This window comes from Hypanus sabinus, chromosome 28 (assembly GCF_030144855.1).
Source record: "Hypanus sabinus isolate sHypSab1 chromosome 28, sHypSab1.hap1, whole genome shotgun sequence".
NCBI classification, from domain to species: Eukaryota; Metazoa; Chordata; class Chondrichthyes; order Myliobatiformes; family Dasyatidae; genus Hypanus; species Hypanus sabinus.
The window spans coordinates 36,383,987-37,537,419 of NC_082733.1; the positions used below are offsets into that span (position 1 = coordinate 36,383,987).

Here is a 1,153,433-nt window from a genome sequence, read left to right on the forward strand (position 1 = left end):
CTAAAGCACACAACAAATTCTATGGAAATAATCCCTTCCAAGAAACAAAATATCCCCAAGCTGGCCCATAAATTGATCAGTAGGAAATGTTACCCTGAATCTAAATCCATTTAGTATATGGCACAAAAGCGTTTCATGAAGCAATACTCAGGGAACTTAATTTTCCATTAAACTTATTTTTAACATTGTCAGACAGTTCATGATAATAACCAAAGTACATTAAACCCACAGCACGACTATCTCTCATTATGAAAGCCCAAGGTCACAATAAACTTGCTGGACAATTGGCCTGCCTTCTCAAATCCACTGTCAAATGCATGTTCATTAGTTTGGAATTACTTTAATGTTTTCCTCAAGCTTTAAGCATTTGCTTGAGGTTTGCCTGCATTTAAATCCCAGTTTTATGTTGCACGATGTCTTCCAAATCTGCCTGGGTTTCCCTTCCTCCCACATTTTCCACCGGTGGCAGCGTTCCAGTTGGATTGATTCATCATGCTCCGGCATTGCCGCCTTCTGCTGCTGTATATCTGTGAACAATTACACCCGAGCGGGGTTTGGTGATTAAGTGAAACATGGGGGAACATAGAATAATATGGTTGCAACAGGAATGTGCTCAACAGAGCCCCCTACACAGCAAAACAAACGCCATCCTTAACCTCACATTGACCAGAACTCAATGCCATTACGAGAGCTGAACAAAATGTCCTGACTGGAAGCTCAGAACGTAGAGTCTGCCAAAAGCATCCGAGCTCCTGCGGTGATAGGTTGGGCAAAACACTGTTCCTGATGTTTGCTTCCCATGTACTCCTGAAAGTGCTGTCTCGGAACCAGATTCAGGTTGTCACGGACACAAGTAATGAAATGTGTTGTTTTGCAACAGCAGTACAGTGCATACTACAAATTACAATGAAATATATTAAAAAATAGTGCCAAAGGAGACTTCACGACTTCATGGACCATTCAGAAATCTATTGATGGAGGGGAAGAAGCTGTTCCTAAAACATAGAGCACGTGTTTTCAGGCTCTTGTACTTCTTCCCTGACGGTAGTAACGAGAGGAAGGCGGGTCGTGGATGGAGAGGGTCTTTCATGAAGGATGCCACTTTCCCAAAGGATTTCTTATAGAATCTGACTTCAACGATGGTGCACTTAGCAAGACAAACGCATTCACACGCTGACACAAACATGTGCCAACACACACACAATTGCAAAAACAAAAACACACACACACACACACACACACACACACACACACACACACACACACACACACACACACACACACACACACACACACACACACACACACACACACACACACACACACACACACACACACACCCCGAAACCTCACTTGAACAACAAATACATTCATCACTGTGCCCCTTCCAACCAGGAAGGAAAACTGATGCATATATTTCACTGTGGTCTCCAGAAAATACCTTTCTAACCAGTAGACGCAGATATTACATGTTAAGTTTTATTAACCTAGCTTAATCAGCCTGCAATAGAGCAGCTGTGCTATATTTTCCAAAATGAATCACTCTTAGTCCTCATTGTGCAGGCCAGCTCACTATAAACACAGAAGCCCTCGAGCCAGTTAACCCTGGCTCGTACTCTGAAAGATTACACAGCTTTCATTTCGGTTCAATCCTCTTGTTCAAGGAGCTAACTCAGGGCCCCTGAAGGAGCACGGATGGAGAGGTGAGGTGTGGAGGATTAGGGAAAGAAGGGTTGGTATGGTCAAAGAGGATGTTTAAAAATGAAGAAACTATGCACAATATTGGAACATGGAGTAAAAGAATTGAAAAATCAAAGTAAAAATTTGTTATCATAAATTATCTCGAGACTCATTTTCTTCCAGGCATTTACAGGAAAATAAAGAAATACAATAGAAATTATAAAAAAAACTATACATAAACAAAGTCTGACAAATAACCAATGTACAAAAGATGACAAATAGTGCAAATAAAAATAATAAATACTGAAAACATGAGTTGTAAACTCATGCCTTGGAAGTGAGTCTGTAGGTTGTAGAATCAGTTCAGAGTGAAGGTGAGAAAAGTTACCGACACAGGTTCAGGAAACTGATGATTATCAGGAAACAACTGTTCCTAAACCTGGTAGTGTGAGACCTATGAAAGGATAAAGGGCCTCACAGTTGTCTGGCCAGAGGTCTAAGCAACTTGGTTATGTTAAGAATTAATACCAGGGAAAAGGAAGATTTGTGGAGGAAGGAGGCATTTGCAAAGGGCTAATCATTTTAAAATTTAGCAAGAAGGAGTAGGCCAGGTCTGTAAGGTGACTAGTGGACAGGGTTAAAAATACAGTTGCCTCATTATAGGAAGGATGTGTAATCTTTTGAGAGGGTGCAGAAGAGATTTACCAGGACTCTGCCTGGATTAAAGAGCCTGGCATGAGGAAAGGTAGAGTGGGCCAAGGCTTTTCTCTTTGGGGCAAAGAAGGATGAGAGGATACTTTATAGAGATGTACAAGATGATAAGAGGCATGGATAGAGGGGACAACCAGTCTCATTTCCCAGGGCGGCAAGGATGATACCTTGGGTAGGTCTTTTACAAAAAGTGGTAAGGGTGGCAGATACATCAGGGACCATTAAGAGACTCTTAGATAAACACATGGATGATAGAAAAATGGAGGGCTATGTGGAAGGGAGGGTTATATTGATCTTAGAGTAGGTAAAAGGATTGGCACAATATCATGGGCCACAGTGACTGTACTGTTCTATGTTCTATGCTCTGTTAACATCGTGAGCCAAAGGACCTGTATTGTTCTCTGCTGCTCTGTGTACTATATCCCCTGAGGCTCTCCTGCAAAGAGGAGGGCCAATTCATTAGCAGTCCATTGCATGGTTAAATCACGTCAGCTCCCGTAAACTTCAGATACTCTGCTAAAGGAGGATCTTCGAAATAGCTACAAGCGGACTCAAGGCGTTCAAATAGACCAAACATGCAGAAGTATCCCTGAGTGTTTAGAAATGCTTGTTTTAATTCCGACCAATTTCTGAAAAGAGTTTTGTATACTTTTGGATTCTTGGCTGTTGCCTTTGGCTCCAAGTCGGTACAGACATTACATAAAGTTTCCTTTGGCACCGGAACCCTTGACATATTGGGGCCTATTAACTGGACTGCCAAAGACCTGCAGCAGATGTGGTTGGATGCTATTTTAGAGACTCTTCTTTTATTTTCCAATCACCTACAGTTGAACACAAAAAAATGTTTTGTCCTTATTAAGGCACTAACCTGCACTCTTCTGAAACCGATTGTTGTGGAGAGCTAGTAATTATATGAAAGAACTGGTAGATTCCTTACCACAGATTGATAAATTAGCCCACTGCTTATTTGTGCTGGCTTCGCTACAGAGAAAGAAAATCACTTGTTAATGTAGTTACTGCACCTCTCGGCAACACCAAAATTTCAGTAAATGCTTCGAAGTGGTGTCGACGCAGTTCCACGGGTGCCAATAGCAAATGTTTCCCTCTCGGCTTGTGAGGCAGCACAATTTCGACCAAGATAATGTCATCATGCCCAGTAATACCTGACCACAAGCTTCAGTCCTAAGTATTGGAAAACATAGTTACAGAATCAGTTTAACAAGTGCTTTGGCACTGCTGACAAGACAGACAGACAGACATACCTTATTGATCCCGAGGGAAATTGGGTTTTGTTACAGCCGCACCAACCAAGAATAGTGAAGAAATATAGCAATATAAAACCAAAAATAATTAAATAATAATAAGGTAATCATGCCAAGTGGAAATATGTCCAGGACCAGCCTATTGGCTCAGGGTGTCTGACACTCCGAGGGAGGAGTTGTAAAGTTTGATGGCCACAGGTAGGAATGACTTCCTATGACGTTCAGTGTTACATCTCGGTGGAATGAGTCTCTGGCTGAACGTACTCCTGTGCCTAACCAGTACATTATGGAGTGGATGGGAGTCATTGTCCAAGATGGCATGCAACTTGGACAGCATCCTCTTTTCAGACACCACCGTCAGAGAGTCCAGTTCCACACCCACAACATCACTGGCCTTACGAACAAGTTTGTTGATTCTGTTGGTGTCTGCTACCCTCAGCCTGCTGCCCCAGCACACAACAGCAAACATGATTGCACTGGCCACCGCAGACTCGTAGAACATCCTCGGCAATGCTGTACCTCTCCAGTTTTCCACGAAAGTCCGCAAGGTGCTGCCTCAGGAACATGGCATCTATCGTCAAGAATCCTGTCCATCCTGGTCTCGTTATTACCTCTCAGGCAAGAGGTACGGAGGCCTGAAGTCCCACATCACCAGGTTCAGGAGCAGCTGCTTTCCTACAGCCATCAGGTTACTGATTGGACATGCACAACCCTAACCCTACCTCAATAACAGAGCACCTTTACACCACCATTGACCTGTCTCTGATTGTGTTTTCCTTTGCAATAATATCTTGTTTTGCATCGTCTTCACAGTGAGTATAATGCTGAGGCTTTATAAAGTACTGGTAAGGCTTCGCTTGGGAAACTGAGAGCAATTTTGGGCCCCTGATCGAAGAGGATGTGCTGACATTGGAGAGGGTTCAGAGTTAGTTCACAAGAATGATTCTGGGATTGAAAATCTTATGCGGGCCAATTGATGCCTCTGTGCCTGTATTTATTGGAATTCAGAAGAATGAAGGGGATCTCACTGAAACCTATCAAACGTTGGTGGAGAAGATGTGGATTAGATGTTTCCAATACTGGGAAGTTTCCTGTGCCAGGGGAGTCTAAGACCAAAGGGCACAACCTCAGAAAAAAGGGACGACCATTTAGAATGGAGAGTTTAGCGATGGGAGTGGTGAACCTGTGGAATTCATTGTCAGAGGCTGCTGTGGAGGCCAAGTCATTGGGTATGTTAAAGGCAGAGGTTGATAGGTAATTGATTAGTCAGGGCATGAAGAGCAATGTTGAGAAAGCAGGAAATTGAGCCTGAGAGGGAAATGGACCAACCATGATGAAATAGCGGAGCAGAAAATATGGGCCGAATGGCCTAATTCTCCTCCAATGTCGTATGGTCTTGTATGATTCATGCACATTTATGTATGGCATATGCCACTGAGTGTATGTTCCATGTTCAGCAATTGACCAATCTTTTTATAGGAACAGAAATAATTGAAAAAGGTAACATAATCTCTCCAACATACTCACAATTCCATATGATAATACCTTATCCCGCAACGCAAATCTATTTTCATGTTCGGTCCTCAGTGTGCGCTTTCAGCAATTTGAAAACCCAACCCAAGCTCCCAGCAAAGCTAACTCAATGCCAAAAGTACCGATTCCAAAGACAGGGATGACAAAAGATGGTAGAGGGGAGAAATCAATCAAAGAAGAGGATGAGAAATTGGCAAATGTGATCAAGCAATTGGAAGAGCAGTATTGCAGACATTGTATTACCAAGCAAATTGTAGCACAGTCCAGAATACCAGACAAATGAACAACCACAGAGGCAGCAGATCTTCCCTTCTGCTCAGCTAGGGCAGTAGAGATGCCAGGCAGGAAAGTAGAAAGCTCCTCTTGCAGGATGTGGGAAGACAGGGAGACCTCCAGTGTCCCTGACGGCTACAACTGCAAGAAGTGCGTCCGGCTGCAGCTTCTAGCACTCCACGCTGATGAGTTGGAGCTGGAACTGGACAAACTCCTGATCATTCGGGATACTGAAGGGATGATAGGTAGGAAATATAGAGAGGCAGTTACACCCAAGGTGCAGGGTGACAGGAAAGGGAAAGAGTTAAGGAGCCAGTGCAGAGTACCCTGTGGCCATCCCCCTTAACAACAGGTATATCACTTTGAATACTTTCAGGGAGAGGTGACCTAACAGAGGAAACACACAGTGGTCGGGTCTCTGGCACTGAGTCTGCCTCTATGACTCAGAATGGAAGGGAGAAGAAGAGGCACGCTATGGCGATAGAGGGTTTGTTAGTGAGGGGAATGGACAGGAGGCTCTGTGGGTGAGAACGAGATTCTCAGATGATACTTTGCCTTCTGGGTGCCAGGATCTAGGATATCTTGGATCAAGTCCTCAGCATTCTTAAGTGGGAGGTGAACAGCCAGAAGTCGAGGTCCATGTAGGTACCAATGACATGGGTAGGACAAATGACGAGGTTCTGCTCAGGGAATTCAGGGAGTTAGATGCTAAGTTAAACAGCAGGACCTCCAGGGTTGTAATTTCAGGATTTCTATCCGTGCCAAGTGCTAGTGAGGCAAGAACTAGGAAGATTATGCAGCTTAATACATGGCTAAGGAGTTGGTGTGGGAGGGAGGGCATGAGATTTTTGGATCACTGAGCTCTCTTCCAGGGAAGGTGGGACCTGCACAGAAGGGACAGTTTGCACCTGAGCAGGAGGGGAACTAATACCCTACCAGGAAGGTTTGTTAATGCTGCATGATGGGGTACAAACTAGAGTTGGAGGGACGTGGGAACCTGAGTGCCAGAACAGTTAGTGGAGAGGGAAAATCTTGCCTGACAAATCTGTTGGAATTCTTTGAAGAAATAACAAACAGGATAGACAAAGGAGAATCGGTTGATAATGTGTACTTGGATTTTCAGAAGGCCTTTGACAAGGTGTCACGAGGCTGAATAACAAGCTATTAGTCTGTGGTATTACAGCAAAGATTCTAGCATAGTTAAAGCAGTGGCTGATTGACAGGAGGCAAAGAGTGGGAATGAAAGTAGCCTTTTCTGGTTGGCTACTGGTGACTAGTGGTGTTTCACAGGGGTCTATGTTGGGACCAATTCCTTTTACATAGAAACATAGAAAACCCACAGCACAATACAGGGCCTTCAGCCCACAAAGTTGTGCCGAACACGTCCTTACCTTAGAAATTACTAGGCTTACCTATAGCCCTCTATTTTTCTAAGCTCCATGTACCTATCCAAAAGTCTCTTAAAAGACCCTATTGTATCCGCCTCCACCACCGTTGCTGGCAGCCCATCCCACACACTTACCACTCTCTGAGTAAAAAACTTACCCCTGACATCTCCTCTATACCTACTCCCCAGCACCTTAAACCTGTGTCCTCTTGTGGCAACCATTTTAGCCCTGGGAAAAGGCCTCTGACTATCCACACGATCAATGCCTCTCATCATCTTATACACCTCTATCAGATCACCTCTGTCACTCCAAGGAGAAAAGGTTTTATGTCAGTGATTTGGGTGATGGAATTCATGGCTTTGTTACAAAGTTTGCAGAAGATGTGAAGATAGGTGTAGGGGCAGGTAGTTCTGAGGATGTAGAGAGGCTACAGAAGGACTTCAAAAGATTAGGAGAATGGACAAAGAAATGACAGGTTTGATCGTGCACTTTGGTAGAAGAAATGAAAGTGTTGACTCTTTTCTAAATGGAGAGAAAACACAAAAAACTGAGGTGCAAAGGGACTGGGAGTCCTTGTGCAGAATCCCCTAAAGGTTAATTTGCAAGTTGAGTCTGTGGCGAGGAAGGCGAATGCAATGTTAACATTCATTTCAAAAGGACCAGAATATAAAGGCAAGGATGTAATGCTGAGAATTCATAAAGCGCTGGTGGAGCCTCTCTTGGAGTATTGTGAGCAGTTTTGTGCTCCCTATCTTAGAAAGGATGTGCTGAAACTGTAGAGGGTTCAAAAGAGGTTCATGAAAATGATTCCAGATTTGAACAGCTTGTCATATGAAAAATGTTTGATGGCTCTGGGCCTGTATTCACAAGAATTCAGAAGAATGAGAATTTATTCATTGGAACCTATTGAATGCTGAAAGGCCTTGATAAGGGATGAAATGTGATCTATGTGACTTTAACCATGGAATGATTATTGGTGCCATTCGGGGTGGTTTGAGTATCTTTGAAACTGCTGATCTCCTGGGATTTTCTTGTACAACAGTCTCTAGGGATTACAGAGAATGTCGCAAAGAAACAAAACACGTCCAGTGAGTAGTAGTGCTGGTGGTGAAAATGCCTTGTTAATGAGAGAGGTGAAAGGCCGCACTGGTTCAAGCTGACAGGAAAATGACAGTAACTCAAATAACGACATCTTACAACAGTGGTGTGCAGAAGAGCTTCTCTGAATGCACAACACATCAAAACTTGAAATGGATGAGCTCTAACAGCAGAAGACCATGCCAGGTTCCACTCCTGTAACTAACAAAGTGGCAACTGAGTGTATATCTTGCAGTAGACTATGAAATCATACCTGTAAATTCTGCTGACTCATATGTACCATGACTCAGGGATCTTTGGAAAATATGAAGGAACCACAATGCCTCATAATTATTAATCTGAGCCACTTAAGAAAGGTTAGACGACTCAGATTTGTCCTTTCACAAAATATGTGAATATGACTATCAAACTTACTGGAACAACACACACAAAATGCTGGAGCATGAACTCAGCAGGTCAGTAGCATCTATGAAAATGAATAAACAGTCAAGATTTTGGGCCTAGACCCTTCTTCAGGACCAGAATAAAAATCTGAGGGGAGGTGAAAGAGGTTAAGCTAAAAGGTGATTTTTCCAGCCTGTAGAGTCATAGCGAAGCACAGCACAGAAACTGGCCCTTTGGCCCATCTAGTTAATGCTGAAACCACTTAAATGGTCTACTCCCATAGACCTGCACCAGGACCATAGCCCTCCATAACCCTACCATCCATGTACCTATCTAAACTTTGCTTAAACATTGAAATCAAGCTTGCATGCATCACTTGTGCAGGCAGCTCGTTCCACACTCTCATGACCCTCTGACTGAAGAGGTTTTCCCTCATGTACCCCTTAAACTTTTCACCTTTCACCCTTAACCCATGACATCTGGTTGTAGTCCCACTTAATCTCAGTACTCCTTCCTCTCCTCCCCACCATTTTATTCTGGTATCTTCCCTCTTCCCTTCTAGTCCTGATGAAGGGTCTCACCCCAAAACATTGCCTGTCTATTCACTTCTATAGGTGCAAAATGACTGAACAAGCCTCTGTATGTTTGCTTTCTTGGCCAACAACTTTCATTGCATAATTGTGGAAAGGACTAGAGATAATTTGTGGCCCCTTGAGCCCAAGTTGTGGCCACAACATACCTTCCACTATTTATTTTTGAGCATACAGTATATAGAGCCACTTCAAATATTGTGGTTCAGAAAGGACTCATATGTCCATTTTTCTTGCAGAGAAAGCTGATTTTGAATCTTAAACCAGAGGATATTGCCCTGTGCTTGAAGTGCTTCAGTAAATCATTTGAATATTTTGACACAGAGTAAGGTTTAAGTTAAACAAAGGAATAAATCTCATTGGTGTCTGGGAGCCATTATAGGTCAGAACATTTGAAATGTAGATGGGCAAGCAGTGAGTCAATGCCAAGTCTCTCAAAGATTAACATTTGGAAGAAGCAAAAAAAAAGAGCTGCATGTAAGTGCTCACATTTCAGGTAGAGGTTGGTAGGTTATTGATTAGTCAGGGCATGAAGGGTTCTGCAGAGAAGGCAGGAGATTGGGGCTGAGATGTAAAAATGAATCAGCCATGGATCTGGACAAATGAAAGATAACACAAGACCATAAGACATGGGAGCAAAGCAGAATTAGACCATTCAGCCCATCAAGTTAGTTCCACCATTCCATCATGGCCGATTTATTATCCCTCTCACCCCATTCTCCTGCCTTCTTCCCCTAATTTTTAACACCCTTACTAATCAAGATCCTATCAACCTCCAGTTTAAATACCCCCCAATGACTGGGCCTCCACGCCATCTGGAGCAATGAATTCCACAGATTCAAAACCCACCAGCTAAAGAAATTCCTTCTCATCTCTGCTCTAAAGAGACATCCTTCTATTTTGAGGCTGTGCCCCCTGCTCCGACTCCCCCACTATAGGAAATATCCTCTCCACATCCATCTTATCTAGGTCTTTCAATATTTAATAGGTTTTAATGGGATTCCCCTTTATTCTTCTAAACTCCGGTGAGTACATGGCCAGAGTTATCAAACACTCTTCATACATTAACTCTTCCATTCCAGAAATCATTTTTGCGAACCTCCTCTTGACTCTCTCCAATGCCAGCATATCTTTTCTTAGATAAGGGACCCAAAACAGCTCACGATATTCCAAGTGCGATTTGATCAATGCCTTATAAAGATGGAACGCAGGGGGAGGTTTTGCAGGCAAGAACATGGACCTCACTCTTTCAAATAATCTTCCAAAGTAAATGAGTAACTTGAGATTTTGGAATTGTACTGTAACATCAAAGTCAAATACTCAACGACCACATTGTTGAGGATGGCCTGCTGTAGGTAGATTTACAGCTGTACCATATCCCTTCCATTTCTTGATGATTGACTTAACTGTACTCCAAGGGATATACAGTAACTTGGAAATGTTCTTGTATCTATCTCCTAACTTGTGCTTTTCAATACCTTTTCGTGGAGTTGCTTGGAATGTTCTTTTGTCTTCACATGGTGTCATTTTTGCCAAGATATTGACTTGCCAGCAGTTGGACCTTCCAGATACATTCATATTTTTTACTACAATCAATTGAAACACCTTGACTGCACGTGATCTCCATTTAACTAATTATGTGACTTCTAAAATCAATTAGCTGCACCAGTGATGATTTGGTGAGTCATCTTAAAGGGGGGGGGGGGGTGAATACTTATGCAATCAAATATTTTGTGTTTTATACTTGTAATTAATTTAGATAACTTTGTAGAGGTCTGCTTTCACTTTGACACTGAAGAGTCTTTTTCTGTTGATCAGTGTGGTGAATACATTTTATAAGCACTGTAAATTAAGTTAAATAATTACAGCAAAAAGAGTGCAAAGATGGTGACGTGGTGTTTATGGTCTGGTTCATTATCTGCTAAGAAATTTGATACCAGCAGTGAAAAAGCTGTTTCTAAAATAATGAGTATGTGTCTTCAGGCTCCTGTACTTCCTCCCTGGTGGTAGTAATGAGAAGAGAGCATGGCCTGGATGATGAGGGTCTTTAATGATGGATGCAGCCGTTTTGAGGCATCGCCTTTTGAGGGTGTCCTCAATGCTGAGGAGTCTAGTGCCGATGATAGAGCTGGCTGAGTTTGCAAACTTCTGCATATTTTTCTGATCTGGTACAGTGGACCCTCTATAAATGAACGTTACTCATTTTTACTCAATAGCCCCTTGATCTTGATTCTCCCACAAGAGGAAATATTTTCTCCATATCAACGTGGTGACCAATACTCTGGATTTTATATGCCTTCTCCCTTTCCAAAATTCCAAATACCTTCTGCATATTCACCCTGTGTTAGGATGGTTAAGAAGGTATATGGTATGTTAGCCTTCATTAGTCATGGATTTAAGTTAAAAAATTGTGAAATAATGGTGCAGCTCTATAAAGCTCTGGTTGAACTACACTCCGAATATTGTGTTCAGTTCAGGTGGTCTCCTTGTAGGTGGGTTATTATGCGTGTGCATATTAAAGGACTTCAGCTCCCATTTGGCAATGTGGGAGGTTCATCTGGAACTTCGATGATGAGCTGATTGCACATGCTCAAGGTTGAACAAAGTTGAGCTATACAATGTTTTCACAGTTACCCACACCAAGTTTGTCTTTATTAAGAACAAATGTAACAATAAGAAGTATGTGGAGACTTTAGAGAGAGTGCAGAAGAGACTTACCAGGATGCTGCCTGGATTAGCAAGCATGTCATAGGTTGAGCAAGCTGGGGTGTTTCTCTTTGGAGCAAAGGAGGATGAGAGGTGACTTGATAGAGATAGATAAGATAAGAACGGGCATAGATAGAGTGGACAGCCAAAGACTTCTTCCTAGGGCAGAAATAGTTAATACTAGTGTCATAACTTTAAGTCAATTGAATGAAAGTACAAGAGGGATGTTGGAGGTAATTTTTTTACACAGAGAGTCATGCCTGGGGTGATGGTAGAAGCAGGTGCATCAGGGACATATAAGAAACTCTTAGATAGGCACATGGATGATAGAAAAATAGAAGGCTATGTGGGAGGGAAGTGTTAGATTGATTATAGAATAGCTTAAAAGGTCGGCACAACATTGTGGGGCAAAAGGCCTTTACTATGCGGCAATATTCTACCAACAACCCCCTAGATTTTATATGTTTCAGTCAGGTGCCCTCATCCTTCTCAAAACTCCAGAAGCTGCCTAGCCTCTCTAACCTTCTGGTCAGAAGGAAACCTACTCTTTCCGAGTATTAACATGGCAAGCTTTCCCTGAACTGCTTCCAGCAAAGTAACATGCAGTACATGAAGGTCCAGAAATGTGGAATTAAAGGATCAGGAATAGGCAGATGCTAGGAATTTTAAGGAGGAAAGATCCAGCAGATGAAGGTGTCGCCACCTATGGTAGTTATAATGAAAGGCACAATATAGAAACACAAAATTTCGTAGGGATTATAGAGAGGGTGGAGGTTATAGAATTAAGATTGCACTGAAAGAGTCTTTGTGAAGACAGAGCAATATAATACGTGGCTTAGCAATCTCAGCAGGCTACAAACATCGAGAGATTCTAGTGCTGATTGACACCACTCTTTTGCTTAAATTCTGTAGCACCTTTGACCACTGCCAGGTGCTTTGCAATACATAATAAAAACTGTAAATTTCTTTTATATATATATATATATATATATATATATATATTGTTATGAATGAGGAGCAACTCTGATGGGCAAAAGGGTACAGAATCGCCAATGCCCCCCTTTTGGAGAATTGCAAATTGCTACTATTCCGATGCTGTTATCAAGGGAGATGAGAGAGACACAGGATAACAGTAAAGGCAGTTGTTGTTGACAATGCAGGGATACACAAGAGTGGAATGTCTCCTCCTAACAAAAGCGGAACAGAACCACTGATTACTGTTATTGTCTCTTGGAGAAGGAATCGTGTATTGAGTACTGTTCTATTCATTGAAACCCCTCAGGGGACAGCCAGAGTGGTCTGGTTGAGGGATTGCATCATCCCAACCTGATTGACACCTGAGACCCCATGAGTGGGGATAAAAGTAGGGTCTGGGGAAACACCCCTCAGACACACCAGGAGAGACGCTACGAGACAGGTGGGGGCTTGTGTGTGTGTCCACCCTTGCCTGGGTGACAAGTCCTCCACGGAACGGTCTAGTTAAAGGACGGAGGGGTCATACGTGAATGGCCACAACAATGACAAATCAAGATTTTAAAAGGAAAGTCGGCAAGTCATTAGCTGTTACTCTCTCTCTCCAACAATTGCAACACAGTGATCAGCAACTACCGCAGCCTGCATGAACTGAACTGAACTTTATATTTCCATCGGACAATTCATTATCCCCTAGACAACGATAGAGCTTATTTCTTATTGATTATTATTATACTCACACTTTTAGGTTTAGTATTGATGACGTATATTATCTGTATATTTGCATTTATATTATTTTTGTGTATTTTTACTAATAAATACTGTTAAAATAGTATCAGACTTCAACGGATACTCCTATCTTTGCTGGTAAGATACCCAGTTACAGGGTTCATAACAATATAAATGTTAAATAAGTCAGACAAAAAGAAAAAAATTTAGTGAGGTAGCATTCAATGGTTCAATGTCCATTCAGAAATGGGATGACAGAGGAGAAGAAACTTTACCTGAATCATTAGGTGCATGCCTTCAGGTTCCTGTACCTCCTTCCTAATGATAGCAATGAGAAGAGGGCCTGTCCTGGATGATGGGGGTCCTTAATGATGGATGCTGCCTTTTTAAGGCATCACTTCTTGAAGATGTCCAGGATGCTGGGAAGGCTATTGCCCATGATAGAACTGACTGAGTTTACAACTTTCTGCAGCTGACTTCAATCCTGTGTGTTTCCACAAACCCCCCCCCCCCACTCCCCTGTACCAGACAGTGTTGCATGCCATCTTGGACAATGACTCCCATCCACTCCATAATGTACTGGTTAGGCACAGGAGTACATTCAGCCAGAGACTCATTCCACCGAGATGTAACACCGAGTGTCATAGGAAGTCATTCCTACCTGTGGCCATCAAACTTTACAGCTCCTCCCTCGGAGTGTCAGACACCCTGAGCCAATAGGCTGGTCCCAGACTTATTTCCATTTAGCATGATTAACTTATTATTATTTAATTATTTGTGGTTTTATATTGCCTTATTTCTTCACTATTCTTGGTGTGGCTGTAACAAAACCCAATTTTCCTCAGGATCAATAAAGTATGTCTGTCTGTCTGTTAGAATTCTTAGGCCTCCAATTTCCATGGAGCAAGACACTATAAACATCAGTGTGGAAAAGGCCAAACTGCCTATTTTTGGTGTTGCTTAAAGGTTAAATATTTGCCATAACACAAGAAAAAATGATGAATTCTTCTTCTTCTTCTTCAGATCACTTCAGAGTAATCTTTACCATCCTGACAGAGACGTAGTTTCAAATTTCATTGCAAAAACAGAGTGACTCACTGAATTATGAGCTTGAGACTCAGGGTGGAATCATTGAGGCCTCTATCAGGACCTCGACCTGGAACCAGGAAGGAATAATATATAGGCACCAACAGCACATGGCGGGAATGCTCAAGGACCTGTACTTACAGGAATGATTAAGAATCTGAATCAGAATCAGATTTATTATTGTTGACGAATGCCGTGAAATTTGTTGCTGTGCGACAGCAGTATATAAAAATATTATAAATTACCACAAGAATACTGCATCTAAAAATAAATTAACAAATGGATAGATAAATAATTAAAAAATGCAACAAGAGAACAAGATAGTGAGGTAGTGTCCGTCGGTTCATGAACCACCCAGCAATCCAATGGCAGCGGGGAAGAAGCTGTTTCTAAAACATTGTGTGAGATATTCCTAAAACATTGAGTCCATTGGCCTGATAGCAGTAATGGAAAGAAGACATGTTCTGGATGGTGAGGGCCCTTAGTGATGCATGCTGCCTTCGAGAAGCACAGCCTTTTGAAGATGTCTTTTTTGATCTGGAAGCATGTGCCAATGATGGAGCTAGCTGAGTTTACAACCCTCTGCAGCATTTTCCCAATCCTCTGCATTGGAGGCTCCAAACGAGGCAGTGATGCAACCAGTCAGAATCCACTCCATAGTACATCTCCAGAAATTTGCTAGAGTCTTTAGTGACATACCAAATCTCCTCAAATTCCTAATGAAGTATAGCTGCTGGTGTGCCTTCTTCATAATCATAATCAATATGTTAGGCCCAGGAAGATCTTCGGAGATGTTGACACCCAGGAACTTGCAAATGCTCACCCTTTTCATTGCTGACCCTTGGTCATATCATGATCTGGTCTAAATCCTGAGAGAAGGTCCCATCACTCCATTATCATACATGTCTATCAGGACAACAGCCATTCAACCATTCTCCAAGACAGTGGATTACTGCAGCAACCAATAAGTATTCACTGCAGTAATGAGTTCTGAACACACATCTTCAGAATCAGAATCAGGTTTATTATCGCCAGCATGCAACATGAAATTTGTTAACTTAGCAGCAGCAGTTCAATGCAATACATAATCCAGCAGAGAGAGAGAAAATAAATAAATAAAATAAAACATAATAATAAATAAACAAGTAAATCACTTATGTATATTGAATAGATTATTTTAAAATGTGCAAAAACAGAAATACTGTATATTAAATAAAGTGAGGTAGTGGCCAAAGCTTCAAAGTGCTGGAGGTCTTTAGTAATGGACACTGCCTTTCTCAGACACTGCTCCCTAAAGATGTCCTGGGTACTTTGTAGGCTGGTGCCCAAGATGGAGCTGACTAGATTTACAACCTTCTGCAGCTTCTTTTGGTCCTGTGCAGTAGCCCCTCCATACCAGACAGTGATGCAGCCTGTCAGAATGCTCTCCACGGTACAACTATAGAAGTTTTTGAGTGTATTTGTTGACATGCCAAATAGCTTCAAACTCCTTATAAAGTATAGCCACTGTCCTGCCTTCTTTATGACTACATCAATATGTTGGGACCAGGTTGGATCCTCAAAGATCTTGACACCCAGGAATGTGAAGCTGCTCACTCTCTCCACTTCTGATTCCTCTATGAGGATTGGTATGTGTTCCTTCGTCTTATCCTTCCTGAAGTCCACAATCAGGTCTTCTACCTTACTGATGTTGAGTGCCAGGATGTTGCTGCGGTACTATTCCACTTGGTGGCATATCTCATTCCTGTACTTCCTCATGTCACCACCTGAGATTCTACCAACAATGGTTGTGTCATCAGCAAATTTGTAGATGGTGTTTGAGCTATGCCTAGCTACACAGTCATGGGTATAGAGAGAGTAGAGCAGTGGGCTAAGCACACACCCCTGAGGTGCACCAGTGTTGATCATCAGCGAAGAGGATATGTTATCACCAATCCGCACAGACTGTGGTCCTCCAGTTAGGAGGTTGATGATCTAATTGCAGACGGAAATACAGAAGCCCAGGTTCTGCAATTTCTCAGTCAGGATTGTGGGAATGGTGGTATTAAGTGCTGAGCTATTGTCGATGAACAGCATCCTGACGTAGATGTTTGTGTTGTCTAGGTGGTCTAGAGCTATGGAGATTGCATCTGCTGTTGACCTATTGTGATGATAGGCAAATTGCAATGGGTCCAGGTCCTTGCTGAGGCAGGAGTTCAGTCTAGCCATAACCAACTTCTCAAAGCATTTCATCACTGCCAGGCAATAGTCGTTAAGGCAGCCCACATTATTCTTCTTTGGTACTTGTATAATTGTTGCCTTTTTGAAGCAAGTGCAGATTTCTGCCCGTAGCAGTGAGAAGTTGAAAATGTCCTTGAATACTCCTGCTAGTTGGTTGGCACAGGTCTTCAGAGCCTTACCAGGTACTTCATCTGGACCTTCTGCCTTGTGAGGGTTCACTCTCTTTAAAGACAGCCGAACATCGGCCTCTTGAGACAGAGATCACATGGTCATCAGGTGCAGCAGGGATCTTTACAGCTGTAGTTGTGTTCTCCCTTTCAAAGCGTGCATAGAAGGCATTGAGTTCATCTGGTAGTGAAGCATTCGTACTATTGGGTTTCGTTTTGTTGGAAGTAATGTCTTGCAGAGGAACCACCAGCCATTCCCAATGACCCATGAAAATCAGTCTAAACTAAAACCATATTACCCCACAGATATGTTTCTTATGCATTCTCTAACTATCTAGGGATCCAGTTATTAGAGACCACAGACTATTTTTGGTAACCTTTTTAAGATTTCATTGTTATATCCTGTGACCATATTGGGAGCACAAGTATCGGGTTGAAATGGTATGAGTGCTTTTCTCAGTAAAGTGTTCAGTCAATTTCATGTGTACATGTGCTGGGGAGAAAGATACTCTCTTGTCACTTTGGTGTCAAGTGTGTATCCCAAAGGTGAAACTAAAATCGGATTGGTAGATTGACATCCTGTCAGTTTGGAAGGAGTACTAATCATCCATTGCTTATTGGAAATTGCACCAAGATGCTTGTTCATTGTGCTTTATATATATTCAGAGGCCACTTTATTAGATATGTATGTACACCTGCTCATTAATGCAAATATCTAATCAGCCAATCATGTGGCAACAACTCAGTATATATAAGCATGCTCTCACAGTCAGGAGGTTCAATTGTTGATCAAACCAAACATCAGAATGGTGAAGAAATCTGATGTAAATGGCTTTGATCATGGAATGATTGCTGGCGCTAGATGGGGTGGTTTGAGTATATCTAAAACTGTTGATCCCCTTGGATTTTCACACACCACAGTCACTAACTTTCACAGAGAATGGTGCAAAAACATATGAGGTCAGAGAAGAATGCTCAGATTGGTTCAAGCTGACAGGAAAGTGACATTAACAGTGGTGTGCAGAGGATTATCTCTGAACTAACTTAGCTATCTTATATGTGCTCTATCTGCTTTGTGCTGTGTGTGACTGTTGGTACGGTGTTTTGCATCTTGGCCCTGGAGTAACACCGTCCCATTTGGCTGTATTCATGAGCGTTTGTGTACAATTGAATGACAATTAAATTTGAACTTGAATCTTGAAAAGTATGGGCTACAGTAACAGAAGACCAGAAGCACACACTCAGTGGCCACATTATTAATTCTAGGATGTACATAATAAAGTGGCCATTTATTAGGCCACTTGCTTGCTAGAGGCAAGCTTGCTCAGTGTGTTTCATATATGTTTGAAGCTCTTAACAATGTGAAAGCTACATTCAGCAGATGCAAAACAGATGGATGAACTGCAGCTATATGATGTTTTAATACAAATGAAAGTAGTAGTATTATTTATATTCATCGTTTGTTCTATTTTTTTTGCCTTGTAAAAGCAAAAGTGATTCATTTGGGGAGTGAACTGATGATATGTATCCTGACTGGTTGAAATTCAAATTCCCAAGAACAGATTAGACCACAAAAAGCACTGGACACAGCCCAGTCCATCAAAGGAAAAGTCAAGTTTAAAAAGGCAGAAAATGGATGAATTCACAGGTTTGTAAAAAATGAGTACTGGGTGATAATAATCATTAAAAAAGAGCAGAAATGTCTGGCTACACTGGAAAGATAGACATACTTCATTGCACAACAGCTAACAGGCTGATGTATACTCAGAGAATTGAGCAGTATTTTAAAGGAAATGAAATAGCCAATGAGAAACAAGTGACAGTTTTGCTGAGTGCTATTGGTGGAAAGGCATACAAGGTTGCTTAGAAGTTTGACTGCTCAACCTGTTACGTACTCGTGACATGACAGTGGTACCCTTGTCACGTGACTGGGGTTGAAGCTATACTGGACTTGAGGTAATGGTCTTGTGATGGTGGAGTGATATCATTTTCCCGCCAGTAGAGATCATGTGACAGGTTTTTTTTACAGGTTATAAAAGGAAGACCCCACCCTGTGAGGAGGGGCAGTTCGTGGCTGGATTTGCCAAGTTGTCTTCATGCCGCTGTGTGATTTAAGGTGATGACGCAGTTTAGTTGAAGAATGAAGTTTTTATCTAATGCCTGAAGTTTAAAAGGTCATTGCCAGCAGTTTCTTTACAATACTGCTAGTTAAGAATCAGTGGAGAGTGAAGATCGGAGTTCGGGAGTTAAAGATCGAGGAGAATCGATTTACGATGGTAAACCAGGTCCGACTTTGTTTAATCCTTATTCAGAAAGGAATTCGTTGACTGTTCTCATGTTAATCTCTGAGGGATAGCAGAAGATTGAGGACAGTGTGATAAAGGAAAGGTCAGTGCCTTTAAGTTGTTTCGTAAATTCTTCTTGGGAAAAGTTCGACGTCGGGGATGGAAGCAAAATGACGTGAAAGAGAATTTAAATCATCTTAAAAAGTCTCTCCTTTTAAATGGACCATGAGCACTTTGAACTTGTGGCAATCTTACTTAAAAGAATTGTTTTTGCAACATCGCTTTAAGAACTGTTTGAGCTGCATCGCTTTAAGAACTGCTCAAGCTGCTGCACAGCAGCTGATTTCCAGTTACATTAGTGTTTGTTTACTTTTGGAGGGTTTGTTTTCTGTGTTTAATAAAAGTGTTGTTTGTTATAAAAACCCTTGCCGAACTCATATATTTATTGTTGCCTAAATACGTAACAAACCAAACCAGCTGAAATGAGCTTTGCTGTATGGTGTAATACAGGAACATTTACAACCTAAGCCATTGTTGATTGCAGTACACTTTTGGTTTCATAAGCGATTTCAAAAAGGACAAGAGCCCCTTTCAGCATATGTGGCTGAATTGAAGAAGTTGCCTGAGCATTGCCAGTTCGGTGATGTGCTTAAAGATGCAATGAGAGATGGTTTAGTTTGTGGAATCTTACAAGAAAACGTTCAAAAATGTTCCTATTTGAAGCACAGCTGAGGAACAATCCACACAGGGGTGCATGAAAATAATTACTTTTTAATCAGGGCAGCGATCAAGATTTTGAAGGCAGAGTTTCATGGCAGTTTTTCTGATTTCAGGAGCAACCAACCAACAAGCAGTAGTGCATAAAAAGAGCTACCTTTCAGTCAGGTCCCCGTCCAAGATTTAAAAAATAGAGTTTTGAGCCAGTTTTCCCTGAGTTGGGCAATCCTCACCAGGGGTGCGTGAAAATACCTACTTTTTTAATCAGGGTGGCAATCAAGATTCTGAAAGCAGGATGTCATGGCAGTTTTCCTGAGTTGAGGAGTGACCAACCAGCAAGAGGGCCAAGAAGAATAATTCATGTACAAGAAGAGTGGCCATTCTTTTGGAGTGTGCTAGCATTTAAAGTAGCTTTGGCTCACTTCAGGCTTGGGTCAGGTCAATTGTCTTGTAAATTACTCTCTCTCTCTGTTCCTATTGGTTCATCCCTCATCCATGAGGGCTTAGGAGATTAGTGAGAATGCTCCAGGGGCAGTGTTCTGTACTGTGTGTGGGGTATGGGAAGTCTGGGAGACATCCAGTCTGCCAGGTGAACAGATCTGCACCAGGTACAGCTCCTGAGGGAGCGTATTAAGGAACTGGAGCTGCAGCTCAGTGTGACCTTTGATTCAAAGGAGAGGATGAGGAGGAGCTACAAGGAGGTCATCCCTACTTTGCAGGAGACAGGTATCTAGTTGACTATCAGGAGAAGGAGGGGACATGCACAGGCAGTGCAGAGTGCACTTGTCGCCATTTCCCTCAATACGAAGTATAAAATTTCAGATAATATCAAGGTAACTAAATAGTAGATATTTAGATATCTACTGGGGGAGATGAACTGCGGGGGGTGGGGGTGGGAAGCCACAGTGACCGGGTCTCTGGCACTGAGTCTGGTGCTGTGACTCAGAAGAGCAGAGAGGTGAAGAGGACTGCAGTGTTGATAGGAGATTCCTTAGTCAGAGGAACAGAGATGAGGTCCTGTGGGCACGATAGAGACACCAGGATGGTATGTTGCTTTCCTGGTACCAGGATCAGGGATGTCTCGGATCATGTCCATGGCATCCTCAAGGGCAAGGGTGAGCAGCCAGAAGTCTTGGTACATTTTGGCACCAAAGACATAGGTAGACAAGGTGAGGAGATCCTGAAGAGGGATTTAAGGGAGCTGGGTAGAAAGCTGAGAAACAGGACCTCCAGGGTAGTAATCTTTGGATTTCTGCCTGTGCTACATGCCAGTGAGGGTCAGAATAAGATGATTTGGCAGGTGAATGTGTGGCTGAGGAACTGGTACAGAGGCTAGGGGTTCAGATCTATGGATCATTGGGATCTCTTCTGAGGAAGTCAAGTCAAGTCAAGTCACACACACAAAATGCTGGTGGAACGCAGCATACCAGGCAGCATCTATAGGGAGCTTTTTATTGTCATTTCGACCATAACTGCTGGTACAGTACACAGTAAAAACGAGACAACGTTTTTCAGGACCACGGTGCTACATGAAACAGTACAAAAACTACACTGAACTACGTAAAAACAACACAGAAAAGAAAAAAATACAAAACTACATTAGACTACAGACCTACCCAGGACTGCATAAAGTGCTCAAAACTGTGCAGGCATTACAATAAATAATAAACAAGACAATAGGCACAGTAGGGGGCAGTAGGTTGGTGTCAGACCAGGCTCTGGGTATTGAGGAGTCTGATGGCTTGGGGGAAGAAACTGTTACATAGTCTGATCGTGAGAGCCTGAATGCTTCAGTGCCTTTTCCCAGATGGCAGGAGAGAGAAGCATTTGTATGAGGGGTGCATGGGGGCCTTCATAATGCTGTTTGCTTTGCGAATGCAGCATGTGGTGTAAATGTCTATGATGGCGGGAAGAGAGACTCCAGTGATCTTCTCAGCTGACCTCATTATCCGCTGCATGGTCTTGCAACCCCTGTAGAATGTGATGTGGATGGGGGGTGGGTGATGGACTTTCCTCAACCTTTGCAGAAAGTAGAGATGCTGCTGGGCTTTCTTTGCTATGGAGCTGGTGTTGAGGGACCAGGTGAAATTCTCCGTCAGGTGAAAACCAAGAAATTTGGTGCTCTTTACGATCTCTACCGAGGAGTCGTCGATGTTCAGCGGAGATTGGTCTCTCCATGCCCTCCTAAAGTCAACAACCATCTCTTTTGTTGTGTTCACATTCAGAGACAGGTTGTTGGCTCTGCACCAGTCTGTTAGCCGCTGCACCTCCTCTCTATATGCTGACTCATCATTCTTGCCAATGAGACCCAACACGGTCGTGTCACAGGCAAACTCAATGATGTGGTTCGAGCTGTGTGTTGCAGCACAGTTGTGGGTCTGGTACAACCTGTACAAAAGGATCGGGTTATGCCTGAACCTGAGGGGGTCCAATATCCTTACACGCAGGTTGGCTGGAGTTGTTCAGGTGGGTTTAAACTACTTTGGCAGGGGGACAGGAACTGGAATGATAGTGCAGAAGATGAGGTAGCTGATTTACAGACAGAGGCGATGTGTAGTGAGACTCGTAGCAAAGAGAGGCTGATGATAGAGCAAAACTGCAGTCAACAAGATGAGTTGCAATGTAAATGTGGACAAAATCAAAAAAGGTCAACACAGGATTAAAGGTGTTATATTTGAAACGTGCGCCGTATATGGAATAAGGTCAATGAACTTGTGGCACAGTTACAGATTGTTAAGTATGATGTTGTAGGCATCACAGAAAGAAGATTATAGCTGGGAGTTTAATATCCAAGTTTACACATTGTATCAAAAGACAGAGGGGGTGTTGTGGTTCTGTTGGTAAAAAATGTAATTAAATCATTAGAAAGAGGTGACATAGGGTCAGAAGTTTTGAATCTTTCTGGATAGAGCTAAAGAACTGCAAGTGTAAAAGAACCCATAATGGGTGTTACATACAGACCCCAAACAGTAGTAAGGGATATAGAAAATGTATGCCAAAAGGGTAATCCCAATAGTCATGGGGGATTTCAATATGTAGGTAGATTGGGAAAATCAGGTTGGTGCAGAATCCCAAGAAGGGGAAAATTCTAGAATGCCTACAAGATGACTTTTTAGAGCAGCTCATGGTTGAGCCCACTAGAGGATCAGTGGTTCTGGATTTGGTGTTGTCCAGTGGACCGGAATTTATTAGAGAGCTTAAGGTAAAAGAACCCTTAGGAGAAAGCTATCATAATATGATTGGATTTGCCCTGAAATTTGGGAAGGAGAAGTTAAAGTCAGATGTATCAACATTACAGTGGAGTAAAGGAAATTACAGATAGATGAGAGAGGAGTTGGCCAGAATTGATTGGAAGGGAACACTGGCAGGGATGACGGCAGAGCAGCAATGGCTGGAATTTCTGGAAGAAATTTGGGAGGCACAGGATATATACATCCCAAAGAGGAAGGAGTATCCTAACAGAAAGATGACATAACTGTGACTAACAAGAGAAGTCAAAGCCAACAAAAAAGCTGTAGAGAGGGCATATAACAGAGCAAAAATTAGTGGGAAGTTAGGGGACTGGGAAGCTTTTAAATACCAGCAGAAGGCAACTAAAAAAAGTCATTAAGTAGATAAAGATGGAATACAAAAGTAAGCTAGTTGATAATATTGAAGAGGATACCAAAAGTTTCTTCAGATGCATAAAGTGTAAAAGAGAGGCAGTTGTGGTCCTTTTTAGGATTTGTCAATTGCTAAAACAGGCTCCTGCCCAACCTAGCCACTATGTTCCACCCCTTGAACTCATCACTACAGATCAAGAAGAAACAGCAATAGACAAAGCAGTGTGAGGTGGCTTTCCAAAGGTAATGGAAGTGGCCATGTCAGACACTGTACTCACACATTATCATCCGCATCATCCAGTGAAGCTTGTTTGTGGCCCCTCGCTTATGGTGTAGGTGTTGTTAAGAGTAATAGCAGTGAACGCCCCGTAGACTTTGCATCACATTCCCTTACCGCTGCAGGGAAAATTCACACACAGATCGACAGATAGGCCTTGAGTCTGATTTGGGATGTGAAACGTTCTAACCAGTACCTGTGTGGTGAGAGTTCATCCTCATTACTGATCATCAACCACCAATTGACAGAAGGGTGTTCCACTAACAGCAGCTGCATAAAGCAGAGAAGAGCTGTTTCTTGGAGGGCACGTATAAAATTGAATTCAAGAGAAAAAATAATTATAAAAAAAACTGATGTATTTTCCCATTTCCGTAGGGGCAGCTGGGGGGGACTTTAGGGCTCAAACATTTGACTGCTGTTCATTCTTTGGGGAACTCCTCAGTTTTTGTGGATGCTTGTGAAGAAAAAGCATTTCAAGATGTATATTGTGTACATTTCCCTGACATTAAATTGTATCTTTGAAAAGAAAGTATCTGAAAGGATTTTCAAAAGAGACACCCCCCTTGACATGTTCTCCCTAATGCAAATTGAAAGTATCGAAGTAAAACCAGAAAAGATTTTACACTGTCTCAGGTCTGCATGCCCACCCAAATGTACAGCAGAAATTCTAGTTCCTCCATTTTTACCAGTGTCGGGACGAACTTGTCCTTAATGCGAGCTGCCTTCTGTGAGGATTGACAGTTGTTGTACCATCCAAGCTGAGAGCTAGAGTGCTGTAGGAGCCGCATGACAGTCAACTGAGCATGATCAAAATGAAAATGAGGCTCGAAGCCTTATAGGCCTGAGGCCTGAGGTAGATCAGCGCTTTGAGCAGCTTGCTGTGCACTGTTCGGATGTCAACACATTCAGAAGGTAGGTACCCAGAGCTGTCAGAATCACTTCCTGCGGTGTCGGAGTCAACTCCTACCACCACCTCAGCGGAAGCCCCAGAACCTGAGTTTGTTTCACAACCACAAGTCTCACTTACCCCATCGTCAGGAAAGACATTATCCCATAAGAGTAAGAAATCTTCCACAGAGATTAAATCCTTAGGCCTGTATAGGACAAGTTAAAATTTACTATGCAGTGGATGTTTGTATAGTAGCTATATTATATAGTATAGTATATGCAGTGCCTTTAAAAAGTATTCACCCCACTTGGAAGTTTTCATGTTTTATTGTTTTATAATATTGAATCACAATGGATTTAATTTGGCTTTTTTGACACTGATCAACAGAAAAATTCTCTTTCATGTCAAAGTGAAAACAGACTTCTACAAAGTGATCTAAATTAATTAAAATATAAAACTACAAAACAATTGATTGCATAAGTATTCACCCCCTTTAGTATGACACACCAAATCATCACTGGCGCAGCCAATTGGTTTTAGAAGTCACATAATCAGTTAAATGGAGATCTGCTTTTGGAGACCTGTGTGCTGGCAAGGTGTTTCAATTGATTGTAGTAAAAATACACCTGGTTTTGGAAGGCCCAACTGCTGACTAGCTCAGCCAGTGGAGCTTCCCGCAGACTGGTCGGCTTGGAGGAGTGGTGTTTGGTGGCGCTGGCTGTGAATGGTGGGGGATGTTGGAAAACAGAGTAGGTTCAGGTGGGGAGAGGATTTGAAAAAGGAATCACAAACGGAGGGTTCAGCTGAGTGCGGGTTGGTGGGAGAAGGTTGGAATGAAGTTGAATCTAGATCTGGAAAATGGAAAAAGAAACATAATATCAGAATGATTTCAAGTGATGGAGAGGAAGGGTAGGATATTTTGGAAAAAAAGGAAAGAAGACTTCAAGGTATTGTTTACATTTGATCCAGAACAGCCTTCTTCTATTAATCTCATTAACTACAGAGTTGAAATCAGCCATAAGGAATATAGATTGTGCTCTTACTTTCAGAGGAAGTAATGCGTTAATAGTTTGTAAGGATAAGAAACAGTGTGAGAAGGCAGTATGTTTGAAGACTTTACTTTGCAAAAAGTAATTATCTATGTTGCCTAATGGGTATTATAACGGGTATTCTGGGGGAAATTTTGTTAGGAGATGTTAAATCTCATCTTTTGGGAGGCAAGGTTAAGGATATAACAAGATTGCAAGTAGTCAGAAATGGGGAAAGGATGGATAGTTTATCTGTATTGATATATTTTGGTGAAGTGAAGCTACCTGATAAAGTTAGTTTAGGGTATGTTAGTTATAATATAAAAGCTTATATTCTACCTCTACTTAGATGTTACAAATGCCAGAGATCTGAGCATATTGCGGCAGTATGTCATGAGAAACTGAGATGCAGAAAGTGTGGTGGGGAACTGTGATGAACTACATATACCTGTCTGGACACGCCCCCCCTGCTGACTGCTCCTGTGACTCCTTCCACTGACCCCGGTATAAATGCGATTGGAGACACCGCCCCAGCCTCAGTCTCCAGGATGCAGTGTGGTGGTCAATTGCTGCTTGTTCTTTCTTCCAGCCAATAAAAGCCTATATCTCGCTTCACATCTCAGAGAGTTATTGATGGTGCATCAGGACCTTAATTATGAAGATTGTGAAGGCATAAAGTTTAATTGGTGTAATTGCAGAGCAAAGCATAGTTCAGCTTACAGAGGATGTCAAGTGCTTAAGAAGACAACTGAATTTCAACAGGTTTTGCAGTTAGGTGCGTCTTATGCAGAGGCCTTGCAAAACATTAAACCAGATGTTGATAAAGTATTACCAGTCAGAGAACAAAATGTGAAGTCAGAGGCAATCTGTCGGCACCTTAGTTCTCTTTCGAAAGATACATTTCTCTTTGACAAAATGAAGTTTGCAATTCTATAATGGATGTGGTGAATTGTACTGCTCAGACATCTATTCATATTGAGGAAATTAAAGTTATTGTGAAAGCTGCTGAAATGTATCTTGGTATAACTGTGATATTGGAAGCTGTGAACGAAGTTCTGATGGGTGGGGTATCTGTATTTCAGTCTCCTTGTGAAGGTACATAATGGGATACTGCAGTGGAATACAAGAAGCCTGATTTCCTATGGTCAAGACTTAAAGAAGTTCATTTCTAATTTATCAAATCCACCCAATGTTATATGGAAACTGGCTGTTATCATATATAAGTTTTTCTTTGCAGGATTATATTGTAATTAGGCATGATAGGTTAGTTGGTAGAGGGGCTCATGTTGCAAGTTTTATAAGGAAAAGGATGTAAATGAAGTGCATGAGGCACTGGTGTAGAAATACTTGATTCAACAGGTTAGGGTATTAAAGTGGTAACTGCTTACAATCCTTTGTGGAAAGCTTTATATTGTTCTGTTGCAAAACATATGTAGCTGTAGCTCAGGGTTGTATGGTGTGGGGATTTTAACACACATAGTTCACTGTGGGGTTGTTTGTGGAATGATGGTAACGGTTTGATTGTTGACGAATTTTTAAATATTTCCCTTTTTGTGTGTCTTAATGATGGGAGGGGTAAGGGGCACTTAGTTCCCCCCTCCCCAATGACTTTAGTTGATTTTAATCAAGTCCAAGGATCCCGGTATGCCTGAGAGTCTGTTGGCTCAACAATATGTTAAGGAAAATTATTGTGCTATGTTAACCATTTTTACTGCTGGATCGAAATTTAACTGGGAATGTTAGTGTGGCTGTTTTTGTGCCTGCATTACTGGTAATAATAAGGTAACAATAAAGAAGCATCTTAATAACCATCTATCAGTATATACAGCAGAACCGGTTGCCATCATTTTAGGCTTACAGTAGGTGGAGGAAATTTGTCCTTGCTAAGTTGTAATTTGGTCAGATTCTTTTTTGGTTTTGACTAGTCTTAAAACAGGTCATTTCAGCAATAGGTCAGATTTACTGCTGGAAGCACTTCAAACTTTATTTTATAATCAAAGTATTTGCTTACATGTCTCTTCTTATGGGTCTCTGAACACAGTTGAAGGACATGAGCAGGTTGATTGTTTGGCCAAAAGTGCTGTATATAGTTCTACTGTGGATATAGACCTTCCACTTAGCAAATCAGAAGCTAAGTGGCTGGTGGGGCTAAGAATTAGGGGATTATGGCAAGACTTGTGGGAAAATGGGCTTAAAGGGAGATATCTTTACAGTAAACATAAAACTGTTGGATTGATGGGAGAAAAAGGTAAAACAAGAAGGGAAGGAATTACATTGACTTGATTTAGAACTGGGCATACTTTGCTTAATTATTCTTTATATCCTGTTGGAAACATCACTCTGGGGTGTGTAGGTGTTGTCATCATTATGAAACAGTTGAACACATTCTTTTTACAAAGTGAAGCATATGAGGTTGAAAGGAAGCAAATGCAGGCTGCGTTACTATCTTTGGGGGTTGATAGCTTTCATTTAGAAACTTTTCTAATTTATGGAAGTGACTTTAATTCACGATATTGTCTTTCATTATTTATAATCGATAGGGGTAATTTAGTTTTCATTTGATAAAGAATTAGTATGGGATTTATTTTGCAACTCTCTACACCACAGTCCAGTCCAGTTGGTTGCGATAATGCACTTTTAAGTTGGACTGGCAACCACCATTAAAAGTCAGAAGAAGAAGAAGACAGTCAAATTGATGGTGAGTCAGTATTCTGGCAAAAATTAGACCACAAAGCCAAAAAAAAAACTCCAAGCAACTCCTCGGAGAGGTTATTGAAAAGCACAAGTCAGGAGATGGATACAAGAAAATTTCCAAGTTACTAAATATCCCTTGGAGCACATTTAAGTCAACCATCAAGAAATGGAAAGAATATGGTAGAGCTGTAAATCTGTCTCGAGCAGGTCATCCTCAAAAACTGTATGACTGTGCAGGAAGGGGCTAGTGAGGGAGGCCACTAAGAGACGTATGATATCTCCGGAGGAGATACAGGCTTCAGTGGCTGAGATGGGAGAGACTGTGCATACAACAAATGTTGCCCGAGTGCTTCACCAGTCGCAGCTTTGTCTGAGTGACAAAGAGAAAGCTACTGTTGAAAAAATCTCACGTGAAATCTCAGCTAGAGTTTGCCAGAAGGCACGTGAGAGACTCTAAAGTCAGCTGGAAGAAGTACTAAGGTCTGATGAAACCAAGCTTGAGCTTTTTGGCCATCAGACTAAACGCTATGTTCGGTGTAAGCCAAACACTACACATCATCAAAGGCACACCATCCCTCCCGTGAAGTACGGTGGTGGCTGCATCGTGCTGTGGGGATGCCTCACTGCAGCAGGCCCTGGAAGGCTTGAGAAGGTAGAGCATAAAATGAATGCAGCAAAATACAGGGAAATCCTGAAGGAAAACCTGATGCAGCCTGCAAGAGAACTGTGACTTGGGAGAAGATTTGCTTTCCAGCAAGACAATGACCCCAAGCATAAAGCCAAAGCTACAAGGGAAAGGCTTAAAAACAACAAAGTTAATCTCCTGGAGTGGCCAAATCACTGTCCAGACCTCAAGCCAACTGAAAATTTGTAGCTGGACTTGAAAAGGGCTGTTCACTCATGATCCCCTTGCAATCTGACAAAGTTTGAGGAGTTTTATAAAGAACAATGGGGAAAAATTGCAGTGTCCAGATGTGCAAAGCTAATAGAGACTTATCCACACAGACTCAAGGCTGTAATTGCTGCCAAAGACACATCTTCTAAATACTGACTAAAAGGGGATGAGAATTATGCAATCAATTATTTGGTATTTAATAATGGTAGTCAACTTAGACCAATTTGCACTTTGACAAAAAAGAGTCTTTTCTGTTGATCAGTGTCAAAAAAGCCAAATTAAATCTACTGCAATTCAATGTTGTGAAACAATAAAACATGAAAACTTCAGGGGGGTAGTGATGAATACTTTTTGTACGCACTCTATACAGTATATATGTATATAAATTGAGAGACAGTCTATGTTGAGTTGAGGTATATAGCTGAGCAAGGAGAAATGTGTTTTTAATATTTCACTAATATTTGAAATATATTTTGTAAATATATTGTTTGAATATGCATTCTTTGTTTAAATAATTCAATACGGGTTATGTATAAAAGCACATAAATGGCACACCTCATTTTGCCACCACATCATGTGTACTCTCCTCACTAAAGTAAAACAAAATCAAGACATACATCTCCCAGCTCGGCATTTTTGTTTCTCTTAGTTTTATGTTTTGGAGTTACAAAACAATAGCTTTAAATAGATGTGATAAGAAGCAATATAATTAGAGCAGTTATGTGGGGGTGGCTATGTGTCCTAATGTGGCGATAAGGGAAATAGAAGTTGTGGGGGGGGGGGGTTATTCAAGATTCTTGGGGGGGTGGGAGCGGTAAGTGGTGCCCTAACTTGAGGCACAAGGTCTGACTGATCACATCAGTTTGCTGCCGTTGTCAACATCCAATAAGCATTCCCATTTATGTTAGTTTTTGATTTTAATTTAACCCTGCTAATAATGGATAAATATGTGTGGTGTGATCTCAATGAGCCCGAAGGCAGTGACGCCTTGAATTCTAATTCTACCAAGAAACAAATTCTACAGAAAGTGCATCAAATGTAAACATGAAGCACGGTTTTACTCCATTTCCATTAGGTCAGCGACACCCCATGTGTCTTATTTATCCAATGAAGCCACGAAATCACCAAGATCGCAGGAACATTTCTGTAAAAGACACTTTGAAAAGGCGAGTTATGGCATTACACTGTTCCAGAAGATGAAAGAAGCATTCGCAAAGTGTTCCACACTGGAGTCATTTGCCAAGAAAGCTAAATATGCCCTTGATAGTGGTCTCATTGCTTCTTATAATATTTCCAAAATGAGAGCAAAGTGGAGAAAATCACACAATTGGTGAAAGATTAATAACGCCTGCTACATCAGAAGTGCTCAACACTGTTCTCATAATGGATACCAGTATTTTAAAATCAGTTCCTCAGAGTAATAACGTGTAGCTTGTTGCTTTGATGAAATGAGTTATGACATTGAATATCAACTCTGCACAGAGCTACAAAAAACAGAATTTGGGAGACAAATGGGTGAGTCAATTGTGCAAGACAATGAGTTATTGATGATGACATATGTACAGTCTATCAAACTGGAAACGTTTGTGAAAAGATTTTCTTCCGTAAAAAGTTAAAAACAAATATCAACGGAGAATCAATTTATGATGAGCTCAAAATTGAGGATAAAGTATTCTGATTAAGAACATGATTTCTTGTGCAACAGATGGAGCCCATATATGACCAGTCACCATGCTGGTTTAGTGGCATTTATGAAAAAGAGATTCCAAGCCTGTTTGCAATCCATTGTGTAATTCATTGTCAACATCTCACAGCCAAAAACCTCAGCCAGCGACTTTTTTCAAACATGACTTGTAACATCTCCTATCAGCAAAATTAAAGCTCATCACTAAATAGTAGAATATTTCGCCACTTATGCCAAGATAATGATGAAGAGTTTGAACGTTTGCTTCTCCACACTGAAGTGCGGTAGTTGTCAAAAGGCTGCTGCTTAAAGCATTTATCTGATCTTTTTGACACTGGTTGAATTTTTGCTCAAAGTCGACAAGAGCCTGGGAAACAAGATTGAACCTTAACATGGAGATGTGGCATACCTTGTTGACCTGTGTGCCAAAATGAAGGTTCTAAATATGAAACTGCAGGGTGAGAATTTCAATTTAATCCAGGCAACAAGTGGGCTCCCATACTGCAAAGCATTAGGAAATCATGACATTCTATCAGTTGCTTATTCTTTTGCTGATCATTGTAAATTAATTTGACAAAAGCCAACCACTGAGGACAATGAATGCTGATTCATTGGTACCTATTTCTCATTGGCTAATGTCACAGCCCAATAGAAGTCTGATGCTAATGGTCCTCACTTTCTGGCCTCCTTTGGATTTACCTTCCTTACTACCAACTCAATCTTAATTCACGTTGAGTCAGTGGTGAGAAAAGCAATTGCAACATAAGCATTCATTTCAAGAGGACTAGAATATAGAAGTAAGTTTGCGATGTTGAAGATTTATAAGGCACTGGTGAGGCCTCACTTGGAGTATTGTGAGCAGTTTTGGGCCACAAGTGTTTAATGGCTCTGGGCCTCTACTCACTGGAATTCAGAAGAATGAGAGGGATCTGATTAAAACCTATCAAAAAGGCCTTGACAGAATGGATGTGGAGAGGATGTTTCTTATGGTGAGGAAGTCTATGGCCAGAGGACACAGCCTTAGAATAGAGTGATGACCATTTAGAATGGAGATGAGGAGGAATTTCTTCACCAGAGAGTGCTGAATCTGTGGAATTCATTGCCACAGGCAGCTGTGAAGGTCATATCATTTGGTATATTGAAGGCAGAGGTTAATAGATTCTTGATTAGTAAGGGCATGAAGGACTACAGGAAGACGAGAAATGGATCAGCCATGTTGAAATGACAGAGCAGCTCGACGGGCCAAATGGCCTAATTCTTTTCCTATATCTTATGGTTTAATGGTCTACTACAGTTCACGAGTTAAGCTTGATCATCCTCATTTTGAGCTGTCACCAACAAAAACAGTAGGCAACACACAAGTCAATCCACTCAAAATGCTGGAAGAGCTCAGCAGAGTAGGCAAACTCTGTGGAACAGAGTAGAGTTGACGTTTTGGGCCAAGACCCTTCTTCAGGACTGAGAGGGAAGAGGCAAGATGCCTGAATTAAAAGGTGAAGGGAGGGAAAAGAGGCCAGCTGGAAGGTGATAGGTGAAGCCAAGTGGGTGGGAAAGATTAAGGGCTGGAGAAGAAAGAATCTAATGGGAGAGGAGAAGAATCTAATAGGAGAAAGGGAAGGAGGAGGGGACCAGAGGGAAGTGATAAGCAGGAGAGAAGAGTGGGGAATGGAGCAAGGGAGGAATTTTTGTTTACTGTAAGGAGAAATTGATATTCTTGCAATCAGGTTGGAGGGTACCCGGACAGAATACAAAGTGTTGCTCCTCTACCCAGAGGTTGATATGTTACTTTCTTTGGGTGAGGGGGGGTTTTGGGTGTTTGATGTTATTGTCATTGTGTTTTTTTGTGTGTGTGGGAGGAGCTTGAGGGTTAGGGGATTGATGCTTTAGCCCTGTCCGGGTGGGAGATCTATTAGTTTATGTATGAAGCAGAGATTGCGGAGTATGGGGTTAGCAAGTTATTTTCTTTCTTTGGTGCAGGAGGGGTGCCTCGATGAATTCCACGGTTTTTCTGTACTTTATGGCTGGCTGGAGAAGACGAATCTCAGAGTTGTATTCTGCATACGTGCTCTGATAATAAAGTGAACCTTTGAAACTTTTAGGGCGGCCTCATCTTGGCACAAGACTGGCATGAGGAGGCCATGGATCGACACATCGGAACAGGAATGGGAATGACAATTAAAATGGCTGGCTACTGGAAAGTCCCACTTGTGGTGGCTGGTCAAAAGGTGCTCAGAGGAGCTGCCCCCAGTTTGCCCCCCAGTTTGCCACGAGTCTCACCAGTGTAGAGGAGGCCGCGTCAGAAGCAGATTCACAGGTGAAGTGTTGCCTCGTCTGGAACGACTGTTTGGGGCCCTGATTGGAGGTGAGGGAGGTGGTGAATGGGCAGGTGTAGCACTTAGCCTGTTTGCAGGGATAAGCTCTGGAGAGAGATTCGTGGGGAGGGGTGAATGGACAAGAGAATCGCAGATGGAGTGATCCCTGCTGAAAGCGGGGAGTGGTGTGGCAAAGAAATGTCCCTTTGGTGATGGCAAATGTTGTGAAGGACAATGTATCGGATGCAGGAGCTGATGGGGTGGTAGGAAAGGACAAGAGAGACTCTATCATTATTATGACAGCAGGAAGATGAAGAGATTGTACACAAGATGTCTGTGTTTCTGTTAATGCACAACTACAGTGTATATCCTTTCAATGAACGCGAATCTGACACTGAGATGTGCAGTTGATTTGGACTTAACAGTTTTTCTTGAGTAGAATTGAACTTACAGAGAATTATACATAATTATGTGCAAATGTGACAACCTCAATCAAGCAGACTGTTATGTAATGAGCTTAATTTCCATGAAATAGAAAGTTGATCTAATCCTTTATTCATTTAAGTATAAGCCAATTTATGAAAGTGAAAGGTGAACTCAGTTAAGTTTGTTCTATGCTTATCTTCATTTAAAAATAGGTTTGCTAAAAGTTTGAAGAACTTTAGCATAGTTTAGCAAATCTGGAAAGCTTGTTTGAAAACCATAACTGGGAACATAAAAAATGGGCTTCCAAATTCTTATCTACATGGAAATAGAAGGCATTTTGCAGTTGGAACCAAAATACACAGATGGAACAAGCTGAACAAAATTAGCTCTGTATTAAGATATCTTGTATCTAACACTGATGTATCCAATTGATTAAACCCCATTTGCTTGGCATTAACCTTCCCCGTCCAATTCCGCGTCAACTGAAAAAAATGTTGAGCTGGAACTTAATGCCATTATATTCTATCTATTGTTGGATTCCTGTTAACGGTGTTCAGGGCTGCCAGAATACTTCTGCACCGCATCCAAACAATAAAACAGGAACTACTTCAGGCACTCTTTATTCTTATTTCTAGTTCTCTTTTCCTAAGCAGAATGACTTTTATTTTCATGACTCCGCAAGCACTTGTCCAAATGACCGTTGCTCACTAATAATTAAGTAATGAAAGCCTTCTGTTAGTATCCGTCGCCAGTGATCCTGCCACCCGACACTTCAGGACAGAGAATTCCAGAGGTTCACTGCAAGTTCTATCCACTTCAATTTTAAATGTCCACTCTTTAGTTTTATAACTATGGCCCTTCATTCAAGGCTCTCTCCATAGTACAAAGCTCTTGGCAGCTGTCCTGTCATGCCTCCTAAGAATTCTATAATTTCTAATTAAATTTATTATCAAAATATGTATATGTTACAACTTCAAGATTTATTTTCTTGTGGACATTCACTGTAGAATTAATAAATATGACAAAATCAATGAAAAACAACACACAAAGGCTGACAAAGCAATCAATGTGCAATAGAGGACAAATCTCTGTACAAATACAGAAATAAATAAATAAACAATACCAAGAATATGAGTTTGCCCAGAGATTGTGGGCAACACACACAATGCTGGCAAAAAGCACAGTCGACGTTTTGGGCCAAAGCCCTTCAGCAGAACTGGAGAGAAAAAGCTGAGGAGTAGATTTGAAAGCTGGCGGGAGAGGAGTGCAGTGCCGAGACTGTGGAATCAGTTCAGTGTTGAGGTGAGCGAAGTTATCCATGCTGGTTCAGGAGCCTGATTGTTGGGTGGTAATAACTGTTCCTGAACTTGGTGGTCTGGGACCTAATGCTCTTTAACCTCCTTTCCAGTGGCAGCAGCGAGAAGAGAGCATGGCTTGAATGGTGGTGGTGGTGGTGGGGGGGGGGGGTGTCTTGTTTCAGTGAACCTATCCTCATTCTTCTAAACTCCAAAGTATACAGTACTGTGCAGAAGTCTTAGGCACAAATCCATTACGTATCTAGGGTGCCCAAGCTCTGTAAGGAATTGAATACATGAGTATACAGCAGGTCTAATTTCTTTGTGTACTCATGATAGGATGCCCTGCTCATCCCAGGAAATACCCCAGTGACACTCTTTCTGACTGCCATCCATTCCAGACTGACCTTTCTTAAAATAAGAGGACCTAAACTGCATGCAGAACTCCAGATGTGGATTCGCAGTCAGCACTCCGTACAATCAGAGCAAATGCCCAAAAGACATCTCAGAACTCTCTCATTTGACTTATCCATGAGCAATGCCCTCTTGGACAAATATTTGTAGAGCTGTACCAACGAGCAGAGGGGAAGTGTTTGGAAGCAAAGGTGGGAACCAGAAGCACAAAGAAACTGGATCTCTGCTTTCTGCTTCATTGATTGGATGCATTGCAGAAAATACTCTGGCAGTTTTCTAAACATGGTTAACGGGGGTCCAGCAGTTGACAGAATATAATAGTTTTATGTTTCAGCTTACGGTGTGAATATTAATATGGAATTGGGTAATATAAATTTATTGAAGGCACATGTTAAGCCTACATGTGGATTCAGTTGCTTTGACCATACAACACCTGGCTGAACCTTTGCATGGAAGAGTTCTGTTTAAAAGGGAAGCTAGAAAACCATACAGAATTATTTTTGATGGTAGCAAGCAAACAGCAGTTGGACACAAGCAATGATTTCACTTGAAGGACTCTTTATCTCGTTATTTCATGTTCTCATTATTTATTGCTATTTATTTATAATTGCATTTGCACAGTTTGTTGTCCTCTGCACTCTGGTTGATCTTTCATTGATTCTGTTACAATTCTAGAGATTTGCTGAGTATATTCACAGGAAACTGAATCTCAGGGTTGTATGTGGTGACAAATATATACTTTAATAATTAAATTTACTTTAAAATTTGAAACATCGAAACATGCCATGAACTGCGTCATTTTGTGTCAGATTAAATCAGTGAAGATTGTGTTGGGGCAGCCCACAAATGTAGCCATCCTTTCAATCGCCAAACTAGCATAGCCACAATTTAGTAATCTTTACTAACACACACGTCCTTGGAATGTGGGAGGAAACGCGCACGGTCACAGGGAGAACGAACAAACTTCTTACAGGCTGCGGCAGAACTGAACCCAGGTCACTGGCACTGTGATAGCCAGTGTGGTTAAGTTACCGTGAAGTTACCATGCTGCAACTTTTTTGGTTTGTTTGGAGAAAATCATTTTTAATACACACAGTCACCTTTATTATAACGTTCCGTAGAACCTCCCATGGCTTTTCAACCAAAGCATGCTTTAGAGAGAACAGCTTGTAGGTTCAAGACCCGTCCAGACCTCAAATGTGACCTATGGCTTAAAAATTAACCACTGTCCTGGGAGAGCTGCAGTGAGGGAGGTCCCGTCAAGTGGATAAAATATAAAGCTAGCTGCTATCTGTTTTTTCTGAAGATTCCCTTTGTTCCTTAAAATGTATTCATTTACAGGATATGGGCATCAGCAGCTAAGCCAGCATTTATTGCCCATCCTTATTTGCTCTCAAGGTGGTGATGACCTGCCTTCTTGAACCACAGCAGTCTCTGTGATGTAGGTACACCCACAGTGCTGTTAGGTAGGGAATTCCATGATTTTGACCCAGCGACAATGAGGGAATGGTGATACGTTTCCAAGTCAGGATGGTGAGTGACTTGGAGGGGGATTTCTAAGTGGTGGTGTTCCCAGGTATCTTCCAGATGGTAGTCGTGAGTCAAGGAACTTTAGTGCGTTTTGTAGATAGTACACACTGCTGCAACAGTTTGTTAATGGTGGAGGGATTGGTTCTGACCAATGTTCATCTCTCAATCAAGGTGGCAGTGATCTGACTAATCGATTATCCCATTGCTGTTGTGAGCAAATTCACTGCCACATTCCCCACCTCACACCAATCATTGCTCTTTGAAAAGGACTGAATTAATTTCAACAGCCTGCAGGATGTCCTAGGATAGTGAAAGGTGCTACATAAATGAAATGGAAATTTTGTTGAATTTGCTATTTGATATTGTTTGCTAGCTTGATTTCATATTTCATCTTCTCCCTCCTAATAATTCATTTAGTTGCTCTCTGTAGGTTTTTAAAAACTTTCGAATCCTCTGTCTTCCTGTTAATTTTTGCTTTGTTATATGTCCTCTCTATTAATTTTACATTAGCTTTGACTTACTTTGTCAGCCACAGTTGTACTATTTTGCCATTTGAGTATTTCTTTGTTTTTGGAATACATCTATCCTGCACCTTCCTCATTTTTCACAGAACCTCATGCCATTGCTGCTCTTCTTTTGCCCCTACCAGCATCTCCTTCCAATTTACTTTGGCCATCTGCTCTCTCATACTGCTGTAATTTCCCTTACTCCACTGAAACACTGCTATGTCAGACTTTGCTTTCTCCCTACCAAATTTCAAGCTGAACTCAATCATATTGTGATCACTGCCTCCTCAGGGTTCTTTTACCTTAAGCTCCCTAATCACCTCTGGTTCATTACATAATACCCAATCCAGTATAGCTGATCCCCGAGCAGGCTCAATGACAAATTGCTCTAATAAGACATCTTGTAGGTATTCAACAAACTCACTCTCTTGAGATCTATTACCATCCTGATCTTCCCAATCGACCTACATGTTGAAATCTCCCATGACTACCATAACATTGCCCTTTTGACACAACTTTTCTATTTCCTGTTGTAATGTGTGCTCCACATCCCAGCTAATGTTGGGAAGCCCATATATATATATATATAAAACTGCCAACCGGGTCCTTTTACCCTTGCAGTTTCTTAACTCAACTCACAAATGTTCAACATCTTCTGATCCTATGTCACATCTTTCAACTGATTTGATGCCATTCTTTACCGACAGAGCCATGCCTCAACTTGAGTAGTGCAGTGTTAAGATCTCAGCCTGAACACCTTGCCCACTTTGGGCAGAAGCTCAGGCCTATGGCTTCACAACTTAGGAGAGACACCATTACCATGGCAACAAACTCGAGCTTCGCTATTAATCTTGTCTTCTCCCATAAGCTTTACAAATTATCTCCTGATACACCAAATACACAAATAATAATTTGCTATTGTTCTTATTTTAGAGATACAGGACAGTAACAGGCCTTTCTGACTGAGCCCCGCGTAACTCAATCATATCCATGTGAACACTTAACCTTTTAATCCAAATGTCACTGGAATGTGAGAGTGAACTGGAGCACCCAGAGGAAATCCATGTGGTCATGGGGAGAACATACAAACTCCTTACAGTCAGCAGCAAAATTGAATCTGGTTGGTTGGCGCTGTAATGTTGTCATGCTAATCATTACACTACTATGTCACCCCCAACTTTATTTAATAGACTTTTTGTTAGAACTCTGTAGCTCTTAGCAACTTGAATAAAGCCAAAACCTAAACCATTCAGCTTTCTCCAAGGTCACCGAAGAATAGTGCAACAATGATTGTTGTGGGAGCTTGATGTGCACAATGTTTCTACCAAGTTTTCTTTGAATGCACTTCAAAGCTCAAAGTTCAAAGTAAGTTTATTATCGAAGTATGTATTCATCACCATACACTACCATGCTGGTATTCATAGTAGAACAAAAAAAAAATCAATGAAAAACTACACACAAAGATTGACAAGCAGTCAGTGTACTAAACAATCTGTGCAAACACTGAATAAATAAATACTACTGAGGATGTGAGCTATCGAACGTGAGTTGACAGATTGTAGAGTCAGTTCAGGAGTGAGGTGAGTGCTTATCCGTGCTGGTTCAGGAGCCTGATGTTGGACAGGTCATACGTGTTCCTGAATCTTATCTTATAGTGCCTAAAGCTTCTGTATCTGCTTCCCAATGGCAATTGCGAGAAGAAGGGATGTTCTGGTGGGAGTCCCTGATGATGGATGTTGCTTTCAGAATGAAACTTTTACCGATTTTCAATGTCCTTTGAGACATTTTGAGGTCGTGAGCCATCCTGTGAATATAGTTCACTCTTTTTGCCTGGTTCAGGTTCCTTGACAAAGATGTGGGGCAACCATTATTATCAGGATAAGTGCTGCTTTCTAAAGCTTCATTTTAAATTAACTTCATTGGCAATTGCTAAACTTCCACAAAAATGATATAAAACTTTAATGTAATTTTGCCTCTTTAAAGACAGGAGTGTTCTTTTTAATTTTGATTGAAATTATGTAAATGTTTGCCTTCTTTTATCATTACCTTTTGAGAAGGGATGACAATCTAGTCCTGACCACTGATCATGTAATTGCATTAACTGCCACTAGGAAGTGCACCTGAGCAGTTTAGAATGCCTTCCTAATTTGTCTTTCTTTTGAAACTGACGTCCTCAGCCTTCCCTGTGTTGGCATGTGTGGAGAATGGAGGTGAAGGCTGTCTGTTCAAACCACACCCCACCCCTCAGTAACGATCCAAAGAATCCAAGTATTTTGTGAGGTCATGGTTGCATGCACTCACATTTGCCCCAGAACATTAAGAACCAATGTTCATGGAATTAAATTCCCCGAACAACACAGTTGAGGCCAAAGTTGATTGGAAACTTGTTATGTCAGAAATCATACTTCCATTATTTGTTTTGTGATTCCGCTCCTTAAAGGCCTAACAATCTGTGCTGTTTGAGCTAATTGTCTGATTCAAAGGAATGTGGGAATTTCAAATGGATTTTGCTGAAAATTGTCCTTAGAAAACAGATTGAGTTAACTTTTAAGTTTATTATCATGGACACACATCATCATCATTATGTGCTGTGTTGTATGACGTGGATGACCATGGTCTTCTATCTGTCTTTAATCTAAGAAATTCTAATAAAAACTTTTGCTGGCCATCCCTTGATGTATCTCATGAGTGCCATGTGCTGTCAACCTCGACTTCTCCTTCCAACAGTTTTTCCCATCACTGCAAGTTGTTGAGCTTCTCTTTCCTCCGTACATGTCCCAGAAATTCCAGCTGCCATTCCCTGACTGATGATATCGATGCCCAGGGTATAACTGACGTGGAAATTAGACTTTAGCAGCAGCAGCATAGCACACACAAACACTGAAAAATATACAGAAATTGTACATAACTTACAGCACATGACAAAACATAAATTAAACTAAATCCATAATTCATTGAAGGAGAGAAGAAAGAAATAAGATGAGGTTATATTAAGCTTTTTCAGTTTGGTTCAAGAACTTGAAGGGAGTGGAGAAGAAGCTGTTGTTGAATCTTGAGGTGTGGATGTTCACAATCATTTAACTCCCGTCTGGTGGCAGCAATGAGAATCTGGTTTTGGGGGTCCTTAATGATGGATGTCACCTTCCTGAGGCATCATCTCTTGTGGTGAGGGGAGCTGTAGCCATGATGGAGCAGGCTAGGGATTAACATTCTTCTTCATTCGAACTCCTTCTTGACTTAAGACAATGCTAAATTTGACTCATTTTCACTTGAGAGTGGTTTGAAAATCCAAAATCATTGAGCAGGTGATAAACTGGCCAAGTCTATTAAGGGTCAGACTTGTGTTCGGTCACGTATTGGAATGTTTTGTCAAAATGCCTCATCACCCGAACTTCTAAACAAGCTCCAAGTTTTTGCTTGGCTGGTGATAGGCCCTGTCCTGACATACAGTACTGTGCAAAGCCTTAGGCACCTTAGGCTGGAGTTCTCAAACTTCTGCATAGTACTGCAGTAATCGTATGTACTGCTGCTGCAAAAAAAAACAAATTTCAAGATAAATGTGAGTGATGATAAACCTGATTTTGCTATGGGTCTCTATTGTGGACTGAGAGTGGGAAGGGAGCAGGGAGAGGAGAGTCATGGTTGGGAAAAGGGGAAGGGAAGAGGGAGGGAGTGAGAACCACCAGAGAGACATTCTGTAATGACTAATGAACAAATTGTCAGGGCTGGGTGTGCCTGCATCCGCACCATCCCTCACCCCGGCGCTCCTTCTCTGCCACCTGTCTCACACCCCTCCCGTGGCCCTCCTTCTGTGCCATTCCCAACATCCTTTGCTCCCACCAGATTTACTGTACAAACTCTGCTCCACGTTGACAAATACAGTGCTGTGCAGAACTGCTAGGCACCCTAGCTATATATTTGAGCCTAAGACTTTTGCACAGTACTGTACACAGTTGGAGTCCCATGCTCATCTGACCTACAGTGTGTCAAGAGTTCTATGCCACTACATATAGCCCTTGAGATGACTGTATTGGAGATAAGCCTGTCACCTGTCTGTGTCTGGAAATGGAAAGTTGAAATCGTCTAGGGTCAGCCTGCTTTGCTGGGTACTGCAACAAATGGAATGTATGTCTTGTTCATTAAATGGCGATAACCTGTATCATTCATTTGCCTGTTGTATGAGTAAGGAAAATATTTGGGTGGTGCAATTGATCTCTGTTTCCTTGAATGCAGAGAAGGAAACATTTGTGTCTTCTGATAAAAATGTGCAGCCACAAGTAAGATTCTGCCACAGAAAAGCAACGCCCGAGTCGGGAATGCAACGTCAAAGCCGATTGTTATAAAGTACCGTGCAACACCCTAGATTTTTTTCATGGTTTCAGATGGTCCGGTCTCCACAGAGCCCTGATCTCACATCATCGAGGCTGTCTGGGATCATCTGGAGAGAGGGAAGCAAGTGAGGCAGCCGAAGTCTGCAGAAGAACTGTGGCAAGTTCTCCAAGATGCTTGGAACAACCTACCAGCCGGTCTTCTTATAAAACTGCAGGACAGTGTACCTGAGTTTTGATGAAATTTTATAGGGAAAGGGTCACACCAAATACTGATTTGATTTAGTTTTTTTTACTCTTTATAGCATTTTTTTGATATTTAGAACCTTTTCATTATTTTTGAAAGTATCTTTGCTTTACATAATTTTCTTACTCAGAATATTGCACAGTACTGTATGCATGAGTACATGTATGCACAGGTGCAATGAATTACTTATACAGCAGCATCACGTGCACAGAGCATAACATCAACAGCATTTACAAGAGAAACATAATTTAAATACAATTTTTACAAGTAAGAACACGATTAGAGCAAACAAAACTGCCCATTGTAGTGCAAAGTGATCAAAGTAGTCATCGACTGTCTATTTCCCATTAGATGCTAAAGTTCAAAAGCGGAAAGTTCAAAGTAAATTTATTATCAAATTAAATATATATGCCACCCTGAAATTCATTTTCTCGTGGACATACTGAATAAATCTATAGAATAATAACCATGCCAGAATCAATGAAAGACAACACAAGCATGGGCAGTCAATCAGTGTGCAAATGGTGGAAATAGATAAATAAACAAACAAACAAATAAGTAAGCAATACATATCAAGAACATGAGATGAAGAGTACCTGAAAGTAAATCCATAGGTTGTGGGAACACTTCATTGATGGGGCAAGTGAAGTTGAGTGTAGCCTGTTGTTTGAGGGGTAGTAGCTGTCCTTGAACCTCGTGGTGTGAGTCCTGAGGTTCCTGTACCTTCTTCCTGATGGCAGCAGTGAGAAGAGAGCATGTCCTGGGTAGTGGGGTCCCTCGTGATGGATGCCACTTTCCTACAACAGTGCTCTGTGGAGATGTGCTCAGTGGTGGGGAGGGTTTTACTCCCGATGGACTGAGTTGCTCCAGCATTTTGTATGCATTGCTCAAGATTTACAGCATCTGCAGAATTTCTTGTGTTTATAAGATTCAAGATTGTGTAATGTCATTTCCAGTACACATGTGTAAAGATATACCAAACTGGAAGCAATGCAGCACAAAAACAGAACACTCTACAACGGGCAGGCAAAACTGGACAACCCAGTCAAGAACATATAGAAAGACAAGTGCTGGAAAAAGGCCGGGAATATCATAAAGGATCCCACCCACCCTGCTCATGGACTGTTAGTCCACTCCCATCAGGAAGGAGGCGTCACAGCATCTACACCAGGACCACCAGACTCAAAATCAGTTACTTCCCCCAAACAGTAAGACTGACCAACACCTCTGCCCACTAACCCACCCCACCACCACTACTTTATCATTTCTTGTCAGTCATCTTATGTACAGACACCCCGGTACCTAATGCCACTTTATCTACATACAATCAAAGTATCTAAACTATCTTATGTATTCACTGTATATTTGTTGTTTTTTTTTTATTGTGTCTTTATCTTATTTTGTTTAAAGCTCATACTTAAATAGCTCACTGTCTATCTCAACCAGGTTTTCCAGCATTTGATGCCATGAACTTCTACCATTAACCAAGGGGTCCATGGCCTCCAGGATGGGAAACCCTAATCTGGACAGAAAGAGAGAAACAGAAGGTGGACGTTTTAGTATGGTAGTATATCAAGATAGTGTCATAGTGTTGCTGTACTGATCTAGTGATTAGGGTTATGCAGGTTGGTTCAAAACCTGATTGATTGAAGGGAAGTAGCTGTCCGTGAACCTGGTGGTGTGGAACTTCAGGCTTCTGTACCTCCTGCCTGATGGTACCTGTGAGAAGATGGCATGGACTACCATGGGATTTTGGAATGCAGATGAGGCAGAGCCTCATGTCAGTACTACCAATGGTGGTCGTATATTGCTAATGTTGATAAAGCAAATCGGAAGTTCATTGATCAACACAAAATTTGTGAACGTCATCACTATGTGCCATATAGTATGACGTGGTGATCATGGTCTTTTGACTATGATTGTTCTCGGCAAATTTTTCTACAGAGTTAGTTTGTCTTTGCCTTCTTCTGGGAGGTGTCTTTACAAGATGGGTGACCCCAGCCATTATCAATACTCTTCAGAGATTGTCTGCCTGGCGTCAGTGGCTGCATTACCAGGACTTGCAATATGCACCAACTACTCCTACAATCATCCATTACCTGCTCCAAGGCTTCACAAGACCCTGATCGGATGAGGTTGAGCGGACATGGCGCAAAGCTGGTGCTACACCTTTCACAAGGGCTAGTGGAGGGAAGGAGTGCCTTACACCTCCTTCGGTATTGACGTATCTCCACCCTGCCACCTTAGAATTTATCGTGTCTATGGAAATATCCATAAGATGGCTGAACCAGATGATTGTACCCTAAACATAGGCTGAGGTGATCTTTTACCACAGTTGTCTAACAAGCAAAAGGTAACATGTTTTGGGAAGTATTAAGTTTGCGATGAAACTGAATCTCAAGTATAAATTGCTCACTGTCTGTACCAGGAGTTCACAACTTGGGGTCCATTAACCCGTTACTTAATGGTTTTGGTCCATTGAATAAAAAATGTTGGGAACCCCTGGAATAGAGAGAGAAATGGGTGGATGGACAGACAGAAAGACAGATCGCCATTTGAGTATAAAGGTGTAAACAGATACATGTAGTGCATCAAGTGATGACAGCTCTACCACAAAGTGTAAATCAAAGGTGACCTCACCAACTTATCAATTGCTCAGTCATTTTTGGAACTGGCTCTCAAGTGAAAGTGAGTCAAATATAACACCGACTTAGTCAGAAAGTGAGTTAGGAAAGAAAATGCATTTGTGTGTTTTGGAGAGGAGGAGGCAATTTACTGTAAACAACGTAAGTGCTAGCTTTTTTCCTTGAGCGCTGCAGTGAGATGATTTAACCCAGAAGGAATCCTAGATCTTGGAATGATGAAGTCCTGACGAAGGGTCTCGGCCCGAAACGTCGACAGCGCTTCTCCCTGTAGATGCTGCCTGGCCTGTTGTGTTCCACCAGCATTTTGTGTGTTGTTGTTGTTTGAATTTCCAGCATCTGCAGATTTCCTTGTGTCTGCTCTTGGAATGATGGCTCACCTTAAGGTCAGAACTGTACCAAAGCACCATCTTGTTCGATGTTCAGTGGAGCTTAAATACACAATCTTCTGATTTAGAACTGAGGAAAAATATAAGAATAAAACATAGAATAGTACAGCACAGTACAAGTTCTTTGCCCATGATATTGTACTGTCCTTTTAACCAACTCAAAGGTCAATGTAACCCTACATGGCCCTCCATTTTTCTTTCATCCATGTGCCTATTTCTCAAATGTCCCTAATGTATCTGTCTCAACCATTACCCCTGACAGAGTGTTCCTGGCACCAACTAGTCTCTGGTTGAAATATCTACCTCTGACATCCCCCGCGATATATTCCTCCAGTCACAGTAAAAATATGTCCTTTTGTATTAGTCATTTCTGCCCTGGGAGTATTTGCCAGAAGTCTAATCTATCAATGCCTCTTATCATCTTTTGCATATCTATCAAGTCACCTGTCATCCTCCTTCATTCCATGGAGAAAACCCCCAGCTCAGTCAAACTCTCCTCATAAATCATGCTCTCTAATCCAGACAACATCCTGTGCACCCTCAGTAAAGCTTCCACTTCCTCTCAATTGTGAAGCAACCAGAAATGAACATAATAAAGAAGAGAGTCAACAAGACTCTGCTTCAAGGAAAGGGGAGTGTCAAGTGGTTAGGATCCAGTCAAGTATGGTGTGTTGGTCTTGGCCAGGGGATGATCCAGAGCCACGGGGAAATGTTACAGGTCTAAAAACTCTGCTTACGCCACATTTGGAGTGTTGTGTTCATTTTTGGTTGCCTGATGTGAACCAAAAGGAAGGATGTGAAACTTTAGGTATATAAGATGATAAGGGGCATAGATTGAGAGGACAGTCAGTGCCTTCTTCCTAGGGTGGAAATGGCAACTACGAGGGGGGGGCATAATTTTAAGGCATTTGGAGGAAGTGAAATACATGGTTTCATGATCTATCCAGAAGACGTTAACCGAAGGAGCATTGTGCACAGCTATGTTGATGCTGAAAGCGGGACAAAACTTATAGGCTGCCCCAGCACTGTACTCGCTGATTTGATTTGTTGCAAATAATGCATTGTACTGTATGTTTCAATGTTTATATGCAAATAAAGCTAAATTTCTGAAACAACAATGTGAAAATGACTGGATAATCTGCTTTAAAACTGTTACATGTGGGATTTATAATCACAATATCATGATGAATTCTCCTGTTCTGTATCACAGTAGCACTATTTTTGTTCTTTAATAACATTGCCAACAGGATCAGCACCTATTCCTCATTGTACCATAACTGAGTGACTTGCCAAGTCACTATAGAATGCAAGGTAGAGCCTACCAATGTGTTGGGTCAAGCATCACCTAAACACAGACTGGTCAAGAATTACAGATGTACTTTCTTATAAGAGATCAATTGACCAGAGGCTAATTCATTACAAATATATTTAACTGCATGCACGTAAATTCCAGTGGGACTTGTTGGGATAGGCCACTGTTTTAACAATCTCCCATGGATCTGGGCATCAGATTAAAATAAAGCTTATGTTCCACTTGAAACAAAAACACCTTTTACACTGTAACACCTCGTCACTTTGATAGACTTTATGATAGAAATCAGACAGTACCTATGACAGTTAAATTATGTTAAGTTAAAATTAATCTTTCTGAATATATTAGACCTTTATGCATATTTAAATTCGGTAATATTAAACAGGGTGATTACACTAAATATATGTACACCATGTTTTGTTTTATTTTTGTCCCTCCATATTGCTAGAAAATTACAAATAAATATTTGAAAACCATAAAATTAAATAAAGGGCGACTCTGTCCTCTGCTAATCCAATCGAAACCTTGCTACAAAGTATGACTGACATGAGAGATAGCGAATGGGCTTGAGGCTTGTGATGGCGATTTGCCCAATGAGGACGTGGTTACAACGAGGGAGACGTTGTCTATTGCGCGTGCGCACTTGTTTATCTAAGTTTGGGGGAGAGGGAGCTGAGTGAACGGAGCAACAAGTGGGGGGCAGTAAGAGGGCAGGAGTTGGTCGTTATACCCCTCGTTCCTGTACTTCTGGAGATTTGGAACCCGGACTGCATCCGAAGGGGCTAAATTAATTAAATACATCTAATCGGGAGAGACAAAAGCAGCGCTAAATAACCCCAGGAAAACTGCAATGAGTTGATTATATCCTTGTGAGAATGAGAAGGGTGGCAATGAGGGAGCACAGTTAAAAAGTTGCTGATCTTATTTGACGAGGCTCCATTGAGGTAAGGTTCAACAAACTTCGTTTTAATTCGTTTTTACCTTAAATAAAAAAAATTGCAGAAAGTCGGTGCTTACAATCCTGTAATTCAATCTCCTTGTTACAGTGGGCTTTGTTCTGTTCATCCCCCCCAGCTTTGTTACCTGGTGTGTGTATGTGTGTGAGTGTGTTTTTGTTTCTGTGGTTTTGGGGATACAGTGTATCTGGGGCTCGACTCTTTTGTCTATTTCATTAGCGCTGTGTTTGTGTATATATCTGTGCGCTGTTTTCAAAACTTTCCCATTTCCCCCTCTTTTGAATCTTATAGAAGTTAGTTTTTAAGAAGTTGCACGTTAAAATTTACTGGTTGGCGTGTTTTTATTTTTCTTCCGAGTTTGTTTTCTTCAATTGGGATATGTATTGCAGTATCTGTTTGTAATGAAGAATAGGTCTTGTTTTGGCTCTCAGTTAATCTGCGGCAGAAAACTATTTCATGTCTCGTTACAGCTCCCACATGCACTTTTTAAAAATGAGAGCCGATCCAGAATGAGATTTCAGAAGCATTTTAAACATGTTTGCTTCTGTCCTCTCAGATACATTGTTATCGCTTATTCTTTTGTATCTCGCTGGTAACAGTAGCTTCAGGTGCATTTTAGAAGCAAAATGTCTGGGTACACGCTAGTTAATGTATTAGATTTCTGATTATGTTCTGGAGCGCCCTGTGCCGGATCTGTTGGTGTTGCTTTGTTTTGGCATGTTGGATGCGAGGTTTATCTGCTAAAGCAGCAATTTGGCACGGCGCAAACTACTGAACTGCAACCATTGTGGTCGCTTCTAACTGGTAGCCGTCATCGCAAATATTAGAGTTGTCAGTGTAACGTCAAAGATTTGATCGCTTCTAAATTCAGTGTCACATTTGAATCACCAAGCATCGGCTTTTGTTTTGCCCAAAAGAAAACTCGTCCCTTCTCTTAAAAAAATAAGAACCATTATCTCCCTCCCCCCTCCCCACCTGTAAATAGTGTTGGGAGTTACTGGCTTTAAACGTAGAAATTCGCTGTAATAAAACCCAGTGATTTCTGTAGATGGTCCACGTGTGTATGTTTAGGAAGGGTAGTTAAAAAAAATGTCGCCAAGTTCCCGGAATCCCTTGCTACCAACAGTTTTTACGAGCCACTGAACCAGATTGTGATAAAATTCTTTCATCGCCGGCACCGTTCTTTGCAGGGACACGACAGTATTGCATACTTGGAAAGGTTCTTATTTGCACCGTATCACGCCACCTGCCTAATACAAATAGTACAATTTAGATAGAGACTTGGTCTGATATTACCTGAGATTTGGTGCATCGTTAGAGAGCTTGTATTTTCTCTTCCAGTTTCCAAACGGAAAAAGTCAAGAGTTTAACGCAAAAAAAAAGTGCTGGAGGAACTCTGAGCCCAGCAGCATCTTTGGGGGGCGGGGGAGTGGAAGAGATGTTTTTGGGTCAAGACCCAAACTGAAATGTACTCCTCCCCTATCAGATTGCAGACCAGTCCATGTCGGCTCAGTTCAGATGGGCTGAGAACTTTGTCGATGACTATGACTCTGTCTTGATGAAGAGTCTCAGCCCAAAATGTAGACTATTTATTCCCCCCCATAGATGCTGCCTGACTTGCTGAGTTCCTCCAGCATTTTGAGCGTGTTAGCTTATTATTCCTTCTGTATACACTGGTTATTTTATAATTCATAGTAATTTTGTCTTGCACTGTACAGCTGCCACTGAACAACAAATTTTACACCTATGTTGAATTGACTTTATTACTTGTATCCTTCATTTGCGTGTGGAGTAAAAATCTTTACGTTATGTCTCTGTCTAAATGAGCAATTTATACTAATTTGTAATACATAGTATGTACAACAGGACAGTCGGTATAACATAGAAATACAATTGTATCAGTGTGATGCAGCCAGTCAGGATGCTCTCAATTGTGCCCCTATAGTAAGTCCTTAGGATTTGGGGAGCCATACCAAACTTCAACCATCTGAGGTGAAAGAGGTGCTGCTGTGCTCTTTTTCACCAGCCAGTAGGTACAGACCATATGACAGTGATAATGTCAGTATGACAGGGTCTGATTAGGAACAGTCAACATGGATTTGTGCGTGGAAGGTCATGTTTGACAAGTCTTAGTGAATTTTTCGAAGAGGTTACGAGAAAAGTTGATGAGGGTAAAGCGGTGCATGTTGTCCCTATGGCCTTTGACAAGGTTCCGCATGGAAGGTTAGTTAGGAAGGTTCAATCGTTAGGTATTAATATTGAAGTAGTAAAATGGATTCAACAGTGGCCGGATGGGAGACACCAGAGAGTAGCGGTGGATAACTGTTTGTCAGGTTGGAGGCCGGTGACTAGTGGTGTGCCTTAGGGATTTGTACTGGGTCCAATGTTGTTTGTCATTTACATTAATGATCTGGATGATGGGGTGGTAAATTGGATTAGTAAGTATGCATATGATACTAAGGTAGGTGGCTTTGTGGATAATGAAGTAGGTTTTCAAAGTCTGCAGAGAGATTTAGGCCAGTTAGAAGAGTGGGCTGAACGATGGCCGATGGAGTTTAATGCCAATAAGTGTGATGTGCTACATTTTGGTAGGAATAATCCAAATAGGACATACATTTTAAATGGTAGGGCATTGAAGAATGCAGTAGAACAGAGTGATCTAGGAATAATGGTGCATAGTTCCCTGAAGGTGGAATCTCATGTGGATAGGGTGGTGAAGAAAGCTTTTGGTTTGTTGGCCTTTATAAATCAGAGCATTGAGTATAGGAGTTGGAATGTAATGTTAAAATTGTACAAGGCATTGGTGAGGCCAAATTTAGAGTATTGTGTACAGTTCTGGTCACTGAATTATAGGAAAGATGTCAACAAAATAGAGAGAGTACAGAGAAGATTTACTAGAATGTTACCTGGGTTTCAGCACCTAAGTTACAGGGAAAGATTGAACAAGTTAGGTCTTTATTCTTTGGAGCACAGAAGGTTGAGGGGGGACTTGATAGAGGTATTTAAAATTATGAGGGGGATAGACAGAGTTGACATGGATAAGCTTTTTCCATTGAGAGTAGGGGAGATTCAAACAAGAGGACATGAGTTGAGACTTAGGGGGCAAAAGTTTAAGGGTAACATGAGGGGGAATTTATTTACTCAGAGTGGTAGCTGTGTGGAATGAGCTTCCAGTAGAAGTGGTAGCGGCAGGTTCGGTATTGTCATTTAAAGCAAAATTGAATAGGTATATGGGCAGGAAAGGAATGGAGGGTTATGGGCTGAGTGCAGGTCAGTGGGACTAGGTGAGAGTAAGCGTTCAGCATGGACTAGAAGGGTCAAGATTACCTGTTTCCGTGCTGTAATTGTTATATGGTTATATAATAAACCTGGTGCTCATTCTGTCCTTGCATCAGGATAGGCAAGACCTTAAAGGCTGTCTGAGTACTTGATTGGTATCCCATGGACAGGATGCCATGGACCAAGTTACCTACCTGAGCTGGTCCCATTTACCCTTGTTTGGCCCATATCTCTCTTAGTCCGGGGTTCCCAATCTGGGACCCACAAACCCCTTAATGGCATTGGTCCATAGCATATAAAAGGTTGGGAACCCCTGCCCCAAGTCAATCCTATGCATGTCTCTGTCCTAGTGCCTTTTACATGTTAATGTACCTTCTTCAACCACTTCCTCGGGCAACTCATTCTAGTTTTGATGAAACCTGTTTTATATGAGTGTTCATGTCTGACCCACCCCGGAAACTTTCCTGTGTAAGCCAAGATATTCAAAGGATATCTTCCTGTGTAAAAACTAGCACTGAAATCCACCAGAGATCTAAGAGTTATGAGCAGTTGTGTGATGGGACGAGGGAACTGAATATTGTGCACATGCCAGATCAGGAGTAGGCCCAGCAAGTCCTCCCAAACATGCTTTCTTGTTCACTGAGGTAATGATGATCCCATCTTGGCTTCTGTTACTTTCCTGGTCCCCCTTTGTTCCCTTCACCTGCTTTGGTTTCTCTTCAGCTGGAATTGGTATAAGCTACACAGAATAAGACCATAAGATATAGGAGCAGATTTAGGCCATTTGGCTCATCAAGACTGCTCTGCCATTTCCTCATGGCCGAACCATTTTCCCCCACGGTCTGATCTCCTGCCTTCTCTCCATTTCCTTTCAAGCCCTGACAAATCAAGAATCTATCAACCTCTGCCTTAAATATACCCAATGATTTGTCCTTCACAATTGCCTTGGTAATGAATTCCACGGATCCACCACTTGGGCTCAAGAAGTCTGTTCTTCACCTCTGTTCTAAACAGGTGACCCTCTATCTGAGGCTGTATCCTCTGAATGAACTGGGAGAGTGGGTCGACAGTGAAAATATTGGTTCTTACTATTTGTTCCTCGAACAGAACTGTGTTTATTATCGCTATGTTGTGAAATTTGTTGTTTTGTTGCAGCAGTGCAGTGCAATATGTAATAAATATATGTATATAAAAAATTAAATAGTGCAAAAAGAGATTAAAAATTCATGGGTTCATTGTCCATTTAGAAATCTGATAGTGGAGAGGAAGAAGCCGTTTCTAAAACATTGAGTGTGTATCTACCTCCTCTCTGATGGTAGCATTGAGAAGGGGAGTTGTCCTGACTGCCAGGCGACCCTAATGATGGATGCTGCCTTTCTGCGGAGCTGGGGAGGCTAGTGCCCATGATGGAGGTGGCAGAGTGTGTGAATTTTCTGCAGGTATTTCTGATCTTGTGCAGTGGCCTGCTTTATACCATTTGGTGATGCAACCAGTTAAAGTGTTCTCCATGGTACATCTGTAGAAAGTATACTGCTGTATAGCAGAGAAGCAGGCCATTCAGCCCAACTTGTCCATGCCAGCCAAGTTACCTCCCTGAACTAGTCCTCTTTGCCTATTTACAGCGATTATGGAAGAAAAACTTTTTCAAATTGTGCATCTGTCTAAGTACCTTTTAATGTACCTGCCACTTCCTCTGAGAGTTCATTCCTTTTCTGGTTGCATCTTGTTTAAGTTTATAGATATTGGATTACTAGTTAAATTAATTGGGGAGACTCGTCTTGGGGAGGGATAAGGGTTGATTGACATCTGACACACCTTCTCACCCCCTTGAAACTAGAGCACCCAGAGGAACCTCATGGGGAGAATGTTCAAATTCCTCACGGGCAGTGGTGGGAATTGAACCTGAGATGCTGGTACTGTAAAGTGTGCTAACCACCACACTACCATGGCACCCAATTTACAATGGCTGCTCCAAACTCTCCCGATTGCAGTACATCTGTCCTGGTGCAGAGTCTCGGCCTGCAACATTGACCTCAGAAGTTGCCCAACCTGTTGAGTTCCTCCTGCACCTTGGATTTTTTTTTTGCATCGGGGAGCTTAAACTGAGATTGTTTCAAGATCAAACAGGCTGAACTAAAAGATGTTTGTATTCATTTTCCATCTCCATCCCATGACCATGTATTAAGCGGGTGCCTACTCTCAGATCCTCTTATTTTAAAATAAGTCATTTTGTACAACTTCATTAGAGTCGTAGAAAAGTGCAGAACTGAAACAACCTCTTCAGCCCAACTAATCCATGCTGAGCCATTTAAACGGCCTACTCCCGTTGACCTGCACCGGGACATTAGCCATCCATACCCCTACCATCCCTGAACCCATCCAAACTTACCTTAAACGTTGAACTCGAGCTCACGTGCACTGCCTGTGCTGGCAGCTCGTTCCACACACACGACTCTCTGAGTGAAAAAGTTTTCCCTTAAACTTTTCACCTTTCACCCTTGACTGATGACCTCTTGTCATCCCACCCAACCTCTCATGGGAAAATGCCAGCTTAGTTTACCCTGTCTATATCCATCAAAATTTGATATCCCTCAATCAAATCTCCCCTCCATCTTGTACATTCCAAGGAATAAAGTCCTTAGGTTTTCCAGTCCTGGCAATACATCTGTACATCTATGTTTCATATTTCCTTAAAACAAAGAGCCGTTTTCGTGCCCATCCAGTCTGTGCCAGTTTGCTGAGCAATCTCATTCTCCACTTATTTTCTCTGTATCCTATTCTTTTTTTAAAATCCCTCCCCCAAATTCCCTTTGCCTCCTCCCAGATTCTATTCCTCATCTCTGTACTCGGGGCAATTTTTCCTTTTACAATAGCCATTTATTCCACCATTCTGCACGTCTTTGGGATGTGGGAGGAATCCCATGTGATCACGGGGAAAATATGCAAACTGCAAACAGAAAGGAGTGAAGGCTGGGAGTGAACCCATGTTGCTAGAATTGGGAGATGTTGGCAGTACCACCTTTTGAATTTTTTTATCAAAAAATTTATTCATAATAATAATGATTTACAAGAATAAACCGCACAACGTGTTTTCATTCTTGCATTCAATGCTTTCACTGCTGTTCTATTACAAACCCTATTTCTAGAAACGTTGGGATATTTTCCAAAATGCAATAAAAACAAAAATCTGTGATATGTTAGTTCACGTGAACCTTTATTTAACTGATAAAAGTACAAAGAAAAGCTTTTCAATAGTTTTACTGACCAACTTAATTGTATTTTGTAAATATACAAAAATTTAGAATTTGATGGCTGCAACACACTCAATAAAAGTTGGGACAGAGGCATGTTTACCATTGTGTTACATCACCTTTCCTTTTAATAACATTTTTTAATTGTTTTGGAACTGAGGATACTAATTGTAGTAGATTTGCAATTGGAAATTTTGTCCATTCTTGCTTGATTTAAGACTTCAGCTGCTCAACAGTCTGTGGTCTCCGTTGTCTGATTCTCCTCTAAATGATGCGCCATACATTTTCAATGGGAGATAGATCTGGACTGGCAGCAGGCCAGTCAAGCACACGCCCTCTGTGTCTATAGAGCCACGCTGTTGTAGACCGTGCAGAATGTGGTCTGGCATTGTCCTGCTGAAATAAGCATGGACGTCCCAGGAAGAGTCGTCGCCTTGATGGCAACATATGTCTCTCTAAAATCCTAATATACGCCTCAGAGGTAATGGTACCTTCACATACATGCAACTCACCCATGCTGTGGGCACTGATGCACCCCCGTACCATCACAGATGCTGGCTTTTGCACCTTTCACTGATAACAATCAGGATGGTCATTTTCATCTTTGGCATGGAGAACTCGACACCCGTTTTTTACGAAAACTAGCTGAAATGTGGACTCATCTGACCATAGCACATGGTTCCACAGTCTTTTGGTCCGTCTGAGATGAGCTCAGGCCCAGAGAACTCGCTGGCGTTTCTGCATAGAGTTGATGTATGGCTTCCTCCTTGCGTAATACAGTTTCAAGTTGCATTTCTGGATGCAGCGACGGACTGTGTTAAGTGACAATGGTTTTCTGAAGTACTCCCGAGCCCAGGTGGCTATAATTGTCACAGTATCATGACGGTTTCTTAGGCAGTGCCGCCTGAGGGCTCGAAGATCACGCGCATTCAACAGTGGTTTCCGACCTTGCCCTTTACACACTGAGATGTCTCTGAATTCTCTGAATCTTTTCAAAATATTATGTACTGTAGATGTTGAAAGACCTAAATTCTCTGCAATCTTGCGCTGGGAAATGTTCCTTTTGAACTGACTAACAAATCTCACACGAATTTTGGCACAAAGGGATGAGCCACGACCCATCCTTGCTTGCAAAGACTGAGCCTTTGATGGATGCTGTTTTTATACCCAGTCATGATACCTCACCTGCTACCAATTAGCGTGCTTAATGTGGAGTCTTCCAAACCGGTGTTAGTTGACTATTCTGTGCACTTTTCAATCTTATTTTAACTCCGTCCCAACTTTTGAGTGTGTTGCAGCCATCAAATTCTAAATTTGCGTATTTTTACAAAATGCAATTAAGTTGGTCAGTAAAACTATTGAAAATCTTTGTACTTTTGTCATTTAAATAAAGGTTCACGTGAATTAACATATCACAGATTTTTGTTGTATTTTGGAAAATATCCCAACTTTTCTGGAAATGGGGTTTGTAGATTCCTTAAAACTAATAGATGTTTGCTCCTTGAAAGTGCAAGTATACTTTTACTTATAAAAGTAATTACAGTTGTAATACGTACTGCCTGTTATGCCGCTGGCATTTAGGGCAGCAATGAACGTCCTCCATCTCTTGTGGTGTTCAGGGCTTCCTTCATCATGTCAGTAACTTCCTCTGAGTTTTCATGACTGCTTAGTCACACAAGTGCCGAATGGAGACCTGGGAATATCATTGCATTGAAGATGTTGAAGGATTCCTTATCGCTGGTTCTGTAACAATTTTGTTTTACCAGTCAGGATTGTAAGCTCTGAGCTTAAGCCCCTGAACCTGGAGGACCAGTGGGCCACTCTTAGTCTGGCCTCTACCCTTTCACCTGTTTTGGCATGGGTGATCCTACCAAGAACCAGAGCATGCAGCCCTGACTCCAGCCAATGTAGCTCTCCAGGTCATTGAGGCACGCAAAGCTCCAAATCCCACGACAAGCTTGTGGTCCTCTTGGAGATGTTGTAGTGATAACTGAGGGGCAATAGTCGGTTTCCCCTCGGTGCTCTGGTTTCCTCCCACATTCCAAAGACGTACCGGGTAAGTTAAGTCGTCATTGTTCAAAGTTCAAGATATGTATACTGGTACAGCCCTGAGACTTGTCTTCCTGTGGACGTCCACGGAACAAAGAAATACCAAGGAACCCGTTTAATGAACCCTCGCCCCCCCACACACACAGAAGAAGACCATCAGATGTTCTTTTATTTCTGCACAAATCACACACACAACAAAAAGTGAACAAATACACTCAAAATGTTCAACATCAAACTGCAGAGTCCCCATCAGGGAGTGATTTGGTTAGGTGAGTGAATTGTAGCTGGGGCCACAGGGCTCCAAGGGCCAGAAGGGCCTAAGCTGCGTTGTATCGCTAAATAAAATAAACTACTATTAAAATAATCGAGGGCTTCCACACCCAACCCGGCCGCTCTCTCTGCTGTAGCAGAAGAACCCTCTACTATGGTCCTTAACTAGCGAGCCCTTATACTGAATAAATTGTTAAACAATGGAATTTGTGCTGTTTTTGCATCTCTTGTGTTACCTTGGGCAGTATGGAAGTGTAGTGGTTAGAGTAACGTTATTACAGCCCCAGTGACCCCGGGTTCAATTCCAGTTGCTGCCTATGAAGAGTTTGTGCATTCTTCCCTCGACCACATGGATTTCCTCCAAAGGGTTAGTAGGTTAATTGGTCACCTGGGTGCAATTGGGCAGGGGAGGGTTTCTTGGGCCGGAAGGGCATTGTGCATTGTGCAAAGTGCATTGTGCCACCTTTTGTTCAGCTGAGGTTGAATCCAACGTTACGGCTGTCCTACAGAGCTCCACCTGAACTGCCAACTTTAGCTATGCACTCAAGCGTCTGCAGTGGAGTTTGAATGTGGATGTGAAAGAAGTCAGAACTGAGTCACAACCAATACTTGGCAAGAGAACCTGTTGTGGATGACATGGCTCTGCAGTTACTCCTACTGTTTCGCAACTCCACAGATCAGGGTTTGATCCTTGCCTTTGGTAATGTGTTCACATGTTCTCCCTGTAATGGTGTGAATTTCCATAAGGTTCTCCAGCTTCCTCCTCCTCCTCAAAAGATTGCTGGAAGGTTGATGTGCCATTTTAAGTTCAATGTTCTCATTTGTCATGTCGAAACTTTGTGAAATACGTCATTCACATTAACAATCAACACAACCTGAGGGTGTGTTGGGGCAGCCCGCAAGTGTTACCACACATTCTGGTGCCAACATAGCATGCCCACAATACTCGGCAGAACAACGCAGAACACAACAAGCGACGACTGCAATTTAAGATTAAGCTGGTGACCCTCAGCGACTTGTGGCTGGTGGCTGTGGAAACAAGGATAGCAACTAAGTTCTTTGTTAAGCACACTTTTTCTGGCAAACTATCCTCGCTTGTCATAGTCTAAAATTTTCCTTTGGACCTCGAGGCAATTCGATGTGGAAGAACCGAGATGAAGTGATGGGCCCATCGCCATGGTTGGATGGAGATTTAAGTGCCAGGCCAGATTGAAAAATACAGGGTGTTGAGGCCCGAAGAAAAGTCTGGTCCAGTTCAGATCGTTGCTCAAAGCAGCAGAACCCGTTGGTCTGAGGGAGAGTTAAGCACCAGTCCAGATTGAAAAGTTCAGGATGTTAGGGCTCAAGGTGAGGTACGGGTCAGTTCAGACTGTTGCTTCAGGATGCTTACCCAGCTCTGTGCTGAACTATGGGACTCTCTTTACAGACTTCAGTTCAGAAATGCTATTTGCTTGTGGTTACTGTTTGTATGATATTTTCTTTTTTATTGTGCATTAGTTTTTTTAATAGGTTATTGTATTATTTATGGAGTTGATGTGGTTTTTGTTCTCTGCACATTGGGTATTAGACTTTTTTTTTGGGTTTCTTTGGTGGCTCAAGGTTGTATAATGGGTACTTTGAACTTTGCAGCAATGACTCCCTCCCACCCCATGTGCATAGAAACTTCTTTAACCTAGGACCGACCTCCAGCAGAAACAGACCTGGTCCTGCAGACAGCCATGTAGTTTCGTGTAGGTTTATGACAAGAAGATATCAAAGAGATGTTGGAGAACATGCTTGTGAAAGTTGCAGGAGCACAAGGAATTGAGGAGGAGGACTGATGGAAACTGGTGTGGACCTGATGCGCTTATTTCCAAGGACTTGCTGGTTGGTGGGTTAATTAGTCATTGTAAGTTGTCCCCTGACTACATTAGGGTTAAATAGGTGGTTCGCTGGGCGGCATGGCTGGGACTATTCTGCGCTCTTCCTCAATAAATAAGTTATTAGTGGTCTCGTGTCATTATAGTAGTGTGAAGTTCAAGGTAACCTTTAATCTATGAGCCAGATTCGACTGGCATGATAGCATGGCAGTTAGTGTATTGCTTCATAGCTTCAGTAGCCCATGTTCAAATCCTGCCGCTGTCTGTGAGGAGTTTTAATGTCATCTCCCTGTCTGCGTTGGTTTCCTCCAGATGCTCCAGACTAAAAGCGTACAATCTAAAGATGTACAGGCTACTAGGTTAATTGGTCACATGGGTGTAATTGGGCACCGTGAGCTCACTGGGCTGGAAGGGTCTGTTACTGTGCTGTATCTCTAAATAATTATATTCTGGAAGTCCAATAAAAACAAGTTAATTAAAATTAATTGCTCCAATCCACAGGCACGGGGAAGTGGGGGGAGGGGGGGAGCTGTAAATCGTGAAGAGCTGATGAAGGGTACACCATTTTTTTTAAGGTGTCCTAAAGTAAAAGACCATAGGCTTTGCAAAACAAATTCCTGAACTAGAGATTAAGGAGGTGAACAATGATTAGCTGTTGTGGGGTAGGGTCAGGAGAGCGTGCAGTTAATGTGGGTAACAGAGGTGGTTATGGGCTGAGGATGGAAAACTTGGTTTCTATGATTTATCCATGTGGGTGAATGCTTTGTATCTTTAAATGGTTAATTTTTTTTTTGTTTGTGTAGTATGTGGTGTTGTTTTGCATGAAATTTTGGGTTGGAAAAATACTACATCCCACTTTAAAATGTGCAATGGTACGAGGTGCACTAAGAATGCGTTCTATGTGTTTCATTTAATCAACATCTCTGAATCAGAGTTGTGTTTAATATCATTGGCATATGTCGTGAAACTAGATTTGCAACAGCAGTACATTGCAAAAGATAATAAAATAAACAATAAGTTACAATAAGAAGTCTCGTTGAAACCTACCAAATGTTGAAAGGTCTATATAGAGAGGATGTGGAAAGGATGTCTTTTTATGGTGGGGGATTCTGGGACCAAGGAGCACAGTTTCAGAGTGGCAAGACATCACCTTAAAACAGAGATGAGGAATTTCTTTAACCAGAGGCTGATGAATCTGTGGAATTCAGTGCCACAGATGGCTGTGGAGGCCAAGTCATTAGGTATATTTAAAGTGGGGGTGAAGTTTCTAATAAATAAGGGTGTCAAAGGTTATGGGGAGAAGGTGAGAGAATGGGGGATAATATATCAGCCATGATAGAATGGCAAAGCTTATCAGATGGGTTGAATGGCCTAATTCTGCTCTCATTATCTTCTGCTGGTATTATCTTCAAATTATCTGAATTATATAGGTATGGAAACAATTTGGACAGAAATCCAATAAATAGCTATAACTTAAAAGAAGAACTTGCTCTAATTAAAGTCTAAAATGGAAACTTATTCCAAGAGACAGTTTGACAAGACCTTGTATGCAGCTGGAACAGCATTCATAAATTGAGACTGAGGTTTATAACCCATTGCATTGGCCTTTTAAAAGAGGGAGTTTATCTTGCAAATATCACCATCAAAAGCCAGATAGGACAGTGGTCCAGAGACATTGGCAGCGAGGGGATTGATTTGTGAAGTGTACCAAGTGCCTTTTATGTGCTCTGTGCTCTTTCCTAATATCACAGTAGTGCATGTGCTGTAAGGGAGGGGACAGATGTGTAATTGGGGAATAGGGCAGAATGATATGCGGCCTGTTTCTAGTGGGAAGAGTTTTGTAGGGAAAGGAAGAGGGTGCCATTTTACCGCTTTGGCATCCCTAATGGAAAAGGGATAACCTTTCGTTTGGTGCCAAAAACAAATGCTTCCCAGTAGTTCACTCCCTCAGATGTCTCCACAGTGTCTCTCTACTCTGCCTCCCATAGCTTGATGAGCACAATAAAGTAGAAAGCTTTTTTTTAAATAGAGGGAGGGTACGTTAATGACTAAGAAAGCTTTTATTATTCTAGCAAGGCCTTGGCAAGAACTATTTATGTGTGGAATAATGAAGCAAGGGAGTGATTTATGCATTGGGAAGCTAATCACAGGATGCAGATGGTATCCCATACAGAGTTATTTGTATGTCAACTTGGCTGACAGGTGTCCATGGCAATGACATCATCTTGACTACAAATTAATTGCTGAATGTTATTAGCCATCATTACAGAGAGGCTTGCCTCCTGTGTTTGTGCTTGTGTGTAAGGATAGTTATCAAAGATACAGATGGTGGGGCATTTTTTATTCAAAGACTCCTGTCAAATTATTATTAAAATCACATTTCACTTAATTCTTTATGGAAAAACTTCCTGTCACGTGACACGACACTAAATTTGAAACTGATGAATGGAAATACTTGAATAGTGGAAAAATAATACGCATTTCGCTCAATGCAGTTTTTCTCTGAACTGTGATTATATCATTTCTGATTTGTCACTAAGTGATCGGAACAGAAAAGCTTTGGCATGTTTTTAGAGAGCTATTTCAATGAGTTTTTCATTAGCTTTTTGATGCTCATACAAGCTCGTCAACTGTGGGCCATTCAAGGTTGATTCGAGGCATGTTGTTCATGATTTGGGGTGATGAATTAAGGATGTTACACTAAGTCAGTTTGAATGGAGCTTTCCTAGACTACATAAATGTAATATTGTTAACATGAGATTCTGCAGATGCTGGAAATCCAGAGTAGCACACAAAATGCTGGAGGAAATCCGATCAGGCAGCATTTTTTTTTATTTCTCTCCACACCAAGTGCATCGTGCGGCAACCTTGACATTTCCTTAGCCTTTTGTCTTTTTTTGGAGCCAGAATTGCTAGCTCAACACTCAACCCAGCGAGGATGGAAAGCGTGCAAGGAGCCAGCCGGGTTCAAACCTGGATCACTTGCATCGAAGTCCGGTGCTGGTGCCCCTGCATCGCTGGCCGTCCTAATCAGCATCTGTAGAAAAGAATAAACAGTTGATGTTTAGGGCCAAGATTCTTCAGGAGTCCTGAAGAAGGGTCTCAGCCCGAAACATTGACTGTTTATTCCTTTCCATAAATGTTACCTGACCTGCTGAGATCCTCCAGCACACTGGGTACATTACAATGTAACATTTTCAGATTGTAATTAATATTGTCTATAGTCAGCTGATGGAAGTTTTTAATGTGCATGTGACATACAAACATAAATTGGTGGTGAATCTTCAAAAACATCTCCCCTGTTGGAATTAATCTGCCATTACTTTGTGACACAGACTCTAAATATTTTTCAATCATCAAATTTGCCCTGAAAGATATTGAAACATAGGCATGACCAAAAATACATAAAGTTCAAAATCAAAGTACTTGTATGTCTCATGTGCAACCCCAAGATTCATTTTGATGTGGGCATATTCAATAAATCAATAATGGAATAATAACCATAATAGAATCAATAACAGACCCTACACTTGGGCACTCAACCAAAGTTTTAATAAAATGCACATACAAAATGGAAGTAATAATTAATAAGCCATAAATATTGAGGACATGAGATTAAGAGTTCTTGAAAGTGAGTCCATAGGTTGTGAGAACAGTTCAGTGATGGGGCAAGTGAAGCTGATTGAAGTTATCCCTAATGGTTGAGGAGCAGTAACTGTCCCTGAAACCTGGTGCCATGTCTTGAGGCTCCTGTACCACCTTCCTGATGGTAGCAGCAAGAAGAGTTCCTGTCCCTGGGTGGTGGGGTCCCCAATGATGGACGTTGCTTTCCTGAAACAACGCTCCATGTAGATGTGCTCAGTTGTGGGGAGGGCTTAACCCATGATAGACTGCACTGTATCCACTGCTATTTGTAGGATTTTTCTGTTCAAGGGCTTTCCATACTTGGTTGTGATGCAACAAGTCAATATACTCTCCACCACACATCTATAGAAGTTTGTCAAAGTACCTCTTTCTGGTAATTATCTCTAAGATCAGGACCTTCCTCAAATGTTATTGGCAACGTCTGAGAAAGTAAGAATATGCACACTAATTATGGTCATTCTTTGATCAAAGGTGAGTAAGAATAAGTGTACTTCCACTTTTTTGAAGTTTCCAGAATTTTTAGATGCTTTCGTCTATTTTTGGTTGCTCGAGCTTGTGATTTTTCCCCTGTGGATTACTCACCAACTGAATCAATCAAACAGTCAAAAGCTAATGATTTGATTGTGGTGTTTTGGTTTTTCGGCTAACCTTTTGAGTCCCTGGGAGCCAGAAGTTGAGGGAGAAATGGAGAAATCTGGGATCCATGGCATAAAAAAGAATGGGAACAGACAGACAGACATACTTTATTGATTTCGGGGGAAATTGGGTTTCGTTACAGTCGCACCAACCAAGAATAGAGTAGAAATATAGCAAAATAAAACCAGAAATAATTAAATGATAAGTAAATTATGCCAAGTGGAAACGTACACCTCTGATGTATATTAACTAAAGATGGTTTAACAGGTTTTGTTTTGATTTTCCTGACACCAATTGCTCTGTAATTGAAGTCATTAATGGTTTGGTTGCTATTTCCATCTGGCACAAGAGGGCTGCAATGGGTTATTGATAAGTGATCCCACTCTGCTTGTTCTTTCTTCTCGCCGTGGGGTAACACCAGCTTTTACATAGTGCTCTGAAGCTTGCAGGATTCAGTCCCCCTGTCTTTGGGCAAATTTATTTGTCCCTTTCACATTACCTGAAGACCCAAAATCACGCCTTTATCTTTAGCCTCTGGGGAAACCATGTTGGTATTTGAACAAAGGTTCAAAGTAAAAAGATTACATACCAAGTACAACCCTGAGATTTCTTTTTTTGTAGCTATACTTAGCAAATCTATAGAACAATAACTATAAACAGGATCTGTAAACAAACTGTGCAAGTGTAGATAATAAATAAATAGGAATAAGTATGGCATGAAACTAACAAGATAAGGGGCCTTAAATGTGTGTTCAGGAGCCTGATGCTTGAAGGTTAGTAACTGTTCTTGAACCTGGTGGTGTGAGTCCTGATGCACTTGTACCTTTTACCTCATGACAACAGTAAGAAATGAGCATGGCCTGGGTGGTGAGGATCTTTGATGATGGAGGCTGCTTTTCTATGGCAATGTTTCATATAGATGTGCTCAGTTGTTGAGAGTTTCTTGTCTGTGATGTACTGGGCCATATCCACTACCTTTTGTAAGATTTTCCACTCAATGGTGTTGGTGTTCACACACCAGGCTGTTATACAGCCAGTCAGCACACTTTCTACCACATGGGTGGTGTGTTTACTTCCCTAGATACATATGCAAACTCTTCAACTGGAAAGAGTTGGTTTGTTTGTACAGGAATTAGGTTATTTGGTTGACTGTTTTAGATCCACTCAAGAAATTGGCCATAATTTGATCTGAATTTGCAAAGCAGTAGGAATGAGAAATGCACTGTAAGAGCTGACATTACATTTGGACCCTAGTCGCCTCTCCTGGTGACATTCAAAACCTCATGGTGTTCCATAAAGAAGATGGTGTATTTTGGCTTTCAATACTTCCCTCAGCCGCAAGTCAAAACTAGATTAATTGGTCGTTTCATTACTATTTTTACTAAAGCTTACTGTGTGCTTTGTTTACGGAAGTAACAAATTGATTTCTTGTAAATTTCTCCTCCTCCTCCCCCCCCCCCCCACCACACCCAAAAATATTTCCATTCCCCAATCTGATTTCCCTCTTGCCCTTTTTCATTTCCTCACCTGCCCATCAGCTCCCTCTGGTGCCCCTCCTCCTTCCCATTCTCCCATAATCCACTCCCCTCTCCCATGAGATTCCTCCTTCTTCAGAACTTTAACTTTTTCACCTATTACGCCCCAGCTTCTCACTTCACCCCTCCCACTCCCATCCATTTGGCTTCACCTATCACCTTCTAGCTTGTACATCTTCACTTCCTCCCACCTTCTAATTCTGACCACAAACAAGAGAAACTCTGCAGATGCTGGAAATCCGAGCAACACACACGGAATGCTGGAGGAACTCAGTGGACCAGGCAGCACCTATGGAAAAGAGTACAGTCAACACTTCCGCCTGAAATGTCGACTGTACTCTTTTTTTTTCCATAGGTGCTGCTTGGCGTGCTGAGTTCCTCCAACATTTTGTGTGTTGTTCTTGTTCTGACTTTTTCTCCCATCCTTTCCAACCTTGATGAAGGTTTTTGGCCCAGAATGTCGATTTGTTTATTGCTTTTCAGAGATGCTGCCTGACCTGTTGACTTCCACCAGCTTTTTTGTGTGTGTTATTCTCTAACTGGAAAGTCTTTGGATAAAATTCCTTCCGGTGTCTCCTGTAAATGGACATTGAGCTCAAAAGTCAGGAGGTTATGGGTCCTGATAAAGGGTCTCAGCCCGAAACGTCGACTGATTTCTCTATTGCATAGGCGCTGCCTGGCCTGCTGAGTTCCTCCAGCATATTGTGTGTGCTTTTGACAGGAAGTCGTGTTGCAGCTTTAAGAAACTCCAGTCAGGCTGCATCTGGAATATAGCCTACAGATCTGGTCGCCACACTATAGGAAGGATGTTGAGGCTTTAGAGAGAGTACGGAAGAGGTTTGCCAAGGTGCTGTATGGATTAGAGGGAAGGGACTACAAGGAGAGGTTGGACAAACAGGTCATTTTCTTTGTAGCGGCAAAGGCTGGATGGGATATCTGATAGAGGTTTTACAAGATTGAGAGGCGTTGATAGATCAGACGAGCAGTATCATTTTTCCCAGGGTTGAAGTATCTCATACCAAATGGCATACATTTAAGGTCGGGGGTGAGGGAGGGGGAGCTTAAAAGAGATGAGAGGCAAGCTTTTTACACAGAGTGGTGGGTGCCTGGGACATGTTGCCTGAAGTGATGTAGAGGCAGATATATTGGAGGTGTTTAGATAGACACATGAATGGGAGGAAAATGGAAGGATATGGATGTTCTGTAGGCAGAAGAGATTAGTTGGCCATTTAATTACTAACTTAATTGGTTTGTAAACTGAAGGGCCTGTTCGTGTGCTGTACTGTCCTGTGTTCAAAATTGTTTTTCCACTTTTGAATTGAATTGACTTTATTAATTGCATCCTTCGTATACATGAACAGTAAACATCTTTATGCTACGTCTCCATCTAAATGTACAATTTATAAAATTCATAATAAATAGTATGTACAACAGGACAGTCAATATAACAAAGTACAATTGTATCAGCCAAATTAAGGTTTGGTCATCTTGTACTTGAGTTGTGGTTGCACCAGTAATTTCCAGCTCTGCAAGAGGAAATTGTGGAGTTAATAAGCATGGGAGATATTGTTTTATTGGGCTGGGTGCCACAGATAAACTTGGCTTTTCTGATAAAGAATTGTCTTGCCCATCAGCTAATAGTATGGTGTGCCATGATAGTGGTGCAGACCGCAAACGTATGACCAAGCAATTGCTGGCTCATTCACCCTAATCTTAGACTTGTGGCAGAGTTCAGTGGATTAAATGAAAAGAACTCTTGCTTCATATCAACGAGCAGGTGTGCGTTTTATTCTGTGTGGGACAGTTTGCATTTTCCTGTGCCTAGTCTTCTTTCTCCAAGGTTATCATGAACGAAGCTCTAAGTATGTGAGGGATGGTTCTGTTGTCAGGGGAGCTTGGGCGGGAGGCTCTGTATGCCGACCTTGATATTTCAGCTGTGGGTGGTTGTGGAGAACTTTTGGGTGTCTGTTGGATTGCCTCTAGTTAACATTTAAAGTATCCAGTTCCTAATGGAGCATTATTATGCCCTGTTATACAAGCCAACACTCTGTGTAGGGAAGTCTTGTTCTCTACGAGATTCTCTCATTTCCATTTTTACTCATCCGTCTCTCCTGAGCATTAAATAATTGAATTTTAGTTGGTGTAGATTTTAAAAAATTCTATTCTAATTATTAATCGGAGTGTCATGTTGGCTCTGTGAGTGTTTTGCTTGCCCAAAGTGCAGGTAATGGGGCAAAAAGTCTTGGGCACATGTCTATAACCAGGATTCCTAGTACTGTGCAAAAGTCTTATATTCGTCAATGTGAAGCACAGAGCGAGTTTGTAAATTTGGCGGGAGCAAAGGATGTTGGGAATGGCCAGGGTGGAGCACTGTGGGAGGAGTGTGGCAGAGAAGGAGTGCCAGGGGCAGGGTTTGGTGCAGGTGCAGACACACCCAGCCTTGAGGCACCAGGCAAGGTGATTCCATAAAATTACAGGACTGTAAATCCCAAAACATTAACTGGTTCTCATTCCATGGATGCTGCCTGACCTACTGATGTGTTCAATTCCTTACAAAGAACTTGGACACCCTAGCTATAAATGCCCAAGACCTTTGCACAGTACTGTGTCTCAGTATTTCACTGCTTACAGTCTATGGTGTAATTGTGTGTCTGTTTTGGATGATGTCCTACATTATATGCTCACATGGGTCTCTTCAGATTAAAGAAACTGGCTTCTAAGCAATGAATGTGGCAGCTTGTCTTATTTTCTTCTCCATTCCTATCCCACAATGCATCAGCTGGCTTTGATCTGAACAGCAATGTCCTCTCCCTGGAGAGGGTGGACAAATCAACTGACCTTGTAAGATGTGCTGCTGGTTGGCAATCAAGTTCCAATAACTTTATTGCAAAGCTTTATAGTCTGAAACTCTGGTCTGCAAATGTTTAAATCTGTTACACATCCATGCTGATTAACTATTCTAACAAAAATTAACTAATCTGGCATGTTTAAATCTGTTATGCAATCCATGCTAATTAACTATTCTAATAAAGATTAACTAATTATAACTGAAATTAACTAAGATCTTTAGCCAGTTAATCTACCAATGCACTTTTAACTGTCTGAAGTTAGTGTTTCTGACTTTAAAACTTCGAGTTATGGATAGTCTTCAGAAAACTATGTGACCCAGGAAATGTCTGTATTCAGAAAAGAATCTTTTCCTGCTTAGAGGAAGAATGTGAAGGGTAAATTCTATGGTCTGACATCAGTCAGGTCCCAATTGTATCAGACAAGCAAGTTTCAAATTGAAATTGTCTTTGTAATTGTAAATCGAATTCCTGAATGTGGCTCTGGATCAGAGAACATCAATGCCAAAGTGATCTTTGGTTCTGTGTATCCTGTTCTTAAGCTTGAAAGTTTACTATGTACCCTCTGGGTGCCTTCTGACAGGTGTGTCTCTACAAGTAAAGAGTGTGCTTGCAAGTGCATTATCCATTTTAAGTCGCTTGGCAGAAGATTAGAAAAATGTAACGTTAAAGGCAGTAATTAACAATTCTCCTACTTTAAGTTGGGACCTCCACAGTGATACAGATGTTGTTTGCGACTTAAAGTACCCAATCCCTGAATGCAGGTTTTTATGATCATAGGAGGTGTTTGGCGGCACTGTTAGTATAACATTTTATAGTGCCAGCTATTGAAGTTCAAATTCCAGTGCTGGCTGCAAGGAGATTCAAAGGTTCACTTAATGTCAGAGAATGTATGCAACCTGAAGTTCGTACACTTCACAGATGGCCACGAAACAGAACCCCATTGAACAGTGAAACCCCACTCACGCCGGCAGAAGCACTGAGCCTGTGAGTTTCCCTCTTGAATACACAAATTTCCTCTGGATGCTCAGGTTTCCTCCCACGTTCCATAACAGGTTAGAGTTACCAAGTTGGCATGCTAATGTTGCCGCCAGAGGCATGCTGGCTCTTGTGGGCAGCCCCCAGCACTTCCTTGGACTGTGTTGGATGTTGATGCACATGACCATTTCACCGTATGTTTCTGTATGCATGTGACAAATAAAGCTAAGCTAATCTAAGCTTGTGCTGCACTAAATGGTACAGTTATGACTCGCAGGACTGAACGCTTGCTGATTGTTCCAGCCTTCACTCTGTCTGCTACTAGTAGTTCTTCCATTTATTCTTGGGCACCGCTCTGAAATGGGGACCCAGCAGTTGAATGTAGAAGGCTGATGTCCCACTGACACTGTGTGCACCTTGGTCTGGAGGGGTGTTTCACATGGCGGTATACGGTTGAATAACAATAAACTTGAACTTGATATTGAGAATGCAGAACATTCAACGGTACAGGCATTTTGGCTCAAGGTGTTGTTTCGACTTTTTAATCTATTTTAACATCAAGCTAATCCTTTCCTTCTATTTTTTTGTGTACCATACTCCGCCAGAGCCTCGGCGACCACTTTTTTTTTCCAAAATCTGAGTGGTCCCCTACGTCCTTCTCACAGCGCAGTGTTTTTTTTTAAACGAGGCCAAGGTGCGAGCACGACACTCAACCCGACCCAGATGGAAAGCGTGTCTGGGAGTGGCCCAACTGGATTCAAACTTGGGAACCTTCGCTCTGGAGTCTGGCACTGATGTCACTGCTCCACCAGCCTTCGATATAGCCTTACATTTCTCTATCATCCATGTACCTATCTATAAATTTCTTTAATGCCCCTAATGTATCTGCCTCCACACCTCTAGCAGGTGTTCGATGAACTCACCACTGTCCTATATATTAAAAAAAATACTTGCCTCTGACATCGCCTACCTATACTTTCCTCCAATTAGGTTAAAAGAATGTCCTTTCATTTTTGCCATTTCCATCCTGGGAAAAAGTGTCTGGCTGTCCATTTGATCTATGCCTCTTGTACACCTCTATCAAGTCACCACTTGTTGTCCTTTGCTCCAGAGAATAAAGCCCTAGCCTGCTGAACCTATCCTCGTAAGACATGCTCTCTAATCCAGGCAGCATCCAGCTAAATTTCCCTTGCACCCTCTCCAAAGCTTTAACACCCTTCTTACGATGAGGTGACCAGATTATTCCAAGACTGGTTTAACCAGTGTTTTATAGAGCTACAGTGTTACCTTGTGGCTCTTGAATCCAATCCCCCAACTAATGAAGGCCAACAAACTATACATCTTCTTCACAATCCTATTAACTTTGCCAAGATCCCTCCATTCCTCCACACTGCTAAGATTCCTGCCATTAACCCTATGTAATGAAAAATTCCTTTCACTCTTTCCTAACACCCTGTATTTTGTTTTCACATTCAACCTTTCAAAATGAATCACTCCACCCTTTTCTGGGCAATGTTTCATATTAACTAGACCTCTAGTCTGCTAACTAGACCTCTTGTCTTTCTGTTACTGTTTAATTCTGCTATAGCACTTTGGTTAGAAGTACAGCTGTTCTAAAGATTTGTGTTTCAGTTCCACAATTGGAATATCTTGATCTCTGGACTTTCCCATTCTCTCGTTTCTTTGCGTGGATTGAATCGCGTGACTTTTGTAATGGTGGAAAGTCCTGGTGTCCTGTGTTTTAGATGGCTAATATGTTAACTTGGTATGTTGACTGTTGACTTCAAAGAAGCCTTGACTTTCCATTCTGGGCTGTCTGCTCTCAGAATCCAGAATGGAGTTTAATTCAAGGTGGCCTATTAGGAGGAGGTCAAAGCTTGTTCAGTTGTGATTTTAATGCAGCAAGTTGACAAATTGGATGGTGCCTTACAGTATTCCAGCCTGCTAGCAGGTTTTGCAGTGAAGATGCATTGTGTAGGTGATTCATCATGAGGGAGGAAGAAGACCCTGGTTTTTTTTTCTTTTAAGTTCAAGATAAATTTATTTTCTTTCTTTTGCCACATTATTTTCTACATTTCTGGGTTTTTTTTTCACTACGTTAATGTAATTGTGTATGCATAATCTGTGTGGAAGGAATGCAAAACAAAAGCTTTTCATTGCATCCCAGAATACATAACAATGATAAACCTCTAATGCACCAGTAGCAGTGGGAATTTGCGATAGTTACAGATGTATTGAAGGGTATGTGGACAAGCATATGAGAAGTCAAAGCAAATTTATTACCAGGGTATGTACCTGTTGCCATCTATACCCTGAGATCACTTTTCTTGCAGGCATTCACAGTACAACAAAACAATACAATATAATCAATGAAATCTACACGCAAGTAAAGACTAACAAAGAGCCAATGTGCAAAAGAGGGCAAACTGCAAATAAAAATAGGCGAGTAACTAAATAATACTGAAAGCATGTGTTGCAGTGTTGAAAGTGAGTCCATAGGTTATGGAATCAGTTCAGTGTCGAGCTGAGTGAAGTTGTCCATGCTGTTATAGGAGCCTGATATTTGTAGGGCAATAAATGTTCCTGAATCTGGTGGTTTGGGACCTGAGGCTCCTGTACCACCACTCCAATGGCAGCAGCAAGAAGAGAGCATGGGTTGGATGGTAGGGTCCCTGGTGATGGATGTTGCTTTCTTGTGCTCTTTGTACAGGTGCTCCATTGTGGGAAGGCCTTGCCTGTGATGGACCAGTCTGTATCCACCCCTTTTTTTGTTTGTAGGCTTTTCCTTTCTTGAGCATTGGTGTTTCTATGCCAATGATGTAATCAGTCACGATATTCTCCACTGTGGATCGAAAGAAGCTTGTCATCCTTACTCCTTGTGCTATTACTTTGAAAGAGTTCACTCTTTCTAATTTTCATTTAAGGCAAGATTCCAGGACATTTTCAAATTTGTTCCACGTACCTATTGTGAGACTTTTAAAAATATTTCCATCACAGCACCCTTGGGGGAAAGATTTTTTGGATAGCGCTGAAGCATTTTGGAGCTTTTTTTTTGCTGGTTGTTTCCAAATGCACTTTGTTTTGTTTAATGGGGTTGTGGCAGCAAATGGAAAGCAGCAGCTAGGTGAAGAAGCAGCCCTGTGGCATAAAGCACAGCTGAATGGTATGTACCGGGGCTGGACAAGTACCACAGCTCCCAGATTATGGGATACCTGATATTTTAATGAGTGCGGTGTGTGAAAGCAATAGATGCAATGGGATAGTCCTCCAAAGAGCTGAGTTAAAAGCAAGGGCAGTTGCCAAGAGATTCAGTTGGCTTGAGACTGGATGGAGGCTTTAATGATCGCATCAGATCCAGTTTATCTCAGGATGCATGAGCCAAAAAGCTCCAGTATTCCTCTTCAAATGTGATCAGTCCAGATGTTTTGGATCAGTTTCTCAAAATCAGTGTTCAACAATTAGTGCTATTGTTGCTGACTAGCCTCTTGAAGGTCGTGAAAAGCACACTTGAATCTTATACGCCTCAGTAAGGAAGATAGCCCCCCCACCCCCCACTTCTACCTCAGTCACTTCAATGCACTGTCAACACTTTAAACCACCGTTTATAAAGCTGTTTACATTGGAAGCACAAGCTGGCATTTATGTATTTTTGTACATTTTATTCCATATCTGTATTTTAACCTCTAAATTTATTTTTATTTAACTGTTTATTCTTTGAAACTGTTGGATGTTGCTGTGTGTTGCATGTTGAGGCACAGCAGTTTCCTAATAGATGTAAATGATTGAAAGTTTATTCATAAGGTAATGTTACCTTCCTATGCCCTAACCATATCCAAGTTTGTTTTATTTTAACAACGTAAATTTTACAATGGATTTAGTCATAGAACAATACTGTCCAGTATGATCCCATGTATCGAGTCCCAATTCCCTGTGTTCAGACCATAACCCTTTAAGGTATGCCTGTCCAATTGCCTCTTGTATGATATGGTTATACCTGCCTCAACCATACTTTTGGCCACCTGATTTGTATATTTATCATCCTTTTTTATAGAAAAAATTTCCCCTCAGTTCTATTTAAATCATTTCCTTTGCGGGTTCCCAACTTGAGGTTCACGGACCCCTTGGTTAATGGTAAGGCACCATGGCATTAAAAAAAAGTTTGGGAGCCCCTTCCCCAAACCTATGCTCCCTCATTTTGGAATCCTCCACAGAAGGGTGGGGGAAGACTGCTATCATCCACCTTATCTATGCTCAATTTTTAACACTTCTATGAGGTCATCCCTCACTCTTCTGCATCCCAGGGAATAAAAAGCCAGTCTGGCCAGCCTCTCCCAATAACTCGGGCCCTCTAGTCTTGGCAACATCCTCATAGATTTACTTTTGTGCATTCTTTTCAGATCAACCATATCTTTCTTATCATAGTGGAAGCAAAATTGTACATAGTACTCCAAGTGAAGTCTCACCAATGACTAGTATATCTACAACATGATGTCCTAGCTCCTATACTTAACGCTCTGACCAGTGTGCAGAATATATTTTTTAACCACCTGTGGAAAAAGGTATTTAGCACACTGGCCTTCATTTCTTACTCATTTACAAGTTAGTGCGATTATGGATTGGTCTGGTGGGAATTGATACTGTGGATGTTAAACCTGGGAGTGAACAACCAAAACCTGGTCATGTGCAGGGATCACAAGTTCCTTTGCACCTCACTTTTTCATGCTTCTCTCCATTTAGAAAATGTTCAGCCCTTTTTATTTCTTCTATCAAAGTGCATGACCATACACTTTCCAACAGTGTATTCCGTCTGTCATTTCTTTGCCCATTCTCCTAATCTGTCGCAGTCCTTCTGTTGGCTTCCTATTTCCTCAGATCTACCTGCCCCTCCACCTACCTTCAAACTTTGTAACAAAGCCATCAATTCCATCATCCAGATCATTGACATGTAACGTAAAAATAATCAATCCCAACATAGGCCCTTGTGGAACACCACTAGTTGCTGCAACCAACCAGAAACCGCTCCCTTTATTCCCGCTCATTTCCTCCTGTCAATCAGCCATTGCTTTATCCATGCTAGAATCTGTGCTGTCCTACCATGGGCTTGTAGCTTGTTAAGCAGCCTCGTGTGGCACCTTGTCAAAGGCCTTCAGAAAATCAAAGTACACAACATTAACCGATTCCCCTTTTTCTATCCTACTTGGTATTTCTTCAAAAAATTCCAACAGATTTGTTAGGCAAGATTTTCCCTTGAGGAAACCATGCTGACTACAGCCTATTTTATCATGTGTCTCCAAGTACTGTGTGACTTCCACCATTCTAGTGTCTTCCACAGTGAAGGCTGATGCAAAGTACTTATACAGTTTGTCCGCCATTTCGTCGTCCCTCTATACGATCTCTCCAGCATTGTTTTTCAATGGTCCAATATCCACTGTCATCTCTCTTTTACACTTCGTATCTGAAGAAACTTTTGGTATCCTGTTTAATATTATTGGCTAGTTTACTTTCATATTCCATCTTTTTCTTCTGAATTTTTTTAGTTGTCTCTGATTTTTAAATGCTTCCCGATCCTCGAATTTCCCACTATTTTTTGCTCTATTATATGCCCTGTCTTTGGTTTTTATGTTGGCTTTAGCTATGAAGAATTTATTGGAAAAGAAAAGGTGAGATTCCTTGGGTTGCTCTCATCATCTATAAACCTGGGACAACCTGTGGATTGAGTCATGAGTATTTTACATAACTGGTAATTACTTCTGTACAAAGGTTCTTTTATTATCAAAGTATACCACTCTGAAATTCTGTTCTCAAGCAATTTGGAATATAGCTGTTGGGACCCTGAATGGTGTGGTTTTAAATGTGCCAATGAACTAATTTCTCAAGTGTTATCTGCGTTTCTGAGTCCAAACATTGTGGGTTCAGGATCCACTCCAGCAATGAGAGAACAAAAACCTAGGCTGTGCCATGCTGATGGACTGTTGACTTGACCGATTCTTTAAAATGAGTTATTAAACTGAGATTCCTGTCTACACACCCTGGACAGGAAAGATCCCAAGATGCTATGAAGGGAAGTGGTTCTTGCTGTTGCTCACCATATTCATTTCTCAAATAGCATCAGCAGCAGAGAGAATCCTATAGTAAAAATGGTGTTTAAGGCCAACTTGTGCACCAATTGGTGCAATTCCAATTTTAACGATGAATGCACTTCTGGTGTTAATTGCTATTATAATTAATATTGTAAATTGAGAATTAACATTTTTTCTTTTGCTATTGTATGACTGCAAAGATTTAATCAATTTGCATTTACAAGGTTATATAAAAAAATAGATCTTGTATCATCTGGACAATGACAAATTTGAGCTCCTCCGACTGCTGACAAACATACCAGTACCTTAACTATGCTTCAAAATTCTTTTTTTCAGAATCCAGTTCAGGTTTATTATTATGTTGTGAAATTTGTATCAGGTTTATTTCAAAGCAGGGTTTTATTTCATGTGAATACATCTCACTATTGTTTTCTCACTCACTTACAAGCTTGTAGTAAAAGAGGTGGCTGCTTTTTTTTGTGCCCTGCTTTTGTTTGACCTTGGGGAAGCAGCCAAGCATGTGAAGCTAGTTTGTGAAGTGTCTTCTTCAGCAGCCAGGCCTTAAGTGCTTACTTATGGCAATTAAAACTATGTAACCAATTAACGTTGACAGAAGTCCAACAGCGGCACAGTAATAACTGTATTGCATAGAATCAAGATTGTCATTTCCAATCTTGAGATTTGCTTGTTCACAGGTAGCTAGAAAGCAAGAAACCCGAAAGAACCCAATTAAAGAGGAAAGAATGAATAAAAAAGACCAACATTTGTTCCACAAGAGAAAGAAAAAATTAAAATCGTGTAGCAATTAAAGCAAACACCACCGAGATGTAACACTGAGCGTCATAGGAAGTCATTCCTGCCTGTGGTCATCAAACTTTACAACTCCTCCCTCGGAGTGTCAGACACCCTGAGCCAATAGGCTGGTCCTGGACTTACTTGGAATAACTTACTTACTTATTATTTAATTATTTATGGTTTTATATTGCTATGTTTCTACACTATTCTTGTTTGGTGCGTCTGTAACAAAACCCAATTTCCGTCAGATCACTAAAGTATGTCTGTCTGTCTGAACAACATTAGTATTTCAAACCAAAATGGAGTCCTCAGATTTGAACCTCAGGGTATGCCCGAAGCCTCGCCTAACATTTCATCAAATTAGCAAACGTAGCAGAGCAGCCAGGGTAATCTTCGTAGCCTCAGCACTGTTGAGAGGGGTATTGAATATTGTGGAGAATGAGCAAAACCAGCTTTTACCTCCGATCTGGCTGGTGTTTAGATTGTATAAACAATGCAAGATGCAATGCGATAGGACCCAGCTGCAGTTAAAGGTTTGGGACCTGGACCACGCCACCTGGCATCTCGCTCTGGGCTTACATTCCGTCGCCTAGCCTCAACTTGCTGCCCAAACTCACACCTGGGCCAGTTGAATGAGCATTGGAACTTGTCTGCCCAGGCCCCAACTTCTTTCAGTGCCCAGTGTGATCCAACCTCACACCTGTATCGGAGCTCCATCTGCAATAATTCTACAACACCCCATGAATTCGCCTCGCCATCCTTTGCCCCTTTACTGCTTGCAGCGATAATTTACCACATTTTACCACAGAAAATGTATTTTCAGTGATTTTATTTTAGACAGATTTCTTATCTTTTTTTGATGACTAGAAGTTATCACTCAGGTTCTGTAGTGCCATCTTAACTGAACGTTAACACAAAAATTAAAAAAACTAATTATAAATGCATAGTTTGTACTCATTGATTGTATGTTGATAAAGTGATCTTATGCCCAGAATTGTCTGTAGATAAGGTTGCCGACAGGAAATGATAAAGCAGTTGTGGTTGTTGGGGTGTGGTAGGGTTGGTTGATGGGTGGAGGTGTTGATCAGCCTTACTACTTTGGGGGAAAACAATGGTTTATTGAGTCTGGTGGTCCTAGCATAGATGCTTTGAGCCAGTCTCGTTGACGGGAGTTGGACAAAAGGTCCATCATCAGCAGGGTAGGTGGGAATTCTTCATAATGTTACTGTGTCATCTATGTCGCCGCATCAGTTACTTGGGAGAAACAAGTGCCTCCATTCTTTCAGCTTGTCTGGTTCTAACAAACTAACTGTGCATACACTGTTTAGAGTGGAATTTGTCTTTATGAATAAAATCACTACTTGTTTGTATGTTTTTTAAAAAATCTCTTCCTCCTCCCCCTCAGAAATTCCTGATGTCACACTGCTGATTTTATGGGATTGGGTCTGTCCAGTCAACAACTATCTGTTGTGTGACTGGGACAGCCAGCACAGGGAGCGATGTTTTTTAAAAATTTATTTTGTGTGTGTGTGTGTGTGTGTAAATTGTGATCTAAATGAGGAGAGTAATGCAGCACAGAAACAGGCCCTTCAGACCAACTCATCCATATCAACCCAAATTATTCCACTTTCCTTGCATTTGGCTCAAATCCCTCTAAACCAGGGATTCCCAACCTTTTTTATTATGCCATGGATCCCTGCCTTTAACCAACATGTCCATGGACCCCATCTTGTGAATCCCTGCTGTAAACCTTTCCAATCCATGTAACTACTGAACAGTCTTTCGAATGTATATCTTCCACCTGTCTCAGTTACTTCCTCTGTCAGATTGTTTCATACACACCCCACTCTCTGTGTGAGGAAGTTGACTCTCAGATCCTTTTCCAAATTGTTGCCTTCTCACCTTTAAATCTTTATCAAAATTGCTTCTATTTCAGCTTGACAGATTTTTGGAATATTTCACCAGTTGGGAACTACTAGCCGTTGTTTTCAGCCAGCGACAGTTTCCGACTTAGAATTTTATGCATTTTCCATCCATATATTCTGAGAACATAATCGCTGTTGGTTTGGATTGGTCTGGAACCACTGCCACTGATTTTTTTTTCCTCCCTGTAACTCCTGTCTTCTTCCAAGTGAGAAATCTGAATGGCACTGGATGAAGAATTTGATATACTATGGAAAAACCGATTCTGTTTTCTTTTTGAAATAGACAAGCTATCTGATTTCAGCTTTCTATTACTCTGGCTTTGGCTTTGTGTTCCTCTAATCTCTTACTCCACAGTGGTTCCAAGAGCCAAAAACCTACAATTTGGAATTCTGTCATTGAATCTATCTCTCCCACTCCTTTCCTTGAAATGTTCAATTTAGACTTCTGTCATTTACATAATAGATGGCATGGTGCCAGATTTTTTTTTGTGTGGTGATGTGAAGCCTTTTTGTGCAGTTTTCCTGCATAAAGATGATGGGATAATCTCAGGAGGAATAGAGAAGTGAGATAGTTAGTTGAGTGGTCTTGCAGCAACAGCTCACACTCAACATTGTGGACTTTAAGAAGGGATAGTTGGGAGAACCCACGCAGTCCTCATTGAGGGGTCAGTGGTAGAAAAGGTGAGTACTTTTTAAAAAATTTGAGTGGTCCTATAATTCTTAAACTACTATTCCTGTTTTGCATGATTATTTTAGAATTTATACACACGAGGTTCTGTAGGAACTCTGCAAGTTGAGCAACATCTATAGAGATAAGTAAACAGTCCAAGTTTCAGGTTTAAGTAATTTTATATCCTTGTATTATATTGCTGCCACAAATCAACACATGTCATATCATACAGTTACTTTACACTCAAGAATCGCACCACTGATGTGCTAAAAGGTATATACATAATTATTTTAAAACGGAGGATTGCTTTTGTTTGGATGTTGTTGCTGACCATCGGTAGTAGTTTTTTTCCTCCCTTTCACACTGTGTGTGTTTTGCTTTAATGCTTAACAATTGTAAGAATCTAAACTCCAATTTGTAATGTTAGGTGAGCTTAACCCACAAACTGCTTGATAAGATATGCCTGTTAATATGTGGAGACATCAAATATAGACAAGGCCATTAAAGTTTAATGTTTGAAAAGTTCATGAAGGTCACTGCCTTATTTCAATACAACTTGTATTTTTAAGATGCAGCTTGATAATTTAGGATGTGAATATTGAGAAGCATTGCAAATGAGGTAGCTTGGTGTGAGGGTGTTACTGCATTTAATCTTTCCATGAATAATTTGCTGCAAACACTTGAATTATATAGAAATAGAGATAGCGTTAATGTCAAATATTTAAACTCCAAAATGGGAAGCTCCTGAAATTGTATGGTGTTCCATGGTGGGCTGAAGTGCTTGATATTTACTGAAGTACACTCTCTGTTATTCTGAGCAAGCATCGTTGTGCTTGGGTAAGATGAGACAGCACTGGATGACTTTCTGATGGTGGTGTTTGACAGGAATTTTTGGTTAGGGCAAAGAGAGAACTTGTAATTTTTTTAAGACTAAGAAGGCCACTCATCCCTTCTGCTTGAAATTCACTGGATGGTTTATCTTGTACGTCGGCACATTCCTGTCCTAACGCTCTATCCTGATTTTCCTCAAAGGTACATTTAATGTCAGAGAAATGTATACAATATACATCCTGAAATGCTTCTTCTTCACAACCAACCACAAAAACAGAATTGCCCCAAAGAATGAATAACAGTTAAACGTGAGAACCCCGAAGTCCCCTCCCGCACATAAGCAGTAGTAAGCAGCGATCCTCCCTCTCCCCACCGGCACAAAAAAAGCATCGGCACCCGCCACCGAGCAGTCAAGCATGAGCAAATAAACAGCAAAGGCACAGACTTGCAGTACTCGAAAGACTGCTTGCTCACCCGGTATAAGACATACCACCGTCTCTCTCTCTCTCTCTCCCTAATAAGGGAGAAAGAGGCACCTCTGTTTCACAGTGAGAGGGGAGAGGCAACAAGCAACTCACTGGTTTATGAAGTTAAGAGTTTTTTTTCCAAGCTCTGCGCCCAAAGGTCGCTGGGCGCACGGCCTTAGATCTTCCATCTCCCATGACACACCGACCTCCAATTCCCCCTGTCTCCAGAGACACGAAATCTCAAAGCTCTTTGGCCATGCCCTTGGTGTGCCAAATAACGGCCAGTCATGAAACCTCGAGAGTGGGTCCCATTCCTGCAAAGAACTGTAGTCGGCGTGTAACTCCAGGTCAAAGTCTTCAAAAGAACCCTGAAAGGGAAAAACAGTGATATTAAAGATGGAAATAGAGTGTTTTCTGAAAATGCAAACAAAGGAATCACCATGAGGTGCCATTGTTTCCTCCTGAGATCCATATCCTAAGCTCCTCCTAAGCTTTATATCCATTAATCTGTTGAACTCTATTTTGATTGTGCTTGGACTAAGCCTCCATTGCCATTTTATGTCGAGAATTGCAAATATTCATTACCCTTGGGTGAACAAATTTCTCCTCACTGTTCTGAAAGTAAACCGCGATCATGGCTGCAAGACTCCAATCAATGGAAAGGTCATTTCTGCCCCTACTATGAGATGTAGGAGCAGAATTAGGACATTTTGCCCAACAAATCTGCCCTACCATTCAATCATGCCTTTCTTTACAAACCCTGTTCTCCCACCTTCTCTCCACAACTCTTAATTCCCTTAACAATCTTTACACCGAATGAGTTGGCCTCTAGGGTCCTCTGTGGAAGTAAATTCAAAAAATTTACCATAAATCTACTGTTAAAGTTACGTAAGAATTTTGTTTGATGTTGAGGCGTTTGCCAAGCTTGGCAACTAATTTCCAGGTGCTTCATTACCAGTTAAGGTGATATCCTACCGAGACTCCTCAGGGCTGATCTTGGTACGTGAAGACCAAGAAGGACACCATGGAGGTTCTGGTGCAGGCACAGCAATTTTTAGAAGCGTGGTTCTCTTCTGATAACTATGTAAACAAACATATCGAGATAGACACCATCTACGAACCTCTAAAGGAACAGGAGCCAATAGAATTCAACAGTCAACTAAAGGGGTAGCCAATCAGGACCAAGGCCTATATAAATGTGAATACTTCCAGAGAGAAACGGCAGCAACTGCACACCGACATAACCTTGGCCAATGATGAAATGTCTACAAGCTAATTACCAAGCTCAGTGAACACCAAACACCTCAACTCGAGCCTCCAATATTCACCAAATAAATAAAAAAATAAAAAATGTTGTTTTACTGTTGAAATTCCCTCTAATTCCTCCATGGTCTGGAGAGTCTACTTAATCTCATTTTGTGGAACAGTATTTTAATCCTAGCCTAAGAAGGAATTGCATATTCATTGCACTCCCATGTATTTAAAGCCCCAGGTAATGATTGAACAGGATAAGGAACAATACAGCACAGGAACAAGCCTTTTGACCCTTGATTAATGTGCCGACCACAATCCCACATTGAACTCATTCCACGCTGAACTAAGCCCCATGTGCTTGCACATAATCCACCCCCCGCATGTTCACGCATCTCTCTAAATGCCTCTTAAATGTCACTATCGTACCTGCTTTTATTACCCCTTGGCGGTGCATTCCAAGTACCTTTCACTTTCCAAAAAAAAACTCCTTTCACCATAAATCTGTGCCCTCAAGTACTTCAAATTTCCACTTGCGATTATGAGGAAGACTTGAGTATCTATGCCTCTTGTAATTGATAAACTTCTAGCAGGTCGCCTCTCCCCCTCCTTTCCTTTCACTATTGGAATAAATAAGGCCTTGAGTTTCTCATTCCTGACAATACAGCATGCATTGATACCTGCGTATGGTTTGATACTTGCGTTGTGACCCATGTGTACCTTTCTGACCTGTGGGGAGAATACCCCTGATGAGACAAGGTGCTGCCTGCTTTTGTTATTGATAATTCTCTTTATAAGATTATGAGAGTGTGCCCAATCTTCTTCCCAGGGGTTGGTGAGTTGAGAACTGGGAAGTGTTTAAGGGAGAGATTTAATAGGACTCTGAGGGTCATTATCACCCAGATGGTGATCGGTATCTGGAAAGAGTTGCCAGAGGAATTGGTTGAGGCAGGTAGATTAACATTTAAAAGGTACTTGAACAGGTATAGTCGGTGTTATGTATATTTTTCATAAATTTTATTGTATTTATTTATTTTCCTGTAACTGCCTCCCAGAAAATGAATCTGAAGGTAGTTTATGGTGACACTGTTGCTCCTTTTTGCCTCTCGGGTTGCATTGATTGGTGAAAGGAGGTAAAAATCGTGGGTGGTTTATAAGTGACTTTTTTTTAACAAGGCCAAATCACTAGCTCAATGCTCAACCCAGCAAAGATGTAAAGCATGTAGGGAGCCAGCCAGATTCAAACTGGACACCATTTGCTTCGAAGTCCAGTGCTGATGCAACTACGCCGCCGGCTGAATTATATGGTGACATATATGAAGTTCAAATTAAATTTATTATCCAAGTATGAATGTACATCTCTGGGTAGTCTTTGACATATGCGTACTTTGATAATAAATTCACTTTGAAAAATGAGCAGTTTGGAGAGAGATGGACCAAAGACAAGCAAATGGAATTAACTTTGGGAATCTTTGTTGGCTTGGGCCAGTTGGACTGAAGGGTCTGTTTTTGTGATGTATGACTTGTGAATTGATGTTTTGCAAACTCTGTATTTTAGAACATTTGCAGGGAAGTTCCACAGGATTCCCTGTTAGTAAATCATTTGATATTGGCCTGTGCTGTCATTGGAACACTTGCAGTCAGGTTTTGGGATCAATTTGCGCAGATTAAGGAAAATGAAAATGATTTTTTTTTTGGAGCCTCTCTTGGTTAGAGGATAAACTATGTAAATTCCTTCATGGTTAATGGTTTAGGGTTACACAGCTAACTTTCACCAAACTGTTCCAGCTGGTCAGTGGATATTAAATGGAACCTATCGTGTTAATCTTACACTGTGGGAAAGATTTCTGAGGGATCTCATTTACAGTTCAATGAGCTATAATTTCTTCAGAGTCTCAGACACAAGGAACATGGGAATTTGATGCTTAGTTAGTTTCCCTTTTAATAAAAATTGTTGTTCTAGCTAAATGTAGCTTAACAGGGTTGATGTGTGATGAAGTTAGCTTGAGATGGCTTTTAGATGTTGTCTATATTTTATATATCCTTTGTGAAAAGCTCTAAGCAATGAACAGTGCTGTGTTGATTAAATGTTTAACTAACTGCTTGTTTCTCTCTGCTCCCCCACGTACCTGAAGACTCAGGTCAGATCAGTATACTCAAGTCTGAGAGACTGTAAACCCTTTTATCACAGTTGAGTTGTACTGATAGTACCAGACCTGACTGTATCAATTGTTCATTTTATCAACAATGCTAGGTTGTATGTTGTTTCTTAGGTGTCAACCATACCTTTGCATGGTTGAAATGTATCTTCTTGGCAATTCACATATTTACTGAAGTGCTGATGTAATGAAACTTTGATTTTCTGTTTCTCCCCCCACCACCTTAAACCTTTTGATCAGCGAAACAATGGAAACCTAGTCAATACCCTCTATAATTGAAGGATAAAATCCCACTTGGAACTGGGTCAGAAAACTTACAAGGGAATGATGGCCAGGCTAGGTTTGCAATTTCTGGATTTTGGAGTGACAGTCAACTTAATTGAAGAGTTAAAGGGGATGCTGTGTGCCTTAGACTATAAGGTGTTGAGGCATTGGAGCAGAATTGGGCAATTCAGCCTATTGAGTCAGCTCCACCATTCAATATCATTCGATTTATTACCTCCCTCAATCCCATTCTCCTGCCTTCTCATAACTTTTGATGCTGTTTCTAATTAAGTGGCAATCATACCCGCTTTATTCGTACTCAATGGCTTGGCCTCCATGGCCGTCTGTGGCAATGATTTCCACAGATCCCCTTCCCTTTGGCTAAAGGGCAGATGAGGAGAGGATATTTCTTGAAGGAGCATCTGGAACTAGTGGATGTCCTCTTTTTAAGGAAAAAATAGGTTATTCTTCTAAGACGTAGATGAGACACTTCGGAGCTTTTTTTTAAAAAGGAAAATGTGGTGGAAGCATTATCTGAAAAACTTTTTGAAGCAAAGGTGGACATACTCTTGATAGACAAGATTACCTGAGGTAGCTGGGGACCTGAACTTGAGGTTGCAAGCAAACCAGCTATGTCAGCAAAAGGGGGAGCAGGTTTGAGAGGCTAATTGGACAACAATCATATTATCATGTGGTAAGTATCTACTTAGAATGCAAGGTGAGGCAAAGCCAACGAAGGGAAGACTGTTAAAAAGTGGTAATGGTTACCTGCAAGTTCAGTGGTGCTTGGTAATGTGTCACGCATTTAACTTAACAACAGCAACAAACACAATTGTACTGAAGTTCTTTAGATGGTTTTTAACATTATGTATTGCGTATAAGTGTTGTTGTATAGTAATCTGGAGCAAATAAAATAGTGTGTTTGCAGTTCTGAAGGGACTTCTCTGATGAATTCTTTTCCTATCAATGAGTTTCTCCTACTTCTCATTAAATGCAGGAAATACTCAGAGCTGCGCATCAGTCACAAACGGGAAGGATGGATCTCTCAGTATCCCAATTTCCCCATTTTTATGGACCATGTTCTGCTTTACAACTCCGTTTTTGGTTGCTTGCACGTGGATTTTTTTTTTTGCTTCGTGATGCCTTGCCTTTCATTAACCTCTGTCACTCAATATCCTTCATTTTTCCACACCAAATAAGACTGATGTACCTCAAGTACAAGAGCTGATCCAGTTGGAAAACCAGCTAAAATGGCTTGACGGGGTGAATGTTGAGAGATTCTTTCTGCTGTTTGGTGTCCATGGGTTCCTTTCATATGAGTTTCAGTAGAATAACTTGGGCCAAGGACAACACATCCTTTATGAAGGACTCATTCTGAAGCTGATACTCATAGTTATGAGCTTGAAAGCTCCTTGCCCTCAATGCTTGCCACTCTGTCTGCCTGTGTTTGACCCATTTCCCTCTCTTTCTGCGATTGCCATCAGGCGGGAGGCACAGGAGTCTTGACTCCTTCACTGCCAGGTTAGGGAGCAGTGATTGCCTTGTACCAATCGGTATCCTGGGCCAGCACTGGATTGACTCCGCAGCCTGTGGACTTGCTGTTTTCAGTATTATTTGTATATTTTTATCACTTGTTTGATTTATCATCTTTTGTACATTGAATGTTTCTCAACCTTTGTTACCTTTCATGGACTTTATAGTATTTCTTTGATTTCATGTGAGTGCCTGCAAGAAAATGAATCGGAGGGTTGTGTATGGTACTGGTCATTACGTGCTGTGTTGTGTGACGTAGGTTATCATGGTGATGGGTGACCCTAGCCATTATCAATACTCTCCAGGGGTTGCCTGCCTGGCTTCAGTGGTTGCGTAACCAGGCTTGTCATCCACCACCTGCTCGCTTGGCTTCACTTGGTCCTGTTCGGAGGGGGGCTAAGCAGAAACTACACCTTTCCCAAAGGTGACATGCAGACCGGTGGTGGGAAGGAGCTCCTGCCCCCCTGTATGCTGTGCATTACTAATAAATTAATTTGAACTTTCAACTTGAGCTTTTGGTACCAAACTGTGCTCTTCAAGTGTAGTCAGATTTGGCACAGGGCATCAGAAATGGAATGGGCTGCAGCAAACCGGGGCATTCTTCCTAGACCTAGAGTCGGTGTGTACGTACAATGCTTGGTGCAGAATATAGGAGATTTGAATTGTCAGTAAAACTGCAGATGTAAGAAATCTGAAAAACAAAACAAACTCTGGAAAGATTTAACAGGTTATGGAGCATGCATGGAACGAGAAATGGTTAATATCTGTGATCCAGCTGAGTGTCTCCATTTAAAAAAAATTTTAGTGTCTGACTGGATTGGCTAAAGTGTTCTATTTTGTGTTACTGATAAGCTATTCTTAAAACTCAAAACAAACTAAAGCAGATTTACTGCAAACATTTTGGCCTTTCAAGTGCAGGTCTAATGACTGTGGTAACTGTTACTTTTTAAGATACACATTGGTTTGAGGACTGTGTCACATCATTAAACATTGAAGCAATCTTTCACCGTGTTTCAAGCAGTTGAGTTTTACTTGATACTTCATGTTCAACTGAGTGGAAATGATCAGTTTTCAGCCAGTTCCGAGGAACCCAGAATATACACTACAGCCAGTATTTACATACTTGCAGGATCTACAGTGTCAGATTGCAGAGGCTATGGAAACAGATGCTGTGGAGAGCTGGAGAGCTCTAACTGGATAAACAGCCTTATCTTGTGATTTGACTTTCCTTTCTGCTAAATATAATTGTGCTGTTGCAGTGACAGCTGACTTTAAATGAATGCTTGAATTGCTTCCCCCTCCCCCAACTTCTCATTCTGACTTCTGCCCCCTTCCTTGACAGATCTAATGAAGGCTCTTAACCCAAAATATTGACCGTCTATTCTTTATAGAAGCTGCCTGACTTGCTGAGCTCATCCAGCATTGCTCTCGATTTCCAGAATCTCATGTTTATGATTTCCGTGAATATGGTCCTTGCAACTACTGAAGTCTAGAAATGGGGGCGGGGGAGTTCCTGCATCTACTTAACTCTGTAATCAGTGACCATTAATAATTCTAATTAACTCAATTGTATCAGCTAAAATTATAGGTTCTCAGAATTTCACAGGCAATTTCTTGTGGTGCTGACCACAAGTTCATTTGTTTGTTAGCAGTGCTGCTGGTTGCATGTTTTCAGTTGAAAGGTCGCCAAGGCATGTGTTTATCTTTTCTCAAGTTGATAAGCTTTTAGATGCCTGGGGTATGGGAATTAGATGGGGAAGTGAGAGTGGATCTGAGGTGGCAGTTTAGTCAGGACTTTGTGGGGAGGAATCCTGTATTTTTATATGTCCTTGCTCCATTTAAAATAATACCATACAACACGTAATCCTTCGTTGCTACTCCCCGTCAAAGTAAATTGCCTCTTGGTCTTGAATATCATCAATATGCCAGGGGCAGCACAATGCTTTACAGTACCAGAGACCTGGGCTCAATTTCCGTTGCTGTCTGTAAGAACTTTGTGTTCTCCCCTTGACTGCGGGGGTTTCCTCCCATGGTCCAAAGATGTACCGATGTGTAGGTTGATCGTAAATTGCCCTGTGATTAGGCTAGGGTTAAATTGGGAATTCAAACAACAACACACACAAAATGCTGGTAGAACACAGCAGGCCAGGCAGCATCTATAGGGAGAAGCACTGTCGACGTTTCGGGCCGAGACCCTTCGTCAGGACTAACTGAAAGGAAAGATGGTAGGAGATTTGAAAGTATATCGGGAATTGTTGGGCGGTACAGCTCAAAGGGCCAGAAGGGCCTATTCTGCGCTGTATCTCAATAAATAAATAAAAGCACTTGTTTGTAACACTACAGCGCCTTGGTATTTGAAAAGTATGAACCTTGATGGGCTAGACAATATATCGTTGTAGAGTCCCCTCTAGTGAGGAAAAATAATCTTTGGTAAAGTCCAATATGCAGTAACTGAGCCTGACCAAACAGAGGTAATTCACGTGCTCAGCGAGCTTCCTCAAATCTATATTTTGGGTACTGGCCTACAAAGTACACAGGACATCTTCAGGGAGCAGTGTCTCAGAAAGGACCTCCAGAACTCAGGGCATGCCCTTTTCTCACTGTTACCATCAGGTAGGAGGTACAGAAGCATGAAGGCACACACTCAGCGATTCAGGAACATCTTCTTCCCCTCTGCCATCCGATTCCTGAATGGACATTGAACCCTTGGACACTACCTCACTTTCTTTTAATATACAGTATTTCAGATTTTTGCATGCTTTTTAATCTATTCAATATACATATGCTGTATTGATTTATTATTATTTTTATTTTATTTATTATTATAATATTGTTTTCTCTCTGCTAGATTATGTACTGCATTGAACTGCTGCTGCTAAGTTAACAAATTTCATGTCACATGCCGGTGATAATAGACCTGATTCTGATTTCCCTCATTTTATAAAAAAAAATCTTTGCGGGTTTTGTTGGTTGCTCAGCAAGTGTGGAGCTCCTTGGAGCCACAGGAGATTTAAATGCAGGAACACGGAGTAACAAGCAGGCTGCTGGAGGAACTCGGTGGTTTGAGCCATGTCTGCGGGAGGAAAATAATTTCCGACGGTGCAGGGTTTTGACAGTGAACATCGCCCTTACCTCCCGCTGATGCTGCTCTGCCAAGACTCCCAACACGCTCCTAGAGGATAGCGGCGCGGCTAATGTAGATGAACTGAACACACTGAGGGAGGAGTAGAGGGTCCGTCATCGTACCCGACGCCGGCCACCTAGGCCTGAGTCAACATAGTAGTAGATGCTGCTCAACCTGCTGAGTTCCTCACAGGGGTTCCCATCCTGGGGTCCACGGACCTCTCGGCTAACGGGAAGGCTCCATAGCGTAAAAAAAAGGGTTGGGAACCCCTGCGGTCCTTCAACATTTATGATTGTTCTCTTGTTAGTCCATAGGTTTTCTTCCGGGTTGTCCATTTCTGAGTTATCATCCACTCACTGTTGAACCTCCATGCTGCCTCCCCATCTATACATGTTTAGCTAAGGTGCTTCTTTCCTCAGCTAGATTGCAGGTCATTCTTGGGCAAGGTGTATCGCGTGCTTAGCCTCCCGCCGATCAGGGTCAAGTGAAGCCATGGGAGCGGGTGGTGGATGGTCGTATGAGCAGTTGGTGCATTTCACAAGTCCTGGTTATGCGACCACAGACACCAGGCAGACAATCTCTGAAGAGTATTGATAATGGCTGGGGTCACCTGTCTTGTAAAGACACTGCCCAGAAGAAGCCAATGGCAAACCACTTCTGAAACTTGGTTTATATCATTTTTTAACCATGACTGTGAAAGGAAAGGTGCGATTAAACGGGGGGAAAACAAGTGCAGAAAAGATTTAAGGATGTTGAAAAAACTGGAGGGCTTGTGTTATAGAGAGGCTGGCCAGACTAGATCTTCATTATTTGGAGTGTCAGAGAGTGAGGGGCGACCTTACAGACATGTTTTAAATTGAGAGGCATAGATAAAGTGGATGATGAATCTTTTTTTACAAGGTAGAGGGAGTCCATATCTAATGATTAGAGGTTTAACGTGAGGGGGAAGATCTAAATGGGATCTGAATGGTAAATTTTTTCATGCAGAGGGTGTTGAGTGTATGGAGGTAATTGGCAGAGGAAATGGTTGAGACAGGTACTTGGATAAGTACATGGAAAAATCCAAGTTGTAGGAGCAGGATTAGTCTATTTGGCCCATCAAGCATGCTTTACCATTTCATCGTGGCTGAACAATGGAGTACTGACTAATGAAGAATCGATCAACCTCTGCCTTAAATATACTCAATGACTTGGCGACCACAGCCGCCCGTGGCAACAAATACCACAGGTTCGCTACTCCGGCTAAAGAAATTCCTCATTTCCATTCTAAAAGGACACTCCTCTATTCTGAGACTGCCTCTTCTGGTCTTAGACTCCCCTCACCAGAGGAAACATCCTCTCCACGTCCATTTTATTAAAGGCCATTCAACATTTGATCGGATTCAATGAGGTCACCCCTCATTCTTCTGAATTCCAGTAAGGAGAGGCCCAGAGCCATCAAACGCTCCTCATATGACGAGCCTTTCATTTCAGTCATTTTCATTAAGCTCCTTTGAAGGTTGGGACTTGGAGGGATATGGACTGAATGCAGGAATTTAGGACTAACTGGGAGGGCAGCATAGGGTTGTTGGGTTGAGAAGGGCCTGAATCAGTGGTCTATTGCTGTGTTCACTGACTCTGGGGACTGGAGATAAAGATTAAGAAATGCCAAGACTCTGTGTTTGATCATTGTTTATGTTTTGATCTCAGGTTATTGTGTCTTGCGTCCACTATCGTGCCAAGTAATTGGGAACTTTCACTGCATGAACTTTATCCAGTTTAAATGAGATCACTGTTTACTGCTTCCACACCTAGCTACCAGTCAACAATAGTTACCTACGTCACATATTTGCACTCTTTATAGGTAGTGGATTGCATTGCTAGCACTGTCCCAAATAACATTTACAGGTTTAAAAACTTAGTTGAAGCTTATTTTTCTCTTTACTTATTGACATGGCTCCTTCCAGCCACACGAACCATGTAGTCCAGCAACTCCTCATTTAATCGTAGCCTCATCACAGGGCCATTTACAATGACCAGTTAACCAACGGGTAGGTCTTTGGACTGTGGGAGGAAAGCGAAGCACCCAGAGAAACCCACGCGCCATAGAGCGAATGTATAAAACCTCATGGACAGCGGGAGGAAGGAGTTTGTACATTCTCCTCCAAAGTCCAAAGATGTACTGGTTGGTCTGTTAATTGGTTGTTGTAAATTTTTTTTTACTGCGGTTAGTATTAAATCACTGTGATTATGTTTCGTTGCACTTATACTTTGGGGAAGTTTTTATCCCCACAATTTCCCCCCAGACTTGGAGCAAAGGGGGGAAAACACAAATTGCTGAGGGACCTCAGTTTGTTGTTTTTTTTTGTTACTGTAGAATATGGAGCAGTCTCATCTCCCAGACATGACTTATTTGACTAAGAGCATGTTGGTCTGCCTCCTTTTTTATTCCTGTACCCTATTCTGGTTTCTCTCTCATCCCCTCTCTTGTCACCAGCTCATCTTCTTTCTTTTCCTTTCGCCTGTGGTCCACTGTCCTCCCCTGTCAGAATCCTCCTCCTTCAGCCCTTTACCTTTTCCACCTATCACTTCCCAGCTTCTTACTTCATCCCGCCTGCCTTCACTTATCACCTTTCAGCTTATATTCTACCCCCCCCCCCCATCTTATTCAGGCTTCTTCCCCTCTTCCTCTCCAGCCCTGATGGAGGGTCTCGGCCTGTCTATTGCCCACAGATGCGACCTAACTTTGAGTTCCTCCTGCAATTTTGTATGTGTTCCTCTGTCAGAATGTTGTTCTGTCAAGTAACCATTGCCCGATGAGACTCGGATGTTGAACTTGGATATATAATCCCTGTGGTTGGGTCAGATTTGGATTGGTCAGGTGGTGGCTAAAATTGAATTGAATTGACTTTATTACTTGCATCCATCATATACATGAGGAGTAAAAATCTTTACATTGCTTCTGTCTAAATATGCAATGTGCAATTTGTAGCAATTTATAATAGTATGTACAACGGGACAGTCAATATAACATAGAAATACAGTTGTATCGGCATGAATTATTCAGTCTGATGGCCCGGTGGAAGAAGCTGTCCCGGAGCCTGAGCATTTCTCTAGTGTTAAGTGCCATTCTAAAGGGTGCATGATCTCTGCTGGTGCTTAAATGCTGCACAATGCTTTGCACTCGTTAATATATCTCCTCAATGTGAAACATTTTTGTATTTAAAAGCTATGTGTTGTTCCCAAAATTCTGAACATTTACTTCTCAAATACTTTGGCAACGTGGGCTGACTGTCCTGGAATTGGAGATGACACACAAGCCCAGAAGATAATTAATAATAAATCAGGCAAATTCTGATAGTCATTTGAGTAGGCTGAAGTCAATATTGAGTTTTAGAGGAATTTCAGTTGCTTCTCAAATGATCAACAAATTGGGTCCTGTACTGAGTTTTTGGTCCCACTGAAAATTCGGTAAACTTCAGTAGTGCCTACAGTGAGCTGCGATTTCACGTGCCTTGCGATATTTACTGAATCATTTAGCAGATCAATGCCATTCCTTCTATAGTGTATAGTCACCCCAAGGGGCCAAATGAATGGCAACAGTACTGTAGTCACAAAAAAAATAATCAGAATCGGGTTTATTATCACTGACGGATATGGAATTTGTTGTGTAGTGGCTGCAGTACAGTGCATCATCATCACTATGCGCTGTGTTGCATGTTACATGAGTGATCAGGGTCTATGACTGTGATTATTCTTGGCAATTTTTTTTCTCTACAGAAGTGGTTTGCCATTGCTGCCTTCTGGGCAGTGTCTTTACAAGATGGGTGACCCCAACCATTATCAATACTCTTCAGAGATTGTCTGCTTGGCGTCAGTGCTCGCATAACCAGGACTTGTGATGTGCACCAGCTGCTCATACGTCCATCCACCACCTGCTCCCGTGGCTTCACGTGAGCCTGATTGGTGGGGATGGGGGGGGCTACACTTTACCCAAGGGTGACCTGCAGGCTAGCGGAGGGAAGGAGCACCTTACACCTCCTTTGGTAGAGACATATCTCCACCCTGCCACTCAGTACAGTGCAAAACATTAAAAGAATACTATAAGGTGCCTTAAGGAGACAATACAACTAAATAGTACAAAAAAGCAAAATGGTGAGATTGTGACCCTTCAGAACTAGCAACTTGGCATCTTTCTTTTAAAAAGATAAATGCTGAAGAAACAGCAACGTTGCTGCCCAATGCGTTACGAATTGCAGAGCGGAACTAGCTAACTAACTAAATCATTGTGTTTTCAGTTTCCTCTATATCTTTTGTTAGCGTCTTCTGTGTGGTGTAAATTTACCTCCTAATACGCTGTTTATTTAAAGCGATGTCTGCCTTGAGTTTCAAAAGCTGCCCTTAACTTTTGCAATAAATATGCTTAGTATTTTAATCATTGTTTCTCCAATCTTCTCATTTACCCCATCCCACCCTTGCCTCTATTACCTGCTGATAGAGAGTTTGTGAGCTGTGATGACAAGTTTTATTTTGATACCGCGTTAAATTTTTTTTTTATAACTTTTGCAGATTACTGTGGACTTTGGAAGAGAAGCATCATCTGTCTGGTGATTTTGCATCGAGTAAGTTTTTAAAATCTAACCTTCCTTTTCCCTTTCCAAGGTTAACTTTGCGCATTATTTTCTCTTGGGTTTTGGGAGTTCTGTGCATGTATTTGAGTGCTTGGTGTTGCACGTGGTTGGTCTGTATTGATAATAGGCTATAATTACCACTTGGAGGAAGCAGGGCATCTGCATGCTCTTTGGGCAGTGAACAGCTGCAATAATCTGGGCTGCTTTTCCTCAACATAGTCAAGGACCAATGGCACTTGTTATGATGCCACCATCGCCTAGGCTAAGATTAGCAAGATCTTAAAAAGAATTGGAATTGGGAAGCGCACTCTGCCTGTGGAATCTGCCGGTCAGCCGTGCCAAACTTTGATGTGAGTGGTCCCAGGTGTGAATCTGGCTGTCTCCTTGCATGCTTTCCATCTGTGCTGGGTTGAGCATTGAGCTAGCAACTCGGCCTCGTTTTTAAAAAAAAGACAACAGATAAAATGCTAAAGAAATGGCAAGCTTGCTGCCCAGGTGTGGAAAGGAACAAGAACAACAACTGCCTGTTGAATCTGGCTTGCATTTAGTAAGGTGTTGTCCGATCTGATAAGTTTACTCAGCGCTCCTTCCTTTCTGCTTGTTGCAATCTTATCAAGAGTCTACCAGCCGGTGCCTTAAATATCCAAATTCACTGTTTCCATTGACGTTTGAGGAAAAGATTAGCTTTATTTGTCATATACATTGAAACATACAGTGAAATGTACGCTTCTATCAAATCTTATCAAGAATGATTATGCTAGGGGCAGCCCACAGGTGTTGTCATGGTTCTGTCAGCAGCGTAGCGTGCCCTTACACTGCTCTTCGGAACTTTTATAATAATAAACACGGGGAGAAGTACAAATTCCTTTGGCAGCAGCTGGAATTGAATCACAATCAGTGGCCTCTGGCTGGCTCTGTAAAGTGACGCACTAGCTGCTACTCTAACACACCACTGTGGGAGACTGTTCCTCTGGGAGAAGAAATTCTACCGAATGTGCAGTAAATAGTTGACCCTTATTTTCAGCAAGTGACATCCCTGCCTCCACAGTTCCAGATTCTCCCCTGAGGCACCATCCTCTGCTTTGAGATTTTCTCACTCAACAGCAGTGGACATTAATGCACTCAGGCCTACACGGTCTGTCCTTCCCTTGTAAATTAATTCACTCACTTTGGCTGTTGTTTCTGTAACCCTCCTCTGAATTTTATCCAATCCATGAACATCCATCCTTGAGATTAATGCTGTAAGCGGTACTTTACTCGTGATCTCGCTGATCTCGTGGGGAAGGCTTCGGGAGTAAATCCTGAGGTGAAAAATCCAGAGCTGGAGTCCCTAAGGCTTGATTTCGTTGATTTCGATGCTGACTGGCAACTCCTGTGATGCTACTGGTGCCAAATTGTATTGGTCTCTGTCATTCCTTTGGGTTCATCAGATGTGTGGAGTGGGGAGCTTACTACGCAGGCAACAGCTTGCACTCCGTATCGTACTGCCCTGCCTGCCTCGTGCATCGAGACAGCTAGGATGCAACATCCATGGTCAACCCTGTCCGACAGAGGCCTCATCAATCTCCGCTTTTTCATATATTCTGTTCCATAGAAATAAATAGCAAGATGCTGTTGGCTTTTCTGAATGTTTGCTGTACCTGTCTATAGATTTTGGTGAATCAGGTACTGTGAAATGTGTGGCTCATAAGTGAAAAGTGGTTCTTTGCAATGTAAGATGGCTTAATGCAATGTTTTTTTAGCTCTTAATATACTGGCTCTTATTGGCTTACACCAAATATTTTAGGAACAGCTTCTGTCATCTTCTTCCCCTCCACTATCAGATTTCTGAACAGGCAATCAACCAACCCATTGTCACACTGAGTTTTGGTGAGGGCTACATGTCCATGTGAAGGCTTGGACTTTACTTTTATTGTCACCAAACAATTGATACTAGAGTGTACAATCATCACAGCGATATTTGACCCTGCAGTTTACGCTCCCTGAAGTACAAATCGAAGTAAATATAATAAAAATTTAAATTAAAAATCATAATTAGAAAATAGAAAGGGGAAAGTAAAGTAGTGCAAGTCAGGTCTGGATATTTGGAAGGTACGGCCCAGATTTGGGTCAGGATCCATTCAGCAGTCTTATCACAGTTGGAAAGAAGCTGTCCCCAAATCTTAAAAGATTACATGTAGGCCATGGTAGCATATTTAGTGCAAAGGTGTTTATTGCGTGTCAGAGGTTAAAGAAATAGAAAATGTGCAAAGATGTTTACAGTAGAGAAAATGGCAAAATAACACAAATGACAATAGAGAAAATACAGATAAATGCCATAGACCTTTAGGACTACAGCTCCAAACACCAATCCGAAGTAGTACATCTCACCTTACCACACCCTGTCTCCCTCTTCACTTACACCAAAATGAGCCTTCAAGTAGGAGGAAAAGGGATAGTCCATTCTTTGGAATGTGGGAGGAGTTGTTACCATGAGCCTGAACAATTACACAATCACCAAAACATGAGATTTCACATCCTTGTGCACAATCACAGATGTCCACAATAAGATCACAGATACAATGTGCAGCAAAATCATTCGACATCTTCCAGGAGCCAGCACTCTTCCCCATCCCCCAAAATGAACTCTTTTCCTGAGCCTGCATTGAGCACGTGCCACCACAAACCGGCACCTTTTTTTTTGAAGACGCCCCACCCATCAGTCAGGCTTCCCCCCCGAAAACTGGAGGCAACAACTAACGCATTTAAGAATGCCACTGTCCTAGAGTGTGAAAGTACAAATAAAAGAGTGCATTCTACGTGTTAGCCTAACGTGTGCTCCCGATAAGCAGAACTTCAGCCCTGCTGGACGGGGCTAATGAGAATTACGGGGCTATGGGTGTTGGCAGGGGAGAGCAGGAAGGAAGAAATCACTTGTGGTAAACCTGTTCTGTCACACCCATGAACGCTACCTCACCAATTTTTACTCTATTTTTTATATACGTATGACGAAGGGCATTCATGATGGATCCTGCTTTGTTGAGGCACACCCCCACCACTGATCCACTTCGAACACAATGTTTTAGGAGCAGCTTCTTCCCCTCCACCATCAGATTTCTGGACAGTCCATGACCCATGAAAAACTACCTCAGTATTTTGCTCTCTTGCAATATTTGTATTTCTTATTGTAACTTACTATATTTATATATGGCACTGCACGGCTGCCACAGAACAAACAAATTTCTTGACATTTGCCAGTAATATTAAACCTGCTTCTGATTGGTTATTATGTTAGAGTCCTATTCATTAAAAAGAAATTGATTTAGTACATGGAATTGAATTAGTTGGATCTGTTAGTAGTGAATACATTAATATTTTTAGTGGGCTTTTTATATAAACTGTCCCTGGGTATTCTGGCCTCTTATCCCACTGGAGTTAACTCAAAAGATGCTGCCTGGTTGTAACAAATGGAGCTGGGTAATTAATCATGGGGTATGATGTTTCTTGCAATAATTGTATTTCGTAGATAGTCTCAGGTTCCATCGTCATGTAGAAGTGCAATTTAAGGTGTGTCGGTAGAGAAATATTTCAATAAATGAGCCTTAAGTGTCTCGTCTTCTAATTATTCATTGTGAGTACAAACAATAGAAGTTATCCTATGTACTTGTTTTTGTGTTTTTAATGTTCTGCATCAGATCTGGAGTAACAATTATTTTGTTTTCCTTTACACTTGTGCCCTGGATATTAAACAATCTTGATATGTTACTTCCCTGAGACTTCGTTTAAGTTGTTACTTTTCTATAACTTTAATTACAGAAAAACTTCAGACCCACTTCCAAGTTGCATGCAATCTTTCCACTCCTGAATAGGTTTTCAGCACTTTCATAAGAATAAATGGAAAGCATTGGTTGGTAACAGGTTTGGAACAAGAATGTCAGAGGAATGAGTTTAGATGTAAATGACGGTTCACAAAGTTGACTTGCAGCAGAGACACCAGCATTATGTGTAAGGTAATTGGATTAATATTAGTAATGAAATAATATCACAACAGGTAAGAGTTTTTCTACATTAATGGAATAAATAGGCCAATTGCTGGTTAGGCTAACGGTTGTCCATCCCTTGCCCACTTTGAGAAGGCTGTGTTGTGATACCTTGAATCCATCGGAATTATTTGGCACAAGCAATTGGCTTGATAGGACACTTCATGTGGTTCAAAATACATTTATTACCAAAGGTGTGTTTATGCAACGTTGAGATTCATCTCCTTACAGGCAGTCATTTTTTTTACAAAAAACTCAGAGCCCAATTGGAAAAAAAAGACTGTCAAACGCCCAAAGTGCAGTGAAGATTTAAACAAACCATGCAAACAATAAATTCAGTCAAATAGCATTCTGAACTGAAGTCCACAAAGATTCCGTACACAGGCCCTTTAGTTAAGGGCAGAGCTGAGTAAAGTCCCGCCACTGTCTGTAAGGAGTTTGTACGTTCAGCCTGTGACCGTGTGTTCTTCCAGATGCTCCGGTTTCCTCCCACAGTCCAAAGTCATACAGGTTGGTAGGTTGATTGGTCAGTGTAAATTAGTCATTGTCCTGTGGTTAGGCAGCAATTAAATTGGGGAATTGCAAGGTGGCACAACTCGAAGGGCTGGAAGGGCCTATTGTATGCTGTATCTCAATAAATAAATAATGAACTTGGTGGAGCAGCAAGCTGAATTGACCCATCCCTCATTCAACCATGATGGTACAAGTCTTCAGTTACATAGACCAAGTCAAAGGTAAAGAACGTAACTGAGCTGTGTGTATTCGTTCTTTAGAAATGTAGAAAACCTTCAGCACAATACAGGCCCTTCGGCCCACAATGCTGTGCCAAACATGTGCTTACTTTAGAAATTACCTAGGGTTACCCATAGCCCTCCATTTTTTCTAAGCTCCATGTACCTATCCAGGAGTCTCTTAAAAGACCCTATCGTATCTGCCTCCCACCACTGTTGCTGGCTCGCTATTCCCTGCACTCACCATTCTTTGCTTTAAATAAAAAACTTACCCTGACATCTCTGTACCTACTTCCAAGCACATTTAAAACTGTGCCCTCTTGTGTTAGCCATTTCAGCACTGGGAAAAAGCCTCTGGCTATCCACACGATCACTGCCTCTCATTATCTTATACACCTCTGTCAGGTCAGCTGTCATCCTCTGCCACTCCAAGGAGAAAAGGCTGAGGTCACTCAACCTATTCTCATAAGGCATGCTCCCCAACCCAGGCAACATCCTTGTAAATCTCCTCTGCACCCTTTCAATAGTTTCCACATCCTTCAAGTAGTGAGGCGATCAGAATTGAGCACAGTACTCCAAGTGGTGTCTGACCGGAGTCCTATATAGCTGTTACATTACCTCTCGTTCTTGAACTCAATCCCACAGTTGATCAAGGTCAATGCACTGTATGCCGCCTTAACCACAGAGTCAACCTGCGCAGCATCTTTGACTGTCCAATGGAGTTGGACCCCAAGATCCCTCTGATCCTCCACACTGCCAAGAGTCTTACCATTAATACTATCTTCTGCCATTATATTTGACCTACCAAAATGAACCACCTCACACTTATCTGGGTTGAACTCCACCTGCCACTTCTCAGCAAAGTTTTGCATCCTATCAATGTCCAACTGTAACATCTGACAGCCCTCCACACTATCCACAACACCCCCAACCTTTGTGTCATCAGCACTAACCTATTCCTCATCCTGGTCATTTATAAAAATCACAAAGAAAAGGGATCCCAGAATGGGCAAACCAATTCTGGATTCACAAAGCAAGGCCTCCATGGATTCCATGCCCCCTTACTTTCTCAATAAGCCTTGCATGGGGTACCTTATCAAATGCCTTGCTGAAATCTATATACACTACATCTACTGCTCTTCCTTCATCAATGTGTTTAGTCACATCCTCAAAAAATTCAATCAGGCTTGTAAGGCGCGACCTGCCTTTGACAAAGCCATGCTGACTATTCCTAATCCTATTATGCCTCTTAAGATTCTTTCCATCAACTTAACAACCACTGAAGTTATTAACATTGCTGGTTTTTCATTCCAGATTTATTTCATTTTCATGGAAAGGTTAATGTCACTGAAGTCCCTTCTCTACATTAGTGATCTAGTAGCAGAAACATTTGAGGCACAGTATTCCTGCATTGTGGATTTGGGGTGAGCCTACTACGAGCCAGGGCTAGAATAGATGTGATGAGCTGAATGACTTCTATTTGCGTGTGCTGGTAACATCAAGATAGTTTTTGTTTACTTTGATGTTATAATGATAAGATTTTTAATTTTTTGTGCTGCGTTATCCTGAATGCCCTGTACTGATCCCTTTCTGCAACAGTGACAACAATGTCTAATTTGGTTCCTCTGTGACACTGCTCATGGTGGTCCAGCTCTTACACCCACTATTTCATGAGAAATTTAAGAGAAGGTTAATAGTGTATTTGATGGTGTGCCAACATGTGGTGACACGAATTTGGCTAAGAGCCTATAAGAAAAATTTGGCGCAAACTCTTACTGATTAAAAAAAACAGAAGATGTTGCACACATTCAACAGGCCGGGCAGCATCTGTGGAAAGAAAAACAGTTGAAGTTTAAGGTCTGGAATCCTTTATCAGAACCGTGAAGGAGAAAAACAAGTTGGGTATCACGATGTTCATTAAGGGACTAAGTTCAACATGGTATTGGTTTGGCATGATAGTATAGTGGTAATGTATTACAGCACCGGCATCCTGGTTAATTCCCACCACCGTCGGTGGTCCCAGTGCAGGTCGATGGGTGTGGGTGCTTTAAATGGTTTGGCACTGACTAGATGGGCCTGAGGGCCTCTTTTTGTGCTGCACTTTGCTATGACTGTATGACGCCATCTGTGAGGAGTTGGTACATCCTCCCCCATGATGGCATGGGTTTCCATCGAGTGCTCTGGTTCCCTTCGCATTCCAAAGGCCTTGTAGGTTAGTAGGTTAATTGGTCACATGGGTGTAATTGGTTCAGAGTGGGCTTGCTTGGCAGGAAGGGCTGTTTATCATGCTGTATCTCTAAATAAAACAACTAACTCTGGCAATATCTGTGAGAATTGTTAGTATACTTGTTCTCATATTGTATTGTTTATCTCTTTATCTCCTGGAGAAGGGACTGTAATGACGTCTTTGGTGGATGGCTGTGATCTGTGCTCGCTGCTGCTCAACAATTACCAGCATTTTATTTTTATTTGGAGCAGTCTCTGAGCAGCGCCCTCCTGCAGCCACCGATTTAACCCGAGACTAATAACAAGACAATTTACAATGACCGATTAACTTACCAACATCTACGTCTTAGGACTGTGGGAAGTCGGAGCACCCGGAGGAAACCCATAGGCACACAGGTTTGAATGTGCAAACTTTTGTTACAAAGTTCGCTGGAAGTGAACTCTGAACTCTGACACTCCAAGCTGTATTAGGTTCGAGCTAATCTCTGTGCTGCCTTGTTGTGGGAAATCAGTGAGGGCCTCAATTATTTTTGTGTAAAACATTTAAGATCTTGTCATAAACACAAACGATCCTGCAGATGCCGGAAATCCAGAGCAGCGCAGGCAAAATGCAGGAGAATTCGGCAGGTCCCGCAGAATCTCTGGAAATGAATAAGTAGTTGACGTTTCAGGCTGAGTCACTTTATCAGGGCTTTGTCAAATTGAGCTGTTGGAAAATATTGCATGTAAATGGTACCAATTCTAGATGAGCAGATTGCACTTGCAGTAAGTTTAAATTTTATAGTAGTACCGAGCTCTTGACTAGTTGATTTTTGATTACGCTGCACCCCAATCACCCCAACACTGAATCACAACCTATGGGCTCACATTCAAGGACTCTAAAACTCATTCTCAATATTTATTATTTATTTTACTTTTTAAAAACTTTAGTATTTGCCCAATTTGTGGTTTTTTTTTGCACATCGATTGTTTGCCCTATTTGCATGTAGTTTTGTTTTTGATTTCTTTGAATACCACAAGAAAATGAAGCTTTTATAGTATTTCGTGACACACATGTACTTTGATAATAAATTTACTGTGAACTTTGAGTGCACGGTGTTTATTGGTTGGTGGTTTTCTGCTGTACAGAACCTCCTGACTCATTCTGCTAAAGCCCAGTTGTCTACATGGCAACTTGTGGTTCATCAGCTTTCGTGATTTCCTACACTTTCTAGCTGTTGGCGTGGAGTTCTTTATCAATTACAGTGAGTTCATGTTTGAAACTGAATTCTGTTTGGTTTAATGACAAATGCTGTTAATTAGCTGAGGTATGGATTGATGTAATTGATGTTGGCCTGGAGTTAGAAGAGCAGGTGTTCCGCTTGCAACTCTGTTCTTTGCCTCTTATCTCTTCTGCATCACTTCTCTCCTATCTCAGCTCTGTGGCCATTTCAAACACCTTTTTACGTGCAGTTCATTATCCTGTTCAAACAGTAACAATATCTCGTAGCTATCTTTTTAAAATCGTCATTTCCTTTCAAGTTCAAGTTTATTGTCATTCAACTGTATAGATGTATGCAGCTAAATGATAAAATGTTCCTCCGGGTCAAGATGCAGAACACAGTACATATACCACATACAGTACATAAAGCAATGTTAACACAATAATGTTAACAGATTTTAAAAAAGTATTCTCTAGAGTACAAGTGGACATAAATTGCATATGATAATTAGATAAATACGCAAGAGTACTGTTGCTGTCATAAGTAATGTGTGCTGGGTGGTAGCTCTTTTCCTTCATCAAGAAGCTCCAGTTTAATGGCCCTTTTTGTTTTTGCTCTCTCCTCTTTCATCCTTCACTGTAGACCATATGTAGCCATGTCATTGACTTTTGACATTGATGGAAAAGCCTCCAAAAAGTGCTGGATGCATCCCAGTCCATCACAGGAAAAACACTCCCACCATTGAGCACATCTACAAGGAGTACTGTCACAAGGCAGCATCCATCATCAAAGACCCCCCATTCCATGCTTTCTTCTCCCTGCTGCCATCTGGGAGGAGGTACAGGAGCCTTGGGTCCCACACCTCTAGGTTCAGGAACAGTTATTACCTTCAACCATCAGGCTCCTGAAACAGAATTGATAATTTCACTCACCTCAAACCTGAACTGATTCCACAACCTATAGGCTCACTTTCAAGGACTCTACAATTTGTGTTCATGGAATTATATATTTAATTGTATATATTTTTTAATTTGCATGGTTTGTCATTAGCGTATTTTGTCAGAATCAGGTTTAATATCACCGGAATATGTCATGAAATCTGTTAACTTTGCGGAAGCAGTATGTGATATGGGGGAAAAACACTGAATTACATTAAGTGCGTGTGTTAAATAGTTAAAATGTGTAGTGTGAAAACAGAAATTTAAAAAATGTAGTGAGGTAATGTTCATGGGTTCAATGTCCATTTAGAAATTTGATGGCAGAGGGGAAGAAGCTGTTTGTGTAAAGTTTTTCATTGATTCTATTGTATCTCTTTGTTCTACTGTAAGAATGTATCTCGGGTGGTATATGGTGATGTATTTTGTTAATAAATTTACTTTGAATTGTGAACTTTTTTGTTACTAAATGTTCAGGGTGAGAATTCCAGAAGTAGAACCTCTAACCATCATACCAAAAACAATAGTGTTGCAATTAAAACTGTTGACCTGGAAGAGGTCGGAGATGGGGAGATTTGGAATAAGGATGAGAATCTTAAATGTCAAACTGCAGCTGGGTTGGGAGCAAGTACTGGATAATTAATATTTGCTTGTTAATTGAATTCTGACAGTCATTTTTAATTGCTTGCAGTAACTAATTGAACAAAATTGTTGCACATTATAGTTTATCCACCCTATATCAGTCCTAGTTGACTGATGGTAGAAACCTGTTACATGATTGCCTTTTGTGATGCATATTTTGGCAATTGATTGGGGGAAAAATCCTTGAGTTTTCAAAGCTAACATATAACATGTCAAGTAAAGTAATTGAAGGCAGAATTTCTCCACTCTAAACTTTCATTTCCAAGGTACAAGACCTTCAGATGTGTTTAATGAAAAGCACTCAGTCTGACAAATCTAGTAAACTTCCTGCAATAGTTTAAACTATATTTCTTTGTTTACACCAGCAGATGTCCAGAGTTATGGATGGGCCAGTTGAGTTTGTCAGCTGTGAAAGTTTGTTGCTGCATTTCAGAGGTTAGAGGTTGCCCTTTCCTGAAGCTTTTAAGTGCAATTCCCAAACTACTTTGAGTTTGGGAGCTGCAGTTGTGCTTGTAGGTTAGCAGGAAAGAGCTAACATGAATTAGTTGAAAATGTATTTTCTGACATTACAAATAATCAGAGCCTCTGATGTTTTCCGCAAAGTAATATGTTACAAGTGAACATCACATTTAATGTGAAACCTTTTGAATCGAAGATTAACGAAGAGTAAAAGGTGAAACAAGTATTTTTCCCCTTAAGTGTCACCCTAATGCTCAAATCTTTCTGTGCTTCCCTGCATTTTTATTTATTTGAGATAACAGCATGGAACATGCCCTCCATGGCTTGACGTGCTGGCTACTCAGAAATCCCCCAATTTAATCCTAGGCACATCACAGAACCATTTACAATTACCGATTAACCTAATAATCAGTACATCTTTGGACTGTGTGTGGAAACCCAGAGGGAACCCACAAGGTCACAGGGAGAATGTTCAAAGTCCTTACAGGTAGTGGTGGGAATTGAACACGGGTCTCCTGTGCTGTAAAGTGTAGTGCTAACCACTGTTAACACACTGCCCTTATCGTACCTAAATCGGACAGTGTAGTTTTGCTGTGTATAGATGTTTAAAAACAGCTTGACATTCCCATAGTCTACCATGCTTCAAAGATATGTCACAACAGATTGCAAAGAGAAATGGGACTCTGGTGATAGTTTGGGGATGGATGGGTGAAGAAAGATTGAAGATATTGCTCAGTGAGATGATATGTCAGCATGGACAAGTAGACTGAAGAGCTTTTTCCCTTTCTCTATGACTCTGTTCCTGAAGGTTGGAAAAAAAGTTGTATTTATTGGATGTTTGTGAGTTTTAATACTTCTCAATGCTGTACTTTTATAATTTTTCCAACAGCTATTCACTGTTATAGTCACATTTCTCTGTTTGGTGTGAAACCTTGAATTACTCACCCCTGCAAGCTTGGTACTGATTCCTTCCAATATTCTCCAGAGAAATTCAGAGAAAGCTTTGTGCCTAATTTTTAGACTTTTCTTTTGAAGGTAAAGTCTTAGATGAATGGTACTAAGTCCATTACTCATCCCTATATGGAGAAGAACAAAGTGATTTGGTGCTGTGTTTGACTCCCAAATTGAGATTCAGGTTTTTAAATCTGTGCTCATTTCCAGCCGTGTCACGTTCCTCTATATATCTTAATTCATAGAATTGGCTGTACCATCATTTCTGGTTTTGCTCTCCATAAATCCTGGCATGATAGTGGATGCTGCCGCTGAGGTCAAAACATCCTTCAGGTCTTGCTCTGCCTTTTCCCCAGGCTGGTTCCCAGCTAAGCAAGGATAAGTGTGCAAAAGCTCTTAAATGCCCCATGGACTTCTCCAGACCGATCTGTTCTCCTGAGGTATCTGAGCATCTCCAGTTTCCCCTCCATCGTGTGAATTTAATCAATTGAGTTTTTGTACATTATCTCCAATATCTCTCATTCCTTTATCATTTAATAAACCATTAGTCCTAGGTGGAAAATCTCATGATTAAAAACAGGAAAAGTGCAAGGAGTTCAGCTGGTGTGTGGCCAACATTATGCCTTTAGTCAACTGTTCAACAAATGATTAATAGGTGATTCCCTCTTTTCCTTTTTTTAATACCTTGTTGTGACCAAATAGGCAATGATGTTTATCTGATTAGTCACGATAACTTTGTACACTGAAATATGTTGACTCAATGATAAGGTATGATAAATGCATTATGTATTTGGAATGTGCTACACCTGTTTAAATACAGTGGTACACGTTCTTCTTTGTACCCAATTTCTAGCTTACAAAACCTCCAGGAGAAAACTTGGCATTCAAATAAAAACTGGACTGTCGGTTTCTAAAAGTGGTAGAAGGCACTGGTTAGACTGCATTAGTAAAACTGCTTATATCTTCCCTTGTCATGTCCTCTCCTACAAAAAAAAAATCAGTTTAGAGTTTGACTATGAGACCATGAAACAAAGGAGCAGGAAATGTCCATCAAATCTCCTCTGCCATTCCATCATGGTTGATATATTTTACCCCGCAATCTCATTCTCCTCCCTTCCTTCTGTAAACTTTGACACTTTTACTTTCAAGAAACCCATCAACCTCAGCTTTAAATATACCCAGTGGCTTGGCCTCCACAGCTGCCTGTGGCAAAGAATTCCATGGATTCACTACCCTCTGGCTAAAGAGGTCCCTCCTGTTTTGTTCTTGAGGGACGTCTACTATTCTGAATCTGTGCCGGAGGTTTGTGTTTTCGGATTTAAGGATCTCTGGTGAGTTGGTTTTATAATTTGGTTAGGTGTGGAGAGAAGAAAATGTATTCTGAGTACTTGAGCCACCCCTGAATTGAACTGCCCTGATGAAAATGATCATTTTAGTATTCTTCATTCCTTGAAGTCGATTATGTATGATGAAGCCAGACTGTAAATGAAATAAAGTAGGTTATCTGAAAAAGTACTCTTTTTACTCCAGTCTAATTGCTTCCTTCCTGCCATGTGGTTTTCTTCCCTTACTAATGGAGTATATAATCATACAGATTGCTTATCTCAGTCAGCTCCATCATGGGCACTAGCATCTCCAGCATCCAGGACACCTTCAAAAGGTGATGCCTCAAGAAGGCAGCGTCATCATTAACCCCCATCACCCAGAATAGGCTCACTTCTCATTGCTGCCATCATGGAGATACAATAGCTTGAAGACATGCACTCAACATGTCATGGACAGCTGCTTCCCCTCTGCTGTCAGATTTCTGAGTGGACAATGAACTCATGAACACTACCTCAGTACTTTTTCCTCTCTTTTTGCACTATTAATTTTCTTTTTCATATATATACATACTGTAATTTATCATTTTTATTATGATTGCACAATACTGCTGCCACAGAACAACACATTTCAGAACATGTGCTAGTGATATTAAATCTGATTCTAAAAATTAATGTTCAAGAACAGACAAAATTTGATGGTTATCCCTGACCTTTGATTATAGGTATTCTGCTCTCCTCTCAGTTCTTTATATCACCAGCCCACCCCAATTCCCCCAACTAATTTTCCTCCCTTTCTCGCTGCAAATGCTGTTTTGCAAATTCAAAGCAATTGCAGCAGAGATCACTGAGGTATTATGTCAGAACTTCATGTTTCAGCAGAAGCTTTCTTATAGTGATCTCATTTCCATACACCTTCCATCACTTCGTGTTCTCCATTTCCCCTTTTTAAAAATCTCCTAATCCTTGCTTCAATGGTGATCTGAGATAATGCATTCTGTACTTCTAACAATTCTGCGTGGGAGGGATTCCTCTAATTTCCCTTTTAAATTTTTCTCAAATAATCATGAGTTGATGGCTCCTGCTACTAATTCATCAACCAGCTGGCAAAATCTTTCACTAACTACCCTCCCAAAACGATTATGTTGAACATCTGTTGGGTTTCTCCTTGAACTTCTCACTTCCCTCTTCCGGGGGATGGGGGTGGGGAGTCTGAAAAAGCGCAATTTTCTCCTTGTGGTTTTGTAACAGAGCATGGTATCATAAATTCTTTCTTTGGATTGTGACATCCCTGTTATGCAATCCTCAGAACTGTATACATTCCCACTGTGGCTCAACTAATGACAAATTCACACAGCTCTGGGCCTGTACTCACTGGAGTTTAGAAGAATGGGAGGGGGTGTTTGTGATTTCATTGGAACCTATTGAATACTGAAAGACCTAGTTAGTGGATGTGGAGAGGATGCTTCTGAAAGTGGGTGGGTCTAGGATAAGAGGGCACAGTGTCAGAGATGTAGGACATCCCTTTAGAACAGAAATGTGGACTAATTCCTTTAGCCAGAGGGAAGTGAATCTGTGGATTGCCACAGACAGCTGTGGAAGCCAAGTCATTGGGCATATAAAGCAGAGTTGGATAGGTTCTTGATTAGACAGGGGATCAAAGGGTATGGGGAGAAGGCAGGGGAGTGGGGATGACTGGAAGAATTGGATCAGTCCATGATGGAATGGCAGAGCAAACTTGATGGGCTGAATGGCCTACTTCTGCTCCTATGTTTCGTGGCCTTATGAAAGGGAGAATAAATCGGTCCTGGAGGAGCAAATCTAAATGAATGGCATAATTCCGCTCCTATGTCCTATAGTCTCACATAAAATCAAATTATTTTGTATTCTATGTATCCTGTTTGTCATTTGCATCTCCAGCAGTATCTTCTAAATATCTGTAAACCACCTGGATCCTCTTGAGATTTTCTCAGTTCAGATTAAGAAGGTGCCTGCTGCTGTCCAAACGGAATGTTTTGTATTCGTAACTTGTGCTTGTGAGCTGTTAGAGTGTCAGTGGGTTTGAGGTGTCATCACTGAAGCAAAGTGATTGGCATCCCTTTCCCAATTGCTGTCAATGTCACTTCTTCCCCCGTGTATGTGTTCACGGTGACACAGATGAGACTGACTGCACACAATTTATTCACTGTAGTTTCATTTCCAGCTCTTTGTCATTGTCCGTAATCTGCAGGACTGTGCAAAAGTCTTGGGTGTTACATATTTTCCCAGCCATGATTTCCCCTCTTCCTGCCCCCTTCCCAATGTCAATCCATGATGGAGACCCATATCAGAATCAGGTTTATCATCAGTTAAAAATCTTAGGCACCTTAGCTAGATATATTGTATGTGCCTCAGACTTTTGCACAATTCTGTACTACCGTACTATGGAATAACTGTGTTCAATAGTTTATTCTTCGCCACAGTTAGTACAAGCATAAATCTGACAATATTTTGATTTTCTGCCTGTCCTAGGGATGGAAGGGTGTGTGTTAGTGTTGAGAGTAGTAGGATGTCCTTTTAGAACAGAAATGATGAGGAATTTCTTTACCAGAGAAGTATAGATTCTTCATTGGTCAGGGCCTGCAGGGATATGGGGAGAAGGCAGGCAATTGGGGCTGGGAGGGAAACGTATCAGCCATGATGGAGCAGACTCAACGGGCCAGATGTCCTCATACTGCTCCTATATTTTATGGTTTTATGGGAAAGGGGTTTGTTTCAGTTGTCTTCTGTTGCTATTGTGTTGAACACTGTGGACATGTTACGTTGGCACTGGAATGTGTGCCAACACCTTTGTGCTGCCCCAGCATGTCCTCGGGTGCATCGGTTGTTAACACAAACAACGCATTTCACTGTTTCAACCTGTGTTTGATAAATCTGAATTTCCATATGAGCAGAGAAAATTTCAGAGTGCCACATGACAAGAAAAAATTTGTTTTGATCTCCAACTGTTTTTCTTCAATCGCCATTAGTACCCTTTTCCTCCAACTGTCCTGCAAAGGTTTCTGTGTTCCTTTCTCCAGTGTTTGCATGGGGTTTATCTTTGAACTGCTTCTGATCTGTCTTGTTGGTTGGCCTCTCGTTGAGTAGTACTGTTTGACACTAAGTTACGGTCGTGGAGAATTGGTATCTGGGCAATTGGACTCCGTCAATACTGGCTGATGGTTACTGGAAACTTGAGCGAGAAGCCTCAGACACTGAGGACAAATGGAAATTGTCAATAAAACATTTTTTAATTTAGTTGGACGATTGCAAAGCATCAGCACCGTTGTGCAATTAAATGCATTAAATTCAATTAAGGTTAATTTCTTGTTTCTCCAAATTCCTACGTGATACTAGTCTGAAATTATATTTTTGTTCAGCTTCAAGCGGTCTGTCATAACAAAAAAAAATTTCTGGGGAAGCAACACTTTCGGGAAAAAAATTGCTGTCCTTTGACGTGTCCCATGATCTTGATAATGCATTTTTTTTAAAAGAGGAAAACTTTTAAAGTGCAGTACTCTATTGTCCTCAGGTGCCATGTAGTGGCTTCATCTGTATCCTTGTGTTAACAGCCTCTTTTGCCACCCCATGCTGGCTGTGCCTTATGAATTCTAGTTTACCTGCTGCTAAATGTGTCGAGCTTCTGCAGAAAGTGGAGCCAAGAAAAGCAGCCCATTAGAGGGGCTCTTAAACGCCGTCCCTTGACACATCCTGGTAAACAATGCTAATGGCTGCTAAAATACAAATGTGCTGGAAAGGCACAGCAGGTGGAATTGCTTTGGAGGGGAAGATGGTTAGCATTTCAAGCTGGGTCCCTTCTGCAAGAAGGTTTTTAATGAAGGGTGTCGACCTAGTGTTCTGGTTCAAATGTTAATTGATTGCTGCACTTACTTCATATTCCCAGCAATTGCATTTTTTAACCAGTTCCAAAAATCCAATGGACTTTTTCTCTGCGGTTTTCATAATTTCCTTTGTAAGCAGCCTGGCAAGTTTATCATAGACACAGCAAGGGCAGTGTTCCTTCAACAAATCAGTGTAATATAACAGTGCTGAGGTGAAATCTTAGTATTAGTAGTGCTATCACTTGAGATAAATATCATGTTCTAAGGGTGTTTATTCTCTTAATGGAGAATGCCTATGAGTGACTTTTTTTAAATGTGGGGAGGTTGATGCAAGGACAGCCTCCACGTAGTTAAAAACATAGAAAACCTACAGCACAATACAGGCCCCTAGACCCTCAAAGTTGTGCTGAACATGTCGCTACCTTAGATATTACTAGGCTTAACTATAGCCCTCTATTTTTTTAAACTCCATGTACCTATCCAAAAATCTCTTAAAAGACCCTATCATATCTGCCTCCACCACCATTGCCGGGAGCCCATTCCATGCACTCACCACTCAGAGTAAAAAAAACTTGCCCCTGACCTATTCCCCAACACCTTAAACCTGTGCCCTCTTGTGGCAACCATTTCAGCCCTGGGGGGGGAAAGCCTCTGACTACCCACACGATCAATGCCTCTCATCATCTTGTACACCTCTATCAGGTCATCTCTCATCCTCCGTCACTCCAGGGAGAAAAGGCCAAATTCACTCAACCTATTCTCATAAGGCATGCTCCCCAATCCAGGCAACATCCTTGTAAATCTCCTCTGCACCCTTTCTATGGCTTCCACGTCCTTCCTGTAGTGAAATGACCAGAACCACCACAGTACTCCAAGTGGGGTCTGCCCAGGGTCCAGTATAGCTGCAACATTACCCCTCGGCTCCTAAATTCAAATCCACAGTTAATGAAGGCCAATACACCGTACGCCTTAACCGCAGAGTCCACCTGCGTAGCAGCGTTGAGAGTCCTATGGACGCAAACCCCAAGATCCTTCTTGGCAGATCAGGGTCCAGTTACACGGAATCTATGATAACTGAGGACACTTTACTGCTGCAGCCTTCCTCCACCTTCACTGCCATTGTGATGTATCATCATCATCATCTGCCAGCTCTGCTGTTAAGGTCTTTGTTGGATCACAATTTGTCTGGAAGCTCCCCCTTGAGCTTAGATGACCCCATAGATGACCCTATCAGGAGCTAAGCTGCAGATGGCATGCTCTCAGGATCTCAGGAACTTGAGGCTTTCCTCCACAACAAGGTGGAGATTCTAGGAGAAGAGTGTTGATAAAGTCAAGAGGCATAGAAAAAGGCCTTTTAGCCCAACTCATCCATGCCAACCAAGATGTCTATCTAAGCTATTCCCATATGCTTCTGTTTGACCCATATCCCTCTCAACCAGGGTTTCCCAACCTGAGGTCCACAGACCCTTTGGTTAATAGTGGAGTCCATGACATAAAAGAAGGTTGGGAACATCTGCTGTAAACCCTTCCTATCCCAGTATCAAATTAAAAATTTTTTAGCTGTATAGACAATTGAAAAGAAAAGATTGGGGCTGTGGATGGTAGTGCAGGTGAGACTGTACCTGCAGTATCACAAACACGACAAAATCTACAGATGCTGGAAATCCAAGCAATACACAGAATGCTGGAGGAACTCAGCAGGTCAGTCAGCATCTATGGAAAAGAGAAACAGTTGACATTTCTGGGCCAGCTGGTTGGAGGAGCAATACCTTGAATCCAATTTCGGTAGCCTCCAACACAATGGCCTGATTTATTCAAACAGCAGATGTGTGGTGAAATGGTCTACTTCTGATAGGGGAATGTTGGTTCAGAATCCTGTGTGAGCAATTTTTATTTTGTACTTTCCTCTGCCATTGAAGGTGGCCAATCTGCCCTTTCAGTCCATTCTTCTAAATACAGCGTGTCCTGTCCACTGGTTTATTAGCAAGACCATCTACGGGAGAGCTCTGTGGCCTCTTGTTGTGAGGACTAGGCCTCGTGCTGCGGGCTTGCCAGTTGCAGCAGTCTAGGAGGGGAGGCTCCGGAGGTAGCATGGTGCAGCGTCCATGCTGTAATGGGGGCTGGCTCCTCCAGTATTTACTTAGTGGAAGACGGATGCATCCGTTTGTCTATGGACTGCTAAGATCTGCTTGTTCCTGCTGATAACACCAATGCACCATCAACTTGCAGGATGTTGAAGGTATAGATGGGGTAATTGTGAGCAGGCTTTTTCCACTGAGGTTGGGTGGGTCATGGGCGAAGGGTGAAAATTTTAAGGGGAACATGAGGGAGAAACTTCACTTAGAGGGTTATGAGTGTGGAATGACCTGCCAGTGGAAGTGGTGCATTTTCAATATTTAAGAAAACCTTAGCTACATACATGGATGGTAGGGGTATGAAAGGCTATGGTTCCAGTGCAGGTTGATGGGAGTAGGCAGTTTAAATGGTTTGGCATGGTCTAAAGGGCCTGTGCTGTCCTTTTCTATGACTCTTGGACTCTAATTTAACTTTAGAACATGAGGGAAAAGTGGAGTACCTAGAAAAAAGCCATATGGTCACTGGAGAGTGTGCAAACATTACATTACTGCACAGTAGATTGGGATGAAATACTTGAGGCAATTGCAGTAGCACAATATTACCCTGGAATGAGTTCCAAACCTGGGGTCCATGCACCCCTTGCTTAATGGTAGGAGTCCATGGTATAATGAAGGTTGGAAACCCCTGCTTCAAAAGGTGCAGCTAAACTTGTGCTTGTAAAGCTTGCAAGTGTTGTGGTGAAGAATTTAACTTTGGTAATAAAAGCTCTAAACTGCTACTACACAGGCAGCAGCTCTCAAAATCTTTAGAGTGTTTGCAATTGAAGCAGGGTCAATTTTTACGTCTATGTTTTTGGTCAAAATGGATGTGAAATGGGTTCATTTTCAATAAGCTGGGAATGGGAGCCGATGGATGGGGGTGGATAAGATGCCCAAAGTGGGGTAATCAGAGGGAGCTGTCACATAGATATGGGACTCTTTTGATCATACAGTACAGCTAGACGTTTTTAAAAATGCCATTGTAAATGCTCATTGCCGAGAGCAATTCACTCAGTCTTTTGATGTGTATAAAGGGACTTGGAATTGGCATAACATTCCTCAGAAAAGCCTACAAAAGCTGCTTTTATTGAGTTCCAACATTTGTAGAACAATGTTAGCACTAATGTAAACTGTTCCTGACAGTACCTCCCAAACCAGTGACCTCTGCCACGAGGCATGAGAGCATGGGATTACAGCTACCTACAGTTTCTCCTCCACGTTTTCCACCATCCTGACTTGGAAATACATTTTTCCCCTCTTGTTGCTGAAGCTAAATTCTATGGCATCTTTAACTGAAGCACTTGTAGCTTTTCAAGAAGGTGGTTCTGTATCTTCTTGGCACAGGTGAGGAATGGACCAATAAATGTTGGCCCTGCTAGCAATCACCACCTCTTGCAAGGCATGGTAGCGCAGTGGTTAGTGCAGTGGTTTACAATGCCAGTGATTGGAGATTCAATTCCCACCGTTGTCTGAAAAGAGTTTATACGTTTTCCCCTTGACCACCTGTATTTCTTCCAGATGCTGCAGTTACTCCAGTTACTCTGCTATTCCAAAAAAGAGATGTGGGTTGGTTGGTTGGGGTTACTGGAAGCATGGTGATACTTGCAGGCTGCCCCCCCCCCCCCCCCCCAGCACATGCTTGGTAAATATGCTGGTTGTTGTCACAAACACACGTTGCACTGTATGGTTCAATGTACATGTGACAAATAAAGCCAATCTTAAAATCCTAAAATCAGGTTTCACAAAGGCTGATGTAAGGGCTTTTCACTGTAGGCTTTCTGAGGATTGTGAAAGTTCTTGCGTTGCCTGCAGAGTATGTTGTTGTCAACAAAATTCTGACATCAGATACTAGAATTGATATCAGATCTGGCATTTCTGTTTTGACTGATATAAACAGTAATTTAGATTTGCCCTGGTTGATTGCTGTGTTTGTACTCTTGTGCAATGGTTTTCACTATCCCTTCAATGTAACAAGTTTTCTAACCTCTCAGAACCTGTGGCCAGGTATCTGCTCTTATTGTTCAAAGTGTTTGTGCAACCTGCCAGTTTTATAACATGATGCAAGCTAGTGGTTTCTTGCACGAAAATTGCAAAGCCACATTTGGACCTGTTGTTCTACCTGTTGTACTCGAGCTGCTGTCTGTGAAAGGAGAAACTGCTGTGTTTAAAGTCAACGACCTTTCAACAGAACTACAGTGTTAGAAAATCTGCTTCCAGCTGCTCGGTGAGGGGCAAGTGGCAGTCAAGCACAATGGGGTCTTGGTGAAAGAGGATGCTGTTGATGCCACGAGAATATGTAAAGCATTGTGCTAACTGCTTTGCTACCATGCCGCCTGCTGAGTCCACAGCCATGATCGTACTGAGTGGGGGATCAGACTCAATGGCCCAGAAATCCTATTCCTGCTCCTATTTCTCATGTTCATCGGATCTCTCCTGCTCTCCACCCATCCTTTCACAGGTGTTCTCTCCCCATTCCTTCAAGTTCCCTGCAAGTGAAACTTTTCTCAGTTTCGATGAGAGATCATGTGACCCCAAATATTCCCTCTGCTTCTACCGTCAGAAATGTTGTCCGATTCCTCTTCTTACCCGCTTTTCTTTTTTATTGCAGCACACACAAAGTGCTGGGGGAGCTCAGCAAATCAGGCATAATCCATGGAAATGAACAGTCGACGTTTTGGTGGGAGATCCTTCTGCAGGACTGGAAAGGAAGCAGAAAGATGCAAGAATAAGATGGGGGTGGGGGGGGAGGAAGAAAGATAGCTGGAAGATGGTAGGTGAAGCCAGGTGGGTAGGAATGGAAAAGGGCTGGAGTAAAAGAATCTGATAGTGGAGAGTGGACCATAGGAGAACGGGGAAGAGGAGGGGCACCAGGGGGTGGTGATAAGCATGTGAGAAGAGATGAGAGGTCAGTGGGGAATAGAAGAGGAGGGAGAGGGAACCTTTTTTTAACTGGAAGGAGAAATCAATAGTCACGCATATTGCCGAGAATGGCTTGTCAGAATGTGTGTCGACACTTATGGGCTGCTTCAAACACATCTTTGGGTCCTGTTGATTGTTAACACCAACAATGCATTTCAATGGAGAGGAATAAAGAACCAACATTTTGGGCCAAGTCTTTTGTTGCCTAACTTGCTGAGTTCCTCCAGCGTTTTGTATATGTTAGTCTAGATTTCCAGCATCTGCAGAATCTCTTGTGCTTATGCGTTTTACTGTATGTTTTGATATACATGTGATAAATAAATGAATCTGAATTTGAATGGCTCCATCGAAGGATCTGGTAATAGGACCAAACTCTAATGAGTATGGCTGTGTCAAATTAAAAGGATTCTGGGTCTGATTGGATTTTAATTCTACATGCAGCTGCCTGGGTTGAACTCCCAGAGGTCAAGTTACTGAGCTCATCCATAGGTGTGGGGAGTTTAAATTGTTTAAATCTGGAATGAAAATAGTATCAAAGATGGCGAGTTGTAGCTGACAAATCCCTTTGGTCTTGGAGCATTGCCCACAGTTTTGGTCACCTGTTAAAGGAAAGATCTTCAAGTGGAAAGAGCGCAGAGCTTCATGGAGATGCTGCCAGGACTCATGGGCTTGAGTTACAGCCACACATTAGCTAATCTATAAATCTACAGTGTTGTGTTTAAATCTCAGGCACATGTATGTAGCTAAGCTGCCGAAGACTTTTGCACAGTATAGTCATATTTTTATGTATTGCACTGTACTGCTGCTGCAATAAAAACAAATTTCATGACATGTGAAGATAAACCTGATCCTGTTGAATGGGAAGGGGGCAAGGAGAAGGGAATTGTGGTTGGGGAGAGGGGAGGGAATGGGAAGTACCAGAAAGACATTTTGTAATGACCAATAAACCAATTGTGTAGAATCAAATTACCTTGCCTGGTGCCTCAGAGCTTGGTGTGCTTTCACCCGCACCACCCCACTGCCCTGTGTCACTCCTCCTCTGCGACCAGTCCCACATCCCTCCTGCAGCGCTTCACCATCACCATTCCCAACATCCTTTGCTCTCGCCAGATAAATGAACTCGCTCTCCACCCCACGTTGACAAATACAGTACTTGGGTACTTAAGTCTTTTGCATAGTATTGTACATTTTCATCCATGTATCCCAGAGGTCCCAACGCTGATATGTGGACCTTCAGCCAGAATAGCAGCCTGCCAAATAGTTAGGAGGCCCTTGCATGGTTAGGGAAGGGTTAGACCAGGGATTCTCAACCTGGGGTCCATGGTATAAAAAACATTTGGGAACCCCTGGTTTAGAGGGATATGAACAAAATGGGGTGGAAATGGAATTACTTTGTAGTTGGCATGGATGAACTAGGCCCAAGAACCTGTTTCCATGCTATATGACTCCATGGAGTTACTGTAGTGTTGGAAAAACACATGTTGTTCATTAACACCATTTAAGGAAGCCAATCTGCATGTTATCTGATCTGCCAAATGTAACACCAGAGCCCACCCCAGAAGGATTGTCATCATGCCTGCGAGCTGTGCGACATTTTCCTACGCTGTGTGATGATGAGCTGAGGCTGCAGGCCTGTTTTGGTTGCTCCAGGCTTCACGTCTGTGGGCTCAATTTTATTCTGATTGCTGTTGCTTGCTTTTTTGTTGGCAAAATTTTTCTCCTCCCTCTTCACCACCCCCCCACCCACCCCAGGCTGTTTGCTGGTCTTTTTAAAATTAGGTTCTTATGGGTTTTGTTTTTTTTTTGTTTCGTGGTTGCCTGTAAGGAGATAAATCTCAAGGTTGTATGATGTATACATATTTGATAATAGATGTACTTTGAGCATCTGTCTTAAAATGCCCTACCCAGAGGAGCAGTTAGGACAATGATTTTCAGCACCTCTTGTAAGATTTGGATCCAATTCCCACCACGGTTTGTAGAGAGGTATGTTTCCCACTGTGACTACATAGTTTCTAGCAGGAGCGTTGGTTTTCTCCCACATTCCAAGGACGTACAGTTAGGGTTAGTGAGTTAATGGGCATGCTATGCTGGCGCTGGAAGTGTGGTGATGCTTGCGTGATGCCCGCGTGATGCCCAGCACAATCTGCACTGTTCTGATTTGACACCACCAACCTATTTCACTGTGTTTTGATGTACATTTGATAAATAAAGCTTATCTTTATCTTTACTCAGTTTGGGGACAATAAGCAATTTTCTTTCTGATAACATTCACATCCCATGAAAAAGAACTGTTCTGTGTCTTTGCTGGGAGTTGATACATCACATTGGTGTGGAACGATCTTTGCTTGGAACCTAAATTGTGAGCAGGAGGAAGTCAAGTTGCAGATCAAATGTTTAACAAGAGCTGCAATAACCTCAGCGTGCGTCACAGTCTCATTCTCTTGACTATTAATAACTTTTTTTTGTAAATGCATACTATTTCTCTATACAAACATTTCCTGATTTCTACAAATCACATGAGTTAGATTGATGAAGGAAAGATGAGGAAAGCTTGTGTTGGTGCAGAAGAGAATCTGGATACAAGTTTTAAGTGCCTGTAATATAACCTTGCATCTGCCTGCGCCTGAAAGTGGGAGTTGAGTGTTGGGCAGTGCAATTTTAAAGAAAGGAGAAATGGGTTTCTGGTGTGGGCAGCTGTTTAAAATTGTAAAACTCTGACTGTTAGTAGAACGCTTGTCGGGAGCACAAGGGCACCTCTCTATTGTCGCAGGAAGCAAAATTTGATACCTCTGCTTGATATTGATATCTGGCTTTCATGACATCATGGACAATCAAATGAGACCCCTGGAACTAGTGTGGAAGTTCTTAGGAAAATGTACTCAGTTTATCCAAATCCTTGAACATCATTTGCCTAAATTCCTGAAACAGTTCCTAAAACTGATAGCACAGGTCAGCAGCAACATGTGCCCAGCTCTTGGCCTTCCTACCTCTACGTCTTTCTGTAGTCCTTCCAGATTAAGGTGGGTAGTGCACTGTTTTACACTGTCAGTGACCCAGGTTCAGTTCTCACCACTGCCTGTAAGGAATTTGGACACACTGTCCGTGACCACATCAGTTTCTTCCGGGTGCTGTGATTTTCATCCATATCCTTGGTGTGGGTTAGTAGGTTAATTGGTCACATGGGTGTAATTGGGAGATCCAGACTCATTGGGCTGAAAGAACCTGTTACAGTGCTGGATCTCTAAACACCCAACCATGAACCACAGCCACAATTTAATCTTGCCCCCACTGCATCAGAATATGTGGATCCTGGATTGGCCTCCACAGCCATCCAAGGACCCACCAATGGATAACCCCTTATGAGAACATCATACTTGACCTGAGTGATCGCGCTGCTACTATTACTACTAAATATAAAAATTGAGGTAATGCCTCAGATCTAGTTTCTAGTATTTGTTTGAATATTGCATTTGTTCTAAACTCAATTGGTCTTCCAGATCTTTCCCTATTTCTATTCCTTGTCCTCTTCTACCTCGCACAACTCCATGACTGTGTACTGTATGTGCAATTGTTTTATTGGAGTATCTTGGGATGTTTGGGATATTGTAATTTAATGTGGCTGGTTATTATTGTCCACATGTTTGATCACATTATGAAGAGACCAGTTGTTTACCTCTCCCGTGGGCTTTGTAAAATAAGGATAGAGTATGACTAATTTATAAATGGGCAGAAGGTTTAAAACTAGATTTGGATTTGAGATTCTAATGGCTATTTTATTTTATTATTTAGTTATAGTAAAGATCTACTGGTCAGCCTTGTGGAAACTAGCATAGAGTACTACCTCACAGAAGCAGAACCTTTGGTCATCTAATCTGTGTTGAACTATTATTCTGAATAGTTCCATCAGCCTGTACCTAGAATATAGCCTCCATACCAGTTATTTTAACAAATTTCTCCTGAAATGTTGAAATTGAACCTGCATCCACCACTTCACTTCAAAGTTTAAAGTAAACATATTATCAAAGTACATGTATGTCAACATGTATAATCCCAAGATTCATTTTCTTGTGGGCATGCTTGATAAACCTAAAGAATAATAACCATAACAGAATCAGATGAAAGATTGCCCAACTTGGGCATTCAACCAGAGTGCAGAAGATGACCAACAGTGCAAATACACAAAAAATAGACAGTAACTATCAAGAATGAGATGAAGATTCCTTGAAAGTTAGGTAGTGGGAACATTTCAGTGATGGGGCAGGGAAGTTATCCCCTCTGGTTCAAGAGCCTGATGGTTGAGGAGTAATAACTGTTCCTGAGCCTGGTGGTGTGAGTCCTCAGCGTCCTGTCCCATCATCCCGATAGCATTTGCAAGAAGAGAGCATATCCTGGGTGTTGGCGGTCTCTGATGATGGATGCTGCTTTCCATCGACATCATTTCACATAGATGTGTTCAATGGTGGGGAGGGCTTTACCCATGATGGACTGGGCCGTATCTCCTACTTTTTGTAGGATTTTCTGTTTGAAGGCATTGGTGTTTCCATACTTGGCCTTTTCTCCTTCTGGTAGCCCCACAACTATAATATGTGAAATTGTTTACTTGGAGCATCTTGGAATGGTTATGGCTTTACTAGTGGGACTTATTGTGTTCTTAATCATTAGGCTTGCAGTAATTAGGTTTTGTCATTGCAGTGCAATAAAGTTTGAAACTGTCATCATTATGAACAGGGTAAATATAATGAATGGAATGAGTTTGTGGTGATTAGTGAAAACGAGTATCCTGCAGAGAATAAAGGGACTGCTTTCACTGAGTTTCCTGTGAACAGCTAATTGCATCACTTCTGCACTTTAATAGGTTGACCGTGTAGCATTATGCGCACCACTGTATACGGTACAGGGTGCCATGGTAGCTTAGCGGTTTGCACGGTGCTGTTACAGCTCGGCGATGGAGTTCAGTTCCGGTGCCCTCTGTGAGGAGTCTCTGTACGTCCACCCCATGGGATGCATGGATTTTCTCTTGCTGCCTCCCATGGTCCAAGGTTAATTGGTGATTGTAAATTGTCCTTGTATTGGGTTAAATCAGGGATCGCGGGGGTTTCTGGGGCGGAACAGCTCAAGGGGCTGGACAGTCGATATCCGTGCTGAATCCTTAATAATAGTGCAAAAAGCGAGGTAGTATTCATGAACAATTCAGAAAGTTGAGGAGGAAGAAACCCTTAAACATTGAGTATGGGTCTTCGGTACCTCTTCCCTGATGGTAGTTATGAGTAGAGGACATTACCAGGATGACAATGATGCTCAATGATGGATTCTAACATCTTGTGGCATCGCCTTTTGAGGATGTCCTCATTGGTGGGGTGAATTGTTCCTCTTCTGATCCTGGATATTGGAGTGTCCTTAGCAGCTAGTAATGCAACCAGTCAGAGTATTATGCACCAAGCATTTATAGAAATTTGCAAAAGGCTCTGGTGTGACATACCGAATCTCCGTAAACTCATGAAGCTGGTGTGCCCACTACGTGATTGTGTTGGGCCTCGGCTAGATCCTCTGGGATGTTGATGCCCTAGGAGCTTAAAGCTGCTCACCCTTCCCAAATCTCCCTCCTCAGGCGCTGCCTGACCCACTGAATTCGTCCAGCGTTTTCTCTTTTGCTGTGTCACCAAACCCTTGGTAATTTTAAGCAGCGGGGAAGTGCTGTCATAGCCCAGCATTTATTTGGCATGATATAGTAACAGTCTGCAGAGGAAGTGATGTAAATATCAGGTCTAAGATTAGTGTGTGCATCACTGGATGAATTGGTGCTTGGAGCTGTTGGTATGTAATCAAGTACGTCACAGGCATTGTCTAAGTAAGAGCAGGATGCTGTTTCTTTTTGCAAAGTAGATTTAAGATTTGCATTGAATTAAATTTAGACCATGAGAGAGTTGACAGGAAATTTTACCAATTACCAGCCACTTAAGTGTTGTGTCTGCTTTGATCTCCTCCAAGATGACAGCAAGATCGAGAAGTTTAGAGATTGCTTAATTGCAGTAAGTAGATAAGGTTGCAGTGGTTTATTCGATTGTTAGGGTAACTCGTCGGGAGTTGGACTGTGCATTTCTTTGCTCTTTACCATGGGGGAAAGGCAGAGAAGATTTTTTTTCTGTTCCGCTACCTTGGCTCTGCACTCTCTGTTTCCCCACCCCACATTTCAACAGCGAGCTGCCTGTAATTGGAGGTGAGGAAGAGTTATGTTTTGCAATTGCACTTAGGACCCAGGAAAACTTAGACCACTGTCTCCTGCAAGACATAACTTCCTGCATTGTAAGGGTGAGTGAAAACTAATCATAATGGCTATAAACCTCCACCGAAGCTCTCGTGACTGGGGGCATTGGTTTAAATGTTGCTCCGTCGATTTTGATTTTCTTCAAAATTTATCTTGTTAGTGAATCGAATGGAGATGTGTCAGTTAATCCTTGCAGCCATATTCAGTGTTAAGGTTGTGAAGATATTTTAACTATTTTAATAAGCTGTGCAAAAACTTGCTTTCTTGTCTTGCTTCATTTCTATACAACACTCTGCATTCTGCAGCTTGTTGTGTCATAGCCACACTCGGGCCCGCCAGGCGTGAACTTTCTCAATGACCCCCAAAGAGCTTTTTGTTAATCCAGGGCTAAGGGTCTCAGGACTCTTGATTTCAAGGTCGGCATCTTGCTATTGTAATGTTAGAGAAGAAAGGGAATTGAAATAGTTACACAGCTTGGAGGAGAGAGTTCTTTTGACAGGGATCTTCATGATCTGCTTGAGAAAAGCTTGCACATTGTCTTCTCTCAGTATCGATCTGTGAAAATGTTCACAAAACTCCAGAAAATTGTCAGAGCTCCTGAGAGCTTGGGTCAGAAGTGTCAGATACTTGTAATTCTTTTATTTCTGACTATCAAAAACCTGTCAACACCCACGGTGATCAATGGTTGGGAACTACGCAATTCAGTTGGTGGTGTGACATCAGTGAAAGCTGCTTTTATACTGATTTAAGGGATGTATTGGGTCCACTCTCCTCCCCTTTCTGATTCCTCCTTCAGTCCTTTCCTCTTCCACCTATCACCTCCTGGTTTCTCACTTCATCTGCCTCCTCTACATGCTTATCTTCCTGCCTTACTTGCCTGACTTATCAGCCTCTTGTGTTCCTTTCCCTCTTCCCCACCTCCTTTCTAGTCCTGCTGAATTGTCTCGACCTGAGATGTCGATAGTTTATTCCTCTCCATCTAAGAAAGCATGTGCTGACGTTGGAGAGTGTCCAGAGGAGGTTCATGAGAATGACCTGGAAATGATAAGGTTAACTTACGAGGAACGTTTGATGGCTTTGGGCCTGTACTCACTGGAGTTTAAAAGTAAAACAACAAGGGGGCAGATCTCACTGAAACCTATTGAATACTGGAAAGGCCTAGGTAGAGTGGATGGTGCAGTGATTGTTTCCTACAGTGGGAGAGTCTAGGACTGGGGGCACAGCCTCAGAATATAAGGATGTCCCTTTAGAACAGAGATTAGGAGAAATGTCTTTAACCAGAGGGTGGTGAATTTGTGGAATTCATTGCCACACAGCTGTGAAAGCCAAATTGTATATTTAGAGCAGAGTTTGATAAGTTCTTAATTAGTAAGGGTGTCAAAGGTCACGGGGAGAAGGCAGGAGAATGTGGTTGAGAGGGGTGATAAATCAGTCACGAATAGTGGAGCAGACTCGATGGGCTGAGTGGCCTAATTCTGCTCCCATGTTTTATGGACTCCCTGGAGTTCCGGCAGCACTTTCTGTTACTGTGGAGTACGGAAGTGGCCTCCCCTCTTCACCCTGTTCAGAAAGCAGCAGGCTCAGTATAAGTACTAGTTTCATTAATTTGAAACCTTGTCTTTGTTATGTTTTTGTAACTTCCAAACAAGCTAATTGAAGGGAAGACTAGAGCTGAGAGATGCGAGTCTCAGTTCATACTTAAAGCAAGGTGCACTTACCACGTGGTACCGTCATTATGTATGCAACTCATGTATTTTTACATAATGAATTATATAAACAGCAAAATGCTTTAACTATATATTTACAAGATTGCTGAAATACTGCTGAAATATTAAATACACAAGTCTTCCAAGCATGTGTTTGGGTGAGGTTAGTGTATGTTATAGAGTCATGCAGAGCAGAAATGGGTCCTTTTGTCCTTCTGGTCTGTACCAAACTATTATTCTGCCTTGTCCCATTCACTTGCACCTCGAGTACAGCTCCCCGCATCCCTCCAATCCATGTTTTTATCCAAGCTTCCCTTGAATGTTGAAACTGAGCCAGCAACCGTGCTGCCGCTTGTTCCTCACCATTGAATATGGCACAGCTTGGATGTTGCTGTTGGAATGAGAGACAAACCACTGGAGCAGGTGGAGAGGACATCCCTCCAACGCTCTCTAAGGAAAGCAACACCTTTCACGGCATAGTCAGTAGGATTACCGATGTCCTAATTGTTATAATGGCACAATTCAGCCATGGACTTTGTACTTAGTCTGTTTTTAATTCCCGTAGATGAATATCAGCTAAGTTACTGGGATGAAGTCTGCAACGTTCAACATGATTTTTATTTCTTGTACCTGTGTAGTGAGATAGGATGAGGGTTTAATAAATATAAGAGATTCTGCAATAAGCAGGAGACTCTGCAGATGCTGGAAATCCAAAGCAACTCACATTGTGTTGTGCTCAGCAGATCAGGCAGCATCTATGGAAGGGACAGGAGTTCAGTGAGACCTTCTCTGTGCACTCTTGTCTCTTCACCAATTTTAAACTCCATCTTCCTCCCCCAGCACCTTATTCCAGTTTCACTCCCCATCCCACTTCCTTTCCAGTCCTGAAGGAGGATCTCAACTCGCAGTATCAACTGTTTCCTCCCTCCAGAGATGCTGCCTGCTCTGCTGAGCAGCTCCAGCGTTTTGTGTTGGTTGCCCAGTGCTTAATATTTTGTTTGACATTCGGCATTCCCAGTGGCCCTGGGTGGGATAAGTCAGATTTACTGGGCAAGAGTGAAAGTTTGGTTGATCGCTGAGCTTGCTAAAAAGTTTGCAGAGGTTTCGGCTCCAGTCGAGAAGCCATCATCAGTGCGCGGTTGAGGGTGTTGTCTCCTCCGAATGCCAACTTGTATACTCATCCGGTGTCCGACTAGATATTGATAGACGTCATGATCTGGTTGGCTGGCTCAGAAGACTGAGTAGTTTAGCAGTAGAAGGTTCTGATTGGCTAGATTTGAGGGAGGTCTGGGCAAGAATGTAATACGCTGAGCTATGGTCAACTCCATGTAAAATATTTCAATCTTAATGAATTCCCATTAAAATGTGAAAGTTGTCACTATTGGCTGCAGGGGTGCTAGATTCTTGTATCATGCTGAGCATTGTGGGCATGCTAAGCTGGTGCCGGCAACACTTGGATGTATTGGTAATTAACACAAGTGGCATGTTTCACTGAATGCTTCGCTGTACATGTAATAAATCTGAATGTAGAGTTGTGTCTGTGGTGGGAGCTCAAAACAGGATTCAAAAACTTTTGGGTTGACCTATTTTGATTCTTGAATCAGCAAGCTGGTGGTTAGCAAGATGTTAAAAGCTAAAGCTTTGTCCACGTGCACCCATTTTTCCAGTGGACTCATCCAGGAATGTTACTTCACGATAAGAAGTAGAATCTCATTGAGCGTGCGTGCATGTATCATGAATCTGCTGTATATAATTGCAAGATATTTTCCATTGTTTTTGCAATTTACTTCCTGGGATACAGCTGTTTCATGTCCTCGATCGAGGCATTATGTTAAAACTCCACTCCTGCACTAAATGAGGAATTTATCATCATTCCCTTGTCTAAAGTTATCTTTCACAGTTCTCTGGTATTCCGGTTAAATAGAAGAGATGGTCTTGCCCTTTGCCAGTAACCTCCACCTGTAGAATGCTTGGTTTAATGTGTTCTCAGCACGCCATTAACCTTTCCTTCAATAGGTTTAATGAATTTTTTTTTTTGGGTCACTTGTTAAAGACAGGCTTGTTTCCTTTGTGGGTAGAATGATTCTCTGCCTCGGGTAGGAGACGTTGTTGTTCCTGATGCATACTGCAATTTCCCATTTTATTTTAGCAGATCTTCTGCATTTAACTCTGACCTGGAGACATCCTAAATTCTACATTTGCATTGAACCAAATTTGTATGTTTTTAAAAAAAAAATAACTTGGTTAATTTGGTTGGACAGACTTGGGTTGTTTCCCCTGGAGTAGTGGAGGCTGAGGTGAGATTTAATAGAGGTTTATCGATTATATGAGGTGTGAAGGTAGACAGGGTCTTTTTCTCAGGGTTGAAATGTCTGATACCTGAGGTTATGATTTAAAGTAAGAGGGGTTATGTTCAAAGGCAATGTGAGAGACAATTTTTGTAGAGTGGTGAATGTCTGGGTGCTGGTAGAGGCAGATACATTAGGGACTTTTAAGAGGGAAAAGACCCTCTTACTGTGCATGTGAGGGAAATGGACATGGTGTAGGCAGAAAGGACAAGTGTGATTATTAATTTAGTTGGTTTGACAAAACATTGTGGGCTAAAGGGCCTGTTGCTGTGCTATACAGTTCTAGTGGAAATCGTTGCCCTTGGCCTTTGAGTTCTGTGATGGGTTGTGAAGGACAGAATTCATGATCTTAGGCACTTCCAGGAGGCACGTGACAAGATAGGCAAAAGCCAGCAATGTTTCCTGAAAGGAAAATCTGCCTGACAAACACCCTGCTATTTTTTTTGAGGAAATTACAAGCACGGTAGACAGAGATGATGCAATAGATGTGGTGTACTGGTATTTTCAGAAGGCCTTTGACGAGGTTCCACACATGAGGCTGCTTAGCAAGGTAAGAGCTCATGGAATTACAGGGGAGCTGCTGACATGGGTGGAGCATTGGCTGATCGACAGAAAGCAGTGGGAATAAAAGGATCCTATTCTGGCTGCCTGCCGGCCACCAGTGTAGGTCCACAGGGGTTAGTGTTGGGACTGCTGCTTTTTATGATGTATGTCAATGATTTGGATTATGGGATTAATAGATTTGTGGCTAAATTTGCTGATGATACAAGGATAGGTGGAGGAGCAGGTAGTGTTGAAGAAACACAAAGCCTGCAGAGAGACTTGGATAGTTTAGGGGAATGGGCAAAGAAGTGGCAAATGAAATACAATATTGTAAAGTGTATAGTCATGCACTTTGGTGGAAGAAATAAACAAGCCGACTTAGATGGGAAGCGTATTCAAAATGTAGAGTCCTTGGGAGTCCCTGTGCAGGATACCCTAAAGGTTAACTCCAGGTTGAGTTGGTGGTGAAGTAGGCAAATGTAATGTTGACATTCATTTCTAGAGGTATAGAATATAAGAGCAAGGATGTGTTGTTGAGGCTCTATAAGGCACTCGTGAGACCACACTTGGAGTATTGTGTGCAGCTTTGGGCTCCTTGTTTTAGAAAGGATATACTGCCATTGGAGAGGGTTCAGAGAAGATTCACAACAATGATTCCAGGAATGAAAGGGTTGCCATATGAGGAATGTCTGGCAGCTCTTGGGCTGTATTCCCTGGAGTTCAGGAGATTGAGGGGGGATCTCTTAGAAACATGTTAAAAGGTCTGAACAGATTAGATTTGGCAAAGTTAGTTCCCATGGTAGGGGAGTCTAGGACAAGAGGACGTGACTTCAGGATTGAAGGACATCCATTTAGAAAAGAGATGCAGAGAAATTATTTCAGTCAGCGGATAGTAAATCTGTGGAATTTGTTGCCACGAGTGGCTGTGGAGGCCAAGTCACTGGGTGTATTTAAGGCAAAGGTAGATATGTTCTTGTTCTTGATTACCCAGGGCATCAAGGGATATGGGGAGAAGGCAAGGGAGTGGGGATGACTGGAAGAATTGGATCAGCCTCTGATTGAATGGTGGAGCAGACTCGATGGGCCAAATGGCCTACTTCTGCTCCTATATCTTATGGCTTTATGGTCTTAAATCCCAGGAGACCAACAATTTCTGAGATGCTCAATCCAGCCCATATGGCATTAACAATCATTTCATGGTCAAAGTCACTTGGATCACATTTCTTCTCCATTCTGATGTTCGGTCTGAACAACATCTGAACCTCTTGACCAGGTCTGCATGCTCATATGCGTTGAGTTGCTGCCATGTGATTGGCTGATTAAATATTTGCATTAATGACCAGGAGTACACAGTAAAGTAACACTGAGTACAGATTAATGTTTTAGCTTCCAGTTGAGTACCATTTGGAGATGCTCTTCTGCAACACCACTGTTGCAACACATGGTTATTTGTACGGCCTCCTTCTCAACTTGATTCAGTCTGGCCTTTCTGTTCTTGACCTCTCAGTATTTTCACCTACAGAATAACCGTTTACTGATTTTTTTGTTTTTGTTTGTGTCTTGCACTTTTCTCTGTAAACTCTAGAGACTGTTATGCATGAAAATCCCAGTAGATCAGCAGTGTCTGAGATGTTCAAGCTAGCCTGTCTGGCACCAATACTCATTGCATAGTCAAAGTCATCACTTAGATCACATTTCTCCTCCATTCAGATGTTTGGTCTGAGCAACTGAACCTCTTGATCAGGTCTGCTTGCTTCCATACATTGAGTTGCGGCAATGTGATTAGCTGATTAGATATTTGCACTAATGAACAGATGTACAGGGTATATCTAATAAAGTGGCCAACTTTCTAAATAGTGCATGTCAATTGCCAAAATTTTGTCTGTAAGCTTCCTTTCCTTTCTGTCACTGCCTTCTTATTCAGGCTTCTGCCTTTCCAGTTTTGATGATGGATCTCAGTTTGAAACATTTTAGCTTATTCCTCTCCATAGCTACTGTCTGACCTGTTGAGTTCCTCCAGTATTTTGTATGTTACTCTTCAGCTTCATCCAAGCTTAAATTCAATGCAGTCCTAATATAATCTGCAAACTTGCACTTCATATTGCCTGCTGCTCTTAATATCAAAGTTCAAATTACATTTATTATCCAAGTATATACATGTCAGCATATGCATACAACCCTGAAATTCATATTCTGTTGGGCAAACTCAATAGATCTACTGAATAATGACCATAACAGCATCAATGAAAGACAGCACCAACTTGGTTGTTCAACCAGTGGGCAAAAGACACCAATCTGTGCAATTACAAAAAGAAATAAATGAGAATGCATGAATGAATGAATGAATGAATTAATTAATAAATAAATAAATAGATAGATAGATAAATACATACATAGATACGCAAGCAATGAATATTGAGAACATGACATAGTCCTTGAAAGTGAGTCCTTTTGTTGTGGGAACATTTCAATGATGAGCAAGTGAAGCTGAATGAAGTTATCCCCTTTGGTTCAAGAGCCTGATGGTTCAGGCTAATAACTGTTCCTGAACCCAGTGGTGTGAATCTTGAGGCTCCTGTACTACCTTTCTGGTGGCAGCAGAAGAGAGCATGTTCTGGGTGTTTGGGGGGTGGTGGGGGGGGGGGGGCGGAATCGCTGATGATGGATGCTGCTTTCCTGCAACAGCGTTTCATGTAGAAATGGCGGGGAGGGCTTTACCCATGATAGACTGGGCCATATCCACTAATTTGTGTTGGATTTCCCATTCAAGGGCAAATATTCCTTTGAAATGTTTTGTTATGTTTTGCTGTGGTAAAGCTGAATGTCAAAATCAGCAAGATGAAAAAGCTAAAGCATTCACTGATTTCCTGTGTGCAGTTAGACCCTGGATCACCAGGGTTCATTGGTACCCACAAAGCTCTTAAGCTTTATCTAACAGCCAGATGTCCTTTTGATGTTGACCCAAGAACAAAATAGCATCTATGGCAGCTGGGATCAAGAGAGAGAGTTCCCATTTTTCTGTGCTAAGCTTTTATCTGAAACAGCATTTGGGATTTGAGTTTAGTCTTCTCCAGAATTCTTCTGTACTTTCTGCAGTATGGCACACCTTAGGAATTGCATTGAAATGCCATTCGAGGTTTTTGTGCTCGAGTCTGTGGAGAGGGACTTTGAAATCACAACCTTCTGATTCAAAGAGAGCTGCCTCCTGAATCACAGATGACAGCAGTTGTCTTATTGGGTTGCCTTGACATTTGTAAGTGATTCCTGTCAGAACTCTTACTGGAGAAGCTGAGGTTCCAAAAGAGCAAAAACAGTCTGCTTGGAGGGACTCAAAGTTGAACAGCCATTTCCTCAATATCAGTAAGATCACGAAATTAATTGTGATTTCAGGAAGGGGAAGTGGGGAAAGCATGCAACAATCCTCATTGTGGGGTGAGTAGTGGAAAGGATCAGCAACCACAAGTTCAACATCTCTGAGTATCTATCCTATGCTCAAACTCTTGGTGCAATTATGAAGAAGGCACATCAGCAGCTATAATTCATTCGGAGCTTGAGGAGAATTGTTCTGTAGCCAAGACTCTGGCAAATTTCTACCGATGTACCAGGGAGAGCATTGACTTGGTTGCATCACTGTCTAGTATGGAGGGGTCAAAGTATGGGATTGGGGTGGGAGAACTGCAGAGGATTGTAGACTCAAATCAGTTCCATCATGGGCATAAGCCTCCCCACCATTGAGGACATTTTCAAAAGGCGACATCTCAAGAAGATGGCCATTAAGGACCCCCGCCTTGCTCTCTTCTCATTGCTACCATCAGATAGGAGAAGACTCACAGACATCGTTTTAGGAACAGCTTCTTCCCCTTCATCAGATTTCTGAACGATTGCAATCTTATTCCCAAAGGTCATGCTACTGATAATACTGTACTCTGTCTGATTTACTTTGGGCAGTTATTTATTTATTGTAACTGGTTCTAATTTTTTTGTCTTCTACTGTACTATTGGCACAAAGCTATAAATGTCATGACATATGTCGATTAATAAATATTCTGATTAGCGAGTGCTTGCCTGATGAATTGAGTTTCTTGGCATGGGATCACGTGAGGACTTTAATAGGCAGCTGATGACTCATGATGTGGCTTTAAATATTTGCTTGTTTATATTGGAGGAAGAATATTTCAGAAAAAGGGCTGAGCTGTTTAAAAATAAATTGCAAAGACGACAATGAAACCCCAACTCCAACCCACATCATAAACAGCCCATACCCTAACAACTACTGGGAAACAACTCCCTCAACAAAACAGCCTCACCCTTTAAATCCAGGAGTGAAGCAGAACTTGTTCTCTGGTTTTAACACACTTTGTGCTCTCACTCACAGCAGGTGTATTGGTTTAAGGAGATGACAAAACGAAGGGAATTCATAAAGAGATGTGAAGTTATATAACTGAGGAATGGCAAGGATGTGGTTTGTCATTGGGCAGGATTGGGGGTGTGGTGAACGGGTCACATCCCCTTGTGCCAACAGGGTAAAAGCTTGATCAAAGGAATACTCTGATATAACATCAAATCCTTCTGTGGGGCACCCTGTTCTTAACACTGACTTCAATAATCATAGAACCTCAACCATAGCCTCAGTTTTCATTTTTGCAGGTAGCAAGATACTCCCCATATTGGTATCATCAGTTGGGTGACACCACAGTGAAGCTTTCTGGAGGAGGTTCCTGCTCCCTTGTAGATTTGCCCAGTGTCCCGTTCTTTACCACTTCACATCCCCCCCCCCATCCCCAATTCACTCCTTTTGGCTTTCAGACCCCATTCATTTCTTTCATGTTCTCCTATTAACTTTGATAGAGACTTGGCTTCTAGTCTTAATCGTTTCTCCTTGCTTCCACTCCAGGTAGACCTTAGGAACCGAATCCAATAGCAAGTTCATTGATATTTCTTGTCTCTCCAACTGACTTGTCTTGGCTCCTTTCTGTTTGTGGCCTGATTCCTGCCTCCCTATCTCCGTAATTCCTTATGGCCTTGCAATCTTCCTAGATTTACCATGGTCTGACCTCTTGAGCATCCCCACCACCTTCTATCCTGCCCTTTAGGGCCAAGGTCATATGTACTAGAGTTTTCTTCCAAAGCCACTAAACTTCTAGCTTGGGCTCCCTTAATTTTTTAGTTTTTCTGTTCAGTCAGCTCATAGGTCAAATATCTTCTCTGGAGAAGCTTATCTCTGATATTGTCTTAACTTTTACACTCTTCTCCCTCATCTCTGTCATCTCAAATTTCTGATGAAGCATCATTGGCATTAATACTTTCTCTATCTAAGTATCATTTACAGATATCTCCAGATACAGCTTGATGCTGATTCAGCAATACCCGCTTGGGGCCTGTTAGTACCAAAATGATGTTTTTTTTTCTCTCTCTCACTTGTGCTGTGCTTAATATACAATTGATTCATTCCCAAATAAATGAAGGTTACTGAATTTATGGAGCTGTTTATTAGGTTCTCAGCAAGTATCACATGTAGAAAGCACGTTTTTGACGTGCTGAATGTGTATAGAATAAGCAGCTGAATTAGTATTTAGGTTTGTGGGCATGAGTCTACGTAGGTTCTTGTATACGTGACGTTAACTGCCAATAGCTACATTTGGTTTACTACACATTTTCAAAATATACTTAATAAACCACTCGAATTTCTACAGATGTATTGTGGAGAGCATTCTAACTGGTTGCATCACTTTGTAGTATTGAGGGGCCACTGCACTTGATGGAAAAATGCTGAAGAAAGTTGTACACTGAGCTAGCTCCAACATAAGCACTAGCCTTCCCTAGAATCCAGGATGCCTTCAAAAAGGTGGTATCCATCATTAAAGACCCCTATTATCCAAGACATGCCCTCTTCTCATTGTTAACATTAAGGAGGTGGTACAGGAGCCTGAAGATACACAATGTTTCAGGAAAAGCTTCTTCCCCTCTGCCATCAGATTTCTGAATGGACAATGAACCCTGAACACTGCTTCACTATTTTTTCCTCTCTTTTTGCACTGTTTATTTAATTTAATCTATATACAGTATGTACTTATTGTAATTTATGGTTTTTATTATATATTGCAGTGAACTGCTGCCTCAAAACGCAAGTTTCACAACATGTGCTAGTGATATTACACACAATTCTGAAAATAAAATGTAATTTGCTTCTGAAAGGCCAGTTCACTGATTACTTTTAGGACATTTTGTCTGTTGGTTAGCATGGTGTTTGGTGCTATGATGTAATTTAGGGCAAACACAATCTTAATTAGATTGGTTGGACATTTCTATGATCCTAGTGCATTCTTCCCAGCTCACTGTTACTTATATTGTATCAAGTTAAATAACTCTAGTGTTAAAACAAATAAAAAACTTTTCACCAATCTGGGTGGACCCTCTCTCACTGTTCCCCCTCTATGTTCTGTGCTACTCTCTGTTTCTTAAATCGTGTGCTCTCGCAGATTTGCTACCACAGCCACGTGTACTTTTTCTGCTAATCACCTCCCAGCTTCTTACTTCAACTCCCCTCCCACACGCACCTTGCTTCTATCTTGTGCTCCTTCCCTTCACCCATCATCTTATTTTGGCTTCTTCCCCTTTCCTTTGTGGGTCCTGAAGAAGGGCCTCGGCCCGAAATGGTGACTGTGTATTCCTCTCCGTAGATGCTGCCTGACTTGCTGAGTCAATCAAGTATTCTGTGTGTTGCTCTGGATTTCCAACTTCAGAGTCTCTTGTGTTTTATGGACACTAATGACTTCTACTTAACTGTTGTATTCAAGTAATTTCACAAAAGAAGCATTAAATGCTGGGAGCAGGTCATAACCTGGCTTTGATCTGAAATATCTGCAGTTTCTCCTCCTTTTGTAAATCCTCAAGTCGGTTGTAACTATGTTCTTTTTGGATTTCCAGCATCTGCAATATTTTGCTTTGAGATGTGAGACTTCACGGCTTGAGACACCTAGTGCTCTTACTGACCAGGCTAGTTTCATAATGAGACTCCCTCCACTTCAGTCCTAGTTGTTGATTCAGCTCTCATCCAATTTCAGGCCACTGTTGAGGTTGCCTTCATTTTCCACTGAGCTCATTCTGCAGACTCTGCGGACCCTGAATTAACGTTGGACAGATTCTTGCTGTGGGTGTCTGAGAAGTTGGGAATTGGCTGGATTTGACTGTGACACTGTTCTCTCCTTTCATGCTGGCTATTTTCTGTGAATAAATATAACGTTCTAGCTCCAAGTACTAAAAAGTTTTAGTTGTAACAAATGTTACAGAAGTGCAGTGTCAGGGAAGCATTTGGATTAGAATTCAAAGTAACTTTATTATCAAAGTATGTAGATGTTGGATTTTCTTATAGGCATTTACAGTAGAACAAAGAAATACAATAGAATCAATGAAAAACTACACAAAAATAAAAAAAATAAAAAGTCAAAGTAAATTTATGATCAAAGTATGCATATTTCAAGTATTCATGAAACACTACACATTCACAAAGACTGACAATCAACCAATGTCAGTATTTTGGGCGAAGATCCTTCATCAGTTCCCACAAAGGATCTCGGCTCAAAATATCAATTCTATTCATTTCCATAGATGCTATCTGACTTGCTAAGTTCCTCTAGCATTTGGGCGTTACTCTGGACATCCAATATTTGCAGAATTATTTGTGTTTATTGTATGCTTGCATGATGTCATTTTGCTGTGCAAGATGTTCAGTGCGTTGTTAGCTAGGATGTAGAAGTGGGGATCTTTGTCCAAGGTTGACCCAAAAAAGTTAGAGCTTTTAGAATCCAGGAGAAGCTGGGAAACTAGATCCAAAATTTCCCAAAAAAAAGTTGCTAGAAGAACTCAGAGAATGAGGAATTGTCTGTTGAGGCAAAAGGTCGCCACCTGAAATGTCGATCATCCCTTTGACTGCACAGAATTTGTTGACGTGCCAAGTTCCTCCAGCAATTGTTTTTCCCTCCAGTTTCTTGTGGAATTTAATTTGGTTTGTAATAGGAAGAAGAGGATGATTGAGAATTATTTTTGTAATTGGAAGCCTGTGATGCACGGGACCTCTAATGCACATAAATGACTTGGATATGAATGGAGGAGGTGTAATTAATAAGTTTACAGATAAGAAAATTGCTGGTGATGTTAGTAAAGAGGCAGTCTTGTGCTAGAGAATGTTATTGAGGGGCTGCTGAGTTGGTCAAGCCAGTGCTAGTGGAATTTTAATCCTAATTAAAGTGTTGTTCCTTTCCGCAACTTGAATGACATTTTTGTTGATTTCTTAGTATTTAGTCTTTTTTTTTACAAGGCCTGTTTGCTAGTTTTATGCACAACCCAGCATGGATAGAAAACGTGCAAGGAGCTGGCAAGATTTGAACCCGGGACCATTCCCCTCAAAGTCCAATGATAATGCCACAACTCCACCAGCTGGCTTGTGATGCATCATGCAGCGGTTAAATTAGGAGGGGACATGTATCATCCTTGGGGAGTATTGAGAAATAAAGGAAGCTTGGAATCCTAGTCTAAAGCTCCCTAAACCCAGCAACATAGGTCATTTGGCTGGTGCAGCAGAAATGGGTGCTTGCTGCCTTTCGTTGGACTGTAGAGTGGGGAGATGTTGGTTGTGATGAAGGGCTTCAGCCCAAATTATCGGCTCTTTTTCCCTGTCCACAGAGGACCTGCCTGGCCTGAGTTCCTCCAGCTTTTTGTGTGTGGTACTCTGGATTTCAACCATATGTTGAACTACTTGTGTTTATGAGGGACATTTTAGTAAAGCTTTATAATACATTTTGTTAGGCCACAGCTGGAATATTGAGGATATTTATTAAATGTATACTCAGATTTGGAAGTAACAAATCAAAACGCACCCTGTTGAATTTTCTTTTAAGTAGCTTTTTTTTTATTTAAACAAACCCCCATGGAAAATTATTTCCAATGAAGTAATTGTGCTTTGTGCAATCTGTCATCATCCTATTGGCTGAGCTTTGATTTGTGGCAAAAGGAGGGTGGCATGAATGAAAGTTGGAGTGATAGCCAAAGCAAGGAAGCCACGCTTTTGTTGAGCTCAGAGGGGAGATGAATGAGAAGAAATGGAATCTGCTCAGCACTCCGAGAATGTTCATAAGCATGAAGGAAGTCTTTGATAATTCGAAATACTGTTTTGATTATGTGCAGATTCCAGCATTGCAATTTTACTTTGAGGCTTCAACACAATCAGGCTGTTAACCTACCTCTCCACCACTACTTTGTCATTTCCTGTCAGTCACCGTCTGTGGAGAGACTCCTGTACTTCACATCACTCTAAGAACATGCAACCAGTATGTGTAAAAGCTATTCTAATGTATTTACATTTATTGTGTTTATTTTTTTAAAGTTGCATTGGATTCGGAGTTACAATTAGTTTTCCTATAAGAATGACAGAAGAGTGATCTTGAATCTTCGAGTCTCTTCATGGCATGCTGACTTTGAAGAATAATTCTTCATTTCTTTCGGAATTCTGTGATATCCCCCTGTCACCAAGTGCCCCACCCACCACCATCAAGAGTATTAATCCCCTTAATTAAGTTTATCAATATATACCCACCCAGTGGCCTCTTCATCAGGTACCTCCTGTACATTCATGATCTTTTGCTGCTGTGGTTCAAGATTTGATGAGTTGTGCATTCAGAGATGCTCTTTTGCACACCAGTTTTGTAACACTTGGTTAGTTGTACTGTCACCTTCCTGTCAGCTTGAATCAGACTGGCCATTCTCCTTGACCCCCCCCCCCCCCCCCAGTGCTTTTGCCCACAGAGCTACCACTCACTGGATTTTTTTTGTTTCTCACACTATTCTCTGTAAACTCGAGAGACTGTTGTGCTTGAAGACCCCAGTAGGTCAGCACAGTCTGAGATGTTAAAACGGCCCTGTCTGGCACCAGTGATCATTCCACAATCAAAGTCACTTAAATCACATTTCTCCTCTATTCGCGTGCTTGGTCTGAACAACAACTGAACCTCTTGGCCATGTCTGCATGGTTTTATGCATTGAGTTGCTGCCATATGATTGGCTGATTATATATTTGCATTAATGAGCAAGTGTATAGGTGTAACTAATAAAGTAGGTGCTGAGTTTAAATTGTTCTGATCAGGCAGTGTGAAGTTTGAGAGTTGCTTGTATTTATAGTTTTCAAAGATTGTGATTCCAACCCTCTATTTGTGTGCAATCTAGTTTAAACCGTGGCTTTCTAGTCCCTGATTACTAATTGTAGTAAATATTCAAATTCATTTTTTTTTATTTGTGCTGTAAACAGTTGATAAGGGAGAGCTTTTCGTTTCATCTAGACTGCAAAACAGGAAATGTATTTTCTTTGCCTCTTGGACCAAGAATCAGGTTTATTATCACTGCAAATGACGTGAATTTTATTTGCGGCGATGGTGCAGTTCAATACATTAAAAACAATTCTTTAAGTTACAATAGGAATTTAAATAAACAATGCCAAAAGAGGGTAAAATAGTGAAGTGGTGTTCATGGACCATTTAGAAATATGACGACGGAGGGGGACGTTTTTTAGGCTCCTGTAGCTCCTCCTTGATGGTAGCAATGAGGGGAGTGCATGCCTTGGCTTCTTAATGACACTGCCTTATTCTTAAGCACCACCTTTTGAAGATGGTGAGGATGAAGATGTCCTTGATGGTGAGGAGGTGAGGTGCCCATGATGGAGCTGGTTGAGTTACAACCCTCTGCAGATCTTATAGATCCTGTGCATTGGCCCCTCCATTCTAGACAGTGTTGCAACTAGTTAGCATGCTCTCCTCAGAATATCTGTGGAAGTTTCTTTGTAATTGCACTGATATGTTGGACCCTGGATAAATTCTTAGAGATGTTGACACCCAGGAACTCGAAACTGTTCACCCTTTCCACTTCTGATCCCTCGATGAGGACTGGTGTGTGTACGCTCGACTTCCTCTTTCTAAATTCCGCAGTCAGTTTCTTGTTCTTGCTGACGTTGAGTGCCAGGTTGCTGTTGCAACACCGTGCAACAAGCCGATCTATATCACTTCTGTACACCATCTGATCTTATCTTGATATTGTAAAAGTTGATGTGAAGTTGGACTTTATCCTGTTGCATCAAAAATGAATTTTACTTAATTGATTTGGCAGTGCTTGAGCCTGTGCCGCAAGCCAGTGGAATAGTTTTAATTTAGCATGCGAAGGAGAATGGCAAATGTTAACTGTACCGGGTTTTGAGACCACAGCTAGACTTCTGGATGCAGCTTTGCTGTGCTTATTCAAGGAAACATAATCTCTGCTACTTCACTTCTAAGAATCTCTGGATCAGTTCCTGAGGTGACAGGTACGTTATTTCATTTCATTGCTGAGTGGGTAGTTGTTACAAAGCTATTACTTTCTGCTTCTGGTGAAGCCTTAACATGGAGGATGAGGATGGAGCATTAGGAGTAAGAGCTGGCCACTGGATATTATCAGAAGGAGTTTCTCCTGAGGTTTTTGAAGCTTTGAAATTCTAAGGCCATACAACATAAGAGCAGAATTAGACCATGTGGCCCATCGTGTCTGCTCTGTCATTTGATCATAACTGGTTTATTATTGTCACTCAACCCCATTTTCTTGCCTTCTCACTGTAAGCTTTAACCCTATTATTGGTGAGTTGCTTATCAGACAATTGTTTAACATGCATAAGCGTGTCCTTCCTAATAAAGAACCTATCAACCTCCGATTTAAATATACCCAATGACTTGTCATAAACCCACTGCTGTCTTTGGCAATCAATTCCACAGATTCACCATCCTTTGGCTAAAGAAATTTCTTTCGTCTCTATTTAGAAGGGATGTCCTATTTTGAGGTTGTGCCCTCTGGTCCTAGACTGCCTCACTGTAGGAAATATTTTCTCAACTTCAACTCTATCTTGGACTTTCAGTATTCAATATACAACCAGCAATCAATCATTATGTAAACTCAAAAATTCAAAAAATTTTGGCCTGAAAGGTAGACAATGGGTTTGGCTATTGAGTGGGATACTGGAGTCAAAAGTGGCCGGTGATCAGATCATTTATTACCTTATTGAATGGTGGTGTTTGCTTGAGGGGCAACATAGTTTGCTCTTGTACTTCTGCAGATTAAGTTCCACTATGCCTGTAGTTGTCACATGCTCCCATCTGTCAAAGCAGCAGAGTGAGAGTTGCCTTCTCAAGAGCCTGAATCCTTGTCTCCAAGTGAAGAGGCAAGTTTAAAAACCCAGCTGGGCCGTGTATATGAAGTGGTCATTCAAGTCATTACACAAGCAAAATACTATGAAAATCTAAACCGGGGGAATAGTCTTCTTCCTCTGCCGTGACAGAACTTGAGAACATCTGTGACCTTTTAAGGGAACTCTTATAAATTATAATGAGTTATCATCTGCGCTTCCAAATTGTGTTCTCGGATTGCAGAATTTGGTTTGTATTTGGCTCCATGATTTGAGGCTGTGTGTTATGTAAATGAATCTTGACCTGAGTAACAGGATGAGATCAGTTGGAATAATGAGGACCAGCTGATATAGCTATCGTCTAATGCTTTCTTCTACAGTAGTCCTGTGATTATATTTCTGCAATAAGTTAGGAGATTTAAGCTTTTGATTATATTTTCCATTTCTTAATTGGCCTGTGGGATTTTTCTGTTCTTTGGACTTTGTGCTTTAATGCGTTCGTGGACAAGGCAGTGAAGAGCTCTGCCCAAGTGCGGGTGCCACGTGTAGGCCGAGAGTTGGTATTGTTCATTTCTAAAATGATAATGTGTTAATCCACTGTCTCACTACAGCACGCAGTGGGAATGTGGTTCTATTAAATGTCTGACCCGGAGGGGGTGTGCATATATTGACTGGTTTACCAATGTAATTTTTGTTGGCATCTTCCTAAAAGACTTTATTGATTTGGAGATAATTATTTAATCTGTCGGGCAGATTAAATGGAAGAAAATGCCCTGAACAGCCCAGTGCTGAGGCTAGCACATTGCAACTTTTGAGTTTTTTCCAAAAAAGCAAAACAATTTTAAGCAATGTGTGGACCAGTGTAAAAGATTCTTGTTTAAAATATTACTGCTGTCCAGAATCCTGGGTTAAGCTTTGTTTGATTATTGAAACTGGATTGTTTCAATCTATTTGCTGTGTCAGTGGAAGAGGCAGTGTCCATCACCCAGGTTATGTCTTGTTCTCATTGCCTCCATCAGGAAGGGGGTAACAAGTGTGAAGGCACACACTTAACAATTCATGAACAGTTTCTTCCCCTCTGTCATCAGGTTTCTGAATGGACATTGAACCTGTGAACACTACCTCAATACTTTAATTTCCATTTTTGCAATACTTATTTAATTTGCCTATCTTCTATTATTATGTATTGCATTGTACTGCTGCTACAAAGTCAACAAAGTTCATGATGTTTTTAGTGATATTAAACCTGATTCTGATTTGGGAAAAATCCGATAATGATGCATGGTATGGTTTGAGTGTCTGAGAAATGTTTATGCAGTTCCTAATAAATGGTTGCCCATGTACAAGAACCTGAGCCCATACTGAGATGAGATGGCTGCAAAACTAGTCAGACTCTGTTTTATGGGGCTAGAAAAAAAATGGATATTTTCCCCCCTGTAGGGTGCAATCAGTTTTTCTAAAGGACCATCTTTCATTTCTGTCTGACACTGGAACCTTACCTTTTTTCCTTGTTATACTGTGTTTGAATTGATCGGAGCAGCTCAGCGTTGAGTGTGTTTGGTGCTTAGTGTTGTCTGATCTTGGCAGCAGAGCTGTACTTTTGCTGAAGGATGGCCCCCGTGAATTCTCCTGCGGGAGAGCTGTTCTTTTATTGAACTGTCTTTGCAGTGTGCAGTGGCTTTCAAAAGTGGCACAACTTGTTAATTCCACAGCCTGTCTGCATTAACTTGCACAATAAACTTAAAGTAGCATACAGGAAAGTGCAGGACGAGCTCAGTAAGCCAGGCAACATCTAGGGAAATTGATGGAACAGTTTTTGGAACAGTTGACATTTTGAGCCAAGGCCCTTCATGAGTCCTGATGAAGGGTCTGTGTGCCTGAAACGTTGACTGTTTACTCTTTTCCATAGATGCTGCCTGGCCTGCTGATTTACTCCAACATTTTGTAGATTTGACTTTGGATTTCCAGCATCTGCAGATTTTCTTGTGTTTGTGCACAATAATCTTGTTATAATATAGAAAGCCGGTAGTTGTGAAGACTACCTTACAAAATCCACTCTGGAGCCTCGGGTTGATGCTGGTGTGTATGGTCGGAGTAAACACCAGATATTGAGAGTTAGAAAATTAGAGCAGTACAGCAAAGTGTAGGCCCTTTGGCCGACATTGTGCTGATCTTTTAACTTACTTCAAGATCAATCTAATCCTTCCCTCCCACATACCACTCAAATTTTTTTTAAAAATTCACGTGTTTATCTCAGAATCTCTTAAATTTTCCTTTTATTAAAAAAAAATCTTACCTCTGACATCCCCCATGTATTTTTTCCAACCACCTTAAAATTATGCTCTCTCATACTATTTCTGCCCTGTGGAAAAGATGCTTCCTATTAATGCCTCATCTTATCAAGTTGCCCCTCATCCTCCATTCCAAAGAGGAAAGTCCGAGCTCGCTTGACCTTCACTCATAAAACATGCTCTCCAAACTAGACAGTGCCAATGCACCTCTCCGTAATCAAAGTTCAAAGTAAATTTATTATCAAAGTGTGTCACGATATATGTCATGATATACTACCTCGAGATTCATGTTTTTGCAGGCATCTCCACCTCTTATTGCCTCATGAGGACTGGCTCGTGGACTTCCAGCTTCCTCCTCCTGTAGTCGGTAGTCAGTACTTCAGCTTTGCTGATGTCTCCTTCCTGTATACTGATTTGTCACCACCTTTGATGTGGCCAACTACAGTGGTGTTGTCAACAGGCTTGAATATGGCTTTGGAGCTGTACTTATCTCAGTCTTGAGTCTATAAAGTGAGTAGAACAGGGGGCTAAACACACTATCTAGTATTGCACCTTTGCTGTTGGTGACTATGGAGGAGATGTTGTCAATCCAGACTGGCTAGGGTCTGCAAGGGAGAAAATCAAGAATCCAGTTGTACAAGGAGGTATTGAGGCCAGGGACTTGGAGCTTAGTGATTGGTTTTGAGGGAATGATAGCATTGAATGCAGAGCTGTGGTCAATGAAGAACATCCTGATGTATGCATCTTTGCTGTCCAGATGTTCCAGTGTTGATTGAAGAGCTAATGAAATGGCACCTGCTGTCGACCTGTTGCGACAGTTGGCAAATTGGGGCGGATTCAAGTCTCTCCTCAAGCAGGAATTGATATTCTTCGTCACCAACCTCTCAAGGCACTAGATCAGACTAGATGTTAGTACTACTGAATGATAGATGACCTGAACTCTGCACAATACCCCAAGTGTGGTTTGTAACTCTTGTTTTGTTCCTCCTTAAGGATGCAAACAGTCACCTCTGCTTCCACCGCAGTACAGGAGAATGGGAATACATTTGCAGTAACTGGGGTCTGAGCTTTCAAATAGTAGATGAAGCCCGAACAGATGGATTGCATCTGTTGTGCAGAGCTTTGCATGGTTCTGGTGCAATGAGATAGATGTTCACCTTTTCTCAAATATCTGGAGAACTGCAACATCAGGACTCTACCATGAGATGATGTTGACTTCACTTCATTCTGCATTGGGCTGTCACTGCATTGGTGCCAAGTGGTGTTTCCGTGGACAGAGAGCACAGTACATGGTGGTGCAGTATTCCCTGGCGACCGTAAGCATCAAAGTTCAAAATAAACTTATTTATCAAAGTATGTATAGGTCATCATAGAGTGTACTGAGATTAACTTTCTTGCAGGCATTCACAGCAGAAATAAGAAATGTGATAGAAAAATGACAAAACTGCATACAAAGACTGAGAAACAATCCGGGTGTAAAATAAATCAAGCTGCAAATACAATTAACACCGGTTTCTCAAACTTCTGGTAATGCCCCCACCCCCCTCTATTCCCCATCCCCTTTTTATCTCCTTGCCTGCCCAACATCTCCCTCTGGTGTTCCTCTCCCCTTTTCTTTCTTCCATGGCCTTCTGTGCTCTCCTCTCCTGATAGATTCCCCCTTCTCCAGCCCTGTCTCTCTTTCACCATCGACTTCCCAGCTCTTCACTTCACACCTCACCCCTCCCAGTTTCACCTGTTGCCTTGTGTTTCTTTCTCAAGCTAACTCTCACTCTACTCAAACCTCCAGATTTCTGTAGGCCTACCAACTTTGTCTTCTCTATTACTCTTTTGCCCTTGCCTCCACGAATCAATGCTGCTCATCTCGCTCATCCAGTGTTGGTGTATTCAATATTCCAGACTCTTGGGAGGTTTCTTAATTTCCCACACAAAATCACTCATTTCTGCTGAATCCTGTTGCTTTGCATTTACTCAAAAACTTGTATTATATAAATAATATACTGTAAGTGAACAATTTTGCAATTTTCCAAGTCATTAACCAAAACTGAATGTGTTCAATGTATCTTCCCTGCATTTCAGTTTTCCAAATTAATCCCAGTATACTTGGCTAGCTCTGTTTTTAAGTCGTTCATGGCGAATTCTTGTTCTTCTGCACTCCAGGAGTCCCAGGCTTCCCTTGTTCCTTAGCTTGTTAAGTAAGTATTTGTGGTTCTGGTTATCTACACTGCAGTTCATTCAACAGTAACACACACCCAGTCCACAATCTTCTGTTACCTTCTCGAGCTTGATAATAGCTGTGCTTCCCAATTTCAATGCGAATGTTGTTATTCGAACATGGAACATTACAGCACAGTACAAGCCCTTTGGCCCATGATGTTGTGATAGCCTTTTAAGCTACTCCAAAATCAATCTAGCCCTTCCCTCATACATAGCATTCATTTTTTTTATCATCCTTGTGTCAATTTAAGATTTTCTTAACTATCTCTAATGTATCTGCCTCTACCATGCATTCATCACTCTGAGTATCAGAAATGTTGTTATTGTCATTGGGATTTCTGTACTTAACACACTGCACTGTGAAGATGCAGTTGTTGAATAATCAATTCCTATAGAACACCTCTAGTAGCAGTAGTGCAATCTCTTGAGTCGAGTATGATGTTCTCTTGAGGGGTTATTCCCTTAAAGGAGAATGCCTGTACGTGACTTTGTATAATGTGGGGAGGCTGATGAAGGTGCAGCCACCACGTGCTTCTTGAGATTGGGGTCAGGGTCCTATGGCATGGAGTGCAGGATAACTGGGGGACCTTTCACTGCTGCAGCCTTCCTCAACCTTTACTGCGGTTGTGATGTCATCATCTTCCACCCACTCCACCACTGAGGTCTTGATTGGATCGCTGTTTGTCTGGAAATGCCCCCTGTGATCTTACGACCATGGGTGACTGTATCAGGAGCTAGGCTCCAGATGGTTTTGCTCTCTGGATAGAGTCATAGAACACTATTGTGCAGAATAGTCCATCTAGTCCATGCTAAACCATTAATCTACCTAGGCCCAGTGACCTACACCCAGACCATAGCCCTCCATCCATGTACCTTTCCAAATTTCTCCCAAATGTTGGAATCAAGCCCACATCCACCACTTCTGCTGGCAGCACATTCTACACACTCACCACCCCCGAGTGAATAAATTCCCCTCATGTTCCCCATAAGCATTTCACCTTTCAACTCACCCCACCTCAGTGGAAAAATTCTGCTTGCATTGACCCAGTGTATTCCCCTCATACTTTTGTGTATCTCGATCAAATCACCCCTGAATTTTCAATGTTGTAGGGAATAAAGTCCTAACCTATTCACCCTTTCCCTATAACTCAGGTCCTTAAGTCTCAGCTACTTCCTTGTAAATTTTCTCTGCATTTCTTCAGTCTTATTTTCATTCCTCAAGGTAGGTCACCAAAGGTGCACACAGTACTCCAAATTACACTTCACCAATGTCTTATACAATCGCAACATAACACCCCAACTTCTGTACTCGAATATTGATTTATGAAAACCAATGTGCTAAAACATTTCTTTACGATCCTATCTACCTGTGACACCGCTTTCAATGAGTTATGGACCTGTATTCCCAGATCCCTTTGCTCTGCCGCATTCCTCAGTGCCCTGACGATGACCATGTAAGGTCTATGCTGGTTGGTCCTCCCCCCCCCAGCATCTCACACTTGTCAGCATCAAATTCCATCTGCCATTTTCCAACCTATTTCACCAGCTGGTCCAGATCCCACTGCGAGCTCTGATGGTCTTCCTCACTGTCCGCTACACCCCCCAGTCTTGGTGTCATCCGCAAATTTGCTGATCCAGTTTGCCACATTAATCATCCAGATCGTTTAATAGATGACGGACAGCAACAGACCCAACACTGTCTCCTGCGGCACGCCACTGGTCGCAGGCCTCCAGTCAGAGTGGCAACCATTTAACACTTTCTGGCTTCTCCTGTGAAGCCAATATCTGATCCAATTTACTATCTCATCTGGAATGTCAAGCGACTGAACCTTGACCAACCTCCCATGTGAGGCCTTGCTAAAGCCCATGTAGACAACATCCACTGCTTCATTAATTCTCCTGGTAATTTCCTCAAAAAACTCTTAAGTTTGGTTGGACGTGGCTTGCCATGTTGACTATCTGTAATCAGTCTCTGTGTATCCAAATATTTCTATATCCGGTCCCTTAGTATATCTACCAATAACTTTCCTACTACCGACATCAGGCTCACTGGCCTATAATTTCCTAGCATATTCTTGGAGCCTTTCTGAAACAATGGAGCAACTTTAGTTATCCTCCAATTCTCTGGCACCTCTGTGATGTTCGCTGCTTTCTGATGGGCATATTTAGCAGCAAAAGGTTGTCTGTAGTCAGCATGTGGTGCAATATGAGAGCCACAAGCCACAGGCATTTATTTATTTCTTCTATTGTTCTCCATCTGTGTTCTACAGCCGAGCTCGCACTTCTGGTATGTTTTTTGGTGCTAAACCCAATTAGCTTTGTCTGAAGATGAAAAGCAAAACTGCAGCTGCTAGCTTACATGATATTAATTAGAGAGCAGGAGCTGAGTCATACTGTCACTTCTGTGTTGTCCCTTGCAAGGACGAGACATTTAATTGTGGTTGGATTGCCAAAAGTTAAATTTCATCCATAAGGTGACACTTTGGAGCTGAAAGTCATAAACAGTAGATTCTGCTGTTGCTGGGTATGTTGAGCAGTGCAAAAACTGTTGGAGAAACTCAACAAGTTGGGCAGCATCTATGGAGGGGAGTGGACAGTTGATGTTTCAGGTTGGGACTTTTCATCAGGACTGACTGAAGGGTTTTTATCCAGGCCTGATCAAGAATCATGACCCTGAGACATTGACAGCTCACACAGCAGGTAAGGCAACTTTTCTAGGTGGGAATAAACAGTCGCTTCATCACGTTGAGACCTTCATCAAAACTGGAGGGGAAGGGAGATAGAAGCCAGAATAAAAAGGTGACTGGGAGAAGTACAAGATGGAAGGTGATAGGTTAGGTGGGTGAGAGAGGTGTGAAGTAAATTAAAAAGCTGAAAGGTGATAGGAGTAAGAGGGAAAAGGCTGAAGAAATCTAATAGGGGAGGGCAGTGGGCCATGTTACAAGGAGGTGGGGAATCAGAGGAAGATGATGAGAAGAGAAAGGGTAAATAGGTAAATTTGTGGATGACACCAAGATTGGGGAGTGTAGCGGACAGTGATAGAAATAGTTATTGTGCGGTAATTCGCAGTTGATGTGAACTCTTTCTGAAATGTCGAATGGCTTTATCCACTGGATATCCATTTGATTTTGTGGGTTGCATGTATTGAACTAGAATATATTACACATCAACTTTTAATACTGCCCCACTTTGGAACACGGCGCTTCCTGAAATAATAGTACGTTACTCAACTTGATAACATTCCAGGGTGCTTTGTGGCTCCAGAAGATTTTTCCTGTGACATGATAGACGATTTATAATGTAGCCAGAGATTTGTTTTGATGTCCCTGAAACATTGACGTATCAAATTCTACCGTTCTTACTCCTGCGTGAATATGTGTTTCCAAGAGCTCCTTTACTGTCTACAGTTCTTGGTAACTTGGAACCAAATGCTGCTGCACAGTGCAAACGTGGACCTTAAGCAGAAGATTGAGAAGAGGTGATTTAGTAACATTGATGCAGGGTCTGCAACGCTGGATTTTTGTTAGCTCACTCTGCTGATTTATCAGATTTGCCAGCTCCATTGTGTTTCAAAGAATTTTGTAGCTTTTTGGATCAAAGTGCATATATCACAGTCTGCATGGATGTTGGTAGCCTGGGCGATTGACTCATTGCATTCCTCCCTTATGTTACTCAGAAACTTGTGAATAACATGTCTTGGAAGAGCTGATTTTGTTTGGTCAAAGATACTGAGAAGGTGGCTGGTTGGAAAGGATATATGAACTTTGTTTTTTTGCCAAATTTGAGGGGGTGGGTTGGGATTTGATATCTGTAATTTGGTGAACTTCACAAATAACTCGATTTGAATTTGGCCAATACATCACTAAAACTAATGAATGTGAAGATTAGAATGTAAACCGGCTCCAAGGCCAATGCATCTCACTGACTGCCCAGCCAAGGTAGTGTTGCATTGGTAGTAGAGCCATTACTGCAGAAAACAAGTTGAATGTGGCCAAGCCCACAGGTCCTGGGCAAAGTTTGCCCAGCAGTAAGAACCAATAAATTGTAGGCTATTATGTGCATAATTGTTTGGGTTAGACTGTGAATAAGTCCAGAGTCCATTGATCTGGACAAATTCCAAATTGAGCCTTCAAGTTATCCACTCAACCTCATTCATCCTGTCACTGACTGTTCTCACAACCTATGGGCTTACTTTAGAGGTCCCTTCATCTTATGTTTTTGGTATTTATTGCTTATTTATTTATTATAACAGTTTCCTTTTGCTCAGTTTGTTGTCTTTTGAATAGTGGTTGTTTGTCTTGTTCGGTGTGGTCTTTCATTGATTCTATTGTGCTTCTTTGTATCAGTTATGAATGCCTGCAAGAAAATCAATCTCAGGGTTGTATGTGCTGACATGTATGAACTTTGATACTAAATTTACTTTAAGCAGATTATTAGGGAGTAACAAATAATAAAAACGCAGAAGTCTGCAGATGCTTGAAATCCAAAGCCCCACACACAAAATGCTGGAGGTTCTCAGCAGATCAGGCAGCATCAATGGAAATGAATAAACAGTCAATGTTTCAGGCCACGACCCTCCTTCAGGACTTACTGGGGAGTAGTTGCATTAGAGACATCTTCCATGAGAAAATAGTGGAAAGGAATCTTCAGCATCCATCTGATTTATCTAAACAGAGCTGTAGTTCTTGAAGCTTTGCTGCATGCTTAAGTGCTCGGTAGGAGTGCCGATACTTTGTTTTTGCTGGTGAGGGAATGTTGGGGGGGAGGGGGGGTTATTGCTTTGCTCCTGCTTGTGGATGGGGGGATTTCGGGGGTCTTTGAGGTTCTAACATTTTACTGTCATTCATTCTTTGGGGCACTCCTCTGTTTTCGTGGATGTTTGTGAAGGAAAAGAACTTCATGATGTATATTGTGTACATTTCTCTGACGTTAAAATTACCTATTGAAACTGGATTTTAATATCTCACCCAATAAATGAAGTTCTTGACAGTTCAACTTGCTCTCTGCCTTGTGGATGCATTCTGAAAAATATATTAACTACAACTAAAACAAATCAAATGTTTATTTTTGTTGATGGAAATGGGCAATTTATTTGAAAATGTCTGTGATCTGCTACTGCCAGATATCAAATACAAGTTTGTTGTCTCTCAACATTGTGGTAGTCTCTTGGGGACTGGGCCATATATCTGGTGGCTGTCTGCCTGAAGAATAAGCACGACTCACTGCCTGGTTGCATAATGTTCCAATGGTTATTGCTTGGCAGCACTTGGGACTCCTGTAGATTCTGTTTTTATTCAGATAGATTAAAGTTTTGCCAAGTACGTGCAAGAGACTTGCTGGAGAATCCTGAACGTTGGCACCACAAGAATGTAAGAAATGGAAAGAGTAGTGGCCCATTTGATCCCTAGTGGCTGCCCTGCTTTTTAAAAAGTTTCTGGATATTCCTTCAATCTCTTGCAATGGCTGTAAATGGCTTGCTTCTGTTGATATTCAAAAATCTAGCCATCTCTAGGTTGAGCGTACTTTATTATCAAGGCAGTGCAGATCTCTCGGGTAGGACTGCAGATATTCATGATCAAAGTATATGTTCAGAATACACCTCTGAGATTTGTCCTCCTGCAGACAGCCATGAAAGAAGCACTGATATTTCAAATCATGGAACCCTTTTAAAGAAGGCATCAAACACTCACTGGGTGGAAAAAGAACAAATTTCGCAAATGGCAGAAAGTGAGTGAACAGCACATTGTATATCAAGCAAGAAACCAGGGGCATTCAGTTTATTTCAGTTAATTCGGTGCTGTGTCTCTAGCCGACTGCAGGCCACAGAGCCAGTCTTTGCTGAAGTGCCTTGATCAAACCACTCAAAAACAGCGGGGGAGAAAAAGTAAGCAGAATTCAGAAAGGCATGCAACATGAACCTTAATGTCCCCCGAGATGAGTCCACAACCACGAACCTCGCTGATCAATCCTTGCAATGTGGAATCCAAGACTCATGTACTTTCCTTTGACAGCAGCTCACGAGATTCCAGAAGATCCTTCCTTGGATGTGTACACAGTACTCCAAAAGTGGTTTCACTGGGTTTCCCTATGGTTGGAGCAAGGCATCTCTACACCTGAATTCTAATCTTCTTGCAATGAAAGGCAAGATACTGTTTGCCTTCTTAATTGCTTACTAAGATGGTGTATTCAGTTTTATTGATCTGCTAACAAGCCTCCGTGATGAACACTGACACCTTTCAGTTCTGCATTCCATTTCCGTTTAAGATGGTACTACCTAATGATTTGAGCAATAACTTGCTGGTGGCCAATGAAACAAAAAAGCATCTAAATGCTTTGTTATTCACACCTTTTCTGGAAACTGATCACTGCAAACAGTGGCCTGTGGTTTCCCTGTAAGAGCTGAGTAGAATCGCTTGTATGATCTGGCATTTGTGTGGTGTGACTGGGGCAGGATGGTTGTAGCACATCCAGGCTGGAATTGCTGGAGTAGACTTGGTGACATTTCGATGCGGCGCAGCGGAGGCAAGTTGCGGAAAGATCTAAGGTTTGATTGATTTGAGAGCCGAATCATATGGAAAGAGTAGGTAATTCGATGCAGCAGAGAAGTGAGGAAAGATCCAAGGTTTGTTTGACTTACGAGCAACCAAATTGGAAAGGTTGGGTATTTAGACTTGTTGAGGCAAATGAACCTGAGGACGAGGAACAACCCCAAGTTTGGATGATACAAGAGCCAGGCCAGATTGAAGTGGTCAGGGTGTCGGGGTCAGAGGTGAGAAGCAGGCTGGTTTGACTTGTTGCTCTGCAAGGTTTGCTCCCCTCTGTGCTGGACTAAGGCCTTCAGAATCCACTTCGGTGGACTTTTGAGTCGTCTACCCTGGTGCCTGATATTGTGAACTTCAGTTCTCAATGCTGTTTGCTTACTTTATTTGCACGATTTGTTTCTTTTCTCTCAGCATATTGGGTGCTTGATGGTCTTTTGTTTCTAATGGGTTCTATTTGGGTTCTTTGTTTCATGGCTGCCTGTAAGGAGACAAATCAAAAGTTGTATAAAGTACACAAACTTTGATAATAAATGTACTTTTCTGTATAAAAGACCAAGTCCCTTTTCTCTCTCGCATCTCCAATAGCAAGGAGCTCTATCATTCATTATCCAACATTGTGAAGATGGCTTATTTCATGGGTGTGAATACAGGAGTGGCATGGTGCGCACTGTGGATGTTTCTTTCGGGAAATGTGGTGAGCTCAAGCAACCTGCCATCAGACTATGGTTTGAGTCTTTAAGCATGATTTCAAATGCCACTGCCACAATCACACTGCAGACCTGAGGGTCACCACTAAACAGCCACTTGACTGGGTTCACCCCAAGTACTGTGGTTACAAGAGCGGGTGAGAAGCTATGTAAGCAATGACAAATGACACCCCAAAGCCTCTCCACCATTCACAGGTCACACGTGTTTGATGGGATCCATTCTACTTCCCTGGATGTGGAAACTCCCAATGATTCTCATGAAGCTTGACAGCATAGTTCCACTTAAGGTTTAATTGGCATTCAACCATACACAAATACTCATGAATACAGCCAAATATGATGGTGTTACTCTGGGGCCAAGGTGCAAATCACCGTACCAACAGTCACACATGGCACGGGACACACATAAGATATAAGTAAAATATAATCACACACAAAAAAATGTAGCCCAAGACCCTGAGTCCATGAACATTGCAGCATTCAGGATAAGCTGTCTCTTGATTGGATCCCTTTTCCACCATCAGCGCACCAAAGATGGCTGTGTGAACTATTTACAAAATGGACTCCGGGATATGGCAATACAACTCTATCACTCCTATACCTTTGCTAACAAGCTCCAGTGCGGACAACACAAAGGATCTGCAGGTTTCCCTTAATTTATCACACCATGGATCCAGGTATACCACACTTTCTACACTTTCAGGCTGACTCTATCACCAGTATTGCTCTTCAGAGTTCACTTCCTGAAAACAAACTGGATCACTTTCATCTGCAACTGACCCAGTACGAGATGAGGAACTGCTGCATTCTTATTCTTGTAGAAACATAGCTCCAGGACAACATCCCTTGCACCATAAATCTTGAGGTCATGCCACTCAGAGACTTGTGCTAATATTATTTTCTGACTGTATTGTTCTTTATTGTAACTGTTTGTGCCATGTGTGACTGTATTGTGTTTTGTATTTTAGCCCCAGAGGAATGAGGTTTTGTTTAGCTGTATGCATTTTTTTGGTTGACTGACAATAAACTAGATCTATATTCTCAAAATACTGGTGGAACACAGCAGGCTAGGCAGCATCTATAGGGAGAAGCGCTGTCGACGTTTCAGGCCGAGACCCTTCGTCAGGACAGGTCTCGGACCAAAACGTCGACAACGCTTCTCCCTATAGATGCTGCCTAGCCTGCTGTGTTCCACCAGCATTTTGTGTGTGGTGTTGTTTGAATTTCCAGCATCTGCAGATTTCCTCGTGTTAGAACTATATTCTGTTGCACTCTGCCTAACTGCTTTATCTGACCTGACCCACTCCTTGCCATACATATAAGAATCTTGGATGTGTTGTTAATCTGTTGGAGAAGAAACTAGCAGTTAAATAACCATTTAGTGATCCTCCTTCCGTTCCCCCCAACTTTTTATTCTGGCATCTTCCCCCTTTTTCTCTGGTCTTGAAGAAGTGGGCCCAAAATGTTGACTGTTTATTCATTTCCATAGATGCTGCCTGACCTGCTGAGTTCCTCCAGCATTTTGTGTGTGTCGCTTTGGATTTCCAGTATCTGCAGACTTTCTTATGTATCTAATTAAATAAACTGAAACTTGAAAGTTACCTTTTTTCCCCTTCGCAAATTGTCCTGACCTGTGCCAAAGCAATATGGCCCAACCAAGGTGAATGATTTATGAGGAATGTGTCTGACCTGACACAATCGGGTCTTTGAGTTGGTTGGCCAGTTTCTATTCTAGGTTGTATCATTTACTCTAAGGATTAAAAACTAGGAGATTGGCAAACAATTTGCAAGTCAAGCCTTTTTCCATGTAATTGTTGGCAACCCATCCAAATCACATCAGTGCTCTAATTATGCCACTTTTTCCTCTTATCCACAACGGAATGAGATCGCATTTCTCTTGGAAGATGTTTGTCAGCGGTCAAGTCATCACTGCAGTCCTTGAAGCTGGTCATCTCAGTGTACAACGCCCACCTTGCCCACTTCCCGAGAGTATCTGTATTCGGCCTTTAAGCATCCAGTACTCTACTTTCCCAGTTTCCTTGTGAATACCAGTGAGTGGTCAGTGTTTTTACCTGGATTGGAGTGTGTCATGATAACGTTTCTTGTCTGGAAAGAAGTCTTTTGCTGACACTGTCTGCTTTATTTTGTTTTTGAAATGTAAAGTAAAAACAAGTTGGCAGCCAGAACTCTCTCCAAGAGAAGCACGAAACGCCAAACATTCAGAAGGAACAGAGCCAAGTTCAAGTTAATAAGCAGCTCTTGATTTGCCAAAGTCAAATTCCTAGAGTATTTTGGACTCCTTATCTAAGAAAGGATGTGTTTGCCAAAAAGGGATTGCAGCAAAGATTGACTAACTTGATGCCTGAAACGGTGGAGCAGTCACGTGAAGGGAGATTGGGTTAGTTAGGCCTGTGTTCATTAAAATAATAAAGTTTAATGTTGATGTTCAGCACATTACAGGCCCTCAAGCCCAATGGGCCCACACAGCCCAACTACACCCGTGTGACCAACTAGCCTACAAACCCATACATATTTGTAATGTGGGAGGAATCTTGATGAAATGCACATGGTCACGGGGAGGACATACAAACTCTTTCAACAGCGGCAGAGTTGAACCACAGTCAATAGTGCTGTAATCGTGTATCTCTAACTTCTATGCTACTCTGCCATGCCAGTTTTTGGAAATACTCCTGGTCAGGCCGGATGCATGGAACAAAAGATATTTAATATTTCAGGTTTAGGTCTAGGTCCCATCTTTATGACCAGCAAAGAGGAAAAAAGCCAACAAAAATTGGGAAGGGCTGTGGATGGCCCAAAGGGACTTTCTCCAATTGGGTGAGATCAAATGAACTTAATTGGCATAGTGTGATGTGCTTTTACTGTGCTCACAAGAGTTAAGAGCGATGGGAGGAGATCTCACTGAAATGCACTGGTCTGATGAAGTCCGATTGAAGGGGGGCGCAGGTACGGCTCGAAAATGCACTGAAGGTTGGGTCTCAGCCTGTGGTGTAAGATTTAACTGGAGAGAAGAAATTCTTCAAGTTGTGGTGAACCTTTGAAGTTCTCTATTGGCATGCTGTGGAGGCGAAGTCGCTCAGCGCCACAGTAGCGTAGCAGATAGTGCAATGCTATTCTAGCTCGAGGCGTCGGAGTTCAATTTCAGCATCCTCTGTAAGCTTATTTGTACATACCTCCTTGAGTGCGTGTAGATTTCCTCTGGGTGTGCTGGTTTACTCCCACAGTGCCAAGACAAACGAGGTAGTAGGGTCATTGTAAATTGTCCCTTGATTAGGCTAGGGTTAAATCAGTGGGTTGCAGAACAACGTGCCTCAAAGGGTCAGAAGTGCCTATTCAGCACTGTATCTCCTAAATAAATGAAACTCAAGGACTGAATCACCTCTTATTTTCTATGCAATTTTTCAGAGCTGAGGCTTTCAACACATTGTAATGTGTATACATGTTACATTACAGTACTGTAAATGATATATATCTCCTCAAAAAGCATATATAGGCAATACAGAGCTTTTGAAAAGTTTTATCACACCCATAGTACTGTGCAAAAGTCTTAGAAATATATATATATATATGCTGTGACTAAAACTTATCAAAAACTGTAAATGTGCTAAATCACTTCCAAAATACAATTTGGTCAAACCATTCATGGGGAAGGAGGAAGTTATAAGGGTGAGAATATTTTTGTAAGAACTTTTGAATATGTCATTGAGCTGTAGCAGGGCAGAGTGGGATGTTGTAAAGCAAGTTTTGAGTGTTGTCAGTGGGTGTAGAGGGAGCAGTGCACCAGATAACTGAACGTGCAAACACTGAAGGTAGAGTCAGGGTGGGCGGCAGGTGAGTTTATAACCTGGTGTAAGAGGAGTTCAAGAAAGATATTGGATCAGATGGATTTTGCAGAGCTCAGCTGGAGTAGTTTATACAGTACCAATTACAAATTCGAATCACAGAACCCGCCGTCAGTTCAGTTCTAGCACCTGCTTTTGCATTAAATCGCTTCCTGTGCTAATGTATTAATATATTTGAGGGAAACCCCGAACTCTCTGCCATAAAAAGTGGTTCAACCAACCCAGTCGGTTTTGTTGGTGATTTCTCCAAATGATTGTATGTTGCCATTCTAATCTGCTTGCTATCCATTCCTCAGTTTTGCAGGCAACCATTTAAAAATTGTTTCAGTGGAGCTGCCTTTTGAGGCATTACTAAGGTTGTCTGTTTAAGTGCCTTCCTACCGGTCCAAGAGCTAAAAATAACTGCCCTAGCCACAGGATTTTAAGACTGCACAGTTTTAGTCACATATTTTGCGAGCTAAAGAATGCATTGCAGTTCCCATCCCTCACACTGGAAACTATTAACAGCCAAACTAAGCACCAAACACATTTCCTTAGTGTAACGCTGCTCTTACAGATGTGTCTCTCTTCACCTCAGAAAGAGATGCTTTCACAATGGTTAGTAGGGTGATTTTGACAGCATCTTGTTTGAGAGTGTTCCTTATTTATCATTGGTTGCATGGGACCATATGGATATGACAATGAGATCGCAAGTACTTGAAGTTCAGATTTTGATGGGATCCTTGAATATAGCTGATGCTCTTGAAACTTATTTCACTCTGCTGAACCCAAGTAGATGGCTTATTGTAGATTGTCATCTTGCACACTGTTGACTCGCGTGTAAGAAGTAAATTAGCAGCACAGTGAAATGGGACCATAAAAACACTAATTTCTTATGAGAAATCATGTAACAGCATTATGAAAAATCTTTTTTTTCTCCTTGCAGTGGTCAAAGATAGCAATTATTGCAAATTTCCTGTTAATAGTTTGCTTCTGGTTTTGCCCTGGTTCCAATGTTCGTACCGATCCCTTGTGAGATTCCCTGAGGTGACAGGGGATTTCTTGGTAGGTTTATAGCTGATAGACAATAGGTGCAGAAGTAGACCATTCGGCCCTTCGAGCCTGCACCGCCATTCTGAGATCATGGCTGATCATCTACTATCAATACCCGGTTCCTGCCTTGTCCCCATATCCCTTGAATCCCCTATCCATAAGATACCTATCTAGCTCCTTCTTGAAAGCATCCAGAGAATTGGCCTCCACTGCCTTCTGAGACAGTGCATTCCACATCCCCACAACTCTCTGGGAGAAGAAGTTTTTCCTTAACTCTGTCCTAAATGACCTACCCCTTATTCTTAAACCATGCCCTCTGGTACTGGACTCTCCCAGCATCTGGAACATATTTCCCGCTTGTGGGCTTTCAGTGAAAGCACCGTTAACATCCGTACATGAATCCATCTTAGTTTTACAATCGATCATTCACTCCAAGGGACTGTTCTGGATTGTATGAAGGAGAATTTTGTTGTTTTTTGGGATTTGTGATGATGCAGTTAATGCCAAAGGTCTCCAGTGCAAACTAATGTTGGAAGTACACTGATATGGAGCTCTGGCAGACAATTCGCTTGTGGCAAAGCCAAGTGATTGAGATGGTAACCTGTTTCGATGTTGCTGGTTTGGGTATAAATGTTGGTGATGACACCTTGTCGTCATCCCTGCTGATCTTTGAATACATGCATAACTTCACTCACCTCAGCACTGAGCTGATTCCACAATCAATGGACTTGGCTTCAAAGACTCCACAACACATGCTCTCGGTATTATTTACTTATTGATTTAATATAATTCTTAATTGTTTTTTGTATTTGCACAGTTTGTCTTTCACACTTTAGTGTTTGTCAGTATTATCTTTTGTATTGTTTGATTGCAGGCACCCTTTGTAGCACTGAGATATAACTGACAAGAAACAAAGTACAAAGTAAATTTAATATCAAAGTACCTTGAGAGATTGGTTTTCTTGCAGACATTCACAGTACAGCAAAGGAAATATAATAGAATCTATGAAAAGCAACACACACAAAATGCTGGAGGAATTTTGCAACTCACGTAGCATCTATGGAAAAGAGTAAACAGTCAACATCTCTGGCCGAGATCCTTTATCAAGACCATTGATGGGAATCAATGAAAAACTGCACATAAATAAAGACAGGCAAACAACCAATGTACAAAATAAGCCAAGCTGTGCAAATTAAGATAATCATAATAAGTAACCAGTATATGAATTATACTGAGAACATGAGCTGTAGGGACCTTGAAAGTGAGTCCATAGGTTGTGGAATCAGTTCAGTGTTGAGGTGAGTGAAGTTATCTACACAGTTTCAGGAACCTGATGGTTGAAGGGTAATAACAGTTTCTGAACCTGGCTGTGTGGAACCTAAGGACCCTGTACCTACCTCCCCAATGGCTGAAGTGAGAAGAGAGTATGGCCTTGGATGGTGGGTGGTCCTTGATAATGGATGCCACTTTCTTGTGGCAGTGCTCCAGTAGTGTGCTCAGTGATGGAGGAGGCTTGTCCTGTGATTGACTGGGCTGCATCCACCACTCTTTGTAGGGTACTGGTGTTTCCATACCAGGCAGTGATGCAACCAATCTATGTACTGGTTTTGTTTGACATATCTTCTCTTCAGTTGTAAAATGGTTCCTTAAGTTTGTTATTGCTGGGATTGGTAGTGGGCATGAGCTCCCACTACCTGCTAAATGCTCCCAGAGACACGAGTCTCAAATAGACTTTGACGACCAACTCTATCTCCTGGCCTTCAACTTGTGGCCTAGCTACTAAACCCCATGGAACCGTTTCTGCTGTCAGAAGAGGGAGCAAAGGCGGGTTACTAGCACCTTAAAACCAGTCGCTAGCTCATCTAGGAGAAGGAAAACTCAAGATCTCAAACTTCTGCTGCCTTGCAGCTATACCCACATTCATGGGAAATGTCTTGGGAGAAAACCCTGAAGAAAAATCCAGAGCTGCAGTCCTATGTTGAACACCTGTGACGCTGCTGGTGACGAGGTGCCTCAGTCTCTGCTGTTCCTTCAGAGTCAGCAGGACTTGGAGAGGGGGAGCCTGCTTGCTTGCTCTCCATACCACACTGCCCTGGATTGTGTCCTGGCTTGTGTATGATGTTGACAGCTGGGATGCAACATCACGGTCAACCCCAACAACAGAGGCCCTCAAAATTGCAAGTGCAACATACGCTCAGTGGCCACTTTATTAAGAAAACTTGCACACCTGCTCATTATTGCATATGTCTAATTATCCAACCATGTGGCAGCTACTCAATGCATAAAAGCATGCAGACATGATCAAGAGGTTTAGTTGTTGTTCAGGCCAAACATCAGAAAGGGGAAGAAATGTGATCTGAGTGACTTTGACAGTGGAATGATCGTTAGTACTAAATGAGGAGGTTTGAGTATCTCAGGAACTGCTGATCTCCTGGGATTTTCACGCACATGTCTCCAGTGCTTACAGAGAATGGTGTGAAAAACAAAAAGACACAGTGAGTGGCAGTTCTGTGGGCAGAAACACCTTGTTAATGAGAGAGGTCAGAGGAGAATAACCAGACTGGTTCAAACTGAGAGGAAAGTGACATAACTCAGACAACCATATGTTACCACAGTGGTGTGCTGAAGAGCGGGACACAAATGTCAAACCTCTTGGTGGCTAGGCTACAGCAGCAGAAGACCATGAACATATACGTAAGTGGCCACTTATTAAGCACAGGTAAGGCAATGTGTTCCCCCTTCCCCCCACACCTTGTTTGGAAGCAACCTTGTCTTTTCTTTAGCATTTTGTCTGTTCTTTTTTGTGACCAAGTTGCTGGCTTGATGCTCAATCCAGCACAGATGGAGTGTGCAAGGATCCGGCTGGATTTGAACCCAGGATCTTGTGTTCCAAAGTCCAAGTGCGGAACCACTTCACTGCCGGCACAGACATTAAGTACAGGGCTCACCTAGTAAAGTTGCTGCTGTGTGTATTCTTCAGGAGTGAGAGACTGGCATTGTTCCAAGTCTGATGGCTGACCGTATCTCACTTTAATTGGATTTGACAAGCCATTCAGCTTCAGGATCACTGCTGTCATGTTCGATTCTCTGCGCATTGACTGCCACAGACAGAGATTCACAGCATTTCTATGACGATAGAGATCACTGTATTAAAAACTGGTTGGCGCCCAAGATAGTTATCCTCCATCCTTCTTCAATCCCAAGCCCAACTTCAATCAAGAGTATTGAAGCATTGCTTTCTGTCCAAGGTTATCCTAATCAGCCGAGACCGGTGTTAGAACCAGGGACCTTTGTGTCTACTTAATTCTTGGTGCTCTTTCATTTAATCTGTAGGGCATTGGTTCAAGACCCACTCCAGAGATTTGGAGTCATGAGATTGGCACTTCTGTGTTGTACTAATAAGCTGCCCCACTGGTGAATAAGACGTTAGACTGAGCACCTGGCACTCTTGCTCAGCTGACTATAGAAGATTCCAGTGTTGTATTGGAAGAACAGGGGATTTTGGGTGTTCTGATGAGCAATTAGCCGACTACTTCACTGCCACTGATCCATGCTGTTTCGTAAATTGTTAATTTACGACTTTGGTGGCACAGCCAACACACACTGCTTCTGATTTGAACCGTTCCAATCCTTCTAGAGAAAGTGTTGATGGGGAGGAAGTTCCTGGATTTAGGACCAGAGGTGCTGAAGGAACAGTGGCACCGTTCCAAGTTGGCGTGACAGGAGGAATTACAAACACTGTCGCCAGATGAAGGAGCCTTAGTGTCTTGCAGATGGCATCTGCATACCCAGGCTCCTTGTAAACCTGGCCCTTGGTGGCAGAACCCTAATGTTTGGATACTACTGTCAGAAGAGTCTATATAATAAAACAAATGGAACTTGCTTATTTTCAACACTCCACCCACGTGGAAGAGCTGACAAAGACTGGGTCAAGTCCACTCACCTGACTGTGCCCCACATCTGAGTGGGTATGACCAGCAGCATACTGCCTAATGATGTGGTAACTCTGTGTGTGTGTGTGTGTGTGTGTGTGTGTGTGTGTGTGTGTGTGTGTGTGTGTGTGTGTGTGTGTGTGTGTGTGTGTGTGTGTGTGAGTTGGAGAATCCTTGAAAGTGAGTCTGTAGACTGTAGGTTGTGGAGTTAGTTCAGAGTTCAGGTGAGTGAATTTATCCATGCCTATTCAAGGGTCTGATAGCTATAAGAAATGGTTCAATTCTATATACTTCATTTATTTCTGGCATTTTTGAGCAGTGTTGCCCCAGCAACCCTTAATTTAATCCCAGCCTAATCACAGGACGATTTACAATGACCAATTAACCTACCAACTGGTATGTCTTTGGACCCTGGGAGGAAACCAGAGCACCCGGAGTGAACCCACAAGGTCATGGGGAGAAAATGCAAACTCCTTACAGACAGCAACGGGAACGAGTTTCCCGCGTAGCTCTCCTTTTTCTACCATCCATGTGCCTATCTGAGTTTTTTTAATTGTCCCTATTGATTTTACATCTTCCACCATTCCTGGCAGTGCATTCCATGTAACCACCACTCTGCCTTTTTAAAAAAAAACTGCCTTTGACATCGGTCTTGTACTTTTCTTCCAATCACCTTAAAATTATGCCCTTTGGTACTAGTCATTTCCACGCTCTGTGTCGATTTGATTTAAAAAGAAGTATGCCTGCTTCACACAGACCGTGCTGGAGATTAGGATTGAACCTGGCTCTTTGGAGCTGTGAGGCAGAGGCTTTACCCACTACACCACTCTGCAGCCCTTTTAGTTAAGGTAGACAAACCTGGAAATACCTCTGAAAATGCGTAGCTCGGGTGGCTGATGATTGGATTGATTTGTTCTCCGATCTTGGCAATCCATTTGCAAAAGTCTTGTAACCATAAGAGGATGATGTCTGGTCATATGGTTATGAAATGTTGGCAAATGCATTGCCAAGATTGGAGAACAACGGAACCCAACCGCAAATGAATCTAATAATATCTACCCACCCATCCCTCTTTCATGGACCTGGTTACAACATGATGCATTGAAATAGTTTGGAACACAAGCAATCCAGCAAAATATTTTCCTTTTTTGTTAATGTCCTAAGTCACATTGAGGTGGTAAGAGGAAGCTAAATTAAGAACTTCTCCCTTTCCTTTCCAGCTGGGCCTCAGAGGAATGCTTTTGGGCAAAATATTAAGGAAATCATTCCACAGAAGAGTGTAAAAACACTTCAAAAATAAAACAATACATATTGGTCAATTTGAGGTTTTTCATATCCTAGTTTATAAGGTATTTATACTAGGTACAATGTCCGGAAATCTCATTTGGTTATGCTTCATTTGCTTGTAAATCAGTGCTGGCAAGTGGCTGGTATTGCAGCAGCTGTTTCAATACATTTAATCTTTTCAGACACCATTGGCAATGGGAGTCACGGAGGTTTTCTGTTAATTAGAAGCAAGTTTTGTGTTTTCTTGGAACAAGGGAAAGCAAACAGCTTCATTTTTAACTTCAACACTTCTTAAAAATTCTCTTAACAAGCAGTTGGTGCTAGATCAAAAACAAAATGGAAGAAAATTAATTGACAGTAGTTCAAAATGTGCTACATGTGCTGCACATTAAATGCTATTGCAAGATCTGTTTTCTTCAGAGCAGACATGAACTCTGAAGGATACCTTCAGTTGACTGATACCTTGGTGAAATAAAACATGAGGTTTATGATTTTTTTTTTGGATGCCTCATTAAAGTAAACAGTAAGTTCTGGAGAAAGACAGAAAGAATCTGAAGTGAAACTTCTTCCACACGGAAGGTGGTGGTATGTGGAATGAGCTGCCAAAAGAAGCTGTAAAGCTCAGTTATATTTGTCAAATGTACACAGCAACAACATACGGTGAAATACATGTTGTTTTGCATCATTGACCAATGCGGTCTGAGATGTGTTGAGTGCAGCCTGCAAGTGTTGCCATGATCCCAGCACCAACAGAGAAAGCCTGATTTTGTGTATTTAATATTTCAGTCGGTCATGCCGTGTTCTCATTGTTACCATCAGGAAGGAGGTACAGAAGCTTGAAGGCGCACACCCTGTGATTGAGGAACAGCTTCTTCCCCTCTGTCATCCAATTTTTGAATGGACATTGAACCCATGAACACTACCTCACTCCTTTTTCTTTATTTCTATTTTTGTACTAATTTAAATTAACTATTTTATATTTTATTTCATTTTTTTTGTGTTGCATTGTACTGCTGCTGTACTGACATGACACATGTCAGTGATATTAATTCTGATTTTGATTCTATTTGATTAATCTTGTAAGTATATTGTTAAGTATTCTTTGTTAAGTTCATTATGGTTATATGTTTAAAAAAACGTGAAGTGTATGTATCATCATGCTGCCATGTGATATTGCGTGCCTTGCATAATGTAAAAAGCAAAGTACACGCTTTTGTTTTTCTTTGAACTGGTTTAATGTTTTCAAGTTACAAAACATACCACCCATGGTTTACTAACCCTACCTTTCATGTCTTTGGAATGTGGGTGGAAACTAGAGCACGCGGAGGAAAAAGCTGAGGTTGTAAAGTGTTTATGCCAACCACCACTGTATTGTGCTTCCCTTAAAAATACTTCCGCCCAATGTGGATCTCAAACCCATGATCCTGGGATCAAGGGATATTATTTATTTATTTATTTATATGGAGATGCAATGTGAAACAGGCTCTTCTGGCCCAAATTAGCTGCACCACCAAGCAACACATCCAATCAGCTGTCAGCTAACCTACTAACTGGTACGTCTTTGGACTGTGGGAGGAAACACATGCCCTCGTGGCAAGGACGTTCAAACTCCTTATAGAAGACATAAATTGAACAATGAACTCTGACAACTGTACCGACTAAGCTAGTGATAGAGTACAATTATAATGTTAAAAACACACATCAATATGAATGGAAAAGATCTCGGGATTATAGGCCAAATGCCGGGAAAGGGGACTAGTTTAGATAGACACCTTGGCTGACATGAATAAGATGGGCCAAAGGGCCTCTGTCTATGCTTTTTACTCTTTGGCTCTATAGCTTTTTATCTCTGTGGAGCTGGGCACGAGGATGTTGCCTGGAATGGAGGCCCTCAGTTATAGACAATAGACAATAGGTGCAGAAGTAGACCATTCGGCCCCTCGAGTCTGCACCGCCATTCTGAGATCATGGCTGATCATTCACTATCAATACCCAGTCCCTGCCTTGTCCCCATATCCCTAGATTCCCCTATCCATCAGATATCTATCTAGCTCCTTCTTGAAAGCATCCAGAGAATTGGCCTCCACCGTCTTCCGAGGCAGTGCATTCCACACCTCCACAACTCTCTGGGAGAAGAAGCTCTTCCTCAACTCTGTTTTAAATAACTGACCTCTTATTCTCAATCCATGCCCTCTGGTACTGGACTCTCCCAACATCTGGAACATATTTCCTGCCTCAATCCTATCAAATCCTTTAATTATCTTAAACGTTTCAATCAGATCCCCTCTCAATCTCCTCAATTCCAGCGTGTACAAGCCCAATCTCTCCAATCTCTCTGCGTAAGACAGCCCTGCCATCCCAGGAATCAACCTAATGAATCTACGCTGCACTTCCTCAATTGCCAGAATGTCCTTCCTTAAACCTGGAGACCAAAACTGTACACAATATTCCAGGTGTGGTCTCACCAGGGCCCTGTACAAATGCAAAAGGACATCCTTGCTCTTGTACTCAATTCCCCTTGTAACAAAGGCCAACATTCCATTTGCCCTCTTCACTGCCTGTTGCACTTGCTCATTCACCTTCATTGACTGGTGAACTAGGACTCCTAGGTCTCTTTGCATTTCTCCCTTACCTAACTCTACACCGTTCAGACAATACTCTGCCCTCTTGTTCCTGCTTCCAAAGTGGATAACTTCACATTTATTCACATTGAATGACATCTGCCAAGTATCTGCCCACTCACCCAGCCTATCCAAGTCTCCCTGTATTCTCCTAACGTCCTCTTCGCATGTCACACTGCCACCCAGTTTAGTATCGTCAGCAAACTTGCTGATATAGTTTTCAATGCCCTCATCTAAATCATTGACATAAATCGTAAAGAGCTGTGGTCCCAATACAGAGCCCTGTGGTACCCCACTAGTCACCTCCAGCCAGTCCGAGAAACACCCATTCACTGCTACCCTTTGCTTTCTATCTGCCAACCAGTTTTCTATCCATGTTGAAACCCTGCCCCCAATGCCATGAGCTCTGATTTTACTCACCAATCTCCTATGTGGCACCTTATCGAATGCCATCTGAAAATCTAGGTACACAACATCCACTGGCTTACCCTCATCTAACATCCTTGTTACACCCTCAAAAAACTCCAACAGATTAGTCAAGCATGATTTGCCCTTGGTAAATCCATGCTGGCTCGGCCTAATTCTATTACTGCCATCAAGATGTGCCACTATTTCGTCCTTAATAATGGACTCAAGCATCTTCCCCACGACTGACGTTAGGCTAACAGGGCGATAGTTCTCCGTTTTCTCCTTCCCTCCCTTCTTGAAAAGTGGGATAACATTAGCCACTCTCCAATCTTCAGGAACTGATCCTGAATCTAAGGAACATTGGAAAATGATTACCAATGCATCTGCAATTTCCTGAGCCACCTCTTTTAGAACCCTCTGATGCAGACCATCTGGACCCAGGGATTTATTAGCCTTCAGTCCTACCAGTCTACTCATCACAGTTTCTTTCCTAATGTCAATCTGTTTCAATTCCTCTGATATCTTATGACCCTGGCCCATCCATACGTTTGGGAGATTGCTTGTGTCCTCCCTGGTGAAGGCAGATCTAAAGTATGCATTAAATTCTGTTGCCATTTCCCTGTTTCCCATAACAATTTCTCCCAATTCATTCTTCAAGGGGCCAACATTGTTCTTAACTATCTTCTTTCTCTTCACATAGCTAAAAAAGCTTTTGCTATCCCCTTTTATATTCCTGGCTAGACTGAGCTCATACCTGATTTTTTCTCTCCGTATTGCTTTTTTAGTTAAGATCTGCTGTTCCTTAAAACTTTCCCAATCATCTGTATTCCCACTCATCTTAGCCCTGTCATACTTCTTTTTCTTTAATGCTATACAGTCTCTGACTTCCTTTGTCAACCACTGTGGCCACTTCCCCCTCTTTGAATCCTTCCTTCTCATTGGAATGAACTGCTTTTGCATCTTTTGTATTATGCCCAAGAATATCTGCCACTGCTGATCCACTGTCTTTCCTGCCAGGGCATCCGCCCATTTAACTTGGGTAGCTTGTGCACTGGAACATGAAGGTTGACCTCAGATTCATAAGACTGAGTGGCATGGATAAAATACATAGAATCTTTTTACCCACTAGCCTTCAGGTCACCTTGGGCAAGGTGTAGCACCTGCTTAGACCACCCTGTCCCTTCTGCCCCCTGATCAGGGTTACAGGAAGCCATGGGAGCAGGTGGTAGATAGTTGTATGAGCAGCTGTCTTGGTTAGATTGCTCTTTTTCTAGATCCTCCTCCTTAACCTTTCTGCCATGGGTGACCCTAACAGGAGCCAAGTGCCGGATGGCTAAACTCCAGGCTGCTTCACTCCCTGGATCTCAGGAACTCTTCACCATGACAAGTTGATGATCTTTGGAATTGCTTTAAAGCACCAGTACTGATCGGGCTGTGGGGAGGTGTGGTTCTCTTGCCACTGGTCTCTGAAAGGATTTGATGTGTTCTCCCTGTGACTGCATGGGTTTCCTCTGGATGTTCCTAGTTGTTCTCGCATTCCAAAGATGTATGGTTAGGGTCAAAGTTCATGAGCTGTTGGGCATGCTATATTGGCACCGTAACATTTATATCCACATGGGCTGCCTGACATGCTGAGTATTTCCAACTTTGCTTCATGGTCAAAGTTCAAAGAGAACTTGTGTTATCAGAGAACATGCATGTCACTGCAGACAGCTCTGAGATTCTTTTACCTACGGACATACTTGAATCTATGGAGCAGTAATGTAAACAGGATCAATGAAAAACAAACTGCAAATGCAAATATAAATATTTGGTAACAAATAACAAGAGCATGTAATGAATTATTGGTTGTGCTTTTGAAATGGTGAACTTGACGTGAGATCTGGAATGAAGACTAGATATTTCTTTTGTTCCCTTCTGAAATTTTTGGCAATTGTGTTTTGTTAACCATGTGTTTCGCCATAAGAATGGGGATTCATAAGGATATGTTGCATATATGTGCTACATCGTATAACCAGATATGACCAGATCACTTGAGGATGGGAATTCAGAATTTTAAAAAAAGCAGACGTCAGTGGGTGGAGTCAAATGCATACAAATTATCTATTGTCAGTGCCAGTTCAGTTCATTGTCTGGTAGTTAGTTGATCTATTTGCCTGAATTATTTATTCTAAACAAATAATTTTATTGCCAGTGGTAACATAGAGAAACTTCATAAATAAACCAAAAGTAAAAACTGAGAAATGTAAACTTGAAACTTGATTCTGCATATATTATGGCCAAAGACAAAAGAGTTGCATTGTCTTACAGTACTGTGGCTCAGAACCCGTGAGGTCGAACTTAATAGACATGAAATACCCAAGAGCACAGGTCTTTGATTAGTGTTGATAATAATACCAATTTGCCGTAATTTTGTTGAGGTTATCACACAAAGCATATCATTCACCAATAAATTGCTCGTTGTAATTTCTCCACTGAGGTTGGGTGAGACTGGAATTAGAGGGTTAAGGTGAAAGGTGAAATATTTCATAGGAAACTGAGGGGGAGCTTCACTCAGAGGGTGGTAGAGTGAGCTGCCTGCAGAAGTGGAGGATGCGGGTTCAGTTTCAGCATTTAGAAAAGTTTGGATGAGTACGTGAATGGGAGGAGTATGGTGGGGGGTGGGGGCTATAGTCCAAGTGTATATCAATGGGATTAATCTGAATGACAGCTTGGGATGGTTTTGATGGGCTGAATGGCCCATTTCTCTGCTGAACTGCTCTGACTCTACGGCTGTTCTCCTCCCTGTCAAAGCGAACCAGGTTGTCCAATCATTCATGACCTTTGGGGTTTGTATTTCACTCTGTCTTACCATCATTCTTCAATTCCATGATCAAGACCATCTGTATTCACCTCGGTTGCAACACGTTTCTTTCCTTCAGCCTACCAACTTTGAAATCTTCAAGTATATATCTATTATCTCCAGGTGTGGCCATTACAGTGGTCCATATAGTGGCTTCTGAGCTCACCCAAAACTCTGCTGGGAACTTCCACCCATTCGCTATAATCCCACGCTCATCTGCCTACATCTGACAAGCTGACACTTAATTCTCAAGTTTTCAAATGTGGCCTTTTCCCACTGTATGTCTATAATTTTCTATAGTGCTAAGAGCATCTGAGATCTCTGTGCATCCTCTTTAATTGGATTCCTTTGAGTAGACCTACTTTTTGAAGATCTCGTCAAATTGGTGTTGGCCACAACACCAGATATTAGCAGTGATTCCTCTCATTTGCAGATCTCCAGCACAGTAAGAGATCTCCCATTCATAACCATTGTGGCCTCTGTCTTGCCACTTCTCACTCGCCCATCAAATCTCTCTGGTGCCCCTCCTCCTTTCCTTTCTCCCAGAGTCCACTCTCCACTCCAATCAGATTCCTTCTACAGGCTTTTCCACCTATCACCTCCCAGCCTCTTACATCATCTTTTCATCCCCCTACCAACCCCCTTCCCTCTCACCTGGCTTCAACTATCACCTGCCAGTTTGTATTCCTCCCCCTCTGCCCTGATTCTTATACTAGCTTTGTTCCCTTTCCTTTCCAGGCCTGCTGAAGGGTCTCAGCTCAAAATGTTGACTGTTTATTCCCCTCCATAGATGCTGCCTTATCTGGTTAGTTCCTTAAGCATGTTCTGTTTTTAGCTTGTCTGACTCTAGATCCGCCATTCATGTGGCCGATTCTTAAATATTCTTATCAGTTGGGTCCGCAAGTCCAGATTTGGGCATAGTTACTTCACTGCTATCAGACATCTGAATCAAATACCCACTTTCCTTTCGTGCTGCCGTGTTATTGTACTCTTACTCTCTCCATTGTTGACAATTTATCACATCTTTTTGCATCTTTGGTTTGTACAATAATCTTTTCACCATTATGCTGTTCTGCCCTCTGTAGATTTATTAATACCATGTTTATCATTCACTCTGTGTGTTTCATATGAGCAATGAATTTTATTGTACCCTGGTTTATATTACAATAAACTGAATCTACTTGGGGAAATTAGAATGAGCGATAAATGCTGGCGTGTGAGTACTAGACTTATCAGTGACGCACCGACCAGAGAAAGTTCATTTAAAACTCATGATAAAGCTCTATCCATCTCTTCCTCCTTTCTAAAGCATTCCCTTAAAATATACACCCCTGCCAGGTTTCTTGTCATTAGTCCTAACAGCTCCTTTTGTCAAATCTAGTTTGATAACTTTTTCTATTGAAATATCTTGAACTGTTCTATTTTCTTTAAGAAAAACTATTTAAATATAAGCTACTGTTGTAATTTCATTAAAATCAACAGAGGACTAATTGTGTTTTTGTGTTGTTGGATGTTCTAGAATAGAGGGTTCCCAGCCTTTTTTATGCCATGCCACCTTAACATTAACTGAGGGGTCCACAGACTCATTGGGAGCCCCTTTTCTAGAACATGGGACATTACAGGTCCTTTGGCCCACTCCTTTGTGTCGACCTTTAACCTACTCAATCAATCTCAACCCTTCCTCCCACATAGCCTCCATTTTTCTTTCATCCATGTGCCTATCTAAGAGTCTCCTAAATGTCCTAATGTATCTGCCTCTAACACCAACCTGGCAGCACATTCCATGCACCCACCACTCTCAGTGTGTGCAAAATAAACATGCTTGGTGTAATCTGACTTACTTTATAAGGTGAATATGCTGGTAAATGATACACTATAGATTCCTGAGAGTAAGCACAGAAATCAGGATGGGTTCCTCAGGCCAAAGGGTGGTGGGTCTGTGGAGTTCATTGCCGCGGATCGCTGTGGAAGCCAAGTCAATGGGTTTGTTTAAGGTAAAGTTTGATAGATTCTTGATTAATAAGGGCTTCAAAGTTTACAGGGAGAAGACAGGAGAATGGGGTTGAGGGGGAGAATGAATCGGCTGTGATGGTATTGCAGAGCTGTTCTAAGTGAACGGCTCAATTCTGCTCCAATGTCTTAATGGTCTGAAATTCAAATTATTTTATATTCTATGTCTCCTGTTTGCTATTTGCTTCTCCAGAGGTTCTTCTAAATATCTGTAAACCTCCTAGATTTTATTTTCCCTTTTGAAATTTTCTCAATTCAGATTAAGAAGGTGCCTGCTGCTGTCCAAACAGTGTTTTGTAATCGTAACCTGTGCTTGTGAGCCGTAATACAGACTGTCAGTGGGTTTGAGGTGTCATCACTGAAGGAAAATGATTGATTCCTTTCCTAATCATTCCTTCCCCTGTGTACGTGTTCACGGTGACACAGATGAGACTGACTGCACCCAATTTATTTACTGTAATTTCATTTCCAGCTCTTTGTCATTGTCTGTAATCTGCAGGACTGTGCAAACATCTTAGGCACACGTATATAGCTAGACTTTTGCACGGAACTCTATTTGTCAAGGTGGAGCAGAGAATGAGTTTGTAAACTTGGCAGGAGCAAAGCATGTTGGGAATGGTGAGGGTGGAGTGCTGTGGGAGGGGTGTAGGTCAGGTGGTATGGAGTGCCAGGAGTGGCAACACACCCAGACCGGAGAAACCGGGAGGTTGTTTGATTCCAAACAATTGCTTTATTGATCATTATGAAATGTCTGTTGGTTGCTTCCTGCACCCGCTCCTTCCCCTTTTCCCTTCTCCTCTTCCTTCCCCTTTTCCTCACCATGATCAATTCTCCCTGCCCCCCCCCCCCCCACTATCAGTCCGCAATTGTCTGGTTCATCATCATTCTCTTATCGTATCATGAAATTTGTTATTTTTGCAGCAGTACAGTACAATATATAAAATTACTACAGTATTAGGCACTCTAGCTATATATACTGTATGTGCCTCAGATATTTGCATAGTTCTGTATTACTGTACTATGGAGTAACTGTTCACTAGTTTATACTTTGCCACAGTTATTGCCAGATTTATATTTCTGCTGTTTAGTTTTTCTACCTGTTTTAGGGTTGGAGGGGTGTGTGTGTTTGTGTTGGAGAGTAGAGGGATGCCCACTTAGAATAGAGGTGAGAAATTTCTTTAGCAAGCAAGTGGTGAATCTGTGGAACTCATTGCTACAGGTGGCTGTGCAGGCCAAGTCATTGGGTATATTTAAGGCAGAGGTTGATAGGCTCCTGATCAGTCAGGGCATGGTGGGATACAGGAAGAAAGCAGAAGATTGGGGCTGAGAGGGAAATGGATCAGCCATGATGAAATGGCGGAGCAGACTCAATGGGTCAAATGGCCTAATTCTGCTCCTAGATCTTATGCAGTTAGACTTCTTAAATGTCAGAGCTGCAGCTTAGCCACTATTATGTGCAGCATTCCTTCATGATTGTTAACTGCTTCATTGGATGGTAACACAGTGCGGGGGGTGAGTTTTCCAAATTCCCACACTGTGTTGAATTGGCTTTGCTTGTGCACTGCGACTAATAACACTTGGCCTCAACCCTGGGACCGGTGCTTGGATTCAAGTCTCCTTATCGTCTCTCTGTCGTGCCCACCAGGGGGATGTGGTTTGTGGTGGGGGGGGGGGGGTGGGGGGAGGGAGAAAACGAGTGAGAAAGTGACAAGAAAAGTAAAGATTTAATGTCTGAGGTAATGGGTGTCCTTGTGACCATGGCTTTTGCTGTTGCTTGCTTTAGTGAAAACCTGTTTGTTTAATTTAGTAGAGCATGGCCTAACTGCACTTCTTTGCGGGAGTCTTCACGGTTCTTGGTAATTGATGTGTGAATAGGGGTTAAGTTTAAGTGCACACAGCACCTTGCTTTTGAATTGGACTTATGGCCCTGATAGGCAATGTGGAGGGGTTGTGGGGTGCAGAGTTTGATGGATTCAGTCATGTATACATCTTTTAAAAGTGGCTGTACAGTTGTATTTGGAGAGCAATAGTTGATGTGCACTGCTTTCTGAGGCTCTATAGTTGGAAACGTGTCAACGTGCCCAGAAGTCAGAGGCCCAACTTCTGCAAGTCCACCGATAGGGTCAGAGTCCCAATGTCTGTGTGTCCACTGGAGGTTGTCTGTGTGTGAATGTGTGGGAGGGGGGATAGGGACTTGATTTGCTTTTGTTTTTTTGCTGTTCGTGTTGTTCGGCTGAACATTGTGGGCACGTTGGCACTGGAATGTGGGGTGACGCTTGTGAGCTGCCAGAGTGCATCTTTAGGTTGTGTTGGTTAACTCAGGCTATTCATTTCAATGTATGCGTGATAAGTAAATGAGTCTAAATCTTGATCTTCCTTGCGCAAGAAAACCCGTAGGTGCTGGAAATCCGAAGCAACACGCACAAAATGCTGGAGGAACTCAGCAGGGCTGGCAGCGACTGTAGAAAAGGGTAAGCAGTTGACGTTTCGGGACAAGACCCTTCATGAGTCCTGATGGAGGGTCTCGGCTCGAAACGTCGACTGCTTACTGCTTTTCATAGATACTGTCCGCTCTGCTGAGTTCCTCCAGCATTTTGTGTATGTTGGTTTGGATTTCCCGCATCAGCAGATTTTTTCATGTTTGTGACTCCACTAATACCAACCCCTGGCAGGCACTTCTCACTCTCACCATTATCTGTGTAAGAACTTACCCCTGATTTTTCCTCTGATCATCTTAACATTATGCCCCCTTGTATTAGCTGTTTCTGTCCTTGGAAAATTTCTGACTGTCCACTCTATCTTCTTGAACACCTCAGTCAAGAAGTAACAAAGTGAGTAATGCAAAGTAAATCCAGGAATTTAATGATAAATTAAGAGATGACAAAGATATTAATAAGGTATTTTATACCAGTCTCCCATGTGGAGGATGCAGGCATTGCCCCAGAAATTACAAAAGATCAGGAACAGAAGGGAAAGAGAAATATGGGGAATATTGGTCTGCGGAGAAGTGAAGCAAATTGTTAGCAACACACAAAATTCTAGTGGAACTCAGTAGGTAAGCAATATCTATAGAAATGAACAAACAATTGCTGCTTCAGGCCGCCCTTCATCAGGACTGAAGAACTAAATTGTTGGAGCCAAGCGCTAACTAATCTCTGGCGTGTGATGGACTACATCACACTGTCTCAAAAATTGGCTAGCTTAAGAGTTGATGCATTGGTTTTAATTTTCCAAATTTTCTTTCATTTTTGGGAAGGCTGTAATGGAAGGAAAGTGCAGCTCCCTTATCAATGATCAACTTTATTTGCCATATACATTTACCTGTATGAGAAGAATTTGCAGTGGTGTGTTGGCATGACATGTGACAAAACAACATTCAACAATTAGAAGGTCAAGACAGAGGTTTAAGAATGGACATGGAATAAAATGTGCATAAGTGCCACCATGTATTTACAATGTAAACAGCTTTATAAAAAGTGGTTTAAAGTGTTCGCAGTGGGTAATGGTGGGGTGGGGGAGAAACTAACTAGAAAATTGATCAGATTAACTGCCTAGGGGAAGAAATGGCATTATTGTTGCCAATCCTCTACTGTCAAGATGAAGCCACACTCAGGTTGGAGGAACACCACCTCATATACCGGCTGGGTAGCCTCCAACTTGATGGTGTGAACATTGACTTCTCTAACTTCTGTTAATACCCCTCCTCCCCTTCTTACCCCATCCCCAATATATTTAGTTTTTTTCCCCCTCCTTTTTTTCTCCCTTTCTGCCCATCACTGCCTGTTCTCCATCTCCCTCTGGTACTTCCCTCCCCCTTTCTTTCTCCCTAGGCCTCCCGTCCCATGATCCTTTCCCTTCTCCAGCTCTGTATCCCTTTTGCCAATCACCTTTCCGGCTCCCAGCTTCACCCCACCCCCTCCGGTCTTCTCCTATCATTTCGCATTTTCCCCTCCCCCTCCTACTTTCAAATCTCTTACTATCTTTCCTTTCATTTAGTCCTGACGAAGGGCCTTGGCCTGAAACGTTGACAGTGATTCTCACTACAGATGCTGGCCTCCTGTGTTCCACCAGCATTTTGTGTGTGGTTATTGTTGTTGTTCCTTTTTGTGCCTTGTGATGCATTTTTTTGCCATTTCCAATGCATTTGACTGCTTTTTACACGGCCAGGCTGCTAGCTCGACACTCAATCCAGCATGGATGGAAAGCGTGCAAGGAGCCAGCCGGATTCGAACTCAGGACCATTCTCTTCGAAGTCTGGTGCTGTTGCCATTACACCACCAGCAGGCTGAAAATGTTGCTATGTTTTTGTATTAATAACCCTATAGCACTTTCCAGAAGGGAGCTTTTGCAGTGATTTGTCTTGCTCTATTTTTTTGTCCTGGACAAATGCAAGTTCTGTTACAAGGGAGGAAGGAAGAGCAGGAACCTTTGGACTACTTAAACACATGTCTATGATTGGGGGGAAAAAGATGTGTGCTGTTAATGTTATGGGAGGAGATTTTGATAAATTCGTGACAAGTGGGCAAAATTCAGCATGGTTTTGTGAAAGGGTAATTCACCAATTTGTTGGGGTTCTTTGAAGATGTGCTGTGGATAAATGGCAATGGATAGATGCACCAGAATTTTCAAAAAAACTTTTTTAATAAGGATTGTATTCAATTTAATTCTGGAAATAAAAGCTCACAGTATATGAGGTGGCATTGCAGATAGAAGATTTGAGTGGCTAACAAGAAACAGTAGGCCAAAGCTAGTTGTCTTCTGGTTAAAATAGTACAAATTGTGTGCCACTGACGTTAGTACTGAGGTCATAACTTTCTATAATTTTTAGAAATTGCTTCAATGAAGGAAGCAAAGATATGGTTGCTAAATACACTGGCACAAAAAAGCGCACAAGTAAGTTGTGAAGAGGACATAAAGAGGCAACAACTGGTAAATGATGTTTTTCTGATACAGTGAAAAGCTTGCTTGCCAGCCATCCAAACAGATCATACTATAAGTAAATCAAGATAGAACAAAATGAAAACTCAGTGGAATGCAGTACCTACAGAGTTGCAGTTGCTGAGAAAGTGAAATGCAGGTAGACAAATGGCAATGGTCATGATGGGGTACATTGAGAAAGAAAGAGTTCAAAGTCATAGTACATATACGTCACCATACACAACCCTGAGATTCATTTTCCAGTGGACATACTCAGCAAATCTATAGAATAGTGAATATAAAAGAATTGATGGAAGATCAACTAGAGTGCAGAAGACAACAAACTGTGCAAATGTGAATATAAATAAATAGCAATAAATAAGTAGAACATGAGTAGAGTTCTTAAAGTGAGTTAATTGGTGGGGTGAGTGAGTGTAGTTATTCCCTTTTATTCAAGAACCTGATGGTTACGGGGTGGTAACTGCTCTTGAACCTGGTGGTGAGAATCCTTTGGTTTTTCTACCTTCTCCCTGATGGTGAGAAGAACGTGGCCTGGTGGTGGAGGTCTCTGATGACAGCATTTCATGTAAATGTGCTCAGTGGTTGAGAGGGCTTTACCTGTGATGTACTGAGCTGAATCCATTAACTTTTGTTGGATTTTCTGTTCAAAGGCACTGGTGTTTCCATACCAGGCAGTGATGCAGCCAGTCAATACTCTCTCCACTACACATCTTGTAGAAGCTTGTCCGTTTTAGGTGTCATGCTGAATCTCTGCAGACTCCTAAGGAAATAGAGGCGCTGCTGTGCTTTCTTCACAATTGCACTGCCATGCTGGGTCCAGGACAGATCCTCTGAAATAGAAACATCTCGGAGTTTGAAGCTCCTCATTCTGGTACAAGAACTCTGTTCAGGAGTCTTTGAAGAGCAGGATAAAGGCTGTCCTTGAGCTTGGTGGCGTGCGTTCTCATGTTATTGTATCTTCTGCGCAATGGAGGAGTGGAGAAGAGTGACTGGGCTGGGGAGGGAACCTTGATTATGTTGGCTGCGTTCCTAAGGCAGTGGGAAGTGCAGACAGGCATCTGGATATGAAAAGGATACAGATCAATTGAATGGGAAAATAGAGTATAATATGGGGTAATGTGAAATTTTAGCAGAAAAATATAAACTATGACTAAATGGTGGGAGATTGTAGAGCTGTGGAATCTGGTAAACAAGAACATTAACTGTAAGGTTAGTTTATTTGTCATACCTACATTGAAACATAGTGAAATGCGTCACCTGCATAATAATTTGTAATGTTTTGGGGGGTGGGAGCCTATAAGTGTCACCATGCATCTGGCTCCAACTTAGCATGCCGACAATTCACTAATCCTATCCCAAAAGTCTCTTTTTTTTTTGAGAATATGGGAGGAAACCAGGTACGGCAAATGATCTGGAAAGCTAACAGACTGTTATTGTTTCTTGCAAAAGGAATTTAATGGAAACCAGTGAGGTCATGTTTCAGTTATAGATGACACTGGTGAAAATCCGCATTAGAAGTACTGCGCGCGGTGTCGGAATCTTTAATGGATGTGATTGTGTCAGAGCAGTTTTACAAGACCGCTCCCGGAATGGGTAGATTGCTTTGTCAAAGAGTTTGGCAGGCTAGTCTTTCGGCTACTGAACTGGATAGTGTGAAAGGACTTGACTGAAATATTAGATCTTGAGAAGTTTTGCCAGGGTGGATATCGGAAGGATATTTTGTCCTGTGGGAGAACCTGGAAATAGGAGTTGCTGTTTAAATAAGGAACCCTTTATTTAGCACAAGCTGATATTTTTATTGAGTTGCAAGACCTTGAAACTTCTCAAAGGATAAAGGAAGCATGGACTTTGGATATTTTTAAGGCAGAGATTGAGTGGCCACTTTATTAGGTAAGGAAATGGACCCCAGTGTGTTGTCTGCTGCTGCTGTAGCCCATGCACTTCAGGATGCTACATGCTCAGTGTTCAGAGATGCACACCACTGCTGTAACACATGGTTATTTGAGTTATTGTCACCTTCCTGTCAGCTTGAGCCAGTCTGGTCATTCTCCTCTGACCTCTCTCATTAACAAGGTATTTTCACCCACAGAACTGCCACTCACAAGATGTTTTGTTTCTGTCTTTTGCATAATTCTCTTTAAACTCTAGAGACTGTTGTGCATGAAAATCCCAGGAGATCAGATTCTGGGATACTCAAACCACCCCATCTGGCATCATCAATCATTCCATGGTCACTGTCACTTAGATCACATTTCTTCCCCATTCTGATGTTTGGTCTGAACAACAACTGAACCTCTTGACCATGTCTGCATGCTTTCATGCACTGAGGTGTTGCCACATGATTGGCTAATTAGGTATTTGCATTAAGGAGCAGGGTACCTAATAAAGTGGTCATTGTGTACTGCACAAAAATCTAAGGCAAATGTGCGAAAAAACAATCCGTAGAGTGAAGATGCTTTCAAAAATAAATGAGAAGTTTCTAAACATCAAAAATAACTATAAAGAGCAGTAAACAGTTTTAAAAAAAACTAAATAAGATCAGTATTTTGTGCGACCATGCTTTGCCTTTACACCATTCAGTTTTATAAGAAAATTGGCTGGTAAGTTGTTCCAAGCATCTTGGAGAACTTGCCACTGTTCTTCTGCAGACACTGGCTGTCTCACTTCCTTCTGCCTCTTCAGGTAGTCCCAGACAGCCTCAAAGATGTTGAGATCTGGGCTGTGTGGAGGCCGTACCAACTGCTGCAGAGTTAGTTCTTCATTTCACTGACGATTATGACCTTGGCCATATGCGGGGGTCCTGCTGCAGAATGAAGTTGGGACAGATCGGACGCCTCTCTGATAGTACTGCTTGATAGCTAAGAGTCTGCTTGTACTTCTCAGCATTGAGGATTCCATTAATTATGACCAGATCACCAGCTCCATTTGCAGAAATGCCACCCCAAACCTGTAGGGAACCTCCGCCATGCTTTACTGTTGGCTGTAGACACTCAACCGTGTAGCACTCTCCAGCTCTTCTATGGGCAAACTGCCTCCAGTTTGAGTCAAGAATGTCAAACTTTGACTCATCAGTTCAGAGCACTTGCTGCCATTGTTCAGCACCCCAGTCCTTGTGCTTTTGTGTGTAGGTGAGTTTAGAGGAATGGCTTTTTGGCAGCAACTCCTCTATGAAGACTACTTCTGATAAGACTTCTCCAGACCATAGTGGGGTATACTTGGGTTCCAGGGGTTTCGGAGTTCAGAGCTGATAGCAGTGCTGGACGTTGGTTTGGCATATCTCTCATCTCTTGCACTCCATTTCCATGGCTGGCAACTGCATTTCTGGTCCTCAATATTGCCTGTTCCTTTGTGCTTCTTTGGAAGAGCTTGGACAGTGCATCTTGAAACTCCTGTCTGCTGCAAAATCCTTGCTTGTGACAGACCTTGCTGAGGCAGGATAACCAACTTGTTGCAGTGCTCACTGTTGCCTTGGTGTAAGAATTGGTATTAAACTGTCACATCTGTTCCACCCTTACTGTTTAGTTTGGTTGTCCTTCGCCTAATTAGATTCCTTCTGCATCCATTTCTGTTTCAGTTAATCAGCTTAGTTCATTCAACTCATTATGTCATTGATTATTAGCATCCTGTTTGTTTATCTTTGTTTAATCGTGCACTGGAATAAGTGCCTACAGAGTAATCAAATATATTATTTGAAAAGTGGTCTGTTATTTAATCTTTTTAAACAAAATACAAAAATTTATCTGTAACATTTAATCTTTTGGAGAATGAATGGAAATCTAAAACTTGCTATTTTCTATTGGTACACTAATGCAGCAGACAAAAAACATCAAAAACAAAACTTGTATTTTAAAAAAAAATCTAGGGTATCCAAGACTTTTGCACAGTACTGTAGATTCTTGATTAGTATGGGGTTGAAAGGCTACTGTGTGTGGAGAGAAATCTGAAGTTGAGGTTGTGATCAGCTAATATCTTATTAGGTCACCCAGCAAGCTTTGAGGGATTGAATGGCCTCTTCCTAATTTGTATATTTAATAACATGGAACCAATGTGATCCATCTACTTCCTCCTGAGCACAAAGTCTCAAAAATGCACGGCTTTGAAACTGTAACCACATTAGTGTATGAATGAGGGGGAAAACAAAATTGCCCAATGAAATTTGGAGAAATATGTCCCATGCAGTAACAAGCAAAATTGATCGGAGTTCACATATCCATGTCTAAAGCAGTGACCCTGAAGGAGCTCAGAGCCCCCTGTGTGTGTTCTTCGTACTGCACGGCTGTTGAAAACATCCCCACTGAGGTTCTTTCTACGCCTTCCTAATTTTGTTTCTCCGCGGAGTACCTGGTATGTCGGCCCTGAACCACAGCCAACAGTTTGCTTGTATATCAGCTTTCATTCTGTGACCTTACCCTTGAGGGGAAGAGGCCAACTTCTTTAACCTTGCCTCATAACTTAAATTCTTGATCCTCGGAATAATAATTTTGCTCGATTCTCGACTCTCTCAAGGGTAATGGTATCTGTTCTAATATCAGATAAATAAAAATGTGTAAAATATGGCCAAAAAAGTGTTCTTTCTGTAATAATCATTCACAGGATATGAATATTATTGGTGAGGCTGACATTTCTTACTTATCCTTGCTTGCTCTTCAGTAGCTTAGCGGTCAGCGCAATTGGTTTATGGTGCCACCAATCACTGGTTGAGGCTCCATTCCTTCCGCTGTCTGTAACGAGTTTGTGTGTTCTTTCGTGACCGTGTGCGGCTTTCCTCCCGGGGCTTTGATTTTCGCCCACGTTTCATAGACACAGGGGTAGCATTAGTGAGACGTTTGTGGGCTGCCCCCAGCACATCATTAGCTATTTGGGCGTTGACTCAAATAACACACTTCACTGTTACTTTCAATGCATAGGTGGCAAATAAAGGTAATCCATTAAAAAAAAGCAGCTTGGTGGACCATTTCGGTGGCAAAAAGCATCGGCCAAGTTTTACACGTCTGGAACCTCACCTACACCAGATTAGATTAACAGTCTGCAAACTTTGTCGTGTATTTAATATTTCAGTAATCTGTATGTGTATGTATATTGAATGCTTAATCTATAGATATCGATATTGATTAAACGTTCTTGTTTGTTTAAATAATTTGCTATGGTTTCTATGTATAAAAACGCGAATTGCATACGACGTCGTAATATTTTGACTACCTTGTCTTCCTTTGAATTAGTTTAATGTTTTGAAGTTGGAGAACAGCACTTTGTATGTTCCACGTGGACATGTACGTATACAGTACATGTTAGTGTAATGCCTGTACTGGAGCCAATCCAATGGGTGTGCTTTAGATTAGCATATTACTGCACTCCATTCCCATCGTCTTAATGAGACTTCAGCTGGTGGTTTGCCAATGTACATTTCCATCCTTAGTTTACCTTGGCCTGGTGGCCAAGTACAGATAGTTGAAGCTTCACCGCAGACGGGCTGTGGTCCTGGGGCGGCATGTGGGATATTAGCTTGTGGGCACCTGGAGAGTCTGTGGACTAAAAAGAGGTTGTGTTATTCCCCATTTTGGAGTTCTGTTTAACCTGTGCTACTCAATGGTTTGGCAGAGAATTGACAGAATTCCTATGCTACTTCCTAAAGCTTAAGCTGTTTGCTCAGCAAAGAGTAAGTATGCAGGGTTTTGTTTTACTGGATCCTAGAATATCCAGGGGGATAGCTAGCGCTAACCCAGTGGGCCGAAAGATCTGCTTTGGATCTGCAGAACTGACCCCAGAAGGTCCAAAGGTGCTCAAATTAATAGGCTGCTGTCTTACTGTAGTTCAAAAGAAAAGCCATAAGGAGACTTTCATCTGCTCCATGATAGGGCTAGTAGAATTTAGGCTTTCCCAATTCCAGATGCTGAAATCTGGAGCAAAAAAGCAAACTACTGGAGAAACTCGGTAGGTCAGGCAGCTTCTGTGGAGACGAGTGATAGTTGGCGTTTTGGGTTGAGGACTTGGCCTGTATAAAGAGGTGAGAGGGAGGGATGAAGTAAGTGCTAATCATTCCCCCTCTACACCCTGGATCCGTCCTGACTGAGCTTCTCAACCTGAAAAATTGCTACTCCCTCTGCCTCAACAGATACAGTTTCATTGGCAGTTTACAATTGAGGCACTTCCCTTCACTTATCTGGTTTATCTTTCCTGAGAAATTCATGACTCAGTTGTGATATCTTGCTGCTTTTAGAGATTAGAATCCTTTTTCGTGATTGCAGAAGAGTTAAGTGAATCCATCAATACTGAACTTGTTGTTCACAACTTAATTTCAAAAGGGGTATTGAAAGCCTGCAGAAACACAAAACAAGTAAGCATTTGTGTTATATTTTGTTCTTTTATTTTTCACTCATTCTCTTCTTGACTCTGTTGTGGTGAGTGTGGTTACACAGAAGGCACTTTGAACTTTCCTTTCTCAGTCTAGCCTTAGCCAAGACTGACAGTTTTAAAATTATTCCTTTTTTTAAAAAATTATATTCAACTGTGTGGTTGCATGTGCAATTTTTGTCCCCTGGATTTTGCCTTACTTCCTACATTCAGCATTCATTTGTGGACTCTAAAGAAAGAAAAGCTGACATCTGTATCTGCATCTGATCCTCCCTAAACAGCTTACAAGTGAATGTTTTTTGAAGTGCAGTTGTATGGATTGTCATCCAGAAGACGATTTTGAGGAGGCAGATCTGCACAATTGTCTGTAATGGCGAGATTATATGCGGTTAACGTCGATGACTGAAGGGACAAATATTAGCCTCCCCATCACTGGTGATCTGCTGTGTAGTCACATGGAATCTTTTTCATCCACCTCAGAGGGCAGACAAGGTTCAAAGTAAATTTCTTATGTGTCACCAAATAATACCCTGAGATCCTGTTATTTTTTACAAGCATTCACAGTAGAACAAATAAATGCAATAAAATTAATTTGCAATACAGTACAATCAATGTGCAATTGAATCAACCAGGTTAATACCTTGTTCTGAAAAAAAGAATCTCTCTGTTGATGGATACTGCTTCGGCTTAACGTTACACTGGAGAGTTGGCAGACTTAAACCCACACTTTCTGACTGGGAGCCAAGCATGCTAAGTGTGAGACACAACTGATACTGTGACAAATGATGTGACCTGGTATCTCAGTCTGGAACTGAGACAGTGGTGCACTTCAGATGGAAAGTTATTTGACTGCCTCGTTGGGTTGGATCATATGACACTTCCTGTCTTTCAGATCGTGCCATTGTTCTTTTGATGTCATTATGAATCACAGAGCGGCCAAGACCTGACTTTATTCTCAGCTTAATCATGGAGTACTTGGTTGAAGTTAAAGCAGAGATTTACCGTCAAGATGAGGCCACACACAGGTTGATGGAGCAACACCTTATCTCTCGCCTAGGTAGCCTCCTACCTGCCGACATGAACATTCAACTCATAGACCTCTGTTGATACCCCATCCCTATCTATAATTTTAGTCTGGTTCTCTTTCTCTCTCTTTTCCCCCTTCACTACAATCTCCCCCCAGCCCTACCTTTCTTTCTCTTTTATTTCCCATAATTTTCCACCTTCCCCCAGCCCATTTCCCTTCAGCCTATCACTTCCCAGCTCTCTACTTCATCCCTCCCCCCGCTTCTTATCCCCCCTCCACCACCCCATGTTACTTCACTCCTGATGAAGGGTTTCGGCCTGAAACGTCGTCACTACCTCCTCCCATAGATGCTGTCTGGCCTGCTGAGTTCTACCAACGTTTTGTGTTTTTATTTAAAGCAGGGATTGTATGCTGATACCTTGAAGGATGATTTGGGCCCATAATTGTCGTATTCATAGTGAAAAGTGCCATCTAATGAGCAATGTTAACCAACCTTCCAGTGCATCGTTCTTGTGGGCTTTGCAATGAGGAGCTGAGGCTTTCTGGGAAGCAGGAAAGCCCAACTTCTTTCAATGCTAAATCTCTACCGTGCCCAACTTTAGGGGAAAAGGATAACACTCAAATACTTAAATGAACCTTGCTACCATCCTGCGTATTGCAGTTCGTTGGGTACATTAGGGTGATGTGTTATTATAATGTTCAGTGCAATGGCTTGAGGTGCCAGCTGAGAGGCTGGCGTTCAATTCCTGTAGGTCTGTAAGGAGTTGTAACTTCTCCCTGTGACCGTGTGGGCTTCTTTCAGGTGCTCTGATTTCCTCCCACATTCCGAAGATGTACAGGTTAGGGTTGGTGAGTTGTGGGCACGCTATGTTGGTGCTTGAAGCATGGCAACGCTTGCTGACTACCCCCAGCACATCCTCATTTATTTGATTTTCACTGTATATCCAGTACTGTACAAAACTCTTAGACACACACACATATATATATATATATATATATATATATATATATATATATATAGCTAGACTTGTGCACAGTACTGCATTTGTCAACGTGGAGCAGAGAGCAAGTTTGTAAACCTGCTGGGAGTGAAGGATGTTGGGAATAGTGAGGGTGGAGCACCATGGGAAGGGTGGGGGACGCGTGGCAGTGAAGGAGTGCTGGGGTGGGGGGATGTGGCGCAAGTGCAGACATACCCAGCCCCAAGACAAGGTCATTTGATTCCAAACAATTGGTTTATTGATCATTACAGAATGTCTCTCTGGTGCTTCCTGCTCCCTCCCCTCTCCCTTCCCCTTTTCCCAACTATGATTCTGCTCTCCCTACCTCCTTCCCAATATCAGTCCACAACTGAGACCCATATCAGAACCAGGTTTATCATCACACGCACATGTCATGGAATTTGATTTTTTTTTTGTGGCAGCAGAATAGTGCAAAACATAAAACTATTACAGAACTGTGCAAACGTCTTAGTCATCCTAGCTCATATATGCCTAAGACTTTTGCCCAGTACTGCAGATGAGACAAATAAAGTTCATCTTTACCTTTTTACCTTCTGTCTACAAGCCTTGGGGTTTATTTCTCCTCAGACTTAATAAGATTGCTCTTGCGCTTGATTGGTTTGATTATCACAAACAATATTTCCTTATTTGAATGTGCCAACCTGACAGTTTTTTTTCCAGGAGTTCCTTTCTGTGTCCATGTCTGTGGTTGTGACTGAAGCCTAGCTAAAAGCATGTTGGGCTCTTTTTGTTTTTGGTAAATGTCTGAAGCAGAAGGAACATCAAGTGTAGCCGTTCCTTTTGGCCACAGGCACTGCATGTGAATTAAGTATTTTCTGTTTTTTAAAAAAGGCGTTCATTGTGCTCTCTAAATTAAGAGCACAAGTGAAAGTCGAGAGCATTGGAACTTCCTTCATTAGCTCTCCAGCTTGCTTACCCTACATTCAAACTACACTTTAAAACGCTTGAGTATTATCATTTCCGTTCCTCTGCCTGGCAGATTACTCGAATCATCGTTTTCAAATGACATTTAAAATGTTACTTTCCTCTTGATTTCTCTGATTTCTCTTGATTCCTCTTTCTTCTGATTTCTCTTTCTGGTCCATAATTTTCATGTCAGAGTTTAAATGCAAGCCAAAGCAGGACCAGAGATGGCATAAATCTGAGGTAACAGCAGGGCACCCCAGAGGCTCTGTAAGGCATTGGTCAGACTGCATTTGGAGTATTGAGAGCAGTTTTGGGCCCCTTTTCTGAGGGGTGCAAACATTGAAGAGGGTCCAGAAAGGGATAATGAAGCAGACTTGATGGGCCAAATGGCTGAATTCTGCCCTTATGTCCTCTAGTCTTTTCACGTCAGACTTTTAAAGGAAGCTAATGCAGAACAGGAAATGGTATAAATCTCTGCGGCAACAGCAGGGCACCCCAAGATGACTCAAGGCTATTTGCCACTCAGATTACATTAAGAGCTATTGTTCGAGCCAGGGTAAGAAATGATGCAGCGGCTGATTGATGAAATCCTGTCGCTGTCTCTCATCTGAAGTTCAGGAAGCAGTGCTTTGTCAACAAAGGCTGTTAACCGGTTTATTTTATGAGTAGGGTGGAGGAGATTAGGAAGTAGAAATGACTATGAAGGGAAAGGGAGAGTGGTGTTCTAATGAGACATATATTTGACACTGCTCCAATGCACGGTGTTCTCTCCTCTCCTGAAGAGGACGCCCGTTGCTTCCTTGGTTGGCTTCCACAGTGGGTGGCAGCAGGCAAGTCTGCTAGGTTCATCTGACTCTCCATGGCCAAACTTGGAGCATCCCAGTAGACATTGGCAATCCAATCCTCTTATCCCAGATAACCTGGTTTCTCTGAACAACTTTGGCACAAATCCGAGTATTGAGTACGGGGTTGGGATGTAATGCTGAAGTTATTTAACATGATGGTGAGGCAGTTTTGGATTATTGCGTACTGTTCTGGTCACCTAACTACAGGAGAAATATCAACTTTCTGGTCAAGGTGGCACTTGTGTACAATGCTCCTAAGGTCGGCATCTTTTGGCTAGACCATGAAGCCTTTTATTTCACTTCTTTTGTGTCTTTTATGTTTGTTTGTTTTTTGCCTCAGATGTGACTCTGGGACTGCTGGAGCCTGTGATTTGCTGTTTGGAAATTGGGCGTTCCAGTGCTCTGCAGTCTCAGGGGATTCCTGGAGGCAGAAACCTGTGATGAGAAGGCTGCAGGATGGGGTGCAAGCCAGTGTTCGGGGAGGGGGTATTTGGGGGCTGATGATCATGCTCCCTTTCTTTACTTGGTTTCATGGCTACCTAGAGAACTGAAGAATTTCAAGTTGTACACTTTGTTAATAAATAAACCTTTGAATAAGCTGAAAAAGTGCAGAGAAAATTTATATTGGTGTTGCCAGGACTCGAGGACCTGAGATAGAGGAAAAGATAAATAAGTTAAGACATAATTCCCTGGATCATAGGAGGAGGGGAGATCCTGTATAGCAGGGGTTCCAACCTGGGGTCCATGGACCCCTCGGTTAATGTTAAGGCTCCATGGCATAAAAAGTTGGGAGCCCCTGTTGTAGAGCTGTACAAATTAAGGGGTATAGATAAGCTATACATGTGCAGGATTTTCACATGAGGGGAAGACTAAAATGAGAGGTCATAGGTTCAGGTGAGAGGTGAAGTATTGAAGGGGAATTTGAAGGAAAGCTTCTTTACTCAGAGGTGTGAAACAAGCTGTCAGAAGAAGTAGTGGATGCAGGTTCAATCCCAACATTTAAGAGAAGTTCTGATGAGTTCAGGGATGGGCGGGCAGTGGAGGATTGTGACCCGGGGTGGATAGATGGGACGAGGCATGATAAAACAAATCGCCACAGACCAGCTGTGCTCTGGTTCCCTTTCAAGCATCCTGTTTCCCAGTTTTTATTTTTTTCTTCGCACAGTTTGTCTTTTGCACATTGGTTGTTAGTTGTTATGTATAGCTTTTCATAAATTCTGGTGTATTTCTTTATTTTCCTGTAAAGGCCTGAAAGAAAATGAATCTCAAGGTAATCTATGGTAAGATAATGTGAGGTGAGGCTTCTGTCGGTCAGGGTTGACTATGGATATTGTGTCCTAGCTGTCGAGGTACACTGGGCACTACGATATGGAGAGCAAGCTGTTGCCCATGTAGCAAGCTCCCTCTCTTCATGCATCTGATGAGCCCAAAGGAACAGTAGAGACTGATGCAATTTGGTACCAGCAGCATCACTGGAGTTGCCAGTCAGTGTTGAACTCAACGTGGGCTTGCCTTAGGGACTCCAGCTCTGGATTTTTCCCTCTTGGTTTACTCCTGAAGGCAGTGGAGGTTTGATGTCAGTTCCCCGTCTCCTAGATGATCTGCCAATCTCAACTGACGAGCCCCATTTGCCAGAAGTAATTGTTTTTAAGGCACCAGTGATCCCCTTTGCCCCTTCTCCTGTCCGTAGAACTGGTTCTGCTGGGCTTAGTAGCTAAGCCACATGTGAAGGCCAGGAGCAGGACTTGGTTGTCTGAGACACATGCCATTGGGAGCATTCAATAGGTAGTGGGTGCATGTCCCCATTACCACCCCCAGCTATAACAACCTTAAGGAATATAATATATTTTGGTAATCAATTTACTATGATCTTCTGTGCTCTAGTACCGTATGACTTTAATTTCACCAGATGTATCTCCCGACTTTTACTTTAGTCATTCTACTGTAGGTGTTTACATTTAAAGGAGTTGTATAAATGTAAGATGGAGATATTATAGACAAGCCTGATTCTTTATGATGGGATTTACTAACAAACCTTTAATGGAGATTGTTTTAACAGAGTTTGGAGCCTTGGCTGGTTTCTTGTCTTCTCCAAAGCCTGATGATCTTGACAAGTCTAGTACTGTTACGTTGAGACCAATCAGCTTATCATACCTAGTACCTTTTATTCTATTTGTTGTCACATGAATTAGTGCTGCCACATCAGCCCATATTATCTTAGTCATTCAAAGAAGGTAGGGTTGATAGACTGTAAAGAAACTGCAGCCTGTTCTGTTTCTGAAGAAAAGCTTGACGTTCAGTGAGAAGCATCTAAACCTGGGGCAGTGGTGGGGAGGGGAAGAAGTCATGTGATCATAGTTGAATCATTGTGATTAAATTCCTAACCCATGCATGGTTTATGGCTAAATGTTACTGAGTAACTTTGACTTAAAAAATAACTTGCCGTGTTTCCTCTCGTTCCAGCAGCTTCTGTCATGAAACTCACACCAAATCAAGCACCATTGTATGTAAGTAAGACCTTTTTTTATATAAAGAAACAAGACTTAAATATTCCCTGGAGTCTGAAACTGTTGTTTAATACTCTGGATGATTCGCCAAGCATTAGTCAGCTCTTTTACAGCTCTTGTGCTGTAAATACCATTGCATAATGTGTTTGGTTATTTTATCATTGTTTCAGTAAAGCACCAGGATCAGGGACTGACATTCCCTTTCTACTCGCTGTTAGCATCCGAAGTGAAATGAGATTCAGTAGTCTTCGAGTGGGCAACAGCTAGAAATTGCTCGGACTCAGAATTAGTTCTCAGAGCAACAGACACCAGAATGCTGGAGGAACTCAGCAGGTTGGGTAGCATCTAGAGAGGGGATTACATAGTTGATGTTTCAGGCTGAGATCCTTCATCAGGAACGGAAAGGAAGGGCGGGGGGATGAAGCCAGAATCATTTTGTGTGTGTGTGTGTGTGTGTTGGTGTTGCTCTGGATTTCCACCATCTGATGAATCTCTTGGTGTGCACTCAAAGAATCTAGCAAAGGCAGAGGGCTGAAATGGAATCAATAGTCATGATTGCCATCATGGTTTCAGAGAACGGTATCTGGCCCTTTGACCCATCTTGCCTGTGCTCATGTCATTGTCCACCTGTGCTAATCTCACCTCACCTTGTGTCCGTGAGTTGAATCATCCTCTCCCCCTCCTCTTCTCCAGGAACACCAAGAGCACCCTTTCTGGAGGTAAGTAAAGTGCTCTCATCCAGGCAGTATCCTGGTGGATAACCTGTGCTGCTGGGGTGGAATCTCTTGTGTTTAGGGGAGAAGTTGTATTGTTAGAGAATATTAGGAAAGGTTTTGTGTGTACATGCACTGTAGCTGACCTTCATCCTGATGACATTGGCTTAATTTGTCACATGTATATCAAACAGTGAAATGTGTTGTTTGCATCACAGTCTGATGATGTTCTGAGGGCGTGGATAGCACCACCATAGCGTTCCCATAACTTAACCCTAACCTGTACGCCTTTGGTATGTGGGAGGAAACTAGAGCACACAGAGGAAAGCCCCACGGTCATCGGGGGAGTGTAGAAACTACTAATAGACAATGGCAGGAATCAAAACCTGATGTGTGATTGCTGTAAAGGTTTACGTTAACATGTGGCCCATTATGATGAGCATGAAAAAAAGAATCACACAAATTACTGGTGGAATTTAGGTTTGGCAGCATCTAGGTGAGACCAGGTAAGGGGATGTGGCATGGTTGGTATGAGAAGCTGCAAGGTGATAGGTGGAAAAGTTAAAAGGCTGAAAGAGAAATCTGATGGAGGACAATAGACCCATTTGCACTCATCCTATTGCCCCCACCTTTTTCTGGCTTCCTCTCCCTTTGCCATTCTTGATCAAGGGTCTCATCTGAAATGTCAACTCTATGTTCGTCTCCATTTACCTCAATAGATGCTGCCTGACCTGCTGAGTTCCTCCAGCACTTTGCGTGTGTGAGTGTGTGTGTTGGTCTGGATGTCTATCACCTGCAGAATTTCGTGTTTATAATCTGCCGAATGTCTTGTGTCAAAGAAAAGTGGTGATTGCTGTTTCTACCTTTTATTAGTGCCTCTTCTCAAGAGGGAAGTTAATCAAATGGTGGCACAGTTTAAGGGAATGTTTTTGTATTGGTTCGAAGGTTGGCTGAAGGAAAGCTGCTCTGACATGGAGCTGACTTCTAATGCCTCATCCAGTTGGTTATTATGTTACTTGGTTATCTGTTGCTGTGTGAATGTAAACATGTTCAGCTATTTACCCCCTTGCATTCAAGCCAGAGTAACTAGGGGTAGTCTTCATGTTGGCATTTCTCAGTGATTAGAGGCAAGACCGGGCTGTAGTTTCATTTTGTGGTGAGATGGGTGGGGACTGGCTCTCTGACCTCTGACCCCAGCGGCAAAGTGACTAATCACACTGTTTCTACTGCAACCCAGCTACGATGTTGTTAGGTCGAGGATATTGGCCAAATTTTTTTAAATATAAGCACGTAAACACAAGATGTTCTGCAATTGCTGGAAACCCTGAGCAACACACAAAACGTGGGAGAAGCTCAGCAAGTCAGATGGCATTTATGTAGGGGAATAAATAGTCAATATATAACACTTAGACCCTTCATCAGGACTGGAAAGTAAAGGGGCATGTCAAGAGAATGATTGTACCTGGGATCATCGCTGGGAGGCTTGGACATGGAGATGGAAGCCCTGGGTAAAATCTGTTTTTGTTTTGATAGAAGAACTCTGCACGAAATGTCACCTGTTCATTTCCCTCTGTAGATGCTACTTGACCCACTGAGTTCCTCCTATGTTTCTCCAGATTTCAAACATCTGAAAAATCAGAAATCACATAAATTTAATAAAGGACTATTTTCCAATATTAAATTGCCAATTGGTTTATTACTGTCACATGTATGGGGACACCATGAAAACTGGTTTGCATGCCATCCATACAGATAATTTTATCTGTCAATATGTGGAGCTAGTACAAGGAAAAAGCATGGACAGAATGCAGAATGAAGTGTTACAGTTACAGAGAAAGTGAAGAAAGGCAATAAAGTATAAGGAACAAAATAAGGGTGATTATGAGAAGTGTCTATCTAATCGTGCTAGGGGACCATTCAATAGTCTGACAACAAAAGGGTAGAGGTTGTCCTTGTGTTTGGTGGTACGTGCTTTTGGGGTTTTGGATCTTCTGCCAAATGGTTGGTGGTGGGGGAGAAGTGAGAATGTCTAAGTAGTCTGGGGTCTTTTGATTATGCTGTCCGCTCTACCAAGGCAATGAGAAGTATCGATAGGATCCATGAAGGGCAGGCTGGTTTCCATGATAGACTGAGCTGTGTTCACAACTTTGCAATTTCTTGTGGTGGCATGCCAAGTGGTTGCCATACCCAGCCATTTTGCATTATTATACACAAAATAAAATCTGCAGATGCTGGAAATCCAAGCAATGCACACAAAATGCTTGAGAGACTTGGCAGGCCAGGCAGAGTCTACGGATAAGAGTATTGTTGACGTTTCGGGTTGAAGCAGTCCAGCCGAAGGGTTTTGGCCTAAAATGTCACCAATTCTCTCTTCCATAGGTGCTGCCTGGTCTGTTGAGCTCCTCCAGCATTTTCTGCATTATTATACACCAGTTCAGATGGAAGTAAAGTGTTAATCAAGTTCAGACATTCATGACAAACTAATCAAAGGATCGTTCAAAGACAACGTGTTTCCAAGTCAGAATGATGAGTAACTTAGAATGGAGCCCGCAAGTGATGTGGCTCCAGATGTCCTTGCGTGGATGTGGTATTGAAAATGATTGGACGTGATCATAGGGTGAGACTGATTTCCATAATGTGCTGAGTTGTGTCCATAACTCTCCATAGCTTCATGGAGTTTCAGACAGAGCAGTTGTCACACCAAGGCATAATGCATCTTCATAAAATAGTTTCTACAGTGCTTCTATAAAATCTAAAGGTGGTTGTCAGTTATCAGCTTGATAAACAGCAGAAAAATCTGCAATGCAGGCCTTTCAATCTTCCCAGCCAAATCTGTTCTCTGTCTGTGTCCCTCCCAGAGGTTTGTTATGTTGAACTCTGTCAGTTGGCAGTTGCTCTCACCCTCGGGGCCAGCAGTCCACCCCAAAGCTCCCTGTGAATGCACAAGGCTTTCAGCTGTTAGCTCAGTTTGCCAAACACACTGAAGAGCTCCCACTTGCTCGTTTGCATTTACATTCCACAGTATTGACGGCCAAAAGGCTGGGCTTGCTTCACCTGCCAATATATTAACTGGCGTCACTTCACAAGGACAAATCTACAATTCATTTTGTCATATGTTGATCAATGTATTAACCAGTCTAGTGGGAAACTGAGCAGTTCTGTTGTCATAGTGGGATTGTGCCAGGTCTGCTTTATTGGTTACTGATCAAGAACAGTTATTCTGTCTGGATTTCTTCCTGTACTATGTCTAGATGTGCAGCAGCCCATTGTAGTTTCTTCACTGTGTCATTCCGCTGTGATCCATTAACTCATTCCTGACCTGTACGACGAAGTTCTGCGCTGATCATCTTCCCAACTAAGTTGATGGCAAGACAGGAGGGGGTTGGTTGTGTTACATTTTGCAGAAGGTTTACATTCAAGATGTAGGGCAGCATTATATGGAAAGGAATAAAGAATCAACATTTATTATCAAAGTAGTATTTTAACCTGTGATTTTAATCAACTCTACCAAATGTAGAGTTGATTAGAATCACATGGCATATCTGTGAGGTATGTGCTCTGCCAGGAACCTTGGTGTAATTTGTTATAGAGTTATAAAAAAAATCTTGCCAAACCATTTAAGCTACCTAATCCCATTGATCTGCACCTGGACCATGAACACCCATACCCCTCCCATCCACGTACCTATCCAAACTTCTCTAAAACGTTGAAATAGAATGGCATCTGTAGAGAAGAGTAAACAGTCGACGTTTCGGGCTAAGATCCTTCATTAGAGTGCATGTACCTGAAATTCATTTGCAAATCTATGTCATCAATATCAAAGGTTTGTTTGTTTTCAGAGGAGATTATCTGGACCCCAATGTTTTCCTCTCCTGTCTGTTAAGTATTTGTAGCTGATATTTCCCCTCTTAGGATCAAGGAAATGACTGATGAATAAATATATGAAATTTCATTCTGTCAACATATTCAACTTTATTTGATTCATAGTCATCCCTGTCTGGCTGTGCTGACATTATGATTATCAGATGCAGATGCTCAGTGGAAGGGTTCCTTCTGAGGGATGGGGAAAGAGTGATGGCTCCTGGAAAATGGTTACTTGTTGATTTGATTTTGTTGTGCAATGTCATTGCGAGCTTATTATGATGAATGTCTTTGTGCACATTTGTGATTGTGAAGAGGGATGTGAATTCCAGTATTTTGGTTTTTGTGTAATTGTTCAGTGTCAGTGTAACAATTTCCACCCACCCCCCTCCCAGTATACCAAAGAATAGAGCATCCTTTTTCTCCGAGAGTGAGGAGATTTTTCTTAAGTCTCTTTTTGGTGTAAGTGAAGATGGAGAGAGTGTGGTAAGGTATATTACTTTAGACTGATGTTTTGGGACTGTACAGGTAGTCCTAAAGGTCTGATGCTATATATCTGTCAATTTTACTATTTTGCCACTTATTTTCATTTTTCTGAAGGTTTTCCACCTCAACCACACAATAAACAGTTTTGCCTTGAATGTGCTATTGCAGCCTTTTGTCTGATTTTTAAAGTCCACACGTTATAAGGGCACAAGGCCCTCAGCAAAACCCAATGGTGTGACAACATTGCATTGCAGAGAACAAACTGCAAAAAACACCAAAGCCACTTGTGTGTGTGTGTGTGTGTGTGTTTGATAATGCCATGACATTCTTTGCTCATATAGAGAACTTATAATGACCTACCTACTCTACACCCCATAATGCCACTGGCGTTTAGGGCAGCAATGAAGGTCGCCCATCTCTGGCTGTTCATGTCAGTAGCTTGGTTTTCACTACTGTCAATCATGGAAGTCCCGGGTTGAGACTCAGGAATGCCATCACACTTAGATGCAGAAGGATTCTTCATTGCTGTTTCATAATTTTCTTTGACCAGTCAGGGTTGCTAGCCTTGAGCAAACCCCGAACCTGGACTGGTGAACCACTCTTAGTCTGACCTCTACCCCTTTGATCTGTTCGGTATGGGTGACCCTACCAAGAGCCAAAGCAGAAAGCCCTGACTCCAGCCAACATAGCTCTCCGGGTCATTGAGGCACGCAAACCTCCAATCTCTACGACAAGTTTATCCTCCTCTTGGAGGAACTTGTAATGAAAGCACTAAAAATTTTCTAGTCAGTATTTAATTATTTCAAGTTATGTTCTTGCACTTGAGTTTAATTTGTTAATCCTCCTTCACCAAGTATGTCTTGGATCTCTCTTACAACTAAGCTTAGATTTGACTCCCATTACATAAGTAACACAAAGTAAATTGCTTCTTGTGCAAATAAGATATAGGAGCAGAAGTAGGCCATTCGGCCCATCGAGTCTATATCAAATGTATCTCTATAAATGCGACTTCAGGTGGCAATGCCTCAAAAAGGCAGTATCTGTCATTAAGGACCTCCACCACCCAGGACATGCCCTCTTCTCATTACTTCCATCAGTGAGGAGGTACAGAAGCCTGAAGAGACGCACTCAATGTATTCGGAACAGCTTCTTCCTCTCTAACATCAGATTTCTGAATGGTCCATGAACCCTACTTCATTATTCCTCTTTTGCATTGTAATTTATTTTCTGTAACTTATAATCATTTTGATGTCTTGCACTGTAGGTCAATTGTTTATTCCTTCCACAGATGCTGTCTGACCTGCTGAGTTCCTCCAGAATTTTGTGTGTATTACTTTGGATTTCCAGCATCTGATGAATAAGACACTTATAAAGAGAATAGTTGCGCAAAGCTGATAATGCTGCTTTGGTAAAGCAGACAACACAGTTCAATCCCCCACACACCCCAGACATTGGCTTCTCACACTTCCATCAGGTAGAAAATGTGAAAACCTGAATGCTATACCATCAGAGTTATGGACAGCATCTCTCCCACTATTATAAGACAATTGACTGTTTCCCTAATATGAAAGATGGACTCTTGACCTCAGTCTATCTTGTTATAGTCTTCCACTCTATTTGTCTGCTTGCACTCTACCTACTCTAACTGCAACCCTTTATTCTGTATTTTATATTTTATTTTTATTTAGAGATATAGTGCGGGTCAGGTCCTTCTGCCCACTGAGATGACGCGCCACCCAGCAGCCAACCACTTTAACCCTAGCCTAATCACAAGATGATTTACAATGACCAATTAACCTTATAAGCGGTGTATCTTTGGATTGTGGGAGGAAACCAGAGGATACAAATCAAAAGAGAACCGGAGCCATGATATGTTTTGTGTATTTAGTTTTTCTTCAATGACGTGCGGCCATGTGAGTGGTGACATAAAGACTGATGCCATTCACATACTTATATAACACATAGTGAATTACGTAAATAAAGTATGCTTGATCAAACAATATATTTGCAATATTACTCAAATATTATTGAAATATTAAATACACAACGCTTCTCCCTGCTTGGCTATAAACTCCAACTCAATATAGAATGCATCCCAACTCAAATTTTAAATTGACCCATTCAAGACTAAAGATTTAATTGCTGTGGAGGATTTCTTACTCTTGTGAGATGACACCTCTCTTGACAAAGGGTCACTCTACTTGGCAGGTGAACTTTGTGGCTGTAAAATAATCTCAGTTTCAGGTGCCTCCTCTGTGATGGTTGTAGGAATTGATTATAGGGTTGCAGGAAGTGGTTCTGACAGCTCCGGGCTCCTTTCTTCTCCAACAATCGACTCTGCTCTCAACCGATTAATGTGAGATTTTTCTCAATAAATAATTGAGCAAGTATAGTGTATTTTTGTGTTCTTTATTTAATTGAATTCTCTTTATCTAGTTTTAGAACTTAAGATCTGATCACATTTTAGGTTTTTTTTTGCAGAAGTAGAGAGAATTTACAGGTTTCAAAACTTTCATGCACTACTTACTTTAGGTCCGCTTTGCTGAAATGTTTCCCTCCAGAAAGGTTTGTAAGAATATTCTCTATACTGGGCAGAGGGTATTGATCTACTTACAGTATCAGGTTGATGGTGACCTTGAAATCACCTAACTCATCCTTCTTGGCTGCTGGGACCACTGATATTGTCCATGGGCTCCACTCAATCTTGGAAAGAATTCCTTCAGCCTCCAAGCAATCTACCTTTATAAAATTTGGGTGTGGCATTTTCAATTAATACTATTTTACTCTTAATATATTTCAGTTTTCCTATGGCATCTTTGAACACTGCTGTGGCATCTTCCTGTATCTTTTTAAATTCCTATTCAGTTGGCTTTTGCAGGGGCTGTAGCATGTAAATAGTGAATGAATCCCCAATCAAGTTGTAGTTGTCTCAGTCAATCATGGCCCCACAATGCCGACCCTCCTGTTTTTTTACCACAAACAAGCCAAATGTGGCTTGTTGATTGTTGTATTTTACTGTTACAAATGTCATTCGTACAGGAGTTACCTTTTCTCCAGTATAGGTACTTAGTTGGATATCTCCAAGCTTCAGGTTAGTAACCTTGAAGTTCCATTCAAACTCATTTTGTGGAATGACTGACAGCCGAGCCAGGGTCCAATTCCATTTTAGTTAATTTGCCATTCCCCTCTGATGTAAGCCATATTCCTTGTCTCTTGGTTGTTTTCATAACGTAAATCTGAAGGCTCTCCAGTCCTGTATCACTCACATTAGTATCAGATTTTTTTTCAACAGCATGAAATTAGTGCTCTATTTGAAACTGCAACTTGACTCTTCATCTTTTTCTCTTCCCTATGCAATCTATTTATTTTTGTCCTCCTGACATACTCTTTGTAGGTGTCCTACTTGGCTGCATTTTCCGCAAGTTCCTCCTTTAAACCTGCATTGTTTTGGTGTATGTGAGCCCCTGCTACAATAGTAACATGTTTTGTTTGGCCTGGCAGGTTTCTGTTTGGATATTGTAATTCTGTTCCTGACTGTAAATCAGTTGCATTTCTGGCTACTGTTTCCATTGATACAGCAATTTTAACTGTTCTTTTAAATGTGAGTCCTGGTTCAGTGAGGAGCTGGTTTTGAATGATTTCCTGTAAGATTCCACAAAGTCAATGATCTCTCAGTGCGTCATTAAGCTCACCACTGAACTGACAATGCTTGGATGGTTTCTTTAATTCAGCCACGTGAGCTGAAATGTATTCCTCATTTTGATTCCACTTATGAAACCTGAAGTGTTCTGTAATCAACAATGGTTTTGGCTCTAAATGAATGGCATGAAGTTCACAATATTATCAAAGCTAGTTTCAGTTTTTTTTTACAGTAGATAATCTTCTAAGCACACTATGATTCCCCCCTGTGCATTCTGCAATACTGCCATTCGTTTTTCATCGGCTCTTTCATTTGCTTCAAAATACTGCTCAATTTGTTCAATATACATCATCCAGTTATCTGTTGTACAATTGAATGCTTCTACCTTTCCGATTATAGCCAAATATTTCTGGATTTTTAAAATTTATTATTATTGTAACCTGATACCTTTTATGAACTTGTGGCCATACTTGTTAATTTTGTCCACTTTCTGCTCTATTTTTTGCTTGAACTTCTCTCTCCCTTTCTGAAGAAAAATCTCCTGCGCTTCAACAGGTGCTTCACCATTTCATCATGGTTGATCCAATTTTCCTGTCAGCCCAAATCTCCTGCCTTCTCCCCATATCCCTTCATGCCCTGACCAATCAACAATCTATCAGCCTTTGTCATAAATATGTATAGAGACTTGGCTTCCACTGCTGCCTATGGCAAACAATTCAACCGATTCACCACTTTCTGGCTAAAAAAAATTCCTCCTCATCTCCGTTCTAAAAGGATGCCCTCTATTCCGTGTCCTCTGGTGTTAGATTCTCCCACCAAAGGAAATATCCTTGTCACATCCTACTTATCAAGGCCTTTCACCATTTGATAGGTTTCAATTAGGTTACACCTCATTCTTCTGAATTCCAGTGAATACAGACCCAGAGCCATCAAATGTTCTTCATGTGACATGCCATTGAATCCTGGAATAATGTTTGCGAACCTCCTTTGAACCCTAGGAGCCCAAAACTGCTCACAATACTCTTATGTGAGGTCTTACCAGTGTTTTAGAAAGTCTCAACATTACATCCTTGCTTTCATAGTCTAGTTCTCATGAAATGAATGCTAACATTGTATCTGCCTTCCTTACTACAGAATCAACCTGCAAATTAAGCTTTAGTCTTAAGACCTTATGTAGCCTCTGCTTCCTCATTTTTTCTACCAACGTGCATGACTTTGCACTTTTCAACACTGTATTCTATCTGTCATTTTATTGCCCATTCTCCTAATCCAGGGGTGGCCAACCTTTTACATTCCATCCGTCAATTTTTTTCACGCATTAGTTCAGATGCACCGTACAACTCTTGTACCTCCATTCAATTCTTGTAAAGTTATGTTAATATAGACATATTTAGCATTTTTACATGATATATTGATTTAATATAAAAACAAGATAAACATTACTTACCTTAATGAGACTTGAGTCTGTTTTGATTTTGCCAAGCTTTTAATGTTTGGAGTTAAATTAGTTACTGAGAGCAGCAGAGAATTTTGCAAATTTGAATCAGTCAATCGCGACCTCGTTTTGTTTCTTAATCAATTTCATGACTGAAAATGCTTTTTCACATCTGTATATTATTCCGAAATGACAGATATAACTCTGGGCAAATTTTCTTAGTTCTGGAAAATGTTCACAGGGTAATGATCGCCAGAAGTTCATGTCAGAAGCATTTGGGACTGAAGGAAGCTCATCAAATTTCATGTTCAATAATGAATTTGTTTTCAAGTCAACAAGTTCCATTTGTATGTTACTAGGTATCTTCATGATTTTTTGTTCACTAAGTGAAAATGGGCTTATAAATGCAAGTATGCAGTCATCTTCTTTAGCAAAATCATGAAAACGACTTTCAAATGACTCTTGATTTTTTTCAATATATTTTGTAAAATTGCCATAAACTTCAGCTCATTCACTCTGCTCTTTTAAGTGTGGAAACTGGCTCAAATCCGCATTTTCTAACTGAGAGGTGAACAGTTTAAACTTCATCTTGAACGCATTGATATCATTTACTAAGCTAGGAAACAATTTTTTCTTGCCTTGGAGTTTCAAATTTAGATCATTGAGATGGCTGGTAACATCAACTAAAAATGCTAAATCAAATAGCCAATTGTTATTACATAATAGGGCTCTTTCTTCAGGCAGCTCATTTTTCTCTTATAGAAAATTATGAACATTATTATTAAGTTTCCAAAATCTACTCGGAAACTGTCCTCCAGAAAGCCAGAGCACCTCACAACGAAGGACAAGATTGCCATATTCCAAATCTAACATTTCATGATATTCTGAATTTTTGTCTGTTTAATCCTCTTGCTCTAATTTTATTCACGCAATTCACAACCAGTAACATAACATGCTGCAAATTTAAAGTTTTTCCGCACAGTGACTCTTGGTGTATAATGCAGTGATATTTTAGTAGACGATGACCTAAAAAGTTTTCAAGCAAAGTTGTAGTCCCAGTGGCTTTACCTATCATTGACAGCGCTCCGTCAGGACAAACGCCAATGAGTTTACTAGAATCTAGTTGCAGATTTTCTAGGCATGATTTTCCTTTATCATATATGTCTGATCCTCTTGATTTTCCATGAAGTGACTCAAGACCGATAAGTTTTTCAGACGCTAATATTATCATCAATTCCTCTTATAAAAATGCTTAACTGGGCTACATCACATATGTCAGCAGATTCTTCCAAAGCTGAAGAAAAGAAAGTACAAGCATGGACAAGGTCTTTCACTTGCTCAGATACATCATGACAGATTTCTTCGGAGTGTCTCATAACTGTTTGCTTTGACAGAGCAATTTCGTCTACTTTCCTTTTGATATTTTTATCACCAAGACATCTTGCAAATATTTGGAGACAAGGCTTAACAATTTCTTTTCTATCAGAGAAAGGCTTCCATTTTTTGGCCAATGCTAAAGGAATTTTGTAGAATGTTTCTGTCATCGCCAAACTTTCACAACTTCTTTTAACAAATATATTTTGTCTTCTTTTGATTTCTTCCTTTTTCTTAAACATATTTCTGTAACTCAGAACCAAGCACTAGCTTCAGTTTTCCTTTTATTTCAGTCTGATGTTGTGTTTTATAGTGTCTTATTAAGATCATGTCTTCTATTATGTGAGAAAGTGTTTTCACAAACAATGCACAACGGTTTCCTGACTGACCCACTATAAATAAGAACTCATTTTCCCACTGTTCATTGAATTCAAGCTTACTATCACTTTCTCCTTTTCTTTTGCTCATTTTCTTTTGCAATGTGATGGGTAACTGAATGTAAAAACAAGGCTTAATTTTTGAAAAAGTACAAAACTGCAAATGTTCACAAAGGACGAACAAAACACAACTCCATAGCGCATGAGTGTCAATTGTACACTGACTGGCAAAAACCTGCGACGTACCGCTGGTGCAGACGCCTGGCGCCTCAGGATCAAACAAGTATCAAACATGTATTGAACAGTTATGGAACTACTGCAGAACAAAAGTCCTTTTTTCCTAGTTTGACTCATTGAACATTTTTTTTAAAATTGAAAACAGATTAATGTGGAAGAAGATAACATTTGCCAAAAGATGTGCAGAAAATAATAAAATCGCTAAAAGTTATTGCTATGTTTTAGATTTATTCTCAGTAAAACCTATTTCTAGCTCTAAGCTACTTGAATTCCTGTTATGGATTTTTTTCTACAAATTGGTTTTTGGTTAATACTTTTTGCGTGAGCAGGCTTTCTTTTTTATTATTATCACTGGGGTGCAATGTGCCACTCCTAATCATCCAATACGCCACAGGCTGGCCAACCCTGTCCTAATCTGTCTATGTCCTGTAGTCTCTGTACTTTCTCAAAACGTATCTTCATATCATCTGCAAACTTTGCAACAAGGCCATCAACTGCATCATCCAAACAGTTAACAGATAATGTGAAAAGAATCAATCCCAACCCAGACCCCTGTGGAATTCCACTAGTCACTGCCAACCAAACAGAAAAGGCTCCCTTTATTTCCACTCTTTGCCTCCTGCCAATCAGCCACTTCTTTATCCATGCTAGAATCTTTTGTGGAATACCATGGGCTTGAGCCTAGGTAAGCAGCCTCATGTGGCACCGTGTCTAGGGCCTTTGGAAATCCAAGTACACAACAACTGATTGTGTTTTGTCTATCCTGCTTGTTAATACTTAAAGGATTCCAACAGATTTGTCAGGTAAGATTTTCCCTTGAGGGAACTACGCTGACTATGACCTATTTTGTCATGCTTCTCCAAGTATCCTGAGACTCATCCTTTATCATCGACTCCAGCATCTACCCAACCACTGACGTCAGACTTGCTAGCCTATAGCTTCCTTTCTTCTACCCCTCTCACTCGAAGAGGGAAGTGACATTTGCACTTTTCCATTCTTCTGGTACTATTAGTGATTTTTGAAAGGTCATTACTAATGTCCCCAAGATCTCCTCAGCCACCTCTTTTAGAGCCCTGGGGTGTGCACTGTCTGGTCCAGATGACGTATCTATCTTCAGATCTTTCAGTTTCTCAAGAACCACCTCTCTAGTAATGGTAACTTCACACAATTCATGATCCCTGACACCTGGAACTTCTGCCATTGTGCTAGTGTCTTCCACAGTGAAGACTGATGCAAAGTACTTACTCAGTTTGTCTGCTCTTTCGCTTTCCTCCATTATCATCTCTTTAGCAGTCCGATATCCTCGCTCACCTCTCTTTTATACTTAATGTATCTGAAGAACCTTTTGGTATCCTCTCTAATATTATTGGCTAAATTACTTTCTTTCTCTATCTTTATCCTAATGACTTTAGTTGTTTTCTGGTTTTTAAAAGCTTCCCAGTCTCCTAACTTCCCACTAATTTTTGCTGTAGTATTTGCCCCCTCTTTGGCTTTTATGTTGGTTTTGACTTCTCTTAGCCACAGTTATGTCACCTTTCCTTTAAAATACTTCTTCCTCTTTTGGATGTATATATCCTGTGCTTTCTGAATTGCTTCCAGAAAATCAAGCCATTATTGCTTTGCTGTCATCCTTGCCTGTGTTCTTTTCCACACAATTCTGGCCAACTCGTCCCTTGTACCTCTGTAATTCCCTTTATTCCACTGTAATACTGATATATCTGAATTTAGCTTCCTCTCAAATTTTGGGATGAATCCGACCATATTATGATCACTTGCCCCTAAGGGTTCTTTACCTTGATCTCTGTAATCAATTCTGGTTCGTTGCACAGCACCCAATCCAGAACTCTCACAATGCTGAATGAATTCAGCAAGTTCGCGTAGCATTGTGTGTGGGTGTGTGTTTCTTGGATTTCCAGCGTCTGCAGAATTTCTCTTGTTTGTGGTTGGACCCAATCCAGAAGAGGTGATCCTCCCACTGAGCTGCTCTAAAAAGCCACCTCGTAGGCACTATTGCAATTCCTCCTCCTGAAATCCAGCACCGACCCGATTTTCCCAGTTTACCTGTGCATTGAAGTCTGCCGTGACTATTATAACATTGCCCTATTGGCATGCATTTTCTATTCCTGTTGTAATTTGTAGGCCACATCCTTACATACTGTGTACTAGTGAGATCAACAGGGTACCCAACACGTTACTGTCCTTGGAGAGAAGGGAGCTGCTGGGAATTTTGCACTGCTCAGGAGGGCGGTTTTGAAATGTACTCAACAGATCATTAAACTTGACTACAATTGTGTTGCTGATCTAAGGCTTTATTGTCATAGGATAGATCTTTGGCAAGTACTGTTCTGTTGCAAGTTTTAAAAACATGACGGACTAGATATTCAAAGAAATATCTCTGAAAATTTGTTTTTGAATATTTAAATGAAACCAGTCATCTTCATGTCCACAGACTTGCCACAAGTTTTGGTCACAAGTATTGGTATGCCCACATTTCCCACTGAAACTTTGCTTTGTCAGTGTTTTCAGTACTGCTGAATATGCTTCCAAACTGACCTTATTTTAAAAAAATATAGACCAACTCTCAGTAATAGTAGGAGCAGTTTGCTTTCTTAAAATGGATACAACTCCTCTAAGAGGAGACAGAAAATCGGGAAGTTTTGATTTTTTTTTGTTATTTTTTGATAATTCTTAAGCAGACAAGGCGAGTAGTTAACACCATCAGTCACTTATGGGTTTCTCACTACTGTAAGATCTGTGGCTGAACCTTGAACATTTGCAGACCATTCTTGGACAGCAGATACACATGTGAAGATAAGTAACTGGGAACATGGGACTCTGCAAATCTTGAGCAATACACACACAGTGCTGGAGGAATTCATCAGGTCGGGCAGCATCTTTTGAGGGACATGAACAGTTGATCTTTCAGGACAAGATCAATTATCCAGCATCTCACTAGCTGCTACTAGAGGAGTGTGTCTGCATGTGATGGCCTCTCTCTTCTCTCACTCACTGCTCCCGAGGGGAGGTCCTTGCATTTGAATGATCTCTCTTTGTTGATGTCAGAGGATGGTGCTGGAGAAATGTTTAATCGATGTGGATTGTGGACTCTAATTAATTCATGTATATGATATGTTCTAGTTTCTGGTTGCTCCCCTTTCTTCATTGCTAGTTTTGGTGATTTTTGAATGGGGAGGGGGGGGAAATCCTGCAGGTAATTAACACTGAACTGAACTAAAGTATGCCTTTTGATTTTGTGTTTGTATTCTGTGTTTTTGTTTGTTTTTTTCTGTTGCTATTTGAGCAGTTTGTTTTATTGCACATGCAGGGAGGAGGGTGGTTTGATGTTTTCTTTGAACAAGTTACATGGATCTTTGTATCATGGCTGCCTGTGGGGAAGACCAATCTTAGTTGCATACTGCATACATGCTTTGATAATAAATGTTCTTGGAATCCCTTTGAACCATTTCCCTCCAGAGATTCTGCCTAATCTGCCGAATTTTGTGCAGGAAATGGGGAAAAATGAGTTAAATTGTTGGAAACACCCATTTGAACTTCACACTTCTGCCTCTCCTCCCAAAGTGACAGTGCAAGCCATTCATTCAAAAGGAAGTAGACCTTTTTCAAAAATGAGATTCCCAAATAAGGATAAGTCATTCTAAAAGGAGAAAAAAACATTTCTGTACTCATTTCTATAATGGCCATTGACAATGACCATCACTACCTGGAATGGGTACATTGCAGATGCTAGGAATTGGATCCCAGGATTAATTTTATTCGACTTTATGGTCAAGAGTTCCTGAGGTCAATTTGTAACCTGTCAAGGATCTCATTGCTGAACTCCAAACTTGAAATGAAGATCTGTGGAACCTGGAGCACTGTGATACCACATTATTGACGTTGATGTGGCAAATGAATAATCTCCATTAACATAGGCACAATGTAAACTTGGTCCTAATCCTTTGGTATTAATGCACTTGAGATGGCTCAATACTCTTTCTACGACCTCCTCCCTTCTAAAGTTATACCATCTGATGAATTCTTGCTTGTTTTATTGTAATAATGCCAGTATTATTTTTTCATTCATGTCTTTCATAAAAGTGCACCTCACAGTTTATCAACCTGCCAGTCTTCAGCCCAAGTCCCTGACTGGCATGGACTGATATTATTTTGGACTGTATGTGCTGGGTTGCAGCTATATGTGTGTCTGGATTTACTGTATTTCGTTTAGCTGTATACATTTATATATGGTTGAATGACAATAAACTTGAACTTGATTTTCAGAAATGGCAATAGAAATTGTTCTTTGCATGCAGGAGTGCAATCTTGAAGTATAGAATTTTTCAGCAATAAAAAGTGTGAAATTCAAATATTTTATCCCTGTGGTTTACTTGGTCATTTTTATGCACCCTACGTAGTGAGGATTAGGATGGTGCCCTGCCAGTCGGTGGTGTTATGGCATCAGCACTGGGTTGCGAGGCGAGTGGTCCCAGTTTTGAATCTGGCCGGCTCATGGTACGCTTTCCATTCCTGCTTGGTTGAACATCAAGCCAGCAACTCAGCCTAGTTTTAAAAAAATAGATAGAGCTAAAGAAATGGTAAGGTTGCTGCCCGTTGAGCCACAAGGCGTGGAAAGGTACAACAACAGTGAAATAGTGCCCAGTATTAAATTTAATTTCCAGATATTCTGCTTGCTTTAAATAGGATTGTTACAGACTTTGTCTGCAGTTCTTAATTTAATCTGTGCTGATCATGTATCAGGTTATCACTGATGATTTTGAGTAATTTTTAAAACAATTCATGTAGCTCTGAAGACAAGATTTCTGAGATAATTCTCCCCTCATTCTTCAATGTAGGATCCCCTGTGACGGCAAGATATGCAAGTGGAGACCAAAGCACTTTTGAAAACTTAAGCTTTGATCGCAGATAGATGCAATATGTAGGCTTGTATTAGGTTAATTCACCAGAATTAACATCCCCAAAGCCAAAAGCAATAAAGTACTGCTTGACATTTACTGTTGTTTTGGGTTGAGAGCAAAATGCACTATCCATACTGCATTGTTTTTGAGAGTGATGAACCATTTTATTGCACTGAGAAGATACTTTCTCAGTACTGTTGAGTAGTGAGTTTCAAGATCTGGATCCAGGTGCAAGATGTTTCCAAGTGGGAATGGTGAGCAACTGGGACGGGGGACAAAAAATGGTGGGGGGCCCCATGTGTCTGCTGCCCTTTCCCTTGCTGGTTGAGGCACTGTTGAAACAGCTTAGAATTTAGACCAACACACACTGATAGTGCTGGAGGAGTTCAGCAGGTCAGGCAGCATCGCTGGAGGGAAACAAACAAGTCAACATTTTAGCCTGAGACCCTTCATCGGGACTGGAAAGGATGGGGTCAGAGGCCATAATAAGCCAGTGGGGATGGGGGAAGAGTGCAAGCTGGCAGATGATCGATGAAACCAGGTTGGGGGAAGGTGATGGACGGGGGGGGGGGGGGGGGGAAGTGAAGAATGAAGCTGGGAGATGATGGGTGGAAACAATAAAGAGCTGCAGAAGGAGGAATCTGATGGGAGAAGAGAGTGGACCATGGGTTAAGGGGAATAAGGAGGGGCACCAGAAGGTGGTAATGGACAACTGAGGAGAGGGGGTGAGATCAGTGGATCTGGGGTTGAGAGGGTAAACAGCTTTAAGTTCCTTGGCATCCACGTCACCTCAAACGGTTGAGGGAGTTTGGTATGGGCCCCCAAATCCTAAGCACTTCCTACAGGGGCACAATTGAGAGCATCCTGACTGGCTGCATCACTGCCTGGTATGGGAACTGTACCTCCCTAGATCGCAGGAGTCTACAGAGAGTGCTGTGGACAGCCCAGCACATCTGTAGTTGTGAACTTCCCATGATTCAGGACATTTACAAGAACAGGTGTATAAAAAGGGCTCATAGGATCATTGGGGACGCAAGCATCCCAATCACAATCTATTCCAGCTGCTACCATCCGGGAAGTGATACCGCAGCATAAAAGCCAGGACCAACAGGCTCCGGGACAGCTTCTTCCACCAAGTCATCAGACTAATGAACCCGCACTGATTTGAGTGTGCTCTATTACATTGACTGTTTATTTATTATAAATTATTATAAATTGCTATGATTGCACATTTAGATGGAGATGGAACATGAAGATTTTTACTCCTCACGTATGTGAAGGATGTACGAAATAAAGTCAATTCAGATTCAAATTCAGGGGAACCTGAATTGCGGATGGAAAAAAGGCGAAGGGGGGTGGAGTTGGAGAAATCAATGTTCGTGACATCGGGTTGAGGTGTCAGGAACTCAAGCAGAACTCAAGCCAATTTTTTTTTTATTATTATAAAAACATTCCCTGCATTCTATCATTTTAGAATTAGGGGAATATTGCTTTTCAGATGAGATACAAAACCAAAAGTATGATTGGTCCAGCAGATCAACACAAGAGATCTGTTATTAAACACCACCTATATATTCACTGACAACACCACTATCCAGGACAATGTCATTCCTGACAGGATATGATGTGTTGTTCCTCCAACCTGAAAGTGGCCTCATCATGGCAATAGAGGTTTCTGGGATTGAGAAATCAAGTTGGAATGACGAGGTCACTAGGAAATCCCACCTTCTGTGGTGGATGGAGCAAAGGTGCTTGATGAAGCAGTCTCCCCATCTTCACCAGGTCTCACCAATGTGGGGGAGGCCACACCAGAAACACCAATGCCATAGATATCTGTCAGATACTCAGTGCTTTTTGTAGACAAGCATTGAAGTTATGGTGCAAAAATAGAGTATAGGAAGATAGTTTATGCTAACTGGGGGTCCACCAAACAGCCTACATTGTCCTGGATAGTGGTGTTGTCAGTGAATATATAGGTGGTGTTTAATAACAGATCTCTTGTGTTGATCTGCTGGACCAATCATACTTTTGGTTTTGTATCTCATCTGAAAAGCAATATTCCCCTAATTCTAAAATGATAGAATGCAGCGAATGTTTTTATAATAATAAAAAAAATTGGCTTGAGTTCTGCTCCTGACCATCACTTCAACAACATTTTAGAGTCAATGCCTACAAAATGCTGGACAAATGCAGCATCTATGGAAAGGAATAAAGAATCAATGTTTTCAGCTGAGACACTTCATTAGGTCCAGAAGGGTCTTGGTCCAAAACATGAACTTTTAATTCTTTTCCATAAATGTTGCCTGAGCTGCTGAGTTCCTCCAATTATTTCTGTGTGCATTATTTTGGATTTCCTGCATCTGCAGAATCCCTTGTGTTTGGGATCAGTGCTTCCTTGTTCATGCATAAGCGAGGTTCCTAACTAAACGGGTTCAAGAGGGCTGGATAGGAAAAAGAAGCTGGGCATCAATGGCCTGTGATTAATTTCCAGTAAAATGATGAATGAGCTTCCCACCATAACTGGTGCATTCATAAAACAGTGCAGCACGATACTGGCCATTCGACTCACAATATTGTCCTGATCTTTTAACCATTTAATCCTTCCTTCCTACATAGCCCTCCATTTTTTTTTGTATCATCCATGTGCCCACATAAATTTTTTAAATGTCCCTAATATACCTGCCTCTACCACCATTCCTGGCAAAACCTTCCATGCACCTTTGTGTAAAGGCAAAGCTTACCTTTGATATCTTCTCTCTACTTTCCTCCAATTTCCTTAGAATGATACCCTTCGTGTTAGCCATTCAAAGTACATTTATTATTGATGTATGTATACCGCATACAACTTCGAGATTCATTTTCTTGCAGGCAGCCACCAAGCCAAGAAACATAACAGAACCCATTCAAAGCAAAACCCCGCACAAGACCATTGAATACCCAAGATGCAAAAATCGCATAAATCAAAAATAAAGAAAGAGCATCTAATGCAGAGTTTCTGAAAGTGAGTCCTCAGCACCGTGCTGATGGTGGTTTCAGTGCTGTGCTAATGGTTGCAGGCCACGACTGCAGGATTAGTTTAGCTCTGAAGCGCCATTTTCAAATCACACAAATAGCAAAATAAAACAAGTAAACAAAAAACTTCCAAGAAACGTGAGCTGCAGATTCCCTGAAGCAAGTTAACAATTGCGGAGTGCATTCAGTGCTGAGGTGAGCCCGCTGAGAAGACCGATGGTTGCAGGATACAGCCCCACTTGAATGCAGGACCCAAGATTCCTGCACCTTCCGCCAGCCAGCGACGGTGAGGGAGATTGGTCAAACAGAGGCAGACGGCATTGAACACCTGTTCGTTTAACTCTCATCCTCGATGATTTTAATCTTGCTCAACCCTTTAATTGGTGCAAATTAATGGAGCTAACCACGGGTTCATGTTCCACCAATGGGAATCGACACAGAACCTCATCGATTTCCCCCAGGAAATCGCAGAAGTGCTAGGTTGTTCCCCAAAGAAACATTCTTAAGAGTGAAATTACAGGCTGCAATTAATTGCAGTTCAGAAGAAGAGTATCCAGTAGTTTTGTAAGCTCTCTGCAAGATGTTGTCATCTTGCTGGGTATTTCTGCTCTGGTAATAAATTTCTGGTTGTCCACTTGATCTGTGACTCCTATACAAGTTGGGTTTTAAGCCTCTTCACTCCAAAAAGAAAAGCCCTGCCTCAATCAACATATCCTGTTGACTGTTCTCCCTCGTGGAGGCATTTTTCATTTCATTTTCATACTACCTATATAAATGTTCAGCTGTTCTTGATTTGCTGAAGCAACCATCTGTCATATTATTTAATGGAAAAATATATCTATGACTGTTGTAAGTATGAGCAATTTCAGGGCTCTCTGCCCGAGTTAATATTGTAGGTAATGGCTTCATGAGCAGTAGGCATGGAATCGAAAGGAAAAATTTCCCAGCCTGTTTCATTGAAGTGGAACACTTTTTTTTTCTCCACAGTTCACGAATTTATCACAGGCTCCATCATTAAAAATTAGCTTTGTTTATCATACATACTGTATACCAAAAATACAGTGAAATATGTAATTTGTGCCAAATGAAATCAGCAAGGATTGTTCTGGGCAGCCTGCAATTGTTGCCATGCTTCAGACACCAACATAGCCTGCCCACAACTTAATAACCCTAACAGACGTCTTTGGAATGACAGCGGAAACCAGAGCACCTGGAGAAAATCCACACTGTCACGGGGTGGCATGATCTCATTAGCGGCAGCAGCAGGATTTGAACCCTGATCTTACAGCTGGATCTGTAACAGTCTTAGGCTAACCTCCATGCTACCATTATCAGATGCTCCTAGTAAACAATTTCTGCTTTACTGTTTCCCGGCATCAGATTTAACTGAGTTAGTTCCAAATATTGCATTTTGCCTGCTCGTTTTAGAAGGTCAGTTGTACACATAACCAAAGACTTGGATTATTTTTCTCTTTTGTCGGCTGCAATTTTAAACCCTGAGGGACAGCTGTACCCTATGAACGGATAGAGTTGGCAAGTGGAGGCGGATGAATTGGCACCACCAGATTTTCAGGGCAGCATTTGTTGGAGATTCTGGGTTTGGCAAACATTGCTCGCATCTAAGCAGCTGTTGGATACTAATTGGTTGGCATGAGTCAGGTACCAGCTGAAAAGACTTGGCCTTACCAGCAGTTAGAATTTGATTGCTGTTTTCATAAACCATTGACATCTTGATTTGGGCACAGACACATGTATGCGTAGACTGGCAAGCTTTATGTAGCTGGTGCAAATGGACTCTGTGACTGAAGCTGTGCTTAAAATGGCTTCTGTTGGAATTGGATGATTAAGACCACAATACAAGAGTAGAAATAGGCCTTTCGGCCCAGTGAGACTCCTCTGCCATTCTAGCATGGTTGATTTATTATCCTTCTTATCTCCTGCTTTCTCTGCTGTAACCTTTGATGTCCTGACTAATCAAGAACCTACCAACCTCTACTTTAAATATACCCAGTGACTTGGCCTCCACAGCCACCTGTGGTGATGATTTCCACAGATTCGCCATCTTCTGGCTAAAGAAATTACTCCTCATCTCTTTTCTGAGGGAACATGGCTCTATTCTGAAGCTGTGCTCTGAGGTCCTAGACTCCCCTACTTTAGGAAATGTCCACTCAATCAATGAGACTGCCCCCCCCCCCCCCCCCATCATCGTCTGAACTCCAGTGAGTTCAGGCTCAGATCATCAAAAGCTCCAGGTGCACTGTAAAGGAGATTTAAATGCTGCAAGTTTCAATATTGTTCCATTATGCAGAATTCACTGGCATTCCTGTGTATTTTTTAGACATTTATATGATGTCGATACAGCTGGCAAGGTCAGCAATTAATGCCCATCTTTAATTATCCTTGAAATGAATACTTTTCAATTCTCATTGGACTCTGTGCCATTTCATACACATTGAAATCCAACTGCAATAACTTGTTCCTCCTCCTGACCCATAACCTGGGACATCCTCACTCTCTTAATCTTCCTGTCATTTGAAAATCAGCTACAGCCCCTGTGAAATCCCAGATGAGAATTCCCAACAACTGTTGCTTTCTCTGCCACGGCCTCGCCTGTACAAAGGCCCTTGTTCTCGCAGCCTGTCTTGTCAGTTTAAACGAAGATGCTTCTGCGATATTTAATGTGCAGATCAACGTGGTGTTTGTGGCCACTTGACGGGTTAATGCATTTACCTCTCACATTGTTTAGTGGCTAGAAGAGGAGCATTTCTGAATTGCGAGTCCCAAGAGGGCTGAGGTATTTTTGGAAGCATCGTGAAACACTTGTTGAGGCTCAGCTGATGACCTTCATGGTTGACACTTTATATGGCACAGTTTCACACAAGTGGAGACAGCAGCTGTCTCGTATCATTGCCTTTCTTTTGGAAACTCTTAAGAGTACAGAACCTGCTTATTAATGAAACTTTCAACAGATCTGTGGTCGTCTAAAATTAGTCAATCTACAAATATGGGTTGGATCGTTGTTATTTTTATTTCCATCTTGAGCATCACATGATATTGGTTCTGCTTGTGTCAATCTGCTAGTTTCTCGTCCACACTCCACTTAACTATTCTAACTGTTATCCTCATTCTACTTTGTAAACTCGTGATTGTCTCTGCTGTCCATTCACTCATTACCCTTGCACTTACTGACATCGACTCCACCCAGTTAAATAATGCAAGGAGTTTAAAATGCTTGTCCAGCTTTTCAAATCATTGTTCCACCACCCCCACCCCCATGACTGTAGTTTCCACCAAATCCATAGGGCACTCCTACTCTTCTGAACACCACAAATTTACTGGCAATGATCTGAACCTTTCAGGAGTTCTTTCCTGAAACCATTAATATAAAGGTCCTCCAAATGCCATTTTCTTTCTGTTAACTTTTCTGGCTGCATAATATCACTTTCGTAGAACACAGAGCATTACAGCACTGGAACGGGCTCTTCAGCCCACCGTGTTGTGCCAAACCAGCTAAAAAGTAAATCAAATCCCTCCCCCCCCCCCCCGCAAAAAAACCTAATCCCTCCTTCCTACAGAGTGTCCATTACCCTCCATCTTCCTCAGATTCATTCGCCAATCTAAATGTCTCTTAACAGTTTTAAATGTGTTTGCCTCTACCACCATACCAGGCAGTGCGTTCCAGGCATCTACCACTCTGAGTAAATAAAAAGCTTGCCCCTCACATCCCGTTTGAACCTACCCCCCTCTCACCTTCAATGCATGCCCTCTAGTTTTAGACATTTCAACTCTAGGGGGGTGAAAAAAGATGCTCCTTGTCTACTCTATCTATGCCCTTGTAATCTTGTAAGCCTCTAACAGATAGCCCCACAGCCCCCGCCACTCCAGAGAAAAAAACCCAAGTTTGTCCGGCTTCTCATGATAGCACAGGCCCTCTAAACCAGATAGTATCATGATAAACCTGTTTTGCACCCTCTTCAAAGCCTCACCATCCTTCCTATACTGTTGCGACCAGTACTGTATGCAATACTCATTCTTGATTTAATTGCATCAGTAATGATGCAACTCCAGTAATGTTAAAGTTCCAACATTGTTAAATATCTATGCATCATTTTCTTTGGGTCTAGGTACCTTCTTTGTTGTTCTTGGGAAAGGGACTTTGAATGTTGTTCAAGTTAACAATTTTGTAGGCAACACGAGTGAATCTGCAGTTGCTGGAACTAAATAAAAACACAAAATGCTGGCAGAACTCAGCAGGCCAGACAGCATCTATGGGAGGAGGTAGTGACGACGTTTCGGGTTGAAACCCTTCATCGGGAGTGAGGGGTTTCGGCCCAAAATGTCATCACTGCCTCTTCACATAGATGCTGTCTGGCCTGCTGAGTTCTGCCAGCATTTTGTGTTTTTATTTAACAATTTTGTAATTGGTTTCGGGCATTTCAAAGCTCAAAGTAAATTTATTATCCAAGTACCATATAGACTACCGTGAGATTCATTTTCATTTACTGTAAAAATCAGTGAAAATCTATGGACAAACAAAGGCTGGCATACAACCAATATTCAAAAGAAGACAGAGTAATTCACATAAAATGGTGGAGGAACTTAGCAGGTCAACTGAAACAAATAGAGTCAAATCCCTTCATCAGGTCTCAGCCTGAAACATCGACTGTTACCGATTTCTACTGATGCTGCTTGACTTGCTGAGTTCCTCCAGTATTTTCTCTGTGTGTGTGTGTGTGTGTGTGTGTGTGTGTGTGTTTCTCTGGATTTCCAACATCTGCAGAATCACTTCCGTTTGTGCAAAAGAAGACATCAGGTCTCAGCCCAGAGCATTGGCCACCATCGATTTCTACTGATGCTCCTTGACCTACTGAGTTTCTCCAGCATTTTCTGTTTGTGTGTGTTACTCTGGATTTCCAACATAAACAGAATGTCTTCTATGCAAAAGAAGACAAAAGTGCAAATTTAAAAAAATAAGTAGATGAATAACACTGAGGACATGAGTTGCCAAATCCTTGGAAGTGAGGCCATAGGTTGTTGAATCAGTTCAGTGCTGAGGTGAGTGAAGTTATCCATGCTGGTGTAACATGCAAGCCTTTATAGACTTAATGTTCTCTTATCATAATATGCTAACACATTTTCTGTAAGCTGCTTCCCAGATGAGTGTCTGTTACATTTTGTGCTGATTGCCCTGACACCCTTGCTGTCAGGGATTGATTCTCAAGGGTAGCAAGGTCAGAGAAATGAAGGGGGTATAGGGCCTGGCAGAGGGAGAGGCCTGTGCTGAGGAACTGCACGCTTGTACTGGCCCTTGCTAGACTAACGAGGGAAAATATGAACATCTGCACCTGACACAGTCAGCAGTTACTTGTTCTTTTTTCAGGTCTTGGTTCACTGAATAGATGTTCATTTGTACTTTCACTTCAATAAATCTAAGCTTGAGCAACCTCCTATGTCAGGGGTTATTTTTGAACTTTTTGGCCTGGTGAAGGACAGCTTAACTAATGTCAAAAGTGATAGATTTTGTTGTCCTGCTTAAATACAATTCCAAATCCTTCCTGCCAAAGTTGTGATGTGATTGTTAAAAGAGTAACACTTCTGTTTTTGATGCCTATTTTTAGTTCCTTTTCTGAATTACAGCTTTCTTATGGTTTTTTTCCTCTGGTTGAATGTGAACGGAGTATGGATACCAGTTGTATTCCCATGTTTGAGCTGTGGGGATATCAGCTGGAGGCTGAGTTCTCCCCCATGGACAGAAGTATCTGAGGATGTGAACTTTCCTCTACTCTGGACATTTACGGCAGCCGGTGTGTTAAAAGGGCCCAGAGGATCATCAGGGACTCCAGCCGCCCCAACTACAAAATGTTTCAGCTGCTGCCATCTGGAAAATGGTATAGCAGCATTAAGGCCATTGCTAACAGGCTCTGGGACAGCTTCTTTCACCAGGACATTAGATTTATCAATATAGATTTATTTGACTGTGTATACATACAATGTATACGAAACAATTATGTATTCAATCTTAGTGTTTGGGCAGTATCCTCCCACATTTCCCTTCTTTATTGCTTGTACATTGCGAAAGAGATGCAACATAAAGATTTTTACTCCCTTGAACATAAGAAATAAAATAAAATAAAACATAAGTAGCTGTTACAGGTGAAGTCTATCCCTATGTTGCTTGTAAGCCGCCATATGTCAGGGTCAAGTTCATTGTCATGTGCACAAGTGCATCAACATTGCAGCCGCCATTGATTAGTTTTACAACAGTTAGGGAACCTAAAACATTACAGCATAGAGCAGGCCCTTCGGCCCACAATGCTGTGCCAGCATTTTAACCTACCCTACGATCCAAAGACGCCATGCCAACAAAGATGCCCACATCTTGGATAATCTCCCACTGGTATTAATATAGTTTTTCTGGGTTGGGCCCGGGATGGGTGAGACAGCAGTTTGGCATTGCCGGGCTGATTCTGGTAACCTCACACCACGTGGAAGGACATTGCACTTCAGTGAAGGTCATTGCTTTCAGAGAAGTAAATAGCAGAATGTGAGTGTAAAGTTCAGCCAATTACCATCTCAAAGAATATTTGATTTTAGGAGGAAATGAAACCATATACAAGAATAATAAGTACTTTATTGATCCTGAGCGGGGCATTCTTTTGTTACAGCAGCAACATTTTAAAACACACTTAGTGTGCAGACCCAACTAATCATGTACATAATAATAACACACACAACGATGACAATAGTATACTATATATTGACCTGAGTAACAGTAGGTACTTTTGAACTAACTTATTAATTGGTAGCTACTTCCTTTCCTCTGACCTTACGCAGAGAGGTTAGAGAGACTGGGCTTGTACACACTGGAATTAAGGAGATTGAGAGGGGATCTGATTGAAACATATAAGATTATTAAGGGATTGGACAATATAGAGGCAGGAAGTATGTTTCAGGTGCTGGGAGAGTCCAGTACCAGAGGGCATGGTTTGAGAATAAGGGGTAGGTCATTTAGGACAGAGTTAAGGAAAAACTTCTTCTCCCAGAGAGTTGTGGGGGTCTGGAATGCACTGCCTTGGAAGGTAGTGGAGGCCATTTCTCTGGATGCGTTCAAGAAGGAGCTAGATAGGTATCTTATGGATAGGGGAATCAAGGGATATGGGGACAAGGCAGGAACCGGGTATTGATAGTAGTTGATCAGCCATGATCTCAAAATGGCGGTGCAGGCTCGAAGGGCCGAATGGTCTACTTCTGCACCTATTGTCTATTGACCTTCACTGGAGTCGTGTTCTTGCCTTATTGTGTGCAAATGTCTGTAAATGCTCTAGACTGACAAGGACGGACTACTGCACAGGATTGAAGTAAGCTGCAGAGAGTTGTAAAATTAGTCAGCTCCATCATGGAAACTAGCCTCCGTGGTGTCCAAGACATCTTCAAGGAGCGATGCCTCAAAAAGGCAGTATCCATCATTGAGGACCCCCATCACCCAGGCCATGCCCTCATCTCATTGTTACCATCAAGAAGGAGGTACAGAAGCCTGAAGGCACACACTCAGAGATTCAGGGACAGTTTCTTCCCCTCTGCCATCTGATTTCCGAATAGACATTGAACCCATGAACACTTCCACATTACATTTTTTTAATTCCTATTTTTTGTACTACTAATTTAATTTAAATGTTTAACATATTCTTACTGTAATTCAGTTTTCTTTTTCTCGAATATCATGTACTGTACTGCCAGAAAGTTAACAAATTTCATGACATATGCCAGTGATATTGAACCTGATTCTGATTAATTAAAAAAAATTATTCGCAGAGTGATTAACTCTATGTGAAGACTAAACTTTGATGTCACAGGACTGAACTAGAGTAAGGATGACAGTGAGGACTGAAAGGAATACTAGAATTCTGACAGGGTTTGACTGGTGAAAGATCTGATGATGTTTGCTGTACTGGGGGTGCTGACAACTGTGTGTGTTTCCCGGACAAAGGGCTGAGCACTTAAAATTGAGGTGATGAAGTTTCTCAAAGGTATGTTGGTTCCATGGATTCTCCAGCACCAAGAATGTTTTATCTATACACAGAGTGCACGTGCTTGTTAAAGCTAATATCTAATCAGCCAATTATGTGGCAGCAACTCAGTGCATAAATACATGCAGACACAGTCAAGAGGTTTAGCAGTTGTTCAGACCAAACATCAGAATGGGGAAAAAAGCATGATCTCAGTCACTTTGACCATGGAATGTTGTTGGTGCTAGATGGGGTGGCTTGAGTATCTCAGAAACTGCTGATCTCCTGGGATTTTCATGCACAGCAGTCTCTAGAGTTTACAGAGGATGGTGCGACAAACAAAGAATTCATCCAGTGAGTGGCGGTTCTGTGGGTGACAAAGCTTTGCTAATGAGGGAGTTTAGAGAAGAAAGGCCAGACCTGTTCAATCTCTCAGGCAGGTGACAATAACTCAAATAATCCCATGTTACAACAGCGATGTGCAGAGGGGCTTCCCTGAATGCAGAATCTGTCGAACCTTGAAATGGATGGGCTACAGCAGCAGAAGACCACAAATGTTTATGAAGTGGCCACTGGTTGTAGATCAAATCATTACACTGCATTGAGCTAAAATAAAGTAAGACAATGACAGCAACAACACACACACACACACACACACACACACACACACACACACACACACACACACACACACACACACACACACACACACACACACACACACACACACACACACACACACACACTCTCTCTCTCTCACACTCTCTCTCTCACACTCACACCTCACTCACACACAAAATTCTGGAGGAACTCAGCAGGTCAGGCCGCATTTTTGGGGAAAAAAAGTAGAATTGATGTTTCAGGCCGAAACCCTTCAGTAGGACTTGATAACAATCTAGAATAAAGTGTAAAAGCTATCGATAAGGTACAGCGTCAGTAAGTAATGAGCTGCAAAGTTCAAATTGTATTTATTAAGAAAGCAAGTACACTATATACAACCTTGAGATTTGTATCCTTACAGGCAGCCAAAAAACAAAGAAACCCAATAGAACCCATTAAAAAGACCTTCAAATACCAAGCAGAGAGGGAAAACAATCACTCAGGCAATAGAAGTGAGCAACGAACATTCAGAACTGGTTCATGAAAGTGAGTTCACAGCCACGAAGCCTGTCACAGCTGATCCAGGAGCCTGTTAATTGCAGGCCACAGTACAATCGTAAGATCATAATGAAATGGATTGTGAGGACGGAATCCATCTTTTCATTCCGGAGGCCTGCTTAAGAACATGAGGTTCTGCAGATGCTGGATATCTAGAGTAATGCACACACAATACTCTAAGAAGTCAGCATGTTGGTCATAATTTATGGAGGGGAATAAACAGTTGACATTTCTGGTCGAGATACTTCATCAAAGCTCATCAGGACTTTGTAGGCCCAATCAAGAGCCTGAGGACATTGGGTAGATCCGTCCTTTAGCCTGGTGTACACACATGCAGGCTTTTGTATCTAGTTAAGTTCTGAAGATGTCATGAATTTGGCATTTATGTGAAACTGCCTGAGTGCCAAGCCTCTTGGTCTTGGCAGCCGGTCTTTGCACTGGTATTGACTGCCAAGTTACATGACCTGGTTCGACTTGAGCACTCCTTGGTATCTGCCACAGGCAAAGCACAAAATCTGCCTCCTGAGGCTTGTGTCCACCCTGTGTTTATTTCTACCTTTTTGAACTTCACCACTTGGCCCTGAAACTTTCGAACACCAACTATGGGTCTACACTACAGCAACGCACAAAATGCTGGGGCAGCTCAGTCTGTCAGGCAGCATCTACAGTGAGGAACGTTTTGGGCTGAGGTGCTTCATCGGTTCCTCCAGTATTTTGTATTTTGCTCTGGATTTTCAGCACCCATAAAATTTATTTATTTCATTTTTTTGGCATGCAGTGTGAAATAGACTTTCTGGACCATCCAGCTGTGCTGCCTAGCAGACCCCGACTTAACCCCAGCCTAGTCACAGGACAATTTACAATACCCGATTAACCTACCAACCAGTACATCTTTGGACTGTGGGAGGAAACCGGAGCACCCTGAGGAAACCCATACAATTACAGGGAGAACGTACGAACTCCTTGCAGGCAATGGCGGGAATGGAACTCAGGTCGCTAGTTCTGTAAAGCATTGTGCTAACTACTACGCTACTGTGCACGCACCACCCCCCCCCCCCCCCCCCCAAGCACAATTTTTGTGTTTGAGGCTCCATGACCATTCACCAGGATGGAGATTTAGTACATCAAAGTTTGAAGTAAATTTATTATCCAAGAATGTTATTGACACCAAGTACTATTTTGATATTCATTTTCCTGCGGGCGTTCACAGGTTTGGACAAAGGAGTACAATAGAGTCAATGAAAAACTACACACAGACAATTGAGAAGCAACCAATGTGCAATAGAAGACAAACTGCAAACAAAAAATAATAAATAAATGACCTACTTTAAGGGATATGCAGGCGGATTGACTCAGAACACGAATCTCCCCTGCTCTTTGAGTTGCACACACGAAATGCCAGAAGGAACCAGCAGGTCAGGCAGCACCCATGGAAAGGAATAAAGAGTTTTATGGGATGTTGTTGTTGAGTGGCTCGCCGAGCTGGCTCGTTAGCTTGCAGACATTTCATTACCCAGCTAGGCAACATCAGGGCAACTTCAAATGAAATGTTGTTGATCTACATTGTTCATCTTTATGTGTCCTGTGATTAGTCTGTTTGTGTGTGTGTGTGTGTGTATGTGGATATATGTGCCATTTCTACTGGTTACCGATTATATAATCCAATCGAATGGCACATATACCCCCCAACACAAACACACACACAAACAGACTAATCACAGGACACATCAAAGGTGAACAATGTAGATCACCAACATTTCATTCAAAGTTGCCTTGATGACAAGCCAGCTCAGTGAGCCACTCAACAACAACATCCTTGACCCAAGCTACAAGTCTTTTCCAACATCTTAAAAGATTTCTAGGACCTTTAGCAGCTTCCTCTGAGGAAGTAGCACCAGTCCTCGCAGTGCAGCACCTCTGAATCGACGTAGTGGAAGGTCAGCCTGGACTATGTCCAAATAACTGGAGTTGGGAGCTGAGTCAATTGATTGATGGAAGTGTTGGTATGGAGATGTGACTAACATCATTGATGTTGGTGAACTGCAGATTGTAGGTACAGTGATACATAGACCAGATATCTATCAAGATGCAGTGATAACAATAAACAAAAGGCTTTGCTTTGCTTTGCTTTTTGTAGAGTGAGGTGAAACGATTGATATGCTTGTTTATTTTAGGACAAGCTCGTAGTTCAGCATTATTGTTCCTTGAAACCGTGTGCAAGGTTCTCGTCAAGAACCGATGAGATCTGTCCTGTGATGCATGTTAATTTTGGAATGGTTTGATGTTAATCAGATTAGGACTCTGTACATTATCAGATAATGCAGAGGTTTTCAGCTGAAACTCGAGTAATGTGTCAAATGGCTTCTGCATAGTTTATAAATGAGCCAAACTTTGGAAGAAAGTATTTGTGGCAAAACTACAAATTTGCTTTAGCATTCCAACTGATGATATTCATGGTGAATGTCGTATTGTGTTTTTGGTTCTGATTATAATTGCTCTTTTCCTTTCCTGAAGGGCAAGTCTGTCCTCTCTGTACTCTTGGGAGAGGAGCACACAGTCGACAAGGATGTTGCCCTTTACCTTATGTTCTCTGGCTCCAGTCAGCATCATTTAACCAGCACACAGAGAGTGGACCAGAACACTTTGCAGACAGTCGCTCCTGGTAAGTGATATTATCCTGGCTCTTATTGCTTCACTTAGCTCTCTTATTTTCATGGAAATAACTTGAAAGTGGCATCGCGCATTCAGTACTGTGCAAATGTTGTAGGCACATACATATAGCTAGGGTGCCAAAGAATTTTGCATGGTGCTTGTCTGTTGGGGCGGAGAATGAGTTCGTAAATCTGGCGGGAGGACTTTGAGAATTGCAAAGGTGGAGCATGGCTGGAGAGGTGTGACACAGGTGGCAGAGGAGGAGTTCCTTCCCCTTTTCCCAACTGTGGTTTCCCTCTCCCAGTCCCCTTCCCACTCTTAGTCCCCCGTGGAGACCCACATCAGGTTTATCATCACTCACGTATGTCATGATATTTGTTTTTTTTAATATGGCAGCAATAAGGTGCAATACATAAAATGACTATAGTACTGTACAGTTTGGTTGAGTGAACTTGGGAAGATGAGAGGCGACCTGAGAGAGGTGTATAAGGTGATGAGAGGCATTGATCGTGTAGATAGAGGCTTTTTCCCAGGGTTGAAGTGGCTAACACGAGAGGGCACAGTTTAAAGCTGCTTGTAGGTAGGTACAGAGGAGATATCGGACAAGTTTTTTATGCAGAGAGTGGTGAGTGTGTGGAATGGGCTGCTGGCAACGGTGGTGGAGGCGGACACGGTAGGGTCTTTTAAGAGACTCTTGGATAGGTATATGGAGCTTAGAAAAATAGAGGGCTATGGGTAACCCTGGGTAATTTCTAAGGTAAGTACATGTTCGGCACAGCTTTGTGGGCCGAAGGGCCTGTATTGTGCTGTAGGTTTTCAGTGTTCTATATACTGTGCAAAAGTCTTAGCATCTCAGCTATATATACTCTACCTGCCTCAGACTTTGCATGGTACTGTAGATTGAGTTGTAAAGAGAACTTGTGACACTTTGGCCTTCATAAACTAAAGTACCTTATCTGAAATATCAGATTGCAAAAACCTCAGAAATCTGAAATTTTTTTTGACCACTGACTTGACGTTGCGAATGGTAAATTCCACAAGGTGCTGGCAAGGTTCCCAGGCGACATACAGGTTTCTGTGCATCATAGACCTCACACATGTAATGAACAGAAATGAATGAAAAATAGTAAAACACTGCATATAGTGAAAAGTGAGGATCTCGATCGTTTATTACGAGAGTAGATTTGTCAGCCTGGAGTGAATGTATGCCACTATTCGAAACTAGCAGCGAGCTATCAAGATGAACTGAAATTTGAAGGTAATCGTGAATATTCACCAGGCTGGTTGCAAAAATTTAAGAAAAGGCATAGATTACATTTTTAAAGATTTAAAATATTTGAAAGATAAAGCATCTGCTGATCAGGAAGCAGCATATAAGCTCATCGATAAGTTTGTGAAAATTGTTGCTGCTGAAAATCTGATACCAGAACAAGTCTACAATACCAATAGTTTTTATACCTTACATAAAACCTAAAAGACAAAGTAAAATACAAATACAGTGTATTGTAACCTTTTAATCAAAACACGGCATCGTAGGTGGAGACTAAAGGCATGCTGTTGTTGTTCAACAGCTGATCCAGGTGTTCCACCAATGCAGCTGTGCTGCTTCTGTTACTCTGCACCTGCAGTCTGAGTCTGAGGCCTCCTTCGGTCAGAGTTGACCGTGGATATTGTGTCCTAGGAGTCTAGGTTTCTCAAGCCTGGGCAGTGCGATATGAAAAGCAAGCTCCCTCTCTCCATGCCTCTGATGAACCTAATGAACGGCAGAAACGGATGCGATTTGGTACCAGCAGCATCACAGGAGTTGCCAATCCACATTGAACTCGATGTTGGACTGCCTTAAGGACTCCAGCTCCGGATTTTTCCCTTGGGGTTGACTCCCGAAGCTTTCCCACGGGTGGGTATAGCCGCGAGGCAGCAGAGGTGTGAGATCAGAGTGTTCCTTCTAGATGAGCTGCCAAGCCCCATCTGCCTGAAGTGACTGTTTTTAAGGTGCCGGTGCCCCTCTACCTGTCAGTAGAAACGGTTCTGTTGGGCTTAGTAGCTAAGCCACATGTGAAGGCCAGGAGCAGGACCTGGTTGTCAGAGGCTATTTGAGGCACACGCCATTAGTAGCATTTTATAGATAGTGGGAGCTTGTTCTCATTAACCATCACCAGCCATAATAACCTTAAGGAACCAATTTTTACTGTACATGTATGTGATGAACATGTGTCAGACAGAGACTGATTATCAGTAACACAGAAATTCAGAGTTGGAAGCAATGACAATCACAAGCTATCTCATTATATATTCCAAATTCTGGCTCCAAGCATTTCAGATCAGGGAGATTCAACCTGTACTGAGTATGGGAGCTGGGACATTGTAGTTGTATAGGACGTCAGTGGGCCTAATTTGGAATATTTTTTGCAATTCTAGTTGTCTACCTACAGGAAAGATATCAATGAGATTGAAAGAGTACAGAGAAAATTTAGGAAGGATTTTGCAAGAACTTGGGACCTGAGTTATAGGGGAAGTTTAATCAGAGTAGGACTTTATTCCCAGCAGCTTTGGAGAATGATGGGAGATTTGATAGAGGTAAACAAAATTATGAATGATAGATATGGTAAATGCAAGCGGGCTTTTTCCACTGAAGTTCAGGGAGACAACTAGAGGTCATAGGTTAAAGTTGAAATTTTTAAAGGGAACGTGAGGGGAGGCTTCACTCAGTGGGTAATATGAGTGTGGAATGAGCCACCAACTGAAGTGGTTGATGTGGGTTTGAAGAGAAATTTGGGTAAGTACATAATTGAGAGAAGCCTGGAGGGCTGTGGTCCAAATGCAAGTCAATGGGACTCGGCAGAATAATAGTTTGGCATGGACTAGATGGGCTGAAGGGCATTTTTCTCCGTGGTATAGCGCTACTCCCCTTTAACACACTATCCCCAGTTAGAAGCTAAAAATTACCAGTGTCATTGATGTTTCTGGTGCAGGGCCATGAATGCTTTTGGTTACTCCACTGACCCTGTCTCAGAACTGCTGCACTGTGTGTCAGTGCTTCTTGCTTAGATCTTGCAATATATTTTTTACAGAGGAAATGATGTGTTCCCAAATGAATTTCAGTGTATTAAGTCGTCCTCACTGACATCATCACCAGCCTCTTAAATGGGCAATCATCACACTGTTTCTGTGTTCCCAATGATCTCAGCTGGGTTGAGCTCTGACCTTTGTCTCACTTATTTCTTCGCCAAGGATCTTTCCTTGACCTCTCCCATATTTGTATGTTGATGGTTCCCTCCCGTTCTTCCTAGCTATTACTTTGTTCCTCGAGCCACTGTCCATGAAACAGTCACTATGTTTCATGCTCTAGGAAATCTTAAGCACCAGATGCCGGAAATCCAGAGCAACACACACAGAATGCTGGAGGAATTCAGCAGGTATCAATCTCTGGTCATTTATTCCCCCCCCCCCTTCCCTCTTCTTCCATTCACCCAATCTGGCTCACCCCCATCTCTAATCTTCTCACCTGCCTATCACTTACCCCAACTGTGCCCACCACACCCCCCCTTCGACTTCTCTTCTTCCCCTTTTTCCCATGGTCCACTATCCCTTGCTGTCAGGTTCCTTCACTTCCAGCTCTTTACCTTTTCCACCTATCACCTCCCTGCTTGCCTCCTCCCCCACCGATCACTTGCTAGCTTGTAGTAGTCCTCCCCCCCCCCCCCGCCCCACCATCATCTTCTTCTGGCTTCATCCCCCTTCCTTTCCAGCATTGACGAAGGGTCTCAGTCCAAAACGTCGGCTGTTTATTCATTTCTATAGAAGCTGCTGAGTTCCTCCAGCACTTTGCGTGTGTTGCTCTTAGAAATCAATGCACATCCATTCTGTCAGAAAAATATTAGTTTTGCAAAGAATGTCAAATTGCTCAATGCACTACTTTGGATAGTTATTACCCACCCTATAGTAATAGTATTTAAGAACCAATACCCGCACTATAGGCATTGAGGCCAATGGGTCTTCATTGCCCTGTGCTCTGACATTGAGGGTGCAGGGTATCAGTGAGCATGATTGATTATCCTGTACTGGCAACCTGGGTTCAAAACCCACCACCGTCTGTGAGAAACTTGTACAGTCTCAGGGTGCTCCAGTTTCCTGCCACAGTCCAGTTGGTAGGTTAATTGGTCATTGTAAACTATTGTGTGATTAGGCTAGGGTTAAATCACATTGCTGAGCAGCACTACTCATTGGGCTAGAAGGGCCTATTCCATACTTTATCTCAATAAATAAAAATAAATAGATTATTTAATTGAGTTTGTAAATGAGTTATAACTGAATTGAAATAAATAGTTCATAGATTTCGAGCACAAATTTTATTTGATGTACAGGGGCAAGAGGGCCCTGAATTGTTTTTTTTCTATAACAATTTATTTTTGAAAATGACTGTATGGAGCAGCACACAAAGAAGCTGGAGAAACTCAATAGGTCAGGCAGCATCAACAGAGAGGAATACTCCTTCATCAGGATTGTAAAGAAAGAGGGGAGATGGCTGGTGTAAAATGGTGGGGGGGGGGGGAAGGGGTGGAATGAGGAGGCAGAGAGCAGCAGAGATCATGGGGAGATGGGGTGGGAGCAGTGAGAGAAGGTCTCACAGAACTGTCAAGGAGACTAAGTAGGCACACCTTAAAAGACTTTATAATAGAGCTGAAAATGGAGACACGAGACTGAAGATGCTAGAAATCTGAGTTCAAATACCAACTTACAATGCTTACAGCAACTTTGATTGTTGAGCTGTTTCCGGGTGCAAATATAAAGATTTAAGGATTAGCTTTATGTCATATGTACATCACAGCATGCAGTGAAATGCATTGTTTGCATCAGTGACCAACACAGTCCAAGGATTGAGTTGGGATCAAGGGGCTCTTTAATAATGGGTGCTGCCTTTTTAAGGCATCACCTTTTGAAGGTGTGTGGATGCTGGGGAGGCTAGAGCCTGTGGTGAACTGGCCCAGTTTACAACTTTCTGCATTAGAGATACAACATGCCCAAGAAAATCATAAACTATACAAAATTATATAAGGAAGGACACAATGAGACCAAGAAACTCACTGCTGTACTAAGTGGTCGTAATGTTGCTATACTGTGACATTTGAGTTGTTACACTGAGGTAGTGACAGAGTTGTGCAGGTTGGTTCAAGAACGGAATAGCTGACGGGAAGTACCTGTTCTTGAACCTGGTGGTGTGGGCCATCAGGCTTCTGAACCTCTTGCCTGACGAGAAGATGAAATGGCCTGGATCATGGGGGTAATTGAATGGTGTTGCCTTCTCGAGGCAATGCCTCTTTAAATAATACTGATGATAATAAGGGATGAGTCAGTGATGTATTGAGTATTATTCTGTACAGCTTCTTGGGTTCCTGTGGATTGGAATTACTGTACTACCGATTCCACCAGTCAGGAAATAGTCAGCCATATATCTGTCGAAGTTTATTTGTAGTTTTGGTGACACATTGAAACTCCTTAACCTTCTAAGGTACTGGAGAGGGCTGCCCTCCTGCCTTCCTTGTAATGTCACCAACGTGCTGGGCCCAGAACAGGTCATCCCAGATGTTAACACTAAGAATTTTAAGTATTGTTGCACAGTAGGGCAGAGAGGTTGATGTTATTATGCATCAGGTGTTAGATTATTTTAAAGGATACCAGTTTAAAACCAAACAAAGATACTGGGGGTGAGTAGTTGGTGTCAAATTCTCAGTCCTGTTGAAGGACTGAAACATCCATAGGTGCTGCCTGACCTGCTGGGTTCCTCTGGCGTTTTGTGTGTGTTTCTCAGCGGGTCTATCCTGGGCCCAACATACAGGTGGAATTCTGAAGAAGGCACACCCATGGCTATATTTTGTTGTGAGTTTGAGGAGATTTGATACATCGCTAAAGACTCTAGCAAGTTTCTACCAATGTACCGTGGAGAGTGTTCTGAGTGGTTGCATCTGGTATGGAGGTGCGAATTAGTACACAGGATCGGACAAAGCTGCGGAGGGCTGTAAGCTCAGCCAGCACCATCGTGAACACTAGCCCTCCGCACTCTCGAGGACATCTTCAAAAGGCAATGCCTCAAAAAGTACTTTCACCATCCAGCACCTGCAGTCTTCATTATTACCTTCAGGAGGAGAAGCAGGAGCCTGAAGACACACTCAACACTTCAGTAATAGCTTCTCTCCCACAAACCCACCCCACCCCCGCCATCAGATGCGAGAGTATTCCATGAACACTATTTTTCTATTACTTATTTATTCTGTTCTTATTGTAATTTTTATGCTGCTGCACGACAACAGATTTCACAATATATGTCAGTGATGCTAGCCGGGATTCTGATTCTGGATTTTCAAATCAGTAATCCTTCTATGACTATCAGCCAAGCATTGAAATGCCCTCATCACTGACATTTGAAGTGGGCATCATAGCTGGAGACAATTTCCCTTCGCTGCTGATACTCACGCCTGCCTGTCGTTGGATCTGCAGTGTGTAGCCGAGCACAGACCTGACAAACTGCTGTGTAATTGAGTCTGGAGAATCAACAGTATTTATCAGAACTGGGGCAGAAGTAGTTGGTCATTAAATGATTGACATGTCCTGTTTATCAACGAGTCTATCCAAGGCCATTTTCCAATACGTATCTATGGACTGTTATCTCAGCATTGTCAATTTTTCCAAACGTCAGCTCTGCATTTGTGCTCACACTAAACAGTTTGTTACCTTTGAAGCTTTGGTTGATAGCATTTGGGTAGGAAGTGGAATTAAGTTAATAAATGAAATAACTTAATTTAGGCAAGCTTTTTTTTTGTTTTACGATGGAGAGTCCCCACACCTGGCACCTTCGCAGCAGAGTATAACTTGGGCAGTTTGTCTGCTATGGAGGCACTAAATCAGAATCAGGTTTGTGACAGCAGTAAAGTGAATACATAAAATATACTCTAAATTATAAATATGAAATATATGCAAGCTGTTACTTGCCTGGCACCAGGCCTTGAGCTCTTCCATCTCCTTTCTCTACACCATCTCATTGTTGTTCATGATGAGCCATCAGCAAACTTAACAATGTGATTACTCGGGTATTTAGCCGTGCACTCATGTATGGGTAGAATGTACAGCAGTGGGCTCTGCACACAAGCCTAGGAGGCAGCTGTGCTGAGCATAATGGGGAGGGAAGAAGCGTTATGCATCCTGACAATGAGGTCTGTCGGTTACGAAGTCCAACACCTGGTTGATCATTGGTTCATTGTCTGTTCAGAAATCCCATGTTGGAGGAGGAGAAGCTGGTTCTGAAAATAGAGCTGAGTCCTTCCAAACACCGGCGTATGTGCCCCAGAGCATCGCTGAATGGGACTTAACCTGAAATTAGCCTATGGCAATTAATGCAGTCTCTCCTTACCTCAGCCATCCTTCCCTACCCTAAACAAAACAATTAGACCAGGGGTGGGCAAACTTTTTGACTTGTGGGCCACAAAGGGTTCTAAAATTTGACAGGGGGGCCGGACCAGGAGCAGATGGACGGAGTGTTTTGGTAATACACCTCATAAGGGAAAATAAAATATCATGGGATATGTAGAAAACATGTGCTTTAATTTCAATTGAAAATGAACAAATGCATTACAACAAAATATCTGTCTTTGAAGTCCCATGGTATTTAGCTATTTATTGAAATGACTTTTAAAACACTGAAAATTAAATGAATAAAATACAGCTTTTTTTTAATAGTAACAGTTATTATTTTAAAGCACTGAAAATTCTGTTATCCTTCAAGATATTATCATCATCACTCTCCTCCTGACTGTCTTTATTTCAAAAACGGTAGGAGATGCAGGTCTACTTGTCCTGCTCCTTCTTATTCAATTGTCCCCTGTGCCACAACTCAACAACGACCAGCACAAAGAGAGAACAATGACAGCGCACCAGTATGCAGAGCGCGTTATTTGATCTGGAGCGCATTTTTTATTTTGAGAACGTACGTGCACCTGCGCACTATTCATGTCCATCACTTAACAGAAATGACATGTAACATGTAAGGCTTATTGAAAAAAATATTTTCAAATGCATTTTTTACATAACACAACGAAGAAACTTATTTTTAATTTCAGTGGGAACAATGTTGTTGGTCTCCCTTTTTAGCCAGTGCATCAAAGTCTGGATTTAGTTTTGTTGTGGCGATTCTCAGGATGGATCTGAGGAGTTGGTCAGTTAACTTGGATCTGTGGCTGGCTTTGTTGATGTTCATGACGCTGAACGCCTGTTCACACAAATAGGTCGACCCAAACAAAGAGTAAAGCGCAAATGTGGAGTAATACGCTGCACCTCAACAAAGGTCAATGTATATAGAGTGCATCATCTATTGGGAAAATGCCAGAATTGCGGGGAAAAAACGTTAACAAGGTTTATTAATATAATTTCATCAAGTTCTGTGGGCCGGATTAAAAAGCTTAACAGGCCGCATATGGCCCGTGGGCCGTAGTTTGCCCATGCCTGAATTAGACCATACAACACACACACAAAATGCTGGAGGAACTCAGCAGGCCAGGCAACATCATTAGACCATGTGCAGCATTGTCTTGGGACTGCTTCTATTTAGTTTAAATCAAAAAACCAATTACAGTCCTAGATTTTATCTGCTTGCTGTGATGGGGCCCATGAGATAATGTTGTGCTTAAAATTGGTTGTAAGTGCTGAGAGGAAATGAGTTTCCTGCAAGTTCAAGTTTAAAGCTGGCCCAAGGGTTCCCAATCTTTTTTTTATGCCATGGACCCTCACTATTAATCGAGGCATCTGTGGACCCCAGGTTAAAGAAGTTGTTCCTAAAACATTGAGTGTGAGGTTTGTAGCGATATCCGAGATGATTTGGAGGGGATTTGGAATCTATAAATAGGGTGAACATCGATGATAATCGGGAAAAATATTTCTATTCTGAGCATCGCCGAACTATGAAACATTGGGTGAGGGGAGCACAGATAGGAATGATTAATTACATCCCTGGCAGGCATCAATGAATCAGAATGACGGTTGTTATATGTTGTGGAATGCGCTGCTCTGTGGCATCAGTGCAATACATTAAAAAAAAATACCGTTAAGTTACAATAAATATTGCAGAAAAAATGGAATAGTGAGATGGTGTTCATGGATCATTCAGAAATCTGATGGTGGAGGGGAAGAAGCTGTTTCTAGAAATATTGAATGTGCATCTTTAGGCTTCTGTACCCTCTCCCTGATGGTAGTAATGAAAAGTGAGCATGTCTTGGATGTGAGGACCCTCCTTGATGGATGTTGCTACCTCAAGGCACTCTCTTTGCAAGCCCAAATGACACATTCTAAAAGCAGAGTTAAATATTCCTGTCACAAAATTCTTTTTTTTAAAAAATAGGGTAAAGTAATAATGTTGTGGATGGATAGGACAGCTAAGGTTCAATTTTCAGCTGTGCCCATCATGACCATTGGCGTTATTGAAGTCTGTCAACAATTTGCAACCATATGGTTTAAAAACTAGATGGATTTAAGGGGAAAGATTTAGAAGGCACCTGAGGGGCAACTTCATACCGACGGCCGTGAGTATGTGGAAGGAGCTGCCAGAAAAAGTAGCTGAAGCAGGTACAATAACATTTAAAAGACATTCGGATCAGTGTATGGAGAGCAAATGTCAGAATCGGAATCAGGTTGAATGTAACTGTCTTACAGTATGTCATGTAATTTGTTGTTTTGCAGCAGCAGTACAGTACAATAAACAAATGCTACAAGCTTCTGTGAGAAATATGGACTGTGTGTATTTTTATGAAAATAATTTAAATAAGTAGCCCAGAATGAGAGCGAAAGTAGTGAGCTGGTTCATGGTTGGTTTATAGTTCATTCAGAAGTCTGATAGTGGATGTTGTGCATTTAACCTTTCAGTAATATTTCACTAATCTTGAATGTATATTGGTTAATTAAGCTTTCTTGTTTCTTTAAGTAATTCATGATGGGTTATATGAATGAATGCATGAAATGCATATGTCATCACACCCCTGTGTGATACGAGGGCACCTTGCTTTAAAGTAAACGCAAAGTTAAACCCGCATTCGCGGACTCGCGTATTTTCCTTAGAATTAGTTTAATGTTCTGAATTTGCAAAACATAATAGCAGTGGGGAAGAAGCTTTCCTAAAACATTGAGTGTGAGGTTTATAGGGATATGGCCAAATACGGGTAAAAGGAACTAATATAGATGGTGGGGTGGAGATATGTCTCTACCAAAGGAGGTGTAAGGTGCTCCTTCCCTCTGCTAGACTGCAGGTCACCCTTGGGCAAGGCGTGGCACAGGCTTAGCCCCCCCGATCGGGGTCATGTGAAACCATGGGAGCCGGTGGTGGGTGGTCGTCTGAGTGGTTGGTCAGATCACAAGTCCAGGTTATGCGACACTGATACCAGACAGACAACCTCTGGAGAGTATTGATAATGGCTGGGGTCACCCGTCTTGCGAAAACACTGCCCAGAAGAAGGTAGTGTAAGCTACTTCTGTAGAGAAATTTGCCAAGAACAATCAAAGGTTCATTTTATTGTCAAAGTATGTATCTACAATGCAACTCTGGTGTTCCTGTTCTCCAGATAACCATAAAATACAGAAAAACCTTGGAAGCTATTGGAAAGAAAAGCCATCACTCCCCCACCCCCCACCCCAGATACAAAAAAGAAGAAGAAACAAAACTTGCAAACCCCAAAACCCTCCACCCCCCCGTACAAAAAATGAACAGATCACCCACACCCCAAAAAACCCTGAAGCCCCAGCCCCCACCCTCACAAAAAAAAACAGCGACGATAACTTCATATCCCCAGCCCTCTCTGTCACGGGGGGGGGAATAAACAACGATGTTAACATCAACGATAACAATCGTGGTCATGGATAATGAAAAGAATCATCCATGATCAAATCAAAGACAGATGGAAGAGCATGATTGTCTGTGACATACAATGCGGCACATAATGATGATCGGTGGGCACTTTGATCGGCACGTTTGATTTAGGATGAGGGAGTGGTCTGTTTCTGTGTTGTTTACTCTGTGACTGAAAATTGTTTGTAAAATATAATTTTGTAATATATAATTTTATCAGTATATTATCATTCAGAATTTCCTTGAGAAATTTGTGCTATGTTAAAAGTACTGTGTAAATGAAAGCTCTTTTTACTGAATGTTCATAGAACATTCTATTCACAATGAGGTGTTTGTTCTCGTTGCTGTCTTCGTCAGTATCTATCAATGTCCAGACCCAAAATAGAGTCAGAAAGTTGTGCAGGATTTCAGGAGGATCTATCTCTGTTTAGTGATCCACCCAAAATATCATCATGATTAAGTGCTGTGTCTAATGAGGATGGGTGATCATGGTCTATGAACATGGTTATTCTTAGCAAATTCTACAGAAGTGGTTTGCCGTTGCCACCTTCTGGGCAGTGTCTTTTGCAAGACGGGTGACCCCAGCCATTATCAGTACTCTCCAGAGATTGTCTGCCTGGTCGCATAACCGGGACTTGTGATATGCACCAGCTGCCATTACTACCATGGCTGCACATGACTGTGACCGGTGCTACACCTTGCCCAAGGATGACCAGAAGGTTACTGGATGGACCAAGTGGCTTAAACCTCCTTTGATAGGCATCTCCATCCCAAACTATATCTGGGTACTTATCAGTCGAAATGGGCTTTGAAAATCCCTTTTTGAATGTGATAAAAATTACATTCATAGTGTGTGAGGTTTTGCCACAGGGCAATTCGCTCCTGAAATTTACAAATTTCCTATGGTTTTTTACAGCCTTTCACTTCTTAAGTGCATCCAGTTTAGTTTCTGTGTGCAAACTATTGCAGCTACTGCGGCTCTGAATTTTCTGGAAGGCAGAACTACATAAAGAAATGTAGTTTTAAATTCTGAATTATTATTCCATCAGCCCAGTTTGTACAGCTTGCGGTATTGTGATAAGTAACACCAGCCTGCAGAGAGAAGTACATGGCACCTACTGTTTCTGTTTTATACTGCAGGCAATGAGGGTGGAAGTCAATCTGCCAGCAGTCTTTGATGCTCACAAGCAACTATGTACATCAGCACAAAATAAAAAGATAGATACTCTTTGAAATTGTTTGAAGTTCTTTGAATTTAACCCGTCTCTCTACCACTCTCTCGCGACTGCCAGAGGAGGATGCCAGGGTCTTGGGCAGGGTTTAATCGACACAGTATGTGGATTGGACTCTGCAGTTCATGTTATATGTGTTTCTGGTTATTTTTTTTTATTGCTATTTTGTTGATTTTGATCGGGGCAGATCAGCTCTGCAGCCTGCAGTCAACAAATGACACAGTGCTAAATTGAACTAAACCAAACATTCCTAGACTGTTTCAAGGACTCTGGTTTGATGTTTTATATTCTGTGCGTATTTCGCTTTTTTTTTCTGTTTGCAAGATTTTTTTGTGTGTTGGGTACTTAATGTTTCCTTTTGAACAAGTTCCATGTCTGTCTTTGTTTCGTGGCTGTCTGCAGAAAGACGAATCTCAGGGTTGTATACTGCATACATACTTAAATAATAAGTGCACTGTGAATCTTTGAATCCTGGAAGAATTCAGTGTTTTCTGTTGGCTCAAAGTTTCTGTGTAAAAACAAAAACCATTTTAAGTTGGAGGCAGTACACTGCAGGAAGCCATACAGCTCATCAGGCACACTAGCTCTCCAGAACTGCTGTAACACACAAATTGCTGGAGGAACTCAGCAGGCCAGCATCTATGGAGAGAAATGAACAGTTGATGTTCTGGACCAAGACCCTTCGTCAGGACTGCTGCTAAGGTCTCCAGCATGGGTACAATCTCTTATCTCGCTAAAGCAGCTGCGACACACACAAGACGCTGAAGGAACTCAGCAGACCAGCATCAACGGTCAGCGTTTCGGACTGCTGCTCAAGTGTCCTGCATCTGCAGAGACTTTCTCTCCAGACCTGTTATCCCCTGCATTTTCCCTCAGCTCCGAAGCTTATTTCCCTCAAGTACATTTCCAGTTTTGTCCTGCAATCATCAATCATTACCCCACCCCATCTGCCCTTTGTAAACATTTTCAGCTCTTGCATTTTTAAGATGGTTCCTTTTATATCTTATCCCCTCAACCATAATTATTCCCTAGACCCCTGGTTGCCCCTTCTCCCCTCTCCTATCAAATTCCTTTCTCTCCAGCTCTTTCCCTTTCCCACCCACCTGGCTTCACCTATCATCCTCTAGCTAGTCCTCTTTCCCCTCTCCCCACCTTTTTATTCTGGGGTCTTCAGTCCTGAAGAGAGGTCTTGGACCAAAACGTTGACTGTCTATTCATTTTCAGAGATGCTGCTTGACCTGCTGAGTTCCTGCAGAATTTCTTGTGGTTATCGCCAGACCTTTACTGATTTGTATTTGGGAATGCCGATACTCTGAACATTAACTTGCAGTGTATAAGCCACTAAAAGCTAACAAGTGAATGAGCATCAGGTTTAATATCACTGGCATATCTCATGAAATTTTTTGTTATGTGGCAGCTGTACAGTGCAATACATAATAAAATCTGAAAATGACTAAGAGGTATATATATTTTTACAAAGTTTAGTTTAAATAAGAACTGCAAAAAGAGAAAAATAACATTCAATGACCATTCAGAAATCTGATGGCAGAGGGTAATAAGCTGTTCCTGAATTGTCGAGTGAGTGCCTTCAGATTCCTGTACCCTGATGGTAGCAATGAGAAGGTGGGATATCCTGGGAGATGGGGGTCCTTAATGATGGATGCCTCCTATTTTGAGGCATTGTTCCTTGAAGATGTCGTAGATGCTGGTGGGGCTAGTGCCCATGATGGAGCTGACTGATTTCACAACTTTCTGCAGCTTATTTCGATCCTGTAGAGTGTCCCCCAACACGTTACCCCCCCCCCCATACCAGATGGTGCTGTAGACATGGTACTTTTGTAGAAATTTGCAAATGTCTTTGGTGTCATACCAAATCTCCTCAAACACCTAATGAAATAGAACCATTGCTATGCTTTCTTAGTAACTGCATCGATATGTTGAGCCTAGGATAGATTCTCAGAGAAGTTGACACCCAGGGACTTGAAATTGCTCAGTTTTTCCACTTTTGAGTAGATGTAGAAGGCAGTTCCGAAAGCAAGGAAAATCTAGTACAATGTTGCACGTGTCTTATTCCAGTTATGTAAGCCTTGGCAACATTATACTGGGAGTATTATACAGTTCGGGTCTTTGATACCAAAGTTTATTACTTTTTAAGCAGTAAAAGTGAACTCCTGAATAGCAGACACGAGGAAATCTGCAGATGCTAGAAATTCAAGCAACACACACAATGCTGGTGGAACGCAGCAGGCCAGGCAGCATCTATAAGGAGAAGCACTGTTGACGTTTCGGGCTGAGACCCTTTGTCAGGACTAACTGAAAGGAGAGGTAGTAAGAGATTTGAAAGTAGGAGGGGGGAGGGGGAAATGTGAAATGATAGAAGACCGAAGGGGGTGGAGTGAAGCTGAGAGCCAGAAAGGTGATTGGCAAAAGGGATGCAGAGCTGGAGAAGGGAAAGGGTTATGGGACATTATGCCTAGGGAGAAAGAAAGAGGGAGAAGGAGAACAGGCAGAGTGATGGGCAGAGAGAGAGAGAAACAAAAAGAGGGCGGTAAAAACTAAATATATCAGTGATGGGGTAAGAAGGGGAGGAGGGGCATTAACAGTCTATGTGTGTGGAGAGGTGAGAAGTGTATCAACCCCTGTCATTCATATGAAGGGTCTTGGCTGAAACATCAACTGTCTGCTTCCCTCTAGAAATGCTGCCTGACCTTCTGAGTTGCCCCCAACAGTTTGTTCAATTTTGCTTCAGATTCCAGTATCTGCAGTCTCTTGGAAAGATTGTCACATGTACATCAAGGCATCGAAACACAGTGAAATGTGACATTTGCATCAAGTCAGATCAGTAAGGTTTGTATTGGGGCTTTGGGGGGGGGGGCAGCCTGTAAGGAAGGCTTTGATTTCAGAGCCATCATAGCATACCCAAGACTCACGAACACCAACCGATACATCCTCACAATATAGGATGAAACCAGAGCACCCAGAGGAAACCCACATGGTCACATGGAGAATGTATAATCTCCTTATGGACAGCAGAGAGAATTGAACCCTGACTGGTGACTGCTGGCTCCGTAAAGCCACTGTGCTATTGTGCCACCTGTATCATCTTCTGCCTCCATATGACTTTTTAAGGTGTGTAGCAAAGGTTCACCAGAATGGTCCCAAAGATAACTCTGTCACACAAGCAGTTCGTAAGCAACCTGGACCATAATTCTTCAGGATTTAAAAGAATGAAAGAGAGAGAAAGCTGCCTGAAACAAAATTGTAGAGGGTTTGATGGTGCAGGCAAGGTGAAAGTGTTTCCTGTGGCTAAGCAAGAAATCTCAAAAACAAAGTGTTAGTCATTTTTGATTGAAATGAAAAATCTCTTCGGAGAACTGATCCTATGCAAATTTAATCCCCACTCCCTGAAAGCTACAACTAATCAGCATCATCATTATGTGCCTTGTTATATGATGTGGGTGTTTATGGTCTTTGGCCATGATTGTTCCTGGCAAGTTTTTTGACAGAAGGAGTTTGCCATTTCCACCTTCCAGGCAGTGTCTTAACAAGATGGGTGACCCAGGCATTATCTGTACTCTTCAGAGATTGTCTGCCTGGCCTCAGTGGTCGCATAACCAGGACTTGTAATCCGCACCAGTTGCTCAGATGACCATCCATCACCCACTGCCATGACTTCACATGACCCTGATCGGGGTTGGGGGGGCAAAGGAGATGCCATACCTTGCCCGAGGGTGAACTGCAGGCTAGTGGAGGGAAGGAGCACCTTACACCTCCTTTGGTAGAGACACATCTCCACCCTGCCACCCATCTGCAATGAGTGGATTTCTCGAAATTCGGAATTGAGAGCTATGCAGATACAAAGAGCAAAATGGGGAGAAGATAGAAGATTATTAGCCTTGATCTTCAGTGGTGGGCAAGTTCTAGGAACCAAGTGGTCACCTTCTGTTTCTTTGGGTCAGATATTCTCTGTGTGTGTGTGTGTGTGTGTGTGGAGACCGAAATAGATGATGCTTCAGGTGGCTGATGGCAACTCATCAATTTGAAGCATCTTTGTCTCTCTGCATATGCACCCCATGTATTTCCAACACTTGGTATTTTTATTTCAGATATTCGGCATCGGCAGTATTTTTTTCTACTTCACTGGTAATCCAGTCCAGTCACCAAACTCAAAGATGTGAACATGATGTTGGGAGATGCAGTGTTGATAGAACAATCAAAAAAAAAGTCAAGTTCTTGTGTGGATAGTGGGGGTGGGAACGATGTATATATTAATGAGTGCAGTTTTACAGCCTGAACTTTTGATCCAATCAATGAAGGGATGATGGTGTAACCTTAAGTGTTCTCCACAGTGGAGGGCTGCGGAAGCTCAGCTGTTGACTTCATTCAAAATTGGATCACTAAATTTCTGTTCATTATGAAGATTCAAGGGTTAATAAAATTGGGAGGGCGGGGCAGGGGGAAGCAAAATACCTGCAGAAGCCCAGGACAAGGGAAGGAGGTCTTGAGGGAGCCTGATCGGTACTTGACAGCCTGTGTAGGTGGAGGGAGGGATGGGAAAGGGGCTTGTTTTGCTGTTGGTGTCTTGTTTTTGTTGCTTGTGTTGTTCTGCTGAACAATGTGGTCATGCTGTGTTGCACTGAAGTAGATGGCGACATGTGCGGGCTTGCACCCAGCACATCCTTTGGTGTGCTGGTTGTTAATACAAATGACGCATTTCACTCTGTGTTTCGCTCTACACACGGTAAATAAATCTCAATCTGAGATCAGATTCAGAACGTGCGGGGAAGAAGGTTAGGCAGCATCTGTGGAAGAGGAAAGATTTAGCATTTTGGATTGAGAACTGTTCATTAGAACTGGGAAGGAGAGGAAAAATAAGTTTTGATTTGCCGAGAGGCTGGGATAGGGATGGGACAAAGGGATTTTGTAAGGGGTAAGGTATGGGTGAATTGTAAACAAGGTCAGCAGGTTAATGAGGAAAATTAGAGAGTGATCAAGGGAAAATGCAGGACAAAGTACTGAGATAGAAAATATGGATCTTATTGGCTCGAAAGGCCAGGTGGCCCATTTTTCAATTTCTTTATTTTCTTCTCCCAGCTTGACGGTTAGGCAATTTAAGGTCACAAGATATAGGAGTAGAAGCAGGCAATTTGGCCCAAAAAGATTGCTTGTGAATTTAATTTCAATTTAGTAAATTCAAGTTATTTAGTAAATCTAGAAAAAGGAAGTTGCATAACAAGGAAGCTCAGTTGTTGGGTTTAATAAATTGGTTTGCCCGTAACTGATGAGCGTAATCTGCCATATTTACGCGGTCTGAATTAAGTGTAACGCCAGAATCAGCCGTTTGGCTGGCTGTCAAGTGGTGTAGAAAGCCATCATAGTCGGGAGTAATTCAGGAACTCTGAATAAATGCTGCCTTGCCCAACTGTTCACATCCTGCGAATAAATAAAAAAGACCTGGCAATTCAGATGTAAACATCTTTGAACTAGTAGTCCAAGTTTACTGAGCCTTCTTTTAAAAAAAAACAAATAACCCTATAAATGGGCACATTGGATCCTAAACAAGAAAGTTGCGCCAGTCTTTTTATAAATCACTGGCTTGTCCTCAGCAAGAGATTCTTGCATTCAATTCTCTTGGCCAGACTTTGGGGAGGTTGCAGAGGAGGTCTGCCAACTTGGTACCAAGGGTGAGACATTTCATGTGGAAGAAATGAGATTATTTTCTGTGAAGCAAAGACAGATGTAGTGGAGCTGGAAAGTTTGTGAACCCTGTAGAATTTTCTGTATTTCTGCATAAATGTGTCCTAAAATATTAAATGTTTAATCCAAATAAATAAGTAACATAAAAACATTATATTTCTTCATTTTCTGTATTGAGTTGTAGTTTATAGCCAAGCAAGGAGTATTCTGTATTGAATATTTCAATAATATTTGAACAATATTGCAAATATAGTGTTTGATCAAGCGCTCTTTGTTTACATAATTCATTATGGGTTACGGATAGAGGATTGGGAAGCTTTTAAAAACCTACAGAGAGCAACTAAAAAATCATTAGGAGGGGAAAAGATGAAATATGAAAGCAAGCTAGCAAACAATATCAAAGTGGATAGTAAAAGCTTTTTCAAGTATGGAAAAAATAAAAGAGAAATGAGAGTAGATATAGGACTGCTAGAAAATGAGGCCGGAGAAATAATAACAGGGGACAGTGAAATGGCAGATGAACTAAATGAATATTTTGCATCACTGTGGAAGACACTAGCAGTGTGCCAGATGTTGAATGGTGTGAGAGGAGGGAAGGGAGTGCAGTTACTATCACAAGGGAGAACATGCTCAAAAAGCTGAAAGACCACCCAGACCAGATGAACAGTATCCTAGGGTTTTGAGAGAGGTAGCGGAAGAAATTGTGGAGATATTAGTAATGATCTTTCAAAAATCATTGGACTCTTCCATGTTGTAGAGGACTGGGAAATTGCAAATGTCACTCCACTCTTTAAGAAAGGAGGAAGGAAGCAGAAAGTAAATTCTAGACCAGTTAGCCTGACCTCAGTAGTTGGGAAGATGTTGGAGCCAGTTGTTAAGGATGAGGTTATGGAGTACTTGTTGACACATGACAAGATAGAACAATGGTTTCCTGAAGGGAAAATCTTTGAAATCTGTTGAAATTCTTTGGGGAGAATAGACGTAGGATAGATAAGGGGGATGCAGTGGATGTATATCTGGACTTTCAGTAGGCCTTTGACAAGTTGCCAAACATGAGGCTGCTTACCACGTTAAGAGTCCATGGTATTACAGGAAAGTTACTAACATAGTTAGGGCTTTGGCTGATTGGTAGGAAGCATCAATGAATTGGCGAACATCGTCGCTGATGAAAATCTAGCACCAGAACAAGTTTACCATGCCGTAGAAAAAAAAATACTATGCTCTACAACCTTTTAATGAAAACACAGCATTGTAGGTAAAGACCAAAAGCCTACTGTTACTTGCTGCTGTTCAACAGCTGACTCGGGTATTCTCCCAAAGCCGCTGTGCTGCTTCTGTTATCCTGCACACATTTTCATTATATTAATGGCGTGTGATAGTCTTCACTGCTAAGTTCACATGTGTGATGAGCAAATGTAAGACGAGGACTGCTTACTGGTAGCACATAAATTCAGAGTCAGAAATGTTGGCGATCCCAAGCTATCTTATTATATATTCCAAAATCCGATAAAATCTAGAAAAGCTCTGGCCCCAGGCATTTTGTCTAAGTGGTATTCAACCTGTATTACCACAAATAAATTAACAAATAATAAAGTATACTCCAGAAGATTGACATTTAGTGTATGGCCAAGGTCGGCATTGAAGACTAAACTACCAATTGTGGGTGCTTAAGCTTTTGCATACATTTTCAAAATGAGGAAAAAGTCGAGTAATAGTACTTCAGGAATTTATAATTTTTATGCTCAAGCCGTTCTTTTGGCTTTGATCTGTGTGTATAATTTTATTATACTGAATAATGCTATTCACCCAAGCGATGAGACTTTTTTTACAAGGAGCAGTGTGAATGGAATTTGGGCAGTGCTGAACTTTCCTTGACCTTCAATGCAGGCTGGGTTTTAATTGACTTCCAGGACAGTATCTGGGTGTTCAATCTTTGTATGCAAGGGTCACCTCTTAGTTTTGTTGTTTAGGAAGTAGATTTATTTTCTTCAAATCTGCCTCCAAACGTAGCCCTCGCATAGACTGACAACAGTGATTGAAGACCAAAACAGTGTTGCAGAATTAGCTCCCCAAAGCAATACAATAACTACTGGCCTGGAGAGGAAGGACCATCAACTCCAGTGCTCCTGCTGCAGCTCCCTCTACATTGGTGAAACCCGTCGTAAATTGGGAGACCACTTCCTTAAGCACTTCCGCACCATCCACTACAAGTGGGACTTCCGATTCCTATTCCCGTTCCAACATGTCAGTCCATGGCCTCCTCTTGTGCCGCCATGAGGCCCCACTCAGGATGGAGGATCAACACCTTGTATTCTGTCTGGATGGTCTCTAACCTGATGGCATGAGTATTGATTTACCCCCCCCCCCCTTCTATACCCCACTCTGACCCCTCTTCTCACCTGCCTATTACTTCCCCGGGTCCCCACTTCCTTCCCTTTCTCCTGTTGTCCACTCTCCCCTCCAATCAGATTCGTTCTTCTCCAGCCCATGACCTTCCCCACCCACCTGGCTTTTCCTACCACCTTCCAGCTCGCCTCCTTCCCCTCTCCACACCTTTTTATTCTGGTATCTCCCCTCTTTCTAGTCTGGAAGGAGGTTCTCAGCCCGAAATGTCGCCTGTTTATTAATTTCCATGGATGCTGCCCGGCCTGCAGAGTTCCTGCAGGATTTTGTGTGTGTTGCTCTGGATTTCCAGCATCTACAAACCTTCTCGTGTTTATCATTAACAATATAATTCAGATATACAGTATACAAATTATTCAAATTATAATTGAATAATTATAATTTAAAACAGGACTGTTTTAGAGTCTGGTGGTTCTGATGTGGATGTAGAGTTGATTTTAGTCACTGAACGTGCCTAACAAACTGGAGTGTCTTTAAATACTACACAGTTCTCTGTCTAGTTTGATGCTGTCCTGCATTCATTTTAGTTATTCAGAGATACAGCACAGTAACAGGACTTCCTGCTCTAACAAGTCCTATAATACCCATGTGACCAATTTAACCTACTAACTTTGGGATGTGGGAGAAAACTGGAGCATTTGGAGGAAATCCACACAGTCACAAGAACGTGCACCAGACCATGATGGGAATTGAACCCAGGACACTGGCACTGTAAAGCATTACGCTAACGGCTATGCTGCCATGCCACCCCAGTCATGGTCATTTTCTGTTCATTCTTCAAACCTGCTTTGAGGTTGATGTGGAGTTTGACGTTGTGGCAATGTGTTCTTAACAGTTTTCCAAATTACCGGTGACTTGCCTCACAAAATGGCATAAAGATATGTCTTTGCAAGCTCATGGCCACCATTTAAATCCAGTTTGAGATTGTTAATTGTCATTCTTCTGTACACAAATGTAAAGGAGAACAAAATGATTGTCACTCCAGATCTTACAGCATAAAAATACACAATAAGCATAAAGTCAAGTCACTTTTTATTGTCATTTCAACCATAACTGCTATGTACAGTACATAGTAAAAATGAGACAACGTTTTTCAGGACCATGGTGTTACATGACACAGTACAAAAACTAGACTAAATTACGTAAAAAACAAAAAAAAACAACTACACTAGACTACAGACCTACCCAGGACTGCATAAAGTGCACAAAACAGTGCAGGCATTACAATAAATAATAAACAGAACAATAGGGCAGTAAGGTGTCAGTCCAGGCTTTGGGTATTGAGGAGTCTGATAGCTTCGGAGAAGAAACTGTTATATAGTCTGGTCATAAGAGCCCGAATGCTTTGGAGCCTTTTCCCAGACGGCAGGAGGGAGAAGATATTGTATGAGGAGTGCATGGGGTCCTTCATAATGCTGTTTGCTTTGCAGACGCAGCGTGTAGTGTAAATGTCCGTGATGGTGGGAAGAGAGACCCCGATGATTTTCTCAGCTGAAGAACAAAATAAAAACATTTAAATATAAATACATTAAATGAGCTTATATACATAGATTGTATGTACATAAAGTGATGCTGGGCACAGGAGTGTTTGTACGTAAAGTGCCTCTGACAGGAAATGCTGAAGTAGTGCTGGTGCAGATGTTGATTAGCCTGACGGCTTGGACTGTCTGGAGTCCGGTGGTTTTGATGTGGATACTGCCCGGTCTCTTCCCTGATGAAAGTGTGACAGATAGTCCACGGGCAGGCTCGGTGGGATGCTTCATGATACTGCTCTCTGTTGTCCAGCATCTTTTTGTATAAATGACCTTGTTGGCAGGTAGGCTGATGCCAGTGATGCACTGGGCAGTTTTAACTGCCATTGTAGAGCCTTCCCGTCTGCCACAGTGGAGTCTGCTGTCAGGAAAACTATTGTTATTCCAGATCTGATGCAGCATCAGGAAGAAAAACACAATAAGATAAAAACCACAATAATAATAAAAAAGCATAATATAAATAGATCTGATGGCTTTCGTACATTGATTGTGCTGTGTGACCCCGGGGAGGATTTTCTCCTGGAGATGGAAGCTGCAGCCAGCAAAAGGCTGTTGTCAACACGTGGGAGATCGTTGCACGATAACTAGTGATAAACAGAATTCTGTTGGGTAGGGTAGAATGCTAAATAGAAATAAACTAAGTTTTAGTGAAAATGAAATGAACCGGGTTAATTTGGCAGCAGACCGATCAGGAACAGGGAAAAAGCTTTAAAGAAAATCATTATGTATAAAATTGTATAAACACCAGCAGCACAATGCACTATTGACTGGTATCTCAACTGTGATTGTGATTCCAGTGGTGTGTGTGATGAACCACCTTCTAACTTACAAGGTGCTTTCAACAGTAACCTCTGGGGTTTCACTACCTTGGAAAGTATTTTGATACTTTACATGAGATGTCAGCATCCATCACAGCCTTGTCTAATGTGGCAAGTTGGTATACCGGGTGTTAAGTATTTTTTTTGCAGCTATTGTAATAGTTTCTGCTGGGACCCATTGGCCACACGATCCTGAAGACCAAGGTGAGGACAGGGACGCTCTTGGAACAAGCAACAGGAAGCTATTTTGAAAGTCATGTTCAGGACATCAAACCACGTCTTGAAAACAAAAATAATATAAAATGTAAATCAGATTATTTTTGAATGAATTCCTAATTAATAGTGTGTAGACAGCTTCCTTCATTTAAAGTAACACGTGCACAAAAAAGTGGTGGGGGAAGAGATGCATCTCTACCAAAGGAACTGTAAGGCACTCCTTCCCTCTGCTAACCTGTAGGTCCCCCTTGGGTAAGGTGTGGCACCTGCTTAGCACTCCCCCTCCCCCGGAATCAGGGTCACGTGAAGCCATGGGAGCAGGTGGTGGATGGTAAATGAGCAGCTGGTGCAGATCACAAGTCCTGGTTATGTGACCACTGACACTAGGCAGGCTATGTCTGAAGAGCATGGCTAATGTCTGGGGTCACCTGGCATTGGCAAGCCACTTCTGCAGAAAAGCTTGCCAGAAACAATCATGGACATGGAAAGACCATGATCGCCCACGTCATACAACACAGCACCTAACGCATGGAAGATACCGCCACCTTTCAACCTCCGGAGGAAACTGTTGCAGAGTGAAATTGGGGGAAGTGCATCTGATCTGAACCTGCTTGGCCTTTTATTTAACAGTATAATTGAATATTACTCCTAGATATTTTGAAAAAGCATTCATAGCAATTTATTAATATTTGTCAGGGTGTCATTTATTTTTAAGCTAGTACTTGTCATGAATGTCTTAGTTGAGTTATAGACCTTCTCGAGGTTTTGACCTGACATGCCAGTTCCTTTTCTCCCTGGGATGCTGCCGAGTTCTTCAAGCAGATTGTTGTACATCTTTCTACCTCCAGGATATATTTATGCACCCTTGGTCACTACATTTTCTCCACATCCCCACTCTCCACCCCCCCCCCCCCAAAATTTCTCACTCTCTATATCTCCTCCATATTCCCTGTAACATAATGTCAACTAATCAAAACAAGACCTGTTATTAGAGGACCATGTTACTGGTTGGAGCAATCTTAACATTAATAACAAAACAAATGCCATGTTTTTATGTAGAATTTGAGGTGGCGCTTTAATGTAGCAGTTAGCATAATACTCTTAAAGCAGCAGTGGCCCAGGTTGAATTCTGCTGCTTGTCTGTGAGGAGGATATATGTTCTCCCTGGGACCACATGGGTTTCCTACGGGTGCTGCAATTTCCTGCCACTTTCCAAAGACATATGAGTTAGTAGGTTAATTGGTCACATGGGTATAATTGGGCGGCACTGGCTCATTGCAGTGGAAAGATCTGGTACCGATCCGTATCTCTAAATTTTAAAAATGGAATTTGTGCTCTATAAATTGGCATTAAAACTGCACAATGTAGGAATAATTGTATAATTCCAGGTTTGGTGACATTCCCACTGAAGGAAATTGACCGTCATTACATCATTTCCTGTTCTTGTTGCATTTTCTGGTGGATTCAGTTTGCTTTCATTGGGTGTAGCCGTTATTCCCTCAACGGCCTCCTCTTTAAAAAGAAAAATTTTGAGTGAATTGCTGTGATGTGCCTTGCCTTCCAACCCATCACCTGATGTCCTTATTGACAATAAAACAAAATCACAGAATTGGCATTATCTTGTTGCTGCTTAACATTCGCAAACTGTCGGCCATGTTTCCTTCCTTTACAGTCGAAGTTATACTGGGACATGAGCTTGTAAGCAACACTCAGAAGTCCAGTACTTTCCAGTCTCGGTTAATACTTCAGTGCTGTAAAATTTCTATTCAACCACAGAATCTGTTGACCTCATACCCCATCCGTACCCATCCACTCAATCACATGCACTCCAGAAGGCTCCAAATCCCAGCTTGAAGCTTGCTTTTCAATCCGGCAGCTTGGCATTTGTTCTGAAAGTAATAGCTAGCCACGGCAACTGTGCAGTATCTGGTGTCCAGCTTACAGATGCACTCTGGGAATAGTCCATACTCCTAAATACACATGCTGCTTTCTTTAAAAATTCACTCACATGGCTCATCGGTTGATCAATACAATAATTAATATTTAAAAAGAATATGTAACGAAAACTATAGCCTCATTGTTATATTGCCAAAACGTAGAATAATGCTGCAGTTGATGGAAAATTTATCTTCAGTTAGGAGCTTAACACTGATATGTTAATTTTTAAAATGTCATTGGTATAAACAGTCTTTGTCAACGAAGTGTTTAATTTTTCTCTTGTCCTTCCCTTGCTCCTGTGGTTGTCATCCCCTCCCCAGTCATCTCCACCTGCCTCCAGGTACTCATATTGCACCTTTCCTGCCTCCTGCCCCCACTTTCTGCTTGTGGCCATGGTAGCGTAGTGGTTAGCATGACACAGTTACACCATCAGGGATCACCACACAGAGTTCAATTCCCGTCACTGCTTGTTAGGAGTTTGTACGTTCTCCGCGTGTCAGTGTGCTTTTCATCTAGGTTCCCTAGTTTGTTCTGAAAGGTGTATGGGACAGGGGTTGAGTGAGTTATGGGCTTGCTATATTGGCCCTAGGAATCTGGCAAAGTGTCCAGCACAATCCTCTCCTGTATTATTTGACACATACAATGCATTTCACTGTGCAGGGTAATGTAATTGGTGGAACAGTACACAATTCACAACCACCAACATTGAGCTGGGGTTCACTTCGAAAGGCTGATCTGACGTGATGATGTAATCCCATGAAGTTATGTCACCGTGCTTTGTGTTCAGGGTTGAGAGGAAAATAAAGGAATTATTACAGTTTTCCTTAAGCCTAAAATGCCTCACACTGTTTTATTTGTAAAAATCTGCATCTGTATCTTTTGATGTACATGTGACATATAAAGCTAATCTTTACTTATCTTCGCTCCTGCCCCCTTTCCTCCTCCACCCACAGGTGCCCCAAACCCCCTCCTACATATGGATATTCCTTAGTTCTCCACCCCCTTACTTCTGTCTTGCTCCCATTTGCCCTTCACCTTTTCTCTATGGCCCCCCTTCCCCTTTTTAGCACTCTACCTCGTTCCGCATCATTTCATTCCAAAATCTGTGTGCCTTACTGATTACCACCAACAGTGACGCAAAGGACCTTGTTTGTGTTTTATGCTCTTTCCCAGTTGGAAAGCGACTCCTCTTTGCTTAGCAACTAAGTCTGGCAGAGGGCTGAGAATCATTTAAACAGCAAAGTGCCTTCACCAGGGCATTACATGCTTTTTCAATTTGACTAATTAAATTCTGATTCTTTCTGATTTTGTTTCTTGTCATTGAATTTTAACTTCTGGTCCTGAGTGATCCAACCGCCTTTATATGATTTTGACAGTCATGCAGCCTAGGTTCTCATTACTCAAGTGTCAAATGACATGGTGGTGTGGCAGACAGGGCACCAGCCTCACTGATCTAGTGACTGGGGTTCAATCCCGTCACTAACTCATAACCCATAGCCACCTTTGATTCTTGCCCGCACTGCGCCAAAATATGTAGATCCCGGATTGGCCTCTACAGCCACTTGAGAACCCACTGGCAGACAACCCATTTAGAGAACATCATACTTGACTCAACTGATCACATTATGACTTCTATGACTACTAATTTTGCACACACACCCCCATGGCTGTATGAGTCTTCATCTCTCTTTCTTCTCCCCCCCCCCACCCCCCCACCTTGCTCCAGTTCCCCAAAGATATGCTGGTTGCTAGGTTAATTGACCACTGTAACTGAGTGCTGAAGTTTGAACTGAGGCTGTGGCCATCTCCTGAATTGGCTGCAGTCACGCCTGGCTTCACGTCTGTGGACTCCCTTTCGTAAACTTCAGTTCTGAATGCTACTTGTGCTTACTTTTTATTGTTTGGATGATTTGTGTTTGCTGGTATTTTTTTTTCAATGGGGTTTATTTGGTTTCTTTCTTTGGTGGCTGCCTGTGAGGAGATGAATCTCAAGTTTGTATAAAGTATACATACTGTGATAATATATGTACTTTGAAATTACACGTCGTGCAGGTGGCCAGTGGAAGGATCGAGGGACTTTGGTGTTTGCTGTCAGTGGGTGAGATAATAGGTCGGAAGGAAATAACTGGAGAAACTGATTGCTCCAAAAGCTGGCATAGACTTGATGGGCTGAGTGGTTGCTGAATTGTCATTACAAAGTATATTGATGTGGAATGTGGGCAGTTCAAGTCTACTGGACAGTGAAAGGAGTGCAGCACTATTGCCCAACCCAGTGAAGGCTTTCCCCTGGGTCCGCATATAGTTGTCACTGGCTAATGGTCAGGCCTTAGTTTTCCTTTAAGGCTAAGGAAAATGTGGTCAATAGTAGCAGCCCTCAGCAGAGTCCCAGATGAACTTTACTATCTTCATTCAGGCTAGGGAGAATTGCTGATTTATTTCTCAAACTCATTGAACTGCTGTCCAGTGAATAGATTCTGTTAGTGGAAGTTTTATTTCTAACTCTCCCTGTTCCCTGCTTTTTATTCCAGATTGGGAGAGTCTAGGACCAGAGAGCACAGCTTCTGCATACAAAAATGTTTGTTTAGAACAGAGATTAGGAGGAATTCTTCAGTAGAGGGTGGTGAATCTGTGGAATTCAGTTACACAGACGGCTGTGGAAGCCAAGTCACTGGGTATATTTAAAGCAGAGGTTTGATAGGTTCTTGATTAGTCAAATGTAATGGGTAGAAGGCAACAGAATGAGTCAAGATGGAAAATAAATCAGCCATGATGCAATGGCGAAGTAGACTCATTGGGTCCAATGGCCTAATTCCGCTCCCATGTCTTACATAGTCATTGATTTATATGATAGAATGCAAGGCAGACATTGGCTTCACACTCTGCCTCAGACTGATGAGTGGAAAGTGGGTGCACTTTCCAGTGGACCCCCATTGGGTCGAAGCTGGTCATTTTGCCTTGTGGTAGTTTACCGAGGGGGGGCTGAACCACTGGGTGTTGGTATTGTCACAGTGAAACATATCCTGCCTTCGGGAGGTGCATAAAATGGAAATTCCAATGCAAAGAAAGCAATCTTCATGTTCTGGCTCTGGACAAAGTGGAAAGGAAACCAACTTGGAGACCTCTTCCACCTCTGCATAAGAGGAGCAGAATTAGGGCATTTAGCCCATTGAGTCTGCTCCGCCATTCGATTGTTATCCCTCTTAATCTCATTTTCCTGCCTTCTCCCCATAATCTTTGATACCCTTACTAATCAGGAATCTACCAGCCTCTGCTTTAAATATACCCAGCTATATGGCAATGAATTCCACCGACTCACCACTAGCTGGCTAATGGAGCTCCTCCACCTTGTGACCATTTTAACCCTTATTCACATTTTTCCTCCTGCAGATGTACATTAAACAATAAGAAACGTAACTAGAGAAAGAGGCAAATCTTTATAATATTCATGAACCTTTTGAAATATCCCAGAACATTTAGTTTTTGAAGGGTCTTTAGGAAATGTAATTTCAAGTGGTCATTTGGTTTGGTTTGAAATTTTATTTCACTTCATGTAAAATGACTCGATTCCTGGAGCAGCTCCTTGTGAGGTGTTGATGTAACTGGCAGTCGTTGGGCGTGCAACGATCAAGCATGTTAAGCATTGTTGGTTCCCCCTCTTCTTTGGGTGGCTCAGTAGCTTATCACTAGGGCAATTACTTTAAGGCACCAAAGATTTTTGATTGAGGTTTGATTCTGTCGCTGTCCGTTACAAGTTTGTACGTTCTCTCCTTGGGCAGGTGTGTTTCCTCCAGGTGCTCCAGTTTCCTTTCACATTGCAAAGACGTACTGATTAGCAAGTTCTGGGCATGCTCTGTTGGCACCAGAAGCATTCCAACACAATCTTTACTGACCTCATTAGACTCCGGTGGCAAGAGTTCATTGTATTAAACCACAAAGATGAGAAAGCCTGCCTGAAGTCCAAAGCAACATACACAGAATACTGGAGGAACTCAGTAGGTTGAGCAACATCTATGGAAAAGAGTAAACATTCAACATCTTGGGCCAAGAATAATCTTCAGGAAGACCCTTCTTTCATTGTATGTTCTGATATAAACGTCACAAATAAAACCGACCTTTAAATCTTTCTGGTGGCAGCACTTGAGCAACTTGATAATTTCTTGCCACTCACCTATAATGGAAGTTCTCCCCAGCATTTAGGACTGGTAGGAAACCGGAACAGCTGAGGGCAAACCCACGCAGTCAAGGGAGAACATACAAACTCCAGACAGACAACATCTGAGGTTGGCGTCAAACCCAGTTCTCTGGAGATTTGAGGCGCAAAACTCACCACGTCAAGTGAAAAGTGGGAGCCTCGTCAATGGTGTCCATGTGCCCAATGAATAAAGAATAGTGTTTCCCATGTGTTTCCCTTTTGTAATTGTGTTGCTCAATTTTCTAGGTGAAGGGCTGGGAATTATTGTTGAGTGATTGAAAAGCGATGAAGGGAAATTGCTTCACTTATATCTGGTGTTGGTTCTAAATTCTAAGTCATAGAAGGAAAGAAAAATGGAAAGAAATAACCATTGCTGTTCCAAGATCCTGGAAAATAGAATTTTACTAGAGGATGATGCAATAATTGCAGACTTACTGTAACTGAACATTGATTGTTGAGCCAGGAAATGTATAAATTCCCCTGTTAGTAGAACAGATCACAAATATCTGCTGCGTTGTTTTCCAAAGCAAATAATGTCAAACCTTTTCTGAAGTGAAGTAAATTCAGTCACAACCCTTTGTCTATAAGACACAGCAGAATTAAGCCATTCGGCCCATTAAGTTTGTCATTGCTCTTTGGCTTGATCTTGGGGCGATGTGCTGTTTCATCCTTGTTTACCACCAGTTTCAGTATTAACAGAATGCAATCGTATAATATTTAGTTTGCTGATAAGATGCCATTTACTCTATTAATGTGAGTTGGCTTCATATGTGTTGGCTGAATGCACAAGATTAACATCGGTGACATACAAACGTCATGCCTCAGTGTGTTTTGGCTGCAACTTTCAAAGTTCGAAGTAAATTCATTATCAAATACTTATATTTTACCATATACCACGCTGAGGTTCATTTTCTTGCAGTAGAACAAAGAAATACAATAGACTCCATGAAAAGCTACACACAAAGACTGACAACCAACCAATGTGCAAAAGAAGACAAGCTGCAAATATGAAAAAAGTATATAAATAATACTGAGAACATGCGTTTGTAGAGTCATTGAAAGGAAGTCCGTAGATTGTGGAATCAGTTGAGTGAGGTGATTGAAGTTGTCCATTTGGTTCAGGAACCTGATGGTTGTAGGGCAATAATTGCTCCTGAACTTGGAGGTGTGGGAACTTTGGCCCTGGTAACTTCTTCCCAATGGGAGCAGTGAAAATGGACTACACCCTGGATAGCCGGGTTCCTTGACAATGGATGTTGCTTTCTTGTGACAACGATCTTTGTAAGTATGCTCAATGGCATGGAGGGCTTTGCCTGTGATGGACTGGGCTGTACCCACCACTCTTTGCAGACTTTTTAAATTCCTGGGCTTTGGCGTTTCCAACTCAGTCCAGGAATCAACCAGTCAAGATACACAAAGAAGGGTCTTGGCCCAAAATATGGACTGTTTACTCTTTTCCATAGATGCTGTCAGATTTACTGAGTTCCTCCGACAGTTTGTGTGTGCTGCTTTGGATTTCCAGCTTCTACAGACATTCTCATGTTTGTGATAGGATATTCCCCACTGCGCATCTATAGAAATACAGAAAACTTTCAAACTTAAATATAGATCATATAGAAATGTATTCACACGAGATATAAGGTTGAAGAGAGAAGGCATTTATTGCCAAACTGTTTAAATAATGAGGTGCAGTCAGGGAACTCCATTATAAACACAACTCTTAGTTGTATGCATCTGTTGACGACCCCTACCTGCATCATATCTGCCAGAGGGGAAAAGTTTGTTTAAAAGCTCATCTACTTTTATCTGCAGGTGTCTGTTCTACACTACCTGCTTTGTAATCGCTCCTATTATATTTTTTCTTTGTTGTATTTGCCATGTTTAATGACTCTGAATCATTTGACAGTTTGAGTTTAAAACATCAGACAATGTGGTGAATTGACCTGCAGACACTAGTTTCAATGGGAATCATAAATTTCAGCTGCAGAATCTCCTAAGTTTCAAAGCTTCCCACTATGCTGAGTGCAAAGTCTCAAAATCTAATAAGTTATTTGCACTATTGAAGTCCAACACTGGAGTCGGGGAGTTGTCCCTCCAATCCTTCCCAGGTGAGATCTGGAATCGGATAGAAGATTAATTTCTTCAGTTCTCTGCAAGTGAAGAGGGAAAGGAGAGTTAGAATTTCTGAAAAAAAAATCTCTTTGGTTAACTTTTAAGTTTTTACTAGGTTGATTTATATTTTTAATTCACTGTCTCTGTTTTTATCATCATTTCAAATTTTTGTCAGAAATTTGAAAAGGTTATAATACTGGACAGCTTTGACAGAAGGCAGAGTTACATCCCAAGCTTTTTCCCCAGTTTTGTCAGGGGACGAACAGGTGGGTGGGAAGTCAGCAACTGGCTGCCTGAAGTCCGATCATTGAGATTTCCCCAGTTGATTGCAATACATGGATGTGTGGGAAGGGGTCAGAAAGATTAACTGAAAGGGGTCAGAAAGATGGGACTGATCTATGCTGGACCTCAGAGAAATTGGCTGATTGGGTCCGGCACAGACCAGTTCCAATATTTCCAATAACAAAGATGTTGTATTGAACGCAAGAAGTTCTGCAGATGCTGGAAATCATGATGAAGAGTTTCAGCCCACAATGTTGTCTCTTCATTCTTCACTTGCTCTGATGAGTTCCTCCAGCATTTTCTGTATGTTATCTTGTATCAGACTTCAGTGAAGCCAAATTTTGAGTATTGTGTGTTATTCTGGTCACCTACTTATGGGAAAGATACTCGCAAATTTCTGCAGATATACCATGGAGATCATTCTAATTAGTTACATCACCATCTGGTATGGAGGAGTCACTGCACTGGTCTATGAAAAGCTGCAGAAAATTGTAAACTCATTTAGCTCCTCGGCATCCAGGACACCTTCAAAAGGCAATGCCTTGTAAAGGTGGCATCCTTCAGTAAGAACCTCTGTCACCCAGGAGTTGCCCCCTTCTCATTGCTACTGTCAAGGAGGAGGTATAGGGAGCCTGAAAACACACAATCAACATTTCAGGAACAGCTCCTACCCTTCCAACATCAGATTTCTGAATGGACAATTAACCCATGAACACTACCTCAGTTTTTGTTCTCCACTCTTTTTGCACTGCTTATTTAATTTAATTTCCTTTTTTTTTGACATATACTTAATGTAAATTACAGATTTAGCAATGCACTGTTGCAACAAAACAACAAATTTCATGACATATTTCGGTACTATTAAACTAGATGTTTGATTCTGAGTAAGATTGAAACAGTACTGATAAAATTTACAAGGATACTGCTGGGACTTGAAAACCTGAGTAATAGGGAAAGGTTGAATACGTTGGGGCATTTTCTCCCCCTGGAGCATAGGAAAATGAGGGGAGATTTGATAAAGGTATACAAAATTATGAGGGTTATAGATAGGGTCGATGCAAGCAGGCCTTTTCCACTGAGGTTGGGTGAAACTAGAACTAGAGGTCATAGGTTCAGGGTGAAAGATGGAATATTCGAAGGGAACTAGATGGGAGTTTCTTCGCTCAGAGTGTGGTGCAGGTGTGGAACAAGCTGCTAGTGGAAATAGCGCATGTGGGTTCAATTTCAACATTTAAGAGAAGTTTGGATAAGTACATGAATGGGAGGTAAGGAGGGCTTTGGTCTGGATGGAGTTTGATGGGACTAGACAGAATAACAATTCAGCATGGACTAGATGGGCCAAAGGGCCTGTTTCAGTGCTGTACTGTTCTGTGACTCTATGACTTTAACTGCTCTGCTGTATTTGCCATAATTGTTATTTCTTTTCACTGTTTGCAGCACACAACCGCTGTGAGGTGGTGAAAGTCCTACTGTGTGCCTCCAAGGAAGGCTTTCCCGTTTCTGTGCTGGCAGAAGAGAATTTCCAGTATGTGCAAGACGCCACCTACGATATGGCACGGTTTCTGGTGAGCAGCGCTGGATCCCAGGAAGCACTCAATGCCATCCGGATAATGGATAACTTCCGCATGTCCTCTGCCGACGCGACGCTGCTCGATAAAGATCTGACCTTAAAGGTGCAACATTTGGTGCTGCCTTCCAAGTGGAACGTCCTGGGACCGGACACCAAGCTGCAAGGTAGGGTTCCAGTACAATGCGGTAATCTACAGGTACATAATGACAAAGGCCATTCACACTTCATTTGCTGTAACACTGATGGAGCCTGTCATTTTGATCCACGAATCCACCCTCGGGGGCATGCTCTCGATATCTAACAGGTTATATCATGTTTAAGATGGTTCCTTTAGTGAGAGTCTTAAGTGAGGACAGCTTTTTTTAAATTTTATTTTTATTTGGATAAAGTATCAGCAAGTATTACATAAACTTGTTTACATTTAAAACCTTTTCCATGATAGCTATTAAATATCGAGGGACCAAGATAGCGTTCCTATGCCGTATGGTCTTATGTTGTTATTCATATTGATATTATATAGAACAGAGAATGGTACAGGCCTTTCAGCCCAGGTTGTTGTGCTATCCCTTTAAATTAATCTAAGATTAATCAGACCCTTCCCCCCCACCAACATAGCCTTCCATTATTTTTTCATCTATGTGCCTATCTAAGAGTTTCTTAAATACCCCAGTGCAGTGGTTCCCAATGTGGGGCATATGCCCCACAGGGGGGTAATTTGATTTTTAAGGGGGGCAATTCGAGAATGAGTTATTAATAGTGAATTTTTTCTAGTAAGTCTGTGTGAGTATGAGTGTGTGTGCGAGTTAATACATATGTGTATATACAGTATGCATACATAAAAATACTTGTGTGTATGTACATGTGTAATTGCGTATGTACTGTATATATAGTGTATCACCATCATTACAACCATCAAATGGCTTTCATAATTAAATTAATGAATTGACTGATGTAGGAAGGAACGAATGAACAAGTCCAAACGCGTAAGAAACTCGTACGAGGTCGCGCCAATGCTGCTTTTTGCAGTAGCTTTCGGTTCTTGGTGGTGTGGAGGTGTGTACATTGCGTCATCTCTTTTAAACAGTGTACCTGTCTTTGCTGTAGAAACGAATTGGCATTGTTTTATTTATTTATTGTTATTATTATTTTAATATCACTTAATGTTTTTTTTACAATTTTTTAGTAATTTCTTCCTCAGAACTTTAACAGTTCTTTGGTTCTTTTATTTTTCTCTTTCATGAATGCCATATTCTTTGGAAGCTTGTTTAAACCAAGTTAATGGTCTTTTAGGCTTCCTCCAGGTGAATAGGAGTTCACTTTTTGAATAATAAGAATTATACATCACCACAGGGGGCATCAGGATTTTAGAGGTGATTAGGTGGGGCATGACCAAAAAAAGGTTGGGAACCACTGCCCTAGTGTATCTGCTTCCATCACCAACACCCCTGGCAGCAGGTTCTGTGCACCCACCACTCTGTGCAAGTAAAAAATCTGCCTCTGACCTTCCTCCATAACACCTCAAAGTTGTGCCCCTTGTATTAGCAATTTCTGCCCTGGGGAAAAGTCTCTGGCTGTCCACTTGATCTGTGCCACTGATCATCGCTGTCAATTCACCTCTCACCCTCCTTCGCTCCAACGAGGAAAGCCTTAGCTTGCTTAAGCTATCCTTGTAAAATGTGCTCTTTAATCCAGACGTTTATAATTGTCGCAGGTGCCAAGATATAGTAAAGAACTTGCAGGTCAAATCATCACACAGTGCATTGAGCTAGATTAAGATAAAACAATAACAATGTAGAATAAAGTGTAAAAACTATCAAAAAAGTGCAATACAAGTGAGCAGTAAAGTGCAAGGTCGTAATGAAGTAGACTATGTTATTACCAATGTGGTGCTCTGCAGGGCTCTGTGTTGGGACCGCTTTGTAAGTTGTATGTCAGTGGTTTGTGTGGTGGAATTGTTGCTTTGTGGCCAAGTTTGCAGACAATACTAACAACAGTGGAAGAGCAGGTAGTGTTGAGGAAGCAGGGAGGCTGAGAAGGACTTGGGCGGAATAGGAGAATGGGCAAAGAACTGGCAAAAGGAGTACAGTGCCAGGACTTTTATGGTTATACATTTTGGTAGAAGAAATATAAGCATAGACTATTTACTAAAAGGGGAGAAAATTGAGAAGTCTGGGGTCCAAAGGGACTGGGGAGTCCTAGTGCAGGATTCCCTAAAGATTAACTTGCAGGTTGAGTTGTTGGTGAGGAAGGCAAATGCAATTTTAGCATTCAGTTTGAGAAGACTAGAGTATAAAAGCAGAGGTGTAATTCTGAGGCCACACTTGAAAAATTGAGAGCAGTTTGAGGAAGGATCTGCTGACATTTGAGAGGGCACAGGGGAGGGTCCCGAGAATGATTATGGGAATGCAAGGGTTAATGTATAAAGAGCATTTGATGCCCCAGGTGTTTGCTTGCTGGAAGTTAGAAGGATGAGGGGTGATCTCATTGAAACCTATTGAAGTTGAAAGGCCTATTTAGAGTGGATTGGAGAAAATGTTTCCTATAGTGGGAGAGTCCAGAATCAGGGGGAGAAGCCTCAGACTATTTGGAATGGAGATGAGGAGGAATTTCTTTCGTCAGAGGGTGGTGAATCTGAGGAATTTGTTGCCACAGGCAGCTGTGGAGGCCAGATCATTCTGTTATTTAAGATAGAGGTTGATAGGCTCTTACTTAGTCAGGGTGTGAATGGTTATGCGGAGAAGGTAGGAGAATGGGGTGTAGGAGGAAATGGGTCAGCCTTGATGAAATAGTGGAGCAGAGTCGATGGGCCGAATGGTGTAATTCTGCTTCTATGTCTTATGTTTTTATGGTTACCAGGTAAGAAGGTAGATCGTTTAAAACAGGTGTTTGGAATTTCCTCAGACGTACGGTGGTGAACCTGGGGAATGGGGGAGTATCACAATAGTGTAGCAATTAGATTAACTCTATTATAGCACCACCCATCTAGGTGCAATTCTGCCACTATTGGTAAGGAGATTATACATTTTCCCTGTGACCATGTGGTATTCCTCCCGGTTCTCTAGGCATTCCTCCCACATTTCAAAGATGAGCAGGTTAGTAGGTTAATCGGCTATCTGGATGTGAATGGGCTGGAAGGGCCTGTTACTGTGCTGTATCTCTAAATTAAATAATAAATTCTGTGCCCTGGGTGGCTGTGAAGGCTAGATCACTGAAAGTATTTCAAGAAAAAGTTGGTAATTGTTTTTAAGATGGAGGAAATGAGGTGAATGTAACGCTGGCATATTCGTGGATTTGTCGCCTGGGTCAAACCAACAGTGATGTTGAATGGCGGGCTCGGCTTAAAATCCTTCAGTGGATAATCCCAAACCTGGCTGCGAAAGGAAGAGGGTTACGCGTGGGACTAGCAACCCCATCCTGCAAAAGGCCAGCACTGCAGAATTGCCAACAGAAGCTTCAAAGACCTCTGTCCTGGGAGAGGGTGGATACACCAAGTAGAAAGACTGCACCTGGAGACTCTGAAGACTGTCCCAGGGCAGAGAACACTGGCCAGTTACTGTCGGCTGCTGTGCTGCAGTTGCGGTGATAGGGCTTAAGGAAGTAGATTTTAGAGGTCAAGCGTCAGACTCCTGCTTGTATTTTCTTGCATTTCTTATTCTGTTAACCTTGAAAATCCTTTCAATGTCCAAATTTGGTCATTGTGCTCACAGTTACTGCTTTTTATGACTGCTCCATACATTCGCAGCCCTATGTGTGACAGTGTTTCAAAGTATTTCTCTCTTCACTGCCTTCTTTGTCCATCTTATCTCACACATCCTAATATTTATAATGAAAAGATCGATGACCTGAAATGCTTAACTGCGTCTCCTTCCACATGTTTCCCGATGTGCTGCGTATCTCCAGCATTATAGAGTCCTAGAGCACCACAGCATGAAAACAGTCCCTTTGGCCCAACTAGTCTGTACTAAATTATTATTCTGCCTGGTGCCATCTACTTGTACCTTGGCCATAGCCCACCATACCCTCTCATCTATGTACCAAGAGTCATACTAAACATGCATGCCGGCCAAGATGCTCATGCAAGCTTGTGTTTGCTTTGCTGGTGTTCAGACTATATTCTTCTGAACATTTCCCATCTATGTACCTGTATGATGATCTTTTAAAAGTTATAAATATATCTGCCTCAACTACATCCTCTGGCAGCTCATTCTATATACATACCACTCTCCATATTTAAAAAAAAGTTTCTCTTTTTAATTTGGCATCTGAAGTTTTTTGTTTGTCGGAGAAAAGTTTCTCTCCATCCATCCAGTCAATTGCTTTGAATATCCTGGAAATCTGCATGCAAGGGTACATGTCTCACATATTGAATGTCTCATCATCACACCTCAGTTCTTCATGCCTTTGCTATATAATTTTTCAGGGGCCCTGGTGGTTCTTGAGTTGAAAGCTAATACTGTTCTCCAGCTGGTATGTCATTTAGCAATGGTATGAACAAGAATGGCTGAAAACTTTTCTTTGGAATGTGATGTGCTAGAATCTGTTACACAGAGGATGCCGCGCCTCCTCTTGCTGGTGAAATCCAGTCAATCCCATTCACCCCCTCTATCCCCATACCCATGCACAAAAACTTCCATTGTGCCTATACAGCTTTCTGTTAAAACTTTTCATCTTCTCTGGTCGAGGATGACGGTACAGCCTCAAAATACAAGGATGTTCCATTACAACAGAAATGAGAAGGCACAAGGAAATCTGCAGATGCTGCAAATTCAAACAACACACACAAAATGCTGGTGGAACACAGCAGGCCAGGCAGCATCTATAAGGAGAAGCACTGTCGACATTTGGGCCGAATCCTGACAAAGGGTCCCGTCCCGAAATGTCAACAGTGCTTCTCCTTATAGATGCTGCCTGGCCTGCTGTGTTCCACCAGCATTTTGTGTGTGTTGTGAGAAATGAGAAGGAATTTCTTTAGCCTGAGGGTAGTGAATCTGTAGAATTCATAGCCACAGATGTCTGTGGAAGCCAGGTCTTGGAATATTTGAAGAGGAGGTTGATAGAGTCTTGATTAGTAAGGGCGTCAAACGATATCAGGAGAAGGCAGGAAAATTGGGTTGAGAGCGATAATAAGTTATGATCGAATACTGGTGATACCCAATAGGCTGAATGGCCTAATTCTGTTCGTGCATATGTCTTATGATCTTACAACCCCTATAGTCAGTGACTTCTGTCTCAGTCTCGCATGTTGTTTCATAAAAGTTTTTGCTCATATCCCTTCCTGCATCTTTTGCCAAAACCAGCCCATCTGTGTCCAATTGTCCTCGTGCCATCAGACAGTGGGGACAGTTTTACTTGTTTGACTCTTCTAAATCTGCCGGTCTTGTATAATTATATCAAAATGCTCTGCACCAAGGGAGCAAGCTTAGTTTCACTGATACAACCTTGATGCCAAGGTAGCTCATCCATAGGGCCATTCTGTTAGATCTCTGTCCACCTCTCGTGTTGCAGTGACTGAAACTCGATGCAGCAGAGGTGTCACTCACTGAATGTTTTTTTTGTTTTTTTTTCTGTTAACTCTTAAGAGGCTGTTGTGCATGAAAATCCCAGGAAATCAGCAGTTTTTGAGGTACTCAAGCCACCCCATCTGGCATGAAAAGTTATTCACTTAGATCACAATTTTTCCCCCCATTTTGATGTTTCGACCGAACAAAATCTGAACCTCGCGACGATGTCCGCATGCTTTTATGCATTGAGTTGCTGCCACGTGATTGGCTGATTAGATATTTGCATTAACGATATGCAGGTTTATCCACTGAAGTGGCCACCAAGTGCATATCCTGCTCATTGGAAGAATCCTCACTGTCATATATCCAAGATTGGTGGTAATGGAAAATTTTGAAATTCCTTTCTCCAGGATGAAGGTTCATATTTATTCACCATGAACGCGTAGTTACATGTATTAAGAATTTGCTGTGGTGTGTTGGTTAGAAGGCAGCATGCCACAAAAAATAACAACATTCAGCAATTAACGGAGCTCGTATGCCAGCTTGGCTCGTCAGCTGATTCTGCTAATAGCCACAAGACTTAGCGGTAAGAAGGCCGCCTTTCTAAACAATATATATCTAGAGTCATTATGATTTGGGGTTCCACCAAATAGGAACATTGGGAATTCCAATTAGAGGAACCTCGATCTGAGCAAATGCTGTTTAAGTACTCCCCATACACAATTATTGGTCACCAAAAAGTAACAGATTATACACGGCATAAAATTATAAAGAAAGTTTATTTACCAATTTCAGCTTTACCAAACAGTTAATAGAAAAAAATAGAAAGTCTCATTATGATTAAACCAGTCTAAATGTGCACACAAACATTGGAGCTCATGTCTGTATTAGCTGGGAGTAGCTTAACTCATGGAGCTGAATTCTCATTGCCAATTACAGGTGGAACTTCCCTTCTTGAGCTCCTTTGTCTTGTGAAGAAATCCTTGCATTAAGGTCTTCCCATCGGATAGGATCCTCCAGGCATCTTCCCTGATCCTCTCCTTTCGGCATCTCCTGCCAAAAGACCACAAACCCGACTGCTCTCCATCAGAAATCTCTCTATGCCCAGCTGTCTCGCAAATCTTCTCTCCATCCCAACACCCTGATTGGCTGATGCAACATTCCTAAGTTGAAAAACATGGCACCTTATCTTTAGCCGAGACCAAAACATCCTATCAACAGGACTCACTGCTTTTACAGAGAACTGCTAAAATAAAATGCCTCATAGAATAGCGGTAGCTATCTTAATCAGGGCATTATAATAACAAAAATAAAATTAGAGTTTAAAGTGCAGATGAGGAATAAAATATGCAAAGCTACATAAATACCACCATGTACCAACAATATAGATGGCATAATAAAAAGTGGTTTAAAGTGTTTACAGTGCTGTGCGGTGACTGAGGTAATAGATGGGGGAAGGAGTGTGTTCATTCAGCGCAAATGTTTGATCAGATTAATTGCCTGGGGGAAGAAACTTTTAAGATGGCATGAAGTTTTTGTTTGAATATTCCTATATCGCTTCACAGAGAGGATCTTCTGGAAAATGCAGTTTGTAGGGTGGCTGGTGACTGCTGTGATTTTTCCTGCCTGCTTCTTTGTCCTGGACACGTGAAAGTCCTGCAGTGATGGTAGGCTGCAGCCAGTGACCTCTTCTGCTGACCTGACCTGATAGCTCACTGTAGTTTTCTGCATTCCAGCATCCGAGTCGTTTGCAACGGATGTGGGCATTGTAGCCTCACAGATCTCCTGAGTGAACCCTGTGTCAACTGTACTGTACCTGATTCCTGGTGTTGCTTAGAAACCTCCCGGCATTATTGTTCCAAACAGGATCAGCAAGTTAACCAGTAAAGGAGTCTTTCTGGGTAATGTAAGATCAAAGAGTTTGTAAAGATTCTGAGAGCAGCATATAAAATGCAAATGGAACACAAAGGTAAACTGAAGGTGCTGAAAATCTAAAAGGAAAACACAAAAATTCTGGCGTCATCAGATTGTATCTGTGAAAGTGAAAGGTTAAAGATTTTTCAGATTAGGTTTATAAATCACAGATGCATCGTAGCGTACAGTGAAATGTATCATTACATAAAATCAAATCAGTGAGAATCGTGCTGGTCAGCTCGTGGGTTTCGTTACACCTCCGGTACCAGAATAGCACGCCCACAGCTCACTAATCCTAACGCACGTGTCTTCGGAATGTGGGAGGAAATTGGGATACCTGGGGGAAACCGACGTGGTCAAGGGGAGAACACAGACAGTGCAGGGAGTTGAACATTGATCTTACAGCTAGCATGGTAACAACATTACACTAGCAGGTATGCGACCGGATGCTTCAGGTCGAAGACTTTGATGAAGGATCTTAAACCTTCAGTTGCAGCCTGACTTGCTGATCATTTCCAGCCAGTTAGTTTTCATTACATTTAATGCAAAGTCATTACAAGTAGATCAAAACATCTTGTTCAAACTGAATTTGCAAATGTTAAAATCTTCTTTTAATTTGGAAAAGCAGCATTAAGGTAGTATTCTTGGCAACTGCATTGTGCTCTTTCCTTGTTTCACCATAGTGTTACCCAGCTCAAAGTAGTTTCTTCAGACACAACCCAGATCTGAAGGGCAAACCTGATATTTTCCCTTATTGATTTAAAAGTATCTGAAAATGTAATTCTGAATTTCTATATCATTTTTATATGCAACACACACAAAATGCTGGAGGAACTCGGCAGGCCAGACAGCATCTATGGAAAAGAGTACAGTTGACATTTCAGGCGGAGACCCTTCATCAGGACTGGAGAAAAAATGATGAGGAGTCAAGTCTTTTTTTTCTCTCCAGTCCTGCGGAAGGATCTCGGCCTGAAACGTCAGCTGTTCTCTTTTCCACAGATGCTGCCTGGCCTGCTGAGTTCCTCCAGCATTTGCTGTGTGTTTGGATTTCCAGCATCTACAGATTTTCTCTATTTGTGATGATATATGCTCTTTAAAAAATAATCAAATGGAGGGGGATCTGTAGTGGTTTTAAGATTTCTCGAGGCTTGCACTGTTGGTCATGGAACCATTTTTTAAACAAAATATCTAATGATTGACAAATTTATTTTGAGTTGCATTGAGTTTACTTTGTGATGTGGTTATCTTAAGGTGACATTTAAATACCTAAAAGCTTTTATTTGCTTGATTTATATAGAGAAATAGGTGGAACAGGCCCAGCAACCCACCTGTTTAACCCTAGCCTAATCACAGGACAATTTAGAATGAGCAATTAACCCACTAAACCGTACATTGTCAGACTAGGAGGAAACTGGAGCACCTGGAGGAAACCCACGCAGTTACAGGGAAAGCGTATAAATTCTTACAGACAACGCCAGAATTGAACTCCAAACTCTGGAACGCCACAACCTGTAGCAGCGTCATGGTAATCGCTCATGCTATCATGGCAGTCACTTAGTATTTTATAATTTGATGTCATTGGCAAAGACAAATACAGTGCATTTTTACGAAACCTGTGGAGAGCTTATTTATCTAAATTAGAAGGGCTTCACTGAAGGCTTCAGCAGATTACTATTGGGTACTTTAATCAAAAAATCGTGGTTTTAAGATGGTCATGGTCTGTGATCAGACAGCAGCCACCTGTGCCAGTCTTTATATAACCTGTAATTTTTTTTGAAGTGGGTTTTACTTTTGAGTTAATGGATCATGTCCACTGAGATTAAGGAACACAAGTTTCTTTCTAATTATTTTCCAGCTATACTGGCTCCCACTTTGGTTCTTAACTTTATGAATAGTTTTGTGTGGGTGAAATAAAGGTCATGAAATGAAAGGCTTAACACATTGGCTTTGCACGTTGGTGGCTTGTCAAGTCAAGTTTATTGTCATTTAACTATATATGCATGTATACAGTCAAATGAGACAAAATTTCTCCAAACCAGAGTGTAAAGCACTGTAGTACACATAACACATAATAACTTATGAAAGTAAGGATGAAATCTATAGGTGGATCGCACATAAATAAACAAACAAAAGTGCATAAATTAAATATTGTAAGGTACAAAACAGATTAACCAGTGAGAATTTGAGTGCAATGTAGCAGGGATTTCAGAAGCCTCATGGCCTGAGGGAAGAAACTTTTTCCCATCCTGACCGTTCTGGTTTCAATGGATTGGAGTCCCCTGCCTGATGGTAGAAAGTCAAAGAAGATGCTGGGTGTTTGGGTGGGATCTTTAATAATACTAAGGGCCCTGTGTACATGGGCCTTCTGATAATTTTCTCTGATAGATGATAGGGAGACACTTATGATCCTGTTAGCTGTTCTCAAGGTCCTTTGAAGGTCTTCCATCTTTCATTGATTCTATTATGTTTCTTGGATTTACTGTGTATGCCTGCAAGAAAATTAATCCCAGGTTTGTATATGGTGACATACACGTACTTCAATAATAAATTTACTTTGAACTTTGTTGTTGGTTCGTGTCTTCTGACTTAGCCTTCTATGATACAGTCTCTATGGGGGCTAATATTTACTGTTAAGGGATTGTTTGGATTATTGAAATTTCTTTTACTGATAAAGCTTGGCTAAGTTGATGCTGCTTCCAAAATTCCAAACTATTTTCGACCAGCTTGCAAAAGAAAAATTAAAAGTTGTTGAATGGATGAACGGATCTGAGGACAGAGCGGTTGAGTCTCTCTCCATGTTAAAACAACTTTCTAAAGTATTTTATAACTGCAAATATAGCTTGGCCATTAATTGAAAGCAAGTAAAAGCACCAAAATCTAATTTCTTTCTGTCCTTTTATAGTTGGGGTCATAGAACACTACAGCACTGAAAATGCTATTCCATTTTCTCAGTTCTTTGGTCTCTGCTCACTCTGGTTCCAGGATTAGCCTTTCCAGGACATCAGAAATGTTCTGCTTCTTTAATGCTTCCTTTCCACTACCATTGATGCATCTCCTCCATTTCCCAAACATCTGCGCTCACTCCATCTTGCCCATCTTAACAAGGATGGATTTCCTCTTGTATTCACAAACCGCCACATGTACTTACGCATCCATGGCTTCTTCATGGCTTCATCATTCTCCATGGCTTCTGCCATTTCAACAGGATCCTACTACCAAACACATCTTTACCTTATCCCACTCTCTGCTTTCCAAAGGGATCTTCCTTTTTGAGAGTCCCTTATCCATTCCCTCTAGTCTCCCTTGCAGCACAAATCTCCGCAAGCAACAGAGTCACCTCCTCATTCACCTCCCCCCCCTTACCTCCGTTCAGGGCCTCAAACAGTCTTTCCAGGTGTGTGTCTTTTTCCTTTCCCCACTCTGACCTCTTGCCTCTTCTCTCAGACTCTCTTTCCCCCACCACCACCCCTCTGCCCTTTCTCTTAGGGTCCACTCACTCTCCTATCAGATTCCTTTTTCACCAGCCCTCTACCTTTCCCACCCACCTGGCTTCACCTACCACCTTCTAATTAGTCCTCTTTCCTTTCACCCTGTCTTTTTATTCTGCCATTTTTCCCCTTCCTTCCCAGTCCTGAGAGAAGGTCTAGGCCTGAAACGTCGACTGTTTCAGTTCAGTTTCAATTTATTGTCATTTAGAAACCATAAATGCAATGCAGTTAAAAAATGAGACTACGTTCCCCCAGAATGACATCACAAAAGCACACGACAAAGCAGACTACACCAGAAAATCCACGTAACGTTTGGTAATCCCCAAATCCAGAGTTCGGACAGCCTGCTACGTATTAATATCCCCGGAATGGAGCTCCAAACCCACCAGACAAAACAAGACTACCCAGGCACATCAAGTCTGACTTGGTCTAACCAAGCAGAGTCCACTGCCAAGAAGGCCCACCAGTGCCTTTACTTCCTGAGAAAGCTGAAGAAATTTGGCCTGTCCCCTAAAACCCTCACTAATTTTTATAGGTGCACCGCAGAAAGCATTCTTCCAGGGTGCATCACAACCTGGTACGGAAGTTGTCCTGTCCAGGAACAGAAGAAGCTGCAGAAGATCGTGAACATAGCCCAGCACATCACACAAACCAATCTTCCATCCTTGGACTCACTTTACACCGCACGCTGTCGGAGCAGTGCGACCAGGATAATCAAGGACACGACCCACCCAGCCAACACACTTTTTGTCCCTCTTCCCTCCGGGAGAAGGTTCAGGAGCTTGAAGATTTTTGTGGCCAGATTTGGGAACACCTTCTTTCCAACTGTGATAAGGCTGCTGAACAGATCCTGACCCGGATCTGCGCCGTACCTTCCAAATATCCGGAGCTGACTTGCATCATCTTACATCTCTTTTCTATTTTCTAATTATGTTTTATAATTAAAATTTTTATTATATTTACTTAGATTTGTACTTAAGGGAGCGCGAAGCGCAGAATCAAATATCGCTGTGATGATTGTACGCTCTAGTGTTAATCGTTTGGTGACAATAAAAGTAAAGTCAGGAGACCAACTCTTATCACCCAACAAACCAAAAACTAAAGCTAAAAGACCTACACAAAACCACATAGTTACATATAGCTATAGTTAACATATAGTTACAACAGTGCAGACAATACCATAATTGATTTAAAAAAAACAGACCATGGGCACGGTGAAAGTAGTCCAAAAATGTTAAAAGACTATAAGTTTGAAAGAAACTACCACACTAATCACAAGTCCATCCTCCAGCATTTTGTGTGTGCAGCACAGAAACAGGCCTTTCCCGACAACTAGTCAGTGCTGAAATATTTCTCTGCCTAGTCCAATTGATCTGCACCTGGACCAAATACCTCTATTCCCCTCCCATCCACGTACCTAACCAAATTTTCCTAAATGCTGAAATTGAACCTGCATTCACCACTTCCTCTGGTAGCTTGTTCTACACTTTCACCACCTTCTGAGTGAAGAAGATCCCTCTTATGTTCCCCTTAAATATTTCTCCTTTCACCCTTAACCCATGACCTCCAGTTATCTCTCAGTATGTTGCAGATGGCTTCAGGAGCATCTCATGACTGTAGCAATCCTGGGCTTTCCTTATCAGAGAGATTCCCCTTGCCCGATCCATCCCCCATCCTCTCTGCATCTGAAAACTATCTTGCTTTCTCTCCTTCCTCATTCCGTAGAAGGATTTCAGTCTGAAATTTTATTTAAATCAGAAGCATTTGCTTTTGATATTTTTTAGAACCTGTGTCTAGCACAGCTAGTTCCTCGGCGTAGGCCAGTGAGCAGAAGGACAAGAAGAATTTTGTGCAAATCAATAAATGGGTAACAGAGGTTTGCATGGCCAAGCTGAGGCCTGGTCTAAAGAGTACTGGAATAACTACCAGACAATTCCAAAGTGGTTCTCCAGGGCCTAATTTTGATGCTGAAAAGATTGGTTTTCCTGCAAAGATATTAATGTAAGTGATTGATTACTCAATTTTAACAGTGCTGCTTTTGTCCCCAGCACCAGAAAACAAAAAAAAACCTCAGTGTGTCTTGAGTTAATGTTTATGAATCATAATATGTTCTTTTGTAAGGTGAACAATGGCATTTTTGTTAGCATACGCAACTAGTTAAAAGCTTTTAACTAGAGTGAAGGAAAGCTAGAATATGAATACTCTTCTTATCAGAATCAGGTTTAATATCATTGGCACGTGTGAAATTTGTTGTTTTGCGGCAGCAGTACATTACAATACATAATAGACGATACATTCCAATAAGGTATATGTGTATGTGTGTATATATGTTTATAATGCCTATAAAAAGTATTCACCCCTCCCTTGGAAGTTTTCATATTTTGTTTTACAACATTAAATCACAGTGGATTTAATTTGGCATTTTTGACACTGATCAACAGAAGAAGACTTCCGTGTCAAAGTGAAAACAGATCTTGGCAAAGTAATCTAAACTAATTATACAACACAAGATAATTGATTGCATAAGTATTCACCCCCTTCAAGTCAGTATTTAGTAGATGAATCTTTGGCAGCAATTACAGGCTCGAGTCTGTGTGGATAGGTCTCCTGCAACTTTACACATTTGCTCACTGCGATGTTTCCCCTTCGTTACTAAACTGCTCTTGCTCTGTCAGATTGCATGGGGATCATGAGTGAACTGTCCTTTTCAAGTCCAGCCACGTATTAGACAATAGACAATTGGTGCAGAAGTAGACCATTCGGCTCCTCAAGTCTGCACCGCCATTCTGAGATCATGGCTGATCATTCAGTATCAATACCCAGTCCCTGCCTTGTCCCCATATCCCTTGATTCCCCTATCCATCAGATATCTATCTAGCTCCTTCTTGAAAGCATCCAGAGAATTGGCTCCACCGTCTTCCGAGGCAGTGCATTCCACACCTCCACAACTCTCTGGGAGAAGAAGCTCTTCCTCAACTCTGTTTTAAATAACTGACCTCTTATTCTCAATCCATGCCCTCTGGTACTGGACTCTCCCAACATCTGGAACATATTTCCTGCCTCAATCCTATCAAATCCTTTAATTATCTTAAACGTTTCAATCAGATCCCCTCTCAATCTCCTCAATTCCAGCGTGTACAAGCCCAATCTCTCCAATCTCTCTGCGTAAGACAGCCCTGCCATCCCAGGAATCAACCTAGTGAATCTACGCTGCACTTCCTCAATTGCCAGAATGTCCTTCCTTAAACCTGGAGACCAAAACTGTACACAATATTCCAGGTGTGGTCTCACCAGGGCCCTGTACAAATGCAAAAGGACATCCTTGCTCTTGTACTCAATTCCCCTTGTAACAAAGGCCAACATTCCATTTGCCCTCTTCACTGCCTGTTGCACTTGCTCATTCACCTTCATTGACTGGTGAACTAGGACTCCTAGGTCTCTTTGCATTTCTCCCTTACCTAACTCTACACCATTCAGACAATACTCTGCCCTCTTGTTCCTGCTTCCAAAGTGGATAACTTCACATTTATTCACATTGAATGACATCTGCCAAGTATCTGCCCACTCACCCAGCCTATCCAAGTCTCCCTGTATTCTCCTAACGTCCTCTTCGCATGTCACACTGCAACCCAGTTTAGTATCGTCAGCAAACTTGCTGATATAGTTTTCAATGCCCTCATCTAAATCGTTGACATATATCGTAAAGATCTGTGGTCCCAATACAGAGCCCTGTGGTACCCCATTAGTCACCTCCAACCAGTCCGAGAAACACCCATTCACTGCTACCCTTTGCTTTCTATCTGCCAACCAGTTTTCTATCCATGTTGAAACCCTGCCCCCAATGCCATGAGCTCTGATTTTACTCACCAATCTCCTATGTGGCACCTTATCGAATGCCTTCTGAAAATCTAGGTACACAACATCCACTGGCTTACCCTCATCTAACATCCTTGTTACACCCTCAAAAAACTCCAACAGATTAGTCAAGCATGATTTGCCCTTGGTAAATCCATGCTGGCTCTGCCTAATCCTATTTCTGCCACCAAGATGTGCCACTATTTCGTCCTTAATAATGGACTCAAGCATCTTCCCCACGACTGACGATAGGCTAACAGGGCGATAGTTCTCCGTTTTCTCCTTCCCTCCCTTCTTGAAAAGTGGGATAACATTAGCCACTCTCCAATCTTCAGGAACTGATCCTGAATCTAAGGATGATTACCAATGATTACCAATGCATCCGCAATTTCCTGAGCCACCTCTTTTAGAACCCTCAGATGCAGACCATCTGGACCCGGGGATTTATTAGCCTTCAGTCCTACCAGTCTACTCATCACAGTTTCTTTCCTAATGTCAATCTGTCTCAATTCCTCTGATATCTTATGACCCTGGCCCATCCATACATCTGGGAGATTGCTTGTGTCCTCCCTGGTGAAGACAGATCTAAAGTACGCATTAAATTCTGTTGCCATTTCCCTGTTTCCCATAACAATTTCTCCCAATTCATTCTTCAAGGGGCCAACATTGTTCTTAACTATCTTCTTTCTCTTCACATAGCTAAAAAAGCTTTTGCTATCCCCTTTTATATTCCTGGCTAGACTCTCATTCCTGATTTTTTCTCTCCGTATTGCTTTTTTAGTTAAGATCTGCTGTTCCTTAAAACTTTCCCAATCATCTGTATTCCCACTCATCTTAGCCCTGTCATACTTCTTTTTCTTTAATGCTATACATTCTCTGACTTCCTTTGTCAACCACTGTGGCCCCTTCACCCTCTTTGAATCCTTCCTTCTCATTGGAATGAACTGCTCTTGCATCTTTTGTATTATGCCCAAGAATATCTGCCACTGCTGATCCACTGTCTTTCCTGCCAGGGCATCCGCCCATTTAACTTTGGCCAGTTCTTCCCTCATGGCTCCGTAGTCTCCTTTATTTAATTGCAACACTGACACCTCTGATCTGCCCTTATCCCTCTCAAATTGTAGATAAAAACTTATCATGTTTTGATCACTACTTCCTAATGGCTCCTTTACTTCAAGATCACTTATCAATTCCTGTTCATTACACATCACAAAGTCCAAAATAGCCTCGTTCCTGGTTGGCTCAAGCACAAGCTGTTCCAAAAATACATCCCTTAGACACTCCACAAACTCCCTATCCTGGGGTCCAGCACCTACCTGATTCTCCCAGTTCACCTGCATGTTGAAATCTCCCATAACGACTGCATTACCTTTAGCACATGCCAATGTTAACTCCCTAATCAACTTGTACCCAATATCCACGCTACTGTTTGGGGGCCTGTACACAACACCCATTAGGGTCTTTTTACCCTTACTGTTCCTCAGCTCAATCCACACAGACTCTACTTCCCCTGTTCCCAAGTCACCTCTAGCTAAGGACTGAACCTCATTCCTCACCAACAGGGCCACCCCACCCCCTCTTCCCATATTTCTGTCTCTACAATAGCACGTATACCCTGGTACACTCAATTCCCAGGCCTGATCCCCTTGCAGCCATGTTTCCGTTATCCCAACAATATCGTAGTTCCCCATTTTCATCTGAGCTTCAATTGGATTGAGGTCTGGACTCTGACTTGGTCACTCCAGGACATTGAGTTTATATTTGTAGTTAATTTAGATCACTTTGTAGAGAACTGTTTCCACTTTGACACAAAAGTGTCTTTTTCTGCTGATGAGTATCAAAAAACTCAAATTAAATCCACTGTGATTCAATGTTGTAAAACATTAAAACATGAAAACTTCAAGGGGGGAGGGGAGAGAATACTTTTATAGGCACTCTATATATGTATGTGTGCGTCTGTGTGTGTGTGTGTGTGTGTGTGTGTGTGTGTGTGTAGATATATATATATATATATATATATATATATACACACACACATACAACACATATGTATACACATATATACACACACATATACAGACATACACAGTGATTCCTCCGTACTAGACAGTGATGCAGCCAGTTAGAATGGTCTCCTGGATATTTGCTGTATTGTATTCAGTCCTCTCAGACATAACTCCTTATAAACTTTGACTGCATTTCCTTTACATTAAGAGGTGCAGAGAAGCCGCAAGATCCAACAAACCACTGTGCTCTGGAACCTGGTTTGAACGTGGTTTGACCTTCAAGATGGCGGCGTGACACAGTCTGCTGCGGCCTCTCCGGAGTTGATATCTGTTATTTGTCAAGCGGAGTGCCGTGCACAATCCTAATCTGATGAAAAACGGATGTGGGAGCACTGAGGAACATCTGGAAATCTCCAGGAAGGCCTTCTTTGTTGCTGCTGCTGCTGTGAGGTCCGGGTCTCTGCTGGGAAGAACAGGCCCCCAGTCCTTGGGGTTGCGTTGCTGGTGGCCGTTGGCGGGGGCGTCTCAATACGCTCAGCAGAGGATGGTGCTCGGAGAAGCTGTGCTGGAGGGGATGGTCGGAGGCTCGGAGGTTCAACAGACTCAGAGTCCGTTGCGGTCAGGTCGCTTTCAGTGTGTGCTGTGTCTGCGAGGCTGGGTTCGACGGAGCTTTCATTGTGTGCTGCGTCTGCGAGGCTGAGTCGGGCAGCGCTGTGGAAGTCCATAGCAGGGGTATTCCCTTCTGCCACCTGTGTGGGATGATGAGTCTATTGGTACCCTGAGGTGGAAATTGTGTGGTGTTTTTTTTAAATCAAATTATGGTATTGTTTGCACTGTTGTAACTATGTGGTTTTGTGCAGGTCTTGTAGCTTTAGTTTTTGGTCTTGTTTGTCTGGTGGATTTGGAGCTCCTTTTCGGGGAAATCGCTAAGACGGTAGCGCAATATTAATATGCAGCAGCCTCTCCAGACTCTGGATTGGGGATTGCCAAACGTTATGTGGATTTTCTGGTGTAGTCTGTTTTGTCATGTGCTTTTGTGATATCATTCTGGAGGAACGTTGTCTCATTTTTTAACTGCATTGCATTTGTGGATTTTAAATGAATCCATCCCCGCACAAATGTACAGTCTGTGGCCTGTTTATTAGTGTAAAAATCTAATCAGCCAATCTTGTGGCAGCAACTCGATGCATAAAAGTGTGCAGACATGGTCACGAGGTTTAGTTGTTTTTCATAGCAAACATCAGAATGGGGAAGAAGTGTGATCTAAGTGACTTTGATCCTGGAATGGTTGTTAGTGCCAGACTGGGTGGGTCTTTAAGTATCTCAGGAACTGCTGATCTCCCGGGGTTTTCACACTCAACCTAGATGCTGAGAGTTGACAGAGAATGATGTGAGAAACAGATACCATCCAATGAGCAGCAATTCTGTGGGTGTAAACACCTTGTTGACGAAAGAGGTCAGAGGAGAATGGCCAGACTGGGTCAAACTATCAGGAAGGCAGCAGTAAGTTAACGACCACGTGTTATAACGTTGATGTTCAGCAGAACACCTCAGAATGCACAGCACGTCACGCCTTGAAGTGAATGGGGAACAGCAGCAGAAAACTACACTGTGTTCTACACCTTTACCTAACAAAGTGGCCACTGAGTGTAAATTAGATTAGATTACTGTTGTGACCAGGTGGATGAGGTGAGGCACGTAGATAAATATTCCAAAGAAAATCTTCCACACCTAAAACAGCTTGAAAACCCATTGCCAGCTGAAAACTGGCTTGCTGTTGATAAATGGTCGAAGCTTCAAAGCTTGGGACCACTGAGAAAGACAGAAGCAAGTTTGTCTCAGTGGACTATAAAGTGGGGCTGGAAATGATGAGTCAGTGTAAGAGAATCTCTGATAGGGTGAAGCATTAGTATTTGTTTATTATTATCATGTTTACCAAAATACTCGGAAAAGCTCATCTTGTGTACTGTTAATACAGATCAAGCCATTACACAGTGCGTTGAGCTAGAGCAAGGTAAAGCAATAACATTGCAGAATGAAGTGTAAGAGCTACCGAAAGAGTGAAGTGCTGGTAAACGACAAAGTGCAAGATTATAACGAGGTGGGTTGTAAGACCAAGAGTCCATCTTATTGTTCAAGAGGTCTGCCCTAGAGTCGGATAACAATGTGATAGAAGCTGTCTTGGAGCCTGGCTGTAGTTGCTCTTAGGTTTTTGTATCTTTTGCCCAGGGGGTAAAAGAGACTATCCAGGGTAGGTCTGGACTTGGATTACTCTGGTTGCTTCATTGAAGTTGCGAGTAGTCAGAGTCCAGAGAAGAGAGGCCGGTTCCTGTGCGGTATGGGGAAGGTGAACTTGGTCTATCTGTACAGAGTACTGCTATCATTGTAGTTTTTAAAATTAGGTTTGAACAGTCCACAGTGCAGAATTGGGCTCTTTTGGCCTGATCTATTGAAGCTGAACAAGTTATGTCACTAACTTAGTCCCATTTGCCTTCCTATTATCCATATGTCCCTAGTGTTGGCACCTGGCCGAGTGGTTAAGGCATTTGTCTAGTGATCTGAAGGTTGCTAGTTCGAGCCTTGGCTGAAGCTGAGTGTGTGTCCTTGAGCGAGGCACTTAACCACACATTGCTCTGCGACAACACCGGTGCCAATCTATATGGGTCCTAATGCCCTTCCTTTGGACAACATCGGTGGTGTGGAGAGGGGAGGCTTGCAGCTTGGGCAACTGCCGGTCTCCCATAAAAAAACCTTGCCCAGGCTTGCGTCATGGAAACTTTCCAAGGCGCAATCCATGGTCTGTCAAGACTAATGGAGGCCTACATATCCCTAAGTTTTTTTCCTATCCATATATTTATCCAAATGTCTTTTAAACATTGTTCTTGTATCTGCCTCCGCTATTTTTTCTGACTGTTTGTTCCTTATATAAACTGCCCTAGCTGTGAAGAAGTTGCCCTTTGGGTTCATTTTTTGCCCCTCACCTTAAACCAGTGGTTTCCAAGCTTTTCTCTGCCATAGACCAATGCCATTAAGCAAGGGATCTGTGGACCCCAGGTTGGGAACCCCTGCCTTAAATCATCTGGTTTTCTAGTTTCCTTTCCTTGGGAAAACAACAGTGTTCATTCACCCATGTGCGTATGGTGCTCCAGTGTACAGGTAACTACGTAGTAGAAACCAAAAGCAGTTTACCTGATTGGAAAAGTTGCAAGTGAATCACCTGGAAAGTGATCCCAGGATGGCAGGAAGAGAAGAGGTCAAAAGATGGGTGTTGGATCTCCTGCCTCACATGGGAAAATGTTGCCGGAGAGGGAGCGGTGGAGGAGATGGCAGTGTGAACCAGGGAGCCACGAAGGGAGTCATCCCTTTGAAATGCCGCAAGGAGAGGGGAATGTGTGCCTGGTGATTGAATCATGTTTGAAGCTCGAGGGTATTTCTTTACAACCTGCAGGACTCAATGTTCAAAACCTTCTCCATTTCAAAGTCCAAAGTAATTTTATTATCAATGTGAGTATATGTTACCATATACAGTCTCAAGATTAATTTTCTTGCAGACATTTATAGCAGAACAAAGAAATACATAGAATCAAAAAAACCTGCACACAAAGACTGACAAACAGCCAAATGCTAAAGAAGACAAACAGGTTTTGCATAACTAATGTACACATTAATTTAAATTTGATGGACAGAGAGAGGGATGGAGAGATAACACTGAGAACATGGGTTGTAGAGCCCTTGAAAGTGAGTCTGTATGTTGTGGAATCAGTTCAGATTTTGGGCGAGTGAAGTTACCCACACTGGTTCAGGAGCCAGATGATTGTAGGGTAATAACTATTCCTGAATTGGTAGTGTGGGACCTAAGGCCCCTGTACCTTCTACCAAACATTTTTGTCTGCTATCCTTTGCTTTTTTTCTTCATTTAAATAGTCTGCCCTGCTGGAAGTGTTCCAGTAGACCAGACTATACAATATTACACAGACTTTACAATAGTAACACGTTATACAGACAAAGGAACTTAACAGCTCCTGTCCTGTCTCCCTAGTTCACCCAGCACCGTCGCTGCCATCTCTGCTAATGTGACTAATAGGTTTCTCTTAGTTTTGCTGAAGGGTCCAAAATCTAAGTAATTACCTGTTTCTTTAACTGTTTCTCTTTCCACAGATGCCGGCTGACCTGCTGAGTTTTACCCACAATTTCTATTTCTATTCTTCTTTTACTATGTGAAGATTGGCTCATTTGAGCCAATTGGTCAATGCTCTCTCTGTACCTTGCCCATAGCAATTACTTTATATTGGTAAGGACTGTTAGAATACAAAACTGCTACTCCGCCCCACCGCCCCCGCTCCGGCTATGAGACTCCTTACCACCATCAAGGTCACATCACTATTGAAGTAGTCTTATACTGTTAGTTTTTTTTAAACGTCTCGTAAATGTATCTTAAGCGATCAATCATCTAGAATAATTTTTTTTTAATTTATTTGTGGTAATATTACTCCTACCCACCACCAAGGACATGGACACAGAAAGGTTTCGGGAAAGAGCCAGTAACATCACAAAGGATCCCACCAATCCTGCTCATGGACTGTTGTCCCACCCCCATCACAGGGTAGCATCTATGCCAGGACCACAAGACTCAAAAACAGTTCCTTTCCCAAAGCAGTAAGGATGATCAACACCTCCACCACTCCTCAATGCCATTACTTCATCATTTTCAATCAGTCACCTGATACACAGACACTTCTATGTCTAGGATTACTTAATGGGCATTCAATCAATTTACATACATAAGGCATCTTATGTATTTATCCCCCCCCCCCCCCCACACTAGGCTTCACCAATCATCTTCCAGCTGGTCTCTTTCCCCTCTCCCCCTACTTTTAATTCGGGCATCTTGCCCCTTCCCTCTCAATCCTGAAGAAGGGTCTCATCCCTAAATGTCGACTGCTCACTCTTTTTCATAGACGCTGCCTGACCTGCTGAGTTCCTCCAGCATTTTGTGTGCGTTGCTTTGAATTTCCAGCATCTGCAGACTTCCTCGTGCTTATATTTATTGCATTTTGTTTTATTATTATTGTTGTGATAATTATCTTTTTATGCTTTTTCTTTGTTCTGCATCAGATCCGGAGTAGCAATTATTTTGCTTTCCTTTACACTTGGAAGTGACATTAAACAATCTTGAGTGAGTTGTGTATACTTTGGCGTGCACCTTGGACCAAAAGAACATTGTTTCATGTGCTGGTATACATGTATACAGCTGAATAACAAGAAACTTGAACTTGTAAGGAAAAGGAGCAGTTCGACTCCTGTCCTACTCCATTTCAAGTTCATCCTCCAATTTATCAACTATGAGCCTTATGTGGAGTGAATAATTCAACTATTTCCGATTATTTAGTTTTCAGCATCCTAAAATACTATGAGTATTTTCCCCACACGGCATTCAATTGTTCGACAAATATGCTCAATTTTTTTACAGGTCTATTGATGAATAATGTTGAATTATTGAAATGGTGCTATTAATGATCTTGCACCCCTCCAGCACAGTATGCGGGGTTCTTTTTTTAAATGACTTATCCGGAAATACTTCTCTGATGTTCAATGAGTTCAGAATCGGAGAGTGTGTTGTTAAAAGTTTGTGATGAACATTCCTTTTGAAACATAGAACAATGCCGCCTCTTGTATCTATTGCAGAGCCCAATTCAGGGCAGTGCTCCTCGTTCCCCAGTCATGATGAAATTCAACTGCCGACTTAATTACTTCAGTTCCCTTCTCTTTATCTTTCACAAAATGGAAATTTCTCATGGAGGTTTTTCTGCTCCGAAGGCTGAATCTTGTTCTTGCTGCAGAAATTCTCCCCTTATTGTTTCGCCTTGCTTTCTATTCACTGTGCTCTTCCATTTTGTTGGTATCGATTCGTGTTCTGCTTCTCAGATCTTTCTTGATGGAAAGCTGCTTGTGCTAGTGAAACCCAATTAAATAGAATGACAGCAGTGAGTAAAGTCAGTTGTTTCATTACGTAGGATTTAAAAATATTTGTTGTTGTTAAATGCAGTGCTGCAAATCGAGTTTTCTGTTCTATTTTGTGAAATCTATGCCTTTGTTTTCCATTGTTATTTATGCTTAATGTTCCAAGTACATTTATTATCAAAGTATGCATACATCACACAACCTTGAAATTCATCTCTTTATGAGCAGGCGCAAATCAAAGAAACTCAAAAAACCATAAAACAAAGAAGACAGTCAAACACCTGATGTGAAGAAAGGAAAAATATTGTGCAAGCAATAAATGTAAGCAAGTATCATTCAGAAGTGGTCCACATATCATATCTTATCACACTTACTCTATTTAAATGTGTGATAATGGAAATTGAACCATAGCAGATCGATTGCGAGAATGCGGCAAATGTGAATGCACCTGATTGATTGATTGCGCAGTGAACCGATTGGGCCTTCTACATGCTGAGGGCTCTCCCTATTATGCACGGGCTTTCAAGTGTACGTGTTTTTGTCTTTGTGGGCTCGATTCATTGCTCCCACACTGCAAGATGCCCAGTGTGTACCGTTACTAAAATGTCTCAGTTAAAGCATTTAGTCATACAGCTCCATTGACATTCTTGCTCCGCACATACACAGCAGAAATAACATCTCCTTTTATTGCCATTCTCAAAGATATTTAAATAAAAGTAGCCCTTGTTTGGAATAAGGTGATGATGTGTATTTAGTTGTAGAGAACTCCTGGGCCAAATGGTCTCATCTCTTTCCACATTTGGTGAATTTCTTTGGATGAGATTCTAAAATGTACTGCAAAAAAGACTTGGGTCAAAGCTTGTTGTGTAAAAGGAAAGACACCACCACATAAACATCCGTTTAGAACAGAGATGAAGAAGAATTTCCTCAGCCGGAGTGTGGTTAATCTGTGGAATTCATTGCCCCAAATGGCTGTGCAGGTCAAGTCATTGGGTATATTTAAAGCAGAGGTTGAAAGGTTCTTCATTAGTGAGGATGTGATGCACCATCAATAACTCTCCGAGACGTGAGGCGAAATATTGGCTTTTATTGACTGGAAGAAAGAACAAGCAGTAATTGACCACCATACTACATCCTGGAGATTGAGGGCAGGGCTCAGGCCTCAATTGCCTTTATACCGGGGTCCATGGGAGGAGCCACAGGAGCAGTCAGCAGGGGGGCGTGTCCAGACAGGTATATGTAGTTCACTACAGAGTGTCAAGGGTTTTGAGGAGAAGGCAGGAGAATAAAGTTAAGAGGCTCTCTTTCATGAACATCAGTTCCGAATGTTTCTTCTTTTTGTTTTCACAATTTTTTTCCTGCATTGTCTTTTTTTGGTCTTTTTTAATGGGTTCTATTGTTTTTTTTGGTTTTGTGGCTGAGGTAAGGAGATAAATTTTAATGCAACGCGAGTGAATCTACAGATGCTGGAAATAAATAAAAACACAAAATGCTGGCAGAACTCAACAGGCCAGAGAGCATCAATGGGAGGAGGTAGTGACGACGTTTCGGGCCAAAACTACTGATGAAGGGTTTCGGCCCAAAACGTCGTCACTACCTCCTCCCATAGATGCTGTCTGGCCTGCTGAGTTCAGCCAACATTTTGTGTTTTTATGAGATAAATTTTAATGTTATATATTGTATACATATTTTGATAAGAAATGTACTTTGAACTTTAAGTCAGCCATGATGGCATGGCGGAGCAGGCAAAATGGCCTGATTCTGCTATGACTTATGCTCTTGTAAAGTGTGTATGAGGGCCAAAAAGGAATTGGATGAATTGGATTAATGCTAATTGTCAAAGTTGCCAACTAGACTATCCATTTATAGCCAGCATTGTAGGTCTTTGTTTTGTTGTCAACATTATACACAACTAAATCTAGTGAAGTATCTGGAGGGCCAACATTGGGGGGAAGCATCAATTTTAATGATAAATTTCAAATCACAAAATTGTCTCTCCGCTTTATTCCAAGGGAACAGTAAATACTTTAAAAACATGCTCCATTGGGTTTTAGTGTCTTTGGGACATCAGAGGTGGAAGGTTCCAAAGAACTTCAGTTCTTCCTTTTATCGTTTTCACCCTGGTTCAAATAGATTCTGCAGACTGCTTGGGGCCCTCCGGCCAAACTGCGTGAATGCAGTGTGTACAAACTGCTGCGTCACTCTTATTGATGCGTTGTATTTGTGTAGCACGAGGGTGCTGGCTAAGCAAGTCTCTGTGCTTAAATGAAGCCACGCTCAGACTTGGATTAAGACTTCTTCCACATTCATAAAACTGCAGGACGGCTGCCGTGTGTGCCAGTTCCTTCGATCGTGCTGCTGACGGCTTTGTCAGCAAACTACTCAGAAACCTAGACTTGCTCAGCTCTGAACATCTGCATATCAGTCATCCATAAACAATAGTAGAACACCACTGTTCCAAACAAACAAAAACATCTGGAGTATTTGGTTTCCAGTGAAGATCAATATATCTCCTGCTTCCTACCAAATTAAAATAACACATAAGACCATATTTGCAGCAGAGGTATACAGTATTATTTAAAACCAGTGGCCTAACCACAGCCTATCAAAGCCTGTACACTTGGAATATTTTCTACGTCTGACAGCTCTACAAGAACAACAACCTTAAACATGCTGCTGTTCTTATTAAGCAAGAAAGTGCACCCCAAGCTCAACTTCTCAAAATTTACCTTCATCTCAATAAGCTGGCAGCTTGGCACAGCTGGTAGAGCCAATATTTCACAGCTCCAGTGACTTGGGTTCAATGCCAACCTCTGGTGCTGTCTCTGTGGAGTTTTCATGTCCTCCCCGTGACTGTGTGGGTTTTCCCGGGTGCTCTAGTTTCCTGCTATATCCAAAGGATTCATGTTTTTTTTAATGGAAATGACTTATGTTCTGATTATTGAACCTTTCTCTGTGGAAAGCTGCTTGTGCTAACTACTTCAACCATATAAAGAAATAAGGTGGTGCAGTAGCATAGTGCTTAGCACAACGCTTTACAGTACCAGCAACCTGGGTTCAATTCCTGCAGCTGCTTGTAAGGAGTTTGTACGTTCTTCCCCTGACCGTGTGGGTTTCCTCAGGGTGCTGTGGTTTCCTCCCATGGTCCAAAGACGTACCTTAGTAGGTTAATTGGTCATTGTAAATTATCCCCTGATTAGGCTAGGATTAAATCAGAGGATTGCTGGGTGGCATGGCTCAAAGGGCAGGAAGGGCCTATTCCATATGGTATCTCAATAAATAAATAGAGGGAAACCAGTTCAACAAGTTATCAATTGGATTATTTAAAACACTGTACATTGCCTTTGTGTGAATGTGTGTGATAAAATCTCGAATATCAATGGGAGTGTAGAAAGTGTCAGTGCAGACTTGGTGAGCCAATGTGTCAGTGATCTTAACCCAAGGCGATTGTCATACTGAGGTAGGTTGCCACTTTGTGACCTGATTCATCTCCAACTCCCCCTTTCTCTGTACGTCTTGTCGGGTAGCCAGGTTGTCTGGTAGACAAGCTGGTCAGCAGTGTTTAGCAGGAGGACGTTGAGGTTGTAGTTGAATAATAAATTTCTGAGCCCTTTCAAAACAATTCCTTTTACATGCTGATCCCTCTCTCTGTCTCCAAGCAAAGGCTTAGTGAGCTGTGGCTTGGTCCCAATCCACTTTATTTGTTTGCTTCTAGAGGATCGAAGGAGGCCACATCTTGTTCAATTATTGTCATCTGCCTTCAATAGAAAAGAAAATTAACCATCTTTTCTCCTCCTCCGGAGATTTGCCAGATCTGAAGGAAAGACTTTGGCATGAAACCTTAACTCCATTTTTCTCCCACAGATTCTTTCTGACCCGAGTAGCTCTATCATTTAGACCTTTTGTTTCAAATTACCAGCAGTGGAGTTAGTTTGCTCTGGGCATTTCTATGCTGCTTTTTAGTATTCCTTTCAGGACAGCCCAGTGCGTTCTGTAGCCAGAGAAGTATCTTTCAAACATTGAAGGAATTTTGCTCTCGTGCATCTAGAGAGTGGGACACAGCTGGATGGAATCAAGGTTATGATTGTGGTTGAACATTGATAGTATTGACCACGCTGGCAAAATTCAAACCCTTCTGAATCCTGAATATAGCATGAGCCTGTAAAGGACTATCTATTAAATCACTACTACAGCTCTTAATCCTAAAATCTACTTTATTGTCGAGCAGTCTGCAACATAAACAGTTTAATCTTGGCAAAGACTCACTTGCACGTTTGTCCTTTGTTTGTGTAGGTTGGAGCATAGCCTTGACCCTGTCACTTTGTTTTATAAATGCCTATTGATGTGGAGTTGAGAGGAGGTGGCAGTAGGAGCTGGGCAGAGAAATTCCATTGTGGCTCGCTCCCCTGATGCCAAGCATGGGCAAGGGAAGGGTGAAAAGCTGCAGAAGATTTATCTGCATCGGTAGGGAGAAAAGACGTGCTATTGGGACTGCTCCAATTGCCTCATTCTTTGTTTAAAACCTCTGTTATTTAGCAGGGTTCAATCATTGTTCCATATGTATGTCCTCAGTTGCAATAAATCTCTTGTGACTGATGGGGGCAGTAACTTTCCCCTCAATAAGCGGCTTATCCTTTAGTGTTGAGTGAAGACTAGAAGGAGGGATTACCAGATGACCTTTGATGTAGTTAGGCTGCAATTAGAGTATTGCGTTCACTTCTGGTCGCCTCATTGGAGGAAAGACGTGGACACTTTGGAGAGGGTGAACACGAAGTTTCACTGGGTTGCTGCTTAGATTTGAGGACGTGAGCTAAAAGGAGAGTTTGGACAGGCCTGGGTTGTTTTCTGTGGAGCACTAGCGGCTAAGAAGAAACCTGATAGAAGTTTGTAAGATTAGAAGAGGCACAGATAAAATAGACAGCCAGTATCTTTTTTTTTCCCCAGAGTCGAAATATCTAATACGAGAGAGAATGAGTTTAAGGTGAGTGGGGCAACATTCAAAGACGATGTGTGAAACAAGTTCTTTTTGACATAGAAAGTGGTGGCATCCAAGAATGTGCTGCCAGGGATAGTTGTGGAGACCAGTATGATAGAGCTGCCTTAGATAGGCAGAAAGTGAAAGGATGTGGATGTTGTGTAGGCAAAAGGAGTTAGTAAAAAGTTCAATGTAAATTTTATCAAAGTATATATGTGTCACTGTACACAACCCTGAGATTCATTTTCTTGTGGGTATACTCAGGAAATTAATAGAACAGTACCTAAGCGGGATCAGTGAAAGATCAACCAGAGTGCAGAAGACAACAAACTCTGCAAATGTGAATATAAATAAATAGCAATAAGAAGGGTCTAGTGCTTTGGATGAGGACTAACCAATCAGGAAGGATGGGCAATCGGGGTGTAAATACCACAGGTTAGACGTGCCCAGACGTCATCCTTGAAGAAGACAGCACAGTTTATCTTTTAAACATCGGTTAAAATCGATACCTTTAACCGGCTGGAAGCACGAAAAGAGTTTGTTCATCAAATAGCAATAAGAGCATGAGATAGTGAGATAAAGAGTCCCTAAAGTGAGATCATTGGTTGTGGGAACACTTTTTTTGATGGGGCAACTAGGTGTAGTTATCCTCTTTTATTCAGGAGCCTGATGGTTGAGGGGTAGTAACAGTTCTCGAACCTGGTGGTGCAAGTCTTATATTCCTACGTGGATGGCAGCAGCGAGAAGAGAGCATGGCCTGGGTGATGGGAATTTCTGATGCTGGATGCTGCTGCCCTACAACAACGTTTCATATAGATCTGCTCATTGCTTGGGAAGGCTTTACCCGTGACGTACTAGGCCAAATCAACTACCTTTTGTAGGATTTTCCGTTCAAGGGCATTGGTGTTCCCATGCCAGGCCGCAGTGCAGCCAGTGAATATTCTCTGCATTACACATCTGTGGAAGTTTGTGAAAGTTATAGATGTCATGCCGAATCTTCACAAACTCCTAAGAAAGTAGAGGTGTTGCCATGCTTTCTTCATAATTGCACTTGCGAGCGATTGCTGTAGGTACTTAATTATCGTTGAGGGCTGAACGGCTCATTTCGGTGCCATTCTGTGGTGTATTTGTAAGCTGCTCTGGCCCAAGATGATGGTAGCCATTTGCTTCAATGTCAAGAGTCTACAAATGCAAACTCAACAGCACCCAGAAATGTTCATGAATGTTGACATAAACTAAATATAACAAATATTGATATTAGCCCTGTGCTTTTCCTTTGCTATGATATGATTAGAACCAGCATTCCTCTCATCCCTTTAATCTAGAACTAGAGCGCAAAAGCTAAATGGTAGTGATGTGGTTCCAGAGTAAAATCAATATGATAGAGATCAGGCAAATGTATTTTTTTTATTTAGACACACAAGCCCTTTCAGCCCAACGAGCCCGTAATATCCGGTTATACCCATGTGAACAATTAACCTATTACCTCAAATTTCTGGGCTGAGAGGAAACCAGAGCACCTGGAGGAACCCCGCCCCATCAAGGGGAGAACAGACAATACTGTGTAAAAGTATTAGACACATGCTTAAGACTTTTACACAGTACTGTGGTAATTTTACCACAGGGGTCAGTGTGGACATGGTGGAGGATTACAAATACCTGGGGATACGAATGGACAATAAACTGGACTGGTCAAAGAACACTGAAGCTGTCTACAAGAAGGGTCAGAGCCGTCTCTACTTCCTGAGGAGACTGAGGCCTTTTAACATCTGCCGGATGATGTTGAGGATGTTCTACGAGGCTGTGGTGGCCAGTGCTATCAAGTTTGCTGTTGTGTTCTGGGGCAGCAGGCTGAGGGTAGCAGACACCAACAGAATCAACAAACTCATTCGTAAGGCCAGTGATGCTGTGGGGGTGGAACTGGACTCTCTGACGGTGGTGAAAAGAGGATGCTGTCCAAGTTGCATGCCATCTTGGGCAATGACTCCCATCCACTCCATAATGTACTGGTTAGGCACAGGAGTATGTTCAGCCAGAGACTCATTCCACCGAGATGTAACACTGAGCATCATGGGAAGTCATTCCTACCTGTGGCCATCAAACTTTATAACTCCTCCCTCGGAGTGTCAGACACCCTGAGCCAATAGGCTGGTCCTGGACTTATTTTTTCCACTTGGCATGATTAACTTATTATTATTTAATTATTTAGGGGTTTATATTGCTATATTTCTTCACTATTCTTGGTGGTACGGCTGTAACAAAACCCAATTTCCCTCGGGATCAATGAAGTATGTCTGTCTGTTATGTGTTGCACTCTACTACTGTAATTTAATGTATTGCACTGTACTGCTGCAAAAAAAGAAAAGAAATTTCATGATATATGTGAATAATGACAAACCTGATTCTGATATGGATCTCTATTGTGGACTGAGAGTGGGTAGGGGGCAGGGAGAGGGCAATTATGGCTCAGAAAAACGGGTAGGGAGCAGGAAACAGCAGAGAGACATTCTGTAATGATCAATAACCCAATTATCTGGAATCGTTTGACTTTGCAGGGCACTCCTCTGTCACCTGTTCCACAGCCCTCCCACAGTCCTCCACCCTCGCCATCCCCAACATCCTTTGCTCCCGCTAGATTTATAACCTTGCTCTCCGCTCTATGTTGACAAATATAGTACCGTGCAAAAAGACTTAGGCACTCTAGCAACATATATGTGCCTAAGAATTCTGCGCAGTACTGTACCAGCTCCTTACTGACTGGCAGGAGTTGAACCAGGTCGTTGGTGCTGTAGTGCTGTTATACTGATTGCTATGCCACCATGCTTTTCAAAACTTTCAAAACAGAGATGCGGAGAAATTTCATTAGCTACAGGGTGGTGAATTTGTTGCACGTGCAGTTGTGGAAGCCAGGTCATTGGGTGTATTTAAAGCAGAGACTGATAGGTTCGTGATTAGACATGGCATCAAAGGTTATGGGGAGAAGACCAGGAACTGAGGTTGAGGTGGAGATAGAAAAACAGATCAGTCATGATTGAAGGGTGGAGCAGACTCAATAAGCCAGGTGGTCTAATTCTATTCCAATGTCTTATTGAATTGAATTGACTTTATTTCTTACATCCTTCACATACATGAGGGTAAAAATCTATACATTATGTCTTTAAATAAATGTGCAATGTGTAATCATAGTAATTTATAATAATTTAGAGTAAATAGAACAGTCAGTGTAACATAGAAATACATTAAAATCAGTGTGAGTTAATCAGTCTGACGGCCTGGTGGAAGAAGCTGTCGGCCTGTTGGTCCTGGCTTTTATGCTGCGGTACCGTTTCCCGGATGGAATGGGTTGTAGTTGGGGTGACTTAGGTCCCAATGATCCTTTGGGCCTTTTCTCACACCTGTCGTTGTAAATGTCCTGAATCATGGGAATCATGTCCTGAATTATGGTCTGTGCATGTCTTTAAATTTAAAGTATTGCTTCAAATTTCAAACTGCATCAGGCAAAAGGGCTTGGCACAAGTAGATGGAAAGCTAGTGTTCAGAAGGCCATTCTATGCATCGGATTACTATTCTGGTGCTGATCTTCAGAGGTAAAAGGTAGATTTGTTGTGTTTTGATGCAACTCTGAAGCTGTTTTCTAAATAGAAACGTCAAATTGTTTAATCTGACCTGCAAAACCCGTTGTTTCAGTTTGTTAGTCCTGAACTGGGATTGGGTGTAGAGGTATTTCCCATTCACCATTCACTGGGGCTTGGTTTGAAGATAATCGCTGTCAGGACTTGTGCAGAAATACTTGCTCAGGTGAGTCACACAGGAGCCCGTAAAACCGCATTGCTATGTGAATCATCAGATGCTGGAGAGGAAAAAGTAAGGACCATTGCACTGGGGAAGGGTTGTTCTCCCTGCTGTAGAAATGCCCTGACTCACCAAAAGGTCGAAATGCACTCAGCGTCTAGTTTAGTAGGCACGGGAATGGACCCAATTAACTAACCACAGGAATGGAATCCGGTAAAATCTTCTGCTGCTGTAGCCCATCTGCTTTGAGGTTCAATGTGTTGGGCATTCAGAGATGATTTCTACACACCACTGTTGTAGCACGTGGTTATTTGGGCTACTGTCACCTTCGTGTCAGCTTGAACTAGCCTGGCCTCTCTCATTAACAAGATATTTTTGCTCACTGGATATTGATTGCTTTTAGTACTATTCTCTGCAAACTCCAGAGATCCCTGTGCGTGAAAATTTCAGGCGATCAGTTCTGAGGTGCTCAACCACCGTCTGATTCCGAGGCTAAAATCACTTAGATCACATTTCTTCCTTGTTCTGATGTTTGATCAGCACAACAACTGAACCTCTTCACCATGTCTGCGTGCTTTTAATGCATCGCGTTGTTGCTGTATGATTTGCTGCTTAGACATTTACATTAACAAGCAGGTGAACAGCTGTGACTATTAAGTGGCCGCTGAGTGTGTGGGGATCCATTTTCCTGCTGCTCTTCTCTTTTGTGATATTTTAAACATTTGTGAACTTGTTAGCTTCCATACCACAAAGAAAGCACTGGAGTAGCACAGCTGTTCAGGCAGCATCCGTGCAGGAAGTGCACATTCGACCTTTGGAATCAAGACCCTTCGCCGCACCATCGTCATTTCCTTCCACAGATGCTGTCTGACCTGTTGAGTTCTTCCACCATTTTGTGTATCACCTCAAGTTCCAGCACCTGTAGTCTCTTGTCTCTTCACCTTCTAAGACATTTGCTTTCTGCATGTGGGAACTTAATGCAGCATTGTATTTGTGTATGTTGGTATTTGAGAACTGCTGTTTTGCCCAACAGGGCAGAATGCTTGTGAGGGAGTAAGTTCTCAATGTACCCTGTACACAAGCCGCAATTCTAATGAGATGGTGTTTCAGAAATGTTGCTGGAGGGATTCTGCTTTTATGTTAGTGTTTAAAGATTTAGCAGGTTTACACTGAGTTGGGCTGGGTTGAGATCAACACCCCATTCTGTCACAGTGGGAATGTCCAGAGTTGTTATTCAGTGTGCTCCTGAATCGGTATATAACACCTTGTACTACCTTGAAATTCATTTTCTTGCGGGCATTTAAAGGACAATAAGGAAATACAATAGAATAATTTAAAAAAACTTTTCATTATAACGGCTGACAAATATTAAATGTGCAAATAAAAGTAAATAAATAATACTGAGAATGTGAGTTGTAGAGTCCTTGAAAGTGAGTCTGTAATTTGTGAAATCAGTTCAGGGTCAAGATGAGTGAAGCTGTCCACACTGGTTCAGGAGCTTGATGGCTGTAGGGTAATAACTGCTCCTGAATATGGGTGGTGTGGATTCTAAGTCTCCTGTAACCCCTTCCCAATGGTAGTAGCAAGAAGAGATTATGGCCTGAATAGTGAGGATCCTTGATGATGGACGCTGTTTTCTTATGGTAGCATTCCTTGTGGTACTGTAGTACCTATCCTGTGTTCTTTGTGGAAATCTTGCTTTTCAACAATGGTTAGTCATGTCTTCCAACAAAGCAGATCTCCTTTGTTTTGCAAGTTAATGAGGCATCAGCTAAATGTGAGTTTGCCGCTTGTCTTGGATTAAGGAATCAGTGAAACTGATACTGGTTTTCTCTGTGCTTACTTCCTTTCAGCTTCGATCCCCAGGGAGACGTTGTTGCATTTCACAGCGAGACTGGGTCTGTCCAGGCTGGCCTCGTTCCTCCTGCAGCAGCCGGGTGGACAAGAAGCTCTCAGCATCACCAACCTCGACGGGGCCACGCCCATCAATCTTGCCGCGCAGCGGGGCTTCCATGGTCTCGAGGAGCTTTTCGCGCAGTAAGTACCTGTTAGCGACGGACACAGAGCCGTGCTTGCTTTCCAGCCCAGACAGCAAACAATCAGAAAGCCTGTTATAAATTGATGTCACCAGCTCCACTTTTTGTAGAAAACCTGCTTAGTGAGTTGAGTAAAGGAACATTATTATTCTACTATCGTCATTGTGTCTAATAACACTTTTACCCATTCAATTGTAGGCAATGCATTAATTATAGTATTACATTTGTGTCATTGAAAAGGTGCATATGCTGTTCTTGAAGATTGTTATTAACAGCAGTGGGCAAGGTTGGTATCAAGCTACAGGTTCAGGTTATAATCAGAAAGGTAATGAGATATTTCAGAATGGTAAGGTAGACTTAGATGATGCGAGCTCTGAAATATCGGGTTACAGGCATGCAGGGAGTGTTGCCTATGGAGATTCCAGTGTACCACTGGCTACAGGCGGAGAGCAGTGAGCCAGCCCTGCCGGGAACCTGGAGTCACAAGTGCAGCACAAGAGCTTGCCTCAACAGTAAACACCCTTCTAGGTGGTATTTCAAGGGGGTGAATCGGGCCAGGACACGAAGCTAATTGTAAGAATTTTTATTAAACCTGAAAATATACACGTGTTATTATAGGATCAGATTAGTCATACATATAGAGAAGAATTTTACAACATCTTCAGGAGTCCCAAATAATCTAGACCAGGGCTTCTCAACCTGGGTTCCATGGATCCCTGGGTTAATGTCGGGGTCCATAGCAGAAAAAAGTCTGGGAACCTCTGATCTAGAGTCATAGAGTATGGGAGCAAAGTGCCCTTCAGCCAAACTTGTTCATACCAACCAAGATGCTCTTCTGAACTAGTCCCATTTGCCCATGTTTGGCCCATATCCCTCTTGGGGTTGCAGTGTAGCATGGTGGTTAGCGCAACGCTTTACAGTACCAGTGACCCAGGTTCAATTCCCGCCGCTGTCTGTAAGACATTTGTACATTCTCCTAATGATCACGTGGGTTTCCTCCCATAGACCAAAGATGTTCCGATTGCTAGGTTGATTGGTCTTTATAAATGATCCTACAATTAGGTCAGGGTTAAAATCACGGGTTGCTCACTGACGCGGCTCAAAAGGCTGGAAGGGCCTATTCCATGCTTTAGCTCAATAAATAAATCTTGCCTAATAGTTACTTGCGTGTTAATTGCTTCTAGCAAATAGATGAGGGGTAGAATCTGTGGCAGGATTGTTGCAAAATGGGTGGGGGGGGTTTGGTATGGGTGGAGAATAAAATGACATCTGTGTGTAGTCAACATGGACTCAATGGCCAGGTACTTCTTATACAATGATTTCTAAAATTTACTGTTTGAAAAAAAAATCCTATACAGTAAGCAGGTGAGTTAGTAGAACAAACTTAACAGCTTATCGGAGCTATGAGGGCAAGATGTGAAATCGGCATTGGAGTTGAGAGAGATAAAAAGCAAAGAAGCTTGAAGAGGAAGGCTTTGGATCCTCAGCTGCTTGAGCCACGTGCCCCTATTTATAAATCGTGGTTCCCTTTCTGTAAATTTGCAGAACAAAGTTGTCCTGTCACGGTCTGATCCAGATGACTCTAACACACCTGCACATTCCCCTTGACCCGGAATCGGAATCAAGGTTATGATCACTGATATAAGTTGTGAAATTTGTTGTTTTGCGGCAGCAGTACGGTGCAATTTATATTTTTAAAAAACTTTAACTTACACTAAGAATATATAAAAAGTAAATAGTGCAAAAAAGAAGGGATAATGAAGAGTTTGGGTCATGGACAGTTCAGAATCTGAAGGCAGAGGGGAAGGAGCTGTTCCTAAATCCATCGATGCTATATCCTCAACTGTTAAGGACCAAAATTCTGGAATTCCCTTGTTCAGCCTCTTTGTCTCTTTTTCAACCTTTTAACCTACCTCTTTGACTGAACCTCTGGCCACAAGTACAAGAAAAATCTACTTTCTGGCTTTGAAGACTCTTTCTGTTCTGCTTGATTGCATTGCTGTTAGCACTTAGAATCCCAGTCATAGAGCTCTACAGCACAGAAACAGGCCCTTCAGCCCATCTGGTCTGTGGTGACAAGGTTTCTGCTTAGGCCCATCGACTTGCACCCCAGACCATAGCCCTTCACATCCCTTCCATCCACGCAATTATCCAAACTTCTCTTAAATGTTACAATTGAATCTGCATCTACCAGCTCGTTACACACTTGCACCACCCTCTGAGCCCAGTGGATACCCCTGAAATATTCAGCTTTCACCCAAAACCAATTACCTCTAGTTCTCGTCTCACCCAAACTGAGGGGAAAAGCCAGCATGCATTCACTTCATTTGGGAAGTTTATAACAACGGTGATGCTATTGAAATATTGTTAACAGAAGCAAACTGTTAGGTGTCGCTCAGGAAGTAGTTGGCTACAGGTACAAATAATGGTCATTGCCATGTGGATGTACAGTGCTATGCAAAGAACTAGGCACATATGTGTGTGTGTATATATATATATATATATATATACACACACAGCTAGAATGCCTAAAACCTTTACATAGTACCATATTTGTTAACGAGATGTGGAGAGCAAGTTTGTAAATCCACAGGAACAAAGAACGTTGGGCATAGCAAGGGCGGATGACCTTTTGTGGAAAAAAGAGGGTAGGTTTAATCAGAATACGGGTGAACAGCAAAGGCTTACAGACATAAAATCAAAGTGAAAGGGACACTTAGGGAAAATTGTTAACACTGAATTATCTTGTCAGCTTCACTACTGAGGTTAGTGGCTGAGGTTGTAACAGCATTCAGGTAACTAAAATGAAGAGGAAATTCAGGAATTGGAACAGACTGTGTCAATGAAAAGTGTGGGTAAAACTTCAGGCCTGGTTGACTTTTCAGTTCTTGTTCCTGGCTTTCTGCAGTATTTCAAGAGAATAGAGAGGTAGTTCACAGGACTCCCATGACAATCATCAAACTGTCAACCTTCTGATCTTTGCAATGCTGGTTCTGCGCTGCAGTGCTGGAATCTCCCAACCTTTGTTCACAATCAAAATCAGGCTTAACATCACTGGCATATGTCATGAAGTTTGTTGTTTTGCAGAAGCAGTCCATTGCAATACATTAAAAAACTAAAAATTACAATAAGAAATGCATATATCTGCACTTTGTATTTAATTTATATACAGCTGCAAGAAAAAGTCTGTAAACCCTTTTCAATTATCTGGTTTTCTGCATTCATTATTTATGAAATGTGGTCTGATCTTCATTTAAGTCACAATCTGTCTAAACCAGTGACACATAAACAATTGTACTTTACATGTCTTTGTTAAACACATTGTTTTTAATCATTCACAGTCCAGGCCAGAAAGAGTACATGAACCTTTGTTTTTAATAAATTTAGCAGCAATGACCTCCACCAAATATTTCCTGTAGCTGCTGCTCAGACTTTAATAACAGCAAAGAGGAATTATTGACCATTCCTCCATACAAAACTGTTTCAGTTCATCATGGAATATCTTGCATGAACAACCCTCTTCAGGTCATGCCACAGCATTTCAATTAGTTTAAGGTCTAGACTCTGATTTGGCCATTCCAGAGCACAAATTTTCTACTTTTTAAACAATTCTGTTGTTGATTTACTCTTGTGTTTTGTATCTTTGTCTTCTTGCATCATCCAACTTCTATTAAGCGTCAGGTGATGGACCATTACCCTGACATTCTACTGTAAAATGCCGTGATACAATTTTGAATTCATTGTTCCCTCAGTGATTGCAAGCTGTCCAGGCCTTGAGGCAGCAAAGCAGCCCCAAACCATGATGCTCCTTCCACCATGCTTCACAGTTAGGATAAGATTTTGGTTTTAGTGTGCGGTGCCTTCTTTCCTTCAAACATAGTGGTGTGCAATTCTGCTAAAAAGTTCAGCTTTTGTCTCATTTGTCTACAGACCATTGTGGAATATCCAGGTGCTCTTTCTCAAACTTGAATTGTGCAGTAATGTTTTTGTTCAGAGACCAGTGGTTTCCTCCATGGTGTCCTTTCATGAACACCATTCTTGTTAGGTGTTTTTCTTATAGTGGGCTCATGAATAGAGACTTTAGCAAGTTCTAGAAATCTCTGCAGGTCTTTTGCTGTTACACTTGGGTTCTTTTTCACCTTCAGCATTGTACTCTGCTCTTGGTGTGATCTTTGCAGGATGCCCACTCTTAAGGTGAACAGTAACAGTACTGAATTTCCTCCATTTGTAGACAATTTGTCTTACTGTGCACTGATGAACAGTTTGGTCATTAAGAAATGCTTTCGTAGCCTTTTCCAATTTCATGCATCTCTGCAATTCTTCTTCTGAGGTCCTCTGAAAGTTGTTTCCAATGAGGCATATAAGAAGATCTTTCTTGAGAAAAGCAGGCTCCGTCATCAACCTGACATTGTGTGTCTTTTTATAGGGCAGGGCACCTCTACAACCCACACTTCCAAGCCCATCTCAATGATTGGAACATATAACTCCAAATAGCTTTTGTAAAAGGCCTTATCTCAGAGGTTCAGATACTTTTTTTAAACCTATACTGACTGTTTAAATGGTGTACTCAGTACTGATGAGAAGAAGTACAATTGTTTGTGTTATTATTTTGGGCAGATTATGTTTATCTATTATTATGACTTAGATGAAGATCAGACCACATTTTATGAGTAATTAATTCAGAAAAGCAGGTAATGGCAAAAAGATTCACATACTTTTCCTTGCAAATGTATGTGTACATGTGTGTAGATAGGCACCCAAGATTTTTTTATATAAATTTTGTTTTAGGTGTTTATTTTTTGTCATCTGCATTAGTATGTCAGCAAAAAAGAACAAATTTTAGATTTCCAAACATGTATTTTCCAAACAATTAAATGTTACAAATAAGTTTTTGTTAAAGAAAGTAGCATTAAGCAATAGACCACTTTTCAAATAAAAACCTGATTACTATGCAGATTTATAGCTTTATGATTAGACAAAGATAATAAACAGAATGCTAATGATCAATGACATAATGAGTTGAATGAACTAAAACAGAACCGGTGTAGAAGGAATCAGACTGGGTGAAGAACAACCAAACTGAAAGATGAGAGTTGCAAGATGTTTTGTTCAAGCTCTTCTGAAGGAGGACCAAGAAATGGGCAACGTGGAAGACCAGATATACAGTGGCTAGCCAAGGAAACTGAGTGCGGCAGAAAGATACATCATACTGACATCTATGTTAAATTGGAAGAGGTCTAGCACTGCTGTCAGCTCTGAACTCACAGAAACCACTAGAACCCATGTACATCTGGAGAAGTTTTGTCTGAAGTGGTCTTCATGGAAGAGTTGCTGCCAAAACGCCATTCCTCTGAAGTGGAAACAAATCAAGAGACTCACCTAAACAAGGACAGGGGTGCTGAACAATGGCAGCAAGTGCTCTGAACTGATGAGTCAAAGTCTGACATTCTTGGCTCAGACTGGAGGCAGTTTGCCCATGGAGGAGCTGGAGAGTGCTACATGGACGAGTGTCTGCAGCCAACAGTGAAGCATAGTGGAGATTCCTTGCAAGTCTGGGGCTGTATTTCTCCAGTTGGAGCTGGTGATCTGGTCAGAATTAATGGAATCCTCAATGCTGAGAAGTACAAGCAAACTCTTAGCTACAGTACTATCAGCGAGGCATCTGATCCGTCCCAACTTCATTCTGCAGCAGGACAATGACCCCAAACACATGGCCAACGTCATACAGAACTATTGTCAATGAAAGGAAGAACAAGGAGCTCTGCAACAGATGGTATGGTCTCCACAGAGCCCTGACCTCAACATCATTGAGGCTGTCTGGGATTACCTGGAGAAACAGAAGCAAGTGGGACAGCCAAAATCTACAGAAGAGCTGTGACAAATTCTCCAAGATGCTTGGAACAACCTACCAGCTGATTTTCTTACAAAACTGCACGACAGTGTACTGAAAGATAATTTAATCAGTTTTAAAGGCAAGAGATGGCCACACCAAATATTGATTTGAAGTGGGGAGGGGGTTCTGTTTACTGCTATTTATAGGAACTTTTTTTAAAAAAACTTTTCATTACTTTTGAAAGCATATTCACTTTACAGATTTTTACTTCACATGTGCTGAAGACTTTTGCACAGTACTTATATATAAATTAAATACTTACAGCAAAAAGAGAGCCAAAAATAGTGAGGTATACATGGGTTGGTTCATTATACATTAAGAAATCTGATGGTGGGGGAGAAGAAGCTGTTCCTAAAACATGAGTCCATGTCTTTAGGATCTTGCTCCTCCTCTGTCATGGTAGCAATAAGAAAAGTGCATGTCTTGGTTGTTGGGGCTCCTTAATGATGGATGCCAAATAGCCTCTGTGCAGGCAGAGCAACTCGTGCTGGCCTGAATTGCTGATGGTTATTGGCTCATAAAGATCTTGGGAAGGAACCAGTGCTTTGGCTTTATCAAAGATCACTGTGTACCAGTTGGGACAGGAGAGAAAATGTAAAACTTCTTTTAGAACTATAATAAATATTTTATTTCTTCACATAACCACTGAATTTCTTAATATATTTCTTCCCAAGTATATATAGAAGCACTAAAACTAGAACCATCTGGAACTCTGTCCTTCATCACTCCATACATAATGAGTCACTACCGTTTTGATGTCTCTCTCTCTGTCAGTTCCTCATGTATGATAATGTCTCCCCCACACTGTAGTAAGCTGTCTTACGCTGTCAGTAGTAAGAAAGGGAACTGCAACGTCAGCAATCATATTGAGAGCACGAGCTATAAGAGCAAGGCTTTAATACTTTAAAAGACATTGGTCAGAAAGCATTTGAAGAATTATGCCCCAAAATCTAAAATAAGTATCTGCTGGTATTGGAAAAATTCCAGAGGAGGTTCAGAACAATGATCCCAGAAATAAAAAGGTTAATATGTGAGGAATGTTTGATGGCTCTGGGCCTGTACTTCTCGAGTTTAGAAGCATGAGGGGGCTATCTTATTGGAACCTACCAAATATGGACATAGAGAAGATGTTTCTAATAGTGATGAGTCTAGGACCAGAGGGCACAGTTTCAAAACAGAAGAATGTCCCTTCATAACATAGAGGAGCAGGAATTTCTTTAGCCAGAGGATGGTGAATCTATGCAATTCATTGCCGCCGCTGGCTCTGGAGGCTGAGTCACACAAAAAGTGGAGGTGATAGGTTTTTGGTTAGTAAGGGCATCAAATGTTTACAGTGTGAAGGCAGGAGAATGTGGTGAAGAAAATGAAGCAGCCATGATTGAATGGTGAATAGACTGGATGGGCATCAGACCCCTTTGTGCGTACCGTAGCTCATCCCTAAACCACTTCAAATCTCCATCGGATCTCAGTTTGTAAAGTAACTTCCAAATTTCCCTCACCCGACTGATTAGCAAGGAAAGTGATGCTCAAAGAAGTCTACAGATCATGGGTCAGACATTTCTGGCCTCCCACCTTTTCGCTACTCAGAATGAAACATTTTTTATTTGTGTAGCTTGATTTTGATTGACAGCAGCGTTGTTCTATCTCTGGTGCATTTGTCACTGAGTAATTTGGAAAATGGAACCATGTTTCATTTTGGTGCTAAGGTGGTATGATTTTAGTGCCCTCTGGTCTGGACTCTTCCACTGTTGGAAACATCCTCACGACATCCATATTTCGTAGGTTTCAATGAAAGTCCGCTCTCATTCCTCTGAATTCTTGAGGGCTTTACATGCTAAGTTGCCTAAGTGTCAGATTCACCACCCTCTAGATAAAGAAATTCCTTTTCATCTCTGTTCCAAAGGTTCATCCTTCTATTCTGAGCATGTTCACTCTGAGTTAGGGTGCCCACAATGTCTTGCTCACTGCTGGTGCTGTGGGAGGGGGTAGAGGCAGGTGGAAGAGGAGGAGTGTCGGGGCAGAGGATGGCGTGGGTGTAGACACACGTAGCCCTGAGGCACAAGGCAAGGTCATGTGATTCCAAACAATTGGTTTATTGATTATTACAGAATGTCTCTCTGGTGCTTCCCACTCCCTCCCCTCTCCCTTCCCCTTTTCCCAACCATGATTCCCCTCTCCCTGCCCTCTTCCCACTCTCAGTCCACAACAGAGACCCATATCAGAATCAAATTCATCATCACTCACATTTGTCATGAATTTTTTTTTGCATTGCGGTGCAGTGCAATACATAAAATTACTACAGTACTGTGCAAAAGTCTTAGGCTCGCTCTCTCGCTCTTTCTACACACACACACACACACACACACACACACACACACACACACACACACACACACACACACACACACACACACACACACACACACACACACACACACACACACACACACACACACACACACACACACACACACCTTCTGCACAGTACTATATTTGGTAGCTTTTAATGCCGTTCCCCCATCATTCTACCTTTAACTACCCCTACCATTAACTGAGGGGTTCATGGACTACATGTTGGGAACTCCTGTTCTGGACTCTAGGAGTACTTGCACGCTGAATTTCTTTAGTATGTTGTTGAATTATTCTGGGCTCTTATGGAGCCATTTCTGCAGACAGACTAAAACATGGCTAGCTGCAATGTAATACAACTCCCCCTCTGCACCAACAAGGGTCTTTAACCTTGCTGTCTCCAACGTCCCACAATCGCCATTTGCCCTGCCCTACCAATAATAACCTGGGAGTCACCACCAACTGGAAGTACAAGAGAATCAACCGCACAAGTGAAGATATAAGGCCACACAGGTGGAAACACGAGACTGTGAATGATGAAACCTGGATCAACACTTCCTCTACTGGAGCCACTCAGTGAGTTGAGCAACGTCTGTGGGCGGAAAGGAATTATTGACATTTCAGGTTGAGATCTCGCTCCAGGATAGATTTTCCTCAACCTGCTGATCTCCTCCAGCAGATAGGGTGTTGTAGCCATATGCACGTGCTACATGCAGGCACAGCTGGGAGTATGCTGACATATGATTGGGTTCAGTTCTGTCTGCCTCATTGTAGGAAGGACGTGAAGGATTTAGACAGGGTGCGGAGGAAATTTACCAGGACTCTGCCTGGGTTAGAGAGCGTGTCTAATGAGTGAAGATTGAGCAAGCTGTGACGTTTCTGCTTGGACGGAAGGAGCATGGGAGGTGGGGAGCCAGCGCAGTTTTCCTGGCTAATGGTGAAGAGATCATTTTAAAGTATTGAATTGTGCCAGAGATGGGTGCCAAGCTGATGACAGAGGCAGATACATTGGGAGCATTTAAGAGACTTGGAGAGACACACGTAAGAAAGGAAAATGGAGAAATATGTGGGAGTGAAGCACTAGGTAGATTTTGGAATAGGTTATAAGATTGGCACAACATTGTGGGCCAAAGGATCTGCACTATGCTGTACTGTTCTGTGTTCTATGATGGGGACTCAACAGCTGAGAGACCAGAACGTTTCTGCCATCTACAAGGCACAACTCAGAAGGAGAATGGTATTTGTACTCCGAAGCAGCACAGGATAAGGTCTCCACTTCATTTACCACCCTCAGTGTTCACGGACTCCATCTCTAGCACACGTGGTTGTCCTGTGCACCACCACCTACAGAATGCACTGTAGTTTTTGAACAAGACTCCACCAACAACGCCTCCAAAACCCATGACTTCACCCACCAAGGAGGAGGGCAGCACCACCTCCCGCAAGTTTCCCCTTCAAATCGTACATCATCCTGACTTGGGAATTGTGCACCGTTCTTTCACCGTGGCCAAAGTTTCCTGCTCCAACAGCACCTAGGGCAGAAGGGGGAGTTTCAAGAAAGTGGCTGGCCACCACCTTGAGGGCAAATAGGGGTAAACAATAAATGCTGGCAATGCCAATGATGCCCAGATCCCCAATGTGGAAACCCCAATCATCATTGAAGGTCAGGGGTCTTAATGTGCCATTATATTTCTGCTTTGTATGTCAGCATCATTGCAGTGACTGGGTAAGATAGAATAATTATAGTTGGCTTCACAATATAATCAGTGCCAATGGCTGCTTAACCACAGTTCATTGAAAATGTATGAAGATTAATGTAAGAGGAACATTTGATGGCTCTCGGCCTGTAATCGCTCAAGTTTAGAAGGATGAGGAGGGGGATCTCATTGAAACCTATTGTAAATTGAAAGACCAAGACAGAGTGGATGTTAAGAGGATGCTTCCAATTTTGGGGGTGGTCTTGGTCCAAAGGGACCAGCTTCAGAATAAATGGATGTCCCTTTAGAACAGAGATGAGGAGGAATTTCTTCAGTTGGGGTGGTGAATTTGTGGAAGTAATTGCTGCAGACAGCTTTGGGGGCCAAATTATTGGGTATATTTAAAGTGGAGGTCGATAGGATCTTGATTGTCAAGGCATCTAAGTTTATGGGGATAAAAAGCAGGAGAATTGGATTGAGAGGGATAATAAATCAGCCATGATGGAATGATAAAGCAGACTCAATGGGTTGAATAGCCTAATTCTGCTCCTATCTCTAATGGTCTAAAAAGAACTTTGTTCCTTATAAGAAGTCAAGGGCTTAATCTCATTAGTGTTATTTATAGCCCAGATTGGATGGACATAGTTAATCCATTAAGTGATTTAGTTGTTAAGGGCACTCCCTTTCTGACTCATGGTGAGGATACTCCCAGATAAGTCATTTAAATGGCAGCCAGTGGGTTAAGGAGAGGTACGAGAGGTAGTGTACAGACTCACGCATAGTTACCAGCAAAATCTCGTCACTAATTAATAGTGAGAATTTAATATTTTTAAAGGTTATAAAAGAAAATCTAGGCAGGGTGAAGGATGACAAAGGATAAGTTTTTTTTAAACACAGTGGTGGCTGCGTGGAGCACCGTGTCGGGGTGTTGGTAACGGCAGATATATCAGGATCATTTAAGAAACTTTAGATAGACACATGGATGAAAGAAGAATGGGGGTCTATTAACGGGGGAAAGGTTTAGATTGATCTTAGAGTAGGTTAAAAGGTCGGCACGACGCTGTGGGCCAAAGTCCTGTACTGTTTTATGTTCTATTATTATTTAAAAGACTGTCTGCCTTGATACTTAAGTCATTTTGGGTTCACTGTGCTTAAAGACAATATAAAGATTAGCTTTATTTGTCACATGTGCATCGAAACATCAAAACTTAGTGAAATGAGTCATTTGTGTCAGCAACCAATACAGCATCTGAATTTGCTGGGGGCAGCTCACAAGTGTGCCCATGCTTCCAGTACAAAGATAGCATGCCCACAACTTATTAATTGTAACCTTAACCCGTATGTCTTTGGAATATGGGAGGAAACTGGAGCACCTGGAAGAAACACATACGGTTACAGGAGAACATACAGTGGTGTGAGAATTGAATCCCAATCACTGGTGCTGTAAAGCATTTTCCTCACCGTTCACTACTGTGCTACAGTGACAGTAGCTCTGGTTGTCATTATATAGTTTGAGTGGATTTGCCTGTGCCAAATCCGCAGATTTATGGGTACTGTAAATGCATCTAGACACCATTTGCAGTAAATCAGAGAAGAAATAAATATGCTTCACATGACACTGCACATGAAGTGGAAATATTTTCAGATGCAGTCAAGTTCTTGTTAGAACCAGATGCGGTTTGTGAACTTTGCTAATATATAGTCAGCCCCCAGGAGGGATATGGTGACCTGGGTGAGAATATTTGCAGACTCCTCATATTTAAGTGTTTGAAGGTGTGTTTAAAAGGAGCACTCCATCTCAAGTAACAATTAATTTCCAAGTGTGTTTACTCTCCGGGTTGGGTGTTCCTGTAAAAATGTGTTATATTAGTTTATGGATGAATTTCAGGATTTGGCAGTTTGTAAATTGTCATTAGGGAAACATTTAATGATAAAATGGGGGGGCAATTTCTAAGTTCAAAAATCAGAGCTTAACAGCTCTGAAATGAGAAGAAAGATTAAGATGCAGTGTGATTTTATAGGTGTTGCTCTTTTTTGTGGTTACTGCATCAAGGTATGGGATTATTACTTGAAATTAATAGTAGCTTGGATATTTTAAAAGACGCATTCAAAAAATCAGGTTGAATCTTGTGTTATCTACAAAGTCTTCTCACAGTATACAAAAACTACAGTGAACTGTCAGGTCAGCAGAAAAGGTCTACCATCACTGCAGGGATTGTACATGTCCGTAGGACAAAGAAGCAGCCGGGAAAAACCATGGTTGACATTATCCACCCCGAAAACAGCTTTTTCCAAAAGATCCCTTCTTGCAATTGCTTACAAGGCTACTAAAACTTCACATAATCTTAAATGTTTCTTCCCTGAGGTAGTCAGTCTGATCATCCATTTAAGTTTGTCGCCCCACCCCCTCAATATAATACCTCAGTCACTGCATTGGTATTGCATGCTGGTACTTATGCACATTTTATTCCTTATCTATACTTTAATTTCTAAATTTATGTATAATTCTTTATTCTTTATCATTGTTAATTTTGTTATTGCAAAAGCAAATTATATATATATGTCATTGTATACAACTCTGAGATTTGTTATCTTGTGGGCATACAAGAAACACAGTAAATCAATGAAAGACCTCCTCTGACAGAACATACAAGCAATCAATGTGCAAGGATAACAAACTGTGAAAATACAAAAAAAGTAATAATAAATCAGCAATAAACATCAAGATCATGAGATGAAGAGGCTTTGAAAATGAGTCCATTGGTTTGGGGACAGTTCAGCTGAGTGAAGTCATCTGCTTGGGTTCAAGAGCCTGATAGTTGAGAGGTAGTAACTGTTCCTGAAGGTGTGGGTCCTGAGGCTCCTGTACCTTCTTCCTGATGGCAGCAGCACACAGAGAATGTGGCCTGGATGGTGGGGATCCTTGATGATGGGTGCTGCCTTCCTACAATGGTGGGGAGGGCTTTGCTCGTGATGGACTGAGCTGTATCCACTGCGACACTGTGATTTCCATACCAGGCCATGATGCAACCTGGTGATATACTCTCCACCAAGCAAATATTGAAGTTTGTTAAAGCTTTAGATGTTGTGCTGAATCTTTGCAAAAAAGTAGAGGTGATGCTGTGTTTTCTTTGTCATGGCACTTAGCTGCTGGGCCCAGGATAGATCCTCTGAAATGATAACACCAAGGAATTTAAAGTTGCTGACCCTCTCCACTGCTGATTCCCCTTTGAGCACTGGTTCATGCACCTCTAGTATCCTCCTCCTGAAGTCAATAATCAGCTCTCTAGTCTTACGGACATTGAGTAAGAGGTTGTTGTTGTGGCATCACAGTCAGATTTTCAATCTCCCTCCTATGTGCTGATTCATCACCACCTTTGATTCAGCCAATGACAATGGTGTTGTCAGCAAATTTCAATCATAGCCACGAGTGTAAATCCAGTAGAGAAAGGGGCTAACCACATATCCCTGTGGTGTAACTGTGCTGTTGGAGATTGTGGAGGAGATGCTGTTGCCAATCCAAACTGACTGGGGTCTGCAAGTGAGTAAATGAAAGATTCAGTTGCACAATTGAGGCCAACATCTTAAAGTTTAGTGATTAGATTTCTCAGGATGATATAATTGAATTCTGAGCTGCATTCAATAAAGAACATTCTGATGTTTGCATCTTTGCTGTCCCGATGTTCCAAGGTTGTGTGAAGAGCCAATGAAATGGCATCTGCTATTGGCCTGTAATGATGGTAGGCAGACATACAAAGACTGCATATGGTGAATCAAGCTGAATCTTGATCATTAGTTAACTTAATCTTCATCATGTTCTTGTCATCTTCAGTCAAATTGAATCCAATTGATTCACATAATATCTCAAGTGATGTGATGAGTTGTGAATCTTTGTGTTATTAGAGGAAAAAATGGTGTTCAGCATGGTCCCTGCTCCCTAATGTATGATAGTATCCACCCAGTATTACCAATCATTGATCTACATCTCCCCATCGATGTTACAACTCCCTAGCAGCACTGTTATCCTGATATCAATATCTGCAATTTGTTTAATCAATTTTGACTTGGGTGCCATTGCGAAAGCCAATGTTTATTGACATTTCCTGAGTACCTTGTGAAAAGTTGCTCTTTTGAAAAATCCAGAATGCTTCAGAAACAAGATGTTCAGTAACGTCCTGCAATGCTTCAAGTTGATTACTTGGTTCCGGGCACAGAAGTAACCGATACAACTTGGTGTTCAACTTTGAAAGATGTGTTAGTCTGATCTCCAGCCATGAGACAGTCATTGGAAGTAGCATTGGCAAAGCAGAGTGCTGGGAATGTTTATCATAACTGGCTGAGAATGATCTCTTAAAGTTGCATATTAGAGTTGTACATGAATATTTGTAAACTCAGTTCAACTTCCCATTCTCATTCTGGCATGCCTGTCCATGGCCGCCTCTACTACATTGATGAAGCCAATCTCAGGTAGGCGGAGCAACCCGCCATTTTTTGTCTGGGTAACCTCCAATCTGACAGCATGGACGTTGATTCCTTAGACTTTTGGTAATTTCTACCTTCTCTTTCCACCTCGTTTTCTATTCGCCTTTCTGGTTACCCTGTCACTCCTTCTCTCTTCACCTGGCTATCACCTCCCTCTGGTTCCCCCTTCCCATTTCTTCTATGGTCCACTGTGCTCTCCTATCTGATTCCTCCTCCTTAAGTCCTTTATATCTTCCATCTATCCCTCCCAGCATCTTACATCGCACCTCTGCCTCACCTGGTCTTACTGATCACCTGCCAGCTTGTACTCCTCCCTTTATTCTTTATTCTGGTCTGCTCCCTTCCTTTTCAGTCCTGATGAAGGGTCTCAGCTTGAAGCATCGGCTGTTTATTCCTCTCCATAAATGCTGCCTGCCTTGCTGAGTTCCTGCAGCATTTTCTGTGCATTGTTGTAAACTCATTTTGCTCTGTTTCTCCAATACCTGGCTGCACTATGCCAAGTCGGGTTGAATGGAGGACGGATCCCCTTGGGACATGTGTCAGAAAGCTGCCAAGTGATCCCCTCACATCCCGATTTCAGCGGAAGCCGCAGGTGCTTGTTAAGCACCTCCCCGCAGATGCGTAGCAGGAGAAAGCAGCTGCATTCTCTACAGTGGCTTCCCGGATGGAACCTTTGCTTTCACCATTCAGGGCTATCTGGAGCTGACGCCCCAGAGTCCCGTGAGCTGCTCCAAAGCCAGTAGAACACTTCGGGATGTTTAACTGCTGCTGTTCCTTCTGTTTCAGACAAAACTCCGCTGCAGCTCTGCAAGAGGATGTAACACCGATTGTATCCTCTGAAGACTGCACTGTGCAATTTCAGCAGCATCTGAATGTTTACATGTACACCATCAATAACCCCCAAGGAGCAGAGCTCAGAAGTGTGGAACACAACATCAGCGAACTGCAGAAGTACATCCACTCTCACAGGCAAGACATGGTAAGAATCAGCTTGGCTTCACAAACTCTTCACCCTCAGTTTGGTTTCAAAGCGCAAACCATTTTTAACCACACAAGTTCTGTGTAAAACGTTGTCAGAGTCAGAATCACTGACATATGTCATGAAATTTGTCGTTTTGTGGTGGCAGTGCAATGTAAGACATTTAAAAAAAGCTGTACTGTTTTAAAATAAATATAGAGTGTGAAAGTGGAATAGTGAGTTAGTGTTCATGGACTGATCAGAAATCCAGTGGCAGAGGGGAAGAAGCTGTTCCTAAAGTATTCAATGTGGGTCTTCAGGCTCCCATATTATCAACTCGATGGTAGCAATTAAAAGAGGGCATCCTGGATGGTGAGAGTCTCCACCTATCTTGAGAGGTACCACCTTAATCATCATAATAGAGTGAAAATCATAGAGCACTGCTGCAGATATACAGGCCCTTTGTCCCATTCCGTCTGTGCTGAACTATTATTCTACCTGAAGAAGCCCAAAACATGGACAGTTTTCTTATTTCCATAGGTTTTGCCTGACCTGCTGAGTTCCTCCAGCATTTTGTGTGTATTACTATTATTCTGCTTTGTCACATTGACCTGCATTTGGACCATAGCCCTCTGCACCCCTCCCACCTATGTATCTGTCCAAACTTCTGTTAAATGTTGCCCTTAATGGTGGAGTGGGTTGTGCCCTCCATCAAACATAAAATTGTAATTATCATTTGACAATACACAGCCATATAAAACTAAAAGATCTTGATGATTTGGAGCATAATTTGAAATTTTACTCCAAATCATGGAGATTTTGAAGTAAGAGTTGGGTCCATCTTCTATCTCCTTCCTATTAACATTATACAGGAATAAATGAGACGTTGTTGAATCAATCATCAATCTGTTACACATCGAATAGCTTTCTAAATTGTAAACACAAGATATTGTGCAGATGCTGGAAATCCTAAGCAACACACACAAAATGGTGAAGGGACTTAGCAGGTCAGGCATCGTCTATGGAAATGAATAAACAATCAATGTTTTGGACCGAGACCCTTCTTCAGGTCTGAAAAGGAAGGGTGAAGAATAAAAAGGTGGGAGGGAAGGGAAAGAGTACAGGCAAGAAGATGATAGTTGAAGCCAGGTAGGTGAGAAAAGTAAAGGGAAGATGGAACCTGCTAGTTAGAGGAGAGTGGACCATAGGGGAAAGGGAAGAAGGAGGGGAATCAGGGGGAAATGATAAGCAGATGAGGAGAAGAGGCCAAAGGCCATAGTAGGGAATAGAAGAATGGGGGGGGGGGGCATATTTTTTTTACCAAAAGGAGCAATTAGTGTTCATGTCATCAGGTTGGAGGCTACCTAAATGGAATATGAGGTGTTGCTCTTCAATCTAGAGTGCGTCCTCACTGCAGCCATGTCATGTTGATACAGGAATGAGGATAGGAATTAAAAAGGTTGGTCACTGGGCAATTCTGCTTTTGGCAGAAGGAGTGAGGTGTTGGACAAAACGGTCCCCCAGTTTATGTCGGGTCTCACCAATGTAAAGGAGGCTCCATTGAGAGCATTGGACACAATAGACAAACTCAGCAGATTCACAGGTGAAGTGTTGCCTCACCTGGAAGGACTGTTTGGGACCCTAACTGGAGGTGAAGGAGGAGGTAAATGTGGCATTTCTGTCACTTCCAGAATGTGTGCCAATAAATGTGAAGGGATAATTACCTTCATTTTCATTTTAAATTACAATATTTAATTAGTATCATTATTTACTTTTACACTTATTAATCATGCAATGACTATGAATAATTTATGAATATTATTTATCATTTATGACTGTTCCAAATAGCCCTACTGATCTGAAATGGGCAGTTTTCAAATGTTAGTTGTGCTATCAGACTTGCTGGATATCTTCTATATTTAATGTATAATGGGTGAATAAGTTGAGTTTCTTCTGTCTGCCTAAGAAAATTCAGCTTTTTAAATTGATCCACTGTCATCAGATTGCTCCAGAATCCAGCCTCTGCAGTCTCTTGTCGTCAGATGTGTTAATTTATTTGTTGGGGTGCAGTGTTCTGGAAGTGGCCCTGGTCATTCTGTGAACCTAGACGAAGAAATGCCACCATACGGTACTGTGCAAAAGTCTAAAGCACATATATGTATATAGCTCAGGTGCCTGAGGCTTTTGCACAGTACTGTATTTGCCAACACGAAGCAAAGAGTTTGTAAATCAGGCAGGAGCAAAGGATGCTGGGAATGGTGAGAGTAGAGTGCCGTGAGAGGGGTGTGCAACAGGTGACTGAGAGGGATCGCCGGAGATTGTGGGGGGGAGGGGAGTGTGCGTGGCGTGGGCAGACACACCCAGCCCTGAGAGACACCAGGCAAGGTCATTTGATTTTAAACAATTTGTTTATTGATAATTACAGAATGTTTCTCTGATGATTCCCACTCCCTCTCTTCTGCCTTCCCCTTTTCCCAACCATGATCTCTGTCTCCCTGTCCCCTTCCCACTCTCAGTTCACAATAGAGACCCGTCAGGTATAGGTTTATCATCACTCACATATGTCATGAAGTTGTTTTTTTGCGGCAGCAGTATAGTGCAATACATAAAATTACTACAGTGCTGTGCAAAATTCTTATGCACCCTAGCTATATATATGTGCCGAACTTTTACACAGTACTTACTGCATTACTTGATGCAGAGGAATGCAAATTGATAATCACTTAAGGGTATGAGAACAGCGTGTAAGAACAGTCCTGAATGGTTTCTAAACCAAATGTATTTCCCTTTTACCTTTCAGGTGTGGAAGCAGATTCTATGCCCCTGCCTTAGCAGGAACTTGGTTTAGTCCAGTTACCAAATCCAGAACCTCTGTTCATTCAGATTTGCACTTTTATCAAATTTCTACTTTATTCAGTTTTCTTTGATGAAAGTCAAGGCTGAAAAATCACTTCTTCTGTGATTAATCTTAGTGTGGTCATCTTTTTATAAATATGTAACTCTTGTTTTTCTGAAACTGCTTCTTGGTGCAATTTTGTAGGAACAAGATGGGGTAAGGTGGTGCCAATATTTATATGCTTTGGATATTCAAGTGTGTTCTTGGTTGAGATCTTGAAGCCCATATACTAAATGTGTGTTTCATTGCCATGATTGCTGCTAAAAATGGAAAACATTAAAATATTTTATAATGCAGAGAAGTAATTGTTAACAGACAGGTGATCTTTTTAACCAAGAATCAGGACCAGTTGCATCAGATTACATAATAAAATATAGAGCATACAATAGTACACTTCCTTCATCTGCTGAGCTTGGGCCAGCTGTTTAAACTTCAAGATGGAAAAATGGGCTGAAAAATGGCAGGTGCAATTTAAAGCAGACGAGTGCAAGGTTTTGTACTTCGGTAGGACCAACCAGGTCTTACACTGTGGAGTGTGGTAGAGCAAAGGGATTTGGGATTACAGGTCCATATTTCATTGAAAATGGTGTCACTGGTACATAGGGTCATAAAGAAAGCTTTTGGCACATTGACCTGCATAAATCAAAGTATTGAGTACAGGCGATGAGATGTTATGTTGAAGTCATATAAGATGTTGGTGAGGCCTATTTTTGGAGTATTGTGTGTAATTTTGGTCACCTGCCTACAGGAAAAATGTTAATAAGGTTGAAAGAATACAGAGAAAATTTAAGAAGATGTTACAGGGTCCAGTAGACCTGAGTTTATAAGGAAAGATTAAATTGGTTAAGACTTTATTGCTAGAAATGTAGAAGATTAAGAGATTTATGAGGAGTACAGACAGGGTAAATGCAAGCAGGCTTGTTCCACTGGCGTTGGGTGGGACTACAACTAGAGGTCATGGGTTAAGGGTGAAAGGTGAAATGTTAAAGGGGAAAATGATGGGAAACTTCTTCACACAGAGGGTTGTGAGAGCTGCCTGCACAAGTGGTACATGTGAGTTCGATTACAACGTTTAAGAGAAGTTTGGATAGGGACATTAATGGTAGGGGTACGGAGACAGGCCGATGGGAATAGGCAGTTTAAATGGTTTGGCATGGACGGGAGATGGGCCAAAAGGCCTCTATCTGTGCTGTTCACTTCTATTACTCTATGACTCTAAGATCAATCTAACCCTTCCCTCCCCAATTCTCCTGGTTTCTTTCATCTATGTGCCTATCTAAGAGACTCATAAATGTCCACCACTGCCTGTGTTTAAAAGAAACTACCTCTGACTCCCCCCCCCCCCCCATCCATTAAAAGTATGCCACTTATTTTCCTTGTTTTATCCTTTTCTGCTCAGGGAAAAAGTCTTCGGCTGTCCACTCTAACTATGTCCTTTATCACTTTATACACTTCTGTCAAGTTACCTCTCATCATCCTCCTCTCCAAAGAGAAAGGCCTAGCTTGCTCAACCTATCCTCATAAGACATGCTTTCCAATTCAGGTAGCATCCTGGAAAATTTCCTCTAATAGTAATGATCTATTATTGCATAAATGCACCAATATCCTTACGACATTTGCAACACGATTCAGAACGATGATCAAGAGCAGGTTACGGGCTCTGTTTCATGAATTTGGCCTGTACTTTGGGAGGACCATCTTGCAATGCAGACTACCATGGGGTGTTAGTCCTGAGAAAGGGTCTTGGCCTGAAACGTCGACAGTGCTTCTCCCTATAGGTGCTGCCTGGCCTGCTGCGTTCCACCAGCATTTAGTGTGTGTTGTTACCGTGGAGTGTTGTCAGGTCCAGAATGTAGATTGTGATGGTATGGGTTCTGCGTAGGACAATTGTTGATGCTGATCATGGGTGGTAGGAGAGATGCTGCAACTTGAGGCAGGGCTTCGGGTTTTGTTGAATGGTAATTGGTTTATTATGGTCGTGTGTTTCCATATGCAGAAGAAAGCTTTGCTTGCAAGCCATCCGGACAGATCATTCCAAACATCACTGCATTGAGATAGTAGAAAAGGAAAAGCAGTAACAGATTACAGGTTTCCCCCGCTATCCGAAGGTAGAGCGTTCCTATGAAACCGTTCATAAGCTGAAATGTCATAACGCAAAGAAGCAATTACCATCAATTTATATGGGAAAAATTTTTGAGCATTCCCAGACCCAAAAAATAACCTACCAAATCAGACAAAATAGCACATAAAACCTAAAATAACACTAACATATAGTAAAAGGGGGAATGATATGATAAATATGCACCCTGTATAAAGTAGAAATATTGTAGGTACGGTGTCGTTTCACTTATCAAACTCGGGAAGACAGCCAGCCAAAGTAAATTTGGAGAAAAAAATCGGCACATTCACGCATACATACGTGCCACATATGCACGTACACACATGCGCAAACAACTGCCCGCACAAGGCTTCACGGTCACTGTAGTCTTTCTCGGGGTAAACACACATATAAAGCAGGCATCTTTTTTTCATAAAAGCGAAAATCCTCTTTGGTTAGTGAAAACAGGTACTAATATAGGTCTTTCGTAACAGCGAGCTGTCGTAAAGCGAACGTTCGAAAAACAGGGGCCACCTGTATAGTGTACAGTTGCAGGGAAAGTGCAGTGTAGGTAGACAAATAAAATGCACAGGTCACAATGTTGGTTGGTGCTATGCTATTACAGCTTGGGGGCCTTGAAGTTCATTGGACAATCCTAGCATCCTCTGTAAGGAGGTTGTACATCCTCCTGATGGAATGTAAGGGATTTCCCGGGGTGCTCAGGTTTCTTCCCACAGTCCAAAGATGTAGATTAATTGGACATTGTAAGGCTAGAGTTAAATTGGAGGTTGCTGGGTAGTGCAACCCAGCAAGCTGGAAGGGCCTAATCTAAGCTGTATCTCTTCAAAAGTAGATAGATATATAAATTAATGACTCAGGTAGATTAAGAGATCAAGAAATCATCTCTCTCATATAAGAGGTCCATTCCTGTGTAGGATACCTGGTGCTTTGTGTTTTCAAGCCTTGGTATCTGTTGCTCAGTAGAAGAGAGAATGGCCAGGGTGGCAGGGATCTTTGATCACGTTTGCTGCTTTCCCAAGGTAAAGGGAAGTGTAGACAGAGTCATTGGGGGGAGGCGGGGGAGTCTGGTCTTCATGATAGAAATCCAGAGGTAGTAAAGGCATGTGAAGAAGGGAGAATTAGAGCACATTGTGTGGGATCTAGAGCTTTCAGAGTAGGAATGAAACGTGCTCAGTGTGGGAGGTGCAAGGTAGCAGTGGCAGAAGATGTTGGTGAGGAACAGTGCAGGGAAGGGGAATGCAGAGCCTGGAGTAGTCTGTTGCCAATTTGACCTTGTCCACTAAGGCTATTTTTTTTTTACACACTGGAGCTGTGTGAAGAGCCTTCCACGTCAAAGACTGGAGTCGTGTTTTGGGTGCAGAGTTTTAGGCCAATCTGATTTAAGAACAGTGTGGATTCACTTTGCCTGGAGGCCAGCCTCTAGATTCTTATGATTTTATCACTTGTATGAAGAAATGCGAAACTGTTGTTTGTGCAAACAGCTCGTAAAATAGAGAATGTATAGCAGGTCATAAACACGAGTATTCTTCCCTCACTCAAGATTTTTCCCCGTTCTCTAAAGCTAAGTAGGTCAACTCCAGTTTCAGTGTAGCTTTATTTTAAAGGCCGCTTTATTGTTAATCGAAGAGTTATGGTACGCGAGGAGCTGAGTAAAAAGACAATACTTCCTGGCAATCTCACAAAAGATAGATTCAAATATTGATTAAAACTCCATTGACTCGCAAAAGTGCTTCTGACTAATGAATGAATAAATATACACGTGCATATACCCGCCCTGATGTCAAAGGTTAATTGCTTAACAACGCAATAATAAGTAATCAACAACAGCTGTAAACTTACAAGTAAACAATGAGATCTAATAGCTAGAAATAAAACAGCAAACTAAGTCAGGGAGGACATAACGAGATTCTGCAGATGCTGGAAATCCCGAGCAACACACACAAAATGTAGGAGGAACTCAGCAGGTTAGGCATTTTTTGTGGGGACAGGACTTCTGTGGGGCTGGAGCAGGACTAACCTGCTGAATTCTTCCAGCGTTTTGTGTGTTACTCTGGGTATACAACAGGGAAGTGATTCTTCGTTCAAACTGCTGTACTAAATATTATATCATGGCAATTACTGAATAGAACAATTTATGACTTGTTTTTTCTTATTTTGGAATAGGATGTACCTCCCTCACCATGCCTTCACCCACAGCCAGGGCTTTCGGTTCCTGCTGAGCCCGTTGAGAGTTTAAGAACAGAAGAGAACAAAGAGGATTGCACACCTGAAGCCGTCTGCCCAATTGCACAAATGTTAACCGAAATGCCTGTTGAGCAATCAGATAATCTGCCCCCAAGAGACAGCATGTCAACTAATGCAGAGTTGACCACTAAGTGTCCTGAGGCAAAACTTACCAATAATCAAGAAAATATTGCAGAGTTAGAACTGGAGGGTGAAACAATTGGTGGTGAAGCTGTGTCCACTCTCCCTGATGGAGGATTCAGGTCACCAGTGGATTCTAACAACGAGTTAGATAACAATACCCTTGTGCAGAGCACATCTGAAGATGAATGTGATGAGACCTTTCTAAGCTTCGATGGAGAATACAAAGAAATCTTGGGGTCCAGTGAGGAACTGCATTCCAGCCAAGTGTGTACATCCAAAAGTGATGTCCCTGAAGTTGACAGGGTGATTGGAAATCCTGACAGACAGGTGGCAGACACTGAGGAAACTTTTGCTCACACGGAGTTGGAGTCTACTGTCATTACACTGGAAGAATCCAAAGAATGTGTTGAGCTGCCTGGAGCTGAAAGTGGACCAGCTGAGGGATCTTCTCAGGAGGTGGATTTTCAAGGGGTACAGCCGAACAGTGAAAAGCCTCCACTCGCTGAACTTACTGAGGAAGCCACAGTGGATTTGGAGTTGGGTAACAATGGTCCCTGTGCAAACCCCGAGGGTTCATTGGTAGACACAGGTGAAATGAGTGCTAGAGCTGGTGATGAGGTGTGCGTGGCTACAGCAAACCCACTTAATGACTCAGACGATGCATGTAAAGAAGGACATCACAGCAGGACTGGTGAGGATAAGGTTCCACAGAATCTTGAACTGCCTTGCTCTTTAAATCCCTCAGAGGAATTTGATCAGAATGATACAGTTTTCAAATTGTCAGCATTAGATGAGCGAAGTGACACAACTTTGAAGGTGTTACCTTCGCATGAACAGAATGAAGTGCTATCGGAAGAGCAATCCTCACAAGAAGAGAAAGGTATTTCTTCAGCACTGTTATCTCTCAATCATTTAGAAAGTGAACCCGAGCAGAGTGACGACCAGTTAGGTTGCCCTTGTGATGACGAGTGGTCTAAGCAGGTCGATGCGTTGTTGGAGACCGCTTCTTCGGATTCCAGTTTGGGGGAGGAGCAGGCATTGGCAAAAGAAGTCCAAGCAATGGTGGATTTAAAGGAAGAAGTCTTCCAAAATGATGGCATGGAAGAGCTGTTGTCCAAGAGCATCTCAGAAGGACCACCTTGCTTGCCAGTGACTTTGGATAGCCCACTTAATGAAAGCGATAGTCCCAGTGGAGATGAAAGGACCTTGGAGTTCATTCACAGACCAAGTGATGCAATTATGTATTCTCCAAATCAGGAAGTATTGCTCAGTATAGTCGAGGAGCCTGCTGATTACATTGTAAACAGTTCTTCAGATTCTGAGGGTCGGTTTGAAGAATGCGAGAAGTCCTCACCTGAGGAGGAACTGAAGGAGGATGACTGGATGATGAGCAATGCCAGATTGAATATCAAGTCTGAAGTTATTTCCCATGGGGAGGAGACGTCCGATGCAATTTTATCGGATACAAAAGTTACACAGGATTCTCCTGACTGGACGTTTAACTCTGTGCTGGATGCAAATGGAAATTTGAAATCTGTTGATTTGAAAGGTAAGTGGATCCATGAGATGGTGGGATCTCAGTCACTGAAACTATTGTATGATATTTGTGTTTTTTTGTACTTTTTCATGTCATGCTGGTGAAGAATGGGAAGTAAGATATTTTTGTTGTTTGTCTTTGAATGAGTCCCATAGTTTTCTTTGTTTTGCTGTCTGTGGAGAAGATGAATCGCAGGGTTGTACACTGATTACATACTTTGATAATAAATGTACTTTTAACTTGAAAGATTCAGGGAGTGGGAATCAAGAATCTGTGGATAAACTGGTTAAACCGACTACTGGGCCATTGAATGATAGGGAGCAGTTTGTAAGTGAGAACGTGGACAAAAACAAAACTGAAAAATAAGAATATAAGAGTTGCAAAGTGCAGAGCAGGAGGTTCCTGGCATGTCACACTCGGCATACACAGTCCCAAAGGGGAAAAGAATAGAAAGAGGGTGAGAGAAACAAGCTGATCCAGTATCCCAGGTGGACGACTGATACCATCCGAGTTACCTGTATTCAGTATGGAGTCCTGAAAGATCTAACTTGCCCAGGCAGAAGATGGAAACGGTGTTCCTCAAGCTTACTGTGTCTGCACAGGAATGGTGCAGTTTGATCAGAGTGAGAATGGGATGGATAGTAAAGGCAATAGACAATGGAAAGTGGAGTGTTTCCCCTGCGGGCTGAACTCAGAAGTGGCTCCTCAATAGCACTTGGTTTCCTCCCCGTGGAGGAGACCACACACCAGACTGGCCGTAGTGCAAGTTAATCTCTGCCTCACCTGGAAATAGTGCTTGGATGGTGGGGAGGGAAAAAGGTGAAAGGACAGTGGCAGCATATGGTCTGCACAAGAAAGTGCCTTTAGAATCGGGGTGATTGGTGGGATTGGGATGAGGATCCAAGTGTCCATTTCCCTCTGGAAGACGTGGCATTGATTATTGGCAGGTGAAATGTGCGGTAGGTGTTCTCAAAGGCAGCTTTAAAGGGGTGATCTGGACAATCTAGAGATGGACAGACAGAACACTCAAGGGCTCCATTTGCGATGTGCATGTTTGGTGGAGTTTGTGAATAAGGGGAATTGTCTGATTTATGTGGAAGATTATTTTTAATGGACAGACTACCCCTTTGTCTCATTCTGTTCTCTGGCAGTTTCAAAGATTTGTTTTAAACAAAAGAGACAGTACTCTAGTTTTCTTCCCCATTTCTTGGCCAGACAGCTTGGGCTTCAGCTCAATTCATTTTAGGTTACAAATAAGCAGTTATCTTTGCCTCAGTTAAAAGTTGCCACACAGCTTGAGAGAAGAAGGAAGGCCAGCCAAACACTGGTTTGCTTTGAAAAGAGCAGAATTCAGATGTAGATTGATTATATTAAACTTGTACCAAACCATGTGTGCACCATTATGGAGAACTTAGCAGCGTTGTTTACCATATAAAGAATTTCGGGTACTACAGAGGGTGCAAGAATGACATACAAGGGTAATAAGACATCAGAGCAGAATTAGGCCATTTGGCCCATTGAGTCTGCTCCACCATTCCATCATGACTGATTTATTATACCTCTCAACCCCGTTCTCCTGCCTTGTCTTCATAACTTTTGACACCATTACTCATCTAGAACCTTTCCACCACAGATTTGGATATGCCCAATGACTTGGCTTCCACAGCCACCCATGGCAATGAACTCCATGGATTCACTACCCTCTGGCTAAAGAAATTCATCCTCATCTCTGTTCTAAAGGGGTGTCCTTCCATTCTGGTCCTAGACTCCCCAGTATAGGAAACACCCTCTCCACTCTATAGAGGCCATTCTATCTGGCCTCTATTCCATTCAATAGACTTCAATGAATTCTTTTCTCATTCTTCTAAACTCCAGTGAGTATTGGCCCAGAGCTATCAAGTGCTCCCCATAAGCTAACCCTTTCATTCTCAGGATCATTCTCATGAACATCCTCCGGACCCCCTCCTATGCCAGCTCTACCTTTCTTCAATAAGAGACCCAAAACGACTCACAACAGTCCAAGTGATAGTCAAAGAATATTCAGAACAAACTCTACCTTGAGAAGGGGAACTTGGTATAGCAGCTTACTTCCATCACCTCCAACTGGATCCCACCACCAAATGTATCTTTCCCTCTATCCCCATTTTCTGCTTTCACACCCTACATGACTCCCTTGTCTATTTGTCCCTCCCCACTGATCTCCCTCCTAGCACTTATCATTGTAAGAAGAACAAGTGCTACACCTGCCCCGACACCTTTTCCTTCACTACCATTCGTGGCCCCAAACAGTCCTTCAGGTGAGGTGACACTTCACCTGAGGGTCTGTTGGGGTCATATACTGTGTTCGTTGCTTCTTGTATATTGGTGATACCTGACGTAGGTCGGGAGACCGCTTCACTGAGCACCTACTCTCCACCCACCAGAGCAAGCAGGATCTGCCATTTTAATTCCACTTCTCATTCCCATTCCGATATGTCCATTCATGGCCTCCTTCATTGTCAGGATAAGGTCACACTAAGGTTAGAGGAACAACACATATTTCCTTTGGGTAGCTTTCAACCTGATGGCATGAACTTTGATTTCTCAAACTTCCAGTAGTGCCCCCTGTGCCCCCCCTTCAGCATCTCCCATCCCCTTGTCCCTCCCTCATGTTATCTCCTTGCCCACCCATCCCCTCCCTCTGCTGCTCCTTCCCCCCCCCCCTCTTTTTCTTTCTTCCATGGTCTTCGGTCTTGTTCACAATCAACTTCCTAGCTCTTTGCCTCATCCCTCTCCCTCCAAGTTTCACCTATCGCTTGGCATTTTACTCTCTCTCCTCCTTTCAAATCTACTCAGCTTTTTTGCTGAAGGGTCTCAGCCCAAAACGTTGCCTGTACTCTTTTCCATAGATGCTGCCTGGCCTGTTGAGTTGCTGCAGCATTCTGTGTGTGTTGCTCAGATTTCCAGTTGGTGAGACTTTATTTGAAAGCTTGGTTGATGTAGTTATTTCACCAGTAATTAATGCTGACATACTTGATTTGAATAGTGCTTAATGTGCTAGGAGTTTCTAGTTAATTCAGACCGCTTGCTACTGATTATTTCATCTTGTTGTGGCATATTTTTGCAATATCTCATTCGTTGCCAATATTACTGAGATTAAAACTCAGATTTATTTAATTTTTCTAATTTAAACCCCCTAGATGTCATGGTAGGACTTGAACTCTGGCTGCTCATGCAGTAAGTTGACTATCATTCCACTGTACCCCAAAATTTCCACTCAGAACCTCTGAAATGAATGGTGTATGAGGTGCTTGATCTGAGATAAAGCAGCGTACACTCCAGAGAACCTACAAAGAGTCCTTTATAATGACTTAGCATGCAACCCAATCTCTACACAAGCTAAACCAATGGTGAACTGGCCTAACCAGTTGTAGCATTGAAGGCCAGCTTTAAATGTTTCATTCTCAGTGTATCCAAACACAGCAATTTTCCTTCTCATTGTGAATCCAAAAGAGACAACATTGCAATAGGAACGCCGGGGGGCGGGGGGGTGGGGGGGTCATCTGTAGAGATCACTTTCAAGGACTCGTCATCTCATGTTCTCAATGTTTATTGGTTATTTATTTATTGTCATTGAACTTTGAAAAGAGATCTAAGATTTCCAGAAATGGGCCAGTGTGAGAATGGACATTTACAAGGTCTTCAAGGTGTGGGAGATAGAGAGGAGGCAAGCCGATATGAAAGCTGTTTGGTGAATTTAGGCAGCTTTGTATTGTCAGTAGGGAGGCCATTTGGATTTTGGGCAATTAACAGCTGTTCTAACATTCCACAACTGGGCAGATGCAAGAAGTCAACAACAGGGCTAAAATCCAAAATATTCAAGTTACATCCCTGTGAGTACAAAGGTATTTTCCTCAGTAACTGGATTGCACCTAAATCCATTTGCATCTTTGAAAACAACCACAAACAGCAATCACTGAAATTATTTTTGCAAGTATAGTTAATGAAGAACACCAAGGTACCTATTAAATATTTTAGAGCCCCACCCAAGTTTGGTAATACTTGAATCTGTTGAGACTTATCAACAAAAGAGCCTTGCAAGGCTTTGAGGTCAGGGAGTAGTCCCTCAAGTACATGGGTGCATCACTACTGGGCTGTCTGAAGAGGAGATGATAAACTCATCTCTGGCCTATTTTCTCAGACGCTTGAACTCAGGTTCACTGTTTACGCATTTAAGAGCCTTGCAATGTTCTTCTGCCTGGTTCAGTTCCTCAGGTGTAATGGTTAAAGAGGTCATAAACATGTTCCCTCTAAGGTGTACACATATGCTACTAGTGCACAAAGGAATTTAAGCTGTGCACAAAAGGTTGTCACCGCTACCTTGATGGCATGTTAAGTATATTTTGCGTTTCCCTTTTCAGTTTCTGATGCTGACGGGATTGACAAAATGGAGTTTGCGATGATTTATTCGCAGTTTTAGAACTGGCTTATTTATACTGTTTTTATTGAAGAAATTACTAATTCACTGTTGAATTCCAAAGAAGCAAAGGGCGCAAAGTGCAGAAGAACTGCTAGTTCGTTTAAAGTGGAATGGCTTAATTAAACAGCAGAAACTGCTACACCGAAAGCTCATGAGGCCAAGAGAGTGCAGCTAGAGAAGTAATTGTATACAATACAGACACTGGTGTTACCGGTGTGTATTGTCACCAGATAAAATCTGCTGGAGAGTTTGCAAGTAGGAAATATAGCTTCAGGTTTACGTCCACTTAATAATCCAGTGCGCACCTGACGTTGTCACTGGGCAAAAGATTGAGCAGCACAAAGCTTTTGTGCACATTGGTCATTACAGATTAGAGGGAATATTGGACACAAGTCCCAGCCAAGTGAATCTTGGGATAGTATATGGTGACATATACATCCAGCGATAATAAATTTACTTTGAACTTTGAAAACTGTAAGTTTCCTTTCTTCCTGTACGTAGGATCCTCATTGGGAGATTTGTGACCTCCTCAACCGTTGTGACTTTGCAGCCATAATCTAATGTTGGACACCAGCAGACTAGAACAGTGTAGCTCCTGAGTTTGGCATTGGAGGGGTGTGACTATTAGAGTCCAGACCAGACTATGTGTGGCTTAAGATCAGGTGCCAACAATATTGTGTACAGTATCCAGGATTGTGTAGGTTATGATGTCAGTCAGATTGAGTTCTAATGTTATAGTTGAGCAAATCTCTGGTATCTTGAGCTTAAACCATGGAATTTGCCACTGGTGTACTTCCTGCTGCCTGGAGGTTAGACCAATGATGTCATTCAGTGTTTCTCCAAGATCCGGTGTTACTTTGCAAATGATTCCATGGAACTGATTCAGTTTATTCTGATTTTGTAATACTTTTTTTTTTGTTTTTGCTTTCCTCTCTTCTTTTTCCAGTAATGTGACACTTTTATGAACGCCCCTATAGTCACCTGAAACCTCACACTACCCAAAACCTCCAGCTTTTTGGCGATTTGCACATTTGATATTCTGATATTTTGATAATGACTGTAGATTGAAAGAAAATAATAGTGCACTTGTGAGTGGTGTAGGGGCTTTTTACTCCATCCTGGTTGCACAATGCATTTGGAGGGAGGATCTTTGCTGACAATGGCATGAGTTTTTGTTTGGGGTTCTTAAGAATGTAGTCAGTCCCACTGTGAGTTGTTCAGCAGGTATACAATTTGAATTTGAACATAACTTTAAAATGTAAACACGAGTTCCTGCCGATGCTGGAAATCCAGAGAACACACACAAAATGCAGCAGGAACTCAGCAGGTTAATAGAGAGGAATAAGCTGTCTACATTTCAGGCAGAGATCCTTCAATCAAGACTGCCTTGCAGAACAGAGTCATAAAACAATGCAGCTCAGAAACAGGCCCTTCGGCCCAGATAGTCAGTTTCAAACCATTAATCTAGTTAATCTCATCAATCTGCACCAGGTAATCTCTCCCATCCATGTGCCTATCCAAATTTCTCTTAAATGTTGAAGTCGAATCTGCATCCCCAACTTGCACTTGTGCTCCCCCTGTGAGAAGTTCCCCCTTATGTTCCACTTAAACATGTCACCTTTCACTCGTAACCCATGACCTCTAGTTCTAGTTTCACCCAACCACAGTGGAAAAAGCCTGCTTGCATTTACCCTATCTATACCCCTCATAATTTTGTATACCTCTGTCAAATCTCCTCTCAATTTTCTGTGTTCCAGGAAATAAAGTCCTAACCTATCCAACCTTTTCCTATAACTCAGGTTATCAAGTCCCAGCAACAATATTGTAAATTTTTTCTCTGCACTCTTTTAATCTTATTTACATCTTTCCTATGGGGAGATGACCAAAACTGCACACAATACTCTAAATTAGACGTCAGCCATGTCATATACAATTTCAAGATAACATCCCATCTCCTGTACTCAGTAACACACAAAAAATGTTGGAGGAACCCAGCAGGCCAGGCAGCATCGATGGAAAAGAGTACTCTGTATATTGCTTTGAGAAAGCTAATGTGCCAAAACTTTTCTTTACAACCCATTCTACCTGTGAGGCTACTTAGAAGGAACCATTTATTTGTATTCCAAGATCCCTCTGCTCTACTGCACCCCTCCCACATGTGCTATTTGACCCACTTGAGCTCCTCAAGCAAATTGTTTGTTGCTCCTGATTCCAACATCTGCAGTCTCTTGCGTCTTTCTAGCAATTAAAGATAATTGATATTCTGCATAGGTCCTATCTGAATTAAAAAAAATCAGAATAAGGTACATTTAAACCACAGGGGCAGCATGGCAGCATAGTGGTTAGCTCAACGTTTTACAGCACAGGTGCCCCAGGTTCAAATCCTGCCACTGCCTATGAAGAGTTCTCCCCTCGGCCACATTGGTTTCCTCCGGCTGCTCTGGTTTCTAACTGCAGTCCAAAGACGTACCAGTTGGTAGGTTAATTGGTCATTGTGAATTGTCCTGTGATTAAGCTAGGATTAAATCGGGTGGGTGGCGTAGCTGGAAGGGCCTATTCCGTGCTGTAACTCAATAAAAATAAAAATTTTTAAAAATCACTTCATAGTCAATCAAAGAACTTTCATACCACATTAACACTCCATGATCCCAAAAATAGCAACCTGATTGTGAACCTTGTCATTGACTGAGGGATAAATATTGGTCATAGCTTCTCCTCTTCTGCGTGATTAGCTCCATGGATCCCACTATTTGTATCTGAGACTTCAGTTTTCTGTTCTATCTGAAAGACATCGCTTCAAATAATGCAACATTCCCTCATTGCAAAGGACCATCAGCCTGTAGCTTTACCTGTAACATAAAGATCTTTACTCATGTATGTGAAGGATGTGAGAAATAGACAATTCAATTCAATTCGATTCTTTGGGCTAAGATGTCTTGATAAAGCCACAATACTTTCTCCACATTAAGAGTTGGATAGCTGAATGACTGCCATAGGCAATACCAATTCAGAGAAATTTGAAAAGCTGGGGTGATAATACTTTGATCGTCTGATTGTGCTGGTCACTTGCCAGTAATTGGTCATTCATCCATAGTAATCGGCAGGCCCAATCAACATTTGGCTTGCGTTTTCTATTTTAATCCTTGCCCCTCAGCTCTGCTACAAGCAGCAACAACAGAAAAAGACAACTATACCTTTCCACAGAATGTCCATGATTTGCAAAGTACAGAGGATTTGTTACTGAGGATGGAAAAAGAGAGAGAGAGACAGACAGAGAAAGAAAGGTGGCACCAATGATTTTGGAGACATTCCTTGCCCACGGGGATGTGAGCAATCACATCCTTGCACAGGATCCACTGGGAAGATGATTCTTTTTAAACTTACCATTGAATAACTTGAAGTCTTCAGAAAAGGAGCACATGGGTGGATGGATGGGGATTTAGTTGGAGAGAGATTTGAGGGATTCTGGGGAAAGAATACTTGTGTTAATAAAGAGTTGGAGGCTTTTCAGCCAATTAGCTCTATGGAAGAAATCCCATTAGCTCTTACCCCACCATGGACTCTCCACATTCATTTTCTTGCAAATGCTCATCAGATTTCTTTGCAACACACACAAAATGCTGGTGGAACACAATAGGCCAGGCAGCATCTGTAGGAAGAAGCAGAGTTGCCTCTGACAAACACTTGGGTAATTTACAACAGCCAATTAACTTACTCTCAGAAACTGAAAAATAATACCTATGTGGTCACAGGGAGAACATGCAAACTCTGCCCTGACAAGAACCCAAGACCAGGGCCATTCTGCGGCCCTTAATGGGATTCCTACCAACACTTTGCATGTACCCGAGGTTCTGCTCTACGGCTCTATGATCTGTGATGCTGACTTCTACAGGTGACAAAAAAGAGAGTACAAATTGACCAGGGAAGCTCAGAGAGTCGGGCAGGGAAGTGGACAGTCAACATTTCCCATTGAGATCGCTCATCTGGTCTCATCCATTTCCCTCCACAGTTGCTGCTTGATCCACTGAGTTGGCCCAGTGCAGTTTGCTCTGGATTCCAGCATCTGCAGACTCTTATCTGAATGCACTGCCAGGGGTGGTAGTAGAGGCAGATACATTGGGGGGCAATTATGAATCTCTGAGATAGGCACATGTGTGAGAGAAAAATGAAGGCCTATGTCAGAGGGAAGAGTTAGATTGATCTTAGAGTAGGTTAAAAGGTTGTTGCAAGATTGTAGGTCGAAAGGCCTGTAATGTGCTGTTCCATGTTTATGCCTCCATTTTACAAGTGAAATAGTTATTGTACACGTTCTGTCTCGTTACCTAATTAACTAAGGTACTGAGCGAATTAAGCTGCTACTTAACTCCTGGTGCCTGCCAGTCTGCTCAGTAGCGGCCCTGTATTTAGAGGGTGGAGAACCCAATTGGAAGGTAGCACATCCTGAGCTTGTTTCCTGTACTACATGTTTAGGTAGAATTTGTTATTCTTTGTATTCCTGTTTGTTTAAAAATTTCTACCAATGGCTTTTGAAAGTGGCATCTTCAGTTCTCCAGTTCCCTTAGTTAGGTGTTGTAAGTGTTTCAGCCAGAATTTTATCATCCAAGCTCTTTGTGGAGTTTGAAGGGGCGACTGCACAGGATCATAAAAAGCCTCATAAGGTTGTAAACTCAGCCAGCTCCATCATGGACACTAATCTCCCTAGCACTGAGGAACTTCCAAAAGGCAATGCCTTAAAAAAGGCAACATCCATCAATAAGGACTCTCGTCGCCAAGGACATGCCCTCTTTCTCATTGCTACCACCAAGGAAGAAATACAAGAGCCTGAAAGCACTCACTCTACATTTCTGGCATAGTTCCTTCTGCCATCAGATAGATTTCTGAGTGGACATTGAACCAATGAACTCTACCGTGCTACTTTTTTCTTTGTTTTTTTTGTGCTCTCTTTCATTACTTAACTTAGTGTGTGTGTGTGTGTGTGTGTGTGTGTATATATATATATATATATATATATATATATACACATTAGTGCCAGTGAAATTAAACCTGATTCTGATCCAACTCATCTATACTGATCAAGTTGTCAAACCTAGTCCCATTTGCCTGTGTTTCACCTATATCCTTCTAAATCATACCTACGTATGCAACCGCTTATATTCCTTTTGAATGTTTTAATCATGCACACTAATTGTACCCAATTGTTATGCATCGCTCCTATTTTTTTTGCTTAATTTGGCTTCTTAGAAAAATGGATAGAAATAGTATTAGTAAAAGTTTAGTGGAGTTGGAAAAAGGAGTGACTTAGACAGGCAGAGTTGCTTGTGTGTTCATGTTTGCCTAACTAGTACTGCTGTGTGTCTTGTTGCACCTCGTGTTCGGTCATTGTCTGTGAACGATCAGTATTCATGGTGTGTGAGACCTTTGAATGCGTGAGTAATCAGAGATGTGGGCTGGAGTAGATAAGGCAGGGTGGATGTATGATTAACCGGATGGCCAGAGTGCAATACTTGGTGCATTCCTTAATGGTTTAACCACACACTTGGATTATTGATCTAGAGATCACCCTGATGTAAGTGATCATGGTCTCATGATTGTTCTTGACAAATATTTTCTACAGTAGTGGTTTGCCGTTGCCTTCCTCTGGGCAGTGTCTTTACAAGACGGGTGACCCCAGCCATTATCAGTACTTTTCAAAGATTGCACAGTGTCAGTGATATACACCGCTAGTTTATATACACTATAATGACTATGGAACTGCTGGATTGGCATAAATATGCAGCCGATCATCAAATATTCTAGTGGGAAGGAAACTTCACATGTCCCCCACCAGACTGGCAAACGTGACTTCTGAGCCACAATGGTGGTTAACTCTCACCTGCCTGCGGTGAAGATCTCGCAAGTCACTCATCTGGGAGGACAGTGGGCTGTTCCTTTTCCGTTCAGCAGGAGTGGGTGGGGGAGTAGCATGGGATTCAGTGGCCGTAACAGACAATGCAATTGTATGTTCACATTTCCATGGAACATAGGGGGAATCATTGATGGGTAGCTCAATCAGCAGGAGGCTGCCTGAAATAATGCTTTGTCTTAGATGTGGAGAGAATAATTAAGCCTGAATCTCTATTCATAGGGCATCCTGCAAGAGGAAGTTTATTTACAGTGTCCTGTATGCCAAATCAATAAATATGGGGAGAATGAGTGCATTTCCTGAACATTAGACTCTTTAGACATAACACAAAACTGAAAACGTTGAGAACACAGAGCAGCTCCGTAAGCGTCTTGCGGGGAACAGGCTTGGTAATGTTCAATTGTAACTCAATTACTGAGAGACTTCCGCCTGATCTGACCCTTTCAGGCCATTTTTAGAAATATGCCGGATTCAGCTTCTGCAGTTAAAATTAGAATTTTCTAGTGCTGGTACATCCATAAAAGATGGAGAATAATCCTTTCAAATCCAGGCTGCTGAATTCCCTTTGCACTCGGTGCATTGCCATGGCAGAGAGGAAGCTTTGGTTCTTCATTTCACTATCTATCACACTGGAATTTTACGTACTTTCCAGCACAGGTTTCTGTACGTCTTTCTACCTGTCTGTCCGATCCCATTCTTAACCTTGCAACTTGTATGCGTTGGTGTCCTGCCTCACTGCCTTTGTGTGTCTGTTGGACCCTGTGTGGGTGGGTGTGTCGGTCAGTCTGTCTATTGGTACCTTGCCTGCCTGCCAACCAATATGCCTCTATGTATGTCAGACCCTGTGTGTGTATGTGTGCCTGACTGTCTATTGGACTCTTTCCATCTCTGTCTGTTGTCTGTCACTCCTTGTCACATTTCCTCTTGTCACTCTGTCTTTCATTGTATCTCTCTCTCTCTCTCTGTCTGTCTTATGTCACTGTGTGTGTGTGTCTCTGTCTCTCTCTCTCTCATTGTCTCACTGTTTGTCTCTCTCTGTCCGTCTGTCTCCCTGTCTCCGTCTGTCTGTCAATGTCTCTGACTCTTACTGTTGAGGAATCGCCAATGACAAGAGTTTTCCTACTAAGCCCCCTGGTGGCCCTGTAGAGTTACACAATCTCTAACATCCTGATGTAGGGTTTTCACCCAAAATGCCGCCAACTTCATTACTCCCACTGCTGCTACTCATCCCGCCGCGTTCCTCCAGCAGGTTGTGTGTTGCAATAAAATCCTTCAATGTAATCCTCATTTTAGCAATGTAACATAACCTCTTAATTACCTTTCTACTACAGTACTGTATTGGAGAGGGATATGAATCTCGAAGATTACCTTTCTGTTAAAATTTAAATGATCACATGTGTGATGGAGGAGCACTATCTCTGTGAATAGTTTTCATTAAGAAAATCTCTTCAGACCACATTGCTTTTTGCATGTTAATCTGTTTCCCTATTGGATGATGCGACTCTGGTTTCACGGCAGGCACCCAGGAGTTGGGCTGCCTACCAGGACTTGACTAAATCTGGTTAGCTTTCTCAGTTTTTCACTGTGGCAGCGGGGAGTTTGTTCCTTGGACTTGCTTTTTTCTCTGTAAGTCCTCCAATTCTTCATAACCAAGGCTGTTTCGTTCTGCTCAGAATTTTAGCAAGTGTGACAAAGGTGTTGCATTACCCCTGTGTTAAATATAGACTGTAGAACACTAGAGCAGAGTGGGGACCCTTCGGCCCATAGTATGGTGCTGACCTTTTAACCTACTCCAAGATGAATCCAACAATTCTGTTCTACATAGCCCTCCATTTTTCTATCATCCATGTGCCTTTCCAAGAGCTTCTTAACGTATCTGGCTCTATCCCCCTCTGGCAGGACACCAGTCATTTTCTGTGTAAAAAAAATACCTCTGACACACCCCATACTTTTCTTCAATCACCTTATGCCTTCTCGTGTTAGCCATTTCCAGTCTGAGTGAAGTCTGTAGCTATCCACTCGAGCTATGTCTTTTATCAGCTTGTACTCCTCTATCAAGTCACCCCTCATCCTGCTTCACTCCAAAAAGAAACTCCCTAGCTTGCTCAACGTACCTTCATAAGACATGCTCTCGAACCCAGGCAAATCTCCTCTGCACTCATTGTCCGAATTCTTCGGTTCAGCAGCTTTTCTCCCACTCTTCCTTTTTTCCTCCATACTTCTGGTATGTGAACTTTGACGATCGAGGGGCAGTCACAAATGTGCTGTGGAGGCTTGTGATCGGTATGTGACAAAGCATTGATCAAATTCTGCTGCCTTTGGAGTGGGTCCAGAGGAGATTCACGAGAGTGAGTTAACGTATGAGGAGCATTTGATAGCTCTGGTCCTGTACTCACGGAGTTGAAGAAGAATGTGAGGCATGGGATCTCATTGAAACTTATTGAATATTGTAAGGCCTAAACAGAGTGGACATGGAGAGGATGCTTTGCTAAGTGGTGGAGCCTAGGACCAGAAGGCACAGCCTTAGAACAGAAGGATGCCCCTTTAGAACAGAGATGAGGAGGAATTGCTATAGCCGGAGAGTGGTGAATCTGCAGAATTCATTGCTACAGATGGCTGCGGAGGCCAAGTTATTTTAATGCAGTGGTTGATAGGTTCTTGATTAGTAAAGGGCATCAAAGGTTATAGGGAGAAGGCAGGAGATTGGGTTTGAGAGGGATAATAAATCAGTTCTTATAGAGCAGATTCAATGGAACGAGTGTCAAATTCTGCTCCCTATGTTTTATGGTCTTATTGTGCCCAAGAAATGTCGATTCGGCTGATGCAAAGAGCAACAAAAGGCAGGAGCTTTTTACTGTTGACTGTCAGAAATGTTTCACTCTCTGTATTAGGGCTGTAATCTTCTTTTTACATCTGTCAGACCAGTTGGCACCGTGCTTGACTGGAAAATCCCAGCTGATTTGTAATAAACTGCTTAATGAAGCAGTCATTGGAAATTGGTTTTGGAAGTTGTTTGTCTACAAAGCTACTGTGACTTCACTTCCAAGATAACCAACTGGCCGCGAAATGCTTTTGGACATCTTATACTGAAGATGAACCTTTGTTATTTCCATTTGTTGTGACAGACTGGCCCTTGGTGAAGAGGTATGTTTGTGAGTGGGTGCAGGTTAAGCTGAGATGCCTTGATAGCTCTTATTCAGCTTGCACTATTGTTTGATCTGGAATATTTCTTTTTAAATCGCAAATCTGAATCAAAGGTAACGTGATGGAGGCACTCAGCAAGGTAGTGCGATAAGTTAGTGGAGCAGACTTGATGGACTGAATGACCTAATTCTTCTCCTGTCTCTTGGGGTGCTGCTGCCTCACAATGCCAAAGGTCCAGGGTCATTCCTGGCCTCCAGTGCAGTCCGTGTGTAGTTTGTACGTTCTCCTTGGGACCATGCTGGATTCCGCTGGGATTGTTCTGGTTCCTCCTGCATCCCATAGATGTGTGGATGGGTGAGTGTGTACTTTGAGCCACGTTGCCCAGCAATCCTCTGATTTAATCCTGGCCTAATCACAAGTCAGTTTACAATGACCAATTACCCTACCAATTGGTACATCTTTGGACCATGGATGGAAACTGAAGCTCCCAGAGAAAACCCACATGGTCACAGGGCGAACTTTCCTTACAGGCAGCAGTGGGAATTGAACCTGGGCCACCTGTACTGTAAAGCGTTGTGCCAACCACTGCTCTACCGTGTCACCCTCAGTTGGGGAAGTAAAGTAGGAGCAAATGAGACGCTGGTGATTGACACAGACTCGGTGGCTGAAGCATCATATTTCCGAGCTGAGTCTCCATGTGACACTAAATCAGTCAGCATCTGAGGATAGGGGAACAGAGTTGGCATTTTGGGTCCCTGATCCATCCTTGTTCAAACAGCTGACTTGAGGAGTATTTCAGAATTCACAATTGTTTAATGTCATTTCCAGAACACAAGGGTAAATAGAACAAAATATTGTTAATAAAAATGCAATAAATATAAATGCATAGGATATCTTATAATCACAATTGATTGTCTGTCCATTAAGTGATACTGACTACAGGAGTGCCTGTACATAAGCTGACTCTGACAGGAAATGATAAAGTAGTGGTGGTGTGTTGGTATAGGTGTTGATCAGCCTGACAGCTTGGGGAATGTAACAGTTTATTGAGTCTGGTGGTCCTGGCATGGATGCTATATAGCCTCCTCCCTGATGGGAGTGGAACAAACAGGGTGGGATCCTTTGTGATGTTGCTGGACTTTATTGTGTCTATGTCCTTGATGGTGGGTAGGCTGGTGTCGTTGGTGCTTTGGGCAGATTTAACTACCTGTTGTAGAGCCCCTCCGTCCACCACAGTCATCTGGTGTCAGGTAAATAATTGTTACTCCAGATCCGATGCAGGACAAAGACAAGCAGATAAAGAACACAACAAAATACATGAGATAGCTTATGTATATGGATTGATAGCATGTCCATAAAGTGATGCGTGGCACAGGAGTGTCTGTATGCAAGGTGACTGACAGGAAATGATGAAGTAGTGGTGGTGCGGGGTGTGGCGGGGGAGTTAGTCGGTGGAGGTGTTGATCAGTCTTACTGCTTGGAGAAAGTAGAGTCCAGTATTTCCTGTTTCTTTTCCCCTGTCTTTCAACCTGTTAGAATCTAGAACAGTGTAGCATAGTAACAAGTTCAAAGTATCAAATCAAATTAAAACTCTTTTGCCTGTACATGATCCATATCACTCTATTCCTTTTATGTGTCTAACAGCCTCTTAAACACAACTGTCATAACTCCTTCCACCACTACCCCAGCAATCCTGAGGATTTTGTGTTTCAAAGAAAAATTTACTGCATACATCCCCTTTAAACTTACCCCTTCTCACTTTAAATATATGATTTCTAGTACTTGACATTTCTACACTGGGTGAAAGAAATCGACTTTTTATCTATTGCCACTCGGAAGTTTATAAACTTCTGACTAGTCTCCCATCAGCCTCTGAAACTCCAGAGAAAACAGTCAGAGTTGTCCATTGTCTCCTTATAGCTCTGCCCACTAAACCAGGCATCTTTGTATTCAGATTTAGTTTTATTTAGTTATCACATGAACATTGAAACATACAGTGAAATGCTTTGTTTGTGTTAATAACCAACATGACCTAAACGTGCTGGGGCAGTCTGCAAGTGTCACCAACCATTCCAGCGCCAACAACGCATGCCCACCATGTTTGGTAGAAAGACATAAACCACAACACGACGAGCAACAAAACAGGTCCTGCTCCTCCCTCCCACCCACCCTGGAATTTTTTTCCTGGTGAACCTCTTCTATACTCTTTCAAAAGCCTCCACATCTTCCCTGTAATGGGATAAACGAGTACTCCAAGCACATTTGCACTTACATTTTGGGCATCCTTCAATAGGAATGAAGCCACATTTAGATTGTGTGTGTGTGTGTCGGGGGGCACTGAGAGTAATCAGCTTCTTTCTGCTATGCCTGAGCATCATATGGCTTGGTGCTGCTCTTTGCTATGAACTCATCAATGACCTATTCAGAGGTTCCATCAATTGCTTAATTCAGAATTGGGTAACCTACTTTACTTTAGATGTATACTTTCCTTACCAGGACTTCCAACCTGTTGGATGTTGTCTGTTTCTGCTAAACTAATTTGAAAAGCATGTCCCTACTGTGACAGATGTAGTAATGGAGAAGCTTCGTTAATTCATTTGTTTTGGACTTGCCCGAATCTTGAAAAATATTGGAAGGAAGTTTTTCAAACTTTTCCTTACTTTTTAAAGTCGATTTTAATCCTAACCCTCTGACGGCCCTATTTGGTATTGTTGCAGGACAAGATATTAAGTTGAAGGCATCTGATTTACATATTTTGGCCTTTAGCTCTCTTGTAGCTAGGAGAATGCTTTTGTTTAATTGGAAGGATGTTCTTCCTCCTGCTCATGCTCAATGGTTATGCGACATTATGTCATGCTTAGATTTAGAGAAGATCCGTTGTTCAATTTCTGAATCTCGTCAAGACTTTCAGACATTGTGGGGACCTTTTCTGAATTATTTTCAAAGCCTTCTATTCATTATTTAAACTCAGCTGTTGGCTATTATTATTTTTTATTGTATAATAAAGTATTTACCTTCTTTTCTCCTTAATGAACAGCTTCGGTCTTGGTAGGGGTTAGACTCTTTTTGTTCTTTTGTAATAAATTAGTATAGTTCAATATATGAATACAGGGTAATGTAATTGTTATTATAAACAGATATAATGTAACTGGTAGTTTTATTTTATCTTTTCTGACCTTTTGTATACACTTTCTTGTATTCTGTATTCTTCTATGTAGAAACTAATAAAAATATTGGAAAAGAAAGAAAAGCATGTTGTGAGAAAGCGTCGAGTCAGAGTTGGATGAGAAGAGGACACAGGATGAATTTTGTTGGTACATTTGAGTTGATACATCAGTGGCCTCTACTGGCAGAACAATCACACTTGGTGTAAAGAGATGGGAGACAAGTCTTGTTTTATACAGGGCTTTCCTCATTCTGGATGCCACAATTGCTTTACAACGAGTGAAGTTTTGAATTAGATGAGATTAAAATAACTTTATTTTTTGAAGGGAAATGCATTGATTGCATCAAATCAAATCAGTAAGAACAGCCTGCAAGTGTTGCCGTGCTCTCGGTGCCAATGTAGCACGCCCATAACTGATTGACTATCATCTTTGGAATGTGGGAGGAAACCAGAGCACCTGGAGGAAATCCATGTGGTCACAGGCAGAGCCTACAAATTCCTTACAGACAGTGGTGGAAATTGAACCCTGATCTTAGAGCTGGCGCAGTAAAGCGTTATGCTAACTGCTACACTACCATGTCACACTAAGATCTCCATGGATTATGGATAAACTTATTTTGTTAAATTTAACTTCATACAAATTTGCTTATATGTTTTCAGAGCATTTTCTCAAGATATTAATATTAAAATATCTCCAAGCTCTATGTACATTTATTATCAAAGTATTTACGCATTCTACAATCGTGATATTTGTCTCCTGATATGCAGCCACAAAACAAAGAAACCCACAAGAACCTATTTTTTTTAAAAAAGGACATCAAACATCCAATGTACAGGATACAGTATATATTCCATGTGTTTAATTATGAATTGTGCCAGAATCAATATTCAGTGCTATGAAAGAGTCGTTGCAAGTGTATGTAGAAAGATAGATAACGGGGAGCTGAAGAAAAACATTTCTGACTTACATAGGAATCAACTTGTGGTCTGTTGTCAGGAACTGAACCCTTGCATAACCTGAGGGACTGCTTGTGTAGTCAATGGTGTCAAGCAAAAAATCCCACAAACAGTAATACAGGTAGCCAACCTTAGAAGAGGTTCTGCACACAAAATGCTGAAGGAACTATGAAGGCAACATTCTCAACCTGGGGTCCACATACCCCTTGTTTTATGGTAAGGCTCCAAAATAACTGGGAGCCCCGATCCATGGAGAGGAATGAGCAGCTGATGTTTCGGGTTGCGACCCTTCTTCAGAATTGGAAAGGGCAGGGGATAAATTCAGAGTAAGAAGGTGGGGGGTTGGGAAAGAGTACAAGCTAGAAGGTGATAGGTGAAACCAGGTGAGGAGGGAAGGTGGATGGGGAAAGGGGAATGAAGCGAGAAGCTGGGAGGTGACAGGTGGAAGAGGTAAGGGGCTGAAGAAGCAATCTAATGGAGGAGAATGGACCCTGAAAGAAAGGGAATGAGGAGGGGCACCAGTCGGAGGTGATAGGTAGGTGAGAAGAGAGTGGGTAAGAGCAGAGCCAGATGGGAAATGGGAAAATAGAGGATGATGGTTGGGGGAGGAGGGAAGAAGCCTACCTTTTTTAGTTAGTTGTGGAATAAATACTGCTCAAGACACAGGGAGTAGGGATAGACTGGATGAGAAAGCATGGTGGTGGTTGGGGAATCCATTTTGAAATCGTGTCACGGTAAGGTTGGCTAACAAGCCTTGTCTTGTCCGTACCACCAACTGCCACCACTGGGCTATAAATGTGCAGGAGCAATGTGTGGTTAAGTGCCTTGTTCAAGGACACACATGCTGCCTCGGCTGAGGCTTGAACTAATGACCTTCAGATCACTAGCCCAAAGCCTTAACCACTTGGCCATATGTGATGATACAGCATTGCTTCTGTATTGAACTGGAATGTAGACCTGAGCTTTGACCTCTGTTCTCCTCATGGCCTCTTTGATTTGGAGTCTGAAGTGTTATGAAGATCATCCAGGAAGCTGGGTTTAAATTGTTTATTGAATTAATCCAGCTGAATGAACTCTTTAGTGTTGCCACTATGCAAAGATCAACAGATCTGTGGTTGGCATGTGTTATGTCCTCCAGCATTGTGTAAGTACCTGTGATACAGATCTATGAATCTTGGAATTGAATTATATTCCATTTTCTGTGTCTCATTCTGTTGTCTCCAAGGTGAATGATAGTTCTTTTTCTTGTATTAAGTTGCAGAAGAACTACAAGAGAGTGAAGTTGATGGCATTGAGAAAGTGTCCAAGGATCTGGATGAGCTGGTGAGTGACTGTCACACGATCATATATTTGCTGCAGCTCTGCCTTATGATACTGATGTCGATTGATTTGTTTTTCAATGTGTGGGGATATCTTGTGCTTTCCACCATTTTGAAGCCCTGGGTCAGAGATATGCAGTTATACAGGCCTTTATCCTAACTTGCCCATCCTGACCAAGGTGTCTATCTGAGATGGTCCCATTTGCGTGTGTTTGAGCCCATATCTTTTAGTCTATTTCTATCCATTGTACCTTCTTCAAATGTCCTTTACACATTGTACCTGCTTCTGGTAGTTTATTCCATGTATCCACTGTCCTCGGTATATGAATAAATAAAGTCCCAGAAGTCTATTTTAAATATATCCCCTCGTGCTTTAAACTTCTCAACACCTCTCACCTGGAAGAAGTTTTAGACGACTCCTACCTGGGAGGGAAAAAGACCACCTCTGTTAGCAACTCCCTTTGTGATTGTATATTCCGCTGTCCGAGGTCACCCCTCAGCTTCATACACTCCAGGGAAAAGTCCCAGCTTATCCAATCTTTCCTGGTAGCTCAAGCCCTCCAGTCCCGCTAACATCCTTGTGGATCTTCTGTACCCCTTTCTAGCTTAATGTCATCTTTCCTATAGCTTTGTATAGCTTTGAGCTGTAAATGTTATTCCCAACTGTGGTCTCACCATTGACAAGGATTAGGAAAGGCATAAAACTGGTCAGAAACCCCTTGTTCAGAGGGATATGGTCCAAACATGGGCAAATGAGACTAAAATGATGGGATATTAGATGGGATATTGGTAAGACTGGACAGGTTAGGCTGAAAGGCTGGTTACTACGCTGCATGACTCTATGGCTATTCGTAATTATATCTAATGATTTTGCATCCACCACCCTTGGGGCAGAGAATTCCAGAGCTGCTTCACCCTCTTGAGTGAAAAAATTCCTATGTACCTCAACCTTAAATGACCAGCTTCTTGTCTTATAAATATGTCTCCGTAAACACAAATGCTATTTAAACTGATGGAAAGGGACGAATGCTTTACCTCAGCTGAAGGTGATGATGAGTCAGCACTCTTTAGAGGCACACGATTTATTGTTGTAAGGTGTTCAGAATGTTACCTTTCTGCTGTCATGTAGGAAGAAGGTACAGCTTGCTTGGGGGGTGGGGAGAGAAATTTCTGGGTCCTGGTGACTTTAGGACTGTGTAAAGTCTGGCTGTCAACCAAGGGGGGCATTGAAGCCTTGAGCTTGTAATTTTGTATTGCGTCATTCTGCACAGGCCTGCTTGGTCACACATCTTCCACAGCTGAGAGAGCGGCCTAGTCACAGGCTATGGCTCCTTCTTGTCCTGGGCCTGTTGTTGGGTGAAAGGGAGCGGTAGCCTTTGGGTCAACTATTTTGTTCTCCTGAAGAAAAGCAAATCACAAGTGCACACGTAAACCAGCAGTGCTACAGCTGTGGACACAATCAAGGGCTGGAGAGTGATGATCCTCAGCCCCTAGTTCACAGAAGAGACCCACCTCCTCAGTGTACATCTGTAACACATCCCCGACCACCTGTTGTTTTGCGTTGTTACAGAGAACGGTTAAGGGTCAAAAGATCTTCAGAAACAGGAAAAATCTCTGAAATCCTTAGGGATCTGTACGTTTGACTGATTAACCCTATTTCTGCTCCATCTTTCATAATCTAGTCCCCTATACAGCCAGTTTATGCCATCTGCTCTTGTAACTCCTGTAACTTCTTTTTCTTTTCCAGTATGTTGGCTTTGGAATTTCAGGTTCAAGTTTATTGTTGCGGGCATAGATACACAGAATATAATTCGATAAAAATAACCTTGCAGCAGCAGCACATTATGAATATAAGTTAACAATCTTGTGAGTCACTGTTTATTCCTGAACTCTTACACTGAATTTTGTGTCTTGGGTTGGCAACAGTGCAGCCTGGAGGAAGCCACTGATGAGAATGGGTGACTGCATGGGGCCCACTGCAGGGGTTCACACTGATACTTTCTTAAAGACTGGAACGAGGCTGTGCAAACCTTTAAATAAAGACTGTTTATCTTATCAAAGTTCAGCAGCAATAAGCTAAAATGCACCGTATCATTTTAGATGTGGTTTCTGATTGGCATTAATTTTTCAGATTACACTCCTGATGCAGGCCCCATCCTTCTGTCTCGTATCAGATCCTTTCTTCTTCAGCCCTTTACCATTTCCATCTATTCCCTTAAAGCCTTTCACTTCATGCCCCCTTCCCCAGCTCCCCCCTCAAGTGGTTTCTCCTATCATCTCCCAGTCTGTATTCCTTCCCGTCCCCCACCATCTTATTCTGGCTTTTGTCCCCTTTCCCTTTGAGTCCTGGTGAAGTGCCTCGGGTGGTTCGTTCCCCTCCATGGACGCTGCCTGATCTGCAGTTTGTGTTTGTTGCTTTAGATTTCCAGCATCTACAGAACCTCTTGTGTTTCTGTAGTTATTTATTTAGAGATAGTGTGCAGGACAGGCCCTTGAAGCCCATCGAGCCACCAAACCCAGAAGCCCACTGATAGAACCCTAGTCTAATCATAGGACAACATCCAGTGACTAGTTAATCTACTAGACTGTTGGAGAAATCTGGAGCACCCGGAGGAAACACACACATACACAGGAAGGATGTGCAATCTTCATTGGAGCTGAACTCCTCCTCAAGCTGTATTAGCATTGTGCTAACCGCTATGTTATCATGACACACGTTTATGCCTCATGTCTGTTGCCTGACCCGCCGATGCAATCTGCTTCAACCTCTGTTCTTCATCCCCTGCACCCCCTAAGCCCCTTAAATTCATGATGCCTGCCTCACATTTTATTCCTTGTTGTGGACTCAGAGTGGAAATGATTTATTCTAACCCGGTCTATAAAATCCTTTCCTAATTTTAAAGGCGTCTGGAGTTTTAGCTGGGCCTAGCCCATTCCACCTGAAAGAGAAAAACAAACCCCACCTATTCAAGTTCAAGCTTTGGTTCCAACAGCATCACTGTCACCTTGGAGAGCATGTCCCACTCCAGCAGTTTAAGCACCAAAACTCTCTGCTGATCTTCCAAAGTGCCGCTGAAGGAATGCTATACTGTGGGATGTTCATTGCTGGATGAGATGTTAAACTAAACCACTTACGTCCGTCTAAGAGGACATGAATGTCTATTAGCAATAGTTCAAATACATGCAGTACTATGCAATAGCCTTAGGCACATCTAAAAAAAGTCTGTAAAGCAAATACGCTTTCAAAAATCATTAATTGAAATGTTTCTAAATATCAAAATAGACTACTATAAAGAGTAGTTAACAATAACAAAAAACAAATCAAATCAATATTTGGTGTGACCACCCTTTGCCTTTAAAACTGCATCAGTTCCCTTGGGTACACTGTCGAACAGTTTTGAACAGTTCTATAAGAAGATCGGCCAGTAGCTTGTTCCAAGCATCTTGGAGAACTTGCTGCAGTTCTTCTGCAGACTTTGGCTGCCTTTCTTGCTTCTGTCTCTTCAGATAATCCTAGACTGCCTCGATGATGTGAGATCAAGGGTCTGTTGGGACCATACCATCTGAAACCATGTAAAAAATCTAGGGTGCCTAAGAATTTTCCACAATACTGTATACATCACCTCATACTGTCCTTTGTTCCTGATAAACTGAAGCAGCCTTTGAATTTTCTTCCATTTCTAATTTGGAATGCAGAGCTAATTGTTGCATTCTTTCGAAGTAAATTCATTATCGAAGTATTGTCATACTTCCGTGATTTTAAAGTAAACTACTCTAAGATCTGTTTTCCTGCAGAAATTTACAGTAGAACAAAGAAATGCAGTGGAACCAATGAAAAACTAGAAGCAAAGACTGACAACCAACCAGTAGCAAAAAGATAATACTGGGCAAACAGCAAAGAAGATCATTATAATAATGAATAAATAATTCTGAGAACAAGAATGTAGAGTCCTTGAAAGTGAGTCTGTAGGTTGTGGAATCAGTTCAGTGTTGAGCTGAGTGAAGTTATCCACTTTGGTTCAGGAGCCTGATGGTTGAAGGGTAATAACTCTTGCTGAACTCAGTGATGTGAGCCCTTGTACCTCCTGCCTGATGGCAGCAGTAAGAAAAGAGCGTGGCCTGGATGGTAGGAGTCCTTGATGATGGATGCTGCTTTCCTGAGGCATTCTTTCCAGAAATTGTACAACATTTCTCTTTGGAGCCTTGCCAATATTTAGCATTTATAATCGGGTCCTTAATACAGTTACCATTTGAGAGTGCTTTCTTTGGCAAATGAGTTGCTTGTCTCCAGTTTTTTAGCAGGAATTACACTTTACATTGATACTGGTATTAGCATCATTCTTCTGGAACATTATTCTCCTGGAATTAAACCCCAGCACTCTGCACTCTAGCATTAAACCCCATGTCACTGTACTCGAAGGGTAAACCACAGCACACTGCACCCTGAGGTTAAATCCCATATCATTGCACTTTGAGGTTAAACCCCTTTTCACTGCACTCTGCGGTTAAACCTGCGGCAAGGAAGTACAAAACTAAAGAGTGTGAGAGGGGAAATATTTTAAAGGAATCTGAGGGGCAACTTTTCATACAGAGAATGGCACGTATATGAAATGAATTGTCACAGGAAGTGTTTGAGGAGGCTAAAATTATTTATTTTATTTAGAGATACAGCGCGGAAACAGGCTCCTTCATTCCTACGGACCACACCACTCAGCAACCCACCCCATCTATTTAACCCTAATCTAATCACAGGACAACTTACGATTTACAAGACCTTGTATCAGAACATCATCCTCCCCAGATGCTGCTTGTCGCAGCTGAGTTCCAGCCACAGTTTGAATTCTACTCCAGATTCCAGAAGTGTTTTGAGTCTCTATAAATGAGCTTTGTTCCTGGTAAATGGATTTGCAATAATGATTTAAATGGGAGCCTTCTTTGAAGTTTGTTTTCCATCTCTAAATTGGGATGCAGAGTTAATTGTTGCATTCTTTCAAAGTAAGTTCATTATCAAAGTATGTAATGCAATGACGTAAATCGCCATCCACTACCCTGAGATACATTTTCTTTTGGGCATTCACAGTAGAGCAACGAAATACAATAGAACCAATGAAAAACTACACACAAAGACTGAGAGCCAATGTGCAAATATTATTAAAGTAAATAAATAATTCTGAGAGTATGAGTTGTAGAGTCCTTGAAAGCGAGGCAATAGATTGTAGAATCAGTTGAGGTACGTGAAGTTTGCATGAACATCTGCCGGACGATGCTGAGGATGTACTACAAGTCTGTGGTGGCCAGTGCTATCATGTTTGCTGTTGTGTGCTGGGGCAGCAGGCTGAGGGTAGTAGACACCAACAGAATCAACAAACTCATTCGTAAGGACAGTGATGTTGTGGGGGTGGAACTGGACTCTCTGATGGTGGTGACTGAAAAGAGGATGCTGTCCAAGTTGCATGCCATCTTGGGCAATGACTCCCATCCACTCCACAATGTACTGGTTAGGCACAGGAGTACATTCAGCCAGAGACTCACTCCACCGAGATGTAACACTGAGCGGCATAGGAAGTCATTCCTACCTGTGGCCATCAAACTTTACAACTCCTCCCTCGGAGCGTCAGACACCCTGAGCCAATAGGCTGGTCCTGGATTTATTTCCACTTGGCATGATTAACATTATTTAATTATGTATGGTTTTATATTGCTGTATCACTATTCTTGGTTGGTGCGGCTGGAACGAAACCCAATTTCCCCCAGGATCAGTAAAGTTTGTCTGTCTGTCAAGTTACCAACCAGACTGAGTAGCCCAGGACATTCGGGAGTTAACCTCTGTGGTTAGTTGAGTGCTGTTTTTCATTCATTTCCATTTTTTTGTACAGTAACTCCAAAGTATTGCTTATACTTTTGGCTTATTTTTTGTTTATCCCCACAAGCAAGCCTACTTCCAGTCTCCTGAGCAACTGAGACTGATCCAATTTAACTTTCCAAGTGAGTCACAGTGTAATTCCCTGATATAATGTTTGCACTGCAATAGGCCTCATAGCACTTTGGGCATGAAAAACTGGGCATGCTTCACAGCGGTGTGTCCCTCTCTGCTTCCCTGAGTAATCCTTTCCCCCATCTCTATTCCCGCTCATTAACAAGGTTGAGTTGTTTTTAAGTAAGTGATTCACTGTATGCTGGTTTTAATACAGCAGATTCCATATGCAAGGAATCCTCAAGATGAAAGTTGAAACTCTTTATTTTTCACAGGTTCAGTGGTTCAATTTAATATCAGAGAATGTATATAGTTTGCATCTTGAAATTCTTACTCTTTGCAGACATCCACAAAACAAAAAAAAGAAACCTTAACGAATGAATGACTGATCTGCTGAATTCCTGCAGCATTTTGTGTGTGTTACCCTAGTACGTATTATTTTCGAGATGTTTCTCAATGGAGGTGACATGGAAATGGTATTAAACAGCCTTGATGCCTTTGACATCTGGTTCCACTGGTGCCCAGAAATTGCTTATGTCTACTGTTGGGGTCTGTGGCATTTTGCACTCATATTTAGACCACAAAAATAAGGTGTTTGGGGACTGCAGACAGGGGTCAAAGTCAGTAGTAAGTTTAGCTGTACCCCCATTGCATCTGGTGAAGTTTATTGAAGAAGGAAATGACTAAATCGCTATTCCCTTTGCCAGCTGTCTTCACTGGGTAGACCAGGACTAGATGAGTGTTAAATCTGCCTTTCAGAGTCTGAATGTTGGGGGGAGAGGGGGAGCCAATAAATCAAGCTCTCAAATTTCAATGCACATTTATGGTTAAATTCCTTCAAAGAATTAACTGCAAATAAAAGTCATGCTGCATGGAAGTCACTCCTGAGGTGGGTGCAAACCAGTCTAAGGCCAGCACTTGTGGCCGCTCTGAGTCAAAGTGGAGCTGGTCCAGTTACCCTTCAGTGAAGACAGGTACAGGTCTTCATGCATGTTTGCAAAACTGGGCAAGCCCTCTGCCCTCTGCTACAGTCTTTATATGTTTTGAGTGTACAGGCTTCTGGTATTTGGACTGGCCGAAGGTTTGCGGGGGTGGGGGGGGGGGGGGTGATGAACATAAACAGATCAATTTACAGGCCTCTAAGTGGTAATACAAATGTTTCCTGGTGCTAGCATCCCAGATTTAATCCTGATCTCTGGTGCTCTCTGTTCTCACTGTGTCACCACAAGTTCTTCCCCCCTCCCCCCCCCCCCCCCAGTGCTTATAAACTGTATCACCTTGTTATTTGAATTGTTCTGGGAGTAAGGAATCTCTTGTGATCAGTTGCCTCATTAAAGGAAGGATGTGGGGGCTTTAGAGAGGGTGCAGAGGAGATTTACTGGGATGCTGCCTGGGTTGGAGAGCATGTCTTATGAGGGTAGCTGAGTGACCTAGGGCTTTTCACTTTGGAGTGAAGGAGGATGAGAGGTGACTTGATAGATGTGTTACAAGCTGATGAGAGGCATAGATTGAATGGACAGCCTGAAACTTCTTCCCAGGGTAGAAATGACTAATAAAGATTATCAGAGGCATAGCTAGAGAGGGCAACGGAGTTGCTGTTTCTGATCTGCACTAACTGTGGTCTCCTGGTGAGAAAGTCAAGAATCCAGTTGCAGAGAGAGGTACAGAGGCCCAGATTTTGGAGTTTGTTGACTAGAACTGAGGGTATGATTGTGTTGAACGCTAAGCTGAGATCAATAGACAGCAGCCGAGCTTGGTATTACTATTGTTTAGGCAATCCAAGGCCGAGTGGCGAGCCAGTGAGATTGCATCTGCTGGAGACACTCAAACTGAGACGGCCAAAGACATTTTCCCAGGGTGGAAATTGCTAATAGGAAGGGTCATAATTTTAAGGCGATTCGAAGAAAGTACAGAGGGAGATGTTAGAGGAATTTTTTTTTTACGTAGAGCGTGGTGAGGATGTGGGATGTGCTGCCAGAGTTGGTGATAGGGGCAGATACATTGAGGAGATTCATAGATAGATACATTGATGATTCTTTGATAGGTAGTGGATGAAAGAAAAATGGAGGACATTGTGGAAGGGAAGGGTTAGGCTGACCTTGGACTATGGTAGAAGGTCAGCAGAACATTGTGGACTAAAGAGCCTATACTGTTCTGTGTTTTTAAAATGTGCATTAAATCAGGTGTTCTGTTGTGTATTAAAACTAGTGGCCACACCAGTTGCGAAGCACTTTGGATCCCTGGTAAGGGATGTGAAAGGGGCTATTTCAACACAGGTCACGAACAACTTACAATGACCAATCAACCTTCTAACTGGTCGGTCTTTGGACTGTGGGAGGAAACTGGAGCACCCGTAGGAAACCCACGCAGTCACGGGGAGAACATACAAACTCCCTACCTGACAGTGGCAGGAATTGAACCCGGGTCACTGTTACTGTAAAGCTTTGTGCTAAGCACTACATGACCATGCTGCCCCATCGTAGCCTATTTAGTTTCTGAAATCCCCAGCTACCTGTGCCTGAAGGATCACTGGGGACCCGAGCCACCCCAACCACAAACTTTTCCAGCTGTTGCCACGGGGAAACGGTACCGCAGTATAAAAGCCAGGATCAACAGGCTCCGGGGCAGCTTCTTCCACCAGGCCATCAGATTGGTTAATTCACGGTGACACAACTGTATTTCTATGTAATATTGTTGTACATACCACTTATTATAAATTGCACATTGCACATTTAGATGGAGACATAACGTAAAGATTTTTACTCCTCATGTATATGAAGGGTGTTAGTAATAAAGTCAATAATGGAAGTGCCTCAAAGACCAGCCTTGGCTGAGCAGACATTGCGCAGATGCACCAGTTTTGATGTTTGTCTATTAAACACTGACCAGGTAAATAATTAATTGAAGTGATGTGGAACCTGGATTTATCTGCTTGAGCATCTAAGAGCACAAGTGCCCTGACTCACTTGTCAGCAGTCCTGACATATCAACTGCTGTGCAAGTATGGTTGATGTGAATCCAAGTTAATGCTAAAGCCAGTGCTGGAATGACTCCCTTGTAGGGAGCAGAGTTCCACGCAGGAATCTCAATCCAATAGGTGTGACTTGAATAGGCTCTGTGTCCCATGAAGTAACGTGTCACCTAAACGTACATCTAGATGTATCTCTACCTGTACTGTATTATTTCTGTCAAACAGTAATCATTTAAAGAAAAAATAAATATAATAGAATTTATGAATATGTAAACAAAGACTGCCAAACAATCAATGTGCAAAAGAGGACAATGTGCAAATAAGAAACAATGCTGAGAACATGAGTTGTGAAGAGTCCTTGACAGTGAGTCTGTTGCCGTAGAGTCAGAGAGTTGTGAGTGAGGTTATCCATGTAGTTTCTGGAGCCTGATGGTTCAAACCTTTCCCGAATTTGCTGTACCTGCTGCCCAATCATAGTAGCGAGAAGCAGGTGTGGCCTGGATGGTGGGGGTCCTTAATGGGTGCTACTTTCTTGTGGCATTGCTCCATGTGAATGTACTCAAGGGTAGGAAGGGCTTTGCTGGTGATGGATGAGGTTGTATCCACCACTTTCAGGAGTCTCTTCCATTCCTAGGCATTTGTCTTTCCATAGTTGAGGAAAGGCCTTGTCCCACCTGGACTTCAAAAGCCTCCTGGCATCTACAACATTTCATACGCAAAATGCTGGAGGACCTCAGCAGGCTAGGCAGCATCCAAGAAAAAGGGTAAAAAGCCCTTGGAACATTTAGAAACAGGGATTGGTCTCCCTACTGGCTTTGGGGGTTGCTAGGTGCATTTCAGATCTCTGCTTTCTCAGGAGAGTTGCTAAAGGAGGTGACTGTCCCTTATTACTACAGTTGAAGCTTTTCCTCCCTTTGTGTTGAGAAGGCTGACTGCACTTCTAATATTGAACATCTGGATTATCACTTCCCTTGAGGTACTTAGACAAAAGTGCACATGATCTGTAAGGGGTCAGTGTAGATAGTTGAGCTGGAAAATGCATTTGGGTTTATTGATATTAAATATTCCATTTGATTTCTCTGCATTAATTTATAGGATTATGTGCAGTTTGCTGAATCTTAGGAAGTCTGTTGTTAAAAGCTGATAGAGGTTTAAAAAATACTTCCACAATAAGACAATGTAGTTGGCCATTTTTCAGCTACCTTTATGCAGCTTGCTGCTACACAAATATTCCCTTTGTGTGAGAAACAGTGGGGCCTTCTAACTAATACTTAGGCTAACACTAACAAATTTCTAGCTTTATATGAGGTCATCATTTAGAACCAGCTGACGCATGGTTGTCCATCGTATCCAACGGTGACAGGAAGCCTGTGTGGGAGAGTTTTTAAAGTGGAAAAGCCCTTACACTGCAGCTGTTCCACTCTTATGACCTCGGAAGTCCGGGTCCGGTGCTCTGAGTAGTCGTCACAACTGGGGTTTTCCTTAGTTACAGTGGATGACCGTGACTTCATCTGTGTCTTTCACTCTGATGCAGAGCCGCCTTCCTGGCCAGTGGATCTCGATGTTGATCTCATCTGCCCACTGCCGGTGTTGACTTCCCATGCTAGGACAGGCATATCCCTGTTTCACTAGGATACGAGGCCCTCTGGCTACTCTCACCTGGTTTAACCCATCTGTCAAAGTGGTGTATCTGGGTGTGGCCACTATCACAACTGCAGCCACTTTGACTCAGACTTGTTACACCTCATTGTCTTCCTGCACTCTACTCTTTCTGCAACTGTGGCACTTTATTCTGCTCTCCCTAGTACTACCTTAATGCACTGCTGCAATAAAATAATCTGGGTGGATAACATGCAAAAAAAAACAAGGTCTTTCATTGACAATAATAAGCTAGGCAAACTTTGCACTGAAGAATGGGCGAGAGGATTCATCTTGTTGCTCGGGGGCACGGATTCTAAGAATGTTAAAATTGTAAGTGGTGAAGCCCTCTGCTTATTGAGGGAATTCGAAAGTGGAATGTGCGATTTATGCCGCAAACATGAGAAAATCTGCAAATGCAGGCAATCCAAAGCGACACGCTGAAAATGCTTGAGGAACTCAGCAGATCAGGCAGCATCTAGGGAAATGAGTAAACGGTCAAGGTTTCGGGCTGAGACCCTTCTTCAGAACTCAAAAAAGGTTTTGGCCCTGCTGAGTTCCTCCAGCATTTTGTGTGTGATGTTATGCAATTTATATAGTATCTTCCTGAACATAAGTAGCACTAAACAACTAGGCCTCTGGTTGGTCAGGGATGTTGTGTCCTAGCTGTCTAGATGCACGAGGCAGGGCAGTACAATATGGAGAGCAAGCTGTAGCCCACGTAGTAAGCTCCCCCTCTCCACACATCTGATGAACCCAAAGGAATGGCAGGGACCGATACAGTTTGCTACCATTAGCTTTGCAGGAGTTGCCTGTTTGAATTGAACTCAACCCAGGATTACCTTAGGGACTCCAGCTCTGGATTTTTCCCTCGGGGTTTCCTTCCGAAGCCTTCCTTACCCATGAGTGGATATAGTCGCAAGGCAGTGGAGTTTTGAGATCAGACTTTTCCTTCTCCAAAATGAGCTGACGAGTCCCATCTGCCCAAAGTGACTAATTTTAAGGTGCCGGTGACTTATCTTTGCTCCTCCTCCTGTCAGTAGAAATGGTCCTTCTGAGCTTAGTAGCTAAGCCCCACGTGAAGGTCAGGAGCTGGACTTGGTTGTCAGAGGCTATTTGAGGCGCACACCATTGGGAGCACTTAGTAAGTAGTGGGAGCATATCCCCATGACCATACCCGCTATAGCAACCTTAAAGAACCAAAGAACTACACTCACATATAGGTCAAATAATCTGGGTGTTGAAGTGAGGCTGCAGCCCATTGAGCCACCCTGATTTCCTACTCCACCTTGTGTGCCCCCAGTCTCATAGTCAGAACAAGTTTTAAGCTGTTCACGACCAAAATTTATATTTGCATAAAAAATCATATTTGCATTTCAGTGTGAACGTCAACACCCCCACCTCAGAAATCTACTGAATGTCCATGAGTTGTGTGAGAAAGTCTTGGGGAATGTTTCCAGGGCAGTGGGGTCCTCACGTGAACTTTGTGATCAATAAAACCAAGGCCAATCCTTCAACTCCAACTTCCTCATTCGCCAAATTCCTTTTCTTCCCCTAGTGTTCAAAAACCTATTGATCACATCCTTAAACATACTCGGTAACCAAGCAAGCTTTTCAGGTAGAGAATTTCAGACCAGGACTTTATTCCCTGGAATATAGGAGATTTTTGGGGTGAGCTGATAAAAGGGCAGAGATGGGATGAAAATGCAGTCTTCTTCCTAAGGAGACAATGCTAAAAGTAAGAGGCATAGGCTTGAGGTCAGAGGTAAGAGGTTTAAAATGGACATCTTGGATATCTTCCCATGGAATGTGTGTAGATTCATAAAAATATAAAGATCCTATATTTAAGGAAAACAATTTTAGTAATCTAAATGATGAATTTTTAGTATTTAGAGGAAAAATAGGAATCTGGACGTCAAAAATAGGATGAAACACACCTCTATTGACTGACAGAGCAGGCTCAATAAGTGAAATGGCCTAGCATTTTTCTTACATCCTTGTACTCAAAAGTTCAGCTGAGAATTCCAGCTTCCATCGTAGCTCACAGATACAAGACTGGTGGCCTCAGCTCAGCAGTCTGCAGAACAGAACCCACCTCTGACAGTGGTCTTTGCTCCCCTTTAGGGATAGGTCACGCCTTGGACTAATGTCACGGAAAGGGTGGTGCACATTTGAAACGAGCTGCCAGGAATAGTTGTTGAGAGGAGTGCATTTGCAACAGTTAAAAACCATCCAGATAAGTACATGGATAGGAGAGGTTTAGAGAGCAATGGACTGCATGCAAGTGGATAGGACTCATTTGCTGGGCCGTGCAGCAGCCATGGGCGAGTTGGGCCGAATGGCCTGTTTCCATGTTGTGTGACTCAAAATTCCAAAGACTGGAATCCTTCAAGAGAAATACAGGTTTGGGCACATGCATATAGCTAATCTGCCCAAGTTATTTGCACAGTATTTTAGTAATTTCATGTATTGCTCTGTACTGCTACTGCAAAAAAAAGACACATTTCGTGACATGTGAGTGATGATAAACCTGATTCTGATCTGGGTCTCCATTGTGGACTGACAGTGGGAAGGGAGAAGGGGGAGAGGGAAATCATGGTTGGGGAAAAAGGGAAGGAGAGTGGAGGGAATAGGAAATACCAGAGAGGCATTCTGTAATGATTAATAAACCGATTGTTTGGAATTGAATTACCTTGCCTGGTGTCTCAAGGCTGGGTGCGTCTGCACCTGTGCCACTCCTGGGACTCTTTCTCCTGTCCCACACCCCTCCCCATTCCCAACATCCTTCACTCCTGCCACATTTACAACCTCGCTCTCCACTCCACGTCGACAAATACAGTACGGTGCAAAACATCATAGGCACCCTAGCTATATATATGTGCCCAAGACTTATGCACAGTATTGTAATCGCTCTTTATTTTAGTCATAGAATGTTGACCCATTGCCCTGAAACAGTATCCGGCTTGGGTCCATTTTACTTGAGCTCCTCGTCTCTTTCTTCAACCTCTCCTTAGGCAAGCATATCCCGCAATACTCGAGGGAGACCTCTGAAATTGTAGCAAACCATCCTCTCGTACTCCAGTGCCCTTGCACTTGACGGATCTGTTCGATACTAAGGAGAGGGAGAAGTGGCTGTTAGGAAGACCCAACATGTTTTTAGTATGCCACTGTTGAAGTATAAGGCATTCCCCAGAAACATTCAGACACTTTAAACAGTTTCCATTCTTGGAAATCGTCAGCACTGCAGAAAGGAGACCCTTGGAATTTTTTTTGGCCGAAATGGAGAAGTTGTGCCTCAGGGATCATTTTTTATGCTGGGTGGGAGGGTCAAAGTGTTTTAGCAGGGGAGAGCCAGACTTTCCATATTTAAGCCTGGTCATTTTATGCATAAATAATGGTTAATACTCAAAGTATCACATTTCAATCTTTCTGAATTGAATCATTGTTGAGTCTGCAGTGTGAAAGGTTGCCTCCCAGACCTGGTTATTTCTTGCCAAGTAACAGGACGTCGTTTCAGCAGCAGTGCTACGATTAAGCCAGTGATTGAGGTACATTGGCAGCCTGTTAACTGGTCACAAATTGCCACGTAAACTCCTTCTCCCCTGCAGCTTTATCTCTACAATGACAGATCGTTCAGTCTTATTCTGATTTCCTAAGGCGTCTGCTCACTAAACAAATTTTCCAATAGATTCTCTGTAATTCCACATTTCTCCACATGACTGGTTTATCATCATCTGCATGTTGTTTCACTGAGGCGCTCAGCCCAGAGGCCGGGGCAAGCTTTTGGCTACAACCTCTTGTTTTCAGGAGGGCCTTCAGTCCCAGCTGCTTGTGCTGTTCCCGTGAAACAAGCACCAATTATTCCCACTCCTCAGGTTTACAGATCTTTACAGTGCAGCTATTTAGAATTCTACTAAAAATAAGAAGAAAAATAAGAATGAGAAACAAACAAATGTTTGTAGAATCATGAAAATCCTCAACAAAAACTAGATTTCAGTATCCTGAATGTTGACTTTATTATTTAGAGGAGAAATGGGAAACTGGACTTCAGGAGTAGGTTCAGGCACACTCCTATTTACTAACAGAACAGGCTCAATAAGTGAAATGGCCTACTCATTTTTCTTGTGTCTTTGTTCAGCTGAGAATTCCAGCTTCAATAGCACCTCTGTTATAAGATTGATGGCCTTAGCTCACCGATCTGCAGAGCTGAACCCACCTCTGATGGTGGTGGATGCTTTCCTTTTCGTGGTATGTCATGCTTTTGACTGATGTAAATATTAAATAAAAGATATATTAGCTTCTTTTTCATCACTTGTACCTTGAAACCTTGATGCACCATCAATAACTCTTGGAGACGTGAGTCTTTTATTGACTGGAAGAAAGAACAAGCAGCAATTGACCATCACACTGCATCCTGGAAACAGAGGCAGGGGCAGTGTCCCCAATCGCTTTTATACCGGGGTCTGTGGGAGGAGCCACAGGAGCAGTCAGTGGGGGGGGGGGGGGGGTTGTATCCAGACAGGTATATGTAGTTCACCACAAACCTACAGTGAAATGTGTCATTTGTGTCAGATCAAATCTGCGTGGATTGCGTAGGGCAGCCTGTAAGTGTCACCACAGTTACAGTGCCAATGTAGCAAGTTCATAGCTCGTTAACCATAATTCAAGTGCCTTTAGAGTGGGGGAGGAAACCCACATGGTGACAGGGAGAATATACTCCATACAGCAGAGGGAATTGAATCCTAATCTGTAATAGCATTATTCTAACTGCTATGCCACTGCGTCGTGCCCCCCCCCCCCAGTGTACTTCCCCAAAACAAAAGCACACGTGACAGTTCTGGTAAAACTATGAGAAACAGAAAAGGTAGCTTTTTGACCTCACAGATATAATAACAATTATCTCACTCAGCAAGTAACAATCTGGAAGTTGCCATCTGTTTAGTAAAGAATCTCAACAGAGAATTTGTTCCAGCAAAGTTGGGGCTCATTGGGTAACTCTGGGCAAACTGACATGAGGGCATTGGCCAATTAGCAAGTCCATCATGTGCTCTGATGGCTGCAACTTTATAAATGTCAAAGTGTCGTTCCTTAGCAAACTGATTCCGGTTGAGTGAATTCTGGAACAGACACAGTTGTGGAGTTCTCCTGTCACTGACGGAGAGCATTTGGCCTTTTCTGTGGAACAGTACAAAAAAACATTCCTCATAGCCGTGCAATTTGTCTTGAAAGCCCAAGTTTTCAGTTTCTGCCACACTTGAAGTCAGCAAGTTCCAGATCATAATGAGGTTTTTAAAAAATTGTCCGTCACCGTCTTGTATCTTTTACTTAAACTTTTAAAATGATTTGTCCAATCCTTCAACCTCCTGACAGCAAGAAAAGCTTCCCTCAATTTACGCAACCTAAACCAGTAACAACCTGCTCTCCTTCCGTCAAATTTTCTCTCTCAATTTTCCTTGCTCCAAAGAAGAAAATGTCAACTTTACCAGTTAATCTCTCTTGAATGTTGCAATCAAACCCTCATCCAGTACTTCCGCTGACAGTTCTTTCCATACTCACACCACCCACTGAATGAACAAATTCGTCCTCGGGCTCTCCTTAAATCAGGGGTTCCTTTTTTATGCCATGTAAGCCAACGGGTCTGTGGACCTCAGTTTGGGAACCTTTGCCTTAAATATTTCTTCTTTCACCTTTAACCTTTCAACTTTAGTTATATTCTCACCCAGCTTCAGTGGAAAAAGCCTGCTTGCCTTTACCCTATCTGTACCCCTCATTATTTTATATGCCCCTAATAAATCTTTTCTTATTCTCTTAAATTCTTGGGGAAAAAAGTCCTAAGCTCTTTAACATTTCCCTATAACTTAAATCCACAAGTCCTGGCAACATCTTTGTAAATTTTCTCTGCATCCTTTCAAAGTTATTGATCTCTTTGATCTTATTGGTATATTGTTATCATCAGGTTTATTATCACCAGCATGTGACATGATACTTGTTAATTCAGCAGCAGAAGTTCAATGCAATACATAATCTAGCAGAGAATGAATAAATAAATAAATAAATAATCAGTAAGCACATAAATCATTTACGTATATTGAATAGATTAAAAAACATGCAAAAACAGAAATACTGTACAGTATATATAAAAAAGCAAGGTAGTGTCCAAAGGTTCAATGTCCATTTAGGAATGGGATGGCAGAGGGGAAGAAGCTGTTTCTGAAGTGCTGAGTGTGTGCCTTCAGGCTTCTGTACCTCCTCCCTGATGGTAACAGTGAGAAAAGGGCATGCCCTGGGTGCTGGAGGTCCTTAATAATGGACGCTGCCTTTCTGAGACACCGCTCTCTAAAGATGTCCTGGGTACTTTGTAGGCTGGTACCCAAGATGAAGCTGACTAGACCTTTTTTCCCATCATTGCTTGGCGTAGGTTTGATGTGCTAACTAGTCTTATTCCAAACCATCCATTTTAATTCCTCCTACAACTGTTTTGTTGGTTGTCAGGGCCCTCCCCCCACCCCCCACTACCCAGAACATGCTCCTTTCTCACTGCTGCTGTCAGGAAGAAGGCACAGGAGTCTCGGGGCTAACACCACCAGTTTCAGGAATAGTTCTTTCATCTCAACAATCAAAGGGAATAACCTTCACTTACCCCATCATTGAAATGTTCCCACAACTTGTGAACTCACTTTCAAGGACTCTTCATCTCATGTTCTCAATATTTATTGCTTCTTTATATATTCTTATTTTTTTTCTTTTTGTATTTGAACAGTTTATTGTCTTTCGCTCACTGGTTGAACGCCCAAATCCGTGCGGTCTTTCAGTGATTATATTATGGTTGTTATTATTAATTTATTGAATATGCCCACAAGAAAATAAGGGTTGTATGTGGTGACATATAACTTCTTTGATAATTTACTTTGAACGTTGTTCTGTGGCTCCACTTTCATCGCCCAGGATTGACCTCTCCAACATTGTGGTGAGAGTACGGAACACTGAAAAAGGCTGCAAGAATCAGAACGAGGAATCCTGGTGCATTATTAATTAAACAAGTGATTTTAGCAGCACAGAAATGTCCGTTTCGGCTGACGAGATGGATGATCTGAATCCTACTGACTGGTTTGAGTTCCAGCCTAACAGGTCATGTTGCTCTGTCAGCTTTGTCAACTGGAGCAGATCCAGGGGTTCTGGATGACTTTTTAAAAAACTGGTTGTTATTGTTACTGAATAAAAGAAGGTGCTGTTCTTCCAGCTGCTGGAGTAAGATCAACCAGTAATACTAATAAGCAGGTGCATTATAGAGTCTGTAGCATTGACATTTGTATTGAATATGTTCTACTTTGTCAGAGTTTATATATTTCACTTTTTCAGTGCCAATGCAAACCCTATCAACTTGATTTCAAATGTATCTTCTTTAACACAATACTGTCGAAGACATTAATCAGTGTCCATTAAAAACAAGTGTCTATAACAAGCTTTGCTTTTAAATTGAGATTTTAGTTTTTGCTTTTGACTAGATTCTCTTTCTGAACCCCCAAAGCCTGAACAAAGTGATCATATAATCTTTGTTGGGTGCACCTCAATGCCACTTGCAAGTTTCTGCGGAGGTACCATCGAGAGCATTCTAACTGGCTTGATCACGGTCTGGTATGTTGGGGGGGGGGGGGCGGGGTAGGGGAGTGCTATCACTACACCGGATCGAACTGAGCTGCAGAGAGTTGTAAACTTAGCCAGCTCCATTGTGGGCACCAGCCTCTGAAGTACATAGGGCAAGATGTCTTAAAAAGGAATCCATCATTAAGGACCCCCATCACCCAGGACTTGCTCCCTTCTCATTGCTACCATCAGGAAGGAGGTACCGAAGCCTGAAGGCTCATACTCACTGATTCAGAAACAGCTTCTTCCCCTCTGCCATCCGACTTGATAACGGACATTGAACCCATGAGCACGACCCCACTACTTTTTATTTCTATTTTTCCAGTACTTATTTAATTTAATTATTATCTTACTGTAATTCACAGTTTCTTTTTCTAGTATTTTGTATCACAGTGTACTGCTGCCACAGGAACAACAAGTTTCAATCAAACCTGATTGCTCTGGTTGCTTCGGTTTCCTCCCATAATTGAAAGAGCTTAGCTGCTCATTGCAGATTTTCCTGTGATTAGGCTCGGGTTAAGTTGAGGTTTGCTGGCTGGTGCAACTCAAAGAGACGGAAGGCCTGGTCCACCTCAATAAATAAATAAACACAATAACAGAATGCAGAAGAAAATGTAATAGCTTCAGCGAAAGTGCAGTTAAACAAAAAAGTTCAAAGTAAATTTATTATTGAAGTATGTGTATATTACCGTATGCCACCGTGAGATTCATTTTACTTCAGGCGTTCACAGTAGAACAAAGAAATACGATAGAGTCAATCTAAATCCACAAAGACTGACAAACAACCGATGTGCAAAAGACAACAAAAGGTGCAGAATCTTGATAAGATAGCTGATGAGGCCATGCCCACCTTTGTGTACAAGGGAACCAATTAACAGCAGAGAACAAGAGGATTACAAACATGAGAAAATCTGCAGGTGCTGGAAATCCAACGTAACGCAATGGAGGAACTCGGCAGGCCAGGCAGCACCTAATGGAAAAGAGTAAAGTGTTGAGGTTTTGGGCCGACACCCTTCATCAGGATTGGAAAGGAACAGCAGAAATCAGAGTAAGCAGTGGGGGGGGGGGGTGGTAGAAAGAGGAAGACATACAAGGTGTAGCTGTTAGGTGAAGCTGAGAGAGGGGAGGGGTGAAGTTAAGTTCTGGGAAGTTAATTGGTGAAAGAGAATGAAGAGCTGGAGAAGGGGGAATCAGATAGGACAGAAGACCATGGAAGAAAGGGACAAGGGATGAGGCAATGGGCAGGTAAGGAGATGAGAGAGAAGGAGACAGGAATGGGGAATGGTAAGGGAGAGGAGGGGTGGGAGCAATTCCCAGAAGTTTGAGAAATCAATCAGGTTTGTTGGTTACCTGGACAGGTGTTGCTCCTCCAACCAGAGTGTGGTCTCATCGAGGCAGTAGGGGAGGCCGTGGACCGAGATGTCAGAATGGGAAGTAGAATTGAGTGGATGGCCACCAGGAGGTGCTGCTTTTTTGTGGTGAGCGGAGCAACAGTCCACCCTTGCAAGCGGAACGAGTGCCACTCCCGCCCCTGCACCACCTCCCTCCCCAAACAGTCCCTCCAGGCGAGGCGACACTTCACCTGCGAGTCTGCGGAGGTCTCCGACTGTATCCGGTTCTCTCGGTGTGGCCTCCTGTATATCAGTGAAGCCTGGCGTAGACTGCGAGACCGCTCGTCGAGCACCTCTGCTCCGTCCACCGCAAAAAGTGGGATCTCCTTGTGAGTACTTTCTCTTCGCAACCATCCAGGAAAACAGAGGAGTGTTCCCAAAGAATGAATAACAGTTAAGCCCCCCCTCCCAGCTCCCCCATCCCACACATAAGCAGCAGCAAAGCATCAATCCCCCCCTCCCATAGCAGCAAAAAAAAGCATTGGCACCCCCCACCGAGCACTCAAGCATGCAGGAAAGCAGTAACAAAGACTCAGACTTGCAGTACCCAAAGACGACTCGTTCACCCGGTATTCGATATACCACAGGCTCTCTCTCTCTCTCCCTCCCTAATAAAGATGAAAGAGGTGTCTCCGTTTCACAGTGAGAGGGGAGACGTAACAAACAACTCGCTGGTTCATGATATTAAAGGTACGTCGCGTCGCTTTCTCTGAGTACACGGCCGGCAGCCCCCTAGCTGCTTTCAATCATCCGTCTCCCACGGCACACTGGATTCCTGCAGAGACACCAGCCACCAGTCAGCCCATCTCCAGAGCCACAAGATCCTAGAATGACAAAGATGAGCTAATCTCCTAGGCCAGGTCCCTGGCATATTGAATAACGGCCAGCCATGAAACCACGAGAGCGGGCCCCATTCCCGCAAAGAACCAAAGTCAGCGTGTAACTCCAGGTCAGGGTCTTCAAAAGAACCCAGGAAGGGAAAAACAGAGATATTAAAGATGGAAATAGAGCTGTTTCTGAAGATGCAAGCAAAGGAGTCGCCGTTAGGCACCATCGTCTTCTGCTGTTTCCTTCTGACACCTTCCCTTCTTAACTGCCCTTCACGTCTCTCTGGTGCTCCTGTGCCACTTCCTTTTTTTCCATGATCTTCTGTCCTCTCGTAACAGATTCCCTCCACCTGCAACTCTTTATCTATGTTACCATTCAACTTCCCGGCTTTTTACTTCACCCCTCCCCCATTCCCATTTTCGCCGACCACCCATCAGAACTTCGTCCACTTCACCCCTCCCCCCACCTTCTTATACTCCTCTTCCTTTCCAGTCCCGATGAAGTGTCTCGGCCCGAAGCATCAACTGGTTGCTCATTTCCATAGGTGCTGCCTGGCCAGCTGAGTTCCTCCAGCATTTTGTGAGTGCAAGAGTTTGCCAGGTTTGCCAGTTAGAACACTTCCTACGAACAGCCAATAAACTGGTAAAGATCATGGTTTAAGTTGTTCTCTTTGACTCATTGGCGTTCCATTTCTGTCAACACCTGTTCCTTCAGTAAAATGAGAGGAAAAGGAGTGATTGGTTCAGCCCAGTCAGTGCATGTAAGGAGTGTTGAATGTTTTTTTTGACAAACATTAGAAGCATCAGTCACCAGCTCAATACATCTTTACAAAGTACACAATTTCTGGGCGTTTTACCAGTACATATTAGAGCTAGGATTTGCTTTAATTTTGGCCTGGGTGTGTCACATTGCTTGAAGCTGAAATAATTGGGCCTTTGTCGAGAGTATTCTTATCCTGTTAAACGTTTTAACCTGAGGCAGAGCGACTTCCCCAGAAGACTTGGGTGAGTGCTGTTGCTTTTTGAGACATTTTCTTGGGAATTCTGCTGCAACCTAGACAGATGGAAACGGGTAGAAGTGGAAAGTTCACTGCGTGCAGGGCTGTGGCAATTAGTACTTCCTGTGGGCTAATTTTCTGTTCCCTCGTCCTAACAGGATGAGGAGTTCGTGTTACTGGAGCATGATATGCAGTTGCGGGAAGTGTTAAGGTGCTTCACAGCCAATGAGATTCTCTTTGAGATGGAGTAACTGTTGTAATGATTGTGCTTGAGAAATAAATATTAGCTTCAACAGTAAGCGTATTTACAAAGTTCTAAGTAAATGTATTATAGTAGTTCATATATACCACCATACCCTTAGATTCGTTGTCTTGCAAGCGCTCCCAGCAAAATCAGGAAACACAGTAGAATCCGTGAAAAACTGCACACAAAGACTGGCAAACAACTAATGTGCAAAAGAGGATAAACTGTGGAAATGCAAAAAAAAAATTATAAATAAAATAATACTGAGAACATAAGCTGGAAACTCCTTGCAAGTGAGTCCACAGATTGTGGAATTAGTTCACTGCAGAAGTTATCCATGCTGGTTCAGGATTCTGACGGTTGAAGGGTAATAACTGTTTTTGAAACCAGTTATGTGGGACATATGGCTCCTTTACCTCCTGCCTGGTGGTAGCAGTGAGAAGAGAGCATGGCCTGGATGGTGGGGGTCTTTGATGATGGATGCTGCCTTCTTGTGGCAGCACACCTTGTAAATGTGCTCAATGGTGTGAAGGATTTTCCCTGTGATGAACTGGGCTGCATCCACCACCCGTGTGTCTCTAGGATGAATGGTGGGGTCCTTCATGATGGATTTTGCTTTCTTCATTAACTGAGACTCTTTTAATTATATATATCCTCGAGAGAGAAAGAGAGAGAAGATTGGATCTCAGTTTAATTACCTGGAAGATGGTGCCTCAGGCAATGCGGCAGCCTCTTGCTACTGTACTGAGAGTTTCGATTAGCCTAGGTTGTGGTGATCAAGTCTCTAAATGAGGATGTACAACTTTCTGACCGAATCGAGGAAGCTACACATGGAGCTGCAGCTGATCCTGCCACAAGCAGCCAAAGAAGTTGCCTCTCTTCAGCTGTGTTTATTTTTATTTTATTTATTTAAAGGTTTACTCGGAACAAGTCAATAATAGACAATAGACAGTAGGTGCAGGAGTAGGCCATTTGGCCCTTCTAGTCAGCACCACCATTCAATGTGATCATGGCTGATCATACACAATCAGTACCCCGTTCCTGCCCTCTCCCCATATCCCTTGACACCACTATCTATAAGAGCTCTATCTAACTCTCTCTTGAATGCATCCAGAGACTTGGCCTCCACTGCCTTCTGGTGCAGAGCATTCCACATATCCACCACTCTCTGGGTGAAAAAGTTTTTCTGCATCTAAATGGCCTACCCCTTATTCTTAAACTGTGGCCTCTAGTTCTGGACTCACCCATCAGTGGAAACATGCTTCCTGCCTCCAGTGTGTCCAATCCCTTAATAATCTTATATGTTTCAATCAGATCCCCTCTCATCCTTCTAAATTCCAGTGTATACAAGCCCAGTCACTCCAATCTTTCAACATATGACAGTCCCGCCATTCCGGGAATTAACCTCGTGAACCTACGCTGCACTCCCTCAATAGCAAGAATGTCCTTCCTCAAATTTGGAGACCAAAACTGCACACAGTACTCCAGGTGGGGTCTCACCAGGGCCCTGTACAGCTGCAGAAGGACCTCTTTACTCCTACACTCAATTCCTCTTGTTATAAAAGCCAGCATGCCATTAGCTTTCTTCAAGTCCTTCCAACCCAATGAGCTAAGCCATCCAACAACCCACCTACTTAACCCTAGCATAATCAGAAGGCAACTTACAGTGACCAATTAAACCTGCTAACCAGTATGTCTTTGAGGGAGGAAACTGGAGCAGCTGGAGGAAACCCATGCACTCACAGGGAGAACATACAAACTCTTTACAGACAGAGTTGGAATTGGACTCCAAACTCTGACGCCCCAAGCTGTCATAGCATCGTGCTAGCCACTACGCTACCATGGTGCTGTTTTTTCAATGGACTGAATGGCCTAATCCTGCTGCTTTGTGAGGGGTGAGCTTACTGGAATATAGTATCCTTGCTGGGGTGGGGTACTGGCAGTGTAGATACCAACATTTCTGCAAGTGGCAGAATGGCTAATGAGGGGACACAATAACAGGGTTAGGAATGATTACTTAAAATTGAGGCGCATAGCAACATTTTGCAGAGGGTGAATCTCTGGAGTTCTCTACCCTGAGGATTATGGGGACTGGATCATTGGAGGTATTTGTAGAGGGACTATAGGGCTTTGTGGGAACAGCACATAAGATGAGATGGAGTCTGGGGCAGATTAGCCATGAATATGTTGAGTGATTGTACAGGTGTGAGGGGCCATGAGACATAACTCTTGCTCCTGTGTGATTACAGAGTATTACCATGGAAACAGGCCCATTGGTCCAACACGTCCATCGCTACCATGGTGCCCACCAAGCAGCTTCACTTTGCCTACACTTAGTCTATTTCCCTCTAAACCAGAGGCTCCCAACCTATGCCATGGACAAATACCATGAACTGAGGCTTCCAGGGACCCCCGGGTTGGGGTCTTTCCTATCAATTGGCTTTTAATTGTTGTTATTGTACCTCTTTCAACCTTTTCTTCTGGAAGTTCATTTCATATATTCCGAGTAAGAAGATCCCCTGCGGGTCTCTTTTAAAATCTTTTACTCCCTTTTACTGAAATGTAATGTATTGCACTCTACTGCTGTTGCAAAACATCAAATTTCATGACATGTCAGTGATAATAAACCTGATTCTGATTGAAAGTTCAAAGTAAACCTTATTGTCATAGGTGTCACCACATACAACCCTGAGATTCATTTTGCCTGCAGGCATACTCAGCAAATCAATAGAATAGTAACTATAACAGGATCAATGAAAGATTAACCAGAGTGCAGAAGACAACAAACTGTGCAAATGCAAATATAAATAAACAGCAATAAAATAACAAGGACATGAAATAACAGGATAAAGTAAGCGAGATCTTTGGTTTTGGGAATATGTCAGTGGATGGGCAAGTGAGTGTAGTTATCCCCTTTGTTCAAGAGCCCAATGGTTTAGGGGTAGTTCTGAATATGTTAAAAAGATTGGAAGCACTCACCCATCTTAAATCTTCGCTTAAAAAAATCTGATATTGAAACTTCTTCGCTTCATTCTATCCCATGTCTCCAGATAAAAGGAGGCATATCCTATTCACTTAAAGAATTTGTGTTAAGAGAACTTGGTTTTCTTTGAGGGGGGAAAGGACAAGCTGTGGAACAGTGGATGTAATATGACTGTGGAAAATGGAAATATTGAACATACTGGGTTGTCCCAGCAACATCGTTTCACCAGAGCAGTGTTTAAGCATCTCAACTTCAACCTTTGGAGTTGCCTTACTAAATGCTTCTGTCAATGGCCCTGAATTATTGCAAGTTATTTCAGCTGCAGTCTTCACTGAAGAAAACGTGAAAGTGTATATGTTCCATGATTTCCAGAATCAGAATCAAGTTTAATATCACTGGCATGTGTTGTAAAATTTGTTAACTTAGTGGGAGCAGTACAATGCAATACATGAAAAATGTAGAGAGAAAAACTGAATTACAGTAAATGTATGTGTGTATAAACATGTATGTATATATGTGTCAAAACACAAAATGTGAACTCAGCAGGCCAGACAGCATCTATGGGAGGAGGTAGTGACGATGTTTCAGGCCGAAACCCTTCATCAGGAGTGAAGTAACATGGGATAGTCAAGGGGGGATAAGAAGCAGGGGGAGGGATAAAGTAGAGAGCTAGGAAATGATAGGTTGGAGGGAAATGGGCTGGGGGGAGATTATAGTGAGGGGGGAAAAAAGAGAGAGAAAGAGAACCAAACTGAAATAATAGATAAGGATGGGGATAAAGGGGGGGGGGCAGGGGTATCAACAGAGGTCTGTGAGTTGAATGTTCATGCCGGCAGGTAGGAGGCTACCTAGGCGGGAGACAAGGTATTGCTCCATCGACCTGCGTGTGGCCTCATCTTGACGGTAGAGGAGGACATGGACAGATATGTCGGAGTGGGAGTGGTCTGTGGAATTGAAGTGTGTGGCCACAGGGAGATCCCACCAATGCCTGAACTGCAAAACCAGAACCACAGTAGTAGGTAGTGTTCATGGGTTCAATGTCTGTTTAGAAATCAGATGGCCGCAGGAAAGAAGCTGTTCCTGAATAACTGAGTGTATACCTTCAGGCTTCTGTACCTCCTTCCTGATGGTAACAATGAGAAGAGGGCATGTCCTGGATGACCCTTAATAACAGATGCTGCCTTTCTGTAGCACTGCTCCTTGAATATGTCTGGGCAAGTACCCAAGATGGAGCCGACTAATTTCACAACTTTCTGTAGCTTTTTTTAGTCCTGTGCAGTAGCCTCTCTGTACCAGACAGTAATGCAGCCTGTCAGAATACTCTCCACAGTACTTCTTTAGGAGCTTTCAAGTGTTTTAATTGACAAAACAAATCTCTTCAAACTCCTAATGAAATATACCCGCTGTCTTGCCTTATTTATAGCTGCGTCTATATGTTGCCCCCATTTTAGGGTTCTCAGAGATACTGACACCCAGGAACTTGAAGTTGCTCACTCCCTCCTCTTCTGATCCCTCTAAGTGGATTGGTTTGTGTTTCCTTGTTCTATCCTTTCTGAAGTCCACAATCAGCTCTTTGGTCTTACTAAATTTGAGTGCAAGGCTGTTGCTATGACACCATTCAACTAGCGGGTATATCTCTCTCCTGTATGACATCTCATGGGCATCTGATTCGTTGTTGCATTGTTGTTTAGTTGAGATTTCAGTGAGTGTGAGTGCCCACTGGCATACTTAAGCCTGAACTGAAAATGAAATAATAAACTGCAGATGCTGAAAATCTGAAACAAAAATTGGTAATGCTGTAAACTCTCAGCAGGTCTAATAGCATCTGGAGATGTAAACGGTTAATATTTCAGGTTGAAATTGGTTCTAAGTTGCAAAGAAGGTTGGGAAGAGGGATGGAAAGAGCAAAGTTAATATCTGTAATAGGCTTGTCTTTTGCTGGGGTTTCATGGGCATCTCAACAGTCCTCAGGCATCTTAACCCAGTGGCTCTTTAAATGTGGTGGCAGGGTAGTGTAGAGGGACTGGTGTGGGAACAAGCTGCTAATGGATTAGTTGGCTGATGCTGTAAAATATTGGTCAGGGCATACTAATGGAGAGACATAAATCTGAGTTAATATCACATATGATGACTTTAAGCAAAAATGTAAAACAAATTTTGAAGCAGTTCCAGCATTTTTTGCTTCTGACCTCTCTTCCCACTTACTGGTTAGTTCTTCATTCCTGCAAAGCTGGTAATCTTGCTGTGATTTTGTAGGCAACAGCTGTCCCCAGGTACCTTAAACCAATGTCCCTTTTTGAGATGCCTGGGTGTGGTTGTACAGAGTGGGAACGGCACTGTAGCCATCTTTATCCCAAAGATGCACAGTAAGGGTTAGTACATTGTGGGTGTGATATGTTGATGCTGGAAGCCTGGAATTAACCTCACTGATTTGATTTGCCACGAACAATCCATTTCACTGTGTGTTTTGATGTATATATGAAAAAATAGAGCTAACCTTTTTTTAAAAATGCCAGCCTAAGCAGAAAGCAGAGCGCTATTTGGCCGTGGAGACCATCATTTGAAAGAAAGAAAGATTAGTTTTGCTTGTCACATGTTGCATTCATCAAAACATCAAAAAGTGAAAAACGTCATTTGTCAACAACCAGCACAATCCAAGGAGGTGCTTGGGGCAGTGCGCAAGAGTCACCGTTCTTCTGGCACCAACATAGTGTGCTCAGGACTTACAATTTGGGAGGGAACTGGAGGCACTGGAGGGTAACCGGCACGTCACAGGGAGTCCTCATATACCTTCCTCACAGGCAGCATGGGTTAAACCCAGATCGCTTGCACTGTAGGGCATTACTCTACCGTGCAGTCCTCAGCCTTGACACCCCCGGCACCATATTCCAACAGGGCGCAATGGCTTGCGATAAATAGAAAACCAACACACAGTACAGGCCCTTCAGCCCACAATGCTGTGCTGAGCATGTACCTAGGGTTACCCATAGCCCTCTATCTTTCTAAGCTCCATGTGCCTATCCAGGAGTCTCAGCCCATTCCACGCACTCACCGCTGTCTGCGTAAAAAAAAACTTACCCCGACATCTCCTCAGTTCCTACTTCCAAGCACCTTAAAACTGTGCCCTCTCGTTCTAGCCATTTCAGCCCTGGTAAAAAGCCTCTGACTGTCCACACAATCAATGCCTCTCATCATCTTACAGGCAGGGAGTCCGGTAGCAGGCAGTGAGTCAGGGTTTCGATTCTCCCCACTCCCAGCCCTGCACGACTGTATGGGAGCCTTCAGTAGCTCCAATCTGCGTTACATGACTTGTCATTGTTCGTGGGAACTAGTGACCATTAAGAGAGCTGTGATGGATTTCCATCCAGCTGGCATGAGGCTGTTTGCAAATTAACTGTTCTTTTCCCAGCAGACTCCATTTCTGGCCGCTGAAGCATCTGGGAGCAATAAGCTTCTGACGTAAGCACCGCTTCAGCTAGGCAGATATTGAATCGAGGCAGTTATTAACGGACCAAAGTGGTTGAAGTATAGAGGAAGCTTTTTGCCAAACCACTTTAGCTGCATTGGCCCATGAATAATTATTGTGGAGCTAGTAACGGGAAGCTGGTGATACAGTTCTGTTACACTCCTTGTTTTCCCTTTTTAAATTAGCACAGACTGGAGAAGCTTCCAATAAAACTGAGAGAGAGAGAATTCTGATGCCTTTCTGCAAAAGCAGCATATTAGCAACTGCATTTAAATTCTGCTGTAGATAAAATAGGCATCTGTTAGTCTTGAGAGGCCATGGCTTTGCGCCTTGGAAAGTTTCCAGGCCTGGGCAGGATTGTGTGGGAGATCGGCAGTTGCCCATGCTGGGAGTCTCCCCTCTCCACACCACCGATGTTGTCCAAGGGAAGGGCAAGGGCCGATGCAGCTTGGCACCGGTGTCGTCGCAGAGCAATGTGTGGTTAAGTGCCTTGCTCAAGGACATATCACGTTGCTTTAGCTGAGGCTCGAACTAGCAACTTTCAGATCACTAGATCAACGCCTTAACCACTTGGCCACACAGCTGATAACTGCATGTATTTTTGATTTGGTCTTCTTAATCACTCTTTCAGTCAAGATGGCGCCAGCGTTCAGCACTCCATCGGTTGACGTCTTCCAGAGAGTCCATGAAGCTGTTTGTTTCACTTTTGTACATCTGCTTTTCATCTTAAATGTGGTGCAATTTGTTAGTGTTTTTGTGTGGGGGTGAGGTTTTGGGGGTTGATGTTCTTGTTGCTCTTTTTTGTGTGGGGGGGGTTGATGTTATTCTTTGAATGACTTCTATGGTTCTCTTTGTCTCGTGGCTATCTGAAAAAGATGAATCTCAGACTTGTATCCTACATACTTTGATAAATAATGAACCTTTGTAAGCTAGTTGAGACCCATGGCTACTTGTAGAAGTTTCTGATTGAATGGTGGAGAAAGAGTGTTACAATTCAGTTATGACCATTATGGTTCTGCTCACAACTGTCTGTATTTTTGATTTGGTCCTCGATGTGTTGATTAAGACCCTCAGCTGGTTCTGGCAATTTGTGACAGAGAGGAGAAAAGAGAGAGGTTGAGAAAGTAAGCAATGGTTTCTAGAATCTTGGACATGTTTGCTGCAGCAAGGTATGATTTTCCAAGCCCCATTGCATTTCCTGAAGCAGTAATTGTTCCCTAGAGACTCTGATGTGGTAGTTGCTGCCAACTGCTCCTGTCTGTGCCTAACACCTGTTAGCTAATTGGCTGAATCAACTTCTTCCCGCTCAAGAGCATGTAACCATCATCAAGTTTCAGTCTGCTTAATCTCTAAAGCTGCATCTCAGAAACTCTCCATCACTGGTAATCCTTGATAAAATTCAAAGTAAATTTATTATCAAAGTGCATTTATGTCACCATCTGCTACCCTGAGATTCATTTTCTTACAGACGTTCCTAGTAAAACAGGGAAATACAACAGAATCAATGAAACACTACACTCAAAGACTGACAAACAATCATTGTGCAAGAAGAAGACAAACTCTACCAATAAAATAATAAGTAATGCTGAGAATATATGTTGTAGTGTCCTTGGAAATCAGTCCATAGGTTGTGGACACAAGAGATTCAGCAGATGCTGGAAATTCAGAGTTTACTGCCCATTACACCACTGGTATTTAGAGCAGCATTGAAAGTTCTCCATCTCTGATAGTGTTCTGGGCTTCCTTCATCATTTCAGTAGCTTCCTCGTGGTTTTCACTACTGTCAGTCATGCAAGTCTTGGGTGAAGACTCAGGAATACCGTCACACTCAGATGTAGAAGGATTCTTCGTTGCTGTTCCTGTTACAGTTTTGTTTTTACCATTTGGAGTTGTTAGCATTGAGCTGCAATCCCCAAACCTGGAGGACTGGTGGACCACTCTTAGTCGGGCCTCTACCCTTTGACCTGTTTGGCATGGGTGACCCTACCAGGAATCAAAGCACAAGACCCTGACTCCAGCCAACGTGGCTCTCCGGGGTCATTGAGGCACTCAGACCTCCAAATCCAATGACAAGGTTGTGGTCCTCTTGGAAATCTGGAGTAACACACCACAAAATGCTGGAGGAACTCAGGCAGAATTGAACTCCGAACTCTGGAACGTTCCGAGGAGTAACAGCGCCACGCTAACCACCGTGCTGCCATGATACCTATTTGGATTCTTACCTAGCCTCTCAAATGATAGCATCGTATTTCCTTTTCAAACACTTTTTTAAAACAGTGTATGTATCAGAATCAGAGTTGGGTTTATCATCCCTGACACACATTGTAAAATTTGTTCTTTTGTGGCAGCAGTATAGTGCAAGACATTAAAAGATACCTATAAATTACTGTAAGAATATATAAATACTAAATCGTGCTAAAAGAGAACAAAACGTGAGGTAGTGGGTTGGATCATTGTCTGTTCAGAAATCTGATGACGGAGGTGAAGAAGCTGTTGCTAAAACATTGAGTGTATGTCTTCAGGCTCCTGTACCTCCTCTCTGATGGTAGTGATGAGAAGAATGCATGTCCTTGTTGGCAAGGGTCCTTCATGAAGGATTCTGCCTTCTTCAGTCACTGGTGTTTGAAGATGTCCTTGATGATGGGAGGTCAGTGCCCCTGATACTTACACCCCTCCGCAGCCTTTTCCAATCCTGTGCATTCTGCTCCAGTAGCAGACAGTGATACAGCCCATCAGAATGCTCTTGATGGTACATCTGTAGAAACTTACTACATTTGCTTTCGGTTTGCAACATATTGATAAAGCACACATTTTGGGCACCCTGCTCCCCACCATTTCAAGCTCGCTGCTGTACCCCCACACCATGAGAAGGAACAAGCTCTAGATTTGGTTGTAGCCTGTGTGGAGCTGGCTGCTTTTTGCCAGGCAACAACTGGCTTAAGATGGTTCATCCTAACAACTTGGGAGTAAGGAAGAGAAGTCAGTGAAGGATCTTACTTCTGATTATCATCCAGAAAGCTTGAGCTGCCTAGTGTGTGTTGGGCTGCAGCATTTACAAAATAGCAGTTGTTTAATGGCTACCCCTTTAAGACTTCCCCGGTGTGATTAACAGCTCTCTGTGATACAAACACATACCATTCCAGACACTGCCATGAGGAACTTTTGAATAATGTGTCTTGCTTGATATACTAGTGAGCACATTTACATGTACTATTGCCTCAAGAAAGCAACAACCATCATCAAGGACCCCCACAATCCAGACCATGCTCTCTTCTCAATACAACCATAGGGCAGGAGTTATGGAAGCCTTAAGTCACTCAACACCAGGGTCAGGAACAGTACTTATCGGGCTCCTGAATCGGTGTGGATAACTTCATTTAGTACAACACTTAGTTGATCCCACAACTCACAGGCTCGCTGTTATGGACTCTACAATTTGTGTTGTCAGTATAGTTTTTTTATTTGCATAATTTGCCTTCTTTTACACATTGGTTATTTCAAAGGTTCAAATTAAAGGGACAATTTAATGTCAGAGAAATGTATACAACGTACATCCTGAAATTATTTTTCTTTGCAACCATCGGCAAGAGCAGAGGAGTGCCCCAAAGAATGAACGACAGTTGAACGTTTGAACCCCAAAATCCCCCCCCCCCCCCCCCGTGCATAAGCTGCAGCGAGCAACAATCCCCCTCTGCCCCCACTGGCAGAGAAAAAGCAAGCATCGGCACCGCCACCGAGCGCTCAAGCGTGAGCAAGGCAATAGCAAAGTCACAGACTTGCAGTTACCCCAAAGACTTCATGTTTCACCCAGTATTCGACATACTGCAGATTCTCTCTCTGCCTAATAAGGGAGAAAGAGGTGTCTCCATATTCCCAGTGACCGGGGAGACCTAACAGACAACTCACTGGTTTATGATGTTAAAGTCTGTTACATCGCTTTTTTTCGAGCTCTGTGCCTGAAGATCACGAAGATCCCGGGTCTACAGGCATACAGCAGATATCCTGACCCCCTGATAACATGTGGGTCTCCTGTCACAACACTGACCCTCGATTCTAGGCTTCCAAATTCGAGCCGGTCTCTTAGGCCGAGCCTTTGGCGTGCTGAACAAAGGCCAGTTATGGAAGCCTGAGGGCGGGACCCATACCTGCAAAGAACCGAAGTCAGTGTGTAACTCCAGGTCAGGGTCTTCAAAAGAACCCTGAAAAGGAAAAATTGAGATATTAAAGATGGAAATAGAGCTGTTTCTGAAGATGCAAGCAAAGGAGTCGCCATTAGGCGCCATTAATCCTCCTAACCTCCGCCTTCTATTTGTCAATTTTTATGTGAATTTTTTTGTAAATTCTATTGGATATTCTTTATATTCTTGTAAATGCCTGCAAGAAAATGAATCTCAGTGTTGTATATGGTCAACACACACAAAATGCTGGAGGAACTCAGCAGGCTAAGCTGAATGTAGGAGAAGAGTACAGTCAACGTTGCGGGCCAAAACCCTTCAGCACGACTGCAGAAAAAAGCTGAAAATAGATTGGGGAAGGGGAGAGAGAAACACAAGGAAGTTATATATGGTGACGTGTACATACTTTTATAATAAGTTTATTTTGAACTTGCTATCAGTGTATGCACTCTGCAATGGTTAGGAAGCTGCTGGGGTCACATTGATCATGTCTCTTCTCTTTCAGGATGTGATCAGTGTGGGCATGTATTGCCCATTTGTCATTGCCTACCTGCACGGACAAACAGCCTCTTTGAACTGTCGCAGTCTGCATAGTATTTGTGGTCCCATGGTACTGTAGTGATTTGTAGCGTAAAGAGCTTCCGGACAGCCTCATCAGGGGTAAAGTTCGGGAGTACGTCTGTTACAGGGCTGATGGAGCAGTAGTGCAATCATTCAAGTCGAACTGATGTTCTAAGACAGGGGTTTCCATCTTAGGATCCACAGACCCCCTCGGTTAAAGGTAAAGGTCTATGGCATATAGGTTGGCTGTACTAAGGGGTTATTCCTTTAATAGAGAATGCCTTTGTGTCTTTCTTTAATCTGTGGAGGCTGATGCACAGGCGGCCATTACAGGGTCCATGACAGATTGGGATCAGAGTCCAATGCTATGGATTGCAAGACAATCAGTGACTTTTCACTGCTGCTGCCTTCCTTGGCCTTCAGCACCATTGTGATGTGTTATCACTTTCTGCCAGCTCCACCACTGAGGTTTAAGTTGGGTCACTCTTTGTCTGAAAGCTCCCCCTTGATCTTACAACCATGTGCAACCCAACCAGGAGCTAGGCTAAGCACAGCTCTTGGGATCTCAGGAACTCACAAGCCTCTCCGTCATGACATGGTGCTGGTCCTCAGAGAAGATGTATGAAGGGGTGATGTAGACATAAAACTCAAGATTCTGTAGGTACTAGAAATCTTGAGCAAGGCTGCTAGATCAACTCAGCAAGTGAGGTAGCATCTGTGGCGGGGTAGGGATCAGTTGTTCCTCTCCATAGATGCTGCCTGACTTTCTGAATTCTTGCAGTATTTTGTGTGATATGAGTCTGGTGGTTCTATACAGATATTGCCCTTGTCCCTTTGTCCTTTTAGCTGGTGCGGATCACTGGCTTGGGAAGTGATGTTGGACAAACATAATAGCATCACAGCTTGCTTGTGTAAGAAGATAATTATGTTCCCCATGCTCTGAAGTCATTCTGCTATGACTTTCCTCTTAGAAAAAGAACAAAACTCTGGGCCATTACCAAATTGCAAAGGATCAAATCCGGATTGAAGTTTGGAGAAGTGCCCAGTTTACCATAAGACAATAGGGGATGGAATTAGGCCATTTGACCCATGTAGTCTACTCCACCATTCATTCGTAGCTGATTTATTATCTCTCAATCCTGTACTCTTGCCATACCCATAACCTTTGGTGCCCTTACAAATCAAGAACTTATCAGTCTCCACTTTAAATACACCCAATGACTTGGCCGCCACAGCTATCTGTCACAATGAGTTCCCTCTGGTTTAAGAAATTCCTGCACATCCCTGCTTTAAAGGGATGCCCTCTTGTTCTCATCTATGCCCTCTAGTTCTGGATTCTCCCCCCCCCCCCCCATAGGAAGCATCCTCTCCAATTCCACTCTATCCAGATTGTTCAATTTTCAATAGGTTTCAATGACATCCCCCCACCCCATTCTTCTAAACTCCATTGAGTACAGACCCAGAACCATCAAACGCTCCTCATATGTTAAACCTTTCATTCCTGGAACCATTCTCACGAACCTCCTCTGGACTGTCACCAATGTGTAGCACATCCTTTCTGAGATAAGTGGCCAAAAACAGCTGACAATACTCCCAAGTGCAGTTCATGGTGACAGGAGATGATGAAATGGAAATTACTTCCAATGTTCACTGTTTGGTTCATTCAGTACTGGGCTGTGTCCTTATACAAATTGTCAGCTTCCCATGATTTCAAGTGTGTTGCAGCCTAATCTGCTCCAGGTCACGCTGTAGAAGTGCTTTACTTCAAAGACTTTTCTCTCAGATGCAGGCAAATCTTTCTAAGAAGGAACAAAGTGTGTGTGACCTTGGGTTAGCTGCAACCTGATAAATCACATTTTAATTACATGTAGATTCCTCTGTCGGCTGGTGGCATTGCAATGCTGACTAGTAATTGGTCCTGAACTTGACTTGAACTGATATTGTGCATCTGCAGTTGCAATTCTTCCTCGAAGGATTGAAGAACAGAATTTAAGTAATGGACCATGGTTCAGTGATGTTGTTCGGGGTTTATAAAATATGTAAAAGTAGAAATATAACAAGTTAACAAATTCAAGATACTTGGGCTTCATAATCACAAGAAATTCTGCAGACATTGAAAATCTTGAGCAATGTGTCCAAAAGGTTGGAGGAACCCAGCAAGCCAGGCAGCATCTGTGGAGGGAATTAAACAGTCAACATTTTGGGTTATCAAGCCCTTTATCAAGGCTGAAAAAGATGGGTGAAAAATAAGGTGGGGAAGGGGAAGGAGTACAAGTTAGTAGGTGGGGGAAAGGTGTGTGTGTATGGGAGAGAGGATGAAGTAAGAAGCCGGGGGTTGGAAGAGGTAAAGGACTGAAGAAGAAGGAATGTGATAGGAGAGGACAGTGGATCACAGAAGAAAGAGAAGGAGGAGGGGAAGCAGGGGTGGTGATTGTCAAGTGAGGAGAAGAGAAGAAGTGAGAATATAATCAGAATAGGGAATAGAAAAAGTGGATGAAGGAGAAATTACTGGAATTTAAAGAATTGAGTTTTCATCAGGTTGGAGCTTACACAGATGGGAATAGGAGGCATTACTCCTTCAACCTGAGTTTAGCCTCATCATGGCAGTAGAATAGGCCATGGACAGACATGTGAGAATGGAAATAGGAAGTCGAATTGAAATAGGTTACCACCAAAGCATTGACTATTTCTTCCCCTCCATTGATACTGCTTGTCTTGCTGAGTTTCTGCAGCATTTTGTGCATGTTGCACCTGGGCTCTCACTGTGTTTTTCATTTGAGATTCAACAGTGCAACTCCCTGTGTTTCAACAGTCTTGAAAAAAGGGATGCTTCTAAACAGGATCTGAAATGGGCATGGACAATGTGACTACTTAGTACACAGATATCAAGTCTTGAGAAAGGCCAAGCCCAAACCATGGACTACATTGACACACCGTGCTTTCACTTCAGATTAACTTTGATGAAACTCCCCTAAGAAGCTCATAACATTTAAAGTTCAAACTCAGTTAGTAAATGTTGCTCAGACCATGCAAGATGACAATAAATAACGCCATATTGCCAAGTATAAAAAACAAAACTTCCTCAAGCACATTGACTCGTTGGCCTTCATCTAAATCATCCAGCAAGTGGATGCATCTTCCTGTCTGCACTTGGCTGATGTAACTGGAGCTGCTGGATTTCATCCAACAAAGCTTTAAGTCATCAATTTATGTGCAAATGCATTACATTTATTCATTATTAGCTTTATTACCTTTACTTGTCACATATACATCGAAGCCTACAGTGAAATATGTCATTTGCTTCAAATCAAATCAGTAAGGATTGTGCAGGGCAGCCCACGAATGCCTCAACACTTCCTGTGCCAAGACAGCATGCCCACAACTCACTAAACCTAACTGTACATCCTTGGAATGTGGGAGGAAACCCAGATAGTCACAGTGCGAATATACAAATCTCTTGCAGACAGTGGTGGGAATTAAATCCTGATTGGTAATTTCTGATGCTTTAATAGCCTCACATTAACTGTGCCACCCTTCAAATCATGCTCTTCACAAAAACCGTCTCATGAATTGAATGCCACATTCAGATCATGAGGCTGTGACGGTCTGCATCGGGACTGCCAATATGGTTCACTGTTGGTCTCCAAGTTCTGTCCAGCAGCCGAGATCATTGACCAGACAAGCAGGGAGGCCAGTTGGCTCATAGATTGGGTAGATGGCAGAGGATCCAAAGGGGTGTTGATGAACACATGAGAGAGGACATGTTGCAGTCGAGCAGAGACGGGCAGTGAAGTGAGACCAATGGGATCATTGTGCTGAGTGCCTGCTTGGATTTAATGATGATAAGGGCGAGCTTCTGTATTGCAATAACAATGATATGGGGCCAAGCAGGTTCTGCATCCACAGTGATTTCGCTATGTCATGGGAGAGAAGGTAGAAACTCCTTACATAGGACCCCGGGATTGAGCTCCAAACTCTGACGACCCGGTCTATAATAATTCGCGCTAACCGCTATACTACCGTGGCACCTAGTGGTAGAGGACAGATCTTCTCCTCTCTTTTGTGAAAGCTAAGGAACATAAAGTCAGGTGCTTGCGTACAAGCAAGGGGCAGAGGATACCAAATCACTTGGTCTGGATTGCTCAAAGACAGAGTGCGGCTGCTTCTTCCCTGAAAATGCTCTGTGTGGAATCGGAAGAAACTGGCCAGGAAGAAAAGATGCTCATTTACTGGGGTGGTTGTGCCAGGCCATGAAACACAAGCCCCATTTAATCTCTTGGGTCAGGATATGTACTTAACGAAGAAGTCATTCACTATTTTAAAGACATGCGGCTTATTTGAAGTTAATGGAGCAACCGCAGACCATTCAGTGTGATTAGGGAAACTATTACATAAATTAAATGCAGGTGGAGAAGATACGACTTAAGTCTTAACATGTGTCCAAAATGAGTGTGGTGTTATCAAGAAAGATCAGACATTTATTTATCTGGAAAATGTTAAAAGTTCATTGTGGTACTGTACATTAAGTATTTTAGCATTTTTATATCAGTGGCATAATACTCTTAAAAGAAAGTTCTTTATCCAATTCTGTATGGACTCTGTAGATTTTGAATTGACCCATGACGTAAATGTAGATTAGACTTATTTGTCATATGTACATCAAGGCATACGGTGAAATGTGACTTTTGCATCAACAACCAACACAGTCTGAATAATTGCAGGGACAGCCTGCGAGGCTCACCGTGTTTCCACCATCAGCATAGAATGCCCACAAACTTACTAACCCTTACTAATTGGTAAGGTGCCTTTGGAATGTGAGATGAAACTGGAGCGCCTAGTGAAATGTACTTTCTTCTTATAGTCAGCGATGGGAGTTGAACCCCGATTGCTGGCACTGTAAAGCATTAGGCTACCACGCTGGTTGTATGTGGTTTAAGGAGATGCAGTTAAGTTTCAGATTTGTTTCCAGTGAGTCGTCTTGAAATGTTGGAGCCGATCTTACTCCCTGTGGATTCTGCAACTGTTGCTGCAGTCCTGCCTCAGGAGATGGCTGGGCTCTCTGTATCTTTGCCACAGCCTTCTGGGCCCAGAGTGTCATACGGCCTGGTAACAGGCCCTTCGGCCCAACTGGCCCATGCTGACCAAGGTGCCCATCTAAGTGGGTCCTCTTTGCTCACATTTGGCCCATATCCCTCTAAACAAGGGGTTCTCAACCTTTTTTATGACATGGACCAATACCAGTCAGCAAGGGGTCTGTGAACCCCTGCTCAAAACCTTTCCCATCCATACACCTGTCCAAGTGTCCTTTCAATGTTGTTAATGTACCTGCCTCTGGCAGCTTATATATTTTATTCAGAGATACAGTGAGAGTTGGCCTTTCCAGCCCTTTGAGCCATGCTGCACCAACAACAGCAATTTAACCCTAAGCTAATCACAGGGTGTTTTGCAATGACCGGTTAGCCTACCTGGTACATTTTTGAACTGTGGGAGAAAACTGGAGCACCCACACATTTCACAGCAAGGATAAACTCTGAACAGAATTCAATTCCACCATATGATGCCAGATACAGACTACGCCTGGGGTGAAGAAGTTCTCCTTCATGTACCAGTTCTACCTCTCCCCTCTCACCTTAAACCATGCTCTCTGGTTCTCGATTCCCCAAACCTGGGGGTAAGTAGACTGTGTAGATTTGCCCTTCATGACGTTATGTGCTTATATAAGACGGCCCCTCGTTCTCCTACAATTGAGTGAAGAGAATCCTCGTGTGGTCAGCCTCTCCGTGACTCAGTCTTGTGAGTCCCAGCAACATCCTTGTAAATTTCCAATGCATTCTTTCCAGGTTAATGGCATTTTTCCTCGAGCAGGAAAACAAAAACTGAACATGTTTCTCTAAATGCGGAGGAGCAGAATTATAGTGGTGCAGTGGGATTTCTGCACTGGCGTAAGCCAGTCATCCCCTTTGCTGTAAACCAGTCACCCTCTGGTGTAAGCAGGTTAACCCTTTTGGTGTAGACCAAAGGGGATAACTTCCCTCAACTGCACTTTATCACTAAAATGTTGCCACAACCCATGGACTCGCTTTCAAGGACTCCTCATCTCATATTCTTGATATTTATTGTTCTTTCTTTCTCTCTTTCTCTCTTACTGTTTCTGTATTTTGCACACTGGTTGAGCGCCCCAGGTTGGTGCAGTCTTTCATTGATTCTGTTATCAGTTTATTGGATATGCCCACAAGTAAAAGAACCTCAGGGTTGTATATGGTAATGTATATGTACTTTGCTAGTAAATTTACTTTTGTACTTTGAAGTTTTTGAGCTTTATATTGGCTGATGAGTCTATTGAACAATATTGGCCTTTGTCCCATTGGCTATAGTCCTGGAATGTCAGCATTGTCCTGCAGGAGACTTGATTCTTTTTACCATCACATTCATTTTGGCACAAGATAAATACAGAAGGGATTATGATGGACTTTATGCTGGAGATTGAGTGCTGTGGAGTTTATTTTGTTGATAATCAGCCTCTAGTGATGGGCACACTAACTTTGCAACTAATCAGAAACAGCTTTAATATCATTGCATATGTTGTGTAATTTGTTGTCTTTATGGCAACAGCAATACATAATTACAGAGAAAAAAACTATAAATTACAGTAAGTATACATACAAAGTAAAATAGTTAAGTAAGTAGTGAAAAAATTTGAAAAAGGTAGTGAGGGGCAGAAGTCGGCCATCTGCCCCGCCGAGCCAGCTCTGCCATTCAGTAAGGTCATGGCTGATCTGAACATGGACTCATCTCCACCTGCCTGCCTTTTCCCCATCACCCTGAATTCCCCTCGTATTCAAAAACCTATCCAACCTTGTCTTAAATATATTTACTGAAAAAAAAAGGTAGTGAGGTAGTTTTGTGGGTTCAATATCCATTCAGAAATCCATTCAGAATTCAGAGGGGAAGAAGTTGTTCCTGAATTGTTGAGTGTGCGCCCTTAACCCCAAGCTCTACATTACTATCTCCTCCAGCCTCTCATCTCCACCTCCCCAACCCTGCCCCTCTCCCTAACCCGAACATCCAGTTGTCCACAGACCCTGGCCCACGTCCCCACAAACCTGAGTTCTCTCTCTGCCAGGTCTTCCCCTCTCCCAAGTCCCGCCAGGTTCAATAAAGGTAGTGCTCATGGGTTCAATAGGTAAAGGAGATAAGGATATGGCTTTCTAAGTTCTGAGAGCCACTGGCTAGGTCACTACACTCAAGACAATTGTTCTGCAATCATTCCTGTTAAACCTACATGCTTTCTTCTCATTAGCACCCTTGGAGAGGAGGTACAGCAGCTTGAAGACTCACTCTCAATGTTTCAGAAACAGCTCACCACCATCAGATTTTGGAATGGTCTATAAACCCATGAATACTACCTCATTGTTCCTTTTTTTTGCATTATCGTAGTATTTTCATAATCTGTAGTAATTTTCCATCTTTGAACCATTGCTGATACGAAATGACAAATTTCATATCAGTGATCATTCTGAGTGTGTCTTGGGTCTAGCACAGCATGGCTGAGTAGGTGCATGTCGGTGTCAATAGTCCAAATGCTCCTTATTCCAGCTATTTCATCCAAAGTCTTTCAAATCATTTCTCTATTCCTTTAATCCACAGTGTGCCTTGCATTCATAAACACAAAATATTCTGTAGATGCTGGAAATCCAGAATAACACTCACAAAATGCTGGAAAAATTCAGCGGGTCAGGCAGCATCCATGAAGAGGAATGACCACTCAACATTTTGGGCCTAGACCCTTCTTCGGGCATGATGAATCGTCTTGGTCCAAAACATTGACTCCTGATGAACTATAGCCGTTGATGTGATTACATCAGTATGGCTGGCCGAGAATAGGTCCTCTGAGGTGCTGATGTCTAGAAACTACCCATTCCTCTGCTGACCCCTTAATGGGGGTTGGTGTGTGTTCTCTCAACTTCCCCTTCCTGAACTCCACAATCAGTACTTTTGTCGTGAGCATGATGTTGCAACATCACTCCTGTATGGCTCCTTCCATAATTTTAAATATCTCCAATAGGTCATCCCACAGCGTTTTGGAGAAAACACCCCATGTCTCTTAAATTTTTCCTGATTCATGTGTAACCTTACTATTCTAGTGTCATGTTTATATCTTTTCAGTATCCTTAACTAATCATGAGTAATTTTTATAGAGCTTCACTGCAATTTATCTCCCGCGTAAGTGATCATTCAACTTGCTTCTAGTTTTTGTTTAGAGTATTAACAATAATTGCATTTTTAAAAATTGTTTTGTGCATCTGTACTGATCTGTTCTCCCCACCCGATCCCCTGATTGAATTATCAATTTCCATAAGATTATAAGGTATAGGAGCAGAACTAGGCCATTCAGCCCATCGTCTGCTGTGCCATCTAATCTTGGCTGCTGTTTTTCTCAACCTTATTTTCCCACCTTTTCCCTATGAACCTCAAGCCATTCAACATTTTAGGAAAATCTTTATCCTTTCTGCCATCAGGTTTCTGAATGGCCGATGAGCATGGCCTCATTTTTTTTTGTAAATTTTATTTATATTTATGTATTTTTAATTGTAACTGATCATATCTATTTACACTGACTGGCCAGTATCGGAGTGGAACACAATGAGGTCTTCTGTTGATGTAGCCCATCCACTTCAAGGTTCGACCTGTTATGTGTTCAGAAATGCTCTTCTGCACCACTGTTGTAGCATGTGATTATTCGAGTTGCTTTTGCCATCCTGTCAGCTTCAATCAGTCTGGCCATTCTCCTCTAGCCTCTCATTCTCCTTTGCCCGCAGAACTGCTGCCCACTGGATTTTTTTTTGTTTCTCGCACCATTCCCTGTAAACTCAAGACTGTTGTGTGTGAAAATTCCAGGATATCAGCAAACCACCCACTCAAACCGCCCTGCCTGGCACCAACAATCATTTCACTGCCAAAGTCATTTGATCTGAACAACAACTTAAACATCTTGACCACACCTGCATGAGTTGCTGCCACGTGATTGGCCAAAGAGATATTTGAATTAATGAGCAGATGTACCTAATAAAGTGGCCATTGAGTGTTTGCCTTGCACTGTACTGCAGACACACAACAGATTTTAGGATCTGAATCAGGTTTATTGTCACTGACATAACGTTGATGATAATACTTCTGATTCTGAATTAAGAACCTAACGATCTTTGTCTTAAATACACTCAACGATGAGCACCATAGTTCCTCTGTGGCAATGATTTCCACAGATTCACCAGTGTCTGGACAGTGGAACGTCTCTCCCACTGTCCTCCTACCAAGATGGTCCTGCCTCTCAATTATCTTTTATTGAATTTGGTTAGCTTGAGCACTGACCTGCACCATTTTGTCTGACTGAAGCTGCTGTTGTTAGATCGGCATGTTGCATTGTTTAAAGCAGGCTTCATTAAAGACTTGAGTTCAGAGTCCCTCAGAAGCACTTGCAAATTTACATTTCTTGTGCTTCGTCTTTGTTTAAGGACAGATTTAACACTTCAGCTTCCAGGTGTCACTTTGTTCCTTGGCTGTAATTCTCTTATAGCTAGCCTGATGCTCTGTTCCTTGTTTAAGTCCTGGGGTGGGAGTGAACGGCCCCCAGTGTTTACAGCACTGTGCCTTGTTACTGCTGAATAAAGTGGCTGTTACAACTGGATGCGTTTATGAGAGAGGGTGGGAAGAGGAAGTGGAGAGAAAAAGAGAGTGTTTTTTTATCCCAGGGAGACTGAGAGGCACAGACGCAGGAAGCGGCTATGTGGCAGTGTGCGTAAAAAGCCCAGCTGATCTGAATGAGACCATTGACGGGAGTGAGCAATTCATCAGCCTGCACAGTCACCGTGGTGTTACATTTAAGGGAAAAGAAAGAGGAGAGAAAACTGCTGCCTGTTATTTTCAGTTCAACTTGGAAATCATTTTGAGCGCTTTTTTCCCCCCCAATTCCTTTGACAACTGCTGCCTTTCCTTTGTGCAGGCGCGCACTCGCGTGTGTGTCTTTTCTTGTGTTTGGTTTTGAAAGGAGAACGTTTATCCAGTGGTCTCAGCTGTGTGAGGGATTCTCCCTGCAATTCAGCAGTAATTCGGAGGATATCGGCAACACACACACACACACAGCACGTGTGAGAGATTCTCGGTGCCTCTGGTTCCTATGTCCCATAAACTGCAGTCTGGAGTCCACATTGTGGATTTTGCTTTCTTTTGTGTTTCTCCTGCAAAATGTACGAACGGCATAAAAGGAGGTACAGCCTGTCTGGCATCTCAAAGCCCAGCAGAGGCGTTGATGTTGTGCTTCTCAAGGTATGTTGGATTTTGTGGGTATGTCTACGAATGCAAAAGAAGCAAAAAGATGCTTTTTTTAAAAAAAAGTATGTGAACAAGCCTTTCTCAGGATAAATTTTTGCATTCTTCGAGTTGGAAATTTAGTCTGGGAATTTGTTCCAATTGAAATTTATTCAGTTTTGGAATTGGCTTGTTTTCTGACAAATCTGATGGAAAATGAAGTGAAGACAAGTGACTTCATGTGCTGTATATCTATGCAAATAACCACAATAGAGAGCAGAGGGACAACAAGGTGTCGAGAATCTTTCTGGTTAGTATTGGGCTTATTATGATGCGTCTGAGTCGTAACTAGCTAGGTCAAAGTGCAAAATGCTGTAAGTTTGTTTATCAACAAAGTACATAAACGTCACCGTGTACAATCCTGATGTTCATTCTCTTGCGGGCATACTCAAAAAATCCAAAAACCATAATAGAATCTATGAACAACCACACCCAACCAGTATAGCAAGTACAAAAAAAAGTAAATAATAAATAATCAATACATAAGATGAAGAGTTCTTGAAAGTGAGTCTGTAGATTGTGGGAGCCATTCAGTGATGGGGCAAGTGAACTTATCCCCACTGGTTCAAGAGCCTGATAGTTGAGGAGTAATAGTAGTTCTTGAACCTGATTGTGTGAGTACGGGGTTTCCTGTACCACCTTCTTGATGGCAGCGTGAGATGGGAGCATGACCTAGGTGGGTCCCTGATGATGGATGCTGCTTTCCTACAGCAACACCCCATGGCGACGTGCTCAGTGGTGGGGAGGGTTTTACCCGTATTAGACTGGACTGTATCCACTACCTTTTATAGGGTTTACCATTCAAGGGCATTGGTGTTTCCATACCAGGCTGTGATGCAGCCAGTCAATGTACTCTCCACCACACATATATGGAAGTCTGTCAAAGTTTTAGAGTCATGCCGATCTTCACAAACATATAGGGAAGTAGAGGCACTGTCCTGCTTTCTTCATAATTACACTTGCGTGCTTGGCACAGAAATTATAACACTGAGGAACTTAAAGTTGCTGACCCTCTCCAGTTCTGATCCCCCAGTGAGGACTGACTCATGGGCTTCTGGCTTCCTTCTCCTGCAGTCAGTAATCATCTCTATTAACAACATTTGTGATACAACCTGGAATGTTGTTCATCTCTACTGTCCTGCAGATGATGGTAGTTCTACTATTGCATTTGGTGCACAGGTGAACTATTGTGTGGGCAATGATGGCCGTGCCCAAATTTGATTGCATTTGCCTCCATATGTGCGTACACAATAATCCTGGTCTATTAATTGCTGTCTCCAATTGAAGGTTGTAGTGAGATTTATGCACAAGTGGTTGTTTGTGTTTTACTTCCATTCATTCAAGTCCTTGCAATAGTTTAGTCAAGATGTTACCTAGTTTTAAAAATCATTCCTTCCTTCCCAGGTTTAAGCGGGACATACTACCATATCAGAGGATATTGTATCCAAAGTTATTGACCACTGATCTCTAAAACAATCTGATGACAGCTGAGTATCTCAAATTTCTGTATTCATTTAACTGGGAATAAAAAGTTGCCATCATCAATGTAACACCCTCAAAATGCTGAAGGAACTCAGCAGATTAGGCAGCATCTCTGAAGGGAAGTAAATAGGTGATGTTTCATGATCCTGATGAAGGGTCTCTGCCCGAAATTTGACTCTTTATTCCTCTCCACGGCTGCTGCCTGACCTGCTGAGTTTTTCAGCATTTTGTGTGTGGTGTGCACTGGCTTTCCAGCATCTGCAGAATCTCTTGTGTTAGTATCATCAGAAGTGTGTATGAAACAGCAGGCCTAACCACGCTATTGACTACAGACCCCTACAACGACGTGCCAGACCCCCCCAGCTGTCTTTTACTTAAACATACTGTGAGGGACAGGCGCTTCCTGCCCATCGAGCCGCACCACCCAATAAGCCACCTATTTAACATTAACCTAATCACAGGACATTCTACAATGACCAATTAACCTACTAACCACTACATCTTTAGACTGTGGGAGGAAACTGGAGAACCTGGAGGAAACCCATAGGGTTCGCAGGGTGATTGTTCAAACTCCTTACAGATGGTTTCAGAATTGAACTCCAAAGCAAAGAATACCCCAAGCTGTAATAGCGTTGTGCTATTACAGCTATGTTACTGAGTGGCTTTTGAAGTGAGTTTTCAATCAGCGGTAATTAGGAATGGATATTGAATGCTGCTCTTATCGGTGACACCTATATCCTAGGAATGGGTAAGTAAGGATCCATCAACAGTCTCAGAGCACATCAAGTGCACTTAACAGCTTGAAATGAATGCCGCTGCTTAAATCCTGGACTCATTTTATCAGCAGGAAAATTCATGAAATGAATTGCTGTGTATATTTTTTCTCTCTGGCTATGGTTGATGGAGGAACTTTGGCTGAGGTCCAACTATTCCCATTTGAAAGCTTTCACTTGTTTGGAGCAGATGGTGTATTAATTAAATGGTTAAACCACAGGAAAAAAAAGATGTGCTGTGCATGATTATAATTTTATTTCTAAAATGTTGATAGAAAGCAAATTCTGTCCGATCTATAATCCTTGAGTTACGGTGGAGATGTGGTCACTACTGAAAAATCCCTGCCTTTGTTTGTACTCTGCACAGCTGGCTCTGCAGGCTTCAGTGGGACCTGAATGTCTGGTGAATGAAACCGGTAGTCCATACTCCCACACACATTTTCTACTAGAAACCAGAGATGAATTTCTCACCCAATGCTTTGGTTTAGAATACATGACTTATCTGTGTGCAGGGGGAAAGAAGAATGAATTTGAATCTAGAAACAAGTTTTTGCTTTGTCTCTTTGTGTGATTTCTCCGTTCCAGAAGGGAACACCTGCTGACGTGATTACAGTCCAATGAGCCCCGTGCACGTGGCAAAATGCCCAGATGGTCCCCCTTCACGTGGTGATGTTTTTCCAAGGACCTCGCAAACAGTGACACCTTGTTACAGATTCCTATTTGCCCCTCCCTTAGCTTTCAAATCCTGACAAAACAATGCTACGATTGTAGGAGATGTGTTTTAATCTAATCTGGCGCAAAAACTCACTAGGTCACTGTTTATGGAATCATTGAGATGATGTGCTTGTAGCAAATCCTGGGTTATTTTTGACATTATGAAGCAGTGGGTAGGCAACAACTGGAGTATTGTGTTAAGTTGTGAATGTTCTAGTGTGTGGATGCAGGAAAGATTTGTCAGTCGTTCCAAGTATGGGACGTTGCAACTCTAAGGTTAGACTGAAGCAGCTGGGTTGCTTCTTTGGATAAAGGAGGACGAGTCAAAGTCAGTAAATTTATTGTTAAAGAATGTACATGTCACTATATACTACCCTGAGTTTCATTTTCTTGGGGGCATTCACTGTAAATACAAAGAAACGCAATAGAATCAATCAAAAACTGCACATGACAAAGACAGACAAATAACCAATGTGCAAAAGACAGCAAATTGTGCAAATACAATAAAGAATAATAACAATAAATAAGTAACAAATAATAGAGAACATGAGTTGTATGAATCAAGTGAGTCAATGGTTTGTAGGGGTAGGTGAAGTTATCCCCTGTGCCTTAAGACCCTGATGGTTCCTGAGCCTGGTAATGTGAGGCCTGTACCTTCTTCCTGATGGCAGCAATAAGAGAGAGCCTGGGTGAGGGGGATCCTTAATGATGGATGCGTGACAGTGTTTCGTGTAGATGAGCTCATTGGTGAGGAGGGTTTTAAACGTGACGGACTCGGCCATATACACTTTTTATAGGATTTTCTATTCAGGGGCATTGGTGTTTCCATACCAGGTTGTGATGGATCCGGTCAAAATACTCTCCACCACACATCTAGAGAAGTTTGTCAAAGTTTTAAGTGTCATGCTGAATATTTGTGAACTTCTAAGAAAGTAGAAGCTCTGCCGTGCTTTCTTCATAATTGACCTTGCATGTTGGGGCCAGGACAGATCCTCTGAAAGAATAAGTGACCCTCTCCATCTCTGATCCCCCAATGAGAACTGGCTCGTGGACCTCCAGTTTCCTCCTAAAGTCAATAATCAGCTCCTTGGTCTTCTAACGCTCTGCCTTGCTTTCTTCGTAATGACACTTATGCTTGTATTTAAAGCAGAGGTTGATAGTTTGTTGACTAGGAAGGGCACCAAAGGTTATGGAGAGAAGGCAGGAGAACGGGACTGAGAGGAAAAGCAAATCGGCCATGATCAAATGGGAGAAAAAAAATGGCTTAATTTTGTTCCTAAGTCTTATGGTTAAAGTGAGAAGGAAAAGGTTTAGAAAGAATCTGCAGGATAACCATTTCACACACGGAACAAGATGCCTCAGAAAGTAGTAGAGGTGAGTATAATTACAACATTTAAACGGCATATGGATAGGTATATGGGTAGGAATGGTTTAGAGCGTTATAGGACTATTCAGTTAGACAACTTATTCAACGCAGATGATTTGGGCTAAAACGATGTTTTCATGCTGTATTATTCGGACTTGATGGCTGTGGTTTTTAATTCTCCTCCAAGTAACCATGGGTGTTGTTAGTGCACTGCAGCAACCTTTAATTTAAGCATTGCTTTGAACAGCTTAAACAACTCCAAGCAAACTATTATGGTGTAATTGTCAATTGACTGCCAATTTGGGATTGCCAAGGGTCAGCTTTAACTTGCAAACAAAAAGTCAAGTCAAGTCACTTTTATTGTCATTTCGACCATAACTGCTATGTACAGTACATAGTAAAAATGAGACAAGATTTTTCAGGACCATGGTGTTACATGACACAGTACAAAAACTAGACTGAACTATGTAAAAAAATAACACCGAGAGAAAAAAAAACAACTAGACTACAGACCTACCCAGGACTGCATAAAGTGCACAAAACAGTGCAGGCATTACAATAAATAATAAACAGGACAATAGGGCAGTAAGGTGTCAGTCCAGGCTTCGGGTATTGAGGAGTCTGATAGCTTGGGGGAAGAAACTGTTACATAGTCTGGTCGTGAGAGCCCGAATGCTTTGGTGCCTTTTCCGAGACGGCAGGAGGGAAAAGAGTTTGTATGAAAAAGCAAAGGTATTTGTGAAGACTAGAGTGTCAGCAGCTCAGTGTAGGTCAGTCAACATCTACAGAAGCAACATTCTCTGAATTTTATAATTGCACTATATTCCTAAGCACAAATAGAAATTGCAAAGTGAAGATGTTAGTGTGTTGTGTTCAGTTTGGGTCACCTCATCTTAGGAAGGATGTGGAAGTTTTAGGGAGGATGCAAAGGAGACTGACCAGGATATTGTCTGGATTAGAGAGTATGTCTTATAAGGATAGGTTGAGCAAGCCAGGGCTTCTCTCTTTGGAGTAAAGGAAGATCAGAAGTGACTTGATAGAGTTATACAGGACACTAAAGGCATAGAATAGAAGGCCAGAGACTTTTCCCAGGGGTGAAATGGCCAACTTGAGTGGGCATAATTTGGAGGAACATTTTGCAGGGATGTCAGAGTTAGGCTTTGTGCAGGGTGGTGGGTGCGTAGAACACACTGCCAGGTGTGGTGGTAACGATAGAGATACATTAGAGACATCTAGGGGACTCATAGGAAGGCACGGATGAAAGAAAATTTGAGGTCACAAAAATTGAGGAAAAGGTTATATTGATCTTGGAATAGGTTGAAAGGTTGATACTATAAACATAGAAGGGTACAGCACAGAAACAGGTCAGTCAGTCCACAATATATTGCTGAACCAGCTGGAAAGCAGATCAAAAAACACCCAAACACTAATCCCTCCTACCTACGCAATGTCCATATCCTTCCATCTTTCTTACATCCATGTGTCTATCCAAATGTCTCTTAAAAGCTTCTAATGCATTTGCCTTCGTCACCCATTCCAGGCATCCACTACTCTTTCAATAAAACAACTTACCCCTCACATCCTCCTTGAACCTACCGCAACGCATCTTCAATGCACGCTGTTTAGTGTTAGACATTTGAACCCTGGCAAACAGATGTTCTCCATCCACTCTATCCATGCCACTCATAATCTTGTAAACCTCTGTCACATCTCCCTTCAGCTTCCGCTGCTTCAGAGAAAATAACCCAAGTTTAACCAGCCTCTCGTGAAACCAGGTAGCATTCTGGCTAAACCTCTACTGCACCCTCTTCAAAGCCTCCCCATCCTTCCTATTGTGGGGTGACCAGAACTGTACATGATTCTCCAGATGTGGCCTAACCAGAGTTTTATTAAGTTGCAGCAAAACCTCCTGACTTTTGCACTCAAAAGTCAACAGTACTGTGCTGTACTGTTCTTTGTTTTCTATCTGTCTGTGACCTTCTGTTCAACATCCCGCAGAAACACTTCAAAGGATATTCAATTGGATGTCATGAGGTTTTGCTAAACTGTTGTCAGTGATGGAAAGGCTATGGGTTACATCTGTGCAAACGCTGGCCAGGTACACCACACCGATGATAAAGGCCACCCTGTCCCTGACAGAACTTGTTTAGGAGAAAATTCTAAGGCTCTGATTCATTCTCTTGGAACCATTCCTGGTTTTTATAGAGACTGTTGAGACACTGGGTTTGAGTTCAGAAGACTCGGCTCAGTCTCTGATTTTCCATCAGATTTGTCTGAGAAGTGGTTGTTCTGTTGTTTCTAATCCAAGCATTTTACACCAGGAAAGGGACTACTTTGCATCTGAGGCCCTAGTTCAGGCAAACCCCTGCATTATTCAGGTAGTGGAAATTCTCCCTTAGAGAATTCACCGATCCCTGCTGTTATGCTTTGTGACTTCAAGACTAACATGAAGACATTGGAGTCTGAAATAAAGTCGTAGATGAGAAGAGGCCTCCGTCGGTCAGGGTCCTAACTGTCTAGATACACAAGCCAGTGCACTACGATATCAAGAGAGCAAGCTCCCCCTCTCCAAGCATTTGATGAATCCAAAGGAAAGGCAGAGACCGATACCGTTTGGCACCAGCAGCACTGAAGGCGCTGCCAGTCTGAGTTGAACTCAATGTAAGACTGCCTTAAGGACTCCAGCTCCGGATTTCTGCCTCTGGATTTACTCCCGAAGCCTGCCTCATGAGTGGGTATAGCTGCAGGGCTGTGGAGGTTTGAGATCAGAGTTTTCCTTCCCGTAGATGAGCTGCCAACTACGGCTGACGAGCCCCTTCTGCCCGAAGTGACTGGTTTTAAAGTGCCAGTAACTTGCCTTTTCCCCTTCTGTTAGTAGAAATAGTTCTCCCAGGCTAAGTACGTGTGAAGGCCATGAGCTGGACTTGGTTGACAGAGGCTCCTTGAGTCGCACCCATTGGGAGCAAGTAATGGGAGCTCATCCTCACGACCACCCCCAGCTATAACAATTTTAAGATACATAGAGTCATAGAAAAGTACAATACAGAAACAGGCTGTTCAGCCCACTTGGTCCATTCCAAACCATTTAAGCTGCCTATTCCCATCGACCAAAACTGGTACGTAACCCCTGCCATCCGTGCACCTATGCAAACTTCTCCTAAACGTTGAAATTGAGTTCACATGCGCCACTTACGCCAGCAGCTCATTCCACACTCTCGTGACCCTGTGAGTGAAGAAGTTTCCCCCCATGTTCCCCTTAAACTTTTCACCTTTCATCCTTAACCCATGACCTCGAGCTGTAATCCCACCCATCCTCAATGTAAAAAGCCTGCTTGCAGTTACCCTATCTATGCAGGTGTAACTTCGTCTTCACTGTAAGTGAGATGCATACGTATCATGGGGTGGTGTAATGACATATGCAATACACATTAATACATATAGCCTGTAATGAATTATTTAAATAAGCAAGAATGCTTGATCAACCTACATCAGTTATCTTACATACATACATATATATAACTGAAATATTAAATGCATAACAGCTACCTAAAAAATTGAGATACTGAAGCAAGTTCACCCTCATAGAAATTATGCGGAAAAGAAAGTAAATATGTCAGCATACAATTATTTTTTCAACTTGTGTTCATGAATATGATTCAGCTTCATGTTGCGGGAAATTGGGATTCCGATGGAATGCAACTCTAGGAATGCAACTATTATTTCCACCCCCACCACCCCATAACATAGGTCACCTGTACAATCTCTAAGAGTGAGGGGTCATGGGAAATGCCGAAGCAAAGGGTTCTATAGTGCAAAATCTGAAATCCATTCATTCAGGCTTGTGGTTGAATAATGGCCATTGAGAAAAATCGATGCAGTGCAATTAATTTCATCTCTTGTATGCATCTCTGGCTTGAATTTTTACAGCAACCAAATCAAGGCAGAGCAAGCCCTTGGATTCCGGCTAAACACATTCTAAACTTTGCAGAAATGCAGAGGACTGGCATGTGTTATAAATCTCATCAGTGCAAAATTAATAGGGATGGGGAGGGAACTTCTTTGGGCAGAGGATTTTGAAGTCTGGCCATTCCTTGTACCGGTGTGCTTGTGCACGCCCTCCAATGAATGCACAAGGTGAAGTTCAGTGTATTTGGAGAGGAATAGAAGTAAATGAGCCACAATCTTTCCAAGTGGCAGAGTTGATTGGAAGGGACATACAGGCTGCTATTTCATTTATTTCATATATCAACAATACCTTCCCAGAGTTGGGGGTGGTCTCACCTGTCCTTGGTTCCTCTTTGGAGAATTCTCGGTGGAGGATGCGGGTGAGAATGAGTGCTGAATGATATTCAGCCACTAAATTAAGGTCATGGAGTCATAGAAACATATAGCACAGAAATGGGCTCTTCGATCCTTCTAGTCCACGTCAAACCATTTAAACTGCCTACTCCCATCAACCAGGACCATAGCCATCTACCATCCACATACCTACCCAAACATCTCCTAAACGTTGAAATTGAGCTCGCATGCACCACTTATACTGGCAGCTCATTCCACACTCTCATGACCCTCTGAATGAAGAAGTTTCCCCTCATGTTCCTCTTAACCTTTCACCTTAACCCATGACCTCTAGTTGTTGTAACACCCAACCGCAGTGGAAAAAGCCTGCTTGCATTTACTCTATAACCCTCATAATTTTGTATACCTTTATCAAATCTCCACTCAATTTTCTGCATTCCAAGGAATAAAGTCCTAACCTATTCAATATTTTCCCATATAACTCAGTTCCTCCAGACTGTTAACTTTTCTTATAAATTTTCGCTGTATTCTTTTCAATCTTATTTACATCCTTCCTGTAGGTAGGTGATCAAAACTACACACAATACTCCAAATTAGGCCTCACCAGTGGCCTATGTTCAATGTAACATCCCATCTCCTGTGTCATAGGTTCTGCTAACCTGATGTCATTCTAACATAACTCTCTTCAATGAAGTTGAAAGCTGAGCTCACTTTGGTGTTATAAGACATGGGAGTAGAATTAGGCAATTTGCCCCATCGAATCTGCACCACCATTCAATCAAGGCTGTCGTACTATCTCCCTCAAACCCCATTCTCCTGCCTTCTCTCTAAAACTTTTGATGCTTTTACTAATCAAGAATCTATCAACCTCCATTTTGGAATGTGCTATTATTGAAGGATCTTGATTTAGTCTATCGAATGGGAGGGTTTTATTGAGGATCCAATGGTAGAAAACAGCAGATGTTGGAAATCTGAAATAAAAGCTGAGTGCTGGATGTACAATATGGCTTCCGTCCACATGTTGGGCTTAAGAGCCTGTATCTCTGATATATATGATCCACATTTAACATTTAAGTGAAGTACAATGATGAGCAGGAGGGCTATTGTCCTGGAGCAGGTAGATGGGACAAGGCAGAATACAAGGCCAAGGGTGTGTTTTTGGCTTGTACTCCATGACATGACTCTTTGTGCTGTTTGATATGCTCAGTATTTCAGAAGAACATAACAAAATATCAAGCCCCTCAAGCCTTGCCCTGCTATTTAACAAGATCTGAATTGGACTCCTCTCTTGAGCCAGACCCCTCAATTCCTTAATCTTGCAGAAATCTATATACTTCCTATTTAAATGCCCCTCATGATCTCTCCTTCACTACCTTTGGGGTAGAGAATTCCAGCCATTTTCTGACATTTGATTTTGCATTGGAGAATATTTTATTGCATTTCAACAGCATTCAGTCATAACCTTTTAGCCTAGGACACTACAAATGCCTTACTTGACTTTTCATGGATTATTAGAAACATATTTTTCAATTACTATACTGGTGATCATATATTGGGATGAGAGTTGAAGATTTTTTTCCTATGAATTATTTATTCACGTAGAAAATATAGTATTGCCGTACTATTAAGGAAGATGTGATTAAGTGAGGAAAGTTTCAGAAAAGATTCACAACATGGTTGCTGGGACTGGAGAGCCTGAGTTAAAGGGAGAGACTGAAAATGTAGGGCCTATTTTCTCTGGAGTAAAGGAGGCTGAAGGATGACCTTATGAAAGTTTATAAAATCAACAGGAGTATAGATAAAGATGGATTTTCACAGTCCCTTTTTCCCAGCGTAGTGGACTGGGTTAATGGTGAATGAGGCCCTGAGAGGAAAATATTTCACACAGAAGTTGGTTGGTATTTTCAATCAGCTGTCAGAGAAAGTGGGTATGATTACAATATTTAAAAAGCACTTGGACAGATTTAAGGCTAGGAGGGTTTAGAGCAGGAGTTCCTAACCTGTTGTCCACGGACCCCTCAGTTAATTCTAAGGCTCCATGGCATTAAAAAAGTTGGGAACCCCAGGTTTAGAGGGATATGGGCCAAATGGGAATAGGTCAGGAATGACAGCTTGTTCTGCTTGATGAGTTGGGCTGAAGCCCTGAGTGCAGTCTCCTCAAGTTGAAATGCTTCTGAGTCTCTTCTGCTGCCTGGAGTTTCCCCTCAATTAAAATCTTGAATTCCCATAAAACTCATCTTTTTGACCAACACAATGGATAACAAATCTAATGTCTTATGTGGTTCCATGCCAATGTTTATTTTATAACACTTTTGTGAAACAGCCTGCAATGTTTGCAGTACTGTGCTGAAGTTTTAGACACACATATATAGCTAGAGTTTCTTAGACTTTAACACAGTTCTGTAGTAATTTTATGTATTGCACTGTACTGCCACAAAAAAGGCAAATTTCATGACATGTGAGTGATGAATTAAAGCAGGCATAGAAGACATTGAGGTAATCTGGAAGCGAAGTACTGTTATCACACATGTTGCTGGATTTTACTTTATAAGAGGTGATAGTATTTGAGCCCTGCCACAACTGTCCAGCATCCTATGGCAATTCAAGTTTAGTCCAGAATTATAAACCTGATTCTCTGGGTCTCTGTTGTGGACTGAGAGTGGGTAGGGGGAAGGGGGAGAGGGGAATCATGGTTGGGAAAAGAGGAAGGGAGAGGGCAGGGAGCAGGAAGCGCCAGAGAGACATTCTGTAATGATCGATAAACCAATTGTTTGGAATCTAATTAACCTTGCCTGGTAACTCAGGGCTGGGTGTGTCTGGACCTGCGCCACTCCCCACCCCGGTACTTCTCTCTGCCACCTGTCCCAAACCCCTCCCGCGGTGCTTCACCCACGCCATTCCCAACATCCTTTGCTCCCACCGGATTTGCAAAGTCGCTGCCTGCTCCACGTTGACCAATACAGCACTGTGCAAATGTCTTAGGCTCCCTAGCTATATATGTGCTGAAGACTTTGGCACTGTACTGTACCAAGTTAAAGATGTTGTGAAAATGCACTTTGTTTCATGTCCTACAGCTTAGGGCTTGCATTTCCTTTTATACTTCAGACTCAGAGCACTCCACAGCCAATGGAAAGCTTCACTGTTGTAGCAGCATAGCAAACACGCAACCTTCCACAAACCATGTCATGAAAATGATCAGAGCTTGTTTTTCTACTGTTCAGTGAGTGGTGGATATTATCCAGGGCCCAGTGGAGATCTGTCAAAATTATCCACTTGGGAACTTCTGCTTCTTGCACTTCCTACACGCTGGAATTGTATGCTGAACTCACTGAAGTAGACCTGGAACCCACAGCCTCTGACTCAAGCTGAAGATGCTCCAAACTGGGCCTGTTTTGACACATCTTTATAATCTGCATGAAAAGGAGATTGATGTTGTGTCCTTGTTTTTACCATCGCGTGTAATACCCTCTCCATCATGGAGCATATCTGCATGGGGCGCTGTTGCTGGAAAGCAGTACCCATCATCAGGGACTCCCCACCATCCAGGTCATACTCCCTTTTCACTGCTGCCATCAGGAAGAAGGTACAGGTGCTTCAGGACTCACACCACCAGGTTCAGGAAGTTATTTACCCCTCTACCATCAGGCTCTTGAACTAGAGAGGAGTACTTCACTCAACTTCACTTGCCCCATCACTGAAATGTTCCAACAACCAATGGACTCACTTTCAAAGACTCTTCGTCTCATGTTCTTGATATTTTTACTTATTTGTTTGATTATTATTATATATTTTTTGTATTTGCACAGTTGTCTTTTGAACACTGGTTGAACACACAACTGGTGCGATTTTACTTGGATTCCATTATAATTATGATTCCATTATGGATTTACTCAGTACGCCTGCAAGGAAATGAATCTCAGGGTTGTATATGGTGACATATATGTACTTCAATAATAAACTTACTTTGAGCTTTGAACATTTCGATGTTTGACAGGTGGTGCAGTGCCAGAAGTAACAGGAGATGTGTGGGTTTTGATTATATTGAAATTGAATGAAACAAGTAATGCAATCGAACAAATAGATAAGAATAGATTTGCCACAGCAGCTAGCCTGGCTGTAGGGCTGCCAGTGACCCTCAGATCAACAGGTTGGCCAGAGAGTGGTTCATAGTGTCATCAAACTATTATGGGGCAATGGTGCATGTTTTACAAATGGGGCTTGTTAAGATTGGACTCACTGGTCTCAGTCCAAAGAACTACAGGAAGAAATAGAGAATCTCAGCACTGTGTAGGAATATAGGAAGGATGCGATGGCAGTGTAGGTTCACCAGGATGTTGAATCGATTGGAAGACTTTAGTGATTAGAAAGGCTGAATTTGCTACTTCAGCACCAGTGATCACTGATCGGAGTTCAATTCCCACTATTGCCTGGAAGGCGTTTGCACATTCTCCACGTGACCATGTGGGTTTCCTCCGAGTCCTCTGGTTTCCTCCTACGTTCCAAAGGGTTAGTGAGTTGCGGGCTTCAATGTTGCTACCAGAAACGTAGCGACACTTGCAGATTGATTAGCGCCATCCTTGCAGATTTGATTCACTGAATATTTTGTTTCTTTAATGTATATGTGAAAATAAAGCTAAACTTTATCTTTTTATCATTTTCCCTGTTACGTGGAAGGCTGACAGATCTGAGAGACTTGTATAAACCTTATGAGGGGGCATTGATGGGGTAGCCAGTCGGATTTGTTTTCCCATGGTTAGTGGTATTAAAACAAGAGTGCCTAGGTTTATGGGGAGATCTAAAGAGGAATGGGATTTCTTTGGAACAGAACATGATTGAAATCTGGAACTCACTGCTGGAGGTGGTGGTAGAGACAGATAAAGTCACCAAATTTAAGTGGAATTTAGGAAAGCTCTTGAATAGGCAAGGCCTAGAGGGATATTGACCTAATGCTGGAAAATGGAGTTTCAATAGAATGTTGGCCAAGATTTGGTGGGCCGAAGGGCCAGCGTCCTTGCTGCACAGTTCTGTGACTCTGAGGACAGGGGGGTGACTGAGTGAGACTTTATTCTGACTCAGCGAGAATTCTGAGACCAAGTACCAGCAGATGAGCAATTGTCACTTTACCACGTATTCCAAATGTGCTCAAGACTCACAGCCAATTAGTCTGGGGTGGCTGTTAACTCTGCAAGAAAGACACAGCTTTGAGTCTACAAAGCAATGCACTTTGTGTTGTAGGCCAGCATTTTGGGATCCTGACTGACATTTTCCTGTGTCCTCACTGATTAAGGATTTTGCTTTATCCAGAGCAACGCAATTGGCGTTAAATATTGTGAGCCTGCGTTCCACTCAAATTGGAGCTAGCCCAGGCTGACGCAGCTGCTGGGAGCTGTTGTAGGCGGACTTCAGGGACTTGAACCCTTCCAGCTGAAGTCTGGAAACTTGGGTTCAGTTCCAGCTTCCTGGTCTGCTGAAAGGATGTGTGCACTCATTGTCGGTAGTGTTCGTTTTTTTTTGCATTCTCCCCAAAATTCCAAAGAAATTTTAAATGTAGGCGGAGGAGAAAATACAAACTCACGAATCGAAATCTGGGTTTAAAAATAAACTTTGTGATTTATTGGATTTCTGATGCAGAGCCACGCCCAAAACATCTGTGTCCATTTGGTTAAAAGTGCCTTTCATAAATCTTTCTGAATTTCCCACAACCATGCCGTTATTCATAGGTCCTTTGCTCTGCAGTATTTCATGAAGCACTGCTGGTACTTTTTTTGTTGTATTTACTTCTTATTTGCACGATTTGTTTCTTTTTGCACAGCTCAAAGTAAACAAAATACGTATAAATCACCATGTAAAATCCTGAGCTTCAGTTTCTTGCAAGATTTCACTATCTTGCTTTTAACAGTAACTACAATGAAACATATGATTATTTATAAAAACATACATTACAAGATGGACAACCAATGTGCAAAAGACAATGAAGTATGTAAACACAAAAATTAAAAAACAAACAATAATAATAATAAATAAATAAGCAATAAGTATCAAAAACATGAAATAAAGAGACCATATAACCATATAACAATTACAGCAAGGAAACAGGCCATCTCGACCCTTCTAGTCCGTGCCGAACACTTACTCTCACCTAGTCCCACTGACCCGCACTCAGCTCATAACCCTCCATTCCTTTCCTGTCCATATACTGATCCAATTTTACTTTAAATGACAATACTGAACCTGCCTCTACCACTTCTACTAGAAGCTCGTTCCACACAGCTACCACTCTGAGTAAAGAAATTCCCCCTCGTGTTACCCTTACACTTTTGCTCCTTAACTCCCAACTCATGTCCTCTTGTTTGAATCTCCCCTACTCTCAATGGAAAAAGCCTATCCACATCAACTCTTATCTATCCCCCTCATAATTTTAAATACCTCTATCAAGTACGCCCTCAACCTTCTACACTCCAAAGAATATAGACTTGTTCAGTCTTTACCTGTAACTTAGGAGCTGAAACCCAGGTAACATTCTAGTAAATCTTCTCTGTACTCTCTCTATTTTGTTGACATCTTTCCTAGAATTCGGTGACCAGAACTGTACACAATACTCCAAATTTGGCCTTACCAATGCCTTGTATAATTTCAACATTACATCCCAACTCCTATGCTCAATGCTCTGATTTATAAAGGCCAACATACCAAAAGCTTTCTTCACCACCCTATCCACATGAGATTCCACCTTCAGGGAACTATGCACCATTATTCCTAGATCACTCTGTTCTACTGCATTCTTCAATTCCCTACCATTTACCATGTATGTCCTATTTGGATTATTCCTACCAAAATATAGCACCTCACAGTTATCGGCATTAAATTCCATCTGCCATCGTTCAGCCTACTCTTCTAACTGGCCTAAATCTCTCTGCAAACTTTGAAAACCTACTTCATTATCCACAATGCCTTAGTATCATATGCATACTTACTAATCCAATGTACCACCCCATCATCCAGATCATTAATGTATATGACAAATAACATTGGACCCAGTACAGATCCCTGAGGCACACCACTAGTCACCTGCCTCCAACCTGACAAACAGTTATCCTCCAGTACTTTCTGGCATCTCCCATCCAACCACTGTTGAATCCATTTTACTACTTCAATATTAATACCCAATGATTGAACCTTCCTAACTATCCTTCCGAGCGGAACCTTGTCAAAGGCCTTACTGAAGTCCGTATAGACAACATCCACTGCTTTACCTCATCAACTTTCCTCATAACCTCTTCAAAAAATTCAGTAAGATTTGTCAAACATGACCTTTCACACACAAATCCATGTTGACTGTTCCTAATCAGATCCTGTCTATCCAGATAATTATATATACCATCTCTAAGAATACTTTCCATTAACTTACCCACCACTGACGTCAAACTGACAAGCCTATAATTGCTAGGATTACTCTTAGAACCCTTTTAAAACAGTGGAACCACATGAGCAATACACCAATCCTCCAACATCATTCTTGTTTTTAATGATGTTGAAGATGAGTCCATTAGTTGTGGGAACAGTTGAGTGAAGTTATCCCGTTAGGTTCAAGATCCTGATAGCTGAGAGTAGTTTTTCATGAATTCCATTTCATTTCTTTATTTTCCTGAAAATGCCTGCAAGAAAACTGCATTGACATTAGAATGCAGAAATTGCCTTAATTTTGATATTTTGTTCAAGCAGTCTCATCTCTAACAGTTAGACCCTCCCTCAGTAATACATGGGAGTCTTTGTCGACATCCACCTCAATTAGGACTTGCCTTTCATCTTCCTGAATGAAAGTTTCAAAGTAAATGTATTATTGAAGTATGTATGTGTCACCATATACTATCTTGAGATTAGTTTTCTTGCAGTCATTTACAGGAAAATCAAGAAATACACCAGAATATATGAAAAACTATGCATAAAGACTGCACAAAATTAATTGCAAACGAAGGTAGGCGGTGCAAATATAAATAAATAAATAGACCGATAAGTAAATAAAAACTGAGAACCTGAGTTGTAATGTCATTGAAAGTGAGTCTATAGGTTGTTCAATCAGTTCAGTGTTGAGCTGAGTGAAGTTATCCACGCTGGTTCAGGAGCCTGATGCTTGTAGGCTAATAACTGTTCCTGAATCTGGTGGCGTGGGAAGTAAGGCTCCTGCACATCCTGCCCGAAGGTAGCAGCAAGAAGAGAGCATGGCCTGGATGGTAGGGATCCTTGATGATAGATGCTACTTTCTTGTAACAGCACTCTGTGTAGCTGTGCTCAGTGATGGGGAGGGTTTTGCCTGGTGATGGACTGGGCTGCATTCATCATGATTTTTTGGATTTTTCCATTCCTAGACAATGGTGTTTCCATATGCAGGTTGTGATATAACCAGTTAGGATACTCTCCACAGTGTACATATAGCATGGAATGAGTGTAACCATCTGATGCAATGCTAAGAGGCTTATCATCTGAATGTACACTAAGTTTTGTTTCTTAGAAGCCAGAATTGACATCCAATCTCTGGAATGCCCTGAGCTATAGAAGTGTTAAATTAACTGCCACACTACGGTGGTGCCAGGACAAGGCAATAAATGTTCACCTTGTCAGTGACTTCCACATCCCAAAATAGAAAACAGAGAATGCAGATTCTGGTCTTTGGTCTAACACTCTGGTTTTACCTTTCAGATTAACCGAGAGAGCTGGTGCCCCAATCCCAGTTTGGTCCAAACAAAGGAGAGACCTGAAGCAGCTGGTAAGGAGATATTCACCTTTCACACCTTTCACAAAGTTAGACTGCAGCAAGAGCAGGATGATGATTGAATTCTGAAATCTGCTGGTGATCAAATTTCATGAACGACTGCGACTATTAATTGTTCACCATCCCGTGACCCAGAAGTAAATTGAAATGAGAAAGATAATTAAAGATTTGAAGAAAACTACGGTTGCTGGAAATGTAAAATTAAAAACACAAGATGCTGGAAAAACTCAGGCATTTTCAGGAAGAGGAATTGAGTTAATATTTCAGAATCAAAAACAGATTTATCATTACTAACATATGCCATAAAATCTGTTCTGTGGCAGCAATACAGTACAATACATAAGCATTATTATAACTTACAATAAGAACATATAAACAATATACAGTGCAAAAAGAGAGCAAAATATTCATGGACCATTCAGAAATCTGATGGCAGAGGGGAAGAAGCTGTTGCTAAAACTTTGAGCACGTGTCTTCAAGCTGTTGCACCTTCTCCTTGAAGGTAGTAATGAGAAGAAAGCATTTTTATCTGGATGGTGAGGGTCCTTCATGATAGATGCAATTTCTTGAGGCATTGCCTTTTGAAGACGTCCTCAATGGTAGGAAGTACAGTGCCCATGATGGAGCTGGTTGAGTTTACAACGCTCTGCCACTTTTTCCGCAGCTGTACAGTGACCCCTCCATACCAGATGGTGATGCAACTAGTTAGAATGCTCTTCCTGGTACTCCTGTAGAACTTTGTTAGAGTTTTTGGTGATGTACCAAATCACCTCACACAGTGCTGTGTAAAAGTCTCGGACATTTGCACAGTACTGTGGTAATTTTACATATTACACTGTGCTGTTGCCACAGAAAAACACATTTCATGACATATGTGAGTGATGATAAACCTGATTCTGATATGGGTCTCTATTGTGGACTGAGAGTGGGAAGGGGCAGGGAGAGGGGAATCACAGTTGGGGAAAAGGGGAAGGGAGAGGGGAGGGAGCAGAAAGCACCAGTGGGGCATTCTGTAGTGATCATAAACCAATTGGTTGGAATCAAATTACCTTGCTTGGTGTCTCAGGGTTGGGTGTGTCTCCACCCTCACCATTCCAAACATCCTTTTCTCCCACTAGATTTAAAAACTCGCTCTCACTCCATGTTAACAAATGCAGTACAGTGCAAAAGTGTTGGGCACCCTAGCTATATATGTATCTACCTAAGTCTTTTGCGCAGTACTGTAGATGGAGAAATCATGATGCCTGGGGTTGGACTATTCGTGATTGAGTCCAGACAGCGTCAATGTGCACAGACAGAAATGACGTCCAGTCCCTCAAGCCTGTGTTTATTAAGTATTTAATATTATGAAGATTTCATATTAGGAACATGTTTATTCAATCCAAGTGCATCCAGTGCTGATTTTGAGCCACAACCTAAAAAAAAAACTGAGCTGATGCACTTGCAACACCAGCCATGCTGTGAGAATGAATATTTCATTCTGACTGGTGTTAAAAGATAATATGGACCTATGATAAAAGAGAAAGTGTTCATAGAGATTCTTTCTTGACTCCCTGAAGTACTTTACAGCCAATGGAAAAAAAGATCAAATGTAGCCAGTTAACTCTCCCAAATAGGAATCTGGCAAAACCAAGAACTGCTCAAAGGGATGCTGGTTCAGAGACAAAACACAGATAATTTTCCATCTTTCCCAAACCCCTACTCTTTTTCCAGTCTCATTCCTCCACTAAGCTTTGCAGTTCAAACTCAGACTTGGAGGTACGACTGCAGTATTTCAAACTGATCCATGGAAACAGATGAGTTTCTGATAATAAATAATACCTTTGGAGTCATAGTCATTTTCAGCTAAGTTAATAGTGCTGGGAAAGCACTTATTTTTTTAAAGCTTATAAAGGAAGCATTTTTCCTACTTCTGTTGCAAATCTTCAACAATGTGCCTTAAGCAGTCGCCACTTCACAAGCTTTTCTATTTTCCGTTTATATTTCTGTGAAAGTTGGCAAGTTATTCAGCAATTTTCATGGGATATAACTACTGCCCAAGGAGCCTGACTCTCATCTAATTTCTGCTGTGTTTGTTGTGATGCCCATTCAATCTGGCTTGGGATTGGACCCATTGCTCTATTGTAAAGATTGTGTTCAAGCAGACCATTTGCCACCCTATCCTTTGGGGCTATCTGTCTCACTGTGGATATGATCTCATGAATAGTTACTGAAGAATTTCTATGCCTGCAGTAGTTTGAACACTGTCCAATTGTTATGCTCTGCGTCAAATTTGATGTGATTACAGTTTTCTTTCCAACTTAAGTCATGGAACAAAGATGTCTATAAAGGTTTTGAAAGTTTTAAACATTATGATTGTAGATCTATTTTGTTTTTCAAAAGTTTTCTGTTCTCCTGATTGGGTACTAGTGTCCAAATCAAATACAAGTTATGTCACATTTTTCCCACTGGGCGCCACATTAGTGGCTGATGCAATGCGATTACAGCTGGGGGTGTCAGAATTCATAGTCGAATCCCGGCGTTCTCTGTAAGAAGTCTCTATATGTCCACCCCATGGAACGTGCAAGTTTCCTCCGGGTCATACAATTTCCTCCCACAGTCCAAAATAGGTTAATTAGTCATTATAATTTGTCCTGCAACTAGGCAAGGGTGAAATCGGGGCTGTCAGAGATTGTTGGGTAGTGCAGCTCAAAGGGCTGAAAGGGCCAATTCCAAAGTGTCTCTGAATAAAATAAAATAAACTATAAATACCCCTCTATATTTTACTGTGGCTTCAGGAGTCAAATGCCTTCCCACACCCCACTCTCTCAATCTACATCCCAATTGATGAAACTATACCCCAATCTTTAATATAAAAATTAATTATTTCAGATTGACTCTTACTCAAATGCACTCAAATGTGAATGTCGTTGGGCACAATGGGCATTTATATTAATTCACCCCTACACACTTAACTAAGTTTTAAATGTTTTGACTACAGTGGCTCCTGTTAGGCAGCACTGCATGCTGAATGTGAAGGATTTTGGAGCATGATAGTAATTAAAGAATCAGGACTTGCTCAAGTGACAATAGCTCCTCTGTAGGGCAGAGTGAGAGAGTGCAAACTGGTCGCTTTCCAGTCATTCTGACTACACAACTGGGAATGATTACAACAAGGCCACGCTAGGAGTGAGATACTTAACACAGATTCATAACTGCAACTTATCAGATAACTCAGTCATGGATAAAATGTAGCCAGAGTCATGAATTGGGTATCTATTCAATGTGACATTTCAAAGTTTCCCTTGTAACGCTTCATGTATTCCTTCCGTTGTCCTTGTGTCACCGCTGCCCTGCAATGATGATTGAACAATTTTAGTGCAGCAGTAGATTCAGATTCGGATTTGTTTATCATGTGTACATCGAGAGTCCAGGCTAACCACGCCTCACTGGGCATGAATAGCTACTCCGTAGAGAGAGTTAGAAGCACCTAGTTTCTGGGTGTGCACTGAAATGGATGATCTCACCTGGTCCCTCAACACCACCTATTGAGTCAAGAAAGCATGGCAGCATCACCACTTCCTGAAGAGATTGAGGTGAGCGAGGCTCTCACCTCCCACCATCTTAACCAGTTTTTATAGGAGTACCATTGAGAGCGTCCTGACCAACTGCATCACTGTCTGCTTTGGGTGTTGCAAACCATCTAGCCACAAGACCCTACGGAGGATTGTGAGGACTGCTGAGAGGATCATCAGGACTCACTTCCACCCATCCGAGATACTTCTCGGGAGCAAAGCATACCCAGAGCCCTTAGTGTTGTCAAGGATTCGTCCCATCCGTCCCACAATGTCTTTGACCCCCCCCCTACCATTAGGCTGGAGGTACTATAGCATTCGGACAAGGACCGTTAGGATGGGAAATAGCTTCTCCCTCCAGGCTGTGAGGCTACTGAACACCCTGTCACCACCTGGGTCTCGCCCCTTATGAAGCACCAGTAGAGTTATACTGTTTACTTTTTAACTTGTGTGGTAAATGCACCATGCTAAATGTCAATCTTCCACAATATTTTATTATTTGTTAATTTATTTATGGTAATAGTACTTTGTGTTGTGTGTTAGTTATATGTACTGTGTTGTGCACCTTGGAGGAACATTGTTTCATTGGGGGGGGGGGGGTGTGTACTTGAAACATACAGTGAAGTGTGTCATTTGCATTTACAAACAGAACACTTAAGGATATAAGGATATACGGGGGCAGCCCACTAGTGTCACCACAGATTACAGCAGCAACATAGCATGCCCATGATGGTCAGCAGAACAGTCCAGAACACCACAAGCAACAAAAGAATATCAGCAAAATAAACCTCATTCCTCCTTCCCACCTTCCTACACGCACATGGACATAACTCCAACTTCCAATAATATCACAATTAAATCCAAATATGTGTACCAGATTTACCTTGGACAGAATATGGAAAGGGAGAGGGGGAAAGGAAGGCTATAGATCAATGGGCATTACTGTAGCTGATAATATCTGATTGTTTTCTGTTACTCAGCCTGTGGGAATTTACTTATTGATTGATTGAGATACAGCACAGAATAGGCCCTTCAAGCCACACTGCACAGCCCAAGTCAGTGGTGGAGGCAGATATACTGGTGAAATTTAAAAGACTACTAAATGGGTATATGGAGTATTTTAAGGTGGGGGGATATATGGGAGGCAGGTTTCAAGGGTCGGCACAACATTGTGGGCTGAAAGGCCTGTACTGTGCTGTACTATTCTATGTTCTAATTCCCCAAATTAATCCTTGCCTAATCACAGGATTATTTATACTAACCAGTTAACCTATCAACCAGTATATCTTTGGACTGTGGGAGGAAACCGGAGCACCCAGAGGAAGTCCATGCGCTCATGGGGAAAAAGTACAAACTCCGTACAGGCAGCAGCAGGAATTGAACCCAGGTCACCTGCGCTTTAAAGTGGTTGGGTCTATCTGGAATTTAGCAGTGATCTTGGAAGTGGCGATCTACCATTGTGATTGGTGCCTCTGCAGTATGAGGTGCAGAGGTGTGGTGAGAGATGCAGATAGGGGTTCCGACCTGTGGTCTACGGACCCCACAGTTAATGGTAGGGGTCCATGGCATAAGAAAGGTTGGGAGCAGTGATGGAGGAAGTCAGTTGTCTAAAGGAGGATTTGCAAGAGTGGGCTGTTTGCTGTTTCTATTGTCTAGATAAGTGTAGCTCTGTCAAATGGAAGAGCATTCCTTTGGTTCCTTGATTTGATAGAGAAGACGGGGTAATTCACTGCAGAAGTTCCAGCTTCTAACCTCCTGTTCCATTTATTATTCCATTCTATTCTATGTCGAGGTGTTGGGATGGACAGTAGTTTTTGATGGTCTCTGAAACATGGTCTCTGGGGGCATGCTATTGTGTAATGGAGGGTGGGCTTTTGCTGGGACAAGTGGGGGGAGGTGGAGGAGGGAGGGTTGATGCTTTGCCGCTGCTTGTGCATGGCAGGCTGGAGGAAGGCTTTGGGGATCTAATATTTTTCTGTCAGTCGTTCTTTGGGTTTTTCTTTCTCTGTCTCATGGATGTCTGTAAAAAGGAAGGATTTCGGGATGGATACTGTATACATACTTTGACATTGGATTGAACCATTGAATTTCTGGACTATGATCACAAAAATCCGCAGCCTGTAATTTCCCAGAGAGTTGTGTTGTTGAATGATCTGTACGGCCTGGCGTTCTTGTGGTATCCTGAAGGATTTGGTGAACTGGACTCTTGAGAATGCAGGTGCAGCCTCATTGGCCATTGCTGCAGTGGACATCACGCCAGATTTAAATTTTGGGCCAAATTGAAACTTCGCGCCAGGTTGAAGTGGCGGGGCCCAGGCCCAAAAGTGGAAAACAAACCAATGTTTTGCCAATTTAAATGCAGATCCAGATTAAAAAGATAAAGGCATCGAAAGCGGAGGATGGACTGGTGTTTAGCTCACTTACCCTATGAGGCTTTACTCACCTCAGTGCTGAACTGACTCTCCAGCTGTGGCCTGCAGCCATTGGCACTCACCTCAGTGCTGAGCTGGTTCCATAGCTGTGGACTCCCTTTCAGGGACTCTGTGGATCATGTTCTGTGAATTATTTGTTTACTTTTTATATTGTTTGCACAATTTGCTTTTTCACACATTGGTTGTTTGACGGTCTTTGTTGCGCAGGGTTTTTCATGGATTCTATTGTGTTTCTTTGTTTTGAGTGTCCAGGTTCTGTAAGGTACAAATTTGCCAATATGCTTTGAACTTCTGAACTTGGACTTTTAGACGGATCTAATAATGTTTCTGGTTATTGGTGTATCTTGCTTCTGCACCATCATGTCGATGGCAAAGGGTTTTGTGATGTTAGTTAAAAGTCTAGAGAAGTGGGTGGACTCTTGTCTGGCACAGATGTTGCTTGTCACTGAGAGGTGTCTAGGGTCCAGGTTTTGTCACAGACTACATACACTCATTAGGTACACTTGTGCACCTGCTTGTCAATGCAAGTATCTAATCAGCTAATTCTGTGACAGCAAGTTAATGCATCGAAACATGAAGACATAGTCAAGAGGTTCAGTTGTTGTTCACACCAGTCATCAAAATGGTGATGAAATGTGATCTAAGTGACTTTGACCGTGGAATGATTGTTGGTGTCAGACGGGGTGGTTTGAGTATCTCAGAAACCGCTAATCTCTGGGATTTTCATGTGCTGCAATCTCTAGAGTTTACAGAGAATGGTGCAAAAAAAATTTAAATATCCTGTGAGTGGCAGTACTGTGGGTGAAAGTGCCTTGTTAACGAGAGAGGTCAGGGGACAATGACCAGACTGGTTCAAGCTGACAGGAAGGCGACAGTAATTCAAATAGTGACGTGATACATTAGTGTGCAGAAGAGATCAACACGTCAAACTTTGAAGTGGATGGGCAACAGCGGCAGTAGGACATGAACATTCACTCAAGTGGCATCTAATAAAGCAGCACTGAGTGTAAATTGTAGATAGATTGCTTTATAATCTGAGGAGTTAGTCTGTGGAGCTGGACACTTCAGAAAAGATCATTACCTGTCACTCCAGACCTCATGAAGTTAGCAAACCATTGATGAAGAAGCTGAACATTGTAGTTCAAACCTCATGGTCGAGAAAGTTCTGGGATGAAGTTGATCGGCTTCCATTCATATCCGGAACGATCTTTTTGTGCAAGGTGTGAATAAGGGGTGATTTGATAGAAGTGTTCAAATCTATAAGGAATATAGATAGGCTATCTGCAAGCAGGCTTCTTCCACTGAGGTTGGGTGAGGTCACAGGTTAGGGGTGAAAGGTGAAATGTTGAAGAGGAAAATGAGGGAGAAGTCCTCAGTGGTGAGATTGTGGAACAAGTTGCCAGAGGAAGTGGCAGATGTGGGTTCAATTTCAACATTTAAGATGTGGTTTGGATAGATACTTGGATTGGAGTGGTAATGAGTTCTATGGTCCAAGTGCAGATTGATGTAAATAGGCCAAATAATACTTGGGCATTGACTAGATAGTAGGCCAAAAGGATAGTTTTAGTGCTGTAGTGCTTTTTGACTCTATGACTTTAAAGTGTGACTCCTGCTAGGAATAAGTTTTCCCACATAATTCCATTACCTTCTCCGTTAGTTCAGCTCCTTGATGCCATCACCATGATTTTGCAATGGACCAAGCACTACCTTGACATCAGAGATGAAAGCCCACTGCACGTTGGTATCAGGGCTATACTAGGATGAGTGCTCCTGGTGTAATGCCTTACAGTGCCAACTATCAGGGTTCGATTCCCACCGCTGTTTGTAAGGAGTTTGTACATTCTCCCCCTGACCACACGGGTCCAGATGCTCCAGTTTCCTCCCATATTCCAAAGACGTGTGGGTTAGGGTTAGTGAGTTGTGGGCATGCCACGTTGACGGCACTTGCAGAGCTGCTCAGCGCAATCCTCGCTGAATCGATCCGTGAATGACGCGTTTGGCTGTATGTTTCTTTGTACGTGTGTCAAATAAAGCTAACCTTTGAGAACTGGTGAGCAGTTTATTGAAGAGCAGATGATATTTGATAGCAATGTAATGATACCTTTCATTACTATGCTGAAAGATTCTTGGAGGCAATTAGCTGGGTAGGATTTCTCTTTTTGTTTTGTATAGACGACATACCTGGGAATTTGCCCAAATAGTCAGGTAGCTACAAGTCTTGTATCTTGTATTTCTATTTATTCAGAGGCACAGCTTGGTAACAGGCTTTTCCAGTGAGCCTAATTAAACCATGTAATTTACCTGCTAACCAGTACATCTTTGGAATGTGGAAGGAAACCAGATCACCCGGAGGAAACCCATGAATTCACAGAGAGAAGATACAAACCCATTGCAGTGTTGGAAGTGAGCCCAGGTTCCTGATACTGTAAAAGCGTTATGCTACCATGCCACCTTGGAATTGAACCTACTAGTTCTGGAGTGCATCTTCAATACCAGAGTCACGATGTCCTCAGCCTTCACTGTACTTGGTTAATTCTTGATATCACCTGCACTGAGTTGGTTTGGTTGGACACTAGCTTCCGTGTGTGTGGATTTCAAGATGCAGCCATCGTGGATCATCCACTAAGGACACTGCTAAAGGTTATGGTAATCACCTTAGTCATGTCTTTTAGGCATTCCATCTTTGGGGATCATAATATCTCAAGAGCCTTCTTGTGTTTTGGTTGGTTATTCATCCAACCTGTGCTGGTTTGTTAGTTGTGCTCACCTATTGAATAGGGTGGGCATGGAGAGGATGTTTCCAGTTTTTGGAGTGTCTGGGATCAAAGGGCATTTCTTCAGAATACATGGATGTCCCATTAGAACAGAGATAAGGAGGAATTTCTTTAGCTGTATGGTGGTGAATCTGTGGAATTCATTGCCTCAAACAGTTACAATGGCCAAGTCATTGGGTATATTGAAAGTGGAGGTTGATAGGTTTTTGATTAGTAAAGGCTTCAGGTGTTACAAGGAGAAGGCAGGCAAATGGGCAAATAAATCTGCTGTGATGGAACGATGAAGTACGCTGTCTATTGCACATGGATAAAAGTTTGGCAGCAGGTTTTGGGGCAGATCAGCTCTCCTTAAGCTCCTCAGGTTGTATAGAAGCTGTTGTGCCTTCCCTACTATTGAGGTTGTATTGACAGATCAATAGAGTTCTTCAATGTTGTTCATCCCCATAAACTTGAAACTGGAGATCCTTTCTACTACCCCAGCATTTAAAAACAGTAAGGCTTATTTGGGACCTCTTGCCTTCCTGACGAAAATTAGTTTGTTTTGCATTGAATGTAACACATGAAGCAGATGCCCCTCATTTGGGTGGGGCAAATGAGTTTAATATGAGTTTAAATGAGTTCATGAAGTTTAAAATTTCATTAGGCCGATTCTTGAAATCATGTATGATTTGCCTCCCCTCCCATTCCAAGCAGTGGAAGATGTCTGTGCATGAGTTCTGCTGAAGTTAGTTGAGTATCACAAGCTATCTGCCATGTCACTGAACAGACAGAGATATTGGTCCAATGGAGTGAAGGTCTGGGACTATTACAAACCAGTTTGGCACACGCTTGCAGAAGATGCATTCATGCACATTTTTTTGTCATGTGAACAGATGCTTAGACACCTACATAATATTGTCCACGCCCTTCATCACCCCAATATCTCATTTCTTGCCCTGATCCCCTTCTTGCCACCTCTGTCCACCTGCCCTGATGTTTTTTCTTCAGCCTGCCTCTTTGCTTCTCTTCCTTACTCAACCTTTTCTCTTCTATCTCCCTCCCACACCCATTAGTTACCTACACTCTTCAAGAGTCAGAGCAAGTCGTGGCCAACTGCTGCTTGGGCTCTTCACCATCCCTCCCTGAATGCTGATTGTTCGAAGGCTGGTGGACCCCAAATACCTCTCTTATATAACCATGTGTGATTCTTCACTCATCTACCCACTGGTGTCTAATGTTGCAAGATTCCAGTCTCCTGGTGATTGGTTGGTCATGACTGAGATGGATTAATCCTTTAGGAGCAGAAACATTTCAGTCAGCCACCAATATTCAGGACACAAATTGAACAATGCAACTGTATTGCTTCAATTCCTAGGTAGGGAAGGATCTCTCCAAGACTTCTATGCTTTTTGCTTTGTGTTCGTTAACGGCATCCAGGTTTGAAGGATTCAATAGGTCACTCTAGGTTCATGACCTGTGCGATTGGATAACATCCAATCCCAGCACTCAAACCTAACTGAACTGAAGTACATACATTAAGCCAGCAAAGGGTTTATACATCTCCCTTCTGTTCAAACTGAATCTGTTTTATCAGATGTATATACCAGGCCAACAGTCAGATGGAGAATGATATCTCCAGAGTTCCCAGACAACAAATACTACATAAATAAATATTCTCATTTTATCCATGTAAAATCACGCAGACAATTACAGATTTATTTCCCTGAGGTTATTTTAAGGTTTGTGTGGTCCAAATAGGAAGGAGAAAAAGCGCACTCTCAAAGGATTAGAACTTTGCTGTTTTGACTGGACTGATGCCAATATTTACAGATCAGTTAAAGGAAAAACACGTGCAATGCCAAATTTATTTTCAAGACAGAGATGCCATTCAATCAGTTTAATTGGAAGTATGGTTTATAACACCTGGAGCTGCTAGTGTTTAGTTTTGTGGTCTTTTCTTTATTCATCTTTCAGTCCTCCCTCTCTCTACCCCCCCCCCCCCAATTTCACCTAGACGATATAACTTGTGGTTGGCCGGTGTACTTTGTGTCATAAGATGTAGGGAGCAGAATTGGACCGTTTGACCTATTGAGTCTGCTCCACCATTTCATTATGGCCTATCCATTTTCCCTCTAAGTGCCAATCTCCTGCCTTCTTTCTGCCTTTATCCCCTGACTAATTCCGAAATGTTTCAGGAAACTGGAATTTGTTGTCAAGATCAGCGCTCGTGGCCCTTCTCCGCTTGCCCCTGACAAGGAGGTGAGAATCTTCTTCACTGCCTGCAGGACTTCCAGTGATGATAGTGTTGCTATGAGTTGCAGGATTTTCAAACCAGTGTTGATGAAGGAGCAGCTAGGTATTCCCAAAAAAGGATGTGTGCAACTTGGAAGAAAACTTCCATGTGTTCGTGTTCCTGACTGTTTGCTCCCCGTCATTTTGTTACTAGGAATCACCCATTTGAGAGATGCATGCAGAGTAACTGCAATGCATTATAAATATAAAACATCCCTTTAGAAAAGAGATGAGGAAGAATTTCTTCAACCAGAGGGTAACAAGTCTGTGGAATTCATTGCCACACAAGTCATTGAGTATATTTAAAGCAGTGGTTGATAGGTTCTTGATTACTAAGGGCACCAAAGACTGGGGATGAGACAGGAGAATGGAATTGAGAGAGATAATAAATCAGCCATGGTGGAATAGCAGTAGAGACTCAATTGATGGTATGGCCTAATTCTGCTCCTATGTCTTCTGGTCCAAATGTGCATACCTTTCAGTAAGATCTTGACTGAACTGATTTTGAATCACAACTCAATTTTTCTGCCTGATCCTGATGACCTTTGACTCACCAGTAATCGAAGGCTTAACTTTGAATGTGCCATTGACTCGATATCCAGAGGTCTCCAGGGTAGTGAGTGCTAATGATTCATACCCTGCTGAAGGAGGATGCCTTTACATATGGTTCTAAATAGCCAAAACCTTGTTCTTGGACTGTAGTTCTAGACCTATCTACTCAAGGGAATCAGCCTGACAGCTTCTATCCTGACAAGCCTTTTAAGAATCTTGGCTTTTCTGAACTATAGATTCATTATGAGCCTATAGATTCATTTTCAAGGACTCTACAATTCTCAATCTTAGTATTATCTATTTACTTGTTTATTGTTATTTATTTTGCATATGCACAGTTTATTTTTTGTGCATTGAGTGTCTGTTTTTGTGCGTAGTTTTTTCAATGATTCTGTATGTATTTCTTTGTTGTACTGTGAATGCTAGCAAGAAAATGAATCTCAGGACAGTATATGGTGACATATACATGCTTTGATGATGAAGTTACTTTGAACTTTCCATTGTTCTGGACTCTAGAAAATTTCAGCCCATTCCCATTGGATCAGGAGAGAAGCTTTCTGCTAGAGCCATTGAAGGTGTAAACCAAATTTCTAGTTTTGAAGTATTCTTTACTAATTCCTCAATTTATTGGATTCATATTGATTCATATTGAAATGTTTTCCTGAACTTTGCCTCCATAGAAGAACAAACTGCTAATACTTGCTAATGTTTCACACTTTGACCCTTGGCTTTTGATGTATGTGTACCAACAAATTGTAAGGCTCCAAAATGTTATATCAAATGTTCCTGGATGCTTTTGGTGAAATTCCACCTCTATACATTTCATAGCTTGTCACTGTTGGCAACGAAATGTGGCACCAGTGCTGGGCTTCAGTTATCGCATCCATCTCTCCACCCCTACCCGATCGTGCCTAGCAACCAGGTTAGGCTAGCTGCACACCAGGCAGAGTGCCGGTCACACACCCTGCAGGCTTGTATGATCAAATCCTGTGTCCCAGAAAGTCCCAACTGGGCCAAGCTACTTTTTCAAAATAATTCTGCTCCCAACAGCTAGAAACACCATAGAGATGATCAGAAGACACAGTACATCATTAAAGACCCCTCACACATTCGCCATAAACTGTTTCTTCTTCTGCCATCAGTTAAACGTTACAGGAGCATCAAAACTAAAACCACAAGGCTACTAAACAGCTTCCTCCCACAGGCAGTCAGACTGCTAAATAGCTGCTCTACCTGACTCTGCTTTGGACACTTTTGACTTGCACTGGACACTTATAACTTGATTTTAACTAACATGTGGCTGTTGTGTTTTACTATTTATTGTTATGTTTATTATTTAGTGTTGCACTTGTTATGTTATGATTGCACTGCCCCTGGGAAATGCTGTCTCATTCTGCCCTGCAGAGCTGGTGTACGGTTAGAATGACAATAAAGTTTTTGAATCTTGAATCTTGAACTAATGATGGCGGAACATCATTGAGGTTATTTGTTTGTAGTCATTACATATACTATGTGTGATTTGAAATGTTTTAATGTTTTTAAAAGGTTAGCTTTATTTGTCACATGTACATGGAAGTATGCACTGTTTTGTGTCAAATCAGATTAGCATTATAATGCTGGAGGCAGCCTGCCATGCTTCCAGCACTAGCATAGCATGCCCACAATTCTCTAACCGTAACTTGTATGTATTGGGAATGCAGGAGTGAACCGGAGGAAACCCATGCCCTCACAAGGAGAATGTACAAACTCCTTACAGACAACGGGGGGAATCGAGCCACGATTGCACAGCTTGCACACCGTAAAGCTTTGTGCTAACACTGCACTACCATGCCACCCTTGGGTGCTTTCCTTGCAACCAACCCATTCCAGAATTCCTTCTACCATGTTAATATTTGGTTCCATCGCTGGTCGGACCACTAACTTATTGAGGTTCCAATTGATGCATCCATTATCTGCTTCCAATATAGAAGGAGGCCATTCAGCCCTTCATGAATCTCCCAGCTCTCAGTGGTCTTCTCTCTAGCCTATTCTCCCCACATTCTCATTAATTAAGTCACCCACCTGCAGAAGGGATAATTTAGAGCATTAGTTATACTACCACTCAGGATAACATTGGGATGGAAAGCCTCCCAGTCACAGGAGCTCTACACAGTGAGTTCTGTAGGCATGAAACAATTAGGTTTCTGGAAACATCTTAGAAACAAGTTTTTTTTAAAACTCATTCAACAAAACTGAGAACAGTGAAGCATTCCTTTAGGAACATGCAGGAGATTGAAATTAATGGTGGAAGGTGAACACTGTTTCTCAGAGTACCCAGTCTCTGATTAAACACCTCCTATCCCACACGTAGTTGTGGCTTTGGGTTGGCCTCATATGCCACCCTTACCCAGTGTAGCCCTTGACTCTAGGCCATATTTAAAGTGGTTGACTCTTAACCACATCTCAGATCAAAATCAATAAAGGATGCATAAATATCAACATTGCCATGATGTCCTCATTTAGTAAACAAACTGATAAAGCAAACATTCTGCATGGAAAACAGTGACACTTTCCCTGTCGTGGGGTTACCTTGGCACAGATCGCGGGGAATCTACAAATTCAGACTCCCTCACTGGATTCCCAGAGTCTTAACAAAGAAGGTCAACTTAGAAGATCTGAACACATCTTGAGGGCTTTACATTCATCCCAATAATCATGTAGGTAATCAGCCACATTTTCCTACGATGAAGATGCTTTTTCATTTTTTTTCTTCCACAGATAAGTGAAGAGCTTTAAAGCCCAGGTTAATTTTTTTGAGATTATCAGTCTACACTCTCAAATTGCATCAAACTGTTGAAATGTAAGAGCCTTGCTTTATGGTATTCTAGCCAGAATAAGAAATTGTCTTCAAATAGGCCATTTTAAAAGCAGATTTGCTGCAGGAGTAGGAATTGAGTGTGAAACACTTAACAGCATAGCACAGCAGTTAGCATATCGCTATTACAGTAACCCAGGTTCAATTCCCACCACTGGCTGTAGGTAGCTTGTAAGTTCTCCCGTTATTGCATGGGTTGCCTCCTTGGTGCTCTGGTTTCCTCCCACATTTCAAAGATGTATGGCTTATTATAATTAGCCACATGGGTATAATTGGGCAGTGCAAGCTCATTGGGTTGGAAGGGTCTGTCGCTGTGCTATATCTCTAAATAAATAAAATAAAGTTTCCTGAAGAAAGGACTCAGACCAAACTGTCGACTGTTTACTCTTTTCCATTGATGCTGCCTGACCTGAGTTCCTCCAGCATTTTGTGTGTGTTGCTTTAGATTTCCAACATCTTCAGACTTTCTTGTCTTTATATAAAAAAAGAGATGCTCCTTGTGAGTTGAACTTGGGGCTGCCGTCACAAACTGCTATGGTCTATGCTGGTTTGATGCAACTGCCTCACCCTATATTCATTTCTTCCTTCCTCTAGCTGTGTATCAGAGCACACTCCTTTGGGTGGGGCACTTGTAGGAAACTGCGGGCAGATCTCCACAGTTAATTAATTTGAATTGGGCTGGTATTGTTCAGCAGTGCTTTAATGTGTCGGGAGTAATACAGCACTGAAGCAGCCCCTGCCAACCATCAAATGACTCATGATTTAACGAAGTAGGTTAGCCAATGGACTTCTCGAGAGATTTCCACAGAGACCATGCTGTTGGGCTCAGTAAAATATAATATTACAACCCTTGCCATCAGAATTCACAAAATGCTAGGTGAATGGAAATGACATAAAAGTGAAATGTGAATAATCAAAAGTAAATCCAAACCACAATATCATCAGGTCTGCAAACATATCCATTGTGAAAGATACTGAAGTGGCAATACCCCTTTAATAAAACCAACTTTGCGTAGTGCTAAATATGCTCTCTTCACAGAAGTAAATCTCTGTGGGATTCAGTGTTTAGGTCTTGTTATGACAACTGCATTTATAGCTTTTAGTTGGGCTGCACCTGCAGAATGATTCCTGTTTACTGCAAACTAGTGCACACTTCTTTGGTGTACACGAACAGCAACAAATGAGATAACCTACAATTTATTCTTAACTGAAAATTTTCTGTTTTGTCAGGTTCTTTAATTTGAGCTCCCTGGTATATAATTACTTGAGAGAAAACATAATTGGCAAGATACTGTACATGTAGTGGCATTGAGCAGGCTAACTTACATCAAGTACAATATTCAGAGATAGAAACGAGAAGGCTGGACTTTCATCCACCAAAATCCCTGTGTTTCCCCTCTAAAGGAATACCTTACTTTTTTTAAAAACTATGTGTTCTCGACATTGATAGAGTTCTACTCCATGAACTGAACACAGAAAGAAGGGCTTTATTTTTTAATTTAGACACAGTGTGGAATAGGCCTTTCTGGTACTGTGAGCTACGTCGCCCAGCAATCCCCCCATTTAGTTCCAGCCTAACAATTTACAATGACCAATTAACTTAACAATTGGTTTGTCTTTGGACTGTGGGAGGAAACCAGAGCACCCGGAGGAACCCCATGCGGTCATGGGAGAACATACAAACTCCTTACAAGCACGGGTGGGAATTGAACCTAGGTCACCTGTATCGTAAAATGTGCTAACCATCATGCCACCATGTTGCCTTTTCTCCCGTGCGTTCTGAATTAAACTTGTACCCCTTACATCTTCAAACTGTTGCAGCTTAATTTGAACATTACATTCCAAATGACCTTTTTTTGTTAAGTTGAATAAGATTAGTTTTATTTGTCACATATGCATTGAAACATACAGTGAAATGTGTCACCTGCAAAAAACGCAGTTAGAGGATTGTGCTTTGGGCAGAATGTAAGTGTTACCATGCTTCCAGTGTCAACATAGCATGTCCACAATTTACATGTCTCTGGATTGTGGGAGGAAACCCGAGTATTCAGAGGAAACCCAGGCAGTTACAAAGAGAACATACAAACTTTTTGCAGATTGTGATTGCGGGTGCTGTAAAGCATAAGATAACTGCCACATTACTGTGACACTTATGTGGTTCCTTTGGTATTGTTCACCTCATTGGAAATTCTTAATGGGGCATGTGAGTCAAACTTTAAAAACTAGAGTTCAGTAGATTTGAAGAAGCAAGTCTTGCATTCTGTGGGGGTGGTGACCATGAAGGCACGTGTAAAAATTCTGTTGGCACGTGGCATGCACTGCCACCTATCGATTCTTTAAACCCTACCCATAATAAAAAGATGCATAATGATTGTCTTTATTGCCAAATGAAACAGACTTTTTTTACAACCCCAAAGCAGTGAGATGTTTTAACAGGAAGCATCTCACACCAGTTTGGGGCCATTTAGATGGTTGTGAGAAATATGTGACTGGATTATCTGCCTTGAAATCCTCACAGATCATCTCATGTCACTATTTAAATAGCAAATGATTACATGAACAATCCTTTTTAAATGGTATTTTTAATTGTCTATTCAAAAAATTATTATTAATAATTTTTGAACAGCATAACATGATATTTTGAAGATGCTGGAAGCCCAGAGTATACATACAAAATCTTGGATATTTTCCCTAGGGAGCCTCCATCCTAATGGGATAAACATTGATTTCTCTAACTTCCATTAATGCCCCTCCTCCCCTTACCCCATCCCTTATTTATTTATTATCCCCCCCCCCTTTTATCTCCCTTTTTTTCCCTCTCTCTGCCCCTCTCACAATCACTCCTCGCCTGTTCTCCATCTCCCTCTGGTGCTCCTCTCCCCCTTTCTTTCTCCCTAGGCTTCCCGTCCCATGATCCTTTCCCTTCTCCAGCTGTGTATCCCTTTTGCCAATCACCTTTCCAGCTCTTAGCTTCATCCCTCCCCCTCTTGTCTTCTCCTATCACTTCGGATTTCCCCCTCCCCTTCCCCCTCCCACTTTCATATCTCTTACTATCTTTCCTTTCAGTTAGTCCTGACGAAGGGTCTCGGACCGAAACGTCGACATTGCTTCTCCCTATAGATGAGGCCTGGCCTGCTGCATTCCACCAGCACTTCGTGTGTGGTCCTTTGATGAATTGTGTGGGTTGGGTCAGACTGGGATGATAAGTCAGCCATGGGTCTGTAGTTGGGAGATGTAATCTATTTGTTAAGAGATCTGTTCTGGTATAAAATCTAATCCAGTCCCATCCCAAACTGAAATTTATTCTTTTACCAAGCATGAATCAGACCCTTCGGCTTTAAGATAGATAGACAGCTGTAAGATCACTGATTCAGCGGTCCACAGACACTTCACACCCTGCCACAGCTGCCGGGGTTGTTAAAATAAGTTAATTAACTAAATTCAGTGTTCTTATAGATTCCCTTATTGGCCATTCATTGTGCAGAAGAAGATGAGTGTGTAGTATCATGGTGGTTAAGTTATGAGAGAGGGCTGGGCACTGAGCCAAGTACTTGAGTCCCTATATCACCATGGCAGCTGGTAAATGACTAATTCAAGTAATTAAATGTGGAATTGAAGAGGCTATATGACCAAAAAACTACCAGAGTACCATTAAAAGCCCATCTGGTTCACTAATTGACTTGTGGAGGTGGAGATCTCAGTGTCTCTTCACTCCCTAGCCAGCCTTCAGTGCAAACCCACTGCAACTTGGTCTATGAACTGCTCACTGTGGGGGTAGGGGTGGGTCTCAGCATGTTGCTGCCTTTTGAAAGCAGTGGCTTCTCTCATTGAATTGCGTTCCATCTATGTAACACTGAGAGAAGAGGTTCCTCCCATTCAGTCCAAATTTGAATCCTCCTCCCCGTTACAGTTTCAAAGTCATGGCTCAGATCTACTATTTTCTTTGAGGTACCATCTCGGGACATCACTCGGTGAGCTATATGGTACAATGAATTGGATTCAGATTCATTTGTCATATGTACATCAAAACATAGTGAAACACGTTCTTTGCATTAACAACCAACACAACCTAAGGATACGCTGGGGACAGTACACGAGTGCTACCGCACATTACAGTGCCTACATGAGATGCCCACAGTGCTCAGCAGAACTCAGGTAACAAAAATAACAACAAAACAAACAACAAAATAAAACCCTCGCTTCCCTCCCATCCATTCACACAGACTGTCTTCCATCCCCAGTGCAGGCCACCTTCAATCTCCAGCTCAGTGTATCAAGTCATACAATGCTACTGTACAGAAACAGGCCTTTTGGCCCATCTAGATCCTGCTGAACTAGTACTCTATCTCATCTATCAACCTGCACCCAGACCATAGTTCTCCATGTATCTATTCAAATTTCCCTTAAATTTTGAAACTGAACTCGCATTAAATCTCCCCTCATTCTCCTATGCTGTAGGGAGTGAAGTCCTAACCTAGTCAACCTTTCCTTATATCTCAGGTCCTCAAGACCTGGCAACATTCTTGTAAATTTTCTCTGCACTCTTACCATCTTATTTACATCTGTCCTGTAGCGAGGAAACCAAAGCGGCCCACAATTCCGAAATTACCAAATCAACAATGTCTTATACAATTTCAATATAACATCCCAACTCCAGTGCTGAGTACATTGGCCTTCATAAATCAATGTGCCGAAAGTTTTCTTTATGACTCTATCTACCAGTGATGCCACTTCCAAGGAATTGTGTATCTGTATTCTCAGATCCCTTATATCCGTTATATTGGAAACCCAGGTCATTTTCACTATTTTTTAGTAATGCATTAAACTATTATATAGGCTTCAGTTTAAAGCCTGGAGTGAATTTTTCCCAATGGCTGTGAATAATCTGACCACCCACTCACTCTCAGATGGAAGATGTCCGGGGAAATGCAAGGTTCATGAATGCGCCAATTTGTTTGATGTGTCTCTCTTTCTGACTTGCTAACAATTAATTGTGTTGAAGACACTGGTAACCAAAGGTACTAACTACATATTTTCCAAGTTGATCCCATTTCTATTTAACTATTTCTGCCCTGGGCTAAAGACCCTGGCTGTTCTTTTACTCAATTGTGCTGTAATTCAGCTGTTGTTAAGTTTACTGGAAGTTACATCCACCGCTTCTGCATCTCTTCCACCTTGGGCAGTGGAACTGCTGATGGCTGTTGTCACAATTCCAGGAATATGGGTTCGATCCTGGCCTCAGATGCTGTATCTGGAGAGCGTTCATGTTCTGTCAGTGACTGTGTCAGTTTCCTGTGGGTATTGAGGTTCCCTCCCGAAGCCCTCAAACCTGCTGGTATGATAGGTGGCAACTAGAAATTACTTCTTAGTATCAGCAAGTGAAGAAAGAATCGTAATTCAATTCTGGCGCCGTCTGTGAGTTTATACATTTTCTGTGGAAACCACATAGGTTTCCTTTCAGCTCTCTGTTTTGCTCCCCGATCCAAAGACATGCCTGTTAGTAGGTTAATTGGTCATTGTAAATTGTGTGGCGATTAGACTAGTGTTAAATAAATTGGGGCAGGGGGGGGGTTCATTATGCTGGAAGAACCTGTTCCATCCTATTTCTCTGAAACAAAATAAGGACCTGCATTCTAATATGTATACTGGACTGGGATAACTGCTTTCTTTGGAAAATTACTTGCATTTGAATTTAATTTTAGTGTCTTTGATCTGCAGAGATGAGCAATTTTAAATGAAGGATCAACTTTATTCACAATAGACATTCACATGTACTAAGAATTTACTGCAACGTGCAATAATAAACAGCAACATTCAGCAATTATGAAGCATAAAGAAATATATAAAAAGTAGAAGTTATATAAAATATAGAAATATATAAAAAGAAGATATGGAATAAAATGTATTCCATGGAAAAGATGTACTTTGTGGAAAAGAGTACAGTTGACGTTTCAGACCAAGACCCTTCATCAGGTCCACTTTTATCAGAAAATTTAAAATATATAAGCAAGCATTGGGAGGAAAGTGTTCTTACAGTTTCTCTGCATGAAAACTATTGCACTCTCTTTCACAGACAGTGATATGCCAAGAGTACCTCTTAGACCTGCAGTCACTGAAGTAGGATTTTCAGAATCGAATCAAGGATTTGAGTGATCTGGAAATTCTGCACTGGGTAATTAACCCAATCCTTTGCAAGGTGAAAGAACAGGAAGAAAACTTGCAAGAAGAAATTATCAAAACTTAGAATGATGGAGGAAAAAATGCCTTCCAAAAATGCTGTCTTTTGTGGTACAGGTATCCCCCACTTTATGAATGTTCGCTTTACGCCACTTCACTTTTACAAAAGACCGACATTAATAGCCTGTTTTCGCATTACAAAGAGGACTTTCAGTTTTATGAAAATTTTTCCCATATAAATTAATGGTTCTTTGCTTTACGCCATTTTGGATTAAGAAAGGTTTCATAGGAATACTCTACCTTTGTAAAGGGGGGGGTGGTGTCACACCTGTATGTGGCTACACTGTCATACTAAGTTTCCTGGTCTTTGTAGCAGAGCGAAACCTGCTCATTATTGCATTTCCATCCTCCTACCTTGTTGAAAGAGGCTTCTGTGCAGTGAACCACGGACAAAAAAAAGAAACCGCTTGGACTTTGTTATGCATGGGGGTCTTAAGGCTTTTACTGTCACAATTTGAACCAGATATTTCAACTCTTTGTAATAACCATAACACTCAAGGATCATGTTGATATCGGAGCTGCTGTACAGTGCACAGGTACTGTGTAACACTTGGAGTATCGTGAGCAGTTTTGGGCCCCTTATCTAAGAAAGGACAGTTTGGCATTAGAGAGGGTCTAGAGGACATTCCTGAGAATGATCACGGGAATGAAAGGGTTAACCTAAGAGGAGCCGTTGATGGCTGCAGACCAGTACTCGATGGAGTTAGAAGGATTAGAGGTAATCTTCTTGAAACCTATTGAATACTGAGTGGATGAGGAGAGGATGTTCCCTAAAGTAGGGGAGCCTAGCCAGGGGGCACAGTCTCAGAATACAAGCATGTCCTTTTAGAACGGAGATGAGGAATTTCTTTCGGCAGAGTGGGTTGAATTTGTAGAATTCATTGCCACAGGCGGCAGTGGAGGTGAATAGATTCTTGATTAGAAAGGGCATCAAAGGTTATGGAGAGAGGGTGAGAGAATGGGGTAGGATAAATCAGCCATAATGAAATGGTGGAGCAGACACAATGGGCCAAATGGCCTAATTCTGCTATTTTTTGTGGTGACTGATCTGTAGGCAGATGCCAAGGACACACATTGAGACGGACATCAAGTACTACTGGCAGATCATCAACTTGGTGAAGGACTCCCAGCATTTGTTGATCTGGCAGCACATCGAGATGTCCATGGAGGAATATTTGCAAACTGGCACGTTCGAGGCTGGAGGAATCATGCCGAGGGACACACTGAAGCTCGGTGTCGCCACCATGAGGGTTTGATGGGGAAGGACCACAACATTGGATTCTTCTGCTACTGGAAATGGAGTGGCCAAGTTGGTGAAGAAGCCCCTAAATTACTGGAGTGGTATACTGCCCCAGGTGGCCACGTGAGTGGCAACAGTCCTGTTCTTTATTTTTTGGAGGACGATAACAGAACAGCATTGACAGTGAACGTAAGAACGAAAAGGCATTGTGCAGTTCAGTCTTGCAAATCATTTTTATTTTGAATGAAGTTTATTTTGATAAAGAAGAGCTTCCTTTGTAAATGGACAAGAAGCAGCTCCATCGTTTCATTAGAACTTGGCTGTGGTCTGTCACTCAAGCAATGAGTTACAGCTGACCAGAAGGGAACTGACTCAGACTAACACCAGCATTCTGTATCATTCAGTGATTTTATTTGCGTGCTTGCTTTGACAAACAAGTGGTCCAGGTGATCTGCATTTCAGGTGTTTGTAGTTCTGCATTGTGGAGGGAGAAATGTCAAGTTTATTGCAGGAAGTTAACTTGTGATACATCTAATTACATCCCTATCAGTGTCCAAAGTGCCTCACTTTATAAAGCAGTGGTATTGTAAATAAAGTTATGAATTTGAGATGAGATCTTATAGATAATAAAAGATAAGAATGTTACCACAAGTGCTAAAACAGTCTGCTCCATTTTAAGTAACAGTACTGGGAACTTTCCATATCCACCCCTGCCACTTGGCAAGGCAGACAGACTAATATTAGATGGCATGGGATCCTTTCCGAAAATCTGGAGCAGAATGCCAATATGAAAGTACTGTTAATTAGATTTTAACCTTTGAACCTTTGGTGGCACAGTAGAGCCGTTGCCTCACAGTTTCAGAAACCTGGGTTCTATCCTGAGTTTCAGTACTGTCTGTGTGGAGTTTGTGGATTTTCTGTAACTGATTCCCCCAAGAGGACCGCAACCTTTCTGGGTTTAAAGGCTTACGTCCCTCAATGACCTTGGGAGCGATGTTGGCTAGAGTCAGGGCTGTTTGCTTTTGCTCTTGGTAGGGTCACCCATGTCAAATAGGTCAAAGGGTAGAGGACAGGCGAGTGGTCCACCAGTCCTCCAGGTTGAGGGATTCAGCTCAGGGCCAACAACCCTGACTGGATAAACACAGGAACAGCAATGAAGAATCCTTCAGCATCTGAGTCTCCATCCAGGACTTGTGAAAACCGAGAAAAGGCTACTGACACAGTGAAGGAAGCTCTGAACACCACCAGAGTTGGATATTACACCACTGGCTCTGCATGCCAGTGGTGTAATGGGAAGTGGATTTGGTAACTGAATTGGGTCTCCTTCAGTACTCAGGTTTGCTCCCACCTCCACAAAGATATGTGGGCTGATAGGTAATTTGTTAATTGAGCACCTAGTATGTGGTTGAGGGGTGGAATCTAGGGATACTTAAGAGGATGGAGAAGTAAATTAAATCAGTCCAGATGAATGATCTCAAACTGGAACATTAATTGTCCATATCCCTACAGGTTCCTATCAGATTCCTTTGTTTCCAACCCCAGAACCTTTCCCACCAATCACCTTCCAGCTAGCCACCCCCTCTTCTCCCCACCTTTTTATTCTGGCATCTTCCCCCTTCCTTCTCTGTCCTGAAGGAATACCTCAGCCTGGAACATCGACTGTTTATTTGTTCCCATAGATGCTGCCTGACCTGCTGAGGTCCTCCATCCAGTTGCTTTAGATTTCCAGCTTCTGCAGAATCTCTTGTGTTTACAATTCCCTAAGGAGATGCTGTCTATGACTGAATTTCTCTGGAAGTTTATTTTTGCTCATATTCTAGCATCTGCTTCTCCCAATGGAAATAAGATGAAATTAGTATAAATGGATACTCAATGGGTAGCATAATCAAAGGGCCTGTTCCTGTGCTGTATCTGTGGCTCTAAACTGAGTTTAATTCTGAATGGAATGAAAACATTTAAGCTTCTTTGAGATCTTTCATTCAGGACACCCCACCGCGGTTCACTATCATTGAAGTGAAGTCAGTATTGTAACATAGGAGTGATGACAGCCAGGTTGAGAACAGTAAGCTTCCTGTGACATTAACATGATCAGGTTTGAAAGGTTGAATTATCGAGAACACAATAGAATAACTTCAAGAAAAGCTATTTGCAAAATACTTAAAATAATATCAGCTGCCGCAAAGCTAACAAATTTCACGACATATGTCGGTGATATCAAACCCTTTTCTGATTCTACAACCTACAGTCTCACGTCCAAGGACTCTTCTAAACTTTTTTTTAAGTAATATTTTTAAAGTTCAGTTTGTCATCTTTTGCAAATTGAGTACTTGGCAGCCTTTGTTCATATATATTTTTTTCTCTGTAAGCTCTATTGCAGTTCTTTATTTTCCTATAAATGCCCGCAAGAAAATGTATTTCAAAGTAGTATGTGGTGACATAAATGTACTTTGATAATATACTTTGACTTTGAGGTCAGAAACAAAATTGCTTTACATTTTGGGTCAAGAACTTTGTACCAGGATTATGTGCTCATTTGGACAGTATTTATTCCTCAGTGGCTCCCTTGCGTAAATAAATAGTTGTTCTTTAATCACATTATCAATCTGGGTGCCTCATTTCGCACGTTACTACAGTGACTCGGCTGAAGCTCACTGGGACATGGTGGATAAGTTTTATTTATTTTATTTAGGGATTCCAAACTTTGATGCCCCAAGCTGTAATACCGTTGCGCTAACCGCTACGCTACCATGGCGCCCATTGTTTTATTTACTCATTCTTCTGTCAGTTTCGCGCTTGCTGAGTTACTTCCCATGCTTTTAGATTCAAGCTGCGTTGACCGAAACTGGGCATTATTCAATATCCACTGATTGCATGATCTGCCAGGGTAGTCCTGTTGTTGGTAATGGACCATGTGGTGGCTTTCTTGTTCTCTGATGATTAGAACTGACAATTTGAAGATTTGCCTTAAGTGCTGAGTGAAATATTCTGGCTGCTTGGTTCTGATTTTAAGACATCATGCTCAATTATGGACTAATACATGGCATTTTCTCTTATTTCAGAATGCGGCCCGTTATCTGACCCTCCACTGGCTGTCGAGTGCAGTTCATCAATGCCTGTGGCTGGAGAGCCGGTGTGTTACTCTGATCAACAGGTCAGCAACAAGACAGAAGACCTGCCCACAAAGGTAGAGAGAAGTCTTCTTTTCCTGCTGATACTCCTGTTGATTATTTTTGTCCTAAAGGGCAGTAACTTAATTAGTATTACGTTGAATACCTCCCGGTGGGTAGTCAAAACTGCCCAGTGTATCAATCACAGGCACTGGCCTACTTGCCATTAAGGACGTGTATACAGAAAGGTGCCAGGAAAAGGTCAGCAATATTACAAAGGATCCCATTCACTCTGCTCATGGACTGTTTGTCCCAGTCTATCAGGGAGGAAGCTGCATAGCATCCACACCAGGACCACCAGACTCAAACACTGTTACTTTCCCCAAGCAGTAAGGCTGATCAACACATCTGCCACTAACCCACCCCACCACCATTACTTTATGATTTCCCGTCAGAGTCACCTTATGTTACAGACACTCCTGTACCTCGCATCACTTAATATCTATGTCCTTAAACTTGTTTTTGTTGTTCCTTAACAAGCCTTGTGGCGCATTAGCAGTATTTTGTTTTGCCGTGATTTTTTTTTGAGCCAAGTTGCTAGCTCGACACCCAACCCAACACAGATGGAAAGCATGCAGGGGGCCGGCTGGATTCAAACCCCGGACTATTTGCCTCGAAGTCCAGTGCTGGCATGCCACTAAAGCGCTGGCCGGCTATAAGCTTCTTATATATTCATAATTAATGTTTTTTTTATTGTTGTGTTCTCGATCTTCTTGTGTTTTCTTTTTCTTTGAGCTGCATTAGATCCAGAGTAACAATTATTTTCTTCTCCTTTACACCTGTGTATTGGAAATGGCACTCAACTATCTCAACTGTTGGACCAATAGGGTAAAGATCTCGTTTTCCTTTCTCGTTTGCTTTGATGTTCATTGTTGCCTGTGTAGTGTACAGATTCAACTGGCCCTTGAACACTTCATGTGAGGTTGCGGGCAGAATCTATGGAGTTGCTATTGCATCTGGTTTCTTTTTATTTCTCTCAGATCTTGTTTCTTCCATTCCTTCAGGGGATGTAGACACCACTGGCAATGCCAGCATGTTTTCTTCTCTGCTAATTGCCAAGGAAAGAAGGATGTAATGTTGTGACCTTATGGTGCACTGGTCAGACCACACTTGGAGTGCTGTGAGCAGTTTTGGACCTCTCATCTAGGAAATCATGGCTGGCATGAGAGGGTCCAGAGGAGGTTCACAAGAATGATCCTGGAAATGAAAGGGTTAACATATGAAGAGCATTTGATGTCGCTGGGCCTATACACACTAGAGTTTAGAAGAATGAGGGGAGGATCTCATTGAAACATCGAATTTTGAAAGACCTATCTAGTTTGAAGATGGAGAGGATAGTTCCAATGGTGGGGAGTCTCACAGAAGAGGACACAGCCTCAGAATACAAGGATGTCCCTTTCGAGCAGAGATGAGAGGGAGGGTGTTGAATCTCTGGACTTGATTGCGATGGCTAGCTGTGGAGGCTGATTCATTGGGTATATTTAAAGCAGAGGTTAATAAGTGCTTGATTAGTATGGGTGTTATAAAGGTTACAGGAAGAATGGGGTTGAGGGGGCGTAATAAAACAGTCATGATGGAGTGGGAAAGCAGACTCAATGGGCCAAATGGACTAGTTCTGTTCCTATGTCTTATGGTCTAATGGAAAGGTTGAAATTAGTCTCCAATTCCACTTTCTCACATTTTTAGTTTTAGGGTTGTTATATTCCACTCTATACTTATTTAGAGATCTGGCACAGTAACAGGCCATTCAGCCCATTGTGCCCAATAACACCCTTGTGGCCTAGTAACCTACTAACCTGTTTACCTCTGAAATGTAGGAGGAATCCCGAGCGTTCAGAAGAATCCCATGTGGTCACGGGGAGAATGTACGAGGGGTGATTGATAAATTCGTGGCCTAAGGTAGAAGGAGTCAATTTTAGAAAACCTAGCACATATATTTTTCAACATAATCCCCTCCTACATTTGCACACTTAGTCAAGCGGTCATGGAGCATACAGATCTTGGACCTCCAGAAAGTGTCCACAACAGGGGTGATTGATAAGGTCGTGGCCTAAGGTAGAAGGAGATGAGTTATACAGCTCTCCTTACATGCACGTGCAGTTCAACTCTGAGTGAAAATGCAGAAAGTTTGAAGTGAATAACTCATCAGGTGTGATTAATAAGTTAGTGGCCTAAGGTAGGAGATGAGTTATTAACTTCAAACTTTTTGCATATTAGCTCAAAGAGTTGAACAGCATATGCATGTAATGAGAGCTGTATATATTACTCATTCCTGTCTACGTTAGGCCACGAACTTATCAATCACCCCTGTTCTGGACAGTTTCTGGAGGTCCAAGATCTGTATGCTCCATGACCGCTGGACAAAGTGTGTAAATGTAGGATGGGACTATGTCGGAAAAATAAATATGCTAGGTTTTCTAAAACGGACTCCTTCTCCCTTGGGCCACGAACTTATCAATCACCCCTCGTACAAACTCCTTACAGCTGGCAGCAGAAATCAAACCTGGGTCAGTGGTCCTTTAATAGGCTAGTGTCCAATTCCACCTCCTTACATTTTAAATTATTGTGGGGTTGTTTTGTTCCTCTTTTTATTTAGAGATACAGCACTGGAAAAGACTCTTCTGACCCAGTGAGCCCACATTGCCCAACTACATGCAAATTCCTTCCAGGCAGCAGTAGAAGTGAACACAGGTCACTGGCGCTATAATAGCATTACGCTAACCGTTACCGTCTTCTTCACAATGAAAGGAAACCATTTATTTTTGGCCACTGATTCACATCCAGGAATCAGGATTTCTGGAAGGAATGTCATTGGGTTCAGGGTGTGGTTGAAATATGAAATGGAAGAAATGATTGCTGGCCAGTGTAAATCTGGGCAGCAAATGGTTTGGTTTCCTGATGATGTCATCTTTGTTTAGCATCAGACTTTCCCTGGCTCTGCACCCTTCAGCTTTGTATGGGATATGCCATTTACACAAACATTTGTGCCTTGCCCATCCACATCAATCAGCTGGTGAACAAATTCTTTCCGTGAGCTTGTTGGCAAGTGGACACAGGGAGTTCCAAGGTGGTGTGTGACTTCCCAGTGAAGGGTTGATGTTATGGCATTGGGAAATCACTGAGAGGAGGTCAAGTGGTCTCCGAAGTTCAGCAGTTCGTGTTTGTAAATTAAACTCATAACATCAATCAACAAAAATGCGACTGAAATTCAGACACTGAACTTGAGGAAGCGACAGAAATTCTTAGGTATGAATTCTATAAACCGTGACTGTCAAAGTTGTAATTGTACAGCCATGTCATACAGTATACACAATGTGGAAGGGTAATTTGTTAACAGAAGGCACGGTTTGAGTTCAATTAAATATTTGTTTCCAAAGTCCACAAGTTGCTCAGTGAAGTTTGGTTTGCCTTCAAGCAAAGATTAAATTTAAATTTCAGGTAGAAAATTTTAAACCTGTTTTCTAAAACTTAAGGTGTTTAAAAGTTGCTCTTTTTCCAACTGTGGGCCTTGTGATACTGTGTTCAAAGTAAAGGTTGCTACATTTCAAGAACTTTTTATTGTCTGCTCTCTCTTCGTCAACTAAAAACTGTGTAAGATTTATTCTTGGTGCATTTTTTCTTGTTTTCATTAACTGTTCTGATTTAGTGAGCTGCTCCCTGATACCCACAGAAAGAAATTAAGTGTTTTTACTTTGCATTCCCTTGTCACATTTTGGGTAAAAAAAAAAGCAGGGGGGAGAGGGCTGTGGTGTTCTCCTAGTGAAATCCTTTTTCTCTGTCAGTTCCAGCAGAGAAAGCAGATTAACTAGTCATTTGTTTAATTGTTGTTTGAAGGAATTTGCTGGCACGTTTCTCCACAATATAACAGTATAAATGCATTCCAAAAAGTAACTGGTCCAGAAAAGTGAACATAAATGGAAGAATTATTGTCCTTCTGCTGCCTTAATCTATGCATTCAGCTTTCTTCATTTTGCTGACGGTTGACAACATTGCAAGAAGAAATTGTATTAATTACAGCTATGGGTGCATTAAAGATGTGTTCAATAACGTAACAAAAGTGCTTTGGCCAAAATTACTGCTTGAATAACCTATTTAAAGGTATGTTTTGTTTCCTGTTACTAGAGAAGGGGATGGAGTGTGTAGCAGTGTGAAGCTTGGATCTAATACTTAATAAACACAAGAGCTTTTGCTGATGCTATAAATCCAGAGTAACTCATACAAAATGCTGGAGGAAAAAGAGTATGATTTGATTAGGGCTCATGTCTGGGTAATACACACAAAATGCTGGAAGAACTCGCCAGGACAGGTAGCATCTGTGGAAGGCGATAAAGAGTCGACGTTTTGGGCCAAGGCCCTATATCAAGACTGGAAAGGAAGGGGAAAGAAGCCAGATTGAGAAGGTGGGGAAGGGAAGGGAGTGCAGTCTGACAGATGATAGGTGAGGCCAGGTGAGAGGGAAGTTGGGTGGGTGGAGGAGGGGGGGAGATGAAGTTAGGAGCTGGGAGGGGGTGATAGGTGGAAAAGGTGATTGGCAGTTGAGGAGAGCTTATTCTGATTTATCCCCACTTCCTTTCCGTCATGATGAAGGGTCACAGCCCAAAATGTCAACTCTTCATTCCTTCCATGGATGCTGCCTAACTTGCTGAGTTCCTCCAGCATTTTGTCCGTGTTCCGTCTAATATCCAAGGAGCCAGCCATTAAAGAACATTTCGCACAAAATGCTGGTGGAACACAGCAAGCCAGGCAGCATCTATGGGAAGATGCATTGTCGAAGTTTCGGGCCGAGACCCTTCAGCAGGACTAACTGAAAGAAAAGAGTAAGAGATTTGAAAATAGGAGGGGGAAATGTGAAATTATAGGAGAAGACTGGAGGGGGTGGGGTGCTAAGAGCTGGAAAGGTGATTGGCAAAAGGGATACAGAGCTGGAGAAGGGAAAGGATCATGGGACGGGAGGCCTAAGGAGAAAGAAAGGGGGAGGGGAGCACCAGAGGAAGATGGAGAACAGGCAGAGTGATGGGCAGAGGGAGAACGTTCCCCCACCATATACAAATAAATCCCCTTCTTCAGATCCTCCTTAAAACACACTTTTCAGACCAAATAGTATCTTGAATATCCCCTCCCAAAGTCAACATTGCTTCAAGCATTGTTTGAGTACTGGTCTCTGAAATATCTAAGGAGGTTTATTGACATTGGATTGCCATTAAACAGATTATTTGTTATCAAGCCATGCTGAAACCAATGAGTTTATCACTCGGGCAATCAATTAGCCATTGAGGTGGCACAGTGGTTATTGTTTGTTACCTCACATCTCCAAGGATACCGGTTCACTCCTGACCTTGGGTCTTGTACGTGTGAGCTTACACATACTCCCTGTCACCGTGAAGGCTTTTCTTCCAGGTTCTCTTATTTCTTCTGGTTTAACCGACTGCTGTACTTGTTCCCCAGATGCAAGTTCGTTCATTTATTTGTTATGTGCCATGTCATGCGGCATAAGCAGTCACGGTCTTTCCATCACCATGATTGTTCTTGACAAATTTCTCTACAGAAGTGGTCTGCCATTGCCTCCTTCTGCTACCTGTCCGATGGCTTCGTGTGATCCTGATCAGGGGATGGGGTGCTAAGAGGGGCTACACCTTGCCCAAGGGTGATCTTTAGGCTAGTGGAGGGAGCAGAGTGCCTTACCCCTCCTTTGGTAGAGACATATCTCCACCCTGCCACCTGCTAGTAGCAGGTAACTGGCAAAAGAGCTTAAAATTAAGTTGAATTCAATTGAATTGACTTTTTTGCTTACATCCTTCACATACATGAGGAGTAAAAATCTTTATGTTACGTCTCCATCTAAATATGCAAGTAATAATGATTTGTAATAAATAGTATATGCAACAGGACAATCAATATAACATAGAAATGCAATTGTATCAGCATGAATTAATCAATCTGATGGCCTGGTTGAAGAAGCTATCCTGGAGCCTGTTGGTCCTGGCTTTTATGCTGTGGTACCGTTTTCCAAATGGTAGCAACTGGAACAGTTTGTAGTCGGGGTGATTTGTGTCCCCAATGATGCTTCAGGCCCTTTTTACACACCTGTCTTTGTAAATATCCTGAATACTGGAAAGTTAACATCTGCAGATAGGCTGGGCTGTCCGCACCACTCTCTGCAGTGTCCTGCGACTGAGGGAAGTACAGTTCCCACACCAGGCAGGGCGCTCTCAATTTGTGCCCTTTAGAAGGTTGTTGGGATTTGGAGACCCATACCAAACTTTTTCAATTGTCTGAGGTGAAAGAGGCACTGTTGTGCTTTTTTCAAACACAGCTGGTCTGTACAGATCACATGAGAACCTCAATGATATGTATGCCAAGGAATTTAAAGCTGTTCACTCTTTCAACCTCAATATCAATAGGGGTTAACCTTTCTCCATTCCTCCTGTAGTCTAAAATCAGCTCCTTTGTTTTTGCGACATTGAGGGAGAGGTTGTTTTCTTGACAACATTGAGGGAGAAGTTTATTGAGATGTTGTGTACCGGAAAAGTGAGGGGAATGGGATTGATGTAGGTTTTTGTTTGGAGTCCCAAAGCCATTCTATATCTCCATCTTCCTCAAGTTTTGTCCCTTGTTCATCGATGGATTCAGATGCCCCACCATTATTGATTGAGATCTTAGCTACTAAAGCTTAAATCCCAGATTCTTTGCCTGAACCTCCCTTTCCTCCTTTAATATGCTCCTCAGAAAATAACTACTTTGGGTTCTTGGTAATTTGCACTCAAGCCCTACTGGAGTGTTAGCACCAACCATTCTAGATAATGTTCTGTGAACCAACCTGGGTTCTTTTATAGTGTTAAAGAAGTTGCATAAATAGCAGAGGTCAAAAATGGAATGAAGGAACATCTCCATTTCTTGCATGCGACTAGAGTCAAAGATGACTACAGCAGAGAAACAGGTCTTTCTGCCCATCTTGTATATGCTGAACAATTATTCTGTCTGGTCCTATCAACCTGCAATGCAACCATAGCCCTCCAAGCCATCCACGTACCTATCCAAATTTCTCTTAAATGTTGTCTACTGATATCTGAATTAATGAATTGATTAAGAAAAATATATTTGAGTTTATAGCTGCTATTTATTTCACGAGTCTCACCTTTCCTATTTTAACACCTTTGGAGGCCATGTGGTTTGTGCCAACTCCCAGAAGAACATTTCCATCCATCCCATTTCCTTTATTGTTTATCCTTTATCCCTTCAAGTTATTTTCTTTAACATTCACATCGGCTTTTTAAATTACTTTGCACATATCTACACAAAGTGACTAGTACATTGCCCAACTCAAGGTATGAAAGGACTGGAGGATATTAAAGAAAGAGGGAGGGGATTGGCCGTGTCGATGAATATTTTTTAAAACAATAGAAGTTGCTAAGTGTAGTCTGACCAATGCCTGGTAAAGCTTCAGCATTACAATGATTGTCCGTTCTGTTTGACGATGACAGGAGACCTGTGTGGGAGAGTTTTTAAAGTGGGAAAGCTATTGCACTGGGACAGTTCCACTCTCTCAGCCTCAGAAGTCTGGGTCCAGTGGTACGAGCAAGCAGCACAAACTGGGGTCCTCCTTGAGTGCAGTGGCTGACCGTAATGTCTTCTGCACTTTGTCAGGCCCTTCACTCTCCATGGAGTGAGCCGCATTCCTGGCCGTTTGATCGCACTGTAAATCTCGTCCGCCCAGTCGACTGGAGCTGACTTTGCTTGCTAGGACAGGCATGTCCCTATCTCGCCAGGGTATGAGGCGTGCTGGGCACTCTCACCTGTCGTAGCGGTGTAGCAGGGTGCGACCGCTGTCGCATGCAAACACCTATTTGGAGCCACAGGTGAGAGCTGAGTGTCTAATGGGGACCGAAAGGATTGTGAGCTGCCCCAGAATAGATATTACAAGCCCCTTCCCCAGAGGTGCTACCCTTCCCCAGACACCATGTACAATCCAAAGTTTCAACATTACATTCTTACTTTTATACAATTAAATTGAGAAATAAAAAAACAAAAACATGATGCAGAATATAGTGTTTCATTTACAGAGGAGGTGTAGTGTAGGTAAACAGGTCAGTTGTCGTGGTCATAGGAGCATAGATTAGGAGTTCAAAAGTTCATGTTTTAGCGCAAAAGATGTCTGTTCAAGAGTCTGATAACAATGATTGAAGCTGCCCTTCAGTCTGGCAGTTTGTGAGATTTCTTCTGTGCATTGGGAAGGCGGGGTGTGAAGAGAGAATTACCCCGGCGAGAGGGCCCTTGCTTTCCTAAGACAGTGTGAATTGTCGATGGATGGGAGGTCCCCTTGTCACCTAGGAGGTCATTTGGCCCAAAGAATTTGCGGTGGTCCTCAGGTATCAGAATCTCAGGGACTGGAATATGGCGTGAAGTTTTTGTTTTGTGGCAAGCCATAGAAGCTACAGTAGATAAATCTACAGTGCAAAAGTGGAATAGTGAGGTAGCATTCATGGACCATTCAGAAATCCAATGGCAGAGTGGAAGAAGCTGCTCCAAAAACATTGGGTGCGGGTCTTCAGGCTCCTGTACCTCTTTCCCTGATGGTACTAATGAAAAGAGCGCATGTTATGATGGTGAGAGTCCTTAATGATGGATGCCACTTTGTTGAGGCACGGCCTTTTGAAGACGTTCCCGATGTTGGACCTGTGATGGAGTTGAATGAGTCTCCAACCTTCTACAGGTTCTTGTGCTTCCTCCGTACCAGCCAGTGGTGTGACCAGTCAGAATACTCTCCATCACATGTCTGCAGAAATTTGCTAGAGTCTTTGGTGACGTACCGAATATCCTCCAACCTAATGAAGTTGAACCCATGTTCCTCCAAATGTATGGGATAAAGGAGAAAGCGGAAGCAGCTGGGAGTATTAAGGGGAGAGTGTGCAAACCCTGGATAGAGCACATCTGGGGTCAGGATTGACCTGGGTCACTGGGGCTGTGGCAGACGGGGGTGTAGTGGCATCAGCTCTGGACTTTGAGTCGAATGGGTTTGACTCTGTCCAGCTCTTTGCACGCTTTCTATTCATGCTGGGTTGAGTGTCGAGCTAGCAACTTGGCCTCATAAAAAGTAGTCAATTGCTATGGACACAGTAAAGATGATGCCCGATGCACCACAAGGCGTGAAAAGCAACAACAACCACCGGAGCTGTGGAGTGCCTCACGGCCATGCATCTAATTTTCATCTCTTCTAACTGTACTCTGGAAATCGCCCTTTATGAGGCATCTTTTCAAACAATCAGTCACTGAATCACAGCAATGCTCAGGCTGTGGAATTTTGATTGGTGGATTTCTTAAAAATAAAATCCTTTTTTTTAATGAACAAAAGAAGAAACAACAGCTGAACTGCCTGCCTGCTCTCCTCTGGGAACCCTCTGCAGGCTGAGGCAGAGATTTTCCCGAAAGTGTTGGGTGAATTAGTAATGCAGATGTCAAATTGGCTGACAACGCTACAGTATGAACTAGGAATATTTCAAACACAACACTTCAATCCTATTCTGGAGCCCGTTCATGGCAGATTTTGAATTCTGTTCCATATTTACACTCTCTCTTGTTGGAGTTGCCCAATTGATATTCAGAAGCTCCTTGCTGAGTTTTTCCTATGTTTTGTGTCTCAATTGCTCCATTCCTGCCTCTGGTGAATCTCTTGTGTCTCCTTTGGCTGGTTTTCTACTCCAAGAAGAATGCAGCCTCCTCAAATGCTGGGAGGTGTGATATAATACTGAGCAAAATACTATAGTTGGCCCTCCTTATCCGCGAGTTCCGGGCGTGCAGACTCAACCAACTGCAGATTGGGAAAACCTGGAAGTTCTCTCTCCAGCACTTGTTATTTGCGCATGTACAGACTTTTTTTCTTGTCATTATTCCCTAAACAATGCAGTGTAACAACTATTTACATAGCATTTTCAGTGTATTAGGTATTATAAGTAATCTAGAGATGATTTAAAGTATACAGGAAGATATGCGTAGGTTATCGCAGATCAGAATCCAAAACAAAACCGGAAATTCTCTTACTAAGTAAGTCGGAACAGGTACATTTGGTATTATTTAGTGTCAGTCAAACGTTTGTCTTAGTATATGGTATATATTTTACCTTTCTATGCATGTAAAACACTTAAGAAGCGTATGTATTTCAATAATTAAACCACTGTGTTGCTTAGTAATAATTGTAGCTTTCATTGGGGCAGGGCCTTTCTCACTTTATCCTTTAAAATTCTTCTGATCGTTGACCACTGTAGCCTAACGCTTTTCCAATGACCAATGGTGTTTCACCTCTTTCCAATCACTTTGTTATTTCTACTTTATTTTCAGTCGTGATCGTGATTATTTTTGTGAATAGAAACACTGCGGTTTCAGAGCTCTGCTGGGTCCTAAAGTCCACCGCACTGAGACAGGTTAAATAAAGGACTTGATCATCCGCGTTTTTTGGTGTCCACGGTGGTCCCAGATCCAATCCCCCGTGGATAAGGAGGGCCGACTGTATAGATGTTAAAAATCTGATTAAACAAGATTATGTTGGAAATAGTGGACCAGGAGGTACCTGTGAAGGGAAAAAATGTTTCACCTTGATGATCTTACATCATCATTAGTATCTATAATGCTATCCTCAGTAGCCACTTTATTAGGTACACCCATACATTTGCTCATTAATACAAATCAACTGACAGCAACTCAATGCATAAAAGCATGCAGACATGGACAAGAGGTTCATTTGTGGTTCAGATCAAACATCAGAAAGGGGAAGAAATGTGATTTAAATGATTTTGATTGTGGAATGATTATTGGTGCCAGGCAAGGGTTTAAGCATTTGAGAAACTTCTGATCTGCTGGGATTTTCATGAACAAACAGTCTCTAGAGTTTACAGAGAATGATTCAAAAAAAAACAAACAAATCCAGTGAGCAGCAGTTCTGTGGCCAAAAATGCTTTGCTAATGAGGGAAATTAGAGGAGAATGGCCAGAATGGTTGAAGTTGGCAGGAAGGTGACAGTAACTCATATAACCATGCAGTACAACAGTGATGTGCAGAAGATTATCTCTAAATGCACAACACATTGAACCTTAAAGTAGATGGCCATGAATATACACTTTATCAAGTACAGGAGATACCAAATAAAATAGCCACTTAGTCTAATATTGAGAAAAATACTATAGATGCTGGAAATCTGACTGATCAAGGTAGCATTGAAAATAGTTGGTCAGAAGGTACCTGTGAAAAGAGAAAATGCTTTAGCTTGATGACTTTACGTCATGTTAAGACTCTACAGTACTATATTGACAGTCCTGTGGTGCAGCCATTAGTGCTGCTTTCTGGCTACCTCAATGGCCCAGGTTCGATACCGTCCTCAGATTATGTCTGTTTGGAGTTTGCACGTACGCTCTGTAGCCACTTCGTTTGAATTTCAAAGGCCCAATGATGACCCAGACAAACTTGCAGGTGAAATGTCGCTTCACCTGGAAAGACCGTTTGATGTCCTGAACTAAGTAGTATATAGTTTAACATCCCTTAGAACTGAAAGCTTCCCCTCAAGAGAAAGCCACGGGGTGGCGCACAAGCCTCTTCCAATTAGCTACCTTGGCTTAGTCCATGACATCCTGACAGGAAGTGAGAATTACTGCAGTGGGTCAGAGGGTAAAGAAATCCTGTTGTGTCTGTGTGAAATGGGTAAATTAATCATATGGCAAATACCACATTGCATCATTATCTTTGACCTGAGGAAGTCATTCTAACTTCCTGTCAAAACTAAAACACATGGCCAGTCTTTGGAGCTAATCAAACAAAAAAAAAGTCTTTTGCATATTCTACGACAGCTGAGATCTAATATTTTTCATCCCTTGAGACTGCTGGTTTTGCCAATCACCGACATTCAGTACTCTTTGCTTCCTATACAAGTCTGCACCACTGTGGTGAACTGCATATACCAGTCTGGACACGCCCCTCTGCTGACTGCTCCTGTGGCTCCTCCCACAGACCCCTGTATAAAGGCGATTGGGGCACTGCTCCTTCCTCAGTCTCCAAGATGTTGTGGTCACTTTTGCAGCTAATAAAAGCCTATCGTTTGCCTCCCGTCTCCGAGAGTTATTGATGGTGCATCAACCACTTAAATCAGCATCCAGTAAATGGTAAAACCCGGTATAATATTGTGTATGCTCTCTGCTCTGGTTTATTATGGGGTGGGAGGAGCAATCAAAATCAGGTTTATTATCACTAACATATATCATGAAATGAGGTTTTTTTGTGGTAGCAGTATACATAATACACTGTAAATGGTAATAAGATGTATATAAGATTAAATAAATAGTGCAAAAAAAGAGCAAAATAGTAGGTAATAAGACCATAAGATATAGGCCATTTGGCCCATCAAGTCTGTTCCGTAATTTTAACATGGCTGATGCATTTTCCCTCTCATACCCAATCTCTGCCCTTCTCCCCATATCCCTTCATCCCATGACAAATCAAGAATCTATCGTATGTTCATGAGTTGATTGCCCATTCAAAAATATGAAGGTGCAGGGAAGAATCTGTTCCTGAAATAAATAGTGTGTGGCTTCAGGCTCTTGTACCTCCTCTGTAAGGGTAGCAATAAGAAGAGAGCAGGTTTTAAGATACAAACTGACACACGGGGAATCCAGGGCTAGAACATGGAGCTCCTTGTGGCCACACATTTAATTCAACTTCCCATTCCCATGCCAACATGTCTTGCCCATAACCACCTCCAATGCCAGGTACTGTTTAGAGGAGCGGTTTCTTCTTCTTCTGCTGTTTTATGGTGGTTGGCAAACCAGCTTTAAGGTGCATTACCGCGACCTACTAGACTAGAGTGTGGATCATTTGATAAACAGGAGGAATGAAAAGAATTGCATTCCCAAAATTCTATATAATAAACCAAAGTCTTACAGATACTTCATGATATAGGTCCATATTTCTCTTGAACTCCCACCTAAAATGTCTTCTATACCCACAGCAGTTTTCTTTTTGTTTATCTGAAGCGCTCCTATCATCTTCACACTTTCTCTTTCATACTTCTTACATTTTATCAATACATGTTCAACTGTCGGTAGAGCAGTATCTCATATTCCACCCTGGCAGTCTCCAAACTGGTGGCGCGAACATCAAATTTCTGAAACTTCTGGTATCCTCTCTCCTTCTGTCCCTTTCCATTATTCTCTCCATTTTTGATTTATCAGCCCCATCATCCTACTCTTTCTACTTCTTTGCCCTCTCCATCTGACCATCACCCTGACACTGATCCCAAATATTCCCCTCCCTTTATTCCATGCTCCACTTTTTTCTCCTATCAGATTCCATCATCATCTGCCTTTGGTCATGTCCACCTATCATCCTCCAACTTTTGACCATTTCCACTATTCCCACTTGCTTATCACCACTCCCCCTCTCCTGGATCCACCTATCACCTGCCTTTCCCTCCATCTCTTTATTCCAGTTTTATCTGTTCTTTCCAGTCCAAATGAAAGGCCATTACCTGAAACGTCAACTGCCCATTTCCGTCTTTGGATAAGGCCTGATCTTCTGACAATGCTCCCTCTTTCTTTCTTTTTTACAGCCTTGCAAACCAGCCATTGCTCTGAGCAGGAAATTTTCATACAGCCTGTAATTTGCACGGCACTTTAAATGTTTTTTTGTAATATGCACATCAAACAAGCACAAACCATGACTCACAACACAAATAAACAATGTCAGGCAGTCAAAACAACTGACACAGTGGCAAATGTAAAATGTTTTGACTAGACAATGTCAGGTTTCAGCAGGCTATCAGTGTATTAATGAACTACCGACTTCCATTCTGTGTTTACTGTTAGAATTTGTCGCAGTGTTGTAACTTGAAACACTGGCAATGCAAGTACGTTGTAGCGTGAAGAACATTCTGGCAGGCTGCATCACTGCCTGGTTTGGGCTGGGGGTACTGCACAGGATGGAAAGGAGCTACAGAAAGTTTGTAAAATCAGTCAGTTCCATCTTGGATACTAGCCTTCGTAGTCTCCAAGACATCTTCAAGGAGTGGTGCCTCAGAAAGGTGTCATCCATCATTATGGACCCCCATCACCCAGGGCATGCCCTCCTCTCACTGTTACCATCAGGTAGGAGGTACAGAAGCCTGAAGGCACATACACATCTATTCAGGAACAGCTTCTTCCCCTCTGCTATCTGTTTCCTAAATGGACATTGAACCCATGAGCACTACCTCACTTTAAAAAAAAAATATTATTTCTGTTTTTGCACTATTTTTAATTTAACTATTTTATATATATCGGTAATTGTTTTACTTATTTTTTCTATATTCTCATGTATTGCATTGTACTGTTGCTGCTAAGTTAGTGAATTTCACAACATATGCTGGTGATATTAAACTTGATCCTGGTTGAAGCTCAAATATGTTTCAAACTAATGGTTGGGGTACATTTATTATTTAGAAAATTCATGTATTATATCCATTAGCACACAATTAATTAAAGGCTATTTCACTATTAACACAGATTTCAAACATATTAAAATAATTTTTTAATTATATTAACATCGCTGTTGCTGTATATAAGTGAAACCTCTGGTTACATGGTAACAAAAGCAATGTGTGCGGAAGCTTCTCAGTTACTGCACAGCCATGCACCTGTGTAGCTTGGAGGAACCAGTGACTGCTGAGTTCCTCCTGTGTTTCGCACAGATTTAAATAAGGATGAGTACTTCAAACTTAAATCGTTGACAAAATTGAATAGGGGATTGATCTCCAGTCCAGGAAATGCTTGGATCCAACACCTTGGAAGAGGGAGGAGGGACATAGAAGGGGATAATCTAGCTGGAACATAAAATTTTGTAGGGTAAGTGATGGTTCAGAATGGAAGACCTGTCCAGGACAGGCTTGAGGAATTCGCTGTGTGACTGGTGGATGACACACAATAACACTGTGTGGGAAAACGTTACACCCAAGAGTTTCAAACACATCCTGAGAATAGAGGGGTGTCCACTTAGAGCAGAGATGAGGAGGAATTCTTTAGCCAGAGTGTGGAAAATCCGTGGAATTCGTTGCCACAGGCAGCTGTAGAGGCCAAGTCTTTGGGCATATTTAAGGCAGATCTGGATAGATTCTTGATCAGTCAGGGCATGAAGGAATGTGGGGAGAAGGCAGGAGATTGGGGCTGAGAGGGAAATGGATCAGACATGATGAAATGGCAGGGCAAACTTGATGGGCCAAAAGGCCTAATGCTGCCTCTATATCTTATGGCGTGTTGTGAATTTTTCCAGGGCCCTACACTCTGATAGACAGAATGAGAAGAGGCATTATTAAAATGTAATGTTTGAAATGGTAAACAAGAATTGAGAGGTCCAAGACGTGTGTCAATTATGAGATGGGTTTAAGTTTTTAACTGCATTGCATTTGTGGTTTCTAAATGACAATAAACTGAATCTGAATAAATCGTTACTCTTCAGTACACAATTGTAAATGAGAACTAAATCATTGTTACTTCAGATCCAATGCCGCATAAAAAAGCAATAAATATAAATACAGAAGTAAATATATATACACGCACATGCGGTGCATTGGGTGGCGTGGTAGCATAGAGGTTAGCACACTTCACAGTGACTGCCACTGCCTGTAAGGAGCTCTTACATTCCCCCCGTAACCCTGTGGCTCTCCTCCAGCTGCTCTGGTTGGTAGGTAAATTGATCTTTGTAAATTGTCCTTTGATTTGGCTGGGATTAAATCGCGGGTTGCTGGGCAGTACTGTTCAAAGCTTGAAGGGCCAGAAGGGCCTATTCTGCGCAGTATCTCAATAGAAAAAATCATGTATTTAGACGAGAATATATATTTTTTCTCTATTGAGAAAAAGTATGTGTATACCTTTATAGATATTCTTATACAATTGAATGTTGTTTTTTCTTGCATGTTACATCAAGTCTGTGGTGGAAGTGTTGGCACGTGGCCAAGTGGTTAAGGCATTCGTCTAGTGATCTGAAGGTCGCTAGTTCCAGCCTTGCATGAGGCTGCTTGTGTGTCCTTGAGCGAGGCACTTAACCACACATTGCTCTGCGATGACACCAGTGCCAAGCTGTATGGGTCCTAATGCCCTTCCCTTGGACAATATTGGTGGTGTGGAGAGGGGAGACTTGCAGCTTGGGCAACTGCCGGTCTTCCATAAAAAAAACCTTGCCCAGGCTTGCGTCATGGAAACTTTCCAAGGCACAAATCCATGGTTTATCGATCCTAACGGAGGCCTACACACTACACACACACGCTGAACAAAGTTGATCCTTGTTCCTTCTCTTCCTCCAGGAGAAAAGAATGGTGAACAGTTCAATGGCGGCAGGAATATGAACGAAAGTTGTTCCTTTCATTACAGGTAGAAGATGAACAGGATGTCGTGTACAGCATTGGTGGTGTAACAACAAGCAGTTCGACCGTTGAGGACCCTGAGCCTCCTGAGACCCCTGAAGGGGAAGTGTTCCTAGAGCCCACCACTGCCTTGGAAATGAAAGAGCCCGACAAGCAGCAGAGCCCCACGGGCACAGAGGAGATGGGTGACAGAGGATCGCGCGGGCAACGGGACAGCTGCCCCATCGTCTGCGAAGCGGAGGAGGAGAAGGACAGCGTCGCTGAAGTGCCCACTCGTTCCTCCACCTTCAGGCCGACCATCAGGTCACTGTCTCCCTTTCGACGGCATAGCTGGGGTCCTGGGAAGAACACAGGCAGTGAAACCGAGATCAACCAGCGAAGGTAGGATATGAAGTGGGAGGCCGGATTTTCAGCAAGGTGTTGGGGGTATGACGATGTAATTCATGAGTGGAGACTTACTGAGGTTCATAAAGTGTAGTCATCCATGCAGCACAGGAGGCATGAACTAACTAAAGCCAGCCATGTAGGGCTTTTTAGACCACTGAACAATTGCACCTTTCAGCAAAGTGACAATTGGAGTCATATAGAACAGAATCTGGCCCTTCAGCCAACAATGTCTAAGTTAACCTTTCTACACTCATCCCATTTCCAGCAATAGGTCCACAGCCTAATTTTCCTTGACAATTCAAGTGTTCATCTAAATTTGATGCTACCTACCTCCACCACCTTCTCAGATAGTGAGTTCAAGATCACAACCATTGTTTTGATGAGGAAAGTCTTCCTCAGATCCCCTCTAAACCTCTTGCTCCACACCATAAACTTATGGCCTCTGCTTTTAGATACCTTTGTCATAGAGAAATGCTTCTTATGTCTTCCCTATCTTTGTCTTTCATAATTTTATCCACCTATGATCGTGGCAATTTCAAGTATTGACTATTTTCCTGTATCCCACATTACCTTTGATTAATGAAAGCAGCCTTTCTAATTAACCATTGATTTCGCTTCACTTTACTTCTGAAGATCAGTTCCAAATCCTTACTAGCTTGTAGATGTATTAGAACATTTCCCCTCAAGGTTCTGGCTCTAACTTTGACAGAATGTCCCATTGTCTGCAGCCAGTAGAAATAATTTTAAGCATCCACTTTACAGATCGCCCATTCCTCTCTGGAATGAGGGAGCCATTTACAAGGCCAGTATTTATTCCACAGAGATGGAATGAATGACTGTATGACTGCCTGAGTATAAAGCTACAATGCAGTCTGACTCAACCCAGCGCTGCTTACAGAATACGCAGTGAATACTTGCAAAACTGCATGTACGTTGCTATTGACCAAGAGGGAGCATACTGTAAGTGGAAATATTAAACAGACTATCCTGCCCTGGTTGAGGAAATGAGCTGGCCAAACCAGGCCTGCCCCCCAACTGAATCCAGATATTTCAGCAAAATAGGCACACGACCCATACCTTCAAGTCCCATAGGGCTTGAGTCAGGTAGGCACAGTCTAGGCTACAACTCTGCTTTGGAAGCTGTTCCCACCATGTTGCTTGGGGAGGAATATTTAAGATTCAAAGGCAGCCACATTGAAGGGCCAGCGACATAGTTCCATGACAGATTGGCGTGTGAGTTGATGCAAGTGGCCTTATTTCCGTATTTCATGGTGGTAGTTTGCTGGTGATGAGAAGTTAGTGGAGCATCAGTCGTGGGTGCTAAGGAAATGTTTAATTTTGGTGGGACGGGGTGGTGGCATGGTATCACAACAGCAAAACACTTTACAGTGCCAGTAGTCAGAGATCAGGGTTCAATTCCTGCAGCCGTCTGTAAGGAGTTGTATTTTCTCCCCACGATCACCTGGATATCCATCGGGGTACTCTGCTTTCCTCTCGCATTCCAAAAAATGACATATGGGTTGGGTTAATAAATTGTGGCCATGCAATTTTGACACCAGAACCTTGGAAATGCTCACAGGCTGCCCCTAGCACATCATCAGGTTTTGTTAGTTGTTAGTGCAATTGATGCATTTCACTGTAAGTTTCGATGTACATGTGACAAATAAAGAAATCCTTAATCTTGTTCTGGCGGGGACTTATTCATTGGAACAAGTGGATTATATTCTGTCCAGCCATCCCAGACTAAACTCTTTCCATTATTTTTCCACCAGTACAGAAGTTTAAATGTGAAAAGTCACAATATTCAATCCCCAGTTATTCTAACAATCCTTAATTAGTATGAAAAAAATTGTGCTTCACTGGCTCCATGGCAAACTTCTAGTGAAAAGAATTGTTCTGATTTGAGTACTCCAGACAGAGATGAATGTTGAAGATGATAACATATGATCAGATCGTGTACTGAACTCAAATTATTTTCATTGCTGTTAGGAAAATATCAAGGTCAGAAATCAAAGTTGGCCAGACTACACAAACCAGCTGGTTCAATGGTTCCATTTAATATCAGAGAATGTACACAGAATGCAACCTGAAATTCTTACTCTTCACTGACATCCTCAAAACAGAAGAGAACTCCAAAGAATGAATGACAGAAAAATGTTAGAACCCCAAAGCCCCCCCACACACACGAGCAGCAACAACGCATCAACTGCCCCCCTCTCCCTCCCCCACTTGCTCAGCACCCAACACCCACCAAGCAAGCAAAAGCAAAGCCTCTAAAGAGGCCATAACCCAGCACTTCGCATTGCCACTCTCTCTCTCTCTCAGTAGCAAGGGACAAAGAGCTGTCACCCTTTCCACAGTAAGAGGCGGAGCAACAGATCGCTATTTTGACGTTACAATCTGAAGCGATGCTTATTCGAGTTCACCCGACTCAAGAACCAGCAGTACTTCCTTCGAAAAAAAATAACCTGAAGGCTGATTGGATGTCCCAAGATATGACAAGATTTGGAAAAGGAAGCTCATCTTAAAAACATTAATGTTAGCATAGGGTTGAGCGACACGTTTCTGCAATTGGCTCATGAAGTACAGAATGACATCATAGCACATAAAGGGGAAGATGTGGTTTTAATTGCTGTTTGTTTAAGATATTTGGTTTCTGGATGAAGGATTCCTCTTCACTTTAATTTTATCCCTTGCTGATGTTCGTCATTTCTCTTTCTTAGATTTCTCTTACTTCTTTCTATCTTCTCTCAGCCTTTCTCACCTCATTCCTTTATTTTCACATTTCATGATTCATTTTCAGTTCTGTGGAAATGCTTGGAGATGTCATAAAGAGGCCGCCAATTCATAGAAGAAGGTAATAGAGAAAACCAATACAAGTACCTATTTTAACCCTCGCAAATGGATTCTAACATTCTGTTTACACGCATTTGGCTGCATTTGTGGTTTTCAAAACTAATCAAAACTCACATCTGTCTAGTGTTCTGTAAATATTCTTTCACTGAAGCCTGATCTCTTGTGCAACCTTTGGAAATGATCAAAAATTGACTCTTCAAGTCAGCTTGCCCAAGGATTGCAGCTGTGAGAATGAAAACTGATGCCACAGACAAATCATTGTCAACTGTCCCAGTGTGTAACACATGGCTCGACTCATTTGAATCTTTTCCACTTTCCCCTTTCTTCTGCTGTTCTGTGTTACTTGATCTCTGCTGAAACTTGACACACTTCCCTGCTGCCAAATAAGCATCCTCTCCTCGAAGTTTGAGGGGCAGGAGGATGGGGTGGATGTTGGTAGGCATTCGATGTCTAGGTTCCCTAATGACACTTCCTTAGGTGAGATAATTGTGAAGAGGCTCTCTTGGCCTTGCTGCTTGTCCTACTAACCGCCCATCATTTATCTTCTCTGATTGGTGAGGTGTAGTTGAAGGTGAGGAAGCAGAAGATCTAAACAGCCTCAAAACAAGGCAGCAACCATACATAATTATGTTTTTCTTTTGATCTCATTGTTGGAAAACACAAGACAGTATTGTTATGAGATTTGTAATAGTGTGGGATAGTAATTTTAGTCAGTGTATCAGCTTTCCAGTATTAAATATAGCTAAATTGACAACAGCAATATTAATTGCTGTGCAATGAATTGTGCGGTGCTGCTCAAACACCAACCAACCCCAACCCCTCCCTCGCACAAAAACAGACCACCCACCCAGACACGGCAGCTAAAGTATCAAACCCCTAACTCCCAAGCCCCTCCCACACAAAAAAATCAGCAGTAACATCAAATCCACAACCTGTCTTGTACACATGAAATCTAACAGATCGCTCACATGTAAAAACACCAAAATGTCTCAAATCCTCAACTGCTTCCTCACTCAAAAATGTAACATATCACCCACCCACCAGTCTTTGGGTGTAAAACTGAAGGAGACCAATATGAACTACAGTCCACACCAATAATCACATATGTCTCAGAATTTCGAAAACAACCTTCATCAGCATCGAGGAGAGAGGCAGGTTGTGGGGAGTGACTGCTGGCCCACAGCCTCTCGAACTGTGGCCCGACCAGTGAAGCACTACCTCCGACTAACCTGCAATCTGGCCTCCTCCATATTCACCTCGATGTTTTTAATCTTCCTTGGCCCTTCAATCAGCGAGAAATCATAGCCCCGCACCGTCTCTGGTCTCCTGAACTTGTGCTTGCGATTCTTTCCTAGAATTTTCTAGGGGACACCAAAGCACTAGATGACTTGACTGAGCTCTGACCCAAGTCATAGGCTACAACAGTTTCCGAAACACATTATTAGATAGAAAGAATAAGTAAAAGGCGTAGAAAAAGTGAAATAATTGACTACCTGGAAGGTGTGTCCAAAGAATTGTTGTTTGTTGGCACAATCATGACTGGGTTTATGGTTAGTGAATTGTGGGCATACTAAGGGCGGCCCAGTAGCATAGCAGTTAGCGTAATGCTCTATAGTGCCAGTGATGGGTTCAGTTTCAGAATTCTGTCAGTGGTGGTGATATAAGTACAATTGGACAGGAAAGGTTGACACCAACAGCACTGACTGCACATTGAATTTAGTGTTCCTTAAACAGCATGTAAAAAAAGATAATTTGGCAGAACGTCTTTAACCAGCTTGGAAGCTTGAAAAGCTTTAAGTGAACAAACACTTAACAGATTTTTTTAACCTCCCGTTTTGAATGTGGTTTGCTGTTATTGCATGAAACCTGGTGCTGAAACTTCCTGTATATGCACATCTTTCAGTTTGTTGTTTCCTTCCCTGTTCTGATCTTTCTCCTCTTATTTCCAGTATGAGCTGGTGTCCTTCTGAAATGCAGCCCTTTGTCACAGAGTGTGACCTTAGTTGCAGAAGGTATGGACCTTATCAGGAGCTGTACAGAGCGCAGAAGTTTAGTTTATTTCTTTAGAGTTTCAAGTAAAGAGCAGAGGAAATAAGAGCAAATATATCCTTGGTGCATCTTATGATAACAGATTCTGTAAATGAAAGATTAAAACCTGAAACAATCCCAAGGTGCAATTGGGTGCCAGAAGAATCTGTTGAACGGCCAAGGAATGTGCATCTGAGTCAAGTTATTTCTGTGCACAATTATTCCTAGAAAAAAAATAATTTCATCAGATAGATTTTGTCTTTTTGAACATGAGTGGGATGGGGGGGGGGGGTGGAAAACTAAACTAAAATATTTTCCTGTTGGTCTTGTGTTTTCTGATGGGAAAAGCAGTGCTTTGGGAGCTAACCTTTTATGTTTGGTGGAGTGGGGAAACAGGGTTAGGAGCAATTTTTTTATAGTTGGGATACTGAAAGCCTCTGTGTCGCCAACTTTGCTTAAAGGAACCAGTGATTCCTTAGGTAGGGAACTGCTGTACCTCTCTTCATTAAGGAAGGAAGTACTGAAGTAAGGTTTCTCATGGCTTGCTCTTGACCATTCTTGGTTGCCGATTGGAACTTCACAACCCAGGCCAACCTTGACTATCTTTGCTGCAGTTTGGCATATTCAGGTGACAGCATGGCACACAGAAGCGAAACAGGCCCTTAGGCCCTACTGGCCCATGCTGATCAAAGTTCCCATCTAAGTGGGTCCCATATTCTCTAAAACTAGGTGCCAAACTTTTTTGAGTGTGTGTGTCCAAATTGGTAATAATCTTCTAAAGAGAATTCTCTCACATCATGGTAATTTTGAACAGAGATTATCACTGATTAATGCATTAATAGCAATAATTATGGATGTTGTTAAGGAAAAAGAATGAGTCCTGTTTCTTATTTGCATGAATTCATTGTTTCTCCATTAATAAAAATGTAAGACTGATAGAAATATTGAAATATTTTACTTCAAAAATGATTTATCTTTTAAAAAGACAGTTGAAGAATAATATCATTTCTAAATCGTATAGTTCCAAACACTGATGTGTATACCAAGTCTGAGAGGATTACAAAACATATCATTCAATGTCACATGCTCTCACAACTGTCTAGCTGATGCCAAGCCAACATGAGACATTTCCTGTGAAAACATCTCACTGCTCTTGAGTTGCAAAAAATCATTCACTGCTTCATTTGGCAGTAAATATAATTACTATGTATCTTTTTGTTATAGATGAGGTTTAAAGAATCAAAAAGTGGCACTGCATGCCACTTTACTTGCTTGACTACTTCCTTGAGCAGTTCACTCCATCTACTGCCTGTCCACTGGATAAAAAAAGGTGTGCCTCACGTTCCTATTGAATCTCTTCCCTCTCGCCATAAACCTGTGCCCTGTAGTACTTGGTTCACGAGCCCTGGGAAGAAGACTGTGCGCATTTACCCTATATATGCCCCTTATGATCTACACTTTCATAAGATCATCTTTCATTCTCCTATGCTCCAGTCTGATAGAGTGGGATTTGCATGGTAGTGTAGTGGTTACCGTGGCTCGTTACAGCAGCCATCTGTAAGATCGGGGTTCAATCCCTCGGGTTTCCTCCCACATTCCACAAAGGTACAGGTTAGGGTTAGTGAGTTGTGGGCATGCTGTGTTGGCACCAGAACTGTGGCGAACATTTGTAGGCTGCCCCCAGCACAATCCTCCACGTCTTGCTTTGATGCAGAGCGATGCGTTTCACTGTATGTTTCGATGTACACATGACAAATAAAGCTAATCTTTCAAGTCTTTCCATGTCTCTGTTCAAGTACCTTTCAAATTTCAAATTCATCATCCCTGAAGAAGATGGCGGAGCTTGTCATTGAAACGTCAGTTATTGCTGATACCTGTGCCCAGCTAGAAGCACGAGAAGAGTTCATTCATATCAAATTTGTTTACTTATTTGCCTTAACTGCTTCCTCTTTCATTCCATCTACTGACTGCCCTCAGGGTGAAAAATGCTGCCCCTTGGGTTCCTATTAAATCTCTTCCCTCGCATCACCCGACCATCCAGGACATCTTCAAGAAGTGATGCCTCAAAAAAGGGGCATCCATCATCAAGGATCCCCACCATCTAAGACATGCCCTCTTCTCATTGCTGCCATCAAGAAGGAGGTACAGGAGCCTGAATACACGCACTCAATGACTCAGGAACAGCTTCTTCCCCTCTGCCATCTAATTTCTGAATGGACACGAACCAATGAACACTACCTTAAATTTTTTGTGCACTACTTATTTAATTTAGATATTTTATATATTTTACTGTGATCACAATTTTTCTACTATTATATATTGTATTGTACTTCTGCTGCAAAAACAACAAATTTCACAGCATATGCCAATGATATTAAACCTGGGTGGCAGAGGGGAAGAAGCTGTTCCTGAATTGTTGAGTGCAAGCCTCTGCCCTCTAATACTCGATTCCCCAGCCCAGGAAAGAGTTTATATGCTTTTATCATATCTATGCATCTTTTAATCACATTTATAAGATCATCACTCATTTTCCTACACTCCAATCCTAACCTGCTCAACCTCTCTCAATTACTCAATTCTTCCTTGTGAAGAAGGACTGTACATCTCCACATAGGCCGGCTTGTGGCGCAATGGCATCAGTGCCGGACACCGGAGTGAAGGTTCCCGAGTTCGAATCCAAGTCGGGCTGCCCTCACCCCCCCCCCCCCCCCCCCAGCACACTTTTCATCTGTGCCAGGTTGAGCGCCGAACTAGCCACTTGGCCTCGTATAAAGTACAAGGGTTAAGTCAGGAACATTCAGATCATGACCCAGTTAACCCGAAAGGCCAGTCCTGACACCACGTGCCAGACAAGAATGGCTGACTGTCTGGTGCAACACGCTAAAAAATAATCTCCACATACTTGATGACATCATCATCCTCTCTGCCAATCCAAGCTTTTATTGGTTAAAATTCCATGAATAAAAACAGTGGAATAAATTTCTGGTTTTAGGACTCATTATGGAGCATAAAATATTTCTGTTTGACTCTTGAGTTACTTACTGCTGGTAATTCCTTTTCCTCCCCAAAAGACTGTGTTAAATGCTATTTGTGCAGGAATGGGGTGAGTGCGCCAGTTCTGCTTATGCTGAGAACTTTTTATTGAGTGTCCTTGCTGTTTTTCTAAAACCGAGAATGCTTGCTGGGTCCATGGTCTGTTCAGTGGTCTGTGAGCTGTGGTGGGCGAGTGCTGACTGCTAAATGCACGGAAGGTGCTTCTGGAGGTCGTCTCCAAGTTCCCCGATGTACGGAGAGTTTCGGCATTAAATGTGCTTTTGTTATTGGACTTGAATTCCTTCAGGTCTCAGTGTAGTGAGACCAATCTTGGTACTAATTGCCGTTCCCACGCATCAGAAAAGTAAAATATTTTTTTTTTTCCCCTAAATCGTACATAATGATTTTTCCTCTCCCGCTTGCCTTGCCAAAAGAAACATAACTTCCCTCAGTAAGAGGAGGGTGCCAGAAGTCAGCAGATGAGCTGGCATCTGGACGTGGACCAAACAGGCCACCCTCCAATTGTGGATTTGAGCTTAATTTTTAACGTCACATTCAGACTCTATGGCGGTAGATAAATAACAACCGTTCTGAATGCTATAATATTCACAGATCATAGACTATTAGTGTCTTGCATAGAAACGGGTCTTTGCTGACCTTTGCACCTCTCTACATTATTCCCACTTACCCACACTTGGTCAGTCGCTTTTTATGCGTTGACAATTTACGTGCTTGCGTAGATGTTGCTTAAATGATGTGAGACCATTTGCCTCCATCACCAAGTCAGTAGAATGAGATGTGTTGACCTTATCTGGAGTGACTCCTCGTTCACTTATTGTGGTTTGCTCTTAATTGCCCGTGAAATGACAAGGGTGGTAAGGCTAGTGATTAAATGCAGGGTTTTCCTGCGATGTTCATATTGCATTGATCCTACTTTCTTTAAATACAGCAAGCCTCCCCTTGAATTAAACCATTGCATCTCCACCGTCATCTCTATCCTTGCCTTTTGCACACTCAAAGGCCATTATGACTGTCCTAATTCCTCCCACTTGCTCTCCAGGTCATCTCATACTCCCAGTGTTGATACCTTTTTCTCTTCTGGCCTAATGTAAGTCATTGAACTGGGTTATATATTTCCCTTTCTGTGTGATGAACTATTTGTGTCTTCAGTAGCTCTGGAAAACTTTGAAGAGGAGGTAATCGTAAGGACTAATAGGAGAGTCTAGGACCTGAGGGAACATCATCAGAATAAAGGGTCGTCCCTTCAAAACTAATTATGAGGCGAAAATTCTTTAGCCAGGGGTAGTGAATCTGTGGAACTTGTTAGGACAGAGAGCAGAGGAGGCCAAGTCATTGGGTGTGTTTAAGGCAGAGGTTGATAGGTTCACGTCTGGTAAATGGGTTAAGGGTTGCAGGTAGAAGGCAGGGAAAAAAGGTTTGAAAATAAATCAGCCATGATTGTGTTCAGTTCTGGTCCCCTCATTCTGGGATGAATGCAGCAGAGATTTACCAAGATGCTGCCTGGATTAGAGAGCTCATCTTATAAGGAAAGGTTGAACAAGCTAGGGCTTTTTCTCTTTGGAACGATGGCGAATGAGAGGTGACTTGTTAGAGCAATAAAAGGTATTTGGAGAAAAGTATAGGACAGATTTCAGAAGTACATTTTTTAGATAGAGAGTGGTGGGTGCATGTTACATGCTGCCAGGTGTTGTGGTAGAGGCAGATACATTAGGGAGATTTAAGAGACTCGTAAGTGGGTACAAGGATGAAAGAAAAGCGGAGGGCTTTTTGGGAGGGAAGGGTTTGATTGATCTTGAAGTAGTTTAAAAGATCGGCACAACATCTTGGGCTAAAGGGCTTGTACTGTTCTATAATTGATTGGTGGAACAGACTCAGTGGGCCAAATAGTTTAATACTGCCCCTATACCTTACCTTTGGCTACCTGCGTCGGTTTCCAAGCTTGCAACAGTAAAGCTGTTACCTGATCCTGTCACATCTATGTTTAGTTACAGCCTGGAAGGTCTGACAGCTGGCAGCGAGGCGACAAAAGAGCCACCGCGTACCATGGAGTCTGTTCTTCAGAATTCCCGCGACCCTCGTCGAGCTCCAGTGGTCTGTAGCGATGACCATGGATCGCTTGTCTCGCTGACCGAGGAAGAGATGGAGTCGGACCACAGCGAGGGCAGCGTATTTGATAACCCGGTAAATTGGTTTCTAACACAAATGAATGGTGGTCAAGACTAAAACTCATTGACTTGGGCTCTTACCAATGTTAGCAGGATGGCAAATCAGGATATGTTGTTTAGACCATAAAGCTGGATATACATGCTGAATGCTGAAGGGCATTTTGACATCTGATACTTCCCACTCTAATGACCGAAGGGGCCTCATCTCCAACAAAGAGGTTTTGAACTGTGATATTAGGGTGCCGCAGTACCGTGGCGGTTAGCACAACACTATCACAGCTCGAGGTGTCAAAGTTCAGAGTTCAATTCCAATGCTGTCTTGTACGTCCATCCCATAAGTGCGTGCGATTTCTCCAGTTTCCGCCCTCCGTTCCAAAGTCGTACCAGGTAGAAGGTTTATTGGTCATTGTAAATTTGTCCTGTGATTAGGCCAGGGTTAAATAGGCGGGTTGTTGAGTGGTGCAGCTCGTTGGGCCGATTCTGCACTGCATCTTTGAATATATAAAGTAAATATTAGAGTGGGGACAGAAAAGACTGTTCATTCCCTATCATTCTCCTGATCTTCACTGAGATTAGCTTAATCTATGATCTCTCTCCCTACACCTGCATTTTCCCCAAATTATTGAATACCTTTTGTTGACAAGGAATAAGGACCCTCACCATCTAGGACATCCCCTCTTCTTCTTACTCTCATCAGGGAAGAGGTACAGGAGCTTGAAAATAGACACTCAACATCTTAGGAGTAGCTACTTCCCCCTCTACCATCAGATTTGTCAATAATCGATGATCTCATTACTTCTCTTAGCAAATATTATTTATTTTATTTTTAATACAATTCATGATATATTTTGTGTCCTGCTCTGCACCGCTTCCACAAAATAACAGGTTCTCTGAAGTACAGGGCACTAGCGTCAGCGGTATCCAGGACATCTTCAAGGAACAGTGACTCAGAAACACAGCGTCCATCATTAAGGACCCCCATCACTCAGGGCATGCCCACTTCTCATTGTTACTATCAGGAGGGAGGTACAGAAGCCTGAAGACATATACTTAATGATTCAGGAAGAGCTTATTCCTTTCTGCCGTGTGTGTGTGTGTGTGTATGTGAGATTGATAAGTTTGTGACCTAAAGTAGGAGTCAATTTTAGAAAACTTAGCACATTTATTTTTCAACATAGTCCCCACTAACGTTTACACACTTAGTCCAGCGGTCATGGAGCATACGAGTTCCTTCTTTGTAGAAGTCGGCATCTTAGACCTTCAGAAATGGTCCGCAGCAGGGGTGTTTGATCAGTTTCTGGCCTAAGGTAGAAGGAGATGAGTTATTAACTTCAAAGTTTCTGCATAATCACTCAGAGAGTTGAACTGCATGTGCATGTAATGAGAGCTGTATAACTCATCTCCTTCTACCTTAGGCCACAAACTTATCAATCACCCCTGGCATATATAATTTATTTGTGTGTGTGTGTATGTGTATGTATATATATATATATATATATATATATACACACACACATACACACACACCTACCTACCTACTGTAGTTCGCAGTTCTTTTTTGTCTCTGTTATATATTGCATTATACTGCTGCTGCAAAGTTAGTGAATCTCACGACACTTGCCAGTGATATTAAACCTGATTCTGATTTTGGCTTGGTATCAGTGGTTGTTTGTGGAAGAGATTTGCTGTCGTCTCCTGATTTAAATAAACATCATTGAGAACCTCACGCCGGAAAGGCTTGATTTAATTTTTAGGTTATGCATTCCCCAATCACCTCAAACAATTTCTTTCCCTTAATATCTTCTAAATTTTAATCCAATGGCTCCCTCAGTTCTGTACATTTCATGTCAATAACAGCTTCAGTTTGGTTGTGAATGCTCATTTCACAGGACATAGGCTCACAACTTTAGGCAGTGTTTACTCACATTGCCCTGGAGTAGTAAATAATAAGCCTTTGACTCGACACAATTCCCCATCGTCTATTGCTCAGAATCCTGGTGTTGTGCTGGAAATCACAGCACTCCTTCCGAGGCTGGTAGAACCTTCCCAAGACATTTATCCTAAGCTGCTGTCACTGCGCTGATTATGGTCTAACCAAGGCTTTGTATAGCAAAGTAACTTCCGCTACCGGATGTGCCTCATCCTCATTCTGTACAGAACCATCATTCCATTAGCCTTTTGATTAATTTTTGTTCCTGCCCCTGATATTTTAATTATCTATAGACAGGAGGAGCTCCTAAAATATCTTTGGACTTTTAGCTTGTCGTCATCTACCAAATGCTCTCTTCTCTTCCTGTTGAGCTCAAGCCGATGACCTCACTTTTGTCTTGGTTCTGCTTATTTGCTTAACTATTAATACATTTTATTCAGTGCTGTGACAGAGGAAATGCTCAGCACATTTCTACCACATTTGTAATTACTTCATCTCCAATTTTAAACAGAGGCCGTGTTTTAAATAGCTATTGAGTTAGATAAGAATGTTATATTCACTCTATTGTTTAGGTGGATATCTGGATTTTAGTGCTGGTGCAATTAAAATTAACCTTTTTAGTTGCTGTAGATTTTGCTTGTGACTTTACAGGGAATTCCATTAGGATAATGATTTATTAAAAATAAACATTTTGTTTCTCTACAGAATTTGTCCAGACCACCGCTGCGTTCTGCTCCTCCATTAACAAAATCTATTTCACTCCAAGCTATCAGCCCTCCAAGCACAGACAGTGAGTACTCTACATGGCATTCTTAGTGGACGGATACAATCATTAATTAATGTGGTGTATGTGCTTGGAGCAAGGAAGAGTGGGAATGCTACGCATTTTGCACTTTTTAAAAAAAAATGCATGTTGTCCTGTTAACTGTTGGCCTTTTCCACATTTTCTCATTGTTCCAAAAATGTTGAATCCTTTCTGGGAATTGACTCCTCACATAGATAGGCCTCGCTCCTGCCACATCTTGGTAGTCAGTAGCAGTAAGTGGTTTTCACATATAAAGGTCTTGCTTTGTCATCTTTAATTCAAGGATCAACTTTATTTGCCATATACATTTACATGTATTAGGAATATGCTGTGGTGTGTTGATGCCTCACGAAACAAAGCATTCAACAATTATGAAGAATGAAGATTACATCAAAGATAAAGTTAAAGTTTGAAGTACAGATATGGAATAAAATGTGCATAAACCATCATTTATTTATAATGTAAACAGCTTTATAAAAAGTAGTTAAAAGTGTTTACAGTGCAGTGTCAGAGACAATAGTTAGAGAGGCTGGGCTCAGTGAATGCTCGATCAGATTAACTGGCTGTGGGAGGAAAATTATAAGGTGACGAGGATTTTAATAGGCCTATGGCATTTTCCAGAAGGGAGCATTTGGAAAAGGCAGTTTGCAGCGTGGGTAGTGTTAGCAATGATCTTTTCCATCCACTGCTTTGTCTTGTCACATACCGGTCCTGTGGTGATGGTAGAATGCAGCCATGGCCTTTCCTGTGGACTGTAGTTGTTGTATATTGTGTGAGGATGCTGCACCAAACCAGACAGTGGTAGCTGCTGTGAGATGACAGTGTAGAATTGCCCCAAGGGAACTTTGCTGTGAGGTTGATGGGCAGCTGTTTGGCTATTAGCTTCTCTAATGTGTCTGGCTATTAGCTTCTCCAATGGTAGTCAAACCTGGCATGATAAGAGCGACTGTCATTCCAAAGAAGACAAGGTGTGCTTTCATTTAACTAGAATCTGTCTTGCCCTTTGGAACTCCCAGCGATTTGCCTTTAAGGTTCAAACTCATGTTTTCTGCATAAATATGTTGGGTGATTTGCACTCAACAAACTTTTGGCAAGAAATGTTTTGTTTTGATGATATTAACGATGAACATTGGTCCAATGTTTTTATTCCTGACAGCATTTTGAATCCGTCCAACAAACAGCTGTACCTGTGTTGAAGTGATTGAGGCAAAATGATAAGAAAGAAATAATAAGCACAATCCAGAGCAACACACACAAAATGCTGGAGGAACTCAGCAGGTCAGGCAGCATCTATGGACAAGAATTAAGCAGTTGACGTTTCGGGCCAGGATCCTTCAAACGTTTCCCATCTCTGAAACATAGAGCACAAATAAATAGACTGCACTAACCTAATTAATTTCCAAAAACTCTCCCAAAGTGACGATTTAGTTCTTTCAACTGGATATCGACCTCAGGTTAACTTGCTGCTAATGCGATGCTCTTAAACTCCGTCTTTGCTGGTGTCAGTGATCCACCCAACACTGTGGCCTCAGCAGGCATTGGTCTGTCCAGTCATTTGCATCTTAATTTGTTTTGAGATTTGGAGCTGTTGAAGGGGCAGGAACATAACCATTCATAAGTGCCTAGCCAAGTCTCAGTGTGTTCAATGTTTGTCATCCAGAGCAAAGAGCTAAAAATAGTTCAATACCGATTACAAGAGAAGATTGAAAACATAAGGGGACGATTGTTGAGTGGCTCCCTAGCATTAACTGAATAACACGAACTCTCTGTTCCAAGGATAAAGTTAAGGCTTAACCACTTCCTTTGGAAAAAAAAGATGAGCTAGTTTGCTTTTCCTGAACAGATTCACAGACTTTGAGCTGTAGTAGCACTAGTCTGAAATAATATGAATCAGAGATTTTGAGTTGATTTGAATGAAATTGTAAAGAAGTCAGTACTTTGAAAGAGATGAGTCAGTCCTTGACTAAGGGACCACCTTATGCAGTAATCTTTCCAATCATTCAGTAGTAAAGGGCTGGAAAATGGTAAGTGATTTAATGAGGGGGATTTGAGATGAATGTTAGAGCTATGCAGATCCAGAACATCAAGGATAAATGGAGTTTGCAGTTGAGCCACCAAGGAATTGGAGAATTGCAGAGGAAAGCCAGAGTTTGGTAAATCTGTGCAATTCATTGCCACAGGAAGCCAGGTGTGAAAGCAGAGGTTGGTAGGTTCTTAACTTGTAAGGGTGTCAAAGGTTATGGGGAGAAGGCTGGAGAATGGAGTTGAGAAAGACAGTAAATCAGCCGTGATCAAATGGTGAAACAGACACAATGGACCACATGGTTTAATTATACTCTGATGTCTTAAAGTCTTAGGTTGATAAATTCTTGATTGATCAAGACATAAAGGGATACAGGGAGAAGGCAGGAGACTGGGGCTGAGAGGGAAAATGGATCAGCCATGATAAAATGACAGAGCAGACTCGATGGGTCAAATGACCTAATTCTGCTCCTATATCTTATTGTCTTATTGAATGAAAGATGCCATTAGGTCCAGTGTCCATGCTAGCACCGATGCACTTTTGGAACTTGTGTTCCACTCTTCTTCCCAAACCACTATTGCATCTAATTATTCATCTGAAGTATATTGTACATTTTGCTTCAATCACTCGGTCTATGGGAGTGTTCCAATAACTCACTGATTTAAAAATGAATTACACCAAGTGCCAACTTCTGATCTTTTGGCACAGTCTGGTAGTGTAACTTGTTACAGAGCCAGCAACCCAAGGTCAATTCTCACCACTGTATGTAAGGAGTTTGCACGCATCCCTCGTGGGTTTCCTCTAGATGCTCTGGTGTCCTCCCACATTCCAAAAGACGTACGGGTTAGTAGGTTAGTCACAAGGGTGTAATTGGGTAAGTAGGCTTGTTGGGCTAGAAGGGCCTGTTTTATCTCCAGATAACTAAAATAACTTACAATATGCTGCATCGCTTAGTCAATGGAGATTGTTCACTAATTATTTTGCTAAAGCTCTTTAAGTTCGTGATGCCCTTTACTCTCAATCTCTGGAAGGAACGAAATGTAGGAAATTGGTGTTCTCCTTTTGCTTAAAACTTGCAAAACTGTTCCAATGCATAATTAGCACATTTAAATTAGCAACCACTTGAGATTGGAAGGACACACAAGGTTTCTGGTAAGAAGTCCTGGCCATTGGAAATCTGGATGGGTAGTTTGAAGTGTGATTCATCCCCTTATCATTGTTGCTGGAGCAACAGAAGCCTTGGATCCTAGACCACCAGGTGTGGGAACAGTTATTACCCTTCAGTCATGAGACTCCTGAACCAGCGTGGATAACTTCACTCAGCTCAATACAGAACTGAATCTGCAACCTGTGGATTCACTTTCAACTCTGCAGCTCAGGTTCTCAGTATTAAAATCATAGAGTCATGGAAAAATACAACACAGAAACAGGCCTTTCGGCCCATCTAGTCCATGCCAAACTAGTTAAACTGCCTATTCCTGACCAACACACTCCATGCCCCTACCATCCATGTACCTATCCAAACTTCTCCAAAATGTTGAAATCGATCTTGCATGCAGCACTTGCTCTGTCTGCTCATTTCACACTCACAGACCTCTGAGTGAAGGGTTGGTTATTGTTTCTTTATTATTTGTTTCTTTGCACAGTTTTGTCGTCTTTTGCACATTGGTTGCTTGTCACCCTTCGTGTGCAGTTCTTCACTGATCGTACTATATTTCTTTGTTCCACTGTGAATTCCTGCAAGTAACTGAATTTCGGGGTAGCATGTGGTGTGAGTGGTAGGTTAATTGGTCATTGTAAATTGTCCCTTGATAAAGCGAGAATTAAATTGGGGAAACGGCTAGGCGGTTTGGCTTCAGGGGCAGGAAGGGCCTGTTCTGCGTTGTGTCTCAATAAATAAATCTATGTATTTTCATTATAAATTCACTTTGAAAGTATGATCCAAGCCTGCATCACGAGCCTATGGTTCTTACTAGTCTAGTACTGTCTGTAGTCCAGGGAGTCATTGTGAAAGTGATCATGAGGATTGATATGACCACAATGGCTAAATGTAGAGAAGAAGTACAGCACTAGAGGAGGCCCTTCTGCTCACAATGTCAGTGACAGCCATAATGCCCATTTAAAGTAATCCTTCTGCCTCTGCCTGTGTGTTATCCATATCCCTTCATCCTCTGCCTCTTCATGTCCTTGTCTAAGGGCCTCTAAAATCGTACTCCGCTGCCTGTCTCTACTTCCACCCCCACACCTGGTACCTGCTACCAGGCACCCACACTCTCTGTGTAAAAAAAAATTAAAAATAATTTGCCTCACAAATCTCTTTTAAACTTTTCCCCTCTCTCCTTAAAGCCATGTCGTCTAGTATTTGAGATTTCCTCTTGGGGGAGAAAGGCATCATCTACCCCAAGGGGTTCCCTTGCTTAAAGATATTGGTCCATGGCATAAAAAAGATTGGGAACCCCTGATCTACCCTATACTTCTCACAATGTCCCGTTCCCCCCACTCACCCCCCCAAAAACTCCAGAGAAAACAACCCAAGTTTGTACAACCTCTCCTTTATAGTTATTCATCTCTAATCCAGACAACATCCTGGTGAACCATTTCTCCAAATCCTTGCTGTACTGTGGTGACCAAAACAATGATTGTCCTCCCAGTGTAGTGATGCAGCTGATAAGTTTGCTGCCACACAGTTCCAGCTGTCCAAGTTCAGCCCTGCCCTCTGCTACTGTCTGAGTAGAGTTTCTGTGTTCTCCTTGTGACTCCAGGAGGGGTTCCTGTAAGTGTTGTAATTTTCTCCCATTTCTCCAGGAAGAGCAGGTTGACAATTCAAATCGTCGTCATTATGGACCATGTTGTTTCACGTATGGGGGATCATGGTCTTTCACCATGATTGTCCTTGATGATTTTTTCTACAGAGGTGGTTTGCCATTGCCTTCTTCGAGGCAGTGTCTTTGAAGGTGGTTGACCCTCGCCATTATCGATACTCTTCAGAGATTGCCTGGCATTAGTGATCTCATAGCTAGGATTTGTGATCTGCACCAGCTGATCATATGACCATTCACCACCTGCTTTCATGGCTTCATGTGACCCACTTTCCATGATTCCTGGTGGCAAAGATTAGTGCCCCCAAAAGGCACAAATATGTGCCCTTCCCACCTTTCCCCTTCCAGATCAGCAGAGTTTCTCTTCCTCCACCTTCAATGCTGCTCTCATCCATAATATCTCCTCCATTTCTCGCACATCTGCCTTCAAGCATCTTGTTCCATACCTGAATCTTTTACACTGAGATTTGCCTATGTCCCTGCACTGAGATATCCTTAACCATAGTCATAAACATCTCTCCTCGAATTGTACCACGTGTTTATTATGTGGTAAACCTCAGCTTATCCACTTAAACTGGTTCCAAGACCTTTCCTACCAGTGCCACAGAATAGCAAGCCAAGTTTAACACCAAGTAAACCTAAATGTCACAATTCAAAGTTCAAAGTAAGTTTATTATCAAAGTATGTAGATGTTACCATATACAACCCTGAGATTCATTTTCTTGCAGGCATGCAAAGTAGAACAAAGAAATACAATAGAATTAATGAAAAGCTACACATTAATAATGACTGACAAAAAACAATGTGTAAAAGAAGGCAGATAATGCAAATACAATAAATAAATATTACTGAGAACATGAGTTGTAGGATCCTTGGAAGTGAATCTGTAGGTTGTAAAATCAGCTCAGAACTGAAGTGAGTGAAGTTATCCACACTGGTTCAGAGTTTGATGGTTGAAGGGTAATAACAATACCTGAACTTGGAGGTGGGGTCCTAAGGCTCGTGTACCTCCTTTCCGATGGTAGTAACGCGAAGAGAGCATGGCCCTGATAGGGTCATGATAGAGCATGGTAGGGTCCCTGATGATGAATGCTGCTGTCTTGTGGCAGTGCTCCAAGTAGATGTTCTCAATGGTGTGGAGGTGTTTTCCTGTGATGGACTGAGTTATGTCCACTATCTTTTCGTTGGTACAATTAGAGTGGACGTGGTCTCAAATTTTTAAATGTCTACTAATCTGCTTTACTAAATTACAAACAACAACATTGATGTTGTGCAATGAGAGAATGGATTCTGTACACCCAACCCTGAGGAATTTGTAAATGGTGCTTGTGGCGCAGGAGACGCCTGTCAAATTGGCTCCTGGTCTTTCCTAGTGGATTGCTACTTGGAACAATTCAGCTGAAGTTAAAAATCTAATTAGAAGTCTCTTCAGACGGGAATTCTCAATCTTCTCTCTCACTCTATACAACGAGCACCAGTTACCAGATAACGTAGTCATGGTCGCTACCCTGCATGTACCCTTGCACCTTGCTGCTTAGTACTTTGGCTCGGTATGTGGTGGAGGAACAGTAGGTGGATGTGATTTTCTTCCTTTCAGTAAAATGCATGATTTAATTCTACTGTTAACAGAAGCCGGAAGAACCAAGTCCAGGAAGAAAATCTCCTTTTCCTTGAATATCTCTCCATTCCTTCCTAAGTCTAAAACTCTCTTTTCTCTTGGTTCTTCAAGTGATGATGAGCCAGATAGTAAGTAAATCTTGGCATAAAAATCATTCTTTTATAAATCTAATAGCAGTATTCCAAAGGAATAAGGTTAAAATGTGCCTATTGAGTTAATGTTCTTGATGCTTGATCATCCTTAGTTCTGCACAATTGTATATCAGTGGATATTTTAATGGGCTTACACAACTGATATAATTATTCTCCAACCTTAAAACAATCCTTGAATTTGCTTTCCTTTTGTGCAGGATGTTTTCTCTGTTTTAATGTTCTTAAACAGTTTCAGAATTTTGAATCAGTTTGAGCTTTCCTCTGCATTAGTCATTACAAAATTACTTGCACATTTTTTTATAGATGAATTTTCCATTTAGTTCTGACACACCTCGGAAAGAACTCCCAGAAAGTGAGGTATTCTACTTTTTTTCCAACGGTTAATTAAAAATAAAAATCTTAGGAGTAAATACCTTTTTACTACAAAATAGTTCACTGGGGAAAAATATCAGATATCCAAGTTCAGTTTAAACTGCCAGGTTGTTATTGAGTCTCTGGTGATCCATAGTTCAGTTTCTGGAGCACAAAGTAAAGAGCTTAACTGTGCACTGGACTAGCTCAGATAGTCCACAGTTTTCCCATACCACTACCAGCCTGAAATATTTCTTTAACCAAATTAACTTCAAAGGAGAAGTACTTTGAAGATTCAAGGTTTGGTTTATGAGATCTGGCTGCAAGAGCCAAAACAACCTGGGAATATCATTTTCATCACTGTAAATAATGACTTTATTTATATTCAATTATGTTGACTTTGGAGAGATTAATCTTACCCCTTGGCAGAAAGAAGGAAATAATGTTCAGCGAACATTACGGCCCTAAATAACTCTTCAGCAACCCCTGCAAAGGAGGTGTGTAAATGTTTACTGATAATAAGTTCAAAGTAAATTTATTATCGAAGTACATTTATCCCACCATGCACAACCCTTGATTCATTTTCTTGCAAGAATACTCAATAAATCCATAATAGAATAATAACCGTAATAGAATCAATGAAAGACCACTTCAACTAATATGCAAATGACAACAAACTGCACAAATACAAGAGAGAAGTAAGAATAATAAATAAATATCGAGAACATAAGATAAAGATTCATTGAAAGAGAGGCTGTAGGTTCTGGGAATATTTCAGTCATGGGGCAAGTGAAGTGAAGAGCCTGATATTTGAGGGGTAATAACTGTTCCTGGTGGTGTGAGTCCTGAGGCTCCTGTACCTCCTTCCTGATGGCAGCAGTGGCATCAGCACTGGACTCCGGAGCAAAGGTTCCCGAGTTCGAATCCAAGTTGGGCCACCCCTGGAGCACACTTTCCATCCATGCTGGGTTGAGAGTCGAGCTAGCCACTTGTCCTCGTAAAATAAAAAACAAGGGTCGAGTCAGGAACGTTCATATCATGACCCGGTTAATCCGAAAGGAGACCAATCCTGACACCCCGCACCAGATAAGAATGGTTGACTGTCTAGTGCGACATGCTTAAAAAAAAAATGGCAGCAGTGAGAAGAGAGCGTGAGCTGGGTGGTAGGGGTCCCTGATGATGGTTGTTGCTTTCCTGCGACGAGCTCCTCCATAGTTGATGGTGTGTTGGGTCAGGTGGACATTTGAGCAACAGTACTGGAACATTGCCTTAAATTGACTGCAAAGTCAGACTTACATTTGCTGCCCAGGTAGAATGTGCCGAGAATTTATTGCTCAGCAATAAAAAGTCAGAATCTTCAGATCCCCTGGCAAACCGCTTGGCATTTAATTTCCTTATGATCTGAGACTTAATTAGTTACTGAAATACGCATTTATAACTTCACTCATCATCATCATTATCATGATGTGCCATGTCGTATGACATGGATGATCATGGTCTCATGATAGTGATTATTCTTGGGAAACTTTCTGCCGAAGTGGTTTGTCATTGCCTTCTTCTGGGTAGTGTCTTTACAAGACAAGTGACCCCCAGCCATATCAATACTCTTCAGAGTAGCATCAGTGGTCACATCACCAGGACTTGTGATATGAACCAGCTGCTCATACGACCATCCACCACCTGCTCCCATCACTTCACATGACCCTGATTGGGGCCTAAGCAGATACCTTGTCCAACGATGACCTGCAGGCTAGTGGAAGGAAGGAGTGCCCTGCACCACCTTTGGTGGAAGTATCTCCAGCCCACCACCCAATAACTTCATTAGTTTAATGTAATCCTAAAATGTTAGTAAATTAGCTAAAAAGAAAACAATGAGAAAAGTTATTTGCGACATTTTAGTAGATAATGAAAGATGGTGTTTGATGGTGTGAAGCATACTCTTGTGAAATTCTGCCAAAGCTCATGCAAAGCTAAACTAGTTGCATCCTTATTACTTAGAGTTCCTTTTTCTGAGCTGTAGTCACTCCGAAAGGAGGAACAGCAACCCTTTGCCAATTGAGTTACGAGACCTTGGTAATATACTGAGGTACTGTGATATGACTACAGTGGAATAACTGCAGTTGCCTTAGAAAGTCCCTTAGTGGGATCAAAATCGAACTAACTTCCACTCTTTTGGTCTCGCCAGCCAGCTCAGAACATATTCAAGCAATCCGACCCGACACAGATGGTGCCTAAGAATAGGGCAATTAAGTTGGTAGCTTGTAAAGTTGCCCACTCTTTTCACCTCACTCCATCACAGGCAAGGCCCTCCCCACCACTGAGCACATCCACAGGAAAGCAGCATCCATCATCAAGGACCCTCACCATGCGGGCTATGCTCTCTTCTCACTACTGCCATCGGGAAGGAATTACAGGAGCCTTAGGTCCCACAGCACTTGGGTCCAGGAACAGTTATTACCCTTCAACCATCAAGCTCCTGAACCAGTGTGGACAACTTCACTCACCTCAACACTGAACTGATTTCGCAATCTATAGGCTCACTTTCAAGGGCTCTACAACTCATATTTTCAGAATTATTTATTTGTTTATAAGTTATTTGCACAATTTGTCTTCTTTTCCACATTGGTTGTTTGTCAGTCTTAATGTATAGTTTTTCATAAATTCTGCTATGCTTTATTTTCCTTTGAATGCCTCATAGAAAATAAATCTCAAGGTTCATATGGTGGCAAATATGCTCTTTAATCCTAAATTTAGTTTGAATTTGAACTTTGAATCACTAATACAGGGCTTACGCTAGCTCCCATTGCCATGGATCTGAAGTTCTCTGTTCCTCCTCCATTTTGCGTCATCATGGGCAAGGAGTTTGCAGCAGTCAGTGGCAATGTTGTATTTCCTTTTCAAGCAGACTTCATTTGTTTTCCTCTGTATATTGGGGGAATTGAAATGAATGTTGCAGCTATCCAGATCTTTCACATCAAAGGTAAATGGATTTTGCAGTCTAACCACCAAAGAATCAGAAAATTGCAAAGGAATTCTATGGTAAGTCTATGGAATTCATTGCCACAGATGGCTGTGGAGGCCAAGGCATTGGGTATATTTAAAGCAAAAGCTCATAGATTTTTGATTAGTCAGCATCAAAGTTTATTGAGAGAACACAGAAGAATGGGATTGAGAGGAAAAATAAATCTGCTACGATCAAGTGGTTGAGCAGATTCGATGGGGATAAAATGGTCTAATTCTGTTCCTAAGTCGTAGTGTTAAAGTGGGAAGAGAAAGATTTAAAAAGAACACGAGGGGCAGCCCTCTCACATGGCAAATAAATCAGCCATAATTGACTCTCCTATGACTGATAGTCTTACAGAAAGATACTCTTCCTCTAGCAGGTTGGATTTTCAGAGTCTGGGTCGAGGATTCAAGCAATGTAGCCTGCCAATGGAGCAAAGTGATTTAATGTAATTAGTAATTAATTAACTGGACATAATTGATGAGAGCCTCAGTGTTGGAGATATTGATGAAGGATGTAAATTGTTAATATCTACAATCATAGTGACTTTTGATTGTTGGTGGTGCGATATGGAATAGCGATGTTCCTAATCACAACTCCAATATGATGCTATTGATGTTTTCCACTCTTTGGAATTAATGATATCACATGAAAAGTGACCTTTTTGGACTAACATTGTAAACTTGTCCACGGTAGATATTCAGTTCTTGAAGAAATTGGGTTGTGTGATGTCTTCTGAAAAATATACCAAATGTAGTATTGGAAGTCTTCAAGTATTTTGTCTATAAACAGCAAAGTATTCACAGCCCCAAACAGATTGCAACCTCTAGACCAGGGGTGCCTAACCCTTTTTATGCCATGGACCAATGCCATTAAGCAAGGGGTTCGTGAAACCCAGGTTGGGAACCCCTACTGCCCAGACAAAGACTCCTTGAGTTTTCATGTGAGATCCACTGATCCAATCAAAATCTATGGAAAATACACACTCGGGAAAGTAGGCAATTGGTGAAAACAGTGCTGCACTTCATTGTGTGGTTATTGAATTATTGCAGGGGTTCCCAGCCTTTTTTATGCCATGGACCATTACCATTAGCAGTTTTTCTGTTGGACTAAGCAGTGCTAAGCTTGCATTTGCATCAAGGCAGATACGAATATCTGCCCAGAATCTCAAAGGCATTATTGACTACTCTCTTTCGCTTTTGAAGTGGTTGGTCTTACTGCAGCATTATTTGACTGTGCAGATCTCCCAAGAAAACTTTGTGGCCAGAAAGATTTCCCAATGTTTATGTTGAGCAAAACACATGGAATGCTGGAGGAACTCAGCTGGTCAGGCAGCATCTATGAAGGGGAATAAACAATTAATGTTTTGAGCCAAAGACTTTCAGGACAGGAAAGGAAGGGGAAGAAGCCAAAATAAGAGGGTGGGTTGGGGGGGGGGGGGTGGAGGGTGGTGGAGATCAGAATCTGGTTTAATATCACTAACATATGCTGTAAAATTTGTAATTTTGTGGCAGCAGTACAGTGCAATACATAATAATATAAATCAGTTGGGACACATCGGGACCTGCACATTTTGGCACAATTAAGCAGCTATCCCAATTAGCCAGTTTCATGGAAATAGTTAAAAAGGTATAAAAAGACAAGCTGACTTATAAATTACATATTTAAATGAAATACAGTAGAAATTAAATATAACCCATAATAGGTAGGTAGATATTTTATTGATCCAAAGGAAATTACAATGTCACAGTTGTGTTACAAGTGTACAGATATTCAAATATTAGAAGAGAAGTAAGACAAGATAAAAAAAATAAGTTACCTCAAACAGACTAGCATGAGGAGGTCATCACTTCCCCGGCTATAGGTTGGCTTATTATAGAGCCTAACGGCTGAGGGTAAGAATGACCTCATATAGTGCTCTTTGGAGCAGTGCAGTTGCCTCAGTCTATTACTGAAAGTGCTCCTCTGTTCAGCCAAGGTGGAATGGAGAGGGTGAGAAACACTGTCCAGAATTTCTAGGATTTTCCGTAAGGTCCTTTGTTCTACCACAGCCTCCAGTGTGTCCAGTTTGACTCCTATAATAGAGCCAGCCTTTCTATTCAGTTTATTAAGCCTGTTGATGCCATTGCCCCAGCACGCCACCACATAGAAGATTGTACTGGTGATAGCAGGCTGGTAGAACATGTGAAGAAGAGGCCTGCATACTCCAAAGCACCTCAGTCTCCTCAGGAAGTAGAGGCGCCTTGGTCCTTCTTGTACACCGCCTCTGTGTTGGTGCTGCACTCAAGTCTGTCAACCAGGTGTACCCCAGGTACTTGGCAGTCGTCATCATCTCCTATATCTTACTGATGCTGAGCTGCAGATGATTCAGCTTGCATCATTTGACAGAATCCTCCACCAGGGCCCTGTATTCATCCTCCTGACCTCCCTTTTATACACCCAACTATTTTATGAGACCAAGTTGCTCGCTCAACGCAGCATGGATGGAAAGCTTGCCAGGGACCAGCCAGATTCAAACTCAGGAACATTCACCTGGAAGTCTGATGCTGATGCCATTACACCACCAGCTGGCATTGTCAATATCTTCAAATTCTTTGTAGCTCCTAGCTCATTGTAGTAAAATTGTTGTACTTTCATTTCCAGCCATTTCTGGCATTTCCGAATGTGAATACTTGAAATCGCAGTGAGCAAAACAGTAGCAATTGTCCTCTTGTTTATTCCTCACCAACTATCCCCGACAGAAGATCACTGATTTTTGAACAGAAACACACAAATGAAGCAATGTAAAAGCTGATCACTCTAACGGCCACACATGTGCGTTATCCGATACTAATTAGAACCTGTTCAGCAACAGTTTCTTGCCCTGGTGTCCCAAGTTAATGAAGGGAATCCCAGCAATTTTCTTAATTCATTTTTGATCCTTAAGAGGTGTCCCAGATAAGCAGCTGGCCCCCATTAACCAGAATCCAATGGGGGGGGTGTGTTTAATTAAGTTAATGCAAAAAGAGCGCAAAAAAAGAATAGTGGAGTTGTGTATGTGGGTTCATTGTGCATTCAGAAATCTGATGGCAGAGGAGAAGAAGCTGTGCCTAAAACATTGAATGTCTGTCTTCAAACTCCTACGTCTCCTCCTTGATGATAGCAATGAGAAGAGGGCATGTCTGGGGGGGAGGAATGCAATCTGGCAGAAGACAGGTGAAACCAGGAGATGAAGTAAGAAGCTGGGAGCTGATAGGTGGAAGACAAATGATCACTTGGGGTTAAGAGATGTGAAATAGATGGAAGCTGTTCTCTGGTGGTTCAGGGATAGAATTTTAATGTGATTGGACAAAAGCCAGAAACAAACTGCAAAATAAAAACCTCTTTATGTGTCCTGATGTAGGTTCTTAGCCTGAAATATAGATTGCTTATTAACTTCCACTGCTGCTGCCTGACCTGTGTTTTTTTAAAGTATAATTCAACATAAACTCTGGGAATCCTTTCTGTTTATGAAGCTTTCTTGGGAAACAACAGTCAAATTTCCGGCACCTGCAGAATCTCTTGTGTCCAGTGTTCCAGTGTGGGTAGTCTGAAACTGAAATGATCCTTTCGTAACTTGAATCTCAGCTTCATATGCCATGTTTCTCCTCTGATGGCCAGTGCTCCTGCCAAATTTTTCTAACTCTCGTTTCCTTTTAATCTACAGATAGATTGCCCAACACATACCCTTCTCCTTCCTGTGGCACTACTTCCTGCTTCACAGAAAACTCTTAACCATATATTAAAGGTTTCTGAAGCCCTTAGCACAGCTGTTTCCTTGTTGGTGGGGTATCATTTGATGGTTCTGAAAGCTCTTCGTTCCAAAAGCTGGTCAAAAACAAATGTGATTTCCATTTTAATCAACTAAACATTAATTCTTTGAGCATTGCTAGATCATGAATAACTCATACAAAATGCTGGAGGTGCTCAACAGGTCAGGCAGTATTTTTGAAGAGCTAACGTTTTGGGTCAAGACCCTTCGTCAGGACTTGTGTTTATTGTTGGAAACTGATGCCTTTGGGATCCAAAAGTTCTTTGGAAGTGAAGAGCTAGGCATAAAAATTGTTGCTTATGGCCATTTTATTGAACGTTACAAGAGCGAAGAAGGAAGGGGAAGCGTTGTGAGAATCAAAAAAAAACAAATGAAAAGTAGTCGTGCTTGTCTCATACCAGACTGAGATAACAGAAATTCCACTGATAACGGTTAACCAGTAACATAATAAACACAAGAGGTTCTGCAGATGCTGGAAATCCAGAGCGTGCGCACGCGCGCGCACACACACACACACACACACACACACACACACACACACACACACACACACACACACACACACACACACACAGAATGTTAAAAGAACTCGGGAAATCAGGCAGCATCAACAGAGAAGAATAAAGGGTCGACATTTCAGGCCAAGATCCTTCACCAGGACGATAAAAATGCCAGATTCAAGTAACGTGGCACCTACTGAAACTAAGAAGTTTCAAGAATAACACAGAGCCAACTGTATCGTAATTACTGGAAAATTCACTGAGCAATTACATGTATTTTATAGGTGATTATATAAAAATGTAAGCAAGCATAGAAAAAGACAAGGCAATTAACCATTCTATAGCCATTCCAACAGTATGAAACAAGAAGGTTAGAAATAGGTGTGCAGTCAGGGTACACATATTAAATTTCAGGGCAGTTTTACAAGAAATACTTATCATGGAGTCATCAGGGGATATAGTACTGATACCAGGCCCTTCGGCTATTGAATCCGTGCGAGCCATCAGAATTCCTTCTTTAATCTTACAGTAATCCCACTTCTTTTTTAGTCTCCCGACGTTCTCATCGACTTCACTTGCCCCATCACTGAAATACTCCCAAAGCCTATGACTCACCTTCAAAGATTTGTCATCTCATATTCTTGATGTTTATTGCTTATTTATGTATTTTCTATTATTAATATTTTATCTTTTTATTTGAACAGTTGGTTATCTTTTGCACACTGGTTGAACACCCAGTTGGAGAATAACTTTGCTTTGAACTTTGACCTCCCCCAAGACTCCACAAACTCAGCTACACACTAGGAGCGATTGAAAGTGCCAGTTAACCTACCAGAATGGCATGATAGCACAGTATTTAGCACAACACCTTACAGCAGTTAGCTGTAAGATTGGGGATTGATTCTCACCACCTCCTTAAGGAGTTTGGACATTCTCCCTGTGGCTGTGTGGGTTTCCTCCGGGTGCTCCAGTTTCCTCCCACATTCCAAAGGTGTATTGTTAGGGTTAGTGAGTTGTGGGCAAGCTGTGTTGGTACTGGACGTCTGGTAACACTTACGAACTGCCTAGGACGACAGTTGCCGATTTGATTCGATGCACAGCGACACACTTTGCTGCATGTTTCGATATACGTATGACAAATGAAGTTAATACTTAAAAGATCTTTATCTTTACCAGCCTTGTATATCTTTGCATTGTGAGAGGAAACTGCTACACCCAGAGGCAGACCACACTGTTGTATGGGGTGGGGGGGGGGGGGTGTTGCAGGCTGACTCCTCACAAACAGCCCTCCACTAGCTGTGCCTAATAACTTCTAGTGCCAGTGTCTGAATGTATGACATCTTTCACCTCCTTTTTGGGGGTGCAAATTGCAGTGCAACCAATGAAGTGTGGTTACTTGTTATTTATTTATTTATTGAGATACAGCACCAAATAGACCCTCCCGGCCCTTCAAGCTGCACTGCCCAGCAACCCCCAATTTAACCCTAGCCTAATTATGGGACAATTTACAATGACCAATTAAGCTATCAATTGGTACGTCTTTGGACTGTGGGAGGAGACCGGAGCACCCGGAGGAAACCCCACTTGGTCCTGGGGAGAACGTACAAACTCCTTACAATCAGCAGTAGGAAGTAAACCCGGATCACTGGTAAAGTAAATCCTTGCACTAATCACTGCGCAATCGTGCCGCCCCAAATGCACATGTTACTCCCAGGGCAACTCCTTTGAAATCAAATGGTATAGTAATAAAGTTTTAACGAACTGAATTCCCATCTTCCTTTAACCAATATATACCAGTGCTGTGAAGTTTGAGTACTTCTTCTCATCTATAAAACCTTCTCGGCTTCCCTTTCCCATACCAGACCCATGTGGAGTGACATGACATTTGTTGCTGTCACCAGTGATGTTGGCAATGGAAATCTGCCTTCTTACAGATATTCCATTGCAAAATAAGAAAGGCTCTTGGGGCCTGTGTAATATCCCTGAATATATAAGAGAAACATGATCTTTAATGATAAACGCAGGTGATTCTACAGATGCTGGAAATCCTGAGTAAGACAAGCCATATTTTGGTGGAGCTCAGCAGGTTGAGGCAGCATCTATGGAGAGCAATAAGCAGTCGACATTTTGGAGCCAAGACCCTTATTCGGGTCCTGATGAAGGGTCTTGGCTCGAAGGGTCGCTTTTGTGTATTTCTGTGTACATTAATGAATATTCAGATTATATAATGTATGTTTTTGAAGTGTGTATGTGTCAGAGTTTCAGTTGTAGAGTCATAAAAAAGTAGAGCTCAGAAGCAGGCCCTTCACCCTATCTAGTCTGTGCTGGACCATTTAAACTCCCTCAACCAGACCGTAGACCTCCATATCTGTGCCAGCCAATTATCTAAACAAACGTTTCTTTAATGTTGAAATTGAGCTTGGATGCTGCACTTGCAGCTATGAAAAGATGGCAGTTATCTGTTATCTCTTCCCCCCTCTGTTCTCTTAGCAAGTTTCTGAAAAAAGAAACATGAGAAACTTTGATCTATTTATCACCTCCACACACACACACGCACACGCACACGCACACACATACACACACGCACACACACACGCACACACACATATACACACGCACACACATGCACACACACACGCACACGCACACGCATACACACACGCACACACACACACACATACACACGCACACACATGCACACACACACACACACGCACACACACACACGCACACACACATACACACACGCACACACACACATGCACACGCACGCACACGCACGCACACACACACACACTCACACACGCACGCACATGCACACACACACATACACACACGCACACACACACACGCGCACACACACACACACGTATACAGGTTTTAAATAAAATTGTATCTTTAGTACAAATATCTCAGTTTATGAGAATGATACCATGAATGGAGGCTTAATATATGAGGAATGTTTGATGGCTTTGAGCCTGTACTCACTAGGGTTGAAAAGATTGAGGAGGGATCTCATTGAAACCTATTGAATATTGAAATGGCTCAATAGAGTGGATCTGGAGAGGTTATTTCCAAAAGTGGGAAAGCACAGGACCGGGGGCAGCCTCAGAATGCAAGGAAGTCTGTTTAGAACAGAGGTCAGGAGGAATTTCTTCAACTAGTGGGTGGTGACTCTGTGAAATTAATTACCACAGACTGCTGTGGAAGCCAAGTCTTTGAGCATATTTAAAGCAGAGATTGATAGCTTCTTGACGAGTAAGGAAATCAAAGTTAGTGGGGAAAAGGCAGGAGAATGGTGTTGATCCCTGTATGGGGTGAAGACAACGTAGACTTCAGGTGATCCATCTTTAGCAGCAGGTAATCACTGGAGTTTGCCAAGGACACAACCTATATTAACAGCCTGTTCTGGTCACCACTTGGAGATGTCTAGACGTGATACTCTTTAACAAGTGATCCACTAGAACGTCAGCAGTTGTGAACACAGGAACAGGACTAGGCCCCTGGTGAAAGGCTGATTTCTCCATTTCAGTACTTTGTCCCTGCCTTTTTTCATATTCCTCAATCACCTTGGCATTGAGGAATCTATCTGATTCTTTCCTATGCATTTATTACCTTGGCCTCCTGTGGGAGAAAATTCCTCAGATTCTACTCTCTGAATGAAGAAATTTCCATTGATCTCAGTTCCAAATGTCATAACCCATATCCAGAGGCTGTGATTGTTGGACCTAGAATGTTCAGCCATCAGGAACATCGTCCTTGTTTCTGGTCTCAGATAGTCTTAATTAAACTTTATAGAATTCTCTGTATTCCCCTTCTCATTCTTCTAAATTCTATTGGGAGTAGATCAAATTGCTCCTCCTACATCAGTCCTGCCATATATGGAATTAGTCCAAGGAACCCTGGTTGATCTCTCTCCAGAACAAGAATATCTTTGCCCAGATTAAAAAAAAAGATCAAAACCGCACACAGAACTGCAGGCGGGATCCATAATGCACCATATTCTATGAGTCAATCTTTTTTTATATATTAAAATCTCATTTTGTTTTTAGAATCCTCTGACACCAGTGGATTCTTAAAACCAAATCAGCAGTGCATCACTGGCACCAGCCTGCCCAGCACCCGGGTCATTGTACAGGAAGGCACCAGGAGGTGGTCAGCAACATCTTGAAGGCTCCTACCCACCCTGCTCATGGACTTTTTCTCCCACTCCCATCAGAAGGAGGCCTCGTAGCATCCACGCCAGGGCCACCAGACTCAAAAACAGTTACTTACCCCAAGCAGCAACACCTCCGCCTACTAAACCACCCAAAAACTACCACTACTTTATCATTTCCTGTCAATCACCGTATGTACAGATACTCCTGTGCCTAGCATCACTTTATGGACATATAATCAATCTATGTATATAAGCTATCTTATGTATTTATATTTATTGTGTTTTATTATTATTGTGTTCTTATTGTGTTTTTCTTTGGGGTTGCATTGGTTCCAGAGTAAATTATTTAATTCTCCTTTATACTTATATAGTGGAAGTGGCATTAAACAATCTTGAATCTTGAAACTTATTTATCAGTGTTCAGAAGGAAAAACTTACAGACAGAACTAGGCAGTATTGATTATCATCAACACAAGAGATTCTACAGATGTTGGAAATCTTGAGCAACACACTTAAAATGCTGAAAGAACTCAGCAGGTCAGGCAGTATCTATAGAATAAACAGACGTTTCAGGCCATGGTCCTTCATCCTGAAATGTCGATTGTTTATTCCCCTCCTTAGATGCTATCTAATATTCTGAGTTCCTGCAGCATTTTGGGAGTATTGATTATCAACCAGTTTCTTTGGATCTACAATATCAATACCCAGTGTCCATCATTCTGCTTTCTTCAACTTCACAATGTGTGCCAGCATGTCGTATTAGTAACGATGAGTATTTTCTCCAATCCTGTTCACACACGTTGGGCAGGCTTAAATCAGCTCAATTTCTCCAGAACTTCCTGTGTCATTGAGTCTTAAGATGTCTCTAACTTCAGCACTTTGAAGACTGCTAAGAAATTAATTCTGGATCTTTTATTTTCCAGATTTAAGATCATCCACCATTAATTCTCTTGGTCAGAGGTAAGCAACATTAACTTTCTGTTTGTAATGGGATTTAGGACTGTTAATGCAGTTTCTTTAAGATTAAAATTAACCTTATATTTTCTATGTACGTGGAAACATACAGTGAAATGCATCCTTTGTGTCAGATCAAATCAGTGAGGAATTTTGGTTGGGATTTGGATAGTAGTTTTGATAAATCTCACTCCATTCATGTACTGGGCTTAATCAATCATGCTGGCATTCTGCATATGATCAAATGTATACAGAAAGAGAATTTGAATCATGGATATCACTCAAGTCCATGGTTAGATAAAGTTTAATCTTCTTTTAACCACACAAGTATATATAGATAAATGAAATATCGTTCATCTGGGGCTAAAGTGCAAAACAGTACATACGGTCACAAATTAATGTCAGCACAAGTCCCTGAGTGACGTGGCCTGAAGATTGGTTGTTCATGGGATGTCCTGGAGCCATGTTTCTGCAAGAAGAAGTACGCAGCAGTTCCTCATCTCGCAGATGAAGGCAATACAGCTTGTCTTTTTGGGAGCGAACACGGGAGATCAGCACCAATGGGAAAAACAGCCTTCAGGGGCCAGACACAAGCCCAGCACAGATTACATCTCACCTGCTTTGCCCCTGTTCTCTACCACATTGCCTTCAGTACCGCCTCTGTTGGGTGGCTGAACAGGCAACACTACAGTATGAGAGCCTGGTCTCTGAGGCCACACAGCTCCCCTGCTGTCTTGCCAATGAACCAGTGAACTTCCGGCATCCGTTAGTCTCGTGAGACCATGGATTTGCACCTTGGAAGGTTTCCAGGACGCAGGCCTGGGCAGGGTTGTATGGGAGACCGGCAGTTGCCCAAGCTACAAGCCTTCCCCTCTCCATGCCACCGATGTTGTCCAAGTGAAGGGCACTAGGACCCAAGCAGCTTGGCACCAGTGTCGTCAAAGAGCAATGTGTTGTTAAGTGCCTTGCTCTAGGACACAACACGCTGCCTCAGCTGAGGCTAGAACCAGTGACCTTCAGATCGCTAGACTGATGCCTTATCCACTAGGCCACACACCAACACAACCAGTGAACTGGACTTGCAATATTTTTTGCCAATGTCCAATGCAGTCTTGTGATTACTAGTAAAATGTTTTCAGATGAACAGCTGCACCATTTGTTGGACCCCAAGAGGCAGCTGCAACCAAGTGTGCTGCCATCTTACCAGAACTTCACACACTCACTTCCTGCAAGTTCTTTCTGAATGTTTGTTTATCTTTGCCCTTTTTCTCAAACATGCTCTCAGTTTTTTGCCAGGAGTACACATTGAAAGCCTTGCTCAGCCTGGGACAGGAAAAGCTTTCGTTCTTTCCATGTTTTCCTATCTGCTGCCTCATTCATTTCCTTTTCTCCACAAACACCTTATTGCCGGCACTCTTACCTCTGTGTATCCATTCCATGTCTCAACTCATCCAGCTCTTTGACCTAGCAAATCATCCCTGTATTTGCCCAATACACAGTGTAGAAATTCCTTAGTGAAGCTCACATTGAGTGTCACTTGAAACAATTTTCTTTTCTCTCATTACACAGCATCTCAGAAGAGGACAATAGTCAGTTGCCACAGAGTCCTACAAGAAAAGATCTGGAAGGAAAAAGCAGCACTAAAGTGTATCGGACTTTCAGCTACATTAAAAACAAAATGTCAAGTGGAAAGCACAAGAACAAGGTAGGTTCTGAGAAGCTATCTTCATGGTTAACTCCAGATCAGGGTAAAAACCCTACATATTATTTGGCCTAAAATCCTGTTGGGTGTCTTTTCAATGATCCACCATGCAGGAGAGCCTTGGCAACTTCTCCAGAACCAGGTCACTGTGTTCAGAGAAGATTGGGGGGGGGGGGGGTGCACTTAATTACACGTTTGCTCCTGAGGCAAGACCCTGATAATTGCCTCAAGATGGTGGTGAATGCTGCATGGTACAGCAGAAACTGTTTCACAAAACACCACCATGATGACCCTCTGCTGATGAACAAAGAGTCAGTGTACAATTGCTGCACAAGTTATTAGGGTGGATAAGAGGGCATATGGTATTTTGGCTTTTATTATTCAGGGGACGGAGTTCAAGAGCCTCGAGATACGTTGCAGCTCTATAAAAGTGGTTAGTCCATAGTTAGTGTATTGTGTTTGGTCTGGTCACCTCAATACGGGAAAGATGTGGAAACTTTCGAGAGGGTGCAGAAGAGATTTACCAGGAAACTGTATTAGACACAAAGTACACTGCAGATGCTGTGGTCAAATCAAGACGTACAAAAAAGCAGTCCTGACGAAGAGTCTCGACCTGAAACGTTGACTGCTCCTTTCAACGGATGCTGCCCGACCTGCTGAGTTCATCCAGCTTTTTTGTATGTCGTATTAGAGACCTTGCTCTACAACAAAAGGTTGGGCAAGCTTGGACTTTTCTCTTTGGAGTGAAAGGGATTGAGGGTGATTTGATAGGGACGTACAAGATCATAAAAGTGGTTTTTTTTTTAACCTGGGCAGAAGTGGCTAATATGAGGGGGCATAATTTTAAAGTAATTGGAAGTAAGCATGGGGGGGGTGGGAATGTCAGGGGTAAGTCCTTACACAGAGAGTGGTAAAGTGCTGTCAGGTGTGGTGCTAGAGGCAGATACATTTGGGACATTTTTAGAGACATTTAGATTGGTGCATGAATGAACGAGAAATGGAGCACTCTGCAGGAGGGAATGGTAAGCTTGATCTTGGAGTAGGTTAGCTGGTTGGCACAGTATAGTGGGCTGAAGTGCCTGTACTATGCTGTCATATTCTATATTCAGTTCTGGTTTGTGGAGAAGGTTATAAGGGCGGACTTGTTCCCATGATATTGTTGTCAACTTTGAATGTTGCAGGTAAGAAATGCAGCTGTAATAGAATTTGAGATTATATTCAAATATTTTAGAGTTCTTTTTCAGTTATGACAGCTTTTTGATTCAAAGCTATGTTCACTGTTATTGAGACTTGCGCATTTTGTTAATTAATTTAAATTGAACAGTTGGCACGCTGGGATTTTAACTTGTTCTTCTGGGTTGTTGGTCTGGCCTCTGGAGTACTGACCAACTAGTTTGACTCATGCCACAGTTCCCTCATGTTTTAAGATTTTGATATTATTTATTTGTCACATGTACATTCAAACATGTTGTTCTGTGTCAATGACCAATAGAGTCCAAGTATCGTGCTGCGGCAGCCAAGTGACGCCATGCTTCCAGCACCAACAGAGCATGCTCACAACTCACTGACCCCTCACCTATCTGTCTTTGGAATGCGGGAGGAAACTGGAGCACTTGGAGGAATCTCAGATAGTCATGAGGAAAACATATTAACTCCTTACAAACAGCAGCAGGAATTGAGCCCCAATCAGAGGGTTGTGGGTGCCTGAATGACTTGCCAGGGATGGTGATGGAGGCTAAAACATTAGAGGTACTTAAGAGCCTCTTGGACAGGCACATGGATGAAAGAAAAACAGAGGGTTACAGGGTAATGTGGGTTTAGTTCCTTTTTTTAAGGAATATATGTGTCAGCACAACATCAAGGGCTAAAGGGCCTGTACTGTGCTGTAGTATTCTAGTGATCACTGATCATTGAAATTTCATATTCCCCAATAGGCCAGCACTTCCCACATATATCAGTAATTCTGTCAGTAATAAACCCTTGGATTTCCAGACAAAGTGCATAACCAAGGATGTAAACTATGAAAAGGTATTGGTAAGCAGGGTGGTTAAGAAGACTTTTGGCATGCTGGCCTTCATCAGTCAGATGGGTATAGACATTGGGAGGTTAAATTACATGTACTATCAAAGTAGGTATACAGTATACAACCTGGAGATTCATTTCTTGCAGACAGCAACAAATCAAAGAAGCACCATAGAACCTGTTTAGAGAAAAATCCCACAGATCAAGAACATTGTGAGAGTAAGCGTTCGGCACGGACTAGAAGGGCCAAGAAGGCCTGTTTCCATGCTATAATTGTTATATGATTATATGACATCAGATGGGCAAGAAAAAGAACAAATAACACACAAAACGTTAAACATCAAACCACAGAATCCCCTAAGGTGCGTCTACTGTCACAAGCCGCTAAGGCGAGTAAAGCCAGCACAAGAGTCGATGGCTGAAAACCTCGGTCAAGTCGAGCAAACGGTAAAGCGAGTTCAGCACTGAGGACAATAAACATCAAGCAGCAGCTGAAAGTGGGTCTACAGCCACGGGCCATGAGCCACTGAGGCGAGTGAACCTTGCAGCACGGGACCCAAAACTCCTGCACCTTCCACCAGCAGTAGCAAGAGGGAGACTGGTCAAACACAGGCAGATGGTTCTGAACACCCGATCATTTTCTGCTCTCGTCCTCATCAGTTTTAATCATCCTGAGCACTTTAACTGGCACACATGGACCTGACTACAGGTATTGACACCCCCAGCAACAGCCATAGCTGCACTCCATGCCAGATCAACCAGGAGATCACAGGAGCACCAACTCGTTAAGTCAGTCCAAAAATTGCATTCTTGCAGCTGCAGTTGATCCCGGTTTAGAAGGAAAAGAAGAGTATCCAGTAGTTTTGTAAGCTGTTTGCAAGATGTCGTTGTTGGTCACTGGTCTTGCCAAATGTTGCAGTTAAGTTGAAGTCATCCAAAATGTTCGCGAGGCCACACTTGGCATATTATGTCAATTTTGGTCACCCTGTACAGGAAGTTGTTAAGTTGGAAAATTTTCCTGAGTGCAGTAAAGATTTATTAGGTTGTTTCCAAGACTTGAGACTAGGGAGTGGTTGGCCTGGCTAGAGTTTTATTGCCAGATCATAGCCGACTATGGGATGATCTTGTAGAAGTGAATGAGGAGCATAGATAGGGTGAATGCATTGTCCTTTTCAAAGTGTGGGGAGTCAAGAACCATATTTGAGGTGAGAGTTTTAATACCAACTTGAAGGACAACTTTACACAGAAGGTGGTACAGATGTGGAAAGAGCTGCAAGAGGAAGTGAGACAGGTACAACAGCAACTTTTAAAAGACAGTTGGGCAACCACATGGATAGGAAATATTTAGGAGGATATGGGGCAAATGGAACCAGCATGGATGAGCAATTTGCTTGGCATGGATCATTTGGGCTGAAGGGACTGTTTCTGTGCTGTGTTACCTTTTGACTCTGAGGTAACTTTCTTTGACCTCTGCGTCATTAAGAACAAGAGCAGCAAACTAATAAGAATGGTGTTAATACGGGGTAACAAGGTCCCAGGGTGCAAACGATCCAGGGAGTAAAGCAACACCCTCAGCTGGCAGTAAGACTAATGTCTACTAAGAACTTGTAGAGGTGCTGGAGAAGGTTCATCAGTCGGCCAAGTCATTTTGTTCTCAGACCTGCAAATCAGCTTGAGCTGCTTGTGACAGCAAGAAGTGACTTACACTTGGTAATCAGAACCAGCATTCTTTAGATTTGCTGTTTGATAATTAGCTGTTGATTTAATAAATCACTTTTGTGTCTGTCTGTTTGAATAGGTGTTGCTTTTTAACATGGAGTTGATAATTCTAATCAGTTCATGCAAGTAGAATACCCACTATATTGACTTCAAGCCAATATAGCAGCCGTTTCTACTTACATGCTTTTGTGTGTAGTTTTTCATTGTATTTCTCCAATCTACTGTGGATACGTCCAAGAAAATGAATTTTAAGGTAGTATATAGTGACCCATACACACATTGATAATAAATTTACTTTGAACTTTGAACTTCCACTGATTGAAAGCATAGAATAATAAATCTAATGTAATTGTTACAGGATAGTGAAGAGCCCTTTCAGTTTTTTCTTCCATGTTGAGTTTTATACATGTTATTTTCCAAGGTGTCTTTATCCTGTACTACCTTCAAAATTGTATGATTCAGTTCCTCATCTCAATCCTCTGAGCTGTCCCCTTGGATCCTGGACTCTCCCACTAATGGAAACGTCCTCTCTACATTCATCCTCTCCAGGCTTTTTCTGGTTCAATTTCAGACTTCCAGCATCTGCTCTCTGTTCACGTAGACTTCAGAAGAACCTGTGATCCCATCGAGAGAGGAAGTTTTAGCATTCCTGAAATAATAACTAAAGCAGACTACTTTGGCATTTGAGCATTTGCTATTCTTGGAATCTTGCTGTGTGTGTCTTTGCCTCCCAAGCAAGCATTTACAATAATTCAGGGGCCATAGGTGACTTTGAGGAATCCATATATTAATGTATCTTCTTCTAGCCAAGGATTTAATCACATCATTGCCATTTGAAGGTGAGAGGGATAAGATGTAAAGGGGACTTGAGGATTAGAACATAAAAGAGTACAGCCAGGAACAGGCCATTCGGCACACAATGTGGTGCCAAACCAGCTAAAATGCAATTTAAAACCACCCAAACTCTGATCCCTCCTACCTATACCGTGTTCATATCCCCCCCATCTTCCTTATATCCATGTGCCTATCTAAACATCTCTTAAAAGCCTCTAATTTATTTATCTCTACCACAGTATTCCTCACATCCCCCTTGAACTGGCCCCCTCTCATCTTCAATGCATATCCTCTGGTACTAGACATTTCAACACTGGGAAACAGATACAACCTTGTCCACTATTTCTGTGGCTCTCATAATCATATAAACCTCTATCAGGTAACCCCTCAGCCTCCAGCACTCCAGGCAAACCAATCCAAGTTTACCCATCCTCTCGTGATAATATATTCCCATTAAATTTTTCACACATGGTGGGGAAAGGTTCATGCAACAAGCTGACAGGGAAGTGGTGAAGGTAGATAAAAATTACACCGTGTAAAAGGCACTTGGACAGGTTCATGGATAGGAAAGGTTTAGAGAAGGGGTTCCCAAACTTTTTTTTCTAATGCCTTGGAGACCAATACCTTGAAGCAAGGGGTCAATGGACCCAGTTTGGGAGCCCCGATTTAGAAGCATGTGGGCTTAATGCAGGAAAATAGGACTTACACAGCTAGGTACCTTGGTCAACTTGGGCCAAAAGGCCTCTTTCTGTAATTGTATGACTGTGAATGAAAATCACTTTTCCCCATGAATTGTCCATGGTTCTTGGGTTCCTTCACATCTCTCACTGAGAACCTGTGGAGCTGATGTGGTTTCCCCTCCAGGGTTATATGGAATAGTGTCACAGACTCACAAAAAAAGTCCAGCACAGAAAACTGGTCCATCGGTCCATCGGTCCGTGCTGAAGCATTTGATATACCTGTTGCCATTGGCCTGTACCAGGTCCATAGCCCACCTTATTCCTCCCATCCGTGGACCTACCCAAACTACTAATATCAAGCTTGTATGCACCACTAGTGCAGACAGCTTGTTCCATACTCTCACAGACCTCAGCGTGAAGAACTATTCCCATGTGTTCCCCTTAAACTTTTCATCTTTCTCCCTTAACCTATAACCTCCAGTTGTTGTCCCACCCAACCTCAGTGGAAAAAACCTGCTTGCATTTACTCTATCTAGACCCCTCATAATTTTGTGTACCTCAATCCTTCCTTATAACTCAGGTCCTCCAATCCTGACAATGGGATTCTACTTACTCTTCAGTGTTCCTGGTGAAGCTCAGACCATGAAAATAATAAAAGTAATTGCAGACGCTGGCACTCTTAAAAGGAAAACAAGCATAGGATAGAGTCAACACACACAAAATGTTGGAAGAACCCAGCATCTATGGAAAAGAGTACAGTCGACATTTCAGGCCAAGACCCTTCAGCAGGACTCGGCACAAAACATCGACTGCACTCTCGTCCATAGATGCTGCCTGGCCTGCTGAGTTCCTCCAGCATTTTGTGTGTGTTGCTTGGATTTTCAGCATCTGTAGATTTTCTCTTGTTTGTGACAGAGAATGGTCAGTAACATGGGAAATGCTGGGGGAACTCAGCAGGTCAGGCAGCATCAATGGAAGAGAATAATCAGTGACGTCAGGGGCCGAGTCCATTCATCAGTACTGGAGAGGAAGAATGAGAAGGTGGGGGGAAGAGGAGGAGTACACGGTGGTAAGTGGTAGGTGAAACCAGTTGAGGTGGAAGGTGCATGGTTGAAGTAGAGAGGATGAAATGAGAAGCTGGGAGGTGATAGGAGAGGAGTGTAGACATGGAAGAAAGGGAAGGAGGATGGAGATCAGACGGAGGCAGAACAAGGTAAAACGATAACAATAAAGTGTAACAGCTAGAAAGAAAGTGCCACGTAGGAAGACTACAAGGTGAAAGATCATAACGAGGTATATTGGGAGGTTGAGTCTGTTTTATCACTCTAGGGAACTACTTAATAGTCTTATTGCAGCGGGGTAGAAGCTGTCCTTGAACCTGTTGGTGAGTGCTTTTGCCTGTGGGAGCGGGGAGAAGACAAAATCTAATGACTGGGGTCTTTAATTATGCTGGCTGCTTTACTGAGGTAGCAAGAGGTATAGACAGAGACGCTTTGATAATAAATGAAGCTTTGAATCAGAATCAGGATTATTATCACCGGCATCGGTTGTGAAATTTATTAACTTAGCAGCAACAGTTAAATACATGATAAATATAGAAAGAAAAAAATAATTAAGTAAATTAATTTTAAAAAGTAAGTGTATATATTTATATTAAGTAGATTAAAAATAGTGCAAAACCAGATTACCAACCAGTATGTCTTTGGACTTTGGGAGGTAACTGGATCTCCCAGAGGAAACGCACATGGTCACGGGGAGAATGTACAAACTCCCTACAGGCAGCAGCGGGAATCGAACCCGGGTCACTGGTACTGTACAGCGTTGTGCTAACCACTAGGCCACTGTGCTGTCCCACTCTGGTGCCTTTTGTAGATGGCGCCATGGGGTTGGGGGGGGGGGGGGATGGTGGCAGAGGGATATCCAGGGTGGTGGAGGCAATGCCAGTCAAATAGGATGCTTTGGGGGCACTTCAACTCGTATCTGTCACTGAAAGTCCATCTTTCTTCTAATTCAGTCACAATAGCTATTTAACAAGCCACATTGAAAAATGCCCTTCTAAACAAAAGGGAGTTGCACATTTATCAAACAAGAGTGTTTTGCTGAATTAAAAGTTTTAATTTCATTTGAAATTAAGGATGTGCAATAATTTAGCTGGGAGAGTCATTACAAAGGCACCAAAAATGCTTTAGGTCATAACGAGTGCAGGAATATTCGATTTGGCTTAATGCTTCTAAACAACTTACTTAGTGAGCCCAAAAAGGTGGCCTCCCCCTCTCAACCCCAACTTCCTCTGACTGAGAAGCACGTCATGGCAAATTGAGACAGCCAGCCCATTTCTCTTTTGCTACCAGCATGTTGAAAGAAGATTTCTCCTGATCCTAATTATGTCGTGGATTAAACTGTCTTTTCCGCAGATGAGTTCTTTCAAGATGGTAGGTGAATGGTTGCTTCGGAGCAGTGGTTGATTTGTTGCCGTGTCATTTTGGAGACGAAAGTTTAAATGTTCTTGTCTGTAAAAGTCTTCGTGCTGGCTGCCGTTGCTTGGTTTCCTGTTTATATTCTGTGTTGTAATAAGCTTACATCTTCAGACATAGCGTCTAATATTTCAGTGTAGCTGTGTTCTTTTAAAATGTTCTTTTACATATGGTTTTGTTTCTGTTCCTCAAAGATAGTTAAGTGTTCAGTGAGGTTTATGTAAATGGAAGTTTCTGTAGTAACAAACTAAAAGTACACTTCCAACTGGATCTGCAGTGGATTAGTCTTTACGTAAAGATCAGACCTTGTATAATTTTACACTGAGCACAACGGTCTGAGGAAATCATACCCTTAGATAAAATAAGCAAGCATTTATTTGTAAAGCAGTGGTTGTCTTGTTATGCGCATGTAATGATGTAAAACAACAATATTCAGAGTGACAGGCAGGGAAAGATGGTCTTTCCATGGTCCCAGTTGTGCTGAGATATGTTATTGAGGTTTGGGTCAGAATGAAACACTGAATTCTTGCTGTATAATTTGTGCCTTATTGCCACTGGAAAGCTAAGTAACAAGGCAGAATGCGACTTGTAATTCTTAACACAGTCTTTGTCTTTTAACACTTTGTGGTTATGGTGGCACTCGGCTAAACTTTAAATTGTGCACTGACGATGGGAAGTGTCAGAAATGAGTTCGTTGCTTGTGCTGGCTCTCAGTCCCTGCTGCATCATAAGGCCTCCAAGTGCCATAGTTCAGAGTGTGTACCCATTGGCCAGCTTCCATAACAGAACACCTATATGGTTCAAAGCTTCACACAGTATTCCAGATGCAGTGAGGAAACCTCAACCAGACCTGATAGAGAGTCTCGGCTTGAAGCGTCGACTGTTTATTTCCCTCCATAGATACTGCCAGACCTGCTGAGTTCCTCCTGCACTTTGTGCATGAGCATTGGGAAATGTGCAGCTGAGTTTCTGCTGGGTTAAGCCCTCCCATGTAGGAGAGACCTTGTCTCCTGGGTGATAGGTATTTAAATATAGAACACAGAAACAGGCCCTTCGGCCCATGATGTTGTGCTGAACTAATCGAATGAGTAATTAAATTCCTAACTACTCTGCACAATGTCCATTCTCAGTGAGTTTATGCTTATCTAAAAGCCTCTTAAAGGCCTCTGTCATATTTGTCACCACCAGCACCCTGGCAACACATTCCAAGCACCCACCACTCTGCCCTGCACATCTCCTTTGCATGCCCTCTATTGTTAGATATTTGACCCTATGAAAAATATATCAGCTGTCAACTCAATGCCTCTCATAACTTTAGAAAATTCTTTAGGGAAATTTTGAATACATACGGTATTTTGGTTATATTATTTAACTTGGATTAATTATTGGACATTGATTATACCATTTAACTTGGATTTAACTCGTGATGTGCAAAAGTGCTTGTTTGAGTGATAAATGCACAAAAATAAATTTTTCAATAATACATTTTGATTCATTGACAAACATTCAAAAATGTTTAATATCCAAGACATTCTTAGGCATCTGAAGCTCCCAAGCACTCTGACATCTTTGAATCAAACAACCACAGTTATGCAGCACAGAAACAAGGCCCTTTGGCCCATCACAATCATGCCTATTCACCCACATTCGATCTCAATCCTTCTATGTCTTATCCATTTAAATGTTGTCTAAATGTCTCATATACATTGATTGTATCTGATTCACCACCATTTTTACTGTGAGTTCCTGATAGCCTCATCTCTGTGGAAGAAAAATATTTTCCCTCAAGTACCTCATAAAATTCCAACTTCTTACCTTAAGCCTATACCCTCTTGTTTTTTGATATCCCACCATAGGAGAAGAAACTGACCATCCAACCAACCACCATTGCCTGCCTGGCAGCTCCTCCAGTGTTTTGCTCTGGCTCCCCAGCTTCTGCAGAATCTCTTGTGTTTACCCAAACTATGCATTTTTATTTCATACACCTTCATAAGGTCACCCCTCAGCCTCCTTTCATTCAAGCGAAAACAGGCCCAGGCTACCCAGTCCTTCCCATAAGTGAAGTTTGCAAATCCAAGCAACAGCTTGGTGAGTCTCTTCCACACTCTCTCCAGCACAACCATACCCTACATTTACTGACGTGACCAGAGCTACACATGACACTCCCAAGTTTGATCTAACCAGTTATGTAAAGTTGCAACGTAACATCTCAGTTTTATATTCTATGAAACAATGTATGCTACATTCCTTGTTTACTCTCTGTGTTCCCATTTTCAGGGAGACCCAATGTCCCTCTGTTCATCTACATTCATTAGAACCGTAGTACTTACTATCTACAGTACCATACAAAAGTCTCGGGTACATAAATATAGCTAAGGTACCTAAGACTTTTGCACAGTACTGTAGTAATTTAATGCATTGAACTATACTTATGAAAAAAAAAACAAATTTCATATGGGAGGGTTGATAAACCTGATTCTCATATGGGTCTCTGTTGTAGATTGAGAGTGGGAAGCAGGGCAGGGAGAGGGGGATCATGGTAGGGAAAAGGGGTAGGGGGAGAGGAGGGAGTGGGAAGCACCAGAGTGACATTCTGTAATGATCAGTAAACCAATAGTTTGGAATCAATTGGCCGTGTCTGGTGTATCTGGGCTGGCTGTATCTGTACCAGCGCCAAATCTCTGCCCCTGGCACTCCTTCTCTGCCACCTATCCCACAACCCTCCCTCAGTGCTCGACCCTCACCATTTCCATCATCCTTTGTTCCCAACAGATTTACAAACTTGCTCTCCGCTCCAATTGGTAAATACATTACTGTGCAAAAGTCTTAGGCACTCTAGCTATATGCAGGTGCTTAAGATTTTTGCACAGCACTGTGTACTTGCCTCTAGTTGACTTCAGGGCGGTGATAGTACTTTATCACCAGTCAGTGCATGGTGCGAGTGAAGCTTGCTGCCTTCTCTTAGAAGGTGGTTTCATTACGTTGGGTCATATCAGTAAACTGGGAGCCGGGTTCCCCATGGAAGACTACACCAGACAACTATGATGGAACAAACAAGATGACAAAGAGCGGGCAGCCGGTGATTTGTCACAACAAAATGTAGAACACAGAACTACAGCACAGTACAAACCATTTGGCCCACAATGTTGTGCCAACCTATTCACCTACTGTCCTCTAAATTCAGATCATATCTGAGGTATTTAAATATAACTACTTAAATAAATCAGGAATATAAAAGCAAAGGATATTCTAAAATGGGTGGCCCACAAATGTAGTCATTAATCCACCTGGTTCTTTGTTTTCTTAAAGTTGGGGACGTAGTGGCTATACCATGGGAGCAGAAAACAGCCAATCTTGTCTGTCCAGAATTTATAAGCAGAATAAGAATCAGGTCAGGCAGCACCTGAGTTAACATTTCCAGTCAATGATTCTACAATCAGTCAGTTCTGCTGAAGGGTCTCCAACTGGAACTGTCAACACACGCACAAAATGCTGGAGGAAATCAGCCAGTCGGAGGGGAATGAACAGTCGACGCTTTGGGCCAAGACCCTTCATCAGAACTGTTATCTTTGTCTTTCCTCCGCAAGCACTGTCTGAGCTGCTGAGTATTTGCAATGTTTCCTCTTTTATTCTGGATCCAGTACCATACTTGAATTCTAGCCAGGCTTTGGGAACAGTCAGAGATGGCCAATAAATGCTAGCTGTATATGTATCTGTGTGTGCACGTGGTATCTGTGTAGGCATGTGCATATGGTGTTTATCAGTTTGAAGGCAAAGCGACAGACATACTTCTGTGGTGCCTTTTGCGTTGTTTTCAGCAGTGCTCCACAGTCACTGAGGTAATTTTCACGTAGATAGGCATTGTCATTGTAGGAAATGCTGCCATCTATTTGTCTGAGTAGAAGAGTAGTGTAAATCCAACCGCAAACCTTTTCCCCTGACATTAGTTGACAGAGAAGCATTGGGACAGAGCGCCTCTGCTCTTTGACGCATTGCTGCGAGGTAGTTTTCAGTCCACCTGAGAGGGAGGGCGTGATCTTAATTTAATGTATCATCCAAAGATCAGTAAGCTGGTAAAGTTTCAACATTGTCAGATCTCAGAAATGAATCTGAACCTACAAGTACTAAGATTGGCGTAGCTAGTAGAACAGCTGCCTCACCACATCACAGACCCTGGTCAAAATCCTGACTAGCTCATCTGTCTGCGTTGAGTTTTCATGTTCCCCCTGGGTTTCCTCCATCAGTCCGAAAGGTGAACGGCAACTGTAAATTATCCCTTGAATGTAGGTGAGTGGTAGAATGGGGTTGGAATTGATGAGAATATGGAAGAACCAAAGGCCTGTTACTTGAAGTGAGTGAACTCCCAAATCAAAGTTCAAAGTATACTTATCATCAAGGCTTCTATACCTTTACAGTGCCTTGAAAAAGTATTCAGCACTCCCTGCCTCCTCAACAATTTTTCACATCTTCTGTTTCATTTTCTAAATTTAAAATATATTAAAGTAGGATTTTTCAGTTCACATTGTGCATCATGTCAAATAAAAAGAAAAATTCCAAAAGCTGTCAACAATTTACTAAAAATCAAAAACCAAAATACTAACTTTCCTCAGGTCTAATACATTACCAACTCACCAAATTGTTGATGTAGAAAGTTGGAGGACACCCCCATCTCTGTAAGGTCCAACAGTATGTGATAGATTTTCAACAGTCTAAATGAAATGAAGACAAAACAGCATTCAAGGCAAGTCAGGGAAATGATAATAAAGAAGCACAAATCTGGGAAAGGATACAAGACCACCTCAAAGGCACTGAACATACCTCGGAGCTCAGTGCATTCCATCATGAAAAGGTAGAAATAATTTGAAACCATAGCCACACTGTCTAGGTCAGGCTGTCCTTCTAAATTTAGTCACCAGAGAAGAATGGCACTTGAAGAGAGGCTGCTGTGGTGCCAACAGTCATACTGAGTGAGCTGCAGAAGCCAGTGACTGCAACTGGAGATGATGTTCATGGCTCTACAATCTCTAAGACCTTGCAGAAGAAGGGTATTTATGGAAGAGCGGCAAGGAAGAAGCCCTGGCTAAAAACAAAAGCATATCCTCTCCTATAAAGACTTTGCGAAGTGTCACTTAGAAGATACTGTAAAGAGATGGAAGAAGGTCTTGTGGTCAGATAAGACTAAAGTGGAACTTTATGGCCTCAACAGCAAGCAGTACGTGTGGTGTAAATCTAATACTGCGCATCAACCAGGTAACACCATCCCGACTGTAATGTATGCTGGAAGTGGAACAGGAATGCTCTTCAGCAGCAGGGACGATAAATCTGGTCAGGCTTGATGAGAAGATGAATGCTGTTAAATACAGAGATCCTGAAAAAAATCTGCTCGCCTCTGACAGAAAGTTTAAACTGAGGAGGAAGTTCGTCTTTCGGCAGTACAATGACCCAAAGCATACTGTCAGAGCAACCATGGTGTGGCTTCAAATGACTAAAATCGATGTCCTTGAGTGGCCCAGAGTCCTGATCTTAACCACAACTAACCTGGCACAGCTTGAGCAATTTTGCAAGGAGAAATGGGCAAACCTTGCTCCATCACATTGTGCAAAGCTAGTAGAGACTTATCCAAAAAGACTACTGGCTATAATAGCTGCGAGAGGTGGTTCAACTAACTAGTGAGCAAAGGGGATCAATATTTTTCAACTGCTGACATATCAGTTTTTGAACTTTTAGATTTTCATGCTTTACAATTGTGGTGAACTATGTGCCTGTCGGGACACGCCCCTGCTGACTGCTCCTGTGGCTCCTCCCACAGGCCCCTGTATAAAGGAGACCTGCGGCCTGAAGATCGGCCTCAGTCTCCAGGACCTTGTATGATAGACACTCACTCCTGGTTCCTTCTTCCAGTCAATAAAAGCCGATATCTCGCCTACGTCTCAGTGTGAGTTATTGATGGTGCATCAACAATTTTCCGTGTTTTTGGGCTCTACTTTGAAAAAAGAAGCATGTGATTCACAAGTTAAAATTCTCAGTTAAATTGATCAAAGTAACCGTAGTACTGACTTATGTGAAGAAAGGGTTGGGGGCTAAATTTATTTTTCAAGGTACTGTAAGGTACCTAGAGATTCATTTTCTTGCAGGCATTTACAGGAAAAAGGAATACAACAGTTTTTTTTGAGAAACTATACATAGGCAGACACAAAGACTGATAAACACCTAATGTGCAAAAGAAGACAACCTCTGCAAATTAACAAAAGACGGAGAATATGAGTAATAAAGAGTCCTTGGAAGTGAGGCTATCACTGTCCAATCTGTTCAGAATAGTGATGAGTGAAGCGATCCGTGCCGGTTCGGGAGCCTGATCGTTATAAAGTAATAACTCTTTCTGAACCTGGTAGGGTGAGAGCTGAAACTTCTGCCCAATAGTGGCCGTGAGAAGAGAGCATGGCCTGGATTGTTGGGGTACTCCATGATGGATGCCGCTTTCTTGTGCCAGTCGGTGTGCTTAGTAGAGGAATATGCTTTGTCTCTGATGAACTGGGCTGCATCCTCTAGTTCCTGTAGTCTTTCCTGTTTCTGGGTATTGGTGTTTCCATACCAGCTCATGATGCAGCCAGTTAGAGTGCTGTCCAATGTGTATCCATAGAAGTTTGTCAAAGTTTTTGGTGACATGCCGAATCTATGCAAACTTCTAAGTAATGGCACTGTCACACCACCTTTGTAATTACAGGACAGAATCTCTGATGTATTGACACCAAGGAATTCAATGTTACTGACCCTCTCTACCTCCATTCCCCTACTGAGGACTGGTTGATGGACCTTCTTTAGTCTGTAATCAGCTCTTTGATTTTGTTGACATTAAGTGAGGTTGTTGCAGCAACATTTAACCAGATTTCCATCCTCCCTCCTCTATGCTGATTCGTCATCACTTCTGACTCACCCAAGTGTTGCAGAGCAGACTTTAATCTGTTGACCATATCCCTTGTGTCATCCTCTCAGTGCAGTTTGTATCTGTTTATATGATTATCTGGCCAAATTCGGCTGCTCTGTGTGTGTTCACGTTGGTGCGTGCATGGCTACTAAACTTGCTACAATTAGTATAGGTCTGATGTCTCAACTGACTCTGCAAACAAATCCATCTTCTCGCATTATAAGTAGAGTGTTTTGCATTGAAGTTTCAACATGTGACAGCCAAAATGTATGGTTAAAGCAGGCAATTTATTGACAGGAAGTTCGGTTAAAGGGTTGGTTCATCTGTGATCACAGCTTTGCAAGCAACGATTATTTGCTCAGTGTGTAAAATGTAGACATATGTAGATGAAAATAAATTGTGGTAGCCATAGGGCTGACTGTGCATTTATGCAGATCCACATATAGCAAGGCAGAGCAGAGCCTCATACAGCAAATATTTGCTCCAGATTTCAGCATCTGTCATCTCTTGTGTCTCCAGTGGATTAAAAAAAAGACCGAATACAGGAATCCTAGTAAATATTATTTCCCTGATTTCCGGAACGCTGCAGTTTCATGGCTGCTGTCCTTGGGTCAATTAACCCAACAAAAGCTAAGAGTTGGAACTGGAATTCACTGAGTCAAATTTGGCTAAATATCACTGTAGATTCATTTGATAAGGATTCGATCAGAACTTCGTGCGGTGAGACTGATGACCAAGCTGGAGTTCAAGTCAGTTCTCCCAACCCCTCAGCTGGGCTTTAAAAATTCATTAAAACTCTTGCATCAGTCACAGAGTTCTACAAAAGCAACTCGAGGTTTATTTAGAACTTCTAGTCTGATTAAAGTCTGAGTCTTCTATAAATGAGTAATAATAGCATGATCACTCAAACTGAGTATGAATCAGAATCAGATTTATTATCATAGGTATGTGATGTGAAATTCGTTAACTTACCAGCAGCAGTTCAATGTAATACATAATCTAGCAGAGAGAAAAAATAATAATAATGAATAAAATAATAATTAAACAAGTAAATCAATTACGTATATTGAATAGATTTTAAAAATGTGAAAAAAAAGAAATATTGTATATTTTTTTTTAAAGTGAGGTAGTGTCCAAAGATTCAATGTCCATTTAGGAAGTTATCCCTGAATCCTTCAAGCTTCTGTACCTCCTACTTGATGGTAACAGTGAGAAAAGGGCATGCTCTGGGTGCTGGAGGTCCTTAATAATGGACATTGCCTTTCTGAGACCCCACTCCCTGAAGTTGTCCTGGGTACCCTGTAGGCTAGTACCCAAGATGGAACTGACTAGATTTACAACCTTCTGCAGCTTCTTTCGGTCCTGTGCAGTTGCCCCTCCATACCAGACAGTGATGCAGCCTGTCAGAATGCTCTCCACGGTACAACTGTAGAAGTTTTTGAGTGTATTTGTTGACATGCCAAATCTCTTCAAACTTCTAATGAATTATAGTTGCTGTCTTGCTTTATTTATAACTACATCGATATGTTGAGACCAGGTTAGATCATCAGAGATCTTGACACCCAGGAACTTGAAGCTGTTCACTTTCTTCACTTCTGATCCCTCTATGAGAATTGGTATGTGTTCCTTCATCTAACCCTTCCTGAAGTCCACAATCAGCTCTTTCATTTTACTGACGTTGAGTGCCAGTTTGTTACTGCTGTATCATTCCACTAGTTGGCATATCTCACTCCTTGTATGCTCTCTCATCACCACTTGAGATTCTGCCAAATTTATAGATGGTATTTGAGCTATGCCTAGCCACACAGTCGTGTAGATAGAGAGTAGAGCAGTGGGTTAAGCACACACCCCTGAGGTGTGCCAGTATTGATTGTTATTGAGGAGGATGTGTTATCACCAATCCACACAGATTGTGGTCTTCTGGTTAGGAAGTCTAGGATCCAATTGCAGAGGGAGTACAGAGGCTCAGGTTCGGCAACTTCTCAATCAGGGAATGATGGCATTAAATTCTGAGCTATCATCGATGAACACATTCTGACGTAGGTATTTGTGTTGTTCAGGTAGTCTAGAGCCATTGAGATTGTGCTTGCCATTGACCTGTTGTGGCAATAGGCAAAATGCAGTGGGGTCATAGCCTTGCTGAGGCAAGAGTTCAGTCTAGTCATGACCAATCTCTCAGAGCATTTCATCACTGTCGATGTGGATGCTACTGGGCAATAGTCATTAAGGCAGCCCACATTATTCTTCTTAGGCATTGGTATAATTGTTGCCTCCTAGGGGGTTATTCCCTCAATGGAAATTGCCTGTCCATGACTATGTTTAACATGGAGAGACTATTGTACAAACGGCCACTACCTGGTCCTTGACAGATGGGGGTCAGGGTCAAGTGGCATGGAACGCAAGATGACTGGGAACCCTTCTCTGCTGCAGTCTTCCTCTGCCTTCACTGCTATTTGATGTGTCATCATCTTCTGCTAGTTCCACCGCTGAGGTTTTGGTTGGATCGCTCTTTGTCCGGATGCCCCCCACTTGACCTTACCACCATGGGTGACTCCAGCAGGAGCTGATCTCCAGACAGCATCACTCCCGGGATGTCAGGGACCTTCAGACCTCTTCATCACGACAAAGGGACGATCCTCAGAGAAGAAATGAGTAATAAGACTTAAACAGATGGCACTGTAGCATAGCAGTTATTACAAAGCTTTATAGCTCCAGCAATCAAAAACTTAAGGTTCAATTCACCCCACTGTCTGTAAAGACTTTGTACTTTCTCCCCGTGACTGTGTGGGTTTCCTCCAAGTGCTCTGGTTTCCTCCCATATCTAAACAGAGATGCGAGTTAGGGTTACTGAGTTGTGAACATGCTACGTTGGCATTAGAGATATGATGATACTTGCAAGCTGCCCCCAGCGCATATTCAGACTATGTTGGTTGTTGATGCAAACAACACATTTTGCTGTGTCTTTTCCTGTGCATTTGATAAATAAAGCTAACCTTTTTAATCTTACAAATCATTTAATAATTTTCGGGGCTTTGGTTGGTTTTCAGGATACCAAGGCAAGTTACGTGGGTAGAACAGATCTATTTCTGCTGGTTGGAAAGTCTGCGACTAGACAGTACTTTCTGCACCCTGAAGACTGAAGTTAGGAACCATTTCTACACATGATAGTAGAAGAAAACCAAATCTCTCCCTCACAGGCAATAATTGATCAGGAGATTAGAAGTAATTAACTAACATGGAAAAATGATGTGTGTGGTTAGCTCAGAATCATAATGAGTTACAAACTTAAGGGTTAAATTTCCTCCTGCGCCTGTATTCCTGACCACCAGTGGAGTTGGAAGATGTTGAAGGAGTGAGTGGAGAATCAAAGAACAAGTTGTCAGACCTAGAATTGTGTCAGTTGGATGGAAAGGGGAGTACAATGGCTGGTCCATCAGAAGCAACTTCGGATGGAGGCATTCACATGAAGACGCCTCCATCAGAGAAGGAGCATTTGGCTACAGAAGGACAAGAGTGTGGAGGGATCATTAAATGAGAGTGGCTATTTTAAATCCAGTAAAACAGAGACAGGATGTGCTGGCATTGGAAAGGGTTCAGAGGAGGTTCACAAGAATGATTCCAAGAATGAAAGGGCATGAGGAACATTTTTTAGCCTGTAATTGATGGAGTTTAGAAGAATGATGGGTGGGGATAGAAGATCTCATTGAAACTTAGTGAATATTAAAAGGTCTAGATGGAGTAGATATGGAGAAGATGTTTCCAATAGTCTAGGACCAGAGGGCACAGCCTCAGCATAGAAGGATATCCCTTTAGATCAGAGATGAGGTGGAATCTCTTTCACCAGAGGATGACAATTCTGTAGAATTCATTGCATGGACAGCCATATCACTGGGAAAACTTAGACGGGGGTTTAGTAGGGCATTAAAAGGTTACAGGGAGAAGGCAGAAGAATGCAGCTGAGAGGAATTATGATTGAATGGTGGAGCAGACTAGATGGGCTGAGTGGCCTGATTCTGCTCACATGTCCAGTGGTCGTCTGGTCATGGGTTAACTGCGTACATGCAACTGCTTTGAACTGTATACCCGTGCATGTTTGAGAACATGCCCACAAGAGATGTGAGATTACCTTTGATTTCTCTCTCAGCATTTCTTGCTAAACAGTGAGCTACTGGTTAACTGCAGTGATACCCTTTAGAGGAATTACTGAGGGTGATATGATGAGGAACCCAAAGGTTGAAACTAGTTGGCTTTAAGGATTATCCTGATGGCGACCAATTCAACGTTTTTAGTTTCAGAATCAGTAAAGTAAATGTGAAACTGTTAGGGAACTCTGCTTGCTTCTCTTTATATGTGTCCTACACAAGGCCTCAAAACTAAAACACTCAGCCTGAGCTCAAAGTCAAAGTAAATGTACTATCAAAGTACCATGTACTACCTTATGATTCATTTTATTACAGGCGTTCCCAGTAGAACAAAGAAATACAATAGAATCAATGAAAAACGACATACAAATAAAGTTTCAAGTAAATTTATTATCAAAGTACAAAGATATCACCATATACAACCCTGAGATGCATTTTCTTGCGGGCATACAGAATAGAAACAACAAAAGACCATACCCAATAGGATGGACAAAAACCAATGTGCAAAAGTCAACAAACTGTGCAAGTACAAAAGAAATGATAATAAATAGATAAGCAATAAATATTAAGAACATCAGATGAGAGTCCTTCAAAGTGAGTCCATAGATTGTGGGAACATTTGAGTGATGGGGCAAGTGAAGTTATCCCCTCTGGTTCAAGAGTCCAGTGGTAGATGGGTGAAAACTGTTCCTGAACTTGGCGGTGTGGGTCCTGAGGCTCCTGTACTAACTTCATGGTGGCAGCAGTGAGAAGAGAGCATGGTCCTTGTGGTGGGACTCTTTGTTGATGGGTGCAGCTTTCCTGCGACGGCTCTCCATGTAGATGTGCTCAATGGTGGCAAGGCCTGTATCCACGACTTTTTATAGGATTTTCTGTTCAAGAACACTGTGTTTCCATACCAGGCTGTGATGCGACTGGTCAACATACTCCCCTCCACACATCTATAGAAGTTTGTCAAAGTTTTAGATGCCATGCCGAAACTTCACAGCTTTCTTAGAGGCACCTCTGTGCTTTCTGCAAATTACACTCGAGTGCCGGGCTAGCTCAGGACAGATCCTCTGAAGTAATACACCATGAATTTAAAGTTGCTGATCCTCTCCACCTCATGGACCTCAGGTTTCCTGCTGAATTCAATAATCAGCTCCTACTTGGTCTTGCTGACACTGAGTGAGAGCATGTTGTTGTGGCAGCACTCAGCCACAATCTCCCTCCTTTATGCTGATTCGTCACTATCTTTGATCTGGCCAATGACTGTGGTGTCGCCAGAAAACTTAAATATGGCATTCGAGATGTGCTTGGTCTCACAGTCATATGTATAAAGCGAGTAGAGTAGGGAGTTAAGCACACAGGTCTTTGTACTGCATCTGTGCTGAAAGACTCACAAACAAATCTTAATCTGCCGTTAAAATATAACTGTCCATGGGAGTTTGCTGTGTTCACAGTGGCTACTGTTTTACCTGCATTGTAATACTGACAATGATTCAAGATTATGTCATTAGCTCTAAAATGTCTTACGTCATCCTGTGACATTATAGAAATGTCAGTACTTCTTATACTTGGTCATGTGTGTTTCTTGTTCTGAACTGACAATCCAGAGCCTAGCCTAAAACTCTTCAAATCAAGAGATTGAATTAAAACCCCTTCCAACACTTGCTCTGTTTTAAAATTTTCTTTCAAGGTGATTTAAGTTTATATTTCCAGCAGTCATTTTGTTTAAATCCGCCGTTAAGAGCTGGTACACTTGTACCAGTGACCATTTGTTTGTCCGTCTTTATAGTGTAGTGAGACAGGAGTACTGCGGTTGGTACAGTTGCTTAGTGATCAGGGTTCAATTTCCACTGTTGTCTGTAAGGAGTTTGTACATTCTCCCCATAACCTCATGGGATCTCTCAGGTTCCTTGCTTTTCCTCCCACATTACGGTTAGGGTTAGTGGTTGTGAGCATGCTATTTTAATGCCGAAAGCGTGGAGACACACACGGGCTTCCCCTACACGATCCTTGGACTATGTTAGTCATTGACGCAGAGTGGCTCATTTCACTGTATGTTTCAGTAGATGTGACAAATCAAACTGATCTTTAGCTCTCAGATGGACAAATGCCGAAACTCTGTTCATTTCCTGAGCAACGCACACAAAATGCGACTGAAACTGAGCAGGTCAGGAAGCGTCAGTGGAAAGGAGAGAACAATCGCACTTCAGACTGAGAGCCCTCATCAGGACACAGGTCCTCAGGTTTACTCAATTCCAGAAATGCTACCTGACCTGCGGAGTTCCTCCAGCACTTTGTGTGTTGCTCTGGATCTACGGAATTTCTTGTGTATGTCTTTTAATTCCCTGTTTTATAAGACCTTTTCCATCATCACTTAGTCTGGCCTGGAAAAAATTCCTGAGGACAAATGGAAAACACTTTGGAAACTTTTGAAGGGTCTGATGGTTATTTAAACATTGTTAGTTGTCAGTTTTATTCCTGTTGATAAGAGGGTTGATTATCAGAGTTAGTAGTGACAGTGACAAAGCATGTCATGGTACAGTTATCACAGCAAGCAAAGGTGAATGGACATGCACTCATTTGGCTACCTCTTGTACCAATAAAGTGGCCACTGAGTGAATGCCCCTGGTTTCCTGGTGCTGTAGCCTATCTTCAAGGTTTGTTAGTTTTGCGTTCAGAGAAATTCGTCTGAACCCCGTTGTTGTAACGCATGGTTATTTGAATTAGTCGCCTTCCTGTCAGCTTGAACCAGTCTGGCTGTTCTCATTAACAAGGCATTTTCACCACAGAACTGTCGCTCACTTGGATGCTTTTTGTTTTGTTCACCATTTTTTGTATATTCTAGACCAAGGTCCTAAACAGTGGTCCCCGGACCCCTTGCTTAATGGTATTGGTCCACGGCATAAAAAATGTTGTGAACTCCTACTCTAGAATCTGTGAGAAAATCCCAGGAGATGAGATACTCAACCACCCCATCTGGTACCAACAATCGTTCCAGAGTCAGATTCCCTCAGATCACATTTCCTCCTTATTCTGATGTTGGTCTAAACAACAACTGAACCTCTTGACCATGTCTGCATGCTTTTATGCATTGAGTTACTGCCACAAAATTGGCAGATTAGATATTTGCATTAACAAGCAGGTGTACCTGATAAGATGGCCACTGAGGGTATAAAATCTGATTCCAGTCTCATTGATCTCCTCGCTTTCATTTTAGGAGAAAGAGAAAACAAAAGAGAAGGAAGTAAAAGACAAGGACAAGAAAACCATAAATGGACATGTCTTTACTGCCATTTTAGCATTTGGCTCACCACCATGTCACCAGTGTAACAAGAACATTACTAACAAAGAGGCATACCTCTGTAACAGTAAGTAACCTGCTGGAAGTTTGCTTAACTCTTGTTGTGAGAATTGTTTTTTCACATAATGCTTTTGAAACTTCATCCATGGACATACAAATGCTCCACTCCAGGTCAATTTTCAGTGCTGTCACTGTTAAGTTTAAATTGTGTAATAACTTCATACAATGTCCAGGAATGACTGCGTTTTCCCCTTAGATTGTAATGTAACTGTTCTCATTCTGAGTCTGGTCTCACCCACTCCTTCAATTCTGTCCCCACACTCATCCCAGTTTTCAGAATCAGGTGTACAATCACTGACCTCTGTTGCAGAATTTGTTGTCTTACAGGAGCAGTACAGTGTGATGCACAAAATATATCTATGTTACAATAAGAGATATACAGTATATAAAATAATAAGCTGGGGGAAGAGAGCAAAAACAATGTGATTTTCTTGGGTTCGTGGAGCATTCAGAAATTCGATGGTAGAGATGGAGAAGCTGTTCCTCAAATGTTGAGTGTGTGCTAACAGGTTCTTGTACCTTCTCCCTGAAGTTAGAAATGAGAAGAGAGCAAGTCTGAATGGTAGAGCTCTTTGATGATGGATGGCGCCTTCTTGAGGCATTTTTATCATGTCATCTATGTCCATTCTAGTTTTAGCTTGAAGCGCAAGAACTTCCTTCCTGAACTTCTCTCTGCTATGCTCCTTAACAAAACTTCTCATACTATATTTAAGCTCATGTAGTGTGGAGCACCACTGCTGTAAGTTTTAATGTTAAAGATGTTAAATGAATGTGTTGTTGTGAAAAGGAGCATAATCTGATTAGGATCTCGTCTGGGTCAAACACACAAAATGCTGGAGGAACTCAGCAGGTCAGGCAGCATCTCTGGAGGGGAATAAAGAGTCAGTGTTTCAGGCCAAGACCTTTCGTCAAGTCCAGGAAGAACAGAGAAAGAAACCAGAATAAGAAGGAGGGGAAGAAAGGTGATAGGTGAAGCCAAGTGACAGGGAAGATAGGTGGGTGGGAGAGGGGGGGAATAAAGTGAGAAGCTGGGAGGTGATAGGTGGGAAAAGTTGAAGAGCTGAAGCAGAAGAAATCTGATTGGAAAGGAGAGTGGACCATCGGAGAAAAGGAAGGAAAGACACCAGAGGTCTGGATCCATTGACAAATATTCTCACCAGTTGTACACAACTCTCACTCTTGACTGTTGTTGCATGAACAAATTCGCCAGAGAGAAGTACCGGTAGATGTGAAGCAGTCTCTTTATTTGATAAAATGAGACACAACAGGCGTCATAATTGAGACCCTCTTTGAAGTAAGAGGCCTGCTTGACACAACACTGCACGACATTTTATATGCTAAGGATCAAAGGTCAATTCAGGACAATTCCATATTTGCGATGCTTGATTTGATCTAGAGACACCCAAAAAACACATTTTAAATCAGCGTTGTCTGTTCTTGCATTTAACTGTGTGCCACGGTTCTAAGAAACCCATTGTTCAGAGCTGCATCTTAGATTTAATCAACAGTTCATACTTGAACCTGGTTGCTGAAGTCATCTGCTCTATGTGCTAACCACAAAAAGACGCTCTGACATGATAAACATGTACATGTCCCTTGTCTATTGTTCCCGTATGTTGATCTGTGTGCGATGTCTCCAAGTATTCTGTATGACACAGGACACTGCTCTTACTTGTTCTTTTTATATCCTTATTGTTAAGCTTTAACTTCTAATGTGTGGCATAAATGGAGAATAAGTATAAATCCCTGTGGGGTATCGTCCTCTTTTCCACACAAGACCCTGAATACAGCCTCAAAAACCTGTGGCTAATCAGCCCCTTCCAGCTGAGACACATTTAGTGCCAGAGATTTTGTCTTTTAATAAAGCTGATTGATTACATTCAGACGGTCTACATGAAAAAGGCTGTTGAGTTTGTGGCATAGGCTTTAACCCTTAACTGTCATTAAGCATGTCTTGAGGTTTGGGTAAAGGAAGTTCAAGCAGTCAATTCCAAGTAAGAATAACTTATCTTATGAACATTAAGCAGATTGGGCCCACACTGCCTGTTGTGGGGTTGTTTCTGGGAAAGGGGATTGGAATCAAGAATTAAGGAAGGTGTAAGGGTTATTTAGTTATTGAGTGATACATCATGTTAACAGACCCATTTCTCATTGTCTTTGTCATCTGAGTACATAGATTACACATTGGTTGTTTGTCGGTCTTTGTTCATGTGTAATTTTTCAACAATTCTATTGTAATTCTTTATTTTCCTGTAAATGCTTGCAAGAACTCAGCCGTCTGTAAGATGATGTTACGTCCTCCCCATGAACGTGTGGCTTTTCTCTGGGTACTCTGGTTTCCTCTCACATTCCAAAGATGTACCAGTTAGTAGGTTAGTCGGTCATTGTAAATTGCCTTGTGGTTAGGCTAATGTTAAATAGGGCTGCTCGATGGTGCAGCTAGTTGGAATGGAAGAATCTATCGTGTACTGTATCTCTAAATATAAAATAAAGGAGGAGCTCAGTAGTTCAGGCAGCATCTACGCGTTTAAGGTTTCGTGGCTTTTTTATTCTTCCAACTAATCCAACAACAATTGGCTCAATTTACAGGATACTTGTGTCCAACAAATATCACACCTTGGTTCTGACTACTAAATATTTTTTCTATTTTCTGTGTTTAATATTGTTTGAGCTCATTATAGATCTCAGCAGTTTTTGTTTATATCAGCAAACAGTCACATTGTTGTGGTACCGGTACACTTAGTGAACTAATTGATCAGAGCATAAAGGAGAGCAAATTTCTGGATGGGTTTTTCTGTGAATTCAACCATTTGGGTAGGATACTCATTGACCACTTTATTAGGTATCCGAGGGTATTCGAGTTACTGTCACCTTCCTGTCAGCTTGAACCAGTCTGGCCATTCTCCTCTGACCTCTCTCATTAACAAGACATTTTCACCCACAGAACTGCCACTCACTGGATTTTTTTTTTTTGTTTTTCACACCATTCTCTGTAAGATCTAGAAATATTGGGCATAAAATTCCTAGGAGATGAGCAGTTTCTGAGATACTCAAATCATATTGTCTGGTAACAGCAATCTTTCCATGGTCAAAGTCACATAGTTCATCCCAACAACAACTGAACCTTTTGATGATAATCTGCAAGTTTTTATGCATTGAATTGCTGCTACATGATTGGATGATTAGATATTTGTTTTAACAAACCGGTGTACCTAACTAACTGAGTGTGTGCCCTAGAGCGCAAAGTTTTTGTTCTGTGTGCAAGTGCTGAGATGGAGAAGGCAGTGAAATGTGTACAGCTGCTTTTGTCCATGTTATCAAAGAAGCAGAGAGGAGTGTACTGAAAGGACTAAACAGATGGAGCCCAGATGGAATAAAGGAGAATCAAATCAATGGTGACTTGGGAGCTGCAAGTTAAGGCGGTTTTGAAATGGAGCCTTATTTTATACCCACTATTTGTCCTCTCTCAGTCCAAACCCCCCCCCCCCCACCTGAGCACTGCAGTGACCTCCACCATCAGCACCGCAATGTGTAGTTGTAGTTTCTTTCTTACGAGTCTATGCCACTTACAGTTGGAGCAGGATATATTTTAAACCCTTTAAAAGAATAAAAAAGATGTGTAATAGTTGAGTAACATTTCTGCTCTGTCACACTCCTGAACTCTTGTTAATGTCAAGCACAGGCTAACAGTAATAATGCCTTTTTCTGAGATTGTGGGCCCGCAGTTTTCACTTCTGGCGCTTCTCTCGCCCTATCCATTACCCCCTCTTTCCTCCACTTACATTTTTTCCTGTGTTAAGTTGTTCTCTTGGAAAAGCAGTGCTAATATTTTTATTGACTGCATTCAGCATTATTTGATCACTAGAATCTCATTTCATGCCCAAAAATTAGAGTTTGTCAAGTCCCAGCACTGCTGCCAAGGACTTGGATGAAGTTTTACGTTGGTCTTCCATTTCTATCCCCAAAACAGCAGCACGCCACAGAATTAGGATCAGGTTTATAATCACCGGTGTGCGTCGTGAGATTTGATAACTTAGCAGCATCAGTACATTGCAATACATGGTAAATATAGAAAGAAAGAAAATAAATAAATTACAATAAGTATATATATATGTCTATTAAATAGATTAAAAGTAGTGCAAGAACAGAATTAATGCATATTTAAAAAAATGTGATGTGGTGTTCCTGGGTTCAATATCCATTTAGGAATCAGATGGCAATGGGGAAGAAGCTGTTTCTGAATCGCTGAGTGTGTGCCTTCAGGCTTCTGTACCTCCTCCCTGATGGTAACAGTGAGAAAAGGGCATGGGCGATGGGCGTCCTTAATAATGGACGTCGCATCGGAGGCACTGCTCTTCGAAGATGTCTCAGATACTACAGAGGCTAGTACCCAAGATGGAGCTGACTAATTTTATGATTTTCTGTAGCTTCTTTTAGTCTTGTGCAATAGCCTCCCCATACAAGACAATGATGCACTCCACAGTACATCTATATAAAAGTTTCTGATTTTTTCTTGTTGACAAACCAAATCTCTTCAAACTGTTAATGAACTATAGCTGCTGTCTTGCTTTCTTATAGCTGTATCGAAATGTAGAGTCCAGGTTAGGTCCTCAGAGATCTTGACACCCATGAACATAAAACTGCTCACTTACTCCACTTTTGATCCCTCTATGAGGATTGGTATGTGTTCCTTTGTCTTATCCTTCTTGAAGTCCACAATCAGCTCTTTCATCTTACTGACGTTGCATAGAAGGCTATTTCTGTGACACCACTCATCTAGCTGGTATATCTTGCTCGTACACCCTCTCATCTCCATCTGAGATTCTACCAATGATGGTTGTATGATCAGCAAATTTATAGATGGTATTTGAGCAATGCCTAGCCACACAGTTATGGGTATAGGAGGAGTAGAGCAGTGGGCTAAGCACACACCCCTGAGGTGCACCAGTGTTGATTGTCAGCGAGGAGGAGATGTTATCACCGATCTGCATAGATTGTGGTCTTCTGATTAGGAAGTCGAGGATGCAATTGCAGAGGGAGGTACAGAGGCCCAGGTTCTGTAGCTTATCGATCAGGGCTGTGGGGATGGTGGTGTTAAATGCTGAGCCACAGTCGATGAACAGCATCCTGATGTAGGTGTTTGTATTGTCCAGGCAATCTAAGGCCATGTGAAGAGCCATTGACATTGCATCTGCCAGAGACCTATTGTGGCAATTGGCAAATTTCCTCCAACTGTGCAATTTTGTCTGTTTTTGATCATCCCTTCCCAACATTTTTCTTTCCCCGTTCTGGCTCCCCTCTTGCCCCTTCTCTTCTCCTCACCTGCCAATCTCTTCTCCCTGACATCCCTCCTCCTCCTTCTCCCAGGATCCACTCTCCTCTCCTACCACCTCATACCCCCTCCCTCACCTACCCTACTTCCCCCTCATCTGGCTTCACTTTGTACTCCTCTCCCCACCTTCTCATCCTGGCTTCTTCTCCTGTCCTTACCAGACCTGATGATGGTCTCAGCCCAAAACACCCCTATCTTTGCAGCTAAATTGACCTGCTAAGTTCCTCCAACATGTTGGGTTGTCGCTCTGGATTTCCAGCATCTGCAGAATCTCTAATGTTTGCAATTTTCTTTCCCTGCATTTTTCAAATTCGTGTTGATGCCGTCAACATGCTAAATGTGCAGAGCGAAAGATTAGCTGCCAAGGGAGCAGAGGGTCAGACAGCATCTATGGAGTCTAAGATGTGGTCAATGTTTTGGGTCAAGATGCTACATCAGGACTGAGATGTTTAGAAAGATGGGAACGGGTATAAAGAAATAAGGATGGGGTGAGGAAGATGAGGCAGGCTGATAGTAGGTGATATTTGGAATCAGATAAGGGAGTGATGACTGACAGATGGTGGAGATGAGGAGGAAGTGATGAGACAGAGGCTGATAGGTGATGGATGCAAATATAAGAAGAAGAAAAAACGTTTTTGTGCAGTTTGGGCTGCGTGTGGGTTGAGGCAGAGGCTGAAAGGCAATAGTTGGAACCGGATAAGAGGGGGATGATGGACAGATAGAAGCAGATGTACTAGGGCAGGGGTTGGCAACCTTTACCACTGAAAGAGCCATTTGGACCTGCTTCCCACAGAAAAGAAAACACTGGGAGCCACAAAACCCGTTTGACATTTAAAATGAAATAACACTGCATACAACGTTTTTTTTGCTTTTATGCTATGTATAAACAAACTATAATGTGTTGCGTTTATGAAATCGATGAACTCCTGCAGAGCAAACGAAATTACATTTCTGCATGCAACAAAAACATTTTGAACTCCGAAAAAAAAGACGTTGGGTTGAAGGTTACTACATCGTTAGCCTACCTTGGATCGAAAAATTAAAAGAAATCGCGCACTGGCGGGTGTCAGGCAAAGGCAGTGGTGACGTATATTAATAGCGATAAAAACACGTTGTAGCGGTGTGCTACACGCAGCGCTAAAATAACAACACGGAGTGGGTAAACTGCACTCAAAGATAACTTTATTCGAACTACACAGCCTTGCTTTTAAGCCTCTCTCAACCTGCCCCCCCGTGGGCGCGGATGCTCCAAAAGCCACGTACTCACAAACCCCCGTAGGCTATCTCCCTTAGCCGGAACGCTGGCAAATTGTGGGCCGGTTCGGATGTGCCAGGAAATGGGTCGCCACAACGTTTTATTTAGATTGTACAAGATCACCATAATCTTCAAATTTAGAATTACATTTCAAAAACTAACAAACTAACATAAAATACATTTTAATTAAATACTCATCATTTATTTTCCAAAGCCACAGGGAGCCGCAGCACAGAGTTGGAAGAGCCGCGGGTTGCCGACCCCTGTACTAGGGTGATGGTTCTTGGTAATGAGGGGTTCGTGATGGAGAAAGGGATAGAAAAGGCGAACAAAAGAAGATTGACTTTGGGTGGGCTGTACTTCTTTCCGTGAGGGCTGTGAATTTACCCTGAGCACCACATCATATCTAAAAACACTAATGTCATTGCAAGATGAGAGAGGAAATATCTTAAATAGTTAAATGAAATAAGCTGCCTAAGGAAGTGGTAGAGACAGGCCCAGTTACATTGTTGAAAAGACACTTGGACAGGTACATGTGTTGTTGCCGATTAACTAGACAACAAAAGCTTGCATTTGTTCCATAATCATACTTTATTTACTTGTGTACAAGAACACCCTGTCACCAAACTGTTCTAAAGTCTGAACAAAGAAATAACATTTTTATACAGAAATTGAGCAGTTGGATACAAGTATTGATCAAATCAGTAACTTTGTGGATGTTGACATTCACACTCTGATAATACAGATATTGATAACCAATGGAATCTACATGTTAAAAGCTAATAAATAATACTTTAGAATGAGAAAATTAACTGACTGATAGTGTCACCCCAGAATTCTTCATCTTTACCTTGTCTTGGTATTTCAAATGGGTCTGGTATCATGCTGAGCAAAGGAAAGTAATCATTTTCAAAATCCTCTCCCGACAACACTCTAAACTATCATTGCCTGGATATTAGCATCATACTTGCTCTGGCATGTCTGCCACACATGTATAGGAAAGGGTTAGTGGATGTGGGCTGTATAGGACGAGCTCGGGGGGGACACTTTAGTCAGTATCGATGAATTGGGCTGAGGGGCCTGTTTTCATGCCATTTAACTTTGATTCTAACCGTAAATAATATGGACAAAATATCAGCGTGAAAGAAGAAGGCTACAGAAATGACATTGTGGAGATGGTAAACTGGCCAGTGCAGAGGCAACACACATCAAACTGAATAAGCTGAGTAATAATTGGGAAAGGGGCATTAATTAAAAGAAGGGAAAGGCTGGTTTTCGACTTGGACTTGAATATCTTTGGAAGCACAGTATTTATATCTGGAGAAATAAATATGAATCAGATCAGGTTTATTATCACAGTCCTGATGAAGGATCTTGGCCTAAAACGCAGACTATTTATTCCTCTCCATAGATGCTGCTTGATCTACTGAGTCCCTCCAGCATTTTGTATGTGTCACTCTGGATTTCCAGCGACCTTTGTGTTTATTATCTTCTGACACGGCATGAAGGTTATTGTTTTGTGGCAGCAGTACAATGCAATACGTACAAATTACTATAAATTACAACAAGAATACATTATTAAAAGCGCAAAAGCAGAGCAAAATACTGAGTTAGCATTCACAGATTCATGGACCATTCAGAAATCTGATGGCAGAGGGAAATAAGTTCCGAATACATTGAGTATGCATTATTAGGCTTTGGTACCTCATCTCTGATGGTAGTAATGAAGAGAGGGCATGCCCTGGATAGTGAGGGTCCTTCATGTTGGATTGCCTTTTGAAGAGGTCCTGAATCCCGGTGGCATAGTTATAAGAACCTGCCAGATTTTGAGGCAGTCCAGGATGTTTGTGAAACTTTGAATTGGATGGAGTTGGCTTTATTAGCTTGTGAGTCAGAAATAGCAGAGACTTAAATACAGCCACAAATCTCCACCATTGACCCACTGTGCTGTATTCAATGCTCTTGACGTATGTTCAGTCTAATCAGTGTTGGTTATGTTTTGAATTTTATTTTGGATTGTTACATTACAGTGGAAGTTTTGTTGGAATTCCGTACATTTTTTATTTTAAAAATGAAAATACGCCTCTCAAGAAATGCACCTTAAGGGTATAGTTTTGGCATGGTGATTAACTCAGGGGAAAAGTGGTCCTAAGGTTTGGATTGGTGATTGTAGAGTCATCAGTTCACATCACACCACAGCAGTTACGGAATTTAAACTTAGCTGAAAGATATGATGGTAGTATTGGTAATGGTGATCATAAAGCTATTGAATTGTCAATGAGAAGCAAAACTAGAAAGGAAATTCAGAATTCAATTCAGATGCCATCTGTAAAAAGCTTGTACATCCTTCCTGTAAGCATGCAGGTTTCCTCCGGGTGCTCCAGTTTCCTCCCACATTCCAAAGACATACCCGCTGGTAGGTTAATTGGTCATTGTAAATTGTCCTGTAAAGCGAGGATTGAATCGGGGGATTGCTGAGTGGCGTAGCTCAAAGGGCTGGAAGGGTGTACTTCATACTGTATCCCTATCAATAGATAAATCTGCTGGCTCTTGACACCAATATGAACTGGCTCCCAGTATCCTCAAATTCTAGCAAGTCGTCTAGTCCAGTCAACGGGTGGCACAGCAGAGCCACATTGCAATGCTTTACAACATCGGCTGCAAGATTGGGGGTCGCTTCCCGCCATTGCCTATAAGGAGTTTGTATTTTCATGGATTTCCTCTGGCTACTCCACATTCCAAAGACTTACAGGTTAGGGTTAGTAAGTTGTGGCCATGCTATATTGCTGCTGGAAGCACGGCAGCACTTTCAGGCAGCCCAGCACAAATTAATTTGATGCAAACAATGCATTTCACTGTACGTTTCGGTGTACGTGTTAAAACTAAAGCTAACTTTATCTTATCTAAATATTCACCAGCAAATCAGGCCGTCTTTGCCTGGCCTTTTATGAGGTCCGTGAGGTGGACAAGTGGGTTGTTTTTGAAGCAGTGATTCTCAGTGTGAAATCAGATTTTGAAATGTGCAAGTGAAACTTCTGTCTTTTGTGCCAAGGCCATCTTCGTGTCTAATTTGTCCTGGAGTTTTGCGCAGCGCTCAGTTCCGTGTTTCTGATCGAAGCACTGGTCGACTGCTGAAGGGTTTTACAAACCATGAGCCTGTCAAGCAGAGAAACAACTTTGCTACCTTTTATGCTTCAGTCTCCACCCAATAGAGGAGGAGAGTGAGACCCTTCGACCATAAAACATAGGAGCAGAATTAGGTCATTCAGCCCATCGAATCTGCTGCACCATTCCATCATGGCTGATTTAATATCCCTCTCAACCCCATTCTCCTGTCTTCTCCTGATGGTTTGGCTGCCTGTGGCAATGATTTCCACTGATTCACCACCAACCCTCTGGCTAAAGAAATCTCTCCTCGTCCCCGTACTAGAAGGACATCCTTGTATTCTGAGGTTGCGCTTTACAGTCCGAGACTCCCCCACTACTGGAAAATCCTCTGCACATCCACACTGTCGAGGCTTTTCAATATTTGTTAGGTTTCAATGAGATCCCCCATCATTCTTCTAAGCCCTTTGTACCATATCAATAGACCCTAAGCAACATGCTCAAAATGGTGGCGTAAATGGTTCCTTCAGCATTTCGTGCATGTTGCTCGGACTTCCAGCATCTTCAGATTTTCTCTTATTTGTGAATAGATTCAAAGACTGGTTTCAGATACAAACAAGTAATTCTGCAGGTTGGAGATCCAGAGCAATACACAAAAATGCCTCAGTACTCAGCAGGTCAGGCAGCATCTATGAAGGAGTATTAACAGTCAGTGTTTCGGGCCAAGAGCCTTCATCAGGGCTCAGTTACAGATGAGCATCTAAGGCAGCCTACCACTGGTTATTCTGTACAGAAATGAGATTTGATCCTCTTAGTGAAGGAAACCAGAAAATGATGAAACTGGCTGTGAAGTTCCAGTGGATGTCTGATCGTTGTGCATGCCTGCACTATGGTTGTGTAGCAGTTAGCAGGACCCTACTACAGCTTGGGGCGTCAGAGTTTAGAGTTCGGTCCCAGCATCCTCCTGTACGGTCTGTCCTCCCTATGGGTTTCCTCCGGGTGTAGCGGTTTGCTCCAACAGTCCAAAGACATACCAGTTAGTAGGTTAATTGGTCATTGTGAATTGTCCCGTGATTAAATTGGGGGTTGCTGGGTGTCATGGCTTGAAGAGCCTATTTGGGATATAATTCTAGATAAATACATAAAGCTGTTCTCAATAAATTTAAGCTCTTATTCATTTGGAGAAGCATACTCCATATGTGTACCCTCCAGCCTGATGATATGAACATTGATATCTCTAACTTCTGGTAATTTATCCCCTTTCTCCCTTCTCTCATTCTCCAAAGGCCATTCTGGCTCCCCTCTTAGCCCTCCTCTCCTCCCCTGTCCATCACCTCCCTCTGGTGCCATTTCTTACAAGGCAAAGTAAATCTATTAGCAAAGCTACTGGGCAACACGGCATGAAGGGCCAGCAAGACCTATTCCATGTTGTATTGCTACATAAAAATAAATACATCAATGGAGGAAAATTGACGTATCAGGCCGAGATGCTCTCATAGGCAATGACTACCATGCCGAGTTCCTCCAGCATTTTGTGTGTAGTGCTCAAGGTTTTCCTCTGCTTGTCATCTGATTAACAGCAGTTTGTCTCTGGATGGACATTAAATGAGTGGAAGTAGATCAAAATTAATCTTTTACAACACAGAGCGCTGTTTACTGACATTGACCTGAAATGTCAACTGTTTTCTGCCTCCACTGATGTTGTCTTACTTGCTGAGTGTTTCCAAGAAATTTCTGCTAGTTATTTCAGATTTATAGCATCCACTGTGTTTTCCTGTAGTCGTAAACTTTCAGTAAAGAGTGCCCAGAAATTCCAAGTGAATATCAGACCCAACTGTTGCTTCTACATGTGCGCAAGCCACATTTTTCTGATTTGCAGACTTTTTTTTAAATGCCCACCCAAGATCTGTTTTCGCAGTCATGGCTGTAGCACTAAGGAGAAGCGTCAGCAGGAAATTATTTTAACATTTTTAATAAGTTTTGAACAGAGCACCAGCATTCCAGCAAATGTTCTGCAGCATAGCCCACAAGTTGGTGAAAGTTCAAAGACCTGCAAGCCACAGAAATACAATAGGTTGAGGCACCTTATTGTGTAGGTTTACAATTGCAATATCGTTTAAAGTACCATATCCTCTGTACTTAGTATGTGCACTTTAATTCTGAGAAAGAGAGAGATAGTTGGTGTTTCTTGTTGTTCCAGTGTATTGAACTCTTTGAAAGGATTTTGAAAATACAACTGACAGTAAATGCTCCACTCCTTCCATCCTCCCCCCATTTTTCCCGTCTGCTTCTTCAGCTGATCCTCCCCCTCCCTTCGCCCACCTCCTCCCCCTCCTTTCACCCCCTCTTCCCCCTCCCTTCACCTGCCTCCTCCTCCTCCCTTCGCCCACCTCCTCCCCCTCCTTTCACTCAGCTCCTCCCCCTCCTTTCACCCCCTCTTCCCCCTCCCTTCACCTGCCTCCTCCTCCTCCCTTCGCCCACCTCCTCCCCCTCCCTTCGCCCACCTCCTCCCCCTCCCTTCGCCCACCTCCTCCCCTCCCTTCACTCAGCTCCTCCCCCTCCTCCCCCTCCCTTCACCCAACTTTTCCCCTCCCTTCGCCCGCCTCCTCCCACCTCCCTTCACCCACCTCATCCCCTCCTTCACTTGCCTCTTCCCCCCAATGCCAGCACCTTCCCCTCCCTTCACCAGCCTCCTCCCCTTTCTGCCTGTTCGTTCCCCCTTCTGCCTGCACCTCTTCCTCCCTTCATTATCCTCCTCCCCTTCTGCCCACTCCTTCCCTCCCCTCCCCATGCACTCCTCTTCCCCCCCCCCCCCACAACTCCACCTACTCTTGCCGCACACTTTCCTCGTCGGCAAGTCCCTCCCTTCGAGTGATCCCCCAACACCATTCACTCTGTGATGCTCCAAAGTGAGTGTGCAAGTTATATAAGGCCAGGTCTTGTGATGAGCTCTTTACAGTTTTTTAACTATGGAAAGTGCAAAGGTCTGACAGAGCAAGGGGCCTCACAGATTGTGATGGTCGAGTAGGAGATGAGTTAAATTGAGTAATCCTCTAGTAATACTTCCTTAAAATTGTGAAAGCCAGTGGTTGTCAAAGGAAGGAAATGGCAAGAGTTTGAAAATGAGCAGGTTGGAGTTCGTGACAAATTTTGATTTCAACACTGAAATCGTAAGGCAGAAATATTGTAGTTCAGAAATGACAGTGACCAAGAGGATCAGCACCGTTGGTGCCAGAATGCATGACAACACTTAAAGGATCCCTGCAACATCCCCTCGGTTGTTAATGCAAACTATGCACTTCACTGTATGTTTCAACAAATAAAAACTTGATGGACTTGAATCTTCAACACTGGACCAACAGGGTTGTCCAACTGCAAGGCCAGATGTGACTAAGAGAGGACCAGCTGGGATAGTGTAACACAAAATGCTGATATATGAGGAGAAAAGCAAAATTTGTATTTCAAACCAATGAAATTTTCCTTGGGATGATTAGTTTTCCTGAGAAGTTCTGCCGGTCTGACCTCACACTGAACCAGAGCACACCAAGAGGTGAGAAACTGAGAATAAATTTATAAGTGAGAAAAATAATAAGAAAAATAATATTTAAAAAATATATAATACTTTACTTTATTGTCACCAAACAATTGATACTAGACCGTACAATCATCAGAGCGATATTTGATTCTGCGCTTCATGCTCCGTGGAGTACAAATCGAAGTAAATATATTAAAAATTTAAATTATAAATCATAATTAGAAATTAGAAATCAGAAAAGGGAAAGTAAGGTAGTGCAAGTCAGGTCTGGATATTTGGAAGGTACGGCCCAGATCCAGGTCAGGATCCATTCAGCAGTCTTATCACAGTTGGAAAGAAGCTGTTCCCAAATCTGGCTGTATGAATCTTCAAGCTCCTGAACCTTCTCCCGGAGGGAAGAGGGACAAAAAGTGTATTGGCTGGGTGGGTCATGTCCTTGATTATCCTGGCAGCACTGCTCCGACAGCGTGCGGTGTAAAGTGAGTCCAAGGATGGAAGATTGGTTTGTGTGATGTGCTGGGCTAAGTTCACAATCTTCTGCAGCTTCTTTCGGTCTTGGACAGGACAACTTCCGTACCAGGTTGTGATGCACCCTAGAAGAATGCTTTCTACGGTACACCTATAAAAATTGGTGAGGGTTTTAGGGGACAGGCCAAATTATTTTCTTAAAAAAAATAATATAAACAGTCAATGATAGAAATGAAATCAAAATTAATTAAAAGTAAAATAGTAAGCAAACTGGTTTTAATAAAGCTGAGTGACCCCATTTAAACCTTTGAGGCTACGCTGGATGGCTTTCATAATGTTGAGGAACCATATCAGAATCAGAATGAGGTTTATCATCACTGACGTATTATATGTCATGAAATTTGTTGCTTTGCAACGGCAGTACAGTGCAAAGACATAAAATTGTTATGAATTACTAAATAAATACAGCCAAAATGATAAATAACAAGGTAGTCCAGTCACAAACAAGAAAAAATCTGCAGATACTGGAAATCCAAGCAACACACATACACAGTGCTGGAGGAACTCAGCAGGCCAGGCAGTATCTGTGGAAGGAAGAAGGTAGTCTTTGTGAGAGCATGGACAATTCAGAAGTCTGATGTTGAAGGGGTAGAAGCTGTTATTGAATCATTAAGTGAAGGTCTTCAGGCTCCTGAACCTCCTCCGTGGGCCAGAGAATGTGGAGATTTGAGGCTTTGACTCGAGAGATTCTGGCTGTTTTGGCAGTTGGACTGTGCAATCAAGTCAATTAAGATTTGAATAGCTAAGCAGAAAGCTGTTGATTAGACAATCAAGATTTCAATTGCTCAGACTCAGCAGAAAGCAGCTGATTGGGCAATCGAGTTCAGGTGACCAAGCAGTTTGAAAAGCTCAAACAAATAAATAGGGGGTTACCTCAAGCAGAGCGGCCAGTGAGTGAATGGGCCAGTGAAGGAGTGGAGATTTGAGGCTTTGACTTGAGAGGCTGAGCTTCACTCCAAGTGAGGTAAGGCTGGGTAAGTTCCTTTCAAAGGAGAAAGTTTCAGAAGTTGATGCAAGTATTGGGTAGGTCATGGCAGCTGAGATTGGCCCTGTGGTTTGTTCATCCTGCAGCATGTGGGAAATCAGGGATACTTCCAGTGTCCCTGACGACTATGTGTGCAGGAAGTGTGTCCAGCTGCAGCTTCTGGCAGACCACATTGAGCGTCTGGAGCATCCACGATGCTGAGAAAGTCATGAATAGCACATCCAGTGAGTTGGCCACACTGCAGGTAAAGGCTACACAGGCAGAAAGGGAAGAGGTGGCCACTAGATAGAGTAACAGTAGGCAGGTAGTGCAGGAGTCCCCTGGGGTCATCTCCCTCCTAAAAAGATATACTGTTTTGGATACTGTTGGGGGAGATGTCTCATCAGGGGAAGGCAGCAGCAGCCGAGTTCATTGTACCATGGGTGGCTCTGCGGCACAGGAGGGAAGGAAAAGGAGTGGGAGAGCTATAGTGATAGGGGATTTGATTGTAAGGGGAATAGATAAGCGTTTCTGCAGCCACAAACAAGACTCCAGGATGGTATGTTGCCTCCCTGGTGCAAGGGTCGAGGATGTCTCTGAGCGGCTGCAAGACATTCTGGAATGGGAGGGTGAACAGCCAGTGGTCGTAGTGCACATAGGTACCAACGATCTAGGTAAAAAACGGGATGAGGTCCTACAAGGTGAATTTAGGGAGTTAGGAGATAAACTAAAAAGTAGGACCACAAAGGTAATAATCTCTGGATTACTACCAGTGCCATGTGCTAGTCAGAGTAGAAATAGGAGGATATTTCAGATGAATATGTGGCTTGAAAAATGGTGCAAGGGGGAGGGATTCGAATTTCTGGGGCATTGGAACCAGTTCTGGGGGAGGTGGGACTGGTATAAACAAGACGGTCTGCACCTGGGCTGGACTGGAACCAATGTCCTAGGGAGAGCATTTGCTACTGCTGTTCAGGAGGCTTTAAACATGTGGCAGGGGGATGGGAATAAGTGCAGTGAGACAGAGGGGTGTAAACTGAGGGTAGAAGCAAAAAGTAGTAAGGTGAAAAGTAAAAGTGGAAGGCTGGCAAATCCAGGGCAAAAAGCAAAAAGGGCCACTTTTCAACATAATTGTATAAGGGCTAAGAGTGTTGTAAAAACAAGCCTGAAGGCTTTGTGTGTCAGTGCAAGGAGCATTCGTAATAAGGTGGATGAATTGAATGTGCAGATAGTTATTAATGAATATGATATAGTTGGGATCACAGAGACATGGTTCCAGGGTGACCAAGGATGGGAGCTCAACATCCAGGGATATTCAATATTCAGGAGGGATAGACAGGAAAGAAAAGGAGGTGGGGTAGCATTGCTGGTTAGAGAGGAGATTAACACAATAGAAAGGAAGGACATTAGCCTGGAGGATGTGGAATCGATATGGGTAGAGCTGCATAACACTAAGGGGCAGAAAACGCTGGTGTGAGTTGTGTACAGGCCACCTAACAGTAGTAGTGAGGTTGGGGATGGCAGTAAACAGGAAATTAGAAATGCGTGCAATAAAGGAACAGTAGTTATAATGGGTGACTTCAATCTACATATAGATTGGGTGAACCAAATTGGTAAGGGTGCTGAGGAAGAGGATTTCTTGGAATGTATGTGGGATGGTTTTCTGAACCAACATGTTGAGGAACCAACTAGAGAGCAGGCCATTCTAGATTGGGTATTGATCAATGAGGAAGGGTTAGTTAGCAGTCTTGTCGTGCGAGGCCCCTTGGGTAAGAGTGACCATAATATGGTGGAATTCTTCACTAAGATGGAGAGTGACATAGTTAATTCAGAAACAAAGGTTTCTGAACTTAAAGAAGGGTAACTTTGAAGGTATGAGACATGAATTAGCTGAGATAGACTGGCAAATGATACTTAAAGGGTTGACGGTGGATATGCAATGGCAAGCATTTAAAGATCACATGGATGAACTACAACAATTATTCATCCCAGTTTGGCAAAAGAATAAACCAGGGAAGATAGTGCACCCGTGGCTGACAAGGGAAATTAGGGATAGTATCAAGTCCAAAGAAGAAACATATAAATTAGCCAGAAAAAGCGGCACACCTGAGGACTGGGAGAAATTAAGAGACCAGCAGAGGAGGACAAAGGGCTTAATTAGGAAAGGGAAAAAAGATTATGAGAGAAAGCTAGCAGGGAACATAAAAACTGACTGTAAAAGCTTTTATAGATACGTGAAAAGAAAATGATTGGTCATGACAAATGTAGGTCCTTTACAGTCAGAAACAGCTGAATTGATCATAGGGAACAAAGACATGGCAGACCAATTGAATAACTACTTTGGTTCTGTCTTCACTGAGGAGGACATAAATAATCTTCCGGAAATAGTAAGGGACCGAGGGTCTAGTGAGATGGAGGAACTGAGGGAAATACATGTTAGTAGGGAAGTGGTGTTAGGTAAATTGAAGGAATTAAAGGCAGATAAATCCCCAGGGCCAGATGGTCTGCATCCCAGAGTGCTTAAGGAAGTAGCCCAAGAAATAGTGGATGCATTCGTGATAATTTTTCAAAACTCCTTAGATTCTGGATTAGTTCCTGAGTATTGGAGGGTGGCTAATGTAACCCCACTTTTTAAAAAAGGAGAGAGAGAGAAACCGGGGAATTATAGACCAGTTAGTCTGACATCAGTGGTGGGGAAAATGCTAGAGTTGGTTATGAAAGATGTGATAACAGCACATTTGGAAAGAGGTGAAATCATCGGACAAAGCATGGATCTGTGAAAGGAAAATCATGTCTGACGAATCTTATAGAATTTTTTGAAGATGTAACTAGTAGAGTGGATAGGGGAGAGCCAGTGGATGTGGTATATTTAGATTTTTAAGAAGGTTTTGACAAGGTCCCACACAGGAGATTAGTGTGCAAACTTAAAGCACACGATATTGGGGGTATGGTATTGATGTGGATGGAGAATTGGTTGGCAGACAGGAAGGAAAGAGTGGGAGTAAACGGGGCCTTTTCAGAATGGCAGGCAGTGACTAGTGGGGTACCGCAAGGCTCAGTGCTGGGACCCCAGTTGTTTACAATATATATTAATGATTTAGACGAGGGAATTAAATGCAGCATCTCCAAGTTTGCGGATGACACGAAGCTGGGTGGGGGTGTTAGCTGTGAGGAGGATGCTAAGAGGATGCAGGGTGACTTGGATAGGTTAGGTGAGTGGGCAAATTCATGGCAGATGCAATTTAATGTGGATAAATGTGAGGTTATCCACTTTGGTTGCAAGAACAGGAAAACAGATTATTATCTGAATGGTGGCCGATTAGGAAAAGGGGAGATGCAACAAGACCTGGGTGTCATTATACACCAGTCATTGAAGGTGGGCATGCATTTACAGCAGGTGGTGAAAAAGGCAAATGGTATGTTGGCATTCATAGCAAAAGGATTTGAGTACAGGAGCAGGGAGGTTCTACTGTAGTTGTACAAGGCCTTGGTGAGACCGCACCTCGAATATTGTGTGCAGTTTTGGTCCCCTAATCTGAGGAAAGACATTCTTGCCATAGAGGGAGTACAGAGAAGGTTCACCAGATTGATTCCTGGGATGGCAGGACTTTCATATGAATTAAGCCTGGATCGACTAGGCTTATACTCACTGGAATTTAGAAGATTGAGGGGGGATTTTATTGAAATGTATAAAATTCTAAAGGGATTGGACAGGCTAGATGCAGGAAGATTGTTTCCGATGTTGGGGAAGTCCAGAACGAGGGGTCACAGTTTAAGAATAAAGGGGAAGCCTTTTAGGACCAAGATGAGGAAAAACTTCTTCACACAAAGAGTGCTGAATCTGTGGAATTCTCTGCCACAGGAAACAGTTGAGGCCGGTTCATTGGCTATATTTAAGAGGAAGTTAGATATGGCCCTTGTGGCTAAAGGGATCGGGGCTATGGAGAGAAAGCAGGTACAGGGTTCTGAGTTGGATGATCAGCCATGATCGTACTGAATGGCGGTGCAGGCTAGAACGGCCGAATGGCCTACTCCTGCACCTATTTTCTATGTTTCAATGCAATGGTAGTAATGAGAAGAGAGGATTTTCTGGATGGTGAGGGTCCTTAGTGGTGGACGCAGCTATCTGACACACAGATGATACTTGGCCTGCTGAATACTTCCAGCCATTTCTATTTTGTTTAAAGTTTATTTCTGTCAAAGACAAATACACGGGGTACAACTGCCAGCAGACAAGGACAACTATGATTTCATATAAACTTCAATTAACACAAATTAAACATAACATACACGCATATAGAACAAATAGTGACACTGGTGTACGATTGAGAGAGAAAAAGGAATAGTCTGAGGTAGTATTAAGGTTTTTCAGGTGGTTCAAGGACCTGATGACAGTGTGGATGAAGCTGTTGTTGAACCTTAAAGTGTGGGTCTTCAGGCTGCTGCCTAATGAAGGCATGGCCTGGATAGTGGGTCTCCCTGATGCTGGACTTCACATTCCTGGGGTTTCTAGCATCTACATTGTTATGGTTTACGATTATCTTTTCAAAGAATGTATTAAGTCTTTCAGGGTGTTAAGGCATCCCAAACTGTTTAATGGTTGTGGAGTAGTTTTTGAATTATCGGCAGTGTTCTGTTCAAGGACACGTAATGATTTGCAGACAGCAAGGAACCACAAATAAGCATGCAATAATAACAGAGAATCTCATGTGGGAAAGTCAAGTATGGATTGAGAGGCTTTGAGATATTCTGATAATGAACTAAGAGTATTTTTGCTGATATGTTGTTATTTTAGATGACTTTAATGAAGAATTTAGGATCGCAATTGATGGGACCACTTCTGTCAGCATTGTTTTTATAGCATTAAAATAGCGTAAAATATGTGGCTCACTACTAAAGTATAACAGTATCATTTTTAAATAATTTTTCATTGATTCTATTGTATTTCTTTGTTCCACTGTGAATGCCTGCAAAAAATGAGTTTTGGGGTAGTGTATGCTGTCATATACCTACTGTGACAATATGTGTAATTAACAAATTTATTACTTTAAAAATGAATTTATTAAAGTTGGTACATGTCACTATATACAACCCTAAGATTCATTTTCTTGCAGACATACTTAGTAGATCCAGAACCATAATAGATTCAATAAAAGACCATACCCAATGCGCAAAAGACAACAAACTCTGCAAGTACAAAAGAAATAATAATAAATAAATAGATAAGCAATAAATATTGAGAACATGAGATGAAGAGTCCTTGAAAGTGAGTCCATAGGTTATGGGAACAGTTCAGTGATGGAGCAAGTGAAACTATCCTCACCGGTGCAAAAGCCTGATGGTTGAGGGGTAATAACTGTTCCTGAACCTTGTGATGTGAGTCCTGAGACTCCTGTACCACCTTCCTGTTGGCAGCAGCGAGAAGAGAGCATGGCATGGGTGGTTTGGGTTTTGATGACGGATGCTCCTTTCCAGTGACAGTGTTTCATGTAGATGTGTTCAGTGATGGGGAGGGCATTGATGTATCCATGTCAGGTTGTGATGCAGCCAGTCAATATGCTCCCTACCGGACGATTATAGAAGTTTGTCAAAGTTTTAGATATCATGCTGAATATTTGCAAACATCTAAAGAAGTGGAGGCGCTGCTGTGCTTTCTTCATAATTGCACGTGCGTGCTGGGCCCAGGACAGGTTCAGAAATGATAACACTGGACACTCAATACATGTGTTAAATGCATTGATGGAATTGGCTTTTGGCTGGAGTTTTCACTTAGTTATTGTTACAGGTTAGTTCAGCAATAACTAATTCAGTCTGGCAGATATTTATTTAGTCTTATTCCTTATCTCACTCAGTCAGTATGCCTTTGGCTATTAAGAGTCACTGGACAGGGGCTTGAATGGGACCTCTTTCTTGTTTTTCTCCTGGCCCGTGAAGTACAGGCTATTGGTTTGCATCGCTTCAGAGCTGAGGAGAAGCTAGCCTAGCAGCAATCTCCCTTAACCCATGACTTCTAATTCTAGTCTCACTCAACCTCAGTCGAAGAAGCCTGCTTGCATTTACCCTATCTATACCCCTCTTTATTTTATATTCCTCTGTCAATCTCCCCTCGTTCTCCATACTCCTGGCCAACCTTTCCCTGCAGCTCTAGTCCTGGCAATCGATTTCAGAAGCATAGTTAGAACATTTTTGGAGAGATGCAATTCACTAAGGCATTCACACAGCAATAAAACTCATCTTCTTTGATCTCAGTTTTATAGATCTGCTTTGATCTTCTCCAAAATTGCACCTAATGCTCTTAAGGAGTGGAAAAAAATAATTGATTTTAATCTGCCTGTTGCACGCGACTCTTCTGAACGTGCTGAGCAGAGTACGAAAGCGGTCCAGCTTGGATGAACTTTGACTTAAAAAATCAGGCAAGTGCGCAGCCTCTTAGGAGGCTTGTGGTGAAACTCAACAAACTGCATAATCGTTTGTTTATCTGTAGACTTGCAGGACAGAGCAGTGAGAATAATTTTGACCTGAAAAGAAATGTGTAAATTTTATCTCTGCAGAACGAGTGAGAGTGTCTGGTCGTGGAAGTCTGACAAAACGCTCAGAATTCATTCCCTCCCGTGACACGGGGTAGATGACGCAGCCGTGTCATTTAACCACCGCAAAGTTCAGGCACACAGTGGGTGGTTAAGAAAGAAGTCAATGTGAGGGTGGCTCTGAGCATAATGTGTATGCTGTGGAGCCGTTACTTAAACTGAGTCAGAGTGGGGAGGGGAGGATGCATCATGACAGCCAGAACAATTAAGAATACGATAGATGTCCTGCCATTGAATAATTATGTTTGAAATGCTCGCTTCAGTCAAGATACTGTAAAGGATATTAATTTAGAAAAAGATTGTGAGAGATCAGTCTGCACAGCTTCCAACCTGATGAGATGAACACTGATTTCTCTAACTTCCAGTAACTGCTCCCCACCCCTTCCCCCCCCCCCCTTTCCTCCATGGTCCACTGTCCTCTCCTATTAGATTCCTTCTCCTTGAGCTCTTTCCCTCTTCCACCTAACCCCTTCCAGCTTCTACATTCATCCCCTCACCCAGCTTTGACTCCTTACTCTCCTCCTTCCCACCCCCCCCCCGCCCGCCCCCACCACTCTTAATATGGCCTTTGGTCCTTTCTTTTCCAGTCCTGATAAAGTGTCTCAGCCTGAAAAGTCAACTGTTTATTCTCCTCCATGGATGACGCTGAATTCCAACAGCATTTTGTGTGCGTTGTCAATGTTTTGGGTCAAGACCCTTCATCAAGATTGATAACGCTTCAGTCAGTCCTGATGAAGGGTCTCATCACGAAATGTTGACCATCCATTTCCCTCCATAGACACTGCTTAACATTCTTTATTAATTATTTATTGAGATACTGCACAGAATAGGCTCTTCGAGCCAAACTACCCAGCAACCCCCAATTTAATCCTAGCCTAATCACAAGACAATTTACAGTGATCCAGTTAATCTACCAAACAACTAACCGGTACGCCTTTAGACTGTGGGAGGAAATCGGAGCACCCGGAGGAAACCCCACACAGTCACAGGGAGAATGTACAAACTCCTTACAGGCAGCGGCGGGAGTTGAATTCAGGACGCTGTTACTGTAAAGCGCTAACCACTACAGTGCCATACCACCTGCTGAGTTCCTCCAGCATTTTGTGTGTGTTGGTAAAGGTTTCCAGTATCTGCAGAATCCCTCATGTTTATACTTCGTCAGAAGTTGTTTCAAGATCTGGACGGGGATAAGAGTAGAGAAGACAAAAGGAATATCTAATTGGCCATCTCAGTGAATCAGTGCCATCAAGTTAATAACTGAATGCTGCTTACTAAAGGAAGAGTAACAAGAAGACTGTGACTATCCTGAAGTGAAAGAAGCAGATTACAGCATTCGTTGGAAATCTAAACCAAAAGGGATTGTGGGAAATGCCCAGCAGGTCAGACACCTCTTGAGGAGAGAGAAGACGAGACGTTAAGATGAAATGGATTTGTATCAGGAATGGCTAGGCTTGACACAAACTGGAAAAGCTGGTGATCTGACACCAGCAGACTGCTACACAACCGGACACAAAATCGGGTTTCACCCTTCACTGAAGCAATGTAAAGAGCGAAAAGGAAAGGTCAGAGTGGGGTCGAGAAGTTTAAGTGAATTACTGGGTCATCTGGAAGGAATATTTGAGTCCCTGAAGGGGGATCACCTGCAGGATCGTAAGAAAGAAATGGCTTGTGGGAGATATAAGAGCCAAACATGGAGTGTGTAGGGAATAGTCCTGATGGAGCAGTGACCAGAGACACTGGGGAAGATGTGCCCAGTGCTGGGAATGGGAGTCATTGCAATGTCTGATCCAGTAAATGTGGAAGGTGAGGTCCAAAGGGATCCTCCTTTACTCTGGCTGGAACGCCATTACTAAGGAGGTAATACCAGTAGACTTGCCATACTAACCATATAACAATTACAGCACAGAAACAGGCCATCTCGGCCCTTCTAGTCCATGCTGAACACTTGCTCTCACCTAGTCCCACCTACCTGCACTCAGCCTATAACCCTTCATTCCTTTCCTATCCATATACCTATCCAATTTTACTTTAAATGACAATACCGAACCTGCCTCTACCACTTCTACTGGAAGCTCATTCCACACAGCTACCACTCTCTGAGTAAAGTTCCCCCTCGTGTTACCCCTAAACTCTTACCTCTTAACTTTCAACTTATGTCCTTTTGTTTGAATCTCCCCTACTCTCAATGGAAAAGCCTATCTACGTCAACTCTATCTATCCCCCTCATAATTTTAAATACCTCTATCAAGTCTCCCCCTCAACCTTCTACGCTCTAAAGTATAAAGACCTAACTTGTTCAACCTTTCCCTGTAACTTCAGGTAACATCCTAGAAAATCTCGTCTGTACTCTATTTTGTTGACATCTTTTCTATAATTTGGTGACCAGAACTGTACATAATATGATAAATATAGATAAAGATGAGCTTTAGTTGAAACATGCAGTGAAATGCATCTTTTGCGTCAACGACCATCTCAGTTACAAATATGTGTTGAGTGCCATGAGTGGCATGCCTCTGGTGCCAACGTAACATTGCCACAGCTCACTAATGCTGACCTGTACATCTGTGGAATGTGGGAGGAAACCAGAGCATCAGGAGGAAACCCACTCAGTCACAGGGAGAACATACTGCCAGTGGAAGAATTAAACCCTGATTGGTGACCGCTGATGCTGTAAGGTATTGCGTTAACCATTATGCTACCATGCTGCCATATACAGCACGACAAAAGGCCCTTGCAGCCCACACTGCCCAACCACACTCATGTGACCAATTAACCTACTAATCCATTCATCTTTAGAGTGTGGGAAGAAGAGAGAGCAGCCAGAGGAAACCCACACGGTCAGGGCGAGAGTGTTCCAATTCCTTTCAGACAGCGTGGAATTTGACCCGGTTCACTCGTGCCCTAATATTACTACGCTCACTGCTATGCTACGCCATAAGATTTTGGACAGAGTCAGCATGATTCTTTTTTTTAAGCGAAGTACTGTTTGACAAGTTTGCTGGGATTTTTAAAGTCTATAACAAACAAGTAGGATAAAGAGGAATAACTAGATGAAATACATTTGGAATTTCATATTTAAGGTTATGGTACAAGGTAAAGACACTATTGGAGAAATATGCAGTACTGTGCAAAAGTCTTAGGCACATATGCTGTGCCTTTTAAAAGTATTCACCCCTTTTTGGGGGTTTTCATGTTTTATTGTTTTACAACATTGAATCACAGTGGATTTTTTGACATCGATCAACAACAAAAAACTCTTTCATGTCAAAGTGAAAACAGATCTCTACAAAGTGATATAACCATGTAACAATTACAGCATGGAAACAGGCCATCTTGGCCCTTCTAGTCTGTTAAATAATTATTAATAATAATATAAATTACAAATATAAAACACAAAATAATTGATTACATAAGTGTTCACTCCCTTTAATATGATACATCAAATCATCACTGGTGCAGCCAATTGGTTTTAGGTGTCACATAATTAGTTAAATTGAGATCATTGTGTGCAGTCAAGATTGTTGTAGTAAAAATACACCTGTATCTGGAAGGTCCAACTGCTGGTGAGTCAGTATCCTGTGAAAAACCACACCATGAAGACAAAAGAACACTCCAAGCAACTCTGTGGCAACTTTTGACCAGATGCTTCACCAGTCACAACTTTATGGGAGAGTGGCAAAGAGCAAGCCTCTGTTGGAAAAAACACTCCCATGAAGTCCCAGCTAGAGTTTGCCAGAAGTCATTGGAGGCTCTGAAGTCAGCTGCAAGAAAGCTCTATGGTCTGATGAAAGCAAAATTGAGTTTTTTGGCCATCAGACTAAACTCTGTTTGGTGGCTGCATCTTGCTGTAGGGTTGCTTCACTTCAGCAGGCCCTGGTGGGCTTGTGAAGGTAGAGGGTAGAAAGAATGTAGCAAAGTACAGGGAAATCCCAGAGGAAAACCTGATGTAATCTGCAAGAGAACTACAACTTGGGAGAAGATTTGTTTTCCAGCAAGACAATGACCCTTAGCGTAAAGCCAAACCAACACAGGAATGGTTTAAAAACAACAAAGTTAATGTCCTGGAGCGGTCAAAACAGAGTCTCGGCCCCAAACCAATTGAGAATTTGTTACTGGAGTTGAAAAGAGCCATTCACTCACAATCCCCATGCAATCTGACAGACCTTGAGCAGTTTTACAAAGAAGAACGGGGAAAAATTGCAGTGTGCAATGCGCAAAGCTGTAAGAGACCTATCCACACAGACTCAAGGCTGTAATTGCTGCCAAAGGTACATCTTCTAAATGCTGACTAGAAGGGGGTGAATACTTATGAAATCAATTACTGTAATTAATTAAGATTGCTTTGTAGAGATCTGTTTTCACTTTGACACGAAAGAGTTTTTCTTGTTGATGAGTGTCAAAAAAGCCAAGTTAAATCTACTGAGATTCAATGTTGTAAAACAATAAAACATGAAAATTTCCGGGGGTGGGGTGGTGAATACGTTTTATAAGTATTGTATATCGCCAGGGTGCCTCAGAGCTTTGCACAGTACTGTGGTAATTATATACATTGCACTGTACTGCTGCCGCAAAAAAAAATCATGCCAAGTGAGTAATGATAAACCTGCTTCTGATGTTGGTCTCCATTGTGGACTGAGAGTGGAAAGGGGACAGCGAGAGGGGAATCATGCTTGGGAAAAAGAGAAGGGAGGGAGTGCGAAGCACCAGAGAGACATTCTGTAACGATCAATAAACCAGTTGTTCAGAATCAAATGTCTCAGGGCTGGGTGGTCCCACACCTGCACCGCCCGTGTGCTGGCACTCCTTCTCTGCCACCCGTCCCACACCCCTCCCACAGCGCTCCATCCTCACCATTCCCAACATCCTTTGCTCCCACCAGATTTAGAAACTTGCTCTCACTGCTCCAAGTTGATAAATAAAGAGCTGTGCAAAAGTCTTAGGCACCCTACCTATATATATGTGCCCAAAACTTTTGCACAGTACTGTATTGGCATGGATAGGAAAGAGCCTAACTGGCAAAGAGATTAAGGCTATTTTCGTATTGGCGATCAGTACTTAATAGAGTGTTTTAGCCTTTCTTAACTACTTTAGACTGAATGAAGGATCAGAATGTACTACAGACAGCTTTGTTGATGATGCAGGAATGAGTGAGTTATCAAATTGTGAGGGGAGGCACAGAGCCTGCAAAAAATGTGAATAGGCTAAGTAAGCAGGAAGCGGGTTTGTGAAAATCATGTAATGTGGAAAAACATGAGGTCCACTTTGGAAGGAACAATGATATTAGGCCAGTGGAATGTTGAGCTTTATTGCAGGAGTTATGAATATAAAACTTATGGAAATGTTGATAGAACTTTACAGGGCTCTGGTGAGAGAGCAGTTCTGGCCTCTGGACATAATGACTGCTTGCACTGGAGACAGTACAGAGGAAGTTGATTCATGTGAAGCGGTAATTTACTTGCAAATTTCTCGAGGTTGGGTACTGCATTCACCATTCTTACTGAAGTTTCTTCTGCCTCGGAGAAACCAAATGCAGATCGGGTGATTGCTTTGCAGAAATCAGTCCACAGTGGTGGCCCTGAACTTCCAGTCATCTGTCAATTTAATTCTCAGTTCCAATCCCACTCTAGATTCTCTTCCTTTTACCTCCTACACTTGTCTTGTCCATATTGCCCCAACTGGGCTATAAACGTGCAGGAGCAGTGTATGGTTAAGTGCCTTGCTCAAGGACACGCACACTGCCTCGGCTGAGGCTCAAACCTTCAGATCGCCAGCTCAAAGCCTTAACCACTTGGCCACTTGGAACCAAAGCCTCTCAAAGACTAAGCACGGGGGTTGACAAGCTTCAAATAATGAAGTTCCGATGTTTGAAAGAGTACATTTGATCTTTTAAGAAACCAGCAAAGACAAGCAACGCTGTAGCAATAGAAAACAAAACTAACAAAACCAAAACTAGTGATATAATGGAATAAGCAGTTTAACGACAATATAATTGTGATCCAGTGAGAAATCTAGCTTTTGATGGCTCTAGACCTGTATTCACTGGAATTCAAAGAATGAGGGTTGACCTCATTGAAACCTGTCGAATGGTGAAAGGCCTTGATAGAGTGGATGTGGAGGGGGTGTTTCCTATGGTGGGACGGTCTAATACCAGAGCTCACAGCCTCAGAACAGACGAGTGTCCTTTTAGAACGTAGTTGAGGAAAAATTTCTTTAACTAGTGAGTGATGAATCTATGGAATTTGTTTTCACTTGTGGAGGCCAAGCCTGTATGTATATTTAAGGCAAAGGTTGATAGATTCTTGATTAGTCAGGCCATGAAGGGATACAGAAAGAAGTCAGGAAATTGGGGCTGAGAGGAAAATTGGATCAGCCATGATGAAATTGTGGGGCGGACTCAATGAGCCAAATGGCCTAATTCTGCTCCTATATCTTATGGTCTTAAATTGATCTTAGCATTGTAAGAGCAGTCAAAAGAAATCAAACTATGACTCACCCCCCTGGCTCTACCTACACTAAACTGAACTAAAGACAAAGCATGAAAATGTAACTTATACTCATTCACTTCTACCACACCCAAACCCACATGACAGAATAAATATACAACTCAAAATATAGTACAGACAGTCAGAAAATAAATACATGGCTCTTACAGTTTCCTGTAGATCCCTTTATAGTCTTGAGGGACATCACCTTATCTTCTTCTCTCCCAAACTCCTTATTCCAGCTTCTGAGATGATACATTAACTGTTTATTCCTGTTCATAGGTGCTGCCTGACCTGCTGAGTCCCTCTAGCGTTCTGTGTGTGTTGCTGGGATTTGACAGAAAAGCTCAGCAAATTCAGATAGTCAGCATTGGAAAACCACCTGGAGCACCTAAAGATTCTGCGGATGCTGGAAATCCAGAGCAACACACACAACGTGATGGAGGAACTCAGCAGGTCAGGCAGCATCTGTGGAGAGGAATAAACATTCAACATTTCAGGCTGAGATGAAACATTGACTGCTTATTACCGTCCACAGATGCTGCCTGAGCTGCTGAGTTCCTCCAACATTTGCGGTGTCATAAAATCACCTTTTTTTTGTTTTAAATCTCTTTGTCATTTCTAATGGAAGGATCCCTGGCCTGAACCTTAACACTGTATCCATCTCCATAGAAACTGTCAAATATGGAGTATACTTCCAGCACTACCTGTTTTTTATTCCTGATTTTTTTAAGTTGAAGTGCCTGAATGTTTCAGAAGTTGTACAAATACTTGGATTTTCATAACACAATTCTTCCTTTTCAGATGTGTCTCAAGCTGCTTCGCATATTGAAGTAAAAGCAGTTTAGTATGCTGTGATGATTGTTACCTTTGGCAACTGCAGCATCCATTTTGCACACAGATCCCCCAAGCTGAAGGGAGGCAATCTGCTGCAAGTGGTGCTCAGGAAGAGATGCTGGCCAATAGACAAGCCCTTGGCTGCTCCCTTCAGTTTGTGCCATGGTATCTTTACATTGGAGCTGAACTACAAAAGCTCCCTTTTGAAAGCAGACTTGAAGGACTGAAAGGCCTAATTCTGCTCTGATGTCTTGTGAAAAGTGCTGTAGGGCTATTAAAACAAAAACTTCGTGTCAGCTTATAAATCTCTTCCCCCAGGCAGTTAAGATGATCAACCATCAGTGCACTGCACTTTTAGACACTTTAACCTGTTTTTATAATGCTGATTACATTGTAAATCCAGGCTGCTATTTGTGTATTTATCCACATTTTATTCCATACCTGTTCCTGTTTTTTTGTTGCATACTGCGATAACACATCACAGTATATTCATGTAAAAATACATGCAAATCTATATGGGGAGTAAAGTTTATGCTTGACCCTTGAACTACTGGAATAGCAGGCAGTACCATCTCCTTCACAAAACGTGCAACCTTAGACCCTGAACGTCACTACACAAATGTCAGCTTAAAGTTGAAATTGTTTCCTTTGGGACGGAGAACAGTGATTGATTTCAGCTAGATGGTAAAGGAAAGAATTTGAGAATATTTAAATAAAAATGCTGTAGAGCACACTTTTTTAAATTCCTGTTTCTATGCCAGTGGAAAGTGTACGTGCTATCTTTCAAAATAAAATTGGCCTCCAACGCAACCTGGGCCTCTCTCCTTCCTCCACTGGAGCAGTGTTCAAATCAATCATAAGTATTTCTGCCTTGGGAGGTCATTATTTGGTCAACTGGAGAGAGTTCAAAGGAGGTTCATGAAAATGATTCCAGGAATGAAAGGCTTATCATATGAGGAGTGTTTGATGGCTCTGGACCTGCACTCTCTGGATTTTAGAAGAATGGGGGGGGGGGGGGGCGATCTCATTGAAACCTATCGAATATTGAAAGGCCTATTTAGAGTGGATGTTCCCTATTAGTGGGGGAGTCTAGGACCAGAGGGCACAACCTCATAATAGATGGACGTACATGTTGAATGCAGATGAGGAAGAACTTCTTTCGCCAGAGGATGGTGAATGTGGAGTTCATTGCCACAGGCAGCTGTAGAAGCCAGGTCATTGAGTGTATTTAAGAGGAAGCTTGATAGATCGTTGATCAGTCAGGGCATGAAAAGTTATGGGGCCAGGCAGGAGAATGGGGTTGAAAGGGAAATCGATTAGCCATGATCAAATGGCAGAACAGACTGGATGGGCCAAATGGCCTAATTCTGCACCATTGTTTTGTTGTTTTATGGTCATTTATTGCCCATCCCCAATTTGCCCCTAGGCCAGCGGTTCCCAACTAACCTTATGCCATGGACCAATATCATTATGCAAGGGGTCCATGGACCCCAGGTTGGAGACGCCTGTCCTAGAGAACAAGCACAGAGCAGTGATCTAGAACCACGTAGAGAGGACAGATTACCTTCACTGAAGCACTTTAATGATTCTGCTGTGTATCACTGCAATCTGGTCATTTAGTTGCTGTCTTGACCAAATTAACTCTATTTATTTTTAATTTCCTTTTTAACAACCACAGCATGTTGGGACTTGAACTCTAGATCAGCGATTTGGACCACTGGGTTACTTGTCCAGAAACCACCATTGCATTGCTATTGAGCCAGTGACTTATTATAGGGTTAATAAAGAGAGCTTGCATTTATTTACAATTATGTTCACCAGAGTTTAACTTTTTTTAAATTTAGAGACACAGCATGGAATAGGCTCTTTCAGCCCATTGTGCCAAACAGTCCCAGCAACCCCAGACAACCCCAATTTAACCCTAACCTAATCATGGGACAATTTACAATGACTAATAACTTACCTGGTATGTCTTTGGACTGAGGGAGGATACTGGATGACCCGTGGAAACCCAGCACGTTACATGGGGAGCACGTATAGACTCCTTACAGATGGCACCGTGATTGAACTCCGAACTCTTATAATAGTGTTGCACTAACTGCTATGCTACCATGGCATCCAATAAATTAAGTTTGGCTGAAATAATTAGATAGCGATACTACTCTGTCAAGGAAAAGCATGAGGGAGTATGGAGAGACAGTTGGTATTGATAGAGGGCCGTCAGTCGTATTGAAAAGAAACGTAGGCTTGAAAGTACAAATCACCACCTCCCTACTTTTCTGTTCCTGAATACTGTTGCCTTAAGCAATTTTTATCTATGTGTTCTGCAGAGCTCAGAGATTCGTGCTGACAATTCTCCACTCCTGCTCCCCCTTTGGAGTGAGAACGCTTCTCGGCTTACGTCTCTCTACAGAAAGACACATGGGTGGAACGGAAAGTTCCCTTCTAGTGCAACTTTAATAAAACGTCTGCGATTCTTTTTTTCCAAGTTATCTTTGGGTTGTTGGCAGTCTAAGGAATATTAAAATCAGTTCTCTTTTTTCTCATTTCTTGCAGCAGTTATTAAAAGTGCTGGAAAATTCAGAGCTACTTATTTTTTCCATGATTGTTCCAGGAATACTTTCCCCTTGATTCCCAGCAATCTGCTGCTCCTCGCATAGAAATAGCATTTAAAATTTCCACTGCTCTTGCTTTGCCCCTGCGCTATCTGCTGTAAGATCAGGGTTCAATTCTTGCAGCTGACTGTAAGGAGCTCGTGCATTCTCCCTGTGACCATGTGGGTTTCCTCCAGGTGCTCCAGTTTTCTCCCACACTCCAAAGATGTGCAGGTTAGGGTTAGTGAGTTGTTGGTGTGCTATGTTGACACTTGCAGAATGCTCATCATCTCATCTGATTTGAAGCAAAATGATGTATTTCTTGGTATGATTTGATGTACAGTACTGTGCAAAAGTATATAGTGAGGCTGCCTAAGACTTTTGCACAGTTCTGTAAGCTGTTTCTTATATCATTATGTGCATGGAGTAATTTTGATCTGATTTGAACACTCAGTGGAAAAACATTCATCTCCATCATCACTTTACTTGCCCTTGAAACAGCAATATCTGTCAGCCTTTTTAATATTGTTTAATATTGGTAGTCACTTAGTAGATGCAGTACTGTGCAAAGGTCTTAGACACACACACACACACACACACACACACACAAAAAAATTAATAAAATATGTGAGTGATGATAGACCTGTTTGGGAAAAGGGGAAGGGAAGAGGGGAGGTAGTGGGAAGCACCAGAGAGACATTCTGTAATGATCAATAAACCAATTGTTTGAAATCAAGTGACCTGGCCTGGTGTCTCAGGGTTAGGTGTGTCTGGCAATTCTTTGCTTCCACCAGATTCACAATCTCGCTCTTCGCTTCTCATTGACAAATACAGTGCTTGCAAAAGTCTTAGGCACCCTAGCTATATAAAGAGTATGTGCCTAAGAATTTTACACAATACAGTATGTGTGTCAAATAATTATATCTTTAAATCCATCATTATTCCATGCTGTGCATCACAAGCCTCTATTCATCATTACTTTTTAACAAGAGAGTTAATGAGTAAGTTGTCCTTTGTAAGCACAGGAGAGAAACAAACAGTGTAGATGTAACGCACACAAAGTTCTGGAGGAGTTCAGCAGGTCAGGTGGCATCTATAGAGAGGGATAAAAGTCAACTTTTATCAAAAAAGTTAACTTTTTCTTCAGGACTGGAAAGGAAGGGGGCTGGAGCCAGAAATGTAGATGTTCATTGTGCAAAGCTGCTAATCTCCAGCCTCCAATCCATACCAAGCTCCCCCTCGATCCCAACCTCCTCCAAAGCCCCACTCACTGCTCACCTGTTTGTTTGCTGACATTACCCATGGAATTTTCACCCTCATTTCCTTAATGACCTTCTCCCGGAGTAGCTACTCCACCCAGCATCAAAGTGCACTCAGCAAAGGCTTCATCCGCTTTCATTTGCTCTACCTTTAGTGGTAGATTAAAGATTAGTTTTACTTGTCACGTGTACGTCATGTCATCGAGCCGTAAAATGCACCAATCGCATTAACGGCAAACACCTCTAAGGAGGTGCTGCGGGCAACCTGCTAGTGTCGCCACACTTCTGATGCCAACGTAGCATGCCCACAACTCTCTAATCCTTACCTGTATGTCTTTGGAATGTAAGGGGGAAACCCATGGCTTCATAGGGAGAATGTACCAACTCCTTACAGGCAGCAGCGGGAACCGAACCCCAATCGCAGATCACTGCCACTATAAAGTGTAAAGCACTGCGCTACCAAGCCCCTCCCCCCATATTCTAGAATAGGTTTACCAAAACCCACTTGTTCTCCACTTACATCCTCCTGTTCCTTCACTCTTCTTCCTCCTCTCTCCAAACCACAGAACACTCCCATCTGGAAATGGTTTTTGGTCATCACTTCTAACTTCTCCATCACTAACTCTGCATTCATTGTCTCCCTGGAGTTCCCTGGGGCACTGTTCCTTCTGTGTTGAAACTATACTGAGTTAGCTGTGTATCATCACACTCGAATGTGTTCCAAGTTCCTCATTTAAAATGTATACTTGCGCTTCAAGGGCTGTCAATTGCTTGGGAGGTTCCAGAAGCAGATGTTAAGTTTGCAGTGCAAACATGGGATTATCTTTGTCTCTTCCACAATATCTGTCCTTAATAGACACATGGCACAGCAGAATGGTCCCATACTATAAGCAGGGCAATAGAAAAGTTTAATGATACAATTAGACTGGAAATCTTAAGGCATAAATTCAATTCCACCGAGGTAGCTGAGGAAATTAAATTCAAGTACTTAAGTAAATTTGGAATTCAAAGTCAAAGTTTATGTATTATTGAAATATGTTTATGTCACTATACGTTACATCAAGATTCATTGTCTTTCAGGCATTCGCAGTAGATTCTTGGAGGCTGAAAATTCAGTGGCCTCTTTGATGTTGGGCCAGAGAATGGACTCGACTTTGCGTTTGAACAAACCCTTTCCCTAGCCACTGAATTGTTCGTAGTCGAGTTAGTTGCCAAGTGTGCACAAGTACTTGCAGCTGCATTGCCAGAAAAACATAAATTAAAAATATAAATTTTACAGTAAACGTAGGTATACAAAAGAACAATTCCAGGAGATTGAGACGTGATCTCATACAGGTGTATAATATGATGAGGGTCACCCAGTCTTTTTCCCAGAGTTAGAAAATAGAAAACTAGTAGGCATAGGTTTAAAGTGAAAGGAAAAGATGTACTTCAAAGTTCAAAGTCAAATTATTATCACAGTACGCATATCTCACCATATATAGTACTGTGCAAAAGTCTTAGGCACATATGGGAGCCTAAGACTTGAGCACAGTACTGTATTTGTCAATGTGAAGCGGAGAACGAGACCAATGTTGGGGACAGTGAGGGTGGAGCGCAGCACGAGGAGTGTGGGGCAGGTGGCAGAAAAGTGCCTGAAGTGGGTGGGGGGGGGGGGGGTAGTTCGAATGCAGACACACCCAGCCCTGAGACACCAGGCGAGCTCTTTTGATTCCAAACAATTGATTTATTGATCATTTCAAAAAGTCTCTCTGGTGCTTCCCACTCCCTCCACTCTCCCTTCCCCTTTTCCCAACCATGCTTCGCCTCTCCCTGCCCCCATCCCACTCTCAGTTCACAACAGAGACAAATATCACAATCAGGTTTATCATCTCTCACGGATGTCATGAGATTTTTTTTTGAAGCAGCAGTACAGTGCAATACATAAAATTACTACAGTACTGTGCAAAGATCTTGGGCACTCTAGCTGTATGTAAGTGCTGAAAACCTTTTCACAATACTAAACTACCATGAGATTCATTTTCTTGTAGGCATGTAGAGCAAAATAAAAATATATAATAGAATTTATGAAAACTATACATAAATCAAGACTGACAAACAACCAGTAAGCAAAAGAAAGCAAATTGTGTGTAAAAAAAAAAAAAATAAATAAATAATAATAATAATAAAATAAAATACTGAGAACATGAATTTTAGGGTCCTTGTAAGTGAATCTGTGGGTTGTGGATTCAGCTTAGAGTTAAGATGAGTAAAATTATTAACTGATGGTTGAGGGGTAATAACTGATTCTGAACCTGCTGGTGTGGAACCTAAGGCTTCTTTATCTCTGGCTCGATGGTAATATCAGGAAGAGAGAATAGCCTGGATTGGGTGGTGGGGGGGGAGGGGGTGATCCTTGATGATGGATGCTGCTGTCCTGTGGCAGTGCTCTTTGTAAATGTGCTCACTGGTGGGGAGGGCTTTGCCTGTGATAGATTGGACTGGATATTCTAACAGCTGCTCCTGGCCTTTACAATGCCCATTCCCAAAAGGGCAGGGTCAGGTTCTAAGGATCTTGAGCCTTATTTTTGTCGAACATCAAGTAAAAGTCACAAAGGCTCCAGAATTCTGGAAACAGAGAACACTACAAATGTTGAGTTTAAAGCAGCATCTAGAGTCGTCAGCTCCTGTACCTCCTGCCCAATGGTAATAGTGAGAAAATAGCATGCCCTGAGTGGTGGCGGTCTCCGATGATGCATTGTATTGAAAATAGGATTGAATTGAATACGTTTTGAGAATGGAAATCATGTATTGGTGTTCAGAGAAGGAGATGCATCAACATAGCCTGTGTCTTACCCCAGATATACAGTAATGTGGCTGGCTCCAAACTGCCCTCTGGAACAGCCTTGCGGAGCATTCGTGTGGATGTTGGATGCTGGACCTACTTGCAACATCCACTTTCCAGAAACGAGTGAATGAATATTTTATTTTTCAGAGCAGCTACACTGTTTGATCTTTAAAAAGCTGGTAGCCATGACAATGTGAACATCGTTATATTGATTAGTAGCCAACTAGTGAGGCCAGGCCAAATAAAACAAAAAAAAATTCTGGATTTTTTAAGCATTAATGTCTAAAGAAAATGTCATTCTGTAAACCAAGTGCACTTCTCTGAAAGGATAAGTTGTGTTCTTAGCCACTGAATTTCCTACGTTTTTATTTGCAACTTTCTTTCACTGGCCTGATTATAAATATCAACTGTTCTTGTCTCTTGGTTGATTGGAGATAAACATTGGTTAAGACATTGAGGTTTAATTGTGTGAAGTCTGAATACAGTTTTTAATGAAATTCTAAATATGTTTATAAATTTTGCAATGATCTCCAACCACCAGTTAATTCTTGGTGTTACCGGGTGGCACAATTGGAGGGCCAGTTTTTGAGAACCTTTCCCTCCATTCACCATAAGCAGGACTTACAAACATTCCTATTCCAATGTGTCAATCCATGGCCTCCTCTTGTGCCAAAAAGAGGCCACTCTCGGGGTGAGGGAGCAACACCTTTATTTCCATCTAGGCAACCTCCAACCTGATGGCATGAATATTAATTTTTCCTTCTGGTGGACAAATTTCCCCCTTCCCCCTTCCTCTATTCCCCACTTTGACTTTTCACTCTGCTTATTACTTCCCCCTGCCTCCCCTCCTCCTCCCCTTTCTCCTATTGTCCACTCTTTTCTCCTATCAGATTCCAGCTTCTCCATGACCTTACCCTTCACCTGACTTCACCTATCACCTTCCAGCTAACCTCCTTCCACTCCCACGACCTTTTAATTCTGTCTCTAACCCCCTTCCTTCGCAGTCCTGAAGAAGGGTCTCAGCCCAAAACGTCAACTGTTTATTCTTTTCCGTAGCTGTTGCCTGCCTTCTCAATTTCTCCAGCACTTTTTTTTTGTGTGTCCCAATAGTGTAGTGATTAGTTTACAATTTTGCAGAGCCAAGGGTTCAATTCCCACCACTGTCTATAAGGACTTTGTTCGTTCCCCACAGGAACGTGTGGGTTTCCTTGAGTTGCCAAGCAGGTTCCTCAAAAAAGGTGACATCCATCATTAAAAAGACCCATCAACTAGGTCATGCCTTCTTATTGCTGCTATCAGTGAGAAGATACAGGAAGTTGAAGATATATATAGTTAAGTGTGTGTATTTATATCTATATCGGTATATACAGATAGAGAGGGAGAGATGTAAAGAGAGATATAAAATGAGAATAAATGCCTAAGTCTTTTACACAGTACTGTATTTGTTAAGCTGGAGTGGAAAGCATGTTTGTAAATCTGGTGGGAGCAAAGGATGTTGGGAATGGTGAGGACAGAGTGCCACAGAAGGGGTGTGGGACAGGTGGCAAGGGAGAGCCAAAAGCAATGGAGGGTGGTGTGGGTGCAGACACACCCAGCCCTGAGACACCAGGCAAGGTTATTTGATTCTAAACAATTGATTTGTTGATCACTACAGAATGTCTCTCTTGTGCTTCCTGCTCCCTCCCCTCTCCCTTCTCCTTTTCCCAACCTAAATTCCCCATTCCCTGTCCCCTTCCCGCTCTCAGTCCACAATATAGACCCATATCTGAATCAGGTTTATCATCACTCACGTATGTCATTAAATTTGATTTTTTTATTGCAGCAGCAGTCCTGTACATAAATAATTTATAGTTTTTATTATTATGCATTGGTGTACTGCAGCCACAAAATGCAAAATTCATGTCGTATCCCAGTGATATAAAACCTGATTCTGATTCGGGGGTATAGTTGTACCTAGTAAAGTGGTGACTGGGTGTATAGCTATATGGATCAGAATGTTGGGCAATATCTAGTAACATGAGGAAAAGAATTGAAGCAGCAGAGATGTAGTTTTTGAGGAGGATTCAAAGAATATCATGGGCAAACAAATACCTAACGAGGATGTCGTGAACAGAGCAAACACAAAAAGAGAAATAATGTATGCAATCATGAAAAGGCAACGTAACTTCATTGGACATGTGATTGGGAATGAGGAGTTAGAATGCACAGTAATCATGGGAAAGATTGAAGGGAAGAAAGCAAGAGGAAGGCAAAGACAAATGATGATGGAGACAGCAGCCAGAGAACTGGAAATGAATACCAATGAATCGATCCACTTGTCCCGAAACAGGAGTGTGTGGGCCATGGCAGTCAAAGCTCAAACTGGGCATGGCGCCTGATGATGATGAGTGTATATCACAAATGGTTCCTCAGTGTCTCAGTAGAACCTTCAGTGACATGCCTTGTCTGCAAGATGTCTAATGCTTGGACTAAGGTATTTCTCTCATGAGATACAAGATTTTTAGTTATTTTGTCTACTTGTGTCAGTCACTTAGTTCATTTGTTCGGTATGTGTGTGCCATATGACATGGGCGATCATGTTCTTCCCTTGACCGTGATTGTTCTTGGCAAATTTCTCTGCAGAAGTGGTTTGCCATTGCATTCTTCTGGGCAGTCTCTTTCCAAGTGACCCCAGCCATTATCAATACTCTTCAGAGATTGTCTCCCTGGCATCAGTGGTCACATAACCAGGACTTGTGATGTGCACCAGCTGCTCATATGACCATCCACCACCTACTCCCATGGCTTCAAGTGACCCCGATCAGAGGCTGAACAGGCGCTACATCTTGCCCAAAGTTGACCTGTAGGCTAGCGGAGGGAAGGAGTGCCTTACAGGTCCTTTGGGAGAGACGTATCTCCACCCCGCCACCCAATTCTCATAGTAATCAAGTATAAAACAATGCCCTCTCTCTTGCTTATTCCAAAGAGTATTAACCTGATAATTTTAATAAGCTATTTGACTATTGAATTTGCAATAATGCAGCTGAATTCTCATTTCGGCTAACTAAACATTTGTAAGCACTTTGCTGCGTAGTCGGGCAGTTTCCGCTCTCTGACCATGGTTTGATGATGGTTGGGGAACTAAAAATCCATTGGCAGTTGCTCTGCAGAGATCATTGGCAGAAATTGAAATTGTGATATGCATTCCTTACGTGCTGACTTAACACTTCACGTTTATTAAGCCAAGTTAAAGGACTTCTCAAGATTCGAGATAGTTTATTGTCATTCTTCAGTACACTATTGTATAGGAGTACAGAATGATGGTTACTTCGGATTAATGCTGCATCAAAAAAACATGATAAGTATAAGGAACACAGTTTATGTCAGAGAGCCATAACTCCCTGCATACCCAAAAATTGATGATTTGAATGCAAGAAAGATGTAACCATCATACCTTTTGGGGCCAGTAGCAATTCCCATCTGACAATGATTTGTTTAATTTTATTACTACTTTTGATTAGCAGGGAATGACTTGGAAATCTACATGGTTTTAATATTTCTGCCCAAGCTTTACAATGAGGTGAAGTCTCTGCCTAAGTAGAGGCCCAACCTGGGATCAAATTGATTACCCAGTTCAAGAATAAAACTGGGATTACCTTGTCCTCAGAGTACAAGGACATCCCTTTAGAACAGAGATGAAGAGGAATTTCTCTAGCCAGAGGGTGCTAAATCTGTGGAATTCATTGACACAGATGGCTGTGGAGGCCAAGTCATTGAATATATTTAAGGTAGAGATTGATTAGTTCGTGATTAGTAAGGATGTCAGCGGTTACAAGGAGGAGGCAGCAAATGGGGTTGAGATCAGCCATGATGGAATGGTGGAGCAGCCTTGTTGAGCCGAATGGCCTAGTTCTGCTCCAATGTCTTATGGTTGAATTCACTCTTCATGTTCAACCGGAACAGTGAGAATATTGAAGGATGTCAAAGTAACAGGACTGTCCATTAAAAAGGGAAGTAGCAGTGGACTAAATATATAACTAATCTGGATGTCATTAATTTGAATACTTTCATACATTCAATAGATAGAGTCAAAGCTATTCAGAATTTTCTGTGTGACAAATTCATTTTAGGATCTTTAGCAGCCAGAAATTTCATAATGGCATGAACTTTGATTTCTCTTTCCAGTATTTTTCCCCTCTCTCTCCCCCCCACCCAATCCTCCTCCTGCTATTCCCTTCTTTGGCCCCTTAACTCTTCTCCTCACCTACCTATAAACTCCCCCAGTACCTCTCCTTCTTCCCTTTCTCCCATGGTCCACTCTGCTCTCCTTTTAGAGTCTCAATCTGAACAGTCAACTGTCTACTTTTTACCCTGTTCACTAATTGTCTTGAACATTCAAGATTGTTTAATGTCCTTTCCAGCATGCAAGTGTAAAAGAGGGAGAAATAGTTGTTACTCTGGATCCGATGCAATGCAAAAGGAAACACAATAATATAAAAAAATAAATGTAAATATGTATGATAGCTTAGACACATAGATTTATTTTATGCCCACAAAGTGACGTCTCGCACAGAGGTGTCTGTAGATAAGGTGATTAACAAGAAATGATAAAGTACTGGTGGTTTGGGGTATAGATGGGTGGGCTAGTTGTGGAGGTGTGAAATTGCTTGACTGCTTGGAGGAAGTAACTGTTTTTGAGGCTGGTGGGTCCAGCATGGACGCCGATGGCAGTCAGAGGTGTTGATGTTCTTATAACATCTCAAGGGCTATGGGTACGATGGATGACCATAATCTTTTTACTAGGGTCCAAAACTAGAGGGGGGAGATTTAACACCGACCTGAGAAGCAGCTTCTTTACACAGAAGGCAGCGAGTAACTCATTGCTGGGGAAAAAGCTCCGCTCAATGCAGTTTGGCACTTCCATTGTATCCTGGATAATGGGCTGTCTGACTGGCAGGCCACAGTTTGTGCGGCTTTAGAGCTGCGTGTCAGACATGGCTATGAGCAGCACTGGGTCCCCAGGGGCTGTACTGGCTCCTTTCCTGTTTGCCCTGTACACCTTGGACTTTAGATACAACACCAAATGCATCTGTAGAAATTCTCCGATGTCTCAGCTATTGTTGGGTGTATAAAGGGAGGACAGGGGAATGAACACAGGGCCCTGGTGGAGGATTTTGTCAAATGGTGCAAGCTGAATCATCTGCAGCTGAAACTTAGTAAGACAAAGGAGATGGTGATGGGCTTCAGGAAGACTAAGACTGCACTGCTCCCTGTTACTATTGGTGGTGAGGACGTGGTTGTGGTGAGAACCTACAAGTACCTGGGGATGCACCTGGATGACAGAGTTGAGTGGAGCACCAACACAGAGGCTACGTACAAGAGGGGCCAGAGTCACCTCTACTTCCTGAGGATGCTGTGGTGCTTTGGAGTATGCAGGCCTCTCCTTCACATGCTGCACCAGTCTGCTGTCACCAGTACAATCTTCTATGCTGTAGTTTACTGGGGCAATGCCATCAACATGGGTGATGCCAATAGACTCAATAAACTGATTAGAAAGGCTGGCTCTGTTATAGGTGGCAAACTAGACACACTGGAGACTGTGGTAGAACGAGGGACCCTATGGAAAATCCTTGGCAATTCTGGACAATGTTTCTCACCCTCCGCTTGCCTGGCTGAACAGAGGAGCATTTTTAGTCATAGACTAAGACAGCTGCACTATTCCAAAGAGCGCGATATGAGGTCATTCTTAACTTTGGCCATTAGGCTCTATTATAGCAGCCTATAGCCGGGGAAGAGATGACCCCTCATGTCGGATTGTTTGAGGTAACTTATTGTTTATCCTTTCCACTTCTAATATTTCTATCTCAGCACTGGTAATGCTACTGTGACACTGTAATTTGCTTTGGGATCAATAAAGTAGCTATCTATCTAACCTGGAATGAGCTGCCAGTGGAAGTGGTCAAGGTAGATACATTTAAGAGGCATTTGGCCAGGTAAATGGAGGGCTACGGCTTGGAGCGAAGTGGGCTGAATGTGGGCAGGGAGAATGCTGTGGTTGCAGGGACCAGTTGGGGCAAATGACCCCTGTTTCTGTGCTGTACTCCTTTTTGACTATAAGCACTACATTGCACAGTGGCAGTCCATGGTGTGAAAGTGTTGCTTATGGTGTTGTTGGGTAAAAAGTCAGTATGTCAGAGATACAGTGTGGGGTAGGCCCTTCCAGAACTTCAAACCACACTGCCCACCAATCCCCTGATTTAACCAGAGGACAATTTACAATGACCAATTAATGACCATCTTTGCACTGTGTGAGGAAACTGGAGGACCCAGAGAAAACCCACGTGGAGGGCATACACTATCTTAAGGTAGCCTCAGAATTAAACTCTCTGATGCCCTGAGCTTTAATACCATCAGCTAACCACTACGCTGCTGTGGCACCCCAGTTTTTAGGGTTGAACCCAGGAAGGCATTGTTTCTACATCAGGATAGTGTGTGACTTGCAAAGTAATTTGCAAGTGATGGCACTTCTGTAAACTTTGTCCCTCTTGCGGTGGAGATGACAGGTTTGGGAGGAGTTAAGGAAAGATTTTGTTAGTTGCTTCAGTCCGTTTGCTAGATGGTGCCTACTCAAGCACTAGTCACTGTTTCAGCTGTGGGGGGGGTGCGATTGCCTTGCCCTGACTGCTGCTGGGGTTGTTGGGAAATGAGAGCGCTGACGGAGGTGCCATATTTCCTTTGGTCCGGAAGGGAATGAGTCTGAGGTTTGCAGAATGATCGTCTTTAACAGACACTCAGTGGCCCCTTTGTTAGGTACTTTCCGTACCTGATTAAGTGGCCGCCAGGTGTACTTTTATGCTCTTGGGCTGCTGTAGCCAATCCACTTCAAGATTCAACATGCGTTCAGTGATGCTCTTCTGTACACCACTGTTGTTATTTGAGTTACTGTCACCTTCCTGGCAGCTTAAACAGTCTGGCTGATCTCCTCCGACCTCTCCCATCGACAAGGCATTTTGACCCACAGAACTCCTACCCAGAGGATGTTTCTCGCACCATTCTCTGTAAACTCTGGAGGCCGTTGTGTGTGAACATCCCAGGAGATCAGCAAACTGCCCCATGGGCACCAACAATTGTTCCATAATCAAAAGCCCTTAATCACATTTCTACCTCATTCTGATGTCTGGTCTGAACAACAACTGAGCCCTGAAGAAGGATCTAGTGCTTTCCCATCGCATGTGATGAATAAACTTTTCCCGAGCTTCCAGACGGGTACAGGTATCGACTTTAACCGACATTTTGACGACAAGCTCTGCCAACTTCAGGGATGAAGAACAACTGAACTTCATCATGACTGCAAGATTTTATGCATTGAGTTGCTGTCACACAATTGGCTGATTAGATATTTGCATTGTCGAGCAGGCGTACCTAATAAAGTGGCCACTGAGTGCATTTATTGTAATTTTTAGTATACTTCATGTACTGCAATTTACTGCTGCCACAAAACAACAGTGATAATCGCAAGTTTTGTCAGTGATAATAAACCTGATTCTCATTCTGATGTCTCATATTAATCCATCCTCTTTTTTGTGTTTATTCTAAACGTGCACCTCTGTGGAAAGAAACTTGTTTTTTTAAGAAAGGTAAGCGCATTCAAGATGCTCCACAGTAATCCAAATTGTTTAAAGATGTGTAGTCTTTATTGATAAAAGGGAAAAAAAATCCCTAAATTGTGTGATCTTTCCGACTTGGTGTCTTTCCTTTGGTCTGGGTTGTGACGTTTCATTCCACTCGGCGTCTTTCTGCCTCTATACGGTGTTGCTCGCTCTTTCTCTCTGGGTTGTGCATAATAAAATACATTTTATTGTCAAAGTATATATACTTCATACAAGCTCGAGATTTGTTTCAATTACTTCAGATTGCTCTTCCAGTTACTTTCTCAAAACTTTGGATTTGATCAGAAAGTTTCTCTTTTTTTCTTGCTTTTACTCTCAGTATGGGCTGCCCAGTCCCTTTTTTTTCTTTTTTTTTTGTTTAGTGGGGTTTTTTTTAATGTATATAAAAATTATAAAAGTTTCTATATTTTTTCTTCTTTTCATGGAATGATAAGAGAAGAATTGATTATCTTATTTTTTATTATATACTATTAGATTAATACTATGTATGATCTTGATAATGTTTATTTTACCTTTTATATGAATTGTTATCGATATAGATATTTGAGATAATCCTCCTTGTTTATTTTTATATATATATATATATATATACTTTAATTAATAAAAAGATTGTTAAAGAAAGAAAGAGATTTGTTTCATGGCTGCCAGTAAGGAGATGAATCTCAAGGTTGTACCTCCGTAATAAAATGTATTTTGAACTTAGAACTTATGCCTTTCTGCTATTCTGCATCCCTGTGAATGTGTTTCCTTTTTCATTTACAGCTTCCTTATACGGTCAACATCAGAAGCACTCTAGAATATTTTATTACATATATAAGTGTAAGCTGTTGGAGCAAATGTGCATTGTGTTTAAAACACAGATCAGCAGCCTAAGGCCCAGTGGCATTGAATTCCAATCCCTTCAAGATGGTTTATTGTTAATCATCAGTGCACAATGCAAGGGGTTGTTCCTCTGGATCCAATGCAACATTAAAATGATGCAATAAGCATAAAGAACACAAAGGAACAAAATATACAAATAAACACAGGCAGTTCTGCAGATGTTGCAGATCTAGAGCAGCACACACAAAACTGCTGGAGGAACTCAGCAGGTCAGGCAGCTTCCATGGAGAGGAATTACCAGTTGACGTTTCGGGCTGAGACCCTTCTTCCGGACTGGAAAGGAAGGTGGGAAGATTGTGGAATGAACAGGTGGGAGTGGGGGGGGGGGGGGGTAGCCAAAAGGTGATAAGTGAAGACAGGTGGGTAGGAAAGATAAAGGGCTGGAGAAGGAATCTGATAGAAGAGAGTGGACCATAGGAAAAATATAAATACCTAAAATTAGCTTATATACACAGAATGATTGTATGTATACAAAGTAACGTGAAGTACAGGGGTATCTGTATATAAGGTGACTGACAGTATATGATAAAGCAGAAGTGGTGTAGTGGTGTGGATCGGTGGGTGGAGGTAGGGGTTGATCAGACTTACTGCTTGGTGAAGGTCACTTTTTGAGTCTGGTGGTCCTGGTGAAGATGCGATATAGCCTCTTTCCTGCTCAAGCAGTGCATGAGCAGGATGGGTGTGATCCTTTCAAGATATTGCTGGCCTCTTCTATAAACAGTAAGTTCTGATTAATCAGACCATCAGTTAATTGGGGCAACTGCTTATTTGGTTCAACTCTTAAAGAACAAAAGCAAATCAAGAAAATAGTTGTAATTTTGTTTATTTGAGACACTGTGTTGCTTAATTGGGACAGGAGACTGTTACTAAAGAGTTTATAACTAGTGCCAGTCACATGCACGATGTACGGCCATTAGACACTACATTGTGCTTACTGCAAACATTTTCAAATAGTGTCACTTGTGAGCGTTTGTGTTCAAAAAGCATTGATTTTTGTTTCACAATTAGTTGGTGAGTAATAAGCAGTAGGACAATTCAAAACTCACTGCAGTTGTAAGTATTGAGATTTGGAGATGCCAGAAATGACCTGGAGTGAAAATGAAATGATTTCACTACTTCAACAAGTTAGACACTATGAAGAATTTGAAGGTAGCAACAATCACCTTGAATGTTACAATGAAAATGAAGACTTGGAGGATGCAATCATCAAAAGAATTCTATGAAGGCAATCCATTATCTGCACTAAATATCTGCAATGATTTTGTTCACTTATAGTTAATCAAAAGAACAGCAACATACACTGGATTAATCCTCTGATAACTATTAGGAACTAATATATAGCTTTATTGGACTGTAGTAGTAATTGTAGTCTAATATGTTTGTATTTCATTTAAGTACATAGTTTGGTATTTCGTTAAATGGTAAATTGTCTTTTTTTAAATACCATTTTAACTAGTTCTATGAAACTTTGGCATGATTGTGCAACCGCTTAATTGGGCCAAAATGTACTGGTCCCAATGCGTCCCACTTAACTGTATATGTCCTCGATGATGGGTAGGCTGGGGCAAGTGATGCATCGGGCAGTTTTAACTACCCATTGCCTTGAAGGTAGATAAGAAATGTAAGTAAATTAAGGAATTAAAAATTAAAAAAAAACATGTTCACCATTGAATTGTCAGAATGTTTCATTGGAAGGAAATCTGCAATCCTTGATCAACCAAGATACTTACAAGCCACCCCATAAGCCACTCCAACCTGGCATATAATTGGCAAAGTAGTTATTTTATTCTCATGGTGTTCTATGGACCTCTGACTATCTGAAACAGAGTAAAGCTGACTTTAAAAGATTAGTTTCAGTAATGCTATCTGGTAATCTGGTTAACTGACACAAAAGCAGAACATACTAATGCAAGCAAAACCTTTCATGAAACATTTAAGATTCAGATTCATTTATCACCTGTACATCAGAACATGCAGTGAAATGTACTGTTTCACAAAATCTAAGGGTTTGCTGTGGTTAGCCTACAAGTGTGGCTGCACATTTGACAACAACATAGCATGTCCACAATGTTCAGCAGAACAACACAAGCAATAACAGCAAAGCACAACACAAAACAAGCCCCTTTCTTTCTTTCCCTCACATCACGCTCTTCCAACCTTCAGTTCTTTGCCCCAGACTTGCTGTCATCAGGCCTCCAACGGAGTCCCCAGCCCTCATTTGACCTTAATGTCACAGAGAAAGATAGAAAGATGTGATAAGGTGTGGTAACCCTTCAGCCCTTTGATGGGTCATACCAAGCTGTTACTCACTGTGCCCATGATGTTGGTTGATTGAGCACTGCCTGAGACCATTCAGCATTTGAGCACTCTGCTCTATCGTTTGTGAAGTTTAATCTTAAATAATTCCTATCAACAGGCACATTCTCCTTCAGTAAGTGAAAATCAAAAGGTCTATAGAAGCTGGAGACTTGAAAGAAAACCAGAAAATGTGGGAAACACTCACCAGGTCAGGCAGCATCTGTGGATAAAGAAGCATTGACTGTTAATTCACCTCCATAGATGCTGCCTGAGCTGCTGAGTTGCTCCAAGTGTGTGTGTGAGTGTGTGAGTAGCGCTGATGTTTCAGATCAGAGATCTGACATTCCGATGAAGGGTCTTCGACATGACTGATTCACTCTGCTTCTGTCTGCACGGATACTGCCTGACCTGAGTGCTTCCAACATCCTCTGGGGTTTTTTTTCAGATTTCTAGCGTCTGCATTTTCTTTCCGTCAGTCATTTCCTGTTTAGTTCACTCTTGTGTTTCAGGAATGGAATTCGATCATCAGTCCCAAATATACTTTGTATGTAACTCTGTATCCAACAGGAGAGGGTTCAGAGGAGGTTTCTGAAAATGATTCCAGGATTGGAAGGCATTATATTTGAGGACATTTAGTGGCTCTGGGCCAGTACTCACTGGAATTTAGAATCTCATTGGCACCTATTGAATGTTGAAAGGCCTCAGTAGAGTAGATTTGGAGGGGATGTTCCTATGGTGAGGGAGACTAAGACCAGAGGACACAGCTCAGAATAGAGGGACTTCTGATTCTGACTTCCATTTAGAATGGAGATGAGGAGGAATTTGTGGAATTTGTTGCCACAGGTGGCTGTGGAGACCAAGTCACTGGATACACTTAAGGCAGAAGTTGAAAGATTCTTGATTAATCAGGGCATTGAAGGTTTACAGGGAGAAGGCAAGGGACTGGATGAAATGGTGGAACAGACTCGATGGGCCAAATGGCCTAATTCTGCTCCTCTCTCTTATGATCGTCCTCTGTAAAGCCACTCATGAGTGACAGACAGTAAATTAGCACCCACATCCCTTGGAACAAAGTTAACATGCTACTGGTTTCTACACCGTGCTCTTTAAATCACCACAAGTAATCCTTTACAAAATACTTTGTGGTTAAATGGTATTTATAAAGTTTAAGGTTTCCTGTGGTGTGTTTATTTGTCTCTTTTCTCTAACAGTGTTTTTCTCTTCCACAGATTGCAATGTTCAAGTTCACAAGGGTTGCAGGGACAGCTTGGCAGTCTGCAGTAAGATTAAACAGAAGGTATTTATTTGCTAATGTTTTTCTCAGGAACCTAATGTAGCACAAGTTTGTTGCTCTTTGATGCTGAGGAGTGAAAATTCCTTTATTGTCCTTGTTGCAAGGCTTTTACATCATGCTGTATTTATTTATTGAGATATACCCCTTCCAAGCCTTTGAGCCAAACCATTCTCCCGATTTAATCCTAGTTTAATCACGGGACAGTTTACAATGGCTAATTGACCTACCAACCGGTATGTCTTTGGACAATGGGAGAAGCCTATATGGTCTCAAGAATGTACAAACTCCTTTCAATACTGTTAAGTGTAAATCTAAAGAATTTTCTCCAACAAAACAAATTATATGACATAAGTGCTAAAATACTAGCATCTTCTGGATGCTCAGGTTTCCTGCTCTGTTCCAAAGACGTACATGTTAGTAGATTAATTTGGTTAAGAAGGTTTAATTGGGTGGTGTGGGCTTGATAGGTTAACTCACTTTTGCCAGTTTCCCCTGGTGTGTAGGTGAACAGCGGAATCAAAGGGGAATTACTGAGAAAGTGGGGAGAATCAAAGATGGGATTATCGTAAGGTTAGTGTAAGTGTGCGGTTGAAAACAATCTCAGAGAGACTGCCAGTTCATAGCAGAGAAACTTGCATCAAGCGAGGCAATCTGTCCAGCTGGGATTGAGAGATATATTCTCTCTAAGTTTAAGATTTCCATTTGTTTGTATTTATTCACCAAATTGCCGTCAGGGAGACATGAGAAGTCCTTCACCACCAGGACTACATGTCATCTCCGAGGCTTCTTTCCTGTAGCTATCCAGCTTCGCCACAGATCTCTCTCAGGTCTAATACCCTCGCTGTCGCTGCACAACATCTGCTAAATCAGGGTTCCCAACCTCTTCATGCCATGGACACCTACTGAGGGGTCCGTGTATCTGAGGTTGGGAACCCCTGCGTTAAATGGTCTTTGCAGCTCTCCTCATTCCATTGGTAATTATTGAGCCTGTCTATATGTTTATATTGATTTAAGTTTGATTATTGATGTTTGAGCATATGACCGTTCTGCTAATTGTTGATTGTTCATGGCTGTTTGCGGGTTGTCTTGTACATCATTGGTTGCTATTGTGTTGTCTGTTAATGTTTTGTCCTGTGTTTTATGCTTGGCACCGAACAACAATCATTTCTGGTATGTTTCACATACTGGCAATAAAGTGATCCTGTTTTAGATTTGAAATCTTAACTCAGACAAATATAGGAGCTATTTAAATACAACTGGCAAAAGAACACACAATGCTGGAGGAACTCTCCAGGTCAGGCAGTGTCTGTGGAGAGGAATAAACATGCCGAGCTAAGACCCATCACCAGGACTGGAAAGGAAACCGATGAAGCCGGAGTAAGAAGGTGGGGTGGAGCATGGGAAAGGAGGACAACCTGACAGGTGAAAGGTTGAAACCAGGTGAGGGGGAAGGTGGTCAAGTGAGAAGCTGGGAAGTGATTGGTGGAAGAGCTGAAGGGCTGAAGAAGAAGGAATTTGATAGGAGGACAGTGGTCCACTGGAGACGGGAAAGGAGGGGGCACCAGAGGGAGGGGATGGGTAGATGAGAAGAGAAGGGGTCAGAGGAGAGCCAGAATGAGGATCAGTAAAGAAGAGAAGGGGGAGGGGGAGAAATTACTGGAAGTCAGAGAAATCAATGCTGGAAATGCAAATGCTGGTAATCTAGTAGATCCAGCACAGTAAAACAGTCTGTGGAGAGTTGGTGATCTTGTATCCGAACTGAAGGTGCTACCACAACCAGGAAAGGCTTGTCATCTGAAATAGATGAATTCAGTATCAAGTCAAAATGGCTGCATCATACCCAGACAAAGGTTGAAGTGTTCTTCCTCAGCTTACATTAGGCTTTGCTGAATCGATGCAGAGGTCAGAGTGGCATGACAAATTGAAAATGACAGGATTGGAAGTTCAAACCTTGAGCAGTTTGGGGCTCCTTGTGTAAGAAACGATATGCTGGCATTGGAGGAGATTCACAAGGATTATCCTGGGAGTGAAAGGGTTAATATATGAGGAGTGCATGAAAGCTCTGGGCCTGTATTCGCTAGAGTTTAGAAGAATGAGTGGGGAACTCATTGAAACCTATTGAATATTGAAAGGCCTAGATAGAGTGGACTTGCAGAGAATGTTTCTGACAGCGAGCGGGTCCATACCCAGCGAGCACAGCCTCACAGTGGAAGGGCATCCATTAGAATAGACAGTGGGTGCAGGAGTAGGCCATTCAGCCCTTCTAGCCAGCACCACCATTCACTGTGATCATGGCTGATCATACACAGTCAGTACCCCGTTCCGGCCCTCTCCCCATATCCCTTGACCCCGCTATCTATAAGAGCTCTATCTAACTCTCTCTTGAAAGCATCCAGAGACTTGGCCTCCACTGCCTTCTGGGGCAGAGCATTCCACATATCCACCACTCTCTGGATGAAAAAGTTTTTCCACATCTCTGTTCTAAATGGCCTACCCCTTATTCTTAAACTGTGGCCTCTAGTTCTGGACTCACCCATCAGTGGGAACATGCTTCCTGCCTCCAGCATGTCCAATCCCTTAATAATCTTATATGTTTCAATCAGATCCCCTCTCATCCTTCTAAATTCCAGTGTTTACAAGCCCAGTCACTCCAATCTTTCAACATATGACAGTCCCGCCATTCCCGGAATTAATCTTGTGAACCTACGCTGCACTCCCTCAACAGCAAGAATGTCCTTCCTCAAATTTGGAGACCAAAACTGCACACAATACTCCAGGTGGGGTCTCACCAGGGCCTTGTACAGCTGCAGAAGGACCTCTTTACTCCTATACTCAATTCCTCTTGTTATAAAAGCCTGCATGCCATTAGCTTTCTTCACTGCCTGCTGTACCTGCATGCTTGCTTTCATTGACTGATGTACAAGAACACCTCAATCTTGTTGTACTTCCCCTTTTCCTAACTTGACTCCATTTAGATGACTCCACTTGACTCATCTAGAACATAGATGAGGAGGAATTTATTTAGACAGAAGGTTGTGAATCTGTGGAATTGATTACCACATGTGGCTGTTGAGGCCAGATCATTGGGTCGAGGTTGATGGGTTCTTAGTTGGTAAGAGTGTCAAAGATTATAGGGAGAAGGCAGGTGAATGGGGTTGAGAAGGAAAATAAATCAGCCATGGTGGAATGGTGGAGCAGACTCAAGGGGCCGAATGGCCTACTTCTGTTCCTATGGTCTTATGAACTGAGAATTGTGTTATAAAGATGGGTGGGCTGGTACTATTTCCATGGAGTACAAAAGACTGAGGGGTGATGTTATGGAGGTTAATAAAATCACAAGAAACTTGGACAAGGTGAACAGTCAGCCTTTTGCCCCACGTAGGGGAGTCCAAATTTGAAGGAGGTAGATTGAAACTGAGAGGAGAAAGATTTACAAAGGACCTGAGAGGCAACTTTTTGACACAGAGGACAGAATGAGCTGCCAGAAGAAGGAATATAGAAAGGTACAATTACAACTTTTGTAGAGCATTTGGGCAGTTACAATGATGGGTAAAGTTTAGTTGGATATGGGCCAAAAATAGCCAACTGGGTCCATCTCCACAGGGCAACATTTTCAGCATGGACATTTGTCTGAAGGACCTACCTCCATTCATATGGCTCTAAGCCACAGGTGAAGGCTTGAGTGGGCAGTCAGATGTTCCACCTAATTGTTGACATTCAAAGTAATTCCCTCCTGCTTGTGATAAAAGCTTGTTGTAACACCTAAATGTAAACTCCCCTTCTGTTCAGTTTGGTTGGCGTTCACTCGTAATATGTCAGATATTTAACATATACAAAGGATTAATTTCTACTCAATATTATTGCCTTTTAGATCCCCAGTTCTATGGGGTGTACTGCTCCTTGCCTAACTTGGCAGATGTCGATTTTCCATTGTTGTACACAGTACTCTGACTTGCGCCAATTTTTATATTTCAGCAACAAAAAACACTTCAGGCCCAAGATACCTCAACGTTACCCAATTCTGTCACCATGAGAAATAAACGTAAGTATCTCGGTGTATTCAAATCTCCCTCCGTAAAATAGCTGACCAATGCTAATATATTTAACTTGATGAATGAGTTTGCATGGTATTATAGTGGTGATTTCATTGTTTTATAAGTGTGTGGTGTAATAATGTGTAGGTGTAAGCTGAGAGAAATTCCTAAGAGCTACCTACTGTAGCTGTAAATCTTGACCTTGGATTGTTTTGAGAGATTGTTAAATGAGTGAAATACTGTATCTGTTACTAATACCTACTCAACTTAATGTATTGAAAATAGCATATAAACTAGAAATGTACTTATTGCTTTATTTTAGGATTTGGTTGTAATATTCTACACTCAGAGGTCAATTTAATAGGTATTCATGGTCTCCAACTGTTGCAGCCCACCCACTTCAAGGTTCAACATGTTGTACATTCAGAGATTCTTCTTTGCATGCCACTGTTGTAATGTGTGGTTATTTGAATTACAGTCACCTTCATTACAGCTTCAACCAGTCCAGCCGTTCTCCTCTGATCTCTTTCATTAACAAGGTGTTTGCCCATAGAACTGCTGTTCACTGAATTCTTTCTGGGGTTTTTTTTGCACCATTGTCTATAAACTGTTGTGTGTGAAAATCCCAGGAGATCAGCAGTTCCTGTGATACTCAAACCACCCTGTCTAGCACCTGCAATCATTCCACAGTCAAAGTTACTAAGGTACCATTCTGATGTTTGGTCTGAACAACAACTGAACATCTTGACCATATCTGCATGCTTTTATGCATTGAGTTGCTGCCACATGATTAGCTGATTAAATATTTGCATTAACAAGCAGGTGCACACCTAATAGAGTGGCACTTAGTGCATGCATCCTTGAGAACAAAGTTTTCATTCTCTGTGCTGGTACTAAGATGGAAGAGGAATTGAACCTAGGCAACTGTTTTTAATTTTTTTTTATTTGAACTCCTTTCTTCCTTGTTATAAAAGAGGCAGAGATGAGTACAATGAAAGAACTAAACAGCTAGATTAGTCCAGTGAACAACCGAAATCCATGGCATGAGAGCACAGCAGTTTGCATAACATTGTTACAGCGGTAGCGACCCGGGTTCAATTCCCGCCACTGTCTGTAAGAAATGCGTACATTGTCCCTGAGACTGCCTCCCACATTCTAAAGTATGGGCTAGTAGGCTAATTCATCAGGGTGTAACTAGACGGCATTGGCTCATTGGACCAGAAGAGCCTGTTACCATCCTGTATCCCTAAATAGGTTTTTAAAAAATAAGCTGTCCCACAGAAAGATTAGATGCCAAGTGAAAACCAGCCTCTGAGTGCAGACTGACATGCACTGAACTTTGAGGATTAGCATTGAAGGCTGGTAGTCAGGAAAGGATGCATGTGAATATTTACCAGAAGCTTCGGTTTTCTGATGTTGGGAGAATAGATATTGGAAACTTAAAGGGCAGGATTTAATGATTGAATCTGTGATTTTTTTTGTTTGTGAATGATCAACTGCTTAGACTTTAGAAATGTTATCTTTAGTTTGCTTTGGAAGAATAGCTAAGGGTGACCAAGGTTTTTGTTAGGTAGATGTGATTGGTTGGGGTCCAAAACAAAATTGACACATTTGGCACCTGATTTGAGGTCATTTGTCCGCGCACAGAATCCAGCTATATTTCTGGAATGGGATTGGCTGCTGTTTGATTTATAGATATGATTAGTTAAAGATTTCTCTCCTCTAGTTCTGAAACCTAATTGGTCAATAGATCAATATAACAAGGGCTCTTGGGTATAGGTCTTTGACTACTTGCAGTTCTAGAAGCCTGGTAATAAGGTCCAAGGACAGTCAGCAGTACCTGAATCCTGGTAGTGATGTCCTCGAAGGCTATTCTCGGGTTTCCTGTTTCCACACAGAACTTGCTAATCTTGGAGACTTGAGGGATGCTGGAATCTGTGGCGAAAGCACAACCTGCTGGAACAATCGAGCAAGTCGAGCAGCATCTGCGGAGTGAAAAGAATTGTCAACGTTATGAGTCCTGATGAAGGATCTCAATCTGAAATATCAGCAGTTCCTTTCACCCCCCCGCGGATGCTGCTCGACCCGGTAGTTTGTTTCTTCGCTAAATTTGGAAAGGGTTCATTTAAATCCTTATTTGCATAGGTTTCTATCAGCAGACTAAAATGATTGCAAATAGAAGATTTAGATTTGTGGTTTCAGAGTGGATGATATGTATCCATGGAGTTCAGAGATATTTTGTTTAACAATAGATTATCTTAAGCTTGCACTGACATAGTGGTGACATTTACCAGTGGCATGGCGTTTGACGTATTTACCTGCTGTGTTTCTGTTCTGTACATGTAGCACTGCAAGCTAGAGAACGTCCACGGTCAGCCATAATCCTACCGGATGACAACATGTTGATTGCTCCTAATAGGAGGATGCCCCTGTACAGATCACTTTCCAAGAGCATGTCAATAGCCAATATCGCAGGGTAAGTTTGGCCATTAAGTTATTCGTGGAGGAATGCACAATCTAGGCTGCAGGAGTACAAGCTGAGGGAGGCACTGAGGATTGGTGCAGCCACCACAAGGGCTTGGTGGGGAAGGACCATAGTTTAGAGTTCTCCTGCTACTGGAGAGTGAAGAAGCTCCTCAACTATTGTAGTAGTGTACCACCCCAGAAGGCCACATGAGTGTCAACAGTCCTATTGATGTATAGAAATCTAATAGAACAGTATGGAGAGCATTGACTATGAATGTAAGAATGAAAAGGTTTTGAACTATATGAATCAGGAGAAGAACAAAACCAATTCATCTCTCCCCACCCACCAGCCATACCCTAGGGGTTTATCAGCTCTTGAAGCCAAGATGCTTTTGCACTGACCCCAATTAGTTTGACGCCATTGTTTCTTCCACATTTTCATAGTGCGGTGGTGGAGTTCTTGCACCCAGAAAGCCGTCAAGAGGCACACAGTAAGACATAGTTTCAAGGGTGTGATGCTTCGTCTTATTGTCTTTCTCATGTTGACTAGTTTCCCTGTGCATCCCTCACCTTGTCTAGGCCTGCGATTGACGAAAACTCCCTTGGTTCTTGGAGGGCCTTGTCTCAGTCGACTGACTCTCTGAACCAGATAAAAACAGCCACAGAGTCGATGGAGTCGCTGACGGATGAAGGTAAGGGGAGTGTTGAGTGAGGCGGGGGTCTGTGTGGGGCTTGCATTTTTGGGGCTAAAATCCACGCCTCTGCACTAATGTCACGGTCAGGAGAGAAAGCAGAATTAGCATTTGATATGAAAATTATTAAGAATATCATAATAACATAATAATTTTATAATATATGCTCATCCATGGTTGCCTCTGCAAACGTGGTAGTGTGGCTGTAATTTCTAATTTGCTTTTCAAATTCTATTTAACTCAATTGACTGGGACTAAATTTGATGAGTCTGCTATTGCACCAGTGACCAAGGGTGAACTTCTGGATGTTAATAGCGATCAAAGGCAATGCATATCTCTCTAAACCAGTGCTTCCCAACCTGGGGTCCATTGTCCCCTTGCTTAGTAGTATTGGTCCGTGGCATAAAAAGGTTGGGAACCTCTGCTCTAAACAAAGACTATAACAGAATCCAGCTGACCGTGGCTTGTGAATAATTGCTTGATGCTCTTAAGATAATTTGCTGCTTCCGTGAAGGTCATTAATGTTTTTATTTGGTTAAGATGCCAATGCTCATAGTTGTCACTCCAAAATCTGATACCAGGGGCTTCACCATCCTCTCTACCCAATCACTGATGTCAACCAGTGATACCAGGGACACTAAACCTTACTCTCTAAGTGAGGACCTGCATATCTTTTAGCAAAGATTATACTCTATTGGTAACCCCCTTGAATAATATTGTAATGTTTTCCCAAGGTCTCATTTGGAAAAAAATTCAAGTTTAATTATCATTCAAACATACACATGTATACAGCTAAATGGAACAGTGTTCCTCCAGGGCCAAGTTGTAAAACAAACGCCTACAGCCACACACAGCACCTGTAGTTACAATCCAGCCCATCGTGAATCCTGATGAAGGGTCTCAGCCCAAAATATCGACTGATAATTCCTCTCCTTAGATCAGGGGTTCCCATCCTGTTTTTATGCCCTAGTCCAATGCCATTAAGCAAGGGGTCCTTGCACTAGATGCTATCTGACCTGCTGAGTTCCTCCACCATTTCCTGTGTGTGTTACTATGGATTTCCTTCACCTGCAGAATCTCTCGTGTTTATGATCTTTGCCCCAAGAGTTGCACAGCCCATCGAAAACCCCCTCCCCATGCTCAGCTTCAGTAATACACCACCTTGTGAGACGGCCGCCATCTTTGTGCTGATCAAAATCAGGAAGGAGTGTTGATCTCGGAAGCGTTGTTTGCCAGGCGCGTTGCTTGTGGCTACTGAGGTGTGCGGTTACCATGATCTTGGACGCTGGTGTTTATTGTCAGACTCTGCACTTGTGTTCCACGTGCCCATAGGTACGGACGTCATGGACGGACAGCTGATGGGCGAGTTCGAGGCCGATGCTAAAGAGCTGGAAGCTGACTCCTGGAGTCTGGTGGTTGACAGCACGTTTGTGAGGCAGCAGAAGAAGGAAGTGATTAAACGACAGGATGTTATCTATGGTAAATGGTTATATTCCAATTTTAAATTACGGCTTCTTATAACTCCTTCCCCTTCATTCCTCACCACTTCCCCTCCTCCGCTTCTTCGCCCTTTGCGCCTTCCTTGTCCCACTACATTCCCCCCCCCCGTCCTACTACACTCCCCACCCTCCCCTGCCATTTGCCCCCACCACCTCCCCTGATGGTCTCTTTTATCTGCATTTGCGATTGCGCGCGCGCGCGCGCGCACACACACACACACAAACTTGTTCTCTTTTAACTACATGCTCATATTTTCTTGCTCTCTCTCATTCTCGCTCCCCCGTCCCTCACCCTCAGCCTCCCTCCCACTCTCTTGCACTCACCCTCTCTCACACCTCTATCCCTCATCTATTATGCAGAATCACATGTGATTGTCTCTTAATTGAGTTAATCTCTCTCTGCAACACAATTCTCCCTACAATTCAGAAGCTTCCTCCAATTTACCCTTGCAGGGAGTGTGGTGTGAGGCTGAAAGAAGGAAGGAAGTGCAGGTTTAATTGAAAGGTGTTGGTTCAGCTGGAAGCAATCCTGGGTAAGAATACCAAAGGAGAGTTTCCACTAATTAAGCACCCAGGAAGAGGCGAATTTAATAATAAATTACCAGGCAACATAGAGGTTCTAATCTGCCACCCCTCAAATCATTAGAATGTCCAAAGGAGGGATTTCATTAATGAATACAGAGGAGGAAGGTGAATTTATAAGTCATGGTGATAGTGGTTCTGACCTGCCAACCCGCACATTACAATAGGAGTCGAGGGAAAGCAGAGCGTTCGGACGCAGCCCATGTGATCACAGGGAGTGACATCCATTTGCAGCACCAAAAGCGAACCCGGCATGCAGGGGCTGCAAGACAGCAGCGCCACTGAACGTGTGTTGTGCTGGCGTAACGTTTGACCGGTTGCACGTCTGCCTCCACAGAGCTGATGCAGACAGAAATGCACCACCTCCGCACATTGAAGATCATGTCCGACGTCTACAGCAAGGGGATGTCAAAAGAGCTGCAGTTCGAAACCTCGATGGTGGACCGCATCTTTCCATGCCTGGAGGATCTGATCGACATCCACACGCAGTTTTTCAGTCGGATCCTGGAGAGGAAGAAAGAATCTATGGTGGAAAACAGTGACCGGAGTTTCATCATTAAAAAGATTGGGGATATTTTGGTGAATCAGGTAAGTGAGATACATTAGAACATCATACCATCCATTCATAGAAATGCTATCTTTATCTGTCACACATTTATCTAAACATCAAGTAAAATGGGTCATTTTGCGTAACATCAAATCAATGAGGATATGCTGGGTAGCCATGTTTCCAGTGCCAGCATAGCATGTCTACAACCCACTAACCCTAACAATAAGTCTTTGAAATGTTCAGTGTTCTTAGTAAATTCATTGTCAGAGTACATTTATACCACCTGTGATTCATTTTCCTGCAGGCATACTCAATAAATCCATAATGGAATAATAACCATCATAGAATCAATGAAAGACCACACCGACTTGGGTGTTTAACCAGTGTGCAAAAGATACAGAACTGTGCAAAAACCAAAAGCAAGAAATAATAATGATAAATAAATAAGCAATAAGTATCGAGAACATGAGGTGAAGAAAGTGAGTCCATAGGTTTTGGGAACATTTCAATGATTGAGCAAGAGAAGTTGAGTGAAGTTATCCCCTTTGGTTCAAGATCCTGATGGTTGAGGGGTAATTAGTATTCCTGAACCTGGTGGTGTGCATCCTGAGGCTCCTGTACAACCTTCCTGATGACAGCAACAAGAAGAGAGCATGTCCTGTGTTTGGGGGTCCCTGATACTGGATGCTGCTTTCCTGCGACAACACTTCATAAAGATGTGGTCAATGGTGTGGATGCCCATGATGGACTGGGGCATCTCCACTACTTTCTGTAGGATTTTCTGTTCAAGGCCATCGCTGTTTCTATACCAGGCTGTAATGCAATATACTCTTCACCACACATCTATAGAAGTTTGTCAGGGTTTTAGATGACATGCCAAATTTTCACAAACTTCTAAGGAAATAGCAGCTGCCACGGATCTTGGGGTCCAAGCCCATAGATCCCTCAAAGTTCCAAGTTAATGTGTCGGCCTCCAGTAATTGGGGGATTGAGTTCAAGAGCCATGAGATAATGTTGCAGTTCTGTAGAATTTTTGTTAGACCACATTTGGAGCATGGTGTTCAGTTCTGGTCACCTCATTATAGGAAGAATTTGGAAGCTTTAGAGAAGGTGCAGCAGAGATTTACCAGAATACTTCATGGATTAGAGAGTATATTTCATGAGGAATACTTGAACAAGCTAGAGCTTTCCTGTTTAGAATGAAGGAGAGTGATAGAAGTGTAGAAGTTGATAAATGCATAGATAAAGTGGACAGCTATTGACTTTTCCTGAGGGGGTCATTGAATAATACTAGAGGACATCCTTTTAAGGTAATTGGAGGAAAGTATAGAGGGATGTCAGAGGTAAGTCAAGCCCTCCAGGTGTGGGAACATCCTTATTAATCTTTTTTGCCCGCTTTCCTGCTTAATAACATCCTTCCTCCAGCTAGATAACCAGAATTACATGCACTACTCCAAGTGTTGGCACATGGCCAAGTGGTTAAGGCATTCTCCTAGTGATCTGAAGGTGGCTAGTTCGAGCCTTGGCTGAGGCTGCGTGTGTGTCCTTCAGCAAGGCACTTAGCCACACATTCCTCTGTGACGACACCGGTACCAAGCTGTATGGGTCCTAATGCCCTTCCCTTGGACAACATCGGTGACTTGCAGCTTGGGTAACTGCCGGTCTTCCATAAAAAAAAACCTTGCCCAGGCTTGCGCCCTGGAAATTTTCCAAGGTACAAATCCATGGTCTAACAAGACTAACGGAGGCCTACTCCTGTCAACTTCTACAGCTGTAATGCGATGTTCCAACCCCGTACTTAATGTCCTGACCAATAAATGCAAGTGTGGAGTAAGCCCTGCCAGGCCTTCAAGTCACGCCACCCAGCAAGCCCCCGATTTAATCCTAATCACGGGACAATTTACAATGACCAGTTAACCTACCAACCAGTACATCTTTGGACTGTGGGAGGAAACTGGAGCACCCAGAGAAAACCCATGTGGTCTCGGGGAAAACGTACAAACTCCTTAAGACTGCAGTGAGAATTAAACCCAGTTTGTTGGTACTGTAAAGCACTGCGCTAACCACTACACTACTGTCCTGCCCCACAGTTTGTGGGTGAAATGCTAGCTATACTTTTCCCATGTTACAACCAACGCTGTGAAGCTCTTGCATGGTCAGATTTTTAATATAATACGTTTGTCTTTAGATGGCACTCTAGTCCTTGAAAGTTTAATTCCACAAAGGGGCCAGCTGTTATCCTTCCTAACCTTAACTTGATGTTTAATTTGACAGTTCTCTGGACCCAGTGCTGAGCGATTGAAAAAGACCTATGGAAAGTTCTGTGGGCAGCACAATGACGCAGTGAACTTTTACAAGGAATTGTTAGCAAGAGAGAAGAAATTCCAGACATTTGTCCGGGTATGTGCAAGTTCTGGTCAAGTGACCAGCAGACTGTACGTAAACTGTTTATAATCTGCCTGTTTGGATCACTGCTCTAAGATGTCTTGTTTTTACCCTTCCAGAAAAAAATGACTAGTTCCATAGTTCGAAGATTAGGGATCCAGGAATGTATATTACTGGTTACTCAAAGGATTACCAAGTATCCCGTGATTGTCCAGAGGATTATCCATCTTACCAAAGGTAAGCAGTCCAGAAGCAGAACTTTCAAGCCTTCATGTCCATTGCAACGTTCAAATACCAATCTACACTCATCCCACGTACCAGCACTTGGTCCGAATCCTTACGTGTTGGTGCCTCAAATGCTTATCTAGATGTTGAGAGAGTCCCTATCTCCTTCACCCCCTCAGGCAGTGTGTTTCAGATTTCAACTACCCTCTGGGTGGAAAAAAAATTCTTCCTCGGAACCTCTTCAAACCTCTTGTCCCTCATCCTAATCCTGTGTCCTCTCAATTTAGACAACTCTGCTGCGAGATAGTTTCCTCCTATCTACCTGATCTATGCTCTTCATAATTTTGCATATGTCTGTGAGGTCGCTCCTTAATCTCCTGTACTCTGGGGGGAAAACAAATGGAGTCCATTCCATCTCTCCTTGGAAATGACCCACACACTCCCAGTCTTTTTCAGTTTGATCGGGGCGATTGTTGCAGTCTCGGGCGCTTCAGCAAAGAATAGTTTGCCCTGCTGCCCGCAGTGGGCTAATGGCAAATCGCTGAACTAAACTAAACTGAATACGACTGGACTTCTGTTTTGACGTTTGGCAATCTGTGTGTCGTCCATTTGCGAGATTTGTTGTTTTTTTCATGCGTTAGGTGTTTGATCATATCTAAAAAGGTTTCCATAGTGTTTCTTTGCTTCATGGCTGCCTGCAGGAGGGGTGAACCTTCGAGTTGTATTCTGTGCATACGTTGATAATGAATTTATTTTTAATCTTTAAAACATCCTGGTGGATCTCCTCTACATCTTATCCATTCAGTGGGATTATACTTGTTTTCCTGTATTGGAGCACTTACAGTCTGGCAGGTGGCTGTTGGCACAGTTTACCAATGCCAAATATTGTGGTGTTGTTTAAACTAACTCTGCTTCTTAGCACTTCATCCAGAAAGTGGAGAGAGATTTTATGTTTTCATTAACATAAGAGATCCTGATATGATTATAACACAATTCAGGCAGCATCTATGAAGAGGAAGATATAGTTTTGGGCTAAGACTCAGCCAAGAATGATGAGGGATCTTCTGTTTCCTTCTCTTCAATATTCCTCATGAAGGGACTTGGCCCTAAACTTTTCATCCTCTTCATAGATGCTGCCTGACTTGTTGAGTTCCTTCAGGATTTAATGTGTGTCTCTATGTCCTCTACACATTCAATTAGAAGGTCCCAGTCTCCTCCTACCCTCTTTGGGTGAGGAGGTCCTTGTGCATTTCTGATTAAGATGTGGTAATAATTCACTCTGACCCTGTGCAACTTACTCTCTGCAGAAAACGAAGACGATTACACTGACCTCACCAAAGCACTGGCAATGATTAAGGAGGTGATTGCCGCAGTGGACCACAAGGTAAATGAGTATGAGAAGAAAACTAGACTCCAGGAGATCCACAGCAGAACCGAGACCAAAGCCATCATGAGGCTGAAGAGTGGCCAGATGTTTGCAAAGGAAGACCTGATCCGAAGAAAGTTGATACACGATGGACCTGTCACGTTGAAAGCAGCAGCGGGAAGACTAAAGGGTACATCATCTGCTCTATTCCTTGGTGACATCCAGTGGGTGCTGTTTAGGTTGCACTAAGGCCCATAGATAATGAAGATCTCTTGTTCGAAGGGCACACTTTGTGATTCTAGTTTGAAGACGACCTCTCCTGTATCGTATCCCAGTGACATCAGCTTGACCCTACCAAGTGCATCAGTAGTTTCCACTGGGTGGGGGTGGGGAGGAAGTTCTCCATAATTTTCATTTGTTCTGCAGTAAGACCATAAGACATAAAGCTCTCAACCATCTCCACCTCAGCAGCATTGATACAGATGGGGCATGAACTCAGCCTGACCTTCGTAGAACAGGTGGCCATTACATTGTGCTGGTGAGAATGGTTATGTTTGATCTCCCTGAGTATTAATATTCTGCTTCTTCTTGTACAGAAGTCCAGGCTGTGCTGCTGTCCGATATGCTTGTGTTTCTTCAAGAGAAGGATCAGAAGTATACTTTTGCTTCACTGGTAAGTTGGAATTTATAACTTCCCTTGGTCATTTTCTGTTCCACATCACCGCAGCATTACTGGTTACAAACGAAAGCCCTTTCAGTATATCTCAATGCTTTTAGCCAAGGAGATACAGTACTGTGCAAAGGTCTTAAGCAGATTCTTATAGCTAGAGGGTGCCTAAGACTTTTGCACAGTACTGTATTTGTCAATATAGAGCAGTGAGTGAGTTTGTAAATCTGACAAGAGCTTGTTGAGAATGGTGAGGGTGGAGCGTCGCGAGGAGGGGTATGGGACAGGTGTCAGAGAAGGAGGGCCAGGGATGGGGGTAGGTGCAGATGCAGACACACCCAGCCTTGGAAAAACCAGGCAAGTTCATTTGATTCTAAATAATTAATTTATTGATCATTACGGAGTGTCTCTTTGGTGCTTCCCACTCCCTTCCCCCATTTTCCGAACCTTGATACCCCTCTCCCTGCCCTCTTCTCACTCTCAGTCCGCAATAGAGACTCATATCAAAATCATGTTTATCGTCACTCACATATGTCATGATGTTTTTACGACAGCAGTACAGTACATAAAATTGCTACAGTACTGTCCACAAGTCTTAGGCACCATAACTATGTATATTTGCCTAAAACTTTTGCAAAGGACTGTACTTCTGAAACGCAGTCAGTGTTATAGACAGAAGGGGTTCTGCTGGAAATCCAGAGCAACACACACAAAATGCTGGAGGAACTCAGCAGGTCAGGCAGAATCTATGGAAAGGAATGAGCACTCAATGTCTTAGGCCGAGACCGTTCAACGGGACTGTCAGTAGGTCACAAGAATCGCAACCAGTTTGCGCCCTGTCAACTGCCACAAGCAAGCTGATGATAACTACCCAATCTGGTTTTATAAGGATAATTGAGAGATAATTAGTAGCCCAGGAGGCCATGATCACTTCACTGCCCTGCTTCAAAACAATGCTTCTGGAGCTGTCACAATGAGAGTCATACAGTGCGAAAACAGGCCTTTCAGCCCAACTGGTCCAAACCGGATAAGACATTAGGGCAGCAATGGAGGTCCTTCATTTCTGTCTGTTTTTGGCCACTCAGCTGTAGATGGATTCATCATTCCTGTTTCCGTAGCAGTCTTGTTTTACGGTCGGGGTCGTTAGCCTTGAGCTGAACCCTCGAGCCTGGAGGACTAGTAGATTCTCTTAAAAGCTAGTTCCATATGTCTGAGTTTGACCCATACCCCTCTAAACCTTCACCATTCATAAACCTGTCCAAGTATCTTTTAAAAGTTATTACTGTTTCTACCTAAACCATTTCCTCAGGCAGCTCATTCCATAAACTAACCACCCTTAGGCTGAAAAATAGTACACCCCATTGTCCTATTAAATTTCTCTCCTCTCACCATAACCTCTGCCCTCTAGTTCTTGATACCCCAACCCTGGGGAATCACTGTGCCCATTGACCCCATCTGCACCCTTCGCGATCTTATACATCTCTATCAGAACATCCCCCGGTCTCCTGCATCCCCATGAAAAATGTCCCAAGTTGCTCAACCTCCTTCCATCCCTCAAGTCCTGGTAACATCGTCTTAAATTTGTTCTGCACTCTCTCCAGCTTAATGGCATCATTTCTGAAGAAGGGTGACCAAAATGGAGCACAGTGTTCCAAATCCGACATCTTGTGCATGAGCTACTAGGGAGCAGACTCAGAGTCAGGTCTAATGTCACTGACACACTTTGTGAAATCTGTTGTTTTGCAGCAGCAGTACATTGAATATATTATATGGTGCAGTAAGAAATATATGTAGAAAAGATCAATATAACTAGTGCAAATAGAGAACAAAAAGGGTGAGGTAGTGTCCATGGGTTCATGGACAGTTCATAAACCTGAGGGCAGAGGGGAAGAAACTGTTCCTGATATGTTGAGTGTGTAGCTTCAGGCTTCTGTACTTCCTCCTTGAAGGTAGTAATGAGAAGTAATCATGTCCTCGGTGACGGGGTCCTTAATGATTGATACCACCTTTTTGAGGCCCGCAATGCTCATTGCTAGGGCCACTAGCGTCTAAGGTCATTGAGTTTACAACCCTGCCTTTTCCGATCTCGTGCGATGGCTCCTCCTTAGCAAATGCTGATGTAACCAGTCAGAATGTTCTCCACACTACATCTGTAGAGATTTGTTAGATTCTTTGATGACATACTAAATCCCCTTCCTGAATTCCACATTCAGTTCCTTGGTCTTACAGATGTTGAGTTCAAGGTCGTTGTTGCGACACCACTCAACCAGCCAATCTGTCTCACTCCTATCTGGTGCCTCCTCGTCATCATCTGAGTTGCTGCTGTCAATAGTTGTGTCATCAGCATTTATAGATGGCATCTGCCTGTGAAGGACTCCCTTAAGTGTTGCATTAAATGCTCAGTTTGTGTTTTTAATTTTTGGAATGGCAGCTGAGGCTTATCAATGTTCTCTGACTCAGCAAAAAGAACCATGACCTTGAGTAATTTCTGACATTACAGCCAGCAGGTACAAAATACGTATAATGTCTGCACTTTAGCTGTAAGAAGGAAGAGCTGTAACCAGCTTAGTTTACCGGGTTTAATTCTGAAATACTGCGCTCACATTTTTTTAAAAGATTAAGTGTTCGAATTTATGTGCAGGACCGTAAAGTCACAAAATATTATCAGCACAAGTCCCTGAGGGGCATGGCCTGAAGGTTGTCAGAAAGCGTGAGGTGCATGTTTCTGTGAGACAGTATAATGTTCCTGACACTATTATAAAAACCAGCAGTCGCATAAATATGTGAAACAGCAGCAACAGAAGATGCAAGGAGACCAGTGCAAGATGAGAGTGTGTCTGTGAGTTGGGGAGAGGTCAGACAGGGTGGACGTGTGTTTTGGGTGGAAGCAGGGTGTTTTTCTTTAAAAGAGCTGTTCCTAATAGAATTATTTTTTTGCAAATGTTGTTCAAGAGAGAAGTAGGAAGCTAATTAATCTCCTCAGACTCTTCTAGCAATCAGATCAAGGCTGATTTGAATGAGGGGTTAAACGGAGGTCACCTCTCCGCCTGTGTAGTAATGTAACAGGAAGGCCTGTGCAGCTGCTATCATACTGGGCTTGCTGAGCCGAGCAAACTAGAAATGCATGTGTTTAAAAAAAGGAAAATCAGAGAGAGAGAGAGAGAGTGAGAGAGAGAGAGAGAGAGAATGAATTTGTAGGAATATGCACAGTATTCATTCGACTAGAGGTCATGGGTTAAGGGTGAAAGGTGAAATGTTGAACCAGTGGTGCATGTAAGCTCGATTTCAACGTTTAAAAGAAGTTTAGATAGGTACATAGATGGGAGGGGCATGAAGGGCTATGGTTCTGGTGCAGATTGATGGGACTAGGCAGTTTAAGGTTCAGCACAGAGTGGAATAAGGGGTAGGCCATTTAGAAAGGAGTTCAGGAAAACCTTTTTCACCCAGAGAGTTGTGGATCTAGGGAATGCTCTGCCTCAGAAAGCAGTGGAGGCCAATTCTCTGGATGCTTTCAAGAAAGAGTTAGATAGAGCTCTTAAAGATAGCGGAGTCAAGGGATATGGGGAGAAGACAGGAACAGGGTACTGATTGTGGATGATCAGCCATGATCACATTGAATGGTGGTGCTGGCTTGAAGGGCAGAATGGCCTACTCCTGCACCTATTGTCTATTGGATTGGCCAAAGAGTCTGCTTCTGTGCTGTACTTTTCTATGACTCTATAGGCCAGGCTCATGAATTTAATAATATTGTGGGAGCTCGTTCATGTGTCACGTATTCCTTCGTATTGAAATACGTACACACTTTCCAAAGACATACAGGTTAGTAAGTTAATTGGTCACAGGATATATTTGAGTAGGTTAGGCTCGTTGGATCAGAAGGGCCTGTTAGCACACTGTATATTTAAATATGTAATATAAATAACGAAAGGCCTACTCACAGGCATTCATATCCTGGAGATGGCCTGATGCTTTGTTAGATGAGATGTGAAACCAAATCCCTTCGTTCCGCTCCTGATGGGGAAGGGGGTGTGGGGGAATTCCTGGTATTATTTACAGGTAGAGCCAGGGAGTTCAGCAACATTCTCTAGCCAAAGTTTAACCCTCAGTCAGTATCGGCAGACGATCTGATTAGAGACGAGTACTGAATATGCCTGGACTCTTTCGATTTTGCATTTTATATTCTGTGTTTTTCATTTGGGTTTTTTTGCACAGGGTTGGCTTAATGTTGTTCTTTGAATGGGTCCCGTGGTTTTCTTTGTTTCGTGGTTGTCTGCGGGAATGTCAGCGTTGTGTATGGCATATGTACTTTGATAATAAATGTACTCTGAATCTTTGATAGAAATGTGTTGGGCAATTTGTACGCTGTCTCCTGTGAAGAGGATCAGATTTATTATCAGGTTCAAGTTTAGCTGTCATTCAACCATGCACATGTAGACACCTAAATGAAACAACGTTCCTCTGGGACCAAGGTGCAAAACACAGTGCATTTAGTCACACACAGCACGTGCAGTGCAGTTACAATACAGCACAATACAAGTCACAAAATAGCCAGCCTTTGGTGTAGTGGCATGGGCACTGGACTTCGGGGCAGCTGGTCCTGGGTTCGAATCCGGCCAGCTCCCTGCTTTCCATCCGCGCTCAGGCTGAGCATCGAGCCAGCAACTCGGCCTCATTAAAAAAACAGACACTTGCTAATGAAGTGGCAAGGTTACTGCCCAATGCACCACAAGGCACGGAGAGGAACAACAACAGTCACAGAACAATGTCGCTGACTTTTATGAGGTGAAACATGTTGTTTTGCAGCAGCAAAGGCCTAAAGGTGGCCGAAACTTGCAAATATAGTGCAAAACAAGAGGAATAACAAGGTGTAAGAATAATACGGACTCTTTAGGAAGGTAGGGGGAGGCAGGGATGCCCGTAATGAGCGTTTTGTTCTTTTCATTTGAAGTCTTCTTCAGTGTCACACTTCACTCTCACCCACTGACATTTGACATCTCACCTCTCTGCTGAAACGTGGCTGCTCGAGCTCCCTGGGCCATGGTACAGTGGAGACAAGGTCACAAAGCACAAATCCCGTCGCTGTGCTGGAGACAAGCAAACTTGCCCCACACCCTTGAAGTTCTTGCAGCAACCAAGACCGTTGTACTGCGTGCGGGAGAAAGGCATAGGTCAGTGCTGGAGTGGCCGCCTGTTGGAATTCCTGTCAAGCAAGCAGTGTGTAAATTGTTGCATCTGCAAGCACTTCCTATATGTTGCTAAGTGCAGCATTGTAAACCAAGCAGAAAATGTTTATCTAGTTCTCTCTTTTCTGGAAATGCTGTGGATTATTCAGCCCCATTGACGGGGGATGGAGTTGTGTCTGTTATTACCACACTGTAGCCCAATTTAAGGTGTAATTTCAAAGCTGAAATTGGTTTGGATTTGCGGCCTAGGAGATTGAAGACAACACTGCCGAGTGAGTAAGGAATAACGCTGGGATTGAGGGAGTAGGCCCAATGCCAGCTGGCCCTGTACCTCAGGAGGTGGGCAAAGGCACAGTAGCATCGCGGTTCGTGCAATGCTTTACAGCCGGTTGACAAGAATGATCCTGGGAATCGAGGGGTTAATTTATGAGGCGTTTAGAAGAATGGTGGGAGATCTGATTGAAACCTATCGAATGTTGAAAGGCCAAGATAGGATTGTGAATCTGCAGAATTCATTGCCACAGACAGCTGCAGAGCCAAACGATGGGTATATTTAAAGCGGAGGTTGATAGGTTCCTGATTATTCAGAACGCAGGAAAATGGAGTTGAGAAGAGATAGTAAGTCAGCCAAGACAGAATGAGGGAGCAGACTCTGGGCCTATAGAGTAATGTAATGGGTGACAGATGACACATAGTGTTCATAATAGAAACTGTTCTACATAATTCACCAACACCGTCATTGAGTTAGCTAGATAGATTACTGTATCCCAAAGGAAATTACAGTGACACAGTAGCATTACAAGTGCACAAATATATGTATTAGAAGAGAAGTAAAAAGAATAAAACATAAGTTATCTCAAATGATCTAACAGGAGGGGGGAGTCATCAACTTCCCCAGCTATAGGTCGACTCATAGAGCCTAATGGCTGAGGGTAAGAATGCCCTCATATAGCACTCTTTGGAGCAGCGCAGTTTCAGTCTATTACTGAAAGTGATCCTCTGTTCAGCCAAGGGGTTATGCAGAGGGTGAACAACATTGTCCAGAATTGCCAGGATTTTCCAGAGGGTCCTTTGTTCTACCACAGCCTCCAGTGTGTCCAGTTTGACACCTATAACAGAGCCAGCCTTTCTAATCCAGTTATCGAGCCTGCTGGCATCACCCGTGTTGATGCCATTGCCTCAACGCGCCACCGCATTAAAGATTGTACTGGCGACGAGACTGGTAGTTGTTGTGTTCACTTTGAGACCGTGTCTGATGTAATGATGTCGGTGCAAGGCAACTGTTTCTGGATTGTTCACGATGGAAGTAAAGGGCTGCACATAAAACGACTCTCGCATGTTTTATTCACAATATCGGACGCTCTTGGACAATTCCAGATTTACTCGATGACATGACACGGCGACCAACCAATCGCTTTGAGACTGCTGGAGTTTTTGGGAGCAGCACACCACTGCGTGGTTTGCACCCGCAGAAGCCCAGTTTGTGATGTGAGAATCATAGAAAACCTACAGCCCAATACAGGCCCTTCGGCCCACAAAGTTGTGCCGAACATGTCCCTACCTTAGAAACTACTAGGCTTACCTATAGCCCTCTATTTTACTGAGCTCCATGTACTCATCTAAAAGTCTCCTAAAAGACCCTATCATATCTGCCTCCACTACCATTGCCAGCAGCCCATTCCACGCACTCACCACTCTCTGTGTAAAAAAAAACTTACCTCTGACATCTCCTCTCTGCCCACTCCCCAGCACCTTAAACCTGTGTCCTCTTGTGGAAACCATTTCTGCCCTGGGAAAAAGCCTCTGACTATCCACACTGTCAATGCCTCTCATCATCTATACACCTCTATCAGGTCATCTCTCATCCTCTGCCGCTCCAAGGAGAAAAGGCCAAGTTCACTCAACCTATTCTCATAAGGCATGCTCCCCAATCCAGGCACCATCCTTGTTAATCTCCTCTGCACCCTTTCTATGGCTTCCACATCCTTGCTGTAGTGAGGCGACCAGAACTGAGCACAGTACTACTCCAAGTGGGGTCTGGACATATAAGCTGCAACATTACCTCTCAGACCACGGACGGTATCAAATCTTACTGTGTCACAGCAGCCAGAATGGCGAGTCTACTAGAAGACCCACCCGCACGTGGTAAATATGTCACCCTGAAAACTCTCCTGTTACAGACTTTTGGACTGTCTGTGTCTGGGCAACATCCTTGTGAGTTGCTGGCAATGCTGCCTCCATAATGATTGCGACAGCCATTTGTAATTGCGATGTCAGGTAATGCAGGATTCCTCACTGCCCAGATTAGCTTTATTTGTCACATGTACATTACGATACACGGTAAAATGTGTCATTTTACATCATGTCAAACCAGCGAGGAGTGTGCTGGGGGCAGCCTGCGGGCGTCGCAACACCTCCGTCGTAGCATGCACGCAGCTCACTCGCTCGAAGGGCCGAATGGTCTACTTCTGCATCTATTGTCTAACCCTTTGGAGTGTGGAAGGAAACGGAGAACCCAGAGGAAGGCCCGTGGTCAAGGGGAGAAAGTAATTAGAGACAGCGTCAGGATCTGAGCCCCAATCTTACAGAGAGGGGTAGGTGTGTGGAATGCGCTGCTAGCCGGTGAAGGTGAATACAGTAGGGTCTTTTAAGAGACTGTTAGATAGGTGCATGGAGCTTAGAAAAATAGAGGGCTATACAGTAGGGTAGGCAGCTTCTAGACTAGGTTACATGGCTGGCACAACATTGTGGGCCGAAGGGCCTGTAATGTGCTGTAGATTTCGCTGTTTCTTACAGCAGGCACTATAAGGCGATGCACTAACTGCTACTCCACTACGTCTTTTCCCAAGTGATCCACTTCCCCTGGGCATCCCTTAAAATGACCTCGTTTTGTTCTTGAAGAGCGCATGAGGAAGTGGCGACTGTGGTCACCTCAGGACAGGATGGGCTGCGGAAAGAGAAGTTCGTCAGAGTGCCGTGTCCCACCCACCAAAGCTCTTCCTGCACTGGCACTCCTGCCAGACAGGTTGACTTCCCTGCACCTGACGATCAGCTCCATGTAACCTGCATCCTGGGAGGAATTCTGACTAGACTGGATATTATCCCTCCTGCCCAGGAGAGTATTTGTGACTCAACCTCCGTTTTCTTTCAGCATGTAATGCACTCCTATACATTGCAGTATTCAAGATGGCGCAGCAAACAATGTGGCCTGCAGACATTTCACAAAACTACTTCCTCTTTCAAATATTCTGTTACGATTGAAACCTGTGAGTTACATTTTGATAGGGTTTTGTGGGTTAATTTAGCAATCTGGCACTTTGCTGTCCCTGACTGAGTTCTCTGAGGCTGGGAGCAGAGTATGCGACCTGGAGGCCTGGAAGACTGTAGACAGGGAGTGAGTTTATAATCAACTCCATTGCTTCCCTCCGGTTGAGGCATCAAGCAGGCTTGAAGTTGACAAAGATGAGAGCGGAGGACAGGAGGGTGTTCAACACTGTCTGCCTGCATTTGACCAGCGTTGCTCTCCGTCTCACTAGCTACTGCCGGAGGATAATGCAGGAGTCTTGGGTTCCACGTGGCAAAGATTGATCAGCAACGCTTCTGGCTGTGGGCTCATTTTGGGGGACTTTGAGGCTCATGTTGCATGTGTTACTGGATTCCGGTTGCTCTTTTTTTTTGATGTTTTTGAGTGGTTTCTTCGGAGTGCTCAACGTGGACTAAGGCACTTCGAGAAAGAGTGGTTCTGCGGCCTATAGTTAGCTAGCAGTGCAGCATGGAACTGAGCACCCCTGGACTCCTGGCTTGATATTCTGTGTGTTGTTCACTAGCTTTTTGACGTTTCCGCAATGTGTTCTTGTTTCGCACGTTGGAAGTGTGATGTTTTCTTTGAATGGGTTTCCATGGTCTTTCTTTGTTTCGTGGCTCCCTGCAGGAGGACGAATCTGAACTGGGTTCTGTGTAGACACTTTGAATCTTGGAACTGCCAGACTCATCTGCTCTCAAAGACGTGGTCATCAGAAAACACCCCCCTCCCCTCCCAGTTCTGTTACCCCTCTGACCTTTCCCATTGTATTCAATATGAGATAGTTACCCTCCAATCCGTCCACTTTCTTCCCTCCCCCTCCAAATCTACCCTCATCACCCATTCCTTCCCATCCTCCCCCTCCCAGAGTTTTCAGAATCAAAGATTTCTGAATCAGATTTATTATCACTGATTATTATGATGTGGAATTTGTTATTTTGTGGCAGCAGAACAGTGCAAGACATAAAATTACTGTAATTTTTTTTTAAAAATTAGTGCAACAGAAGTTAGAATAGTGAGCTAGGGTTCATGGACCGCTCGTAAACCTGATGGCAGAGATGAAGAAGCTGTTCCTAAAGTACTGAGTGTGGTTCTTCAGTCTTCCGTATCTCCACCATGTTGGTAAAAAAAGGGAAGTGGGCATGTTCTGGATGGTGAGGAATTCTTAATGATGGATGCTGCCTCCGTGGGGCCCCACCTCTTCAAGATGGCAGAGAGGGCCGTGCCCGTGCCGGAGCTGACTGAGCTTACAATTCTCTGCAGCCGCTTGCAATCCCGGGCTCCAAACCAGTCAGGATTTTCCTCCCTCCTCTCTATTGCCTCCTTCCCCCCACCACCTTCCCCCATCCTCTCTTCCCTCCCCACTTCCCCGCCTCCCCCTCCCCCACCCTTCCTTCGTCCCCATCCTCCCTCCCTCCTGCCCTACTCCTCTTCTGCTTCCTTCCCCTCCCTCTCATCCCTCCTCCTTCCTCTTCTCCCTCCTTTCCACACCCCCACCTCCCCTCGGCCTGACCAACAACCAGCCCCCACCCCCATACTGGTTCTCCAGTAGCCCCTTGATCTCCCCCTCTTCCATCCTCTTTTTAATAGTTTTACAGCTCAGAAAAGGGCCCTGAGGCTCACCAATCCCTCCGCAGACCATCCTGCTCCCATTTTACTCTCCCTGCCCCCAGATTCTGCCACACCAGAGGAGCAACTTACCAAACCGTACCAGTTTGAGATGGGGGCAGTGGGGAATCCATGGGGTCTCACGGAGAATGAGCAAGTTCCACACAGAGAGCACCAGAGGTTGGGACTGCATCTGGGTCGTTAGAGGTGTGATACAGCATCACAACTAGATGCATCTACCTATCTCTTCCTCCCCCTCTCGATTCATCATTGCACCCATTAACGTCTGTCCTTTTCTCGCATGTGCTCTAGGACCAGAAGTCGACTGTGATACCACTGCAAAAGCTCATTGTCCGTGAGGTCGCACACGAGGAGAAGGGGTTATTTCTCATTAGTGCCGCGGCACAGGAGCCGGAGATGTACGAGGTACGAGCGAGCTCCAAAGAAGAGAGGACCAACTGGATACAGCTCATTCAGCAAACCACAGACACCATGTAAGTGCCTGGTGCAGGGAGTCTGAGGTGGAGCTGGTATTGGTTTATTCCTGTCACATGTTCTGAGATAGAGTGATGAGCTTGGCTTGCAGACTGTTCGTACAGATTAGATCATTATCCAGTGTACAAGATAGAACAAGAAGAGGCTATGTCAAAGCAGAATAAAGTGTAACAGCTGCAGGGAAAGTGCAGATAAACGATAGGGTGAAAGATTGTAACGGGGTAGATTGTGGGTTCAAGTGTCTTCACGTACTCATTCATCTGTCATGTGCCGTGTCTACAACGTGGGCGGTCATGGTCTTTCCAAGACTCTTGATAGTTCTCGGCAATTTTTTCCACAGAAAGTTTGCCATTGCCGCCTTCTGGGCAGTGTCTTTACGAGACAGGTTTGTTATCACTGACGTATATTGTGAAATTTGTTGCGTTGAGGCAGTAGTGCAATACATAAAATATTCTGTAAATTATAATATAAAAATACTGTGTGTATATATATAAAAAAGAGTGCAAAAAGAGAGCAAAAATAGTGAGGCCGTTATCAATACTCTTCAGAGATTGTCTGCCTGACGTCAGCGGGCTTGTGATATGCATCACCTGCTCATACGACCTGCTCCCGTGGCTTCACGTGACCCTGATCGGGGGGCTAAGCAGGTGCTACACCTTGCCCAAGGGTGACCTGCAGTCTAGCAGAGGGAAGGAGCACCTTACACCTCCTTTGGAAGAGACATATCTCTACCCCGCCACCTGCTTATTGTACTAAGAAACTATTTAATAGTCTTACTACAGCTGTCTTTGAGCCTGATGGTATGTATTTTCATACTTTTGTATCTTCTGCCCGACGTACTAGCATAACGGTTAGCGTGACACTGTTACACTGCTAGCAACCTGGATCAATTCAGCCACTGTCTGTTTGTATGTTCTACCCACGACTGCATGGGTTTCCTCCGGGTGCTCTGGTTTCCTTCCTCATTCCAAAGGTGTATAGGTTAGCAGGTTAATTGGCTACAAAGATGTAATTGGGAGGCATTGTTGAGCAGAAGGGCCTGTTCCAGAATATATCTCTAAATCAATGAATAATGTGTAACAGGTTACAGAGAAAGTGCAGGGTAACACACACAAAATGCTGGAGGAACTCAGCAGGTCAGGCAGCATCTATGGAAAAGAGTAAACAGTCGACTTTTAGACCGAGACCCTTCTTCGAGACCACACTGTATACCACATATTAAAAAAGGGGCATTGCCCCATTCAATTTTCACTTCTTCTCCAAGCCTCCACCTCCCTTGAGTGTCAAGATTTCAGAAGATCTGTCCTTGGCCAAACACTTTGATGCCACTTCAGAGGGTATGGCAGCAGCTGTATTTCATTAAGGGTTTGAGGAGATTTGGTATGTCAACGAAGGCTCTGGCGAATTCTTGCCGATGTATCATAGAGAGTACTCATCACCATCTGGTATGGAGGGGCCACAGCACAGCATCAGGAAATGCTGCAGGGAGTTATAAACTGCACCCACCATGGGTATGTCCCTCCCCACCATTGAGGATATCCTCAAAAGGTGATGCCCAAAAAGGTAACATCCATCATTAAGGACCCCTGTCCCCACTACCCAGGACATGTTCTCTTCTCATTGCTACCATCAGAGAGGATGTACAGAAGCCTGTACTCACTGGAGTGTGGGAGTATGAGGGGGGTGTCTCATTGAAACCTGTTAAGCATTGATAGAGTGGATGTGGAGATGATGTTTCCTATAGGAAACAGCCTGCGAATGCAAGGACGTCCCTTTAGAATAGAGGCGAGAAAGAATTTCTTTAGCCAGTGTGTGTGGTGAATCTGTGAACTTCACTGCTGCAGACAGCTATGGAACCCAAGTCATTGCCTATATTTAAACTGGAGGTCGATGGGTTTTTGATTAATGAGGGTGTCAAAGGTTACGGAGAGAAGGCAGGAGAATGGGGTTGAGTGATAGTGAATCAGCCATGATGGAATGAGAGAGCAGGCTCAGTGAGCTGAATGGCTTAATTCTGTTCCTGTGCCTGACAGTCTTAAGATGTACATTCAACTTTTTAGGCACAGCTTCTTACCCTCCATTATCAGATTCCTGAAAGGGCAATGAATTCCTCATTATTTTTGCTCTCTTTTTGCACTCTTTAATTTATTTTTTTTTATATATACAGTATTTTTATATTATAATTTACAGAATATTTTATGTATTGCACTACTGCCTCAACACAACAAATTTCACGATATACGTCAGTGATAACAATTCTGATTCTGAACAAAATGTAGCTGGGCTGTGGTCACCTCTAACACCTGAACCCTCTGTTCCGTCTCTACCTTCAGGGTGCAGGATGAAGATGAAGGGATCCCAAGTGAATCAGAGGAAGACAGACGGCAGTTGGAGAGCAGAACTAAAGAGCTGAAAGGTACAGCTGTTCGTTTATTAGGTGCTGAGAGACAGAAGCATACGATAACAGGTTTCAGACTCCCGAGGAGTGTGGTCTTGGCTTGAGTTGGTGCATTTGAAAACCAATGTAAGAACCTGTTAATGTTTGAACTACCTGAGAAACAAATGTTAGCATTGTGCAGAGTAGGATATATTATAAAAAACACGATGAGTGTATGTTTTTCTTTTAGAAGCTATTGGATGACCTATTCCACAATTACAGAAAACAACTGCTTCCTGTATATCGGTTGTTAATTGAGATAAATTTTTCCCCCATCACCTTCTGGTGGGGAAGAAGTTTCAGTTTTTACTTCCAGTATATTTTTTAATTCCTTGCACACGGAGGCAAAGTTGCAGGTAAAAGCCATTCTGGAGCCTTTTGCCAAGGTCAAGGGAGTCTAGAACAAGAGGGTTTAAGGTGAGATTAGAGAAGTTTAAAGGAGTTCTGAAGTAACACACACACCTTCCATAACCTGCATGATTTTCCAGTGGCCAGTCCCTGTTCCCACTCCAACATATTGGTCCATGGCCTCCTCTACTACCACCTTGACGTCACTCTCAGGTTGGAGGAGCAACACCTCATCTTCCATCTGGGTAGCCTCCAACCTGATGGCATGAATATTGATTTCTCTAACTTCCAGTAACTTCTCCCCCCTCCCCCCCTTCTGTTTCTCCATTCCACATTCTGTCTCTTCTCTTTTCCTCACCTGCCAACACATCTGCTCATGCTTATTCTCCTTCCCTTTCTCTCATAGTGCACTCTCCTCTCCAGTCAGATTCCTCCTTTACCTGTTCTGCCTATCTTCTCCAAGCTTCTCATCTCATCCCCCCCCATCCCCCCCTCACCTCTTCCCCCCCCCCCCCCCCATCCACTTACCTTCCCCCTCACCTGGCTTCACTTATCATCTTCCAGTTTCTAATCCTTACCCTCCTCTCCCCCACCTTCTTATTTCGGCTTCTTCCTTTCCAGTCATGATGAAGAGTCTTGGCCTCAAATGTTGACTCTATCCAGGTTTCCCCCACTATTCGAAGGAAGAGCATTCCTATGAAATGGTTCATAAGCCGGAATGTCGTAAAGTGAAGAAGCAATTACCATTTATTTATACAGGAAAAATTGTGAGCGTTCTCAGACCCAAAAAATAACCTACCAAGTCATGCCAAATAACACATAAAACTTAAAATAACAGTAACATATAGTAAAAGCAGGAATGATCTAATAAATACACAGCCTATATAATGTACGAAGACTTTTCTGCAATTATTGTAGCACTGTCCACCACAGCAAAAATCTCACGCAAACACTTTTGGCAGCGCTCCCGGCAGAAGCACTCAGTGCAAGCGCTCTTGGCAGAAGCACTCTTTCCAGTAGCCTTTAAGCTATGAAGCTACCAAATAACACAAAAATACACAGCCTATATAAAGTACAAATAATGTACGCCCAGTGTAGTTTCACTTACTGGAATCGGGAAGACAGTGAGCACACTGATGATGGTGTGTTGGGCTGAGTCGTCGGAGGTTGGAGTGGTGGGAGGTAGAGGAGACTGGGGTGTCATCTCATTGTCGTCTGTTTCCATCAGGGCAGACAGGTAGGTCACCTGCTTCTATGTCTGCCTGTCTCAATGTCGAAGGTGGAATTTCGTCATCTGCTGTGGCTGATGGGGAAGGTTTGAAAAACGACAGTATGCTTGACTGCTTAGCCTCGTGCATTTTTCTATCACACAGTTCTTTGTAAGCACTCAAACCATCCTGCAAATATGCCCTAAACCTACGTACCCTTTCAAAATTAAAGTCATACTTTTCTGCAATCATTGCAGCGTTGTCAATCACAGCGAAAATCTCACGCAATTGCTTCACGTTCAGTTCCTGGACGTCTTCACTTTTGGGCCATTTGCTATGGCGTTCGGATTCAATTGTTATCCTTCCCTCTTCATCAGCTCTTCATCTGTCAGTTCTTGGTCATGGGATGCCAAAACCTCTTCAACATCATCTTCGTCAACTTCCACAAACCCAGCCTCCTTGGCCAAACTCACTATGTTCTTACTTCATTCACCACGATCAAAACGCTTTATTATGTCTAGTTTTACGCTAAGTGTAACACCCTTACGCGCTCTTTTAGGCTTTTCCGATACCTTAGAACTCTTCTTGCTAATGGATGCACAAAATAAATCTACATAAAGCACAGATGCTCACAGGCACGTGTTTAAGCAATGGTAGCTAGAATGCAGTTCCAGGAGAGGAACTTGGCTGCTCGGCGCACACTGCCTTTTTTTGTAACAGTGAAAACACCTGTTAGCGAAAACAGGTAACTAATGTAGGTCTTTCGTAACAGCGAGTTGACATAAGGCGAGCGTTCGAAAAACAGGGGACACCTGTATTCCTTTCCGTAGATGCTGCCTGACCTGCTGAGTTCCTCCAGCATTTTGTGTGTGTAACTCTGGGTTTCCAGCATCGGCAGAATCTCTCGTGTTGATTCTTCTTTATAGTTGTTGAATTTTTGTTTTTTGCTGCATGTCACATCCTGACCAACACACCACAGCAAATTCCTAATACATGTAAATGTGTATGGCAAATAAAGTTCATGCATTAGATATCCTTCCCAGAGAAATGATTCTGCTGCCTGTCTAGCTCTTTAGAATCTGTACTTTTGGGAAAGTTCACTGTCCACTATCAGTCCAAGCTGAATTGTTCATAACAATAGGACTTAACTGCTTGCTCAAAATTTGCTTATTTAGGGTCAGCAGGGTTATTTAAAAGTATCAAGAATTATCTCATTGCAATTCTGCCTGATCTCAAATACAATGCTTCAGATTATCAGTAGTTAACCATCAACACTTGCTCCACAATGAATAAATTTGTGTAATAACCATTCAGTAGCTGACCAAAGATTCTCTCCTGGAATCAGATATCAGTGTTTCTAACAGATGTCGTGAAATGTGTTATTTTGCAGCAGTAGTATCGTGCAATGCATAGATTACAAATTATTTTTACTATGTATAAAGAATGCAAAAAGAGAGCAAAATAGTGAGGTGTACTGCTCATAGGTTCAATGTTCATTCAGAAAACCGATGGTTGAGAGGAAGAAGCCGTAACTACAATGTTGAGTGTGTGTCTTCAGGCTCCTGTACCTCCTGTCTGATAGTAGCAATGAGAAAAGGGCATGTTCTGGGTGATAGTGGTCGTTAATGATGGATGCTGCCTTTTGAAAATGGCCCCCCATGGAAGGGAGGCTGCTGCCCATGATGGAGCTAGCTGAGTGTGCAACTTCCTGCCACTTTTTTCTGATCCCGTGCATTGGTGCTTCTGTACCGGGTGTGATGCAACCAGGTAGAACACACTCGTGGTCTATCTGGATAGATTTCCTGGAGTCTGTGGTGATGTGCTAAATCTTCTCAAATGCTCATACTTTTAACTTATAAAAGGTCAGCAATGAAAGTATTTTTGTTTGGTTTATTCCCCGTCGAGGGTAGGGTCTTTAGGGTTAATATTACATAAGAACATAAGAAATAGGAGAAGGAGTAGGCCATCCAGCCCATCGAGCCTGTCCCGCCATTCAGTAAGATCATGGCTGATTTGTCCATAAACTCAGCTCCATCTACCTGCCTTTTCCCCATAACTTTTAATTTTCTTACTTTGTAAAAATCTATCTGACTGTATCTCAAATATATTTAGTGAAGAAGCCTCAACTGCTTCCCTGGGCAGAGAATTTCACAGATTCACCATTCTCTGGGAAAAACAGTTTCTCCTCATCTCCGTCCTAAGACTTCTCCCCTGAATCTTGAGGCAATGTCCCCTAGTTCTAGTCTCATCTACCAATGGAAACAACTTTCCTACTTCTGTCTTATCTATCCCTGTCAAAATTTTGTATGTTTCTATAAGATCCCCTCTCATTCTTCTGAATTCCAGAGAGTGTAGTCAGTATCTCCTCATAGGTAACCCCTTCATCCCTGGAATCAACCTGGTGAACTTCCTTCCTCAAGTATGAAGACCAGAACTGCACACAGTACTCCAGGTGTGGCCTCACCAGTACCCTGTATAGTTGCAGCATGACCTCCCTGCTCTTGAATTCAGTCCCTCTGGCAATGAAGGCTAACATTCCATTTGCCTTCTTGATAACCAGTTGTAGCTGCAAGCCAACTTTTTGCGATTCATGAACAAGCACTCCCATGTCCCTCTGCACAACAGCATGCTGCAACCTTTCACCATTTAAATAATAATCTGCTCTTCTATTATTCCTTTCAAAGTGGATGATCTCACATTTACCAACGTTGTATTCCATCTGCCAGACCTTGGCCCACTCACGTAACCTATCTATATCTCTTTGCAGACTCTCCACATCCTCTGTACAATTTACTTTTCCACTCAGTTTGGTGTCATTAACAAATTTTGCTACGCTACACTCAGTCCCCTCTTCCAAATCATCAATGTAAATGTTAACCCCCCCTATCCATGTGGTCCACGCCTTTCCAGATGTTATCAACTGAATACTATTCTTTATTTCCTTCTTTACACAGAGAAACTGCAGGAGAGAGACCAGCAAATTCTCTTGCTGTTGGAGGAGAAACTGAGGCTCTACCAGGAAATGGTGGAAGCCAGTGGCCACGAGGAGGCATCTCAGAATCTGGTTACGAGGTCCTTTTTCCGAGCTAACTCAGAAGAGGTCGCCAAAGGAGAATCGTTGCTCAAGGATGCATTAAAGGAAGGTCAGTGCGTGGTTTTGCATCAACAACCAACGCCACCCAAGAATTGAGCTGAGGGCAGCCTGCCTATGTTGCCACACTTATGGCAGTAACATAGCATGCCCGTAACTCACTAACCTTAACCTTAAACATCTCTCTTTGGATTGTGGGAGGAAACTTGATCATGCAGAGGAAACCTGCATGATCACAGGGAGAATGTAAAGGTAGTGGCAAGAATTGAACTTTGGTCAGTGATCACTGGTGTTGTAAAGCATTGTGATACTACTCCACCATGCTGCGCTGGAGAATATCTCATCAGCAGCAGTGGGATTTGAACCCAAGCCTCTGACAAGACTAGAACCTAATGCCAAAGCCTTAGACCTCTCAGCCACACTACTGATCAGCTGAATCCATGCAAAAATTAACCATCCAATTCCAACATTTTCTTCATCCACACTTTTATAGGTGTGTCAGTGTACATGAAAGACCTGACAAGAGGTTTTGCTTCCATTTCTCTTTCTGTTTACAAATTTCACTGAAATCTAAGGGAAAGCTTCCAAAGGAATTCCTGAAGTTCTTGTTTATCAGCACTAGGAAAAGTTGGAGGTAAAGTGTGGGTTAGAAGAGGATCCAAGGACAGATTTGCAAAAGGGTGGAACATGAAAGACCTTTTTTTTTAATTATGATTTATTTTATTTAGGGACTCAGCCCGGTACTATGTTCTTTTTGGTTCAATCAACCCACACCACCCAGTTACACCCACGTGACTAATTAACTTACTGACCTGTACATCTTTAGAATGTGGAAGGAAACCAGAATACCCAGAGGAAACACTCACAGTTACAGGGAAGGACACACAAGCTCCTCACAGCAGCAGGAAGAGCTGCTACCATTAGTGGGTCACAGTCCAAATGACGTTTACGTGAACCGAAGAATTGACCATCCGTTTCCCTTCAACCCTCTGACCCTCTGAGTTAGACCCTGACACATCTTTTTTTGTTGCTCACACAAAATGGCTCTTCAAATTCAAGAAGGTGAAAGGCTTGCACGCACAACTAAACAGAGCAGTCGACTCCTTCTCGAAGCATTGCTACGCCGTTGACTGTCAACAGCCAGTTCATAAGCGGACTTGGCAGACCACGGTGCAGAAATAGCAGGGTGCCAGATGAGCTTAAAATAGTCTCGTTGAGTCAACAAGCCAGTCCAGTGAACTGGCAATCCTGAGAAAATTCATGAATTCCCATGGTGTCTGCACATCCAGCGAATGCCAAGTTATGTTTATTGATCAACATCACAGTGGTGTCAAAACCCACCAGCATTTTTACTTTAAATGGTGATGTGTATCCTGTGGGTGGAACCACTCATCCCCATCCCAGCCAAACATTCAACGGAAACCTCTGCAAAATAATTCTCAACCTATTTATTTATTTATTTAGAGATACGGACCGGTAACAGGCCCTTCCAGGCTAACTATTCCATGCCACCTAACTACACACACGTGACCAATTAACCTACTAACTGGTACGTCTTTGGAATGTGGGAGGAAACCCACATAATCCCAGGGACGGCATACAAACTCCTTACAGGCAGCGGGCGGGAATTGAACCTGGGTCACTGGTGCTGTAATAGCGTTACGCTAATCGCTGTGCTACTGCGCTACCCACCGTACTGATTCACCCTTTTCATCAGTACAATCCACCCGAGGGCTGTGCCATGTATGTTTCTGTTGAGCGGGAGCATCCAGGTTTCACTAGTAGATGACCCGAATAAGTTCAAAGTACGTACATGTTGCCATATAAAACGCTGAGATTCATTTTCTTGCGGGCATTCAGGGTAAATCCAAGAAACACAATATAATCAATGAAAGACCCCACCCAGCAGGACAGGCAAACAACTGATGTGGAAAAGACAATAAACTCTGAAAATACAAAAGAACGAATAATAATAGATAAAGAAGCAATAAATATCAAGAACATGAGATGAAGAGTCCTTGATAGTGAGTCCGTAGGCTGTGGGAACATTTCAGTGATGGAGCAACCAATGTGCAAAAGCCAACGGGCTGTGCAGATACAAAAGAACAAGTAATAATAACTAAATAAGCAATAAATATTGAGAATATAAAATGTAGAGTCCGTGAAAATGAGTCCATAGGTTGTGGAAACAGTTGAATGAGGGGGTGAAATTATCCCCTGTGGGTGAACAGTATGATGGTTGTAGGGTAATACCTTCCTGAGCTTGGTGGTGTGAGTCCTGAGGCACCTGTACCTTCTTCCTGATGGCAGCAGTGAGAAGAGAGCATGTCCTGGGTAGTGGGGTCCCTCATGATGGATGCCGCTTTCCTGCGACAGCACTCTGTGGAGATGTGCTCAATGGTGGGGAGGGCTTTACCCATGATAGACTAGGCCATATCCATTACTTTTTTTGTAGGATTTTCCATTCAAGGGCATTGTAGTGGTGGTTTGATACCAGACTGTATTACAGCCAGTCAATATACTCTCCATTACTCATCTGTACAAGTTTGTCAAGATTTTATATGTCTTGTTGAATCTTCGCAAGCTTCTAAGGAAGTAGAGGCACTGCCATGCTTTCTTCATAATTGGACCTACATGCTGGGCCTAGGACTGGTCCTCTGAAATGATAACACTGAGGAATTTGAATTTGCTGACCCTCTCCATCTCTGATCCCTGATGAGGACTGTGTCATGGACCTCCGGTTTCCTCCTCCTAAAATCAATAATCAGGTCCTTGGTCTTACTGACATTGAGTGAAAGATTGCTTTTTGTGACACCACTCAGCCAGATTTTCCATCTCCCTCCTACATCCTCTGAGATGATAACACCAAGCAATTTAAAGTTGCCATAGTACACCACAGCCAGCCGGTGATGTAGTGGCACGGATTTCAAGGTGAGTGGTCCCAGGTTCGAATCCGGACGACTTCTTGCATGCTTTCCATCCATATTGGGTTAAGCGTCAAGCTAGCAACTCGGCCTCATAAAAAGCAAACAGATGCTAAAGAAATGGCTTAGTTGCTGCTCAATGCACCACAAGACATGAAGTTGAACAACAATATTATACCATATTGCATGGCAATTGCAAATTACGACATTCTTTACCATATGAGCTCAAGTGATTAAGTACTATGATTTCCTCCATTAATGAGCAATGGGTATTTTTGTTATATTTCATAATTTATCTATTTATTTTACGTCTTTGTACTGCTATTGCAAGGCAACAAATTCCATATGGTTTAAGTCTGATAATAAATCTGATTTTGATTGATGATTATTATTGGGAGGATCTTTTTGAAACCTATCGAATGCTGAAAAGACTCGATAGAGTGGTTATGGAGAGGTGATTTCCTATAGTTGGGGAGTCTAAGATCAGGGGACACAGACTCAGAATAGAAGGATGTCCACTTAGAATGTAAATGGGGAGGAATTTCTTTAGCCAGAGGGGAGAATCTGTGGAATTCTCTGCCACAGGCAGCTGTGGAGGCCAAGTCATTGGGTACATTTAAGGCAGAGGTTGATAGATTCTTGATTAGTCGGGGCATAAAGGGCGGAGATTGGGGCTGAGAGAGAAACAAGCAGTAGAATCTCAGGGGAACTGATGGGAATAAGGAGGTAAAAAAATGCAATCGGTGTGAGTTCAAAGTTCAAAGTACGTGTATATGACACCATACACAACCCTGAGATTCAGTGGCCTCTGGGCATACTCAATAAATCTATAGAATAATCACCATAACGCAATCACCAGGTTCCTGGTGGGTGGCTGAAGGGTCTGCAGTGAGATATTAAGACAGGCGACCGAAAGTTTAGTCGAAGAAGTTTTGAAGAGAGGAAGAGCTAAAGATGTATTGGAGAATTTCCAGAGCTTGTGGCCTTGGCATCACCTGTGGAACGATTTAAGTTCAAAGTAAATTTGTTATGAAATAAAAATTACCATATACTACCTTTGAGATACATTTTCTTGCAGGTATTCACAGTAGAATAAAGAAATACAATAAGAACCAATGAAAAACTATGCACAAAGACTGACAACCAACGTGCAAAAGAAGACAAACTGTGCAAATACACAAAGGATAACAAATAAATAAATAATACTAAGGACATGAGTTGTAGAATCCTTGAAAGTGAGTCTGTATGTTGTAGAATCTGTAGAGAGTTGAGGGGAGTGAAGTTATCCCCACTGGTTCAGGAGCCTGATGCTTGAAGGGTAATAACTCTTCCTGAACCTGTTGGTTTGGGACCTACGACTCCTGATGGCAGGAGCCAGAAGTGAGCATAGCCTGGATGACGGGGGTCTTTCCTGAAAGATTCTGCTCTCCTGCGTCAGAGCTCCTTACAGATGTGTTCAACAGTGGGCCTTGCTTGTGGTGGGCTAGGCTGTATCCTCTGCTTTCTGTAGGCTTTTCCGTGCATGGACATTGGTGTTTCCACAGCAGGCCGTGATGCATTCAGTTAGGATATTCTGCAATGTGCATCTATAGAAGTTTGGTAAAGTTTCAGATGATGTGCCAAATATTTGGCAACTTCTAAATAAAAATTGGAGGCACTGGCATGCCGTCTTCGTAAAGGACTTAGCTGCTAGTCCCAGGGCAGATCCTCTGATATGATAACACCTTGCAATTTAAAATTACCAGCCCACTCCACCTCCAAACCCCTAATGAGAACTGGCCCATGGATCTCCAGTTTCTTCTTCCTGAGGTCGATAATCAGTTCTTTCATTTTGCTGACGTCAAGTGAGAGGTTATTGCTGTGGCTCCATTCAACCATATTTTCACTGCCCTTCCAATATGCTAATTTGGCACACCTTTGATACAGTAAACAACAGTGGTGTCATCAGCAAACTCAAGTATGGTCTTGGAGCTGGATTTAGCCTCATAGACATAGAAACAGAATTAGGCCATTTGGCCCATTGAGTCTATTCTGCCATTCCATCATTGCAGATATATTATCCCTCGCAGCCCTGTTCTCCTACCTTTCCCCCATAACCATTGACATCTTACTATTCAAGAATCTGTCAACCTCCACTTTAAATATACCTAATGATGTGGCCTCCACAGCTATCTGTAGCAATAAAGTCTGCAGATTCACTACCGTCTGGATGAATAAATTTCTCCTTATCTCTGTTCTAAAGTGAAGTCCTTCTATTCTGAGGCTGTGCCCTCTGGTCCTAGACAGACTCCTTCAATTTAGGAAACATTCTCTCTATGGCGAGCAGAGCTGGGAGCTCAGCACAAAGTCTGAGGTGTACCTCTGCTGTTAGTAATTATGGAGGAAATGTTGCCAATCCATACTGACAAAGGTCTACAAGAGAGGAAATTGAGGATCCATTCGCACGGGGAGGTACTGATGCCTATGTCCTGGAGCTTAATGATTAGCTTCAGGATTGATCAAGGGAACAAATGTGGAAGAGGTCCTGGAGCTTCATCAGGATGGTGCAGATAGAGAAGTTGGTAAACTTGAAGGAACTCAGCCTGAGCTTGTTGGGTGGTACGGCTGTAGTGGGGGTCTAGGGCAGTTAGTCAGTATTTCTGCTCTTGGTTGCCCCTTGGTGGTCACCTATGGGAAGTGCAGATGTTCAATCTGTAGAACAGCCCACAAATTCACCACTGTATTGCATTGCGAATTCGTTTGTTATTGTTACACGTGCCAAGATACAGTGAAAAGTAACACACACACACACACACACACACACACACACACACACACACACACAAAGTGCTGGAGGAACTCAGGAGGTCAGGCAGCATCTACGGAGAGGAATAAAGAGCCAACATTTAGGGCCAAAACCCTTCATCAGGACTCGGTGAAACAAGTGAAAATCTTGTCTTGCAAACTGTTTATACAGATCAAATCATTACACAGTGCATTGAGCTAAAATAATATACAATGGTAACAATGCAGAGTAAAGTGTAAAATCCACACAAAAAAATGCAGTGGAGATAAAATAAGTGCAAAATCACAACAAAGTGGATTGTGAGGCCAGAAGTCCATTTTATCATGCATGGGGACCATTCTAGAGTCTGATACAGTGGCATAGAAGCTGTCCTTGAGCCTGGTGGTGCGTGCTTTCAGACTTGTGTATCTTCTGTCCGATGAGAGAGGGGAGAAGAGGGAATGTCCTGGATGGGAGTGGTTTTTGATTGTGCTGGATGTGTTACCATGGCAGTGACAAGTATAGATGGAGTCCATAGAGGGGAGACTTTTTCCATTTGAATGTGGGGTTCCCATTCTTCAGGAGCCCCTTCAGCAACCTACACCCTGGTTCAAGTCGCTCTCTCTGAAAAAAAGAGTTAAACTGTTGAGCTCTTAGAGTCTGTCGTTGAATAAGGTCCCTGTTACTGTTTCACCTTGGCACCAACCCCACCTCCTTTGAATCTCTTAATACCAGAAACCTATTGATCTCTACCTGATTGGCACTCAGCTACAACCTCGGAGCCCCTTCCAGTGCCATCTGAATGAAGATCCTTCATATAATCTTGTAAGACTTGGAAGCAGAAATAGGCCATTCGGTCCATTCAGTACACTCCATCGTTCAGTCTTGGCCGATTCCTTTTCCCTCTCACCCCCATTCTCCTGCCTTCTCCCTGTAACCCTTACTATTCAGGAACCCATCAGTCTCCACTTCAAATACACTCAAAAACTTGGCCTCCATCGCCATCTGCGGCAATGAATACCACAGATCCACACCATCTGGCTGAAGAAATTTCTCCTCATATTTGTTCTAAAGGGATGTCCTTCTATTCTAAGGCCAGGAGCTGGACTTAGTTGTAGGAGGCTATTTAAGGCGTGCACCATTGGGAACATTTAATAGGCAATGAGAGCTTATCTCCACCATCATCCTCGGCCATAACAACCTTAATGAACCATTAAAAGCCAGTTTAATTTATTCAGTCATTAAAGACTGATTTAAACACAAACCCCTGCTTTCAGTAAAAGGAACAGGGAGACAGAAGCTGACATCCCTTCTTCTAATTTTCAGATGTAGGGCAGCCTGTCTGGAGAGATAGGGGGCTGACGACTCTGCTTTTGTCTTGTTGTCCATTGATAACGTTATCTGGCTAGAAAGCACAATCGTTCCGGGTACACAAATTGTTGTCTGTGTCCTGGAAATACTGCATGGGGGGGTGGGGGGGATGCTATTTCTGTGAAAACAGATCAATCTGTGAGGATGCATTTGTGCTGAAGCACTGCGGACAGGCAGCGACAACAAATCTCAGAACGCTTTGTTCATCCACATCTGTAAAATGGATGTCCTTCTCTGTTCTCACTGCAAATTCTTCAAAGCTGACAGTCATTTTTCTTTCAAAGTACTGTACATGTCCCCATATACTACCTTGAGGTTTATTTTCTTGCAGGCATTCACAGTAGAACAAAGAAGTGCAATAGAATCTTTGAAAAAGTACAATCAAAGACTGTCAAAGAGCCAATACAGAAAAGAAGACAAACTGGACAAATACTTGAAAAAGAAACAAACAATAAATAAATGTTATTGAGATCATGAGTTGTAGCGTTCTTGAAAGTGAGTCTTTAAGAGATGAGTGAACTTATCCCAGCTAGTTCAGGAGCCTGCTGGTTGAAATGTTCCTGAACTTGATGGTGTGGGACCGAAGGCTCCGAGTTGCAAGAAGAAAGCACGGCATGTACGGCGGGATCCTTGCCAATGGATGCTGCTTTCTTCTGGTCAGCGCACTTTCTAGACGTGCTCGATGGTGGTGGGGTGGCTTTCCCTGTGATGGAGTGGGCTGTATCCACCACTGTTCGTAGTTTCTCCATTCCTGGGCATTGGTGCTTCTATAGCCGGCCATAATTTCAGTGAATTGTTTGAGTTCACTGAAGAAGGTATATTTTGTGATGGAGTCTATAATGTCCCCACTGAGCACAGCTAAATCAGGCATTAGATGCAGTGGTGGAGAACAATGCAACTCTGTGTCTCTCACTGGAAATCCATAGCATAGCGCAGTGGCTATGAATATCAAACGTAAAACAGTACAGCCCCTTTGGCCCACAATGTTGTGCTGGCCTTTTAACCAACTCCAATATCAATCTCATCCTTCCCTCCCATGTAGCCCTCCATTTTCCAGTCATCTGTGTACCTATCTGAGAGTCTCGCAAATGTCCAGAATGTATCTGCCTCTACCATGAACCCTGGCAGTGTGTTCCATGCATCTCTCACTCTAAACAAAGATCTACCTCTGACATTCTCCTATAGTTTCCCCCACAGCACGTTCCGTGCATCACTGCCTGGTATTGGGGTGGGAGACTACTGCAGAAAATCGAAATAAGCTGCAGAGTTGTAAAATTAGTTTCATCATGGGCATGAACTTCCATAGTATCCAAGGCCTTTTCAAGGAGCGGAGCCTGAGAAAGGTGGTGACCAACATTAAGGACTCCCACCACCCAGGACATGCTGTCATCTCATTGAGGGAGGAAGTACAGAAACCGGAGGCCACACATTCAATGATTCAGGAACAGCTTCTTCCCATCTGCCATCTCATTTCTGAATGGACTTTGAACCCATGAACACTACCTCACTACTTTTTTTTTAAATTTCTATTTTTGCACTACTTAATTTAACTAATTATATATGTCAGTAGGCAGCCACTGATCCCTGGGGGTCATGGGTTTGCACCTCTGCTGGACTGTGTCTTCTCCGGCAGGAAGATTTGAAGAACCGGCTGTTGCCCGTGCAGCAGGTTCCCCCTCTCCACGTCACTGATGTAGTCCAAAGGAAGGGCAAACGCCTGGCACCAGTGTCAACGCACTGTCTATACATCATACACACTGTAATTCAGATTTTTTTCTACATTATCATGTTTTGCATTGTACTGCTGCTGCAAAGACAACAAAGTTCCCAACATATGCCAGTGATATTAAACCTGATTCTGATTCTGCACTTACTATACTCTGTGTAAAAGTCTGACATCGTCCACCACACTTTTCTCCAATCACCTTAAATCATGTCCTCTCACACTAAGCATTTCTGCCCTGGGAAAAAGGTCCACTCCATCTTTGCTTCTTATTATTTTACACATCTCTATGAAATCATTTCTTATCCTCCTCCACTCCAAAGCAGAAAGTCCCAGCTCACTTAGTCTTTCGCAATAAGGCCTGCTCTCTAATCCAAGCAGTATCCTGGTAAATCTCCTCGGCACTCTCTCTAAAGCTTCCACGTCCTTCCTATAACACAGTGGTATGTAATTATTCATTGAGATACTATGGGAAATCAGTCCTTCAAGCTGGCAATCCCCCGATTTAACCCTAACCTAATCCTGGGACAACGTCCAATGACCAACTGTCCTACCAATCAGACGGCCTTTGAACTGTAGGAGGAAATCGGAGCACCCAGACGAAACCCACGTGGTCATGGGGAGAACGTACAAACTCCTTACAGACAAGCAATGGAATGGTTAAGTTACTGGAATAGTAATCCAGAGACTGCGGATGTGAGTCCCAATTGCAGCACTGAAGTAGGTTAAGTGAAACCAAAGTGAAAAAGACCACAGAGTTATTATGGGTGATACTTAACCAGAGATTGATAGGTTCTTGATTGGTAAGGGTTACAGGGAGAAGGCAGGAGAATGGAGTTGGAAAAAAAAATCACTCATGATTGAATAATGAAGTGTACTCAATCGGCTGAATGGCCTAACTGTGTCCCTGTATCTTGTGGTATTAATGGTGGGAATGGGAATGATTTGAGGGCATTAATTATGTTACATTAGTGAATTGTAACAAGTTATAATAAACATCAGTGGCTTGGATTATAATGTCCAGTAGATGCTTCTTAACAGTGTTGGATTGTTCTTTATGTCTCGGTGTCATTTCCGTCTGTGTACTAATTGAACTCTTCCTTGACCTAGTGGAGAGTCTACAGAGCCTCCTGTCTCTGAGCTTCGGAGGTGCCCTGGGGCAGCCAGCAGCCAGTATCCCAGAGCAAGAGGGAGCCATGGGCCACATCTCCCTGCCTAGGAGGGCGGAGACATTTGGAGGATTTGACAGCCATCAGATGAGTGTGGTGAAAGGTAAGTTTGTGTCGACCAGAGTTTGAGAGGTTATCATTGCATTGTCTAACAGAGGATTGTTAAATAGGAATCTTTCGTTCAGATCCTTGTAGTGTACCAACCACACTGGCCGTGATCAAAGTTCAAAGTAAATTTATTATCAAATTACGTCACCGTTAATAACCTTGAGATTAATTTTTTTGCTGGCATTCACAGTAGAGCAAAGAAACGGCGTAGAGTCAATGGAAAATTACACAGAAAGACTGGCAAATAATGTGCAAAAGAAGACGAGCTATACAAATTTAAAAATAAATAATACTAATAGCACAAGTTGTAGTCAATCCTTGAAAGTGAGCCCATAGGTTGAGGAATCAGTTCATTGTTGAGGTGAGTGAAGTTACCCATGCTGATTCAGGAGCCTGATGGTTGAAAGGTAATAAGTGTTCCTGAAACTGGTGGTGTGGGACCTAAGGCTCCTGTACCACCTCCTGATTTACAAAGATAAGTGAGTCAAAGAATCACTGGGGACCGGAGTCACCCCAAACACAAACTGTTCCAGCTGCTACCATCTGGGAAACAGTATCGCAGCATAAAAGCCAGGACCAACAGGCCCTGGGGACAGCTTCTTCCACCAGGCCATCAGACTGATGAACTCACGCTGACTCAACTCTATTTTTGTTATACTGACTGTCCTGTTGTACGTACTATTTATTATAAATTGCACATTACGCATTTGGACAGAGACGTAACGTAAAGGTTTTTCCTCCTCATGTATATGAAGGATGTAAGTAATAAAGTTAATTCAATTCAATTCTGATGGCTGGAACGAGAAGAGAGCAGAGAGACTCTTGATGATGAAAGCTGCTTTCTCGTACCAGCACTCCTTGTAGATGTGCTCGGTGCTAAGGAGGTTGTTTTCTGTGATGGACTGGGCTGAATCAACTACTTTCTGTAGGCCTGTCCACTCTTGGGCATTGGTGTCTCTATACTAGGCTGTGATGCAACCCGTCAGGGCAGTCTCCACTGTGCATTTATAAAAGTTTGTCGAAGTTTTAGGTGACATGTTGAACCCGTGCAAACTTCAAAGAAGGACATACAACAAAAGTCATTCCTTTAGGAAGAGATTATTCCTGAGGAGAATTCCTGTAATGTTTTCCGGTATGCACAGTTCAGTGTTTCGGTGGCTATTCAAAGTAAATTTATTGTCAAAGTGCATACAGTATATAATCACCATTTGCAACACACAAAACTAGTGGCGGAACTCAGCAGGTCAGGCAACAACGATGGAAATGAATAATCAGTCAACATTTTGGGCCGAGACACTTCTACAGTACTGTCACTATATAGCACCTTGGCTGCTTTTTCTTGCAATCCTTTACAGGAAAATAAAGAAATACAATAGAGTTTATGAAAAATTATACATAAATAATTACTGTTAAACAACCAATGAGCAAATGAAGACATGGTGAAATTTACATGCATAGATAATACTAAGAACATCCTCCAGAGTGAATCAGTAGGTCAGGGGCCCCCTGGACTCCTTCAATTAACCAAGGGGGTCCATGGACCCCAGGTTGGGAACCCCTGCTGTAGGTTGTTCAGATTCCTCTGTGCTCACTCTCCACTGTATTGTGCAGGACAGCGGGGGTAAGTGAAGCAAAAGTATAAAACTCTAGCAAGTGGCTGTGGAGAAAGAAACTGTGGTTTCAAGGCCAGTTGCCCTTCATTGTCATTGTCATTAGAAAAGGTTAGACAGCAAAGACGCTTTACATCGCAGAGACTGCTGGGAGGAGGTGGTGGTGGACCTGCTGGTCTTTATCTAAACACTCTTTGGAGGTCAAGAATGAGATGTAAAGCTTGGTGGTTACGGCTATTCAATTGAGTTACAAGAGCAAAAAACAAAGACGTGACTGTCTCATACTCAGTCTAGTGATAACATCTAGCTTACGAAGTAACCACATTCAACTGGTCTGGCACCTGCTGCAGAGAAATGGAGAGGCTTCAAGAAAATATAGAACGAGTTATACTATAATTACTGGAAAATTAATCGAATAAATCAGAATCAGGTTTAGTATCGCCAGCATATGTCATGTTAACTTAGTGGCAGTAGTACAATGCCACATAGAAAGCAAACTGAATTACACTAAACATATATTAAATAGTTCAATGAAAAATAGTACGAAAACAGAAATAATAACAAAGTGAGGACGAGTTCATGGGTTCAATATTCATTCAGAAATCGGATGGCAGAGGTGAAGAAGCTGTTCCTGAATCATTGACTGTGTGCCTTCAGGCTTCTGGACCTCCTTCCTGATGGTAACAATGAGAAGGGGGGCATGTCCTGGGTGATGGGGGTCCTTAATAATGGACACTGCCTTTCTGAGGCACTGCTCCTCGATGATGTTTTGGCTAGTACCCAAAATGGAACTGACTAATCTTATTCCATGTGTATATGTGATTATATAAAAATTATACGCAAGCATAAGAAGTCTATGTTGTAAATACATATTGGTATTTATGCTCATTTTACTCCCTATTTGAATTTAACCTCTCAGTTCATTTGTTATATAATTTATTCTTATCATTGTTGAATGTCGTTCTGGTTGCATGTGGCTCCAACACAGCACAGCAAATACCTAATGCATGTAAATGTATTGGTGAATAAAGTTAATCACTGATCCTTGGAAGTTTAACTACAAGAAAAATAATCAAAATATAACAATTCTACACCTGAGCATGTTGATATGCTAAGGTATTTTGAGGTAAGGGAGAAGGTAGTGTTGGTTCTCTTAAGGAATAACTCTCCAGGGTCAAATGGGATTTACCCACAGATTACTGAGGGAGGCAAGAGATGAGATTGCTGGGGTCTTGACCAACTTCTTTGTGTCTAGCCACAGGCAAGGTCCCAGAGGACTGGCATATCACTAATGTTGTTCCATTTTTCACGAAGGGGAACCAGGGATAATCCTGGAAATCTGGGACTTATTCCAGCTGGAGGTCTGTGATTAGTGGTGTTCCACAGGGAATGCTAATGGGATGTCTGCTGTCTGTGGTGTATCTAAATCACCAGGATGAACAGGATGTAGAGGTTAGTGAGTTTGCAGACGATACAGAGATTGGTGGTGTTGTGGATAACATATAAGGCTGACAAGGAATCCAGCAGGATATAGATATGGGCGGAGAAATAGCAGATAGAGTTTAGCTCGGCCAGATGTGAAGGTGAGAGCCAGTGCACTCTTGAGGGTAAGGCTCTCAACAGTGTTGATGAGCAGAGACAACAAACCCACCAACACTATCTCCATGGTTTTATTATTAGGTATTGCAATGTACTGCTGCGAATGTGAGGAAAATATAGGAGATGGACATTGTGTAGACAGAAGAAATTAGTTGCCACTTGATCACTAATTTAATTGGCTTGGCACATCATTGTGGACCAGAGGGCCTGTTACTCTGCTGTACCGTTCTGAATTCTATGTTCTAATCCAACAACCAATGGGTGGGGAGAATACTGCAAATAAAAGAAAGAATGGGCTTAATTTAAATGTGTACCCAAAAGAGTAGCAGTTCCAACAGTGTAGCGCTCAGCATGACAGTCCTGTGGTCAAACCTGTTTGGTGGGTCTTGAGCCCATGGCCTGCTTACTCAGAGGGAAGGGTGCTACCCACTGAGACTTGGTAGTTCTGCTGTTCTTTTCGGGAGTGTATCTCTCTGGAAAGCTCCCTGCGGTGTCTCACTCTGTTGAATAGTTGGTCATTGGTTAATGTACCTTCTGTTAAAGGTGGAGAGAGAGACGAAATGGAAGATGGGCAAGACCTCCGCAGGACAGAGTCCGACAGTGTTTTGAAGAAGGTGAGTCATCCGTCATTGTAGGAACCCTTCCTTGCCTCCAGTGAAAGCCTCTTTTTCAGGAAAAATATAGTATTCTATTTACACCCTTGGGTATAAATATAGTGCCTAAGATTTTTACATAATACTGTAGTATTTAATATGTATTGCACTGTATTGCTGCAAGAAAAAAAACAAAATTCATAAGATATGTGAGTGATGATAAACCTGATTCTGATATAGGTCTATATTGTGGGCTGAGAGTGGGAAGGGGGCAGAGAGGAGGGGGAATAAGGGTTGGGAAAAGGGGAAGGGAGAAGGGAGGGAGCAGGAAGCACCGGAGAGACATTCTGCAATGATTGATAGAGCAATCGCTTGGGATCAAACAACCTTGCCTGGTGTCTCAGGGCGGGGAGTGTCTGCACCCAAACCACACCTATCACCCCCCCCCCTTACTTGTGGCACTCCTCCTCTGCCACCTGTCCCACACCCCTCCCGTGGCACTCCCAGCGTCGCCATTCCCAACATCTTTTCCACCCACCACATTTACAAACTCTCTCCACGTTGACATATACTGCACTGTGCAGAAGTCTTGGGCACCCTAGCCATATATATGTGCCTGAGCATTGCATATGTTTATAATCAAGATGTTTGAAATGTTAGAAGAAAAATAAACCTAGGTGGGTTTTAGCTTCATGCTGGAGATGAATCTGCAAATCGTGGAGACTGTAGGGTATTCCTGGAGAACTGGCAAACTTACTGTTCATGGGATCTTATGCTCCCCCTCCCTCCCGCCCCTGCGCTACTTTAACTTTTGGCTTAGCCTGCCCTCTAGTGTTCAGACATGAGCTCTGCGGCTAAAGTTCGTGAAGTTCCATGTGTGGTGAAAGATGCTTGCAAATTCCTAAACATTATCCTTGCTACATTTATTTAAAATGATTAATACCTTGACTTGTATCTTGAAGTGCTTATTATAAGAATGTTTCATGTAAAATTGGATTGCTTCTTTGAATAGTAAGAGTTTACTGTGAGGGAGATCCTTTGGAAGAGGCCAAAATCCTCTGGTTCAAAGTAAATTGAAAGGAGACATCTGATTGGTTGAGTTTAGGGCTGTTGTGGTATTAAGTTTGTTATAGATTAAGGAGGATAGCTGGAAGGAGATAGATTCAAACAAAGTCTAAAAGCCCAGAGGTGTAGCTATATTTATGTAGTGCATGTTGGTGGAGAGACATTGTGAACCAGAATGGTGGAGACAGGCTTGAAGGACATGCTCCTGAATCCTGTGTTCTCACTGCTTCAGGAACCAGACTGCCATTAAAATAAAAATTACAACTTTTTTTAAAAATCTAGAATCACATCAGAATTGGGTTTAATATCATTAACATATTGCACAGTGCTGTATTTGTCAACTTGGAGCGGAGGGCGAGTTTGTAGATCTGGCGGGAGCACGGTAGGGTGGAATGCCGCAGGACGGGTGTGGGACAGGTGGCAAAGAAGAAGCACGCGGGGCAGGGGGTGGCACAGCTGCAGCCCTGAGACGCCTGGCAAGGAAGGTCATTTGATTCCAAACAATTGGTTTATTAATCATTATAGAATGTCTCTCTGGTGCTTCCCACTCCCTCCCCTCTCCATTCCCCTTTTCCCAACCGTGATTCCCCTCTCCCTACCCCCTTCCCACTCTCAGTCCACAGCAGAGACCCATATCAGAGTCAGGTTTATCATCACTGTTTATTTGTTTATTTAAAAACAGATTTGTAAATCTGTTTATTTGTGCAATACATAAAATTGCTGTTTATTTGTCATCACTGTTTATTTGTTTATTTAAAAACAGATTTGTAAATCTGTTTATTTGTGCAATACATAAAATTACTACAGTGCTGTGCAAAAGTCTTAGACACCCCAGCTATCTGTATATCGTGAAGCTTGTTGTTTTGCGGCAGCAGTACAGTGTAATGCATTAATAAACTACAGAAAGATATACGGTATGTATTAACCTATGTAGTCTAAAAGGAGAGCAAAAAATAGTGAGATGGTATTTATAAGTTTGTTCATTGTCCACTCAGAAACCTGATGGTGAAGGGGAAAATGCTGTTCCTAAAAATGATGAATCTGTTCTTCAGTTTCCTGTACCTCCTCCTCAAAGGAAAAGAGGGCCTGTCCTGAGTGATGGAGATCCATAACAATGGATGCCGCCATTTTGAGGCGTCGCCTCTTGAGGGTGCCCTCAATGCTGGGGGGGGGGGGGGGGGGGGAGGCTTGTACCCAAGGGGGAGCTGGCTAAGTTTGTAAGCCTCAGCAGCTTTTTTCCAATCCTGTGCAGCGGCCCTCCACGCCAGACAGTGACGCAATCACGAATTAGAAACTACTCAATGAACCCTCTATCCTTATTCAGAGGACCTCCCTGTGGCATGTGAGATTGATGACTCTCCATCATTACATTTGGATATGCAATTTTTAGCAGACCGCGAATTACTTTTACTCGGAAGTTTACCAAAACTGTTACAAGGTCTCAGCTCACTATTTTGCCTTTCCTTTCAAAGGGGCTGATGGCCAATTTGCTGCTGCCTATCAGAAAGAACGAGGTAAGGCTAATTTTATGTTGATGTGCACATAAAGTGCATTAAAAACCGAACCCTTAGACTGTTTGTAGTCAACAGAAGATTCAAGATTGCTTGTGGTCATTTTTCAGTAAACGAGTGCAAGGGAGAACTAAATAATTGTTACTCTGGTTCTGATACAACATTTAAAAAGCACTAAGCATAAAGAACACAAAAAAAAACAAAAAGAAGAATATAAATATGGAAGCATTCCTATAAAATACTGTTATATACATGGACCAAGTGTATATACATAATGTGACGCTCGTTGATGTGTACGTAGGGGTGGGTTAATGGCTGAAGGTGTTGGTCAGCCTAATGGCCTGGGAGAGGTAACACTTTATGTGTTTGGTGATCCTCGTATGAACTGGGTTTGTTATAAATTACTGTGTATCATGTATTGCAAAGTAAGAGGTTTTTAAATGCTCTGAACGAAAAGCCGAGTAATAGCTCACCATTTCTGTGACTGAGAAAAATCTCCTGTGCTGGGTTGCCTAGTTCTGATTATCCATTAGTGTCGTTCCCCAAGAGCAGGCAGTTCCTACATTGCCGCTGACTTGGGTGAAGACCATTCACGCAGGTGATCTCACAGCACAGTTTGGTCGTGGCAGCCCTCGCATTGCCAGCACATTCCTGCGCTCCCATCCCGGGCAATCCTGTCACCAGTCTCGGGAAAAACTTTTTTTTAATCAGCATCCAGACAGATCAGGATCTTTCCGCAATGGGTTGCCAGCAAGTGAGCTATGGGTAAACAGCCAAATTGAGGAGGAGTGATTCAAGGCCATTTTATTTTGGTTTTGCAATTGTTTTATTATTGTCATATGATGCAGTGAATCAAGTACCACTGGTTTATTTTTTTTTATTATTGAGATACAGCACGGAATAGGCCCTCCCAGCTGCGTCACCGAGCAACCCCTGATTTAATCCTAGCCTGATCACAGAACAATTTACAATGACCAACTAGTGCGTCTTTGGGCTGTGGGAGGAAACCAGAGCACCCAGAGGAAACCCATGCGGTCAGAGGGAGAAAGTACAAGCTCCTTACAGGCAATGGCGGGAATTGAACCCCAGTCACCCGTACCGTAAAGCATTGTGCTAACCACTACACTACCATGCCACCCGGTTTATTATGGTCACATGATTCAGTGAAAAGCTTTGTTTGCTTTCATCCAAACAGATTACTCCATGCATTAGTACATTCGTTATCGTCATCATTAAGTGCTGTATCATATGACATGGGTGATCATAGGCTCGTGACAGTGACTTTCGAGGCAAATCTTTCAACAGAAATGGTTTTCCACTGCCACGTTCCGGGCGGTGTCTTTACAAGACAGGCGTACCCCAGCCATTACCAAAGCTCTTCAGAGATTGCCTGACATCAGCGGTCACGTAACCAGGACTTGTGATATGCACTAGCTGCTCATATGACCATCCACCACCTGCTCCCATGGCTTGACGACCCCGATTGGGGGGGCTAAGCAGGTGCTGCACTTTGCCCGAGGGTGACCTGCTGGCCAGCGGAGGGAAGGAGCCCCTCACACCTCCTTTGGTAGAGACGTATCTCCACCCACCACCCATTAAGTATGTTGAGGTAGTAAAAGTGAAAACAGCCTGCAGAATATAGTGTTATGTTTACTGGGAAAATGCAGTGCAAGTCGACAAATAAAGTGCAAGGGCCACATGGAGGTAGATTGAGAGATCACGAGTTCATTTTTAGTGTCTCGGGGGTCAGTTCAAGAGTGAATCCCACAGTGGGACATAAAGCTGCTCTTCACAATCAGCATCAGGTTTAATATCACCGGCACACATAATGAAGTTTGTTGTTGTGCAGCAGCAGTACATTGCAATAAAAACTGAATTAACTATTAAAAAAAATGAAATAGTTAAATAAGTAGTGCAATAAGTAGTGTTCATAGGTTCAATGACCATTCAGAAATCTGATGGCAGAGGGGAAAAAGCTGTTCCTGAATCATTGTGTGTGTGTGTGACTTCAGGCTTCTATACTTCCTTCCTGATGGTAGCAATGAGAAGAGGGCATGTCTTGGGTGATGGGGGTCCTTGATGATAGATGCTGCCTTTTTGAGGCATGGCTCTTTGAACATGACCTGGATGCTATGGAGGCTAGTTCCTGATGGTACCTACTCTCAAGCTTTTCTCTCTTCTGCCCAGCCAAAGGGAGGGAGAAGGGAGAACAGGACAGGAGGAGTGCTTGATTGAGTTGTCTACAGGAATGTAGACTGAGTCATGGAAGGGAGGTTGGTCTGTGTGAGAGACCAGGCTGCATTCACAGCTCTTGCAGTCTTGGCGCTCGTAGTTGCCGTACCAAGCTGTGATGCATCTGGATAGGATTCCTTCAGTGGTGTGTCTGTAAAATATTTTTTTAGATCTTTAGCTTCCATTAATATCAGAGAACGTGTACAGTGTAAAACCTGAAATTCGTACTCTTCACAGACACCCACGAAACGAGAGACCCCCATAGAATCAATGAAAGAACAATGAAGCCTCGAACCCCCTCCTCCCCACCACCCTTCGCAGAAGCAGCAGCAAAAGCATCAAACACGCGACCCCCCCCCCTCCAAACCACCACGTAAACAATAGCAAAATCCCCCTGGTCCCGAATGCATCAAAACTACAGTCCATAACCCAGCACTCCGGTATCTCAGACAGGCTGCGTTTCTCCAGCAAAGGAGAGAGAGAGAGGCTGCTCCTACAACGAGAGCAGAGACCAGCAACTTGCTGTTCCCATGCTACAGTCGTCTGCGCTTTTCAGTACTTTTAATTATCTGGAAGGGCAGGACTAGTTTATTTTGGGCAAGCTCATAACTTGCTCAATGATGCAAAAATAAGAAAGACAATTTAGCGCTCAACAGAGGCAAATACTCAATGTTTATTACAGTTTGGGTTTTAGAAACTAGGATACAGGCATAACATTGCAATTGACTGCCATGTGTCTATGTGTAGTGGGAAGGGTAGTGCTTTTTTTAAAAAGAGAGACAGCACGGTAACAAGCCATTCCAGCCCAATGAACTCGTGGCTCAATTACACCCACATGACCAGTTAATCTACAAACTCACACATCTTTGGGCTGTGGGAGGAAACCGGAGCACCAGGAGGAAACCCATGTGTTCATGGGGCGAGGTACACACTTCTTCGCGATACCGGCAGGGTCACTGGCTCTGTGGTATCGTTACGCTCATCGCTGTGCCTCCTTCTTGGGATCTCAGTGTCGCACATTGAAATGATAAGATTGGTTCGGAGTGATGTTTGAATCTCTCAGAGTTTAGTTTTAACCTCACCTTGGGCTCACTGTTTTGTTTTTCAGCAAGTGCTTCAGAAGGTTCTAAATCTACAGCAGCTGTTACTCGGGTTACAGGTGAGTTTATAACATTTTGCCCGCAGTGGCAATTATTGAAGCTGCTGAAGTGAGCAGTCACAAGGGAGGGGTTCCACACTACCCCAGGACGCCAACAATTATACAGCCTAATCACAGAGGGATTCAGAACAGAAATGTCCGCAATCTTTGTCTCCACTGCCCGCTGTGTCTGCGCTGATTGTCAACAACCCAATTAAACTAATCCTGTATTTATTTAAATTTGGGGTTCCCGAACTTACTGATGCCATGGACCCTTACCATTAACCAAATGGTCCGTGAACCCCAGGTTAGGAGTCCTGTGAACAGATTAACACACACACATCCTGGAGATCATGGAACTTTTATGGAAAGGAATAAAGAGTTGAAGTTTCAGGCTGAGACGCTTCATACGAGTCCTGCAGAAGGATCTCACTGCTTATTCTTTTCCATAGCTGCCGCCTGGCCTGCTGAGTTCCAGCAGCATTTTGTGTTGTTTTATCACCATTTTGTGTATTACTCCAGATTCCAGCATCTGCAGCCTCCTTTTCCACTTGCCCTCCTTTCAGAGGCAAAATACGTTAGACAATTCCACGGCCATGACCGTGGAATTTATACTGTGAATATACACCCCTGTGTATATTATTTATTTAGGGATACGGCACATCAATGGCCTTCTGACTCAACGTGCCTGCGCCACCTAATTATACCGGTGAGCAATTAATGTACAAACCCATACGCCTGCGGAATGTGGGAGGAAACCAGAGACAGTGACGGGGTTGAACCCCAATTGCCAAAGCTGTAATAGCAGTACACTAGCCACTACGCTACTGGGCCACCCGCTACTTGGGATATCATTCCAAGTTGTTATTCTCCCCACATTCCCATCAAACTCACCCCCCCCCCACCCACCAGCCCCGGATTCTGCCACTCTAGGGTCAATTGTCAGTGGTCAATGATCCTCCCAAACTGGCCCCGGCCCTGGGATGTGGGAGGAAATTGGAGCACCTGGAGGAAGCACGCGCGGCTCCAGAAAGAGGATGCAAACACCTCGGGAGGTCATGATTAAACCCTTGCCGCTGCTGCCGTGAGGTGGCCACTCTGTTGACGGCAGCCCCCCCTCCCACCGCCCCCCCGACCGTGACAGTGAATCCAGCTCAAGTCCGAGTGGGCAGCAAAGACGCAAGAGTCTGCAGACGCTGGAATCTGGGGCGACCAGCGACCTGCAGGAGGGACTCCATGGTTCGAGTAATTGCTTCTTCCCGCCAACGCTGCTCGGTCCACTGAGTTCCTCCCGCGGATTGTCGCTCCAAGTGGACAGCATTTGGTACAATATCCACTGGAGGACGTAAAAAGTAGGAGCTGAAGGCCATCTGGCCCATCAAGCCTGCTCTGCCCCTCAATAAGATCATAGCTGATTTGGCTGTGGACTGAAGGTCTATCTACCTACCGTTTCCCCATAACCCTTAATTTCCCTGCTACGCAAAAGCCTACCTCACTGTGCCTTAAGGTATATTTGATGGGGTCACCTCTACTGCTTCCCTGGGCAGAGAATGCCACAGATTCACTGCAGTGTGCAAAAAGCAGTTTTCCTTGCCTCCATCCTAAATCTGCTCCGCCATATCTTGAGGCTATGTACCATGGTATCACCTACCAATGGAAACAACTGTCCTGCCTCTATCTTGTCTATCCAAAAGGACATAGGAGCAGTATTAGGCCGTTTGGCCCATTGAGTCTGCTCCACCATTCGATCATGGCTGGTCTATTTGCCCTCTCAATCCCATTCTCCTGCCTTCTCTCCTTTGACACCTATGCTAATCAAGAATCTATTAACCTCACTTTAAATATACCCAGTAACTTCAGCTCTACACCTGCCTGTGGCAATGAATTCCTCAAATCCACCAGCCTCTGGTAAAAGAAATTCCTCCTTATCTCCGTCCTAAAGGTCATCCTTCTATTCTGACACCGTGCCCTCTGGTGCTAGACTCGCCCATTATTTGAAATGTACTCTCCACATCCACTGTACCTAGCCCTTCCAATATTCAGTAGGGTTCAATGTCATTCCTGACCTCATTCTTTTTAATTCCACAGCGAGGACAGGCCCAAAGCCATCAAACGCTCATAAGTTAACCCTGTCACTTCCGGGGTGATTCTCATGACCCTTCTCTTCAATGCTGGCATAACCTTTCATGTAGCCAAGCGGTTAAGGTGTTGGTCTAGTGATCTGAAGGTCGCTAGTTCAAGCCTTGGCTGAGGCTGTGTGTATGTCCTTGAGCGAGGCACTTAACCACACATTGCTCTGCGACGACACCGGTGCCAAGCTGTATGGGTCCTTAATGCCCTTCCCTTGGACAACATCGGTGGCGTGGAGCGTGGGCAACTGCCGGTCTTCCAGGCCTCAGTCATCATCAAAAATCGATGGACAGCCGAAGAAGATCCTTTCTCTGATACGGGTCCAAATTCCTTTCATAATTTCATGTTTCTATACAATACCCCTTCTGAATTCCTGTGTGTCCCAGACACTCATCTCCATACATACCTCAACCTGAGTTTCACGGCGTTTGATGGCTCTCTCCCTCCCTCTTGGCAGGCGGTCGTGGTGCAGCAGGACTCGTTCATCGAGGACCAGAAGCAGGCCCTGAGCGAGCGCCTCTCGCGGCCACACACCCGCCTCAGCGGCCTGCTGGAGCAGGAGAAGCAGCGGAGCCTGGAGAAGCACCGGCAGGAATTGGCCGACCTGAAGAAGCAGCAGGCCCAGTTCCAGGAGGAGAGGCGCAGGCGGGAGAAGGAGTGGGAGGGCCGGGAGAGGGACCTCACGGAGCGGGAGGCCTGGCTCTCCCAGCGGGGCGACGAGTCGACGAGGTTGCGGGAAGAGATGGAGCGGGAGCAGCAGGAGCTGCGGCTGAAGAAGGAGGAGTACCAGCAGGACCTGGAAAGGCTGAGGACCGCCCAGAGGCAGCTGGACAAGGAGCGGGAGCAGCTCAGGAAGAAAGAGGAGCAATTAAGCCACCAAAGACACGGTGACCTTCTGCACTCGGACTCCCTCAGCTCCCAGGTACTGTTCAGGGTTCAGGGGTCGGTTTATAAGCAGTGGGGCAATTCCCCCACCCTTTCCCCACTTGTGTTTTCTCTCATGAAGTTAATTGGCAGTGGCCACTTTGATATGGCTCAACTTTGCTCCGAGATTTGCTAAGGCAGGGTAAAAGATAGTTGTCAGAGGATGTGATAGAGTTATGCAGAAAGAAAGCAGGCTCTTTTGCCCCATACTGGCCAAGGAGACCATCCTGCGCTGGTCCTATTTTCCAGCATTTGGCCCACGTCTCTCTAAAACAGGGGTTCCCAACCTCGTTTGTGCCTTGGACACCTACCACTAAGCATGGGGTCCATGGACCCCGGGTAGGGAACTCCTGCTCTAAGCCATTCCTATCTGTGAACTGCACAATTGTATCTGTCTCTACCACCTCCTTTTGAAACACATTTGCACTGGTACACGGACAGGATAGGGGGCAAACAGGATTGGCTTCGACGGGCACCTCAGTCAGCATGGAAGAGTGGGGCCGAAGGGCCTCTTTCTGTGCTGTATTTGACTCTCTGACTCTAATTCAGCTGCCTGCTTCTTGGAGTCGTAGAGCTTTTCAGCACAGCAACAGTACCTTCAGTCCAGCTCGTCTGTGCCAAATCATTATTCTGCCTAATCCCATTGGCCCAGACCCGGACCATAGCCCTCCATGCTTCTCCTGTCTGCGTAGGTATCCAAACTTCTCTTAAATGTTGAAATCGAGCCTGCATGCACCACTTCCACAGGCAGCTCGTCCCACACAGCTGGGACCAGTTTCATGGGGCATCACGGTCAGCACGGCATTGTGGGCCGAAGGGCCTGCTGCTGTGCTGTACTCTTCAATGTTCACACCGCCAAGGAACTGAGATCCAGACCCTGTCAGCGGGGAATAGGACCGGAGGGTCTGCGGGGGGTGGGTGGGGGGTGTTGGTGGGCAGGTTAGGTCTTTATTCCTTGGTGCATAGGAAACCAAGGGATAATCTTATTGGAGTTGCAAAAATTCATAAGGGGTACAGAGAGAGCAAAATGCACATGGTCCTTTTCTCTGGGAAAGGAAACCAAAAACGAAAGAGCATAGGTTTGAAGTGAGAGGGGAAAGATTTGGGGGGAACAACTTTATGCAGAGGGTGGCAGGTGCATGTAGCAAGCTGCTGGAGGGAGCGGTTGAGAAAGATACAGTGGCAACGTTTAGAAGCCACTTGGATAGGTGCATGGATTTTTAAAATGTATTTTGAGATACAGCATGGAATAGGTTCTTCCGGCCCCGATTTAACCCTAAACCTGTCACAGAGCAATTTACAATGACCAGTTAACCTACCCAGTAGGTCTTTGGAGTGTGGGAGGAAACTGGGAGCACCCGGGGTAGACCCATGCATTCCACAGCGAGTACGTACGGAGCACGGCGGGATTGAACGCCGAAACTTCAAGCTGTAACAGCGTCATGCCAACCGCTATGTTACCGCGGCACCCAATAGGAATGGTTCAGAGGGACGTGGGCCAAGTTTGAGCAAATGGGGCCAGTTTAGATGGCACCTTAGTCAACATGGACCTGATGGCTGAAGGACTGGTTCCGAGTTGTACAACTAAGACAGCTGGGTGGGTTTGGAATGCCCCCTTGGCCTCTTGTTGTGGTGACTCGAGTTTCACAGTGCCTGCCCTGGTCCTCCTCCACTTTGATTGGTTATGACCCCGATTCTCACCAGTCAGTATTTTCAAGGAGGCTTCGAGAGCACCCTTGAATCATTTCCCCGCCCTCCTGATAATGTCTTGTCGTAGTGGAGCTGGGAAAAGCGATACTGCTTTGCCAGACGCTGTGCGCTCGGTGGCCACTTTATTAGTTATCTCTTGTATCTAATAAGTGGCCACCGAGTGTTTGTTTGTGGTCTTCTGTGCTGTGGCTCGTCCACTTCAAGGTTCGATGCTTTCCCGCGCTGCACCATTGCAATCCCTCCTTCCTGTCAGCTTGAACCAGTATGGCCATTCTCCTCTGACCTCTCTCTAACAAGCTGTTTGCACCCCCAGAACTGCCAGGCACTAGGGTGCATTTTGTTTTCCACACCATTCTCCATAAACTCTCGAGACTTCTGGGGAGATCAGCAGTTTCTGAGATACTCAAACTTCTCCGTCTGGCACCAGCAATCATTCTACGGTCAAAGTCACGATCCTTCCCCATTCTGATCTTTGGTCTGAACTTCCTAACCACGTGTGCATGCTTTTATGCATCGTGTGGCTGCCACGTGACTGGCTGATTTAAATATTTTTATTAATGAGCAGGTGTACAGGTATAACTAAAGTGGCTGCTGGGTGCATAGCCCCAAAACTCACCGATTCTCGTCTTCTGCTTACAGGCTTCGGATCGAGAGTTGGCTTCACACACAGACTCTGCGGCCGAGCATTCCCCAAGTTCACTGAAACCCGACAGCTGCAATTCATTAAAGCAGGAAGCTGCGGACGTGCACCTTACGAAGAAGGGATCGTCGGAGGGCAACCCCGCCGCCCCCTGGACAGACTCCACGCAGGGCTCGACCAAGAAGCCGTCGAATCCACCGAGCAGCACCAACCAGATGAACAACCCCATCCCTCCCCGGTTACTGAAGCTGGCCAAGTCAAAAGAGAAGAAGTCGAAACACCGTAAGAACAAGGGGGAAAGGTCAGGGAACCTACCATCAGTGTACAGCCCAGGTATGTCACACCCAGACTGACTTTCACATTGACTGACACCAGGTTAGACGTTGGACAGCTCTGGTGGGTTGCAGTCCCTTAGGTTAGATTCAATGTCCTCATTCTGCTCTTATGTTTTATGGTCTTAGATTAGGGCATCTAAAACCAGAGGACACAGCCTCAGAATAGAGGGGAGTGGTTTTAGAACGGAGACGAGGAGGAATTTCTTCAGCCAGGGAGCGGTGAATCTGTGGAATTCTTTGCCACGGGCAGCTGTGGAGGCCAAGTCTTTATGTATATTTAAGGCAGAAGTTGATAGATTCTTGATTGGTCAGGGCATGAAGGGATGTAGGGAGAGGCAGGAGACAGTGGTTGAGAGGAAAATTGGACCAGCCATGATGGAAAGTCATATCAGACTTGATGGGCCGAATGGCCTTATCCTGCTCCTATATCTTATGGTCTTATTGGATTTATTAATTACATGTACGTTGAAACATACGGCGAATCGTTCTTACCCATCCCTCTCACCCTTCCCTCTATTTAGCTATCATTCAATTGCCTGTCTTAAGAGTTTCTTATATGTCCCTAATGTAACTACAGGGTGGCAGGGTGGAAACATGTCTCTACTAAGGCACTCATTCCTTCCGCTAGCCTGCAGGTCACCTTCGGGCAAGATGTAGCATCTACTTAGCCACCTCCCCCCCCCCCCCCCCCCCAATCAGGGTCACGTGGACCCATGGGTGCAAATGATGGATGGACGTATGAGCAGCCGGTGCACATCACAAGTCCTGGTTATGCGACCACTGACGGCAGGCGGACAATCTCTGAAGAGTATTGGTAGTGGCTGGGGTCACCCGTCTTGTAAAGACGCTGCCCAGAAGATGACAATGGCAAACCACTTCTGTAGAAAAAATTGCCAAGAACAGTCATGGTCACGGAAAGACCAGTGTCGCCCACGTCTTCAGACACAGTGCATAAAGAAGAAACAGAATATATCTGCCTCTACCAGCATCCCTGGCAGGGTGTTTCAGATACTCACCACTCACTGTGCAAATAAAACCTACCTCGGACACCCCCCCCCCCCCCACCCCGCCACGGTATACTTTCACTGTATACATTCAGTGGCCACTTCATTTGGTACCTCTTGTACCTAATAAAGTTCATCGTCTTCTGCTGCTGTAGCCCATCCACTTCAAGGTTCAATGTATTGTACATTCAGAGATGCTTTTTTTCCTGAGATACTCAAACCACCCCATCTGGCACCAACCAACATTCCACGGTCAAGTCACCTGGGTCACATTTCTTCCCCTATTCTGATGTTTGGTCTGAACAACATCTGAACCTTTTGACTGTGTCTGCATGCTTTTATGCATTGAGTTGCTGCCGTATGATTGGCTGATTAGATATTTGCATTAGCGAGCAGGTGTACTACCTAATAAAGTGGCCACTGAGTGTGTGGTGATAAGTCAGGAGCTTGACATAATATTACTGAGCCAGTTTTGACTCCGGATCCAAAGCAGCATAAAAAACGCAATAAGCATGAATGACACACTAAGAGAAACATAAAAATATAAATACATTACATTGATCGTATGTCCATAAAGTGACACTGGGCACAGGAGTATCTGTACATGAGGTGAAACTGGCAGGAAATGATAAAGTAGTTGTGCTGGAGCGGGTTAGTGGGTGGAGGTGTTGATCAGCCTGGGGGAAGGAAATGTTTTTGAGTCTGGTGCTCCTGGCGGGGATGCTACGTAACCTCCTCCCCGATGGGAGTGGCGTACAAGGTGGTGGGATCCTTCCTGATATTGCTGGCCTCTTTCGGGCACCTTTCTGTATAAATGCAGTTGATGGTGGGTAGGCTGGTGCCAGTGATTTACTGGGAAGTTTTAACTACCCATTATAGAACCCTCCTGCTGCCACAGTGCAGTTTTCATACCACACAGTGATGCAGCATTTTAGGATGCTCTCTGCTGCATAGCTGTAGAAGATTGTGAGTATTAAAGAGTCTCCTCCATGTTCTTCTGTGTTCCCTCAGATGTCCTTCCAGCGACAGGCAATCCGAAGTTTCATGAGGCAAGCTCGGATCCAAAGCGCCCGGCCTCCGAGCTGCAGGGGAACGAGGAGGTCTTCTACTGTTGAGCTTTTCTACAGTGGAGATGTGGTGGAGACTGGACGGTGTGGGGGAGACAGTGAGAAGGACAGGGGGTGCAGTACCCCTGAACAACTCCTGTGCGGGTATCTTCGGCTGGTAGAGGATGGTCTGTGTCCTGGTTGCCCCTCCCTTCCGCTTCCAGTGGCTGAAGGTATCGCTGAAAGTACAGGCAGAACCAGTAACTATGTTTAGTTGGGGCATCGATCTCTCTGTTCGCTTAACAAAAAGAATTGATTGGGAAAAGGCTGACCTGGGGCATCAGAAAGCTTGATTGGAAGGCGCTGGGCAAAGATTTAATATTCCACCCGCTGTTGGAGATGAAATCAGCGGGGAAAGTTAACTGTTCATTCCTGTCTCCATTCTGTTCGGTTCAAATGCAGAATATCAAACTGTTACAAACTAAGGCATTGCTATGTCAAGAGACAACTTGTTCTGTCCAAAGTACTTCTGTCACTAGATTTAAGAGCTTATAGCACAAATCCTATGAGTTTAAATCTGAGTCTAAATTTTAGACTATGACACCCAAGTGAGCATTGATTTAAGTATGATGCTCTCCCTCAGTAAAACTTGCAGAGGATTAATTCGAAGAGCCTGCGTGAACAACACCAGCTATGATCATTCACCCCCTCATGAAAGGTGTTTCACCACCACATTCTCTGATACCCTTTCTTGTCACAACCTGCAAGGGATGGCAATGTCTTTGTCTGGAACAGTTCCAGAATTAGTTTGGACATGCTCGATGCCAGTTAAACGATTGGATCATCCAGAGACCCACTTCTGTACTCACTGGTCCTTCAGCACTGGTAGAGAGCACCTGGCGCTTTTAAACCTACCCCCACCAGTTATCTGAACATTACCAGGCAAAATAGGACAAACTTCAAGACTAGAGAGAGAGATGTACCAGCTAAATCGCCTGCTTGTAGAATAATCTTCAATGCACCATCAGATTATAAATGTAAATAAGATAGGAAAAAAATTCCCTCCATTGAAGGGGAGAATGATTCTGAGGTTAGTATTCTTCCCCTTCCAAAATGTTAATATTTAAATTTTTAAGGGGAAGAATCAACTTCAAGTAATGTAAAATTAAATCCTGAATGTATAATGTTTTTAAAAAAGCAAAATTGTACAGTTACAAGGGTGAGAAATGTCCATAAAGGTTTATACTTGACTTCCTATATGTTTTTTTAATCCATTTTATTAGAATGCTGATTGGGATATTTTAATTACCTTCGTTTGCATCATCTCAATTCTGAAAATGCACAGCATCAGTTTTTGTCTGGACTGCTTATAATTTGAGGGGTGGGTAAACGTATTGTACAGTCTGTTGGGTATTGGTCTTTTCCCTGGAGCCCAGGTTTGAATCTAAACTGGGCTGATAGGGGTCAAAATATCTGGTCCACTTTTTGGGGTCCTGTATGGCAACGTGCTCCATCGAATGCAGAGTATAATACTGCCCGGGACTCAGCACTAATTTGGGAATCTTACTCATGGACACTATTGGCAACTTATTTGGAGCAATGAAAGGGGTGCCACTTGAGAAGCTTAGCCAGCAAGCCTTGCTCATTGCATCGTCATACCTGTGCACCCGCATGGGCATGTGTGGGCACTTGTTAGTATTAGTTCTGCGGAACTGCGTTCTCTGTGCACATAGGACAACTCACTGTAACCACTGATCAAGGTCACGCTTTCCAAGGCACCTCATTAAGGGGCACTGGACCATTTCTGTTGTGCTTGTGTGGGGGTTAATTTGAACAAAGGAGGGGGGAGGGCAAGGGAGGGGCAACGGGAGAGGAGACTTTGCACTGTTTAGTTGTAGAGGGACCAGAATCACCCAATTTTGCATTTTGGCCTCATATCTCTGCCTTACTGGAAGGAATCTCAGCAATGGATAAAGGGCATGGCCAGATCCAAAATAGCAACAGAGTAAAAGCCTAGAGGGGATTGACTGGTTCCTGAAAAGCCCCAAATAACTTCTCGCGTGGATTGTTTAAGAATTGGATGTACCTTCTGAGATTTTGTCAAAAGGGAGAAGAACAGACCTTTCTGCCCCTCAGTGAAATCTTGATAAATTTGTTTCTTGACACCAATTCGCAGCCTTGGCTCCTTAACCCTTAGAACCAAGGACCATCAATGGGTTGCTGTCATCATGTGGTCATCCCTCACCACAGGACCAGTTTGAAGGGATATCATCTCCTTAATATGGTTTGATGCCAAGAAGCACTTTAAAGAAATTTATTTTAAAAAAATATGCATACACTGTGGGAAGCTTTTTTATTGCTTTAACCAGAAACAATTCCAATTCCATGATTTTTTTTTCCTTTGTTATTGTGATTTCCAAATGCAAATGTCAGGGATATATTTCAGTTGAGTTTCTTAATGTGCAATGCATTAAAATTTCAGTTTTGGTTTTGTCTCTGATCTGAATGGGAAAGGGAATGCATTTTACCAAGCACACAATCTGTACATTGAGAGAGTACAACCACTGAACACAAATTAATGGTTTTACCAGATCCTGTGGTCGAATTTCCAGTTTAGATTCTTGAGAGGTGCTGCTAAAGGTTTCAGAAATGTTTTTTTTTAATGTATAGGACTCTTTATTTTTGTCTGTTTCGATTTGAATTATTCAAGTCAGTGTTTTTGGAGGGAGGGATCCAACTCACAAATTGATCCTGCCTTCAGGATGAAAAAAAATTGTGTGAACTCCCATCTCCCAGACTGCTCCGGAAATTTCAATGTGGCAAAGTTGCTTGTGAATCCATTCTGACCAAATCGATGTTGTGTTCCACCTCCAGAGAGGATTCCAGTGTGTCACCTCTGATAACACTGTCTCCCATTTCATATCCTGTAGTAACAATTCATGGATACTTCCTTCCCGAAGCCTGGATTAGTGTGGGAGCATCCATCCAAGGAGGGAATCTCATCCAGGAAGCAGGAATCCTGCCTTCACCTGCCTGATTTTTCAACCTAACCTGCTGAGGCCTTTCTACCTCCAGTTGGTCTGCACAGATAAAAATGTTTTCATTTTTCCAAGATCTAATTCCTTAAATTCTTAATTCTTTAAAAGTTCAGAGTAACTTTGAACTGTGAGATATGCAAAAATCCGAGTTAATCAACGCCTGGTCCTATCTACTCAACTGGATGCATTGGGTTGGAGCTAGATCTTTTCAAGGGGGGTAGGGAGGTGGGCAGCAAGGTGGCATATCAGTCTCATGACTCCAGAGAGCCAGGGTTCAGTCTTGGCACAGTCTGCTGTTGGCATGTTCAACCTGTGACCTAGTTTGCTCGAGTTTCCTCTGCTCCTAAAGATATTCGGGTAAGAAGGCAAGTTGACTGCTGTGAATTGCTCTCCCCCCCCCCCCCCCCCACCACCCCGTGTGCAGACTGAATGGTAAATCTGGAGGGAATTGATGGGGAGGTGGGAGTTGATTACAGGGACAATAAATGGTGGGGGGGGGGAGGAACAAGTGTGATTTTTTTTAAAAAATTAATGTAAATATAGCACTTTGTGTATTTTTATTCAAACAAATAAAAGTTTAGTAGGAAATGGGGAACTGTCGCGACTGATTTTTACCCAGTGAATTCATGCACAGTGCACCCACTTGCTACTGGCATAAAGCCTGCTTGCACAGGTTACCCCCATTATAGAGCAGTGAAACCACTCAGACCTGATGGCTGGGAAAGGGGACACGCAGAGGAAATGGTGCTGGGCTTTTGCTTAAACACATCGACCAAAATATTTTTCAAATGGGGTGGGGGGGGGTAGTAATACTTAGAGATTGGGGAGCTATTGGTGATCATCGGAAAATTGCAGCCAATACTTTCCTGGGAGTTTCTGGCTAAGACCCTCCTACACTTCCCTCTACTTTAGCTTCTGAATGGTTCTTCTTAAACCATATTTGAAATAATCCAGTGTACAGAATAATTGATTCCTTTCAGGATTGGTAGATTTAGTTAACGGGCGATAATTTTGTTTGGGGACTGTCATCTGGGTGCAGGCTGCCTTCTCCTCCCACTGAACACTGAACCACAGCAGGGGTTGATATTCCACTGTAAACTTCATACTTTGAACCACTTGGTTATCAGAGTGAATCTGGCTGTTTTTGACGCTGTCAGGGTTCCTCCCACAGGGACGTGAGAGTTAGTTAGCCACTGTGAATTGCCCTGGTGCTGAGGTAAGTGATGGTCTATAGAGAGTTGCTGGGAATAAGTGGGCAGGGATGAACAGATCAGAGCACTGAACATCTTAGTGTTGTTGCCATGGACAGATTAATGAAATTAATCTACTTTGCATTTGTGTGCATAAAATGGCAGAGGCAGCAACACTTTAATCGGCACATTAGTGATGTGATGCTCTTTTTAAACTAAGTTTTTAGACTTGACGTACATAATTTATTTTTATTAGTTTGGAAATTTTTTGTGAGTACCTTTACCTCTGTGGATTGGGGAAAGCAATTCACTTAATTATAAGTGATTTGGTTTTATATCAAGTGTTTAAAGCCTCTCTCAATGTACTGTGAACTTGGTGAATGCATACCAGCCTCTCCCTTATCCCCACTTTCGCTGTATTCTTTGACAATAACCCGATTTCTAAAGGGCTACTAAGTATAAACATTCCATGGGAGCTCCCTCAAACAGCCTGGGCTGTCCACCCTAACAAAGGCCTGGAGTCACAGAAATCTTCACAAATTGCCTTGATTCCAGCATGCAAGCCCCCTCACCACCATCTTTGTCCCCATGTTCTGTACCATTGAAACGGCTTGATTCAGATACAGCTGCCTTGTACTGAAAATGTAAATGCACTAACTGAATTGTGGAGTGCTCAGGATCTCTCAAGCAATTTTATATACCTCTCTGCTTAAATGAAACAAAAGATTCCTGAGGAATAACTTCTACTGAGGTACACAGTGTATTTTTTCTTGATTCTGTGTGTAAAAAATATAAAAGTGAAAACCTAATTATTTTATCTATGATGTAATGTAAAAATGAAAACTGTAAACAGCCATGTGCTGAAATTGTTTTTTTTTTGTAATTATACTTTTATTTATCACTTGTTTTCTTGTTTTAGATTATAAGGCAATTTGCCCTACAATAAACATTTACACCACAGAATTGCTTCAGTCTCTTTATTTGAGATTCGTTCCCATGGTCTTCCTGTATTTCATGGCTAACTGGAGAAGACAAATAGATTTTACATGCATACTTTGAGAATAAAATGAGCTTTTGAACCTTTTTTCCTTCAGCCTTTACCTGGGACCAGAGCCAACATTTGGCCACCAGGTGGCAGTCAGGAGCCAGGGGTACAGTACCTGCAACAGACCTGCATCCTGAGGAGTTTAACAAGAGTATGTTACAGGCAGCCACTTGAAGGAATCTCAAGCAGCTGCACTGTTGCTTGATTGATTAGTGCATTAATTTCTTACTGAAAAGCACAAAACTGCACCAGGTAGGTCACGCAATGATTGAAGAGAGTGGAACATGCACAGAAACTCCTGTGCCTCGCATCACATTATGGACACACAATCAATCTATGTATGTAAGCTATCTTACGTATCTATATTTATTGTGTTTTCAAATTATTGTTTTCTTTATCTTGTTACGTACCCCGTAACTGGGTGTCAGACCAGCAAAGACTGAAATATCCGTTGGAGTCTGGTGGTACTATATTTAAAGGTGTTTATTAATAAAAATAAGCAAAACCATATCAATAATGCATATATACTTATAACACAATGTAGCAGTAATAAACCTAAAAGTGTAGGAATAATAATAATAAGCAATAATAAACAAGCTCTATCGATGTCTAGGGGTAAATGAATTGTCGTAGAATATAAAGTTCAGTTCATGAGTGCTGAGGTAGTTATGCTTGTTGAGTTGTAATCGTTGGGGGGGAGAGAGAGAGAGAGCAAGCGATTAAGCAGTTGCAGTCAGCAAACCTTCTTGTTGCCTTTTGATTCCATTGCACCGTTGTGGTCATTCAGCTATGACCCCTCCGTCCTTCTGCTAGACCGTTCTTCTGTGGTGGACTCGTCAATCTGGCATGAGTGGACACACACACAAGTCCCCACCGGCCCTGCTGTAACACTGTGAGCTTTACTGACCCATCTCCTGGTTCGGTCTCCGAAGCCCCCCACCTTTCTTGTGGGTTCCAACACTCAATCAGTGTCCACTGGTGTGTCTGGAGGGTGTCTCTCTAGACCTGTCTTTTATCCCTCTCACGGGGACTCAGCTATCCATCACTCCTGAATGACTGTGTCCATCAAATAAGGCCACTCCTTCAGTCCACTGAGGAATGTAAATGAGCAAACTATTGTCCTTGCAGCAAAACAGTAAATAATTCAAAAGGAGTCACAGTACAGTGAATGAGCAATCTCCCTCTCTCTCTTATCTGTCGCAGATGTTCTTGCCTGTTTTTTGTCTCTCTTTCTCATGATCAGCATAGAAACAGTAATAGTTCGTGGTTCTTGGGGGCGGGGGGATGGTTAACTCTTAATCCCATTGTCCATCAGGTCTGTTTGTCACTCATAACAATCTTATTTGTTTTTTTTTGCATTAAACAATCTTGAACAATCGTGCTGTCCCTTACACTCATGTACTGAAGGATGGCAATAAGCTCTCTCGAATCTTGAATTTTGGGTAAATAATCTGTCATTAGATGATCAATTCTGAAGGAAGTTATTTAACTCTGTTTCCGTCTCCACAGGAGTTGCTTCACCTTTTGGATATTTTGAACATTTTCTATTTTTATATCGTTGATGAACCATGACAAGAAGTTAACTTCCAAGAGTGTCTGTATTTCAGGAGGGCTTAATTGGGCAGACATCCCTTGGGACATTGGAAAGTAATGATAACTGTGCTATATAAATGCAGTTTTATTTCAAGACACAATGACAGCAGGCTCTTCCTGCAATGTCCATGTCATGCTCACTTCAACTCCAACTCCTAATTCAAACTTTCTGAACTACCGCGTCTCATCCATTAAAGTTCAGAGTAAATTTATTATTAAAGAACAGAAACGTCACAATATACTACTTTGCAGGCATTCACAGCAGAGCAAGGAAATGCTATAGAGTCAATGAAAAACTACGCTCTTAGTGAGTGACAAATAATCAATGTGCAAAAGAAGACAAGCTGCAAATAACTTTTAAAGGTAAATGAACACTGAGAGCATGAGTTGTAAAGTATTTGAAAGCAAATCCACAGGTTGTGGAATCGGTTGAGGTGAGTGAAGTTATTCACTTTGGTTCAGGAGCTTAATAGTTGAACCTGTTGGTATGGGACCTAAGGCTCCTGTACCTCATGCTGGATGGCAGCAGTGGTAAGGGAGCATGGCTTCGATTGTGGGGGTCCTTGATGATGGATGCTGCTTTCTTGTTGCAACACTCCTTGTAGATATGCTCAGTGGTGAAGAGGAATTTGCTTGTGATAGATTGGACTGTATCCGTCATTCTTTGTAGGTTTTCTGCTCTTGGGTATTGACATTTCAACACCAGGCTGTGATGCAAGCTGTAAAGATACTTCCTAAGGTGCACCTGTAGAAGTTTGTCGAAGTTTTAAATGGCGTGCTGAATCTGCGCTAACTTCTAAGAAAGCCGAGACACTACTATGCCTTTTTTGTATTGGCACTTACTTACTGGGCCAAGAACAGATCCTCTGTAGTGATAACGCCAAGGAATATAAAGTTACTGAATCACGCTCTTCCAAGCACTACACAGTTTGAAGTTATTGCCTGAAACTTGGTCTCACTTGTGACCTGTTAGTAAGTCAGTAAAAGCTTCACAGATATTGAATTATGTGTGTCTGTGTTAACGCAGTAGTGGTCATTGGTTCCATTCCATTCGAACCACGTGATTTTAGACAATATTCCCCTCACCCTGTTGACAGTCCCACACGCTGCAGTGATGATTATGTTACTGAGATGCATGGAGCACAACCTGTCGTTAATGACCAAAATTGGTACAAGAACGGTGCAAGCCTTTCACAAATTATATCATATTTCTTTACTGTAAATGCCAGCCGGAAAATGAATCTCAAGGTAGCATATGGTAACCTTGATAATAAATTTACTTTGAAAATTTATTTGGAAATCTTTGAAGAACCTTTGATCTCAGTCAAACAGGGAACAAACCATGAATTAAAGGTTTGTGCAAAGCTTCCTCTCCAAACTCTATTTCTCAGTTCCATTCCCCCCCTTTTCCCAGCCTCTCCACTCTTCCCCCACCCTCCCTCCCCTTCCCCCACTTTCCCCCACTATTGGAACCAGCTGTTTAATTTTTATTTTCTCTGCAGCTTAGCAATTAGATGTCTGCTTGTATTTTGTAGAATTACTTCAAAGATTATAAGACCAGAAGATATTAGGAGCAGAATTAGGTCATTTGGCTATCGTCTGCTCCACCATTTCATCATGGCTGATTCAATTTTCTTCTCATCCTCAATCCTGCCTTCTCCCCGTATCTCTTCATCCCATCTAGAATCTATCAAACTCTGCCTGAAATATACATAAAGACTTGGCCTCCACAGCTGCCTGTGGCAAAGAATTCCACAGATTCCTCACCGTCTGTCTAAAGAAATCCCTTCGCATCTCCATTCTAAAAGGACACCCCTCTATTCTTACCCTGGTATTAGACTCCCCCACCATAAGAAATATCCTCTTCACACCCACTCTATCAAGACCCTTCACCGTTTCACAGGTTTCAATGAGGTCACCCCTCATTCTTCTGAATTCTAGTGGATACAGGCTCAGCCATCAAACGTTCTTCATGTGACAAGCCATTCGATCCAGGAATCATTTTTGTGAATTTTCTTCAAACCCTCTCCATTTTCAGCACATCCTTTCTAAGATAAGGGGCCCAAAACTGTTCACAATACTCCAAGTGAGGCCTCACCAGTGCTTTATAAAGTTATACTTGTGTACAAGTAACAACTTAGTATGTTTCCTGGTGATCACAGTATGCACTGTATATGCAATTGTTCAGTGTGCTCCCAAATGGTTGCATTTGGATGATTATAGAAATCTCCAGAAGTTTCTCCAGTGCTGCATTAATTGAATAAGGGTGTTTTGATGGCTAACACTTGTCTGCAGATTCGAATAGAATTTTTCTTTTCTATGTAGTATAAAACAGCTTTACTGTGTGACGACACCATCCTTTTCTCTATCTTTTACCTTCTATCTCCCTTCACTTTAGTAGACCTCTACCACTGTCCATTTCAACGGTCTTTGTTCTATACGCTTACTAAAACCACCGTGAAGCAAGCAACAAGGTCTATGCCCCTTTCCTGACTTCCAAAGGAACCTTGGGCTAAAAGATCAGAATCCAGCAATTGGCATAATCAGCAAGGATGATTATGAAGATTTAAAGACTTGGAAGAACTGCAGAAAAGGTGGAAAATTTTCGGCATCTAAGCTAAACACAAAGTAAGAGCTTCCTTCTTAATTCTAAAATGTCTGAGAAAGACGATTATTTCTGGCTTCAATACATCATCTGAATGAATCTAAGAGTGAGGAAACTGTTACATTGTTTTTAAAAAAAAAAATAGATCTATAAAAATATCAGTTGCAATGCATTTTGTTTGGAGGACAATCCATTTTGGCTGCATTGCTATCTATTAATATTTTGGTTGCAAGATGATCCATTAAAATTTCAATTACATGGGCATCCATTAATTTTGGTACCTAGTAAAACTTCAGTTGTGCAGTCTATCAGTTGCAATCTATAATACTTTGGTTGCAGTATGATCCTTCAGTTGCAATCTATTCAAAGATCAGAGTCAAAGTAATAAAAAGAACACACAAATTAAGATCAAATCAAGACAATGACTAAAATCGTGAAACCTCCTACGAGAAGCCTACCAGAATAAAACATCTCAATTTGATAAGATTAATGGAAAAATCCAGCCAAAATAAAGCAAAAATGTTAAGTTTATTAAGATCCAGAAAATGCCCAAGGGAAAGGAAAAACCTGAAATGTGCGATTCAGAGATTCGACCATAGGGTTGGTTCGAGTGAGTGAAAAGGTTAATGGGGTGAGAAAAGGCTTTTACCAATCGATTTGGAAAAAAACATTAAATTTGCAATAAACTACAAAATCAGTAAAATATAACAAAGTTTAAAAATAAATATTTGCATTGACCAAACAAATTGGGCAATCTTAAGTGCGTGGTATGGTGCTTAGAAGCAACGTGAAACAATATGAGAAAGTGCAGGAGAAACTTCAAGGGAGTGGACCTGCCGTTGAGACCACATACATGTCTTGATGCAGGGTTTGAGCCTGAAACATTTGGAAATTCTTGACTTCCTCTTGAAGTTTAGTTTTCGCTCCAGATTTTGAAACCGTCTGCATCTCAGCAGTATTGACTCTGGTTTGTTATTGTCATGTGTACTAACCTACAGTGAAAAGCCTTTGCTTTTTGCATGTTACCAAATAAAATGCAGAATATACAGTACGTGGTGATGCAGCTTTACAGAAAGTGAACTGCCGGTAGGCAGATACCCGGGCAACATGGTTAGCATAACACTTTACAGCATCATGTGCGCAGCTACCATTGGGCAGGATGGACAGAAAACTGAAATCCCACACCTACTGAAGTCAAGAACTGCTACTTCCCTTCAACCATTCAGTTCTTGAACCAACCTGCACATCCTTAATCAGTACTTCAGTACAGAAACATAGTGTGTTGCTTCAGTGTAGAAACTCTACCCACTTTGCATTACAATGGCCATTGTTGTTTTTTTGGTGGGGCAGGAGGGTCTTTCTCTCCTTTAATTGTGTTCTTTCTTGTGAACTCATTTTTAGTTTATATATTTCTAGTGAACATTGATGCTACAAGCCTGTGATGCTGCTGAAGGTAAAAGGACGCAGATGTACTTACACAAAACTCAAAGCCGCTGGAAGAACTCATTGGATGAGGCGACATTTAGAGAGGAAAATGGACTGTCAATGTTTTGGATTTGAGGCCTGTCAAGAAATTGACTGTCCATTTCCCTCCATAGATGCTGCCTGACCTGCAGAGTTCTTCCAGCAATTCCGGGGGGTTGCTCCAAATTTCCGATAACTGCAGTCTCTTGTGACTCTGTGCATGATAATAAAGCTGATTTGACTTTGCCTTCCTCTACCATGGCCCAGAATTGCTTCCGTGAACCTCTCCTCCCCTCTGCCCCTCTCAGACACAATTTTGTACTGGCCATTTAGACCCAGCTTTCGATCGTCTGTCCACAAAGATTCCCAATGACTGCCAAAATCTTGGAGTGCCCCTGAATTTGGGGCCCTGCATAAGTGAAACCGACTCGAAGCTGGGTTGTAAAGAACAGCTTTCATTCCATATACAGAGTGATTGTAAAGTTGCGCCAACTTTTACATGTTCAAATATGTCCTTGGATCCTAATTATTTTTCCAGTAATTACTTCTCTATTCTTTCAAGCCTTAAGCTATATCTCACCATCATAGAGCCCTTTTTAACATCAGAAAGTAAAAACATTTGGCATCAGTAAATTCCTTAATAAACAAGCCTCCAGGCAAATATTTCCTTTTCATCTAATATTTTCATGGGTGCATTATATTATAATAATATTTTAATATTATTTTCTATTTCAGAGACCTATTTTCAATATTGGGTAGACATGGGCTATAGTCTGGTGGCAAGGTTGTATAGTGATTAATGTTAAACTTTACAACGCCAGCTATTGTGATTGGGTTTCAATTCCCACCAATGTCGTTAAGAAGTTTGTACGTTCTCCCCATGACCACGTGTCACTCTGGTTTCTACCCATGTTCCAAAGACGTACACGCTAGGATTAGTAAATTAGTTGTGGGAGTGCTATATTGGTGCAGAAAGTGTGGCTACCCCCCAACATGTCCTTGGTTGTGAATTTCACTTTATGTTTCAAATCTAGTTCTACTTCAGAGACCCACTTTCTGGCTACTTACTGAGTGGAGACATCTTTTCTGCTCTGATACAGGTATGCCAAACTCTATGCTTAGAAATATGCCTCCTTCCAACTGTGGCCTCTCGAAATAAGTTTCATCCTCATGTATAATTGGTGGGAATTCCTACTAAATGTCTCCAAAATAAACCTTCATTCAGCTTATCTTTGGTCCTAATGTCTTAGATTGATAAGGTGTTGGTGGTGTTGATCAGTAACCACCAGGTCCTGTGATTACCCAAACCTATTGTTTGAATCCAGTCAAGTAGATGTTGTTTGAAAACATGCCCGAAGAGACAAATACACTCAATGGACATGTTATTAGATACCTCCTGTACATAATAGAGTGGCCACTGAGTGTATGCTGCTGTAGCCCATCCACTTCAAAGTCAATGTGTTGAGCATTTGGAGATGCTCTTCTGCACACCACTATTCCAGAATGAGGGGTCAAAGTCCAGAACGAGGGGTCACAGTTTAAGGATAAAGGGGAAGCCTTTTAGGACCGAGATGAGGAAAAACTTCTTCACACAGAGAATGGTAAATCTGTGGAATTCTCTGCCACGGGAAACAGTTGAGGTCGGTTCATTGGCTATATTTAAGAGGAAGTTAGATATGGTCCTTGTGGCTAAAGGGATCAGGGGGTAAGGAGAGAAAGCAGGTACAGGGTTCTGAGTTGGATGATCAGCCATGATCATACTGAATGGCAGTGCAGGCTCGAAGGGCCAAATGGCCTACTCCTGCACCTATTTTCTATTTTTCTATGTTGTAACATGCGCCTGCTTGAATTACTTAGGCCATGCTCCCCTGACCTCTCATTAACAAGGCACACACAGAACTACCACTGTCTGGATGTTTTTTTTGGTTGGTATTTTGCACTGTTCTCTTTCAACTCCAGAGACTGTTGTGCATAAAAATCTGAGGTGAATAGTTGCTAAGATATGGCAGGCGAACTTCATATGTATTTTGCACCAGTCTTCATTGTGGATCTGGAGTTACACGGACCCCTCGGTTAACAGTAGATGTCCATGGCATAAAACACATTGGGAACACCTGCTCTAGAGGTATGCCAGAAATTCAAGAGTATCAGGGGGCACAAGGGGGCTGGGGAGAAGGTGCTTGGGAAGCTGAAACGTCTGAAGGTAGGTAAGTCGCCTGGACCAGATGGATTACACTCCAGGGTTCTGAAAGAGGCAGCTGAGGCATTCGTAATGATCTTTCAAGAATCACCCGGTCCTGGAATGGTTCCAGAGGAGCGGAAATTTGCAAATGTCACTCCACACTTCAAGAAGGGAGAGAGGTAAAAGAAAGGCCATTTAATCGGACTTCGGTAGCTGGGAAGACGTTGGAGTCTATAATTAAGAATGACGTTTCGGGGTACTTGGAGGCACATGATGAAATAGGCCAAGTTATCTTGTCTAACAAACCTGTTGGAATTCTTTGAGGAAATAACAAGCAGAATATTTTCTAAACAGGAAGAAAATTCAAAAATCAAAGGTGCGAAGGGACTTGGGAGTCCTTGTGCAGAATTCCCTAAAGATTAACTTGCAGGTTGAGTCTGTGGTGAGGAAGGCAAATGCAATGTTAGCATTCATTTCAAGAGGACTAGAATATAAAGGCAAGGATGTAATGTTGAGGCTTTATGAGACATTGGTCAGACCACACTTGGAGAATCATGGGCCCTTTTAGGCTCTTTATCTATAAAATTTATCTATAAACGTATCTATCTATAGAAGTATCTTTATCTATAAATCTTTATCTATAACATAGTATCTAGTTTTGGGCCCTTTATCTATAAAAAGATGTGCTGGCATTGGAGACGATCCAGAGGATGTTCATGACAATGCTTCTGGGGAAGAAAGGGTTAACATATGAGGAGTATTTGATGGCTCTGTGCCTGTACTCACTGGAGTTTGGAAAAATGAGGGGTTACCTCATTGAAACCTATGAAATATTGATAGGCCTAGATAGAGTAGACGTGGAGAGGATGGTTTCTCTGACCACAAGGCACAACCTCAGAATAGAGGGGCGTCCATTTAGAACAGAGATGAAGAGGAATTTCTTTAGCCAGACAGTGATGAATCTGTGGAATTCATTGCCACGGATAGCCATGGAAGCAAGTAATTGAGTACATTTAAAGCAGGGATTGGTAGGTTCTTGAAGGTTATGGGGAGAAGGTTTGAGAGTGGGGTTGACGGGGATAATAAATCAGCCATGATGGAAGAGCAGAGCAGACGTAATAAGAGGAATGATATCTAATGGGCTGGGTTGATCAGACCCAAACGATCCAAGCTACTTGAGTGTCCAGGAAATGTGATATTAAGCTTACAAGCACAACAAAGTTACTTAAGCCTAATGTATTATCATAAAGCAGAAAGCACAAATAAACCACAATAAATACTACGTAGTTAAGTTACAAAGATTTCAGGGCTCGCGGTTGGTAATCTCCACTCGACTGCTGCCTTTAGATCTCTGAATTCCAACTCATGAAATCACCTTGGGTTCATCCCATGCACTGATGATTGTGATTCCTCGGTCTAGGTGAAGTCCTAGGGACTGAGCGAAAGGTGCCTCAATAAACAGCAGTCAAATCCACAAGCATAGTGGGACACATGGAGACAGACAAGCTATTTGATCTTCAGAGGCCAGAAAGAATTCAGTTGCTATTAATCAACATTTAGCAAACCTACAATAATGTTTAACTTGTATAGACACCTTACATGCTACGAGCTCACAGACAGTTAAAGCCGTCACTTGGAACTGTTCAGACTTTCGCCTAATATTTTTACAAAACTGAGTACACCACAACACAATGACCTGGTTCTGCTCCCATGTCTTATGGTCCTATTGATGTTCCTTTCTAGGCCTTGTGGTGCACCAGGCATCAACCTTACCGTATCTTTAGTGTTTTTATCTGTTTTCATACGAGGCCCAGTTACTCGCTCATCAATCAACCCAGCATGGATGGGAAGCGTGCAAGGAGCTGGCTGGATTCAAACCTGGGACCACTTGCCTCGAAGTCTGGTACGAATGCCACTACACCACCGGACCGCGACCCTGGTCTTATGGTCTTACTCAAACCAGCCAGTTTGGCACTAACAATCATTCCCTGGTCAAAGTCACTTTGATCACGTTTCTTCAGCATTCTGATGTTTGGTCTGAACAACAACTGGACCACTTGATCATGTCTGCATACTTTTCTGTATTAAGTTTCTGCCACATGATTGGCTGATTTGATATTTACATTAACTAGCAGGTATACCTAATAAAGTGAGTGTATATTCCTGGTTATCCAGTGGATGCAGCTCCAGCTAATTAATGCTCTCTCAGTCAAAACTGTGAAGCATTGCCCTTTTGGTAGTTGTTAACAATGAAAACTGTCACCCTGCAGGATTAAGAAGTCTCTTTTTTCTCTCTTCATGATTTTTTGCTTCATACTCTCAAGACTTAAGTCAAAACTTAACAGGTCAAGCACATCACAGGTCAAGCCTTAAACCCACCATGAGTATATCAAAGTGCTTGGCTTTGTATTATTCATTTCCAACATCTTTAAGTGCTTTTTATTGGCACACATTCTATTGGCAAATTCCCTACTCTGAAGAGTGCCGGCTTCTCTAGTTTTGTTTCTGAAGGCGGATGTTCTGCCACAATTGGAAGAACTTCAAACCACTTGCAGAAAGACCAAGGTGCTATTACCGGCTTCAAAGGACACAGTTCATGGAACAGTGGAAGACTAAAGCTTTAATAATCACTTTTGATCAGTTTGGTTTCAGACATTCATAGCTTTAGGTATCAGAACTTAGAAAATCAGATCTGATTTTGGGAGATTCAGTGTCAGAGTTTGAGGGTTTGGAGCAAGTAAACCACACACAGGATAAAGTGACCTGGACCTCAGCAGGCCAATGGTGTAGTGGCATCCACACCAGTGTCTTGGACCTCCAGAAAGTGTCCACAGCAGGAGCGATTGATAAGTTTGTGTCCTCGGGTAGAAGGAGATGAGTTATTAACTTCAAACTTTCTGCATAATCACTCAAAGAGTTGAACTGCATGTGCATGTAACAAGAGCTGCATAACTCATCTCCTTCTACCTTAGGCCACAAACTTACCAATCGCCCCTGCTGTGGACCACTTCTACAAAGACAATAGACAGTAGGTGCAGGAGTAGGCCATTTGGCCCTTCTAGCCTGCACCGCCATTCACTGTGATCATGGCTGATCATACACAATCAGTTTCTACAGTTATATTAAAAGCAAGAGGATAGTGAGGGATAAAATTGGTCCCTTAGAGAATCAGGGTGGTCAGCTATGTGTGGAGCCGAGGGAGATGGGAGAGATTTTGAATGATTTCTTCTCTTCGGTATTCACTAAGGAGAAGGATATTAAATTGTGTAAGGTGTGGGAAACAAGTAAGGAAGTTATGGAACCTATGACAATTAAAGAGGTGGAAGTACTGGCGCTTTTAAGAAATTTAAAAGTGGTTAAATCTCCAGGTCCTGACAGGATTTTCCCCAGGACCTTGAGGGAAGTTTGTGTTGAGATAGCAGGAGCTCTGACAGAGATCTTTCAGACGTCATTAGAAACGGGGATTGTGCCGGAGGATTGGCATATTGCTCATGTGGTTCCATTGTTTAAAAAGGGTTCTAGAAGTAAACCTAGCAATTATAGACCAGTCAGTTTGACATCAGTGGTGGGTAAATTAATGGGAAGTATTCTTAGAGATAGTATTAATAATTATCTGGATAGACAGGATCTGATTAGGAGTAGCCAGCATGGATTTGCACGTGGAAGGTCATGTTTGACAAACCTTATTGAATTTTTTGAAGAAGTTACGAGGAATGTTGACGAGGGTAAGGCAGTGGATGTAGTCCATATGGACTTCAGCAAGGCCTTTGACAAAGTTCCACATGGAAGGTTAGTTAAGAAGGTTCAGTCGTTAGGTATTAATGCTGGAGTAATAAAATGGATTCAACAGTGGCTAGATGGGAGATGCCAGAGAGTAGTGGTGGATAATTGTTTATCGGGATGGAGGCCGGTGACTAGCGGGGTGCCTCAGGGATCTGTTTTGGGCCCAATGTTGTTTGTAATATACATAAATGATCTGGATGATGGGGTGGTAAATTGGATTAGTAAGTATGCCAATGATACTAAGGTAGGAGGTGTTGTGGATAATGAGGTGGGTTTTCAAAGCTTGCAGGGAGATTTATGCCGGTTAGAAGAATGGGCTGAACGTTGGCAGATGGAGCTTAATGCTGAGAAGTGTGAGGTTCTACATTTTGGCAGGAATAGAACATACAGGGTAAATGGTAGAGCATTGAGGAATGCAGTGGAACAGGGAGATCTAGGAATAAGAGTGCATAGTTCCCTGAAGGTGGAGTCTCATGTAGATAGGGTGGTGAAGAAGGCTTTTGAAACGCTGGCCTTTATAAATCAGAGCATTGAGTACAGAAGTTGTGATGTAATGTTAAAATTGTACAAGGCATTGGTAAGCCCAAATTTGGAATATTGTGTACAGTTCTGGTCACCGAATTATAGGAAAGATATCAATAAATTAGAGAGCGTGCAGAGACGATTTACTAGGATGTTACCTGGGTTTCAGCACTTAAGTTACAGAGAAAGGTTGAACAAGTTAGGTCTCTATTCATTGCAGCGTAGAAGGTTGAGGGGGGATTTGATCGAGGTATTTAAAATTTTGAGAGGGATAGATAGAGTTGACGTGAATAGGCTGTTTCCATTGAGAGTAGGGGAAATTCAAACGAGAGGACATGATTTGAGAGTTAGGGGGCAGAGGTTTAAGGGAAACACGAGGGGGTATTTCTTTACTCAGAGAGTGATAACTGTGTGGAATGAGCTTCCTGTAGAAGTAGTAGAGGCCAGTTCAGTTGTGTCATTTAAGGTCAAATTGGATAGGTATATGGACAGGAAAGGAGTGGAGGGTTATGGGCTGAGTGCGGGTAGGTGGGATTAGGTGAGATTAAGAGTTCGGCACGGACTAGGAGGGCCGAGATGGCCTGTTTCCGTGCTGTGATTGTTATATGGTTATATGGTTCCTGCCCTCTCCCCATACCCCTTGACCCCGCTATCTATAAGAGCTCTATCTAACTCTCTCTTGAATGCATCCAGAGACTTGGCCTCCACTGCCTTCTGGGGCAGAGCATTCCACATATCCACCACTCTCTGGGTGAAAAAGTTTTTCCGCATCTCTGTTCTAAATGGCCTACCCCTTATTCTTAAACTGTGGCCTCTAGTTCTGGACTCACCCATCAGTGGGAACATGCTTCCTGCCTCCAGTGTGTCCAATCCCTTAATAATCTTATATGTTTCAATCAGATCCCCTCTCATCCTTCTAACTTCCGGTGTATACAAGCCTAGTTGCTCCAATCTTTCAACATATGACAGTCCCGCCATTCCGAGAATTAACCTCGTGAACCTACGCTGCACTCCCTCAATAGCAAGAATGTCCTTCCTCAAATTTGGAGACCAAAACTGCACACAATACTCCAGGTGGGGTCTCACCAGGGCCCTGTACAGCTGCAGAAGGACCTCTTTACTCCTATACTCAATTCCTCTTGTTATAAAAGCCAGCATGCCATTAGCTTTCTTCACTGCCTGCTGTACCTGCATGCTTGCTTTCATTGACTGGTGTACAAGAACACCTCGATCTTGTTGTACTTCCCCTTTTCCTAACTTGACTCCATTTAGATAGTAATCTGCCTTCCTGTTCTTGCCACCAAAGTGGATAACCTCACATTTATCTACATTAAACTGCATCTGCCATGCATCTGCCCACTCACCCAACCTGTCCAAGTCACCCTGCATTCTCATAACATCCTCCTGACATTTCACACTGCCACCCAGCTTTTTGTCATCTGTATGGATATCTGTAAGAAGGGATCTGTATGCTCTACGACCGCTGGACTAAGTGTGTACGTGTAGGAGGGGACTATGTTGAAAAATAAATGTGCTAGGTTTTCTAAAATTGACTCCTTCTACCTTAGGCCATGAACCTATCAACCACCCCTCGCATATTGCTTATCTATTTATTATTATTTCTTTCTTTTGTATTTACAGTTTGTTGTCTTTTGGAAACTTTTGAATGCCCAAGTTGGTGCAGACTTTCATTGATTCTATTCCAGTTATTATTGTTATGGATTTATTAAGTAAGTCTGCAAGAAAATTAATCTCAGAGATGTATATGGTGACATAAATGTACTTCAATAATTAATTTACTTTGAACTTTGAAAGTATTTTTGTGCAGGGGAGATCATATCTCACAAATCTGATGGTGCCTTTTGAGGAGGTAACCAAAAATGAAGGCAGTCCAAAAATGTTGCTTGCATGAACTATAGTGAGGCTTTTGATAAGGTCCCACAGAATTTTGATTCTTCCTCCTCCCTTCATCCATCCTGTGTGGGGAGAGGGTTCAGGCCTCCTTGGAGCTCCTGTGAGTAAGTGTGTATGGGGTGGGGTAAGTTCCTTTGGCCGATCTCCCAGGTACCATACAGGGGTTAGAAAGAAGGTTGGCCCCCTCTCTGGTGTTTCAGGAGGTGCAAAGGCCTTCTGACCTTTCTCGGGTACTAGATGGGGGGTTAAGGAGGAGTTAGGTGACCCTTCAGCCCATCTCACAGCTATTGGACTGGGGTAGGAGTGTGTTGGCCCCCATCTCCATACATAATGGAGGAGGGGGTGTGGGGTGTGGATGGGAGAGAACCAGTTTCGCGAGAGGGAGTTTTGCACTGTTCCGCGACTTCAATTATAGCAGTGAATAAACACTTGCAGGAATTGCTGACTGTTGCACTCACTCTCGAATGTCGTACACAAGGCTCCCTACACACTGGCCCTCACACACTCCCAGGGTCAGACACAGAGTGAATCTCACTTCCTCCCTCTCCTTCCCTCCCTCCCCTCCTCCTCCCTCTCCCCTCCCTCTCTCCCCTCCCCTCCTGCCCTCTCCCCTCCCCCCTCCCTCTCCTCCTCCTCCCTCTCCTTCCCTCCCCCCTCCCTCTCCTCCCCTCCTCTCCCCTCCCCTCTCCTTCCCTCACCTCCTCCCCTTCTCTCTCTCTCTCCATTTCCCCACCTCCTGCACCCTCCCCGCCCCGCCCCGACCTACATCGAGAATCTCTCTCCTGGCGGCCCATGTTAGGCAGTAAAACCAGTGACAGATTGAACCGCCCCTTCCCGGTCCGACGCCTGGCGGGCACCCTCACACTCAGGCCGGAGAGGAATCCAGCTCTTGAGGTCTGTACTGTGCGTCTGGGGTCTGTGTATGTTTGTATGTGTGCAGACCCCAAGGAAGTGTGTGTGTGCGCAGATCCCCGGAACTGTGTACGTGTGTCTGTTCGTCTGCAGAACCCTGGGCCTCCGCTGGTTTTCTGCAGCCTAGTTAAAACCTCTCTGCTCTGCTCCTCCATCTCAGGGCACGGTTAGACTGACCCCCTCTCCTCTTCCTCAAACCCCCAACCCCCTCTTTCTTTTTCTCTCTCTCTCTCGCTCTTCTCGTCTCTCGTTCAACTCCTTGCTCTCGTCTCTCTCCTCTTTCGCTTCTCCTCTCTCTCCCTCTCCCTCTCTCCCTCTCTCCCTCTCAACTCTCTCCTTGCTCTCTCTCTCTCTCTTCTCGTCTCTCGTTCAACTCCTTGCTCTCGTCTCTCTCCTCTTTCGCTTCTCCTCTCTCTCCCTCTCTCCCTCTCCCTCTCTCTCTCTCCCTCTCTCCCTCTCTCTCTCTCAACTCTCTCCTTGCTCTCTCTCTCTCTCTTCTCGTCTCTCGTTCAACTCCTTGCTCTCGTCTCTCTCCTCTTTCGCTTCTCCTCTCTCTCCCTCTCTCCCTCTCAACTCTCTCCTTGCTCTCTCTCTCTCTCTTCTCGTCTCTCGTTCAACTCCTTGCTCTCGTCTCTCTCCTCTTTCGCTTCTCCTCTCTCTCTCTCTCTCTCTCTCTCTCTCTCTCTCTCTCTCTCTCTCTCTCTCTCTCTCTCTCTCTCTCTCTCTCTCTCTCTCTCTCTCGCTCTCTCTCGTTCAACTCTCTCCTTGCTCTGGTCTCTCTCTCTCTCTCCTCTTTCGTTCCTCTTTCGCTTCTCGTCTCTCTCTCCCTCTCTCTGACTGTCTCCCCATCTCTCTGTATCCGTTTTCTATCTCTCTCCCCATCCCATTTCCCTCCACCCCTTATCACTATCTCTCCCTCTGGCTCTATCTCTCTTTCAACCACTTATTCTCTCTTTCACACTTTCTAAGTTTTCCCCTCTCTGGTTTCTCATTTTTGTCACTTTCTCGTTCTCCATCTCTCTCTCTCTCTCTCTCCCTCTCCCTCTCTGCCTCTCTCATTTTCTGCCTGCTTCCATTCTTAGTACCTCTTCCCCCTCACTATCTGTTAATCTCTCTTGATCTACATCTCTTTACCCTTCACCCTCTTCCTTCCTTCCTCTCCCTCTATGTCTGTTTCACTCTCAACCTCGCTCTCACTTTCCCTGCCTCTCCCTTCTCCCCCTCGTTCTTTTCACCCCCCCACCTTCATACCTGACATTTCTCTATATTTTGCCCCTCTGTCTTCCTAGGGCCTCAAATCCAGTCAGTTAGTGTATTTCCCGCTGACCCCAGACTGTCACCGTACTCTAACTCCAGGCTCTTCTGCCAAGCCTAGAACAACTTGGGAGGGATGCCAAAAGTGTCAGGACCCAAGACAGAGGGCTCCTACCCATGTTACATGAAGCACATGGAATATGGAACAGTACAGCACAGGAACAGGCCCTTCAGCCCACAGTGCCTGTACTGAACTAACAAAACTGGTAATTAAATGCCTACTGAATGCCCATGTCCCTCCATTCTTTGTACAGTCATGTGCCCAGCTGTTTAAATGCCTCATTCGCGTTCACCTCCACTAACATCCCTGGCACCCACCACTCTGTGTAAAATAAAAACTTGCCCTCACAGCGCCTTTGGATTTACCCCCCCCCCCCCAACTTAAATGCATGCCTTCTAGTATTAGATATTTCAACCCTGGGGTAAAAGTTCAACTTTAAGTTCAACCATACATGACTACATCCAAATGAAGCAGTGTTATTCCAGGACCAAAGTGTAACCAACAGTCACACTCAGCATAAGGCACAGATAAGAGAGCAAGCACTTCAACATATCAGTGAAATGCAGTCACACAAAAAAATACAGTCATCCCTCCTTATCCGTGAGCTCCGCATGCGCGAATTCAATCAACCGCGAATCGAGAAAACCCGGAATTGCTCTTCCAGCACTAGTTGTTCAAGCACGTACAGACTTTTTTTCCTTGTCATTATTCCCTAAACAATGCAGTATAACAACTATTTACATAGCATTTACATTGTATTGGGTATTATAAGTAATGCAGAGATGATTTAAAGTATACGGGAGGATGTGCATAGGTTATCATGGATCAGGATCGAAAAAAATCCGAAGTTCTCTAAGTAAGTAAGTCAGAACAGCTACATCCAGTATTATTTAGCATCAGCCAAACGTTTGTCTTAGAAAATAGTATATATTTTACCTTTCTATGCATATAAAACACTTAAGAAATGTATGTATTTCAATAATTAAACCACTGTGTTGCTTAGTAATAATTGTAGTATTCATTAGGGCAGGGCCTTTCTCACTTTATCCTTTAAAATTGTTCCAATCATTGACCGTCTATAGCCTAACGCTTTTCCAATGACTGATGGCGTTACACCTCTTTCCGATCGCTTTATTATTTCCACTTTATTTTCAATCGTGATCATGATTATTTTCATGAACAGAAACACTCTGGATTCTGAGCTCTGCTGGGTCCCAAAGACCACTGCTCTGAGACAGGTTAAATAAGGTCGGGTTCCGCTGGGTCCTAAAGTCACCGCACTGAAGCAGGTTAAATAAGGGACTTGAGCATCGGCTTGTGACAGTACGGCTTGGGGCCAAGTCCTTGCTACGACGGAGGCCATACAGCTCCCCCTGACATCTGCCCATACATCAGTTCATCGGACCTGCAGTGTTCGACCTTAACAATGTCCAACAGGGTCTTGCAACATTGGCCATCTGTTGTGTGCCTCTCATAATCTTATAAACTTTTATCAGGTCTCTCCTCAGCCACAGGCACTCCAGAAAAAAACAAGCCAAGTTTGTTCAACCTCTCCATATAGTTCATGCCCTCTAAGCCAGGCAGCGTCCTGGTGAAGCTGCTCTGCACTTTATCCAACGCCTCCACACCCTTCCGAAAATAAGGCGATCAGAACTGATTGTAATGGCCAGATTTGGCTGAACCAGAGTTTTATATGCTTAAGTCCGATTGCCCCTTCTGGAGCATAGGCCACTGACAATAGCTCACCAGTCCTCAGTCAGTCTTTCACCTTGTCTCTAGGCTTAGCCCATCTTTCCTTTCTCTCCCAGAGATGAGGTCTTTGGAGCTTCTTTTGGTGTTTCTGTAACACTGTTTTAAAGGGATAGAGTTGCTAGCGCCGTGCGCAACCCTCTTTCTTTTACAGTTGGGCTTGGGACCATCCATGGCAGATTTAAGAGTTTTATACAACTGAAACATTTCCGACTCCTGAATTCAGTTTCCTGAGCATGCTATTTACATAACTTGTTTACCACCGTCAACTTGTGTAGCTCTTTCGGGAAGCTTTGGTCTTGACTCTAAGATCCCTCTAATGCTATTAAGGGTTTTGTCTTTAACGGGGTACATAGAACAAGTAACATTTCAACTCAAGTCAAGTTCAAGGGTATTGTCAAACAAAGCAATGTTCCTTCAGACCAAGGTGCAGAACACAGTACTTGTACAGTAACTCACATACAGCACAAAGCAATACTATCATAAATAAATTAACAAATAATCAGGTGCATTTACTACGCAAGTCAAGAAGTAAGCAGTAAGCTACAAGCACTTCATACGTGATGACCTGGGGGAAGAGGCTGTTTCCCACCTTAAAAGCCCTTGTTTTAATGGTACGACACCTCCTGCCTGACGGTAGGACGGGAGGGACATCAGCAGTGCTCCTGGTAGGTATGTTGATTGGTGGAAGAGCTTTCCGACTCACTGCCTCTATTTTCTGCGGAGGCTGGAGAGAGCTGGAGTATACTCTACATCTACAGTATACTCACGTCATTCCACAGATGCACAGCAGACAGCACCCCAACAAGCCGCATCACTGCTTGGTACGGAACCGGCACCGCAGCAGACAGTGCAGTTAAAACGGGCCGACACATCACTGCCACCAGCTTGCCCACCGTACCGTATATTCGGAAAGGTGCCGGAAAAGGGCCTATAACACCATGAAGGTTCTCACCCAGCCAGCTCAAAGACTGTTGTCCCACTCTCATCAGGGAGGAGGCTACGTAGCATCCACGCCAGGACCACCGGACTCAAAAACAGTTACTTTCCCCAAGCAGTAAGGCTGATCAACACCTCCACCCACCAAACAAGCCCACATGTCCCCCACCCCCCCCCCCCATCACTACTTTTATCATTTCCTGCCAGCCACCTTATGTATATTGTCTTGTGCCACTTTATGGGCGTATTTTTTTAAAGATTATGTTCTTTATCTCATTGTGTTTTTCTTGCTGCATCAGATCTGGAGTAACAATTATTTCATTCTCCTTTGCACTTTTGTTTTGGAAATGGCATTAAACAATTTGAGAGAACCCCAATGATTCTCTCAGTAGTCCTCTCAATTCTTTGCTGGGTCATTGTCAGATGCCTTGCAATTTCTGTAAAAGACAATGATGCAGCTGGTCAGGACACTCCCGGTGGAGCCCCTGTGAAAACTGGTTACAATGGGTTTCTCACCTTAAAGGCAGGCCAGGCATTGTGAGTCATTGATTCTATTGCATGTTTCTGGTCTACTGTGAATGCTTGCAATAAAACGAATCTCAGGGTAGTATATGGTGATGTATACATACTTTGATAATAAACTTACTTTGAAATTTTAACTGGTATTAGACATTTGAATCCTAGGAAAAAAGATAATGGTTGTCTATCTATGCCTCACATGAGGAAGAGGGGAGGGGATGGAATGAGGGTGAGAGGGAGAGGCAAGTGAGGGGGCAGATGATGCTGGGTTAGATCAGGAAGGGAAGGAGTGGGAGAGGTGAGAGTTGAGGAAAGAGATGGTGGGAGGAAAGGGGCCAAAGGTGGGGAGGGAGAATAGAGATGAGGGAAGTTGGAGGGGGAAGTAGGGAACTGAAAGTAAGGCTTAAAAGTGGATGGAGGGAGAGAGAGACGAGGTGAGGGAGGGAGGTCAGAGAAGGAAGGTCAAGAAGGTGGAGTGAAACCACCCCCGCCAAATCTCGAGAACCCTCTCACCCTACTCTCTCCCCTCCGCAGGCACCCCATTCCCTCACAGGACCAGAGCCCCTCACCCTGAGACCAGGGTCCTGGAAACACTGAAGGGTTGAGACCATGTGGGCCGTGATGGAAAGCATCCAGAGCAAGTACTCACTGTCGGAGAGACTGATCAGGGCCATCACCCTCCGAGGTCTTCCTCACGACACAGTGCACGGCCTGATCCAGAGGGTGAGTCGGAGTGAGGGAGAGGGAGGGAGTGGGAGTGAGGGAGGGTGGGAGTAGGGGAGAGAGAGAGGGAGGGGGAGTGTGAGAGAGAAGGAGGGAGAGGGTGGGGGAGTGCGGGAGGGAGGAATGTGTAAGTGATGGAGGGAGGGCAGTGTGAAAGAGAGGGAGGGAGAGGAATCGTGAGAAAGGAGGAGGGAGAGTGTGTGTGAGAGAGAAGGAAGGAGGAGGAGTGTGAGGGAGGAAGGGAAGTGTGGTGGAGAGAGGGAAAGGAGTGAGAGAGAGGGAGGGGGAGTGTGAGAGGGGAGCATGGTAGAGAGGGAGGGGAGCGTGGTAGAGAGGGAGGGGAGCGTGGTAGAGAGGGAGGAGGAGTGTGGGAGAGAGGGGAGCGTGGTAGAGAGGGAGGGGAGCGTGGTAGAGAGGGAGGGGAGCGTGGTAGAGAGGGAGGGGAGCGTGGTAGAGAGGGAGGAGGAGTGTGGGAGAGAGGGATAAGGTCGAGGAGTGTGTGAGAGGAAGGAAGGAGGGAGATAGAGGTCGAGTGTGAGAGTGATCTTCTCCCTCTATCCCTCCCCCAATCCCCGGACCCCCAGGGTGCGGATGTGAACTGTACTCACGGCACACTGAAACCTCTGCACTGCGCCTGCATGATGGCCGATCCCGAGTGTGTGGAGCTGTTGTTGGAGAATGGAGCAGAGGTGAGGGAGTGATGGGGATGAGGGGAGGGAGAGATGGAGAAGAGAGTAGGGGGAGTGAGGGGTTAACAGAGGTGAGGTGGGAGTGCGGAGAGGGAGGAGATGGTGTTTGGGAGCAAGGGAAGTGCAGAGAGGGGTAATGAGGGGGAGAATGGGGGAATGAGGGGATAATTATGAAGGAAGAAATGGGTTGGGTAATGTAGGGTAACGGATAACACGAGGAAGGGGAGGGGTATAATGAGGAAGATGGGTTTATGGAGTTTACAAGAGAATAACAATGGGGTAATGGAGCGTTATGGGGTAACAAGAGGAGTGGAAGGGGAGATGGATAATGGGGAATGAGGGGAAGGGTAGCAGAGGTGGGAGGGATGCTGACAGGGTAGAGAGGTGAGGGGGAGCAAGACAAGGGCAATGTCAGTTCTGCACATGTACCTGCCATTGAATCAAATGCTTGGCTCTTCTGACTCTCCCCCTATTTCTTTTCCTCACTTCCCTTCATCCTTTGCACCTCTCTCTCCCTATCCTCTTTCCCTCTTTCCCTACTTCCTTCCATCCTCCCCTCCACTCTCCCTCCCCTCTTCTCTCTACATCCCTTCTATCCTATCCCCCTCTCACCCTCCTCCCTTTCTCCCTCCTCTCCTCCCAACACTCCCCATTCCCCTTCCCACTTTTACCCTCTCCACACTCTCATCCTCCCACCCTCCCCTTCTCCTCTCCTGCCCGCTCCCCTCCCTTCCTGATCTGTATCCCTCCATTCCTCCCTCTCACCCTACTTCCCTTCCATCTTTCCCCTTTCCCTATCCCTCTTCCCCACGCCCACTCCCACATTATGCCCTAACTCCCTATTGCCCCCTCCCACATTATGCCCTCTTACCCCCTATTTCCCCATTCCTCTCTCCTCCCTCCTTTCCCCCACCCTCTCCCTCCCCACCACTCTCGTTCCCCAGGTGAACGCCCAAGATGGCTACCAGAGGACTCCCCTGCACTACGCGGCAGAGCGGGACGCTGCCTGCGTGCGGTTGCTGCTAGCGCGGGGAGCAGATGCGGCAGCGGGCGATGGTGGCGGCCACACCCCTCTCCACTGGGCCGCATTCCGTGAGCAGTCGTCCTGCGCCCAGGCCCTGCTTGAGGGGGCCGGCAAGGGGTACCAGGGCCTGGTGAATGCCCGGGATCGGGCGGGGGATACCCCACTCCACTGGGCCGCCTGCCGGGCTAACCTGGCCTGCATCCGCCTCCTGCTCGAGTACGGCGCCGAGCCACGGGCCCTCAACCGAGGCGGCCAGAGCCCTGCGTGCCGGCTGCAGGGGCTGTTGCGGAGGGGAGGCGAGGAGGCCAGGGGAGAGAGGAACCTGGCCTGCCTTGAGCTGCTGCTGAGGGCGGGCGGTGGACCGAAGGGACCAGGACCTGATACCCTCCGGACCCTCAGCCGCCATGCTGTCCGTCGCTCGCTTGGCGCCCGCCACCTGCCGCCCGCAGTCAGCGCCCTCCCACTGCCTCTGCCTCTCCAGCGGGACCTGCTGCTGCTGGGCTGATGGGGTTGGTTGGTAGGAGGAGCACTCTTCGGCCCTTCTCCTGGGTACTAGAAGAGGGCTAGGAGGGTGAGGTGTCTCTCTCTAGTATTTTAGAAAAGGATGAGGAGGCCCTGTGGCCCCTCTCCTGGGTACGACTGGGCAGGAGGGTGGTTTGGAAGAAGGCTGGCCCCCTCAGGTGTAATGAAGGGTACCAGAAGGTCCTTCTCTCTACTCCCGGTTACCAGAGGGTTTGCGTATAGGAAGGTGATGGGTCCCTCTTCGATCTTTTAGAAGTGGGGAGGAGACCCTTCTCTCCTGGGTATTAGGGGGTGAGGGTAAGAAGGTGGATGGCTCTACAGTGCCTCAGACGAGGATATGAGACATTTCAGCCTTTCTCACAGGCATTAGATGAGGGTAGGATACCACTCAGTCCCTCTTCTCTAGATAGGCACCAGATGCCCTTCGCACCCTCTCCCAGGTACTAGATGAGATTAGGAGGGTGATGGGCCACTCTCTGGCATTCTAAACAAGAATATGAGGCCCTTTTCCCACTGTCCCAGGTAGCAGCTTGGGGTAGAAGGCCTTTTGGCCCCTCTCCTGTACTCAAGATATGCATAGGAATCTGTCCAGCCCCCCTTGCTTCCTGAACGGGGAAAGGGAAAGGTTTTAGACCTTCTGCTGGGAACTAGACGGGGGTAGGAAGCCAATTGGCTCCTCTGTATCTCTCCTGGCCACACTCCCTGCTCTGTAATGTGTACATGTTTTGAATGAGAGTCTGTGTGTGTGTGTCATTGGGACGTAGGTTTGAGTATTTCCACACTGAAGAGCTTATTATTTGCAATGTACTCTATGTGTTCACAAATTCTGGAACCAATAAACATTTGCAGATTTCCTGACTGTGGTCATTTTCATGCCTCACACTCAGGGTTACCTCCTCGCTGTCCCATCACATGCTCCTGGGATCAGACACAGAGTGAAGCTCCCTCCACACCATCCCATCGCACACACCCGTGGTCAGACACAAAGTGGAGCTCCTCCACACTGTCCCATCACTCTCTCTTTGGGGTCAAATATGCAGTGCAGCTCCCTCTACACTGTCCCATAACACTCTCCTGGGATCAGATACAGAGTGAAGCTCCCTCTACACTGCCCCATTACACTCTCCTGGGATCAGATTCAGAGTGAAGCTCCCTCTACACCGCCCCATTACACGCTCCTGGGATCAGATACAGAGTGAAGCTCCCTCCACACTGTCCTATCACACTCTCCTGGGATCAGATACAGAGTGAAGCTCCCTCCACACTATCCTATCACACTCTCCTGGGATCAGATACAGAGTGAAGCTCCCTCCACACCGTCCTATCACACTCTCCTGGGATCAGATACAGAGTGAAGCTCCCTCTACACCGTTCCATTACACTCTCCTGGGATCAGATACAGAGTGAAGCTCCCTCCATACTGTCCTATCACACTCTCCTGGGATCAGATACAGAGTGAAGCTCCCTCCACACTGTCCTATCACACTCTCCTGGGATCAGATACAGAGTGAAGCTCCCTCCACACTGTCCTATCACACTCTCCTGGGCAATTTTTTGCTACACTGTCCCATCACTTGCGGTCATCTCCCTCAAAACTTCTGATCCTCATCCAGGCAGATGGAATTAGTGTCAACTGGCCAAACAATTGTCATGGACGAGGGAAACTAAAATGCCTCTTTCTGTGCTGTACAACGCTATATCTGGCCTTTAACTCCTCTCCATTTTTAATTGTTTTAACATTTGCCTTCAACTGTCAAAGCCCTAAGCTGTAAAATTTTCTCTCTAAATCTCTTTGCCTTTCTGTCTTTCTTTCCCTCCTTAAATAAAGACAATTATATATATGTAATTTTTAAAAATCTATAACCACAGATTGCATATTCAATTGTCTTGTTCGAAGAGGGAGATGTATACTTTTCAAACAATTTATGACTTACTATTGTGGCAAAAGGGTTTGTGCTATAGGTTTAGACCGTAAGATGTAGGAGCAGAACGAGACCATTGAGTCTGCTTCAACATTCCATCTTTCCTCTCAGCCCCAATCTCCTCGCCTTCCCCCCCATATCCCTTCTTGCCCTGCCAATCAAGTATCTATTAGTTTTTGCCTTAAATATATGTAAAAGCCTGGCCTCCACAGCTGCCTGTGGCAAAGAATTCCACAGATCCCCATTCTCTGGCTGAAGAAATTCCTCCTCATCTCCATTCTAAACGGACGCCCCTCTATTCTGAGGCTGTGTCCTCTGGTCCTAGGCTCTCCCACCATAAGAAACATCCTCTCCACATTTTGATCGAGCTCTTGGTCAGCAGCCTTATTATCAAATTTTGTATTATAGTTTCCCCTACACAATGCCTAGAAGCATTTAACTCTACTGAGTAACAGCAATTGTCAGCAAAATAATTAAATTTTCATGGGTAAGCCAATAAGCAACAGATGGGCAGTGTGCTAATAGTTTGTTTTCCAGAATGCTATGTCTTTCTGAGACTTACTTCCCTGATATCCTTGAGATTCTTGTTAATGTATTGTCCCTTGGGAACTCGTTTCTATTCACTAAATCACTGGATCTTCAGGACACTGGACATAAAGGTGTGATATTAAACAATTCAGTTTTGACGCAGGTTTCACTGGAATCTCCTCCAAGAGGACCACAACTTAGTTGGGGTTTGGAGGCTTGCGTGCCTCAATGACCCAAAGGACAATGCTAGCTGGAGTCAGGGCTTTATGCTTTGGCTCCTGGTAGGGTCACCCATGCCAAACAGGTCAAAGGGTAAAGGCCAGACCAAAAGTTGGCCACCAGTCCTCAAGGTTCGGGGGATTCAGCTGAGGGCTAACAACTCTGACTAGTCAACTAAAACAGCAATGAAGTATCCTACATTTGTGTGTGGTGATATTGGCCAAGGACAGAGATGGAGGACTAGGCAGTAAGTAATCAGTGGAATCTGGTTTTTAGTACAGTTACCAATAGGTGTCAGTTCTATTTCTGAAGGTCTCACCTCTAGACACAAACTGAGGCTTTCTAAGGCATTGGTCAGACCGCATTTGCAGTATGGACCACATCTCTAAGAAAGGCTGTGCTGGCATTGGAGAGGGTCCAGAGAAACTTCATGAGAATCATTCTGGGAATGAAAGGGTTAACATGTGAAGAGTATTTGATGGGTCTGGGCCTGTACGCAGTGGAGTTTAGAAGAATGAGGGGAGATCTCAATGAAACCTACCAAATACTTAAAGGCTTAGATAGAGTGGATATGCAGAGGATGTTTCCAATGGTGGGGAGTCTAGGACCGGAGGGCAAGGCCTCAGATAGAAATCGAAGCAGATCCCTTTACAACAGAGGAATTTCTTTACCAGAGAGCGCTAAGTCTGTGCAATTCAAATCACTGGGTGATTTGATAAAGTGGGGGTTGATAGATTCTTGATTAGTAAATGCATTAAGTATTGGCAGGAGAATAGGGTTGGGAGGGAAAGTAGGTCAGCCATGATGGAAAGGTAGAGCGGACTTGTTGGCTGAATGACCTAATTCTGTTTCTATATCTTATGGTCTAAGACATATACCTCGTCTCCAATTCCCCATCCAATCTATCAGACTAATTCCCCAACTAGTAATTAACTAGTAAATGGAAGTCATCAAAAAGCAAAGTTTGATTTTTCTCCTGGATCAGGAGACTGCTGGTTCCTTTAGTCAACTGTGGTAAGGAAGCAATCCTGCACAGGAACAAACTCTGGGCAGGCTGTGTCTCCTTTCCTTGGAATGCAGGAGAATCAAAGGTGGGCTGAAGCTCAAAGATCAGCTTTATTTATGCTGAAACACACAGTGAAATGTGTTGTTTGCTACAACAGACAACATATTCAGAGGATGTGCTGGCGGAAGCCTGCAAATACTGCCATCGTTCTGGCGCCAGCATCGCATGCCCACAACTCACAACGTGGGTTTCCTCTGAGTGTTCCTGGTTTCCTCCCCCAGTCCAAAGGCATACCATTTGGTAGGTTAATTGGTCGTTGTAAATCGGTCCATGTTTAAGCGGGGGTTAAATAGGGGGTTGCCGTGTGGCACAGTTCAAGGGGCTGGAGGGGCCTATTCTGTGCAGAATCTCAATAAATAAACGCTAACTCTAACACGTGCATCTTTGAAATGTGGCTGGAAACCGGAGTACTTGGAGGGAACTCATGGTCACGGGGAGAACTTACAGATAAGGTGGTAAAGTCCTTTCCCCAGGATTCATTATCATTATGTGCTTTGTTGTATGATACATGGTCTTTCTATGACCGTGATTGTTCATAGCAAATTTTTCTACTGAAGTGGTTTGCCATTGCCTTCTTCAGGGCAGTGTCTTTACAAGACGGGTGATCCCAGCCATTACAAACACTCTTCAGAGATTGTCTGCTTGGTGTTAGTGGTCACATGACCAGGATTTGTGACATGCACCAGCTACACTTTTGACCATCCACCACCTGCTCCGATGACTTCACGTGACCCTGATCAGAGGGACTAAGCAGGTGCTATGTCTTGTCCAAGGGTGACCTGCTGGCTAATGCATCCAATACTAGTGAGCACAGAATGAGAGGAAAAAGATTTAAAAGGGATCTGAGGGGTAACTTTCATGCAGTGTGTGATGAGTATATGGAATGAGCTGCTAGAGGAAGTGATTGAGGCAGGTACAATGCATAATTTGAGAATCACTTGGATAGGTACACAGAAGGTCGAGGCTTAAACTGATATGAGCCAAACACAGGAAACTGCGACTAGCTGGGTAGGTACCATAGTCAACACAGACTGGTTGGGCCAAAGGGCCGATATCCATGCTGTGATGACTCCGTGATTTACATTAGAAACATAGAAAACCTACATCACAATACAGGCCCTTCGGCCCACAATGCTGTGCCAAACTTGTATTCTTTGCCTAGATACAAAGTGATGTTAAGATAAGCTTACGTGGAATGATTCAGCAACATCCCAACAGGAGTTTGTAGCCCCTGTCTCCTCTCACTGCATCCCCAATCAAGTATACAAGATAAGGAAGACAAAATTACAAAGTTATTTTGCAGCACTTTTACAAGCAGGTAGTTGTAGAAATATGGAGCTCTCTTCTACAAATTTTAAATAATGCTGGATCAATCATTAAGTTTAAATCCGAATTTGATAAATGTTTGATTAATTAAGTATTAAAAGACACAGGGTGGGAGGGGGAGTGGGTATGTTGAGATTAGGTCACCAATCGGTTGTAAACTCAGTTTGAGGAGTAAAAACAGGGTAAATGCAAGCAGACTGTTTCCATTGAGATTGGCTGAGACATGAACTAAAGGTCACAAGTTATGTGTGAAAGGTGCAATATTTAAGGGGAACATGGGGAAATTCTTCACTCAGATGGTGGTTAAAGTATGTAACCTGTTGCCAGCAGAAGTGATGGATGCAGCTTTGATTTCAACATTTAAGCGAAGTTTGAATAGGTACATGGATGGGAGGGATATGGTCCAGGTGCAGATTGATGGGGCTAGACAGATATGGACTAGAGGGGTCAAAGTGCCTGTTTCTCTGCTGTAATGCTCTATGACCCTAATCACAATTATAGCATCAGAGAGAGAGATAAAGGTGCCAAGAAATCTGAAGGCATTTCAGTGATCCGGTTCAAAGGTCACATAGTTGTGTAAGCGAAGACTCCCAAAGTGATTACACCAGGTACATGGGAAGAGAACAAAAACTGGATGAAATGAGAAAGTATAAATTATCTTCAGCTGATGGCGTTACTTCGATCAAGACAGACATGAAGAAAAAGATGACACTGCAAATTACCGGCAAGCCAGGCTGCATTAATCAATTATAAAGCAAAACTGGTTTCTGAGTATGTGCACTTTATTTCAGACTTGCAAAATAATTCCTTGCGGTATACAACTGATATTGCCAAAACAAGTTTTCAACCCATTAAATGTGTTTTCTTATAACCAGGGCAGCAAAACACCTCAAGGCTCTTTGAAGTAGAGTAAACAAGTGTAGCCAGTTAAAGGTGCTCCTTAGTTCAGTTGGATTCAAATTAAATCCAAGGGGTTAACAAAAGAACTATGTGAGTCTTTGAGTTATAAATTAAAATTCCTCTGAATTACTTTGTTTAACGTAACAAACTCAATAGTGATATAAACCCACTATGTTCTCCCAGAGATGATGTGCATTTCCTCTGGGTTCTCTGGTTTCCTCTCACAGAATTAGGATCAGTTTTAATATCATTGGCATATGTCATGAAATTTGATTTATTTGAGCATGAGTACATTGCAATACTGTGGTGAAGTACATATACCTGTCTGGACACGCCCCCCGCTGACTGCTCCTGTGGCTCCTCCCACAGACCCCGGTATAAAGGCGATTGGAGACACAGCCCCGGCCTCAGTCTCCAGGATGTTGTGTGGTGGTCACTTGCTGATTGTTCTTTCTTCCAGCCAATAAAAGTCTACCTTAACCCACGTCTCAGAGTTAATGGTGGTGCATCAAATACACAATATAAGAAATATATATATATATATGTGTATATATATATATATATATATATTACAATAAGAAGAATACATTTAAAGTAAATCTATAGTGCAAAAAAGTGAGGTAGTGTTGATGGGTTCATTGTCCATTCAAAAATCTGATGGCGGAGGGGAGGAAGCTGTTTCTGAAATGCTGAGTACCTCCTCTCTGATGGGTGCAATGAGAAGATGGCATGCCCCGGATGATAGCTTGCAGGTTGAGTCAGTGGTGAGGAAGGCAAATGCCATGTTAGCATTCACTTCAAGAGATCTAGAATACAAGAGCAAGGTGTGATCCACATTCAAGGCATTTTATTTTAACAGCGAACTGTCTCTCAGATGCTGCAAGCAACAGAGGATTTTGAAAATCCCGGGAGTTTACCAACAGTGAGGGAATAGTGGTAGTCGGAACACTTGGCGCAAATGGCGATGGACTTGAACCCAAGTTTAGAACGGAGTCAGCATTTCAGTCATTCCCTGCCGTCAACCCTTCTTCCTTACAAGCAAATTTATGCTGTAAAACAAAATGCTGCCAAGCAAACAACCCTCGCCACTTTCTTACTTTCTTCAAACCGGTGTCATCTCCTGCTGCCAGCAGTTCTGAGAGTTCTGTCCTCCTTCACCCTTTGCTGTGCTTGATGATCCTGATGACCCACAACCATCCACCTTATCCATGTGAAGCTGCCCAACACCACAACCACCACTCATCTCCCGGAGCGAACACACCTGCCACTGTTGGTGAGTACTGTACACCCTAGTATGTTAACTTTCTATGATTTATTACATTGAATATTACTTTAAATTGATTAAATATAATGTTGCCTTGTGGTACTGCTTTTGTGTTGTATTGGTATGAAAATATGAATAAATTATAGATAAAGCATATTTAGGAAGTCCTCGGGAACACATCCCTATTTTCTCCATTTAAATGATTATTCACATTCTGCGTTTTCATACTATGCGTCGACTGCAAGGAATGTATTCCCCGCGTATAACGAGGATAGGGTGTATTTTATAACATGGGCTTGTGCGACGCTTGAATGGGGCAGCCAGTATTAGGGTCATTTATTTTTAATTCAGTTGTAACTTAGATGTCACTGTAAATAACTCAGACATCATTGTAAATGTAGTCATTGTGTTTTGAAATGCAAGTGTGCTGTTTTGCACTGAATGGAGCGGCACTGCAATCTAGTTGTCTTCCAGCAATGACAATAAAGCTCTAACCAACTACTGAGCCCTGCAGGTTAAATGCTACCTGACAAGGGTAACTAAGGTACGTCATAGCGCATGTGAGCTGCAAGGATTCTAAAAATTCCACTGATGATTGCTAAAATAACCTCCCACTTTTGCCAAGGAGTCATGCCTCTAGTATTCATTCTTGCATCCTATCTCCAGTGGAAGATAGACCCAGTAGCCAACATTATTGTGATCCCTTATATCAGAATTTAGTCAGCTAAACTTAAATTCAAATTCACATTCAAATTTATTGTCATCTGACTGTACATATGCACAACCAAATGAAACGACCTTGCTCCGGACCATGTGCAACCATAAGACGTATATCACACACAGCACATAAAGCAAAAGTAAGTCATTAAATGTAATTCAAAATGCATGCAGTGCATTCAAAATGCACAGCACAGGTTAACAGTGAACACTCAACAGTACAGTAAATAGTAAACAGCTCACTGTCCTAGTGATGAGATCTTGGTGAGGGCTGGGTATTCATTTGTCTCACAACATAAGGGAGGAAGCTCATTTCTAGTCTTGAGGTGCTCCTGATGGTAGATTATAGGATGGGTGGTAGGAATCTTCAGTATGCTTTGAGCCCTTTGTATACAACACGTGTTGGCCTAGTGGGCAAGGCATCAGAACCTGGTTCGAGCCTCAGCTGAGGCAGCGTGTTTGTGTCCTTGAGCAAGGCACTTAATACAGTGCCAAGCTGCATGGGTCCTAGTGCCCTTCCCTTGGACAACATCGGTGGCATGGAGAGGGGAAGGCCTGCAGCTTGGGCAACTGCCGGTTTCCCATACAGGCCTGGAAACTCCAGGCGCAGATCCACGGTCTCTCGAGACCGACAGATGTCACCACCATACGACACTCCCAAATAAGGAGAGAGAGGTCCCAATGATTTCAATGCATATAATGCACTTCCTGCAAAAGTTCTATTGATCAGTTGTAGAATTCCTTATTTATGGCTTGGAGGCATGGAAGAAATCTCTAACACCTGAGGGTGGGTGAGAATATCTAGTCCAAAGATGCTTTATTAATTTTTAAGGAGGACTCGTTCTACACAATGTCTGAATGCCTTAAAACTGACAGAATTAGTGACTCACACAAAATGCTAGAGAAACTCAGCATGCCAGGAAGCATCTATGGAAAAGAGTAAACAGTTGATGTTTCAGGCCAAGACCCTTTATCCTGGTGTTTGAGAACTAGTGACTGTGGTGGACATGGCAGGAATGAATGTAACACAAGCGAAAGAGATTCCTGCCGTGTGGATTATGAAATGGGATGAGATTTCTGCAGGACAGATGGGCTTGCCGTCATTTTGCTCAAAGTGCACTTACGTGATTTTATATTTACAGCAGGGAGCTGCAGGCTCACAAATCAACAGGCTACTGCATGGTAAGTGATGAATCTGGACAATGTTAATTTGGCTGCACTGAGATTAAACCAGGGACGAGCTGTGAAGCAGATAATGTTAATGAATGTTGATGGAGTGTGGCCTTGCAACATGGAGTTCAGTCTGCTCGCTGGAACCAAACACTGTAAGTGCTCCTCTCAAATATGAGTTGTTGGCCAGAGTGAGAGAGAAGGAGCAATGCTATCCTTTAATCCTCTTTTAATGATATTAGAGAATGGATCCAGCATTTAGGCAAGAGCCAATAAAACAATTCTGCTTACATCTGATAAGATAATGCATCACTGCTCACTCTGGTATTTTAGTCAGTCCTTTTTATTTATTTAGAGATGGTAACAGGCTCTTCCAGCCCAATGAGATCATAACACCCAACTTCACCCATGTAACCATCATTGATAAAGCCCTTTCCACTATGTATGGAGGACATCTACATGAAACACTGTCGCAGGAAACAGCATCCATTATCAGGGACCCCACCACCTAGGATATACTGTCTTTTATTTATTTTTGATTGAGGTACAGTGCAGAATAGGCCCTTTGAGCCACACTGCCCAGTGATTCCTCGATTTAATCCTAGCCTAATCATTAACCTAACAACTGGACCATCTTTGGGATGTGGAGAACCAGGAGAAAACCCATTTGTTCACAGGGGGAATGTACAAACTCCTTACAGGCAGTGGCGGGAATTGAACCGGGGTCGTTGGTATTGCAAAGCATTGTGCTGACCACTATGCTACTGTGCTCTTCTCACTTCTGCCATCAGAAAGAAGGCATCAGGAGCTTCAGGACTCACACTACCAGTTTCAAGAACAGTTATTTCTTCTCAACCATCAGATTCTTGAACCAAAAGGGATTACTACACTCAACTTCATTTGCCCCATCATTAAAGTGTTCCCATAACTTATGGACTTTAAAGACTCTTCATCTCATGTTCTTGATATTTATTCCTTCCTTATTTATTATTATTTTTCTTTTTTTCCATTTGCACAGTTTGTTGTCTTTTGTAGACTAGTTGAGCACTCAAGTTGATGTAGTCCTTCGCTGATTCTATTGTGGTTATTATTCTATGGATTTGAGTTTGCCCACAAGAAAGTGAATCCTAGGATTGTATATGGGTGACATGTATGTACTTTGAAAATAAATTTACATTGAACTTTTAACTTTAACTTACTAACCTGTGCATCTTTGTAATGTCAGAGGAAATGAACATGGCCACAAAGAGAACATACGAACTCCTTAGAGGCAAACTTTCTGCCATAGTTTCTAGTTCCATCTGGTAGGGGAATGGTATGTAGTGTTCTCAGGTTTAAATAGCACAACTACATGGGTTTTGACCTCAAAGACCAAAAACAGAGCATTGCATCTTTTCTCACATTTTCTTTTTGGTGAGGAGATATAATCTCTGAAGATTGTAACCTTGTCATGGTGGAGAGGCTAGTGAGTTCAGGAGATCCTGAGAGAGATGTTGTCTGGAGCTTAGCTCCTGGTAGGGTCACCCATGGCAGTAAGGTCAAAGGGGATGTTACAGAAAAAGAGAGATCCAACCATACCTCAGTGATGGCGGTGATGGAAGATGATGACAAATCACAATGGGAGGAAGAGTGCAGCAGTGAAGGACTCCCAGTCATCTTGTACTCCATGTCTCTGGACCCTGATCCTGATCTGTCAAGGACTGTGTGGTAGCAGCATGTGCATCAGCATCTCCATGTTAAACAAAGTCACGCATTAGTATTCCCCATTACGAGAATCCACTCTAGCATCCTAGTTATATTGATCCCAGGTCAGCCTCAACAGCAACAGACAATCCCTGAGGAGAACGTCATACTCTCTTCAACTGATTGCACTACTACACTCAACTAAAATTCATTGTCACTCTGGGTAGCGTCCAACCTGATGACATAAACATCAACATCTCTAATGTTTGGCAATTTCTCCCCCCACCCCTTTTCTCTTTTTCCATTCCCCAATCTGGCTCCCCTCTTACCTCTTCTCCTCACATGCCTAACACCTTTCTCTTGTGCCCCCTCCTCTGCTTTCTTTCAGGGTCCACTCTCCTGTCCTACCAGAGTTCTTCTTTAGTCATTTACAGTTTCCACCTACCATCTCCCAGATTCTTGCGTCATCCCTCCCCACTTCCACCCACCCATTTGTCACTCACCAAGCTTCACCTATCATCTTCTAGCTTGTACTCCTTCCCCTCCCCACACCTTATTCTAGCTTCTTCCCACTTCATTTCTAGCCCTGATGAAGGGTCTACAGCTGAAATATCAACTGTTCATTCCTTATCATAGATGTTGCTTTACCTGATGAGTTCCTCCAGGATAATCTTTGTGTTCCTCTGCATTTGCAGAATCTCTTGTGTTTACAATTCATTGTCCACAGGTGAGGTTATTGGAGGGATCAAAAGTAGAGTCTTTTTGCTTTTCTGAACAATGTGTTGGGTAACTTATAAATACTGAATGATTTACTGTGCTTCTTAATTCAATGAAAACATGAGTTTACTCCTACAGAATTATTGAGCAGTTGATGTAGAGGAATAATTACTGTAACTGGACGAAACCATTCTGGCTGGATGCCAATCAAAAATTAACAAGTTAGATAAGAAAACTCCAAGGAATTATTTATGCAAAGTCCAAGTTCATTGAAGCATCTTGGGTAAAGTTGAGAGATACTTGATGTGTTTGTAGGTTGTAGTTTAGCTGCTTCTGAGAATGCAAGAAAGCATTTTTGGCAACAAATGGCTTTTCAAATACTTAACACTATCTCTAGGACCTCCCATAAATTATCTCAACTCTACAGTAATTAAGGTCTGAGAAGCTTTGAAACAAACCACAGGTAAAAAAATCCCTACCACTTCAGAATCAGGATCAGGTTTAATATCACTGGCACACTATGTCATGAAGTTTTTTGTTGTAGAGTACAGTGGCAGTACAGTGCAATAAATAATGAGAAACTTTACAAATTACAATGTTTTGGGTCTCGACCCGAAACGTTGACTGCTCCTTTCAACGGATGCTGCCCGACCCTCTGAGTTTATCCAGCTTTTTTGAACGTCTTGATTTGACCACAGCATCTGCAGTGCACTTTGTGTTTACAAATTACAATTATATTTAATAGCAATGAGAAGAAGCCAAAGGGTACTGTCCATGATGAATTTCCAACTTTTCCTGACCCTGTGCAGTGGCCCCTCTGTAACAGACGGTGATGCAACCAGTTAGAATGCTCCCCACAGTATATCTATAGAAGTTTGCTAGAGTCTTCCGTGATATACCAAATCTCCTCAAACACCTAAGGAAATATAACCGCTGATATGCATTCTTTATAATTTATACTTTAATATGTTGGGCCCAGGATAGATCCTCAGAGACAGTGACACCCCCAAGAACTTCCCCGACACAGCAATGTCAGCACTCAACAGGTCAGACGTTACAACACCATTTGAGACTTGCTCATCCGATGCTGAGATTGCACATGTACAATTAGAAACAGTGACTCTAAAGATCTCCCTATCATCTTACAAGTAAAGTTTGCAAGGTTCCCAAGAAATAATTGAGCTCATCCATAGAGCATGCATTCTTATCGAGGTAAAACAGCAGTTCAGCTCAAAGCCTTCATCAGTAGCCATTTGTGAACTTTTGAGGGCACTGGTTGGCTGCTTATTCATGGGAAAATGGGTAAAATCCCAGTATGTATCAGTGCTTAATGAATGCAGTTTTTGGAAGGCTGACATGAATTTCTTAGCTTCAGCCAAGACATTATGCAGAGTGAAGAGAGAATCAAGACAGAGCCTACTCAACACATTGGTAATCATGATTGGCAACAGCTTTAATCTCTACTTCACCATAACAAAAGCCTTGACGACTTTCCAGTGTTTCTGAAGCAATCTGTTAAAATTGCTCCGTTGACATTAATTAAATGAGGCACCTTAGTCCTCTGAATAAATGTTTGTGATTCTCATTCTGTAAGAAAGTGAGCTGCAATTATAACAAAACTGTCTGTTCTTTCTTTAATTCTAATAAACTGGCTGCTTCAAAGCCAGCAGAATTCCTGATCGTTAAGGTAAACTATTTGGCTGCAGTTGAATCCTTGGTAATAAGTTGGCAATGTCAGGAAGCAAAATAATGCAGACTTTTCTGCTACAGTTTCTCGTGACTTAAACAGAATTTGAAAACCATGTTGAGAATAGTACCCAGAACAACATACTGACAAAAACTGTGTAGATTCTTGCTGACAATATTGTACTTCGTTGTTTTACCATGAATGCCTGCAAGAAAACAAATCTCAGGAGAGTATATGGTGACATATACATACAGTACTTCAATAATAAAGTTACTTCGAACTTTGAAAGACTATTTAGGGCACACTTGGACTATTGTGCTCATTTCTGGTCACCTCATTACAGGAAGGATGTGGAAGCTTTAGAGACGGTGCAGAGGACGTTTACCAGGATACTGTCTGGATGAGAGAACATGCCTTATGAGGAATGGCTGAGCAGTATACGGCTTTTCTCTTTGGAGCGAAGGAGGATGAGAGGTGACTTGATAGAAGTGTATAAAATGGTAAAAGGCATCGATAGGGTGGGCAGTCAGCGTCTTTTACCCATGGTGGAAATGGCTAGTATGAGGGGGCACAATTTTGGTGGAAGATCTAGGGAGGATGTAATAGGTAGATAGAAGTTGTGATGTGATGGTGAAGGGCAAGCTGGTTTTCTGTAAATATACGGTCCTATCCAAAAGCCTTATGCATGTGTGTGTGCATGCGCACACACACACACACACACACACTATATAGATAGATAGCTAGGATGCCCAAGACTTTTGCACAGTACTGTATTTATCAATGTGAAGCAGAAAGCAAGTTACTAAATCTGATTGGGAGCAAAAGATACTGGAAATGATGAGACTGGAGTACCGCAGAAGGGGTGTTGGACGGGTGGCAGAGAGGGAGTACCAGGGGCGGGAGAATGGTACAGGTGCGGACATACCCAGTCCTAAGACAGCAGACAAGGTAATTTGATTCCATTCAGCTGATTAATTGATCATTTCAGAATGTTTCTGGTGCTTCCCACTTGGTCCCCCTTTTCCCAAACATGATCCCCCTCTCCCTACTCCCTTCCCACTCTCAGTCCACAACAGAGACCCATAACAGAATCATGTTTATCATCACTCACATATGTCATGAAATGTGTTTGTTTTGTGGCAGCAGTACAGTGAAATACATAAAATTACTACAGTACAGTGCAAAAGCTTAAGCATCCTAGCTATATATATGGGTATGTGCTTAAAACATCTGCACAGTCCTGACGAAGGGTCTCCACCCGAAACGTCGACTGTACTTCTTCCTATAGATGCTGCCTGGCCTGCTGCATTCCACCAGCATTTTGTGTGTTTTGCTTGAATTTCCAGCATCAGTAGATTTCCTCGTGTTTGCACAGTACTGTACTTAGTTTTGCGAAAATGCTGCTGGAGAAGTTGTGCTTCGACCCATGAAATTAAGGAGTCAACACTTCAGACGAGCAGACAACCCGAGCTACCAATCTTCTCTTTCATATCATAGAATTAGAGGGCTCAAGGTTTAGATACCTCATTTAAACTTTTCAGATTAGTAAGAAGGTAATAATGCAATCACAGAAATTGAAATTCCAAACATTTTTATTTAAAAGAAGTTCAACAGTTAATCTATTTCCAACATATTAACTAAGTGTTTCATAAAAATTGTGCACAATTCTCTTCCTGAAATAGTCAAAGTAACTTCACATGCTCTCTGTTGGAGATCTACTTGTCTTTTCCTAATTTAAAAAAACAATGCAAAAATTTTAGTAGCCCCGTTAAAAAGTGGCTCAGTGCAAATTAAGAGTAGTTTCATGAAGAAACTGTGCTGCTTTCTCTGTAACTAGTTTCTCAGAACAACCGTACACAAACTCTAGTTGCCACTGCCATGCCAGGTTCCTTGGTTTCATGCCAATCATCACCCTTCACTTGATTCTTTCACCTTCATCATCTGTTCCGTTTCAAACTGTCACATCTGTCAAACTCCCAGCTGCAATGACAGTGATATTCATCAGAAGCCCGAAACACAGATTTGGCAGCTTTCTGCTCTGAAAGACTCACGGGCCAAGAGAAGTCTTTGTCCAAGATCTTAGGAGGAATAGGTGCCAAAAGCTTGAGGTGAAGATTCCTGTAGATAAAGTAGAAGACCACTTTGTAAAGATTGATTACAAACATAGTATTTCTTGATTTGTGACAAGAGTGAAAAGGCTTGTTATAAAAAGACAAGAGTTCAGAATTGTGTAAAGTATTCACTCTGCCCACCAATGTGTTCAAAACATTTCAAAACCATTGCTAATGAGATATCATCTAAGGATTCATGGGGAGTCAATTAGGAACAGATGTCTTTATTTTAATGCCTAGTGTCAGATGGGGAAGTGGAACATTGAGCCTAGAACAGTACAGCACAATATAGGTCTTTCATTCTACGATGTTGTGCAAGCCTTTAAATTATTCCAAGATCAATCTAGCCCTTCACTCTCCCATAGCATTCAATTTTTCTTTCATCCATGTGCCTCTCCAACAGGGTCTCTTAAATGCCCCTAATGTATCTGCCTCTACTATCACATCTGGAAGAGTGTCCCACACACCCACCAGTCTTCTATATAAAAACAAACTACCTCTGACATCTCCCCTACATTTTCTTCCAATCATCTTTAAATTATGGCTTGTTGTATTAGCCATTTCTGCCAGAGAGAAAGGCAACAGCTGTCCACTCTGCCTCTGTCTCTGTCAACATATACACCTCTATCCAAGTTGTCTCTTAGCCCCCTTCGCTCCAAAGAGAAAAGCCCTAGCTTGCTCAACCATTCCTCGTAAGACATGTTTTCTAATCCAGGCAGCATCCTAGTAAATCTCCTCTGCACCCTTTCTAAAGTTTCAGCATCTATCCTATAATGAGATGACCAGAAGTGAAGACAATACTCCAAGTATGGACTTACCAGAGGTTTATAAAGGTGCAGCATTACCTTGCAGACCTTGAACCAATTGATGCAGGCCTGCACACCATATGCCTTCTTAACCACCCTATTAACTTGTGTGGCAACTTTAAGGGGATCTAATGATGTAGACCTCAAGGTCCTTCTGTTCATCCACTCTGCTAAGAGTCCTAATATTCATCCTGTATTCTGCCTTCAAGTTTAACTTTCCAAAGTGTATCACTTAACACTTCCCTGGATTGAACTCCATCTGTCACTTTTCAGCCAAGCTCTGTATCCTATTGATGTTCTGTTGTAACCTATGACACTGTCCACAACACCACCAACCTTTGTGTCATCTGCAGACTTACTAACCCACGTTTCCACTTCTTCATCCAAGTAATTTATAAAAATCCTGAAGAGCAGGAGTCCCAGAACAGATCCCCACGGAACACCACTGGTCACCAACTTCCAGGCAGTATACACTCCATCTACAACCACCCTCTGCCGTCTATAGGCAAACTAACTTTGAAACCATGCAGCCTGGCTCCCATTCCTCTGACTTTCTGAATGAGCTTATCATGGGGAACCTTGCTCAGCACCTTACTAAAATCTATACACACCACATCCACTGCTCTACCTTCATCAATCTGTTTTACTACTTCTTTGAAGAAATCAAACAGGCTTGTGAAGCTCAGACTTCTCCTCACACAGCCATGCTGGTTATCCCTAATCAGACTACGCTCCTCCAAATGCTCATAAATCCTGTCTCTAAGAACCTTCCCCAATAGTTTGCCCGCCACTGATGTAAGATCTATAATTCCCAGGATTATCCCTATTACCTTTTCTGAATAAAGGAATAACTTTTCCCACCCTCCAGTCTTCTGGTACTATGCCTGTTGTTGATGGGGACGCAAAGATCATTGCTAAAGCAGTAACAATCTCTTCCCATAATAAGTTGGGGCATATCCTGTCTGGCCTCAAGGACTTATCTATCCCAATGTTTTTGAAAAGTTCCAGCATATCCTCTTTCTTAGCGTTGACATGATGCAGCGCATTATCCTGTTCTATGCTGTTCTCACATTTGTCAGTCCCTCTCACTGGTAAAGTATTCATTAAGGACCTTGCCTACCTCCTTCAACTCCAAGCACGTTTTCTCTTTTATCCATGATCATGTCCTCACTCAAATCATCCTCCTGTTCTTCACAAGTGTGTAGAAGGCTTGAGTTTTGCATTAATTCTGCTTCACTGGGGCCATATCATAGAAACATAGAAAATAGGTCCAGGAGTAGGCCATTCGGCCCATTGAGCCTGCACTGCCATTCAGTATGATCATGGCTGATCATCCAACTCAGAACCCTGTATCTGCTTTCTCTCCATACCCCCTGATCCCTTTAGCCCACAAGGGCCATATCTAACTTCCTCTTAAATATAGCCAATGAACCGGCCTCAACTATTTCCTGTGGCAGAGAATTCCACAGATTCACCACTCTCTGTATGAAGAAGTTTTTCCTCAACTTAGTCCTAAAAGGCTTCCCCCTTTATCCTTAAACTGTGACCCTTCATTCTGGACTTACCCAACATCGGAAACAATCTTCCTGCATCTAGCCTGTCCAATCCCTTTAGAATTTTATACGTTTCAATAAGATCCCCCCTCAATCTTCTAAATTCCAGTGAGTATAAGCCTAGTCAATCCAGTCTTTCTTCATATGAAAGTCCTGCCATCCCAGGAATCAATCTAGTGAACCTTCTTTGTACTCCCTCTATGGCAAGAATGTCTGTCCTCAGATTAGGGGACCAAAACTGCACACAATACTCTAGGTGTGGTCTCACTAAGGCCTTGTACAACTGCAGTAGTACAACCTCCCTGCTCCTGTACTCAAATCCTTTTGCTATGAATGCCAACATACCATTTGCCTTTTTCACTGCCTGCTGTACCTGCATGCCCACCTTCAATGACTGATGTACAATGACACCCAGGTCTCGTTGCACCTCCCCTTTTCCTAATCGGCCACCGTTCAGATAATAATCTGTTTTCCTGTTCTTGCAACCAAAGTGGATAACCTCATATTTATCCACATTAAATTGCATCTGCCATGAATTTTCCCACTCATCTAACCTATCCAAGTCACCCTGCATCCTCTTAGCATCCTCCTCACAGCTAACAATGCCGCCCAGCTTCATGTCATCCGCAAACTTGGAGATGCTGCATTTAATTCCCTCGTCTAAATCATTAATATATATTGTAAACAACTGGGGTCCCAGCACTGAGCCTTGCGGTACCCCACTAGTCACTGCCTGCCATTCTGAAAAGGTCCCGTTTACTCCTACTCTTTGCTTCCTGTCTGCCAACCAATTCTCTGTCCACATCAATACCCTACCCCCAATACAGTATCATGGCCATTCCAGCTTATAAGTCCCTTCATAAACTGATTACTGGCTACCTTATAACTCTGAAGAGCCCTGACTTATCCTTGCTTCCTAAACCTTAAGTACGTATCTCCCTTCCTCTTGACTAGGTGTACCACATTTCTTGTCAACTATTGTTCATTCACCCTACCATCTTTTCCCTGCTTCAATTGGACAAACTTATCCAGAACCCCATGCAGTGCTCAATCAATAACATCTACATTACCATTGTGCATATCCATGAGTATATCTGTCCCCAATTTACGCTCCCATGCTCCTGCCTAATAGCATCACAAATTACCCTTCACCGATTACTTTTCCATACTTGAGAGGGCCCGATGTCCTACTACTATTTCGTATTCTTGTGAAATATAGCCTTTCTCTCCCTTCCTTTAGTTCAGGGCTAACTGGAACTGCAGAACAGTTGGCTTGGAGCATGCTGAACAAAACTTGAACCTGCATAACCCAAATACTTTATCCATGAACCAGAGAGGGATCTGGATAGGAAATATAATGGGAGTTTAAAAGAAATTTGGTACATGGTTATGATTAGGATATCTACACTAAGTGGTCACTTTATTAGGAGCACCTGTTAATGCTCATTAATGCAAATATCTGATCAGCCAATCACATGGCAGCAACTCAGTGCATAAAAGCATGCAGACACGGTCAAGAGGTTCAGTTGTTGTTCAGACCAAACATCAGAATGGGGAAGAAATGTGATCTGAGTGAGTTTGACCATGGAGTGATTGTTGGTGTCAAATGGGATCATTTGGGTATCTCAGAAACTTCTGATCTCCAGGGATTTTCACACACAACAGCCTTTAGAGTTTACAGAGAATTGAGAGAAAAACAAAACAAAAAAATCCAGTGAGTGGTAGTTCTGTTGGCAAAAATCCCATGTTAATGAGGGAGGTCAGAGGAGAATGGCCAGACTGATTCAAGCTGACAGGAGGTTGGCAGTAACTCAAATAACCACATGCTACAATGGTGGTGTGCAGAAGAGCAACTCTCAATGCACAACATGTCGAAATGGATGGGCTACAACAGCAGAAGACTATGAACTACAGTACTATGCAAAAGTCATAGGCACACGTAAAAAAATTCTGTAAAGTGAAGATGTTTTGAAAAATAATGAAATTATAAGTTTCTAAATATCAAAAAAACTATAAAAAGCAGTAAAAAGCATATCTAAATCCAATCAATATTTGATGTGACAACTGCATCAATTCTCTGAGGTACACTGTCGTGCAGTTTATAAGAAAATTGGCTGGTAGGATGTTCCAAGCATCTTGGAGAACTTGCCACAGTTTTTCTACAGACCTTGGCTGTCTGGCTTGCTTCTGTTTCTCCAGGTGATATTGAGATAAAGGTTCTGGGAATGCCACGCCACCTGAAACCATATAAAAATCTAGGGAGCCTACTTTTGCATAGTACTGTATACTCAGTCCTCCAAGAGGACCACAACCTTGTTATAGGGTGTGGAGACTTGCTTGCGTGCCCCAATGACCCGGAGAGCTATGGGTCAGGGCTTTGTGCTTTGATTCCTGGTAGGGTCACCCATGCCAGAAAGGTCAAAGGCTAGAGGCCAGACAAAGAGTGGTCCACTGGTCCTCCAGGTTTGGGAGTTCAGGTCAGGTCTAGCTACCCAGGCTGGTCAAACAAAAAATTGTTATGGAAACAGCTATGAAGATGGAGGACCTTCATTGCTGCCTTGTGTGCCAGTGATGTAACAGGCAGTAAATAGGTACACATAGTGGCTACTCTATTAGGTCTAGTAGGTACTAATAAAGTGGCAACTGAATGTATTTTGCCATTAGGTTGCAGGCATTTAAAACCTGGAAAAGTAATGTGCTAATGAGAAGTGCAGTGGATGCAGATGACAGCAAGTGGCGATTCTGTGAGCTGAATGATTATGTAGAATTATTGAAGGAATAATGGGACTGCAGGAAGTGCTTTGTATCTGAAATCACAGAATCAAAAATTCAGAAGGCTGCAATATGCCTAGTCACAAAATGAATTCCTGTTAATCAAACTTGCACTGACCACTGAAATAGAATCGACTCCAGAAAGGCAAAGGTGGAATTGAAACAGAGCATTAAAGTGACAAGTTACAGGGAAGTAACTAAAGCATTCCCCATGTATCTAACTGCAACTGAGGGATCTTTGTTGGAACCAGCTGACTGATTGATTTATCCATCTATCTATTTACTTATTTACAGCTTATAGTAGCCCCTTCCCCTTCAAGCCACGTCACACAGCAATCCCCCCATTTAATCCTAGCCAAATCACAGGACAATTTACAATGACCGATTAACCTACCAAGTGGTACATCCTTGTACAGTAGGAGGAAACCCATGCAGTCACGGGGAGAATGTACAAACTCCTTACAGGCTGCAGCAGGTTGCCTGTACTGTAAAGTGTTGTGCTAACCACTATGTTACCATGCCACCTTAAAAAAAACAAAAACATTTTACCTGAGAGGTTCCAAAAATTTTATCAAAGCCTTTTTATGTTTCCATGTACAATTATGCCATATAGAAATACCGTTTTAAAAAAAAGAGCTTGCCAAAGAACATAGCAGCTTAGTTGTCCATTTTCCTTCTTTTGATCATTATCCAATAACCTCTCCCTCTGTGAATTCATGACAGGTAGGTCAGGTTTAGCTCCAATGCCTGCCAACATCAATCAACTGTCAGGAAATGCAGATGAACTAAACCAGAAGTTTAAAGTTTAAAACCAAAGTTTGAAATGCTGAGCTCCCATAAAGGGGTCTTGGATTGAAACATTGACTGTTTATTCACTTCCATGGATGCTGCCTGACCTGCTGAGTTCCACCAGCATTTTGTGTGTTGCTTTGGATTTCCAGCATCTTCAGAATTTCTCCCGTTTACCCATATATTCGGTTTGATTTTCATGTATTTGCCCGTGAAAGCAAGGCATGGAAAGTGGTAATGATGTTTGTCATGGAAGTTGGGGTGTAAACCTGACTAGTTTGTGGGAGATTTTCTCCACTCACACTCTGGAGATAATTCAGGGGGAGAAAAAGGAAAAGCAGAGTTCAAGATGAGCGAGCCATCAAAAAAAATTGTAGAATTTCGAGCCCGTTAAGTCTTTCCTGATTTTTGTACCTTCTCAATTCATTTCCTCATTTACACTTATCCAGGATTTCACTCCTGCCCCACCATTATATCAATATTGGTTACTTCTCTCCACAGCCCCCTTCATCCTCCCCCATGCATGGCCACTTTATGCTAACATTCCACACCTCGTACCTACACTAACATAGCTCAGTGGTATTACAGTGGTGAGGGTTTTTAATACTTCTTTTAATTTTATCGATGCAGTGTAGAACAGGCCCTTCTGACCCAATGAGCCCCGCGGTGCCTAGTAACACGCCGATTTAACCCTAATCCAATCACAGGACAGTTTACAATGACCAATTAACCCCTAACCGGTACATCTTTGGACTGAGAGAGGAAACCGGAGCACCCAAAGGAAACTCACACGCACATGGTAAGGAACATATAAACTTGCTTACAGAGGATGCTCGAATTGAACTCTGAACTCTAATGCCCCTAGCTGTAATAGCATCGTGCTACCATGAAACCCAGGTTGTATTTTGTTAATTTGCAATCTTTCTAATGTTTCCTTGCAGAATTTTGCCATGACTGTCAACCAAAAACTGTTCTGCTCATCCTACTACTTCTGTAAGGATCTTTGGTCTTCTTCATTGCATTCAATTGTTCCGTATTCTGTTGGATAAAGTTCAATATTTCCACACTAGCGTAGTGGTTAGTGCGATGCTCTTACAGCTTGGGGTGTCAAGTTCAGAGTTCACTTCTGGTGTCCTCTGTAAGAAAGTTTATACATTCTTCCTGTAAGTGCGTGGGTTTCCTCCAGGTGCTCCGGTTTCCTCCCACAGTCCAAAGGTACACTGGCTAGTAGGCTCATTGGTCATTGTAAATCCTCATGTGCTTAGGCTAGAGATAAAGAGGTAGGTTGCTGGGCGTTGTGGCTCATTGGGTTGGAAGAACCTGTTTTACACTGCATCTCCAACAAACTTCTTACAGACGGCACGGGAATTGAACTCTGAAACTCTGACACCCCGAGCTGTAATAGCATCATGCAAAGTTTAAACGGTCACTGCTCTTTCACGCCCTGCCTCAATTTAAGCTGCACGAATGAAATTTTATTGTCCAGCTGAGGTTTGGATCCAGAGGCCCTATAGGCTAGATCTAAGACCATTTCTCTCAAAAGAGGCTCCCTCAATCTGCACCTGGAACTTCACATTCTACCTTGTCACAGACTAACAAGTCCACACATCCTTGAATTTACAGATTCAGTCAAATATATGTTCTCACTAATTACTGCAACTCTCCCTGCAGAGATCGTGATGAATTCTTCTGACATTCTTTGGTATGTCTGATTGTTGAAGCTGTCTCAATATCAACTACAATAGCATCTTCACTTTTTATACTTTGTAACCAGCACCAGCTTACTCACCGTCAGCGACACACACACACACACACAGAAAAAGCCAACAATATCATGAAGGATCCCACTCACCCAGCTCATGGTCCGTTTGTCCCACTTCCACTTCCATCAGGGAGGAGGCTATGTAGCAGCCATGCCAGAAACACCAGACTCAAAGCAGTTCTTTCCCCAAGCTGTAAGACTCATCAACACCTCCACCTATCAACCTACCCGTCTACATCCCCTACCACCATCACTTTATCATTTCCTGTCAGAGTCACCTTAAGTACAGACCTTCCTGTACCTAGCATCACTTTATGGACATACAATCAATATATATAGGCTATATTATATATTAATATTTATTGTTTTTATTATTATGTTCTTTATCATATTGTGTTTATATTGTGCTGCATTGGATCTGGAGTAACAATCATTTTGTTCTTCTTTACACTAGAAATGAGATGAAACAATCTTGAATCTTGTATGGTCTACTCCCTATTAGCATTCCCAAAGTGTTAAGGAGAGAGTTATTCTCTCCATTGCTTCCACTTGCAAGCTGCTTTCCTCAAAATTGAGAAGCTAAATGTTCTGTCCTACAACACATGTCAATAAGGTTTACATTTCAGGGCTACTTTTTAGTAAATATCATATCAATTAAATACATTTTGGATGCTTAGAGATATGGGAAAGGGCAGAAAAGTAGAATCAAGGAACAGAATCATTGCTAATTTTTTTTTCCTCAGAAAATATAACTTCCTTCCTTCGAGTCTGAAAATAACTGCTTTGAGCAAAGACCAGTTCAGTGAATCTCAGGGCATACACATACATTGATAATTAGTTCACTTTGAACATTAAAATCTCCTTAACTGTCAGATTACACTATAAACATATTTTTTCGTAAGTGTTGCTTCCTCAGAATTTATTTTTGTTTGTGCTAGACTGCTTGAAGCTGAACACAAATATAATTTTTCAGACTACTTGATTCACGTAGGAATTTGGAGAAAGAAGAAATTAACTTATATTGAATATAATGTGTTTCATTGTGTAATGGTGCTGATGCTTTGTAATAGTTCAAATAAGCTAAAAATGTTTTGCTGATGAATTTCGTTGGTACTTAGTGCCTGAGGCTTTTCACTTAAGTGTCCAACAATAATCAGCTAGCATTATATAACCAAATAACAATTACAGCTCAGAAACAGGCCATCTTGGCCCTTCTAGTCCGTACCCAATGCTTACTCTCACCTAGTCCCACCTACCTGCACTCAGCCCATAACCCTCCATTCCTTTCCTGTCCATACCTATCCAATTTTTTTAAAATGACAAAATCGAACCTGCCTCTACCACTTCTGCTGGAAGCTTGTTCCACATAGCTACCACTCTCTGTGTAAAGAAGTTTCCCCCAAATTTTTGCCCCTTAACTCTTAACTCGTGTCCTCTTATTTGAATCTCCCCTACTCTCGATCGAAAAAGCCTATCCATGTCAACATACATAGGACATACATGGTAAATAGTAGGGCACTGAGGAATGCAGTAGAACAGAGTGATCTAGGAATAATGGTGCATAGTTCCCTGAAGGTGGAATCTCATGTGGATAGGGTGGTGAAGAAAGCTTTTGGTATGCTGGCCTTTATAAATCAGAGCATTGAGTATAGGAGTTGGGATGTAATGTTAAAATTGTACAAGGCATTGGTGAGGCCGAATTTGGAGTATTGTGTACAGTTCTGGTCACTGAATTATAGGAAAGATGTCAACAAAATAGAGAGAGTACAGAGAAGATTTACTAGAATGCTACCTGGGTTTCAGCACCTAAGTTACAGGGAAAGCTTGAACAACTTATTCTTTGGAGCGTAGAAGGTTGAGGGGGGACTTGATAGAGGTATTTAAAATTATGAGAGCGATAGATAGAGTTAACATGGATAGGCTTTTTCCAAGGGAGATTCAAACAAGAGGACATGAGTTGGGAGTTAAGGAGCAAAAGTTTAGGGGTAACACGAGGGGATACTTCTTTACTCAGAGAGTGGTAGCTGTGTGGAACGAGCTTCCAGTAGAAGTGGTAGAGAGTTTCGATTTTGTCATTAAACAAAAATTGGAATGGAGGGTTATGGGCTGAGTGCAGGTAGGTGGGACTAGGTGAGAGTAAGCATTCGGCATGGACTAGAAGGGTCGAGATGGTCTGTTTCCATGTTGTAATTGTTATATGGTTAAATTAAGAAATTTCTCTTGTGTACATATGGTACTATGCAGAAGTCTTAGGTGTTTATATATATAAAAAAAACCTGATTCCCACTCTCAGTCCACAATAGAGACCCATATCAGAATCAGGTTTATCATCACTCACATATGTCATGTTTTTTTTTTGCAGCCATGTTACAATGCAATATATAAAATTACTATAGTACTGTGCAAAAGTCTTAGGCACCCTAGCTACAGTATACTTATGTGCCTAAGACTCTTGCACAGTACCGTAGTTTTAAGATTTTTATAAATACTTTCCCTGTTAGTGAATTGAGGAAGTGCCAATGATCCTCCTTTCCAGTTCAGGTAAGTTATTCTTTAAGAGGTGCTTAGGTTTTCTAATTGCACCTTTCAAGGATATTAACTTTCACTTTGCTTAGAATTCAGAACACTGCCCTTTCCGGTTCTTTCAGGAAAGCAAGTCAACAGATAACTAAAAGACACAAAGGAGCCTTTTGACCAAAGAGAAGGCTACCTGAATGTCATTGTTAATAGAACCACAGTAAACTTTTCTGGCTTAACAACACAAACATAGACAGTGTAAGGATTGTGCAAGTTCAGATCAATGGAAGCTCTGTGGAACTAGGTGATAAATTGGTTTACTTGTTAGAGTAACATGGCAACAGTCACAATGGGATTAAAAAGCAGCCCAACCAACATCTGACAGTCTGGTGCTATATTTTGTGGGAGGTGAGGGGAGGGCAGGCAAAGTTCACATTAAATTTATTATTAAAGTGCACGTACTTTGGGGCGGCACAATAGCGTAGTGGTTAGTACAATGCTTTACAGCATCAGTGACCCGGGTTCAAGTCTGTAAGGAGTTTGTATGTTCTCCTCTTGGGTTTCTTCTGGATGCTCTGGTTTCCTCCCACTGTGCAAAGGTCTACTGATGGGTAGTTTAATTGGTAAATTGTCCCACAACGGTAAATTGTCCTATCGTTAGGGTAGGGTTAGATCGTGTGTTGGTGGATAGCGCAGCTCAAAAGGCCGGAAGGGCCTATTCCATGCTGTATCTCTATAAAATAAAATAAGTCACCATATACCACCCTGAGATTCATTTTCTTGTGAGCGTTCACAGTAAATACAAAGAAACAAAATAGATTCAATGAAACACCACACACAACAAGATGGGCAAACAAACAATGTGCAAAAGACAACAAACAATCAAATACAAAAAGAAAAAAATCTAAATAATAATTTAAAATAAATATCGAGAACTTGAGATGACAAGTCCTTGAAAATGAGTTCATAGGCTTTGGGAGGAGATCAATGTTGGGGTGAGTGAAGTTATCCCATCTGGTTCAAGAGCCTGCTAATTGAGAGGTCATCTATCAAGTAAGGCATGAAATGAGACTCCCTCCTCTTGTTGCAAAGATAATGAGCTGCTGACTATAGGATCCCGATCCTCTCCACCTTATTTCATATGTTTACAGGTTCAGAACCACAGATGCTTTGTCCTTCCATCTGGTATTAATTTCAGAAACTCCTTCCCCATTTATTGTGTTTTTGTTTCTCTTCCTCCTTTTGTAAAAGACTAAACATTTTTGATATTTTGAACAAAAGAGGCTGCTAGATAAATGTAAATGCAAGAGATTCTGTAAGACACTGTAAACCTTGACCAACATGCACAAAATTTTGAAGGAACTCAGCAAGCCAGGCAGCATTTATGGAGGGAAATAAACAGTCAATGTTTCGGGCCCAGGCCTTTCACTGGGACTAGAAAGAAAGTGCGGAGAAGCAAGAATAGGAAGATGTAAAGGACTGAAGGAGGATGATTTGAAATAGGAGAGCACAGTGGACCATGGAATAAAGGGAAAGACGAAGGGAACCAGGGTGGTAATGGGCAGGTGTGAGGGGAACCAGAATTGTGAGCGGACAAAGAGAAGGGGTGAAAAGGGGCGTAATTACCATAAGTTATGAGAAATTGATGTTCACACAATCAGGTTGAAAGCTACACAGTCAGAATATGTGGTGTGACTTCTCCAACCTGAATTCGGCCTCATTGTGGCAGTAAAGGCAGCCATAGACAGTCGTCCTCCACCTATTACTTCATCTCCCCTTCCCCACTACCACCTTATTCTGGCTTCTGTGCCCCTTCCTTTCCAGTGTTTATGAAAGGACTCAAGCCTGAAATGTCAACCTTATTCCTCTGGCTTGCTGGATTCCTCCAGCATGACTGTGTTGCTAGGTGAATGTAAATTGTTTTGAAAAATCATAGTCCATTCCTGACTTACTAACCATTTATTTAACTAAACCACAAACAGATTAGTCATTCTTATTTATGGAATCACATCAGATTTGTGAACAGTCCATTCCTGAGCTCTCACTAGTTCGCTTCTGCACTATCTTGTTTTAACTGTAACTTACAGTAATATTATGTTTTGCACTGTGCTGTTGCCTCAAAACAAATTTCACAACATAACCCCAATTCTGATTTCTACCAACAGTGTCTGCAGAATTTGCCTACATGAAAAGTCACTTGTAAACCAACTCAGCAAGAGAGACTTTGGAAAGTTTCTGAGTTATGAGACATTTTAAAGAGTTTTTAAAAATTCTAATCTGAAACAAAGAAGGACAGATTATTTTGCCTCTCATTTCTTATGATAGACAGGGTAATGTCCTTCTAGTTTCAGCAGACAAGAAGCGCTGTTACATCAACTTTCTAAATATAAACTCTGCATGTACAAATCATTTATAGTTTATACTCAAGGGTTTGGCTTTTGCATTGAGTAAAGAAAATAATTTAGAGATAGTACAGTTTCTTCTAGATTTTCTGATGCAGTCTGCTTCTTACACACTTATTGGCCACTTTATTAGGTACACCTGTACACCTGCTTGTTAATGCAAATATCTAATCAGCCAATCATGTGGCAGCAACTCAATGTATAATAGCACGCAGGCATGAAGGTTCAGCTGTTGTTCAGACCAAACATCAGAATGGGGAAGAAGAGTGATTTAAGTGATTTTAACTGTGAACTGATTGTTGGTGTCAGATGGGGTGGTTTGAGTATCACAGAAACTGCTGATCTCCTGGGATTTTCATGCACAACAGTCTCTAGAGTTTACAGAGAATGGTGTGAGAAACATTAAAAAGAAACATTCACCAAGCGACAGTTCTGTGGGTGAAAATGCCTTTTTAATGAGAGAGGTCAGAGGAGAATGGCCAGACTGGTTCAAGCTGACAGGAAGGTGACAGTAACTCAAATAACTATGTGTTACAACAGTGGTGTGCAGGAAAGCATCTCTGAATGCACAACACATCTAACATTGAAGTGGATGAGCTACAGCAGAAGACCATGAACATTCACCCAGTGGTCACTTTATCAGGTGAAGGAGATGCTGAATAAAGTGACCACTGGTGTATATCAGTTATCCCAAGCAATTCCCTCTTACAATGCTGATTAATGCAAACAGTTTGGTGTGTATTTGATGTCAAAAATCATAATTAATTACCCTCTGGACTGCTTAATACCAGAATGAATTGCTTGCCTACAGAGCGTCTCCACGTTTCCTTCAATATTTTAAGTTGTGACCACTGCTGGCTATTGCACAATTATTATTAACAAATCCAGCACTGTCCTCTAACAACATCTGCACAGTAGGAACTAGACAGTGATTAGAAACCATGACTAATTGCAAGGAAGTTTATTTTTACCACTATAATTGAGAGGAGCTGACTCAGAGCGGAGCACAATCCATATACGAGAGCTGATCCCCACAAAAGGGAGCCTCCAATACCAACTGAGCCACTAGGGTGCGAGATGAGCTAATGAACCTGCCCTGCCCCCAACTCAAATTTCAATGGCCCATGGGATTTTTGCATGAGCCTGAGCAAGTGTAGCCATGTGGAGCTCCTCAGTTTAATGTGACCTGTCTGACAATACCTGTCAGGCTCGCATTATTCCCCTATCACAATGCATACAATCAACCCCTCTGTGATGGGAACCTAGTTGACTGGAGAACTGAGAAGGAAACGACTCATTGAGCCTTCTAATGTCTGTAAGTCATGCTCGAGTCCAATCGGAGAAGCAACAGGAAAATTTAACTGGGGTGATGTATTATTGGAAGTCTACAGGCAGCAGGTCATTTTCTAAAGGGAATATAATTCACTCATTTTTTCATTTTAAACCCTTTGTCCAGGTTGGACAAATGCTTTATTTATTTAGAGCAGAAATTTCCAATATTTTTATCCCATGGATCCTTATATTAATTGAGGGGTCTGTGGACACCCGGTTGGGAACCCCTAATTTAGAGAAACATCACGGAACAGGCCCACCCAGCCCAATGAGCTGCACCACTGAACAGCCCACTTATTCAACCCTAGTCAAGTCACAAAATAATTTACAATGACCAATTAACCCGCTAACCAGCATGTCTTTGAACTGTGGGAGGAAACCAGAGGAAAGCCAGATGCTATTTAAGAAGGGTGGGAGGCAGCAGAATGGAAACTTCAGACCTGTTAGCCTGACATTGCGGTTGGGAAGTTGTTGGAATCGATTGGTAGGGATGAGATTTTGGAGTACCTGGAGGCACATGACAAGTCAGGCCAAAGCCAGCATGGTTTCCTAACAGGAAAATCCTGCCTGACAAACCTATTGTAATTCTTTGAGGAAATTACAAGCAGGGTAGTCAAAGGGGATGCAGTAGACGTGGTGTACTTGGATTTTCAGAAGGCCTTTGACAAGGTGCCACACATGAGGCTGCTTAGCAAGATAAGAGCCCATGGAATTACAGCGAAGTTGGAAGTGTGGGTGGAGCATTGGCTGGCCAGCAGAAAGCAGAGAGTGGGAATAAAGGGATCCTATTCTGGCTGGCTGCCGATTACCAGTGGAGTTCCACTGGAATCAGCGTTGGGACCACTGCTTTTTATGATGTACGTCAATGATTTGGACTGTGGTATTAATGGATTTGTGGCTAAATCTGTCAATGATACAAAGGTAGGTGGAGGAGCGGGTGGTGTTGAGGAAACAGAGAGCCTGCAGAGAGACTTAGATAGTTTAGGGGAAGGGGAAAAGAAGTGGCAAATGAAATACAACATTGGAAAGTGTATAGTCATGCACTTTGGTGGAAGAAATAAAGGGGCAGACTTATTTAGATTGGGAGAGAATTCAAACTGCAGAGATGCAAAGGGACTTGGGAATCCTTGTGTAAGATACCCTGAAGTTTAACCTCCAGGTTGAGTCAATGATGAAGAAGGCAAATGCAATGTTGGCATTCATTTCTAGAGGTATAGAATATAAGAGCAGGGATGCGATGATGAGGCTCTATAAGGCACTTGTAAGACCACGCTTTTAGTATTGTGTGCAGTTTTGGGCTCCTTATTTTAGAAAGGCTATACTGACATTGGAGAGGGTTCAGATTCATGAGAAATAGCCCAGGAATGAAAGGGTTACCATATGAGGAACGTCTGGTAGCTCTTGGGGTGTATTCCCTGGAGTTCAGGAGAATGGGGGGGGGGGGGGGAATCTCATAGAAACATTCCGAATGTTAAAAGTCCTGAACAGATATGGCAAAGTTATTTTCCATCTTAGGGGAGTCTAGAACAAGGGGGCACGACTTCAAGATTGAAGGATGTCCATTTAGAACAGAGATGTGGAGAAATTAGTCAGAGGATAGTAAATCTGTAGTATTTGTTGCCACAAGTGGCTGTGGGGGGGGGGTCAAGTGATTGGGTGTACAGGTATTTAAGGCAGAGGTAGATAGGTTCTTGATTAGCCAGGGCATCAAGGGGTATGGGGAAAAGGCAGGGGAGTGAAGATGACTGGAAGAATTGGATCTGCTGTACATTTCTGTCCATAAGACCATAAGGTATAGGAGCCGGAGTAGACCATTTGGCCTCTCGAGTCTGCTCCACCATTCAATCATGGACTGATCCAATTCTTCCAAGCTCAGCGTCTAGTGTTGCAATCCCCTTGCTTCTCTGTCGAGCAGGAATGTGACAATGACAAGACACTGCAGAATCTTCGTCAGTGCTAACCTTGGGAGATCTTGCATACATGGTGAAAACAGACGAATCATCCCCAGTATTTCAAGCAAGTAAAACATCGAAGGACAAGTCTAATCTCATTTTCACCGGTCTTGCCACATTGTTCTGAAGCCAAGTTAAAGATTCCCACATCTATCCTCTTTCTGTATGATCAATCATGTCCCACATTCAAAAGGACAGAGAGAGTATTGCTGAAACTTCATCAAGTCAGCGAGCTGCTGGTCTCCTAATCACATTGTTGCAGGAACTAGTGAGAGAGAGCCTGTCTGAGATACCGAAGTACTGGGCTGAGTTTTGGATGGACTTTAGATCATGGTATCTTTGGGGGCTTTGCTATTGTTTGCATAGTGGGGAGAGGGGTGGTGGTGATCCTTTTGCTGTAACAAGAGGAGGGAGGGGAAAGGGGAGGGTCTATGCTTTTGCTGCTGCTTGAGCGAGGAAGGGGGAGGGGTGCTTTGGGGTTCTAATATTTTTCTGCCATTCATTCTTTGGAATGTTTCCTCTGTTTCGTGCATTTCTGCAAAGAGTAAGAATTTCAGGTTGTATACTGTATGCACTCTCTGATATTAAATTGAGACTTTGAACCACTGAAGTCAAATCTGCAGTAGTTCAACAACATCAATCTGTAGGACTATCATCTCAGGTGGCTTCCAATAAGCACGAGTCTCAGCACCTCAAGACCAAAGTTCAAAGTACATTTATTATCAAAGTACGTACACTATATACAACCTTGAGATTTGTGTCCTTACAGGCAGCCACAAAACAAGGAAACCCAATAGAACCCATTTTTAAAAAGACCCTTAAATGATGAGAAGCAGAGGAAATGGATGTCGTGGAACAGCTTGACACCAAGTCCATAAGAAAGTGTATCTCAGTTGCAGCCCAGTCTGCCAATTTCAGATTGGCCCCATCTGCCTCTGCATCCACAAGACATCCACCACTATAAAAGCGTGCAAATGAATGTCAATGTCATTCAAAACAGATCAAAATCCAGATCCGATCATCAGACTGTGCCAAAGTTACTGAGCGCATCTCTTAACACTCCGGTAGGTTACAATGACCCTGGGTTGAACGCAAGTTGGGAGTTGAAACAGTGGCCACTGCACCAATTTGTGAAGGTCATTTAGAACCTCCTTTCCACAAACACAGGCTGGTGAATGGTGGGTAATGAACATCAATTATCACAGTGCAAACTCATCCAGATAATGAGGTGGTACTGGCAGGCATATCTTCACAAGAAGAGGAAGAGGAAATGAAATGTTTACAAAAACAGAAAAAAACAATTTGTGCACAATATCAAAATGAAAAACAGAATCAGGTTTAACATCACTGGCATATGTCGTGAAATTTGTTGTCTTTGCAGCAGTAGCAGAATGTAATACATAATAGAAAAGTGTGATTTTCAGTAAGTATATATATTAAATAGTTAAAGAAGTGCAAAAGTAAAAATACAATAAGTAGTGGAGTATTGTTCGTGGGTTCAAGGTCCATTCAGAAATCGGCTGGCAGAGGGGAAAAAAGCTGAATTGTTGAGTGTTTACCTTCAGGCTTCATTACTTCCTTCCCAATGGAAGCAATGAGAACAAGGCATGTCCTGGGTGGTGGGGTCCTTAATGATGGATGCTGCCTTCCGGAGGCACGGCTCCTTGAAAATGCCTTGAACACTAAGGAGGCTAGTGCCCAAGATGGAGCTGAATGAGTTTACAACTTCCTGCTGCTTATTTTGATTCTGTGCAGTAGCCCACCCCCATACAAGACAGTGATGCAGCCAGCCAGAATACTCTCCACGGCACATCTGTAGAAATTGGTGATTTCCTGAAACTCCTAATGAAATATAGCCACTGTTGTGCCTTCTTTGTAGCTGCATCAATATGTTGGGCCCAGGATAGATTCTCAGAGATGTTAAATTTAAGGATATTATAATGCTGCCATCTGTCACACAATCTCTTTGACCTCCTACCGTCAGGCAGAAGGTACCAGAGTACAAGAACAAGGACTGTGAAGCTCGGTAACAGCTTCTTCCCCCAGGCTGAACACCCGGCTGCCACCCAGTACACAATATTTAAGACAGCGCCAGTAGCAGTATACTGTTGTAAATTTAAGTATATGTCGCATGTGTAATAGTTGTACATCAATGTTTTTAAATTATTTGTTAATATTATTGTGTTAATATTATTTTATGTGCTTATGTGATCTATGTACTGTGTTTTGCATCTTGGTCCCAGAGAAACGTTTTGTTTAGATGCAAACAAACATATAGTTAAACTTGAACCTGAAAAAGACAGGATTTCAAAATATTTATCTCTCTATAAAAGATTATCTAAGGCATATATAATTTCTTTAAAAAATAGCTGTTCCAGTTTGGGTGCCTTTGAATTTTGTGATTTTAGCCAATATCCAGTACAAGGTCACCCAATTAGTTGTGCTATAATCATCTGTTCATTCCCTAATTTCTAAAGTATTTTTATTTAACTATTGCAGAGCATAATCAGTCTCTGACATTTTGACATCTTTGTGCTTCCCTCCCCACCCCCCCCCCCCCCCCACCAACAGTTATGAATTTCTTGCTAGGTAATATTTCCACAGGATTTAATGTCTTTCAGTGGGTCACACAAATGTTCACGCTTCACAAGCTACATAACAATGCAACCCACCTCTTCACTGTGAAGAGAATTACAGCAGAACATGACCCTGAATCAAATTCAATTATCATTCCAGAAACGAGGCACAAGATCAAGGCTAATGCTGATGGAGTGATGCACAATTAAAGGTGGCTGAAATGTGGAACCAAGGCCACATCTGCTATTTCAGACTGACATTAAAGATCTCATTTTAAAAAGGGCAAATAGTTATCCCAAGGGTTCTGGTTAGTATTTACCCTTTAGCACACATTACTGAAAGCAGATCAAATCACTGCACAGGGGAGCTGGTTGTGCAGAATTCAGCTACCATAGTTTGCTTACCACAGCAGTAGCAGTATTTCAAAAGTGTTCCTTTGGCTGCAAGGCAAAAGTCGCACAACTTTCTGGGGTGGTACGGTAGTGTAGTGGTTGGCAAAATGCTTTACAGTACCAGTACCCAGGTTCAACTCCCACCACTGCCTGTAAGAAGCTCGTAAGTTCTCCCCGTGATCACGTGCATTTCCTCCCTCAATCCAAAGACGTACCAGTTGGTAGGTTAGTTGGTCATGATAAATTGTCCTGGGGTTAAATCAGGGAATTGCTGGGAGGCACAGCTTGAAGGGCCAGAAAGGCCTATTCAGCACCCTATCTCAGCCAATCAATAAATACCTAAATAGATAGATAGATCAATCAATCTTTTTGCTCCTATGCATTATACACAGTTCAGTCAAAAGTCAGCTCGAATATCTTCAACTCTAGGTTACCTTCAGCAAGAAAATGTTATGATAAATACAGTGCCCGAATGCAGACCTGGTTGAGAGTAATCAGTTAAAAGATTAGAGAATCAATCACAGAACTCCACATCTCCTTGGCTAATTGCCATACCTTCAACCACTCACTCTGGGAACTGGAAGAAGATCAAAAGAAACAGGCAGTTGTCAACCTTGGTTGGCAGGGGGTGGGGGGAGGGGGGAAGGAGGGGAATCTGCTGAAACTCAAATTTATTGGCAAGTTTTGTGCTGTGTAAATCATTAATCAGATCTTATCAGAAAATGATATATTTACTATTTAAATGTTGGACTGGACACTCACATGATAGCTTTACCCATTCAAAGCAGCTGTTGAGGTGTTGAGTGGACCCTGGGGAAAAAAAGATTCCAGACCTTGGCTGAGAACATGGTTCATTAAAAAAAACTTTTAGACTAGAAACAAAATAGACCAAAACAACAGTAGCTTACAGGGTCAAACCAGTAACTTCCGAAAGGATCAGTGGATGAAGTTCTTCAGTGTGTGTTGAAGAACGACCCTGCCCTCAGACAAGCTGCCAATAGTTGAAGCATGATCTACACATGAGAACTGTTAACATAACTGTTCTATTTGTAGATGTCCTGCAGTGTTAAACTTTCACAGACTTTGATACGTTGCTCAAGTCTGTGACTTGGCAAAGTTAAACACATGCAATATATATGCTTTTAGTTTAAGAAAGGTGTACAGACCTGGGGTGGACAAAAGTCTTTGTCCAAAAAGCGTAAACTGACTACGCTGTCGGTCTAACTTAGAACAATGTGCTGTTGTTTTGAAGATGAATTATTGTTCCTCAAACATGTATTGTTGAAATAGTGCACAAGACCAGAGACAGACGGATCACAGAAGGACAGTGGGTTTGAGAATTTAAGTAGCCAGAGTTAGTTCTTTTGTTCTACTCATCCCTCCCTACTTTCTTGGCAACTGAAAACTAACTTGATTTCCTTCTTTCCTCAGTTCTGAACAAGGACCTCAGACTTGAGACGTTAACTTCTGTTTTTTGCTCCATACTTGTCCTGCTGAGTGTTACCAATGTTATTACGCACAATTTTTCCCATCATAAAACAGCAATACCCTTGTCTTCTCAGCATCTACAATGTTTTGATGTTTACTTATTGAAAGAAAAGCTAGCGTGAGAGAGACAGCGAGTCTGTGGGAGGTCGAACTGTTGGAATAAACTGGTTTTTGATGGACAGATCATATTCTCCTTGAGGGCCTGGTGGGTGGTGGTGGAGGGTCCTGATGCATTCTGTTAGAACGAGTGGGGGGAGGGGGTGGGAAAGGCCTGATACTTTGCTGCTGCTTGTGGGTGGGAGGGCGAGGGGGGTTCTGGGGTTCTAACATTTTTTGGGGTTTTCTTCTGTTTTGTGGATGCCTGCAAAGAGTAAGAATTTCAGGTTGAAGATTGTACCATTGAATCATTCATTTTGTGTTTTCTTTGGAAAGAGGATTCCGATGGTAGACTTATTTCAGGAATAAGGTCATTGCACGTCTAGGTGGAGTATTCAGAAAATCCTCATTTCACAGCAAGGAGATTTAAAACTAGGGGATGGAAATTCAGTGATTGGTATGATAATTAGAAGGAAAATAAGGAAGTACTTTTATCCAGTCAGAGCAAAGCAGAAATCACACAATTTTAAAAAAATAATTAAAATAATTGACTGTAATTGTAAAGAGGGTTTCTTCTTTTTTCTTTGTTACTGTGTATGTAATCAAAATGGCTTCTTTGTTTTGTTAAAAGTAGGAATGCTTCTTTGTTGCGAGAGAGCGCTGGAAGCTTGTTTGGGTTAAAATTTACTGATAACGAGAATTGTATTCCTTTGTAAACCAATTGGGATTAATGTTGTTCTTTCTTCTGAGTCTGTAAGCTATTGTTGGCGGGCTTTTGGGGAGATCGGCGCAAGGGGTTGAGAGAGAGAGGACGCGATGCTGTAAGCTGGGCGAGGAACGGACCCCAAGCGGGGGTCCAAGGCCAGGAGGTACTCCGAGGAGAGGAGGTGAAGCTAGATGTGATTGGTTGACCACTTCGGATGGTCCTAAGCTGCGAGTCGAGGAGTTCGGAGGGGATCGAATGGTGGCCAGAAAACTTCAGTAATTGAGCTCCAACGGTTGTGCATGAAGTGGTTTGGACTTTGATAAGTTTGGCGCCTTTTCTTTATTTTTTTCTTCATATATACTGTATCGTTATTAATCACTTAGTTATAGTAACCTTTATAAATTGTACTCATTTAATCGCATATGGTGTACTGTCTGTTTTTGGGCGAGGCGGGGACATCACACACCATCCACACCAGCTGATTACCCAGTTTGGCGGGGCCGAAGGCTGCTCCCCCTAGACGAGAATGAGCTGAGTGAGCCTGAGGCGACCCAGGGGGTTACATAACCAAAAGGGGTACAGATCTCAGATTAAATGAAGACATGAGAGATGCACATGCTGGAATCTGGAGCAATAGAAACTACTGCTGGAGGGACTCAATAGGTTGAGCAGCATTTGTTGAGAGGAATTGTATGTCAATGCTTCAGACTGGGACCTGATAACAGGTCTCATATTAAAACGCATAATTTGATTGGGGGTAGTTCAATTTGAGAGGACACATTCCCACCGCTGTCTGTAAAGAGTCTCAACATTCTCCTCATGCCAACATGGCTCCGGTCTCTTCCCACAGTCCAAAAACATACTGGTTGGTTGGTTAATTGGTCATTGTAAATTGGACTAGAGTCAAATCAGGGGTTGCTGGGCAGCATGGCTTAAAGGGCTTTTAATGTGCTGTGTATCAATAAACTAAAACATAATTTTATGGAAAGAAAACAATCTCCAATTTCACGTTGCTGTCTGGTTTCCATTGCTATCCACTGGGTGTCAAGGCTGTGTTCATCTGCAGTAATACACTGGCTGCCCCCTCTGCCTCTCCTTTATGCAGTTCACAATCTGCTGGAGAGACTTGGCAGGTCAAGTGACATGCCTGGGAGACGGCCTGGGGGGAATCAAATCGAGATATTGTCAACTGTTTCTGTCAAAGCCCTGCAAGAGGACTGAGGGTGAAGAGGAAGGATACCTGACTAAATACAGGTCTTGGTAAGAACAATCAGCACAAACCACAGAGGAGGGGTGAGGAGAGAGGCCATCACACAGGCCCCATCGAGAGGAAGAAAACTTCTTCAAAGTCAGCATGCCACCAGATTGTTTGCTACTCTATATCTGCATCTGGGTCGCTTAGAATCAAAGTCATAGAATAGTACAGCACAGAAACAGGCCCTTCAGCCCATCTAGTCCATGCCGAACCATCTAAACGGCCCTCTCCCATTGACCTGCACCTGGAAAATAGCCCTCCATACCCCTACCATCTATGTTCCATTCCAAACTGCTCTTAAACATAGAAGTTATCTCGCATGCACCACTTGTGGCTGGCAGCTCAATCCATCCTCTCACACCCCTCTGAGTGAAGGAGTTCCCCTCATGTTCCCCTTAAACTTTTCACCTTTCACCTTTAACCCATGACCTCAGTGGAAAAAGCCTGCTTGCATTTGCCCTATCTATATCCTTCATAATTTTGTATGCAACTATCAAATCTCTTCTCAATCTTCTACGTTCTAAGGAATAAAATCTTAACTTGTTCAATACTCCCTTATAACTCAGGTCCTCCAGATCCAGCAACATCCTTGTAAAATTTCTCTGTTAACCTTAATTTACATCCTTCCTGTAGGTAGGTGACCAAAACTGCACACAATACTCCAAATTAGGCCTCACCCATGTCTGATACAGCTTCAACATAACATCCCAAATCCTGTACTCCGTATTTTGATTTATGAAGGCATACATGCCAAAAGCTTTCTTTGCAGCCCCCTTGGTTCTCCAGTTTTTATTCCATTACAAAGTATCTTCAAACCATGCCAAATAGGAAGAGGTTTTCATCCTCTCTTCAACAAGAAACCTATGAGATCCTCTGTCATCACTGACCATCTGGTTCCCACTACTCTTGAGCCAATTCCCTCTGTCATAGCCATGTATTATTCTTACAAGGCAGCTTCTCCCCTCTCAGTCCTGAAGAAGAGTTTGGACCCAAAACGTTCCTTTCCAACTACCACAGATGCTGCTTGAAGCACTGAGATCCTCCAGCACATCTGCTGCTCCAGATCCCCAGTATCTGCAATCTCCCCGCAGGAAGACCTCACCTCTGCCTCTCCTGCTAGTCGGCGTCCAGCAGGTCGCAGTGCTTCCAGGTGCTGACGAAGGCGGTGGGGATCAGCGAGTAGGGCACCGTGGTGATGCTGCTCCAGGTGTCCGAGGCCGGGTCGTAGCAGTCGAGGCTCTTGCAGCGCTGCGTGCCGAAGTAGCCGCCCACCACGTACAGCTTGTTGCCCGAGGCCACGGCGTGGCAGCTCATGCGCTTCGCCGTCATGTCGCCCACCCGGGTCCACTGGTTGGTGTCGCAGTCAAAGCGGTAGGCCGAGGCCGCCGTGAACTCCGTGTCGCCGCCCATGATGAAGATCTGGCTGCCGAGCACGGCAGCAGCCGTGTATCGCCAGGCCTGCGGGCATGCGGCCGCCACCACCCACTGGTCGTCGGCCGGGTCGTAGCACTGGACGGTGGGCGCCCGTTCCCGCCTCGGGCCGGCGCCGCCAATGACATACAGGCGCAGCCGCGCGCTGACCACGGCAGCGTTGCTGACGCCGTCCCGCAGCGGTGCCGCCATGGCCCAGGCATTGGCAGTCGGCTCATAGCGCTCCACCTGCTTGAGCGAGACAGACGGTGAGGCCGGGAAGACACCCACGACCGCAGTGTGACCGCCAACCGCATACAGCGAGCCCAGCAGCTCGGCCGAGCCATGGCCAAAGCGCGCCACCAGCATCGGCGCCGCCTTGCTCCACTCGCCGGCCGCCGTGTCGTAGACCCAGACATCCCGCGAGACGCCATTCTCGGAGCCGCGCCCTCCGCTGACGTAGACTTTGCACCCTACCGCGCAGGCGCTGAACTCCTTGCGCGGGCTGGGCAGCTCAGCCCGCGGCACGATGCGGCGGGCACGCTGGTCCAGCTGGTAGATCTTGTCGCACATGAAGGTGCGGCCGCCCAGGATCAGCAGTGTGTGCCCGGCCCGGCGCGGGCGGGCACAGGGGCTGGCCGCCGCCCGTTGGTCGTCGGGCAGCAGCCGCAGCCGTTGGCAGCGCCGGGCTTGGTCGACCAGCCGCATGCTCTGCTCGTTGCCCTCCACCAGCTGGTCACGGGCCACCACCCGCTCAAGGTAGCTAGGCGGCAGCAGCGCGAGCCGGACGTGGCGCAGGAGCCGGGGCAAGGCAGGGTGCCGGGCCTCGGCATCGTGCTGCACCCACCTCATGAGGGCCCGGTGCACCACCCGCTCGTCGTCCACCTCCAACTCATCGCAGGCCAGCAGCTCGGCTAGCTTGGCCTCAGGCAGGCCACAAAAGTCCTCGCTGTCAGCTGCCTCGGCGCAGGCCTCAAAGTGGGACAAGCACATGCGCCAGGCCTGCTGGTAGAGGCCCCGGCACTGGTGCGCATCCGACAACAGCAGCAGCCGTAGGCAGTTGGCGGCACGCAGGTTCTTTTCCAGGAACTCAGAGGCGGCTTCCCGTACGTCGTGGAACTGCAACATGTCACCAGTCTGCAGCAGGGACTCGGCATTCTCCTCGCTGATGGCCAGCCGCGATGAGTAGGCGTAGTCGAGCAGCAGCTCCAGCACCTCAGGGTGGATGCTGTCACGGAAGTCCACCTCGCCGGCCGTGCTCTCCCGCAGGCCGCTGCTGAACATGGCCTCGAAGTAGCGGCTGCAGGCCGCCAGCACAGCCCGGTGGCAGAGGAAGGAGCTGCTGCCCGCCCGCAGGGTTACGTCGGTGAAGAGGTGCTGCCTGCGCAGGCTATCCAGCTGGCTGAGGACGCTGTCCGGGTGTGAGGCTTTGTGGAACAGTAGCGTGTTCGTCGGACCCTGGTTGCGGGATTTGCGATTCTCATGCTCGCTCACCGACATCTTCGGTCCTCGCACATTGGCTCTCAGGATCACACTGCAAAACGAAAAACACAGATTAAGAGTCCATTAGCTCTGACAGAAACTAGAGTGCAGTATGCCTGGGAAAGAGCCCAGAATGCAAGACACACTCACTTATTTATCTTATTAAATAATCATCTAGGAATGCCATTAACAGCTTAATCAATATTAGGAAAGGGTACCAGGGTAAATTAATCCTAGGAGTTTGTATCAGAGTTTGGCAACATTTATACATGGCCCTTGGATACGAATCAAAAGTTTAATCTCTTTTTTGAACCTGCAGCTTAATACTTCAATCAAGTTGTCTTGGAATAAAAGTTTATATCCAAGTCACACCCTCTTATTCTATTCAGAGAATTGTGAAACATTGATGTATGTGATTCCTCTACAAAGAGCACATAGTTAGCTTTTAGATCATAACACTTCATCCAAAAATCCCCTTCCCTCTATAAAAACATGCAGCCACCTAATCAGCAAGTTATTGAATCAGCGTCAGGTTTAATATCTCCAGCGTATGTCATGAGATTTGTTGTCATGTGGCAGCAGCATATTGCAATACATATGAATAAAAACACTCTAAGTTACAATAAGTATATATATGAAAGTTAAATAAATAGGGCAAAAAGAGAAAAAAAAATGTAGTGAGGTTGTGTTCATGGGTTCATTGCCCATTGATCGACAGAGGGGAAGAAGCTGTTCCTGAATTGTTGAGTGTGTGCCTTCAGGCTCCTGTATCTCCTCCCCGATAGTAGCAATGAGAAGAGGGCATCTCCTATATGATGGGGGCCCTCTCTGATGGATGCTGCCTTGTTGAAGCATCGCTCCTTGAAGATCTGGATGCTGGGGAGGCTAGTGCCCATGATGGAGCTGACTTGAGTTCACAACTTGCAAATTCCAGACAAGGGAGAAACTAGGAAAGAAACTGCAGGGGCCCTGTGCTTTCTTTAGCCACAGAAGGCTGGATGGTGGCTAATGTTGTGCTTTTATACGAGGAAGGCAGCAAGGACAAGTCAGACTGATGGAGTGTATGGAATGAGGAAAAGTGATACTAGAGAATGTGGTTACAACATTCGCAGACACTTAGGTACATGGGTATCATAGGATAGGTTTGACTGCGTGCCACATGCAATTAGACTACCTCAATTATGTAATTTGGTCAGCACAGATGAGTTGGGTCAAATGGCCTGGTTCCAAGATGTATAACTATGATTCTAATGCGTGGACTTGAAAGTATTGTTGATTAATCTCTGTGGTGAACTACATATACCTGTCTGGACACGCCCCCTGCTGACTGCTCCTGTGGCTCCTCCCACTGACCCCAGTATAAAGGCGATTGAGGCCTGAGCCCAGCCCTCAGTCTCCAGGATGTAGTATGGTGGTCAACTACTGCTTGTTCTTTCTTCCAGTCAATAAAAGCCGATATCTCGCCTTCACGTCTCAGAGAGAGTTATTGATGGTGCATCAATCTCCATCGCTAGGACAGTTTGCTGGAAGTTAGTCTCCTGCAGCATTTTGGGTAAGCTTACTACATTACACCTGGAGGATTTCAGTACGGTGGCTCACTGCTGCTTCTCCAGGGCAGACAGAGGTAGATGCTAACCTGTCAGTGACAGCCAGAAATCATGATAAAATCTGAGCCACTGGGTTTAAATTCTTTCTCCTAATTGGTTATCATGGAAGGATGTTAACACAAAGGTGAGAAAATCTGCAGATGCAGGATATCTGAGCAACACACACAAAATGTTGGAGGAACTCAACAGGCTAGGCAGCAACTACGGACATGAGTAAACAACTGACGTTTCGGGCTGAGACCCTTCATCAGGACCGAGGAGGTTAACACACTTGAGTATGATAATGACTTTAGTGCTGGGGACTTTGAAATACAGAGTGGTCACCCTACTGGGACTTGGCCTTTCCTTCACACCAAATAGTAACAATGCCATTGTCAAAAAAACAGACCTACTTCAAGCTTCCTTGAAGGGACTTATTCGAGATGGAGGTCTGTAATTAGTGGTGTTCTGCAGGGATTTGTGCTGGGACCTCTGCTGGCAGTGATGTATATAAATGACCTGGATGAAAATGTAGATGGGTGGGTTAGTAAATTGGCAGATGATACCAAGATTGGTGAAGTTGTGGGTAGTGTTGAAGAATGGCAAGGAATACGTCACAATAAAGGTCAGTTGCAGAAATGCCAGATGAAGTTTAATCCAGATAAATATGTGTTGCATCTTGCTAGGGCAAATGCAAAGAGACAGTACACTGGTCAGGGCAAGATCCTTAACAGTGTTGCTGAGCAGAGAGATCTTGGGATCCACATTTATAGTTCCTTGAAAGTGGCTGCACAGATTGATAAGGTGGTTAAGAAGGCTTATGGAATGCCTGTTTTATTAGTCAAGGTAATGAGTTCAAAAGTCAAGTGGTTATGTTGCAACTTTACAAAATTTTTGTTAGGCCACATCTGGAGTATTACACACAGTTCTGGTTGCTCCACTATAGGAAGGATATTGAGGCTTTGGAAAGGGTGCAGAAGAGGTTAACCAGAATGCTGCCTGATTTAGAGGGCATGTGTGATGATGAGAGGCTGGATAAACTTGGGTTGTTTTCTCCAGAGCACTAGAGGCTGAAAGGACAGCTGATGGAGGTTTATAAGATTATGAGAGGGATAGATAGAATGGACAGAAAATATCAATTTCCCAGGGTTGAAATAACTAATGGCAGAGGGCATGTATTGAAGGTGAGAGGTGGTAGCTTCAAGGGGGATGTGAGGAGTAAGTTTTTTTACTCAGAGAGTGGTAGATGCCTCAGGTGTGCTACCTGGTATGGCAGAGGCAAAAACATAAGAAGCTTTTAAGAGATGTTTGGATAGGCACACGGATATAAGGAAGAAGAAAATCTGCAGAAGCTGGAAATCCAAGCACACACTCAAAATGCTGGAGGAACTCAGCAGGCCAGACAGCTTGTATGGAAAAAAGTACAGTCAATAATTTGGGCAAGACCCTTTGACAAGATATGGACACGGTGTAGATAGGAGGGATTGGTATTTGGGTGTTTTTGATTTGCTTTTTAGCTGGTTCAGCACGATTTTGTGGGCTGAATGGCCTGTTCCTGTGCTGTACTATGTTCTATGTTACATAAATTTCATAAAACGTATACTGAATTTCCCAAAACTTGCATCTTCTCACTATCCAATGGTTTTCATTTGCACTAAACTCCCCTGCATTTCTTACCTGGTCAGTGATGTCAAAGGTGGTGACTGGTAGGAATTGAACACAAATCCACTGGATGATTTCTGTCATGTTGTTTTCACTATCCTAACAGCTTCTACACTTTGCATTCATTGACAAATGAGGAGAACTCACTTTCTTTGTTTAACAGAAAAATCTTGCTGCGAGGTGTAACCCAGCCTGGCACTAGCAAGCTAATTAAACAATATTTGAATAGATGAATATTAAATGCCATCTCAGAAACATACCTTCCAGTGCTTTGAGATTGCTTCACAATCCATCATGATAATTTTTGATATTCTACCTCCGTGCCGGTTTCGAGCTTCTTTCCATAACCCCCCCCGTTCTCTTTAATGTCCATGATTTTATTATGAACACATCATAGGAGCCTCTAAAGCACACTGGGTTAGAGAAATCCAAAGGTTCACCACCTCAGTAAAGAGAGTTCTCCTCATCTCAAATTGAAACAACTTGCCTTTTTAAAAATAAATCTCTGTGCATTTCAGTCAGGGCTAACATCTCCCCTCTGTCTAACCCTTCAAACTCCTTAAGAATTTTGTGAATTTTGCAATCTCCTCTCATTCCTTCAATCTCTGTCAAAAATACAATCACAGTCTACATACAAAAAAGGTTGGGAACCCCTGCTCTACATAATCTCCTCTTGTACAACAGTTCCTCTGCTCACACTCCCTGGAACTAGTTTAGTGCAGCTTCGCAGAACCCTTTCTATTCCTTTTTGTACAGGTAATTCCTTCCCCAGAAGAGATCCTATTAATTCAGAAATCTGATTAAGGTGACGTTAGGCTTGGGTGAGGTAGATTAGGTAAGTTACTCTCTCTCTCTGTTTGTACTTGTTCATTCCTCATCTAATAGTGCATAGAATAATGAGAGTGGCTCCAGGGGCAGTGTTTTGTTCTGTGTGTGGGATGTGAGACCACCAGTCTCCCAGATAAACACAAGCTGCAGCTCGATGACCTTCGACTCATAAGGGAGAATGAGTTGGTGATACACAGGAGCTACAGGGAGGTGGCCACCCCTAGCTTGCAGGAGACAGGTAAGTGGGTGACTGTCAGGAGAAGGAGGGGACAAGTACAGTCAGTGCAGAGTACACCTCTGGCCATTTCCCTCAATACTAAGTATATAACTTCAGATACTACTGAGGAGGATGACCTACCAGTGGGAGCCACAGTGACCTGGTCTCTGGCACTGAGTCTGGTGCTATGACTCAGAAGAGCAGACAGGTGAAGAGGACTGTAGTGTTGATAGGAGATTCCACACTCAGAGGAACAAAGACAAGGTTCTGCGGGCACCCTGATGGTATGTTGCCTCCCTGGTGCCAAGATCAGGGATGTCTCAGATCATGTCCATAGCATTCTCAAGGGTGAACGTGAGCAGCCAGAAGTCCTGGTACATGTTGGCACCAATAACGTAGATAGATTAGTTGAGGAGGTCACGAAGAGTGATTTTAGGGAGCTAGGTAGAAAGCTGAGAAACTGGACCTCCAGGATTACTGCCTTTGCCACATGCCAGTGAGGATAATAATAGGATGATTTGGCAGGTGAATGCGTGGTTGAGGAACTAGTACAGGGGTCTTTATGTATATTTAAGGCAGTGGTCAGGGCATGAAGGGATATGGGGGGGGGGAAGGCAGGAGATTGGGGCTGAGAGGGAAAATGGAATAGTCATGATAAAATGGCGGAGCAGACTCAATGGGCCAATTGATCTAATCCTGCTCCTACATCTTATGGTCTTCTTTTCTAAATCTGAATCCGTGGCCCCCGCACCAATTTCTCGGCCACATATTCATCTGCCAGGTCATCCCATTGTTACCCTCACTGTGAGGCTGCACTTAACTGGTTCCAGGGAGTGTGAGCAGAGGGACTGTTGTACAAGAGGAGATTATGTAGAGCAGGGGTTCCCAACCTTTTTTGTATGTAGACTGTGATTGTATTTTTGACAGAGATTGAAGGAATGAGAGGAGATTGCAAAATTCACAAAATTCTTAAGGAGTTTGAAGGGTGAGACAGAGGGGAGATGTTAGCCCTGACTGAAATGTGCGGAGATTTATTTTTAAAAAGGCAAGTTGTTTCAATTTGAGATGAGGAGAACTCTCTTTACTGAGGTGGTGAACCTTTGGATTTCTCTAACCCAGTGTGCTTTAGAGGCTCCTATGATGTGTTCACAATAAAATCATGGACATTAAAGAGAACCAAAGGTTATGGAAAGAAGCTCGCAACCAGCACGGAGGTAGAATATCAAAAATGATCATGATGAATTGTGAAGCAATCTCAAAGGACTGGAAGGTATGTTTCTGAGATGGCATTTAATATTCATCTATTCAAATATTGTTTAATTAGCTTGCTGGTGCCAGGCTGGGTTACACCTCGTAGCAAGATTTTTCTGCTAAACAAAGAATGTGAGTTCTCCTCATTTGTCAATGAATGCAAAGTGTAAAAGCTGTTAGGATAGTGAAAACAACATGACAGAAACCATCCAGTGGATTTGTGTTCAATTCCTACCAGTCACCACCTTTGACATCACTGACCAGGTAAGAAATGCAGGGGAGTTTAATACACATGGCACAGGCAGCAATCAGATTACTACCCTGGAAATCCTGCTTTTCAGCTTTCTATCTAACTCCCTGTATTCTCTCTTCAGGACCTCCACACTTTTCCCACCTACGTTGTTGGTAACAAAATGTAACATGACTTCTGGCTGCTCACCCACCGCCTGTAGAACGCTATGGACACGATCTGAGACATCCATGATCCTGGCACCACGGACGCAAAATACCATCCATGTGTCTTTATCACATCCACAGATCCTCCTGTCTGCTCCCCTAACTATGGGATCCCACATCGCTACAGTATTCCCCTTCTCCCCACTTCCTTCCTGAGCCACAGAGCCAATGTCAGTGCCAGAGACCCAGTCGCTGTAGCTTCCCCCGGTAGGTCATCCTCCCCAACAGTATCCAAAGTGATATACTTATTATTGAGGGGAATGGCCACAGAGGTACTTTGCACTGGCTGTCTATTCCTCTTCCCTCTCCTGACAGACACCTAAGTATCTGCCTCATGCAACTTAGGCGTGTCTTCCTCACTGTAGCTTTTATCTATCACCTCGTTATTTTCCTGTATAATCCGAAGCTCATCGAGCTGCACTCCAATTCCTTAACATAGTCTCTGAGGAGTTGAAGCTCATTGGAGGTCATCTGGAGGTCATCTGGAGGTCTCCCATAGTTCCCATATCTCACACAAAAAACATTCCACTAACTCTGGACCCACTCTCAGCGCACTAGCTACGTATATACTAATAGACAAAAAAGTGGAGGAAAAAAAACTTACTATTTCCCTACTTAGAACCTCCACCTGTGCTTGCCCAAGCCTGTTCTTGCAGAAGTCTGTTGAGCCAAAGCCTCCCACTCTAATACTGGCCCACTCAAACAATGGCCATTCCAAAAATAGCCACTCCACTTGCATCTCACTGATTTTTGTCAGTGACAACGCTTGTTCTTTTCAAATCTCTCTCACCCACATTCCAAAGATGCGCCAGTGAGTAGGTTAATTGGTCATTGTAAATTGTCCTGTGGCTAGGCTAGGGTTAAGTAGGCGGGTTGCTTGGCAGTGTAGCTCATTGGGCCAGAAGAGCCTGTTCTGCACTGTATCTCTAAATAAATAAATATACACAAGTTGTCCCCAGGTAACAAACCAGTTCTGTTTTCACAGACATCCATAAGTCAGACAATAAACAAGAATCATTTGATAAGGTAACCACATCACCACATTATTGTAATGAATGGCAATAAGAACACAGAAAACTGATATGAAGGACTTACTAACAGTGAAGAGGAAATACAAGTGCTCCCAGTTTTTGAAATTTAATGTTGTTATGGAAGCACATTCATATGTAGAGGTATCCACAAGTCAGTGTACATAAAATCCATAACTTCTTCATGAGGCCACTCATAAATGTATTTTTGTTGAGAAAAGGCGAAAGACTTCTTAAAATGGGAATGTATAGATAGGCATGTCAAGCAGCATTCATGTGCTGGGCCAAATGGCCTGTTTATATGATGTACAGATTCAGTAATGTTAGGCTAAGAATTTGACTGATGTTGATAAATTACAAGTTCATCCTTTTCTTTTGTATAGAAGGAAAAGACTTAGATAGATACTTATTGATCTCAAAAGAAATTACAATATTGCAGTAGCATTACATGTGCACAGATATACAAATATTATTAGAGAAGTAAGAAAGAGTTTAAAAAATTACCTCAAACAGTCTAACATGAGGAAGTCATCACTTGTCCGGCTATAGGTTGGCTTATTATAGAGCCTAATAGCCATGGGTAAGAATGACCTCATATAGTGCTCTTTGCAGCAGCACAAAATGCACAAAATTGGCATCTCACAGACGTAGTTCCACTAGTTTCAAAGAATATTGTATCTTTACAAGCATATTCCTGCAGTGTACTGAGCCTTAACATCCATAACATCAAGAATAACTAAGCTTCCAACAAAATAAATATCTTGTTGAAATCCAAAGATATTAAACACTTCGTAAATGCTCATTTTATCTGTCATATAATAAGGTAAGCATTATTTTGTTTAGTACTTAAAAGTATAATCACCACCCAGCAGCCTTCTACCAAGACAAGGCCAGGCAGATTTCAGGATCTAGGTTACATCAAAAATGTGCAAATGGCATTGAGCCAGAATCCAATTATTGGAAGCATGTAACGTGAAGTATTTTAAGTGCTGGAAAAACGTGCAATCTTACAAAGTTTGCAATGGCAAAGCAATCATAAAAGACCAAGAAATTCTCTATTATGAAAGATAAATATGATAGATTACAGTTGTAGTATATACTCTTCCATCCTGCAATTCTGTTTAAATGACCAGGCAATGAAGTAATGCTCTCATTCCTTCAACTACAAAGAATATTTATTGTATTTAAAGACATTACCTCACCATGGAGTTCCAAGCCGGCTGCAAAAGGAGGTTTGAGCATGGGCCTAGCAACCCCAACCCATAAAAACACTGAAACGCCAGTAGAAGCTCCGATCACCTCTTTTCTGGGAGAGGAAGGATCTTCACCTGCAGACAACTTGGAAGACTGACCAAGAACAGAGGACTCTTGCAAGATGCAGTCGGTGGCCTATGCCCCAGTAGCTGTGTTGGGCTTAACGCAAGACATCAAGAAATCCAAAATATTGAAGGAGCAGAAGGTGGGTAACTGACACAAACAGCTGTGTCACGGCTGTATAGGGCGCGATGATAACTCAAGCTGAGCCAGATGGTACTGTTCGACAAGCTGCAATACGGTGGAGAACTGCCAGCTAACTGCATCATCTCAGTGAGTTTGATCCTGACTTCCACACCTGCCCATTTCAAAGTCAGAAATGGCCTAGAGGCTAGACAGATGGATGCATATCTCATTTCCCATTCTCCTGAGCTGGGAGCTGAATGCCCTTCACATCTGCCCCCAAGCTTTGCGCCAGAGATCGCAGGTATGTGTAAGGCCATCCTATTAGGGTGACCTATCTTGAATGATTTGTACAAACTATTGATGCAGGATTTGTATGTTTTTGAGAAGTTTTAACTTACTTGAATGTTCTCCCTGTTTGTGAAATTTTAAAAAATCATCTTATATCCAGTTGATTAAATTCATTTGAGTCCTGACGAAGGGTCTTGGCTCAAAATGTCAAAGTTCAAAGTTATTATCAAAGTACGTAGATGTCACCATATACAACCCTGAGATTCATTTTCTTGAGGTCATAATCAATAATAAAATAATCACAATAGAATTAATGAAAGACTGCATACACTTGGGTTTCAACTAGTGTGCAAAAGACATCAAACTGTGAAAATACAAAAATAAATAAATAATAATAATGATAATAAATAAGTAGTAAATATTGAGAACATGAGATGAACAGTCCTTGAATGTGAGTCTATTGGCTGGAGGAACAGACCATTTATGGAGCAAGTGAAGTTTTCCGCTTTGATTTAAAATCCTTATGTTTGAGGGGCAATAATTGTTCCTGACCTGGTGGTGTGTGTTCTGAGGCTGTTGTACCTTCTTCCTGATGGCAGCAGTGAGAGGAGAGCTTGACCTGGATGGTAGAGGTCCCTGATGATTGATGCTGCTTTCCTACAACAATGCTCTGTGTAGTTGTGCTTAATAGTTGGGAGGGCTTTAACCATGAAAGACTGTGCTGTGTCCACTACTTTTTGTAGAATTTTCCATTCAAAAGCATTGGTGTTTCCATAGCAGGCTGTGATGCAGCCAGTCTATATACTCTCCACTACACATCTATATAAGTTTGTCAGAGTTTTAGATATCATGCTGAATCTTCCCAAACTTCTAAAGAAGTAAAGATGCTGTTTATTCTGTCAATTTATTAAACATCAACTCTTCATTCTTTTCCACAGATGCTGCCTGACCTGCTGAGCTCCTTCAGCATCTCCAGATTTGCAGCATCTGTAGAATCTCTTGTGTTTATAAATCAAGTTCCGCAATTTTTCATGATCTGAAACCATTTAGACAATAAACACCATTTCTATCATGAAAAATATAAACTGAAGGTACCAGAAATCTGAAGTCTTAAAATGCTGGAAATATTCAGCAGGTCAGGAGGTACCCACAGAAAGATAAACAGAGTTAATGTTTTGATCTGAGATCATCAAAACTGGGAAAGAAAGTAAACAAATTAGTTTGAAGTAGCAAAGAAAGTTGAGGAGAATTGTTAAAACAAATGGAATTTTTCTGATTATTCTTAACCATCACTGCCCACCCTTTCAATTAGATTTGGCCGCAAGAGACAAATTCTGTGACTCCTGATATTAATACTCTGAGCTGCATGGGTGCAAGGTTGCACAGTGACAGAAATGCTCCCGTGCACGTAGACATTGTTGCTGCGCAGCTGGAGTTGGACACTAATTGGAATTAGTAAAAAATTGTGAGAAGTAAGAGATTTTCTTCGTTGTCCTCTATTTCATTAGACCCTTAAATTCGTAATTAAAATCAAAGTATACAATTTTTCAGTTTTCATTCTAAATATTCATGGTATGCATATTACAAACAAAGCACTTAAAGTGCTGTGCAATTTTCAGGCCACGTAAAAATTTCCTGCCCAGGGTAATGCCTGCACAGCTGTACAAAATATGTAGATTAATACTCACTTTTTTCAATGCCAATATGAAATGCAGGAATCCTCCCTGAATTAGTCCTCCCTTCTCAGCTACAAGGCCAAGGATCACCAAAATGATTTAGAAAGATCAATTCATTTTAGCATCACTTCAGGGATTGAATAATATTGTGGCAGTAGATGCACTGAGCTCAGTAGAGTGTACACCCTTAGAAATTAAGTCCTTGAGTTAGAAATTGCTAAGCTAATGCTCAGTAGAATTTACATTTCACTGCCAAATGCTTGTCATGCACTGATGCACTAATTATTGCATAATAATAAATAATAATAATAATAATAATAATAGAACAGTACAGCACAGGAAAAGGCCCTTCAGCCCACAATGTTGTGCTGAACCTCAAAAACACCCAAACACCAACCTTCCTACCTACACAGTGTCTAAATTCCTCCATCTTCCTTACATCCAAATAGCTCTGAAAAGCCTCTACCACCACACCATGTAGTGCATTCCAGGCAACCACCACTCCTTGAGTTAAAAATTTACCCCTCACATCCCCTTTGAACCTACCCCATCTCACCTTCAATGCAAGCCCTCTGGGATTAGACACTTCAACCCTGGAAAAAAGATACTCCCTGTCTACTTTATATCTGCCTTTCATAATCTTCTAAACCTCTATCAGATCTCACCTCAGCCTCCAGCGCTCCAGAGAAAACAACCCAAGTTTGTCCATCCTCTCGTGATAGCAAGTGTCCTCTAAACCAGGTAGCATCCTGGTTTAATAAGAGGTTAATTTTTTCTAACTTGTGTTACGACTGTGCCCCAACTCTGAGGGGCAAAAGGGTACAAAGTAGCCCCCTCCTTTTTGAATAGCAAGATCGCTATTAATTCAGGTCAGGAGACCCAGGAAATGAGAGAGAGAGATGTTTGGAATGTCCTGGCCCCAGCGATACAAAGCCACGGATAACGGCCATTGTCTCTTGGAGACGGAATTGTGTATTGAGCACTGTACTTCATGGAAGCCCTCAGGGAACGATCAGAAGGGGTTGGTTGAGGGATTGCATCATCCCAACCTGATTGACATCTGAGACCCTGTGAGTCAGGATAAAAGAGGGTCTGGGGAACAACCCCTTTAGATGCACCAGGAGAAATGCTAGAAATCCCATGACAGCATTTAATAGCGACAGCCAGTGGAGGGCCCACGTGTGTCCTTTCCTGTTGCCCAGGAGTGAGGCCTTACCAGGGAAGACGGCTTAGCTAAAGAAGAGATCACCACCGATGACATTTCGAAGGATCGACATCATAAAAAGGAGAACGGGCAAGTTCTAAAAACATCGTCTCTGTCTCCAACCAAAAGCTGCAGCCTGAATGAACTAAAGTGACTTTACATCGGACAATAAATTATCCCCTAGACAATGATAGAGCTATTTCTTATTGGTAATTATTATACCCGCGCTTTTAGAGTTAGTATTGACGACGTATATTATCTCTATGTTTGCATTGATATTATTTTTGTGTATTTTTATCAATAAATACTGTTAAAAATAGTACCATCAGACTTCAACGGACCTCTCTATTGTTGCTGGTAAGTGACCCAGTTACGAGGTACGTAACAACTTAGGGGCTCGTCTGGGATTTGACACCAAATGGGGGGGCCAGTGAATCGGGCTTGTAAGTCCAAACTTGAATCTGGTATGCGGGTAGCCAGACGGGAAACCAGCAAATATAGGTGTGGATGAATTGATAGAAAACCCGACTCTGGAGGCGCTAGAGGCGGCAACTAAATCGGACTTGATAAATATGGCAAAGGGACTAAACCTCGCAGAGGTGAGGTTGTCAATGAAAAAGCGGGAGGTGCGAAAGGCCATAACTCAGTATTATATTGGGAAGAATGTGTTTGCAGCTGAGGTATTGGAAAATATCCCTGAAAAGGTACCAGCTAGTGGGACGGCTCAGTTAGAGTTGGAGAAGTTAAGGTTGGAACATGCAATTAAGTTAAAGCAACTGGAAGCAGCTGAGAAGGAGAAAGAAAGGGCTGAGAAAGAAAAGGAAAGAGCTGAGAGAGAGAGAGAAAGGGCGAGAGAGAAAAAGAAAGGGCCGACAAACAAAGGGAGCATGTGCTCCAGCTAAAGGAGTTAGAGGTGAAACGGGAGCATGAGCTCCAGCTAAAGGAGTTAGAGATGAAAAAAGAGCAGGACAGAGCTGAGAAGCAAAGAGAGCATGAAATTCAGTTAAAACAGCTGGAAGCTGCTGAAAAAGAGAGGGAGAGAGCTGAGAAAGAGAAACAGAGGCAACATGACTTGGATATGGAGAAGTTAAGGCAAGAGCAAAGAGTTCAAAGGTCAGACCGAGAGGAACGGTTTAATGTTAGTCGGGAGTTGAGATTAGTACCTCCGTTCGAGGAGACGGATGTTGATAGTTATTTCTTGCTTTTTGAAAAGGTGGCAGTGAATCAGAAGTGGCTGAAAGAGCAGTGGGTGGCGTTGTTACAAAGTGTGTTAAAAGGGAAGGCACAATGAGCATATATGGCGTTGTCCATGGAGGAGGAAGAGGCGGAGAATTATGACAAAGTAAAAGCGGCCATTCTCCGGACCTACGAATTGGTACCTGAAGCGTATAGACAAAAGTTCAGAAATTTAAAGAAAGTGTGGAATCAGACGTATACCGAGTTTGCCTATGAGAAGGGTGTGCTCTTGGATCGTTGGTGTACAGCAGAAATCGTGGAAGAGGATTTTTGGTGTCTCAGGGAGTTAATTCTGATTGAGGAATTTAGAGGTTGTGTTTCAGAGGATATCGGGATGTATTTGAATGAAAAGCCGAATAAGTCCATCTCCAAATTTGCTAGGTTCGCAGATGAATATGCCCTAACCCACAAGACAAAGTTTTCCTCGAATAAAAGTTCCCAGAGAGACCGTGGGAACGATAGAGAAAGCCCGCCGGCTGAGGCAGAGGTCCCGCCGGGAGCTAGTGGTAAGATTGAGGGGGAGAGGCAAGACGGGCTTGACCTGTTTTAATTGTGGAAAGGGGGGACATATTGCATCTAGGTGCTTTGCTCCAAGGAAGGAGACAGGAAAAGGGAAAGCAGCAGTCCCTATAGGATATGCCGTGGTAATCAGTAAATCGACAAGAGAGCCCTGGGTAGACAGAGTACGAGAAGGGTCTGAGACTTGTATGTCAAACGGAACCGTGTCTGTGAGAGAGGGAGACCCACCAGTTCTAGTGCGGATCTAGAGAGACACGGGCGCTGAACTGTCATTGATTAGCAGCAAGGTACTAGATTTTGGTCGCAAGACGGGAATGGTAGCTGTGAAAGGAATAGGAAAAGAGATGGAAACGGTGCCCTTACATAAGGTCATTATGAATTGTGAGCTGGTATCTGGACCAGTTGAAATGGGGGTGCGATCAGAATTCCCAAGAACTGACACAGTCGTCCTTCTGGGTAATGATTTAGCCGGTGGTAAGGTTTGGTCAGCAATGACACTGACGAGACAGCCGGTGGAGGTCCCACCCCTAGATTCCAAGATCTATCCCACATGCGCGATCACTCGCAGCATGTTGAGAAAGGCTGCTGAGAACGAGAGCAATTTAAATCCGGCCAGTATCGATTTGACCGAGATGTTTTTACTGACCCTGTACCATGAGGGTTTAGAGGATGGTAAAATGAAGAGTAGTAAAGTGAAAGAGAGTAAGGGAGTGGAGGTAGATCTGCCCTTAGCGAGGAGAAAAGTTCCAGAGGCACGAAATAAAAATGAGAAGCAGATAGAGCTGTTAAAAGGTCCAGAGTTGGACATGGATGATCTGTCTGGTTTGGCAGAACTGTTTGAAGAAGTTGAAAATTCCAAAGGTGTTCCCGATAATGAAATAAGGGCAGTCCTAGATGAAAAGGGTGCCCTTACCTTGAAGAAGTCTGCTGGGTTGGCAGATGAGGTTGTTTCAGCCCGTGGGGTTGAGTTTACTCCAGAAGGGAGTTGCCCAGAGAGGATCAGCGGAATTTAGAATTTGAACCGGGTACAGGTATTGAAAGCCTGGAAGAGGCAAATGTCCCGTTTGAGTGTGTCCAAGATGTGGATGCACATGGTACTGAACCTAGTAATGAAGCTCAGAAAAAGTCTGAGGTATTTGATTCAGTTGAAAAGGAATGCAGTCCTTGTGGGTCAGATGGACTTGGTTCAGTGAGGAAAGGGTTAACCTTGGTAATAGTGGGAAGTGAGAGTTCCTAGGTGTTTGTGCTCAAAGGTGTGTTAAAAGTTAGTGAGGAGATCAAAGGTGGTGAGGTGAATATTATTATTGAAGGAAAAGGGAAATGGGTAATTCCCAAATTGAATGAAGAAAATTTAAAGGCTGGACTGATATCAGAAGCAGCAACCAGGCTACAGAGACAATGGCTTGGTACCACAAAGCCTGTGAATCAATTACATGTTGAGTTGGAAGGTAAAGGGGCCCCACACGCTATTGTTATTCCAGAGTGTGGTGTGAAACCGCAGAATTCGAAATGCTATTTGAACAAAGAGGGATCGCTGGCATTGAGAACTAATAGCCTGAAGGGTCCTGAAGAGAAAACTAGCAACTTGCGTAAAATTAAAGAATTGTGTGGAAATTCGGAAGATGGTCTAAGTTTGGAACACATTGTTGATAAAGTAACTCCTATGGAAGAAGCGGGCGATAGCCTATTTCACCAGGGTGCACAAGCTCCCCACGTGGGAATTAACCGGAAAAGAGGCGAGGGTTAATGGGAAGCTATTTTTAAATAGCAGAAGCTGGTTTTAAGGGATTTCGACAAAGCATGTGAATAATAAAGACAACCCTCATGGAAGCCTGTCTGTTAAGTTTGAAAGTAGCATAAAGATTAGTATTTGCATGAACTTTTGTAGTATACACGTAAGCTAAGATCACAACTCTTTTGTTTTGTTTGCTGAAGGAAAGAAAAAAAAGGTGGTTATCAAATTGGAGTCTGATGCTACAAGACTTTAGTAAGGTACAAGATGTTAGGATATTAAAGGAAGTGACCATGTAATCGTTAACTGTTTAGATGCTGAATTGAATGTATAACTGTATTACTCTGTAGTGAAAAAAAACTTTTGTATTGTGTTAGATTCTAAAATCCTGTAAGACTCTGTATTACTTCATTTTTACCGATGGTAAAAACGCGTTGAAGAAATTACGACAGTGTTACGACTGTGCTCCAACTCTGAGGGGCAAAAGGGTACAAAGTAGCCCCCTCCTTTTTGAGAATCGCAAGATCGCTATTAATTCAGGTCAGGAGACCCAGGAAATGAGAGAGAGACGTTTGGAATGTGTCCTGGCCTCCGCGATACAAAGCCATGGATAACGGCCATTGTCTCTTGGAGACGGAATTGTGTATTGAGCACTGTACTTCATGGAAGCCCTCAGGGAATGATCAGAGGGGGTTGGTTGAGGGATTGCATCATCCCAACCTGATTGACATCTGAGACCCCGTGAGTCAGGATGAAAGAGGGTCTGGGGAACAACCCCTTTAGACACACCAGGAGAAACGCTAGAAATCCCATGACAGCGTTTAATAGCGACAGCCGGTGGAAGGCCCACGTGTGTCCTTTCCCGTTGCCTGGGATTGGGGCCTTACCACGGAAGACAGCTTAGCTAAAGAACAGATCACCATGACAACATTTCGAAGGATCGATATCATAAAAAGGAAAACAGGCAAGTTCTAAAAACATCGTCTCTCTCTCCAACCAAAAGCTGCAGCCTGAATGAACTAAAGTGACTTTACATCGGACAATAAATTATCCCCTAGACAATGATAGAGCTATTTCTTATTGGTTATTATTATACCCGCGCTTTTAGAGTTAGTATTGATGACGTATATTATCTGTATGTTTGCATTGATATTATTTTCGTGTATTTTTATCAATAAATACTGTTAAAAATAGTACCATCAGACTTCTCTATCTTTGCTGGTAAGTAACCCAGTTACGGGGTACGTAACACTTGTACGTTATAAACTAATTCGGATAGAAGCAGACCCAAGCCTATAAAATCTGTAAAATTTAAAGACAGCTAAAGGAATTCTTTTTAAAAAAAAACGCACTAGGAAAACATAGGAAACTCCTGGCCCAACACTCCCCTAGACCTCTTCAATCCAGGCCAGGCACTGCAGCCAAATATTTAATTTATCTTCTGTCTTGCAAAACTGTATCTGCACTCATTGGTCATCTTGGGTTTCTAGTCATATTAATGTCAATGCTTACTGACTGCCATCTACCTTAGATATCACAACTATTGGCAAGAACTTAATCTAGATAAAATGAATTTAGGTATTCAGTCCAGCATCAACATGTTACTGAAGTGATGGCAGGCAGAGAGACAAGTCAAAACTAGTAAATGCAATCTATTTCCATGCCACACAAGTATCACCACAGCAATGTTAATTACAGTGGAGTTTATGACAGAGATCCAAGTACAATTAGCACAAGTCAAACCAGTAATAACAATTTATTTAGCAGATCTAGAATCTTACTTAAATTTAGAAGGCTGCTGTGCAATCATCTGACCCACTGAGGCTGTCTTATGCAATTCAGACGATTCCACCGCGTCTCTTGTTTCAAAGTTTCAAAGATATATTTAATATCAGAGAAATGTATATAATATACATCCAGAAATTGTTCTGTGTAACTACAAAAACTGCTCCTGCAGGTACTCTTACAATGTGGTGAGGGGTTTTGGCTTGGTCAGTGAATTCCCGAACTTGGCCTCTCATAGGGTGAAAAAGTGTTGGGAGGTACAAAACCCTTAGGATCACACCACCAGGTCCAGGAATAGTTACTAACCCTCGACTATCAGGCTCCTGAACAGGCATGAATAACTTCACTCACCTCAACGGATTTCACAACCTATAGACTCATGTTCAAGGGCTCTAAAACTCATAATGTCGTATTTCAAGACATACTGGAGGCACTAATATAAATGTGGCAGTCACTATGGCGGGAATCTGGCCTTTAAATTTATATATCTCCACATATTCCCCCCACCACCCAGGTCATGCTCATTTCCTGATTCTGTCATCAAAAAAGATACAGGAGTCTCAGGACTCACACTATGAGGCTCAGGAACAGTTACTACCCCTCAACCATTAGGCTTGTGAACCAAAGGGGATAACTTCACTCAACTTCACTTGGCACCTCAGTGAAATATTCCCACAATCTATGGACTCACTTTCAAGGACTCCTCATCTTATGATCTCAATATTTACTGCTTATTGTTATTCTTTCTTTATTATTTTGACAGTTTGTTGCCTTCTGCACTCTTGTTGAACACCCGCGTTGGACCTTTCATTGATTCTGTTATGGTAATTATTTTATCATGGATTTATTATGCCTGCAGGAAAATGAATCTCAGGGTTGTATATGGTGACTTTGATAAATCTACTTTGAACTTTGACCTAAAAGGAATAAAAATAAATCACAAACAGGGTTACTTTTATTGGTATAAGCAACACACACAAAATGCTGGAGGAACTCAGCAGGCCAGGCAGCATCGACAGAAAAGTGTAAACAATTGATGAGTCTTCTTCATGAGTCTTGATGAAGGGTCTCGGCCCGAAACATCAACTGTTTACCATTTTCCACAGATGTTGCCTCGCCTGCTGAATTCCTCCAGCATTTGGCACGTTACTCGGACTCCCACTGTCGGCAGATTTTTCTCGCCTTAAAAAAATCAATTTTGCTGAAATCATTCTTAGAGGATGCAAGATGTAAGTTGTAAAACAGAGCAAATGCTGGAGCTAAATGAGAAATAAATGTGAAGTCATAAAACACTGCAAGATTCCCGCTCCCATTCCTTATGTAAAAGTGTTGCCTGATGTACTTCATAAGCCATAAGATGTCTCTGCTGGGCTCAGGCAACCTGAAATGTTAACTCAATTTCTCTTCTCACAGATGTGGTCTGACAGTGCTGAGTATTTCGAGTCTTTTCTGTTTTTGTTTTTAATGTCCTGCATCTGCAGTTTTCATTTGATTATTCCTGCTGATTAGTTGATTTTGATCAGGACAGTAGCACACGTGCCAGACTTGGCCCCAGAACACAGAAAGGTAAAAAAAAATACACTGGCCTGATCCGTTACAATGGGTTACAATATAGTGCAAAAAGCCACAAGGTTGCTTAATGTCATTCTTCGGTACAGAGCGTAAAGGAGAATGAAACGAGTGTTAATTCGGATCCAATGCATGATTAAAAACACTGTGAGCATAAAGCACACATTTAAATAAATATAATTATATAAAGCAATTCTATAAAACACAATGTACAAGTAACTGTTGAGTGTGGTTTATGTACTTGCTTTTACACATAGACTGATTGGCTATACATAGTGTGACACCAGGTGCAGGAGTATCTGAACATAAGGTGACTCTGTCAAGCAGATGTTCCCAACCGTTTTTATGCCATGAACTCCTACCATTAACCAAGGGGTCTGTGGACCCCAGGTTGGGAACCCCTGCGACAGGAAATGATAAAGTGACACTTGACCAGAAGAACTCTTCTCAATAGCAGCAGGGCAAATGAAAACACCGTAGGGGAGTGACAGGTATGAGGGATGGAGTGTAAGTGCACGGAGGGATGAAGGCTGCTGAGGGGTCGTGGAGAGGAGCAGCTGATGTGTTTGTAGTGGTGAGATGGGTTAATGGATGGAGGTGTTGGTCAGCCTGATGGAAATTCTGGGGGAAGTAACTGTTTGTGAGTCTAGTGGGCCTGGCGGAGCCTCTTTCATGATGGGAGTGGACAAACGAGAAAATACAGGAAGGATTGGATTCAGTTGTGATATCTTGAGGAGATAAGAGAGAAGAGTAGACCATGTGAGAAAGGAAGAGAAGGAGCACCAGGAGTAAGGAGTAAATAAGATGCTAAGAGGTGATAGGTGGCAGTGGGAAAGTTCTGAAGGGGGACAACTAACTAGTCAATCATTTGAGTTCTTGTGACTGGACTCACATTTGTCCTTGCCCACACCTCTGCTCTCAGCAACACAATGATTAATGACATATCCCCCTCCCTCTCTGTCTACTGTCCTAGGACAATAAGACGATTCTACAATCACTACCATCCTGTCTGAGTCACACCACTATTTAAGAAATAAAGTTGCAGATTTTAATTAAAGTAAATTCAAATTGTGGTCACAGGCAAAAGCAGGTACAGTATGTAGGGTGCCCAGTTTCTGGGCACTAAACCAGTTTCAAAGAGACCATGTTCATGTGATGCTAGTCCACCCCTAACACTATGGAGCAGCACTTGTAATGCTTACCTGAGATAGTCATTGGGCTTTTTGGACATCCTTTGAATGTATCTCATCCCAATTCCAGAACAGCACCATATTGAACAAAAATTGACCACTCTTACCAAGAAAACTTGGCAACTTTGAAGAATCTATGTACTTGGAGCACAAGATCCCTCTGTCCCTCCACATTGCTAAGAATCCTGCCATTAACACCTCAAGTTCAACCTTCCAAAATACATCTCAATTGAACTCCATCTGCCACCTCTTGGCCCAGCTCTGCATCCTATCAATATTCCCATTGTAACTTACAACAACCTTATACAGTTGGCCCTCCTTATCCGCGAATTCTGCATGCGCGAATTCAACCAACCGTGAATCGCGAAAATCCGGAAATGTTCTTCCAGCATTTGTTGTTCGAGCTTGAACAGACTTTTTTTTCTTGCCATTATTCTCTAAACATTGCAGTACAACAACTATTTTACATAGCATTTACATTGCAATAGCTATTATAAGTAATCTAGAGATGATTTAACATGTACGGGAAGATGTGCATGGGTTATTGTGGATCGGAATCGAAAAAAATCAGAAGTTCTCTTACTAATTAAGTCAGAAGAGGTACACCCGGTATTATTTAGCGTCAGTTAGTCAAATGTTTGTCTTAGTATATAATATATATTTTACCTTTCTATGCATATAAAACACTTAAGAATGTATGTTTCAGCGCCGGGCTCGGGAACAGAAGTTCTCGGGACTCGGGACAGATCGCTCCTGAGTGCGCTCTCCACCGTGCCGGGTTGATGTGGAGGATCAAAATCCCAAAACCTAATAATTAAACCACTGCGTTGCTTAGTAATAATTGAAGCTTTCATCGGGGCAGAGCCTTTCTCACTTTATCCTTTAAAATTGTTCCAATCGTTGACTGACGTAGCCAAATGCTTTTCCAATGACCGATGGTGTTTCACCTGTTTCCAATCGCTTTATTACTTTCACTTTATCTTCAATCGTGATCGTGTTTATTTTTGTGAACAGAAACACCGAGGATTCAGATCTCTACTGCCGGGTCCTAATTTCCACCGCACTGAGACAAGTTAAATAAGGCCTGGGGTTCCGTTGGGTCCTAAGGTCCACAGCATTGAGACAGGTTGAATAAGGGACTTGAGTATCCATGAATTTTGGTATCCGCGAGGGGTCCCAGAACCAATCCCTCACGGATAATGAGGGCCGACTGTACACTAATCCATAACACCACTAACCTTGGTGTGTTCTGCAAACTTACCAACCCACCATGATCTCTAGGATGTTTTTGAACCTTATACATTATGAATTCAGATATTATTCATTCATAAGGCTTTTATATTGGTCCAGCCCTGTAGTACAGCTCCAGTGCTGAATATAGGCCTGTGAAAGAGTTGGCCTATGGCTACACTTAGTGGAATATGTTGACATGAACTCATTGGAATTAAACCATTTCATCAAAATGAGGCTCCTCTGTGTTTGCAGACTCTTTTTCTTGGTAACATTGCCAAAGTACTGGAGAATAAATGTGCCTTCTGTATCTAATCCAACACAGCCTTAAAAGCCATTTATGGTAAAGTCAGATGCTTCCTGCAGGGAACCATCGCATTGTGCACTAAAAACTCTCCTTCCCCATTGGCTCAGCTGTTAATAGACTCCTAGAGAACCAGAGCACAGAAATAGGCCCTTCACCCTATCTGGTCTGCGCCAAACTATCATTCTGCTTGGTCCCTATTTGTCATCCTTATTTAGCTGAACATGCCAAATAACAACAACTTGCACTTAACATAGTAAGATGACTCAAATCGTTTTACCAAGGCATTAATATGGCATAATAGACAATAGGTGCAGAAGTAGACCATTTGGCCCTTCGAGCCTGCACCACCATTTTGAGATCATGGCTGATCAATTACTATCAATACCCGGTTCCTGCCCTGTCCCCATATCCCTTGATTCCCCTATCCATAAGATACCTATCTAGCTCCTTCTTGAAAGCATCTAGAGAATTGGCCTCCATTACCTTCCGAGACAGTGCATTCCAGACCCCTACAACTCTCTGGGAGAAGAAGTTTTTCCTTAACTCTGTCCTAAATGACCTACCCCTTATTCTCAAACCATGCCCTCCGGTACTGGACTCTCCCAGCATCTGGAACATATTTCCTGCCTCTATCTTGTCCAATCCCTTAATAATCTTATATGTTTCAATCAGATCCCCTCTCAATCTCCTTAATTCCAGCGTGTACAAGCCCAGTCTATCTGACCTCTCTGCGTAAGACAGTCCAGACATCCCAGGAATTAACCTCGTGAATCTACGTTGCACTTCCTCTACAGCCAGGATGTCCTTCCTTAACCCTGGAGACCAAAACTGTACACCATACTCCAGGTGTGGTCTCACCAGGGCTCTGTACAAATGCAAGAGGATTTCCTTGCTCTTGTACTCAATTCCCTTTGTAATGAAGGCCAACATTCCATTAGCCTTCTTCACTGCCTGCTGCACTTGCTCATTCACCTTCAGTGACTGATGAACAAGGACTCCGAGATCTCTTTGTATTTCTCCCTTACCTAACTCTACACCGTTCAGATAATAATCTGCCTTCCTGTTCTTTCTCCCAAAGTGGATAACCTCACACTTATTCACATTAAACGCCATCTGCCAAGTATCTGCCCACTCACCCAGCCTATCCAAGTCACCCTGAATTCTCCTAACATCCTCATCACATGTCACACTGCCACCCAGCTTAGTATCATCAGCAAATTTGCTGATGTTATTTTCTATGCCTTCATCCAAATCGTTAACATAAATTGTAAACAGCTGTGTTCCCAATACCGAGCCCTGTGGCACCCCACTAGTCACCACCTGCCATTCTGAGAAACACCCATTCACCGCTACCCTTTGCTTTCTATCTGCCAACCAGTTTTCTATCCATGTCAATGCCTTCCCCCTGATGCCCTGAGCTTTGATTTCACCCACCAATCTTCTATGTGGGACTTTATCAAATGCCTTCTGAAAATCGAGGTACACTACATCCACTGGATCTCCCCCGTCTAACTTCCTGGTTACATCCTCAAAAAACTCCAACAGATTGGTCAAGCATGATTTACCCTTGGTAAATCCATGCTGGCTCGGCCCAATCCTATCACTGCTATCTAGACATGCCACTATTTCATCCTTAATAATGGACTCTAGCATCTTTCCCACCACCGATGTCAGGCTGATAGGTCAATTGTTCTGTTTTCTCCCTCCCTCCTTTCTTAAAAAGTGGGATAACATTAGCCATTCTCCAATCCTCAGGAACTGATCCTGAATCTAAGGAACATTGGAAAATGATTACCAATGCATCTGCAATTTCCAGAGCAACCTCCTTTAGTACCCTAGGGTGCAAACCATCTGGACCTGGGGATTTGTCAGCCTTCAGTCCCATCAGTCTACTCATCACCGTTTCCTTCCGAATGTCAATCTGTTTCATTTCCTCTGTTACCCTATATCCTTGGCCCATCCATACATCTGGGAGATTGCTTGTGTCTTCCTTAGTGAAAACAGATCTAAAGTACTCATTAAATTCTTCTGATATTTCTCTGTTTCCCATAACAATTTCACCCAATTCATTCTTCAAGGGCCCAACATTGTTCCTAACTATCTTCTTTCTCTTCACATAGCTAAAAAAGCTTTTACTATCTTCCTTTATATTCCTGGCTAGCTTGCGTTCATACCTCTTTTTTTCTCCCCGTATTGTCTTTTTAGTTAAGTTCTGTTGTTCCTTAAAAACTTCCCAATCATCTGTCCTCCCACTCACCTTAGCTCTCTCATATTTCCATTTTTTTTAATAAATGCTATGCAATCTCTGACTTCCTTTGTCAACCACTGTGGCCCCTTTCCCCCCTTTGAATCCTTCCTTCTCTGGGGGATGAACTGATTTTGCACCTTGTGCATTATTCCCAAGAATACCTGCCATTGCTGTTCCTCTGTCTTTTCTGCTAGGCTATCCGTCCAGTCAACTTTGGCCAGCTCCTCCCTCATGGCTCCATAGTTTCCCCTGTTCATCTGCAACACTGACACCTCCGAGCTGCCCTTATCCTTCTCAAATTGCAGATAAAAGCTTATCATATTGTGATCACTACCCCCTAATGGCTCCTTTACTGCAAGATTGCTTATCAAATCCTGTTCATTACATAACACTAAATCCAGAATAGTCTTGTCCCTGGTCAGCTCTCGTACAAGCTGTACCAAGAATGCATCCCGTAGGCACTCTACAAACTCCCTATCCTGTGGTCTAGCACCAACCTGATTCTCCCAGTTCACCTGCATGTTGAAATCCCCCATAACTACTGCGACATTACCTTTGCCACATGCCAATGTTAACTCCCTATTCAACTTGCACCCAATATCCATGCTACTGTTTGGTGGCCTGTAGACAACACCCATTTGGGTCCTTTTGCCCTTACTGTTCCTCAGTTCTATCCACACAGACTCTACTTCTCCTGACCCTATGTCCCCCCCTTGCAAAGGACTGAATCTCATTCCTCACCAACAGGGCCACCCCACCCCCTCTGCCCACATTTCTGTCCCTACGATAGCACGTATACCCTTGTACATTCATTTCCCAGGACAGCACATAACAAAATATAAAGCAAACACTTGGTCAAAGAGCTAAGTTTTAAAGAATGTCTTTAAAAGGGATGTGGTTTAGAGAGGGCGATTTCCAGTCCTGGTTCCAAATGTAGCAGCAATTCAAACAGGAGGTGATGAAGAGGCCGTAACTGAACAGGAGCGAAATAGTGCAGAGGATGTCACATCTAACCTATCATCGATGCTGCAGTCACCAGTGAGATAACCAAGCAAAGGAGTAAGAAATAACCTGGTGTAGCAATCCAAAGATTCGGTATCACCCATTGGACTTGTCAATGATGGGAGCTCAAACTCCGGACTTGCCGATTACTCTGACCTCAGTGTAATTAACCTGAACTAACGTATAAATGCTGCCTCCCAACCATATGAAAACCCTGCAAAATCTTTATGCTACCAAAATTTAACGGTGCCTTTGGCAAGTAATTTGATCTGTTAAATACCACACAGTTGACAAATCAAAAAGCTGAACACAGAAAACTTGCAAACACTCCAGCATGGTATCGAGAAAAACCGCACTGAGGGGCTATCCTTTGAATGAGATACTAAATCGAGGCTGCATCTGCCCTCTCAGATGAACGTAAATTATTTCAGGGCACTGTTCTGAAGGAGACACTTAGTTCCTTCTGCTTCTTTGGCCAACATATAATTCTTATAAAAAAAACAGATTACCTGATCAGTTTCATGACATTGTTTGTGGCAGCCTGCTGTGGACAAATTGGACATTACCATAACAGTGACCACCCTTCAAGGAGTAGTTACTTGACTCTGAATTGCTTGAAAAGCACGGTGTAAAAGTCAGTTTTCAGTGCCAAGTTAATTCTTGAAGCCAAATTCGTTGGAGTGTACAATGAAGGAATGTATACAATGAATGGAATAGTCTCCAAAGATTTTAGTTTTAGATTTATTTATTTATTAATCGCATGTACATCAAAACATACAGTAAAATGCACTGTTTTGTGCAATGCACTGCAACCAACAGCCAATACAACCCGAGGATGAGCTCGAGCAGCCCTCAAGAGTCACCTCGTATTCCAGTGCCAACCCAAATATTCTGCAGAACATCACACAGGCAAAGGACAGCAAGTAACATCTGCAAAACAATCCCCATACACCCACACACACAAACTGGTCTCCAATCTCAGGACAGGCCGCCTCCAGGCTTCCAACTTCCAAAAACCTGGTTGCAGACATCGGACCTTTGTCTATAACTTCCAGACTCGTCAACCTCGGGCTTCAATCTCTAGACTCGTGAACCTCTGATCTTTGACCTCCAGACTCACCTACCTCTGGGCTTCGAGCATAGGACTTGCTGACCATGGGCCTCTTGACCTCAGGAACTGCCAGCCAACCTTAGGCTTCGGAATGGACCTTTGCAATCCATATAAAATACCTTTGGCAACCAATAGATATGACAGGAACTGCCAGCCAACCTTAGGCTTCGGAATGGACCTTTGCAATCCATATAAAATACCTTTGGCAACCAATAGATATGACAGGCTATCAGCAGTTCCTATTTATTAGGCAGATAAGAATTTGTCTTGATGTGCGACATAATAGCTATGACAGGAGAACGCTGCGATTTACTCGTCATAGAGAGGTGGAACCACTGTTACAAAGACTGATTATTTGTTTCTGGCATCAGTATTCTCATGATAAGTATCAATTCTAACCTGTTTACAGTTTGCTCATGTTGTCAATGTTTTATTCTCTGTTTATCTGTGTTTTTTTTTAAAAAAAGTTTGTGTAGATTCGGCAGGTCACATAAAACTTCTATAGGATTCTATAGTTAGACAGTGCAGGGTATCTTAACTGGTTGCATCACAGCTTGGAATGGAAACGTCAATGCCCAAGAATAGAAAAGTCTGTAGAAAATGGTGAATATGGCCTGTCCATCACAGACCAAGACCTCCCCACTCCCTCTACAGGGACCACTGCCACAAGAAAGCATCATCCAGCATCAAGGACCCTCACCATCCAGGCCATGCTCTCTTCTCGTTACTCCAATCGGGCACGAGGTACAAGAGCCTCAGATCTCACACCACCAGGAACAAGAACAGTTATTACCCTAAGACCATCAGGTTCCTGAACTGCTGTGGCTAATTTCACTCACCTCGACTCTGAACTGATTCTACAACCAGGGCTCTTCAACTCATGATCTCAGTGTTATGTGGCAAACACGAGGAAATCTGCAGATGCTGGAAATTCAAGCAATACACACGAAATGCTGGTGGAACGCAGCAGGCCAGGCAGCATCTATAGGGAAAAGCACTGTCAATGTTTCGGGTCAAGACCTTTTGTCAGTCTAGTCCTGACGAAGGGTCTCGGCTTGAAATGGTACGACAGTACTTTTTCCTATAGATGCTGCCTGGCCTACTGAGTTCCACCAGCATTTTGTGTGTATATCTCAATGTTATTCAGCTTTTTTGATTTGCACAATTTAACTTTTGCACATTGGTTGCTTGTCAGTCTTTATTTCTGTCTAGTATTTTATAATTATATTGCATTTCTTTATTTTCCTGTAGTATATGATGACATATACAACAAAGTATGTACTTTAATAATAAACTTATTTTGATTTTTGGGGTGGTGGGTGGAGATACATACCTTTCAAAGGAGTTGTAAAGTGCTCCTCCCCTACACTAAGCTACAGTTCACCCTTGGGCGAGGTGTTGCACCTGCTTAGCCTACCCCCCCCCCCCCCGATGACGTGAAGCCTTGGGAACAGGTAGTGGATGGTCGTATGAGCAGCTAGTTCATATCACAAGAGCAAACACGAGGAAATCTGCAGATGCTGGAAATTCAAACAACGACACACACAATATGCTGGTGGAACACAGCAGGCCAGGCAGCATCAATAGGGAGAAGCGCTGTCGACGTTTTGGGCCAAGACCCTTCGTCAGGACCCGAAACGTCGACAGCGCTTCTTCATATCACAAGTCCTGGTGATGCGACCACTGATGCCAAACAGACACTCTCTGAAGAGTACTGATAATGGCTGGGGCCACCTGTCTTGTAAAGACACTGCCCAGAAGACAGCAATAGCAAAGCACTTCTGCAGAAAAATTTGCCAAGAACCATCACGGTCATGGAAAGACCATGATCGCCCATGTTATACAACATGGCACATAACGAACAATCAAATTTTGATTTTGGTGCAATTACTCATGGAAAGCTCCCATTCCAAGAACAAAAAATAATATTTTTTAGGTTGGTTTGGGCTGTGAAAAGAAATAAATTTAAAACATTACCTCTGCAAGATTGTTACACATGAGTTTGCACATTAAGGGTTAAGTTGAGCAACATGGACCTAATATAGCCAAAAGATGTGTAATGAGATGCTGCTTTTCTCTTGTCCCAGGATAGTTCTACCTGTCTGTAGCAGGTGGCTTGTCTTTGATTTCAGTCACAGAGGTCCCACTTATTTAAAACTCAGATAAACGCATCCACAATTAGCAGTTGTCATAGAATCAGACCACACAGAAACGTCCTTAGGGTGACCTCTTATCCTCCACTGTGGTTAGGTCACTGGACAAACATGCATCAGGGTATTGGACTGATCCACAGTTACTGCTTTGGGCAGCGTGGTAGCCTGGCGGTTGGCACAGTCACTTTACAGTGCCAGTGATCCCTGATCAGGGTTCGATTCCCGCTGCGTTTGTACATTCTCCCCAGGACTGCTTGGGTTTCCTAACACATTCCAAGTTCATATGGTTAGGGTAGTAAGCTGTGGGTATGCTATGTATGTACTGAAAGTGCGTCGACACCTGTGGGTTGCCCCAGCATAATCCTCGGACTGGGCTGTTCATTGATGCAAAATGAAGCATTTCACTGTATGTTTCAATGCATGTGTGACAAATAAAGTTAATTTTTAATATTCAATGAATATCCCTCCAACTTCCTCACATTCATGTACCTATATAATTGTTTCTTAAAAGCCTCCAATGTACTCGCATCTACTATCATACCAGGCAAATCATTGCAGGCATCCACCACTCTCTGAGTAAAAAACTTACCCTCCACATCCCCCTTGAACCTACCCCCTCTCACCTTCAATGCGTTGCCTCTAGTATTAGACATTTCTACCCTGGGGAAAAGATACTCCCTGTCTACTCTATCTATGCCCACATAACCTTGTAAACCTCTATCAGATCTCCCCTCAGTCTCCGCCACTTCAGAGAAAACAACCCTAACTTCTCACGATAGCACATGCCCTCTAAACTAGAGAGCATCCTGATAAACCTCTTGTGTTTGATAATAAATTTACTTTGAACTTTAGATCTACCAATGTAATTGACTTTACATTGGAGGTCAATTAGTGATGATGCTGGCATGCCAGTGGTGTTCAAATCACCTGAGCAAAGGAATGAACAGCACAAATATTTCCAAACCCATTGTGGTTCATAGCTTAATATTCACTCCAGGGATTTCTGTACTGACCCAAGCAAACAGACTGTCTTAAAGTGTGACGTTCTCAGATGTTCAACTCTTTGCTATTTGTCAGTTGCCTTTGCTATTGCCGAAATATTCCTGAAGGATCAAGGACTAAATACACAAGGGTTTCTGCAGATGTTAGAAATCCAGAGTAACGCACACAAAATGCTGGGGGAGCTCAGCAGATCAGGCATCGTCTATGGGGAGGAATAAGTAGTTGACATTTCAGGCCGAGACCCTTCATCAGAACTGTAAAGGGGGGGGGGGTGCAGGGAGAAGAAGCCAGAATAAAAAGTTGGGGGAGGTGGATGAAGTGAGAAGCTGGGAGGTGATAGGTTGTAAAGAGCTGAAGGAGGAATCTGATGGGAGAGGAGAGTGGACCATGGCAGAAGGGGAAGGAGAAGGGGAACTAGAGGGAGGTGATAGGCCGGTGAGGAGAACTGGAAGAAGAGAGAAGTGGGCTGGGATTATCAGTAGTTGGAGAAATTGCTGTTCAAGGATCTAGGATCAACTTTATTCATCATTTAAATGTATTAGAAATCTGCTGTGGTGTGTTGGTCAAGATGCAACAGGCAACAAAGAACACTTATAAAATAATGTTGGAGGTTAAAGTCTGGATATGGAATAAAATGAGCATACACAAATTCAAGCATGGGTGCCATGGTAACGTAGTGGTTAATGCGACACTATTACAACTTGGGGTCTCCGAGTTCAGAGATCAATTCTGGCACCGTCTGGAAGGAGTCTCTGTACCCCCTCCCCGTCAGTTATCTCTGGGTGCTCCGGTTTCCTCCCATAGTCCAAAACGTACCAGGTGCATTAATTGGTCATTGTATATTGTCCTGTCATTAGGTTAAGTCGGGGTTGTCGGCATTGCTGAGGTGGAAGGGCCTACTCTGAGCTATATCTCTAGACAAAATAAAATGTATTTACAATATAAAAAGCACTCTTAAGTGTTTAGAACGCAATCCAGTGACTGGGTTAATAGATCATCATCATCACGATGTGGGCAATCACGGTCATGATCATGATTGTTCTTGGCAAATTTTTCTACAGAAGTGGTTTGCCATTGCCGCCTTCTGGGCAGTGTCTTTACAGGATGGGTGAGCACAGCCATTATCAATACACTTCAGAGATTGTCTGCTTGCCATCAGCGGTCGCATAACCAGGACTTGTGATGTGCACCAGCTGCTCGTACAACCATCCACCATCTGCTCCCATGGTTTCACAAGACCCTGATCGGGGGTGGGGGGGGGGGAAGTAGCTAAACAAGTTCTACACCTTGTCCAAGGGTGACCTGCTGGCTAGTGGAGGGAAGGAGCTCCTTACACCTGCTTTGATAGAGACATATCTCCATCCCACCACCCAGAGGAAATAGATAGAGGGGATGTAACTGGAATGGTTGATCAGATTAACAGCCTAGGGGAATAAATGTTTAAGATGGTAAGATAATCAGAGCCAGTGTCTTGGTGAGACTGAAATGACGTGCATATCGACTGCTACTCCCTAGCATACTCCTGGCTAACATTCAGTTGCTGGATAAAAAGCTTTGTGAACTGAGAGCCAAAATTTCCTATCGGCATAAAATAAAGGAAAGCAATGTTTTGTGCTTTTGTGGAGAGCTGACCGACGGAGGAGATACCGGATTATGCCATCGAGCCCTCCGGGTTCTTCCAGGCAGACAGATAAAAAAAAACCTCACTGGGAAGAGTAAAGGAGGAGGGGACCCCTAGAAAGTGCATGCACTCAAATCTTTTTGTTCCCCAGACCTGGAATACCTGGTGTTGCTGTGCAGACCCTACCGGCTGCCTTGGGTGTTCACGGTGTTATCATCACAACAGTGTACATTCCGCCACAGGCTGATACTGACCTGCCTCTCAAGGAACTGTACGAGATTATCAACCCACTGGAGACTGCACACCCAAGAGGCTGCCTTCATCGTTGCTAGTGACTTTCATCAAGCGTCGTTGACTAAAGTCTCTTAAAAGTATTGTCAACACATCTAACACATTTGATGACTGCTACAGTCCCTTCTGCAAGGCTTACAAAGCTCTCCTTGGCCCAGCTTTTGGAAAACCAGTTCAATCTTAGATCCTGCTTCTGCTGACGTACAAGCAGAAGCTGAAACAAGAGGCGGCCATAGTTTAAACCATCCACTGTTGGTCCAACCAATTGGCCTCCTTGCTGCAGGACTGCTTCGACGACGTCGACTAAAATGTCTTCCACGATGAGGATGTCTCCCAAGTTCACTGATGGAGTCGTGCTTCATCCGGAAGTGCATCGACGATGTCGTCCCCCAGAAATCAGTCAGGGTCTTCCTGAACCAGAAACCCTGGATCAATAGTTCCGTGTGAGCAGCACTTACGGCGTGACATACAGCTTACATCACTGGCGATCAACTAGAACTCAAGAAAACCAGCTACGATCTGCCCAAAGCTATCAAGACTGCGAAACAACAATATGGGGAGAAGATTGAGTCAAAATTCACAACAAATAGCACACATGACTTGTGGCGAGGGCTCTGGGACAGCTTCTTCCACCAGGCCATCAGTCTGATGAACTTGGGCTGATTTAAGTGTACTCTATATTACATTGACTTTTCTATTTATGTTAAATTATTATGATTGCACATTTAGATGGAGACGTAATGTACAGATTTTTTACTCCTCATGTATGTGAAGGATGTCAATTCAATTCAATGATGTTTTAATGGCACACCACCCCCTATGGCACTTTACAGAAGAGAAGTAACTTCAGTGAAGAGAGATATCACTTGAAACATTACCTGGATGGCAGTTTCTCCTCATTAGACTAGTTTATATAAAATCCACAAGTATGAACACTCACACCCAATGTGTTACAGAAATACAAGACCAGGGACATTATGTTTGAACTACAGGGAGTACTCAGTATCAATTCTACCTCAAGAATACTGAGCGTAGTCCTTATCACAGCCTTATAGATGGAACAGAAGATTTACAAGTATGTTGTGCATTTGGAGAATGTTATGAAGTGAGATTGGCCTGATTGAGATTGTTTAGTTGAGAGTGTACGGAAAGGTTGAATAGGTTAGACTTCTATTCCCTGAAGCATAGGAGAATGCAGAGAATTTTGATAGAGGTATACAAAACTATGAGGAGTGTAGATAGGGTAAATGTAGGCAGTATGTTCCAAATGAGGTTTGGCAAGACAAGAACTAAAGGTCATAGGTTAAGGGTGAAAGGAGAACCTGAGGGGGAACTAATTCACTCAGAGGGTGTTGAGAGTGTTGATGGAGCTGCCATTGGAAGTAATGGATGTAGATTGGACTGCAATTCTTAAGAGAAATTTGGATGACTACATGGATGGGAGGTTTATGGAGGGCTTTGGTCCAGGTAGTTTGTTGTAATTAGCCAAAGTAACAGTTTGGCATGGACTAGATGGGCCAACGGGCCTGTTTCTATGCTGTAGTGCTCTATGACTCCATGATTCTATGATCTAAGATTCAAGTTTATTTGTCATGTGTACAAATGTGTTAACAACCAACACATATGAGGGTGAGCTGAGGGCAGCCCGCAAGTGTCGCCTCACAATCTGGTGCCAACATAGCAGGCCCACAATGTTCAGCAGGACACAACAAGCAACAAACAACAACTGCAAAAACAAGCCCCATTCCTCCCTTCCACCATGTGCACACACAATCCTACAACCCCAGCACAGCCTCCAGAGGACAGACATAGGGCTTTGACCTCCCCAGCACACTCGCAAACAAGGAGGTGGGCAGAGGTTTAGACATGATATGTAAAATTGAGAGCCAGTTCAGGGTGCACAGCAAAACTCTTCTTTCCCAAAGGAGAGGTCAACAACTACAGGACATAGATACAAGGAGAATGGTAAAGGTGAGTAAGGAGTGGAAGAGAAAATGTTGCATCCAAAGTGTAAAAAGTTCATGATAAGTTGATGGTGATGAAAACTGCTGTCACATTTAGAAATCATTGGGTGGTGCATGGAGATATGTCTTTACCAAAGGAGGTGTAAGGCGCTCCTTCCCTCCACTAAGTAATGAAAAACTACCCTTGGGCAAGGTGTAGCACATGCTTAGCACCCCCTCCCCTTCCCTGTGGCGGCCTGGGAGCAGATGGTGGATGGTTGTATGAGCAGCTGGTGCCTATCACAAGTCCTGATTATGCAACCATTGATACCAAGCAGACACTCTCTGAAGAGTATTGATAATGGCTGGGGTCACACGTCTTGTAAAGACACTGCCCAGAAAAAGGCAATGGCAAACCGTTTTGTGGAAAAATCTGCCGAGAACAGTCATGGTTATAGAAAAACGATGATCGCCTACACCATAGAACATAATGATGATGATGAGATGTCGCAGAACACTACAACACAGAAGCAGACTCTTTGGCCCATCTGATCCACACTGCCTGGTCCCATTGAATCCCACTGAAAGGAGCCCATGAGAGCATTAAGGCATAGGAGCAGAATTAGGCCACTTGACCCCTCCAGTCTACTCTGCCATTTCATCATGGTTGATTTATTATCCCTCTCAACCCCATTCTCCTGCCTTGTCCTAGTAACCTTTGATGCCCAAAAACCTGTCAACCCCTGCTTTAAATATACCCAATGACTTGGTCTCCACAGCCATTTGTGGCAACGAATTCCACAGATTCACTCACCACCCTCTGGCTAAAGAAATTCCTCATCTCCGTTATAAATGGACATCTCTCTATTCTAACGCTGTGCCCTCTGGTCCTAGACTCACTCACCATAGGGAACATCAGACCTGGTCTTAACAGCTGTAAATGTAAATAGCCTCATTATATATTTTTTTTTGCACAGGGTAAATTGAGTGGGCTCCTGCTGTGCCACAAATCTCCATGATTCTTAATCGTCATATTGATTTTTTTTTAAAAATATCATTAACTGTCCCCTGTAGCTTGTGAGTTTTCATTATTTAAAGGTAATGACTAAATTAAATTTTAAAAAGTCAATTTTCTGTACAAATCAATTGTTGCATCCTCCTGGGATTACACCATTCTCAAAATGCTTTCATTATATTTTTCCCCGTGAAGCCACGGCTATTAATACTAGGGGCAGCGAGGTGGGTAAATGTTGCTTCACATGACACGATTGTAGACTGCCTTCCCCCACAGCTCAGTCAAACGCCGCTTTCTTCATTTTGGGAATTTTACCACGGTCTTTCAGCAATTAATTCCAGTTAATAACTGAAAGCACCCATCTTCAGGTTCCAGCATCGACCCTTGGATGATCTCCGCTCTCTCATCCGCTTTCTGCCCAGGAACCCCGAGTGCAACGGCGGAGATAGCAAACAGCGTGTGTAGAACAATACTGCATCGATCCTTCTCGTAACACAGCACTCTCCCCTCCGACGGGAGTACAAATTGTACTCTTTGACGGGGATAAAGAACTCTGTACGTGTAGATTACTTGGAGCACAACTGAATAATAAACACAAGATGTGCTGACGAAGGATCTCGGCTTGAAACGTCGACTGTTTATTCATTTCCAGATGCTGTCTGACCTGCTGAGTTCCACCAGCATTTTGTGTATGTTGCTCTTTCTATATATAATAAACACCCGTCTGTCAACGTCTTTATAACGTCGTGGGCCTTGTAGAAAATGCAAGCACTTTTCTACAGAGGCTGCAATTTCCTCATATCAAATACATAAAATACAGAAACCAATTAAAATAATCAGCATTATGAAAAAGTGCCACACACCAGCAAAACTCGAAGGGTCAAACTCAATCATTCACATAGAAAAGCCCAGGTGAATTGCCCTACGTTCCCCCAAAATCCCACAGATAGATTCCGAGAACCTGCTTCTCTGACCGTCTGGATAAAAACAATGTCCCTGAAATCACGGTTGTGATGTCGGGGCGTCTAGCGATACAGTTTCCAGCAAGAAATAACTGACAAGGCTTTTAATCTTGCAAGCGCCGGGGGAGGGGGAAAAAAGCGTTTTGCAATCAGTTTTTTTGTAAGAACTCGCCCATCTTTAAACATCCTTTTAGCTTTTAAAGTGCAACTTACAGTTTGGTGAGATAGTCATTTCCAGTAAGTGTTGAGACTTAAAAGAGGATTCCCATCAAATGACTCTTTGCAACATTCACTGGATACTGCTAGGGAGGCGGGGATTCAGCTGTCAACAAAGGCTCCAACCAGGAGGAGATGGCTTCCTAATGCTGATTGATTTCGAGATAGACCAATCTCCTCTACATACATAATAATTGATAGAAAGGGACGTCGTCCAATGACGGTTGGAATAGGCGGGCGTTTGGCGGCGTCGTGGAAAACACACACCCAACTGCCGAGTTTTTAAATCTTATCTGGAGTAATGAGATGATTCGCATACTAGCTACACCACCCCTTCATTACGGTTACTCAATAAAGTATCTTTTCATCTCCAGTTGCAAGCACCTAATTCCTTCGGGTATCAAACACATTGATACAATCAAGAAGGCACACGGCTGTACTTCATTAGGAGTTGGAGGAGATTTGGTATGTCACAAAAGACTCCAGCAAATTTTACAGATGTACTGAGGGGAGCTTTCTGACCGGTTGCATTACCAGTGCGGAGGTTCCAGTGCTCAGAATTGCTGGAAGTTGCAGAGGGCCAGCTCCATCAAGGGCACAAGCCTCCCTACTTTCAAGGACAACTTCAAAAGTCGATGTCTGGAGAAGGCAGCATCCATCGTTAAGGACCCTCACTATCCGGAACATGACCTCTTCTCAATGCTACCATCAGGGAGGAGATACTGGAGCCTGAAGACACAAGTTCAAAGTAAATGTATTGTCAAAGTACATATATGTCACTATATACTACCCTGAGATTTATTTTCTTGCAGGCATCCACAGGAAATACAAAGAAATACAATAGATTTACTGAGAAACTGTACAGAGCAAAGATTGAGAAACAGCCAAAGTACAAAAACAAAAAGAGAGAAAAAAATAAATAAGCAATAAATACTGAGAACATGAGTTGTAGAATCCTCGAAAGTAAGTCCACAGATTGTGTATTCAGTTCAGTGCTGGGGTGATGAAATTGAATGAACTTATCCCTTCTGGTTCCAGAGTCTGATGGTTGAAAGGAAATAACTTCTTGAACCTGGTGTTGTGGGACCTGAGGCTCATGTACCTTCTTCCTCTTGGCATCAGCAAGAAGAGAGCATGGCCTGGATGGTGGAACTCCTTGATGATGAACACTGCTTCCCTGCGACAGAGCTCCTTGCAGATGTATTCAATGGTGGAGAGGGCCGTATCCATGACTTCTTGTAGACTTTTCTGTTCTAGGGCATTTCTACACCAGGCCATAATACATTTAGTCAGTACTGTATACTCAACGGTATATCTACAGAAGTTAGTTAAAGCTTTAGATGATATGCTGAATCTTTGCAAACTTTTTAGAAATGAGAAGAAACTCTTTGTAATGGCTGTTACATGCTGGACCCAGGACAGATCCTCTGAAATGATAATGCTGAGGAATTTAAAGTTGCTGATTCTCTTCACCTCTCATCCCCTGGTGAAGACAGGCTCATGGACCCTGGTTTTCTCCTCCTGCATCAATAATCAGCTCTTAGGTCTTACTGACATTGTTAAGCAACCAGTCAGCCTCCCTCCTATATGTTGATTCGTCACCATCTTTAATTCAGCCTATAAATGTGGTATCAAAAAGTTGTATTGGAGCTGTACTTAATCTCACAGCCATAAGGATAAAGCAAGTAGAGACAGAAGGCTAAGCACACAGCCCTGTGTTGCACCTGCGCTAATGGTGATCGTGGAGGAAATGTTGTCAATCCAAGCTGACTAGGGTCTGGAAGTGAGGAAATTGAGGATTCAATTGCATAAGGAAGTATTGAAGCTAAGGTCTGGAATCTTATTGATAAGCTTTGTGGGGATGGTAGTATTGAATGCCAATCTGTAGTCAATGGCTCTTCACTCAACCCTGGAACATTTGGATCTGTGCATCTTTGAAACATGGGCGGAAACTGGAGCACCCAGAGGAACCCCACACAGTCACAGGTAGAATGTATGAACTCCCTACCAACAGCCACATTGTATGTTGAACATTGAAACCCGATCAGTGATAGCTGGCGCTGTAAAGTAATTGGGCTAACCAACATGCTACCATGACTCACCTTCCATCTGGGCATGTTGCAGCAATCCCTGGACTCAATTCTGAATTCAATAACTTCAGTTAACTCACTTTCTCTGCTTGAATTAGAACAACACAGTTCTGGTGAAGATCATGAACACAAGAGATTCTGCAGGCACTGGAAAGCTTAAGTAGCACACACAAAACGCTGGAGGAACTTGTGAATTTGATATTTCAGTAATATTTGAGTAATCTTGTAAATATATTGTTTGATTACGCATTCTTGTTTATTTCAATAATTCATTACTGGTTATATGTATAAATACATAAATTACATACATCATCACAGCAACCATGTGATACGTGCATGCCTTGCTTAAGTTAAACATGAAGTAAGACCCACATTACGAAATCCCATGCCTTCCTTTGAATTAGTTTAATGTTTTTGAAGTTACAAAGCACAGCAGAATTCAGCAGGCCAGGCAACGTATGGAATAAACAGTCAACATCATAGGCTAAGACCCCTCATCAGGCCCTCGGCTCAACATCTCGGCTGTTTATTCCTCTCCATAGATGCTGCCTGACCTACTGAGCTTTTCCAGCATTTTGTGTCCGATTTAAGGTCATACGTTTGCAGCATTGACTTTGTGTTTCTCACTCCACTAACACAGACTGACCTGTTGGGTATTTCTTGCAACTCTATCTTTCATAATTTTTACATGTCCCAGGTTTGTTTCCCCCCCCCCCACCTCTCTCTCTTTATCTGTTTACCACACTGAACTGCTCTCATTAACCTATCAATCAGAGAGCTTCATCAACAGCTTATCACTATGGCAATCCTAGTCTTATCCTATCAACAAAATTCTCTTACTTGCATCCATCCCAAAAAGCCCCGTGGAGCAGCAAACTGAACTGGCCCATCTCTTGCCTCTGACCATGACACCCTGGCCATGTCAATCTGGCCTGGCGCTTAAATCATTCAAACTTCGGTTCATTGCTTACCATTGGGCTCAGGCTCCATCGCCTTGATAAGGCCGGTACTCGACCTTTCCAATTCAGCTTGGCTCTTAAGTCGATCAAACCTCAGATCCTTCCACGCCTCATCTCCAAGTCCTCTCCAGCAGCTCCAGCCAGGACATGCTGCAACTGACCTGCCTTAGCAAGACTCCAGTCACACCTCAAAAAATATCAGCTTTACAGGCAATTCTGCTCAGCTCAGACAGGGAAGCAACAGGCCGCTTCCTTATTCAAGAAAGGGAGTAAGCGATCATTTACCAGAAAAAGTGTGAATAAAGAAGTTTATCAAGTCAAATCATTTATTGTCATTCGACTATATACACGTACACTGTCAAATGAGACATTTCTCCAAACCAGGATTTAAAGCACAATAATACACATAACGCACATATGCCATACAGTAACTTATGAAAATAAGGATGAAATTTGCAGATGGATTACTTGTAAATAAACATACTAAAGTGCATAAATTAAATATTGCAAGGCACAGAACAGATTAACCAGTGACACGTTGAATGTGATGCGGCAGGGATGGCCTGATGGAAGAAACTGTTTCCCATCCCGACTATTCTCGTTTTTAAAGAGGATGCTGGACAGATGAGTGAGAGCGTTCCTGATAAATGTCCCTGATGGAAGGACGGGTGGATGGTCATCCATGATTTGAACTCCCAGGAACTTGGTGCACTTAACTCTCTCTATGGAGGACCCATGTCTTTGCAGAGTTGTATGGCTGAATAACAACTGAACTTGAATTCTAATTCTCTACCTACAGATACTGCCCGCACTTCTATATCTTTACAACATTTTCTGTTTTTTTTAAATTTAAGTTTGGGATCTTGCGTCTCCTGAATAAAACACCAGGATTTGGGATTGCTTCCATCAAACCTTTAGATCTTTAGATCTTGAACCAAAAGCAAAATACTTCTTTGTTGTTGGAAATCTGTAGTGAAACAGAATGTAATCAGCAAGCCAGATTCTAGTTGTGGTGACAGAAATCTATGGCCCCAGGGCTCAAAATCCAGAAGGCAGAGACTTAAAGTAATTATAGAAGGATTGGCAGGGTAGAGAAGGCGGAGATGGTAGTGGAGAAGGTGGAGGTGAGAAGACCTTTCATCCAGGGGTTGAACCTGGAACTTTCTGAAAGGGTGGCACAGGTGGGAACCCTCAACACATGTAAGCAGTTTTTAGGTGTACAGTAGATGAATAATCATGACTTGTAAGGCTATGTATCTAACAATAGATGGTGGGATTAAACTGAGTGACGTTTTCAACTGACAATGGTATAACTGGCAGGGTGTCTGAGAATGGTCTCACTTTCATAGACTCTACACCTATGTTCTTGGTATTACTTATTTATTTTGTATTTGCACGGTTTGTCTTCTTCTGCACATTGGTTGTTAGTCAGTCTTTTCATTGATGCTATTGCATTTCTCTCTCCTACTCTAAATGCCCACAAGAAAATGAAATCTCAGGGTAGTATATGGTGATACATACAGTACTGTGCAAAAGTCTTAGGCACATATATATAGCTAGGGTGCCTAAGACTTATGCACAGTACAGTAGTAATTTTATGCATTGCACTGTACTGCTGCCACAAAAATAAAACAGATTTCATGACATATGTGAGCAATAATAAACCTGATTCTGATATGGGTCTCTCTATTGTGGACTGAGAGTGGAAAAGGGGTAGGGAGCAGGGGATCATGGCTGGGAAAAAGGGAGGGACTGAGAAGCATCAGAGAGACGTTCTGTAATGATCAATAAATCTGTGGTTGTGAACTCCCCATGATTTACAAAGACAGGTGTGAAAAAAGGGCTTGAAGGATGATTGGGGACCTGAGTCACCCCAACCACAAACTATTCCAACTCCTACCATCTGAGAAATGGTACCACAGCATAAGAGTCAGGACCAACAGGCTCCGGGACAGCTTCTTCCACCAGGCCATCAGACTGCTTAACTCACGCTGATTTGAATGTATTTCTATGTTACTTTGACTGTTCTATTTATTATAAATAGAACTATGATTGCACTTTGCACATTTAGACGGAGACATAGCGTAAAGAGGTTTTACTCTTCATGTATGTTAAGGATGTAAGAAATAAAGCCAATTCAAAAAGTAATTGTTTGGAATCAAGTGACTTTGCCTGGTGTCTCAGGGCTGGGAATGTCTGCACCAGCGCATACCTTCCCCCACCCACCAGCTCTGGCACTCCTTCTCTGCCAGCTCTCCCACAGCACCCCGCCCTCACCATTCCCACCATACTTTGCTCCCACCAGATTTACAATCTCACTCTCCGCTCCACTTTGACAAATACCATACTGTGTAAAAATCTTAGGCACCCTATATATGTGCCTAAGAATTTTGCACAGAAGTGCATGTACGCTAATAATAAATTTACTTTGAACTTTGACCTCCGTCTGAGTCTTCTGTTCCAGGTTGATGATCTTTTTCTGGAGTCTGTGTGCCATTAATTTAATTTCTCTGACATTACACCACTCATTTGGTACTGCACCAGTGTCAGCCTGCATTATCTATGTTCAAGTCTCTGAAGTGGGATTTGATCCAGAATATACTAGGTTTTCCCAAAGGCAAGAAGTTTACCCACAGGGCCACATTAACCCATTAAGCTATTATTACCTTTGCTAAATAAAACTCCGAAGTATGTTACGGGAAAGAACATGGAACATAAAACATGACAGCATTGTACACGTCCTTGGCCCACAGTGTTGTGCCAACCTTTAAACCTCCACTAACTCTCCCCTCCCATATAGCCCTCCATTTTTCTATCATCCATGTACCTATCTAAAATTTTAATAAGTGCCCCTGATGTAACTGACTCTACCACCATCCCTGTCAGGGCATTCCACACATCCACCACTGACATTCCCCATACACCGAAACACCTCCAAACACCAAAATAATTATGACCCACCCCCTTGGTATTAGCCATTAAAACTAACTAACTGAAAGATTCAGATTCTGATTCAAAAGCATTTATTTACCACACATGCATTGAAACATTCAACAAAATGTGTCATTTGCATTAACTACCACCACAACCTAAGGATGGGCTGGGTATCATTTACTAATGGGTCATTAAAGTCCATCCATTCCTAGTTTCATGTTTTATAAATTTCTGAATAGTCTACTTAAGCCCAGATAGGAAGGGACCGTACTTTAGAATCACAGTAATTTATTAAGAGTAAAGTCATTACAATGCAGCACTATCATGGGTCTCAGAAGCTTCAAGAAGAAAAGTGGGCGAGCGTTTATATAATCTATTCCTTGTTAGCATTTCTACCTAGAGCCAGAGGGTGCAGTGTGCAGAAACAGTCCCTGGATTTATTCTGCCGGAGTTTCATAGCAACCTTTGGTGAAAGCAAGCATCAAAGCAAGTTGATTGAATAGATTCAAGACTAAATGACATATGTTCTTAAAACCAAGACTAAATGTCTGCAGCCTTTGGCAACCGTTAACAAAGAACTTTCCGATACAAAAGGCTAGGAGTGTATGCTTCCTGCGTTTGCCTCGTTTCAGCTGTAAATATTCACCCATACTGCAAATGCAACAAACCCCAAACTCAGATTTCTAGTATTTTACAGTTTTTTTTTGTTCTGAGAGATTGTTTTGTATTTCTGACTTTAGTGAGATGTGGGTATGATATGTTGGCGCAGGAAGTATGGTGCAGCACAATCCTCACTGATTCGATGCAAACAATGCATTTCAATGTATGTTTTGATATATGTGTGACAAATAAAGCTGTTATTTATTTTTATCTATCTATCTGTCTGTATGTATGTCCATCTATTTTTCTATCCATCAACCTATTTACCCATCTACAGTACTGTGCAAAAGTCTTAGGCACATACTGTATATACAGTATTAGATTTTGCACAGTACTGTATTTGTCAACATGGAGCAAAGTGCGAGTTTGTAAATCCTGTAGGAGCAAAGGATGTTGGGAATGGCGGGGTAGAGCGCCGCGGGAGGGGTGTGGGACAGGTGGCAGAGAAGGATTGCCGGGGCAGGGGGTGGCGCAGGTGCAGCCACACCCAGCCCTGAGACATCAGACAAGGTCATTTGGTTCCAAACAATTGGTTTATTCAGAATGCCTCTCTGGTGCTTCCTGCTCCCTCCCCTCTCCCTTGCCTTTCCCCAACCGTGGTTTCCCTCATCCTGCACACTTCCCACTCTTAGTCCACAATAAAGACCCATATCAGAATCAAATTTATCATCACTCACGTATGTCATGAAATTTGTTTTTTTTTTCTGCGACCGTAGTACAGTCCAATGCTTAAAATTACTGTGCAAAAGGCTTAGGGTCCCTAGTACAATATATATGTTCAAGACTTTAGCACAGTACCATATCTACACATTTATGTATTACCTATCTATCTATCTATCTATCTCTCTATCTATATATGCATCCATTTACTTATATTTATTTACTTTATTAGTTCTTATCCTTTTGTCTATTTATTTATTTATTTGTTTGTTTGTTTAGAGATACAGTCCAACAAGACTGTGCCACCCCAGATACACCCCTGTGACAAATTAACTTACTATCCCATATGACTTAGGAATGAAGGAAACCAGAGCACCTGGAGGAAACCCATTCTTCTGGACCAGCTCAGTGTTATCCCAGTTGAAGAGTCCATCAATGCGAATAGGTGTAATTGTTATGAATACCCCTGTGGACTTGGAACCCCCTGTTTGGTGACTTCACTGGAGAAAAGAACAGCAAGTGGAACCAAAAAAATACAAAGGCAATCTCACAATATGTTCACCATTGAGCCTTATCTCCTTCATTATTCATCTGCAGTGCATATTTAATACAGTTCTTTCTGTTTCGATTCCTCTTCTTTCCAGGTTGAGCAAGGGATAGGTAGATAGATAGATACATAGATAGATAGATAGAGACACATAGCTAATAGATTGATAAATAGGTAAATATCACTGCGTTCTCTGTGTAGAGTTTGCAAGTTCTTTTGGAGAAGCGGGACAATGCCACTGTTGCAGGGTAAGGGTCAAATAACCGTGACCATGTTGATTTCCTGTTGGTGACCCTGTTTCCTCCCACTACACAAAGGCATGAGGGTTGGTGACTTAATTGCTAGGTAAATTGTCATTAATATGCAGATGAATCAAGGGGATTTGATGAGAGTGGGGATATTAAACGGGTCTAGATTTGCTGTTGTTGTTTTGCTGCTTGTTGTGTTCTGTGTTGGGCTGCCGAACATTGTGGCCATGCTATACTGGTGTCAGGGTATGTGACATCACCTGCGGGCTGCCCCCAGCACAACCCTAAGTTGTGGAGGTTCGCGCAAGTGCTCCTTTCACTGTGTGCAGTAAGTAAATCTGAATCATATTAATAGTACATTGTGCTGCTGAAGGTCCAAATGGCCCATTTTTGTGCTTTATTTTGCTGCGACTCTGTGCCAAGGCTTAAAGCTCAAGAATTCCCCCTCTTTATCTCCCGCCCCTTCATGTTTATTTCCTCCTTTCATGTTCCACCTCATCCTTCCGATCTATTGTCTCTACATTTACAGGCGTTCCCTACCTGGCGTCCATGGACTCCTCAGTTAATGGTAGGAGACTCTGGCATAAAAATAGTTGGGAACCCCTACTCTACACATAGATTCATCTAATAAATTTTCTCTGGTGTACTTTGGGACATTTAATGATGTTGATGTTTTTTTTTAAAAGGGGCTTCTCTCATTGGAGTTTTTTTGTACTAATATCTTGTTTTGCACAGTTTTGTTTTCATTATCTGGTATATTTTTTATGTATGCTTATCTTAAGGAGAAAATAATCTCTTCCTCAATATCAACCAACAAAGGTTATTAACTTCAGGAGAACTTGCAGCATTCACAGTTCCCTTTATGTCAGCAGCACAGCACTGGAAACTGCAAGCAGTTTCAAACTCCTTGGAGTGCACATCACACACAACTTCCCATAGTTCCAGAGCACTTCACACACAAACTCTCACGGTCCCTGAGCACATCCTGCACAATCAGCCAAGCTCACCAATGCTTCTACTTTCTGAGGGGGCTGAAGAGAGCTGGACTGTGTAGTTCATAACTCACAACCTTCAAATGATGCGCAGTAGAGAGCATCCTAACATGCTGCACCACTGTGTGGTATGGAAACTGCATGGTGGAGGATAGGAAGGCTCTAAAATGGGAAGTCAAAACTGCCCAAGGTATCACTGTTAACAGCCTACCTGCCATCCAGGACATATTTTGAGAAAGGTGCCAGAAAAAGACCAGCACTATCATAAAGAATTCCACCAACCCTGCTCATGATCTGTTTGTCCCACTCCCGTCAGAGAGGAGGCTGCATAGCATCCATGCAAGGACCACCAGACTCAAAAATGGTTACTTTCCCCAATCAGTAAGACTGATCAACATCTCCACCCACTAACCAACTCCACCACACTCCCAACAACCACCACCGCATTATCATTTCCTGTCAGAGTCACCTTATGTGCAGACATTCCTGTGCCTAGTGTCACTTTATGGGCATATAATCAATGTATGTATGTATGTATGCTATCTTATATATTTATTGTCTTTTATTATTGTTTTATTTTTCTTTTTTTTGGGCTGCATTGGATCCTGATTAACAATTATTTCATTCTCCTTTACATTTGTGTACTGGAAATTCCATTAAACAATCTTGAATCTTAAATCTTCCATATGTTGTCTGGACCTATTAGCCTGTGATGATGCTGCAAGCATATTTTTCATTGTACCTTCTTTCTAGGCATCAAAACCTCTAAGGATCTATCCTGGGCCCAACAGATTGATGGAATTATGAAGAAGGCATGCGAGTGGCTACACTTTATTAGGAGTCTGAGGAGATTTGGTATGTCAACAAAGATTCCAGCAGATTTCTACAGATGCACCGTGGAGAGCTTTCTGACTGCTCACGTCACCAACTGATATGGAGGGGCCACCGCACAGGATCGGAAAAAGCTGCAAAAGGTTGGAATCTTAGCCAGTTTCATCATGGGCACTACCCTTCCCACCACCAAGGACATCTTCAAAATATGATGTCTCAAGAATGCAGCATCCATCATTAAGAACCCTCACCACCCAGTCTATGCCTTCTCATTACTGACATCAGGGAGGAGGTACCGGAGCCTGAAGGCACACATTCAATGTTTTAGGAAGTTTTTCCCCTCCACTTTCAGATTTCTGAACTACCCATGAACACATGAACACCATCTCACTTTTTTGCTCTTTTTGCATACATTTCATACTGTAATTTATAATATTTATATTATTATATTGCTGTGCAATGCTGACAGAAAACAACAAATTTCATTACATATGTCAGTGATAATAAACCATGGTTTTGTACCTCACCGTACTTTGTACACGGCAAAATACACATGGACATCCTGGTTTCCAGCTTTGCCTAAATTAAGGACTCTGGTTCAATGGATCCAATGCAGCCAGGAGCTACAGAAATGGAATGTGGGGACCACAAGGAGATGTACTGATTTGTGTCTGTGTCCATTAATAGAAAGGCTGGAACAAGATTAGATAACTTCCAGCTATAACTGCCTCTTTGTCAAATACTGGCACCTGCTGCACAACAATGGCATTGTTCCTCCCATTCAAGATTCAAGATTGTTTATTGCCATTCTTCAGTACATGAGTGTAAAGAAGAGAATAATGATTATTTCTGATCCAATGCAGCATAAAAAAAGAAAACAAAAGGTACAATATACAAAAACAATTCTTCTCCTTCACTGTCTGTTTGGAATTTGCACTGTGACTCCACAAGTTTCCTCCTAGAGCTTATAAACTGGATTATCTTATCATTGAATTGTTCTGGGAGTAAGGGATCTCCTCTTGTGATCAATTCTGGTTGCCTCATTATAGGAAGGACGTGAAGGCTTTAGAGAGGGTGGAGAGGAGATTGACCAGCATGCTGATCGGGTTGGAGAGCATGTCTTATGAGGATAGGTTGAGTGAGTTAGGGCTTTTCACTTTGGAGTGAAGGAGGAAGAGAAGTGATTTGATATTTGTTGATTTGCGGCTGCTGTACATTGCAGTACCCTTCGAGCCGTGCTGCCCAGCAACCCTTGATTTAATCACGGGACTATTTACAATGAGCAGTTTACCTACCAACCAGTGCATCTTTGGGCTGTGGGAGCAAACCAGAGCAGCTGGAGGAAACCCCGCAGACATGGAGTTGGGAGATACAAGCTCCTTACAGACAGCAGCATAGAGGGCTATGGTCTGGGTGCACGCCAATGGGACTAGGCAGTTTAAATGACTTGGAGCTTATTTGTTCCTGAAACGTTGATTGTATCTTCGGGTTCCTGTACCACTTCTTTGATAGTAGCAATGAGAAGAGGGCATGTCCTGAGTGATGGGGAACCTTAATGGATGTTTCCTTCTTAAGGCATCACCCTTACAACATGTCCTGGATGCTAGAGAGGCAAGTGTCCTTGGTGGGGCTGGCTGAGTTTACAACTTTCTGCAGCTTTTCCTATGCCATGGCCCCTCCATACCAGACAGTGATGCAACTGGGTAGAATGCTCCCCACGGTGTGGCAGTGGAAGTCTGCAAGTGTCTATAATGACACACCAATTCTCCTCAAACTCCTAATTAAGTATAGCTGCTGTTGTGTCTTCTTCGTAATTGCATCAATATCATAGACACAAGATAGATCCTAGGAGATGCTGACACTCAGGAACTTGAAACTGCCCACTCTTTCCACAGCTGATCCCTTGATGAGCACTGGAGAGGTTTCCCTTGTCTTCCCCTTTCTGAAGACCACAATCAATCCCCTGACCTTACTGACAGTGAGTGTAAAGTTGTGCAGCAACACCACTCAGCCCCCGATCTATCTCATTCCTGTATGGCTCATATCACATCCGTCGTCCTAGCGATTCAGGTGCTTATCTATTTACTTCTTAAAGGGACTCTGCCGGCACTTCTGAACACTTGCTAATTCAGTTTATTATTGTCCATACAGATTTCATTGCAACAGTGCATCGATGTGTGGTTGTCCATCGTGTCCAACGACGACAGGAAACTTGTGTGGGAGAGATTTTAAAGTGGAAAAGCCATTGCATTGCAGCAGTTCCACTCTCTCAGCCTCTGAAGCCCAGGCCCAGTGGGACGAACAGGCCTCACAAACTGGGGTCTTCCTTGATTGCAGTGGATGACCATGACATCATCTATGCCTTGTTATGCCCTTTGCCCTCTGCAAAGCGTTGCAGTATTGCCAGTAGATCTCATTGGCCCAGTCCACCGAAGCTGACTTCCTATGCTGGGACAGGCTCACCCGGGTAAGAGTCTGCAGGCTGCCTTCACCTGGTTTAGACCGTCTGTCGAAGTGGTGTACTGGGATGTGGCCGCTGTCGCACGCAGGCAGCTGCTTGGAGCCACAGGTGAGAGCTGAGTGCCTGACGGGAACTAAAGGTGAGTGTGCTGCCCCAGAATAGACATGACAAGCCCCTTCACCTGAGGAGTTACCCCTCCCTGGCCACCCATACACCTGATTCATTGAGATAGTACAAGGAAAAACAATTGCAAAATGCAGTGTTACAGTTACAGAGAAAGTGCAGTGCAGGCAGACAATGAGGTGTAAAACCATAATTGTTATATTTTGTAACTTCAAAACATTAAACTAATTCATAAGGAGATATAGGAGTCCAAAATGTGAGTCTAAATTTGTGTTTACTTTAAGAGAAGCACGCACATATCACGTGGTAGTGTGAGAGCATAAGCAATTAACGTATTTATACGTGTAACTCACAATTAATTATTTAAAGAACAGAGGTTCAAAGGTACATTTATTATCAAAGTGTAAAACTCTGAAATTCTTCAGTTCTCCGGAAGGCAATGAAACCAGGAAAGCAAAGAAAGTCAGCACGATCATCAACCCCCAAATCTCACCTACCCACTAAAATAATACAAACATAAACGGAACAGGCACATCATTCCCCAAATCCCACCACCCACAGAAAAAAAAACGAACAAAATGGATCAGGCACATCGACCCCCAAATCCCCGCACAAGAAAACGGGAATATTGGGCGTAAAAACACAGAATAGAAAAACTATGAGAGTGAAAAAAATGACTCTCTTGGCCTGTGCAACATTCTCTAGGCTCTCCCCTCTCTGGTACAGTGCAGCTGATCAAAAAAGGCAGGCATCTGGCGCTCACCCTCTGCACTCAGATTGACGCTTCAATCTCCCCCGTTACAGTGCAGTATCCAGTGAACAATGGCAGCTGTAATCAGCGAAATGGGATCAAGCATCGGCCTCCTACTTCCTTCTCGCCCTGAGGTCCACTCGCTGCCTCTGCCTCCCGGAGACTTCAGAGCGCTGGAGCACCCACATGATCTACAAACAGCAAAACAGAGGCTCCAAGGATTCTGTAATCACATTCAGGCCAAGAAACAAAAGTAAAATACATAAAAGAAGTGAAAAAGATGGTTATCCAGAAGATGTCGACCAAAGGAGTGTTGTATGCAGGAAGGTCCAATCAAACAATACATATACAAGACTACTCAAATATTATTGAAATATCAAATACACAGCCAACTGTAGATTATAAGGTCAAGTCTCTCTTATCTCACTTGGAGACCATTAACTAGCCTTATAACAGTGGGATAGAAGCTATCCCTGGTTTTTGGGCTTTTGTATCTTTTGACTGATGGGAGGGAGAGAAGGCAGGATGTCTGGGCTGGGTAAGGTCTTTGACAGTCTTAAACAGTTTCTGCCGGCACTTATGGCGTTCCAGGTTCCAAGCACTCTCTGCATGAAAAAAATTCTTCCTCGGATCTGCGTTAATTAAGTTATTAAAAGCAGCATGGGATTTGTTACCATGGCTGGCTTACATGATGGTTATTTGTCACTTTTGTGTTGTTGAGGTTGTATTGTTGATTAGCCTTAGATGGTCCCACCAGGGGTTTTCCAAGGAAGGTATCTGCACTTTATGCATTAAGAAATAAATAAAAGTGATGAATAAATGCAAATAGACCACTGCAGTTCCTTGCCAAGGGGATTTCACAGAAAGGCAAAACAGTTACATAAAGCTCGAATTAAACCAACAACCTTGCACTCAATGTCAGTAAGACCAAAGAGGTGATTGTGGACTTCAGAAGGGGTAAGATGAGGGAACATACAACAGTCCTCGTTGAGGGATCAGAATTGGAGAGAGAGAGCAATTTCAAGTTCCTGGGGTTAATATCTCTGAGGACTTAGCATATCAATGCAGCTGTAAAGAAGGCATGACAGCAGCTATAGTTCACTTGGAGTTTGAGGACATTTGGTATTTCATCTAAAACACTCACATATTTCTACAGATGTACTGTAGAGAGCATTCTAACTGGCTGCATCACCGTCTGGTGTAAGGGGTGGGGGGGGGGGGCTGGGCACCTGCACAGGATTGAATTAAGCTGAAAAGAGTTGTAAAATTAGTCAGCTCCATCATAGGCACCAGCTTCCATAGTACCCAAGACATCTTCAAGGTGCGATGCCTCAATAAGGCTGTGTCCATCACTACGGACCCCCATCATGCCCTCTTCTCATTATTACCACCTGGAAGGAGGTACAGAAGCCTGAAGGCACACAGTCAGCAACTCAGAAACAGCTTCATCCCCTCTGCCATCCAGTTTCTGAACGGACACTAAACTCATGAGCACTACCTCACTGCTTTTTTTATATCTGTTTTTACACTTCTTATTTCATTGAACTATTTAGTATATAAATATATTTTTCCCTAAATTCAGTTTTTTCTATATTATCAAGTATTGCATTGAGTTGCTGCCGCAAAGTTAACAAATTTCATGACATATGCCAATGATATTAAACCTGATTCCAAAATTCAGTTAGTTTAACTTTGCACAGTTCTGGTCTCCATATCCTTGGAGAGAGATATCTGAGGCAGAAGGGAGATGTGAACATATTTCAGAAGAAAGGAAACTAAATTGAGGGTATGGGGCTGAGTACTGAGAATTCTTGGCTGCAGGCCAAGTTCATCCAGACCAACCCTTTTGACCACAAGTCTACCAGGCAGTGGTCAACATGGACTATCTTTCAGATACTGCAGGAGAAGGATTCGATGGACAGTGGGATGGTTCCTTGAGCAGACTGTCTAGACTATCAGGCAGAATGCCTCAACAACAGGCACTAAGATCTTGCCTGGCTGGCCGAGAGAGGGGTTCTCCCTGTCAGATCCATCTTGCATGCTCGAACCATCACTCCCATCATGTACTGCTTCTGGGATGACAGTAACGGGGATAAGACAGTTCCTCATCTTTTTTGCAGACCGTGGACGCAAAGAGGGCATGGAGAAAGATGCAAGGGCCTAAGTCGCGGTTCATCGTGAGCAGCTGCGTGACAGAGACACACATGGAGACGGACATGAAGTGTTGCTAGCAGATCATCACCTTAGAGAAACACGCCCAGTTGTTGGTGTGCCCATACACTGAGATGTCTGTGGAGGAATGCTGTAGACTGGCACATTCCAGGCTGCAGGAGTACGTACTGAGGGACACACTGAAGTCCAGTACAGCCACAGCAAGGGTTTGGTAGGGAAGGTCCACAGGGTAGGGTTGTTTTGCTACTGGACAGAAAGGGGCCGAGTTGGGTGAGGAAGCCCCTCAATTATTATAGTTGTGGACCATCCTAGGGGGTTAAGAAATGTAACAGAATACTATTTAGCGCTCTGTAACAAAGTTCATTCTTGTAATCGTTTTTTTTTCACGAAGACAATCGGGAAGGTTGCTCTGACTTCCCAGCACTTGGTGGCGCTGGTGGCGTCTCTCCGCTGAGCGATGCGCCGAGCCGCGGCTTTGACCTCCGGTCGCTAAGCGGCGCGATGAACCTCCTCGCGGACAGCGGGCAAGTTCCAACACGCCCAAGCTGCGACGGGAGAGAAATTTCTTGTGACGTTCAGAGAGCCGAATCAAAAGAGGATATGCGGCATCTCAACCAATGATATTGAATCGAAGGCGGGACTGCGTGAAGCAATTGGCCAATCACCGGCTGAAGGAAGTTGAGATGGTGGCACGTGGCGCCGGCGACAGCTGGAGATCACTCCTGGTGAGGAGCTGGGTACGGTATGGAGGGGCCGAATCGGCTCTGTCACTGGGAAAGGGTGGGTGAGAGGGAGGGAGAGGGAGAGGGAGAGGAAGGTAAAGGGTACGTGGAGAGGGAAGGGAGGTATGGGTACCTGGAGGGGCGGCGGGAAGTAGAAGGGGGAGGAGGAATAGTGAGAAGGGGTGAAAGTGGGTAGGGGATGGCAGAGGGAGGAGGGTGAGTGGGAAGGAGGGGATGGCAGAGAGAGGAGGAATAGTGGGAAGGGGATGGCAGAGGGGGAAGGGGGGAGTGGGGAGTGAACCAGGACATGGGCCTGGGGGGGGGGGGTTGCTGGTGAGTGGGGAGGAAATTGTACACGGATCTTTTGATTTATTTATCTTTCACGGCTGGATCTCCTTTGGTAAAAGAATATTTGTTCATTCTGTGGTAATTACTTTTGTATTTCCCATTGAATTAAAGGACCTATTTTCTTCTGTCTAGATTCCAAGTAGATACCCTTACGCCATTGATAAATGAGCAAAGGATGCCAGGGGTAGCCGACACTGTTATCCCAGTCCTGGAAGGCTCCATATCCAGGCTTTTGCTCCATGGGATCTGCAGTCCAGCTCGATCTCTCCGCCAGGGTAGTGAATGTCGGACCATCAGGCGCAAGAAGAAGCTGAGCAGGAAGTATCAGCGTTTCTTGGAAAGGAAAGCGTTCCTGGAGCGAAGGGGGATTTTGAAGCGGAGACGGGTCAGAGAGAAGGAGGGACCTGGAGACCATCCACAGTGCCCAGGTGGCTGCATCTTCCAGCAGGGAGTCACCAAGCAGCCGAGTGGCTCCTGTATGAATGCTAATTACTCCATCGTAGCCGGTGCCTTGCAAACCCAGACCACGACAGGAAGTATCACACCCACTCTGTTGGGGGCGTCCAGCCCAGAACACAAGGCAAACCGTCTCACCCCCAAGGGCCTTGCCCTGCTGTCACCTGCTGCCACCTCTCGCAGGATGAGGTCGGGGGGCTTCTGCTGCAGTGCCACCAGGTGCGTGGCGATCGACTGCGAGATGGTGGGCACGGGCCCCTGTGGGTGGCTGGGTGAAGTGGCCAGATGCAGCATAGTTAACTATCAGGGTGACGTCATCTATGATAAGTACGTGAGGCCGGAAGGTCCCATCACCGACTACAGGACGCGGTGGAGTGGAATACGCAAGCAGCACATGGCGAGTGCGTTAGAGTTTAATGTTGCGCAGAGAGAGGTGAGAGTACAAAAAAAATCACCAGTAATCTACTCCAAGCCCTTTGGAAAGCACCAAGTTCCACCTTGTACTTCTTCCTCCCCTCCATCAACCTTCTTACTCTGACTTCTCTTACTTTCTAGTACTGATGAAGGAACTCAGCTCGAAATGTTGACTTCTTTTCCCCCACAGATGTTGCCTGGCCTGCTGAGTTCCTACAACATTTTGTGCATATTGATTTGGATATTCAGCATCTACAGATTTTCTTGTGTTTGTGTTGTCCTTAAAATTAAACCCCGATCATTGGTGCCCCACTGTATATTTTATGGAGATCTGGTGGAGAGCCGTAGAGTCCTGTTTGATAGTTGGGCAATGGTGAGGCATGGCACCGTTAGGAAGGGCCGAAAAACAGTGAATATTAATATTGTCAGTGCTAGCAAGCCATTCTGCAGGTTGACACTTGGATGCTGAATTACTGATTTCTTTGATGTTGGGCCAGAGAATGAAGTAGACTTTGAGTTTGAACAAACTCTTTCCCTAGTCGGATTGGAGCTGAAGAACGAATTTGTTCAAAATCAAGTTACTTGTCGTGCTCACAAGTGCTTGCATCTGCACCACAGGTACATTGCGTTAAGAATTTCACAACATTCACAAGAAAAATCTAAATGAACATTATTAATTTTATAGTATACTTAAGTATACAAATGGACAAGTATAGGAGATGGAGAGGTGATCTTGTACAGGTGTATAATAACATGAGGGTCTCTTATTTTTCCCAGTTGGAAAATAAAAAAACTAGTACGCATAGGAAAGACTTAATTTTAGGTAATTTAATTTATCAAAGTATGTATATATCTGAGATCAGTTTTCTTACAGGCATTGACAGTAGAGCAAAGATATAAAACAGAATCAATGAAAAACTATACAAAGACTGACAAACAACCCATGTGCAAAAGACTATTTGTGCAAATACCTATTATATTAGTATTAATACTTAAATAAATACTACTGAGAACAGGAATTGTAGGGTCCTAGAAAGTGAGTTCATAAGTTATAGAAGCAGGTCAGAGTTGAGGTTAGTGAAGTTATTCATGCTGGTTCGGTTGCCTGATGATTGAAGGGAATAACTGTTCCTGAACCTTGTGTAACTGCTTCTCAATGGCAGCAGTGAGAAGAGGGCATGGCCCAGATGGTGGGAGTCCTTGATGATGGATGCTGCTTTCTTTGGGTAGTGCTCCACGTAATTGTTCTCCGTGGTGGGTATTCCATGATGTAGGAACAGTTCAGTTGTGGAAGTTCATTCTTCACAAAAAGCTGCTGTTGAAATCTGGAATAACTGACTTGCGTGAAGAAATGGGCTTTAATTTTCATAGCTTAATGGATTTGCTTTCGGGTTGTTTAGAAGGGCAGTTCCGTCCTACGGTGGGAGGCTGTAGGACCAGGGGGCACAGCCTCAGAATACAAGGACATTCAGAGGAATTTCTTTAGCCAGATAATGGTGAATCTGTGGAATTCATTGCCGCAGATGGCTGTGGAGGCCAAGTCATTGGGTATATTTAAAACGGAGGTTGATGGGTTCTTGATTAGTAAGGCTTCAAAGGTTATGGGAAGAAGGCATGAAAATGGGGTTGAGGGCAATAATAAATCAGACTTGATGGAATGGCAGAGCACGTATGATGGACCGAATGGCCTGGTTCCGCTCCTACGTCTTATGGTCTTTTGGGATTTGGGCCCAGGAACGGCAGAGGTAGAGATGTACAGTGTTGAGTTTTAAAGATTAGAGAGCTTAGCTGTATTTGCCACATGGACATTGAAACATACAGTGAAATATGACACACAATCTAAGTAGGTGCTGGGGACAGTCTGCAAGGGTCACTATGCTTCTGGCGCCAACATAGCATGCCCACGGCTCACTAACCCTAACTGTTTTGTGTGGGAGGAAACAGGAGCGTCTGGAGGAAGCCCACACAGTCACAGGGAGAATGTACAAACTCCTTGCAGTGGTGGAATTGAAACTCGAGAAAATCTGCAGATGCTGGAAATCAAAGGCAACACACACAAAATGCTGGAGGGATTCCGCAGGTCAGGCAGCATCCATGGAAAAGAGTAAACAGTCGATGTTTCGAGCTGAGACCCTTCTTTAGGACAGAACCCTGCGAATTGAACCTTGACCTTCTGATCGCTGGCATTGTGAAGTGTTATGCTAACCGCTACATTGGTTTACTGTGTTGGTGGGAATGCAAGTCTGAGAGCGAAAATTGACTACAGTGGTTACACTATTAAGTTCTGCTTTTTCTTCCCCCAGATCATGAAGATCCTAAAAGGTAAAATTGTGATAGGCCATGCATTGCACAATGATTTTAAAGCCCTGAAGTATTTTCATCCGAGATCTCTAACGAGAGATACAAGCAAGATGCCTCTTTTGAAGAAGGTGGCTGGGTTTGCCGAAAAAGACTCTGTGTCCCTGAAGAATCTTGCAAAGCAGCTTCTGCGCAAATCCATACAGGTGGGTTTGGAGTTGCAGGTCTTATTGCAGTAAGGCGATTCTGTTAATGCTGCTGTTATTGCAGTTGGTCAAGAAGACCCAGCCCCATCCATGCTGATGATTGGTTACTATTTGGCTGCCTTTACCATCCGAATGAGAGCATGCCAGTCAATTACAAAACCCTTTAGTGTTTGTCCCTTTTTACACTGTAAAGTTGCCTGTGATTTATAAAGAAAAAGATTAGCTTGATTTGTGATATGAACAGTTGCAAGAAAAAGTTTTGCAATTACCTGGTTTTCTGCATTAATTACTCATAAAATGTGGTCTAATCTTTATTTAAGTCACAATGTGCCTAAACTTAATAACACTAAACAATTGTACTTCTTGTCAGTTCTGAGTACACCATTTAACCAATCACATTCTAGGTTCTAAAATGTATGTGACCTTCTGGGGCAGTGTTTTTGACAAAAGCTATTTGGAGTCAGATGTTCCAATCAATATGATGAAATTGGAAGTGTGGGTTGTAGAGGTGCCCTGCCCTATATATAAAAAAAAGACACACAAAGTCAGGTTACTGACAGAGCCTGCTCTTCTCCAGAAAGATCTGTTTATGTGCACCATGCTTGATCAAAACAAATTTCAGAGGACCTTAGAAGAGGAATTGTAGAGATTTGTGAAGCTGGAAAAGGCTGTAAGAATGTTTCTAAAGACCTGAGTGTTCATCAGTCCACCATAAGAGAAATTGCTCACAAATGGAGGAAATCCAGTACTGTTGCTACTTTCCTAGAAGTGGATGTCTTTCAGAGACGACACCAAGAGCACAATGTGCAATGCTGAAGGAAGTGAAAAAGAACCCAAGGGTGACAGAAAAGACCTGCAGAAATCTAGAATTCACTAAAGTATGTTCATGCGTCCACTATAAGAAAAACACTGAACAAGAATGATATTCATGGAAGGACACAACAGAGGACAACACTGCTCTCCAAAAAAAAAAATTACTGGGCATCTCAAGTTTGCAAACAAACACCTGGGTGTTCCACAATGCTCCTGGGACAATGTTCTGTGGACAGTTGAAACAGAAGTTGAACTTTTTGGCAGAAATGCACATCGCCATGTTTGGAGGAAAATGAGCTCTGTACAGCCCAAAACCAAAAGCTCAAACCAACTATGAATCATGGTAGAAGAAGCATCATGGTTTGGGGCAGCTTTGCTGCCTCGGGGCCTGTACAGTTTGTAATCATTGAGGGAACAATGAATTCAAAATTGTATCAAGATGTTTTACAGGAGAATGTCAGGGTAGCAGTCTGTCACCTGAAGCTTAATAGAAGTTGGATGATACATAAGACAGGAATCCAAAATACAAGTGTAGATCAACAGAATGGTTTAAAAAGAATTAAATTTGTGTTTTGCAAATGCCAGGTCAGAGTCCAGACCTTAATTGAGATGCTGTGGCATGACCTGAAGAGGGCTGTTCATACAAGGTATCCCAGAAATATTGATGAACTGGAAGTCTTGTATGGAGGAATGGTCTATAAATCCTCCTCATCATTGTGCAAGTCGGATTAGCAGCTACAGGGAATGTTTGGTTCATGTACTTTTTCCAGCCTGGACTCTGAATGATTAAACAATGTGTGCAATGAAGACATGAAAAGTACAATCGTTTGTATGGTTTTAGTTTAAGTAGATTGTATTTGTTTATTATTGTAACTTAGATGACGATCAGACCACATTTTATGATTGATTAATTAATGCAGAAAACCAGGTAATTGCAAAAGTTCACTAACTTTTTCTTGTAAATGTACATTGAAACATACAGTGAAATGGTCATTTGTGTCAAATAAAATCAGTGAGGATTTTATAACAGCATAGAATTACACTCAACTAAATGGCTGCACCCTGTCAGTTAAAGTTATGGGGGAACAAATTGGCCACTTATTCTACAGCCATAGAATCATACCACTGGGAAACAGACTTTACAATCCACGCTGTCCATACTGACCATCAACTACCCCTCAACCCACATTTTTGTATGTTCATGGTCTTCCACTGCTGTAGCCCATCCACTTCAAGATTCAACGTGTTGTGTGTGCAGAGATGGTGTCTGTATACCACTGTTGCAACACGTGGTTATTTGTGTTACTGTCGCCTTCCAATGAGCTCGATCTAGTCCGGCTGTTCTCCTCTGACCTGTCTCATTGACAGGGCATTTTTATCCACAGAACTGCCACTCACTGGATGCTTTTTATTTCTCACACTATTTTCTATAAACTCTAGAGACTTGTGTGTGAAAATTCCAGGAGATCAGCACTTTCAGATACTCAACCCATCCTGTTTAGCATCAACAATCATTCCACGGTCAAAGTCACTTAGATCACATTCCTTTCTCATTCTGATGTTTGGTTTGAACAAGAACTGAACCTCTTACGTCTCCCTGTTTTTATGAATTGAGTTGCTGCCACATGATTGGCTGATAAGATATTTACATTAATGAGCAGCTATACAGGTGTACCAAATAAATGGCCACTGAGTGTATATTGTGAAATTTCTTTGCAACAATATATTAAAAATTGCTCTAAGTTTCAAGAAGAAATAAAAAATGAATAGGTAGTGCAAAAAGAGAGAAAAATACATGGGTATGAACAGTTGGCATAGGTTATGGAAACTTTCTGCTCCTGAGTGTAGATAAGTGTATCTTGTGGGTGCTCAGTAAATCTAACCCATGAACAGACTCCTTGGTTGGAGTTTCTGCTGCTGTTACCTGCTGGTCAAGATGAGGGAGGGCTGGCAGGTGTGGACCTCTCCAAGGTGAATAACTGGTGGGGGTGGTGCAGTGGTCAGGGAAGTCACTCCACCCAGCTGATTTGAACATAGAAGGGCACAACACACCACAGACCCTTCAGCAAACAATGTTACTGATAATTGGGGAGTCTAGTACCAGAGGGCACAGCTGCAGATTACAAGGATGTTAGAACAGAGATGAGAAGGAATTTCTTTAGCCAAAGATGGTGAATCTGTAGAATTAATGGCCACAGATGGCTGTGGAGGCCAAAACATTGGGTATAGTTAAAGCAAAGGTTACTAGGTTCTTGATTAGTAAAGATGTCAAAGATTATGGGAAGAAGGCAGGAGAATGGGTTTGAGAGGGATAATAAGTCACGATCACATGGTGGAGCAGACATGTTGGGCTGAATGACCTAATTCTTGTGTTATGGAACTTATGCCGACCTTTTAACTTTGCTCTTAAGATCAACCTAAATGTTCCCTCCTGCTAAGTCCTCCGTTTCTCTTTCATCTATCCACCTTAAGAGTCTCTGAAATGTCCCTAATATATCTGTTTCACCTTTGTGACAGGTCGGCAGAGACGGTCACTGTTCTGTTGAGGATGCCCGCACTGCAATGCAATTGTACAAGCTAGTTGAAGTTCAGTGGGAAGAGAAGCTTCACAGCGAGTTGTGGACAGAACATGATCACACGGTGTCTGACACAAGCTCTGAAATCAGTCACTACATGGACGATCAGTACTGGCCTGCTGGATTACACGACGACTGCAAATGATTGGAGAAGGATTTTTTAAAGTACGTACCTCCAGTGACGATAAGCATTAATGCTGCTGATGGACTATTGCAATACAAACTCAGGTTGATTTGCCTGTTGGATGAGGACCAGTTTTTCACCTGTTCTCAGGCCTTCACTGTCCTGCCAGCAAATTGGCGCTTGTTCCCTCTCAGTGGTGGGTCAGGATCCATGCAGCCATAGTCCAGGATCAGGGCTAAGGTCTCAAGCCTGCTTCAATACCAAGTTGTTCAGCATGCCAGTGCAGAATCTGGAGCAAGTTAAGGTGGGGGGGTGGGGGTTATTTGGTGCAATTGGGTCCTTCCAGAGTTCTGACTGAAAATTCAACCCATTGTGATCTTAGTCTTGGAGAGAAAATGAATAGACTAGATTTGGTGTGGTGGATAAAGCTGAGTGGTTTTGTTCTGTCAATGTGGTTGACCACAAAGGAACAAGAATTGCAACCTGTTAACCATGTTTTCTGTTTTAATACTTATCTTCAACATTTCTACTCACAACTCTGGCATGCAGAAGACAACTGGTACTGTTTCACTGATACCGGTTGGTCCCAGTTCCCAAATCCTGAAGCTAATGAGCATCAGGCTCTTTAGCTCAGAGAGCCAATCTTCTTTGTGCCCTCGTTCCAGTTCGCTGTCTAATTCTGAAGTACTGAGTTCAATGTCCCAACTGCTGCCCTTTCAGAAAAGGCCTCCAAGATTGCTGTGGGGTTTGGAGTAGCTGATAACTCTCTTGGTCCATGTGACTGTCTCCTGAATAGTTCAGTGTGGTTCATCTTTACTTGGCCTGTACGAAAAGTGGGTGTCAGTGTGAGGCAGGAAGCTATGTTCTCATCCTTCCCCAACCCATATTCCTGTGATATCTTGTGGATATACGAAAGTGAGGAGGAAAGTGGAATCTGTTACCATGACTGCTTGTTGAAAACAGATCAGTTCTGAAGAGAAATTGTATCAGTAGGCATCTAGAGAGCCCCATTTGGGGGAGTGCTTGGGCTGAGCTACTGTAGGTTTATCACCTGCCACTAGCAGCACAGTGACACGGTAATAAAGCTGCTGTCTTGTGTCTAGTACCCACAAGTTCAAAGCTGACCTCTGCTGCTATCTGTGTGGAGTTTGCATGTTGTTCCTGTGACTATATGGATGGTCTTCCACATCTGAGTGACATATAGTATGGTAGATCAATTAGCCATTGTGTAGGCGAGTGGCAGAATCTGGGGAGAGCTGTTGGGAATGACCATAATACGAACAATGCTGTGCAGAAGTCCTGGGCACATCTATAGGTGCCTCAGACCTTTGCACACTACTGTATTTGTCAACGTGGAGCAGAGGGAGTGTTTGTAAAACTGATGGGAGCAAGGGATGTTGAACATAGTGAGGGTGGGGGGGTGTGGGACAGGTGGTAGAGAAGGAATGCCGGGACAGAGAGTGGCATGGGTGCAGTGACGCCTCGCCCTGAGACACCAGACAACGTCATTTGATTCTAAACAATTGGTTTGCTGATCACTACGGAATATTTTTCTGGTGTTTCTTGCTTCCTGTCCATTTTCCTGACCGTGATTCCCCTCTCTCTGCCCCCATTCCACAATAGAGACCCATAATAGAATCAGAATTATCACCACTCTCATATGTTATGAAATTCTTTTTTTTTGTGGTAGTACAGTGCTGTGCAAAAGTCTTAGGGTTTCTAGCACAGTATTGTAGGAGCAGAATTGGGCCATTCGGCCCATTGAGTCTGTTCCATCATGCCATCATGGCTGATATATTTCTCTCTCAACCCCATGTGAATGAGAAGAGAATTTAAAAAAAAACAGTTGGGATTAGTAACAGGTTAGTATTAATGTGTGCTTAATAGTTGGATTGGACTCAGTGGATGAAGGAGGCTGTTCCTATGCCTTGTGACCTCTCACCCCTATGACATTGTTAGTGAGACATGAACTTGTGATATCATTCCCCCTTTGATGTCGTCACATGAGAGGCATGCTTTTCAAAATGTCTGCTTCAAGCTTGACTCCAACCTGCGTGATCACAAGTGACAGCATCATTTGGTGAAAACTACAAGTTTATTGGCCTGCTCTGCCTCTGTCAATTTTAATTTTGTTTCAGGAATCATTTAGGAACTCCACTCTATTGCTAATGGTTTGGGGAGGGAGGATAGGACTCTGCCTGCATTCTGTGTTGGACTCTTAAAGCCACCCTCCCATGGACAAAATCTGACTGCAAGGAAAACCGTATTAGTACGTTGGTGCCCACTGCATTTTTCAGGTATCCTTTTTTTAATCCACGTTGTTTTTTGAACCACTCTGTCCTCAACAGCCATTCATGTTAATGGATTCTGTGTTGTATCTCTGCCATACTGAAGGTTATGAGGTTAGGTGATCATGCTGCAGTTTTCCTTCAGAATTGTACTGCAGTCTCTTTCAATTGATATTTGATATTTGACTTGATATTTCAATCCCCATGATAAGTCAGCACTCTCGATGTTGGTAGTGGGCTTGGAGTAGTGACAAGGAGGGTTGGTACCTCATTGGGGTCATCAGGTGGGCACCCTCCTTTGATGTTTTGTTGATAAGCCCACGATATCTCCAGAGGGCTCAATGGTGCTACCTGGCATCCCAGATCCACCCCCTTCAGTTCCATACCCTCCTGTCTTCATCTTGCAGCCCAGTTATTATCTTTCCTTTTAATCCAAATCCAATTACTGCTTTCTTCTGCTGCACTTGACAAGGACGTGATTGCTTGTTGGAGTGAATAACCCCTCACTCCCATCTTCAATAGACTGGTCAAAGATGTAGCCATAAATCCCCTGCATCCCACTTCTACAGGGAAAATCTTGGTCTTCCAGTTATTCTGGGCAGCTTCAGTTGCCAGTTCAGAGTACTTGGTCTTTTTCCTCTCAAGCTTCTTCAACACCATCTTCCCATGGTACTGTCATTTCCACAACATTGACAGCTTGGCTGTTGTGGACCACAGGACCATGTCTGGCCAGAGTATGGAACTCCACTGTGCTGCCTGAGACATTCTCCCCAGTATCCTGTCAAATCGTCTAATCAATGCTTCTGAATTGATGTGGTTGTCCTGGTATTCGTGGGAGCAGCGATAATACTTTGTTAGCTGGAGAATCATTGGCCTATCACAAAATTTGGAAATCAGCCATCCCAGTCCACTTTTAACTTTGTTTTTGCATTTGTGAGCCAGTGCTCTTTATCTCCTTGTCCCTCAAATGCATTGCAAGTTTACAAAGCCTGTGGAACTAGTTTAGAAAAAAAGGGCTGTAATTATTGATTGCAGGCACTTTCAGTACATTCATCAGTTCTGTACCCAAACAAGTTTGAGCAACACTGTTGTCAATTTGAGTAAATTTTCAAAATGACTAACAATAAATTATTTTCAAATGATTTATTTTCTTATTTCTTTGTCTGACGTCTTCATTTTACCAGGTTCTCTGTTTCAGTGGTTTGCACATTGCTTATGATTCAGGCTGCTGGCTCTGCAGAGTTTGTGAACCAAGGGTCTTTAGTTGTTCTTGACACCCACGTCAGGCCTGACAATATACAGTAGGCAAGATAAATTGAGAGAGAATGGAATTTGTGGATAACTAGTTTGATGCTACAGATTAGCACAAACCACTGACTACTAGGCAAATACAATACAATTCCAATAATTTACCATCCCATTTTTCTGAAATTGATAAACTAGAACCTAGTGCACATCATTGAGCACATTGTTGAATGAACAGAACTTAGTACAAGTACTTTGTACATTGAATGAAATCAAGTTTAAGGAGAATAGCATAAAGAAGGCCAATTTGGAGGAGTCATTTCTGATTAAACCAGAAACACACACAAAATGCAGGAGGAACTCAGCAGGGTAGGCAACATCTGTGGAGAGAAATAAACATTCAACATCTTGAATTGAGACCCTTCATCCTTTTTGTAGATACTGCTTGAATTGCCAAATTCTGCCAGCATTTTGTGTGCTGCTCTGGATTTCCAGCATCTGCAGAATCTCATGGATTAAACCACCAGAGCACTTGGGATTAACCTCCATTGCACAATCCATTCAGTCTGAGTGTATTTGGCATGTTGTTGAAAATCCATTGGTAGCTGGTGTTAAACTCAGTGAATGTTACTGAGTCATCGGCTATGTCCTTTTCATCTAGTGGGAATATTAGCACATACAGTTAATTACAATTTCTTTGTATTTGTCCAGAGATGATAAACATCAGCCATGGTAGTGTAGTGGTTAGCACAATGTTGTTAGAGCTCAAAGCAAAGTTCAGAGTCCAATTTAGGTGCTATCTCTAAGGAAGTTGTATGTTCTCTCTGTGACTGCATGGGTTTCCTCCCACATTTCAAAGTCATAGGTTAATTGGTCATTGTACATTGTTCTGTGATTAGGCTGTGTTAAACAGGTGGTTGTTAGGCAGTTAGCTTGTTGGACCGAAAGCCCAGTTAGGTGCTGTATCTCTAAATAATTAAATGACTAACTTAAGTTCAAGCTTCACTGTTGTTATCAGATCCATTAATCTTTAATTACAGTCCTGGGTTACTGAAACTCACCATATTGGGCACTGGAAATTGGAAATGGAAACTGAAAATACTTTTAAAAAACTTTGAAATGAAACTGAAAATACTCAGTGACCCAAGCACATTTCAGATTAATGAAAGTTGCAAAAACTGAGAAAGCAACTTAATTATTTGTAAATGGCAGAGCAAGGAATTGATCATTAGGACAAAAATCTTTAATGGATGTTGGTCTCACTGCCAGTGTTCAATATCCGTCTAGGGAAGCAGTTAAGAGTTGACCACTGGGGTCTGGAGTGGGAAAGGACAGCAGATTACCTTTCCTGAAGTGGTTTTTGTTTCCAGAAGTTTCTTGGTTACCATTCACTGAGACTTTCTGGTCACTCAATTTTAAATTTCCCAACTTCAAGACAGGGGTTTGGACTTGTTTCCTAATCAATGGCCAAGAACTTTACCACCTAGAAGACCATGAATGCAAACAGGAAACTCAATATCTGAAATTGTTGGCCTCTTATGTGTAATACTTCCAACTAATGAGATGCTATTTTACAAGTTTATGATACACCCCATTGCCTCAGAGCAGAAAGCTAGAGCACAGCAGTTAGCATGGTACTATAAACACAAAATACACTGCAGATGCTGGGGTCAAAGCAACACGTACAACACGCTAGAGGAATTCAGCAGGTTGACTTCGTTTCCACGGATGCTGTCTGACCTGCTGTGTTCCTCCAGCATGTTGAGCATGAAACTATTTCAGCTTGGGGCATTCCCAAGTTTGGCATTCACTTCCAGCGCCAGCTATAAAGAGTTTGTATGTTCTCCCTGTGATCGAGTGGGTTTCCTCTGGGCGCTCCAGTTTCCTCCCACAGTCCAAAGATGCACCAGTTAGTCATTATAAATTGTCCAGATTTAATAGGTTGCTGGTTGGTTCAGCTCGTTGGGCTGGAGGGATCTGATAAATAAAATAAACGATTGTGGGAGTAGAGTGAAGGGTTTTAGGTTTTTCGTATGCTATTACTGTTACGTTGGCGCCGATAGAGTGTGTATAGTATAAAAAACGTGTTGTTTGTGTTAACATCCCCGTGTGTTGGTTGTTAATGCAAACAACACATTTCACTGTATGTTTCAATATTAACATGATAAATAAATTTGAACCTTGAATCTTATTTGTTTTACTTAGAGATGCAGCACAGTAACAGGCCCTTAATGCCCAATTTCACCCATGTGACCAATTAACCCAATAACCCACACGCTTTAGGAATGTGGGAGGAAACTGGCGCACCTGGAGGAAACATGTGTGATCACAGGGAGAATGTACAAACTTCTTACAGACGGGTGGGAATTGAACCTGGGTCGCTTGGTGCTGTCACCAAAGTTCAAAGTAAATTTATTACTAAAGTACATATATGACACCATGTACAATCTTGAGATTCATTTTCTTGTGGGTATACTCAATAAATCTATATAATACTAACTAAAACAGAGTAAATGAAAGACTGCCTAACTGCAGAAGACAACTTACTACAAATAGAAATAGATGAAGAAAAAGAATAAATAAATAAGCAATAAATGAAAAGAACAGATGAAAAGTCATTGAAAGTGAGTCCATAGGTTGTGGGAACATTTCAGTAATGGTGCAAGTGGAAGCTGAGAGAACCTATCCACTTTGGTTCAAGAGGCTGATGGTTAAGGGGTAATAACTGTTCCTGAACCTGGTGGTGTGAGTCCTGAGATTCCTGTACTGGCTTTCTGATGGCAACAGTGAGAAGAGAGCATGGTCTGGGTGTTGAGGGTCCCTGATGATGATGAGTGCTGCTTTTCTGCAACAGCATTTCATGTAGATGAGCTCATTGGTTGGGAGGGCTTTACCTGCGATGGAATACTATCGTGCCAACCACCAAGCTACCGTGCCACCCCAAATCTTGGACATATCTAGGGAAACAGGCCATAGGATGTAATGTTAATAACCAATTGCTCATACTAAATCTGAGCAGTCAATACAGTATGCAGGTGATCCTGCAGTACAGAAGTTTGGATAACGAGTTTTCTCTTAGAGTTCACAAATCACAACCAAACCAAACTGGAATATGGAATAAAATTCACTCATAAAATGTTAGTGAAAACAGAAGTAAATTTAAATGTAGATGGTTTTGCCTCTGCATCTGCATCCACATCCACCACCTTCTGCAGCTTTTTCCATTCCTCTCTCCACTGTGTATCTTTAGAAGTTTGTCAAAGTTTTTGGTGACATGACAAGTCTACGCAAACTTCTAAGAAAGCAGAGGCACTGTCATGCTTTCTTTGTGATGATACTTATGTACTGGTCTCAGGACAGATCCTCTGATGATGTTAATGCTGAGGAATTTAAATCTACAGACCCCCCCCCCCCTTCCCCGTAATGAAGACTAGCTCATAGATCTATGGAATTGAATCTCCGTCCTCAGCACTGGACAGCATTACACTAACTGCTACGTTACTATGCCACATGGAGCTATATTCACCCAATCAATGAGCCTCCTGATCTATTTTTTACTTTACTGTTTATCATATTGTGCTAAGTTCCTGAGTGTGAATCAGCGGACAGAAATTTGTCCAGAGAGAGTTTTAGCTAGACACTAATAAAGTACAAAGTGACTAATGGCTCTCCTCCCCTTCTTACCCCATCCCTTTATTTATTTATTATTCCCCCTTTTTTTCCTCTCTCTGCCCCTCTCACAATCGCTCCTTGCCTGCTCTCAATCTCCCTCTGGTGCTCCCCTCCCCCTTTCTTTCTCCCTAGGCCTCCCGTCCCATGATCCTTTCCCTTCTCCAGCTCTGTATCCCTTTTGCCAATCAACTTTCCAGCTCTTAGCTTCATCCCTCCCCCTCCTGCCTTCTATTATTTCAGATTTCCCCCTCCCCCTCCTACTTTCATATCTCTTACTATCTTTTCTTTCAGATAGTCCTGACGAAGGGCCCCGACCCAAAACGTCAACTGTATTTTTTCCTATAGATCCTGCCTGGTCTGCTGCATTCTCCCAGCATTTTGTGTGTGTTGCTTGATTTCCTCGTGTTTGCATTTTTAAAGTGACTAATTCTCTGGATCTGTTCATGTAAAGTGGATATGCAGGCGAACAGGCAGGGAATGGAGACTGCATGCAGGCGGATGTGGAATTTTAATTGGCATCTAATTTGAAAGGTTAACTTATTTGCTGATCAAAAGTTGTTCCAAAGTCTGCGCCTGCCATGCTGGTTAATGATGGGCCTGCCCGAGGTATGTAGCTGAGTTCCCTTTGGTTAGTATCCATGCGCTGCAGCACCAGTTTCTGGTCCCTGATCACATGCTGCTGCATCTCTGACTGGCTTCCTTACAGTCCTCAGGTGTATATGGGTAAATGTGTGTGTATGAGTCTCTTTTAAACCCTGAGTTCGCTCCAGGCTGTGAGCCGCGGACAATGCTGTAGAAACCATTTGAGAAGTGCGTTACAGTTAATAAGGGGAAGCGCTCATATTTTGGATGCACACTTAGTTAAGTAGTTGTTTATTGCTTGTTCAATCTCCTGTAACTTGGGCAGATTTAACAACTTGTATTGAATGCTGAGTGTTGTAGTTTCTATAGTTTGGGTGAATTGGATGAGAGCTTGTTTGATTTACATGCGAGTGAAGTATTTCACTGCTTGCTTGTGAATAAACAGTTGCTGTAATTATCCGCAATCAGTATCTGTTGTTTCACTTACCGAACCAGCGAAACTACTTGCATATAACAACATCGTTGCTGCCATAGGCATGATGGGCCAAAGGGCCTGTTTCTGAACTGTACTGTTCTACACTCAGTGGTCACTTTACTCGGTACACCTGTATACCTTATTAATGCAAATATCTAATCAGCCTACCATGTGACAGAAACTCAATGCATAAAAGCATGCAGACATGGTCAAGAGGTTCAGTTGTTCTTCAGACCAAACATCAGAATCGGGGAAAATTGTGATCTAAATGACTTTGACCATGGAACGATTATTGATGCCAGACTGGTTAGTTTGAGTATCTCGGAAACTGTTGACCTCTTGGGATTTTCACACATTGCGATCTTATAGCGAGTTTTACAGAGAATGGTGGGAAAAACAAGAAAACATCCAGAGAGTGGCAGTTCTGTGCGTGAAAACATCTTGTTAATGAGAGAGGTCAGACGAGAATGGCCAGACTGGTTCAAGCTGACAGGAAGGTGACAGGAACTCAAATAAATATGTATCATAACCATGGCATGCAGAAGGGCATCTCTGACTGCACACTGAACCTTGTTTGGCTGCAACAGCAGAAGACCACAATGGGTTCCACTCCAGTACCTAATAAAACAGACACAGATTGTGCATTGTGAAATTTGATTTTTTCATCAGCAGTAGAGTGAAGTGCATAAAAAAATTCTAAGCTACAATAGGAAATATATGAAATAAACAAGTACAGTAGCGCAAACTGTGAGCAAGATAGTGAGGTTATGACTGGGGATTATAGCCTTTGTTATAAATCCTGTAATTTGGAAGCTGATTTAAAATTTCAGGATGTTAACAGAAACTGAAAAGGCAGATGGTGAGAAACTATGTGCACTGGTCTGAGATCCGAGGATTAAAGGTTGTCTAACAAGTTAGACTTAAGGACATTTTTGATTTTCCAAAGAGTGAGGTTAGGCAGCACTTTTACACATGGGTAGTGGTAGAAATATAGAAATCTCTTCTACAAAATGCAGATGATGCTGGACCAACCATTAAATTTAAATCTGAGTTTGATAAATGTTTGTTTGATTAGTGAATTATTTAAGGACACGGTGGGAGGGGGAGTGAGCATGTCGGGATTAGGTCAACGATCAGTTGTAAGCTCAGTTTGAGGGGTATGGATAGGGTAAATGCAAGCAGGCTTTTTCCATTGAGGTTGGGTGAGACTAGAACTAGAGTTCATGGGTTAAGGATGAGAGGTGAAATTTTTAACGGGAACCTGAGATTGGTGAGACTGTGGAATGATCTGCCAGTGGAAGTAGTGAATGTGGGTTCAATTTCAACATTTAAGAGACATTTGTGTATGTAGGTGGATGGGAGAGCAATTGTCCAGGTGCAGGTCAATAGGAATAGGCAGAAAAGTAGGTTGGCATGGATCAGATGGGCTGAAGGGCCTGTTGTTATGCCATAGGGTTCTGTGACTCAATGCATGTGGGAAAGGGTTTATGGGACGACTCATCTTCATCCTGTTCCTGAGTTAATTAAAAGATTAATTAAAATACCACAACATGCAATAGGCTGGCTGCTATTTGGAAACAGGATAATGGAGCAACAGACATAAAATGCTGGAGGAACTCAGCCAGTCAGGCAGCATCTCTGAAAATAAATAAACATTTGTGGGAATGGGATAATAGAGTTTCCTTTGTAAGGGGTGACGTTCTTCAGAAACTCAAATGTAATGGAAGTTACACCCAAACCTTTTTTTTAACCATCTCCGGCATTTGCAAGGTAAATTAAAGCATCACAGTGTGTGTACACGTATGGAGTCTGTCACAGGTCTTTTTGTCACACAGAGAAATTCATGCAGCTATCTTTTCCTGTCAGATGATCCAGGTTTGTGTATCAACAACTTCTGGGGAATTGGATAGAAGAATATACACTCGCTCTCTGCCGAAAAGTATTTTTAAGGTGGGGTGTATTCATGTGATTTTACAGTGGCAAGCCAACACAACAATAAGCAAATAGGACAACATTGTAACCATGGATACTATTAGGTGTGGACGTATATTATCTCTGTTGTTGACTTGATGATACCTTACTGAACAGAAAGTGACGACAAAGCTGTTGAAATTTGGTTATGCTTTGTCACCAGCAGACGAGGGTTCGGTATAAAGGTGCTCGAGCAAATGAGGAAACGGGAGAGCGAAGAGGAAGTTGCTGTTGCTACATTGGACCCTTTGCAGGGAGTACAAGCTGTACAATGGTAGATCCTTCCAAGTATGTTGCCATGGACTGTGAGATGGTGGGACTTGGCTGCAATGGCCGTGACAGTGGTCTGGCGCGCTGTAGCATCGTTGATTATGATGGGAAGGTGATCTATGACAAATTTATCAAACCAGATGGGACAATTACAGATTACAGGACACCCGTGAGTGGGATTCGCCCATCGGATATGGATACAGCTGTGCCTTATCAGATCGCCAGGGAAGAGGTAAGTTTCCCCTTGTAATACTTCTTGTAATTATTCAGCCACATAACCATTCTTATTAATCCTTCCTTGAATATGTCTAACATCTGACTGAGAGATCTGGTGAAGGACTACTTGATGGAAGTTTTACGTAGCACCCATTGTGACTTCATAAGACCATAAGATATAAGAACAGAATTAGGCCATTTGGCCCATTGAGTTTGGTCCATCATTCCATCATGGCTGATTTATTATCCTTTTCAACCACATTCTCCTGCCTTCTCCCCATAGCCTTTGATGCCCTGGCTAATCAAGAACCTATCATCCTCTGCCTTAAGTATACCCAATTACTTAAGGATATTCAAAACCATTTTAAAGCCAATGGAAAGAGTTGGAAGAATGGCTACTTTGAGAAATTAGGAAAAAGTGATAGCCTGTTTATATCTAACAAGCTCACACACGTGATAATAAACAGATTGCTTCAGTAATCTGGTAAATATTGGACCCAGTACAAGGGGAATTACCCCCCTGTTTATTGCCACGAATCTTTAGCATCTACTTGAGAGCAGAGGGAACCTGAGCTTTCAAACTCCAAGGAGTGCACATCACAAACAACTTCCCATGGTCCCAGAACACAGTCAAGAAAGCTCACCAATGCTTCAGCTTTCTGAAGGGGCTGAACTTTGCACACTCATACTGGCATCATTCTCCAGTTGCGCAGTAGAGAGCATCTGAACAAGCTGCACCACTGCTTGATGTGGAAGCTGCACTGTGGCAGACAGGAATCTCTACAGCGGGTAGTCAAAACTGCCCAGAGCATCACCAGCTCCAGCCCACCCACCACGAAGGATATATATGCAGAAAGGTGCTGAAAGAGGCCAGTAACATTGTGAAGGATCCCACCCACCCTGCTCATGAACTGTTTGCCCCACTCCCATCAGGGAGGAGGCTACGTGACATCCACCAGACTCAAAAGTAGATACTTTCCACAAGCAGTAAGACTGATCAACACCTCCACCCACAAACTCCATCGCGACTTTATTATTTACCATTAGTCATTTTATGTACAGCCTAATGATCACTTTATGGACATACAGTCTCTCTAAGTATATAGCTATCTTGTGCATTTATATTTATCACTTGTTTTATTATCATTATTTGTTCTTTATCTTTTGTGGTTTTGTTTAAGCTGCATCGGATCCAGCGTAACAATAATTTTGTTCTCCTTACACTTGTATTCATTAATCTAGTCTAAGGCTCAACCCTTTGAATACAGGATTCTCTTGGCAATGCTATAGAATGATCAGTGTAGGTCTTGTGCTGACGTCTCTTTAGTGGGACTTGAAGCATAGCCATACTGGCAGTCATTGTTTCCCAGTCCAAACGTAAGCTGTCAAACCAGTTGTGTTCAGCAGTCGTCAACCAATCAACTTCAGGAATGCTTTGACGGAACTGAAATGGGAGGCTGTCTATTCTTCTCACATCTCTTCCTCCCCACCCCAACCAATAACTCACGAAGAAACTTAACTGAATTAATTAGTTGACCAAGAGTCTTAGTGACAAGGCTAGGTTTTGAGGGGCGAAACCAGGAGGGTATTATCAATAGGAGAGATTCTGCAGATGCTGGAAATCCAGAGTAAGACACACAAAATGCTGGAGGAACTCAGCAGGTCAGGCAACGTCTATGGAAAGGAGTAAAGAGTTGATGCTTTGTGCTGAGATCCTATATCAGATCAGGAAAGGAAGATTGAAAGAGACAGAATAGGAAGGTGGGGGTGTGCGAGGGGAAGGGGTGCCAGCTGGCAGGTGATAGGTGAAGCCAGATAAGGGGGAAAATAAAAAAAAAACGTTTAGTAACGTACAAGATGCTGGAGGATCTCCGCAGGTTAGGCAGCATCTATGGAGAGGAATAAAGAGTAAACGTTTCAGGCTGAGACCCATCATCAAGTATTTGTCAGATATATTATTAGCTTCCAGTGCATCAAAGCTTTCTAAAACATCAGTAAAGGTTCCCCTGTAAAATATGAACAGATTTCTGAAATTTCAGTGATATTAGTAATGATTTTGGATAAAGTGGATTCTCTTTTCCATGGCATGTCATTGGTTCTGGGTGGACTGGGCTCATCTCTGCTGTATCTTGTTTCGGTCCAGAGTGAAGGGTGTCGATCCAAAATGCCGACTGTTTACTTCCCACCATAGATACTGCCTGACGTGATGGTTTTCCCCCGGCAGTGTGTGTGTTGCTCCAGATTCCAAAATCTGCAGTGCCGTGTGTCTCTGTAATCTGATTCCGTCTGATGTTTGTTTGATCAAACAGATCTTTATTTGGAAGTGTTATCAAAAGAAATGGATCCAAACTAAATAAGTGGAGTCTGAAATACACATCAGCCTTGATGTAATTAAATGTAAATACTCAGTGATAGGTGTCGGAATGTACTGCCTGGTACGGCAGATACGTCAGAGACTTTCAATAGACGTTTACATGAATGTGTGAGAAATGGAAGGGTATGGACATTGTGTATGCAGAGGGGATTATTTAGAATGGCCATTTGATTACTAATTTAATTGGATCGGCACAACACTGTGGGCCGGAAGGCCTGTCCTGCGCTATGATGTTTCTATCTTCTTAAATGCTGGGCTGACAATCCTTTTCCTGTTATTCATACTTAACATAATTCAGAGTAATTAGCCGGCATCTGTGGCTAAGCAGTTAATATTTGTGTTTACTAACATTATGCTGGGGGCTTCCAGATAGCTTGACCAACACCCATCCTTCAGACAACACCAACAATCGATTGTTTTATCTCTGTGGGACCTTGCTGTGTGCAAAAAATCAATGGCAGCTCTGACACTTTGAAAGCAGCTTGAGGCACCCTGAGGAAAAGTCAGGCAATCTCGGAGTGGAAGTTTGTTGCACTAACATTCTGCTGCTTCCATTCAGATTCTGGAGATCTTGAAAGGAAAGATTATCGTGGGCCACGATCCCAGGTCTGACTTCTGTGTACTGAATACGGACGTTTCGAACTACGCCATACGGGACACCTCATCGTGCAAGTTACTGATCACAAAAGCAAAACTGAAAACCGACAGACGTGCCTCATTAAAGGCTCTCTGCCAGAAACTGCTGGGGAAAAGAATACAGGTACATGAAAGGTCACATGAAACTTCTCTTCCTCTGTAATGCTTCTAATTCTATCCCATCCGTTCTTCAAAGTTTAAAGTTCAAGAAAATATTTTATCAAAGTGCATATATGTCACCGTAGGCTGCCATGGGATACATTTCCTTGTGGGCATTCACAATAAATACAAAGAAACACAACAGAATTAATGAAAAACTGCACGCAACAAAGACGGCAAACAACCAATGTGCAAAAGACACCAAACTGCAAATACAAAATAATATTAATAATAATACATAAGTAACAAATAAGGAGAACATGAGTTGTAGGCTCCTCATATGATAAGCCATTCAATCCCCGAATCATTTTTGTGAACCTCCTTTGAACCCTCTCCAATGTCAACATGCCCTCTCTTAGATAAGGGGCATTAATGATGATGAGTAGGTACATGAGTAGGAAAGATTTAGAGGAATACAAACTGAACATGAGGGAATGGGATTACCTCAAAGAGATGACTTTGTGGGCCTGGGCGAGTTGGGCCAAGGGGCTGGTTTTCATGTTGTGTCACTCTGGCTCTACAACAGTGCCGATGTATGATGGAATCCTGGCCTTTACACAGGATCTCTCAATGGCCGCACATCTGGCACAAACGGAAGAGCTACTTCATCACAGTTCCGATGACCTAGTTAATCATGACCCCAGCTACCGTCAATGTGGGGTTTGCCTGTTCTCCCTTTAACCAGCTGGGTTCCTCTAAATATTTCCTCCCACAATCCTAAGACATGAAGGTTAGACAGCCACTGTAACTTCCACCTAGTTGCTTGCAAATTCATAACACCACAAGGTAGATGCAGATTAGGCCATTCGGCCGAGTAAGTCTGATCTGCCTTTTGATCATGGCTGATTTATTTTCCCTCTCCACCTCATTCTCCTATCTTCACCCTGTAACCTTTGATACCCTTACCAATCAAGAATGTATCAACCTCTGCTTTAAATCTACCCAATGACTTGATGTCCACAACTGCCTGTGGCAACGAATTCCGCTGATTCATTACCCTCCAGATAAGGAAATTCCTCATCATCTCTTTTCTAAAGGGATGTCCTCGTATTCTGAGGCATTTCAATCTTTGTTAGGTTTTGATGAGATCTCCCCTCATCCTTCTGCATACCAGTGAGTACAGGCCCAGAGCCATCAGTCGGTCCTTATATGGTATCGTTTTCGTTCCTGAAATCATTCTTGTGAATCTCTTCTGAACCAATGGCAGCACATCCTTTCTTAGATAAGGGGCCCAGAACTGCTCACAATACTCCAAGTGACACCTTATAAAGCATCAACTTTACATCCTCCCTTTTATATTCTAGTCCTCTGCAAATGCATACTCACATTGCATTTGCCTTCCCACTACCAACACAATCTCCAATTTAACCTTTAGAGAACCCTTTGCAACTCGGATTTTTGAATTAAAACAGCCTATGCTTTTATTTCTTCCTCCAAAATACATGACCATGCAATTCCTGGCACTATATTCCATCTGCCACTTGCTTGCCCATTCTCCTAATCTGTCTATGTTCCTCTGCAGTCTCGCTGCTTCCTCAACGCTACCTGCCCTCCACCTGTCTTCGTATTGCATAAACAAACTCATAACGTCATGCTGCATGGACGCTGGACCTTAGTGTCTGAACCGACCATCAAGCTTTTATTCACGGGAGTTTAGAAAAATGAGAGTGGATCTTATAGAAATCTATCCCACAAGGATCTGTTCTGAGACTTCCACTTTTCGTGATTTTTATTAACGACTTGGATGTGGAGGTAGAAGGGTGGGTTGGCAAGTTTGCAGATGACACAAAGGTTGGTGGTGTTGTAGATAGTATAAAGGATTGTCAAAAATTGCAGAGAGACATTGATAGGATGCAGAAGTGGCGCGAGAAGTGGCAGATGGAGTTCAACCCGGACAAGTGTGAGGTGGTACACTTTGGAAGGACAAATCCCAAGGCAGGGTACAAAGTAAATGGCAGGATACTTGATAGTGTGGAGGAGCAGAGGGATCTGGGGGTACATGTCCACAGATCCCTGAAAGTTGCTTCACAGGTAGGTAGGGTAGTTAAGAAAGCTTATGGGGTGTTAGCTTTCATAAGTCGAGGGATAGAGTTTAGGAGATGTGATGTAATGTTCCAGCTCTGTAAAACTCTGGTTAGGCCACACTTGGTGTACTGTGTCCAGTTCTAGTTGCCTCACTATAGGAAGGATGTGAAAGCATTGGAAAGGGTACAGAGGAGGTTTACCAGGATGCTGCCTGGTTTAGAGAGTAAGGATTATGATCAGGGATTAAGGGAGCTAGGGCTTTACTCTTTGGAGAGAAGGAGGATGAGAGGAGACATAATAGAGGTGTGCAAGATATTAAGAGGAATAGATAGAGTGGATAGCCAATGCCTCTTCCCCAGGGCACCACTGCTCAGTACAAGAGGACATGGCTTTTAGGTAAGGGGAGGGAAGTTCAAGGGGGATATTAGAGGAAGGTTTTTCACTCAGAGAGTGGTTGGTGCGTGGAATGCACTGCCTGAGTCAGTGGTGGAGGCAGATACACTAGTGAAGTTTAAGAGACTACTAGACAGATATATGGAGGAATTTAAGGTGGGGGGTTATATAGGAGGCAGGGTTTGAGGGTCGGCACAACATTATGGGCCAAAGGGCCTGTAACGTGCTGTACTATTCTATGTTCTATGTTCTATATACTATGACCAGGACTGGGTAAATTAGATGCAGAAAGGAGTTCCTAATGATGAAGTCTGGATTGGATTTTTTTTTATCATCGCATGTTCCGAGACAGTGAAAAGCTTTTGTTTTGCATACTAGCCAGGCAGATCATACCATATTTCATTATGTCAATGCAGTTATAGAGGAAGTGCGGGGCAGGTAGACAAAGTCAAGGACCAGGGAGTCACAGTGTAAGGATAAAGGAGTAAGTTCAACGTTCAAAGTAAAGTTTATTATCAGAGTACATACATGTCACCACATACAACCCTGAGATTCTTTTTTCTGCAGGCATACTTGTCAAATCTATAAAACAGTAACTGTAAACAGGATCAATGGACAACAAACTGTGCAAGTGCAGATATTTAAAAAGCAATAAAGAATAAGCATGAAATAACAAGATAAAAGAGTCCTTAACTGAGTGTAGTTATCTCCTTTTGTTCAAAGAGCCTGATAGTTGAGGGGTAGTAACCGAACTTGAAACTGCTGGTGTGAGTCCTGAGGCAGTTGTACCTTCTACCTGATGGCTACAGCAAGAAAAGAGCCTGGCCTAGGTGGTGAGGATCTTTGGTGATTGATGTACCATCAATAACTCTCGGAGACGTGAGGCAAGGTATAGTCTTTTATTGGCTGGAAGAAAGAACAAGCAGCAATTGACCACCGCACTACATCCTGGAGACTGAGGCTGGGGCTGTCTCTCCAATCGTCTTTATACCAGGGTCCGTGGGAGGAGCCACAGGAGCAGTCAACGGGGGGGGGGGGGGGGGGCGTGTCCAGACGGGTATATGTAGTTCACCACAATGATGGACGCTGCTTTTCTACGGCAACATTTCATGTCAATGTGCTCAATGATTTGGAGGGTTTTCCCGTGATGTACTGGGCCGAATCCATAAACTTTTGAAGGATTTTCCGCTCAAAGGCATTGGTGTTCCCAAACCAGGCTGTAATGCAACAAGTCAATACACTTCCAATCACACGTCTGTAGAAGTTTGCCAAGGTTTTTGATGACATGCCAAACTCTCACAGGCTCCTGTAGAAGTAGAGGTACTGTCGTGCTTTCTTCGCAATTATAATTATATGATAGGTCCAGGCCAGGTCCACTGAGATAGTGACATTCAGGAATTTAAAGTTACTGGCCCTGTCCACCTCGGATCCTTTGATGATTACTGGCTCTTGGACCGTTGTTTTCCCTCTCCTGAAGTCAGCAATTAGTTCCTTGGTCTTATTGACATTGAGTGAGAGGTTGTTGTTATTACACCACTCAGCCAAATTTTCAATTTCCCTCCTGTATGCTGATTCATCACCCCCTTTGTTACAGCCCACATCAGTGGTGACATCGACAAACTTGTGTATGGTGTTGGAACTGTACTTAGCCGCACAGTCAAAGGCATGAAGCGAGTAGAGCAGGGGTTAAGTACACATCCTTGTGGAGCTCCTGTGCTGATGGAGATTGTGGAGGAAATGTTTTTTCCAATCCAAACTGACTGGGCTCTACAAGTGAGAAATCCAAGATCCAATTGCAAAAGAGTGTATTGAGGCTCAGGTCTTGAAGTTTACTGATTAGTTTTGAGGGGATGATGGTGTTAAATGCCGAGCTGTATTCGAAAAAGAATACCCTGATGAAGGGTCGCGACCCAAAACCTCAACTGTTCACTCTTTTCCATTGATGCTGCCTGTCCTGCAGAGTTCCCCCAGCATTGTGTGTGTTGCATAGAACAGAGAAATGTCTTCTCCCAGGGGAATTTATGAAATTCTCTATCTGAAAATTAGATATTATTGTAGAAATCAAAGGACATGGTGAGAAATCAACAAGGTATTAAAGTAACAAAGAATCTGCTGGAGGATCTCAGCTGTCAGCTGGTCAATCAGTGCCTGTGGTTGAGACCGTGCCTCTGGGCTGAGAGTGGAGAGGGGAGATGGGCATTATAAAGTGTGTTACGTATTCAGGCAACAATAAATATATGAGTTCGGCAAGGGTTTCTTATAACAAACAACACGTTTATTAAACACAGAAAACAAACCCCCCAAAAGTAAACAAACACTACCGTAACCGGAAACAGCTGCTGAGCGGCTGTTCAAACAGTTAGTAAAGTGATATTCCAAAACAGTTCTTAAAGTGATATTGCCAAAAGTTCGATATGCTCACAGTCCATTTAAAAGGAGAGACTTTACAGGACGATTTAAGTTCTCTTTCACGTCGCTTGCTTCGATCCCCGACGTCGAAATTCCCACGAAGAATTTACGAAACCAGAACGGCTTAAAGGCACTGACCTTTCCTTCCTCACTACCTTCAATCCTTTCTAGGTAAACCTAGGGATTAGCACGAAGATAGTCAACGAAATCCTTCCAAATAAGGATCAAACAAAGGTCGCCCCCGTTTCACCGTAGAAAGCGATTCTCCTCGATCTTTAACTTCCAACCTTGAATCTTCACTCTCCTTTAATTCTCAAACTAACAGAATCATAAAGAACCTGTTGGCATTAACCTTTTAAACTTTAGGCATTAAATAAAAACTTCATCCTTCAACTAAACTGCGTCATCACTTCAAACACGCAGTGGCATGAAGTCAACTTGGCAAATCCAGCCACGAACTGCCCCTCCTCACAGGGTGGGGTCTACCTTTTATAACCTGTAAAAAACCCATCACATGATCTCTACTGGCGGGAAAATGATGTCATTCCACCATCACAAGACCATCACCTCAAGTCCAGTACAGCTTCAACCCCAGTCACATGACAAGGGCACCACTGTCATGTGTCACGAGTACGTAACACCTCCCTCCAAAAAAAACATTTTTGGTCTGACAAGAACAAAAATTTTTAACAATTGCTTACAAGAAAAACAAAGGTATAAATTTTATAACATACACAATACACAACACCATCATATAACAGCTTATAAGTCACAATACAGTAGGAGTGTTACAATTGAAAAAAAAAGCACTCCAAAAAAAAAATTACAGTGTACATTCAACATCGAGATAGACAATCAGCAACCACATTATCTTTACCTTTAATATGAGTTATCACAATATTGTACTCTTGTAACATCAAACTCCAATTTAATAACCTTCTGTTTTTGTTTTTCATCTTACACAGAAAAACTAACGGATTATGATCAGTGTAAACAATAAGTGGTTTCTGAGTTGTACTAACATATACCTCAAAATATTCCAAAGCTAAAACAAGAGATAACAATTCTTTCTCTATTGTCTCTGCTCTAACTGTAAATGTACTAATTTTTCATCAATATTTTCCAGAATGGTTGAATTTGGTAACCTAACAGAAACAATGTTGGATTTAGAATGAAAGTCAGATGAATCATCTATCACGTTCCTAGTTAAATCAAACTCATTCTCACTAACCACAACAGTCACAGTATCAGATTGTTTCTCAAAATATGGTTTCAACATATTTATATGGCAAAGTTGTGTTGACCTTCTACGATCTGGAGTTTTTACCACGTAACCCACATCATTAATTTTAGACACAATTTCATAAGGACCATGAAATCTAGCTTGTAAAGGATTTGTCTGCACTGGGAAAAGAACCAACACCTTATCTCCAGACTTAAACATCCTCATCCTAGCATCTTTATCATACCAAGTCTTCATTTTCTCCTGAGCCAACTTTAAATTTTCCTTAGCTAAACTACAAGCTTTATGTAACCTGTCCTTAAATTTCAACACATAGTCCAACAAATTAGTGTGTACTTCCTTATTAATCCACTGTTCTTTCAACAAAGCTAAAGGTCCTCTAACTCTATGCCCAAACACAAGTTCAAATGGACTAAAACCTAAAGATTCCTGTACCGATTCCCTTACTGCAAATAAAAGTAAGTTTATACCCTCATTCCAGTCACTTTCATTTTCCACACAAAATGTCCTAATCATATTCTTGAGGGTAGAATGAAACCTCTCCAAGGCACCCTGCGATTCTGGATGGTATGCAGACGAAGTGATTTGCTTAGCTCCCAATTTATAAACTATCTGTTGAAACAATCCAGACATAAAATTACTGCCTTGATCAGTTTGTATCTCCTTAGGTAATCCAAAATAAGTAAAAAAATTTATAAGGGCCTTTGTCACAGTCTTAGCTTTTATATTCCTAAGTGGTACTGCCTCTGGAAACCTAGAAGAAGTACACATGATAGTCAACAAATACTGATAACCAGTTTTTGTCTTTGGTAATGGACCAACACAATCTACAATAACTTTAGAAAATGGTTCACCAAATGCTGGGATAGGTTGTAATGGAGCTACTGGTGTAACCTGATTTGGTTTACCCACAATTTGACAAGTATGGCACGTTTTACAAAACATCGCCACATCTTTTCTTAGACCAGGCCAGTAAAAATGTTTTAAAATCTTGTCCACAGTTTTCCTTACCCCTTGATGTCCACCTAAAGGCACACTATGAGCTAAAGTCAAAATCTCATTTCGATAAGCTTTTGGAACAACTACCTGGTAAACAACATTCCAATCCTCACTTGCAGGAATTGTAGGCGATCTCCACTTCCTCATCAACACTCCTTTTTCCAAGTAATATCCTACTGGCACCTTATCAATTTCACTATCTAGTAAAACCTGCTCTTTTAATTTTATAATCTCAGAGTCTCTATTCTGCTCTGCTATCATCTCCTTCCTAGACAAAGATAAATCTTTATAGTCAGACTTACTCCCAGAATCTTGTTCAAACAACGAAGATAAGAAAGTCTCTGACACATCCTCAAAACTCGAATCCTGAGTTGAACAGTCCTGAATAACAACCTCATTCTGCGCATCAATCTTTTTAGCCATAGCTCTAGTCACAACACAGGAAGAATCTGTGTTAGAATTCATCTCTGGTTCCTCTGACTCCATTGTCAAATGCACTTCAGGAAAAACTTGTCCACCTGCCAAGTCATTACCTAACAATAAAGAAATACCCTTCACAGGTAAGCTATGCTGTAATCCTACTTTAACAAATCCAGTAACTAACCCTGACTTTAAATTTACTTTATGTAAATGTACAGGCATAAAATCACTTCCAACACCTCTTATGTAATTTACCTCACCAGTATCAGACTCTTCATTAAACTTCAACACACTGTCTAACATCAATGATTGAGAAGCACCAGTATCCCTAAGGATTTTTATTGGCACCAGAGTAGATCCTTCCTTCAAGGATACAAACCCTTCAGTTACAAAATGATCATATCCCTTTCTAACTTGGTCAGACTCTAACAAAGCCTCATTTGTTTTTATCAAACCCTGTAACTTTACAGGTTCTTCAGTATGTTGCACACAAGCATCTGGAACTGCTTCCTTCTCTTTCTTTCTCAATTTGAAACAGTTAGCTATTACATGGCCAGGCTTCTTACAATAGTTACAAGTAAGACCAAACTGTCTTTCCTTCACAGGCTTTCCTTTCTCATTAACTTTCTCATTAACCTCCGATTTAATTTCAAATTTATCTAGAGTCTCCGTGTTATTTTTCCTCTTAAAAATTCTGCCCTGAGGAAATTTGTTCTTATGGTTCAAAACATACTCATCAGCTAATCTAGCACAGTCCTGCAATTTATCAGTATCCTTCTCATTTAAGTAGGTCCTTACTTCAACAGGAATGCTTCTTTTAAATTCCTCCATTAAAATCAGCTCTCTCAATGTATCATAGTCCCCATTTACATTTTTAGAAGAAACCCATCTCTCAAAACACATAGCTTTATCATAGGCAAATTCCACATAAGTTTTTTCCACAGACTTTTTCAAACTTCTGAATCTTTCCCTATATGCTTCTGGGACTAACTCATATGCGTTTAAAATATGACTCTTTACAATATCATAATCAAGAGCTTGTGCAGCTGTTAAAGCTGTGTAAACTTGTTGTGCTTTGCCTTTAATTACACTTTGTAACAACACTGACCATTTATCTTTCGGCCACTCTGACATCAGAGCAATAGTTTCAAAATGTTGAAAATACCTTTCCACTTCTGTTTCACTAAATGGAGGGACCAATTTAATTTCTTGACTAGCAACAAACGTTTTTTTAGAACCAGAAGACTGATTTCCAGTCCTTAATTCCTCCATTGCATATGCAAATTCTCTCTTCTTTTGTTCTGCCTCCAATTTACACCTCTCCAAATCAGCTTTACTTTGTTCCAATTTCATTTGTTCGATTTGCAACTGCATCTCCAGATTACTTATTTGAAACGACTCTAAAATCGATTCATCAAAAACACCCGAATCCACATAGTGTGACGCGATTTTCCTCTGTATTACAGCCTTAGAAGTAGTCTGCAAAATACCTTTAAGTTGCAATCTACTAGCTATCTCAAACACCTCAGTTTTTTTCGCCGTCGCCAACACCTCTGCAGCTGGCGAAGCCAGAAACTCATCAATATTCATTGCTGCCGAATACCACAACAAGCCAAACAAAAGAACCGAGTAATCCCCGTTTCCAAAACACCGATTTAAAAGTTAGCAAGCATTTAAACTCAAAAAATTCAATCCCGGACGAGCCCCCATATTTAATGTTACGTATTCAGGCAACAATAAATATATGAGTTCGGCAAGGGTTTCTTATAACAAACAACACGTTTATTAAACACAGAAAACAAACCCCCCCAAAAGTAAACAAACACTACCGTAACCGGAAACAGCTGCTGAGCGGCTGTTCAAACAGTTAGTAAAGTGATATTCCAAAACAGTTCTTAAAGTGATATTGCCAAAAGTTCGATATGCTCACAGTCCATTTAAAAGGAGAGACTTTACAGGACGATTTAAGTTCTCTTTCACGTCGCTTGCTTCGATCCCCGACGTCGAAATTCCCACGAAGAATTTACGAAACCAGAACGGCTTAAAGGCACTGACCTTTCCTTCCTCACTACCTTCAATCCTTTCTAGGTAAACCTAGGGATTAGCACGAAGATAGTCAACGAAATCCTTCCAAATAAGGATCAAACAAAGGTCGCCCCCGTTTCACCGTAGAAAGCGATTCTCCTCGATCTTTAACTTCCAACCTTGAATCTTCACTCTCCTTTAATTCTCAAACTAACAGAATCATAAAGAACCTGTTGGCATTAACCTTTTAAACTTTAGGCATTAAATAAAAACTTCATCCTTCAACTAAACTGCGTCATCACTTCAAACACGCAGTGGCATGAAGTCAACTTGGCAAATCCAGCCACGAACTGCCCCTCCTCACAGGGTGGGGTCTACCTTTTATAACCTGTAAAAAACCCATCACATGATCTCTACTGGCGGGAAAATGATGTCATTCCACCATCACAAGACCATCACCTCAAGTCCAGTACAGCTTCAACCCCAGTCACATGACAAGGGCACCACTGTCATGTGTCACGAGTATGTAACAAGTGGAATGGAGGAGCAGTGAGGGAGGGGGCAAGTAGGTGATCGGTGGAACGAGGAGGGTGTGAAGGGTGATGATCCAGGTGGTGGGAGGTGGAAGACTGAGGCAGGTGAGTGATAGGCAAAAGCCGACGGAAAAGATTAAAATGAAAATTGTTGATTTTGGATGATCTGTCGTAATTATATTAAATGGTTCAAAGTTCACAGCAGATAAAAGAAGCACAATGGAATCAATGATAAAATACACACAAAGGCAGACAAACAATGTGCAAAAGATGGCAAATTGCCCAAATACAAAAATAAAAATAATAATAATAATAATCAATAGGTAATAGTGAGAACATAAATTGTAGAGTCTTTGAAAGAGAGTCCATATGTTGTGGAGTCAGTTCAGTGTTGAGGTGAGTGAAGTTATCCACACTGGTTCAGGAGCCTGATGGTTGAGGGGTAAAAGCTTTTCCTGAAGCTGGTGTTGTGGGACCTGGGTACCTCCTCGAAGGCTGCAGTGAGAAGAGAGTATAACCTGAATGGTGAAATACACTCTGGGGCCAAATTGTTTGCTCCTCCCCTAATTTCTATGTTTTTATAACATGTCTCTGACTTTTCCCACACCATGTTCCTGACTGGTTCCTCCTTTCCTTCAACAGGACAGCTACAAAGGACACTCGTCTGTGGAGGATGCAAGTGCAGCGATGGAGCTCTTCAGACTTGTAGATAACACGTGGGAGCTTCAACTCACCAATGGTCTCAGGGTGGAGATAGTAAACCGATTTGAAGGACGTAACAGATATTAATGAATAAAACAACAACAGATTAAGGATTCTGATTTTCATATGCCAAATAAACAAGTAATTATATCAGCTGTAAGCCAAGTTCACTAAGTTCATTTTTTCTTCTCACTTTCCCAATACCACAAACTATTTGTTCTTTCCTGAAGTTCAGAGCAAGGACTCACCATACCAATGGCCTTTTGTCCTGTGTGGCCCCCTAGAGTATTGGGCTGCTGGTAATGCAAGGAGTCACCCATTGCTTCACTTTTTATTGTCATTTCAGCCCATTTTACTGCCTGGTCCAGATCCAACTGCAAGGCTTGATCGCTTTCCTCATTGTCTGGAACTCCGACAATCTTGTTGTCACTGCAAATTTGCTGGCCCAGTTTACCATACCATCATTAACATGGATGACACACAACAATGGGCTTTTCACTTTGTCTTTTTTCCAAAGGTGAAGGAACCAAATTTGGGATATGTATCCTTCCATTCCCTGTCACGTAGGCATGGAGCAAAATCGACAGTAGAGTAGTATAATGAAACATTTTTACCGAGTCATGCCAGCAACAATATGCATTGGGCAACTTACAGTATGGAAGCGATGAGCCAGGTTCACAGAGACAAAGGTTGGGAACCCTTGCTATAGACTGTCTGGTGGGCTGTCACACAACTATGCAACTGTAGTACATTGAGCCAGGTTCACAGAGACAAAAGCATACACACTCGAATGCCCAGGCAAAAAAGAGAAAGCCTTCCACACGTAGGAGGCCCAATCAATTCACTGTGCGATCAGTCAGCCGCACGCACACTTGCCGCATTCTCACGATCGATCCGATACGGTTCACTCCCACTTTCATTAGCTCAGGGATTTGGGACAATTGTTGGGAGCCTATGATTGTCCAGGGTGATCAGATAATTGATCCTGGAGTGGCAAGACCCTATAGACCCAGGGTTCCCAACCTTTTTTATGCCATGGACCAATACCATTAAGCAAAGGGTCAGTGGACCCCAGGTTGGGAACCCCTGCTGTAGACTGTCTGGTGGGCTATCACACATTGATACATTTGAGGTATGGTTTTAATACAACTTTTGACCAGAGTTCTTGTTGGATTCCATAAGCACAAGAGATTCTGCAGATGCTGGAAATTCAGAGTAACGTACACAAAATGTTGGAGGAACTCAGCAGGTCAGGCATCCTCTATGACATTTCAGGCCAAGACCCTTCATCAGGACGAAACAGAGCGGAAAGGGGGAATGAAGGGACTCTTTGATTCTCTCCATAGATGCTGCCTGACCAGCTGAGCTCCTCCAGCATTTTGTATGATGGGCATACGGGGACTATAAGACCCAATTAGTGTGAATGGATGTGTGATAGTCCTCGCGGACTCCGTCGGCTAAAGGACTATTTTTGAGCTGTATGACTACAAAACCACGTTTGAGTTAATAGTCCAACGATGAAGAATCTTCAGGGAAAGATTCCAGGCTGCTAACTGAATGAATAGCTAGCATCATCCACTGGAGGGTACAGGAACTGCACCCAGACACCATCAAACATCAGATGGTAGGAACTTCACTGAACTCTCTACCGATACAAAATTGCTTTATTCTGAGTGTATCAAGATGAAGGTAGCACTATAGTTCATCTCATTCTACCTCATAAAGACGTATTCTACACACAATGTGTAATTTTTAAGGGCCCACTGCCAATCCAAAACTGGTGCATCAGATTAGACATCAGTGGAGAAGACTAAAGATTAACTGAAAGGTAGACCATGAGTTCATGGAACATGGAACCACACTGCACAGGAAGAGGCCCTTTGACCCACTGTGGTAAACCATGTATACCTGTCTGGACATGCCCCTCTGCTGACTGCTCCTGTGGCTCCTCCCACAGACCCCTGGATAAAGGCGATTGTGTCACTGCTCCTCCCACTGTCCAAGACAGTATGGCCGTGGATCCATTTTACTGCCAATAAAAGCCCCTCAGTATTTATTCTACTTCCAGTCTTTTGGAGTAATTGATAGTGCATCACCCACAATGTCGTGCCAAACCAGTTGAAGAGTAAATCAAAAATACCCAAAACCTAGCCCCTCCTACCTACACAATGTCCATATTCCTCCATCTTCCTCATATCCATGTGCCAATCTAAACGTTTCTTAAAAGCCTCTAATGTATTTGCCTCTACCAAATCAGACAGCACATTCCAGGCACCCACCAATCTAAGTAAAAAACTTACCCCCACATCTGGACTGGGTATTGATAGTGAATGATCAGCCATGATCTCAGAATGGCGATGCAGACTCGAGGGGCCGAATGGTCTACTTCAGCACCTATTGTCTATTGTCTATATCCCCTTTGAACCTACCCTCTCTCACCCTCAATGCATGGCCTTCTGTATTAGACACTTCTACTTTGAGAAATCTGTTTACTCTATCTATCCCTTTTCATAATCTTATAAACCTCTAACAGATAGCCTCTCAGCCTCCAGCGCTCCAGAGAAAACAACCCAAGTTTGTCCAGCTTCTCATGATAGCACAAACCCTCTAAACCAGGCAACACCACGGTAAAACTTTTCTGCACCCTCTCCAAAGTCTCAGCGTCCTATAGTGGGGTGGCCAGAACGTTATGCAATCCTCTGGATGTGGCCTAACCAGAGATTTATAAAGTTGCAACATAATCTCTTGACTTTTGAACTCAATCCCTCAAATAATAAAAGCAAGCATTCCATAAGCAAAACAAATAAACAGGAACGTATACGCAATTAAAAATGAGACAGAAAAAAAGGATTTAAAATATGTGTCATAATCAAGATTCACAGAGTTTTACAGCATAGATGGTGTCATATGACATGGGTGATCATGTCATAAGGGTGACATGGGTGATAAGATCGTAATTATTCTTGACAAATTATTCAGAAGTTGTTTGCCATTGCCTTCTTACAGGCAATATCTTTACAAGTTGGGTAACCCTAGCCATTATCAATACTGTTCAGGGTTTTTCTCCTGGAGTCAGTGGTCACACAAACCTGGACTGAAAAGCACCAGCTGCTCATACAACCCTCCACTACCTGCTCCCATGGCTTCACGCGACCCTGATCGGGGTGGGTGGGGTTAAGCAGGTGCTACACCTTGCCCAAGGGTGTCCTGCAGGCTAGTAGAGGGGAGGAGTGCCTTACACCTCCTTTGGTAGAGGCATGTCTTCGCACCGCTACTCATAACTCCCTTTACCAATCAAAAACTAACCGCATCCAAAATACAGTTCACGATAATGTTGAGACTGTACTGATCATCCTTCACTAGCGTGATCCCACCTGGAGATTCTTTAGACCGGTACTGGACATGTCCAAAAGTGAGTGGGTAGTTACCACTCTGCGGGAGAGCTGGGGAAATGGGGTATCTCTGGCTAAGCTGACTCAAACCTCTTTGCTGCAAATTGGCACCATCGATTAGCTATTGCTATTTCTACCTGTGACTGTCAGGTTGCTGAGAAAAGGCAGTGAAGGAGCATCGACTACTTCATACAAACATCAAACCAATTATTCTTGCTGCCTTTGGTCTCCAGGGTCACAATCAGTCCACAGTCAAAGTCACTTTGATCACATTTCTTTCCCATTCTGACGTTTGGTTTGAACAAGGACTGAACCTCTTATGTCTGAATGTTTTTATGCTTTGAGCTGCTGCCACATGATTGGCTGGTAAGATATTTACATTAATGAGCAGCTGTACAGGTGCTCCAAATAAATGGCCACTGAGTGTATATCGTGATATTTCTTTTCGCAATATTAAAAGTTACTCTAAGTTTCATGAAGAAACAAAAAATAAATAGGTAGTGCAAAAAGAGAGAAAAATACATGGGTATGAACAGTTGGCATAGGTTATGGAAACTTCCTGCTCCTGAGTGTAGATAAGGGTATCTTGTGGGTGCTCAGTAAATCTAACCCAGGAAGAGACTCCTTGGTTGGAGTTTCTGCTGCTGTTACCTGCTGGTCAAGATGAGGGAGGGCTGGCAGGTGTGGACCTCTCCAAGGTGAGTAACTGGTGGGGGTGGTGCAGTGGTCAGGGAAGTCACTCCACCCAACTGATTTGAACATAGAAGGGCACAACACACCTGATGCACCATCAATAACTCTGAGACATGGGTTAAGGTAGGCTTTTATGGGCTGGAAGAAAGAACAAGCAGCAAGTGACCACCACACCACATCCTGGAGACTGAGGCAGGGACTGTGTCTCCAATCGCCTTTATACCGGGGTCAGTGGGAGGAGCCACAGGAGCAGTCAGCGGGGGGAGTGGTTGTCCAGACAGGTATATGTAGTTCACCACAACACACCACAGGCCCTTCAGCAAACAATGTTTCTGATAACTGGGGAGTCTAGTACCAGAGGGCCCAGCTGCAGATTACAAGGATGTTAGAACAGAGATGAGAAGGAATTTCTTTAGTCAAAGATGGTAAATCTGTAGAATTAATGGCCACAGATGGCTGTGGAGGCCAAAACATTGGGTATATTTAAAGCAGAGGTTGCTAGGTTTTTGATTAGTAAAGATGTCAAAGATTATGGGAAGAAGACAGGAGAATGGGTTTGAGAGGGATAATAAATTAGTCATGATCAAATGGTGGAGCAGACACGTTGGACTGAATGACCTAATTCTTATCTTTGTGTTATGGAACTTGTGCCGACCTTTTAACTTTCCTCTTAAGATCAATCTAAATGTTCCCTCCTGCTAAGTCCTTCGTTTCTCTTTCATCTATCCACCTTGTCTCTCAAATGTCCCTAATATATCTGTTTCACCTTTGTGACAGGTCGGCAGAGACGGTCACTGTTCTGTTGAGGATGCCCGCACTGCAATGCAATTGTACAAGCTAGTTGAAGTTTAGTGGGAAGAGAAGCTTCACAGCGAGTTGTGGACAGAACATGATCACGCGGTGTCTGACACAAGCTCTGAAATCAGTCACCACATGGACGATCAGTATTGGCCTGCTGGATTACACAACTTGGTAGTGGGTACCAAGCACATCTTTCCCTCCCCCGCCTTTCCGCTTTCTGCAGGGATTGCTCCCTACGCATCTCCCTCGTCCATTCCTTCCCCCCCCCCCCCAACATCCCTTCCCACCGATCACCCTCCTGGCACTTATCCTTGTAAACAGAACAAGTGCTACACCTGCCCTTACACTTCCTCCCTCACCACCATTCAGGGCCCCAGACAGTCCTTCCAGGTGAGGCGATACTTCACCTGTGAGTCGGCTGGTGTGGTATACTGTGTCTGGTGCTCCCGGTGTGGCCCTTTATATATTGGTGAGACCCGACGCAGACTGGGAGACCGTTTCGCCGAACACCTACGCTCGGTCTGCCAGAGAAAGCAGGATCTCCCAGTGGCCACACATTTTAATTCCATGTCCCATTCCCATTCTGATATGTCTATCCATGGCCTCCTCTACTGTCAAGATGAAGCCACACTCAGGTTGGAGGAACAACACCTTATATACCGGCTGGGTAGCCTCCAACCTGGTGGCAAAAACATTGACTTCTCTAACTTCCGTTAATGCCCCTCCTCCCCTTCTTACCCCATCCGACATATTTAGTTTTTTCCCCTCTCCTTTTTCTTTCCCTCTTTCTGCCCATCACTCTGCCTGTTCTCCATCTCCCTCTGGTGCCTCCCTCCCCCTTTCTTTCTCCCTAGGCCGCCCATCCCATGATCCTTTCCCTTCTTCAGCTCTGTATCTATTTTGCCAATCACCTTTCTGGCTCTCAGCTTCACCCCACCCCCTCCGGTCTTCTCCTATAATTTCACATTTTCCCTTCCCCCTCCTACTTTCAAATCCCTCACTATCTTTCCTTTCAGTTAGTCCTGACGAAAGGTCTCAGCCGGAAATGTCGACAGTGCTTCTCCTTATAGATGCTGCCTGGCCTGCTGCAATCCACCAGCGTTTTGTGTGTGTTGCTTGAATTTCCAGCATCTGCAGATTTCCTCATGTTTGCTTTTGAAACATCCAGTAAGTAACAGTTCTGTGGGTGAAAACATCTTGTTAATGAGGGAGGTCAGACGAGAATGGCCAGACTGGTTCAAGCTGACAGGAAGGTGACAGGAACTCAAATAAATATGTATCATAACCATGGCATGCAGAAGGGCATCTCTGACTGCACACTGAACCTTGTTTGGCTACAACAGCAGAAGACCACAATGGGTTCCACTCCTGTACCTAATAAAACAGACACTGATTGTGCATCGTGAAATTTGATTTTTTCATCAGCAGTAGAGTGAAGTGCATAAAAAATTCTAAGTTACAATAGGAAATATATGAAATAAACAAGTACAGTAGCGCAAACTGTGAGCAAGATAGTGAGGTTATGACTGGGGATTATAGCCTTTGTTATAAATCCTGTAATTTGGAAGCTGATTTAAAATTTCAGGATGTTAACAGAAACTGAAAAGGCAGATGGTGAGAAACTATGTGCACTGGTCTGAGATCCGAGGATTAAAGGTTGTCTAACAAGTTAGACTTAAGGACATTTTTGATTTTCCAAAGAGTGAGGTTAGGCAGCACTTTTACACATGTAGTGGTAGAAATATGGAAATCTCTTCTACAAAATGCAGATGATGCTGGACCAACCATTAAATTTAAATCTGAGTTTGATAAATGTTTGTTTGATTAGTGAATTATTTAAGGACACGGTGGGAGGGGGAGTGAGCATGTCGGGATTAGGTCAACGATCAGTTGTAAGCTCAGTTTGAGGGGTATGGATAGGGTAAATGCAAGCAGGCTTTTTCCATTGAGGTTGGGTGAGACTAGAACTAGAGTTCATGGGTTAAGGATGAGAGGTGAAATTTTTAACGGGAACCTGAGATTGGTGAGACTGTGGAATGATCTGCCAGTGGAAGTGGTGAATGTGGGTTCAATTTCAACATTTAAGAGACATTTGTGTATGTAGGTGGATGGGAGAGCAATTGTCCAGGTGCAGGTCAATAGGAATAGGCAGAAAAGTAGGTTGGCATGGATCAGATGGGCTGAAGGGCCTGTTGTTATGCCATAGGGTTCTGTGACTCAATGCATGTGGGAAAGGGTTTATGGGACGACTCATCTTCATCCTGTTCCTGAGTTAATTAAAAGATTAATTAAAATACCACAACATGCAATAGGCTGGCTGCTATTTGGAAACAGGATAATGGAGCAACAGACATAAAATGCTGGAGGAACTCAGCCAGTCAGGCAGCATCTCTGAAAATAAATAAACATTTGTGGGAATGGGATAATAGAGTTTCCTTTGTAAGGGGTGACGTTCTTCAGAAACTCAAATGTAATGGAAGTTATACCCAAACCTTTTTTTTAACCATCTCTGGCATTTGCAAGGTAAATTAAAGCATCACAGTGTGTGTACACGTATGGAGTCTGTCACAGGTCTTTTTGTCACACAGAGAAATTCATGCAGCTATCTTTTCCTGTCAGATGATCCAGGTTTGTGTATCAACAACTTCTGGGGAATTGGATAGAAGAATATCCACTCGCTCTCTGCCGAAAAGTATTTTTAAGGTGGGGTGTATTCATGTGATATTGCAGTGGCAAGCCAACACAAAAAAATAAGCAAATAAGACAACATTGTAACCATGGATATTATTAGATGTGGGCGTATTCTATCTCTGTTGTTGACTTGATGATACTTTACTGAACAGAAAGTGAAACAAAGCTGTTGAAATTTAGTTATGCTTTGACACCAGCAGACGAGGGTTCGGTATAAAGGTGATCGAGCAAATGAGGAAACAGGAGAGTGCAGAGGAAGTTGCTGTTGCTACATTGGACCCTTTGCAGGGAGTACAAGCTGTACAATGATAGATCCTTCCAAGTATGTTGCCATGGACTGTGAGATGGTGGGACTTGGCCGCAATGGCCGTGACAGTGGTCTGGCGCGCTGTAGCATCGTAGATTATGATGGGCAGTTAATCTATGACAAATTTATCAAACCAGATGGGACAATTACAGATTACAGGACGCACGTGAGTGGGATTCGCCCATTGGATATGGAAACAGCTGTGCCTTATCAGATCGCCAGGGAAGAGGTACATTTCCCCGTTGTAATACTTCTTGTAATTATTCAGCCACATAACCATTCTTATTAATCCTTCCTTGAATATGTCTAACATTTGACTGAGAGATCTGGTGAAGGACTACTTGATGGAAGTTTTTATGTAGCACCCATGGTGACATCATAAGATTTAGGTCACTTGGTCACTTTATGGACATACAGACTTTCTAAGCATATAAGCTATCTTGTGTATTTATATTTATTGTGTTATGTTTTATTATCAATATTTGTTCTTTAACTTTTGTGGTTTTGTTTAAGCTGCATCGGATCCAGCAATAATTTTGTTCTCCTTACACTTGTGTTCATTAATCTAGTCTAAGGCTCAACCCTTTGAATACAGGATTCTCTTGGCAATGCTATAGAATGATCAGTGTAGGTCTTGTGCTGACGTCTCTTAAGTGGGACTTGAAGCATAGCCATATGGGCAGTCATTGTTCCCCAGTCCAAACTTAAGCTGTCAGACCAGTTGTGTTCAGCAGTCGTCAACCAATCAACTTCAGGAATGCTTTGATGGAACTGAAATGGGAGGCTGTCTATTCTTCTCACATCTCTTCCTCCCCACCCCAACCAATAACTCACCAAGAAACTTAACTGAATTAACTAGTTGCCCAAGAATCTTAGTGACAAGGCTGGTTTTTGAGGAGCGAAACCAAGAGCGTATTATCAATAGGAGAGATTCTGCAGATGCTGGAAATCCAGAGCAAGACACACAAAATGCTGGAGGAACTCAGCAGGTCAGGCAACGTCTATGGAAAGGAGTAAAGAGTTGATGCTTTGTGCTGAAATCCTACATCAAATCAGGAAAGGAAGATTGAAAGAGACAGAATAGGAAGGTGGGGGTGTGCGAGGGGAAGGGGTGCCAGCTGGCAGGTGATAGGTGAAGCCAGATAAGGGGGAAAATAAAAAAAAACGTTTAGTAATGTACAAGATGCTGGAGGATCTCCACAGGTTAGGCAGCATCTATGGAGAGGAATAAAGAGTAAACGTTTCAGGCTGAGACCCATCATCAAGTATTTGTCAGATATATTATTAGCTTCCAGTGCATCAAAGCTTTCTAAAACATCAGTAAAGGTTCCCCTGTAAAATATGAACAGATTTCTGAAATTTCAGTGATATTAGTAATGATTTTGGATAAAGTGGATTCTCTTTTCCATGGCATGTCATTGGTTCTGGGCGGACTGGGCTCATCTCTGCTGTATCTTGTTTCAGTCCAGAGTGAAGGGTGTCGATCCAAAATGCCGACTGTTTACTTCCCACCATAGATACTGCCTGACGTGATGGTTTTCCCCCGGCAGTGTGTGTGTTGCTCCAGATTCCAAAATCTGCAGTGCCGTGTGTCTCTGTAATCTGATTCCGTCCGATGTTTGTTTGATCAAACAGATCTTTATTTGGAAGTGTTATCAAAAGAAATGGATCCAAACTAAATAAGTGGAGTCTGAAATACATTTAATTACATCAAGGCTGATGTGTAAATACTCAGTGATAGGTGTCGGAATGTACTGCCCGGTACGGCAGATACGTCAGAGACTTTCAATAGACGTTTACATGAATGTGTGAGAAATGGAAGGGTATGGACATTGTGTATGCAGAGGGGATTATTTAGAATGGCCATTTGATTACTAATTTAATTGGATCGGCACAACACTGTGGGCCGGAAGGCCTGTCCTGCGCTATGATGTTTCTATCTTCTTAAATGCTGGGCTGACAATCCTTTTCCTGTTATTCATACTTAACATAATTCAGAGTAATTAGCCGGTATCTGTGGCTAAGCAGTTAATATTTGTGTTTACTAACATTATGCTGGGGGCTTCCAGATAGCTTGACCGACACCCATCCTTCAGACAACACCAACAATCGATTGTTTTCTCTCTGAGCCACCTTGCTATGTGCAAAAAACGAAGGGTCTCAACCCGAAACGTCGACATTGCTTCTCCTTATAGATGCTGCCTGGCATGCTGTGTTCCACCAGCATTTTGTGTGTGTGTATTGTTTGAATTTCCAGCATCTGCAAATTTCCTTGTGTTTGCAAAAAAATCAATGGCTGCTCTGACACTTTGAAAGCAGCTTGAGATATCCTGAGGAAAAGTCGGGCAAACTCGGAGTGGAAGTTTGTTGCACTAACATTCTGCTGTTTCCATTCAGATTTTGAAGATTTTGAAAGGAAAGATTATCGTGGGCCACGATCCCAGGCCTGACTTCTACGTACTGAAAATGGACATTTCGAACTACGCCACACGGGACACCTCAACGTGCAAGTTACTGATCGCAAGAGCAAACCTGAAAACCGACAGACGTGCCTCGTTAAAAGTTCTCTGCCAGAAACTGCTGGGGCAAAGAATACAGGTACAGAGTTGGTTTGCAAAGTCACATGAAACTTCTTTTCCTCTGTAATGCTTCACCTTCTATTCCATCCATTCTATTCCATAGATGGCAAACAAGCAATGTGCAAACGACAACAAACTGCAAATACAAAATAATATTAATAATAATACATAAGTAACAAATAAGGAGAACATGAGTTGTAGGCGCCTCATATGATAAGCCATTCAATCCCCGAATCATTTTTGTGAACCTCCTTTGAACCCTCTCCAATGTCAACATGCCCTCTCTTAGATAAGGGGCATTAATGATGATGAGTAGGTACATGAGTAGGAAAGATTTAGAGGAATACAAACTGAACATGAGGGAATGGGATTACCTCAAAGAGATGACTTTGTGGGCCTGGGCGAGTTGGGCCAAGGGGCTGGTTTTCATGTTGTGTCACTCTGGCTCTACAACAGTGCCGATGTATGATGGAATCCTGGCCTTTACACAGGATCTCTCAATGGCCGCACATCTGGCACAAACGGAAGAGCTACTTCATCACAGTTCCGATGACCTAGTTAATGATGACTTCAGCTACTGTCAATGTGGGGTTTGCCTGTTCTCCCTTTAACCAGCTGGGTTCCTCTAAATATTTCCTCCCACAATCCTAAGACATGAAGGTTAGACAGCCACTGTAACTTCCACCTAGTTGCTTGCAAGTTCATAACACCACAAGGTAGATGCAGATTAGGCCATTCAGCCGAGTAAGTCTGATCTGCCTTTTGATCATGGCTGATTTATTTTCCCTCTCCACCTCATTCTCCTATCTTCACCCTGTAACCTTTGATACCCTTACCAATCAAGAATGTATCAACCTCTGCTTTAAATCTACCCAATGACTTGATGTCCACAACTGCCTGTGGCAACGAATTCCGCTGATTCATTACCCTCCAGATAAGGAAATTCCTCATCATCTCTTTTCTAAAGGGATGTCCTCGTATTCTGAGGCATTTCAATCTTTGTTAGGTTTTGATGAGATCTCCCCTCATCCTTCTGCATACCAGTGAGTACAGGCCCAGAGCCATCAGTCGGTCCTTATATGGTATCGTTTTCGTTCCTGAAATCATTCTTGTGAATCTCTTCTGAACCAATGGCAGCACATCCTTTCTTAGATAAGGGGCCCAGTGACACCAATACTCCAAGTGACACCTTATAAAGCATCAACTTTACATCCTCCCTTTTATATTCTAGTCCTCTGCAAATGCATACTCACATTGCATTTGCCTTCCCACTACCAACACAATCTCCAATTTAACCTTTAGAGAACCCTTTGCAACTCGTATTTTTGAATTAAAACAGCCTATGCTTTTATTTCTTCCTCCAAAATACATGACCATGCAATTCCTGGCACTATATTCCATCTGCCACTTGCTTGCCCATTCTCCTAATCTGTCTATGTTCCTCTGCAGACTCGCTGCTTCCTCAACGCTACCTGCCCTCCACCTGTCTTCGTATTGCATAAACAAACTCATAACGTCATGCTGCATGGACGCTGGACCTTAGTGTCTGAACCGACCATCAAGCTTTTATTCACGGGAGTTTAGAAAAACGAGAGTGGAGCTTATATAAACTATGACCAGGACTGGGTAAATTAGATGCAGGAAGGAGTTCCTAATAATAAAGTCTGGATTGGATTGTTTTTTATCATTGCATGTTCCGAGACAGTGAAAAGCTTTTGTTTTGCATACTAGCCAGGCAGATCATACCATATTTCATTATATCAATGCAGTTATAGAGGAGGTGCAAGGGAGGTAGACAAAGTTAAGGACCAGGGAGTCACAGTGTAAGGATAAATGAGTAAGTTCAACTTTCAAAGTAAAGTTTATTATCAGAGTACATACATGTCACCATATACAACCCTGAGATTCTTTTCCCTGCAGGCATACTTGTCAAATCTATAAAACAGTAACTGTAAACAGGAGCAATGGACAACAAACTGTGCAAGTGCAGATATTTAAAAAGCAATAAATAATAAGCATGAAATAACAAGATAAAAGAGTCCTTAACTGAGTGTAGTTATCTCCTTTTGTTCAAAGAGCCTGATAGTTGAGGGGTAGTAACCGAACTTGAAACTGCTGGTGTGAGTCCTGAGGCAGTTGTACCTTCTACCTGATGGCCACAGCAAGAAAAGAGCCTGGCCTGGGTGGTGAGGATCTTTGGTGATTGATGTATCGTCAATAACTCTCGGAGACGTGAGGCAAGGTATAGTCTTTTATTGGCTGGAAGAAAGAACAAGCAGCAATTGACCACCGCACTACATCCTGGAGACTGAGGCTGGGGCTGTCTCTCCAATCGCCTTTATACCAGGGTCCGTGGGAGGAACCACAGGAGCAGTCAACGGGGGGGGGGGGGGGGGGGCGTGTCCAGACGGGGTATATGTAGTTCACCACAATGATGGACGCTGCTTTTCTACGGCAACATTTCATGTCAATGTGCTCAATGATTTGGAGGGTTTTCCCGTGATGTACTGGGCCGAATCCATAAACTTTTGAAGGATTTTCCGCTCAAAGGCATTGGTGTTCCCAAACCAGGCTGTAATGCAACAGTCAATACACTTCCAATCACACGTCTGTAGAAGTTTGCCAAGGTTTTTGATGACATGCCAAACTCTCACAGGCTCCTGTAGAAGTAGAGGTGCTGTCGTGCTTTCTTCGCAATTATAATTATATGACAGGTCCAGGCCAGGTCCACTGAGATAGTGACATTCAGGAATTTAAAGTTACTGGCCCTGTCCACCTCGGATCCTTTGATGATTACTGGCTCTTGGACCGTTGTTTTCCCTCTCCTGAAGTCAGCAATTAGTTCCTTGGTCTTCTTGACATTGAGTGAGAGGTTGTTGTTATTACACCACTCAGCCAAATTTTCAATTTCCCTCCTGTATGCTGATTCATCACCCCCTTTGATACAGCCCACATCAGTGGTGACATCGACAAACTTGTGTATGGTGTTGGAACTGTACTTAGCCGCACAGTCAAAGGCATGAAGCGAGTAGAGCAGGGGTTAAGTACACATCCCTGTGGAGCTCCTGTGCTGATGGAGATTGTGGAGGAAATGTTTTTTCCAATCCAAACTGACTGGGCTCTACAAGTGAGAAATCCAAGATCCAATTGCAAAAGAGTGTATTGAGGCTCAGGTCTTGAAGTTTACTGATTAGTTTTGAGGGGATGATGGTGTTAAATGCTGAGCTGTATTCAATAAAGAATACCCTGATGAAGGGTCGCGACCCAAAACCTCAACTGTTCACTCTTTTCCATTGATGCTGCCTGTCCTGCAGAGTTCCTCCAGCATTGTGTGTGTTGCATAGAACAGAGAAATGTCTTCTCCCAGGGGAATTTATGAAATTCTCTATCTGAAAATTAGATATTATTGTAGAAATCAAAGGACATGGTGAGAAATCAACAAGGTATTAAAGTAACAAAGAATCTGCTGGAGGATCTCAGCTGTCAGCTGGTCAATCAGTGCCTGTGGTTGAGACCGTGCCTCTGGGCTGAGAGTGGAGAGGGGAGATGGGCATTATAAAGTGGAATGGAGGAGGGGTGAGGGAGTAGGTGATCGGTGGAACGAGGAGGGTGTGAAGGGTGGTGATCCCGGTGGTGGGAGGTGGAAGACTGAGGCAGGTGAGTGATAGGCAAAAGCCGACGGAAAAGATTAAAATGAAAATTGTTGATTTTGGATGATCTGTCGTAATTATATTAAATGGTTCAAAGTTCACAGCAGATAAAAGAAGCACAATGGAATCAATGATAAAATACACACAAAGGCAGACAAACAATGTGCAAAAGATGGCAAATTGCCCAAATACAAAAATAATAATAATAATAATCAATAGGTAATAGTGAGAACATAAATTGTAGAGTCTTTGAAAGAGAGTCCATATGTTGTAGAATCTGTTCAGTGTTGAGGTGAGTGAAGTCATCCACACTGGTTCAGGAGCCTGATGGTTGAGGGGTAAAAGCTTTTCCTGAACCTGCTGGTGTGGGACCTGGGGCTCCTCTACCTCCTTCCCGAAGGCTGCAGTGAGAAGGGAGCATAACCTGGATGGTGAAACCTGCTCTGGGGCCAAATTGTTTGCTCCTCCCCTAACTTCTATGTTTTTACAACGTGTCTCTGATTTTTCCCACATCATATTCCTGACTGGTTCCTCTTTTCCTTCAACAGGACAGCTACAAAGGACACTCGTCTGTGGAGGATGCAAGTGCAGCGATGGAGCTCTTCAGACTTGTAGATAACACGTGGGAGCTTCAAATCACCAAGGGCCTCAAGGTGGCGATAGTAGACCGATTTGAAGGACGGGACAGATATTAATGAATAAAATAACACCAAAATAGGAATTCTAATTTTCATATGCCAAATAAACAAGTAATTATATCTGCTGTAAGCCAAGTTCACAAAGTTCATTTTTTTCCCTCACTTTTCCCAATACCACAAACTATTTGTTCTTTCCTGAAGTTCAGAGCAAGGACTCACCATACCAATGGCCTTTTGTCCTGTGTGGCCCCCTAGAGTATTGGGCTGCTGGTAATGCAAGGAGTCACCCATTGCTTCACTTTTTATTGTCATTTCAGCCCATTTTACTGCCTGGTCCAGATCCAACTGCAAGGCTTGATCGCTTTCCTCATTGTCTGGAACTCCGACAATCTTGTTGTCACTGCAAATTTGCTGGCCCAGTTTACCATACCATCATTAACATGGATGACACACAACAATGGGCTTTTCACTTTGTCTTTTTTCCAAAGGTGAAGGAACCAAATTTGGGATGTGTATCCTTCCATTCCCTGTCACGTAGGCATGGAGCAAAATCGACAGTAGAGTAGTATAATGAAACATTTTTACCGAGTCATGCCAGCAACAATATGCATTGGGCAACTTACAGTATGGAAGCGATGAGCCAGGTTCACAGAGACAAAGGTTGGGAACCCTTGCTATAGACTGTCTGGTGGGCTGTCACACAACTATGTAACTGTAGTACATTGAGCCAGGTTCACAGAGACAAAAGCATACACACTCGAATACCCAGGCAAAAAAGAGAAAGCCTTCCACACGTAGGAGGCCCAATCAATTCACTGTGCGATCAGTCAGCCGCACGCACACTTGCTGCATTCTCACGATCGATCCGATACGGTTCACTCCCACTTTCATTAGCTCAGGGATTTGGGACAATTGTTGGGAGCCTATGATTGTCCAGGGTGATCAGATAATTGATCCTGGAGTGGCAAGACCCTATAGACCCAGGGTTCCCAACCTTTTTTATGCCATGGACCAATACCATTAAGCAAAGAGTCAGTGGACCCCAGGTTGGGAACCCCTGCTGTAGACTGGTGGGCTGTCACACAACTATACACCTGTAGTACATTGATTCATTGGGGTTTTAATGCATCTTTTGACCAGAGTTCTTGTTGGATTCCATAAACACAAGAGATTCTGCAGATGCTGGAAATTCAGAGTAACGTACACAAAATGTTGGAGGAACTCAGCAGGTCAGGCATCCTCTATGACATTTCAGGCCAAGACCCTTCATCAGGACGAAACAGAGCGGAAAGGGGGAATGAAGGGACTCTTTGATTCTCTCCATAGATGCTGCCTGACCAGCTGAGCTCCTCCAGCATTTTGTATGATGGGAATGTGGGGAGCATAAAACCCAATTAGTGTGAATGGGTGTGTGATAGTCCTTGCGGACTCGGTCAGCTAAAGGACTATTTTTGAGCTGTATGACTACAAAACCACGTTTGAGTTAATAGTCCAACGATGAAGAATCTTCAGGGAAAGATTCCAGGCTGCTAACTGAATGAATAGCTAGCATCATCCACTGGAGGGTACAGGAACTGCACCCAGACACCATCAAACATCAGATGGTAGGAACTTCACTGAACTCTCTACCGATACAAAATTGCTTTATTCTGAGTGTATCAAGATGAAGGTAGCACTATAGTTCATCTCATTCTACCTCATAAAGATGTATTCTACACACAATGTGTAATTTTTAAGGGCCCACTGCCAATCCAAAACTGGTGCATCAGATTAGACATCAGTGGAGAAGACTGAAGATTAGCTGAAAGGTAGACCATGAGTTCATGGAACATGGTACAACACTGCACAGGAAGAGGCCCTTTGACCCACTGTGGTAAACCATGTATACCTGTCTGGACATGCCCCTCTGCTGACTGCTCCTGTGGCTCCTCCCACAGACCCCTGGATAAAGGCGATTGTGTCACTGCTCCTCCCACTGTCCAAGACAGTATGGCCGTGGATCCATTTTACTGCCAATAAAAGCCCTTCAGTATTTATTCTACTTCCAGTCTTTTGGAGTAATTGATAGTGCATCACCCACAATGTCGTGCCAAACCAGTTGAAGAGTAAATCAAAAATACCCAAAACCTAGTCCCTCCTACCTACACAATGTCCATATTCCTCCATCTTCCTCATATCCATGTGCCAATCTAAACGTTTCTTAAAAGCCTCTAATGTAGACAATAGACAATAGGTGCAGAAGTAGACCATTTGGCCCTTCGAGCCTGCACTGCCATTTTGAGATCATGGCTGATCATTCACTATCAATACCCGGTTCTTGCCTTATCCCCATATCCCTTGATTCCCCTATCCATAAGATACCTATCTAGCTCCTTCTTGAAAGCATCCAGAGAAATGGCCTCCACTCCCTTCCGAGGCAGTGCATTCCAGACCCCCACAACTCTCTGGGAGAAGAAGTTTTTCCTTAACTCTGTCCTAAATAACCTACCTCTTATTCTCAAACCATGCTCTCCGGTACTGGACTCTCCCTGGAACATATTTCCTGCCTCTATCTTGTGCAATCCCTTAATAATCTTATATGTTGCAATCAGATCCCCTCTCAATCTCCTTAATTCCAGTGTGTACAAGCCCAGTCTCTCTAATCTCTCTGCGTAAGACAGTCCAGACATCCCAAGAATTAATCTTGTGAATCAACACTGCACTTCCTCTACAGCCAGGATGTCCTTCCTTAACCCTGGAGACCAAAACTGTCCAGGTGTGGTCTCACCAGGGCTCTGTACAAATGCAAGACGATTTCCTTGCTCTTGTACTCAATTCCCTTTGTAATAAAGGCCAACATTCCATTAGCCTTCTTCACTGCCTGCTGCACTTGCTCATTCACCTTCAGTGACTGATGAACAAGGACTCCTAGATCTCTTTGTATTTCTCCCTTACCTAACTCTACACCGTTCAGATAATAATCTGCCTTCCTGTTCTTACTCCCAAAGTGGATAACATCACACTTATTCACTTTAAGCGTCATCTGCCAAGTATCTGCCCACTCACCCAGCCTATCCAAGTCACCCTGAATTCTCCTAACATCCCCATCACATGTCGCACTGCCACCTAGATTAGTATCATCAGTAAATTTGTTGATGTTATTCTCAGTGCCTTCATCTGAATCATTGATGTAAATCGTAAACAGCTGTGGTCCCAATACCAAGCCCTGTGGCACCCCACTAGTCACCACCTGCCATTCCAAGAAACACCCATTCACCGCTACCCTTTGCTTTCTATCTGCCAACCAGTATTTGCCTCTACCATGATACCGGACAGCACTTTCCAGACATCCACCAATCTAAGTAAAAAAACTTACCCCCCCACATCCCCTTTGAACCTACCCTCTCTCACCCTCAATGCATGCCCTTCTGTATTAGACACTTCTACTTTGGGAAACAGATACTCCCTGTCTACTCTATCTATGCTTCTCATAATCTTATAAACCTCTCTCAGATCTCCCCTCAGCCTCTGCTGCTTCAGAGAAAACAACCCAAGTTTGTTCAGCTTCTCATGATAGCACACGCCCTCTAAACCAGGCAACACCCTGGTGAAACTTTTCTGCACCCTCTCCAAAGTCTCAGCGTCCTATAGTGGGGTGGCCAGAACGTTATGCAATCCTCTGGATGTGGCCTAACCAGAGATTTATAAAGTTGCAACATAATCTCTTGACTTTTGAACTCAATCCCTCAAATAATAAAAGCAAGCATTCCATAAGCAAAACAAATAAACAGGAACGTATAAGCAATTAAAAATGAGACAGAAAAAAAGGATTTAAAATATGTGTCATAATCAAGATTCACAGAGTTTTACAGCATAGTTGGTGTCATATGACATGGGTGATCATGTCATAAGGGTGACATGGGTGATAAGATCGTAATTATTCTTGACAAATTATTCAGAAGTTGTTTGCCATTGCCTTCTTACAGGCAATATCTTTACAAGTTGGGTAACCCTAGCCATTATCAATACTGTTCAGGGTTTTTCTCCTGGAGTCAGTGGTCACACAAACCTGGACTGAAAAGCACCAGCTGCTCATACGACCCTCCACTACCTGCTCCCATGGCTTCACGCGACCCTGATCGGGGTGGGTGGGGTTAAGCAGGTGCTACACCTTGCCCAAGGGTGTCCTGCAGGCCAGTAGAGGGGAGGAGTGCCTTACACCTCCTTTGGTAGAGGCATGTCTTCGCACCGCTACCCATAACTCCCTTTACCAATCAAAAACTAACCGCATCCAAAATGCAGTTCATGATAATGTTGAGACTGTACTGATCATCCTTCACTAGTGTGATCCCACCTGGAGATTCTTTAGACCGGTACTGGACATGTCCAAAAGTGAGTGGGTAGTTACCACTCTGCGGGAGAGCTGGGGAAATGGGGTATCTCTGGCTAAGCTGACTCAAACCTCTTTGCTGCAAATTGGCACCATCGATTAGCTATTGCTATTTCTACCTGTGACTGTCAGGTTGCTGAGAAAAGGCAGTGAAGGAGCATCGACTACTTCATACAAACATCAAGTCAGTTATTCTTGCTGCCTTTGGTCTCCGCAGAGGCTGCCCTGTCCAAATGGCTCAAGGCCAAACTTTCACTGGAGTCATGTAAGAACAAGATGTACTGATCTTGCCCAAATCTCGTTGAATGTGTCTCCAAATTTCATGTGACACCACTTGCCAAGAAGTTATGCCAATTTGGCCAAGTTTAGTGAAACATAAATATTTAAATTGAAAGAGCTGTGATCTCTCTTCCATTGCTCAACCCTCAGAGTCTAGTCTGGTCTAGTGTTGGCTTTATAGTTATTACTGTTGTTGGTAAGGTCACATCTGGAGCATTCAGTTTTGGTTATCCTGCCATTGAAGCCTGAACGAGAGCAGCAAAGGCTTGCGAAGATATTGCCAAGATTTGAGGGACTGAGTTGTAGGGAGAGGTTGAGGAGTCTGGTACTTTGTTCTGTGGAGCGGAGGATAATGAGGAGTGATCTAATAGTGTTGCAAACAAGGGAAAATATGTAGATGCTGGAAATCCAGAGCAACATACACAAAATGATGGAGGAACTCAGCAGTCCAGGCAGCATCTATGGAAAAGAGTAAACAGCTGACGTTTCTGGCCAAGACCCTTCATCAGGACTGGAAAGAGAAGTCAGAGTAAGAAGGTGGAGGAAGGGGAGGAAGTAAAAGGTGGTTGGAGATAGGTGAAATCAAGAGAGGCAGAGGATGTGAAGTAAAGAGCTCGGAAGTTGATTGGTGAAAGAAATAAAGGGCTGCAGGAGGGGGAGTCTGACAGGAGAGTATAGAAAGTCCATTGAAGAAGGGGAAGGTCAAGGAGCAGCAGAAGGAGGTGGTGGGCAGGTTAGGAAATAAGGTGAGAGAGGGAAACAGGAATGGGGAATGGTGAAGGAGAGGAGGGTGTACCAATACCAGAAGTTCAGAAATCGATGTTCATGCCTTCAGGTTGGAGGCTATCCAGATGCAATATAAGATGTTGTTCCTCCAATCTGAGTTTGGCTTCATCGTGGCAGAAAAGGAGGCCATGGACTTACATTTCAGAATGGGAATGGAAAGTAGAATGGAATTTGGTTGCTACTGAGAAATTCTGCTTTTTCTAATCTAAAAATGCTGTCTATAATCATGAGGGGGCATAGACAGTGCAAATATATAGTCTTTTTTCTGGGGTTGGGGAATTAGAACCGGAGGGCGTAGGTTTAAGGTGAAAAGCAAGTGATTTAACGAGGGCCTAAGGGGCAACCCTTTCACCTAGAGGATGCCCTGTTTAGGGGACGATTTGCCACAGGAAGTGGCTGAGGGAGGTACAATAACAACATTTACGGGGAACTTGGACTGGTAAATGAGGTACACGAGGAAAGATTTAAAATAACAAAGAAAGATTACCTTTATTTGGCCTATGTACATCAAAACATACAGTAAAAAGCACCGTTTGGTCAAATGAAATCAGCAAGGATCGTACTAGTCAGCACACACGTGTCATCATGCTTCCAACATCAACATTGCATGCCTACAACTTACTAACCTTAACCACACAACTTTGAGATGTGGGAGGAAACTGCAGGACCCAAGGAAACCCATCCAGTCACACAGAGAGTGTACAAGCTCCTTACACACAGTGGCAAGAATTGATTCCCCTTTTAACAGATACCATGCTGTGTTAGTCATAGAGTGATAGGAAAGTACAGCACAGAAGCAGGATGGTAGGCCTATCTAGTCCATGCCAAACCAATTAATCTGCCAACTCTCAACAATCTGCAAAGGGATCATAGCTTTCCATCCCCCTACCATCTATGTAACTTATCCAAACTTCTTTTAAGTGTTGAGATCGAGCTTGCATGCACCACTTGTGTTGGTAGCTTGTTCCACTTTCATGACACTCCGAGCGAAGAAGCTTCCCCTCATGTTCACACTAAAATTTCACCTTTCCCCCTTTACCCATGACCTCTAATTGTAGTCCCACCCAACCCCAGTGGAAAATAACCTGCTTGTATTCACTCTTCCTATATACCCCTCATAATTTTGGATGCTTCCATCAAATCTCTCAATCTTCTACGCTCCAAGGAATAAAGTCCTATCCTTGTCAATCTTTCCTTATAGCTCAGGTACTTCAGACCTGGAAATATCCTTGTAAATTTTCTCTGTACTCTTTCAACATTATTTACATCTTTCCTGTAGATGGGTGACTAAAACTGCACACAATCCTCCAAATTAGGCCTCACTAACATCTTGTACAACTTCAACATAACATTCCAACTCCTGTAGCAACTGCAATGTTGCTGTGCTTCCCTTAGATTTAGTAGAAAATGGGCCAAATGCAGAAAGTTTGGACTGGCTAAGATAGACATCTTGGCAGGCATAGATTTGTTGGGTCAAGGGTTCTTTTTCCATGTTGTATGGGTCAAATCAACTGGTTTTAATCCACCAACCCCAGGCCCAGCACTCCTCAGCTCCTGACCCGTTTAGTGTTGTGTGGGACATTGACTTACATTGACCCTAAAAGCCTTTATAGATGTTTCCTATAGTGCAGGAGTTTAGCACCAGAGGGCACAGCCTCAGAATAGAAGGAAGTCCTTTTGGAACAGAGACAAGGAGGTATTTCTTTAGTCAGAGGGTGGCGATTCAGTAGAATTCATTGCCACATATGGCCGTGATGGCCAAGACACTGGGTATATTTAAAGCAGAGGCTGATGGGTAAGAATGTCAAAGGTTATGGTGGGAAGGCAGGAGAATGGGTTTGAGAGGGATGATGAATCAGCCATGATGGAATTGCGGAGCAGACTCAATGGGCTGAATGGCCTAATTCTGCTCCTATGTCTTATGGTTTTTAATGTAACAAGGACAATTTATGACACTTCATGCAAGTTGGCAAATATTAACAGCAACCCAGACAAGGGCTATTTTAACTGTAGAGCAAAATACTGCAGGTGCTATAAAGCTGAAATAAAAATGGAAAATACTGCAACCACTCCACAAATGCTGTGTGACCCAAATACTTCAGTTTCTACTAAAGGAGATATCATGGCTGGTGGACAAAAGCCTTTGTCAAAGAGATAGATATTATGGCGGGTCTTAAGATCAGAGACAGAGATGCTTGGAAGGCTACTGACTGTTGTGACTGGGATCTGGGCTTATTAGCTATTTGGGGGAAAAAAATAAATAAAGATATATTCTAAAGCTATTTTGTACTCCATGGAGCATGAGGGGATCTTCCGATATCCAGGCATTCTTTCTTTCTTCTTTCTTCCTTTCTCTTTTTTTTTATGTGGAAGGGTTTACTGCTTCCACATAACCCAATAAAAATAATATTGGGTTATGTGGAAGTTGTATTCCAATAATTTGTTGCAGTAAAAGTCTTAAATTTATCCAAAAAGGTTGAATTTTTAAACAAGACCAAGTAGAGTGTAAAAAAGTACCAATTTCTTGATTACATCGAAAACATTGGTCAGATAAATTTGAGTTTAATCTATTTATTTTTTGTGGTGTAATATATAATTGTAAAAAATTGTATTGTACTAATCTAAGTCGGACATTTATTGTATTTGTCATACTGTCAAAGCATAGTCTTGACCAACTTGTTTCATCAATCATCACCCGGTGGGTGACTGAAGCCAGTGATATAGTGGTCTTTATTCATTAAAAGAATCAGGTACTCTACTGGAGACCCTCTCAATAGAGTCTCCCAAACTCAAAGTACATCCCATTGTGTACCCTTAAGATCAAAGGTAACTATAGCTAAGTCTATACAATTTCAATAGTTACAATGACATTGTTTACTTCAATACCTTGGGTTGACAGTGCTTCCTCTGAATTACATATCTGCAGTGGGAGACATATCTGAATAGAACATAGAATAGTACGGCACAGTACAGGCCATTTGGCCCACAATGGTGTGTTGACCCTTAAACCCTGCCTCCCATATAACCCCCCATCTTAAATTCCTCCATATACCTGTTTAGTAGTCTCTTAAATTTCTCTAGTGTATCTGCCTCCACCACTGACTCGGGCAGTGCATTCCACGCACCAACCACTCTCTGAGTAAAAATTCTTCCTCTAATATCCCCCTTGAACTTCCCTCCCCTTACCGTAAAGTCATGTCTTCTTGTACTGAGCAGTGGTGCCCTGGGGAAGAGGCGCTGGCTGTCCACTCTATCTATTCCTCTTAATATCTTTTATACATCAAACACATTTGCTGGGGCAAAGTAATTCACACAGATGGTCTAAAAGCTTCTGGGGACAGAAATCCCAGACACTCAAAGATGATGGTGTCTGGAATGAATCTGAGTACCCAAATACTTCTATTTTACTTTATTGAGATACTGTGCAGCGCTGGCCTTTCCGGCTCTTCGAGCTGCACTGCCCAGCAACTTCTGATTTAACCCTGGCCTAATCATGGGGCTATTTCACGTTTTGGACTGTGGGAGGAAACCAGAGCACCCAGAGGAAACCCATATGAAGAATGTAGAAACTCCTTATAGGCAGTGGTGGGAATTGAACCCAGATCACCGGTACTTTAAAGTGTTGAGCAAACCATTGTGCTACCATGCCGCCCCTAATATCCCCACCATCACCCTCAGGATCACCATCCACACCTGTCAGCACGTTTGATGTGCTAAGTGACAGCATCGGTCTGCTCTGCTGGCTCAAACTCTGTCACAGAGGTGCAGATACCGTGCTGTCTGCTTTGACGCAGGCCGATTAACATAACACACTGTCTACCACAGATGAGAACATCTCATGGTAACTTCACTTTGTAAATCAGATCTCTTAGCATAGAGCACCCCCCCCCCCCACAAACTCCTCCGGCATTGACTGGGAAGGCGCTGGAGTCTTGGGTCCACACTACCAAGTTCGGAAGTAATTGCTGCCCTGCTGCGTGGGGCTTCTGGACACACTTCACTTGCCTCTGCACTGAATTATGTTCTTGACTGCGCAGTCGTTGAACCCCTGGACGAGCGCACTTGCCTCCGTGTTGAACTGACTCCGTGACTGTGGCCTGCAGTCGTTGAACCTCTGGGTGAGCGCACGCGCCTCTGTGCTGAACTGGCTCCGTGACTGTGAACTCACTTTCCGGGAGTCTGCAGTTCATGTTCTGTGCGTTACTTGTTTACTTTTTTAATGCTTCCACAATTTTGCACTTTGGATGTTTGTTGGTCTTTGCTGTGTGGGATTTTTCATTAATTCTATTTCATTTCGTTGTTTTCTGAGGGCTTGAAAGTAGACGAACCTCAAAGTTGTATCTGGTGTACATAACATTTTTGTAAATATATTTTTAATTAAATTTTTAAGAGAATTATATAAAATGAATAGAATAATAATGAAAATTAATATCAGCCCTCCCCTTAATCCTTCCCCCCTTAACATCCCAAGAAAGAAAGAAAGAAAGAAAGAAAGAAAGAAAGAAAGAAAGAAAGAAAGAAAGAAAGAAAGAAAGAAAGAAAGAAAGAAAGAAAGAAAGAAAGAAAGAAAGAAAGAAAGATTGATTGAAAGATTGATTGCCTGGATATCGGAAGATCCCCACATACTCCATGGAGTTCAAAATAGCTTTAGTATTTATTTATTTATTTATTTATCCCCCCCCCCCCCCAGATAGCTAATAATTTTATCTTCGAAGGACCTATATATTTAATCCTACCTTTTGTAAATAAGGGTGCCAAATTTTCAAAAATATATCATATTCATTTCTTAAATTATAAGTAATTTTTTCAAGCGGATTGCAGCTAAATATTTCATTTTTCCAACGGTCCATAGTTAAGTATGAATCTGATTTCCAAGTAACTGCAATAGCTTTTTTGGCTACTGCCAATGCAATTTTTATACTCTTTTTCTGATATTTATTCAATTTAGGTTTTGGTATTATCCCTTCAATATCACCTAATAAAAATAATATTGAGTTATATGGAAGTTGTATTCCAATAATTTGTTCCAGTAAAAGTCTTAAATTTATCCAAAAAGGTTGAATTTTAAAACAAGACCAAGTAGAGTGTAAAAAAGTACCAATTTCTTGATTACATCGAAAACATTGGTCAGATAAATTTGAGTTTAATCTATTTATTTTTTGTGGTGTAATATATAATTGATGTAAAAAATTGTATTGTACTAATCTAAGTCGGACATTTATTGTATTTGTCATACTGTCAAAGCATAGTCTTGACCAACTTGTTTCATCAATTTTAATATCCAAATCAGTTTCCCATTTTTGTCTTGACTTATGAATTCCTTGTTTAATTGTCTGTTTTTGAATCAAATTATACATACAATAAGTAAATTTTTAAATTTTTCCTTTTTGATTTAAAATTTCTATTTCATCAGGCTTTGGCATTAACATTGTTTGACCCAGTTTATCTCTTAAATAAGCCCTTAATTGAAAGTAACAGAAAAGAGTGTTGTTTGATATTTTATATTTATTCTTTAGTTGATCAAACGACATCAATATACCTCCTTCAAAACGGTCACCTATATATCTAATCCCTTTTTGAAACCAGTTATAAAAAAGTTGGTTATCCATTGTAAAAGGAATGAGTCTATTTTGAATTAGGGTTCTCTGTGCTAATAAAGATTCCTTTACCTCATCATCAACATTTATCTTATTCCATAAATCAATCAAATGTTTTAATATAAGAGATTCTTTCTTTTCCTGTATCCATTTGGATTCCCATTTATATATAAAATCTTCTGGTATATTTTCTCCTATCTTATCTAACTCTATTCTAATCCATGCCGGTTTATCTTCATCAAAAAAAGATGCAATAAATCTAAGTTGATTTGCTTTCTAATAATTCTTACAATTTGGGAGTTGTAATCCTCCTAGGTCAAATTTACATGTCAATTTTTCCAACGATTTTCTTGACACCTTACCTTTCCAAAGAAACTTCCTCACACATTTATTCAACTCTTGAAAAAACTTCTGCGGCAGTTGTATTGGTAATGTTTGGAATAAATATTGTAACCTAGGAAATATATTCATTTTTACAGCATTAACTCTACCTACTAATGCTATTGGTAACATCATCCATTTATCAAGATCCTCTTGAATTTTTTCAATAATGGCAAATAATTAGTTATAATTAGATAGTTTATGCAATCTATGCAATGATTGCAATCATTAACTAGTTAATAATAGTTAATCTATAAACTATTGATGTAATTTATGCAATCTATAGTTATGGCAAATAATAAGATAGTTTATGCAATGTATGCAATGGGTTTGTTAGATAAATCAGAACATCATCAGCAAATAAATTAATCTTATATTCCTCCTGGTTAACTCTGAAGCCCATAATATCTGAATCGGTTCTAATTAATTCAGCTAATGGTTCTTTCACCAATAGAAATAGGACAGGTGATAATGGACAACCTTGTCTAGTTGACCTTGTTAACTGGAATGATGTTGAAATTTGACCATTTGTCACTACTTTAGCTTTGGGACAGTGCCTCTGCACTGAATTATGTTCTTAACTGCACAGTCGTTGAACCCCTGGACAAGCGCACTCGCCTCCGTGTTGAACTGACTCCGTGACTGTGGCCTGCAGTCCTGGAACCCCTGGGTGAGGGCATTCGCCTCCGTGCTGAACTAGCTCCGTGACTGTGAACTCACTTTCCGGGAGCCTGCAGTTCATGCTCTGTGTGTTACTTGTTTATTTTTTACTGCTTGCACAATTTGCTCTTTTTTGCACTTTGGATGTTTGTTGATCTTTGCTGTGTGGGACTTTTCATTAATTCTATGTCGTTTCGTTGTTTTGTGAGGGCTTGAATGTAGACGAATCTCAAGGTTGTATATGGTGTACATAACTTGATAATAAATATACTTTGAACATCAAAACATACAGTGAATTATGCCATTTATGCAAACTGGATATTTCAATGTACATGTGACAAATAAAAATAATATCTTTTCTTCATTAATCTTTGTTATTACACAATAACTGCTCTACCCTGGAACAGCTCAGGCAATTAATGAGGGCACAGCAGTCAATGGATAGATGGTGCTAGATTTTAGCACCAGCATCGCACACACTGGCCCTTTTCTCAGTGAAGAACCTCTTCAGGATAACCACCTGTGCAGTTGTAACCAGGAGAATGCTAACGGTCTGGCTCACTGCCCAGTACAGGACTTGGGTGTTGATACTATCTGCATGCAGCCAGTCGATCAGTGCCTGCACACGTTGTTGTGACTGCAGGACAGCCATGCGACTCAGAGAATAATAGACTGCGGTACAGGAAGACTCCAGCTAAAGAGGGAAGAAGAAAGGATCACAATGAGTTCCAGCAATAGTCTATCAGATTCATGCTAGGCCAGGAGTTCCCAACCTTTTTTATGCCATGGACCCCAGGTGGAGAATCCTTGTTAGTTATGATCAGTTGTTGATCTTGTCAAGTCAAGTCAAGTCACTTTATTGTCATTTCGACCATAACTGCTGGTACAGTACATAGTAAAAATGAGACAATGTTTTTCAGGACCATGGTGTTACATGACACAGTACAAAAACTAGACTGAACTAAGTAAAAAAAAACAGAGAAAGCTATACTAGACTACAGACCTACACTGGACTGTGTTATGAATGTACCACAGCTCTGAGGGGCCGAAGAGTGCGGGGTAGCCCCCTCCTTTGTGAGAATCGCAAGATCACTATTGAGTCCGTTCAGGAGACCCAGGAAATGAGAGAAAGACATGCAGAATTCACAAAGAGTGGAAGGTGTCCTGGCCTCCAAGAGGCGGACCCATTGATACCGGCTATTGTCTCTTGGAGCCGGCCTTGTGTATTGCATCCTGTGCGATGCATCAAAGCCCCCAGGCAATGAACCAAGGGGGAGGTTGGTGGAGAGATAGCATCATCTCAATCTGATTGACATCTGAGGCCCTGTGAGTCAGGATAAAAGAGGGTCTGGGGAACAGCCCCTCAGCCGCACCAGAAGAAACGTTAAGCGACCACGTAACAGCAGGAAGTCATCTTAAGGAGGCCACATGCATTCGATTCCGTGGCTGGAATCGGTGGCTGGCACCACGGAAAACAGCTTTTAGCTAACAACGGGGAAGCCCGCTCCCCTGACTCAAGGGATTGGCATCTTAAAAGACCTGGGGCAAGTTTAAACCGCATCACTTTTAAACACAACAACGCTGCAGCTTGAACGAACTGATAGTAACTTATCTTTCCATCGGACAATACAGTAACCCCTAGACAACGATAGAGTTATTTCTTATCGGTTATTATTATACCCGCGCTTAGATTTAGTATTGACGACGTATATTATCTGTATGTTTGCATTCATCTTCTTTTTGTGCCCTTTATCAATAAATACTTTTAAAAATAGTACCATCAGACTTCAATGGACCTCTCTATCTTTGCAGGTAAGTGATCCAGTTACGGGAATTCATAACAAAGTTGGGGGCTCGTCTGGGATTTGACACCAAATTGGGAGGCCAGTGAATCAGGATTATAAGTCCAAAACTTGGATATGGTTACGCGGGTAGCCGGACGGGAAACCAGCAAAGATGGACATGGGTGAATTTATAGAAAACCCGACTCTGGTGGCGCTGGAGGTGGCCTCCAAATCGGACTTGATAAAATTGGTGAAGGAGTTAAACCTCGCAGGGGTGAGGTTGTCAATGAAAAAGCAGGAGGTGCAAAGGGCAATAACTCAGTATTATATTGGGAAGAATGTGTTTGCAGATGAGGTATTGAAAAATATCCCTGAAGAGGCACCCGCTACTGGGACGGCTCAGTTAGAGTTGGAGAAACTAAAGTTGGAACATGCAATTAAGTTAAAGCAGCTGGAGGCAGCCGAGAGAGAGAAAGAGAGGGAAAGGGCTGAGAGAGAGCAAGAGAGGGGGAGAACCGAGAGAGAGAGAGAGAGAGAGAGAGAGAGAGAGCATGAAATGAGGTTAAAACAGCTGGAAGCAGATGAAAAAGAGAAACAGAGGAAACATGACTTGGAGATGGAGAAGTTACGGCAGGAGCTACGAGCTCCGGGGTCAGACCGAGAGGAGCGGTTCAATGTTAGTCAAGAGTCGAGGCTAGTACCTCCGTTCGAGGAGATGGATGTGGATAGTTATTTCTTGCTTTTTGAAAAGGTGGCCATGAATCAGAAGTGGCCCAGAGGTCAGTGGGTGGCGCTGTTACAAAGTGTGTTAAAGGGGAAGGCACAGCGGGCATATACGGCGTTGGCCATGGAGGAGGAGAGTTATGACAGAGTAAAGGCGGCCATTCTCCGAAGTTATGAGCTGGTACCTGAGGCTTATAGACAAAAGTTTAGAAATTTAAGGAAAGGGTGGAATCAGACGTATACTGAGTTTGCTTACGAGAAGGGGGTGCTCTTGGACCGGTGGTACACCGCAGAGAGAGTGGAAGAAGATTATGGGCGTCTCAGGGAGTTAATTCTGATTGAGGAATTCAAAGGTTGTGTTTTGGAGGATATCCGGATGTATTTGAATGAGAAGCCGCATAAGTCCATCTCGGAATTTGCTAGGTTCACCGATGAATATGCCCTAACCCACAAGACAAAGTTTTCCTCGAATAAAAGTTCCCAGAGAGACTGGGGGAACGATCGAGAAAGTCCGCCGGCTGAGGCAGAGTGAGCCAGAAGCTAGTGGTAAGGTTGAGGGGGAGAGGCAAGACGGCCAGAGATTTCCAGAGATTTCCAGAGATTTCCGGGCTTGACCTGTTTTAATTGTGGAAGGGGGGGGCATATTGCCTCTCGGTGCTTTGCTCCGAGGAAAGAGACAGGAAAAGAGACAGCAGCAGTCCCTATCAGATGTGCCGTGGTAATCAGTAAATCGACAAGAGAGCCCCGGGTAGACAGAGTACGAGAAGGGTCTGAGACTTGTCTGTCACACGGAACAGTGTCTGTGAGGGAGGGGGACACACCAGTTCCCGTACGGATCTGGAGAGACACGGGGGCTGAACTGTCGTTGATCAGCAGTAAGGTGCTAGATTTTGGTCCCCAGACTGGAGAGGTAGCCCTGAGAGGCATAGGCAAATGGACCGAAGTGGTTCCCTTGCATAGGGCTTGCATAGAATTGTGAGCTGGTGTCTGGACCAGTGGAATTGGGGGTACTGCCGGAGTTGCCGGGGGAAGGTGTGGATGTCCTTCTGGGTAACGACTTAGCGGGTGGAAAGATGGGTGCAGCTGTGAAGCTGACAACCAAGCCTGTGAGGGTTGAGGCCTCGCCCCTAGATTCCAAGATCTATCCCGCATGCACGGTCACTTGCAGCCTGCCGAGAGAGGCAGCTGAGAACGAGAGCAGTTTCAATCGGGCCGGTTTTGATTTGGCCGAGACGTTTCTACCGACCCTGTATCACGAGGGTTTAGAGGGTAGTAAAATGAAGAGTAGTAAAGTGAAAGAGTGTAAGGGAGTGGAGGTAGATCTGCCCTTAGCGAGGAGAAAGGTCCTAGAGGCAGAAAATAAAGATGAGGAACCAATAGTGCAGTTAAGAGGTCCAGAGTTGGACATGGATGATCTGTCTGGTTTGGCAGAACTATTTGAAGAAGTTAAAGGTGTTTCCGATAATGAAATGAGGGCAGTCCTAGATGAAAAGGGGGCCCTTGCCTTGAAGAAGTCTGCTGGGTTGGCAGATGAGGTCGTTTCAGCCCGCGGGGTTGAGGTTACTCCGGAAGGGAGTTGCCCAGAGAGTACCTGGGAGGATCGGGGGAACTTAGAATTTGAAAAGGGTACGGGTATTGAAAGCCGGGAAGAGGCCAATGTCCCGTTTGAGTGTGTCCAAGATGGGGATGCACGTGGTACTGAACCTAGTAACGGAGCTCAGAAAAAGTCTGAGGTATTTGATACAGTGGAACGAGATGGCCGTCCTGGTGGGTCAGATAGACTTGGTTCAGTGAAGAAAGGTTTAACCTTGGTAATCGTGGGAAGTGAGAGTTCCCAGGTGTTTGTGCTCGAAGGTGTGCTGCAAGTTAATGCGGAGTTCGAAAATGGGGAGATAAATATTATTATTGAAGGAAACGGGAAATCTGTAGTTCCCAAATTGAATGAAGAAATTTTAAACCCTGCAGATCGATTACAGATTGAAGTGGAAGGAAAAGGGGCCCGAGAGGGTGGTGTGAAGAGGCAGAATTTGAAATACTGCTTGAGCAAAGCAGTCGAACGAGGAACACATAGCCTGAAGGGTCCTGATGAGAGGGTTAGCCACCTGTGTAAACTTAAAGAGTTGGGTGGAAATTCAGAAGATGGTCTAAGTTTGGAACACATTGTTGATAAAATAATTCCTATATCTCGCCACATTACCCAAGCTCCCCACGTGGGACCTCACCGGAAAAGAGGCGACGGTTAATGGGGACGCCATTTTTAAATAGCAAAGCCGGTTGTACGGGATTTCGACACAGCCTGTGAATAATAAAGACAACCCCCTAGAAGCCTGCCTGTTCAGCTTGAAAATGACAGAAAGATTTGTAGTTCCATAAACTTTTGTAGATGCACGGAAGCTAAGATCACACCTCCTTAGTTTTGTTGCTGAAGGAAAGAAATAAAAATAGGTGGTTATTAAATTGAAGTCTGATGCTACAAGACTTTAGTATGGTACGCGATGTTAAGATATTAAAGAAAGTGACACTGTAATCGTTAACTGTTTAGATACTGAATTGAATGTATAACTGTATTACTCTGTAAAAAAAAACTTTTGTATTGTGTTAGATTCTAAAACCCTGTAAGACTCTGTACTGCTTTGAAGAAAGGGGGTGTTATGAGTGTACCACAGCTCTGAGGGGCCGAAGGGTGCGGGGTAGCCCCCTCCTTTGTGAGAATTGCAAGATCACTATTGAGTCCGTTCAGGAGACCCAGGAAATGAGAGAAAGACATGCAGAATTCACAAAGAGTGGAAGGTGTCCTGGCCTCCGAGAGGCGGACCCATTGATACCGGCTATTGTCTCTTGGAGACGGCCTTGTGTATTGCATCCTGTACGATGCATCAAAGCCCCCAGGCAATGAACTGAGGGGGAGGTTGATGGAGAGATTGCATCATCTCAACCTGATTGACATCTGAGACCCTGTGAGTCAGGATAAAAGAGGGTCTGGGGAACAGCCCCTCAGCCGCACCAGAAGAAACGTTAAGCGACCACGTAACAGCAGGAAGTCATCTGAAGGCGGCCACATGCGTTCGATTCCGTGGCTGGAATCGGTGGCTGGCACCACGGAAAACAGCTTTTAGCTAACGACGGGGAAGCCCGCTCCCCTGACTCAACGGATTGGCATCTTAAAAGACCTGGGGCAAGTTTAAACCGCACCACTTTTAAACCCAACAACGCTGCAGCTTGAACGAACTGATAGTGACTTATCTTTCCATCGGACAATACAGTAACCCCTAGACAACGATAGAGTTATTTCTTATCGGTTATTATTATACCCGCGCTTAGATTTAGTATTGACGACGTATATTATCTGTATGTTTGCATTAATCTTCTTTTTGTGCTCTTTATCAATAAATACTTTTAAAAATAGTACCATCAGACTTCAACGGACCTCTCTATATTTGCTGGTAAGTGATCCAGTTACGGGAATTCGTAACAACTGCATAAAGTGCACAAAAACAGTGCAGGCATTACAATGAATAATAAACAGGACAATAGGGCAAGGTGTCAGTCCAGGCTTCGGGTATTGAGGAGTCTGATAGCTTGGGGGAAGAAACTGTGACATAGTCTGGTTGTGAGAGCCCGAATGCTTCAGAGCCTTTTCCCAGACAGCAGGAGGAGAAGAGTTTGTATGAGGGGTTGATGGGGTCCTTCATAATGCTGCTTCCTTTGTGGATGCAGCATGTAGTGTAAATGTCCGTGATGGCGGGAAGAGAGACCCCGATGATCTTCTCAGCTGACCTTACTATCCGCTGCAGGGTCTTGCGATCCAAAATGGTGCAGTTTCCAAACCAGGCAGTGATGAAGCTGCTCAGGATGCTCTCAATACAACCCCTGTAGAATGTGATGAGGATGGGGGGTGGGAGATGGACTTTCCTCAGCCTTCGCAAAATATAGAGACGCTGTTGGGCTTTCTTTGCTATGGAGCTGGTGTTGAGGGACCAGGTGAGATTCTCCGTCAGGTGAACACCAAGAAATTGGGTGCTTTAGTTGGGATTGGGTAGAACTAATTCTTCTTACAGTGGCATAGTGGTTAGCATAATGCTTTACTGCACTAGCGATTGTCATTGGAGTTCAATTCCTGATACTACTCTGTAAGGAGATAGTATGTTCTCCCCTCGACTTTCCTTTGGATACTCTGGTTTCCTCCAACAGTTCAAAGATGTACAGGTCTTTGTTAGTAAGTTGTGGGCGTGTTATGTTGCCACCAGAAGCATGGCAATGCTTGTGGGCTGTGGGACTCTTGGCATTGATGCAAAGCAATGCATTTCACTGTGTGTTTCAATGTCGCAATACACATGCGACAAATAAAACTAATCTTTATTTTCAGCCATTTTTAAAGCTGCACTCAGTACTCCAACTGGGATTCCAGCAACTTCCTGTAAAGCTGCATCAAAACTTCATTCCTTCTTATCCTCCAGCCGCCTCGCAAATGAGCCCTAATCATCACTCCGTATAACTTACCTTCTTGGTGGTAGAGCAGTGCCAGAGACGGGTGGAGCCTATAGAGGTGGGGTGTAGAGGTTTTGCTGAAGGCTTGCACTGCGGAACCTAATCTCTCCTTGGCATTGCAGGGTCTGCAAAGAAAACAGCTGCCAGAGAGGCTGCTGAGGGAGCCTCCAGATGGCTATGGATTAAGAATTGTGACCTGTGGACCATACTTCTGGGATACAAGCTGGAGTATGATCATCCCTGGCTGGGTCACGTGTGCAAGGGCGTTGAAAGATCTGGAACAACTGATGTCCCCAGTTACATCACTGACGATTCCCAGCACATCCTAGGATATATCTCAGCATCACTGTGTTTCATTTACCGTGTCCCTGCGCATCCTTTTTTCACATACAACATTTTGTAGCCACAATGTTAAAAAAAATCCCAGAAGACTAAAAGGAATTCTTGCACTTATGTACTGAATTTTTAACTCTCAGAATATCCCAAATCAGCACACAAACAAGAAAGTACTTCCTCGAAGTACAGATATGGTTGTAACATAGAAAACATTGCAGAAGGGTTTGTACACTGGAAGCATCATAAAACATCTACACTTAGTGTCCGCTTTATTAGGTACCTCCAGTTCATGGTCTTCTGCTGCTGTAGTGCATCCATTTCAAGGTTTGACAGGTGTTATGTTCAAAGATGTTGTTCTGCAAACCAATGTTTTAACATGTGGTGATGTGAGTTACTATCACCTTCAGCTAGTCTGGCCATCCTCCTCTGATCTCTCTCGTTAACCAGATGTTTTTGCCCAGAGAATTGCCACTCACTGAATATTTCTTTTTCATATTTCACACCATTCTCTGTAAACTCTAGAGACTTGTGCGTGAAAATCCCAGGAGACCTACAATTTCTGAGATATTCAAACCATCCCATCTGGCACCATTAATTATCTCACATTTAAAGTCGCTTAGATACAGTCTGACATTTGTTTTGAAAAACTACCGAACCTCTTGACCATGTCTGCATGCCTTTATGCATTGAGCTGCTGCCACATGGCTCGCTGATCAGATATTTGTATTAACAAAGTGTAAGGGTGAACCTAATAAAGTGGCCACTGAGTGTGAGATTTCAGCTGTAATAGAAACAGAAGATGTCAAAACACTCAGCAAGTCAGGCAGCATCTGCAACAGAAAAAAACAGTTAACATTTCAGGCAAGAATTTTTCATCAAATTTTTAAAAATCTTATAGCCATGTTAACCAAAGGATAAATAGCTCCCCTGTTCTTAAAAGTACTGCTGCAGGCTTTTTTAAATGTTCACTTAAGTAAACTCACAACTGGAGAGTCAGTATATCCACAACACCACATCCTGCAAACTTTCAAAGCCATCTGACTAGCCATCTACAGATCCTGTTGTAGGTGAAGTAAGCAGACATTCACAAGCCTGGTCACCGTCAGCTAACCTGGGTAAGAGCAGTAGGTTTCCTGGAGTCACCAGAGACCACAGGAGGTCTCTTGCCTATCTGAAGGTGGAAATAAATCTTCTTGTGGGTGAAGCTGGAGAACCGGTTGCCAAAGCAGAACTTGTAGGTGCCCGACAGCTCTGCCTTTTCTTTGAAGTGCTCTTGCCGCATCCTGTGTTTTCTGTAGACCAGTTGCCCTTTGGGGTCTTCAATGAAGCAATCTACATCGTAGTGTCCACCCGCAATCACCTGATGGGAATAAAAATTTAATCAACACATCTGACTGAGCGGTCGCTTCATCACATGGCATGGAGGGTCCAATGCCGAGGGTCACAGAGTTTGCAGGAAAGGTTGTAGGCTCACACAGCTCCATCACAGGCACAAGTCTCCCAACCATCAAGGACATCTTCAAGAGGAGATGCCTCAAGGAGGCAACATCTATCACTAAGGACACTCACCTTCTGAGACGTTCCCACTTCTTATTACCACTGGGGAAGAGGTGACGCACACTCAACAATTCAGGAACAGGTTCTTCCCCTCTGCCATCAGATTTCTGAACAGTCCATGAACACTGCGGCACTGCAGTGTTTGTAATGTTTGTAATATTCATTTATTGTCCCTTTCTGGTCTTTTAATGGGTTACTGCACCTCATTCACCAGACTAAACACTCACTCACTACAGGTGCACAGGTACAGTGGTAGCAGTTTATACCAAGGGTTCACAACCTTTTTTATCCCATGGACCAATACCATTAAACAAGGGGTCCACAGACACTAGGTTGGGAATCCCTGGTTTATACTATCTACAGGGCACACTGCACTAATTCACCATCTCCTTACACAACATACACACAAAATGTTGGCAGATCTCTGCGGATCAAGCAGCATCTACAGAAAGGAATAAAGAGTTGGTGGCCTCCAACCTGATGGCATGAACACTGATTCCTCCAGCTTATAGTAATGTCACCCCTCTCCCTTCTCCCCTTTTCCATTCCCCATTCTTGCTCCCTCTTACCCCTTTTCTTCTCACCTTCCCACCCCCCCTCCCCGCCCCCGGTGCTCCTGTGCCTTTCCTTTTTCCCATGGTCCACTCTCTTCTATCATATTCCTTCTTCTTCAGCCCTTTAACTTTTCCAGCAATCACTTCCCATCATCTCACCTTCTTCCCCTATCACCTTCTAGCTCGTCCTCCTTCCCTTCCTCCCACCTTCTCAACCTGACTCATTTCCCCTCAACCTGAAATGCTGACTCTTTATTCCTCTCCACAGAGGCTGCCTGACCTGTTGAGTTCCTCCAGCATGTTGTGTGTTTACTTTGGGTTTCCAACATCTGCAGAATTTCTTGTGCTTATGATACTCTTCCAAACATATCACCACTAACAGGTGGGAAGGACAAGGCCAGCAAAACAATTACCTTTACCTGAAAGTTCCCTCCAAGCCACACACCATACTGACTTGGAGATTGTACATATTGCCATTCCTACACTGTTGCTGGGTCAAAATCCTGAAGCTTCCTCTCTATACCTGTATTTCAGGGACTTGTATCATTCAAGATGGCAGCTCTCCACCACCTTCCCCAGGATAATTATGGAGGGGCAATTAAATGCTGGCTGAGCCCATGAAGCCCACATCCTTTGAATGGATAAAGGAACTTTGCACCCACTTTAAGAAATATTTGTGTTTGTCAGCTCTAACACAGGTCAGCAAGAGTAACAAAAACTGAATCCAAATTTTAAAAAAGTAGACTTCTATAGACAGAGGCCACTCAGTCTATTACATATAGGACATAGAATATGGCACAGGAACAGGCCCTAGGTGTGGGGGGGGGGGGGAGTGTTAATGGTCATGCGTGAGAAAGAATAGGTTAGGGGGCAAATAAATTGGGGGAATAGGACTGCTGGGAACAGCAGAGACTCGATGGACCAAACAGCCACCTTTTATGCCATAAGGAGTTATGGGAAGTTCCTGCTTTAATGAATTATTGGATTTTAAATTTATTGCTTATTAGTTGCTTTGGAAGGATTCAAACCCATGCACCCCTTGATTGGTCTGGACTTCATCTTGTTAGTTACCATTCTCTCTTCAGTGTTAACATAATATCACTGGACAACAAAGACTTTGCTTCCGGAACAGTTTTGGGTGCATGTTATGGATTTTGGGCTACTGATCATGAAAATCACCATGAAATTTCCCTATCATGCACCATTTTAAACACCTATATTTGTTACTTCAGCTCATAATTCAAGTCAGAATAACTGATACCCAGATTAAGGAAGGCATTTTTGTTGTTCCACGAATCAAACAGGTCATCAATGACAGGCAACTTGAAGAACTCCCAGTGGGACCAGAGAAAATTGCACCACAGGCATTCAAGAATGTTGCTGAAAATTTTCTTGGCAACTACAGCTTAACCAAACTACGTGCAGCTGGTTGACAACATGCTTCAAGCATACAAAACCAGGAAGTGCAACATGCCACTGAAGATTCATTTTCTGCATTCCTATGCAAACCTTGGTGTTGTCAGTGACAAACACGGTGAAAGGTTTCACCAGGACATTGCGGTCATGGAGAAATGGTATCAGGGCAACTGGAATCCATCATTGCTGGCTGATTATTGTTGGACACTTAAACGAGAAGCCTCGGACAGTGAGTACAAATTAAAATCATTAACCAAACATTTTTAGCTTAGTTGAACTACTGCAAAGCATCAGCGCCATTTTGCAACTAAACGCATTAAATTCAATAAAAAATTACTTTTTGTTTCTTCTAATTCCTATGTGATACAAGCAGCCTGAAATTATATCTGTGTTCAGCTTCAAGCAGTCTATCATAAAGAAAAATTCTGTGGAAGCAACACTTTTGAAAAAATTGGTTGTCCAGTGTGCACTTCCAATATTCAATTACTGTTTGGAAACCTCTATATAATCCCACTAGGGTCTTTTCACGCATGCAGTTTTTAAACTCTACCCAAAAGGATTCTACATCTTCCAATCCTATGCCACCCCTTTCTCAGGATTTGATTTCATTTTTTACGAAAGGAGCCATGTCATCCTTACTGTCTATCTGCCTGTCCTTTCGATACAATGCGTATCCTTGGATGCTAAACTCTCAACTACTGTATGTTCTTCCAGCCATGCCTCAGAGACGCCCACAACATCATACCTGCTAATCTTTAACTGTGCTATAAGATCATCTGCTTTATTCCATAGACTGGGAGTATTCAAACATAGCACCTTGAGTCCTGTATCCATCACCCTTTTCGATTTTGGCCCCCTTTTAGACTGAAACTCATCCCACTACTTGCAACTTTGCCTTATCATCTGCCTGTTTTTCATGAGTTTCACAACACACTGTCTCTGCCGGTAAACCAACAGCCCTTTCATTCTAGTTCCCAACCCCTGCCAAATTAGCTTAAACCTTTCCCAACAGCTCCAGTAAATATATGTATGCAAGGACATTGGTCCCCTAGGGTCCATTTGTAACCTCTACCTTTTGTATAGGTAGAGATCCCAATGATCCAGAAATCTGAAGCCCTGCCCCCCTGCACCATTTCCTCAGCCAATCATTCAACTGCTAAATCTTACCCTCACTGACGAGCAATCCAGTGATTACTACCCTGGAGATCCTGCTTTTCAGCTTTCTACCCAGCTCCCTGAATTCTCTCTTTAGGATCTCATGTTTCCTACTTATGTCATTGGTGCCAACATATCCACAGGTTCGTTTATTATCAAAGCACGTATGTGGTGAACTACATATACCTGTCTGGACACACCCCTCTGCTGACTGTTCCTGTGGTTCCTCCCACAGACCCCTGTATAAAGGCGATTAGAGGCGCTGCTCCTCCCTCAGTCTCCAGGATGTTGTGTGGTGGTCTCTTGCAGCTAATCGTGGTCTCTTGCAGCTAATAAAAGCCTATCGTTCGCCTCCCGTCTCCGAGAGCTATTGATGGTGCATCAATGTGTCCATATACAACTCTGAGAAATATCTTCAGACTGCTTACCCTCCCCCATTAGAATGAAATGGGCCTGATTTTGGAATGAAGTCCCAGGTTGAAAAACCTCTCCCTATACCTCCTCCGTAGGAGAGTAATCCTGGTTCCCCAGGCTCTCTGTGTAACTGGTACCATCTGGTAACTCTCCAATACTTCGACTTTCTTGCAAAGGAGTGCTGCCAAGTATTAGACAGGCACCCACAGTAGATGCAAACCGGTACTTGTAATCTGACCCTTTATTTAGAAAGCCTGAGATCCTGTGTGCATTCTTAACTTGCCTAACAAGTTGCCTTTCTGCTTTCATAGATTTCTGTATTTGATTAAAAGGATCCTTGTTTCTTAATCCTAATTAAAACTGTATCTTTTAATTTATTACTTTGTTCATACCTTCTTTTAGCTCACAGCACAGTTGTAATGAATGGGTTGTGTGGAAGGCAGGTTGTTCACTGTGACAATAATAAACCTAATTGCCAATTTACCTCTTTCCAATTTTAAAGTAAAGTGCTAAATTTCAACTGTTTGTGAGCTTTGTCAACCTGTCTTTTGAAGTCTTCTACCATCCCCCATTTTAAGCCCATTTCCAAGTTTCATGTTCGCTTCAAACTTTGACATAACACACCTCCAGGTCACCAATATCCATCAGAAGGTTCTGTGTCCTAATGCCAGCTGCAGAGGCATGTCATTGTTAGTGTTCCCAGAATCTGATAAGCAACTATGAATAATAAGACCACAAGACACAGGAGCTGAATTAGGCCATTTGGCCCATCAAGTCTGCTCCACCATTCCACCATGGCTAATTTATTATTCCTCTCAACGATATTCTCCTGTCTTCTGCCCATAATCTTTGATTCCCTGTCTAATCAAGAACCTGTCAACCTCCATTTTAAGTATATGCAATGGCTTAGCGATCACAGTTGTCCATGGCAATGAATTCCAGATTCACCACCCTCTGGTTAAAGAAATTCCTCCTCATCTCTCTTCTAAATGGATGTTCCTCTATTCTGAGGCTGTGTCCTCTGGCCCTGGACCCACCCACTACAGGAAATATCCTCTCCACATTCACTCTATCTAGACCTTTCAATATTCCACAGGTCTCGATGAGAACACCCCCTCCCTTCTTTTGAACTCCAGCGAGTACAGGCCCAAAACCATCAAATGCTCATCATATGTTAATCCTTTCGGTCCTTGGGACTCACACCACCAGGTTCAGGAACAGTCATTACACTTCAACCATCAGAACCAAAGGGGATAACTTCATTCACCCGAACTCTGAACTTAATCCACGAGCTAGAAATCTACAGCTCATGTTCTCAATGTTATTTATTTGTATGTATTATTTGTTTCTTTTGAATTTGTACAGTATATCTTCTTTTGAACATGCTGTTTTTCATTGATTCCATTGTATTCATTTGTTCTCTGTGAGTGGCTGCAGAAATGAATCTCAGGATACTATTTAGTGACATACAGTATGCATACTTCAATAAATTTACTTTGAACATTGATTGTAAAGAAAAAAAGGTACTGTAAGTATTCAACAAATTAGGTGCATCTTAGGAGAAAGAAACAGAGTTAATATTTCCACTGGTAGTGACCTGCTAAAAATTTCCATCATTTTCTGTGTTTATTCATGAGCCTATTAAAGTTTCTCACAGCTAATCCTGCTGCTACTGCCTTTTCAATTTTAAGGACTCGAAATATATGAGACTTGTTTAAAAAAAAACTAATGAAAGAACTCAATGAATTATGCAGCTTGTGAGGAGGGAAAGGCCTGTTGACATTTTAGATTCCAATAAAAATATCAGCTATCCATTTCCCTCTACAGATGCCGCCTGAAGCAGCAGAAGTGACCTAAGTATCTCAGGAACTCAGCATTCGTTATCAGGAATGCCCTCCACCCAGGACATGTTCTCTTCTCGCTGCAGCCATCAGGAAGGTACAGGAGCCTCAGGACTCACAACACCAGGTTCAGGAACAGTTATTACCCCATCAGCCATCAGGCTCTTGAAACAAAGAGGTTAATTTCCCTCACCCCATTACTGAAATGCTCCCACAACCTATAGACTCACTTTCAAACACTCTTCATCTCATGTTCTTGATAAGTATTGCTTATCATTACTTTCATTTTGCATTTGCAGTCTGTCTTTTCCACTCTAGCTGAACATCCAAGTTAGTACAGTCTTTCATTGATTCTATTATGGTTATTATTCCATTATGGATTTATTGAGTATGCCCACAAGAAAATGGATCTCAGGGTTGTACATGTTGACATTTACTTTGATAAAAAATTTATTTTGAACTTTGAACATAGTATTCCCTCAAGTTACTAACCTGAAACTGTATGTCTTTGGAATGGGGGTTAGAAATTAGAATACCCATTGGAAACCTGCACAGTCCAGGGAGGACATACAAACTCCTCACAGACAGCAGCAGGATTTTAACCTGTCACAGCTGACTAGGTAACTTCTTCAGCGATAACTTCCCTCACACCGAGTAGTGGTGAACCCAACTGCAGAGACAAGGAACACAAAATTCGAGGAACAGGAATCCAGCAAGGCTTTATTGGATTCCTTAGCAGGCAAGGTACAGGCAAATGGTTCAAAAAAACCTTACAAAGCTAAAATCCAAAAACAAAAACATTAACTAGAAATTCCTACAATCAAACGCAAGGCCTCACTTACAAATGATGATTCTAAGACTGAACCAAGAAACGGGTGGGGGGTGTGGGAACTTATATAGGGCTACACAGAAGCACAGGTGTTAATAATGAACCAATAATTAGCCTACTAGGCAGGTGAGCAGGAAAGATTGGCCTTGTCATCGCTGCCTACCTCCGCTGGCCAGATCGAGGTGTGACAGAACCCCAATCTTCCAATCACGGCCGCTGCAAAGCCATACACTAACTGCTATGCCACTCTGCTGTGAAATTTGTTGTTTTCTGGCCGCAGCACTATGCAGGCAGAGTAAATTAATATAAGGTGCAAAATAAAAATAAATAAAAAGTGTAAAAGAGGAAGAGGGAGACCATGTTTGTGTGATCGTCGGTCCTTTCAGAAAAAGGCTGGCAGAGTGGAAGAAGATATTCCTAAAAGCATTGAGTGTGTATCTTCTGGCTCCTGTACCTGCTCCCCAATGGTTGTAACAAGAAGAGACATGTCCTGGATGGTGAGAATCCTTAATGATGGATGCTGCCTTCTTTAGACACCACCTCTTAACCTCTGCTGCAGAGCACCGAATCCTGTAGGCAGTGGGAGCACATGTTAACTCGAGGTGGTGAGGTCACTCCTATAAATTCAATAAGGACCCAAATACCCAAGCTACTCAGTGCTGGACTGGTCAATCACAGCGGTGAAGTTTAGGGGTGGACGGGGGGGTGGGGATCCTTTCATGCTTGAAGGAGCCGATGTATGAGTAAAGGATCAGATTTCTAAAGAATCTGAATATAGAACTGAACATACGTACTATAGTCTAATAAATTTCTCACTGTATCCCTTTATGCCCTGACCAATTATCAACCTCCACCTTAAATATATGTAAAGACTTAGCCTCCACAGCCACCCCTGGCGACAAATCCCGTAGATTCTCCACTCCCTGACTAATAAATTCCTCTTCATCTCCATTCTGAAAGGACACCCCTCTGTTCTGAGGCTGTGCCCTCTGACCTTAGACTCCCCCACCATAGGAAATGTCCTGTTCACATCCACTCTATTAAGTCATTTCACCATTTGACAGGTTTCAATGAGGTTACCGCTCATTCTCCTGAAATCCGATGAACAAAAGTCCAGAGCCATCAAATGCTCTTCAATCCCGGAATGAAGCGCCGTTGAACCCTCTCCAGTGTCAGCCCATCCTTCCTTAGATAAAGGGCCCAGAATCGCTCACAACAAAATGATTGTGTTGGCCTAAAGGTGGACATTTCATCTCTGTGATGTTATTCATGCTCTCTTCTCATTGCTACCACTCAAGAGGAGGTACAGGAGCCTGAAGAACCACATTCAACGTTTTAGGAACAGCTTCTTCCCCTTCACCATCAGATTGCTGAATGGACAATGAACCCACCAACACTAACTCAATATGTTTCCCCTCTATTTTTGCACTACTTATATAATTTATACCTCACTGTAATTTATAGCTTTTTATTGTCATGCATTGCACTGTACTGCTACTGCAAGCCAACAGATTTCATGACATACACCAGTGATATTAAACCTGATTCTGATTCTGAAAGACTCTGAACTCTTGAAGTATTTTCACCTGTGTTCCATAAAAGGAAGGTGCACCAATATTGTTAACTTTCTCGTTTGTTCTTCTAGACTACCGATAACGTAATAACTTCTGTGGAAGTTATTAATGTAATAACGTACATTTTGATATTTTTTACCTGAATTGCAATAGTTTCTCGATTAGTAATTTATTCTTAATTAAACACATTCTGTTTATTGTGCCGAAAAAAAAATGATGACAAATCACTACAGGATTTGCAGATGGGATTTCCGTAAAGCTGTGAAGTTAGGTACTGTACTCAGGCACTCTGTGGGATGGATGTGTGACGCTGTTAAGTCAGTTATGAACTCTCCCATTACAAAAAGTTCCAGGCTGTCACTACAAAGAAGGGCAGACGACCCGGTCAATATCTGTCAACGAACACCCATCTCTCGTTCTCACTGCGCTGTCTGTGGGATCTCGTTATACACGAAAAGCGCTCGTTTCCTGCCCCCACAACAGCCCGACACTTCCAGCGAGGTAATCCGTTCGCTGTTGGAAGTATTTGTGAGACATATGGAGTTCGTGAACGGCGCAACATAAATGCCCACCTGCATCACTCCGAACTTGTGAGATGGAGGGTGTTGGCTCTAAACAAATAAACTAAAATAAACGTCGAATCTTTATTCCTGCTATACGTGCTGAGTTCTTCCAGTGAGCATTACTCCGTATTTCCAGTATCTGCAGACTCTCTTGTGTTTCAGTGTAATCTATCTTTCCAGGAATCCCGAGCACCTTACCTGGAACATGAATTGAAACTCCGTGTCCTTTTCGACCTCTTCGAAGAAACATTGGATATCTCGATCGGCCAGCACGAACATGAACTTCGACAAACCCGCGGAAGCCAAGGGCGGCAGCGGCAGGAGGAGAAAGATGAGCGTGATCATTGCCGAGGCGGGAGGAACTCCAGGTCACCCCGGGGCTCCCAGTCCACAGACCTGGGGATTGTTACACGCCCGGGCCGGCTCCGCCCTCCCCATCGCCTGCCCCAGCCTGACGTGGCACCGGAGGCTGAAGGCTTGTTGAAACCACCGGCATTTCAGGATTAAATCCCACCGTCATCCTTGGACCCGATTTGCTGACTTGCTGAAACTTTTCCCTTTGACCCGGGAAATCCACAACTGCTCATAACCATTCGACCCGTTACATCTACACTTTCATGGATTTGCCCTCTCAAAGTCTCATTCGTTCACTTATTTTAGGTGCCAAATATTTATTCATTTATTCATTACCTCTTTAAAATTCAGAGTGCGTAAAAGTAAGACAATTCACTTTTCAATATGTAAAGGAATACAAATATAGAGGTGTCGTTTGTTAAGTGCCGTGTCGTATAACTTGGGCGACCATGATCTTTCCCTGACCATGATTGTTCTTGGCAAATTTTTCTACAGAAGTGGTTTGCCATTGCCTTCGTCTGGACACTGTGTTTACAAGACGGGTGACCCCAGCCATTATCGATACTCTTACAGAGATTGTCTGGCTGGCCTTGTTAATGAGAGAGGTCAGAGGAGAATGGCCAGGCTGGTTCAAGCTGACAGGAAGGTGACTCAAAGAACCGCGTGTTAGAACAGTGGTGTGCAGAAGAGCATCTCTGAATGCACAGCATGTTGAACCCCGAAATGGATGGGTTACAGCAGCAGAAGACAGTGAAAGTACACTCAGTGGCCACTTTATTAGGTACAGCAAGTATTTAATAAAGTGACCACTGAGTGTAGAATGGTACAGCACTGAATGGGGCTATTCAGACCATGATGTCTGTGTGGTGAGCTACATATACCTGTCTGGACATGCCCTCCCCCTGCTGACTGCTCCTGTGGCTCCTCCCACAGACCCCTGTATAAAGGCGATTGGAGGCACTGCTCCTTCCTCAGTCTCCAGGATGTTGTGTGGTAGTCGCTTGCTGCTGACGGTGCTTTCTTCCAGCCAATAAAAGCCTACCTTAACTCACGTCTCTGAGAGTTATTGATGGTGCATCAGTCTGTGTTAAACATGATGCCAAATTGAACCAAATCTTTCTGCCCACACACGATCCATATCTCTTTATTCCATTTATATTCAGGCGTCTAACAGACTCTGAAACGCCATGATCGTACCTACCATCACCACTTCCCCAGGCATATACACTTTGTGCAGAAAAATACAACTTGCCCTACACATCTCATTTAAAGCAACACACAATCTGCTGGAGAAACTCTGGGGGTGGGGGTGGGGGTGCGGAGAGGCAAGCGGCATGTGTGCGTAGAAAGGAATTGAGCAATTGTCAACTTTTTAATTCCAGTTACAATAATCAAAGACATATAGGTGGGCACATGGATAGGAAGGGTCTGGAGGATATTGGGGGTGGGGGGTGAAGTGCACAGGCTTGAAATAAACTGCATTGAGTTGTAAACTTAGTCATCTCCATCATGGGAACTAGCCTCCGTAGTATCCAAGACATTTTCAAGGAGCGATGCCTCAAAAAGGCGGCATCCACCATTAAGGACTCCCATCACCCTTGTTCTCACTGTTACTATCAGGAAGGAGGTACAGAAGCCTGAAGGCGCACATTCAGCGATTCAGGAACAGCTTCTTCCCCTCGCCATCCAATTTCCGAATGGGTATTGAACCCATGAACACTACCTCACTACTTTTATATTTCTATATTTGCATTACTTATTTAATTTAACTAATATATATATTTACTGTAATTTAAGCTTTTTTCTATCATCATGCATTGCATTGTACTGTTGCCACAACATCAACAAATTTCAAAACATATGCCAAAGATATTCAACCTGGTTCCGATTCTAAATTTATTATTGAAGTACGTATATGTCACCCTAAACTAACCTGAGGTTGATTTTCTTGAAGGCATTCACAGTAGAACAAAAAATACAATAGAATTAATGAAAATCTTCACACCAAGACTGACAAACACCAATGCGCAAACAAAGACAAAATGTGCAATACAAAAAAAAATCAAACCAATCAATAACATTGAGAACGTGTGTTGTCGAGTCCTTGAAAGTGATTCCATAGGTTGTGGAATCAGTTCAGAATTCAAGTGAGTGAAGTCACCCATGCAGATTCAGGAGCCTGATGTTTGAAGGGCAATTACAGTTCCCGAACCCGGTGGTGACCTGCACTTCCTCTCTGAGATTTCCAGAGTTTGATGAAGGTCTTTGAACCAAAACATCAGCTCTCTTCCTCTATCCCAGGGGTTCTCAATGGACCCCTTGCTTACAGTCCTTGGCATAAAAAATGTCGGGATCCCCTGCTCCATCCATCCTCCCTGAGCTGGTCAGCATTTTCTGCTGTTAGTTAAAATATTGTACATTCATTTATGTGGAGGTGTTGGGTGGGTGGGAGGAGGAGACTGTGTATAATTAGAAGCTTCAAACCATTTATGCCTCAGGGCTTGCGGAAGCTTTGTTTAAAGTGAGTTTTGTTATTGCCCATTAGCTTAGAAGGAATGTACAAAACCACAGGAGATGGTTTAACACACGGTATGGATGGAATTGTAGACACCTGCTCTACATGTGAGCAGCATTTGTTTTAACATTACTACTGTTTATTCACCAAATTTAATGAAGACAAAAACAAAACACCCTCCATATTCAGTAATTTTATTTGCTCTTTGTCCTTGGAATAAATTTGTGTCTCTCTGAACTTGAACCTTTTTGCTCCTTCGTTGTGATGCACTCCAGACTGCAGCACTTTCTCAAGCTCTTCTGTACTGACGCCGATCAACAAACTCCTTCGTGAAATCCAGTGTCCTTGTCAAATGGAACAACAGATGCACAAACTGAAGGGGGTGCGGGGTGGATGATGGGAAGTGGGGAAACCGGAATTCTCTGCTCCTGTTTTATTGCTGACTTGCCCGTCTTTGTGAAATGTGGACTGACAGGACCAAAATGGCCAGGAAGAAATATAAGCACAAGTGATTCTGCAGATACTAGAAATCTAGCAACGCACACAAAATGCTGGAGGAACTCAAAGGGTCAGGAGCAGCTAAAGAGGGAAATAAACAATCAACATTTCGGGCTGAGATATAGGGAAACCTAAAAATAAGAGAACGAATAAGACACTGAGCTGGAGAGCCAATTTAGGGTCAATGGAGAGAAACCACTTCTTCAGACTGAGTGTCTGGGATGTGCGGATATTTTTAGTGCAAAACTCTTAAGTAGCGAATCTGGAAAATAATACCGAATGTAGGTATTTGCCACTATCCTGGTGAAGGTGCTCCTATAGTGCTGTTGGGGAGGAAGTTCCAGGATTTAAACTTTCAGCAACAATGAAAGATTGGCGATATATTTCCAAGTCAAAGGTTCAATGGTTTATTTATTATCAAAGTGCACAACTCTGAGATTCTTCTTCCTGCCAAAGTGTTTCGGCCCGAAACGTCAAACTGTACTTTTTTCCCATAGATGCTGCCTGGCCTGCTGAGTTCTTCCAGCATTTTGTGTGTCTGGCTTGGATTTCCAGCGTCTGCAAATTTTCTCATGTCTGAAATTCTTCTTCTCCAGACGGCCATGAAACCAAAAAAGGAAAAGAATGGCGGCACGATCATCAACCACAAATCCACTTCCACCCCACACCAAAAAAAGAACAGAAATGGAACAGGCATGTCAGCCCACAAATCCCTACCCTGGCACACAAGGAAATGAGAAAATTCGGGCAAAAAACACAGTTTACAAAAAAAAACCCTCTCCTGCAACCTACCTGTGCTCACCACTTCTTCCTCCCAGAATCTTCTCAAAGACTGCAGAGCGCTGGAACACCCAAATGATGTCCAAACTGCAAATCACAGGTTCCAGAATGAAAAACATTCAAGATGAAAAACAAATGTAAAAGATATAAAAAGAAGTGAAAGGTATGGTTTCATAATCTATCCAGAAGATGTTGACCGAAGGAGTACTGTACACAGGTGCCATCTTGACCAGAAGAACAGAAATATGAATGGTCAGTATGGAGTGTGACTTAAGGGGAACCTGACTTTGAGGGAAGTGTTCTCAACAGCACTGTTTGACACTGCTTTCTTTAAGGAGTTTGTCCATTCTTCTTGTGACTGCCTGGGTTTTCTCCAGGTGCTTTAGTTTCCTCCCAGATTCCAAAGACATATGGGTTAGGGTTGGTGAGTTATGAGCATGCTTTAGTTTTGCACCATAAACATGGCGACACACTCGGGCTTATCCTGGGACTGTGTTGGTTATTGATGCAAATTATGTATTTCACTGCATGTTTCAATCCACACGTGGTGAATAAAGCTATTCTTCCTTCCTTCCTTCCTCCTTTTTCCTATAGTCTTTCAACAGTGGGATAGAAGCTGTCCTTGAACCTGGAGGTCGATACTTGCAGGCTTTTGAATATTCTGCCCGGTGGGAGGTGGGGAGAAGGTCTTTGATGATGCTGGCTGTGTTACAGAGGCAGCGAGAAGTGTGGACAGAGCCCATGGAGGGGAGACTGGTTTCTATGATATGCTGAACTGTGTCCACAACTCCCTGTAATTTCTTACAGTCTCAGGCAAATTACTTTCCATACCAAGCCATGATAGGATGTTTTCAAAGTTCAAAGTAAATTTATTATTGAAGTACATACCGCGTATGTCACCATATACAACCCTGAGATTGAGTTTCTGCTGTGCACGCTCAATAAAGCTTTTGAATAATAACCATAAGAAAATCAATGAAACACCACTCCACTTGAGTGTTCATCCAGAGTGCAGAAGACAACAAACTGTACGAATATAAAAAGAAACAAAAATAATAATAAATAAATGATGAATACAAAACTACGAAGGGTATTGATAGGGTAAATGTAAACAGGGTTTTTCCACTGAGGTTGGGTGAGAAAAGAGTATGTCCTGTGGTCCATCAATATTAAAAACACAAATGATTGAGTTTTCAATTTTGATCAAAAGCTTTGATGAGCTTGTATTAAATTGATGAATCACCATAGACGGACTCAAGCCCCTTTCCCCACTGTCCTATCTTCCTTCCATGAATTTGTGTTTGAAAACCTTTCATATACCTGCAAGGTTGGGCTTCACTCACCTTCTTTCAAAGTTAAGAGACCCAATTGTCATTGTGGTTTTTCTCAGTAATTCAGACAGACAGACAGACAGACAGACATACTTTATTGATCCTGAGGGAAATTGGGTTTTGTTACACTCGCACCAAGCAAGAATAGTGTAGAGGTATAGCAATATAAAACCATAAATAATTAATTAATAATAGGTAAATTATGCCAAGTGGAAATAAGTCCAGGACCAGCCTATTGGCTCAGGGTGTCTGACACTCCGAGGGAGGAGTTGTAGACTTTGATGGCCACAGTTAGGAATGACTTCCTATGATGCTCAATGTTGCATCTCGGTGGAATGAGTCTCTGGCTGAATGTACTCCTGTGCCTAACCAGTACATTGTGGAGACGATGGGAGACATTGTCCAAGATGGCATGCAACTTGGACAGCATCCCCTTTTCAGACACCACCGTCAGAGAGTCCAGTTCCACCCCCGCAACATCACTGGCCTTACGAATGAGTCAAAAGTTCAGAAGAATGTTCAAAAGTTAAACATTAACTTCCCTGTTGCATCTCCATGATTTAAATGATTCTCTGGTGTCATGTTACAGAGTTATAGAGTTATACACCATGGAAACAGGGCCTTTGGCCCAACTTGCCCATGCTGGTCAAATTGCCTACCTGAACTTGACTGATTAGCTTGCATTCGGTCCACATGCTCTGCAGGAGGAGCTCCCAACCTGGGGTCCATGGATCCCTTAATGGTATTGGTCTATGGCATAAAAAGAGTCGCTATCATGGGAGGGTGGACAAACTTGGGTTGTTTTCTCTGGAGTGACGGAGGTTGAGAGGAGATCTGATTGAGGTCTATAAGGTTTTGAGAGGCAAAGACAGAGTAGACAGAGGGTATCTGTTTCCCAGGTTAGAAATATCTAACACCAGAGGGCATGCACTGAAGGTGAGAGGGGGTAGGTTCAAAGAGGATGTGAGGGGTAACTTTTTTACTCAGAGAGTGCTGGATGCCTGGAACATGCTGCTTGGTATGGTGGTGGAGACAAATACATTAGAGGCTTTTAAGAAACATTTAGATAGGCAAATGAAAATGAGGAAGAAGGATGAATATGAACATTATGTAGGTTGGAGGGGTTTGATAGATAGATAGATACTTTATTGATCCCAAAGGAAATTACAGTGTCACAGTAGCATTACAAGTGCACAGATATACAAATATTAGAAGAGAAGTAAGAAAGAATTAAAAAAAGTTACCTCAAAAACAAGATGTACAAAATTTACAAGCCAAAGATTACAAGATTTACAAGGTCATACTGATAAGGCGGTAGTGCAAAAATTACTGTAATGTTATACACCATCCAGATAAGAAGTGATGGTAGAATCACACAGTATTGGACTGGATGTCCTCAATAACAGGGTGTGGTAAACAGAGCTTAAACAGAGCTCTGGTAAAAAGGGGTTAATAACAGTTTAACAGGAGGGGGTCATCTCTTCCCCGGCTATAGGTTGACTCATTATAGAATCTAATAGCTGAGGGTAAGAAGAACCTCATATAGTGCTCTTTGGAGCAGAGCAGTTGTTTTAATCTATCACTAAAAGTGCTCCTCTATTCAGCCAAGTTAGCATGCAGAGGGTGAGAAACATTGTCCAGAATTGCCGGGATTTTCCATAGGGTCCTTTGTTTTACCACAGCCTCCAGTGTGTCCAATATGACTTCTGTAACAGAACCAGCCTTTCTAATCAGTTTATTGAGCCTGTTGGCATCCCCCACGTTGATGCCATTGCCCCAGCACACCACCCCATAGAAGTTTGTTCTGGCAACAACAAACTGGTAGAATACACGAAGGGGAGGCCTGCATACTCCGAAGGACCTCAGTCTTCTCAGGAAGTAAAGACAACCATGACCCTTCCAGCACACAGCTTCTGTGTTGGTGCTTCGTTCAAGTCTGCCATCCAGGTGCACCCCAGGTATTTGTAGGTCCTCACCTCATCCACATCATCACCATCAACAGGAATAGGGAACAGTGCAGGCTTGGTCCTCCAAAAATCCTTCACCATCTCCTTTGTCTTATTGATGCTGAGCTGCAGGTGATTCAGCCTGCACTATTTGACAAATTCCTCCACCAGGGCCTGTATTCATCCTGCTGTCCTCCCTTTATATATCCAACTAATGCTGAGTCTTCAGAGAATTTCTGCAGATGACATGACTCATCATCGTATCTAAATCTCTTCCCATAAGGGTTTCCTCCAAGTGTTCCAGTTTCCTCCCTCATTTCAAACTCGTATGGGTTAGGGTTTGTAAGCTGTGGGCATGTTATGTTAGTGCCAGAAGTACAGCTGCCCAGCGCTTGTTGACTTGATTTGACACAAATATTGCATTTCCCTGTATGTTTCAATGTTGTCAGTGTATGTGTGACAAATTAAACTGATCTCTTGTTTTATGTTCTTCAATGCTTTGTTCAAAATGCTGCTTGAAGTATTTCCATATGTGTCTGGGTGGCTTAGCCTGAGGCTCACCATACCAAGTCTTGTGCTTGTTTAATGAGGTTATTAAACGAGATTGCACCAGATGTTGACTCCATCTGTGGTGAAAGGGAACTTGTTTTATGTTTAGTTATTCCTCAGAATCTGGCCAGTGCTGCCAAGGCCAAAGTTCACAGCCCCTTGAACGTATTGGGGCTGGCTCAACCATTTTGGAGACCCTCTGAGAGTCAAGCGTTGGTAGGTATGGAGTCACAGGTAAGCCCCAGTGCGTAAGGAACATTGCCCTCGATCTTCGGACACACTGGTTTTCAGAATCAGGTTTAATATTTACTTACTTATTGAGATACAATACAAAATAGGCCTTCTGAGCCTTTGAGGCACACCGCTCAGCAGTCCCCTGATTTAACCCTAGCCTAATAATGGGACAATTTACAATGACCAATTAACCTACTAACTGGTACATCTTTGGAATGTAGGGGTAAACCCACGAGGTTATGGGGAAGGTACAGACTCCTATCAGGCAGCAGTGTGAATCAAACCCCAACTTGCGTTCCAAAGCAGTTGCGCTAATTGCTGTGTCTCCATGCATTACTATGTACTGCTGCTGCAAAACAATCAATATCATGGCATATGCCTCACCTATCACCTGGCAGCTTCAAAAGAAGGGACTCAGCCCGAAATGCTGTTTACTCATTTCCACAGATGCTGCCTCTCTCTTTCCTTTAATTATTTTTCTAACTTGTCCCTCTTATGTACTTTACATGCCATTCATTGCAACACCGTGGAGGTATAGCTCCCATACTGAGTGATTTTTGTGTTATTTCTGACTTACACAGATCTCTCTAAAAACGGAACCCAGGCATTATCCAAGGACGGTCAGTAAATTTGCTAAATTTGCCAATGACACAGGGGAACGTAGGAAAGTAAGAAGTGAAAAAAACATAAGGAGGATACCAAGTTTAAAGTAAATTTATCATCTAAGTACATGTATATGTCACCATATGTTACAAAGAATATGCCACCTTTCACAACCCAGAGATTCATTTTCTTGCAGGTATTCACAATAAACACAAGGAACACAATGGAATCAATGAAAACTGCACAAAAACGGAGATGGACAAACAAACAAAGTGCAAACCACAACAAACTGTGCAAATACAAAATGAGAAAAATACGCAATTAACATCGAGGACATGAGATGAAGAGTCCTTGAAAGTGCATCCATAGGTTGTGGGAACAGTTGAGTGACAGGGTGAATCAAGTTTTCTCTTCTAGTTCAAGAGCTTGATGGTTGAGGGGAGAAAGACAAAACTAAACTCGCAGACCCCAAAATGCCTTCTCCGTCACAGCAATAAAGGGTCACAATAACACTCAATGACCCCCTCACTCACAGTAAAGAACAGTGACAGTAGCACCGAACCCCCAACCACCTGTCATATAGTCAAAAAAATTAACAGATCGCAACAATCGTCCTCAAAATTAACAGATCACAACAATCGTCCACAAGAAAGAGAACACCAAAATCTGAAGGAAACCAGTATAAAGTACAGTCCAATAATCACATAAATTTCAAAATATGGGAAACATCTTTTCATCTGCATCTGAGGAGTTGTAGGAATTCAGTCGTCCATGGAATTGGTGTTCCCATATCAAGCCATCATGCAACCAGTCGATATATTATCCACCGCACATCTATAAAAGTTTGTTAAAGTTTTAGATGACATGCTGAATATTCACAAACTTCTAAGTGCCATGAGATACAGATAGGTTATGTGACTGTGTGTGGATCTGGGAAAAAGAACATAATGTGGAAATGTATGAAGTTATTAATTTTGGCAGCAAAAATAAAAGAAACATATTGTCTAAGTAGTGAGAGATTGCTGAGGCACAGACAGATCTGGGTGTCCTTGTACCTGATTTAGAAAAAGCTGGCATACATGTACACCAAGTAATCAGGACAACATACTGCGTGTTAGCATTTAGTGCTAAACAAATCGAATGCAAATGACAATGTTTATACCTCAGTTATCTAGGATATTGTCGATGCCATATTTGTGGTACTGTGTCCAGTATTGCTCCCCATATTTAAATTACTTACTGTCCTTTATGCCACTGGCATTTAGGGAAGCAATGAAAGTCTCCATCTCTTTAGGCGTTTGGAGGGTCTATCATCATGTCAGTAGCTTTCTCTCGGTTTTCACTACTGTCAGTCATGCAAGTCCTGGGTGGAGACTCAGGAATACCATTGCATTCAGATGAAGGAGGGTTCTTCATTGCTGTTTTCATAACAACTTTGTTATGAAAACAGGATAGTGGTTCTCTGAGAGGCCCCATATGTAAGGAAGGCTATTAGTGCATTACGCAGAACACAGAATGTTGCAGTACAGGAAGAAGCCCTTCCCATAACTTCCCATCATGGAAATATAATTGTGAAGAAAGCATGACAGTGCCTCTACTTCTTCAGGAATCTGCAGAGATTCGGCATAACATCAAAAACCTCGGCAAAGCTCTGTAGATGTGTGGTGGAAAGTGTACTGACCGGCTACAGTACAGCCTGGTATGGGAGCACCAATGTCCTTGAGTGGAAATTCCTACAAAAGGTAGTGGATTCGGCCCAGCACATCTGTGGTGAACTACATATACCTGTCTGGACACACTCCCTGCTGACTGCTCCTGTGGCTCCTCCCACAGACCCCTGTATAAAGGCGATTGAGGCCTGAGCCCGGCCTCTCAGTCTCCAGGATGTAGTATGGTGGTCACTCACTGCTTGTTCCTTCTTCCAGTCAATAAAAGCCGATATCTCGCCTTTACGTCTCAGACAGAGTTATTGATGGTGTATCAACATCACAGGTAAAATCCTCCCAACCACTGAGCACATCTACAGGAAATTATGTCATAGAAAAGCAACATCCATCATCAAAAATCCTCACCACCCAGCCATACTCTTTCCTTGCTGCTACTATCAGGTGGTAGGTACAAGTGCCTCTGGACTCGCACCATCAGGTTCAAGAACCGTTACTACCCCTCACCCATTGGGCTCGTGAACAAAAGGGGATAACTACACTCATTTAAGGATTCTTTTATCTTGTTATTTCATGCTCATTATTTATTGCTATTTATTATCTGCATGTGCACAGTTTGTTTACAGTTTACAGTTCCTGGTGTTTATAGTTTACAGATCCTGTTTACAGTCCCTGTTCCATAGATTTGCCAAGTGTGCAACGGTAAAAGAATCTCAGGGTTGTAAGTAGTGACATGTATGTACTCTGATAATAAATTTTACTTTGAACTTTGAAATAAATTAAATTTCTTCAGATTCAGATTTATTTATCACAATGCACATTGAAACATACAGTGAAATATGTCATTTGTGTTAAATTCGGCTTGCAGAACAAACTAAAATTTTGGCTGCAAGCTGTCAATATTTCAAGAACACAAACAAAGTAATAAGAAGTATGTACAAATTAGGACTAAATCAAATTAAGACTCTTACCTGAATAAAACTAATAAATTGAGGTTTGATAAGCTTAATGAAAAAAGTCCAAACAAAAAAAAATACCACCAGTTCAAAGGTTAATTTGTTATTGAAGTATACAACTCTGAATTTCTTCAGCTCTCCAGGTAGCCATCATTTCAAACTTGAAAGGTGACATTGTGGATTGCACTTGCATTAAGGATTCCTGATACAGGTAAATAATTTACCTTGTATGTCAACAAGAAACTGGTGGTAGTGTTAATTCCAGAACATGGACACTGACAGCATTATGCTGGTGATTATTCTGCCAAAAGTCCGTACACTGATTGAGAGGGGAATTCAAGTAGTTGTTTCTGTGATTGAAGTACTCGCATCAGGAAGCATGGCTCCCGGTACCTATGTACAGAACTAAAAGCATTCACGGTTGAAATTGCAAAGGAGGCAATAGAGGAAGAAATAAAAGAATTGGAAGAAGTACCGAAGCATATACAATAACCCCAACAACTGGAATTATGCAAACAAAGTTGAGCTCTGTATCTCAGACAAACATACAAGACATTTGAGAATGTAATACACACAAAATGCTGGAGGAACTCAGCAGGCCAGGCAGCATCTATGGAAAAGAGAGTCAACACAAGTCAACATTTCGGGCCGAGACCCTTCATCAGGACTGGAAAAAAAGAGATGAGGTGTCAGAGTAAGAAGGCGGGGAATGGAGAGAAAGAAGTACAAGACAGATGGTGATAGGTGAAAGTAGGAGAGGGGAGGGGTGAAGTACAGAGCTAGGAAGAGTTGATTAGTGACGGAGATAAATGTCTGGAGTAGGGGGAATCTGACAGAAGAGAACAGAAGGCCATGGAAGAAATGGAAGGGGGAGGAACACCAGAGGGAGGTGATGGGAAAGTAAGGAGAAAAGATGAGAGAGGGAAATGGAAATGGAGAATGGTGAAGGAAAAGTGGGGGGGGGGGGGTTGCAATTACCAGAAGTTTGAGAAAATAATGTTCATGCCTTATTCAAGAAATGCAAGTACAATGTTCCAGACAGAAAAAGTGATTTTGGATAGAGAATGTTGGGAAGCTAAACAATGTTAGAGTATGGAGATATGGCACTAGTCATACAATGGCAGCCCCAACTACATTGCTCCCTTATCTGGCACAGCAAATACACTCTCTGGAACACATCGGAGTGGAAAAGATGATTGACAGATTCTCCCTATGGTGGTGGAATCCAAAGTTCAGATCACAAGCTCAACAAAGGCTTGAAAGATACACAACACGCCAGAAAACAAATCCTGGAGCAGTGGAGAAGCTACTATAATTATGTGCTCCTGTCCCACTGGGCCCATTTTTACACTTATATGTGAAGTACATAATTTTGCTGAAATGTCAATAGTGGGCAAGCTTTCCAGCAGGGAAAGCCACTGCCACACACACAGCTAAAGTCTCTGATCCAGGATTGTATTCCTAGATGGGCATTGCCATGCCACATTGACTCAGACCAAGGAACACATTTCATTGGAAGTGTTTGTCAGGAATTATGTTGACTGATGAACATTGAATGGTCCTTTCATTGTCCACATCAACCAGAGTCATGAGGCACATCAAGACCCTGCTGCCCCCTTCACTGGACCCCCTGCAGTTCGCGTACTGTCCCAACTGTTCGACAGACCACGCCATTGCCATTACCCTCCACCCGGCCCTAACCCACCTGGACAAAAAAGACATGTACGTTTGAATGCTGTTCATAGTCTTCAGTTCAGCATTCAACACAATCATCCCTCAGAAACTGATTGGAAAGCTGAGCCTACTGGGCCTGAACACCTCCCTCTGCAACTGGATACTAGACTTCCTGACTGGGACACCTCAGTCAGTCTGGATCAGAGGCAGCATCTCCAACACCATCACATTGAGCATGGGCCCCCTCAGGGCTGTGTGCTCAGTCCACTGCTGTTCACTCTGCTGACCCATGACTGTCCTGCAACGCACAGCTCGAACGACATCATAAAGTTCGCCGATGACACGACCATAGTGGGTCTCATCAGTAAGTAAGATGAGTCAGCTTAGAGAGAGGAGGTGCAGCGGCTAACGGACAGGTACAGGGCCAACAACCTGTCTCTGAATGTGAACAAAGCAAAAGAGATGGTTGTTGACTTCAAGAGGGCACGGAACGAGCACTCTCCGCTGAACATCAACGGCTCCTCGGTAGAGATCGTCAAGAGCACCCAATTCCTTGGTGTTCACTTGACGGAGAATCTCACCTGGTCCTTCAACACCAGCTCCATAGCAAAGAAAGCCCAGCAGCATCTCTACTTTCTGTGAAGACCGAGGAAAGTCCATCTCCCACCCCCTATCCTCATCACATTCTACAGGGGTTGTATTGAGAGCACCCTGGGCAGCTGCATCACTGCCTGGTTCGGAAATTGCACCATCTCGGATTGCAAGACCCTGTAGCGGATAGTGAGGTCAGCTGAGAAGGTCATTGGGGTCTCTCCTTCTGCCATTACAGACATTTATGCTACACGCTGCATCCACAAAGCAAACAGCATTACGAAGGACCCCTCACACCCCTCGTACAAACTCTTCTCCCTCTTGCCATCTGGGAAAAGGCACCAAAGCATTTGGGCTCTCACAACCAGACTATGTAACAGTTTCTTCCCCCAAGCCATCAGACTCCTCAGTACCCAGAGCCTGGACTGACACCAACTTACTGCCCTCTACTGTGCCTATTGTCTTGTTTATTATTTATTGTAATGCCTGCGCTGTTTTGTGCACTTTATGCAGTTCCGAGTAGGTCTGTAGTCTAGTGTAGTTTTTTTTTGTGTTGTTTTTACGCAGTTCAGTGTAGTTTTTCTACTGTTTCATGTAGCACCATGGACCTGAAAAATGTTGTCTCATTTTTACTGTGTTCTGTACCAGCAGGTATGGTCGAAATGACAATAAAAAGTGACTCGACTTGACTCATCAGGACAAGTTGAAATAATGAATAGAACCATCAAACAACGATTGACTTAGCATCATGATGAGGGTGTACCATAGCCATGGCTCTTTCTTTGGTCTTATGTAGCATCAGAGCAGCCCCAGACAAGGAAAGTAAACTAAATCTTTTGAGGTGGAAATTGGAAATTCTATCTCATTGCCAGTAGCCCTTGATCTCAGAGAGGTTGATGTACATAGTATGGCAGACAGTTTAGTTAACAATTGTGTGAGATTAACTCAAGCTCTCCAATCTGCTTCTCAACAGATTTCTGTTTCTTGGGAAGACCCAGAAGGAGGAGGACACGCCCTGAGAGCTGGTGAGTAGATCCTGATTAAGAAACCACATGAGGAGTCACTGGGAGCTGGACAGGAAGGTCCTTATCAAGTGCTGTTAATTACCAACTTGGCGATGAAGGTAGAAGGAGAAATTAAGTGGATACACGCCAGCCACTCTGTAAGTGAGCTGAAGTGGAATCCAACAAGGACAAAACGCACTGTAGTTAACATGCTAGTAACTTCTTAGTCACAGTGCTGGGTTACAGTGAGCAAATCACTAACCAGTCAGAAGAATTCAAGCAAGTTGACAACTATTGGACATTATGAAGTTTATTCTAATATTATTGTTGTTATTTTTTCTACTCTTATTGTGCCAGTTGAGATGACTCATAGTATACTGTATACTTGTATTATTGACAATCAGAAGTACTGCAATTCAACAAAGCTCCCATCAAGTAGTAATAAATGGTCTATGTTCTTGGAACAATATATACTTCTTATGTGGAAATGAAGCCTCCACCTCTCTTCCATGTAATTAGTTAAGGTTTTGTTACTTAGGGTATGTTTTTCCTGCCATGAGGCATACATGCATTTTATTCCTGAGTCTAGAAGTAAATGAGAAATTTTGGAAGGAGATTGTTTTGCATCAATTTTGATCCCGTTTAAGAATGTTGTAAGGAATGTAAGGGAGATGAAAGATGGTGCTGCCGCCTTAGAAAGGCAAAGCCACAACACTGCTGAAGCCTTGGGAAAAGTAACCACAGGAATGGTTGCCACGCATAAGATGGTTCTTCAAAATCATATGGCATTAGATCTTTTAGCAGCTAACATGTGCAGTTATCGGCAGTTATTGGAAAGCTGTGTTCTACTTACATACCTGATAAGTCTGAAGATAGAACTAATTTGTCTGACCATATGGATGGGATTTCTTTGATTGGATTAATTCAAGTCTTGGAAGCTGGGCTTAATCAATATTATGAGTCATAATATTCATACTAATATGCCTTTTCATAATTTACTATTTTTACTTGCTTAAAGGTGATCATTAACGAAACATGTAATTGTGCCTACTAATTTGTCTAACCATTATATAATTTATGAATATTTTGAAGAATATATACTTTGATATTTTATAACCTAAATAGATTTTTGAAACTACTTTAAATTATTCACATAATTAATTTATAAATAATTTATAATTTATAAGTATTTTATGCATAACATAGATACGACAAGCTTTTCAGCCTCTGAATTTTTAGGTGTAATGATTCTAAACATGTGATTGTTTGGGGGGGGGGGTTGTTGGGTCGAACTGTTAATTATCATTTTCTTTGCCGTTTAGCAATGAATAATCTGCTTCTATTATAAGTAGCCTTTATATACATCACACTTTAATATGCCTCTAGTTGTTATACAAAGTGTAATTCTGCAAGTTTCTTAGCTTCTTTGTTCTTTCATTAAGTGAATTTCACAAGAGTATTAAATAAGTATTTTGTAATTGGATTATTGTTATCTATGGGTATAAAAGTAACTGTTTTATACTTAATGCCATTTTAGTTCCTCTTTTCTTCAAGTAGTAAGGCCGCCTGTTACAGTTCTGTTTCCTTTGTTCCATTAACTTAATAAAGTGATTGTGAAACAAGTTTTATGCTTTGTTCCTGACTTCTAAAAGAGCCTTGGATTTAAGCACCGGAACCCAAGACGTGGGAAAAAGACTTTGACTGTCTACTCTATCAACAGTGTGTGTGTGTGTGTGTGTGTGTGTGTGTGTGTGTGTGTGTGTGTGTGTGTGTGTGTGTGTGTGTGTGTGTGTGTGTGTGTGTGTGTGTGTGTGTGTGTGTGTGTGTGTGTGTGTGTGGGTTTGTCAGGGTGCTGTCCTGACAAGCTTTTTGCACCGATCTTTTTGGTGATTGCTCATCGTACGGCGTGTCTTGGGCATCTGAAACCTGGCAGAGCCCATCCCTCTCCGGGTTTTTTTTACGCTCGACACTCAACCCAGGCATGGATGGAGAGCGTGCAAGGGAGCTGGCCGGATTCAAACTCGGGACCTGTCGCCTCGAAGTCCAGCACTGATGCCACTACGCCACCAGTTGATATGATAAACTTTTATCCGGTCTCCCCCCTCCCCCCACACCCCAGTCTTCAGTGCATCAGAGAAAACAACCCAAGTTAGTCCAATTTCTCCTTATAGTTCATACCCTCTAATCCAGGCATCTTCTCGATAAACCTCTTCTGAAACCTTTCCATAGCCTCCGTACCTTTCCTGTGATGTGGCGACCAAGACTGCACACAACACTCTAACTGTGGGCTAAGCAAAGTTGTACTTAGGCTTGGTAATAGTTTGAAGAGAATTACCGGACTTACTAGACTGATACTGAAATAAGGAATGAATAGGTATGATATGTTTAAATATAAAAAAGTGAAGGGGGTAAATGCACAGGAATATAAGAAGCTGTGGAGGGTGGTGGACTCAGCCCAATCTATCATGGGCACAACCCTCCCACCATCTGTAATATCAACAGAAGGTGATGCCACAAGAAGGCAACATCCATCATCAAATATCCTCACTAATAGGGCCATGTCTATCTTCTCATAGCTACCACTGGACAGGAGGTAGAGAAGCCTGGAGAACCACACCATAATGTTCAAGAACAGCGATGTCCCTTCAGCCATCTGGTTCTTGAACCAGTTGGTATAACCTTAATCCGTATAGTTCAGCAACAATATGTTCACACTGATCATCTTACAATAAAATGGGCTTTGGTTTTCTTTTGCTCTGATTGTGTTCTTTCTTGTACAAATTGTGCATGCTTTATGTTTAATATAAGGCACGTATCCGTAAGCCTAAGTGTCTTTTAAACATTGCAATTTTACATATGTGCTTCTACCTCTTCATTTCATAAGCCGCAGATGAAATCTTAAGCTGGCCATGGTTTTTTTCACTTTATTTGTCTGCCTACATTGCACTTTCTCTGTAACTGTAACATTATATTCTGCATAATATTATATTCTGAATACTTGTTACACCACTGGCACTTTGGATACCACTGTATCTTGGTACGTTGTCAATAATAAGCCAGTTTGGCTAGCGAGGGCAACATGATAAGTAGCTGTTTGTGCAACCACTTTACAGCATCAGTAATCACTGATTGTGTTCGACTCTCGCCACTGTCTATACGGAGGCTGTACGCTCTCTCCATTCCCATGTGTGTTTCCTCCAGGTTCGCTGGTCGCTTCTACATTCCAATGATAAGGGTTTGGGTTAGTAGTTTATGGAGATGCTATGAAGCATGGCAAAGCTTGTGAGCTGCCCAGCACAATCGACATGCATTCAATTTGACGTAAATGGTGCACTTCACTGTGTCTTTTAATATCTTGATGTACATGCAACATTAAGGCTAATTTCTAATCTTAAAACAATTACCAACTACATTGGTAACTTGTACTATCAAATAATGGAACATCTGTGTTGTTCTGCCCATGCCCGTGATTAAGATGCTGGTGAGGGGCATCAGGGGCAGATTCTTCCTGCAAAGAGTGGTGCAGTTTTGGAATGAGCTACCAGAAATAGCAGTGAAGGCAGGGGCATTCATGATGTATAAAAGTCTTCTGGATAAGTACATAGAAAGGAGGGGCTCAAAGGGAAATGGGCCAAATGCAAGCAAATGAGACTTGTTCACTGAGCAACACAGTCAGCGTGGGAAAGTTGGGCCAAAGAGTCTGTTTCTGAACTGTAGGATTCTTTAACAATGAGTCAATGACTCAAATAAAATATGAAGTCTTTTCTGGAGGACAAGCCCAGGGTAGGACTTACATGGTGATTTTGGAGGACAAACTAGGGTAGGACTTAAACAGTGAGCAGTAGGCACTGATGAATATGGTAGAACAGCGGGATCTTGGAATACAGATCCATCATTTCTTGGAAGAGGTGTCACAGGTAGATAAGGTCAGAAAGCGAGCTTTTGGCACATTGGCCTTCATAAATCAAAGTATTGAGTACAAGACTTAGGATGCTAAATTGAAGTTGTCTAAGATACTGTGCAGCTTAATTTGGGGTATTGTGTGCTTTTTTTGGTCACCTACCTACAGGAAAGATACCAATAAGTTTGAAAGAGAAAATTTAGATGGGCGTTGCTAGGACTGGAGGACCTGAATTGTAGGGAAAGTTTGAATAGGTTAGGACTTCATTCCCTGGAGCTTAGGAGAATAAGGGGAGATGTGATAGAGGTATCCAAAATTATGAGATGCATAGAAAGAGTAAATGCAAGCAGGCTTTTTCCACTGAGGTTGGGTGAGACTAGAACTATAGGCCATGGGTTAAGGGGAAAGGTGAAATGTTTAAGGAGAACATGAAGGGGAAAAGTCTTCACTCAGAGGGTGGTGGGAGTGTGGAACAAGCTGCCATCAGAAATGATGGATGCAGGTTTGATTTCAACATTTAAGAGATATTTAGATAGGCACACGGATGGGAGGTGTATGGAGGGCTATGGTCCAGTAAGGGTCAATACAATTAGGCAGATTAGTAGTTCGGCACAGACTAGGTAAGCCAAAGGTCCTGTTTCTGTGCTGTAGTGTTCTATGACTCAAGGACTATAAATAAGTGAACATTTTTATCCAGGGAATCTTACTGCTTTGAAAGCAGCAGCAGCAATGAAACCGTGATAGAACAATACAACTGGGCAGCTGCCTCTTTCTCATTACAATTCTGTACAAATCTCTCTTCAAGATCCAGAAGAGCTTAGAGACACCTGGGAGTTGTGCGAGAGAGTGGATCATTGAGCAGAATACAGCAGACAAAAAATCAATCAATAACTGACCCTCCTTCTCCGTCACAAAGCAAGTTTTTTTTTTGATAATTAAATAACATCATTTACTTTCCCACTAACGGTTTGAATTCCATGTCACTGTAACAGGAATAGAGTATCTGGCCCAATCTCGTTTCAGCTGCAAAAAGAGAATTCTCGTCATCCAAGGACAATCACAAAGTTGCAATGTTAGTGCGGTGATCTAATTGAAGCAACTCAATTGCAACTCAAAGAAAGAACAAGAGCTTGAAACAACGTAATGCACATTCCACAGGAATAAATAAGTGTCCAGTGTCCAAAGTACGCAGTGTAGTCAGGCTGACGCAGCATTAGACAGAAACCTGGCCAATTACTACACTGCAAACATGGTAAATGTTCCCTTTGTCTAAGCTCTTGAACAATTGAAGATTCCATTTCGCACAAGGTAGAATTTACAGCAGTGTAGCACAATATAACAAGAACGTCTGTTATAATCCAAAGCAACACGCACGAAATGCAGAAATGCACATCTATGGAAATGAATAAACCTTCAACATTACTTCAGTTAGATCACTGCACTAAAATTGCAACTTTGTGATTGTCTTTAGATTATGAGAATTCTCTGTTTTCATCTGTTTAACTTGTTTGTGCAAGATATTCTATTCTACTTACGGTGACACTGAATTCAAGCCGTTAGTGGAAAAGTAATGCACTTGGTAGGGGCAAGTACATTAGAGGCTTTTAAGAGATGTTTGGACAGGCACATGGATGTAAGGAAGATGGAGGGATGTGGGCATGGTGTTGGTAGAGGGATTACTGTTTGGGTGTTTTTGATTTGCTTTTTAGCTGGGTTTGCACAACACTGTGGGCTGAATGGCCTGTTCCTGTGCTGTAGTTTTCTATGCTTATGTTCTATGACATTTTGGGCAGAGTCAATTTATCAGGACTGGAATGGAAGGGGGAAGATGGCAGAATAAAGGAGGTGCTGGGAGGGTATGGAAGCTAATAGAAGGTGATCGGTGAAGCCAAGTGAGTGGGAAAGGTAAAGGGATGGAGAAGAAGGAATTTGATAAGACCATAGGAGAAAGGGAAGGAGGGGACCCAGGGGGAGGTGATAAGCAGGTGTGAAGAGGTAAGAGGCTAGAGTGGGGAATGGAAGAAGAGGGGAGGGGGAGGGAAAAAGCTTTTTACTGGAAGAAGAAATCAATATGCGTGTCATCAAGTTGGAGGCTACCCAGATGGAATACACGGTGTTGCTCCTCCACTCTGAGGTCATCCTCATCTTGGCACAAGAGGAGGCCATGGACCAACATCTTGGAACGGCAGTGGGAATGGGACGGGAATTAAAACATTTGGCACAGTATAGGCTCCTCTTTCTACAATGTTGTGCTAACCTTATAACCTGCTCCACAACCAGTCTAACTCCTCCCTCTCACACATCCCTCCATTTTATTTCATCCATGTGCCTTAGCGAGGGGAGAGGTGCTGGAGGATTGGAGGATAGCTAACATTGTGCCTTTATTTGAGAAAGGCTCTCAGAATAGGCCGGGAAATTATCGAGTGGTGAGCCTGACATCATTAGTGGGAAAGCTATCAGAGGCTATTCCGGGCTTGTGTGTCAGAGGTAAGTTCTTTATTCAGAGAGTGGTGGGGGCCTGGAACATCCTGCCGGGGCTGATGATAGAGATTGATCCATTAGGGACGCTCAAGAACATCTCACGCTGGGTCAGCCGCAGATGGATGCAGCCCAGGGAGTTAACACCAGAGAACAGCATTAATGGGAGAGCCAGCCCCCAACTCAGCACAGATTCCACTCCGCCCATCGTGTCTCTTTTCAATCCTTCACCTCCTCTGCTTGGTGACTGTAATATATGAAGGTGTGGACTAAGGGCCCGGTTTGTGTAATAACCTGAGGCTGCACAGCTCCTTTGCCATTGGACTTGCCAATGAACTAATGAACTGGGATTACTGTATTTTGTATTACCAATGTCCAGCAGGGTCTTGCACTCACTTACTGCTTGTTACACTGCTGACACTTAGGGCAGTAATGAAGGTCCTCTCTCTCTGGAGGTGTTCAGGGCTTCCTTTATCATGGCAGTTCCTTCCACTCAGTTTTCACTCCTGTCAGTCATGCAAGCCCCAACTGGGGACTCAGGTATACTATCACGCTCAGACGTAGAAGGATTCCTCTTTGCTCTTTCTGTAAGAATTTTGTATTACCAATCAGGGTTGTTAGCCCTGAGCTAAGCAGGGTCTTGTGATCACAAGAAAATGTTTAAGACGAATGCTTTCGCCACTTGTTGGACTGGAAGGGACCGCTGCGACTAGCCGTGCCACCATCTTACCGGAAGTTCTTTCTCAGAGAATTAATGAATGAGAGCTTGTTTGCTCAATTCCTACCTTGGAAATCGAAAGTCAGGCTCCACTGCAGCACTGCAATGGTGCTAATGTTGTACACACTGATTCGAGTGGATGTAAAAGATCTCACTGTACTGCATGGTGTTAAAGAAGGATAGTGAAACTTTTCCTACATTACAGCAGAGGCTCCACTTCAAAAATGCATCTCATTGGATGACCTGAGTTGATGAAGTGCTTATGGAAATATAACACTTTCTTCTGTCAATATCCAGAATGCTGTCAATTTCCTTCAATTCACTATGCTCCCTGTAATAGCCACCTCCCCACATCGAATATCAATAGAGTGGATGCAGAAGGGATGTTTCCTACGGTGGGGAGTCTAGGCCCGTCGAGCACAGCCTTGGAATAGGAGGACATCCCTTTACAGCAGAGTTGAGAAGGAATTTCTTTAGACAGCAGCTGGTGAATCTGTGGAATTCATTGTCACATTTGGTTGTGGAAGTCAAGTTGCTGAGTATATTTAAAATGGAGGTCAAAGGTCATTGAAGGTTAGAAGGAGAAGGCAGGAGAACAGGCTTGAGAGGGAAAATAAATCAGCAATGATGGTATGGCAGAGCAAACTTGATGGGCTGAACGGTCTAATTCTGCTCCTATGTCTTATGATCTTCTTAAAGTATCTCATATTTATACTCCCTAGTTTTGGAGACATAAAATAAGTTTATTGACAATCATGTTGTAACAGGTTCAAATATTTTTACAATCAGATTTTATGTAACAAGACACTTCAAATTAACATTAAAAATCTACTTATTTTAACAGACATAAATAAACGGGTAAGGCTATGTCCCTTCAAGGTGCTGTTGCTAATAGATTCAAGTTAAAAACATTACAAATATTAGAAAATTGCCAGCAATCTTTTTTTCACAAATGAAGTAGTACTTAACAGTTTGTTCTAGGTTTGGACTGTCATATTGAGTCATAAAGTCAATCGATATGGAAACAGACCCTTTGGCTCAATTTATTCATGCTGACCTGTCTATTTGTTTGAGTTTATCCTTCTTGCCTGTATTGCACCCGTGCCCCTTCAAGACCCTTTCTATCCATAGAACCAGATTTTAATATTTTTGGGCATGAATAGGTAAGCAGGTAAGTTTGAGGTGATCCATTGCAGCTCCAGATTTCGGTGTTAGCTCTGCGTCAGAGTTTTCAACCGTGCACACAGTGCGGTGCCAAGATCACCCGAGCTCCAGCATTACTCTGGCATCTTCATAAGAAAAAGATAAATTTGAACCAAAGTCACAGAAATGGAAGTGCAATTTTTCAAGGAAATTTCTTCAAAGCTGGGACGGGGGCTTTGGAAGACTGATTGGAGGTACAAGATGCTAGAGTCTGGAGCAACAAACTTTCTGCTGGAAGGACGTGGGGTAGCACGGTAGTGTAGCGGTTAGTGTAACGTTGTTCCAGTGCCAGCAATCTGGGTTCAATGCCCGTCGCTCTCTGTAAGGAGCTTGTACGTTCTCCCACTGACTGCATGGGTTTCCTCCTGGACCTCAGGTTTCCTCCCACAGTCTAAATCACGCAGGTTAATTGGTCACGTGGGTGTAACTGGCCAGTGGTTCTCATTGGGCCAGAAGGGCCCCTTACTGTGATTGCTTCAGTTTCAGCCCACATCCCAAAAAACTGGTTGCTGTAATCTAACCCTAGTGTTGTAAAATTTAGGGGGAAATCTGAGGGAATAGAAAGTGGTTGGTGTAAATGGTTGCTCAGTAGTGAAACAGAGAGTTCGTTTCTATGCCATACCCCTTCATAAGTCTATGATTACACAGATTGGACAGCCAAAGCTCGGTGGAGGCATGTGCTCCCTCAGCCAATCAGTCAGTCTTGCAGCAGCAAACAACCTGCTGGAGGGACCCAGAGCGCAAAGCAGCATCTGTTGGAGGCAAGGAACTGGCAATGCTTCAGGTCAGAACCGTGCAAGCTTGATGCCTCAATGCCGGGTTTTGGCCAGAATCGTTCACGGCACCATTCCTCCTACAGATGCTGCTTGAGCCGCTGGGCTTTATTTTATGTTTACAGAACATAGAATAGTACAGTTCATTACAGGCCCTTTGGCTCACAATGTTGTGCCGACCCTCAAACCCTGCCTCCCATATAAACCCCCACCTTAAATTCCTCCATATACCTGTCTAGTAGTCTCTTAAACTTCACTAGTGTATCTGCCTCTACCACTGACTCAGGCAGTGCATTCCTCTAACATCCCCCTTGAACTTCCCTCCCTTTACCTTAAAGCCATGTCCTCTTGAATATCTTAGGAGATGCAGCTCAGTAATAGGCCCTTCTAGCCCAATGAGCCCACTGTGACCAAACAACCTACAAACCCGTATGTTTACAGAGAATGGTGTGAAAAGTAAAAACACATCCAGTGAGCAGCAGTTCTGTGTGAGAAAATGCCTTGTGAATGTGATAGGTCAGAGGAGAATGGGCAGACTGGTTCAAGCTGACAGGAAGTTGGCTGTAAGTCAAATAACCATGCATCCAGTGGTGAGCAGGAGAGCAGCTGTGGATGCACAACATGTTGAACTTTGAAGTGAATTAGTTACTACTGCAGTAGGCCACACTGGATTCCACTCCAATTCCTAATAAAGTGGCCACTGAGTGTGTATCAGCATTCATTCACCTTTAACTCCCTCTTTAAAAGAACGATGGGTGAACCTGCACTGCACCCGAAACCATATAGAAACATTCAGGGTGCCTAAGGCTTTTTCGCAGTTCTGTATTTTAAAACCTGCGAAGTACTAGCCTGGGGACTTGGTGGGCTGATGGCATCTGGAACAAAACAGATGTAGGAATGTAGAAACAGGAGGTTTCTCGGCCCTTCAGGATTGTTTTGCCATTCAACGTGATCTGCCCCAGGTCTCACCTTCTTGTCTGCTCCACCAGAATAAATTAGGAGTAGGAATATGCTACCTGGCCTCCCAAGATTGCTCTGCTATTCAAATGATCTGTCCCAAACCCCACCTTCACTTCTAAGTCATAAGACCCTAAGATGTAGGAGCATAATTAGGCCATTTGGCCCATCAAATCTACTCCACCATTCAATTATAGCTAATTTATATGCCCTTTTTAATCAAGAATCTATCAACCGCTGCTTTAAATATATGTCTAAATTGCCCTGAGTTCTCTAATCCTTCAAACAAAAATATAACAGAGGATGTATACCCACCACTTCCTGACTGCATTTCATACCTTCCTGTTCACTTTTACTATGGTTACTATTTGATGGCTCAGCAATCTTTAAAATATTCTCAATGACGTTGTTGGGATAACCCTCTGTCCTTTAGTCTCTATTTGGTCAGCAGAGTAAGGGTTAATTATCTAAAATTAATAAGTTCAGATGCTGCTAAACACTTAGGATATCCATAGGCATATATTTCTATATTGTAGAGCAGGGGAAACAGCTAAGAGATTTCTATTCATTTCTTACAGTTCTGTGCAAATCCTTAGGCACATATGGCTACCGTGCCTAAGATTTTTGCACAGGACTGCAGTAATTTTATGCACTGCACTGTACTGCTGCCACAGAAGAAAACAAATCGCATGATAGATGTGACTGATGATAAACCTGATTCTGATGTGGGTCTGTATTGTAGACTGAGAGTCGGAAGGGAGCAGGGAGAGGGGAGTCATGGTTGGGAAAAGGGGAAGGAAGCACCAAAGATATGTTCTCTAATAATCAATAAGATGATTGTTTGGAATCAAGTGAGCTTGCCTGGTGTCTCAGGGCTGGGAGTATCTGCACCCACACCACCTTCCTGCCATGGCACTCATTCTCCGCCACCTGAGCCACACCCCTCCCGTGGACCAAGACCCTCACCACTCCCAGCATCTTTAGCTCCCGCCAGATTTACAAACTCGCTCTCTGCTCCACATTGACAAATACAGTACCGTGGCACCCGTCCTATATTCATGTGCTTAAGACTTTTGCACAATACTGTATATTCTAATATACTTCAAAGACCATTAATTATCCAATGGTAAAACAGATATGTTTTGAATGATTAACCATTAGTTTTTACATCCTCATTCTACAAATCATTCTACTTTCCCCCCCTCAAGTAATAATGTGTGGAATATTGCATTCTGAAAGCGGGAAAATGTTTAAACCTGTCATAAACAGAAGCAGAGTGAATCTGTAAACACAAGAGATTCTGCAGATGCTGGAAATCCAAAGCAACACACACAAAATGCTGGAGGAACTCAGCAGGTCAGGTAGAATTTATGGAAATGAATAAACAGTCAATATTTTGAATCTTCCCTGTCTAACCAAAAGCAAATGTGTGGTATTTTTTGGTACTATTTTTCATGCTCTCTGTCTGTCACTCCATTAGTAAGGGTCACATGGAGCAAAAATCCAGCTTGGCTTAAAGAGGCTATTTTGCTGAGATGTAGGGAAAGGTTGAGCAGGCAAGGACTTTAATTCCTGGAGTGTAAGAGAATGAGGAGAGATTTGATAGAGACATACAAAATGATGAGGGGTATAAATAGAGCAAATACAAGCAGGCTGGATGAGACTAGAAATAGAGGTCATGGGTTAAGGGTGAAAAGTGAAATATTTATGGGGAACCTGAGGGAGAACTTCTTGGCTCAAAAGGCGGTGAGGGTGTGGAACAAGCTACCAGCGGAAGCGGTCGACGTGGGTTTTATTTCAACACTTAAGAGAAATTTGGATAGGAACTTGGATGGGAGCGGCATGGAAGTCTATGATCTGGGTGCGGGCCGATGGGACTCAGCAGGTTGATAGTTTGGCATGGACTAGATGAGCTGAATGGTTTGTTTTTGTGTATCTGCTGAGAACACAGAATGAATCTCCAAGTATGACAAACTCATTGCAGGATAATATAGGCCAACAGATCAATCAATCCATTCATCTTTATACTTGACTATCCTCCATATGATGATAAGATTGCATAATCTTTCCTTATTCCTTTATTCCTTATTCCCTTCTTTTTCAACTTGTCTAAGAAAGCTTCAGAATCTCTGCTTCAATTACTTATATATTCTACAAATCCTGGTGCAAAAAAATAAGAGGTCTTAGCCCAAATCACTTAAGTTGACCCTTCTATCTAAACCTCCCCCCAACCCCATTCTTGACTCCTCCAACAGTCTGTTTCCAGATATTCTGCCCCACAACATCATCCAATCAACAACTACAACTTTTCAACCTGATTTAAGCAACACACAGCCAAAAGTATTCAGGAACATTTGCAGAATGTTCTGAGGAATGCCTTCAGCTGTAAGTATATTAACTAAAAAAAAAATCAATCTTCAATGGCTGGATGGATGACTTGACCTTTCAAGACAGAGCTTAAAAATCAGGCAATTGAAAATGCAAGCTTCAGTGCTTCCTTAACATGTAGGCATGTAACCTCTCTCCCGATCCATTATCTTCTAAAGGCGGTGCTTCAAGAAGGCAGCATCCATTATTAAGGACCCTCACCATCCAGGGCATGCCCTACTCTCATTACTATCATCACAGAGGAGCTATAGGAGCCTGAAGACATGTTTTACTTCTTCCTTTCCACCATCTGATTTCTAACTGCTCCATGAACCCGTGAACACAACCTCACTATTTTGCTCTACTTATTTACTTTTTATATATTTCTTATTTTAACATATATTGCACCATATCTCTGGTACAAAACAACAAAATTCACAACATATGTCAGTAATACTCCTGAGTGTGATTCGGATTCTGAGCATACGAGATTGTCACAGGTTTTGAGTCAATTTGGTTTTCAATAAGTAGAACAATGAAACCTCTAACCTTTAAGTGGAATGTTATCTCACATCGTAAGGGCCAGTTCCCATCAGTTTGAGTTTGGATGAGGGGGTTTGTCTAGGTTTCTGTTGATCTCGGAATATGTCACTGAATTGTTGCTGACACGTGACACTAGCATTGTCATAGGTAATATGCACAGATGAAATTTCCCCACTCATTAGTTGTAGCAGATGCACTACATATTCATTCAAAATAAATGGATTGTATTGTCTGTTAAAACAATAAGCATATGTAAAGTGTTTCTAACTCTTTCCTTTGTGTTTGAACATAGAACATAAAACAGCACAGCACTATCAGTCTACAATATTGTGCCAACCTTCTAACCTACTCCAATATCAATCTAACTCCTCCCTCCCACATCGTCCTCCAGTTTCCTTTCATCCCTGCACTTATCAAAGATCCTCTTAAATGTCTGTAAATAATCTGCTTCTACCACCATTTCTAGCAGATCGTTCCACGTGCCTGCCATTCTCTGTGTGAAACACTTACCTCTGACATCACCCTCCCCCACCATTCTTTCCTCCAATCACCTTAAAATTATGCCCTCTTGTATTAGCTACTTCCACCCTAGGAAAAAGGCACTGGCGAAAAGTTTGCATTGATAAAATTACTGAATTCCTGTTTCCTACATCACAACTTTGCCAAACACTAGAAGCTGGGAAAGTTGCAATTGAATCTTCCTGTCTAATCAAATGCAACATAAATATCTTGGAAGATTTAAACCTTGTTTAGTTGAACTTCCTTTCTTTGTTAATATTTTTAATGCATTTTGTTCATACACAGTACTGTGCAAAAAGCTTAGCCACACATAAAAACATTCTGTAAAGTGAAGATGCTTTCAAAAATAATGAAATGAAAAGTTTCTAAATATTAAAAAAAATTACTATAAAGAGCAGTAAACAGTAAAAAAAAACTAAATTAAATCAATATTTGGTGTCTCCACCCTCTGCCTTTAAAACTTCATCAATTCCCTTAGGTACACTATCATGCAGTATCATGCAAGAAGATTGGCTGGTAGGTGTTTCCAAGCAACTTAAAGAACTTGCCACAGTTCTTCTGCGGATCTTGACTGTATTGCTTGCTTCTGTCTTTCCAGGTAATCCCAGCGAGCCTCAATGATGTTGAGATCAGGGCTCTGTGGAGGCCATATCAACTGAAACCATATAAAAAATCTAAGGTGCCTAGGACTTTTGCACAGTACTGTAGATTCACACCAATAAAAGGCTGCAATAGATACCATCTGTTAACTTCTAATTTCGGGAACCGTTCTTAATGGAGACCTGGAAATCCATTCCTACCTATAGCAGAGTTTGGTGTTGACAACCTAATACAGTCTGAACTTTGACCTACACCCTTTAGTGAGGAAATGCTAAATTGCCGAGTTTGACCATAATTTCACAATATACAAGAGGAAAAAGTATTCTGAATCAAGATTTCTGAGCTGCCGCCAGGGGACTATTTCTCTGATCGCTGTGCTGAGAAGAAGTGTAGACCTGATCTTTCAGGACCTCCTTATATTCAACTTCCTTCAAGTGAGAAGCAAAATAGATTATTGGAACTTACCCAGCTGAGAAATTCTCCCCCTGATATTTTCATGAAAGTTTGAACAAAATGCTTCCTGTAACCTTAATTAATCTAATCTAGACAAGAGTACAATGCTCCAAGGAGGGAAGTGGTAAGGCAAAGCAAGGGACCCTTACAGCAACAAGAAGTTTTCAGAGTACCATAGACAACTTGAAAAGTCCCATTTGAGATTATAGTTGCACATTAACAGAATTCATTTAGTAGCAGTGTAACATCTTCCCCTTCATTTTAAAATTCTCTACCACAATTCCTCAATGGTCTCACCCTCCTATTTTCGTGATCTCTTCGAGCCTAACAGACCTTTGAGATCTTTCTGTATTTGCAAAGAAAATCAGTGAATTGCTTCATTGTCGTCAGCCACGTCTTCAAGTCCTAACATTTGAAATTCTCTTTGTAAGCCTTTCTTTTTCTCTACCCCATTTTTATCTTGCGAATGATTTCTTTAAATCTAGTCTCAGTCAAATTTGACTCATAGTCAGAGATAAGGGCGAAATCAAGATGTCAGTTTTTTTTTAAAGTTGGTCTATTTTCTCAAGTTTACAGTCAAATAATGACAAATGCCTGTTTCTTCTTGGAGTTAAGGCAATGGCTATTTGTTAACACCCCATGGAACAGACATTGAGAAGAGCATCTATTGATTCAAGTGCAAAAAAAGAATTCTTTTCCTTAAAATCTCAGAACTTGGTCTCAGGAATTTTTGCCCAATCAAATCTGTCTCGGGCAAAATGTTAACTTACACCCAAAAAGGAGAGCTTTTACAGAAAAGCTCTCAAAGGCACTGAGATTGATCCTGAACTCACACCTAGCCCAGGTTTATAAGGCAACAACATGATGGTCTTCTCTAAGTAGCCACAGAACCAGGAATAAGCATATTAAAGGTTACCATACATCCATTAAAGGCACAGCATATCGTTTGGGAATTTTTGTCTTTTTAAATAGACGTGCACTTCATTTCTTCCCTTGTCAGGATGCTTAACTGAGGTGTTTTTTCCCCAAAATGCTTTTTCCTCCTTCAGTCATCCAGGCCCCTTCCTCAGCCCGGCCAAAGTCAGGATTATCATCTTAATCGTTTTTTAATTTCTCAGTGTAGTGTTGATCCTTTACTTCAAGTGTCTTTGGTTTCCAGTACAAGCCCAGGGAGAACAGTGCAATGATGAGGATGTTCACCAGAAGGGCGAGGCTGACTGCACCAATGGTGTCCATGAATGAGGGGAGGGGCGTATGAAACTTGAGCCAAGCTTGGCGCAACGTCATGTCCATGATGATGGCTTTCATCTGAAAATGCGTGCCTATGATGGCACAGATATGAAACAGCTGATGACTGTGACCTGCAGGGAAGAGATCCAGAGAGGAGGGTGTCACTAAGCAGGCAAAATTTACTCCGTGCTTTTGAAAGTAAGAAGTAATATTGATGAAACCAAGTCTGTGTTTAATCTCAAGAGGTTCTGCTGATGCTGGAAATCCAGAGCAACACATACAAAATGCTGGAGGATCTCAGCGGGTCAGTGAGCATTGATGGAAATGAATAAACAGTTGACTCTTTATCAGGACCCTGTAGAACGAAGGGTCTTGGCCTGAAATGTTGACTGTTTATTCATTTCCATATACAACACAGTATAGACCCTGGTGTGATCTGTCTGGATGACATGCAAACAAAGTTCTTCACTGTATCTCAGTACATGTGACAATAATATAACCAATTGCCATCAAGGTAGGTAGGGTAGGAGGGGAGGATGTGCCAGACATACCCAAGTCGGAGATGGTATAGCATTGGGTTATACGAACTCAGAGGAAGTGCAGCCCATGGGGAGAACCTGGTGCGCTCAAAATTAAAGGATCAGGTCAAAGATCTACCACAATGAGTTGGGAAATTTGGTGGATAACTAAACAGTTAATGTTGGAAGAAGCTCCCTAAACATCTCCATCCTCAGAGATAATGGAGCCCCATGTATGAAATTGCTAAGGACAAGGATGAAAAGTCCGTGATTAACTTCAGGCAGGAGATTTGATTGGGTGACCCATCCACCTTTCTCCTAGTTCTCCACTATCACAAAGCCACATTGATTTGCCCCATGTGCTTTCAATGAGAGCACCTGGTATAATGAAGGTTATTGGCCAGGTCCTCTCCTCGTTAAGCAACATCCGTCACTGGGCTTCATCAGTGGGATTCCAGCAGTGATCAAAACAGGGAGAAGTCTATAACCCATTGGATGGTCTTCACATAGCCATGATACGCAGCTGAGGGAGACCGAAGGAATGTCATGGATTTTGTATTGGTGTTGGCTATAAGATTCTAAATTGTAAGTTCCTAGTATATTCTTCTTGATTATTATTCTCATAGAATTAAAAACCCAGGTTATTAATATGTATATCGTCAACATTAAACAAATAGCAATCTCAAACTTACTCTGTTCCTATCCTGTCGTCTGTCTTGGGCAGAGCAAGGGTTGGCTTCAGGCTCTGTATTTTTCATTTATGAGGATGCTTTTGGGGACTAAAGGGACTGAGTTATGGAAAGAGTTTGGGAGGTTTGGACTTTATTCCTTGGAGGGTAGGAGACCTTATAGAGGTGTATAAAACTATGATGGTACAGATAAAATGAATGCTTACAATCTTTTTTAGGGAATACCAGAGGGCACAGGCTTAAGGTGAGTAGGGAGAGATTTAATGGGGACCTTGAAGAGCGACTTTTTCACTCAGAGGGTGGTCAGGATATGGAATGAGCTGCCAGAGGAAGTGGTTGAGGCCGGTACATTAACAACATTTAAAAGGTACTTGGACAGGTACATGGATAGGGAAGGCTTAAAGGGATTTGGGCCTGGCTCACATAAGAAGTGATCTGGAGCAGTATGGATCAGTTGAACTGAAGGACCCGTTTATGTGCTATGTGTCTCTGTGGCTCTACGTTCTATATATTCTGAAATGCTGAGGGTTATAGGTAACACCACTAAGAATGGCTTTGAGGTACTGATAGCATAATTGCAGCTTCTCACCGATGTAGTCAAATCTCCCTGGAGCAAGGCGCTCGGGTAAGTGAGTTGCAAACAGGAAGCCAGTCAGGAATGCAAGCGCCATGTGTTTGTAGTGGATGGGAATCGTCTCGTTGTGTGTACATCCCTCTCCTTTGCAAAGGAACAGCTGGGCAGAGGAAAAGAAGACAGAAACAAATTCTGTTACACCAGAGTTTCTCCAGCAAAACTCAGCATAAACTTGTGATAATACATCAAGTGAACACATCAGGAGTGCAAGTCAAGTTCAAGTTTGTTGTCATTCATCTGTGTACATGTCTACCACCAAATGAAACACCGTTTCTCCAGACCCAGGAGGACGACACAGTACACATAACTCGCACACCACACATGAAGTAATATTACCACAAATAAATAAAATATATTCCAGAAATTGACATTTAGCATGAGGTGCATTTACCAGACAAATTAGTAAACCGTATAACGCTACTAGGGCTTCATATGTGATGAGGCCTGGGAGGTGGCAGGGAGTTCAGTTGTCTCACAGCCTGGGGGAAGAAGCTGTTTCTCATCCTAACAGTCCTTGTCCTACTGTTACGGTACCTCCTGCCGGTGGGGGGGGGGGGGGGGGGGTGTCCAAATCTATCTATCTATCTATCTATCTATCTATTTATTTATTTATTTATGCATACATGCATGTATGTATGTATTTGTATGTAAGCTATGCTTATTACATGCATATATACATATTATGCATACATTAATATATACAACATGTGCAAAATGTGTATGTAATTCTGTTTCAGTTTTATAATAAACATCTGCTTCATAGGGTCATGGAGCACTATAACACAAAACAGGCCATTCGGCTCATCTAGTGCATGCTGAAATATTATTCAGTCCAGTCCCATTGACCGTGGCCCTCCAAACCCCTCCCAACAACGTACTTATCCAATCTTCTCTTAAGTGTTGCATGCGAACCTGCATTCACAATTTCCACTGGCAGCTCATTCCATACTCACACTACCCCCTGAGTCAAGGAGTTCCCCCTCAGGTTCCCCTTAAACATTTCACCTTTCACCCTCAACCTATGACCTCCAGTTCTGATCTCATCCAACCTCAGTGGAAAAAGCCTACTTTCATTTACCTATCTATGCTCCTCATAATTTTGTATACCTCCATCATGTCTCTCCTCATTCTTCTATGCTCTGGTTAAAAAATGTCCTAACCTATTCACACAGCTACCTGGACTATTCCTCTTCCCACCCTGTCTTTTGCAAAAAGGCCATCCCCTTCTCACAATTCCTCCGTCTCCGCCGCATCCGCTCTCAGGATGAGGCTTTTCATTCCAGGATGAAGGAGATGTCTTCCTTTTTTAAACAAAGGGGCTTCCCTTCTTCCACCAACAACTCTGCTCTCAAACGCATCTCTCCCATTTCCTGCACATCTGCCCTCACCCCATCCACCCGCCACCCCACTCGGGATAGGGTTCCCCTTGTCCTCACCGACCACCCGACCAGCCTCCAGGTCCAACGTATAATTCTCCATAACTTCCACCACGTCCAACAGGATCCCACTACCAAGCACATCTTTCCCTCCCCCACTTCTGCTTTCAGCAGGGATCACTCCCTACGCGACTCCCTTGTCCACTCGTCCCCCCCCATCCCTTCCCATCGATCTCCCTCCTGGCACTTATCCTTGTAAGCAAAACAAGTGCTACACCTGCCCTTACACTTCCTCCCTCACCACCATTCAGGGCCCCAGACAGTCCTTCCAGGTGAGGCGACACTTCACCTGTGAGTCGGCTGGTGTGGTATACTGCGTCCGGTGCTCCCGGTGTGGCCTTTTATATATTGGTGAGACCCGACACAGACTGGGAAACCATTTCGCTGAACACCGTCTGCCAGAGAAAGCAGGATCTCCCAGTGGCCACACATTTTAATTCCACGTCCCATTCCCATTCTGGTATGTCTATCCATGGCCTCCTCGACTGTCAAAGTGAATCCAAACTCAGGTTGGAGGAACAACACCTTATATATTGGCTGGGTAGCCTCCAACCTGATGGCATGAACATTGACTTCCCTAACTTCCGTTTATGCCCTTCCTCCCCTTCTTACCCCATCCCTGACATATTTAGTTGTTTGCCTGTTCTCCATCTCTCTCTGGTGCTTCCCCCCCCCCCCCCCAGCTTTCTTTCTCCTGAGGCCTCCCGTCCCATGATCCTTTCCCCTCTCCAGCTCGGTATCACTTTCGCCAATCACCTTTCCAGCTCTTAGCTTCATCCCACCCCCTCCGGTCTTCTATCATTTCACGTTTCCCCCTCCCCCCACTACTTTCAAATCTCTTACTATCTTTCCTTTCAGTTAGTCCTGACGAAGGGTCTCGGCCCGAAACGTCGACAGTGCTTCTCCTTATAGATGCTGCCTGGCCTGCTGTGTTCCACCAGCATTTTGTGTGTGTTGTTGACTTAACCTATTCAACCTTTTCCTATATCTGAGGTCCTCAGGGCCCAGCAACATCCTTGTAAATTTCCTATGTACTCTTTCAATCTTATTGATATCCGTCCTGTAGGTAGGTGACAAGAACTGTACACAATACTCCAGATTTGGCCTCTCCAACGTCCTGTACAACTTCAACATAACACCCTAATTCCTGTACTAAATACTCTGATTTATGAAGGGCAAATGTGGAAAACCATAACCCTGTGACACCACTTTCATGGAATTAAGGATCGCTATTCACAGATATCTTTGTTCTTCTGCACTCCTCAGTGTTCTACCATTCACTGTGTGTGTCCTACCCTAGTATGTCCTTCACAACCCTGTTGTAGGGTTTGGAGGTTTGCTTGCCTCAGTGACTCAGTGTTGGCTGGAGTCAGAGCTTTATGCTTTGGTGCTTGGCAGGGTCACCCTTGCCAAACGGTTCAAAGGGTAGAAGGCAAACGAAGAATGGCCCACTGATCTTCCAGGTTCTGTGGTTCAGCTCAGGGCCAACAACCCTGACGGAGGGTCGCGACCCGAAACGTTGACTGCTTTTTTCAGCTGAGTTCATCCAGCTTGTTTGTACGTCTTGGCTATCAACCCTGACTGGTCAAAAAGCATTTGTTACAGAAACAGCAATGAAAAATCCTTCTATAACTGTATGTGTATGGACAGACAGATGGAGGACCTTCATTGCTGCCCTAAACACCATTGGCGTATGGGGGCAATGAATAAGTGCATGTCCTACCTTGGTCTGACACAATTTGAATGTCAAGGTGATTTGATTCTCAGTTTTTGTTTGGGTTTTATTTCTGTGTTTGATTTCCATCCAGACTCTGACCAGCAGAGAACCTCATAAAACCATAAGATATAGGAGCAGAATTAGGCCATTCAGCCCATCGAGTCTGTCCTGCCATTCCATTATGGATGATACCGCTGTCTATAAAGAGTTTGTACTTTCTCCCTGTGACCACATGGGTTTTCTCCGGGTGCTCTAGTTTCCACCCACAGTCCAAAGACGTACCAGTCAGTAGGTTAATTGGTCGCTTTTAATTATGATCTCAAGAGCAAATGGAGATGACCATTATAGAAAGTGTCTCTCTCAATTTATACACAAATCTTAAAAACCCTCCTTATACAAGGCGAGTCCAGGACCTGAGAGTTCAGCCTCAGAATAGAAGGAAGAACATGCTTTTAGAACAGAGATGAGGGGGAATTTCTTTAGCCAGAGGGTGGTGAATCTGTGGAATTTGTTGCAACAGGTGGCTTTGGAGGCCAAGTCTTTGAGTGTATTTAAAATGGAAGTTCATAGTTTCTTGACTAGTAACGGTGTCCAAGGTTATGGGGAGAAGGCAGGAGAATGGGTTTGAAACGGATAATAATGATGAAATGGCAGAGCAGTCTTGAAGGGCTGATTGGCCTAATTCTGCTCCTATGTGTTATGGTCTATACCTCACTAAATGTAGCAAGTACAGCAAAAGCAGGAATTATTAACACATTCAATTCAAATTTAATTGTCATTCAACCATACATGAATGCTCACAAATACAACCAAACGAGACAGCGTTACTCCAGGGTCAAGGTGCAAATACAACCAAACGAGACAGTGTTACTCCGGGGTCAAAGTGCAAAACACAGCACCAACAGTCACACACAGCACAAATCACACACACAGCACGTGTGTTAGATATACCGCATTAGAAACCAAAGTTGTGGAAGGAATTGAAGTGTGTCAGCAGCTTCTAAGCATGCAAAGTTCACTGAAGTAAAGGAAAGTGAGCAGAGAGCATTCTTAATGTTACCGATACAACACAACGCTGGACGTACCCTGTAAAACAGCGGGATGTTATCAAAGAAATATGGATAAGCAAAGGCCACCAGTCGCAAGACTTTGCTCACGTTGGGGTGTTCCTGCTCCGGGTATCTGAAAGATGAACAAGTATTAGAGGAGGTAACATAACAACAACAACATGTTCCTTCTACAATGTGAATAAAGACTGCCTGTTGTTGTGGCTACTACAGTCAGACATGAAATGGCTGCTGAAGTTCCTAGTTACCCTCTTTCTCACTTTCCTCCCCCTCTACAAATGTGGTTCCACCAAAGGTTCATTTAGGCAGACCCGAGAAATAGTTGGAGTGTTTCACTTCGGTTGTTATATACCCTCAGTGGCCATGTGTGGTACCTTGTCCAAATGGACACATTTTATGATTGCAGGACCGATGAGCATCAATGACCTATACCATCAGTGGACAACACATGGCCTGTTCTGATCCCGCTCTCCACCAAGCCCACCATGTCCAGCGTCTGGTGAGGATGCCGCATCAACCGGTTGTGGGAAACCTGACGGGAGTCCCCCAAACCCCAGACCAGTAGCCACCGCTGCCAACCAACTCACATCTCACGTGTCTGGTTGCACAGTCCAACGGACATCGGTGAAAGTGGGGGAGTGGCCGCTGAGCGGGTGGGGTCCGTGAGCTGGGCTAGGCGGTGGAAGTGAAGGGGCGAGGGCAGTGAGGGTGGAGACCAGGTCGATGGGATCGGAGGATGTTGACGGGCACAGAGCGATGGAAGGGTCACAGATGGTGCAAGCGGAGTATTGATCGTGCAAGCTGTATTGGGAGGTGTGGTGAGTAGAGAGGGGTGGGGGTGGAATCAGTATCAGGCTTATTACCAATGACATACGTTATAATATTTGTTGTTTTGTGGGAGATCTACAGTGCAATACAGGAAAGAAAAGTTATATATATATATATAAATTAGATAAGCAGTAAAAAAAGGGAACAAAAATAGTAAGGTAGATCTCCTGGGCTGGATCATTGCTCAGAGATCGCTTGGCGGTGGTGTGGGGCAGGAAGCTGTTCCTAAATCATTGGGGCTCCTGTAACCCCCTCTCTGACGGTAGCAATGAGAAGAGGGACCATCCTGAGTGATGGGCGTTCTTAATGATGGTGTCACCTTTTTGAGGCATCTCCTTTCGAAGGTGTCCTCGATGCTGAGGAGGCTAGTGCCCATGATGGAGCTGATTGAACTTACAACCCTCTGAAGTTACCCTAATCCTGGGCAGAGGACCCTCTGTACTAGATGGCAATGCAACCAGTTAGAATGGTCTCCCCTGTACAATGAGGATAGAGGGAATGGTTGGGGGGGGGGGCGGCGATGGGGTGGGATTGGGTACTGAGGTTGAGCCGGGGTGGGTGGAGGAGGCTAGGAAATGCAGCAAGGACTTCGGAAGTTAGTGACTGAGGGTGGAACGTTCAGTGGGGTGGGGTGAAGGGTAAGAGGGTGATGAAAGGGCTTGACCTGTAGTGGGGTTGGAGATGTGGGTGGGGTGACAGTGAACCATCTGGGGGCTCAGGCATCATAGGGTGAATGATGTGCAAAGATGGTGGGGCTTTAAGAACTTGTGACAATAATAAAACCAATTCCAATTCTCATTCCTGTTGCATGATGGCCTTCGTCGATCAGGGTCAACAATGGATATTGCATCCTAGCTGGTGGTACAGTACTGTGTACAGTACACAGTACACTGTGATACGGAGAGCAAGCTGTTGCTCCAGCAGGCTCCCCCCCTTTCCAGGCAGCTGATGGAACGGCAGAGCCTGATACACTTTGGCACCAGTGGCATCATAGGAACCATAGAACATAGAGTGTTACAGCACAGAAACAGGCCTTTTGGCCCTTCTTGGCTGTGCCGAACCATTTTTCTGCCTAGTCCCACCAACCAGCACCTGGACCATATCCTTCCATACCCTTCTCATCCATGTACCTGTCCAAGTTTTTCTTAAATGTTGCCAGTGAGCCCACATTTCACTTCATCTGGCAGCTCATTCCACACTCCCACCACTCTCTGTGTGAAGAAGCCCCACCAATGTTCCCTTTAAACTTTTCCCCCTTCACCCCCTTAACCCATGTCCTCTGGTTTTTTTTCTCTCTCCTAGCCTCAGGGGAAAAAGCCTACTTGCATTCACTCTATCTATACCCATCATAATTTTATATACCTCTATCAAGTCTCCCCTCATTCTTCTACACTCCAGGGAATGAAGTCCTAACCTATTCAGCCTTTCTCAGTAACTCAGTTTCTCAAGTCCCAGCAACATCCTTGTAAACCTGCTCTGCACTCTTTCAACCTTATTAATATCCTTCCTGTAATTTGGTGACCAAAACTGCACACAACACTCCAAATTCGGCCTCACCAATGCCTCATACAACCTCACCATAACATTCCAACTCTTATAGTCTTATATTATACTCTTGTACTGGAGTTGCCAGTCAGCGTTGAACTCAGCATAGGGACTGCCCTAAGGACTCTAGCTGCGGATTTTCCTGCGGGCTTTGCTCGCGAAGCCTTCCCCATGAGTGAGTTTAGCTGCAAGGCAGCAGAGGTTTGAAATCAGTTTTCCTTCTCCTATACGAACAGCCAACCATGGCTGTCAAATCCCATCTGCCCAAAGTGACTAGTTTTAAGGCATCTGTAACCAACCTTTGCCCCTTCTCCTGTCCATGGAAATGGTTCCACTGGGCTTAGTAGCTAAGCCACACATGAATGCCAAGAGCTGAACTTGGTTGTCAGAGATTATTTGAGAGCAGCGTCATTGGGAGCATTTATTAAGTAGTGGGAACTTATCCCCGCTACCTCCCCTGGCCATGAAAATCTTAAGGGACCTTGACAGCCTTAAGCATAAATAAATATATAAATACTAAACATCAATCACTGCATACTAAACAACAGTAACATGCACGTTCTAAAACAGCTTCCTGTGCTGTTTCAATGCAAGATACTTCACGGTAAATAGTCGCTGTGAGGGTTTAGCAGCATTTACACTGAAACAGCCAGGATCGCTATTCTGTCCTTACGTTGGCTTTACAGACACTTACCGCTCTGTGTCGCTGCTGTTAAAGTGGGTGAAAGGCATTCCGAGCCTGTGTGCAGGTTACCAGAGCAAGTCAGTGAGGGAAAGGAAAGGGCAGGTTTTGTGTTAGTAACAAAGGAAGTGGGAGTAGCGGCGTTTTATACACACAATGAGACACAAAACATCTTGAAAAGCCAGCACCCCCAGCCAGATCGGGTCCACGCGGGGGGAACTTTTGGCGGTTGTCAACCTCACGCGTCACTCTTTGCCCCTGGTCTGAAGCCGCTCCTGAGCAGGTAGCGAAGGGTGATACTCTGGCGCAGTGCCGGGGGAGGTCAGCACTGTTGTCTTGTGCCTGGGGGAAGGAGCCATTTCCTATTCTAACAGTCCTTGTTCTAGTGTTGCCATCAGGCGGGAGGTAGTGTAGCATTGGAACAAGGACTGCTAGGACGGGAAATAGCTTCTTCCCCAGGCTGTGATACTACTGAACTCTCTACCACCCAGGCCTCATCACGTATGAAGCGCCAGTAGCGTTATACTATATACTTTTAACTTCAGGCTAAATATCAATCTTCTGGAATATATTTTATTATTTGTTAATTTATTTGTGGTAATAGTACTTTATGTGTGACATGTGAGTTATATGTATACTGTGTTGTGCATCTTGATCCGGGGGAACGTTGTTTCACTTGGGAGTTGTATACATGGATACCATTGAATAACAATAAACTTGAACTTGTACTTGAACTCCTGGTTGCTCACCCACTGATATCTGCCCTTGCAGGGGGATGAACCTCTGGCCATTATTTCAAAGGGGATCCGGGGAGCGGCACCTACCCCTCAACCACACAGGTTACCCATTCATCGCCTCTCCATCGGATCCTGTTATGCAGAAAGATACCACTATATTCCCTATATTATGACTGCCCAGCACATTTCAAGACGTATTTAGCTCACTCAAAAGTGCCTTGGAAAGTTCTGAACGGCTCGATATACATCTCAAAGATCTTGCTTATGATCTAACAACTTGAGTCGTGTTTAAGCCGTGACTCCGTCGCCCCTGTGCAGTGCAGAGATAACAGGAACACGGCTGGGGATTTCAAAGGAGCATTCATCTTCAGTGGAAAATGTCAAAAATCAGACTGGCTGATGGCGGATTGATTCTGGAGCAAATCCCATCCTGTCAGAGTCTGATAATCCCACAGTTTCACTGCTGGCATACTTTAGCATTCAAGCAACGCCATGATATGACAGTGGGAATAAAATTCTTGCTCTGCTGTGAGGCAGCTTTGAATTTGTTGAAGGACTTTACCGAAAACAATCCTGTATATCAGTCGAGCACTTCAAATAATGGTGAAGGATTAAAATAAGAAGTCCAATACTGAGAAGAAAATGATAGATATTGCCAGGACTCAAGCGCCTGGGTGACATGGGCACAGCAGCTTGTGCAATGCTTCACTGCGCCAGCAATCGGGGTTCAATTCCACCGCTGTCTCTAAATAGTTCATACGTTCTCCCTATGACTGCAAGGCTTTCCTCTAGGTGCTCCAGTTTCCTCCCACGTTTCAAGGATTTATGGGCTAGAGTTAGTGATTTGTGGGCATGCTATGTTGGTGGCAGAAGTGTGGTGACAGTTGTGGGCTGCCCCCCAGCAGAATCCTTGGGCTGTGTTAGTTGTTGTTTCACTGCATGCCTTGATGTGTATGTGACAAATAAAACTAATCTTTCTGTTTTTTTATCTTTTATAGGGCGAGGCTGGGGAGACTAACACTTTATTCCCTGGAATGTAGGAGACTAAGGGGTGACCCGTTTAACGCGATGGACAGGGTGAATGCACACAGGGAAAGGGAATCTAAAACCAGACAGCACAGGCTTAATGTTAGAGGGGAAATATTTAAAAGGGAATTAAGAGGCAGCCTCTTCACGCGGTCAGTGGTGCGTGTGTGGAATAAGCGGCAGAGAAAGTGATTAAGGTGGATACAATAATGGCATTTAAAGAAATTTAGATAATTGTGTGGATAGAAAAGGTTTAGAGGAACATAGGCCAAACATGATAAAATGGGTTTAGCATAGGTGGGCATCCTTGTTGCCATGGACTAGTCGACTGAAGGATCTCTTTCTGTGCTGAATCATATGACACTAAAACTTGGTATGAAACAAGACTGTTTAATAATGCAGCAGTAATGTATGGCAATAAATGTAAATTTTAAGTATTAGTTTCTCTTTTTGAACCATTGTGCGCTTCTAGTACTTGCTACTTTAAAATTAATTTGAAATGTTGTTCAGAACCATCCAAGTTTCGAGAAAAGAGCAGTGCCACAGTCAGCCAGCAGGCGGCAGCATTTCCTGCAACAGCTTTAATGTGGGCAGGGAGAATGTATTTGCCGCTGCAGGGAAAGATTGAGAGAAATAATGGGGAGGTATGTCAAGGGAGAGAATCACAAAGAACAGAGGAAATTTGTCATAGGATTATAGAGTAGCTCAGAATGGAAAACAGGCCCTCTGTCCCTGCCAACCAAGGTGCCCAGCTAAGCTAATCCCATCAGTCTGCATTTGACCCATCTTTCTCTGAATCTTTCTATACATGTACCTGTCTAAGAATCTTTTAAGTATTATTGTATGTTACTCAACCACCTTCTCTGATACCTTGTCCTATATATGCATTGCTGTCTGCATGAAGAACCATCTCCTCGTGTCACTTTTATATCTTTGCCCTCCCACAGTAAACTCATGCCTTCTATAAGTTCAAAAACCTTAGCAGCAGAATTAGGCCATTTGGCCCATTGAGTCTACTCTGCTATTCCAACAGGGCTGATCTACTATTCTTCTCAAACCCATTCTCCTGCCTTCTCCCCACAATTGTTGACACCCTGTCAAATCAAGAACCTTTTAAAATAAATAAATGAAATCTATCTGCCTCTGCTTTTAATATACCCAATGACGTGGCCTCCACAGGTGTCTGTGGCATTCATCACCCCTGACTAAAGAAATCCCTCCTCACCTCTGTTCTAAATGGATGTCCTTCTTTTCTGAGGCTCTGCCCTCAAGTCCGAGACTCCGCAGTGTAGGACCCATCCTCGCCACGTACACTCTATCTAGGCTTTTCAGTATTTGGTGTAATCCAATGAAATCCACCCCTCCCCCCACTCTTCTAAACTCTGTTGAGTACAGGACCAAACCAATCAAATCTACTCCAGTGTTAATCCGTTCATTCCTGGGATTGTCATTGTGGACCTCCTACACCAGCACATTTGTTTTTAGATAAAGGGACCAAACCTGCTCACAATACTCCAAATGCAGTCTGACCAATGCCTTACAAAGCCTCGAGAAGTCTGTGTGCATTCACCCTATTAGTGTCCCTCAAGATTTTATACCCCTCTGTAAGGTCTTCCCTCGGTCTCCAACACTCCAAAGAACAAATTCTTACCCTACCTTGTCTCTCCCTATAATTCAGGCTCTCAAGTCCTGGCAACATTCTTCTATTGAATAAAGGGGGTGGGGGTGTCAGGTAAATTAGGTTGGGAGTGAGATCATGTGGGGTTTAGAATGGTTTGCTGAGGTAAGGACTAAGACAGGAGTAGTTGGACTGAGCCAATTGGTCTACCAAGACTAGCATAGAGTTATTGGGGTGAATAACTGTGGTGAACTATGTGTATACCAGTCTGGACATGCCCCTCTGCTGACTGCACCTGTGGCTCCTCCCACAGACCCCTGTATAAAGGCGATTAGAGGCACTGCTCCCCCCTCAGTCTCCAAGATGTTGTGGTCACTTTTGCAGCTAATAGAAGTCTATCTTTTGCCTCCTGTCTCCGAGAGTTATTGATGGTGCTTCAATAACCTCGATTTGTGCTGTAACTTCTCAATGATTTTGTACGTGTGATTATATCTGTGCTGGAAGCCCAAGGGAACACTGTGGTATCCAGCTTAAAGTGAAAGACTTCAGCACTAAAAGAATACAGGATGTAAATTGTCTTAAAAATACAAACGTTTGTATGCCGCTGTAAACTAACAATTGCCATTCCCTTGACAACAATGTTCGAGATTTAAGCAACACACACAAAATGCTGGAGGAACTCAGCAGGCCAGACAGCATCTATGGAAAAAGAGTGAAGCCCTGATTGTTGTTTGTGAGACTTTAAAAACATCTATAAATTTACCCAGGCACCAGCAGTCAGTGCCTCAGGCAGACAAGTGGCTGTGTACTGGTACAGTGTAGTAGGGTATTGAACCAGAGAGGGACCACAGGTTACCTTGGTCCCACACCCATTCGCCTGGTCACAGCAGGGGATAACAGCAGAGTGCAAATCCTGCTTAATTTTCCTTCCTCGAACCAAAAGAAACAACACTTTCCATGTAAACACAAGAAGGAATGGTAATAATCTTGTTAACAAGTTACAAACAAGGGAAAATCTGCAGATGCTGGAAATCCAAGCAACACACACAAAATGCTGGAATAACTCAGCAGGCCAGACAGTATCTATGAAAAAAAAGTACAGTTGACAGGAAAGGTCTTGGCCTGAAATGCCGACTGTACTTTTTTTCCATAGATGCTGCTTAGCCTGCTGAGCTCCTCCAGCATTTTGTGTGCGTTGCTTGTTACCACGTTGCTGGTTTTATTTTTATTTATTGAGGTATGGCACAAAGAAGGGCCTTCCAGCCCTTTGAGCCACACCACCCAGCAATCACCTGACTTAATCCTAGCCCAATCACAGGAGACTTTACAATGACCAATTAACCTACCATCCAGTACGTCTTTGGACTGTGGGAAGAAAATGGGGCAGCTGGAGGCACAGGGAAAATGTACAAATGTACAGGCAGCCGTGGGAATGGAACCCAGGTCGCTGGTCCCATAAAGCGTTGCACTAACCACTATGTTACCATGCTGACCCAATGGGTTTACTGGAACATAATGAGATAGAGGTAATGATGACCGTGTCGCCACCTACAGCTCCAATCTGCTAATTAACTTTACTGACAACACTACACTGATTGGCCTAATGTCAAATATTAGCGAGGCAGCCCACAGAGAAGTCACCACCCTGACACAGAGGTGTCAAGAAAACAACCTCTCCTGCAATGTCACAAAAACTACAGAGCTGGTTGTGGATTACAGGAGGAATGGAGACGGGTTCACCCCTATTGAAATCAATGGATCTGGGGTTGAGAGGGTGAACAGCTTTAAGTTCCTCGGTATAAACATCACCAAGGATCTCATGTGGTCTCTACGTAGGGCTGTGTGGTGAAAAAGGCACAACAGTGCCTCTTTCACCTCAGACGGTTGAGGAAGACCCCAAATCCTTAGAACTTACTACAGGGACACAATTGAAAGCATCCTGACTGGCTGCATCACTGCCTGGTGTGGGAACTGCACCTCCCTCAGTTGCAGACTCTGCAGAGAGCGGTGCGGACAGCCCAGCGCATCTGTAGATGCGAATTTCCACTATTCAGGACATTTACAAAGGCAGCTGTGTAAAAAGGACCCAAAGGCTTTGGGGACCCGAGTCACCCCCAACCACAAACTGTTCCAGCTGCTACCATCCGGGAAACGGTACCGCAGCATAAAAGCCAGGACCAACAGGCTCTGGGACAGCTTCTCCCACCAGGCTTCAGTCTGATTAATTCATGCTGATACAACTGTATCAGCATGTTATATTGACTGTCGTGTGTACATACTATTTATTATAAATTACTATAAGTTGCATATTTAGACGGAGACATAACGTAAAGATTTTTACTCCTCATGTATGTGAAGGATATAAATAATAAAGTCAATTCAATTCAAAAACAGCAGGACTGCTTTAAAGCTAACTTAACAAAACCTACAAACAGGAATGCAGAAAACACTCAGCAGGTCAGGCACCATCTGTGAAAAGAGAGTTCCCATTTCAGGCTGTTTCCTGTTTCTCCTTCCACAGATGCTGCCCAGCCTGTTGAGTGTTTCCATTTTGCCTCTCTGATTTCACCTCGGACTTCCAGCATCTGCAGTATTCTTTTAGATTCATGTATGTGGCCATGGGGAAGTTTTACTGTGCTGAAGGTGCTACATAATTGCACGTTGTTGTTGCTATTGCATTGTTTACAAGAGTGTGTAGAAGTTGTCTTATGAAGATAGGGTCTTTTCTCTTTGGAGTGAAGGAGGATGAGTCTTACTAGAGGTATAGAAGATAAGAGGCAAAGAAAAGATGGATAGCCAGATATTTTTTCCCCCAGGGTGGAAACGGCTGATATGAGGGGGCATAACTTTAAGTTGTTATGGTAAGTGTAGGGAGGGGGATGTCAGAGGTAGGTTTTTTACACTGAGAGTGGTGGGTGCCAGGGGAGGTGGTAGAGGCAGATACATTAGGGACATTTAAGAACCTTTTAGATAGGCACATGGAAGAAGTAAAAATGGAGGGCTGTGTGGGAGGGAAGGGTTAGATTGATCTTAGAGTAGATTAGAAGGCTAGCACAGCATTGTGAGCTGAAGGACCTGCACTGTTGTAAGATCTAAGCTGTGATGCTGATTTGAGGGATAAATATGGACCCGGACTTTGGAAGAACCTTGCAGTTTTACATTTAAATATTGCCCTGGGATCCTTTATTTTAGTTATAGGGTTGAAGCCACTCATCACAGAGGCATTGAGTTCAAAAGTCAAGAGATTATGTTGCAACTTTATAAAACTTTGGTTAGGCCACATCTGCAGTTTTGCGTACAGTTCTGGTGGCCCCACTATAGGAAAGATGTTGAGGCTTTGGAGGGTGCAGAAGAGGCAGCCTTTTCCTTCTCCAGCTCTGTATCCCTTTTGCCAATCACCTTTCCAGCTCTTAGCTTCACCCACCCCCCAGTCTTCTCCTATCATTTCGGATTTCCCCCTCCCCCTCCTGCTTTCAAATCTCTTACTATCTTTTCTTCCAGTTAGTTCAGCATTTTGAGTGTGTTGCTTGAATTTCCAGCATCTGCAGATTTCCTCGTGTTTGCGTTACCGGGATGCTGTCTGGTTTAGCAGACACGTGCTATCATGAGAGGCTGGACAAACTCGGGTTGTTTTCTCTGGAGCGCCAGACGCTGAGGGGAGATCCAATTGAAGTTTATAAGATTATGAGAGGGATAGATAGAGAGGGAGTGTCTGTTTCCCAGGGTTGAAGTGTCTAATCCCAGAGGGCATGCACTGAAGGTGAGGGGGGTAGGTTCAAAGAGGATGTGCGGGGTAAGTTTTTTACTCAGAGAGTGGTGGATGCATGGAATGCGCTGCCTGGTATGGTGCTGGAGGCAAATGTATTAGAGGCTTTTCAGGGACATTTAAATGGCACACGGATGTAAGGTAGAAGGACAGATATGGGCATGGTGTAGGTAGTGCTTGGGTGTTTTTAATTTGTTTTTTAGCTGGTTTGGCATGACTCTATGGGTCGAAGGTCCTGTTCCTGTGCTATACTCTCCTATGTTCTAAACAGCCATTTTGGTTCACTGAGTCTATAACGAAAAATGTGACACACACCCCATTTAATTCTTCCCATACTCTGCTGAATTCCTCTGCAATTCTACCACCCACCAACAACACTGAACATGATTAGCCTGCCAGCCTGGATGTAGGAAGACAGTGGAGCTCCCTAAGGTTTGGTGTTTGAGAGGACGTGCTAAAACTTCAGCTAGGCAGCACTGGAGGTCAGGGTTGAGCTTGGCCCTGTGAAGATGGAGATGTGAAGGAGCAGCTTTAATCACTCCACCACTCTGTCACCAGTTGTCTTACTGTCAAATGCTCACATGGAGAGGCCAGATTAGCCATTCCAGAGGATGTTATCAAGTACATTTGTATTGCTTATTATTTTCTTGCGACCAATCAGAGGAGTGAACACAACAACATTATTGGCTATTATTTTCTCACGACCAATCAGAGGAGTCAACACAACAACGTTATTGGCTATTATTTTCTCACGACCAATCAGAGGAATGGACACAACATCAGTGTCCATGACTGGCAATTAACTCAGTGGCGCGTACTTACAGATAAGGTGGTTTGGAACCAATTTTAAATGAATTAAATGAAAAACAAGTATTCCCTTCACAGAAAGTGGGACTGGGGAAGAAGCTGGCTTCAGAACAAGGGCTATCATCTAAAGATCAACTTTTGATATTACATAGGGATTCTACCTGCTGAGTTCAGATTAACAGTAGGAAATTGGGATTAAGGGTCAAGATGCTGCCTTGGTTAAAACTGAATAGTGACGAGACTCTGTGGATTAAGAGGCTGGCTTTTCACTCTCTGGACACAAGAAGGTAGAATTTCCACAAGGTCTCACTGTACTTCCTAAAATAGATGATTGCTGTGAATCTCGGAGAAATAGTCAATGTCAGGATCAACGGAGAATCCCTTGTGGAAATCCTACCACACAAAGACGAGGCAAGTCCATTACTCAGTCACAGCAATTAGACATCAAATGAGAAGATGGAATCTATGATTGCCTGGGACCTCGGGGTTGCTAGGGTCACATTGTCTGATGTTTCAGTGGGGATTCCCTCAATCTCCTACGATTGGGAACACCCAACCAGGAATGATGTTGGGAGATTGAGAGAATACCAACTGGGTAACAAAGGTCTAGATGTTAAAACAGTCAAAATACTGCATAAGTTACAGTGCCAAAGTATTAGTGTCACAATCATTGTATAGTCAGTGACCTGTAGAAGAATCACAATATAACCTAGATTAAAGTATAACTGGGGTCAAAGAACAACGAGAGGAATATGACATAATTAAGACCACAATCTGATCACTTCCCCACAGGAAAGCTATCAATAAGATTTTAAGAGTGCAGGGAAAATTCACAAGGATGTTGCTGGGACTTGAGGACCTGAGTTATAGAGAAAGGTTGAATAGGTCAGGACTTTATTCCCTGGAGCGTAGGGGATTTTGAGGGGAGATTTGATGGAGGTGTACAAAGTTATGAGGGGTATAGATAAGGTAAATGCAAGCAGGTTTTTATCCACTGAGGTTGAGTGAGGTCTTAAGGGAGAAAGGTGAGATATTGAAGGAGAACCTGAGGGGGAACTTCTTCACTCAGAGGGGTGGTGAAAGCTTGAAATAACTCAGAAAATGTGTGGTTTGGGCGGTTGATGGTTGGGTTGAGTTGTTCTCCGATCCTGGCCATGCATTTGCAGATGTTTTGTCACCACACGAGGAAACATTGCCATGGTGGGAGTGTGCAATGAGCTGCCAGCAGAAGTGCTGGATATGGGTTTGACTGCACAATTTAACATAAGTACATGAATGGGAGAGATTTGGAGGGTTATGTCCAGGTGCGTGTTGATGGGACTAGGCATTATAACAGTTTGGCATGGACTAGAAGGGCTGAAGGGTCTGTTTCTGTGCTCTAACACTGTATGACTCTATATCATCCATAGCACTGGGGATGTATGACTCTATGACAGTCAAAACACAGATAGACATCAAGGACTTCAAGATAATCCTATGATTAGGTCTGAGTGCATTTGGGTCAAGGTAATATTAGGGATTAAAATCATTAGGTCATTAGGGTCATAGTGCAGATAGGTTCAGAACACCATTAGGGTTAAAGGGCAATTGAGGTCAAAGTTATTATGGTCACTGTATAAATAGGTTAGGAGGACAATTCGAGTCAAAGTGCAGTAGATGTCAGAAGGTACTAGGATCATTGTATAAAAAGGTTTAGAATATAATTTTGGTCAAAGTGCAATTGGATGCTTGAGTCATTACAAATACCATTTAGTTTTGATGACTCTTTACTCTGTTATAAACATTTCAGTGAGCAAAATGTATCTAATGCAGTGGAGTGGCCTTTGTGGCTCAGTTGACTTCATCACCAACGGTGCTCAATGCATAAGGAGTGTTTCATATCGTAGCTCTGGGCCTGTACTCACTGGAGGTTTGAAGAATGAGGGGGATCACATTGAAGCCCACCGAATATTGAAAGGGCTGGATAGAGTGGACTTGGAGGGAATGTTTCCTATAGTTGGGGAGTCCAGGACCAGAGGGCACAGCCTCAGAGTAGAAGAATGTCCCTTTGAAATGGAGATAAGGAGGAATTTCTTCAGCCAGAGGGTGGTGAATCTGTGGAATTCATTTCCACTGTTGGCTGTGGAGACCATGTTATTAAGTATGATAGGGGCTTGATTAGTAAGGGTGTCAAAGGAGACGGGGAGAAGGCAGAAGAACGTGGCTGAGAAGGATAATAAATCAGTCATGGTGGAGAGGCAAAGCAGACTCAGTGGGCTGAATGGCATTCTGCTTCTGCCTCATGGACTCTTTGCTATGGCACTGTAACAGGAGGAAACATAGTGTGACACTGCGGTCACCTGGCTTACCGGGAGTAGCAGGAGAGGGCAGTGCAGACGACGGTGTTGAAGACAGCGGCAGGCACAAACCACTTGTGCAAGGTGCTGTTGATCCACTTGTCTGGCATGATGTAGGCTGCATAGACAGTCGCCGAGCCTGAGGGTGTGATAAAATGATGCAAAACGCCAAGTGGTCACACATATTTGATAGGTATGTAATCGCATCCACTAACAGTGTTGGATTAGGGTGCTGAATGATTGTTTTTCTGGTAACTTTCCTATGCGTGTTTATAATCACCCACATGTATGTAATTAGACCAAAAGATATAGGAGCAGAATTAGGCCATTCAGCCCACTGAGTCTTCTCTGTCATTTGGTCATGGCTGTTCTATTTCCTTCTCAATCCCAGTCTCCTGCCTTTTCCCCATAACTTTTCATGCCCTGCCTAATAAAGAACTTATCATCCTCTACTTTAAATAAACCCAGTGACTTGGCCTCCACAGTTGCCTGTGGCAACGAATTCTACAGAGTCACAGATTCTGGCTAAAGAAATCCCTCCTCATCTCTGTTCTAAAGGGTTCAGTAAATGTTCTTGTAATTTAAAGACGAAGATTTATTATCAAAGTGCAGACACAATTGTCACCAAATGCTACCCTGAGATTCATTTTCTTGCAGGCATTTACAGTAGAACTTTGAAATAGAATAGGATCAAAGAAAAATTAGACACAAAGAAAGACTGACAAACAGCCAATGGGAAAAAGAAGACAAATTACGCATATACAAACAAATAAACAATAAATAATTAAATAATACTGACGACATGAGTTGTAGAATCCTTGAAAGTGAGTCCATAGGTCGTGGAGGCAGTTCCGATGTGTATAGCTGATCCTGTATTTTCTAGGAGCAGTTTTGTGTAGCAGGTGTCAGGCTGCTTGAGTCTGGCTATTTTCTAGGTTAATTGTTATCATTGGAATATTGTTAGCTCTAGTCTAGCAACCACAACTTCGTTTTTTGTTTCTTTTTCCTTTGTTCTTGCAATACTTAATACAAAGGCCATAAACACCAAGTTCTTGGCTTCCAAAGAAACTCTAGATCAGGGGTTCCCAATCTGGGGTCCAAAGATACCTCGGTTAATAGTAGCCGTCCATGGTATAAAAGAGGCTGGAATCCCTGACCTACATCACCGTCAGCAGGACCAATGATAGGCAGTGGTTTAATTTGAAGGTGGAAGACATCCCCATCACTGGGATAAGACTCACTGAAGAATCCAGCATTCACTTCACTGCAGTCGATGCTGAACCAACTTCTCGAATCGCTGCTGTCTAAAAAAGCCATTAACTCTTCAACCATCAGGCCGCTGAACCCATGCAGGTAACTTCACTCAGCTCAGCACTGAACTGATTCAACAACCTATGGATGAACTTCCAAGGATTCGACAACTCAGCTCTCTGTACTATCTATCTATTTATATTATTTTGCATTTGCATGAATTATCTTCTTTTGCATAATCATTGTCAGTTTTTGCAGGCAGTTTTTCATTTATTCTCTTGTGTTTCTTTGTTGCAAGAAAGTAAATCTCAAGGTGGTGACATACAGTATAGATACTTTGATAATAAAAGTACTTTGAGTTTTTTGAGAAGGTCAAATTAAATGTAAATTTATTATCAATGTATGTAAGGTATATGTATATTATATTCTACCTACAGATTCATTTCTTGCAGACATTTATAGGGTTAAAAATCTAACGGAATTTACAGAAGATCTGTATATAAATAAAGACTGACAAATGACCAAGGTGCAAAAGAAGACAGACTATGCCAGTTTAAAAAAACATCCTGAGAAAACGAGTTGCAAGAAGTCCTTGAAAGTGAGTCTGTAGGGTATAGAATTAATTCAGAGAGTTAGTAATTGAAGTTACCCACATCGTTTCAGCAGCCCGATGGCTGCAGGGCAGGTCTTCAGGGCCTAGGGTCCACAGACCCCTTGTTTAATGGTATTGGTCCATGGCATAAACAAGGTTGGGAGCTCCTGCTGTAGGTAATACATGTTCTTGAATCTTGGAGGTGTGGGACTTAAGGTTTCTAAACCTCGACGTTAGTGGTGGGAGGAGGGCACGGCCTGGATGGTGGGGGTCTTTGAGGATGGTTGTTGCTTTCTTGTGACAGCGCTTCTTGTAACGGTATTCATTGGTGCCTTTGATCGACTGGACTGTGTCCATCGCTTTCTATAGCCTTTCCTGCTGCTGGACTTTGGTTTTTGCCTGCCAGGCTGCTGCCTGGGTTAGGCAGGATGAGCTATAACAAGAGGCTGGACAAGCCTTGGTTGCTTGCTCCAGAGTGTTAGAGGCTGAGAGAGAGAGACCTGATAGTTTATAAAATTATGAGACATCGATAGAGTAGACAGTCAGTACAACTGTTGCAAGGCATAAGAGTCAGATACATGTATTTAAAGGTGAGAGGGGGAAAATTTAAAGGAGATGCGTAGGGTAAGTTTTTACACTGGGTGCCTGGACTGGGCTGTCAGGGTGGTGTGCAAGGCAGTTATGACAGAGGCATTTAAGGAGCTTTTAGATAGACACATGAATCTGCAGGAGATGGAGGAATATGGATCACTTACTGGCAGAAGAGACGCGGTTCAATTTGGTATCATGGTTGGCACGTATATTGTAGGCCAAAGGATCCGCTCCTGTGTGGTTCTGTTTTATGTTCTGGGTCCAGAGGTTGACCAACGATAATGAAGGGAGGGCAATTTGGAGAGGAGCCTGCAGGCAGTGAGATTCCCACATGACTGCTGCCCTCCCCCCTTGAGCTGGTAAAAAAAATGTTGACTTATGAAAGTGAGTGTGAGTGAGTGAGTCAGAGTTTAAGGTGAGTGGAGGAAAGTTCAGGGGAAACATTAGTGGAATGTTCATTTACACAGTGGTTAGTTCGTGATGGTAGAGACTGATAGAATAGGGACATCTAAGAAGATCAAAGTAATTTTATTTTAAATCAAAGTACGTATACTGTATATCACCATATTCTACTTTCAGATTCATTTTCTTGAAGGAATTCAGAGTAGAACAAAAATGCGATAGAGTCAATGAAAAATTACACACCCAAGATTGACAAACAACCTACGGTCTACACCCCAGGGTTCTGAAAGAGGTAGCTGAGAGACTGTGGAGGCCAAGTCATTGGGTATATTTAAGGCAGAGATTGATAAATTCTTGATTAGTCAGGGCATGAAAGGATACGAGGAGAAGGCAGGAGTTTGAAGCTGAGAGGGAACTGGATCAGCCAGCAGCAGACTCAAATGGCCAAATGGTCTAATCCTGCTCCTATATTGTATGGTCTTATGATCTAAACATTACAAACAAAGATTGACATGCAGCCTATGCGGCAAAAAGGAACAAATTGAGCAAATTAAAAGGTAATAATAAAAAACAAATAATACTGAGAACATGAGTTGTAAGGTCCTTGAAATGGAGTCTACAGTTTGTGGAATCAGTTCAGAGTTGGGGTGAGTAACTCAACTCACCTCAATGCTGACTCTTTGATAGGCATATGGATGTAAAAAAAATATGGGTAGGAGGAAAGGGTTAGATTGATCATGGAATAGGTTTATATGGGTCTGCACAATTTCATGGGCCAATGTCATGAACAATATCATACTCTGCTGTCGTGGTTGATGTTCTATGGTATCAGTGGAACCTTAGTGAGTTGCTTCGGTATTGTTACTGCCCCTTACAACGACAGTGTTGGGGGAATGAATATAAACCTGTGGCCAAAGTTACCACGGAACATCAGGAGACACTGAGAGGAAACCACCACCAAGTCAGTTGTACATTCAGCTGTAGTCAATGGAATAACTTGTACCTAGGCTGTAGAGGCTGAGAGCTCCGTAGTCGAAAAAGAAGCAGATATGCCTAGCTCGAGTGGACATCGAGCTAAATGTGTGGGCACAGCTTGAAGTAAAAGGGTAGATGCAAGCCGAGACCATGTAGACCAGGAGAGGCCACGTGTACGCTTCATTCCAGAAGTCCAGTGTGTAGGAAAGGGCCAGCAAGTTCCACACAAAGTACCTGCAAAGCAAAATAAAGCTATTTAATACAGAAGGTAGTGTGAAGTTAAGTCAATTTCCTGCATTGCAAGGGTGACTATACATAAAAATACTTCGCTGGCTGCTAAGTGCGCTGGGAGCCCCTAATAGGGTCCGAGTGAAGCTCGGGTGAAGGTCTAATTTGGGGTCAGTCTCACTTCTTTATCTTCGACTCATGACTTACAAGTTGTGTTCGGGTTTGCCTCACATGGAACAAAATTCAGTGCTGGAAAGGAAGGGGGAGAAACCAAAATAAGAAGATGGGGGTGGGATAGGAGTACAAGCTGGCAGGCGATAGGTGAAAAGGAAGGGGTGATGAAGAAGCTATGGTGATAGGTGGAAGAGTAAAGGGCTGAAGAAGAAGGAACCGGATAGGGGAGGAGAGTGGACTGTAAAGGCAAAATGAGCTAAACAAACTTCTTCATTGTTTATGGGAGAAGGAGGTAATACAAGAAGGGAAGGGATTATTTTAACACAACTTAGAATTTGGCATGCTATGTTTATTCTTTATATCTTGTTGGAAAACATCATTCTGTGCGGTGTAGGTTTTGCCATCATTATGAAATCAGTGGAGTATACTTATTATAGAGTGAAGCATACAAAGTTGAAAGAAATAAAATGCAGGCTTCTTTACAATCTTTGTGGGTTGAAAGTTTTCATTTAACAACTTGGTTAAGTTATGGGAGTGACTTTAATTTAATTCACAGTTTTGCCTGTCGCTACTTGCAACCTATGGGGCTTTTTGAAGTAACTTAGCATTCATTTGAAAAGAGAAGTAGTAAGTGCTTTTTTCCCCAGTTCTCTACACCACACTCCAGTCCAGTTGGTGGCGGTAATGTACCTTTAAGTTGGACTCCCAACTGCCATTAATAGTCTCTTTGCCTCTTCTATTGGCGCTAACTGCCCATTATAAAATTGCTCCATTATAGAAGGCACTTTCTGTCAGTCTGTCTTTGATGCGCTATCCGGCTGCATAACAGCTTAATGTGACAAATGATCACAAGGAACCACAGAGAGTTGTGGACCCAGCTAGGCACATCACTGAAACCAAAGATCATGTGTTTGCAGTAACTCCCAGGGATTTGTTCATGAAACCTAGTCTAACGTTCCAGTGAATTACTGAAGGAATGTGCAATATTCAAGGCGCTGCACATTAATAGGCATTGTTCATCATATGTTGCCTTCAAAAGGAACATCTTTAGGTCGCTGTCCTTGGAATTTCAGCTCATCTTCTCTATATTATTTATTTATTATTATCCTTTTTTTTTCTCAGCTCATTCTGGTAAAACCTAAGGTACGTGCATAGCCAAGCACACTCGTTTGTCAACTGCTAGAAACTTTTGGACTGTTCTAGTGGTGTTTAGTATTGTGGCTTTTTGGAGATTTACATAATTATTGCTGCTTATATCTCATTGTTTAATGCTATTGTGTAGTGACTTTGGGATGATACCAGTTGTAGATATTACTATCAGGACAATGTACACCCTGTTCATGTTCCAAAGTCTTTCAATTTCCTCTTTTAATTCAGCATCTTTCTGGTGTTTTTCACTTACCGATTTCTGTAAGTTATGTGTGTTTGGAATGTCAATATCTATTAAGTAAATTGTTCTTGGCTTGTTTATCCTGTAATACTATATCCAGACAGTTATTATTATGGAATGTCCTATCTGTAATAATAATGGATCGGTTGTATAATTTGTAGGACTCTGACTCTAAAACAATTATTGTTACTGTTATTATTTATTTTTTCTCAAATTAAGCGGGTATAACCCGAGGTACAGGCAGAGCCAAGCACACTCTTTTCTCAGCTGCTAAGAACTTTTAGACTGTTCTAGTGGCATTTGGTATGGTAGTCTTCTGAAGGTTTACATAGATATTACTGCATAGCCTTAATTGTTTAATGCTATTTGTGGTGACTTTGGAATGATATCAGTTGTAGATATTACTATTGGGTTATTATCATTACTTGTTTTTTTTGTATTTGTTCAGATTGTCTTCTGTTGCATGTTGGTTATTTGCCTTCTTCGTTTGTGTGTACTTTTTCATTGATCCTGTTTGTAACATATCCTGATTCTTTGTATTGACTGTGAATGTCCGCAGGAAAATGAATCTCAGGGTGGTATATGGTGACATGACTTTGACTTGAACTAGAACTCATCCAAACTCAGTGGAAAACTAGGTCAGGGTGAAAGGTCATAGGTTTAGAGTGAAAGGTGTAATATTTAAGGGGAACCTCTTCACTTGGAGGATGTGTGAGTGTGGAATTAGCTGCTTATGGAAGCGGTGGATGTGGTAAAATGGGTTGGAATAGACTAGATGGGCTGAAGGGCCTGTTTCTGTGCTTTAGTGCTCTATGAATCTATAAACAGACGAAGATATATAGAAGGAGGAGAAGATGGCGGCACATCACAGCGCGCGCGGCCTCTCTGGTGAAATGATATCTGTTACGTGTTAAGTAGGGATCCGTGCACAATCCTGATTTGATGGAGACAGACATGAGAGCGAGGAGGAACATCTGGAGAAACTTCTGAAAAGCCCGCTTCACTGCCGCTGCTGCTGTGTGCAGTCCGGAATCTCCGGAGGAGTAGGCCTCCGAGACCTCGGCTTTGCTCGTTTCAGCAGCTGGGATGAGGTGGAAGGCGCTTGGCAGAGGATGGTGCTTGGGAGGGGCTGGTCGGAGGCTCGGAGTTTTCGGACGGACTCAGAGTCTGCTGTCATCGGGTGCTTCGGAGGCATTAATCGTTAGAGCCTGGAAGTTTATGGCAGGGAGAGTTTCTCCCTTTTTGCTGCCTGATATCGGGACTATCGGAGTCGATCGGGACTTGAGACTTTTTTTTAACTGTGCCCATGGTCTGCTTTTATCAAATTATGGTATTGCTTTGCATTGCTGTAACTATGTTATAATGATGTGGTTTTGTCAGTGTGAGTCTTTGGTTTGTCCTGTTTTTTTGTGATATCACTCTGGAGGAACATTGTATCATTTCTTAATGCATGCATGCATTTCTAAATGACAATAAACGAGGACTGAGTGTCCTCACAATCTCAAACAAAAGACTGACTAACAGCCGGTGTGCTAAAGAAGACAAACTGCATAAATAACAAAAACAAATACTGAGAACACGATTTGTAATGAGTCCTTGAAGTGAGTCTATCGGTCGTAGTATCAGTTCAGAGTAGTGGTAAGTGAAATTAATCCCGTTGGTTCGGGAGCCTGATAGTTGTAGGGTAATAATTGTTCCTGAACCTGGCCGTGTGGGACCTCAGGTTTCTGTACTTCCTGTTTGATGGTCGGGCTGGCATTTTAGTCCTTGGAGCATAAGCAACCGTGGAATGATCTTATAGAAGTGTATGAAAGCAAGAGGGACATTCAGGTGAATGGTCGCACTTGTGGGCCCAAGGATCAGTACTGTGCTGTACTGTTCTCTGTTCTATTAGAAAAATGGAGGGTTATATAGAAAGGAAACTCCACCATGAACGGACGTAAGCCCAGCTGTGTAAGGAGGAGGACTAACAATCCCATCCCAGAAAAAATCCAGGGCTATAGAAACACCAACAGAAGCTCCGAAGACTCATCCCTGGGAGAGGAAAGATTTTGATTGTTACACCTGGGGACAGCTTGAAAGATTGGCCCTGGGCAGAGGACTCTGATGAGTGCTGTTGGCGGCCTATGCCCCGGGAGGCAGAAGGGAAGGGAGATTGATCATGGACTGAAAGGCCTGTACTATGTTGTAATGTTCTATGTTCTTTTACCCAGGGAAAGGAAAATTGACGATGGAAGGCACTGGTTTAAGGTCCAGGGTAGAAAAAATTAAAAGGGACCTGAAGGACAACTTCACACAGAGGATGGTGTGTATATGAATTGAGTTCCCAAAGGAAGTTGTTGTGCGAGGTAGAATAACATTTAAAAGACATTTGAATAGATACATGGATTGGAAATATTTAGAGGGATACGGGCCGAACGCAGGCAAATGGGAACAGCACACACTAAATGCTGGAGGAACTCAGCAAGTCAGGCAGCATCGATGGAGGGGAATGAACAGTCAACAGTTTGGGCTGAGATCCTTCATGAATCTTGGTCTGTATGGATGAATTGGGCCAAAAGTCTTTTTTCTGTGCCCTGTTACTCAATGACCCTAATTCACTGTTTGAGTCTACTATATAATTAGTGGCCACTTTGTTAGCTCACTAAGGCATTTTTTTGGTGTTTTTTTACACCATTCTGAGTAAGCTCTAGAGATTACTGTGCATGAAAATCCCAGGAGATACACAAAACTACCTGGTGCCAACAAACGTCTGGCACCGATGTTCATTCTAAGGTCAAAGTCACTTAGATCACATTTCTTCCTCATTCTGATGTTTGGTCTGAACAACAACTGAACTTCTTGACCATGTCTGCATGCTTTTATGCATTGAGTTGTTGCCACATGATTGGCTGATTAGACATTTGCAGTAATGAGCAGGTGTACAGGTGTCCCCAATAAAGTGGCCACTGAGTCTATTTTCAAGTTCAGATAGTGCATTTTTTTTTAAAACGTGTTCACGTTATGCTGGCAATGTTGACACTTATTGGCCATCCTGAACTGCTCTGGACAGAAGGGCTAGTTAAAGGTCAGCCATTGGTTGATCTGGAGTCACATGAACAAGTCAGACTGGGCAAGGAAGGCAGCTGGAGGTTAACAGGGAGCCAGATGGGTTTGTGCAGCAATTCGTGTAGCGTCATGGTTACAGTTGCTGAGACTGGCTTTTCTCTTTAATTATATGTGTTTTAATACAACAGATGGTTGGAGGCAAAAATATCACAATATTGATAGGTGCCAGAAGAAGTGCAAAATAAAAGATTTGCTCAAATGGTACCATAGAGGAGAGATTATAATTATCAGTAAAGAACAGATCCTGATAGAATAGATCCGAGTCACGGCATCAAGTTTGCATAAGTACATGCATAGGCTGGGGGCATGGAGGGCTATGGTCCAGCTCCAATTCAATGGGATTAGGCAGAATAATAGTTTGCCATGGACTAGATGGGCCAAAGAGCCTTTTTTTCTGTGCAGCATTGCTCTGTGACTGGGTTTCTTCTCCTCCCACAATGCAAAGACATACTGGTCAGTAGGTTAATTGGTTATTGTAAGTTGCCCTGTTATCAGGCTAGGGGGTTGCTGGGTGATGACACTCAAAGGGTTGGAAGGGCCTATGCCATGCTGCATGTCAATAAATAAGTAACTAAATATATAAATACGCTTGTGAGGGGCAGAGGGAGGGTTAACAGACAAGAGGCTTTTTTCTCAGAGCCAAAATACAAAGCACTCGAGGGCATAGGTTTAAGGTGAGAAGGGCCATGTTCAAAGGAAATGTGATAGGCAAATTGTTTTTACAAAGAGAGTGATAGGTTCCTGGCAAGATGGTCAAAGCAGATAGGATAGCAACATTTAAGAGGTGCTTTACAGACAGCAGATAGAGTTAAATAATGCATGTGCAGGCAGATTTGCAGTATTGATTGGTATAATGAGTTGGCAGAGTAATTTTTGGCCATAGGATTTGTTCCTGTGCTGTATTATTTTGTGTTCTGTGTAATGTGATGGAACTCTTTGGCAAAAAACAGATGGAAAGATTTTACAGGGTCATCACCATTATGTGCCATGGGTGATAATGGTCTATGATCATGATTGCCCTTGGCAAAATTTCCAGTGAGGTGGTTTGCCATTGCCTTCTTCTGGCCGGTGTCTTTACAAGATGGGTGACCCGAGCCATTATCAGTACTTTTCGGAGATTGTCTGCCTGGCATCAGCGGTCACATAACCAAGATTTGTGATATGCACCAGCTACTCATACAGTCATCCACCACCTGCTCCCATGGCTTCACATGACCCTGATCAGGGGAGGGGAGTAACTAACCCTTGCCCAAGGGTGACCTGCAGGCTAGTGGAGAGAAAGAGTACCTTACACCTCCTTTGGTAGAGACATACCTCCACCCAGCCACCCTACCTTTGATAGGGTAGGCATAAAAAAATGCAGAAATGGTCAAGATGTTCAGTTGTTGTTCAGACCAAACACTAAAATGAGAATTGCATGTGTTCTAGGTGATTTTGACCACCAAGATGGTGCCAGTGAAACACGGCGACGTATTGTAAGCTGTTTACAAAACTTCTAAATATACCTCTTCTGAATTAGTGAGATCACACCTGGAGTACTGCGTGCAGTTCTGGTGTCCATATTTAAGAAAGGACATACTGGCTCTCGAGGCAGTGCAGAGAAGGTTCACTAGGTTAATTCCAGGGATGGGTGGGTTGATGTACGATGAGAGGTTGAGTAGATTGGGACTCTACTCATTGGAGTTCCGAAGAATGAGAGGCGATCTTATTGAAACATATAAGATTGTGAAGGGGCTTGATCGGGTGGTTGTGGGGAGAATGTTCCCAATGATGGGTGAAACTAGGACTAGGGGGCATAATCTTAAAATAAGGGGATGCCGTTCCAGGACTGAGATGAGGAGAAATTTCTTCACACAGAGGGTAGTGGGGCTGTGGAATTTACTGCCCCAGAGAGCTGTGGAAACTACTACACTCAATAAATTCAAGACAGAGATAGACATTTTCCTGGATAAAAATGGCATTAGGGGATACGGTGAGCGAGCAGGTAAGTGGACAAGAGACTAGGTTTAGGTCAGCCATGTGATCTCCTGGACCAGTTTTCGATAGCCCGGATGGGTCGGAGAGGAATTTTCCAGATTTTTTCTCCTCAATTGGCAAATCGTTTTTTTTTTCCCTGGGTGATCACATGGGTTTGGGCGGGATGAATAATAAAATAAAATGGGCTGCATGGTGCCCTGTTGGTTGGCACTGTTGCCTTGTGGGATTCGGTGAAAACTAGAGTTAAGATTGGATCAGCCATGATCTTGTTGAATGGCGGAGCAGGCTTGAGGGGCCGATTGGCCTACTCCTGCTCCTATCTCTTATGTTCTTATTATGTACTCTCACTTCAAGCTGGAGCCTTAATTTCCCTTTAAGCAATGTACTATTGAACCATCTTCAGGAACACATGATTTCACAATCTTCTGAAGGATTCAGCGGACTTAATGCTCAAGCATGCAGGTACAATGGATGGAGGTACATTATCATGGCTGGAAGAAGGGGAAGGGCTAGACTGAAAGCCAAGCTATGGGCGTTCTTCTGCACAGCATCTTATAGCAAATGTCCAGTTGCTGGCATTGAGGACCTATGATTAAGGTTAGTGTATTGGAGGGAAATGAGGAATTTCTGTTTTCTGTGTTTTGCAGAGACATGGCTCAGTCGGAGCACACCAGATACTTCACTGAGGCCCAAAGGCTTCTCAGTTCACAGGATGGATCGGACTGGAGATTCGGAGAAGGCTAAAGGCGGGGTTTGTGTTTCACGATAGAACTCTTTGTGGTGCTCAGATGTGACAGTTTTGTCGCACTCTCATTCCCCTGACCTGGAACATCTGATGATTAACTGCCAACCGTTCTATTGACCAAGAGAGTTCCCCACCGTGACCCTGATCACAGTTTTCATACCATCAAAAGCCAACGTTAATCAGGCACTTGACATATTGAATTCTACCATCACCAACAGCCCACTCCAATGCATTTCAAATCATAGTTGGGGGGTTCAGTCAGGCTTGTTTGATGAAGTTATCATCACCATATATCCTGCAGCACTAGGGGGTTCCAACATACTTGACCATTGCTACACTATAATGAGAAATACTAACCAATCCATGCTGAGACTGCATTTCAGGAACTATGATCACTTGGCTGTGCTTTTCCAAGCTGCATTCAGGCAGAGGCTAAAGAGCAAAGCTTCAGGGATAAGGACAGCAAAGAGGTGGCTGTGGGAGGCAGAAGAGTGGCTACAGGACTGCTTCAAGTTGAATGAACTGGGCCATGACCATGGGTTCATCAGAGGAATGACTGGATATACCACGGTTGTCACAGACTTTATAAAAACAATTGTAGATAAGTGTATCCTTGCATAATCATCCAGAGTCTTCCCAACTACAAGCCCTGGAAGAACCATGAGATCTTCAATCTGCTGAGGGCAGATCAGAGGCATTCCGGTCTGGCGATCAAGTAAGGTATAAGCAATCTAGGTATGATCTCCAGAAATCCATCTCTTGTGCAAAGTGGCAATTCTGAACCAGACTTGAATCTCTGAAGGACAGCTGTGGGAACGCATGAATGCTATCACTTTCTACAAAGTAAAATCAAACTTATGTAACAACAAGGTTTTGATCCCAGGTGAGCTTAGTGCCTTTTATGGTCAATTTGGTTGTCAAAACATGAAGGAATCTTCATGAACTCCTGCAGTCCCTGATGACACAGTGGTTTGAGTCTCTGAGACTGATGTGAGAGTATCTTTCAGAAGGGTAAAACCATAGAAAGCATTTGGCCAGCTGGGCGTCTGGCCAAGTAGTAAAGACCAGTGCTGATCATGTGGCTGAAGTGTTCATTGAGATCTTTAACCTTTCACTTCAGCTGTGCTATCCACCTTTAACCCTTCACTGGGGTATCCACCTGCTTCAAACTGGCTTTAATTAGACTGGTGCCCAAGGAGAACATGGTAACCTGCCTCAATAACCATTGTCCAGTAGTATTTACATCCACTGCGATGAAGTGCTTTGAGTGGTTGGTGATGAAACATATCAACTCCTGCCTGAGAGGTGACTTGCATCCACTCCAATTTGCCTACTGGCGCAACACATCCGCACCAGATGCCATTTCATTGGCCCTTCACTCAACCCTAGAACAACTGGAGAGCAAAGCTGCATGCGTCAGGATTGACTGCAGCTCGGTGTTCAATACTATCATCCCCTCAAGAATGATTGATAAGATTCAAGACCTTGGCCTCAATACCTCCTTGTGCATTTGGATCCCTGATTTCCTCATTCACAGATCCCAGTCAGTTTGAATTGGTAACAACATCTCCAGGATCTCTGAGAGCAAAAGGTGCACCATAGGGTCTAGCCCCCCTGCTCTACTCACTTTACACTTATGACTGTGTGGCTAAGCACAACTCAATGCCATATTCAAGTTTGCTGATGACACAACTGTCATTGGCTGAATAAAAGGAGGTGACAATTCAGCAAAAAGGTGGGAGATTGAAAACCTTGCTGAGTGGCACCCTAACAACAACCTCTTACTCAATATCAGCAAGACCAAGGAGCTAATTATCGACTTCAGGAGGAGGAAACTGGGGATCCACAAGCCATTCCTCATCGGGAGATCAGTGGTGGAGAGGGTCAGCAACTTTAAATTCGGCAGTGTTATCATTTCAGAGGATCTCTCCTGGACCCGTACGTAATTGCAATTACAAAGAAAGCACAACAATGCTCCTTTTTCCTTAGAAGTTTGTGAAGGTTCAACATAACATCTAAAACTTAGACAAATTTCTATAGATGTGTGGAGAGTATACTAACTGGTTGCATCATGGCCTGGTATGGAAACACCAATGCTCTTGGATAAAAAAATTCTTCAAATATAGTGGATAAGGCTCAGTCCATCATGAGTAAAGCTCTCCCCACCATTGAGCACATCTACTGGAAACATTGTCGCAGGAAAGCAGCGTCCATCATCAAGGATCCCCACCACTTAGATCCTACTTTCATCTTGCTGCTGTCATCAGGTAGAAGGTTCAGAAGCCTCAGGACCTCAATCCTGAGGTTCAGAAACAGTTATTACTCCTCAGCCACTAGGCTCTTGATCCAGAGGGGATAGCTTCACTCGCCCCATCAGTGAACTGTTCCCACAACCTATGGATTCATTTTCATGGACTTTCCATCTCATTTTCGTGATACTTGTTGCTTACTTACCTATTATTATTATTATTATTATTTTCTCTTTTCTAATTGCACAATTCGATCTCTTTTCTAATTTGGTTGTCCATTCTTTTGGGTATGGTGTTTCATTGATTCTACTGCGTTTCTTGGATTTACTCTGAATGCTCACAAGAAAACGAATCTCAGGGTAGTATATAGTGACATATATGTATTTTGATAATAAATTTACTTTGAATGTTGACCTTGAGCATGGCATGATCATTTGTGCCAGACCAGGTGGCTCGAGTATCTCAGAAACTTCTGATTTTCTGGGATTTTCATGCGCCACAATGTCCGAAGTTTACAGAAAATGGTGTGAGAAATAAAAAAGACAAACAACATCCAGTGAGCAGCAGTTCTGTGGGCAAAAAGAGAGAGGTCAGAGGAGAATGGCCAGACTGGTTCAAGCAGACAGGAAGGTGAAAGTAACTCAGATAACCACACATCACAACAGTTGTGTGCAGAAGAGCGTCTCTGAACGCACAAGATTTGAACTAGGAAGTGGATAAGCTGCCGCAGAGGAAGGCCGCAAACACACACTCAGTGGCCACTTTGCTAGCTACCAGAGGTACCTAATAAAGTGGCCACTGAGTGTATACTGTTGAGAATTAAGCATTATAAATCTAACGTACATTAACCAGAGTCATATAATCATACAGCCGCAGGGATCAGCCCACTGTGTACACACAAGCGATGCATTCCTCTCTGCACTAATCCCAGTCATGACCAGCTGGTGCACAGCATTTTCTGTATGGTTGAGTCAAGTGCTCTCTAGTATTTCTTAAGTAGTGAGATTCCCTGCCTCCATCACTCCTTCAGGCAGTGTGGTGCAGGCTCCTACCACCCTCTGAAGAAGTGCAATGTCTTCCTTAAATCCCCTATAACACATTACCCCATATGCCAAACACTATGAATTCATTCATTATGTGCCATGTCAAATCACGTGGGCTATCTTTCCATCATCATGAAGGTTCTTGGCAAATTTTCCTGCAGAAATGGTTTGCCATTGGCTTCTTCTGTGCACCCATTATCAATACACTTCAGAGATTGTCTGCCTGGCGTCAGTGGTTGCACAACCAGGACTTGCCCAATGCACTAGCTGCTCGTACGACCATCCACCACCTGCTCCATGACTTTTCACGTGTCCTTGATCAGTGCGGGGTGGGGGGGGGGGTGTTGCGGTTAATAGGTGCTACACCTTGCCCAAGGGTGACCTGCAGGCTAGCGGAGGGAAAGACATATCTCCACCCCGCCTTTTTAGCTCAAACCATACGGCCTTCAGTTTTGAAAACCAACATTGCAATGACGCACCTGGTCCAGCTGCTGAAGTTTGTACTCTCTCCTGTGTCTCAAAAATGTTAGAGTCAATTGGATAATTGGCTACAGCAAATTGCCCCAAGTGTGTGGGTGTGGGGCAGAACCATAACTGCAATGTTGGGAACGTGGAGAGAATAAAATAGGATTAGAGTAAAGGGTTAGCATGGAATCAATGGGCCAAAGGGCCTATTTCTGTGCTGTAGCTCTCCATGACTTTATGACCTCTGTTCTAGGAGTTTGTTTCCTATAATTGACACTATCTATGGCGGACCCCATAGGTTCCCCACTTGTCTCCTCTAATCCAAGAAAAAAACAACCAACTTTATCCCTTTCCTCTTTGCACCGGAAATGCACCATTCGAGGCAAGATCCTGGAAACCCTCCTCTCTCAGAGAGTGGCTAGAGTGTGGAAGATATATATAGTTAGATGGAGTAGATGGAGCCCGTCAGCCTGGGAAGGCAGTCCATCTAAGAGAGGGAAGGCTCTGATTCCAAACCTCCGCTGCCTTGCGGCCATACCCACTCATGGGAAAGTCTTCGGGAGTAAACCTTGAGGGCAAATCCGGAGCTGGAGTCCCTAAGGCAGTCTGACGTTGTCTTCGACCTTGTTCTGGCAACTCCTGCGACGACACTGGTGCCAAGCTGTATCGGCCCTTGCCCTTCCCTTGGACAACATCGGTGTCATGGAGAGGGGAGACTTGCTGCTTGGGCAACTGCTGGACTTCCATAGAACCTTGCCCAGGCCTGTGCCCTGGAAACCATTCCAGGCACAGATTCATGGTGCCTAAGACTTTTCACGATACTGTATTTGTCAACATGGAGCGGCGACTGAGTTTGTAAATCTGGCAGGAGCAAAGGATACTGGGAATGACGAGGGTGGAGTGCTGTAGGAGGGATGTGGAATAGGTGGCAGTGAATGAGTGCCGGGGCAGGGGTGGTGCAGGTGCAGACACACCCAGCCCTGAGACACTAGGCAAGATCATTTAATTCCAAACAATTGATTTATTGATCATTACAGAACATCTCTCTGATGCTTCCCTCTCCCTACCCTTTTCCCAACGATGATTCCCCTCCCCCTGCCCACTTCCCACTCTCAGTCTACAATAGAGACCCATATCAGAATCAGGCTCATGTATGTCATGAAATTTGTTTTTTTTTGTGTGGCAGCAGTACAGTGCAACACATAAAATTACTACAGTCCTGTGAATAAGTCTTTTATGCCTAAGACTTTTGCACTGTACAACAAATTGTGAAAGGTGATGTTGTATTGGAGTTAATCATTTTCCGAGGGTGGGGGTGTGTGTCTAAATCTAGAGAGCAAAGGTTACAGGTGAGAGTAAAAAGATTTTAAGGGTTTAAAACATTTCCACCAAGAGGGTGTTGGAACAAGCTGCCTGAGAAAGAGGCAGAGGTTCTTATGTAACATTTGAAAGGTGTTTGGGTAGGTTCCTGGACCGGAAAGGTTCAGAAGGATGTGGGCCAAATGCAGCCAATCTGATTGACATGCCCAAGTTGGGCTGAAGGGCCATTTTCTGTGCTGTTTGACTCTATGTTACGTAACTGTTGCTTCTGCTGGGTTCTATTTAATTCTAATTAAATAGTGTAATACTGCCTTTGATCAGTTTAGAATCATTGTATGGTTTTATTTTAAAGACAAAGGTGAAACACCTGGGTCGTAAACACTGGAAATTCTGCAATTTCTGGAAATCCAGAGCAGCACACACACAGAATGCTGGAGGAACTCAGCAAATCAGGCAGCATCTATGGAGGTTAATAAACAGTTGATGTTTTGGGCAGAGACCCTTCATCAGGACTGGATTCTTCCCCTTTCCCTTTCAGTCCTGAAGAAGGGTGTTGGCCCAAAATGTCGACTGTTTATTCATTTCCATAGATAAGACCATAGGATATAGGAGAAGAATTAGGCCATTTAGCCCATCACATCTGCTGCACCATTTCATCGTGCCTGATCCATTGTCCCTCTCAACCCTGTTCTCCTGCCTTCTCCCTGTATTCCTTCCTGCCCCAACTAATCAAGATTCTATCAACCTCTGTCTGAAATATGTCCAGTGACTTGGCCTCCACAGCCAGCCGTGACGATGAATTCCACAGATCTACCATCCTGCCTGACCTGCTGAGTTCCTCCAACATTTTGTGTGTGTGTGTGTGTGTGTGTGTGTGGGTGTGGGTGGGTGTGTGTGTGTGTGTGTGTGTGTGTGTGTGTGTGTGTGTGTGTGTGTGTGTGTGTGTGTGTGTGTGTGTGTGCACGTGCGTGTGTGTGTGTGCACGTGCGTGTGTGTGTGTGTTTCTCTGAAGCACAGTCAATACTTCTTGTGCCTTTGTGCCAGATCTCAGCTGGGGTCAGAGCTCAGATTAAGGTACCTGGCGCTTGAAGTAAACACACTGTTGTAGGACATTTGTTAATTGACTCTGAGTGGCCATAAAGCTCAGCAATAGTGCTTGCGATTGCCATGGGGATAATTAGGAGGGTATTTATCATCTCCATTTGCAGCAGCCAGCAAGCTATCAGGTAAGTCTCAGAGTCCTTTTCGTAGTGCACAGAGGAGCTTTCTTGATTATACCATGAAAATGATTCAAATATAAATTGTTGCCGGGGGAAGGACTGCAAAGTGAACCTCCAGGGTCAACCATGTTACTTTCTGTTAGATGACAGGCCTGATTTATTCTGCCTCAATAATAAAAATCAGGAGGTGGTAATGCTCAGTGGTTTCCTTCCACTGCCCACTCTGCACACAAAGCATCCGACCCAAACTGTTTCGTACCTCAGCCAGTAGAACCTGCATTTGCATACGAGTGGCTCTGCTCCAGCTTGGTAGACCCAGTCCCAAAGAACCTCATGTTGTAGACTTCTCCTCCCTTCCTTCCCTGTCCTGATAAAGGGTCTCAGACCAAAAGGTTGACTGCTTATTTCTCTCTGGAATGGAAAGCATTCTGGAAGTGCACACTTAAGCTCATATAAACATTGCCTTGTCATTCGGTAAATGCACTCTGTACATATGCACATTTAATCACACATAAACATTGTCTTGTCGTTTTGCTGTCATTACGCTGAGTGTATACACTTCAATGTATATCCTCATAATGGGTCCTAAAGAGTTGGTGCTTTCCCTTCTCCCCCACCCCATGCATGGCAGAATATTCCCTTTCTTCATTAATGGGGATGTGTAAATGTTGCTTGCATGTTGTACCTAAGGTAGAAATTTCTGTTTATGACTGTATCTACATTGTGGGGTGCTTCATGTTCTAATACAGTTCTAGTCCTAAGTTAACTTTGTGGGTAATTAAAGATGGTATGTCCTGGTGCCTAATAATACAGGCTGGTTCGCTCTCCGCAGAGACAGAGAGATTGAGCTGTCAGGAGTTCAAACCGGATAAAGTATGCGACTGTATTGTGTTTTCTGGTATATAATCTCCCTGAAAATATTGGCAGCTTTCTTTTTGCTATTTTCATTCATTTTTGTAAGTTTGATTTTTGTCGCACCTAATAAATACCCTTGCGCTGAAGCGCTAAGCAGTGCCAGCCATCTTTTCCTTCAGCCATAACCTACTCTTTCCACATGTAACACCCTCTTCCTGATGCGCTGAGTTCCTCCAGCATTTTGTGTGCGCTACTTTTATTATTGAAGATTAGTTTTGTTTGTCACATGTGCATCGAAATGCGTCGTTTGCATCAAACACTAACACAATCCGAGGACGAGCTGGGGGCAGCCCGCAAGTGTCGTCGTGCTTCTGGCGCCAACATAGAATTCCCACAATTCACTAGCCTTTACTAACCAGATGGTCTGTGGAACTTGGGAGGGAGCTGGAGGTCTTGGAGGAAGTGTCTCCTTATCCATCATCGCACTATAACCACTTCAAGTTACTGAAACAGGCGTTGCAGCAGAAGCGCACGTTGTGGATTTCAGAAAGCGGAAGTTGGGAGAACGCACACCAATCCTCATTTAAGGGCCAGTGGTGGAAAGAGTGAGCAAACTCAAGCTCCTGGGCATTAGCATCTTGGAGGATCTGTCCTGGGCACAGGGCATCGACGCAATCACGAAGAAGGCACACCATATTCTCTACTTCATTAGGAGCCTGAGGGGACTGAACAGGTTCCACGCTGCTTCTTTGTTTCGTGGCTGTTTGTGGGGACGATGAACCTCAGGGCTGTATACTGTATACCTACTTCAATAATAGAGGAACTTTGAATCTTTTGTTTGCACTATTTATTCATCTTTGTAATTTTATGTACTGTTGCAACACAGTACTGTTGCCAAAAAACAAAGTTCACATCACCTAAGTCAGTGATAATAAATCTGATTCTGATTTTGATATCCACGCTCCAGTAATCCAATAGTCACTATTTGGAATTCTGTTGGCCCGCTGATGATGTATACCACACACCCTGTCACCCCACCAGGCCCTTGTCTCCAGCATTATGTTCAACTACACTCTTGGAACATCTCCTGCTCTTTATTTAAAACTCACTGGGACCCACACTCTCTTAATCTCATCTGATTCATTGGAAAGATTATGCCAAAGTGTCACATCTAAAAAAAGGAAATTAAAAATGTGTGGGGATTTTAATAGTAATAATACCCAACATCACCTAAGACCATAAGCCAAAGGAGCAGAATTGGGCTGCTTGGTCCATCTTCCTACCATGGCTGGTTTATCTTCCCTCTCAACCTGATTCTTCTACCTTCTCCCCATAACCTTTGACACCCTTACTAATCAAGAACCTATCAACCTCCGCTTTAAGCATACTTAATGACTTAGCCTCCACAGCCATCTGTGGCAATACATTCGAGTTTCATCACCCTGTGGCTAAAGAAGTTCCTCCTCATCACTATTCCAAAGGCACATCTTTCCATTCTGAGGCAGTGCCCTCTGGTCCCAGTCTCCCCCATATCCTCTCCATGTGCACTCTACCTATCCTTCAATATTCAATAGGTTTCAATTTCTTCATTTCTGAGTCCCGAAGGTGCCAGAGACTCAGATCTTCCTTTAGTACTTTACAGCATTTGAAGCGTAGGCATGGTTTTAACATTTGAAATGTGGTGGAAAATTTCCCTCGAGGTCAGATTCCCTGCAGCATAGGAGAACAAGGTGAATTTGATAGAGGTATATGAGGGGTATAGATAAAGTGAATACATGAAGGCTCTTTCCCCTCAGGTTGGGTAAGACTAGAACCAGAGGTTTAAGGTGAAAGGTGAAATGTTCAAGAGGAATGTGAGGGAAACTTCTTCACTCCAAGGCTGGTGCAAGTGTGGAATGAGCTGCCAACCGAAGTGGTAGATGCAAGTTTGAATGAGTACATGAGATGAGAGGAGTTTGGAGGGCTATGAACCAGGTGTAGGTAAATGGGATAAGGAAGAAGACCAGGTCGCCATGGACTAGGTGGGTGATGTAGTACTCTTATGACTCTTTGACTCTCTCTCTTGGGCAGAAGTAAAAGATCCCATCGCACCATTTCTGGGCAGACAAGGGATATCTCCCAGAGTCCACACCAATATCCACCCCTCAGACTACTTTTCTCCTGAGGCTATCAGGTGACAATAGACAATAGGTGCAGAAGTAGACCATTCGGCCCTTCGATTACCATGGTGATTTCCATGAGGTTCAATATTCAAGCTTCAAATTTATTTATCACGTATGCATTGAAACATACAGAGAAATCTGTCACAAACAAGAGAAAATCTGCAGATGCCGGAAATCTGAGCAACCCACACAAAATGCTGGAGGAACTCAGCAGGCCAGGCAGCATCTATGGAAGATAGAATGGTTAACGTTTCAGGCTGGAACACTTCAGCAGGACTGGAGAGAAAAAAAAGCAGAAGAGTAGATTTAAAAGGGTGGGGGGGGGGAGGGAGAGGAAACCACCAGGTGATAGGTGAAACTTGGAGGGGGAGGGATGAAGTAAGGAGCTGCGAAGTTGATTGGTGAAAGAGACAGAAGGCCACAGAAGAAAGAAAAAGGGGGAAGGAGCACCAGAGGGAGGTGATGGTTGGGCAAGAAGATGTGAGAGAGGGGTAAGGGGATGGGAAATGAAAAGTGGGGGGGTGTTGGGGGATATTACTGGGTTTAAGAAATTGCTGTTCATGCCATCAGGAGGTTACCCAAATGGAGCATAAGGTGTTGTTCCCCTAACCTGAGTGTGGCCTCGTCATGACAGTGGAGGAGGCCATGGATGGACATATCAGAATGGGAATGGGAAGTGGAATTAAAATGGGTAGCCACTGGGAAATCCTGCTTGTTCTGGCGGACGGAGTATAGATGCTTGGCAAAGCGGTCTCCCAATTGACGTCCGGTCTCACCAATTTGCAGGAGGCCACACTGGGAGCACCGAACACAGTACGTGACCCCCCAACAGACTCACAGGCGAAGTGTCGCCTCTCCTGGAAGGTCTACTTAGGGCCCTGGACGGTAGTGAGCGAGGAGGTGTAGGGGCAGGTGCAGATCTGTTATTTGCATTAACAACCAACACACCAGATGATGTGCCTGGGGCAGCTTGTAAGTGTTGCTACACTTTCCAGCATCAACATAGCGAGGCCATAATGCTCGGCAGAGCAACACAGACCATGTTGATTATCAGACCCTCCTATGTTCATATTGGTTCTTCTGATTCCACCTTTCTGCAGTGAATAGAGATCAAAATGCTGTGTATATCCAAAAGCAGTGCATACTTTTAGTATGCTAGAATACTAAAATAAAAACAGAAAAACACTCATCAGGTCAGTCAGTATCGGTGGGTAGAGAAGCAGAGTTAACCCTCCCCTTCCCTTTGTGAAGTTTCTTCGACCTGCATTGTTAATATTGTATCCCTTCCCACAGATACAGGCTGACCTGCTGAGTGTTTCCAGCATTTTGTTTTATTTTATGATTCAAAAACATAAAAACATTGTTTATTGTCATCCATAAGTTGAAGAAATATATGGGTCGGCACAACATCGAGGGCCGAAGGGCCTGTACTGTGCTGCAGTGTTCTAGGGTCTAGTGTCTAATAAGTTTAAAGTAGCACGTGGCCAAGTGGTTAATGTGTTGGACTAGCGATCTGAAGGTTGTGTGTTCGAGCCCCAGCCAAGGCAGTGCGTTGTGTCCCTGAGCAAGGCACTTAACCACGCATTGCTCCAGTCCACCCAGCTGAAAATGGGTACCGGCAAAATGCTGGGGGTTAACCTCGTGATAGACTGGCGTCCTATCCGGGGGGGGGGGGGGGGGAGGAGGAAGGGAGTCTCGTACTCTCAGTTGCTTTGGGCCACGGAAACTGGTATAAACACAGGCCTGATGAGCCTATAAGAATCAGGACAGACTTTAATAAGTGCAAAGTAGAACGAAATGATTAGGGTAAATGCAAGCAGGTTTTTTCCACTGAGGTTGGAAGGAACTACAACTAAAGGTCATGGGATAAGGGTGAAAGGTGAAATGTTTAAAGGGGACAGGAGGGGAAACTTCTTCACCCTGATGGCTGCCAGCACAAGTGGTGCATGTGAGCTCAGTTTCAACATTAAAGAGAAGTTTGGATAGGTTACGTAGATGGTAGGGTTATGGAGGGTTATGGTTCCTTTGCAGGATGATGGGCATAGGCAGCTTAAATGGCTCAGCATGGACTAGATGAGCCAAATGGCCTGTTTCCATGCTGTACTTTTCTATGATTCTATGACTATCTGATGCAGCAGAAATATATATAGTAAGCATAAAGAAAATAAAAAACTCAATAAATATAAATACATTTAATATAAATATATGATATTATATAAATATAAAATTATAACTTCTAATGTAAAATATAAAATGTACTCTTCATTGCTTGTAAAGCAGTTTGGGATGTTCTGCCGATGTGACATTGCCCTTGTAAACGAGATTCTTTCCTTAACAAAGGCAACATTACACTGTTACTGTAACTATCACATTCTTCACACCATTGCGACAATGCAACAAAACTTTGCAACATTATAAATAAACTGACACAGTGCCAAATAGAATGCTACACCGTGTGCTATTGATAATTGTTCAGTGCTCCCACCAGACCCCACCCTACACTCCCACAGACTTCAAACTTGACAGAAGAGCTAAGTTAAAACATAGCTCATAGAGTAATTTATCCCCAACTACCTGCTGATATATTACAATTTATATCATAACTCATAGAAGCAAAGTTCCGTCTGCATCTCAAACTGAGTAATTTATCCCCAACTACCTGCTGATATATTACAATTTGATTGGATAAACAAATGTACATTAGAGCATATTATTCTCAAAGTAAACAATATGCCCCCCCCCCCACTCTCTCCACCTCCAGCAAGGTAAAGCCTTGGGATTAGACTCAGTTTTGTTCAAATCACCTTCCTGTTATTTTTTTTAACCAATATATCTTGGCAATTTTGTATATATCTACGCATTGTTCCATCAGCCATGACTTTGCCTATTCACTTAATCTATCCATATCACCCACCCCTGCATTCATCTTTATCTATTAGCAACATTTAAAAGGTCCTTGGATTGGTATATAGATAGAAAAGGTTTAGAAGGATATGGGCCAATTGCAGGCAAATGGGAACCTGGCTTGACAAGGACCAGATGGGCCAAAGGGCCTTTTCCATGCTGTATGACTCCACTGCTCTGTGACTCATTGACTCACAGTCTACTCCGCCGCCTAGATTTTGTATCAAGGCTTGCCCTGAGCCATGATACACCAGGGAGAATGCCATTGTCCGTAGGCATTATCTTGTGGCGGAGAATGCCATTGTCCATAGGCATCATCTTGTGGCGGAGAATGCCATTGTCCGTAGGCATTAACTTGTGGTGGAGAATGCCATTGTCTGTAGGCATCATCTTGTGGCGGAGAATGCCATTGTCCGTAGGCATCATCTTGTGGCGGAGAATGCCATTGTCCGTAGGCATCATCTTGTGGCGGAGAATGCCATTGTCCGTAGGCATCATCTTGTGGCGGAGAATGCCATTGTCCGTAGGCATCATCTTGTGGCGGAGAATGCCATTGTCCGTAGGCATCATCTTGTGGCGGAGAATGCCATTGTCCGTAGGCATCATCTTGTGGCGGAGAATGCCATTGTCCGTAGGCATCATCTTGTGGCGGAGAATGCCATTGTCCGTAGGCATCATCTTGTGGCGGAGAATGCCATTGTCCGTAGGCATCATCTTGTGGTGGAGAATGCCATTGTCCGTAGGCATCATCTTGTGGCGGAGAATGCCATTGTCCGTAGGCATCATCTTGTGGCGGAGATCAGGAGGCAATGCCTACAAAACATTGAATTTCTCCGTGGTTCCTGGCAGGTGGATAACCTTGATGCTTAGCTGGAAGTTTGGTGCTATGAGCTATGATTGTTTTAATAGGGCTTTGGTGGACTCTACACCTCAGAATTCTTACCCGTCAAGTGGAGAAATTTATCACCAGTGAAGGATTTTATCACCTCCCTGAATAAGAAGGCACAGCAGCGCCCCCACTTCCTGAGGGGATTGAGGCAAGCAAGGCTCCCTCCACCCCATCTTAAATGAATTTTCCAAGAGTGCCATTGAGGGCATCCTGACAGGCTGTATCTCCATCTGGTATGGGAGCAGCAGAGCATCGGACTGGAAGACCCTACAAAGGACTCTGAGAACACCTGAAAAGATCAAAGGGGTATCCCTACCATCCATCAGGGACACTTTATCAGGAGCGCTGCATACGCAGGGCCCTTAGTATTATTAAGCATCCCACCCATCCATCCAGCATCCTCTTTATCTTTCTACCATTGATGCATTAAGGCAAGAATGGTCAAGGTGGGAAATAACTTCTTCCCTCAGGCCATTTGTCTTCTGATCTCCCTGCTGCATTGCATTCGAAGTGTCACCAATTAATTTATTCCATATCTTACAATATTTAATTCATGCACTTTATTTATTTATGCACAATTCACTTGGAGATTTGATTCTTACTTTTCTAAGTTATTGTGTGTTGTATGTGTGCTTTACACCCTGGTCCAGAGAAATGTTGTCTTGTTTGATGGTAAACATGTGCCTGGTTAAATGACAATAAACTTGACTTCTGTTCTGCAACTCTCTGAGAACATCAACAATTGATTCGAAAAGAAGATGCAGAAAAAAGTCGCCGACATGTTGTTGGGACCAGAGGGCTTGAATTATAAGGAAAGACTTGATAGGTTGAGTCTTTTTTCCCCTGGAGCACAGGAGGTTGAGGGGTAACCTTGCAGAGGTTTATAAAGTTACAAGAGGTATAGATAAAATGGGTGATCACAATCTTTTTCCCCAGGGTAGGTGAGTCTAACACTAGGGGACATAGGTTTAAGTGGAGAGAGGGAAGGTTTAAAGGGGGACCTGAAGTTTATGCTTTTCATAAAGAGGGTGTTGGGTATGTGGAATGAGCTGCCAAACAAGATAGAGATGTGTCCAATTACAATGTCTAATAGACATTCAGATAGGACAGGGATATGGACCAAATAAAAGAAAATAGGACCAGCTCAGAAAGGCATAGATGAGTTGGGCTGAAGGGCCTGTTTCTGTGCAGTATAACTCCATGACTCTAATAAGTTCTGGCCATTTTGTGTGATCACATCAGACTGATATTACTAGACCAGTTTGGTGCGCTGGTTAAAAAATATTCTGTATCATTTATAAAGGTGTGATATTGTGTATCATTTATAAAGGTGTGATTACAATCCTTAGGTCTGAAGCTGAAACTCTGAACAACTCTGTCAATGAAATAAAATCATGAATTTGTCTGTTAAAGATAAAAACCCCTGAGCACTGATAAAGCAGATTAACTCGTCATTGGTGTCGGTGAGATGGTACTCTGTATGAACTGGATTCTATTGGTAACAAAACCAAACCCTTGAAAGCTTCCAGTCCTAGGCTCTCCACCATCAGGGAATCCTTAAGAAGGTGGGTTTATCAGTAAGGATCCCCACCATCCAGGACATGCCCTCTTCTCATTACTATCATTGGAGTCTGAAGACACACTCACAATGTTTTAGGAATAGCTTCTTTCCTTCTGCCAACAGGTGTCTGAATGTTCCATGAATACTCACTATTCCTCTTTTGCTCTATTGATTTATTTTTATCGTAATTTATAGTAATTTTTATGCCTTACACTGTACTGTTGCTGCAAAATCAACAAATTGCACAGCCTATATCAGTGATAATAAACCTGATCGTGATTCCTCTGCCATCAGATTTCTAAACAGACAATGAACCATGAACAATACGACACGATTTTTGCTCTCTACTTGCACTACTTAATTTTCAGTATATATTTTTTATTGTAATTTATACTATATTTCCTGATTTACACTGTTCTGCTGTTGCAAAACAACAAATTTCAAGTAAGATAGCACTGTGCAAAAATCTTACGCACATATATGGCTAAGACTTTTGCACAGTACTGTAGTAATTTTATGTATTGCACCGTTCTGCTGCTGCTAAAAAAACAAATTTCATGACACATGTGAGTGATGATAAACCTGATTCTGACATGGGTACCTATAGTGGACTGAGAGTGGGAAGGGGGCAGGGAGAGGGGAGGGAGTGGGAAGCACCAGACAGACATCCTGTAATGATCAATAAACCAATTGTTTGGAATCAAATGACCTTGCCTGGTGTCTCATGGCTGGGTGCATCTGCACCCATGCCACCCTGCTCCTGGCACACCTTTCCTGCCACCCGTCCCACACCTCTCCCGCAGTGCTGTACCCTTGTCATTCCCAATATCCTTTGCTCCTGTGAGAATTACAAACTCGCTCTCCACTCATGTTGATAAATACAGTATTGTGCCAAAGTCTTAGGCATCCTAGGCACCAAAGTCTATGTTCACATAAGACTTTTGCGCAGTACTGTACGTCAGTGACAATAAACCTGATTCTGATTCGTCATGGCAGTTCCAGGAAGTGTCGGCTCTTACCAGGTTGGGAGGAAGTGAGTCCAGATGTTCACGGTCTCATTCGTCAGCTGGAAGAGGCTGAATAAGCAATCCGTGGCTGTGCATCTTGGCTGGCGGTAGCCAAAGATAATGCTGTGTTCGTGGAAAACCTGCAATGCATATAAGGGCACAAAATTAAAGAAGCACTAGATGTTGTGCCAGGCTGATGTGACTCACTTTGGATGGATTGTGGAGAGAACAGAGCTCACAAATACTCATGGTGCACCCAGCTATAATGGGACAGCAAACTCTATGGCTTGTTGGAACATTCTAAAATAACTAATCTAGAGGTCTTAAGGTTTAAGATTAGCTTTATTGCAACATACACATTGAAACATTCAGTAAAGTGAGTCGCTCGTGTCAACGACCTACGCAGTCCGAGGACGTGCTGGGCACAGCCCACATGATTCAAAGTTCTAAGCTGAAAGTAAAATGTTGTTATCAGAGTACATATATGTCACCAGTTACACCTGAGACTGATTTTCCTGTGGGCACACTCAGCAAATCTACAGAATAGTAACTGTAACAGGATCAATGAAAGATCAACTGGAGTGCGGAAGCCAACAAACTGTGCAAATGCAAATATAGGTAAATAGCAATACATAATGAGAACATGAGATACCCAAGATCCCAGGAATGAAAGGGTTAATATATGAGAAGCATTTGATGGTTCTGGAGTTTAGAAGAACGAGGGGTGATCTCATTGACACTTTCCAATTATTGAAAGGCCTAGAAAGAGTGGATGTGGAGAGGAAGTATCCAATAATTGGAGAGTCTAGTACTAGAGGGCACAGCCTCAGATTAGAAAGATGCCCCGTAAAACAGAGATGAGTGATTTCTTCAGCCAGCATGTGGTGAATCTGTGTAATTTATTACCAAAGATGGGTGTGGAAGACAAATTATTGGGTTTATTTAAAGCAGAGGCTGACAGGTCCTTGATCAGTAAAGCTTTCAAGATGAAGACTGGAAAATTAGGGCTGAAAGGGAAAATAAATCAGCCATGATGAAATGGTGGAGTAGACTCGATGGGCTGAATGGCCTAATTCTGCTCCTGTATATTATGCTGAAAACATGAATTTACTTTCCTCTACGTTCTCTCTCACCTTTACAGTATTACACCTTTGCAGTCTAACACGATGCACTGTGGATCTTTGATGTAGTGACTGGCCTTCTGTACTTCCAGGTCCAAGGCCCAGGAAATGTGAAGGTTATGTCATGCACAGTAGTCGGCATTACTTTCTTTTAAAAGATGTAAATCTTCCCAATTTATGACTTCTTAATGAGAGGGCTTTATTGCAAAGTTTGCAGATGATATGAAGATAGGTGGAGGGACGGGTAGTTTTGAGGAAGTAGAGAGGCTACCGTAAGACTTAGACAGATTAGGAGAATGGGCAAAAAAGTGGCAGATGGAATACAGTGGCAGATGGAATACAGTGGCAGGTGGAATACAGTGTCAGATGGAATACAATGGCAGGAAGTGCATTGCTTGCACTTTGGTAGAAGAAATAGAAAGAAAATATAAAAAAACTGAGGTGCAAAGAGAGTTGTTAGTTCTTGTGCAGGATTCCCTGAAGGTTAATTTGCAGGTTAAGTCTGTCGTGAGGAAGGCAAATGTGATGTTAACATTTGTTTCGAAAAGATAGAATATAAAAGCAAGGATGTAATGTTGAGAAAGCACTGGTGAAGCCTCACTTGGGGTATTGTGAGCAGTTTTGGGCCCCTTATCTTAGAAAGGATGTGCTGAAAGTGGAGAGGGTTCAAAGGAGGTTCACAAAAATGATTCCAGGATTGAATGGTTGTTATATGAAGAGCACTTGATGGCTCTGGACCTGTATTCTGTAGAATTCAGAAGAATGAAGGGTGACCTTATCGAATGGTGAAAGGCCTTGATTGAGTGGATGATTCCTACAGTGGGAGAGTCTAAGACCAGAGGACACAGTCTCAGAATAAGGGGTGTCCTTTTAGAATGGAGATAAGGAGGAATTTCTTTAGACAGACGGTGGTGAATCTGTGGAATCCTTCTCTACAGGCAGCTGTGGAGGCCAAGTTTCTATGTATAAACGCAGCAGTTGATAGACTCTTGGTTGGTCAGGGCGTGAAGGGATACGAGGAGAAGGCAGGAGATTGGGGCTGAGGGTAAAATTGGATCAGCAATGATAAAATGGCAGAGATGACTCAGTGATCCAAATTCTGTGGCCTAATTCTGCTCCTATATCTTATGGTTTTATGGCTTTCATAACGGAACCATTCTATTAGACCTCTGTACATTTCTCATGATGTGATGACTGAAACTGGATGTAGTTTTCTAGATGTGGCCTAACTAGAGGCGTTACACAGTACTGTGCAAAAGTCTAGGTGTGTGTAATATATACATGCACAGTACTGTATTTCTGGAAAGTCTTCAGTGCCTCCTTCCAATTTCTCTGCCATTTCTTCATTCCTTGGCATAATCTCTTTGGCTTTAGTCAGCAAAGAACCTGCAGTAAGTTTTGCTAACCTTTTCCTATTTGCGTATCAACAGGACTTCTTAAAATCAGTCACTGCAGCCAAGTTTTATTTCCTACTCACACTGTTCTTATCAGTTCTGAAATCTTCCCAATCCTTCTTTTTACCGTCCCTTCTGGCAACATTATAAGCCCTTCCCTTTGATCTAACACCATCATTAATTCCTCTTGATAGTCATGGTTGGATCACTTATCCTGCTGGTTCATTCTTGCCTTCAAGGCATGCACTTCATTATTATTTCATATGTTATTTATTAGAATATTTGGGCCGCAGCGGCCTCACAGCTTCTGGAACCCGGGTTCAATCATAACCTCCGACCTTAACTGTGCAAAGCTCACTTGTTCTCCCTGCAGCTGCAAGGTTTTCCTCCCATACCACAAAGTCATTTTGGGTGGTAGGTTAATTGGCTACAGTAAATAGCCTCAGAGTGAGTGAATGTGTGAGTGAGTGTGTGAGTGTGTGTGCGTGTGTATTTGCAGAATAAGGAGTGTCTGAATAACAACTAACCCTCTAGACCATGTCTGCATACTTTTCTGCATTGATTTGCTGCCACATGATTGGTTTATTAGATATCTGCATTAACGAGCAGGTGTACAGACGAACAGTACTGTACAAAATTCTTAGGCACATGTATATCGCTATAGTGCCTAAGACTTTTGCACAGTACTGTAGTAACTTTATGTGTTGCACCATTCTGCTGCCGCAAAATAAAACAATTTTCATGACGTGGGTGAGTGATGATGAACCTGATTCTGATACGGGTCTCTATTGTGGACTGAGAGTGGGAAGGGGGCAAGGAGAGGGGAGGGAGTGGGAAGCACCTGAGAGACATTCTGTAATGATCAATAAACCAATTGTTTGGAATCAAATGACCTTGTCGGGTGTCTCAGGGCTGGGTGTGTCTGCACCTGTACAAACCTTCCCCCCGGCACGCCTTCTTTGCCACCTACCCCACACACCTCCCGCGGCACTCCACCCTTGTTATTCACAGCATCCCTTGCTCCTGCCAGATTTACAAAATCACTCTCTGCTCTACGTTGAGAAGTACAATACCGTGCAGAAGTCTTAGACACCCTAACTATATGTGTGTGCATAAGAGTTTTGCACAGTACTGTACAAATGGGAGGGCAATAATTGGAGAAATGGGATGGTTGGGATGATTGAGAACCAACACTTGATAGGCTGAATGGCCTCTATGTCATTATAAATATCAGAAAGAACATAACGAGGATGGTCATGAACCTCACTGCATCATATTGACCATCAATCGTTGATCTTTATTCCCGGGGCTCTGGTGAGTTCTGGTTCATGATGACTGTTATAAATTGAAATTGTAAGTTAGGTCAATTGTGAAGTACTGTAATATTGTATTAATGTGATTCTGTAATCATTACATTGTAGCGGTGTGCTACAAGCAGCGCTAAAATTACGACACGGAGTCGGTAACTGCAGTCGAAGGAAAAACTTTATTCGAAAACTTCAGCCTCACTTTTAAGCCTCTGTCAACCGGCCCCCCATGGCGAAGAGGCTCCAAAGCTCTGTGCTCGCAAACCCCCGTAGGCTATCTAATTGTGAGTCGGTTCGGATACGCTAGGAAATGAGGCGCTACATAACCCCCCCCCAGAACCGGCGATACACCCCCCAATGTCCACAGCCTGGGCCAGAACCTGCTTGGGAGGTCGGCCTCTGCGCCGAGGCGCCGGAAACTCGGCCGGTTGCGCCAGGTCCACATGGGCCGGCTTGAGGCGGTCCACCGTGAAAACCTCCTCCTTCCCCCCAACGTCCAGCACGAACGTGGACCCGTTGTTCCGGAGCACCGTAAACGGCCCCTCGTATGGCCGCTGCAGCGGTGGCCGATGCCCGCCCCTTCGTACAAACACAAACTTACAGTTCCGTAGGTCTTTGGGTACGCAGGTCGGGTGCCGCCCATGCTGTGAAGTGGGTATGGGGGCCAGGTTACCGAGCTTCTCGTGAAGTCTGCCCAGGACTGCAGCGGGTTCTTCCTCTTGCCCCCTCGGGGCTGGTAGGAACTCCCCGGGGACGGCCAGGGGCGCGCCGTATACCAACTCGGCCGACGAGGCGTGCAGGTCGTCCTTGGGCGCTGTGCGGATGCCGAGAAGGACCCAGGGAAGCTCGTCCGCCCAGTTGGCTCCTCGCAGGCGGGCCATGAGGGCCGACTTCAGGTGACGGTGGAAACGCTCCACTAGCCCGTTCGACTGTGGGTGGTAGGCAGTGGTGTGGTGCAGCTGAGTCCCCAAAAGGCTGGCCATAGCTGACCACAGGCTGGAGGTGAACTGGGCGCCTCTGTCGGAGGTAATGTGGGCTGGTACACCAAAGCGGGATATCCAGGTGGCGAGCAGGGCTTGGGCGCAAGATTCGGAGGTGGTGTCGGTGAGCGGGACCGCCTCTGGCCATCTTGTGAACCGGTCCACGATAGTCAGGAGGTAACGCGCTCCGCGCGACACTGGCAGGGGGCCCACGATATCCACATGAATGTGGTCGAAACGCCGGTGGGCGGGATGGAACTGCTGCGGTGGGGCTTTGGTGTGCCGCTGAACCTTGGCCGTCTGGCAGTGCATGCACGTTCTGGCCCATTCACTGACCTGTTTGCGGAGACCGTGCCAAACGAACCTGCTGGAAACCAGCCGGACAGTTGTCCGGATGGAGGGATGCGCCAAGTTATGAATGGAGTCGAAAACACGTCGCCGCCAGGCTGCGGGGACGACCGGACGGGGCTGGTCGGTGGCGACGTCACAGAGTAGGGTCCTCTCACCTGGGCCCACGGGGAGGTCCTGGAGCTGCAAACCAGAGACTGCAGTCCTGTAACTCGGAATCTCCTCATCTACCTGCTGTGCCTCTGCCAGTGCCTCAAAGTCTACCCCTTGGGAAAGGGCATGAACGGTAGGGCGAGAGAGCGCATCCGCCACGACATTGTCCTTACCCGAGACGTGCCGGACATCCGTTGTGTATTCAGAGATGTAGGACAGGTGGCGTTGCTGGCGGGATGACCAGGGGTCGGATGCTTTCGTAAACGCAAAGGTAAGCGGTTTGTGGTCCGTGAACGCGGTGAAGGGCCGACCTTCTAGGAAGTACCTGAAATGCCGGATTGCCAGGTAGAGCGCCAACAGTTCCCGGTCAAAAGCACTGTACTTGAGCTCGGGTGGCCGCAGGTGTTTGCTGAAAAACGCCAGGGGTTGCCAGCGACCTGCGATGAGCTGCTCCAGCACCCCACCGACTGCCGTGTTTGATGCGTCCACTGTGAGGGCGGTAGGGGTGTCCATTCTGGGATGTACTAGCATTGCGGCGTCAGCCAAAGCTTCCTTCGTTTGAACGAAAGCGGCGGCGGACTCCTCGTCCCAGGTAATGTCCTTGCTCGGACCCGACATCAGGGCGAACAGGGGGCGCATGATCCGGGCAGCTGAAGGGAGGAAGCGGCGGTAGAAATTGACCATACCTACGAATTCCTGAAGGCCTTTGATCGTGGTGGGTCGGGGGAAGTGGCGGACCGCATCTACCTTAGCGGGCAGAGGGGCTGCCCCGTCTTTAGTAATCCTGTGGCCCAGGAAGTCAATGGTATCAAGTCCGAACTGGCATTTGGCAGGGTTGATTGTAAGACCGTACTCACTCAGTCGGGCGCAGAGTTGACGGAGGTGGGACAGATGCTCCTGACGACTGCCGCTGGCTATGAGGATGTCATCCAAATAGATGAACGCGAAGTCCAGGTCCCGTCCCACCGCGTCCATTAACCGCTGGAACATCTGTGCGGCATTCTTCAGGCCGAACGGCATGCGGAGGAACTCGAAGAGGCCAAACGGGGTGATGAGAGCCGTTTTGGGGACGTCGTCAGGATGCATCGGGATTTGATGGTACCCTTGGACAAGGTCGACCTTGGAGAAGATCCGGGCGCCGTGCAGGTTTGCCGCAAAGTCCTGAATGTGCGGCACAGGGTAGCGGTCCGGTGTGGTAGCCTCGTTCAGCCTGCGGTAGTCGCCGCACGGTCTCCAGCCCCCCGTCGCTTTGGGCACCATGTGCAGGGGGGAAGCCCAGGGGCTGTCGGACCGCCGGATGATCCCCAATTCCTCCATTCTCTGGAACTCCTCCTTCGCCAGTCGGAGCTTGTCCGGGGGAAGCCGCCGAGCACGGGCATGGAGGGGTGGTCCCTGTGTCGGGATGTGGTGCTGTACGCCGTGCCTGGGCATGGCTGCTGTGAACTGCGGTGCCAGAACCGATGGGAACTCCGCCAGGACCCTGGTGAAGTCGTTGTCGGACAGCGTGATGGAGCCGAGGTGAGGGGCTGGCAACTGGGCCGCGCCCAGGGAGAACGTCTGAAAGGTCTCGGCATGTACCAGTCTCTTCCTGGGCAGGTCAACCAGCAGGCTGTGAGCTCGCAAAAAATCCGCACCCAGAAGCGGTTGGGCTACGGCGGCCAGTGTGAAGTCCCACGTGAACTGGCTGGGGCCGAACAGTAGCTGCACCTGACGGGTGCCATAGGTCCTTACTGTGCTGCCATTCGCGGCCCTCAGGGGGGTACCCGGTGCCCTGCTGCGGGTGTCGTAACTCGTCGGAGGTAAAACGCTGATCTCAGCCCCAGTATCGACCAAAAACCGGCGTCCCGACCTTCTATCCCACACATACAGGAGGCTATCCCGATGGCCAGCCGCCGTAGCCATCAGCGGCGGCTGGCCCTGGCGTTTCCCGGGAACTTGCAGGGCGGGCGGCAACGGCGGGCTTCTGCGCCCCACCGCTGGTGGTAGAAGCACCAGTGGTCATTGGGCCGGGGGTTAGTGGGCTCTGCGGCCGGGCCTGGACTGGTTTGCTGCCGGGAGCGTGGCTGGGAGATCTGTGCGATGGACGCCCCGCTCACCTTTTTGGCGTTCCACAGCAAGTCCGCCCGGGCTGCTGGTCACTGAAATCCGCGTCGGACAGCAGCAGGCGTATGTCCTCGGGCAGCTGCTCCAGGAATGCCTGCTCAAACATGAGGCCTGTGTGACCCTCGGCCAGAGACAACATCTCATTCATTAAAGCCGATGGAGGTCTGTCTCCCAAGCCATCCAGGTGCAGTAAACGGGCAGCCCACTCGCGCCGTGAGAGTCCGAAAGTCCTGAGGAGCAGGGCTTTGAATTCCGTGTACTTGCCGTCTGCCGGGGGCGACTGTACGAACTCCGCGACCTGGGCAGCTGTGTCCTGGTCGAGGGAGCCCACCACGTAGTAGTAGCGGGTGTCTTCTGAGGTGATCCGGCGAACGTGGAATTGGGCTTCGGCTTGCTGGAACCATAGGTCCGGGCGCTGTGTCCAGAAACCCGGCAGTTTCAACGAAACCGCATGAACAGAGGCGGCGTCGGTCATTTCTGGTCCAAAAATCGTTTGGACCGTCGGGGTCACCAATTGTAGCGGTGTGCTACAAGCAGCGCTAAAATTACGACACGGAGTCGGTAACTGCAGTCGAAGGAAAAACTTTATTCGAAAACTTCAGCCTCACTTTTAAGCCTCTGTCAACCGGCCCCCCATGGCGAAGAGGCTCCAAAGCTCTGTGCTCGCAAACCCCCGTAGGCTATCTAATTGTGAGTCGGTTCGGATACGCTAGGAAATGAGGCGCTACAACATAATGGAAAAAGGAAAAATATCTGTTTATTCCTCTTCCCTCACCTTCTCCTCACCCAATTCCCATTCAAGTTCAAAGTTAAAGTACGATTATTATCAAAGTACCATATACTACCCTTAGATTCATTTTCTTGCAGGCATTCACTGTAGAAGAGTGAAATTCAGTCGAATCAGTGGAAAACTACACACAAAATTTGACAAAAAATATGCAAAAGAGGACAAACTGTGCAAATTTTAAAAAAGAATAATATTGAGAACATCATTTGTAGCTCCTTGAAAGGAAGTCTGTTGGTTGTGGAATCAGTTCAGAGTTGGGGTGAGTGAAGTTATCCATGCTGGTTCAGGAGCCTGTTGGCTGGAAGATAGTAACTGCTCCCCATTCTCCTGCCCTCCATCCACATTCAGGACAAATTTACCACAGCCAATTAGACTATTAAAAAGCACATTATTGACATGTGGAAGGTCAAATTAACCTGCTTGACTGGTAAAGATACATCTCCTCCACCACCAGCTGTTTGCACTGTAGCATATACCATATTTTTTAAAGGTTAGCTTGGTTTATCACATGTACAGTAAAGTGTGTCGTTTGTGTCAATGATCAACACAGTGTGAGGACGTGCTGGGGGCAGCTGCAAGTATCACTATTCTTCTGGCATCAACATATCATGCCTACAACTTTCCAATCCTAACCCATACCATCTTTGGAATGTGGGAGGAAACCAGAGTGCCTGGAGGAAACCCACGTGATCACGGGGAAAACGAACAAGCTCCGTAAATAGGTCAGCGGAATCAAAACACGTTCAGTGAACGCTGGCACTGTACAGCACAATATTGTGCTGACTGCTATGCTATGGTGCTGCAAAATGTAGAGTAGTTCATCACCCAGGCTACTCACCTGCATGTCCCAAATTGACAACTTCTGCCAATAGAGTCATAGAGCCCTACAGCACAACAACAGATCCTTCAGCCCATCTAAATTGTGCCAAACTATTTTTCTCTCCAGTCCCACTAGGACCACAGCTCTCCATACATTACCAGCCATCTGCTTGCATGCACAAAGGAGAAGGTGCTCAAAAAGCTGAAGGAACTAAGAGTACATAAGTCACCCAGACCAGATGAACTCCACCTTATGGTTCTGAAAGATGTAGTGTTAGAGATTGTGGAGGTATTAGTAATGATCATTCAAAAACCATTGGACTCTGGCATGGTGCCAGAGGACTGGAAAATTGCAGATGTCACTCCACTCTTTAAGAGAGGAGGAAGGCAGCAGAAAGGAAATTATAGACCAGTTAGCCTGACTTGGTGGTGTAATGGCATCAGCACCAGGCTCCAGAGCGAAGGCTCCCGAGTCCAAATCCAAGTCGGGCCATCCCCAAGCACGCTTCCCATCGTGCCAGGTTGAATGTCGAGCTAGCCACGCAGCCTCGTAAAAAATACGAGGGTCGAGTCAGGAACGTTCATATCATGGCCCGGTAAATCTGAAAGACCAATCCTGACACCATGCGCAAACAAGAATGGTTGACTGTCTACTGCGACGCACTAAAAAAAAGCCTGTCCTCAGTGGTTGGGATGACGTTGGAGTCAGTTGTTAAGGATGAGGTTATGGTGTACTTGGTGACACAAGGCAAAATAGGACAAACGTAGCATGGTTACCTTAAGAGAAAATCTTGCCTGACTTCAGAATTCTTTGAGGAAATTACAAGTAGGAGAGATAACGGAGATGTAGTGGATGTTATATATTCAGACTTTCAGGAGGCCTTTGACGAGGTATCACAGACGACACTGCTTACCAAGTTAAGAGCCCATGGTATTACAGGAAAGTTACTGACATGGTTAGAGCAATGGCTGATTAGTAGGAGGCAGTGAGTAAGAATAAAAGGATCCTTGTCTAGTTGGCTGCCAGTGACTAGTGGTGTTCTGCAGGGGTCAGTGATGGGGCTGCTTCTTTCTACGCTGTATATCAATGAGTTAGATAATGGAATAGATGACTTTGTTGCCAAGTTTTCAGATGATATGAGGATTGGCGGAGGAGCAGTTAGTGTTGAGGAAACTGGTAGGCAATAGAAGGAATAAGGCAGGTTAGGAGAATGGGCAAGAAGTGGCAAATGAAATACAATGTTGGAAAATGCATGGTCATGCACTTTGGTAGCAGAAATAACTGTGTAGATTATTTTATAAATGGGGAGAAAATCCAAATATCTGAGCTGCAATGGGACTTGGGAGTCCTTGTGTAGAACACCCTAAAAGTTAACTTACAGGTAGAGTCAGTGGTGAGAAAGGCAAATGCAAAGTTAGCATACATTTCAAGAGGTCTTGAATACAGAGCAGGGATGTGATGCTGAGGCTTTATAAGGCACTGGTGAGGCCTCGCCTTGAGTATTGTGAACAGTTTTGAGCTCCTCATATAAGAAAAGATGTACTGGCATTGGAGAGGGTCCAGAGGAGGTTCACAAGGATGATTCCAAGAACGAAAGCGTTATCATATGAGGAACGTTTGATGGCTCTGGGTATGTACTCACTGGAATTTAGAAGGACGGGGGGGATCTCATTGAAACCTTTCGAATGTTGAAAGTCTAGACAGAGTAGAAGTGGAAAGGATGTTTCCCATGGTAGGGGAGTTCAATGACAAGAAGCACAACCTCAGGATAGAGGGGTGTCAGTTTAAAACAGAGATGCAGAGAAATTCCTTTAGCCAGAGGGTGGTGAATTTGTAGAATATGTTACAAAAGCCAGCTGTGGAGGCCAGGTCACTGGGTGTATTTAAGGCGAAGATTGATAGGTTCTTGACAAAGGTTACGTGGAGAAGGCTGGGGAATGGAATTGAGGAGGGGAAAAAAGGATCAGCAGTAATAGAAAGGCGGAACAGACTCGATTGACCAAATGGCCCAATTTTGCTCCTTTGTCTCAAGCCTTCCCCTCTCCACACCACCGATGTTGTCCAAGGGAAGGGCATTAGGACCCATACAGCTTGGCACCGGTGTTGTCACAGAGCAATGTATGGTTAAGTGCTTTGCTCAAGAACACAACGCGCTGCCTCAGCTGAGGCTTGAGCCAGTGACCTTCAAATCACTTGACCGATGCCTTATCCACTAGGCCACGCGCCAAAACGTTTCTTTGAATGCCCATAAGTAAGTGAATCTCAGGGTAGGTTATAGTGATATATATGTACTTTGATAATAAATTTACTTTGAACTATGTTCCATGAACAGACCTTTTGTACAGTACTGCTTTGAACTGTCTTTTACTCTCTATATACTCAGTGGCCACTTCCTGAAACCTGCTCATTAATGCAGGTATCTATTCCGCAAATCATGTGGCAGCATCTCAAACGCATAAAAGCACGCAGGCACGGTCAAGAGCTCCAACTGTTGTGCAGACCAAACAACAGAATGGAGAAGAAATGTGATATAAGTGACTTTGGCTTAGGAATGATTGATGGTGCCAGATGGGGTGGTTTGAGTATCTAAGAAACTGCAGATCTCCTAGGATTTTCATGCACATTTTACAGAGAATGGTACGAGAAACAAGAAACAATGAAGTGAGTGGCAGTTCTATGAGTGAAAAAACCTTGTTAATGAGCTAGGTCAGAGGAGAATGGCCAGACTGGTTCAAGCTGACAGGAAAGTGACAGTAACTCAAATAACAACGTGTTACAACAGTGAGAAGAGTATCTCTGAATGCACACTCGTCAAACCTTGAAGTGGATTGATACAGCAACAGAAGACTACAAACAGTAGTCAACTCAGAGGTCAATTTATTAGGTACTCCTTGAAGCTAATAAAGTAGCCACTGAGTGTAGATCGGGGTTCCCAACCTTCTTATGCCATGAACCCCTACTATTAACTGAGGGGTCTGTGCACCTCAGCATGGCAACCTCTTGTGTAGATACTGCCTGACCCAGTGAGTTCCTCCAACACTTTGCTCCAGAATTTCAGCATCTGCAGTTTCTTGTGTCTCTTTCCCTCCATCGAGTTTGGAATACCTGGCTTTTCTCTTCTCTTCCTCTCAGAGGCCAGAACTGGAGACAACTTCAGAGTATTCTCTCTTCCCCAGGTACACCTGGCTCCGTATTTTTAAACCGATATGTGGAACTTGGATGGATGTGTCACTTTTAGCACCATTAAGTAAGTATCACTTTTTAAACACAGATAAAATATTGTAAAGCATTTGTACGACACGCCAGCGCGGAATTGAACACAATAAACAAAATATTCCCTTGGTGGTGAAGCTGATGTTATTTTTAGTTGAGTAGCCATGGAGACAAAATGACAAAAAAAACTTGTAAATTGGTGCCATAACTTGGGTGCAGGGAATCAAATTGGCCAGAGGAGACCATTTGGCCCATTGGGAACAGCTTCTTGCTCTCTTCCATCTGATTTCTGAACAATCCATGAATCTAGGAACACTACCTCATTATTCCTCTTTTGAACAATTTATTTAGTTTTTCCCACCATTTAGACAATAGGACAGGGGAGAGATTTAGGCCATTCAGCCCATCAATCTCTGCCAATTCATCATAGCTGACTTATTTTCCCTTTCAACCCCACTCTGCTGCCTTCTTTCCATTACCTTTGATTCCCTTACTAATCAAGAAGCTATAAACCTCCACTTTAAATATACACATTGAGAACATAAGACCATAGATGTAGGAACAGACTTAGGCCATTCAGACCATCGAGTCTGCTCGGCCATTCCATCATGCCTGAATTATTATCCCTCTTAGTTCCATTCTTCTGCCTTCTCCCTGTGGCCCTTGACTCTCTGACTAAAAATCTGTCAACCCCCACTTTAAATATACTTAATGATTTGACCTCCACAGCCATCCTGTGGCTACGAATTCCACAGATTCACTACCATTCTGCTTACAAAACTCCTCCTTATCTCTGTTGCAAAGGGACGTTCTTGTATTCTGAGGTTGTGCCCTCGGGCCCTAGACTCTCCAATTATGGGAAACATCCATTGTATCAACACCTTTCAATATTGGACGGTGCTTCAATGAGAGCTCCCCTCATTTTTCTGAACTCCAGTAAGTACAGGTCCAGAGCCATCAAATACTCCTCATATGTTAACCTTCCCATTCCTGGGATCATTCTCGTAAACTTCCTCTCCAACGCCTGCACATCTTTTCTTAAAAATATATGGGGCCCAAAACTGCTCGTAATAATCCAAATGTGGTCTGACTAATTAATGTGACCCACTTCAAATTTCAAAGAAAATTTATGATTTAACTATGTCTATATGACCACCTAGAGATTCAGTTTCTTTACTTACAGGAAAATAAAGAAATACAACAGAATTTATGAAATATTATACATTAACAATTACTGACCACCAAGCAAGATGTAACCCATGTGCAAAACTACTTGGTTTATGCTGGTGATGTTGCCGCTGAGGGACTTTCTGTCACAATCATGGACTCTGTCGAAGACGAGCTGTGGAAAGTGTTTAGTAAACACGTTGCAGCCAGTGTTTCATTGTGGTGGTATTTAACTCCCTGCCTCTTCGTTTCGTCTAGTCCGGGCTTGACCAGAAGCTCAGCAGTGTTAACGCTCCCTGCTTCCCGTTGTCTTGGTTCCAGAAAGAAGACTACCATTTATACTGGTGCTGTTACTGAGCGGTATTTGTTTAGTACTAAGCTACTACTGCCGAGCTGCTCTATTGGCGTTAGCTTGAGTTTGACAGTTCTAGTCAACGGCCCTGCTGTTGCTGTTCCTCTTCGCACCTTGTGGCACGTTGGGTGGCAATCTCTCTCTAGCAATTTCATCTGTTTTTTTATGAGGCTGCATTACTAGCTCGACACTTAGCCCAGCACGAACGCAAGGATCTGGCCATATTCAAACCCGGGACTGCTTGCTTCCAAGTCCAGTGTGGATGCCAGCAAACAGCACAGTTGGCCTAGCCTTTATTATTTTCCCTTTATTTCTGCACGGTTCCTATTAAAAATCTCCACTTCACTGTTTCTCTCACAGAGCTTGAGCCATAGTCGCACATCTCGGTCACTTCTACCATGTGGCCCTCTTACTACGTCATTCCCTTTCATGTGTATCTACTGCTGTCTGGGCTCTGAGTCTCGATCACTGCCCGTGGTAGGATGTTAACAGTGATCACTTATCCTTAACTGGAACATTTCCAAGATATAAATTGTGAGTCCAGTGCCAGGCAGAATGTCCTGGGAAAGGCATCTGTGCTGGAATTTTATGTAATGAAATCCCTGCATTCTCAGACATGCACATAGTCAGCCCATTCTGAGAGCTGATTGGTCCATGTTCAGTCAAAGTGGGACAGAGATTTTCATTTTGCTCCTTCTGTGGGCAAAGCTGCTTTGTGATTGGCCGATGGCATGATAATCCATTCTCTAACTTCAGGTAGTTTCACCGCCTTACCCTTCCATTCCCCATTCTGGCTCTCCTCCCACCTCATCTCTTCTCAGTACCTGCCTATCACCTCCTTCCCTTTCTCTCACGGTGCACTCTCCTCTCTTGTCACATTACTTCATCTTCAGCCCTATAACTTTTCCACCTATCACCTCTCAGCTTCTCACTTCATCCCCCTCCCTCACCCACCTATCTTCCCGCACACATGGCTTCACCTAGCACTTTCTAGCTGGTACAGTACTCCTTTTCCTCTCCCTATCTTTTTATTCTGGCTTCTTCCCCCTTTCATTCTGGTCCTGGTGAAAGGGCTCAGCCGAAACCGTCGACACTTATTCCTTTCCATAGATGCTGCCTGACCTGCCGAGTTCCTCCAGCATTTTGTGTGTGTTGATGTGGATTTCCAAAATCTGCAGTATCTCTTGTGTTTATGATTGGCCCATTGCTTGGCTGGGCAGGGAATATGACTGGCATGGATCCAGTGAGGTAGTGTAATCTGACTGGGGTGCTGGCAGGAGGCAATAAGACCATAAGGCATAGAGTAGGAGCAGGATTTGGCCATTTGGCCAACTGAGTCTGCCCCACCATTCCATCATGGCTGATTTATTACCCCTCTCAACCCCATTCTCCTGCTTTCCCCCTATAACTTTTGATGTGCTAATTAAGAACCAACCAACCTCTGCTTTAAATATACCCAGTGACTTGGCATCTGCAGCCGTCAGTGCCAATGAATATCATGGATTCACCAACCTGAGGCTAAAGAAATTCCTCCTCATCTCAGCTCTAAAGGGATGTCCCTCTACTCTGAGTCGGTGCCCTCTGGCTCTAGACTCCGCACTACAGGAAGCATCCCCCCCCCACCTCCATGCTGTCTTGGCCTTTCAACATTGGATATGATCCTCCCTCATTCCTCTAAGCTCCAGTGAATACACGCCCATAGCTATCAAATGCTTCTCATACATTCATCTTTAAATTCCAAGAATCATTCTTGTGATACCTCTCTGGACCCTCTCCAATGCCAGCATATGGTTTCTTTTTGATTAGGGGCCCAAAACTGCTCACAATATTCCCAAGTGCAGTCTAACCAGTCTTTTAAAGCTTCAGTATTACATCCTTGCTTTAATATTCTAGTGCTTTCCAAATGAATGCTAACATTGCTTTTACCTTCCTTATCACCAACTCAACCTGCAAGTTAGCCTTTAGGAATCTTGTACAAGGACTCCCAAGTCCCTATGCACCTCTGGTGTTTGAATTTTCTTCCCGTCTATGCCTTTACTCCTTCTAGCAAAGTGCATGACCATACCCATATGCCATATTCCATCTGCCACTGTGTTTTCACTCATTCTCCCAATCTGTCTAAGTCCTTCTGCAGAGTCTTTGCCTCCTCAGCACTGCCTGTCCCTTCACCTATCTTTATATCATTTGCAAATTTGGCTACAAAGCCATCAATTATGTCATCCAAATCATTTACACATGACGTGAAAAGAACCGGTTCCAACACCGACCCATGTGGTACACCACTAGTCATCAGCAGCCAATCAGAAAAGAACCCCTTTATTCCCACTTTTGCTCCCTGCCAGTCAGCCAATCTTCTATCCATGCTAATATCTTTCCCGCAATACGATGGGCTCTTTTCTTGTTAAACGTCCTCATGTGGGACCTTGTGAAAAGCCTTCTGAAAGTTCAAGCAGGCAACATCCACCGACTCACCTTTGTTATTTCTTCAAAGAATTCCAACAGATTTGTCAGGCAAGATTTCCCCTTAAGGAAACCATGCTGACTTTGGTCTACTTAATCATATACCTCCAACTATCCTGAAACCTCATCCTTAATAATAATATCTTCCCAGCCCTTGAAGTCTGGCAAACTGGACTCTAACTTCCTCCTTTGTTGTAGAGTGAAGTTTACCTTGTCAGCAAAGCACACATCTCATGAATAAGTTTTAAGTATTGGCAGCAACAGCATTTAGACCATAAGGCATAGGAACAGAACTAGGCCATTTGGTCCACTGAATCTGCTCTGTCATTCAGTCATGGGTGCTGTTTTCCTTCTTAATCCTAGCGAGGTAGGTTCTTGATGAGTAAGGGTGTCAAAGGTTACAGGGAGAAGGTAGGAGAATCGTATTGAGAGGGATAATAAATCAGCCATGATGGAATGGCAGAGAAGATTTGGCAGGCTTAGTGGCCTAAATCTGCTTTTATGTCTCATGGTCTTAAGGTCTAAGTAAATACGTACACAAAGCCCTTCAACAGGTTTGAAGACTGAGTTGTTCTGAGTAGGCTCCTCTTATGCATTGCAATCTTCAGTGGCCTGTTGGTAAGAATACTCCATGATCCTCTCTGATTCAGGAATCAAGTTTACTTTACATTGAAACGTTCAGTGAAAGGTGTCATTTGCTTTAACAGCCATCACACCCGAGGGTGCACTGGGGCAGCCTGCCAGTCTCGTCACACATTCTGGTGCCAACATAGCAATCCCACAATGCTCGGCAGGACAACGCAGAACACAACAAGCAACAAAACAAGAAGAGCGCGCGCACACAGACACACACACACACACACACACACACACACACACACACACACGCACACAGACACACACACACAGACACACACACACACACACGCACACGCACACAGACAGACACACACACACACACACACACACGCACACACACACACAGACACACACACACGCACACACACACACAGACACACACACACACAGACGCACACAGACACACACACACAGACACACACACACAGACAGACACACACACACACACGCACACACACGCACACACACACACACACAGACACACACACACGCACACACACACACAGACACACACACGCACACACACACAGACACACACATCACACACAGACAGACACACACATCACACACACACACACACACACACACACACAGACACACACACAGACACACACATCACACACACACACACACACACAGACAGACACACACACAGACACACACATCACACACACACACACACACAGACACACACACAGACACACACATCACACACACACACACACATCACACACACACACACACACAGAGACACACACACAAACGCGCACACACACACACACATCACACACACACAGACACACACATCACACATCACACATCACACACACACACACAGACACACACACACACGCACACACACACACACACACGCACACACACACACAGACACACACATCACACACACAGACACACACATCACACACACACACACACACAGACACACACACACACACGCACACACACACACACACACACACAGACACACACATCACAAACACAGACACACACATCACACACACACACACAGTCACACACACAGACACACACATCACACACACACACGCACACACATCACACACACAAACGCGCGCACACACACACACATCACACACAGACACACACATCACACATCACACACACACACACACACACACAGACACACACACGCAGACACACACATCACACACACAGACACACACACACACACAGACACACACACACACGCACACACATCACACACACAGACACACACACACACACAGACACACACACACACGCACACACACACACACACATCACACACACAGACACAAACATCACACACACACACACACACACACACACACAGACACACAGACACACACACACACACACACAGACACACACATCACACACATCACACACACACACACGCACACACACACACACACACACACATCACACACACACACACACACACACACACACACAGACACACACACACACACACACACACACACACACACACACACACACACACACACACACACTCACCTTCAGCCTCCAGACTTGGGCCTTGACTTCCCCAGACAGCTCACAGAGATCTGCAAGACTTGGGGTTCTGGCAAATGGGCCTAGACTTCCAGACTTCTGATTTGACCCCTGGGTCTCGATGACGGGATGCTGAACGCAAACCTCAAACTCCAATATCATGAACCTAGGGGGTCATCGGACCTTATTCCCCCTGCGCGCATGGAACTCCATATCTGGGGCCTGCCAACAACTCGCTGACCCTGCTAAGTTCCCGTGGAAGTTTGGATATTCCTGTACCGTTATTTTCCAAGGACAGTGCCAACTTGTTGACCTCAGCCAGGATTATATACCCTGGCTTGGACTCCACAGCTGTCCGAGGAAGAGGATTCACCACCCTCGAGAGAAGAAATTCCTCCTCGTCTCAAATGGGCAACTGTTTATTCTGAAACAGTGCTCATTAATTCTAGCATTACAAGAGGGAACAATCTGTCCACATCCACTCAGAATTTTATTCTTAGAAAATTTATCTATTCCCTTTTAAATGCCCCCAGTGATCTAATCTTCACAGCCCTCTGGAGTAGGAAATTCCAAAGATTTGCAATAAGTACCTAAGCACCTCAGTTTTAAATGAACCATTCCTTACCTTATAATTATGTCCCTTTGCTTGAGAGTCTCCCATGAATGTTCTCCTTTTAATCTTATATTTTTCAATAAAATTATTCATCTAAATCTAATTAATACAGACTCCAGCTTTCCTAATAAGAAAGGCCCATCATCCCAGGAAACAATGGAGAAATGAAGAAATCCCCCCTCCTTAAATAAGATGACCAAAACCATATGCAGTTCGTCTCAGTGCCAGGGTTAACTCCCACTACAATGCAAATCAAGTTATATTACATCAAGATGATATTGTTTTGCTTAAAGTGACATTCACACAGGTGCTCTACATTTTTTTTTGGCACTTCATTTAAAGACTCTGGTCTCAGAGGAATAACATTCACATCATTTATTCCAACACGGCATTGATTGCAATAAACAACAGCGTTTCACTCCATCTTTCTCTCTTTCTCTCTATGGGATTGCAAAATGATTTTCTCATTTTGTTTTTGAAAGTTGGCCGGACGCTTTCGTCAGGCAGGACAAAGCTAACCGCAGTCATCAGAAACCAGAAGGCAGAAAGCAGATTCAGTGGCTGACCATTGGGTGGAGTCCCGATGAAGGATCTCTGCCTGAAATGTCGCCCATTTACTCCCATCCACAGATACCACCTGAGTTCCTCCAGCACATTGTGTGCTTTGCTCCAGATTTCCAGCATCTGCTGTACCTCTTGTGTCTTTGGAATTATTTTTCAATTCATATTTATTTATTTATTGATATAGGATATGAAGTCAAGCCACCCAACAATCCCTCAATTCTAGCCTGATCATGGGACCATTTACAACGTCCAACTAAAAGATGGTACGTCTTTAGACTGTGGGAGGAAACTGGAGCACCTGGAGGAAACCTGTCCAGTTACAGGGCGAGTGTTCTACCTCCTTACAGGCAGTGGCGGGGACTGTTGTTACTATAAGGCATTGTGCTGACGACTACACAACTGTGTCACCCCACTGCACCATGAGCAAACAGGCGACTATGAAAAAGCAAAGATAATACTTTTCCTCACTTTCAGAACTAGAGTCATAGGAATTTATGGCACAGAAGGAAGCCACTCTGCCCATTATTTCCATGCTAGCAGGGAATGGACTTGAGAGGCACCACGGCCGTGCAACGCTGTTACAGCCCAGGGCTTTGGAGTTTGGATTTCAATTCCAGTGATGTTTGTTCTCCCATGAAGTGTGTGGGTTTCCTCTGGGTGCTCTGGTTTCCAACTGCAGTCCAAAGGCAGTCAGTAGGTTAATTGGTCATTGTAAACCATCCTGTGATTAGGTGGGTTGCTGGGCAGTGCCGTTCGTCGGGGCGGTAGGGCACGTTCCCCATACTGTATTTCTAAATAAAATAAAGTAATCTTATTTGGTTTTTAACCATACACCTTCCAGCTAAAGCTCTTAAATTGGGCATCAGTATCAATGTGGCTTTGACCGTCTATTCAGATGGTGAGTTCAAACCCCTGCCTTTGCTGAGGGAAGTACTTCTTTTCTGAACCCTCTCTTCTGCTAATAAAATCAAATCTACGCCTCCTATCACTGACGTCTCTGCTTAGAAGAATGGGCCCTTTTTGGCTGTTCTTTTTGGGCCTCTCTGAATCTTGTACAAGAATTGAGTTCCAAAGAAAGCAACAGAGAAACAAGGTCTCTCCTGTCCCAATTTCAGAAACAAAAGAGAATCTGCAGATGCTGCAAATCCAGAGCAACACACACAAAATGCTGGAGCAACTTAGCTGGTCAGGCAGCATCTACGGAGAGGAATAAACAGTCAATATTTCTGGTTAAGACCCTTCATCTGGAAAGGAAGGGGGAAGAATCCAGAATAAGAAGGTGGGGGAGGGGAAGGAATACGAGCTGGAAGATGAAAGCAAGGTGAGGGGGAAGGTGGGTGGGTGTGAGATGGGGGATGAATTAGGAAGTTGGGTGGAAGAGAAGAGCTATAGAAGCTGGAATCTGATAGGAGAGGAGAGTGGACCATGGGAGAATAGGAAGGAGGAGGGGCACCAGAGGGAGGAGAGGAGAAGAGAAGGCTACTCTGACGGAATATGAGGTGAGAAATTTCACGAAACAGGTTGATAAACATGCCTGCAAGATGGCACGTTACAAGGCGCCCTCTGCAGATCTACTCATTGCTTCCATTGTAATCACTCCACTCCTTTAAATCTTAAGAATTCTGTTAAGATGGACTGTTGAACTCATGGTCCTAAACACAAGAGAATCTGTAGATGTTGGAAATCCAGAGTAACGCACACAAAATGTTGGAGGAACTCAGCAGATCAGGCAGCATCTACGGAGAGTAATAAGCAGTTGACATTTTGGGCCGAGAGCCTTCATCAGGGTCCAGCATGTTGTGTAAGACTTTAGAATCTACATTATTAACTGTAACTGTGACACATTCTTGCTGCTTGTTTCTTGTATGATATCAAGGCTCTGATGAACTGATCCAAATGAATGGCATGCAAAATGAAGCTGATCATTGCACCTTGGTATACGTGACAATGGTACACCAATTTACCAATTCATAACCTTGAACATCAAAGCTACTGCAGATAGATACTGCAGGGGCAGCATGGTAGCGTAGTGGTTAGCATAACGCATTACAGTTTCAGTGACATGGGCTCAGGTCCCGCCGCTGCCTGTAAGAAGTTTGTACGTTCTCCCCGAAGCTGTGTGGGTTTCCTCCGGGTGCTCCGTTTTTTTCCCCACAGTCCAAAGGCTTACCGATTCTAGGTTAATTGGTCACTGTAAATTGTTCTAGGATTAAATTGGGGCTCAAAGGGCGCGAAGGGTTTATTCCACGCTATATCTCAATAAATAAATAAACAAATATACTAGAAAGCTGAAACAAAAATGAACACACACACACACAGAGAAAATGCTGGAAACACTCAATGGGTCAGTCAACAATTGTGGAAAGAAAAGAGTTTTTCTGTTTGCAGCAAATGCTTGATTTGCTGAGTCATAGACTCAGAGACAAACAGGACAGAAACAGACCCTTCTGCCCTTTATATCCATACTATCATTTAGCAGGACTTGGCAAGCCTAACCGGAATGTTTGAAGCATTTACAGATATAAAACTTTAATTGAAATACACCTACTTTGGGCACTTGATTGATGCTGAGGAGGCGAGGTAATTTTAAGCTCAGCATTCCTGAAGTTATTTTGGTCTTTTGGCCCAGTGTAGACAGACTGAAAGTGTGCCGGTGTCCGCAGGTCCTCTGCAGTCTCCCTCCCTGCCTCAGCAGCCTGTCCTCCACGTCCTTCTCATTCGTTCCGCCTCGGGCACTTGACCCTGACCACAGCACATCGGCACTAAGGGAAAAAGCATACATATGTCATCGTCAAGGCAACACAGATATAAGTGACTATCAGAGGCACTTTAGCTTCTGACCAAAAAGCCACTCCTGTACTCATTCTCAGTAGCTTTATTGCTTCCATTTTGCATCTCTGTCTCTGCACAAAACCTGCTTTGTCATGCCAAGATAACAGGGCCAATGGCAGTCCAGGGAATGTAAATTAATAGTTTGACTGTTTCCTGATAATGAACTGAGAGCTACACAAAGACTATATTTTACAGTCCACCCACAATTTATAACTATCATGTATTAAGTTACTAGTGTTTCTTGAATAGAACTCTCAAATGTGTACAATGGTGGCTCAGTTCTTGGCAGGGAACCTATTTCCAACAATGACTTTAAACTTGTTCTCTCATTCCTCACAACGGCCTAGTCAGTGAGAGAAGTACCGATGACGTACTCAACTGTATAGATTAGATTCCATAACTTGGAGTCTGGGCTGAACTTTGGGGTTCTTGTTGTGCTGGTCCCTCACAAGGCCTCCAGTTTCTGGCAGAAGGAGGCCATTTTGTGCCTGGAATATGGGGTTCTATCATCAGCAAGTCTGGGGGGGAGGGGGCATCGATACCAAAAATTGGAGTATGAAGGTCAACCAGAAGAAAGGAAGTTGAAGCCCCATGTCCAAAGCCTGGAGACTGGAGGACCGAGGCCTGTCAGTGTGGGTGGGTGGGAGGAAAGGGGCTTGTTCTTGCTGTTGCTGATTTGTTGCTTGTTGTGTGCTGTTTTATATGTTCAGTGGTGTTCTGCTGAGTGGAGTGGGACTTCTGTTTTGATACCATAATGTGTGGCCCCTAGCACATCCTTAGCTGTGTTGGTCGCCAACGCAAAATAGATATCTTGGTCGACATGGTCGAGTTGGGCCAAAGGTTAGTCGGTTCATTAGCTACTTTAAGTGCAAACAACACATTTCGCTGTATGTTTCCAAATACATATGATAAATAAACTGAATCTGAATCTGGGTCTGGTCCCACAGGATCATTTTGTTGGATCTTGCTGAACCGCTCAAAAATTCATTCCCCATTTTTGCTCCATAAACTCTCAATAACTAATTCTTTTTTTAACAAGTAGGGCACTGTAGCATAGCAGTTAGTGTAGCCATCGATTTCTAAATGGTCATTGAACCCATGAACACTGTCTCACTACATTTTTATTTCTGTTTTTTGCACTACTTATTTTAACTTAACGACTTAATAGACATATCTATACTTAATGTAACTCAGCTTTTTTCTCTATCTTTATTTATCATGTATTCATTGTACTGCTGCTGTAAAGTTAACAAATTTCACGACATACGTTGATGATATTAAATTTGATTCTGGTTCTGATTACAGCACCAGCAACCCAGGTTCAATTCCCACCACTATCTGTAAGGAGTTTCTACGTTCCTCCCGTGACCGTGTAGGTATCTTCCTGGCGTTTCAGTTTCCTCCTACATTCTAAAGACTTAGTGGTGTCATGCCCTGGTAAAGGTTTTACTGCTAATGTTGGAGGGTATTTCATGTAATGGGCTTTCTGTAGAAGCTGTGTGTTTGCTGGCAATGTTTGCGTTACCATTAAAGATAAGGGATGATTTGGCATGTGTGTTATCCAGTCAGGAGAGTGGAACTGGGAGAAGGTTCTACAGAAGGCGGTGGGAGTGGGTTTTATGACTGACACCAGCGTAGGTCGAGGGTTTTGTTCAGTGGGAGATGAGGAGAGAAGACACTGGAGAGAGCCGGGTGGAGGATTCATTCCAGTGGGAGTGCGCGATTTGATGGATGCCCAAGGCATGGAGGTTGACGAGGATCAGTGAATATGGCTTTTGGAAGATTTAAACTCCAACATGCCCACAATTGTTTGTTTAGTTTATAATAGGCTCTTCTTGTTTTTTCTTTCTTTTCTTTGCTAACTCTTTGGTTAAGTTAATGCTCATTAATACACTTTTTTTATAATTGTATGCAGCATATGGTCCATTATTTCTTACAGATGGGTGATAGCTGGGGGGGGGGGGGTTGGCGGTAAATCACATAGCATTCACAGAAACTGAGGTTTGGGTGGGCGAGACATCCCAGTCTCACGGATTTGGCGGGACCAAAGTGCCTGAGAAGGGTGGGTTTCTCGCTGCAGAGTCCAGTGGTCGGTAGCAAGGGGCTAGTGAACCGCACTTCCAGAGATGTGTGGTAAAAAGGGGTTTCAGTAGGTTAATTGGTCACACAGGTGTAATTGGGCAGCTTGTTGGGCCAAAAGGTCCCGTTGCTGTGCTGTATCTCTGGATAATTTTACAAAATGTCTTAAACATTCCAATTGATCCTCAGTTTTAACACAACCTTCTCACCCTCTTCTCTCATCTAAATAAGGGGTTCCTTACCTGGTGTCCACAGAGTCCTCAGTTAATGGTTGGGGCCCATGGCATAAGTAAGGTTGGGATACCATGATCTACATACTGGAATTCATTTCCTGCCTCAACATATCCACCATAGGAGTTCACAAATGCAGATCACCAATCATTTCTTGGGTGTTAGCCTGTTGCATCCATTTTCCATGAAAAGATAAAAATATTTAAAGGGTGACTGTTACATTTCGACTTACTTCTATCTGAAAATCCTTCCCTGAAGCTGCTCTTGAGTGATCTGGCCCCAGTTTTATGCCCTCGTGGTGACCTGCCAAGTTCTGCAGTCAATATAGGGTCAGATTTTTAACACATGGTCTTCAGATGCACACACTGCTTGACGTTCACTGTCTATCCTCCTAAAGAATGGTTCCTGGGGTAGGTCCAAGAGGACTGCTTACAACATCCCTCCAGATCCTACAGGGTCCCTTCTCACTTGTACCATCAGGCAGGAGGTACAGAATACTCAGGTCCCACACCACCAGGTTCAGAAACAGTTATCCTTCGACAATCAAGCTTCTGAACCAGCACAGGTAACTTCGCTCACCTCAACAATGACTGATTCCACAACCTGAAGACTCACTTTCAAGGACTCCACAACTCATGTTCTCAGTTAGCTATTTTTCTGTTTTTTTTTTCAATTTGCACAATTTGCCCTATTTTGCATCTTGGTTGCTTGTGTGTAGTTTTTCATTGACACTATAGTATATCTCTGTCTACTGTGAATGTCTGTAAGAAAATGAACCTCAAGTCATACATGGTGATGTATGCATACTTGGATGAGAAACTTACTTCGAAGTTACTTTGAAAGTGACTCATTACACCAGAGAGGAGCAGTATATCTGTGAAGGGCGAGGAATTCTTAGTCTAAAATTACTCTGCTGCCACAATCATGCCCTTCCCATATTTCCCCTAATTTTGATCCATGCTTGCTTCTATTTTCTGCTTTCTTTTAAAGTAAATGTAAACCCGCACAGATGAGGTCTGGAAACAATAAAACTGTTTGAAAGAGAACTTGTCTAGTCATTTACGTTCCCTTAGCTACGTCCTACAGATTTTCCAAGAGCCTTTTGGATCCTGGCCTTGCAGTTCCCTCTGAGAGAGTATTTCTCTTGTGCACTGCAGATATCCTTCCTTGGCCCTGAAGATTGTTATTTGACTGTAGGTTATGTGACGAGGTATCTATATAGCATCCATATAAGGAAGTGGTTTCGGTAGAATGTAGAAATTCCCTGTAAATTTGTGTTCATCCAATGGCCAACTCATTCAAACTGTCTGCAGCTTTTACTGTTTGAGGAGAAATTGTAATGTTCTACGGCTCTATTCCAGGTGCAGGTCAAAGGGACGAGGCAGAATAATAGTTTGGTATGGACTAGATGGGCTGAAGGGCTGGTTTCTGGGTGGTAGTGCTCTGTAACACCATGAAGGTCATGAGATTTCTTACTGATAGAATGGCTATAGTGAGTGTTAAAAGGGTTAAATTATAAGGACTGGCTACATAAACATCTTAAATTTTCTGGCCCATAACTTGTAGTTAGGTAACTCCTTTAACCTAGTAAAATACCTGAAGTGGATCACAAGGCATTAAACAAATAACATTTGATACTGTTTCACATAAGATATTAAATTATTAAATGCTAGGTTAAACATTAAGGATTTGAGGAGTGTCTTAAATGAGAAAGAGACTGGACTACTGAAAATGCAGCTACCAAAGGTCTAGAAAAGAGAATTTCTGTACAAGTTACACCCAGTGACCACTTTATTAGGTACACCTGCTTGTTAATAAAAATATATAATCAGCCAAACCAATGCTACAACTCAATGCATAAAAGCATGCAGTCATGGTTAAGAGGTTTAGCTGCTGTTCAGACCAAACATCAGAATGGGAAAGAAATGTGCTCCAAGTGACTTGGACTGCAGAATGAGTATTGGTGCCAGATTGGGTGGTTTGAGTATCTCAGCAACTGCTGATCTCCAGGGACTTTCACGCACAACAGTCTCTACAGTTTACAGAGAATAGCGCAGAAAAATAAAATATATATATCCAGTGAGTGGCAATACACACAAAATGCTGGAGGATCTCGGCAGGCCAGGCAGCATCTAGGAAAAGAGTACAGTCGAAGTTTTGGGCCAAAACGTTGACAGTGATCTTTTCCTAGATCCTGCCTGGCCTATTGAGTTCCTCCAGTATTTTGTGCGTGTTGCTCAGATATCCAGCATCTGCAGGTTTTCTCTTGTCCAGTGAGTGGCAGTTCTGTGGGTGAAAACACCTTGTTCACGGGCGAGGTCAGAGGAGAATCCATTGTTACTGGATAGAGACACTAACTCAAATAACCCCACCCTACAACAGTGCTGTGCAGAAGAGCGTCTTCGTGTGGACAATATGTCAGACCTTGAACTGGATGGGCTATGGCAGCAGAAGACCATGAACGTACACACAGTTGTTACTTTATTAACTACAGGAGGTAGCTAATTAAGTGACCACTGAGTGGATGTATTTAAAATGATAAATGACAGAGAAGGTGAAACTTTTCATCGGCTGGGAATCCAAAACAAGAAGACAATATTAGGCACAGGAATGAGGGCAGGAATTGATAATAGAAATGTGTAATTAAAAGTAACCATCTGCAGCAGCTCAAAATCCAAAAAAAAAAGCAGGTGTATTGTAAATACTCAACAAGTCAGGCAGCATCTGTGTGAAGAGAAGTGGGTTAACATTTCTAACTGAACGCAGCTTGTCAGGAGAGTTTATCCATTGAATTACATCAATCCAATATCACGTACTGGTTCAAAGGTCTGTACATTATACCTCTCATTTTACAGACATTTTAGAGATAGAACATGTTTAAAATTAAATTTATTTAGAGATACAGCATGGTAACTGGCCCTTCTTCCCATCGAGCCCTTGCTGCCCAATTAACCTGCTAACTCTTACATCTTCAGAATGTGGGAGGAAACTGGAGCACCTGGAAGAATCCTGTGTAGTTATGGAGAGAACTCACATACTCCTTACGTACAGTGGCCGAAATTGAATCTGTAAAAGCATTACACAGACCGCTACTCTACCGCGTCTCCCCAAAATCAGTGGTTTCCTGTTGTTTTCCTGTACCATAAAGGCATGTATGACTATTACAAGTCCGCTATTATTTCATTCATAGCTCATCACAGAATGTCTACCATCCTACCCTTTAATGTTTGTCTTTAGAGATACAGCACGATAGCACTGAGTGGCCCATGAGCCCGCACCACCCACTTGCACCCATGTGAACAATTAACCTTATGATAATAATTTATATTGACATTATGATATTGTCATGTGAGTGTTGCTCAATTATTTACTCATGTCAGACAATATCTCATTGAAGTATTATGGAATCCAGTTCTCCAAAATTGTGACAGTTATCAAACTTGACTAAAAACAAAAGCAACAAATCACATGCTCCTGCCTACATCAACAGGGGTGAGGTTAAGAGCTTCAAATTCCTAGGAGTTATCATCACCAATAACTTGATTTGGTCCAACTATGTAGTTGTCAAAACAAAAAAATTCACCAATGTCTCTACTCCCTGAGTAAGCTAAAGGAATTTGGCACGTTCCCACCAACCATTGCCAATTTTTAATAGAGGTGCTATCGAAGTACCTTAGGTGGATGCAGAATAGCTTGGTACAGCAACTGCTCAGACTGTAGGGATTGTGGACACAGCTCTGCACACCAGAGAGATCAGTCTTCACTCTATGGGCTCTGCCTCTACTTCTCAATCCCTCAGTACAGAAGCCAGCATAATCAAAACCCTCTTTCATTGGGCATCATCATCTTCATGTGCCGTGCGTTTGACATGGGTGATCATGATCATGACCATAATTGTTCCTGGCAAATTTTTCGACAGAAATGGTTTGCCATTGCCTTCTTCTGGGCAGTGCCTTTATACGACGGGTGACCACGGCCATTATCAATATTTTTCAAAAGTTGTCTGCCTGGCATCAGTGGTCGCATAACCAGGACTCGTGATATGCACCAGCTGCTCATACGACCGTCAACCACCTGCTTCCACGGCTTCACGTGACCCTGATTGGGGGACTAAGCAGGTGCTACACCTTGCAGGCTAGTGGAGGGAAGGAGAGCCTTACACCTCCTTTGGTAGAGATGTTATCTCCACCCCACACCCATTGGGCTGAAGATAGAAAAGCCTGAAATCAAAGCCACCAGACTCAAAGACGATTACTATCTTGCTGTTATAAGATTATGAAATAGTTCCCTAGTATGATAAATTGGACTCTTGACTTCACAATCTATCTTGTTATCTCTTGCACTTTACCTGAACTGCACCTTCTCTGTAGCTGTTACACTTAATTCCGTGTTGTTATTGTTTTACCTTGTTCTACTTCAATGTACCGTGTAATGATCTGATCTGTAGGAAGCGTATGTAAGAAAAGTTTTTCACAGTATCTCAGTTCAAGTAAAAGTAACAAACCAATTCCAATTCCAAACTTCGCTGTTGTTTTTAAACTGGATTGTTGGTTAAAGGCTCACCAATATTAACCATAACATTTAGGACCCAGGGTTGTTAGAAAATCCACCTTGTGTGAGACTTGCCCATTATCCCTTACATTATTATGCATTCATTGTGTTTGGATATCATTTGCAAGGCCAGCTCTTATTGTGTATCCCTAACTCCCATAAACAATATCATGTAAAAGTCTTAGACACACACACATATATATATCTAGAGTGGCTAAGACTTTAGCAACAGTGCTGCAGTAATTTTATGTATTGCACTATATTGCTGCCACAAACAAATTTCATGACTTATGTGAGAGACGATAAACCTGATTTTGATATGGCTTTTAATGAGAGTGGGAAGGGGACAGGGAGAGGGGAACAACCATGGTTGGGAAAAGGTGGGGGGAGGGGGAAGCACCAGAGAGACATTCTGTAATGATCAATAAACCAATTGTTAAGCAAGTGACCTTGTCTGGCGTCTCAGGCTGTGTGTGTCTGTGCCCGCGCCACTCCCTGCCCCTGGCACTCCACCTTCAACATTCCCACCACCCTTTGCTTCTGCTGCATTTACAAGCTCGCTCCCCGTTCTATGATGATAAATACTAGTATATAGAATATAGAGAAAACCTACAGCACAATACAGGCCCTTCGGCCCACAATGCTGTGCCGAACATGTACTTACTTTAGAAATTACCTAGGTTACCCATAGCTCTCTGTGGGTACAAATTGTACTGTGCAAGAATAAGAAGAAAGCCCCAAACTCTGAGTGGAGTCATCAGGATGCTGTCGTGACAGTGTTTTTTTTTAAGCAGGTGTTTCTTATTTTTACAAGGCCGGGTTTCTAGCTCAACGCTCAACCCGGCACGGATGGAAAGCGTGCAAGGGAGCCGGCTGGATTCGAACCCTGGAGCCTTCGCTCTGAAGTCTGGCGCTGATGCCACTACACCACTATATACCTAAGACTGTTGCACAGTACTTTATCGTTTTTAGAGTCACCTACAGTCCTGTTGGTTTGGAGACACTTGTTGGGGAGATAAGAACTCTGCATAGTCGGCATGTCACCCAAAACTTTGACAAACTTCTAAAGATGCATGTTGAGGAATATCTTAATGTGTTGCATCATGGCCCGATATGGAACGCCCAGGAACTGGAAAGGCAGCAGACTGTGTGGATGCAGCCCAGTTCATCACAGGCAAAGCCCTCCCCACCACTGAGTACATTTACATGGTGTGCTGCACACAAGCAAGCATCATTCATCATCAAGGACCCCTACTATCCAAGTGTGCTCTCTCCTCGCTATAGAAGGGAGCTATAGAAGCTTTAGGTCAACACCATCAGGATCAGGAACAGTTATTACTCTTCAACCACTAGGCTCCTGAACCAGCGTGGATACTTCAATCATCACCACTCTGAATTGATTCTACGACCTCCATCTTCACTTTGAAACACTCTTTACAGCTCATGCTTTCTTTATAATTTAATTTGCACAGTATGTCTTCTTATGCACTTTGGTTGTTTGTCAGTTTATTTTTAGTTTTTTACAAAATCCTTTGTATTCCTTTTTCTTCTGTAAATACCTGCAAGTAAATAAATTTCTTAGATAATAAATTTAATTTGAACTTGTTCTTTGTACTTTGTACAATTAACCTACCAAACTGTGTGTATTTGGGATGTGGAAGGAAATCAAAGCACTTGGGGGATTCTGACTTGGGAGAGCATGCAAACTCCACACAGAGTGCACCAGAGGTCGGCACTGAACCAGTGTCACTTGAATTGAGGGGCAGCAGGTCTACAAGCTGCAGCATTGTGCCACTCTAAACTGGCCAATAAAAGTTGTTAAAGTATTCGAGGGGCAGTTGATGGGCTACAGGGTAATAAGATGGGGGCAAAGGGACAGATCCGGCACTAAGTCCATCCAGCAAAGGCCGAACAGCAGCTCGGGCCCCACCGCTTTGATTCGGCCCCGAGACCACGCTAACATTGGTCGCCATGGCCGCACCTGCATTCTCAAGAGTCCAGTTCGATGGATCCTTCAGGCAAAGACACCAGGTCGTACAGACGGTTCAAAAGCACAACTCCCAAAGGGAAATTACAGACTGTGGATTGCAGTGAACGTAGTCTGGAAAAAGTGTAATTAATAGGGCAATTAGTTGTTTTGTTCGCTGGCAGTAAAGTGCTGCCGTGCTTCACCAGCTCCATCAAAACCTGTATTAGCATTAGTTACTAGTGAACCAATATTAACATCATGTCCCAGGGCCAGCATTCCCAGCACTGAGGACAATTTGCAACCCAACTGGTTCTGTTAGACCAGGGGTCAGCAACCTTTACCACTGAAAGAGCCACTTGGACCCGTTTCCCACAGAAAAGAAAACTCTGGGAGCCGCAAAACCCGCTTGACATTTAAAATGAAATAACACTGCATACAACGTTTTGTTTTGCCTTTATGCTATGTATAAACAAACTATAATGTGTTGCATTTATGAAATTGATGAACTCCTGCAGAGAAAATGAAATTACATTTCTGCATGCAACAAAAACATTTTGAACTCCGAAAAAAAGACGTTGGGTTGAAGGTTACTTTTAAGTAAAATACTCAACGTCTATTTGAGTCCTTCTTGTATTTATGAAAAACGCCAAACTTAAATTTGCCGCCAGCAGCAAACCAAAAATAACGTCAGCCAGCTGTCAACCTGAAAAATAAAAGGACTATTTCACTGAACAATGAAAACATATGAATATACGTAAAATAATAGGCAATTAAAATATTTATCATACTTGTTCAGGTTGACTCACACCTGACAATGCAGTCGTATTCAGTAGGGATGGATCGATGCTTAGGGGAGTGACCGGGAAGGATAATGTGTTTTTTTCCTCTCTGAACTCACAGAAGCGTTTCCCAAACGATGTTTGCATTGCGATGATTGCAGAATGTAAATACTCCGAATTTATCATGTCGTGACCTTGTTTGAACTCTCTCAAATTGGGAAAGTGAGACAATGTGCCTTTCTGTAAATCTCTGGCAAGCAACGTCAACTTGCGCTCGAATGCCAAAACATCCTCCAACATGTGCAGGGCTGTACGTCCTTACCCCATTGAAGAGCTGTGTTCAGCGTGTTCAGGTGCGCTGTCACGTCTACCATGAAGTGTAGCTTTTCCAGCCACTCTGGCTGTTCCAGCTCAGGAAAGTTGAGCCCTTTGCTGCCCAGGAAAGTTTTCACTTCTTCCAGACACGCGACAAAGCGTTTCAGCACCTCCCCTTTGGACAGCCACCGGACTTTGTTGTGCAGCAGGAGATCAGAATATGCGCTTTCCAGCTCGTCCAGTAACAAACGGAATTGACGGTGATTTAAACTTTTTGCCATTATTTTATTGACAATCTGAATGACAACATCCATTACTTCTGTGCATTCCGGAGGAAATGTTTGAGCGCACAGTGCCTCTTGGTGCAAGATGCAGTGAAAAATCAGCAGCTTTCTGTCCAGCGACTTCTGCAGTAAAGCCACAATTCCCTTGTGCGTTCTCGTCATATTCGTTGCCCCATCAGTAGCTACTGACACCAGATGGCTGGTCTTTATTCCTTTGGCTCTTAAACAATTCAAGACAGCCTCACAGATGTCCTCCCCCCGTGTTTGGTCTTTTAGAGGTATCAACTCAATCAGTTCTTCCTGTGGCCCGGCAGAGTTTACATACCGGCAGAACAACGCTATTTGTTCAATATCACCTTTGTCTTTAGACTCGTCACAGGCAATCGAGTAGGCCACAGCTGAATTGATGTCTTTAATTTGCTGTCTTGTGATGTCTTCTGCCATTTTTATGGTTCTGTCTTTGACAGTCTTTGCAGAGAGGGGCATATCCCTGATTTTCTGCACAATTTCACTCTTGTTTTTAAAGTCCGTGAATAGATGTTCTGAAATCTTAATGAAAGATTCTTTTATATATTCACCATCTGTAAACTGCTTCCCGTGCCTGACTATTTCCTGAGCGGCAATATAACTGGCGTATGTCGTTGATTTTCCAGACTTCATCCATTTCTGGAAATGATTTTTGCTCAGATCAACCTTCCGCATCAGTTCCGAAACGGCTTTTTTTCTCTCATCTCCATCCGGATATTTTTGAGCAAAGGCTGCGTGTTTATTCTGGAAATGCCTTGCGACATTTGACTTTTTGTTGTTTGCTAGTTTCTCATTGCATATTAAGCATACCGGTAAACCAGTCTCGTCAACAGTGAAAGCAAATGAATCTGTCCACGGATCATTAAACGTTCTGTTTTCTTCAGTCACTTTTCTTTTTTTAGAATTCTCCATAGTTGGCTTACCTTGGATCGAAAAATTAAAGAAATCGCGCACTGGCGGGTGTCAGGTATTGGCAGTGGTGACGTATATTAATAGCGATAAAAACACGTTGTAGCGGTGTGCTCACGCAGTCAGTAAACTGCAGTCGAATAACTTTATTCGAACTAAACAGCCTTGCTTTTAAGCCTCCCTCAACCCAGCCCCCATGGACGCAGATGCTGCAAAAGACGCGTACTCACAAACCCCCGTAGGCTATCTCCCTTAGCCTGAATGCTGGCTAATTGTGAACCGTTTCGGATGTGCCAGGAAATGTGTCGCCACACTTAGATTGTACAAGATCACCATAATCTTCAAATTTAGAATTACATTTCAAAAGCTAACAAACTAACATAAAATACATTTTAATTAAATACTGACCAATTATTTCCCAAAGCCACAGGGAGCCGCAGCACAGAAGTGAAAGAGCCACAAATGGCTCGGGAGCCGCAGGTTGCCGACCCCCGTGTTAGACGGACCATATCAAAGATGTAACGCCCCAGACCATGACTACTCAAGATGGAGAAGAGAAACAAGTTTGTCAGGTATCAGGACGCACAGAGGCCTGAAATGAGTGGCAGGAACAAGTAGGCTTAATATCACTGACATACACTCAGTAGCCACATCCTGTACCCAATAAAGTTGCCACTGTGTGTGTGACTGTGGTCTTCTGTTGCTGTAGCCCATCTACTTCAAGGTTCAATGTGCTGTGCATTCAGAGATGCTCTTCTGCACACCGCTGTTGTAACATGTGGTTATTTCAGTTACTGTCACCTTCCTGTCAGCTTGAACCAGTCTGGCCATTCTCCTTTGACCTCTCTCATTAACAAAGCATCTTCACCCACAGTACTGCCCGTCACTGGATGTTTTCTTGTTTCTCGCACCATTCTCTATAAGTGCTAGAGACGATCGTGAGTGAAAATCACATTAGATCAGCAATTTCAAACCAGCCCGTCAGACACCAACAATCATTCCACACTCGGATCACACTTCTCCCCCATTCCGATGTTTGGTCTGAACAACAACTGAACCTCTTGACCATGTCTGCATGCTGTTATGCATTGAGTTGCTGCCACATGATTGGCTGATTAGATATTCAGTAGTGAGCAGCCGTACCGGTGTACCTAATAAAGTGGCCCCCTGGGTGTATGTTGTTAAGTTTGTCGCTCTGTGGCAGTAATACAGTGCTATAGGTAAAACAAAATATAAGCCACAATGAGAATTGTAAACAGAGCAAAAACGAGACAGTGTTTATGCGTCCATGGTCTGTTCAGAAATCTTATGGCAGAGGGGAAGGAGCTGTTCCTAAAGCATTGAGAGTGTGTGACAAAGAGTGAGTGAGGACTGCATCACCTTACGGTCTGCCCCCACCCATCTTATTAGGCTCCTGGCTATTTATAGTTAATCTATTGGGCATATCACTTGCCTCATAGCCTATGGCTGTGGAGTGGAAACCAGTTGTGCATGATTTTGCAGAACTGCTTGGAAAAGAATTTACATCTGTGGGTGAAAAGTGCCAGAGCTAAGAAATTAAAGCATGATAAACAATCTATATTGCACAGCCCCTTTAAGAGGAAGATACTGAGCAAGAGAAGACTATGAGAAACAGCAGAAGATCTAGGCCATTTGGCCCATTGAGTCTGTTCCAGCATTCGATCATGGCTGATTTATTTTATGTAGAGATATAGCACGGTAACTGGCCTTTCTAGCCAAACGAGCCAACGCCAACTAAATACACCCAAGTGAAGAGCTAATCCACTAATTTGCAAGCTTTTCCAATGTGGGAGGAAACCGGAATAGTGGGAGCAAATCCACACAGTCATGGGGAGAACGAGCAAACTCCTTACAGACAGAAGCCGGAAGTGACCCTGCTTCACTGGTGCTGTCAAACGTTGTGCTAACCATCATGCTACTGTGCCCATTTATGATTCCTCACAACCCCATTCTCCTGCCTTCTCCCCATAACCTTTGGCACACTTACTAATCCAGAACCTATCAACCTCTGCTTTAAATCTACCCAATGACTTTGCTTCCACAACCATCAGTGGCAATGAATTCCGCAGATTCACCACCCTCTGGCTAAAGACGATCCTCCTCTTCTTTGTTTTAAAGGAACAACCTGTACTCTGAGGCTCTGGCCCCTGGTGCTAGGCTTCCCCACTATACATCCTTCCTGCATCCACTCTATCTAGGTCAGGGATCGGCAACGTTTACCACTGAAAGAGCCAATATGGACCCATTTCCCACAGAAAAGAAAACACTGGGAGCCACAAAACCCGTTTGACATTTAAAATGAAATAACACTGCATACAACGGGTTTTTTTTTGCCTTTATACTATGTATAAACAAACTATAATGTGTTGCATTTATGAAATTGATGAACTCCTGCAGAGAAAACGAAATTACATTTCTGCATGCAACAAAAACATTTTGAACTCCGAAAAAAAGACGTTGGGTTGAAGGTTACTCCATAGTTAGCCTACCTTGGATCGAAGAATTAAAAGAAAGCGCGCACTGGCGGGTGTCAGGCATTGGCAGTGGTGATGTATATTAATAGCGATAAAAAACACGTTGTAGCGGTGTGCTACACGCAGCGCTAAAATAAAGACACTGCAGTCAAAGGTAACTTTATTCGAACTAAACAGCCTTGCTTTAAAGCCTCCCTCAACCCGTCCCCGTGGGCGCGGATGCTCCAAAAGACTCGTACTCACAAACCCCCGTAGGCTATCTCCCTTAGCTGGAACGGTGGCTAATTGTGAGCCGGTTCGGATGTGCCAGGAAATGGGGTCTCCACAACGTTTTTAGATTGTACAAGATCACCATAATCTTCAAATTTCGAATTACATTTCAAAAACTAACAAATCACGGGGAGCCGCAGCACAGAGATGAAAGAGCCGCTGGTTGCCGACCCCTGATCTAGGTCTTTCAATATTCGATTGGTTTCAATGAGACCTCCCTGTCATACTTCTAAATTCCATTCGGAGGCATCAAATGCTCCTCGTATGTTAACCCTTTCAGTCCTGGGAACATTCTCATGGACTTCCTCTGGACCTTCTCCAACGGCAGGACATGCTTTCTGACGATTCTCCAAGTTCAGCCTGACCAGTGCCTTATTTAGCTTCTGGATCCCCAAAAAGACTGCGCATTCACATTACTTAAGTCCTTCAAGATTTTATACACCTCTATAAGGTCACCCCAATGCCTTATGAAGTCCAGCGTTGCATCCTTGCTTTTATATTCTAGTCTTCTTGAAATGATATACATAAGGTCATGGAAAAGTACTGCTCAGAAGCAGGCCCTTTGGCCCATCTAGTCCATGCTGAACTATTTAAATTACCTACTCCCATCGACCTGCACCCAGAAAATAGCCCTCCACGCCCCTACCACCCATGTACCTGTCCAAAGGACGATGAGAATCTCAAAACAGAATCTCTCAGGAATGTTAACCCATTAGATGCTCGTTTTTCTCTTGCTCTCAGATTCTCACTTTCTCTTACCAGAAGTTAAGCTGCTAAAGGGCCACAGATCCCACAGCTTCCACACTGTGCCAACGTATGGAGTACTGGGTTGCTTCAGCGGACTTGTGCCTGGCCAAATGCCTGTTCTTTACTGGAGTGTGTCATCTATGTCGAGACCTCGAGTCCCGGCAAACAGCTTCTCCTTTGTTTCCTGTTTTTGCAGCTCACAGCTACACTTAGTCAGGGGTCACACTGCAAAGCAGTCGAGCCACAGCATGTCCACAAGCCTCCTACGTCCCTCCAACCTTGCCACCAGCTCTGGCTGGTGCCAGGGTCAAGCGCAGACAGTCAGAATGTTCAGAAGCATTTCATGGCTCAGTCACACTGCATGTGAAAGGGTTTCATCCCAATGGCATGGACTGCCTTCCAAATGCAAAAAAAATGCATGAGATAATGAAAGTCATTGCGCCTTGATTAAAGGGCAATAGTTTAAGCACAGAAAAACCAGCAATTGCTGAGGAAATTAACTCCTTGTCTGTCCTGAAGCTATGCACTCCCGCTTGGTTCAAAGAAAGTTGTTGCCTTTTCTCCAGCCTCTCCTGCCGTGAGCCTGCCCATTAAAACTGCACAGATTACTGGATAATGATCTGGAAATGGGGCTGTTTTGTCGAGTACCTTTGCTCCATCTGCCGCAAAAGCCAGGGTCTCCTGGTGGCCACCCATTACTACTTGACTTCCCATTTCCATTCTGATGTGTCCAGTCCACGGCCCCCTCTACAGCCATAATGAGATCACTCTCAGACTGGAGAAAAAGCACCTCATTTTCTGTCTGGGTAGCCTCCTACTCGAAGGCACGAACTTTGTTTTCTCCAACTTCTGATAACTTCTCCCCCTCCATCCTACTCTCTTTTTAAATTCCCCATTCCGGTTAGCCCTTCATCCCTTCTCTTCTCCTCCCCTGCCCATCTTCTCCCTCTGGTGACCCTCCACCTTACTTTCCTCCCATAGTCCACCATCCCGTCCTATTCGATTCCTTCTTCTTTAGCCCAGTTTCTTAACTTCATCTCCCCCCCTTCTCCATGGAGCCACCTTCCCATTCATAAACGTGAGAAAATCTGCAAATGCTGCTAATCCAAAGCAACGCACACACACGCAATGCCGGCGGAAATCAGCAGGTCAGGTCGCTTCTATGGAAATAGATGAACAGTTGATGTTTCGGCCAAGACCCTTCCTCAGGACATATTCCCATGCACCTGGTCTCACCTATCACCTGCCAGTTTGTATTTCTTCCCTTCCCACACCTTATTATCCTGACTTCTTCCTGCTTCCTTTCCAGTCCCGGTGAGGTGTCTTGGCCTGAAACATCACTCTTTTTTCCTCTTCATAGATGCTGTCTGACTTGGTGTGTTACTCCAGTAATCTGTGTGTATTGCTCAGGATTTGAAGTATCTTCCAAATCTCTTCTGTTTAAGGCTGCTATCTAGAGCAGCTAACTTAAGTACCTACTATTGCTATTTATTTACAAGTAGGTGAGTTAGCTATGGGGAGAAGAATCAAAAAGGGAGACGATTGGTATCTGAGAAAAATTAAGCTGTGGGGCGTCAAGGTGACTGAAGGTGCTGGAATCTGGAGCAGAGAACAAACCGCTGGGAAGACCTATTGGGTCAGGCAGCACCTGTGAGGGCAAAGTGATGAGTCGATTTGGGCCCCTTATCCAATAGGGTGCTGGGGTCTGTGCCAAAGGAGGTGTAAGGAGCTCCCTCCTTCTGTTAGCCTGCAGATCACCCTTGGGCAAGGTGCAGCACCTGCTTAGCTTCCCCAGATCAGGGTCACGTGAAGCCGTGGGAGCAGCTGGTGGGTGGTCGTATGAGCTGCTGGTGCATATCACAGGTCCAGATCACGTGACCACTGTCGCTGGGTAGACAATCTCCGAAGAGTTTTGATAATGACTGGAGTCACCCATCTTGTAAAGACACGGCTCAGCAGAAGGCAACGGCAAACCACTTCTGTAGAAAAATTTGCCAGGAACCATCATGGTCATGGAAAGCACATAATAAACCAATGACCTGACAAAGGACGTGCTGGCATTGGATAAGGTCCAGAGGAGATTCACGAGAATGATCCTGGAAATGAAAGGGTTATTGATTTATTTATTTCTTGCGATACATCAGGAGTAGACTTTTCTTGCCCTTTGATCCATGCCACCCAGGAACCCCTGTTTTAACACTTGCCTAATCACAGGACAACTTACAACAATCTACCAACTGGTACGTCTTCAGACTGTGGGGGAAACTGGAGCACCTGGACGAAACTGCAGGGAGAAAGTACAAACCCCTTACAGCATTGAACCTGGGTCGCTGGAACTGTAAAGTGTTGTGTTAACCAGTACGCTACCATGCCAGTAATGTCTGAGGAGCACTTACTGACTCTGGACTTGTACTTAATGGAGTTTAGAAGAATGCTGGGGGATCTCATTGAAACCTATCAAATATTGAAATGCCTGGATGGAGAAGATGTTTTCAATAATGGGTTAATCTAGGACCAGGGGCACAGACTCACAATATAAGGATATCCCTTTAGAACAGAGATGAGGAGTGTGGTCCATCCTGATGAAGGGTCTCAACCTAAAATGTCAACTGTTTATTCCCCTTCATTAATACTGCCAGAGTTGCAAGCTCATCCCTTTACCTGACTAGCTCATCCATTATGTGCCGTGTCGTATGACGTGGGCGATCATGGTCTCTATGATGATGATTGTTCTTGGTAAATTTTTCTACAGAAGTGGGTTTACCATTGTCTTCTTCTGGGCAGTGTCTTTACAAGACAGGTGACCCCAGCCATTATCAATACTCGTCAGAGATTGCCAGCCTGGCATCAGTGGTCGCATAATCAGGACTTGTGATATATGCCACCTGCTCATATCTAACTAGCTTAATCCATGTTTGATATGTGTGTACTGTCCCTTTAAAGAGATATGAAGAAACATCAAGATGCAAGAAGATTCACAGATACTTGTGACCTCAAAACATTTTCTGACAGGCCTAGTTTTAAGGTCTATTAAAAATAACGTTCAATTTCTCCTCAATTACAAATTAGACTTCATTCACGACCCATGTGATGGTGTCACATTGACACCATTAGTTCAAAGTGTTGGTAATTATTTCTTCTCTTGAAAAAAGATATTAGTGAACTTTAATATTTTTCTTTTCTCTCTGGCTGGAATCAGTTTTTGTTTTCTCAGTGAGAATGTACAAGGCCTTCAATTAAATTGGCCATAATTGATAACTGGTGACTGGCACCATTGGGATTAAGTCAACACCCTAAGTGTTCAAAGTGCCTGCATGAATAATTTAGTGCTGATTTCACAACTCACTCTATAATTAAGGAATTTAAATTCAGTTCATTTATTACATATAGAGAATACATAGCCTAAGTATTGAAGCAAACCTATTTGGTTGTTATACATGTTCATCTGGTGCTCTTATATTCTCTAGTATCACATGGCGGCATAGCCTCTAGGGTAATGCTATTACAGCGCCAATGACTGGTTTCAATTCCACCGATGTCTGTAAGGAGTTTGTATGTTCTCCTCATGATATTGTGGGTTTCCTCTGGGTTCTCCAGTTTCCTCCCACATTCCAAAGACTTATGGGTTAGTAGGTTAATTGGCCACAGTGAAGCAAATGAATGGCGCATGCAGATTGGGCCAGAAGGGACAGTTACTTTGCTTCCTCATTGCTATTATTTTTTGAGGACCTGTCCTGGTCTAGTGCTTGATTGCAATCATGGAGAAACCACTACTTCCTTAGGAGTTTACGAAGATTTGGAATGACATCTCAAACTTTGACAAACTTCTATACTTGTGTAGAGGGGAGTACATTGATTGGCTGCATCACAGCCTGGAATGGAAACAACAATGCCCTTGAATGGAAAATCCTAACAAAAGTGGTGGATACAACCCAGTCCATCATGGGTAAAGCCCTCCCAACTTTTGAGTACATCTGCATGAAACAGTATCGCAGGAAAGCAGCATCCAGGACATCTCATTTCTCCCATCAGGAAGAAGGTACAGGAGCCTCAAGACACATGCCACCAGGCATAGAAACAATTATTGCCCCTCAGCCATCAGGCTCTTGAACTTTACTCAACTTCACTTGCCCAATCTTTGAAATGTTCCACCATCAATAGACTCACTATCAAGGACTCTTCATCTCAAGTTTTCGATATTTATTGTGTATTTATGTATTATTACTTCTTTGTTTCTGTATTTGTACAGTTTGTTGTCTTCTGCAATTTGGTTTAACACCCAAATTGGGCACCCTTCCATTGATTCTGTAATGGATATTATTCTATAGATTTATTGAATATGCCCACAAGAAAATGATTCTCAGGGGTTGTATATGATGGCATTTATATACATTGATAATAACTTTATGTTGGACATTTTTTTTGAATTTTGAATCTTGAAATAAAAATAACAAAATCATAAATTCATTCTAGCATATAAGTAACTCCAGATAGTTAACAAGCCAACTGTCTCTGAAACACCCACGGCAGTTCAAGGCTAATTCAGAATAGACAACAAAATAAAGAAACTGCATGGCAATCAGAGCCTGCTTGTTTTTTTGCTCAGTGAAGAACAGACAGCTGAAAAAGCAATGGATGCTTTTGTCCCAGTGAAAGTTAAGGGCATTTCATTGGGAGAGAAGATAAGTTTTAATGAGTCTGCAATTAAAAACAACCATCCCTTGACTGAAAGATATCTTATCACGTGTATCACCTCAGGCAAATGTCTCATTTCTTCATACTTTTAGGTATCAATAATACTGCAGATACTATGGCCCACCCATGACACTGTTGGTCAAAGATATTGTAAGATTAGAATTACAAAATAGCTCTTAATTAAACCAACTAACAATACCGCACTCATCTACTGGGAACATCTTGTGAGTTTAGGACATAATTTACAAAAAGTAAGGAGAAGTGAGGTGATTCTTTGTGACATCCTGAATATGATACACTCAGTGGCCACTTTATTAGGGACATCGGTACACCTGTTCATTCATGCTAACACACAACAAATCGAACCTTCAAGTAGATGGCCTATAGCAGCAGAAAGCCATGATCGTAAACCCAGTGGCCACTTTATTGGGTACAAGAGGTATCTAACAACAAGGCAATTCAGTATATTGCACTGTAAGCCATGGCTCTAATAGTCATCAGAGCAAACTAAACAGAAGGGGTCCCATCCAACTGATGTCCGTTACCCCATCGCGTTTTGGACCGTTTCTTTACTGAGTCGTAGCTTCAAACAGGCATCAGCGCCGGACTTCGGAAGCGAAGCTCCCAAGTTCGAACCCAGTCGGCAGCCCCCACACCCCCAGGCACACTTTCCATCCATGCTGGGTTGAACGCCGAGATAGCCACTCGGCCTCGTAAAATACAAGGGTCGAGTCAGGGACGTTCATACTGTGACCTGGTTAATCTGAAAGGAGATCAATCCTGACACCACCTGCCAGACAAGAATGGCTGAATGAAACGATGAGCCTCAAATATTCAACCAGATGAGCCACATTCTTGTGCACAGAACATAAGTCACAAAGTTAAAAGCAGAATAGCTGGTTATGCAAGCTTGGTTGGGTTTGGATTGGATAGTAACCTTTGTGATACAATTACAAACTCGCCGAAGAAGAAACTGCACTGAGTTTTTTCAATACTTTTCATGCCTCTTTCAGATTTCAGACTGTCAGGCAGCCAATCAAGCACATTTGGAACATTGCTGTAATTCAAAGAATGAGATAGAAGTAAAACACCACAGATGCCTGACATGAAATAAAACCAGAAACTCCAACAAATACTCAGGCAGCATCTATAGGAAGGGAAAAATAATTAGCCAAAGTCCAAGTCAAATAAATTTTATTAACGAAGTGCATATATATTTCTATATACTACCTTGTGATTCACTTTCTTCCAGATATTTACAGAAAATAAAGAAATACAAAAGAATTTCTAAAAAACTATATACAAGCAAAGACTGACAAACAAAACAATGAACCCTCTCACTGCTGGAAAGCCAAGGTGGAATGATTATTAATGCCTTTTTAAAATTTTAAATTACTTGTAGTTTTGAGTTTTGAAACCCTAACTTTCAACTCAATCTCTCTCTCTTTCTATTCTGTACACACTACCAAGTCTCCTGAGGGATGACCTGATAGAATTTTATGAAATACTGATTAGCATAGATATTTTCCTCAGGGTGGAAATGTCAAATGCTAAAGGGCTTAGGCTGAGGATGAGAGAGATAAAGTTTAAAGGAGATTTACAAAGAAGTTGTTTTAACACAGGGGGGTAGCGCAGTACTGTGCAAAAATCTTGTGTATATGTGTGTGTGTGTGTGTGTGTGTGTGTGTGTGTAGATATAGATAGATAGATAGATAGATAGATAGATAGATAGATAGATAGATAGATAGATAGGGTGCCCAAGACTTAAGCATAGTACTGTATTTGTCAACGTGGGACTGGACTGCTAGTTTGTAAGTCTGGCAGAACCAATGGATGTTGGGAATAGCTAGGGTGGAGCGCCGTAGAAGGGGTATTGGATAGGTGGTAGAGAAGGAGTGCTGGGGGCAGGGGGGTTGGTGCAGTTGCAGACACACCCAACTCTGAGATGCCAGGCAAGGTCATTTGATTCCAAGCAATCGGTTTATTGATCATTACAGAATGTCTCTCTGTTGCTTCCCACTACCTCCCCTCTCCCTTTCCGCTTGATTCCTCTTTCCCTGCCCCCTCCCCATTCTCAATCCACAATAGAGACCCATATCAGAGTCAGGTTTATCATCACTCACATATGTCATGAAATTTGCTTTTTTTTTGCAGCAGCAGTACAGTGTAATACATAAACTTATTACAGTACTGTGCAAAAGTCTTGGGCACCCTTGCTATATATATGCCTAAGGCTTTTGCACAGTACTAAAGGTGCCTACAAAGTGTTACCGGTGCAGATGGTAGAAGCAGATATAACAATAGTTCAGAAATATATAGACAGCCACATTGTGCCTGTAAGGAACAGAAGGATACAAAACCTCTGATGGAAGATGGGAATAGTTGGATTGGCATCATGGTTGGCACAGATATGATGGGTGGTAGGGCCTATTCCTCTGTTATACTGTTCTATGCTCTATGCAATGGTTAAGTAGATATAGCAAGATCACAGTAACAATAAACACAAAGTACACTGCAGATGCTGTGGTCAAATCAACACGTACAAACAAGCTGGATGAACTCAGAGGGTCAGGCAGCATCCGTTGAAATGAACAGTCAACGTTTCGGGTTGAGACCCTTCATCAGGACTGAAGCAGGAGGGGGCAGGGGCCCTATAAAGAATGTGGGGGGAGGGTGGAAAACCAATCAGAGGAAAGGTCAAGGGGTGGGGGAGGGGAAACAGGGAGAGGATAGGCAGGAGAGGTGAAGAAGGAATCTAAGGGGAAAGCACTATGGGTAGTAAAAGAAGGCAGAATCATGAGAGAAGTGATAGGCAGCTAGACGAGGAGACAGAGTGAAAGTGGGTTGGGGGAAGGGAGAGGGAGGGAATTACCGGAAGTTGGAGAATTCGATGTTCATGCCATGAGGCTGGAGACTACCCAGACAGTATATGAGGTGTTGCTCCTCCAGCCTGAGTTTGGCCTCATCATGGCAGTAGAGGAGACCATGTATGTTCATATCCGAATGGGAATGTAAAGCAGAGGTTGAAGTGGGAGGCAACCGGGAGATCCACAGTAACAATGATGTTCAGAATTTTTAATGTTAGTCCACCAGCTGTAAGAATGGGGCTTGATTCCTGCTGCTGTCTTTAAAGAGTTTGTACGTTTTCCCCATGTAGTATTTTCCTGGTGCACCAGTTTCCTCTCACATTCCAAAAGTGTAAGGGTTAGGGTTAGTGAGCTGCAGACGTGCGATTTTGAGGCCAGAACCACGGCAACACTTGCAGGCTGCCCAATATGATCCTCATTGATTTGTTTTGACGCAAGCAACGTATTTCACTGTATGTTTTGCTGTAAATGTGACAAATAAAGCTAATCTTCAATATCTTTCTCCACGCATTCCCTTTAAACAACTACCCCTCTCACTTTAAGCTATATTTGACACTTTGACTCTGGGATAAAGATTCTGGCTGCCTGCCCTGTCTATGGTCCTCATAATTTTATAAACTTCTATCAGATTTTTCCTTGGCCTCAACGCTTCAGAGAAAGGAATTTTGTTCGACCTCTCTGTATAACTCGTGCCCTTTAATCCAGGAAAGGAGTAGGAAACGTAATAGGCTCTAAGGCCCCCTAGCATGCACCTCCACAGCTGATCAACTACACCCTCCTATCTGATGCCCATGTTCTTGCCCAAACCTGCTGGCCTGAAGATGCTAAGCAACACAAACAAAGTGCTGGAAAACTCAGCAGGACGGGCAGCCTCTGTGGAAATGAATAAACAATCAACGTTTCGGGCAGAGACCCTCTCTCAGTACGGAAAAGGAAATTGGAAGAGGCCAGTATAAAAAGATGGAGGACTAGCCAGAAGGTGATAGGTGAAGCCTGGTGGGTAGAAAAAAGTGCATTGAGAAGAAAGAATCTGATAGGAGAGGAGATTGGAGCATAGGAGAAAGAGAAGGAGGAGGGGACCCGGGGGAGGTGATAGGTAGGTGAGAAGAGGTAAGAGGCCGGGGTGGGGAATAGAAAAAGAGGGGAGGGGGATGGAACATTACTGGAGGGAGAAATCAATCTTGATGCCATCAGGTTGGAGATTACCCAGACAGAAAATAAGGTGTTTTTCCCCCATCTTGAGGGTGGCCTCTCCTTGGCACAAGAGGAGGCCATTGACCGATATGTCAAAAGGGGAATAGGAATTGGAATTAAAGTGCTTGGCCACAGGGAAATTCTGCTTCTGGTGGACAGAGCGGAAGTGTTCGACGATGCGGTCTCTAATTTACTAGGGGTCACAGCAGTGTAGAGGAGGCTGCATCGGGAGCACCAGACACAATAGGCAACTCCAGCAGCTTCACGGGTGAAGTGTTGCCTCACCTGGAAGGACTGTTTCAGGCCCCAAGTGGAAGTGAGTGGGCAGGTGGAGTACTTTGGCTGCTTGCAGGGGTAAGTGGCCGAACGGATGAATGGACACGCTGCTTGTCACAGGATCCAAGTCTCACTGTGAAACAGAGACATCCTTCTCCAGTATGAAAACTGTCACAGTAGAAGCAAATTATTACCAAAGTACCTATACACCCAGTGGCCACTTTATTAGGTCCCTCCTAACGTGTGTATGTTTGTTGTCTTCTGCATCTGTAGCTCGTCCACTTCAAGGGTCGCCATGTTGTGCATTCAGAGATTCTTTCAGAATGTTTGCAGCTAGGAATCAACAAAGAAATCTTCCTAAACATGTTGGGGAAATGAAGGTTTGATGGGTCCTCTTCACCAGAGGTTACCTGTGATCACCACTACAGCCATGACTTACGATGCAATACACTGAGTGGCCCTGATATTAGATACCCCTTGAACCTAATAAAGTGGCTACTGAGTGTGCATTCGTGGTCTTCTGCTGTTGGAGCCCGTCCACTTCAGTGCTTGACGTGCTTTGTGTTCAGAGATGCTTTTCTGCATGCCACTGCCATGATGCATGGCTGTTTGAGTTACTGTTGTCCTCCTGTCGGATTGAACCAATCTGGCCATTCTCCTCTAACCCCTCTCATTTACAAGGTGTTTTTGCCACAGAACTGCTGCTCATTGGATGTTTTTTTAAAAAAAATTTGCACCATTCTCTGTAAGCTCTAGACTGTTGTGCGCGAAAATCTCAGACCAGTACTTTCTAATATATGCCGACCACCCCCATCCGACATCAACAATCATTCCACAATCAAAATCACTTAGATTACGTTTCCTCCCCATTTTGATGGTTGATCTGAACAACAACTGAACCTCTTGACCATGTCTGCATGCTCTTATGCATTGCGAGCCTGCCACGTGATTGGCTGATTAGATATTTGCATTAACGAGCTGGTGTACAGGTGAACCTAATAAAGTGGCCACTGAGGGGGTGTCACCCTGAGATTCATTTTCTTGCAGGCATTTACAGGAAAACAAAGGAATGCAATAGAATTTATGAAAAAACACACACACACAAAAACTGAGAAACAAAAGAAGACCTATTGTGCAATTAAGGAGAAACAAATAAATAATACTGAGAACATGAGCTGTTGAGTCCTTGAAAATGAGTTTATAGTTTGTGGAATCAATCAGAGTTGATGTGAGTAAAGTTATCCATGTTGATGTTTGTAGATTAATAACTTTTCCTGAATCTTGTGGTGTGGGACCTGAAGCTCCTGTACCTCCTGCTTGATGATAATAACAAGGAGAGGGCATCAGAATCAGGTTTAATATCACCAGCATAGACGTGAAATTTATTACTTTTGCGGCAGCAGTACAATGCAATACATGAAATAGAAAATAAACTGAGAATTACAGTAAGTGTATATATGTATACTAATTAGTTAAATTAATCAAGTATTGTAAAAACAGAAAGAAGAAGTAGTGAGGTCATGGTCATGGGTTCATGTCCATTCAGAGATCAGATGGCAATGGGCAAGAAGCTGTTCCTGAATCACTGAGTGAGTGCCTATAGGCTTCTCCACCTCCTTCCTGACGATAGCAGTGTGAAGAGGGCATGTCTTGGGTGCTGGGGTTCTTTTGTAATGGATACCACCTTTCTGAGGTGTGACCTGGATGTTGGGGAGCCTTGATGATGGAAGTTGCTTTCTAATGGCAGCTCTCATGTAAATATGCCCATTGGTGGAGAGACCCGGCTGTATCCATTACTTCTTGTAGACTTTCTCCTTTCTGGACATTGGTGTTTCCATGGCAGGCTGTGATGGAACTAGTTAGGATACTGTCCACTGTGCATCAGAGATGTTTGGCAAAGTTTTAGATGATATGCTGAATTTACACAAACTTCGAAGAAAGCGGGGTGCTGCTCAATACAAACTCAACATCAAAACAAGACACTTCTTCTCAGACTATACTTTCCTGTTAGCAAACCTTTGGAACAGTTCCACACAAAAAATACTGGAGGAACTCAGTAGTCAGGTACTATGTATACCTACTGCCCATTGTGCCCCTCGTTTAAGGCAGAAATGAAGGTCCTCCATCTCTGATGGTGTTCGGAGCTTCCTTCATCATTTCGGTAACTTCCTCTCAGTTTCAGTACTGTCAATCATGCAAGGCTCAGTTGTAGAATGACTTGTCATTGCTGTTTCCATAACAATTTAGTTTTACCGGTCAGGGTTGTTAGCCCTGAGCTGAACCCCCGAACTTGGAGGGCTGGTGGACCACACTGAGTCTGGCCTCTGCCCTTTGACCTGTTTGGCATGGGTGACTCTACCAAGCCCTGACTCGAGCCAACATAGCTCTCCGGGTACCTTGGGCATGCCAGCTTCCAAACCCTACGACAAGTTTGTGGTCATCTTGGAGGAGGTACTATCTATAGAATGGAAAAAAATAATCCATTTTTTGGTCTGAGACCCTTCTTCAGGAAGTGTCTTGAAGAAGGGTTTAATGTCAAAATGTTGGCTCTTTATTCTTCTCCATAGATGCTGCCTGACCTGCTGAGCTCCTACAGCATTTTGGATGTGTTACTCTGGATTTCTGCAGAATCTCTTGTGTTTACGGTTTCACTCTGCTTCTGTTTATGACAAGTTTAAATATTTTCCTGTTTTTGCAATGTAATATTCCACACATTGCTACTTAAGGAGAGAAAGTAGAATAATTTCCAAAGGTCAGACGAACTATTTCTAGTTATACTGCAATTCTGTTAATAGCTTAACTCTGTGTTAGTTACAAATTAATCTCAGTCAGTGGGAAAAATAATATTCTCATCATCCAGCAATAAGCCTGCAGAGTTAACTTTTACAATACCTTAATGTATCTTGCCAAAGGCAATTGGCAAACCTCTTGGCAACTATATTGAGTCAACAGCTTGTATCTAACTATCGCATTTAATGTTGCAAAATGTTCGCAAGAGTTTTAGCAAACAGAATTTGTCAAGAAGAAAATGAGGAAATGTTCAGGTACCTTCACCAGAGGGAGTGAACATAGAACATCGAAGAGCACAGCATAGGGACAGGCCATTTGGCCCACAGTGTTGTGCTGAACCAGTTGGAAAGCAAATCGAAGACACCAAACAGTAATCCCTCCTACCTACACCACAACCATAGCCCTCCATCTTCCTTACATTCATGTGCCTATCCAAATGTCTCTTAGAAGCCTCCAATGTATTTGCCTCTACCCCCATACCAGCCAGTGCAATCCAGGCATCCACCACTCTGAGTAAAAAACTTACCCCTCACATCCCCCCCCCTTGAACCTACTCCGTCTCACCTTCAATGCATGCCCTCTGGTATTTGACATTTCATCCCTAGGGAACAGATCTCTCTGTCCACTCTATCTATGCCTCTCAATTGTATAAAACTCCATCAGATCTCCCCTCAGCCTCCAGTGCTCTAGAGAACACAACCTAAGTTTGTCCAGCCTCTCGTGATAGTACATGCCCTCCAAACCAGGCAGCATCCTGGTAAACCCCTTCTGCCCCCTCTCCAAAGCCTCAACATCCTTCCTATAGTGGGGCAATCAGAGCTCCATGCAAAACTGCAGATGTGGCCTAACCAGAGTTTTATAAAGTGCAGCAATTAAAGGAAGCACATCATTACCTGCTTCTTAGGGTAAGTAGAGAGGGACGGTGTGTGTTAGAAGCATCCCACTACAGGAATAAAGAAAGGTAGCTATAACACCATAGAACAGAGAAGCATAAGTAGGCCATTGGTGGAGCAATCTGGGCCATCTTGAGCGGAAAACAGCATTGGGAGAACATCGAGAGAATCGAGACAGGGACTCACAGAACCATTGAAGGGAGGAGGAGAACTTCTTCAAACTTGGGGCACAAGAGACTGGAGGAACTCAAAGGGTCTAGCAGCATCTGTGAGGTGAAAAGAATTGTCGGCATTTGGGGTTGAAAGCTTACATCAAGACCTGATGCAGCGTTTCTTTTTGAAACTTCAACAACTGCTTCTTGCCCATCCCCGACAGGCACCTCATGACCCGCAAAGTTCCTCCAGCAGATTATCTGTTTCCTCAAAGTTCACAGTAAAGCACTCATCCAATCACCATGGATACCCAATCTCTACACACTTCCATCCCAACCCTATCAGAAAAGTCTTGGGGACTCTTCCTGGAGCAAAGACCCAACTGGTAATATGCCACCATCACTGTCACCTGAGTCCTGATTCGGGGTCACAATCAAAACACCCACTATCCCTCTGCCTCACAGATAATGCTCAACCTGCTGAGTTCCTCGCACAGTTTGTTTTCTGTTCAATATTCCAGCACCTGCTGCCTTTTGAGGTTCCGTTATTTTCCTTGTTCAGTTAGGTGGCCAGTTCTTGTACTTTGATTATGATTCTTTGTGTAAATACTGAACCAGTCAGTTACCATTCTTTTATCCTTTGTTCACAATACAAACATGCATGTGGGGGAAACACATGGTGATGATGTTACCACAATCATCCACTTTTGCCAACATGATAATTGACTTGAATAGGGCACGGCTGTCCCTGACAGCTGCTTAATAATCTCCTTTCTTTGCTGGAGAGAAAAAGAGCGAATTTGAAATTCTATGTGACTTTTTACAGTTTCGGCTTGAAACCAAAAGGCATAGGAGCAGAATTTGGCCATTAGCCCCAACAAGTCTGTTCTGCCATTCCATCACGGCTGATTTATTATTCCTATCAACTCCATTCGCCTGCTTTCTCCCTGTAACCTTTGCTGCCCTTACTAATCAAGAACCTATCATTTTCCACTTTAAATATACCCAATGACTTGGCTTCTACAGCCACTTGTGGCAATAAATTCATTGGATTCTCCACCCTCTGGCTAAAGAAATTCTTTCTCATCCTAAAGGGATGTTTTTCTATTCTGAGGCTGTGCCTCTGGTCCTTGTCTCGTCCACAATAGGAAACATCCTCCCCACCTCCACTCTATCTAGGCCTTTCAATATTCAGTAGGTTTCAATGAGATCCCCCCCCCCCCCATTCTTCTAGACTCCACACTTTCTAGGCCTTTCAATACCGAACCAGAGTTTATACATGGTGCAATTGTCACTCAGCAACAAGATTTCTCAAACAGCAGAGGAATGCAGACAGAATTATCTCTGTCAGTGATAAAGTTGGCAGAGTAAATGTTGACCAACACAAAGCCCAACTGAAGGAGCAGAGTTTGTAAGACCATAAGACACAGGAGCACAATGAGGCCATTCACCCCATCGAGTCTGCTTTGCCATTCCATCAGATCTGATTTATTTTATTTTTTTATTGAGATACAGTGCTGAATAAGGCCTTCTGGCCCTTCAGACCACACTGTCTAGCAATCCCCCAATTTAATTTGAGTCTAATCATGAGAAAATTTACAATGACCACTTAACCTATCAACTGGTACATCTTTGGACTGTGGGAGGAAAGCTGAGCACCCAGAGGAAACCCATGGGGAGAACATACAAACTCCTTACAGGCAGCGGTGGGCTTTGAAAGCAGATCACCTGTACTGTAAAGTGTTGTGCTAACCACAATGATACCGTGCTGCCCCAATCCCCCTCAGTCACATTCTGCTGACGTATGCCTTACCTTAACACATCCGGTATACCATTAAATCAACACACTTCACCACCAGATTAGACCTTGTCCTCATATGACTAAGAAAGGACTTGAACCTCAGTTTTTGCATTCAGGGACAAAAATGCTACTAATTAGTCTATGGCTGACTCCCATCACAAGTTATCACTGACATTAAATTTGACTGATTATCAAATGTTCACTCAGGTTGTAACTTCCAATACATCTCCATCCAGAAGAGAACAGGAATGCTTACCAAATGTAAGCAAACATCCCTTCAATTTTCTATGAACATTTGAGCTCCGTTAGACACACAAGAAGTTCAGCAGATGCTGGAAATCTAGAGTAACATGCACACAGTGTTGAAAGGATTTAGCAAGTCAGGCAGTATCTATGGAGAGGAATAAACTGTTGACACTTTGGGCTGAGATCCTTCATCAGGACTGGAAAGGAAAGGGATAAAACCCAGAATGAGAAATTGGGAGGGAGGAGAAAGAGCATAAACTGGCAACTGATGGGTGAAGCCAGGTGAGGAGGAAAGGTAGGTGGAAGATGATAGGTGAGGAGGAAAGGTAGGTGGAAGGTGATAGGTGAGGAGGAAAGGTAGGTGGAAGGTGATAGGTGAGGAGGAAAGGTAGGTGGAAGATGATAGGTGAGGAGGAAAGGTAGGTGGAAGGTGATAGGTGAGGAGGAAAGGTAGGTGGAAGATGATAGGTGAGGAGGAAAGGTAGGTGGAAGATGATAGGTGAGGAGGAAAGGTAGGTGGAAGATGATAGGTGAGGAGGAAAGGTAGGTGGAAGGTGATAGGTGAGGAGGAAAGGTAGGTGGAAGATGATAGGTGAGGAGGAAAGGTAGGTGGAAGGTGATAGGTGAGGATAAGACTGGTGGGTGGGCAAGGGGAATGATGTAAGAAGGTGGGAAGTGATTGGTGGAAGAGGTAAAGGTCTGAAGAAGGAGGAATCTAGTAGGAGAGGAGAGTAGACCATGGAAAAAGGGAAGGAGGAAAAGCACCAGAAACAGATGATAGGTAGGTAAGGGGGAAAGAAAGGTAAGAGGGGAGCCAGAATGGGGATTGGACAAAGAGAGAAAGGGGAGGTGGGAGAAATGACTGCAAGCTAGAGGAATTGTCGGTCTTGCCACCAGGTTGGAGGCTGTCCAAAGGGAATAATAAGTGTTGATCTCGGGAGGGAGGGGAATGAACAGGGACTCACAGAGGGAATTATCCCTGTGGAAAGTTGGGGGGGGGGTATGGAAAAGATATGTTTGGTGGTAGGTTCCCTTTGGAGACAGCGGAAATTGCGGAGAATATTCTGTTGGGTGCAGAGGTTCATGGAGTGGTAGGTAAGGACAAGAGGGAATCTATCAGTGTTAAGGTGGCAGGAAGATGGGGTGTGTGTAAACTTGGGAAATGGAGGAGATCCGGCTAAGGACAGCATTAATGGAAGAGGAAGGGAAATCCCTTTTTTTAAAGAATGAGGATATCTCTGATGTCCTGGAAAGGAACGAAGCATTCTAGGAACAGGTGCAGTTGAGACGAAGGGCCTGAGAAAAGGGAAAAGCATTTTTACAGGAGACAGGGTGGGAAGAGGTATTGTCAAAGTAGCTGTGGGAAACCACCTTCTTCAAAACATTGGCACGTCCTTTCTTAATTAAGGGACCCACAACTCCAAGAGATGACTCACCAGAGCCTTATAAAGCCTCAGCATTACATCCTTGCTCTATATTCTCATCCTCTTGAAAGAATTCTAACATTGCAGTTGGATTCCTCACCATTGACTCAACTTGCTAACCTCTGGGGAATCCTGCATAAGGACTCCCAAGCCCTTTACATCTTGGACTTTTGAATTTTCTCTCCATTTAGAAAATAGTCTATGCTTTTATTCCTTCTACCAAAGTGTGTGTGACCATACACTTCCTGACACTGTATTCCATCTGCCACTTCTTTCCCATTCTCAATCTGTCTAAATCCTTCTGTGGCTTCCCTGCTTCCTCAACACTACCTATCCCTTCACCAATCTTCATATCATCCACAAACTTGGCCACAGGGGCATCAATTCTGTCACCCAAATCATTGACATACAAGGTAAAAAGAAGAGTTCCCAATACCAACACCTCTAGGCACCAGCATCCAATCAGAAAAGGCTCCCTTTAGTTACCAGCCATCAGAATGGTAGGTAATTTGCAATGGATCTCAGGTTATAACAATGGGCCAGTGAATCTCTGGACGTCACTGCCCTAGAAAAGTGTGGAGACCTGCTCATTAGAACCACTTAAAATGGAGGCATTAAAGATGTGGTATTGAGGGCTCTGGGGATCAAAGAAGCACTTGATTTCTTGCGTATATCAGCCTTGATCATATTGAATGGTAGAGTAGGTCTGAGGTGCAGGCTAGCCTACTTAGAACATTACAACACAGTACAGACCCTTCAGACCACAAAGTTATACTGACCTTTTAACCTACTCTAAAATCAATCTAGCCCTTCACTCCTACATAGCCCTCCATTTTTCTTTCATTCATGTGCCTATATATGAGTTTCTTTAATGCCCCTAATATATCTGTATCTACCATCAACCATGGCAATGGATTTCATGCACCATCGCTCTCTATGTAAAAAACCTTCCTCTGTCATTTCTCCTATACTGATGCCCCCCTTTGTATTAGTTATTAAAAGTTAACAGCTGAAACTTGCGCCCCTGTAGCCCTCAGGCTTGGCCAGCATGTTTGTATTAGTTATTTCTGCTCTGGGAACAAATCTCTGGCTGTCCACTTGATCATCATTTTGTACACCTCTATCAAGACACCTCTCAACCTACTGCTCCAAAGAGAAAAGCCTTAGTTCACTTAACTTATCTTCATTAGACATGCTCTCTAATCCAGGCAGCATCCCGGTAAATCTCCTCTGCACCCTCGCTGAAGCTTCCACATTCTTCCAATAATGAGATGACCAGAACTGAACGCAAATTCCAAGTGCGATCTAACCAGGGCTTTATTGAGCTGCAACATTAACTTACGGCTCTTGAATTCAACCTCTTCACTAATGAAGGCCAACATATCACATGCCTTGTGAACAACCCTGTCAACTTGTGCAGCAACTTTGAGGGATCTATGGACGAGGACCCGAATATCCTACTGTTCCTCATCGCTGCCAAGATCCGTGCCATTAACTTCTCTCCTATTTCTTTTTATTCTTCTGATTTCATTTCAGAATGAGTTAGATACAGCACCAAAGGGTTGTTAGAGATAATATGTGCACTGGGGAATGAGGAATCAAATGAGCAGTACTCACCTTTAGTTGTTTTAATAAAAATTCCGGTTTAAGATGGTGTTGGTGAAATACAGTGATGTCTTACTGGCAGCAGACAAATCTACTGACTACTCTGTTAATCACACTTCCTCTGGACAATGATCAGCACAATCAGTAGCCTCTAACTTCGTTTTGGGAACTGAGGTTTTGAACCGCCTGTATGACCTGGCATTTTTGCGGTGTGAACTGATGTCTCGAAGGTGCAGGGTGGTTGTGGCGTGGTCTGTATGGGCTGAATCAGGGCGGCAGGACCCAGGCCGAGAGCAAGGAATGAACCACTGGTGGAGTGGACGTGTAGCTGATTCAAAGGTAGTTCTGAGGTGAGGTGTGCCTTGACAAGGCAGTGGAGCTCTAGTCTCAGAGTAAGGAATGCGCCGATGTTGACCAATTTAAGTGCCGGGCCGAATTGGGGAGATCGGATACAGGCCAAATTGAGGCGGCAGGGCTTGGGCTTGAGAGTATATCAAAGTGTCAGGGCCTGGGTCTGAGAGCGAGGAATAAGCTGATGTTTGGCCAAATTAAGCACTGAGCCAGATTAAAAAGGTCAGGGTGAGGGAGCTGGAGGCAAGGGATGGGCCGCTGTTCGGTTCACTGCTCTGTGAGGTATATTGATCCCTGTGCTGAACTGAGGAAGTGGCCTGCAGATGACCAGCTGCAGTGATGACTGGCTTCTTGGCTGTGAACTCGCTTTCGTGAACTTTAGTTCTGAATATTATTTGTTTCTTTTTTTGCACATTGGGTGTTTGACGGTTTTTATTAATGGGTTCTATTGAGTTTCTTTTCTTTGTGGCTGCCAGTTAGGAGACAAATCTCAAAGTTCTATATAATATACATATTTCCATAGTAAATGTGATCTGAGCTTTTCCCACAGACAGGTAGAGAGACTACGAGGAGCATAATGCGCCTGTGGACACACAGTGGCCATTTTATTCGATACAGGAGTGGTGTCTGGCGTGGTCTTCTACTGCTGTAGCCCATTCACTTCAAGGTTCAAAGTATTCAATGTGCTGTGCATTCAGAGATGCTCTTTTGCACACCACTGTTGTAATGTGTGGTTGTTTGAGTTGCTGTCACCTTCCTGACAGCTTGAACCAGTCTGGCCATTCTCCTCCGACCTCTCCCACTAATAAAGCATATTTTGCCCACAGAGCTGTCGCTCACAGGATGCTTTTGATTCTTTCCGCCATTCTCTGTAAACTCCAGAGAACGTTGTGCGTTCTGAGATCCTCAAACCACCCTGTCTGGCACCATCACTCATTCTAATGCCAAAGTCACTTAGATAAATTTCTCCCCCATTCTGATATTTGGTCTGAACAACAATGGAATCTCTTGACCATGTCTGCATGCCTTTATGCACTGAGTTGCTGCCGCATGATTGACTGATTAGATATTTACATTAATAAGCAGTGTACAGGTGTATGTAATAAAGTAGCCACTGAATGTATTGTGTATTAAAAAGTAAAGAAGTATTAAAGGGAGTTTAAATTAGTATTAAAGTAAGTTTAAATGGGTTCCTTTGTTGAAGAAAACACTTCCCCTGAATTACAGGGAAAGGTTGAATAGGTTAGGACTTTATTCCCTGGAGCGTAGGAAAACCATTGTGGTTGGGTGAAACTAGAACAAGAAGTTAGAGATTAAAGGTGAAAAGGAAATTATTTAATAGGATCCTAAGGGGGAACTTCACTTAGAGGGCGTTGTGAGTGTGGAGCGAGCTGTCAGTGGAAGTGGTGGATATGGGTTTGATTGTAATATGTAGGAAAAGTTTGGACAAGTACATTAAGTGGAGAGATTTGGAGGGCTATGGTACAGGCGTGGATTGACAGGACTAGACAGAACAACAGTTTGGCACAGACAGGGTGGGCTGATGGGCTGTTGGCCGATTTCAGTGCTGTTGTACTCTATCATTAGAAGAAGCAGACTGCTGAATTAGAGGCATAGAGCAACAAAACAGGCCCTTTGGCCCAGATCTCATCCATGCTGACCAAGGTGCCCATCCAAGTCAGTCCCATTTACTCACTTTTTCTGTCCATGTACCCATCCAAACGTGTTTCAAAAAGATGTGGCAGAGACGGGTACAATTGCACAGGTTTATGGGTAGGAAAGGTTGGAAGGGTGTGGGCCACATGCATTTAAATTGGACTAACTCAGGATAGGCTCCTTGGTTGGCATGGATGATGTAAAGATTTAAAGGTTGTAACATGTATATCAAAACATTTAGCGAAGTGCATTGTTTGGGTCAATGGCCAACACAGGCCAAGGATGTGCTGGGGCAGCCTGCAAGTGTCACTGTGCTCTGGCACCAAAGGAGCACGACCGCAACTCACTAACCCAACCCTATCTCATACAGCCTTGGAATGTGGGAGAAAACCAGAGTTCCCGGGGAAACCCCATGCAGTCGTGGGGAGAACATGTAAAATCCTTACAGACAGAGGTGGGAGTTGAACCCCGAATGGTGATTGCTGATGCTGTAAACCACTGTGCTAACCACTCTACTGTACTGGATGAGCTGAGCGGAAGAGCCTGTTTTCTTGCTGTACAACACCGTAATTTCCTCTGACAATTATCTGTTACCCTGCCTTGCTCAATTAGCAGATCTCAGGTCAAAGGTTAGAATGAATATTTTTCCTGGAATCAATGGAAAAGGCTCCCTCTGAAAAAGGATGAGGCCATGTCAATGTGCATGTGTAGGAACTGGACACAGACCAAATTCTGAGCAGAGTCAAGGTCAAAAAGAAATAAATTCAGGCAAAAATAATGAAATGTTCTGTGGCATTGTTACTCAGCCATGGGAATGGCATCACTGGAATGCAAGCAATCAGGTTTGAGGCATTGTTGTAAAAGAAGTCCTGTCATTTCTGGATCCTTTGAGAATCAAGGTAGAAACCTACAGAATTAATCATGAACAGAAGAGGCTCTGCAGATACTGGAAATCTTCAGCTCACACACAAAATGATGAAAGAACTCAGCAGGTCAGGCAAGATCAATGGAGGGGAATAAACAGTCATCATTTGGGTCAACGTCCTTCTTCAGGACTGGAAAGGAAAGGGGTTAGGAGCCAGCGTAAGGAGGTGAGGAGAGGGGAAGCTTAGCAGGTGATAGGTGAGACCTAGTGAGGTGAAAGGTGGATGGGTGTGTGTGGGAAGGTGGATGAAATAAGAAGCTGGGAGGATTTAGGTGGAAGAGGTAAAGTGCTGAAGGGAAAGAATCTGACAGGAGAGGAGAATGGACCATGGAAGAAAGGGAACGGGGAGGGACACCAGATGAAGATGATGGGATGGTGAGGAAAAGACAAGGGATGAGAAGGGAACCAGAAAGGGGAATGGAACAAGAGAGAAGGGAGAGAAATTACCGGAAGTTAGACAAATTAATGTTCAGACCATCAGGTCAGAAGTTACCCAGACAGAATATGAGGTGTTGCTCCACAAACTTGAAGTATGGCCTCATCATGGCAATAGAGGAGGTCATGGACCGACATGTTGGAATGGGAATGGGAATGGGAGGTCTCCCATGTGATTATCCCCATCTCTGCCCACCTCGCTGACCATACCCCACACCTTTTAATGCAAGTTGACAGAAGTATTGGGAGATGCTCTTTACAGTAGCCATTTCTTCCATCTTTTAGCAGATTATTTCCACCTTCACCAAGCTAACAGTCTACAGTCTCTTCCAATTAGTTTGGTGCCTCCAAATTCATTTTTCTCTCTGCTACTGGCCACCTCACTTACAATGCACAGCTGTAATGAGATGCTTTCCCTCATTAGATATACAGAGGATATGCATAAATTTGGATTAAAATTTTAAAACAATGCTTTGATGAGGTGGTGATCTGGCCTAAATTAGTTTTGGTTATTCTTTATAAATACAAGAGATACTGCAGCTGCTGGAGACCTGAGCAACACACACAAAATGCTGAAGGAAATCAGCAGGCCAGGCAGCATCTATTGAGAAGGACAGACAGTCGATGTTTCCCGCCGAGACCATTCGTCTGTCCTGAAATGTCGATGGCTTATTCCCCTCCAGAGATGCTGCCTGGTTTACTGAGTTCCGCCAGCATTTTGTGTGTGTTGGTTGTGTTTTAGATCAGTTCACATTAAAATATGACCAGAAAATGCTGGAAATCCTCAGCAGGTCAGACCATACTTGTGTGAGGAGAAACCAAGTTCAGAATTCAAGTGAAAGACACTTCATGACAACTGGAAAAGTGAGGAAAGAAGGGAATATTTAAGGAGGAGATGAGTAAACAAAGGCAATGTCTGAGATTTTCAGGTTTAAGTTGATTTTTTTTAATATACAAAAGTTTATACACTAATGAAAATACATATAATAATCAGGGGTCAACAAAATAACTTACAATTTATAAAATACGATTACTATTACCTGCAAAACATTCAAGCACTTGCATGGCCCACCATTCTCAGAACTCCCTCACTGTGTCCACAGAACAGTGAGCTCCTTCTCCAAGGATGCCTGGGCACTGACGTAACAGTGGACGAGGGACAGGCAGTCGACTCTGCCAGGACCCTTGACTTCCCACCTGGACCTGTGAATGGCCGATTGGCCAGGCCCAGAAGGAAGCCAACAAGGAGATCACCCAGGAGCGGTCCTCCCTACAAGGCCAGCCAAGGAGTCAGTCCTGGGACATTGCCAGGACTGTGGTTCCGCCTCCCCTTTATGAAGCCTCCGCTTTCAATGAAACTCAACATAATGTTCTGCTCCTGTTTCCCTGTTCCTATCAATGATTGAACAGCCAGCTATTTACCACAAGACTTCCATTAACTGTATCATCACATTGACATTCAGTGAACTGGTCCTTTGCTACACATTTGGAACTGATTGCAGGTAAATTTCCAAATTAGCTGCTAATTAAACTAACCTAATAAACCTTTGTTGGCAAATATATTAGCAATTAAAATGTTGGTCAATAATCATAAACATATGTCCAGTTTCACGTGACTTGGAATTGCCTTATGTTGTTGGAACAGTTAAACATACACTCAGTGGCAACTTAATTAGGTACCTCCTGTATCTAATAAAATGGCCATGAAGTGTATGTTTATGGCCTCCTGCTGTTGTAGCCCATCCACCAAGATTCGACGTGTTATGCATTCAGAGATGTTCTGCTGCACACCACTGTTGTAACACGTGGTTATTTGAGTTACCGTCACCTTCCTGTCAGTTTGAACCAATCTGGCCATTCTCCTCTGACCTCTTATCAACAAGGCATTTTCACCCACAGAACTGCTACTCACTTGATTTTTTTTTGGTTTTTGCACCATTCTTTGTAAACTCTAGAGACTGCAGTGCATGAAAACCCCTGGGGATCAGCAGTTTATGAAATACTCAAACCACCCTATCTGGCACCAACAATCATTCCACAGTCAAAGGTCACTTAGGTCACATTTTTCTCCTCCTTCTGATGTTTGGTCTAAATAACAACTGAACCTCTTGACCATGTCTTCATGCTTTTATGCATTGATTTGCTGCCACATGATTGGCTGATTAGATATTTGCAATAATGAGCAGGTGTACAGTATGGCATAATTTTATGTATTGCACTATACTGCTGTCGCAAACAAAAAAAACCAACAAATTTCATGACCTATGAGTGATGAAAAAGCTGATTTTGATATGGGTCTCTATTGTGGACTGAGGGTGGGGAAGGAAGGCGCAGGGAGAGGGGAAGCATGGTTGGGAAAAGGGGAAGGGAGAGTGGAGGGAGCGGAAAGTACCAGAGACATTTGGTAATGATCTTTAAGCCAATTGTTTGGAATCAAATGACCTTGCCTGGTGTCTCATGTCTGAATGTGTCTACACCCGTGTCACTCCCCGCCCCTGGCACTCCTTCTTTGCCACAACCTTCCCCTGATGTTCCACCCTCGATATTCCCAGCATCCTTTACTCCTGCCACATTTACAAACTCAGTTGACAATCCAATACTGTGCAAAAGTCTTAGGCCCCCTAGCTATCTATATATACATAATTAGGACTTTTGCACAGTACTGACCTAATGAAGGCACCACTGAATGTAAGTCACAAGACTCACACTAAAAGAGGAGAGCATAGATCATTAATTCAGCTAACTATGGGGGAAATATTTGAGCCAATGAGGCTATGAACAAAAGAGCAGATGGTGAGATGAGAATGGGGAATGGAGCAGATTGGTCTTCAAAACACGAAAGATTCTGCGAATGCTGGAAATCCAGAGCAACACACACAAATTGCTGGAGGGACTCAGCAGGTCAGCCAGCATCTATGGAGAAGAAAAGCCAGCCGGCGTTTTGGGCCAAGACCCTTTTTCAGTACTCGAAAGAAGGGGGAAGAAATCAGAATTAGGTGGTGGTTGGAGGGGGAAGCGTACAAGCTGGCAGGCGATAGGTGAAACCAGGTGAGGGATAGAGACAAAGAGAGAAGCTCGGAGGTGATAGGTAAAAAAGGTAAAGGCTACACCTTTTTTTGGGGGTATAGAAGGGGTGCAACAGCTTGAGTAACAGACATAAAATTCTGGGAGAACTCAGCAGGTCAGGTAGTATCTATGGAGAGGAGTAAAGAGCTGAAGTTCTGAGCCAACACCCTTCATCATGACTGATGCATATTCATCTACAAGATTTCCTATCCTAACCTGTGTTGAAATGGTGACTTTTTCTGGACCGTTTCAAGTTGTGGCTAAAATAGCCATGTCCCTTTAAGTATGTTAATGAGAGAGCTGACCCTGATTGCAAGAACCTGATAAAATTAAGGGGAGATGTGGTTTGCCATCAGGCGCCTCAATAGGCCCCACCTTGCACGTTTCACCTCCAAGGGTTGCGGAGGAGAAACTTGTGAGTTCCTGAGATTCCAAGAGCGAAGCCATTTGTAACTTAACTCCTGGTAGGGTCACCCATGGCAGTAAGGTCAGGAGTTGGGGGGGGGGGGTATTCCAGACAAAGAGTGATCCAACCAAGTCCTCAGTGGTGGAGCTGGCAGAAGATGTTGACAAATCACAACTGCAGTAATGCAACAGTGAAGGGTCTCCAGTCGTCTTGCGTTCCATGTCTCTGAACCATGACTCTGGTCCGTCAAGAACAGTGTGGTGGCTGACGGTGCAGCAGACTCCTCACATTAAGCAAAGTCACACACAGGCATTCTCCATTAATGAAAGGGGCTCCAAACCTTTTTATGCCATGGACCAATACCGTTAAGCAAGGGGTCTGTGGAACTCAGGATGGGTACCCCTGCCTCAGGAGGACAACATATTTGATTCAATTGATCGCAGAACCGCACTACATCATTAACGCGAATGAAGGTTACGCAGAGTTGGGATTGACACTAGTAATTGGTGTTATTCTCTCCAGCAGTTACAGCTGGCTCTTGTGTGGTGCATCTCAGTTCGACACCTTTCACCCCTGGCTCAAAGGTTTGTGGGTGCTTGCCCTCTCAGGCTGATGCAGGCTGACAATTCAGTGGAAAGCCTGAGCATGCTGGATAATTAGGACTCTAGACCAGGTACGTGCGAATGCAGCACTGAAAGGGGAGAGAGAAGCTCTCCTGAACACCAACATTTATCCTTCAATAAACAACATTAACATCAAAATAAAAACCGCCAGAGAAACTCAGCAGCCTGGGCAACTCCCATGGAATGCTGACGCTGATGAGGAGAGTGCATAACTAGCGGGTAGAACTTAGGGCGAGAGGGGAAAGATTTAACAAGAAGCTGAAGGGTTAAGTTTTCACACAGAGGGTGGTGAATACATGGAATGAGCTCCCTGAGGAAGTGGTTAAGACGAGTACAACAACGTCATTGGGATGGGCACAAGTAAGGGCAGAGCAGGGAGGGTTATCGCAGAATGCAGGAAAATAGGAATAGCTGGGTGGGCATCATAGTAGGCATGGACTGGATGGGCTGAAGGGTCTGTATCCAGCTGTATTGCTCTATGACTATATTAAAAAATAAAGTTAGTTAATGTAGCTAGGTGCTTGATAGTGGAGACTCTCTCAGTCTGAACGCTCTCTGACTCAGTTAAGAAGCGGGTAGAGCTTACTTCTTTTATTGCACATGTTACTCAATGCTTGTGTAACTGCTGAAAGTGATTTGCTCTCAGTAATCTGCTAATCATGGAACAATAAATATTTACATAAGTCAGTAGCACTTGGCGCGAGCTCCCTACATCCCCTCCCTTCACACTCAACAAAGGCTGGGAGTGTCTCTGATAGGGTCAGCGTATTTTGCTTGTCACTTGTTGCTTATAAAACAATTGGGTTCATGACTCACGATACCACTACAAGACAATCACGCAACGTGAGGTTCATAGTCACTCTATAGGCGTGCGTTCTTGGCCATCTGGGAACAATGACACAAGTACTATATTCTGTCTTGCTGTTGTTGGTTTTTGTTCTGCCAAACATCTTGAGCATGCTATGTTGGTGCCCGAATGTGTGGCGACACTTGTGGGCTGCCCCCAGTACATTCGTCACGCAAGTGGTGCATTTCGCTGTATGCTTTGATGTACGTGAGGCAAATAAAGCTAATCTTTATCTTAAACACAGAAAATCTGCAGATGCTGGAAAGCCAGAGCAATACATACAAAATGCTGAAGGAACTCAGCAGGCCGGGCAGCAGCTATGGAAACCAATAAAAGGTCGCCGTTTCATGCAGGACTCTTCTTCCATACTGAGAAGGAAGGGGGAAGATTCCAGAATAAAAGGGTGGGGGAAGGGCAAGGAGGCTAGCCAGGAAGTAAATAACAAGCAGGAGAAAATATACAGATGCTGGAAATCCAGAGCAATGCACACAAATTGCTGGAGAAGCTCAGCAAATCGGGCAGCATCTGTGGAGAAGAGTCGACGTTTCGGCCGAGTCCTGAGGAAGGGTTTACTATTTTCCATAGATGCTGCCTGACCTGCAGAGTTCTTCCAGCATTTTCCGAGTGTGTTAGCTGGAAGGTGATAGGTGGAGCCAAGTGGATGGGAAAGGTCAGGGGGTGGTAAAGAAGGAATCTGATTGGAGAGGAGAGTGGATAATAGGAGAAAGGGAAGGAGGAGGGGACTCAGGAGGGAGTAATAGGTAGGTGAGACGAGGTAAAAGGAATAGAGCTGGGGGGTGGGAAAGCTTTTACACTTGAAGGAGAAATTGATATTCATACCATCAGGTTGGAGGTTACGCACCCCGACAGAATATAAGAAACTTCATCTTTGTCTTTAGAATATTGAGTTCTCCACTGGCCTGAGCACTCTTCCAAATGACCTTCGCACCTAATCACATTCTGCATCTTACCCCACCTGACTTTTATAATCCACTTTTACAAATAATTGTTTACTTGTCTTTCTTAAGAATTAATGGTTATTCGGGATGTAGTGCATTTACAGAATCAACAATGGTTTGATTTTTATTGATCACCTGATTAAGTCTAAGGCTGGTTTCAGTGTTAACACTAGATGTCAGATTACTGGTACAGATTCTTAGAAAGGGATGATGTTGATGCCCTTCAGGGGTGTAGAAGGACTTAAGGGGTGTATAAGCAGTGAGCCTGCAGAAGGATTTGGACAGATTAAGAGAATGGACAAAGAAGTGGCAGATGGAATACAGTGTGGAAAGTGTATGGTGATGCACTTTGATAGAAGGAATATAAGTGTAGACTATTTTTTTAACCGGGGAGCAAATCCAGAAATTGGTGGTACAGAGGGACTTGGAAGCCCTAGTGCAGGATATCTTAATGTTTAACTTGCAGGTTGAGTCAATAGTAAGGAAAGCAAATGCAATGTTCACATTCATTTCATGTGGAATAGAAAATAAAATCAGGGACATAATGCTGAGGCTTTAAAAAGCATTGATCAGACCTCATTTGGAGTACTGCGATAGATTTGGAACGTGCTGGCACTGGAGAGGATTCCGAGGAGGTTCATAAGAATGATCCCTGGAATGAAAGGGTTAACTTACGAACAGCATTTGTTGGCTCTAGGCCTGTACTCGCTGGAGCCTAGAAGAATGACCGAGTGGGTGGGGGTGGGGGGGGGGATTTCACTGGAACCTACTGAATATTGAAACACCTAGGTAGGGTTAATGTAGAAGGGATATTTCCGGCAGTGGAAGAGTTTAGGACCAGAAAGCACAGCTTCAGGACAGAAATGAGGAGGAATTGCTTCAGCCAGAGGGTGGAGAATCAGTGGAATTCATTGCTGCAGATATTTCTGTGGAGGCCTAGTCACTGGAAATACTTAAAGCAGAAGAAAAGCAATCCGTCATGACAGAATAGCAAAGCAGATTTGATGGGCTGATTGTCCTAATTCTGTTCCTACGTCTCGTGGTATTAAAGGGGCAATTTCATTCCATTTTGGGAGAGAGGGAAAATGAATGGAAGGTGGGAAGATGACACCAAAGTTGAGGGTCACCTTAAATACAAAATTCAGTTCATATCACTGAGGCTTAAGCCCTGTGGTTTAGATTTTTAAAACCAAAATGCTTGTTTATGGTGAGCGTTTAACAAAGTGTTATAAACACCTCACACTGAGTGATTATAAACAAACGCTGATGCCAAGTCACCTACAGAGGTGTTATGATAGTTGGGATGCTGGGTCAAGGTGGGGGGGGGGGGGCTTTATTTAGTTGTAAAGGAGGTGGGAAAGCAGGTGAGAAAGGGAATGGGAATCAGAGCTCACCTCGCCTCACAAAACTGGTACATGGAACGAAGCATATGGAAGGTGATGTAGATTACACAGCGGGTATCTTTATGATTTTCAAGCAAAATTCTTTAAATAATCATTTAAGAGCTAAACAGATACAGTGGATTCTGGTTTATTGAGCCATCAGTTAAATGGAGCAGCCGGTTATTTGGGACAACTTTTAAAAGAACGAACACAAATTGAAAAAATTGACAAGATTCCTTTTATTTATTTGGGAAACTATGCCACTTAATTGGGGCAGGAGACCTGCTGAACAGGTTTTAACTAGCGCCAGTCGCACACACCTGTGTGACTGTTCGGCATTGCACCGTGCTTAGAGAAAACGTTTTTTTAAAACAGTGTCAGTTACATGTGTTTGTGTTCAAAGAGCAGTGACCTTTTGTTGGAGAGGAATAAGGAGAATTTTGAACTGTTTTGCTCAGGATTGGAGATGGTAGAAACGACTGGGAGTGAAAATGAATCTATTTCACTATCTCAACAAGTTTTGATCTACGAAGAATTTGAAGATACTGACAATCATCTTGATTACCTTTGGTCCCCACTGGACAGTCAGATCTCACCCATGGCTTCAAGTAGTTGTTTGCATGTGACAACAGCCACACCTCGATACACTGCTTCGATAGGTGGGCTAAACCAGGTGAGGGTAGCTGGCGGGTCTCATACACTGGTAAGTTAGAGACATGCCTGTCCTAGTATGAAGTCATCTCCGGTGGTCTGGGCAGGTGAGATCTACAGTGAGATCCGATGGCCAGTAATGCGGTTCTGCAACGCTCGGTGGAGAGTGAAGGGATGTGGGGAGAAGGCAGGAACGGGATACTGATTGTGGATGATCAGCCATGATCACATTGAATGGTGGTGCTGGCTCAAAGGGCCAAATGGCCTACTTCTGCACCTATTGTCTATTGTCTATTGAAGGGCATGAAAGGCACAGAAACAGCCATGATCATCCACTGCAACAAGGGAAGACCTGAGTTATGACATCTACTCATTCCACTGAACCCGGACTTCCGAGATCGAAAGAATGGAATTGCCCCAGTGCTACAGCTTTTCCACTTTAAGTACTCTCCCGAAGAAAGAGTTTCCTGTCATCATTGGATATGATGGACGACCACCCGTAGTTTTGGTAGTGTTCTATTTGTTTTGTATTTTAGTTAAATACATAATTTTTATTCATTTAAACAGCAGTTTGACTTTATTACACATCTTTAGTTATTTTCATGAAACTTTGGCTAATTGGGGTAGTCACTTATTGGGTCAAAATGTACTGGTCCAGGTCAAAACGTACTGGTCCCAAGTGTTCCAGTTGACCATAATCCACTGTATTTGCATGGGAGTAAGTCTGTATAGAGATGTAGGTTTAACATAAACTCAATACCAGTTACCAGTATTCCCAAGATAAAAAGAGGGCACCAACTGTCACCAAAGACTCCAGCAAATTTCTACAAATATACCGTGCAGAGCATTCTGACTGGTGGCATCTCCGTCTGGTATGGAGGATCCAATAATTGGGCTGTTGTAAATTCTTAATAAATGGTACTTTTGGGAAGTAGCTTGGGACAATTTTGCCGTATTCAAATTGAAAAAAATTACAGTTACACTCTACGCTTAATAGCCACTTTATCAGGCACCTCCTGTACCTAATAAAGTGGGCTCTGGGTGTATGCTTGTGGTCTTCTGCTGCTGTAGCTCTTCCACTTCATGGTTCAACATGCTGTGTATCCAGCGATGCTCTTCTGCACACCACTGTTGTAACACGTGGTTGTTTGAGCTGCTGTCACCTTCCTGTCGGCTCGAAGCAGTCTGGCCATTCTCCTCTGACCTCTCTCATTAACAAAGTGTTTTCACCCACAGAACTGTCGCCCACTGGAGGTTTATGAATCTTGCACCATTCTCTGTAAACTCTAGAGAATGTTGCACGTGAAAATTCCAGGAGATCAGCAGATTCTGAGATACTCAAACCACCCCATCTGGCACCAACAATCATTCCACAGCCAAAGTCACGTAGATCATATTTTTCCCCATTGTGATGTTTGGCCTGAACAGCAATGGAACCTCTTGACCATGTCTGCATGTTTTTATGTATTAGGTTGCAGCCACATGAATGGATTAGTGAGCAAGGGTTACTGGTGTATCTAATAAAGTGGCCACTGAGCGCATCATGTTTTACAAAGGACAGCATACTTCAATTAGTATTAACACCAGTTTAATAGGCTTCCTATATCGAAGAAAACATTTCTCCTGAGTGAATAAAGTTGCCACCGAGAGTAAATATCCAAGACTATTTGAATATTGAAACATTTGCAGACTTTCCCATTCCTCCTCTAGCTTTCCCTTCCCCCTCCTTCCGAAGACTCCAGCCCTTTCAGTGTACAGTTTTCATGGCAACAACAGTTGTCCTATCAGTGGGCTTTTACGTGAGGGACTCCTATCTGTGAACGAAAACAAGTTTTACAAGCAATTCCTGCCTTACCATTCAACCAGAGTTTGCATTAGACGCTAATGATAATGTTCAGCATAAAGGAATGCTTTCATCATGTTTTACTGACTTCAATTTAACCTACCCCTTTGTCACAGAACATTCCAGTGATACAGAATTTTATAAAAACCAAGAAGGGATATAATTATTCACTAAGGTATTGGTGGGTCAAAAATTGGGAACAAATCGCACACACAAAGCAATCATCAGCTTATTGAGACTTTTAGCTATTAACAGAAGAAATTTGAGTACTCCGAAGAGAGTTAAAAAGGCTGGCAAACCATACAGCTTAGAGGAAATAATGGATTCATTCTCTTTAACATGAATCCAAGGAGGTAATTCAATGCTAATGTTGCTTGTTGTCCTGGCCGCCTCCCTCCTTCCTCCAATCACCCCCACTCTGTTCTCACCCCCAACAACCTGGCAACACGCAAACCAATTATTCAAGTTCTAGTTCCAGCTCAGGTTTATTCTTATGCAACCATGTATACCAACAAACAAAGCAACATTGCTTTGGACGTAGGTGCACATCACAGTGCATATACAGAACTCTGCAAAATTCTTAGGCACATATATATAGCTAGGGTGTCTAAGATTCTTGCATAGTATTGCACTGTACAGCCGCTACTGTGGACTGTGAGCAGGAAGGAGGCAGGGGGAGGAGAATCATGATTGGGAAAAGGAGAAGGGAGAGGGAAGGGAGGGGGAAGCACCAGAGAGACATTCACTGATGATCAATAAACCAATTGTTTGGAATCCATTGACATTGCTGGTGTCTCAGGGATAAGTACAAATTTACCTTGGCCACCCCCCAACCCTGACACACCTTCTCTGCCACCTGTCCCAAACCTCTCCTATGGTGCTCTGCCCTCACTATTCCCTACATGCCTTGCTCTTGTCAGATTTACAAACTCTCTTTCTGTTCTATGTTGACAAATACATACTGCACAGAAATCTTAGGCACCCTAGCTATATATATGTGTGCCTAGAACTTTTGCACAGTACTGTAACTCACATGCAACACACAATACAGACCACATTGCTGTCACGTGGAGATGATTTTCCATACACTGTATTTCCAAGGTTCTAAAGGTTCTTCACATCCCTCACCAGGTTTTACAGATAAAACAGAGAATCCATCCTATCAAGATGCACCACTATTGGCAATGGCAAATGTTCAGCTGAAAATCATAGGATTTTAGGTGTTGAAATGCCAAGGCAGAAACCTGCCCTTATGTGCTCAATTCCTAGCATGACAGACAGACGATTTAAATTTGGGTAATTAAGTATATCCAGCATATTATTATTGAGATGCAAGAGAATTGCAGATGCTGGAAATCTGGAGCAACGCACAGAAAGTTGGAGGAACTCAGCTGGAGACCCCATCTACAGAGGGAAATGCAAAGAGTTGTAAGTTCAGCCAGCACCAGCCTCTACACCACTGAGGACATTTTCAAAAGGTGATTACTCAAGGCGTTGCATCTATCGTGAAAGACTCTCACCATCCAGGATGTAGCCTCTTCTCATTGCTGCCATCAGAGAGGAGGTACAGGAGCCTGAAGACACACACTCAATGCTTTAGGAACAGCTTCTTCCCTTCTGCTGTCAGATTTCTGATTGTTCCATGAACATTACCTCACTATTCCTCTTTTGCTCTACTCGTTTGTTTTATTTTTATTGTAATTTATAGTAAATTTTATGCCTTACTCTGTACTGCTGCTGCAAAAACAAATTTCACAACATAGATCAGTGATAATTAACCTGATTCTGATTCCTCAATTTAAAAGCATTCTCTTGCACTTCATTATAATGAACAGTACCCATCTTTCATAATCAGGAATACACAGTTCCCAAACATACTTGGCCTCCAGTTTATACCTGCAGTATTTTACTCTTGACAAGAACGGATCCCAACATGAATTGAGGAATGATGAAGAGCATTGCATTATGGATTTTCCACCCACATAAGGTCTCAGTTTGGTATTCCCTTTGAAAGACCATCTATCTCCCTTGGTGTGGCACTCTTTTAGAAACTTTCTCTTCAAGTCTCAGCAGAGGTATATGAACCTGTAACTTCCTGACTTAACTGGGCCACATCTAGTCAGCTGTGCCAATCTTTAGAATTTGATCTTCTGTCAGTATCTTCTGGAGCATTCGGAAAGCAAAGATCTTCGATCTTAGACTTTGGAGGGTGGCCCGGTAGCATAGTCGTTAGTGCAGCACTTCACAGCATTTGCTATAAGATTGGGGTTCAATTACCACCGCTATCTGAGAGGAGTTTGCACATTCTCCCTGTGACCATTTGGGTTTCCTCCAGGAGCTCCATTTCCCTTCCATCTTCTAACCTGTTATGGGTAAGCGTTAATGAATTGTGGACAAGCTCTGTTGGCGCTGGATGTATGATGAAGCGTGCAGGCTGTCCCCAGCACAATCCTTGTGGATTTGATTTGAGGCAAATGACATATTTTCCTGGATGCTCCAACATACGTGGGGCAAATAAGGCTTATCTTCTTCAATCTATTGAACTAATTCTTGCAATTAATGGGACATAATGAGAAACCCCTCATGTGAAAGAGAGCACAGAGCGGTTCAGAGTTCCACCTCACCCATTTACGCACAACCACACAAGCAGTTCACTGCTGATAACTGTACTCAACTGTATTCAAAGTCACTGAAGTTACAAAGCCACTTAGCAGGCAAAGCTTCAGCTGAGGTACAAGTGATTCCATGAAATCTAACATCTCATATTTGTTTACTTATTTAGAGCAGGGTATTACTCTCAACCTTTTTAGAACATAGAACAATACAGCACAGTACAGGCCCTTCGGCCCACAATATTGTGCTGACCCTTAAACCCTGCCTCCCTTATAACCCCCCACCTTAAATTCCGCCATATACCTGTCCAATAGTCTCTTAAACTTCACTAGTGTATCTGCCTCCACCACTGACTCAGGCAGTGTATTCCACGCACCAACCACTCTCTGAGTAAAAAAACCTTCCTTTAATATCCCCCTTGAACTTTCCTCTCCTTACCGTAAAGCCAAGTCCTCTTGTATTGAGCAGTGGTGCCCTGGGGAAGAGGTGCTGGCTATTCCTCTTAATATTTTTGATGCCATGCACCAATGCAGTTAAGCAAAGGGTCCATAGACCACAGGCTGGGAATGCCTGGGAACAGGCACTTCCAGCTGAACGAGCTGCGCCATCCATCAACCCATCTATTTAACTCTAGCCTAATCACAGGACAATTTACAATGAACAATTAACCTACTGACTGCTACGTCTTTGGACTGGGAGGAAACCGAAGCACTCAGAGGAAACCCAGCCAGTCATGGGCCGAACGTACACACTTTCTTACAGAGAACTCTGGAATTGAACTTCGACCCTTGTGCTGTAATAGCATTGGACTGACCACCCATGCACCCCCTTTTCTTTATTCCAGCCTGGGCAGGGAGGGGGAGGAGGCATTGGAGGGAAACTATTAAGGACTCTGCTAGGAGATACATGGAAGTAAAGTTCTGCTGAAGAGATAGGCTTGTTACTGGTGGGAAAGGGTTTGGTCAGCATAGATCTGTTTGGGACACAAACTTCCAGGCAAAGTGGCAGAGCTTATCAACTGAGATTTCAGTGTATACTCACAGAACTCCGTATGGCGGAGGGCGGAGCAAAGTCAAGATGGCGCTAAACGGCGACCCCTTCGCTCGCATCTTCTGAAACAACTCTGTTTCTATCTTTGGTATCTCTTTTTTCCCTTTTCAAGTGACACACTGAAAGTGACCTGGAGAGACCTGACTTCAGCTGTTTGCGGGAATGGGGCCCTCTCTCAGGGCCTCACGACCGAACGCTTTACGATATCCCAAGGACGCGGCCTGGAAGACTAGATTTTTGTGGCTCTGGCAACGGGCTGATTCAAGGCCGGTGCCCCTGACTGAGGCATCGCAGGGGAACACGGGACACTGGGAGTAGCGGGCTAGCTGCTGGCTATCCGTCCAGGGACCTGCGCTCTCGGGGCGACGCAACAGACCTTTAACACCATAAATCAGCGAGTTGTTTGTTATGTCTCCCCTCTCGCTGTGAAACGGGGACATCTCTTTTTCCCTCATTAGGGCGAGAGAGAGCGCCTGTGATATGTTGAATTGCCGGGTGGACGAGTCGTCTTTGGGGTACTGCAAGTCTGTGTCTTTGTTGATGCTTTGCTGCACGGTTGAGTGCTCGGTGGAGGGCGCCGATGCTTTTTTGCTAGTGGGGTGGGGGGGGGGGTCGTTGCCTTACTGCTGCTTGTGTGTGAGGGGGGAGCTGAGGGGGCTTTGGGGTTTTAACATTTAACTGTCATTCATTCTTTGGAGCACAGCTCTGTTTGTAAAGAAAAAGAATTTCTGGATGTATATTGTATACATTTGTCTGACATTAAGTGTACCTATTGAACCTATAGAACTCCAGTCCTCTACTGCCAGGACTGGAGGTCCAGGACCTCTTATCAAAAGGAGAGGTTGAGCGAGTTAGGATTTTTTTCTGAAGCAAACGATGACAAGAGGGGCATTAAGGGGCATAGATAGAGTGGACTCTCCAAGTGGATCACAACCTTGTCGTAGGGTTTGGAGGCTTCTGTACCTCAATGACCCAGAGAGCTATCCTGGCTGGAATCAGGGCTCTATGCTTTGGCTTTTGGTAGGGTCATCCATGCCAAATGGGTCAAAGGGTAGAGGTCAGACTAAGAGTGGAACACTGGTCCTCCAGGTTCAGGGTTTCAGCTTAGGACTAACAGCACTGACTGGTAAAACAAAACTGTTATGCAAACAGCAACAAAGAATCCTTCTACATCTGAGGGCGACAGTATATCTGAATCCCTGCCTGGGACTTGCATGACTGACGGTAGTGAAAACCGCAAGGAAGCTACTGACACAGTGAAGGAAGTCCTGAACACCGCCAGAGATGGAGGGCCTTCATTGCTGCCCTTAATGCCAGCAGCGTAACAGGCAGTGAGTAAGTATAGAGTGGACAGCCAGCACCTTTACCCCAGATTGACAAGGGCCAATACCAGAGGACAGTAGTTTACCGTGAGTGAAGAAATGTTTAGAAGATATGGCAGAAGCAGATTTTTTTTTTAAATTTATGCGCCAAGCGGGTGGGTGTCTGAAGCATTGGGGGTCATGGTAGGAGCTCATATAACAGGGACATATAAGAGACTTGGTACATAAATGTACGGTAAGAAAAATGGAGGATTATGGCCTGTGTAGGAGGGAAGTCGTAGATTGATTGTAGAGAAGGTGTACATAGAAGAGCACAACGTTGTAGGCCAAAGGGACCCTACTGTGATTTACTCTTCTATGCTCCATGTTCAATGTTCTGTTCTGCTTTGGTGGTCTCCAACACTCTTGGCATGGACATTGATTTCTCTAACCTGGTAACCAACCCCCTCCAAATCCATTTCCTTAATCCCCCACCCCATCACCCTATCCCTTTCTCCTCTCCTGCCCTCTCGAGCTGCCCATCACTCACCCACTCCTCCTACCTGCTCTCTTCCCCACCTCCTTCCCCTCTATGCCACAGTCCACTGCCATTTTCCCTCAGGTTCCATCTTCCTCAGCCCTTTGGCACGTCCACCTATCACCTCTCTGATTGAAACGTTTAAGATAATTAAAGGATTTGATAGGATTGAGGCAGGAAATATGTTCCAGATGTTGGGAGAGTCCAGTACCAGAGGGCATGGATTGAGAATAAGAGGTCAGTTATTTAAAACAGAGTTAAGGAAGAGCTTCTTCTCCCAGAGAGTTGTGGAGGTGTGGAATGCACTGCCTCGGAAGACGGTGGAGGCCAGTTCTCTGGATGTTTTCAAGAAGGAGCTAGATAGATATCTGATGGATAGGGGAATCAAGGGATATGGGAACAAGGCAGGGACTGGGTATTGATAGTGAATGATCAGCCATGATAGAATGGCGGTGCAGACTCAAGGGGCCGAATGGTCTACTTCTGTACCTATTGTCTATTGTCTCCCAACTTCTTACATCATTCCCACACTCCCCATCCCTCACCTGTCTATTAACCCCTCTCACCTGGATCCACCTATCACCTGCCAGATTTTGTCCATCCCTTCCCCACACCCTTTTATTCTAGTTATTCCCTTTCTTTCTTTCCCAGCATTGAAGAAGGGTCTTGACCTAAAACATCATCAGTTCATTTCGCTCCATAGAAGCTGCCTGACCTGCTGAAATCCTCCAGCATTTTGTAGCATGGGTGGATTTAACACTGAACCACTATTACAATGCATTCTGTAGAAGGGTGATAGTTAACTCTTTGATGGCCTGTTTAATCACTTTGAGTCTAAAAATTATTCTGAGCCGGGATAAGATTCAAACCAAGAGATGTCAAGTGTGGAGCAGAGGATATGACTCTCACTTGAATAGGTGGTGGGGTGGGGGAGGAGCTGGTTTCCCATCCAATTATTTCAGCACAAAATCCAAGCAAACACATTGGCATGTGACAAAGGGAGGTGTTGTCTTTCGAATGAGATGCTAAATTGAGACCCTGTCAGGTGGGTGCGGAAAGTCCCACAGGGACTTCGTCAGAGAAGAGCAGGTGAACTCTTTCGGGCCGATACCTGTCCCTTGAGAAACACCACAAACAGCTAAACTTCTAATCATGAACTCAGTGCTGGCTGTGGGAGCGTTCTATATTCAAACTGCAGGAGCAAATTTGGTGTGTCACCAAAGATTACAACAAATGTCTACAGATGTACAGTGGAGACCATTCCTGACTGGATGTATCACCGCCAAGTATGGCGTCTCCAATGCACAAGGTTGAAAGAGTATGCAGAGGATTGGCACGAGCCTCCTGATTATCGAGTACATCTTCAAGACGCAGTGTCTCAAGAAGGCAGCAGCCATCGTTAAGGACCCTCACCATCCCGAGCATACCCTCTTCCTCTTGTTACCATCAGAGGGGAAGTTTAAGAGCCTGAAAACTCAATATTTTAAGAGGAGCTTATTCCCCTCTTCCATTAAATATCCGAAGAGTCCATGAACCCATGGACATCACTTCACTATTCCTCTTTTTCTCTATCTATGTAACTACCTATTTATCCACATATTTATTTATTGTAACTTCTCATCATTTCTTCATCTTATACTTTACTGCTACCACAAGACAACAAATTTCATGACACACAGTACAGTGCAAAAATCTGAGGTACATATATATAGCTAAGGAGCTTAAAACTTTTTCACAGTACTTCATTTGTCAACGGAGCGGAGAGTGAGTTTATAAATCTGGCGGGGGCAAGGGATAGACAATAGACAATAGGTGCAGGAGTAGGCCATTCGGCCCTTCAAGCCAGCACTATCATTCACTGTGATCATGGCTGTTTATTCACAATCAGTACCCCGTTCCTGCCTTCTCCCCATATCCCTTGACTCCGCTATCTTTAAGAGCTCTATCTAACTCTTTCTTGAAAGCATCCAGAGAAGTGGCCTCCACTGCCTTCTGAGGCAGAGCATTCCACAGATCCACAACTCTCTGGGTAAAAAAGTTTTTCCTCAACTCCATTCTAAATGGCTTATCCCATATTATTAAGATGTTGGGAACCGCAAGAGTGGAGTATTACAGGTCTGGGAGCAGAGAAGCAGTACCAGGGGCAGGGAGGAGGCTTGGGTGCAGGCACACCCAGCCCTGAGTCACCAAGCAAGGTCATTTGATTCCATACAATTGGTTGATCGATCATTAAAGAATATCTCTCTGGTACTTCCCGCTCCCTCCCCTCTCCCTAACCATGAATCCCCTTTCCCTGCTCTCTTCTCACTCTCAGTCCACAAAAGAGACCCAGGTCAGAATCAGGTTTATCATCACTCACATATGTCATGAAATTTGCCTTTTTTGTAGCAGCAATATAATACAATACATAAAGTTACTGTAGTACTGTGTAAAAGTCTTAGGCACCCTGAATATATCTAACTATATGTATACACATGTGCCTAGAATTTTGCATAGAATTATACAGTATGTCACTGATAATAAACCTCATTCCGTTTCAACAAGTTTCAATATTGTTGGGAAAAACATCCTAAGCTGCTTCAGAAGACCAAAGGGAAGGAAAAAGCTTTATCAAAACAGATTTGGTGAGTTGGCCAAAAGCGTAGACAAAGAGAGAGGTCTCTTGGGAGCGAAGGAAGATGAAAAGTGACCTGAGAAGAAGCAGAGCCTTCTCCCAGAGTGCTAATGGCTAACATGAGAGGGTATAATCTTAAGGAGATTGGGGGAAAGTATAGAGGGATATTAGAGGTGTTTATTTTAAACACAGAGAAGAATGTGTGCGTGGAACACACTGCTGATAGGTTAGGGACATTTAAAAGATTCTTCGATAGGCACATATGAATGAAGGAAAAATGGAGGGCTATGTGGGAGGGGAAGGTTAGATTAATCTTGGAGTAGGTTTAAGGGTTGGCACAATATCATGGGCTGAAAGGCCTGTACTGTGCCGCACTTTTCAATGATAGTGACATTGAAAGTTTTGGGGAATTCTCTGTAAGCAGAGTCACCAGTTGTGGAGCTTTTAAATCAGGGGAGGAGGACGAGAGGAGTGTAGGAGTGAAATTGAAGGAGGCAGAGAGAAGGGTTGGAATCGAAGAAGGGAAGTGGGAGGAATAACCGGAGAACCAGGGTAGAATGGATCTGGTCGAGAGAGGGCTGGTGTTTGAGGAGGACAAGGGTGGGAGTGAAGGGGGAGGGGTAGAATTGGAATGTGGTGGGATGGAATTGAAGGAGAACAGGCGATAGAATTGAAACAGGGCAAGAGAGGAATTGCAGATCTGACCCTCTGAAGGGGTCTGCCCCTCAAGGAGATTACAGAGAAGGCGAGTAATGGCAATTAGGATTGAAAGGCTTTTTGTTATGTGTTAAAAAACTGTGGACAGACTAAGGTCACAGATCTGTCTTTCCAAGAAGCCTGTGAACCTCGAAGGAGTGACTATCCTCTCAGTAAACCCACAGCCACTGACAGACACTGTCTTAACACAGTCCTGAGAACACAAACAGTTTTTTTAACAGCAGCTTCCGAGACTACTAACATAAAACATTAAAGACACAAGGAAGTACTTGGCTAGAGCTAACAGAGGGAAAGCCAGTCCATCTCCTATAGCTGGACAGGTTACGCAGAGCAACAAGTTAGTTTCACAGAGGGCACAACCGATACTCTTGCTCACACGCCATGAATTCTAAGAATGACAGTGACTTACCTGCTCGTCCACTTTCATGCCAATCGAATTATCTGCCGGCTCCGAGCTAATTCTACCTGTAGTAATTCTGAGGTAGTGCGTACATGTGCTGTGCGTGTGTGTGTGTGTGTGTGTGTGTGCGTGTGTATGTGTGAGTGTGTCTGAGTCTGTGTGTATGTATGTGTGTGTGTGTGGTGTGTGTGTGTGTGGTGTGTGTGTGTGTGTGTGACACACGCTGTCGTACTGCTTTACTTCCTGATCTGCCCTTGCATTTCTAACTGCTCCCGCGGTCTAGGAAGAGGAGGGAGCCAAAGAGAAAACAGGTGGAGGAGGCTTTGTAAGACGGCTGACAGGAAAAGAGGCAGTTTGTCCATTCCACACAAATAAATGCACAACAGTAAAAAGTTAATAATTAAAACATTTCCTGCACTAAATCAAATGTTGAAATCCCAATCAGTAATAGACTGTGGGCGGTTCTGTGTTTTATCTCACAGTCTGAGAAAAAGTGGGTGGCAGAAACTGCATCCCAAGAACATAAATTATTCCAAAAATACGTTATAATCTAAATGGTCCTTATACTGTACTTCACATCAAGAGATTAGGAGACCCTGCTAGGACGTGCTCCCCCAGAGAGTGGTCTGAGATGGGACAACCCCCCCCCCCCCCCCACAGATGCAGTCTTGGGCCCATATATAGCTAGGGTGCCTAAGACCTTTGCACAGTACTGTATTTGTCAACATGGAGTGGAGAGCAAGTATGTAAATCTGATGGGAGCAAAGGATATTGGGAATGGTGAGGGTGGAGCTCTGTGGGAGGGGTGTGGGACAGGAGGCAGAGAAGGTGCGCCAGGGGTGGGGGGATTGGTGTGGGCTTAGACACACCCAGCTCTGAGACACCAGGCAAGGTCATTTGATTCCAAACAATTAGTTTATTGATCATTACAGAATGTCTCTCTGGTGCTTCCCATTCCCTCCCCTTTTCCCAACCATGATTCCCCTCTCCCCACCCCCTTCCCACTCTCAGTGTACATATCAGAATCAGATTTATCATCACTTACATATATCATGGTTTTTTTTGTGGCCTCAGTAAAGTGCAATACATAAAACTACTACAGTAATGTGCAAAAGTCTTAGGCACCCTAGCATGGCAGACCTCACTTTCTGGGCTCACTAGTTTTAATGGCGCATGAGTGGACACACAAAAAGCTTGGGACCATTTTCTGTGCAGGAAATATCACAAGGCAGAGTCAGAGCAGTTAGTTAGGGAGTCCAGCTCGCTTAGGGTAATTAAAGGGTTAACGTTCTCTCTGTCTGCAAGAGCCTGTGATCTCTCAATACTGTGAAGTCATGCAGGCAAGTGATGCAATCAAAGCTCATGCAAGTGTGTGTTTGAATACTCTCTTCAAATATCTCAAGAAACCAACAGCAATCCTCATATAAAATTAACCTTTGTAATTATACAGTTAACACACCTTGCTGAATCATTTATATCTCCCTGGAATACTTTCCCTGACAGCTGTAATCTTCAATCTTCAAGCCTTTGGGTGCTGTCTTACTCTTTTCAACTTTCACTGAACACATGCTATGCCCAATCTCATGCAAGTGACAAAATAATTTTTCCTCAGATTAATTCCACCACAGCTTCAAGTTCCAGCACAGCAATGGCGATTTGTAGATCAATAAGAATATTCCCAGATCACCTCTGCACTACTTACATCAAAGTAAGGGACTGGCTGTCTCTGAAGCACAAATTCACTTCTGAAATTTTACCAAGAATTATTTGAGAAGTGTAACTCAAAGAGTCCTCACTAACTTTTTCAGTTATCCTAGATCCCTCAGCTGTTTCCTCCCCTCTCCATTGCATTTAAATAAAGGATCCAAAGGCTAGCTAGTTAATCTCTTATGTTTGTGTTATCTCGCTAACCATTCTTTTTCCACTCTCTGTGAGATAAAAGATAGAAGAGTTCTGACACAAAACAACTAGAAACACTCAACAGACCTGACAGCATCTGTGGAAAGCGAAACAGTTTATTTCATGAGAAGGAAACTCAGAAGGCTGGAGGAACTCAACAGGTCAGGCAGCATCTACGGAGAGAAATAAACAGCCACATTCCAAAGTCAAAATAAATTTATTAGCAAAGTACGTACTTGTCACCTTGAGATTCCTTTTCTTGCAGTCATTTACAGGAAAATAAAGAAATATCTTAGAACTTATGAAGAACTATACCTAGTGCTGTGTAAAAGTATCAGGCACATATATACAGCTAGCATGCCTAAGATTTTTGCGCTGTATTTGTCAACATGCGCAGAGAGTGAGTTTGTAAGTCTGACGGGAACAAAAGATGTTAGGATAGGTGAGGGTGGAGCGCCATGGGAGGGGTGTGGGATAGGTTGCAGAGAAGGAGTGCTGGGAACAGGGGGTGGCATGGGTACAGACACACCCAGCTCTGAGACACCAGGCAAGGTCATTTTATTCCAACAATTGCCTCATTGATCGTTACAGAGGAGATCTTCGGCATGAAACGCCGACAGTGCTTCTCCTTATAGATGCTGCCTGGCCTGCTATGTTCCACCAGCATTTTGTGTGTGTTGTTTGATCCCCCCTCTTGCTGCCCCCTTCCCACTCTCAGTCCAAATAGAGACCTATATCAGAATCAGGCCTATCATCACTCACGTTTTTGATGAAATCTGTTATTTTTTGTGGAAGCAGTACAGTGTAATAAATAAAATCACTACAGTATTGTACAAGTCTTAGGTACTCTAGCCGCATTTATGTCTAAGTCTTTCATTCATTCATTCAGATACAGCGCAGAATTGGATTTTCTGGCCCTTTGAGCTGCAGTGCCCAGCAACCCATTAAATTAACCCTTGCCTAACCATGGGAAAATTACAATGACCAATTAACCTCCCAACTGGTAGTTCTTTGGACTGTGAGAGGAAACCAGGTCTTCCGGAGGAAACCCACGTGGTCACAGGGAGAAAGTACAAACCCCTTACAGACAGCAGCGGGAATTGAACCCGGGTGGCCTGTACTGTAAAGCATTGTGCTAACCTCGATGCTACCGTCCCACCTTTGCATACAACTGCAGATAAGTAAAGACAGGCAAACAGCTAATGCGCAAAAGAAGATAAATTGTAAAACATAATAAAAATTTCAGGACGTGACCTGAAATATTTACTGTTTCTTTTTTGGACATTTCTTTTTTGGAATTTCTCTTCAGATTTACAGAAGCTATTGGGTTTGTGGTTTCTACCACCCATGCCTTTATACATATTAAGTCCTGTACTACTATTAGGCTCACGTCTTGGGGAACCGCACGATAAGCTTCTCGGTAAGAACATGAGAGACTGCAGGATCCAGAACCTGGAGCAAAACAACAAACTGCTGGAGGCTCCACGGCAGTGTAATGGTTAGCACAATGCTATTATTAATTAATTATTATAATTAATTATTATAACTATTATTAATTATTATAATTAACTCTGAATTCAGAGTTCAACTCCAATGTCATCTCTATGGAGTCTGCACGTCCTCTTTGCGGAATGCGTGGGTTTCCTCCGGGTGCTCTGGTTTCCTCCCACAGTCCAAAGACGTACCAGTTGGTAGGTTAATTGGTCATTGTACCTTGTCCCATGATTTCGAGGCTTAAATCTGGGGTTACCGGACGACATGACTCAAAATGCCGGGAGGTCCTATTCCGTGCTGTATCTCAATAAATCAATCACTAACTAACTAACCAAATGAATAAACAAATAGGTAGATAAAACTCAGTGGGTCAAGCAGCATCTTTGGAGGGATAGGCACGATCAATCTTTTGGGCCGAGACCCTGAGTCGAAAAGAACTAGTTTAAAAAATTCTCATCCTTATTTTCAAAGCCTCCCTACCCTGTGGAGAATTTGAAAGTAGAGGTGAGAATTTTCTTGCCCTCCCCCCCACCCCAATTCTGTACCCAGTGGGCGGTGCTGAAATTAGTGAGGGCAAGGCAAGTACAGTGTGTGTGGCATTTCAGCCACTGAGAGTAGATGTGCAGCGTCTCTGCCAGCTGGGAACTGAAGCAAACTGACAAAGTTTCAATCAACTTGACCTCATCCTCTTTAATCTTGCTGTGACACTTGGCAATCTCTTCCAGTACAGGTGCTACACTACAACAATGCAACGAGACAGCCAAGTCACAAAAAACAATGACAATACAATCTGACTAATTACCACCCGGTCATCCACATTCAGCAGTAAATTAGAAGAGTACAGTGCAGGAACAGGCCTGTCGGTCCCTGATTTTGAAGCCTGTAAAAAGTGGTGGATACTACTTCCATTACAGGAAAAGTTCTCCCCACAGTTAAGCACGTCCACAAGGAATGTTGCCTTCCATGGAAAGCAGCATCCAAGGACCCCCACCCCCCAGGCCATGCTCCCTTCTTGTTGTTGCTATTGGGAAGAAGGTACAAGAGTGTTAGGTCCCACACCACCAGCTACAGGAACTGCTATTGCTTTTCAACCATCAGGCTCCTGAACCAGTGTGGATAAGCTCACTTACCTCAACTCTGAACTGATTCCACAACCTATAGATTCACTTTCAAGTGATGGAGTTTGTCACCCTGTTGTCAAGCGCACTCACTCTCTAACCTACACACCGATGCCCACCTTCACTTCTGCCAGGTCATCTCGACTCTAGACCGAATCATAGCTTTGGTCTCAACATGGAGTCCTGCACCTCCCACGCGATGGTAGCGGCGAGGAGAGAGGGAGACGGATCAAACACAGGCAGACAGGGACGGATCAGGACTGGCACAGAGTAGCAGAGCTGAACAACTCATTCTGGGGTAGGTGACCGGTTCCTGTGATGTGCTGTGTAGTGTTTGATGTCCCACCTCAATGGTACCTCACGGTGGATGAGCAACGCCTTATATTCTGCCTGGGTAGCTTCCAACCTGAAGGCATAAATATCAATTCCTCCTTCTAGAAAAAAATCCCTCTCCCTCCCCTCTTCTTCTATCCCCCACTCTGGCCTCTTATGTCTTCTCACCTGCCGATCACCTGCCCCTTAGTCCCTTCCTCCTTCCCTTTCTCCTAAGATCCACTCTCCTCTCCTATTAGATTCCGTCCACTCCAGCCTTTTACCTTTCCTGCCCACCTGGCTTCACCTATCTCCTTCTGGCTATCCTCCTTCCTCCTCGCCCCACCTTTTTATTCTGGCATCTTCCCATTTACTTTCCAGTCCTGAAGAAGGATCTCGGCCCGAAACGTTGGCTGTTTATTCATTTCCATAGATGCTGCCTGATCTGCTGGAGTTTCTCCAGCATCTTGTGTGAGTGTTGCTTTGGATTTCCAGCTTCTGCAGAATCTCTCATGTTTATGTGTTTCACTGTACCTCGTTATATGTGATAATTATGAATCAATGTACCTATTTTCTAGATCATCCCAGAACTGAGAACCACTGCTTATAAAGTAAGCATATCCTTCCTTAACTAAAAACGTATTGCTGGAGGAACTCAATGGTTCAGGCAGGATCTGTGGGCAGATGGAGCAAGATTGGATGGTGGGAGGAGGTGACTCTGAGCTGTTTTCCATCTGCCTATTAATCCTCCTTTGTGTTTCCACTAACATCTTCCTTACTTCTGGCATCTGCAGCCTCTTTAAGAACTTGGAACATAGGACATTAGAGCACAGTACAGGCCATTTGAACCACAATGTTTTGATGACCTTGTAGCCAACTCTAAGATCAATCTAACCCTTCCCTCCTACACAGCCCTCTATTTTTCTACCATTCATGTATCTACCTAAGAGTATCTTAAATGACCCTAATGTATCTGCCTTTACCATTTTCGTCTCCTTTCCAACCAATCATCTCCTCCTTACCTGGTTCCACCTATCACCGGCCTCACACCAACAAGCTCAAGGACGTCGTCTGTCCCATTGTTGAACAGACCTCCTGTACGATAAGATAGCCTCATAATCTAGCTATTTATAATTTTGCACCTTTTCCTTTGTTTGCTGCAGGGTCTCCTGCTGTTGTGAATTTCTGTTCAGAATGCTGTTTGCTGGCTTTATTGTTGTGCAATTTGATTTTTTTCTTTCTCTGCACCTTGGGTGTTTGATGGTCTTCTTCTGTTTTTTTTATTGGGTTCGATTGGGGTTCTTAGGTCTGCCTGAAAGGAGATGAATCTCAAGGTTGTATAAAGTATACATACTTTGATAATAAATGTACTTTGAACTTTGAACTTGCCTCAAAACTTTTCAATTAGCAACGGAAAAGGGAGGATGGGGCCTACAGTTGAGAGCTGTGATATGTTGATGCAACCCATCATATGACGCTCAATGGAAAAACATTGAGGAGCGGGTACTTCCCATCCCCATACAAGCAATTTTGGCTGATAACAACCTGCAAAGGTACATAAATACTACTGATAACCCATGGGTGAAATTGACTCTTAAAATATGGAAAACTACTATAAAAGAATATAATCTAGAGGGAGATATTGCAATTTTTAAATGGTGTGCATATGACTCAGATTTTACATCAAATAAATTGGATGCTAGATTTAAGGACTGGACAGCTAAAGAAATAACAGTTCTTTGCAACATAATGAAAGAAGGAAAACTGTTCAGTTTTGAAATGCTTAAAGAGAAACACTTATTAGAAAAACGATTTTTATAGGTATTTACAGATGCGACAATATGTTAATAAGATGCTTAAAAATGTAACCAAGGCAAATACGTGCTTGATAGAGCTCTTTAGAAAAGTATATAATTCAGATAATGGTAGTAGAATCATTTCAAGCATGTATAAGGGGTTGTCAAATCTTAAAACACATTCGACTTCATACATTAAAACAAAATGGGAGAAGGAAGGAGGGATAATTATATCTGAAGAAGAATGGACAACAATATGGAGATATCAATGCAAGTGTACCAGTTCACAGAAATGGAGGGAGCTTGAATGGAAAAACTTGATATTTTATTACACCCTCTCAGAAATCCCATTATGATAGTAACCTCCCTGTTTGGTGGAGAAATTGTGGAAATCAAAATGCAAATCATCATATTTTTTGGGACTGCCCTGTTATCAAAAACTATTGGAGGGGGATACACAATGCCCTACAAGACATTTTTAAATGTGAAATACCTTTAGAGAATAAGACCATATATTTTGGATATATACCTTAAGAATGGTTGAAAAGAGATAAATATTTAATGAATATACTGTTGGTGGCTGGTAAAAAGACTCTTACCAGGACATGGTTATCACAGGAGAGCCCAACTTTAAATACATGGATGGAAATTACAATGGACATTTACAAAATGGAGAATATAACAGCATCTGTTAACCATAAGCTGGAACACTTTGATTCAGACTGGGAAAAATGGTTTAACTACAAAATGCCTCATAGGCCTGATTTCATTCTCACAAATCAATGAACCTGTTGTAAAAAAAAAGAACCCTCTCTACTTGTACATAGTTCTTTCCTTTTGCTTGTTTTTTCTTTCCACTCTTTTCTATAAGTATATACCTCAGATAAATACTTTGTGGAGATTTGTGATATATATGATTATATGATATGTATGTACAATGTCTGAAATACATCTTATGGAAATGTTTGTTTGATGATGTTCAATAAAAAAATTACAAAACAAAAGAACTTTGAACTTGCCCTGTACTCTTTCAGTAGCTTTTACACTTAATTATGCCTCGTTATCGTTTTGTCTCATTCCTCACTCTACCTGCTAAATCCACTCCACTCTCTCAGTCCTCAAGCAAGGTCTCAACCTGGACTCTCTCCTCGACCCACTGTGCTTCTACACCTGCTTGCTCCAAATTACAGCATCTGCTGTCCCTTGTGTCTCAGTCTGGATCCTTTCTTTGCTTATTATCATCCCAGATTATATATCATGGTGTTGATCTAGATTTAACCTAATAGATTTGCATGGAACATGAGTAATTACAAGTAATATTGGATTCCTGCTTGTATTAATACACTAGTAAATAAAGAAAGTCTGATCAAAACACTTGTCACTATAACTAGCAAAGAAAGCAATTTTTCTGCTCACTGCACAAAATTAATGAGATGTTAGAATAATTCATATCGACATCCCGACTGTGGAAGTGCATCACTTTAGGCTTCTGAAGGCTATGTTTTTTCAAAGCCAGAGACCAAGACGTTGCAGCAAAATTTAAAGAGTTGGTTTTATTTATTTATTGAGATACAATGCAAAATAGGCCCTTTCAGCCCTTTGAACTGCACTGGCCAACAAATCCCCCAATTTAATCATGGGACAATTTAAAATGACCAAATAACCTACCAACCGATAGGTCTTTGGACTGTGGGAGGAAACCAGAGCGCCTGGAGGAAACCCACACAGTTACAGGGACCATGTGCAAACTCCTTACAGGACCGCGGTGGGAATTGAACCCGGGTTGCTGGTACTGTAAAGCGTTGTGCTAACCACTATGTTACTGTGCCTCCCTAATAGTAACTGTCAAACCTTCAGATTATACTAGTGTTTTTTTGTCCTGGCTCCGTCCAGTTGTGATACTGGGCAACGGACAAGGTGATAAAACTGGGTGCCATGGTAGTGTAGCAGTTTGTGCAATGCTGTGTCAGTTCAGGGCGTCCCAGAATTGGGAGTTCAATTGTGGTGTTGTCTGTAAAGAGTTTGCATGTTCCCCACCTGAACCACATTGGTTTCCTCATGCCGGTTAATAGGTTAATTGGTCATTGTAAGTTATGCTGAAACTAGGCTAGGGTTAAACAGGCGGGTTGCTGGACAGTGTGCTCATTGAGCCAGAAGGGCCTGTTCCACGTTGTATCTCTAAACAGATAAACTTCAGGACATTGGAGACTCAAGAGGCTGCTGGAATGTGGAGCAGCCCACAAAAAGCTGGAGAAACTCAATTGGCCAGGCAGAATTCTAAGAGGGAAATGGACAGTAGGTGCTTTGAACTGGGACCTTTCATCTGGACCCTTCATCAGTCCTAATGAAGTGTCTTGATCCGAAATGTCAACTGTCCATTTCCTTCCAATAGTGGTGCAAAACCTGCTGAGTTCTTCCAGCTTTCTGTGTGACTAACTTCAGGACAACTGGAATCCATCAGTGCTGGCTGATTGTTGTTGGAAACTTAAGCAAGAAGCTTCAGATACTGAGTAGCAATGAAATTCATCAGCAAAGCATTTTTAGCTTACTTAATCTATTGTTATGCAAGTATATTATATTCAGATACTGAGGAGCAACGAAATTCATCAGCAAAGCATTTTTAGCTTAATCTATCGTTATGCAAGTATATTATATTCAATAGAAGTTAATTTCTTGTTTCTCCAAATTCCTATGTGATATAAGTAGTGAAAGCTTACATTTGTGGTCAGTTTCAAACAATTTATCATAATAAAAAAATGCAATGAAGCAAAATTTCAAAATTTGTTGTCCAGTGTAATCTGACAGTTAAGGAGATGTTAAAGTTCAAAGTTCAAAGTGAATATAAGATCAGTGTATGTTTATGTCATCGCATACTACCCTGAGATTCATTTTCTTGAAGATATTCGCAGTAGTAAAAAAGAAATACAACATAATCAGTGAAAAAGCTGCACACAAACAAAAACGGACAACCAATGTGCAAAAGTCAATGAAATGTGTAAATACAAAAAAAAAACAAAGTAGATAAATAATATTTAGAACATGTGTTGTAGAGTCCTTGAAAGTGAGTCTACATGTTGTGTATTCAATTCATTGATGGGTGAGTGAAGTTAACCTGACTGATAATTGAAGGATGATAACTGTTTCTGAACCTGGTGGTGTTGAACCTTGGGCTCCTGTGCCTCCTTCATGATAACAACTGCGAGAAGAGAACATGGCTTCAATGGTGAGTGTTCTTGGTGATGGATGCTGCTTTCTTGTGGCACTCCTTGTAGATGTGCTCAATAGTGGGGAGAGCTTTTCCTGTCAACACACACAAAATGCTGGAGGAACTCAGCAAGCCAGGCAGCATCTATGGAAAAGAGTACAGTTGACATTTCAGTAGGAGCTTTTCCTGTGATGGACTGGGCTTTATTGATCACTTTTTTTTAGCCTTTTTTGATCTTGGGCATTGGTGAATAAGTGATCATTGTATAACTGATATCAAGATTGCAAGTTATTTTGCTTAACCTGGAACCTGAGTCTTAAAACTAAACAAAGTAAGCTATAAAGTAATGAGCAACATGTGCAAAATGCTGGAGGAACTCAGCATCTGTGGAAATGATTAACAGTTTATGTTTTGGACTGAGACCTTTCTTCAGGACTGAGAGGGAAGCGGGGGTGGGGAGATGCCGAAATTAAAAGGTGAGGGGAAGGGGAAAGAGGCTAACTGGAAGGTGATAGGTGAAGCCAGGTGGGTAGGAACGGACAAGGGCTGGAGAAGAAAGAATCTGATAGGAGAGAAGAGTGGACAATAAACAAAAGGGAAGGAGGAGGGGACCCAGGAGAAGTGATAGGCTGAAAAGAAGTAAAAGGACAGAGTGGGGAATAGAGAAGGTGGAGAGAAATTGTGTTCGCCCGAAAGAGAAATCAATATTGAAAGCATCAGGTTAGAGGGTACCCAGGTGTTGTTCCTCCACCATGATTATGATGTATAAGTTGCCCACGGTAAAATGGGCAACTATGTTATAAGATACATCTTCACATAACTAATAGCTGACATTTACTTAACGAATATGTGTTACAAATATATATCCCTTTATGGTTTCAAAACACAAGAGGAAACACGATCAAGTCATGGCTAACAAAAGAACATAAAGATAGTATTACATCAAAAGAAAGGGATTATAATATTGCCATAAAAGCAATAGGTAAGAGGTTTGGAATTTGAGGGTGCAAATCTCTGTGGATTCTACCAATTATATGCACAAAGGCATACAAAATGTCTGATTAGATTGAGGATGGCCTGGGAAACATTTACTATTTTCTAAAGAAGTTATTTGGAACAACATTGAAATATTCCTATTGGTTCATGCAAGGGCATAAAAAGGGCTCATTTACATAATAATCCAAATGCCAAACCAATTAATTGTAAACCAAAATCCTTATGCACTAGAAGTTCAGATAGAACGACTAAATGAAGCAGTGACACGAAGTATTGGTGAAAGTATCTCTGAGTCAAAGGGTGTTACCTTTCATGATTTTATGTCCGAAGACAAAGGAACAGAATAAGGCCATTCAATCCATTGAGACTGCTCTACCATTCAGTATTGGCTGATTTATTATACCACCCAACCCATTCTCTTGCTTTCTCATGGTAACTATTCATGCCTTGATTAATCAATATCTATCAACCTCTGCTTCAAATATACCCAATGACCTGGCCTCCAGAGCATTTTGCAGTTTATCTATTGTGACCATGTGATTGTTTTACTGTCATTTGTAATGAGCTACAGTGAAAAACTTCATTGTACATGTCATTCCATTCAGATCATTTTGCAATATCTGTGCATTGAGGTGGTACAAGGAAAAGCAATAACAATGCAGAATATAGTGTTACCATTACAGAAAAAGTGATTCTATCCAGATGTGTCATGGCTTGCACTGCCCAGGACTGCAAGAAACTGCAAAGATTTGTGCGAACACATCTCAGCATATCATGGAAATCAGCCGTTCCCGCACCCACTCACGGACTTTGTTTATAGTCCTTGTTACCTTAGAAAAGCAGCCACCATAATCAAAGACCCCAGCCACCCTGGAATTCAACTATACTGCCTAAGACCACAAGAAATCACATAAAGTTGTGGATGCAGCTCGGCACAACATGGAAATCTGCCTGCTTTCCATGGACATCTGTTTATACTTCTTGCTGCCCCAGTAAAGCAGCTAGCATAATCAAAGGCCACAGCCACCCCTAGACATTCTTTTCTGTGCCCTCTTCCATCGGGCAGAAGATACAAAATTCTGAAAGCACGTATCACTGGGCTGAGAGAAAGCTTTTATCCCAGTGTTGTAAGACTATTGAATGGTCCCCTAGTATGATTAGATAATCTATTGTCCTCACAGTATATTTGGTCAGTCAGAAAATGCCAACGCTATTTGGCAATTAACTTCACAATAAGTTGTACTCATTCATCGGCAGATTACTATGCCAGAGATACTACATTGTTTGTGCAATCAGGTAAATGTCTCAATTGTTTGGGGAGTAAGTGTTCAGATGTCAGCATACTTCCAAATTTGGAAGAGTTGGAAAATGTGACTGAATCCAAAACTGCGGTATGTGATCTATTTGAGATTGACAGTGGTTTGATTCAGGTTAATTTATCACATGTACATCAAAACATACAGTGAAGTGTGCCATTTGCGTTGATGTGCTGAGGGCAGCCGCAAGTGTTGGAGCACATTCTGACACCAACATAGACTATCCACAGTGTTTGGCAGAGCAACATAGAACACAAGCAGCAAAACAACAAAAGAAATCCCTTTTCTCCTTGCCCCACCCTTCCCTCACACCTACACACATGGACAGCCCAACTCCAGGACAGGTCTCCAGCGTCCAGTCTCCAGTCTTTTGTCACTGGGCTTTATCCTCTGGACTTCCGACTGATCTTCAGACTTCAATCTCTGGTACTAATCCCCTACCAGCTGATGACTGGTCCCTGAACTCTAGGCTCAAACTCCAAACACAGTACTGACTGACCATTAGAGCCAGTTAAAGAGAAAAATGAGGACACTTTCAGAGCCCAAAAATGTGAAAGTACAATTCTGTGCAAAAGTCTTAGGCACATGTATATATATATAGGTAGGGTGCCTGAGATTTTTGCACAGTACTGTAATAATTTTATGTATTACACTGTATTGTTGCCACACAAAAAAAGACAAATTTCATGACATACATGAGTGATGATAAACCTGATTCTGATACAGGTCACTATTGTGGACTGAGAGTGGGAAGGGGACAGGGAGAGGAGAATCATGGCCTGAAATATATATAGACACAGTAGTTAAGGTGCCTAAGACTTTTGTTACTGTGTTACTGAGCTGCAGTCTATTCCAGGTATGATCCAATGATACTCTAGATTTGAATCAGAGTTTTCCAGGGTGTTACGGGTGACACTGTTGCATGGCCAGTAGAGCCACTGACTGCATCACCATTCCAAAGACTGGGGTTCAATCCTGAACTTGGCTACTGACTGTGTGGAGTTTGCATGCTCTCACTGGGCTACCCTGGGTTCTCCGGTTTCTTTCCAAATCCCAGAGAAATGGGTATTGGTGGGTAAATTGCTCATTGTAAATCATTACATTGATACCTCTGTGCAGAAGTGTGGGATAGCGCATTTTTCAGGGTGCTTAAAGCATACAGGAGTGATCACTCAGTTGATCAGAGAAGCACAGGAAGGCAAGGGAGATTTCTCCGTGCTTTGGCTGGACCTCACAAATGAGTATGGTTCCATGAGCTGGTTGAAGTCACCCTCAAGTGCCACTATATCTCAATCAGGACCAGGGAAATCATTCTGGACTACGATAGTAATTTCAGTCTAAGAGTCTCCTCTGGGACAGTCACCTCTTATAGAAGGGGATCCCCTTATATAGATCTTATAGATCTCTTATAGATCTTATAGATCCTCTTATAGATCCCCTCTTAGAGAAGGGGATCATAACATTGTCTGTGATCATCTTCTCCTTGGCGATGAACATGTTGGCTAAGTCAGCAGAGGCCCATTGGCCTGTCAACCAGTGATAGAGCATTCATGGATGACCTGACTGTAACAACAACATCAGTGCCAGGATGCAGATGGATCCACCAGAAGCTCACTGCTCGGGCAAGGATGAGTTTCAATCCTAAGAAATCCAAATCCTTAGTACTTAAGAGAGGAAAGGTGGTTGACAAATCCCACTCTTTCCTGGGAGACGCCCAGATTCCAAGCCTATGAGAGAAGCCGGTGAAGAGCAAGGTGATTACCAACTCACAGAAGGACACAGCATCCATCGAAGCAGCCAGGGAAGAGCTGCAGCAATGGGTGGCTGCTGTGGACAAGTCAAGGCTGCCGGGTAAATTTAAGGCTTGGATTTACCAGCATGGTATTTCCCCTTGGATCCTGCGGCTTCTGCTGGTCTATGATGTCAACAGTGGAGACTTTGAGAGAAAAAAATCGGCCAGTGCCTACGTAGGTGGCCAGGTCTGACTAGGATCCTAAACAGCTTCGCCTTGTACAGGAAGAAAAACAGACTGAAACTCCCCATCAGCAGTGTGAGCGAGGAGTTCATGGTCACCAGTGCACACGCTGGCATTGAGGTGAGGATGGGTAGGAGGTGGAGGGCACAGGATGCAGTTGAGCAAGCCAAAGCATGGCAGTGCCATGGTGTGCTGGTGGGCTGGGTGGCATCGGGACGGGCGGGCTTGGGTTGCTTCCCAACAGTCCGCTAAGGTAAGGAACAGGGAAGAATCAGGCACCCGCTGGTCCAGCACGAGGTGTGAGCTGCATGGAGGAGCTACGTGCTGGCAAGATTTCTGGCTTGTGGCAACAAGGCGCGTGGACAAGATGGGACCAGGTAATGGAGTGCATCTCGTGGGGGGAAATTTGGTGAGCTGAACCCCATTTGGTCCATGATGTCTTGCCAAGCCCAGAAAACCTCTACTACTGGGGCAAGGCTGGAGCTCCAGCATACTCCCTGTGCTGAAAAAGGGGTACATTAGAGCACGTCCTCAGCTGCTGCCCAAAAGCCCTGGGGGATGGGCATTATCAATGACACCATGATCAGGTGTTGAAGACAGTGGCTGACAGCTTGTACACAGCCATTGCCCGGGGCAAAAGCCATCGCCCAGCAAAGCAAGCAATTCTTTTTTATACCAAGGCAGGGGAGAAGGCTCAAACCCAATCTCAGGAGGATGGCGGCCTCCTAGGAGCAGCAGAGGACTGGCAATTGAGATTCGGCCTAGGGAAACAGCTCAGATTCTCTGAGCACGTCTCCTCCACAATGCTTAGGCCAGACATGGTGCTGCTGTCAGAGTCATCTAGACAGGTGGTCAGGTCAGAGCTGACCATTCCCTGGGAAGACAGGATGGAGGAGGCCCGTGAAATGAAAAAGACAAAGTACTAAGACTTGGTGGCAGAGTGCTGCAGCAAGGGATGGCGGGCAGACTGTACACCCGTAGAGGAGGGCCGATCCCTCTGCCGAGCCTACAGCTGTACGGGCATCTCAGGAGCCCAGAAGAGGAAAGCCATCGGGAACACCCCAGCGGCAGCAGAGCGAGCCTCGAGCCGGCTGTGGATCAGGAGGAGTGATCTGTGGCAGAAGTCCCCGACACAAGTCAGGGCCCGATCAACCCCAGCTGGGTCGCCCAAGAGTCTGACGTTGAAAGACCTGAAACACCCTGTGATCCCGGGTTACATCGCCAATGATGTGTCTGAGTGCGTCGCAAGATGAATCGTTCTATTGGTCCTTAGTTGGTGAGTGACAGAATTCGGGGGAAGATGGTGCAAATGTGGGGAAAATACTGTCTGGTTTGGTGCAGCATCCTCTCATAATATTTGAGAGCTACAGCCAACTGTAAGGTTAGCAGGAATGGTCACTGGCTACAGTCTACCATCACTGCAGGGCTTGTATGTGTCCGGGACAAAGAAGCGGACAAGAATCACCATCACGGACGCTGCCCACCCTGCAACACACACAAAATGCTGGTGGAACACAGCAGGCCAGTCAGCATCTATAGGGAGAAGCGCTGTTGACCTGATGAAGCCCAAAATGTCAAAAGTGCTTCTCCCTATAGATGCTGCCTGGCCTGCCGTGTTCCACCAGCATTTTGTTTTCCCTTCTGGAAAGCATTATAGGGCTATAAAAAAACCCTTCTATTATCTCAGTTACTGGATTGTACTGTAAAACACTTTAAGCCACTGTTTATAATACTTATTACATTGTAGATACATGCTAGTATCTATGTATTTGTGCAAATTTTATTCCATATCAGTACTTCTAACTTTATTTTTTAAAAATTCTTTGTTTTTCATAATTGTTGAATGTTGTTTTTGTTGTACGTCATACCAACACACCACAGCAAACTCCTAATACATGTGAGTATATATGGTGGATCAAGCTGATCCCTGATCTTTGATAAAAATAGGGAGGAATGTAGGAGGAGGGTAAATGGGTGGTTGAGGTCGGTGTGGATTCAGTCATCTGAGGGCCTGTCTCTATGCTGTATCATTAACTCTGACAATGGGGCAGAAGGGTAGACAGTGAGGGATGAGCTCCCACTACCTATTAAATGCTCCCAATGGTGTGCACCCCAAAAAGCCTCGACAACCAAGTCCTGCTCCTGGCCTTCTTGCTGCTAAGCCCGACAGAATTGTTTCTGCTGACAGAAGGAAGGACAAAGGCGGGTTACTGTCACCTTAAAACCAGTTGCTTCGCACAGAGGGGGACCCATCAGCCGTAGTTGGCAGCTTATCTAGGAGGAGGAAAACTCTGATCTCAAACTTCCACTGTCTTGCAGCTATACTCACTCGTGGGGCGGTCAATCCCGAGGAAGAATGCAGAGGTGGAGTCCCTAAAGAAGTCCTATGTTGATTTCAATCCTGATTGGCAACTGATGCGACTCCGCTGCATCAAAGTGTATTGGTCTCTCGGCTGTTCCTTTGGCTTGGTCAGCTGTGTGGAGAGGGGGAGTCTACTGCACGGACAACAGCTTGTTCTCCATATGGTACTGCCCTGGACTGTGTGTCAACACATAGACAACTATGACACAACATCCGTGGTTGGCCCTGATCAATAGAAGGCCATGCACTCAAAGGGAAGATGAGCAAAAGTCATGTGAATTGTGTGAGAAAAACCACAATTCTGAGACGGAGTTAGTGCATTTTGACAGTAATGGTTTACAAAATGATACTTCCAGTTATAGGGTTGAGGTACTGATGAGTCACGAACTGCACTGTTGCGAGGAGGAGGCTATTGCTCAGACAGCAAGCACGCTGACTAAAAGTGGAAAACATGCCTAGATACCCCTCATTTGCAGTTATCAAGCTCCAATAATCTGGTAATGATCTGCTATTCTCTTTCATTTTGTATAACTATTGATAATCTTTAGCCAGAGCAATAGAAGAACAATGCCTGTTTCTCCCCTTTCTGTGAGTTAATGGCTTGGGACCTTTTAACCTACAACTTGCTGCCACAGACAAAAGACGGCACTCAGTACAGAACCCCCAAGGCCAGATAGAATCAGCCTGAACTCTTGTACTCACATACCTGAAGGTGGATTTGAATCCATAAGATTCTGATTCCCAAAGATGATGCCATCTGAGTGCCAGATTGCCAATTTAGACACTGCCATTTTCAGTTCAAAGTAAATTTATTGTCTAAGTACATATTTACTGACTGCCCATTACTCCGCTGGCACTGAGGGCAGCAATGAAGGCCCTCCATCTCTGGCGGTTTTCAGGGCTTCCTTCAACATGTCAGCAGCTTCCTCTCGGTTTTCACTACCGTCAGTCATGCAAGTCCTGGATGGAGACTCAGGAATACTATCGCACCCAGCTGGAGAAGGATTCTTCATTGCTATTTCCATAACAATATTGTTTTACCAGATAGGGTTGTTAGCCCTGTGCTGAACCCCTAAACCCAGAAGACTGGTGGACCACTCTTAGTGCTCAAAGGCCCCTACCCTTTGACCTGTTTGGCACAGGCAGTCCTACCAACAGCCAAAGCATAAAGCCCTAACTCTAGGCAGCATAGCTCTCTGGGTTATTAAGGCGTGCAAGCTTCCAATCCATGCCAAGGTTCTAGTCCTCTTGGAGGAGCATAATACATATATGTCACAATATACAATACTGAGATTAATTTTCTTGTGGGCATACACAATAAATCCATAATAGAATAATAACCTTAATATACCTATGAAAGACTGCACCAATATGTGCGTTCAACCACCGTGCAAAAAGACAACAAACTGGGCTAATACAAAAAGAGAGATATAGCAATAATAAATAAATAAGCAATAAATATTGAGAATGGGAGATGAAAAGTCCTTAAAAGTGAGTCCATAGGTTGTGGGAACATTTCAGTGATGAGGCAAGTGAAGTGAAGTTGAGTGAAGTTATCCCTGCAGAACATCACTGAGGTTCACCGGCACCAAGTCCAGAACTTGGGGTTAAATTACTCCGAGAGGAGAAGTACTACCCAGGGTCAGTCAGTATGAATTATATGTATATCAGCCTATTTCCTATAAACCTGCAGTTCTGTTACTTGTACATTGTTATTTGGTTTTACAGATTTCATGAAGACATAGAGGGATGTAGTGAACTGTGGACTCAGCACTGCACATCACAACTTGTTAACAATCAGGAGACTGACTTGTCACTTTCCTTACCCTGGCCACAAACTTAGACAGCAGAGGAGATTCCAAAGAGCTGCAGGGTGAGCTGATCTCCCTCCAAGCCAGTGGGTCCTGCAATCAGATGTACCACATGAGCAGTGGGAATGAGATCCAGTGACCTCCCAGGTACGTGGGTTGGAAAGACTGGAGTTTGGTGACCTGTTGTCAACTGATTCTGAGGTTTATACTGAAGACTGCGGTCGATCGGAAGTCCAGATGTGAAGGGCTGATGGCCAAAGCCCTGTGCCTGTGAGTCTGAAGTCTGCTGGGGAAATAGGAGGCCTGTTGTCAACAGGCCTGGGGTTGGAGGACTCTGCATGAGTGAGTGGCCAGGTGGGAGGAAGGAAAAGGGCTTACTTTTGCTGCTGCTTTGCTGCTTGTTGTGTTCTGTGTTGTACTTGGGCTTGCTATTCTGGTGCTGGAATGTGGTGATATTTGCGGGCTGCCTCCAGCAAACCCTCGGGTGAGTTGGTTGTTAATGCAAATGATGCATTTCACTGTATATGTTGATGTTCATTTTTGAGGATGTGACTAAACACCTTGATAAAGGTAGAGCAGCAGATGTAGTGCATATGGATTTCAGCAAGGCATTTGATAAGGTACCCCATGCAAGGTTTATTGAGAAAGTAAGAGACATGGGATCCAAGGGGATATTGCTTTGTGGATCCAGAACTAGCTTGCCCACAGAAGGTAAAGAGTGGTTGCAGATGGGGCATGTTCTGCATGGAGGTTGGTGACCAGTGGTGTGCCTCAGAGATCTGTTCTAGGACCCCTGCTGGTCATGATTTTTATAAATGATCTGGATGAGGAAGTGGAGGGATGGGTTATTAAATTTGCTGATGACACAAAGGTTGGGGTTGTTGTAGATCGTGTGGAGGGCTGTCAGAGGTTACAACAGGACATTGATAGGATGCAAAACTGGGCTGAGAAGTGGCAGATGGAGTTCAACCCAGATAAGTGTGAGGTGGTTCATTCTGGTAAGTCAAGTATGTTGGCAGAATATAGTATTAATGGTAAGACTCACGGCAGTGTGAGGGATCAGAGGGATCTTGGAGTCCGTGTCCATAGAACACTCAAAGCTGCTGTGCAGGTTGAGTCTATGGTTAAGAAGGCATACAGTGCATTGGCCTTCATCAAACACGGGTTTGAGTTTAAGAGCTGAGAGATAATGTTACAGCTCTATAGGACCCTGATCAGACCCCACTTGGAGTACTGCGCTCAGTTCTGGTCGCCTCAGTACAAGAAGGATGTGGAAGTCATAGAAAGGGTGTAGAGGAGATTTACAAGGATGTTACCTGATTGGGGAGCATGCCTTATGAAAATAGGTTGAGTGATGGAGGATGAGAGGTAGCCTGATAGAGGTGTATAAGATGATGAGAGGCATTGATCATGTGGATGTCAGCGGCTTTATCGCAGGGCTGAATTAGTTAACACGAGGGGGCACAGTTTTAAGCTGCTTAGAAGTAGGTACAGAGGAGATGTCAGGGGTAAGTTTTTTATGCAGAGAGTGGTGAGTGCGTGGAATGGGCTGCTGGGGACGGTGGTGGAGGCAGATACGATAGGGTCTTTTAAGAAACTCCTGGATAGGTACTTGGAGCTTGGGAAAATGGAGGGCTATGGGTAATCCTAGGTAATTTTTAAGGTAAGGACAGGTTCAGCACAGCTTTGAGAACCCTTCTTTGTTTTTATATTCTATGTGATAAATAACCTTGAATCTTGACCTATTTTTCTGGACAGGACATGAGCTTTTAAACAATGAATGATGTTTATTTACACAAAATGCTGTCCATCATCAGCATCCATCATCAGGGACCTCCATCACCACCCAGGACATGCTCTCGTCTCACTGTTGCCATCAGGAAGAAGCTACAGGAGCCTCAGAACTCACACCACCAGGTTCAGGAACAGTTATTACTCCTCAACCATCAGGCTCTTGAACCAATGGGGATAAGTTCACTCAACTTCATTTGCCCAATCACTGAAATGTCCCCACAACCTATGAACCTATGAAAGGACTCCTCATTTCATGTTCTCAATATTTATTGCTTATTTATTTATTATTACCTCTTTATTTTTGTACTTGCAGTTTGTTGTCTTTTGCACATTGATTGAATGCCCAAGTTGGTGCAGTCTTTCATTGATTCTGTAATGGTTATTATTCTATGGATTTATTGAGTATGCCCACAATACATTGAACCTTAGGGTTGTATATGGTGGCATTTATGTACTCTGATAATAAATTTACTTTGAACTTTGATGTGACAACTGAACCTAAACATAGAGTCAAATTATAAAGAATTTTTCAGTAAGAGTCCCCTTGTTAGAAATCAGGAGTTCCCTAGCCCTGACACATTAACAGTCATGTCAGGTGCACTGGAATCCATGCCTAAGGACCAGGCCGTCATGTCACGGCATTACCTGTTATACCCACCCAGGAGAGGAGGAACCAGAGGTGACGTGGGGGTCACAACATGTCCACTGCAATCCGTGCTGGGTTGCGGGCTGGCTCTCGCTTTGGTGCTGCTCTCCAGCTTTTACTCCTGGAAGACAATAGACAATAGGTGCTGGAGTAGGCCACTCAGCCCTTCAAGCCAGCACCATCATTCAATGTGATCATGGCTGATCATCCACAATCAGCACCCCGTTCCTGCCTTCTCCCCATATCCCCTGACTCCGCTATCTTTAAGAGTTCTATCTAACTCTTTCTTGAAAGCAACAAGAGAATTGGCCTCCACTTTCTTCTGAGGCAGAGCATTCCACAGATCCACAAATCTCTGGGTGAAAAAATTTTTCCTGAACTCCGTTCTAAATGGCCTACCCCTTATTCTTAAACTGTGGCCTCTGGTTCTGGACTCCCCCAACATCGGGAAAATGTTTCCTGCCTCTAGCATGTCCAATCCCTTAATAATCTTATATGTTTCAATCGGATCCCTTCTCATCCCTCTAAATTCCGGTGTATACAAGCCCAGTCGCTCCAATCTTTCAACATATGACAATCCCACCATCCCGAGAATTAACCTCATGAACCTACGCTGCACTCCCTCAATAGCCAGAATGGCCTTCCTCAAATTTCTAGACCAAAACTGAACACAACACTCCCTGTATGGTCTCACCAGGACCCTGTACAACTGCAGAAGGAGCTCTTAGCTCCTATACTCAACTCCCCTTGTTATGAAGGCCAACATGCCATTAGCTTTCTTCACTGCCTGCTGTACCTGCTAGATCGCCTACATCTGTGAGAGATGAGCATCTGCTGCAAGCTTGATCTTGCAGATACATGGCTTCCTGACAATATCCCATACACCGTCAATTTTCAGGCCATGCCACTCAGGGACTTGTGCTAATATTGTTTTGTAACTGTGTGCTGTGTGTGACTATATATACTTTGTACTTTGGCCCCGAAGGAATGCTGTTTCATTTAGCTGTATACAAGCGTATGGTTGAATGAGAATTAAACTTGAACTTGAACTTAACTAACACTTCAGACACCCAGGAGAATTCAAAGAGACACATGGTACAATACAGTTCCATTAAAATAAAATCTCTGTGTTCAAATGGACCATTGCTCTTGGTTTTGACAGTACTTCTGTAAATAATATGTGTAGGCACCATCAGTCTGATTTTCTGCAAGGAAATAACAGAAGGAAGCAATTTCAGCCAACATCGCATTATTTAACAGCAGAGTAACCATTGCTTAAGGACAGAGCAAGGGGATTAAAATGAGCAATTACTGATGTAAGTAATCAAGGCTGTTGAAGTTTAATTAATATTGCATCCCCTTCCGGTTTATGTCCTACTTACAGAATTTCAATTAAACCTTCAATAAAAAGCAATAAATCAATTGAAAGCAATTAACTTGACGAGACATTAGTGTTTATGATTATGGCTTTAAAATATTCCATGGAATGATTATATGACTATGTAACATCAGGCAGTTATGAAGGACACTGAGTGAATTGCTTTAATGTCTACAGATTTTGCTTAGACTCATTAAAAATGACTTCTGGAAGCTTTATATCATTGGAATGATTTGGTGACTTGCATGACCCAAGTACATCCTCAATCCTAAACGTCACTTGTGATTGGATGAAGAACTCTACGTCCAATAAGTTACCAGCCTAATATGATAAAGAGTCATTCTAGGATCCGTTACTGACATCCTCATGGGTTCCAATTGATATAATGAACACTGACACTCCAATGCAAATCTGCATCCCTCAGATCTGCCCTGGAGATAGTTGACTACTTGTTGTACTATTAGTCAACACCATGTTTTTTCCATGTGATCATAAGAGACCACAAGACACCATCTGTGGATGAGAAATATCCAATATTTAACCGACCATTAAAAATTGGAATATTGCATCATTGTCATGTTCCTTTTTGTGGGCGTTGGCCATGCACGGAGCATGGGTTTCATTTGTTAGAGCCGAGATGAGGTTAATGTCATTCCACACCATGAGCTTCTGGAAATTTCTGGCCAAGAAAGATCTCCAACTATGCTCTACTCCTACAGCGTCTTCATGAGGACAATGCAACAATTATGATGAGGACACATTGGCACAAATGCCTCAGGACTCATACCACCTGCTTCAAGAACAGTTACTGTCCCTCAACCATCAGACTGTTGAAAAATAGGGAAAACTACACTCATTCTGTTTCTGATGTTCCCACAACCGATGGTCTCACTTTAAGGACTCTTTATTTTTGCTATTTCATGCTCTTTCATTTCATTTTATTTCATAATCATTATTGATTGCTACTTATTTATATTTGCATTTGCACTGTGTTTTTTTTTGTTCTTTGATCCTGTTTGCAGATACTGATCTACAGAGTTGCTAAGTATGCCCACAGGAAAAAGAATCTCAGGGTTGTATGTGGTGGCTTGTCTGTGTTCTACTCTGATAATAAATCTTACTTTGAACTCTGAACTTTGAAGATGGATTGGGCACATGATGAGAAGAGAAGCCGACTCCTTCATCAAGATAGCACTTCATTGGACCCCTGAAGGGTATAGGGAATGGGGGAGACCAAAGACAACTTGATGCCATACCATAGAGGCAGAAGTGAGGACCCTGAACCACACCAGGGCACAATAGGGAAAATGGCCAAGGACAGAGAGAGATGCAGAACCTCCATTGCCGGCCTAAGCTCCAGCAGCAAAACGGGCAGTACGTAAAACAACACTAACAATTTTTGATAGAGGTTAAAACACTGTGGTATGTCATAGAGTCAAAGGCAGTTAGAAATACAAACCCTTCTGCACATTTAAAAGATTAGCTTTATTTGTCACCTGTGCATCGAAACATTGAAATACAGAGTAAAATGTGTCACTTCTGTCAATGACGAGAACAGTCTGAGGAAGCGCTGAGGGCAGCCCACAAGTGCCACCATGTTTCTGGTGCCAACGTACAATACTGGGCACATATACATGACTAGGGTGCCTGACTTTTGCACAATACTGTATTTGTCAATGTGGAATGGTGAGTGAATTTGTAAATCTGGTGGGAGCAGAGGATGTTGGGAATGGCAAGGATGGAGTGCTGTGGGAGGGATGTGGGACAGATGGCAGAGAAGGAATGCCACGGTGGGGGGTGGCACTGGAGCAGACACACTCAGCCCTGAGATACCAGGCAAGGTCACTTGATTCCAAACAATTGATTTATTGATCATTACGGATTGTCTCTCCGGTGCTTCCCACTCCCTCTGCTCTTCCTTCCCCTTTTCCCAACCATGATTCCCCTCTCCCTGCCCCCTTCCCACTCTCAGTCCACAATAGAGACCCGAATCAGAATCAGGTTTCCCATCACTCACAAATGTCATGAAATTTGTATTTAACTGTGCCAGCAGAACAGTGCAATAAATAAAATTACTACAGTACTGTGCAAAAGTCTGAGACACCCTCGCTATGTACATGTGTCGAAGACTTTTGCACAGTACTGTAGCGTGTCAACCTTTTGAGTGTTTGAAATGTAGGAGGAGACCAGAGTATCTAGTGTAAATCCTACGCGGTCACAGGGAGAACGTACAGATCATTACAGACAGGCGGGAATCGAACCCTGATCGCTGGTGCAGTTAAGTGTTATGCTAACTACTACGCTGCCGTGCCACCCTTTGCTTAATAGCTACAACACAGGAAGGTTGGAGACTGCAGAGGCAGGAAAACTGGATCAACACGCACAAAACACTTGAAGAACTCAGCAGGTCAGGCAGCATCTATGGAGAGGAATAAACAGCCAACTTTTCAGGCTGAGTCCCGTCATCAAGACTGGGCAGTTCCTTCAGTATTTCGTATGTGTTGCTCAGAATTGCAAGGTTAATTTCTTATCTGTACTTGATTGATTTAACTATTAGCAAACAGTTAAGTGATATTTCAATAATAGCTTAGTCAAACACGCACAGTGCTCTCCCACATTAATGACCTCTAGTGCTAAGTGTGTCACAGTAGTATAGCAGTTGATTCACTGTTTTCCTCCGGCAGTTTATTCGTCCGGCACCTGCAGCGTGCTTTTCTTAAGTTTTAATCTGATCAGTTAAAGTACATATTTTTAATGGAAGTGGGAACCACATTTTATAGCACCTAATTCAACCTCCAGATGACCCATGGTGTTTCCCAGCGACTGGCATACCTTTAAGTGGTGTGTGGCAGTAGACTGCCCCATCTCTCCAACAGTTGGGCATTCCTTAAACAAGCACAACAGTGTATGCTAGAGGAAAGCTCATAGGATCATAATCACTTGCAAGATTTGAAAGATTACATAAATAGTGAAGTCTAGGTAGTCTCTGAGTTTTTTTTTGTAACCTTCAAACAATTTTAGTAACGATCTGGTTTTGTTTTAAAGGTATGTACCGTTGGCACCCTGTATTCTGCCTTTAATTTCTTTTTCATGTTTTACTGCCCTCGTAAAGTGCTGACTATATTGGCATTGTTTCAATTGCAATGTAATTGAGTTGTAAGATTGTACCAATGCTTTATTGTGCAGTAAATTCCAGAGGACAAAACAAAATCTGCATGTACACTTTATGAGAGATGCAAGAACTTGGGGCGACATGAAAATTCCTCCAAAAGGAACACAACCTTCTCGTAGGATTTGGGAGCTTGTGTGCCTCAGTGACCTGGAGTGCTACGTTGGCTGGAGTCAGGGCTTTATGCTTTGACTCTTGGTGGAATCATCCATGCAAACAGGTCAAAGGGTAGAGGCCAGACTAAGATGGTCCACCAGTTCTCCAGGTTCACAGGTTCAGCTCAGGGCCAACAACTCTGAGTGGTTGAACAAAATTGTTATGGAAACGGCAATGAAGAATCCTTCAACATCTGAGTGCGATGGAATCCCTGAGTCTCCACCTGGGGTTTGCATGGGTGGGAGTACTGAAAAGCAAGCCACTGACATGATGAACTCTGGCAGAGATGGAGGACCTTCATTGCTGCCCTAAACACCAGTGGCATAATGGGCAGTAAGTAAGAAAATAATCTGAAAAATGGTTCAGATGTTTTTCTGCCAGAGAATTCATATTAGTTAATGTCAATGGAGGTACACCGGGAAACAAAATAGAACTAAGGATGAATTTGGCGTTTCGGTTTAGTGCTACATGTGTGGTATCTTCTTGTGTGAATTATGTACCACATTTGGAGTATTGTGTTCAGTTCTGGTCCCCTCATTATAGGAAGGATGTGGAAGCTTTGGAGAGGGTGCAGAGGAGATTCACCATGATGCTGCCTGGATTGGAGGCCCTGTCTTATGAGGAAAGGTTGAGTGAGCTAGGGCTTTTCTCTTTGGAGCAAAGGAGGTTGAGAGGTGATTCTGACGTTATATGCAGGGATTGTCACTGATAGATGAAAGAATTGCATTTCTATAGAACCTTGCTTATTCCAGAAAGTTTTACAGCCAATGAGATATACCCACAGTGTGATCAATACCAGGCGGAATAGACCGCAGCTATCCATTTTCACAGCATGGCCACACAAACAACGAGAGAATGATCAGATTAACCACTTTAGTACTGCTGACTGAGACATAATAGTTGGACCTGGTAATGAAAAGGCAGTAAAGAATGTGAATGGGCCAGGGAGTAGAATGGCGAAGGTGGAATGGGACAGAGCCAGGCTATGAAGTCTAAAGGTTGAGAGACAAGACAGTTCACATGTTAGGAATTCCTGGCACACTCACCCCAGCGTTGTGCCCAGTAGGGAGCTAGCTGCCAGCATTGAAGGGAACCAAGATAATGAGCTGAACTGGGGCAAGGCTGCTGTCACGTGCATTTTTTATTGGCCAGATATTCTTGAAGAGGTTTATCCTTACATTTCTCTGTGAAAATTCTTTACAGCAAATCTGAGTGTATGAATGAGCTTGATAATCGTGTGCACTTACAGAGCAACTGAATGTTATAGACTCCCACTGTCCTGGTGAAAAACATTTCCTTCATCTGTGATCCAGTTAGTTTCTAGTTATTTTATTGATCCATATATTTATTGATTGATTTATTGATCCAATTATTTTCTTCCCCCCACTTCTATTCCCCACCCTGGCCTCTTACTTCTTATCCTCACCTGTGTGACTACATGGGTCTCCTCCAAGTGGGTTCGGTTTTGAAAAACTATACATAAACAACCAAATTCTGCCAAATAACCAATGTGCTAAGGAAGGCAGACTGTGAAAATAAATAATACAAAGAGTATGAGTTGTAAAGAATCCTTCAAAGTGAGCCTGTAGGTCATAGAATCAGTTCAGAGTTGTGCTGATTGAAGTTATCCACACTGGTTCAGGAGCCTGATGGTTATGGGTAATAACTGTTCCTAAACCTGTTGGTATGGGACCTCTTGCTTGATGAATGAAATAAGAAGAGGGCATGGCCTGGATGGTGGGGGCCCTTAATGATGGATGCTGCTTTCTTGTGGCAACGTTCCTTGTAAATATATTCAATAGTGGGGAGGGTTTTGCCTGTGATGGCTGTTCCATATCCAACACTGTCACTAGACATTTCCATTCCTGGCAAATGGTGTTTCCATACCAGGCTGTGAGGCAATCAGTTAAGGTACTGTCCTCTGTTCATCTACAGAAGCTTGTCAAAGTTTTTGGCAGCATGTCGCATCGTGGTATGAAGTAATACGCGTAGGAGCTGTTGCACATTTTCTTAAAGGATCTTACAATGGACCTTTATTTTCAGGGGGCAGTGTTGTACTCCAAGGATGGAATGGTATAAACCGTTATCGTGGGGATGTTGACTGTAAGATCCACCCACTTGTGCGCTCAAGTAAAGAAGCTGGTTGCAGCTGAAGCTGGGCCTCTGACTGCTCACATTTGCGTTCCGCACACCACAGCTCAGTGACTGAGTTTGAGACGCCCTTGGCCCTGTTATTCAGACCTTGACCCGGGATGGGAGGAACGTAAATGGATCTTTTATGGGTCTCGCAGTGATGTAGCAAATAGAACTGTGATCCCTGCTCTGTGTAACGATTCCACGCTCTTCCTCCAGGTACTTGGGCTTCCTTCCACATCTCAAAAGTGTTTTGGTAGCAGGATAATTGTATATTTAGAGACACAGTGACAGGCCCTTCCAGCCCAAAGAGACCATGCGGCCCAACTACCCCCTGTGACCAGGTAACCTAGCAACCTGTATGTCTTTGGAATGTGGGAGAAAACCAAAGCAGCTGAAGGAAGCTCACACAGTCACGGGGAGAACATACAAACTTGTTACAGTCAGCAGCAGGAATTGCTGGGGCTGTAAACCATTATGCTAAGTGCAACGATATCGATATGGCACTCTGCCTTAGAGTTAGGGCTAAACTATGCTCAGAAAGAATCTGTTCACGCGAGGAGTAATCAAAGTCTGGAAACCTGCTCCCAAAGGCTGTGGGGATTAGGTAGATTCAATGAGATGATACAACAGATTTTTGTTAGGCAAAGTTAGGGGACAAGGTCTAAACAAAAATTCCAAATCCTTAGTGAGTTAGACTCTATCCAATAGTGAATTTGTTTCCAGGGATAGAGGCCGAAGTGAGTGGCATGAGGTCCACCTACTTCCACTTCCCCCCACATGGGTCAAGGACTGTATGAGCCCAGAGGCTGAGGCCCAGTTGTCAAAGTCAAATTGTGTGATTGGCGAGTCCTGGAGTCAATACCCAGAGGTCAATGAAGTCCAGAATTTGAAGCCAGGAAGTTGAAGCCACTGGGCCGGGTGTGTCAGAGGTTAGAGATCTACAAGACTGCAGGTCTGGACCGAGGACTAGAGGTTGGAGACCCAGTGGCTGTGAGCCTGCGAGCCTAGGCCAAAGGATGGGTGGTTGAAGGCCCAGAGATGGCCTGTTCTGGTGTGTGTGCATGGGCCGGTGGGAGGGTGGGAAAGGGGCTTGTTTTGCTGTTGTTGTTTTGTTTTGGCATTGTTGTTGTTGCTTGTGACCTGCCACTGGTGGGTATGCTATGTTGGCGGAGGTGTTACACATGCATACAAAATGCATGGAGGAACTCAGCAGGTCGGGCAGCATCTACGGAAAGGAATAAACAGCCAAGGTTCTGGGCCGAGACCCTTTATCAAGACTGACGGCTTGTATGTGATACACAGCTTCTCTTGTGTTTTTGTTGTCGCTGGAATGTGTGGCGACATTTGAGGGCTGATCCAGCACATCCCTGGGTTGTGCTGGTCGTTAACACAAACAATGCATTTCACTGCAGGCTTTGAAATACATGTGATTAATAAATTCGAATCTTGAATAATAGTCTAAAGGCAAAAGACAAAATAATGATTCAACAAGTGAGCTGAGGCAGAGATCACAACAAGGTCACAGCAACGTACAGCACAGAAACAGGCCCTTCAATCCCTCTAGTCAGTGCTGAATCACTTAAACTGCAGAACAACGTTGGCTACCCGCCAATCCTCTGGTACCGCATCCATCCCTAAGAATGATTTAAATATCTCTGCTAGGACCCTGGCAATTTCTGCACTTGCCTTCCACAGAGTCTGAGGGAACACCTTGACAGGCTCTGGGGAATTATCCACCCTAATTTGCCTCCAGCCCGGCAACACTCTGCTGTAATCTGTATAAGGTCCATGAAGTTGTTGCCACTTTGCCTCACTTCTCCTGAGTAAATACAGATGCAAAAAAAAAATTAAGATCACACCCATCTCTCTAGGCTTCACACATGGATTATCATTCTGATCTTCCAGAGGACTAATTTTGTCATTTGCAATATCTGTAGAATCTCTCAGGATTCTCCTTCACCTTGTCTGCTAGGGCACCTCATGCCTTCTTTTAGTCCTGATTTCTTTTTTGAGTGCTCTCTTACATTTTTTTGTACACCATAAGCCCCTCATTTGTTCCTACCTGCTATGCACCTTTTTTTCTCTTAACCAGGACCTCAATATCTTTTGGAAACCAAGGTTTCCTACACCTGGTATCTTTATCTTTTATTCTGACAAGCACATACAAGTTTTATACTTTCAAATTTTAACTTTTGAAGGCCTCCCACTTACCAAGTACACTTTTGCCAGAAAACAGCCTGTCCCAATCTACACTTGTCAGATCCTTTCTGATACCATCAAAATTGTCCTTTCTCCAATTTAGAATCTCAGCCTGTGCACTAGACCTATCTTTTTGCTTATTTTATTTGAAACTAATGGGATTATGCTCACAAGATGCAAGGTGTTCCCTTACACAAATTTTTGTCACCTGCTCCGTCTTATTCCCTAATAACAGGTCAAATATCGAACATTCTCTCACTGGAACTTTCCTGAGCACATTTGACAAACTCTAACTTGTCCAATCTTTTTACAGTATGGGATTCCTAGTCAATATATGGAAACTAAATTCACCTCCTCTTACAACATTATGTTTCTCGCAACAGTCTGCGATCTCTCTGCAATCTCTCTAAGTCTGTTGGGTGGTTTGTAAGATTGCTCAATAACGTGGTCATACCTTTCTTATTTCTCAGTTCCATCCGTAGCTCCTGAATAGACGAGCTCTCCAGTCTATTCTGACTGAGCACTGCCATGACATTTTCTCTGACTAATAACACCACCCATCTTCCTTTAACCTCTCCCGCTTTGTCACATCTAAAACAATGGAACTCTGAATATTAAGCTGCCATTTCTGCCCCCTGCAACCAAGTCTCAGTAATGGCTATATCATAATTACCTGTGTTGATCCATGCCCTCAGCTCATCTGCCTCTCTTATGATACTTCTTGCACTGAAATATATGTAGCTCAGGACTTTAGTCGAACCACGCTCAACAGTTTGGCTCCTGACATTGTTTGAGGTCTTAACAATATCTGTCTCCACAACCTCTATTAACTGTTCTAGCATTCCTGTTCCCATCCCCTTGCAATTCTAGTTTAAACCCCACCATGCAGCAGCAGCAAACCTTCCCACTAGGATATTAGTCTCCTTCCACTTCAGGTGCAAACTGTCTCTTCTATGCAGGTCCCACCTTCCCTGGAATAGAGCCCAATGATGCAAAAATCTATTGCCCTCCATCCTACACCAACTCCTTAGCCAGGTGTTAAACCGTATAATATTTCTATTTCTGGCCTCACTAGCAGGTGACATGGATAGCAATCCTGAGATCACATCCCTGGAGGTCCTGCCCTTTCAGCATCTAACTCCCTGAACTCACATTGCACAGCCTCATCACTCTTCCTACCTATGCCATTGGTGCCTACATGAACCACAACCTCTGGCTGTTCACCCTCCCACATAAGAACGCTGAGGACTATTCGAGATGTCCCAGACCCTGGCATCCGGGAGGCAATGTACCACCTGGGAATCTCATACTCATTCACAGAACCTCCTTTCTGTTCTCCTAACTAACGAATCCCCTATTAACACACACAAAATGTGTTGAGCCTCCCTCCCCCCACCTTTTAACTCTACTCCTCATCATTTCTTTCTCCTGTCCTGCTGAAGCGTCTCGGCCCAAAACATCGACTGTACAGTTTTCCATAGATGCTGCCTGGCCTGCTGAGTTCCTCCAGCATTTTATGTTTGTAAATGATTGATGGGTCAAGGTCGACCTGGATGGGAAAGGCAGTTTCCTGGAGCAAATAGCTTTCACCACATTGCATCCAGGTATAATTGTCTGGTCTGACACCAGTAGAGAAGTGATTATTGGTGAACTCTGGGAAGACAACATCGATGAAGCCCATGAGCGCAAGTTAAGCAAGTATGCAGAATTAAGATCAAAGTGCAGAGACAGAGTGTGGAAGGTCTCATGCTGTCCATTCGAAGTAGGTTGCCGTGGCTTTACTGCATTCACTTTCCAGAAAGGGCTGTGTGACCTTGGCTTTACTAGAAGAGAGATCAAGTCAACCAGCAGGGCTGTAGCTGAGGCAGCAGAGACAGGACCAAATACTTCCAGAGGGGCAGATAGTCAGACAGTGTATCCATCTTTTGTAAACCCTTCAGTAGTTGCATAGATACCTGAAGAGTAGACTATCTATTGGATGGAAGCGACCAACAACTCTGATAGAGGGAGATGCCAAGTTTTTAAGCTCACCAGTGGGAGGTGGTGCTTTAGCACTGCTGGCCCACCACCTCGAGGGAGTCTTGATCATAAGCGGGCCGAAACTCCTGAAGACAGGTGGCAGATCAACTGATGATCCCACTAATGATAGCACAGGACAGTTAACATCTTAGTCCACGTGTATTTTCAATTCCAGTTCTTGTTGCTTGGACTTCCATCATCTGCAGATTTTCTCTTGTTTGTGATTGAATCCTCTATCACCACAATCTTGCCTCTTCTCCCCACTTCCCTTCTGAGTCACAAAGTCAGATTCAGTGCCAGGGACCTTCCCCACCCCCTCCCCCCAATAGTATCAAAAGAAGTATACCTGTTGTTGAGTAAGATGGCCACAGGGGCACTCTGCACAGGCTGTTCAAACTCTTTTTCCTTCCTGACTGTGAACCCATTTTCCTGTGTCCTGCACCTTGGGTAATGAATCTGAACCTGGATCTGAATTTTAACCTGAATCTGGATCTGAATCATACTCTGCTGTGTTGAGAACACATTGAAGATTCAGATGTTGGTGAGGGGCGGTGAGCTGGATGGTGCCAAATCCTATGTGCATTGAATAAGCTGTGCGCTTGGTCTTCTTTTGAAACGTGCCCTGAAGCTCCATGTCCCAAGCGGCAAACCCCCCCCCCCCCCTGATTCTCTCCAACTATTACATTTGAAGTTTGTAGCTGGTCTTTCGGAAAATCGATTGGAGTGTATAAAACTTTGAATTCCGATGGCAGTTCTGGTGAAGTGTGTAAAAGGGGTTGGTTGACATCACCACCAGTTCATGGTAACTGAAATAAGTTGGCACAGAGGGAGATACACATTTAAATAGCACCTTAGCAACACACACAAGATGCTGGAGGAACTCAGCTGGTCTCCATAGACAGCATATATGGAGAGGAATAAACTGTCAAATACAGTTACAATGAGGCCACTCTCAACTTGGAGGAGCAATACCCTATATTCCATCTGGATAGCCTCCAGCCTGATCTACATCAATTTATCTAACCTCGTAATTTCTCGTATATCTCGTATATATTTGTAATGCTACTGTGACACTGTAACTTGCTTTGGGATCAATAAGTATCAATCTATTTAATTTCTCCCCCCTTTCCCCTTCTTCTTTTTCCATTCCCCATTCTGTCTTCTCTCTCAACCCTCCTCTTCTCCTAACCAGCCCATCACTGGTTTGCTTTGTAACTCCAGAAAACTAATTTAAAGAAAAAGACGGGAGCCCGGATACGTGTCTTCTTAGATTCTTCTCTTTAGTGAGGAGTTGAAATATGATGTGGTGGTGTAAGGACTTATGCCATTCACATACTTTTACATATAACCCATAATTAATTCTGTAAACAAAACAATATATTTACAATATTACTCAAATATTACTAAAATATTAAATGCTCTAACATCACCTTCCTCTGGAGCCCATCCTCCTTCCCTTTCTCCCATGGTTCACTCTTCTCTCCATCAGAATCCTTCTTCTTCAGGCCTTTACATTTTCTACATATCAATTCCTAGCTTCTCATTTTATCCCCAGCCCCAACCAGACACCTCCTCCTTCACCTGGCCACACCTATCACCTGCCGGTTTGTACTCCTCCCCTCCCCACCCCCTCCACCTTCTTATTCTGTGTTTCCCCCACCCCTTTCCTTCCAGTCCTGATGAAGAGTTTCATCCCATAACATCGATTGTTCATTCCTCTCCAGTAATGCTGCCTGACCTGCTGAGTTTCTTCTGCACTTTGTGTGTGTTGTTCGGGACTTCCAGCATCTGCAGAACCTCTGGTGTTTATGAATGGAACATTATGTATCCTCAGAACAAAGTACATCCAAAAACATCTTTTCACATCGCTGGGCCAAATAATTTACGCTTTGTCAGCCATGTGAAAGCCAAAGTTAGTGATAATCGAATCATCTCAAAGCCTCTTCTATGACGCATCTGTATCTCTTAGATCGATAATGATTTTACATTCAGTGGCTACTCTATTAGGTACAGGAGGTACCCTATAAAGGCACCACTAAGTGTATTCCTGTATGTCCATGCTCTTCTACTGCTGTCACCCGTCAACTTCAAGGTTTGATGTGTTGTGCATTCAGAGGTGCTCATCTGCATGCCAGTGTTGTACACGTGGTTATTTAAGTTACTGTCACATTCCTGTCAGCTTGAACCAACCTGGCTATTCTCCTCTGACATCTCTCATTAACAATGTTAGCCTTCAGTTAAATTGCTACCTGCACATCTAGTATCTGTTCTCTCTTGTTTTTGTGGCCCCTTGTGGCATGTAATTTTTAAAGTTAACACTCACCGTAAAAAAGGCTTTACATTTGGGTCAAGCCTCCTCTACATTTCCTGACACCACCCCCCCCCCCCCCCCCCATCTGGCACCAAAATTCATCCCATGTTCAAAGTGACTTGGATCACATTTCTTCCCCATTCTGCTGTTTGGAATGAACAATAACTAAACCTCTTGGCCATGCATTGTGTTGCTACCATGATTGACTGATTAGATATTTGCATTAGCAAGCAGGTTCACTGGTGTACCTGACTAAGTGGCTACTAAGTGTACATTGCCCTCTCTAAAATATACAAGAGGACAATATAAAACCAGTACAGGTCTGAGGGATACAGCAATATTCTGCAGACCTGTCGATCCATTGCAAGAAGGTAGCCTTCACTCTCTTGTCCAGCCAAATTCACCCCGAATTCCATTTGCACACAATGTCAGTAAGACCAAAGAATTGATTGTGGAGTACAGAAAGGATAAGATAAAAGAACACACACCAGTCCTCATTGAAGGATCAGAAGTGGAAAGGACGAGCAGTTTCAAGTTCCTGGGTGTTAACATCTCTGAGGATCTATCCTGGGCTCAACATATCGATGTAGTTACAAAGAAGGTATGACAGATACTATATTTCATTAGGAGTTTGAGGAGATTTGGTATGTCACCAAAGATACTCGCAAATTTCTGTAGAGGTATCATGGAAAGCATTCTAACTGGCTGCATCGCTGTCTGGTTGTGGTGGGGGTTGGGGGGGGGGGTGCTGCACAAGATCGAATTAAGTTGCACAGAGGTGTAAACTCAGTCGGCTCCATCAAGGGCGCTAGCTTTCCCAGCATCCAGGACATCTTCAAGGAGCAATGTCTCAGAAAGGCAGCATCTATCGTTAAGGTCCCCCGTCATGCAGGAGATGTCCTCTTCTCATTGTTACTATCAGGGAGGAGATACAGGAGTCTGAAGGCACACACTCAATAATTCAGGAATAGCCTTTTCCCCTCTGCCATTCAATTTCTGGATGGACATTGAACCCATGAACACTACCTCTCTACTTTTTTTTCTCTTCTTACACTATTTATTTAATTTAACTTTTTATGTTTGTATCCATACCTCTTACTGGAACTTACAGTTTTAAATTATTATGTATTGTAATGTACAGCTGCCACATAAACAGCAAATTTCACAATACCCCCTATCCTCATTATATGAGTCTTCAGACCATGTGGATTCACAGTTATGCGAGGAACTTATTTCTACCAACATCTTCTTATACGTGTCCAAAACTCACAGTTATGTGAGGAGGCCTGATTTCCCGCCAGTACAAGTCATGTGTGCATGCCTGACAATCTCACCCCCGCCAGTCTGGCATTGGTTTTGGCAAGCTGTGGATGTGCGATCTTGCGCTCTTAAACTTTTGTTGGTTTTACCTACGGTGCAGTGATTTTGTGCGTGAAATGTTTAACTTTGCCTCCTAAGCATCCGATGCTATGTCCTGAGCCATCAGCTGAGTGGCAGAGAACCACTTTAACACTTGAAAAAAAGTTGGAAATTATAAACAGTGCTGCATCAGGTACAGGTAACACAGCCCTGGGATGCTACTGCCAGGAAGAGAATCTTGCCTTTAAAGTTCTTTTGTTGCTTGACAATGCACCAGCCCATCCTAAACATTTGGATAGCATTCATCTCAACAGAACAGTGTGTTTCCTGCCGCCTAACACAACATCTCTGATTCAACCACTCAACCAAGGTGTGATCCACATTCAAGGCGTATTTTTTTTTACGGCAAGCTACCTCTTAGATGCTGCAAGCAACAGAGGATTTTGAAAATCCCGGGAGTTTACCAACGGTGAGGGAATGGTGGATTTCGGAACGCTTGGCACAAGTGGCGATGGACATGGACCCAAGTTTAGAACGGAGTCAGCATTTCAGTCATTCCCTGCCGTCAACTTTTCTTCCCTACAAGCAAATTTATGCTGAAAAACAAAATGCTCCCAAGCAAACAACCCTCACCACTTTCTTCAAACCGGTGTCATCTCCTGCCTTCGGCAGTTCTAAGAGTTCTGAGAGTCTTTCTTCACCCCTTGTTGTGCTTGATGATCCTGACGACCCACAACCATCCATCTCATCCGTGTAAAGCTGCCCAACACCACAACCACCACTCATCTCCCGAAGCGAACACACCTGCCACTGTTGGTGAACACCCTAGTATGTTAATTTTCTATGATTTATTACATTGAATATTACCTAAAAATGATGAAATATAATATGAATGTTGCCTTGTGGTACTGCTTTTGTGTTGTATTGGTATGAAAATGTGAATAAATTACAGATAACGCATATTCAGGAAGCCCTCTGGAACGCATCCCTATTTTCTCCATTGAAATAATTAACAATATGCAATTTCACATTATGCATCGACTGCGAGGAATGTAACCCCTGCATATAACGAGGATAGGGTGTATATGCCTATGATATTAAACTTGATTCTGATTAATTAGGCTGAGAAGGCAGAGAGGCTTCTATCTTGAGGAGAAGATGGGAATTAGTCAGTCATTCCTTGGAGAGTAGGCAGACTAGGACTTTATTCCATGAAATATGGGAGATGAAGGGTGGCCGTGAAAAGGTCAACCTCTGAACAAACCCCGAGATATCCAGAATGCACTGAAGCAGTCTTTTTTATTCCATTGACCCTTACAGTTAACCGAGGGGTCTGAGGATCCCAGGTTGTGAACCCCTACTCTACAGACAGAAAGCAAGAGTTGATTTTGTGAGCAATGAGCCCAGAAAACAGACCAGACTTAAACATCCCAAGGTAGAGTAGTGGTTAGTGCAATTGCCTTACAGCACCAGTGGTCGTGGATGGGGTTTTGATTTCTATCGCTGCCTGTAAGGAAGGCATAATTTTAAGGTGTTTGAAGGGAAGTATTGAGGACATGTCGGATGTAGGTTTTCGACACACAGAGTGATGGATGTGGCATACAAGTACTTGTGCATATAATGATAAACTCGACTCTGAGTTCTTATTTGGCCAGGAATTTTCTTGGTCTGGCCAATGGTTCCTCCTTCCTTTCCTCCCTAAAGTGTCCAATGGCTTGCAAAGCTTTCTGCGTCATATGCAACAGCGCACAAGTATTTACATTTTGACTTGCTGTGTTCTTCCCGGACTTTATGTGCTTTCCTCAAGATTTCCGGCGTCTGCAAGGTCTTTTGTATTTAGCATTTATACAGCTCCTTCCTAACCCACTAAATTGCCAGCTAAAAGCTGAAGGGCAGCAAAAGCAAGAGAACACCGCATCCTGGAAATTGCCCTCCAAACCACTTACTTGATTTGGAAATACATTGCTGCACTTTCATCATCACTGGAGCATAATCCTAGAACTGCTTACCAGAGATTTGGCGTGACATCTAAAACTTGGACAAACTTCTATAGATGTGTAATGGAGAGTATATCGACTGACTGACTTGGAAATAGTAATGTCCTTGGATAGATAATCCTACAAAAAGTAAAGGATAAGGCCCAGTCCATCATGGGTTAACCCTCCACTGTACTGAGGACGTTGACATGAAAAGCTGTCACAGGAAAGCAGCATCCATCACACATGGACTCTCACCACCCAGGACACGCTTTCTCATCGCTGCTGACAAGAGGAAGCAAGAACAGGAGCCTCAGGGCTCTCATCACCAGGTTCAGGAACAGTTACTACCCCTCAACCACCAGGCTCTTGAAGCAAAGGGGATAGCATCACTCAACTTCACTTGCTCCATCAGTGAAAGGTTTTCACAACCTATGGACTCACCTTTAAAAACTCTTCATCTCATGTTCCCAATACTTATTGTTTATTTATTTAACATTGTTGGCGCGTGGCCTAGTGGGCAAGGCATCAGACTGGTAACCTGAAGGTCACCGGTTTGAGCCTCAGCTGAGGCAGCGTGTTTGTGTCCTTGAGCAAGGCACTGAACAACACATTGCTCTGCGACGTCACCGGTGCCAAGCTGCTTGGGTCCTAGTGCCCTTCACTTGGACAACATCGGTGGCGTGGAGAGGGGAAGGCCTGCAGCTTGGGTAACTGCCGGTCTCCCATACAACCCTGCCTAGGACTGCGCCCTGGAAAATCCAGGCGCAGATCCATGGTCTCTCGAGACCGACGGATGCCACCACCACATATCATTATTATTTCTTTCTTTTTGTATATGCACAGTTTGTTGCCTTCTGCACGCTGGTTGAAATCCCAAGCTGGCAGGTTCTTTCATTGATTCTGCTAGTCTACAGATTTATAAAGTATGCTCACAAGAAAATGAATCTCAGGGTTGTATATGGTGGCATACATGTACTTTTATAATAAATTTACTTTGAACTTTGAACAAACAGCATTATACCCATACCCCAAGGACTGCAACAGTTCACAATAGCCACTCATTACCATCTTCTCATGGGTAATTAATAGCTCCCTAAATATATGCTACCCTTGGGATGGCTGTAGTGGGGATGAAATGGGTTCACTCACCTCTTTGCAGACTAGATTTACTGCAAGGGTGTGAAGATAGATGCAAGGGTCCATGACCCAGTTCAGCCCAACAGCTGTGAAACAGATGACTCTGTCTGTGGTCTGTGTCCTATGATGTGCACCTGAGATAGACATCAAGTGTTGCTGGAAGATAATCAACTCAGTGGAAGATGCCCTTTGGTCTGCCCATGACTTGTCGGCCCCCAGCGCAGTGAGATGTCTGTAAGGGAATGCTGCCTTTTGCCACAGCCCAAGCTACAGGCATATGTGCTGTGAGACCCACCGAAGTTCAGTGCAGCCAACACAAAACTTGGTGTCTCAGCTCCTTTCACTACTGCACATGGAGGGGAAGAGCTGGGCGGGGTTGCCTTCAAATAAGTATAATGTCACCTCAGGGAGACAAGTGAGTGGCAATGGAGTCAAAATCAGAATCAGTCTTAATATCATTGGCATATGTCCTGAAATTTGTTGTCTTTTTCACAGCAGAACAATGCAATATATAACAATAGAAAAAATGTGAATGACAGTAAATATATATATATACAATTAAATTAGTGCAAAAATGGAAATAAAAAAGTAGTGAGGTAGTGTTCATGGGTTCAATGTCCATTCAGAAATTGGATGTCAAAGGGGAAGAAGCTGTTCCTAAATCACTGAGTTTGTGCCTTCAGGCTTCTGTACCTCCTTCCTGATGGTAGCAATGAGAAGAGGGCATGCCCTGGGTGATGTGTTTGACTGTGCTTTCTTTCTTTTAAAGTTTACACTGCCGAAAGTACCGACCATGAATGTAAAGGCTTTTTCTTCTGCACAGTTTCTTCCTTTGTATATTTTATTTTATTATGAATAAAGTCTGTTTTTGAAAAAAAGTTGGCTCATCCTGTGAAGTGTGCATCCCTTGAGAAATAAATAGAGGGGAAGGAGGAGAGAGAAGTGGAGATGGGGAAGTGAAAATGAGAAACAGTTAACGATCGTGTCTGTGCTCACAGCTGCAGATGCCTACTGGATTTCACCAGCTTTCCTGTGTTACAGGAACACGCCTCCACCTACTCAAATGATCGCAGCTCAACCGCCAGGAAGTAGAGGTGAAAAATACTACAGATGTTGGAAATCTGAAATTAAACAGCAAATGCTGGAAACAGCTTAGGCAGTTTTGACAGAGCTGAGAACATCCAGACTGGCTAAGTCAGTCTTTCAGAGCAATCCTACATATGATTGGTTGTTTCTCAAATAAAACCATGTTGTAACATGTTCTATCGATTTTGTGATGTTGAAACGTTTAGTAGCATGTTATCTGAAGAAACCAGAGTCTGCAGATGCTGGAATCAGGAGCAACAACTTATCTGCTATAGGAACTCAGTAGGTCAAGCAGCATCGGTGGGGGAGGATGGGGGGAGGAATTGTTGTCACTTCTTAAGGTCTTGAGTAAAAACATTGATAATTCCTCCTGCAAACGCAGCTCAACTTGCTGAGTTCCTGCAACCAAGTGGCTTGTTGCTCCTGGAAAGTCATCTTGTCCCTTTCCACAGATACTGCTTGATCTGCCAAGTGTTTCCACACATTTTCTATTTTTTTAATTTCAACCATCTGTAAACTTGTTTTTATTCCGAAAGTTATCAACTTCCAGAAGAACTGAACCATCCTCTCAGGATTCATCACAGGTCGGTATGGAAACTGCTCTCTTGTGGCTGCAAAAAAAGAGTTGTGGACTCGGCTCTGAACATCATGGAAGCCAGCCTTCCCTTCACAGACTCTGTGTACACTTCCCACTGCCACAGTGAAGTAGCCAACATAATCAAAGACCACAGCCAACTGGATCTTCTCTCTTCTCACCTCTCCCCTCAGATAGAAGATACAAAAACCCAGAAGACTGAAGGACATCTTCTACTCCGCTGTTACAAGACCATGGAATGGTCTACCTGTTGTTAAAGACAGAATCTTGACCTCGCAATCTACCTCTTCATGCTCTCGCACTTCATTGAAGATAAAGATTAAAATTTGGTTTTATTTGTCACATGTAGATCAAAACATGCAGTGGGATGCGTCATTCTGTGTCAAACCCCATCAGCAAGGATTGTGCTGGGGGCAGCCCCCAGGCATCACCGTGCTTCTGGTGCCAACAGAGCATGCCCACTTGTTAACCCTATCCCTATGCTTTTGGAATGAGGCAAGAAACTGGAATACCCAGAGAAAGCTCATGCGGTCATGGGGACAAACTCCTTACAGACAGAGGAGTGAATTAAACCCTGTTCAGTGATCCCTAGCACTGTAAAGCAATTGCACTAACCGTTACATTACTGTGACCCCTTCCCTTCAGCCTGTACTGCACTTTCTCCATAATTTGAACACTTTATTCTGCATTCTCTCATTGCTTTCCTTTGTACTACATCAATGTACTGATCTGTGTGGATGGCACGCAAAGCAGGTTTCTCAATCCACTTCCACATGTACGCATCACAATAACAAACCAATTTACTATACCACATCTTGCAGCCACACGTACATCAGATTAATCAGAGTGAGTGCAGTTTGAACCTTGACAGAAATTCCTCACGGTATGGGTAGGGCAAGAACTAGGCCTGGTTTTGTTCTGTGTTCACATATTCTGAGGAGAGATAATTGTCCAGAGACCAAGCTAATTTATCTTCAGCGTCTGTTAAAGCTGCAGAATGGGATTGATAATGAAGCATTTATGATAATTTTAGGTCACTATTGCTGGAGCAGATGCCTTTCTCACAGAACAAGGACAATGACCTTCACTGCCACATTTTAATCCATGCTTTGTACCACGATTAATTATCTCATAGTAGAAAATCTATTTTCTAAAGAGAGTGCTCGCAATCTAACTGGTATTTGTAATTGCTTGGATGTTACTGCAACACATGTTATGTTGAACCTGAGTTTAGGTCACCCAGGCAATGATATAAACCAGAGAGAGGCTGTAAGACATGAATTATTGCCATCAGGAAACTACTCAGTATTCATGGGAAGTGAATGTTTTTGACTGCCAGCCTGGTCATAGGAAGTTCAGAATCAAAATCACAATTGAGTTTATTATCGCTGACATCTATCATAAAGTTTGTTGTTTTGCGACAGCAGAACAATACCATAAATTATAATAAGATATATCTATTTCTACATCTACATATATCTGTGACCCAGGTTCAATTGCCACCATTGCCTGTAAAGAGTTTGTACATTTTCCCCATGATCCCCTGGGTTTCCTAACTGGATCCCTGGTTTCTTCCCACATTCCAAAGATGTATCAGCTGGTAGGTTAATTGGTCCTTGTAAATTGTCCCACGATTAGGCTAGGATTAAATCAGGGGGTTGCTGGGAAGCACAACTGGGAGGGTCAGAATGGTCTATTCTGTGTATCTCAATAAATAAAATCAATAAATAAACAAAAAACAGATCTATTTCCAGATCCAGCACAGTTTTTAATCTCCTTATTGTGGACATCGTTATGGCTCACAACTCGGACCTAGCAGTCACAAAAGAACCACACAAATCTGTAATTATCACATACAACAGACAACCATTTATTACATATAGATTAAATAAATACTGCAAAAAGTAGTGAGGTAGTGCTCATGGATTCATTGTCCATTCAGAAATCTGATGGAGGATGGGAAGAAGTTGTTCCTAAAATGTTGACTGTGTGTCTCCAGGCTCATGTGCCTCCTCCCCTAGCAAAGAAAAGGTTGCATGTCCTGGGTGGTGGGGTTCTTTCATTATGGAGGTCACCTTTTTGAGATGTTGCTTTTTGAAGATGTTCTTGATGCTGAGAAGACTAGTGAGGGGGAAGGTTGGTGGATGGGTGAGCAGGGGGGATGAAGTAAGAATCTGGGAAGGGATAAGCAGAAGGACTGGAGAAAAGCAACCATTCTTTCTTCAGCCCTTTGCTACTTCCAACTATCACCTTCCATCTTCTCACACCGTTCCCTTTCATTAGTCCCTCTCCCAGTGCAGTCTCCCCCTTTATCTGTGTGGATTTTCTCCAGGTGATGTTTCCTCTTACATGGTAAATTCATGGAACTCTAAATGTCTCCGGGCATGTGGGTGAAAACCATACAGAGTATGCAGAGTGGTTACCACTATAGAGAAGGTTTTGAAGAAAGTGAGGAGGTTTCTCTCAGAATAGAGTTCTGAGAGAGATTCAGAAGTGATTAACACAGGTTGACGTCTGGGGAAAGTCGATTCGATTGTAAAGAGAATAAAAATGAGATTCAAGATAAAATTATTGCAAATTGTTGTTTAATAGTTGGTACAGAATTGATGAGCCGAAAGGCTTGATTTGATGCTGTACGTCTCTGTGATTCTGTGGATCCAGAGGAACATCTATGGTCAGTGAGAGTAACTCAAAGTCAGATCCTCATTTGTAGGGTTGGTTGGAATATGAACTGGAAATTAACCGCAAGAAATCTCCAGAGAATGGGGAGACCAGGGACCTGGAACTCAAACACATCCAACTGAAATAAACAACCCAACTCTGAAAAAACATTTTTCAGGTTCTTACCAGTAAGGTACAGCAGTTCATATCCCTTGTGTCATATCCTCCTCCCCAAGGAGACAAGCTCTGAGTTGGAGATCTTACTCCATACATCTCTGCCTTAAGGGACAGGCACTTGTTGTTTGGTGGAGTGACGAGAACGGCCCGATTAAGGACTGAAATCATTAGGAGGATGTTATATATCAGGATATATGTCATAGTTCAGAGTCAAATAGTGTCACGTCAACAGCAATCTGAAGAAAAACATAACATCTGCACAAATCCACATATGCACAGGTGCAATGAAAACCTTACTTGCAGGAACATAAGGGGCAAATAGTGTTGCATCAACAGCATTCACAAGTAAAACGTAAGTTAAATATAAATGATACACAATTTTTACAAGAAAGGACACAGGTAAAACAAAAAAAGAAGTCTATCGTACAACAAAGTGATCACAGTGTTGCTAAACTGCATTGATTACGATTGTGCCGAGTGGTTCAAGAGCAGAATGCTTGGGCCGGCTGGGCTGGGACGTCAGGTTTCTTGACGCAATGGACCGCAAGTCCATGTACTGGCCTTTTGGAAAACCTTCACAGCTTGCAAAAGAACAGAGCTCAGAGGAAATGCCTGTTTTCAACCCTCTAACTCTTCTCCTAAACCACAAACTGCTATAGTTTACGCAGTCAAACAGAATATGGGTGGAAGTTTTAATGGGCCGTTGGTTTAGACCCCAGACCAAGAAGATTCAAAGACTTTCTTACTAACTTACAAGTTAGGATCAAGGATAGGCTGCTTGGATCCTTGAATTTCCTCTGCCATTTGATAGTATCGCAGCTCCTCTGACTGCAATTTTAATTCTTCATTCTTGTCTATCTGCAGTAACCTTTCACTCTTTTGCTACCTGTAACTGCAAGATATGTGTAATCCTCAGTCTCGCCCAGCTCGTGTTCGTCTAGGGGAAATCAGCCTTCGGCCTCGCCAAACTGGGTAATCACGTTTGTGTGGATGCTGTGTAACGTACCCCACCATGCCAAATAACAGACAGTACACCATATGCAATTAAGTGATTGAACTTTATGAATCTTAATCTGAATATAGAGTTAGTAATGAAAATAAACAAAAAAGGGCCCAAGTTAAGTTAAAATCACACTGGAGCTCACTCGGTAGTCATTCTTCCACCGTCAGTCTCCTCCAAATGTCGCTGATCCCACTAGACTCTGTCCGGTGGTCTACCAGCTCCCTCCACCCATGTCTTCCCTCTTCATCTCTCCTCGACCAAAGACTGCGAAAACAACATCCTTCCAGGTTCACAACACAAAACAACAATATCTGATTGGCTAACATGCATACTACAGTCCTGTTAACTCCAGCCATAACCCAGACATTGCTGCTACAGAGAAACCATTACCTCAGCAGTGAAACATTACGGAGAAGCCATTACATTAGCCTTAGCAGTGAAACATTGCAAAGAAGCCATTACATATACAAAGACTCAATGGTTCAATTTAATATCAGAAAATGTACAGGGTGTACAACCTGAACTCCTTACTCTTTGCAGACATCCACAAATCAGAGAGCAAAAAGGAATGACAGAAAAAAATTAGAACCTCAAAGATCCCCTCCCCATGCACAAGTCATCATCCCTCCTCCTCCCCTACTCCAGTAAAAATCATCAGTAACCCTCCCACCACCCACCATGGATTAGCAAGCCCCCAGAGACACGATCTCGAGTCTATCAAAAACTACTGTCCATCCCAACACTTCAATATCACAGCAGGCTTTCACTAGTGAGGGAGAGGGAGATATCGCTCCTGCCACAGCCAGAGAGGGGAGGCCAACAGCTCTCTGTTTCGATATTACAATCTGCACTTGTTTGAGTTCTCCAACTCGAGAATCAGCAGACACTCTCTCACCATCAAAGCAGAATGAGAGAGATTACTGTACGGCAAGGGCCTCTGTCAGCTGTGCCCCATCTCGATGTTTTGGTCTCCCACAAACGACACTTCAGTCAGCGACATCGGCGAGGAATCAGGTCGTCCCAAAGACACACGTCTTCTACGCCGCTCCTGGAGATCCTGGAGATCAGCGAGTTTCAAAGAGCAAGAAACCACTGCCCATGAAGAATATAGTTTGAGTGCCGTTGTAGTTCATGGACTCCGACAGGACCCCAGCCACTTCAAAAAGATAAAAAGTAATGAGAACAAGAAATTTAAATTGTTTCGCAGATGAACTGAAGAATTTGCTAAGGTTCACAAAAACCTCTTGGGCCATCTTTAGTTCCTCCCACACCATTCTGAAGAAGATTTCAAAGACTCAGCACCCTCGGAGGAAGATTTGCCTCATCTTTGTCTTAAGTGGCTGACTCCTTACTTTTAGATAATGAATCCTCATTCTAGGTTCTTCTACAAAAGGAAACATTGTCTGCACATCCACCTTGAAAGGACCCCTCAGGATCTTACATGTTTCTTTTAAATTGCCTCTTTCTTTTTTTTTTAAACTCTCAACAAGCACAAGTCTAGCCTGTTAAAGCTTTCCTCATAAAATAATCTCCTCATTTTGGATGTTAGTTCAGTATTTGAAATTAGAATTAGAGTCTGTGTATTATTGTCAGTCGTACCGAGATACAGTGAAAAGCTTGCCTTGCATACCGTTCATACAGCTCAATTCATTACACAGTGCATTGAGGTAAAATGATAATGCAGAATAGTGCTCACTACCATCTTCTCAAGGCTAATTAGGGATGGGCAATAAATGCTGGCCTTGTCACTGACACTGTGAATGGGAAAATAACATTCCATCAAAGCATTTCACAGCATATTTTCAATCAATATAAAGACTTTATATTGGGGAAGTTTTTTTTTAAAATCAGATCTTTTATTTTTCTGCTTGGCCTGGGTTTTAAATTGATTTAGCAATGCAGCTAAAGAGTAGGCCTTCCAGAACCTTGAGCCACACTGCCCACCAACCCCCGACAGCTCCAACTGAACTCTAACGTAAGTACAGGATAACTTGCAATAACTGGAATGCGGGAGGAATTCGGACTGTGGGAGGAAACTGGAGCACCCGGGGAGATCCCATGCATTCCCGGGGAGGACGTGCAAATTCCTTACCGATGGCACCTAAATTGAACTCTGAACTCCAGAAAGCCCCGAGCTGTAATAGCGTCACGGTAACCGCCACGTTACCGTGGCACCCTGGCTAGCTGTTTGCTTCATCCAGATTGCCTGCAGCTCTGAAAGGATAAGCAGCCTCTACCTGCTGTAGATGTATAATTCTTTCAGTAGTTTATAGTATTTGATTGTGTAATGTGATGTATTGCTGCTGCAAAGCAACAAATTTCATGACATACCGCGTGCCAGAGATAATAAGCCTGATTCTAACGCAGCGGTTTGGAGGCACCAGTGTGCCTTCCGTCTGACTTCCTTGCCCACTGGCTTGTGATCTTGCAAACTCCAGGACCCACGTGTTCTGCTCCATCTGCTCAACCAAAAACATCACGCGTGAAGTCTGTTCTATATTCCAAACACGCAGTCGCTGAATGAGAGGCAGGTGGTGGGAATGGAAAGAAAAATGTCAGAGTCGTGCACCTCTGAGACTGGGACCGCAGTAGTGTCTCCAGCTGGTCCTGAGCATTCGATTCCATCCAGAGCCAGCAGACCAAGTTGCACTTGGCTAACAAAGAAGTGAGTTTTTACCACTACATCCATAACCTTAGCAGACAGCAAAGTACTGTGAAAACAATTTAGAACCTTCCCAAAGAGATGGTCATAGTGCGAAGCAAATGGGAGGTATATGCGAGAAGCCACACTAGCGAGAAAGTCAAACTAAAAGTAAGTTTATTATTGAAATGTCTATATGTCACCGTTTACTATGAGATTCATTTACTTGTAGGCAGTTACAGGAAAATAAAGAAATAATGTAGAATTTTATGAAAATCTATACATAAACGAAGACTGTGCAAAAGAAGACAAATTATACAAATAAAATCATAAATAAATAATACAGAGAACACGAGTTACAGCGTAGCAGTTAGGGTAACAAAATTACAGTGCTAGTAACCTGGCTTCACTTCCTGCTGCTTCTGTAAGGAGTTTGGACGTTCTCCCTGAGACTGCATGGTTTTACTGACCATGACTTATTTTATCAGGTGTCTCCAAGTACCCTGAGACCTCATCCTTAATAATCAACTCCGACATCTTCCCAGCCACCATGGTCAGATTAGCTGGCCTAAAGTTCCCTTTCTCCTGCCTCTCTCCCTTCTTGAAGAGTGAAGTGATATTTGCGATTTTTCGTTTTTCTGGAACCGTTCCAGAAACTAGTGATTCTTGAAAGATCATTACTAATGAATAAACTCTTTTTGGGCTTCTAGCCAAGACCGTCCCGACTGATTGGTTAGTCCTCTTCTAATCACACTTCCTCTCCCCCACCTTGTTTACAATCGAATTCTTACTTAGAGTGAGACCTTCACCTTTGTTAAAATTATTTATCTCGTTTTATTTCAATGGCTTCCTTTACCAGGCAGTCCCAAAAACGATTGGTGTGGCACAGTAATATTGTGCTGTTGAAGTCAATCCTACGGCGATGATGAATGCTATGTTTCGCTACTGCTGATTTTTCTGGGTAACCCAAACAGATACACCTCCTGTGCTCCTTGATGCCGATATATGTCGCTCTGCATTCAAAGGGAATCCTGTAAACACCAGCCGACTTGAGTCCCAGGTCATATTTGATCTGCATAAGCTGTGATTTGAGCTTCCTTACAGATTTGTGGATGGTATTAATCTGGTATTTCTTCAGGATCCTGGTGATTCTTCCAGAAACCACAGAAGTATAGGGAAGACAGGCAATCGTACAAAGGTGGAAGAGCGGAAACCTGATTGGATAATGACTGACAAATCAGGAGGGACAGATCACTGGGGTATAAATACCATTGGACGAGACAGGCCCAGGCATCATCCCTGATGAAGATGGTAAAGTTTATCATTGAAACGTTGGTTATAATTGATATCGATACCCAGATGGAAGTCCGAGAAGTGTTTATTTATCATGTACCCTAGGAAAGCACTAGGTATTTTTTTATCATTACCAATGCTTCCACAATCCCTTCAACCACCTCCTTCAGAACCTGGGCTGTAGACCATCTGGTCCAGGTGACTTAGCTACCTTCAGACCTCTCAGTTTCCCAAGAACCTTCTCTCTAGTCATGGTAACTTCACACACTTTGTGATGCCTGACAGCTGGAACTTCCACTATACTGCTAGTGCCTTCCACAGTGAAGACTGTTGCAAAATTCTTACTCAGTTCATCTGCCATTTCCTTGTCCCTCATTATTACCTCCCTGGCATCATTTTCCTGCAGTCCAAACCCACTGTTGCCTTTCTGTTACACTTCAGTATCTGAACAAACTTTTGGTATTCACTTTAATATTACTGGCTAGCTTACTTTTGTATTCCTTCTTGTTGCAACGAATGGCGGGAAGCAGACCCAAGTGCTGGACACAGGCACGGAGGCTTGATAAGGAGATGGATTTGGACGTGACTTGGACTCGGAGCCTTAGCTTGGACTGGGACTCGCAATGACAGACCACTGGCATCGTGGCTCAGAGCAGCAGCAAAACAGCCAGCAACACTCAGCTGGACACGAGGCGACAAAAACCAACAACGACTTACAATTCGCATCGCGGCTCGGAGCAGCGACAAATGGCCTGCAATACTCAGCGGAAACAGGACGACAAAAACCAACAACGACAGTCCATTTGTATCTCAACTCCGGGTAGCACATGAAGCAGCAAGTTCTCCACTCGACCCAGGAACTGCGGACGTCAGGCTCTCGACTCGACCCAGGAACTGCGGACATCAGGCTCTCGACTCGACTCATTCTAGGTGGCTTGGAATGAGCATAGCCGCACTGCTGAGATGATGATCCAGCAGCGAGTAGATGGAAGTCGGAGCTTTTATGCTGCCAGTTTGAATGAGGATCAGGTGCCCTAATCAAGGAGCCCAGTGGAACATGGGGAAAAGGAAATTAACTGAAATGAGGAGTTAACATGACACTTCTCTTCCTTCTTAATGACTGTTTTAGTTGCCTTGTGTTGGTTTTTAAAAGTTTCCCAATCCTCTGTCTTCCCACTAATTTTTTCTCTATTATATGCCCTCTCTTTGGCTTTTACATTCCCTTTGACTTCTCCCCTTAGCCACAGTTGTGTCATGTTACCTTTAGAATACTTCTTCCTCTTTGGGATGTACATATTCTATGCCTTCCAAATTGCTTCCAGAAATTCCAGCCATTGCTGCTCTGCCGTCATCCCTGCCAGAGTTCTTTTCCAATCAATTCCGGCCAACTCCTCTCCCATGCCCTTGTAATTCCCTTTACTCCACTGCAACACTGATACATCTGACTTTAGCTTCTCCTTCTCAAATTTCAGGGTGAATTCGATCACATTCTCCTGTGAGTTCTTTTACCTTAAGCTTTCAAAACAATTCCAGTTCATTGCACCCATTTTGGAATAGCTGATCCTCTAGTGGGTTCAACCATGAGCTGCTCTAAAAAGCCACCTCATAGGCACTCTGGAATTTCCCCCTCCTGGAATCCAGTACCAATCTGATTTTCCTAATCTACCCACATATTGAAGTCCCCCATCACTATTGTAACATTGTCCTTTTGGCATGCATTTTCTATCTCCCGTTGTAATTTGTAGACCAGATCCTTACTACTGTTTGGGGAAACTACTGTGTCCACCCACATCCCTAAGACATAAGGGTTTGTTGGGCTGGAAGGGCTTGTTGTATCTCTAAATACAAAAATTTTTTTTGAGAATTCCTTTATCTGTGGTGAAATACCTTTACCTTGGAACGGATAGGATAGGCAGCCAGAGTCTCTCCCCCAGGTTGGAAATATCAGATGCTAGAGGGCATGGCTTATGCTGAGAGAAGGGCAGTGAGAGGAGGAGCTGTAAGTTTTCCTTTACATGGAGCGTGGGAGGTGTTTGGAACACGTTACAAGTGGAAGTGATGGAAGCAGATACAGGAGGGAGATCATCGATGGAAGGCATCGACAGGATCTGAGCAGACTCAGTTTTGACAAGGAAGTGTCGGGCACCTGGCTCAGAGCTGGAGATCTCTTCCTCCTGTACCTGCTTCCACCACTTCCACATTACCAGAAATAGACACAGGAGGAGGAGGAGACAGCACCTTGAACTTTGTCAATGAGTCATCAGTGTCCTAACATACACACTCCGTGACCACCTCATTAGGTACCCCCTGTATCTAATAAAGTGGCCACTAGGTGTACAACTGCATCTTCGGTTAACTTGTATAAGATGTTGATGAGACTGCATTAAGTATTGTGTCTTTAAGGTAAAAAGGATGCAGGAGAGAGTCACAAGGATGTAACCGAGAATGGGTAGCTGAATTTACAGGGAGAAGTGGGATCGGCTGGGCATTTTTCCCCAGAATGTAGGAGGCTGAGGGGTGACCTTATAAAGGTATATAACATCATGAGGGGCATATATAAGATGAATGATAAATGTCTTTACTCCCCCAGAGAAGAGTGTCTTATACTAGAGGGTGCATGTGTAATGTAAAAGGGGAGGGTATGGAGTTTGTTCATTCTTCAGTCATAGACTTCTCAACTTTAAAATGGACTTTTGTTGACTTCCATGTCCCACTAAGTCCAATTTAATAAAAGTCAGCAAACAAAAGAGTTGAATTTTTGAATGAGGCTCTGGGTAAGTCTGGGCACAACGTTCTTTCTTTGAGTGCTCTAGAGCTGGTGAAGAATGAAGGGAAATGTTATGCAATAATCCTGTCGTTCAATTATGTGTCAACAACCGCATCACAGCTTTGCTCACCACCGCCTGGTATGTCAGTTCAAGTGCACAGAACAGTTTGTTATCGTGCTGCATCTCTAGATAAAAACACAGGCAGACCCAGACATCACAAGTGTCAATAAGATAATGACACTGAAGTACCAAATGCAGATTAGGTTTGCTGATCTCTCCCCCAGGAATGGCCAAAAGCTGAGGATCATCATTGTTGTAGATCGCAAAGATAATCTACAAGGATGACTAGTGGTGCTGTAGGTGTGGTTGTGTTCCGTGTTGATTGTTAATGCAAACAAAACATTTAACGATATGTTTTGATGTACACATGACAAATAAACTTGCGTATTGAATACTAGATTCAAAATCTTGAATCTGATTTGTGGCAATCATAGACTCACCAGCACCTTGCACACCTTTCACACTGTTACCTATAATGATGCCATCTTCTTCCTCTCATTTATGGCTGCATTACTCTGTTCTATTACCGTTCTTCGGGATCTTCTGATATCAATTGTCTTCAGGGATATTTCCACTGCTCCACATTCACAATGAGTGGCTGGATCCATTCTGTCCGAGCTTCCCCTTGTACCCACTTTGATCATCGCCTGCCATTGTCCCATTTACAACTCACTGTAGCATTCTCAGTATTATTTATCTATTTCTCTATCTATCATATCTATTTCACTATTTATCTATCATTTATTTATTTGCATTTACACAATTTGTCATCTTTTTCACTTTGTCAGTTTTTGTTTATGCGTAGCTATTCATTGATTCTATTGTATTTCTTTATTCTACTGTGAATGCCTGCAAGAAAATGAATCTCAGGTGAAATATACATACTTTGATAGTAAATTTACTTTCACCTTTGAACTCTGAACCTTCAGAATTCCATTATTTATCTCTTTGGATCAGTGTTCTGAAGGAACATCATCCCAAACTCAATCCCAATATAATGTTGGGGGATCGTTAGTTGTTGCTGCACAGCAAGAGAGATGATGGAGGTAGAACATCATTTGCATCTTGGAATTATGCCCCAAGCAAAACCGCCATATGTTTTTAAACACTATCTGAATAGCAACAGTAAGTCTGCACACATTCTTCAATATGCAATCTAGTATACGAATGGTTTCACCTAGAGTTACACTTGGACCTTATCTAAGAAAGGATGTACTGACATTGGAGGTTCACAAGAATGATTCTGGGATTATCATATGAGGAACATTTGATGGCTCAAGGCCTGTACTCACCGGAATTCAGAAGAATGAAGGGGACTGTCATTGAAACCTACTGAATTTTGAAAGGCCTTGATAGAGTGGATGTGGAGAGGATGTTTCCTTTGCTGGGAGAGTCTAAGACCAGATGACACAGCCTCAAAATAGGGAACCTCCATTTAGAATGAAGATGAAGAGGAATTTCTTTAGCCAGAGAGCGGTGGATCTGTGGAATTCATTGCCACATGTGGCTAAGGAAACCAAGTCTTTATGTATATTTAAGGCAGAGGTTGATAGGTTCTTGATTAGCATGAAGGGATATGGGGAGAAGGCAGGAGAACAGGGCTGAGAGGGAACTGCATCAGCCATGATGAAATAGTGATGCAAACTCAATGGACCAAAAGGCCTAATTCTGCTCCAATATCTTATGGTCTTATGGTCCAAACACTCGATACCTGACAAATTACACACTTAATGACTTGCGATCGCCAACCAGAAAAAACAACCTTTGTTAAAGGTAGTAACTCCCAATAAAATAACAGTGCTGGCGTAACAATGTGTTAGAAGTTCACAACACACTATTTTTATGATACATTTTTCTTTACATTCATCGCACTACCTGTAACTTTATGTTCTTTACTAGTGTGAAATACTGAAATAAGTGGTCCATTGTGTCCTTTTAGCCAACAGTGTGTTGGCGCGTGGCCAAGTGACTAAGGCGTTGGTCTAGTGATCTGAAGGTCGCTAGTTCGAGCCTCAGCTAAGTGTGTTGTGTCCTTGAGCAAGGCACTTAACCACACGTTGCTCTGTGACAACACCGGTGCCAAGCTCTGTCGCCTACTGCCCTTCCCTTGGACAACATTGGTGGCATGGAGAGGGGAGACCTGCAGCAAGGGCAACTGCTGGTCTTCCATACAACCCTGCCCAGGCCTCAGTCGACATCGAAATCGATGGACAGCCGAAGAAGACGGTAAGGTGTCGATTCTATTAGTAGAGATCTAAAAGGAAAAGGAAAGATTAACTTTATTTGTCACTTGAACATTGAAACATAGTAAAATGCGTTGTTTGCTTTAATGGCCAACGCAACCCAAGGATGTACTGGCGGCAACCTGTGAGTGTCACCATGCCTCTAGTGCCAAAATTGCATGTCCACAAATTACTAAACCCAACCTGTACTTCCATGGAATGTAGGAAGAAAGCGAAGCAGCCAGAGGAAGTCCATGTGGTCTTGGGGAGAATGTACAAATTCCTTACAGAAAGTGGGGGGGGAATTGAACCCTGATGGCTGGCTCCGTAAACCTTTATGCTATGCTACTGCGTTGCCCTCTATGCTATCGTGCCTCCCTCTGAAGTCACGTGAAGACCCTATGTTAAATGCTTGAAACAGACATGTCAAGAGGTCACCAGCAGGACAGAAGAAAAAAAGAACACTCCAAAGATGTTCAGAAAGCTTCCTCAAGAACATCTTCATCAACTTGGCCTACGAGTTGTCAAAATAGAGAGAGAATACCCATCAATGCAATAAGAAACATCAGGTCCCGGTGGTTACCAAGCCAAAGGAGGAAGGAGTGCGACATCTCCCAGACTTCTCACTCAACTGCCCCACCGACCTCTTCCTTTCCCCTCACCTCTCCCATCCCCTTGCGGCACACTCATTGTTTCTCCCATCAGCCCCATCAGCCAACTCATACTCAGAGTGGGGACCGGTCTTCCTCAACCCCAAGCCAGGGAGAGAGCGGAGTGATAGATTCAAAGGAACAGGCAAGTAGGATTGTTGCAAGCTCGCTGTCGGAAGATGGGAGGACAATTTCGAGATCTGCCATGAAGTCAGAATCCTTTTCACAGTCTGGCTTTAAAGGCAAGGGAACAGTCACAAGTAATTTTTTGGGTGCATTGTGCTTAGATTCTGATAACCTCGCTGCAGGTGGAGCCTTTGCTCCAGAATATTAGTAATTTTGCAAAATAAAGATCTGCTGGAGGAATTTAGTGGGCCAGGCAGCATCTGTAGAGGCAGGGGAATAGACAACACTTTGGGTCAACCTTCAGCAGCAGGGTCCTGAAATGCTGACCGTCCCCCTTTTCCCTCCATGGGCACTGCCTGACCCATTGAGTGCCTCCAGCAGAGTTGTTTGTGCTCCAGGTTCCAGTATCTGCAGTCTCTCGTGTCTCCAAATGGAAAAGATCTGTCACGACGTGCGCTGGCAATATCAGAACCCATGCGCAGAGGAACAACAGACTCTGATGTAGAGAAGGCGGCACAAGTTTATTCATAAAAATTCCAAAAGAACATTGGTGGCTTGGCCGAGCGACATCACGGATAGTATCATTCTCAAAACTCAAACCCTGCGATTCATGGTAATCTAGTATCCACTTAAATAATCCAAGTAACACAGGACCCCTGAGCCTATTAAAGTAAACTTAACAAGTTTATACAGAAGGCACCAGGAGACTGCATTACAAGGAGTAAGTCCCTCGAAAACAGCACAAGGAACCCTGACTGATTAGTGACTGTCATTAAACAACAATTAACCAATTCAGGTACTCCAAAAATCTCAGAGCCCAAAGTTTCTAGTGCCCTGCACGGGGCAAGATTCATTACAGGAATAGTTTGTTTTCCAAACATCTTTGTTATAGAGTCATAGAACACTACAGCACAGAAACAGGCCCTTTGGGCCATTTAGCCCATGCTGAATGATTATTCTGCTTTGTTCCATTGACATGCACCTGGACCATAGCCCTGCAGACCCCTCCCATCCATGCAAACATCCAAAGTTCTCCTTAAGCATGTCATCTTTTACCTTTAAACCATGACCTCTAGCTCAAGTCTCATCCAACCTTAGTGAAAAAGCTTGCTTGCATTCACCCTATCTTTCCCTATAACTCAGGTCCTCAAATCCAGGCAACAGCCTTGCAAACTTTCCTTGCACTCTTTCAATCTTATTGATATCCTTCCTGTACGCAGATGATCAAAACTATTCATTCACACTAATATCCTATTTTTGAAAATCTGAAAATTTGTCAGTGACATGGACCTTCTGAGAGGCTGACATTTATTGCCTCTTCTTCCCTTCCCCCAGAACTTGATATACTGCTGGCTTCTGTAATCTGATCATACATTGGACAAAGAAGATATGTCTAAACATCCTGCTGGTTTTATAAGAAAAATTAATAACTTGTAAAGAGAACATCTCAGGACAAATGGGTCTGGAACCAGACATGTAATCTCTCAAAGAGCTGGCAAGGGAAAAAATAGTCACAGAATCAGAATCAAATTCATCACTATCACTGGCATATGAGGTGAAATTTGTTCTTTTGTGGCAACACTATAGTACAAAGTCATAGCAATCTATGAATTACCCCAAAAAATGCAAGTAAAGGGAATTACAGGGTGGTTTTCATCGAGTGTTCAGGAATCTGATTATGGACAGGAAGAATCTGCACCTGAATCACTGAGTGTGGGTCTTCAGGTTCCTTATGGTATTAACCTCCATCCTGATGGTTAGAAATTCTGTAACTTTGGAAATTTTATTGCTTTATGGGTCTCACGCAGGGTGTTTCTGTGAACAGTTAACTCTTTTGGGGTTTGTGACCTTGATGAAGTTGAGTATTTCTGAGCACAATGCATTAGGCATAGGAAGGAGACAGAAACAATTTAATGGACTTAAAGGTGCAATAAAGGCCGGTTACAGTTACCGCACAACAAACAAAGTGCTGGAGGAACTCAATGGGTTAGGCAGCATCTGTGCAGCGAAATGGACAGTCCACATTTCAGACTGAGACCCTTCATCAAGACTGAAAGATAGAGGATAGACAGGTAGAGTATTACTCAGCTCTTTATACTGCTTGCATCCCCTCTCAGTTCAAATCAATCCAGAAGCACTGTTTGACTTCTTTTATAGTCCTGCTGAAGGGTTATGGCCCGAAATTTCGAATGTACTTTTTTTCCATAGATGCTGCCTGGCCTGCTGAGTTCCTCCAGCATTTTGTGTGTGTTGCTCAGATTTCCAGCATCTGTAGATTTTCTCTTGTTTGCCTTCTTTTGCACATTGGTTGTTTGTCAGTCTCTGTTTATTTACAGTTTTCCATAAGTTCTGTTGTATTTCTTTACTTTCTTGTAAGTGCCTGCAAGAAAAAGAACCTCAAGGTAACATATACACATGATTTTTGACTTTGAAGATTTTCAACCTGAAATGTTGCCTGTATCTTTCCCTTCAAAAAAGTTGCCTGATCCATAAGACTATAGGAGCAAAATTAGGTTGTTCAGCCCATTGAACCTGACCCACCATTCCATCACGGCTAATTTATTATTTCTCTTAACCTCTTCTTGCTGCCTTCTCCCCGTAACCCTTGACACCATAATTAATCAAGAACCTGTCGACCTCTGCCTTAAACAAGAGAAAATCTGCAGATGCTGGAAATTCAAGCAACACACACAAAATGCTGGAGGAACTCAGCAGGCCAGACAGCATCTATGGAAAAAAGTAGTCGATGTTTCAGGCCAACATCCTTTGGCAGGGCTGGAGGGGAAAAAAAAAAGATGAGTAGATTTAAAAGGCAGGAGAGGGAATGGAGTAACACAAGATGATAGGTGAAACTGTGAAGTGGAGGGATGAAGTAAAGAGCTGGGAAGTTGATTGGTGAAAGAGATACAGGGTTGGAGAAGGGTAAGCCCAATAGGAGAGAACAGAAGGCCATGGAAAAAAGTAAAGGGGGAGGACCACCAGAGGGAGGAGATGGGCAGGCAAGGAGATGAGGTGAGAGAAGGAATAGGGGATGGGGAATGGTGAAGGGGGGGATATTACTAGAAGTTCGAGAAATCGATGTTCATATGTTCATGCAATCAGGTTGAAGGCTACTCAGATGGAATATAAGGTGTTGTTCCTCTATCCTGCATGTGGTCTCATTGCAACGGTAGGATGTCATGGCTTGACATATCAGAGTGGGAATGGGAAGTGGAATTAAAGTCGGTGGCCACTGAAGATCACGCTTCTTCTGGCGAATGGAGCTCGGTGAGATAGTTTTGCAATCTGTGTCAGGTCTCACCAACATACAAGAGGCCACACTGGGAGTACCGGATGCATTACATGACCCCAAAAGCCTCACAGGTGAATTGTTGCCTTGCCTGGAAGGACTGTTTTGGGGCCCTCAATGGAAGTGAGAGAGGAGGTGCAGCACTTGTTCTGCTTGCAAGGCCTTAAATACACTCAATAACTTAGCCTCCAAAGATTCAACAACCTTTGCCAGAAGTAATTCCTCATTTCTGTCCTAAATAAACATCACTCTTCTCTGATCATAGGCTCACCCACTATAGGAAACAGCCTCGCCACATCCACTCCATTTAGGCCTTTCAACGTTTGATAAGTTTCAATGAGATCCCCATCATTCTTCTAATTTCCAGCAAGTACAAGCCCAGAGCCTTCAATCAATACACGATCACCCTTTCATTCCTGGAATTATTCTCTCGAACCTTGTCCGCAAGCTTTGCAACAAAGCTATCAATTCCATTATCCAAGTTATTGACATATAAAGTAAACAGAAGCAGTCCCAACACAGACCCCTGTGGAACACTACTAGTCACTGGCAGCCAACCAGAAAAGGCTCCTTTTATTCCTACTATTTGTTTCCTGTCAATCAGCTAATGCTCTATTCATGCTAGTATCTTTCCATGGGCTCTTAAATTGTTAAGCAGCCCCTTGTGCAGCACCTTGTTAAAGGCCTTCTGAAAATTCAAGTACAAAACAACCACCAACTCTCCTTTGTCTACCCTACTTTTTATTTTCTCAAAGAATTCCAAATGATTTGCCAAACACGATTTCCTCTTTAGAAAACCATCCTGACTTTAGCCTATTTTATCATGTACCACCAAGTTCCCCAAAACTTCATCCTTAATAATAGACTCCAAAATCTTTCCAACCACGGAAGTCATGCTGACTATAACCTAGTCTAGTGTAGGTTACATGGTCAGCACAGCATTGTGGGCCAAAGGGCCTGTACTGTGCTGTAAATTTCTATGTTTTATGTCCCAATTGTTAAGTTCATCTGTCATTTCTTTGTCCGCAATTACTACCTCTGCAGCACCATTTTCCAGCAGTCTAATACCTACTCCCATCTCTCTCTTGTTGTTCATAGAACATAGAAATTTACTGCACATTACACACCCTTTGACCCACAATGTTGTGCCAACCATGTAACCTACTCTAGAAGCTGCCTATAATTTTCCTAGCGCATAGCCCTCTATTTTCTAAACTCCATGTACCTATCTAAGAGGCTCTTAAAAGACCCTATTGTATCCACTCCCACCACCACCGTTGGCAGTGCATTCCACGCACCCACCACTTTTTGTGTGAAAAAGTTACCCCTGACATTCCCTCAGTACCTATTTCCAAGCACCTTAAAACCATGCCCCCTTATGTTAGCCATTTCAGCCCTGGGAAAAAGCCTCTGGCTATCCACGAGATCAGTGCCCCTCATCATTTTATACACCTCAATCAGGTCACCTCTCATCCACCGTTGCTCCAAGGAGAAAAGGCCAAGTACACTAAACCTGTTGTCACAAGGTACACCCTCCAATCTAGGCAACATCCTTGTAAATCTCCTTTGCACCCTCCCTTCAGATGTTTGTATATCTGAAAATATCTTCATGTATCCTCTTTTATATTATTGGCTAGCTTACCTTCAATATTTCATTTTTTCACTCTTTATGAAATTTTTTAGTTGCCTTCTGTTGGTGATTAAACTTAATCCTCTATCTTCCCACTAATTTTTGTTATGTTATATGCCCACTACTTTGCTTTTATGCTACCTTTGACTTTGCTTCTCAGCCATAGATTCCCTGTCCTCCCTTTAGAATATTTCATCTTAGGGATGTACCTTTCCTGTGTTTTGCCATCATCCCTGCTAGTGTGCCATTCCAATCAACTTTGGCCAGCTCCTCTCTTATGCCCCTGTAACTCCATTTACTCCACTATAATACTGACACGTATGATTTCAGTTCTCCTTATCATATTATGATCACTGCTTACTATGGGTTCACTGACCTAAAGCTCCCAAATTAAATCCGGGTCATTACATAACACCTGATCCAGGATTGGTGTTTCCTACTGGGCTCAACCACAAACTGCTCTAAAAAGCCATCTCATATGTATTCTACAAATTCCTTCTCTTGGGATCCAGCATCAACCTAATTTTCCCAATCGACCTGCCCCATGATCATCGCAACCCTGTCCTTTCTACATGCCTGTTCTATCTCCCATTGTAATTTGTAGCCCACATCCTGGCTACTCTTCAGAGGCCTGTATATAACTCCCACCAGGGTCTTTTAACACTTGCAATTTCTTAACTCTACTCACAAGGATTCTACATCTTCTGATCACATATCATCTCTTTCTAAGGATTTGATTTCATTTTTTTGCCTACAGATTCATCCCACCCCCTGTCTACATGCCTGTACTTTTAATACAATGGCATGTTCCCAACTGTGATCTTCTTTCAGCCACAACTCAAAGGCACGCACAACATCATACTCTCCAATCACTAAAGATCATCTACCTTATTCCCTATATTCCGTACATTCAAATATAACACCGAGTATTTTGTCCATTCATTCATATTCTATCATCTGCAGTCTCCTATATCTACAGTTAGTTCTTGGATTTCCAATAAAAGACTACTGCATAGTGTTTGCTGGGTGACAGAGTTTCTAGACCATTAAGATTTCAACCCAGATGAAAATAGTATAGGCACGGGCTGGGGACAGGATGATGTGCCTAAAATTTCAAAAGTAAGTGTATGTTTGGCACAGCATTGTGGGCTGAAGGGCCTGCATTGTGCTGTAGGTTTCCTATGCTTCTATGTTTCTTTATTACTACCATCCTCCTGTTTGTGATCATTAGTATGTACTAAATAGTAAATATATCCAGTGTGGATTGAGTTAGAAAAATAATTATTAGTACTAGGGTTTAAGTTGGCTATAATTGGGTTGGATTTTAATTCTATTCCCAAACAGCTGTCTGTAGTAGTGAACGGAGGCTTCTACCTGATGGAGATTCCTCCCTCCCTGGTGATTCTGGAGTGATCCTGCTGCCTCTTGGATATCAGATGAGGTCTGAGCTTTGACTATCTCACAGTCTTCATCTGGGCTTCTGCGTGCTCGAGCGTGATGGTGAATGGCAGTCAGCCACAGCCAGAGAATAAAATTTGGGTGGGGATGGACAATAGTGGTGGCATGATATCATAAAGCCTGCCGATGTGTTGTAGAGTCATACAGCACAGAAACATGCCCTTTGACCCCACTCACCCATGCTGGCCAAGCTGCTCATCTAAGTCTGACTTGTCCACCCTTGGCCCAGCTCCCTCTAAATCCTTCCCATCCATGTACCTGTCTAAATGTGTTTTGAATATTGCTAATTGGCCTGCCTTGCCTCTTCACTCTGGCCATTCTCTCTTCTTCCCCCTTACAATGGGTAGAAGGCACACAGACAAGGACGACCAGGCTCAAGGACAGCTTCCATCCCATGGTTGCAAGACTTGCCAGTGGAGCTCGTATCTGATACAGATGGACTCTTGACCTCACAATCTACCTCATCGTGGCCATTTCAGCAGATCACTTTCTCTGTAACTTACACAGATGTTGTCAGGACTTAAGAACCCAAGTTATGGGGAAAGGATGAGTAGGTTAGGACTTTACTCCCTGGAGCATTGGAAAATAAAGGGATATCTTAAAGTAGTATAAGAAATTATGAGGGGTATAGATAGGATAAATGCAAACAGTGGGTGAGACTAGAACTCAAGGTCGTGGGTTAGGGTGAAAGGCAAAACGCTTAAGAGGAACCTGAACAGGGACTTCTTCATTCAGAGCATAATGAGAGTGCGGAATGAGCTCCCAGTGGAAGTGGTTAATGGGGCTTTGATTTAAACTTTTAAGAGAAGTTTGGATGGATACATGGCATGGGAGTGGTATGGTCGGCTATGGTCCAGGCTCAGGTCAATGGGACCACGTAGAATAACACTTTGGGTTGGACTAGATGGGCCAAAGGGCCTGTTACTGAGCTGTAGTGTTTTATAACTTGGGGACTCTATAACTCAAACATTATATTCTGCATTTTATTATTTTCCCTTTGTACTACACAAGGTACTTATGATTGGAATGATTCGTCATGTAAAACAAACTTTTTCACCGTATCTCAGTACATGCAACAACAATAAACCAATTACATCCACCATGCTCTGCATGAAGATGTTGCCCCCCCAGGTCTCTTTTAAATCCATTCCTCACCTTAAACTTATGCCCTCTAAATTTCTGATTCCCTTTCCCTGGGAAATAGACCGCATGCATTCATCCCATTTATGCCCCTCGGGATTTTATAGCCTTCTATAAGGTCACTCCTCGGTCACCTACACTCCAAGGAATAAAGCAGTCATTAAAAAAAAACTGAAATCTGGCCATTGTCTTTAAGCACTCAATAAGATAATCCATTTAAACTTTAGGTATAACTTATGGAAATGATTACAACAAGTGACATGATCTGCAGAGACCTGATTAAACGCCAAGCTTACAAACTAGGACATTCGATGATTTTGAAAGGTCCCCTGCTGTATCTCTGTAGTTATGGCAGACACTTCTCACTCTGCTGTGTCAGTAGAAATACTGCCACACAAATAATGGTTTAATATGAATGCCAAGGCAGAATGCAATCATATTTTCACACATCCAGCTGCAGGAAGAATAAAATTAGCTCAGCAATGAACTGAGCAAACTTTGCATTACTGCGCTTTGCAGTAAAGGAAGTCTAAGGTTTATATTCTCACTGGTTGCATCACCATCTAGTATGGAGGGGCTAAGGCACAGGATTGGAAAACACCGCAGAAGGGTGCAAACGCAGCGAGCTCCATCACAGGCACTAGCCTCCCCACCATTGAGAACATCTGCAAAAAGCAATAACTTAAAGAAGATGGTATCCATCATTAAGGGCCTCCATCACCCAGGATGTTATTATGAGCATCAGAAAGGACACACAGAGGTCTGAAGGAACACACTTAATGTTCTAGGAACAGCTTCTTCCCCTCCACCATCAGATTTCTGAATTGACAATGAACAAACCCATGAACACAATCTCACTATTTTTGCTCGCTTTTTGCACTACTTATGTACGGTACTGTGCAAACTCCTCCAGTGCTGGCAGCATCCTTGCACATTTTCACTGCATTCTTTCAACATTATTCACATCTTTCCTGTATGTGACCAGAGCTGCACTGAATACTCCAAATTAGGCCTCATCAACATCTTATACAACTTCAACATCCCACCTCCTGTACTCAATACTTCTATTTATGAAGGCCAATAGGCCAGAAGATTCCTTTACAATCCTATCTACCTATGATGCCACTTTCAGTGAATTATGGACCGGAATTCCTAGACCTCTTTGTTCTACAGCACTCCTCAGTGCCCTACAATTCACTCTGTAAGACCGACCCTGTTTGGTCCTACTGAAATGCAACACCTCACTCTTGTCTATATTAAATTTTAACTGCCATTTTTCTGCCTATTTTTCCAGCTAGTCCAGGTCCTGCTGCAAGCTATGATAGCCTTCCTCACTATCCACTACACCCCCAAACTTGGTGTTACCTGCAAATTTGCTGATCCATTTAACCACATTATCATCCAGATCACTGATATAGATGGCAAACAACAATAGATCCAGCATTGATCCCTGTGGCACACCACTAGTCACAGGCCTCCAGTCAGAGAGGCAACCCTCTACTACCACTCTCTGGCTTCTCCCACAGAGCCAGTGTCTCATCCAATTTACTAACTCATTTTAAATGCTGAGCGACCGAACCTTCTCGACGAAACTGCCATGTCAGACCTTGTAAACAACTTCCACTGCCTTGCCTTCATCAGCCTTCCTGGTAACTTCCTTGAAAAGCTCTATAAGATTGGTTAGACACAACCTACCATGAATGAAGCCATGCTGACTATACCTAATCAGTCCATGACTATCCAAATACTCATATATTCATTCCCTAAGAATACATTGCAATAACTTTCCCTCTAATGATGTCAGACTCACCAGCTTATCATTTTCTGGTTTACTTTTAGAGGTTTTCTTAAACAGTGGAACAATATTGGCTATCCTCCAATCCTCCCATACCTTCCCTGGTGCTAAGGATGATTTCTTGGTGTTCACCTGATGGAGAATCTCACCTGGTCCCTCAATACCAGCTCCATAGCAAAGAAAGCCCAGCAGCTGATGCACCATCAATAACTCACTCTGAGACGTAAGGCGAGATATCGGCTTTTATTGACTAGAAGAAGGAACAAGCAGTGAGTGACCACCATACCACATCCTGGAGACTGAAAGGCCGGGCTCAGGCCTTGATCGCCCTTATATAAGGGTCTGTGGGAGGAGCCACAGGAGCAGTCAGCAGGCACATGTAGTTCACCACAGCAGCATCTCTACTTGCTGCGAAGGCTGAGGAAAGCCCATCTCCCATCCCCCATCCTCATCACATTCTACAGGGGTTGTATTGAGAGCATCCTGAGCAGCTGCTTCACTGCCTGGTTTGGAAATTGCACCATCTCAGATCGCAAGACCCTGCCGCAGATAGTGAGGTCAGCTGAGAAGATCATCAGGGTCTCTCTTCCCTCCATCACGGACATTTACACTACACGCTGCATCCGCAAAGGAAACAGCATTATGAAAGACCCCATGCACCCCTCATACAAACTCTTCTCCCTCCTGCCATCTGGGAAAAGGCTCCGAAGCATTCGGGCTCTCGCGGCCAGACTACGTAACAGTTTCTTCCCCACAAGCTATCAGACTCCTCAATACCCGAAGCCTGGACTGACACCTTTCTCTATTGTCCTGTTTATTATTTATTTTAATGCCTGCACTGTTTTTGTGCACTTTATGCAGTCCTGTGTAGGTCTGTAGTCTAGTGTAGCTTTCTCTGTGTTGTATTTTTTTTTAATGTAGTTCAGTCTAGTTTTTGTACTATGTCATGTAACACCATGGTCCTGAAAAATGTTGTCTCATTTTTACTGTGTACAATACCAGCAGTTATGGTCGAAATGACAATAAAAGCGACTTGACATGACTTGATTTGATTTAAATATCTTTGCTAGGGCCCTGGAAATTTATGCGCTTGCCTTCCACAGGGTCCAAGGGAACAACTAGTTGGGCTTTGGGGAATTATCCACTCTAATTTCCCTCAAGACCTCCTACTCTGTAATATGCTCAGTGTCCACGAATTTGATGCTGCTTTGCCTCACTTCTATAGACTGTGTCCATGCCTTGAGTAAATACAGATGCAAAAAATTGATTTAAGATGTACACCTTCTCTTTTGGTTTCATTCTGATCTTTCAGAGGACTGATTTTGTCCCTTGCAAACACAAAGTACACTGCAGATGCTGTGGTCAAATCAAGACATACAAACAAGCTGGAGGAACTCAGCAGGTCGGGCAGCATCCGTTGAAACGAGCAGTCAACGTTTCGGGTTGAGACCCTTCATCAGGACTGAAGGAGGAGGGGGCAGAGGCCCTATAAAGAAGGTGGGGGGGGGAGGGTAGAATGTGCCAGGTGAAAAACCAATCAGAGGAAAGATAAAGGGGTGGGGAGGGGAAGCAGGGAGAGGATAGGCAGGAGAGGTGAAGAAGGAATCTAAGGGGAAAGCACTATGGGTAGTAGAAGAAGGCAAAGTCATGAGAGAGGTGATAGGCAGCTAGAAGAGGAGACAGAGTGAAGGTGGGATGGGGGAAGGGAGAGGGAGGGAATTATCGAAAGCTGGAGAATTCAATGTTCATACCAAGGGGCTGGAGACTACGCAGACGGTATATGAGATGTTGTTAATCCCTCACCCGCATCTCCTCCATTTCCCGCACTTCGGCCCTCACCCCATCCTCCCGTCACCACAACAGGGACCGTGTTCCCCTTGTCCTCACCTATCAGCCTCCGGATCCAGCATATTACCCTTCGCAACTTCCGCCACCTTCAACAGGACCCCACCACTAAGGACATCTTTCCCTCTCTACCCCTCTCTGCTTTTCGCAGGGATCGTTCCCTCCGTGACTGCCTGGTCCACACGTCCCTCCCCACAGATCTCCCACCTGGCACTTACCCCTGCAAGCGTAAGTGCTACACCTGTCCCTACACCTCCTCTCTTACCACCATTCAGGGCCCCAAACAGTCCTTCCAGGTGAGGCAAAACTTCACTTGTGAGTCTGTTGGGGTAATCTATTGCATCCGGTGCGGCCTCCTCTACATCGGTGAGACCCGACGCAGATTAGGGGACCACTTCGTCGAGCACCTAAGCTCCGTCCGCCACAACCGACAGGATCTCCTGGTTGCCACTCACTTCAACTCTGCTTCACATTCCCATTCGGATATGTCCATGCATGGTCTCCTCGACTGCCATGATGAGGCCAAACTTCGGTTGGAGGAACAACATCTCATCTACCGTCTGGGTAGTCTGCAGCCCCTTGGTATGAACATCGGATTCTCCAACTTCCAGTAATTCCCTCCCTCTCCTTTCCCCATACCACCTTCACTTCCCCATCCCACCTTCACTCTGCCTCCTCCTCTAGCTGCCTATCACCTCTCTCATGATTCTGCCTTCTTCTACTACCCATAGTGCTTTCCCCTTAGATTCCTTCTTCACCTCTCCGGCCTATCCCCTCCCTGCTTCCCCCCACCACCCCTTTATCTTTCCTCTGATTGGTTTTTCACCTGGCACATTCCACCCTCCCCTCATCTTCTTTATAGAGCCCCTGCCCCCTCCTTCTTCAGTCCTGACGAAGGGTCTTGGCTGGAAACTTTGACTGCTCTTTTCAACGGATGCTGCCCGACCTACTGAGTTCATCCAGCTTGTTTGTACGTCTTGATTTGTCCCTTGCAATCCTTTTGTTCTTAACATACTGTAGGATTCTCCTTCACCTTGTCTGCTAGGGCAACTTCATTCCTTCTTTTAACCCTCCTGGTTTCTTCTTAAGTGTTCTTTTGTATTTTTTATACTCCATTAGCAGCTCATTTGTTTCTACCCACCTATTGTTTCTTACCCAGGGCCTCAATATCTCTTGAAAACCAGGGTTCCCTAAACCTGTTAATTTTAGCTTTTATTCTGACAGGCACATACAAGCCTTGTACTTCTAAAATTTAACTTTTTAAGGCCTCCCACTTACCAAGTACATCTTTGCCAAGAAACAGCTTGTCCCAGTCCACACTTGCCAGATCCTTTCTGATTGCATCAAAATTGGCCTTTCGCCAATTTAGGATCTCAACCCACAGACCAGACCCATCTTTCTGCATATTTACTTTGATGCGAAGTGTTCCTCTATAAAAACTTCAGTCACCTGCCCTCACTCATTCCCTATAGCAGATATTGCACACTCTCACATTGTGGTACCTACGTACTAATAAAGTTTCCTGAACAAATTTGATGAACCCTATCCTATCTAGTCTTCTTACACTATGGGAGACCCAGTCAATATGCGAAAAGTTAAAATCACCTAACATGACAACCATATGTTTCTTGCAACAGTCTGCAATCTCAGCACAAGTTTGTTCCTCTAGATCCCCCAGCCTGTTGGGTGGTGTGCAATATAGCCCCATTAACATGGTCAAATCTTTCTCACTCCTCAGTTCCACCCGTAAAGCTTCACTAGATGAGTTCTGTAGACTGTCCTGACTAGGCACTGCCGGGACATTTTCCCGGACTAACTCCCGTGGTTGCATTTTCACTGTGGTTGCGGTCTTGAGGAATTGACAACAGACAAAATCGATACACAAGATAATCGGGAACATGACCGGAGAGGAGACAGAAAGGATTCTCGTTTGCAACTCAACATGGTGGCAATCTAAAAAACTGAATATTGAACGGATAAATTCCTGGAAGTGTTAGAATATACGATAAGTTTATCAGTAATTTCACTGATAAGAGGGTCAAAATTTAATAACTTGAACAACTAGCATTAATGTTAGTTTGGGCATGCTATTTTGGCAACAGAACGTGCAGCACCTCACGCGGGCTGCCCTTAGCACACCTGCTGGTGTGTTGGTTGTTTACGTAAATGACTCATTACGCTGTATGGTTTGAGGTACACAATACAAATAAACTTGAATCTAGCAATGTAATTTTAATTTGGTATACACTCAATGGCAACTTTATTAGGCCCACTTGTACACTCGCTTATTAATATGAATATTAAACAGTCAATCATGTGGCAGCAAATCAATGCATAAAAGCATGCAGACATGGTCGAGAGATCCAATTGTTATGTAGACCAAGCAATCAGAATGGGGAAGAAATGTGATCTAAGTGACTTAGCCAGTGGAATGATTGTGGGTGCCAGTCAGGGTGCTTTGAGATCTCAGAAATTGTTCATCTCCTGGGATTTTCATGCACAACAGTCTCTAGAGTATACAGAGAATGGTGTGCAAAACAAAAAACATCCAGTGCGTGGCAGATCTGTAGGCAAAAGCATCTTGTTAACAATTAAAATGGAACAATTGTTAATTGTCTAATGAGGTACTTGTACAATCTAGACGAATAATCTCTATCTATGACATGATTACCCTTTCCCCTCTGCAGATGCTGCATGACCAGTTAAAATTCTCCACATCTTGTTTGTTGCTGCACATTGCAGCATCTGCAATTTCGTATGTATCTAGCTGGATTTCTGTAGATAGCTTCAAGTTCCTGGGTGTCAAGATTTATCCTGGGCCCAATAGATTGACATAATTATGAAGAAGGCATGCCAGTGGCTATATTTCACTAGGAGTTTGAGGAGATTTGGTACGTCTCCAAGAACTCTAGCAAATTTCTTCAGGTGTACAGTGGAGAACATACTGATTGGTTGAAACACCATCTGGTATAGAGACAGCATTGCACAGAATCAGAAAAAGCTGCAGAGGGTATTAAACTTAACCAGCTCTATCATGGGCACAAGTTTCCTAACCGTCGAGAACATCTTCAAAAGGTGATACCTCAAGAGGTGGCACCATCATTAAGGACCCTCACCATCCAGGGCATGCCCCTTTCTCATTGCTACAATCTTTACCTAACCACTGAGCCTCAGGGAAATAGCTCTGTTATTCTGAACTTATGGCAAGACCCCAGAGATAGAAATTCCTTCCTCTGCTCAGATGCAGATGAACTTATTTATTACATATTCGTAGAAGCATGCACTGAATGCATAAACAGCCAACACAATCTAAGGATATGGCTGGGGCCACACATTCCAGCGCAAACATTGCATGCCTTCGTTGTTCAACAGAACAACACAGGCAACAGCAAGAGCAAACATGGGGCCTCCAACTTCCCCAATGCACTTGCAACTCATAGACCCAGGGCTTCGGCTACAGGGCCTCGACTGCTGGACTTCTGATCAACCCTTCAGGTTTTGATCATCGGTATCGATCCCAGTTAATAAATCGAAGAGTAAATTCACAACTCCTTGAGAGAATCAATGGAACTGACAGTGAATGAAGTGACAGTTGTGATACAGCACGTTAACAGGCCCCTCTGGCCCAGCAAGCAACCCCCCCCCCCCCCACCTGATTACAACCATGTGTCCAATTTACCTATTAACCCATGTGAATTTCTACAAGCCTTTTAGTTTTCTGCAGCAGGTGTCACTTCGTTTGAATCTGGTTGTATCATAGGTTACACGTTATCAGTGGAATGTGCTTTGGCTCCAATCTGAGCTAGTTTTCAGTACAATATCGTGCAACAGTTTTAGGCGCACATACATATATATATATAGTGAGAGTATCTAAGAATTTTCAACCATACTTCGTTTGTCAACATGGAATGGAGAACAAGTTGGTAAATCTGGCCAGAGCAAGGATGTTAGGAAAAGCGAGGGTGGAGTGCTGCGGGAGGGACAGGTGGTAGAAAAGGTGTGCCAGGGACAGAGGGCGGTGTGAGTACAGGCACAACCCAGCCCTGAGACACCAGGCAAAGTCATCTGATTCCAAACAAATTGGTTTATTGATCATTGTAGAAGGTTTCTCTGGGGCTTCCTGCTCCCACCCCTCTCCCTTCTCCATTTCCCAACCATGATTTCCCTCTCCCTGCCCCCTTCCCACTCTCAGACCACAGCAGAGACCCATATCTGAATCAGGTTTATTATCACTCACATATGTCATGAAATTTGTTTCTTTGTGGCAGCAGTACACTGCAATACATAAAATTACTACTGTTCTGTGCAAAAGTCATAGACACCTCAGCCATACATATGTGCCTAAGACATTTGCACAGTACTGTATAAGGCGATCACAACATCTTAATCATTTGTCTTTCTTTGTCTATGCATTGTTCTTGTAACACTGCATAAAACAGCCATAACCACCAAGTTTTTTGTCTCATTTTTGATGTCTGAATAACCTGTGGATCAAGATCACTAGATCTAACAAGCGTTTACAACTTCATGGGAATGAGAATTCTCGAACAAATTCTGCCTTCCACTATCTTTTCTTTCAGTTAGTCCTGACGAAGGGTCTCGGCCTGATGTCTTCCTATAGATGCTACTTGGCCTGCAGCTTTCCACCAGCATTTTGCGTGCATTGCTTGAATTTCCAGCGTCTGCAGATTTCCTCGTGCTGCCTTCTGTTCACCTTGAATGCATGACTCCTTATGCTGAGAGCTCCCCCTATCCCCAAATTCCCTTAGGAGTGGAGAGACCCTCATGATGTTTGCCCTGTTAGCCACCCTCAAACCAACAATCAAACAGATACCCGCTATCCCACAATGCCCCACCAGTCCAACACAAACGAAGGCTGACATTGGACTCCCGGCATCCAACCAGGCTTGATACTGGAGAGAAGGATAGGTGGAGTCAATTTCAGTTGTAATAGTGAACAGTGTTGACCTAGTCTATAATACCATAAGAAATAGGAGTGGATTTAGGCTATTCAGCCCATCAAGTCTGCCCTGCCGTTCCATCTTGGCTTATGTATTATCCCTCTTATCCCAGTAACCCTTGACACCCTGACTAACCAAGAACCTATCAACCTCAGCTTTAAATGTACCCAATGTCTTGGCCTCTACAGCTACCTGTGGCAATGCAGTCTCCAGATTCACCACCGTCTGGCTAAATAAGTTATTTCTCATCTCTGTTCTAAAGGGACTTTCTTGTATTTTGAGCCTGAGCTCTGGTCCTAGACAACCCCTCTTTTGTAAAACATCCTCTCCACATCGACTCTGTCTAAGTCTTGCAATATTCGATAGGTTTCAATGAGATCCACCCCCTCATTCTTCTAAACTCCATGAAGTACAGGCCCAGAGCCATCAAATGGTCCTCATTTTTAACTCTTTCATTCCCAGAATAATTCTTGTGAACCTCCTATGGATCCTCTCCTACGCCAGCACATCCTTTCTTGGATAAGAAGCACAAAACTTCACCATATTCCAAGTGCGAGCTTATTATAAAGCCTCAGGATTACATTTTTGCTCTTATACTCAAGTCATCTCGAAATGAAAGCTAGCATTTCACATGCCTTTCTTACTACCATTCAACCTGCATGTTAATCTTTAGGGAATCCTACACTAAGATTCCGTCCCTTTTCACTTCAGAGTTCTGAATTTGTTCCTTGTTTAGAAAATAGTCTAAGCCTTTATTTCTTCTTCTCCTCCTAGAGGACCACAACCTTGTTGTTGTTTGGAAGCTTGTGTGCCTCAATGACATGGAGAGCTACATTGGCTGGAGTCAGGGCTTTATGCTTTAGCTCTTGGTAGGGTCATCCATGCCAAACAGGTCAAAGGGTAGAGGCCAGACTAAGAATGGTCCACCGGTCCTCCAGGTTTGGGGGTTCACCTCAGGGCTAACAACACTGACTGGTCAAAGAAAATTGTTACGCAAACAGCACTGAGGAATCCTTCCACATCTGCGTGTGATGGTATTCCTGAGTTTCAGTGCTTGCATGACTGACAGTAGTGAAAACCAAGAAGATGATCCTAATCTATCCAAGTCCTTCTGCAGACTCCCTACTTCCTCAGCACTCCCTGCCCCTCCACCTAATCTACATTTCGTCTACATTCCTGGCAAATAATTCCACCTTCCAAATCATTGTCATATAACGCAAAAAGACGTGGTCCCAATACTGTCACCAGCAGCCAAGCAGAAAAGGCCCCCTTTATTCCCACTCATTCATTTCATCTTTTGAAGTTGAAGCCTTAAGGCTGAACTTCTGGGTAAAGATGGTTAATCAAGTAGATCTGAACTGTGATGGGGCACAGTATAAAAGGAATGATCTCTTTTAGTTTGTACCTTTAAAATGATCTTCCTACAAAGCCAATTTCTCGAACTCGTAGCAGCACTGATTCCCGGAGCCTGACATCCAGAATTAAATTGCATATCAATGCCTCTTTGTCATAGCAACTTAAAAGCAACATTGCTCAAACTGAGCCCTGGAGGAAGAGATGTGCATTAATATTTTAGAGTGCTCCATAACAGCAATCTCCAGATCAGAAACTTAAAGTAATCCCAAAGCACTGCATTCACAAATTAAACAGAAATGGTTTTGCCCTTGACTAGTAAATGGGGCTTTTACTACAAGTCAATGTACAACTAGGCAACTGATCTTTGATGCCAGTCACATCCACTTGATACTTTCAGTGAAGACAGAGAAGTGTCCTGGGGAAAAAGGCCTGTTTGTGTGTGCCTGTCCATCCAGCATCCTCTCTGACTTTCTACCACCAGACAGGGCACTCCGATGCATAAAAACGGGAACGGTCAGGATGGGAAACAATTTCTTCCCTCGGGTCATTAGGCTTCTGAACTCACTATCACATCACATTCAAAGTGTCCTGGCTAATCTCTTCTGTACCTCACAATATCTAATTTATGCACTTTAATTTGTTTATTTATGTGTTGTCCATCTGTAGATTTTATCTTTACTTTCATAAGTTGTTATGTATGTTACCTATACTACTGTGTTTTACAGCCTGGTTCAGAGAAACATGGTCTCATTTGGCAGTAAACATGTACAGTGCCTATAAAAACTATTCACCCCACACCCCTTGGAAGTTTTCTTGTTTCATTGTTTTACAACATTGAATCACAATGGATTCATTTTGGCTTTTTTTGACATTGATCATCAGAAAAAGACTCTTTCATGTCAAAGGTGAAAACAAATTTCTACACACTGGTCTAAATTTATTAAACACAAAATAAATCAATTACACAATTACTCACCGTCTTCAAGTCAGTATTTAGTAGATGCACCTTTGGCAACAATTATACCCTTGAGTCTGTGTGGATAGGTCTCTATCAAATTTGCACAATTTTCCCCATGGTTCGTTACAAAAACCGCTCAAGCTCTGTCAGACTGCATGGGGCTCATGAGTGAACTGCCCTCTTCAAGTCCGCCACAATTCTCAGTTGGACTGAGATCTGGACTGACCTGGCCACTCCAGGACATTAACTTCGTTGTTTTTAAGCCTTTCCTGGGTAGCTTTGGCTTTAGGCATGGGGTCATTGTCTTGCTGAAAAACTAATTTTCACCCAAGTCACAGTTCTCTTGCAGACTGCATCAGATTTTCTGCCAGGATTTCCCTGTATTTTGCTGCATTTGCTTGACCCTCGACCTCCACAAGCCTTCCAAGGCCTCCCGCAGTGAAGCATCCCCACAACATGATGCAGTCACCACCATGCTTCATGGTAGGAATGGTGTGTTTGATGATTGTGGTGTTTAGCTTATGCCAGTCATAGCGTTTAGTCTGATGGACAGAGAGCTGAATTTTGGTTTCATCAAACCATAGAATCTTCTTCTAGTTGACTTCAGAGTCTCCGGCATACCTTCTCTAGGTGAGATTTCATGAGGGTTTTTTTATTCAACAGTGGCTTTCTCTTTGCCATTCTCCCATAAAGTTGCGACTGCTGAAGCAAGAGTAGTTGTATGAGCAGTCTCTCCCTTCTCAGCCACTGAAGCTTGTAACTCTGCCAGAGTTGTCATAAGTTCTTGGTAGTCACACTCACTAATCCCCTTCTTGCATGATCACTCAGTTTTTGAGGACAGCTTGTTCTAGGTAGATTTATAGCTGTACCATATTCTTTCCATTTCTTGATGATTGACTTAACTGTATTCTAGGGGATATTCAGTAACTTAGAAATGTCCTTGTATCTATCTCCTGACTTGTGATTTTCAATAGCATTTTCATGGAGTTGCTTGAAGTGTTCTTTTGTCTTTATGGTGTAGTTTTTGTCAGGATACTGAGTCACCAGCAGTTGGATCTTCCAGAAACAGGTGTATTTTTACTACAATCAATTGAAACCCCTTGACTGATCACAGATCTCCATTTAACTAATCATGTGACTTCTAAAACCAATTGGCTGCTCCAGTGATGATTTGGTGTGTCATATTAAAGGGAAGTGAATGCATAAGCAATCAATTATTTTGTGTTTTATATTTGTAATTAATTTAGATCACTTTGTAGAGAGCAAACACGAGGAAGTCTGCAGATGCTGGAAATTCAAACAACAACACACACAAAATGCTGGTGGAACACAGCAGGCCAGGCAGCATCTGTAGGGAGAAGCACTGTCGACGTTTCGGGCCGAGACCATTCGAAGATCCTGACGAAGGGTCTCGGCCCGAAACGTCGACAGCGCTTCTCCCTATAGATGCTGCCTGGCCTGTTGTGTTCCACCAGCATTTTGTGTGTGTTGTTGCACCTTGTAGAAATCTGTTTTCACTTTTTCTGTTGATCAATTTCAAAAAAACCAAATTAAATCCATTGTGATTCGATGCTGTAAAACAATAAAACATAAAAACCTCTGGGGGGGGAAGGGATACTTTTTATAGGCACTGTATATAGTTACGTGGCAATAAACGACTGAGTGCAGTGGTGTTTGGGAGGGTGGGAAAGGGGCTCGTTTTGCTGTTGTTGTTGCTCGTGTTGTCCTGCTGAACATACTATGTTGGCTGAAGTGTGGAATAACACTTGAGGCTCTCACCAGCACATCCTTGGGTTTGTTGGCTGTTGGTGCAAATGACACAGTTCGCTGTATGTTTAAACGTACATGTGATAAATTGCAGCATTCGGAGGGAATCTACACAGTCGTGGGGAGAACGTACAAACAGACAGCGGCAGGATTTGAACCCCCATCGGTAACTGCTGGCACGTAAAGCATTGCACTTATCACCATGTTACTGCGCTGTCTAAAGAACGGTGTCTGTCCTCAATCTGTTGCCCACTGCTCCGCTTTACTTCCCAGACCGAGAAACTCATTCTCTGCAAAACCTCTCGGCCTTGTTTTGAATGACCAGGGCCCGTCCCATCGCTCCCATCCCCAAACCTTTGTGTCCAGCTGCACCTAGGGAAAGAAAATGAGATAATGTCTGAGCCCTGCGACCCTTCACCTGATCAGATCTGAAGCAATGACTGTTTATTAATTTCCATTGATGCTGCCCGTCCTGCTGAGTTCCTTCAGTTCCTTGCGTGGGTTGCTTTGGATTTCCGCCATCTGTAGAATCTCTTGTGTTTAAGATTATACAGATTAGCTTTATCTGTCACATCACAGAATCATGTACATCTCAACATTCTGTGAAATGCATCATTTGTGTAAAATCAAATCAACATAGGAGGCTAACCACAAGTGTTGCCGTGTTTCTCGTGCCGTGCCAACATGGCATGCCTACAAACTACTAACAGTAGAGGGTCAGAGGAAACTAGAGCACACAATAGAAGCCCACACAGTTACGGGGAGAATGTACAATCTTCTCACGGCCAGACAAAAGGAGGATGAAAGCAGATGACCAAACGATTGCCCCAAATAGTAAACAGAAGGTGTAGAGGCTTGAAAAGACAAGTCCAGAACTTCAGACCTTGATGGTTCAAAGCCACAATGTCAACGATTGGGAATGGGTAAGAAGCTGGATATTATCTGAAAAATGGAAGGAAACTCCAGAGGCTAGAAATCTGAATGAAATATAGAAAATGCCAAAAGCATTCTGCCAGTCAGGAAACAGCTGTGGAGAGAGAAACAAGTAATGTTTCAAAATCACACAAGAGATGCTGCAGACACTGGGGATCCAGCACAATATACACAAAATGCTGGAAGAACACAAGTCAAGAAGCATCTATGGAAGTGAATAAACAGTCAACATTTCGGGCCAAGACCCTTCTTCAGGACTGGAAACAAAGGGTGAAGAAAGTGGGGGGAGGGGACGGAGTAAAATCTAGAAGGTGAATGGTGAAGCCAGGTGGGTGGGGGATGAAGTAAGAAGGCAGGGAGGTGATAGAAGCTAAAGGGCTGGAGAAGAAGGAATCTAATAGGAGATTAGATTCACGGCCCGTGGGAGAAAGGGAAGAAGGAAGGGTACCAGGAGGAGATGATGGGCAGATGAGGAGAGCTGAGAGGGGAGCCAGAGTGGGGAATGGAAGAAGAGGGAAGGGGGGAGGATAAAAGTTACCAGAAGTTCACGAAATTATTCTTCAAACCGTTAGGTTGAAGGCTACCTACAATGAATATGAGGTGTTGCTCCTTCACCCTGAGAGTGGCCTCATCGTGGCATAAATATTGATTTCTCTAACACCCAGTAATTTCTCTCCCCCTCACCTTCTTATTCTGACTTCTGCCCTCTTCCTTTCCAGTGCCGATGAAGCATCTCAGCCCAGAACATTGACTGCTTATTCCCCTCCATAGATGCTGCCTGACTTGCTGAGCTCCTCCAGCACTTTGTACGTGTGTTGCTCTAGCTTGCCAGCTCCTGCAGAATCCAGTGTGCTTGTGACTTACCCCACTATCATCTGCTAGCCAACTCTGGAACCTGTGCAAGAGAAAGGAGGGAATCAAGCCAGCTGAAATATCTCAGGGAGTGCATTGATGTACTGTACCTAGCAATGTGCCGTTGTGGTTCAGTACGTTTATTTTTGCACATTGGATGTTTGACAGTCATCTGTTTTAATGGGTTCTATTGGGTTTCTTTGTTTTGTGGTTGCCTGTAAGGAGATGAATCTCAAGGCCATATATACTGTACATACTTTAAACTTTAATGTTTTTTTAAAGTTCTGGTTTAATCAGGGAATGCCGATTAAAGAACCAGTAAACTAGCTAAGCCCTAGAATGCTAGAGGGTGAGATTACTTGTAGTATCCGTAAAGATACACTGATTGGCTGAAGGTACCTCTGCGGTAACAATGGCTGCTAATTCAGCTCCCCAAGCCTCAGTTGTTTCACGATGCCACCAATGTTTTAGGAACAGCTTCTTCCCTCTCCACCCACAGATTTCCAAACTGACAATGAACCAGCCCATGAACACTACCTCACTAATTTTGCTCTCTACTTGCATTACTACTTGAGTTGAGAGTTAAGGGGCAAAAGTTTAGGGGTAACACAAGGGGGAACTTCTTTACTCAGAGAGTGGTAGCTGTGTGGAATGAGCTTCCCTTAGAAGTGGTAGAGACAGTTTTGATTTTGTCATTTAAAAAAAATTGGATAGGTATGGACAGGAAAGGAATGGAGGGTTATGGGCTGAGTGCAGGTCGGTGGGACTAGGTGAGAGTAAGCATTTGGCACGGACTAGAAGGACCGAGATGGCCTGTTTCTGTGCTGTAATTGTTATATGGTTATATGGTTTTATATATATAATATGATGAAATTTGTTTTTTGCAGTAGCAGTACTGTGGAATACTATAAATTACAATGAAAAGTCCATATAATATATATATTTCTTATTGTAGTTTATAGTTTGTTTTTATGTATTGCTCTGTACTGCTGCCACAAAACAACAAATTAAATGACATATGTCAGTGATATTAAACCCGATTCTGATGCAGCATTTGGACACCATCAGCAGAATAACGAAGAACACCACACGGTTCTGTGCTTTTTTATCCCCAATAGTTTGCAGTGGCCAATGCTGGCAGCTCTCCAATTCTTCCCACTCTTATCCTGAACATATTGCTAAAACACAATTTCATGGGTACTAGTCACTATCTTAGAGGTCACCCAAGCAGCATCGAGCATCAGTTAGCTTGATTATTGACTGTGGCACAAAGGTAAAACTGATACCAAGGTCCACAGAGCTTCAAGAGCCAGATCTTGGATAATGATAGATCACTGACTGACTTCAGGTAAGTTTAGAAACTGGCCTGAATTATATCATAAGAAGACAATAAGATCGTAAGACATGGGAGCAGAATTAAGCCATTCAGCCCATCAAGTCTGTTCCATCATTCAATCATGGCTGATTTATTCTTACCCTCAACCCCATTCTCTTGCCTTTTCCTTTTTGCACCCCTTTCTAATCAAGAACCTATCAACCTCTACTCTAAATTTACCTCCACAGCCTCAGAATAGGAGGGCACTGCTTTGGAACAGAAACAATGAGGAATTTCTTTAGCCAAAGGCTGGTGAATCTGTGGATTATGGAGGTAGACCTCAAGATTCCTCTGTTCCTCTACACTGTTAAGAATCCTGCCATTATCTTCAAGTTTGACCATCCAATGTGGGCTGACAAGTGACAGGCAATGATCATCTAACAGGGGTTCCCAGCCTGAGGTCCCACAGATCTCTTGGTTAGTATTAGGGGTCTGTGGCATAAAAAAGGTTGCAAAACCCCTGACCTTTAACCTCCTGCCCTTGACATGCAAACACGTCACCATCGTCATACCCCTTGTCATTAACTTGACCAGGGTCATCGACGTGACACTGTGGTTAGAGGCTGGGTATCAAAGGGTGAACGTCCAGCATCCTGAAATCCTGGGCTCAACCAGAGTGAGACATATTTTCATAGAGAGTCATAGTTCTCTCCACCTGTCTCAGTGATGGATGCACCAGCATCAACTCTCAGAATCACAGTGGTTAGCACAATGCTTTACAGTTAGGCGACTCAGGTTCAATTCCAGCTGCTGCCTGTGGGGAGTTTGTACGTTCTCCCCGTGACTGCGTGGGTTTTCTCCATGTGCTCCAGTTTCCTCGCACAGTCCAAAGACGTGCTGTTTGGTAGGTTAATTGGTCATTGTAAATTGTCCTCTAATCAGTCTGGGATTAAATTGGGGATTGCTGGGTGGCACGACTCGAGGGGCCAGAAGGGTCTTTTCTGTGCTGTATCTCAATTTAAAAAATAATAAAATAAACATTTTAGAAACTCATCCTGAATTTTGAAAGGTCAAGGACAGTAGATGTATAACACCGCCACCTGCAGGCTTCTTTCCATATTACAGAACATCTGGACTTGGAAATATTTTGCCAGGTTACCAAAAGAGAATTGTCCAATAACAAACATAAACTAACTAGAAACCTGTTAGATTGAGGTTGCCGTAGGTTAAAGGGTCAGGATAATGTTGTATACTGTGCTGTACAGTCTACGAGGGATGTTTGATAAGTTTGTGGCCTAAGGTAGAAGGAGTCAATTTTAGAAAACCTAGCACATTTATTTTTCAACATAGTCCCTTCCTACATGTACGCAGTTAGTCCAGCGGGCGTGGAGCATACGGATCCCTTCTTTGTAGAAGTGGTCCTCAGCAGGGGTGGTTGATGTTCATGGCCTAAGGTAGAAAGGGATGAGTTATTAATTTCAAATTTTCTGCATTATCACTCAAAGAGTTGAACTGCACGTGCAAGTAACAAGAGCATCTTGGACCTCCAGGTGGTCCACAGCAGGGGTGATTGATAAGTTCATGGCCTAAGCTAGAAGGAGATGAGTTATACAGCTCTCGTTACATGCACGAGCAAGTCAACTCTTTGAGTGAAAATACAGAAAGTTTGAAGTTAATAACTCATCTCCTTAGGACACGAACGTATCAATCACCCCATGCTGTGGACCACTTCTGCAGGTCCAAGACACCAACTTCTACAAAGAAGGGATCCGTGTGCTCCACAACCGCTGGACTAAGTGTGTAAATGTAGGAAAAATAAATGTGCTAGGTTTTCTAAAATTGACTCCTTCTATCTTAGGCCACGAACTTATCAATCACCCTTCATAGGTTCTTAGAATTTCTTCCTATGCACTATGAATGAAGTGACAAGACAGAAATTCATCTTCAGCCTTTGCATTTACAATACGAAGATAATGTAGGACAAAGATTACTGGCTTGCGTCAGTATTAGAGTAGAAAAAATGTTATTGATATGAAAAGAAGAAAGTAAACACTACAGGCGTCAGAGATTCTGTGAGGGTTGGGCTTCACTTCGAGTAGATTCATCTCAGTGAACCAAAGTCAGAATTGTGCTTATCATCACTGACATACGTTATGAAATTTGTTGTTCTGCAGCAGCAGTACAGTGCATAACATAAAATATATTCTGTAACCCTCTCACCTGGCTTCTATACAAACATGGTTCATTAGCTACCTCTTAGCACATTAAGTGTGTGCCTTCAGCTCCTGTTCCTCCTCTCTGATAGCAGCAATGAGAAGAGGGCATGTCCTGGGTGATGTGAGTCCTTAATGATCAATGCCACCTTCTTGAGGCGTCGCTTCTTGAAGATGTCCTGGATACTATGGAAGCTAGTGCCCATGATGGAGCCGATTGAGTTTACAACTCTTTGCAGCTTACTTCGATCCTGTGCAGTAATCCTCCCACCACAACCCCCCACGCCCCTCATATCGGACAGTGATGCAGCCAGTTAGAATGCTCTCCATGACACACCTGTAGACAGCTGCAAGTATCTTTGGAGATATACTAAATCTCTTCAAACTCCTAATGAAATACTCCACTGTTGCTCCTTCTTAGTAGCTGTTGGGTCCAGGATTGATCTTCAGAGATCCTTGACACATTCAAAATGAGCAGAAATCGGAAAGGAGTGCTCCAAAGATCAATCAGGACCATGATACTCCCTCCAGTGAAAAAACTGTCAAGTTAACAAGTTAAAAATGATTGTATAGAGCTTGATATCTCTCTCTCTCTCTCTCTCTCTCTCTCTCTCTCTCTCTCTCTCTCTCTCTCTCTCTCTCTCTCTCCCCGTTGTAAATCAAGGATCTTGTCTGAATATTACCTTAGCTGGAGCTGTGAAACTCAATTGCTGTTGGTTTATAGAATGAAACTGTCATTTAACTTCACCAATTGTCAATACTTACAAGTTCCACTTGCAGGAAGTCAAAATTCGCCAATGTTAATTTGACTAACAAAGGACTAGGACAGATTCCAATCAAAAAAGCGCAGAAGCAATTTAGCAGAGAGAAAAAAAAACTAATACATACTGCAGCACGCTATCCCAGTAAGTAATTTGAAATCTGTTAAATGCTCATCAAAGCAAATTCTCAGCTCTGTTCTATTCATATGCACTGATGGCAAACACTATTTCATGTTTAAGAACAGCACAATTTAAAGTTATTTAATGAATATTTAAAATTTTACCCACATAAGCAAATCTAAATTGACAGAAATTGCTAATTTTCTCTTTCAAATAGCATTAGTTTTTAAATAAAAGAAGCTATGCCTTTGCCATGCATTCTGGTTATTGCATCAATAAATGTCACGCGTACTCAGAGAGAGTGAGACAAGAAATAAAAATACACATTATCAGTGATACAGAGGTAGACAATAATAAAGTATAATAAGTAAAGCGTTGCTCTTTAACACAAGAAAGTCTACAGATGCTGGAAATCCAAAGCAACGCACACAGAGTGCTGGAGGAACTCATCAGGTCGGGCAGCAGCTCTGGAAAAGAGTAAAGAGTCGACATTTCAGGCCAAGACCCTTCATCAGGACTGGAAAGGAAGAGGGAGAAGTCGGAGTAAGAAGGTGGGGGAGGGGAGGAAGAAGTACAAGGTGGCTGGTGATAGTTGCAACTGAGAGGGGGGGAGGGGTGAAGTAAAGAGCTGGGAAGTTGATAGGTGAAAGAGATAAAAGGCTGGAGGAGGGGAAATTTGATAGGAGGGGTTTGAAGGGCATGGAGGAAAGGAAAGGGGAAGCAGCACCAGAGGGAGGTGATGGATAGGTAAGGAGGGAAGGTGTGAGAGGGAAACAAGAATAGGGAATGGTGAAGGGGAGGAGGGGGAACAATTACCGGAAGTTCGAGAAATCAATGTTCATGCCATCAGGTTGGGTGCGACCCAGACGGAATATAAGGTGTTGCTGTCACAAGCATGAATTCGGCAACACAGCAGATACAGCAATTACATTTGTGAATACAAGTTTCCCCTGCTATCCGAAAGTAGAATGTTCCTATGAAACCCTTCATAAGCCGAAATAGCGTAAAGTGAAGAAGCAATTACCATTAACTTGTATGGGAAAAATTTTTGGCATTCCGAAAAATAACCTACCAAATAGCACATAAAGCCTAAAATAACACTAACATATAGTAAAAGCAGGAATGATATGATAAGCCTATATAAAGTAGAAATAATGCACGTACAGTGTAGTTTCATTTACCAGAATCAGGATTTAGCCAAAAACCGATATGTAGAAAAAAATTGGCACGTACATGCATGCGCACACACCTGCCCGCACAAGGTTTCACGGTCATGGTAGTCTTTCTCGGAGTAAACACAAGTTTAAAGCGGGTGCCTTTTCTCGTAAATGCAAAAATCCTCTTTGGATTTCTTTCAGTTAGCAAAAACAGGTACTAATGTAGGTCTTTTGTAAAAGCGAAGTGGCGTAAAGTGAACTTTTGTAAAGTGGGGGTTATGCCTGTATGCACATGTCTGCTAAATATTATTTCATTGTGATGGTATTCAACACCATTCTTTTTGTCGCAACACTTGTTGAGACTTGAGCAAAGCACAGCAGTATTTCGCTGCCTGCTTGCATTCGGCCTTGCCTGAGAAATTGGACTGTCAAGTCAACTGACTCTGAAGGCTAGCGGTATTTGTTTAATGTTTAGTTATTTCTTTTAGCCATAGTGTTGGCTTCATTTTCCTTTTGAGAATTTTAGTTAATGGCCCTGTTTGGCCTAGCATTTATTGTTTTCTTTTCCCTCTACCTCTGCTTGTACTAAAGTCTATGAACTATCGACCCACTTCAGTGTCATTTAGTTTGAATGTAGTGACAGCTGCTCTTTCAACTCGAGTGAGGCCTCATCATGGCAAAAGAGGAAGCCATGGACTGACAAGTCATTACTCATTGTTGCAAGTTGTTTATGCAGGAATTCTATGACATTTTCTACTAAAAATATATTTTATTAAAAAAATCATCTTCATATTACCTACCCTGTAACATTTTACCAGTGTATTCAAATCCTGGAGGAACTCAGCAGGTCAGGCAGCATCTATGGAAATGAATAAACAGTCAACATTTTGGGCCGAGACCCTGTATCAGGACTGATGAAGATTCTCGGCCAGAAATGTCGACTGTTTACTGATTTCCATTGATGCTGCCTGACCTGCTGAGTTCCTCCTGCATTTTGTGTGCATGGTTCTGTATTTCCAGCATCAGCAGAATCTCTTGTGTTTATCGTACATTTCTGCTTTAATTTCTCTTCAAGGCACTTACACTGCAGGTTCTCTCTGACCCATCTCTGTCTACTGTTTCAATCTGTTTGCAAAGTTGATCAATATACTTGCAATCTCCAAGTCACTTACTTGGCTTTATCCACAGATTTATCATAGAAAAGCTGTCACTTTAAAAAAAATCTGTGAACATCACCAAGTCTTTCTCTCTGTTCTGCCTTTAATATACCCGAGACAGCAGAAAGCATTTGAGTTAAAATACTCATATAATAGGTAGGTTCAGAATCAGAATCAGGTTTATTATCACTGATGTGTGTGGAGAAATTTATTGTTTTGGGGCAACGGTGTAGGGAAAGTCAAAATTTACTATATAAGTTACAATAAAAATAAAATTAATAGTGCAAAAGAGGATTATTGGGATAGAGTTCAAGGGTTTATGGATCACTCAGAAATAGAATATTAAGATGAATGGCTTCAGTAAGAGGGTGGTGAATCTGTGGAATTCATGGCCACAGATGTCTGTGGAGGCCGTCATTGGGTATATTTAAAGTGGAGGTTGGTAGGTTCTTGATTAGGGCTTCAAAGGTTATGGGGAGAAGGCAGGAGAATGGAGTTGAAATGGACTATAAATCAGCCATGATGGAATGGCGGATTGATTCGATGGGCTGAATGGCCTATTGCTGCTCCCATGTAACCAGGACAAACAAGGTATTGGGTGTAAAAGCACTGTACACAACCAGATTCATTGATGGTGCCTGGCCTCCTTGTAAGCCACAGTGAGTTTGGATCGCCTCCAACCTGGTGCATGAACATTGATTTCTTCTACCGGTAAAAGTCTTTTCCTTTTCCCCTTCCCTCTTCTTCTATTCCCCACTCTGGCCTTTTACCTCTTCTCACCTGTCGATCACCTCCCCCTGGGTCACCTCCTTCTTCCCTCTCTCCTGTGGTCCATTCTGCTCTTTCGCCAGATTCCTTCCTCTCTAGCCCTTTACTTTCTCCACTCACCTGCCTTCACCTATCATCTTCTAGCTACTCTCCTTCCTCTTCCCCCCCCCTCGTTTTACTCTGGTGTCTTCCCCCTTCCTTTCCAGTCCCGAAGAAGGGTCTCGGATCGAAACGTTGAATGTTTATTCCTCTCCATAGATGCTGCCTGACCTGCTGAGCTCCTTCAGCACTTTGTGTATGTTTCTCCGGATTTCCAGCATCTGCAGAATCTCTCATGTTACTGTTTCATTATGCAGCTTATATGCTATCTGTGCCAAGAATTGTTATTTTGTTTCTACTGTATGCTAGTGGATGAAAAAGTCTCAGAGAGATGATAAAATGAGAATAATTTTTCACTTGAAAGAACCAAGCTACTCAGGCTGCCTTTGAGGAGCTGGGTTGACCAGTGTAGACCATGACAACCTGTTGGATTCTAGACATCTTGTCTGTTTAGCATAGCGATTCACATAACACTGTTGACCCAATTGCAATTCCCGCTGCCTCTGGAAGGAGCTTGTTCATTCTCTCCTTGACCGTGTGGGTCTTCTCTGCTACTCTAAAGATAAATGCATTAGTAGATTAATTGGCCACATGGGTGAAATTGGATGGCACGGGCTCTTTGGACTGGGAGGGCCTGTTACCGTGTTTTACCTCTAAATAATAAAAAAAACAAAGCAACACATACAAAGCGCTGGAGGAACCCAGCAGGTCAGGCAGCATCTATGGAAATGAATAAATAGTCAATGTTTCGGGCTGAAACCCTTCTTCGGAACTTATGAAGAAAAATAAATTTCACCTCAACAGATTGGGAAAGATACACTTGACTTGTGCAAAGCCGAGAGTGGGCTGGATGTTAGATGCTTCTTCTCCTCGCACAAAGGAAACTTGAGAATGCGTTTCCACCTGGTGTGGAGGATGCTAGCTTACTGCTTACAAGAGGGAATTGGACCAGTCTTTGACATCGTATATACATGATGTAAAGGTTGAGTGATTCACAGATGCTCCATGTGATCTCCTGAACTAAGAGAGTTCAACTACCTGAAGGAGAAAAGGTGAAGAGGCTTCTTTCCCTACAATACTAGCTTGAGACGCTCAGAAATTTGCTTGGTGCTTCTGAGGTGATAGGCCTGACAAAATGAGCAATGGGTGTGTTGTGAAAGATTAAGGATCAACTTTATTTGCCATATACATTTTCATGCATTAGGAATTTGCCTGATGAGATCATCCCTCAACTTTTTAAAGCCAAGGGATTAGTGATAAATTGGACTTATCGTCACGGATAAACCTTTAGCTGTGGTGTAATTCTGGTGACTCTCTGTATAATGCATTAAGTCAATCAGTTAGATCAACAATCAACTTTATCAAGCATATACATTTACATGTATTAGGAGTCTGCTGTGTTGTGTTGGTCAGGATGTGACACGCAACGGAAAACAACAACGTTTGACAATTATACAGAATAAAGAATTAGATAAAAAGTAAAATTAGAGGTTAAAGCATAGATATGGAATAAAATTTGCATAAATACCAGCATGTATTTGCAATGTAAAGAGCATTATAAAAGGCAGCTTAAAGTGTTTGTAGTGCATTGCGCGCAGGGGTAATAGATGGGGGTTGGGCAATTGAACATTGAACTTTGAATTTGCTGTGGTGTGTTGGTGTGAAATGCAACAAGAAACAATATTGAACAGTTATACAGAAAAAATATTAAAATAAAGTTAGAATACAGATATGGAATAAAATATGTATAAATACATCAATGCAAGCATGTATTTACAGCATTATCAAAAGTGCTTTAAGACGTTTAGATTGCCTGAGGTGATTGATAGAGGGAAGGTGGGGGGCGAACTAGAATAGTTGATCAGATTAACTGCCGGGGAGAAGAATAAAGATGGCATGAAGTTTTTCTTTTAATAGGCCTATAGTACTTTTCAGAAGGAGCTTTTGGAAAAGGCAATTTGTTGGGTGAGTAGCAGGGGTTCCCAGCATGGGGTCCCTGGACCCCTCAGTTAATGGTAAGGCTCTACAGCATAAAGAAAGTTTGGGAACCTCTGCTGGGTAGTGTCCGCAATGATTTGCCCATCCTTGCTGATCCAGTTATCATGGGAGCGAAGTTTGAGGGACCAGCTGTGGGGTTGAGGGGGTCACTGCTGTTGTAGTTTTCATTCATTCAAAAGTCATTAAAGCAGCCAGTAACATTAGGGAAGGGATCATAAGCAGTGACTGTTCAGGCGCAGATCTGTTACTGTGAAGCGCAGCTATTGATTAGGGAATTTGGTTTTGGTGCTCAATTGGGCAGCTCAATCCTGACTTCATGATGTGCACCAGCAACATCAGAACCCGGGTGCGGAGGAAAACTGGACTCCAATAAAGATGCTGTGAGATGTAATATTCTCAAAACTTGGCGCTAATTGGGTGTCTGCTTAGATAATACAACTAACACAGAATCCCTAAGCGTGTCAAAATAAATTTAACAAGTTTAAACAGAAAGCACCAGGAGACCCCATTACAGAGAGAGAGTCACTCGAGAAAAACTCACAAGGAACTCTAAACGATTAACGACTCACGTAACACGACAAGTAACCAATTCAGGTGCTCTAAAAACCTTGCAGCCCAATGCTCTCTGCCTCTCTGCACAGACCCAGAGAACTCAATACATCTGAAATTGGGTACAATGATGCCTCTTCCAAATTAAAACCAAAATAAAAAAATAAAACTGTCAGGTAAAGTATGACTTTCTTTGTGTTATGTTAGTCTGAAGGGAGGGAGGGAATGAAAGAGCAAACGCTCAGGCAGTGATAAGCTAACCTAGTAACTGGAAGCTACAGGAATGTCTTTCAAGTACTTCTGGACCCAGCTTTCACAGCCTAATATTTTCTTTAGCATTTCAAAAACCACCCAGGAGATATCAGAACATGTGGTGGGAGTATGAGATGCTCGTTCCTTTGGGGTCAGTTGAAAGAAAGGTTTGTGAAAATATTAAATGGGCATAATTTGTATGGAAATAAACACTTGCCTTTGTACATACACTCCGTGGCCAATTTATTGGATACACTGCTAGTTATTGCAAAAATCTAATCAGCCAATCATGTGGCAGCAACTCAATGCAGAAAGGCATGTAGACATGGTCAAGAGGTTCAATTGTTGTTCAGACCAAATATCAGAATGGGGAAGAAATGTGATCAAAGTGACCTTGACCATGGAACAATTGTTGGTGCCAGGTGGGGTGGTTTGAGTATCTCAGGAACTGCCGATCTCCTGGGATGTTGGTGTTAAAAAAATGCATCCAGTGAGGGACAGTTCTGTGGGTGAAAAAGCCTCAATAATGAGAGAGGTCAGAGGAGAATGGCCTATTGGTTCAAGCTGACAGGAAGGTAACGATAACTCAAATAAACATGTATTACAGCAGTGACGTGCAGGAGCATCTCCAAGTGCACAACACATCAAACCTTGAAGTGGATGGGCTACAGCAACAGAAGACCATGAACAAACTGTATACTCAGTGACCACTTTGTTAGGTACAGGGTGAACCTTATGAAATGGCCACTGAGTGTAATTTCCACCTATCACCTCCACAGCTAGGTTTTATGACCAAGTCAATACTAACATTCAATGGAAGTGTATTTCTTGGTTCTTCATCTCAGTCTTTCCATTGTATAAAAATCAGGCCCATAACCACAAGCTGAGCAGAAATTTTGGTGTGGTTCCCACATTTCCGTAGCAGACCAGTCAGCTGGTTGTCAGGTCACAAAGCAATAGCATTCATAGTCACAGAGTAATACAGCACAATAGCATAGTACAGGCCTTTCAGCCCATTTACAGCCAAACTAGCCTTAAAGGTTCAGACGTCCATTTAATATCAGAGAATGTATATTGTGTACAACCTGAAATGCAAACTCTTCATAAAGAGATCCACAAAAGAAGAAACCTCGTAGAACAAATGAAACAGCGAAGCCCCTCCCTCCCTCCACCTAAATGCCTGAACTCATCTGATCTCAGAAGCTAAGCGGACTCAGGCCTGGTCAATAGTTGGATGGGACTGGGAATACCAGATGCTGTAGAGTAGTGGGTCATCATGTGGTGTAGCAGTTGGTGGAACACTTTATAGTGCCAGCTATAAGATAGAGTTTCAATTCCTGCTGCTGTCTGTAAGGAGTTTGCATGTTCTCCCTATGATGGCGTGGGTTTCCTCCAGATGCTCCGGTGTCCTCCCAAAGACATACGATTTGGTTCGTGAGCTGTGGGCATGCTAGGTTGGTGCCAGAAGTGTGGTGACACTTGTGGACTGCCCAGCAAAATCAGCTGATTTGATTTGATATAAGCAATGCATTTCACTGTATGTTACAGTGTATATGTGACAAATAAAATTAATCTTTAATCTTTTGTCCATGCTGGCCTGGGCTTCTGCCTTATCCAATCTACCTGCACCCAGACCATGGCTGTCCATCCTTCATCAACCTTCCCAAATTTCTCTTAATTTTCCCTCTAGTCTATTCTACACTTCAGCCTCCATCCACTCATTTATACTTCAGGGGCAATGTACAGGAGCTGATTAACTTAGAAAATTGCACTGTTTTTGGATGTGGGGGGAAGCCACAGCATTTGAAAAAAACACAGAATCAGAATCGGGTTTATTATCACCGGCATGTGTCGTGAAACTTGTTAACTTAGCAGCAGCAGTTCAATGCAATACGTGATATAAAAGAAGAAACAAAAATGTAAAAATAAATAAATAAATGGATCATTCACAATACATGTATACTGAATAAATTTAAAATTGAATTGAATTGAATTGACTTTATTTCTTACATCCTTCACATACATGAGGAGTAAAAATCTTTACGTTACGGCTCCGTCTAAATGTGCAATGTGCAGTCATTGTAACTTATAATAATTTTTAATAAATAGAATAGTCAATGTAACATAGAAATACATTCAAATTTATTATTCAAATATTAAATGTGCAGTCATTGTAACTTATAATAATTTATAATAAATAGAACAGTCAATGTAACATAGAACTACATTCAAATACATTAATCAGTCTGATGACCTGGTGGAAGAAGCTGTCCCGGAGCCTGTTGGTCCTGGCTTTTATGCTGTGGTACCATTTCCTGGATGGCAGCACTATCATGCAAAAACAGAAATAATATATATTTAAAAAATGAGGTCATGTTCATGGGTTGAATGTCTATTTAGGAATTGGATGGCAGAGGGGAAGAAACTGTTCCTGAATTGCTGAGTGCGTGCCTTCATCCTTCAGTACCCCCTGCCTGATGCTAATTGTGAGAAAAGGGCATTTCCTGGGTGCTATAGGTCCTTAATATCTGGAACACCACTCCTTGAAGATGTCCTGCTACTTTAGAGGCCAACCAAGATGGAGCCGACTAAATTGTAGACACATGCAGACACAGGAAGAATGTGCAGACTCCACACAGACAGCATCAGGACTCAAAACTGAACCTGGATCACTGGTGCCTGAGGCTGCTGCTCCACTCTCTGTGCCATTGGTCCCTCATCTGTTCTAAAGAAACAAAAAAAAATCACAAAACAACATATTTCTCTACATACGGGATGCCACGGTAGTACAGCAGTTAGCGCAATGTTATTACAGCTTGTGGCATCAGAGTTCAGGGTTCAACTGCAACGCCATCTGTAAGAAGTTTGTATGTTCTTTCTGTGAGCGTGTGGGTTTCCTTTGGGTGCTCCAGTTTCTTCCTACAGTCCCAAGACATACCATATTGGAAGGTTAATTGGTTATTGTAAATTTTCCTATAATTAGGCTCGGGTTGAATAGGTGGGCTGCTGGGCGGTACAGCTTGTTAGGCCAGAAGCCCTTGTTTCACACTGTATCTCAATCAATCAATAAGTAATGCCAGTGATATGAAACCTGATTCTAATTCTAAAACACAGGGGTTGCTTTTATTTACATATTTATTTCAATTGGAGGTCAATTCTTGGAAGAGCAAGTAACCCAGGCAGAGTTGTCATTGTGTGGATGGCCAGACAGAAAAGCACTAAGTCCTTGATTGGATTAAATCTTACAATTTGCACTCTCAGGACATAAAGCTCAGCAGGGCAGTAGGTTAATTGCTGGACAAATGCCAGACTGTGTGGGAATCAAGAGGGAAGTGTGAAAGGAGAATATGTTCACCTGTAATAAATATCTAAGGGAGACAAGAGAAATTGTTTAGCCAGTCACGTGAAGGTGATCCAGAGAACAATAAACAAGCAACAATAGTAAAGAACATCTGTGGACTAAACGATCAGAAGATGATTAATGTGGCAAGCCAGTACACTTGCTCAGTAACCCTGCTTATAACGACGTGTTCATGTACCGTCTACATGTAAATATCCACAAGACTGGATTCTGCAATGCCGTCCTAGTCAATACATTATAATCCAAAATTGATTCCACTCTGAGTAAACAATGCTCACAAGTGATTTTAAGGGAAAATGCTGTAATTGCAAAGTTAGCCCCGGCACCTCTGTTCGTAGACCATACCTGGTGTTTGCAAGGCATCAGCCAGACGTAGATCATAGAAGTAAACGCAAGAGATCCAGCAGTTGCTGGAAGTCCAGAGGAACACACACAAAATGCTGGAGGAACTCAGCAGCCAGGCGGCATCTATGGAGAGGATTAAAGAGTTGACGACTTGGACCGAGATCCTTCATCGGGACTGGAAAGGAAGGGTTATGAAACCAGAATAAGAAGGTAGGGGTAGGAGGAAAAGTGCAAGCTGGAAGGTAATAGGTCAAACCATAGAAGATAGAAGAGCACAACACAGGAACAGGCCTGTCAGCCTCCAATGTCTGTGCTGAATGTGACGCTGAATTAAACTAATTCACTTTAAGCCGCCCCTGATCCATTTTCACTCCATTCTCTGCCGGACAGTGAAACCACTGTCATATCTACTTCCTCTGGTGCTCTGCACCATTCATTTACCACTCCATATAAAAACGTCGCCCTTTAAACCTTCCCGCCTCACCTTTATTGTGTGTCTTTGTATGGAAGGGAATCGATCTTGCAGTGCCTGCTTCATTCCCTACCAACTTCAAGTGAAGCTCAGAAAGATATGGAAAGCTGCTGTTGAACACGCAGGGAGCACATCATGCCTCATCTCTCACTGTGTCATGATTTAGTAGGCCACTCAGCTGCCACTGGGGCATTTCCAGCTCTCGAGAGTTGCCGGAGTATTTCATGGATTCCTCAATCTGGCAGGGAATGTGGGCTGCAATATCTACGCTCAGTAGCTGGTACACCTGCTCGTTAATGCAAATACATAATTGGTTGATCACGTGGCAGCAACTCAGTGCATGAAAGCATGGTCAAGAGGTTCAGTTGTTGTTCAAACCATATATCAGAATGGGGAAAAAATGTGATTTAAGTGGAATGATTGTTCTTGCCAGAATGAGTGGTTTGAGTATCTCAGGGACTGCTGATCACTTGAGATTTTCATGCACAACTGTCTCTAGAGCTTACAGATAATGGTGTGGAAAGCATCCGGTGACTGGCATCTACAGATCATTTTGCCCAGGAGATTTGTAGTTTTCTGAGGGTGAGATCTATGGCAGTCAGGACTGGTGATTCAGAAAACCAGTTACAACCTATGGCAGGTATTTGAAGAGTGATAAAACAATTCTGATTGAGGTTGGAAATAGAATTGGCTTTGGCAGGGTTTGGGGGCTGATACTTCCTACATAGCAATAGCTAACAACATAAATGGCTGTGATGCCTCACGCCCAGATGAGCTCAACATTTTTTCATGCCTACTTTGAAAAGGAGAATGAAACTACTGATGCACCATCAATAACTCTCTGAGACGTGAGGCGAGATATAGGCTTTTTTTGGCTGGAAGAAAGAACAAGCAGCAATTGACCACCGCATTACATCCTGGAGACTGAGACCAGGGCTCAGGCCTCAATCGCCTTTATACCGGGGTCTGTGGGAGGAGCCACAGGAGCAGTCAGCAAGGGGGGCATGTCCAGACAGGTGTATGTAGTTCACCACAACTACACCTGTACAAATCCCTGGAGAACCTGGCGAATGTGGTCCCTGTCATGGAGGTCGATATCAGGACATCTTTCATGAGGGTAGATCTTCGCAAAGCTCCAGGCCCTGATGTGTACCTAGTAGGGTTCCGAAAACTTACCCCAACCAAATGGCAGGAAAGCTCAGAGACACCTTCAATCTCCCCCTGCTGCACTCGGCAGTTCCCACCTGCTTCAAAAAGGTGACAATCATACCAGCGCATCAATGACTATTGCCCAGTGGCACTCACATCTGCTGTGATAAAGTGCTTAGAGAGGTTAGTCAAGGCTAGAATCAACTGCTACCAAGCAAGGACCTGGATCGATTACAATTTGCCTACCACTGGAATAGATCTGTATTGGTTGAAATCTCACTAGTTCTCCATTCTGCCTAGGATCACCTGGACAACAGTAATACCTACAGCAGGCAGCTGTTTATTGATTACAGCTCAGCATTCAACACATTCATATTCTCAGTTCTAATCAACATGCCCCAAAACCTGGATCTCTGTACCTCCCTCTGCAATTGGTTCCTTGACTTCCTCACCACAGATTTTGCAGATAAGAAATAACAACACGGGCACACCTCGAGTATGAAAGCTTTGCCCACTGCTCTACTCCCACGACTGTGTGGCTAGGCATAGCTCAAATGGCTTTTATAAATGTTCCAATAACATAACTATTGTTGGCAGGATTTCAGATGGTGATGAGGAGGCATATGGGGGTGAGATCAGCTGGTGTTGCAACACCAACATTGCACTCGATGCCAATAAGACCAAGGAATTGATTGTGGACTTCAGGAAAGGGAAATCAAGGGAACACACACGAGTCCTCATTGAGGGATCAGCAGTGGAAAGGGTGAGCAGTTTCAAGTTCCTGGGTATCAACATCTCTAAAAATCCATCCTGGGCCCAGCATATTGATGCAATAACAAAGAAGGCACAAGAGCAGCTATATTTCATTAGTAGTTTGAGGAGAATTGGTATGTCACCAAAGACACTTGCAAATTTCTACAGATGTACCACGGAGCATTCTAACTGGCTGCATCACTGTCTGGTAGGGAGGGGGTACTCACAGGACTGAAAAAAGCTGCAGAAAGTTGTAAACTTACCAGTTCCATCATGAGCTCTAGCCTCCCCAGCATCGAGGACATCTTTAAAAAAATCTTGAATCAAGAAGACGGCATCCATTGTTAAGGACTCCCACCACTCAGGATATCTCTCTTCTCATTGCTACCATCAAGGAGGAGGTACAGGAACCAGAAAACACACAAACAACATTTTAGGAACAGCTTCTGCTGCTCTGCCATCAGATTTCTGGATTGACAATGAACCAATGTACATGATCTCACTATCGTCTTCCTTTTCTTGCTCTCTTTTTGTACTTAGTTAATTTTAATTAAGTACAAAAAGAGTAATTTATATTTTTTATTATCATACACCGTACAGCTGCCAAAATAACAACAAATCAGGCTTAATATCACAGAAACATGCCAGCAATATTAAGCCTAATTCTGATTCTGATTCTGAAATGCTGTATGTTGTCTCATACTCTGACTAGAGATAAATAAAATTCTAACGATACCAAATAAGCTATAAAATAGCCAAATTCTGGTGGCCTGACACCTGCCACAGGAAACCGAGAAGCTTATAGAAAAATATGGAAGCAACTTCATCATAACCACTGGAAAATTCACTGAACAATTACCCGAATTTAGGTGATTGTATAAAATACAAACGAGCATAGGATAATGAAACTCCACGTAGTCAGTCTGAGGTTCAGTTTTGGTTACCACACAGTGTTCATCATCGCCGTCCCTCATCACACCTCTCTCCTGTCCCCTGTGCTCTGATGTGCTTATAAATGGGAATAGAGGGCTGCAGAGGCAGAATAGTATGTGACGATAATCTATATCCAAATCAATCTTCTGATGATGCAGCAACACACCAATTAATTAAAGATATTTACTGTGGATCAGCACAAAAGGGTTGTAGTAATTACAACGACAATGTTATTAATGAGCAAACTTGGCAGGTCATTGTCCAAGCTCAATGGAGAAGTGATCCATGTCACAGTGGTTTCCTCATCTCACAACGAGGATTATCTTCACACCAGAGCCTCCCTCCAGTCCCTCGCTGCTGTTATATAAATGTGTATGCTCGCGGGCCTGCGCCAAAGTAGTCTGAAGAGTTTGCAGCTCACCTTGACATCTGAGTGTGGAATAGGCCCTTCTGACCCTTCGAGATGTGTGCCCAGAAGACCCAATTTAATTGTCATGGGACAAATTGCAATGACCAATTAACCTACCAACGAGTACACCTCTGGACTGTGGGAGGAAACTGAAGCACCCAGAGGAAGCCCACGCAGTCGCGGGGAGAACGTACAAATTCCTTACAGTCAGTGACAGGAATTGAACCCTCGTCGCCTGTACTGTAAAGCATTTTGCTAACCACTACGCTACCGTGCTCCCTCAAGATTGTTCATTGTCATTCTTCAGTACCAGAGTGTAATGGAGAATGAAGTGATTCTTACTCTGGATACATAAAAAGCACACTAAACACAAAAACACAATCAATATAAACATAAGAGCAACCCTACAACAAATGTGTTGGCGCGTGGCCTAGTGGGCAAGGCATCAGACTAGTAACCCGAAGGTCACCGGTTCGAGCCTCAGCTGAGGCAGCGTGTTTGTGTCCTTGAGCAAGGCACTTAACAACACATTGCTCTGCGACGTCATCGGTGCCAAGCTGCTTGGGTCCTAGTGCCCTTCCCTTGGACAACATCGGTGGTGTGGAGAGGGGAAGGCTTGTAGCTTGGGCAACTGCCGGTCTCCCATACAACCCTGCCCAGGCCTGCGCCCTGGAAACTCCAGGTGCAGATCCATGGTCTCTCGAGACCGAAGGATGCCACCACCCACAACAAACAATGTACAAGTATGTGTTGAGTGTGGCTGTATATACATAAGATTAGCTTACTTACATAACGAGATTATAAAGTGAGCATAAAGTGACACTAGGTGCAGGAGTACCTACAAACAGCTGGCTGTTTGTAGTCACAACGTAACTCTAAGCATGAGGAACTCTTCTCGGTGAAAACACAGAAGGACAGTGACTGTGTCAGTGTTGGTATGCGGTGTGCATGTAACATCAAGTCAAGTTAAGTTTATTGTCATTTCAACCATAAACTGCTGGTACAATACACGGTAAAAATGAAACAACGTTCCTCCGGGACCCTGGTGCTACATGAAACACAAAACTACACTGGACTACGTGAGACAGCACGAGGCTACACTCGACTCTGTAAAACATAAAAACTGCACTAGACTACAGACCTGCACAGGACTACATAAAGTGCACAAAACAGTGCAGGGCAGTACAATAATTATATAAACAAGAGAACAGGCACAGTAGAGGACAAATTACAATATAATAATAAATGATGTAGATGTCAGTCTAGACTCTGAGTATTGAAGAGTTTGATGGCTTGGGGGAAGAAACTGTTGCACAGTCTGGTCGTGAGAGCTCGAATGCTTCGGTACCTTTTGCCAGTTGGCAGGAGGGAGAAGAGTTTGTATGAGGGGTGCGTGGGGTCCTTCACAATACTGTTAGCTTTGCGGGTACAGCGTATGGTGTAAATGGCTGTAATAGCAGGAAGCGATCACCCCAGTGATCTTCTCAGCTGACCTCACTATCCACTGCAGGGTCTTGCGATCCGAGACGGTGCAATTCCCAGACAAAGCAGTGATGCAGCTGCTCAGGATGCTCTCAATACAACCCCTGTAGAATGTGATGAGGATGGGGGGGGGGGGGGGCGGTGGGAGATGGACTTTCCTCAGCCTTCGCAGAACATGGCATTGCATGGGGGGTATGAAGGCTACTGAGTATGGAGAGTCATGGCTGAAGTGGATGTTGAGGCAGTGGATGGGTTATGCGTGGAGTAACTGTTACTGAGTCTGGTGGTTCTGGCGTGGATGCCAGACAGCCTCTTCACTGATGGGAGTGGGACAAGCAGCCCACGAGAAGGGTGGGTGGGATCCTTCATGATAATTTTTGGCCTTTTTCCAGCTCCTTTCTGTATATATGTGCTTGATGGTGGGTAGGCTGCTGTCAGCAAAGATCTCTGAGTGATGTTAGGCGTAAAATGCCTAAACAACACCTTGGGCATCATGAATGAAACTGTTTAACAATACCATGAGATATAGGAGCGGAATTAGGCCATTTGGCCCATCGATCTGTTCCGTCATTTCATCATTTCCCTCTCAGTCCCAGTCCCCTGCCTTCTCCCCATAACCTTTCATGCCCTGACTAATCAAGAACATATCTCCTCTGCCTTAAGTATACACAATGACTTGGCCTCCACACCCACCCATGGCAACAAGTTACACAGATTCACCAATCTCAAAGCTAAAAATATTCCTCTTCATTACCATTCCAAACAGATGTCCCTCTATTCTGAGGCTGTCCCTGCTGATTCTGGACTCTCACACAAAAGGAATCATCTTCTCCACATCCACTCTAGAGAGGCCTTTCAGCTTTCGATAGTTTTCAATGAGATCCCCCTTCATTCAGTGAGTACAGACCCGGAGTTATCAATCAGTCCTCAAATGGCAACCCATTTATTCCTGGAATCCTTCTCGTGGGCCTCCTCTGAACCCTCTCCAGTGTCAGCACATCAGCACATTATTGATTGGTGCTCTGTTCCAGATGCTGTGACCTTACTTCTTCCCTCAAAGTATGCAGCTTATCCTTCCTTCCAAGAATTCCTAGTTTGAGGAGCATTATTCAGGGAAATGGAGGGGTGGGGGGGATATCATGCATACTGAAATCTCAGTCCCAGTGGCTTTCTGAAAATAATTTGCCATGAAGTATGCCAATCACATTCCCCCCACCCCCCGCACCCCCCAAGCTCAACATTCATTCTTCAAAGGTAGACAGATTACAATAGAAGCCTTGCAGAGATTATCCAGGATCAAGTAAGCCATATATTGATTGTTTCAGAGAAGCGATCTTCATCTTTGCTAGACCCATGTAGAGCTATGGGATTCAGAGTGCTGAGGCTTTGAAATAGGCTCCTTCTGTGGGTGGAATGAATCAATATTACTTCTACAAATGCAGACTAGTGGATTTAAGGAAACATAAACATTGCAGCAAACAATATAAGCCTCTTGTGGCATGGCACATGAAGGGCTTCCTACAAGGGAGAAACAGGTTTCTCCCAAAGCTGTCCATCACTGGAAAAAAGAACATTGAGACTTTTGTCTTTTTCCCCAATGTTGTGGGGCATAACTCAGCCTTGAAACATTTCAAATCTAGCCATCAGTACTCCCGGTTCATATTGTTACCTGAAGTGTCCCAAGGTGACTCCTGGAATAAAAGGGGTTGTAAAATCAATGCAAATTAAATACTTTGAACTGAACCTGAGACACAAGAGATTCTGCAGATGCTGGAAATATAGAGCAACCCACAAAATAACAGAGGAATTCAGCAGGTCAGGCAGTGTTGTAGGGGGAGAATAGTGAGGGCTAATAATTAGCAAATAGGGATGTGGATTGTGTGACTGTAGTAACAGGGAATCACAGGCACAGCGACAACACCCTAGTTTCAGAAATGTCACTAATTATATCATATTGTGCACTCATTGTTGTAGTAGAAAATTGGATTTACAGCTAGACCTGTGGCTAATCATTTTTTATGTAATTGGAATCTAATCTGCTACTTTAATTTAATTTAATTTTAATTTAGAGATACAGCATGGTAACAGGCCCTTCCGGCCAGCTGGTCTGCACCGTCCAATTACACCCAAATCCATCATTGTTTACCATGTTATATGGGGTAGGTGTTCATGCTCTTCCATCTGTCTTTAATCTGTCATCCCATGTGATTTTCTTACTCTTTTTTTCTATCCATGGCCACGATTGTTCTTGGCAAATTTTTCGACAGAAGGGGTTTGCCATTACCTTCTTCTGGGCAGTGTTTTTCCAAGACAGGTGTCACCAGCCATTATCAATATTCTTCAGAGATTTTCTGTCTGCTGTTAGTGGTCGCATAACCAGGACTTGTGATGTGCACCAGTTGCTTGTACGGCCATCCACCAGCCTGCTCCTATGGCTTTATGTGACCCTGTTTATGGGGCTAAACAGAGTGACCTGCAGGCCAGCGGAGGGAAAGATTGCCTTACACCTCCTTTAGTAGAGACGTACGTAACTCTGCCCTGCCACCTAAAGTTCCACCCATGTGACCAATCGACCTACTACCCATACATCTTTGGACTGTGGGAGGAAACCCACATGGTCATGGGGAGAGCATTCGAACTCCTTACAAACAGCAGCAGGATTTGAACCCAGGCCACTAGCACTTACACTGACCGCTATGCTACCACTTTGCCCCTATTATGTAATTAAGTATTCCTGTCACCATCATTATAAGATCATAAAACCATAAGATATGGGAACAGAATTAGGCCATTTGGTCCATCGAGTCTGCTCCGCCATTTCATCAAGGCTGATCCAAATTTCCTCTCAATCACTGTCTCCTGCTTTCTCCCTGTATCCCTTCATGCCCTGACCAATTAAGATTCTATCAACTTCTGCCTTAAGTATACATAAAGACTTGGCCACCACAGCTGCCTGTAGCAATGAATTCCACAGGTTCACCACTCTCTGGCTAAAGAAATTCCTCCTCATCTCTGTTCTAAACGGACACCCCTCTATTCTGAGGCTGTGTAGTCTGGTCTTAGACTCTCCCACCATAGGAAACATCCTCTCCACATCTACTCTATCAAGAAATGAATGCAGGCCCAGAGCCACCAGGTGCTGTCCAGTCTTTCAACCTGGGATCAGTTTTGTGAACCTCGGTTGAACCCTCTCCTGTTTCAGTTCATCTGTTCTAAGATAAGGTGCCCAAAACTGCACACAATACTCTCCAGTGCTTTATGAAGTCTCAACATTACATCCTAGCTTTTAATTTCTAGACCTCTTGAAATGAATGCTAACATTGCATTTGCCTGACTCAACCTGCAAATTAACCTTTAGGAAATACTGTACAAGGACTCCCAAGTCTCTTTTTGCTTCAGTTTTATGTATTTCTCTCCATTTAGAAAATAGTCAACACTTTCATTTCTTCTACCAAAACGCATGACCATATATTTCCTGACATTGTATTCCATCTGTAACTTCTTTGCTCATTCTCCTAATCTGTCTAAGTCCTTCTGCAGCCTCTCTACTTCCTGCCCCTCCACTTATCTTTATATCATCAGCAAACTTTGCAACAAAGCCATTAATTCCATCATCCAAATCATTGACATATAACGTAAAAAGAATGGATCCCAACACAGACCCCTGTGGAACACAACTACTCACTGGCAGCCAGTCAGAAAAGGCTCCCTTTATTCCCACTCTTTGGCTCCTGCCAGTCAGCACTGCTTTATCCATGCTAGGATCTTCCCTGTAATACAATGGGTTCATAGCTAGTAAGGCAGCCTCATGTGTTGCACCTGGTCAAAGTCCTTCTGAAAATCCAAGCACACAACATCCATCGATTCTCCTTTGTCTATCCTGCATGCTATTTCTTCAAAGATTTCCAGCAGATTTGTCAGGCAAGATTTTCTCTTCAGAAAATACATCATGATATCATAATGTATTTTTACTGGCTGTCTTGTCAACTGAGAATGCAAAAGCTGTACCAAATTCATGCTGAGGTAGATCAGCTTTGGTTGACCTCCTGGTGAGCATAGTTTTTGATAGATCACCTGTTATTTGGAACACAAACTCTGGGTGATCTTTTTGTTTGTACCAATGGGCAGAATCTGTGGAGAGAAATGGACAGTTGATCTTTCAGGTCCATTTAGTACCCAAATGTCAACTGTCCCTCCACAGATGCTGCCTGGCACACTGAGTTCCTCCAGCGTGATATATTTTGTTGTTGAATTGAGTGGTACTTGATCTTTATTTCATTGGGGGTGGGGAAATCTAATTGAAACCTACTGAAAGAATGGATGTGGCGAGGATACTTCCTATAGTAGGTGAGTCTTGGATCAGAGGGCACAGCCTCGGATTAGAAGGATGTCCCTCTAGAACAGAGGTGTGGAGGCCAAGTCATTGGGGGTATTTAAAATCAAAGCTGATAGGTGCTTGATAAGTAAGAGCGTCAAAGGTTGTTGGGATAAGGCAGGAGAATGGGGTTGAGAAGGAAAATAAATTAGGCATGATAGAATGGTGGAGCAGACTTGATGGGCTGAATGGTCTAGTTCTGCTTGTATGCCTTATGGTCTTATGGTCTCTATTTGCACCTCATGATAATTTGGTTATTAAAAATTATTTGCCCTTATACCTACATTTTACTGTAGGAAGTCCTATAAATGCCAGCGCTTTAAAACTAAACCACACATAACTGAAATTAAAGTATCAAACCTTTCTGAATTTTCATTGAGATAAAAAAATTATGTGCCTTGAAGATATTAGGCAGCTAAAAATTCAAAATGATAAGCAAGGCAATATACTTACAATTTCTTTCTGTCTTAACTCAGGCAAAATAAATAAATACTGCATTGGGTGACGAATATTTAAATAAAAAGAAATTGTATTTGACTGCAAGTACATCTCAAGAATCAAAATTGTTTATTGTACATGAGTGTAAAGGAGAACTCCAGGACGGATGCAGAAAAAAACCCATGAATCATCATCATCACAAGCCTGGGTGGAAGATGTATGCGTGTGTGTGTGTGTGTGTGTGTGTGTGTGTGTGTGTGTGTGTGTGTGTGTGTGTGTGTGTGTGTGTGTGTGTGTGTGTGTGTGTGTGTGTGTGTGTGTGTGTGTGCGCGCGCTGTCATGACAAACCTTTTGCACTGACCTTTTTGGTGATTGCGTGTCTTGGGCATCTGAAACCTGGTGCCCATCCCCCTCCATGTTTTTTTTACGAGGCTGAGTTGCTAGCTCGACACTCAACCCAGGCACGGATGGAGAGTGTGCAAGGGAGCTGGCCGGATTCCAACTCGGGACCCCTCGCTCCCCCAAGTCCAGCACTGATGCCACTACGCCACCAGCACATACATGTATAAGATTAGCTTATATACTGCTTGTCTGTATGTAAGATACAGGAGTATCTGAACATGAGGTGAATCAGACAGGAACTGATAAAGTGGCAAAGTGACTCTTGACACGAGGAACTCTTCTCAGTAGCAGGAGGGCAGATGACAACACAATAGGACAGAAATTGTGTCAGTGTGGATATGAGATGGTGTCAATATCTCTGAGGACCTAACCTAGTCAGAACATACTGATGCAGCTATAAAGAAGGCAAGACAGCTGCTATATTTCTAGGAATTTGAGGAGATTTGTTTTGTTACCTAAAATACTTTGAAAACTTCGACAGGTGTACCAGGGAGAACGTTCTGACTGGCTGCATTACCGTTTGGTATTGGGGAGCTAATACTGAAGTAACTTGCAGAAAATTGTAAAATTAGCCAGCTCCATCATGGATACTAGCCTGCATATTATCCAAAACATCTTCAACTCGTGGTGCCTGGAGAATTAAGGACCCCCCACCACCCTGGACATGTCCTCTTCTCATTGCTACCATCAGGAAGGAGGTACAGAAGCCTGAAGGCTCACAGTCAATGATTCAGGAATGGCTTCTTCCCCCGTCTGCCATCCAATTTCCAAATAGAGATTGAACCCATGAACACTGCCTCACTACTTTTTTTATTTCTGTTTTTACACTACTTATTTTAACTTACCTATTTAATATACACACGTGTATACAAACTTACCGTAACTCAGTTTTTTTGTATTTATCATGTACTACTGCTGCTGCAAAGTAAACAAATTTTTCCACATTTACTGGTTACATTAAACCTGATTCTGAGGTGCGGAGTGTATGTGTGAGGTGGTAGTGCACGGGGTGATGAAGCGAGCTGAGGGGCTATGGGGAGGAGCAGCAGCTGATGTGGATGCAGTGGTGGTGGGAGGTGTGGTGGGGTGGGTTAATGGGTGGAGGTGTTTATCAGCCTGACAGCTTGGGAGAAGTAACTGATTTTGAGTCTAGTGATCAAGGTGCAGCATCCATTCTCCAGCTGTCTTCCTAACATTGGCCGCTTTATAATAATTCCCACAGCTCTCACCCACATAAAACTGAGCAAAGGCATGTCACTTCCCAGAGCTTAAAGCAATTATAATTTTATTTCGCTTTACAGCCCATCACCTCTCAGCATTATTAGCCTTTCCTATCACTTCTCACAGACTCCTCTCTGTGCTCTCTCCTTCCCCCCACCCCCAACCTTTAAGTGCTCTAAGTTGAGCCAATCTACTAGTGCCCACTTTTTAAATTGCAAACCTACAGTTGTGAGTAATCATAGTGAACAGGACCTAGGGCAGTACTGAGTGATGGTTACATTGCTGAAGAGACAGGTTTTTCTGTTCGGCCATTAAATAAATGGTATGGTAGCACAACGCTTTACAGTACCAGTTACTGTACCAGTACCGGGTTCAATTCCTACCGCTGCCTGTAAGGAGTTTGTACATTATCACCATGATTGTGGGGGTTTCTTCCAGGTGATGCGGTTTCCTCCTACAGTCCAAAGGCCTACCGGTTGGTAAGTTACTTGGTCATTGTAAATATTGACAGGCCTCAATAGAGTGGCTGTGGTGAGGATGTTTCCTGTATTGGGAAAGTCTAGGAAAATAGGGCACAGCCTCAGAATATAGGGACATAAATTTAAAACTGAGTAATGTAACAAAATCAATGAAAAACTACACACAGCAAAAACTGACAACCAAAAGACTGGCAAATGTGTAAAAGAAGACAAACTTTGCAAATAACAACACTATAGTACTGAATCAGTCACTTCAGCTCATCTAGTCCATGCCGAACTATTATTCTGCCTAGTCCCATTAATCTGCATCTGCCTAATCACTCTCAATAACCCTTCTATCCATATACTTATCCAAACTTTCCATAAATTTTGAAATCGAACCCACATCCATTACTTCCACTGGCAGCTCATTCCACAAATTCACCATCCTCTGAGTGAAGAAGTTCCCCCTCATAGTCCCCTGAAACATTTCACCTTTCATGCCTAGCCCATGGCCTCTAGTTTTAGTCTCCCCAAGCAGGAAAAGCCTGCTTGCATCTCATCATCATCGTAATGTTGTACGATGTGGGCGATCATGGTCAGTGTTTTAGGAATAGCTTCTTCTCCTCCATCTGATTTCTGAGCAGACAATGAACTGATGAACACTACCTCACTATTTTTGCTCTTTTTTCACTATTTAAGGGAGAACTTTGAAAGGGAGAACACAACTACAGCTGTGAAGATCCCTGCTGCACCTGATGCCCCTGTGATCTCTGTCTCAGAGGCCAACGTTAGACAGTCTTAAAAAAGAGCGAACCCTCGCAAGGCAGAAGGTCCCGATGAAGCACCTGGTAAGGCTCTGAAAACCTGTACCAACCAACTAGCGGGTGTATTCAAAGACATTTTCACCCTTTCACTGCTATGAGCAGAAGTTCCCATTTGCTTCAAAAAGGCAACAATTATACCAGTGCCAAAGAAGAATATGGGCCGCCTTAATGACTATTGCCCGGTAGCACTCACATTGACAGTGACACAATGTTTTGAGAGGTTGGTTATGACTAGACTGAACTCCTGCCTTAGCAATGACTTAGACCCATTGCAATTTGCTTATTGCCACAATAGGTCAATGGCAGATGCAATCTCAATGGCTCTCCACAGGGCTTTAGACTACCTATATAAGGATGCTGTTCATTGACTATAGCTCAGTATTTAATACCATCATTCCCACAATCCTGATTGAGAAGTTGCAGAACCTGGGCCTCTGTACCTCCCTACCTCCCTCTGCAGTTGGATCCTCAACTTCCTAACCGGAAGACCACAGTATGTATGGATTAGTGATAACATATCCTCCTTGCTGACAATCAATACTGGCACACTTCAGGGGTGTGTGCTTAGCCCACTGCTCTACTCTCTGTACACACAACAGTGTGGCTAGGCATAGCTCAAATACCATCTGCAAATTTACTGACAATACAACCATTGTTGGTAGAATCTCAGGTGGCAACTAGAGGGCGTACAGGAGTGAGATATGCCAATTAGTGGAGTGGTGCCACAGCAACAACCTGGCACTCAACATCAGTAAGACGAAAGAGTTGATTGTGGCCTTCAGGAAGGGTAAGACGAAGGACCATATATCAATCCTCATAGAGGGATCAGAAGTGGAGAGAGTGAGCAGCTTCAAATTCCTGGGTGTCAAGATATCCGAGGATCTAACCTGGTCCCAAAATATTCATGTAGTTATAATGTTTATTTAGTTACTTGTTTGTTTATTTATTATGTTTTTTTTCTCTCTCTGCTAGATTATGTATTGCATTAAACTGCTGCTGCTAAGTTAACAAATTTCATGTCACATTCCGGTGATAATAAACCCGATTCTGATATATGCATAAAGTTTATATATAAATTTTCTATTTATCATAGAGTGCATTTTATGTATTGCACTGAAATGCTTCCACAAAACAACAAATTTCACATTTGTCAGAGATAATAAACCTGATTCTGACTTCTTACATTAGGGGCAGTTAATAAAAAAGTATGGGGCAAGAGCAGGTGGTCAGAGTGCTCTGTGTGTGTGAGTTGGTAGGTGGATGAGAAGGGGCTTGTTTTGCTGTTGTTATCAGAATTTCTGCAAATGCTGGAAATCCAAAGCAACACACTCAAAATGCTGGAAGAACTCAGCAGGTCAGGCAGCATTTATGGAAATAACTGAAGAGTCAACATTTCAGACCGAGACCCTTCTTCTGGACTGCAAAGAAAGGATGAAGGTGCTAGAATAATTGTTGTTCTTGTTTTGCTTCAGGGACGCTGTCACTGCTTGCATTGTTCTGCTGAACATAGTTGGCACCAGAATGTGTGGCAATACTGTGGGCTGCCCCCAACATGTCTTTTTGTTAACACAAGAAACACATTTCATGTATGTGATAAACAAATTCTGAATTTGAATGTGGGAAGGTTTGTAGCCTGACAAGCTGAAAAGCAGGGTTCTATTTACACAGTTGTTAAATGCATGCAAGGGGGGCAGCAGAGGTACTTTTTAAAGACATGGAGAGTGTGGAATGCCCTGCCAGGGATATTTAAGATAGGCACATGGCTGATAGGAAAATGGACCATTATGTAAGGGAGAGGGGGGAGAAAGAGGGTTAGATTGATCTTGGAGTAAGCTGAAAGGTTGGTACAATATCATGGGCCAAAGATCCTGTATTGTGCTACATTGACTATTGTAAAACATGTAAAGAGAGATTAAGAGTAACTTCTAATAGCATGGAAAATCTAATAGCTTCTCACGAAAATCCCAAAGTGCCAAAGTTATCAGTAAAACTGTATCCAGAATATTATCAGTGCCTTTTGTCTGAGTACAGATTGATTTTATTATTGCTACATGTATTAAGATACAATGAAAAGCTTTTGTTTGCATGAATTCAGCTGTACAGAAATGGGAAGCAGAGGAGCAAGAATGAGTCAGGAGAGATGGTGTAAGAAGGGAGGATTTTTAGTCTTCTGAGGAACTGAGATCAGGTTTTGGGAGGGAAGTGGGACTTTTATAAGCCAGACAAGTTGTGTGTCATTAGGGATGGGGCTGAAGGGGATGCAGATATACCAAGTGAATGGATGAGCCATGGACTGTTGGAGAATTATGTGGGGAAAATGTAAGGTTCTTCACTTTGGAAGCAAGATTGAAACTGCAATTATGTATGGGAAGCGAGAACACAAAACTTTGTGGTGCAGAGAGATCGGGGGGGGGGGGGGGGGGGCCTAATACATGAAGCAACAGGCTAATATGCAAGTTCAGCAAATCAGGAAGGCTAACAGAATAGAACCAAAAAGGAGGGCAATTTTAGTGCAACTTTGCAAGGTATTGTTTGTGACTGCTTTTGGGGTACTGAACAGCTTTGATACATGCATTGGAGGCAGTACGGAGCAGGCTCTCTAGGTTGAGTTGAGAGATGAACTCGTTGAGGTATGTATATTGCTGGGTCTATACTCAATGATTAGAAAAGTGAGAGGCAATCCTATTGAAAAACAAAATTGTGGAGGGAGAGGTTGATGGGGTACTTCATGAGGGTGTTGCTTTCACTAACTGGGGATATCCAAATCTTAGTGCTTTACCTATTTTCAAGGGAGACCATGAGGAACCTCCCTGAAAGTCTGTGAACCTTTAGAATTCTCTAATATGAAAAAATAATTTTACATCAGTATGCCTAAGATACCAAAACTTCTCCAATGATGGAGGCATCAATATACTTCACGCAGGGTTTGGCAGGAATTTAAATTACTAGGAGAGTCGAGGAGTATGGGGTGACAGCAGGAATGTGATGTTGAGGTTAGGATTGGATCAATGATTAATTTACTAGATGGCAAGACCTTGAAGGCCCATACTCAATTCACAAACAGCTTCTTCCTTTTTGCCATCAGAGTTCAGAGGGGTTCACAAACTCATGATAGGTACGTGGATCAAAGAAGAATGGAGGGCTTTGGTATGGGTACAGGCCAATGAGACTAGGTTTGGCATGGGCTAGATGTGCTGAAGACCTTGTTTCTGTACGGCAGTGTTCTATGACTCTATTCTTGCAACAAGTGAAAAATATTTGGCAGTTTGAAGTATTTAGAACCTATTCTACTATGGGGAAATTACTGAAATATTAAATCAATATTAAGGATATAAACTTAATGCAGGCAAATGGGATTAGTGTAAATTTATATACCAGAGGACTTCTAAGAACAGATCTTTAACCTCCAAGTTAACAGCAGTATGCAACAGAGGATTAACAAACAGAACTATGAAATCCCTTTTTAGAAAATGCTTTATTGTACAATTCCAATAAGCAAAGATACTCAGCACAGCAAAGATTGATCCAATCAATATTTTTATATAAATGTAGTATATAGTCACTTTATTTGAAAAATTATGAATTTTTGCCGTGTACAAAATAGCAATGCTGTACTACAGTGTGCACATTGTGCTTAACAAATGCAAATTGGTACAGCTTTACACTGTCCTCACCCTGTCAACAGGCAACAGTGTTTCGTAAACAAGTTATTGCATATCCAACATATGGTTCAGATCCACATGTAAAAATACAAGTTAAAATGATCAAAAATACACAGTGTGAATGAAAATAGCAGCTTTCAGTGAAAGTCTTGCGCATAGTCCAGACAGGGTACATCGCACAAAGTTATTACTCACTCATGTGACATCAATTTGCATATACCCACCTGCAATTTACATTCTAATGCATCCAATGACCAGACTAAATGTGTAATATCACCAGTTAAAAGAAAACCTGCTCAAGTGTGTAAGGATTTTTTTTAATGCTTTGGTATTCACAACACAAAATCTGAAGAGAAGATGATTTTAAGCTCTAATACAAAATCCCACAATTATGAAGAAAACAGAGTAATACATTGATATAAAATCGTTAAACCACTAGCAAATGCTTTGCAAAGAAAATAACCATATTTTTTGGGTGGGGCAGTTGCAGAAGTAGAGGGAAATATAAAATAAAAATTGCATATAAAAAAACCTTCCAGCAACAGAAAAAGCTGGATAATGAATACATTGGAAATACCTCCCCATTTCTTCCCAAAATGAACACCTTTCCTCTATATGCCATGTATCAGATCAAGTAGCTATCAGTATCTGAGATTTTAAAAATCAAACACACCATTGGACAATGTGCTATCAACTATAATCTGTAAATAAATAATCTTTAGTATGTTTTCCCTTCTAACTAATTGGAAGCAAGCAGTGAATATTACAGACAGACCTTACTAGCAACAGTTCTGGTCTTTTTAACCACTCCATACTTAGCACTAAGTTAGAAAAACAGACACAGACAAAAAGAGGGAAGGGGGTGGAAAAGTAGTTTAACTTTCTCATAGCTTCATCATTAACCAAGCAGACTTTTGAACGCTGATTCACAAAGTTGGACGAACTATACTCAGCGGCTACTTTATTAGGTATGAATGTACACTTATATGTTTATGAAAATATCTCATTAGCTAATCATGTGGCAGCAACTTAATGTATGAAAGCATGCAACCACGGTTAAGAGGTTCAGCTGTGGTTCAAACCAAACATCAGAATGGGGAAGAAAGTAATCTAAGTGACTTTGACTGTGGAATGATTGTCAGTGCCAGATGGGGTGGTTTGAGTATCCCTTGGGATATTCATGCACATTCATTTACAGAGAATCGTGTGAAAAACAAAAAAAAACATCCAGTGAGTTGCAGATCTGTGTGGTGAAAATGAGAGAGGTTAAGAAGAGAATAGCTAGACTGGTTCAAGCTCACAAGAAAGTGACAGCAACTCAAATAACTATGCTTTATAACAGTGGTGTGCAGAGGAGCATCCCTAAAGGCACATCACATCAAACCTTGAAGTGGATGGGCTACAACAGCAGAAGTCCACACTGGGTTCCACTCTGTAACTAATAAAGTGGCCACTAAGAATATAATTACTTAGGAATAGAAATATCAGAATTTACAATGTTTGTTCCCTTGTAGTTAAGGAAAAATAGAATGAATAAAATTTTAGGAGAGTTTAAGCATGTGAATCACCACAATGATGGATTAAGTGGCCTTGTCAACACTTTAGCAATTATTCTATACACCAATGCTCAATATTAAACTTCAATTTGGTCCCATATAAGGAAAACCAATATTGAAAAATTAGATTTAAAAGGTTATCAAACAACATATTTACAATCAGTGTTGTAAATATCTTAGATGAATCTTCTCCCTCACCAGTAACTATTTTGAACCAATTTGAGAAGGATGACAAACATCAAAATATGGTTAATATGGTTCAAAGTTTTGGACTGAGGATACACTGGCAACCAAAGTCATTCCGAAAATATTGTTCAAATGATTTCAGCATTCAAATCCATTTCTGGGCTGGTGATTTTATTGTTTAATGTGTACACTTTAAAATACAGTAACAATATAGCTTAAATCACCCCTTCCATCCCAAATTGTGTGATAGTCAATCAGTTCAGGATTTGAAATGAAAATCAAAATAGAACAATTATGCAAATCTGAAATACAACCATAATAAATTAGATATACAAAAGACAGATCAGTCAGCACCTATGAAAATTGCACTATAGCCCCATAATCATTCACAAAACAAATGAAAGGGACATATGTAGTGTCAATATCAAGCCTCCTTAGGCTGATAACTCAGGTGCTTTTTTTTCATAAACCAAGTGAATTACACAAGCAAACTAGTTTCTACTCCTTAAATCAACACACTGATAAACAAGATTCCCATATTTACAACTGACGTAGAAAGGTGGAAAGGAAGCAATGCTTGAATTACAAGAACAATTGCCATCAAATAAAATTTTTTTAAAAAGCCAAATACAAGCAAAATTAGGTCATTATTACTATGCTGTATCCTCATCCTTGGATACTATGTGCCACACACAAAATCAGCCACAAATGGAAAACGAATTAAATCATGAATGAAAGGGGTGCGATAAAGATTGTGACAAGGCAAAATGGTGAAATTGGCACCATCTGGAACAGTCCGATTCCATTGGAAACCAAACCCATCCCTTGCACTGTTTTACAGAATCCACTATACATATATTACTCTATTTGTGCAGTTACACTTTAATCAATTTTTATTCTGTTGTGCTTCGCCATGTGCATCAAAAGCTAAATGAGCAATAAGCTTCAACTTTTAAAAAAACAGTGGAAAAATATTCTATGCTAGTTACAGGTGAACACATGAATGGATTTTAAAATCCATGCTACTTCCTAATTTATGAAAGAACAGCCTCATCCCCAAACAGAAGATAAAACAACATGCCTATAAAACCACCTTAGGGGTTAATCACCACTTTCAACATTTCATTATGCAGAGAAATCAGGAAATGAGTCGGGAGATTGGAGACTGGAAATGGATAAGATACAGGATTGCTGAATGCAGATGTTGGGACTGCTGCCACACCAGGAACACCAAATAGGTGCTGACATTCCTTTTAAAGAAAGAATAAAATCATTTATTCTCCTATTGAAAAGGAACATCATTTAATATAATCAAGTGGTTGCAAAAACAAAATCATGTCAGTAGAAAAAAAAAATAACAATGGAGAGAAATGAACGAGCATAGCCAAAAACAGAGTGCCATTCACATGATTGTATTGTCAGAAACAGCTTGAAAGTGGCCATGAAATGAATCAGCATGTGGAATTGAAAATTCAGTTAAATGACAGGTGTTCCCCAAACAGAAAAGCAAGGACAACCAAAACAATGCTTACTCAGACATATTGCTTCACAACCATTTGATTTCTTAAATAATTAGAGTGTTACACTCTTACAAGTGTGCCATTGTAGAGGGCAGCAGGGACTCAAAATGTACTATTTGTATGCTTAGAAAAATGTATCAATTAAAGAACCTCATATTATAATGATTGATTGACAAGATTATAATTTGGCTTTCAGCTCTAGTTGTGCTTAGCCCTCCCTCCTTTTAAATAGGACTTCCATCTTTTAATAAATTCCTTAAAGATAGGTGCATCGTCGACTGTGCTCAGCAGTTGCAGCTGGTTGATGTGGGTGGTGTGATAGTCCCAGCGTGCCAAGTTTGGAGCTGTACCAAGCATAAAATGGCGGAGATCATAGATTGTACCTGAGCCAGTGTCAAACAATGGAAGCATGGCTTTCAACGATTCCATGCCTTGATCATAGAGTTTCTTAGCTTCTTGTCCTAGTTTCTCACCTGCAGTTTCTTTCAGATCATACAGACCTAGTAGAGAGTATATGAAGCCATTCAGAACAAAAGAATTGGGAGAAGTTGGGTATTCTTCATACCAGTCGTATTTATTCATAAACACAGCTTTAACCCCGTGATCCTCTGATTTGAGAGTAAAGGGCATGACTGCCCGTAAGGCTGAATTGAGATACACCTGTTCCTTTGTAAGCAAATAGGCCCTTACCAGCGTAGACATGGCTTGACCTTGTGCCATGGCCGAATACCAGCCAGGCTCCAAAGACTTAAAACCCTCACCTAGTTTGCGTGTCACCATAATTGGCCAGCCACCTTGCTCATCCTGATTTCTTACCAGCCAGTCACTGGCAGCAAAGAAGGCTGGCATGTGTGCTGTAGTTGCTATTGTGATGTTATCAATGAAGCCTTTTCCCTTGGCAACCAGCTTGATGACTTTCTTGGGCATTATTTTAGTCTGCTTTACAGCCTTGGTATTGGACAAGCCAACCCCTTTCTTCAGGTCAGTTACCAGATCTCTAGTAACAGTACTCCAGCTAGTCCGTGGGCCTATGCCGTAGTAAATATCTCTGTCTTTGAAGGCTATAAGTTGTGTATTTGTGACATAGTGAATTGTAAATAGTTGGTTCTTTTCAGTTGTCTCCAGTACCACCGAAACACTCCCATTTGTTAAGAATTTAATGTCAAATGAAATAATGAAATCTTTTGTATTTCCAAGCATCAGAGAAACTCCTTCTGAAGATTCTGAAAAGAAAACAAAATAAAGTTTTAAACTAAAATATTTGTATAATACTTCAATCTTATAAACTAGTAAGCAAAATTAGATTTGTAAAGCATATAATACCACTAGCTCAATTCAAGTGATCCTTAATCCACAAAACAAATGCAGTAGATGCAATAACTAGGCTACATTCTACATTATTTTAAGTAGATGAAATACAGCACAATACAGAAATTGGAAATGTGTGGCAGGCTTAATTTTAATCCCCAATCTATGTTTACAAGACTTTCATTAGCTGTACAAATCTGCGGATGACTTACATTTAAATTTAATACCAAATATCTAGATATTTCATTGTGAACATTGAATCTTCAAGTACTCCACCAATTTTTAAATGACTTCCTACATTACCAGTACTAATACAGCTTTTATAATTTAGGCCTCTGGAAATAACATTTGATACAACAGGTTTTATCTCAACCTTCGCTGTACAAACAATTGATGGTGGTTATCAAGGGAATTGTCTTGACTTCATTTTTGTAAAAACATTCAACACTTACAGAATTCTAATTAATGGATTTAGATTTGTTGACTTTGCTGAGGCCCCCCATGTCTGGAAATCGTCATTAATATAATAATAATCCAGAATACATTTTACATGTCCTCCATCTCTAAAATGTCAAACTTTGGGACCCTTAGTTTTTCTGCAAAAATTTTAAGCTTTACAATTACTTCAACATTTTTCCTAAGATGACATATTAATTCTAACAAATATTGTCCATTGAGGTCAAATACCTGGGGCAGAGAACTGATTTACATTGCTGGATCTTGCTTTGTCAAACACTGTAGAAACAGTACAACCTTTTGGCACCATCCAGTCATTTTGCTTTGTGCTTTTATCTCTTTTGTCTGTGGCTTCATAGACTTCTGTATGTGGAGGCTTCTCAGTGAGGTTTTTACTGTAGTGACTTAGCCCATATTGTGCTATCTGAATAGGATAGAAATATCCTTGTGGTCCCCACTGAGTGGACAAAGGAACACCTAGAAGAGAAGAATGAATGATTAGGTTTAATATTTGAACTATTTTAAACAATTAGCTTTTGAAATAATGCAGCTTATTCTATATGCTTTTATAATAAAAAATAAAATTATTTAATACAAAGTCAACATTAAGAGTCTAATAAATTGCAAAATAAGTGCAATTAGTTCCCATTATTGGTACAAATTAGATGCTACGCAAATTAAACATGGTGGTTTTGTGACCAACTCAGGATTGTTTTTCTTTGAAAACATAAATAATGACCCCTGGTCCTTGATAATAAGCAGGATCTTTAATTTGACCTTTTCCTAAAGCTGAAAACTCTAGACTGCCCATTCAATCTCTCCATCACCATTGCCAAAAAAAAAAAAAGTTTTCACTTAAATTGTACTTCAGGAAAAAATTCTGTGATGTTAAACATTAGTAATGCTTTAAAATAAGTATGGGATATCAGATGCATATGGTGTTCTGTAACCATGTATTATATTGCATTGTAATGAAGAGTTTAATCAATATTTGACTAATATGATCACAAAGAATGTTATTACTACTACTTAAATGATTGAATGAAATGTCAATTTGCAATTTCCTTCAAGAATTAAGATTTCATATAGTTGCTGTACATTTGAAAATATTTTAAATTGCACATTTAGTTTACAAAACAGGAGGGGCAAAAGTTTAGTATACATTAAATAAAGATTGGATTTGTGTTTTCAAAACAAGATATCCCAAAACATTTAAGTCAATGACTGATATAAATGTCAATACAAAATATTCTGAATTGAGCACCATGGAATAGCCCAAACTCTTAACCATTATCTCAAATTGTTCCCATATGGAATAGTTGATCATATTGTTTGCACCTTCTCTCAATACCCAATCCTAAAGACTGGAAGGTTTAAAAAAAATCACTGTTGCCAAATATTCTCAAAGTGGAAGTTACAAAAATATTTCCATTTTTGGGGTTTACAAAATCTCAATAATGTAGGTCTATGAAGCAGATTGATGAACTTCGCCTGTACATATAGAATCAGAATTGTGAAAGGGAAAGGAAAAGACTTGCACTCAGTGACTACTTCATTAGGTACACCTGCTTGTTAATGCAAATATCTAGTTGGCCAATCATGTGGCAGCAACTTAATGCATAAAAGCATGCAGATATGGTCAAGAGATTCAGTTGTTTAGACCAAATATCAGAATGGGGCAGAAATGTGATTCAAGTGACTTTGACTGTGACATGATCGTTGGTGCTAAATAAAGTAAATCTCAGAAATGGTGCGGGGAGAAAAAAACGTCAAGTGACAGTATTGTGGGCAAAAATGGTTTATTACTGAAAGGGGTCAGAGGAGAATGGCTAGACTGGTTCAAACTGACAGGAAGGCAAGGGTAACTCAAATAACCACAGTGGTGTGCAGAAGAGCATCTCTGAATGCACATGTTGAACCTTGAAGCTGATGGGTTACACCAGAAGACAACGGGTTCCACTCTGTAAATAATAAAAACCATGACGTACACTCAGTGGCCACTTTATTGGGTACTGAATAAATGGTGTTCGATTTATGGTTACACCATCTAATAAAGTGGCCAATGAGTCTATGTCAACATCACACACAAAACAGAAAATTGCCTACTAAATCTTGATACTGGGTACAGGGTAGAATTTCTTGTTGTTATGAACAATGGGAGTGCAGTTGGTGATTTTTACATTTTGGAGATTATTTTTAATAGCATTTCATGATCACTATGATTAATTAATACTGACTATAAGCTACATGTATTAACAAGAAAGAAGGCTTTGGCTGTAGGACAATATACAAAAGCAAAAATGTCACCAACAGGAAATAAGAAATACATTGGACTGTATTGTGGCTATGGCTGTTGTAGGGATAACATTTCTTTTGATTCCCCTACTTAGCACCCCCAAAAAATATTTGGCTAAGCCATTGATCAGGCAGACAATACTACACAGATTGGACAATACTGTAGATCGTCCTCAAAACTTGCAGTTGAAATATAATATGACAGCAGTGATTGCTTAATATCTATCTTAGTAATTCATTGTAAGAACTTTATATTTGACAATATCATCAAAATTATGTTTGGGGTATTTTAATGAGAATGTTAATGAACTTCAATATCTATGAGGAACTAACCTGATCCCAATATATTGATGCAGATATAAAGACAAGGCTGTGGCTATATTTCATTAGGAGCTTGAGAAGATTTGGTTTGTCACCTAAAACACTCAGAAACTACTACAGATGTACCATGGAGAGCATTCTGACAGGCTGCATCACTGGCTGGTATGGGGACGGGGTGGGGGGGGGGGTGTTACTGGACAGGATCAAAAGCAGCTACAGAAAGTTGTAAAATCAGTCAGGTCCATCTGGTGTACTAGCCTCCGTAGTATCCAGGACATCTTCAAAGAGCAGTGCCTCAGAAAGGAGGTGTCCATTATTAAAGAACCAACACTCAGGACATGCCTGTTATTATTATAGTCAGGAAGAAGGTACAGAAGCTTAAAGGCACACACACAGTGACTCAGAAACAGCTTCTTCCTCTCTGCCATCAGATTTCTAAATGGGCATTGAACCCATGAACACAACCTCACTTTTTAAAAATTGTTATTTCTGTTTTGGTGCTATGTTTAACTTAATTATTTAATATGCATATATAATTATTGTAATTGATTGATTTTTAAATGATCATATATTACATTGTACTGCCTCTGCTAAGTTAACAAATTTCATGACATATGCTGGTGATATTAAACCTGATACTGATTCTGAACTTCTACATGTGCTTTGTTATTGAAGATATCCTATTGTTTTATAATATCTTATTAGGTTAATTAGATAAAGTTTGTAACAGCACAAAGATTCCATCTTTGAATGCACAGCAACACATTTAAAAAGTCACAACTACAGATATAGGCTAATAATACATTTAAAAGTAATGTTAGAAGTTGCTCTAATGATTAGGATACCTTTGCAAGCAAATTTCATGACAGCATCAGGATTGGCATCAACAGAATGGAATGCTGCATATCCATAGAGAGGTAGGTTGGAATGGACAAGATGGCAGAAAGATGATGACAGAGGGTTCGCACCAATCAAATTTACAGCTTAATTCCAAACACATCATTTGGTTGGTGACCCAAACTAAACTGAGGTGCTTCTTTTGAAGTTGTCTCAAGTTGATTCATAATTTGAAAAGAAAAAAATGCTCTGGCAAAGAACTTCAAATTCTAAAACCTAATATTTCAAAACAATAGCTGTGGCATGGGCTGCTTTGTCGTTTTGTTTTCCCCATTTGGCACTATGCAATCTATTCCTTTGAGAATAAAACAGCAACTGGTCCAGAATTACCCAATCTTGACACTTCTTCCTTTGAACACCATTTAAAAAAGGCAATTAACATAATGAGACAGATTAACTAAAATGAAAAGTGCAAGGTTCTTGTCTGAAAGTACCAATTACTTTCTGACAAATGCGATAATTTTTAATTAGTAGAATCTATAAAATGTGTTCTATATCAGCAGCAGACAAAACATAATACAAAGCATTTCCATAGTAACTACTTGCACAAAATTTATTTGGTGTTGGAAGCTTTTTTGCAGGCTTCGGTTTAACAGCAAGAATGTATTGAAAGAAGCAATTATTTTTTTCCTGAACACTGCAAAACAGAGAAAACTAATTTAAAGCTATTTAATGATGGAAAACAGGTTAAATTTAATCATACTGTGAAGCCATTTTCAATATTTTGTTAAAAAAATTTATAAACAAATTCATTCAAGTTGCATGTGACAAGCCAAATATAGATAATTCAGTTAAATTGGATTTGGATGTCTCAAAACCTCTATCAGTTATTACCTACAATGTTTAACGGACCTATTAGAAGAATCAAAAGTGTCATAACCCTAATTACAAACTAGAGAGATTGATGGATTCTGGATATACTGTAGGATATATTGCTACTTCACTGTAATACAAGCTGATGTGGATAGAATTTTTGCTGAAGTCACATCAATGCTCATTCAATAGTATTGTTTCCTTACCAGAAAGATATCTCCTTAAGATGGGAAGTACTCTCTTGGCCCACAAACTAGTATCACAGAATCACTAAGTATTCTAGACAGCGACTTGGCCTGTTGAATCAGTGCCAACTTTCCAAAAGGAAATCAATTATAGTCCCATTCCCTAGCTCATTTACCATAACTCTGCATTTCCTCCCCCCCCCTTTCTTGTACCTACATAATTCATTTTTCAAAGCTGTGACTTGTGTTCATCAACTGAATACTCAGGCAATTGTATTCCATATTTTAACAACTTCCAGCATGAAAAATATTATCCTTGTGTCTCCTTTACCAATTTTGAATCTGAATCTTTTTTAATGATTTACTCTTTGCTTGGGTAGTTTAGTCCAATGCTCAGAAATATTTTGCTTAACACACTGAATGTGTTAACATAAATCAAGTTGTTATTACTAAGAATTTAATATTAGTTGATAGTGGTTGCTTTTTTAATTTAAAAATCTCAGTGGGAGATTAGCACATGGCCATCCCCTGTATGGCACAACAGCACCTCTTTCACCTCAGATGGTGGAGGTAGTTTGGCATGGGCCCCCAAATCCTAAGAACTTTCTACAGGGGCACAATTGAGAACATCCTGACTGGCTGCATCACTGCCTGGTATGGGAACTGTACTTCTATTAATCACAGGACTCTGCAGAGAGTAGTGTAGACAGCCCAGTGCATCTGTAGTTGTGAACTTCCCATGATCCAGGATATTTTAAAGGACAGGTGTGTAAAAAGGGCCCGTAGGATCATTGGGGACCCAAGTCACAACAGCACCACAGCACAAAAGCCAGGACCAACAGGTTCCAGAACAGCTTCTTCCACCAGGCCATCCAACTGATTAAGTCATGCTGATTTGAGTATACTCTATGTTAGATTGACTGTTCTATTTATTATAAATTACTATGATTGCAGATTGCACATTTAGACGGAGACGTACGTAAAGATTCTTAGTCCACATGTATGTGAAGGATATAAGAAATAAATTAAATTCAATTCAATAGTTTCAGCTAACAAACACTGTCAGCATAGTGGAGTTGGTTACTGGAGTGGTGATAAGAGAAAGGGGTAGAAATGGTTGGTGAAAACAATTTGAAGTTAGTTTCTATCTGGGTTGTAGTCCTCTTAATACTAAAGTGGAAGTAGCTAAACCCGCTTTGTTTGTGGAAACAAGAGTCAAAATATTTTTTCTATTGAAGGCATTAATGGTGCAACACTGGCTTCCTATTCTTAATTACCTCTCAGTTGGTGTTGGTGAAACACCTTCCTGAGCTGCAACCTTTCAGCTGGAGGTACTTTTTTTGGTTTCCAGAATTAAGGCTCTGTGACCATGAAAAAGCGAGATATAAACTCGGTGGCCATTTTATTAGGTACCTGCTGTACTTAATAAAGTGGCTGAGTGAATGTTTGTTGTCTTTTGCTGCTGTCACCTATCCACTTCAAGGCTCATCGTGTTGTACAGAGTTGCTCTTCTGCACATCACTGTTGTAATGCATGGTTATCTGAATTACCTTCACCTTCCTGTCAGCTTGAACCAGTCTCCTCTGACCTCTCATTAACAATGCATTTTTGACCACAGAACTGCCACTTTTTTGGATACAGCCCACAATGCTGTATTTATAAATACAGAGGGGAATAGACATGTCCGGCCCTTCGAGTCATACTGCTAGCAACCTCCAATTTAACCCTGAACTAATCATTGGACAATTTACAATGACCTACTAACCAGTACGTGTTTGGACTGTGGAAGGAAACTGGAGTAAATCTACGCATTTCATAGGGAGGATGTACAAACTCCTTACAGAGACTCGGACTGAACTTCGAACTCCAATGTCCATAGCTAATAGTGTTGTGCAAAATGCTAGGCTACTGGGGCATCCTACTGCTGTTGCCACTCTGAAGTGACTGGAGTCTACACATGAAGAAATAGAAGGGATCAGTCTTGAGGGGATGATATCATTGAGTGCTGAGCTGTAGTAAATGAAGAGCATCCTGAAGCATACTTCAGGTGGAAATAGAACTTAAGAGATTCTGACCACAAAATTAAAAACAGACGCATCTAGATTATTTTTGTTACATTCAAATCCCCAGTTTCAATATTATTTATATATTATGGACTTCAATTGCTGAGATTGACAAGATATAAAATCCAGAGTACTTTAAAAATAACACATAATTCACAATTCAAGATATCAAGAACTCAGATCAAATCCCAAAACACCAATGTGTTAACCAGGAATGGGAAAAAATATACTTGATTTATTCACTATAAAATCAGTGACCTTCATAATGTTTCAAAGTATTCACAAGGAATAACCTAGTTATAAAACCAGATCTGCTCCAATTCATCATGATCAACTGGGCTATATTAAGACTTGTGAATAACAATGCTGTCTTTAAAATGTGCTGGAACACAAAATACGTGGTGCTTACTGAAAAAAAAAACAAATCACAAAGATCAATGCAAGCAGGCTTTCTTTTGTTCTAAACCACACACACAAAATGCTGGTGGAACACAGCAGGCCAGGCAGTATCTATAAGGAGAAGCACTGTCGACATTTCGAGCCGAGACCCTTCGTCAGGACTAACCGAAAGGAAAAATAGTAAGAGATTTGAAAGTAGTCGGGGGAGGGGGAAATGCAAAATGATAGAAGACTAGAGGGGGTGGGATGAAGCCAAGAGCTGGAAAGGTGATTGGCGAAAGTGATATAGAGCTGGGGAAGGGAAAGGATCATGGGACTGGAGTCCTCGGGAGAAAGAAAGGGTGAGGGGGGAGCACCAGAGGGAGATGGAGAACAGGCAGGGTGATGGGCAGAGAGAGAGAGAGAGAGAGAGAACTAAATATGTAAGGGATGGGGTAAGAAGGGGAGGGGGGCATTAACGGAAGTTGGAGAAGTCAATGTTCATGTCATCAGGTTGGAGGCTACCCAGCCAGTATACAAGGTGTTGTTCCTCCAACCTGAGTTTGGATTCATTTTGACAGTAGAGGAGGCCATGGATAGACATATCAGAATGGGAATGGGACGTGGAATTAAAATGTGTGGCCACTGGGAGATCCTGCTTTCTCTGGCGGACCGAGTGTAGGTGTTCAGTGAAACGGTCTCCCAGTCTGCGTCGTGTCTCACCAATATATAAAAGGCCACACCAGGAGCACCAGACACAGTATACCACACCAGTCGACTCACAGGTGAAGTGTTGCCTCACCTGGAAGGACTGTCTGGGGCCCTGAATGGTGGTGATTGAGGAAGTGTAAGGGCAGGTGTAGCACTTGTTCTGCTTACAAGGACAAGTGCCAGGAGGGAGATCGATGGGAAGGGATGGGGGGGACGAGTGGATGAGGGAGTCGCGTAGGGAGCGATCCCTGTGGAAAGCCGGGGGGGGGGGGGGGGGGAGGGAAAGATGTGCTTGGTAGTGGGATCCTGTTGGAGGTGGTGGAAGTTACGGAGAATTATATGTTGGACCTGGAGGCTGGTGGGGTGGTAGGCGAGGACAAGGGGAACCCTAACCCAAGTGGGGTGGCAGGCGGATGGGGTGAGGGCAGATGTGCAGGAAATGGGAGAGATGCGTTTGAGAGCAGAGTTGATGGTGGAAGAGGGGAAGCCCCTTTGTTTAAAAAAGGAAGGCATCTCCTTCGTCCTGGAATGAAAAGCCTCATCCTGAGAGCAGATACGGCAGAGATGGAGAAGGGGATAGCATTTTTGCAAGAGACAGGGTGGGAAGAGGAATAGTTAAGGTAGCTGTGAGAGTCTATAGGCTTATAGTAGACATCAGTAGATAAGCTGTCTCCAGAGATGGAGACAGAAAGATCAAGAAAGGGGAGGGAGGTGTCGGAAATGGACCAGGTAAATTTGAGGGCAGGGTTAAAGTTGGAGGCAAAGTTAATGAAGTCAATGAGCTCAGCATACATGCAGGAGGAAGAAGGCAGCGCCAATGTAGTCATCGATGTAGCGAAGGAAAAGAGGGGAATGGATACCCGTATAGAGTTGGAACATGGACTGTTCCACAAAGCCAGCAAAAAGGCAGGCATAACTTCTTACCTCATCCCTCACATATTTAGTTGTTTTTTTTCTCTCTCTCTGCCCATCACCCTGCCTGTTCTCCATCTTCCTCTGGTGCTCCCCCCTCCCCCTTTCTTTCTTCCCGAGGTCTCCTGTCCCATGATCCTTTCCCTTCTCCAGCTCTATATTACTTTTGCCAATCACCTTTCCAGCTCTTAGTTTCATCCCACCCCCTCTGGTCTTCTATCATTTCACATTTTCCCCCTCCCCCCACTTCTTTCAAATCTCTTAGTCTCTCTCCTTTCAGTTAGTCCTGACGAAGGGTCTCGGCCCAAAACATCGACAGTGCTTCTCCCTATAGATGCTGCCTGGTTGCTGTGTTCCACCAGCATTTTGTGTGTTGTTTGAATTTCCAGCATCTGCAGATTTCCTCATGTTTTCTTTTGTTTTAATTGTGTATTGGAAAATTTCCAAAAGCAGCAACTGTCAAGATTTAACCTGATTACTTTAGGATTCAGGGCAAGTTCCGCCATGAATTTAGAGAATTCAAGACATTTTGCAACATTCAGAAGTAGTGAGCTTGTTGTTTCACCAAATAACCTTATTCAAGCATCTTATTCAATTGCTGAAGTTTGCCTTTCGGCAAGGAATTGTATTGTAAAATGCTTCAACTTCCAAAATTATAACATTCCACCTCTATTTATCTACAAGAGACCTCAAGGTAAGGACTTGCAGCAGCGAAAAGAATAAATGAAACACTTCATGATCAATGCAGTCATTTATCTTCAAATGGGATAAGCACAGAGCACTATAGTAAATGGACAACTGCACAAATGAGACTGTACATCATTCAGTTCGGCAGTAAGGAGCACTTTTAGAGGCTTCCAGACACCAGGTACTGGCTTGGTTAACTGCAGCACTGGAGAAAGAAAGAACATCTTAAGAGGGCTCGTTGAAAATGTGCCCTCCCCTCTTAATGCACTACATTTCACAGAATACTATTATATTTCTGTCTGTTGCTTTCTGGAGTTAGATGTAGTAATATAGAGCAACAAGTTTTTTTTTGAAAAAGCAAATTTTTTTTCTTAGAGAGCACATGTAAAAATGCATCACTTCTGTATATAACAAGTGTTAGCCTTTAGAGTACAAAATAAATCCACATAAAAATCACAATTTGAATAAGTAGGTAAGCCAAATCAATCTGTTTTCTGGTTATATTAGAGGATGGCTCAATATCAGCAGTTTGCAAATAAAAGCAACCTCATCCAATACATAAATACAGGTGAATTTTGAAAAATTATAACACTCTCACTTTTAAAAAATCCTGTAACATGTACAGAGTATTGTGCATGTTCAGATTTTTTTTTAACTACTCTAGTCATATGCAACCATAAAGAAACAATCAGCATTTAATAAGTCTTAATTGTGTTAATTTGAAATCATGAACTGATGTGTAAATATGGGGATTTCACAGCAGAAGCTTTGCTTAAAATAACAATTTCTACTGCACCTTCTACTCATTTTAGTTCCCCTGAAAGATTCTGCTGAAGAATAGAATTTCTTTGTAGACTGGGGACGCACCTAAATTGCTCAGATGCCAAAGACCCAAGCATTAATTCTCAATTTTGAGCAGTTTATTTGACTTAGCTGAGAGCTATAAAACAACTCATTTTTGTATCTTCAGCAATGCCACCTGTGACACATTTTTACTCTATTTTACAGACTGACAAGTTGTTAATAAGGTCATTAAAAAAGTTTTTGAAACAAAGAGAAAGGCTGCATGAACACACAAAAAAATGCTGGAGGAACTTGGGGTTAGGCAGCATTTGAGGAAAAAGATCTATGTTTCAAGCCAATACTCATCAAGGTTGAAAAGGGCAAGCAGGGGTGAAGCACAGGCTGGTAGGTGTCAGGTAAGGTGGTGGGGGGAGGAGAAAATGAATGATGTGAGGGATTTGGAGGTAATAGGTGGAGAAGACAAAGGGCTAGAGAAGGGATTTGACAGAACAGAAAACAATAGAATAAAGGCAAGTCGATGGGAACCAGAGGGAGAAAGATGAAGATACCAATGGGCATGGGGGAAGAAGGGGTCATAGGAATACGGAAAAATGGTTGGGGAGGGAGAAGAAAAAAACAGAGGGTGTTGTTAGTTGATATTACTGCCATTCACACTGTCAGACTGGATACTACTGAGATGGACTACCAAGAGGTGTTATTCTTCAAAATGCATTCAGCTTCAATATGGCACTGCAAAAGCCCTTGGACAGGGTGGCAATAGGAAATGGAATGAAATGGGTGGTCACTGAGAAATCCAGGCTTTATGTGGATGGAACACTGGTGCTCAATAAATTGATCTCCAATCTGTGTTGGGTCTCATCAACATAGAGGAGGCCACACTGGGAGCACCAGATACCAAAAAAATGACACTGATGGATTCACATGTGAAGTGCTCTCTCACTTGAGAGGACTGTTTAGGTACTTGAATGGTTGTGAGGGAGGAGGTGTAGGGGCAGGTGTATCACTTAACACTGTTGCAGGAATAAGTGCCTGGAGGCTGAGCACTGGGAAGGGAGTTGCAGAGAAAGTGATTCCTGCGGAAAGCAGAGAGGGCCAGCGAAGATGTGCCAGGTAGCGTGGATTCTGTTGGAGATGGCAGAAGTTGCAGAGAATGATGTGTTGAATATGGAAGCTAGTGGGATGGTAGTTAAGGAAAAGGGGAACTGTGTCTGTGCTTTGTCGGGGGATGGGGGAAATGAGGTGGTTGGGAGCTGCATTGATAGCAGTGGACTGAAAAGAAGGACATCTCAGATGTTCTGAAATGGAAAGCCTTATCAAGAGAACATATGTGGCAAGACAGCGGAACTACGATAAGGGAAAGTGAGAGGGCTGGAAGAGGTGCAGTCAAGGTAACTGAAGTTAGTGGGTTTGTAAAAGGCAGATAATTACTCCTTTTACAACAAATTTTAAAAGGAATTGTGAATGTTCCAGGTCAAGACCCTCTATCAGTACAGAAATTGCTTCCTGTCCAATATACTTTACACACATAACTATATACAGACTCAGAACTCATGCATTTTATTTTTCAAGTTCTTTCATAAATTCCTTTGGGGGGGGGAAAGAAACAGAAAATACATTTCAAACATTAAGATTAGACAACATGCTATGGAAGAAATGTACTTAAAAACAAAAGTATCACTGTAAAGCAGTTGGCATGGCACTTTGTCAAGATTAAGATCTGAGCACAATAGGATAGACAAACTCCCCAGTTCCCAATAAAACTTCAATTGATGAATTTGAGCATGAAGGGTCAACAAAAAGGAAATTCCATCCTTAGATTTTACACTTACAAAATAATTCAAAACATGGCCATTTCTTCAAAAGTAACCATTATACGCACACCTTCTCAGCATCTGCTTTTTTTAAAAAAAACAATGATGACTCCCTGGAGATACTCTCTGAATCTATTAAAGTATCCACTTGAATCACCAAGGCTTAGAAGGCTAAAGACCAAGTAGATGAGTACTTTGTGGGGATGAATGGGGTGACCTCCAAAAGCCTACTTCTATGTTGTACAGCCATTAAAAATTAAATGTTTAACAAAGATTAGTTTATGAAGGTTCAAAATATTTTTCCCCACAGAGCCCAAAATGCTAAATTCTTTAAAACAGAATGTTCATTTTGTAATAAACGCAGATGAATTTTCTCAACAGTGCAACAAAGGGAGTAACCATTTTTAACCCAAGTGATTAGACACTGCGTAAATCTGAAATTGCAGACCCAATCATAGTAATTCATCAAAACAGGTACCTCAGGAGCCTCCCAGAGAACAGAGTAAAATACAGTTAACTGCATTGAATAGTTTTGAACTCTGGCCAACAAAATTACAAATTAAAAATGCCATTTACTAGCTTTACCACTACTTAACATTCATGTTTACATTCAGTATTGACTGGGTAAAGAAAATCTCATTTCCATTTTAAAAGCAAGTACTTCACTCCAGTTGTCATCTGTTCATTATAATTCAGTGAGCATGCACAATTCAATTCATTCACTCTTCCCACTATTCCACAACCTACTCACTGCATTCCATATCACTGAAAATTGAAAAACATACATATATTAAACAATGCTGAGTAATATTCTACCCACTTAAATCTGCCTAGTGAGAAAACAAGAAGATTTTTATGCAGCAAAGCAATCAAAAGAGAGCAACAAAGATTTACAGAAGGGCCCCATAGTCCTTTCACTTCAACTCATTCTATAATTACATAATCAATATGAACTGGGAAGACTTTCTCAAACCATACACGCATAATGTCTGCATATTTTACCGTAGAAAGATCAACACATTAAATGAAACATTTCACAGCTTGTTTGAAACTAGTTCAATATATGAAAGAAAACTGCAACTGCTCACTTGTGGGACATGTGAGTTAACTCACTCATTCTACTCCCCAAACTCTGCTTGAATTATTGAAATAAGTTCAAAACAATTCTTCATTATGTATAAAATACAATCCCAGTTCTAAACACAGAAACCAGGGACAGATGTGATACATAACTATGAAGAACAAAGAAAAGGTGAAGGCCATTTGGTCTCGAGTCTGCTCTGTCATTCAAAATCATTGATGATTTTCTTGCCTTATCCTGATACATAAATCTAGTGATCTGCCTTTAATTGATGATAGAACCTCTATAATCGATGAAAATCCCAAAGATTCACCACTTCTGAGTAAGAACGTTTCTTTCCATTCTAAATTTTCTTCTCCTTTCTTTGAGACTATGAAACCTAATTCTAAACTCTTCGTCCAATGGAAACTCATTGCCAGCATCTACCTACCCAGTCAAACATTATGAATTTTACACATTTCAATAGGTCACCTGTCAAGACTTTCAATTCTGAAGAGCAGAGTTCTAGCTCTTCAATCTCTCATATCAGACCTTTCATCACAGGAAATAGTTCTGTGAATCTTTGGTGCACTGCCCTATGATTAGTAAAGAGAGCAAAATGGAATACAATGCATTAGGGGTCTCACCAAAGATCCTGATGACTGTAACCACAATGAATATTAACATTCCTTTGAGTGGACTGGAAAATAAAAGCTAGAATTTAGTGCTGAGGCTTTGAGGCATTGGTTGGACTGCACGTGGAGCATTGTGGACAGTTTTGACCCCCTTATCCAAGGATGTGCTGGCACTGGAGGTTTCAGAGGTGGTTCATGAGAATGATCCCAGGTATGAGGAGCGTTTGATGACTCTAAGCCTGTAGTCATCAGAGTTTATAAGAATGCGCTGGGGTGGGGAGTAGTGATCTCAATGAAATCTATTGAATTTTGAAAGACCTGGATAGAGTGGAAATGGAGAGAATATTTCCTATAGTGGGGGAGTGTAGGACCAGAGGCCACATCCTCAGAATAGAAGAATGTCCCTTTAGAACAGCTAAGGGACTCCCTTAGCCAGATGGTGGTGAATCTGAAGAATTTATTGCTACCGACAGCTGTAGAGGCCAAATCATTGAGTATATTTAAAGAGGTTGATGGGTTCATGATTTGTAACTGTATCAAAGGTTACAGAGAAAAGGCAGGAGAATGGATTAAGACTGACAATAAAATCAGTCATGATGGAAGGATGGAGCCCCGCAATGGGACAAATGGCCTAATTCTGCTCCTCTGGCTTATGGTCACTTTGACCTCAAAAGTTTCTTCCAACAAACACCACCTGCTTTCCACAGCTGCATGACAGCTTTCAGCAACTCATGTGCATGGATATTCAGGTCCCTAACTCCATCAACATTTTCCTATTTAAAAAATCTCCAGCAATGGTTTTTTGCTAATGATGAATAATATCATTTATTTTGATAGTCTATATTTCTTAGAAAAGGCTTGGCATCCTCCTCATACATAGTTTCATGACATGATCACGCGTGGAAATTTGACAGCCAATCATTGATGGAGATAATTAGTTTGACTCATGCAACAAGTCTTTTGTATCTACTAGCCTCTGCCTGGCACTTGAGAAGCATCCATTTATCTTTTGTTTTCTATCTGCTTACCAACTCTCAACCCACTACTATTCTACACCCATTCCACTTTCTACCTTCTATAGGAGACCTTATCCAAAGCTCTCTGAAAATCCCAACCTATGATACTGATTCCTCTTTATGCACTTGAATTGATATATCCTAGTTAGAAGAGGTTTTGATTTGACAGAACATGGTATAAAAATGGAGCTGTTTTGATGGAGCAAGGAGGCAGCAGTTGGTGAAAGTTGTTTATAGGCCTCTAAATAGTATCTGTGATGTCAGACATGGTACAAGGAAATTTGAAAGTATGTGATGCAATATAAAGTCATCAAGGGGTACTTCAATCTATTTACATATAGTCTGGACAAATAGACTAATTATGTAGAAGATGAATTCCCATAATATAATGAAGGATACCTAGATCAGTATGATGAGGAATTCACACTTGAAAAGGATACTTAGATCCAGGAATGTATAACAAAAAAGTTTTATTTGTAATATTAAAAGGTACCTCTAAGACAGTGATCATATTATGACAGAATTCTATACTGAGTTTGAAAGTGACATAGCTAAACTGAAGACCTTGATTCCAGAATCAAATTACGGTATGAGTTACAGCGGGAAACCATATTTTAAATAATTAAGTGGTTGCAATAATAGGGCAGTTAATTAAAAAAATTAATAGAATTAAATAATACATGGCTTGCTACAAAGATTCATTTCTTCATGGTACAACAGGAGAAATAGTCCAACCATGAATAACAGGAGAACTTAAAAGTCTTATAAAAATGCCAGAAAATTCTGTAAACTTGGATTGCAGGCATTATAAAATTCAAAGGATTAAAAAAAAGGGAATACATAAGTAAACTAACAAGAAACCTTAAAATAAATCCAAAGTCATCAATAGCTAAGAAGGAAAAGAACAGTGAACCAAATAGAGATGTGCAGTAAGAAGGAAATAGCAGGGAAATTAAACAAAATCAAGCAAAAAACAAACTGATGGAGGAACTCGGCAGGTCAAATAGTATCCATGGAGGAAAGGAATTGTCAATGTTTTGGATTAGGATCTTATATTACATTGATTAAACTTCTGTCAGAGAAGTTGTTATACAAATCTCCCAAACATACTTGAGGACCAAAAAGCTCAGTCAAAATAATGAACTTAATGAATTAACTATTAAGAAATATTACTAGATAAATTAGTAAATATGAAAATGAATTCCTAGGATCTAATGATCAATATCTCATTCTTTAAAAGAGGTGTCTAGGAAGAAGCTCTAATTATAATCCAGATTCTATAGAATCTGGAATGGTTCTTGCAGATTGATGGGTAGCAAATGTAACCCTATTATTTAAGAAAAGACTGAAAATAAAGTACTATTAATCTGTTAGTCTGATATCTTTATTAAGGGAAAATGCTGCAATCTGTAAGAAAGGATGTGATTAAAATTTAAGATACAAGGACAAGATTACAAAATGGAGGGAAAATAAAAGCAGAAATGGTGGAGACAATGAGCCAGATGATTTGACGTTAAAAACAAAAATAGCCTCTACTAAATTCACCTAGTATGAAAAATTCATGTTGGATGAGTCCATCATAATATTTGAATAGTTCGAGTGTAAATATCTCGTTGGAGGATTTCATGCTCAAATAACTTTATCTAATACAACAAGACATGTTAGATTCCAAATTTTTACCAAAATGTCAAATATCAGAAGATGTTATACTCTATTCTTAGAAATAATGTAGTATTATTAAAGAAACACATTTAGGATGAGGCAAGTTGCAAATCATCTTAGGATATCCTGAGGTCATAACATGAATTGTGGAAACACACAAGTCTTTGACAGGACCTATCAGAATGTTCAAATCATTTCAACCATCGCTATTCAAACAAATTAATTTTCTAATCTCAGGTGATCATGTGTGGTTTAAAAAAGGTATCAGTTATTCAAATACAAGTAGATAATTTGTTTTATATTCTGGTGTCATATGAAATGTATAAAATTAAAACTCTGGAGCTGAATTGATCATTAGAACATGCTGCAACTTCAAAAGGCATTTACAGAAGAATTATTAAAGCATGCCGGATTTGTGACACAGCACAGAAATTTCATATTTCCTTATTAGGGTGGGTAATCTAAAAATCCCTCTATTTGTAAGCATTCTGAAGAGGAATACTATTGCTGTCAAAATAGATTGAATTAATAATTGGGATGGAGAAAAATCAGAATAGACACACCTTCTAAAGCAGGACCTACCTTCAACACCACTGATGCACTTCACACGGTCTCGGACTTCCACATTGTAGCCTTCAAATGACATGAATACCCCATCTGGCCGATAAGTACCCCTTGGAGTGTACACTTTTGAATAACTGTGGGAAAACTCAAACCGATCATAACCATCATATTGGGCAATCTTTCCATAAACTTCAAAATATTTCTCAATCCAGCTGAAGGGAAGATAAACTTCATTGCCTTCTTTCCTGCCTTTTATTGTATAGTCATCATTTATTAAGCAATCCATCTCTTCGTATTTAATACCCAATAGTTTATTGGCATTGTTGTTTAGAATATTGGCTACAGGAGGTGCTCTCTGCTGCTCCTGGTGGGACACATCTGCAGATGGCTGCTTTACTGGAGGCTTTCCTCGGAGGCTTTCCTCCTCTTAAAAGGATAGCCAGATAGTTGTCATCATCAGAGTCTATTTCTCTTTTTTCTAAAGCTCCTTTGCCAACCAAGTTCTCCAAGTGGCCGAGGTGCCTCGGAAACTGGATTGCTTTATCACTCGAGCATTTGTTCCACAGAAGAACAGTGACCAGTGTAAACAGAGCACAGATGATAATCAAGGTCTTGTAGTTAACTCGAGCTGCCAAGCAACGCATATTCACATCATACCTGTATATGAAAAACATTCAAAACATCAATTTAAAAATAACTATTGTCTAGGTTTCAGCACTCAAACATTCCAACAAAGTTAAAACTTTGATAAACAAGAATTTCAGCTTGCAAGATATAAACATTACAGAAACTGAAACTGCATTATCTTAACATCTACCTACAATAATATGAATAATGATTACAATATTATTTCTACATAGGCTACTGTGCACAGTATTTATAGGTGTCCAAGTTTTGTGTTCAACATCAACACACTGACCACAATATAAATCAAGATGCAGCAAGAAGATTTGCAACAAGTCTCATAAATTGCTTCTATGTTCATATGTTCTAAACTGCAGGCTGGGAGAAAGGCCGCCATTTGTGCTTGATGGTGCAGTTGTGACTGCTGGGAACTGGAATATTCTTTCCCAATTCAGTCAGTCGCCATTGAAAAAGACTGAATATAAACAACCTTGAGAATTTTGCTATCTTTCCCTTGAACACATCATACAGGACACTGCTTCTTTCTCTCCACAGCCATCCTTAAAGGCTGTCAAAACCAAAATAACAAACTGGAGCCTTGTGGGAAATTTGCATTCTACCAATTTCACAAACTTTTGTTGAGTCACACTTTTAACATTGGCTTCCCGCTGACTGCCAAGTTTTTAAAAAAAGTCTATATATAAATAATACACACTGCAGACAAATATACAAACAAGTCCACTGTATGCAAGCACAAATAGGATTATATTCAAAACCTGCAGATTGTCGCCACAATACTTGGATTTAGCACTGAAGAGTAGCAGGCTTAAGGAGGGAAGTGTAGTATGCAATGAAGAAAGTGAGGGAGGATGATCAGGTGGAATTGTGTGGGTAATGGGCAGAAGGAAAGGGTGGAGGAGGGGTAAAGAGACAGGTTGATTGGGAGAAGTAAGAAAAATGACAAAGGGAGAGCAGTTTATTTTATTTTAGAGCTGCATCGTTGAACAGGCCCTCCAACCCCACCAAGCCGCGCCACCCAGCAATCCACCAATTTAACCTTGGCCTAATCACAGGACAATTAACTTAACATTGTGTCTTTGGACTGTGAGAGGAATCCAAGAGCACTCAGAGTTAACGGAAGCTGGAGAATTCAATATAATGACATCGGGCTGTAGGCAACCCATTCAGTATAGGAGGTGCTGCTCATTTAATTTGCATTCAACCTCATCCTGGCAGTACAGGAGACCAAGGACAGGCATACCAGTGTGGGAATGAGGAGAATTAAAATGGTTGGCAACCAGGAAATCTAGAAGCCTACAACGGACGGTGTAGAGGTGCTCGGAGAAGCAGTTGCCCAAACGGAGTCTGGTTTCATTAATGTAAAAGAGGCCATGATAGAAACACCAGAGCCAGTAAATATTGCTGGAGGATATGAATGTGTAAGATTGCCTCACCTGGAAGGACTGTTTAGGGCCCTCTTGCACAAGGGAGTGTGTCTGGGGAGGGAGGGGATGTATGGAGAGGTATAATTGGATCAGATTGGAAAGAGTGATCTCAGCAGAAAGTGGAGGGGGTGGGGAGGGGAAGTAAATCACAAATGAGAAAATTTGCAGATCCTGGAAATCCAAAGTAACACACACACAAAATGCTGGAAGAACTCGAGTGCTGATCAATGATTCTTTCTAGAACTTAGTTTCTTCCTCATAAGACACAAGCCACGCAAATTAGAAAACCTTGATGCTATTTCCTCATATCTGAATGACAATTTGAATTACTAAAGCAAAAAATTGAACAGTTTCTATTAACTATGATTAAAGCTTAGTTACTTCCATAAGACACTGAATTTAATCACACACAAATCCCCTAGATGAAAACTGAATTCTTGAAAAAGGCATCATTCTCCATTCTACTGTAAATACCTGCAAGAAAATGAAGCTCAAGGTAGTATATAGTGACATATACATACTTTGATAATAAATTTATTTTGAACAATGAATTTTTATCAGTAGACAACATTCTTGATTCAGGAGAAATGGATGAATGATCCATTTTAAAATTGATAGCAACACAGAATTGATTAAGAACTTCATTGTGAAGAATTGTGAAATGGAACTTCAATATATTAGGTATCAGATTTTTTTTAAACAAGCAGAAGTAAACAGGGGAGTACTAATTTTGGTCAGCAACCTATGCTGATTTAATTTCAGTGTGCAATTAATCACAAATGCTATTTCTACCTTCAATAAGAAATATTTATTATAGCTATAAAAGGAAATGCTGCATGTCCTTCTGTAGGGGGAAATCTCATACAGGAACGAAAGGAGTTAGTATGAGAGGGGAAAGATATAAAGGGGACCTGAGGGGCAGGGTTTTCCAGAAAGAGTATGGGTATAGGGTAAAAGGCTACCTGAGGAAGTGGTAGAGTCAAGTACAATTTTTCTTTTCAAGATACAGTGCGATACACGGACCCTTCCAGCCACTGAGCCCATACCAACCAATTATATCCATGAGATCAATTAACCTACAAACCCATACATCTTTAGACAGTGGGGGGAGCTGCAGCACATAGAGGAACCCCAGTCACAGGGAGAATGTACAACCTCCTTACAGTCAGTGGCAGGAATTCTGACATTTGAAAGACTGGCTCATATGTAAATAAGGTTCAGTGGGGTATGAGCCCCAATGGAGGCAAATGCAGTGAGCTCAGTAAGGCATCTTAGTTGGAATGGACGAGTTGGATCAAAAGGCCTGTTTCAGTACTATAGAAGTTTGTGTCAATGACATTAGTATGGTGAAAAGGAAGGATCAAACAGGCAGCAAAGCATCATGCAATCCAACAGATTTGCAAAAGATATTCACAGACAGTCCCCATGAAACTTCACTCTTGCAGCAGTGAAGAAGAGGATTCACAAAGTATGCTTCATATTAATGATACAAAAGGAGGAGGCCATTCAGCTCCTTAAGAATACCTTGCCATTCAAAACAATTATGACAGATCCACCCCTGGCCTCATTCTAGTTCCCATAGTCCTCATTACCCATAACAAAAATATCTACTTTCTCTTCAAACAGGTTCAGTGATCTAGCTTCTACAACCACCTGGAATGGAGAATACCAGAGATTGATCCCCCTCTGAGAAGGGAGAAACTGAGTGTAGTGAGGAACACAGTAAAACAAAAATCACAGAAAGGTCATATAGACTTAGACCTAAAGACATAAAAGTAATTGAAAAGATAACTAGCACTAAGCTGCCTGGAGAATTTCAACCTACAGAGGAAACACTTTTCATAGCCCAACTGTGAGTGCTCATGCATGAACTCACAGAACAGCAGAAGGGAACTGGTGAGTATTTTTCTTTCAATTTAATCAATCTATTCCGATTGGACAAGTAGAGCTTAAGCACCTTTTACCCAAAATCTGATGATTTATTTTTTTTATATATAAATAAGAGTACTGACATAACGTCACAAATGGAAAATTCCACAAGGTACTGGGAAGGTTCCCAGGCAATGTACAAGATGCCACTTAATAGAATGCTGATGATGAAACAAGCAAAGATCTATCACAACAAACTAAAAATTAAAGGCAATTGTGAATATTTGGCAGGCTGGTTGCAGAAATTTAAGCACAGCATTAAATGTTTAAAGATTTGTGGTGATAAAGCATCTGCTGATCACAAAGCTGAAAAATTCATTGGTGAGTTTGCCAAGGTCACAGATGAAAATCTAGCATGTTGAATGGCTGCATTAGAACATATGTGTGATGAACAAGTGTAAGACAAAGACTTGATTACCAATAGCATATAAAATGATGGCCATTTATGTCCACCTGGATGCCCAAGGCAGTGATAGCTGGCTCGATGTACACATTGTTTCATTCAGAAAATTATTAATACTATTACATAAAACTACCTTTAGGGAGTACGTATAAGCTCTACGTGTAATGTAAGTGGATTTTGTGTTTAGACTTGTGTCTCATCCCCAAGGTATCACAATATATAGATGCAAATATTCCAAAATCTGAAAACCGAAACACTCGGGTCCCATGTATTTCAGATAAGGGCTGTTCAACCTGTATTCAAATCAGAAATCGTTAAATGTGAGCAAGTTCTTGAAGTTTAATGTGGCACATCTGATACAAACAACGTAACTAATAAATTTAACCAACTAGTACAGGCAGCTGGACAGATGATGTGGGAACTAATGGACACCCTTTTAATAAAGAAATACCACATTTGCAGGAAACAATGGTTGCAAAGGAACTCTGGTTTAAGGTTCACAATCTGGTCCAAGCTCCAAACACTGACAAATCAGGCAGGGGGGAAAAAAGACTGACACTCCTTAGATTAACTATCTCTAAACTGGCAAATGGTCCAAAATAAGATGCTGTGACTGCATAACAGATAGGTAGAGGATCCAGAAGATAGCTCCAAAGGAGGTTCAGCCCTTGCTTTTACCCAACAGGTATGAGATCCATGTAGATGAAAGTGGGGACAACAGAGATATACATACTAACCATAGCACCATGACTGAGGGAGCCTTTCAAGCGTGGGGAGTAAGGAGAACTGTAGTAGTTATAGTGGCTAGCACATTGAGGGAATCAGGCTCTGCTGCATAGAGTCCTAAACGCCGTGTAGCCTTCCTGATGTCAGGCTTGATGGCATCTGGACTGGAGAGGAACTTGGAGAAAAACAGGGAAGGATCCAATTAACAGTATTGTTATTCAAGGATGGTGTCAGTGGTACTGAGACATAATACAGAGGCAGTGGATAGTAATGTAGAACCAGTTGGGGTTGAACTATGAACACCATGGCTAAAATGACTAAGGTAGGAGTACTTTATAGATCCCCAAAACATGAAAGAGTGCAAAACATAGGATGCAGCAGCAAACAAGATGAATGGATATAGGTATGGGGTGTCCACTCAGGTTTGGCAGTTCCCCTAACAAAGGATAATGATCATTTCAACTAACTGTTTAATAATTTGAGATTTTGCCTGCATCTCTCCACACATAACAGTTCAGCCTTTGAAAAATTTATCAAAACCACTTAAAATTTGATTTGGAGAAACAAACTGAAGACACTGGAAAGAAGAAAATTTAAAAAATGCTGGAATCACTCAATAGGTTACACAGAGAATGAAGCAACGCCAACCTTTCAGGTCAAGGAAATCTTCAGATTCATAAAAACTAGAAACAAATCCATTGTAAATTGGAGAAGGTAAGGGGTAGAGTAAACAGGCCAAAGCCATCAAGATAACAGTTTAAACCATTATGAACCACCTGAAAAAGAAACACAAAAGCACTAACCAATTTAAGATTGTGAGCCAAACAATTTCAAAACTGGAATATTCCAAAGTAGAATATTGGTTCATCCCACGAGATAAAACTACAATATAAATATGACAATATTTTACCTGAGAAACATTCAGCAATAAAAAAAACCTCAGTATTTCATAAATATGTCATTGAACACCTGTGGACCCGTGTTTAGAAAGGCAAACGGAAGCTCAGGCTTCAGTTTTTGAGATTTTGCCTGAAATACCTGAAACTATACTGCTGCATTGATGAACTAGTATTTAAAAAAAAAAGCACCACTTGCCAAATTACATGATACAGTCAAGGATTAGGTTGACGCCAAGAATAATTAGATTTCGCTTAGGACTAATATATCACACAATGAGTCAGTATCAGTCTTGGTCATCTAAAATCAGTGTTAGTCAATCCACCTAGTGTCTTTGTGTGTGTATGTGTGTGTGTATATATATATATATATATATACATACACACACATATACACACACTCATGCTCTGATTCTACTTGCCACACTAGTTCATGAACCAGCTCAATATTACAAACCTAAACAGCAATTATTCATAAAGTGTTGAATCAAAATCTAGTGGTCTGCCACCATATGGCTTTTTAATAACAATGATGAGCTCCAACAGCAAACAAATTTCATGGGATTCAGTTTGTTTCCCATAGCAAGTTACCTGACACATCATTGAAATGGTGAGCAGGCTCTGAAAATTGCTGTCATAATTACAAGTCCTTTTAAGGGTTGGACCAATAAATTCAACTAATAACCAGATGGGTACTGCTATTAAAATCTTTGCTAATGGCACAAATAATAATTTCAAACTGTGACAGCTGCTGACAAGTGTGCAATAACATTTTCTCAAACAGTGCTACAGAGTTGATTGATTATTATTCTGGAAGCTTGCGGTACAGTCTGAAATTATGTTTTAATACAAATAATTTTTCAGTAAGTTTATCCTTGCAGCTTTGTTCCAAAATACTGCAATTTATAATCAAATATAGCTTTTTAAATAATTCCAAGTACTCGAGCACATTGTTAAATGCATAAATAAGTCAGCAATGTCACATTACCATTCAAAAAAGAGAGAACAGGAATTAAGGATTTTAAGGACGTCTTTCCACCATGTCCCCCAAGAGTCCAACCAAGAAAGTCAGGCCTTAAGCACATCAGGATTATCATAATTTTAGTCTTTTAAATAATCAAACCAAACTTCATTACCAGTTCTTTGCAAGCATGCCCCATTCTTAAACTGGGACACACATCTGATGTGTGCCAATTGGCATAGCAACCACAAATGAAACAGCCAGAACAACTTATTTTGCCCTTTCTTTGTAATCATAGAAACCATAATTTTACTTTGCTTTGACTACATCCAATTTCCAATTCATTTAAAGATTCAAAGTACACTTATTATCAATGGGTACAGAATACAACTCAGAGATTTGTCCTCTCGCAAGAGGACGACAAATGATTAAAAACTCAAAATGTTAATATGAAATATTTAATCGCTTTTATTGGTTTTGAGGTTAGAAATCATGATGCATCATATTGCTTGAAACATACAAAGTGCCTAACTAACAGTTGAATGCATTGCTTATTGGGAATCTTTATAGACAGGCAAAAAAAATTAGTGCCAGTTTAACAGTAAACTCACTGCCACAAGTGCACACTTTGATTTTTTTTCTGGCTATGAAAATGAGATAATTTTTCCAAGGGTTTTCAGCCCTGAGAATCTTGTTGTGCTTATTCTGCGTATGACTGAGCCTTAAACAATAATGTACAGTGGAGCTTCTAATACCTTGGAACATTTTTGAAGAGTGAAAAAATTAGATGCAGAAGCATTTTACATTCCCTGCTATAAAATGAAAATGAGATAATGAAAAAATTCTTTCTCCACTATATATGGTTCGCACACATACATTGGAATATCAAATAATTATTTAGCATTATGTCAAGATAGTGGTATTACTCTAATTTTTTCCATTAATGCAAGGAAACAATTAGATATCCCATTGAGCCAAATTATGCACTGGGGCTTATGCATTTATTTTTACTGAGCATGGAATAAGTCAGGGATTTAATGAAATACTTCATACCAAAAAATACAGGAACTGCACTTCAGTATTTTAAAAGACCCAATTTCAAATTAGTCATAAAATTGATAGAAATTTCAGTTAAAATTAAATCCACAAGAATGTAATATGTAAAGTTTTAAATTTAATTTCAAAAACAGATTTGTGCAAACAGAATTGTGTATTCCCAGCCCAACTGCTACACTGAAAAACAGCTAGCTTTCCACCTGTAGGGGCTAAGGTTATCTTCCAAGGACAATTCATATGGATGCTAATTAAGCAGGATTATATCCAGTAACATTTCTTCCCCACAACCAGAACACAGCAGACACCCTAAATCTACAGCTAAACATAAAATGCTGGAGTTAGAGAGCAATTCAGCCAACATTTATGAAGAGAGAATATGGCAGGGCACAGAAAGCACATTTTATGATAGGGTAATCATGTCAGACAAATCTTTTCATGAGCTTACAACTGAGAGTATAGAAAAGGAACCAGAGGATGTAGTGTATTTGGACTTGCAAATGACCCTTAATAAGGCACGTGCAAAATGATTACTAAACAACACACACAGAACATGGGTTTGGAAGCTGATAAGGATTGGGTCAGTTTCAAGTTGGAGGCTGTGATTAGTAAACTGCCACAGGCACTGTTGAGGTCATAGTTGTTTACAATCCATAGCAGTGTTGGGATGAGAGGACCAAATAAGCATTTGAATGCAAAGAATGAAAATGGGAATAGTCTATTTGATCCCTCGAACCAGACCTGCAATTCATTAACACAATTGCTGGTCTTTTAGCTTGTTGCTTTACTGCGATCTTCTCTTATGATCTCTCTAACATTTAAAAATCTATCAATCTCTCCCGAACAACCTTGGTGACTAAGCCTCCAGGCTGTGAAGACGGATGAAGTCACATGGTGAAAGCAGAAGCCCAGGACACGAGTCTGACAAGTTGTTGCCGGGGTCTATGCCCAGTAGGGGTGATTGGCTAAAGGAGGAGCAGACTTGATGGACCGAATGACCCAATTCTGCTCCCATATCTTATGTTCTTATGGTCTAAGATAATCTTCATGCTGGCAAACTACCTGAAGATGCAAGCTGAAAACCTCAAGATAAGCAATGCCAAAACCTACATTAAAAATTCAAAAGGCAGTAATTTTATGATACCAATCTCATGTAGATCCAGGTGATATTTATAAATTACAAGAGGTTGGTTCATATGGTTTATGATATCACCTGCAGAATTCAATCATATTAATACTTTACAAGACAAACAACTGTGGGAGGAATTGAAGCCAACAAGCCACCTTTTTCATTATGAGAAGCACACAGAGCAGATTAAATTGCAGAAAGTCAGAGGAAATAACTACCCTGAAACAGGTGATTTTGCTCCCTTTAAAGTGTGGAAAACTAAGTATATTATCGTATGTCATCACAGATCTCTGCATATCAATTTAGTTTGGTAACAATTTACTCATTCATATTGAACTTTTAAGTGATTGATCCAACCTAAATGCTTCACTAAAGGCAACAGTTTAACTGAAGATTTAGTTTACATGTTAATAGTAAGAAACAGAAACTAAAGCAGATGGTGAAAGGAATGGACTGCAAACAGCTGTATAAACGCACACACATAGCCAGCATAACTTTTTCTAAGAACTAACAAGGGTGTTATAGTAGATCATATCCAAGTTTCATCTGCAGTGATAATGCTACAAATGCAGTAGAGAAATCATTAATATGGTGATGGTTCGCATAGGACTTTTGAAGGAATGCAGAGCTGTACATCAAGAATCAGTTCATACACGGCATTTGTCTTTGAGCATCCCAAAGCATTTGTAAACAAATGAAGGTCCAAGGAAACTAATCAAACCATCAAGATTCATGTAGAGAAGGAACTAAAGTAGTTGGCTCTCTTGGGAGAAAGTGATACATGTGAAATGTATTCTCAAGTTTTACACCAATATCAATTAAAAAAATTATTTGTGATCATTCCAAAATGTAAATTTTCTCCCCCCAATATATTGGATAATGTTAGCCATCATACAGAATTGGCCAAATCAAGCTGGCAAGGATAATATTAAAACATCAGTCCATGTGGGACAACTTATTGGAGAATATATTGAGGAATCAACCAGGAAGTAGGCTTTTTAGATCAGGTATAGTGTATTGGGAAGACAATAATTAAAACTCTCATATTAAACCGCCCCTACGAAAGAAATCGTATCATTCCGTATCATTCAGAATTTCAGATTCAGTATGAAGATGAGAAACTAGCGTCAAAACTTCAATTCAAACAATTATAATGAGCCAATTATAATGGCTGAAACAGAAATAATTGACATAAGTCACAGACTTTTACAGACATTTCATAAGTCTCAAAATCGCATGTTCTGGTGAAAAAGAAAGGATATACAAGAAGAATACACCAAGTGGCTAGTAACTAGAGTCAAGAATGGTACAGAACTGAAAGATGAGACATATGTCACACAAACTATTGAGGCAAGAGGCTTGCACCATTTTTAAAAACCAGCAAAGGATGACAAAATAAAAATTAATGGAGAAGATAGTGTATTAGTGTACACAAATAAAATCAGACAATAAAGAACTTCAAGCAACACATACATAAAATGCTGCAGGAACTCAGCAGGCCACACAGCATCTATGGAGAAAAGTAAAGTCAACGTTTGGGGCCAAGACCCTTCCGCAGGACTGGAGAAAAAGACGAGGACTCCTGTCCTGCCGAAGGGACCTGACCCGAACCCTCGACTGTACTTTTTTTTCCCATAGATGCTGCGTCGCCTGCTAAGTTCCTCTAGCATTTTGTGTGCGTTACTTGGATTTCCAGCATCTGCAAATTCTCTCTTGTTTGCAATAAAGAACTTCAATAGAAGTAGCAGCTTAAGAAACAGTGATCTTTAGGAGGATTGGATTGGGAAATAAAATGGGGGATATAGAAATGGCAGTGATTAAAAGTAGAACAGTCCTTGGTAAAATCATTGCTCAAACTTAAAGAATCAGATTAAAAACAAATATTGGAAGTGAAGATTACAGGAAATCCAAAACAAAGTCAGAGTATGGAGAGGGAAGACTACAGCAGTGAAGAGTCCCAAATCATCTTGCATGCCACGCCACTGAACCTTGACCCTGACCTGTCAAGGACTGTGTGGTGGCTGCCCATGCATCAGCCTCCCTACGTTCAACAAAGGCACACAAAGGCATTCTCCATTAAGGGAATAACTGCTTAGCAGAACATCATACTCTACTTGCGCGATTGAACTACTACTAATACGATTACCGTAACTTGTAAATTTGGTTTTAGTCCTTGGTTTCAGTTTTCTGAAATTTATAAGAACTCTCCCATCTTTGAATTGAACCTCAAGACATTATAATATGTGTTTTACACCAAATTCATTCTTTCAGTTCTTCTGACTACTGATGACTAAAAGAACATGTCATGTTCAAATTCTGTTTCAATCAAAATGAAATCAATAGCCACACCTGCAAACCCCATTGTGATAAAGTTGAAACTTCTACTGTTGAAGATTGTTGACTAGTTCAGAATAATTACCATATTCCTTCTTTCCCATCTTCATATGCAACACTCAATTTTTCCTTCACACTTCAAATTCCTTCCCTTCAGCAATCAATATTCTTTTATGCCTACTCAATTCCTGTAAAAATGATTGTTTAAATCTCTACTGCACATCTTTCAAGTACAGAATTGTACTATATTGCATGATTCAGTAACATCTCTTTCCTTCATACTGCATGGTGTTCAAATTCCACCTGCTATTTATGTGTATTCAAATTAAGAGGGGGATTTGTAAAGATATACATTTTAAATCCAATATCTGCATCATCTCTATGCCAAGAAAGAAATAATACATGAACTTACCTTTTTCACTTTATCAGTAGGTTAGCTCCATGAATAATTAAGCAGTACAGGCAAATGTCATCCTTTTTTGTAGAAAAAGTACAGTATATCTAAATTTGTTTTTTGTATTCTGATCTCCAATAAGTGAACACTGGAATAAAAAACAGTAAACATTTAATAACAATTCTACATCATTGGGTAGGTTAATTGATCATTATAAATTGTCCTAGGATTAGGTTAGGGTTAATCAGGTTTGCCAGGGTGATGTGGCTCAAAGGGCTGAAAGAGCCAACTCCACACTGTATCACCAAATAAACAAAAATCTGGTGCTAGAGTTGGCAAGGTGATTTTTCTTAATCTTTATTTTTCAATTTATAGCATAAATTTCAATTAATGTTTCAGATGAATATTTCAGTGATGAAATTTTGAATGGAAGAATGTATTAGTTAAGTACAAGATATTTTTCCCCTCAAATTCCTTGGGCATTAGATGTTGCAATAATGTCTGCATTAATAATTAAAAATATGAAAGGGAATTATAATGACCAGTAACCCAAGGCTTGGTTACAAAGCAAGGTTTATGAAAACACCAAAGACTGGCACACATTAGAGCATGGGTGGAAACATCTTTTTGAGAGCATGTGCCCAAATTGGCAGCAATCATCTTCCTCAAAAAATCTCACAAATATAGTAATTTTGAGCAGAGGTTATCATTGATTAATGAATTAATTAATTAATTAATTAATAAGTATGATTATGGACTTTGAGGAAAAAGGTTAAGTCCTAGTGCTTATTTATGTGCATTCATTGTTTTACTGTTAATTAAATGAAACAGATGGAGTTTAAAGAATCAAAGGTGACATTGCATGCAATGTGCCACCAACATTTTTTTGCATTGCTACGTTGGGGTCATATGCCATAGGTTCATCACCCCAGAGGGATAGAAAAATGAGGAATGTAGGGGTTACAGCTTCAATACGGTTGCAAACTTTAAAACTAAAGTTTCAGCATAAACAGAGCACAATGTAGGTTAGTAAATGGCCATCATAAAGACAAATTAATTCATAGTTTAAAGAAATTTCTGGGTAATCTTTTGCCCAGAGATTAATGTAGGAAAACGCGAAGTGGCATGTTAGGAAGTCACACCATGCAAGAGTTGAACTATACAGTTTACGACAGGTCCTTGGATAGCACTGAGTTACACAGGGATCATGGGCTCCAAGTCTTTTCCTCTCCAAAAGTGACATCACAAGTAGAAAAGCTTAGAGTGGTGAAGATGTTTGTCATGCTTGCTTATATCACTATGGGCATAGAGCTTAACAGTGAGGAAGTTACATTGCAGTGGCTAGCACGACTTGGGGTGTGAGAGCTCAGAGTTCAATCCTGGCATCCACTATAAGGAATCTCTGTATGTGCTCCTCATAGAATGCAAAGGTTTCCTCTGGGTCCCCTGGTTTCCTTCCACAGTCCAAAGACATACCAGGCAAGTTAAAAGGTCATCATAAATTGTCCTGTAGTTAGGTTAGGATTAAATCAGGGTTGTCAGTGGTTACTGGGCAATGCAGCTAGAAGAGCCTATTCCTGCTGCTTCTCTAAATAAAGAGTATAAAACTTTGGTTAGACTGCATTTGAATTTCTCTGCACAGTTCTGGTCATTCTATTATAGGAAGAATGTGGAGGCTTTGGAAAGGGTTCAGAAGAGGTTTACTAGGATGCTGCCTGGATTAGGGAGCATGTGTAATAAGGAAAGGTTGGGCATACTTGGTTTGTTTTCTCTGGAGAGTTGAGAGGCTGAGAGACTAAATAAAATCATGAGAGGTACTGATAAGGTACACAATCAGAATATTGTTCCCAAATGCTAACGAGCACAGCTTTAAAGGTTAAGAAGGGATGAGTGGAACAAGTTTAAAAAAAATAAAACTATTGTGTGTCTATAAGCCACTGCCAGGAGTGGTAATGAAAGAAGCTATGATAGTGGTGTACAAGATACTTTCAGATACCATTGTGGCATGAATATGCAAGAAAAGGAGAAATATGGATTATGTGCAGACAAAAGGGATTAGTTAAACTAGACATCTTGAGAAAGACATGCTGGGCCAAAGAGCCTCTGCTGGTCAATGTTCTGTTTTCAATTTTGGAACTTGATGGGACAAGTAGTAAAACAGAAAATGTTTTCTGATACAAGCTGTATAATTAAATTTAACTTGATGAACTCTAAAAACAAGTGGTTAGATTACGTTAAACAATGGATACTAATCACAGATTGGCAAAATAATCATTTTATAAATACAGTCAAAGGTTCAACCTGCCAGAATTGGGTTCACAAGTTAAATTATGAAAGTGGTTATTGGAATTGACTTTCCGATATTATAGATTTACACTAAAACTATAAATTTAGCAATTTAGTATAAAGATACTAGGTCGCAAAAATAACATTAACTCAAATAAAAATGGAACTCCAGTGACTATTTTTAATCAACACAATCTGAAGTGTTACATCTTTAAAAGAAATGTGCCTACTGCAAGCGTTCTGTGGATGTGCAAGGATCCTCAAACATATTAAAGATGATGGCAAGAAAACAAAAAAGCCTTGCTTTTTATGTAGCACCTTTATCAATTTCAAAATACTCCAGAACACTGCAGCCAATGAGATACTCACTATGAGGTATTCACTACTGTGCAAAAACAAACAAATAGCAAGTCTTGCAATAGCTGTCTCACAAACACCATGAGATTCATAACTTGTCCTTTGATTAAAACTAGGATTACACTGGAAAAAAATTCCTCTTCTGCATCTATCACCAAGGTATTGTGCATAGTTACCTGCGGGGCTAGGTGAAGCTTCAGCCCAAGTCCATCAATTGGGTAGAAATTATCCTCGTAAGTATTAATTGCAAACAGTCTGCTCTTAGCTTGCTTCAAGGATGAACAATTTATTACCAAACAAATAGTAAAGACTGCAGCTAGACATTTTAGTTCATCTAAGATGTGGCAAACAATTAGCAGCACAAGGTGAATATTGAAATTATTAATAGACATCTCCTGAATTTGACATTTAAATGGCAAAATAACGATTCATGCTAGTTTGTAGCCTAGATGTTGCTGACATTTGATTCCATTTAAAAGGTTGTTAGCACTTCTCTGAATATATTGCAGAAGGTGGCTAATCACAAAAGATTCTTGTGAATCTCTGGGGATGTTGCAAAACAAAATACAGAAAGAAAAAATTGTCAAAGGGCAGTTGTTTTAATTGAAGGGGGAAAAATTTGCCATAACCTATTCTTCAATGGTAAAACAGCCTAACAAACATGTTTAAAGAGCAATATTTTATCCTCATAAAAGACATAACTCACAAAATTTGGTCAATATCACTGCCTCATTGTTCAAAGAACAACTGCAAGACCAGATTTGGTACCTTGGATAACATTAAGAAATAAATCTGTGTCCACTTGATAAAATCTTAAAATCTGGCAAATGCTTTAACCTAATCCAAGGGAAAAACTAATGTTAAAATTCTGCATTAATATTTTTGTAAGTCATTCAAGGCAATATTCATTAATTGTATAATAAAATCTTTCTGTTAAATATATCATAAAAGCTAATCTTCATCTGAATACAAATCCAATAAAGATCAAACAATTTGCTTCTGCGTACTTAAACAATACATTTCAAATATATTGAAAAAGATCCCAGGTTAATATATTTTGCGTGTAAAAAATTTCAGCTTAAACTTTGCACACAAACTTTGAACGTTTAAGATGTTTAACAAAATCTTAAATGTTCAGAGTTAAGCTTACATTTTTTTTAAACCAAGTTTGTTTTCGGCTGCCACACTTCTTTTTTCTTTCATCCGGATATTCATCTGTTTGGCATGCCCCAGTAGGTCAGATTGTACAAAGTCACCCATACTTAAACATTAGCAACTCTTTACACAGAGAAAAGATCTTAACAGCTCTTCAATGGCTACATTATTTCACTCCATCAGAGAAATTCTGCCAAACACAGCAACTTTTCTTTCTCAGCTCTGATGTAGTGTCTTTGATCTGAAACATTAACTGCTTAATTTTCTATAGCTGCAGCCTTTCCTGGATTCTCTTTGTTTCCAATTTCCAGCGTCTACAGTTTTCTTTTGATGTCCATTTCAAGAGTTTAGTTGTATAAGGAAAAGCACATTTCCCATTCCTGGTATTTCTTTTGCTGAAATCAGAGTTCAAATTCACCGACACCCAGAAGATAGGAACTTAAATCCTAACTGTGCCAATCCACCTGGAAAGGCAAGGATTAAAATATTAAAAGCATTCCACATGAAAAATAAAATCTGAAATAGACTGAATTCAGATCAGGAAGTATCTGTGGAGAAAGATACAAGAATCAACATTTCTGGATGATGACCAAAGAAAGATCACTAATCTGAAATATGTTACTCAGAAAATGGTGACTACTGGCCAGAAAGTTAATTACAGCTGCCAATACATTTTGTAACTAGTAGTGCAGAGAGATGATATGTTATGAAAAGTAACAATCTCAAATGCAAAGCTCACTCACAAAAGATGAAAAGTGGATATACAGTACTTGGATAAGTATAGTTCCAACTATTCACAAGAAGCCACATGTATTCCAGAAGAAAAACAGCCTGTTTAACTGCATTGCTTCCAACATGCCTTTTGCTCTACCATCAATGAACACAAAATAAGACTGGGACCTTTTGATTTGCTTAGCTTCTCATCTGCAATCACATCTTTCATTTCCCTCCGCGCATTATTCTCAAAACGAGTAATTATATGCAGACAGAAAAGCAGGAAGGGCAGGTGGTTGGGGAATGAGAAATTGTGAAAAAAAAAGGAATCCATTTAAACTAAAAAATTGTAATTGTAATCTAATTATTTTCATAATGTAGCAGTTTTCAAATAAAATTAGTTGTTCTTAAAGAATTGCATTAATTCTTAGGTTTTTCCTTTTCTATAATTCTTAACATACCTTCTTACAGAATTTTTAAACTGGATACCATTCAAATGCCTCACACTGATTGCAACAACTCATCTGAAAGATACTGAAATGGGAAACTCAATTTCATTTAAAACATACAACTGAGCCTTAGTGCCCTAACCATAGAGTTATCAGCAATAATGATTATAAAGAGCATCTTACAACATTAACAATGTCACCTCTGATGTGTCAAGGAAACATTCTAAGCCCCATCATTTCTTAACCCATATGGAGCTTCAGTAACACGATTCAAAAATATAGCATAATTTTAACAAGACATCCAACTTTACTTCATGCCAATTCTTTTGACTCCACCAAAATCAATCAAGGTAGTTGTCCATAACCTAGTACTAAACACTGTAAAACTGAGAAATCATTCTGGATCAAAAAGTAGGCTCAGTGAATCAGACAGTATCCATGGAGGAAAATGGCTAGGCAATGTTATTTGAGTCAAGACCGTTCATCTGGATTGAAAGTAGAGGAAAGACAAAGAAAGATCCTCCAGCTGTTTTAGTTTTGCTCCAGCTTCTAGCGTCAACAGTCTTGTGTATCCATTGTTGTTTATCCCTGTTACAATTTTCAACCAGTGGACACCAACCTCAACCTCCTATCTGGAAAAGTGTATTAAAGAAAACCAACTGTTCAAACAGGAAAGAGCAGGTTTCTGGAATTGTTGTAAATGACATGGAGACAAAGGGATACATGGGATACAACATGCCAGATGAAAGATGAGGTGTATGATTCTCAATGTAATGTTTGCTTTCTTATGTTATGAGTGATAGACAGTCCTGATAGAAAATGGGGTGCAAGAGTTAACCATTCCCCCCCCCCCCCGAGAACTACAAACTATTGCTGTTGTGGAGGGGGAGAGAGGGGGAGAGAGGGGGAGAGAGGGGGAGAGAGGGGGAGAGAGGGGGAGAGAGGGGGAGAGAGGGGGAGAGAGGGGGAGAGAGGGGGAGAGAGGGGGAGAGAGGGGGAGAGAGGGGGAGAGAGGGGGAGAGAGGGGGAGAGAGGGGGAGAGAGGGGGAGAGAGGGGGAGAGAGGGGGAGAGAGGGGGAGAGAGGGGGAGAGAGGGGGAGAGAGGGGGAGAGAGGGGGAGAGAGGGGGAGAGAGGGGGAGAGAGGGGGAGAGAGGGGGAGAGAGGGGGAGAGAGGGGGAGAGAGGGGGAGAGAGGGGGAGAGAGGGGGAGAGAGGGGGAGAGAGGGGGAGAGAGGGGGAGAGAGGGGGAGAGAGGGGGAGAGAGGGGGAGAGAGGGGGAGAGAGGGGGAGAGAGGGGGAGAGAGGGGGAGAGAGGGGGAGAGAGGGGGAGAGAGGGGGAGAGAGGGGGAGAGAGGGGGAGAGAGGGGGAGAGAGGGGGAGAGAGGGGGAGAGAGGGGGAGAGAGGGGGAGAGAGGGGGAGAGAGGGGGAGAGAGGGGGAGAGAGGGGGAGAGAGGGGGAGAGAGGGGGAGAGAGGGGGAGAGAGGGGGAGAGAGGGGGAGAGAGGGGGAGAGAGGGGGAGAGAGGGGGAGAGAGGGGGAGAGAGGGGGAGAGAGGGGGAGAGAGGGGGAGAGAGGGGGAGAGAGGGGGAGAGAGGGGGAGAGAGGGGGAGAGAGGGGGAGAGAGGGGGAGAGAGGGGGAGAGAGGGGGAGAGAGGGGGAGAGAGGGGGAGAGAGGGGGAGAGAGGGGGAGAGAGGGGGAGAGAGGGGGAGAGAGGGGGAGAGAGGGGGAGAGAGGGGGAGAGAGGGGGAGAGAGGGGGAGAGAGGGGGAGAGAGGGGGAGAGAGGGGGAGAGAGGGGGAGAGAGGGGGAGAGAGGGGGAGAGAGGGGGAGAGAGGGGGAGAGAGGGGGAGAGAGGGGGAGAGAGGGGGAGAGAGGGGGAGAGAGGGGGAGAGAGGGGGAGAGAGGGGGAGAGAGGGGGAGAGAGGGGGAGAGAGGGGGAGAGAGGGGGAGAGAGGGGGAGAGAGGGGGAGAGAGGGGGAGAGAGGGGGAGAGAGGGGGAGAGAGGGGGAGAGAGGGGGAGAGAGGGGGAGAGAGGGGGAGAGAGGGGGAGAGAGGGGGAGAGAGGGGGAGAGAGGGGGAGAGAGGGGGAGAGAGGGGGAGAGAGGGGGAGAGAGGGGGAGAGAGGGGGAGAGAGGGGGAGAGAGGGGGAGAGAGGGGGAGAGAGGGGGAGAGAGGGGGAGAGAGGGGGAGAGAGGGGGAGAGAGGGGGAGAGAGGGGGAGAGAGGGGGAGAGAGGGGGAGAGAGGGGGAGAGAGGGGGAGAGAGGGGGAGAGAGGGGGAGAGAGGGGGAGAGAGGGGGAGAGAGGGGGAGAGAGGGGGAGAGAGGGGGAGAGAGGGGGAGAGTGGGGGAGAGTGGGGGAGAGGGGGAGAGGGGGAGAGAGGGAGTGGGGAAGAACATCTGCTGCAGGTAAGAGGGAGAGAGAGACTGTTCATTTATTGTATTTTGACTCTTCCTGGATTATTTACCCTTCACTACGAAGACTTAACTTTGCTCGTTAACATTCCTCAGGAGACAGCAGGAGTGGCCTGATTTGATGGACACAGTCATTCAGAGTTGATGGATAGCTGAGACCCCGTTAGTAGGGATAAAAGACATGTCTGAAGACACATCAGTGGACACTGACTGAGTGTTGTGAACCCACAGAAAGGTGCCGGTTTCAGAGACCGAATCAGGAGATCGGTCAATAAAGCTCACAGTGTGACGGCAGGGCCGGTGGGGGGGGGGGGGGGGTGTCCACTCATGGCAGAGTGACGAGTCCACCCCAGAAGAATGGTCTAGCTGAAGAACAGATGGGTCATAGCTGAATGACCCCAATGATACGACAGAATCAGAAAGCAACAGGTTTGCCTGTTGCAGCCGTTACATCTCGCTCACTCTCTCCCCCCAACTATTACAATACAACAACCATAACTACCTCAGCACACATGTATGAACTGAACTTAATACTCTTCTATGACAATTCATTTACCCCTAGACATCGATAGAGCTTGTTTATTATTGCTTATTATTATTCCTACACTTTTAGGTTTATACCACTAACTTGTTTTATATGTATATTTGCATTTTTGATACGGTATTGTGTAGTTTACTAATAAACATCTTTAGTTTTGGTACCACCAGACTCCAACGGATACTTCTGTTTTTGCTGATCTGACACTCAGTTATGGGGTACGTAATACTTATAACAAAATTGGAGGCTACAGGCAAATAGGTCAGAGTGGCATGAAGTGGGAAGTGAAATGGTAAGCAGTAGGGAGGTAAAGACCATCCCTGCACACCAAAAGGAGACGTTCCATAAAGCGGTCACATTTAACACATGCAGTTGAGTCCAGGCTCACCATCAAATTCTACAGTTTGGATATCTGGCTTTGTCCATTTGTATCAGAAATAGACAGTGCAAGTCATCCATCTATAATGATAGTCCAATTTGTCTCTTTCCAACAGCACTGCCCATCTTGCTGGCATTTCCTACAGTTCTGCATTTCAGTTTCTACACTCATTCTCACTCTCCAACCTGCCCTTAATTCACTGCTTTGATGTTAATTGATGCTTCTTCATCCATTCTCTCAACTAAAATTTTCCATCTGTGGATTACTGTCATGATAACCCTGGTCTCATTATACAGATGCTTCTTGTCCTATTCATTCCTCCTACAGCTTTTATCAAACAGTCATATATCTTTCCTCTTTTCCAATTCTGATGAAGGTTCTTTGGCCTTAAGAGTTGACCATTTCTACTTCCACAAAGCTGCCTAACCTCCAAAGTGATTCCAGCATGGTTTTTATACTACATTTCCAATAGGACTTAGTAAGTAATCATTTGGCCCATTGAGTCTATGTCAACATGTGTTAGACCATAAGACATAGGAGCAGAATTAGCTATTAGGCCCATCGAGTTTTCTTTCCCATTCAATCATGGCTGATCCTTTTTTCCCCCCCCCTCAGTTCCACTCCCCAATCTTCTCCCTGTAACCTTTGATGCCGTGGCCAATCAGTAGCCTATACATCCAACGACCTGGTCTCCCAGATGCCTGTGGTAACAAATTCGACAAATTCACCACCCTCTGCCTGAAGAAATTTCTATGCATCTGTTTTAAATGGACGCCCTTCTATCCTGAAGCTGTGCCCTCTTATCCTAGTCTCCCATAACATGGTAAACATCCTTTCCACATCTACTCCGTCTAGGCCTTTCAACCATTTGAAGGTTTCAATGAGATCCCTCCCCTCCCCACCATCCTTCTAAATTTCAGCGAGTATAGACTCAGAACCATCAAACATTCTTCATATTCCAGAATCCAAACCCTTTCATTTCCAGAATAATCCTTGTGAACCTCCTCTGAACCCTCTCCAATGTCAGAACATCTTTTCTTAGATGAGGAGCCCAAAACTGTTCACAATACTCAAGGTGAGGCCTCACCAGTGCCTTTTAAACCTTCAGCATCACATCTTTGCTCTTGTATGCTAGACCTCTTGAAATGAATACCAACATTGCCTTTGCCTTCCTCACCAACTACTCAACCTGCAAGTTAACCTTTACGGTGTTCTGCACAAGGACTCCCGGTCCCTTTGCATCCCAGATTTTTAGGATTTTCTCCCCATTTAGAAAATAGTCTGCACATTTATTACTACCACAAAAGTGCATGACCATGCATTTTCCATCATTGTATTTCATTTGCCACTTCCTTGCCCATTCTATGAATCTGTCCAAGTCCTTCTGCAGCCTACCTGTTTCCTCAGCACTACCTGCCCCTCCACCAATCTTTGATTCATCTGCAAACTTGGCAACAAAGCCCTCTATTTCATCATCTAAATCACTGATATACAGTTGGCACTCCTTATCCGCGAATTCCGCATGCGCAAATTCAACCAACCGCGAATCGAGAAAACCCGGAAGTGCACTTCCAGCACTTGTTGTTCAAGCACGTGCAGACTTTTTTCTTGTCATTATTCTTTAAACAATGCAGTATAACAACTATTTTACACAGCATTTACATTGTATTAGGTATTATAAGTAATCTAGAGATGATTAAAGGTATACGGGAGGATGTGCGTAGGTTATCATGGATCAGGATCGAAAAAATCTCTTATAAGTTTTCTTACTAAACAAGTCGGAACAGGTACATCTGGTATTATTTAGTATCAGTTCGTCAAATGTTTGTCTTAGTATATAGTACATATTTTAACCTTTCTATGCATATAAGAACATATGTTTCAGCGCCAGGCTCGGGAACAGAAGTTCCCGAGTTCAATCCAGTGACAGTCAGCTCCCGAGTGCGCTCTCCACCATGCCAGGTTAATGTGGAGGATCAAAAACCCAAAAATTAAACCACTGCGTTACTTAGTAGTAATTGTAGCTTTCACCAGGGCAGGGCCTTTCTCACTTTATCCTATAAAATTGTTCCAATTGTTGACTGACGTAGCCTAACGCTTTTCCAATGACCGATGGCGTTTCACCTCTTTCCAATCGCTTTATTACTTCCACTTTATTTTCAATCGCGATCGTGATTATTTTCATGAACAGAAACACTGTGGATTCAGAGCTCCGCTGCACTGAGACAGGTTGAATAAGGGACTTGAGCATCTGCATTTTTTGGTATCTGCAAGGAGACCCGGAACCAATCCCTTGTGAAAAAGAAGGACTGACTGTACCCACTCGCTGCCTCCTATCTATCAGCCAATGCTCTAACCATGTTAGTAACTTCCCTGTGATACCATGGGCTTGAAACTTGGTAAGCAGCCCCATGTGCGGCATCTTGTCAAAGGCCTTCTGAAAGTTCAAATATACAACATTCACTGCACATCCCTCATTTATCCTACTTATAATCTCCTCAAAAAATTCTAACAGATTCGACGGGCAAAATTTTCTCTTAATAAAACCATGCTGACTTTGTCCCATCTTGTCCTGTCACCAATTACTCCATAACTTCATCCTTAACCATTGATTCCAACATCTTTTCAACCACTGAGGTCAGGCTAACTAGTCTATAATGTACTTTCTGCTGCCTTCATCCATTTTTAAAAGAATGGAGTGACAATTGCAATTTTCTAGCCCTCTGGCACCATGCCGGAGTCCAATGATTTTAAAAAGATTATTAATACCTCCACAATCTCTATCGCAACCTCTTTCAGAACCCTAGGGTCCAGTTCATTTGGTTTGAGTGACTTGCATATCCTTAGGTCTTTCAGCTTTTTGAGCACCTTCTCCCTTGTAATAGTAACTGCACTAGCTTCTCTTCCCTCACATTCTTCAACATCTGGCACACTGCTAGTGTCTTCCACATTGCAGACTGATGGAAAATACTCATTTAGTTCATCTGCCATCTCCTTGTCCCCCATTATTTCTCCTGCTGCATTTTATAGTGGTCCTATATTCATTCTCATCTTATTTATTTATTACATACTTGAAAAAGCTTTTGCTATCCACTTTGATATTTTTTGCTCGCCTGCTTTCGTATTTCATCTTTTCCCTGCTAATGATTCTTTTAGTTGCTCTCTGTAGGTTTTTAAAGAGTTTCAATCCTCCATCTTCCCACTAATTTTTGCTTTGTTATATGCCCTTGTTTGCTTTTACATTAGCTCTGACTTGTCTTGTCAGCCACAGTTTGCCATTTGTGTATTTCTTCATTTCTGGAATACATCCATCCTGAACCTTCCTCATTCTTTCCCAGAAACTCATACCATTGCGGCTCTGCCATCATCTTCCAATTTACTTCAGCCAACCCCTCTCTCATACCAATGCAATTTCCTTTACTCTACTAAAATGGTGTTATGTATGACTTTACTTTCTCCCTATAAAATTTCAAGTTGAACCCGATCATATTGTGATCACTGCCTGCTAAAGGTTCTTTTACCTTCAGCTCCCTAATCACCTCCAGTTCATTACATAACACCCAATCCAGTATAGCTGATCCCCTGGTATGCTAAATGCCAAACTGCTCTAAAAAGCCATCTCGTAGGCATTCAAACTCACTCTTGAGATCCATTACTAAAAGGACAATGTTATGATAGTCATGGGAGATTTTAACATGAAGGTTGATCAGGAAAATTAGTGTATTATTTTTGTTCTGTACAATTTTAGAGTGTGAAAAAAAAGGAAAGGAGCACCATGCAAAAGTTTGGGCATCCCAAAAGATTTGAGCTCTCAGATAACTTTTACCAAGGTCTCAGACCTTAATTAGCTTGTTAGGGCTATGGCTTGTTCACAGTCATCAGTAGGAAAGGCCAGGTGATGCAAATTTCAAAGCTTTATAAATACCCTGACTCCTCAAACCTTGTCCCAACAATCAGCAGCCATGGGCTCCTCTAAGCAGCTGCCTAGCACTCAGAAAATTAAATTAAATGATGCCCATGGCAAAGCACTTTCAGTTCGTAATGTAATTAAGAAATGGCAGTAAACAGGAAGTGGATATCAAGTTGAGGTCTGGAAGGCCAAGAAAACTTTCCAAGAGAACTGCTTGTAGGATTGCTAGAAAGGCGAATCTAAACCCCCGTTTAACTGCAAAAGACCTTTAGGAAGATTTAGCAAGACTCTGGAGTGGTGGTGCACTGTTCTACTGTGCAGCGACACCTGCACAAATATGACCTCATGGAAGAGTCATCAGAAGAAAACCTTCCCTGCATCCTCGCCACAAAATTTAGCGTCAGAAGTTTGCAAAGGAACATCTAAACAAGACTGATGCATTTTGTAAACAAGTCCTGTTGACTGATGAAGTTAAAATAGAACTTTTTGGCCGCATGAGCAAAGGTATGTTTGGAGAAAAAAGGGTGCAGAATTTCATGAAAAGAACACCTCTCTAACTGTTAAGCATGGGGGTGGATCGATCATGCTTTGGGCTTGTGTTGCAGCCAGTGGCACAGGGAACATTTCACTGGTAGAGGGAAGAATGAATTCAATTAAATACCAGCAAATTCTGGAAGCAAACATCACACTGTCTGTAAAAAAAAGCTGAAGATGAAGAGGATGGCTTCTACTACAGGATAAAGATCCTAAACACACCTCAAAATCCACAATAGACTACCTCAAGAGGTGCAAGCTGAAGGTTTTGCCATGGTCCTCACAGTCCCCCAGCCCAAACATCAACAAAAATCTGTGGATAGACCTCAAAAGAGCAGTGCATGCAGGATGGCCCAAGAATCTCACAGAACTAGAAGCCTTTTGCAAGGAAGAATGGGCAAAAATCCCCCAAACAAGAATTGAAAGACTCTTAGCTGGCTACAGAAAATGTTTACAAGAGCTATGATACTTGCCAAAAGGGTGTTACTTAGTACTGACCATGCAGGGTGCCCACACTTTTGCTTTGGGCCTTTTTCCTTTTTTGTTATTTTGAAACTGTAAAAGATGGAAATAAAAAAGTAATCTTGCTTAAAATATTAAAGAAATGTGTCATTTTTAACTTAATGCCTTTTGGAAATCAGGTAATCTTTTACTCATCTAGCTATTCACAGTAACAGAAATTTTGACCAGAGATGCCCAAACTTTTGCATGCCACTGTAACCTCAAAATGCTGTTGACAGAAAGTTCCAGGATTTAGATCCAGAAACAATGAAGGGAGTCAATATACTTGTCAGAATAGCATGTTAAATAGAAAGGTTAAACACATGATATTATTCTCTTTCCTTGATGGTATAAATTGTAGATTTAGAGTGGACAAGCTGAGTAACTGCAGTGTACCTTGTTGATGATACATACTCCAGGTAATGTGCAGCATTACGTGTTTACGTAGCAGATGTAGTACCCTTCAGGTGGGCTGCATTTCTTTGTACGTGTTGAGCTTGAAGTGTTGTAGGAGCTGCATTCAACAACTCAAGTGGATTGTGTTCCATCACACTCATAACATGTGCTCTATGGATAGCAGAAAAGCTTTGTTGTGTCGGGGGAGAAATCACTTGTCATATTATTTGCACCACCTGATCTTATCTTTGTCAATGTCATTCCCACCATATTGCTGGTGAGAGACTTGGCAGCAGTAATGCTACTGAATGTCAGTAGTAGTTAAACTCACCTCTTAGAGATGGTCATTATCTTTAATTGTTGTGGCTTGAACATTATTGGCCATTTACCAGCCCATATCAAGGAGCTGCAAATGGAATTGAGGTTTGTACGATCAACAAACATTCAACTTTTGACCTTGCAATGGAAAGTAGATGATGAAATAGCTGAATACATGATTGACCCTAGAGATGCTCTAGGGCTGAAATGATTAACCACAAGCAATCACTGCATCCTCCATTTGTATTTCTCCCCCTTCTATAAGCAAATCTCTGCTGATGAAACAAGATATAGCTAACAAAAGACAAAGAGCCCCAAAGGGTCAAACTGTACTAACGATTTAGCAATTCTGTCTTTCAAGCTGTTCATTGAAAAAACTTTCATCTAACTGCAGCATCTCTGGCATATGCAGAAGGGCTCTTAACACTAAGAAAGTACAAATCCTGAAAACATTCAACTTTAGCTTTTGTAAATTTCACTGTCTAAAATGGAGCACATTATTTTCAGTTGGTTGGGTCTGCTGTACATTTAAATAACTTATTCCTCATCCTTCCATGAGATGGCGCTGCTAGCTGCAATCCTTAATTTCATGAATGGAAAATTATTCTGTTGATAAGAGAGCTTTCCATAAACAATGTACAAGTCACTTATGGTTTAATGACTTTAAAAAAAATGGCATTGTGATTTTGAAAGTTTTAATTTAGAAAAGCTTTGAATTCTATAGATTCCATATGTTGTAAAATTCTAAGATTTTTTTTGGAACCAGGCGATAGGAGTTCTGTACAGGAATATACAAAATATGTCAAATTTCATCCTATTAGTATGCTGGTTTTTCATTTGTCTACACATCAAGATCAATATTACATATATGATAGTCATAATTATTTCACATACCGGCCCATTAGAAAAAAAAGTTACTGCATTCAATATAGATTTTTACTTTAAAATATTTCTTGGAAAGAGTTAAAGGAATCAAGTTAGGGTTTTATGGACACAAACGTATGCTACTACAGGAAATATTCAAAAACACATTTTTGAAAACACTTCATATTTAAAAACAACCTCTAGCCATTGCTACATTAAGAATATGGTTTAAAAAAAATTGCTGAACAACATGTCAGAAATTCCCTTTTAGATCATCTCAGCAATGCTAAAAGCCATGAGCACCACTGCTTCTCATCTGTCATCTACTAGAAATTCAGCCCTTAAAATTGTACTGCAAATCAAATACATCATGTCTGGATTTGCTCCACGACCCTATTTAACTGTCTTATCTCCAAGTCACAAGCAACAACACAAAATCGCAACCCAGCACCCATCAATTCCAACATGTTGCTTATAGTACTTTTCTATCCTTTTATACGACCCCTCTAACCGCAACTGTTCTTACTGTATTGTATCCTGGAAAATCATCTTCCATGTGAGCACCTTTTACTGAAATGGATACCTTATAGGAATCACACAACACTGAAACAGACCCTTCGATCCACTATGACCATGACGACCACTGGACTTATCTATACTAGTCTGATTTATTTACATTAGGTACATAGCCTTCCATGCATTGTCAATTCAAATACTTGTCTAGGTGCTTCCTAAGTATTGAGAGTACCTGCCTCTTTGGGCAGTTCAGTCTAGATTGCAAATCACATGTAGAACTATTTCCTCTCAGATCTAGCTTCAACCTCTCATGTCACACTCATGGTCTCTCACTTTAGACACCCAACAAGAGATAAAGACTCTTACTATTATATTATATTGTGCATGTCTTTTAGGTTACTCCTCAGCCCATCATTTCAGAGAGAACAAACCCACCTATTCAATCTTTCCTTACAACTGAAATGCTCAGGGAAGTAAATCCCTGAATCAGTCCGAAGTACTCACACCCTTAACATGTAGTGACCAGAACATACTTATGGGAACAACAGAGCAGCCAGCTTCCAGAGAGCAATTCTCTAGTCCCATTCCCCCAACTGTTTGCTTCCCAGTACATCTGCAACTTATTCTCACACAAGCTATGCAAAAGAGTTTAACTGATTATCAAGCAGCTTTATATAGGTCTGGACAATCTCTTTCAGTGCCCAATGTTCTATACCTATCAATTCCTTTCAACCATTAACTTATACTAAAAAGGGTAATTTACAGCAGTCAATTAACTTAAACAGCACATCTGTGTCAGAAAACCATTACAGGAATTTTAAAAATGTACATTAGATATAGAATTAAATTGGAAAATGCTAAATTACAACACCATACAATAAGAACGTTAATTTCACCTAGTTAATTCTGAGTTGAGCAATCAACATGTCCTCGAACTTGAAATGAACACAAGGAATGTATAAAAGGCATATCAATAAATTATACAGATATAAGAAAAATAGGTACTTATCACCAGATTAAGTAATTTGCCAAAGCATAGTAAAAGAGACACATCATGTAATCTTACAGAATTAAACTCAGTGTAGAAACACCAGGAAGGAAGACCATGATAAAGGAAGATTAACTCATTTCCCCAAAAATATAACCCTGGAATTCATACCGCCTTTCATAGAAATGCTTCATTATTTATTTTTTTTTAAGTCACAAATGAAAGGAAGGCAAGAAAAATTAATTTATTGCCATACTGCAATAGAAGATTGCCACATTCACAGAAAGATAGTTTGCTTAAGCTGGAAAGAACACAATCTGTCAATAGTCAAACTTAAAAATGGATCGATTCTAAGGAAAACAAGACAGTAACTGAGTACTAGAATGTTAAATGATCCTGCCCATCTTGGGAACAGATGTATTATTTGTCAAACAGTGCACAAAGAAAAAATCTATATTTAGAGCATGGTTTGAACCCATAATGTAGGGGGTTTGAGTAGTAGGGCCTGCAAGAAATTAAATGAGATAGTGACATTGGCAAATAATTCCTCTCCAAATTGCACTTCTGGAATGCAGGGGGTAAAAAAGCTGATTATGAGTGTGTTTGAAATTCATCTGGACCTGAAAGGAGCACAAGTTATTTGGAAAAAAAAATATCTGTCTTAGATATTACTTCCCAATGAGCTGATGCTATGAAATTAATATCCACTTTTCTATTTGATAATAGTCTTTAGAATTTCCCTTATGGATCAGGCTCATCACTGTCTGTAAAGAGTTGTACGTTCTCCCGCTGACCACGTGGGTTTCCTCTGGAAGCTCCAGTTTTCTCCCACAGTCCAAACACGTACCAGTTGGTAGGTTAATCGATGATAAATTGTCCTGTGATTAGGCTAGGGTTAAATCAGGGGTTGCTAGGCAGTGTGGCTCAAAGGGCCAGAGGGGACTATTCTGCAATTTATCTCAATAAATGAATTGTTCTGCTTATGCATGCATTTTGTTTTTAAAATCATGGAACACTGCAACATTTTACATTTATTGTTCAAGCAGCCTTGACGGCATTAAGTGTGGTGTAAGACCGAACCTGCAGCTGCAGACTGCATGGCTCCTGCCACTGACTATAACAGGTTAAAACAAAATTTTGTTTTAAATAAGGTAGTTTTCTATTGCCAAGATAGAATGATTGGAGTGCAGAGTTGGAACCTAACTTCACTGCAAGTCCCTATATTTTCCAGATGCTCTTTGTCAATCATTTCTGAAAGCCTTCTGTACACTTCTCATCTTGCTTTTCTGCTTATGCATTCTTCTCTCACAATTTCCTCATGCTTCCAAAAGCTCACTCATATTGGTGTATCTCAAAAAAAAACTACCAACAAGTCCAAAAGGAAACTGGAACCTGGAGTGGGATACACTTACTTCAGCCAGAATGGACTTTCTCCTGGCATTACACAAAATGCAGAACCTTAACAAGAAATAATATCACAAGTAACTGTCACAAGACTAATGTCCAAAATGGATTACGAACCAATGTGTGTGAAGAAATAATAATTGTCCACACCAAATTAAAGAACTTTACACTGTTTAAAAAAAAGATTTTAAACAACAGCAATGTCAAATGGAAAGCATGCTATTTGTCCAGTTTTTGCACTGACAAAAGACCATAAGATATGAGCAGAATTAGGCTATTTGGCCCATCAAGTATGCTTCACCATTTCATCATGGCTGATCCACTTTCCCTCTCAGTCCTAATCTCCCACCTTCTTCCCTATTCCTTCACGTCCTGACTAACCAAGACTCAATGAAATTGGTAAAGTGGATTAGTTACGTAGTAGAATTGATATGGCTTAGATATATAGGCAATTAATTCAAGTGAACCTCTCCCCTACAATAAAGCCTGTAATATAATGCATTTAAAAACATCAACATAGAATTCGTATGACTTAAGCAGGTAGTTCAAAGTGAACACCGCCCTCCCCCATAATGCCTCTAATATAATGGTCTTTAAAAAAATCAACGTACTAAGCTGTATATAGTTGAAGCACAGGTAAAAAAGGTTCTTTACAGAACAGTATTTGAACATGCAAATAGTTATGCCTGAACCAACCCCTGAAGAACGTTTCAGTACTGACCCTCATTGACAGCTCATTGTTCAGAGAAAGACTTACACAATAACTTACAAGTAAACATTTTATTTGAATAAGCCCTACAAGATGATTTAAATTCAGGAACATTTCAATGTACTGCAACAATACTCAACTTTCATTACAGTACAGCTACCATTAGTAGTTAGAATGCAAATTACTGAGGACTTCAAAAGGTGTTCCTTCCAGCTGAATGATTGTCTTTCTTTCCTTGAGTAGTTCATCTCCGTTTTAGCTCTCCGGGATGGGTGCCGTGCATGTTTAGCCACAAGCCTTGAAAGTGTGAAGGAACATGTCATAGCTGTCAGTAAATTACTAGTTTGCCGATGCTGTTTGTCCTTTATATTGCACATGTAGCACCATGGTCCTGAAAAACATCTTGTTTTTACTGTGTATTGTACCAGCAGTTATGGTTGAAATGACAATAAGAAGCGACTTGACTTTTTCCTGCTGGACCTTGCCCTTCAGGTGCAGTTACCTCTCCATTGAGATAAGGTGGAATTTCCTATGCATTGGAGATTCTGCACAGTCTTGATCCAAAGCACAACGAACACCGAACCTCTCTCCTAACCCCATCGACAGATGCTCTGGGTTGCTGGGCTCCTCTTTGTTGCTCTTTGCTCCAGATTCCAGCAACTGCAGTCTCTTGTATCTCCTTGTCATTGCACTAAACTAGCTCCTGGATCTTTTGACCATTCTCAAACCAATCTCTTTTCTTCATGGTAGGGAAGCCAACAGTCTTTTCATATATCTTAAGGCAGACTTGGGAGGAACTGATCTATAATACTAATTTCAACCTTCAACCTCCTTTTCAGAATCAAGGTCACCCCTATCCAAGTAATGGAGCTGTTGTGCATCGATAACACTTGCATTTTTAAACAATTCAGAGACAGAGCTCCATCATTCATTCACTGCAGTATATGAAGGGCCAAACAGTCAACATCCATAAAAAGTGCCTCCACAAATCTGTCCCTTTCAGCAATAAAGGGTCATAGGAGAACCAGGACTATTTCCCACATCACAGCAGTTACCACTTAGCAAAGGCAGACAGTATGTCTAACAGAAAACTTATGATCTAACTGATAGCAATAATCCCTGTTTCGCTTTATTTTTCTTGAGACATGGGGCTACAGCTAAGACTTCAAGGCACTGGAGGTCTTCCACAAATGCAGTTTCTGCAAACAAAAAACACAACTCTAAGAAGTGAATAAGTGCCAGGAAACTTGCCCAACCTGATATCACCAGCATCAATGTCCTAATTACGCTCAATAAGCTCTAGTGCGAGGAGGGGTGTGAGAAAAACATCCCTGGGAACCCTGGCCTATGGTTTCCCAAAGTAATGTAGGATCTTTCAGAATTCTGATTCTGAAAAGCATCATGAAGCTCAAGTCAAGTCTAGGAATGAACACATCACCTCACAAACCAAACTAAACAGCGACCACTTTATTGGATAAACTTGCTCATTACTGCAATTATCAGCCAATCACATGGCAGCAACTTAATGCACAAAAGCATGCAGAGGTGGTCAAGAGGTTCAGTTGTTCAGACCGAATGTTGGAACAAATGCAAGTGAATTTGATCGTGGATTGATTGTTGCTGCCAGACAGGGTGGTTTGAGTACCTCAGAATCTGATCTCCTGGCTTCCCAAGCACAACCGTCTCTAGTGTTTACAGACCACAGTGCAAAAACAAAACAAACAAGAAAACCCAGCGAGTGACAGTTCTGTGGGGAAAAACACCTTTTAATGAGAGAGGTCAGAGGAGAACGGCCAGACTGATACAAGCTGACAGAATGGCAACAGTAACTCAATTAACCACATGTTACAACGGTGGTGTGCAGAAGGGTGTTTCTGAATACACAACACATGGAACTTTGAAGTGAATGGGCTACAGCAGCAGACCACAAACATGCACTCGGTGGCCATTTTATTAGGCGGTACCAAATGAAGTGGCCACTGAGTGCAGATGACGAGGTGTCATACAGGCAGGTTGGGCAACCTGCAGCTTTCACACCGACCTTCGCTACCTCACAACCAAAAAGAGCCAGAGTGGAAGTACGTCATGTTGAATGCAAATTAAAGAGGCATCTTGCACAGATGCAATTTTTGCTACTGATGTTGTGGTAAGTTGTGTTTACATGCAAGTATCATTACGGGTGGAAGAAAATGTTGCACAAGGCTGAGAGGAAAACTGCTACACAAAAACCACAAATCATTCACTCTCAACACTAGAGAGAGAACCCATGCAGTAACAATTTACTAATGCATTCTATCACAGGTTTCATTTATTAACGCATGCTGTCACAGATCCACTGATCAGAGCCAGTGAAAAATAACTACTGCAATGGCTTTTTGTTTTAAATTTACATGGCAATATGCAGAATTAAGCTTTCATTAGAGTGTAAATATGTGAAGAGTAGACATGTTCTTCATTTTGTCATTTGTATAAATGGCTGTTTCAATCTATCTTCTAATAGAAAACAAGGTTTACATTAAACGAATAAATTATTTATCAACAACTGCAAGGAATCTTGCTAAAATATACTTTTTGCTATTTGTATCTAATGAAACAGTGGAGGGTAATGAAGTGAATCTTACAAATGAGCCAGACATCCTAATGGCTTCTCTCATTCTACTGATTGAAGGTACGTAAAACTATGTATATAAATTGCATGAACATGATGTTAAAACAACTAAATTTAAAAATCTTTAAAATAGATTTAAACATTCATAACTACCTTCACACATACATACTTAGTTGCTAGAACTTATTTTAAAAACTTAAGTAAAAATATAAAGTCAGAATCATGCTGTGTTCAAGAGTAGTCTTGAACATACAGTACTCTTCTTCACAGATTACTTTTTTTACTCTAATGACAAAACTTAGTCCATCAACAGGATTAAACAAAGATTCTATAATTCATTCAGACATTTACAACAGAGCATAATAGTAAATCCCAGAATAAAAATTTTCTAGTTCATATGACCAAACAGGAATAACTACTTACAAATCCCTATGCAATCATACTAAATATTTTTGTGAATGTTGATACAAGCCTTGTTCAAATCATTACAATCTACCTTCAATAAAAATAAAAGACATTGCCTATATATACACACAATATTTCATTCCTCCAGAAAAAAAGCAAAGATAAATTATAATAATTCAGTCTTTATTTCCCTAACATACAGGGAACTTGGTGATATATCAAATTTTATTCTAAAGCTCAGTATTTCATTCATTTTTCTACTTGTCCAAAAATTGTTTAACACCTCCACCCAAAAATGCTAAGCACGTAATATTCATGGGCGCTCCCAAGAACTACTGTTGAATATTAGGAAGGAAATTATGTTATTGCTTCACAGTGGAAAAAAGTTGCATTGAGGTGTTTAATAAAGCACTTTAAAATCCCAAAGATTCATTCTTCATGTGAGAAGAAAACTATTAATTTGTTTTTGGAATTTTAAATAAAAAATAATATATTGGATTAACTTTCAAAACAAAACACATTTCAAAAGCACTTTTATTGAAAAACAATGCAGAAGCCCAATTCCTGGGAAGTTTCTAAAAGTACCCCACAAACTGCCTGCAGGTGGGGCATTGCCCAGAATGGCACAGTTTAAAGTAGAAGGAAAGTACAGTGTGATGGGAAAGTAGGGTGGATGATAAAGGAGAAGGAAAAACAGTGTTAAATCTTCATGTCCTCCCAAAGGGAACTGCTGATGATGCCTTTTCTCCCTCCACCCCCAAAATGAATTCAGTAATATTTCTCTCAATCTTCATCTTAAGCCCATCACTTCTACTGGGGCATAGGGTGCTGATAATGCCAGAATCCTCTATCCTGGGCCAAAGGTTGATCAGCCCTGTGGCTTCTGCTTTCCCAGGGCTGAAGTCGGAGGTTCTGTTGACATTTTTGTAGCTAGCTCCAAAAATGCTCACCCTTCTCCTTTCACAGGAAGGCTCAGGACTGTTCACAGTGGAGCTATTTCTCTCAACAAATGAGAGAAACAACTGAGTTAAGAAAGAGGTTGTGCGGAGTAATTGGAAATGAAAAAGGTAGAACTCCCAAGAGCAACTTCAAAATAAATTAAATTCAGGCACCTGCAGATTTTCTAGTTTGTGATCAGATTTTTTTAAGTCATGTATTGTGTGTTAACATTTGGTGGTAAATATTTTATTCAATGTATACAGTAAACAGGACATGCTTATTGTATCATCAATTCACTACATTCTGACAATGTATTAATGCCCCTCATGTTTCCTCCATACACATGTAAACAGCTAAACAATGCTCCTCAGGGTCTAAAGTACAAAACATAGCACATATACCAAATATAGCACATACAATAATATTAACAGATTAAAGTATTCTGTATATGTACAATTTGACATGCTAAATATACAACTGTATTACTGCTAGTGGCGCTGTCATAAATGATGAGTATTGGATAGTAGCAAGGGAATAGTCTCAATCTGGGGAAGAAGTTGTTACCAAGCCTACCAAGTCCTCGTTCTTATACTGCGGTACCTGATGGCAGGAGATCAAAGAGATTGTGGGACAGATGGGAAGTGTTCGTGATAATGCTGAGTCTCTGTGGACAGTGTTTCTAGTGTATATCCTGGATTGGGGGGGGGGGGGTGGCAGGAGATTCCCCCCCCCCCCCCAGACCCCAGTAATTGTCTCACAGCCCTCACAATCCTTTGCAGGGTCTTGTGGTCAGATGCCTTACAATTCCCATACCAGATGATGATATAGCTGGTCAGGACACTCAACGGTACTCTGGTAGAATGTCGGAGGGAAGTCTCACTCACCTCAGTTAGTAAAGGCACTGCTGTGCTTTCTGAATGCGGTGATTGAGTGGATTTAAGACAAAAATGCTGGAAATGCATACTCTTATTACAGCAGGGTTGCTCTTCTAGAAATACGGTTTGTCTGTGATTTCCTGTAATGTGAGAAACTATGTCATCGGCACTTGTCAAAAATTGGGAAAAGGGAAACAATAAATTTTGTATTTACTTTCTCCTCTCCATTTCAATTTTATAAGAGCAATTTTATTAATCCTACATGCCGCATTTTTTGTTATTGTGAATTCCCCAAAGGCAAATTTCAGTTTCCTGATTTGGGTGTTGTCAACCTTTGGCAGGTCAGGCTTGCTGAGTTGCCTGATTTGCAAACACTCAGCAGTACATTTTTAATTTTAGATTTCCAGCATCTGCAGCTTGACTTGAAGAAAAAAGAATCTTACTAGAAGAAACATCCACTTATGTAAATTAGTTATGTAAACAATACTTATGTAAATTAATGAAAGCAACTCTTGTCAGCTGCATTCACTAACTTACTTAAGTATTGTTAGAAACAAAGTTGAGATTTTTTTGCTGTGTACAGAGAATTCAATTCACAGCAACATGCTTCAGATGATTTCAAAAAAATAACATTTTGCTAGCAATATACTACTGATTCTAATTAAGGCACCAACAGTATCAGATTTGAATTTGAGCATGTCAACTGCATTGATATTCAGAGAAAATATGGATAGGGAGGTTGGCCCAACAAAACATCTGGCACATTTTCATTTTTCTTACTAGTATAAAAATGCCCATTAAAAGATAATAGAACATTCCTATAAATACGGGTTTAACAGGCTGAAAACTAGCAACCCAACTAACAATCCTCATTTTAACTGAACTCTCAGTTCTGTAATGCTGTTCCAGTAAATATTGGGAAGTTGATCCATTTTTTAAAACAGATTACATTCTCGAACCAGGCTGCTACGCCTTAAATAAATACACCATTTTTCTGACCCTTTTCGCTTCCCTAGCATCTGGCTTGACAAATAACCTTTTCAAACCAAGCAAAAGTAAGCTCACACTTACCTCAGTGTCAAATTAACATAAACCAAGGGGGTCTCTACTTGACCCCTGGAATATGAAGGAATGGCAAAGCATGCCATTTAGTAGTCACTCAGATGACATTCCACCTACCCACTCACTTGGTCTTTGGATAAAGGTAAAGTCTGGGATCAGTCATTGACTTGTGATTGGAACACAATGCACAATGGAACAGTGAATCAAAAATTATAAATACGTATGGAGGACCATATTCAGATAAAGGAGGATGTACAATTTACTCCACAACCTGTGGACTCACTTTCAAGGCTTCAACATTCACATTCTATGCATCTATTTACTTATTTATATGGTTGTCTTCTTTTAAACACTGAACACACAAAGACTGACAAACAACCAAAGCACATTATCAAAGTATACAACTGTCTTCTTGCAGGCAGTGACAAAACAAAGAAACAACAGTACCCATTAAAAACCCACAGAACAAAGACTGTTAAACACCCATTCTACAGAAAAAGCTATTGTAAAAAAGTAAGCAAATAACACACAGAACATAATTGCAGATGAATAAACTTTTCTCTGGCTTTAAGCTGGGTACAGATATCAATAATATCTGACATTTCGATGAAAAACTCTTCCATTGAAATGTCAGCTATAATTGATACTGCACCCAGTTTGAAGACCAAGAAGAATTCATTCTTCATATACACTGGGAAGGCCCTAGATCCTTATTAACTGCAGAGTCCCCAAAAGTGAGTCCACAGCCACAAAGCCAGTTCAGCAATAAGGCGAGTGAAGTCGATCCAGGAGCCTGATGGCTGCAGGCCGTAGCCACAGAGCCAAATCAGTGCTGAGGCAAAAGCCATTGTTTGCATCAACTGTAGAGTAAGCTTTGTGCTGAAGCAAGAAAACTTTGTGGTGTAGCGAGCTGAACTCTGATTCGTCTTTTGCCCTCAGCCTTGATCAAGTTGTGCAAATAGTTTTTTTAAAAAAGTAAACAAGAACACATGGAACATGGAGTGCATTGATTCTATTGTATTTCTTTGTTACTGTGAATGCTTGCAAGAAAATGAATCTCAGGACAATAATTTTACTTTGAACTTTAAGTACTTCTAAAATACTTCTACAAGAAATTATACACATCTATAGATCCAGGCTCTTCAAGGCTTAAATTTTAAACAAATTTTGACAATATTTGGTTCTCCCACAGACTGTAGTAATAGTGCAATAACTAAATATACAATATATCATACTGGAAGATCAATCAAGTCTAAAAGATTTACATTAAATCTAATTTACTTATCAAAAATTTCAGATACATACTGGAAAAACACTTTCACCTGATATTAAATTGAAAATAATGACCATCTTCCAAAAACACTTATCAAAAATTACCATTTTGTCAGCAAGGATATACAATGAGGAACCGAGGAACTTAAGACCCAGTGCTGAAAGTAGTGCTGGTAACTAGTCAATTTAAGTGATGCAGGACTTTCGCAAATCTTACGAAAAGTTTGTTGAACAAGTCAAACTAAAAAATACAACCTCAATGTTAATTATGTTTCAATGTTTAATTGCCTCAATTAATTGATCATTCTGTTCATGGCAGCAAATATTTAAAACTGTTCAAATATTTCATCTAAATGTACAGAAATTACTGACTTCTGTTTATGTACAAAGTGATTGTTTTAAACATACTGACAAGTGCCTGTCCATTAGTTTGAACAATAATTTGTTTCAATAAAAGGTGTTCAGATAAAGCCAGTTTCTGTATTTTAATCTGGAACTTGCATTTAAAATAGCAAGAAAAGGCAAAAATCAGCACCACAACTTATCATTTCAATGGAGTTACATTTCCTCTGGCTAAATTCAAGTTAACAAAGTCCACCTGAGTGAAATCGTTCTCTTAACTCCACAATCTTCTTCCAAGTAACAAGTGCAGTCTCAGAAATCCACGTATGTCCTAGCTGCTCCTGCCTTAACAAAGGTTATATACATTAAATCATCCTTTGTGTCAGTCCATGGAGTTCCCCATCTCAGCTGAACTGGGGCAAGTGTGGACAAAGGAGATATAACCAAATTGAATTGTTTATTTATGAGATCAGGCCCACAATCACAATTAATCATGATTAAGGTGAAATGGGAGGAAGAAGAAATGGATGAAGTCTTCCACTGGGGAGACACAAGAGAATGCAGATGCTGGAATCTGGAGCAACATACAAAATACAGCTGGAACTTGCAAATCAGAAGGCACTACAGATGGAAATTGGCAGTTGATGTTTCAGATTGAGACACCATCTGGAAATTCTTGAGTTGGTAATGACATAGGGAAATGGGGAGGGGGATAGAGAAGATCAATGTACTATTAATAAGTGAAGAATGGGACACATTCAATTAATCCAAATCTATTGGTGTTGGTAGGAGACAAATGTAGTTGGTTCTCTCATGATATTGCAAAATATGCACTGCTTGGAGCATTGCTCAAAAATTCAAGTAACTGGTTGAATTTCTGGAAAGAAACAGATCTACTCAGAATGACTTCTAACTGCTTTCACTGACAAAATAAATGGAAAATGCTGAAAATAAAAGCAACGTTATGCAGCTGAAACTTTCAGCAATAGTTTCCAAATTGCAAATCCCTCAATAGAGAGCAGTTAACCCTAAAATGGCAGGAAAAAAAACACTAGCTAGATAAGACATTGTTCATCACCTTGAAAGCTGCAGCCAACAGAAAAAAAACACTATTGCTCATGCAATCTGACAGACTAAGTTTGAAGATAGCTTGATGATTAAGTAGGTGTGAAATTTAGAGGCGCTCATTTCTCAATTGTAAATACAGTTGATCCCCATGTTGTAGCCATTTGGATAATGGAAAATCAGCATTATAGGGTTCAGAAAAACAACACCAAAAAAGTTGACAGTATAAAATTTGATCTTTGGATCTTTTATGATCATATTTCTTATAGCATGTACAAAACAATTTGACTTTTGTGTTATAGAAAATAACTTACGAGGAAGCAAGCCGTCATTTGGATCTAAGTGACAGATGTAGTTGAAATAATGCTCATAGAACAAATGATGAGCACAACAAAAGCTCTTCTTTCCCTTGTATTAATGAAGGGCCCCATTAAATAAATCAATACCAATGATGGGAGTTCATGCAGCCAGCTAATCCCTGCATTTCCAGAACCTGGTGCAAAAATAAATTAATGAATTTGCTAGAACCAAAGCAGAAAATACCCTTCGCTTCCATCTATCCTTCTGTCATCGTACTTAAGTCTTAACATCAGCTCTTTCCCTCCACACTTCCTATGCTCCTCTGATTAGCAAAGGTCATTTCATTACGCCAATTTTTGCTGATGGTCCTGAATTCCTCTGCTCTTGCAGAGCACAAACTATTGTTATAATAAAGCGCACAGCAGTAGTTTTCAAAAAAGTAGGTACCAGCAAAAAAAAGGAGAAGCTACTGACCTACATTAACAGACTACTGATCACAGACCAGTTGTATATACTCTTTGTAATTCAAGAAGAAACCCATAATCAATCAAGTTGATCTTGGGACAACCTGTCAGGTCTAGTTTATGGGAAATGTGATAAAACCGAATTTTCTTAAATCCCAGAATAAATGTCACTCCGCTTAATACCAGAATGAACCAATCTTTGGTCTAGGTCACAATTTTGCCAGCACCTCCTGATTACTCCATGTAGCCAAAGACTAGTTCCAAATTCTCTACTGATGATATTGTTATTGTAGGTAAAATCTCAGATGGCGACAAGGAGTCATACAGGAGTAACATAGTTTGGCTGATAGAATGGTGACACAACAATAACCCTGCACTTAATGTCACTAACAGCAAGGAATTAACTGTGGACTTCAGTAAGAGGAAACCAGGAGAACACACAAACACACACCAGCCCTCATTGAGGAATCAGCAGTGGAAAGGGTGAGCAGCTTCAAGTTCAACATCTCAGAGGATCTGTTCTGGGCCCCAACACATCCCCGAAGAAGGACGCCAGTGGCTCTACTTGGTTAGGAGTTAGAGATTTGGAATGTCACCAGAAACTCTTGCAAATTTCTATAGATGCAAGGTGGAAGGCATTCTGCGTGGCTGCATCACCGTCTCGTGTGGAGGCTCCAATACACAGGATCACAAGAGATTGCACACTCAGCAAGGTCCATCGTGGGCAAAACCCTCTGCAACAGAGAACATTTTCAAGAGGCACTGCCTCAAAAACACTGTTAAGAACCCACATATCATCCAGAACATGCAGTTTTCATTACCACTAATGGGAAGGAGATAGAGCCCCCCCCCCCCCCCCCACCCCCAAACTCTCCTCCTGCCATCATATTTCTGAACAGTTCAGGAACACTACCTTATTATTCCTTTCTTTGCATTATAGTTACAATTTATTATAATTTTATGACTTGCACTGCACTGCTGGCATCAGATGACAAATTTCACATTATAAGTTGGTGATAATAAACCAGATTCTCATTCTAAAAAACAGTTCCTTGGAAATTCCTCCAATCCTAATGAGCTTACTTCTCATTCTTCTAAAATCTACAACCAGTATTCAGAGTAGAATTCTCATTGCCTCAAGAAAGAATCCTGAACACACCAACTCCTATGCCAGAGCATCTTTCATCAGGCGTAGACAGCACAATTACTCACTATAATTGCCAAATCCCTGCATGATCTCGGCAAGATTTCCTTGTTCCAACACCTCTGCAATAAAACCTTCCCAGTAGCTTGCAGTACCAGCATGTTGGCTTTCCATAACTCCCAAACCAACACATTAAAATCCCTTTGTACAAACATTCTGCCAACTTCTCACCAGTTAATAACAGGATTTATTCTTCCTACCCATAATAATAATTACATTTTCACCACACAATACTCAAGCTACATCGTTGCCATTCACCTAACTTGTCCACATCTATCTGAAGTACATTAGAAGTCAGTTTGTTCTTAAGGTTGTTATAGCTGGGGGAGGTAGCATGGATAAGCTCCACTACCTATTAAATGCTCCTAATGGTGTGCATTTCAAATAGCCTCTGATAACCAAATCAAACTCCTGGCCTTCATGTGTGGCTTAGCTACTAAGCCTGGCAAAACCAGAGAAGGGGGAAAAGGCGGGTTACTGGCACCTTGAAATCAATCACTTTGGGCAGATGGGGCTCATCAGCAGTGGCTGCAACTCACTTAGGAGAAAGAAAACTGATTTTAAACCTCCACTGCCTTGCAGCTATACTCACTCATGTGAAGGCTCCAGAAGCAAACCCCGAGGAAAAATCCAGAGCTAGGGACCCTAAGGCACCCCTACAATTGAGTTCAACACTGACTGGCAACTCCTGTAATGCCACTGGTGCCAAACTGTATCGGTCTCAGCCTTTCCATTGGATTCATCAGCTGCATAAAAGAGGGAGAGTCTGCTACATGGGCAACAGCTTGCTTTCCATATTGTACTGCCCTGGTTTGTGCATATCATGTAGACAGCTGAGACATAGCATCCATGGTTGACCCTGACCAATGGAGGATGTCAGAAGTTATTAATGCAGGTGAGGACACTGTGGTAAACTGTTAAGCTAAAAACAACTTAATACTTCTTTGTTTGGTCCTTCAACAAATCCACCACGCACCCTTATTTTGTGTAACTAAATGTCGATTAAATAAGCCACACATACTGGCTTTTTGTCTATTTACCCAGCAAATTACATTCACAAAGTAAAATCTTGATTTTCCAAACTTATTGAAAAACCATAAACAAAGAAAAATGTCACAATATTGTATCCAGCACATTATAGTAAGTGCTGATTAAGGCTTCATTTATGCAGAACGCCAATATTCAGGCCAGAATGACAGCCTTGATCTTCCACTCTCAGTTTACATCACCAAGTTCACGAACAGTTATTATCCTCAAACCATCAGAATCCTAACCAGCATGGATGATTTTACTCGCCTCCACTCTGAACTGATTCCACAACCTTTCAAGGTCTTTACAACTCGTGCTCATTACTATTTTTTATTTGGACAATTGCCTTCTTTTGCACATTAGTTGTTTGTCAATTTTGTTTATGTATAATTTTTCATAAATTTGATTGCAATTATTTATTTTCCTGTAAATCCCCGCAAGAAAATAAATCTCAAAGTAGTACACAATATGGTAACATGCATGTACTTTGAAAAACAAATTTTACTTTAACTCTGAGTTGCCTAGAACTTTCATCCTCCAAGGTCCATTTTGATCTTGCCTTATTCCACCCACGAAAAATGCAAAATGCAGATTTCAGAAACAATAGCTAACCTTCCCTCTCCTCTGAACTCTACTTACACTACAGCCCAGCCTATTCTGAACTTCAGTCAACCACCCTACTTATTTTCAAAGTCAAAGTAAAAATTATCAGAGTACATACAAGTTACCACATACAACCGAGATTCTTTTTCTGTGGGCATACTTAAATCTATAGAACAGTATCTAAACAGAATCAATGGACAACAAACTGTGCAGATGCAAATACAAGTAAATGACAATAAATAATGAGCACAAAATAACAAGATAAAAGAGTCCTTAAATGAGTGTAGTTAACCCCTTTTGTTCAAGACCCTGATGGTTGAAGGGTAGTAACTGTTCTTGAACCTGGTTGTGAGTCCTGAGATACTTGTACCTTCTACTTGATGGCAGCAATGAGAAGAGAGCATGGTAAGGTTCTTTGATAATGGATGCTGCTTTCCCAAGGTAACATTTCATGTAGCAGTGCTCAATGGTTGAGAGGGTTTTTACCCATGATATACTAGGCTGAATCCACTATCTTTCTTAGGATTTCCAATCAAAGGCATTGGTGTTCCCATACCAGGCTGTTATGCATTCAGTCAACATGCTTTCCATCACAGACTTATAGAAGTTTGCCAAAGTTTTTGATAACATGCCGATTTTGCACTACTTATTTAATATATACACTTACTGCAATTCAGTTTTTCTCTATTATTTTCTATCACATTGTACAGCTGCTGTAAAGTTAACAAATTTATGATGCATGCCAGTGATATTAAACCCGATTCTGATTCCCACCACAGCTCGAACTCCTCTGCACAAACGTGAATGCAGCTTCAAATTGATTCTTTTTGTTATTTTCAATGGCTGGTTTTATTGGTCAACTTTGGTCTGCGCCATATCAGAGGCAACTCTTCTGCTTCTCTCTGCAATTTAAAGCAGGTTAGTTTTCCAACATTTCATAAATGGTCATGTTACAAGTGCTTCCAGCTTTGTGTTTTAGATTTCCAGCAACTGAATTTTTTCCTGCTTCAGCTCCCTATCACGTCTCTCCCTCCTTGCTTATATAGCAGAATTATATTTGCTACATTCCAATCAGCTGGCACTATTCCAGGACCTCAGGAATCTTGGAAGATGATCGCTAATGCATCCACTTATTCTGTAGCCAGCTTTTTCAAAACTATGGGATGCAGGCCATCAGCTCCAGGGCATCTGACAGATTTTAATTCTCTAAATTTATACAATACTTTTATTTGCTATTAATTACCTCAAGTCCCTCATCCTCATTAAACGCCAAATGTCCCTTTATCTCACTAGTTAAAATATCCTCCAGAGCAGAGGCAGATGGAATGCTTAATGTTTGTGCCATTTCTTTACTCTCCCATTGTAACTTCACTCATTCACCTCAAAGAAATTCAGTTATTACTGCTACTTTTAAAAAATATATTTGTGTTTTCTGCTAATGCACTTTGTCAATAGTGTGTGCATGCATGTATATATAAAAACGATGGGTTGTATACTTAGATAATAAATGCACTTTGAATCTTAGAACAGTATAAAACAGTACAGCCCTTTCAGCTTTTTAAACCTACTTTAAGATTATTCTAACCCTTCCCACCCACATAGCCCTCCATTTTTCTATCGAAGAGATTATAGGTTCATAATTTACCTGTTCCTACCTCTACTCTCAGCAGCAACTTCCATGTATGTACCACTCTTAAAAAAAACAACTTACCTCCAATATCTCCCCTATATCTCCACTCACCTTAAAATTAAGCCCCCTCATATTAGCTGTTTCTGCTCAGGGGGAAAATGTCTCTGGCTGTTGTTACTTGTTATCACTATTTTATAACTTTATTAGAGCATTTCAACAGTACCAATAACTCCACGTAATGCAAGAATATACAATAACTGCAAAACCGCTCTTCCTGCTTGAATCTGCTTTCACTATCCCCGCAATAGGAAAAAGATTTTGAAAGCAAAACCACAAATAGTTTAAAAGTAAATATCAAAAGTATACAAAAGAAATGATTAGTGATGAGTTATGATAAACTGCAAATTAATTACACTAAAACATTCACAACCTGACATGAGAATTAAATAATTCATTCCAGAGGCTTACTGAATCTGTTAAAATCTCAAATGCCAACATTTCTATGACAGCAGATGTCTCCAGATGTTAACTATTCTTTTCTCCCACCCGCATACTGCAGTAATTATCACTGATCACCTAACTGAATACACTCAGGCAGTCATCATGTTCATTCCCAACTTCCCTACAGCTGCACTAAAAACTATTCTTTTAATCCTAACAATTTCTCTTTAACAAAAATTCTGCCCTCAACAAGTACTTAAAAGACAATGAATTCAATCTGTTCCTCCCACATTCCCCTTTTTTAAAAAAAAGTATAAACCATTCCACGTTACATTTGGCATGCAAAATATTATTCCTGCTACTGCCTGTAAGGAGTTTGCACAATTTCCCTGTAACCGTGTGGGTTTCCTCTAGGTGTTCCGATTTCCTCCTTGTCTAAAGACGTACCAGTTAGTAGGTTAATTTATCATTGTAAGCTGTCCCGTGATTAGCCTAGGATTAAACAGGGAGATTGCTGAATGGCATGGCTCGAAGGCCCTGAAGTGCCTACTCTATGATGTATCTTAATAAATATATAAATAAAATAACTTGAGTACTTGTATCAACGTGAGACACAAAATATGGGCGACTCTATTAGAACAAAAGGCATTATTCTAGAACTTTAAAGCAGAACACTGAGCATTGAAATCTACCCATGCAAATATAGTCAGATTTGCCACTGTGCATAATTACTTAAAATTCCTGCTCAGCTAATATGTATCATGTCAAATCCTCAATCTAATATCTTCACCCGAATCAAACGCAAACTCAAAATCTGTATTGTAAAGCACATTAACTTCAAACATACATAATTCTGATGAAATTATCCACAATCAGCAATTCTTCAACTAAAAGCAGTTCTTCACAGTTCTTCATTTAAAAGTTATGAAGGATCAGGGGTGCCAAGACTGATGTTTCTAATGGCTAATATATGAAAATCCAAAGTTTAACACTTGACTAAGGGATTACAGTTGAGTTATTAATTAGGAGGAATTATCTGTCACATAGTCCCAAATTTCAAAGCCTGTAGATATGAAACTGTTCAAACTTTATGTGCAAAACAAACTCTCACTGTTCCTTTGAGCAGTATTCCAGATCCTGCGCTCTGCAGAGCATCAGTAGTATTCATATTAAATTAACAACTTCACTGTTGCATGAATAATGTGGTGATCAATTTTACATTAAGACCAGCAATATCCAATTACCCATTTTCCAGCCTAAAGAAAGAAGAATTTCTTCCTTTTGTGCTCAAGCCTCACCAAAGCAAATCAAAACATTTGTTCCATTCGCAGTTCCAAACCCACCATGAAACAATATGCCTTCAAAGTTAATCATTTCTTTCCCAGAAATAAGTTCAAAACACCCACTTTGGTCTAGCTGGGGTCCATGGTATTGTTTAGTGGTACTGGCCCATGGCATACAAAAGGTTGGGAATCCTCTGGTCTAGTCTCTAGTCAGGTAGATGCCAGAAACAGATTTGATATATAAAAAAAATGCTTTAGGAACTTAGCAGGTCAAGCAACATACATACGGAGAGGAATAAACAGTCAATGTTTCAGGAAGGGTTTCTGTTTATTCCTGTCCATAGATGCAGCCTGACCTGCTGAGTTCCTCCAGCATTTTCTATGTGTTGCTCTGGGATCCTAGCATCCGCAGAATCTCTTTGTGTTTTTGATATAAATGAATGACTTCCAATTAGAATGTATTCCAAATACTGCATTACAATTATCCATTATCACTGTGTGAATAATATTTCACAAGACATGAGCAATATACTTTTACAAGTTCTGTATAGAATAAATATCTATATATTTTACCAATAAACATTTTGGCCAACATTCATTTACCTGATATTGCTTAACCGACCAGGAGCTTTCAACTATCACAGACCACTCACCCCACTCGTTAAAATGTTCAAGCACAAAAGATTGAAATAGCAGATTTGTAGGAATAAGTATTCGTCAAAATTAAAATTGTAAAGTAACTAAAAACAGTTAAGCCTTACTGAAGTCCTAAAGACATTATACAGAACTTAATGTCAACAAATGCCACGATTTGCACTAAACTTGGTTTTTATTATAAACTCAAAGCAAAATTCCTCAAGATTTAGAATTCTGGCAGCTGGCGGTTTTATATTCATTTTACGAGAATGGGGGACTTTAACTTAAACTCAAATACAGTTTAAATTAATCCGTGCTTATTATGCATCTCTGAAATGTGTCAGGAAGCCGACATTTCAAGTCATATTTGGTCGCTCATAAGTTATATTTACTACCTATTTAAAACTCACAAATTTCCAAAAGCACGCAATAACCCATCGACCGAGGGGACAAACAGAAGAATTTGAAGTTATTATTTAGCAGGACAATAATGTTTTAGGGGGCTTCTCCACCCCACTCGAAATAAAACAAAAAAAGCTTGCTCTATGCCAAGGCATTGAAGTGCATACCTGTTACTTCCATGCCATCCGACACAATTACGAACTTGGGATTTTGGTATTCAACATACACCATCCTAAAATTAAATTCTATTGCACTAGAACTAGATAAACCAGGCGCAGCAGTTCAAAGCACAGATGCATGCACGCGCGAGAGAGAGAAATTACAAAAAAACATTACAAATGGGCGAATGCTGAATTGCCAATTTTCAGAGAAACTGGTTTTACATATATTTTCAATTTTAAAAAGCAAAACATCTTACATTGCAGTCCCACAGGACGTGTTCGACCATCACAACAGTAGCAATGATTTTTGACACCAAATGGCTTGTTTTACTTCCCGGCACGCAAGTATTTTCTCTATCAAAACGGTAGAATTCGTAGGAGTATGAAAGGAGGTATTTTCACACAAGGAACAGAAGGATACCGAGACAGCGAACTCTCTATGTATTACCGAACCGGGCAAGAGCAAGCTCGCTTGCCAACTGCACCCACAGATAGCCCAGCGGAGACACGGGTAGCACGCATGCGCAATCTCTCCCACCCGGCCAGCAGACTGACATCTGAACCAGCCAATCGGCAGGCAAGGACCCGGCTTGCGCCATGCACAACAGTTGGCCAATGGGGGGCGGCGAAAGAGGCGGGAACGCAGTGAAGCCAACGGTTGCGGCGCGGGGTTCGTAGGGCCGGTCCTGGCACCGATGAACCAAACGAAGAGTAGGTAAGGGTAATAAAAGTCACCGGACTTCGTGCATACCCACCTGGACTGATGGTAATCCGATGGGGGAGTCCTTTATATATATTTCGACGTATTTTAAAAGAAAGATAATTAAAATAAAACAGTCCTGTTTATATAGTAGCAGCTATTCTTGCTCACAGTTTCTAAGGGTGTATATATAAGAGAAGCCGCAACTTAAATCGAGGTGTAGTCATACAACGGCTGGCTTTCTCTTAGTTTTTAATCTACAAGCCGCTATTCAACCTAACTTGACTAACGGCCGACGTCATGCGGCGCAGGTGTGAGTGACAGGAACGGCGGGGAAGTGGGTGGGGCAGAGAGCTGGGAGGCCAGCCAATCAAGCGCGCTGGATTTCCTGAGGTGGGCGGTGCTAGTCATCAAAGGAGGTGGAGCTGAAGCGGAGCCTGTCAATCAGCGCGGCTGAGGGCCGGGAATTGGGTGAGGACGGGCGTCGCTGAGTGGGTAACCGGGTTGGCCAATGGGAAGCTGCACCGTATCTTGGCACAGCGGCATCTGGTAACAGCACGGAGCACCAGAAGACAGGCAGGTGGCGTTTTCACGTTGCCCATTGCAGTATGTGCAGAAGATGCCAGCAGTTAGAAAGGGAAATAATGATTGCTGGATGTCAAAATGGAAAAAAAACATTGCATTCCTTCGAAATTTGAAGTATAGAAAACATTTCACAATCGTAGGTCCAAGCATGGCTGGGTTCAGTTCCAAATAAGAGGTAGTAAAACTATAAACCCTGCTTTGGCACATGTGAAACATTCTGTTTTCGTCTCACTTTGTTCCCCTATCTCCTGTACATACAGCTTCTTGCTTTCACATTGTCTTTGCTGCCAGTTTCCACCCTGTTGTTTGTTTCATGTGCTCCATCTTCCAACTACCTATCTACATTTCAAGATCTAGCCTGGCGGACAATATCTACAATGAGTCTACTGACACCCACGACTAGTGTAACCATACCTCCCTTCATTATGTTTCCAAGCTAGAAGATTGTAGAAGTGATATTTAATGCTTAATAATAAGGTGCCAAGATGAGGCCACCCTCAGGGTGGAGGAGCAACATCCTGTATTCGATCTGGGTACCCTCCAACCTACTGGCATGAATATCAATTTCTCTTTCTGGTAAATGGCCATTTACCATCATGGACTTTAACAATGAAACAGTTAGATCTGGATCTTTTACACTTGTACAGGAAATGACAATAGGCAATCTTGAACAGCAGTGTATTAACTAGGTTATAATAATAGATAATTAAGAAATGAAATTCTTTTGTGTCAAAATTAACTCAATTACTTTATCCACATATACCATAAGACAAAAGGAGGAGAATTAGGCCATTCAATCCATCGAGCCTTCTCTGCCATTCTGTCACAACCGAATTATTTTTCTTCTCACTTTCTTTACCTTGCCTTCTCCCTTACTAATCAAGAATCCTTTCTGACTAATAGACCCCAATCTGTTAAGTTAGACAACCTCTCTTCCTCCACTCTCACCCTGAATACCGGCGTGCCTGAAGGCTGTGTGCTGAGCCCTCTTCTGTACTGCCTTTTCATCTATGACTGTGTTCCTGTACATGGTTCCAACTCCATAATCAAGTTCGCAGATGACACCACGGTGGTTGGCCTGATCAGAGGGGATGACAAGATGGCCTACAAGGTCGAGGTTCTGCACCTGGCCACGTGGTGTGCCAACAACAACCTGCCCTTAACACCCAGAAGACCAAGGAAATCATTGTGGACTTCAGGCATGCTAGGAGCCACACTCACATCCACATCTCCATCAACGGAGCTGTAGTGGAATGTGTATCAGGCTTCGAATTCCTTGGTGTCCACATTTTTGAGGATCTCACCCAGTCCCTGAACTCCTCCATCCTGATCAAAAAGGTGCAACAGTGCCTTTATTTCCTGCGGAGTATCAAGAAAGCTCACCTCTGTCCCAGGATACTGAGTTTTACCTCTGTACCATTGAGCCATACTCACCAACTGCATCTCAGTGTGGTATGACAATTGTCCAGTATCAGTAAAGCACTCCAGTGTGTGATGAAAACTGGCCAGTGGATTATCGGCACCCAATTGCCCACCATTGAAAACATTCTACCATAAACGCTGCTTTGGCAGGGTGAAAAGCATTATTAAGGATGCATCTCACCCTAACCATGGACTTTTTACTCTCCTCCCATCCGGTAGGCGCTACAGGAGCCTCCGCTCCCCACCAGCAGGCACAGGAAGAGCTTCTTTCCTGAGGCTGTGACCCTGCTGAACCTCACATCACGGCGCTAAGCAGTATTGCACCCATATTGTACTGCCTCAGTACTTTTATATTTGTGTGCTGTAGCACTTACTTTTTATTCACAGTTATTTTGTAAACAATGCTATACTTTGCATTTCTGGTTAGATGCTAACTGCATTTCATTGGCTTTGTTGGCACAATAACAATAAAGTTGAATCTGATCTATCAACTTCAGCTTCAAATATACCCAATGACTTGGCCTCCAAAGCTATCTGTGACAATGAATTCCACAATTTCACCACCCTCTGGCTAAAGAAATTCCTCATCATCTCTATTCTGAGGCTATGCCTGCTCGTCCTAGAATCTCCAACTATTAGAAACATCCTCTCCATGTCCACCCTACCTAGGCCTTTCAGAATTTGGAAGGTGTCAGTGAGACTCCCAACTTCATTCTAAACTCCAGTGAGTACAGGGCAGGGTATATTACCCCTTTCTTTCCTGGGATCATTTTTATAAACCTCTAGACCGTGTCCAATGCCAGCACATCCTCTCTTAGATATGGGGCCCAAGACTCCTCAGAGTATCCCAAATGTATTCTGATCAATGACTTAAATCTCAGCATTACATCCATTCTAGTCCTCTGGAGATGAATGCTGACCTTGCATTTGCCTTCCTTACTAGCGACTCAACCTGCGAGTTAATATTTAGGGAATTCTGCCAAGACCCTTTTTACAATAACTTTCCTGTGTACAGCTCTCTTTGATAGGCATCTCCTTTCCAAAGAACCTGCAGGCCAAGTCCTGTTGGTACTTAGTGTTCTTAACTAGAGTGAGTGCATACTTTCCCCTTGCACAGACAAGTCTCTCTAATCCAAAGAGCTTTAGCAGAGATTAGCAAAAGCTAACAGTTAAGAAATGCTCAAATATGCATAGGCAGGCCACTGAAATCCAACATATTAACGTCCTTATTCCCAGGGTGTATATGGCCAATACCAGAGGATATCTGTTTAAGGTGAGTGGAGGAATCTGCACTAGGACTTCTGAATTCTGTGCATTCTGACATTCTGTTTTATTAAAATAAAGATGAAGATTTGCTTTATTTGCCACATGTACAGTGAAGTGCGTTGTTCATGCCAATGACCAGTACAATCCGAGAATTTTGCTGGTTGGAGCCTCTAAGTGTTGCCATGCTTCCAGCACCAACATACTAACCCTAACGCATGTGCCTTTGGAATGCGGGAAGAAGTGGGAGCACCCAAAGCATACCCACGTAATCATGAGGAGAACATGAGACAACAGGGAGAATTGAACCCTGATTGCTGATGCGGTACAGTGTCAAGCTAACCACTGTGCTACCATGTCACTCTAATTTTGAGGATTTTATGATATTTTGCTTTTTATTCCAACATTATTTTACTTTGTTTATAACTTATAGATCCTTTGCAATATTAAGGAACATTGTAAAGGCACGGAGATGCTATCCTTAAGACAAAGCATTAACCTGATCATTTGAGTGGAAGATTTCATCAGCACTGTTCAAAGAACAGATAATTATCCTACCTAATATTTCTCCTGTAACAGAAAAGCGATTAATTGATTCCCTCATCTAATTTTCCCTTTGTGAACCTTACGTGCAAATTAATAGTTGTGTTCACTTGAGTAACAACAGCGATTTACTCTTCAAAAAGCCCTTCATTGTTTCCAATATGCTTTGCCATACTGAGGCTGTAAAAAACATTTTTCCAATATTTTGATGAAAATATTAACAGGTGATGTGAATGGAAGATAGAAGCGTTTTGGTTTTGTGCGATGTATGTTTCAGATCGATGACTTTTATAAAGTACTTAAAAAGATTTGCTTAGCACATTCCATAGCCTCAAGATTATCTCATCTCACAATACATAACTTCTGAAATGCAGTCACAGTCTATTTATTTATTGAGATACATTGGGGCCATTCAAGTTGCACCGCCCAGCATCCCCCGATTTAACCCCAGCCTAATCACAGGACAATCTACAATAACTAATTAATCAACTAGCCAGTCGTCTTTAGGTTGTGGTAGGAAACTGGAGCACCCAGAGGAACCCACGCAGTCACAGGGAGAATAGACAAACTCCTTACAGGCAGCATCGGGAACTGAACCCGGATCACTGGTACTGTAAAGTGTTGTGCTAATCTCTGTCCTACCATGCCACCCCTGCAAGTAGGTAGAATGCCAGCAAAATCTCAGAAACAGCTATTGGATGCATATTTTTAATGATATTTGAAAACTTATGCTTTTGGATAATGTTTTGTAATCTTTTAAACCTGAAGGAGAGAAGGATCTCCGTCCAATAGTTCACAGTGTGATTTCTCTGTATTTCAGTGAAGTGTCAGCCTTGAGTATGTGTTAAAGCTTCTGGTGTTTGACATGAAATAACAACCCACTGACTTGGTGACAAGAATACTACTAATGTACAAAAGTGAATATCCTCTGGAAATTAAACCCCCAAAGTTAGTTACTTCGGTTTTGCGTATAGTTATTAAATAAAAAATATACTGCTGTACCTCAGGCAATTGATTTCTGTGTGATAGAATCATACAATTACCACTGGCTGTTTATGTGACCATTCTCAAAAGGAGCTCATGTATAGTTCAAAGTAAATCTATTATCAAAGTACCATCTACTACTTTGAAATTCACTTTCTTGGGCATTTACAGTAGAACAAAGAAATATACCACAAGTCAATGAAGAACTATACACAAAGACTGACAAACAACCAATGTTCAAAAGAAGACAAACTGCAAAAAATTAAGAAAAATAAATTAAGTAATTAAATAATACTGAGAACATGAGTTGTAAAGTCCTTGAAAGTGAGTTTTTTGTTCAGTGATCAGTTCAGAGTTAAGGTGAGTGAAGATACCCATGCTAGTTTAGGAGCCTGATAGTTGAAGAGTAATAACTCTTCCTGAACCTCATGGTGCAAGCTAGAAGCCACAAGCTTCAAATAAATTTACTCTGATGCCTGAAATAGTAGAATAGATATTTAAAAACTTGGTAAGAAACTTTATGAACTCTTAATCAGTTTTGACAAATGCAGTTTTCTCCTCGTCATACAGTCCACAAAATTCACATAAGCATATAAGTTAACAATCACCACAATAGAGCATTGGCAAGGAAATGGTTCAAGTGAAATCATTATCAGCATTAAAATAACTACTTTGTATATTTCCAGCCAGCTCGCGCTATCAAGACGTAAATGGAAAATAAACAGTAACTAGAAGTGTGTGCCCTGATCACCTGTGACAGGTGTTGATGCTTACTCTGATGCTCACAATGTAGTGTCATTTTGATTTTAAGCAACGGAAGAAGTCATCATACCCTTTTGGAATAATTGCAATTGTTCAATGTCAAAAAATAAGCATAGTTATTCATAAACATTCTGAGCTTCCTCTACGTATTCACCTATGCAGTGGCTTTCACTTGGGAATAAAGAGCACATCCAATAGGCACATAGATGGCTGCAACCTCCAATTTTTCATGTATCCTTCCAATTTATTAATGCTGCAATAGTAGTTGTTTCTTCAAATACTCTTTTTCATGCCCCTTATGCTCTCTATACACCAGACAATCTTCTCCCTGGCTTCTCATTACAGGAAAATAAAGTATTTAATACTGTCAGCTTTACCTTTTTATCTAATTAATTTTTGGTGAGGTGAAAGGAAGCCCCCAGCAAGAGACATTGGCCATTTGGGACAGAGTATGTGTCAGTTACCTAAATTACAAGCATGAAAATAAGAGCTGCATTTTGTGTATGAAAAGGATTGCCTGGAGACAATTTTAATTGTCTTATTTACAACAGAGGCTTTGTGAGAAGACTAACTTACTCTTTGGAAATGAATAATTTAATTATTTGGGTTAAGTGGCTCAAATTTTAGACGTGTCTTGAATATACAGTGCCTTGTAAAAGTATTCAGCCCCCAACCCTTTGTTCTCATAAATGAGAATCACACCAGGGATTTTGATCAAATTAGCTGAGAATTTTTATTTGTCAATCACAGTAGAGCACAAAAAACAGGGAAAACTGTAAAGCATGAAAAGCTAAAAATTCAAAAACTGAAATGTCAGCAGTTCAACAGTATTCATTCCCCTTTGCTCAGTACTTAGTTGAACCACCTCTCGCAGCTATTACAGCCAGTAGTCTATTAAATTTGCACAATGTGATGGAGCAAGATTTTCCCATTCCTCCTTGCAAAATTGTTCAAGCTGTGAAAATATCCTACTTCAAAATATTTTAAATTTAGAAAATGAGACAATGAAATGTGAAAATAGTTGTTGGGGGTGAATACTTTTTCAAGGTACTGTAAAGGTCTCTGGCAACAATGGAGACCCAACAGCTGAAGAGAGATGAGAATACAGTAGTCTGATTTGACAAGTAAATGATTTTTCACCCATATCTGTGGCCAGGAGACACAGGAATGTTCCCAAGATCCAAGTGAATCTGCTTCTCAGTATGAGCAACTGGCACCCTACTGCTGCCCATATCTATATGCCTCTTGCCTCTTCCACCCCAGTCTATATCTTAAGATCTATGGAATTCGTTACCACCAGTGGCTGTGGAGGCCGAGTCATCGGCTATTCTTAAGGCAGAGGCTGATAGATTCTTGATTAGTCAGCGCATGAAGGGATACAGGGAGAAGGCAGGACATTGGGGCTGAGAGGGAAATGGATCAGCCATGATGAGCAGACAAACAGCCTACATCTGCTTCTACATCTTACGATCTAACGCCTTCCTAGCTACACACTGGCATTGCATGCATTTCTGTCCAACAGCCATCCAACCTCTCAATCTAGCTAATTACAGGCAGAAAATGCATTCAAAATTGAATTAAGTTTCGTGGTTAAATTCAGGATTGCACACCTATTTCTTTACATTTTCTTCTACCAGGTTCTGCTGTTTGTCACTAAGTATCACTGAGCAGCGGGAAATGCCTTGAGAAGGAAATATGTATATTTTCCATAATATATGAGTTACTTTTTGATCTTGTTACTTCTGAGACATTTTCAGTGATGAGTACAGATCATTCAGAAGAACTTTGAAGTCAAAACATCAGTATTATTTTCAGACATGCAAACAGTATATGTATGATACTGTGGTTTGCAGATTAGGAAAGTGAGATTTATCAAATCATTGATGGTTGTTTGAAGTGAAAATATATACTCTGAACTTGTCTGATGATACCTCAATGAGCAATGGAACAGCAAAGGATCAAGTGAAAAGATGATTTACAACTTCTTTGAAATGTTGAATGTTTTCAAACTATTCTCATAGAAATTTATAAATCAAATGGAAGGGGTATAATGGATCAAACATTGCTTGATGCAAGCAGATTCTAAGTAGTCCACCACTGATCACCCATATCTTTATTATTCCTGTAGGACCAGAGCAATGTGATGAGTGATTTACCTTCTAATTCTCAAACATGGTCTTCACGGTTCAAGTCTAACAGGAACAAAACAATTGACAAGATCATTATACTTATAAACACAAGAGTTTCTACAGATTCTGGAAATCTTGAGCAACATTCACAAAATGCTGGAGGAACTGGGCAAGTGAGGCAACATCTATGAAGAGGAATAAGCAGTCAGTGTTCTGGGCTAGAAGAATTGGCTCAAAAGGTCAACTGCTTATTCCTCTATTGTTTCTTTCTGACTTGCTGAGTTCTTCTAGCATTTTGTGTGGGCGCCTATACAAATAATTTGAAACGATCCAGATCAAAGCAGTCACACTGGACATACCTGCCAGTGTACCAGTTTTACCCTCTTTCGCACCAGAATGCAACAGCTAACAGATGAAGTATTACTGCAAAATTTACTTTAATATTTCTACCATTGCAAAGGGCAAGATTGTGAAAGCAAAAAGTTGGAAATCATTTTGTCATGCATATATATTACCTCTACTTAATTTTATGTGCACCAAGAATTTTTGTAGCAAGCTTCAGCCCAATTCCTAACATAGGTAAATGCACCATTTGCTGGTTCCCAGCTAATTGGCTTTCTCATTTTCCAAGACAGAATATATGGGAAAATGGAAAGCATCATTTACTATAACAGCATGTGCTTAGCAGAGCTATGGAACTGAAGATGTACTTGAACTTCAAGTACTTCATGCTAATGCTGGGTACTTAAATTGAAACTTATTCCATTTCCCATCTCTGATATTTCAATTAATGTAGACATAATGTTCTGTTTTGAACATACACATACAGTCTTTTGTATTTTCGTTACCTGAATTGCACTATATTCTGGTGCAATGAAATCTTCTGAGGATTTATAATTGCCAGAAAAACAATACAATTGAATAGAACTGGAAATCTTCACATTTTGAGGAATAAAGTGACACACACAAAACGGTGGAGGAACTCAACAGGACAAGCAACATCAATGAAGCATAAATAAATAGTTGACATGTTGGGCTGAGACTCTTCATCTACTGTACATCTTACTGCATCTGCAGAATCTCCTGTGTTTTTGAGATATATGCTAGCAGAAGAACCATCATTTACCAAGAGAATTTCTCTTAAAAACTAGCAAACAAAAAAAAACATGAAAACTTATTGCCCTTTTGCATTTCTATATCTGCAGTCTGTTGCCACAATTGCAATTTGTTGAATGGAAACCAAAGGTCAAATCAGTTGCCTGTCCTTCAGCATGCTTCCTCACTCCTAACAGCCATGCCTGCAGGTGGCTTGATCCTACACTCGGAAATTTCTCTCAAAGGCCTGCCCATCTTTTGTACCCTCCAAATTAATGCTCGTAACACCTGACTTTTTACCCAAATTGTCATAGCATGAATTGATTTCAAATTTGCTTAATAACACCCCCATGAAATACTTTGAGCTTTTTAACTACGTTAAAGAGTACATAGAACATGGAACAGTACGGCACAGGAACAGGCCCTTTGGTCACAATGTGCCAAACCAGCTAAAATGTAAATCAAAATACCCTTAAAAACTAATCCTACCTACACAGTGTCCATATCCCTCCATATTAATGTGCCGATCTAAATGTCCCTTAAAAGCCTCTAATGTACGTACTTGCCTCTACCACCATGCTAGGCAGCGCATTCCAGGCATCCACCACTCTGAGTAAAAAACTTACCCCTCACATTCTCTTTGAACCTAACACCTCTCAGCTTCAATGCATGCCATCTGGTATTTGACATTTCTACCCTGGGGAAAAGATACTCCTGATCTACTCTATCTACGCCCTCATAATCTTATAAACCTCTATCAGATCTCCACTCAGCCTCTGCCACTCCAGAGAAAACAGCCCAAGTTTGTCCAGCCTCTCATGATAGCACATGCCCTCTAAACCAGGCAGCATCCCGGTGAACCTCTTCTGCACCCTCTCTAAAGCCTCAACATCCTTCCTATAGTGGGGCAACTGGAACTGTATGCATTACTCCAGATGTGGCCTAACCAAAGTTCTATAAAGTTGTAGCAAAACCTTTTGACTTTTGGACTCAATGCCTCGAACAATAAAAGCAAGCATTCCATAAGCCGCTTTATATAAATGCAAGTTGTGTTTACATTTTCAGTAGAGGTATCAGTCCAGTGAACCCAGACTGTGAGTGTCAGAAGCTGTTTAGTCATGGGAGGTACCACTGACTTGCCTTTATGACCTTGCGAATGTGTAGCTTGACACTGAACAATTAACACTGTAAACTCTAATCCATTTTTCATAAAGAAAGTTCAAAGTTGTCAGGAGATAATTCTACACAAGTATCAGTTTCCTATCCATAAACTATTTACCAAATATTAAAAGCTGCTTCAGTATAGACCACTAACTTTAATCACAAGAATTGGTAAACCGTGTATGTATAATTTCATCAGTTACCGCCCCCATCATTTATTTGTTATGTTCCATGTCATATGACATGGGCGATCATGGTTTTTCCATGACCAGGATTGTTCTTGGCAATTTTTTCTAAAGAAGTCTTTTGCCATTGCCTTCTTCTGGGTAACGTCTTTACAAGACAGGTGATCCCAGCCATTGTTAAAACTCTTCAGAGGTTGTCTGCCTGGCATCAGTGGTTGCATAACCGGGACTCGAGAAATGCACCAGTTGCTCATGTGACCATCCACCACCTGTCCCCATGGCTTCACGTGACCCTGCCCATGATCCTTGTTCCTTCTCTCTGCAAGCCAGCAGAGGGAAGAAGCACCTTACACCTCCTTTGTTAAAGGTGTAACAATCCTCTCCCATAAAAATACCAATGTTTCTTTTAGAATTGTATTTTCCAACAATTTTTATTTATATCATTCTTTTAATGTTATAAGATGTACTAAATTATATTTGTGCAAGTTCGAATAAATACAAGCCAGCTTGGTGGTAATGAATGACAAGTATTAACCGTGTAGGAAACCTTATTCCACAAGAAACTTCCTTAAAATCTTGCGTAGATTCAGCATGTCACCTAAAACTTTGAGGAGCTAATATATGGAAGATGCACAGTGGAGAGTATCCTAAGTGGTTGCATCATGGCCTGGTATTGAAACATCAGTGCCCAAGAATGGAAAGTCTACAGAAAATGGTGGATACAGCTCAGCCCATCGCAGGCAAAACCCTCCCCACCATTGAGCATGTTTACAAGGAGCACAGCCACAAGAAAGGCGTATCCATCGTCAAGGACCCCCAACATCCAAGCCATGCCCTCTTCTCACTCCTACCATAATGCAGGATGTACAGTAATCTTGGGTCCCACACCACCAGGTTTAAGAACAATTATTACCCTACAGCCATTAGTTTCCTAAACCAGCATGGATAATTTCACTCACCTCAACTCTGAACTGATTGCACAACCTATAGACTCACTTTCAAGGACTCTACAACTTGTGTTTTTACTATTATTTATATTTTTTAATTTGCACAATTTGTCTTATTTTTCATATTGCTTGCTTATCAGTCTTTGTGTAAAGTTTTTCATAAATTCTATTGTATTTAATTTTACTGTAAAGGCCTGCAAGAAAATAAATCTCAAGGTACTATATACTGAAATATATGCATTTATATAATAAACTTACTTTGGCAAGTATTGTCTTATAGTCTTCAAATCTGACCAATTGACTGTCCAATATGGCCTTGGTGTACTACTTTGTCCAAAGTGTGATATTTTTGACAAGGCAGAATTTATTCTTCATGAAATTAATGTTTTAACTAAGGTAGTCAAGAAATGACAACCAAAGCAACAAATTATGTCAATAATTAAAATTACTGAATTCAGGTAAGTAATCTTTTGACATTTAAAGTGCAGGATTCAATTGTGGTTTCATATTTATTAACATTTTTCAAATCCTGAGTAGATTGCAGAGTCTATACTCTTCACTTGCACAATATTAAGCATTTATATACAATCCCCAGCACTTGCAGCAGGCATGTAGGAGTCATTTCAATTTGCCTGCTATATGAATTCAACAGTTCATCTTCTCTATAACACTATGGTGAATGCACTTCAAAAGGAGCACTTAATTAACACTAAAACATTTTGGGAGATGCTGAAAGGGACATGCAATTCCTTCCTGTCACTTAAGGTGCTCATTATAAATCCAGCAAATTATTTCTGCATCATCGACTATGGCTGAACAATCCAATATTTCAGGTATCTAGGATGCACTTATGAAACTAAACTCTCTATAATTCTCACTTAGTAATAATTTTCTCAACTGCATGGTCACTGAATAATGTTCTACGTGATTTTAATATTAAGTCCAAAAGAATGGGAATTTCCTTAAAAGGGACCAATAGGCTCATTGTTTAAGCTTGGGTAATCTAAACTCTGTTACTTCAATAAAAATATGTAAAACTGCACGAATGCAAAGTGTAATTTTATTATTGTTTGTGCTTGATATTTTCAATTACTTAGCAATTTCATTGTTGCAAACTTTCATTATTATTTTACTGTGAGGTTCTGCCAACATTTGTCTTAGAAAGCTCATTTGATTCAGGTGGAGCCAAGCAAATTGTGAAGATCAGAGATTCAATCTCTAGATATCTGATGAGTTAAGAGGGTCATAGTCAACACCTTTATGTCATCATTTGTATGTATAAAGATGGGACTGAATCAAGCTGGTTCCACATCTGACATAGAACTAAAGATCTGTTTAGGAAAGACGATAGAGTCCTTGGTTAAGCAAGGTACCTATATGTCACCATATACTACCCTGAGATTCATTTTCTTGCAGGCATTAAATGTAGATAAAAAAAACAATAGAATAAATGAAAACCTACACACAAACAAAAACTCTATCGCTCTATTTTCCTCTATTGAATAGATGTACAATCCATGGATAAAGCTACCTCCACATCTTGGTCCTAGCTCTCAGATCTCTGAAACTGCCCACTGAGAAAACACACACCACTTTCTGCACCATAATTTCTAGTACTGGCGATTCAGTTACTCTCCTTTCAAGGTCAGTGCACTGATATATCTTAAATAAGGTCAGTGTTTGTAAAGGTACGGATATTTACACAATTCTTTTTTTTTGGAAGATAATGAGTCTACCTGGTCTCACATGTTTCCAGCTGAACAGTAAGTAAAAACAAGTTTGGCTGGTTGTTACCCCCGAAGTGAGAGGTCTCCCAAATGTTACCCAACACATAGGAGCCATGTATTTATTTTCTGTCACATGGGTTGGGGTGTGGTAGAAGCAAATGAGTATAGTTACGTATTCTTGTTCCGTTAGTTGTTTAGTTAGTCTAGTTAAGAGGCATAAGCCACAGATAATGTCATTTTTTGTTGACTGCTGTAAGTACGCTTAAGTATATATAGTACGCTAATTTAGTTTAACCACTTAGTTATGGTAATTGGGATGTAATTGGAATGCTAACTAGATCGCGAACTTTGCTTCAATACGCTAGTTTGACCGCTAACTTTGTTACTTCTCTAATTTGAACGTTATATCGCTAATTTAATTTTGAGAGGTTTTCATCATTGTAAGATCGTTCGTCTTTGCTGGTTTCATAATAAGGGATTGAAGGTACCTTTTTCGACTTTGGAACTTCTTTATTTCAAAGCACGACATCCAATAGCTATCACCTGGCTTAATCTCTCAGCAGTTTTGGTTTGTTATAAAGTAACCACTACACAACAGGGTAATATAATTCACCACAAGCTAAGAATTGAGCCTATCAACTTTCTGCTGCTACATCTCTACTGTCAAATATCTTCATCAGCTGAACCATTATGGCAAAAGATCTGAAAAATGTTTCCTTGAACATGAGGCTACAAACCTGTGAACTTTAAGCATCATGCACAAACAGGAACAAAGTTGCACCTAGATCTGAGATATTTATACTTTGTACTTCAATTTGAATCTGTGCTAAATTTTGAGTATTTCTGGTGTTGCAATGCTGATATTAGCACTGAATCCAAGATACCAACACTGTATGAGTCAGCATTAAGGTATATGAAGCAAATGTCTCAGAGGAAATTTATAACATTGGTTCTGGATTATTGTAAATTAGTGGTGGTAATAAAAGCAATACATCAGCCTAATTAAGGCATCACCTTAATTACCCGTTCTCATACTTATAATAAGGACAGGGGAGACTTTTGGTTGGCAAATACTGCATTTTTCATAGAGATGGGGTGTACTGTCTTCCACAATATGACTACACAACAGAGTGTTCAAACTAAAGTTAGAACAAGTTATGCTTTTATTTTAATTGAAAATATTTTTCATTGATTCTATTATATTGTTCTATTGTGAATGCCTGCAAGTAAGTGGATCTCAGGGTAGTATGGAGACATATATGTTCTTTGATAATAACTTTACTTTAAACTTTGATTTCTTTCATCTTTTAGACTTCAACAAGTGTACAATTTATAAGACAAGAACTTGCCAAACAGCTCCCTCTCACCATTTCAGCCACTGTTTGTAACTATGCTTTAGTAAATAAACAGGTGTCTATTCTGATATTTCCCTTATTTTGATCAAAGCATTGTACCTTCACTGCACATGCTCCCAATTGCTTCACTTAGATTAATAATTTGTTATGATTCTGAAATTGTATAATATTAGTGCATAAATATAATGCATTTGTGGTTTCCTTTGTTATTTTTATAGAGGAAATAATCTGTTAAATTTGAATATCTTAATGCATTAGATTGGAGACTGGACTTTCATATAGAGACATTGTATATTGCAGGGTGTACTTCCAAGGCCCTTAGGATTAATGGAAAGCTTGGCCCGCCTAATCAATCAGTGGAATATTATTTTGATTCATCAGTAAGGGACAGATTTATCTGGCTTAATGCTATTCTCATTTTTTTAATCCTAATGTTCTAATGAATTTGATTGCACTATGTTTTTCATGTCACATATGACTAATCTTGATCCTTCAAAGTAACAGAAGTAATAATGGTTACACTCAATCCTGCTTTTTGACTTTGTGATCTAGTTCATTAGGTGGATTAAATAAACATTCAACGGCTGTGAATTAGGTTTGAATCAATATCTCCATTAATTGATAGTAATGGGTTCTAATGTTTTAAATGGGCTTATTCTACCAACTGAGGCAATAATATTCAGAAATCTCAATTTCAAAACCCCAAACCAATTACTTTCAACTGTAAAAACATAAAGAAATACTAGATTTTAAAAATTTGATCATATAACCCTTTCTAGCCATTCGAGTTACATCTCCCAGCAACCCCCAACAGCCCTGATTTAATGCTAAGCTAATCACAGGACAATTTACAATGCCAATTGTACCTGGTACATCTTCGGACTGTGGGAGGGAACTGGAGGATCTGGAGAAAATCCATACATTCCATGGGGAGGGTGTTCAGGGACTCCTTACAGAGGATGCCAGGATTGAACTCTGACAGCCCTCTCTGTAATAGCATTGCTCTAACCGCCATGCTATCATGGCACCCTATATCTATTCTCCCATTAAGAAACCCCACATGCAGTATGTTGGAATCGGAGAATTAAAGCTACAATGCTTCAGTGCCATCTCTGTCCCATGTTGCCTGACCACAAGGGGCTAAATTATCCTAACAAGCTTAAATCAGACTGTTACCTTCACTTTGCAGATCAGCTTGTCAGAACTGAAGAGCTCAAGTAATATTTCTCATGGTTTTACCTCTTCATTCAGTTTATGCCAAAATGACTTTTAAGATCAGAAGACAGACTGAGAGTTATCACACCAATTGTTTCTGTCCTTGCTTGACCAAGGAGTCTAATTATTGTCTTTCCTAATAAGATCTTTAATTCTATGTCAGGTGTGCATTCAGCTTGATTCAGGCCCATCTTTATACATACAAATGGTGGATATAAGACTTACTAATATTAAACAATTTTTAACCTTTTAATAAGTTCTCAGTAAAACTGCGTCAAAGTTAGGGAGATAGTAAATGTTCTCTTTCAATATTTTTATTAGTTTCTGCATAAAGGAATACAGAGTACAAGAAGATATATAGTATAAGTCAAAAAAATAAAATAGTACCAAATACATTGTATTAAAAATACAGTTATAATCACAAAACCCTGTGTTCATAAAAATTAAATAAAATCGGAATATTGGAATATAATAATTTTGTTATACAGAAAAAAAATCTAAACCAACTACCAAAGTCAGAGCTGTTAGGAAAAGCAAGAAAAAAGGGGGGAAAACCCTATCATATGATAAAATATATTATTAGCCACCATCTGTACTTTTACAACAAATCAAAGGTTTTGAAAATAACTCAAAAATGGTCCCCACAATGTATAAAAGTTTTGACTAGATTCAAAAACTGAACATCGGATCTTCTCTAAATTTAAGCATGACTTAACATCCCATAATCATTGAGCATGAGTAGGTGGAACAGCATCCTTCCACTTAAGCAAGAGCGCCCTCCTAGCTATAAGAGAAGTAAAAGCCAACATATGCAAATCAGGTGTTTCCTAAATAAAGTCCTTTCCTCCAACAATACCAAATAATGCAGTCAAAGGGTTAGGCTTAAAATTTACCTTGAAAAGTACCGAGAAAGTTTTGAATACTTCCTTCCAGTATCTTTCAAGGCTTGGACATGTCCAAAACATGTGAATTAATGAGGCTACTCCATTATTACATCCATCACAGAAATCCAAATAAAAACGAGATAGCTTATCTTTAGACATGTGAGCCCTATGAACCACTTTAAATTGTAAAAGGGAATGACAGGCACATAATGATGAAGTGTTAACCAATTTAAAAATTTCATTCCAAGTTTCCTTAGAAATTGAAGTCTGTAAATCTTGTTCCCAAAGATTTTTAATTTTGTCTATAAGAACATTTCTCATTCCTCACAACGTACCATAAATATTGGATATTGAACCATTATAAGAAGGTTTCAAATTAAAAATTACATCTAATAAGTCCTTATCGGAACTTACAGGAAATGTATATAGTTGAGAACGCAGAAAGTCTCTAATTTATAAATAACAAAAAAAAAGAGTTTTGGGTAAACTATATTTAGCTGACATTTGCTCAAATGAAAGAAGACTTCCTCCAACAAACAAATCCAGGAAGCATTTAATATCCAATCTATCCTATACTTTTAAAAGTGAGTTGGTCACCAAGGGTTTAAAAAAATAGTTAAAACAAATGGGACTAGACAAAGAAAAGGGAAATGTTAAATCATATTCCATGAATGCTCGTCTTCCTAATGAATTTGTTACAATTGAGCTAGTCATCTTTTGAAGACAGTTATGAAATGGCTGCCACTCTAGTCCTTTTAATCTTAAAAGGCCAATTGGTCAATTTCTGTATCCATTCATGTTCACTTTTTGTTGAGGCCCACAGAATGATATCCTACCCTTACAAACATTCAGAAAATAAGTTTATAGAAAATAAAATACTAACAGGAAAATGAAGCAAACAAAAAATAACCCTGTGCTTAATAGCATGAGTGTTAATTCTACTTTGTTTCACTTACATTAATTTAGTCTATCTTGGAGAATTAAAAAGTTATATGCATAACCTATTGATGCGCCTTCAGATTTATCTGTTTAATCGTCGACTTGCTCTTCTGATCCAACTGTCAGATCAGTGAGATTTAGGACAGCTGACTGGACCATTTAAAAGTTAAAATGCAGCATGAAAAATTGATTGATTAATTTGAAGAGTTATGAATCAACAAGGCCCACTATTACAGTGAAAATTGAATCTGTCGTTTTAGTGCTTGTCATTTCCTACTTAATTTCATACTGTTGGCACCGGAGACCTTAATACAATTAAGGCAGTTGTAAAATTCACAATCTTCAAAGAAATAAAAGGGACTGGGGAGTGTTGGGTGGGGGAGTGTTAGGTGGGGAGACAGAAATCAAACCCACCTTGTATCTGAATAATGTAAGTATTTGCATTCTAAATAATTGTAGGAAAAATGATAAAAATGTTAAAAATCAACAGTGAATTGCAACACAGAGATCTCAAGTCAACACTAATATTGTTGGTTGCACTCAAACAGGACCCTGTGAAGGCAGAAGTCTTTGCAGCAATCAGCTTTAAAATTTCTCATCAGATGCTTTCATGTTGACTTTAAAAGGTATTGGTGGCATTTGCTCTCAAGACATGAGAATGGTACAGCCACAATTACTAACAGGTGTGCTGGCATCGGAGAGGGTTTAGAGGAGGTTCATCAGGAACATTTGATGGCTCTGGGTCTAAACTCGCTGGAGTTTAGAAGAACTTGGGAGGATCTTTATGAAACCTTTGAAATATCGAAAGGCTTAGATAGAATGAAAGTGGTGAGGATTTTTCATATAATGGGAGAGTTTAAGACCAGAGGGCACAGCCTCAGAATACAAGGACGTACATTTAGAACAGAGATGAGGATGAATTTCTTTAGCCAGAGGGTGGTGAATCTGTAGAACTCATTATCACAGACAGCTGTGGAGGCCAAGTCAGTGAGTATACTTACAGCAGAGGTTGATAAGTTTTTGATTGGTAAGGGTATCAAAGGTTACTGAGAGAAGGAGGTTGAGAGGGATAATAAATTAGCCATGATGGATTGGTAGACAGACTACATGAGCCAAATAGCCTAATTCTGCTCCAATGTCTTATAGTCTTACATGGAAGACTTGCAAATTTGTTTATTGAGGGTCCTGCCTTTGACTGGCTCTAAAATTCTAGAGTTTGCTCCAAGCTTCCTGAGACTCTTGCCGTAGCATTACATCTTCACCAAAATGAATATAAAAAACAATACACTTCAACTATAGGAGTATAAATATTTGCAATATTCTTGAAAATGGCACAATATTATGGTACTCAATGTCATTGGCTGCACTAAGAAAGCTCTGGGAGAGTGTTCATAGAATTTTGCTTTCCCATCACTGACCAAGCTATAGTAGAACACATAAGTGAATGTATAGCAAAAAGCCATCAATTGTGAGTAATCTGATGAAGGCACTACCACAGTGTTGTTATCCAGTGTCACTCCATCTAGTGAAATTAATATTTCAGCTCATGTGCTCTACCAGATGATCACTGGTGCACCAGGCTATAATGTCTATTGACATTTACTGTAATTGTTCATCCTGGCTATATTCACAGCACCTTCCCTATGTGTGATCTCCAGCACTAAAATGTACCAGGTGCATAGGATTACCAGCATGTAAGGTTCCCCCTTCAAGTCACATACAACCTTGACATTACGTTAGAGATGCCTTGTTGACACTGAGTCTAAAATCCTGGTAGTGTGAACATACTTTCACCAGAAGGAATACAAGATTCAAGAAGACAGGCCAACAGAATCCCTCTTACCTGGTTATATTGCCACCATCATGGGTTCCCAACCTGGGGTCCATGGACCCCTCCGTTAATGGTATGGGTCCATGGCAATAAAAAAAGTTCGGGAAACCCCTGGCCACCATCATTCTCGACAAGACTTCGGATACTACAGTATCAACCTATGATTCAGTCCATGCTATATCAAGACAGAGAGGTGCCATTCTCACTGCTCTGAGAATAATTTCCTGAAATCCTGACTACTTTCACAATTTACATAAGAGAATTAGGGATGGGCAATAAGTAGATCTTGCCATCAAAGATTATAGTCCAGAACGATATTCTTCTAAGTGCATAACTTTGGATTTCAATGTGGGTGAACTTTGTTTTTGTATTGATTTTGCAACTTTGTGGGGCAGTATGTGATTAATCAAATTATTAATCACATGGGTTATATTGAAGATTATGCTCAAAGTTATTTGGATAATGTTGTTTATGTTGCATAGACATCCTTATACCTTGCTTTTTGCATACGTAATCATTGGTGTGCTGGTGCAGTTCATATCACATCAGAAACTTTTACTTATGAATAGGCCCTTCTGGCCCTTCAAATGTACTGCCCAGCAATACCTGATTTAATCCTAGCCTAAATATGGCCCTTAAAGAGAATACTGTAAATGCGTAGGAGGTGCAGTATTTGGATCTTAGCTCCAATAGTTAATGTGCATGCCTTCATTTAGGCGCAAGGTAATTCTAGCAATGATGCGTTGCTGTGTGAGGCTGATCTCCCTACCTCCACTTGCCTCTCCACTCAGTGACTCACATATCCGACCTCCTAGCACACCATTCATCACTGCCTTAAAGATGCCTAATTTTACCATTGTCTTAGATCATGAATCTTAGGCAGAATTAATCTGTTCAGCCCAGTGAGTCCGCAGTGCTATTCCATCATGGCCAATTTATAATACCCCTCATTACCACTTTCTTGTCTTCTCACTGGCCCTTTTGATGGCCAGACTAATCAAGAATCTATCAACTTCCACCTTAAGTATACCCAATGACTTGGCCTCCATAGTCATCTGTGGCAATGAATTTCAAAGATTAATCACACTCTGGCTGAAGAAATTCCTCCTTGACTCTGTTCTAAAGGGATGTCCTTCCGAGTCTGGTGCCCTCTAGCCCTGGACTCCCCCACTATTGAAAACATACTCTCCACATCCGCTCTGTCTAGGCCTTTCAATATTCAACAGTTTCAATGAGATTCCTCCCCCTATTTTTCTAAACTTCAGTGAGTACAAGCCCAGAGCCGTCAAAAATAATTATTTATATTTAATTCCATGATGACACTGCCAAGCCTCCCCACGGCATTAATGCAAAATTAGCTTGGGAATCAGTCTATGAGTTTATTGTTGAGTATCAGTCAGATACCTAAAATAGAATGAAATTACTTACTGCCCATTATGTTGCTGCTGTTTAGGGCAGCGATGAAGTTCCTCCATTTCTGGCAGTGTTCAGGGCTTCCTTCATCATGTTAGTAGCTTCCTCTCTTTTGTTTTCACTACTGTCAGTCATGCAAGTCCTGGGTGCAGACTAAGAAATATCATTGCACTCAGATATAGAAGGATTGTTCAATGCTGTCCCTATAACAATTTTGTTTTTGCAGGACGTAACTCAGCACATCACAGAAATTTGCCAGCCCTCCATGGACTCTGTCCACACTTCTCTGTACCCTGGTAAAGCAGCCAACCTAATGATCCCACCTACCCAAGATGGTCTCTTTTCTTCCCCCTCCCATCAGGCAGGATATATAAAAGCTTGAAGGCATGTACCACCAGACTCAAGGACAACTTCTATCTCACTCTCACAAGACTATTGAACGATCTCTTAGTACAATAAGATGGAGGCTTGATCTCACAATATGGCCTTCCATCTTGTTGTCTGCCTGCACTGCACTTTCTGTACAATGGCAGCATTTTATTTTCCATTCTGTTATTGTTTCCCCACGTAATGCCTCAATGCAATATTGTAATGAAATAATTTGTATGAATGGCATGTCAAGCAAAACAGTTCACCATATCCTAGTGCATATGACAATAATAAACCAATTTACAATTACAAGGAAATATGAGAAAATGCTTAAGATAGAATTTCATTTTTAGATCAGTTTAAATCAGTCTTAATTGTTTTTTAATTATTTGATTTGCAAATTAAAATAATAGAACCATGATTTCACAAAATCTTCTGTTTTATGAGTTTCATAAGATTCCGATTATGTACCTCATCTACTTACACCACAGAAAGCATTTGATGTTGTCTATAAATCTTCCTCTCATAATTATCATAAAAAATGATGCATCTTTGAAAAGTAAATGAGATTATACCAGTGAATTTTAATATAATTCTGCATCACAATATATTCAGCAGAAATATATTTATGTAAAGCTATGCATATTTTCCCATTTATTTTCCATGTCCTAATCTGAATAATGCTCTAGAACCCACCCCAGCAGTCTTCAAACTCCTCACCTCAATCATTCTTCAAGTGTGGGCTTAGATTGTGTGAGCCGGGAAAGTATTAGACATGGTGGAGGAACAGCTGAATTAAATCCTGCACACATGAGACCTCCATCAGTAAGGTTCAACCATGGATGTTGCGTCCTAGCTGTCTAGATACGGAAGCCTGGGCACTACGATATGGAGAGCAAGCTGTTGCCCATGTAGCAAGCTTCCCCTCACCACACATCTGATGAACCCAAAGACCTGAGGGCACACAGGAGTGAGGTATACCAGCTAGCTGAGTGATGTCGCAGCAACAACCTTGCACTCAACGTCAATAAGACCAAAGAACTGATTGTGGACTTCACAACTGGTAGGACAAGGAAACACAAACCAATCCTCATAGAGAGTTCAGAAGTGGAGGGAGTGAGCAATTTCAAGTTCATGGGTGTCAATATTTCAGAAGACCTATCCTGGTTCCAACATACGATGCAGCTATAAAGAAGGCAAGGCGGTGGCTATCTGTCATTAGGAGTTTCAGGAGATTTGGTTTGTTACCTAAAACACTCAAACACTTCTATATATGCACAGTGGAGAGTATTCTGCTGGGCTGCATCACCATCTGATATGGGGTGGAGTGGTGGGGGTGTTCTACTGCACAGGATTGAAGTAAGCTGCAGAGAGTTGTAATATTAGTCAGCTCCATCAAGGGTACTAGACTCCAGAGAATCCAAGCCATCTTCAAGGAGTGGTGGCATCCATTGTTAAGGACCTCCATCACCCAGGACATGCCCTCTTCTCAATGTCACCATCAGGAAGGAGGTACAGAAGCCAGAAGGCACACACTCAGCGATTCAGCAACAACTTCTAAATTAGATATGGCCCTTGTGGCTAAAGGGATCAGGGGTTATGGAGAGAAAGCAGGTACAGGGTTCTGAGTTGGATGATCAGCCATGATCATACTGAATGGCAATACAGGCTCGAAGGGCCGAATGGCCTACTCCTGCACCTATTTTCTATGTTTCTTCCTTTTGGCCATCCAATCTCTAAATGGACATTGAACCCATGAACACTACCTCACTACTTTTTTATTTCTGTTCTTACACTACTTAATTTAACTATTTATATATACTGTAATTCATTTTTTTTCTCTATGTATTGTACTGCTGCTGCAAAGTTAACAAATTTCATGACATATGCCGATAATATTAAACCTGATTCTGATTCTAATCCTTCTTGATGGTATAGGACAAAAGATTGAGAGGTGTTGTCAAGGTATTCTTGATGAGTAGCAGCAGGGCACATGGAAGATCAGAATCAAAATCCAGTTTATTATCGTTGGCATATGTCGTGAAAATTGCTATTTTGTGGCAGTAGTACATTGCAATATATAATAGGAATAACACTTAAAATTACAATAAGAAATATACACTATATATCAAAAATATAAATTCATTAGTGCAAAAAGAAAGCAAAAAAAAAATAGTCATGTAGTATTTCATAGTTCATTGTCCATTCAGAAATCTAATGGTGGAAGCGAACAAGCTGTTCCTGAAATGTTGAGTGTGTGTCTTTAGGCTCCTGCATCTCCTCCTTAATGGTAGCAATGAAAAGAGGGCGCCTCCTGGGGTCACGATAGATGCTGTCTCCTTGAGGCTTCATATTTTGAAGGTGTCCTTGACATTGAGAAGGTCAGTGCCCATAGTGGAGCTAGTTGAGTTTACAATTTTCTGCAGCTTTTTCCGACCCTGTGCGGTGGTCCTTCTATAGCAGATGGTGACGCAACCAGTGAGAATGCTGTTCATGGCACGTTAGTAGAAACTTGCAGGAGTCTCTGGTGACATACCAAGTCTCCTCAAACTCCTAATGAAATATAGCCGCTGCCATGCCTTCTTTGTAAATGCATCAATTCGTTGGATGCTGGATAGATCTTCAGAGATGTTGACACCCAGGATCTTGAAACTGCTGACCCTTTCCCCTTTCATGTCCTCAATGAGGACTGGTGTGGCTTCCCTTGACTTCCCATTCCAGAAGTCCATGTCAATTCCTTGGCCTTACTGATATTGAGTGCAAGGTTGTTGTTGCGACACCACTCAATCAGCTGACCTATCTTGTTCCTGTATGCCTCCTTGTCACCATCTGAAATTCTGCCAACAATATTTGTGTCATTGGCAAATTTATAGATGGCATTTGAGCTGTTTCCAGCCACAAGTTGTGGGTGTAGCGAGTGGAGCAGTGGGCTAAGCATTCATCCTCGAGGTGTGTCAGTATTGATTGTTGGCGAGGAAGAGATGTTATTTCTGATCTGCACTGACTGTGGTATCCCGGTGAGGAAGTCAAGGATCCAGTTGCAGAGGGAGTCGCCCAGGTTTTGGAGCTTATTGATTTGAACTGAGGGTATAATTTTGTTGAATGCTGAGCTGTAATAGCTAACAGCAGTCTAACATATGTTTTGCTATCATCTAGGTGATCCAAGACCAAACGGAGAGCCACTGAGATTGTCTCCGCTGTAGACCTACTGTAGTGAGTCCATTTGCTACCGCTACATGACGATAATGTATAATGAGCCAGTGAGCATTCGATATGTGCTGTGAGATGAAACACTAGTGGCTTTTCTTCTCTCTAGTTGAAGTTGTAATGACCTTCCAACCATGGAAAAGGTTGGCTTGGCAAGTGTCTACATAGCTTCTTTGCATACTATTCAGGGCATATCTATAAATAATACTGCCTAAGAGCTTGAACAAGAAAGCCAAAAAGATTGCTAAAGTAACTGAGTTGTACAGCACTGAAGTGCAATATGAAATTAAGGATTAGCTTCATTTGTTACATGAAATTCGAAGCATACAGTGAAATGCATCACTTGCGTCAAATCAAATCAGTGAAGGTCTGGTGGGAGCAGCCCACAAGTGTCGACGCACTTCTGGCTCCCACATAGCATGCCCACAGCTCACTAACCCTAAGTGTACATAGGTGGAATGGGGGGAAACTGGAGCACCTGGAGGAAATCCACATGGTCATGGGGAGACTGCAGAAACTTCTTACAGACAGCAGTGAGAATCGGACCCCAATCTTACAGCAGGTGCTGTAAAACATTGTGCTAACTGCTACTATGCCGCCCTGATTATTCAAAATGTTCATGAAGATGGAGCATAAGGTACATTTTAACTGAAGTTATTTGAATAATTTTGTAATAAGATACTGTGAAATTCAAACTTACAATTATTTTCTTATCCTTGTCCTTTAATTAATGCTGACTTCACTATGTGTTTCCAGCATCTATCATGATTCTCATAAATTAATTGATTCACACAATCGAAATGCTAAATGGATGCTCAAATGTATTTTGAAGAAGCAAGGGTGATAGATTTCAGTGAAAGTGTGGGAGCAGCTTCCGAATTAAGTGATTTATAATACAAATTAATCAGAAATTAATTAGGAGAGCATTCTAACTGGTTGCATCACCGTCTGATATGGAAGGGCTACTGTACAAGATCAGAAAAAGCTGCAGAAGGTTGTAAACTCAGTCAGCTTCATCATGGGCACCAGTCTCTCCACCATCAAGGACATCTTCAAAAGGTGATACCTCAGAAAAGCAGCATCTATCATTAAGGGCTATCACCATCCAGGACATGATGCCATCAGAGAGGAGATATAGGAGTCTGAAGACACGCACTCAGTGTTTTAGGAACAGCTTCTTCCTCTCCCCCTGCAGTTTTCTGAGGTCCATGCACCCATGAACGCCACCTCACTACTTTGCTTTTTTTGCACTATTTATTTATGTTTTATATATTCCTTATTAAGAGTAATTTTTAATGTCTTGCACTTTACTGCTGCATGTCAGTTTCAATAAGCCTGGTTCTGAAAAAAATATTCTTCCTGTTCCACAGCTGTGATATACTATTCCATATAAAATTTAGTATGACAATAGGTAACTACAAGCTAGTGGTCCTTAATCATTATGTGCCGTGTCATTTGACCATGATTGTTCTTGGCAAATTTTTCTACAGAAGTGGTTTGCCATTGCCTTTGTCTGGCCAGTGTCTTTATAAGACGAGCCACCCCATCCATTATCAATGCTCTTCAGAGATAGTCTGTTTGGCATCAGTAGTCAGATTAACCTTCCAATTATACATAGTTGTAAAAGAAAATTAGATTAAGATTTTTGAGTAGCTAGCTAAATTGATAGATGAAGGCAGGATGGTGGCTTTTGTCTGTATGGACTATAGACGGGCATTTGGCACAGTCACACATCATAGGCTGAACATTATAGGTTAAGGTGTGGGATACAAGAAGAGTTGTTAATCAAATCCAACATTGTTTTGGTGATGAGAGGCAGAGGATGATGCTGAAATGATGGGTTTTTTTCTGATTGAAAATCTAGGAACAGTGATATACCACAGAGATCAGTGCTGGGATCTTTCTTGTTTGGAACATACAGTGTATTAACACTTGCACATAAGTGGAGGAGATTGATTAATAAATTTGTGGGTGTCACGAAGCTTGATGGTGTTGTGGATAGCAAGAAAGGTTCTTTAAGGCCAGACCAGAATGTAGATCAGATGGGATATTGGGCAGGTGGAATTTAATTCTGATATGTGTAAGGTAACATACATAGTTAATGGTAAGGCATTAAGAAATGTTAATGAACAGAGAGACCTTGGAGTTTAGTTTCATAATTTCCTGAAATTGGCAACATAGGTAGATACAATGACAAAGAATCTTGCCTTCAAAGGTCAGCGCAGAGTATATGAAAAACTGGAATGTTATGTTCCTACAATATGAAGCACCATTTAGACTGCACTTGAAGTATTGTATGGTGTTCTGGTTCCTGCACTGTAGGAAGAATGTGGTTGCATTGGAGAGAGCACAGGGGAGATTCACCAGGATGATGCCTGGATTGGAGGACTTCTTTTATGAGAGATTAGATAGGTTGGTCTGCTTTTCTCTGAAGTGAAGGCGGAGGTGTGACCTGACAGAGGGATACAAAATTATGAGAGAGAAATGGGGAAGGAAGTAGGTTGAAGATTGTGAGGTAGAGAATCGATGGGAGATTAGAGAAAGAATTGGAGCAGAGTTAGAGAGAGGATTTGGGATAGGAATTGGAGAAAGGATTGGGTGTGGATGAAGATCAGGAGAGAGTTAGAGGAAGAACTGGATGGGAGAGGTTCGGGTTCAGTTGAAGAGATGATTGAATCTTCTTTACAGCTTTATGGATGCAAAATTGAATCACACTTTCATAACATAATTACTGTGTACAGCGATTGTGTCATTGCCATTTAGGTCTCCTTTAGACCCATCTTTGTTCATTCTCATCCCATCAGCTCACCAATTTGCTTCACTACATCATCCCTTTTGACCTTTAATCCAATCCTTAGTGGCCTCTGTTTTAATGCATGCAACAATCCCTCATTTGACACCACAAAGTCTGAGAAATTACGAAATAACAACAGGGCTTTATTCCAAGATGATGATTGAAACTCATTTTGCTGCAGAGCAGAGGAAATTTTATTGAAAAGGTCAAATTCAAAAGTAATTATTCACTTCAATCTCATGACATTTTCTATCCTTTGCTTTCTTTTAAATTATATTTTTTTGCTTAAATGCAATATTTTAAAAAATCATTTAAATGTAAATCATGGACAGCACTGTTATCATCCTGGAAACCGGCTGACAATAATGTCCTAAGGCATTATGTCCTATGCCTTTGGATTAACACGCACACAGTGAAATGCCAATATTGCTGAAGCATCCTCGTTTAATGACGATGTCTACCAAATGTAATTCAGTTCCCTCATCCTATTGGGTTCAAGAGGTCCCCTTTCCCTCACATCTCTCCCAAACCCCCCCCACTGAGACCATCTCTTTGTCATGATTTAAAAAGAATTATGCTTTTGATGCAAAATAGCACAAATCAAAAAATCCACACAAAAATAATCTCAAAAAAAGCGCTGAGGTTGATGATAATTTTAATGGGGTTTGGATTTGTTTGAGTCCCAGTCTCAGGTGTAGGAACCAAAATGATATACAGCATCAATGATTTTGTATCTTTTATTTCAAATTAATATACCAACTGTCCAGGAGCCATTGTTAATACTGATTTACTGTATATTTCTTCAGGTGCTGGCAGCCCCAGGTCCATCACACGAATGGAAAATTGTCATCTGGAAAGTGAGTAAAGTCCAAAGTTCAAAGTATGTATATATCACCACATACTGTCCTGAGAATCATTTTCATACAAGTGTTCGCAGTGGAACAAAGAAATACAATAGAATCAACAAAAAAACACACATGAAGACCGACAAGCAACCAAAGTGTAAACGAAGACAAACTGTGCAAATGAGTACAAAAACAAGCAAATAATAAATAAATCAATAAATAAATTGATACTGAGAACATGAGTTGTAGAGTCCTTGAAAGTAAGTCCGTAGATTGTGGAATCAGTTCAGTGTTGAGGTGAGTGAAGGTTCAGGAGTCTGATGATTGAAGGGTAATAATAGTTCCTAAATCTGGTGGTATGGGATCTTAGGCTCCTGTATCTCCTAACTGATGGCAGCAGCGAGAAGAGAACATGGTATAGATGGTGAGAGTCCTTGATAATGGATACTGCTTTCTTGAGGCCTTCTTGTAGAATCCTTGAAAGTGAGTCCATAGGTTGTGGAATCAGTTCAGTGTTGAAGTGAGTGGTTATCCATGCTGATGCAGGAGCCTGATCATTGAAGGGTACTGTAGGAGAAGTTACTTCACTCTTTTTTGCAAGGGAAGGAGTCTGATATCACTTAGGACCCATATCCTGACCTCACCCAGATATGCACCTTCCAGTATGGACATTAGATAAAGATCACTTAACCCATCATCCATCTTTGCCCCATTTGTTCACTGCCACATGCCCCTATGGCAGAGAGGTTCCAAGGTCTTTTATCATGCTATAATCATCCCTCAGGCAGATCTCACTCCATGTTCCTTCCTGAAATAGGCAGTTTAAGTAAGAGACATTATACACCTGTATACCTGACTGTTAATGCAAACAACTAATCAGTCAATCATGTAGGGGTAATTCAGACATGGTCAAATGGTCCAATTGTTGTTCAGACCAAATATCAGAATGGGGAAGAAATCTAAGTGATCTAAGTGACTTTCATTGTGAATTGATTGTTAGTGGTTTGATGGGGTGGTTTGAGTATCTTAGAAATTGCTGATCTCCAGGGATTTTATTTACTTATGCATTTATTTATTGAGATACGGCATGGAATAGGCCCTTGCAGGCCTTTGAGTTGTGCCGCCTAGCAACCCCAATTTAACCCTATCCTAATCACAGGAGAATTTACAATGACCAATTAACCTACCAATTAATATGTCATTGGACCTTGGGAGGAAACCTGAGTACCCAGAGGAATGTACAAACTCCTTACAGTCAATGGTGGGAACATATCATATTCACAGAACAACTTACGATGACCAATTAACCTACCAACCAGTATCTTTGGATTGTGGGAGAAAACCAGAGCACCCAAAGAAAACCCATGTGATCACAAGGTGAATGCACAGACTCCTTACAGATAGGTGCAGGAATTGAACCCAGATCACTGGTACCGTAAAGCGTTGTACTAACCACTATGCTACCATGCCACCCTATTTTCATGCACAATGGTCTCTAGAGTTTACAGGCAATGGTGCAAAAAACACACAAAAAAAATCATCCAGTGGACAGCATTTCTGTGGGTGAAAATGCCATGTTAAAGAGAGAGGTCACAGGAGAATGGCCAGACTGACTCAAGCTGACAGGAAGATGGCAGTAACTCAAATTACTACAGTGGTGTGTAGAAGAACATCTCTATATGTACAACATGCCGAACCTTGAAGTGGATGGGTTTCAGCAGCAGAAGACCATGAACATGCACTCAGTGGCCACTTCATTAGGTACACAGGTGCATAATAATGTGGCCACTGAATGTATAAACTTTCATGCAGCAATGTGAAAAATGGAGTCTCAGAGAATTATGGATGAGGCCCACATCAAAACTCAAATTGATTATTTTAAAAACATACATATTTCAATCCTTTACCACCCCTCCCAGCCATCTCCCCAACACTCACTATTTTTCTGCAATGTTACTTTGTTGATATCGAAGAGAATTTTATACAGTTGCCTGCATAGCAAATTGTTCTTTTATCTGCATTTGCCAAATGACTCACAATAAATGGATCTTCTTAATAACACAATCAGTAGACACAGTTGCATGACAGATAGCCACAGCATAACCCTTATAACCTCCTCCTTTTAAAGGCCCCCAGGCAGCAAGAGAAAAAGCAAGTAATAAATATTCATTGGGGCGAAGAACTGTTTTTATCCCATTTTCTTATTGCATAGATCATTCACAGTGGAGTCGGGAAGTGATCCTAATACTCAACGTGAGCTTTGTAGACTGTCAGGAAAATGATAAATGATTCGGAGAGGAAGAATGAAAAATCCATTGGATTGGTTTGAAGTCTATCAGGTTGCTAGTGCTTTGTATTCAGGACGAGTTTCTAATTGTCACATCGTGATGTGTTACAGTGTCAGGTTTTAACTTATTAGGTCCTGTATCTGTTATTAACCTCTCTGTCATGCTTGAAGCCGCTGGAATGAAAAAAACAAAAGAATCCGATGGAATCATTTTAGCGGAGGTTTTACAACTAAAACATTCAGCTGAGAGCAACAGCTGTGTGGACAGCACACAGATTTACACCTTGCTCCACTCTATTGTTTTTGCTTTGAATGAATCTCTGACTGAGCGGCCGTGGTTTTCATTTTAAAATCCTGCGTGTTTAGTAGATTATTCTGACACAGTTTTCATTTTCTCTGTTCCCTGTTCCCGTGGCAGATTGTAATATCAAAGCAGCAAGCTGTTGGTCTCCCCTGTCTTTGTAGCAGTAGCAGTCTCTCTCTCCCTCGCTAGTGAGAGACAGATTGGCTGAGCAGACAAAGCATTGGGATGGGTAGTAGTTTTTGATGGACTGGGGGCTTTGCTATTGCCTGCATGGTGGGTGGTGGGGGCTTAACGCTTCTTTTGGAACAAGTGTGGGGAGGAGGGAGTGGTGATGCTTTTCCTGCTGATTGTATGTGGGAGTGGGGGCTTTAGGATTGTGACTTTTTCTGTCTTACATTCTTCAGATTTTTTCTGTTCTGTGGATGTCTGTGAAGAGTAAGAATTTCGGGCTGCATACTACACACATCCTCTGATATTAACTTGAACTATTGAACTACTTATCGTTACTAATGACTCATTACATCATGGGCCTAGAAATCCAATTGCAGAAGATTTTTTTGGAAAAAACTCATGATCAAAATTTGATTCACCTGCAGTAGAATGTGACAACAGCTGTTTCTGGTTCATTTCACATCACGCTGGACATTCCACCCATCATTGCCAAGATAGCAATGCTTTTCTAATAAAGCATAAAAACAAGACACTCTGCAGATGCTGAACATCTTGAGCAATACACACAAAATGCTGGAGGAACTCAGCAGATCAGGGCTTCCTCACCCAACCCAACCTGTCCCAGTCCAGTAGCAGAAGAACCCTACACTGTGGTCCATTCCCACTGAGTTAATTAATTCTCTATGAGTTACACCTTTCAGAAATACTATCACGGTCATTACAGATCACTTATATCTACTTATAGATTCCTGGTTTAACTGATAGATGTTATTGTCAAAGTCAAATTAAGCTTATTATCAAAGTGCATATGTCACCATATACTACCTCAAGATTCAGTTTCTTGCAAGCTTTTACAGGAATATAAAGAAATAAATAGAATTTATGAAGAACTATACATTAGCTAAGACTGGCAAACAGCCAATGTGCAAAAGAAGACAAATTGTGCAAATTTTAAAATATTGTGCCTTTGACAACCAAGTCTAGCTTCTGGCCTTCACGTGTGGCTTATCTACTAAGCCCAGTGGAACCATTTCTATTGACAGGAGAAGGGCCAAAGATGGGTTACTGGCACCTTAAAAACAGTCACTTTGAGCAGATGGGGCTCATCTCTGATCTCAAACCTCCACTGCCTTGCAGCTATACCCTCTCTTGGGAATGGCTTCAGGAGGAAACCCTGAGGAAAATTCCTGAGCTGGACTCCTAAGGCAGTCCTACATTGAGTTCAATGCTGACTGGCAACTCCCGTGACACTGCTGGTGCCAAATTGTATTGGTTTCTGCCGTTCCTTTGGGTTCATCAGATGCATGGGGAGAGGGAACTCGCTGTATGGGCAACAGCTTGCTCTCTTGTAATACTGCCCCGGCTTGCGTATCACATAGACAGCTGGGACGTAGCATTTATGATCAACCCCAATGGAACAGAGTGCCTCAAGTAAGTAAATAGATAGATGTAAGTAAATGGAAAGGTACATACTACATACCTACATAAATAAATTTTAAAGATACCTAAATCAAACAAGCATTGTTCAGCTAATGTTTATGCAGCATTGTACAGCTAAAATGGGCATTGAACACTTGGACACTCTCACTTTTTTAATATACAGTATTTTGCAAGTTTTTAAAAATCTATTCAATATACATATGCTGTAATTGATTTACTTATTATTTTTATTTTATTTATTATATTTTTCTCTTCTACATCATGTACTGCTGCTGCTAAGTTAACAAATTTCACGTCACATGCCGGTGATAATAAACCTGATTCTGATTCTGAAATTGTCCCAGGTGAATATATTTTAATAAGTCCGTCTGCCCAGGTTGACTCCTGACTGCAGAACTGATGTTTGTATCTCCCACTATTTCTTTTGTACTTCAGAATAGCTTCACAGGCAGAAGCACAGAAAAACAGGAACATGCATGGGCTATTTGGCCACTTGAACCCGCTCAGCCATTCTAGTTGATCATGACGTTCCTCTATCACTATACCATATTCTGGCCTATACCATACCCCCACCCCCATATCCCTCATGATTTTTATACATAGAAATCCTTGCAACTTGTAAGTATCAGGATCCACAGCCTTCCATATTAGAGAATAGTTATACCTTGAATGAAGAAAATTCTTAATGTTTTACCCCATGTCCTGAAACTGTGAATCCTGGTTCTAGACCACACAGTCCAGGGAAACATCTTCTCTGCACCCATCCATCAATTCCTGTCAGCATTTTGTATGTTTCATTGAGGCCTAGTCTTATTTTTCTAAACTCTGGTAAATATAAACCAAGTTGACCCAGCTTCCCTTCATGGTTCCACCATCTTAATTGGTGCCCTGAGCTGGTCATCAACACTGAGATTCTGTATTGTAAACTTATCACGTAGCCCAGGGCTATGGCATTGAGTATATTTAATGCAGAGGTTGATAAACTCTCTTGATTAGTAAGGATGTTAAAGGTTATGTGGAGAAGGCAGAGAATGGGGTTGAAGGGGATAATAAATTGAGAGAGATAATAAATCAGCCATCTCTCAAAGACCAACCCTGCCATGAGAGGTGGAAACGGGTAAGGCCGGCCAGCAGGGCTCTGGTGAAGCTGTATAGGCCAATCCCCTGTACAGATTAACTCCAACCATACCATTGGCTTTGGATGATGGTGACAGGAGGACATTGATGCCCTCTACTCCACTAGAAGCTAAGAGCCCAAGAAGAAGAAATAAATCAGCCACAATTGAATCGTGGAGCAGACTCAGTGGGCCAAATGGCCTAATCTTGCTGTGCCTTCTGGTCTTATGGTCTTTTGGGTAAACTATTGTCTTTTAGATAAGTCAGCCTTGGCTAGGTTTATCTGACTACAGTGCTGGATTATAAACCTCTTTTCAATGGTTGCCAATTTCCTGCTTCAATAGATTCAGTATACTCATTTTTTCTGCTTTTAAAAATAAGCTTTATTCATAATAATATAGACAGGAAATAAAATACAATACAACATGGCTTTCTTTACGTTCATTTTATCATTAAATCAATACATTAATTGTGCAATCAAACCATTACATTCTATTTACAATGCTCTAAAGTAACTCATATTTCCGCTCTTATATTCTCTTGATCTAGCATTATACAAAATCCTTGTCAGCATTTTTCCACAGCTTTATTTGGTACCTCAAGAGTTCCTTGATCCTATTAAGCACCACAATGATTGGAGATAATTCCACAGGATATTGAACTTTGCTGGTCTGTGCAAATAGGCCAATGGAGGTGGGGAGGAAGCATACACTGTCCTGGATGTTACAATTTTGTCAGTGATTTTCAGTCATCTCAGATGAGCATGGAAAGGTGTGGAGATGTATCCCTCAATATTTTCCCCAGCTTCCTTTAAATTATTGGCCAGATCCTGCCTGTGACTATTCCATGACGGCAGAATCATGCTTAAACATGGCAGAAGAAGAAGGTCTCTGTACTCAAGAGGTCCTTTCGCTCTCTCTCTTCTGATGGAGAGTGGAAGCCTGTTGGTCCCCAAGATAGGAGGCTTGGAGAGGCAATGCAGAAGATTGTAAGATCAGAACAGCTAGTTGGTGGTCTCTGGTCTCGTTGCAAGAGAGACCTCCCTCTCCCTCGATAGAGAGAGAGCCTCTCTGAGATACCAGACTGCTGGGTTATGGGCTGTAGTTTTTGATGGAGTCTAGATCAAGGTCTCTTTGAGGGGGATTCTGCTATTGCTTGCATGGTGGGGGATTTGTGGGGGGGTCGGTGTTTCTGCTGGTGCAAGTGGGGAGAGGGAGAAGAGGAGGGGAAACGCCTCTGCTTCTGCTTGTGCAATGGGAGGGAGGACAAGGGGCTTCGGGGTTCTGATGTTTCTATCATTCATTCTATGGGGCTTTTTGTTTTGTGGATGACTGTGAAGAGTAAGTATTTCAGGCTGTATACCATATATATTACCTGATATTAAGTTGAACAATTTGAACCATTTGAAACACCTGGAATAAATCACAGGGCTGAACACTATACCCTGCCACACTCCTTTGGGTGTGAAAAATCCCTTTTCCAGAATTTCTGTTTCTATCTTAGTGAAAACCTCTGCTGTAGCTCAGTGTCAGCACTCTCACCTCAGAGTCAGATCCCAGCCTAAAGAAATGAGCAAATAATCTAGGGCAATACTTCAGAGAGAGGACAACTGATGAAGTGCTTTACTGTGAGCGATGTCATTTTCAGAAGGATTAACAAATGAAAACTCCCACTGACTTTTCATTTGATCATAAAACACTTCCTGACATTATGTCAGGAAAAGCAGAAGAATTTCAGAATCAGAATCAGAATTGGGTTTATCATTACTGACGTATGTCGTGAAATTTGTTGTTATGTGGCAGCATTACAGGGCAAATATTACAATAAGAAATATATACAGTACTATGTAAAAGTCTTAGGCATATATATTTATATATATGGTGCTTAAGGCTTTTACACAGTACTGTATTTGTCAATGTGAAGTGGAGATTGAGTCTGTAAATCTGGCAAGATCAAAGGATGTTGGGAATGGTGAGGATGGAGCGCCTCGAGAGGGTTGTGAGACAGGTGGCAGAGAAGGAGTGCCTGAGGTTGGGGGGGGGGGGGGGCAGTGGCGTGGGTACTGACATACAGCCCTGAGACACCAGGCAAGGTCATTTGATTCCAAACAAGTGGTTTATTGATCATTACAGAATGCCTCTCTGGTGCTTCCCACTCGCTCCCCTCTCCCTTCCCCCTTTCCCAACCATGATTCTCCTCTCCCTGCACACTTCCCACTCTCCAACCACAACAGAGGCCCACATCAGAATCAGGTTTATCATTACTCATATGTCATGATGTATTTTTGTGGCAGCAGTACAGTACAATACATAAATTTACTACAGTACTGTGCAAAAAGTCTTGGCACCCTAGCTCTGTGTGTGTTTGTGTATGTGTGTGTGTGCGCGCGCGTGCTTGTCTTTTTGCAGAGTACTATATATAAAATATATATGTAGTGCTAAGAGAGCAAAAATGTTGATGTGGTTTTCACAGGTTCATAGACCATTCAGAAATCTGCTGGCTGAATGGAAGAAGCTGTTTCTAGAACAACTAATACAATGTTTTAGAATTTCATCAAGGCGTAGAAGTCTGTGGACCAATTACAATGAATGGGATTATTATGGATCTGTTCTTGACATTCAGCATAGACATTGTGGGCCGAAAGGCCAGCTTCAGTACGGTTTTGTTCCCAGACTCTAATTATCCACATATTGTGCTGATATTTCACCTTCCACCAACTTAAGGACTCCCACCATGAAAGGCCATGCTCTCTCTTGTTGTTGCCATTGGGAAGGAGGTGCAGGAACAGTTATTGCTCTAAAAGCATCAGGCTCCTGAAATGTAGATAACTTCACTCACCTCAACACTGAACTGATGCCACAGCCTATGGAGTCACTTTCAAAGCCTCCATGACTCATGTTCTCAATTATTATTATTGTTAGATTTTTCTTTTTCATATTTGCACAATTTGTCATCTTCTACATATTGGTTGATTGCCCGTCTTTTTTTGGTGTTTTTATTTATTTGGATAACAAGTTGCACTACCCAGCAGCTCACCTATTTAACCCTAGCCTAATCGCAGGACAATTTCCAATGGCCAATTATCCTACTAACAGCTACATCTTTGTATGTGGGAGGAAACTGGAACATGTGGAGGTTATGTTTCTATGTATCTATTGTGAATGCCTGCAAAAATGTCTCTCTGGGTAGTATATAGTCTCATATATGTACTTTGATAATGAATTTACTTTGGACTTTGAACTCCTACAACACACCTTGTGGTGACACAGTTTCCATAATAATAATGCCTACACAACAGCAGTAATGACACATTGAAAGTAGTTCATTGCTTGTACTTTGGGATACTCTGAAGTCACGATTGCATTTTAAGGTTGATGTCCTTGTAATAAATCCTTCTGAATTTTACTTGCATTTTTGCCATTAAATTTACATTGCAAAATTAAACAATTGACATTTAAGCCAGATTACTCAATTGTTTCATATGCGTCATCCTATGAGAACCCTTCATGGGTGTACAGTATTGTAGAGGTTTGGTTACTGGACAGTTATCCTGAATATTACCATCATGGCAGCTAGGGGATTTAAATTCAATTAATCAAATAAATCTGGAGTTGGTGTCTGATAGCCAGCTGGTGAAAAACCATATCAAACCTTGTTTCTAACCTCTGCCACAAATGTACAATCCATTAAGAAATGCATATGCTGATCACATGGTGCATGAAGGCTAACAATGTTTTATTCAGGTCCAGCACTTAATTTATATTTAAGATAATCTTGTGCCACAGTTCTAAGACACTCATTTCACAAGCAACAGAAGGTCTGCAAATGATGGAAATCAAAGTAACACACACAAATGCTGGAGGAACTCAGTAGGCCAGGCAGCACCTATGGAAAAGAGTAAACAGTTCGCGTTTCAGGCCGAGGCCCTTCATCAGGACTGGAGAAAAGAGATGAAAATTCAGAGTAAGAAGGTGGGGGGAGTGGGAGGAGGAAGAAGTACAAGATGTTAGGTGAAATTGGGAGAGGGATGGGGTGAAGTAAAGAGCTGGGAAGTTGATTGGTGAAAGAGACGCCAATCGTGATGAGGCCACAAACAGCCTCCAACCTGATGGCATGAACATCGATTTCTTGAATTTCCAGTAATTGTTCCTCCCCTCTCCCCCATTCCCAATTTCCCTCTCACATATCCTCTTATTTTCCCATCGCCTCCCTCTGGTGCTCCACCCCCTTCCATTTCTTCCATGGTCTTCTGTCCTCTCCTGTCAGATTCCCCCTTCTCCAGTCCTTTATCTCTTTCACTAATCAACTTCCTGGCTCTTTCACTTCACCCTTCCACCTCTCCTGGTTTCACCTATCACCTACCACCTTGTACTTCTTCCTCCCTTCCACCCACCTTCTTACTCTGACTGCTCATCTCTTTTTTCCAGCCTTGAAGAAGGATCTTGGCCCAAAACATTGACAGTCAAAACATCGACTGTACTCTTTTCCATGGTTGCTTCCTGGACTGCTGAGTTCCTACAGCCTTTTGTGTGTATCAATGCACCCAGTTTTTTGTTATCTTGCATCAGAATATGGTAGTGGTTGTGGCAGGGGTTTGGGGG

At 42.5% G+C, this 1,153,433-nt stretch overlaps 10 protein-coding genes across 31 annotated transcripts; 5 read left to right on the forward strand and 5 right to left on the reverse strand.

Moving 5' to 3' along the window:
- The first annotated feature begins 46,921 nt into the window (after positions 1–46,921).
- On the forward strand, positions 46,922–595,463 carry LOC132382584 (A-kinase anchor protein 13-like). 9 transcript variants are annotated; one of them, XM_059952931.1, is made up of 40 exons: positions 46,922–47,215; positions 91,223–91,275; positions 183,021–183,064; positions 214,794–214,941; positions 247,673–247,969; positions 281,151–281,334; positions 296,541–296,733; positions 303,891–305,643; positions 324,515–324,582; positions 385,147–385,213; positions 410,193–410,317; positions 426,677–427,050; positions 429,860–429,913; positions 431,862–431,924; positions 436,980–437,175; positions 439,795–439,879; positions 446,366–446,482; positions 459,234–459,270; positions 460,834–460,969; positions 482,968–483,118; positions 530,475–530,542; positions 534,515–534,581; positions 536,920–537,049; positions 537,619–537,731; positions 539,034–539,210; positions 540,150–540,400; positions 542,637–542,762; positions 542,867–542,984; positions 544,280–544,528; positions 544,935–545,011; positions 555,410–555,591; positions 557,926–558,008; positions 562,540–562,728; positions 572,569–572,730; positions 576,488–576,558; positions 579,075–579,116; positions 582,454–582,504; positions 585,071–585,535; positions 587,887–588,220; positions 590,238–595,463. In XM_059952931.1, the coding sequence occupies exons 3-40, from the start codon at positions 183,032–183,034 to the stop codon at positions 590,339–590,341; spliced, it is 7,140 nt and encodes a 2,379-aa protein (XP_059808914.1). In that variant the 5' UTR covers positions 46,922–47,215; positions 91,223–91,275; positions 183,021–183,031; the 3' UTR covers positions 590,342–595,463. The 9 variants fall into 9 exon arrangements, with proteins under 9 accessions (XP_059808914.1, XP_059808916.1, XP_059808915.1 ...); XM_059952933.1 differs by having other exon boundaries at positions 539,064–539,210; XM_059952932.1 differs by having other exon boundaries at positions 183,024–183,064.
- Positions 595,464–610,311: 14,848 nt separating this feature from the next.
- On the forward strand, positions 610,312–618,853 carry asb8 (ankyrin repeat and SOCS box containing 8). Of its 2 annotated transcripts, XM_059952940.1 has the most exons (4): positions 610,312–610,502; positions 615,577–615,765; positions 616,350–616,454; positions 617,399–618,853. In XM_059952940.1, exons 2-4 carry the CDS (start codon positions 615,652–615,654, stop codon positions 617,981–617,983), a joined length of 804 nt encoding a protein of 267 aa, XP_059808923.1. In that variant the 5' UTR covers positions 610,312–610,502; positions 615,577–615,651; the 3' UTR covers positions 617,984–618,853. The 2 variants fall into 2 exon arrangements, with proteins under 2 accessions (XP_059808923.1, XP_059808924.1); XM_059952941.1 differs by lacking the exon at positions 616,350–616,454.
- Positions 618,854–633,179: 14,326 nt separating this feature from the next.
- LOC132382587 (kelch-like protein 25) lies at positions 633,180–693,487 on the reverse strand. 2 transcript variants are annotated; one of them, XR_009508412.1, is made up of 4 exons: positions 693,367–693,487; positions 656,812–658,653; positions 652,927–652,974; positions 633,180–633,317 (listed from the first exon to the last, which is right to left on the reverse strand). XR_009508412.1 is itself a non-coding variant. In XM_059952942.1 (3 exons), the coding sequence occupies exon 2, from the start codon at positions 658,617–658,619 to the stop codon at positions 656,826–656,828; it is 1,794 nt and encodes a 597-aa protein (XP_059808925.1). In that variant the 5' UTR covers positions 658,620–658,653; positions 693,367–693,487; the 3' UTR covers positions 633,180–633,317; positions 656,812–656,825. The 2 variants fall into 2 exon arrangements, 1 of the variants encoding a protein (XP_059808925.1); XM_059952942.1 differs by lacking the exon at positions 652,927–652,974.
- A 15,982-nt stretch (positions 693,488–709,469) lies between these two features.
- LOC132382588 (apoptosis-enhancing nuclease-like) lies at positions 709,470–720,196 on the forward strand. Of its 2 annotated transcripts, none has more exons than XM_059952945.1 (4): positions 709,470–709,522; positions 710,000–710,756; positions 713,041–713,241; positions 716,572–720,196. In XM_059952945.1, the coding sequence occupies exons 2-4, from the start codon at positions 710,043–710,045 to the stop codon at positions 716,773–716,775; spliced, it is 1,119 nt and encodes a 372-aa protein (XP_059808928.1). In that variant the 5' UTR covers positions 709,470–709,522; positions 710,000–710,042; the 3' UTR covers positions 716,776–720,196. The 2 variants fall into 2 exon arrangements, with proteins under 2 accessions (XP_059808928.1, XP_059808927.1); XM_059952944.1 differs by having other exon boundaries at positions 709,475–709,534.
- On the forward strand, positions 716,658–741,545 carry LOC132382589 (interferon-stimulated gene 20 kDa protein-like). 2 transcript variants are annotated; one of them, XM_059952946.1, is made up of 4 exons: positions 716,658–716,795; positions 727,151–727,489; positions 730,407–730,607; positions 741,332–741,545. In XM_059952946.1, the coding sequence occupies exons 1-4, from the start codon at positions 716,772–716,774 to the stop codon at positions 741,476–741,478; spliced, it is 711 nt and encodes a 236-aa protein (XP_059808929.1). In that variant the 5' UTR covers positions 716,658–716,771; the 3' UTR covers positions 741,479–741,545. The 2 variants fall into 2 exon arrangements, with proteins under 2 accessions (XP_059808929.1, XP_059808930.1); XM_059952947.1 differs by lacking the exon at positions 741,332–741,545 and adding an exon at positions 733,784–733,866.
- Positions 741,546–749,152: 7,607 nt separating this feature from the next.
- On the forward strand, positions 749,153–756,267 carry LOC132382590 (interferon-stimulated gene 20 kDa protein-like). Its single transcript, XM_059952948.1, has 3 exons — positions 749,153–749,504; positions 751,673–751,873; positions 756,053–756,267. The coding sequence occupies exons 1-3, from the start codon at positions 749,274–749,276 to the stop codon at positions 756,197–756,199; spliced, it is 579 nt and encodes a 192-aa protein (XP_059808931.1). The 5' UTR covers positions 749,153–749,273; the 3' UTR covers positions 756,200–756,267.
- Positions 756,268–762,077: 5,810 nt separating this feature from the next.
- On the reverse strand, positions 762,078–785,996 carry LOC132382591 (transmembrane emp24 domain-containing protein 3-like). 3 transcript variants are annotated; one of them, XM_059952951.1, is made up of 4 exons: positions 785,647–785,991; positions 776,657–776,905; positions 768,735–768,908; positions 762,078–765,917 (listed from the first exon to the last, which is right to left on the reverse strand). In XM_059952951.1, exons 1-4 carry the CDS (start codon positions 785,791–785,793, stop codon positions 765,906–765,908), a joined length of 582 nt encoding a protein of 193 aa, XP_059808934.1. In that variant the 5' UTR covers positions 785,794–785,991; the 3' UTR covers positions 762,078–765,905. The 3 variants fall into 3 exon arrangements, with proteins under 3 accessions (XP_059808934.1, XP_059808933.1, XP_059808932.1); XM_059952950.1 differs by lacking the exon at positions 762,078–765,917 and adding an exon at positions 766,261–767,627 and having other exon boundaries at positions 785,647–785,996; XM_059952949.1 differs by lacking the exon at positions 762,078–765,917 and having other exon boundaries at positions 768,502–768,908.
- A 26,314-nt stretch (positions 785,997–812,310) lies between these two features.
- LOC132382593 (membrane progestin receptor gamma-B-like) lies at positions 812,311–940,122 on the reverse strand. 8 transcript variants are annotated; one of them, XM_059952956.1, is made up of 10 exons: positions 939,775–940,122; positions 884,506–884,719; positions 862,416–862,543; positions 839,135–839,340; positions 837,894–838,085; positions 835,308–835,434; positions 825,018–825,062; positions 821,969–822,065; positions 817,686–817,830; positions 812,311–816,020 (listed from the first exon to the last, which is right to left on the reverse strand). In XM_059952956.1, the coding sequence occupies exons 2-10, from the start codon at positions 884,554–884,556 to the stop codon at positions 815,755–815,757; spliced, it is 1,257 nt and encodes a 418-aa protein (XP_059808939.1). In that variant the 5' UTR covers positions 884,557–884,719; positions 939,775–940,122; the 3' UTR covers positions 812,311–815,754. The 8 variants fall into 8 exon arrangements, with proteins under 8 accessions (XP_059808939.1, XP_059808942.1, XP_059808937.1 ...); XM_059952959.1 differs by lacking the exon at positions 939,775–940,122 and adding an exon at positions 926,538–926,618; XM_059952954.1 differs by lacking the exon at positions 939,775–940,122 and adding an exon at positions 921,796–922,090.
- On the reverse strand, positions 894,241–896,190 carry LOC132382366 (general transcription factor II-I repeat domain-containing protein 2-like). The gene is made up of 2 exons (XM_059952487.1): positions 894,426–896,190; positions 894,241–894,322 (listed from the first exon to the last, which is right to left on the reverse strand). Exon 1 carries the CDS (start codon positions 895,934–895,936, stop codon positions 894,662–894,664), a length of 1,275 nt encoding a protein of 424 aa, XP_059808470.1. The 5' UTR covers positions 895,937–896,190; the 3' UTR covers positions 894,241–894,322; positions 894,426–894,661.
- A 105,955-nt stretch (positions 940,123–1,046,077) lies between the features above and the next one.
- On the reverse strand, positions 1,046,078–1,115,674 carry LOC132382594 (D-glucuronyl C5-epimerase-like). Its single transcript, XM_059952961.1, is given in 5 exon segments — positions 1,046,078–1,050,759; positions 1,051,532–1,051,777; positions 1,068,133–1,068,523; positions 1,068,525–1,068,771; positions 1,115,417–1,115,674. Coding segments are annotated over 5 exon segments (1,911 nt in total). The 5' UTR covers positions 1,115,419–1,115,674; the 3' UTR covers positions 1,046,078–1,049,734.
- Between the last annotated feature and the right edge of the window lie 37,759 nt (positions 1,115,675–1,153,433).

What these genes read in the sequence shown, in the direction of transcription:
- LOC132382584 (XM_059952931.1), top strand. Translation starts at nt 183,032, where the DNA reads ATGAAACTCACACCAAATCAAGCACCATTGTAT. An exon ending in CTCGAGGAGCTTTTCGCGCA is followed by an intron (nt 281,335 to 296,540) that starts GTAAGTACCTGT and finishes CTTCTGTTTCAG; the next exon opens with ACAAAACTCCGCTGCAGCTC. An exon ending in GATTATCCATCTTACCAAAG is followed by an intron (nt 542,985 to 544,279) that starts GTAAGCAGTCCA and finishes TACTCTCTGCAG; the next exon opens with AAAACGAAGACGATTACACT.
- asb8 (XM_059952940.1), top strand. Translation starts at nt 615,652, where the DNA reads ATGTGGGCCGTGATGGAAAGCATCCAGAGCAAGTACTCACTGTCGGAG. An exon ending in TGCACGGCCTGATCCAGAGG is followed by an intron (nt 615,766 to 616,349) that starts GTGAGTCGGAGT and finishes CCGGACCCCCAG; the next exon opens with GGTGCGGATGTGAACTGTAC. An exon ending in TGTTGGAGAATGGAGCAGAG is followed by an intron (nt 616,455 to 617,398) that starts GTGAGGGAGTGA and finishes CTCGTTCCCCAG; the next exon opens with GTGAACGCCCAAGATGGCTA.
- LOC132382587 (XM_059952942.1), bottom strand. Translation starts at nt 658,619, where the DNA reads ATGTCGGTGAGCGAGCATGAGAATCGCAAATCCCGCAACCAGGGTCCG.
- LOC132382588 (XM_059952945.1), top strand. Translation starts at nt 710,043, where the DNA reads ATGCCAGGGGTAGCCGACACTGTTATCCCAGTCCTGGAAGGCTCCATA. An exon ending in TTAATGTTGCGCAGAGAGAG is followed by an intron (nt 710,757 to 713,040) that starts GTGAGAGTACAA and finishes TTCTTCCCCCAG; the next exon opens with ATCATGAAGATCCTAAAAGG. An exon ending in TTCTGCGCAAATCCATACAG is followed by an intron (nt 713,242 to 716,571) that starts GTGGGTTTGGAG and finishes CCTTTGTGACAG; the next exon opens with GTCGGCAGAGACGGTCACTG.
- LOC132382589 (XM_059952946.1), top strand. Translation starts at nt 716,772, where the DNA reads ATGATTGGAGAAGGATTTTTTAAA. An exon ending in ATCAGATCGCCAGGGAAGAG is followed by an intron (nt 727,490 to 730,406) that starts GTAAGTTTCCCC and finishes GCTTCCATTCAG; the next exon opens with ATTCTGGAGATCTTGAAAGG. An exon ending in TGCTGGGGAAAAGAATACAG is followed by an intron (nt 730,608 to 741,331) that starts GTACATGAAAGG and finishes TTCCTTCAACAG; the next exon opens with GACAGCTACAAAGGACACTC.
- LOC132382590 (XM_059952948.1), top strand. Translation starts at nt 749,274, where the DNA reads ATGATAGATCCTTCCAAGTATGTTGCCATGGACTGTGAGATGGTGGGA. An exon ending in ATCAGATCGCCAGGGAAGAG is followed by an intron (nt 749,505 to 751,672) that starts GTACATTTCCCC and finishes GTTTCCATTCAG; the next exon opens with ATTTTGAAGATTTTGAAAGG. An exon ending in TGCTGGGGCAAAGAATACAG is followed by an intron (nt 751,874 to 756,052) that starts GTACAGAGTTGG and finishes TTCCTTCAACAG; the next exon opens with GACAGCTACAAAGGACACTC.
- LOC132382591 (XM_059952949.1), bottom strand. Translation starts at nt 785,793, where the DNA reads ATGATCACGCTCATCTTTCTCCTCCTGCCGCTGCCGCCCTTGGCTTCC. An exon ending in AGTTTCAATTCATGTTCCAG is followed by an intron (nt 776,906 to 785,646) that starts GTAAGGTGCTCG and finishes TATTCCCATCAG; the next exon opens with GTGATTGCGGGTGGACACTA. An exon ending in AACCTACTGCTCTTACCCAG is followed by an intron (nt 768,909 to 776,656) that starts GTTAGCTGACGG and finishes TTCCCTCTTTAG; the next exon opens with CTGGAGTCTTCCTGTACCGC.
- LOC132382593 (XM_059952952.1), bottom strand. Translation starts at nt 887,175, where the DNA reads ATGGTATCCCAACCTTACTTATGCCATGGGCCCCAACCATTAACTGAG. An exon ending in GAGGACTCTGTGGACACCAG is followed by an intron (nt 884,720 to 887,110) that starts GTAAGGAACCCC and finishes TTTTTCCCTTAG; the next exon opens with TGCCGATGTGCTGTGGTCAG. An exon ending in AGGGAGATTTGACTACATCG is followed by an intron (nt 816,021 to 817,685) that starts GTGAGAAGCTGC and finishes TCTTCCCTGCAG; the next exon opens with GTCACAGTCATCAGCTGTTT.
- LOC132382366 (XM_059952487.1), bottom strand. Translation starts at nt 895,936, where the DNA reads ATGGAGAATTCTAAAAAAAGAAAAGTGACTGAAGAAAACAGAACGTTT.